Here is a 986469-nt window from a genome sequence, read left to right on the forward strand (position 1 = left end):
AGACCTTGAAAGGCTGTTACAGGGAGTACAGGGGGGTACTCCAAGTACGCCCCACAGTACATGGGATTATACTTCCAACAGTGGAATCGGTGTTGGGGTATGATTCTTTCATGACCGGTTTCAGTGCAACATCTATATAGTTAGACATCTCTTATTGACTGATGTCCACTATATGTTTTAAAATGGCTGACCGCACTTACAAAGCCTGGAGAATCGATTCCGGCATTTGTAGCGGTGTCCTGCTCATGTAGGATCACCCTTACACTTATAACCAAGCACCCTGCCCTCAGGACAGAAGAGCCTGCCGACATAGGTTTTAAGTGCAATGACTTCAGATATAAGCAAACCTATACCTGTCCTGAGAGGTGCAAGCACAAACTCTCACATGCTGCAAGTGGGCTCCCATGGTTGGCAAAGTAGATATTGCAGCCCATAGGAGTACCTTAGTACCATATACTAGGGATCTACAAGGGAACACCATTAGCCAGTCAGACTAGTCAAAAACATGACATCAAGCAAGACGTGGGGATAACCATTAAAACAGATCCTACTTTCCTACAGTCACCAATGGTATTTGAGCAGTATCAGTGACAACATTCTGATACTGGCAAATTATATGCAAATCTTGGAATAATGGGGCACCCATGACAAAAGGCTGGCATTGGCACGCTGGAGATAATTCTTAACATAAAGGGCGTACCCAAGCCAAATTTTGAAATATAAATGAGGTGAACTCATGGCAAGTTTTATTCCCCACCACTTTCAAAGATTACCATCCCTCCCTGCTATCAGGGTCTCCATCAAATTGCAGGACACTGCCTGTACCCCACCTCAGGCCAAATCTTAACTTCCACACTTTTTCCTCAAGTTCTCAGCTAACTCACATTCTCCTTTGTCTCAGTACCAGCTCTAACATTCTAATGATGATATCACAGGTGTGTCATCACTGCTTAAAACATAAATACTGCTGTAATATAGACAAATAGTGAAAAAACATAAGAAAGTGCAGTTCACATTTAGTGAACATCAAGGAAATGTATCAACTTTACTTTCGCTAAAACAGTAATTTCTGGTGCCAGCAGCTGATACATTTTTAAAGAGCGCATATAACTTTTTTTCCTGTGAAAAGGTTATATATATACAGTGGTGGCTGGCAGGGAGGTCGGGGGGGAGTTAGGAAAAAAAGAAGACTTACCTGCTCCTTGCTGATCGCCAGCCTCCTCCTCTTCTCCGTCCTTCCTCCAACAGGAAAAAAGGCACTCACACGGAGCTTGTATGAATACAGCTTTTTCCAATGAAAAGGGTCCCCTCCGACCCTGCAGCTGAAAGAGACACGTTTCGGCTGTTCAACAGCCATATATATATTTGTTATTTTATATTGACATTTATGATTTGATTTTCAGTGGAATTTTAATTTGGATAACAATTGATGAGCATATTATTATTGGTGCTATTGATTTGTATTGTAATTGCATTTATATAGCGCTTACTACCCCTGACGAGGCGAAGCGCTTTTTCGGCAAGTAGCACGCTACTCCGGGACCCATAGAGGATTAGTGTTAAATTAGTATAGTGAAACATGTGAGTACATTTTAAGTGGTGGATAGGTTAGTCAGTTATTTGGATTTGGAATGATAGCAGAAGGATAGAGGAGGACAAAGGTTTGTATTTATATAGCGCTTGTTGACGCACGCTATTCAGGAAGCCTACAAAGGATTAGTGGTGAATTAATATGGTGAAATATGAAGTAATTTCAGTGGTGGATATTAGTCAGTTATTTGGCGTGAGAAGGATAGCGGAGGGATAAAAGGGGAAGAAAGATTTGCATTCATATAGCACTTGTTACCCCTGATGGGTGTTGAAGCAGTTTTCTGGCAAGTAGCACGCCACTCCAGAACCCATAAAGGATTACTGTTGAAAATGAGTATAGTAAAAAATAAAATGAAGTAATTTGAGTAGTCGATATGTTATTCAGTTATTTGGGTAGTATATTAGTATAATTTAATATGGAATTTGAGAAGTGAACATGTTAGTCTGTTAATTCCGATTGAAAAGGATAGTGGAGGGATAAAAGAGTGAAAGATTATTATTATTATTATTTTTAGGTCTTAGCAATGGGAGGAGGCTTTTGGATGAGTAAAAAGGAGTTTTGGAGGGGAGGACTCAGGGGATTGGGTATTGCTAAATGAGAAAAAGGGCAGCATCTCTGGCCCTAGTCCCGACCAGTCTCGAACAGGCTCAAACAGGGAACTGCCCTTGTCCTCTCCGCCCATAACAGGCTCAAACAGGGAACTGCCCTTGTCCTCTCCGCCCATAACAGGCACAAACAGGGAACTGCCCTTGTCCTCTCCGCCCTTCGCCTCGAAGACCGGGCTGAGACGCCCTAACCCTGGCCTTTTATAGCCCTAGTAATCAGGTGACCCCTTCAGCCAATGGGGTCCCTAGCCCTAACACTATCCAATCACAACACTAGCCCTAAAATCTAGAACCAATAGGAGACCAGGACCTCACAGCCAATCTTAGCTCGAGTCCAAGCACCCAATCAGTTCAAAAACCCTGATCTCTACGTCCAATGCAAGTCCATGCAACCAATGTCACCGGTAGCCCTAGTCCCTACTTCCAATAGAAAGCCTAACCCAACTCTAAGTCCCACACCTAGTCCAGCAACCAATCACACCAGAAGCCCTAATCGCTACTTCCAATTAAAGGTCTAAACTTAGCCCTAGTCCCACCCTACTCCCAACAACCAATAACATAAGAAGCCCTAGTCCCTACTTCCAATAGAAATTCTAACTTTAGCCCCAGTCCCAACCCTACAATGATTTAATCACAGACCCAGAAACCAATCAATGAGGATATTAACCCTAATCCAATAGAAACACCAGATACAACCACCAATCAGCGTAGACATGTACCAACCACTAGCAGACCATATAAGGTCCCAGCGACCTCAGACAAGGTTTGCTGGCCAGGGAGTTGGAAGCTGCTTCTCCTGTTCAGAATCTCCTAGGAGACAGACAGGCTCAATCCACACTTTGGACTTCAGCAGGTAAGGGCCTCACTAACTTGAAATATAACAATACTGTTTGAATAAAACTTTACTCCCTCTGCTGGCCAAAAAACTAAGTGCACAGGCCCTAGTAAAACACAGTTTAAACAGCTCACAGAAGCACCCTCTGAAGTAGAAAATCCCTGTTGCAGGGCCGGGAGGCAGGGGGGCTGGTTTCACTGGCTTGTGAACGCAAAATAGTGGCTGGGAGTGCACTGTTTTAACATACAGGTCTTAGCACAGAGCAAAGGAGAAATTTGGAGGAAAACAGAATTGTCACCAAGGAATGAGAGGGACAAAATACAGAGGTTGGACTGCAATTCCCACAATTGAACACTCTAAATGGAGGCAATCATGGGCAGGGAATACCACTAGTTTAAGACACAACACAGGTGATAAAATATGCAATCACAGGCAGGCTAAAACTACAATTTTTAGCTGTAACAACCACAGGCAAAGACAGTAAACACAGAAAGTGAAAACCGTTTTTTAAACAACGTTTTGTCTTGGGAAGAGACAGCACTAGTCTGTCTCCTTACCACTTCCTGGACTCTGCTCACTGCAATCTGGGGCACAGGTAGGCTGCAACTCACAAGATGGAGGAGAATGATTTGGGGTGCACCCAGCAAGGCCTTAAGGGGCATGGAGGTGTGAGAGGCGGGCTCAGACTTGCCTGGTAGCTGAATAGCCAATGGTCTGCTGGCCTGGGGGTGGGGGCTAGGCAGCTGCTTCTCCTGTTCAGAATCTCCTAGGAGACAGACAGGCTCAATTCAAACTTTGGACTTCAGCAGGTAAGGACCTCACTAACTTTTAATCTAACAATACTGTTTGAATAAAACTTTACTCTCCCTGTTGGCCAAAAAACGAAGTGCACAGGCCCTAGTAAATAACAGTTTAAACAGATCACAGTAGCACCCTCTGATGTAGAAAATCCCTGTTGCTGGGGGATGGGGAGGCTGGGGGGCTGGTTCCACTGGCTTGTGAACACAAAATGGTAGCTGGGAGTGCACTGTTTTAACATACAGGTCTTAGAACAGAGAAAAGGAGAAATTTGGAGGGAAAACAGAATTGTCACCAAGGAATGAGGGACACACTACAGAGGTTGGACTGCAAATCCCACAATTCAACACTCTAAATGGAGGCAATCATGGGCAGGGAAAACCACTAGTTTAAAATACAACACAGGTGATAAAATATGCAATTACAGGCAGGCTAAAACTACAATTTCTAACTGTAGCAACCACAGGTAAAGACAGTAAATACAGAGAGTGATAATCATTTTTAAACAACTTTTTGTCTTGGGTTACAAACAGGCTACACTCCGTCGTTCGGCGAATATTGTTCATCCGCTTAGAAAAAAAACAGAGACACAATATTGTTAGGATTCAAAATTTAGCTGTTTACCCAAGGAGGTGGGGTGGAATCCACAGTTTAGCCAGTTTAGCTGAACAAAGTTCCAAATCCTCGGTTTCGTCCCTCAAACCACTCTTCGTACGCGAATTGTATGGGCAATATTGTCTCGAAAATCTATTTTATGATTATGAAAATGAATTTGGGCTACAAAAAAACAAATCTTCCTAAGGTTTTAACCTTTCTATTTTGTATGAACTATTCTTAGGGACATATTAACAAGTTGTCACTCAACACAGTGCAGTAACCAAAGTTGCTGTGCTGCATTGGGTGAGAGCAGGACAAGACCATCTCTACTAACCCCGGAGCACAATCGTGCTGCCTTGTGAGACAGACAGACAGACACATACACACACACACTCCCCCCCAGTGAAAAGGTGCTTGTGTGATGTACAGCACAACTTTTGTATTTAAAGGGTGCCATTCCACTACAAAAAAGCATGCTTAGGCAAACTTTAAAAGTTTTCCATTCTTTGGATTTTTGTTCTACAGGGCAAAGTCAGAAACGAATTGCGAAATAAAAACATTTCTTCTTTTCACCGGCTGTCTCAAAGAGGTGATATTTTTTTGTTGCCAAGACTAGTTTGCCTTTGATTGCATGGAAACGCTAATGTACCATACATGTTGCAAAGTGTTAGCAAATCTGCCCCTTATTAATTCATTTGAATGATACTAACTTACTGAGGGGCAATATCTTCATGTAAAGCTGAGACGATTTCATAAGCCCTCTTGCGATCCTCCTCCATACACCAACTACAACAGAGCAAATGATCAAGCTGTTGCTGCCTGAATTTATTAAAAACAAAAAACACAAAAATGTATATTTTGTTGGACAACTGACACTCGAAAATCGAGAACGCTGAGTCTAGGCAGGAGTCCCCATGTCTCGAACCAGGGAGATGGGTAGGTGTTCCTAAAGACACAAAACGAGTACTGTAAATACTCCTTAATTAAGTATGTGTATGTTGGCTCCTTCTATTTAAGCACTAGCAAGGACATTGAGGCGTGAATGCAAGGAGTAGGTTGTTGGTGTATGTGTCTTTTTTTTCTGCTCACAGACTTTTACAGGAGGTGTAACTTACATGTGCTGGGTGATTGAGATGTGGTAACTGTGTTGTCTGCAGGCTGACTCATAGCATGACAAGCATTGGCATAGCCAATAGATCTCGCCTTTGGGACCTTATAAGTGTTTAGTTATCCAGCACAATATCCTTGGCGCAACAACACCACCTGTTGCATGGCTTATACGGTCCCAAATGCGAGACCTATTGGCTATGCCAATGCTTGTTTTATATACACTTGTCATGAATGTCTCATGAATGTGTCATGTATTTGTAATTCATTGTTTGGAAATAAAATGATTCCAATTAATTTAAAGTGCACCAAAGGTAAGACATGAGGCTGAAAAGAGTGAAGTGTGATAAGGTACCCAATGAGTTTCCTGCCTGATACAGATTTAAGAAAAGCAGTATTGCCAGTCTACCAAGGAAGATAGAACTTGGAGAAAGACTATACGAATCTGCATAGAATCCAGACCATAGCATGCCATTTTATGTCTCACGATGCTCTCAGTAAAATGTATTTTATGTGTATGTTTCTGCTTCTGCCCTCAGGGCGTCTGCTTGTTTATGGAAGAGTTTTGCAAGGATCTGAGCTAGTCACACACCCATAAATATATTTATTTGTGTTAATGCCATGGGATTCTATTTTGAAATAAAGTCGATAAGATCCAGAGAAAGGAAACATTGTACATGTGGTATTATTTTAGAAAGCAACACGCACAAAATAAATACAAAAGAAAAAGAGTGGAGATGCCGGGGATTGAACCCGGGGCCTCATACAAGCAAAGCATGCGCTCTACCACTGAGCTACATCCCCGATTTGTTTCAGTCAGCTGACATTTGTTTTCTAGTATGGCATTTCCTGGGCGGTGTCACAGTGACTTAATTGTAATTAACATGACATTTGAAATGGACGACTTATTGTTCACCAACAGTGTATGATTTGCACAAAAGGAGTGCATTGCCAGACGGAGCCGCCTCCAAAGACTCCTTTGCCACTTAAGCGCATGCACAGATGAAATAGAGGTGGGGGGCATGCCTTTATCAACGAACATACCATAAATGCAAGCTATTATGGGCTTCGGGTAGATAAGAAAACTTCACTTCACCCAGCCACAGCGAGGAGGGCTCGGTGGGATCTTTCAGCAGCACAAAGAGGCGGAGCTGCATATGCAGGACACACCAGCAGCAGTGCTGCTGTGAGAACGACTGCTGCAGCTCCTGATACTTCTGGTGAGCAGGATCAGACAGACATCTCACAAGCAGCCGACTGCCCGCAGCTGCCTAACACTGTTGTAACATGTGCAGCAAACCCGGCCTCAAAAGTGGTGCAAGCGCGAGCGCCCGCCGCGCGAAAGTGAGAGCGCCACAGCAAAAGTAAGAGCACCGCAATTTAAGACCCGTGACGACGGAGGAAAGACAAATGGCGGCGCGTGCATGCGCGCTTAACCGCACGCTGGTGGCCTTTGGCAGCACTTTCAAAAGCCAGCTACTAAATGTCTCGGCCAGTCCAGTTCATGCGCTGGATCAGGCCGAGACCTAAAAAACATTGAATTGGGAATAAAAGGACAACTTCTACTTCCTTGGGCTTCTAGGTTCAGTCATGAATAGCCTACTACGAAGGTGAGCGACAACATCACTGATGTTAGAATGGTCTTCTAACATTTTGCGCTACACAGTAATCTTGTCCAGAGATTGACTTTTCAGTTTACCGAGCTCCTGTGCTATTTCAGCCTCTCCTCCATTGGTTGCCTGCCTATTGTTTCTTGTTGAACAAGGGCTATCCCATGTTTTTTTTTTTTACAACTGACACATAACTAGATGTGACTAGCCAGGCGCACTGCATGTATTTTGAAGTGTGATTGCTGTGTGAGAGCGTGTAGTATGCAAAGAATTTACAATTCAGGAAGCCCTGTGTTGCCTTCCAACATCTCTAAGACAGAAGTATCACTTAAGTGTATTTATGAATGAGTTAGAATAATATACAATTCCCTGTAACATCTTACCAGACCACTAAATGGAGGGTCCTTCAAGTGCTAAGGTTTTTCCTGAATAATGCCTATGTGGGCCGTTCCTCTTGTCTGTTTATATAGGCTACATGTGTGGACTTGGAGAGTCTATCTCTCCCCTTCACCAGAGCTACACCAGTCTTTAGTCCAGTATTATTTCTGCTACCTTTACAAACCACTCATGGTTTCTACTATGCTAAGCCTACACATTAGACATACTAAGTAGTCAACTAACATTGCAGACTATAGATTCAAGTTCTTAAAAATGCCACACCCTATAAAATGTATAAAAAGCTCTTTTGTTAAGCAAAAGCATGTTGACTCAACATCCTGTGATTTTAGACAAATCACTTAATCTAAAAAATAAATGAATGATTTCTTATTAATGGAACTGGTGCTCATGTAAAGCACTCCATTACCTTTGGGTCGATTTTGTGCTATTCAAAACTCCAGGAAAAAAATACCAAGGGTCATAATATTTCTTCCTCGTGTTTTATTTTACCTACAGGATACAAGAATAAAAGTAGTATAGCCAAGCACGAGTTAAAAAAAAAATATATTAGTCCCTCTAGTTCTCTATATCACTGGACACTTCGAGATGGTTTTCCATTATTATTGTACAAAAAACGTATGCGCACGATGGGAAGGCTCCATTTTAAGACCTTTTACGTGCTAACGAGCCAAGTGGTATGCTTCAGTAGTCATAAAGGGTTTCAGTTTGACCTGCTGGAGTCTCCACACATAGGAGGATGCTAAATAAGTAGATGCCATGCCATATAATTTAATTAGCAAACACAAGGAGATGATGGACGGACCGCTGAAAATTTTCAGACACTCACCCCCAGTCACAGATGTGGTTTGAATCCAACATCGTTCTTTAGCTCACTTCGCCCCCCTGTTCAGACACAGCTATATGCAAATCAATCTTGACCCTATGCCTTATGGGAACAGTCCATCCGGAACTGCCAAGCCATTATTATTATTATTATTATAATTACACTTAATTAAGCGCACAGCTACCCGGAGGTTTCCCGGCGCTAAAGCAGACAGAAAGTATACGAGGTGAGGGGAGTACCAGATCAACAGCCTACATATTAAATAACCAGGTCTTGATTCCCTTACGGAAAGTCAGAAAACACATTTCAGAGCGTAAAGATAAGGGTAGGGAGTTCCAAAGAACGGGCGCTAACAGGGAGAATGACCGACCTCCCATTTTAGCTCTCTTGACACGCGGTACTTTAACTTTATTTTGGGTGGAGGACCTAAGTGTGCGAGAGGAGACATAGTGTTGTACTAGAACAGATAAGTAGTGTGGGGCTTTTCCGGTCAGGATTTTGTGCATAAGACACAAAGCTTTGAATTTAACCCTATTCTCAATACGCAGCCAATGCAGTTCGCGCATGTGAGACGAGGTCGATGTTCTAGCAGGAAGGTTACAAATGAGGCGAACAGCCATATTTTGTACCACCTGGTACTTCCTAGTTACCTCCTTACAGGCACCCAAGAGTAAGATGTTCCCGTAGTCCAGGCGTGAGATGACAAGAGCCTGGACTACCGTCCTCAGGGTGTCAGCAGGCAGCATCCATGTGATTTTCCTTAGCCACCTGATGATGGTAGTACAGGTGGCGGAGACTTTCACGACGTGCTGCTTGAAGGACAATTGATTGTCAAGGAGGACCCCAAGATTACGAGCAGTCGTAGTTGGGGTAGGAAGAGGACCCATCTCTGGTGGCCAATGTTGTGGGCCCCATAGCGAGATGTCTTGGCCAAACAAAAGCAGTTCTGTTTTGTCCCCATTTAGTTTTAATTTGTGATCAAGCATCCATGCAGATATTTGTCGAAGTCCATTTTGGAGAGAAGAAGAAGAAGAATTTTTATTGGTGGAGAGTGAGTAGATGACTTGAGTGTCATCGGCGTAAGAGTAAATCGTGAGACCTGCCTGTTCCACCAGAAAGGCCAGGGGTCTCACATATAAATTAAAAAAGAGGGGGCTAAGGATAGACCCTTGTGGAACACCGTGTTTAGAGGGGAAGATTGATGAAACAGATGTAGGGGAGAACACTTGAAACGTGCGGTCAGAAAGAAAGTTAGCAATCCAGGCCAGGGCGGCCCCACCGACACCCACAGATTTCAAGGTGGACAACTTCTTCTTGGACCGGAAGCAAGCATCATGGGGCCGGTTTCTGGGTAACACCCTTCGTCGGCCAGGCTAGCTTGAATCCAGTGGTAAAGTGAGAAAGGGGTTGAATCCATAATCCTTCTTTAGCTCTCTTCGCCACTCCAGTTCAGACACGGCTATATGAATATCAGTCTTGACCCTGTGCCTCATGGAAAAAGTCCAGCCTGAACTGCCAAGCCATATCTTCCCTGGACCGGAAACAATCATCCTTTGACTGGTTTTGGGCTAACAGCCCTCATCAGCCAGTCCAGCTTGAATCCAGTGGGAAAGTGAGCAAGGGACCCTTGTCTGGGTGTACCCTGCCAACTTAGAGCGAACAAAGCAAACACAAGGAGATGATGGACAGAGCACTGAAACTTTTCAGACACTCACCCCCTGTCACAGATCTGGGTTGAATCCATTTAGCTCACTTTGCCACCCCAGTTCTGACACAGCTATATGCAATTGAATTAGAACAGGGTCATGCGCCATGCGCTTTATAAATCTTGATTTCATTTCATTTCATGTAGTTGCTTGTACTGCGTCATGCCACTCACCTGGCTCCTATCTGCAGAGACAATGCTGAACCCCCTACCTCTCCTAGGGTGGTATCTGATCAGGGAATTGTAACCGTGAATCAACTGCTGCCCTAGAAGTGATGGGCTATTGGGACCAAATAATGAACAGACTGGCATGCAGTTGAGCTCAACCACCATCTTCTTGGATGCGTGCATACGTCTCTTCTCAGTCCTGGAGAGCGTTGTTGTGATATATGTGTGTAATGTAGAGCACAGTGAGCTGCACTGCAAATAAAAGGAGAGAGGTTATTCAACTAAATGAGTAGTCGAGAAATATTCCCTTCCGTCTTTGACATGTGTACTAACAGTCACTTACATGATAATGAATCTATTGCAGTATAGACTTCCAATAATAAACTGCTACCCTTGGAGTTGCTGAACTCCCGGCAGTAGCTGTATCGTGTTTTCACATCACACACTAACATTCACCTTGTTTGTACAACACTAGGCCCAAGGTGCACATGAGTGTGCTTTTCGATTCCCAGACTACAGCACAATATAGGATGGCACATAAGAATGTCACTGGGTGCTAATGCCAAGGCCTCGGTATGTGCATTAAATAACTCGGTGACCTAGAGCTCCGGAGGTTAATTACCATGAGAAGAATTTTGGGATGATAATATTCATTTTTGTGTGTCAAATAAAATAATTTTTTTACCACTAGGTCATTATGGAAACCATATGTTTTCAAGTTCCATCTGAGCATATGCACCCTGTGATCCTTGTGCATGTCTGCCGCATTACAAAGTAATGTTCTATGCTTTGGAGCACTTTACATGAGCACCACTTACATTACACAAGGTCAGGTTCATATTTATGGAAGGTAAGAAAGTGATTTGCTAAGAATCACAGGAAGTTGATGGGATGCCAGGACTCGAACCTGGTTCCCAGTTTCAAAGTCTGCAGCTCTGGCTTTAAAATTACATTGGTGCTCGTGGGATACTGTGTGTTCACATGACTCAAACAATTTGTCCCACTGATTAGCCTTTGGTATCTTCCTGAGGTCTCTCCTTTCTTCCAGGAAACAGTAGTGGATCAGGGGGGGAATAAAAACAAGAGGTCACTTTGCTGCCGGCCGGGTAGCCTAACGATCGGTGTCGGCCGGAAACATTTGTAAGTGGTGAGGCGTAAAATGATTGTCATACTGCACCGCAGCGAATGAGCGTTGCGAGCGAGCCCAAACAACCTAAGGGGGTTCTCCCCCCATGAAAACTTTGAAAAAAAGAGTGGACAAATGGTGCATTTTTCAGCAAATTTGAGAAAGCAGGAAGGCTAATTAAGCAATTGTGAAAGTGCAGTTATTACATTAATAAAGAGATGTGATATAACATAGATAGCTGCTTATTCAAGCTTTATTTCACCCCATAGTCCAGCAGGGTCTTGATACAAGACAGATAAGAGAAAAAGCAGTGTGGTCCTCGACCAGGAAGACACTCATATTTCGTTGGTAAGAAGTCAAAAGATTGGTCAAATTGAAAACCTGAAATGCAATATGCAATCCAACAATGTGCAAGTGCCTCTCATCTATGTTCAACAAGCCATGTTTTACCTATGATTGACTTTGCTCCCACACAGAGAGTGTGCCTAGACTCAGGTCAAGCTACCGGCAGCCAGCCTGGGCTTCCAACACACCAGAACACGTACAGTAGAGACAGCTTCAGCGCAAGCTTCACGTAAACACACAGAGCGAAAGTACATGCTTTACTCACAATAATAGAGCAGGAAGATAGGCCTCAGTACTCTGAGTTTCCTAACACACGCACGCATAACACAAAAGTGCAGCACTGAGACCAGCCGGGCACGTGACACGGATATAGCAATGAGAGCATTCGTACAAGCTTCACTCACAATCAAGTATAAGTCGAGAGTGAAATACAGAAATGGATAGTATGGAAATGAAGTATGAGATATGCACATGGAGGGACTTCAGAAGGATGTGTGGAGAGAAAAGACATAATTGACTAATGCAGAGGGAATATAGTGTTGTGAAGGGGACTGAAAGAATTAAAGACTTGTAAAGCACGTTTTTGCTCAGGAATGGATTTCCTGGTGCTAAGAGTGGTAACTCATTTATCTGATATTTTGTAAAAATGAGTGCCATCAAGCATGGGTAAAGTCCATACGTCCGTTTATTGTAGCCCATTTATGTGTGTGTGTGTGTGTGTTTTTAGATGCATTAACAAAACACAGAGGTACCAAAATACTGGTCAGATGGCAAGCTGTGTCAAGCACTGGTTTCTCATTTACAGTTTTTAGGTAAGCTTATAATTACATAAGCCATACCTCTAATATATGATATAATCAGTTATGCTTGTCTGGCCATGTCCCCTCCCTCCTCTAATAAATTGTCACCCCACTGAAAACACTGAATAGCTCAGAAATGCCATACTTAACCCCTTCCACGCTCATGACGAGCTGGGCTCGTCATGAGGTAGCCTCCTCGCACGCTCATGACGAGCCCAGCTCGTCATGAATAATGGGCTTTACAAATTCTCAGCGTGCGGGCGGAATTCCGCCCGCACGCATGCGGTTAAGTCCAAAGAAAACTATCAATGAGTTTAGTGAATTTGCAATAAATCTGTTTTCCTAAAATATCCTAATACTGTGTCGGCAAAAGGTCACAATATTAGGTTTGTTATTAAAATAATCGTGGTAATATTATAGACTTTTTTAAGACACAGTGTTCCATGTTTATATATTTGTAATACATACAAAGCATATCTTAATGGCTCCAGGGGCATCTTGGGATTCAACAATGTTTTGCGGCTGTTCATGGTTATATGTGTCATGCTTGCAGTTTCTTATTGCTTATAAAACTACATATAGATTCTGCACTGCAGCATGTACTGTGATTGTGCAGCAGATATTCATAGGGATTGGATGTCCTGAACATGGATAGTTACAAAAAGTGACCCTGCAGAGAGCCTGAACCTAGTTTCTACATGTTGGTGATGTACTTTAATTTTTTAATTCCTAAGTTAGTTAGCACGGATAAACTAATGTTAAAATATCTGAGAACAGAGAGACGGGCAAGTCAACATGAATGTATAGGTTTGAGCTTTGGACAACAAAGCCATTATTCAGGTAAAACGGACCCTAATAGAAGCTCAAGCTTCAAACAGGAACAATACCCCTCAGGCTACACATATTGAGGCACAGGCAGTGGTGTTTCGCTATGATTTCCCCTTCAGGCTGCAGGAGTCCATCCCTGTACTTGGTAAAAGAGGTTAAAGTGAATGTAGCAAAGACCTGCATTGAATCTGCAGGAAAGGAAGTACACTCCTATACAAGTGAGATAGCTCAGTGGTTTAAGGAGTCTTGCTGCAGAGATCGGTTTGTATCTTGTAGATTAGATTTTGATTGAATAAATCAGTGTATTTTTAGACCACGGCAAATTAGTACCTGGGGAAAAATCAGTTTATTCCCAAGTTAATTTTGTACTCAAATATGCAGGCTTAAGACAAAATAAGTGCCTTTACTAAAAATATAAACTAGTATTTTAGTGATGTAGTTCATGTCAATTTAGGGGTAGCTTATTGATGATGCAAAGGCTTTATTTGTGACTGGGGCATTATTACCAGCTTATGGTAATGTAAAAATATAACATAACATGACGTTTGTAAAGCTCACGTTCACCCAAAGGGGTATCTTGGTGCTGAACAACAGATGTTTATTGGTACCCAACTCAATGGTACTCAAAAATCCCTTGCTAATAAAGAGAAAACTTCTGAATTATGGCTATTTTTACAAGTTTTGATAGCCTGCTTCAAAATGTGCCCTTTGCCAGCTTTCATTAAACGCAATCAAAGAAAATGCTTAGTTACTCTAAAATTGACTTTCAATCTTATTCATTTTTTGTCAATTTTAATGTCTTAATGTCCTTTACAATCCCCTGGTTTTGATACCAGTTCTTACAAAAATGTATTCAGAGAGAAGACCAAACTTTCATGCAAAGCTTCTTTTAAAAATACATCAACATTTGAGAAACAGCAACTTTCTTTACAGTGTACTTTATATAGTATCATTTGACACAACTTTTAATCCGCATTTAAACAATGTTATAGTTTCAGGAAAATGTATGTCTGACCTAAATGCTTTAAAAGACAGAAATTCCCCCCCCCCAAAAAAACTACAGGAGCGGTCAGTAAGGGACAGGAAATACCTGCAATGCTTTCTAAATATGTCTTGAGTGAGATCTTCTTAACATAAGATAATGAGCATCACTGTTATCAAATGCCTTATTGACCTCTCATTTCTCAACAGAATATTTTGAGAAGAAAAATAAGCCCACCAGCAAAACGTCTTTTACATTTTATCCAACTAAAAGCCCACATCATTGCCTGCCAAATCACATTTGGTCATAGCCCAATCAGTTACAAATTCCTACCTATGCCATGGGCACAGGCTGTGATTTATTTACCTTTCGCGATTAATCTCAATTCCCATAAAGGTGTACACATGGGGGAAGGAGCATAGACTAAATCCCACATTCAGGCTAATTCTATCCAAAAGGAAGTGAAATATACTGGGTGCATTCAACATAAGTACACTGCAGCAAAAATGTATAACGAAGTATAATAAAAATGAACCATGAGAAGAATGGTGTGTCGGGTTGAGGGACACATGTCAAAAGGTTTTCCAGCTGTGTTGACTTAATGTTGAATTTCTATCACAGAGTAGCTGCCTGTAGGGGGAACATGAATGAGGAGTGGCTGTGGTTTCAGGTTAGACTGCCGACTTTGGAGCTAGGAAACCAAGGTTCGACCCTCGGGGTCAACTCCAGATCTTGTCATTCTGGCAAATCACTTAATCTCCCCGTGCGTACTAAAACATTTTTTTTTTAAATGAATGTGTCCTTGTGTAACGTAACTGGTGCTCATGTAAAGTGCTCCAAAACCTTCGGGTCGAGTTCGTGCTATATAAATCTGCAATTTTTCTTTTTTTTTTTTAAAGTGGTTACTTTCTAGTAGTACATTTGTCCCTGCTTCGAAATAACTTGGATGTCTTCCCCTCCCAAGCAAAAGAACCTGAGCATGATGCCACTTCCTCTGGCTTCTAACTCAGCATCAGCTGGGGTTTATGCTAGGTCTCCCACTTTCTTTTCTCAGTACCACTGACAAAGAACCTGTATTCCACTCAGTGCAGACTCCTTCCTGTATTCGTGGGCGCTGTAGAACCATGTCCTTGCTAAAACCCCCGACCACTAAACATAGTGATGTCCTGTTGGACAGCATCCGTGTTGCATTCCTCTATGCTTCCTTTACAATTGATATTTCCCCTCTTCCTGTTACCACATGTTTCTTCTGACCCAGGAACATTCCATGAATCCAGCTGTCAACTACAACTGTCGTTGTTTGTTTTGATTGCACCTGACGAGCCTGCTGATGGGAAAACAATTTTGTCTTCTGGTGCTGAGCATAATTATTTACAACACTGGCGCTGACAGCTGTGTGGGGTCGGCTGTACCCCCAACCTGTACTTAGTCAAGCGCCTGCATGTTCTTTATCTTGCCACCATTTTAAAGTAAGCTTTCTCTATAGATTTTCAGTCACGTACATTGTGTTTACACTTTCAGATCATAATCTCTGCACTGCTCCTTATGTGACTATACCCTCAACCTCTTATTATTATTATTAAGGGAATTTTATAAAGCGCCTGGTTACGCTTAAATGGCGTGTCCCCGCGCTGTGGTAGGTGGAGTCAGCAAAAGTGCCACAGGGTCTGCTCGATTTACACTTACACAGTGCTGGGAAACTGTTGTGAGGGTCTGGAGGCACACTGAGACGGGATCAGCTCGAGGGCTTAACACTCCCACGCAACCTTGTAGGAATACGGCTTCAAATCTCAGTGCGACCATCACTGCCACAAAGTAAGAACACAAGTAAAACAAGTTGCTTTTATCTACAACGTCCGCAGAACATCCAAATCTGTCCCCACTTCTGCTGCCATGGCAGCCAACCCTGCAATGGGCCACCACTGGGGACCATAGCGCCAGCGCTATGAAGTAGATGCTGGTGCATTATACAACACCAATAATAAACACATCAGAGTTTATAAAGCCAGGTTTCTTCATGAACGAATCAAATACATATTTTTAAATGTACATTTCCATGATGCCCGGGATAGTGGAGCGCCCACACACCTACGCCAGCTTCTCTCTGCCCCCCTTGCCCCCAGGTGGGCACCATAAGCCCCCCTAGCCCAGCCCCTTTGTTATTTACACACCTTTGGTGATTCCCAGACAACGGACACGTTAGCCCCAGGGCTCTTCACCTCCACCCATCACCGTAAGACATAATCCGGTTGGAGGGATTTCCTGTGCGGCCCCTCTTTTTTATTTATCAGCAGGTGTGTGCCTCCTGCCGGTGTGAAAACCCCTGAGCCACCCCTTCCAGCCCAACCCAGTAAACTGAGAAAATCCGGCCACCACCCTCTTACAGCCCACCCCTGTAAAAAGTGACTCCTTCGCCCCCATACAGTCCACTCAGTAAAAAAAAAAATCTGACTATTCCTTTTAAATCCTAGACGGAGCATTTAGATAGTGCACAACCCACAGAACACAACCCCAGCTGCCCAGTGTCCCCCAGTCATGGCTCGCGGTGGGTAGGGGGTGTCACGGTGGAGGGGGCTGTCACGGTGGGGGGGGGGGGGGAGGAGGTGGAAGCGCGCGGTTTTAAAATAAAAATCCTACCTGACCAGGTCAGCGCCGCCTCAGGTCCGTTCTGCCGCCTACAGGAACAGCCGCATTTCTGCTGGCAAGTGGCAACCCCTCTCAGCCAATCCTGGCGCTGCTCCAGCAGCGCCAGGATTGACTTAGAGCAGGGTTACTCGCCGCCCGCCTGCCCATTAGGAGACCGAGGTTTGAGCCTTTGCTCAACCCTCGGTCTCCTAATGGGCATGCACCAGCATGAGCAGACACTAGTGCGCATGACTGGGCACAGCGGAAAAATTCACCGACCTTCACAAGTCATGCGCACTTGTGCTGCTGCCTGCCCCTGGTCTGACAATGCCTGTTAGTCAACTTGGGGGTGCGCGGTCCGACGTCATGCTGACTGACATGATTATCAGTTCTCCCTCTGCGTCTCTGAACTTAAGTAAACCGAGAGTTTACTTAAGTTCAGAGACGCTGAGGGAACTGCAGTTGGCTTGTGGGGCAACGGCCCAGTGCCTTAATGGACGCACCGCCTGTGCCTACCACCACCTCTTCTCCGTCCTTGTGGATGCAGGAAGCACTCAGGCACCCTAAGCCAATCACAACGCTGCAATGCAGCATTGTGATTGGTCTGATTGCTGTGGTTCGGCACTTAGACAAGGACTGGGAGCCTGGGCATGTTCTCAACCCAAGCTGTACAATATAGCTGCTAGAGAACATGTAAAGTGCGCATAACTGTTTGGCCGTCCCAAGACGGCCAGCCAAACAGTCATGCGCACTTAGAGTGCCACCAGTCCTCTCCCCTGATCTGCCCAGTTTAGCCCCACCCCGCAAAATTGTCTCAGCACGGAAAAAAAAAATAATAATAAAGTCACGTTATTATAATTTTGTTTGCCTTTTTTGCAGTGCTGAAAGGCAGTGGGGGGACACTCCTCCGCCTTAGCAGAGGAGCCACCCCTGGAATTGCTGACTGTAAGCGACTGCTAAGTCCTTGCTTTGGCTCTCTTGGCCAGTATCAGAGCTAGGTCCAACTATAGGTTTCCCACTTTCTTGGGTTTGGGTGTGTAAAAAAAGCCTTATAGGCATTGCGTGGGTTTGTTTAGATCGGAAAGTTCTAATGTTATTTCAAGGGTTGTGGTAACTTCCCTCCATATTGGGATGAAATTACTTTCATGAAATAAAAAAAATAAGGCTTTGAAGCAGTAAATTCTTTTTTCTTGGGAATGTGTTTCATTTACATTTTTGAAGCTCAGGTAATGTCATTCTTTTATTGTGTGTAAATGTTCTTTTAAATGCATGCCTGAATATTGTTTGTAACCTGCACTTTGCTACACACTCGGTTGGCTTCACTTTAAATACCACACTTGGAAACATTAGCCCCTGAAAACACACCTCAGGGCAATCCTTTATCTAACATACAAGAGCCCGTCTCTGTACAAAATTAGTAACTCTACTATCACAGTGTAGGCGTGTAAGAGAAAATAATTCAAGAAGGACTGGGAGGACTATATACAATGTTTAAACTAATGCAGTGGTGTCTCTACTTAACAGTAAATATGCTTCAATACTAAAATTTGATTGGTTCCAACCTGGAAGCAGACAGGGCGTTTTTTAGTTTTAATGAAGTTGTTTGAATAAACTACAACCAATCCTCCATTTTCTGAAACGGAGTCTGACGCAAAACTCGAATTCACATTATAGAGCATTAGCTTTAACTTTCATAATTCAACTATTTTATCAAACACTAGCTGACCCGTCGCGCGTTGCTGCGATCTTCGAAGAAAGGAAATTCAAGGAAACTCGTTATGATAACCTTCATTTTACATTGTGTCATTTTTGTTGAAACTTATTCATTTTAATATAGAAAACATTTCAATGTGTCTTTTTAATTCTATTTATTTATTCGAGTGCTTGTGGATACACGATTATTTGTTTTTCCGTCTGGTGCGTACATCAGTATTTGAAAGATTATGAGGGTCCTGGGGGGCCGATATTTAAAAAAAATGTTATACCAGAAACCTTCGCGGGAGTGTACTCAACAACTTCCCAAAGTGAATGCTGTTTTAATTCTATTTATTTATTCGAGTGCTTGTGGATACACGATTATTTGTTTTTCCGTCTGGTGCGTACATCAGTATTCGAAAGATTATAAGGGCCCTGGGGGGGCGATATTTAAAAAAACGTATGCCAGAAACCTTCGCGGGAGTGTACTCAACAACTTTCCAAAGTTTCATGGCGATCGGATGAATGGTGTTTTAATTCTATTTATTAATTCGAGTGCTTGTGGATACACGATTTGTTGTTTTTCCGTCTGGTGCGTTCATCAGTATTTGAAAGATTATGAGGGCCCTGGGGGGCCGATATTTAAAAAAATGTAAGCCAGAAACCTTCGAGGGAGTGTACTCAACAACTTCCCAAAGTTTCATGGCGATCGTATGAATGGTATAGTAATGCATAAAGGACAAGCAGACAGACAGACAGACATACTTTCGTTTATATATATATATATATATATATATATATATATATTGAACTGTGGCAAATGACATCCAAACGCATTTACTTCTGTTTATTTCTTTTCTTAGATAACTCATGCACTCAAAGTGGGATTCAGAGCACTATACAGTCCGCTTAGAAAATTTTAGTCAACCATATAATGACTGTGGCAGCATTTAAACTAATATTTGTCATTAATATTACAAGGAAAATAATGTCGCAGCAAGGCTGGCCTGTATAAATAAGAGAAGGTGCATGACTTTGCCGAATGGGTGTGTGAGCATTGTACTTCAACAAGAAGTCAATCACATATTGGCTGAGCCAGTATACAATGAGAATTTGTACGATATAAGAGTATTTAATATGAAAAATGGGTCAACATGTACGTACTAGGAAGGGGCATCTGGGAATCAATTAAATCATAACATGTAAAGACTAAATGCCATAAGTAAGTTTCAGCAGTCAAACTTTGAGAGCACGGTGCATTGCTTCTCAAAGTAAAGAGTCAATCAAAGAATGCACAGTGGAAATCCAGAACAAAGCAGGGTTATAAACACATTAGTATTAGAAGAAGTCACAAAAAAGATGCCAGGGGTAATAAGAGTGAAGAAGAAGAGGCTGTAGAAAATACAACCAAATATATTTGTAGATGAATAGACTGATCAAGCCTTCGAGTGAAGTAGATTACATCTCGAAAGCAGAAAGTAAATTGAGGAATTATAAACTGTGCAGCATTCATCAATGAACAGCACCAAACAATTCAAGTTTCCCACACCCATTTAATGAGTTAAAGTAAAGCAATAGGCACGTGTTTAGGTTTATAAAGTTATTGCTATATATCATCTTTACATAATAATTACATATGAATACATGGTTTTTACAGTTGAAATGATCACGTAATTGCTTTGCTTCTGAGAATTTGGCAGAATGATAAACACTGTGTGACAGTGTTTGGGCAAATAACAGGTTATAGCATTATTTTGCTCTGACTTTGGAAGAGATTGGAGGAGGATTCCATGGATGTCTACTCACTTCTAAGAGTATAATGGTCGTAGTACCTCACAGCCTGCTGTTCTGGTACCCAAGTTGCAATCCCCATTCTTTCAATGGAGGGCTTCCTTGTTTTACAAGTTTTTTCAATAAACCACTTGGCTTCAAGCTAGGGATGTCAGGGTTGTTTTCATAAAATTCTTCCAGTTTAGTCAGCACCTTTGGTAACCCAACCATTGAAGCATAGAACATAGGACCACCCATGTGCCTGGGCCACCCATAGCCATTGTTGTAAATCACATCAATGTCTTCGGGCCCTGAAGCTATTCCATCCTCTAACACCTTAAAGCCCTCATTGATGAGAGGGTATAGACACCATTCCAAAATGTCACCTTGGCTCATATTCTTCTGCTTGATTGCATGAGCTCTTCTGTATTCATGTAAAAGATTTTCAACCCATGGATCAGGCACTGCATTCCTGCCACCTACTGTTTCATACTGGTACCAGCCTCGCCCCGTTTTCTGTCCAAACCTTCCTTTCTCACATAGAATATCGGGTAGAGGGCTGTACCTTTTTCCTTCACGTTGGCGGACCTGTGCACCTGCCAACAGCTTTGGTCCAGTCAGACCGCGCTCCATACGAGACCTCCACCCTACATCAAGGCCTGTAAGATCTAACATCCTGAAGGGACCCATAGCTAAGCCAAATTCTTCTAGAACTTGATCAACTTCCTCTGGAGTACAACCCTCTTCCAAGATAAAGATAGCCTGATAGAGGTACGGACCCAACATTCGATTTCCAACAAATGATGGACAATTACCAACAACTACTCCTATTTTTCCTAAGACTTTGGATAGGTTCATGACTGTGGAAATGGTGGAGGGAGACGAATGATAGCCACGGACAACTTCTAACAGCTTCATAATGTGTGCTGGGGAGAAAAAGTGTGTGCCAATTACAAGATGGGGTCTGTCTGTGACTGAAGCAATTTCATCAATATTTAAGCCTGAGGTATTCGTACATAAGAATGCCTCTGGCTTGCAAATTGATGACAACTGTTTGAACATTTCTTTCTTCAATGCCGTGCTCTCATATACTGCTTCAATAACTAAGTCTGCATTTTTCAATGAATTAAAGTCCAAGGTGAATGTGATAGAGCCAAAACTGTCTGACTTCTGGGCAAGTCCACGGTGCTGCATTTTCAAAGTCTCACGCTCCAAGATCTTAGTCACGGTTTTTCTACCCATCTCAAGTTGGTTTTCATCTTGTTCTATTGCTATTACTTGAATTTGAGCCTTTGCTAGGCATACGACAATCCCTCGGCCCATAGTTCCCAGGCCTAGGAAGAAAAAGAGAATGGGTTAAGATTAGTCCATATTATTATACATTGAGTTTGCCATTATGGTACTTATAAGTGAGTTAATTTCAAGCATGGACAGTAAAATATGTCTTATTTGGAAAATACTGAGAAACCTTTACTCACCTCCTAATGCTGTTAGCCTCTACACCCTTTTCACTCAAGTGTAAAGATGGTGCCACGGGCTAATTTTTTTATATTATAATTTATTTCTGTTAGACAGCAAGCATATAAACAATACAATGTCAGCTTGAGCAATGTACCATTTCTAAAAAACAAATTGTAATAGTTTTAAAAGTTCTTGATTTGGTATCACATATCATCAGCATCCACAGACACTCTTTTATGGTTGTATAATAAAGTACTATATCCCAAGACGGAGACGGATGGCGTAGTCACCCGAATGCCATTGCCTCTAGGAGACTAGGAAATCAGGAGTTCAAAGCATGTACAGCGCTCTACGTTGATATGGTCAAAATAATGTGTTACTTATCCTTTAACAAATGGTAGATTTATGGCTCAATCATGTGCGAGGAGGAGAGAGCTTCGAGGAGTAATATAAGACTGTATGTTTCGCTTTAGCACAGATTATGAAAAACACCCCGCTGTAAAGTTATTTCCTTCTAAACTTTCAATCAAAAGAAGTTTAATAAAACAAAATATTCATTCTACTTTCATAATTTATTTCACTTTTTATTGGCTTGGCTGCACAGTCCCCTTCAATCCCAGGATTCTGGGGCCGTATCATGGACGTGTTCGATGGCTCAGAGTATAGTACTGGGTGCCGTTTTAAAGACACTACAACTACTCCTCCCTGTTTCCAAGCTCTGCTGTCTGCTGCTCATGCACTAATATACAATAACATGGAAAACTTCAGAGAGAAATGCGTGCCCGTTAGACAGCCTAATGCCTTGAAAACAGGAGATGTGACCTTCAAGATCATTGAAGGAGTAGTTTCTGTCCTGTAACTCCAGTTCTGTAGTAGGGGTATCTCTGTTATAGTCATAATCTAGTGAATAGTCCCGCCCATGTGCGTGGACCCCGGAGCAATCAAAAATAATCTCTTAAAATGTCGAAAAATGCAGAACTGCACAGACACTTAAGAGAGAATTAAAGACGGATAATGCAGCCTATATCCACAGGCTACACTGTCCAGTACTTCAACTAGAAATTCCACCAAAAATCCACAAACAGCAAAGCCTGCCCAGATTTCCCTTGCTTTAGCAGCAAAACCCCTCTGGAATGATCGAGAGGAAGACATGGACAGACAAGCCCCATAGGCTGCCATTATGTGGCTCAGAACAGGATACTGTGCCTTTAAGAGAACTTTCCAGAACTTCACAGTATCCCAGAATGCACTGCAGGTCCCTTTTACTTTCAGTTCTTTTTGAAGGCATAACACGCCAGACCTGTAGCATTCCTTACATGAACATCTCTCTCTACCGAGGAGGAAGGCGGGCGCTTATGACTATAACATAGATACCCCTACTACAGAACTGGAGAGACAGGACAGAAACTACTCCTTCTGTGGTAGGGGATCTCTGTGTATAGTCATAATCTAGTGAATAGAATGGCAAGCCCATCCCCACACCAAAGCGGCGGTGGAGAAAGAGAAATAACACCACTATTGTGCGAACAGATTTCGCAGTGAAGCCTGCCCAACCTGAGCGTCTGCCCTGGCATCAGTGTCCAGGCAGTAATGCTTAGCAAAGATATGGACCGACTTCCAAGTGGCCGCCTTGCAGATTTCTGCAATTGGAACATTACGGAGCAAAGCAGTCGTGGCAGCTTTGCCCCTGGTGGAATGAGCCTTAGGTTTACCCCCTAAGGTCTTATTAGCCTTTTGGTAACACAATTGTATAAAGGACACAATCCACCTAGAGATGGACTGTTTAGAGGTAGCAAGACCCATCCTGACTGATCCATAATTGATAAACAATTGGTCTGACCTACGAATATCCTTGGTTTTATCCAGATAAAATTTCAACACCCTCCTAACATCCAGGGAATGCAGGGACCTTTCTGCGGGAGAGGAAGGATTCTGAAAAAACGTAGGTAAAGTTATGGTCTGGTTAACATGAAAATCAGATATAACCTTTGGAAGAAACTTAGGGTGAATACGCATAACAACCTTAGCAGCATGAAATACAGTATAAGGTTCTTGGCAACACAACGCCTGAATTTCACTCACCCTGCGGGCCGATGTAAAGGCCACGAGGAACGCCGCCTTCCAGGACAGGTGCTGCAGCGAAGCCTTATGAATAGGTTCAAAAGGCTCCTTCATCAATCTGGACAGCACCACATTCAATTCCCATGAAGGCGAAGGAAGCCGGACAGGAGGGAACACTTTCTTCAAGCCTTCCAAAAAATCTTTGATCACAGGGATCTGAAAGAAGGAAGTCTGTGAAGGGCGTTTCCTGTAGGCAGTCAGCGCAGCAAGATGAACCTTAATAGAATGGACATTAAGGCCAGACTGCGCCAGATGCAGCAGATAAGGAAGGATGACATCTTCCTTACACGTCGTAGGGTCATAGTTCTTGGACTTGCACTAGATGCAAAATCTCTTCCACTTGTAAGCATAAGAAGTCCTAGTGGAAGGTCGCTTCAGGATGTCCATGCAATCTTCAGGCAGATTCAAATGGCCATACTGCACTATCTCAGGAGCCATGCCGTCAAACTCAAAGACGAGAGGTTGGGGTGCAACATCTGCCGCCCGAACTTCGTGAGAATGTCCGGCCTGCACGGCAGCCGCACGTGAGGAAGGAGAGACCGGTGAAGCAGGTCCGTGAATCACCACTGCCTGGGCCATTCCGGGGCAATCAGGATCATCCGCGCCCTGGACTGGGACAGCTTGAAGAGCACCGTCGGAATCAGGGGAATGGGTGGAAAAGCGTACAGAAAGCTGTTCGACCAGTTGATCCATAACGCATTCCCCAGTGTCCCCGGCTGGTAGTACCTGGAGGCGAAGTCTCGGCATTTGCTGTTTTCAGCGGTGGCGAACAGATCTACGTCTGGAGTCCCCCACCTTGCGAAGACTTCTCCTAGTACTTCGTGGTTTATGACCCATTCGTGGTTTTCCTGAATCAGTCTGCTCAGTGCGTCTGCCTAAACATTCTGCACACCTGGTAGATGGGTAGCCGTTATCGTCAGTCCTCTGGCAAGAAGCCAGTGCCAGATCGCCTGCGCCTCCTGCGACAGGGTGCGCGATCTCAAGCCTACCCTGCTTGTTGAGGTAATACATCATGGTCGTATTGTCTGTTTGCACAAGCAGAGAGTTGGTCTGGAAGGACGGAAGAAAGGCCTTCAGCGCCACGTGAACAACTTTGAGTTCCAGGAAATTGATGTGGGACGTGAACTCGGTCTGGGACCACGTCCCTTGAATCTGTAAATCTCCGGAGTGTGCCCCCCAGCCGTGGAGAGACGCATCCGTCACGATAGTATGTGTGGGAATTTCCTTGTGGAAGGGAACCCCTCTCAGGAGATTCTCCGCCGAACACCACCACTTCAGAGACTGAAGAGCATGCAGAGACAGTCGTATCCTGTCGTCCCAAGATCCTTTCCTCTGATCCCACTGATCCTCCAAGCACTCCTGCAATGGTCTCATGTGCAGCCGTGCGTGTGGCGTGAGGAAGATACAAGAGGCCATCGATCCCAGTAGAGAAGACACCGTCCTCACTGTTGTAGATGGAGTGGTCAAAAGAGCCTGAGCCTTCTGAAGGAGTGATAATCGTCGCTCCTCCGAAGGAGACACGCTTGCTGACAGCGTATTGATGGAGGCTCCCAAGTACTGTACGCACTGGACCGGAGTCGGCACCGACTTGGATATGTTGATGTGCAACCCCAGCTTGTTCAAGAGAACACACGTCTTCTGGAAGTGTGCTTGAGCTTCCGAGAAGGAGGAGGCCTTGATCAACCAATCGTCCTGGTACGGGTAGACAAACACTTTGTTCTTCCTTAAGTGTGCGGCTACCACTGCCATGCACTTCGAGAATGTTCTGGGTGCAGACTTCAGTCCGAATGGCAGTACTGTATACTGATAATGATTGGCGCTGACTTGGAATTGTAGGAACTTCCTGTGCTTGTGTGCAATGGGCACATGGAAGTACGCATCCTGTAGGTCTATAGCACATAGCCAGTCTCCCTGTTGCAGCTGAGGATAAATCTGATGCAACGACAGCATGCGAAATTTCTCTCTGCTAATCCACTTGTTTGCTTATCGCAAATCCAGAATGGGCCTGAACTCATTCTTGTCCTTCTTACGAACCAGGAAGAACCGGGAGTACAGACCTCTTCCTCTTTGAGACAGAGGTACGTCTTCTATCTCCCTTTTCCTTAACAGGATATCGGCCTCCGCCTGGAGCTCGCGCAGTTGAAATTGCGAGCAGACCGGAGGAATTGATGGAGGCGGGCTGGTGAACCGAAGACTGTATCCATTGAAAACAATATTCAGCACCCACTTGTCCTGAGTAATTTTTCTCCACTCTGCCAGAAAAAATTGAACGCTTCCCCCCACCGGAGCGGGTAACGGATGTAGGGGAAGTAACCGCTCAGGGTCAAGACCCAGCCGGGCTTTTGTTCACTGTAGAGGACTGCTTTCCTCCTCTACCCTTCTGGCGCATCTGGAAGGGCCTCCGGAACTGCTGCTGTTGTTGCTGCTGCTGTCCTGAAGTCTGTCCTCACCCTCTGCTCTGTGCAACGAACCGTCTCTGGAACGGGCGGTAGGCCTTATTTTCTTTGGGCTTCTCCAAGCCCACGGCTGTCAGGGTCTCGGCCTCCGCCTTCATGCGGGCCATCTCATCATCCGCATGTTTGCCGAACAGGGTCTCCCCAAAGAAGGGCAGATTAGCCACTCGCTGCTGGGCCTCTGGCTTGAGTGATGTGAGCCGGAGCCAGGCATGGCGTCGCTGGTTGATCCCATGACATTACCCATGGGCCGCCAAAAGAGAGCCATCAGCGGCCGCGCTGATGATCTGGTTCAAGACCAGCATCCCTTCCTTCTGGATCTCCAGGAAATCCTCCCTCCTATCTCGTGGCAGGAGTTCCGCGAACTGCTGGAGGGATTCCCACAGGGCACGATCATAACGGCCCAGCAAAGCCGTATCGCTAGAGGCCTTCATGGCCGTAGATGCCATCCCACAGGCATTCCTGCCAGCGGAGTCGATCCATCGGCTCTCCTTATCAGGAGGCACGGTAGAAGACGGTGCGGTACAGTGTTGTTTCCTGGCTGCCGTCACTATAACGGAGTACGGAATCGGGTCTATCCGCAGAAAAGCCGGGTCAGAATCTGGAGCCCTGTACTTCTTCAGAAGCCGGGATGGAGCGGCTTTCGTCACTGCAGGCGTGAGGAACAGCTCCTCAGCAGGCTCTACCAATCCTGGTACGAGCGGTAGTAAAGGACGAGACAAATGCTTCTTATGCAGCATCTCAAAGATCACGGACGTGGTAGGCGTGTAGCCGTGTTGGAGCGGTCACCGTGATTCCCAATTTTGCTGCACCCCTTAGGAGGACGTCCTGGAACGTGCTGATATCACCTTACGCTTGGACCGTCCCGCTGAATACAAGCGGCAAACGATAACTTGTATTTTTTAATCACTTCCCCCTATCCCGCCCTCCTAACTCCTCCCATCACTGGCGTCACCGCCTATATAGGCTCCGCCTTTTTTGCCTCGCGTTTAGACCGAAGCCCTGTGGCAGAGGGCAGAGGTGATTGCGCGCTGAGTGCTAATTCTTACTTTTAAACCTGCAAGATCTCTGCTGCTGAGTGCGAGCAGCCTTACGCTTGGACCGTCCCGCTGAATACAAGCGGCGAGCGGTAACTTGTATTTTTTAATCACTTCCCCCTATCCCGCCCTCCTAACTCCTCCCATCACTGGCGTCACCGCCTATATAGGCTCCGCCTTTTTTGCCTCGCGTGTAGACCGAAGCCCTGTGGCAGAGGGCAGAGGTGATTGCGCGCTGAGTGCTAATTCTTACTTTTAAACCTGCAAGATCTCTGCTGCTGAGTGCGAGCAGCCTTACGCTTGGACCGTCCCGCTGAATACAAGCGGCGAGCGGTAACTTGTATTTTTTAATCACTTCCCCCTATCCCGCCCTCCTAACTCCTCCCATCACTGGCGTCACCGCCTATATAGACGGCCCTTATGCGTCAGCGCAGCGGACGAGCGCAGCGGGCGCGACGTAGGAGCGCCGGAGTTGCGCCAGAGTTAAGCCTGTCTGCGCCCGTCCGCGCCAGCACGGGCCCAGGGCCTAGTCTCCCTGCTCATGATCATGTCACATACTCCCGTGCTGCTTTACTGCAGCTGCGGGGTCCTCCTTGTTCTTCTAATGTTATTTTTAACTGTCACAATGCTCCCACCTTGTGCCCAAATTGCAGTCTCTCATTGGAATCTTCCGTTTCAAGCTTAGACTACATGTCTTCCACCTTTTGGAACATGTCATCTCAAAGCCACAATCCTTCCCTCACTTTGCCTAAACCCTGCTCAATTTGGAAATTTATCAGTATCAATTGTCGATCTCTCGCGAAACACAAGAGAGATATTTTCGACCTTTTGGTGACAGCCAGCCCAGCTGCCATGTTTGTCACTGAAACCTGGTTAACTGATAGCTCTGGCCCTGACATCGCCATGGCTCTCCCCGATGAATACACCTACATTGGGCGAAACCGGGTTCTCAAAGATGGAGGGGGAATCGCTATCATTTTCAAGAGAGAATTCTCTTGTAAATGGGAAGATCTCGATCTCCCAAATTGTGAGGCGGGTCTGTTTAAACTCTTACTCACTCCTCACTTTACCTTAACTGGCACGCTGATTTATCGGCCGCCGGGTTCTGCTAGTAACTTCACCTGCATAATTTTGATCCCACTCACAAAGCCGGTAATCTTTTAGACCCCATTATCTCCAATCTCACTGGCATCTCCTATCATTCCTCAACACCAGTTATTTGGTCGGACCACTTTATTGTTAATTTCTCAATTAAAACAGCAATGGTTAAACCCTCGAAACACTTAGATACTGATAAACTTAACTTCCTCCTTGGTAAGGAAAAACCTATGCTTACCAGTATAACTACTAAAGAGCTACCTACCATCAGACGATGGTTGACAACAGCTTTGGATTTTTGTCTTCCAACTCAAAAAAATAAAACTCAAATCCATCATCCACCAGCACCATGGTTTACTGATGTTCTTCGTCAAGAAAAATCTAATTGTAAAAAATTGGAACGCATTTACGCACTTACGGCAAAAAATAGACCTAAGGCTCTGTTTAAAATCGTTAAAGAGCTTTCAGGTGCATCTGCTGTACCTAAAGATCCCTGTTTGGACACTGCCCAATGTGAGGTTCTGGCCAATTTTTTCGTTGAGAAAATTGATAAAATTTATGATACTTTTAATTCTACTTCTGCTGTGTTACCTAATCCTGATCCAACCTTATGTTCTCCCGTTCTTGATACTACCCTTGGTTCCACATCCGCGTCTCCCCTTCTGCATGCCTGGGACCCTATCTCGCCTACACTTTAAAAAAAGTATCTCCTTGACCCAATGCCTCCACAAGTCCTGAGCTCCCTGGATCCAGCTCTACTTCATATCATCTTGAAGGTTCTGAACGCGTCTTTAAATGAAGCTATCGTTCCCAATGAATGGAAACATGCTATGGTGGTTCCATTACTAAAAAAGGCCAATGCAGATCCCAACATCCCATCAAACTTCCGCCCTATCTCTTTGCTCTCATGTTTTTCCAAAATTTTGGAGAAACATGTCAATTCTCTACTTACCTCTCATGTTGACTCTTCCAATTTTCTTCATGGCTGTCAATCCGGGTTCAGGGCTGGTTTTTCCACTGAAACCACTCTTCTTGGTGTGTCGGAATCCATTAGACTAAAGGTGGACAACGGGGAGTCAGTGGCGCTCATATTACTTGATTTGAGTGCCGCATTTGACACCGTCTCCCATTCCATCTTGTTGTCCACCTTGAAATCTGTGGGTGTCGGTGGGGCCGCCCTGGCCTGGATTGCTAACTTTCTTTCTGACCGCACGTTTCAAGTGTTCTCCCCTACATCTGTTTCATCAATCTTCCCCTCTAAACACGGTGTTCCACAAGGGTCTATCCTTAGCCCCCTCTTTTTTAATTTATATGTGAGACCCCTGGCCTTTCTGGCGGAACAGGCAGGTCTCACGATTTACTCTTACGCCGATGACACTCAAGTCATCTACTCACTCTCCACCAATAAAAATTCTTCTTCTTCTTCTCTCCAAAATGGACTTCGACAAATATCTGCATGGATGCTTGATCACAAATTAAAACTAAATGGGGACAAAACAGAACTGCTTTTGTTTGGCAAAGACATCTCGCTATGGGGCCCACAACATTGGCCACCAGAGATGGGTCCGCTTCCTACCCCAACTACGACTGCTCGTAATCTTGGGGTCCTCCTTGACAATCAATTGTCCTTCAAGCAGCACGTCGTGAAAGTCTCCGCCACCTGTACTACCATCATCAGGTGGCTAAGGAAAATCACATGGATGCTGCCTGCTGACACCCTGAGGACGGTAGTCCAGGCTCTTGTCATCTCACGCCTGGACTACGGGAACATCTTACTCTTGGGTGCCTGTAAGGAGGTAACTAGGAAGTACCAGGTGGTACAAAATATGGCTGTTCGCCTCATTTGTAACCTTCCTGCTAGAACATCGACCTCGTCTCACATGCGCGAACTGCATTGGCTGCGTATTGAGAATAGGGTTAAATTCAAAGCTTTGTGTCTTATGCACAAAATCCTGACCGGAAAAGCCCCACACTACTTATCTGTTCTAGTACAACACTATGTCCCCTCTCGCACACTTAGGTCCTCCACCCAAAATAAAGTTAAAGTACCGCGTGTCAAGAGAGCTAAAATGGGAGGTCGGTCTTTCTCCCTGTTAGCGCCCGTTCTTTGGAACTCCCTACCCTTATCTTTACGCTCTGAAATGTGTTTTCTGACTTTCCGTAAGGGAATCAAGACCTGGTTACTTAATATGTAGGCTGCTGATCTGGTACTCCCCTCACCTCGTATACTTTCTGTCTGCTTTAGCACCGGGAAACCTCCGGGTAGCTGCGCGCTTAATTAAGTGTAATTATAATATTAATAATAATCATCCACAGGAGACACTCTAGTCCCCGGGGAGTCCGACAAAGTCGGGGAGTAGGACCGGGTCCTGGAAGAGTCCCTGCGGGACCGTGATCCGCGCCTCCTGTGGCGCCGTCTTGACCTTGTGGAGGATCTGTGACGACTGCGCGATCTCCCCCTCCGTCCGGAGCGGGATCGCGACCTCTTTGGCTTCGGTCGCCCTGCCGGTTCGACCGGGGCGGGAGACTTTGGCTTGGCTGGGGCCCTCGGCCGAGGGGTCCCCTTAGGAGGAGTCGGAAATCTTGGCAATGAACCTGTCCTCGGAGGAATCGGAGGAGGCTTGTCAGCCGGCAGCTGAGGTTGAGGTGGAGGAGGCAGAAGTGGAGGCGGGGTGGGAGCCTAGCAGGGGTATACACAACAGAGTACACCGAGCCCGGTGACTCGCCCTCCTTACTAGGCTGGGACTTTGGGGAGTCTCCCAAAGGCACTTGACGCCTGTCAGACTGACTCCTGGCGCCAGAACTCCTTTCGCGCTTTCTCAGCGTCGAAGAACGGCGACCTGACGGCGAACGTCGGCCCCTCGACGGCGAGCTCAGTCTCTTCGACGGCGACGGCGACTCCCTTCGCCTCGACGGCGACCTCCTTCACCTCGACGGCGATCTCCTTTACCTCGACGGCGATCTCCTTTACCTCGACGGCGCTCTCCTTCGCCTCGACGGCGATCTCCGTCGCCTCGACGGTGACCTTCTCCTTAACGTCAAGTATCCCCTCGACGACGACCTTCTCTTCGCCGACGGCGAACGGCGGTGTCGCCTCGACGGCGAGCGCCGACGCCGGGCCTCTCGACGTTGATAACTCGACGCAGACTCCGACGGTGACGAAATCGTCACAGGAGATCTCGACGGCGGCCTGTTCAAATCCCTCGACATCGAACGTCGACGCCGCTTCGACCCGGAGCCCTGGGGAGACGGGGAACCGACTGCAGTCATCCCTCTCGACGCCGTAGTCGGTGCAATCGACACAGATGGAGAATGGGGACGCTTGCTGGTCTTCCTGCCCCTGGGGAGCCCCCTAGAGGCCTCAGCATGGGCAGATGAAGCCCCTCCAGACCCACCTTGTGCCTTCCGTCTTCTGTCTTCGAGGCCCTGAAGCCTGATCTTCATCCTATCCCTCAGGGTCCTGCTAGAGAAACCCTGGCAGATGTCACACTCCTCTGGGACATGGGATGAAGGAAGGCAGATGATACACACCTCGTGTGGGTCAGACTTGGCCTTCTTCCTGGAGCACTCAGGGAATTTGTCGAATAATGCAGGCATATTTGACAATTAAAGAGTGCACCCAAAGACAAACAGGAAGAAACAGCAAAGTACTTCAAGAAAAGCACTCAAGTAATTGAAAAAGTGAAAGAATCACCAATAAACCCTTGAAAAGGGAGAGCTCAATGCTCCAGGGTCCTGCTTGCAGGAGCCGGAAAAAAGAACTGAAAGTAAAAGGGACCTGCAGTGCATTCTGGGATACTGTGAAGTTCTGGAAAGTTCTCTTAAAGGCACAGTATCCTGTTCTGAGCCACATAATGGCAGCCTATGGGGCTTGTCTGTCCATGTCTTCCTCTCTATCATTCCAGAGGGTTTTTGCTGCTAAAGCAAGGGACATCTGGACAGGCTTTGCTGTTTGAGGATTTTTGGTGAAATTTCTAGTTGAAATACTGGACAGTGTAGCCTGTGGATATAGGCTGCATTATCTGTCTTTAATTCTCTCTTAAGTGTCTGTGCAGTTCTGCATTTTTTGACATCTTAAGAGATTAATTTTGATTGCTCCGGAGTCCACGCACATGGGCGGGACTATTCACTAGATTATGACTATACACAGAGATCCCCTACTACAGAAGCATGTTTCCAATTTGCAGCTCAATAAATTTACCAAAATAATACTGTTCATATGATATCAATGAAGATACATTTCAGAAGGGGAGATGATGCAGTTTGGCTCAGTGACCACTGCGGGGTTTGACGTAAGGATGCACCAGCTGGTCCACTGGTCACCGATCGAGAGGATGATGGAAACAAATCCCATCACATCTGGTAGATACCTCTTCGATGCACTCTAAACCGTTGTTGTTTCTTTCCCTCTTTGCTTACTATGTACTCCAGAGTTTGACTACAGGTCCTTCCCCCCCCCTCGCCCCCTTATAATATTTTTTGGGAGAAGGGGTAAGCCAATACATGAATGTACATAAATGTCTATGATAATGTCCTGACATGTGTCTTCTGTAGCAGTGCATCTCACAGCCACACGGCCTCCATCGTTTGTTGTTCCTGCCTCTTCGTTTATCCAGTGGATATATGTAGATGTAAATGTATGTGTCTTGTAAAGCGCACTGCTGCCCTGAGGCGTCGTGGCGCTGTAGACCGCTGGGGAACTCGTCCTGGCTATCCCTGTGAGATGGTCCCTACTGGGTATCTCCAAGGTGAAACCAGGCATCCCCGGCGAATGTGGGGGGCCGTTGTAGAGATGAGGCAAGCTAATGCCCAGAGTTGCCGAGTGTGATCCCTGGTTAGAGTAGGCACCGAGGCGAGAATTATCGAGTCCGCTGACCCTGGTCCACGACCCTGCCGGGTTGGGAATTGAACCCTGGTCCCGGGTGTAGGAAGGTAGATCCCTGACTATGGTTGCCCCCAACTTTTTGCCTGGTGTTTTGCTGGTTTTCTGACTTAGTTGACCTGGGACCCTGCTATTCAGGGCCCCAGGCCTACTGCTCTCTCTGTAAAATGGATTCCATGTACCTTAGGTACATATCTAATTGGATACTGAGTCACCTTATCAGTCCCTGTACAGTGTACCTTAGGTACCCAGGGCATAGGTGTACCCAGGGCCTACCAGGGGCTGCAGCATGTATTATGCCACCCCTGGCTGGCCATCCAAATCTGACACAACTGGCTGCACGACAGCTGGGGCAAGGTGGTGTAATCACCCTTTGCTTTAGATATAGTATACCTATATCTAAACCTAAATGGGCACACAGATCTCCTATCAGTCACTCCTATGGCAGGCCTTGACCATCCTGAAGGCAGAGTGCTTGGAATCGTGTGAGATGGTGCTCTGGCATGAGCTGAGCCTGTCTGCGGCTTTCGGGATCTATCCCTTAGCCGTTTCCATGATAACGCATACCATATACTCTTAAGTGCATTATAATCCTCGCGGTTATGTGCCAACTCTGGTATCGCCTTATCAAAACATGTCGAGTAAGGTGTCATACGAATTGGAATACTAACCCCTCGCCAATTCTGGCGACGGGGTTAGCATTCCACCCTTCTAGAGGGACACGACATGTTGGTAACCTGTAACCCCGGTTAAAGTCAGACAGAGCCTTAGCTCCACAAAATGGATGCTGCCACCGAGACACAAGTCTGCCCTCCTGTTGCTGGGAGTCCTCCCAGCACAGGAGGCAAGGACAAAGGGTTTCCTGCGAGGGGCGGTGCCAGCACCGTCCCAGACAGGATTTTGTGTATTCTAGGTAGGCAGGGCTTTAGAGGAAGGTGACTGCAAGTGGCACCCCAGTGCTCACTGTGCATAGGCCGGCTTGAACCAGTTCCAGGGGCACACCAGACCCTGGGCTGGGGAAAAGCCCGCCAAAGGAGAGGGGTGTAACCACCCCCCTCCTAGTCCCACCCATAGGGCAGGACTTAGTCGCGTGCCAGCCCCCTTTTGCAGGATAAAGGTAGGAGCAGGCCCCCTTCCAAATTAGATCAATCTTTGAATCCTGAACCGACTTTCTACGAGAGGAACTCAAGACTCTTCCTAAGATTTTCTCCCTTGTGACTAAGGAGTAGTCACCCTGCAGCAGCAGGCACCAACCAAGCATCGCGGTCTGCTGTAAGTCTCTCCTCCGGATCAAGACTGCCCAGCACGACGAGAACCGGCTTCCCTGGCACCTCTGACCTCAACCTGCATCATCAGCCCAGCTGTGATCCGTGGGTGTGATGAGACCTCGAGGGACCGGCCATCTTTAAAGACTGCCCGACGCTTGTCCAGCACGACCACCGAGTGACCCTCGACTGAGTGCTTTGGGGTAAGAGAAGCCCCGACCCTGAGCAGCTCCAGCACCGAAGTTCAGCCCCCCTGCATCCACGAGATCTGCGTGGGGCCCTTCTGCTCTTTGCTGCTCACCGCGTTGTCCCGGTCACTTGCCCGTTGGCTAGTGGCCCTCTGACGACGAACTTCGACGACAAACACCGCTGGTCTGGTTGCTCCAGACTGGCCCTTGCTCCCCTCCAACAGAGGAGCACCCCGGACCCTCCTGGTCCACTCCAGACGCCATTTTGAGTCCACCGAGTGGGCTTGCATTTGCCAAGACTTGTTGCCCCAATCCTGGGTCCAGCGACGTCGACAGCAGACACCTTCGTGGGACAGCTCGCACCTCCATCCTGGTCGCCGACAACGCCTCCTGGTCCGAGAGACTGCAGAGCCCAGCAGCGCCCACTCACCTGGTCGAGGTGACTTCGTCCGGTGCCATCCTGGTGCCCACCTAAATCACTGGCTAGTGATTCAGAACTTGGTCCCCTCTGCTTACAGGTCGTCTTCTTCCCTGATCCAGGCTTGGATCACCACGAACTTCTTCACTGGCCGCCTGCCAGCAACTTCTTTCTTCAGGCTCCTGGTTCTTCAAAAAGGGTTTCCGACGCAACTTGAACCCTATGCAGCCGCAGCCCCTGGGCTAGGTAAACCGAGTACTCTGGTGCTCCAGCATAGTCCAACACTCTAAGTGTCTTCGGATCCACTCTTGTTTTCGACCCACCTAGTCGGGTTCGCCCGAGAACAGTAACTTTGTGATTGCTAGTATTCCTACACTTGTTCCCGCATTACGCGTGAGAGTTCCCACTCTGCACACGTCGTCCCTAGGCCTCCTGCTTCTAATCCAAGGGTTCAGCATTGTAGGCCTAGCGTTTCTACAGTCTAGAAAAGTATTACTTACCTGCTAGTAATTTCGCATTCCACTTCTTGTGTATATGGTCTTTCGTGCCCCTCGGGCATTTATGTAAATTGTGCGACTTTCAGTAATTCTTTAAGAGTTTTGTTGTGTGCTTAGCTCCCTGTCTCATAAAGAGCCAGGGTAGTCCTGTTATAAATAAATATACTTTATTTTTGATAACAACTTGTGTGGTGTCTTTTCACTTGGTGTTCAAGGGGTAATGTGATGGTAAAACAGCTGGCTTAACACGCCCTCTAGAGTCTTAGCCTTAGACTGCTCGTATCCATGCTACTAGGATAGCTGGTCTATAAGGTTGACTTACAACCAATCATCAATAAGGGTTGTCTGGACTGATACATAGTGATCACTAGAATAGTGAGCACTGCATATCAGGCCAACTTCTCACACCGGGCCGTTCTCTGCTTCCGGGTCTGCCGCCTCTAACCAGTTAGCCACACCACTCCACTAATATATCAAATTACATTGCAAAAAACTTGCTGTTTTTCATAGCACAATTTGGAGCCCGTTTATGAAATGAGTCCGAAAGTCGGACACACAGACAGAAAATGTAGAGTTGAATATGGAATTACAGGCCTTGTAGAGAATCATACGAACAAGGCACCTATATGACAAAAATATAGATGAAATTAGTCTGGAAAGCTGTTATAATTAAGGAGTCACGATTAACCTGCAAACATAACTGCACTACAACTGATCTTGTGCTTTTTGCCCACAGGTACTTCCTAGACAGAGGAAGTATATTTTCCTTATTTAGCAGCTGAACCTTATCTTTAGCACACTACGCATTTAACTGTATAATTTGCAGGGGTGCGTCCCTGGGGGGGTCATTGATCTCTAGTATTGTCCTGAAGAATGCCCAGGACTTATATAGGCCAATAGAGTTGGCACTTCTAGATTAGGGTCATAGGACCACAACATCCTGTTTGTCCCTTTCCACAGTTTTTAACCATTCTCTCTCATCCCAACAATAAAAGGGATACCTTGGGGTGAATGAGGGTTTTTTATTATATGTAAAACCCCTCAAAAAATCAAGCCTTCTCCAAAGAACTCCCTGGAACATGGTCGAGTCTGATGGTGAAGCTTGCCATTACTAGAGTTGGGCCAGGGTTATATATAGAAAATAGATTTTTTCCCTCTTCTCCCCTCTAAGTGAGGTGGAGTACAGATCTCTCTCTCTCTCTCTCCTTAATCATGCTGGTTCATAAGGGAGGATACTTTAAAGGTGAGGTAATTTCATTGGTAGTATGTATCTAGGGCCAGACTGGCAGTAGGGGGCATCAGGCAGTTTCATAAGTCTTTATTTCGATTGTTATATCATAAAAGACAATTTGTACAATAAAATTAGTGGGATACAAAGATGGTTAAAACAACATATTTACCTAAAACATTTCATCATTAAAAGAACAATTAAACAATTTATTAATTAAAGACCCAAATGTATGAAAACCCTGAAAGAAAAGAATTTTGTTTTACCAATCAAGTCCCTGCTAATATCTGCAAGTGTCTGGCACGAATGATCCATGCCCACCCCAGATATTTAGCCACGCCTATTACCACCATCTCTGATGTATTAGTACGTAGCGCCCACAAAGCTTCAATGCTTCCTTTAATTTTCAATTTACAAAAGATAGGCCTAATCAATTTAGTTCTGGGGGTATGATATGCTGGACATGCAAAGACAAAATGACCCCCACTCTCCCTTTGGTCAACACACCAGGGGCAAAACTCGTTAGAGTGTCCCGACCAATTTTTTGTAAAGGATCTTACTGGCAGGGACCCAACTCGAAATTGATGATAAAGTTTTTTATCTAGAGTTTTTGTGATGGCGTCCCAGTAATTCTCCAGAAGAGGGTCTAGTTTATGGGCCAAGAATCTGCCTGTCAAACTAATGACATCAAATTGCACGATAGAAGGGAGTTTAACAGATGCCCAATAAAGTGCTTTAAATGCTTGCTTTGGCGGGAATATGGTGGAGCCTGGAGAAACCTATAGGTCATTAAGACCCATCTCCTCCAAAATTGATTTAACCTCTCGTAGCCAAGGGATGTTACTAGAACCTTTTAATGATCTCACATCCGACAATTCACTTGCAAAGCGACTTAGATCCGGAGACGTCCAGATCCTTCTCCACAGCGCCACTAGCCGATAACGCGCCTTCTCGTTTATTGGTTTGCAGCCCATGTCCAGCAAGAGTGGTTTGGTTGGTGTGGATTGTGGGAGACCTACCAGGTTCCGCAAACATTTATTTTGTACTTTTACCAATGGCGAGAGGTCCTTGTAGCCCCATAGGTCGGCCCCATACAGGATGGCAGAACTAATCTTGGCCTCATAGATCCTAAGTGCTGGTTTAACCCGTTTAGTTAGTGACAGTTTTTGTTCCTGGATTAAACAGCCTGTAAGGCGGGCCAATTTTAAGCGGAGTACATCAATCTGGGGTTTCCAGCGGAGGCGATAATCTATAGTTACTCCAAGGTAAGTCATAGCCTCAACTTGTTCAAGACTAGCACCATTTAGCGTAACAAAACTTTTAATGGGGCGATTTTTTGTTAAGACCATAAATTTGGTCTTGCTCACGTTGATTTGCAGATCATTTAGCTTACAAAACTGCTCAAACCTATTAAATGCCTTTTGCAACCCTCCACGTGTCTTGGAGAGGAGTAAAGTATCATCTGCAAAGATGAGCATTGGAAATTTAGTCCCACCTAAGCATGGTGCATCCGTTGGGGTTTCTGCAAAAAACTTAACTACCTGATTGATAAACAATAAAAAAAGGGTCGGTGCCAAAACGCACCCTTGTCGGACACCTCGAGTTACGGGAAAACTATCCGTTACCTGCCCCTGGCTACCCCACCTTACCCTAGCAAAATTTTCCTCGTGTAGTCTTATCACAAGGTCCAATAGGTCTAACGGAAGTCCTAGGTTTCTCAGGACCTCCCACATCTTGGATCTTGGCACAAGATCAAAGGCCGACCTCAGATCTATAAAGGCGGCATAGATGTGTCCGCCGCCCATCAGCACCACCTTCCAGTAAATCAGAGTGAGTCTGAATAACTGATCGATGGTGCTGATGCCTGATCTGAAACCCGCCTGTAATGGGGAGAGAACATTTTCCATCTCCATCCAACCCTGAACTCTCGCAAGGACCATCCTGGCAAAGATTTTTTGTAGAGAATCGATTAAACTGATGGGGCGGTAGTTTCCCGGGGGCCGAACGGTCCCCTTTTTTAAAAATTGGGAGAATTTCCGCCCCTTTCCAGGATTCAGGAATCCTTGCTCCTTTGGTAATTGCATTAGCAATCAGAGTTATGTAGGGAATCCATAGTTGGAGATTTGTTTTAAAGAGATCCGCCGGAATAGAGTCCATCCCATGCGCTTTCCCCAATTGGACCTGCCTGAGAGCAGACTCGGTGTCAGAGGTTGTAAAAATGAGCGAGTGACTAAGATTAAGGTGGGAAGGTGGGTTTGTTTTGGGATTTGTAGAGGGGGTAGAACCACCCCTCACATGGACCAAGGAACACGTTTTGGGTATTGATGTAAGATTGCTTTGGGAGGCCGAGTGATTGGATTTAAAGCTGGCCTTCTTAGGTTTTAAGATCTGTGGGCATGGTGCCAGTGCTTGGGTGATGACATTATGAGGGTTCCCAACACCAGGATCCATACTAGCAGGGTTATTTGTGGCTGGCCGAGAAGTTACAGACTTACCAAGAGCTAAGGCAGACTGCTTACTGCTAGCAGCTACACCCTGAGTTTTAGATTTAATAGTACTGGTAGTGTTGGGCAAAGCCTTTTGGTCATTAACCAGACTTTTTAACAAACCAGTGTTAATATTAACAAGGTTCTCAAGGATATCCAATTTTGAGTGCATAAGTCTAGTTCTTTCCAATAGGGGAAGCATAAGCGTTTTAAATAATACTTCCATTTTTCCAAGTAGACCCTCATCACCACTACAACTCAAGGGATAGGGGTCAGAAGAACCAAGTTGGACTAATGAGGGCGGTGGGAGATCCCTGTCTGTCAAAGGGGACTGTGAACTGGAGTAGGGTTCTAAATTAATTGGGAGCCGGTAAGAGTCAGTTAGTTTGGGTATTTTCGAGATACCTCCCCTCTGGCAATCCTTCCTACGTTTTCTATGTTTCCTTTTACCAGAAAGATTGATAGGAGAATCCCCGGATGACGAGGGATCTAGTTGTGATTGACTAACCAAGTGTGCACTCCCCCCCTCCACACTCCTGGAGTGCTCACTAGAACTCGTATCACTATCGGTGGGAATCAAAGACGGGCCCTACGCCTCGCAGTGTATATCCACCAAAACTGGAACCAGGGATGGAATAGTACCTGGTGCCATGTTTTTAGGACTTGGTGCCATTGCAAGGGGTCCTAACGAAGAGCGTTTCCCACTAATCAGATCAAGAGAGAGCCTTTTTTCCGCAAAGGCAATCTCCTTCCCCAAGATTCCAGTGGCCTTAGTAATAAATGCATCCAGGGGCCCAGTAACTACCCCCTTTGTGGTCTGTAGTTGGACGGAACGTTCCTTCCCGGAGCATAGGGGCATAATGACAACAGCTAGTGGCAGTAATTAAAAAGGGAACAAATACCTATGTGTTCACGATTACTCACTTGGTAGGGAAAAAAGAGCCAAGGAGGGTGGCCCAACCCAACCTCGCCCGACGCAGACGGCCCCGCCCTTGTCCCGGGCTTCTCCCGGGACGATCCCGCGCAGCGGGAGTAACAGTTTGTTAATATAGGGACTTTGGTTAGTGGGGCGGGGCAAGCAGGGAGAGCACCCAGGTGATGGCGATACGGGCTAGCGGGGACTCCTGGGAGATGTAGTCCCGGTCCCGCTGCTCGCAGCCCTGCCTACAACTCACACACCCACAGGAGACTCCAAGGGGCCAACACTTCCAATGTCCATGGACCCGCTACAGCACACCCCACGAAGCGGGTACCGCGAGGCGCAGCACAAAGAATCAGGAAGCAGAGCACAGGGTCCCGGCAGGTACAAAGATTTCAGCAGAGGGGGCATCAGGCATTTCCCTGGTGGGCTGCTAGGGTGGGGGCCGGTTTTGTTACCGGGGGTGCAGCAATATCGCCCCCCTGTAACAAAATTGGCCAAAACCGGCTGTTGCTGACAGCCTGGCCGCACCCCTCCTTCCCCACAGGGTGGCCGGCCGAGCAGTTTGCCAGGGACGGTTTTGGTTCCCAGTCCAGCCCTGTATGTATCCCTTTTCCTTTTAGTTTTGAAAGGATCTCTCTACCCTCTTTGCATTCTTGTAGAAGGCCTCCGGATCAAACATGTTAAGAGCAGAGTCTGGTGCATTTAAGATTATCTGCACTAAGTAATGACAAAGCTTCCTCAGCACCCAAGTAATGGGAGGGGTGGGTGGAAACGGATAGAGATGGAAGTCCAACTTCAGGCAGAATGTATCTTCCAGAGTTCTCTTCAGGTACAAAAGGTCCACCGCGAGGCTGTCCCAGATGGAAAAAAATTGACTGAGCCCCTACATGTGAAAAAGCGACTCGTATTATCCAAGATTAGACTCGTATTATCCAAGATGAGGGGGCAACTGAGATAGTAAGTCCACAAATTCAGGGAGCCCGCCATGTGTTTCACAACCATGCCTACATTGTGAACCTGAGCCCAAGACCACAGCTTCACTGCCTTCAGGTAAAGAATTGTGAGACCCTGCTACCCTGATTGTTGGCGTACCACATTGCAGCCATGTTGGACACCAGGACATGAACTGATTGACCATGATTGAAAGTAAAACATGCCTTGAAGTCCAGGAGAATCACCCAAAACACAAGCAGGGTAATGTGCAATTTAAGCTCCCCCAGAATAGGAGGGAAGCCACTGTCTTTCCTAGTAAGAGAAATAAACCAAAGTAGCATCCCTGCCCCATTTCATTCTCTGGAACCAAATCATTGTCCCCTTTGCTCAACAGAAGGAGACCCTCCTACTGCAGAATATGAGCATGGTCATCTGAGGTGACAGATACGCTAGAGGCACGGTGATACTAATAAAGAAGAGCACACCATCTGTGGCAGTGGGGTTGATGTAGGATGCACAGGGACGATATGGCATTATGTGGGGAAGGCTGGCAAGATACTCCGATACACTTGTGTGCATCTATGGTCCAATTGTAGATGACCCGTCATTTTACAATGTCCTCTGGGGGAAGGTGATGGAAATAGAATACACATGTGCTGTGGGGGGCAAGGCATAAATACAACTCTAGAACCTCGCAAGGCTAGGTCAAATCCCCAACCACATCATTACACAGTCACACAGAGACAGATGCAACAGATAATTGCAGACCATTATCTTATAGATATATGGAGACACTTACATCCCCAACTGGAGGAAGGCACCCATTACTCAGCACTACACTCTACCTAGTCCAGAATCGACTACTTGATTATATCCATAGGGATGGGAACCTGGGTGACACAAGCTCAGCACCTGGCTCATGCCCTGTCAGACTAGTCCCCAGTCCTAGTCACACTCAACCCCCCCGGTGGACTGCATGCCTCACACCGCCTAGAGATTAAATCCGACAATTTTTATAGACTCCTCTTTTAGTACTGAAATGGGGCAAGAGATACAAGATTTTTTTCAATGAAAGGTTGTGGGAGGCGTTCAAGGTCACTATCCGTGGCATATGTATTGCAAAAGGAGGAGTGTTGCAAGACATACACAATGCCCTCACCCTACTAGAGACAGGCCTAAAAACGTCGGAAAAAAATATCTTAGACTCCCCCACACAAGAATGAATCAGAGGAGTTTGGAAAACATCCCCAAACATATTTGCACACATTTTAACATAACAATTTTGGCTTTAACCCCACTTATATCCCCCTCATGGGGTCAGAGAGTCTCTATTTTGACCCCTTCATAAACATTACAGCCCAAATTTGAGCCTTGAGGACCGTTTCCCGATAAAAGAAGATGGCGATCACAACTATTCTGTGAAGATGAAGCCAGCCAATGAGGTCTGAACTTTGGCACGCAGATCTGTTGAGTCTGCGGGAGGATCTGCGTCCCTAGATATATATATTTTTTGCCCTTTGATATCTCTAAAACTACTGAACAGAATCCCAACAGATAACAAAAAGCATACTTTATTTACTAAGAGCTAGCTTTCTGCCAAATTTGGTGTAATTCCGTCCAGCAATTAGGGTTGTAGTCGTGTTCAAAATCCCTCTGGAAATGAACATGGGGAAAAAGCATTTTGGGATCCTCCCCTTTTCTCTGCCACCGCTTGATGGATCAACCCTAAACTTTTAACACATGAGTTGAAACGACTGACGTATGTGTTTTGTTAATATTTCTAAAGCGCAAACTGTTACCCGAGTGTGTCCTGGCACTGAACATGACATCCTACTGAGGCCTGAAAAACAAGGTTAGGACTGGGAAGTAGTTAGACAGACTACATCCACGTCTTTAGGGTTTTCCTGAAGTCCAGATGGTTTGTCTTGCACCTGAGATGTAGCAGGAGGTTATTCCAAGCCTTGGCTGCACTGACCACAAAACTTCTGCCTCCTCAGTTGGACTTCTTAACAAAGGGAACTGATATCAGTTTTGCTTCTGAGGAGCAAAGTGGTCTTCTAGGTACGTGCCAATGGAACTGCCTTTTTAGGTGGAGGGGTTTGTTTCCTTGAAGGGATTTGTCGACCACAAATAGAGCTTTAAACAGAACACGTTTTTTGACGGTCAACCAGTGGAGCTTTTTAATCTCAGCCGAGATAGAATCATGTTTTGATATGCCGGTGAGTAGTCTGGCAGATGCATTCTGCAGGAGTTGAAGTTTTTTCATAAGACCTTCCTGGATATTGAAATAGAGACTATTACAATAATCCAGTCTGGACAAAGCGAAGGCAGTAATGACTGTTTTTGGCTGTCTTTGGGTAGGAAAGGTATAATTTTCTTGCAGGATCACAGAATGTACAATGTAGCTGAGACCACTGTGTTCACTTGATCCTTAAAACTGAGTTTGTAGTCTATGTAGACTCCTAGATTTTTCACCTTCCTGATAGGAGTCGGAATAGGACCCAGTAAATCTGGCCACCTTGCCGGGGTCCAAAAATTTGGCTCACTGCTGAACAAAAGCACCTCAGTTTTACTGGAATTAAGTTTAAGGCAGTTTTGGGCCATCCAGTTACCCACGGCTGTAATGCAATCATGGAAATGGGATGCAGTTTCCTGTACGCCTTCAGGTAGCAGTGACACTACAATTTGAGTGTCATCTGCATATGAGGTCAAATTAAAACCAAAGGATTGAATTAGGGGAGCCAGCTGCGATACATAAACTTTAAAAAGTGTTGGACTCATGGACGATCCCAGCGGGACTCCCCAGGGCAGCGAAAAAGGTTATGCTGTGAAATCACCGAGGGACACAGTCTGAACTCTAAGGGATAGAAAGGATTTGAGTAACTTCCAGGCAGTGCCCCTGAATCCAACCTCTTGCAGCCGGTCCATCAATAAAACATGGTGGACCTTATCAGAGGCTGCAGAGAGGTCGAGCAAAATCATAGCAGCTTTTCCTTCCTGGTCTAGTATAATCCTGATTTCATCAGTGGATTTAAGAAGCGCCAACTCCGTGCTATTCCCCCACCCCCCTTTCCCCCGAAAACCACACTGGGTGGGATCTAGCACCTGGGCTTCTTCCAGTAACAGACTAAGTTGTGCATTCATAATTTTTTCTGTAATTTTTGCAGGGAGTGGGAGTCTGGAAATGAGTCTAAAATTATTGGAGTCTTTAGGATCCAGACTCGGGTTTTTCAGCAGGGGGTAGTATGGATGCACTCTTCCATGCTTTGGGGAAATACCCATCCTCAAACATAACATTGATGATGGAAGTCAAAATTAGTGTGACTAGCTCGGGTGCTAGTTTTAGAATTGAGAGTGGGCATGGATCAGATGGTGAGCCTGATTTTGCGGTCATAAGAAGCTTAAAGGTATCTGTGACCGTGACCGGGGCAAATTTATCAAGTTGTGTCAAGGAGCTTTGTAGCGGCTTAGGATCTACTGTGTTGGTCAAGAAAGTCTTCGTTGTTGAGCCTGTAAGAGTAGAAAAAATACCTTCAACTTTATCAAAGAAAAATGTTGCTATCTTATCACACAGTTCTTGGCTAGCCGAGATAGGAGAGGGGGGGGGGGTTGAATGTGCCAAGGCGATGACAGTTTAAAAAAGTTCCTTTGTTGAATTTTTTGCAGAATTGATTCTATTTGCGAAAAATTCTTGTTTTGTTTTTTGAAGCAACTTCTTATATTTTGAAAAGTTTGTGAAGGTTAGTCAAGCAGCGCCAAAGTTATTGACAAAACTAAAAACACACTTCCTATAGAAACTAGGTCCTAACTATAGCTACCTACTCACAACCGCATGGGGAAACAACGTCTTTTGGAAGTAACAAACAAGCATTTGCAATGCAATAGGTCTCGCATTAGGAAAGTTTGAGCTATTGGTATTGTAAATGACAAATTTTGTATATATGTGTTGGTTTTGAAAATAGCTAAATTAATAGCTTTGTCATTTACAATGCCAATAGTTTTAACTTTCGCAAATGTAACACCTATAGCATTTGTAATGCAATATGTGTTGTATTTACGTGACTTAGATGTATTGATATTACAAACAACAATGGCTTTTTTAAATAATTAATACGTACATAAAAGTTATTGTAATTTATAATGGCAATAGCTTAAACTTTGGTAAATAACTTTTGTGAAGATTATGTTTAGTCACAGATTGATGCTGTGGTGGCTCTGAGTGATGTTGTGGTGCCCCTGAGTGATGCTGTGGTGGTGCTGAATGATGCTGTGGTGATGCGACAGATAGAAAGAGCGAGTGCGATATATAGATAAAGTGAGGGTGACAGATAGCTAGAGGGAGGGCGATAGATCGATAATGGGATTGCGATAGATAGAGTGAGGGCGATAGATAGATAAATAGAGAGGGTGATAGATAGATAGACAGATAGATATAGTGAGGGCAATCCATAGATAGATAGATAGACAGATAGAGTGAGGGCGATAGATAGACAGATAGATAGAGTAAGGGCGATAGAGTGAGGGCGATAGATAGAAAGATAGATAGCTAGATAGATAGATAGATCGAGTGAGTGCGATAGATAGATAGATAGAGTGATGGCAAAAGATAGATAGAGTGAGGGCGATAGATAGACAGATAGAGTGAGGGCGATAGATAGACAGATAGATAGATAGAGACAGAACTCTGACATCCGAGAAAATCGGAAAATAGTCTGAGAAGAAGACGGCTGAGGGGGGGCGAGAAAGGCAGGGAAGGAACTTAGGAGGCTGCACAAGAACTGGCCACCCTGGAGAACAAGAAAAAAAGTTGCACAATACATATCAATAAAACATTATCACGAATAACAGTTTCCTGCGTACATTGAATCACAACCAGCTGCACGTTGCCGAGGCATGCACAGCAGCCAAAGTTTGTGTGCACACATTGATAATTGCTGTTCAATAATAAATGGACATCAAAGGGCTGGCTGCACTGAAAGCGTCATGAAGAGCAGAAGAAAGAGTGGTACATCCCAATGAAAGATAAATTACCCCATGACCTTTTTTTTTTAAAACGCTCCTCGAGAAACCGACGGAAGTTTCAGCTATTTCAAAACAGGAAACCAATGAAACAGTCAAGTGCCGTGTGCACGCGCAGCATGTTGTATAATTTATTATTGAATGTATTAATGTTTTTAGAGTTCGTTGTGGTCCGTAATGCTCTCTACCTGTTGGATTTTACACCACTTTCCTTTATACAGCTACAATGTTAGAATACTATATTATAATCCAATTATAATATTACGTGTTTCTGAAGAAATGTTAGTGCTTAAAATATCACATTGAAAGAGAGATCTAATTCCACAGCAGCATCAAAGTCTGTCAGTGGTTATAATATTTATTTTATGAGTAATGCACAAGGCAACCAGCATTATGTATACAAGGTCTCCTTTATTTCTTCGTGTTTTAGAATGGCTTACAAGGGCTAATCTCGGTCTTTAGAACACAAAACATTCTTCGCCTTCACAAATGTGACAATACAGTGCAGAGGTGGGCTGCTCAAAGGTGGTGCTGTGCTTGCATGCGTTAAGGTTGGGAGTCACTCCGGTAACACACAGTGCAGATGGTAAGAAACAGATGTAATGCGGGAACAAGCAGCTAAGTAAAACATTATTCATTAAAAAAATATATAATGCAGAACCCTCACCTCAAAGCAAGCGGGACTGCATTAAAAAACACTAGATAAAGCCGGGTTCCTTCTACTGTAAAATCCAGGCAGAGTACTCTTTGTGTGAAGAAGTCCTCAACAGACACCACCACAACAACAACGTTAAACGCAATTTTTGCATTTTGGCAATGGTAAACCATCAGCTATCATAGAGGAAACAAAATGAAAAGTAGCTGTTTGTCATTGCGGAGTCATGGTTCCTTCTTAGGGCAGTTCATCGCTTCTCCCGTCCCTGGCTGCCCCCAGCAACCCATGGGATCGGATGGAAAAGTCTTAACTCGCTCTCCTGATAAACTCACTTGCGTGACCCCACTGACCCCTGATGACATCACCCAGCACAGGCCTGACCCGATATGGCCTGACCAGCATCACCCAGCCCTCCTCTCTGATGACGGACTCATCTGCGGCTCAGTGCTGGCTGGCTGCAGTCTCGGGTGCGCAAGCCAGTCTTCTTCATACCAAAAGAAGCAGTGACGCACGGGAACCCACAACAAGTGATAACAAGATGTGCGCGCGCACTTATGAAAACGAAACTTAGCGCGGGGCGGGACTTCCGTCTTGTGTGCGAATCAGCGCCCACGGAGTTCCTGGCCCGAGTAGCAGTGGTGACGCGGGGCTCCCATGCCCGAGGGAGAGCCCCGCGGAGGCTACAGAACACCGGATTGGCGGTAAGTGGGACTGTATTCGGGGGGGCGCGTGTGTGTGTGTGTATGTGTGCGACGGCGGGGGTGTCTCTGTATGCGTGCGTGTGTGTATGTGCGCTCGTGTGTGTGTCTCTGGTGAGGTAAGGGGGGGAGCGTGTGTGTATGCAGTGTGTGTATGCAGTGTGTGTGTGCGCGCGTGTGTGTATGCGACGGCGGGGGTGGGTTCTCTGTATGTATGGGTGCGTGCATGGGTGCTCGTGTGTGTGTGTCTCTGGGTATGCGCATGTGTGTTGGAGCTTCCGAGGCAGGAGATGGGCACGGCGCCGTGCGCGCCCACGAGGTGCAATCTGCGCTCGTGCCCATCTCTTGTCCACATTCCCAAATACGGCTGACAATAGGTCTAGAAGCAGACAGCAATCAAAGCTTCGCTTTGAATGCAGGTCTGCTCGACCTAAAAAGGGAAATAGTATAGAAATAAGGCTAGGCTAGAAAAAGATAGAAAGTTAAAAGAAATGTTCCCTTTGGATGGGATCTGAATCCAGGAAATCACACTCCAACAAAACTTATATTCCACACAAAACCGCACTCGATGATTAAGGCACTTATAGGTCAGCTGCTTATTTTAGCCAAATTATTAATATATTTTATTCAATAAAAAAAGATTTTCTGTACAAATTTCATCGGAATAAAGAGGTGAAAAATTGTGGGCTACATAGACTATGGGTGATGTGGGGCAGGTCCTGACTTTATGTTGGACTTGGGTGGAATACATTAAGTCTGAAAATTTCTCCTAAGAGAATAGATGATGGCGGGTTGGGAGGCTTTTTGAAACTGAAACATGACTAATGCCTCATTTATGATTCGAGTTAAAGGACAGGGGCTGATATGATTGTACTAATGATAAATGTACATTGATCCCTCACTACATCGGGTAACATGGAGCCTTCTGTCATTATATGCAGCCACGAACGAGGTACCCTATTGTTAGAAATTACGGGAAAACTGTGATACCCACGACTGGAACAAGAAGAGCGACTGAGGACGGTAATGACTTCGGATTAAGGTCTTGTGTGTTTTTACCTGAGGTGAGGAGGGTCAACAAATCTCTTATTGTAATACAATGGTACTTATGTTAACCATAATATACTAAAATGTAGATTTATATTGAGACACAAAGTAGATGCGATTAAAAAATATTTTTCAGGGTCAACTATCGTGGAGGCATACCTAATCTTCCAAGCCAAAACCTCCTTTCATAATGAAGATCTGAAATTTAAAAACACATAGAGGTAACAGATTACTTGAACATACCTATTTTGATTGTGAGTATAAATATGGAGTGGATAGAAAGGAGTAATGAATGTCCTTTAACACTATAGATGTTACGAAAATCGTTATTCAACCTCAACCATTAGTAGAAGTGACTTGAAACCTTAAAACTGAGTGCAGTGGCACCGGTGAGTGTTTCCTCATATATAATCTTTAAATAAAATCACGATCAGTATGGTTTGGAGCGAGTGTGTGCTTATTGTGATGTGATTGGGTTCTATAATTGATTTTTTCTGCATGGATGGTTGACACACTTATAAATTAAGAGGTATAGCCCAAAGCAATTTGGATTTAATAAAATTAGATCGTATTGTAAAGGAACAGTATTGATTATATTGATCATGTTGGTTTAAAATTGTTGTATACCTAAAAAGCTTATTACTGTCCATATATGGACAATATGCTTATTTATTTTTTATTTTTTTGTACTAAAGAGCTGATTAATGTTCATGTAGTGACACATATGCTTATTTTGTTTTTATTTGTACTATAGGTTTGACACAAAGTTGATATCTGATTATTTTTAATATAAGAGGATAAAGAAAAAAAATGAATGTCCTGAAGAAGGTGGTCCTATTAAGAATGTGCCACTGAAACGCATCAACGGTACAAAAGGGGGTGGTGATGGACGGAGCATCTGAATCAATCAAACACTCACACCCAGTCAAAAGATCTGGGTTTAATCCATCACCGTTCTTTAGCCCACTCTGCCACCCCAGTTCAGACATGGCTATATGCAAATCAGTCTGACCCTGTGCCTCATGGGAACAGTCCAGCCCGAACTGCCAAGCCATGCCTTCCCTGGACCGGAAACAAGCTTCCGAGGACCGGTTTCTGGCATTCCAGCCATCTTCAGCCTGGCTTGCTTGAATCCAGTGGCAAAGTGAGCAAGGGACTCACGTCTGACCATACCCTGCCACACTTATGGCGGCCAAAAGCGGTACAAAAGGGGGTGGTGATGGACCGAGCATCTGAATCAATCAAACACTCACACCCAGTCAAAAGATCTGGGTTTAATCCATCACCGTTCTTTAGCCCACTCTGAAACGCATCAAAGCCCACAATAGAAATTGTGTTAAAGTTGGCAAGAGTCAGCATCAAGCCATAGACAGGGAACTTAGATCCATGCTCTATGCGGTCTATGTGTATAGCCAAATTAACACGTAAAATACATAGTGTATTGTCTCTGTGTATTCACCTTTTTAGTTGCACTTTTGGAGGATTGTGTTTTTTATGTATATGAATTTTTGTGCTTCGTAGAATCTTGTGTGTCATATGAATTTGTACAGAAAATCTTTTTTATACTAAAATAAGCAGTTGACCTATAAGTGCCTTAACCATTGAGTACGATTTTGTGTGGAATATAAGTTTGGTTGGAGTGTGATTTACTGAATTCAGATCCCATCCAAAGGGAACATTTCTTTTAACTTGATAGTTACTGGGTGCTCTATCCCTTTGGACTAAAGAGCTCCCTCTCCTTGAGTTCAAGGTAGAAAAAGATAGAAGACAACTTTGACAAACACAAAAAGGGTTTGGGAATCTGAAGAATGGACGGAAATAAAAGATGCCTTTCGGAATGAGGAGCTAACTTCTCTCTGGAAGCTGATTGCAGTTAACTCGAATAGGACTGTGACAGAACCAGATTAAGTCGTGGCTGAAGGATATGTCCAGACCTAGAGAATATATGCACAGTGGAAAAGGGGGAAACTAATGGAAGTGCTGACACTACATGCTTCACTTTAGCGGAAATGGCCCTCGCCTTAAAGCAGATGAAATGGAAAAGGCACCAGGCCTAGATGGAATTCCTGGAGACCTGAATTAATTTCAGCCAGAAATATGGGCCCCATACCTTAATGCTGAGTAATGGTATCTTAAAGGGTGAAGCCTTTCCTCCATCATGGAATGGAGCTGCCACTATCCCTATCTACAACAAGCATTTTCAGTGCAATAGGTCTTGTATTTACGCAAGTTAAAGCTATTGGCATTGTATATGACAATGCGTTTTACTTATGTTTTAAAAACCAAAACATAAATAAAAGGCATTGTCATATTCAATGCCAAAAGCTCAAACGTGCATGAATGCGAGACCTATTGCATTGCAAATGCAAGGCATCACAGACAACGTGAGGGCGGGCGGAAAACAAGGCACAACTGGAGGGAGGAGGGTAATGAAGGCACCAAAGCACGTTGTGCCTGCAGTATGAGAAACTGAAGAAAGAAGAATAGTGCTCACAGTCTAAATAACACGTACCATATAAAAACCGAAGTAAAGAGGCTAGTCGCCATGGGAGGTGACAAATGAGGAGGAGGCAGTACTAAAGAGGGACAAACAAGCCTATTTTCGAATTAGAAGCCAGCATTTAGGACAGATAATGAGACAAGCCAATGGCAAATATGGGTGGAGAGTGGGCGGGGCTTCTATTCGCTAGTCCACCACAAGTCTTGCAGAGCAGCGCATACGCACTGGCTCAGGCTCGACCTAAAAAGGGGAATAGGGATGGCCCATCAAACTACAGGCCCATAAGCCTATTGGACAATTGTCAAAAAATATTTTGTAGGCAGGTACTGTTTAGGCTGCATACGTGGGTAAACGAAAACCATGTTCTTGAAGACACACAGACGAGCTTCAGGAGTAAGGTTAGTACCCAGAACCAGGTCTTTCACATCAAGGTGCTTGGCTGAAAGTACATCACCTTGAAGCGGGATCATCTTTATGTCACTTTTATTGATTTAAGAGGGGCATTTGACCTGGTATTGGGTGATAACCTAACGAATCCCAAGGGATTTACATTGGAGTCTGAGGGTCCTCCATGCTGAAAAATATGCTAAGGAACATGGGAGGGGACCTTACGGACAAAATAAGTATTAAACGGGGAGTAAGCCAGGGATGTGTACTTGCACCTACTCTCTTTAGCCTTTAAATTAATGGGGCGGTGAAATGGCTATGTCTATGTAGACACAATGCTCCTAAATCCGCAGGTGTTCCAGTCCTGTTAATAGTGTTTGCAGATGACACTTTACTCATATATAGAACCCTCTTGAGTTTACATTCAGAATTGAATGCTTTCGCAGTCTAAATCAACGTTTATGTCCATTAATCCTCATTGGTCTTTCATAGGAAAGATAGCAATAGATGGGGTTCCCCTAAAACAGGCTAGAAACTTTGATTAATTAGGAGTCAGATTAGCAGACAACCTGGCATGGGTGGCACGACTGGAAAAAAGTAATACTATCTTACATCAGAAGGCATCTGCAACCAGGAGGAAAGACAAGGCTAACTCAGGGGACTGTGTCACCTTCGATCACTGTAACCAGAGCTATACCATTGGCAGCAACTATCTATGGAGCTAAGATATGGGGCTATGTAGATGCAGCAATTCTCAAAAAGACTGAGAATAAATGCATTAGTGACCTTTTCAACATACCTGTGAGTACAACTCTTTTACCCCTAAGATTTGACCTAGTGTTAAATTCTGCCCACATAGTTACTCTGCTTTAACCCTTGTTATACTGGGTCCAGATATGGTCAACTTTGGAGCTGGCCTTGTATGGAGATTCGTTAATAGAGTTAATTGCCTGTGATAAAGAAGTATGTACCCCTTGGCTGAAGCATATCAAGAAACTTTCAGTTATTGTGGGTATGCGTGAATTATGGAGTGTTCCAGCAGAAATGAACAAGTTACTTACCTTCGGTAACGATATATCTGTAAGAAACAGTAGTTAGTATTAGATTCCTTACCTTAGAATATCCCCAGGCGTCAGTCTGGATCCGGAAACTTTTGCGTAGCAGTACCCCTGCGCGTCGGTAGGCGTCGTCTGCAGGCGTCCCCCGCGGCTCCGCGTCGTCGGCGTCGTGCGCCGTGATGACGTCGCTGGAGTATATAGACGCCGCCTCCGCGCGCTGACGTCAGTTCTTTGCACACAGCTTTTCCGCGCCAGAACACGCAGAGCCATGTGAGAACTAACACTGGTGCCATATGAAACTAGGGCCCTGAAAGGGATGTCCTTAACCCTAGGTATCAGTTCGCAGAACGGGGAGGATGGGTGGGGCGGTAAGGAATCTAATACTAACTACTGTTTCTTACAGATATATCGTTACCGAAGGTAAGTAACTTGTTCATCTGAAAGAAACAGGTTAGTATTAGATTCCTTACCTTAGAATAGATACCCCAGCAATACCAACCCCGGTGGTGGGTCTGCGAACCAATACAATCCTACACCAGAAAATCCTGGAGGACCGAACGGCCAAAGAAGCCGTCCCTCCGGACTTGACTGTCCAGGCAGTAATGCCTCGCAATGGTGTGCAGCGAGGCCCACGTAGCCGCCTGGCAAATATCCTGCAAAGGGACTCCCCGGCCCAGGGCAGTAGTAGCCGCCGTGGCCCGAGTGGAATGGGCCCTCAGCCCAACAGGAGGCTCCTTCCGAGCCAAAGAGTAGCATGCTTTGATGCACAGGACGACCCACCGAGAGATGGTTCGTTTCTGTACCGCCCTTCCCTTCTTCTCACCCACGTAGCTAACAAACAGTTGGTCATCCACCCGGAACTGGCGTGTGCGATCCATATAAAATGAAAGCGCACATTTTGGGTCCAGACGATGGAGCCGCTCTTCATCTTTTGAAGGATGCGGAGGCGGGAAGAAGGAGGGTAAGGTGATGGACTGCCCAATGTGAAAAGCAGAAACCACTTTGGGCAGGAAAGAAGGTCTAGTCCTAAGAACCACCTTGTCAGGATGAACGGACAAGAAAGGAGGTTTAACAGAAAGAGCCTGGAGCTCACTCACTCTCCTGGCAGAGGTGATGGCAACCAGGAAGGCCGTCTTTAAAGTGAGAAGACGGAGAGGACAGGAATGAAGCGGCTCAAAGGGAGCACACATCAAGAATGTCAGAACCAGGTTCAAGTCCCACTGAGGCATCACGAACGGAGCAGGTGGATACATGTGCGTGATGCCTTTCAAGAATCTCAGTACAATAGGGGACTTGAATAAAGATGGCTGATCAGGTAGCCTTAAGAAGGCGGAAAGGGCAGAAAGATAGCCCTTGATAGTGCCCAGAGCAGAGCCCTGCTGGGCAAGGGAAAGAAGGAAGAGGAGAACCTCGGAAAGAGGGGCAGAAAGGGGATCCACAGCCTTTGCTGTGCACCATGCCACAAATCTGTTCCACCGGCAGGCGTATACCGACTTTGTGGAGGGACGCCTGGCTGCCAGAATCACATCACAGACTTCAGGAGGCAAGTCAAATGGCCTCAACTGTCGCCGCTCAATCTCCAAGCATGGAGGTGGAGACTGGACAGGTTCGGGTGGAGGACCGTCCCCTGCTGCTGCGACAGAAGGTCCTCCTGAAGGGGCAGGCGGATCGAGGGACCGACTGACATGCTGAGTAGCTCGGGATACCAGTACCTTCGAGCCCAGTCCGGAGCCACAAGGATAACTTGGGCCCGGTCGCGCCTGATCTTCTTCAGCACTCTGGGCAGAAGTGGTATAGGCGGAAAGGCGTACAACAGACCGCAACTCCACTCGCGCCGAAAGGCGTCGCCGAGCGAGTGCCGTCTTGGAAACTCCAACGCGCAGAACTGATGACATTGCGCGTTCTATTCTGTGGCGAATAGATCTAACCAAGGCTCTCCCCATTGCAGAAAGAGGCCTCTCGCCACGTCCGAGTTCAGACGCCATTCGTGATCCACCGAGCACCGACGGCTGAGTTCGTCCGCCCTGGCGTTCAGAGAACCTGCCAGGTGTTGAACCGTCAGAGTCACGCCCTGACGTTCCAGCCATTGCCAGAGACGCAGGGCCTCCTGGCAAAGGGTCCACGACCCCACACCGCCCTGTTTGTTGCAGTACCACATGGCGGTGGTGTTGTCCGTGAACACCTGCACTACACTCCCGTTGACAAAGGGGAGGAATGCCTTCAGTGCTAGGCGAATCGCCCGCAGCTCCAACATGTTGATATGGAGCCGGGACTCCGCCGGAGACCAGATGCCTCTGATCTCCGCCTCTCCCAAGTGGCCACCCCAGCCCTGGAGGGACGCGTCAGTCACAACCACGTGCTCCGGTTGGGGAAGGGAGAGGGATCTGCCACTGACCCAATCGCGGTCCGTAAGCCACCACTGCAACCGTCTCGCAGTGCCCTCCGAGATCAGGACATGGTCGGAAAGGTTGCCCTGATGCTGGGCCCACTGAAACTTCAGGTCCCACTGCAGAGCCCGCATCCGCCATCTGGCGTGATGCACCAGAAGGATGCAGGAGGCCATCAGCCCCAGAAGCCGCAGCGTCAACCTGACCGAAACCCGGGATAACGGCTGAAAGATGGGAATCAAGGCCTGGATATCCCGGACCCGCCGTTCCGGAGGATAAACCCGAAACTGCGCCGAGTCGAGAACCGCTCCGATGAAGAGGAGCTTTTGAGAGGGACACAGGTGTGATTTCGGCACATTGATGGAAAACCCCAGCTCGTGCAGGAGGTCTGCCGTCATCTGGAGGTGGTGGACGACTGTGTGGGGCGAGCCCGCCTTCAACAACCAGTCGTCGAGGTAGGGGAAGACTGAAACCCCTAACCGGCGCAGATGAGCTGCGACCACCGCCATCACCTTCGTGAACACCCGTGGGGCGCTGGTAAGGCCGAATGGGAGCACGATAAACTGAAAGTGCTCGTGGCCTACCGTGAACCGCAGGTAACGCCGGTGGGCCGGCAGGACGGGGATGTGAAAATACGCATCCTGCAAGTCCAACGCTACCATCCAGTCTTGCGGGTCTAGAGCAGCCAAGACCTGAGCCAAAGTCAACATCTTGAACTTCTCCTTCCGGAGGAAGCCGTTGACGTTCCGTAGGTCCAAGATAGGACGTAGGCCCCCTTTGTCCTTCTTGGGCACCAGAAAGTAGTGGGAGTAGCAACCACACCCTACTTCTGGCCCAGGAACGCGCTCGATGGCCCCCTTGGCCAAGAGGGCCGTAACTTCCTCCTGCAGAAGTGTCAAGTGGTCCCCCGACACACGGTGGTTCTGCGGTGGCATGGCTCGAGGAGTGGTCTCGAAGGGGAGGGAGTAGCCCCTTCGGACGAGCTGCAGCACCCACCTGTCCGATGTGATAGTGCGCCAGCGGGAGTGGTGATGGCGAACCCTGCCACCCACTGGCGTCACATGGGCCCGAAAGCTCGGACTAGGAGGATTTGGAGGCTGCTGCGGGGGGAGGTGTGGACTGACCTCGCCGCTGTCCCCGACCGCCACCACGGCGGAATCCACGGCCGCCACCGCGCTGAGGAGCGTTCTGCGGTGCGTGGCTGGCAGCACGTGTGGGACCGCCCCTTCCGTGGCCACGAAAGGAGCGAAACGAACCCGTTTGCTGGCGCTGGGTCGAGAGACCCAAGGACTTGGCCGTGACCCTGGAGTCCTTGAAGCGCTCAAGCGCGTTGTCCGCTTTGTCGCCGAACAGGCGACTGCCATCGAATGGCATGTCCATCAGGGCATTCTGGACGTCCGGCGAGAAGTTGGCGGATCTCAGCCAAGCATGGCGACGAATCGCCACCGTCGTGGACATTGCTCTGCCCAGCGAGTCGGTCGTGTCAAGACCACACCGTATGGAGTACCTCGCCGCGTCTCGGCCTTCCACCAAGGCCTGGCCGAACTTGTCCCGTACCTCCTGCGGGCATTGCGGCAGGCACTCTGCGACCGTATCCCACAGAGAGTGGGTATAGCGGCCCAAGAGGCACGCGGTGTTGCAAGACCGCAGTCCCGCACTCAGGGACGAGAAGACCTTCTTGCCGTACTGATCATACCGCTTAGATTCCCGATCGGGCGGGGCCGTCGGGAATGCGGACTGGGAAGTGGAGGCCTGGATCACCAGACTCTCAGGGGAGGGATGGGTAGACAGGAAGGCAGGGTCGTCCGCACACGGACGGTGGCGCCTGGCAACGTTCCGATCAACAGGTGAACCGGAAGCGGGCCTGGACCACGTGCCCAAAAGGACATCCGTCAAGGCGTCATTAAATGGCAGCAGAGGCTCCTGTGGACATGACTGCGGTTTGAATACCTCGGTGAGGATGTTAGGCTTCACCTTAGCGACGGGGAGCTCAAGGCGCAAAGCCTTGGCAGCCCTCATCAGTACCACCGATTAGGCAGCCCCAGCCTCCGACGCCACAGTGGGGGGCGAGACAAACCCAGGGTTAGGCGATTCGTCCAGACCACTGGCCTCACCCAAGTCACCTACCCAGTCCACGTCGTACTGGCATGCTCGTGACAGAGGGTCCTCAGACCCCTCCCAACCCTCTCCATAATCTTCCTCATCGCCATAGGTTGAGTCAACGATATAGACCGGCTCCTCGGAGTCAATGGGCCCCAACGGCGCCGGACTCGGCGTCGGACGATGCCGGTCCGACTCCGCGTCCGGAGTCGGAGAGGGAATCGGGGTGGCGCCGTGCGGCGCCGGCGCTCCGACGCCGGCCGGAACCGGCATCGGAGGCACGGCACCGCGCGGAGGCGGCACCACGGGTTGCCCCGATGGAATCGGCGCCGGAGAGGCCGGTTGACCAGCCGGCGACGACCCTGAAGGGCCCAGCGGCGCCGGGGCCGGAACCGCCGGCGGCGTCGGGGCAGGTGCACCCGAACAGGTCGGGCCCCCAGACGGGACCTACGGGCCCGCAGGTGCCGTAGGCCCCGCCGGAGGAGAAAGCGCCCTCATGGCCATGAGGAACTCTTCTACCTCTTCACGCGACGCGCCTTGCCCAGGGACCGGCGGGTATGGAGCAGGCGGCGTCGGCGACCCACGCGGGGCCGCGGGGGTGGGGCCACCCGAACCCCCGGCCGCATGTCGGGGGGAGTCGGGGGTATGATGGTGACGCCCCGACTTCTTGTGTCGCTTACCTGAGGAACCGGAGGAATGGTGACGACTTCCGGAGCGCTCGTGGCGGCTCCGCGACCGCTCCCTCGACCGCTCCCTCGACCTCCGTCCGGACCGGGACCGCTCTCGACGTGGGGCCGACACCCGGAGCACGAGCAGCTTGCGGGACCGCTCCCGTCTAGCCTTGCCCGTCAAGGCCCGGCAGTCGACGCAGGACTCCACGTCGTGGTCCGCGCCCAGACACCGGAGGCAGAGTCGATGGTGGTCGGTGACCGACATCATGCGGTCGCACCCGTCGCAACTTTTAAAACCGGGCATCCTACCGGCACCTGAAAGGGTTATAGTTAACAAAAACGTAGGTCAAAAGACCGGAGTACTGCTCTTCGGATCTGCGCTAACTGGCGCGGAAAAAAGAAGAACTGACGTCAGCGCGCGGAGGCGGCGTCTATATACGTCATCACGGCGCACGACGCCGACGACGCGGAGCCGCAGGGGACGCCTGCAGACGACGCCTACCGACGCGCAGGGGTACTGCTACGCAAAAGTTTCCGGATCCAGACTGACGCCTGGGGATATTCTAAGGTAAGGAATCTAATACTAACCTGTTTCTTTCAGATCGTTAAAGCTGATGCTCAGAAAGTGATACAATTGTATTGGGAAAAATTGAACGCAGCAGATTTAAAAAGGTCATTTAGAAGGCAGCATAACAGGGCAGTTTATTAATCATAAATATCTACCCAGTTTCGAACCATATTTGAATAGAATATTTCCCTTTCAAGCTAAATGTTTATATGTCCAATTTAGATGTGTGCTCTCCCACTAATAACTTATACATCAATGTGGTATAAAACAGGCTCCTCTTTGAACTGCTGCCCACATACTAAAGAGACGGAATATCATTTTTTATTCCTCTGCCCCACTACTTACCTGCCCGCAAGAAATTGATTTTTGCTGTGTGTAAACTTGTGGGTGAGAAACATTTTTGGGAGGCATTTAAGATTTAGAAAAGCAATTCTAAGGAACAAATAGTGGTTGCTGTTTTTTATATTGAGCATGGAACTTACGAGCAAATGTTTTACGCCTTATTGTTACGAATACTGAGTAAGACTTGTTGGGTAATTGTATACCGTGAATTCGGTCTGCCCCTAGTATCTTTTACTAGAGGGTATACATACAGCTATAGGTCATCAAGAAATTCTTCTTAACCCAATTGAGTGGTTTGGTATTCTTGCTCTTAATTAGGAAATGTATACATTGATTTAGTTACTACCTTAGTCTGTCATAGAGGCCGTACTATATGGTTTTTGAGATGTATTAGGTTTGAAATCTGAGATTAATTACTATCTGCTTCAATTTTACTATGCAATATTTTTGAAGTAGTTTATTTGATTACTATATTAAATTGTTTTAATGTGATTTTATGGATGAATGGTAATACTTGTATACAGGGATATTATCTTTGTACTGAGATTTTATTCATACAAAACCAGTGAAATTCAGCAGTTATAGTTAGCTGAGCTAGCTATAACTTATGTTCACCGCAATGCATGTTTATGACATCACATATTAAATCACTTATGGCATGGTTAATGACATCACTGCTATCTCAAATGACATCAGTGATGACATATTCAAGTGAGTATAAGTATTTTGGAGAATTTATGGGTGTTAAACATATACATACATATAGATATATATATATATATATATATACTAACCTACTACAAAAGTTAAATTAGTATACTAGGTGCACTACTTGCACTACTACTGAGTGATGCTACTTCTAACATATATAATATGTGAGTGGCTGTGTGACTGTATGTATCCTTGTGTGTATGGGTGTGTAAGTGGTAGTCTGGGTATATCAGTGGGTGTGTGAGTAGCTCTGTGGTGAGTGACATGCTGTGTGAGTGGCAGTATTGGTAACTGGGTATGTCGGTGGTTGTATGAGCGAGTGTGTGGTTCAATGGGTGGGTGAGTGGTGTGTAGTGACTGTATAGGTGAGTGAGTGGGTGTCTGAATGGTTGGATGAGTGTGTGACTCAGTGTGTAAGTGGCTGTGTGAGTAAGTGGCTGTTTGGTTAAGTATGTTGGTGTGTGAGCGGCTGTATTGGAGAGTGTGTGTGAAAGGCTGTATGGGTGAGTGAGAAGATGTGTGAGTGCTTGATGGATGTTGTGAATGGGTATGTAAGTGTCTGTTTGAGGGTTTGTATGGGTGAGTGAGGGGCTGTGTTGATAGACTGTATGGGTAAGTGAGTGGCTGTGTGAGTAACTGTATAGGTAAATAAGTGGGTGTGTCAGTAGCTGTATGGGTGTCAGTGATGTGATTTGAGCTGTCCGCATGGGATACACTCCACCATGTCTCAGGGTCAGAGTATTCCTACCCAGCCCCCTTTTCTTTATTTTGGACTTCAAGCAGAGTCCCAAGATAGCTGCCAAAACAGCCTGGTTGAAGTGTTGCCAGCCAATCAAATTTCAGAAGGATCCGCGCGTCCACTGCAAGTACTTATGTCGCCAGATAGCTATATTTTTTAAACTTAAATATTTCTGAAACTACTGAACTGATTAACACCAAATCACATAAGCACTCTTTCTGGACCAACATCTAGCTTTCTGCCAAATTTGATGTAATTTTGTTCAGCAGTTCAGGCTGTAGTCGTGTTTTAAAAATGAAAAATCCACACAGACATAACATTGAGAAAATGCATTTTGGGACCCTCCTTTTTCTCGGCCCCAGCTTGACGTATCACCCCAAAACTTCCTACACAGCAGCTGAACCAAAAAGGGGAATATTTTGACATTTTTTTGAATTATTGGAAAAACAAAAACTGCTTTTCCTATGGAAAATTTAGTTCTAACTATAATTAACTACTGGCTATATATTTTTTACCTTTCCCATGTTAATTCCCAATGAAAATTTTACTTCCCATACATAAAAAAAAAAAAAGAAAGATGATCGGATTACAATAAATTTGGAAAAAACGTAGAACTTTACTCAGAAAGCATGCTTTTTGTGATCTGGCGTAATTCAGTTCAGTTATTTTCAAGAAATTCGATTTTGAAAAGATGCTTGAATTAGGCATGAAGGGGTTAGTGCTTAGAAACATATAGGTGTATCTGGATGGTTGCTCCAGTAGGAGTCCTGAGGCACCAAGCAATTTACAAAACAGGGCCCTTTAATTGGCTGAGGGAGATTTTTTTATAGCCACTGTTTTCGGTACAGCATTAACGGTGTTGATATTGCAGTGCCAAATGATCTGAATAGTCGCAACACTAAAGAAAATGTCATGGCTGCCATTACAGGACTTGGGGACTGGGTACCCAAATCCTGCAAAAAAAAAACAATTAAAGTGATATTGCAGTACCATTACTCGGGGGAGGGGAGGATGTAGATCCTAAAAGGAACCTCCCCATAGTCAATTTAAAAACATTATTATTTTGGAGCACCAGTACTGCAGTACCAGAATACAGTACCCGGCAAAGCACCACTGTGGTGCTGCAGTACCATTACCACAGTAAAAGAAAAACATGGGTCTGGTCAAAGATAAGACTCTATGGCTAACTGCCATTTTTCAGTCTCTAAGCCTTGCACGTTGGAAATTAGCTGCCAGCAGAGGGTTGGGAGTAGGGTCTGCACACTGCTGAACTTGTGCGCATGGGAGGGTTGGGTGCCTGTGGGAGGGGTGGGCACCGGCAGTGGATTGGACGCAAGGCCTTCCTGTGGTCATGCCCTGCTGCACACAGAAAAAGGTTGTGTGCAGCTGGAAATGGCCAGTCGCAGCAGGTTGGGCGCAGGGGCTGGCCATAGACCAGGCCATCTTGCCAACTACCACGGCACACAGTGGTGGCTGCTCCATGCCAGTTTTGGTCACGGGTTGTCTAAGGAAGTTGGGCAAATGCTCAACATTGATTATTGAAAAATAATGTCATTTAAAAAAAATCCAGAAAAAAAGATTAAAGTGACATCATAGTTTGGTATGATGATAAGATCTGGGCTATGTAAAAAAAAGATAGAAATTCACTGAAAAAAACAAAGTTTGAATTTTCATCATGGTTAGGTAATAAAATAAGATAACTAAGATGATTAAGGTTTAAAAAAGAAACTTGAAAATTGCCAGTGAAAGTTTAGGGAACTAACCATAAAGTATGCCCATGCCAAAAACAGCTTGGACCTCACATATTACATCACTCATGACATGCTAAATTACATCAATGATGACATCGCAAATGACATCACTGACAGCATCATCTAGTCATTTGACAGCGTCCTAAAGGGTTTGTGGACTTGAAGTAATTCTACATACTACACCTCTGCCCAATCAAGTTACAATGGACATAACCTATGACCACACGCTTGACACAACATATCTGTCCCAGGTACCCACATTTGGTTGAGGTTACCTTCTTTCTATTGGTATTAACCCACTTCAGAAACATAATGATTCCTTAGACTTTATTTGTATCACCCATTTGAACATTATCTAAAATAGAGCCTGTACTCTATTCACCTTAATGAGATCACCTTTTTAAAGACTTAATCTGACCCGCAGGTCGACAGGTATGCATTTACCACTGATAAGAATTTTTTTTCCAGGATTATGGACAACCCTCTGAAGTTTGCTACACACATTCTTGAGATGAGCACAATGCTAAACAACCTGAGACCCATGCTTAAAGCACCTCAAAATGGGTCACCTCTACATACTACAATCTTTAACAATTGCCAATGCCTCAAAATCTTCAGCAAAGGGCTAGACTAAACATCCACACTTGTTCGGAAGCAACTTAAAACTTTTTTGTTTCAGTAACCAGAATCTCTGTTTGTTCGCCTGAGGGCAATCTTGTTTAGTCACAGCGCCTGGACGCCTGAGGGCAACTGTAGCGCTTTATAAATCTTATTTTCATTTCATTCATTTCATTACATAGAATTTGTCCATAGCAGTGTTTTAAACAACTTAACATAGCACATGCCCAGACATCATCTGGAGGATAATCTATTGTTGGCAGAAGCTTTGCCCATTCTCTTTGATTTTCTGCAACAGGATTTGGCTTTAAGCCACAGCCTACTTTCAAACATCCTCTGTAACCCACACATACTGCACTAAACATTTACCGTATTTAACTTGGAGTACTATTTGCACTTAAAAACATTACTGGTTTGTAAACGGCGCACAGCACCTATACCTTTCAAAATGCAGAACCTAACTTGTCTCTAGGGCTCACGCTATTTCCATTCTATGCACCCACACAAGCACACACAGTAGCTCTATGCTGTGTATGACTACTGGCCCTTATTAATAACTTTCTTTTATAAAATGTTGTAAGATCTTATGAAGTAATGTGATAAACAGTAACAAGGATATTGTCATTTGAGGTGTCATCAGTCATGTCATCAATGATGTAATTTAAACGTCAGTTCTTTTGTCTTTTTAAAACCTAATTACAACACCACTTTAACCTTTCTGTTTTCAGTGAATATTAGTCATTTTTAATGTAAAGTAATATCTTATTACCATAAATATCCATTACATCACTTTAACTTCGTTTTCAGTGAATCTGAGGGCGTGTGAGATTATAATCACAGTATTGAGCACTTCACATCTATTTACCTATCACTGCGGCTACCCCAATAGGATGAGGTGAGGCGGATTTCCAGTTGGCTCCTGAAGGTGTCGTCCATTTAGCCACTTTTCTTTCTGCAAAGAAGGCATACTGGCGGGCTGCTGCCTGATCTCTGCCCTGTTCTGAGTTAAAGATACTATACAACAATTCTCTTTCTTTCAAAATTCCTTCAGCAAATGGCAGTTGCACTGCAGCTCGGATTGCGTCCACGCAAACTTGATGAGATATGGCTCCACGGAACTGCTTCTTCAATTTAACTTTTGCATCATTAAAAATAGTTTCCACGTTTGGCGGACACTGGATGGGCTTCATGCAAAGTCTGCGAGATTCCAGTGGCTTGCCTGCAAAGGACAAATAGTATCAGGTGAATAAACAAAGAATGCATATACCTATATAAATATACCTGAAAATATATTTTTTAAAACCTCCTCTAAAGAATTAACTTGCTTGACTGCATGCCAACAGCAAATGTCATACTGCATTTCTACCACCCATAAGCGTATCTATTAGATGGTTTAAGGCTTACTAAATGTACTTACCTCAGAGGAATAGAGAGACGACTTGGAAGTGCCCAAATTACCTAGAAGTGTTAATGAATTCCTATCAAAAGAGTCACAGAGAAATAAAGAGTATTGGGAACTTCATACTAAAACCCTTTATCTCAAACCCAATACATTGGTTGCATGTAGCTAAAGAAGAGACAGAATACCAACAATAGGAAAACCATTTCTCATACACACAAGAATAATACAAAACATTTCTACATCCCATCCATTACCTGTACCTTCAAATGTGGCCCCTGTACCCTTGTGCATATCAACACTATCCCCCACTTCAGCGCTGGTATAGAATAGCTGCACAGGCGTTCCCTTAATTATGTAGTACAACCACCCTAGGACATTCGATAACTCCAAATCCCTAAGTAAAGAAAGGACGTCTGATTGGTAACAAGCATTCAACAGAAGACTTAATGATACAAAATTATGGACAAGAGCGATAAGCTTATGTCTATTTTGGATGATAATTTTTTCATTTTAATTCTAATCAATAGCACTGCAAGACTGAAGAAGCAGAAGTGTAGAGATCTTAGAAGATAGAACTTCACAGGAATGCTCTTCTAAATTTGATGACAACACCTTTAAGGTGTCAGTTTTTGCTGACGATATCCTAATCACATTCAAGGAGGCCCAGAGCTTACATCATGTCTTGTTCCCCCTCCTTAAGGAATTCCAAGCAGTCACCGGCCTAAAGGCAAACATCACCAAATCTGATGGTTCATTTTAGTGTAAGGTAACCCCTTAGCATTCATGTTGTCCAGGACAATGCAGTTTCTATCAAATACTTGAGCACCCTCCTAATGCCATCCGGCTTCACCTGCACCAAAGTCAACTCGTCCTGTGAGAGGCTAACAGCTAGATTCATGAAAGGGCCGTTTTGCGAGTCTTTAACAGCGATTCATAAGGAATCGCTATTAAGGACTTGCAAAACGGGATTCATGTAGGAATTGCTAAATAAATTGCGATTCCTACACATTCCTTATTTGCGATTAGCAAATTGCTAATCGCAAATAAGTAATAACTCCCCATTCATTCCTATGGGCCTAAAGGTTCAAAGGACACCCTGTAGCATCCCTGAAATGTGAATTTACACTGATGTTGTGCACACACATGTCCAAAGGACATGTGTGTGTGTAACATGCAACTTAGAAAAATGCATTTAAATGCATTTTTCTAAGTTTTAGCTATTTACCACGAGGTTTGGCTTCGTGGTAAATAGCGGTCCTAAATTGCGATTTCGCAATATCAAAATGGTTCATGAATTGCATTTAAGGAATCTCAAATAGAGATTCCTTAAATGCAATTCCTCGCAAATGTGCGAATTCTTTATTAGCGAATTTTGCATTTGGGATGATGAATCCAAAATGCAAAAATTGCACTCGCAAAGGGCCAGATTCTCAGAATCTGGCCCTTTGCGAGCGCAATTAAGCTTGATGAATCTAGCTGTAAGTCCTCAATGGTGGCCTGCTAACACATACCTTGTACCTGTCTCTTCCCATCAGCAGGGAGGATATTGCTTGCCTATATGTTGCATGTTTGGGTAGAAAAGCGTTTGAGATTGGCCTTCAAGTCTTGAACAATACATCCCAAGAAGGGAGAGGGGTTGGTAGCCCTGACTACCAGGCATCTCAATTATGCTATATGGTAGAGTGGCTTAGAGGGGAACAGATAAACAATGGTGCTTCATAGATCAGAACCTTGCAGCCAGACCACTGGTTGAGGTACCGTAGCCAAGAACATGAATTTAGAATTCATGAGGATGAGCACTTGTACTCTTTCCAGATCCGGAACTGGATCTTTCATAGTAATTTCAAAGCTCATGCCACAAGTGCACCTAAACCCTTTGAGAAATTCCTCCAGCATCTCGCCTCCTTCAAACACCAACAATTTTGCCAATCATGCCCATGGCAGGAGGATCCTCTATAACATACTGTTTCATTGACACCTTACACAACACCGCCTCCACATCATCAATCCTACCTATCCTGAGTCCTGCTGTTGAAGATGCTGAGGCATAGGCTCTTTCATGAACATCCTACGGTCATGCCCCCGACTGGGAGACTTTTGAGACACTCCCTTTCTTGCAGTCTCTCAGATCCCAGGCCAGGACCTAGACAAGCTCCCAGAGTTCACCCTAGTTGGCAGACCCTCAGTGGGTTTCTGTCTACTCCATTCCACTGTGAGCAAAATGAAAAAGTTACTTACCTTTGGTAACGCTTTATCTGGTAGAGATTTAATTTTGCCTCAGATTCTTTACATTAGAATTCCTCCAGTCATCCAGTCGGAAGATTTTTCGTGAGCAGTTCCCCTGCGCACTGGTGGGTGGCGTTGATCGGCTCTGTGTCCATCGCCATGGTTGTCCACACCGGAAGTGCCACTGTGGTATCTACATAGGCACCAACCAGGCACGCTGACGTCAGTTACTTGTCATGACTTTCCACACTAGAAGCGCAGCGCCATTAAAAACACTGACCACCAGTGTCAAAACTAAGACCCTGTCCCTAGAAATTCGTTCTCAGAGTGGGTAAGATGGGTGGGCCCGGAAGGAATCTGTGGCTAAATAGTCTCTATCAGATCAATATTATCCCAAAAACAAAACATAAGAAATGGGGATGGAGGGACATCAGTACCATAGATGTGTACTCTGTAATTCACAAGCCATCGGGCTTAAACAGGAAATAAAACATCTGAAATTCCAGAAACAATTCAAAACTTGTTGCTCGCATATACATTTTTGCTGGCAACGGTAATAATTTAAACTGTACAGTTCTGGGCGAACATTGTACTTCATAAATACAATACTACTACTAATATTATTAATAATAATATCTATTATTAATGTTAAGAATTATTAGAATATGTTTAAGCATCATAAACAATAGCTATGATTAGCAAACCAATTAAGGAACGTTATATCTACACCTATTAATAACAAATCTCGGGTGATAGCCATTTAAGGTTATGGTCACCAACACATGGACCTTAATGCCCTCATAGCCAAGCTGAAGCAGAAAGACCACAAATTTGGAGGAGTAAGATGGACCTAGTGACTGAAAATACAAATCTGGGTTAAAGACAGATATAGCTCCTACATTTGCCCGGACAGGAAATTGAGATTATGAGCTAAAAACTAACAAAAAACTAAATTCAAAAGATCACCTATATAACTAGATCTTCCCCAATGCACGGTTTATGAAGTCGCACAAGACTTCATAATCAGCTGGGGCAACATTTAGACCAAGATTCTATGCCTGGCAAGAAACTGTTTAAGTGTTATGACATTTAGATAAATTGTTCTTCGTGTCTTCTGGTACCTGTTCATTAGTTCATTAAGCAACAGCACCTCACACAACACAGAATTCAAGGAAACGTACTCTACTCACCACCTTCAGGAAACATCTCAAGGTTCAACTCTTAAGACAATTTCTAAATGAAAACAGGAGCTGGCAAAGACAATTGGACTGGCTTCAATGTGGTAATGTATGAAAACACAGGTATGGAAAGTGTGAACTTATGAATACCTCTGTTTGATTACTTTAAAGGCTGAAAGATCGCCTTTGTCGCTATTTCTTTGGTATACACGAATTAATTCAACCACCAAAAGCTTCAAATTTAGTATGCTGGCTAGCAAACAGGAGAGCTACTTACAGGCCGATGGAGAACTACCTCTAGCTCACGAGCTAGTCATTGGAGAAGCCTGAGATATCCTCTATAGTAAAAGGAACACGGATATGAAAAGCTATGTACCAAAAAGTAACTTGCACTCATGAAAGACACAAATAGGAAACGCAGTATTGAATGTAACTGCGCAACAGTTAGGAGACAGCCACATGTGTTATAATTCCATGTTGTAATGAGAATAACAATGTATAGAATGCATGTACATGATAAAGGACAAAGTACTAATGTTTCTGAAAGACGCAATTAAAGCACCAATAAAATATTTAAAAAAAAGAGAAAATATAAATAGGGGCAAATGCAGTTCTTCTGTAGCAAGCACACACTGCAATCCTACCTACCATGTGCAGTGACCATAACTGAATGTCTTCACACACTGCGAGTTATAAAGACTTTCGGTACCTAAAGGCTAACACACACATGGCCTGTCTGCTGTAAACATTTTCAAATATTCTTCACAGAGATCAGGAAGAAGAAAACAAAGAACAGAGAGGATGAAATAGGTGGACTAGAGGTGAATTTTCATTTTTCGGTCGGGAATGCTTTTCCCAAATTGGCTACCTGATGTCTTGCAATATTAAAGATTTTGTCACTTCGAGCAGAATTCATGGGGTGCAGCCACATCAAGATGTTAAAAAAAAAGCCTTTGCAATGCAATAGGTCTCACATTTGTGAGAGTTAGAGCTATTGGCGCTGTAAATTACAATGTCTTTTAGTATGGAGCGTGATAGGTGCATGTGGTGTGGAGTGGAATTATGAGTTAATGGCACAATGTAAACAAAAAAACAATAGTGCATCAAACGCGGGCTAGCAGGCTTGCAAATACATGAAAACTTACTGTAAATATTTTGACAAAGCTTCTAAACAACCGTAATTACAATAACATTATTAAAAGAAAACTCTTGTTGCTTCTGTGCGTTTTGTTGTGGAAGGGCTGGTAATGTTGGGACTGATGACTGAGTCAGTTATCTATCAAATAGTTTGCTTATAAACAACCAGTTAGGGGGATGCAGACAGCTTTAAACGCCATACGTCACTGAGTCTGCAGTAAGGTTTTTTTTTAAAATATATTTTTATTGCATTTTCAAACAAAAGGAAAAACAAAAACATAATAAGCATGTCACATCCAAATAGCCATCACCTCCTACCCTCCCTCCAGCCTCCTCCCACCTACTCCTGGACCCCACTGAACAAGGCAATACAGTTATATTAAAAATCTCATCATTCAGCTCAAGGAATTGCTGCCCTCGGGTCTCTCGTATGCACAGCGAAACACCTCATGGAACCCACCCTATTCTTTTAAAGTCCCTCATCTAAGCCGTAGAAGCGTCTACATTTCCCCCACACTCTACAAAACTTCTTCGGGCAGCCTCTTGCTTTATAAGTAACTCTTTCCGCCGCCATATATATGTCCATACCCTTCCTCCAGTCTGCAATTCTCGGCGGGTTCGGGGCTCCCCATTCCCTAGCCACATCCCTCTTGGCCACCACTAACGCTAGCGCCCAAAAAATTATATCAGGTCGGGACAGGTCTACCTCGGTCATTATCCCCAATAAGATCAGCTTAGGCTCCAGCGGTATGGCCACTCCTAGTATCTCACCAAGTTCTCTCAATATTCTCACCCAGTAACTCTGGAGGACTCTGCATTCACAGATGGTGTGATAAAAGTCGCCCTCTACATGGCCACACCTCAGGCAACACGGGTCGGCCGCCCGCCCCATCCGGTGTAAATGGTGTCTGTCATAATAGGCTCTGTGTAGAATTTTGAATTGAATGAGTCGTAGACGGGATTTTATGGCCACCTCCCTAGGATGCATCAATGCAGTCTCCCAATCGAGTGTGTCCATCTCTCCTAGGTTCGACTCCCACATAGTTTTCAGTGTCGCCAGGCCATCCGGCATGTTGTTGAGAAGAGTTTTATAGGTCAGGGAAACTACTTTGGCCTGCACCTGCTCCTGTAGCAGGCCGCCTTCTAGAGGGGCGTATTCCGGCAATGACTCCGAGAGCGCCCCCTTCGCCTGGCATGCATGGTGCAGTTGCGCATATTTAACAAATTGAGAACGGTGTAACCCGTATTCTACCCTCAATTCCCGGAAGGACTTTAGGGCTCCCCGTCTCTCCAGGTCCCCCAACACCGAGATTCCTATGTCATCCCACTGTCTGAAGCCTTTCAACTTGTGCAATTCCTTCAACCAAGTGAACTGCCAAATGGGGGTTTGTGCCGAAGGCTTGTGACGCCAGCCGATCCGTCGCGTCGCCCTATCCCATAACTCGACAGTCAACCCAGTCGCTGATAGCAGTACAGTTTTCCCTTTCCCTCCATACAAATGATGTAAGCATGTACGATGGCCCAAATTCTCCCGTTCCAGTCTATACGTGGGGTGATCTGGAGTCTGCAGTAATAGTTAACCATGTGTTAGATGTTAGATGTTAATGGTAGACTATTGGATGATAGGCTTGGTTGGTGAAGCTATTAATACTAGCGGCTGCACAGTAAGAGCCTTATTTGTGTTAATATATATAGCTGCCTAGGTTTCAGATTGCTTATGTGTGCCACTTTTATAGTTGCAAAGTACTTATGAGTGACAATCAACAACTATGAGTGATAACTTTCTTGTCAGCAAAATCAAGTAATGAAGTCCATGGAAACAGCTAAATATCAGATATCACACCCATTTGGGCAACAAGAAACTCCAAGATCTTGATACTGCCGCAAAGGAGCTGAAATGGAAGTGCAGTAACCTAATGCCCTAGTAAGCTCATTCTACTGTAAAACAATTGCGCAAATATGATATTAAACAAACACGTCTTTCGGAGGCAGTACTTTATTAACGTTCTGCGTAGAATTGCAGACACACATCCAATGAAATAAAAAAAATACTGGATGCAACAGATTGGCACTTACATTATAAAATAAGCAATGTACTATTAAAGGCCATATGTACATTCAGTCAAGACTGAGTTCCGCACCTCCCCAACTGGACACAACTATTAACGTAAAACAGAAGTGACAGACATCACGGACTCACTCTTTCAGAGTCAGCTTTAGCACAGGTGGTGCCCGATGCAAAAATCTTTTACGGCTCCCCCACGACCCCCTTTTTCACGGATTCCCTTACTACCACCCTCCATCAGTACCCCTCATATCTTCATAGGACCTTTCTCACATGCATTTAAATGTTTTATAGCACTGCCCTGCAAAACATAATGATGTAGAATGTCGACTACTAATAATACTAGACCCGATATGTATATATCAACTCATAGGTATATCATAGTATTACCTTTTGGATTCAATCCTGCATCAGGAAATGCTGACACATATTTCAATCAGCTGTTTCCGAAATTACTTCAATCCTTTCTCGACCTCGCTCAATGTTTTGCAGGTCAATTTGTTTGACTGATCTGGAGGCATATGTACTACAGCCTCACACCTTTGGGTAAGCGACTAATCCCTTTAGGTTTTAATGTTCTGTTGGTATATCACTACAACTGGGTAATCCTTCCACCCCTTTTATTCATAGGGTTATCTTCCGCCCTTGGTTGCCCTTTATGGTTTGTCCTGATGAAGACTCGCATGGTCCAGGTTTAACTCACCGGATGACCTTAAGTCGAGTCGAAACGGCGACGATACTTTATTCTACCTTGGACCCATCTCTGTTATTTATGAACAAGTGCACGCATTAATATGATTGTTTGCATTTATTTGATTCAGATACTAGTTGTTATGAATTGTCTTATGGGCCAGGTTGTATGGATACGGAAAGTTGGAAGACCGTAATTACAATATAAAATTGAATATATTTTTTGTTTATTCTCTATGAATTTCCTTTTCCTCTTGATTCACTGCACACTTCTTTAATCACTTACTTTTGTGCACGCTCTTTCGGGCAACCTCTTTGTCATTTTAATAGTATTGAAAACTTTGTGAAATATCAACCATGTGATAGAGACAATAAATTAATCCATTGTTCTCTCCTTTGTTTTGATACTTGTGTTGTAGTGATATTGTTTGTTTTTGAGTAACTTAGCTCATTTATGGTTTGGAGCGTATCAGTGAGGAACGCCAATGAATACTTAAATGGTTTAATATGTACTGATTAAGTCAGTGTATTAAGTGTTAGGTTCTGGACCACTGTTTATCCTTATCGTTTTTAAAATCTTGGGCTCATGTACACTAGCTCCGGGAGCGCCAAAATCTAAATGTGATTCTCTAAAAATGAAAGTGAACATCATCAAGAATCTAACAGATAAAAACAAACCGATATAAAGCAAAACTGAAACGGGCTATTCTGATATGCAAGCTCCAGCTGGAATCAGGACACCATGATAATGCATGAACATAAGAAAAATACTTGCTGCAAGTACATCCAGCGTGTGTGCCATTAATAAAAGAGCACCACTTTTTTCGATGAAATGCTGATTAACTTTCTATAATAATCACTCTTTACTAGGAACTCATGGCGCTTCAACAGTAACGCTCGGTTTACAAGACATAATTTGAGGCAGAAAGAATTAGTGGTTTCTTACCAAGTGGACTTTTAATTACAAACTCGCTTCTCTTCCCATACAGTCATATTGCAGGATAACATTATACAAATCAGCCTCACATATAATCCATATGCAAACATTTGCTCACCTTAAACAGCATGCAGTGCTCCTTGTCCGCACTGCTCTGACATACGGGTTTGGCGGATTGGTGGGGGTGCTTGCAATGTAAGCCTGATGACCCAACATAATGTACAGCTGCCCGGCCAGGCTTGCCCCACACAGGAAACACGTCAGAAGGCACCGAAATACGTAGGAAGCTGGGATTAACATGCTTTCAGTTTCTTTATTAAAGACACCTGTAGTCAGTGGATTCACGTGCCTTGTGGGGGGGGGGCATGAGCTCAGCTTACAATTTTGTTTTTTTAGGAACAGGACATCTGCACTGGTGACCGCACCAAGGGTACTTGATTTGTATTCATATGTCAACAAGTTAATTGCTCGAGGCACGGTTGGCCAAGCATTTTGGCTTTTTTCAGGTTTGTGTTAGGTTGGCGTGAGAAAGTGAGAAAGCCAAAATACTCGAGGACTTATCAAAACACGATGGTGGTGGACCCCTCCACAATGAACTACTGCTGTGTGCCACTGACTGGGTACCGAAACAGGGGATGATTCCCGCCTCCCAGCCGAGAGTTAGAAACCTGTGGTGAAAAATTAAAGGAGAAGCAGAGCCAATGAATGGCCACGACTGCAAGCAGATGTTGAAAGGACACCAAAATAGCTGTGCGCTCCGGCCAACTGCGGGGGCGAGAGACTGAAGCACATGGGTTCGCTCCCAATTCAATACGTATATCAGTCACAGAAATTAGAAATGTTAAAATAACCAAAACATCCAATGAAGTGTTTAATTACTCTCTGGCTGGATTATTATCTCTGTGTTCACGGTTGCTGTTTTTAGGCAATTAGAAGTTTAAACCAGATGGGGGAGTGGCTAAGGCACCGTGCAAGATGGCTGCCTAAGGGGTTTGCTCCACCGTGCCGGGACGCTCTTTAGACCCGCTGCCAAGCTTTCCCTCAAGTTTTCTAAAAACCAACTACCGCATCATGCATCGGAACGTCAGGAGTTCCTTTTTGCACTACCGCTCCTCTCCCTTCATGTTGGCTGCCATTTTTAGATGCGGGCGTCCGTTTTTCAGTCAGGATTTCAGCGCTTCTGCCAGAACGCTTTCCACACGCTGGTCTCCGCGTTAAAGGGTATATAAACTATTTAACTAAAGAAGGTTATTTTTGACTATTCATGACGTTATTTTTCCTTTTAATTGCACTGTGCTTATAATTACCTCAAGAATGCCACCATTTTAGATGCAAGTTCGCTCAAATTATGCTGGTCTTACAACTATGCTTTTTTTACAACTCCATGATATCAATATTACTAGTGCTAGATGACCATCTTTATATTTTGTGCATTCTTTGACCATATCTCGTCTGTCGCTTCATTTCTATCTACATTTCTCATTCATGTAATCTATCCTGGATATTCGGCATTGCCTGTAAATGGATTTAGATGGATTCATCAAATGAAATATCACGAAGTTAAGTAAAATACAAAAGGTGATATTTATTCAAGCGAAAAGCGATCCAAATGAAATATCACGAAAGCACATATAGTACAAAAGGTGATATCTATTCAGAAAAGCGAACCGCGAAAGGTTCACAGACATAGACAGGAGAAGTCTGACAAGGACAAAGGAGATAGTTCTGGTCTCAAAGGAGTTGTACATCGTAATCCGCATCGCAATAATTTTAATTACATGTTATTTCAAGATAATACAACTTACCAGAGTGGAGTGTTTCCTTATCTGCTTGGCATTGCCTCAACTCTTCCAGTTCTTCAAAGTTCACTTGCTTCTGGGGTATTTGTTTCATAGATCTTCTCATACAAACTAAACAGCTGTACATCAATCAATTTCAGTTGACTTTTCTGAGACATTGTTACTCTACCAACCTTCACCGTTAAGGTGCTTTGCTCAACATATGACTTGAAGCCTACATACCTATGGGCAAATTGCGCAAGCCAAAGTTTGTTTTTGTTCCCTCAAAAAGTGCTCCTACGGCTGCGTCTTCATTCTCCTCAGCTTCAGAATCATCTATCTCAGGTCAAATGACGGGTTTTGCCTCTAACCGCTCTTCCTCAAAGATATCCACTCCAAACAAAACTTCTCCACCTACCACTTCATCTAAATGCCTAAAGCACGATCCTCCGTCTCCAGACAAAATACCCTTTCCCATTTCTATGGAACTACTTTTGGAGGAAATATGCGCCTTGCGCCTGTTTGTTGAAGAAACCAACAACAAGATGCAATTCTTTGAAGAGAAATGGTCATCTATGGATAGCAGAGTGACTTCTGTGGAACAGCAAATGTCGGAGATACAAGTTAACTCACAACACATCTCTTCTTTGGAAAAGTCGGTTTGTGCCCTTCAACAACACACTGAAGACTTAGAAAATAGGAATAGGAGGAACAATCTACACATCTATGGATTACCGGAATCTTTGGAAGGTCATGAGCCTGTGTCATTTTTCACCTCTTTCCTTCTGAAACTTCTTGACATGCCAGCTACCACTTCTCTCAGCATTCAAAGGGCTCACAGACTTGATCCTTGCTCCTCTACCTCAGCTAAACCACGAGGTGTCATCATTCTATTCTTGAAATTTACGGATCTTCTCTCAGTCCTATCTGCAGCTAGATCTAAACGTCAAATCTCCTGGTTGGGTCAAAAGGTGTTTCTTTCTCAAGATGTCTCCTATGCTACCGCATCTAGAAGACAATAATTTCGGAATCTTCGTACCCTCTTGCATTCTCTTGGTGCTAGATATGGTTTATTTCATCCATCTATTTTCAAAGTCATATATCAAACCAAACAAGGACTTTTGAAGATCCAGCAGAACTTAAAAACTTTATCCACATTCAAACTAACAGCGCCATGGATACTTCCACTTCTTCTAATGGCTGATTTATTATCTTACCTTTCTTTTTCCTTACAGGATTTTGGTATTGTTCCAGGCTCATCTATAGCCATTATATTGCAGTTTTGCCTTCTTGATGATTCTTGAATAGTTTGTCTGGTTTTTCTTGTTGTTTACTTCCTCTTTTTATGTCTATTTTTCTTAGATATCAAAGGTTCTAAAGAATTTTGTATCTCTTCATGTTCTCTGTTTATTTGTTGTACATTTCCTTTGTATTCTCCTGTTATTAACATTCTTTTTTGTTTATCCATATAGATTGGTTGGTGTTTATCCCTTCAATTCGTATGGCTCTCCTACTAAATTCCTCGCCGTCCTGGTGCGGTCCGAGCTTCCCTTTTCGGGAGGTTCGTCTTGTTGAGTGTCACCATTGCCCCACTGTCCTTTTTTGTGTCCCCCTTAGGTATGTTCCTATCAGTCATCCTTTTTGGATATGAACTGTCTTTTCACGTTCTTCTTTTTCTTCTCTTTCCCCTCGTTTCCTTCTCTTTTTCTTTTATCTACTAGGCAAACTTTTAACTGTGCCATCTATACCTATTCCCCCCTTTCCTATATGTACAGTCCTGCATTTTTTCTTCAGCCCCTTCTCTAAACTTCCCCTTTTCTCTTATCATATCTTTTCTTTTCTTCTTGGCATCTTTTTCTTTTATTATTACTGTATTTTTTGTGTGTATCAACATTTTTGCTGTTTTTTATTTGAAAGATATCTCCTGTAAAAGGGTTTATTAATTCTATTAAACGACGGAGAGTCCTTTCCCACCTACCTTCATATAATCCTGATATTGTTCTATTACAATAGACGCATCTTACAGAAGCTAAATCGCTTAAGTTGAAAAGAAGCTGGGTGGGTACGGTTTTATTCTCACCATCCACCAATAAAAAAATGGTGTTGCCATCTTATGTCACAAGAAAAATAAAATGTACAGTTATGTTAAAAGAAAACGATACTAATTGCAGGTGGGTTTAACTAAGCTATTCATTAATTCTGTACCTTTAACTATCCTTAATGTCTACGGTCCTACACAACCTGATTGTTCTTTTTTTGTTTCAAATCTTTTTTATTTTCCACCAAATAACACACACTTCACAAGCCCATTAGATACACAGGGGTAAGCCTACAACCCTAACCAGGGCCGGCCGCGTAGGAAAACAGTGCGTGAGCTTCGCTGGGATTCCATGTAGAAAGATAGCTTGTACACAGCGTTGCGCCTACAACCCACAAGGGGCCAGCCGCGTTCAATACTGTTAAGTGTAGGGTCAACTGGTCTTGTGGAAGGGTAAGCCCCGTAGGGCCCATCTTCAAAGCGAACAGGCAACTAGTCTAAACTCAACACTCAACCTAACAGGGCCCAGAGCCCACAGAGCAGAAGAGACAGAAAAGAAAAGAATAGACAAAGAAAGGAGGTCGAGCGGGGAGAGGGAAGAACAGAGAGGTGAGAGCAAGAGCAACAGGTGCGGGGAAAGGGGAGGCGGGGCCACACGTCCGACCCAGCGTCAGCAACGAAGGGGCTACATTGCAGGGGGCCAATTATGGAAGCAGTCTGCTCGGATCAGGGGGGATAACAGCATCCTCAAACAGGCACAGCATCCTAAGCTTCGTGGGCAAATGGCACGTGTTGGAACCGGAGGTCTCTGGTTGGCACAGGTAGATACTTGTGACAAACAGGGACCCTTTCTTCCAGTCAGGGCAAGGGAACTACTCCTTCGAATAACCCCTGCTCACCCTTTAGGTAGTGTGGCGCGAGCAGACAAGGCTAATCCTCAGGGCGATAGTAAGTTAAGCATTTCTGATCACGCACAGTAAACCCACTGACCCACCACAAATGGACACGAGTCGTAAGGTTGTATCAAAAATACGTATACTTTATATAAAAGGTATATTCAAATGCAGGATTAACACAAGAGCATATAACGTTTAGCGATTTGAGACCACCAGATTTCAATAGGCAATTAGTCTTTAAATGTTCGTTGTTCAGCAAGGTGTGATGACAGGGAAAACAGAACATTGCGGACCCTGGATCCAATATGAACTCGAGACGGAGTTCAAGTGTACCTTGCTTGTGGAAGTCCGAGGCGTTTCAGGTGCGGCTACTGGTGAGGGCGGACCCAGGACGAGGCCGACGGTTCTCCAGAGGATCTCTCCGGCTCGGGTCCCCCTCAAGGTGCGAGGTGGGGGAGCAGGACTGTGGAGGGTTGTCGCGATCCGGGGTCGATGCAGATCACGGGGCGAGGCGCCGTTCAGGCCTGCGGAGCATACTACTTCTTAGCACGCCAAGTCGTACTCGTGGATCTGTGAGGGACGTCGCGTTCTCGGGCAGACGGGTGCAGCACCAGGCTTCCGGTACCACTGTACGGGGAGGCCTTTCTTGAGGTGCGGCACGAGCCTTGGTATGCAGGAGGGCAAAGCGAGACAGTCGGGTTCGTTACGACGTACGGACCGTCCGAGGCTATTAAATGCGATCCGTGCAGATTACGGCTGGAGAAAGTGAGAGGCGCACAACGCGCTCCGTTAGCAGGCTAGGTGACAGGAGAGCGGGTGGCCCGGCACTGAAGCGAAGAGCGGCTCAGGGATGAGCGGGACTCTCTGCGGCCAGACTCCGAGCTGTCATGACCTTGGGAGGGACGAAGGCACCCGAGTCACAACTCAGGCGAGGGAATAAGAACTAAGGCCCAACAGCAGACGGGCACAAGCAGAATAGAACCCAATGGTCCTGGGGTTCCGTTCAGGGGGCAAGCTCGTAATCAAGCCCTTGGAGATCGTTTCAGGCACAAGTCTACAAAGTCCTCTCTGGTCTTTTCCTCTCCGTTCTCAGCAAGGCACCACTGCAGGCCAGTCTTACAGGATACAAACTGGTTTCCGTCCTTCAGCTTCTCTTGGTCCTTCTAGTCAGGCAGAGGTTTGTCGTGGTCAAAACTGGATCTGATTTGTAAGGAGCGGAGCTCCTATATTTATACTGCGTTTCTTTTGTACTTGCAGGCCAGGGGGCCTGAGCCTAGTTCAACCCGGTTTTGGAGCACTCTGTTGACAGGAAGCTGCTGTCTTCTTTCAGGGCGCAGGGCAGGAACATCAGACGCTCTGCAGGAGGTGGAGCCAGCATTGTGGTGGTGGAGCACAACCCTATTCAGAGTCAAGGACTACTCCGCCCACCCATCCTGGAGTAAGCACCCTACTCACCACCTTGTAACCCCGACTGTCCCCGGGAATCTCCCAGCCCTGTCACTCACACAAACCCAGACAGCAGATACACATCCTGGAAGAGGGGGGCTGAAACAGTTAGGCCAGCAAAGGCTAACTTTCTAAAAGTAGCATTTGCAAACACAGGATATTAAAATAAACCTTGCTAAAGGAAGTATTTTATTATTCTGAGTTCAGGCATACTAAACTCGACATGCTACCGTGTTCCTGAAGCCTGCCGGGACTATAGCGTGTAATAATTCCGGCAGCTCACCTTGGCCTAAGAGAACAGGTAGCCCTTCAATAGTGAAGAACGAAAAGGGCGGTAATTCACTACTAGGATATGCCACACTCTAGGCTTGTCCTACCTTACGCTTACAATGCACCCTGCCCGTAGGCCTACCATAGGGGTGACTGATATGAAGGTTAGGGAAGGTTAGGGAAGGTTTGGGGGGGGGGCGTGGCCGACCGAGCAGCGAGATGGCCGCTGAATAAGCGAGCTCCGCCGACTGCAGCATTATTCCTGTAATTATCCTCTTCAGGTCTCAAGGCACCCTTTCAAAACCTGCACGACGTGGTGGCGGTAAACGAGAGGAGCCGTCAGATACCCTTTTCATGCCTGCAGCATGTGGGATTTGGTGATTCCGCGCTCGACCTGCTGCAGCTGGGACGATGTGGTGACGGAGGCCGAGGGAGGTGAGGACCGGTCTGGGCGCCTGAATCCACCTGAGCCCGAGGACGAGAGGGCCGCACTGGAGGCGCCTTACTCGGAAGGAACTGCAGACCTGCTCGGGACAAGCGGCGGGGGTAGCGGAATCTACATGCATGCCACAAGTAAGGAGACATGGTATATATCGCCTGGGAATGTATATTAAAACATCGGAGCTGGACAACTTGAGATAGGCGCCATTTTGGATTGGGAAGACCCGCGAGCCCGTGGCCTGTGTTCCCCCTCGTGCTGCCAGCTGTATTGACACGCTTTTGGCCTGTATAAACATTCCTTATCACTATGCTCCAGTGAAGCTGCGTCCATTTGTTAAATAACGCCATAACGTCCTAGGCTAACCAGGCTGAACTTTGCATAAGCCGCGACGCGGAGGACCCAACCCGGGCGGATAAAGCCAAAATGGCGATCAACGGCTGAAGGCGGGAGGCGGTGATCGAAGGCCGGGCGGAGTGGGAGAAGCCCTGAGCGAGGTGTGGTTCGTACCGCTATGCCACATTGAACACTGCACTTTTAATGCGGAAGCTAGTGCCGAGGACCTGTTGAGAAGTCGGCGTGCTTCAGTGACTTGTAAGCTACACGGCATATGTGCACCGGCTAAATCTCCTGTTTCCCTAAACGCGATATGGCGCATCCTGCATGAACGTGGGCACAATAGATAGAGCGGCTGAGCCTGGGGGTGTAGACAACTGCGTGGTGGCTGAGAACGCGCTGACCTGCTGGGACCCGTGAACTCAATTTTTAGTCACTCCTGCGCTGCCCTGCTGGTGCCGCTGGGACATTTTGTGTGGGCTGCTGTGAACCCTACACCGGCATACCGACTGCATTGTGAAAATGGGCAAAGGGGAACCGAGGCAGCCACGCCTCACATTTGAACAAAAGCGCCAAAATAAGCAATCATCCCAAGACCCCGGAGATATGGAAGCGGGAGAAAAAAGTGATGAACAGGACATTGATGTGAAACAATTAATGTTGGAAGTGTGCTCTAGCTTACGGAGCATAGATGCGAAGTTGGACTCAATGACCGCCCAGCTGGAGTCGGTAAGGGCACAGGTCAGTACGCATGAAACCAGACTGGATTGCCTAGAAAACCGCAATACTGAGTGCAGTGAATTCCAGCATGACTCTAAAGTACGATTCACTAACATGGAGAAACAAATGGAAGAGCTGCGCGCCAAAGCCGATGATTTGGAGGCGCGTTCTAGGAGATGCAACGTCCGAATCACGGGGATTCCGGAAACCACGGCGTTCGGGAAGATGGAGGTCTTCATCACCGATCTACTTCATGAACTATGTGACCCTAATATGTCGCCTGTGTTCACTATGGAAAGGGCACACAGGGCTTTGGGGAAGAAACCGCCAGTTGGGGGAACACCAAGGCCCATTCTCGTGAAGCTGCTGAACTACCAGGACAGGGATAATATACTCCGACTGGCGAGAGAGAAAGGTAAAATAACCCACAAAGGCAACAATCTCTCATTCTACCCTGATTTCACACCCCTGGTACAAGCGGCCAGGAAAGAATTTGTACCGGCGAAACGCCTGCTGCTACAGGCGAGTCTTCCATATTCCCTCCTATACCCAGCAAAACTGCGAGTTGTTCACGAGGGGTCAGCCAACTATTTTACAGACGCACGCTCTGCTCTTAAATTTGCAAAGCACATCTGTCGCTCCAAATCAAGAAATAAGACTATGCCGGATGGGGGACAGAGGCTATACTGAGTGATAATGACTAAGTGCATATAGCCCTTCGTGGATGTGAACCTGATGGATGGGGCTCTGTGGGTCACTTGGCCAAGATCTGCTGTGATGAGTCTAGCACCGCATAAATGTTTCCCACTACTGCTAAAAGTTTAATGAGAGCTGGGTGTGGCCTCACACTGTGCTCCTATTAGGCGAATCTACGGTTCCGCCACGGTGACCTTTATAGAATTCCTATAACTTGTGCCTTGGACCATACCTGAATAGACGCAGTCACCCTGTGAAAGCGGGGCTGTATGCTCGAGATGCCTCGCCCCCAAGGTGTATCTCCCACTGTTTACTGGTTTGGATGCTTTTGTACTTGTTATGTTCTAGTGGTGGTTTCATCACAACCTGATTGGGGGGTTGGTGTGGGAGGTGGGGGGATTTTGGGGAAGGGATGTTTGGCTGAAGGTGGATGCTTCGATACTATGTGCTCTATTGCTCCTATAGATGGTCGAAACTTAGTTGTGCTGGATGATGATCGATGTGCCTCTTTGATGGACAAATGGGAGGTATTAGGGTGTTAACTTGGAAGATCCGAGGACTACAGGATAATAGAAAGGCAAGACTACTCCATGGTTACCTGCAAAGGCATAACATTGACATATGTTACCTACAGGAGACACATCTGAATACCTCGCCGTCACCCAGGCTCAGGCAGGCCAGATGGGGTATTGTGCACTCTGCCATATTTTCCAACTATGCACGAGGTGTGGCGATACTTATTAGGAAAGGCCTTGATTGGAGGGAGCACTCAGTACTTTGTGATGAGGAGGGATGCTATGTGGTGTTGCATGGGACCCTAATGGGGAAGCAGGTGGTGCTTGTGGCGGTGTATGGCCCGAATGAAGATGACCCAGAGTTTTTCAGAAAGGTATGGGCTCAGATCACACTAATGCATTGCCCAACGATTATCTGGGGTGGTGACTTTAACGTAGTACTTAATGATGCACTGGATGGCAAGGGGGCCCCTAGACCGCCACACCCGCATGCAAGCAATGCCCTAAACGACATACTCAGAGAGGGTTCACTGATAGACATTTGGAGGGTGCGACATCCCATGAGCAGGGAAGGTACATGCATATCAAGTTATCACGGGGCCTGGTCTAGACGAGACTTCTGGTTGGTCACCTCAGATGTTGCTGCGTGGACTGTTAGCGTGGAAGGGATGGCCCGTTCGCTATCCGACCACGCCCCATGCCTATTGATATTAAAATCCCAGATGTACCCGCTCGTGCCTTCTCCTGGCGCCTAACACCACATGCTTTATTAAATGCTGCCTTCACGGAAGAGATAAGGGCTGATATAGTTAATTACTTTGACAACAATGTGGGGTCAGTGTCTACGGAGTCGATACTGTGGGGTGCATTCAAGGCGGTGATCAGAGGGCAATGCAAAGCGCGTCAGGCAGGTGTCCTAAAGGCTATTAGGGGTACCCTCAGAGCATTCGAGAAAGATCTCAAGGACCTTGACAAATCATTTTGTGATAACCCCACACCTGAGCTCGCGACTCAGATAAAGGCCAAGCTGCTGGATTTTAATGAGGAAGCGCAGCACAAGCTTAAATTCTTGGGAAAACAAGCTGAAGCGCGTAGGTACGGTGAAGGGGATAGGCCCAGCAAGACATTAGCCAGGCTCATATCTGCGACGGCGGAGCCCACCCACGTACATACTATCATTAATCCCGAGGGGGAGATGATTGTAGGCCAAGAGGAGATTCGGTCGGCATTCACCATGTTTTACTCTACGTTGTATGAATCCACACAGGCGCAAACACGAGACATGCTAGAATCATACTTAGACTTCATTGCACTAGTCTGGTTTAATGATGCCCATCGCCAATATATGGATCTTCCGGTGACTGTCCAGGACATCGCCATGGTCATTAAGGGTCTGCCCTTGAATAAGGCCCCGGGTCCTGACAGGCTCACTACAGCCTTTTACAAGACTTATGTAGAGGAGCTAGCGCCAAGAATGCATGCCGTCTTTACCGAAATACTGGTTGAAGGGAAGTTGCCAGAGTCCATGAAAGAAGCCCTCATAGTTACACTTTTAAAGCCAGACAAAAACAGTAAATCCCTAGACTCATACAGGCCCTTATCTCTCATAAATGTTGATGTAAAGATATATGCGAAAATCATAGCGGACCGTCTTTTGCCGCTGCTGCCGATGGTAGCCCTCCCTGACCAGTCGGGTTTCATCCCAGGACGCGCAACCTCACATAACCTACGGACTGTCTTCTCAGTACTTCATTACCTCCATCCGAATTAACAGGCAGCAGCGGTATTTTTAGACGCCACTAAGGCCTTTGATTATCTTGAATGGCCCTATCTCTTCCGAGTGCTGGAACGCATGGGGTTCAGCCCAATGTTTATAGCGCTAATTCGCCCACTCTACACGGCGCCTATGGCGAGGGTGAGAGTGAACGGCCTCATATCTGCCCCGTTTTCTGTTTCCCGTGGCACGAGACAAGGTTGCCCCTTATCCCCGCTTTTGTTCGCCATTGCAATGGAGCCATTGGCTCCCTGAATTCGGCAACACCATACTGCGCGGGGGATAAGCTTTAGCACCCGCAGCCTACTGATTTCATTATACGCCGATGACGTGACACTGTACGTCACGAAGCCGGCTAAAAACTTGAACCCGCTGCTTCGCGAATTTGTTAAGTTTGCTGGACTGTCAGGCATCTCTATAAATTGGGCCAAATCGGTCATATTTCCACTAACTGACAACACTCCAGAGGTACAGTCTGAATTCCCACTGCGATGGGAGGCAGATGAAGTTAAGTATTTGGGTGTGTGGATAAGCCACAAACTCCAAGACATCTGGACCCTAAACTTTGGCAGAGCAATCGCTTGGCTTGAAGGAAAGGTTGCAATATGGACAAAATTGCCGCTATCCCTTACAGGCAGAATTGCCCTAGTGAAGATGGTGGTTTTGCCGAAGTTCCTCTTTCTTTTTGTTAATATTCCGATCCCCTTGACGAAGCACTTTTTCACTTGTCTGCGATCGCAACTACTATCCTTGGTATGGGCGGGGGCACAGGCTAGGCTATCCTGGGCACTCCTAACACTACCATTACGGCAGGGCGGCTTGGGTGCACCTGACATGCATTTATACGCCTTGTGTGCGCAGGCACAATTTGCGCACTTTTGGGCTTACCCCACTCCCTACCAACCACATGTGGCGGTGGAGATGGACTCAGTAGCTCCGGTCCCACTCAGTGTAGCCCTGTATCACAATGCTCCAAGACCGTCACTTGATGTAGATACTACTGATATGCTCCGTTGGGCTTGGCAGGAATTGTGCAAACGGGCAGGTCTTTCTATCCTATACGCGCCAGCGATCCCACTCGGGCAGAACCAAATGATACCGTGCCTAGCCGAGGGTGGAGGAGATATCACACTGGCGCGTCAGAAATTACACACTTTCGCTGATCTTTACCCTAATGGCAAATTTCGCGATATTCCACCGGTAGAGGACGGTATGACCCCAACCTTTGCGGACAGGTTCAGGTATCACAAATTGAAATCTTCCTGTAGAGCCTTTGGTGACAACTTCCCTGAGGAACCTCCTACACTTCAGGCTCTCCGTGGCATACTAGCCAGGGCCTCCCCGAAGAAGCTGATATCCCGCTTGTATAATGCAATGCAAGAGCAATCCCCCATTATCGTTCCGCACTCTATGCAGCTGTGGAATGCTGAACTTGACCCGCAACTGACTGAAGACCAGTGGACGTTTTGTTGTAAACAATTGTTGGACCTTTCCCCTAACCACAAACTCAGGTTGATACACTTTAAATTTTTACATAGATTCTACCGCACCCCAGTCTCTCTTTATCGTATGGGTCTGAGAGAGGACAGCAGATGTTGGAAATGTGGCGCAGAGGGCGCCTGCTTCCTCCATGTGGCATGGAGCTGCCCATCCCTCCATAACTATTGGACGGCAATCTTCGATGCCATTAATCAGATCCTTATGAGAGCTGACGCGCCAACTCCACTGTAGGGACTACTAGGGGGAGTGACAAACACGGAACCCAACTATTGCGAGCTACATGCTCTTTTGCTACTATACGGCAAGCGCCAGGTGGCGATCCGCTGGGGGCACAAAACCCTTCCCAAATTCGCGGATTGGCTATCTGACGTGACTTATGGACACACCCAACTTGAAACGTACTGGGAGTCCATGCCGACTGCCTCTCGCCCTCGAGACATCTGGGAACCATTCCTCACGTGGATGCGAGGTAGAGCTGTGTCGATGTCTCCTGGGCCTGCTGGCATATCATGAACTTACATGTCTGTTTGAGGGCGGAGCGGGAAGCTGGGCACCTAGATGTGGTTACCACCTATAATGAGCTGCAAACCTTCAGGGGTCTCACGTTGACTATAATGCCCATGCTTATATCGCATTTTTCTGTCTTGCACATTAGTGACACACCCCCTTTGCCTCTGATACTCCTACCCGTTTATGTCATAACTGCTTGTCGTCATGCTGGCCAACTGACCGCTAATAATATGGCCTTCTATACTGTGTTTCTATTATTTCAATATGTTGTACTGAGCTCATTGTTGGGGTACCACCGACAGCCTATGATGTTATACTGTTTAAAGAAAATGCATCCTTGATCTTGTAATTGCGATTGTAAGAACTTAGCTTAATGTGCTACACGTGTTATGTATGTAAGATGCAATCTGCTTTGTATACTTCCATTCTTCAAACAATAAAATAAAATTTAAAAAAAGGTCAGGGAAGGTTTAGGGACTGGCAAATGTGGGCACTTGCGCAGTCAACGTGACAGTACGAGACCGTACGCGGTTCTGCAATGACGGACCCGAGACACATCTCACGAGGCTGCTTCTGTGGGTGGCGCAACCAGCGCTGCAGGCCCACTAGCAGCATTTGTATCTACAAGCCCCGGCACTCCTCCTGCACGTTACTGGGGACTGACAGTAACCCAAATAAGCCAATTGTGGAAATCAATTACATATACACTTTACATTGGGAGCACTTGCACTGCGGCACGGATTGGCCGTGGCACAGTGCCCTGAGCATCGAATACCAGCAAAACATCTGAGGCACATCAGCAAAAAGTGGAAGGGAGACTCACGCCAAGGTGCCAGGTCTAACAGCGCGCATGTTCAGCAGCACAAAGGTATTTAATCAGGGGCTGCCAGACAGCCTTGAAGCCAGTGTCGCTCGCCTGCAACCGTGCCGTGAAAAGCTCCATTGTGAGGACATGCCATAAACGCACAAACCAGGCTGCGATTGGAGGGGTTTCAGCTTTCTTCCAATACAGAGTTATGAGCTGTCTGGCAGCTCCCAACATTTGGAGCGCCAAGATCCAATCACTCCTGGTAAGGGCTTTCAGGCCAGCAGGTTTAACACCCAGCAGGATTGTGCTTGTGACCTCAGGCAAAGGGAATCCCAGGACCCTCCTGATATGGCTAAAGACCTCCTTCCAGAATAAGGTCGCGCCGGGCATGACCACCAAATATGGATAAAATCCCCGGATGGAGATCGGCACCTCCAGCACAAGGGGGAGGTCGCAGGGAACATCTTATGAAGACGCTGGGGCATATAGTACCACTGGGTCATGAGCTTGTAGGCATTCTCTCGTTGCGGGATGCTACGGTACACTTTGGGGATGTCCCGCCACAACCTACTCCACTGCGCAGGGGTAATGTCCGTGTCTGACGCTGCCTGCCATCTGCACTGATAAGGATGCGAGGGTGACATTATTGGATGCTGCAAAATCTGGTAGATCCGGGAAATAAGCCCCTTAGATTCAACAGGATGCCGGGCCAGCCGCTCAAAAGGGGTAAAAGCGCGAATGGCCGCCTGATGCACTTCCTCTTCAGACACCCAATACCTCAGCTGGGCATATTGCAACCTCGCCTCCAATGGTACATGGAAATCCTTCCTACATTTTGCAAAGGATTTAAGCCTGCCCCCTCAAATAAATCAGTGATTACCCTGCAGTCCCCTTGGGTCCACTTAGCGAAGGCACGCGACTGGTGCGTTGGCGGGAAGGACGGATTCCCCTCTATCGGGGTGTGGGGAGAGGGAAACGTTGTGAGACCCCTGCGTACAGCTACTTTATCCCATATGTCTAGCACCGTCCTAGTGGGCACCGCAATATAGGCGCTCCTGGAGCATGTCGCCCTATGGCGCCAGGGAAGGTCCCAGATGGTTCGCCCCGTCACTGCTCGGTCCATGTGCAGCCATCCCTTCTCACTCTCCGTCACCCCCCACTCGACCACAAAATGAAGGTGCGAGGCCCAATAGTAGCCTACTAAGTTGGGACACGCCAGGCCCCCCCTATCTCTTGGCATCATCAGAAGCTTCTGCGAAAAACGAGGACGTTTACCGCCCAGATGAAGTTTGTGAGGTCACGCTGGAGGGCTCTGATGCAGCTGGGCGGGATAGGGGTTGGGAGGCACTGAAATAAATACAAAATTTTAGGGAGGACCGACATCTTGATGGCATTGAGTCTACCCAGCCTCGATAGCACTAGGGGACGCCACTTCCGCAAGTCCTCCAAAACCGACCGCCGGCACTCCCGTCAATTCCCCTGCGTCCATGTTTCCATAGATGGAGTCAACTGGAGGCCAAGATAGCGGATGCCCTGGGAAGCCCATTGATATGGCACGAGTGTCTCCAGGAGGGAAATCTCTTCCTTCGGAATGGTAAGGTTGAGGGCCCAGGACTTACTATGATTTATCTTAAGGCCAGAGGCCCGCTCGAAGAGGTTCAGTGCTGCATGGAGCGCCGGAAGGGACTCCCTGGGGCGTGTTAGGGTGAGTATGAGGTCATCCGTGAACAATGCCACCTTATTCTCAGAGCCACCCTTGGAGATACCATGTATGGCAGGCACCTGACGAATCATCTCCGCCAATGGTTCCACCTCCAGCGCAAATAGTAAGGGGGAGAGGGTGAATGGTGCCGAGAGCCGTCCATTAATCCGAATCCTAGCCTGCGGAGCGATATATGGCGCCATGATTCGAGTAAGCATGTTCTGGCCCAATCCAATTTTAGATAGGACCGCACGCAGGAAAGCCCAGTCCACCCGATCAAACGCCTTCTCCGCATCCAGCGACAGAAGGCAAGCCGGGATTTTCCAGTGGTGCACTTTCCCCACTAGGTGTGCGATAAAGCCAACCTGATCTGGGTCGACGAGACCCGGCATATGGGGGTCCAAACGCTTCGCCAGAAGCTTGGTGTAAATTTTAATATCCGTGTTCAGGAGGGCAATGGGGCGGTAGGATGCACACTGTGCGGGGTCCTTCCCCGGCTTCAAGATCAATGCTATATCCGCCATACCCATGTCGCAGGACGGCTCCTCTGTATCAGTAAATGAGTTGTACAAACGCAAGAGGTGAGGCCGAAGCCATGACTGAAACATACAATAGAAAGCCAGGGATAGACCATCTGGCCCCGGAGTCTTTCCAAGGGGAAGGTCCCTCATGGCTGCCTCTACCTCTTCTTGGGTGATGGGGCCTTCCAAGGTCTTTGCATGATGCGGGTAGAGCAGTGACCCCGTGTAATTGCTCAGGACGTCTGCCACCATCTCCGGGGATGGCGGCTCCTCCTTGTACAGCACAGAGTAGTAAGCCCGAAACGCCTCGCTCTTATCCCTCTCCGAGATGACTCTCATCCCGTCTGGAAGATGGACATTGGCTATGTGATCTCTAGCCGCACGTGCTCGTAACCGCCTCCGCCTCGCTAGCAGCCTGCCCACCTTGTCCCCCCCTCGAAATACTTCTGCTTCAAGGCAAGCAAGGATTTCTCCGCCGCAAGCCGCCGCCTAGATGCCAGCCAGGTGCCACCCTGATCGCGCCGCTCTTCTAGCTTTATATCCTTTGCCAAACCATCCTCCAAGGCCCGACCCGCCCGCGCAATCGAGAGGGTGGTAATATGCCCCCGGATCGTTGCCTTGAAGGCATCCCAAACCACAGCGAAGGGCGTCTCTGGTAGGTCATTGCTATCTAAGTAGGAATCAATGGCCGCCCTGATACTTTCCACATCGGCTGCATCCCGGAGGATACCCGGCGTCAGGCACCACTTCGTCTCCCGAGCAGGGCAAGTGGCTGGGTCCTGCAGGAGCTGCTCGACATGCGCATGATCCGATATTGAAATAGTAGACATAGAGGCGTCCAACACGTCACGCAGGAGATCATGGGAGACGAATAAATAGTGGATACAGGAGTACGAGCGGTGGGCATGGGAGTAGAACGAATAGTCCCTCAATTCCGGGGAGTGGTAGCGCCACGCATCAAACAGCCACAGGTCCGTTTCCGAGTCCCAGACAAAATTGAAATCCCCCCCAAAAATCAGCGAGGGACTTCCTGCGGGACATGATCCTGCAGAAGCATCCGGAGGTACCGATCCTGCATCTGGTTGGGTGCATACACATTACATAAAGTAAAGAGGCGCCGCCCAATCCCCACACTCACTCTAAGAAAGCGTCCATCTCTGCTCCTGAAGGGTTTGGCCTCCCCCACCTGATGCCAGTCCTGCACAATATCGCTACGCCTGCTGTCTTAGTGTATGCTGTAGCCCAAAACTGGAGAGGGTATCTAGGATGCGCCATGCACCCCGTATCTGCCTGCAAGAGGTGGGTTTCCTGCTAAAATATGATGTCAGGCCTTTGCTGCAGGTGGTATCGCCATACTTGTCGCCGCTTATTGGGGAAATTTAGGCCCTTGACGTTAAGCGTCAAGACTTTTAGAGGGCTAGGCAAGCTAGCTGTCATAGGAAAGCCCAAACAGGTGTCATCCGCATCTCACCATCACAGCCCCACCGCATCACATATCCGCAAGGAAAGTCAGTCATCACACCCCACCCCACGCGCCGCTTCCGCAGAGCCCCCAACCTAGCGCACACAGAGAAAGGGAAAGAGAGAAAAAGTGGAAGCAAGAAAGAGTAGAAAGAAAAGAGGTACAAGAGAGGAAGATAATAATCAAACAATGGCCAACTGGGCCAAGTCCATCTGTTTCCGTCACCGGGCATCCTACACCCAAGGGTTCGGACCAGCCCTGGGATGTCACTCCCACAGGAATCAGCGGGGGCATGTGGGCAATCAGCCACAAGTTCGTCACAAGGGGGAGCCCCAGCGTCCCCACCCAATAGGAGTGGAGCCAGGAAGTGGAGTTGGTCGGGACAAGGATCGGCAGTCTAGAAAAGAAAGCAACATGCCAAAGGAGATATGCTTCTCAGGCCAGCGCTCAGTCAGTCATGGGGTCGAGGAATGCGGGCATGGATCTTCCTTATCCCCCTCGAGGGACCTAATGTGGGCGATGATATCCTGCTTGGTTTGGGAGGCAGACTGCTCATCCACTCGTGGTGAGCGACGGGAGCGGGGCACAGTAGACCAAGCTGCTTTGACGGGCACTCGCTCCTGGCGTCGGGGGTGAAGGGGGGTGCCCGGCGGAGATGTCGGAATGCGCAGCAGTTGGGCCGCCTCAGTGTAGGTTCGCACCACTCGCCTCTTGGACTCCCATGGAAAGATGAGGGCAAACGGGTGCCCCCACTGGTACGAGATGCCCAGTTCTCGCAACTTCTCCGTCACAGGTTTGAAGGCTCGCCACCGCTTCAGGGTGTTAGGCGCCAGGTCTTTTTAGATTTGGATCTTATGTCCCTCATAGCATAGATCCGGCTTTGCTCGGCCGCCTTGAAGATAGCCTCCTTTTCAGTGAAAAAATTTACTCTAGTGAGAATGTCAGGAAGGAGACCCGGCCTCCCCGTGGGCCCGGAGACCCTATGGGCTCGATCCAAAGCCGGCGGCGAGGCATCCTCATCCTCCCATACTCATGTAGCAATTTTGCCATGTAGGTCATGATATCACTTCCCTCTGCACCGAGAGGTACCCCCCCAGACCCGGAGGTTGTTTCGGCGACTCCGATTTTCCAAATCTTGCTGCTTTACTTGAAGCTCTATATTTTGCTCCTCCAGCGTTGCAAGGCGTTGCCACAACTGTTTTTGATCTTCTGTGCGAGCATCTACTATTTTCTCCAGCCCGTCCACTTGATCTCCCAAGTCTGTCACCTCCCTCCGAAGCTCCCGCACACATGAGTGCACCTCCGTGCGCAAAGCACCAATTTCCGACTTGAGATCAGCCAAAAAGGATGTCATGAACACCTGGGTCACCGGTGCTGATCCTCCCTCAGTCTGTGCTGCCGCCACACTGGGAACCGAAGCTCGCGCCCTGTCCCACATGGCTAGCAGAGTGTTGTCTCTGGGGGCCGCCGCAGAGTCCGCCTTGCCACCCTTAGAACGCGTCATCGCCAGGGTGGCGATGTCCCGCTGACCACCAGGCCACGTAACCTATGCGCGCCTGCTCCGATGTAGGTGCCTTAATTAAAGCCGGGATGCTCTCTGTCCGCATCGCCCTCTCGCAGCCCCCAACCACGTTGCCTCCAATGTGGGCCCCAGCAGCCCCGCGGCAAAGTGACGGCAGGCCAATCAGCATAGAAGGGATCACAGGTCTCCACAGCTCCTGAGGAGGTGCTCTTTGAATCACAGTCCCTGTGCCTCCGCACCAGCAGTGCCACCAAGCAAGAGGCCCCAAGAAGAGTATAGAGCCCCCGGCCGCAGCAGCACACAATGACCAACGTCCTAAAGTCCCCCGGAGAGGCAGACTCAAAATGGCGGGGAAACGCTCCTGAGGTCGTACCGCCCTCTCGCAGCCCCCAGTCGCGCTGTACCTTATATGGGCTCCCACTAGCCCCGCAGAAAGTTGGTTGCAAATGCCCCCACCAGGTCTCACTTCGGCTGAGCTCTACCAGGCCGCTGCTCAACTGCGAGTCGCTAAACGTGCATTCCTCAGCTCAGTAACCCGTCTCAGTCACCCCTTATGTCGTGATGACCACAGGCTTCTTATCCCCTCTGCCAGAAGGGCCACCAAGCGCAGGAACCCCAGGAAGAGCGTAGGTGTCCCAGCTGCAGCACTATGCCAGATGCTTCAGAGTCACTCAAACTGGGAGGGAGGCGTTCCCACTAGCGTCCCCGCCAGTGCAGTCTTCAGGGCGCCCGACAACCCGACTCCAACCTTTGGTGGTCAATGCTCGCCCCAAGAATCCAGGGCCTCAACGTGCCAGTGAAGGGACCCCCAGTTGCATAAACAGAGAGCCCCCGACCCCAGCGCCATATGTTACAGAAGTCCCAAGTTGGGGGGGCCGCCCACGCTCCGCCGCAACTCACTGTCGTGTCCCTCAGTCTCATAGAAGCGTGGGGCGATCGCAGTCCGATGTGCCTCTCACTTGCAACCCCCCGTACCTGTCAGCAGCCCAAAGAGACCCGCAGCTCAGGCTCCGCTCGTAGGTCCGCCGAGACTCACGCCACTGCAGTCTCCTGGCAAGCTCCACATCGCAGGCCCCACCAGGCCGATCGGGCTCCCCGCAGCCAGCTCAGAGTCAGGGGTCTCCACCACTGCGACTACAGGACCGCCAGCCCGTCCTCCGTGAATGCTCCCAGGAGCACACAAAATGGCGGGCCACACCTCCGTCACCAGCAGGCCTCTGGAATGTCCCGCGCCGCCTTCAGTTACCCCAGGGGGACACCTCAGCGCAGTCCGCAGCTCGTCACCAGCACGATGTCTTCCTTCACCATCCGACGCCAGGGAGGGACGGCGCCGCCGAGCTCTTCCGCCTCCGGGACGCTGCCCGTCCAGTCCTCGATGGCCCCGGGTGATCGCCTGGGGAGCATCCCCGACAGGGCCTCACAAGATGGCGGCCCGCTTGCCCAGACCGCCAAAGTCCACGCTTCTCGGTGCCTCAGGGCGCCGTCAATCCCACTGCAGCCTCTCCGCCAGTAGCCCCGGACTCCGCCGTCGCTGTCCCCGCCAAGGTGAGCGCCGTATCCTCCCGGCTCCGCATATAATGGCTAAAAACAGTGGTAGGACGCCGGAGCTCACCCGGGACACGTCCTACTCCATCTCCCGCTTGGCCACGCCCCCCAGATTGTTCTTTTTGGCCATCAATTATAAAAAAAATTATCTAATATCGAGATGACCTGTTTATTCTGGGAGGTGATTGTAATCAGATTGTGGATCTGTTTCTTGATCGCAAATCAACTGTCCATTTCATACCTCACAAGACACACAGACAATTTCTTTACACTATATCTTAATCACATCTCCTTGAGTCTTGGAGACTCTCTCATCCGGACACTCTTGATTATTCCTTTTTCTCCCCTCCTCATGCATCTCTTTCTCATCTAGACTATATCTTTCTCTCTCAATCTTTACCTCAAAATTACTGTTACGGACCTAGATTTACTCCCCCCACATCCCAAGTCTTCCCGTTGGCGATTTAAGAACTCTCGTCTTTCTGATTCTCTTTTTTTCTCCTCTTTTCGTTCCTTTGCTAACAAATTCTTTTTGCTCAATTGTGATCCCAGCACCTCCCCACATCTTCTTTGGGACTCATTTAAAGCTACTGCAAGAGGGTTCATCTATGAGTTCAAGTTCAAGTTTAAAACCACTTTAATCGATTAATTAAAATCATAAAAGTTCATCAATATCACAATACATTACAAGATACATATGGGTAACAAAATATTATTAAAAGAAACTATCAAGATACAAATATATGTCATATATTATGTTAAAAATACACAAAAATGCTAAGATCATTCATGTAATGGACAATACAGGGAATCTAATTTTCTTCTTCCTAGCAGCAGCTACCAAAACATTTGCAATGTTATAAATAACCCATGGGGTGTCCAGTTGTTGCAAATACATTAAGGCTGGTTTCACCTGTAAAAACCCCTTTCCTCGTAAAAGTGGCAGAATAAACTTTTTCCTACAGTCGGAGTACAAGTCACAGAACAATACAAAATGGGAGGTATCTTGGATTGAGATGTGGTCACACTCACAAAGTGCTGCATCCTCCGGTTTATTCCAGCCTTGGTAGTTCCCCAATATAAAATGAATCAGATTAAAACGAAACCTTATCAATAACCAGCGATGGAACGGCTTGGTTACTGACTTAAGGTAAGGTTCAATAAATGGGGATATGGTTAGAAGGAAATTAGCCCTTACCATGGGTTTTTTAAGTTCCTCGCTCTCACGTTCCTGTGCCATTAATGACAAAAAATGTGTTTTTACCCAGCTAACATCAGCTTTGGTGACTACCTCCGGGTTGACATACATTTCTGGCCGCTCTAATTTATGAAACTTTTCCTTAATGTAAGAGAGCCATGGAATGTTAGTTGCTCTATCTAGAAGCATACAGACGATTCATAATGAGTTCGGTGTTCAGCCATGCTTTGATCCAGTGGATTAGAGGGGCCATGCATATCAGATCTGAGACATAACCCATCCCCAGCTCCTGGTGGACAGCAAATGTAGATGACGATTGGGGTAGGGAAAGCAGGGAGCGAAAAAATGTATTTTCAGCCTGCTGAACCGCCTGTGCTTTCTTGTACCCCCATATTCCTGCGCCATACACCGCTATTGCGATGCATTTAGCTTTATAGATTGCAAGGATCGCCTCACTTGGCTTACCACCCAGACGACGAGCAAAACTTAATATGGCAGATGAAGACCTGCTTACACTGTTACGTTTAGCTAAAACTTGGGGGGCCCATGACCCTCTGTCGTCAAATAGGACTCCTAAATAAGTAAAAACCTTAACTTTGGTGACTTCCAGCCCTTTACAATAAAATGTTCTAACTTCATCCTTTCGGGGTCCCATAGTTAGCACGTGTGATTTTGCTATATTAACAACCAGGTCCAAGGAACTCATGAAATCACCAAAGGAGTTCAAGAGTCTTTGTAGGCCTAGTGGGGTGCGTGCTAATAAAACGGTGTCATCGGCGTAAAGGAGAACCGGGATGGATTAGCCTCCCACACGCGGGATGTCCAAAGTAGCTTCCCCTAAGATTTTATTGATACTATTTATATATAATGTAAAAAGTAAGGGGGCCAATATGCATCCTTGTCGCACCCCTCTACCTGATTTAAAGGGTCGTGTACAATTTTCCATATGGGACGTCCTTACTGCCGCATACAAATCCTGATGCAGGTCAGCTAAGAAGTATACCAAGCTGGGATCTAACCCCATGTCCAGGAGAATGGTCCACAGCCTCGATCGGTTTACTAAATCGAAAGCCGTGGATAAGTCCATAAATCCCATATACATGGAGCCTTTTGGTAGCAATGGTGTACTTACTTATCAATAGGTACAGGTTTAGGCACTGATCCATTGTGCCTCTTCCAGATCTGAACCCATATTGGGAATCCGACAGGATCCCCTTCTGTGTCAACCAATCGGACACCTTATTCAGGATTACTTTGCCTAAGATTTTTACGGCAGAGTCAATTAAGGAAATGGGCCTGTAGCACCTTGGATCACTTCTCTGTCCTTTTTTAAAAACAGGCACTATAATCACTTTTGACCAAGACTTAGGGAACCCCTGCGTGGCACTAACATTAAAAACATTGTTCAGGATATTGGCCCAAACTTCCACATTGCTCTTGTAAAAATCTACTGGAACCCCATCAGGTCCAGGAGCCTTATTGCTAGCAGAATCCATTATTGCCTTCTTAACATCCTGTACATTAAAACTTAGGGCAGGTGGGGGGGGTTACTAATAGGCACCCGGAAAGATTCAAACCCCTCGTTGCTAGCATAAATGCCTTCAAAGTGGGTCAACCACTCGTCACTGGAAATAATTAATGTCAAGTGTCCCATTTTCATCCCCCGTGAGCAGAGGACTATTAACGATAGTCCAAACCTTGGAACTGTCTTTAAGGACCTCTTGCGTGGTTAGGGCATCCCAAGCCATCTTTTTAACCTCATTTTTATGTGTCTGGATGATAAGTTTATATTCTTTTCTCAAGTGAGCTATAAGGATTTTATCCCGGGGGACACTTTTAAGTGACTTGATCAAATGTTGATGGGCCCTAGAGCATTCGGAATCAAACCATCTTTTTACCTGTCCTACTGATCCTTTAAACCCGGGTATCCCTGCCCGGGTTTAAAGGATCTAAACAATCCTTGATTTCTACCTTAACTTTATCATTTAAACTGTCATGGAAGTGTACAGGAACTATTTTTGACCATTTCAATCTCCTCCCTTGGTCTTTAGGAATCACAGAGGTAGGGCCTGACAGTATAGATTTAACAACCTCCAGACAGAACCCCTTTTCCAGCGTTAGGATCACTGGATTGTGATCACTAAAAGGGGAAAGGGATGCATTGTACTTCAGTGTAATCCCTAAGAGTGCAGGGGATATAAAAATGTAATCAATAATAGACTCACAACCTCTGGCTACAAAAGTTGCAACCCGCTCACCTTTATCAAAAAAGCCTAGCTCGTAAAGATCTGCATGTAAAAGGAGTTCTTACAGTGCCTCCCCTCTGGAGGTATGTTCAAAATGGGGTAGATCAGAATGAGGGGGCCCGTGGGGTTTACTTATACGACAGTTAAGGTCACATAAATGGGTGTTAAAATCTCCCATAAAAATAATGTTAAAAAAGTGGTATACTGAACTTTATATAAATCTAAAAACCGTGTCAAATAACACAAATGTTCATTCGGGAGCACACATTCCCCAGAATTATAAAAGTTGATAATTCACGTCTTCGGGTGATTGACCGGGGTAAGCTCAATTATTAAACAGTTTGGTGAGGCTGTATCTATTATTTTTATCGAGGCACTAAGGTTAATTGATATAAGAAACATCAGCCCCCCCCCTTTGCTCTACCCGCTGTAGTTGGACAGGCGGGCTTGGAGTAAGATCTATATCCATCAACCCACAAATTACAATCCGTGTACCAAGTTTCTTGTAAGGCTATAATCTCATGAGTACGGATAAAACTTAACCAGTTGTCATCTTCCCTCTTAGAGCGTAGCCCTGCGATGTTCCAGCTCATTAGCCTTATAGTGGCCCCAACCTCTTCGGGGGCACTGGGTTCCTTGACCGGGGTACAAGTAGCAGTTTGGGCTAGTCAGTCATTTTCATCAAGCCGTGACAAGGGCGAAAACCTATTAGTAAGAGAGATGGTAGTATTACTAATGTTTGACTGGTTAGTATTTAACTGGGTAGAAGTTCTAGCAATACTCCAACTGGACTGGTCAACCCCAATTGAAGCATTATGGCCCAGATGTAGGTAAAATAGATTTACCGATTTTAAATTACCGAATCATACCGATTCGGTAATTAAAAATCGGTAAATCTAAGGGGTTGAGATGTAGGAACATCCAGATGTTCCTGCTACCGAATCGGTAAAAATCTGTATTTACCGATTCGGTAAATACCGACCGGTAATGGCCCATTCATTCCTATGGGCTTTGAAGCCCATAGGAATGAATGGGGCATTACCGGTCGGTATTTACCGAATCGGTAAATACAGATTTTGACAAGGGTGCAGGGGGTGTCACTTTGACACCCTCTAGCACCCCCAAAAAAGATTCGGGGGCCATGTGGCAGGCATACCTGCCCTAAGGGCAGGTCTGCCTGTCATATGGCACAGGTGTGCATGCACACATGTGCATGCACACCGGAATCGGTTTTTTACCATGAAGTTGGATTTCATGGTAAAATACCGATTCTGTAAGGCTTGTGGGACTCAGAAGAGTCCCACCTACATATCAAAAATACCGAATAGGTATAAATACCGATTCGGTATTTTACAGATTCGGTAAATTTACCGATCGGTAAATTTACCGAATCTGTAAAATAATGTGGCCCTACATACCGATTACTGAATACCGGTCGGAAACGGCCGAAAATACCGATTTTCGGCCGTTACCGACCGACCTACATCGGGCCCACAGTATGTTACGAGCTACATTCCCCAGAGGCTGTTCTGGGCAACTGATCCTTGCCGCTATTCTATTTGGGGGATGCAGGGGGTAAAAATAACCTAATGGTAATGCTCCTATTCCACAAGCGTCCTCCTTAAGATCTGAAGCATCCCACAACATGCGGGGCGTTGCATTGGGACTATTAAAGTTCACAACTACACAATCCCCAATTACGCCCTTCTTAATCCCCCCGATCCACCCCACCCGCCTGGCCATTATAATATAAGAGGATATTTCGGAATCACCTGAGCAATTGCGATCGCACCAATTTCTGGTCAATGATAATAATGCTTCAGTCGATTTCACCTCCCCACTTGCCAGAGGGGGGACTCTCACAAGAACTGCCACTAGCGAAGCTGCCGCCGGCGGGAGGTTGATATGGGGTTGATTTACTGTGTTATGCCCATGCAGTGCAGCCCTGGTTTTCTCATTTAGCTTAAGTAGGGGTGCAATTAACTCAGGGTTGGGTTCCCTTGTTGCAAATCTCGCCTGCTCCCCTTCCTGGATAGTTGTTGGGTCAGGACAGATGACTGACTCAGGGTTTTTAGCCATTGCAGGCTTCGCGGGCATAAGGTTTACCCCAGACCTCCCGGTTAACCCTACCCCTGGCAGTAAGGTGCATCGGGTCGGGACAGATGATTGAGTAATACCTGTTATTTGATTTTGCGAAATTAAAAAGGAATTGATACGGTCACACTTCTCTAGCAAGTTTGAAACACAAATGTTCAAAGTATCAACAATGTCCTTGGCAACTGTTGTTAAAACCTTCTCCAGTCTGGTAGTAAAAATCTCCTCGACCATGACCCGCACAGTAGACTGGATTTTTTTAGTAAGAACTGGATCATTATCCAGAGGGTCTCCCTTAATCGTTTTGTCCGTTTATACACCCCTTTTGTAACTCTCTTTGTCTCCTTATTATGGATATTGAGGTTACCCTTTGTTACGGTGTCAGTACTGGGTAGTTCACATAGGGTATTTGTTATACTTGTCCCTGCTGCCCAGCTTAGAATGTGTGATGCAAGAGCCTGCTAGAATGTTCAGTGTGGATGTCTGGCAGTGGACTACCTGGCCTTATTTACAACATTTTTGGCGACAGAAAGAAGAACCAACAGCGTGCAGAAATCTACAATTTAAAACAGAAGAACCTACGAGGAGACAAGAGTGTTGAACTCATAGAAGAAAAGAAAATCTAAGAGAAACAGCGAATGAACATTTAAGAGTATTCAAGAAATGAACTGAGAAAGAACATTTAAAAGGTAAAAACTCTCTTTTCTAATGTGTGTTTAAGCTTACTGGCACCAGGAAACCCCACCAGTGACCAAGAGATCAGTCGCCCAAAGAATCAGTAGTGCCAGATCAAGCTCAATGTCTTTGACTAGATTACCACCTTGAAATAGACCTTCATAGCATTTTGAAAAAGCCTTACTTAGGGAAATAACAGCGTTTTAGTAAAAGAACTGCCAATTGTTTCATCGTGTCCTCGTGTGTGTTTGGAGCGCTGGTAAAAGTAATTGCCATCTGTTTAGTGTCAGGCACTTGACTTACGATCTGCACTCAAGAGAAGTTTTTGACTAAAGCAGCAGATTGAAATGCGATGTGACAGAGACATTTAAAAAACGTCTTGTCTAGAGAAATAAGAAACTTCTTTTAAAATAGACTTTCAAGACATTTATCTGTCATACTCGTGTATTTGAAGCGCAGCTGATTCAAACTGTCATCTATTTAACATTAAGCACTTGAAGGAGAGAGTCACGGGCAGTACACAGTACGATTAAGAAAATTTCTGCATTTGCGGCAGATCGGCACTATGGAGAATCATTAAATTTGATACCCTCATATTGTGACACCTGGGAATGAGTCTTTGTATTTTAACTTTCGTTTCACGGTGTGTGGCGAATTCAAACAGTTATTGTACATTTCGAAATTCAAACTTGATATGCACTCACCGGTTCACGAGCTACAGCGAGGCAGCCTCTGTGACGCATCATTCTTACACGCTGCTCTTACACGCTTTACAGCACTGGCGTGCCGAGAGCCACACGATGCGCCGTGTAATGCGTACCCCCATATTGAGCATCGAGACATCAGGAATAAGGGAAATTGCACTTTGACGTTTTTTTTCAAAACAACATCAGTCATTTTGTTAAGATGTCCTAGCTAATGGCGAATGCAGGCTGGAAGTTCTTTTGTGGAGATGTTCTGACCATCGGAGAATGCAAACTTCCTCTGCCGCAGTTTTAGCGTTTAGTTCTGGCGTTTTGAGTGGCACAACCTTGCTACTCATTGCTGACTAAGGTTGGGAAGGACCTCGGGTGAGACACCGCTCACCGCAGTCAAATGGGGTGACACAGTTGACACTTGGAGAGCGGTTTTTCTTTAAGATGGAAGATAACCTCGAGTGAGAGATCGCTCACCGGAGCTACATAATTTCTTTTTACTTAATTTACTTTCATTATATTTGCCTATGTGTATAATTTACTTCTGTCTAAATGCTTCTGTGAAGGTGGTGGTGGGGATTGAGATAGGAACTAAGTGCTCTATGTTTTTATTAAGTGCTTTGTGTTTTGTTCATAGGATGGTCTCATTCTTTAAGTTTAAGGGAGTGTATGTGTTTGAAATGTCACAGGGCATTATGTGCTCTGTTGCCTTTCGGGTTGTGGAGTAATAAGTTTAAATACTTGTTGTTTAATGGAGCTTTGAGTTCCAATTTTTAAATATTTGCATGGAGTTTCAGGGAGCTTAGAGTTCCACCTTTAAACATGTTTTTGGAGTTTGAGGGAACTTGGAGTTCCACTTTCAAATATTTTTATGGAGTTTGAGGGAACTTGGAGTTCCACTTTCAAATATTTTTATGGAGTTTGAGGGAACTTTGAGTTCCACTTTTAAATGTTTTTATGCAACTTGAGGGAACTTGGAGTTCCATTTTTAAATGTTTTCATGGAATTTGAGGGAACTTAGAGTTCCACTTTCAAATGCTTTTTATGCAGTTTGAGGGAGCTTGAAGTTCCACCTTGTTTTTATAGACTTTTGAGGGAGCTTGGAGTTCCACTGTACTGTTACGCCGTAAGTTGGGACCTTTTTGCCTCTTACTGACCTGGCCAGTCGGTTTGTTTGGTTTTTGGGTTGAGCATGTGATGCGTGGGCGTGATAGTGTGTTGGTTATTTCGTTGTTTCAGTAATGTTTGTTTAAGGAAGAGAGAAGGTGGTGTGAATGTTATTTATTAGTTGCGTGATTGGTTTGTGAAGATGTACATTGCTAATCTTATCTTGTTTTACATTTATGTGGAAATTGCGTGATGTGACTTGCTATCTCATTTACTCTCCACAATTTCTATTCGTCTCTCTCGTTCATCAGATCAAAGAAGGGAGATGTGTTATACTTGTCCCTGCTGCCCAGCTTAGAATGTGTGATGCAAGAGCCTGCTAGAATGTTCAGTGTGGATGTCTGGCAGTTGAATGTGGGCTGAGTGGCAGGAGGCCACTCCTGGTGGGGTTTCTCCTCTATATATCTTATCTAACATCATACCTGAATAAAGGAGGATCAAGAAAGCATATGGACTACCTGGCCTTATTTACAACAGTATTATTAAGAGATGCAGACACCCTCTCTACTGGGGTAACATCCTCAATCTCCGGGACACGGGATGGGTTATTTACAAGAACAGTAGGCTCCAGAGGGACAGGATTTTTTAAAGGGGGAGGATATAAACTGGGTGGATTGACAGTATTTGGCTCGAGTCCAAGTTCTTTTTCTGCTATGGCAATTTCAGATGACAATACGCCCACCGCAGAGGTTAAATATGAAATTATAGATGCAGACCTTCTTGGAACTTTGGCTTCCACGCACCCCTGATCATGTGATCGCTGGAGTTTACGCTTACCCATTTCTATAGATTGAGGTGTCAAGGGGGTGGCCCAGCCCAGCCTCCTCCTGCCCCGGACGGCCACAGACGGCCCGCCCTTTGCCCGGGCTTAGCCCGGCACCGCCCGCGCGCGTCCCGCGACGCTGGTGGGACTGCTCGCTTTTAGGCACCTCCAGGCGCGGAAGTGTGAGGTGGCAGGCGGCGTCCCCGTCATGCAGGGGACGCTGGGAGTGGTAGTCCCCGCTTTCTTTCCCTCACAGCGGCCGCGATGTTAGAGTTGCGGCAGCGGGGGAGGGCAACGCTGTCTGCGGGACCCCTGAGCAGCAGCTTCCATGTCTTTCAGGTAGGATTAAAGAATGTGCCCCCAAGGGAGCTGAGGCCTCATTGATTTCGTCTCTAAGAAAAAGAAGAACTTTCTCCAGAAACTGAATCTTATATTGGCCCATATTAAATCTATGGAACATGAATTTTACACTTCATCAGCTAAGTCCATCCTACCGGATCTCATACGAGCTAAATTTGAGTTTAATAAATATGCTACTGATTACTCATCGTCAATACTCCTTCGCCGTATTCCTTGTTATTATGGTGGTCGCAATAAATCAGGGAAGCTCTTGGCTAATTATCTCAAATCGCGTTAAGAACTTACTTTTATAGATTCTTTCTTTTCTTCGGATAAAACTCTTCTACGCAAAGATCAGGAAATACTTGAGCAGTTTCAACTTTTTTACCAAAATCTTTACACACCAGAATCCCCTCCCACTTCTTCTCTCATTCAATCCTATTTTGAGAAACTTCCTAGTCCCTCCACTTCTCATCTTAGCTTTTCCGATCGGGAAACAGCTCTTTCACTTGATGAATTGTCTAAAGCTTTGAGCACCCTTACTAAAGGAAAATCACTTGGACCTGATGGTTTTTCAGTTGAATTTTACTTACACTTTTCTGATCTTTTACTCCCCAAACTCTTAACGCTTTTCCAATCATTCTATTTATCTGGTAAGGCAGATGGTACTTTTCAAGAGGCTACCATTTGGCTCATCCCTAATGAAGGCCTGCGATCCCCAATTTTGTAAAAACTATCGTCAATTTCTTTAGTCAATGTAGACTACAAATTATTTGCCAAATTGCTTGCTTTACGTCTGGATTCTTTCATGCCCCATCTTATTGGTAAAGAGCAATGTGGTTTTGTTAAAGGTAGACTTACCTCCGACAATTCGTCTTTTTCTCAATGTTTTAAATAAAACTTCATGTCTTTCTATTCCTCTTGCCGCTATTTCTGTTGATGCAGAGAAAGCTTTTGATAGAGTCGATTGGTCCTTTTTGTTTGCTTCATTACGTTGGCATCGTTTTGGTCCTAATTTTATCTCTCTTATATCCCTGCTGTTTTCTGCCCCTAAAGCTTCGGTCCTAGTCAATGGTCATGTTTCCTCTTATCTTCCTCTTCAACGAGGAGTTCGTCAGGGCTGTCCCTTATCCCCTCTTCTTTTTGATTTGGCCCTTGACTCCTTCTTCGGTTTTCCTTATGGTGACGATCAGTTGAAGCTTTCTGCGTATACATATAATATTCTTCTATTAATTTCGGCTCCAGGTACATCTATCCCCCTTTATTATCTGCATTTAACTCCTTTTCACAGGTTTGCCGATATAAAATTACTTCAGATAAGACTGAAAATCTTCCCCTTATTAAATTCTGTCTCCCCCACTCCTTCTCCTCAACTGGATTCGCTTGGAATAGCTCGAAAATGAAATATCTAGGTATTTGGTTCTCTAATTCCATTGCTACCTCAATCAAATTAAATATGTCTGCAGTCCTTTCTCGAATCGAAAAATCGTTCTCTACTTGGAATCCTCTTTTTCTCTCTTGGTGGGGGCAGCTGGACTCAATCAAGATGATGATAGCCCCTATCCTAATATATATCTTCTCCATGCTTCTCGTTCACATCCCTGCTATTCGTTTCAAACGTATAGACTCGTGCCTTTCAAGATTTCTCTGGAAGAACAAAAAATCAAGAATTGCTGTATCATCTCTTCGAAAGGCCAAACCTAATAGTGGAGTTAATTTCCCAGATTTTCGTCTCTATCATAAATCTTTATCACTACGTCAGGCCTCAAGGTGGCTAAAATCGGAACAGTCTCCCTTTACTCCCCTTTGGCTCTCCATCGAACAAATATTATTGTTACCCTTCTCCTTCAATGAAGTTATTCGTTTCTCTGCCAAAACTCCCTATACTTCACTTCCCTTGTTCAGACATACCTCCTCCCTCTTATCGCCTCTGTTTCGCCCTCTACTACTACCCGTGAATCTTTCTTAGATGTCCCTGTCTGGCATAACTCCCTTATTCTTCTACACAATAGGCCAATATTTTGGAATACTTTGAGGTTAAGAGGTATTATGTGGGTTAATCAGCTCTTTGATGGAACGTCTCCCTGCTCCTTCCCCCAATTTCAACTTGTATTTCGTTGCCCTCGATCTTACCTACGCAAATTCACCATTCTTATGGCAATAATTCTTAAGATATATTACTCTCTCCCCCCTCCTCGTCTTCATCTATTGCCCAAAATCCTCCTTTCCCTTCCTAAAGCTTCTCTCATCTATAAATTCTTTTTATCTCCCAATCCACATCGTGTTAAGTCTAAACTAGAACTCTCTGCTGGGAAACGGATTTGGCATGTGTTTGGTCTGTCGCTCTTTGGGATAAAAGTCTCTCGTTCAGCTTCTCTCACCCAATCTTTATTCTTTTTATATCACAGACTTTATCTTTCTCCGATTTCTTTGTCACGCTTCTCTGTTTCTTCTGATTCTAATTGCTGGACTTGCGGCTCTCCTAATGCTGATCTTCTTCATCTCTTCTTTCTCTGTCCTACAGTTTCTAAATTCTGGGATAAGATCTGGCTCTACATCTCTTGTATATTTTCAATTTCTGTTCCTTACTCTATGCCTATTCTCTTTTTGGGAAGTCTCTCTGATTCTTTAGACCTTCCCCCACACTCTCACAGCCTGCTTGCTCTCGCATTCCAACACATCTCCTATAACTGGAAATCTCTTACAAATATCTCCATACAATGTTAGTGGAATACTCTTTGTCATTTTCATAGCCTCGATGTTGCTTTTGCTTCCTCCTGCAGACCACTTCATAACAGAGATCTGTTCTGGGTACCACTTACTATATACTTGGACCGGTTAACCCTGAAGAAATTTCCACATATCAATTCAGAAAATTTTAAACCCCCTTGAAGGATATTGACTCTGTCCTTCCTTTCTATTTTTTACATGCTCTTAATGTTATACTATTTTCTATGCTGTACAATATGTATTGCTTTATTCACAATATTTTCATTATAGGTCATATTTCATGCTTTGTGATATTACAGTGTTAAAACTCCCTTCCCTCCCCTCCCCCCTTTATTCCTTCTTCTGTCTTCCTGCTTGTCTTCCTCCTCCCCTTTCATTTATAAAATCCACAAAATGCTTTTATCTTTCTATCTTTGATATCAGCCTTGTTATTGCTTAGCAAATTATTTTATTTTATTTTTGTATTTGCTGATGTCTTTATGTACTATTAATTTATTCAATAAAGCCTTTCAAACATAAAAAAAGAAGTTCAAACCAGAGATCTCACAATGCTTTGAGAAACAAAAATATCTATTCGGGGAGGGGGCTTCCTCTCGAGAGTTCCAGTGTCTTGTCTGCTTGCCTTTCTAAAGCCAGCCATTTATTGTTCTGACGGCCCCTCAGCATAGCGAAATGAAAATGGGAGAAAGCCACGCCTAAATAACACAAAGAAGAATGAGGAGCTTTTAGGGAAAGAAAATAGTCCATAAAAAACCTAAGGGTGTACGAAAACTGTAATTGGCCGGTGCTCCCGCTTTAAAAGCGGAAGTGATGTATCGATAGCACCGGCCAATAAGGAGCAGCAATGGAGTTGTCAGCCAATGGCAAGCAGCAACTGTAATTTCAGTCATGTTGAGTGTTTACAGCAGGTCTTGCAGACAGCGCTTGCGTGCTGATGCTCGACCTAAAAGTAGGGTTGCCATGGGAGGAAAAGCTTGCACTGATAAGCCAAACCTAAAAAGATGCAACTAAGTTGGCAAGAAAGATGTATTCCTGCTTCTTTTAGCTTGTTGCTTTGTATGGATACTTAAGTATGTTACTTGGTGGTTTGTGCATCACAATAGAACATTGCAAAATTGTGCAAGAGAAATACCTGCACATCATAATATCACTACGAAAATAACTTTAAATGTGTAATAGTGCAGGTAATTTACAATACTTAAAGGTAACACCAACCACCATCATGCATCTTCAGAATGGGCAACTTATGATTCTAATATGTAGCCTTAATATAATTGGAACAAATACTCAATGTTAGATAAGCTACTTCAGTATACACTCTTTTAAATATGCTATTTTTCAGTGAATTACTTAGATATCTGAGTTAATTCATATAAGCCATTTTTTTATCTTATGTTGGTGTATAATGCTTTTAATTATCATTAGTTTTCAGTGCCCTATTTTGAAATCTTAGTTTAATTGCGCTAATATTCAATGTGCTTTTTGATATGAAATGTATTTTATGGTACCTTCTTGTAAGGCACTGGTTGGATGTGCCAGATAACTTTTAAGGTGTAGTTTCAATGCGGCAATCTGTGTGTAATGTATCCAGTGATCACCGTTTATCAATGAGCTGTTTTGAGACGTAAAATCTTCAGGCCCAATTTCTCCATACAAAAAATGCATTAGTGCTTTTAATCCTTGCATGCAAGAAGCTGAAGAATGGCATAATACATGTTGCTAAGTTGCTAAAATAATCTTGATACATAAAATATTATCCATACCATAACGGTAAGTCTGCTGAGGTTGTAATGTTTTTTATTGAATTAAATTAGCAATTAAGCTTTGATGACAAAAAATACTACTTTTAGTAGGATGTAAAAGTGTTGCCCTCTAAGAGCTAATTGTAATTTTGCCAGGAATTATGCACAACTAAGCCAATAACAGAGGTTAGATATGTATACTCCTCCGGTAGTATTACTGTGAAAAAAATAAATTAATGTAGGTCCCCAAAATGTTTCTTAAGAGGCTGCCAGCCAAGTTCCCTTCTGGCATCACCCACTTCAATCACTGAAGCAGATGATGATCTTGTCCTGAAAACATTTTCATTAAAATAGCTTGATGCTGTCCCTGGCCCATACCTCACCTTATTCCTAATGTGATGCATAAAGGTGTTCTCATCTAAAAACAGCCCAGGTTGTTCTGAGAACTGCACTGTCACAAACCGTTTTATTCACAAGGGTTTTACCTGAAGATGATCACAGGTGTTTTTTTCTCAATAGTGCTGTTAGACGTGTCATCCTTAGGATGGTCTTCCCCCAAACCTTTTGCCGGCTTACCTCCTCATTTTGCTGATTCTTTTTGTTGCACTTAGGACTCTGAGCACTTCACCACTGCTGACCAATGCTAAAGGGCATGTGCTTCTCCACTGAACATGGTAACGTTGGTGTATACACAAATGACATATTGAATTTTCTTGTAAGTCCCTTGTAAAGTGGTATACCATATAACCAGGGCCTATAACCTAAATGCTACTAGTGGGCCTGCAGCACTGATTGTGCTACCCACACAAGTAGCCTTCCAAACCTGTCTCAGGTCTGCCATTGTAGGGCATGTGAGTGCAGTTCACTGCCACTTCGAAGTGGCATTTAAAACGAATTGCCAAGCCTTAAACTTCCCTTCTATTACACATACGTCAGCCTCTAGGTATCCCATATGACAGGGTGCTTTGCAAGTAAACGGTAGGACATGTACTTTCAGGTTTTGCATGTCCTGGTAGTGACACACACCCACATTTGTTTTTCACTACTGTGAGGTCTACTGCTCTCAAAGGGTAAAATTTGAAATTTCTTCTTACACTTTTAAGATATAAGTCCTGATTAGAAAGGAGTAGCTGCATCATGTTTTATATCTTTGGAATGGTATTGATAAATCCCCCTTACTGGTAAAGTTGGATTTAAGACTACTATTTTAGAAATGTCACTTTCAGAAAGTGGGCATTTCTCTGCTCTTACTTCTCTGAGTGTCTGTAGCCTGTCTCCAATTCATGTCTGGGAGGTTAGGTGTGTTTGTATACTAATCTGCATTCTGATGGCTCTTCCTGACAGGATGGGAGGGGGGGAGATGGCACTTACACCTGAATAGGCACTGTCATGTTTTCCACACAAAGGGCTGATTACCCCTTACTGATAGTTTGGAGCCAGGGCTGGAAAGAAATGACATGTGAGCACTTCAAAAACCCTTCTTTGAAGTCACCCCCACTTCAAAGGCACAACTGGGTATACGTACTGGGCCTCTGACCCTAGCAAGACAGTATACTACTGGACCTGTGAAGAACCCTGTCAGGAAGAAGGACTGTTGTGCTGCTACAAGGATTACCACTCCGCTGGACTGCTCCTCTGGAAGAATGGCTTTTCTTCTCTGAAGATCTGCCTGTTGGCAACTGCTTGATACTCTCTGCCCTGCTGAGGAAAAGGACAGGACCCATCTCAACTGAACCCAGAGCAACTCTGTATGCTAGTTGGCTTGCCCTCTGTCCTGAAGCCTCAAGGTCAAGAAAGACTTCCTCCAACAGCACCTGGACTCTGCCATCTGCCCGTCCTGATTTGCCAAGTGGTGCCAATCTAGTCATGGGCCCTTGGAAGTGCTTGTTTCTGTGTTGATCCAGCAGAATCCATTAATCCGCGCATCAACGCATTATCGCAGATCGGAACCGAAGCATCGCCCTTTGACACTGATGCAGCTGCTGCCCGACAACATCGCTCCAATATACTGTGCGGCCCGACAACGATGGACTACACGGCTTGACGATGATGGGGCATTTGCATAGCAAAGAGGTTTGCCGCTGAGGCTTCACTGACTACGCTGATCGGAATGGACACATTGCCTACATCCACGAGATCGACAACGATGCATCCCCTCCTCTGCTCCTTGCATTGGATACCGATATCCTCCATCCACAGTACCTTTTCAGTGGGACCTGCATGGGTCCTGTAGCCAGCCTGCTCCTATTGCAGTCGGACTGAACTTTGGATTTACCTCAGTCTAGCATGATCAGATGTGCCAGGATGGTGCTTTATGTTTCTAAGCACTATATTTTGATGTAATCTTTGAAAATGTATAACTCCGGTTCAACTAATTGGAGTTTTGTCGGTTTAGTCTTGTTGTACTCATAAAAATAATCTATTTTTCTAATGTTGAGTGTTTTCGTGGTCTTTTCATTGTGTTACTGTGTGTATTGCACTAATACTTTACACATTGTCTCTTTAAAAAGGCCTGACTGATCTGTGCCAAGCTACCAGAGGGTGAGCACCTTGACTAGAGTGGTGTTTCCACCATGGACAGGGTGCACATCTCTGCCAACCAGAAACCCCATTTCTAATAAGTGCTCACACATTTATACATACAGAAGCCATAGTTGTAACCCTTCTGTAAGGGGGGGGGGGGGCGCTAGGTGGCGCACTGGTGAATGGACGCCTTCATGTGAGGCTCCCACGACCTGGCGCTGTAAATCCTATATTTATCCTTTAATCGGCTACCAAGAGGGCTGAAATCGCTCCCATCAGCTCGAGGGATCCCCTGACGGCTCCGGTTCAAGTTTGGAGCCCATCACTGGTTGCCACCGGACAGGAGGAGCTCTCCTGTTTTCAGCGGCGCTGACTGTCGGAGGTGGCGGCGCAGCTGGACGGCCTGGTCGACGATGCGAGACCGAGGCTTCAGCTCTGGTGACAGGGCCTCAAGTGACGCGAAAATTTTTGTCGGCCGAGTGAAGACGACTAGCGGGTACGGCCTTTGAACTTCAGGCTCCTGAGAGATACCCGCAACGGCGACTGCTACAGGAAATAACCCCAACGAGGCCTGACTCTTCTGTGCTCTGTTCTCCGGACTGCTGCTAGTGACCGCACCAAGCGCTGACGGCGCCCTGAGGGGTGCTTGCTGCATACCGCGGCTGCCACCGGAGCGGGATCACGTCTAATTGCGGTGAGATCTGGGGTCCGGCTGCACGTCTAGGCTGCACCGAGTGGAGGAGCGAAGCTAGGGGCGCTCTACATCGCGCTGTCCCGAACGGCGGCGGGGATTGCAGTGTGCTGTGCGGCTGGCTGGGGGGTTTCCTAGGCGGAGATTGGGCGCAGCGTCTACTGGATGCGTAGAGCAGAGGACACCTGACAGGGACCCGTATTATACGCATTGCTGGGAAACGGTGCTGAACAATTGATATTCCGCTGATTGCATGTATATTCTGCCACATGGCATTTGATGAGGGCTGAATGGTACACTGATTATACTATAAAGCAGCGGGCAGCGCTGTGGTCTGGACCACATGATTGAGTGCCAGGGAAGCACCGAGCAGCGCTGCTCACGGATATCCTTCGCTTCACTGGCCTGGGGTACGTGCAATCTTGTGCCGTTACTGTATGGTGGTGGGGTCTACTGACTGCTGGCTTAGCCCCCTGTACTGGGATGCGTACGGCTACCCGTGTGTGACCTGTTCGGATTGGACAGCTGTACTTCACACGATACTGGTGCTGCAGGCTGGCTTGCGCATGCCGAGGGGCTTCGCTGTCCCCCCCTGGTGCTCTCTTCTTGTGCACTATTGAACGCGAGTGCTCTCGGTGCGTGGCGACCTGGGATACCGTCGGACTTATGGTCATAAAGCTCTCTACAGCCACGAAACGAGACTGAGGATTGCCATAGCCACCCACACGTGGACTGCGCTGATTTCGGGCCCTGGGCCCTGCTGCTTGACAGTGTGGACATTGCGATCTGCCTAACTTGCGTAACCGGGACTGCGGGGGATACGTTGATACCTGAGGCATCGCAGATCGTGACACATTGCCCTGACCGGTGGCGAAGATGGGAAGGCCGGACGCGAGACAGCCGAAAATCACCTTCGATGCCGCCAAAAAAACAACTCGAACAAGCCTGGAGCAACAACACCAGACGGGTGCTGGCGGCTCCACTGATGGTCAGGCGTCCACTTCCCCCGATCTACAGGAAATCCTCCGAGAAATGCGCCAAGGGTTTGCGACCATCGCGGACAAGGTAGACAGGATGTCATCTCGGATGGATGCCGTTGTCCACAAACTAGATGTCCACGAGGGGAGGCTGAAGGAAGCAGAACAGCGGGTCTCGGACGTGGAGGATACTTCGACGCAACACACGACGCAACTCACTAGGATGGATAATTTGCTACGCACTATAGCGGCCAAGAACGAGGATTTGGAGGCGAGAAGTCAGCGTAATAACATACGCATAGTAGGTGTTCCGGAATCCATGAATGTGGGAAGAATGGAGGAATACGTGGAGAAACTCCTACTGGCAGCAGTTGGCCCAGAAGCTTTTTCGCCCCAGTTTATAGTGGAGAGAGCGCATAGATCCTTGGGACCAGTACCCAAACCGGGCACGACACCAAGACCTATAATTGCCAATTTGCTGAACTATAGGGATCGGGACACTGCCTTGCGTGCGGCTCGGAACTCCAAAACACTTTCCTTTGACGGCAACAACTTCACCATCTATCCTGATTTCACGCCCATGGTGCAGGAGGAGCGTCGCAAATTCCTGGATGTAAAAGCCAAACTTCGCAATCTTCAAGTGGACTACGCGTTGCTCTACCAGGCCCGCCTGCGGGTCACATGTCAAGGGTGACAGAGGTTTTTCACGAAACCGCAACAGGTGGAAGAATTCATCAAGCACTATAAACGTGCAGCACAACCAAGGGGGGATAAAGACGACGATCCTAGCCAGCGGCAAGAGGGTATGGGAGATGATGAGCAGTGACCCCACGGACATTGAGACTTTCTTGCCGAAATAAGTCCTGTATGTGAGTACTGATCTATGGACCATACTGCAACTGTAATTCTATGTGTTCAACCCCCCTTCCTCCTTAAGTTAATATGGGATGGGATGTTCCGGCCCCAGGGAGGCTGATCTAGATCCTGTTCGCTAGGTGCCCCCCTCTCTGCTACTGGCTAGGTGGGCTCCATAGAGTAGAGCTGGTGGAGAGAGGGGGCGATTGTGTTGCCACCTGGAATGCTACCTGACGGGTATTACCCACACAGTTCATGTTGGGATAGGGTATGTTTCCACCCTAGTTTGTTGAGGGCGGCGGAATGGGGTGGCTGGAGAAACTGGCAAGTTGGGGATGCTTCAGTGGGAGGGTGGGAGGGACTGGGTGTATGACTGGGAGTTGAATGAGATGGTTGAGTGTGATGTACACAAGCAAGTAGTGAATTCTTTTGCCCTACCTGGGATGACGCTGAGCTATACCCTTCTGCATGGTATCATGTACGGGAGACCTGCATGCGGGTCAAACGATACACAGGATTGACGGACAATGATTGTAAGACTGAGACGTAATGATGGAATTGCTGTTGCATAGAATGATCATAAGACCAGTCAGTGATAATGTCGGTGGGCGCAGGGGATGTTAACAATTGTACCTTTCTGTCGTGGAATGTGCGGGGACTCAAAGATGCACGTAAATGCAGGCAGCTGATGGCATATTGGGATAGACATAAAGTACATGTGGTTATGCTACGGAGACCTCGAGAGAGACCTGGAGTCCCTGCAGGAGTGGCTTGCGGATAGGCTTGATGATCTGGCCCCGGTGTTGCCTCCCCGCTTAACATCTAAGCGGGTCTCGGCCCCTTGGTTTACTGCAGCACTGCGGGCTACGCGGCAGCAGTGCAAGGTTGCCGAAAGGGCCTGGCGGGCACACTATGACATTGTGGACAGGTCTGCCTACAAACGCGTGGTGAATGACTACCATCGGGATATCCGCCTTGCAAAGAAAATTTATCTTGCGGACAGAATCGACGCAGCATCGAACTCTAGTAAGGAAATCTTTACTATTGTGAGAGAATTTACTTCTCCCCGGACCGTCACGTCGGAAGAGGTGCCCCTAGAGTCCTGGGCGGCGGACCTTGCCTGTTTTTTTACGGCCAAGATAAAGCTTATTCAGGATTCTTTCCCATCGGGAGCGCCTGAGGAAACATCGTCTATTTCCGCGGCCGGTCTTCCCTCTCCCGCTTGGCAGGGCGCCGTTTTGGCCGAGTTTCCATCTCTGCCGGCCTCTGCCTCCTTAGCACTTATGGGCAATTTAAAATCGGGATCGCCACTTGACCCATGCCCAGCTAAGCTCTTGGGTAAGTTGGCGGAGGTGGTTAACCCACTGGCGAACCCTCTTCTCAATCTTTCGTTGAGTCAGGGAGTGGTTCCGCCAGGATGGAAGCAGGCGATGGTCATCCCGCTGCTAAAAAAACCGGGGCTCGACCCGAAGGTCCCAGCCAATCATAGACCGATCTCGCTGTTGCCGGCCCTCGTTAAAATCCTGGAGAAGCACGTCCAGTCGGTGCTCTCCAATTTCCTGGAGTCTCATGAGATCTTGCATGACTCCCAGTCTGGCTTCCGCACTAATCGTAGTACCGAAACCGCGCTCCTGGAGGTTTCTGAAACCATCAAGGGAGTGTTGGATACCGGGGGCAAAGTCATGCTGGTGTTGCTGGATTTGTCAGCGGCTTTTGACACCGTCCCCCATGATGGCCTTCTCGCAAGACTCTATGAGATTGGCCTGCGGGGGACGGTGCTCAAATGGTTTTCATCCTTTCTTGCCGACCGCCGGCAAACGATCTGGACACCGCCTGACACCGCTGTGATGCCGCCATTGGGAGTCGGGGTCCCTCAGGGCTCTATTTTGAGCCCGACCCTCTTTAATATCTTTCTGTCCCCCTTGGCGGCGGTCGTGGAGTCTTTCGGTGTCCGGATCGTGTCATATGCCGACGACACCCAGCTCCTCTTCTCTTGCGAGAGAGGGGCTGACTTTGACGGGGAGAGTATCCGGAGTTGCCTTGGGGCTGTGTTTTCATGGTTCCAACTGCACAGCCTCAAGTGCAACTCCGATAAGTCCGAGGTACTCTTTTTCGGGTGCGATGCGGAGCCTAGCTGGCAGGCCTGGTGGCCCATTGACATGTTCCCTCCGTCCGGCTCTTCCCCTGTGGCTAAGAACTTGGGGGTTAAGATGGATGGGGGACTGTCAATGAAAGCCCAGATTTTTGGGGTGACCGGCACCTGCTTCGGCCTATTAAAAATGCTGCGGAGGTTCCTGCCTCTTTTGTCGGAGGAGCATAGGAGGCTGACAGTGCAGGCCCTGATAGGCTCCAGGTTGGATTATGCCAACATTCTCTACCTGGGCCTACCTGAGTACCTGCTGCAGCGGCTTCAGGTCGCGCAGAATGCGGCGGCCAGGGCCATTTTTGGTCTAAACAGACGCGCCAGTGCCTCTGGGTTAATTAGGACTTTGCATTGGCTTCCGATCCGTAAACGGATCGCTTTTAAGGCCATGATATTGGCCTATAAGGCACTCCACGCAGTAGGAGCTAAACATCTCCAGAAGAGAGTGGTCTTTTACCATCCGGGCCGCTCTCTGCGGTCTGAATCGCTGCTTATGGCGGCCGTCCCTCGCATTAAGAGAGCTCGCCGGGGCGGCCGTTCTTTCAGTCTGCTAGCCCCACAGATGTGGAACGCGCTTCCACTCTCACTTCGGGGAGCGACTAGTCTTTTGGACTTTAGGAGAGGTCTTAAAACCTGGTTGTTCACCCAGTAGGCCTCACTAGCGGCTCTTTCTTGTTTCTCTGTGTGTGTGTTGTCTTTTTGTGTTCTTTTTAATTGCGTTATGTTATTCTGAATTTGTTCCCCTTACCCAAAGCGCCGGGACACTCTTTTTGAGTATCCGTTGCGCTATATTAAAAACATAAATAACATAACATAACATAACATAACTACAGGAAACTAATATCCCCCCGCACACCACGTCCGCATTCGGTAACAGATGGGCGGGGGTGCGGGCTTTCTCGAACTATTCCTCATATGCCAGGGGTACAGCTATCCTTCTACATCGTGCCCTCCCCTTTACACTGCAAGGCCAACGGATGGATGGGGAGGGAAGATATGTGGTGTTGTGGGGGAGGTTGGGGGGGAAACGATTACCATTGCCAACTGTTATGCACCTAATGTTGATGATCCGGATTTTTTTGCTGTGCTCTGGGGAGTTGTGATAGATGCAGGATCGACTCATCTTGTATGGGGTGGAGACTTCAATGTTGCCTTAGTCCCGGGGATGGATAGAGCGGATGGGTGCACAACATACCATCCCAGAGCGCGGGAATTCCTCAGGGGGATGGTGGATGAGGATGGGTTAGTCGACGGCTGGAGACATATTCATCCGGACTTACTGGATGGTACCCACTACACCTCATACACAGGCACATGGGCTAGAATTGATTATATCTTTGTGTCACGGAGTCTAGCACCGCATATACTTGATGCACAACACCTGCCCAGAACACATTCTGATCACTGCCCGGTCTTGCTGACTATAGATCTGCCTGGGTATAATAAACCACGACAGCCCTGGCGATTGCAACCCAACATTCTAGTGGATGCAGTCTTCCGGGAGGAACTTAGGGAAGATATAGCTGACTTTTTTCCCCGTAACAAAGACACTGTGGATAGTGTGAAAACAGTTTGGGAAGCCTTTAAGGTCACAGTGAGGGGGTGGTGCATTGCTAAGAGCTCAGGGGTTTTGAGGGATATACAGCGCACTCTCAGCAAGTTGGAAGAGGATTTACGGGTGCTGGAAAGACGCATGGTGCAGGGAGACGTAGGGCCTGTGCAACAGGAGTTAAGGTCTAAATTGACGGAATACGAGGCAGAAGCGCAAAGAGAGGTACATTTCAGAGGAAAATACTGGAAGGCTAGAGCATACAACGAGGGTGGAAGACCGGGTAGGGCCCTGTCAATGACAGTTCCAATGGCGCGTGGCGCTAACACTATATTAGAGTTAACAGCAGCTGATGGTAAGGTGTGCAGGGACTCAGGTGGCATACTGACTACTCTCCAGGCACATTACAGGCGGCTCTATACTTCGCAGGCAACTGGAGGCTTCGACCTGGAGGGCTTTCTGGGGGATCTCGCGTTGTGCTGGATAAGTGACGCCCATAGACAGTTTTTGGGAGCGCCACTTGAATTGGATGAGGTACGAGACGCCATAATGTCCTTGAGCAACGGGAAGGCCCCTGGTCTTGATGGACTTCCCGCGGAATTTTATAAATGTTATGTGGATGTCATGGCACCGGTACTGCGAGAGGTGTTTGAGGATGCCTTGGAAGTGGGTGTGCTGCCGAGGTCCATGAGAGAGGTTGTAATCACTTCTCTACTTAAGCCGGGTAAGGATGCCACGCAGTGTGACTCGTATCGTCCCCTGTCGCTATTAAATTGTGATGCTAAGATCCTTGCCAAGATACTAGCCACTAGACTCTCATTGCTCATGACCACGCTCATATTGCCTGATCAATCAGGATTTGTCCCCACGAGATCCACCTCCCACAACCTCCGTACTGTCTTCTCCCTAATCCAAACCGTGAGCCCTGAGATACCGCTCGCTGCAGTGTTCCTAGATGCGTCGAAAGCTTTCGACTCTGTGGAGTGGGGATATCTGTTTACGCTATTGCAGAAGATGGGTTTCCCCCCAATCTTTGTGGACTGGATACGCTTGCTATACACGGATCCAAAAGCGAGAGTGCTTGCGAATGGACGCTTGACAGATGCCTTTGAGATAACAAGGGGTACTCGCCAGGGGTGCCCTCTCTCCCCGTTGCTCTTCGCTATAGTGATAGAGCCGCTGGCCTGCCACATCCGACAGCTACACAAGGATAGCGCCTTTAATTGCTTTCAGCGACAACTCTCTATTTCGTTATATGCTGACGATGTCACGCTTTATGTCAAGGAGCCCCGGACCACTCTAAATGCGTTACTGCGGGAGTTTGTCTCCTTTGGTGGCCTGTCTGGAGTCTCAATTAACTGGGGCAAGTCCCAGCTGTTCCCGCTAACACCAGCTGTCTTAGAGTTCCCACTAGACTATCCCTTGGAGTGGTGTTCTTCGGATTTGCGCTACCTGGGGATACAAGTCTCGAGAGACAAGGGGGACACACTGCGATTGAACTATGGCACGGCCATAACCAAACTGGTAGACTCGGTGACCCGATGGATTAAATTACCCTTGTCCATGGCGGCCCGAGTTTCCCTCATCAAAATGGTGGTCTTGCCTTGTTTCTTGTATCTGTTTCTCAACGTCCCTTATTACCCGGGTGCCTTCTTCTTCAAAACCTTGCGGTCTGAACTTATACGACTGGTATGGGGAGGCAGGCAGGCGCGCCTTAGATGGGCAGTTATGACACAACCTTACAATATGGGGGCTTTGACATCCCTGATTTTGAAGTTTATTATTGGAGCGCACAGGCGCACTACCTGTATTATTGGATGAAACCTATCGCTTTCATGCCGCAGGTTGCAGCGGAAGACTGGATTGCTCACCCACTACCGCTGGATGGTGTGGTTCATGCCCCTATATCGGTGCTGGACATGCAGGCTAACACGGTGACATGTACCATGGATGCATGGCAAAGGATAGGGAGGCGATTGCAAGCCTCGCTATTGTACACGGCCCGAATGCCACTGACGTATCACCCGCAAATGGCTCTCTTCCGAGAGTTGGGCTTCCATACCATGTGTCGCCGGTTACATATTCAAACGTGGGGCGATCTCTTCCACGATGGTGTATTTCGTTCTCGTGAAAGGTTCTTTGGGGAACATACACCTACTCCCTTGGAGGTGTTCTATTTTATACGGCTGCGGGAAGGCTTAAAGGCCTTGCTGCCTGACTACCCTCGGGAACCCCCCAGTATTGCCCCGCTAACGGTTGTAATGAACAGCACGGATGGTGCACACCTAGTCTCCAACATATATAAATGCCTCCGGAGGGAGCTGCCAGTTGTGGAGAGTACAGCTAAAGCACATTGGTCGCAGGATCTTGGCAGGGAGATAACGGAGGATCAATGGGAGTATTGTTGTGACCTATCGGGCACAGTGATGTCTAGCTGTCGCTTTAAAATCATACATTACAAGTTTCTCCATAGGTTGTATTACACACCAGTTAGAAAGGTCAGGTTCAAACTAGCTGACTCGGATAGGTGTGAGCGATGTGGTCAGGGAGGGGCGGATTTCCTCCATTTGGCATGGGAATGCCCGCAAGTAACGGAGTATTGGACACAGGTTTGCGAGGCCATCTCCCTCATGATAGGGACTACATTAGAACTGGATCCGCTGTTGTTCTTGCTGGGTTACACTGCACAGATAGCGAGGTCTGTTCGGAAGTACACTAATGTATCACTGTTATTAGCAAAGAGGCGACTGGCCTGTAGGTGGGGGAGGGGCCGAGCCCCCAAATTCAAAGACTGGTTACAAGATATGCTATACTGTCAGGAGCAATATGGGATATTCTCAGAACTACTGCCTCTGGTTTCTAGACCGGCTGATATATGGGGTCCACTGCAAGCATACCTTATACACACTGCAACACAGGGGGCAGGAGATACTGGGACTGACGAGGTTGAGGACACACCCCCCATGGCGGGCCCGGATTAGGCGCATGTGCTTTACACCAGGAAAGGGTGGAGGGGATGGGATTCTGGCTGGCCCTAATGACATTGAGCTGATAGATGTGGCGGCTGTTGCCAGGCTTGTGTTCAGCGGAACCTTGGGCTTACGTAGACATGGCTGAACAGCAGGGCTGTACTGGAGAAGTATAATGAGCTGTAGTACTGACCTGCTCTGTTACTCAGCTGGCAGCTACATATGATGCTCGTGTTGCCACAAGTGTGAGGGGGCGCGGATGCGCTCTGTGCTAGATTGCTCCCATGATCCTTCTTCCAATTGCCGGACTTCCCTCGCCTATGCTTATACTATTCCACAACTTTTGTTCCCATAGCGGCCAATTACTCACGTACCGGCCTGATATGCGCCCTGTCACGGATGTACTGTTTGTCTATTATTGTGATGTTGTATGCGTCCATGCAGCTAGGCTATGTTTTCTATTGACAAAGCTACTACCTTATTGCTGAATGTGTATCGCTGCCGGCCTGATATGGTTGTAGGCTCACTGCTGTGTACATGAGCACGAATGACAAAGTTTTTTTTTGAAAATCAAAAAAAAAAAACCCTTCTGTAAGGAAAATGAGGTGGGATTTTTCTGTTTTCAAACTCAAGCATTCATATTATCACAACATTATTGGAAATGACGTCAAAGGAAATAGTATCCCCGATACTGGATCACCATAGCAAAATAATCATTGGTTTGGTGCCTTATTTCATCACGAAAATTAAATGAGTTTATATAAATGATTGTCTTTGAGCACTGTTTACAGCTATAAAATTACTAACACATTTCTGTACCCACAAACACACTAATATATTGCAGCCAGAGTTGCCAGTCATTGACTCCATCTACTGCTGCATACCTGCCTGTGTAAAATGTAGAGTATTTTTATGCTCTGCAGACATTTTTTTTTGTATTTTATTTTTTCCTTCCATCCAGCAGTATATTATATAAGACGTTATAGGTATCAGATATGTTGTTTCATATGACACTTTGTTGTTACAGTACAGACTATATTCATAGCATTTATCCTTTTCTCCATTTCAACTGTATCGGACGGCAATTTAATTCCATGTGGTATCTGATCCCCCACCTGCGTCACTGCTGCATGCCCCTGTGTATGGCACTCTACCAGGTATTGCAGTAACGTCCTTGATGTTATTAGTCAGCGCATGTCTCTGAATCGTCTGCAAGTATTGAACAAATGGTTCCCAGAAATCTCTGGGTCGCGAAGCTTGTAGAATGTCTTCTGCGTAAGTCTCTAACGTTTCTTTGCAATAGGTCATGTCTGTAATCCAGTCTTTAAGCCTGGGTGGTCTTTTGCTTCCCCACCTTATTGCTATGCGTCTTTTTGCAAGTAAGACTGCTACTGCTAAGATTTTTCTGCGCCTAGCATGTTTGAGCTTCTTAACACCTAGAATGCACACCAGGGAGGTGTTAGGATCTGTTCCGATAGCATTTGAGTTAGCGTGGTAGTGACTGCGCCCCAATAGGTTTGCAGTTGTGGACAAGACCAAGACATATGTAAGAAGTCCTCGTTCAGCGCATTGCACCTCTGGCAGGCGTCTGTCTCTCTGATGCCTAGTTTGTGTAATTTGGCTCGTGTGTAAATATATCTGATGAATGAACTTTAAGTGTACGATACGTAAGTTGCAGTTAGATGTGAGGAGCGTGAGTTGTGTGCAGCTGTATTGCCAGTCTTGTTCATCCATTGGCTCGCCCAGTGTTCTTTCCCACCTGCCTAACACTGCTGTAGGTTTCTCAGCCTGCTCAGCTTGGGCCGCGTTCTATAACCGCGTTACTAGGTTTTTCCGGGTAGGGGCAGTCAGCAATATTTGTAGAGTGTTCAATTGCTCGGGCTCGCCTGGAAAGGAGGCTCTGCAGACATTACACCCGAGGGTATGAGAATGCATGAACTTCTCAAATCTCATGTAAACTGAGATGCCTTAAACGTGGATATTTTATGGACTGTAGCCAGTGCAAGTCCATGAGTACTTCTGCAATAGGTTGATGTGTAGGGATTCCCAGAAACTCTCATACCTGCATTCTGTTCACCTGTACTCTCACACACAACACCTGGGTAACTTCAAAGTATGAGGAGTTGCAACAATACAGGTGGGAGGCTATTAATGCTTGGATGACCATTATTTGTGCTGACTGATGTGGGCTTTTAATGCCAAATCTTTAACTTTGACTTTGGCTTGCGCGCCGACGGGAGAGGACGTCTGCTCCGTGAGCTCCATTGTGGACATATAATACAAATGCCGTGAGAGCGGTTCTACATCGTCTTTTTCGGTGTGAGACGGCTGCAACTACAGCGGAATCCCTCTAGACCAAGTGGATGCTGTTTTTCGACCGTTTGCACATAGCGGTGGTGTGTTTACTTCTATACGGTAATTCTCTCACCCTGTAACGCGAGCAGCCGCCATTTTAGAGGCAAGCCTCGCGCATGACTTTTCCGCCGTTTCTCCTTTACTGCTGATGTGAGGTAATGCTAATGTGTCACTATTACACGGAGATGTCCTGCAATGACTCCTGGTTCCATCTCAATAACTAACACACGCTGCATGTTTCTTTTTTGCCGTTTTTTGCCATTTTTCCTCATATTTGGAGTCTACCTCACAGGAATGCTTGCCGCCATCTTAGGAATGCTTCACCTTCTGCTTTTGTAGTTTCCTCATGAGTACTCCTTTTCTCTCCAGTATCTTTCCTAAACCAGGTGCTGTTACTCAATGACTTTACACTGCTGATAACTTATATACTGGCGGTAACGATATTTTCTTGCCTGCTTTATGAACATTTACAATGCCTCAGCCTCTCAATTCTGTTTCTGCTGCGCCAGTGCTTTGAGATCTCTTGCTCTTCTCATGCTCTTCCCTCCGTGGTTCTTGCAGCTTGACTAAGGTGCCAGTGGTGGTGGTCCTTTGCTCTTAGTCATACCACGTCTAACCTGGGCTGTGTCTACCTTGCCTCTCCTGCCTGTACGGTTCTCTTTGCTTTCTTCTAGCGGTGCAGACATGGCGACGGACTCTCATACCTCGAAAATGTCACAATCAGGTACCAAGCCTAAAAGACTCAAAAATGACCCGCCTTCTCCCATAAAATCTTCACCAAATCCGGTGTTAGACTCTATCCTTGAGGAGGTACGTGGTCTCCAACCATTTATGTCTGCTACAAATGATCGCCTTAAGCAAATTGAGGATCGTTGGGTGCTTATGGAGGGCAAGGTCCTAAATTTAGAGCAGAGAGTGAGTGATATCCAGGATGCTTCAGTCAAAATTCCAATATTAGAGCAGGAGATCCATAAACTTAAGCTACACACGGAGGATTTGGAAAATCGCAATCGTAGAAATAACCTTCGTGTATATGGTGTTCCGGAAAATTTGGAAGGGCCTGACATGGTGGCTTTCATTCGTAAATTTTTACAAGAACTTTTGAACCTCCAACCTGCGTCACACCCTCTTAATATCCAGAGGGCTCATCGCCTAGGCCGAATTAACTCGAACTCTAATAAGCCTCGTGGCATTATTATGCTTTTCCTAGAATTCACGGAGTTGATGTCTGTATTAAAAGCCGCTCGACTCAAGAGACACCTCCAATGTTCCGGCCATAACATTTTTATCTCTCAAGATCTTTCATCAGCGACGAATGCCCGACGCAAGGAATTTCTGAACCTCCGTCCTCTCATGAGACAGCTCAACGTTCAATATGGCATCCTACATCCATGCTTTTGTAAGATCACGCATAATGGCCGCACCTCGTCATATGATGATCCTCAGAAGCTCCATGAGTATCTTCAGAGTATTACGTCTTCGACTATGGACAGTGCCATCTAATGTTCCGCTTACTGGCTTTCTCTTGTGTTGCGGTTTTCTCCATACTGCAGCTATTCTCTACTGCCTTTTATCCTCTTCTGCTCTTTCTTATGATCTTTACTCTCGTTCTTGAGGTTTAGCTCTTACATTCTGATATCTTTTTTCTTTTTTCTTGTATGTCCTTTTGTGGTTGCTCATGGGGACACGTCCCCTGTCTGGTGCGTCCATGCCTCAGTCGTATTGGTTCTCATTTCTTGCTCAGTTCAGGCTTCTGTGCCTTGATCTGTTTCTTTTTCTTTCATTTTTATTCTATCTACTTTTTTCCTTTTCACTTTTCTTCCTTTTTTCCCTTTCTTTCCCTTCTTCCTATTTTCTAGTTGGCTCTTTCTTCTTCTTATTCGTTCCATATATCTTTGTTCCTATGCGATCTTTTCTTCACTTGTTTTCTTTTATGTTGATCGTTTTGAATTATGGTCTGTTCTGTTTTTGTACAGAGAGTTTTCTAGGAATTTACGTCTCATGCGTTTTTTGTATCTGGGATTCTCTATCTCGTAGATGCTCCCTTACCATGTGTTTCCTTCACGTGTCACCCAACTCCTACTCCCTCCATGGTGTGTATATTTGTCTCATGGAATGTGCGTGGTCTTGGTCATCCTGTCAAGCGCCAAAAGGTATTGTCTCATTTATCTAAACTCAATTCGCAGGTTGTTTTCCTTCAAGAAACGCATTGTTCTGATGTGGAATCTTTAAAATTGAAAAGGCAATGGGTGGGCCAAGTTGTATTTTCTAATGCTGTTAATAAGAAAGGGGGGGTTGCTATTTTATTTCATAAAGCTTTAAATGTACAGATAATTTCTACTCAAACTGATGATGAAGGACGTTGGGCAATGGCAAAGGTGATTATCCATAATAAGACACTGGTGTTACTCAATATTTATGGTCCGGTACGTCCTGACCCTAAGTTCTGGTCCGATATTAAAACATTGATTTCCTCCATTGATTCCCCAGACTTTATTATAGCCGGTGATTTTAATCAATGGTTGGATCCTTTTTCGGACAGACTTTCTTCCAGCAAATTTAAACCCGACAAATCCCATAAGAGTTTTCAATCTGCCATTGCCTCACGTCCTTTATTTGATTCATGGAAACTGTGTAATCCTGATGTGTTGGAATATACCTTTTTTTCTAATGTTCATCACACCCGATCTAGAATTGACTATATTATGGTTAGCAAATCTTTACTACCCTCCCTCCAAAATTCTGAGATTGGTTCCATATTTATTTCTGACCACGCCCCTGTTTTTACCTCACTTGACCTCTCCCTTATTTCATCAAAATTTAATCGTTGGAAATGTAACTCCTTTTTGTTATCAGACACGGTTTTTATGAAGAAAAGTGTGGAGTTCTTTGAAGAATTTTTCTCCCTTAATATCCCCTCTGACACCTCTATTCCCAACAACTGGGATACCTTTAAAGCTGCTTTTAGGGCGTTTACTATTTCATATGTTGCACACAAAAAGAAACTCCACAGGAAAAAATATGAGGAGCAACTCCAGAAAATCAAATCCCTGGAACACCTATATGTTTCCTCTAAATCCCCTTCTTCACTTCAAGATTTAATTTCAGCCAAAACAGACCTGAACAAGATTATCACGAATGAAGCTTGTAACACTATACTCAAAATCAAGTCCAAATTTGACGGTGGCCAAAATAAAGCAGGGAAAATGCTAGCGAATTATTTGAAAGTAAAATCAGAACGTAAAAATATAGGTCCAATCTTTAATGATTCTCTAAACACACTAGTTTCATCGGATGAAGATATCGCTAATGTTTTCCATAATTATTATAAGGCCTTATACACTGATGAAACGCACCCCTCTATTATTAATTTAACGTCCTTTTCTGCTGGCCTTCCTTCTCCCCCATCCATGCCTGATGAGTTCGCTCTATTGGAAAAAGAGATTACTATCCAAGAGATAACTCGAGCCATTAATTCACTTAAAAAATCTAAAGCACCAGGTCCAGATGGCCTTCCCGTAGAATTTTATTCCACTTTTCGTGCCATTTTTGCTACGAAACTTTTACAATTGTTTAATTCGTTTATTTCGGATGCAAAGGCATCTGGTTCCTTTCTGGAGGCATTAATTATTATCATTCCCAAACCTGACAAGGATCATTCCCAATGTAAAAATTATCGCCCTATATGTCTGATTAATTATGATTGCAAAATTTTCGCAAAAATGTTGGCTTCACGTCTTGATTCCCTTATCCCCTGTCTGATTAAAACCGATCAAGTAGGTTTTGTAAAAGGTAGACTTGCCTCTGATAATGCCCGTATGTTCTCCAATGTCATTTCCCACAGTAAAAACCTTCGCATCCCCTTGGCAGCTCTTTCCTTAGACGCAGAAAAGGCGTTTGACCGCATCAACTGGCAATTCTTGTTCCATACCTTACAGTGGTTTGGCTTTGGTTCTTCTTTTATATCGATGGTCAAACTCCTGTATTCCTCTCCACGTGCTAGCATTTTTGTTAACAATAAATTTAAAAAAAAAAATCCCTTTCTAGAGGTACTAGACAAGGATGCCCCTTGTCCCCCCTATTATTTATTTTGTGTCTTGAACCTTTTTTAGAAAGAATTCGATCTAATCCCAAGATTTCTGGTTTTAAACTATCCAATACCGAAACTAAATTATCAGCCTATGCGGATGATGTGTTGGTATATATGTCCAACCCTGAATCCTCTCTTCCTCCCTTTCTGGAAGAGGTCCGTTTGTATTCCTCTGTATCGGCATATAAGCTGAACCTCTCCAAGACTGAAGTCTTACCACTTAACGCGCTATGTTATCAATACATGTTTAGTAACACTGATTTCGCATGGTGTCCAACCAAAATCAAATACCTTGGTATTTGGTTTACTCCTTCCCTGAAAGAAACCCTTAAGCTCACGTTTGATTCCCTCATACTGAAACTCCAATCCCTCCTTCAAACTTGGTCTCCTTTATTTCTCTCATGGTGGGGGCGTTTGGATACAATTAAAATTATGATTTCTCCACATGTTTTATATACTGTCTCTATGCTCCCCTTTAAAATCCCCCTTTCCTATTTTTCTCGTTTAACCTCTATTTGCTCCAAATTCCTATGGAATAATAAACATCCTCGTATAGCCATGCATAAGTTGATGCGCCCCAAATCAGAAGGAGGCGTTCGCTTTCCCAATTTTAAAACATACCATTTAGCCTTCTTGATTCGGCAAGCTTTTTCTTTGGCATATGTTTTTAATAATACACCCATACCTGCCTGGGTTCTCCTTGAACGCTCTCTGTTGAAGGATTTTTCTTTTCAACATACTGTTTTTATGTCTAATTCTTCTTTTTTGACTAAATTCCCTATTTTAAAATACTCTCAAACTGTGTTATCCGATATGTTTTTTTCCCAACTTTCCCCATTGCAATGTTTTCTAGCTTCTGTTGTGTGGTATAACAAATTCCTTTGTTACAAAGGTAAATCGTTTTACTTCAAACATTGGAAGGAAAAGAATATTGTATTCGTGCATCAGTTTTTTGTTGATGGCTCTCTCCTTCCTTATTCTGATTTACAAACCCTATTTGACTTAACCTCTTCTTCTGTACATGAATACAACATTATTACGTCCGCCATTTTGTCCCACTTAGCCTCCTATTCTCCTCCTGATATTTTTCCTTCCTTTATCCCTGTATCCCCTTTATATCCTTTATTCTCCTGCCATCAACCTAAGGCTGCTCATGTTTATGCAATTTTGTCTTCGACTGTTGGTACTCATCCCAAATCTTCTGTTGAGATTGCATGGGAATGTGACCTGGAAACTGAATTCCCTGTTCTGTTGTGGGATCGTATTTGGTCCAAACTGTTTAAAACATCTGTTGCTGCTCGAATTACTCAATCTTTGTTTTTTATTTATCATAGAGTCGTTATTACACCAGTTACAGTTCATAAGTTTTCCCAGACTTCTTCTGCAATGTGTTGGTCATGTTCTAAAGAGACTGGAACACTTATTCATTTATTATATACATGTCCCCTTGTCCTTGCTTTTTGGAAGGCAGTTTGGGAATCATGTATGCGTATATTTTCATGTTCCGCTCCTTTATCTTTACTACACATTTTTCTGGGTTCTTTATCTGATGATATGGATATTACATCTTCTTCTGTCAAATTGTTAGACCTGTTGATCTCTATTGCATTCAAAGTCATTTTATCGTGTTGGAAAGATAATTCTAAGCTTTCTGTTCATACTTGGTGGAATTTTGTATGCGATGAACATAGGATCTCTATTGCTGCCTCTTCTTCTATTCCCCTAAAAATTAAATCTGATCTTTTATGGCTTCCTTTCACATCTTATCGTTCCTCCATTGCTCCTTCTTGAATGCCTTCGATTTCATCCCACATTCTTTTACCCGTTTCTTTTTCTCTTTCTTTTCTTCTCTTTCCTCTCTCTTTCTGGCTCTTGTCTGTTTCTTTTCCTATGTTCTTTCTTTCTCTATCCTCTCTACCTTCCTCATCATACTGTTTAGTTTTTATACATATGTTATGTATTTATTATATACTCATAGTAGTTTTATCTAATTTCTATGAACTCATAACGTATGTACTGTGACTATTTTAAATATAAATTCAATAAAAATTTATTAAACTGAAAAAAAAAAAAAAACTTTAACTTTAACATGACCAAATATTAGGACCTCTTCTTCTCTCCAATCAGCCTGAGACAGTACATCCTCACCCAAATGTCATACTCTTTCATGTAGTCCTGAAACCTGTTGCCTACCACTAGTGAATCTTTAGGGATGTTAATCACAATCTGTGTTTTGTCCACATAAGGCGATAATACAAAGCTACATGATCATACTTGAGCAGCCTAATTTTGACTCAACCCTTACACATCACAGAAACACAATATATATATATACATCAACTTACCACCATATACTCTGTGTGTCTAACTATATTAATGTAGCAAATTAATGTTAAGCGTATCTTAACCAGAAAGAAATGTAGTTTTTATACATATTTACACGTATGTCTCAAGTCATATTACATTTATGTGAAAGTGCATTACCCAATGTAAGCATGAACTCACTTGCCTAGGTTACTTGCTGCATTTATATTGAAGTTATACCTGCACCTACAATCACATATTTATGTGCATCTTGTAGTGTTTAATAATGCTAATTTAATCAGGCCTGAATATGAAATGCATTTATTTGCCTCGTATGTTCTCTCCTCTGCCATTGTGCACTTGAAGTGCATTCTATTGGTTTCTATAGGATGGTGTGAAGATCGAGCCATGGGAGTGTATCTGTGCATTTTAATTAATGTTTACACTGTTATAGTTTGATGCTGATCCCTTTGGATTTTGAAAGACAGAGACCTCTCTGCTTGCCCTTGATCTTGAGAGTGTAAAGCTATATACTGAAAACGTGTTCCTTTTAGAGATTTTGTACTGTAATCCTCATAATGCTGACACCTTACTGTTTCACCTTCCTATTCCTTGAATCCTTCTGAGGTTTTTCCATTAGAGCCATTCTGAATCCAAACTTATAGCTCTGCTTAGATGAGATTAAACTCCTGCCAGTTGTATTAATGTTGTGGCTGCGTTTGCCGCATATTGATGCTATCAAACTGAATTTACTTTGTGACTAACGCCTTCTTTTGAATTCTGTATCTGAATGTTGCGAAATTTGCATTGATTTAAGTTGATTATTGATTTGTAATACACCCATTTAACTTGCAGCCATTGATTCCTGGCCCTTATTGTGTGGTCAAATGGGCTACACATATTTGAAGTGTTTCTTAAATGCTGACTTCTTTTTCCTAAGTCCATCATAATGGTCAGTCAGATGAGATTTGTGACCGCGTAGCAGAGGAAGGTTGGTTACTGAAGTAAAGAAGTTAGGGCACTCAACCTTTTGACTTCTGGGGATCCCCACTTAATCATTACTGGAATCTAGGGACCAACACTGAATCGTTATTGGAATCTGGGGACCTCCCGCACTGAGTCGTTACTGGAAGTCAGGGATCCCAACCTAAGCATTGTTGATGATTTGAACCGCAAAACAATACACAGAAAATTCAGAAAAAAGGATTTTAATTTTAATAGAAAGTCTGGTGCTTTTCTAAATTCAATAGAGGCCTCTAATCAACCATACTATATTGTGTTTGATGCACCTGCATCAGCCTTCAATTTCAAATTCCTTCACATTTACAGTACATTCACAAATGTTCAATTGTACATTTAGTTTCTTTACTTGTATACACTTTATTAATCTGTTCATATTGTTTGATTTTCTAAGAAGTCGCGGACCCCTTGAGGAGGCTTCACAGGTCCCCAGGAGTCCCCAGACCACAGGTTGGGAGCCACTGAGTTAGGATACCCCATGTTGAATTTACCCAATCCCAGTATGGGTCCCTAAAGCCCATCTTGCATCAGAGGATTTGTGGAGTTAAAGCAGTTTGGGAAATACTTGTGAATGTGGTGCAGTAATGGTTTGAGTTGTCTTATGAGCGTACTGCTTGATGTAAAGAAGTTGAAGTTGTTATCGGGCTTGAGGTGGCCAACGATCCCAGGATGGTATAAAAAAGTGTAGAAGACACTATATTTTAATTGACTGCTAGGTTTTGTGGTACTTGTTGTGAGAGGTCATCAACAGCACAATTGATATAGGGACATTTTTATCTTTGTGTTAGAGTAGGTGTGGATGGTATGGTGAATCCTAGAGTGTAAGGAAAAGCAGTTTTAATCTGGGAGATCCCTGCAGGCTGAGGTTTTACTCGAATATGTATCTGAGTAGGTCGGAAACTGTTGCTCCACACAATTGCTGATGTGATTGAATTCTATTGATTTCTTTAGTGGAGCAGACAAAGTTGTTTGTTAAGTTGCTGCTTTGTGCTTTGAGTTGTGGGCTTAATCCTGAACAGAGTATGATCATGAAAATTTTTAAAGGAGGGTGAAATGCAGCGAGGAGTGAGGCTGTTGTCAAAGTGTGCCACACTGGGATTGATCAGTTGGTGTTGATCCACGCTGGTATTGAATCTGAAGATACACCAGGTCATTATATGACCAAAGATGTGGGCTTTAACATGTATTTGGCTTAACCAATGGCATAAGATTACAGAGAAAGAAGGTCATTGATGTTTCCACACATTTAATTTGAAAATCTGAGAAGGATACTATATGAAATGAAGTCTCCTGTTTGACCTGCACAGTACAAAGCACTTAATGACTGTGAGCGAGCGGATCAGGATGGACAGCAGGAAAGATATCAGGGAAGAGCCAGAAAGGCAGTACATACTTATGCTAATGCTAGGTGGGGTGCAAAAAATAAGCAGTGGAGAACTGATATGACAGAGGGAGCTAAACTGTACCCTCTACTTACAAGCAGGGAAAAAGAAGAGAAGAAGAAAAAGGGAACAAGTGGAGAGTGAGGATGATGCCTGTAATAGCAATTCTAGTGAAGATCTTTTGAGAACATTGTAAGAGTATCTACCTGTGTTCAACGAGCCCCAATTAGAGAGAGGGAGTGGTGTAGGTACCAGTGGAAACACAGGAGTAGCTACCACACCTGGGAACACAAGTCCTAATCAGACTGGAGAGAGCACAGGGATTAATACTCCTATTAACCCTATAGTTTTTAATGCCCCAGGAGCACGTTCTGTCACAGTTACTATTGGACCTGTAGTTCCTCTGCATAAGATTGCACCGGCAGGGTACACAACGCATAATTTGGCAGTTCCTACTGAAATGGGTGCCACAGGTAACACTCCTATGAACTCAAGAACAGGAGGATTTTTTTCAAGTCCCTTTCGGTCCGACGCAAGTAAATACCCCTTGTGGTGCAAGTGCATATCCCACTATGAACCAGGTTGGATTCAACCCTATAGGTTTCTCAAAGGCCACAATATTCTGAAACATCTATTTGGACTTCACCTCAGAGTGTTAACCACAGTATTCCCACACGCTTCTCTGTGGCTTAATTTAAAATAAGGACACAGTATTTATGTTTATGGTGTTCCTTTTTCTTTAATGTGTAGTGTCTTTGCCACTTGTCTGGTCTTTATGTTTTCTTTTCCCTTTTGTATACCAGCGTTTTCTGTCTTGAGCTGATCTGTATGTTTGTGAATTTTTGAATTGTTAAAATAAATAAATGTACAATTTTGATACCACTAGGTCGTTGTGAAGGGCTTCTTTAACCATTATATTTCATCTTGTGTTATTGGATATTTTTCCATTTTTTTTATGTTTTTCTCCCCCTGAGCCTTTTGTTTGATATAATAGGTAGAAGTTATGTCAAAGTACCTTGGAGTAAAAGTGATCTTGTGTTGGTCACAAATGATTTTTCCAAATGGAGAGAGAAACTAGTGGAATAGCTCATATAGGTTGAGTCATTTGTAAAGATTTCCCAGGTTTTGTGAGTGGATTTGAATACCTTTTTTTCACCGTTGTGGTACCAAATGATTTGTTGGCAGAATGCAAAGTGGCTACAGAATGGCCGGTGAAAGAGCCTCCAAAAAATGCAATTAAAGGTACTCCATCGTCATTGGTGATGAAAAAGTCATAACATGTGATGACCTTATGAAAGTGAAAGTACCAGATAAATATTATGATTGGGTCAAGATTGACAGGATGACTCAAGAGCGAAAACGTCACTGCATGCTTTTTATGAGAGATTGGTGCAGGTGTTTAAGGAGTACAGTGGTATGGAAACCCTTGAGCCAAAAGATATGGGAAACTTTGTGTTTCGGTTTGTGACAGGATTGAGAAATGAGGTTTGTTCAATGATTCAACAGTATTTGATTTGTTGGCAGAATAAATCAGTTGATTACATTTTGAGGTATGCAAAATGCTTTAGTGATGGAACAGAGATGAAGCAGAAGAAGTTGAGGGAGGAATTGATTTTTGTGTGAAATGTTGGTTCTATGCAAGGAGTGTATCTGCAGGGAGCTCTTATGATGCAAGGTGGGAATGGATTCCCTCAACAGGGTAGAGGTGGTGGTGTTCCAATTGACCGAGTACAGGAAATGATGGGGCAACTTTGAAAACAAGCACTGGCATAGCCAATAGGTCTTGCCTTTGGGACCTTATAAGTGCTTAGCCATGCAACAGTTGATGTTGTTGCACCAAGGATATTGTGCCGCATAACTAAATACTTATAAGGTCCCAAAGGCGAGACCTATTGGCTATGCCAATGCTTGTTTTATGGTAAGGGTGGACTTGTGTGTTTTAGTTTCACTCTTGTCCTGTGTGGCTGTCCTTCCCTTTATGGTAGTTGTTGAGTGCATGTGCACTGTGGCCTCCCACAATCTGTTTCAAGCACCCTCTAGCTCTCAGTGTGGCAGTGTGACAAGTCCTAGTGCCTTTAAAGGGACCACTCACCCAAATCACTTGTGCTTGTTTCCTTAAACCGAGGAGTATGAAATGGATTGTTGTGCTCCTGACCCTTTGACATCAAAGTTACTCTCACTTTAACAACAAACACACTTTAACCACAGACCATTCTTACCAGCTATATCTGGGCATCAAAAAGGCTCCTGTGGTTAATGTGCCCGCTGCAGAGCTCTATGAACATTCCAGCGCAGACAGCATAGGTGATTAAGGCACTTGCTGCAGCGTTTGGTGTGTCTTCAGCAGCCAGCTGCCGGGTTGTGGATAAGTCTTAAGGTTTGAGGTATTTGCACCAGAGCATTGAACAGCGCCTAGAGGTCACACGCCTGGACCCTAATAAGATATAGCCCTGTACCAACATTTGATACATATATTAATTTGTAGCCTGACAGTCACGTGCCAATGTTCTGGTAGGTATTTTATTGATATATGTCCTAGTTGCTTTTGCCTAGATATAACCAATAAGGTATAAGTTCGAATATTTTCAGGGACACTGACAGTTGTAAAATATGAGACAGTTGTGGTAATTAACATTTATTAATACATGTCACACATATTTCAGTTTATTTTGTGTGCTATTTAAATATACAAATATTGATATACAATAATTGTGCACTCCTTCATTCATGGAAACATCACAATGCATATGTTATGCAATTGATATGCGATAGCTACTCAATGGCAAAGTTAATAATAGAGGAGTCTTATCCCTTAAATTGATTTATGTTTCTGCTGTTAGAAGACTTGTGTTGCCAGATAGAACACACAGGGGGCTTCTAAACAAAAGACTAAAGCGTCTACAAGTAAGCTACAGTTTTCTCAAAAATGAGTTATGTATCTAGGACATCACGTCAAGAAGAGAACAAGGAAGGTGTTACAAAAAGAAATCTTGGCAACTAAGAAAATAAATCCGCCAACTACTCAGAAGGAAGTCAGCGTGTTTTGGGGAATGGTCGGCTACTATTGCCAGTGGATTTCCAACTTTTCCCTACTGGCCAAGCCTTTATAGAGGCTAACACACAAGAACATGTCTGATCTGGTACCTTAGGATAGTGACTGTTTGGTTGCCTTCCAAGAGCTTAGAAATCATCTCTGTCGTGCCACAGTTTTGGAAATGCCGGTTCACAATAAAGTGTTTTCACTCGTTTGCAGTGAGAGGGAGGGCTGCACTCTCTCAGTGCTTATATAGCTACATGGCAATAGTCAAAGACCCATTGTCTACTTTTCTGCTACCCTTGATCCGATAGCTGCAGCACTGCCAGGATGCCTTAAGGCTGTAGCTGCCACTGGTTTCAGCATTGGCAAGTCAATGTGTCATCCTTTGACTGTCTTCGTGCCCACTCTGCAGAAATATTGTTGACCCATACCCACACCCAAAACCTTACGAATAACCGCCTGACCAGATATGAGCAAATCATTCTGGAAGCAGACAACGTGACATTGAAACATTATTCCCCCTTAAATCCTGCAACCTTGCGGTCATTGCCTGAGAATCAAAATAATGATAATAAAGTAGAGCATGACTGTCTCGATGTTAATTAACTATGCACCAAGCTGAGACCAGATATCCAAGATGAGCCACTGCATGAGTCCAATTTTGTGCTGTTTGCTGATGTGTCTTGTCTATGAGACAATGCAGGAAATGTGAGAGCTGCATACGCAGATTGTACAGTATCAGGAGTAATTCAAACTTCCTGGCTTCAAGGAGTAACATCTGCACAACTGGCTGAATTGATCACTCTTACTAGCGAGTGCTGAATTTTTTGAACAGCTGAAAGTGATAATTTCCACTGATAGTCAGTACAGCTTTGGTTTTGTTTAGGATTTCAGACAGGTATGGTCTCAGATGGGTTTCATGACCTCTTCAGGTTCCCTCATAAGAAATGGGGAAGATGTAAAAAGGCTACTTGAAGCTCTACAGCTGCCTGCCCCAATTGCAGTTGTGAAATGTTCTGCACACCGCAGAGTAGAGGACTATGTGGCAGTCGATAACAGATATGCTGACAAAGTTGTCCATTCAACGACAGGTACTACTATAAATCGGCAGATGAGACCAATTACAACCTTTTGCTAACCATAGCTGATACATGGGAGGAGGTTAAGAGGTTACAGGAAGAAGTGACAGACACAAAACAGCAAAGTTGGATTAGAGCAGATTGTGTCAAAAGAGATGATGACATTTATGTTTCTGCAGTTGGAAGACCTGTGTTGCCAGATAGTCTGTTGCTTCCAATGGCTAGACATTACAATGGTTCTGCTCCCATAGGGAGAGATGCCATGATACCCTTGTTTTGGCAGACATGGTTTAACCCCATGTGCATGCTGTAGGAGTATCTCACAGATGTGTTGCTTGTCAACAGATGAATGTAGGGAAGAGAACTGCAGTGACACGGAGTCAAATAGGGAGATCAGGGCATCCATTCAACAGGACGCATTTGGTCGTTATAGAGATGCCTGGGTGCAGGGGGCTGAGATACGTCCTACTGATTGAATGTATCTTTTCATGATGAGTTATAGCTTACCAGACCAGAAGAAATGACAGTCTCACAGTAACAATGTTTATTGAGGGATTTAATACCCAGGTTCGGGTTTCCAACTATTCTGGAGTCAGCTCAAGGAACTCATTTTAATAATGAGGTCCTGAGCATGTTGTGCCCAGCACTGCGAGTGGAACAAAGACAACAATACAGCTACCATCCTTGGGCTTCAGGAATTGAGGAAAAAGTGAATGGCATGCTGAAATCCAGACTAGCCAAAGTGTGCGCTTCAATATCTTTGAAATGGCCTGATGCTTTGCCTCTTGTTTTGACGAGTCTTCATAGTATTCTCGAGCATAGGACAGGATTGCCTCGTCAAGAGATAATCATGAGTTAAGCAATGAGATTGCCAGTGGTAACTGCAAATGCATTTAAGAACATTACAGATTACATGATTCTTGATTACTGCAAAGGACTGACTGACATGGTGCGCTCTGTGTCTGATCTGGTTTTAGTCACCACAGCCCGCCACATCAAGAGCAGTGCCATGACATCAGTCCTGGAGACTGGGTTCCGGTGAAGAAGCACATCAAGTAGAAATTATTTGAGCTTCATTGGCAGGCCTCTCACTAGGTCATTTTAGTGACGACTGCTGTCAAGTGCGGAGGTCTCCGGAACTGGGGGCGTGCCACATTTTCTCGCCGAGTTGAATACCTTCCTGATGGCTTGAAAGAAGTACAAATTGTGACTGAGAAAAATTGGAAGCAGGGTAACAAGCTGTGGGGGACCAACAAGAGCTTGAAAGCACATGTTCAGTCTGACGGGGTATTGATGAGTCAACAGCTGAAACTGAGGTAGGAGATTCTCATCTTGTAGTATTGAATGAGATAGATTCAGACCCTGACGAAGGATCTAGTGCTGTTGGAACATGAGGGAGAACTGGAGAACGTTGGCCAAGAAGGCAAGAGAGACAAAAAGCTAAGATGAATCGGAATGTGTGCCTCCAACTATTTCAGAGGAGACTGAAGACTCCTACCTGAGTGACAAGGAAAGAGAAGGGCTTCTATGCAGAAGATCAAAGAGAGCTAGAGTACCTTGTCGAAGTATTCTTTGCCTGAATGAACATACTTTGCAACAAATGACCATGAGTAAGAGTTTTGGAATTTGGAGGATAAAAGTGCAAATCCAGCTAAACCTCCATGAATATACACTTGTGGCTGAACTGTGTCTTGAATTTACTTTGCTACGGAACAGACTGAGCCGAATTATGATTATCTTAATTCCTACACTAAACTTTTAAATGTGCTTTTAGCTATACCAGAGTCTGCTGAAGTAGTGATTGTCCTTTAGAAGAACATGGAGTAGTGCTAAGGAAGACTCATGAAGAGTTTGTAAACAATTTGCTGCACATCATTTGAACTTTGGTAACCGACAGAGGAGATTGCTGCTGATATTTTCCAATCAATGGTCTTATTTTAGAAAAGTTATGGTACATAATAATAATAATAATAATAATAATAATAATAGGCATAGGTATATATTAGCAGGTGTGTTAATAACCTTGCATCCCTAGTGGAATTCACTAAAGAATGGAGACGAATAGACTCCCTGCGAGAAAACACGGTTACTCAGGATTTAGTTCCCCTCCCTGTAACTGAAGTTCGAGCCGTAGGCTTGCCATCTACAGTTGTTGGTCACTCCTCTCAAACCTATGTACAGGGGCCTGATCCTGGCACTGTAAGGTGTGTGAGTAAACAAAGGACACTAGAAGACAATATAATTGTCAAGCCCGGTTTTCCTCAGACTGGTAGAGATGGATTCACCCTGGGGATTAAAAAAGTACTACACCGACAGCAGTCTGCTCTTATGTTCCAACTTCTAGGTTCCCCTGACAGCCTGCATTTACCACCAGAGTGTACTCCATAGACAATGACTTTAATAGAAGCCTGGATAAGATGTAGGATAGATGCACAGCTTTGATGTTGGAGTATTGTTTTGAAAAAACGGTTTGTTGCCTATTTTTTGGTGCTCCTAAAGGTGACGGCGTAGGTCCAACGGCGTCGGATTAATGAGTTAGAAGTGAAATTAGACAGCATCTAGTTTCATCCCTTTAAGGCACACATGTTGATTGTCTTTTCTTTGGAAAAAAGACTTCCACTCGATTTTTTTTGGGTTGCGTGTGTAACTTTTTAATAGGTTAAATTTTCTCTTCTGTTAGTCAACTTCAATACATTTTCGTTTTTCATGTGAAGTATAACTTTATACATTTCAGGCAATGTCTATTCATGGTATCCAATGCATTTCGGGCATTATATTCATGCCCTTCGTCAGGGAATCGACACTGTGAACATAATGTGGTGACAGTTATATTGTTGTCATTTTAACTGCCGTGTAACATAATATCTACTAGTAACAACATGATAGCTAAACATTGTGAGAACATACAGTGGGTAGTGATGTCGAGTGGGGTTCTGCATGCAATAAAGTGCAAAAAAACGTAACGGAAAATGACGAGTTACTCACAAGCCTTTCCTTATGTGTTTGATTACATCTGCGAACAACATGGAAACGGCGGTTAGTGGCGTGCTTGGTAATAATCAAAAAGAAAGGCTTTCAACTGATGGGCTGCTGTGTACTAACCTGAAATGCTGGTTTTGGCGTGTTCTGATCCACGAGTGGACTTGAAAAACGGCTGCTCGGACGAACTCCGGCTGCGCTTTAGGGTATTTGGGAAATGTTCCGGTCATGTGACCGTCAGTATGGTAGATAGACTATCAGTGATGTCTGCTCGAAACGTGGTGATCTCGGGGATGTTAAAGTGGGAATTTGCTGCGAGTCAAAATGAAATCAAAATAGAGTTCGGGTTTGGCAGTGATAGGTGATGGTATTTAATAGTTACGGGTTGCTGTGGGTGCATAAAAAGGCTAACGAGAGTGCAACGAAAAATCTCACAGGGGTAGCGAACCCTAGGTGAACCGATGTTAGTGATGAGGTGCTCTATGGGTAGAGCTATCTACAGTGCAATAGTGTTTAACGGTGGATTGGTGTGTGTGTGTGGTTAGTGTCTATTTGGGTCTCACACAATATATACAAGGTACAGTCATTGGAGCAATATTTACAAGTAACATGACAGTTCGAATCTATCATTTAACCCCGCCGGCTTTTGCGTGGAAAGTTTTTGAATCCAAAAGTTCTCTCTTCTGAGGAGGTGTTTGGTGTTGTCTCTCCCCTCAATTTTCTGAACAGTCTCTAGTATGGTGAACTTCATTTGGGAGATGTTGTGGTGTTGTTCTACAAAGTGCGCTGACAGGGCTGACTTGGTGTTCTTCAATCGTATGTTGGATTTATGTTCTGTTAAACGCACTTTGATGCGGCGTTCTGTTTTGCCAACATATATCTTTCCACAGGGACATCTTATTCCATAGATCAAATTACTGGTGTCGCATGTAGCATTTACTTTGAGTTTGATTGGGTACCCTTGCATTGGATGGTTGATCGTGTTACCTTTAATTATACTGTTACAATTGCCGCAATTGAGGCAAGATTTGGTACCTAGATATGTTATGGGTTCAAGAGGTCTGTTTTGTAAAATTTCCCCAAGATTCTTGGCTCTCGTAAATGCGAATATTGGTGGTGCGATGAAAGATTGCTTGAAATCGGGTTCCATGTTTAATATTGGCCAGTGTTTCAAGATCACTTTTTTGTATTTCTTGCTTGCAGTAGAAAATTTTGAAACTACTACAGTTCGTGTCTGTTCTGTTTTTTTTCTTGGTGTTAGAAGTTTTGTTCTGTCAATTTCATCAATCCTCTTTTTAGTTTCATCTATAAGAGTTTGGGGATACCCTCGGTTTATGAATTTGTTTGTGGTTTCCTTAAGTCTGGTATTGAGGGTATGTTCTTCAGAGGAGATTCTTTTGACCCCGGCCATCTGTGAGAAAGGTAAATTCCTTATCAAGTTAGGCTCGTGAAAACTTGAGTATAGTAGCATGTTATTTCTGCCCGTCAGTTTTACATATAGATCCGTAGTAAATCCGTGTGGGGTTATGGTGATTTTGACATCCAGGAAGTTCACCGTGGTGTCAGATGTATCCCAAGTGAGTTGGATTCGTTTGTCTATGTCGTTGAATTTGTGCAGTTGAGTGAGAAGTTTCTCCTCCGAGTCTGTCCAGATGATGAAATAGTCATCAATGTACCTGATGATCATTTTTAGATTGTCCGTCCATTCTTTTTTGGTCAACATATGTTGGTTTTCGTACCACTGCATGAAAATATTTGCATACACGGGTGCCGCCGAGTTGCCCATCGCCATTCCTAAAAGCCCTACTCTTTCCAAAGAAAAGACAATCAACATGTGTGCCCTAAAGGGATGAAACTAGATGCTGTCTAATTTCACTTCTAACTCATTAATCCGACGCCGTTGGACCTACGCCGTCACCTTTAGGAGCACCAAAAAATACGCAACAAACCGTTTTTTCAAAACAATACTCCAACATCAAAGCTGTGCATCTATCCTACATCTTATCCATGTTCCATATGTTAGTGTCCCCAGGACTGATAGCACGCATTAACTAGACCAACCTAGTACAACAAAATGAATAACTATGATGAGATATCAAAAAGCACCGAGGCCAAAGCCTCAACTTTCGCATTTGAAGCAAAAGATGTGGAACAAATCTATTCTTTAAACATATGTTGACCAAAAAAGAATGGACGGACAATCTAAAAATGATCATCAGGTACATTGATGACTATTTCATCATCTGGACAGACTCGGAGGAGAAACTTCTCACTCAACTGCACAAATTCAACGACATAGACAAACGAATCCAACTCACTTGGGATACATCTGACACCACGGTGAACTTCCTGGATGTCAAAATCACCATAACCCCACACGGATTTACTACGGATCTATATGTAAAACTGACGGGCAGAAATAACATGCTACTATACTCAAGTTTTCACGAGCCTAACTTGATAAGGAATTTACCTTTCTCACAGATGGCCAGGGTCAAAAGAATCTCTTCTGAAGAACATACCCTCAATACCAGACTTAAGGAAACCACAAACAAATTCATAAACCGAGGGTATCCCCAAACTCTTATAGATGAAACTAAAAAGAGGATTGATGAAATTGACAGAACAAAACTTCTAACACCAAGAAAAAAACCAGAACAGACACGAACGGTAGTAGTTTCAAAATTTTCTACTGCAAGCAAGAAATACAAAAAAGTGATCTTGAAACACTGGCCAATATTAAACATGGAACCCGATTTCAAGCAATCTTTCATCGCACCACCAATATTCGCATTTACGAGAGCCAAGAATCTTGGGGAAATTTTACAAAACAGACCTCTTGAACCCATAACATATCTAGGTACCAAACCTTGCCTCAATTGCGGCAATTGTAACAGTATAATTAAAGGTAACACGATCAACCATCCAATGCAAGGGTACCCAATCAAACTCAAAGTAAATGCTACATGCGACACCAGTAATTTGATCTATGGAATAAGATGTCCCTGTGGAAAGATATATGTTGGCAAAACAGAACGCCGCATCAAAGTGCGTTTAACAGAACATAAATCCAACATACGATTGAAGAACACCAAGTCAGCCCTGTCAGCGCACTTTGTAGAACAACACCACAACATCTCCCAAATGAAGTTCACCATACTAGAGACTGTTCAGAAAATTGAGGGGAGAGACAACACCAAACACCTCCTCAGAAGAGAGAACTTTTGGATTCAAAAACTTTCCACGCAAAAGCCGGCGGGGTTAAATGATAGAATCGAACTGTCATGTTACTTGTAAATATTGCTCCAATGACTGTACCTTGTATATATTGTGTGAGACCCAAATAGACACTAACCACACACACACACCAATCCACCGTTAAACACTATTGCACTGTAGATAGCTCTACCCATAGAGCACCTCATCACTAACATCGGTTCACCTAGGGTTCGCTACCCCTGTGAGATTTTTCGTTGCACTCTCGTTAGCCTTTTTATGCACCCACAGCAACCCGTAACTATTAAATACCATCACCTATCACTGCCAAACCCGAACTCTATTTTGATTTCATTTTGACTCGCAGCAAATTCCCACTTTAACATCCCCGAGATCACCACGTTTCGAGCAGACATCACTGATAGTCTGTCTACCATACTGACGGTCACATGACCGGAACATTTCCCAAATACCCTAAAGCGCAGCCGGAGTTCGTCCGAGCAGCCGTTTTTCAAGTCCACTCGTGGATCAGAACACGCCAAAACCAGCATTTCAGGTTAGTACACAGCAGCCCATCAGTTGAAAGCCTTTCTTTTTGATTATTACCAAGCACGCCACTAACCGCCGTTTCCATGTTGTTCGCAGATGTAATCAAACACATAAGGAAAGGCTTGTGAGTAACTCGTCATTTTCCGTTACTTTTTTTGCACTTTATTGCATGCAGAACCCCACTCGACATCACTACCCACTGTATGTTCTCACAATGTTTAGCTATCATGTTGTTACTAGTAGATATTATGTTACACGGCAGTTAAAATGACAACAATATAACTGTCACCACATTATGTTCACAGTGTCGATTCCCTGACGAAGGGCATGAATATAATGCCTGAAATGCATTGGATACCATGAATAGACATTGCATGAAATGTATAAAGTTATACTTCACATGAAAAACGAAAATGTATTGAAGTTGACTAACAGAAGAGAAAATTTAACCTATTAAAAAGTTACACACGCAACCCAAAAAAAATCGAGTGGAAGTCTTTTAATAGAAGCCTCCCACATAGCAGAAGGCACACAGGAATCCTGCCAAAGTCTTATTACTAAAGCTGCCTAATGTTATGTGAGGAATACAGACTGCAATTTAGCAACTGTCAATAAAATTATCATAGCCCGTAGAATACATTGGATTACCCCCACTGTGAAATCTGTTGAAGGCAACTGCATACTTTTAAGCCTTAAGGAACCAGAGTGTGTTTGTATCTTGCTGTCTTGCCTGAACTCTGCTATATCAGCAAGATAAGAGCTTACCTCTTTGGGTTTGTTATTCACCTCCTCCTGGTTATTCTATTAACATTCAGTCTAACCAAAGTAATGGACCCCCACTAAATTTGCCCCCCCCCCCCAGGGTGTACTTTGCCCACCTCAAACGATTTAAACCCTTATAAAAATTAACAGAAAATGACTGACGCCGAATCAGAGCAGTCAATTGGCGGATTCTACCCAACAGGAGACCGCAATTATAGAACCTCTGCTTGCTCCATTTAAGTGATAAATAAATAAAGTAAAGAAGACTGATGCTGTGAGTGGGCAAGGTTTTTAGTTCCTTTCATGGAACATCGCGGGGTTTCCGAATAAATCAAATAACGAAGACTGGTTGATATACCTTCAAAACTCTGATATTGTGTGCTGTCAGGTAACTTGGGCGGTAAATCCTAATATTATCAATAGATATAAATCATATTGCTCCCAAGCTATCCCATCATCTGAAGGGTGGGATAAAGGAGGTTTGGCTATTTTTGTTTCATGTGCTATTAAAAATCTGTCAGTGAAATTCACTGCATCAAGACCATGCTATCCAATATTGATATTACAAGTGAGACGTTTGTTAAATGTAGTTGTTGTAAATTTTCACTTTAATTCTTTTTACAACACAGCCAGTGGAGATTGTACAAAAATTAGGGAGGTTAATGTCAGACTCAGTGGAAAGACACCGGAACAGTGTCAGTTCAGTTATATGGGCAGGGGATTTATTTTTTTTGATGATCAAGTTTATTGATTTTAAAACAAACCACAAATTTACATTGGCTGCGAAATTAAGCACAGTATCTGGATAATATACAACCGTAGGGAAGTTGACAGAGACTTGTAAATCATTCTTTAGGGTAAAATCTTGCATGAGGTTATCACTAATCATAAGAAACACACACACCCCTTAGGACAATAGGTTGAACCATTTACCCCAAATCTTTTCAAAAAGTTTGGGGCAGCCCCGGGCTTAAAAGAGGAGTTTTGCACCAGTCTACCCCCGTCTCCACTTCTATATAATAGGGGACTTGGCCTGAGACCAGAGTGACGCAATATTTCGCTTCGTCACTGCCACCGCTGTTCCGAGGAAACGCTTGTTGGCTCGAGAGCCATCCAGGCCATCAAACACACCTAGAATCAAATGTAATGGGTCATGGGGAACCGTCCACCTCAGGGTCTGTGTGAGTTCCAGTTCCACTCCCGCCCAGAATGGTCCAAGGACAGAGCATTGCCAAATCATGTGGTAGAAGTCCGCAGGGGCGTGATTGCATCGCATGCAGGTCAGAGTGGGCCGCTGACGGGCGCTGTATAGACGCGCAGGGGTGATGTATGCCATGTGTAGGTAGTAGAGTTGGACTAGATGCAACTTGGAGGAGGTTGTCAAGGTCTTGGGGGACATGAGAGCATCCCTCTTGTACGCATCCTCTAGGGGGCCCAACCAACCCTCCCAGCGGGCACGCAACTTAATCTAGGGTTGCGGGGCCATTGTTCACGAGGGAGCGATAAATCCGTGACATCCTCCCTCTACCCAGGTCCCTATCATCCCTTGGGCCTCGAGGGGACTCAATTCTGGGAGGGAGGTGGGAGACGGAATGTGCACCCTGAGGTCATGCCTAAGCTGTAGTTATTTATAAAAATGGGAGGAACGGAGGGAGTAGCGCTGCTGTAAGTCCACAAAGGTTCTGATGTGGTTCCCAACCCAGATGTACCCAAGAAGCGATATCCCAATGTGGTCCCACCGACAGAAGTCCTGGAGAGAGGAGGCCTCTCGCAGCCAAGTCCCTATGACAGGGGCATCTGCCTGGTAAGTTTCCAGACCCATTTTGTGTGGCGCAGAGCAGTGCACCAAGCCAAGAGAACAGTCTTACTGATGGGGGAGGACCTGCGGTATGGGGCCTCCATACAAATAGGTCTGGAGCTCCGGGAAGTCCATCGATCGGAGTTCCACCTGGTACGCCGGATCGGACCACCGCCCGCGAACCAGTCATGAACCACGATGAGTCTCGTGGCCAGATAGTAAAGGTTGGTTACACCCATACCCCCATCATAAAGAGGTATGTGGCAGTGCGCCAGGGACATTCGCGGTCTCCCGCCTCCTCCCCCCCCCATAAAAACCGGGTGAGGATACTGTCATTTTAAAAAGGGCACTTCTGCCAAGGGGGTTAAGAGGAAGGGATTGCCATCTCCTGAGGTCTACCTTGGCCTTGGTAACCAGGGGCGTAATATTCAGGGCCCATTCGAGTTCTGGAAGCAGGGCGACCCAAACCCCCTGGTACTTGAAAGACTGCCTACGCAGGGGAATGGTCGTGTGGCACTCGAAGCAGGCACGGGACAGGTGGAGGAGAACCAGAGTGGACTGCGCCGGGTTGAGCCGAAGGCCTGAGACCTGTTCAAAGGCGGAGAGGGCGTCCAAGCACCGTGGGCCGGAGTTCTCGGGGTACGCTAGGAAAAGGAGGACATCGTCGGCGTAAAGAGCGACCTTGTTGTCCTGAAAAGGGTCCCAAGCCCAACCTCGGATGCAGGGATTTTGATGTATGAGAGAGGCCAGGGGTTCCATCGCTAGCGCAAATAAGAGCAGCGAGAGTGAACAGACTAGGCGAGTGCCCCTATGAATGGGGAATGTCTCCGAAAGCACACCATTAATTAGGACCCTCGCTTTAGGACTGGAGTATAAAACAGGGATGAGGCGCCGAAAAGGAAGGTCGAAACCCAACACCTTTAGCACGTCCTCCAGATAGCTCCAGTCAACCGTATCAAATGCTTTTTCAGAGTCAATGAAAAGCAGGGCCAAATACTGAGTGGGACAATGGCAGTGTGCAAGGGCGAGGTGGAGTCAGCGAATGCAGCGCCGTGTACCCCGGGCAGGCATGAAACCACATTGGTCTGAGTGGACCAAGACATGCAAGTGGGGGCAGAGACTTTGAGCCAAGGCAGTGGCAAGGATTTTCACCTTGGTGTTGATGAGGGAAATGGGGCGGTAGTCCGCACAGGCAAGGGAAGGCGGTTGTGTCTTTGGGAGGACCGCAATATTGGCCACGTCCGTCTCCGGGGGAAAGGACCCCATGTCCACCACATGTTGAAACAATTCCACTAAATGTGGGACCAACATGTCATGGTAGGTCACGTAGTATTCCTGAGGATAGCCATCCGTCCTTGGCGTCTTACTGGAATGCAGGAGTGAAGTTGCCCTGTGTATCTCCTCTGGGGTGAGGGGGCAATCCAGAGTCTCCAAGACCGTCTGGGGAAGGCGAGGTAGTTGGCTCCTTGTCTCTGACAACAATGCAGCCAGGGAGGCTTCGGGAGGTCGGACCGTGTAAAAATTAGCATAATAGCCCGCAAAGGCTTGGGCGATAGACCGAGAGGTGAAATGGTGAGCGCCGGCCACATCACGGACCTCGGGAATTATGCAGTTGGATTTGGGGTATGAGACTAGGTTAATGAGTAATTTACCATTTGTATCACCCTAGCCGTATACGCGTGCCACTGAGGAGCGCCAGAGCATTTTAGCAGATTCCAGAGAGATCTGACAGATCTCCTCACAGAGCAGTGCAAGCTGCCGGGCGGAGGCAGCACTTTCAGTAGAAGCCAACTGCACAGCGCGGGCCTCTAGCTGTACAAGGCGGGCGGCCTGAGCCGTGCACTTCGCGTGGACCAAGCCCCTAGCCACCCCTCGTATAGTGGCCTTGCCAGCCTCCCACAATGTACCCGGCGAGGGGACCGATCCTGTATTTTTTTTTTGCAAATATTTTTACTGAGTTTTTAACACCCACAAAAGCCCCCGCATTTAAAACACATTTTCGGTGGGGACACATTGCTTGGTACAGTGCATGAGTAGTTGTTTTTCTCTGTCGGGTTAACATGCTCACCCTGCTCAGCACTGCAGTAAACTTCCCAGCCTCCTCCCTTTTGTCAATATCGACATCAGTACATGCAATCAGTAACATCTCACCACATAATGGAATCCAAGCTTAATGCTCCCGCATATGCTTGCCCCTCCCTCCCCCATCCCCCTAATTCCTTTCACTTGTGTGCTCCAAGTAAACTAAACAAGGATTAACAATCACCAACATTGTGCTAGGAAGTGCGGCTCTCCGATTTTGTTTGGGGTGCACACTGATTCATGCATCTCTTGATCTCGCTTCCTTTCCCCCGTAGCTCGGGCACGCCTATCTACGTTCCCTGGGCTCCAACATTTTCCTGTGGAGCCTCCGAGGAGTCGGATTCCGAGTCCGACTCTGGCAACTTCATTAATGCCACAAGCGCTTCCCATGCTTGCGCAGTTTCCATTGCTTTTTCACTGCTCGCTCTCCTGGCCTGTTGGAACATGACCATACTCTCACTAGCCACTCAGTTTGTGAATCCCACCCTCCATCATGCCACGCTAGGGCCCTGCTCGGACGTCCACTGCCTTGTTAGTTCTCGTTTAGCCAATAGCAACCCCAAATCAATGAATTTGCTCATGACCTTAGTTTGCACTGTATGCGGAAACCAGTGCAGTATGCATGCTCCCATATCCGGTTCAATCTGCATATCTGTCACTCCGCGCAAGACTTCAACCACCTCCTCCCAGTATGTTCCGAGCAGCGGACAACTCCACATCATGTGTTGGAAGTCCGCTGCAGTCATGTGGCACCTGGGGCAGCATGCTGTGTCCACATTGAAATATTTATTTATGTGTTCTGAGGTTAAGTACGCCCTATGTACAATGTAAAAATGAATAAGTTGGAATCTAGCATTCCGCGTACCCTTCCATGCCCTTTCCACTATTTTAGCCCATGTCGTCTCAGGGATATCTTTGCCCAGGTCTGCCTCCCACTTTCCTCGTAACTGAGTTAGCGGCTGCAGTCCCTATTTCACCATCCGCCTATATAGGCAAGTCACTGCCTTTACCGTCCCCGCAGCCATTACAACATATTGGCATGTCAAAGATGTTTGTGGTTCCAATACCCCTTCCCCCCAGTGTGTCTGGATCGTGGACACCAGGGCAGTATGAAGCAAAAAGTCACCCCTAGGTAAACCGTACCTCTCCCGCAGAGCCTGATAAGGCAATAGGGTGCCCTCCTCATATGGTCCCGATCATTTGCAGCCCCAGATCCTCCCATTCTGCCAGTGCACACCAGTCTCCTCCATGCGGGAAAGCCGTGCACATGCCCTGGGGAATTTCCGGCACGTACGGACGAGTGACGCCACCCCTCCGCCTGCTCCTATTCCAACACGCTCTCAGCGCTTTCTCCTCACTCGTCAATGAGTCGTGTCACAATTGCTGGCCAAGAACAATAAAGGGCAGAACATGCCGCGGAAACAATCGGCCCTCTGGGCGATCTGGCCCCCTGAACTCCCGAGCTACCGCCTGCGTGAGCCATTGCAGTTGAGCTGCCAAATAATACCCTTCGAAGTCCGGGACCGCCCATCCTTCCTCTGCTCTAGGGCTCATCATCGTGGTCAGCGCCACTCGCCGCCTGCCACTCCCCATAGAAATCCCCCACCATGGAACAAAGCATCCGAAACACTGAGCCTAGGATCCAATTCAGTAGCATCCGGAAATAACATAAGTGCCTAGGCAGTGCCACCATTTTTAGAAGTGCTACTCTCCCTGCCACCGAAAGTGGCAAAGTACTCCAAAACATCATACTCGCTTTGACCCCTCGCACTGCTCTATTCACATTGCCCTCCGATAGATCCGCCTGCCCAGGGTAAATGTTAGTCCCCAAGTATGGCAGACAGCACAGCTCCCATCTTATTCCATCCAACCCAGCAGGCATACCCATCGCCCGGTGCACCGGGAACAGGCAGGTCTTCTCCCAATTCACACACAACCCCGATACTTTCCCAAACATCCTTTACAGCGTTGTTGCTCCCTTTAAGGCCTCGCCAGGGGCAGCCAAAAACATCAGCAGGTCATCTGCGTAAAGCGATATATTATGCATTTCTCCACGCATCTCCAACCCAGCGTAATGTCTCCCCGATCTAGCCTGCACCGCCAGTGGTTCAATCGCCAGCACAAACAGGAGTGGAGATAGCGAACAGCCCTGGTGCGTCCCCCGTCCCACTGAGCAGGGCGATGACACCCTCCCTCCAGTTCTCACCCGGGCAGTCGCCAAATTGTATAGTATTTGAGTCCATCCCACTAATGTCTCCCCCAATCCCATCTTGCGTATGACCTGGAAGAAATACGCCCATTCCAGACTATTGAATGCCTTCTCTATGTCCACTAAGAGAATCAAGGCATTCGGAGTCGGACCCTGACAGTCTTCCAAAATTTGCAGTAGCCGTCTCACATTAATAGATGTGTCACGCTTAGGTATTAAACCAGATTGGTCTCGGTGTACTAGCTGCAACATATATAGGAGAAGGCGGGACGCTAGAATCCTGCTCAGGATTTTGTAATCGGTTGTCAACATTGAGAGTGGACGATACGCCTTCATATATGTAGCTTCCTTTTCAGGTTTCAATAGGGGGATGGTAATAGCTTCCCTAGCAGTCTCAGGAAGCTTCCCTGCTTTATGCGCCTCACTATAAACCACCTGCAGGCGTGGAGCCAGACAATCCACATACCTACAGTAGAATTCTATAGGTAGGCTACCACCCCAGGCGTCTTGTTACGAGCCATGTGCTTGATCACACTCCTGATCTCTCCCACCATAATCTCATTACCCAGCAGGTCTCCCTGCTCCTTACTCAAGCTTGGCATGGCCACCTCATCCAGATAGTTCCTTATGCCATCGGCACCCTGGGTCAGTTGGCTACTGTACAGCCCAGTATATTACTCTGGGAACAAGCTGCTTATCTTTGATTGAGTACTCACCATCTCCCCTGTCTTCAGGCTCAATATCAGAACTCCCCTGAGACAAGAGGGGACCGATCCTGTATTGATCAAAAAATATTGCCTCAGTTCCCGCCCGAGGGATTCAACGAATTCCGCATCTTGCAGAAACCAAGCGTTCATCCACCAAGTTGTACGAACGCTATCAGGGGAATTCCCGAGATGGAGGGAGACAGGGGAGTGGTCTGAGATGCCTTGGGGCAGGATAGTAGCCCCAGACACCAACTGACAGCCGGGGGCCGGCAACAGGAGCAGGTCAATACGAGAGTGGGTATGGTGGACCGCCGAAGTGGGAGTATACTGTTCCTGACGGGGATTCCACACCCTCCAAGTATCGCAGAGACCCAGGGCGGAGGAACAATCAGAAAGGCGCTTAGCAAAGGCAAGACGGGACGCAGAGGGAGCACCAGTCGTGTTGCGAGGAGGTTGCATAACAGGGTTGAAGTCGCCTCCGATGAAAGTCAGACCCTGAGGAAAGGTGGAGACTACGAGCGTGAGGCGCCGAAGGGCAGAGGGCATTGTGGCGGGGGGAATATATACACACAAGCGATTAAGAGGATGCCCCTGGATCTTGCCGGTCATGGCCAGGTAGCAGCCCTGTGTGTCCATCTCAACCTGTGTTGAAGTAAAGCGGAGACCCCTACGAATCAATATGGCCAATCCCCGTGAGCCCCTTGTGAAACCAGAATGCACTACCCTGTCGAACCCGTAGGGGGCAATGAAGGTGCAATGAGTTCCCAGAAGGTGTGTTTCCTGTAGAAAAAGGACATCAGGTGCGTGGCGCTGGGCGCTGCGAAGAACAGCGGTTCGTTTTATGCAGTCTAGTAGGCCATTGATGTTCCACGACAAAGTGAGGAGGGGTCTACTTAAGGTGGACATCATCAGAGCGGGTAGTGTGTGTGGAGGACAGTGCAGGTAGACCCGGGTCCCAGGGGAGGTAACATCCCATAGCCGGGCCACGGGGTGAAATTTGTACGGTCTGATAAGTCTCATGTCGTCATCGGTTCCGTGTGTGCCAAGAAAGCTGCCAAGAGAAACAAGGAACAGTGGCCCGTAGGCGGCCAAAAACAATAAACGATCAGGAGACAACGATCTACCCACCTTCCCTTGCTCCCCAAAACCCCCACCCTACACTTCTGAAAATCAAACATCTGTGACCCTGAAAAGGAAAACAACAAAACAGCAACACAAATGAGTCTGAGTGCTAAGCTAAAACGGTTAGCAGAACATGAGCGTGACAGAGATGGACCCCTCCATGTAGGCGGATGTGATCATTGTTAGCAGCTGTGAGAATAGTTAAATCAATTAAGCAACAGAGGAATACAAGTAAGTCTGTGTGCTAAGGTAAATCAGTTAGCAGAGCGTGGTCGTGGCAGAGATGGACCTCTCAATGTGTACGGATATGATAGTAACCTCAGCTGTAGAAGCAATTTGGGAAATAGGGTATGGATCCCATGCCGTTAGGCCCCTGAGTTCAGACTCCCTCGTCGTCCCCGGTTCCTCGTAGTGCAGGGCACCTCGACAAGTCAGAGTCAGATATGGCAGGGCGCAGTGTCTCGGAGGGGTCTGGGATGAGGCTCAGATGAATCTGGGAACCAGTCGAGCTGGGAGTTGCAGATCTCCAAGGTAATGCATGTGGACGGCGCAGATGGGACACTTAACCCGGCGACAGGGAAGCTTCATCGCGACGGTCACAGTTCTTGCGGGACCCAGTACGGCGTCTCTGGGGCTTGGGCAGGGTTGGGTGAGGTTGCGTAGGCTCCCCTTGGGCAGGGGAGGAGACAAGTTGGGTCTGGAGAGGGCGCTCCTCCGTGAGCCAGGTCCAGGCCGCTTGGGGGCTATCAAAGAAGAGTGCCTTGTCTTGAAAAACAACTCTAAGCCGGGCTGGAAAAAGGAGACCATAGCGAAGACCCAGGTTACAGAGCTTCTGCTTAACATCATCGTAAGTGCGACGTTGGGCCTTGTGTAGTCTGGGAAGACAATGATTTTGCTGTTTTGGAAAGTCAGTAGACCCTACGTCCTTGCCGCCCTAAGGATGGCGTCCCTGTCCCAGAAGTTGAAGACCCTCAGGACAATGGGCTGGGCAGGAGCCCCTGGGGGAGGTCGGGGAGCCAGGGGTACGTTTGATTGCGAACCAGGGGGAGTGGGACTCTTTGGGCTTCCAGGATCACACCCAAGTCTCCACAAACGTGTCCACACGGCCCTGTTCAGCCCCTTTGGGAAGTCCTATGAGGTGCAGGTTGTTCCTCCTCGACCAGTTTTCGGTGTCTTCGGCCCGATGGTGGAGTTCAGTGGTCTGAGTCTGGAGACGGGCCACTTGGATCTTTAGTTGGACTATATCATCCTCAGCCGTAGAGATATGCAATTCCGCTTATGGGCAGGGGACTTTAATATTACTAAATACCCTTATAGTGGAAAATTTATCCGTGGATTTTCTTACAGGGGAGGCTATGTATCATTTTAAGCATTCAAACTATTGTGAAACTCTAAATCAGTTCATCTTGACTCAAAATTTGATTTTCACTTCAGACTACTGCCTTCTGGGAGATTTAAGTCACCAAAAGTTCACAGGGAAAGGCAAGGGGAGCACTATGGATTTTGTCCTCTTAACAGCTGCCCTCGCAGATTGACTTTTGCAGTATGAGGTGTGCCCGCTTACATTCAGCGATCATAACTCCATTTATTTATCATTTTGAGTTCAGTTTTTCAGTAGGGGGACTTGCAATGAATAAGATTCCCGCCAACTATACAGCAAATAAAGGGGTTTGAATTAACTGGAGTAATATTAATCCAGACAAGTTTATTAACAACTTGACTAGTAAGGTTTTCAACAACATTACTAGCTGTCTCTCCCTGGTTATGGCACCAGAGAATATTATGGAGGGTTTTACAAAAATGTGTAAATTTGTGGCATCTGAATTGTATATAACCAAGTCACTGAAACAACGCCCAACTACCTCTTGGTTTAGTCTTAATTGTACAGCACCTCTTAAAATATTCTGTCACTATTCCGCTGCCGGTTATTCACTGACTGCCTTTGTTGCATGCATGGCTGTATTCAGGACGATCCCGCGCTGGAACTACGATTCCCGGCAAGCATTGCGAGTCACGGCTCACGTGACACTAACGCAACGCCAGTTGCAGGGTTAAGAGGCGACAGAAGAATTTCCGCGCCGCCGATAATTTCTAGGATTTTGCCTGTAGCTTGCTTTTCTTGTGAACCACATCCAGTGGGGCGGTAAGAGTACGTAAGCACCTTTGTTCTGATTGCCACTATGGGAGGAAGGTGAACCTTGCTGTTTTCCTCCTCTGCGCTCCTCTGTTGGCAGAGCTTCGCTCCTCTGTTGGCAGAGATCCATTACTTAAGGTCTCATGCAGATGAGCCTCTGTTTGTTTCCCGTAGCCCCTCTACTCCTCTGTTGGGAGAGACCTTTTGCATATGGTCTCATGCAGAGGAGCCTATGTTTGTATTGTTCCAAACTGGATATCACTGGTGAACCTTTTAATTGAAAGCCGGGGTGTCTGTTACGATTCTGTTACGATTCCATATTGGATTGTTATTGAACATTGTATGCTGGTGACAATGTGAATTCTATTCAACAATAGCAGATAGCTTCCTGGCTAAGGGCAAGAGGTTATTGTTCGTAGTCCAGAAGCAAACCATCATCAGCTCTTTCTTTTGCTTTGTTGTTTTCTACCTACTATAGGAGAGAGCCTTCGGAGAGGGTGTGATGTCACTTTTGGCTAGGCATATTGGCCTCACTTCAAGTCGAATTGGTAGATGAAATAGGGGGAACATAGGATGCGCAATCTCCAATATGTTGTGATCTCCAAGTTCATATTCCGATGCATAATTTCTTTGTTTTGTCTTACAAATACTAGTTTCATGAGGTGAACCTACCGCTGACCTCTGCTCTCTTCTATATACTAGGCTCAGCCTTTTTGCTTTTCCCTGTTGTCGGATTTAAGCTCTTACCCAACCAGAGAACCGACATTTACGGATTTACCTGGACAAGCTTCTGGAACTGGGGTTCATTCGTCCTTCGCGGTCTCCGGCAGCCTCTCCCCTGTTTTTTTACTCCGAAGGCTAACAGGGAATTGAGGTGCTGCATCGACTTCAGGGCATTGAATGCCATCACAGTAAAGAACCAATATCCTGTCCCATTGATCCCCGTCCTTTTGGAGCAGGTAAGAGTGGCAGGCATCTATAAGAAGCTGGACTTGAGAAGGGCATACCACCTTGTGCGGATGTGCAAGGGTGACAAATGGAAGACCGCCTTTAACCCCTTCAGCTCGGCGCAAATTTTCGCGCTGTGCTGAAGGTTTTATTGAGCGGGTGGGGCCGTGACGGAGCGGTTCCGTCATGTGCACAGCCCAACCGACGCTCATAACGGAACCGCTCCGTCATGAGCGCCGAAGGAGTTAAGACACTCTGGGATATGTAACACCCCTGCAGCGTTTCAATTCTTCCTCAACAAAGTTCTGAGGGAATATCTGGATATCTTCGTAGTCGTTTATATTGACGACATCCTTATATACTCAGCAACAGAAGAGGAACATGTCATTCATGCGTGCCAAGTATTGCAGGCATTGCAAAAAAAAAAACGGTTGTTTTGTAAACTCACAAAATGTGAGATCCATGTGACCACAGTGGAATTCCTAGGGGTTATGCTCACCCCTTCTAGTCAGGTCATGGCAGAGAGAAAGGTCAAGGCCATAGTGGACTGGCCACATCCACACAACATCAAAGACATCCAAAGCCTTCTGGGATTTGCGAACTTTTACAGGAGGTTCATTGGACATTTCTCAAACATGGTAGCACCTCTGACCAAACTGACTAGGAAAAAGACACAATTTGTTTGGACTATGGAATCTCAAAAGGAGTTTGCTCTCTTGAATGAGGCCTTCACCTCAGCTCCAGTACTCACTCATGCAAACCCTGATTTGTCGTTCATCATAGAGGCCGATGCGTCCGAAGTAGCGTTAGGAGCAGTACTATCACAAAGGCACAAGACCATAGGGTACCTCCATCCCATCACATTCATGTCCCAGAAGTTGAACTCCGAACAGCAGAACTATACAATCGCCGAAAAGGAGCTCCTGGCTAAAAGGGATGCTTTCCTAGAGTGGAGACATTGGCTTATGGGGGCGTCACATCAAGTAACAGTATATACCGACCACCACAACCTTAAATTCATGCGAGCGGCTCGACACCTCACTCCACGACAGCTACATGGGATGCTGTTTTTTGCTGAATTCCAGTTCATTGTAACTTTCCGACCAGGCATCAACAACAAGAAGGCTGACACCCTTACTAGACAGGAAGGCTCACTACAACAAGCCGGTTCCTCAAAAATGGCTATTATTGAGCCCAGTAGAGTGCTCTGTGTAGTACAAACCAACGACTTCTTGCAGAAAACCAGACGGGGAATACACACATTTGAGTGTAGGAAATGGCTCATGTTCCACCCCGAGTGGCGGATACGTCAAGGTCTCCCCATCAAAGGCCGGCAAGTGCTAGTCCCAACTACAACCCTACGAAAGATGGCATTTACCTGGTGTCATGACCTTCCGTGCACAGGTCATATGGGAGGTGCAAAGACTCTGGAGAAGGGGTCATTTCTGGTGGTCTACCGTCCGCCCGGATGTTGTTGCATGGGTACGAGACTTTACTACCTGCGCTCACATGAAAACGGATCACAGACAAGCTCAGGGTTTACTCCAGATCATGCCCACGCCCAAGGTGCCGTGGGAAAGATTCTCCATGGACTGTGTAGTAGGGCTCCCAAGGACCAGGGAAAGACCGCTATCATAGTGGTTATAGACTATTTGTCCAACATGGGCCATTTCATTGCGTGTAAGCAGCACCCATGGCAAGTCAACTAGCTCAACTACTGCTCACTCACATAGTCCGACTCCATGGCCTGCTACAAGTCATAGTGTCAGATAGGGGGGCCCAGTTTACAGCAAGATTTTGGAAGACTTGGTGTTCCATTTTAAACACCACCTCTTCCCTCTCCACAAGTTTCCATCCCCAAACACATGGTCAGACAGAGATGTTGAACCAAACCCTTATGCAATACCTACGGTGCTAAGTCAATACCACTACGGATGCTTGGGTGGACTGGTTATGGGCAGCAGATATAGCCCACAATAATGTCATGCACTCATCAACGAAACACACCCCGTTCATCCCGCGCCGGAACTACGATTCCATGCAGGTATTGTGAGTCACACCTCACGTGACACTAACGCGACGCCAGATGCAGGGTTAAGAGGTGACAGAAGGATTTCCGCGTCGCCGATAATTCCAAGGATTGTGCCCATAGCAGACTTCTCCTGTGAACCACATCAAGTGGGGCGGTAAGAGTGCGTAAGAACCTTTATTCCGATCGCCACTAAATGAGGAAGGCGAACCTTGCTATTTTCCTCCTCTGCGCTCCTCTGTTGGCAGAGATCCGTTACTTACAGTCTCAAGCAGAGGAGCCTCTGTTTGTTTCCTTCGGCCCCTGAACTACTCTGTTGGCAGAGACCCGTTAACTACGGGCTCATGCAGAGGAGCCTCTGTGTGTATTGTTTCAAACCGGATATCACTGGTGAACAATTGAAAGCCGGGGTGTCCGTTACGATTCTATATCGCATTGTTATTGAACATTGTATGCTGGTGACATTGCTAATTCTATTCAAAAATAGCTGATAGCTTCCTGGCTAAGGGCAAGAGGTTATTGTTTGTAGTCCAGAAGCAAACCATCATCAGCTCTTTCTTTTGTTTTGTTGTTTTCTACCTACTATAGGAGAGAGCCTTCAGAGAGGGTGTTTTGCCACTTTTGGCTAGGCATATTGGCCTCACTTCAAGTCGAATTGGTAGGTGAAATAGGGGGAACATAGGATGCGCAATCTCCAATATGTTGTGATCTCCAAGTTCATATTCCGATGCATAATTTCTTTGTTTTGTCTTACAAACACTAGTTTCATGAGGTGAACCTGCCGCTGACCTCTGCTCTCTTCTATATACTAGGCTCAGCCTTTTTGCTTTTCAGGTGGGAGACATTGAACATGGTATTACTTATCGTTTACTTCACTAATACCTTATTCTGTTAGATGTTGTGCTTACACTGTGTTCTTGTATCCTTCTCAGATCTCCCTTCCCGCAGTCCCTACCCTTCCCTTCCCCCGCTCGATTACCGCAATAGTCTGTGTGCACACACGTCTGGCCAGAAAGATATACAAAGTATGAGGAACCCAAGCCACAATCTCCTGAGGGGGTACCCATACTAAAATATTTGCAGAAGTTTATGCCAGCACAAACACATGAAGGAAGGTGCGCATCAGCCTTCAGCCTCGCTCAATTAATAAGAAATGCAGCAAGCCCAAAAGCACGACGTGTACTTTACACGTCGAGCTTTTCAACTTGATGCATGTCTTTTCTTAATAGAGCGTGGCTGAGGGCTGATTGTGGGCACTTGTGAAAGTATTCCTGTTAATTGCTGCACCCTCCTGCACTGCAATTAACAGGAATACTTTCACAATAGCCCACAATCAGCCCTCATCCGTGGCCTAATTAAAAAACAAATGAAGCAAGTGCAGGAGAGACTCTGCTTAAGAACTCCGACCCCGCAATTAGAAAATTACAGTTTTTTTCGCTTTCCGTTTTAAAAGCGGTGTGAATGCTCCCCAGGGATGTGTGCGCGCTAAACTCAGGACACTGCGCGCTCAGGGTCACGGAGCTGGGCGCCCGCGCAGGCGCTCAGGTTACAGGGAACTCTGGTTGTACCCAGTGGTCGAAGTGGGCGGGATCGGCAGGGCACTGCATGGCCCAACTTCTTTAATTCTAAAGATTCTGTTCCCCAACTTTTTTATTTTGAAATGCATCCCAGGACGCAAGAAATCGCCAACACCTATAAATAAAGATCGGCGGTCCCGTTGTTTGTGATGGGCGGGGGGGACAGAGAAATAACAGGACTCTGTCTTTTCCTTCTTGCTCTTGCTCTGCCGCTTCAGCTGCCCCCCCCCCCCCACTCTTTCCTTATTCCCTCTCTTTCTGTCTAGCAGTAGTTGTTCTCTTACTGAAAACCGTGACTTCAAGATGGGGTTCTCACCAGGGCCGGACTGGCCGTTGCGGGCACTGGGCAATCCCCTGGTGCGCCGCAAGGGTGGGGGCCGTTTTTGGGCCCCTGGGGGCCATTTTTGTTACAGGACAGCTTATGCAGCATAGCTGCAAATTCGGCCCTGTAACAAAATCGGCCGAAAACCGGTCCCGGCCAAGAGCTCGGTCGCACCCCCAACCTCCCACCAGGGGGGCCGTCCGAGCACTTTGCCGGGGCCGGTTTTGGTTTCCAGTCCGGCCCTGGTTCTCACTCTCTTTCCTCTCCTTTCTTTTATTTGCTCCCCTGTGAAATGCATCCAAAAAAGAAAGACACTTTTGCTGGAAATGTTGTATTTTTCTGACACTTTAATTCCAAAGTGCAGCATTGGGAATAAAAGGTTAAAAATGTGAAATCTAGATAAATAACTAAATAAAGTAAGACAGAGAGGTAGCAAACTGGGCAGATTGATTTTATTCACACCCAAACACATTAACGCCACTTTTACAGAGTTTGCCAGTGAAGCGCTTTTTTTGTTTTCTTGTCTTTGTTTTCCCTGGGCTTAGAACTGGCGCACTAATCCTGGAGGTATTGTAATGTGTGGATTGGACAACAAAATGTATACTGTGGCTCTGCGTTCAGAGATGTGGTCTTTTTACCACACTGCCCACGTTTTGTAAGGATATAAGCAATGGACATTGAAATGGGTCCATTCATGGCCCTGTAGTCATATCCTTAACTTTTCAGGCAAAAGCACTCACTGATTTCTGAATAGTGAGTGTAAAAGCGTTAAGGTAACCATGTTGTTCCTGCTTACATTTCACATGGGTTGCTAAGTTTAGCATTCCCTATAGGTGTTTGCTTTTTCCAGGATGTTGTTACTTTTTTTTTTGTAGACCGCATAATGATTTTGTCTAGTGCATAATTTAAATTGAGCCGCATCCGGGTGGCTATAAGCATCCAGGTGCTTATAGCCAGCAACAATTGGGTTGTAGTTTAAGGCAGTTTGAGTTTTTCTCAGTGTGGTAGTACGGTGTTCAGTGGGGGAGAGGATGTAGCACCTTGGCCAGAGCTGCTGAATTTGGAACTGGGAACCAGGTTCAGCCTTAATAACCAGTCCACCAGACCACTCTCCTGAGAGAGCACAATCCCATGCTAGACCTTAGAAGGCTTTGCAAGACCTTAGAAGCCCTGGTGTCGTAGCACTAGCAGGTGGACCCTAGCATGACAAGTGTAGGTTAACCTTAAAGGCTTGTCCACCACTATCCATACTGAAGTTCACCTCCAGTCTTGCGGGCAGGCCTAAGAAGCAGCACACCCTAAAACAGTCACTTAGGTCACAGGACCTTTGAGAAGGGCCATCTCTAGGGCGGTGCAACCGGTGTGACCGCACCCGGTGCTGACTTTAGGTGGAGGCATCATGTTTGCAAGTATATTATGATTTTAAAAGCGCTTGCTGCCTCCTTCCTGGCCTCCAGCAATTTTCGGCAACAATAAAAATGTCATGAGGACTCTGGTGATTAATGTTCTTCCTAGAGAGAGATCCGAATTTTGTCTAGTGGAAGTTTTGAGTCATGAAAAGGTAGCTCAGAGTGTTTTTTTTTTTTTTTTTTAAAAACCTTTATTAGCAAAATTATGGAAGTACAGATTCTCGCCTACAACCCTTCGGGCCGGCCAGGAAAACATCACAAGGTATAACATAATACACAGCTCATCAGCCGACAACCAGGGGTCCGGCAGCCATGGTAAGAAGATCGTTAAGTTCCAAACGACAGGATACGAGCGGTTTCATTTTATAACATTCAAACAACAAAAGAAAGCAAGTGATAAACAGAGCACAGCCTCGAAACAAACAAGAAGAAAAAAGGCCCCCCCACCCCCAAGGAACCCAATAGTAACGAACCCCCCACCCTGCACCCCTGCGGTAGACCCAAAAGCCACCCCAACTTGCAGTGTGCCTGTCGCCCCATGAAACTAACCTACAGAAAGAGAGAAAAAAAATCCCCAGAGGAGGAAGATCCCTCAGACCCCCCCACACCCCCGGGCATTCACAGAATACTCAAAACACAGTCCAACAGCCCCTGCGATGTATTCCGGCTTGCCAACGTAGACTCACTGCTCCTGGTCCTCCACGCCCCCCTCGGCTCCTCTCGAGTCTTCCGGGCCCTCGGTACGCTTCGGTAAAGTATCCAACCAGTCACTCACCACCTCAGGGCGGTCGAAGAAAAAGGCACGCTCAGCATGTTCGATTCTCAGGCGAGCCGGGAAAAGCATGGCATATTTCAGTCCCAGGTCCCTGAGGCGCCTCTTAACGCCCGTAAAGCCCATCCTCTGTTTCTGGACAGCTTGCGTGAAGTCTGGATAGAAGCTAATCGAAGCGTTCTCAAATTTAATGGGCCCAGTGGTTCGCGATGCTTGCAGGATAGCGTCTCTATCGCGAAAGTTAAATAGTCTAGCTATAATAGGCCGTGGAGCGGCACCCAGCTTCGGCTTGCCTCCCGGAACACGATGGGCCCTTTCGACCGCAAAAAATTTACTCAGGCCCTTCGCCGCAAGATGCTTCAACACAAGGTCCTCCACCAGGATATCAACAGGCATATCGGCAGAATTCTCCGGGACACCAACGATGCGGACGTTGTTGCGCCGGGCCCGGCCCTCAAAATCCTCCAACCGATTGGCAAATAGGTCACAAGTGGTCCAAAGATTACGGACCGTGGTCTGGAGGTCCGAGACATCCGTGGTCAGACTAGCGGTCTTAAGATCAAGAGACTTGACACGCTCGTTTGTTTTCCCAAGGTCCGCTCTGATGAGGGAAACATCAACCGCCACTGTGTCTATTTTAGCAGCCAGGGTTTCATACTGCTGGCCCATACTGGATTGAATACTCGCAATGGCGCCCATCACGTCTTTCAGAGTAGGCTCCTCGTCATCAGGAGCACCGTCCCCAGTTTCCTCCAGGGCACCACTCGATCCGCCCGGGGAGCCCTTAGGTCGAGTAAAGCGATCAATAGTCTGAGAGTGGGTGGCCCCCCCTCGGGACGAACCTCTTGCGCCGCGTCTCTCGACGACTGTCCTGCCCGTCATGACCGGGGAGAAACTCCAACTGGAAGTGCGAAACTCGGACAAAACAACCTCCGTCGTGGCAGGCACCGAGTTGCGAGTGAATAAGGGCACAGCACAGGCACTAGACTGGCAGTTGCAGAGTAAGAACTCCGATCGGGAAGTGGGCTGGCACAAGGAGCAGAAACGAAACCGAAAGCACACCAAGGGCAGAGGGCGTGGCCTACCAGCTGTTGTTGTTCGATTGCCACCTGGGTACCGCGGGGACTTGAGCCCCCGGTTGGCATACGTGGTAGGCCTCAAAGTTCAGGTCGCAGTAAGTTCAGCGTGCGACGGCCAAAACAAGTCACGAAAAGAGCGCTGGCATCAGCAGGGCGTCAATGAAAAACATCCGTCGGCAGAATCAGGATAGATGACAGGATAGTCGCCAGAGGTGGAAGGGGTCCCGGGAGCTCTCAGCTCACGCGTCCATCTTGGAATCGCGCGAAGCTCCTCCTTAGCTCAGAGTGTTAATGTACCTGCTGCAAGGAACATGTACCATGCAGATCACAAAGTGCACATAATGTAAATAGGTCAGTGGGCTACTGCTTTTGTCAGAGAGATCCTTTTGTTACTTGGAGTTTATAAGTTAAAATCCTAACATGGAACAGTGAGCTATTAACTGTCATCTAAGAGCTGCATACAACGTGCAAGGTATAAATTAGAGTGTTATATTTTTCACCCAGTCTTTGACTATCCTAATGTTCCAAAAAGTGTTCTTTTGGACAGAAATCAATTCAGATTATTAAGGAGAACCCCCAACATGGTAATAAGTTTGAAATTTCGGGTATTGTGTTTCTCCAGAACAATCACTATAAAACTATACGGCCTACTAGTATAGTTATCATGTGACTCCTACACCTTGTAGTTCCTAGTCTTATGTAACATTTTCTATACAGTGGTATGAGTGTCGCTGTGAATCAAATCAAATGCATCTGAGAGAGAGTGGTTATGGAGACTTGAGGGGCACAGTTAAAGGGTGGTAGTGAGGGAATCCATGGCAGAGGTGGTCATTGGGGGCAGTAACAAACATTAATGCACAGGGCACCACCAGTGCGAAGGCTGGCCCTGCCCTTGAGGCCAGTCTGCCTCACCCATAGGTACCTCCATTGGCCTTGTTTCAGCAGTAGTATCTGCAACTCACCAGGCACTGGCAATGCAGGATTTGCACGCACATCAAACTAAGTTTGCAAATTTCACAGTCTTCCCTGCTTCATTCACAAGCACACTTAACATGTTCTGCCTGCTGTGGGGCCACTGGAATTAATTATGCAGCAAAGGAGGACAAAATTATGCCGTAGTGTTGACTAAATTATGCATTAAAAAAAGGCTGCAGCGTAATGCAGTATACTTTCTGATGTTTTATTATTTTGACATGTGTACACATGCAAACAGTCTCTGGAAAGATTTTGCCTTATTAGTACCAGTGTAACATACAAATGCAGCAGTGAGGAAGGTGATCATTCAACCTTTGCAATCAGCCATCCGCTCTGCAGCAACACAAGTCACATTTTTTTATTAACTTTTGATATGTTTAAGCTACAAAATGTATTAGTTTAAATGGTCAGATCATGCAGCAGATCTTGCATTAAGAGGCAAATATGGCAGAGCCATAATTATATAGAAAGCATTTTCAAACTAGGATATTTTACCATTCATGTTTGAACTGCTTGTGGAAAAAGGGAGAAGTGCTGATGACAGAAACTCCATGGCTTGGAGACAAATGGCCTGTGTTTCCACATTTTATCGTATTTGGGACTTTCTGTGACTAGAAGCATATCCCACTTTGTGAATATATTATAATGTCAATAACTCATTATAACCTTAAATACACGTGTATCCATTGGTTGATTAAACTTGGCAGTGAAATGCCAAACAAATACAAAAAATTAGGATGTTTGTGCATTTTGGTCACACCTCTGGCTCCGCCCACTGATTCCGCCCACTTATTCCGCCCTTTGATTCTCCGCCCAAAGTTCCCAAACTTTTTCCCCCACTTCGATCACTGGTTGTACCTAATAAAATTGTATTACTACCCAAAAAAATTTTTTCAGCAATCTTAAATTGTAAAAAGACTGAGGAAAAAATAATATGGTTCTAAACCTATGCTTGCAAATTGCATGTAGTGCTTTGATGTCAGACTATGATTAAGCTGTTAACTGTATCCCTCTTGAGGCGGAAGCCGGGAGGTTATGTTTCTGTTATTATCGTGACTTTTGAACTTTAATTTCTTCACTGTGATAACGCTTGACTTGCTGCCTGGGCCACTCGCAGCCGAGCATTGACGCTGACGAGTCGGTCCCGGGCACTAATTCACGGCAGACATATTGGGTGTGTTTCGGCGCTCTGACGCGCTCTAGTCGCGCATATAAGGGGCATCCCTGAGCCCAGCGCCTGATTAAGCTGTTGACTGTATCCCTCTTGAGGCGGAAGCCATGAGGTTATGTTTCTGTTATTATCGTGACTTTTGTGCTTTAATTTCTTCACTGTGATAACGCTTGACTTAATAAGCTTTTAATTCCTCCCCTCACCTCCCTGGTTACTGGGCCTGCCATTACCGTGACTTTTGTGCTTTTAAATACTTCACTCCGATAACGCTTGATTTAATAAGCTTTTAATTCTTCCCCTCACCTCCCTGCTACCTGGGCCACTCGCAGCCGAGCATTGAAGCAGAGGAGTCGGTCCCGGGCACTAACTCACGGCAGACATATTGGGTGTGTTTCGGCGCTCTGACGCGCTCTAGTCGCGCATATAAGGGGACGGCATGCCTCCGCGCAGCGGACGCGAGCAGCGGACGCACCGGACCTGCGCCGGAGTCGTGCCAGAGTCCTGCCCGTCTGCGCCCGTCCGCGCCTGCACGTCGCCCCTCGCCAAAAGCCATGGTGACATGAGGAAGGGTATGCCAACCTACTCAAGGCAAGAATTACTAGCGCTAAAGTGTTCGGATAGCGAGTGTGCCAAACTTAACCTCTCACTCAGTAGAGGCTTTCCCACATGCTCCTGTGGTTTCTCCCTCCCTCCCGACTCCCTCCCTACCACAGTCCCTCACTATAGCTAAATCACAACAAATTAGAGTGGGCCAGCTTAATGTTAGGTCCATGCAAAAACACTACTCGGAAATTCATGAATTACTTTCCAATTACTCCTTAGATATCTTATTCCTGACAGAAACTTGGCTTCAGGATGACATGGACTCAGTTATCAACCTTGCCACCCCTATGGGGTACACCACATACATTCTGAATAGGCACTCCAGGGGAGGGGGCATAGCAATGATGGTTAAATCTTACTTCACCTGCCAGCTATCAAGATTAGAAATTAAAGAAAGTGAATGTGCACGCTACAACATTAAAATCAACTCTCAATTTAATCTTGTGGGTCTCCTGATCTATAGGCCCCCGGGAGCAAGTATGAGCTTTACAACCTCGCTCCTTGAGAATATATGCTCTCTGATTACCGAAACTGCAAATGTTACTATTATGGGAGATTTGAACATTCACTTTGATCTTTCCACAGATACTAAGATTAATACCCTGTTAGCCGACCTTGCCGCCCTTCAGCTCTGCCAACTTGCGAGGGGACCCACTCACAGTGGCGGCCATCTCTTAGACCCCATCCTCACGAATATGACCAACGTGAGCGTTGAACCCCCTATCCCCATGACCTGGACTGACCACTGTTTAGTGATTATGACTATACCTTTCAGAGAGGGCCCCAATACAAAATCCGCCCAGCAAGTTCTGAAAAGACCATAGAGGAAGCTTCGTCTTGAAGACTTCCACGCACTTCTCAATACCAATCCCCCTCAACTTAGCGAGGACCCTGATCAAGGTTATGACCAGTTTTGCGAGTGGATCAGCAAAGCCCTGGACACCTTGATACCAGCCAAATGGATCAAGGTGCGCTGCCACGAATCTAGCCCTTGGTTCAATGAAGAGCTCTCCTCGGAAAAAAAGAGTGTAAAAAAGCTGAACGTAGATGGAGGAGAGAGTATGATCCGGCACTCAAGACCCTCTATGTCCAGCTACATAAAAGGTACCACCGCAATATCTGTAGGACCCGAGCAGCGTACTATACTACAGAGATAAAGAACAGTCATAATGCCTCCAAAACCATCTTTAAGATTCTAAAAGAGCTTAGTGCCAAGAAAACGATGGACAATCCCTATACATCACCTACATTTTGCGACAATATGGCATTTTTCTTTATGGACAAAATTGAGAAAATGTATAATACTTTTCCGGTGACTCCCCACCTCACTCCATCAGTCGACCTGAACAAACCCAATCTTTTCAATATTCCGGCACTCAACCAAGAAGACTTCATCAAACTTTGCAACAAAATTAAGTCTGGCTCACCGGCAGACCCCCTTAAACCTGAACTATTTAGAGAGGCGGACTGGACTGTACTTGGCCCCCTTAGAGATATTGTAAACTTATCCTTCTCCACTGCCAATATACCCACAAGATGGAAGCAAGCCTGGGTCTCACCCATTATAAAAAAGTCCACACTAGACCCTACCTTACCTGAGAATTTTAGACCCATATCACTCCTCCCTTGGCCAGCCAAAGTAGCGGAAGCCCATGTTAATTCCACCTTGACCAAGTACCTGATGTCTAATTCCATTCTGCGGTACAAAAGGGGGTGGTGATGGACGGAGCATCTGAATCAATCAAACACTCACACCCAGTCAAAAGATCTGGGTTTAATCCATCACCGTTCTTTAGCCCACTCTGCCACCCCAGTTCAGACATGGCTATATGCAAATCAGTCTGACCCTGTGCCTCATGGGAACAGTCCAGCCCGAACTGCCAAGCCATGTCTTCCCTGGACCGGAAACAAGCTTCCGAGGACCCCCCTTTTGTACCACTAATTCCATTCTGGACAGGTCCCAACATGGTTTCCGCGCGGGACATAGTACCGAGACAGCCCTCTTAAGTGTGACAGAACATCTCCGCACCATATTAGACTCTGGTGGAATGGCAGCACTGATTCTTTTAGACCTCTGTGCTGCCTTCGACACGGTGTCACACGAGGTGCTGTTGTTCAGGCTGGAGGAGGTAGGGGTCACAGGGCTGGCTCTCAGCTGGCTTAAAGCTTTTTTATCAGGCAGATCTTTTAGAGTCTCCACACCTCCTTTTCTTTCTAAAGAATGTCCCATTGAGCAGGGTGTGCCCCAGGGGTCGGCCCTCAGCCCTACCCTGTTCAATGTGTACGTCCAACCTCTGGCAGATGTAGCTAGGAGACATGGACTGTCACTTGTGTCTTATGCTGACGATACCCAGCTGGTGGTGGCATTGGAAAATCAAAGTGGTCTTAGCGCACAGAATTTCCAGCAGACTCTCGTCGACATCACCAGCTGGATGACGGAGAACTACCTCCAACTCAATGCCGGCAAAACGGAGGTTTTGCTGGTAGGCAAAGAGACTTCTGCATGGGGGAATAGCTGGTGGGCAGAGTCCCTCGGCCAACCACCTGAGCCTAAAGACTATGTAAAAAACCTGGGAGTCTGGGTGGACTCTGCCCAGAACTTCGCTCACCATACTAAAAAAGTGGCCGCCACTTGTTTCGGTATTTTACGAAATCTCAGGCCGATTTTAAAATTCTTTGACCACCAAACCCGCCAACTGGTGGTTCAGTCAGCCATTCTCTCATGGCTGGACTACGCTAGCTCCCTCTTGTTAGGGGCAAACGTACCAGAGACATCTAGACTCCAGCGAGTCCAGAATGCCGCCGCCAGAGCTTTGACCGGCCTACCCCGCCATAAGTCAGTGACCACTGTCCTTACGAAACTCCACTGGCTCTCTGTGGAAAAAAGGATCCACTTCAAAACCTTATGCTTAGCATTCAAAATCCTGAAAACTGCCTCCCTCCCCATGCTATGTCCACTCCTCTCATCTAAAGTCCCCCGACGCACTCTGCGTTCGGAGAGACAGAATCTAGCTGAAGTCCCTCGAATTAAACTAGCCAGGATGGGCAGCCGCTCTTTCAGATACCTTGCGGCTAAACTCTGGAACGAACTCCCCACCCAAATACGGGGAATGGAGGATCTGTTACTCTTCAGGAAAGCCATAAAAACCTATCTCTTCTGTTAAATTGTATCATCCCCATCTTTTTCCTTCAGTATCTCCTCCCGTTTCACTTTCATACAGTTTCATACAGTCAGCGCCGGGACGCCCCTAGGCTGGAGCAGCCGTGCGCTTTATAAGTCCATATAACATTAACATATTGCTCAAAGTACTACATTAGAACAATTATAACTTATTAACTCCAAGTAACAAAAGGATCTCTGTAACATAAGCAGTAACCCACTGAACAATCTACATAAAATACAAAACTGTGATCTCTGTGTTACACGTTGTGCTTTGAGGCGAAAATATTACCATTATACGCTACTATCATGAGTCAAAACTGAGTAGATAAATCAGAGATCTCCCCAATAGGTGCATTAACCACCAACGTTATCATGCCATTATAATCCCCTGAAAATATCCAGCACACAAATATCTATGAAGGCTACTCTTAACTCGCCTCAGCTTGTCATGCAAAGGGCTCCCCCTCGTGACTGGCGCTCAGTGCGATGGCACTAGTCACACCGCCATAGGCTACAACTAACATGAGGCATTTCTCAGCTTCTGGCTAATAATCTCCTGAACAGTTGTTAACTAGCTCGGCACAATTAAAATGCAGTATTCTGGATGTAGATGAAGTGTTCTGGATTAAAAAAAATAGTACTTTTTTTTATTATAACAGGCAATACAGTGCAACAGATTTGAATGCAATTTTTTGGATTTTTAAAACATTTAACCGTTCCTTTTTTGTATTATTAAAAAATAATAGAGGTAATTTAGATTATGGTATGAGGCTTCTATGAGGCTTTATTCCAATTCACATGACAGCATCCACATTATGGCATGGTGCTCACCAGAGATGTGGAGACCTAGGGCTCTGATCCCTTGGTAAAAGCCACTCATCATAGATTCCCACCTGCCTGGCTTCTCGAGACTATTGTTCTTCATCATTTTGAATCATTTTTCTATCCTTAAAAGTAGACTGACTAGTTTCCTATTACCAGGTTTCTGCAGAAGTACTTTTGTGTTCTCTCTTACATGGTCATTAGCCCCCAAAGTGCTATGAAGCTACCGCAGGGTGTTTAGAGATGCTGTACAAAACCCCATGTAGGAAAGTACGATCTGCTTTCGAATGGTCACCCCCCACTTTTTTTTTTTTTTTTTTTTTTTTTTTTTTGAAAACCTTTATTGTACAGAGAGAGCTCACAAATACGGGCCTACAACCCACCGGGCTGGCCACCACAGAGCCGAATGTCAGGAGCAATGCACAGAGTACCACAGTATACAAAGGCAAAGAAACAGGAGAAATAACGAGCATCTTAGAGCAGTCACAGGAGATAAGAATTAGAAAGGTAGTTTTCTTATTTTTTAAAGGACGGGTTAGGGAGCACAGGAGTATGGCGGGCCGAGAAACAAACCAGAGGGGTGGGGCCGCGGCGGGCAGCATGTGGTAAATAAATAAATAATACCCTATTTTTGACTAGGTATATATCATAACAGATAGCTCAATAAATAAGAGTCAAGATTCGAGGTAGTAGGAGTTGTTGCAGGTTTATTACAGCATAAGGACAGGAACAGGACGACCTGCATAGGAACAGGATGACAGGGCCCGGCAGCTGCCGGGGCTGGGTCTGGGATGAGCGCGCTAACGTTTAATAACAATACATGAACTTATATACATAACGCAAACACATAGCATTACATTGCAGTAGGCGTAGCAGTGGGTGGAGCAGAAGACGTGACGCGTAGCAGTCGCGAAAGATAAGAGTAAAAGTAGGTGTAACTGGGCGTATACATAGACATGTGGTGCAAACGTAACAGAATATGTCATGAATGGGGCGGAAACATTGGAGGGGGCTACCTAAGGAGCCGGGACCTCTAACCTGGTGGTGCGCGTAAACTGGCAATGACGTGTTACTAGGAGAAGCTGGGGGCTATGAACTCTGTGCTAGGAGCAGAGACTAAAGTCTGGAGGGTTGGAGCGACATGTACCTAAACCCTATCTAGTATCTGATGTTTAGGGAACATGTTGATATAAACTAGAAGTCATGAGGGGAAAAGCTAACTTGATTCTAAGACTGGACCATGCATTATTCTACATGTAGTGCGTGATGAGGAATATTAAATGACCATTAAATGCAGTATTTCTCTAACATGGAGACGTGAAGGCTAGACAATGACGGAAACTATTGATGCAGTTCAGTAGCTTAGGAATGCAGAGAAGGAGGACTGAACTGATAACTGGAACTATAACATAGCCTTGGCAGACTCAGAGGCAGAGCCAAGCTGCACCGGGCACTGCGAGGCAGGAAGTAAGTGAAAGGTCGAGGATACAGGTGGGGGCTGTATCGCTCCTCAGCGAGGCTTCAGGAGACAGGAGCTGAATCTGATGTCCGGGCCCTTTTGAGGCCTGGAAACGGGGACTTTATAATGGAATAACGTGCACACTGAGAAACGTGGCAACGTAACTTTACATAGGCCTGATATTCGTAGTATTCACGAGGACTGGAAACTGGCATACTAGAGGTGGACACAACTGTAATTGCGTCATTAATCAGACATGGGGAATAACATATGCATATTGGTCATGCACACATAACATATGATGGATGAGGCGTAGGGACACAGAACATGGCAAAATTTACTTTTCCACATTCCCTCCTTGTCACTACGTTTCCATCAGGAAACATCAATTTTCATGATACCATCTATCATTTCATACAGTACCATTTGCTCGTCTCGAATTATCTTGGAACGAGATTTAGAACAGGGCTTGGGACTAGGAATACAAGAGGTAGCACAAATGCCGCAAATCGCAGGGCCACATTGTATACAGAGGCAGCAGCTAAATATGATCGCTACTGCAATACCTAGAAAGGACAGGACTTTCCATCCCCATGCAGAAATTATATTCCAGAACCAACCGGACCATGTCCAGGTGCCTGGATCTTGGTGTAACAGATGGGCAATTTTATGAAGTCTGGTTATAGCTGAATAAACAGACGGCGCGTTATTTGGAATGAAAATGCAGCAACTAGATCCGATGACTCTACAGGCCCCGCCCCTATCGGCCAGTATGACGTCAAGGACGAGACGATTCTGTAAAACGACAATTCTCATAAAGGATTGCTCTTCAGTTAAGTTACCTAGAGCGGAGGCAGTCTCATCTACTACAGCTTCAAGGGTTCTTGTCAATCTACGAATTAGCTTACTATTTACAACTGTGCCTAAATAAGGGAACACACCTTTATCAATATCAATGAATTGTTCTGCAGCGGTTTCAGTATAATCGACAATCGGGAGGTTTCTCTTGTGTCTAGTATGTACTAGGAAGGAATTCCTATGGTAGTCAGGTGGGGCTAGGAAAACAGGTGGCAGTAGGAAGGCAATGTAACAGGTTCCCTCCCAATCGAGGGGCAGACGAACATATGCGGTTTGACCACAAACAAAATAAGAATGACGTGAAGCTTTGAAAATAGATTTCCCACTGTCACTATACTGGATAATAGTAGTACAATCACTATGTCCTACGTGTACGGAACCCTTATTTCGGACACATAATTTACCTTTAACTGGTAGTACTGAAATAGCGGGTAAGTCTGGAGTAGTATCAGACTGAACATTCAGGACCATGAAATTCGACGAATAATTACCTAAATTATACACTTCATTTTCTAGATCTAAACCTGTTCTGTGGGGAAGACCTTGCTTGTCTGGGAAACATGTACTGTTAAGAAAAGACATATCTGTTGAGGATGACGTTAACGTGGACCATGCTCCACACGAACCATTATGTGAGAATGGATAAGGAAAAAGTGGCAGAACTCCCTTCGGTGTCTGGAAAGGGGGGAGTCGACCACACACCCAACAATTAGTGGCATTGCTGGTCTGGTGTGAATAATGTAACATGCGGATAAATGAATTGTTACGCATAGCGAGGCGGTATGAATATTCGTGAGGAGGCAGATCACTAAACGTGTGCTCTACTGTAGCATTAGCAGACTTATTTACATGAGGAACTGGGAAACACAGGAAAAATGCGTAACTGGTGCAGGAAATCAAAATGCTGATGAATAATATGAAACTCAGAAAAACGATACATTGAATTGAGTTTTGACTGACTCTCTCACTATGGGGGTCTATTTTATACATGTCAGAAACAGTCTAACCGTTTCACCTAGGGGAGGACTTAGACAATCAAACTGACTGACTTATTTTACTCGACCGGAGCTTTAACTTATACTCCTGCTGCGGAGTTTTCTCTACCAAGGGAGGGGTTGTATCAATGTCTTTTGCGGGACAGTCCTTAGGAACAATGTTTTGGCAGTCCTTAAAATCCTGGGAATCCTTGGAAATGCTTTTAAAGACGGGTTTCAATCCTTTAAAAAGTTTAACGTGAGAAAGGTGTATCCATCCTTTTCGGCCTTCCAACTTCACGGCTGTACGGGTGGTGAGGAGGACCTGACGGGGCTCTTTCCATCGAGGCTCCAGCGGACTTGATCTGTCAAAGTTTCGGACCATCACCATGGAACCTCGAACGATTTCGTGCGGTGCCACCTCGGTATTGTCTGGAAATGCGGCAGCAACCTGTGAACGACATGAGTTGAGGGCAGACATCAAGGAAGCTAGGTAATCTGTCAGCATATTACATGAAACATCGGTAATACTTCGGGGTCTAGGAGTACCCCACATGTTAGGGGGGCGGCCGAAAACGACCTCATACGGGGACAGACCTGATCTGGAATGTGCAACCATGCGCATATAAAACAAAGCGACTGGCAGAGCTACTAGCCAGTCCACACCCTTATCTTTACAGACTTTTGCAATACGGATTTTCAGAGTCTGATTATGTCTCTCGACTAGACCGGCTGCTTCAGGATGGCGTACACAATGGAACTTCCACTGGTACCCTAACAACAGGGAAACGTGCTTCATGAGTTCAGATGAGAATGGCTGACCGTTATCAGAATATACGACTCTAGGGAGTCCATATCGAGGGAAGAATTCACGAACCAACTGCTTGGCAGTGGTCGCGGCTGTGTAATCTGGGACTGGATATGCTTCTGTCCATCTGGACAGAGCGCATACAACTACAAGGACATACTTGAAACCTCGACATCGCTCCATCTGAATATAATCCATCTGGAGGACTTCAAAAGGGTGGTCAGGAGGCTGGAAACCACCTTGTTCCACCGGGACACTTTTACCTGGGTTAAACTGACAACATATCATACAGGTACGGACTTTCTGCTTGGCTGCAGCTCGTAAATGCTTGTTGAACCAAATGTTCTGGATACTGTCTAACATAGCTTTTTCTCCTAAATGTGCTGGACTATGTGCGGTGTTAATAATGACTTGAACCATAGAGTCGGGGAGAAACCATGTGGCTCTACCCTTCGTTAACCATCCTTGATCTGTCTGGACCCCTCCTTGTTCGGACCATTTCTTGATTTCATCGGGAGTAGCATGTAACTGGATATCTATGACATCTTGTGTAGGGTCCTTAACTGTCATACATGTAGTCGGATCTGGAGCATGTGTCATGTTAACTGGAATGTCTAGAGTCTGTGCTGTAAGCTTGGCTGTGCGATCTGCTAGATCGTTACCTTGGGAAATAATGTCAGTAACTTTCGTATGTGCTTTGCACTTCATGATAGCAATAGATGTCGGTAAATGTATTGCATCTAACAGAGCTTGAATAAGGAAACCATGCTGAATCTTGGTTCCATGAGAAGTCATGAAACCTCTCTCCTGCCAGAGCACTCCGAAGTCGTGTACAACTCCAAATGCGTAGCGTGAATCTGTGTAAACATTAACTTTCTGGTTCTTGGCGTGTATACAGGCTTGTGTCAGAGCAACTAGCTCTGCTGCTTGAGCGGACAGGGTATCAATACGGTGTGTTTCAATAACTTCGGTGTCAGTAGTCACTGCATACGCGGCGACTAGTTCTCCTGTACTAGTTCTCATACATGAACCATCCACATAAAGTGTCAGGTCAGGATCTGGTAACGGAATGTCTGTCAGGTCTTGGCTTGGCTTTGTCGTAATGTTAACTACTTCCACACAGTCATGTGGGTCAGGATTTGAACTAACTGATGGTAACAGTGTAGCAGGATTCAGGACGTTGCAGCGTCTAATTTCTATGTGTGGCTGGAACAGTGTCAATTCATAACCTGTTAAACGTGCAATTGTCAAGTGCTGAGTTTGTGTTCGGTTTAAAAGAACTTCCACGGAGTGTGGGACTTGTATTGTCAGGGAGTGTCCTAATACTATGGAATCACTTTGTCTGATAGCTAGGGCTGTGGCTGCAACTGACTTGAGGCACGCAGGCAACGCCTGGGCGACTGGATCTAATGTGCTAGAAAAATAAGCACAGGGCTTGTATTGTCCTGCTTGATCTTGTGTGAGAACAGATAATGCTGTACCTTCGCGTTCAGTAACGAAAAGTGTAAAAGGCTTACTGTAGTTCGGTGTAGCTAGAACTGCAGCTTGACATAGGGCTTTCTTTAACTCGTTGAAACTAAGTGTATGTTCAGATGTCCAAGGGAGGACAGTCGATACGGCTGCCTCCTGTGTCGTTAACTGTATCAGTGGCTTGGCTAGAAATGCATACTGGGGAATCCATTGTCTACAATAAGAAGTAAGGCCGATAAAGGCACGTACCTCCTTCTGGGTTCTGGGCTGGGGAAGACTCGCTATTAACTGGATACGGTCTGGTGTCAACTGCCTACCCCTCTTGGACAGCAAGTGTCCTAAGTATACCACTTGCTGGACACAGAATTGAAGCTTCGAAGGGGACACCTTGTGCCCCATCTCGGCTAGAAAATACAAGACTGTAAGGGATGCCCGCTCGCAAGCACGTTCAGAACGGGCTGTGATCAGTAGATCATCGACATACTGGAGCAGGGCAGTGTCAGTTGGCATATGAATGTTGTCTAGTTGTCTCTTGAGTGCTTGACTGTAAATACTAGGACTTTCTGTGAAACCTTGAGGAGCGCGTGTGAACATATAGCTCCTTCCATTTAAACAAAATCCGAAAAGAAACTGGCTGTCTGGATGAATTGGAACACTAAAAAATGCATTCTTGAGGTCTATGACAGTAAAGAACATGGCTTCGGAATCAATGGCTGTCAATAGGGAAGAGATGTCTGGGACAACTGGGTACTGCGGAATAATACATTTATTAAGTTCTCGTAAATCAATCACTAATCGATATACTGGGGGTGCATTTGGATCAGTACGTTTCATGACTGGAATGATCGGAGAATTACATACATTGGAGTCAGTTTCTACAACTACTCCTTGAGCGATGAGCTCGTCAATAATTTTGGATAAGGCTGCTACAGCCTCAGGTGGCAATCTGTACTGTCTGATTCGTGGTAACACTACACCTGGCTTGAGAGTCACACGATAGGGTGTGATTTGCATATAACCTACATCAGTTGGACCTTGCGCCCATAAATGCTGCGGAACTTGAGACAGTCTTGAATCAAAATCTCGTAATACATAGTGACCCTTAAAGTCACGTAGGAACAATCGTATTCCCTCTGGGGAACAGCATATGACTGCACCTAACTCTTTCAGTGTCTTAATGCCTAACAGATTTTCTGGACATGACTTAGTAAGTAACAGATCAGTAGTACGGGACAATGGACCTACTTCTAGAGTAACTGGCTTTGATATCTCGTTAACGATAGGCTTTCCTGAAAATCCAAGGGAAACATTTCTTGAGCCTGAGAGCGGAGCCCCTGGAACTTCGGCATGACTAATTGTGGTCCTACTTGCCCCTGTATCAATCAAAAACTTTCTGTCTTTCCCTAATACTTGACTGTGAACATAGGGACCTTCTTGATCTACAGGTATCTCGATGAGAGGCAAGCCTACCTCCCTCTCTAGGCTGTTTCATGAATATGGCTGATACTCTGGATACTCAGACTGTGCATACTGGTACATCTGCGATGTAACGTGCTGTGTTGCAGCGATAGGCTGCGGTACTGGAACTGTCTGTGGTGCATTCTGTGACTGAGAAGTCTGTGAAACTTGTTCTTGTCTAGGCGGACGTGGTCTTTCTTTAGTCTTACCAGTAGCTATGTTATGTTTCAGAACTGCACACTCATTTATAAAATGACCTGGCTGTTTACAATAATTGCAGTTCCCTTTAACGGGAGCTGCAGGATGACTGGCTTGATTCGGACCCCTCTTCTGACTGTCTTGAGGAACAGATTGTGCAACTAGCACTTTCATTTTCGTGTCTTTCATACGTTTTCTTTCGTGTTCTTGCTCTTCCCTGATTCTATTCTGGTGGTACTGGAGCATCTGGAGCATCTGGGACGGAGTATTAGCTTGCCAGGTGCTTTCGACTTTCAAAACTCGGTTTTTAATTGGTGGACTTGAATTCTCGACTAATTTAGTAACAAAAAGGTGAGGATATGACTCACTACTTGTCTTGAGACCACTGTTGATACTGAAACATTTTTCAAATCTAGAATAAAAATCACTAATATCTTCGTCTTGTTTCTGTTTACAGGCTGAGATTGCATCCCAGTCTTCCTTTCTAGTTGTCAATAATCGGGGTAAAACTTGAATCAATAATTCTGGTAATTCTTTACATTTATCTCCAAGACCGGTACCTGGTACTCGTGCCTTGTCTTCAGCTTCTAGAGCTGTCCAATCGATCTTTTTCTCTCCCACCTCCCATTCTTTTTCCTTTAACTTTTCATACACCCCTGCGGGTAGCAGAACCTTTAACATTTTAATGATATCTGGGTAAGTGTATTCTCCCATACGGAGCATGTCTTTTAATTCTCTATGGAACCCTGCTGGATCTTTGTCATGACAGGGAATTAATTTCTTCATTTCAAGGAGTTCCATTTTTGTGATTGGAGTGTATACAAACACTCGCTGCATTTCGCCACCCGTTCCTTTAACTGGGTGGACTTCTCGTAACGGATTCTGTCTGTCTATGTAGAACGGTTTACTTTCTGGGGGTGAGACATGAACAAAATGCGGGTTCAGAAACGTTCTATATTTGTGACGCTGTTCTAGAATGACACTAATTAAATCGGTACCTAGACCTCTCCATCTATACTGGAGTAACTCGTTCAGGATATCATGTAACGGGCCTGGATCAGAGTGCTGACCCTCATACAGAGTAATGAGGTGCTGGATCATATACATACCCACCAGTCGCTGCTCGGCTGGGGGCATTTTCAGAAACATTTGTGCCACTATTTCGTCTGGAAAAGTGGTAGAATCAGTAATCCATCGGACTGCTGATCGGGCTATTTCTTGTTCATGCATAGTACTTAACTCACTATAACCGATTCGTGATTTAAGAATGTAATCGGTGGCTTGAAATACTTGTTCTAGGGAACCTTGTTCCGGTGCTGGATGATGGAAAATAGACTTGTGTTCTAGACGTAAATGGCGATCTGGAAATCTAGATTTTCCTACATACGCTATTCTGGCGGTATTCTCGTCGTCTTCCTCTTCAGGATCAGAGGTGCTTTCTTTCTCACTTACTTGTGCTGCTTTACGCTGTTCGTGTATCTTTATTATCTCTCTACGGATTTTCTTGTACATACTTTCCATGGCACTAATAGTATTGTGCTTTCCTTCGGCTATATTATCACTCCACTTTGTCAGAGTTTTCATTTCGGCTGGATCTTTAGACGGGTTATCTTGTTCTCTTATTAGACAGTTAATTAAGAACTTTAATATCATACGCTGAATCTCGGCTTTCCTTTGAGACATGGCATCACTAATACTTTCTGGATCATCCCCTGTACGGATGAAACGATATATTCTGTCTAGATCTTCTTTCATATTCGGCAGGGTGACTAGATACTCGGTCACCCTCCTTACGCGTACTGAGTATAAAACCATATTAAACTCGCCGGGAACTGGGTCATAGGCACATTCGCCAAGGGTTTGTCTGATTTCTGTAACAGACTTATTACTTTTAGGAGTACGCTGTGATGCTTGAGCATGTAATTCGAGTGCTGATAAACGTTTGTGTGGCGGCGGGGTTTGAGGAAGACCCCCTCCTGCGGCCCCTAAACTGGAATCATCAACTGATGCTTTCCGACCTGGCAGGGTCGGTAATTGTAACGTGGGCTGGACTTGTATGGCGGGTTGACCCGGGGGGGCTGTTAAGGGCACCCCGGTGTCTGGAGGAGCAGGAATTACCTGGTTTACAGGGACTGGCGGAGCGCGAACAGGATTTGCATACTCGGGAACTGTGTCGTCCAAATAGGACGAAATGAAAATATCAGCTGCGGTCGGTTTGTGACGTAGCTTGGTCGGAACTAATGGTGGCGGGAAATTACTGGATGCCTCTGGGGTCGCTTTTGGCAAGCCTTCGGCAAGGAGAGGATACATACCCTTAATAAGGGCATGCCTCTGTCTGTCTGATTGTTCGGCTTTGACTTGTTCACCTATCTCGATTAATTCTCTTTCTTGGGCTCGTTCTTGGGATTCTCTACTTAACTCTGACTTTCTGATTTCTTTTTCGGTTCTTTTATGAGCTTCTTTGCGCCATAACTCGATGGCGTCTTTCTGTGACTGTCTGGCTTTCTTTTTCCATAATGCTTCTTCTACTCGCATGATGCATTCGGGATCCCATGTACCCGATACGGGCCATCTATACTTTTCTTCTAACTGTTTGGTATAATCTACCCATAAATCTAGATACAATATGGCGCTTATGCCATGTTTCTGATACATAAAATGACCTGGACTGTCCCTAGGCGGAACAGGAACTGCTTCTTCTAACAAACCCTTTCTAGTTTTTAACTGACGTAATCTCGAAAAGAGAGACATTGTAAACTTGAATCGGAACACAATACAATACACGAAAAACAATAACAATTGGGAAAACAATTCAGGCATACCACGACATTGGAAATACATTGAACAACATCATAACATAACAGTTCGGACAGAATATTACCTGGAATACTAAGAACAGAAACAGAACAGAATTTCTCGAGAACGGAACAGACTAGAGTTACTGGATGCACTGCTGAAACAGTACGGAACATACCGGTCCCATAAAGGACGCATCAAGACCCGTATCCACCTAGGTGAACACTTCGTTAGTGGGCCTGGGTACCACCAACCCACGGACCAGGAGTCAATTTAGACTGACCCTGTCTAGATACTACCCCAGTAATGGTACTCACCGGGCAGCACGAACGGGAGGCCTCGGACTGGACTGGACGGACGACGAACTTCGGACTTCAGTTACGGGTGGGCCTCCGGATACCTCGGACCTTGGACTCTTGGCTTGGGCTCTGGTCGGGACTCGCCGCGTTCCTCCACCGTCTCGTTTGGATGCTGGACCGCCTCCTCCGTCTCCTCCGTGGGCCTGAGGGATACTTGAAGCAGAAATATCTGCCAGTGCACGGAAGAGTTCCGTCACGACTGCAGAGGGTCAGGGGGTCGGCGTGGCTTCACCGACGCGTGGGGAAAGGGCAAGTCCCTATTCGGGCGCCATTATGTGGTAAATAAATAAATAATACCCTATTTTTGACTAGGCATATATCATAACAGATAGCTCAATAAATAAGAGTCAAGATTCGAGGTAGTAGGAGTTGTTGCAGGTTTATTACAGCATAAGGACAGGAACAGGACGACCTGCATAGGAACAGGATGACAGGGCCCGGCAGCTGCCGGGGCTGGGTCTGGGATGAGCGCGCTAACGTTTAATAACAATACATGAACTTATATACATAACGCAAACACATAGCATTACATTGCAGTAGGCGTAGCAGTGGGTGGAGCAGAAGACGTGACGCGTAGCAGTCGCGAAAGATAAGAGTAAAAGTAGGTGTAACTGGGCGTATACATAGACATGTGGTGCAAACGTAACAGAATATGTCATGAATGGGGCGGAAACATTGGAGGGGGCTACCTAAGGAGCCGGGACCTCTAACCTGGTGGTGCGCGTAAACTGGCAATGACGTGTTACTAGGAGAAGCTGGGGGCTATGAACTCTGTGCTAGGAGCAGAGACTAAAGTCTGGAGGGTTGGAGCGACATGTACCTAAACCCTATCTAGTATCTGATGTTTAGGGAACATGTTGATATAAACTAGAAGTCATGAGGGGAAAAGCTAACTTGATTCTAAGACTGGACCATGCATTATTCTACATGTAGTGCGTGATGAGGAATATTAAATGACCATTAAATGCAGTATTTCTCTAACATGGAGACGTGAAGGCTAGACAATGACGGAAACTATTGATGCAGTTCAGTAGCTTAGGAATGCAGAGAAGGAGGACTGAACTGATAACTGGAACTATAACATAGCCTTGGCAGACTCAGAGGCAGAGCCAAGCTGCACCGGGCACTGCGAGGCAGGAAGTAAGTGAAAGGTCGAGGATACAGGTGGGGGCTGTATCGCTCCTCAGCGAGGCTTCAGGAGACAGGAGCTGAATCTGATGTCCGGGCCCTTTTGAGGCCTGGAAACGGGGACTTTATAATGGAATAACGTGCACACTGAGAAACGTGGCAACGTAACTTTACATAGGCCTGATATTCGTAGTATTCACGAGGACTGGAAACTGGCATACTAGAGGTGGACACAACTGTAATTGCGTCATTAATCAGACATGGGGAATAACATATGCATATTGGTCATGCACACATAACATATGATGGATGAGGCGTAGGGACACAGAACATGGCAAAATTTACTTTTCCACAAGCAACACAACGATCGTAAAAAACACAGGAGAAACAAATACGAAATAGGCATACCAATAAGCACCGGTCAAAACAACGGACATGAGGAAAGGCCACTGCACACATCGTCCAATGCCCGCCCACCGCAGCTACCACCCGTCCCATCGAACAGCACAGAAAAGGACCCAAATACAAAAACAATACGAAACGCACCCCCAATAAAAGAAGAGAACCCCACATAAGGGGGGGGGGGGGGGGGAAGGGAAAGGGGAAGAAGGAAAAGGAAGGGACTCTTACCCAAACACCCGCCCCCGGGCGACGAAACAGGAAAACAATAACCCGGTACAAAATAGACATTAAAAATAAAGAAAACACACCCAGCAAATCAGAATCATCGTGATACCGGAGAAATACCCCAGAAAGACACCAGGGGGACAGACGACGAGACAGAGCCCCGAAAGAGGGGATACACAAGGGCCATAGAACCAAAAAGGGAGAAAAAAGGAGGAAAAAGACCCTCCAAAAACAGCAACAGACCCCCCCACCCACCCCACAAGCCCACCCTACACCCCTGCAGAAGGCTACGGCCAACCCCCCAGCAGCGTGCCTGTCGCCCTAAATAGAACCCGAAATATAGAAGAAAGAAACAAGGTAGAAACAAAGGCAAAAGAGAAGGGCCAGGGAAAGGAGGGAACATTACACACGGGAGAGGGCGAAAAACAGTATTATCTGCAACCATCCCACCACCTGTGAAAAGGGGAGAGGCAGAGCCCACGGGAAGCTAACGATATCAGGATAAGTTTCAGGAGTCCCACGAAGTTACGCAACATCACAACAGCACATGTCGGTCATAGATCAAAAACAAGACTACCGCATATAATAAGTCATTTCAGCCCTGTCCGCTTTTGTCCAAGGTTATAATCATCCAAACAAACAAAGTCCAAACGACGAGGGACACAGGGTTCAGGAGTAAATCCAGCGGCAGTCCTGAGAAGAAACGTGAAAGAAAATATGGAGGATACAAAAAAGTTACGGTACAACCTTCGCACCGCAGGCACAGTTCTAAGGACAGGTCCAACGAGGCAAGCCCAGCTGGGTCGGCACAGGCGCCCCGGCCGGGGAGCCGACGCGATGAGAAACAGAAAGGATCATCGAGGCCTGGACAGGATGCAAACGGACCGCAGACCAGCGGCCGAGGCAACAAAGCAGGACGACGAAGGGCGTCGGAGAGTCTCCAATCCAAAAATGCGGTCTCCGCCGGAGTCACAGAGACCAGGAGCACACCAGCCGTACCCTGCAACGAGGAAGCCAAATCCGACGATGGGGGCCCGTATAATTCGAAAAACGGGTCCGCCTCCACAGGGGAAACAGGCGCAGCCACGGAAGTCCGCCAGGAGTATAGTGCATCCAGGACAACTTGAAGTGCAGGAAACCCTTCACAAGATCCGACATCCGGGCCGTGCGGCGGGCCCCCAGTGCTCGCCCAGGCCCGGCAGAGACTCCCAGGGTCGGCCGCCATCTTAGGAGCCCAGCAAGCCCTCGGTCGTCGGGGGCCCCGGCCGGAGCAACACCAAAGCAAAAGGAGGTCAGCCGAACTGCGGCGGGGCGCCCCAAGGCAGGAAGGAGACCCACCAGAAGAAGGATGTTCGTCGGCCCCCTCGTGCCGCCGGCCCCGTTCTCCGAGCCCGGGCGGAAAATCCAAAATGGCCGGGCCGGAGAACAAAGGGGGGACCAAGCCGGATAAATGAGGAGGCTCCCCCGCAGGAGGCAGCGTCCGCACCCCAAGGCCCAGGCCAGTCGGGTCCGCCAACGGGCACAGCCGGCCTATTTCGCACATCAGCCTCCGCAACCAGATCCACAGCGCCAGCAAGGGCCGACCATCGCGCTCCGTCACGTCCCGTCGCTGCAAGGAGGTCCAGGCCAGTCCACCCCCCACTTTTTGCTGGTGTCATTATGTTTTACTGACTAGCCTGACTGAGATCCTGCTAATCAGGACCCCAGCCTCCGTGCTTTTTCCCTAAATTGGACATGGTGAGTACTTAGGTACACCCCCAGATTGGCTACTGGTGTACCCTTGTAAGTCCCTAATATATGGTACTATGGTACCCAGCGCATAGGACGACCAGGGGTCCCCTATGGGCTGAAGCATGTATTATGCCACCCATTGAAGACCACTCAAATTGTGACTACATGTCTGCCGTTGCAGCCTGTGTAAGCAGGTGCTAGCACCACTTACGGTTTACCTATATCTGAGGTCACTTCACTTAAAACCTATAAGTCATGCCTTTCAATCCTGAAGGCAAGGTGCTCGGTTAGAAGTGTGAGGGTACCGCTGCATGAGCAGGAAAACACCTACAACCCAAGGAGTCTGTTCTACCGGGTTTTTAAATGCATAAGCCATTACGATACATAAAGTGGCCATGCGTCATTACGCGATGGCTAACTCAAAATGAATATGCTACTTACCAGTATGCATCTGTTCTTGGCATGTAGGGCTGCTGACATTCATATCTATAGCATAGATCGCCGCCTAGTGTTGGGTCCGGATGATTGCACATTGTTGTCCTGGAAGAGTCTTCGAAGTATTACGAGATAGGTGACTCCTCCCCTGGACTACAGTGCACATGGGCATCGACTCCATCTCCAGATTGTTTTTAGCCATTGTGGCGAAGATGGAGTGTAACAGTGTGAGCGATGGCCATGCTAAGAGTAAGTGGAAATTCTGCAGCCGCTACAGGCACCGGGGAGGAGGGCGGGTGATATGAATGTCAGCAGCCCTACATGCCAAGAACAGATGCATACTGGTAAGTAGCATATTCAGTTCGAGGCATGTGGGCTGCTGAATTCATATCTATAGCATAGAATATATAGCAGTCCCTCCATTAGCGGTGGCCGCCTGTGCCAGCTGCAGATGTTTGAAAAAGTGTTTTTAGAACAGCCTGCCCTACAGCTGCTTGCTGCTTGGAGTGCACATCTACACAGTAGTGTTTTGTAAATGTGTGTGGGGTAGACCATGTGGCTGCTCTACAAATGTCTTCCAAAGGGATATTTCCAAGGAAAGCCATGGAGGCCCCCAACTTACGGATGGAGTGGGCTCTAGGGGGGACCGTTAAAGTGCGCTTAGCCTTTTGATGGCAAATTTGAATGCACTTAACGATCCACCTGGCTATACCTGCTTTGGAAATGGGGTTGCCTTTGTGTTGGCCAGAAAAGGCAACAAAGAGTTGTTTCGTCTTCTTAAAATCTTTGGTCCTATCAATGTAGTACATCAAAGCTCGTTTGACGTCAAGAGTGTGGAGCATTCTTTCAGCCACTGTCTCTGGATTTTGGAAGAACACTGGCAGTTCAATAGTTTGATTGACATGGAACTGTGAAACCACCTTAGGAAGAAATTTAGGGTTAGTGCGCAGCACCACCCAGTTGGAGAGAATCTGTATGAAAAGTTCTTGTACAGTGAGCGCCTGGAGCTCACTGACACGTCGCAGTGACGTAATGGCTATTAGGAAAGCCACTTTCCATGTGAAGAATTGAATCACGCATGAGTGCAGAGGCTCAAACGGTGGACCCGTCAGTCGGGTGAGGACCACATTGAGATTCCATTCAGGAGCAGGTGGGGTCCTGGGAGGAATGACTCGTTTGAGCCCTTCTAGAAAAGCTTTAATGGCAGGCACTCGGAAAAGGGAGAGATGCTGCCTGTTTTGGAGATAAGCCGCTATGGCGGATAAATGTATCCGAATGGAAGCATATGCTAGATTGCATTTGTAAAGGTGTAGCAGATAACAAATGATGTTGTGCGTGGACGCGTCAAGCGGGTTAATGTTGTGTTCCACGCAATAAATGACAAACCGCTTCCATTTTGCTGCGTAGCATGCTCTGGTGGTGGGCTTTCTTGCCTCCCGTATGATATCCATGCAGTCAGGAGGTAAGTTGAGGTAGCCAAACTCTAAGACCTCAGGAGCCAGATCGCCAGGTTGAGCTGTTGCGGATCTGGGTGCTGAATGTCGCCATGGCTATGCGTCAAAAGTCTGGGTGTGAGGTGCAGCCTTTGATGGGGTACCACGGAAAGTTCTAGAAACGTGGTGTACATGGTTGGCGGGCCCACGTTGGAGCAACCAGGATGAGAGTCAACGAGTGTTGCCTTAGCTTTCGTGCCACCAGCGGTATTAGAGGTGCTGGGGGAAAAGCGTACGCAAATTTGCCTGACCAGTTCATCCATAACGCATTGCCCTGCGACTGTGGGTGCGGGAACCTGGCGGCAAAGCTTTGGCATTTGGCGTTTTCCCTTGTGGCGAACAGGTCTATCTCTGGATGACCCCACTGCTGGAAGTACGGGTGGAGTACTGATGCATTTGTACTCGTGCATTTGGTGGCTGTACCTGCTGAGCAGATCCGCCATCTGATTGTCCTTGCCTGGGAGGTGTTCCGCCATGAGGAAGATGTTCCTTTGAATGGCCCACTTCCACATGCTCTGAGCCAGATGAGACAACTGTGGAGAGTGGGTACCTCCCTGCTTTTGAATGTAGTACATGGCTGTCATGTTGTCCGTCCGGATCAACACTACTTTGTTGCACAGATGTACCTTGAATGCCTTCATTGCCATGAAGATTGCCATCAGTTCTAGGTGGTTGATGTGCATCTTCCTTTGCTGTGTTGTCCATAGTCCCTGCACTGTGTAGTGGAGTACATGAGCTCCCCAACCCTGGAGAGAAGCGTCCGTCATTAGGATGATCTGTGGAACAGGCTCCTGGAACGGTCGGCCCTTGCAAAGGTTGTGTGGATTCCACCAATGCAGAGAGTTGTACGCCCGACCGCTCACCAACACTAGGTCTTTTAATTGTCCGTGAGCCTGATTCCACTGACGTGCCAAGCACTCCTGAAGCGGACGCATATGTAGTCTCGCGTGCGGGACTTTGAAGATGCAGGAGGCCATCATGCCTATCAACTGCATGAACACTCGTGCTGGAAGCGAGTGTTGCGGTCTGAATTTCTGGATCAGCGACTGAATGCTGTTGATCCTCACAGAATTTGGCTGAGCTGTGGCTGCCAGAGTATCTATTGTCGCGCCCAGATACTGCCGTACATTGGCTGGCTGAAGGTGCGACTTCGGATAATTCAGTGAGAAACCCAGATCGTGAAGAAGGTGAATGGTGTGGGACATGTTGGCAGTGCACTGCTGGGCTGACTTTGCCTGGACAAGCCAGTCGTCCAGATAAGGGTAGACGTGAACGTTTTGTCTCCTGAGGTGTGCAGCCACTGTCGCCAGGCATTTTGTGAACACCCTGGGCGCTGTGGTCACTCCGAAAGGGAGGACTTTGAATTGGTAATGCTGATTCTGAATGGTGAATCTCAGGTATTTTCTGTGTGACGGATGTAGTGGAATGTGAAAATATGCATCTTTTAGATCTAATGTTGCGAGGAAATCCCCTTGATTGAGCAACGGAAGAACCTGCTGCAGCGTGAGCATATGAAAGGGTTCTGAGAGAATGTACTGGTTTAGGGGCTTGAGGTCCAGTATGGGCCGCAGGGACCCGTCTTTCTTTGGGATCAAGAGTGTACAGGGAGTACACTCCCGAGCGTCTTTGCTCCACTGGCACAAGCTCGATTGCCCCTTTTTGTAGCATGAGGAGCACCTCTTGCTGCAATAAGTGCAAATGCTCTGTTGACATAGGACGGTGCCTTGGTGGGATGTTGGGTGGAGTGGACGTTAACTCCAGACAATAACCGTACTGTATACGTTTTCTGACCCACCTGTCTGTGGTGATGGATTTCCAGACTGGCAGGAACTGTTGGAGTCTCCCCCCTGATGTTGTATGGTCGGGGGGCAGTGACAAGGCGTCACTGTTTGTTGGTGGCAGAGGATCGTGAGTTGTTGTTTCCACGACCTCTGTCCTTGGTGCTGTTGCCGCGATAGCCGCCTCTACTCTGTTTGTTGTAAGAGGTTTGTGCACCACCTTTAGTGTACTGTGTTTGCTGGGACATCTGGCCTCTGGAAACACCTCTATTGCTTGAGCGACGAAAAGTACTACCCCTGAACTGCTGGGACTGGAGAGCCCCCATGGACTTTGCAGTCTCGGTGTCTTTCTTTATTTTTTCCAGGGTGGTATCCACCTCAGGTCCAAATAAGTGATCACGGTTTACAGGCTGATTGAGGATGGTGGTTTGTATCTCTGGTTTGAACCCGGAGATTCTGAGCCAGGCCTGACGCCTCAACATTACACTTGTGTTAATGGCCCTGGCCGCGGTGTCCGCTGCGTCCAGTGCACATTTAATAGAAGCATTTGAGATGAGCTCCCTTCCTGAATGAGCATCTCCGCTGCCTCTTTATACTCATCTGGCAAGTGTTGTAACAGGGTCTCAAGTGTATCATAGTGGGCCCTGTCATATCTGGCCAAGAGTGCCTGAGTGTTTGAAATACGCCAGATATTGGCCGCTTGAGCCGCCACCCTCTTCCCTGATGCTTCTAGCACTTTAGATTCCTTGTCAGGGGGAGGAGCATCACCAGTAGTTTGTGAATTCGCCCTCTTCCGGGCATTAGAAACAACTAGAGAGTCCAACGGCAACTGGCCCTTGATGTAGGTAGGGTCGCCAGGTGCCGGCTTATACTTCTTTTCAATTCTGGGGTTTATAACCCTGGCACGTGTGGGTTCTTTAAAAATGTCTGCAGCATGTTTTAAAACACCCTTCAGCATTGGCAGTGTCTTGACAGTCTTTTCAGAGGTGGAAAAGGTATCAAACAGAAAGTCCACTTCAATGGGGTCAGCATGCAGCTGGACGTCGTGATTTTTAGCTGCCCTCTCAATTAGAGCATTAAATGCCGCAGAATCTTCAGTAGGTGAGGTTTTGACAGTATATACTTGAGTGTCCGGGGCAGTTTGCGGATCCCCTGGGTCCCCAGCATCTGCCCATGAGTCATGGTGATCCTCAGGATCAGTGTCGGCAGGGAAGTTGTACTCCTCATCATCCCCTTCCCCAGCCTCCACATCTGAGTAAGTGGGTGAGGGTGGAGCAGTGTCCTGAGGTCGTGGATTAATCGGTTCAACCAGAACTGGGGAATCCGTAGAAGCCTTTTTCCTCTTTAAAGGAATTGTGTAGGACTCCATAGGCTGTGCCAGCGTGATCTTTCGCTTGTAGAAGGAAATTTTACCGGTGTCGGCGTCGATAAATTGTTCCGACTGCTCCTCCAGTAGGGGTTGTCGATGTTTTGTGCTTACAACGGCAGGAGGAGGCTTCGGCCCCGTGGACACCTTCATGGGCGCGTTGTCGACCGTCCTGGGCGCGAACGCCTTCGGCGCCACTTTCGGCGGCAGCGTGAACTGGATCGGCGCAGTCGACTTTGGCGGTTTGGCAGCGGGCTTCGGGGTGGAAGTATCCTTCGGATCGACCGCGGAAGCCTTGTTCCTGATGTGTTGCAACGAGCCCGACACCTGCTTCGTGAAGGATGCGGACTGTTTCGTCGACCCGACAGGTGTTTTCGATCCACCAGCATGTGCTGACTCGAGTGTAACAGTACTTTTGGGCTTTTCCGGACGACGTGCAGGATCAACAGCTTTTGGAGCTCCGAGTCCTTTGTCTGTGTCGACGGCCTTCGGCGCCGACGGTTTCGGGTCGGCGGCCTTGACAATCGGTTTTGGTGCCCCAGTCTTCGGCTCGACGCCCTTGAGCGACTTCATCTCGACGCCCTTGAGCGACTTCACCGGATCGACAACCTTCTTCGGCTTCGGCTGCCCCGACATGTCTGAAGACGTGGAGGCGACCAAAGCGACAGGCGTCTTCTGTTTCGACGGCATCTCTATCACTTTCGGTTTTGTCGAGACCGAAGCTTTCACTTTCGGTTTCGATTTGACCAATGTCGGCTCCGTAGAAGTGTCCGTAGCCGGGCCCGTAGGCGAGACCGTGGATCCCAGTGCAAGATCTTGGGTAAGGCCATGTGGCGATCCCTCGACCTGAGCCTTAGTGATTGATCGAACGGGGCATAGCTCTTCGCCTGAGCTATCTTCCGTGGCCCCATAGGCCTCATTGTCGTCTCCTACCTCGTCGACCACGTCTTCTGTATCGAGCATTTCGATGTCTGCGTCGTAGTTGGAGTCGATCTCCGCCGCTGGAGTTGATATCGGCTCCCGATCTTCCTGCTCGTCTACTTTTTCCCCCTCGAAAATGTTCACCGGGTCAGGGGCCGTCTGCTGGGCCTCCTGGCGCGCCACGCGCCGAAGTCGAATCGTCTTCTTGGAGCGAAAACGGGAACAAGCCATACAGTTGGCTTCGTCGTGATCCGGCGACAGGCACTTGTTGCACACCGAGTGGACATCGATGTGGGGATACTTCGAGTTGCACACGGGGCACCTCTTGAACGGGCTCCGTTCCATGATGTGTCGTCGAATAAGTCTGGTTGCGTTGACTGGGCCTCGAGCACCGAAGAGCCACGCGACTCCTCCGGATGTCCGACTCGGGAACTGAGCCGGAACAGAGCTCGGCACCGAACGCAAGACAATACGGACGCTATAGGAAAGGCCTTCGGGCCTAAAGGAAAGTTTCTATCGATTCCGATCTTGAGTGATCAAATATGCATCCGAACCCAATGGCGGAAAAAAACAATCTGGGGATGGAGTCGATGCCCATGCGCTCTTTAGTCCAGGGGAGGAGCCACCTATCTCGTGATACTTCGAAGACTCTTCCAGGACAACAATGTGCAATCATCCGGACCCAACACTAGGCGGCGATCTATGCTATAGATATGAATTCAGCAGCCCACATGCCTCGAACCTGTACAAATCCGGTTGTGTTTGGTATCAAATAAGTTGGAATCATACCCAAACACCGTAAATTCCATGCACTGTAAAGCTCCTCCAGGAGGCCCTCAGTACTCCCAGTACCAGTCTTCTAGACCCGGACAGCAAACTATGGCTGCTGCCGACCAGAGACACAACTCTGCCCTCCTGCTGCTGAGCCAAGCTCGAGCAGGGAAAGGCAGGACAATAGGTTTCCTGTCACAGGCAGGAATGACCACTTCCCAGACAGGACTTAGTGTATTGGGACATGGTGGGGGCACTTGCCAGCACCACTAGACTGCTTTGAAGGGCCCATTTGGTGCCCTCCTTGCATTCTCCAGTTAGAACCAGTTCAGGGAGCCATGGGCTCCCACTGTGGTATGAAACTGGACAAAGGACATGGGAGTATCCTAACCATTGTCCAGCCCCTCCTGTGGGAAGGACCCCTGAATCATCCCTAACCCTTTACTTAGGGTACTTTTAAGGGATTACCTGTGGGTGGTTCCTTAGATTCATCGTGGGACAAGATTCAGATCCGAAACCACTCCATCTTCAACCATCTGGGCACTTTGGAGTTCGCTGGACTTCACTTTGGGAACCGAGACTGCAACTGGGAAGACTCCTGCTGCTCATATTCTCATCGTCCTGCCAGACTTCTGCGTTGTCTGCACCTGTGCTCCATACAGGTTCTTTTATAGGGCTGTGAACATCCAAGACACCCAAAGGTATCTCCCTTGATGTGAAGGAGTCACTTCCCTGCATCTGCAGGTACCTTAAGAAAGCTGACCGGTCTGCTATTCCTGAGCTCCCCCAGACTCCAAAAGGTTTAGCAACACAGGTGGTGGTTCTGCAACTCCTTTGAGGCCTGCACTGTCTTTACGGCAAGTTTGAAGCCAATATTCCTTGTCAGAACCGCTGGAGTAGTATCCCTGTGCACTGTGTTGACTTGCTGTTGCCCAGGCTTGTTGACTTCATCAGAGATCTTCAGGATCCAAGACTCTCCAGCCTCAAGCAACTCCTGCCATCAAGATCTTCGCCTGCACCACATCCTCTACACTTTGGGCCTTCATCATTTGATGAGCTGCTCGAGGTCCTCTTGTGACTCCAGTGCCTTGGGTTTGTGGGTCCTCTTGAGGGTCTTCTTTGGCTCCGGTGGTCTCCCTTGCTTGCTGAATTACCTGCTCACGGTGAGTCACTTGGACCTTGCTGGTCCCGACAACACACCTTTTTTTGCATATCACATTGGTTGCCATTGCCAATGCTTGTTGGTGCTCCTGACGGACACCGACCCCCTGGCTCTTGACATATGACGAGGAACAGCTCGTAAACGGCCTCTATTCTTCCACAGTGTTTCCTGGTCCGCACAGCTGCAACTTCAAGGGCCCTGTCAACTCTCATGCATCTCCGACATCGGTGGCCATTTGTCTTCCGTGTCTCCTGGTCACTCCTAAGTGGCATAGACTCTGCCCCTCTGCTTGCAGGTACCACTCATCTTGAATCCAAATTTGGTTTCCCCAGACTCTTTCGCCTTTTTCGGCAATGGCATCTTCACTGAAGTCCTCTATTGTAGTCAATTCGCAACTATGCATCCAGCTTCCCTCGTGTAGGTATCCTGGTTCCCGGGGTATCCACTGGTGGGGTAACTCTAGAACCTTCCATCTTCCACAGGATTTCTTAAGGGTCATTTGGGAAGGGTTTTTTTCCCTAATATCTGCAACCGCGACTTACCCATTGACTTGTTTTGAGCATGCTGTCGTGTTACCACTTTGCGCACAGCCTTCGTCGGGTTCCTGGTTACTTAGCTTGGGTGGTTTCTTGGGTCCCCGGCTCTTCAACATCTTCTGGGTCCAGTCTTGACTTAGGTTGGGGTTCGCATTCCACTATTTTAGTATATGGTTTGGTCTCCGCCTGGAGACCACTAGGTATTTGTGCTACTTACGTGCTCTATTATCAAATTATTGTGTGTATTGTGGTTATATCTCCGGGTAGGAGATATTGCAATGTGTTAGTGTGTGTTTATAATAAATACATATTTTTATAACTACACTGTGTGTTTTTTCCCACTTAACCTACACTATAAGATTAAGTTCTGGTAAAACAAGCTGCTTTACACTCCTGGGCGAAGCCTGAAGGCTTCTCTCCATAGCTACCACTTAGAGAGCTTCTTAAAGTTGTATAAGACCACTAAAATCACCATAAGGGATGTCTGGTTTAGTGCAGGGTGCTACACTTACATAAGTGTGCACCATATACTAAGCCAGTCTCCTACACCCCAGATGAAAAAAACAAAATGAATTGTCGAATTCAGTTTTCTGTTTTCTAACAGCAGCAGCTAAATTGGTGAATAAATGAAAAACCATTGTGCATCTGTAGTCATTGTACTCCATGTAATCAAGCAAAACAAGCAGTACAACTTCCTTGAACCATAACACATGGCACCATACATTAATCATCCATTTTTGTTTCCACTTGTAACACATTTAGTGAAAAAAAAGGTCTCCAGGTATCCTGGATTTGTCCTCATCCTGTTACAAAACTGCAAGATGATAATGTGGGACGGGTCAATAGCACAGTTTTGTTGCCAATGATGATCAAACATAGAAAACAACCTCTCCAAACATAAAAAAACCTAGGGGCATAATAGCAAGAACCTCGTTAAAATTATAATGGGCTTGCTAATATGCGTTATAGAATTCCAATAGAAGCCCAGGTTAGATGTGCAGGACATCTAACCTGGGCCTCTATTGGAATTCTGTACGCATATTAGCAAGCCCATTATTTCCGTTTTAGCAGCAGTTTTATGCCGCTAAAACAGTGATAATTTTAACTAGGTTCTTGCTAATATGCCCCCTTCATTTCAGTAACCTTCCAAAATATAAAACAAGATACGGAATCAGAATTTCAAACGCTTATCAACAGCAGGGCAAACACCTTCACATATTTGTGAAATTGAAGAGTAAAACCTATGACCTTCACAACTGCACTAGCTCCATAGTGAAGGGACTGCTAGGCTGACACGAGAAGGCGATGAGATGGCGAATTCATTAAAAGATAGAGTAATTCAGGAATCTGCATGTTGCTCACTAGGTGAACCTACTACTGAATCTGAAATACCTGTAGGTCAATGCACAGGTAAGATGCCATACATCATGAATAACAATTTATTTATTTTATTTATTTTTTCCATTTGTAAGGCGCACAGCTACCCAGAAAGGGTTTCCCGGCGCCGATGACAGATCAGACAAAGCATGAGAAAATTGATGAATGAAAGGATTTTTATTTGTGGAAGAGCCAGGTCTTTAGGTTCTTTCTAAATCTGGCATAGTTATCTTCCTTGCGGATGTGAGGCGGGAGCTTGTTCCAGAGCGTGGGCCCGAGTACCGAGAAAGATCTCCCTCCCATTCTCGCTAGTCTGAATCTCGGGGTTGCAAAAAGTGCCGAGGTCTGGGAGCGCAGTTCTCTAGCTGGAAGGTAGGGGGTTGCAAGGGATAGAAGGTACTTTGGTGCGGTGCCAGATTTAATCTTGAACATGTAGCTCAGGGCTTTGAACCTAATGCGGTTTTCCACCCTGAGCCAATGCAGATCGATTAGGTGTTTCGACACACTAGATCTTTTAGGGATGTTGCAAAGCAGTCTTGCGGCCGCATTTTGGGCAAGTTGCAGTCGTTTGGTGACGGCTTGGTTGGAGCCCAGGTAGAGGATGTTGCCGTAGTCAAGCCGGGATGTTATAAGTGCATTGACTACGGTCTTCTGGGTGGCAGGGGGCAGCATCCATAGGATCTTTCTCAGCCATTTCATGATAGTGAAACAGAGGCCGACCACTTTGTTTGCTTGTTGTTTCATTGAGAGGGTGTTATCAATGATAACACCAAGATTTCTCACGTGAGTGGCCGGAGTGGGAATGGAGCCGAGTTCAGAAGGCCAGTGTGAGGGATTCCACAGGTCTTTATTTTTCCCCAGAAGAAGGACCTCAGTCTTGTCTCCATTTAGCTTCAGCTGGTTTGCTGACATCCAGCTGAAGATATTTTGAAGACCTTGTTTGAGACAAGATGGGGCCAGTGGGCTTGACTCTGATAAGGAGAAGATGATTTGAGAATCATCGGCGTAAGTCATCAGAGTTAGCCCTAATTTGTCAGCTAGGTCGGCCAGGGGTCTGAGGTATAAATTAAAGAATAGAGGGCTCAGAATAGAGCCCTGTGGTACTCCGTGAGGGGCATTCACTGACTCTGAGCAAGCTATAGGGGATGTAATTTGGAAAGTTCTGTGGGACAAGAAGGACTCAATCCATCTTAGTGCCTCACCACGTATACCGATTCTCTCTAGGGTGGCCAGAAGTATGGAATGGGAGATGGTATCGAAGGCCGCACTCAAATCTAACAAAATGAGTGCGACTGTCTGGCCGTGATCTAGGAGTTTTCTGATGTTTTCGGTAACTCCCAGTAAGGCTGTTTCCGTAGAGAAACCAGCTCTGAAACCGGACTGTGATGGGTGAAGGAGAGAGTTCTCTTCAGCGAAGAGTGTAAGGGTGGTATGAACATGACGTTCCAGTAGTTTTGAAAAAATTGGGAGAAGGGAGATGGGCCGGTAATTTGTTAGAAGTTCAGGGTTGGCTGTCGGTTTTTTTAGGAGTGGGCTGACCATGGCGTGTTTCCAGAGTGAGGGAACTGTGGAAAGCCGAAGTGAGGAGTTTAAGGTGTCAGCAATGATGGTTAGGGAAGGAGTATCCAGTTGCTTAAGAACAGCGGCAGGTATTGGATCACGGGGGGAGCCAGATTTAACGGTTCTAAGAATGGAATTGAGTGATTCCAGAGTGATGTCAGGCCAGTGTTCAAGACTGTTAGTAATACTCAAATTGGGGGGGGTATCCTCTTCAGGAATGTGAGTAGGGAGGTTGCTTTTTATACCTAAGATGATAGTTTCAACTTTCTCACAGAAGAAGGAGGCGAGGTCTTGGCATTGTTTTTTATCCAGCGGCTGGGCTGATGCAGTTGTTTTTTCACCTGCTAGGTCTTTAACTGTATTAAAAAGCGTTTTCGCCTTATTATGTGCTGAGTTTATGGTATTTGCCACAAAAAATGCACGGGCTCTTGTGCAGGCTGAGTGATATTCGTTCCTGGCTTTATGGTATGTTACTTTGTTTACGAGGGCGTAGTCTTTCCGCCACCTTCTTTCAAGAGCTTTGCATTTGGACTTTTGCATTTTAAGAGGCTCAGTAAACCAGGGGGCTGGGGGGCGGTGAGTGTTATTTTTAACTCTAGAAAGTGGGAGACAGCTATCGACGGCACTTTCCAGCCATGAGTGTGTAGCTAGAGCAATGCTTTCAATGTCAGAGGATGGGGCTGGAGAATTCTTGGCAAGAGTTCTGTTAAGGTGACCAATATCAAGCTGTTTCCAGTTTCTGAAAGCAGAGACAGGCCAGGCGTTTTTAGGTTTGGATGTGGGTAGTTTAAGGCTAAAATAGATAAGATGGTGGTCTGACCAGCAAATTGGAGAAGTGTTTGTCCACTTCAGTTCAGGAATGTTTGAAAAAATGGGATCTAGCAGATGCCCTGCCTTATGAGTGGGACCAGAGTTCAGTAGAGATAAGTTTAGAGCTGTTAGGTCGTCCAATAAGTTAGTACAGGCCAAATTTGTGGGGTCATCAAAGTGCATATTTAGGTCTCCCAGGAGAGTGAAGTTCTTTGAGGCGAGAAAAAAAGGTGTAATGAAGTTAGCCAGGTTTGCGGCCCATGTGCTGGCGTTCCCCGGAGGTCTATATATCAGGATGCCAGAGGCTGTAAAGTTATGATTAAGGGTTATTTTGAAAAAAACAGCTTCACAGTCAGGAATAAGGGCGGGTTCAAGTGTGCAGGTAAATTTCCTGTTGAAAATAATAGCAATCCCTCCGCCGGTTTGACCAACACGGTCTTTCCTGACTATGGCATAATCGGAGGGCAGAGCAGTTGATATATCAGGGCCAGAGCTGTCATGCAGCCATGTTTCAGTTAAAAAGAGGGCGCTGGGTTTGTGGTCGAGTAGAAAGTTAAATATATCTAATTTATGCTGTGGCAAAGATCTGCAGTTTACGCTGCAAAAAGAAAATTCTTGGTTATCAGACTGTACGTATTTTTTACATTTCGAGTTACTGAGTTGGAGATCAGGATGGGGCTGAAAATTGGTGAGAGAAAAATTGCAATTACCGCATGGGGGGCATCCGGTAAGCGTGGGCAGTAGTACAGCGCAATCTTTGTGGAATTTGGGGCGTAAGGACTTAAGGTGCTCTGCAGTCATACCTCTATAATGTGGATTAGATATAGCAAAAGGTCGTGGCCCGTGTCCCGTACTGTCACGGACGGGCACAGACGGGCAGGTCTTTGGCGGGTCTTCGGCGCGGTTTCGGCGCAATCATATCAAACAACAAAAGAGTAACCAAACAATCAAAAATAGTATTACCACTAGCCAAGCAGGTAAAACAAAGGATTAGTAGGAGTCACTGTGAAAAAAGAACCCTCAGGCACCAACAGTGTCGGTGACCATTTTTCATCATTGGGATCTAGTTAAAGGCAAGTGTATTGGTGCCACAGGTTCACAAACACGATTGACTGTGAGAAAATGATTTTCCTAGATGTAGTTTTTACCAATGAGAATGGTCGTTTGGAAACTAACACACATCAAAAACCCACTGCCAAAAATAACCTATTGAGGTTTGATAGCTTTCATCCCAGACCATTGAGGGAAAATCTACCCTGCGGACAGTACTTAAGACTAAGGTGGAATTGTAGTAAGATCCAAGACTACCGCTCCCAAGCTGCCGCCCTCACACAAAAGTTGTCATCTAAAGGCAACCCTGAAAATATCTTGAATAAATGCCAGAAGAGAGCGCGGAATCAGCAGAGAGAAGCTCTACTTGAAGTAGTTCCACGTACCACAGATGAGACTCCACTTATGTGTGTCACTACTTATAACACTGCATCTAACCAGATGACCAAGTCAGTGAATAAACATTGGTCCATCTTAAATACTGGCAACCTACACTGGGAAAAAACACTTTTTTCCTTTAAAAGGTCCCGCAGCTTAAAAGATGTTCTAGTGAACACACGTCAAAAGCTCACAGCCCAGGGGGCGGTTCAGAGAAAGGCCAGACTCAAGAATAGGTGATGTCTATGCCCCATTACTCTAAACCAGCCTATGAGATAAAAAGCCCAGTGGTGGTTTAAGATTGAAGTTATGGGTGGCGAGGTGGTAAATGAGGAAAAAAGAAAAAAAAAAAAAAAAAAAAGCTCACAGCCCAAGACCCGATACAGACAATCACGATGGCCTGGGGTATGCCCAGTATCGTAGGCCACTTCAAATGTGGGAACTGTAGCGTGTGCCACCTTACGGACAATTCCAAAACCCTGCTTTTGGAACCAGGCAGTATCTGGACACAACGTTCACACACCGACTGTAATAGTGAGAACATAATTTATCTCATCAAGTGCCCCTGTAACCTTTCCTATGTGGGCATGACTTGTAGAAAGATCAACACCAGAATCTGTGAACATCGTAGCACTATACGTTGTAAAAAACAATGACGAAATTCACTGAGCATTTCCTTGAGAAAAATCACACAACCAATGATCTCAAATGGACAATCATTGAACAAATCAAATCTGGACCTAGCATTCAGCACCGGCTATTCGATAAAGAACAGCGCTGGATTTATAGACTTTCAACCAATAAGATTGGGTTAAATTAAACATTCCATGGAACAGTACACTTAATCGCTAATTCTAATCTCACCCTCCAGGGTCTCTCCTCCTGACCATTATAAACAATTGGTCATGAGTATAGGAGAATTACACCTTTGAATAACACTGCTACTAGTTTCCCTGCCTTTTGCATTATTTAAGCTGTGCCCCCGTTTTTCATCCCCGTGTAACACACTTCTTTTGGCATCCTGGCGTAAGCACACTGACAAATTGGACCCCCTACGCCAATCACTGGTGCGCGTCTTCTTTCTCATTTGCGCTCCATTTCTACGCGCTTCTACATTAATTTCTAATGTGTCCTTAGCTACCGGCGTGAATTGCATGTCACCAAGTGACCTCTGCATATCACGCTTTTTTCACGTTAAAAACTCTGTTTCTCTGGGTCGGCTCCAGCGGATAGCTCAAGTGAGCGCGATCGCATTGTCATAGCAACCGCGTCACGTTGGCGCATCACGTGACCCCTTAGGCCACGCCCTCACCCGGAAGCAGGCATTTAACGTTGTGTCAGCCCCGCTGCAGACATCCTCGAGGATCCGAGGGAAGGCGGCGAGGTTTAATGTCTCTTTTGACGCCCAGTCGCGGTAAGTACATGCGCTACGGCCCGATAGGAGGCTACTGTGTCTTCTCCCTTTGGCAACTATTTACTATCAGCATTCTCATGCTTCGGTAACTAAAGAACACGCGCTCTCTTTTTCTCCCACGCCGCCACATAGACAGACTCGGATGTTCAGCCTGTCCCCGTATATCTTATGAGGCACAAACTACTCGCATACGAGTGAGCTTTTTTTCTTGGTTTTATATAGCGATCGCTATTTTATTCTCTGATCAGATAAACTTAGTTCGTATACAGCTCACCAATGACCAGTGAGCAATTTCCACTGCATGAGCATGACCGTGGCATTAATCCAAAGTATTTACACAGGTGCTATTGATAGTGTACGATTGGCACGCGAGTCATATAGCACAATTGAACACTGTCTGTAATACTTATTGATAGCAGTGTGCAACACCATTGTACAATCGTATTAGCACACCAGTGCCCATTTTGCAGTATAGTTGGGTGATCTACTCTTTTCACCTACAACCTTAATTTTCTTTGGGGATTGATAATGAAGCACCAGACACCTTGGAAACTACGTTACAGGCACGTAATGGAATGTTTGTTCTCATGTTGTTTCCCTCCACAGGTTTCTTTCTATTTTTGACTCCAGACTTTGGAAGTCTTTGCCTGGCTGCGATTTTACAGCTAGTGCCAGAGAGCCTAGGGTTGGGTGCACCTTAGCGTGTGCATACCGCCCAGGTTCTTTTGCCTTTTTCACATCTTTTTGGTTCTGACGAAAACCTGGAAATCCCTTGAACAGGTTGAAACATGTAGACCCAAGCACTTTACACATAGATATAGTTGGTCAATTTAACCTACTCCAATATCTTACTTTTGTTTTTAATATTGTGCAGTACCTTCAGATTAAAGTTTTATTGAAGGTATACTGCGCCAATTTTTAACACCACTTTTTTTGTACCACATCCAAAAAAATAACCTGCTCCACTGTAACTCAGGTGTCGCAGCACACCCGGTCGGTATTCGGCCTTCTGGGTGGGACCCCCATGAAGAAGCATGTAACCAACCAGGTTGGTGAGTGAGGGGTCTTTTAAAACAAGGAACATTTTCCTTGTGCCTTCATCATTGTTTTCCCCTTCTCCTTTGTAACCATTATCTGGTTCATCTGTGATACTCCTCCCTTTTGTTTATACAAACATTAAAGGCACACATTGCTGTAGTCCATCATGATCATGAACATTATGACAGTTCTCTTAGGAGTTATTCACGACAACAGCAGCGACATCTGCCTCTAGTCAGCCGCACACAAAGGTACCGTCCTTGACCACCCCTGGCATGGGGTCTGGTGAGAACTCCCTTGGACTCGAAGCCCCATCCGGTCTTTGGCTTCTGCTGATTGCTGCCTTCCTCCTGCTCAGGGCGGTCATCCCCTATGACGTCCTTTAGCGGGTCGATGGATGTTGTTTCTGGTATGGATCTCGGCGGAATCCTCTTGAATTGGGACACATTTTGTGTGTCACACTTCGTGCCTTTCTGAGCTGCTACTTTCCTCCGGGAGGGTGATGTTTCACCAACACGTGGTCACCCACTTTGAGGGGACTCTCTTTAGCTTGCTGCTATTGGGAAGAGTACTTGTTGTTGCGGAGTCTTCAAAAGTCAGATCGGTTCGAAGGATTGAACAAACGCTCCCATGCAGGGTGGTGGGCAATGGTGTCCACCATAGACCTTCCGAAACGCCGCTTGCCGAGGGAAACACCTGTTGTGGAATTGGGGTGAGTCTGTACTCTCGCAGGAACTGGTACAGGGCATATTCAATGCTTTTGCCTTGGTCTACAGTGATCTGGATCACCTTGGTGAGAATTCTCATCAGACACTCCACCTCCCATTGGCTTGGGGCCACCGGGGGGGTTATATGGCAGTGTTTGATGCTTCGGGGTCTCAGATAGTTAGCCAGTTCGGAGCCATTGATGGGTGCCCATCGTCGGTGTGGATCTTTGCGAACAGACCATATGTGACTATGAGTTTCTTGAGCTTTGGGACGACCTCAGAGGCCAATGTTGTCACTACGATTTCAACCTCGGGACAGCATGAGTAGTCGTCTAACACAAATAACATGTGTACTACATTAGGGAGGCTGTCCAAATGTGCACTAACTCTCTGCTATGGGCACTAGGACCTGCCTCTGTGATGACGTGTGCAGGCTGTTCTGTGGGCCCAAGTGTGCGGCTGGCATATGCCACTGGGCCAACTCTCCGCAATCCTGTTGATGAGCTAGCACAGTCCCCAGACCTGTGGGGCTGACATCGGCTACTAGCTGTGACTCTCTCTGCATGTTGAAATACACCAGAGTGGGATAGGCTGATAGGGCGTCCTTTGTCTGCCATAATACTTTCTTCTGTTCTGGCCCCCTCACTCAAGGACTGGTGATTTGGTGAGCTCCATGAGAGGGCTGGAGATGTCTGATAGATTTTTCACGAAGCTCCCACAATACGTCACCATTCCCAAGAAGCTGCGGACTCCTGATTCTGAGGAGGGGTGTGGGAGCATCCTGGATGTCCTTTACTTTCCTAGGGTCGGGCCAATGACTTTGTCTGAGAAACTGTATCTGAAAAAACTGATGCCCTTTCATAAAAAGTAGCATTTCTCTCGGTGTAGTGTCAGCCCATGTTCTGTTAGCCGCGTGAAGACTGCCTGAAGGCGGGTACGGTGCTCCACTAGTGTAGCCAAATGAAAAAGGATGTCATTGCTCATATTCAGCACACCGTGCAAGCCATGCAGGACGTTCTTTACAATGTTCTGGAAAACTTCGGCAGTGCTGGAGTGGCCGAAGTTTAGTCTGGCGTTTCTCCACAGGCCGGCATGTATTGAGAATGTAGTAATGGGCCGAGAGTCCAGGTGTAGCGGGATTTGGTGGTACTCTGACCCGAGGTCGACTTTGGAGAACCATTTAGAGCCCAACAACTTCCTAACGATGTTGTCTATGGTCGGCATAGGGTGTCGTCCACGCTTGATCGCTAGGTGCGGGAACCTAATATTCCCACAAATGTGGACTGCGTCTGTCTATTTGAGTTTCTTCGCCACGACATTTGGTACACCCCTCACCTGCTTGATGATGCCTGCCTTCTCCAAGAGCTTCAGTTCGGCCTCCACCTTGGGCCTAAGGTGGAAACCTATCCTGTGATGTCTGAGAGGAACGGGAGCTATGGACTCGTCAATGTGAATTTGAATGGCCAGCCCTCCCAGGCAGCCATTTCCTTCAAACAGGGGTGTGAAGTCCTACAGGAGGTGGTCCAGAAACTGTTCATGCATGCTGAAGACGAACTGTATGAGATTGAGATCTTGAGCAGTGTGGCAGCTGAGGAGGAATCCTGACCCTTCTTGTGACACGTACACTCTCGCCTTTCATTGGGTGGACTCATGGTACGGGTCCGAATGGAACACGGCACTAAGCCATAGAGGAGAGCGGTTGCTGAAAGCATATACTTGCCTGCTAGTACGAAGGAGAGTTGGTTGGTCCGGCAAGCTGGAGTAGACATCCTCTGCAAAGAGGTTGATTGCTGATCAGTATCTTTGAAGGCTGAGACGGTGTGTACCTGCACTCTGACTCGGCATATGGGGGCTCTGTGATGATTAGCTTTGAGGGTGTCAAGAGTCAGAACTACATGAACAACAGCTGAGTCATCTTCATCCATGTCTTAGTCTGACACATGACAGGTTCCAGTGTGAGGCTAAGAGCCACCACACTACCCTCATGGGTGGGTATGCGATCCTTGTTTGGTGAACCCTCATAAGAGCTTGGCGGGGTCTTATCTATTCACTTACACCTAATTTTGAATGGCATTGAGGGGCTCTTCCTTGATGGAATGGACAAGTTAGAGTCCAGGTGGGCTGACTGAGCATTTGAAAGTTCCTTACAGCGACCCAAAGTCAGTATGTCTCTCACAGTCATGTTGGGCTCCTGGAGGATCCTTTCCCTAAGAGTGCTGGATGCTCAACCCTGGATGAACATGGCGCAGACCTCATAATCTTCGTCTGGGAGAATGTAGATGCTGACAAGTTCTCTCAGCCAACTGTGGAAGACATCCACAGATTCCTCCGGGTGCTACCAAGCCTGGCGTTGGAGGAACTGCTCATAGTCTGGGTTGGCATAAGGTTCAAAGTGTGCCGTGATAGCGTCCCTCAGGGTTTATGTAAATCTGTGGGTGCCTGCTTCCTCGATCATCTTTGATATGTTATGGGTGGCTGACCCATCTAGATGCAGGAGCATGGGACGGCTGCGACCTGCAGGCATCTCAACGGCCTCCAAATTGTTTTCCAACCACTCCACCCATGCTTTCCAGTGGGCAGCCTGGGAGGGTGGTTCTAATGCAGAGACAGAAGCTATGAGGCTACGTGGTTGACCACAGAAGGGGCGCCTGGAGGCTAGAGAAGCTCACTATCAGGAATCTGAGGCACTGCAGGGCCGGTAGCTGGAGAGAGATCTCACATGCTGGGACAGAGAGTAGGGCCTACTATGTACGGAGCAGGTTGTAGGCGGGTGATGCTGTACAGATTCCTTTTATGAGCCACCCTGAGGGGTGTCAGTGATACAGAATATGTGCACTGGCTCATTTTGTTCTGCTGGGAATTGGAGGGGTGGATCACTGACCTCTGGAGGCCCTTCTCTGGACAGGATGTATCAATGTTGGGCCCAGTAGGTCAGCACCAGGCTGCCGTGCAGATACACGCACCGTCAGGCGAGGCGGGGCACTTGAGCTTAAGAAGCAGAAAGAAGGAGGGAGCTCCACCCATCGGGCTCAAAGAGAGAGTGCCACTGTCAGAGGATTAAAACAGGCCACTGCCCTCGGTCAAATGTAGCGCCGACCAGAGAGATCCTTGCAGTCGCGAATGCCAGTTGCTGCGCTAGGTGCAGGCAGCACGACCAGCCCCAGAGAAGTGAAGAGCTGTAAACAGGGTGGGGAGGGGGGAAGCACACATGGATAGTGCAGGCCCCCTCGTCGCCAGTGTAGTGTTGGGGAGTAAGCCCCATGCATGCATGGAACAACCACACAAATGCAGTGGTTTAATTAGTGGTGTTCTAAACTGAGCCACGCCTGGTTCCCAGGGATTTTTATTTAATGCGTCTGGCTGTAAGCCATTCTCATTACATTCACGCATGCTGAGGTCCATAAGCCTACCCCCCTGTGCATAACATATACAGTGGTGTAGCCCAGCTCTATGCAACACTACTATATGCATGGCCCCAAAATCATCTGCCTCTGCTTTTCATTGTTACGCAGTGGCAGAGGGGTAAAGGGGGAGCCATACATAATATGGCCTATGTAAATTACCTGCCATCCTTGACTAACTCCCACCACCTTCCCTGTCATCCTTCCCCCCTCCTGCAGCTGTGCTTTCTGCTTTCGGTCAAAGCCGACAAGCAGCTCTACACTGACGAGCTCTAATAGAGCCCAGTCTGCCTGGCATAGAAGGCCTTTATGACACCAAAACAGTGGGCAACACAAACCCATTCCCTTTCCCTAAAAAGGGTATCTCCCATAACTTTTTGATCCTATCAAAACAGTGGGTAACCACTTTTGTTATCAACTGTTATGTCATAGCAGTAGGTATTGAGATTCATAACAATACAACACACGTTTTGACTTTTATGGCGATTGTATTATTTAGCAAAGGCATGCTATAATGAAAATTTTAAAATCCACAGATTATTTTCATGTTTCTGAAAGAAAGGCCCTCAATCTCTTTAAATCGTTTTTAAGTATGAATGTTTAAGCTCTATACATACCAATGACGTTTTGAGCAAATTGGATTGCTGCTTTGACTGCGTTGTCTTCAGTGACTGAATCTACAAGCCCCAATTGCAGTGCTACCGGTGCAAGCACAACATTTCCTGAGAGACACGAAAATACAAAAAAATGCATGAGCAAGAAACAACAAATTCAAGGTTTTAGCATCCGGACTATATGTAAAACAAGCATTGGCAATAGAAACAGAAAACTAATGGTACCTGAATGTAGCAGTCATATGCTTGCAATACAAATTTTAAATTTCAAAATAAATTAGCTTCTTCAATCTTCCATTGCTAATCCCTCCCACTTGAATGGGGGATTACAATGTATGCCATGGTGGGGAGATGCCGAAAGGCTATCACACAGCCATGTGGTAATCTCAGGACACTAGGACAGGAAATGGGAGAACTGTGATCATATAAAATATAAATGTGAGGAACTGGGCAAAGAGTTCACAAAAGCAGAAGACAGGATGCGCAGTTTAATTTTTTTTTTATAAAAACGCATGATTTAAATGTATACATTTGAATTATTCACATACTACACACCTGATCACGGAAGATTGCATCCTGAACACCTGCTTCAAACAGAATAGGAAGAAAAAGCATTGGAAAAGTAATGCATGAGCGTATCTACCCAGACATTGAAGTGTACTTCTTGGCGAACGTGCAAGTGGACCGAAATAAATGCCCCCTCACAGTGCAAGAGAGCCAATGGCTGGCGTGGGCTGACTCGTTGCACCAAACTGTATGCTGAGGTGGGCAGAAGCAAAGTGTGAATGACTAGACCAATGGTTGAAAAGGGCAGACTAAAATAACTCTAATCATGTATATATGCTTTATTTAGGAATTGTTTTGACCACTTGAGGCTGGCAAGACAGCTAAAGCTGTCCATAAGCCAAACCTAACAAATAACACTGCCTGTGCTGAATAGAAGCACACAAGAGATGGAGAGGCCATGGCTTATCATCTAATCCGCCCAGGTCTCAAAGCGGCTGTACGGAGGGATAGGTGGCAGGAGCGGCCTCGGCTTCAGTACTCAGCCATCTGCATATGGAACGACCTGCTATCCGCTTAGTATATTCAACTGGGGGGTGGGGCAGTCTCTCTGACTCGTTGCCATGTGTGATATTGTTAACTAAGAAAGCAGATGTTGTTGTAATTCTTTTGCTGTCTGTAAGGCAGGTTTGATTACCAAAGGGCAGGCACAGTATTTTTGAAGAGCGCCCTGTGCCTGAAGAAGGACTCTGATAATTTGGAATACACCTGTTTAGGCATTTAATAAGCATAGTTAATATATAGCACGACTGAGAAAGAAGGAGTGGGAATTGGGTACATTAGTTTTGACTTGAGCTAGGGGTTGCAAACAGTGACAGCCTCTCAATGGCCCATGATCTTTGCAACAAGTCTGGAATGCGGGCAGCTGTTGCTCAGATGACGCAGGCTTAATGTAAGAGGAAAACTGGAAGATCTATTCACAACTCTGGCTTGAATCCCTCTCCTTTCAAAATAGAGAAAGTAATGTTCCTAAATAGGAAGATGAATACATTTGGACCTTGCACTCTTGGGGACAGCTGGTGCTCTCCTTGAAGAGCTACAAGACTAAAGATCGCGGGTTGATAAGGCTGACCAATAAGTTACAAAAATCCCAGTTCAGTGGTGTGCTACCAGAAGACCGAGAAGACCTGTTGTGCGGGGTCAACAATAGCTATTTCCAAGGCAACAGAAGTCAATGGAGCAAGTTCAGGAGTAACCAGCACGAAGAACTGCTGCCTCAGAAAGGTGCACTGCACCATACTTCCTGGAGCTTTTTCAAGTCTGCAGAAGGTGATGACCGTCCTTTCCTGCCACACCACCTGGAGCTCTCATCAGAAACAGTCTTTAAATTAGTTTAGACTCCTTACAGTTTGCACTGTAATGAATCTGACAACAAGCGCAAGTGTTCACTGCTCAGCCTGTCTATGCCCCTAATGCCGGGTCTGAGCTTTCTACACCAGAAGTCAAGTGTCACTGTTTGGCTCCCCTTCTTGTATGCAACCTCCTTTGGAGCTGCCTCGGTACAGTCCTCAGGTTTATACTACAAGACATGAACTTGCTCCAGATGTGTGAAAGTAGAAATTCCAACTGAAAACTATAGCTTAATTCCACCCGGATGAATGCACTTGTGGACTTCCCACTTAAACTGTTGAGTAGACCCAAGAGAAATGTAATTTATCCTGCCATAATCGTGTGTGATATCCAGCATTTCACATTACGATTGTTATGCGGAATGCCTGAGATTTACTGCATAATTGTGTCTTTGTCCGAGTAAAAATCCTATCACAGGCAGAACGCAAACAAACTAAATGAGAGTCCCTACTGTTTGTGTTACACCTAATTGTGGGCTATATTTTAGAGGCCACATGCATCATCATGCAAAACATGGATGCAAGGATGCATTTCACGCTATAAATAGTGAATTTCACACAATAATGTATCATTTTGGAGCATTTCTTATAAGTTCCACAAAGGATTGGGGGCACTAGGTGGTGCAACTGCGGAATGGCCCGCGTCTAACGAGCCTTTCGCAGTCCGGTAGCCTATAAAATATTTATCCTGCATATACAGTCGTGTAAATTGTGGTAATCGGCAGAAAACCGTGGCGGAACTGATGCGTCAACTAATGCGGACTGTTTCCAGGAATACGACCGATGCTGAGGGGCCGAATCGCGGAGTGTGCCGCTGCAGCGGAAAAGACTAGGAAGCTGCCTGGAACTGAGCGCTGGAGGCAGCAGCTACGTGGGTACCGAGGTGCCCACGAGGTGACCAGGCCATGGAGGAACTGAGAACCTTTCCAGCGTTCCTGGTCCCGCGGTAGGTGTCGGAACCGTGCGGGGTTAGAGGCTGAAGTGCATTGAGGAGTGGCTTGCGCCCGATATCTAAGTGTGTGGAAAGAAAAATGACTTTTGCAGAGTGGGGGATGACGCGGAGTCCAGAGCGGCGGCCATATTGTGGATCTGCGAGAGAAGCACTGCGACTCGGATTGATGCATGTCCGACCAGTCTAAGATTGGGAAGATAGACGCCAGGAATACAGATTGGGAGCGGAGAGACATCAGGTGATGGGACTAGGCCAAACAGAGCTGCTGTGGAACCAGGACCACATACTACAGGGGCAAAAGCTTCAGACGACTTTTTGAGTGAGTTAAGGGAATAAACTGCGAAAGGCCTGAAAGTACTGTGCAAGCGGCCGATTGAATAAGGAGGTATTAGAGGCGGCGGGGAATGAACGACGATCCACTGCTGCTGCCTACGCCGCGTCCAGTATAACTGTATGCTGTGGGGATTTGGTGTTGGGCTACCTGCACACCACGAAAACAGTAGCTGCACACAGTGGGGTAGACGGAGAAGGAGCCAGGGCCATAAAGCAGCCAATTGGACCCTACAAATAAGAAATAGCACAAAGCAGGTAATAGACGCGAAAAGGTCCCCCAAGTCACCATACTGGGACTAATCCCTGCCGGTCTCTGGTCCTAAATTGCAGCTTGGACGAAACGAAGGTGTCGAAGGCGGGCAGCTACGATAATAATATTGCGAGCTACGACTACCCCTGAGGCTGGCTGGAGCTGCTGGCGCACCAGAGGAGGGCCCTTCTGCCCTTCGGTGGGAGTACAGAGCACGTGGGTAGGAGGCCTACATAACCTACTGCACCGATGACGATCAAGTCCATCATTGGCAACCTCCTCATTATAATTAGATAGAGCCCACCTCAGTCTTACCGTGTTCCATTATAGGCAGTGCAATAGACTACCATCTGGAGCGGCACTATATAGGTTTGTGACCACTTTACTGAGAAGTGCCACTACGAAGACGGAATGGGTCGCCCGGACTCCCGTCAATCGCGACTCACATTTGAGACCAAACGAGCTCCCAAGAAAACACCTCCTGCAGAGGGGACAGACGAGTAGGAACAGTTGCCTGGGGCGACCACAGACGCTGGCAGAGAATTACAAACAATACTTGCAGAAATGCGCCAAGGGTTTGCTAACATAGCGTCGAAGGTGGATACGCTAACAACCCATATCGATGGTATATCCCACAAACTGTAAGGACATGACCATAGACTCAAGGAAGCGGAGCAGCGAATATCCGATACCAAAGATGTCACTGAGCAGCACAAAACGGCTCTGACCCAAATAGACAAACTCATGCAGATAATAGACGCTAAGAACGAGGATATTGAAGCCAGAAGCCAACGCAATAACTTGCGCCTCTTGGGAATACCCGAAAACACCAACACGGGCCGCCTCGAACAGTATGTGGAGAAGATGCTAATGGCAGTCACAGATGAAGGTGCCCTGTCAGCCCAATTCATAGTGGAAAGAGCACACAGGTCGCTGGGACCTCGACCGCCCCCTGGAGCAATGCCTCGCCCCATAATAGCTCGCCTGCTGAATTACCGTGACCGTGATGTGGTTTTGAAGGTAGCGAGGGACAAAAGACAACTTAACCATTTGGGAGTTCAGTTCACCATTTCCTGATTTCACGGCCCGAGTGCAGGAAGAACGCAGAAAATTCAACTGAGTAAAACAGAAGCTTCAACAGGAACAAATAGATTATGCTCTTCTGTACCCGGCGAGGCTATGCATCACCCACCAGGGTAAACAGAGTATCCACAGCACGACGCAATCGGTGGAGAAGTTCCTCAAGGAGCTGAAACGACAAAAGACCACCTCAACTGGAGAAAATGACTCCTCTCAAGGACCCATCTCGGATGTGGAGTGATCTGCCGATACCTCATAGAGCCCAACGGGCAGTAACATTCATGTCGGACCACGCATATGTCTTGGACATGGGAGGGCCTGATCCTCAAAAACTGTAATGTATACAAATGATACTTGGTTTGACATGATAATTATTATACTTCTTAAATGTTTCAAGATGACATGTGGAAAGTATGGAAAGTATAATGCATGTTTATTTAGTACCCGACACCCTTGCTTGCTGAGGGCCTGCTACACATAGCTGGTCCCTAGGCTAGTGGCAAGGTTAAACTGCGCCATCTGGAGTGCGACCCCCATGGGTATACCCCTATTAAAGTGTTGTATGGTTCAATTTGGGGAAGGGAGGGGGGAGGGATGGAATATGCCTGGCATAATTGGGATGCTACAGTGGGAGGGGGAGGGGTAAGGGATGATGATTGCTTAGAGCAGATTGCATTGATGGGAAGGCTGGGCAGGGGAGGGGGATGGTGGCTCGATTGGGGAGCATCAGTGGGGGGAAGGGAATGGGGGAACTATATCGTTCAAACAAGACTGTTGTTAATGCACGGGATGACGTGACGGGCAGTGTGTGGTCAGGAAGGGTGATACTGTCTTTCTGGATATTGTTGGCATGGAATATATTCTCTTCCTGATGGATGAGCGAATGGCATCCAATTACACGATACTCTCCTGGAATATCAGGGGGCTTAAGGATGCTAGAAAATGTAGACAAGTATTAGCGTACTTGGATAGGCATAACGCTGATATGGTACTATTACAGGAGACGCACATACCACCGCAAACTAACCCCTCTTTTGCCAGCAGATGGGCGGGACTCAGGGTGTTTTCCAACTACTCCTCTTATGCTAGAGGCACTGCCATATTGATGTGGAGGTCGATCCCTTTCACGCTATTGGGGCAGTTGGTAGATACTGCTGGACGCTACGTGATGATATGGGGAAGATTAGGTGGCACTACAGTTACCATAGTCAATTGCTATGCCCCGAACATAGACACACCAGAATTCTTCACTCTGCTCTGGGGGAAGATATTAGATATCGGATCCAGACACATTATTTGGGGTGGCGACTTCAATGTAGCAGTGACACCCGCAGTGGACAGGGCGGATGGTCAAGCACATTATTACCCTAGGATGAGAGAGACGCTGAAGAGTATTTTGGAGGAGGGGGAACTGATAGACAGCTGGAGGTATTTGTACCCGCTGCGACAGGAGGGCACACACTTCACTTCATACACAGGCACGTGGGCGCGACTAGATTATTGTTTTGTGTCTAAAGAACTAGCTCTTGGTATAACTGTGGCAAGGCATTTGGCTAGAACCCATTCCGATCACTGTCCTGTATTGGTTACAATGGTTGCGCCCGGCTATAATCGTCCTAGAAGTGCTTGGCGTCCACAGCCTACTGCTCTCCTGGACCCTGTCTTTCGTGAGGAGTTAGAGGCAGACATAACAGACTTTTTTTCCTCATAATAAAGATACGGTTGATGATGTTGCAACGGTGTGGTAGGCCTTCATGGTCACAGTTCAAGGATGGTGTATTGCAAAGAGTTTTGGGGTATTGCGTGATATACAGCGTACAATACACAAGCTAGAGAATGAGATGAAGGAGCTAGAGAGACAAATGATAGGCAAAGATGGGGGTGAGGCACACAAACAATTTAGGGCTAAATTAACAGAATATGAGGAAGAGGCGCTACGTGAAACCAAATTCCGCAGCAAATATTGGGTTGCCTGCAGGTATGGTGAAGGAGAAAGGCCGGGGAGGGCATTGGCTGAAGTAATACATACGGCCCGAGGTGCTAGCATTATTCTGGAAATTGAGACTTGTGATGGAGAGGTCCGTAGGGACAATGACAGAATTACGGCTGCATTCAAAACACATTATGAGCATCTCTATACTACACAATCCACAGGGGAGGTAGACCTAGACGGTTTCCTGGGAAAGGTAGCATTATGCTGGCTTAGTGACATAAATAACACAAGAAAACTGATGGTCTAGATCAGAAAAAAGGAAGGTATATGTACCCATACATACAGAACAGAAGTAAGCAAAACAACCCACATTCAATGACTCAGCAGTCTAGCTGTGAATAGTAATAAAAGGTTGATAGAGCCATTGCGACTACATGTCAGGAGAAACCCTGAGGAGGGCAGAAAAATAAGGATTTCCATCAACTGCCCTTGGTGGCCAGTGTCATCATTTGGAAAACCAAAGGCGCCCTATGTCACCTCAGCTCTTCTGGAAATGAGCCAAACGTTGGTAGACTAGGCGTATAGTGACAGAGCAGGAAAGTGCAGTGCAACCAATTTAAATGTGAGAGGATTAAAAAAGATACAGCAGTGGTCCAAAGAACCTTTATTGACGACCACTGGTGGACTTATTAAAAAAATACAGTGTCGGTTTTGAACTAATCTACCGAAAATGGTCTACTAGTTTCAGCCGCTGTGGGTATAAGAACCCCGGCTTTCTTCAGGACCTAAATAATTTTGCTACTGCATTAAGTATAGTGATGAAAACAGTGATAACAGAAGAAACTAAAAAGTATCACGGTGTTAAATATAAGTGACTAATCACAATACCTCCATGCAGGATGGATGATAGTTCATACCTATCCTGCAGGAGGTAAAAGGCCTCACCTCACCTCCTGAGGCAGGACATACCCGGGGTACCGACGGTGAGGGCGGTGCCTCCTTCTCGACCTGAGTCAGAGCCAGCTGAGGTGAGGCCTTTTACCTCCTGCAGGATAGGTATGAACTATCATACATCCTGTATGGAGGTATTGTGATTAGTCACTTATATTTAACACCGTGATACTTTTTAGTTTCTTCTGTTATCACTGTTTTCATCACTATACTTAATGCAGTAGCAAAATTATTTAGGTCCTGAAGAAAGCCGGGGTTCTTATACCCACAGCGGCTGAAACTAGTAGACCATTTTCGGTAGATTAGTTCAAAACCGACACTGTATTTTTTAATAAGTCCACCAGTGGTCGTCAATAAAGGTTCTTTGGACCACTGCTGTATCTTTTTTAATCCTCTCACATTTAAATTGGTTGCACTGCACTTTCCTGCTCTGTCACTATACGCCTAGTCTACCAACGTTTGGCTCATTGCCAGAAGAGCTGAGGTGACATAGGGCGCCTTTGGTTTTCCAAATGATGACACTGGCCACCAAGGGCAGTTGATGGAAATCCTTATTTTTCTGCCCTCCTCAGGGTTTCTCCTGACATGTAGTCGCAATGGCTCTATCAACCTTTTATTACTATTCACAGCTAGACTGATGAGTCATTGAATGTGGGTTGTTTGGCTTACTTCTGTTCTGCATGTATGGGTACATATACCTTCTTTTTTTCTGATCTAGACCATCAGTTTTCTTGTGTTATTTATCGTTCGGATTGGGGATTAAAACTGTTGGGTCTTTAAATATTCTCCCTAGGACCCACTCTCTCTCCCTCTCCGGGAGTTGAGTAATGTGTGATTAGTTTTGGCTTAGTGACATACACATGAAATTTGTGAGTGCTCCTCTGGAATTAGATGAAATCAGGGAAGCCATAATGTCTTTGAGCAATGGGAAGGCTCCTGGCCTAGACGGAATACCGGCGGAATTCTATAAGTGTTACATAAACATTATGGCACCGGTACTGAAAGAGGTGTTCGAGGATTCCCTAGAGGTTGGGATACTACCCAGATCAATGCACGAAGTGGTACTTACGTCCCTCCTGAAACCGGGTAAACACTCTAGACTATGTGATTCCTATCGGCCGTTATCATTAATAAATTGTGACGCGACAATATTAGCCAAAGTGCTAGCCACACGGCTCTCCCTTTTAATGACGAAGATCATACTCCCGGACCAATCGGGTTTTGTTCCGACTAGAGAGACCTCACACAACCTGCGCACTCTTTTTTCACTTATGCAAACAGTGGCTCCTGAGTTTCCCCTCGCCGCGTTTTTTTTAGATGCCTCCAAGGCGTTTGACTCTGTGGAGTGGTGATATCTTTTCACTGTATTACGGAAAATGGGCTTCCCGACGATATTCTTGGCATGGGTGCAGTTGTTATATACAGAGCCTACGGCAAAAATCCGAATAAATGGGCAACTATCGGACCCACTAGTAATAACGATGGGTACACGGTAGGGATGTCCGCTGTCTCCACTCCTCTTTGCCATCGCGCTAGAACCCTTGGCATGCCGGCTACGACAGCTACATCAAGATAGTGCTTACCGGTGTCTGCAGCTTCAGATATCAGGGTCGCTTTATGCTGATGATGTCACGTTATATGTCGCTGACCCTCAGAACAAATTGAATGCCCTATTGCGAGAATTTCTGGTTTTCGGCACGCTATCAGGAGTTACTATCAACTGGGGAAAGTCGCACTTCTATCCACTAACTCCTGCGGTGACAGACTTTCCTTTAGACTTCCCCCTGGAATGGTGTCACTCTGACTTGCGATATTTGGGCATACAGGCCTCCAGAAATAGAGAGGAGACACTACGGCTAAATTATGTTACGGCTATTATGAAACTAGGTGACACTGTTACGCGATCGTTAGCTCTCCCACTGTCGATGGCTGGCAGAGTCTCACTTATTAAAATGGTTGTTCTGCCCCACTTTTTATATTATTTTCTCAACATTCCATATCATCCAGGGGCCTACTGTTTTAAGACGTTGAGAACGGAATTGATCAGATTGGTAGGGGGTGGGCGTCAGCCGCCATTAAAATGGTCCGTTATGGCACAACCATACAACAAAGGTGGATTCGATATACCAGATTTTGAAGCATATTACCTTAGTGCACAAGCCCACTATGTATACCATTGGGTCAAGCCCACCCCATTTATGCCCCAAATTGCAGTTGAGGACTGGATTGCTGGGCCCCTACCCCTAAACGGGGTTGTGTATGCCCCTGTCCGTACATTGGACACTCCACTGAACACAGTGACCACTACGATAGATGCATGGCAGAGAATCTCACGAGACTTGGGTATCACATTTCTCTATGCGCCACAAATGCCCCTTACTTACCATCCCCGGGTAGAGTTGCTGCAGGAAACTGGGTTTCAGAATATGTTTCGACGTCTGCATATAACCACATGGGAAGATCTATTTATGAATGGTGAATTCCGATCACAAGACCTCTTTTTTGGGAACACTAGTTCTCATTCATTGGAGGTTTTCTACTATATCAGACTGCGGGAGGGTATGAAGGAGCTGCTTCCTGACTATCCCAGGGAACCGGAATGTGTAGGGCCACTACACACTACACTGTGTAACCTTAATGGAGTGCATTTAGCATCGACATTTATAGCAGTCTTCGGACCTATACACCAGAGGTTTCATGGTCGGCCAGGGGGCATTGGAGTGTGGATCTAGAGAGAGAGGTGACTGATGAGCAAAGGGAATACTGCTGCGGTATTACAGGGAACATCACATCCAGCTACCGCTTTAAAATCATCCACTATAAGTTTCTGCATAGGATCTACTACACCCCTGCACGTAAATACAGGTTTAATCTAGCGGATAATGACTGTTGTGAACGCTGCAGGCGACCTGGAGCTGGCTTCCTCCATTTGTCTTGGGAATGCCCTCAAGTGGAGAAGTACTGGGAGCAGATACATAATGCATTGGAATTAATGCTAGATGCTAGCCTTACCAAAGATCCATTAACCCTGGTATTGGGCTATACTGCACAGATACCTAGGACCTACAGAAAGTTTCTAGATGTTTCTTTGTTGCTAGCCAAGCGACGACTTGCCTGTCGATGGGGGAGAGGGAGGGCCCCAAAGTTCAAAGAATGGTTGCAGGACATGCTATATTTGCCAGGAACAGGGTAAAATGTATGCAGAGACTCAACCCATCGCCTCCAGACCCAATGATATCTGGGGTCCCTTACAGATCTACATGCTACAACAAGGGACAACACAAACAGGTGGAGAAACTCCAGATACGCAGGGGTAAGGGAAAGTGTGAGACTGCACTGCCTCTTGGTATGGACACATTGGCCGGGCATAAATGTACTAGTGCTACCTTATGGATGGAGGGTGCTGCCCGCTTATTATACAAAAAACGTGGCTTTACCATACTTGTTTTGATGCTATGTCATGATAGTACTTGCTTTGAACACATTGCCTATTCCGATATGATTCTGTGAAACTGTTTTCTGTCGCTGATATTTGCAGTCTTGTAGCCTGTAACATTGATATCTGGTAAACTGCCCGGAATGCGTCATCTCTGTACTTGACATGTTATGAGAATGTATGATGTTTCTATTTTGAAAATGGCAAAAATAAGGTTTAAAAAAAAAAAAGTTCCACAAAGGATTTATAAACAGGTCAAGCCAGTAAGGGTAAGAGAAGGTAGATTATGTATATCCAAGGATAATACTTGCAAAAAACATATCAGCAAAGCCAGGACTTCCTTTGTTAAACCTAAAATCAACTGGGCAACCCCAAGAAACTATTCAAGCCTATAAAAAACATTTCAGCTCCCTTTTTCACTCAACAACTCTGACTTTGAGAACAATGGCAAAAAACCACTGCCTTCTTCGAGATTGGTCTCCCACTTGCCTCCATCTCCTTAGTCCCTTTCTTTGATAACCAGAACACGCAAACACTCTGGGGCCTCATTGTTGTTCCACTAGATTTTCTCAAGCTATGCTCTCAAACTCCTGCCGATTTTAAACCTTCTCACTTCTCCAAACAATCCCTACCAATTTAGTAAACGTCAATAGTCCTTCTCTTATCCTGTTACTTAGATCTCTGGTCGGTGCCTTCCTAATGAAGCAAGACATTGTTTACGCGGCCCTGAATAATTGCTAAGTCATCCTGTTTCAAAAAGAAATAAGGAGTGGACCCTCTGGCTCTTAAAACTTTCAAATGCTCTTGTATCTCCCATTCCTAGCAAAGCACCTGGAGCTTTGTGTGGTGAAACAACTTACTCTCTTCATTAGTAGAGCTTTCCTTCTGGAAGATATTTAATCAGACTTCGGATCGGGCTGCAGCACGGAGTCGGCCATGCTACACATATTAGACATTGTGTTCCATATACCCGACAATCGTAACTGCTTCTTCTCCATCTTCTTCAACCTGTCTGTGGCATTTGGTACAGACATTGATACCACACTCTTGAAAACCTTGAAACTGTGGAACAGTTCTGAGGGGGCTCAAACCTTATCTATGCAAATGGTTCCAGCAAATAAAAGTGGTTAGCTCACTCCCAGATCTGGCTCCCCTCACTTAAGGAGTCCTGAAGGATCCATACTAACCTGTGCATGGAGCCCTCAGGCTCCCTCTTGAGCTGCTCCAACTGATCCTTTCACCTTTGCAGAAGTCACACAGCTGTACCTCAAGGCTATATTCCAGATGGCATTGCAGACCTTACTCACACCTAAGACTCCTTCAATCCTGGTCGTTTTTTATCATCCCTTTAAGTTAGATTCTCAGGAGACAGCTGTCCTCTTCTTTATCTCCTTAATTACTCTCTCCCAGTCTGGATGGATGCTTCAAACCTACAAGACCATGAACCCACTATAAACTATCCTTCCTTGAAATTTTTGGGGTGATCTGTCAAGCGTGGGCCAAGAAAACAGGGACCTCCCAAAATGCATTTTTATAATGCAATTTCCTACGGGAATTTTAGACCGCAATACAGGAAAAACCAGCTGAACAAAATTACACCAATTTTGGCAGAAAGCTATATATTTAATCAGAAATTCTGCTTTTTAGGTCTCACCTGTGACAGTGCATGTGCTCTCGTTGGCGAGCAATACTGTTTACTAGAGGGGCGTTGAGCCCACACATTGCCTACCAATTGTTGGCTTCACTGTCATTTATTAGTTGCTTCCTAATTAGCCAGCACATGCTGGTTTCAATTCCTCTTCTTTCATCTGGGGCATGGACCATGTACTGATTGCTTCATCTTGATTAGTGTCCTTTGGCTGCTCATGCTGTGATGGAGGAACTATTGTCCTTTCTTCTTCCTCTGTCGTCCTTGTTTATTTTAGTTGTAGCACTCCATAAGAGTACATGTGCTTGCAAGCAGCCTCCCTTCCACCCTTTTACACACTCCGGCTCCAGCTCTGAATAATAATCTTCAAAACAGGGCAGCGTACATGGAGACAGCTTTTGCAGTGACAAACATTTTTTGGTCTCATGCAATGATACTATCATTTATTCTTTGCAGATTATTCGTGGGGTAGACATTTTATTGTATATAGTTAATTAAAACCTTTACAATATTATAACATAAAACACATGATTTAAAAAAGTACAAATTCTCAAGTGGTTAAAAGGAAAGCTTTCTAAGTGTCCATGTAATTGGTATGATTGTGAAAAGTGGTTCAGTGGATCAGTTAGTTACACTTCACGCATCCAGCTTCCGACCTTTAGTTTCCTGTTTCTCGATAGTTTGTATTAGCTGCAGTGTCTTTTGACAGAATCTTGCGGCTCTACAAGCTGTCTGCAATTGTTGACTGTTCAGTGCTAGCATGACGGCCGAGCGGCATGTTCTAATTTGGAAAAAACGGAATGCGTGAAGGAGAAAGGAACGTCTCAGATTTTTCAAAAAGGGACAAATGCACAATATGTGCATCAATGATTCTTCCTTTTGTCCACATAGTCTGCAATCAGGGGTCGACTATGTTTGCTTCCATGCTGATGTGTGATCTTTTAAGGAGGAAGTGCCCAGCCGTAGATTTAAAAGAGTCTTTTGGGCGGCCGTGGATATGTGATTGACTAAATACGGTTGAGGCTCCATTTTCCCAAATGTGGCCAACACCGTCCACTCGTGTTTTTTCTTTGCTGTTGCTGCTTTATCTAATAGCCATGATCTTTGCTTTGCGGCTCCGTTGGTCACTTTTTTGAAAGCCGCGAAGGTTAGGTTTGTATTCCATGCCTTTTCCAGCTTGAGGTCTGACAGGGAATTCACACATACTGTTTTCCAGTCATTTTTTGATTTTCTCTGGTAATTCATCTCCATCCAACACAGACCCATGAGCGTGTCTTTTTGGACTGCTCTTAGTTTCCAACATGTTTTTAAAATGGCCGCTTGTCTGACTTGGTGCTGATTTGTTAGACCAAATTCCAGGCGGATCTGCGATTGGGATACGAACCTCGGGATATGGAAAATATATTTGAACAGCTCTGACTGTTGCGTGTTCAAGAAGTTTGCGTCCTTACCCCTGTACAATTCCGACCCGTAGGTTAGAGATGGTAGAAACTTGGCAGCTATTACCTTCAACAGGTGCGAGTTAGAAGGGCAATTCAATTTTGTTTTCAGTAGGTTTAAGGCAAAACGTAGTTTGTTTGCCTGAGCCTTTCTATACGATTGGTGATCTTTCAGAGTCCATCTGGAGTCGACCACTATGCCCAGATATTTGTACGAGGCAGTCTGCTCTATTGTGTTGCCTGCAATGTGCCATTTAAAGGATTTCTTCCATGACCGCGAGGCAAAACAGACGATCTTCGTTTTCTCGAAATTGATTTGCAAACCCTGTGCCCTGATGTAATCGTGGAGTTTCGTGATGGAGCGTTGTAGGCCCATCGGGGTCTGGCTGCACAGTACAATGTCGTCTGGGTACTGTATGCTCCTAATTTTGTGCTGGGCTAGCTTTGGAGGGTCGCTTTCTATCCCCGCGATGTTCTTATCCAGGTCCGCTGTGAAGATGTTAAACAGCGTTGGTGCCAATACGCAACCCTGCTTAAGGCCAACATGGGTGGGTATTTTTCTAGTTATTCTTTCTCCATTGCCTAGTTTTATTCTTACCCAGGTGGATGAATATAGGTTGATAATTGCCTGCAACAGCTTTGATGGTATTTCCCAGGTGGCCATTTTTTGCCATAGTGCCTCCCTCGGGACTGTATCGAACGCTGCTTTTAAGTCGACGAAACACGTATTCAGCTTGGTTGTTTTGTCCCTTGCTTTGTCGACCAAGAGGTTTACCGCCAGCAGGTTGCATAGGGTGTTGGTTCCAGGCCTAAAACCTGTCTGCGTGATCGGGAGGATTTATTTTGTACGTACCCAGTCTTCTAAGGCCGTCAACAGATTTGAGGCGTAGATTTTGGCCTCGACATCTATGAGCGCTATGAGGCGATAATTAGCTGGATCAGATCTTGAGCCTGCCTTAAAGATTGGATGGAGGATGCTGCCTCTCCATGATTGGGGAATACTTCCGGACTGAAAAGCGATGTTATACAGAGGGGTGAGATATTCCGCCCAGAACTGGCGATCTTGTTTGAACAAGGCGTTCGGTAAGCCGTTGGGTCCAGGGGCACCCTTGGATCTCAGGTTTTTAAGTACCTTTTCTACCTGTGATGGCGTTATCCAGTTTACATCAAACTGTGAATCTACTTCTTGGTTGTTTTTTGGATGTGGGATCTGGCGGGCTGGACTCCATGCAAGCGTGTTGTTACTTTGTATGTGTTCTAAGTACTGTATCCAATCGCCCTCGAGTATGTTGGCGTTGGAGACCTGAGCAGCTCCATTGGCGACTTTGTTTATTTCTGCCCAAAATGTGCCATTATTGTTGGATTTGCTGAATACTAATAGTGATTGCCAGATGCCAATTTGGTGTTTTGATTTTTCTAGCCATACTTCTTTTTTGTAATTTTGCCTTAGTATGTATATTTGATTGGTTGTGTCTTCACCCTTTATCTTGGCTGTCGCTTGAACTTTTCTGATTTCTTGGTTTAGGGTCCTTTTGTTGCATGCTATGCGTCCCAGGGACACTTGAGGGGCTTTACCCAAGATCTGTTGATGACTGTGAGGTTTGTTGCCAAATCTCTCTATTAATGTTGTAATCAGGCTTTGCCAGTTGTCCAGGTGAGGTGATGGTTCGTCTCCTGTTGCTTCAGTATGGGCGTTATGAATGTACATCATTATCTCTTTTGGTATTGCAGATTATTCGTATTTTGCAGAAAATCTGTGCATTCTAACAAAGCATTTATAAAGCAGCAACCTGCTTATTTCCAAAGCTCACAGGAGATTATGCCCCATGGATCCTTGCTCCACATGGCCAAATAACCCACTCCCCTACGCTCTTGTGAAAGTAACCAATGCAAAACAGCATGAGCACCCTTGACTCCCCTCTCTTTCCTGTAAATAAAAGTACCAGCATTCTGTACTGAAGAATACGAGAGCACGAAGGTAACAGGCCGAGAACACGCGCTACTCCAGTAGCCGATACAGTTTATTGCACAAAGCAGCCCTAGAGTCAGCACCTGGAGATTTGAGCGTGCAGCAAATGTGTACACTACAAATTAAGGGCTACAGACATACAATTTTAGATTGGAATATCTGACGCCAATGGTCAGCACTAGGTACACGTGCACATATTTAATATTTATAACAGTACCTACAGAACTACAAGCCCAGTAATGCACAAAGACAGTGCAGGACACCGCGTACCGGTGTCAGATTGTGACAAAGCTGCCCCGACCCTTCCCTCCCCACGCTTAGCTCGACACGGGGCCTTGACAGTCTGGATTTGCACCCTCCTTCCCCCCATGCCACCTTGCCTCGCCCCTCTTCCCATTTGTCACAACATCCTCCCCAGAAGTAAGGAGCTTCTTCACATCACAAGATGAATGTTAACTGGCAGTAATAGATTCGACTATGTGGAGAGGCATTGTGCACCGTAGCTACCCAACATGTGCTTCGTTGTACTCCTGCCTGTTAATTCAGTGCTCTAGTCACATCAATAAATGTTAAATGCTAAGCAGTGTGCTAGTATCCACAAGGCTACCCCATGTGGTATCCACACTCCACGTACAGAGTACTTAACTTAACGCCTCCAGAGCAGTGCAGCGAGCAGTTCCCTGCACTGATGCAAATGCAGAACAAACTAGATCTGCACTATCTTGCTGCTTGTTCTCAGGGGCGGCTCCTCCGTTATGGTCACCCCATCCTCCTTCTGAAATCCAGCAGAGTCAAAGGACAAAAATAAAATGATAATAAAACATTTTATTATTATTTTATTTTTTGTCCTGCAGGCTGGAACTGTGAGCTGAGGGAGGGGCGTTTCAACCTACACGGACACTGCAGTTGCAGCACGAGGGAGGAAGGGGAGTGGTGGGCACAGTCAAATGCTCATGACAATTTGGCTAGCCAAACCATCATGCGCACTTGCTTTTCTCCACCAAGGTGCATAGTATAGCTGGGTGGAGAAAGCACCACAGGCTCCCAGTCGATGTCTGAGCGCCGAACCGAGGTGCCAATAGTATTCCCAGCATGTGAGCAGCGCTGGGATTGGGAGCTGGGAGCCTGCGCAGTGTGCATGGATTGGGGAGAAGGCTGCGGCCATCGGAGCAGGTAAGTGCATTTTTCTTTCATTAGTTCCTCCTGCCCCACCACTTCGCAATACAAGGGGCTGCTCCTGCTTGTTCTAAATGGAATGAAGCATTTACTTGCCCAAGTCGATAACGTATTAACCTTTTTTGCACCAGCCCAAAAAAACAGGAATAGATCTCCTTCATATGCTCTCAAATACCAACTGCATTCAAGCATGCCAAGTAGGGATCTAGTTACCTACAGACACCCACAAAGTGCCCAGTACCTCCACCGCAATAAGCGTGCCTCATAGTGAATCTGTATACCGACTGCACTACAATTTAGAGCAAGCACTGGGAGCATGGTGCATGACTGAAAGTAAAAAAAGCACTATTACGCGGGCATGGCACTTTTGTTTGTTTTGCTTTCAGACACGCTGCTGTACAACATGACTAAAAGAACAGTGACAAAGATAATAGGTCTCTCGTAGGCGAAGCCTATGGGCTTTGCCATTGCTTGTTGTGATTTGGTGTGAATCCGTACAATTGTCTTTGACAAATTAAGGTGAAATATTTAATGACATCTGCGCGTGGCTGAGTGATTCGATTGACGGGCCGTGAAATCAACAGAAACATTATAGCTGCCATTTTGAGTACTCAGGCATTCGGTTTCCTTGTCCTGAGTTTATAAAACATATAAGGTACTAGAGAACAGTGTAGGGGTATGTGGACGCCCGGGCCCTTATAATGGGGACGAGAGATCCCCGGGTCAAAATATATATACATTATTTATGCCACCACTCCAGTGGAGCTCAGCACTCCCTCCTCGCGTAGTCCAGCGGGAGTACCGCAGGATCGGAATAAAATGTGGGGTGGGTGTCCATGGGGTTGGCCGTCTGCAGTGGGTTGAGGCCAACGTGCCCCATCATGCATGGTTGAATATAATTGAATAGGTATGGTAATAATATTTTACTTTTCATTTTGAGAGCCCTTGAAATTCACTGAAAAAAATCACTGAAAAAACAAAGTTAAAGTGAACTTATACAGAGGTAACGTACTAAGATTTTAACTTGTGTTACTGAAAAAGGAAATTCACTGAAAAAACACAAAGGTTAAAGTGGAGTTATACGTAGGTAACGTACTAAGATTTTAACTTGTGTCACTAAAAAATGGAAATTCACTAAAAAAACACCAAGGTTTAAGTGGAGTTATAGATAGGCCTTCTAATAATCTAAAAACAAATGTTTAAAGACAAAAAACCTGAAATTCGCCATTAATAGGTAACTGGTAATTATTATAACATGTACCCTCATGATGCACTGCTTAAGACTTCACATTAAATTAATCATGACATCTAAAATGACATCATTGATGACATCACTGATGACTTCTCAAATCTATGGGGTGCAAGTTATACTTAGGCCAGTTACACACACACATATATGTATATATATTACCTACTGGCAGTTGCCAGTAGGTAGTTATTATTAGGACCATGTTTCCCTAGGAAAAGCGTTTTTTAATTTACCTCTATCTTTGGCACTGTTTGACGAATCTTCAAGAAATTCTCCAAAAATGTGCCCCGGTGAATCTTGTTGTGCATGGGAAGTCTCGGAGCAATACATCAAGGTGGGGCAGGAAAAAGGGTGGGGGTTTAAAAAAAGTGGGTTTTTTGGTCCACAGATTATGCTTTTTGTTATTTGATGCAGTAGTTTGCGAGATATTAGGGCAAATCCAAATTTGTACATCTATGATTGCGAATAATAACAAGCTTGTGGAGAGATCTGCAGAGGTCCGATTGGCTGCCAACATTTCAATCAGGAAGTGTTAGCAGCCATAATGGGTCTCGACTTCAGCCGAGTCCAGAAAACAAAATGCAAAAAAAAAAAAAGGGGGAGGCAGGGTACAAATATCCTAATCCGTTAGCCAATGGACTCCGGCAAGGCAAAAACGTATTTGTTTTTGAAATCAGTAATGTCATTTGAGATGTCATCAGTGATGCCACTGACCATGTCATGAGTGATGTAGTAAGCAGTGCATTGCTGGGGCGTAAGTTATAGTTAGCTAACTAACTGCTGAATTTCTATGGTACTGTACGAGTGAAATCTGAGCCTAACTATAATGTCCCTGCAACCTTTGTTTTTTCAGAGAATATTTTCCGTCCTTGTCATTCTACAGAGACTGTGATTCTCGCAGTTCAAAACACTCTTAGATCTAATGCGGATAAGGATGTTCATCAGGCTCTAGTGCTCCTGGACCCGTCGGCCGCGTTCGACACGGTTGACTATTCCATTCTTGTCAATCGTGTCGAGCAGGCCGGCCTTAGAGGTTCCGCTTTGAGTTGGATAACCCCCTTCATTACTGGGCGCACGCAATCAGTGAGATTGGGGACCTTCATGGCTCCCAGAACCCCGTTCACTTGCAGAGTCCCGCAAGGATCCTCTCTGTCCCCTTTATTGTTTAATTTATACTTGCGTTCATTACTATATTCTTTAAAAAACTACAAAGTCACTATTTTTAATTAAGCGGACGATCTTCAGCTTGTCTTCCCTCTAAACTCCGCAGACTCTGTGACTGAATTTCAGAACATCATGGTTCACATTCAGAGGTGGATGAACCTGAACCATCTCAAATTGAACCCGGGCAAGACAGAATTGATCTTGCCCGGGAAAAGTGAACTCAGCTGGGGCATCCACTTCTGGCCACCTGACATGGGGACTCCGCCCATCAAATCCCTCTCGGTCAAGAGCCTAGGGGTGACGCTTAATGAAGATCTGTCACTCAAAGGTCAGGTGGGGGCAGTTGTATCCTCAAGTTTCTTTCAACTTAGAAAGATAAAAAAAATTGCCCACTTATTGACATATTCTGCACTTATTCAGGTAATCATTGCCCTTGTTCTGTCCCGACTGGATTTCTCAAACAGTCTTTACTTGGGACTCCCAGCGGGTCAGCTTAAAAGATTGCAACTCGTTCAGAACCAGGTGGCCAGACTTATTTGTAAACAACCGAAATGGCAGTCTGTCAGGCCTAGCCTACAAAAACTACACTGGCTGCCTGTGGCTCAAAGGGTTGAGTTTATGGCAGGTTGCATTATCTTTAAGGCTCTGCAGAGTAAGGGTCCCAAACTCATTAGGAAAATGCTACTTAAGTATGCCCCCTCACGTAACCTTCGCTCCGCTCACAAAGATCTGTTAGTTGTTCCTCTGTTTAAGAAGAAACGGCAGGGCGGGAGCTGTTTCCACTTTCTAGCTGCCACCCTCTGGAACTCTCTATCACAGCCTTTAAGACAGTGTGAAGACCTTCTTACTTTTAGATGTTCTCTCAAGACGTGGTTATTCAGACAGGCCTACCCATAGAGTAGTGTAGTGTGTTGGGTGTCCTATAGAGTATTGTATTGTGTTTCCCACCCCGATAGCGCCATGAAGCCCACGGGCGTACGAGCGCTTAAGAAATAAATCTTAACATAACATAACATAAATATATACATACATACATATATATATATATATATATTTTGATGGATGGACATTACTGACAAATGATTCCACATTCCAAATGGAATCTTCACTCATGATGCTTTTTGAAAATTCAGCTGTGTCATCTGTGAAACCACTGAGCAAACCATCTTGTACTACCTGAGGAAGGCGGAAACTTTGTAGTGGAAATATATTTTTGTTCTTTGGTGAATCTATCTGTTTGAGTCACTTCTTTCTTGGATATTTTATTTCTTTGGGACTCATTGTATCCTTTGGGATCAAGATATTTGCCCTGACTGGCTGTTGTTTTCTTGTGATCCTTCATCTTCAAGTATACTGTTTTTGGGATTACAAACATGCATCCTCCCTGGATCCGACACTCAAGCCAGAAGCAACCACCATGTCAAGAACAAATATACATCCTAGATATGCGCTGTTCATCCAGGAGAAAATCAGTAAGTGCCTACATCTATCCTATGGGGTTGGAGGTTAAGTCTAAGCCACCTTTTAAACTAACTCTTTGTGAATGGTCCGCTACATTGAATATTTTACTGCATAACTCATCAATGGGCCTACTATTGTTATCCATTCAAAAAATTAAGATGCTTAGAGCGAAGCTACAAAAAGAACTGAAACTTTTAAAGAACACAATAAGTGACTCTGAAGTGGCACACATACTCCAGAGGATTGCAGTAGTGAAAAAGATGACAGCCAGGAATGCTATTGAAATTAAATCTGTAAAACTAAAAAGAGATATGTTAAGATTTCATATACCTCCTCTCCAACTCACCACTTCATAAATCATTCTGTTTTTGGAGATTTTCTTGTCAGTGAAAGTCCTGTGAGCACACAGCATAAAAAGCATAAAAAGAATAGAGGATTTATAAGACAAAAAAGGCTGCATAGCATCAGCCAGCTACAACCCTTCCAGACATCCGACCCAGTTATTGACTTGACTGGAGGGCACCTATCACCAGGTGAATTGAACCTCTTGAGCAAAGGCTTCTATTTCTGTCCTGTACCAAAGGACCATAATACGGCCAACATGATGAGAGACCTAAAATCCTTCGAGAGAAGATGCAGACTTGCAGAATACTTTTACAATAATTCTAATGTTGGTCTGCCAAGCTACCTTCCAGATCCATTTAAGAAGTTCCACCATTCCAAGTCATGGACTCCTCAACGTTGTAGAAATCCTCTTCTTGATACATACATTTTATCCATCAACAAACTCATCAAGGAATCAACACCTAAAAGGATTTTTGATAACGTTATCCGAGAAGAAAGAAAAGCTCTCCACCTCCTTCAACAGAGAAAGGATGTCATTATAAAACCGGCAGACAAAGGTGGTGCAGTGGTTGCCATGAAAGTAAGCGATTATATTGAGGAAGGAATGAGACAACTAATGGATACCAACACTTACAAACCTTTAGAAACTGATCCCAGAGAAGAATTGAACAAAGAAATTAAGAACATGGTTGTAAGGTACAGGAGCTTAAATCTCATTGATGAAACAACAGCAGATATACTTGTTCATCCCAAACCAAGACCTGGGAGATTTTATATGCTTCCCAAAATTCCCAAAATGAAAAATCCTGGCCATCCCATCATCCCTAGAAATGACACAGCCACTGAGAGAATATGTTTATTTGTCGACCTGCACCTCAAGCCCATTGTACAGGAACGTCCATCATTTGTTAAAGATACCAGTCACTTCCTATTGAAAAATTCAACCAAACCTACACATTTGGTGATGATACTCTTCGAGTTACATTTGATGTTACATCATTATACACCAATATACCAGAAGAGGATGGGCCTATGGCATTATCTGAAGCTCTTAATATAAGAACTGTGAAAAAGCCATAAACAAATGTGCTTACCAACTTTGCAAGAGTTATCCTTAAATCCAACATTTTGCATTCAATAGTAAACACTATCTGCAGATACAATGGACTTGGATGGCTCCATCCTATGCAAATATCTTCATGGGCAAACTAGAGAACTGTATACTTGCTACTTCTAGCATCAAACCACTGCTATGGCTACGATACATTGATGACCTATTTATAATATGGAAGGAAGGAAGTAGAACATTGGAACAATTTATAGCTTATATCAACAATATCCATTCTACCATCAAATTTACCAGCAGCAATACTAAACAGAACTATCATCTCGCTTTTCTGGACGTGCTACTCACCATTCATGAATACAAAATGACAACTGATCTGTACCACACGCCTACAGATGCTCATTTGTATCTAAACTGGACTTCATGTCACCCACACCACACTAAACTGAGCTTCATCTACAGCCAAGCACTCAGAATAAGCAATGAGAAAACCAGTAAAGACCATCTAACGGAGCTTGCTACATTATTTTAAAGGTGTGGCTATCCTCTGCGAATCATACAGCAACAAATTGACAAGTCTTTGCAGTTACCCAGAGAAACACTTATTTGGAATACCAACGGCAGAAACAAAAGTGACTATCATCCATCAGCTCCTAACTACAGAAATATTATGCAAAAAACATTTCCCTTACTGTCTACTTGTGAAAAATTGCAAAACGTTTTTCCAAAAACGCCAGTCATTACTTACCGCAGAGCTCCAAATTCACGATCTCTTATTGTGAGAGCTGAACTCAAGCACGCTGTAACAAATGCAGGGGTTCATTGTTGTGACTCTAAAAGGTGCTCACATGAGGATATCTTTTACAAACATCATCAGTAACTAGTTCTGTTACAAGAAGGACCTATGCAATAAAGCAGCATCTTACATATCGCTCAACATGCAATATTTATGTGATTCAGTGCCAACGGCAAAGCTGTAAAAAACAATATGTAGGCCAAATAGTGAATGACCTACGTGCACGATTCAGGAACCACAAATCGGCAATAATTAATAAGAAAATTGACCAGCCTGTAGACAATCATTTTAACCTTGTGGATCATTCAGATTTGAAGATTTTCCCAGTGGGACATGTTTCAAAGGAAGAACTACTGGACTCCAGGGAAAACTTCTGGATGTACAGTTTAAAATCACTGCATCCAGATGAACTGAACATTACTAACAACACAACCTGATTACTGCATATCTCTAGAGCTCTCAGGACTGCATTGATTCCACATTCCAAATGGAATCTTCACTTATGATGCGTTTTGAAAATTCAGCTGTGTCATCTGTGCAGCCACTGAGCAAACCATCTTCTACTACCAGAGGAAGGCAGAAGCTGAAATGTTGTGGTGGAAATATATTTTTGTTCTTTGGTGAATCTATCTGTTTGAATCACTTCTTTCTTGGATATATAAATATAAACTAAACCAAACTGATGTGGAGTATCCCATATGGGGAGCTCTTAAGGGCAAAGCGCAACTGTAACAGTCAGCGTTTGAAAAGGAACAAAGTACAATGATGAAGAGGTTCAGGGTGAGAGGTTATCCTGAAAAGATCCTCGATATTGCGAAAGTGAAGGCGGCAGCAGTAGATAGATTAGCCTTACTAGTTAAAAGACCAGTCAAAAAGAAAAACAGTGGGGGGCGTGGCCAAGATGGCGACGGAGTGAGACGTGCTGCAGAGTCCCTCCGGCGCCGACACCAGCTTCGCCTTGTTATAGCCCCCGGAGCAGTGAGCTTTCAGCGCCCTTCCTGCCCGCTGTGAGTCCCGAGGCAGGGGGGCACGGTCCGGTGGCGAAGTTTGACTCCCGGACGCACTGTGGCGGCGGTGTCTTGCCGCGTGCACTGCGGCGTAGTGAGGCCCTGAGATCCCCGGCCTAGATTTGGAGGAGTGGCCGGGAACCGAGCGCTGCTGAGCGGAGAGCGGGCGCCGGCAGGGAGCCGTGCGCTGAGGTAACCCCGGCTCAGCCTGGCATTGAGATCGCCTTCTCACGGCGGCTGCTGTGGAGTGCTCCCGGGCGCGTGGGGCGCTGCGGGACGGCCGAAACAGAGCCCGGCAGGAAGGAACAGGGATCGGCGGCCTGCTGGGGACGACCAGAGCCGCTGCCGCGCTGCCCCTCCCCCCTCCTCGGTCAGTGAGCTAGTTTAGCGGCCAGGGCTGCCTTGCTGCGGTGGGCCCCCAATGGATCGGTGACCTGCTGGGGACGACCGGAGGTGCTGCCGCGCTGCCCCTCCCCCATCTTTGGTCAGTGGGCTGCCTTACTGCAGTGGGCCGCCATTGGAATGCCCTAGGCCTGTGAGCGTCCAGCATACCTGAGGGCCGGCTGGAGACCTTCCGGAACACTGCGGGACTGATGTGACCTCCCCAGCACTGAGGGTATTCCCTGGTGGCCTGCGCCTCGTGGTTACCCTGCCCGTCGGGGTGCCGGGAGTAGCGCAGTTCTGAGGAGCAGGGGCCGAAGAAGTATCACCGGCGGCTGCTGGACCGTGGGCCCCGGTTGCAGGTGACTGTAGCAGGGAGTAGGCCCGGATCCCTGGAACGACTGGTTTGAAGGGGAGCTCCCATCGGGTGGTCGCATCCTGGGCGGCACACTCCCCGGAATCTCCAGGAGAGCCGTGATTGGGCCGGTTCCAATATAGCGGCCTGGCACCACATGCGGTGTGGTGGAATTGCACAGGCGCCCGAGCGGTGTGAGTGGTGGCGGACGGCCTATGCCACATGGGGAGCACGATACTAACCGGAGGACTGATGAGCGCTTACGTTTGCACCTGGGCCAGGTACTGAACTAAGAAGGTGAGAAGTTTGGGCTTCGAACGCGACGGTGGTGGTGAACGGTGGTCCTCCACCCCGGTTCCTATCCCTGAACCTGCGCGTCGGGCCCGGACTGTTGCAGCGGCGGTTGAACTCCCGGTTCTGCCGGTAACGCCCTGCATTGACGCTGAGGGATTCTCTCCGACGCAGCGTCGAGCAGGAGGGTCCGGTGAGATCACTGCTGTGGCCGCAGGAAGATCGATCCCTGGGTTGGGGACCGGTGGCATATGCTCCCGACGGAGCTTGGAGTGAAATCCAGACGCTACCCGGGTGGCGACTACTGACGCTGCCCGGTCGAGCCACTTGGAACGGTCTACGCTGCACCGGCCCTATACTCGCTGCGGCGGCGGCGGAATCTACGAAGCGACCTGTGGCGACCCGCTCCAGCGATCTGGGGCCATGTCTAACGCGCCGTTGGGAGGAGGGGAGATCAGTAACGACGCAATGTCCAACAAACCGCGTAAAGAGAAGCCCGGTAAGGATGCCCCTCCGAAGGGGACCCAGCAGGCGGCGTCTCCCGGGCCCAGCGTATCCCCTAAACCGAAAGAGGATGAGGCGCCCGCCACTAAGGCCTTTATGCTGGAACTTTTCGCTTCCATTAAGGAGGACATCTCTGAACTCCGCTCTCAGCTGGCTTCGGACCTTCGCGAGGTGAGGAGAGACGTGGATGGCATCGGAGAACGGGTAGCTACTCTAGAGGATCACGATTTGAGTGTGGCGAACGATGTGCACCAACTGCAGCAAGATGTGATCCGGCTCACGGAAAAGAACTTGGACCTCCAGGCACATGTGGAGGATTTGGAGAACCGCTCACGCCGGAACAACATCCGCATCCGAGCTGTGCCCTGGGACGGGGAAGCTGGTGATCTGAGGGGATATGTAGAAGCGTTCTTCTTGCAGGTCCTGGATGATGAGGACATAAGCGAGATCAGGATGGACAGGGTCCACAGGGTTGGACTGCCAAGGCGCGGAGGGGCCCCTCTCCCCGATATTTTGGTCTGCATCCATGACTTCCAACTGAAGGAGCGCATTCTTCGAAAGACCCGGGAGACCCCATCCTTGGAGTTCCGAGACCACCGCCCCCAGTTATTCCAGGACTTGGCGGCATCGACCCTCCAGAAGAGACGTGAGTTCCGCCCTGTGACCACCTTCTTGCGTGAACAAAATGTGTCCTACTCCTGGGGCCACCCCTTTCGCCTCATTTTCAGGTGGCAGAACAGATTGGTACAGGTCCGATCTCTGCAAGCAGCAAGGGACATCCTGGGCCTTGATGACGCTGCCCCCTCCCCGGGCGGCGGGAGCTCCCCGTCGAGGCGGAGACGGCGTTCCCCGTCCTGGCAGAGAGTGGGTCGGGAAACGGAACTGAGGAGGCCTGATCGTACGACCAGCCTACAGGAGAGGGGGGCAGCGGTTGCCTCTGTGGCCTCAGTGACGGTGGCACCGTCGCAAGATAGCTCCGGGGCAGCCTGAGCCCTGGGAAGACGTTTGATTGGCGCCGGAGGGACACCTCTTTTTCCGGTAACGTGGGTAATTTTGTACTTTTGGGAAGACACCCCGGTCCGGAACCTTGGGGGCACACCCCGTGGTGCCCCGTCCCTCACCCCCTGGGGGAATCTACAGACATCCATTACGGTTCTGCTGGTTTGGTGGCGGAACTCACAGTTTTTTTTGGGGGGGAGGAATCAAGGGGATTTGTTGTGGGTAGTGGGAGGGGGAGATTGGGGGTAGTGGTGGTGACAGGGTTGTTTGGCTTGCTGCAACACTTGACTTATAGAATGTGAGAGGTGTGTCTTCGGAAAGTATGTATTTGGCCCCTGGGGCTCTAGGGGTTTCCTCTTTGACTGTGTGGTTTTGGGGATGCTATTTGGTGGGACCCCTGTTGCACCGGAGAACGGGGAGGTGGGATGGAGTTTGTGGCTGCTTGGGGGGTAGCCCTGGTGCGTTGGGTGGGTGAAGGGAGTTGGGCTGGACTGTTTCTTCCTGCCATTGGGCCTTTGTGAATGTCCTTGTTGTAGTACACCAGCTCCGGTCACCCAGTGGCGGCTTTGGCTGGGAGGGGCGGTATGGTGTGAAGGTAACGGGGGTGGGGTCACTACTTAGTAATGCCTCTTAGTATTGGAACGTGGAATGTGAAAGGCCTGAATTCCCCGCAAAAACGTCAGAAGGTCTGGAAATATGTGAATGATCACCAGCTCGACGTCGTGGGCCTCCAGGAGACCCACTTGGCGCGCACGGATGAGCTTCGCCTCCGGCACAGACATTTCCCCCTCATTTATAGATCATCTGCTTCCACGAAACACAGGGGCGTGGCTCTTCTCTTTCGTGTGTCCCTTCATTTTCAGCCTATGGGTGTGCGCAACGATAAGGAGGGCCGCTGGCTGATGGTCAAAGGTCTGGTGCACGGTAGACTGTGCACCTTTGTGGTGGTGTATGCCCCCAATGCGGGACAGAATAGCTTTCTTCAGGATCTGCTGCGGAAGGTGGAAGACTTTGTTGAGGGACACCTGTTTTTGTTGGGGGACTTTAATTTAGTGTGGAATAGGGAGATGGATAGCTCTCATACTCAGAGGGCTGATGCTGGCTTGTTCTCTGCAGAGACGCAGCGGCTTCTGGGTGAGTTGGGCTTAGTAGATGGGTGGCGTTCTCTACACCCCCAGTCCCGGGACTACACCTTCTTTTCCCATGTCCACCACTCCTATTCCCGCCTAGACCACATTTTCTTGAGTCAAGCCCTCAGAGGAGATGTCCGCGACTCTAGTATATTCCCGCTGTCTGTTTCTGATCATAGCCTACTCGTGCTCGGGCTGCACTGATCAGCGAAAGGTGACGGACAACGCAAGTGGTACTTCCCGGCCGCGCTAGTCCGGGATGAAACCTCGTGTAAGGAGTTACGGAAGGCCATTCGGGAATTTTTTACTCTCAACCCTGTGTCCGACACATCAATATTCACCACCTGGGACGCCTTTAGGCGTCAGTGAGGGGCACTTGCCTGGCTCTCAATGCTAGCCTCAACAAAATGCGGCGAAAGGAACGAGAGGAGCTGGAAGTAGAACTTGCTGCTCTTGAGCAAGCGCACAAATTGAACCCTTCCAGATTGACCCTTCGCCCTTTGACGGCGGTTAGGGGGAAACTGAGGGCCCATTACAACAATAGAGCAGAGTTCACCTTGTTGAGACTACGGCACCTCTCTTACTCCCAGGGGAACAAGGTGGAGAGACACCTGGCTCGTCAGCTTCGGGACAAGAGGGAAAGGGATTACATAGGAGGTATCCAGGAAACGATGGGGGCTCTGCAGCACCGGGACGAGGTTAAGGCCGATCTCTTTGGACGCTTTTAGGCTGCGCTCTATGCAGGGGATACCCTCAACCCTGAGGACCAGCGGGGTTATCTACGTGATCTACCCATACCCCAGGTCTCTAAGGAATGGAACGAACTACTCGCTGCCCCATTCACTAGAGCTGAAGTGCTTGATGCCTTTAAAAACCTGAAGCTTTATAAAGCACCGGGGCCAGATGGCTATACCGCTCTTTTTTACCAGACGTACGCGACCGAAGTGTGCGACTTTCTGGTTTCCCTTTTTAATGACATGGCTGAGACCGGGGTAACATCGGGCTCAATGGCTGAGGCCGTGATTTCAATTATACCTAAATCAGGGAAGGACCCCACTAAATGCTCTTCGTATCGCCCGATAGCCCTCCTCAACATTGACGCCAAATTGTACTCCTCTATCATTGCAAGTAGGCTCCAAGATCTAATGCCGGCGCTCATACATCCGGACCAATCTGGATTCATTAAGGGCCGTCAGACCCATGATAATACGAGAAGGGTTAACCATTTGATAGAGAAGGCTAACAGATTCCGTATACCGGCGGTACTAGTAGGCCTTGATGCGGACAAGGCTTTCGACCGCGTGGACTGGGGCTTCCTGTTCCACACTTTATCTGCCTTCGGCTTCTCGGCTAAGTTCCTCTCGATGGTGAAAGCGAACTACAGCAACCACCGCTCTAGAGTAGTTGTAAATGGCCACCTGTCAGCGTTTTTCTCACATTCCTGCGGCACCAGACAGGGATGTCCCCTTTCCCCCCTGCTCTTCGCCCTGAGCATTGAACCATTGGCGCTAGCAGTGCGGGAACACGAGGAAATACGGGGTCTTCCCTTTACCGGAGAGCAGCACAAAATTTCCCTATTGGCTGATGATGTTCTCCTATATATTATGGACCCGGCTCACTCCCACCCACACGTCCAGAGGGTGTTTTTGCGCTTCGAGGAGGTGGCCGGCTTCAAGGTCAATTTTGATAAATCTTATGTTCTCAATCTTACGCTTTCCCCAGCAGAGGTGGATCGAGTGCGGCCTCTCACACCGCTACCCTGGGCCCCCAACTCCATTTTGTACCTGGGGGTCCGATTGACACCCTCGGTGGGGAAACTGTATTCCGCGAACTTCCCTCCGTTGCTGGCAAAGACCCGGGCGGACTTGGACCGCTGGAAGCCAAAATATATATCGTGGCTGGGTAGAATTCACGCAATTAAAATGGTCCTCCTCCCCAAGTTCCTATACCTCTTTCAGGCACTCCCTATCCCACTGGATGTAGATTTCTTCCGACGCCTTAATACCCAGATGTTCCGTTTCGTCTGGCAGGGGGGACGAGCACGGTTCTCCTTTGCTACTCTGCGACGGCCGCGAGGGGAGGGAGGTGTGGGTCTTCCCGATATGCATTTGTACTACAATGCCGCACAATTACGGGTTTTGGTGGAATGGTCCCAACAATACTCGGAAAAACACTGGCTACATATGGACAGAAGTGTCGCGGGGAGATCAATCTGGGACCTGGCTTGGAAACCCAAGAAAGATAGACCCAAGAACGCTTACATTAGTACCCCCACTGGCACTACCCTGAAGGTCTGGGACACATGGTCTAATGATGACCGTTGTACTACATTCCCTTCCCCTTTCACACCTAAACACTTTAACCCGGCCTTTCCACCGGCGCTGCAGGAGGGCCCTTTCAAGGTGTGGAGGGAGGGGGGTTGTAGGGCTTTAACCCATCTATTTCACGGCTATACTCCGCTTACCTTTGATAACTGTACGAGGGACTATGGAGTCCCACCGTCGGAGCGATTTCATCACGTCCAGCTGCTCCATTGGGCCAAGTCGCCTGGGGTCAACGACGTGGCTACGAGACCTCCCTCTCCTTTTGAGGCCTTCATCCTACGGACCACTACCATGAAGGGTGTTATTTCCTTTCTTTACAACCTACTGCTTACCTCGGCAGTGTCGCCTCGTCCCCGCTATATGTGACAATGGGAGGAACTCCTGGGGCGGGACATTTCGGACGGGGAATGGTCGGCCCTGTGACGAGACATTGCTGCGCATAATCATTCGCTGGACTTAAGGGAGGCCCACCTTAAGACGCTCATGGACTGGTACTTGTACCCGGCCAAGCTCCACCGCATTTTCCCGGCCTCTTCTGATAGATGCTGGAGGGGCTGTGTTCTGCTTGGGGATTTCCGCCACATTTGGTGGGACTGCCCCATCATCCGCCCATACTGGGAAGAGATTCTATCCCACATCAAAGAGATCCTCGGATACCCAGTAGCGGACTCAATGGCCCAAGTACTACTGGGTCTTAGAGATCCCATTCTCGAACATCAGATGCGTGTGGACAAACAAATCTTGTGGCTATGTCTCGGGGCTGCCAAACTCACTCTAGCAGCGGCCTGGAAAAAAACGGAGGCCCTGGCGATCTCCCTGTGGCACGCAAGGTTATGGAAATTGCTGAGCGTGGAACAAGTAGCGGACATCTTCCTGGGCAACTTCAAAAACTTTCAGTTTCGCTGGGGTCCCCTGGTCCGCTTTCTTTCAAAAGGTTTGCCATCTGCAGTTTGCCCATCCTCAGTACGAGCGCTCCACCTATTTCAGGTCTAACAGAGGAGCTAAAATGAATGAGTGATGTATGTTGTTGTACCACCACTAGGGGGGGCGGGAAGGTATTGTACTTTGTTAGTTAAATTTTTGAGGCACCCTCACAGATGAATGAGGCTTTTCAGAACCCCATACAATAAACTGTGTGTATAAATACTGCTATTCCACGCCGTTGGGTTTCTGGAACTGTGATCCCACATCTGAAACAGCACTGCCCCTCTGAGCTGATCGGTGGTAGCTTTCTAGAACTCGACACCCTTGCTATTTGCCTCTACTTATGCCCCCTGCGTGGGAAGATATGCGGGATTGTCGCTGTTTTCTTCTTCTTCTGTTCTCTCTAATGAAAATAAAAATAAAGCTTCTAAAAAAAACAAAAACAGTAATGACATCAGGAAGATAACAACTTTCAATGTGGAGGCAATGACAGTGCGTGAAACTCTTAAAAAACACTGGCACATAGTCAGGAGCGACCCAGTAATAGGATCACAGGTCAGCATGCACCCACAAGTGACATATAGAAAAGCACGTTCCTTAAAGGACACGCTGGTAAAAAGCTATATGGGGGTAACCAAACAACAGACATGGATACAACAACAGCAAGGCTTCTTTAAATGTGGTAAATGCAAGGCCTGTAGCAAAAGCAAAAGCAAAAGCAGGACGTCATATACTCTAAGTAAAGACAGACAACATAAAGAAATTTATGAATTGTAACACTGATTTTTGTGTGTATGCTATACAATGTCCATGCATGAAAATGTACATAGGCAGCATAATCTTCCCTGTGAAGAAACACATTTTAGAGCATGTCAGAGCAATCAAGAATGTTGATTTGAGCTAAGCAACTGCACGACACTGGCTGAAACACCACAACAAGGATACTAATAGTTTTTCATTTTTTGCTATTGCGACCTCAAGAGTCGGTGATCGTGAAAAACAGCTGGGAATCCTGGAGTCGCAGTATATTATACCCCTTTGGGTTGAATGAAGACGACGAACTTTTTGTTCATATTGGATGAGTACCCCTACTGAATTCTGTTCTATCTTGCTTTCGTTGTGATCCATGATTTCTCTGTGCATACTGTGCCTTGGCAGAGGTCTCTCTCCTTGACACAGGATTGACAGGTTGGAAAATTCCCAGGAGGCGTAGCCAGACTTAGACTGACCGGACCCTCTCCCCAAAACCCCCCAACCCCTAGGTATTGATTGTAGTGTGATGCAACACACATTTACAATTCTCTTAACTATAAACACCGTCAATAATGTATTCAGATTGCACTTGCGGTGGATACACAAATACAAATGGTCTCTAATCATCGATAGATCTGCTGTAATGAATTAACAGACTCATCAGGCCACTAGGCCACAAGAATATCAACACATAGGAGCGGACACCCATGGTGAAAGACATGAACAATGTCACATACACGGAGATTAAATTGTATCTGTGTATGGATTTATTTTTGATTATGTGCAACACTTGTTGATAATAATCGAATCATGTTTATGATATAATTTACAATTTAGCTATGCGCCTTTAAGTACATTTAATTTTAATTATAATTTGTGACTGATGTAGAAGTCTATCTTTCACTGTACTAAGCTCTGAAAATGTTTGATAGTATTTCGGATTTGGGGGCGTAAGTTTTGCTGTTCTTTAGACAGTGACGTTGTCTGTCACTCAGAACCACAAAACCATGCCTCCAACTCCGAAAATGGCTGTACTTTTGTAAATGCCATTTTGCGCTGATCGTCTCTGCAAGAAGTCACTGAGTACTCCTTCCGACGGTATGTATGCTTGTATTTTGATGTTAGATTTTTATTGTTTTCTAATCTTATGTTTATTCTCTCTTTTCTAGGTCCAACATGGCCCGTGGCGTCTCCCTGCAGCGATGTGCACCGCTGTGCACGAAGTGGTTCCGATATGCTGCTCTTTTGCAGTTCGAGGTAAGCTATCTTTTCGATTTTACTAATCCTATGTTTTTTCTCTTTTCTAGGTCCAACATGGCGCGTGGCGTCTCCCTGCAGCCGTGTGCACTACTGTGCACGAAGTTGTGCTGACGAGTATGTATGTTGCTGTTGTTTTCGGTTAGAGGTAAGCCATTTTGTTTTTTTTGCTAATCTTATGTTTATTCTCTCTTTTCTAGGTCCAACATGGCCCGTGGCGTCTCCCTGCAGCGATGTGCACCGCTGTGCACGAAGTGGTTCCGATATGCTGCTCTTTTGCAGTTCGAGGTAAGCTATCTTTTCGATTTTGCTAATCCTATGTTTTTTCTCTCTTTTCTAGGTCCAACATGGCCTGTGGCGTCTCCCTGCAGCCGTGTGCACTACTGTGCACGAAGTTGTGCTGACGGGTATGTATGTTGCTGTTGTTTTCGGTTAGAGGTAAGCCATTTTGTTTTTTTTTGCTAATCTTGTGTTTATTCTCTCTTTTCTAGGTCCAACATGGCCCGTGGCGTCTCCCTGCAGCGATGTGCACCGCTGTGCACGAAGTGGTTCCGATATGCGGCTCTTTTGCAGTTTGAGGTAAGCTATCTTTTCGATTTTACTAATCTTATGTTTTTTCTGTCTTTTGTAGGTCCAACATGGCCTGTGGCGTCTCCCTGCAGCCGTGTGCACTACTGTGCACGAAGTTGTTCAGACAGATATGTATGTTGCTGTTTGTTTATGTTACAGGTAAGGCATATTTTTATTTTTGCTAATCTTATGTTTATTCTCTCTTTTCTAGGTCCAACATGGCCCATGGCGTCTCCCTGCAGCGATGTGCACCGCTGTGCACGAAGTGGTTCCGATATGCTGCTCTTTTGCAGTTCGAGGTAAGCTATCTTTTACATTTTGCTAATCCTATGTTTTTTCTCTCTTTTCTAGGTCCAACATGGCCCGTGGCGTCTCCCTGCAGCCGTGTGCACTACTGTGCACGAAGTTGTGCTGACGGGTATGTATGTTGCTGTTGTTTTCGGTTAGAGGTAAGCCATTTTGTTTTTTTTTGCTAATCTTACGTTTATTCTCTCTTTTCTAGGTCCAACATGGCCGGTGGCGTCTCCCTGCAGCGATGTGCACCGCTGTGCACGAAGTGGTTCCGATATGCTGCTCTTTTGCAGTTCGAGGTAAGCTATCTTTTCCATTTTGCTAATCCTATGTTTTTTCTCTCTTTTCTAGGTCCAACATGGCCCATGGCGTCTCCCTGCAGCCGTGTGCACTACTGTGCACGAAGTTGTGCTGAAGGGTATGTATGTTGCTGTTGTTTTCGGTTAGAGGTAAGCCATTTTGGTATTTTTTTGCTAATCTTATGTTTATTCTCTCTTTTCTAGGTCCAACATGGCCCGTGGCGTCTCCCTGCAGCGATGTGCACCGCTGTGCACGAAGTGGTTCCGATATGCTGCTCTTTTGCAGTTCGAGGTAAGCTATCTTTTCGATTTTGCTAATCCTATGTTTTTTCTCTCTTTTCTAGGTCCAACATGGCCCGTGGCGTTTCCCTGCAGCCGTGTGCACCACTGTGCACGAAGTTGTGCTGACGGGTATGTATGTTGCTGTTGTTTTCGGTTAGAGGTAAGCCATTTAGTTTTTTTGTGCTAATCTTATGTTTATTCTCTCTTTTCTAGGTCCAACATGGCCCGTGGCGTCTCCCTGCAGCGCTGTGCACCGCTGTGCACGAAGTGGTTCCGATATGCTGCTCTTTTGCAGTTCGAGGTAAGCTATCTTTTCAATTTTGCTAATCCTATGTTTTTTCTCTCTTTTCTAGGTCCAACATAGCCCGTGGCGTCTCCCTGCAGCCGTGTGCACTACTGTGCACGAAATTGTGCTGACGGGTATGTATGTTGCTTTTTTCGGTTAGAGGTAATCCATTTTGTTTTTTTTGCTAATCTTGTGTTTATTCTCTCTTTTCTAGATCCAACATGGCCCATGGCGTCTCCGTGCAGCGATATGCACCGCTGTGCACGAAGAGGTTCGGATATGCTGCTCTTTTGCATTTCGAGGTAAGCTATCTTTTCGATTTTGCTAATCCTATGTTTTTTCTCTCTTTTCTAGGTCCAACATGGCCCGTGGCATCTCCCTGCAGCCGTGTGCACTACTGTGCACGAAGTTGTGCTGACGGGTATGTATGATGCTGTTGTTTTCGTTTAGAGGTAAGCCATTTTGTTTTTTTTTGCTAATCTTATGTTTATTCTCTCTTTTCTAGGTCCAACATGGCCCGTGGCGTCTCCCTGCAGCGATGTGCACCGCTGTGCACGAAGTGGTTCCGATATGCGGCTCTTTTGCAGTTTGAGGTAAGCTATCTTTTCGATTTTACTAATCTTATGTTTTTTCTGTCTTTTGTAGGTCCAACATGGCCCGTGGCGTCTCCCTGCAGCGATGTGCACCGCTGTGCACGAAGTGGTTCCGATATGCGGCTCTTTTGCAGTTTGAGGTAAGCTATCTTTTCGATTTTACTAATCTTATGTTTTTTCTGTCTTTTGTAGGTCCAACATGGCCCGTGGCGTCTCCCTGCGGCCGTGTGCACTACTGTGCACGAACTTGTTCAGACAGATATGTATGTTGCTGTTTGTTTATGTTAGAGGTAAGGCATATTTTTATTTTTGCTAATCTTATGTTTTTTCTCTATTTTCTAGGTCCAACATGGTCCGTGGTGTCTCCGTGCAGCTGTGTGCACAGCTGTGCACGAAGTTAATCCAACGGTATGTATGCTGTTACCATATACAGGTTAGTGAATTTTTTTGACAAATAGTATACATTTTGAATTTTTTAAGTCTTTTGCATTTGTGTGAAGATATTATATGTATGTCTGTTATTGCTAATTTGTGTGATGCTTTTTATATTAATACATTTTTTATTCTTAAAACCATTTTAAACGTGCTTATTTTTTATTTGCATTGTGTATAGTTTTATATTATAATTATATATATTATAATATATTATATTATATTATATTATAGCTGCTAGTTTATTTATTATCTAGTAATAATGTTTGTATGTATTTGTGTTTGATGTTTTTGACGAAAGTGCTGTAACGCGTTTATTACGGGGAGTACCTTATTTGAATACGTGCGGGCGGGGCACGTTTTTCACGGAAACGTCAGTTGGCGAGATCTTCCGGCAAGTTCTGCAGGTAAGAACACCTTTTCTGTGATGTTAATGTAATATTTTTGTTTCCGATATAATGTTTTTCTTTTTACACTTTTTAGGGATTCCTTATCTGTGTTCTGTTTGGGTACCGTCCGTGACTTTTCTACACTTCACCGTCCCTGCTGCTGTGACGTGCACAGATAAGTGCTACATTTTTATGTGGTGGAAGATTGCGTTTCTGTTTTTTTACATTATATTTTTCGTAAGTAAATAATTGCAATTTCTTTGTTTAAGGTGTACAGGTAAGTGCTACATTTTTTATGTTGGTATATGGCGTTTCTGTTTATGAAATTATATTTTCTCGATAGTAAATAATTGCTATTTGTTTCTTTAAGATATATAGATATTGTTTACCTGTTTTTTAAATTGATTCCTCAGGACAAAAGTGCTTAGGGGATAGTAATGTATTGAATATAATATGACTGTGTGCGCACAATTTACATTTCAACTCCATGTAGCGATATCTTTAGTTGACTCTGGAATTCATCGTCCGTAATGCTGCAAGATACAGGTAAGTGTAAATTGTTTTATAATTGTATACAATTGTTATAGTAAATGGTGTTTGGATTTTTCGAGATGGTATATGTATGTTTTTAAATGGCATATCTATGACTCACTATGTTATTGCACTATGTTTTTAATGCTAATTAGTGGTGTATTATATTATAGTGTATATTAGTTCTTTGTTTGCCTTATAGCTGTAATCGAATTTCTTTATATTGTTTAACGATATTTCTACTTGATGTTTTTGACGAAAGTGCTGTTACTAATGTATTTTGGGGAGTACCTTATTTCAATACGAGAGGGTGGGGCACGTTTTCCACGTAAACGTCAGTTACCGATGTCTTCCGGCAAGTTCAACAGGTAAAAGCAACTTTTGTGTGTTACAATTAATGTAACAATGTTTGGTTTCTGATGTAGTTTTAATTTTTTTTAAATTTGTAAGTATTCAATGTTTGTGTCCTGTTTGTTACATTTTTAGACTTCACTGCCCGTGTTCCTGCAACATACAGGTAAGTGATATGTTTGCATATTTTGTCTGGCTTTGTATTATATTGTGTACATTTTTTTATTTTTCCTTATAGATGCAATTGAATTTATTAGTAATGTTTTCCGACATTTGTACTTGATGTTTTTGACGAAAGTGCTGATAATACTTTATTAAGGGGATTACCTGATTTTCAGAGGACCGGGTGGGGCACGTTTTTCACGTCAACTTCAGGTACCCATAGCTTCCGGGAAGTTCTACAGGTAAGAGAAACTTTTGTTTGTGGATGTTAAAATAATAATTTATTATTTCTGATGTTTTTCTCTTTTTTTGAAAACTTTATATGTATGCACTGTCCATGTTCTGTTTGTGAGATTTCTACACTTCAATGCCCGTGTTGCTGCGACATACAGGTCCGTTTTTTTTTTAAACCATATTTTTATCTATCTTTTTATTATATTGTGTATTACTTATTGTCTTGCCTTATAGCTGCAATCTGATTTGTTAAGAATGTTTTGCGATATTTCTACTTGATTTGTTTGATGAAAGTGCGATTCATAGTTTAATACGGGGAGTACCTGATTTTAATACGGCAGGGTGGGGCACGTTTTTCACGTAAACGTCAGTTACCGATATCTTCGGGAAAGTTCTACAGGTAAGAGCAACTTTTGTCTGTTGATGTAATGGATTTATGTTATTTTTGTGGATGTCTTTAGTTTTTTTTTTTACATTTGCAGCTATTTACTGTCCGGGTCCTGTTTGGCTACCGCTTGTGATATTTCTATACTTCACTGACCGTTTTGATGCGACATACAGGTAAGTCCGATTTTTTTCTTATATATTTTCAGATTGCGTTCTTGGTGTTGTTCCACTACATTCTAGCGAGTTAATTTTGAGTAATGTGGATCTAATAATGTACCTGACTAGTATTTGACTCTTGTGCATTGTGTACAATTTCTTGGGATGTTCGTGTTTGTGTAACGTTTGTGAGATTTCTACACTTCACTGACCGTGGTGCTGCAACCTACAGGTAAGTGCTATATTTGTATATATTTCAAAAGTGCGTTTGTGCTTTTTTACACTACAATGTATCGAGTTTTTTCTGTGTGATGTTGATGTAATAATGCACTTGGCTCGTTTTTGGCTCGTGTTGTTGCTGTGCATCGTTTGCTATTTGCGCGTGCTCTACTAGTATCCCGATTGTTTAGTGTACTTTAGCCTTCGGTTAAGTAAACTATTGGGTTTATGGGCTCCTCTCATTTACTTCTCATTTACTTTTCAGGTTACTTTTTAGGTCGAGGACCTAAAGGCTGCGCTTGCGCAGTCTGGAGTCGGAGATTTAATGTCTCCTAGTGTGCTGTTTAACCCGCCTCCCTGCCCCGTCTCTCCTCCATTGGCTGGCTTCCTAAACGGAGGCCAGCCATTGGAGGAGAGATGCGTTACTCCAATTTAGCCCCGTCTTTTTCAGATTCGGGGGCGTACGTTTTGCTGTTCTTTAGACAGTGACGTTATGCGTCACTCAAAACAGCAAAACCACGCCCCCGATATCGAAAAATTCAGAAGCCTGCGGCCGCCATTTTACTTTTCCCCGCAGTGAAGGTGAACCTCGAGCCTCTGCCTCTGCCCCCGTTTGTGCCGTTTTTAGTGCTCCTGCACCCCTGTTTGTGCCGTTGTTCATGCCTTTCACCCGTTGCCTATCACGGAGCAGGAGCCAGAGCGCACAAGCAGCAGCCCCACTACACCCCGTCCTGCAGCTCGCACAGCCTGCACTCCCCATGGCCACCAGCACCGTGCTGAGCATGTCCTCCCGGCTGGGCCCGCAGCGTCTCTACCCGGGAATGCACCAGGAGGAGCCTCCCGTTTTCGCCCAGCTCAAACCAGTGCAGCCGGGGGCCCGCGGGGGTGGCCCAGGTCTCTATGAAGAGAACTCTCTAAAGACCCCCTCCGGAGGCGACCGATTGCTGCCGGAGGTGCAGGTATGTGGCATGCAGCTTTAGCGTGGAGGCTTGGGGCAGGGCTGATTGATTGCATTTTGGAATTGTGACTCAACAATTAAAGGCGCGTTTGAGCTCATAGGGCGGAAGGAGCAGGCAGCAGATGGGACATAATTGCACAGCCTTCCGTAATTCTTGCCGGCGTGGGCTCATTAGTGATGCCAGAGAGTCCCCGCAGCCCCCAACACGCAGGCTCCACGCTACACATTTCTCCACGGAGGCTGAAGGCACGCGAAGTGTTTGTTTCCGCTTATTTCCCTGTGTCTTTCTTTCTGTTCGTCGCTCCCAGGCCGAGAATGGCATGTGTGTTAAAACATTTGAAATAAAACGTGCATTCACCTTGAACACCCCAGAGAAGTGTGCGCACATGATTCAAAAGCGATTTTCCCAGAGCAAACTTTCCACTTCCAAAACCAGATCTTTTTAGAACCCGTGACCCCAGATCCACACCACGCCCTCGGATCTGAACACTGAAGACTCCTAGCCCCCCCGGCCCTGGTATCAAAGACACAGGCTTGGCTTTGTGTGGTCCAGACCATACTTACGCCACCAAATTCTGGCATTCAAGTTCACTGCATTGACGCCAGGTTGTGTCGTATCAGATTCAACACTGACCGGACCCTCCATCCTGGCATTTCATAACCTACACTACCTCCTCATCCTGGGACATTCCAGACGCTACACTGTCCGCCCCCACCCAATCATTGGCATTCCAGACACTGGGAGGCCTGGCGAGGGGGCTGTCCTTGTCGCGTGGAGTCCCTGAATCCCAACCAGAGCATCCATTTTTCCTCCCATCCACTATTCTAGTGCCACTCTCTCGTTGATTCAACAAGACAGCGCCCCGCCTCCCCGCTACCGCCCCCCCACACACACACACATAAAGAGCAGAGCAGCACAGACCTCGCATCTCCACACACCTCTTTTGCGCTCAGCAGTCTGCGCTGGAACCACACACGCACAAACACACACACCACCCTCCACTCAACAATGAACCGGCTGGGGCTGCCAGAGCTTCGATGCTGCAGCAGGTCAGTAGCCGCTAGAAGAGGGTGTGCGGCGGGTGAGGTGTGCAGGCAGGGCTTGGTGTGGATGCTGTGTGGTGCTTGGAACGGGCGTGAGAGGTCGGCGTGGTACTGCATAGGAGTATAACGGTGTGCGGCGTACTTAGCAGTACCATTAACGCTATAAAACAAAAAAATATATATAGCGCTTCACACGACACGTCTAGGTTTCTAAGCGCTCTAAATAAAACGCGTTGCTTTACTAATTGAATGGAACTCGTACCAGTGAGCAGGTATGCAGGAGGCATGGGGTTGTAGGGTGCGCCGGAGTTAATGAGGTGTAGTGGTGTCAAATTGGTGGGGTCGGTGTAGGACTCACTGACTGGTGTAGAGATACTGTAGGGGAGTGGAGAGCGGCTAAGTGTTAATGGGTGTTGGACGAGTGTGTCGTGTTCATGCGAATGGTATGAGTGGACGTGACGGGGTAGTTTCGTGGGTATACGTGTTGGGTTGTGCTCTAAGTGTGTGGCATGTGTATGTGTTTGTGTAATGTACTTATTGGACATTCGATGTGGGTGTGTGGTGTCGAAGATGACTCAGTGGAGCCTATAGGTGTGATGTGGGTGGATGATATACATCAAGGTAGGTGTAGATGTGGTTATAGATGGTGTGTGTGTGTGTGTATGTAGCTTGAGTGTTTGGAGTTCGTGCAATGGGTGGGGGAATCTTGTAGGGTTTGAGAATGTAAGCGGTAGGTTCTTGGGGTGAAACCTATGAGTCTCACACCAAGGGTGGTCATAATAGTGGGAGGGTGATGTTAGATTTTAGAGAGAGGCTGAAGGGAGACATGTATATATGAAGCTGTGGGACGAGTTTTGAATTCTAATGTATAGTGTAGGATTTTTTTATTTGTGTGATAAGCAGGTTTATTAATTTAATGCAGGAGGATTATAGCAGTGCGGTCCAACGTGTGATTGTTTGGAAGTGGTTTTCTCTCGTGCTGTAGAAGATTTGGGGTGAGTGTAGAGTGGCTAAAGGGGTTTACAGTGCATGGAGGAGTTGGGACAGTAGACAGGATATGTGTTAGCATAGTCTGTGTGTGTGTGGCGCTCTGTCTGTGTGTGTGGGTAGTCTGTGTGGCGCTCTGTCTGTGTGTGTGTGGCGCTCTGTGTGTAGCGCTCTGTGTGTGTGTAGCGCTCTGTGTGTGTGTGTGTGTGTGTAGCGCGTAGTGCTCTGTGTGTGTGTGTGTAGCTCTGTGTGGATAGCTTTTTTTGTAGGTGGCTCTATTTGTGGGTGACTGTCTGTGTGAGAGTTGCTCTATGTGAATGACTGTGTGGGTGGCTCTGTGTGTGTGGCTCTGTGTGGGCGTAAATGCAATAGGTCATGCATTTGCGAGCGATTAAGCTATTGGCATTGTAAATGACAATGCCATTTATTTAACGATTAAGCTATTGGCAATGTAAATGACAATGCCATTTATTTATGATAAAAAAAAAAGTCATGAGCAATGCCAATAGCTCTACCTTTAATAATGCAGAGACCATTGCATTGTAAATGCTTGTTTGTGTTGTTAATTAGTTTGCCACTGTTTGACAAAGCTCCACCTAACTTACCAAAAAAGTGCTACCTTTGTGGTAGTTTGTGCATGGTTTCAAGGTGATCCATCAAGCAGGGGTCGAGATAAAAGGGGGGTCCTAAAAAGCAAGATCCCTATGCATTTCACACACACTTCTTTAGACAAGGCTTCAGCAAAATCTGCTGAATGGAATTACAGCAAATTAGACAAAAAGCTAAATCTTAGTCCACAGATTAAATTTTTTGTGTTTTGGTGTAAATCCATTCAGCAGTTTTTGAGAAATTAAAGTTAAAAAATAATTGTATATCTGGACCGTTGGGTCTGCCAGAGTCTCGAGAGACTTTTACAGGAGCGCCAATTGAAAAATGAAGCTTTCTGATTGACCCTGGTAGCTTTTTCTTTTCCCTTGGGCCATCTTGCTCCCATAAGAGTCACACTCCAGCGGAAACATGCGCTCTATTTGGCTGCCAGCACTTGAAAAACATGTTACTGGTAGTCATTACAGGACTCAGGGACTTAGTACTCTGTCCTCAAATTAAAAAAGAAAACTAGCATAATGGGTCTGGCTAGGGATACCATGACCCCCAAATCCCCATGTGGGGTACTAAGAGGGACCCCCTTCACTCCCCCGGGCCAAAAAAGAAAACAAAATGGCAAAAATTGCTGCGATCCCGCCATCCCTGGCACAGTATTCATAAATGAGAGGGGCTGTATGGCTCCTCTCTCAAGCCTCCAGAGGCCTCGGGGAGCCCACTCCCAGGGCTAAAATGTGTTTATATGGAGAGGGGGACTGCGCTTGCCCCAAGCCTTCATAATTTCTGGGAAGCTCACACACAGGGCCAAAATTAATTTATGTGGGGAGAGAGGCCACCCCAGGGTCGAAATGTAACAAGTTAGGAGGGGGTGCCCGCCCCCTCTCTGAGCCATTAATGGCTCCAGAGACACCTTTCCCTCCTTGGCCGGCTTACTAGCTATGTCCCAGGAAGCCCACACGGGGCACAGCGGTTTCTCTGCCACACTGGTGTGGGTAGGAAAATCTGTGTTGCTCTCGCCGGGCAGAAGCTTTTTAAAATTTCCCGCCACACGGAAGCATACACCAAGTCCGCTCCCAGTGGACGGGAGCATAAAAAATGCTCCCGCCTGCTGGGAGTAGACTTTCTGATCTGTTTCCCTGTCCCCACTGACATGGGCAGAGAAACAGAGCAATATATTGCTTCCGTCCAGAGGAGAGAACAGCATTAGTAGCTGCTCCTTCTGCAATTCCGACTCCAGCTGCATGTGGGGAGCCAGCTAAGGCCACAGGGGACTTAGAGTTCCCCCAATGCAGGGTTCCCAGGCCGATGATGGCTCAGGGAGGGGGCCAGGCAGCCTCTTTTCCCTTAAAAGAAATACACAGGCCTGGGGGGATGGGGACCCTAGTGTTTAAAGAGGCTTGGGAACACTCTCCTTATTTAAATAAGTTGCCTTGGGGGAAAGGACTCCCAGGCTCAAAACAGTCTGAAGAGGGGATCCCTCCCATTTAATTAAAAAACAAACAGCCCTGGGGATGGGGCCTCAAGCACTTACAAGGCTCAGGAATGGGGGGCTGCATGGCCACTCTCCCCTTTTATTATATATGTACTGCCCATCATATGTGTACCGCCCTGGAGGGGTGGGACACAAGGGCCTAAATAGGCTCAGGGAGGGGGCTGCCCCCTCCCACTTTATTTTAGTAATGGCCCTGGTAGATGGGGTCCCCAGGGAATAACAGGGCGCGTGGAGGGGCTGCGTGGCCCCCTCCATATTAATTTTAGCAGTGGCCCTGGGGAATGGGATCCGCAGGGTCAAACAAGGCTGGGGGAGGAGGGCCACATGACCCCATCCCCTTTCATTAAAAAAGGCCCAGGGGATGGAGTCCCCAGGGCCTAATAAGGCTGGGGGAGGAGGGCCACATAGGCCCCCTCCCCTTTCATTAAAAAAGGCCTAGGGAGATATAGTCCCCCGGGCCTAATGAGGCTCATGGAGAGGGGCCCATAGCCCCAGTCCCATTTAATAAATGAAAAACAGGCCTTGAGGAATGGGGTACCAAGGCCCTTATAAGGCTCAGGGAGGTAGGCCACTTGGCCCCCCTCCACTATAAAAATCATAAGACCCAGGGGCTATTGGGCTTAATTAGGCTAGAGGACAGGGGCCTCCTCTTTACAAAAATATTAGGTCCTGTCGGCAAATGTACAGAAAAACCCAAGGTTAAAGTAACGTTATAGCTAGGTGAATTTGTCAGTGACAACAATAACGTTTTGAACACACAAAAAAAACAGAAATTCACCAGTAACTTGCACTCGTGCCATGCACTGCTTAAGACCTCACATACTGTATTACTCATGACATGCTAGATATCATTTAAGACATCACTGATGACATCTCAAATGACATCACAAATGACATCATTAATTGAGTGTGCTACTTGGTTTTACAGTTTAAATTGTGATGGGTAGCTACCATATTAATCTTCTACCAAATTTAGCACAGCCTATGACCAGCTGTATGGTGTAAGTGTTAACAAAACGCATGTGCTCCTAATGCATCATAGGTCTGCAGAGGTATTGAATATGTTATAAATGTTTGCATTGAAGAGGTGGAGACTTGTGTCCAGCATGTTCCACACAAATTGTTAGGGATGCTTGATTCCGTTCTGGGAAGGACATGGCTTTTGTAGTTCGGACTGGACTGTTCCCATGGGGCAACAGGGTCAGAGCTGATTTGCATATCGCCATTGTCTAACCCAGGGTGGTGTGGAGTGCAAAAAAACGATGGATTTGGGCCCAGATCTTTTGACTGGGGGAGTGTGTGACATTGATCCACATTCAGTCCATCACTTGTTGTTTTTGCATCTGCAGATGTATAAATACATACATATAAATAAAGACTACACAGATGATATAGTTAGGGGGACATGTCAGTTAAAACATAGCGTTTTACACTAACAAAACCACTGATATTCACCAGTTATCTAGTTATCTCAAGTAACTATAACCCATGCCCTAAAGTAACTATAACTGGCACCCCCGCCATGCACAGTATTGTCATCAATGATGAAATACCACATTTGGCAGTGAAGTTATCAATGATGTCATAGAACATGTCATGAGTGATGTAATATGTGGGGGAATTACCAGTGTATGGCTAGAAAGCGAGTTCTAGTTACTGTAGGGCACGAGTTATAGTTACTTTGAGTTTTTCCGCGAATTTCAAAAATCTTTGTACTCTAAAGTAGGAATTACTTCAATTCCTAACTAAACTGTGACTTTAACCTTCTTTTTCAGTTAATTTCTATTTTTTTTAACGTAAAGTAAGATGTCCATCACCATGCAGGGCATTATGGGATGCTTCTTGGCCAGAAGCAGAGAATAATAAATGAGTGGCAAAAGCCACTCAGTTATTGTTCTTTTTTTTTGCTTTTCTTTTTGTAGGTATCCGGGTTCCAACCGGTACAACCACCCTTTATACAGACTATGTACACTTTGGGACCATACCCCACGGCCACTGCTGGCCCCTCAGCCAGCACCCATCCTGGTGCCACTGTGAGTCAGTCATTTCCATATTTACTGTTGGTGCTCCAGTACCACCTGGGGCTCCCACAACCTTGTCAAATATTCAGGACAGCTGGGGAAGCCCCATGGCCTACTACGGTTCCGCAGCAAGCACCCATCCTGGGTGCCGGCAGGAGACGGTCACTATCACTTTAAACATGGGGGCCTTGGTGCTATCTGAAGTACCCGCAATATTTTAAATGCTGGGGGCCACAGCGGGCGCACCAAGACGGCCCCTGACGGCTCACTAGCCAGCACCAATCCTGGGTGCCAGTAGGAGCTGTCCCTATCACTTTGCCACTTCGCTCCCACCTGAGCGATAATGAAACAAGTGGTCCGTAACTGCTTTAGAAGAAAATAAAGTGTAATTTATTATGTGGGTGTAGCTCTATAAGTCAAACACTGGTAAAGAATACCAAATAGAACACAACAACATACTCTGCTGTGGTAGATAGCATTGTTCAAAATGTACAGTCAATGTAAAACACTAAAGCGCCAAGAATTGTTTAAGTTCAGTATATTTAATTTCATATACTTTAAATAGATCAAAATTAATATGAGAAAAGGGAAATACAAAGGTTGCTCAAAGAAGGGGAGAAGAATGGGTGTGCTTGTGATGGATAGGGAAAGGTGAAAAGTCACAATTATCCCGAGTTTATACATTTTTTATGTTTTGGCAATGGACTGATAAAAAGACCAGTACAGAAAGGCCTGTCCCAAATAGATAATTTACAAAATTTTTTATAGATTTTTGTAAATGCATAAATGCAGCATCAAGCGAGGGGATGGGATGCGCTAGAGGCCGTTGGTGGGTGGGGTTCGTCGACGTTTCAACTCGGCTAATGCATAGAGGGTGACTTATACCTCCGCTGCGAGTCTTCTTCAGGATGAAGGGGGGGGGCGGGGGCACCCTAATCCTGGTGCCACACAGGTATCTCAGGTGTAATACTGAAGGTTGAGTACTAAATGGCTCAGTCCGGGTTTTCCAATGGAGTGAGCTGAAATCTACTCTTGAGGGCCCACCTTGTGAAGTCCTCACCGGTATTTAACTCTGTGAATCAATTGTCCCATGGTCATAAGACATCTGAATTAATCTGGTATGTCAAGATTTTGAAAGAAATAGCCACACATCGAATAATCCCTTCTGCCAAGTTCAAGTGCAGTGTTATATCTGAGATGCCTGTATGGCACCAGGATTAGGGTGCCCCCCACCCCCTGTCGTCCTGAAGAAGACTTGCAGTGGAGGTATTTTTTTTTAATCTCAGTTCCTAAAAAGGTATGTTTGTGGCCTCAATGGGAGTCCCTCTGGGACCCCTTAACCAGGCCTAGGTGCTAGGGAATAGTTAACCTGCCACCCCAAGATGCTCTTTTTTTGTTTTGTTTTTGCTTACATTTTTTTCATGGCACAGGGAATACCTGAAATCCTAAAATGGCTGCTGCAACATCTTTGTTTGATGTTTTGAGAGACAATCAGATCATTGTCTTTGATCTGTTGGGTGTGAGGATCCTTCACAGCATAAAACAGTTTCTTACCTTCAGTAATGCAACTTGGCAGATAAAAGCTCATAATTAATACAAAAGATGGGTTTATAGAAAAGGGGAAAACCGATGAACAAATGGATTCATGAGTGGGTGAAAGTATGGATGGATGAGTGGGTGAGAGGATGGGGAATGAAAGGATGGCTGGATGGATAAGTGGATGAAAGCATAGAGTGAAAGGAACGATTGGTGAATTAAAGAACGAGAGGACGACAGGATGGATAGGTGGGTGAAGGATTGGTGGGTAGAAGGATGAATGGCTGGATGGGGTGGTGAAAGGTTAGTGAGTGACAGGAAGAAGGATGAGTGGGTAAAAAGATGGGTGGATGAGTGGGTGCAAGGATGAGTAGGTGACATGATGGGTAGATGGGTGGATGAAATGATGGCAGTGTGAATAAGATGGAAATCACAAAGGATGGATGAATGGCAGTATAAAAGGGAAATTGAGAGGATAGATGTGTGGTTCGGTGAAAAGGTGGCAGAGTAAATGGAAATCTAAGAAGATGGATGAGTGGGTGGAAGGATGGTAGAGTAAATAGAAAACTCAGAGGATAGATGACAAAGTAAATGGAAATCAAATCTGAGAGGATGGATATAGGTGAAAGGGTGACAGTAAATGGGAATTTGCGAGGATGGATGGATAGAAGGATGGCAGAGTAAATAGAAATATGAGACAATTAATGGATTGATTGGTGGGTGAGAGGTTAGCAGAGTTAATGGAAATCAGAGAGAATAGATGGATGGATCAGAGAGTAAATGGGACTCAAGAGTATGGATGGATGGATAGATGAAATAACAGCAACGCAATTGGAAATCTGAGAGGTTGGCTGGATGAAAGGATGGTATAGTAAATGGAAATCTGAGCGGATGGAAGGGCGAAAGGATCAATTGATGGAAGAAAGACTTAGTTGATGGATGGTTAAGACAAATGATGAATGTATGGGTGAATGGATGTATGGATGCATGCTTAGAGGATGGATGTATGAATGGATGGAAGAAATGGCCAATGGATGGATGAAATGGTGAAAGATTGAATGATGGATGAAAATGAACAGATGACAGAATAAAAAGATGAAGTGGTGGATATCAACAGGTAGATGGAAGGGTGAAAAGATTAATAGATATACACTTGGATGGAAAAGAAAAGTCATGTGTATCTAGAGAGGTTGAGGCTCACTTGCTTGGTGGCATCTAAGCTTTGGTTCTAAGTGGGGGGTATTTTAAATTATTTTCTGGCTACTCCCTTGGTTGCTGATCTATCAGGGTGCAGGTACTAAGGACCTCAAAAGGTTTACCCGATATGGAGAAATCCGTTCACAGAGCGGGAAGGATCAGTAAGGAAATCCAAAAGTATTCTCAAACGGTGACCCTAAGTTTGCAGGGGGTGCAGCACACTCTAGAGGGTTGTTCTATACCTGCGGTTTATGTGGCCTAAAGTTATTTAAAACAGACACAGACACATTGTTTATACAATGCTTTAAACGATGCTTTATTTGAAAATGTTATTGAGAATGCTTTATTTAACCCCTTCCACGCTCATGACGAGCTCAGCTCGTCATGAGGTACGCCTGTCGTACGCTCATGACGAGCTGAGCTCGCCATGTAACGCGGGATTTGCGAATCTTTAGTGCACAGCGGTAAAACGCTTAGTGCAGATGGGGTTAAAGGTATTGTTACTTCTGACAGTAATAATTATTCAAGGAACGCTGTAATGCGTTTTTAATTATAATGTGCTGATCTGTTTGCAAAGCTTTATCTCTTATAAATATTGCAGATGGATTATGGTTGCTGAAGTTAGTGATGGATTGAGGTATTAGAAAATGTTATTTTGGTCTTTAAATGTGGTAAACCTGACCTGATGTAAAGTGACACCTCGTCTATGGTTATGTGCGGTACTGTACTCAGGGGAGGGTACTGTGATTTTTTTGGGTCATGACCCTTTATGGGTCAAATGTAATGTAAAGTTCTGTTATGCTATCCAATTGTATAGACCGCATGGCAACCCAAACACGGGCTTCTCAACGCTGACAACGGCATTTCCACCAGCCTTATGTATATTTGTAAACTACTGCATAGTATTTAGTAGTGTGTGTATAATACATTTACTTTTCCTTTTCTAAAGAAAAAGCATAGACTGGACATTAATCAGAGTATTAATTGCATGCCAGTGTAAGGTGATTACTAGCTCACTCAACCTCCCCTACTAGGCCTTGGATTGTGCTGCATCAATACCCTGTGAGAGTCAAGCGCTTAATGGGGTGTTTAGTTTCCAGAAAGGGGGGGGGGAATATTGACCCATTTTTTTTAACAGGCTTCACAACTAATGGCCCATTTACTTACATAGCCCTTTTAGAAAATGAGTCACAACCGGTGACTTAAACAGGGATAGTTGGACCGGCCGATGCTCTAGAGTTTAAAATACCATAGTCTGTGTGCCCGATCTGGGCCGCAAGAATGACATTAATCTGGTCATTCCTGATCTTCTTGAGAACTCTGGGCAGTAGTGGCATCACCAGAAAGGCGTGAGCGCCACTTGAGATGATGAGCATCTGAGAGTGAGAGTAGTTTTGGAAACGCCAGCATGCAGAAGTACTGACTTTGTGCGTACTCGGCGATGGCGAATAGTTCTAACCAAAATTCTCACCAATCTTTGACAAGACCTTGCACCACCTCTGGATGGAGCCACCATTTGTGATCTGCTAAGCATTGACAGCTGTTTGTCCGCTCTTGCATACAGAGAGCACGCCACATGTTGAACCACCAGGGAAATGCAATAACATCCCAGTAATGTCCAGAGATGCTGAGCCTTTTGACACAGGGTTCACGACCCCACCCTGCCCTGCTTATTACAATACTACATGGCGGTGGTGTTGTCTGTGAAAACCTGAACTGGCCTTCCCTTGATGGAAGGAAGAAAAGCTTTCATTGCCAGTTGGATCGCTCTCAGCTCTAACAGATCAGTGGAGCTAAGACTCAGCTGGAAACCAGAGTCCTCTGATCTCCAAATCTCTCAACTGCCCCAGCCCAGGAGTGAGGCATCTGTCACTACAGTCAGCTCTGGTTGGGGAAGGGAGTGGGATCTACCGCTGACTCGATTACCATGGCAGGCCTTTTGTATTTCCTTCTGCTATCTGGACCAGGGCAGATATATAACCCCTGAAGCTGCACCCAAGAGGACTGCAGAGCCCACATAAACCAGCAGCTGTGTGTTACCAGCAAGATGAAGAAGGCCATGAGGCTCTGCAGCCTCGGAGTCAGTCTCATCAAAATCCAGAATAGTTGCTGAAACATCGAATCACAGCCTGCATATCCTGGACTTGCGCTCTGGAGATTAGGCCCGAAAGAGCACTGTATCCAAAAAAGCTCAGATGAAAGGAAGTGTCTGAGAAGGAGCCAAGTTTGACTTCAGCACATTTATAGTGAACCCCAGGGAATGCAGGTGGTCTGCCATAGTCTGGAGGTAGTAGATGACTGCCTACGGCGAGCCTGCCTTTAACAGGCAATCGTTGAGGTAGAGGAAGACTGGAACACCCGACATCGCGGTTGTGCGGCAACCACCGCCATTACCTTGGTGAACAACCAAGGGGCTTTGGTGAGGCCAAAAGGGAGCACACCAAACTGATAATGTGCTTGGTCCACCATGAACCACAGGTATCATCCATGGGCTGGCAGGATGGGAGTGTGGAAGTAGGCGTACTTCAAGTCCAACACTACTATCCAGTCTCCAGCGTCTAGGGCCGAGAGAACCTGAGCTAATATTAGCATCTTAAATTTCTCCTTCTTCAAGAAGAAATTGAAAGGGTGCAGGTCTAATATAGGGCAGAGGCCTCCATCCTCCTTAGGCACTAAAAAGGGGGGCGAATTGCAACCACTACATATTTTTGATGCCAGCACCCTTCGGCCAAAAGGGCCAGAACTTCCTGATGGAAACCAACTGAACAATTTGTAGTAGCAACTTGCCCCAAGTTATGGACTGCCAGCAAGACAGGTGATGATGGATCATGCTGATAACTGGGTGCCCTTGATGGTAGGAGGGCAAATTAAAGTGTATTAGAGACTGCAGCTACTGGGGAGTTTGGGGGGTGGACTAAGTGGACCTCTGGTTGTGTACCCTGAGGCTTGAGGGAACTGCATCTGCAGCTATGAAATGACTGCAGAGTCTGTTGGCCTGGCTGGCAGGCTGGGCAGGAATGGATACAGTTGGTAGCCCCTTCCATAGCCACAGATGAAGTGAAAGTCAGAATGGGGTTGGCAAGGGAACATGGAGAGGAACAAGAACCTGGCAGTAGCTCAGCTATCCTTAAAGCACTCCAGCGTTTAATCTACCTTGGCTCTGAAGAGCTGAGTGCCATTGAACAACTGGTCCATCAGGGATGCCTGAATATCCCCTGAAAAGCCAGCAGATCTCAGCCAGGTGTGGTGTCTGAGTATCACTGACAACACAATCGCTCTGTCTAGCAAGTCGTCGTATCCAGTCCGCAGAAAATGCAATAGCCTCTGTCAGTATGGCTTCTACATCCTTCTAGACCATAAGCAGCACTTGTGCAACCAATTCCCAAACCATGTGGGGTATATTGCCCATAATGCATGTAGTGTTCACTGACCACAGTGCAAGGCTGGTGGAAGAGAACCTCCTCTAGCCAAAGGTGTCTAGCTTCTACGAGTCCCTATATGGTGGTTAGGTAAGAAATGCGCCAGGGTTGACCTTGCAGGTGGAGGCCTGTACAGCCAGACTCTCTGAGTGGGATGCTGTGTGAGAAAAGCTGGGTTCCCAGGAATGGGGCGATGGTGGTAGGCAATTGTCCTGTGCATAGGAGCTCCTGTGCAGGGCATGCCCCAGGCACCAAGCAGGATATCAGTGAGGGCTTTGTTAAAAGGGAGGAGAGGTTCTGAGGGGTGACTCCCAGTTGAAATACCTCGATCAAGACATTAGTCTTGACTGCCACCGAAAGAAGTGTAGGGTCCAGGAATTCAGCTGCCCTTCTTACCACCATAGCAAAAGAATCCCCTTCCTCCCTAGGCACACTAGGAGTAGAGGCCAGCCCAGTGTCTGGAATGGTGTGCATACCACTGGCATTTACCTGTTCCACGTACCAGTTATCAAAGAGGTTGGGGTAAGTACCCTCAGATCCCCCCAAATCATACTTCGTTTCCGGCCTGTTAAAAAAAGGAGGCATTGGCTCTGACTCAAAAGGTTGAGTTCCAGCTGGCGCCTGAGTGTACGGCAGGCGACACCGATACAGCTCCATATCAGAGGCAGGCATGATTACAGGGTGGGCATCCCGGGAACAATGTCATGGAATAGGCTCCGGGGAAGGCCCCGATCACGCATTCTGAGTCATTCCGGAATCAGAATCGGATCCAGGTGGCCCTACTTGTGCCAAGGGCAGTCCAACTGGCGAAAATCTAGTGGGGGCACCCACCAAACCCATGGGGCCAGAGGCCTTCTAGAAGGGTCTGCCCACCACAAAAGAGGTGCATGGCACAGAGCGGATACAGAGGCAGGCTCAATGTGGGAACTGGGCCTAGAGGGACATCGTTCCCACGTCTCATCCAAAGATTTGGACTGGTGCAGTAAAGTCGAAGAGTGCGTCAACTTCTTAGATTTTTTTAACTTTTGGTGGGATTACCCGACAACTCTGAGCACAATAAGGATCACCTGGAATGACTCCGCAAACGGGCCAGCGACATTCCTTGCAACCAAGACATAGAGCGCTGTGGAGGCAACTGGTGCCGGGAAACTAGGAGCTTCAAGGAGCGCACTCTCAGCACCTAGGGATTCATGGTGCAGCACACCTTACAAGTCTTAGAGCTGTAGTCCAGCTCCATGCACCAAAGGCAAACCAGATGGAGGTCTGTCACAGACATCTGTTTGTGACAGTAATCAAAAGGCTTGAACCCCACAATTTTTTTGAGGGTCCCGCTACCACACTGGGAAACAAAGTCTCGTAAACAGGTTTAGAAAAATGACAAAAAAGTCAGTCAAAAATTTACTGGTGGTAGCTCTCTCCGGATCTACTCTGACTGGCGTGGAAAGAAGAGAACTGATGTGAGCACACTCGGGTGGCGTCTTTAAGGACTGCACACATCACTCCCCACACGGACAACACCGACAATGCTGACACAGAGCTGAATGACACCACCTACTGGGTAGCAGAGATACTGCTCGAAAAGTTTCCGACACATGAGGATTATTATAATGTAAGGAATCTGCGGCTAGAAGTCTATATCAGATATACCTCATACATACATACACATGCCAACTGGTCCCACCAGCTCACATTGTGTCATCAAGAAAACAGCCAGATTGCACAGCTACCTGGTAATTCTAAAAGCGGAGCTTGCCTTTCTGGCAAATATAGGGTTAGATTACGATGTAATGCACTTATGCACTTTAATGCATAACGTGATTTAAAGATTTAGAGAAGCAGTGGTAAAGGGGCAGACCAGGAAAGGTGGACAAATAGATAGGTGTAGATATGGAAATAGGTATAAAGCTAGATAGATAGATAGATACATATAAAGCTAGACAGACAGACAGACAGACAGACAGAGAGACAGACAGACAGACAGACAGACAGACACATAGATAGATAGGCAGACAGACAGACAGGTGTAGATATTTAAATATATGCAGATGGTTATAGATATATGTATAGATAGATAGGTAAGAGAGTTGAGAGAGGGCTCGTTAGAAATAAGTTTGTATCTACATATAAAAGGGGAGCAAGTGCATAACGGTAAGTGGGTGGCTGTGTGCACCCTGATGAGATGGGACTAGCTGCACATAAAAAGTAAAGTAGACAAAGATGACGGAGGCCAACAACAAATGGGCCACAGAGGCATTGGTGCTCACAGGTAAGAAGTGGTTATATGCACACAAGTAAGAAGGGCTAAATGCCTGCATTTGAAGTACAGAGCTGTACAGAGCTGGGCGGAAATTGTGTTAACCTAGGTGACATTAGGGTTTGGCGCACACAAAGTAGGTGGAGCCACGTGAGGGGGCTGGGTGACTCCAGATAATTCATTATGTCCAGTTTAAGTCTAGATATCTGTGTCAGGCTATATAGAAGCAGGTAATAAATAATAATAACAGTATAATAATAATAATTCCTATTTGTAAAGTGCGGACATATCACCCCCTTGGGGGTTTCAAGGCGCTGGGGGCCGTCACGAAGATTAAGTCAGCTATTGCCCAGTGTCACATGGAGGTGAGATGCCTCCGGGGATCAAACCCCGAGCCCCGCACTATGGAGTCAGTCGCTCTGGCCGCTGCGCCAAACCTCTGCCTCCAGGTGACAGGGGTTAAGCGGACACAGATGATAGCAAGCAAGATACCCAGGTGAGTGCCAAGTGTATATCGGTGAAATCAGCCTCCAGTCCTACAGCAATGTCCCCTAGCCTGCTTGATCATTCTGGTCCTGTTTGAAAGTGATTTAGTGTACTTCTTTCCATGCAAGGGCTAGCTTACTCCCTGCCTAGTCCCATTTAAAATAACTCTTAACATCCCTATAATTGAAGTAAACAGGCTGGAATAGAAGGTTGAGAAACTAAATCAAATTACCTGTTGATATCATTTCAAGAGCAGGAAGTAGCCCAATAAGCCGAGGAAGTCGCTGTGTTCCTCCTGCTCCAGGAAATATACCAAGGAGTACCTCTGTGAGACCAAGCTGGGCCTAAACCAGAGAATTGGGAAATACAACACAAATTAGATTAATGAATGATCATAATCTCCAGTCACACCATTGCCCATCATGTTATTTGAGCTATTAACCTTAAATGGGCAGCACAGAGATGTATAATTTGTTTCAGTGACACAGTACTAAGACCTAGCAACATGTACAACCGTGCCATTCAACGTCAAACAGCAAGCAACAGAATCTTTCAGCAAGATCACAGGTTGTTTATCGTTTGCATTGCAGAAGTTCATAAACTGAATCAGAAACAACAGCAAATAACTTACGAAAAACACAACCAGAAAACATCAAACAATCAATGACAAGTCTTTTCTTGAAGATGTCACCCTAGAAAGAAGATACACACAAAATCCAAATATATAAAAACATAAAAGGAGGACATCGACTTTTTTAGCTTGATTGTGTCTCGGTCAAAACAAAGAATGGCATCACAGTGTTACTTTAAACATACCACTGCTTACATTAGCACAAGTTATTGGAGTGCAGTGTTAGTAATTACACTTCGAGGGCTTTCACCCTTCAGCTTCCAGGGTAAATGTATAACGAACGATAGAAGCGGCGCGCGCGAAAGTCTGAGCCGAGCCATGGAGATGGAAAACCAGCAGTGCGAGATGTGGATCAATGCTGTAAACCCTGTAAACAAGACAGCACTGATGGCCTGGGTCAAAGAAACTGGAACCTCCCTGGTGCAGGTGAACGGTCAGCGGAAGTACGGCGGACCTCCCCCGGAATGGGCAGGCGCCCCCCCTCCTTCCGGTTCTGAGGTGTTCATTGGCAAGCTGCCTCAAGACATCTACGAAGACAAATTGATCCCCCTCTTTCAGACCGTGGGCAAACTATATGAATTCCGCCTCATGATGACCTTCAGCGGCCTGAACCGAGGCTTTGCCTATGCCAGGTACACCAGCCGGCGAAATGCCCAGTCTGCCATTGCTGCACTGAACGGCTACGAAGTGCAGAAAGACCACCGCATTGTCGTGTGTCGGAGCACCGAGAAGTGCGAGTTGTGTGTCGACGGCGTGCCCTGCCGCCTGGAGCAGGGGGAACTGAAAATGGCACTGCAGCAGCTGACTTCCGGAATTGAAGACCTCGCTTTGTACCCAAGCCCCACCAAGAAACGTGAACTTCTGGCTGTGGTCAAATATAACTCTCACCGAGCGGCAGCAATGGCCAAAAAAGTCTTAGTGGAAGGTATCATCCAGGAGCAGCTTCAATGTAACAGCTACAACCACATAGTGGGGACACAGGTCTCCTGATCCGCCCTGGATGAGATAAGAGGGTATCATCCAGGAGCAGCTTCAATGTAACAGCTACAACCACATAGTGGGGACACAGGTCTCCTGATCCGCCCTGGATGAGATAAGAGGGTATCATCCAGGAGCAGCTTCAATGTAACAGCTACAACCACATAGTGGGGACACAGGTCTCCTGATCCGCCCTGGATGAGATAAGAGGGTTCTCATTTTAACTTTTATGTATTTTACTCACGTGCACTTCACTTTGTTTTTGGTCCTGACGAAGTGCCAATGACCTACGGGCGATAGAGGCGCGAAACATGTTGACCTTGACTAGTGACACCCAGGCATAGTGGGCCTTGTGGGGTCAGTCATTTTTAAGCAGTACTTTTAACTGCCAAGGGTTACCTAGACAATCTTGTCGCTGCTTCCATACCCTTGATTTTATCACACTATCATGTTTGCACGTAATTGATTTACCCTCCCTTACCCTTCCCCACACACCTGCATGCAACATCCGGCTAATCCTCTAAAAGATCTCCGATAAAGTGACCCTTCGGGGACCCGTAGGGAATTGCAGCGCCGGCCCTACGAGGAGCAAAATTGCCCGATGATGAAGCATGACATCCTCCGGGGTGTGTGAGGGCAGCAGAGGATGTAGTATGTCTTTCCCTCTCCCATCAGGGTATTTTTTACCTAGGATTACTTTGCCCCATTCTTCCCTGTTTTTAATGTATGGGTGACTATTTGCACTCAGATACGTGGGTGACTTTTGCACCCTGGTATAGGAACTTTGTCCTCTTTTTGTGAACAGATTTGGTTTAGGAGCATGGACACTGGACCTTTATTGGCTCCTTGGTCCCCCCTCTCTTTTGTTGAATTAAATGTATAACGAACGCCAGAGAAACATTTTGAGCATGAATTTCTGTACTCAGAACAGTATGGTTTTTGAAGTCCAGTTGAGAATGGATTATAGACCAAGGATGTTAAGGGGGGAGGGAAACAGAACTGGGGTAGTAATAACAGGAGACCTGCCAGTCCTAAGCAGTTCCTTCATCGCCTTCTATTACAACTGTGAAGATTATACCCAATCATCCTCAGACTCGTGAAGTCGGAAAATGTTTGGACTTTGTCTGCTGGAAACTCAAGACTTGGTGAGTGTTCATCACTTAAAACAATGCTTGCAAACCTGAAACCCTAACCTGGAGGGACTGGAGATCCTTTCTGGCTGCCCTGACTGGGCTGTCAGAAATGGGTGATACACCAAAACCAGTGAGCAGCGTAAAAAGCTTGGAGCTACAATGGACTCTCCTCTCCCTCTCAAATGTCTGCTCGTGTTGACACATCTGTGCAGAATATTCAAGTTCCGTGGACTTTCTCAAATTGATAAGGCTTCTACAACTCTAGCTCTCTCTATACGTACTATTCATACGTGCATAAGGACACCATTGCAGATTTTATAAGCAGAATTCATGTTCACTTCTTCATGTAACAAACTAACTTTGGCATCCGGTGCAATTTTCATCACTGTTGGGCCTTTCTTCCTCGCCCTGGGACAGTCAATGATTACTGGACATTGCATGGCCATTAAGCACTTGGGACACAAGGCCTGGGATACTACTGAACTCTGATTACAATGGCCAAGTACTCCCTGGACCTGACTTTCCAAAGTTTTTTTGAGCAAAGAGTCAATACTTATTCCAAGAGGTAGCATTAGGTTTGAAAGTCAGATATAGTATGAAAAAGTAATCATACAAAAGTGTTATAGTCCTGCGAGGGTTATAGCTTTCTAAAAGGAGTACGCTTATATTTACACAAAGCAAATGATGTGGGGTGAATTAAGTAATGTACAACACTTTCAGTTAGCCAGTAATCTACACACTGGTTATGATCAGCAATGTTACTCAGTCCTAAAGCTGTTTATTCGCTGGTAACTACAAAGGTTACTACCAGATTTATCCCTTACACTGAAGCAATGACTGGTAACAATCTTTGAGGTGTTTGCCTTTAACTACTTTTCTCTGCAGCTTATGATTGAATGAGCAGTGCCTCAGAGATTGCACCCAAAATCCTAATAGCCCATCCCACTCTAAATGTGAACTGGGATTCCTAAAACCACTGGATAGGGCTGCTACTTTCTGCAAAGGAAAACTGCAAAAAGTCTCAAATCTCTGGTATCTTTGGTTAACTAGGTCTCTAAGATCTCAAACTGGTAAATGGGGTTATTTAATACAGTTCAGGATAAGAAATGACTCACCACTGGTGCCAAAGGAGAACACACCCAGAGGATCTAGGGTGAAAGGGTAATCCCTAAAGTTTGTCTTGTCTCAAAATAAGCATCTCTGGATCCCAGAAAGTGGGAGGAATGCTGTAGCCTTCTCACAGCCACATTCCATGAAAGCAATGGGTCATAAGTTGAAATGCTCAATGGCAGATATTTAGGGTGGCAGCAGAAGGCACAGTATTTCTGAATCTCTAGCATGTCCTTGGCTATGTTTTGCTTCATAGTTTCAGTGTATGCAGAGCCAGCTTGGATGATGACCTCCTAGAAGATGGATAGCTTCCATGTAGGTATTTTGTGTGAAAGGCTTTCTTAAAGTGAAAAAATATATTTTGCCTACCGGGCTGACTCCCAGTTAGTGCTGCAGAACTTGAATGTGAAGCCAAGGCAAAACATAGGTTTTAGCCCAACAGAAGCAGTACTCCTGGTTAACCGGAGACACCGGCAGAGAACCAGGGCACAAATAAAAGACTCTATCTTCCAATTCCAAGTCAAACAAAACTAAAGGAAAGCAACCTTGCAGGTTACTGACTGCATATCTCAATAAAAGGGTGAGGGACACACAGACACTGGCATCTGCTCTGGAAAGTCGCAGGCCAGGCCTACAAAGTGGAGTTGACTTACTGTCAGGTAGATAAGGAGACCTAGCTATCCAGGCAACCAAATCTGTTTCCCTTTGGTAGAGATTAAATGTTGATATCAGTCAGAAACCAAAATCGTGTTAAACCAACCAATCAATCAATCAATCAATCATAGACATTTATAGAGCGCACTACTTACCCGGAGGGTCTCAAGGCGCTTGGGGGGGGGGGGCAGGGGGGTGCTGCTACTGCTCGAACAGCCAGGTCTTGAGCTTCTTCCTGAAGGAGAGGTGGTCTTGGGTCAGGCGCAGGTCGGGAGGGAGGGAGTTCCAGGTCTTGGCGGCCCAGTAGGAGAAGGACCTTCCTCCTGTTGTCGTTCTTCGGATGCGGGGGACGGCGGCGAGGGCGTGACTGGTTGATCGGAGATGGCGTTTGGGAGCGTAGAAGTTGATGCGGTTGTTGAGGTAGCTCGGGCCTTGATCGTGTAGGGCTTTGTGTGCGTGGGTGAGGAGACGGAAGGTGATTCTCTTGTTGATGGGGAGCCAATGCAGGTCTCTCAGATGTCCGGAGATGTGGCTGTGTCGTGGGATGTCGAGGATGAGTCTGGCTGAGGTGTTCTGGATCCGCTGGAGTCTCTTCTGGAGCTTGGCGGTGGTTCCGGCGTAGAGGGCGTTGCCGTAGTCCAGTCGGCTGGTGACGAGGGCCTGGGTGACCGTCTTCCTGGTCTCGGTGGGGATCCACCGGAAGATCTTCCGTAGCATGCGCAGGATGTTGAAGCACGACGAGGAGACGGCGTTGATTTGTCTGGTCATGGAGAGGGAGGAGTCCAGGATGAAGCCCAGGTTGCGTGCGTGGTCTGTTGGTTTGGGAGCGGTGCCCAGGGCGGGGGGCCACCATGAGTCGTCCCAGGCGGAGGACGAGGAGCCCAGGATGAGGACTTCCGTCTTGTCCGAGTTCAGTTTCAGGCGGCTGGTCGTCATCCACTCGGCTACGTCTTTCATCCCTTCGTGAAGGTTGGCTCTGGCGGCGGCGGGGTAGTTGGTCAGGGAGAGGATCAGCTGGGTGTCGTCAGCGTAGGAGATGATGTTGAGGTTGTGTTGGTGTGCGATGGCCGCGAGGGGGCTCATGTAGACGTTGAAGAGGGTGGGGCTCAGCGAGGATCCTTGAGGGACGCCGCAGATGACTTCGGTGGCCTCTGACTTGTACGGTGGTAGGCGGACTCTCTGTGTTCTTCCGTCGAGGAAGGAGATGATCCATTCCAGTGCCTTCTCCTGGATTCCGACGTTGCTGAGGCGCTGCACAAGGGTGCGGTGGCAGACAGTGTTGAATGCCGCGGAGAGGTCTAGGAGGATGAGGGCCGCTGTTTCTCCGTTGTCCATCAGGGCTCGGATGTCATCGGTGGCAGCGATGAGGGCGGTCTCGGTGCTGTGGTTGGCTCGGAAGCCAGACTGTGAGGGGTCGAGGGATCCATTCGTCTCGAGGAAGGCGGCCAGCTGTTTGTTGACGGTCTTCTCGATGACTTTGGCTGGAAACGGGAGGAGCGAGATGGGGCGGTAATTCTTGAGTTCGGTGGGGTCCGCTGTTGGTTTCTTTAGTAGAGCGCTGAGTTCGGCGTGCTTCCAGCTCTCCGGGAAGGTGGCGGTGTCGAAGGAGGTGTTGATGATGTCCCGCAGGTGGGGTGCGATGACAGCGTCGGCCTTGTTGAAGACGTGGTGAGGGCAGGGGTCGGTCGGAGATCCGGAGTGGATGGAGTTCATCGTGCCGACGGTGTCTTCGGTGCTGATCGGAGTCCAGGCGCGGAGGGTGGTGGTGGGGGGCGGTGGTTCGGTCGTGGCGTGCGTCGGTTGAGTGCTGAAGCTGTTGAGTATGTCCGCGATCTTGTTGTGGAAGTAGGAGGCGAGGGAGTTGCAGAGGTCTTGCGATGGGGTGATGTCGTTGCTTCCGGCGTTGGGGTTGGAGAGCTCTTTCACGATGTTGAAGAGTTCCTTGCAGTTGTGTGCGTTGTTGTCCAGCCGGTCCTTGAATGCAGTTTTCTTGGTGGCGCGGATCAGTTGGTGGTGTTTCCGGGTGGCGAGCTTGAGGGTGGTCATGTTGTCCGGTGTTGGCTCCCTTCTCCAGGCTTTCTCGAGGGCTCGGCAGTTCTTCTTGGAGCTCGTGAGTTCGTCGGTGAACCATGGGGCCTTCTTGCTGCTGGGTCTGTTGGGCGGGGTCCTCAGTGGGGCGAGTTCGTCCGCGCAGTTGCTGATCCACTTCGTGAGGTTGTCGGCGGCCCGGCTGGGGTTCGCTGAGCTGGTGGGAGGGTGCTGGCTCAGGGAAGCGGCGAGCTGGTCGGCTGTGATCTTGTTCCAGCTTCTTCGAGCAACCTGTTGCTGGTGGTGGTGGGTCGTCGTTCTTCTGAAGGTGAAGTGGACGCAGCTGTGGTCCGTCCAGTGGAGTCCAGTGGCGTGGCTGAAGGCGATGTCTTTGCTGGATGAGAAGACGGCGTCGAGTGTGTGTCCGGCGAGGTGGGTGGGGGTGGACACCAGCTGCTTGAGTCCGAGGTTGGCGAGGTTGTCGAGCAGGGTGGTGGTGTTGCGGTCGTTGTTGTTCTCCAGGTGGAAGTTGATGTCCCCCAGGAGGATGTAGTCAGCGGAGGGGAGGGCATGCGGGCTGACGAAGTCGGCGATGTCCTCGCTGAATTGTGTGCGTGGTCCCGGGGGTCGGTAGATCAGGGTGCCTCTGAGGGTGGTCTTCGGGTCGGTGTGGATCTGGAAGTGTAGGTGTTCGGCGGTAGTCAGGGTGTCGTCGGTGTTGGTCGTGATGTGGATGGTGTCCCTGTGGATGATGGCGATGCCTCCTCCAGTCTGGTTGACGCGATCTCTCCGGGTGATCTTGTATCCCTCTGGGATGGCGATGTCGGGCGCTGAGGAGTCGTTCATCCAGGTTTCCGTGAGGAAGGCGACGTCAGGGGCTGTGGTGTCGAGGAGGTTCCAGAGTTCGATGGCGTGTCTGTGGACGGAGCGGGTGTTGAGCAGGATGCACTTGAGGTGGTTGCTGCTGGTGTTCGGCTTGGCGGGTGCTGGTGCGGGGCAGGTCCGGATGCAGGTGAACTTGCAGGCGTGGCAGCTGAAGGGTCCGTGGGTGCGTCTCGGGGTGGCTCGGTAGCATCCCGGGACTCGGCCGGTGTTGAGTGCGTTGAGGGTGGCGGCGGTGTACGTCCGGCGGGTGGGCTGGGGTCCTCGGGGGCCAGGGGTTCGAGCGCTGGGCGCGGTCCAGGCGCGGACGGGCGCAGACGGGCTTACCTTTGGCGCGCCCGCTGCGCGTTGGCCACTCTGCCATATGAGGAGAGTGGGGGGGCGGAGCGAGGGAGGGGCCGCTGGGAGGGGGAGCGGGGTGGCGAATGGGGATGGCAAGCGAGGGAAGGGGGCGGGGCCGCAGGGGGGGCAGCGGCGAGGAGGTGGCGGGAAACGCGGCCGGGGCTGGTCGAGGAGGGGGGAGCACTGGGGGCTAGGGAGAAAACAGGGGGGGGGGAGAAAAGCAAAATGGCGGCGAGGCAAGCAGGTGGCAGGGGGCACAGGAGCTCCGCGGACCAAGCGGATCTGGCGGTCAGGCCCAGCCAAGGGTACAGCTGGTGGCAGAAGGCACTGGAGATCCGTGGAAGCGGATCTGGCAGAGATGCGCAGGGCACAGGGCACAGCTCAGGGCAGAGGCGGCACCAGGGGACGGGCTCACTCACGGGGAGTGTGCTCGGGGGGTGACCTGCCCGGAGGTCAAACCACTACAGAACACTAGCGATACAGGCCTCTGGGATTTTTTCAAAGACAAGTAAAGCAGAATGGCCTTAATACTGAGTAAAGGGCCACCATATTGTGTGATATGGAATGTATTCTTGAAGGGAACACTATTCACAAAGCACAAATCACAGTGGATACACTACATCGTCCCTGACCTATAACAACTGCTCATTGGTACGTGAAAGACTACAACTATGGGGAGATTGAACACCTTTTACCTTTAGGGTCAGCTGGTGTAGGGTTATAAAGGCATGTGTCTACTGCTAGATAAGATCATAAAAGAGGCCCCAGAATATGAGCATAGATCGATTTTAGCTGCACAGCCAGTCAGTCCTGTGCTATTGTGGTGATCAGTTTAAAAGCAAGTATTTGCCAAATATGCAATATCTACTGGAGGAAGAGATTAGAGTTCGTAAAAAAAAAAGACCAGAAGGGCATAAGTATCAAGCTGACCACAGTGAACAAAAAAAATCGCCCCTTCAATCGAGCACAAAAAATATTCAACTGTTCCATATGGTTGGACTTGAAGAAATTAGAAACAGAGGTGCAGAAAAAACAATGAATGACATGATGTCGAAACAGCACTTCTCATTAGTGAAAGGACAATATTTGGATATAAGACTGGTCCCAGTGTGGTAAATAAATAAATAATACCCTATTTTTGACTAGACTTATAGCATAACAGATAGCTCAATAAATAAGAGTCAAGATTCGAGGTAGTAGGAGTTTCTGCAGGTTTATTACAGCATAAGGACAGGATCAGGACAACCTGCATAGGGTGACCCAGCAGCTGCTGGGGCTAGGTCTGGGATGAGCGCGCTAACATTTAATAACAACATTGACTTATATACATAGCGCAAACACATAGCATTACATTGCAGTAGGCGTAACAGTGGGTGGAGCAGAAGGCGTGACGTGTAACAGTCGCGAGAGATAACAGTAGAAAGAGGTGTAACTGGGAGTTTACTTAGACATGTGATGTAGAACGTAACAGAATATGTCATGAATGGGCGGACACATAGGAGGGGGCTACCTAAGGAGCCGGGACCTCTAACCTAATGGTGCGCGAAAACTGGCAATGACGTATTACTAGGAGAAGCTGGGGGCTACGAACTCTGTGCTAGGAGCAGAGACTAGAGTCTGGAGGGTCGGAGCGACATGTACCTAAACCCTATCTGGTATCTAATGTTTAGGGAACATGTTGATATAAACTAGAAGTCATGAGGGGAAAGGCTAACTGACTCTAAGACTGGACCATGCATTATTCTACATGTAGTGCGTGATGAAGAATATTAAATGACCATTAAATACAGTATTTCTCTAACGTGGAGACGAGAAGGCTAGACAATGACGGAAACTATTGATGCAGTTCAGTAGCTTAGGAATGCAGAGGAGGAGGACTGAACTGATAGCTGGAACTATAACATACTTTTGGCAGACTCAGAGGCAGAGCCGGGCTGCACCGGGCACTGCGAGGCAGGAAGTAAGTGAAAGGTCGAGGATACAGGTGGGGGCTGTATCGCTCCTCAGCGAGGCTTTCAGGAGACAGGAGCTGAATCCAGGGTCCGGGCCCTCTTGAGGCCTAGAAACGGGGACTTTATAATGGAATAACGTGCACACTGAGAAACGTGGCAACATTACTTTACATAGGCCTGATATTCGTAGTATTCACGAGGACTGGAAACTAACATATTAGAGGTGGACACAACTGTAATTGCGTCTTCAATCAGAAATGGGGAATAACATATGCATATTGATCATGCACACATAACACATGATGGATGAGGCGTAGGGACACAGAACATGGCAAAATTTACTTTTCCACATTCCCTCCTTGTCACTACGTTTCCATCAGGAAACATCAATATTCATGATACCGTCTATCATTTCATACAGTACCATTTGCTCGTCTCGAATTGTCTTGGAACGGGATTTAGAACGGGGCTTGGGACTAGGAATACAAGAGGTAGCACACATGCTGCAAATCGCAGGGCCACATTGTATACAGAGGCAGCAGCTAAATATGATCGCTACTGCAATACCTAGGAAGGACAGGACTTTCCATCCCCATGCGGAAATTATATTCCAGAACCAACCGGACCATGTCCAGGTGCCTGGATCTTGATGTAACAGATGGGCAATTTTATGGAGTCTGGTTATAGCTGAATAAACAGACGGCGCGTTATTTGGAATGAAAATGCAACAACTGGATCCGAGAATTCTACAGGCCCCGCCCCTATCGGCCAGTATGACGTCAAGGACGAGACGATTCTGTAAAACGACAATTCTCATAAAGGATTGCTCTTCAGTTAAGTTACCTAGAGCGGAGGCAGTCTCATCTACTACAGCTTCAAGGGTTCTTGTTAACCTACGAATTAGCTTACTATTTACAACTGTACCTAAATAAGGGAAAACACCTTTATCTATATCAATGAATTGCTCTGCGGCGGTTTCAGTATAATCGACAATCGGGAGATTTCTCTTGTGTCTAGTGTGTACTAAGAAAGAATTCCTATGATAGTCAGGTGGGGCTAGAAAAACAGGTGGCAGTAGGAAGGCAATGTAACAGGTTCCCTCCCAATCGAGGGGCAAACGGACATATGCAGTTTGACCACAAACAAAATAAGAATGACGTGAAGCTATAAAAATAGATTTCCTACTGTCACTATACTGGATAACAGTAGTACATTCACTATGACCTATATGTACAGAACCATAACTACGGACACATAATTCGCCTTTGACTGGTAGTACTGAAATAGCGGGTGAGTCTGGAGTAGTATCAGACTGAACATTCAGAACCATGAAATTCGACGAATAATTTCCTAAATTATATACTTCATTTTCTAGATCTAAACCTGTTCTATGGGGGAAACCTTGCTTGTCTGGGAAACATGTACTGTTAAGAAAAGACATATCTGTTGAGGATGACGTTAGCGTGGACCATGCTCCACACGAACCATTGTGTGAAAATGGATAAGGAAAAAGTGGCAGAACTCCCTTCGGTGTCTGGAAAGGGGGGAGTCGACCACACACCCAACAATTAGTGGCATTGCTGGTCTGGTGTGAATAATGTAACATACGGATGAATGTGTTATTACGCATGGCGAGGCGGTATGAATATTCGTGAGGAGGCAGATCACTAAACGTGTGCTCTACTGTAGCATGAGCAGACATATTTACATGAGGAACTGGAAAACACAGATAGAAAGCATAACTGGTGCAGGAAATCATTATGCTAAGAAACAATATGAAACTTAGAAAAACGATGCATTGAAGTGAACTTCGACTGACTCTCTCACTATGGGGGTCTATTTTATACATGTCAGAAACAGTCTAACCGTTTCACCTAGGGGAGGACTTATACAATCAAACTGGCTGACTTATTAGACCTGAGCTTTAACTTATACTCCTGTTGCGGAGTTTTCTCTAACAAGGGAGGGGTTGTAATAAAGTCTGGTGCGGGACAGTCCTTTAAAACAATGTTCTGGCAATCCTTCGAATCCTGGGAAATGTTCTTGGCAATGTCTTTGAAGTCTGGACTCGGTCCTTTGAAAAGTTTTACATGAGAAAGGTGGACCCACCCCTTCCTGCCTTCCAACTTGACGGCAGTTCGGGTGGTCAAGAGGACCTGACGTGGCTCCTTCCAACGTGGTTCCAGCGGACTTGATCTGTCAAAATTTCTGATCATCACCAAGGATCCTGGAACGATCGCGTGCGGTGCCACCTCGGTATTGTCTGGAAATGCGGCGGCAACCTGTGAACGACATGAGTTGAGGGCAGACATCAAGGAAGCTAGGTAATCTGTCAGCATATTACATGAAACATCGGTAATACTTCGGGGTCTAGGAGTACCCCACATGTTAGGGGGGCGGCCGAAAACGACCTCATACGGGGACAGACCTGATCTGGAATGTGCGACCATACGCATGTAAAACAGAGCGACTGGCAAAGCTACTAACCAGTCCACACCCTTGTCTTTACAGACTTTTGCAATGCGGATTTTCAGAGTCTGATTATGTCTCTCTACGAGACCGGCTGCTTCAGGATGGCGTACACAATGGAACTTCCACTGGTACCCTAACAACAGGGAAACGTGTCTCATGAGTTCGGATGAGAATGGCTGACCGTTATCAGAATATACGACTCTAGGGAGTCCGTATCTAGGGAAAAATTCACGAACCAGCTGCTTGGCAGTGGTCGCGGCTGTGTAATCTGGGACTGGATATGCTTCTGTCCACCTGGACAAAGCGCATACAACTACAAGGACATACTTGAAACCTCGACATCGCTCCATCTGAATATAATCCATCTGGAGGACCTCAAAAGGGTGGTCAGGGGGCTGGAAACCACCTTGTTCCACCGGGACACTTTTACCTGGATTAAACTGACAACATATCATACAGGTACGGACTTTCTGCTTGGCTGCAGCTCGTAAATGCTTGTTGAACCAAATGTTCTGGATACTGTCTAACATAGCTTTTTCTCCTAAATGTGCTGGGCTATGTGCGGTGTTGATAATGACTTGAACCATAGAATCGGGGAGAAACCATGTGGCTCTACCCTTCGTTAACCATCCTTGATCTGTCTGGACCCCTCCTTGTACAGACCATTTCTTGATTTCATCGGGAGTAGCATGTGACTGAATATCTATGACATCTTGTGTAGGGTCCTTAACTGTCATGCATGTAGTCAGATCTGGAATATGCGTCATGTTTACTGGAATGTCTGGAGTCTGTGCTGTAAGCTTGGCTGTGCGGTCTGCTAGATCATTACCTTGGGAAATAATGTCAGTGACTTTCGTATGTGCTTTGCATTTCATGATAGCAATAGATGTCGGTAAATGTATGGCATCTAACAGAGCTTGAATAAGGGGACCATGCTGAATCTTGGTTCCATGAGAAGTCATAAAACCTCTCTCCTGCCAGAGCACTCCGAAGTCGTGTACAACTCCGAATGCGTAACGTGAATCTGTGTAAACATTAACCTTCAGGTTCTTGGCGTGTATACAGGCTTGTGTCAGAGCGACTAGCTCTGCTGCTTGAGCGGACAGAGTATCAATACGGTGTGTTTCAATAACTTCAGTGTCAGTAGTCACTGCATACGCGGCGACTAGTTCTCCTGTACTAGTTCTCATACATGAACCGTCCACATAAAGTGTCAGGTCAGGATCTGGTAACGGAATGTCTGTCAGGTCTTGTCTTGGCTTTGTCGTAATGTTAACTACTTCCACACAATCATGTGTGTCTGGATTTGAACTAACTGACGGTAACAGTGTAGCAGGATTCAGAACGTTGCAGCGTCTAATTTCTATGTGTGGCTGGAACAGTGTCAATTCATAACCTGTTAAACGTGCAATTGTCAAGTGCTGAGTTTGTGTTCGGTTTAAAAGAACTTCTACTGAATGTGGAACTTGTACTGTCAGGGAATGTCCTAAAACTATGGAATCACTTTGTCTGATAGCTAGTGCTGTGGCTGCAACTGACTTGAGGCACGCAGGCAACGCCTGGGCGACTGGATCTAATGTGCTCGAAAAATAAGCACAGGGCTTGTATTGACCTGCTTGATCTTGTGTGAGAACAGATAATGCTGTACCTTCGCGTTCTGTAACGAAAAGTGTAAAAGGCTTACTGTAGTTCGGTGTAGCTAGAACTGGAGCTTGGCATAGGGCTTTCTTTAACTCGTTGAAACTAAGTGTATGGTCAGATGTCCAAGGGAGGACAGTCGATACGGCTGCCTCCTGTGTCGTTAACTGTATCAGTGGCTTGGCTAGAAATGCATACTGGGGAATCCATTGTCTACAATAAGAAGTAAGGCCGATAAAAGCACGTACCTCCTTCTGGGTTCTGGGCTGGGGAAGATTCGCTATTAGCTGGATACGGTCGGGTGTCAACTGCCTACCCCTCTTGGACAGCAAGTGTCCTAAGTATACCACTTGCTGGACACAGAATTGAAGCTTTGAAGGTGACACCTTGTGCCCCATCTCGGCTAGAAAATACAGAACTGTAAGTGATGCTCGCTCGCAAGCACGTTCAGAACGGGCTGTGATCAGTAGATCATCGACATACTGGAGCAGGGCAGTGTCAGTTGGCATGTGAATGTTGTCTAGTTGTCTCTTGAGTGCTTGACTGTAAATACTAGGGCTTTCTGTGAAACCTTGAGGAGCGCGTGTAAACATATAGCTCCTTCCATTTAAACAGAATCCGAAAAGAAACTGGCTGTCTGGATGAATTGGAACACTAAAAAATGCATTCTTGAGGTCAATAACAGTGAAAAACATGGCTTCGGAATCAATGGCAGTTAACAGGGAAGAAATGTCTGGAACAACTGGGTACTGAGGAATTATACATTTGTTAAGCTCTCGTAAATCAATCACTAATCGATATACTGGGGGTGCATTTGGATCAGTACGTTTCATGACTGGAATGATCGGAGAATTGCATACATTGGAGTCAGTTTCTACAACTACTCCCTGAGCCATGAGCTCGTCAATAATTTTGGATAAGGCTGCTACAGCCTCAGGTGGCAATCTGTACTGCCTGATTCGGGGTAACACTACACCTGGTTTGAGAGTCACACGATAGGGTGTGATTTGCATGTAACCTACATCAGTTGGACCTTGCGCCCATAAATGCTGCGGAACATTAGACAATCTTGAATCAAAATCTCGTAATACATAGTGACCCTTAAAGTCACGTAGGAACAGACGTATTCCCTCTGGGGAACAGCAAATAACTGCACCTAACTCTTTCAGTGTCTTAATACCTAACAGATTTTCTGGACATGACTTAGTAAGTAACAGATCAGTAGTACGGGACAATGGACCTACTTCTAAGGTAACTGGCTTAGATATTTCATTAACGATGGGTTTTCCTGAAAATCCAAGGGAAACATTTCTTGAGCCTGAGAGCGGAGCCCCTGGAACTTCGGCGTGACTAATTGTGGTCCTACTTGCCCCTGTATCGATCAGAAACTTTCTGTCTTTCCCTAATACTTGGCTATGAACATAGGGACCTTCTTGGTCTACAGGTATCTCGATGAGAGGCAAGCCTACCTCCCTCTCTAGGCTGTTTCATGAATATGACTGGTACTCTGGGTACTCGGACTGTGCATACTGGTACATCTGCGATGTAACGTGCTGTGTTGCAGCAATAGGCTGCGGTACTGTAACTGTCTGTTGTGCATTCTGTGACTGAGGAGTCTGTGAAACTTGTTCTTGTCTAGGCGGACGTGGTCTTTCTTTAGTCTTACCAGTAGCTATGTTGTGTTTCAGAACTGCACACTCGTTTATAAAATGACCTGGCTGTTTACAATAGTTGCAGTTCCCTTTAACGGGAGCCGCAGGATGACTGGCTTGAATCGGACCCCTCTTCTGACTGTCTTGAGGAATAGATTGCGCAACTAGTACTTTCATTTTCGTGTCTTTCATACGTTTTCTTTCGTGTTCTTGCTCTTCTCTGATTCTATTCTGGTGATACTGAAGCATCTGGAGCATCTGGGACGGAGTATTTGCTTGCCAGGTGCTTTCGACTTTCAAAACTCGGTTTTTAATTTGTGGACTTGAATTCTCGACTAATTTGGTAACGAAAAGATGAGGGTATGACTCACTACTTGTCTTGAGACCACTATTAATACTGAAACATTTCTCAAATCTAGAATAAAAATCACTAATATCCTCATCTTGTTTCTGTTTACAGGCTGAGATTGCATCCCAGTCTTCTTTCCTAGTTGTCAATAATCTGGGTAAAACTTGAATCAATAATTCTGGTAACTCTTTACATTTATCTCCAAGACCGGTACCTGGTACTCGTGCCTTGTCTTCAGCTTCTAGAGCTGTCCAATCTATCTTTTTCTCTCCCACCTCCCATTCTTTTTCCTTTAACTTTTCATACACCCCTGCGGGTAGCAGAACCTTTAACATTTTAATGATATCTGGGTACGTGTATTCTCCCATACGGAGCATGTCTTTTAATTCTCTATGGAACCCTGCTGGATCTTTGTCATGACAGGGAATTAGCTTTTTCATTTCGAGGAGTTCCATCTTTGAAATCGGAGTGTATACAAACACTCGTCGCATATCGCCACCCGCCCCTTGGACTGGGTGGACTTCTCGTAACGGATTCTGTCTGTCTATGTAGAATGGTTTACTTTCTGGGGGTGAGACATGAACAAAATGCGGGTTCAGGAACGTTCTATACTTGTGGCGCTGTTCTAGAATAACACTAATTAAATCGGTACCTAGACCTCTCCATTTATACTGGAGTAACTCGTTCAGGATATCATGTAACGGGCCTGGATCAGAATGTTGACCCTCATACAGAGTAATGAGGTGCTGGATCATATACATACCCACCAGTCGTTGCTCGGCTGGGGGCAGTTTCAGAAACATTTGTGCCACTATTTCGTCTGGAAAAGTGGTAGAATCAGTAATCCATCGGACTGCTGATCGGGCTAGTTCTTGTTCATGCATGGTGCTTAACTCGCTATAACCGACTCGTGATTTCAGAATGTGATCGGTAGCTTGAAATACTTGTTCTAGAGAAACTTGTTCTGGTGCTGGATGATGAAAAACAGACTTGGGTTCTAGGCGTAAATGGCGATCTGGAAATCTGGACTTTCCTACATACGCTATTCTGGCGGGATTCTCGTCTTCCTCTTCAGGATCAGAGATACTTTCTTTCTCGCTTACTTGTGCTGCTTTACGCTGTTCGTGTAACCTTATTATTTCTTTACGAATTTTCTTGTACATACTTTCCATGGCACTAATGGTCTTGTGCTTACCCTCGGCTATATTATCACTCCACCTTGTCAGGATTCTCATTTCGGCGGGATCTTTAGACGGGTAATCTTGTTCTCTTATTAGACAATTGATCAGGAACTTTAATATCATGAGCTGAATCTCGGCTTTCCTTTGAGACATAATCTCGCCAATACTTTCTGGATCATCCCCTGTACGGATGAAACGATATATTCTGTCTAGATCTTCTTTCATATTCGGTAAGGTGACTAGATACTCGGTCACCCTTCTTACGCGTACGGAATATAAAACCATATTATACTCGCCTGGGACTGCGTCATAGACACATTCGGCAAGGGCTTGTCTGATTTCTGTAACAGACTTATTACTTTTAGGAGTACGCTGTGATGCTTGAGCATGTAATTCGAGTGCTGATAAACGCTTGTGTGGCGGCGGGGTTTGAGGAGGACCTCCTCCTGCGGCCCCTAGACTAGAATCGTCGACTGACATTCTTCGTGCTTGCAGGGTCGGTAATTGTAACGTGGGCTGAACTTGTATGGCAGGCTGACCCGGGGGTACCGCAACAGGTACTCCGGTGCCTGGAGGAACGGGAAGTGCCTGATTTACAGGGACGGGCGGAGCGCGAACAGGATTTGCATATTCTGGAACTGTGTCGTCCAAATAGGACGAAATAAAAATATCAGCTGCGGTCGGTTTGTGACGTAGCTTGGTCGGAACTAATGGTGGCGGGAAATTACTGGGTGCCTCTGGGGTCGCTTTTGGCAAGCCTTCGGCAAGGAGAGGATACATACCCTTAATAAGGGCATGCCTCTGTCTATCTGACTGTTCGGCTTTGACTTGTTCACCTATCTCGATTAATTCTCTTTCTTGGGCTCGTTCTTGGGATTCTCTACTTAACTCTGACTTTCTGACTTCCTTTTCCGTTCTTCTATGCGCTTCCTTACGCCATAACTCGATGGCATCTTTCTGTGACTGTCTGGCTTTCTTTTTCCATAATGCTTCTTCTACTCGCATGATACATTCGGCATCCCATGTACCCGATACGGGCCATCTATACTTTTCTTCTAACTGTTTGGTATATTCTACCCATAAATCTAGATACAATATGGCGCTTATGCCATGTTTCTGATACATAAAGTGACCTGGACTGTCCCTAGGCGGAACAGGAACTGCTGCTTCCAGCAGACCCTTTCTAGTTTTTAACTGACGTAACTTGGAAAAGAGCGGCATTCTAAACTTGAATCGGAACACAATACAATACACGAAAAACACTAACAATTGGGAAAACAATTCAGGCATACCACGACATTGGAAATACATTAAACAACATTATAAATAACAGTTCGAACAGAATACTACCTGAAAATACTGAAAACAGAAACAGAACAGAATTCTCGAGAACGGAACAGACTAGAATTACTGGATGCACTGCTATAACAGTACGGAACATACCGGTCCCATAAAGGAACACATCAAGACCCGTATCCACCTAGGTGAATACTTCGTTTGTGGGCTTGGGTACCACCAACCCACGGACCAGGAGTCAATTTAGACTGACCCTGTCTAGACACTACCCCAGCAATGGTACTCACCGGGCAGCACGGAACGGAAGGCCTCGGACGGGACTGGACTACGACGACGAACTTCGGGCTTCGGACTTCAGTTACGGGTGGACCTCCGGATACCTCGGACCTTGGACTCTCGGCTTGGGCTCTGGTCGGGACTCGCCGCGTTCCTCCACCGTCTCGTTCGGATGCTGGACCGCCTCCTCCGTCTCCTCCGTGGGCCTGAGGGATACTTGAAGCAGAAATATCTGCACTTGGCCAGTATGGTTCCGTCACGACTGCAGAGGGTCAGGGGGTCGGCGTGGCTTCACCGACGCGTGGGGAAAGGGCAAGTCCCTATTCGGGCGCCATTATGTGGTAAATAAATAAATAATACCCTATTTTTGACTAGACTTATAGCATAACAGATAGCTCAATAAATAAGAGTCAAGATTCGAGGTAGTAGGAGTTTCTGCAGGTTTATTACAGCATAAGGACAGGATCAGGACAACCTGCATAGGGTGACCCAGCAGCTGCTGGGGCTAGGTCTGGGATGAGCGCGCTAACATTTAATAACAACATTGACTTATATACATAGCGCAAACACATAGCATTACATTGCAGTAGGCGTAACAGTGGGTGGAGCAGAAGGCGTGACGTGTAACAGTCGCGAGAGATAACAGTAGAAAGAGGTGTAACTGGGAGTTTACTTAGACATGTGATGTAGAACGTAACAGAATATGTCATGAATGGGCGGACACATAGGAGGGGGCTACCTAAGGAGCCGGGACCTCTAACCTAATGGTGCGCGAAAACTGGCAATGACGTATTACTAGGAGAAGCTGGGGGCTACGAACTCTGTGCTAGGAGCAGAGACTAGAGTCTGGAGGGTCGGAGCGACATGTACCTAAACCCTATCTGGTATCTAATGTTTAGGGAACATGTTGATATAAACTAGAAGTCATGAGGGGAAAGGCTAACTGACTCTAAGACTGGACCATGCATTATTCTACATGTAGTGCGTGATGAAGAATATTAAATGACCATTAAATACAGTATTTCTCTAACGTGGAGACGAGAAGGCTAGACAATGACGGAAACTATTGATGCAGTTCAGTAGCTTAGGAATGCAGAGGAGGAGGACTGAACTGATAGCTGGAACTATAACATACTTTTGGCAGACTCAGAGGCAGAGCCGGGCTGCACCGGGCACTGCGAGGCAGGAAGTAAGTGAAAGGTCGAGGATACAGGTGGGGGCTGTATCGCTCCTCAGCGAGGCTTTCAGGAGACAGGAGCTGAATCCAGGGTCCGGGCCCTCTTGAGGCCTAGAAACGGGGACTTTATAATGGAATAACGTGCACACTGAGAAACGTGGCAACATTACTTTACATAGGCCTGATATTCGTAGTATTCACGAGGACTGGAAACTAACATATTAGAGGTGGACACAACTGTAATTGCGTCTTCAATCAGAAATGGGGAATAACATATGCATATTGATCATGCACACATAACACATGATGGATGAGGCGTAGGGACACAGAACATGGCAAAATTTACTTTTCCACACCAGAACTATGAAATGGAGAATATATTGCTTATAAGAAAATATGAATAGGACTGGTCCAGAGGGTCCCACTTGGATTATTATCTGAAATAAGGAGCGACAATCATACTCAAATGTAATGAGGGAGTACAAACTTGAAACAGTTGAAATTCAGAGCAATAAATAAAACCCATAAGGAGTTCAAAGTCTAACCAAAGAGTAACCATGGTATGGTTTTATGGAATTTGGGACATTGTGTGTTACGAATAATTTAATTTACATTGATCGAATTTAAATATGTTTGGTTTATGTTCTCTAGAACAGGTAATTTCTTTAAAGGAAGACTGGGGACTAACTGTAATCAAGACTCTATTGGAAGTTGAAACGTGTTTCCTCTTTTGTGCCTATAAAACCCCCTTTTTTAATTGCAATGAAAACTGAGTGAGTGCATCTGTGTTTGAATCAAGAAACTGTAGAATTATGTTTTATCTACATCTATATGGAAAATGTTACACACCCTGTAAGCATCTGGTTGTGGCATGCAGTGTTGTAGATTCACATTTTGTGCATACTCCTGCCATCTAGTGTTGGGTCCAGATGTGTGCAGGCTGTTTTTCTTAGAAGAAGTCTTTTGAGTCACGAGGTAGAGCCACTCCTCCTCTTGGTGATAATACTCATGGTGATTGGCTCCATTGTTAGATTGTCTTCCCGCACTGCGGGTGAGGACGGAGTGTAAAACAAAGTGATAAGAAAAGAGATGCCCATGTATAAGAGGAAGGACATATATTAGAAGAAAACTGCAACAGCATTAGGTGTCCAGGGAAGAGGGTGGTTGTATGTGAATCTACAGCATTACATGCCACAAACCGATGCTTACAGGACACATAACATTTTCTATTCAAGGCATGTGCGGCTGTAGATACACATCGTGTGCATAGACTGTAAAGCCGTCCTGCACAACAGAGGTGGCTAACCTGTGGGTGTTGCAGTTGTTTGGAAAAGTGTACATAGCACTGCCAGACGCACATTATCTTATTGGCGAGCTATAACATGTACACTGTAGTGTTTACTGAAAGTGTGTGGTGTAGTCCAAGTAGCTGCTTTACATAAGGCAGTTGCTGGTATATTCCCCAGAAAGCCAATAGATGCTCTTTTATTTCGACTGGACTGTGATCTAAGACGAGCAGGTAAAGATTTTTTAGCTTTAGCATTACATGTTTGAATGCATCTAACTATCCCTCTGGCAATAGCTGTTTTGGATATAGCCTTTCCTTTATCAGTTAGGGAAAAAGCAACAAAAAGTTGTTGAATCTTTCTAAAAGTTGTTCTATCAATGTAGTACATGAGGGCTCTCTTGACTTCTAAAATATGGAGCTCCTGCTCCACGACGGAGTCTGGTTGTGGAAAAAAGATAGGTAGGTTGATTTTTTTTTTTAAACATATTGTTATTGACATTTTGCATCATGTAGCGATTCATCAGAGCACATTTACATATATTTATATCATAATGCATTGTTATTTGCGCAGTTATTAGTCGAGTTTCTTGTCACTATTAAGGTCTTTCTACTGAGAATTGCTGAATATAACTGGGGGGAAAAACTGGGGGGGTCCTCATGGAATACCGGGTACAGGTGTCAAATGAGGTCTTCGGGAAGCATGTGCTCCGGTGAATGGTGGTTCTGCGAGTTACCAGGGGCGAGGAGGGGGAGAGGGGACCTGTGGTCGGTGTAGCTCCGGGGGTCCGACTTACAGTCGAGTCGCATTGCCTGGAACTAATACCTAAAGAAGACAGGTAGGTTGATTGATTGATTGATTGAGGTGGAAATCACCTTTGGAAGGAATTTGAGGTTGTTGCAAAGGACAACCCAGTCTCTATGGAGTTGGAAGAAGGGTTCTTCCAAGGGTAATACCTGAAACTTACTAACACGCCTGACTGAGGCAATAGCAATTAAAAATAAAACACTTTACAAGAAGAAATTGAAGGGGGCAAGTGTGAAGGGGCTCAAATCGAGGGCCCATGAGTCGTGTGAGAACAATATTAAGATTCCATAAGGGTGCAGGTAGGACTCATGGTGGATTCACGCTTCGGACACCTTCTGTAAAGGCCTTAATTACTGGTACATGGAAAAGAGAAATGTGTTGCCTATTTAGAAGATTGGCAGCTACTTCGGCTAGATGTAATCTTATAGAAATGAAGGCTAGGCCAGAGGTCTGTAAATGCAGCAAGTAACAGACAACGTTGTACTGTAACCTTAAAAGGGTCAATTTGTTTGAAGTGACAATAACATACAACCTTCTTTCATTTAGCTGCATGGCATGCCTGAGTGGTAGGTCCACAGGCTTCCCTGAGAATGCTTATGCACTCAGGGGGAAGAATTAGGTATCCAGATTCTATGATCTCAGGAGCCAAAGCGCTAGGTTAAGGGACCTGGGATCTGGGTGCCTGATTAGTCTGAGGTTCTGCGTGAGAAGGTCTTGCCTGCTGGAGAGCTTCTCATGGGGAACAAGAGAAAGGTCTAGGAGAGTTGCGAATCAGGGCTGGTGAGCTTATGTGGGAGCTATCAGGATGATTGTGAGAGACATTTGCCTGAGATTCGGAAGCACAAATGGAAGAAAAGGGAGAGGAGGAAAAGTTTAGACAAATGTCATTAAACAAATCATTCATACTGCATTGCCACTGGACTATGGGTGTGGTATGGTTTGGGCATTTTGCTTTGTCCTTGGTTGCGAAGAGATCTATTTGAAGAAACTCCATTTGCAAAATGGTGGAGTATTTGCGGGTGGAGTTCCCACCTGTGGACTTGCTGCAGCATACAGCTGAGTAGGTTGGCAAACCACTGTCCATCCCCGGATGTTACTCCACTAATAGGTGGATATGGTGACGTCAAATGGTTTGAGACAGATGAGACAGTTGTGGAGAGCGTGTTCCCCCGTTTCTGTAGGTAATAAATGGCTGTCATATTGTCCATCAGGACTAGGACAACCTTGCCTATTAGGTGAGGTAGAAATGCTTTCAATGCTAGGTGAACAGCAAGAAGCTCTAAGTAGTTGATGTGGAGACCGAGGTATTTATTCTCCCACAGGCTCTGCACTGTCAAATCCTGTAAGTGTGCATCCCATCTCATTTTTTTTTTTTGCAGAGTTTTATATAGCGCGAACTAGACCCGAACCGAATCGGGTATCAGAGCGCTTTACATATTTTCCAGTTACGTTACATTTTACGTTTCCAGTTACTTTCATTTTAGGCACGGGGAGATTAAGTGATTTGCCCAGAATCACAGGAGGTTTTGGCGTCGTTACCGAGACTCGAACCCAGATCCCCAGGTCCAAGGTCGAGCGCCCCTAGCCGTTAGGCCAACTCCTCTCCCCAAGCATCCGTTGTAACAATGGTGTGTGGAACAGGGTCCAGGGAAGGCCGGCCCTGCAACAGGTTGTTAGTGTTCCCACTAGATCATTCCATTGATCCTCTGTCTGAGACCACTGTTAAGCTACGTTTTCCAGCAACAGACTCACGTGTAGGCTTACAGGAGGTACTATGGTTAATCAGGAGGCCATCATGCCTAAGAAGCGCATGACTGCCATGACTGTAAGCTGCTTATTTGGTTGAAACAAGGGGATTAGTGTTGAAATGTGTTTGAAAAGGTCCAAATGACTCTGTCCCCAGTGTTTAGAATGTATTAAATAAATAGGAACAAGGGCAAAAAATGCCCGAGTGGGCAACGATGCTTTCTCCCTAGTGATGGAAGGACATTAAAAAAATCAAATAAGGGAAACTGAGTAGGGTTAGGGGAAGAGGAACAGCAAAAAAGATGTAAAAATAGGAAACAAAATGTATAAATTAAGGAAAATAAGTAGTGATGAAAAAGGAGAAAAGGGCCGAATAGGTTTAGCCTCTTCAGACTAATGGGTAACCTTTGAATTGTTCTGGTCAATGGGGATGGTCGTCTGAACATAATGAAATAATCTATTTTTGGCTTACTTTGAACATTCTACAGTTGATGCTATTCTTTTCAAGAAGATCCTCTGACAGCAGCCAATTTTCATCTCTTGTCTAGAAAGCGTTGGGATCAGATAATAGTTTGTTCAAATGCTACTGCAACTATTGTGAGTTTGCTAGCATTATAAGGACAATCAAAATTGTGATCTTTAGGATCTTGTCAGGACAGGTAGCGTAGGTGGCATTACTGCACAGGAGTAAAGACACCCAACAACCATAGTCAACTGAAAGAAATGAAGCTTGAATTGACCAGTTCCCTTCCTGTAATATTTGGGGGAAAGTTTTTATGTAAACTTTAATGATTAGCTCTCCAGCTCTGGATCGTGCATGAATGCTCCCAGAAGGGAGTAAAACTATGAACGGCCTTATGTGTTCTATTTGTTTTGAATTTTCTGGATATTCTGGATTCGGCTGATGTCTGGTGCACTCACATTAGCATATATATTAATTTGAAATATTTAACAAAAAATTCTATAAGAAATTTGGTTGTTGGTTGACTGGGCGTGAGCAGCAACCACAATCCTTGTCCGGTGAGGCACAAACCAACTCTAAATTAACCTGTGCCCAACCCTCTGGTAGCTTGCCGTGGATCAGTCGGGCTTAATTTAGAGAGCAATGTTTAAAGTACCTGTAAAACACTTATAACAGTAATAAAGTGAAAACACCACACAAAAAAGATCCCATAGGAGGGTAGAAAAATAGAACCTTCTTTAATAAATAAATGAGCTGTCCGCGTATTGCACAGAGATACTTCAGTATCCTTAGGTCATTGGAAGTTTTGCTTTTCTTCTATTTTCCTTCCTGTCTGCAGATTGACTGTTTATTGTCAGCAAGGACTTTACAGTACCAGGCTGCCGAAGGCTTTGGCTTGCATTTACGTGATTTCATTGGGGAGTGGAAGTTCACATAGTTTTTCACAAGAGTGTTGAAATTGTTTAGAAGGGTGTTAGTGTCTGGTGTGGAGCTGAAAGGGTAAGAGCCGAAGTTAAGTATTGGGTTGTCTAAGGAGAAGTCACCATAGGATCTGAGGGTTAGGTCTTCTTTTTTGTATTGACATTCATTTGTTGGTAAGATGCTGAGCAGAGAGATAGGGATGGAAAAGTATTTGGTCCAGTCCATAATATGGGTGTTCTCCATTGGATTGTTGGTGATGCTGAGAAAACACGTTTGAGGATGTGGTCCTTGGGGTATGTTGCTTGTGTGACATGCTGTAAGAGGGTATTTCTGTTTCTTTTTAGATTATGAGGCCTGGGAGGTTACAGTCTCCCAATAGTGTGGTATGAACATGGCGGATCAATGGGATGGTGAGAAGATGTGAGAATTCATCAATTAAGTCCTTGTTCTACTCCCTAAGACCTGGTCATCTGGTTCTTCTGCAAAGGTGCCCTTCTTGTCCTTGGTACCTCTGGAGGCCAGGGATAATTTTTCTGACCATTGAGAATCACTTCTAAATCTTGGGTACAAGGGAAAGCAGGATCATAGGCCTCAGTCCTTTACTCTCAAAAAGGGGGTGGTGATGGACAGAGTATCTGAGTTAATCAGAACGCTCCTACCCAGTCAACAGATCAGGGCTTGATCCATCACCGTTTTTTAGCTCACTGCACCATCCCAGTTCAGAACCTGGCTATATGCAAATTAGCCTGTCCCTGGCCCAGTGCATCATGGGAACAGGGCAGATCAAACTACCAAGCCAATTCTTCACTGGAAAGGAAACAAGCTTCCAGGGACCGGTTTCTGGCATTACAGCCGTCTTCGGCCCGGCTTGCTTGAATCCTGATGGTGCAGTGAGCAAGGGACTCATGTCTGAGCATACCCTTCCACACTCATGGTGGCCAAAATAATTTCAAAAAGGGGGTGGTGATAGACAGAGTATCTGAGTTAATCAGAACACTCCTACCCAGTCAACAGATCAGGGCTTGATCCATCACCGTTTTTTAGCTCACTGCACCATCCCAGTTCAGAACCTGGCTATATGCAAATTAGTCTGTCCCTGGCCCAGTGCATCATGGGAACAGGGCAGACCAAACTACCAAGCCAATTCTTCACTGGAAAGGAAACAAGCTTCCGGGGACCGGTTTCTGGCATTACAGCCGTCTTTCGGCCCGGCTTGCTTGAATCCTGATGGTGCAGTGAGCAAGGGACTTATGCCTGAGCATACCCTTCCACACTCACGGTGGCCAAAATAATTTTAAAAAGGGGGTGGTGATGGACAGAGTATCTGAGTTAATCAGAACACTCCTACCCAGTCAACAGATCAGGGCTTGATCCATCACCGTTTTTTAGCTCACTGCACCATCACAGTTCAGAACCTGGCTATATGCAAATTAGTCTGTCCCTGGCCCAGTGCATCATGGGAACAGGGCAGACCAAACTACCAAGCCAATTCTTCACTGGAAAGGAAACAAGCTTCCGGGGACCGGTTTCTGGCATTACAGCCATCTTCGGCCCGGCTTGCTTGAATCCTGATGGTGCAGTGAGCAAGGGACTCATGTCTGAGCATACCCTTCCACACTCATGGTGGCCAAAATAATTTCAAAAATGGGGTGGTGATGGACAGAGTATCTGAGTTAATCAGAACACTCCTACCCAGTCAACAGATCAGGGCTTGATCCATCACCGTTTTTTAGCTCACTGCACCATCCCAGTTCAGAACCTGGCTATATGCAAATTAGTCTGTCCCTGGCCCAGTGCATCATGGGAACAGGGCAGACCAAACTACCAAGCCAATTCTTCACTGGAAAGGAAACAAGCTTCCGGGGACCGGTTTCTGGCATTACAGCCGTCTTCGGCCCGGCTTGCTTGAATCCTGATGGTGCAGTGAGCAAGGGACTCATGTCTGAGCATACCCTTCCACACTCATGGTGGCCAAAATAATTTCAAAAAGGGGGTGGTGATGGACAGAGTATCTGAGTTAATCAGAACACTCCTACCCAGTCAACAGATCAGGGCTTGATCCATCACCGTTTTTTAGCTCACTGCACCATCCCAGTTCAGAACCTGGCTATATGCAAATTAGTCTGTCCCTGGCCCAGTGCATCATGGGAACAGGGCAGACCAAACTACCAAGCCAATTCTTCACTGGAAAGGAAACAAGCTTCCAGGGACCGGTTTCTGGCATTACAGCCGTCTTCGGCCCGGCTTGCTTGAATCCTGATGGTGCAGTGAGCAAGGGACTCATGTCTGAGCATACCCTTCCACACTCATGGTGGCCAAAATAATTTCAAAAAGGGGGTGGTGATGGACAGAGTATCTGAGTTAATCAGAACACTCCTACCCAGTCAACAGATCAGGGCTTGATCCATCACCGTTTTTTAGCTCACTGCACCATCCCAGTTCAGAACCTGGCTATATGCAAATTAGTCTGTCCCTGGCCCAGTGCATCATGGGAACAGGGCAGACCAAACTACCAAGCCAATTCTTCACTGGAAAGGAAACAAGCTTCCGGGGACCGGTTTCTGGCATTACAGCCGTCTTCGGCCCGGCTTGCTTGAATCCTGATGGTGCAGTGAGCAAGGGACTCATGTCTGAGCATACCCTTCCACACTCATGGTGGCCAAAATAATTTCAAAAAGGGGGTGGTGATGGACAGAGTATCTGAGTTAATCAGAACACTCCTACCCAGTCAACAGATCAGGGCTTGATCCATCACCGTTTTTTAGCTCACTGCACCATCCCAGTTCAGAACCTGGCTATATGCAAATTAGTCTGTCCCTGGCCCAGTGCATCATGGGAACAGGGCAGACCAAACTACCAAGCCAATTTTTCACTGGAAAGGAAACAAGCTTCCGGGGACCGGTTTCTGGCATTACAGCCGTCTTCGGCCCGGCTTGCTTGAATCCTGATGGTGCAGTGAGCAAGGGACTCATGTCTGAGCATACCCTTCCACACTCATGGTGGCCAAAATAATTTCAAAAAGGGGGTGGTGATGGACAGAGTATCTGAGTTAATCAGAACACTCCTACCCAGTCAACAGATCAGGGCTTGATCCATCACCGTTTTTTAGCTCACTGCACCATCCCAGTTCAGAACCTGGCTATATGCAAATTAGTCTGTCCCTGGCCCAGTGCATCATGGGAACAGGGCAGACCAAACTACCAAGCCAATTCTTCACTGGAAAGGAAACAAGCTTCCGGGGACCGGTTTCTGGCATTACAGCCGTCTTCGGCCCGGCTTGCTTGAATCCTGACGGTGCAGTGAGCAAGGGACTCATGTCTGAGCATACCCTTCCACACTCATGGTGGCCAAAATAATTTCAAAAAGGGGGTGGTGATGGACAGAGTATCTGAGTTAATCAGAACACTCCTACCCAGTCAACAGATCAGGGCTTGATCCATCACCGTTTTTTAGCTCACTGCACCATCCCAGTTCAGAACCTGGCTATATGCAAATTAGTCTGTCCCTGGCCCAGTGCATCATGGGAACAGGGCAGACCAAACTACCAATCCAATTCTTCACTGGAAAGGAAACAAGCTTCCGGGGACCGTTTTCTGGCATTACAGCCGTCTTCGGCCCGGCTTGCTTGAATCCTGATGGTGCAGTGAGCAAGGGACTCATGGTGGCCAAAATAATTTCAAAAAGGGGGTGGTGATGGACAGAGTATCTGAGTTAATCAGAACACTCCTACCCAGTCAACAGATCAGGGCTTGATCCATCACCGTTTTTTAGCTCACTGCACCATCCCAGTTCAGAACCTGGCTATATGCAAATTAGTCTGTCCCTGGCCCAGTGCATCATGGGAACAGGGCAGACCAAACTACCAAGCCAATTCTTCACTGGAGAGGAAACAAGCTTCCGGGGACCGGTTTCTGGCATCACAGCCGTCTTCGGCCCGGCTTGCTTGAATCCTGATGGTGCAGTGAGCAAGGGACTCATGTCTGAGCATACCCTTCCACACTCATGGTGGCCAAAATATTTTCAAAAAGAGGGTGGTGATGGACAGAGTATCTGAGTTAATCAGAACACTCCTACCAGTCAACAGATCAGGGCTTGATCCATCACCGTTTTTTATCTCACTGCACCATCCCAATTCAGAACCTGGCTATATGCAAATTAGTCTGTCCCTGGCCCAGTGCATCATGGGAACAGGGCAGACCAAACTACCAAGCCAATTCTTCACTGGAAAGGAAACAAGCTTCCGGGGACCGGTTTCTGGCATTACAGCCGTCTTCGGTCCGGCTTGCTTGAATCCTGATGGTGCAGTGAGCAAGGGACTCATGTCTGAGCATACCCTTCCACACTCATGGTGGCCAAAATAATTTAAAAAAAGGGGGTGGTGATGGACAGAGTATCTGAGTTAATCAGAACACTCCTACCCAGTCAACAGATCAGGGCTTGATCCATCACCGTATTTTAGCTCACTGCACCATCCCAGTTCAGAACCTGGCTATATGCAAATTAGTCTGTCCCTGGCCCAGTGCATCATGGGAACAGGGCAGACCAAACTACCAAGCCAATTCTTCACTGGAAAGGAAACAAGCTTCCGGGGACCGGTTTCTGGCATTACAGCCGTCTTCGGCCCGGCTTGCTTGAATCCTGATGGTGCAGTGAGCAAGGGACTCATGTCTGAGCATACCGTTCCACACTCATGGTGGGCAAAATAATTTCAAAAAGGGGGTGGTGATGGACAGAGTATCTGAGTTAATCAGAACACTCCTACCCAGTCAACAGATCAGGGCTTGAGCCATCGCCGTTTTTTAGCTCACTGCACCATCCCAGTTCAGAACCTGGCTATATGCAAATTAGTCTGTCCCTGGCCCAGTGCATCATGGGAACAGGGCAGACCAAACTACCAAGCCAATTCTTCACTGGAAAGGAAACAAGCTTCCGGGGACCGGTTTCTGGCATTACAGCCGTCTTCGGCCCGGCTTGCTTGAATCCTGATGGTGCAGTGAGCAAGGGACTCATGTCTGAGCATACCCTTCCACACTCATGGTGGCCAAAATAATTTCAAAAAGGGGGTGGTGATGGACAGAGTATCTGAGTTAATCAGAACACTCCTACCCAGTCAACAGATCAGGGCTTGATCCATCACCGTTTTTTAGCTCACTGCACCATACCAGTTCAGAACCTGGCTATATGCAAATTAGTCTGTCCCTGATCTTTTGACTGGGTAGGAGTGTTCTGCTTAATTCAGATACTCTGTCCATCACCACCCCCTTTTTGAATCGTTTTGGCCACCACAAGTGTGGAAGGGTATGCTCAGATGTGAGTCCCTTGCTCACTGCACCATCAGGATTCAAGCAAGCCGGGCCGAAGATGGCTGTAATGCCAGAAACCGGTACCCGGAAGCTTGTTTCCTTTCCAGTAAAGAATTGGCTTGGTAGTTTGGTCTGCCCTGTTCCCATGATGCACTGGGCCAGGGTCAGACTAATTTGCATGTAGCCAGGTTCTGAACTGGGATGGTGCAGTGAGCTAAAAAACGGTGATGGATCAAGTCCTGATCTTTTGACTGGGTAGGAGTGTTCTGCTTAATTCAGATACTCTGTCCATCACCACCCCCTTTTTGAATCGGGTCAGTCCTTTACTCAGCCAGACATTAGTAAAATTTTTTGGAACTGGACATGTTTCAAGAAACAGAGAATCGCATCAAGGATAAATGGTGGAATTAAACATTGTTTTCCAAACACCTCTTTTTCCTCCAAACAAACCAAATAAACTAAGCCGTCCAGATTACATGTAATATAATGGACAGCGAATTATATAACATAACTTCCATGGATGTTCCCTCCTCTCCGCGAAGGAGTATAAATCCCCCAACTGAAGCAGAGTAACATCTGACTGAATCACTCTATAAGAATGATAGTATGAGGAAATAATATTTGACTTGACATGTTTCATAACCAGAATGTCTAAATTAAGCAATTTCTGAAATAGCAATTTTAGAGATTATAGAGTTCAAAGGTACGACTTTGACACAGATTCCCTGTGAAGTGGTCAACTAAGCGTTTCCATGCACTAAGAAATGATCCCCATCATAATCATCTTGTAGATCACGTATCAACATTTTCAATTCTATTCTGGCCCACAGTCTTATTTATTTAATCAGTTTTATATAGCGCTGGCTAGACCCGTGGGAATCAGAGTGCTTTACATTACGAATCACATTATTACACAGTTAAACACAGTTAAAGTTTACATCGGTTATACGAAACACATTTAAGGAGTATGGAGGAGGGATAAATAGGGGATAATGGGGAAGGGTGTAGGGGGAAGGAGGGAGATAACGACAGGAGAGATGAAGGAAGGTCTGCCCAATGTACGGCTGGGTAGGTGACGGCCGAGGAGGGAATCCACAGCCCATCTCCCCTACAACTATCGGGGTAGCTCCACCAGGCATCGATCAGGTAGCAAGGTCTCAGAGGGAAAGTTCACAGGGTAAATGTCATGAAGGGTGTGCAGGTTCCAGGTCGGATAGGGGTAAGAGGGAAGGGTGTAGAGGGAAGGAGGGAGATAACGTCAGGAGAGATGAAGGAAGGTCTGTCCAATCCAATGTCCAGCTGGGTAGGTGACGGCTGAGGAGGGAATCCACAGCCCATCTCCCCTATAGCTATCGGGGTAGCTCCACCAGGCATCGGTCAGGTAGCAAGGTCTCAGCAGTCGAGGGAAAGTTCACAGGGTAAATGTCCTGAAGGGTGTGCAGGATCCAGTTTGGATGAGGGCTAAGATCAAGGTACGGTTGATGACCAGTTGTTTGATTGTCCAGGAGTCGAAGTACATCGTGGTGAGATCAACAGTGGCGACCATCTTGTGGTCAGGCAAAGATTTTCTCGCTTAATCTCAGGCTGATTGGGTTTATCCCAGTAGGTCTGAAACAAATGATTGCTTTTTTTAATCTATTTCGCGGCCTTTAGGCGGAGAAAGCAGTCTTCATGACTAATCCTCCAGGGTGGGCACCAAGATCTCCTTACAATAAGTTAGTTGCTATGGATTGTTTGGCAGCCAATAACATGTGGGTGAGTGATGATAAATCATTCTTTGTAAAACCTTTTTAACACCAAAAGACTTTTTCCTAACACCAGAATAGATGGGTTTTGTTACAACCCAGCAGGGCATATGGGAGGTTTAAATGAGTGGGCCAATGCTATTCCACACTCTCCACCAAATATGATCTGCTGGCGGTGACTTCAAGTAACTCAACCTACAGATTCTCGAAGGGGGAAGGAGGGTAGCGAGTAGAAGAGAAACAGAGTAGACATTGCAGTTTCATCTCCTCAAGGTCAGGATTACACCCCTCTCTCTTTCAAAGAGTGCAGAACAACTGTAGTAATGGACATGCCAGAGGAACAGCATGTCTGGATATAAAGATAAGCACACACAGTTTGAGTATGAAAACAAGAGTTAATATATACTGAGCAAATCCGAAAGTAGCATGGCTCACCTGAATGCTCTGACAGGTGAATGGCCCAGGCATGTCAACAATACAACTCCTCCACCCCTACTAAAAGCAATGTCTAATCTGAGTAGCATACTGGGAGTGTGAATCGGACACTGAAAAGAACAACTTCCACAAGACCCAAAAAATTAAATAAGCAGGAAGGCTGTAAAAAAAATCAAGCATTTTAAGATGTCTAACACCACAGCTAAGAAGGACAAAACAGTAAAACATATGCTCATGGACGTTGATTAACTGAATTGCCAGGGATAATAGAAGGGACAATACATACCCTTTAACCTCGATGACATCACAGAAAGTGACATCATAGGACCCTTGAGCCGAATTTGTTTCTAGGAAGGCATGTCACATGACCCTAACATCAAAACAATTGACAAAGCTTAAGTTCCATAATAACTGGATGATTGGTATAAGAACATAACTCAGCAATTTCTATTTTAGATACCACCTATACTAGGGTGCTGACCTGATCTATGAAAAATCTGGGGCATAATAATTGCCTTGAATTGTAGTGAGCGAGCAAAGCAAGCCTGACCTTTTCTACGGGGACTACATCCTAGGGTTAGGCATGTTGAGGCAATAACAGATAACTAGAACCAACAATGCAGGAGCCCAATAACAAAGGGTGTCCGTTTTTTTAAATTAGACCATCCCAAGACGGACCAGCAACTGTACAGATTAACTGGCGACCATAACCACAAGGGATTATATTTTTTTCACTATATACTAGTACTCTAATCCCCTGGGTGTAAGGGGTCTCTCTCTAATTTTTACCTGCTTTTATGTTTTCCCATTTTAAAATGGTCTACTATGTGTTGCTGTTATCTACTACAACATGGTGGCACCCATGACAAAATGCTGGCCCTGACATACTTAGGTATTTTTTAAATAATGGTCTCCTATAATATATGGATGGCATAAATTGCTAATTTCTGGCACTGGCATATTTTACTTTTGATATAAGCGGGCACCCATGGCATAAGGGGGCAGCCATGACGAAATGCTCGCCCTTGCACACTGGAGGTGATTTGTTGAACATAAGGGTACCCATACTACATTTTGAAAAAAATGGGGAATGTCAGGTTTCATATGCTTGGGACACCATGAAATGATTTGAATATGTAAGGAGTGCTCTTTCAGTGCTTAATGCATTTTAGCAAATTTATGTGAAAAGTGTGCTGTAAAATGCACTATTTCACGGCATGCTTGTACATTTTATCTTATCTATATGTGATGTTTTTTTAGTGAGAAATAGAAAGGTGCAGAGCATATGAAATCGATTTTTTAAAAGGGGACAAAGAAACCAACATCTAAGAGGATCGTTTTGGGAATAGTAACAGAACCCAAAAAGGTACGGTACTACCCCAGGGGGTTTTTCCGGAGTATATAAGAAGTAAATTAGAATTAATAATTGGAATATCAGCTCATGTGTATGTATTTTATCACACAGAAAAAAGCGGCAAGGAACTGTAGTACTGTAACGCTGCTCATCAAAATCCTAGAGGGAAAACTACAAATAAAAAGGTAATAGCGGCAAAAAATTAGATGACTAGGTGAAAGAATCTTAGAATAATAGAAGGTATTAACACAGGAAATATCTCTCCATAAATCCTAGGTGAATGACCTAATGCAAAAGAAATGCAAAATAGAAAAGTGAACGAAATAAATAAGATGAATATGATATAAGGTAAAGACATCAACAATACCTATGATTCCTTCTCTTTTTTACATAGTACAAATCACAATGGGAAAAGGGATAAAGGGGCTTCTAGACATAAAGGGTGAATAGTAAGAATATTAAGAGCCCATATGTAAGAAATGTTTTTAACTTGTGATAACGCTTCGATGACATTCAGCAACGATAAGAAATGTAAAATGAATAATGTATAACAAATAGCAACAACAAGATTTGTTTGCATGACGCAGTTAATTAAAAAAAACAAATGATTGTCGAACTGTTTATAACTGGACTCAAAATGGACCATAATGATGACAGCTAAATAGAAGCCCAGGAGGTGGTTCCATGAAGCTGATGAAACAGAATAAATGATAGATGAATTATGTAACTCCAATTGTAATAGGATCTAAATCATGAATGACGATAATAATGTGATTTCACTAGATAGGTTTGAGTAATTCTATATACAATACTCATCTAAGTATGTTTATTCACAGGGATTCCTCAAAATTGGCAACCATCCAGTGCCTGATATAGGAGAGACATATCTATTCGGTCTTGAAAAAGATGGTTAAATGTAATTAGCCCATAGAAACGCGTCGACGCCCAGTTTCACATAATCAAGGGACAGAGCTTACTCGGTAGATACCAAAATCAATTTGTGTCCTGGAGTATTTTCTTACATTCAAGTTCCCTGATATGTATCCATATGACAGATAGGATTGTCCATTGTGTTCTCTCCTTTTTCTTTCCCCTGTATGATTTTCCATGTACCAGGAATTTCTTCCAGAAAAGAACTGTGGGTTTTTAATATAAGAAAAAATGTATGCTATGTGGTGATAATATGTATGTTGTTGCATTTATAATGTACTGTTTTTAACTTTATGAAATGTTTTTAACAAAAAAATAAAGAAGAATTATATAATTCATTATCTAGTATCGAAATTCCATTTCTAATATATGGGCTGAATTTATGTGATATGAGAGTTTGTGTCCCCATGGGATTATATTTTTTTCACAAAACATAAAAGCAGACAAATATTACAAAGAAATTAAGATACCTTCACATGGGCTACTCTGTAATGACAACCAAGAGCAACCTCCAGACCACCTCCGAGAGCGACCCCTTCAATAGCAGCAACTACAGGTTTCTCACTTTTTTCAGCTGCGCTATTTAGATCCTCCAGAAAATTTCCAGGTGGGTCCCTCTTTTGACCAATGTTTTCAAATGTTCGTATGTCAGCACCTAAATAAAAGAAAATGAAAGATGCTTTTACTGATGTGTGCTCACCACCTGTATCTCAGACACTGCACTTTCATGATTTACCAAGTCGAATGTGAATTTTTTTTTATTGTTTCAGTTAATTAAAACCACAACAATGCATTTTAAAAGAATCGACTAATATGTTTAAAATTTCTTAATATATAAGTGCGATCTCTGTTGATATGTTCTAAAGCATTCTCAGTCTAATACCGAGTTTGTTATTTTAAATAGAATAAAGTGTAATTAAAATACAGTCTGTCTAACTTAGTGCAGAAGTTCTTGTTTTTTTTCTCTTTTAAGTTCCAGAGAGCTCTCTCCCCGAGCTACCACAGTTTACCAAGTCGGATGCCTGCTAGATATGAATAGCATTGCTTACGGGCCAACTGCTGCTCGTGAATGTAACCAAAAAACCTTTTGTAGTATTACATAGCACAGAGGGCAGAATAATGTTTGGTTGGGATGTTAGCAGTGCTTAATTTGTAAAAGAATAACTGTTGGTGGCCATAGCTCTGCTCAGAACCCCGCAGCTGGTGCAATTAAATGTCAGCCCACTCAATAACAAGGTTGCTTAGTCTTGAATTTGCTTGAGGCCTCATTCAATCCAGTACTACACACCTCCTGCCACTTTTTTTCACTCTTGCAAGTTCCTGCCTTCTCCCTGTATGATAGTGATGCAGAAACATGAGTGCTAGTCCTCGAAAATCATTGCTGGTGGCCCCTGGCACAAATAAAGCCTTGGATGTTAGCTATATTTGATGGAGGCAGATGATTTCCTATGCTCCACAATTGTGTTAAGTATATAGGCGACAAGGGTTCACATTTAATATAAAGAAAAATATTCCCGATTCAGACTGAACTGAACGTATAGGACTGGACTGAATGTAAAGATCAATATTTATCATACTTGCACATTGACTGACATATGGGTAATGAGACCAGCCCAGGTGAAAGCTGCTTTCCACCTAGACTGGAACAGTCAGGTGAATCTCACTGCACCAGGGTTTCTGGGGCTGTTTTAATTAAGATGCATACTAATGAATATTACTTGCATCCGAATTAACAGCACTGGAACTACTGCAGAATAACTGATAAACTGGCAGAAGAATCACCCTCAATACACTTGAGGGCTTGAGGAGTTTTAAGGACCTGCGTTAGCAAACTCCCCACCAAACTAATGTCACACAAGAAAAGAGCCACAGGTCCGGATTAGGAGGAGGTTAGTTAACTGTTTAGATAAGGTATGTCATGCAAGATGGGGGGGGGTGGATTCCCTTTTCAGGACGGTTCCCCTCACACACCAGAGGTGTCATGCTTCATCATGGGGGGGTCCTAGTCTTCGTGTGGGCTACAACCCCCTCTCTACGAGGGAGGAGCTCAGAGATGTTTTTATTGAATCAGGGAGGGTGTACTAAACCCCTATGTGAGCTTGCTGTGTGTGTCAAAAAGGGTGCAGTGCTGTAATGTGAGAGGCTAACACTGGCTACATGGTTAGCTATATTGTAACTTTGTGCCATCCTGTGCCCTGTGCCCTTTTTTGCCTTCTATACCCCTCGCCGTTCCTCCTGTGGTTTTCCCGCCGCTGCGTCCCCTGCGGCACGCCCCCCAACCCGCTCGCTTCACTCTTGCCTTAACATAACAGTATTGCTTGTTGCCACTGATATTTTGTCTTGTGCCACCCTTTGCCCTCTTTTGCCTTCTGTACCCCTCGCTGGTCCTCACTTCCGTTTCTCGCCGCTGTGTTCCCTGCGGCCTGCCCCCCTGCTCTTCCATTCGTCCACTCCCACCTCCCAGCTGCTCTTCCCTCCCACCTTCCCTTCTTATGGCGGCCGATGCGAGGACGCACCGCTGGCACGCCGATGGCGCGCCTACGGCAAGCCCGTCTGCACCTGTCCGCGCCTGGACCGCGCCCAGCTCCAGGACCCCTGCCCCGCGAATGCCACAACGCCCGTCCCCGTCACAACTCCAGCACCCTGCACGCACTCAACACCGATCACGCACCTGCCTGGCCGCCCCGAAGCGCACCCAAGGACCTTTCTCCTGCCGGCCAGGAAAGAACCCAACTACGATGAAAAACCAAAATAAACCTGGAGGTCTACTGTTACTGGTGGTTTTGTGTGTTGGATTATGAGCATTTCATTGGAGACTGAAAGGTAACTTACCTTGTACCTAATTATTGGGCATAAGTCTTATTACTTCAGAGTACACAGTTTACTCAACAGTAGACCCCCAGGTTTATTTTGGTTTTTCATGTTAGATATTAGGGGATTGGAACCTGGGCAGGTCTTAAAACTTCCCTGAGACCCTCCTACCCTGTGTGTTGTATGTAAGAACCCAACTACCTCAGATGCATCCTTCTCAAAACCCGCTCCGCCCGCAAACACGCTGTCGAACTCTAGGACCTGCTCGGCTGAGCCTCCCCAGATGTCACCTTCCTGACGGAGACCTGGCTGAACCCCTCCTCAGCACCCGACATCGCCATAGCCATCCCAGACGGCTACAAGATCACCCGCAGGGACCACATCAACAGAGTAGGAGGAGGAATCGCCATTGTCCACAGGAACACTCTCAGAGTCTCGACCAACACCGAAGACACCGTCAGCACCGCCGAACACCTGCACTTCCACATCCACACCGACCCCAACACCACCCTCAGAGGAACCCTCATCTACAGCCCCCCCCGGACCGCGACCACAGTTCAGCGACTATCGCCGACTTCGTCAGCAAACACGCCCTCGCCTCCACAGACTACATCCTCCTCGGGGACCAGAACTTCCATCTCTAGAACAACAACGACACCAACTCCACCGCCCTGATTGACAACCTCGGACTCAGACAACTCATCACAACCCTCACCCACTCCGGCGGCCACACGCTTGACTCCCACGTCTCCTTCAACCACATCACCGAACTCCAGTGGACCGAGCTGCAACCACTTCACCTTCCGGAAACCCACCATGCACCACCACACCCAACAGATGCCTCGTCGCTTCTGGAGTAAAGTCACCGAGGACCCGCTAACCACCACCCTCGTCTGGAGACCACCCGCCGACCCCACCGCCCCCGACACCGCCACCCGCAACCTCAGACAGTGGATCGACGACTGCGCCAACACCCTTGCCCCATTCAAGAAACCCTCTAACAGCCACACCAGCAAGAAAGCCAGCTGGTTCACTGAAGACCTCCAGGCCTCCAAGCAAACCTGCCGAAAGCTTGAGAAGAACTGGCACCGTGAACGTACACCGGACAGCTGCGCAGCCTACAAGAACTCCACCCGCAGACACCTTCACCTCATCAGATCCACCAAAAGGGCCTCCTTCAAAGACCGCCTAGACAACAACGCACACAACAGCAAAGAGCTCTTCCACATCGTGAAGGAACTCTCCAACTCCAGCTCCAACACCAACGACATCCCACCTTCGCAAGACATGTGCAATTCGCTTGCCACCTTCCATCGCAAGATCCACGACAGCTTCAACGCCACAACCGCCCCGACAACCACTGAGACCTCCGCTCCCACGACCACCATCCGCCTGCTCACTTGGACCTACATAAACAATGACGACAACATCAAAATCATGAACACCATCCACTCCGGATCTCCGTCAGACCCATGCCCACACCACATGTTCAACAAACCAAGCACCACCATCGCACCCCACCTCGGAAAGCCTTCAACATCTCCTTCGAGACAGCAACCTTCCCGGAGAGCTGGAAGCACACCGAGATCAACGCCTTACTCAAGAAACCCAAAGCAGACCCCAAGGACCTTAAGAACTTCCGGCCGATCTCCCTGCTCCCATTCCCGGCGAAGGTCATCGAGAAGACAGTCAACAAACAACTGACCCGCTACCTCGAGGAGAACAGCATCCTGGACCCGTCTGGGTTCTGCAGCAACCACAGCACTGAAACTGCCCTCATCGCCGCCACCGATGACATCAGGGGCCTGCTAGACAACGGAGAAACCACAGCCCTCATCCTCCTGGACGGTCAGCTGCCTTCGACACGGTCTGCCACCGCACACTACGCACATGCCTCCATGGCGCCGGGATCCAAGAGAAGGCCCTGGACTGGACCACCTCCTTCCTCTCTGGCAGAACACAGAGCGTTCGCCTCCCCCTTCTGCTCCGAAGCAACCATGATCATCTGCGGCGTACCCCAGGGCTCATCCCTCAGCCAACGCTGTTCAACATCTACACGGCACCGCTCGCCCACGTTGGCCTACTGCACAACCTCAACATTATCTCTTACGCCGATGACACCCAGCTAATCCTCTCTCTCACCAAGCACCCCCACACAGCCAAAACCAACCTCCACAAAGGAATGAAAGCCGTCGCGGAGAGGATGAAGAACAGCCGTCTGAAGCTAAACTCAGACAAGACAGAGGTTCTCATCCTCGGATCCAACCCCTCGGCCTGGGACGACTCCTGGTGGCCGAACGCACTGGGAACAGCTCCAACACCCACCGACCATGCACGCAACCGAGGGGTAATCTTCGACTCTGCTTCAACAACCTCCGCAAGATCTACTAGTGGATCCCCAGAACGGTCACCCAGCCTCGGCCAAACTCCTAAAACAAGTTCAACTCAGCTCATCTGATCCTCGACATCCTTCGCCGCAGCCACATCACAACCCACCTGAGAGACCTGCACTGGCTCCCCGTCAACAAGAGGATAACCTTCAAGCTCCTCACCCACGCACACAAGGCACTCCATAACACCGGACCAGCGTACCTTAACAGATGACTAAGCTTCGACACCCCCACCCGCCAGCTTCGCTCCGCCGACCTCGTCCTCGCCACAGTCCCCGCATCCGAAGAGCGACCTCCGGTGGCAGATAGTTCTTCCACCTCCCCGCCAAGACCTGGAACACCCTCCCCATCCACCTACGGCAGACCCAAGACCTGCTGACCTTCAGAAGACTCCTCAAGACCTGGCTTTTTCAACAGTAGCAGCATTCCCCCCCATCCCAGCGCCTTGAGACCCTCACAGGTAAGTAGTGTGCTTTAAAAATGCTATGATTGATTGATTGATTGATTGATTGAAGTTTCCCGGTGTCCCACTTCCCGGGAAGGGGTGGTGCGATGCAGAGGCCCTGTGGACACGTGACTCTCCTGCTCCATGCGCACATTCCCAGTGTGTGTCCGTGACTGCCCTCCATGAGGCTGGGGACGCCGGTGGGATCCATAGACTCGGAGTCAGCCCGCATATCCTGGTCACACCGAGGGTGTTGGACGAGATGGGCAGTCTTGCCCTGGAGTGGCCGCAAGAGAGTGTAGGCCTGGTTGGGTCAAGGAACCCTGTTGGAGCTGCTGTGCTACTCTGGTGTCCAGTCCTCCCTCGGATTGCCTGGACCCCGAGATCTTTTCATGCGCAACTGCCGAAGTGTGGACTAGGGTGAGAACGATAGGGGAGCTGGGGACATTCCCAGAGAGCGGACCTGGGGCAGAGAGACTCCCTGCTACCTATTGACGTCCGTCATCCTCCCTGAGGAGGCCTTCCCTGCTACTCTTCCATTCTGCAGTTGTCAATCAGGTGCCAACCCCCTGGTTCTGCTCCTCTGATCGCCATGGCAAAGACACAGCGCGGCGGCTCCTAAACAGAACACTATGGACCACTACTCCACCGTTCCCGCAGGGAAGGAGGTTGCTGAGGGCCTGCCCTCCGACACGGCGAGGTTGCTCGCGGCGATCAACCAGTCATGGACTCCGCTCGAGGCCCAGGTAGGGGCCGTTGGTTCCGAGGTCTCATTTCTCCGCCAGGATCTTCGGAAGGAGGTCAAGCGAATTACTGAGGAGGAGACCAGGGTCTCCACGGTGGTGGACACTGTGTCCACCCTCCAGAAGAAAGTGGACAAACTCACCATGGTCTCATGCGACTTGGCGTCGCGAGTCGAGGAAGCGGAAGGTAGGGCTCGTAGCAACAATATCCGCTTGGTGGGCTTTCCGGGAGGCGGCGAGGGTGCGTCGATGGACCCTTTCCTCTCTGGTTGGCTTAGGGCTCAGCTGCCACACGAGGCCATGTCTCTGTGTTTTGTGATCGAGAGGGCTCACCGTGCTTTGACCAAGAAGCTGCCATCCAGGGAGCATCTGAGGCAGGTGATCGTCCGGCTTCTCAATTATGCTGACCGTGATGCAATCCTCCGATTTGCCCGCCTCCATAAAGACAAAATTATTTTTGATTCTCATCCCATCATGGTCTTCCCGGACTATACCAGGCTGGTGCAGCAGCAACGTCAGTCATTTGTGGTGGCCAAGCGCCAGCTCCGGGAGTTGAAGTTACCCTATGCACTACTGTTTCCCGCCAGGATGAAGGTTATATATAATGCCAAGACTCTTTTTTGACACTCCGGAGGAGGTCTTTGCGTGGACGGATGTGAAACGCAATCTTATGCCGCACTCGCCATCCCTGCTGGATTCAGACTCGTCGCAAGGCTCACATCGGAGCAGCCGGCAGGACAGTAACACTACTGCGAGACGCGATCGATCCCGCTCTAATTGGCGAGCCCAGGGACCATCGGGCACTGACGACTGAGATTGCCCCGGTCAGAGGACTTATCCTGTTTTCCTTCCACAGCAGGACGCTGTCCAATCTGTAGTTCCCCGAGGGGTCATACTGGATCCTGGTGTGCTGGGGTCTTTTCCTCTGCTCTGAGAGGTGTCGGACTCTGTGCACCCTGGATGTTTTGGGTAATGTTGGGTAAAGTTGGGTGGGTGGGATCCATTGGGGGAACTGCTTGGGTCAGCACGTTTGGGGCCTGGGACAAGATTCCACGGCAACAGATACTCCTTGTTTTTGGAAGTATGGGGTGGGGGAGTGGGGAGGGACATGTTGGGTTTCATGTTGTTTGCTTTATGTTTTGCGCACCACACACACAAATCCATTCTATGCCACTGCCACACCGTCACAAAACAATATTCCCTCATGACCTATATAATTTTACAAATAACTTTTATATTTTCAACAAAAGCCTACGACACAAGGTGACAGCAATTATTTTTTCTTTTTTCACATTTGTGACTTTTATTTCTTTTTTAAGTATTCTTTTTAACAAAATTATATTTCTTACAGTATTTCATTAAATTCATCACAGTCATTTTACAAAAAGGACATATAATTTATCATTGAGCAATAAAAATACAAATACCATACAGATAAAAAACCTAATACACTCTCCCAAATACCTCATACATACTCTCTCATACACCCTACATTCATTCTTTATTCTGTGTCTGAGGGGTCACAAGTTGTTGTGTGATCTATTACGCAAGGTCGACGCGTTTCGGTGGAATGGGACCACCTTCCTCAGGACCTTTAGCAGAACAGACGCTCTTTCCAATAAATTATAGGCTCTGTATGGGTATCTTGGTAACAAGGTGAGACAGATCGTAACTTCAGTTGTAACTTCGTTTGTGAACTTGTACACGGATAACCAATCCCAGATAGACTTTATCCGTTGATAATTATCTCAATTATATAGAAGACGTAGTGGGCTGCAAACCTTCACTATTTAATATGATGCTTGTAAATTTCTTATTGGTAACAGTAGCTGCTCCTAAGCAATCCAGTAATGAACATTAGGTGACTTCAGTATGTTCTCAATTTATCAGCGGTATCTCTCTATTTTTTAGTTTTACAGCTTAGCTATCGAGAGACGTGGACGCCATAGAACCTCGGCTCGCAGTCCCGTAGGCTAGCTGCCACACCGTCAGTCATTGCACACTTTGAAGACTAGGGATGGCTCTCGCCACAAGCAACTCTCAGTTAGGAGAACGTAATATTCTTGCGTGGAATGTTCGGGGACTGCTGAACAAGATCAAGCGGGGGCGGTGCTTCACTTAGCGAAGCGGTACTCGGCGGACATCCTTTTATTGCAGGAGACTCATCTTCTGGGCACTAAAGCCCCCTGCCTTTCCCGGTAGGGTTTTGCTACGGTGTACCACTCCGGTTATGCGAGGGGTGCACGTGGCAAGGCGATACTCATCCACCGCCAAGTGCCGCTTCAAATCAAGCAGCAATGGCTGGACCCGGGCAGGCGCTTCACGTTCATCTCTGACACCATAGCTGATGAACAGATTACGCTTGGGACTGTCTTATGTCCCTCCACAGTTAAGCCAGACATTCATAGATAGAATTACACAGCTTTGGGGGGACCTCCCGGGCGGTCTGACGATATTGGGTGGCAAATGGATTGACGTCATGGCCCTGCTTGACAGCGGGCATGCTAGGCCGCCTGATGTACCTCCTCCCATATCCAAACTGAATATACTGGCACATACACTAAGTTGAACAGACTCGTGGCGGGCATTTCACCCTTCGGAGGCCGGGTTCACCTATACATCGTCATTTCACCCCACCCCCTCACGTCTGGAATACTTGTTCCTCCCACATAACTATATACACAGAGTGGCACTCACATGTATCTTGCCCCGGGGTCTCTCTGATCACTCGCCAGTCCAATTCAAGCTGCACATGCTAACCCCTCGGGCTGTGTGTCGGTGGCGCATGTCCCCATGGCTTCTACGGGATGCTAATGATTAGGAAATTATAACTCGGGCGAACGATGATTATCTCAGTTTCAATGTAGGTACATTCCCGTCCCAAGCTACCCTCAGGGAGGCTCCCAAGCACACGATTAGAGGTGCCGCCATAAGTTACCGCTCAGGCCATGCACCGGGTCCGAATGGGTCCCCCTGTGACTTTCTGTGGCCCCATATGGGAACCTTGGGGTCTCATCTGCTAGGGGCGCTTCCCGAAGCCTTGGAACAGTGAATTTTGCCCCCAGATTGGCGGCACGTCGAAATCGTGGTCTTCCTCAAACCCGGTCACCCTCCAGAATATCCGGGTTCGTATCGCCCCATCTCCTTGTTGAATTTTGAGCCTAGACTCCTGGGGAAGGTTCTGGCTGACCGCCTCTGCACCTGCATTCAGGATTTGGTACATCCGGATCAGGCGGGCTTTATGCCACAGCGGTCCACCAGACACAATATCAGGTGGGTGCACAACGCTGTCGCGGAGGCCCCTCTGCGGTAGTCATGTTGGTTGACATTGACCAGGCGTTTGATTCGCTGGGCTGGACCTACCTTTTTAAACTCCTTGAGGCTGTTAACTTGGGACCAAGGTTCCGGGCATATGTGAAACTCTAATATACAGATATCACAGCCTCGGTTCATGCAGCCGGTTGCCGCTCTGCTCTCTCAGATCCGCAGAGGCACGAGGCAGGGGTGCCCACTATCCCCTCTTCTATTAGCCCTTGCGATCCAGCCTTTGGCTTTGTGGGTGCGCCAGTACCCGGTTCTCTGGGGGCTGGACTGGTCGCCTGGGTACTCGGACAGGATCGCGCTGTACACCAACGATGCTCTGTTTTTTATGTCCGACCCCTGGGCCTCTGGGCCCCATGTCCTCCAAATTCTTCGAATATTCGGGTAGACTTCTGGACAATGCGCCAACCCGGCCAAATCTATCCTGCTCACCATAAACGGTCAAAGAAGTCAAGCATGGGCCTCGCAACTGATCATTGCAGACACGGGCCTTAACCCCTTCCATGCTGATGACGAGCTCAGCTCGTCATCAGCGTAACCTGCCGTACGCGGATAACGAGCTGAGCTCGTCATGTAATGCGGTAACACAGCGGGAAAAGCCGCCGCAGCGATGCGGTTAAGTACTTGGGGGTGTATATAACGCGGTGTTCCACTGCTGCTTGGACACGCAATATAGCTCCGCTGCTCCCCGCTGTCCGGGATGAAACAATGATCTGGTCCCAATTACCGCTATCACTCTACGGCAGGTCCACAATTTTCAAAATTGTGTGTCTGCCGCGCCTGCTCTACAGGCTCCAGAACTATCCGTACCCTATCCCCCCGTCTTGGTTTCTCCAAATAAATGCACTACTGAATAGGTTCCGCTGGCAAAGGGGTGCGATCCGCGTGGCGCTCGCATCATGCATTCAGTCCAAGTATTGCAGTGGCCGATGTCCGCGCGTACTACTAGGCTTCGCTTCTTTGGGTGATCAACGAATGGTGGTATGGTTCCAAGACAGACCCGGCCTACGGCGTGGAGCAGCTCGCCATGGCGGGTACCCCGCTGCTTCACTTTCTATATAGTTGCTCGTCCCTGGAGGCGCTTCCCAGGCCTGCCGGACAGTTATTCAGACCTGGAGGCGGGTGGTTCGGTCCATGGGTTGGTGGGGTACGCTGACTGGCGCCACTTCTTTCTGGCAGGGAACACACCTCGTGGCATACGTGGGGTTTCGCCGATGGGATGATAACGGGATATCTACTCTCTGAGTCATTATGCAGGGGACCACTCTTAAATCCTCTCAAAGGCTGCAGGAGGACTTTGACCTTCACAAATCACAGATTCATCGCTATTGACCCTACTGATGTTGCATCTTGAGTCATTGCCGGAGTTGCACCCGCTGGAAGGTCGTCAAATTTATAAAACTTTCACTACACATTCCACAGCAACTATTCACCGCACACGGGCGGTGTGGGAGGCAGACCTGCCCGCCCTGACAGGCGATGACTGGGCCAAGGCACTGGCTCGCCCCACGGGTGCTGCAGTCTCTACCAGATACAGATTCATCCAATTTAAATATCTCCATAGGATATATTAGATGCGTCTTCACCTCTGGAAGATGAGGGCCATTCAGTCCCCATTTGTCTCCGTTGTGGCACGGACAAAGGGTCGTTCCTTCACTCTGTGTGGAGTTGCGGGGTGTTGCAGCTCTTCTGGTCTAGCTTTGCGGTTCTGGCATGGGACATCCCGACAGACCCCAGACTGGCACTTTTACACAGCACGGAAGACATCGGGGGAAACTGGTATAAAAGACACTTACTGTATCTTGGTCTGACATTAGCTAAGACGGACATAGCACAACACTCGAAAGATACGTCCCCACCCAGTATAACTACCTGGAAAACGCCCATGGATAGTTGCATGTCGGCGGAGGTTGCTGTGTTCCGGGTGAGGGGTTGCCCGCAGAAGCATGGGAAGCTCTGGGTTAGGTGGGCCTAGTACAGGGGTCATTGATGGTGAAGCCAGCCACCTAGGACCCTATAGCTGATAGTGAGCGATTTACCAGTTTTAAGTGTTGATGCTGCAAAGACGTAGACAGGAATCTCCACGATATGTGCATATAATGTTTCTAAAGTATGTGTGGTGTGCACTTGGGGGGTGGTGGGTGGGGCGTTTTCTTTGGTCTGATGGTCCGCAGACCTTAGGGGTGGGTAATGTACAGTACCTAGAGACCTTGCAGTATGTATTTCAAATGCACTTTGCTTGATGGGCTTTGATCATCTGGTACTATGGAGAATCAATAAAATCTGTTGTGAAAAAACAAATCATGCAGTTGTTTTGTTGAACACTTCTCCGTATAAGAGTGATAATGAAGATTTAGGCCCGTAAATATAGGTGTAAGAATGTCTTCATCATACACCTGAGTGCATCCTAAACGTTTCGGTTGAATAACTTGGTTTAGGCAAATTCGTGCTTACGATCAGTTTTTTGGGCAGCCTGCCTTTCAGTGCAAATATGCAATACATGAGCTATGACTTGACTTTGGGAAATAAACATTGTGACACCTCTGCATTCCCCAGGAAGTAGCTTCCCTAGAACTGCTGCGGTCTGAGAGGGAATATTAACTGAACTGAGTATGTTCTGTTATGTGAATTCGTGAAGCGCGGCTTTTCACTTGTGGGGGTATGCAGGCGCTGAGGACGGCAGGCCTTTTGGGTGTGAGGGGGAAGGAGATCATGCCAGTTTCTTCTGGAAGAGCCATGTCTTGAGGTTTCTTTGGAAGTACATGAGGGACGGGGAGGTTTGGAGAAGTTTCGGGGGGTTGTTCCAGGTCTTGGCCGCTGGGTTATGAGAAGGAGCGTCCTCTGCTTCTCGCCGTATGGAAAATGAAGCCCGCCCTCACTATACTCATTTCTTTTTGAGTCTTTGCCAGTCGTCAAAACTTTACGGAATTCCATCTTCTTAGTCAGGCTGTCTTATCTCCTGACTTCTCAGTCACCATCAAGTGGGAAATCCTCACCCTCGACACACATTCTGAGTATCCTATTGGTACATTGTCTTGCCATTGGCAGACAAGGCCCTGTCTCGCCTCTCAGTGTCAGACTAAAGCAAGGAGAGGAGATATTGATCTGGGCCTGGATTCCAGACACCTGGACCTTCCCATGGTCTGAAATGAAAAAGGTCCCGCAGAATATTTTACCAAGAAATTCTACCCTGGGAATATATTTATGAAGGCCTCTTGAGAAGAAACTGACCTGTAGCAGCTTTCAACCTGCAATTCCGCTATGCACTCTCCAACTCTATTGTAACAACCCCCACAGAGCTTATCTGTAAAGTTCAAACATTCAACCAGTGCTTAATTTGTGCAAGAAGGAGGCCGAAATTCTTCACAGCAACCAGCGGCTGCTGCAATTAAAGGTCAGAGTGCCGATTACCAATGCTGATACTCTTTAATTCACTAGCAGACACCCCCTGCCTCTTTTTCCATTTTGTGTGCTTTCCCCCTCTTGCACTTGGTAACCATCTGACGCGGGAAATATGTACCGGTCCCCAAAAATAAGTACTGTGTCCCCCACTGGCTCAAATTAAACACTGCATCTAACCTTCCATGGATGGGATCACACAGTGACTCATCACAGGTTAATCCAGTAACATTCTCTCCCAGACCACAACACACCTGAGAGAAAGGCGGGCCGGCATCGGACACGCCGAAAGTACGGCGGTCGTGCTAGCCCCTGACGACCACAGAGGCGGCCTGTCGCGCACAGTAATGATGCGACATGCGCGCCTCGATCATGACTGGTTTAGGTCCTGAACGTGACCCGGAAGTGATTAAGATCACTTCCGGGTCACGTGTTGGGACAACCCCAGGCTGGTTAGAACCGCCCTGGCGAGAAATGCAGTATAAAAAGCTGGGGAGCAGAGGAGTCGTCCTCTTTGTTCCTCGCTCCCCCAGCCTGCCAGGTCAGCCTCGCTAGGAGGCCGTAATTTTATTTCTGTTTTGTTTTACAGGTGTTGGAGCCCGGTTCCAATATCAATCAGCGTGAGGTCATCGGTGGAATACGGCTTACAAAGGATCGGGCGGCCTCGCATTGGGGCTTTACAACATCCTGTGTGCTTTATTTTGCAGGTTTCATTGGGACGCGGGGATCAAAGAGTTACGGCAGAGCTGCAAGTTACTCGGTTGCTTTTGGGATTTCCCATTGCAGCGGAGAGCCGGGGGCGCGTCCAGTAGCTGTTCGCCAGGAGATATCCCCTTTTTTCACAAGAGCGCGGTAAGCGGGGAACGCGCACCGTGCTCCGATCTTGGGCTGTGCAGAATTGAGGGATCGGCAGCGGCGGAGGCACGAGCAGTGCTCGGTTTGAGGTATTTATCCGAGGAGCCTTTTGTGAATGCGGTACTCTTGAGCCAGCGCTCCATTACTGGCATCAAGTAATCCTGTCCCAGTCACGCAGTGCGCCCGTGTTTAAACACAGTGTGGGCTTGGCTCTCTGCTTGGTAGTTTTTTAAAGCGCAGTAGTTCAAGTAATCCTGCCCCAGTCGCGGAGTGCGCCCGTGTTTAAACACGGTGTGGACTTGGCTCTCGGCTTGGTAGTTTTTAAAGCGCAGTAGCTGAGGACTGTGAAGCGAGCAGCGGTTGGCCCAGAGTTGAGAAGCGCATGTAGCGCGTTGGTGGGGCATCACTCACCGGAAACAGCTAGTCAATTTCCTGCTGCAGTAGCATGAACAGTGTGCTCTGAAACACGTTAGGGAGTGTTTCCATGGCAATTGTGAATTAACCTAGAATAAATTAAGGCCAGTTATGTGTTAGGTGTGACCAGCTGGGCGCGCATATATAATTAACAGGGATTCTGAGTCAGCTGTACATTCACAAGCAGTATGGGGCGGCATGCATACCACATCTTCAGCTTGAAGTGCTCTGGTTACATTAAAAGTGTCCTTGTGTAACTGGTGCTCATGTAAAGTGTTCCATTCCTATTTAAGGCTATTCACTATATTGGTGCGGTGTGCGCTTCATGCTCTGGGCTCCCTTTCGTAAAACACAAATTTCTGGGCATTGCTTGCATTTGGCATAGCGGGAGGCACGCATGTTTGGGTGCTGATCGGGGGGGGCACACTTGATCTGTTTTCTTTCTCCTGACTATAGAGTCGAAGCAGCAAGTTTTTAAGGAATCCGGACAGGAACACGAAGATGCCCAGTCCGTTCGGGTTAACCGTACCGCTCATGGGATTCTCTTAAGGGGACATGGAAGGCCTGCACTCCACCGCAGCTTGGAGGCACACGGGCTTTGAGAATACTCGTCTGACTCACCGGATTAGGTGGTGTGTCGTGGCTCTGGTTGTGTGGGTGCTTACAGCCAGTCGTGTACCTCCAGCATTCTAAGGTAAGGTCCTGGACAGTGGATCAGGCCTGGAAGTACAGTGGAGGGTGTGCATTTAGGCTACTGCACAATTGACTCTGCTTAAGTGGGTGGCATTGTGTATGCTGTTTGTTGGGTAGCCGGCACAATTGGAATATCCCCTGCAGTTTGGTAAAAGCAATGGCCAGTAAGATAAAGCGTGGCGAGAAGCGTTCTTGCATGGAGTACATGATGGAGACAATGATACACAAGATGGTTACTATGGATTGGAGATGGAAGAAGGTTGATAAATTAGGGTAGAGCCTTGCTGATCTCAGGGAAAGCGTGGAAGGTCAAGGTGATGCTGGGATAGGCCTCGGCGAACCACAGTGCCCCCCCCCCCCCCGCCCCCCCAAGCGTAGGGGAGAATTAGCCCTTCTCCCCAAGCGGGCTAGGCCCAAGAAAGGGGTCACAAAGGAAAAGAATTTACCAAAAGCACCCTTGCCAATCCCCCAGCCCATGGGTGAAGGGGAGGTGCCTGATCCATCAGGGGTGGTTCCTCTGGGAGGTGTTCCTTTGGGTGCCCCGGTCCCAGTTGTTCCAGAGGAGGTGGTTCCTCAGGGAGGTATTCCATCCGGTGCCTCGGCCCCAGCTGTCCCTGGGGGGGTGGCGCCGACAGAAGGCTGCACACAGGATCCAGTGACTCCGGCAGGTAGGGACGCAAAGGATGCCCCGGTAGGCAATACCCTGGTTCCACAAGATTTAGTGTCACAGTTAGCCGCAGTCCTTCCATGGTTGGGGAAGGCTGGGATGTTGTCAGCATCAGTCAAGGCGTAGGGCATAGGGGGGACCCACTGGCAGAAACAAGACAGATTGTAGCTCAGTTTGATGCAATGCCTGGGAGTACATCAGGTGAGAGGCTGGGTACACCTTCTCTCCCCAATCCAACCGGTGGGGTATCCCCACTTGAATCCAACAAGGAAGTGCCAGTGAACAGCCTGCCGAAAGAAAAGATGACGGAGCCACCTGGAGCAGCTCCAGTAGGTAAGCAGTTAACATTGCCGCTGTTGGGTGTGGGTGAATCCCGCACAGGGAGGGAGCATTTGGCAAGACACGTCACACAAGAGGTGAAAGAAAAGATATGGTCAGGAAGTTATATTAGTATGTTCTCATTGCTTCTTGATAAAACTGAAAGGGTGGAAGCAAAGAAAAAGAAGGACTGGATGCTCCCTAGAGAATGGGCGAGTGAACTGTTAAATTTCAGGATTGAGGAGAACTTGAATAACTGGATTAGAGGTTTCTCAGTATTCATGGCAGTGATGCCTGAACGTTTTCCTAATATGCAGGCAGAGACGGCATGTTACCAGAGCCGGATTACTGTGGCTCCTGACAAGTATGGGGGCATTGGTTTGAAGGCGTATGATAAGGATTTTAGGAAGGCTAATGCATCTGACCCATCCCTTTCCTGGGGCCGCGTTGACACAATCGCATGGTTAGGTCAGTTTGGAGTGGGAGCGCAGCCCAACAACAGGGGCCAGTCATTCCAATTCATTCAGTCCTTGCGGCCACCCCAGACCACAAGCCCTGCCACTAGTTCGGGTAGCGGGGGAGGACGGAAAGGGACAAGTTGGAACTTTAATAGGCGGACATGTACTAGGCCTCCAAGCACGTGCGAGTTCAAACACGCATGATCTATCTGTGCCAACCCATCATACTTAGAGTACAAATGTCTCAAGAAATCAGGAGATAAGGGAAGGAGGAAACAGGAGTGAGGGTAGGTCACAACATATGGCAGACTCACCCATTAATGTAATGCCTATGACTTCTTGGCTGAACAAGTACCCTTTTCATTCCACTGCTAGGACATTGCCGGAAAGTTTCATGTATGGGTTTAGGATCCCTGCACATGACTACGTTGGGGCACCTGAATGCAAAAATCAACTTTCTGTTAGGACCAATCCAGTCGTGGCAGCAACAAAAATTGCAAAGGAACTATGCCTGGGCAGAATAGTTGGACCATTTGATTGCATCCCGGTACACACTTTCGTCTGCTCCCCTTTGGGGGTGGTCCCCAAAAAAGAGGGTGGAGAGTTCAGGTTAAAACATAATCTATCAGCGCCTAAGGGAAACTCTCTGAATGACGCTATCATTGATGAGATTTGTAGTGTAAAATATGCTTCCTTTGACCAGGCGGTGGAGATGCTCAGGGGCTTGGGCCCAGGTGCATTGCTGGCAAAATCGGATATTGAGTCTGCTTTTTGTTTGTTGCCAGTTCACCCATCGGATTTTCACCTTCTGGGTTTTAAGTTCCAGGGTAAATTCTACATGGATATGTATATGCCCATGGGTTGTTCGGTCTCCTGCGCTTACTTTCAGAAATTCCATTAATTTTTAGAATGGGTTTTTAGACAGGCGACGGGGCATCCGTTTGTCATGCACTATCTGGATGACTTTATTATCCTGGGGTCAGCGGGCTCCCGGGAGTGTGCATGGGCACTGCAAGAATTATGCACGCTCATGCAGGCTTTTGGGGTTCCCCTGGCGCCGGGAAAGACAGTAGGACCAACAACAACGATAGAATTCTTAGGCATGGAGTTAGATTCAGTCCAAGGGTGTTTCTGGTTACCGGCAGACATGATTATAAAATTCAGGACAGCATTGCAGCAATGCCTGGCAAAGGAAAAGGCTACTTTGTATCAGTTACAGCAGACGGTAGGGCAGTTGAACTTTGCTCTGAGAGCCATACCAATGGCACAACCATTTTCCCGCTCCATCTGCCATGCCATGGCAGGTCTCAAAGAAAAACACCACCACACCAGGCTGTCGGCTGCAGTTAGGCAGGACAAACAGATTTGGATGGCATTCCTGCACGACTTCAACAGCAGGGTACTTTGGCCCGGTCCACCCACTACTTCTGCGGAGTTAGGTTTATGGACTGACGCTGCAGGTAATGTGGGATTTGGTGCCATACTCGGTAATGAGTGGGTGGCTCAGCATTGGACAGCATGGTGTTGCAGAATGGGGTTACAGCGAACACGAGATTCTTGGAACTGTTTCCCATCTGGGTGGCATTAACAGTTTGGCCTGAAAGATTGTGTATCCAATCAGCGGTGTTCTGGTCGGATAACATGACTGTAGTCGAATGCATCAACAAGCAGCATGGTGTAAAATGATTCTTAGCCTGCTGAAAGAGATAGTGTTGTTATGTATGAAATTAAACATGCAGTTTAAAGCTAAACATGTGCCAGGGGTGTTGAATTATGCTGCTGATGCAATCTCTTGCTTCAGAATGCAGGTTTTCAGGGCACACCTCCCCTCTGCAGAATCGACTTCAACATCCTTCCCAGAAGTACTTTGACAGATTGGTGCCCCCAACTATCTACCGAACCTCGTGGCAGCTAGCTTAGCTCAAAGGACTAGGAAAGCTTATGAAAGGCATTTTGGGCATATTGTACATTCTTGGGAAGGGATTGGGCAGAGAAGTGGCATGGCACAGGGGCACTCCTGCGTTACTTGGGTGCTTTAAACGAAGAGGGGTGCTCAGCAGCAGCAGCCAGGCGGCATGTGGCAGCGATCTCTTTCTTTGCGCAAACTAGAGACAGGGAAGACCCTCCAACAGCTTCACAGTTAGGAAAGCCTCAAAAGGGTGGCAGCGGATCGAGGGGTCAGCACCGGACACGAGACGTCCAATAGGGGTGGAGTTACTAACATCTTTACTGGCCCTCTTGACATTTTTTGCAGCACCACAAGGGAAGCTCTGCTGTTCAGAGCTGCCTTTTCATTGGCCTTTTATGGTGCTTTTAGGATAGGGTAACTGGTGGACCAGAATAAACAGGATGTGCAAAGGGGCCTGCAGTTAGAACATGCAAAAGTACAAGGGGACGCCTTATTGATATCCATTAGGAAATCCAAAACTGACCAAGAGGCCCGTGGTGAGGGGGTAGTACTGCATCGGGCGCATGGTAACCCTTGCTGCCCCGTAACACAGTTAGAGGAATTCTTACAGCATAGACCTAGTACAAGGGGGGGGGGCGCATTGTTAATCCATGCTGACGGTACCCCGCTCACAAGGTTTCAATTTAAGAGAGTCATGGATATGGCAGTACAGAAGGCAGGTTTGGATCCTAGTTGCTTTGGAACTCATTTTTTCAGAATAGGGGCTGCCACCGAGACAACAGCGAGAGGTTTTCACAGCAGCAATGGTAAAAGGATTGGGAGGTAGTCCTCCAATTGTTATAAGTGCTACGTGCGGCTGCACATGTTGTGAGTAGTACATTTGCCCGATACTGGTGCATGTTCCTTCTCTGCTTACATTTATAGTTTCACAAGCCTGTCACGCAGGAGGGAAACTGGCGGCGGCACATCAGCAGCTAATATCAACACAAGGACGTGCACATCCACAGAAACCAGGACCACATGTTGTTTGGATTATTGGCCATTCATATGTGAGACGTTTGCATGCATTTTTCTATTCAGGGAATTACAAATCGAGAGCTGAGCAGGCTGGTTTTAGGGTGTAATTTCATGGAAAAGGGTTTTGTAATGGACCTGTTGAGCAAGGGTGGGGCTCTCCCCAATATCATTATCTTCCACCTGGGAGGGAATAATCTGGTAAATCTGGGTAGAAGGGGGCTAGTGGAAGCCATAATCACAGAAGTAGGTTGGTTAGCTAAGGCATGCCAAGGGTGCACCATAGTATGGTCACAGATGGAACCCAGATTTCAATGGGGGGGGGTGTCTGTGAGGGCACTGAATCACTCAGTAAGGAGGATCAATGTCGAGATAGAGAGGTTGTGTAGGTCTCCTCATTTACAGACGATCGCCCACGGGTGTATTAGGGGGGAGCTGTGCTTCTTAAAAGACGGTGTCCACTTGTCTAAAGTAGGTAATGAAATCCTTTTAGAGAATCTGCTAGCATGGTTGGGTGGCTTCAGAAGCAGGATGTGACCCTCTAGTTAGCAATTTGGGGGGGGGGGGGCAGATAGTAGGTCAACTATGCTGGCCTGTGGCGGGGGGTCATGATTTGTGAGCAGTTTATTTAGGGTCCTTAGAGGGCGGTGTCATTCTTGAATGGCGTCGTCCAATGGAGAGGGACAAGCGGACTCTCCTAGAACTCCAGGGGCAGTTACAGCCAGTTGGCTGGGTGGGTGCGGGGAGTGGGGAGTTACGCTTTGCCTAGGCTGGTTGGCCACCCCGTAAGTGCACAATGGTGCTAGTAAAGGGCGCAGAACTGCAAGGGCCCCTTATGGACAGCGTATGGGGGTAACAGGGGGGGGTAGGGAGTACCTTTGCGGTGAACTGGCCCTTTGCGCATGTGCACTCCGGTGGGAGGGCGGGCATTATTTGATAAGGATCTGACAACAGTTATTGACCTTGTCGTAGGCTCAAATTGGGATACGCAGAAAAGTAACTGCTATTATGACTATTGATGATCATATGTTTTAGATTCGGATAGGAATAACTTGTATTAGAGTTATGTTAAGGTTAGCCATCTGACATCTGTACTTATCAATAATCAATGTCATTCTATGTTTTTGCGTATTTTGTAAATATAGTAAATATTTATTTTTGTTTCAAATTTTTTATGTTAATAAATACAGCCGGGGCATTATTTACGACCCCCTTATCCAAAACTCTTGTTATGATATTATCTGGGTATTGACAAGGGAGGAGGGGGTATAGGTAGTACTGGGCCATAGAGAAAGTCGGGCCGGCATCAGACACGCCGAAAGTATGGCGGTCGTGCCGGCCCCCGACGACCACAGAGGTGGGCCTGTCACGCACAGTAGTGACGTGACAGGCGTGCCTCTATCGCAACTGGTTAAGGTCCTGAATGTGACCCGGAAGTGATTAAGATCACTTCCGGGTCACGCGTTGGGACAACGCCAGGCTGGTTAGAACCGGCCTGGCGGGAAAAGCAGCATAAAAAGCTGGGGAGCAGAGGAGTCGTCCTCTTTGATCCTCGCTCCCCCAGCCTGCCAGGTCAGCCTCGCTAGGAGGCTGTACTTTTATTTCCCCACCCACCATCTCCTAAAGCAAATGTTTTATTGGTATATGCTTTGTTTTCTTTACAGGTAGGACATGCATAGTTGTGATGTGTTTTCAAAAATGTTCTATCTATATCTAGGAGAGGTGTCTTCCTTTACAGGTCATCTATCGCCGTATTTAGTGCAAATCCTTGGTCAGGCGGTAAGGTCATGATGGGTGAGCAGTAAATTTAAGGTCCTTAGAGGGCGGCACCATTCTTGAATGGCATCGCCCAAGGGGGAGGGACAAGTGGTCTCTCCTAGAACTCCAGGGGCAGTTACAGCCGGTTGGCTGGATGGGTGCGGGGGAGTAGGGAGTTATGCTTTACCTAGGCACGTTGGCCACCCCGCATGTGAACAATGGCGCCAGTAAAGGGCACAGAACTGCAAGGGCCCTTTATGGAGATAATATACAGAGCGTACAGGGGTAACGGGGAGCGGTGAGTACCCTCACGGTAAACGGGCCCTCTGCGCATGCGCACTCCGGTGGGAGGGCGGGCATAATTTGATAAGGATCTGACACCAGTTATTGACCTTGCCGTAAGCTCAAATAGGGATACACAGAAAAGTAACTGCTATTATGATTATTGATGAAGATATGTTTTAGATTCGGATAGGAATAACCTGTATTAGAGTTATGTTAAGGTTAGACATTTGTACTTATCAATGTCATTCTATATTTTCTGCGTATTTTGTAAATAATGTCAATATTAATTTTCGTTTACATTTTTTATGTTAATAAATACGGCCGGGGGTTATTTGCGACCGCCTCATCCAAAACTCTTGCTATGATATTATCTGGGTCTTGACAAGGGAGGAGGGGGTATATGTAGTACCAGGCCATATAGTCATTCAACGATATTCCAGACAAAAGGTAAACAGTGCGCCGCATTATACAGGTGTCTATGCTGAGAAAACACGTGACTAAGAAAACAAAAGTCGCAGTCCAGCTGAAGCACTCCTGCTTCAGGTAAGGGACTCCCTTGCACTAGCAACCACATTTTTTGCATCTCAGGCGCTCCATTACTACCAGGTACTCCGCTCTCTGCACAGTAACCCAGATGCCTGCTTTGCTATTTTTTGAATTGCGGTCCGATGCCGTGGACCGAATCCTCCTTCTTTTGCACAGTGCCTTCCCACCTGGATATCCCTTGTTTATTTACATTCGGTATAAATTTGAGTTCAATTTAGTATGCCCTAGACTCCATGTCGAGTTCTTTGAGCCTCTCAGTTTAGTCCAATTGTCCCGGTACAGCTGAATTTTACAACCAGATTCCTATCTACTGTTTATTACAACGAATGATAACTATAACTTGTTTTATGTAGCATCTCATATTGCAGTTTTGCCACCTTTTAAAAGCTGTAAATAGCAGTTTTTAAATTTACCCGAGTCAAGGCCACTCAATTTACCTCAGGAGGCGCTGGGATTTGTGACCACACTAATGTCAGCAGTAAACATTTAATCGCTGAGGCATTTGACCAGGTCTCTGGTTAGAGACCATTCTCCCCATTTAAGTTTCCTGCTAGTTTATTCTTGGGCGGGTCTGTCTGTGTTTCAGTTATGCTTTAGTGTAGCAACGGCTTCTGTGTTCATCTCTATATGCGGCGACCACTGCTTAACTATTTTCATTTCTTATCTGTATGATCTTGCCACTGCTACGTTCCCACTTGGTTTTAATGTTCCAAGACATGTTGGCTAACGACAATTCTTAAATTCTAGCCAAGTGAACGACAGTCTCCTCCTTATTCTAATTTTATTTTTATGTTGTTGTAAGCAAACTACATGGCTATGAGCAGAGGACGAAGTGCAGTAAAAAAATTCTGTGTTCATCTCTATATGCGGCGACCACTGCTTAACTATTTTCATTTCTTATCTGTATGATCTTGCCACTGCTACGTTCCCACTTGGTTTTAATGTTCCAAGACATGTTGGCTAACGACAATTCTTAAATTCTAGCCAAGTGAACGACAGTATCCTCCTTATTCTAATTTTATTTTTATGTTGTTGTAAGCAAACTACATGGCTATGAGCAGAGGACGAAGTGCAGTAAAAAAAAGTGTGGGTACTCCTGATGCTGCGTGCAATTTGAGGAAGATTGAGTGAGCGTGGGGGCGGGGTCAAAGGCATGGCTAAAAAGCTCACTCCTGAGGGTGACTCTTTGGCCTCGGCTAAAGTGGTGCTCAATTTGGGAGTTATGGTAGATGAAAACCTTCAAATGGACGCGCAGGCCAATAAAACTGCCAGTATCTGCCTGTCCTTGCTCAGAATTCTACGGAAAATCCATCCCCTACTGAGTAGACTGGACTATTGCAACTCCCTGTACTTGGGTGCACCACAATATATTGTACAGGGGTTGCAGAGGGTTCAATCGATGGCAGCAAAGTTGGCCTTAAATAGACAACGTAGATCCTCTACGTCACTGGCCTTAAGAGACCTTCATTGGCTGCCCATCAGGGAGAGAATTTGTTTTAAATCCCTCTGTATTGTTTATAAGGCAGTACATGGCAAGGGTCCTGTTCCTTTTCAAGAAATATTTACCTGGTACAATCCAAGTAGGCAGCTCCGTTCTTCAAACTCTAATCTGATTTCTACCACCAGATTTAAGAGGTCTCGGAAAGGTGGTAGAGTTTTGGAGTGATGGCCTCCTGTACCTGGAACGAACTGCCCCAAATTCTCAGACAGGCTAGTTCGCTGATTGGCTTCAGGAAGAGCCTGAAAACTTGGCTCTTCCCTAGTAATGGGTCCTAAGTCTGTCTTTTTAGATAACAGACTCTGGTTTTCTTTTTTCCAGGGCTTCTCTTTGATCCAAGCGTCAGGATACCCGTAGGGTGGCAGTTTTGCGCTATACAAGTTGCCAATACAATACAATACAAAAAGACAATATTCTGTAACTTTCACCTTCAGGTAACTACAAATAAAATACCACATAGCTTAAATGAAAAATAAATGTAAGTTAAGTTAAACAGTGAGAAATTCACTAAGTACATTATGAAGCCTCTGTTAGTTAATGCACTGCGGAGGTCTGTGTCTGTAACCAGAGCCACAGAATTGAATCCTGGTGGGTGCAGTGGAGAACAGGGACTTGTGTATGTTAGTGCTACAAAGTTTCAGTCTGTAACAGAAAGTACTGTGAATATCAAGCCATTATTTTAAACTTGCATTACACACGGTAGAAGAAATGCACCAAAAGGTTTAAGGGAAAAAAAGGCTTCTAAAATATACATTTTACTAATACCAAGACTGTACAAAGTGCAATTTTTTTTATAACTGTCCTTTAAAAGCACACTCTTCCCAGCACAGCTGGAAACTCCCTGTCAACACCTCCCAAAAAGAAAAAATCTGTGTCACCAGGAAGCTTCAAGTTATTCCCTCACTTAAAGCCAATACCGCCCTTAAGCAGGCTTTACATTTGCAGATTGACCAGTTGTGCTGATTTACATTTCTTTCAGGCAGGCACGCACCCTGGCAAGAAGCCTTGTTTAGCTGTCAAGGAATCCTGTGTCTGAAACTGGCAGCTAGCCCGTCGTTTCGCTGATGGCCCTTCAAGAACTTGTCATTTAGTTTTTACTTTTAATGCAGCGCTGGCAGTTAAAGTGCTAACGCCTGACATGATTTAATTTAGAAGTCTAGCAAAGTGCTGTAACTGGAGGAGAGGATTAGAAGGGGAGGCGGTGCACAATGTGAATCTGGGGGTACTCTCCAAGCATAAAGAGAGCATGTCCCTATGCCCAGCATTACGGACACACCCTAGTGAACAAGGCCGGACTATGCAGAAAGGGCAGTCGAATGGCATTACTGCTCGGCTCGAGCCATCTCATTACATCGTGCCAGAGACTGTTAGGAGTACTGCCTCTCAAAACCATTGCTGTGGAGGGAGAGAGCACCAGGGTACTTATTAATATCCTTAAAAGGAGGGGTGTTTTGTGAGCTCCTTCTTAGTACAGCCTATACAATATACCCTCCTGGGTAATATATGGGATATTGCCCTGTAATGCACCATCTGTCCCCATTTATGCAACGGCTTTGTGGTTCCCTCCAGATAATCCTTCACCATTGAAAGGATTCCGCTAACTCTATAGACACCCCAATGATGACCTTAAATTGCACACACACCTTAGCAGCGTGACTGCTGCTCCCATAACCCATCTGGACTATGTGCTGCATATATAGCTTCTGAGCTCCCCTATAGATGCGTAGACGTACAAGAGGATCTGATGCGGCCCAAAGTACATCAGGGTTTAAATACAATAACCAGGCTTGAATTAAACCAAAACCTGTAAAAAGATGCTACCTTTTCAATGCATGTTTTTAAACAGATGGAACAGTGTCCCAGATTTTTTCTTGTAGAGGTCAATATATCCCCTCTAACGTAATAACCCCCAAATCCATTCATTTGTGTAAAGCACACATACGTCTGCGAGAGACAAACCATGAGTAAATATATGAATACATAAAGTAATAAATGCTGGACCCATGTCTTGCAGATGATGCAAAACAGAAATCATCTTGCAGATGATGCAAAACAGAAATCGTAAATATATAATCAAATTGGGAAAAAATGGTGCTCCATGTTGTTGTTGGATCCTGAAGAAATGTTCTGCCTCTGCGCTATTTAGAACCAAATGTTGCAATCGGTTTCCAACAAAGCCTAGCCTGCAAATGCAAGTCTCTCCCTGTGGCCCTTCGCATATCTAATCAGCTGTCGGCTCCTGACAATCTGAGCATCGTATACTCAACGCAACCGCATGGGTCACCATTCTAGGGGGTAAATGGTCATGGTGAATGGGAGGAGTGGGGGAGAAGGAGGTTTTTGGAATAAAGAGAACCAAAGCTAGAGCTCTCCAGAGTATTCAGCCCTTCAAAAGGTGGGGCATTGGTCTGAACATTCATCTCATCCAGGGGAAGCCCACTATGGAATCCATACTGTGTGTCAAGGAGACATCCTAGACTGAGAGGCAGAAGGGCCGGTGAAGCGTGTGTGAGAGAAGAGAGTGGAAGAATCAAGGGCAAACACGAGTCAGGGTAGGAAGGGAAGTGAAGACAGGGCTGGCATCAGGGAAACGTAAGAGTTCTGGAGGGGTTGCTGGGCAGAGCCGAACCGAGATTAAAAAAATCAGTCTTGACAAATTCCGTCATATCTGCCACCATTCTGCGTAGTCTGAGTGAGTGCAATCAATCAATCAATCAATCAATCAAGGGTTGGTGAAGCACAACCTACTCACCCGAACGGGTCTCAAGGCGTTGAGGGACTGGGAGAAAGGGTGGGGCGCAGTTCCCAGAAGTTCAGGAAGCTCCATCGAAGAGCCAGTTCTTGAGGTCCTTTAAGAACTTGGGGATTGATGGAGTCTATCGGAGGTGGAGAGGGAGGGGGTTCCACGCCTTGGCAGCAAGGAGGGAGAAGAAGCGTCCTCCTGCTCTAATTTTCTTGATGCGAGGTACCAATGTGAGGGAGTGCTGGGCCGAGAGAAGGGAACGTGAGGCGGCGGTTCATGTCGGCGGGTCCGGTGTTGTGGAAGGCCTTGTGAGCGTGGGTGAGGAGTTTGAAGGTGATTCTCTTCTTGACGGGGAGTCACTGTAGTGTCCATAGGTGTTGGCTGATGTGGCAGTGGCGCAGTAGGTTGAGGACTAGTCTGGCGATAGCGTTCTGGAGTTTGCGGGTGAGGTTCTTGTTGATCCCGGCTTAGAGTGTGTTTCCATAGTCCAGTCTGCTGCTGATGAGGGCTTGTTTGACAGTTTTCCTGCGTTCGAGGGGGATCCAGTTGTAGGTGCATTGACTGGGCATGTACACACATCATTTGTACCTTTGGCTTTTGCTTCCCTTGCTGCATTATTCAAATATAATTTCAAAGTGTACCTATTGCACGCACATTATGTTAACAGAGATTAGAACACTAATGCGTTTTCAATTATGTGGCCTCACAGCGCAAGTCCCAGTATGCCTAGTGCTTTTGCGCAAACCACGGGAGGTCAAGCTGCTGCACCTGGGGAAGAGGCTGGGGGAGAAGGGGACAAGCAGGGGGGGGATGACACGCTCACAAATAAGAAAGAAGTTCGTCAAAAGCAGATGAAAAGTAGCACTTGGACCATGGCCCACTGATAAGAAAACAAACGATGAACAACAGGAAATGGCAAGCGACAACCAATACAAATGGAGGAAAAGTAAGTGGCAAGCACACAACCAAATGAAAACTAAGGGCGCAATGTAACCCCTTAATAAATTTATATTAAATACAATAAATTGCAGCAAGCGCTGTGCAGGTGAAACCTAAAAAGTAGGGGGACTACTGTTCTTGTATTAAAAAAGTATAATCATTGTTTGTTTTAGGAAAAAGAAATACCATAGACCTATAGACTATCCGGAACACGACTTTGACTACTCTGTGCACACCTTGCTTTACCACGCCGCCGGACCTCCGGGTTGTCGGCTAAGGCCTGTGTTACTCTGGCAATGATACTGGGTAACTGTACGTTACGCAGCCGGCCCTCGGGGTTGTAGGCTCTATGCTGTGTCAATTCATGATTGTGCAATAAAGGTCTTTGAGAAAAGTAAGTGGCAAGCACACAACCAAATGAAAACTAAGGGCGCAATGTAACCCCTTTATAAATTTATATTAAATACAATAAATTGCAGCAAGCGCTGTGCAGGTGAAACCTAAAAAGTAGGGGGACTACTGTTCTTGTATTAAAAAAGTATAATCATTGTTTGTTTTAGGAAAAAGAAATACCATAGACCTATAGACTATCCGGAACACGACTTTGACTACTCTGTGCACACCTTGCTTTACCACGCCGCCGGACCTCCGGGTTGTCGGCTAAGGGCTGTGTTACTCTGGCAATGATACTGGGTAACTGTACGTTACGCAGCCGGCCCTCGGGGTTGTAGGTCTTTGAGAAAAAAAAAAAGTATAATCATGTCGTGCCCCTCAGATCCCACCCACATCGACCACTATGAAAAATAAACTAAATCCAGATCTGGTTTGTGTAGGAGCTGCATCAAATGCCGTTCTGCACTATATATTTTCTGCACAAATATAATACAACTAGCGGCCCGTCCCGACGTTGTCCGGGTATGAATTGCTGCCGGCCAGTAGTATTTTGTTTTGTAGGATTTCGTTTTGATAGCATTTCTTATCTGTGACAGGCCTGTGAAACGCTCCGATTCACAGTGCACTGCTGATGCACTTAAGAGTGCTCGTTCAGTAGTGTGTGAACTCGAGTTTCCCTACTTTATTTTTCCTTGCAATATTATATAGCACGAACTTGACAACATGGTATGAGCACAATTTACATTACAGAAGAACACATTCATTTGTGGTAGGCACAGGGAGACAAAGCGATTTGCCTGGAATCACAGGATGTTGAGCTGATGCCGAGATTCGAACATAGCTCCCCAGCTCTAAAGTTCGCAATTCTAGAACTTGTGGAGGGAGGTGTGTCTAAAAGTGTATGTCGGTGCTGGCCATCAATGAGAGAGACGTGTATTTTTCAAATGGATGGTGAAAAAATATGAGTATGTTGCTGGAGATGTGGGCCGCCGTGCCACCAATGTACTTACCGGGGGAGGGTAAACACCCATTATTACGCAACTTTCTTTACGAAAGTACCATGACTCCGCAATGCCATTATAACGCATGGCATTACATTTTATATGCTTTTACCACGCATACATTTACAACGAAATTCAGTGTAAATGCATGAATAGTAAAAGCATGTTTTTTTTAATGTTTGGATAAGGTAAGTATGGGTATAGGGGTATATGTTTTGGGGTACTGAGGTATATTCCTTGGGGTGTTTGGTTAATTTAAGGGTTCAGATATAGTTTTGGGTTATGGGGTACAGGGGTAGTTTTAGGGATTAGGGATAGGTATGGGTTTTGGGGTACAGGGGTATTTTTAGGGTTCAGGGCTAGGTTTGGGTTTTGGGGTGTAGGGGTATTTTTAGGGTTCAAGGGTAGGTTTGGGTTTTGGGGTACAGGGGTATTATAAGGGTTCAGGGCTAGGTTTGGGTTTTGGGGTACAGGGGTATTTTTAGGGTTCAGGGCTAGGTTTTGTGTTTTGGGGTACAGGGGTATTTTAGGGTTCAGGGGTAGGTTTGGGTTTTGGGGTACAGGGTTATTTTTAGGGTTCAGGGCTAGGTTTGGGTTTTGGGGTACAGGTGTATTTTTAGGGTTCAGGGGTAGGTTTGGGTTTTGGGGTACAGGGGTATTTTAAGGGTTCAGGGCTAGGTTTGGGTTTTGGGGTACAGGGGTATTTTAGGGTTCAGGGGTAGGTTTGAGTTTTGGGGTACAGTGGTATTTTTAGGGTTCAGGGCTGGGTTTGTGTTTTGGGGTACAGGGGTATTTTTAGGGTTCAGGGGTAGGTTTGGGTTTTGAGGTACAGGGGTATTTATAGGGTTCAGGGCTAGGTTTGGGTTTTGGGGTACAAGGGTATTTTTACGGTTTAGGGTATAGGTTTGGGTTTTGGGGGTACAGTGTATATTTATAGGGTTAAGATGGGTTAGTGTTTAAGGGTGTTGGGGTATTTTAAGGAGTAAGGGTGGGTTATGATTATGGGTGCAGGGGTATTTAAAGGGAGCAGGTTGGGATTAGCACAGGATATGAGACATGGCATGAAGGGTGGAACGTACTGCACGTCCGCAGCGTTTGTCACGCCCTCAGCACACGCCCACAGCACAACGCAGACACACCCACAAGGGACTACTTTGCTGGCACGGTTCTTTTACCTTTTAAATGTATATGGTGGGCGTCTGCATAGCCTATGTCCTTCTGCTGCAACTGCCCTTTCCAACGCTGTATTGGGTGTTGTGATTGGTGCTATGGTTCCTCAGATTACCCGCCTCAAAGGTTTGGGCTCTCTCTTTATTATATTAGTATGGATATGGATATGGATATGGATTGTTTGCTGTAGCTCATGACAGTGCCTTATTTTAGCTTGAAGAGTTGCAAATTAGAGGTATTCATATTGCCAAAGTCTGTTGTACTTGTTTTATTGACTCGAGAAGCGTGACAGGCTAAAGCTCTGCTTGGGTTCAAAACTGTAGGCTGTAGGGCACTTACAGCCTACAGTAATGCTGAACTCACTGAGCTATCTCATGAGTTCATATTCACATAAATGATCTTGGTGCTGTAAGATGATGATATAAAACCTATATAACATAAAAAGTGAAGTATTTTTTATGATGGTTTTATTAGGATCTGAATATATATTTTTGGTACAACATCCTTCAAATCTTCTTGACTATACTTTACCTGATGTTTCCTTACCTAGCTACTTCCAAAAGGCAAGGACAGATGACCAGGGTCAAGGAGCTCCATTACATATAGATCATGTAAATGGGAAGTTTAGTTTAGATTGTTCTCCTATTGAATTTGATGCACCACTCTCTCACCCCAATGAAAAGAAATAGAGAACTGTAAATTGAACCCACCTCCAGTAGAAGACGGCTGTCTTTTTTTTATAGGTGACTAGTATACTCTCCATAAACAACCCTTTTACAAAACTAACAGTAATGCAGGACATCAACCAGGAGATTCCGCGCACCTGATCTCCTGTTCCTGGGTCCGAGGGGGCGGCTCGACCTTGGGGCCTGCTGACGACATCTGCCCTGAGCTGCGCGGCACGTTCGCCCGGTGCTGGGAGTGAGGTGCTGGACCAGGGGACCCGCAGCGGCGCTGCCACGTGCGCGACCAGGGGAGTGACCCTTGGGATTGCAGGATTGTGCTCTGACCTGCCAGCACAGCGTAGACTCCTGGTGGATCTGACTGAGGGAGCTCCCAGCACCTGCTGACCGGGGGCTGGGACCGGCTGCCGCCATGGGGAAGCGCCTGAAACCTCCTCCTGACCCTGTGGAGGAATCAGCGAGCGGTCAGGACTCTACTCTAACCGGTGGGTCGACGGCGGGCCTACCGCAGAGCCAACTGGATCAGATCTTGAAAGCAATCACTGACACCAGAGAGGCCTTGCACCCCGACATAGCTCAGGTATCCACGAATTTGGGGCTCCTGCGGGCAGACCACGGCAAACTGGCAGACCGGGTCAAACAGGCTGAAGTTCGGCTGGACACACTGGAACCCACGGTCAAGACATCTGAGGCTTCTCTGGGTGAGCTGCGACAACGGGTGCACTTGCTGGAGCAGAGGGCGGAGGATGCGGAGGGACGCAACCGCCGCAATAATATACGCGTGGTTGGCCTGCCTGAAAAAAGGTTCCGACATGTTGGGCTATCTTGAAACTTGGCTGCGTGACGTGGTGGTCCCGGAGGGTCTGACACCGTTTTACACCCTGGAGCGCGCCCACCGAGTGCCAGCACGGCCTCCTGCTGCTGGTCGACCTCCTCGACCGGTGGTGGCGCGCCTCTTGCACTACAGGGACCGAGATATCATCCTGCAAAAGGCACGAGCACTGGGGCCCTATCAAGTGGACAATGCCCATGTTTCTATCTACCCGGATTACTCTCGTGAGGTTCAGAGGCTGCGCTCAACCTTCCTGGCAGTTAAGAAGGCTCTTCGTGAGGAGGGTATCCGTTACTCTCTCTTGTTCCCGGCCCGCCTGCGGATCATGTTGGACGGCAAATCCTCCTTCTACAATTCTCCTGACGAGGTGTAGGACTGGCTGGAACTGTACAGGGCCGGTGCGGATGCTCATCGGACAACTGGGGAGCCGCGGCACGCCGCACCGAAACCTAGGCGGAACAGGAGACCCAGGAGACGGCCACCGAATGCCAGGACCCCCTCCATTTCACAGACTGAGATGGAACGCAAAGAGGCCCTCCGGGCGGTCTCTACCATCTCTCAGACGGTGGAGTCGACATCAGCGTTGGAGTCGGGCTCCCATAGGGGCTCTGAGGATGGGGTGTCGGAGGGTTCGGGCGGTGGCGGCCCCGTGCCGCCCCATGTCACTCCTGGGACTGCAGATGACTTGCTGGACGAATGACCCTAATGCCCCCCCCCCCCCGAAGTGGTATTGTATATGTTGATGTGCTCCTGAGCTGTGCTTGGGGAGGTGGCATGTATTCCGGGCAGGCAGGGAGGTGTAGGGCGGCTGCCTCGTATGCTTCATGGCTCCTATCATTGACGAGGTGGGGATGTGGGACACCCAGGCCATACTGGGGGAGGCCGGTCGGGCGGCATGTGTAGCTCACGGTCTGTTGGAAGTGGTGCAGAACCCCCCCCTATCTCACACCTATTGTGAGACTCTGGTAGTTACCAGAGACTGTTCTTCTTGGGACTTTTGCTTTGGATGGGTTTCTACAGTTGGGGGCCTATTCTGGGGATGGGTGGGACACAGGTTTGTTGGGTGGTCTTAGGGTTCAGGCTTTTGGGGTGTGGTCAGTGTGCCTGGAGTTTTTTCTTTACTCAGAACTGTACTTGCTATTGTGAATGGGGACCTTACCTGAGCTGAAGTGTGTAACCTGGAATGTGCGGGGACTGAATTCCATGCTGAAACGTCACAAGGTGCATGCCTATCTTGTTCGCAGGGGGATCCAGGTAGTCTTCCTGCAGGAAACACATATTGACCAGACAGAGGGGCGGGCTCTGCAGCGCAGGTGGCGGGGACAGCTGTTCTACACTGTGTACTCGGCCTTTGCAAGGGGAGTTTTGATCTGGGTGAGAGCAGGGGTTCCCTTCCAACCCTTGATGACAGTGGTAGATCCTGAGGGGAGGTTTGTGGCTGTACAGGGCAGACTGGATGGGAGGGACGTGGCGCTCTGCAGTGTCTACGCCCCGAATGTGGAGCAGCCTGCCTTTTTCACACGATTATCCGGGAAACTGGCAACAGTCCTGACTAATACGGTCCTACTAGGGGGGGGATTTTAACTCTGTGCTGGATGTGGAATTAGACAGGTCTCACCCACCACTGGCTCAAGCAGCGGCTCACATGCTAGCGAAGGGTAGGAGAGAGTGGCAAAGTAGCTGGGGCCTGGTCGATGCATGGCGTACTCAACACCCTACTGAGAGGGATTTTTCCTTTTACTCCCCCCCACATGCTCTGCATGTTCGCCTTGACAGCATTCTCTGCTCGCCAGACGCTCAGTGTTTGGTCCGCCACAGCGAATACCTGGCTAAAACGATTTCTGATCATAACCCTTGCTTGGTAGTGGTCCAATGGACACGACAACGCCAGGCTATCCCGACGTGGCGGTTGAACCCATTGGCGCTGGAGGACACGGCGTTTAAGGCTGATGTAAGAACCGGAGTGGAAGGCTATTTCGCTGCTAATGAGGGCACGGCATCGAGTAGGGCGATGGAGTGGGACGCCTTTAAGGCGGTGGTTCGGGGAGTCTGCATTTCGGCTACCGCGGGAGTCCGTAAGACCCTCCTGCAGGACGTTGCGCTAAGCGAGGATCACTTGCGCACGGAGGAGCAACGTAGTCACACAATTCCTGAGGCTCACGGAGCGGTTTCAGCTGCGCGAGAAGAAGTTGCGTCGAAGATGGAGATGCTCTGCTGCTTTGACTATAAGGAGTTTCTTCTTAGAGCTCATGCTGAACGTGACAAGGTGGGCTCCCTGCTGGCCTGGCTGGCTAACTCTGGGACCGAGGCACTCCGATTGTGGCTTTGGCTACCCCGGAAGGGCCCATGGTTTACACTCAATCGGAGATCAACGCCCAATTCTTGGCATATTATGCGCACCTTTATAGGAGCGGGATGTCAAGTGCGCCTGTGGAGCTCGATGAATTCCTGCTCGTGGCGCGGCTTCCCCGGCTTGACCCAGATCACGTGGATCGCTTGGGCGGGGATATCACCGAAGGGGAGATACGAGTAGCTATTAAGCACATGGCTCACCGCAAGACCCCTGGCGCGGATGGTCTACCGATTGAATTTTACGCAGCCTACGTGGATGTGCTGGTCCCACGGTTGCAGACGGTTTATGGGAGGCCTGGGACACCGGGGCTTTACCCGCGACCACTCGCGAGGCCTTGGTGATACCATTAATGAAGCGTGGCGGCGATGCTGGCTCCCGCTCGGCTTACCGCCCACTATCCATGCTCACGACGGACTACAAGATTCTTAGCAGGGTTCTCGCGACGCGGCTTCTGGCTCACATGCGCACTTTGGTGCACCCCGACCAGGCGGGCTTTATTCCTCAGTGCACCACCGCCACCTGTGTGCGATGGCTGCTTCGGGTCATGGGGAGCAATGTTGACGGCCTCCCTGATGCCGCTGTCCTTTCAATTGACATCGAGAAGGCCTTTGACAGCGTTGAGTGGCCATACCTGCTCCGGGTACTGGAGGCCTTTGGACTGGGTGAGCGGTTTGTGAAGTGGACTGCCTTGCTTTACGCCGCGGCCACTGCTCGAGTCAAAACGGGCGCTACCATCTCCGCCGCGTATAAGGTTGGTCGGGGGACGCGACAGGGGTGCTCCTTGTCCCCTCTACTGTTCGCGCTCGCTATAGAGCCTCTGGCAGCTTACGCCCGTTTGGGCCGAGCGTATGAAGGTCTATCACTGAGAGGTGATACCCATTACATCTCCCTCTATGCGGACGACTGTTTGATATTTTTAGCGGACACCGGCGATTCCCTGCACGGGGCCGAACGCTTGCTCTTAGATTTTGGCGACCTTTCGGGACTACGAGTCAACTGGAGGAAATCTTGCCTCTTACCGCTGGCACTACGGACGGATGACTCCCAACCGGAGGGCGAACTGCGCTGGGAGTACCATTGCCTCCCCTACCTAGGTACACATGTCTATCATTCTTCGCTGGCCCTCCTAGAGGGTAACATCGACAGAGCGATCCGGAGTCTGCGAGGCTCCATGGGATTCTGGCGGACACTGCCTCTGTCGGTCGCGGAAACCATTATAAGAAATGGGGTGACCCAGAAAGTCGAAAGACCCGGGTTTTCAACAATATTCAAATACAATGGTCTTCAACCAATACTTTCACCAGAATCGATTAAATCAAAACATACTAAAAAAATCCTTCAACTTATGGGATATGTCTCACAGATCAACCCTGTACAATCAATGTATTAATTTATATGGAATAAAAGAAGAGCAACAGCAATCATTACAACATCAGGAGCAATTTTTAATTCATTGCCTGCATCACTATCTCTATATACGAGAATATATAGGTTGCCCAAAGCGAGCGTGCATAAGATAAAGAAAGTAGAGTGCTTAGTGACAGAAATAGAAAATAGAGAAACATACAAATATATTTACAAATTTATATGCGAATTACATCAGTTGTAACAATATAGTTTAGTTCTTGTGACCTGGTCTGTGTAATGAATTCTAAACACAATTTTCATTAAATGGAGACATTGCTTTCAAAAATTATATTGCACCAAAAAATTGTGTAACACAATCCAGGTAATCAAAAGAGCGTCGACGTTTCGACTCGTCTTAGAGCCTAGAGGTAAGTTGGACCGTGGCTATGCGAGTCTTCATCAGGACATAAACATTGGGCAACCAAGGGAGTAGTGTGAGCCCTGAAAATGAAGTAAATAAATACATCGGGCTGTTGCAATAGACTTGCGACCAGTAATGATGTCGCAAGCTGCTTGGGCAGAAATAAATAAATATAGCTTACCCAATAGAAATAGAAAACCAAGTCGAATTTCTTCACTCGGAATTCAAAGGTCACTGAGTTATACCTAAAAACATGATAGGGTGGTCAATTGACTCACTCTCTATTAAATCATAAATGATATTGGTTTTTGAATGAAATCTAGACTTTTCATTACCTTTGTCCAGGGGACGAAGATGTAGGACTATATCATCTTCATGTGGCAGGCTTATAGTCTCTGCATAGACAATTTCAATATTTGACAGCTTGTCCTATAATCAAATAAGGGACGCTTTAGTGGTGGCGTTAATCTCCCAATTGTTCAAGGGACATTCATTACATATCACATGGGCTAATGAATGACCCTTACTTATTACCTTTCTCCAGCGGATAAAGATGTGGGACTACGTTATCCTCATGTAGCAGGCTTCCTGTCTCTGCATGGACAATTTTCAATATTTACAGCTTGTCCTATAATCAGATAGAGGACACTTTCAATGATGGCACTAGTATACCAAATGTACAAGGAAATATCATTGCACAACACATGGTTTTATAAATGCCCCCTATTTCCATTAAAACTTGGGAACTAAGTCCCAGCGTCTAAAATTATCTACTTTCTTGGCTGATAACATTTCTACAGGTAGTTTGTCTCTAAATGAAAAAGTGTCCAAACTGGAACGTTTGGAGAAGAAGCTAATTAGCACTAGGCTTCACGGGCACACACTAGCCAAGTACTTGAGGTCCAACGTAATTCCTGTTGGGCTTCAGGTGCGTAACGAACCTGCTATTTTCCTTGAGAACCCAAAATTTAAAGAAAACTTCAGCTTTGTATCGAACACCTGTTCAAGGCATTGGATGGTGTTAGGTATCGAAACTGCAGTGGAAGAAGTTGAGCGTCTGACCAAGGAAATAGCTGACCTCAGAAAAGAGATTATCGAGGACCAAGCCCTATCCAATGCAAAAGAGGCGTTGGAAAGATTGGAAAAAACAATAAGGGAATTTGATCTATATACCCAGGGCACTAAATTGGAGAAAGTAGCCAAGGACATAAAAGTATATGACAAAAAAGCTACATACCCCTACCTCCAAGAAGGATACTTTGTGAGAGATCAACGTGGAGGCATATCTAGTAGGGGCAGAGAAGTGGAGAGACTTCGAGCCTTCGACTACAAGCGATATGTACTGCGCTCCCATGTTGAAGGCGATAAGGCGGGCACGCTCCTGGCATGGCTCTCGGACCCCACAAGACGGTGCGCTCCCATACTCCAACTGAGGGATACAGCGGGCGTGGTGCAACACACACAGCTGGGCATAGTCAACGGCTTTCAGCAATATTACGAGGGTCTATACCGGAGTACCCCGGGAGACAGGACGGGGCTGGTGGACCCCTTCCTGGCTGACCTGCCCCTGCACCGGCTGGAGGCGGACCAGGCGAAAGATTTAGGGTCTGATATAGACGTGGGGGAGATACGGGCGGCGGTGCGGCGCATGGCAAGGAACAAATCGCCGGGAATTGATGGACTCCCTATAGAGTTCTATAGCAAGTACCTGGACGCGCTGGCACCACGGCTCCTGACTGTCTATGGAGAGGCCAAGGCGACGGGCCGGCTGCCGCAGTCGATGCGGGAGGCGTTAGTGGTCCCACTATTGAAACCCGGCAGGGAGGGCGCTGACCCTGCGTCCTACCGACCACTCTCCATGCTCACAGCGGATTATAAAATCCTGAGCTCCATACTAGCGGCGAGGCTCCTGCCTCATATGACGGGGCTTGTACACGGTGACCAGAACGGATTTATACCACAGCGCAATACCTCACTGAATATCAGAAGGCTTGTCCGTATCATGGACGCCCTGCCGAGATTACTGTATTATTTCCGGACGCTCCCAATCTGGCTACCCGGCTCTTTCTTTAGACAACTTAAGTCTCAGACTACGGCGTTCATCTGGGGAACGGGTCGGTGCAGAGTAGCGCTGGCCACGCTTTCTCGTCCGAAGGATGAGGGGGGGCTTGCGGTACCGGACTTTGAGCTATATTACCTAGCAGCCCAACTGCAAGTCTTCACGCAGGAAGTAGCGCGGGTGTTCCGGGGCCCAGAGGATGAAAGCTTACGGGGGACGCCCAGACATGTCCTAGCATATGTAACCCTCCAACAGCGGCTGGACAGTCGGGATTTGTCACTGGAGCAGCGCACGTACCGACAATGCTGGAACCGGCCCCAAAAGAGAGCGGGTATCCAGCGCCCATATGCGCCCGAGATCCCCCTGGGCATGCTTACGGCCCTACCACATGGCGGCGACTGGTCGCACCTACAGGAATGGGAGGAAGCGGGAATACAGGTGGTTGGGGACCTGTTTGAAAATGGCGCACTGCTCCCATTCCAGGAGCTGACAGATCGCTTTGGCATCCCGAGAGGGGGATTTCTGCTGCACGCAGCCGTAACCAGGGCGATGCAGGCCCACTGGGGCACGGGATTGGAGGAACCTGGGACGGCAGCGGCGTGCCAATACACCATGATGGCGGCAGGCACGATCAAGGCGGTGACGTGCCTCTATAATCGGATGCTCAGAGAGAATACCCATCCACTCGCATCCCTCAAAGCCAAATGGGAAGCGGACCTAGGAAGGGAAATACCTGACACAACGTGGGAGCAACTTGTCCGCAGGGCTCGCAACAGCACTAGGAACGCTAGGTTCCAGCTAATCCATTACTATGTGTTGCACAGGGCGTACATGACCCCGGGCAGAATCAGGCGGTATTTTGGAGATGAGACAGCGGCCTGCCCTAGGTGCCCGGAAGAGGGGGCCGAACTGGTGCACATGCTGTGGGCATGCCCGGCCCTGCGGGAATATTGGCAGGACATAGGAGAGGTGTTGAATGAGGTGACTGGCAGATCCATAGAATACGGTCCAGCGGAATGTCTCTTGCACTGGTTCCCCCACACCCCCAAGAATAAACTCACCAGTAAGTTTATAGACATGGGACTGATGGTGGCCAAGAGGGAGATCACGAAGAACTGGAAGGCGAGAGTGGGGCCAACTCCGCGGAGGTGGCGGCAGGAATTTCTGAAATGGGCCGCGGCAGACAGCACACATAGGTACCAGCTTGCGCGTAGGACCCCTAGCCCAACAGCAGCTGACACTGCTACCTCGTGGGAAGTAATGGTGCAGGCACTTAGGGACAGCGAGGCTGATGATGAGGGGGAGGCCCCCGGGGCGGATGGGACGGAGGAGGTGGACTGAGGCCCTAGGCGCAGCAGGTATGCAGGGGGGATGACACTAGCAATCCAGGAATGGTCGCAATGGAACCTCAGGCAGGTGGTGGTGGGTGGGGTGGGTTGGGGGGGGAGTTCGGGGCTTTGCGCAGGGAAGGGGAGTTGGGGATTAGCGCGTAGTTAGGTAGGACTATAAAAGTAGGCATACACAGTAATCCGGACACTGATTCCTCCTTCATATGGAACGTCAGGTGTGGACGAGCAGAGACATCATTGCCGCCCGACCCCAGGGTTGTGGGCAGGTAGGCTGTGTACAGATTGACGAAGCAAGTTGAAAATCTGCTACATTTATGATGATACTTCTATGTGTAATGACCTGTACAGGTATGTCTACAATAAAAATTATTTCCAAAAAAAAAAATTAACATGTGAACCTGCAAACGCATATGAGATGTGATGCTTATTTGACTGTTTCAAATCGCCGAAATACGATCCTTATGTCATTGTTTGAACTAAACGATTCAGGATGGCCCAGGATATAATATAACTGTATTATAATGGTTTTAACTTTTTTGTCTGAAATTGTGTTGTCATTTGACCTTGATAAACTTCGGTTTTGTGAAACATTATGTAAAGAATTTCGGAGCTAGTCTCTTGGTATGGTAGACACCCATACTCACTGACAGTGTTTCCTTTCCTAATCCTGGCGAAATAGCTAATTTTATAATTTCAAATTAATAGTTTTACAAAATGAGGTGATTTATATCGGATTGGTCCATTGGTATGTGCCCAACCTAAGATGGCGGAACCTTTGAGTCTTCAGCTGGACAATTCACTAATACTATGTAATCAAAACTCCAGAATACTCTTTAAATTTAAATGTTGCTATTGTATACGATATTGGGTATAAATTTGTGAATCTGGTTGACCTTCAACAAATTATGGGGTAATTTATATTGTCGATCGAAATTGACAGTAATACCCGTACGTTCTGACACAATGTACTTTTGAAGTCTTAAGAGCTTTCCAATACCAAGAATGCGCCTTAAAAAACCTAATCGAGTTTCCCACATTAACTCTCCAAGTAGAGTCCGCTTTCTATATCTACATACACGGACACCTGCGTGGCGCGCAAGTGTCCGATGCTGCCGAACGCTGACCCCAGGGGGGAAGAGACGAGTAACCTGGTGAGTCTCCGGGGTTTGTGATTAGTTAAGCAATTACAGTCCGGTAGGTACATGGACTGACTCGTTTTTCATTTAATTTTAACAGCGGATCGATCACCGCCTCACAACTTTTCTGAAGAGAGCCCAATACAATGATAACACCATGACTTAATTGGGTAAGGAGTGTATATAGATAATTTTAGACGCTGGGACTTAGTTCCCAAGTTTTAATGGAAATAGGGGGCATTTATAAAACCATGTGTTGTGCAATGATATTTCCTTGTACATTTGGTATACTAGTGCCATCATTGAAAGTGTCCTCTATCTGATTATAGGACAAGCTGTAAATATTGAAAATTGTCCATGCAGAGACAGGAAGCCTGCTACATGAGGATAACGTAGTCCCACATCTTTATCCGCTGGAGAAAGGTAATAAGTAAGGGTCATTCATTAGCCCATGTGATATGTAATGAATGTCCCTTGAACAATTGGGAGATTAACGCCACCACTAAAGCATCCCTTATTTGATTATAGGACAAGCTGTCAAATATTGAAATTGTCTATGCAGAGACTATAAGCCTGCCACATGAAGATGATATAGTCCTACATCTTCGTCCCCTGGACAAAGGTAATGAAAAGTCTAGATTTCATTCAAAAACCAATATCATTTATGATTTAATAGAGAGTGAGTCAATTGACCACCCTATCATGTTTTTCAAAGTCAAAGTCAAAAAGCTTTATTTCGATAAAAGTAATTATCATAAAAGCAGCTCAGTATCTAAAAATTTACAGTTAAAGACAACAACAATAAATTAAAAAAGTTTTGTGTCTGTGTACAAAACATTTAGAAAAGACAATAATTTCAATGAAAAATGCTTGTACAATCTTAAACTAGCCAATTAATTGATTGAGTTTTTACAGATCAAGCAAGTATGGCAGTATTTTCAGTTAAGGCATTTCTCTAAAAGTAGAATTAAACAGATTGTTTAAGCTTTTTGGCTCGAATAGCCCAAGCCCAGGATAGAAATTTGGCTAGGGCACAAGCATAGGGTACGCTACTGTCCGAAATGAGTATCCTGATTGGCACGTCATGGCTCCTAGTCCCCAGCTGACGGCAAAGGTTTTTAAGCCAAACCCTCCTTGGAGTCGCGTACTCGCCGCACACGAACAAAAAATGTGCCAGTGTTTCCGGTTTAGAGAGACATGCTGGGCATAGCTCAGGCATTTCCATACAGGATTTCCATCTTTTGGTAAAAGTGTTAAGTGGGAGGGTTCCCACTCTGAACCTGAAGTACAAGGCCCTATCAAAGGGTTTTCCAATTGCATCCAGGTACAATTCACGTCTAGAGCAGTCTTTAAACCTCAAAAAGTCCTCTGTAAGCCTGCCCAAGGAGGTACTAGAGTTTCTTTGTGAACTAACCCAGTCCCAGTAGAGTTTTTTGAGTGTTTGCTTTGGGGGTGAAGTTCTGTTCAGCCATGATTCAAGTTGACCCAACTCAGTTAATAGACTCTTCATGTCTTTTAGCCATTTGATTTTATGCCAGCTTGGCGATGACATGATTTCCTTAAGGCCTCTGGCATATCCGCTTAGTTCTTCCACCTGCCAGATGCGTGCCCATAGTAATAATGGACGGAATTTTGCAATTTCGCCAATCTGGGTGCAGCCAAGGTCCATAAATAAAGGAAGTGTGGGTGTACCTTGTGGGAGGGACATTATTGCTCTGCAGAATTTGTTTTCAGATCTCTGCAGCGCATCGGTAGTCGAAGAGCCCCAAAGTTCGGCCCCGTAGAGGGCAGAGCTAACACCTTTAGCTGAATAGATCTCAAGGACTGTACCTATGGGTCTTATTGTACTGGAACGTTGCTCTCTCAAAAGGGCACCTGTAATCCTTTTGTGGGTCAACAGCATTTTATCTAGGTGTGGCGTCCAGTCCATTTTATCCGATAGGCGTATCCCAAGGTAATAGAAGACTTTTACCCTTTCCAGAAGCTCAGCATTTAGGGTGGGAGAACGCACATGTTGCTTCGGTGGATTGAGGACAAGGTACTTCGTTTTGTTTGTATTTATTACCAGGCCTCGTTTGGTACAAAAGGATTGGAAATTGTCCAAAAGTCTCTGGAGTCCCATTGGGGTTTTGGAGATTAAAAGCGTATCATCCGCGAAGAGGAGGGTCGGTATGCGTTCGCCAGCCAGGGATGGCTCGTCAGAGGGATGTTTGAGGAGATGCTCAACCACCCCATTGATGTAAAGAGAGAAAAGGGTGGGAGCCAGAACACATCCCTGGCGGACTCCTCTCTCAACCGGAATACTACCCGTTTTCTCCCCTCCAGGGCCCCACCTGACTTGGGCAAAGCTGTCCTGATGCAATCTAACTAATAAATACAGCAAATAATGGGGCAGCCCCATGTCAGCAAGTACTTCCCATAATGAGTCCCTAGGTACAAGGTCAAAGGCAGTCTTTAAGTCGATAAACGCGAGATAAAGACTGCCCTTGCCTATAACCACTACCTTCCAGTATACCATCATGAGCCTGAATGTTTGCTCAATCGTTCCAGTACCCACTCTAAAGCCCGCCTGGAAGTCAGAAAGAATTTTATTTTCTTCTACCCAATTCAGAATTCTAACTAACAGGACTTTGCCGACAACTTTTTGGCTAATGTCTAACAAGCTGATCGGCCTGTAATTAGATGGGTCGTCCCTCGAACCTTTCTTGTGAATAGGGACCACCTCGGCCCCTTTCCACGATGAGGGAATGGGGGCACCTTTACAAATGGCAACAAGGAGGGAGTAAATCAATTTACCCCAGTTAGCACTGTCGGATTTTAGCAGGTCTCCGGGAATCCCATCAGGACCGGCCGCTTTTTGTGGAATGATAGTGCTTATTGCGTATTCCACTTCCTTTATCGTAAAATCAAGGTCAATGGGGCAATTTGCATAATTTATGGTGGGCAAAGGTGTAGCAAGCCCTCCCTCATCATGACAGGTATACAGTTTGGAAAAGTGATCCGCCCACGCCTGGCTTGGGATATTGCAGGTTAACAAATCGCTGTCTGGTCTATTGTGTGCCCTTATAGTGTCCCAAAACCATTTTGAGTCTTTTTTCAAGCTGGCTTCTCTGAGGGTTGACCAGTAGGCGTCTTCCCACTCCCTTTTCGCTAGCCGTAATACTCTTTTGTGTTCCATCCTAGCTATTTGTATTGATAATTGGGACTTCCCTTTGACTGCCTAAATTAGGCGTGTCTTGGCTTTCCTGCATGATGCAGAGTACCAATCGTGTCTACCTTTGGATTTGGTTAGAGGCATAGTTTTCCCTGCAGTCCCTTTTACCCAAAAAAGGTCCCCTATTGTTTTTAAGGCTACTTCATAGATAGGTGTTACCTTATCTGCTGCCATAAGTAGGTCTATGGAGCTGATTTCTTTTTGTGAGCCTTTAATCACCTCTTCAATAGTGGACAGTTTATTGACATTGGATGAGATTTTATTCCACTTAAGGCGTCTCCCACAAGAGGAGACAGTAATCTCCTGAGGACAATTCGATGGTACTATCGGCACTCCGGGGGACCAGGAATTCATTAGGGTTAGAGAAAGTGAATTGTGGTCACTCTCTATGGTAGGAATAACAACCATATCGATGACCGAGCTCCAAAGCCCCCGGTCCAACAGAATATAGTCTATCCTCGTGGAGTGACCAACTCTGTTGAACGTTGGGGCACCCATCTGATCAGAAGGTGTGCGGCCATTGGCTGCTCTTAGTCCGAACTCTAAAGTAAGTGCATTAAGCTGTATTGCACTACGAGTCCAGCGCTTAATGGGGGTAATAGAAAGCATGGGAATACCCCACCTGGTATCCTCTTCTCCTAGGTCAGGTATTCCTTCTAGGGGGAGTGGCTCATATGTGCAGTTAAAATCTCCTGCTATTATAATGTGGCCAGGTTCGCTATGGTCCCCTAGTTGGGCCTCAAGCTCAGATATTGTTGGTGAGATACACCCATTTTTGGAGCCTCTAGCGTAGATATCGTAAAGATCTAGAGGTAGTCCCCCACGTTGGCCCGAAAGAGAGATACCAAGGATATCTGGATTACCTGTCTGCTTTATAGATATTCGGCAGTTAAGCGAGATGCTTACCCAAATGATAAGCCCCCCTGATGGCCGCCCCTTCCCTGTCTTAGATCTTACAGCTGGTGTAAAGAAGGTGACAAACCCAATACGATACAGTGGCTCGGTGCTCCAGGTCTCCTGGAAAGCACAGATCTTGTGGGCGTCAATCAGGACATTCCACTCCGGCAGGGCTAGTTTCCTAAAGATCCCCGCAAGGTTCCAGCTAAGAATTTTTATCTCGCCATGTTTCGGATCGCCATCAAGAATGGTGGTAGTTTTGGGGTTAGATGGATCTACACTATCCCTAGTTGGTACATGGGAGAGTGGTATAGCAAGTGCCAATGTTGGAGTTTTGGGACAAATAAGAAAAGGGGTAGCTAGGGGAACATCCTCCATATCATTATTAGTAATAGTAAGATTTGGATCTGGAGCTTCCATACGGTTGAGTCAATCTACCTCATCTAGCACACAAAATCTATTGGGGTGAGTGAACTGTGAGTACAAAGGGTCAAAGGGAGGGGGCAAGTCTTGCCATGGCTGTTGCCACTGATGGTTAGCGGGTTGTGAGGACTGATGAGGTTGCTGCCACTGCTGAGCAGGCTGGTAAAGAGGTGGTAAGGGTTGGAAAGGTTGTTGCCACTGGAAACTGGTATGGTGTGGGAGTAGAGATGGAAAATGTGATGATTGCTGCCAGGGTTTGGTAGTATGTTGCGGGGGATACACAAACCCTCTGTTATTTGAAAAAGTGGGCCGATGAGGATTTAGTCTTGGCAGCGTGGGAAGAAAGTAAGACAAAGGGAGTGGATTAATTTGGGTAGCAGGTCCACTATTGGGTGTACTGCATATGTAACTTGCTGCCCCTATGTCCCTGAAGTTAACTGTAATTACATCCCCTGCTATTGTTTTCTTATTCCTGCCCACCCAGTCCCCTCTACGCACAGTAAGAATTTCACCACTCATATGGCTGGGCAAGGGTTTGTGTAACTGGAGCCACTGAGCACATTTATTTCTTAGCTCTACAAAGGTTTCTTTTACTCCCTCCTTCAGAGGTGGAACAGCTGTTAGCACGACCACGAAAGGAGAAACTTCCGGTGGCAGGCTGATTGTCTTAAAACGTACATGTTTTGTCTTGGAACCTTCGGGCTTGTTTGTGGAGAGAGGAACTGCTAGGTTTGTGGACTTCCCATTTAGATCTTTTGCTTGTAGGATGGTGGTTTTATTCCCACCAGCAGGTGATTGCAATGCCTGAATAGGATCCACCACCTTCGGGGTAGATAAAGATAAGGGTTGAGCAAAGTTGTTCCCTGTTTGGGACAGATGTAGTGTAGCTGAATCCTTGGTAGCTAATAGTATTTTAGCCTTGTTGGATGTGTCTTTAGGAAACTTAGCGCAAGGTGCAGACTTGGGAAGTGTTTCTTCAATCCCTTGCGGCTGAGTAGGCCCAGACCCACTCATCTTATTAGGCCATTTCGAGTTCAACAGTGACGTAAGTCTGTCGAGTTTGGAAATTAAGGGCTTGATTTGCGCTGCTATTGTGGCCTCAAGGTCCAGTTTGAGATCTATTACCATATTTTCTACCCAGCAGGGTATGCCAGATGCAGAATGCGGGGTAGGCGATATCAGGTTGTGGTTCCTGGCTTTAGCTTTGGGTTTTTCCTTAGGCTTGGACTTGGGCGCAACCTTTATAGGAGTAATGACTCTTCCCCCTGAGTCGATAGATACAGGAGCTGTTCCTTTATCAAGTAGCCCATCTGCACTCAGTTCTGTCCTGTCAGATAGCTGGCAAGCTTCTAGGTCTGGGGTAGCCTCAAGATCGACATAAGACGGATCAGAGTCAGATTGGGTGACTGACAAGTCTACAGCATTCGGTACTGTGCATACGCCAGCGGAGGTTAAGGGTAGGGATAGGGAACAATTGTTCAAAGCTTGCTGGGGAGGGGACTTTACAGTTGCAAGAGAACCCAAGGACGAGCGCTTGGCGTTCATGAGATCCAAGGAGACTCTTTTTTCCAGCAATATAATACTTTTATCGATGGTTTCATTCACCCTTGAAATAAAAAGATCTATAGGTCCAGTCACTTGTGCTACGGCCATGGCTTTTTTAGTACAGCTTCTGGTTCTATTGCGCATGGTTGACATCTATAGAGACAACCTCATAGAACGGTAAGTGTTGAGACTATGAGGCGGCCACAAGGTATTTGAAGAAAGGATGGAAATCACAATGCCGCCTACCTTGCCAATGGATTGTGGGCGAAGAAGCAGGGGTTCAGGGCCAGGGCCGCCCTCTGCCGTCCTTGAACGGCCTTAAACGGTCCGCTCTTTGCCCGGTCTTCGCCCCGGCCGTTGCCCCGCGCGCGTCCCGCGTGCGCGTTACTGGCACAGCTTATCTAAGGAGAGAGCAAGTGAAAGGGGCGGGAAGAGGACCAGCTGCGGCCGATCCGCGCCGCTGGGCACGCTGGTCCTCGCAGTCCCGCCTCTAACCTTGGTGATCAACTGTTGGAATCCAGGAGGCGCGTTGGTGCTCAAATGCACGTGGAGGAAACAAGAGGCAGAATCCACAGCAAAAGTCTTTGCCTGCGAGCGGCTCCCGCGAAGCGGGGGCCGCGAGGCGTGGCGAAGTGGCCGGAGAACAACGGAGAGCAGGAACAGCACTCCAAACAGTAAGGAACCCAAGGCACACTCACTCCGCGCAGGTTTTAATGGGAGGAGGGGGCGGGAAGAGGACCAGCTGCGGCCGATCCGCGCCGCTGGGCACGCTGGTCCTCGCAGTCCCGCCTCTAACCTTGGTGATCAACTGTTGGAATCCAGGAGGCGCGTTGGTGCTCAAATGCACGTGGAGGAAACAAGAGGCAGAATCCACAGCAAAAGTCTTTGCCTGCGAGCGGCTCCCGCGAAGCGGGGGCCGCGAGGCGTGGCGAAGTGGCCGGAGAACAACGGAGAGCAGGAACAGCACTCCAAACAGTAAGGAACCCAAGGCACACTCACTCCGCGCAGGTTTTAATGGGAGGAGGGGGCGGGAAGAGGACAAGCTGCGGCCGATCCGCGCCGCTGGGCACGCTGGTCCTCGCAGTCCCACCTCTAACCTTGGTGATCAACTGTTGGAATCCAGGAGGCGCGTTGGTGCTCAAATGCACGTGGAGGAAACAAGAGGCAGAATCCACAGCAAAAGTCTTTGCCTGCGAGCGGCACCCGCGAAGCGGGGGCCGCGAGGCATGGCAAAGTGGCCGGAGAACAACGGAGAGCAGGAACAGCACTCCAAACAGTAAGGAACCTGTTTTTAGGTATAACTCAGTGACCTTAGAATACCGAGTGAAGAAATTCGACTTGGTTTTCTATTTCTATTGTGTAAGCTATATTTATTTATTTCTGCCCAAGAAGCTTGCGACATCATTACTGGTCGCAAGTCTATTGCAATAGCCTGATGTATTTATTTACTTCATTTTCAGGGCTCACACTACTCCCTTGGTTGCCCAATGTTTATGTCCTGATGAAGACTCGCATAGCCACGGTCCAACTTGCCTCTAGGCTCTAAGACGAGTCGAAACGTCGACGCTCTTTTGATTACCTGGATTGTGTTACACAATTTTTTGGTGCAATATAATTTTTGGAAGCAATGTCTCCATTTAATGAAAATTGTGTTTAGAATTCATTACACAGGCCAGGTCACAAGAAGTAAACTATATTGTTACAACTGATGTAATTCGCATATAAATTTGTAAATATATTTGTATGTTTCTCTATTTTCTATTTCTGTCACTAAGCACTCTACTTTCTTTATCTTATGCACGCTCGCTTTGGGCAACCTATATATTCTCGTATATAGAGATAGTGATGCAGGCAATGAATTAAAAATTGCTCCTGATGTTGTAATGATTGCTGTTGCTTTTCTTTTATTCCATATGAATTCATACATTGATTGTATAGGGTTGATCTGTGAGACATATCCCATAAGTTGAAGGATTTTTGTAGTATGTTTTGATTTAATCGATTCTGGTGAAAGTATTGGTTGAAGACCATTGTATCTGTCGGTCGCGGGGCGAGTGGCGTTACTGAAAATGGTAGCACTTCCCCGTCTGTTATATCTGTTCCGCACTCTACCAATATGGATCCCGGCGTCGGCTTTTAGCAGACTCCGCTCCCTAATCTCCGGGTTCATCTGGGGATCGGGTAGATGGCGCGTGGCGCTGGCCACGTTGATGCGTCCCAGGGCAGATGGAGGGCTTGCGGTCCCGGATTTTGAGTGGTATTACCTGGCGGCGCAGCTGCAGCGGCTTACCCAGGCGGTGGCCTTAGAGTACCGGGGCCCAGAGGAGGTGCAGGGCAAACTGTTTCCCAGGCATGTCATCTCTTTTATAATCCTGGGCCAGAAGCTGGACCTTGCCCAGCTCACTCTGGAAGAACGTACACTTCGTAGCTGTTGGCTTCGTTGCCATAGGCGCTCCGGTACCGCTCGCCCACATGCCCCTGAGATTCCACTGGGGATGTGCACGGCCTTTCCGCATGGAGGTGACTGGTCTGCGTTGGCAACCTGGGAGAAGCTCGGTCTGCAGGTGCTCGGTGATCTTTACAAGGATGGTACGCTGCTCACATTCCAAGAGCTGCGAGACGCTTACGACCTCCCAAGAGGTGACTACCTGCTACATGCTGCGCTGGTGGCTGGTATTCGGAAACACTGGAAGGGGGGGTGGGACACCAAGCGGGGACTGTTTGGGGATTGTTATATATAAATGGCTTCATGTATGACAAGTATTATCCTCCTGGAATGTCATTTTTTTTTTTCGCTGCATTACTTTGCCGACTGTACTAATCTTTGTCAACTTGATTGCCAATAAAAATTGTTTTTACAAAAAAAAATAGATATGAAATGTAATGCAAACGGACTTTGATCTTCACAAGTCGCAGTTCCATCGCTATTTGCAGCTCCGCCATGCCCTGACCCACCTGCCCCGGCAGCTGGAGGCTTTACCCGAGTTCAATCCGTTGGAGGGTTGCTTGTTGATGGGGGTATTGGGGCACACAAAATCCGGCAAATTTACCAGACACTCATCACACATACTAAGACCACTATCCACAAAACCCGGGAGGCATGGGCCGCCGACCTGCCGGCCCATACAGACGATGACTGGGCTGAGACTTTGGCTAGTCCTCGATATGCGGCCGTGTCTACCAGATACAGACTAAACCAGTTCAAATATCTCCATAGGGTGTATTACACTCGCCAGAGACTCTGGAAAATGGGAGCTATCCAATCTCTGATCTGTCTCCGCTGCCACGGGGATGATAGTTTGTTTTTGCACACGGTGCGGGGTTGCGAGGCGGATCAAACTTTCCGGTCTGGCGTGGCGTCCTGCCTGGGTCGTGTCCTGGCGTGGGATATCCCGTTAGACCCAAGACTGCTGCTTTTACACAGTACAGAGGACATTGACGGGAATCGCTACAAGAGACACCTTTTATTTTTGGGTCTCACCTTAGCCAAGCGTGACATAGCACAACATTAGAAGGACTCGTCCCCACCCAGCTTCACCACCTGGAAAAAGGCTCTGGACAGGTGCATGCCTGCATAGGTTGTAGTGTCTCAGACAAGGGGATGCCCACAGAAGCATGGAAAGATCTGTTCCCGGTGAGTCGCCTAGAGAGGCATCCAATTGCCCACAGTGTCGCAGTCTGCTGCTCGTAACCTCATCGAACAATTAGCAGTGAGCAAATTACCTGTTGGTGTCTCACTGCTAATGAAAAGTGGTTGGGAACTTCTTAGGTATTAACTTGTAATGTTTCTTAAGTATGTATGGTGCGCTTCGGAGGGGTGGGGGGTTTCATGTTTCCTTTGTCTGATGTTCTGCAGGCTATAAGGGATTTGTATAAGGTGTCCAGAGAGATTATTTGATGCGCTTCCTCTGTATTTTTCTTGTTGGGCTTTTCCCATCTGGTACGCTGAAAATTCAATATAATCTGTTGTTAAAAAAGATTTGAAATTTCATCTGAGGTTTGTTTTAGAGAGAGCGGACATATTCCATTACACATGAAGCTGTTAAAGATATGATACTCAGAACTTTGAAATTATGTGTTTGGAAACAACTCGACCTTAAAGGAGCCCTGACCAAAACTACAGTCTTCATTAGTTACGTGGTTAGAAAGCACAGTTAAGTCTTCTGCAAAACTTTAATTGAAACTTAAGATATTATAGCCATAGAGGGAAAGGAAGGAGGGAAACTCATGCCATTCAGAAGGAAGGCCACCAAGAAAGAAGGAAGGAAGCATGTAGACCAACATGGAAACCGAGAAAGCTTAAGTGCCAAAGAACGCTCATTCTATTTATTAGATATACGTACACTAGGTTGAGCGTCGATTTTTAAATAGCACAATTAAAACGCCTGAAAGTATTCAAGGTATGCAGGGAGCAATTACACCCACTTGGGTGGGACCAGGTGTCCTCAGCACTTAAAAGTAAGGATATTCCTCTGTCTTTTGGGCCCAATAGCAAAGGCAATGGGCAGACAGTATTTTTTAAAAACCATACCCACTGAACCTCATAAATGGAAATGCTATTTAGATCGTTGTAATAAAGATCATGGGGTTAATGAGAGTGCAGATCCCTTACATTAGCAGCAGAGAAACCTTACAATCCTTCTTCATCACCAATTTTATAACAGATGTGAAAGCATCTGGGGTGCAGGGCACTGATAAAATCCCCACCGCTGTATGTAGACTAACTCTAAAAAAAACAATGCTATTATGAAGGCTATTTGTATTCAGTCAGGCAATGTATCCCCTTGTAAATTATATGATGTTAGGGTATCCTATTGTTTTTTTACAGTTTATAAATGAGTGAGAGGGGTCAATCTGGCTCGTTAACACTTTGTTGCTCTTTGAAAGCTGGTGGAAATTGTTCACCAAGTAGCTGCTTCAAAACCTAAAAGAGCTATTGGAAGAAGTAAGTGTACTATCTAGAGAACAGAGGGTGGTGGCCTCAATGGTCTATGCTAAAGAGACGGAGCAGGCACCACATCTTCTGAAGTGACTTCAGTCACATCATACTACACCACAATGGCGAGTAAGTTCAGGATTATTCTACCCTCCATTAACAATGGTAATAAATAGCATATTATATTCTGTGCATCTGTAGTTGTTTTAATATAAAGTATTTAACAAAACCAACATTTAAAGGGTTACATCTCTGCAGTAAGTTAAAATCATATGGAAGATCCCTCGTGACTACTAGGAGAGTGGTTTCCCTGTGTAAAGTAATTGTTTCATGCAATTTGTGAGTCAGTAAAAAGTGTATTTCTAATGTAAATGTTCCTATACCTAAGTAAATATCTCATGTTCGACCTTTGCACTGCAGTGATAAATGCGTAAATATGCCTGTATTGGTATAGTTTCTACAAATAACCTGAGTAATTGGTCCACATTTATTTTCGCTAGCATGGCATAAATATACATAAATAGCATGTATGCAGATGTGAGAAGTGTAATCTACTATTTATTACCATTGTTCTGTGTGAGGAGGGCCCATGGCCCATGAAAGACAAAGCCTTGAGTGGGCCATGACGCCAACTCTTCATTGAACAGTTGTAATAAATAGCATACAATACTCTGGACATCAACACATAGGATTTAGGCCACTGTCTTTGTCATGTGTATTTGTTTCCACAAAAGTTACTTAACCAAAACCAGCATTGAAGGAGTTAAATTAGCATAGCAATTTAAAATCATACAAAAGAGCCCTTGTGACTGTCAGGGGAGTGGTTTCCCTGTGTAAAGTATTCCTTCCATGCAATCTGTGAGGCTATAAAATGTGTTTTTCTATTGTCAGGTTTTCTATTCTGTGATAATAAACTCGTATTTGAGCTTGCACTATTGCTGTAAATGCATATTTGGAAGTACAGTTGCTCTACATAACTTTTTGTTGGGTCACATTGATTTTTACTGCCATAGCACAAATATATATTTCAAGTCTGTTCGATTGTGTGGAAGGAACACCCTATGGGTATAGTTGTCCATTCTGAGGGCGCCCAAATAATTATTCTTTTCTGTTAGGATCCTCAATCATTTTACCTTGGTACTATAATAAATATTCGGACAGAATTAAAGTGATAATTAGTTTTTAAAAAGGCTTCCATCCAGTTGTTTACAAGATACATCACAACTCTCCCTAATGCTGTGATGATGCCGTCCCTTATCCCCAAAATTGAGGATTAATGACTTGGTGGTTCTTATATAATCGGATAAGATTATCCTCTTACACATGGCTTTGATTGGTCTTCACCGGAAATTTGACATGTTCTATATATATATATATATATATATATATATATATATATATGCAAAAAATCAACACAATGAAAAGTAACATCATGGTTTTTGCTAAAGGTCAGGCAGTAACAAAACATAGGTAGTGGCTGAAGTGTCCCTTTGGAAATAGCAAAAACACACACACACAACCGTGTTTCCATAGGAAAAGCGTTTTTTGACTTGCCTATATCTTTGCCGCCCATTGCTGAATCTTCAAGATTTTCTTTTTAAAGTGTGCCAACGATTCTTGTGCATGGAAAGTTTCGGGGTGGTCAGGCAAGCCGGGGACAAGAAAAAGGGTGGGGGCAAAAAAAAGTACGTTCCCCAAGTTTATTCCCATAGGAGTACACAGCCCGAACCGTTAAACGGAATTACACCGAATTTGGTAGAAAGGTAGATTTGTTTACGCAGATTATGATTTTCATTATTGGATGTAAATCCATTCAGTAGTTTTCTCAATATGAAAGGAAATCCAAATTTGTATAACTAGGATTGCGATGACTTCGTGAATAATGACAAGCTCTGGCAGAGATCTGCGGAGCTCTGATTGGTTGCTAACACTTCAGCCAGGCCAAAAAAGCATTTTTAAAAAACCAATTGCCTCAAAATTGTGAAATTCACAGCAAAAATAATTTACAAAAAAAACATTAGTGGGCTCCCGCTCTTATTTTGAAAAGGGCTCCCAGGCGGGTCAGGTCCTTGGGGTATTTTGTTAAAAAAGGAGAGAGGAACTAGGAGCCAGGGGACCACCAACTCCCCTGGGCGTGATTTTAAATAATGGAGGGGGGCAGTGTCCACCATGGGCTCAAATGACCCCCTGGGGCTTTAAATAATTATTAGGGGAGTGCCTCATGGACTCCCCCCCACCCCCTCCTGGTCTGTTTCAAGCCCCAAGGACCACCACCTCCTTGGGGCTAATAGAATAATGGGCAGGGGCCACATGGACTCCACCAGTCCGAAGAAGCACTGCTGCCCAAGGGCTAAAAAATGTTAATAATGTAGGGGGGCCGCCCAGACACCCGTGCCATGGGGACCACCACCTCCCCGGGAATAATGCAACAATAGTGCGAGGACCGCACTGACCTCCCTGCAACCTGGAGACCACCCACTTCTAGGGCCTAAAAACCCATTTCGAAATGGTAGGGGGGCCAAGTGCCCCCCTCCTGGGCCATATACAGTCCTGGGGACCACCATCTCTCCAGCCCGTGCATAATAAAGGAGGGGGGCGCGCAGACCCCCTCCTGGAGCCACATATGGCCCGGGGCACTGCCACCCGTTTAGTTCAGCTTGTGCAATGTTCCGGGGTGCCCACCCTGGGACATAGCTGTTTGCTTTTGCCAAGCAAAAGGAAACACTCTAGTTGCAGCAGGCGGGAGCTGTCAAAGTGCTCCCACCCGACGGAAGGGGTGATTTCATATCTTTCCCTGCTGCCCACAGACAACTATTGTTCCTGCACGGACGGAGCTGCATTTCCAGCAGCTCTCTACGTGCAGCAGCCATTCCAGCTCCTGCAGGAGGCGGAGAGCCGACTATGACCGCAGGGGCCTTAAGGATCCCCGCGGACCCCAGCATGAACACTAAGTGCCCTGGCAGGGATCAGGTTACCCAGAGATACATGGACAGGGCACGGGGGATGGTATCCCCTGAGCCTAAATCAGCCAGGGGAGGGAGGCCGCACATCCCCCTCCCCACTGAATAATGGCCAGGCCCTGGGAATGAGGTGCCCGGGCCTAAATCGGCCCGGAGAGTAGAGCCGCATGGCTCCCCTCCCCCATTACATTTCATAGACAACACAGTCCATTTTGAGGTGTTTACTAACTGTTTGCCACACCTCCTAGATGGCAGGCAAGGCATTCTTCAATATCATATGCGCTGTGCACCTTCATTGATAATATGGTACAGGTGTAGGGGTGCTCGGCAGATACACAATGTGTGCCCAGTCAATGGGTATCACAAAAGAGTGTGCACAAAAAACTGATGATAACACCTGCTGAGCTCCCGGGACACTTTAGTAATACAGCCATCAGTGTACTCATGCACGCACTCTCGCAACCACTCAGACACTCTCATAGCCACTCACAGGCCCATTCAGACACTCCTGCACCCACTCAAAGACCCACTCAGACACATGCACCGACTCAAAAACTCATGCACCCACTTACAGATTCCCTTATACTCTCTCAAACCCACTCACAGGCCTACTCAGAGACTCACGCACCGACTCACAGACCCGCTCAGAGACTTACACACATTCACAGACCCACTCAGAGACTCACACGCCCACTCACTCACAGATTGACACACACATGAAGGCATTCACCTATGTATATGATTGTTAGCTGTTAGCAATTTATCTTGGCAGGCACATCTTTAGATGGACAGTTAACTTCAATTGCTAGAGGTTTGTTAGACCTACATACTTCGATGGACAATAGCCTTAGAGGAAGGTGCCCACATTGCCTCCACGGTGTTGTGTGAGGCTGAATATCGCACACTGCTGAAATCCTTTGATGGTATGTCTTGAAATTGCTTTTGAAGCATTCGCCTCGCCTAGAATTGTTTATAAATATTATGCTCAAATTGTAAGAACATTTGATCATTTATATGGGGCTCCAGTAGGCTCCCTAATCTGTGCAAATTAACAAGTGAAATAAGGGAAAATTGTAATTGTAGTCGCTTAGCTAAAGGCAATCTGATTATGCTAAATCTCACGAGGCAGAAAAGGTGGGATTGCGCCTCACTAGCATCTTTGAAAACATGACTGAAATTGGAGTTTGCAAAGTGGAGTTTCTAGGCAGATCTGATGACCTTTACTTGGAATAAACATAGTTTCACGATGTGCCTGACTGACTGATGGTCAGAAAAGTACACAATTTTAAGTCTTGCCTACAGACCGCTTTAGCTGGCTGTTGTTGAAGGCCTGTTATCGCCAATATTTATAAACATACGCATATAGTGAGCGCTGGGCAGCCCTTGGGTCTTAATTTGATGACTGTCCTGCCCATTTTATTTCTCTGCCTCTTATGTGGTTGTTTTCTTCACTATTCTACATACATAACCATGTGCTATTTGGATGACTTGTGTGCTTCCACTGCTGGCAGCAGGGAACTATATTTTCTTTAATTTTTTAGCACTCCATGGGAGTGCATTTCTCTCCTTGTCTCTTTGTCATTGCTGGCCTCCCCCCTCAATGCTTCATTTTGCATTTACTTATTTAGATATTTATTTTTTGAAAGAAACTTTTTTTGCGAGGGCCTTGGTAGGTGCTCTCTGCGATGAGGCAGCTCGGTCCTTGATCCCCGACCCTCACCCTGGCTCATCCATTGCTCCCCCTGCCAATCTATTTTCTATTTATGTATTTATTTATGTATTTATTTTACAAACACAGACTTTTCTTTAGGGCCTGGCAGCTGCACATTTCTGCTAGGATACTCGTTTCATGCTCGTTCACCCTGCGCCTCAACTTGTTCATTGCTTTCTTACACCTTCATCTGCACTTCCCAATCCATTTTTTATCCATTAAAACTACTTTGAAAGAAAAAAAAGAAGTATGTGTCAGAAACTGGAACACGACATATCCCTGGCTAGGACATACTAGCCTGCTGCAGACACCGAAACCCACTGCAGAAAATAAAATTACAATATCACAAAAAAAACACATTTTGGTCAAAAGGCTGGCAGCTGCAGCCAGGCCGTTTGCTTCTTTTTGTGCTTGTGTGCATGCTTTCCAGGTCTCGCCCACCCCGAGAGCTTTAGAAGTCTGGTTGAGAAAAGCCTTTGTCTTCCCCTTCTTGCGATTCCCCTCCTTTTGATTGGCTGATTAGCATCCTTCCACTGCTAACATTTAAGGAAATACTTGTTTACAACACAACTTTGTCTATTTCATAAAATTGCTGAAGAAACACCACTCCTTCATGCCTTAAACCGGATTATCTGCGGATAATCAGATTTTGTCTTCACTGCATGACTTCATTGTGTCACTGATTTTTCCGCTATAAATCCACCCTCAGAGTGCTCTCAGGTAACCACAGACTGCATCTGTGCTACACAAAAACAATCATTTCATTTCATAGAGCTTTATTCGGAACATAAAAGACGTGTCCATAAAAGCACAAACAGTTACATGGCAAACATTTCATTATTAAAAGATACAGAACAAAAAAAGCAAAAAAATACATGTAATACAATAATTATCCAGTGCGGGATGGAATAAATATTTTAAAACAGGGTCTTAAAAACACATACTTTTCCTAACACCAATAGCCTTGAGTAGGAAAGTAGCTGTAAAAAAGCAAATGTCCGGATGATGCATATTAAAAAGCAATTTCATAGATTCTGTAATTGTTCTTACTCCAAATCTTTTCAAAATGGGTTTTAAATAAATTTTCCGTAATTCACTGTACAAGGAGCAAGAAAAAAGAAAGTGCATAGTACTCTGTTCAGTTCTGCTGTCACATGGACAGGGTCCCACCGGGCGTGTTTTTACATCAGGGCACGCAACCAGATGATGAGCCGTTCCCATCCTCATTCTAGTGAGAACAAACTGGTGTGAGACTCTAGTCACCTGAGTCAAATAAGGGTGAAATCCACTAAACTCATTCAAGCCATTGTACAATTTACAGGTAGAGAGTTTTGAATCTTCCAAGGCGCGCCTCTCTTTACAGAAATTCAGAAACACAATTTTCATATTTGATTTGGAGTTATCAGATGCACAAAACCGATCATTAATCACATTGTAACCGAAAACATTTTGAACATTTTCGATATTATATTTGATCCAGGGGATTTTTAAGTGCTGGTCCAAGGTGAGGCAATCCTCAATGATAGCTCTGTTTAGTGAGGTGCCTTCATTCAACCAAACAGATCGCCACAATAATAAGGGTCTTAACATGATTAAATCGTTCAAGAAGTGGGACCCCGTTTCCTTGTGGACCAGGGTATTGGAGGTAGATTTGGGTAAGCAAAGGAGCCTTTTCAAGAAGTTATTCTCCTCTATCTGTAGGCCCTCAGCAGATGACACACCCCAAACTCCTGCCCCGTAAAGGGCCGCAGATAGGCATTTAGATTGGTAAATTTTTAGCATATCTGCTATACGTCTGTTTCCCAGTTTCTTTGCGAAAACAAAAACCCCATTGGCACTTCTAATCATCTTAGTTTTAACCGCTCTGTGTTCAATGTCCCAGCTACCATTTTTTGAAAAATTAATTCCCAAATAGCAAAAATTGTCTACTTTTAAAACCTGTTCACCTTCTATAAAATAATGGGAGTTGACTTTCGTTTTAGTCTTAGCTCGTCCTGAACATTCCATCACATAGGTTTTAGACCTATTGATCACCAGTTTCCTATTTTTGATGAACAGGACAAACCTGTCCATCAACCGTTGAAGACCCAGGGGAGTCCTGGACAACAGTACTGCGTCGTCCGCATAGAGTAACACAGGGATGTTAAGGCCGTTAACTCTAGGGGCGTCAGCCGATACTGTTTGCAGGACAGCATCCACCTCATTAATAAAGAGAGTGAACAGTAGGGGTGCTAAAACACACCCCTGCCTGATTCCTCTCCCTATCCTAAACTTACTTGTGCATTCCCCGTTTGGCCCATATCGGACACTGGAACTAAGTTTTTCATACAGGCGAGCTAGAAAATACACTATACTGTCTGGAGCTCCCATGTCAATCAATTTAGCCCAGAGTAGGGCGTGGTCGACCATATCAAAGGCACTGCTTAGGTCGGCGAAACATAAATACAAGGACCCTTTTTTGGCCTGGGTATATTTCCCGACCAAAAGTTGTAAATTTAAGCACTGCTCTATAGTACCACGCCCCTTTCTGAAGCCAAACTGGCTGTTAGTTAAAATCTCGTTCGACTCTGCCCATTCCTCTAATCTGACTAATAGAACACGACTCATGACAAAAACAATCAAAAAAACTAATTAAATTTCTCAAAAATATTTTGAAAGTGCATGTTATATATGTTTACCTGCACTGAACTTGCCATTTTCTCCACAGATAACAATAGCTTTCACAGCAGGGTCGAGCTTGACTTCCTTCAGCACTTTCAAAATAGACGCTGTAACCTGTCGACTAATAAACAAAACAAACAACAAATCAAAACGTGGTGCAGTCAATGATATCTTAATTCTGGCCCTAGCAGGATCACTTGCAACCTTTGCAAAATACTGACATGCTTCTTTTGTTACGGCAGCTAAATTATTGAATTAGCGCGGCTGGAATATTATCAAGGAAATATTCCTTCTACAACAGAAAACTGGAAACAAGCCCATTTTGTATGAGTGCTGTTGTAGGGTGTTCTGCTTATTTTAAAGACTGAACAAATAATTTGGAAAAAATATTTTGAAGAATAGTGATAGTATTTAAAGCCAGCCTCAACAGAAATGGTGAGCATTAACAGTCCACAAACTATTATGAGATATTATGGTTAATTGGTTAATCCAGAACACACACTTTACCTTTTCAGCCACCATTTCATTAACAGATATTTCACATGCACTGTTTCTAAATATATAAGGCCTGATGTAGAAATGAATGGTAACAAACACATCAGAAAAACCCAGGTGATGGAATTTCTTCCATAAACTTGAGTTTCTAAGGCGATATTGTTGGTGCCATGCTGTAAGTCCTCCAGGGCAGAATCGTATGTTGAAAATAAAAATGATGAGGACTACGAATGCATTTTCGAGGTTTTAACCAATAAAGCAGTTATTGAGCAGATTAAATGTGGCATATGAACAACAGCAAATATTTTGTTTCATTGTGTACTATACTGATACTAAGTTTCATTGAATAAGAAATCTGCAAGATGCATACATTGATTGCATTGAATTATTAATAGTGGAAGCAAATTCCACAAATAGTAATTCAATGCATTTAATTAATATGGAAGTTAAGCAAATGTAATATTTATACTGTGTTATGTTTAGGAAAGTGGTTAAGTTAACATCAGTGGGTCTAGTCGCGCTTCAATTGTACTTTCAAATATGTGCGAAGTAAAAAGTTTGAATTCATTTCATGCTTTCTCGTTTCTCTGTCTGTGCACCGATAACCTGCAAAAGTGACCTTCAGTAGTCATTAATTGTAGGAAATTGCGATTCTCATATTAACAGAGAATCTGGATTTCATTAAAGACACGGAGGCTGACATTATTCAAAGTCTTTATTGCAGACCCAAGCAGCCGCATACATCACAATAGATAGAGTAAGCTCTAAAACAGAACAATGGCAACACATAAATCCCATGAGACAGCAATAATCTACCTCTTTTAAATGAACAGTCCAAGAAAGGAAGAACTTCAATAATGTCTTAAATCCAGGTTAAACTTGAAATGTAGAATGAATGAAGAAAAATGAAGAATGACAACGATGAGTAAATGGATGATGAAAGGAAATCCAACGATGATAATGATGAGAAGCAGAAATCAAGGATTTTCTGAAAAGAGAAAATAAAAATAAGTTCCGAAAAAATAAATTACAGAAAGGCCAATCATTTTCTACAATACAACAATATAGCATTATAATCAAATGTAATGAACAATAATGCAGTAGCAAATGAATGCAATACAGTAAATCATTATAAATACCAATATTAATAAAACATTACCACCACCACCAGAGGGTGGGAGGGAGGGATAATGTCAGCCTCCGTGTCTTTAATGAAATCCAGATTCTCTAGACATGTTAATATGAGAATCGCAATTTCATAACAAGACCGGAGGCTACATTATGCATGTTGGTAGCTTTCCAAAACAACATTAGGCATGTGCTCAATGGGTTTACAATAATGACGAGCAAAGGTACTTGCATTAGACCAATCAGCAGCCTTAAGGATGTCATCTAACTTACCTCCAGACCAGAGAGACTTACTGGCCATAGCGCCTCTTAAAGAATGAGCTTGAAATTTGTTTAAGTCAACACCAGCAAGACTCATAGCAGTTTTAATCCACCTAGCGATAGAAGCGGAGGAAATTCCTTAATGGGGTTTAAAAAAAGAGATAAGCAATTGAGTGACACCTTGAGAACGGAGAAGAACCATCATTCGATCATATTCTTTCATGCACTCCCGAACGCAGAGTTTAGAGCAAAGGTCAAAACGAGGATAAAAGATAGTCAGACATAGTCTTAATCCTCCTAAAAATATCAAATTTAAAGACAAAGACATTGTAAGAATGTCTTGAAATTTCTAGAGCTTTGACTTCGGAAGCTCTTCTGCAAGAAATTAGACACAACAAAGTGGCTAATTTAATAGAAAGATTTTTTCTGTTCAGAAGTGAGTTAGGAGGCCAATTGTTGAAGAGATCAAGAACCAAATTGACGCCCCAAAGGGTCTCATACTTGGCTTTAGGGGGGTCTCCTTAAACTGATACTTTTCATAACTCTACAGATAATAACATTTTTACCAATAGTTTTCCGACTGATGAGAATATGACCGGCAGATATAGCAGATCTATAACAATTAAGAGATCTATAACTCAGCCCTCTATCAAACTGTTCAACCAGGAAGTTGTCTATGTCAACAATAGGGGCCTCCAAGGGATCCAGGTCCCTTTCCAGGCACCAATGTACCCATACTCTCCAGATACTATTGTATCTGTAGTGTGTGCCAGGTGCCCAAGATTCTCTGAGGAGGGCTGAAGCTGACTCCGAAAGTCCTGAGATTTCATTAGATCTCCTGACACTTTCCAGGCAAGAAGGGATAAACTCTCGTTCAGAATTAAGGGGTGAATTCGACCGTCTATGTTGGTGAGAAGATCTTCTAGGGAAGGAATTAAGAAGGGGACACTGCATGACAGTTCCAGAATGGTCGGGAACCAAGCTTGAGAGGTCCAGAAAGGAGTTATCAAAACGAGGCAAGATTGTTCTTGTCTCACTTTCTGAAGGACCCTCTGAATCATCGCAAAGGGGGGAAAAGCATATACCCACGACCTCTTGAGAAGGGCCTTTGATTGTAATGGCCGGAAGATTGGTCAAGTCTTCCGGCCCGTCCAAAAAGGTTGTTGTTATTAAAAACCTTGCACATGTTCTGTTGCGCCTTATCAAGAGCGGTAAAGGTGGAAACATATTTTCCAACAGATTTAATTAGGTCCTCTCCAAATAGAAGGCCCTTAGGATTTTTGGAGGGTTCTTTATCGGCCAGATCTCCTAATTTTGGATTTATCCTAGTAAGGACAACCCTACGTCTCTCAGAATTAATGGAAGCGTTAGCATTCCCCAGGAGGATAATTGCTCTCTGGCTCCAACCTCTGATCATTTGGGTATCCAATGGAGTACCGTTGATGTGGGACTCCTCTGCCGAGTCCAGGACTCTGGCTAGAGGCCCCAGAACATCCAGGAGACCGTCCTGGCATCCTTTAAAGGATTTTTCTACTCCTTTCCTTGGGTCATGCCAAAGTTTGAATAAAAACTTTATAAGTTCTGGGTCTAAATTAGGTGTATAACAAAAGTTGTCCTTCAAGGAAGGCCTTGAGCACTCAGCCCTGAGAACGTTTCGAGTCCCTCTGTCAAGGAGGTTTCTGAGCCACTTTTTGATACATTTTGAGACATGATCTTGAGGTACCCAGTCTGAACTCCTGGGATGTTTAAGATTTTGTGGCGAAAGCATCTCTTCCCCCAAGGGGTCGAGGATCTTGCTTTTGGATGAGGAAGGTAGATCATCCATAAATTCATCAAAGTCCTCTTGATTATCGTTAAGATCAAAGACATATTCATCTATGAATTCAGAGGAATTAATCGGCACGTCATCCTCCATATCAAAATTTGTGCCGCCAAGGGCACCCTGGGTGTTAAAGGTGCGAAGGCCTCCACTGTTAGATGAGGTGCCAAGACCTCCATTGTCTGTTGAGGTGCCAGGACCTCCCGAATGGTTGCTTTCAAGGTGATTACTCTTCTTAAGTCTCTTAGCCTTTGGGTTTCCATTAAACTGAGGGTGGGGATGAGTAACGTCTTCCAAAGGGAGTGGACGTTTAGAAGCCATCAGCTCAGACAAGCTTTCCATCATGCAGGACTTAACCTCCATGTGGAGCATTGCCTTAAATGACCCCTTGTACAGACCTGGGGTAGGGGCCGAGGCCCCATCAGAGTCCGATTCAGACATGATAGGGTAACTGTTAGTGAAAATAACAAGGCTTTAAATTAGGTAAGTAAATAAGCCTTTTGATAATATCATAAAAGGCAAAAGGAAATATTCGATAAAATAGATGCAGAGTTAATAACAAATGTCTTCCTTAAAATCAGATCAGTAAATGCCTTCAAGTAAGAGTTAATAATAAGACTTAGTCTCTTTATGAGGGTATATGACAAAAAGTCATGTATGGCAAATGTATTGTATGCCAGAACAAACGAGCCAAATTGAGCTTAATATGGCAGAATTAAACTAAACGGTCAAACCACGAAGGAGAAACAGCTGATCGTAAGAATAAAACGCTCTAGCACGATCAGCTGTTGTCATGGGGACCCTGTGTGAGCAAGGAGATCGAGGAAAGTACCTTGGCAACGATAAAACGCAACGCGTGTGTTGCCCATGGTCTTTCCATTAATCCAACAGTATGGGAGACGTGGAAAAATGAAGGGGAAGCCAGAATCGAGCGGAGACACGTCTGCTACGGAGAGGGGGAGAGGAGCGCTTTCAAACAACACCTAAGGGTAAGGAGAGTGGAGTGCTAGGACAACCTTGGGGGGGGGTTGAGAAGAGCGGAAAGGTTTCCGATATTTAGAAATGAGGCCGCGTGAGTAGAGTTGCCTCAGCCGATTGAGACGGTGGATCAAATAAACACTCGAAGCCAGAAACGAGTGAAAGGAAGGAGCGCTTAAGGCGCGAGCGAGTTCAGAGGCAAAAAAGCGGTACAAACAGTGAAAAGAACCAATAATGAGCTAATTGAAAGCGATGCAAAAAGGGGCATTTATAAAGATGAAATTTAAGCACAGGGGAAAGAAGATACGCACGTATAGGGCGAAGAAGGGAAAGATCTCCATAAATTGGAGATTAGTAGGGAAGGGGTGTGGGAGGGGTGGGGTGTAGGCCACTCTACAAAGAAACACACCCTGAAAACAGAAAAGGTTAGAAAAGGCAATATAACAAACAATCCACCAAAGTCAAGGTAAATAAGTAAGAGCCAACTTATCTGCTTGGAGCTGCATTTAAAAGAGGCAGATTATTGCTGTCTCATGGGCTTTATGTGTTGCCATAGTTCTGTTTTAGAGCTTACTCTATTGTGATGTATGCGGCTGCTTGGGTCTGCAATAAAAGACTTTGCATAATGTAGCCTCCGGTCTTGTTATGAAATCCAGTTATCCTTATTGTCCTGCTTGCACTGTATCCATTTAAGTTCATCTTTATGTGTGCATAATGTTCCAGAAGGAAGGGAAGTACAACTGGGGAGAGGAGTTGGCCTAACGGCAAGGAAAGTCGGCCTCGAATCGGGGAACCAGGTTCGAGTCTCGGCAATGGTGCTGAACATCCTGTGATTCTGGGCAAATCACTCAATCTCCCAGTGCTCAACAAAAATGAATGTGTCCTCATGTATCTATACTTGGGATTTTCCTGTTCTTCTCTCCCTCTGAATTGAGGAATCCATATGGCAGAATGCTTTTTGATTCGTTATTTGTTTAGTGGTAGACCTTAAACAGCTTCTGGCTATTGATTAGATAGGGATCGGCGTCCACTGAATTCATGATTCACATTTATTTGCACTTTGTGTATTTCAAATTGATAGACTAAACATTATCTTTTTGCCTTCTGTAAATATTCTTTAGTTTTAATAAACCTTCATGGATTGTACTTTGAACCTTGTCTCATGTGGATTTTTCAGTATGAATTTTCATATGAGAACTGTCCAGGTTTGCATGAAGTATTAGGGCTCTCACCTTTTCAGAGTCACATATAGCCCCAATCCATCAATCTGCCCTCTTAATGCTGAAAAGCACCACAACGTGTCCCAGTATGAAAGGAGCATTGGTTGGCTGTAACTTTATTACCAGTAATGCTTAAAGTATTTTTTCTTAAATATAAACAATATTCTACCTAAAATCAAAGAAGTACTGAACAAAAGGGAATTCACATTCCTAGCTGGTGGTCTGTTGTGCACACCCACTTCTGACTTCTGGCCTGGGTAAGCCAATGATTTTTATTTCAAAGAAACATCACACAATAGCTCAGAAAGGGATGACATTTTTACAGCGAGGCATCCAGATCACAGCTGTAACTAGCCCCTGTGAGTACAAACTTCATTTGAGCGAAGAGACCACCCAGCCAACAGCCATATGGGGCTAGAGCAGATCAGGACTTGGAAGTGGAGGTTCTTATTTATGACTAGTGGGAGTAATTGAACCAGCTTAAGTTTGTCTTTAGAGACTTTGTGAGCTCAGCACAAGCAAACAAATATTCCACCATTTTGAAGGTTCTGCAATGAAAGGGACTTAAGGATAGACTTCATATGACAGCATATCAACAGGACAGGATCTCATTGGTGCACAACGAGGTGGGGATAACTGGTGTGACCTTTTAAAATGAAATTTTTGACTCATTTCCAGCAAAGAGCTAATTCAAATAGAAGATATAAAATAGAAGACATTCTACATTGACAAATTCCAGAATGTTTGGCACAGTTTCTAGCTCTTCAAACCATTTAACAAAAAGCTCCTCCAGGGATTCTGGTGCTAATTCTTGCTGTCCCCAAGATTATAGGGCTCCAGATGTGGTCAGTGAAGCCAACTTGTCCTAGTGGAAGTTCTCTTTTGTTGTTCGAGATTAGACAAAGTGCGGGAATTAGCAAACTGTAGACACCTGAGATAATCATCTGAACATTTCTCATGCCTGCTCTTGTGAAACTACTGCTGCGAGGCTGAGGAGAGCAAACGTTACAAATGCTGATCGTGTTGCCACACAAAAGGCGAAGGTTATATTAAGCTAATTAATATATATCCCACAATTACTGCTGCAAAGACACTTTGCTGAAAATAACATGCTTTTTTTTGGTAAACTGTTTTTATTTAATTTTTTGGGGTATTTAACAAACAACCAAAACATCAGCAGGAACATATGGTACAGGACAGGTTCAACATCATGTACATTAAGTATTGACACCAATACAACCAAGGGTACATTCATGTGGTAGCTTCTCCCACATCTCTCCTTCTCGCTCCCATCCCGCACCAGGAGTGGTCCAGGCACGTTATACATTCTTAGGGCCTATGTTATGCTGCCTAGCTATTTTGGGTCTAGCGTGGAATGCTGTGTCATATGTGTCCCATCCTCCATCATGTCCAGACCATAATACCGCAGCCAGGGCTGCCAAACCTTCTGGAACTTCTTGGGGCACCCTCTGGCCGTGTATGTTGTTTTTTCAGCCCCCATGTAAAGGTCCATACTGGCCCGCCATTCTGCCATGGCGGGTAAGTCCACCTGTCCCCAGTACTTGCAATATCACACTTTGCCACTATGAGGCTTAAGTTACTCAATAGGAGTTTATATCTGGGGACGACAATGTCAGTGGAGAAGCCCAATAGGATATATTTAGAGTCCATGGGAATCTGGGTTTCTAGTATGCTATTTAGTTCCTGTATTATATGTAACCAGTATCTGTGTATTAGTGGGCTTTCCCATAAAGTATGTATGAAGGAACCGCTGTCTTTTTTACAGCATAGACAGTAAGGCGTTTCTGTTCTGCCCATTGTGTGGAGTCTCACTCTATCATAGTAGACCCTATGCAGGACCTTAAACTGTATCAGTCGCAAGCAGAGCTTAATCGCTACCTCCCTCAGGTGCATCAGTGCAGCTTCCCATTCAATATCTTCTAGAGGGCCTTTAGTTTCTTCCCAGCGACTTCTGTGTTTTAGCAATCTATCAGATATATTATTTATCAACGTTTGGTATGTCCAAGAAACGGCCTTCAAGGGTATCTCTTCCTGCAATAATAACCCTTCCAGTGGTGCATATTCAGGGATATCTGTAATATCGGGCTTTTGTGTTCCCCAAGCGCACCGGAGTTGCAGGTACTTGTATCGCTGTGTGATTGACAGACTATACTCTGCTTGGAGGTCTGTGAAAGTAATGAAGTTCCGTTTCCTGATTATATCTCCTAATGTTGTGATCCCCACTGTGTACCAGTGCTAAAGCCCCATAGTTTTGAAAGCTCCGGCAGTCGGTTACCTTCCCACATCGGTGTAGACCTAGTCAGTCGTTTGTCCCACTGCATTTGTTTTTCCGCCCCTTTCCTGGCTTCAATTGTCCTCTGTGTCGCTGAGAGCAAGCCTCTCACCCCGCTCCGCCATATAGGTAATGTAGATGGGAATGTTTTTGGAATTTAAGCCTTTCCAAGGCATATGTCGGGTAGTCTCTCGGAGCATGACCCCATTAGTTAATAACTATTAAATGTGCTCCCCGATAATAGGCTTGAATATCCGGCAGAGCTATGCCTCCATTATATTGACTGCGCTTTAGCATTTGTAGTGCAACTCTGGGGGGCCCCCCATCTCATAAAAAAGTACGCAATTGGTCGTTTATTGCCCTGAAGATCGTTTCTAGGATCTTACAATATGTGTCTTGGAATATATATAATGCTTTGGGGAGTGTTATCATCTTGTACATGGCTGCGTTCCCTAACAGCGTCAGAGGAGGACGCCTACACCTGACCACATCCTCACGGAATTCAGCCAGGACACTCTTGATGTTATGAGTGAGGCAGTCTGTCACATTTGTAGAGATGAATAGACCTAGATACTTAAAGCTTTCTTCTGTTACCCGGAGGCACTTTGGAATTACATGTGAGTCTACGGGGCTTCCTACCGGATAGAGATTTGATTTTCACCAATTAATGTTATACCCTGCATGTTTACCATAGTCCTTTACTAGTTGGAATGTCAACGGGAGTGTCGTATCTGGGTTGGTGACATAAAGCAAGATGTTGTCAGCATATAAGGAGATTCTCTCATCTCTTAGCTGGTCTTCGTCATCTTGGAACCCCCTTAAGCCTGGATGGGTTCTGATCTGCCATGCCAATGGCTCCAGGACCAATGCAAATAATAGGGCCGACAGAGGTTAGCCCTGTCTAGTCCCCCGTTGAATTGTGAAGGCCGCTGATTTAATCCCATTGACTCTAACTTGTGCTCTGGGATTGGTGTACAAGAGTTCCACCCATGTCCTGAATTCCGGTTCAAATCCCAACTTTACCAGGACCTGTCTCATGAACAGCCAATGGACTGTGTCAAAAGCTTTTTCTGCATCTAGGGATAAAATAATATGTGGGGTAGACCTCTCTTTCACAGTGTCTAGCCAATTGGCTAGTGTAAGTAGGTTGAGACGCGTGGCCCGTCCGGGCATAAAAACAAAAACATGAGAGGGAAGTTCACAGTTTTCTGTTTTGATATATATGATGATGGCTGTATGTGTGTGTGCCTGAAAGTATGAGTGGGTTTTTGTATATAATGTTTTATTGCTTTTTGTGCTGGGCTAATATTGTTATGTACCCTATTGACTTTGGAAAAAATTCTATTTGAAGAAATGACATTTTTTTTTATGAATGCTTTTTTAGCAAGAAATATATGAAAATAAAATAAAATGATTTGATACCCTACGACGTTTCTGTGGGCAATTGTCTAAATGTCTTTGAACGCTTTAGTCCTTTAGAGTTATGGGAACTTCCCTCTCATGTTTTTGTTTTGATTGAACTCCCTGGTGGGTTGTTCCCCTTATCCTTTGATTAGGTTCAGGGTCCCTCTCTGTTTTTCATACCGTCCGGGCATAAAGCCTGACTGGTCCCGGTGACCCAGTGAGGTAATTACTGGTAGAAGCCTCGTCGCTAGGATGGATGCTAAGAGGTTAGTTTCAACATTTAGTAACGAAATAGGGCGGTAGGAGCCGCATTTGTCTAAGGGTTTACCGGGTTTCAGTATAACTACCACCGTGGCCAGGCGGAGATCTAGTGGTAGCATCCCTTCCTCCCATGCTGCCAAGAACATGTTTAAAAGGTGAGGGACTAATAAGGTCAGGTTCTGCCTAAAAAGTCAGCTGGCATCCCATTGGCCCTGGTATTTGCCTGGATTTTTGCTTAGCTATGGCTTCCTGTACTTTGATTAGGGTGAGTTCTGCCTCTAGGCCATCACTGTCATCCTGCCCCAAAGTGGGCATATCTATGACATCAAGGTAGCTTGTTATTTTTGTCTCCTCCACTAGTGGTCTAGACCTGTAGAGGTCTGCGTAAAAGCGTGTGAAGACGTCTGCTATGGGGCGTGTTCATCTTGGATGTGGGTCACCCAGCTCGCCTCCCTGTCTTTTTGACCCAGCCAAGCCAAAAGTCATCCCGCCCTATCCCCGGCTTCATAGAGCCTATGATGTGTGGCTGGTATATGGGTCTGCACCTTCCGCTCCCCCAGGGCATGGAGCTTCCCACGCGTGACCACCAGTTGTCGTAGTATAGTGAAAGGATGAAGAACAATCCAAGTGAATTAAAGTTCTTTATTTTAGTACAAGAAAGGATGTATCCAGTATAGCGACCGGACAGAGCGACAGCAAGTTACAACTGCCTCCAACCATTCCACATGCCACCATTCCAGGATGGAATATGAATCATGGCGGCATGTGCTACACTCAAAGATACACAACATTAATTAAAGGTACATGAGACCCAACACATCTTCCCCCTTAACATTTGAAACAAAATAATAAATAACATATAATTTTACAATTAAAGTACGAAGAAAAATTATAAAAACTATACATAATCTTTGTACTTGATGGGAGGTTTTCGTACACTTGCAGAAACTCTGGTACCAGGTTTATCGTGTGTGATAGCAGATCCATGATGTGCTGAAACTGGCACATTTTTCGGTTCCAAATCTGAGTTAACATGCAAACCTTGATTACCGGATTCATCATGTGAAGATCCCGGCACACTTTAATTTTGCATGCCAGAGTTGCCATGCAAACTTTGTTTAGACAATCTTTCCGTGTTCCACCATTTTCCATCCTTTAACATCTCAGACCTGCCCCTTACAGAAACAATTTGTTTGGGACTCGAAAACTTGGAATGACCCTTGGCGATGTAACCAGGAAGCTTCACTCTAACCCAATCTCCTTCTCTGAAACTAACTTTTTTCCTTCCTTTAATTGGTTCCTTTGTAACGTGCTTACCCTGAGCTATGAGATAATTAGCCTTTACCAAATCAGAATTAATTTTGGGAACACTCAAATCACGCATCCAAGGTCTGACTAACTTGGAAGAGGCTGACCTCTCTTTTAATAAAGTAAAAGGAGAAACTTTAGTGGCTTCATTGGGAGTGGTACGCAAAGCCCAGAGTAAATTGGAAAGTTCTTTCTTCCAGTTCAAACCATTTACTATAGACAACTGAATGTTATCCTTTATAATTCTATTACAGCGTTCTACAAGGCCATTACTGCAAGGGTGATATAAAGAAGTAGTGATGTGTTTAACACCCCAATGAGACAAATATTCTTGAAATTCTTTCGACACAAATTGTACTCCATTATCCGTTACCAGTTCAATAGTAGCACCTTCCCTTAAAAACAAAGATTGAAGAAAAAACACCACTTCATCAGTAGTTGCAGCCCTTACAAATTTTACCTCTGACCACTTTGACCCGTAATCTATTAAGACTAGACCATACCTACATTTTTCATCCAAAACAAACCTATGGACCTATGATATCTAAAGCTAGTTTGACCCACGTTTTGTCAGGAACTGGAATGGCTTCCACCGGACTGGGAAAAGTCACTTGGGTTTTATCACTAGTGGCACATGAAATACAATCTCTTACAAAATGCTCTACAGAACGATTCATGCCTGGCCACCAAAGTATTTCCCTAAGTTTCCTTTTCATTGCTCTCATACCAATGTGACCTTCGTGAGCAATCCCCAAGACTTTACTCTGAAGAGATACCGGAACAACTAATAAATCTAGTCTCCTGAGCTTACCACACTCAAAATTCAATTCAGGCAAAACATGTTTAAAAGCATCTGTCTCCTCTCGTTTGGATGACCAACCTTTATTCAGCATAGCAATGATTTCTTGTAACACCACATCTTGGTGGACAGCAGATTTCCACTCTTCCTCTGAGATACACGTAAAATCTGAATCCACTAAGGAAGCTACAATACAAAATTCCTCCTCTTTGTTTTCGCTAGATTGTTCTGTGGCTAAAGGAAGTCTAGACAGACAATCAGCAAAAATGTTCTTTGCCCCGGGAATATACTCTAACTGAAAATGAACTTCCATTAACCTGTAATGCCACTTAGCAATACGTGGAGTAGCATTCCCAGCACCTTTGGTCGAAAACAAATTAACAAGAGGCTTGTGGTCCATTCGAATCGTAAATTTAGAACCCCATAGATATTGTCTGAAGTGATTAACACCCCACCAACAAGCGAAGGCTTCTCGCTCCACGACTGAATAAGTTGCCTCAGCACCCCTCAAAGTGTGTGAAGCGAATGCTACAACTACTTCTTTTCCATCTCCTTTTTGGAGTAATACAGCACCTAGACCGTATTGGCTGGCGTCTGTAACTACAATGGAATGATCATGTGTGTTAAAATGCTGTAAAGGAATGGCATTACTCAACTCCAACTATATAGACTGAAATTCATTCTCAAGATCATTAGGCCACTCAATTTTTCTTCATGAGTTATCTCAAACCATGTGTTTTACTGCTACAGTTAGGTATAAATCTGGCATAAAACTCTAACATACCAAAAACTGATCAAAGTTGATCTTTGTTCTGGGGAGTGGGAAAACACTTTATAGCAGAGGCCAAATCTTCTTTGGGTTCTACTCCCTTCGCTGATAATTTGTAACCCAAATAGTTTACTTCCTGTACTGCAAATTTGCACTTCTCAGCTTTTATAGTTGCACCACGATCTGCTAAAATGGATAGTACAGTAGCCAGAGTTTTTTCATTAGATTATGTGTCCTTTCCATAAATTAGCATACCGTCTTGAAAACACTTAACATTAGGTACATTGGCAAACATGGACTCCATTACTCTCTGGAATATAGCTGATGCCGATGCTAGCCCTAAGGGCATTCTTTTAAAGCGATAAGCACCAGAAGGCGTAACAAATGAGGTAAGATGACAACTATAGTGAATACCTTTGCACCTTCAAGAGAACCTAGCATTTCCGTGATGTTCGGAAGGGGATGTCTATCTACCCATATTCTGTCGGTAAGATCTCTCAAATCGATGCACATTCTGAGTGCTCCATTGGGTTTTCTAGCTAGAACGACTGGAGAAAGCCATTCTGAGCTTTCAAATGGTTCAATTATCTTTTGTTTACATAGGGAATCTAGTTCCAGGGATAATTCTCTTCTCATGGCTAAAGGAACCCTTCTAGATTTGTGCACCTCTGGTTGGGCATCATGCTTAAGGATGATTTGATGGGAAAAACCTTTTATCTTACCCAGAGTTTCACAAAACACAGTTGGAAAAGCAGATATCCAATCATGAGAATTTATGGTGCAAACAGGTACAAAATGATCTCTGAGGAGGACTTGTTCCTCACTGTTGGGATCTAAAATTATATCCACATTTTTCTGTTCCAACCAACCCATAAGTGAAGATTTATCACAGCAACATACACAGTAGCTGGAGTCGAACGCTCTTTGAAAGTTAAGGTACAATCAAATTCACCTAAAACTTCAACAGATTTACCACCATATGCTACAGGTTTGATGAATGAATTCCTTAAGGAAATACCAGATGATTTTAATTTGTGCCACTCTTCAGGACCAAATAATGGGAAAAAGGAACCTGAATCAGCCATCATAGCAATTTGATTACCATGTATTACCACTTGACAATGAGGAGGCTTAATGTTTCAAAATTGTAGTTTCGAAATCTGCGAAACACCTTCCTCAAAAGTGTGAGTGGATAACATGTTTTGAGACTCAGTAACACACATTTCATGAGCATCAGGCAACATCATAATTTCATTACCATCCTCACTGTCCGAACTGGGATCGGGCTCAGGTTTGGCCTCAATAGCCAGAATTTTCTTAAAGGAAGATTTGACATTTGGATTGGAACTAGCATACGTTGGTTTTGATTTACAAACCTTAGAAAAGTGGCCTTTCTTTTTGCATTTAGCACAGAATTTGTTCATGGCAGGACAAAAAGGAGCATTTCCCAAATGATTTCTGCTACCACACCTATAACATTCAAAAGTTTTACATTGTATGTCATACCTAACATCTTTCTTGACTACAGTCTTGTCTATAGCTGGGGTAGGTGCCTTGGTGTCTAAAGCTACTTGATCCATATACATGGCAGTTGATTCTATATTTTTTGCTATTTCCAAAGCTATATCAAAAGTAAGATCCTGTGTAATTAGCAACTTTTCTTGTATCTTTTTGCTATTTGTTTTTTCAATAATTTGATCTCTTAACATTTCATCATGAAAAGTTTTATAATCGCATTTTGCAGCTAAAACTCTTAAATCACTTACAAACGTTTCAATAGATTCACCAGGTAACTGTTATGTAAATATATATAAAATGTATGTCTCTCCATAATAATTTTACACTTCTTTTTAAATCTAAGATCAAATACCTTTAAGGCTGATGCATATTCATCAATGGCATCGCCCTCACCCATGACGACAGAATGAAGATGTTCCTTCCTTCTGTACCTAAAGAGTGACGTAACAATGCAAATTTTTTCTTTTGAGTGAAAACATTTGCTTCAATGGCTTCTAAATAAGCCTCAAAACCCTCAAGCCACAATTCCATTCTAGAGGAGGGTTTCCAGGAGTGGAGAGAAAAGGAGGAGGTGGCGAAATAGATTGTTGCATTGTAAGAAAGAATTCTAAATAATATAAAATTAATTAAAATGGTATATGTCTTGAGGAGAAAGAAAAACAAAAATGCAGTTCTTGTTGAAAAGGAAATATATAGTTAACACAAATTAAATAGCAAAATATGCATAATAATGTACAATGTGGTTATGAAATGTAACTATGCAATAAATGTAAGCTATACATTCTAAGATTAGTGTGAAACAATGTTAAATATCTTCAAATAAAGAAAACTCCACTCAGAAGTAAGGTGTGTGCATCACCGACGAGCACGTAGGACCTTTCCCAACTAATGTGCTTTATACAGTTAATCCAACAATGAAAATGTTGAGAAGAAGAAACACTCCCAAAATGCTGATTAAAATGAAGTTGTATTAAAACATTTCCACAGCTAGAAGTCGACGATCAGCATGAAAATAGAGGAAATGCTGTGGAAATGAAAGTATTAGGTGAAAACAAGGCTTGAAACACGTAGCAGTCACTGTTGTTAGGGCAACAGTAAAAGCTTTGACGTTCATGTAGTAAAAACGCTTCGGCGTTGAATAGCTAGTTGCTTATATAAACAATGACATGACGTAAGGACGCTTCAATGTAGACATTTGATCCACTCTCTGTTTACGTTTGAACACAAGCGCGATTGCCATCACGCTTGACTGAGGAAGAGAATGCACGCGCTGTTTACTTTCAATGAGCAGCGCGAGTCCCTTCACGCCACTCCCTTCACGCTGAAATCAGGCGTTGAAAAGAAGTAAGAATGCACGCGCTGTTTACTTTCAATGAGCAGCGCGAGTCCCTTCACGCCACTCCCTTCACGCTGAAATCAGGCGTTGAAAAGAAGTAAGCACTCGTTATTCACATATAGAAATATTTGCAAGTTTAAAGTTATGTGCTGAAGGTCGTCCGGGCTCCACTTTAACACAACATTTATCTCCGTGCTTGGCTGCACACAAGTTATTTAAATTAAAACTGACAGCAAACTTTCCTTCGCGCTTGTTTATGCTTGCTCGAGTTTCCTTTAATTAACAAAACATTCCTTTACGCGCTTGGCTGCACATACGTTGTTTATTTTAAAAGTAACAGCTAATTTCCATTGCGCTTGGTTGAATTAATTCGAGCTTCGGCATAATACAGTTTATTTATAATTTGAAGATAATTCTGCCGTCACAGGTTATGAAAAACTGACATTAAGCAACACAACGCGAGTTCATAAGTCAATAATTCTTTTTGCTAGCAGTAAATAAAACATGCTGTAAGCTTGCGCAGGAGAAGGTCCTGAAAAATAATTGAGGTAAATGGAAAATTCCAAATCGTAACGATGAAGTTCTTACCAAGAATCGAGTTAAAGTGAACTCCAGAGAAGTAAATGCTGTCCAAAAGGTGTATACCCTTATAAATTGGTTCTGTGCCAGTCCAGGGTTCGTCCAATCGTTGCCAATGAAAGGATGAAGAATAATCCAAGTGAATTAAAGTTCTTTATTGAAGTACAAGAAAAGATGTATCCAGTATAGCGACCGGCCAGAGTGACAGCAAGTTACAACTGCCTCCAACCATTCCACATGCCACCATTCCAGCATGGAATATGAATCATGGTGACATGTGCTACACAACATTAATTAAAGGTATATTAGACACAACATATAGCCGCGTCAGTGTCTGGGGTTATACTCTTCTCTAACTCTGGGAGTTTGCACTCCAGAGTTTCTATATGTTGAGTGTCTTCCCGGCGTTTGCGAGCAATTACATCTTGTACCCTGCCTCTGAGTACTGACTTATAGGCCTCTCATAAAGTGGCCGCCGAGGATACCGAGTTCTCATTTTCCTGGAAGAATAGTGTGGTCTCCGCTTTTATGGCTCCCACTAGTGATATGTCATGGAGCTCCCAGGCATTCAGTCTCCATCCCGGGCATTGTCTTGGCCTGTACTGAGAGCCATAACGGTGAGTGATCAGAAATGCCCCGTGCCAAGTAGTCTGTCTTGTCAATCGTCTGGATTTCTCCTGTTGGGGCGAAGAAGTAGCCCAGTCTAGAAGAGACCCTGTGTGCCCCTGAGAAGAAGGAGTTAGTGCAATCTAATAAATGGTGGTGGTGCCAGAGGCAGGTCAGCCCTAACGACTTCAGAAAGTCTGCCAGCGGTGTGGGACCTCGGGTACATGGTGCTATCTGTGTGCGGTCCAGACTTGGATCTAGAACGTCATTAAAGTCACCATCAATGAGATGTATAGAGGATCCTGAGTCAAGTAATATCTTGGCTACCGCTTCCATCGTGCCGGGCTGTAATCGTGGCGGGCGTAGACACTGACAAGTGTAAATTCGCATTGTCTCCATGTTCCTTGAATGGCGACATAAGTTCCGTTAGGGTCAGTCCAGACTTTTGTTGTATGAAAGGGGAAGGTTTTCCTAATTAATATGGCCACGCCACGTGCCCCGGGGGAGAATCCCGCGTGTGCCAGTGTGGTGTAAAGTCCTCGGCCAATGAAAGCACAATGCGTACCGCACAGGTGGGTTTCCTGCAAGAAAACAACATCGGGATTAAGCCTTTTAATATACCTGTTGACTAACCCCCGCTTTATTATGCTACCGAGCCCATTGACGTTCCACATCAACGCAGTGTATGTGTCAGTGGTCAATGTATGTGGTTCTTATGATTGTCCTCTCGGGTGTCGGAGGGTACCTCTGCTGGTCCCCTATACTCTGACCCAGTCTGCTGAGTCCAAGATTCCTGCTGTGGAATACCTTATAACTAATATGAACTTCCAAACTGTGGAGTAACATTCCCCCTACGCACCTCCCCCCCACCTCCCTCTCCCCCCCTTCGGCCATTCTCTGACCCGTCAACATAACAACTCAACGTAAGGACGGTTTGAGAAGTCAGTAGTCCCACCCAGCCCGTCTAACTCCTAAACATTAAAACTATAACAATAAAGGATATCAAGTTTTCAAAATAATGTTCCTCCCAGGCAATGGCTGAGCCCAGTAGAGCCTGGGGAAGGGCTCCTGTGGCTATACAGTCATGTGTCCATGCCTCTATCTCAGCTTTCCTGGCCACCATCATCTTGCTGTTGTTGTGTGCCTTCTGCAACTAGTGTCCCCGCTGCTAGGGTCTCCATACAGTTGATTTCTTTAAGGAGCGGGTGATCGCTGTCGGTATCCACTAGGGATTCTTTGTCCTATTGATCCGTGTGTGTGCTGTCCCCCTGGTTTGAGTATCCAGTTCTGTCTTGCGTCTGCGTCGAGTGTCCGCCAGAAGTACCCCGCCGCTGTCCATATGGGGCGCAGCCACCGGGGTCCCGTCCATTTTTTATGTCCTTGCTTAAGTAGTCTTTTCCTTTTTATCCTCTGCGGCCTGGGTTCCGATCTCGGTGTCTCTTCCTTATCTTGCAGCTCACTGCTTTTCACTTTCTGTTGCAACCTTGGGTGCTCTTCGATCCAGGCCCAGGCTTCCTCAGGGTTTTGAAAAAACTGTTGTGCCTTGAACGATAACCTTCAGTTTGGCAAGGAACAGGAGCATGTATTGCACTTGCATGGCTCTCAGCTTGGCCTTTACGGAGTCAAATGTTCGTCTCAGTTTCTGTACCTCCCTGGAGTAGTCGGGAAAGATCATGATCTTCGCATTGGCCAGCTTAAGTTCCCCCATCCTCCGCGACTCCCTGAGTATAGAGTCGAGATCTTGATAGTTGAGGAATTTTTCTATTAGCGGACGCAGAGGGGCCCCCGGCGGGGGCTTTGCGCTCGGCCTCCTATGAGCCCGGTCAATGAAGAAGCAGGGCGAGCATTTCACAGCAGGGAGGAAATAACATGCTTTTATTTATGTCACTTTCACTTCCAAACTCATAGCAAAAATTTAATTGCAAATTATAAATATATAGATATGTTATATTGCGGTGGATGACACAGATATTTTGCTTGCTTGCAATTCATGGGCAATATGTAGGGTATCCCCACTTAATCTAGGGGTAGAACCTCTGGGTTGCTCGGGCTGTAGCTGTGTCATACCCGCCCCTCTACCCCTACCACGCATACCTGGCAGTCAACCCCAGGGCCGGTTGAAAATATTACAGCTTAATGTGAGGTCGCTGGCTAAACATTACTTAGAAATTTACGAACTTGTTACAGAGGAAGCTCCGGACCTGTTTTTCTGTGTGAGACGTGGTTAAGTGAGGACATGGTAGTTGATCCCAATTTAGCACTACCCTCTGGATAATCCATATGTACGATCAACAGGGAGTCCAGAGGGGTGGCATCCCAGTAATTTTTAAATCCGGTTATTCATGTTTGTTTATTAAGGAAGAAATTGAAGGCTGCAAATGTGCTTGTTTTAGGATTTCTGTGAGTCTTCATTTGACTCTATCAGGACTCCTGGTATACCGGCCTCCGGGGCCGGCTGCCAAGTTTAAAGATGCCCTCTTGGAAGTAGTTAGTTCATTTGCTATGGGAACGGCCAACATTAGCATTTTTGGGGACTTTAATCTGCATTTTGATTTAGCCCATGACAGTGCGATTTGCAGTCTACTTGCAGACTTGGCTGTATTTCAGCTGGACCAGTTAGTGTCTGGTTCTACGCATGTAGCTGGGCATCTGTTAGACCCTATATTTCCTAATATTCAGTCTTTTAGGGTGGAGATGCCTAAACCCATGGGCTGGACAGGCCACTCTTTGGTAGAAATGTCAGTTCCGCTCATTGAGCCTCTTAATTCAGACATCTTACAGCCGGTCTTTAAACGCCCCTGGCATAAGTTGAAGCTAGAGGACTTCCACGATTTCCTCGCTGCTAACCCTTTGGGACCGTTATATGACTCTGAGTCTGATTATGGCTCGTTATGTGACTGGATTAATCATGGTTTAGACTCCCTTATCCCTGCTAAATGGTTTAAGGGGCAAACTTCTACAACCAGTCCATGGTATAATGACTCTTTGATTGCTTTAAGGAAAGCATGTAAAAAAGCAGAACGGGAGTGGAGAAGGGATTATGATTCTGAGAAAAAGTTATGCTATCTCGCTAAAGTTAAGCAGTATCATAGAACCCTCTGCAAAGTTCGTGCTGCCTACTATGCTAGCGAAATTAAGATGATCCTAATCCAGCAAATTGCATTTTTAAGATTCTTAAAGATCTTAGGACTAGGAAAGTTACGGTGCCCGTTATATCGTCCGCAAAACAGTGTGATGATTTAGCTACCTTTTTCGTTGAAAAGGTGTGCGCTATTTATCAATCCTTTCCTCAAGTCTCCACTCATTCTATCTCCTCGCCTTTGGGAACTGGGTCTCGGTCGACTTTGGCAGCCATTCCTTGTATGTCACAGGAGGAGTTCACTCGGCTGAGTGGTAAAATTAAAACTGGTTATCCTTCCGACCCTCTGAAGCCAACGAAGTTTAGGGAGTCACTTTCTATTTTTCGGGCTCCCATATGCCAAATAGTTAACTACTCCTTTTCCACTGCTACTGTTCAGGCACCATGGAAACAGGCATGGGTATCCCCCATTCTTAAAAATACTACGTTGAACCCAACAAAGCCTGAAAATTTTAGACCTATATCTCTTCTTCCATGGGTGGCTAAGATTGCAGAGGCACATGTCAACAACGTGCTTACACAGTTCCAGAATTCTAATAACATCTTGGATCCATCTCAGAATTGGTTCCGACCGGGTCACAGTACGGAGACGGCTCTCCTGGCCACTACTGAACATCTGCGGTCCATTCTTGATTCTGGTCAAAGTGCGGCACTGATCCGGTTAGATCTCAGTGCCGCCTTTGACATGGTCTCGCATGGCATCCTGCTTCAGCAGCTAGAGGAAGCTGGGGTGATTGAGTTGGCTCTGGAATGGTTCAGATCTTTTCTGACCGAAAGATCTTTCAGAGTGTCCGCTCCACCGTTTCTTTCTCAGGCCCATTCCATCGACCAGGGGGTAACCCAGGGTTCGGAGCTGTGCCCTTCATTGTTCAATCTTTATGTTTAGCGTTTAGCAGCTATCGCCAGGCAGTGAGATCTTATTATGGTCTCATATGCGGACGACACGCAGCTTGTTGTTACCTTGGCTGAAGGGTCTTCTCCGAATGCCTCTAGGTTCAGAGATGGTATGAAGGATGTAGCTGAGTGGATGGCTACCAATTGGCTGCAACTAAATGCCAACAAAAGGAATATGCTACTTACCAGTATGCATCTGTTCTTGGCATGTAGAGCTGCAGAGTTGTACACTTAGCAATAGATCGCCACCTGGTGTTGGGCTCGGATGATTGCAGGTTGTTGTCTTCTTGGAAGAAGTCTTTGTAGTCACGAGATAGGTGACTCCTCCCTTTGACAATACTGTGCATGGTCATCGACTCCATCCTCAGATTGTTTTTCGCCATGATGGGAAATGATGGAGTTAGTAGAAGTAAAGAGAAAGGATTTCCATGCGTGTGCATCTAAGTAAGATGAGTACTGGAATGGATACAAGTCCCAGGGAGGCGGGAGGGCGTGTACAACTCTGCAGCTCTACATGCCAAGAACAGATGCATACTGGTAAGTAGCATATTCCGTTCGAGGCATATGAGCTGCAGATTGTACACCTAGCAACATTGTGCAGCAGTGTCTCCCCTACCGGTGGTCGCTTGTATCTGTTGCAGCATACTAAAATAGTGTTTTAAGGACAGCTTGGCCTACTGCAGCTTGCTGCTTGGCTTGCCCGTCAACACAATAGTGTTTAGTGAAGGTATGTATGGTAGACCATGTTGCTGCCTTACATATGTCCTCTAGTGGTATGTTTCCTAAGAAAGCCATAGAGGCTCCTAGTTTGCGAGTGGAGTGCGCTCTAGGAGGAACTGTTAGTGTACGTTTAGCTTTTTGATAGCATATTTGAATACACGTTACAATCCATCTGGCAATTCCTCCTTTAGAGATGGGATTGCCTTTGTGTGGGGGAGAGAAAGGTACAAATAGTTGTTTTGTCTTTCTGAAAGATTTAGTCCTGTCTGTGTAGTATAAAAGAGCTCTTCTAACATCTAAGGTGTGTAAAGCCCTTTCCGCAACAGAGTCTGGTTTTTGAAAAAACACTGGTAACGCTACTGATTGGCTAAGGTGAAAAGGAGTATTCACTTCTGGCAGGAATTTTGGATTGGGTCTAAGAACCACTTTGTTAGGATGTATCTGAAAGAATGGTTCTTCTTTTGTGACTGCTTGTATTTCACTAACTCTTCTGAGAGAGGTGATAGCAACAAGGAAGGCAGTCTTCCATGTTAGAAATTGCAGTTCACACTTGTGTAAAGGCTCAAAAGGGGGACCCATAAGTCTTGTAAGGACCACGTTTAGGTTCCATACTGGTGCAGGTGGTAACCTAGGTGGGATTATTCGTTTTAATCCTTCCATAAATGCTTTTATCGCAGATACTCTAAAGATAGATAGATGCTGTCTATTTTGTAAATAGGCTGCAATTGCTGTTAGGTGCAGTCGTATGGAAGAATAAGCTAAGTTGGACCTTTGTAGGTGTAGAAGGTAGCAAATAATATTTTGGATGGAAACATCCAATGGATCAATGTGATTGTTGTTACAGTATATTGCAAATATTTTCCACTTAGCAGCATAACATGCTCTAGTGGTGGGTCTTCTAGCTTCCTTAATTATATTCATACAGTCTGGTGGTAAGTTTAAGTAACCAAACTCTAAGACCTTAGGAGCCAGATCGCCAAATTCAGTTGGCTTGGTTCTGGGTGCCTTATTTCTCCATGGTTCTGTGTTAACAGGGATGGCGTGAGCTGTAATTTCTGATGTGCAACCAGTGAGAGATCTAGTAGCGTGGTGAATCACGGCTGACGTGCCCATGTGGGGGCCACTAGTATTAGTTTGAGAGACTGTTGTCTGAGCTTGCGTACCACTAGTGGAATGAGTGGGAGAGGCGGAAAAGCGTACGCAAATCTGCCTGACCAGTTCATCCATATTGCATTCCACTCCGACCGTGGGTGTGGAAACCTGGCGGCGAAGGTTGGGCATTTTGCGTTTTCGTGGGTGGCAAACAGATCTATTTGTGGCTGCCCCCACATTTGGAAAAATGGTTGGAGAACCTGTGGGTGAAACTCCCATTCCTGAATCTGTTGTGACTGACGACTCAACAAATCTGCTATCTGATTGTGAATTCCTGGAAGGTGTTCTACAGTCAGGTGTATGTTTTGAGGGATGGCCCATCTCCAAATGTTCTGTGCAAGCTGGGACAGTTGCTGAGAGTGTGTCCCCCCCTGTTTTTGTATATAATACATAGCTGTCATATTGTCCGTCCGGATTAGAACAGCTTTGTTTTGTACTTGTACTTGAAAAGTCTTGAGTGCTAGGAAAATCGCTAGCAACTCTAAATGATTGATGTGGAACAGTTTTTGTTGGCTGTTCCATTGGCCTTGAGGTGTATAGTGCAGGAGATGGGCTCCCCATCCTGTGAGGGATGCCTCTGTTGTGAGCACTATTTGAGGAACAGGGTCTAGGAACGGCCGTCCCTTTGTCAAGTTTTTGGTGTTCCACCATTGCAGAGAGCGATATGTACGGCTGTCCACCAACACCAGGTCTATGAGCTGACCTTGAGCCTGATTCCACTCTTGTGCTAGACATTCTTGTAGTGGGCGCACATGCAGTCTTGCGTGAGGAACTATGAAGATGCAAGATGCCATCATGCCTATTAGTTTCATGAACACTCTGGCTTGAAGAGAGTGCTGGCATTGAAAAAGGGAGACTAAGCCCTGAATGCTTTGAATCCTGGCTTGACTGGGATACGCTAGAACTGCTGAAGTGTCTATGGTAGCTCCTAGATATTGGTGAACGTGCGAACGCTCTAGGTGTGACTTGGTGTAGTTTATTGTAAACTCTAAGTCGTGTAATGTTTGTATTGTTTGCTTTGTGTGTTGTACACACTGGTTGAATGATCTTGCTTTTATGAGCCAGTCGTCGAGGTAAGGGAAGACATGTATTTGTTGTCTCCTGAGATGTGCTGCTACTACTGCGAAGCACTTTGTAAACACTTGTGGTGCTGTTGTGACCCCGAATCGAAGGACTTTGAACTGATAGTGTTGTCCTTGTATGACAAATCTTAGATACTTCCTGTGCGCAGGATGTATAGGAACATGAAAATAGGCGTCCTTTAGGTCTAGTGTTGTAAGAAAGTCTCCCTGTTCTAGTAATGGGAGTACTTGTTGTAAAGTGATCATGTGAAAATGATCTGATTGTATGTAGTGATTTAGGGGCCTGAGGTCGAGAATCGGTCTTAATGTCCCGTCCTTTTTGGGTATTAGGAAATACAGGGAGTAGACTCCTGTTCCTTGTTCCTGTAAGGGGACCACTTGAATAGCATCTTTTTGTAGAAGTGCTAGAACTTCCTGTTGAAGCAGGGTTATGTGTTCTGTGGACATTGGACGCTGCCTGGGCGGTATGTTTGGGGGTGTTGCTGTGAGTTCTAGGCAGTAACCATGTTGGATAATTTGTCTTACCCAATTGTCTGTTGTGATGGAATTCCAGACAGGTAGGAACTGTGATAGTCTGCCCCCCACAGGAGTGGAATGCTGTAGGGGAGGCAGAGGGAAGTCACTGTTTGGGAGTGGAAGAGGAGCAGTTGTTGTTATTACCTCTACCTCTTCCCTTATTGTTGTTGCCTCTGTACCCACCTCTAAAGTAGCCTTTATTAGAGGGGGTTAGTGTATGTGTTTTAAAAGATGATGCGTTATCTGCGCCGGTCTGCTTGGAGCCTCCTCTATAAGAGGAGCGACGAAAAGAACTTCTAGTCTGGGTGGATTGTAATGCACCCATAGACTTAGCAGTGTCTGTGTCCTTCTTCATCTTCTCTAGTGTGTTATCTACTTCTGGCCCGAACAACTGGTTCTGATTGAAGGGCTGGTTCAGGATGGTAGTTTGTACTTCTGGTTTGAAACCTGAAATGCGTAACCATGCATGACGTCTGAGGATAACACTAGTGTTAACTGCTCTGGATGCTGTGTCAGCTACATCTAGTGCGCATTTAATTGAGGCATTAGATATTAGTTTGCCTTCTTGTAAAAGCTCTGCTGCCTGATCTTTGTATTGATCTGGTAGGTGTTCCATTAATTTTTCTAGTTGGTCGTAGTGAGCCCTGTTGTAGCGTGAGAGTAAGGCTTGTGTGTTTGCTATGCACCATATGTTTGTTGCTTGCGCAGCAATACGTTTCCCTGAGGCATCAATAATCTTTGATTATTTGTCAGGCGGGGGTGTGTCACCAAACGTTTGAAAATTGGCTCTTTTACGTGCATTTGACACTACCAAAGAGTCTAATGGCAGATGTCCCTTAATGTATACTGGATCAGCTGGTGCTGGTCTATACTTTTTCTCTATTCTGGGATTTAGTACCCTACACCTTACTGGATCTTTAAAAATGTCTGGTGCATTATTTGGTGTGAAATTATATGCATCATCCTCTTTGGGATATTCTGGGTTGACATCTTCATCCTCATCTAAAGGGTATGTATGTGTCTCTGGTACATCATCCCCCCCCCTCCTAAGTCATACTCTTCATCAGTGTGGTGTGATGATGCAGGAGATTGAGCAGGAGAGGTTATAGGCTCAATATAGGGAGTGATAGGAGAGGAAGAAGGTGAAGGAGAGGAAGGGTGCATTGGAGAAGTTGCACAATCCTTTTTGGCAGGAACCACAGTTGGAAGTGGTGTGTCTGCTGCTCTTTTCTTATGAGGAATTGCTTCCACATGTCTAGTTTTTGGATTAATATATACTTTTTTCTGTTTAGGATCTGGTCTTAACAGATCTTCCGCTTCTATAATCTTTATCTGCGTCGATTTCTTCGGTGCCGATAGTGGTTGTTTAGTGTCTTTTGCCTTGGGAGGAGTAATTGAGTCCTGTGGCAATTTCTTCGGTGCCGAAGGTGGTTTAGGCTTGTCTGTATCAGGCCTTGGAGTCTTTGGTACCGTTATGGAAGATTTCGGCGTGGAGACAGGTTTTGTTGGGCCTGCAGTGCCGGAATCTAGCTTCCCTTCTTTATTTTTGGAACCGGATGGTTTCGGAGTCGAAGCTTTCCGGTCAGTTACAGTTTTTGGCTTCGGCACAGACGTCTGTTTAGGTTTGGGTGCCGAAGAGGTTTTGGGCGCCGAAGGGTGTGTTAGCTTCTGTGCCGAAACGTCCTTCGGTGTCGAAGGATGTTTTGGTGCCAATGGAGGAGGTGGAATTGGCACTTGTGGTTTTTTCGGTGCCGAGGCACCGGAAGGCGTAGTCTTTTTCCTCTGAGCCGAGCCCGAAGGGTAAATTTCGGTCTCGACTGGGCCCCATGGGCGGAGTGCTGACCGTTGCCTTTGGTTTGGGCAGTGTCTGTTGTGCAGGTGCAGAGGTACTCACGGGTTGTCGAGATGGAATCGAATCGTCCAGGTCCTCTGCTCCCGATATAATCTGGAGATCAGGCGAGTCTTCCTCGGCGACAAGTGGAGCCTCGTCCTCGGAGATATCTTCGAGTGGGTTCTCGTCCTCGGAGACGTCTTCTTCGACGATCTCCTCTTCAAAGATGGCCTCCGGTGCTGGCGCTGATCTCCTCATCTTGTGTCGACAGGCCCTCTGATCCCGAATGGTCTTCTTTGATGGGAAGGAGGCACAGGCTGTGTAGGTCAACTCATCGTGTTCTGGCAATAGACAGAGGTTGCAAACCTCGTGATGGTCGCTATGAGGGAATTTTGCTCTACATACCGGGCATCTCTTGAATGGAGTTCTGTCCATGAGGCGTAGGCCGAATGGCGCCGATAGGCCCAACGGCCCGCGTCGACGCACCGGGATGTAGCTGGCGATGTCGAAAAGTTTATTCGATGTCGAACGTTGTTTGTCTCAAGTTTCACACTTCGCAAATGCCGAAAAGAGTCTTTTCTAGCCGGAGCGGAAAACTTTCATCCGAACCAAGTGGCGGAAAAAAACAATCTGAGGATGGAGTCGATGATCATGCGCAGTATTGTCCAAGGGAGGAGACACCTATCTCGTGACTACAAAGACTTCTTCCAAGAAGACAACAACCTGCAATCATCTGAGCCCAACACCAGGTGGCGATCTATTGCTAAGTGTATAATCTGCAGCTCATTTGCCTCGAACCTGTGGTTTTTTGGTCGGGAAGAACGCGAGCTTGTGGAGCGAGCATTTGTGGCCGTCTGTGCTGGGCGATATCCCCATCCCAAAGGTAGTGGTAAAAAATCTTGGGGTATGGATGGACTCATCTCTCAGTTTTCAGGCTCACACTAGGAAAGTGGCTGGCACGTGTTTCGGCCTTCTGCGGGGTCTAAAGCCCCTTCTGAAGTGTTTTGATCCATCGACATGTCAGCTGGTTGTTCAGGCGACCATTCTATCTCGCCTGGACTATGCCAGCTCTCTTCTGTTGGGGGCAAATAAGGCTGAAATACTTCGGATTCAACGGGTTCAAAATGCAGCAGCCAGAATCCTGGTGCGACTCCTGCGATTCGCCCCTTTGATGGCATTATCCGGAGGCTCCACTGGCTTCCTGTGGAGAAGCGTATTCAATTCAAGGCTCTGTGTCTATCCTTTAAGATTGTGAAACTTGCTAGACCTAACTTGTTGAGTAACCTGCTTACTCCCTATGTACTCTCCCGCCGACTGCGTTCGGCGGGGCAACACCTGGTTGTTGTCCCGAGGGGTCAAGCTCTGCTGGGCGGGAGGGCGGTCTTTTCGCTGCCGTGCAGCTAGGTTATGGAATTCCATGCCTGAGTAGATTCGCAGCATAGAGTGTCTGCTTGTCTTTAGGAAATCTATTAATACTGTTCTCTTTCCTTTAGGGGTAAGTTGGTCGTCACAGTTTCAAGTTGCTTTGTTTGTTATACCTCTTTGCTGAAAGCGCCGGGACGCCCCTTTGCTGGGGCAGCTGCGCGCTATACAAGACCCGATAACATAACATAACATAACATGGTGTAGCTCCCTTCACCCACACAATCCAGCAGCAACATGGTCAGGATGGATTGAAGGACCAAATCTTGACTTCGGTAGTGCAGAAAAACTGACACATGTATCTGTTTATGCTGGTGCTATTACTGTGGCATTTAACCCATTACATTTTAATATTTAACTTTAAAGAAAATACATATTAATTCTATATTTCCAAACTGTATTGTTGATTTGGTTAGTTGCTCCAAATGTACAAAATGAATTTCTCAGAGGAAGGTCTCGCTATCTGATGCACACTATAAGGGGTGATCTAGGGATTTCTTATAGAAGGCGTGGTCAAGAAATTCTTTATAGGAACCTCTGTACCTTTTTAGTAGTTGGATAGATTGGGGCTTGTAGGAGCTCAATCACAACACACATCAAGACTAATGTTTCTCTCTCAAGAGCTTAACAGTGCAATCTCTTCCAGTTTGATTCTAGTCAGAATATTCAGCTGGAACCAGGCTGTATAAACTTTCTTGCTCACATACTTCAGAGAGGCAGATTAGTCCAAGGGAGATGCTAGGAGAAACACTGTGCAGAGTCACGTCAGAAAGCCTTGTATGAATGCAAGGTTGAATCATTCTGAGTTTGATCCATTTCTTTGTCTGATCAAATTTCTAATTACTGCTGACATCAATGTTTAAAAGGTGTGAAGCAGGGGCTATCATCAAACCCTGGCATTGATCAACCCTTTCTGGGCATATGATGGCCACCGCTGGTGTAAAGGATGCTCTGCACTCTGAAATGTTGACCAACGTAACTTTAAGAACAATTAAGTATTTAATCTACAACAGCACTTCAAAGAAAAGTTGCACAGCATCTGTGCACAGATGAAGAGAGCAAATTGAATAATTAAGTGCTCACTCAATTGGTCCAAGGTCATGATTTTTAGGGTCTTCAATATCTTTACAACACATCTAAATAAAGAAGACTTTGGGTGAGTTTGTGTTCTCCAATAGTCATTCAGTGAGTACCTGGTAGGTTGCAAGGGCTCTAAAGATACATTGTGGGATCATCCTGAAGGCATGCAAACCCAGCAGTTTGGTGACCGTTGTCTGCTTCAGGTTTTTAGTGACTGCTGGTATCTGACAATCTACACATTGCAAGTCGAGTGTGGGAACTACTAATTTCACACTTCAGGGCTTCATCTATCTTGCAATGATAAATACATCTGCTGTGGTGTGGTCTGGTTGTTGCATTTGCAATCAATCACTGTTGGACATTCTGACCACCATTAATATAAGGTGGAAAAGAAAAAGGTGCAAATCAGCAAAGAAGCACTTTCGAGAAACTGTTGATTTGTTTCTGGATGGCCTATTATCTGTTCAATAAATGTGGTGTTCACTCCTTGAGTTTCCTCTACATCCCTTTCAGACAGAATGGATACCTCAGATCTGGCTGCCTGATTCCCTCTTCCTTCTACCATACTTCCTGGATAGTTCACCAAAATCAAGTGTGCCAGTGTCAACAGCTGACACTTGTTTTGAAATGACTCCAGTGTGGCCTACCATGTTAAAAAACAAGAGATAAGCAAAGTAGGCACCTCATGGGAAGGTGACTGGTCAGTCTGAAAAGCTGACCTACTAATACAGTCTCTTTGGTTCAATCAAAAATGTACTTCATGGTATAGTCTAGAGTTAAACGGTCGTTCCCAAACTGGTATGTTGCTAACCTTTCGGCAGTCCACAAATATTCCACGGGCTCACAGACAGAGCCGTTTTATAAGTCTGCTCTTTCACATAGGAGACGGGTGTTGCTCTTTCTTCCGGCCTGGCTCTCTTGAGCAGGATGTCACAGTGCAAGCTCGGTCTTGGTCTTAACTAACTCAGACCTTTCCATGTGATGTGCTCTCTTCAAGAGCACTCTGGTGGGAGATTGATAAGGTCTCTCACTTCTAAATCTGTCTCTATGCTCCTTAATGTATCACTCACCTCCCATCTTCCCTCTAAAAATAATTTCTGAAACTTCTTGTGATCCACAGGCTTAGTACAAGATGGGTCCTTTTAGAGTTATCTATTCTACAGGAATTTACAAATTGTTTGTCCATTCCTCAATGGCTTCCACACCTGTACTGCAATAGTCTTTTTCCAAATCCATCAAGGTTTCTCCCCACAGATTACTTTTGCTCCTTGTTTCCTGATTGTTCTGCCCTCAGGACTCTGGTTCTCTAAAGGGAATTCCTTTGCCTTTCCTATGAATCCTGCTACAGCTAGATCCAGATCTCATCTACTCCAATCCGTAATTTAGGAGTACCAAGTTACACTAGTATTATCTATCTTGTATTTTTACTGAAGGCTCAAGATTCACAAGTGAAAACACGTTACTATATAGATGTTGGCTACTTAAATTCTTCCTGTAAGCACTCCAAATATCCTCTTTTGCTTTTCCAATCAAATCAAAGTGTTCCTTACTTCTGGCAGCGTTGACAAGAGATGAAGATGCAACCATTGCATCCAGCCGTTTACACAAATAGTCAATTAAGATGGTTTTGTAGCAGACATGTTATATAATTACAGCCGTGCCTAGCTTGCAGGAGTATGTTTCTGCATCTATTATGGAATGTGATCTCTCCTATCTGTTCAGGAGCAGTTAGTTTTAGGAGACCTTCCTTCTAGAGACAACTCGGGGCTTATTACCCACCCTTCCCAAACAAATTATAAATGAAGCTCCTTCATCATTGTCTAGGGCATAGGGGCACAAATGAGTTCCTTATTTACCCCAGACTGTCTTCTTAGGATAATCAAAGACATATAGTGTTGCAAGGTATCAAATTACAGTCCATTGCTTGGATAATCTAATCTGTATGCAAAAGAACCCATAATTCTTTTTTTTGTGCTAAAATACACGGTTTTCTTTCACTGTGCCAAGTTCACGTTTTTTCTTCTCTTAATGCAAGTACCAAAGCACAAAACAATCTGTTACTATTGGTTAATACCAGCACCATGTTTCTTCCAGTAAGTGTTAATCATTTATTTCTGGGAGAAACTGAATTCTGAAAACTCTAAATATAGAGCTTGTTCATAAAAGTAAAAGGCAATTGATTAACAATTTTAACCCAACCAGGCAGAAATGACAGAATGTGTATAAAACGGTATTTCTATGTTCCTTTAAGGCAAGAATACACACAATCAAAATAAATACTACATAATATTCTGCAGGTCACCTCCCAGCCAACCAAATAAGGTACCTAATGTCTCAGGATACATTTGAGTTCCTACTTGCCTATTGGAAAGGCATACGTGTTCACCCATTTTTAGGGGGCAAGGGAAATATTACTGAACTTAACAAAACCCAGGAACAAGTACAAGAAATAGTTCCAATAGACAGGACAGAGGAAATAGGGTAACCAAACTGCAATCTTTTGGCTATTTTGAAATGTAAGAACCCCCAACTGCAGCAGAAATAAAAGATTATTGCAGCATGTGCAGAATGAAGGGGATAGTTTGCAGAAGACAATGTACTTCAAAGAGGTAATCAGTCAAGTTAGTTATAATGAGTATATGTGTGTGCAAGAGACCAACACAGGCACAAAACCGCATGCGCCTGCATTACCTTTGTACAAGTATTAATGTATTTTTAGGCATGCGAGTTGCCAAAATATGATGGTCTACCATAAGATTATTGTGTAATAGTTAAACGTTGGAACCGACTGAGTACTTGATTAGGAAAGTAGGACAAATAAATTATTTAGCCATGGACTCGGGAAGCCTGAGAAAAACAGCTGTTACATAATATGATAATGCAGCACACCAGACGTCTCCATGGAATCTGATATTAACATTTGGCAAATAAGAGGGTAGTTCAGGACAGGTAAAGGAATCTCTCAGGACGGACTTCTAAAGGAATGCTGCTGTCCCCTACACTGTTACATGTGTGGTCCCGAGCAAGCTTTCCGGGGCAACAAGTAACTAACAGAAGAAAGGATTGGAGTGACTCCTTTCCACTTAGATCTTGCTTTTGATGCTATAGATGCAAAGAATTACATTTATGCTACCTCTGACTTACTACAGCCAATATTAAGTCATACGTTAGTAAAATGTTGAATGCCATCCTAGGATGCGGTGGATTATTGCAGATCCTTAATGCAGAAGGAAGCTGCTCCAAAAGGCACATGATAATATTTTAGCCAAAGATAGTGAGATAAGAAAGTTGCGGAAGAAGCTAGCTACACTGCATAAGAGTCAGATCTCAGTGGTATGAATTTCTTGGCTATAACAATAAAAGTAGACACTAACAACTGTCTCTATACGACACTGTACACTAACTCCACAGAGAAAAATACGCTTTTGGATTACAATATTCATCATCCCCAAGCTCTAAAAGATGGGTTGGCCTTTGGGCAGTTTCTGCGACTCTGCAGAAACTGCACACGTAAAGAAGACTACTTTTTAGAGGCAAAAAAACTGAAGGACAAATTGAAAGCACGGAGCTTTCCAGCGAAATTATTGAAAAGGTCACATAAACGTGCGTGGTACAATAACCGATAGGCACTACTAGAGGTCAAAGAACGATCCAAACAACCACACTTAGCATGTGTTTCGACCTTTGGAACCCACTCTAATAATATCAAAAAAATAGTGAACAAACATTGGTCTCTCTTTAAAGGTTTACCTGAACTAAAGAATAAACCTATGTTCTCCTTTAAGAGAGAGTCAAACCTGAAAGATCGTTTAGTACACACCTATGAAGGAATTAACACCAACGCGGTTTACAATATGAGACAATTGACACCAATAGTGGGACACTATAAATGCAATATGTGTATAGCATGTAACACCACACAATCAACTAAGCCATGTAATATCAACGCTGTCCCGATTGTTCTGAGAAATCTTTCCAACTGCAATACATCAAATGTAGTATACTGTATTAGATGACCATGTGGGCTATACTACATAGGAAAAACAACACAGGTTGTCAAGAAACGAATTCTGCAACATCAATCACGCATTCGGTGTAGGGTTGAGAATGCCGCTTTAGTAGAACATTATATAAAATCTGGACATTCAGATAAGGACATGCTTTGGTGGGTCAATGAAGTCGTTAAGCGATCTAAGCAACAGACCAATGTAGATCAAGTGCTGACCTTAAAAGAAAGCAGATGGATCTGTTGCACTGATAAGATCAATAAAGGTTTAAATTTGTCAACTGAATGGCACACCTTATCCTGTATTCTGTAAATCTGACTGTATTTTTATACAAAATCTCTGAAACGCTGTTAGAAAAATTGTGTATATGAATTTGGTCTTCTCAAATGTATGCATACATTCTATTACCAGTTTCAATTTCTGTTCAACATATAATGTTCTTAAGAATTCACAGAATAACCTGTATATCTGTTGATTATTGTCAAGTACCAATTGTGATATACTAAGAAAGCCATATTGATATAACTAAGACATTTTTTACTGGATTGGATTGAAGAGATTGTATATATACGTCCTTATTAGGTGAATGGGATGTCTCTTCATCTATACATCCATTCTAACTATACTCCTTGGACTAATTTATACCTTTTCAAACATTCTATGATACTCATGATCATTCAGGTCATAAATCCAGAAAATATATACATAAAACAGAAGAATGTGTATTGAGCAAGAGTACTGCATCTTTTGGCTGCCATAACCAATCGATTCACGTCTTAAACACATTTCAAGATGGCCGCAATTTCTATAGACAATGTCTTAGATACAGCCTAACACGGAGTATGACTAACTCAGTTGCCACAAGTTTTGAGGTTACTTAAACTTTTGTCCTAAATTTATGAAGAACATCGTGAATGATCACAGTTATCGAACTACTAAAACTGGTTGATTAGGGCCATGGACTCATTAAAACGAGTTATTTGAGTACATGATAAGATGGCCGCAAAACACATGGATACATGTATGTGTGTTAGTCCGCTTTTGATCTCCAAACGGGTCAACGTGGCAAAGTGCAAGGGTTTAAATAGATGCTGTAACACACTAAGCATTCTGAGAGGCCGACTTTTGAGCGAGCTTTACCGACTCTGTGATTCACGTCGTGGTAATACAGGTAATTACAATCTAGGCTGCAATATAATATAAGTAAGAGTGGTATATCATACCATTAGTTATCAATAGCTTTGTTAATGAAATAAATCAAGGATGTGTTTTCACTTCGTTTTTTAGATTTATCTATCTTTGACCAGTTTGCGTATGAAAGAATTTATCCTGGTCTTCAATTGAAGTAATATTGAAGTAAGATCTGTACTTTTCCCGTTTTTAATATAAATATGTGAAAATAAGTGTTGGATTAAGATCGTAATCCTTTAACCCACTATCAGACTATTTTTATTGTTGGTTGCAATATAAGAGGATAAATACATAGGGCAAGGTTTAATGTTCCTGTTTGTATTTCATTTATAGTTGAAAGGTGACACTTTGATGAAAGACACACGATCCCTCCTCCGGTCACCCAACAAGGGTTAGTCATGACTAGTACAACTTGCATGATTACAATAAGCATAGCTCGAGATCATACTTGATTTCTCTTCTGAGAATGAAACGGGTCATCTTATTTATAGTCTGGAGGTGACGTCTGGATAATGACACACAATCCCTCATCCGGTCACCCAATAAGGGTTGTTCATGTACAGTAGAATATGTTTGACTATAACAAACATCTCTCTAGATAATAATGGATTTCTCAATGGATAATGAAACGGGTTAATTTAAGCCTGACATATATAAATAGACTATCTTATTTATACACTTATACTTTGGACAGTGGACCTGTAAAGAAACAAGAAGAGGGGCACCAACCCTACGTTTTCACAAACCAAAGTATTTTTGACGCTTTGCGTGCTAATGCCAAAATGCCCTCTGTCCTAAGAGCACCACCCCAAACATAGGGTAAATGTATATTTTGCTTTTGATTTGGGATAGCACCGCTTGGTGAATAGATCCAATCAATGAGAGGGATAAGTAACTCGCTTTATGTCCATTATAGATACGCTGAGTCTTGGTGTATATTTCAATGCTTATTTAATGTTCCTTTTAGAAAAATTCAATGATAGCCAGCCAACGCGCTTCGTTCTGAAACAGAACTTCTTCAGGGTTGTAATGTTAAAAACAGTTCTACAATGACACCCGATATGAAATTATAAAAGTGCTGGTAGAATAAACAAAAGAGAGTACACTAAAATACTGAGGTGGAAGTATTGCACCTTGTGCACTCCATTGGTTTAAGGGTGATCTGTGTTTAAAGGAATGCCATTTATAAATATACAAAGCATCCTTTCCCTGTGAATGTATAGGGCAAAAAGGTCCAATAGGTGATTTGACCTACAATGTACAATATGTGTATATATGTATAATATGTGTTTGGTGTGTATATATTTATGTAATTTTTTGTATATTTGTTTTTGGATGGACAAAAAAAAGATAGCACTTTAAGCATAAAAAATGAAAAAATAAAATTGATATATGCTTTAAAGAAGAATTGCTTGGTTAAGCGTGTTGGACTACACTAAGGTATAGGCTGTCTTTGTCAAATAGATGCATTGATTGTTCTTTATGAGTTATTGAAGGTAGGACTAATTTATGTTTTTCCTGCTACAAATTGAGTGAGTATTGATCCCCTGGTATCACAGTTTTTTTCTACAGTTTTGTATCTTTACCCAGATGCCATTGGGTTAATTTGGGTTTCCCCCCTATAATGTATGCTCTGTCCTAAGAGCACCACTCCAAACATAGGGTAAATGTCAATTTTGCTTTTCATTTGGGATAGCACCGCTTGGTGAATAGATCCAATCAATGAGAGGGATAAGTAACTCGCTTAATGTCCATTATAGATACGCTGAGTCTTGGTGTATATTTCAATGCTTATTTAATGTTCCTTTTAGAAAAATTCAATGATAGCCAGCCAACGCGCTTCGTTCTGAAACAGAACTTCTTCAGGGTTGTAATGTTAAAAACACATAAAAAGACAAAATTGGTAATATACATAATGTAACACAAATATACACATCTAATCATATATACAAAAGTATAACCACATATAAATATACAATAGTCACATGTCATATATACAAAAATTTGTCTTTATGTGTTTTTAACATTACAGCCCTGAAGAAGTTCTGTTTCAGAACAAAACGCGTTGGCTGGCTATCATTGAATTTTTCTAAAAGGAACATTAAATAAGCATTGAAATATACACCAAGACTCAGCGTATCTATAATGGACATTAAAAATCGAGTTACTTATCCCTCTCATTGATTAGATCTATTCACCAAGCGGTGCTATCCCAAATCAAAAGCAAAAATAAATAGACTATCTGTTCAGTTGGCCTTGGATATTCGACACAAGCTCAGTGCTATTCTTGAAGGTATAAACAGTTAATTTTGAGACATTGGATACACTTAGATAGATCTTGTTATCCAAATGCAAAGAACTCCTCCCTTATTTTGAGAAGTGAGTTAAAATTGAAGATGCACCCCATGCAGAGAGCTTGAATTTAGGTGGCTGTATCTACTTTCATTAAACATATATTTATTCTTTCATCCTCTAGCTTTGTTTGCTGGATAAGTTGTAGGCATTTGTGCTACTACATATTGGTTTGGATTCTAATACCAACAATCACTTTCAATACTGTTGAAGTAAGGGAGTAAACAAGTCTTTTAAACATCTTTTGACCTGCTCTTTTTTACATAGTCATGTGAAACTATTTCCTCACGAGAAGGGTGGTGTCTTCCCTATGGCCACTTTTATCTGTCTTTCTAAACACATCTCGTTTCAATTCACACAGGTGAAATTCTAATTAAAATGTTTTAAGATTACACGGTAATCATTGTTTTTTCAGTGTTTATACAGGTGTCATTCATCTGTATTCATAAAAGTCCTGAAGATGGCCTAGTGGATGCAAACAGTTGTAGACCAAAACATTGACATTTACACCGATTTCCTAAATCATTGTATCAAAGGCAAAGTTTTTTGCAGAATTTAGTTACACTGCCTTGGAACTATCAGAAAAAGGTGTTCACAATTGTAACAAAGGATATACAGAATTGTAACTTCTAGTGGCTTTGTGCTTTGTATGATTGTGTACCCTTTTAAATTAATGAAATTTGATTAATATAAAATTCAACTTTCAATATATACACCTGTGTGATACATTTTTCTTTGATAATTTGTTTATATGTAAAGAATTGGAATTTGGTTCTGGAAATTTGAATTGCAAACTACTTTGATAGAATTTGTTAACATTGAATGCAATAATTATACAACTTTTCATTTAATAAATCCCTTGTAGGCCTATTTACCCGTCAATATTTGTTTGCCCATGCCGTCAAGGGTTACTTGGTTTTCCTATTTACTTTCAAGAATCTTTTTGCACTGCATGAGAGGCAACTTATGATGAATGGGATGGTAGAAAGTGCAGCAGCAAGAGAGCAATGTGTGGAATCAAATTCATGGCCTTAGCATCAAGGATAGCTAAAAACAAGAGTAAGTACATGTCAAAAATGTCATCAGCTGTGCATGTGATGGCACAAGTACTCAACGTGGAATGCCATATTGGTACATGGGCAAATTGGTCTCCGACAGTGACCAGGAGTGGGGCTGGGATGAGGAAGTTGAGGTACGGATGGCAGATGTAGGTGATTAAGAAAGTGAGAAAAAGGGAGTAGCAGAAGTTTGTTCCTTGGTATAAAACTAAAGCAAGGAAAATTTAGCAAATCCACCACAGAATTCATAGATGATGCATGACTATACCCAATCTGAGTTATTAGACTTTATGTGTATGTTTAGACAAAACCTGATAGAAGGACTTTTTTACATAGCTGGCGAGCTTGTGGAATACTAGGGCAGATGATGCATTATTGACATCCCGAGTTATTGACAATGGGTTCAGTTACCAATCATGCTATGTTGGGGCAAAGGCTATGGGGGCAATAGGGTACAATCAGCAGTCCCTATTACAATGGATTTCAGATGTACTTACTGTACTCCATCCAACCAATCATACGCACAACAGCTGAAGCAAATGTTCAGCTGCAAGAGTTGGGAATGAGAGCAACCTTGTATAGTCCGAATTTTCAGGGCCCCAATATGGAACCTCTGACTATTTGTTAATGTGCCACCACAAATGAAGGGGCATGCTGGCTCTGCTCAGACAAGTGTCAAGGAATCGGAGACATGGTGCTGTTGTTAGTCTAATTAGAAGGACTGGATGCATCTAAAGTGGCATGTTCTGTGAAGTCCAACAAAAGGGAGGGTAAAGAATAAACCATACAGGTCACCCTATAGCAAATGTGATTTGACTAATTACAGCTGTGGGTAGAATAGGGAAATGGAAGGCATTGCAGCAGCAGCAGCAGAATAGTAAAAGCAAGAAAAGTTAAGAGCATCTGTACTTACCACGATGGTGTCTATTGAGATCGACAAAGATTAAAGATAGTTGGGAGGTCAGAAATCCATATTAAAGGTTAGGACCAATTGGGGTGAGCACATTGTAAGAGGTATGCCATAGAGATGGGAGGTCAGGTACACATCTCATAGTTTGACAAAAGATTAGTAAATGGTAGGTAATGGAATTGATGTATATGTGAGGAGAGGTAACAGTTCAGGGAAAGGGTTATTGTTAATGGCTCTGGAGAGGAGGGTGAAAACTGAATCTAAAACCGCTAACAATCGAAATGTCTATTGGTAAAGGATCACCTTGTACAGCTACTGTGTAATAGCTCAGGTGCCGGAACAATTAATTGTGCATGAACATACTGATGGAGAAAATGACATTCATTTAAGAGGGAAAATGTGTGTTTGCTATAAGGAGTATACAGCTTAAGAAACACGAGAAAACTTTGGTCGAACATCTGAAGTGTATGTACAGCCCCTTCTGAGCCAGTCTACATTAAACACTATGAAATACCAGAGAAATACATGGATATTTTCATCACAAACTAGAAGTTATCAGAAGTGGTGGTACTTAGGGCAGCAAGTTCCCCTTTTAAGTCTACCATATAGTCACTGTGAAAGCCAGATGAATCTTGCAATATGATAATGTTGTCCTAACAGATTTGTTTATACTGAAAGAGCTACCTGAGCAGTTGTTTGCAGTAAATCCCAGTTACAGCATCAGATGCAGATTAATGACAATGAAGCATACCAGGATGTTATATTCATGTGCAACATTTATAATTTGCCTGTGCACTTGCTACTCATCACATTGTAGCATCACCCCCAGAACATGGAGAATAGAAAGCTTGGGTACTTGACCTTGCTCAAGGTAATTCAGTTTCAACGGCGGCACAAAGGAAATAATGTCACAGATCCCGCCCCTAAAGTGGGGAAGAAAATATAAAGTGATGCTGAGGACAGAATATCCACAATTTAAGGAACAGATTTAAAGTCATCATATTAGAGCCTGACTTGGTGGTGGAAGTAATGGGGAATCTGCCAAAGGCAGGCAGATATAACACACGCCCTACTGGATACTGCCTTGCCCATTTAGAGGGTGTGGACGGGGCCGGTCTGATGGCAGAGTCCGCCCCATCGTTGAGAACATCACAGTTTCTAGCAGGGCTCGAGTCAGGGGTACACGCAGGTACACAGCGTCCCCCCACTCTTTTCACAGGGTGGACGACGTCCACCCTGCCAAGAAGATGGGCCCCACAGAAATATGCTGAACTTGTCTGGTGTAATTTTTAGACACCGGGACACGTTCAACACGTGACGTCATGAGGTCATTTGCATATTGCTAACCGTGTGAACAATTAGTAAATTGAAAACATCCCTTCGGGCACACTAATGTTTGGGGTAATCATCCTCCGTATGTTAAGAAAAACAAGTTCATACAAGTTCATGAAATGAAGAATTTATTAACTTCACTTGGGTTTTGTCGATATTTGTTAAGTCACATGTATCGATAAAGTTTTTTTCCCCATTTTTAAACAATTTTACATCCTTCTGCTCCAATGCATTTCGGGTAAATACCCTTCGTCCGGGAGCATCTACAAGAAACGAACATATATGGCCAGTGTAAATACAATTACAATGTAAATATCTGAAAAATACTGAAATCGGTGAGTGAAGGTAAATATCAAAGTGGAATTAAAAGAATGGTGAACCGGGAGGGTTGTGTGAATCAAACAGTTAAACACTGTGAACATTATCGTTAAAGGAATGGTGAAAAACGAAGGGCTACAAATTCCAGCAGTTTAGTAATCAAGCTATGAATCATGGAAGTGGCATGGGTATGTTGGTGGACTTCTGGGTAAATGGAGTAAGGGACTTTAAAAAAACGACAGTTAGTTGAAGTTCATGCGGTGATGTGGGGCAAAACACTAGGGTTTGTAAACCCGTTACTCACGTGAGAGGTCTCTAAGCTGTGCGCGTTGTGAAGCTGCTTCGTCGTATGCGGATGGGTTGGTGTAAGTCGGCGTTTCGTAGATCGGTTAAAACAACAACCTAATGCCGATCACGTGACCTGAATTGGGGGCCATAGAAATAGGACTGTGGTAAGTACCTATCGTGTGTTGGGACAGAATACTAATGTCGGGTATTGAAAGTATATGAAATAAACTGCTATACAGAGATAAACAATAAATGGCTGTGCAAAATAGTATACCATAAACAAAACAGTTAATACTGCAAATAACTCATGATGTAAAAAGATACACTGTGTATTTGACAGCAAGGAGACAGTCCAGAACCGAGTCGCCCATAAAATCTGGGTCCAAATAATAGTCTATCTGTAATCATTACAGGTAACATGAGTATTCGATACGTTCATTGAGTCCATAAGGTTTCATGGATTGAAGTCTATATATCCAATGGTTTTCCCTTTGGAGCAAGTACTTGTTGTTATCTCGCCCTTCAATTTTCTTGATGGTTTCTAAAATCATAAACTTCAATTGTGATATATTGTGATTCATTTCATGAAAATGGTTGGCCACGGTAGATTTCACATTTTTAGTTCTGATATTAGATTTGTGTTCGTTCAGACGAATTTTGATTTTGCGCTCTGTTTTGCCAACATAAGTTTTGCCACATGGGCATTTTAACATATATATGACATTGTTGGTGTCGCAGGTGGCAGTTACATTAATCGATATTTTGTATCCTTTCATGGGATGTGTCACTTTGATTCCTTGGATGATATTGTTGCAATTGTTGCAATTATTGCAGGGTTTAGTTCCACGTGATTCGGTTTGAATATTTTGAGGTTGTTTAAGGATCTCACCTAGGTTTTTTCCCCTGGTATAGGCGAACAGTGGTTGTGACTTAAACATATCTTTAAAGTCAGACTCCAGTTGCAACATTGGCCAATGTTTTAACACAATCTTGCGAAATTTTGTACTTACGTTGGAATATTTTGAAACGATGACCATTCTGTCACTTTTAGATTTTGTTTGTGTTTTTTTTAACAAATCTTCCCGGTTTAGTTCTTTAACCTCTTTTTTGGCTGTCTCCAAAATTTGCTCTGGATATCCACGTTCTCGAAATCTGTTCATCATTTCTTCCATGCGGATTTCTGATTGATTGGGGTCAGATGTGATGCGTTTAACTCTTATCATCTGGGATTTGGGTAGATGTTTTTTGAGTGACGCCTGATGAAAGCTCGTGTAATGTAAAACATTATTACGGTCCGTTGTTTTGCGATGTATGTCTGTAATGATGTTGTTGTTTTCTAGTTTTATGTTGACGTCCAAAAATGTTATAGATTTAGCATCTATTATCCATGTGAACTTGATTCTTTCGTTGACAGTATTAAGCACATTCAGAGCTTGTTCCAAATTTTCTTTGGTGTCTTTCCACAGAAAGAATAAGTCATCAATAAAACAAACGTACATCTTGATATGTTGGTTCCAGTTTGCGTTGCCCCATATATGGTTTTTTTCGAATTCGCCCATGTAGATATTCGCATAGATTGGTGCTCCTGAATTTCCCATGCTGGTGCCTACTAATTGTAAATACCAGTCATCCTGGTGTTTGAAATAGCTTTGATAAAGGGTAAACACAACTAATTCCATTAGAAATGTTTTCATGGATTTATCTAGCTCGAGATTTAAAATAGCCTGTTCCATGGCTTCTATGCTTTCGGCGTGTGGAATTGATGTATATAATGCGCTGACGTCAGCCGTGCACATCAATAATTGTTCATTTGGATAAATGGTCAGGTTTTGTAGTTTATTTAGAAAATCCGTGGTGTCTCGAATGTAGCTTGTCAATGATTGAACCGTGGGTTGTAATTGCCTGTCTAAAAATTGACCTACCGGTTCATGTATGCTTCCCCTGGTTGAAACGATGGGGCGTATTGGTGGATCAGTGGGATTTTTATGAATCTTCGGCATTGCGTAAATTGATGGACTTCTTGGATTTGTTTTAAGAAGGAAGTCTCTGGTTTTTTGATTGATCGTGCCTTGTTCAAGGGCTATATCCACGATGTTTTTCAAAACAGTAGAAAACTGAACTGTGGGATTTGTTAATCAACCTCAAAATATTCAAACCGAATCACGTGGAACTAAACCCTGCAATAATTGCAACAATTGCAACAATATCATCCAAGGAAACAAAGTGACACATCCCATGAAAGGATACAAAATATCGATTAATGTAACCGCCACCTGCGACACCAACAATGTCATATATATGTTAAAATGCCCATGTGGCAAAACTTATGTTGGCAAAACAGAGCGCAAAATCAAAATTAGTCTGAACGAACACAAATCTAATATCAGAACTAAAAATGTGAAATCTACCGTGGCCAACCATTTTCATGAAATGAATCACAATATATCACAATTGAAGTTTATGATTTTAGAAACCATCAAGAAAATTGAAGGGCGAGATAACAACAAGTACTTGCTCCAAAGGGAAAACCATTGGATATATAGACTTCAATCCATGAAACCTTATGGACTCCATGAACGTATCGAATACTCATGTTACCTGTAATGATTACAGATAGACTATTATTTGGACCCAGATTTTATGGGCGACTCGGTTCTGGACTGTCTCCTTGCTGTCAAATACACAGTGTATCTTTTTACATCATGAGTTATTTGCAGTATTAACTGTTTTGTTTATGTTATACTATTTTGCACAGCCATTTATTGTTTATCTCTGTATAGCAGTTTATTTCATATACTTTCAATACCCGACATTAGTATTCTGTCCCAACACACGATAGGTACTTACCACAGTCCTATTTCTATGGCCCCCAATTCAGGTCACGTGATCGGCATTAGGTTGTTGTTTTAACCGATCTACGAAACGCCGACTTACACCAACCGAGCCGCATACGACGAAGCAGCTTCACAACGCGCACAGCTTAGAGACCTCTCACGTGAGTAACGGGTTTACAAACCCTGCGGTTTTGCCCCACATCACCGCATGAACTTTAACTAACTGTCGTTTTTTTAAAGTCCCTTACTCCATTTACCCAGAAGTCCACCAACATACCCATGCCACTTCCATGATTCATAGCTTGATTACTAAACTGCTGGAATTTGTAGCCCTTCGTTTTTCACCATTCCTTTAACGATAATGTTCACAGTGTTTAACTGTTTGATTCACACAACCCTCCCGGTTCACCATTCTTTTAATTCCACTTTGATATTTACCTTCACTCACCGATTTCAGTATTTTTCAGATATTTACATTGTAATTGTATTTACACTGGCCATATATGTTCGTTTCTTGTAGATGCTCCCGGACGAAGGGTATTTACCCGAAATGCATTGGAGCAGAAGGATGTAAAATTGTTTAAAAATGGGAAAAAAAACTTTATCGATACATGTGACTTAACAAATATCGACAAAACCCAAGTGAAGTTAATAAATTCTTCATTTCATGAACTTGGATGAACTTGTTTTTCTTAATATACGGAGAATAATTACCCCAAACATTAGTGTGCCCGAAGGGATGTTTTCAATTTACTAATTGTTCACACAGTTAGCATTATACTGTACTCGTCTTGGGTAGACGACGACACCTGAGGAGCACCTACCTACATCATAAATCTCTCTCAAACTTCAAAACTAAATAGCAGTGCACAGGTCGAACAAATCCAAAGTCTAGTCATTTGCATATTGGCAGTCCCCCACTTCTTTTTATAGGACTTGTGCCCTGGTTTCTAGCAAATTACTGCTAAAACTGATAGTACATCAATCAGTCCTGATGTTAGGGTTGCCAGTCTGGCACCACTTTCAGCTTTATCTCCTAATAGATTGTCCTGTAAACCATGGTTTACAGGACAAGTAAGGGAACCACACAAAAGGGTCCCTAAAATACCGGGAGAAATTTTCCTCAGTGTCAGAGACTGCAGAATGTGTACCCATGCTTGGAAATACCAGTCCACGGGTTACATGTTGTGGGAGCAGTTTCACTACGCTACCTGGACATTAGAGCATATAGATTGCCTCTCCATCCCCGACAAAGCGTTTACCATGGAAACGGGAGCCACCTCCCTTGGAGGCAGACCATCCTCCACCACTGTAGAGCAAGGGTTTCCTCCAGCGCACTGGTGGAACGGGGGGCTGACAACATACCACTAAACTAAACTTGGGATTTGGCCATTCATGCATACAGTGAGGTGCTGATACAGCACACATTGAAAGGAGCCTTTTCCTCTGCGGGGATACAGCAGATAATCTTCCTGAAGGTACATCACGTATGCGGCAACCCAGTGGTCACTATGTGACAACTGACAGGAAGTGCACTCCGCCGAAGTCCAACACACAAAACGCATTGCCTCAGAATAGCTTCCCGGTGCCCGCTTTTCAGGAAAGGTCCTTAAGGACCTTTCTTGCATATACCCTGCCTTTCCCATAATGGCACACCGTTTTTGAACATTTCTGCCAAATCTTTGAATGATCTCTCCCCTGCCCTGGCATGATGATCAGTTCATGAGAGTTCCTCCAAAGTTCTGCTTACCCCACTAGAGTGCAGTTCAGAGCATTCCATAAAGCATCTGCCATGAGGGGAGGACTTATGGAACCAAATAATATCCTCTACGAGTAAATTAAGCAGGTAACCAGAGGAAGGTTTTCTATAAATAAGGAAATCCAGTTCTTGAATTTGAAAGTATTATAGAGTCATACAGGTGAACGGCTCCAAAATACTAAAACATATTATTTACCCTAATAACATATATAGCTTTACACACTCTATCACTAAACTCTACTAAGCAAACATTTATAGAAATTGCATCTACAATCTAGCGGACTCCTTCAAGTATCTGGACAAGTCACCAATCAAACTACTCCCAGTCACAGGAGACAGATTTTTTTTGTAAATATCTTCAAAGATATGCCATTTAGTATGAGTGACGTTTTTTGCCCTTCCCAGTGACTTTCAATACTGTGAATCATAACAACCTTATAGAGAATGTGAAATTGATGGCAAGACAGTCTGCAGTAACCCTGGCTTTGTTTCTCGGCCTTTTTTCATGATGCAAATCATTTTATGAGAATAATGTCCTTTTCTAATCCAGTACCTTGCTTGCAGAATGGAATAGTATCCTTATTGTGCACCCTTTTTTTAGGTCTTGCGTGGGCATGGCAGCGAATCTGCCCCGCCCCTGCAAGAGATTTTGTTACAAAAAGGGTGCTGTAAGCCCCGCCCCTCGTTTCCAATTGGTAGCGTCAGCGTTTATTGTAAACGCTGGCTTCCCAAGTGAAAGGAGTGTTTTTGGGTGCCACCCTGTTTTTCGGACAGCCCCTGCGGACAGCGTGGCCTGCTTTCTGGCATGTCATGAAGACTTTTCTTATTAGCTTGTTTATTTAGCAAGCTGATAAGAAAAGTTTTCCGAGCCGGGCGGCGCACAGGCATTCCGAGGGTGCCTTTTCAGAGCACTTCCCCCTCCTCGCATGTCAAGGGAAGGCACACTCTGTTTCCCTCCCTCCTCCTTCCCCATCCCGCTCTCGAGCCGTGAAGTCAGAGGATTGCTGCCAAGATAGTTCCCCTGATTTCTCTTTTATAAAGTAAAAGCAAAGGCGGAACAAAGCCTCTGAATATGGAGCTGAAAAAACAGCCGAGTAACAGAATGCTGTCTTCAAAGTTAATTTCTGTGTGTATCAAGTCAAGATTGTGTTTTCATCCTGTTAATGTTGCGACACTGTTTCTGAAAAAAGTTCAAAAGAGACTGGTATTGGCATGCCATACTCCTCCATCCTTGCAGATAACAATTCAAGAACCCACCCAGCAGATGTAATTAATTGTCTGGCCAGTCAGCATCCCACTGAGAGAAGAAATGCTTTTGCTCCTCCTCAAGCAGATGTGTTTATTTTTTAATCAATTCAGTGGCGCATTTGTGTAATGTCACAGGGCACGGCAGCTGACGTGATGTAACCCCAACGCACAACGTATTCTGTAAAAAAAAAAAGATTTGCACACAGAAGAAATGTTGGTGTAAGGGCGGCTGCCGACTTTAGAACTGGATTTGAGTTTCAACGTCGGCTTGATGAATTTACTTGTTATAACCTGTATAAATTCTTTAAAAGTGTTTTGAAACTGTTTTAATATCTGAATAAAATATTTGTTTTACCACTTTTTAATTATGTATCTGTTGACCTCAGTTGAGTGTAAATCTAATTTAATATAAATTCTACGTCGGCTCTCAACATCCTGTAATTCTGGGCAAATCACTTCATGTCCTAGTGCCTAAAAAGAAAAAAAAAAGTATGCCCTTTTGTAACATAACTGGTGCTAATGTAAAGCGCTCCGAACACCTTCGGTTCGAGTTCGCGCTATAAACTGCAACAACAACTAAAACATAATACCTAATGATCTATTACTTACCGGTAATCTTCGTTACTCAATTCAATAACAATGTGGAGATATCCATCCCCGACAGAAAAAAAGACAAGAGGAATGCTGGGACCCTAATACTCCCCCTCCCACTGGGAGTAAATAAGCAGTACTTACCCAACATCCCGCCTCTACAACCAAGCCCAAACAGGAAGGCCGGCCGCCCGGGCGGGAGGCAGGGGCGTATGAATGGGACGAGGACAATGGGACCCAGGGTAATGAAGATTACCGGTAAGTAATAGAGCATTACCCCAGGTCACTTATGTCCTCGTCCCATTCAATAAAAATGTGGAGCATACCAAAGAGAAGCCGGCCTTCCAAACCCACAAACGCACTCAGGAAACCACAACAAACGCAGCAACCCAAAGGAGCACGAGAAGGAGGGACGGGGGGACCGTAGGAAGAAACCAGACCGCAACCCAGAACAGGACAGCAGGGACAAGACACGGACCGGAGACAACCAAGAAAAAAAAACTGAAGGCTAGGGCCACAACAAGGAGGCCCAAAAACCAGACAAACCAAAGGCAGGGCAACTAGGGCAAAGACCCAAACGACACGGCCAAGGGACCCACCCAACAAGGCAGCCCAGCCCAGAACCAGCAGGAAGGCAGACAGGACCAGGCAGCCGCAGAGACACCGAGCAGACACCACCACCCCAAAGAAGGCTAAAGAAAGACCACCAAGACCGGCCAACAGGGTACAGGCACAAACACCCAGACCAACAAGGAAGGAGGGAAGCACAGGCCAGAAACTGGCCCAAACCAGCAAACCAAACGACCCGGCCCCCAGAGACGACAGTGGAGGAAGCCAACCCAACCCTGCAGTGGAGGCCCAGGAACCAGGAAAGAAACGCCAGCACCACTAGGGCCACCAAACGTCAACCACCACGCACCCAACCCAGAGAGAGGAGCCGCCACAAGAGGCCAGGCCAAAAAGAGTGGGAAGGAGACCAGAAACCCCAGGAGGCCAAAAACCCCACAGGGAAGGGGGCCGCAAGCCGAACCAGGACAGCCCCCAAACCCAGATCAGCAGGGGCAGAGGACACCAATCCAAAAGACCACAGGGCAGAGAAGCCCCCAGAAAGAACCAGCAGTGGAACAAACAACAGAGAGGCCAACATAAAACTGGAAATGAACAAGCCGGAACCGGAGAGGCCCAGCAAGGGAGGGGACAGGGCCACCGGCCACAACCCCTAAAACCCACAACCCCAGAGGGAGAGAAAACAAGACAGGGTGCAAAACCCAGGGCAACTGGAACCTCCGGAAGCCCCCAAACCAGGAAACAACCAGGCAAGAAACCGCCGAACCACAGAGGGCAGACAAAACACGCGCCAGCATAGCGGAGGACCGCACAGGCACCCAACACCCCGGTTAAGCCCGCAACAAGGGCAGGAGCAGCGGAAAAGGCCCCAAGGCACACAGCCCACAGGCCAGAAACCAACCAGCCAACGCCGGATAGGAGCCAAGAAAATAGGCCAAGAAACAGCCCAACAAACGCAAAGGAACCAGGAAGCCAGGACTAGAGCCAAGCAACCCGCCCACGCAGGCCCCACCAGACCACGGAAGGAGCACAGGCAGCCCAAAGGCAGAAGCAAGGGCAGGAGGGCAAACAGAGACCCCCAGCCCACCACCGCCAGACCACACAGAAGGCCGGAACAAACCAACAAAGAAACCGACGAGCGGCAACCGGAGGAAGCAGAGAAGCCAGAGGGCCAACCAGCAGCAAACCCCAGACAACCCGCATCCACGCGGGAGGACGCCCCAGAGGCCAAGACGAACACCACAGAACCGCAGCTCAACAAGAGAAGGGGGGAGCAAACACCCACACTCGGAGCAGAGCACGCAAAAGCAAATGGAGACAGGAGCGAGCCAGGACACCGGCACCAGGAACAACCGGGAACCCCCGGCAAACACACCCCACAGCCGGCAGGGAAGGGACCTCACAGCCAGTCAACCAATGGCCATGCACACCAGCAGGAAGACATCAGGCCAGGAGCAACAGGAGGCAACCCCGGAAACACCAACTCAGAAGCACCGAACACCAGGACCCCACACAGGCCCGGACAAGGCAACACACAGAGGGGCAACGAAGAAGGAGCACCGGGGCAACCCCAAAAGCCCAGAATGGAGACACCAGGACCAGGTAGAGAAACGGACACCCAACCCAGGGGAAGCAAGCCCGGGAAGAGAACCGACAGCAGGAGCAGGCCCAGAAGGACAAACCAGGAAAGGGGCCGACACCAGCGAAGGCACCCGCCAGGCCAGTCAGAGAGAGCACAGACAAGGACGCCGGGCCGAAGAAAGCGACCAACAGGCGCCAGAAACACACAGGAGCCAGAAAGCCCCAGAAGACCCCAGCCAGGCACCCAGGATGGGGACCAGACAAGACCAGAAACCCCCCTCAGGGAGCAACCGCCCCCGGAGCCCAGACAGAACCCAACCGCAGCACAGAAGAGGGGAAACAAGGGCCAGAGGCCAGGGCAGGGCAACAGCGAAAGACAGCCAGGCCCAAACAGCAGAAACACGAACCCCCAGGGACCAAACAGCCACCCCAGGGGAAACACCCGGGGGAGGGGTGTGCAAAGAAAAGGAAGAGCAGGAGCCCAAACCAGACCGAGCAGCACCGACGGCCGAACCAGGAGAGGCAGCCAGGACCCCCACGAAGCAAGCCAAAGACACAGGCAACAGAGCAGGGGTGCAGCAAAAGCAGGGAACACGAGGACAAAACCAAGGAAACCCCAGAATACAGCAGCAGAGCAAAGGGAGCGCCGGAGCCAAGAGCAACCAGGAGAGCAGCACCCGGCAAGGAAAAGGCAGGCAGACGGAGACAGCACCCGCCAGCCAGCCCACACGAATCCTATCCCAGCACAAAGAAGGCCCGGGACAAACCCCGGCCTCTGGAAAAGGAGGCAGCAACAGGCACAAACCCCGGAAACCAGGAGGAAGAGGACACGTACCACACCTCGGAACCAGCACCCCAAGAAGCACCAGGCAGGCACGAAAGAGAGAGCAGACCCCGGCAGGACCAAAGTCCAGGATAGGGCAAGCACCAGCGAGGGATCAGTTGAAGAACAACTGCCCACACCAGATCAAGGGCGAGCAGCATGGCGGCCATGCAGGCCCAGGAGGACCAAGGCCCCAACCGCAACACCCAGGGAAGCCAGCCACCGGCAAGAGCAGGGAACCCCAGGAAGACACCAGAGTGCCAAAAGGGAGGCAGAAACACAGCACCATCCAAGACGACAACCGAACACCCCGGAACACCCTCCCGGGCCGGCAAAACAAGACAGAACAGCCAGAGAGGCAGGAGTGGCAGGGCAGGCACCAGGACGCACCACCCAGCAAAAGGGGAGACACGTAGCCAGGAAACAAGGGCTGGAAAAAACACACCACCAGGGACCCAGCACCGACAAAGAGAACCAGGCAGGGAAATAAGCGAGACGGGGGGACCACGAGGAACCCAGCCGACGCCCCATCACAGCAACTTGGAAAGGAAAACAGAGCCACAGCAGCGATGCCCGCAACACCAAGGCAAGACCCCAGCAACAGAAAAGGGGACAGGCACCAGAAGAGCCCAAAAAGACAGCAGTCCTGACAGAGACCGCCAAGGCCAAAACGAAGAGTGAGGGCCACCTGAGAGGCAGCCGCCCCCAGGAGGAGAGACAAGGCATGGACAGCACAGAAGAGCAACACGTCCAGAAGCCCACAAGGTCGGGGACGGAACCCGCAGCGAACAAGACAGTAGGCAGGATACGCCAGTCAGTGGCAGGCCACTAAGCTCGGTACCCCCAGGGCCGCCCGAACAAAACGATAGAGTGAGGCCGATAGATAGAGTGAACGGCGATAGATAGAGTGAGGGCGATAGATAGAGTGAGGGCGATAGATAGAATGAGGGCGATAGATAGAGTGAGGGCGATAGATAGACAGATAGAGTGAGGGCGATAGAGTGAGGGCGATAGATAGATAGAGTGAGGGGATAGATAGATAGAGTGAGGGGATAGATAGAGTGAGGGCGATAGATAGAGTGAGGGCGATAGATAGAGTGAGGGCGATAGATAGACAGATAGAGTGAGGGCGATAGAGTGAGGGCGATAGATAGATAGAGTGAGGGCGATAGATAGATAGAGTGAGGGGATAGATAGATAGAGTGAGGGGATAGATAGAGTGAGGGCGTGTGTCAGGGTTGTATACAATGTGATACACATACTTCATAAAAGCAGCCTTTTTCAAATTGCATAAGTTGTCTTTCTTGGTTTGCACAAAGCTTTTTGTAGCTCCTGCATTTTCAAAAGCTATGTAGGAGCGAGAAGAGTTTCATGAAATAACCCTATATGTGCAAACACAACCACGGTGCTACACTGCACACGCAGAATCAAATACATTAGCCAATGGGGGTTGTAAGACTCATTGCTTCTACTTAAAACCTTGCAACCATTTCCAAAATACAATATGACATGAACACCTTCCCAAAGTTTGGAGGGAGATTTGTAGCAGCACTTATTAGATTTCTGAAGTTGCGTTTTGAATTGCAAAAAAGAAAAAACGATCCTTTTAACACAGCTCAACAAGAAAGTAAAAATATTGCTTTTTTTAATATTAAATCGCTCTCCAAAACGCACCCAGTTGTATGTCAAGCTTTGTTTCCATGTAGAATTGTCAAAACGTCCTCAGAGACCATGGGCAGCGTGCTTGCAAGAACTCTTTACCAGTGCTGCAGTCCCACCAACCCCAGAGTGATGAAATAAGGAGCATCTAGTGGTGTCGGCCACTCTACCGCAGCGATGCACCTGAACACTCTGCATTCCTCCGTGATGCCCAGCTCCTCAAACTAAATGCTGCTAATCTACTCAGACTCACGTGTGCACACACACACACTAGAGCGAGAACTTCGATACAGTAAAATTCCTTGACTTTCAATGGTGCTAATGCCAAAAACACAAAACATTGTAGGCAAGACTTACATTTCACCAACGAAAACGTTTTTAGTCATTCTGAAATGTGAAATATTATTTAAGTTAACAAAAAGTGTTCTATAGAGTCCTACAGTATCAATTTTGCAACAAAAATATGGGTTTAATTAAAATGTCTAGATAATTAATTTCTTTTGGAGAGACAGGATAAACGTTTTAGGTTTACCCACAAATTGTTAGCTGTCTGTTAACAAACTAACAACAGAAAGCAACCGTGTGATAGAACAGTCCCTATGTGACCAAAAAAAGTGTGTTTTTCTTTATATGTACATTAAAAAAATATATATATTTTAGAAGCCAGGCGAGCTTGCCAGAAGTATACTGTTTTCGTTTGCCTTAAACACCATTGCCCGATTTCTGTTGGTCTTGGAACTTAACAATTTTCCATTAAAACGGTCAAAACGCTGCTGACAAACTCAGCAAAGCCACGGGAGAAAGGCAGACTCTGAGGGGGTATTTAAGGACAAATTACCGAAAATGATTAGGCAGGAAAAAACTAGGACAATATCTTTTAAGGGCAAGACAAGCCTTATGGAGGTGAAAGAAGCGGCGCCCTCCCCTCTCTTGCCACAGGCCGAGGAGTCGCATTCGAGTAGCTAAGTTAAAACGCGAGAAAAAAAAAACCTGCAAGTGGCGACGCGTGTGGTGTGCACGCACATCACCGCAAATGCTACTTTGCCGGCGATCAGCGCGTGTGCTCTTGTGCGCGTTCTAGCAAGCTGATCGCCGGCAAAGTAGCATTTCTGCGAGCCCCAAAATGTCTCGGCCGAGACCAGCGCATGCGCTGGTTCAGGCCAAGACCTAAAAAAGAACAGACGGGATGCTGGGTAAGTATTGCTTATGTACTCCCGGTGGGAGGGGCAGTATTAGGGTCCCAGCATTCCTCTTGTGTTTTTTTCTGTCAGGAGATGAATATCTCCACATTGTTATTGAATGGGGCGAGGACAGAAGGAACCCGGGGGTAATGGAAATGTGTAAATTATGCAATCCGCTTCTTCACAGAAACTGGTTCCTCCAGTTTAAGGTGGCAGACTGCCTATCTAATTGTTTGATCATTTTTTTGAGATATTGCACGCGAAGACATCATTAGCCTCGCGCCTGTTGCGTCACACAGGGTACCTTCATATTTTCAACACATATTTTTTATGTCCGTGCTGCAGGTGCAAGGATGGGCTTCTGCAATAACTACCACGATGTGATCTCTATCAATTACAGTGGCGGGAAGTCGTTTCAACAAATAAGCGCTCTCCCCCCAGCTCTGCACAGATTACCTGCTTTCATCTCCGGGGAATACAACAGGAAAACATAGTCTGTGGCAAAGGGGCGGGTCCGCGCCATGGCCTCACAAGTAACCGGTATACCCGACAGCATGAAGCGGGCTTTAATACCTCACAGGGGACTCTTCAAAGGGCGGCGTGATATACTGCGGGGCTCGGCTCTCTGCGGTCACACACTCCTCAACCATCAGAGTCAGGTAAACTTTGGACACAAGTTCGGCCCCCAGAGCTCACCTTTCCCTCCTCGACAGTTTGAAAAGTCATTCTGTCATAGGACACATGTTTTTCTTAAAAAGGCACATCTAATCTGAAGGGGTCTACGTGTCCCCTCTTTGTCACACAGGCATGCATACCCGATGCCAGAAAACGTCCTACCCTAGACACAATGCCAGCTAAAATATTAATTTGGGGTAAAGGGTTGCCATTTGAAGTAAGTTTTCTTGCTAGACTTCCAGCGATTTATCTTTCAACCCAGTAAGTGTTTTGGGTATTAAGATACTCTGCTGGGAACAAGCCTATTGATTTATGGCAGGCGTAGTCCACATTCCTTTGAGTGTTAGGGCCGGATTACAAAACTTTTTTGACTGGAGCCATTTCATGTCCTTGGTGGTAAGTTAAGGTGGCGCTTGCTCCAAACATTTTACCACTGTACTATTAAAACACTATTCTGGGGGTGATCATGTGTGCATATTTGTGATGTTTTCTGTTGTATTTTATGTTGCTGTGTTTTTATGCTGCATTGTTGCAATGTGATGTTATTGTACTGTGGTAAGTGTGTTCTGTTTTGTTGTAGTGTGCCCTGTTATGTTCTAAATGCATTGTTGCGTTGCTTTGTGTAAGTCATGTTTAATTTCGATGTGTCAGAAATGCTGCTAGATTTCCAGCACGGAGCAACACAGGCACAAGTCAGCCTAAAATTGTGGCAGTGAGTGTGTGCATCATTTAGAGCTTGGTGAATGAGGGACTTGCGCCAAACAGCGCCCTATTTCGAGTTCATAGACATCAATACAATGTAAATTGGGTGGACAGGTCAGTGCTTAATTTGAGCCGGTGGTTGCCTGTGAGGCCCATAAGCACTTATTTTTGGGGACCCCCACTTATTTTTCCACATCAGATATTTACAGAGAGAAAGAAAAACACACATATCGGAAAGACGGAGGAAGGAAGAGAAAGATGAAAACCATCACAAAGGGAGAAATCAGGATTCTGCAAAAGTAAGAAAAAGAGGTAGAAAGTGTCTGGAAGTGGATAACAGAGCCATTAGGTGGATTTAAGACTAAACAACCTTGGTATTCGGCATACTAAAGTTTAATTGCACTGGCTGCAAACTTGTGAGTAGAGTTTCGGGAACTGACAGTCTTTCTTTTACAAATTAAGCTCTACGGACATCCCGCACTTTCTTGGCAAATGTCTGGTGTCCACCAAATTTCAAATGATGCCATCAGTCTAAGCTTAGCGCCCCAGTGCCTAATTTGAGCTTGTGGTTCCCACACCGGCACTTAATCACCACCCCCAGCGCTTTTCATGAACACCAGTTAAGGATACATTGATTTATGGTAGGCACCGGGAGATCAAGTGATTTGCCCAGAATCACAGGATGTTGAGCCGACTTTGCACCTTGAACCTGATTCCCCAGCTCCGAAGATGGCAGCTCTGGCCATTACGCCACATCGTCTCCCCACTTTCATGGTTAGTAGTTGATTCTGTTCTTGGCGACGCTAGCAGGAGAAATGGGCTGGTGCAAGCTGTCACCTGACGAATTTTTCTACAAATTAACCACTGCAGTGCTCGCTTTATGTGATAGTTCCCTCAGACTCCGCGCCTCTGCTCAAAGAAAGGGGTTTGCAATCAGCTCTGGCTGCCCATCTAAGCTGGAAAGAATGCTGGAATCTGATCCCGAGGCACTCACTGTGGGGAGCACTCGGAATGTTCACAGCAGTGGTGACAGGAAGGAAAAGTGAAATACCACAGTAAATCAAGTTATATGTGTGTCTTTTATGCTTTTTTAGTACTTGCGTGGGCGTGGCAGCACACATAAATAAAAGCATTGTCATTTAGAATGGCAATAGCTCAATATCTTGCCAGTGCAAGACGTATTGCATTGCAAATGCTTGTTTGAGACATTACCTATGACTGGAGACAGACAGCTGTAAAGAGCAACACAACAGAAACACGAGCGTGAGCACAAGCAAAGGCAGCGTGTATACTAACCTTAATGCATTCACAGGTGGGTTTCGTATGGTTATAACAGCGACTGGACCCACAATCTCCTTTAAAGCGGACATTTTCCTTATTCAGACAAAAAAAAAAGAGAGAAGGTAGTCAAAAAGACAGAACACAAATGAGAGATAAATCAGCGCGGCTGGTAGACTTTGTACTCTGGGTAAGGAGTGCAGGTGGACCTCAGACCGGCCCCTCCCACGCAAACATTCAAGCTGCTGGCCGTGGCACGAGCCAGGAGCTGGCAAGAGCAGCGCGTGCACGCACGTGAACCATAGTCTCCTTTACCTATCTGTGCTCGCGCGCTCACACCTCTTACTTCACCATATTATTTCCTGTAGTGAAGCTTTCCTTGACCTCTCCCTTGAATCTCTCCTCCTTTTGAACTCTTTACATACTCACAACCCAAAATCAATCAACTACTCACTAAGCCCCTTCTTACGCCTGTCTATCAAACTCCTAAGAAAGTTCTGACTAATAGATAGAATTACCAGCCTGATAATTTCTTTTTCAATACACCTAAGTCTCCGATTGCCCGACTTCCCAGAGGTATTTTTTTTATCCATAACGGTTTTAAAAATGAAGCTTACAGTTCATCTGCTCCTCGTGATATTTCCTGTGAGAAAGGCTTCATGGGTGCGCTGCCTGGATCAACACATTTTCAGAGTGTTTTTATAACCTCACTGGTGCTGGAAAAACCGCCAGCCCCGGCACTAGCAATATATTGAATTATTTAGCAGTAATCCCATTACTCAGACTCCATCTTCCTTATCCCAGTTCTGACCTAATACCACGCAAGGACGGGGTCAAGGAAGATGGAACCACAGTACTTAGAACCAGTAAACAATCTAGGTATTACTTCCTCGTTCATTGCCCTGCCCCTACTAACACAAGAAGACACACCCGAGCCGAATATGCTTCATCCCCAAAAAAGTTACCACATGATATGGCCACTCAACACACATATTTCTTCAAAAGGTGAAACAAATGTACCCCCTAATCAGACAGCATGGACCAGAGCACACAAGTACTACGTTTACCCCTATACCGGCAGCCACGTCCAGCTGTCAGCGAGAGAGAGTTTTTAGCAGTCCACACATCCTGCAGTGAAGAACCCACTGCCCTAAGCTTAAAAGCCATCATCCTATCCTCCAGGTGGGCCACCCAGTCAACCAAACCACTGGTCATGGAAACAAAAGATTGTAGCCATCTACTCAAGGCAGTATTGAGTGGTATGATCCCTTGCCATGTAGTCCCCACAAATGATAATCAAGCAGAAAAAAATTGTCAGCAGTGTGAAGCAAGTGGGTGATCACAGCCAGCTGAACATCCAGGGCATGGAGACAACCCTTCTCTAAGGAATACTGGTCCACAAAGAAAAACCCTAGGACTGATGCCTGTTGACAATGAAACGAGGAAGCAAACACTATGCCACAGCAAGCAATCCAGGAAGATGCAATTCAATTCATAAAGCTTTATTCGGAACATTAAAAAACATGTCCATAAAAGCACATACAGTTACAGTTACAAACATTTCATTGAAAGAAAAACACATAATACATATATTATCCAGAAGGGGATGGAATAAATATTTAAAATGCTTAAAAACACATACTTTTCCTGGCGCTGATTGATTTGAGCAAAAATGTAGCAGTAAAAAAGCAAATGTCCGGATGATGCAAATTAAAAAGCAGTTTCATAGAGTCCGTGATTGTTCTCACTCCAAATCTTTTCAACATAGGCTTTAGAAAGAGTTTCCGTAATTCACTATACAATTTGCATGATAAAAGAAAGTGCTTAGTGCTCTGTTCCGTTTTATTATCACATGCACAGGGTCCATTAGGGCGCATTTTAATATTAGGGCACGCAACAAGATAATGTACTATTCCCATCCTCATTCTGGTTAGTACAAACTGGTGCGAGACTCTGGTTACCTGTATCAAGTACGGATGAAATCCAGTAAAATCATTCATGCTATTGTACAGTATACATGTGGATAGTTTAGAATCCTCCAGGGAATGCCTTTCGTTGCAATAATTCAAAAAAGTTATTTTCATATTTAATTTAGAGATATCAGAGGCACTGTATGGATCATTGATCACATTAAGCCCAAAAATCTTTAGGAAGCATTCAATAATGTATTTAATCCAAGGGATCTTAAGATGCTGGTCCAAAGAAAGGCAATCCTCAATAATAGTTCTGTTCAATGAGGTGCCATCACTCAGCCAAATAGAGCGCCACAATAATAAGGGTCTTAACATGATCATATCATTTAGGGTTTGAATCCCTGTTTCCTTGTGAACCAAGGTGTTGGAGGTAGATTTGGGTAAACACAGGAGCCTTTTCAGGAAATTATTCTCCTCTACCTGAAGGCTCCCCGCTGGTGACACACCCCATACACCTGCCCCGTAAAGGGCTGCAGAGAGACATCTAGATTGATACATTTTTAACATGTCTTTAATGCGTCTACTCCCTAGCTTCTTGGCAAATACAAAGACCCCATTAGCACTCCTAGTCATCTTTGTTTTAACAGCTTTGTGTTCAATATCCCATCTACCATTATTTGAAAAAGTAATTCCCAAGTAGCAGAAATTTTCAACTTTTTGGACCGGTTCACCATCAATAAAATAATGGGATTTACTTTTCATTTTAGCTCGTCCAGGCCCACACTCCATCACATATGTTTTAGATTTATTAATCACCAGTTTCCTGTTTTTGATGAACTGCACAAAGCAGTCCATCAAACGTTGAAGACCCAGGGGAGTCCTGGACAGTAACACGGCGTCATCCGCATAGAGTAACACGGGTATGTTAAGATTGTTAACTCTAGGGGCATCCGCCGTGACTGTCTGCAGGACAGAATCCACCTCATTTATGAAGAGGGTGAAAAGCAGGGGTGCTAAAACACACCCCTGTCTAATTCCCCTCCCGATCCTGAACTTAGTCGTACACTCCCCATTAGGTCCGTATCGAACACTGGTGCTAAGCTTTTCGTACAGGCGGGCCAGGAAATAGATTATACCTTCAGGAGCCCCCATTTCTATCAGTTTGGCCCATAGTATAGCGTGGTCTACCATATCGAAAGCGCTGCTTAGGTCAGCAAAACATAAATAAAGCGACCCTTTTTTGGCCTGGGTATATTTCCCTACCAAAAGCTCTAGATTCAGACACTGCTCAATGGTGCCACGTCCTTTTCTGAACCCAAACTGACAATTAGTTAAAATCTCATTGGTTTCTGCCCATTCCTCTAATCTTACTAAAAGGACCCGACTCATAATTTTGACAGATGAGTCCAGTAAGGATATTGGTCGATAATTCTTGGCATTGCCCCGGTCACCTTTTTTATAAATAGGAACGATTATTGATTCCTCCCAAGTAGACGGTATTTTACAGCAAATAGCTGCATTGAAGATTTTAGCCAACAATGGGCCCCAAATCTCCGGTGCGGTCTTATACACGTCTATGGGTACTCCATCGGGTCCCTGGGCCTTCCCTCCCTTACTGGCTCTTATGCTAACCATAACCTCATCTATGGTGATATTTAAGGCTACGATAGGCCAGCCTTCTCCATTGGGGACAGGTCTATTACTCGAGTCAAAAATAATGGAGAAATGTTGGATCCAAGATTCCATACTCACATTTGATGTGAGTTGTGGTACCTTTTCATCTTTTAGGAATGGACTATTCATCGTGGACCAAAACAAGGTACAATTCTTCAATTCTGCTGCTTGGCTGAGGTTGTCCCACGCTTCCTGCTGTAATTCGGCTTTTCTACGTTTAAGGATCAAATTATAATCCTGCCTAAGTTGAATCACCAGACTCTTGTCTCTTGGTTTAACTGCCAAGGCCTCTTTAAGGTCCCTTCGAGCAGTAGAGCAAGCATGATCAAACCACCCCCTTTTGTATCTATTCTTGTGCCCAACCTCTTTGGTAAACTTCTTATTGATGGTTGAATTAATTCTATCAAAGTGGTCAATACTGTCAGCCGAGGTTTCATCCTGTTCTAAAATTGCCGTGATTTCCATTAGACAACTAGTGATGATGGACTCAGATGTTATATCCGCTTTTTCTCCCTTCCACCTCAACCTATAACCATTCTGCCTATGGGGTTCAATATTAACAATACTACCTTGTTCACGTATATAGACATGGTTCCATATTATTACCTCAGTAGTTAAACAGTTCTGATCACTTAGCATAACATCAACCACCTTGGGCACAGAACATAGCGGAATAAGGGTTGAAGACATGCATATAAAATCAATAATAGTATTAGCGCCCCTTCCTTTAAAAGTCGGTATATTTTCACCCTCATCATTTTTGACATTTTCCATAATTTCCATATCATAGTCTATCAGAAAGTTATTCAGGGTCTCTCCATAGGAGTGATGGGGAAAATGAACATCAGCATCCCCCAAACGATTATACACACCGCATAACTTCTGAGATGATAATGGACATACTGAGACGTTAAAATCCCCCACAAAAATGAATTCAAAAACGCCATTAAAATTTTTAACACAATTAGTCAATGCCCTATCTAATTCATTAATTGCAACATGTCTAGTGCCATCAAATATATTATTGTAGAAATTAATCAAAAGTATATTTCTACCCGCTTCTTGCGCTAGCCATAGAATTTGTGAATGAGCCCCCACTTTTACATAGTTTTTCACCAAGATAGGCAACTTGACTGAAATCAACACCAACAACCCTCCTTTAGCTCTGCCATGGGTTGAGGCCAAGGCAGGAAGTTCATAGGATACAAAGCCATCAATGCCCCTAAAGTTTTTACACCAGGTTTCCTGAAGGCAAAAGATGTCAAATAAATTCACAAAATCTTTCCATCCTAACATATCCTCCTTGGCCACTAGGCCTGCAATATTCCAGCTGGCGATATGACAAGTTACCCTATCACTCTCATGGCTGATAATAGGCGGTCCATCACTAAATATGGACATGTTATCCTCTAGGTTAAAAAGCTCTATGTTATACATTGAATTTGAGGCATCTCCCCCTACCGACATACAATCTACAATCACTTTATCGTCCAATTCATTTACGGACATAGTTACTTTTCCACATTTATTACTAGTTGCATCACCCCGGGAAAGTTCAATCTCATGTCAATCATTCTGATCCAGAAAGCTCAACGACTGGTACCTATTCTGAATTGGGACTTGATAGACCATCCCACTAACAGGCAAAGGGGTGCTACCATAGGTTGTAAATGGGTTGGGGGTATATGTTACGAATTTATTCCAGCCTGTCGCAGAGTTCACCGTATGCATCGGCGGGGTAAATGTACCATCCTGGGAACCAGGACGGAAATTAGGCAACACAGGTCTATTTACAAAAGATGGATAGGTAAAGTTGCTCGTTACCCCCTCCCCGCAATTAACAGAGGGCGGCCTGCTAAGATGGTTATAAAAATAGCCCAGTGGTCTAGCAACTACATCTGTCTCTGACTGCGTGAGTGAGGCTGCTCTAAGTAGAACAGTCGCAACATGTTGCGGGTGTTTAAAATTAATGATCACGCAGTCACCCCCACATGTCTTTCTGGTATTACCGATCCAATTGACTCTTCTGATAGAGATAATTTGATCAGAGTAGCCAACTGGATAACCACAGTGGCGGTTTAACCAGGAAATTGTTTTATTCATCAAAGATTCCGCTGACTCCTGGGTAGTAGGGACCTGGGTTAAGATCGGGACATTAGTTAATACCACAACGTAGGGAACACATTCAGGTGGAAGGTCTACTGGGCGCCTACATATCCGCATGGGTACCCCATTAGTTCCCCCTGTGGCAGCAGGCAAAGCTAAGACAGCTGGTACCGGAGCTGTCTTAGCACTATTTGGAGCTGATATAGGTCTAACATCATTCTGTAAAGTACCCGACACTGTGTTTGTCAACCCAGCAGTTAGTTGCTGTGAAGGTCGGCCTGCCTCCTGAGCCATTGTATGTTTTGGTACAGATAGCTCTTTAGGCAGTTGTTTCCTAGTATTAGTGGAAGGGGCACTATTAGTGGGTTGTAATTGTGACAGCACCCTATCCTTTGTAGAGACAGTGGTTGAGCACGCTGGCATTTTGATATCTGATATAGATTTTTCCAATTTACCGGCATGCTGGTCCACCACGGCCCTTAGTCTTACTACTTCTGCCTGCAGATCATCAATTTTGATTAACAAGGGCTCTACAACCATATTTAATTTGTTATAGATAGTACTCAGTAACAGGTCAATTTGATCAGGCTTAATGGAGACAAAATTGTCATTTGATAATGACCCTATTTCCTCGGCGCTCTCCTTGTGTATGGCGTCTTTTTTGTTCTTTCTGATAGAGTGATTTCCCCGCTTAGGTACCATTTTCTTACAGGCTCGCATAAATTTAGTAGCCCTAACGGACTGCTGAGGTGTACCTTCGGAGTTCTCACATGGGTCATCTTCCACCCTAATTGAATTGTCTGCAGCCGTAGTTAAATCAACATTGACACCAATATTATCATACTCCAATACTGTGGCTGCCTCTTTGCCAATATTAATATCTGCATTATTTAGATCCGCAGATGGAATCAGTTGGAGGTCTGGTACAGTACTTTTCCCCAGTGATTTCCTTCTGTCACTATTGATTCTGGACACTACTTTAAGCAAATAGTTATCCGGTAAAGTAGTTTGGACTGACATTTTGTGGTTGATCAGGTGTCTCAAGTAATTGTTATTAAAATGAACAAAGTTACATCTGCAAAAAATCACCTACAGGTACTCACAGCTCGAAGCAAGGCGGGTGGCCCGGCCCGTCCTCAATCGTCCCTGGACGGCCACAGACGGCCCCGCCCTTGTCCCGGGCTTCTCCCGCGCGCGACTCGCGTGGCGAGAGGGGAGTCAGCCCTTTTCTAGCGCCTCCTGGCGCTCCCGGCGCGTCACGGGCGCGCTGCCCCAGAGGCTGCTGGGAAATGTGGTCCGGTGTTCTGGTCTGCCTCCCGGCGTCTCCGCTTGCAAAGCCGTTCCCCTCACGGCACCGCCCGATGGCGCCGCGGTCAATTAAGCACTCTGCTGGTGTCCCCCCTGGGCTCCCGGGGGTCAGCCCTTTTCTAGCGCCTCCTGGCGCTCCCGGCGCGTCACGGGCGCGCTGCCCCAGAGGCTGCTGGGAAATGTGGTCCGGTGTTCTGGTCTGCCTCCCGGCGTCTCCGCTTGCAAAGCCGTTCCCCTCACGGCACCGCCCGATGGCGTCGCGGTCAATTAAGCACTCTGCTGGTGTCCCCCCTGGGCTCCCGGGGGTCAGCCCTTTTCTAGCGCCTCCTGGCGCTCCCGGCGCGTCACGGGCGCGCTGCCCCAGAGGCTGCTGGGAAATGTGGTCCGGTGTTCTGGTCTGCCTCCCGGCGTCTCCGCTTGCAAAGCCGTTCCCCTCACGGCACCGTCCGATGGCGTCGCGGTCAATTAAGCACTCTGCTGGTGTCCCCCCTGGGCTCCCGGGGGTCAGCCCTTTTCTAGCGCCTCCTGGCGCTCCCGGCGCGTCACGGGGGCGCTGCCCCAGAGGCTGCTGGGAAATGTGGTCCGGTGTTCTGGTCTGCCTCCCGGCGTCTCCGCTTGCAAAGCCGTTCCCCTCACGGCACCGCCCGATGGCGTCGCGGTCAATTAAGCACTCTGCTGGTGTCCCCCCTGGGCTCCCGGGGGTCAGCCCTTTTCTAGCGCCTCCTGGCGCTCCCGGCGCGTCACGGGCGCGCTGCCCCAGAGGCTGCTGGGAAATGTGGTCCGGTGTTCTGGTCTGCCTCCCGGCGTCTCCGCTTGCAAAGCCGTTCCCCTCACGGCACCGCCCGATGGCGTCGAGGTCAATTAAGCACTCTGCTGGTGTCCACCCGAGCCGTTTTATGCTTCATCTCCAAAAAAGTTACCAGATGAAATGGCCACTCAACACACATATTTCTTCAAAAGGTGAAACAAATGTACCCCCTAATCAGACAGCATGGACCAGAGCACACAAGTACTACGTTTACCCCTATACCGGCAGCCACGTCCAGCTGTCAGCGAGAGAGAGTTTTTAGCAGTCCACACATCCTGCAGTGAAGAACCCACTGCCCTAAGCTTAAAAGCCATCATCCTATCCTCCAGGTGGGCCACCCAGTCAACCAAACCACTGGTCATGGAAACAAAAGATTGTAGCCATCTACTCAAGGCAGTATTGAGTGGTATGATCCCTTGCCATGTAGTCCCCACAAATGATAATCAAGCAGAAAAAAATTGTCAGCAGTGTGAAGCAAGTGGGTGATCACAGCCAGCTGAACATCCAGGGCATGGAGACAACCCTTCTCTAAGGAATACTGGTCCACAAAGAAAAACCCTAGGACTGATGCCTGTTGACAATGAAACGAGGTAGCAAACACTATGCCACAACAAGCAATCCAGGAAGATGCAAAGATAAGGAGCACTAGATGCCAGAGATCTCATCTTACGCAAATGAGCTGCCAAAGTGACTGCCACTAGAAATAAGACTTAAAATGACAAAAGCTGCAATGAAAGTGCAGACAAGGGCTCAAATGGTGAGCCTCAGAGGGACGCCAGACCCAAAGGAAGGAACCCCACTAGGATTGACAACTTCAGTATGGCACTGGACCATCAAAATCTCTTAAAAAGCCACAACTGAAGGACTATATCCCTAGCCTAGCCTAATGCCCACCAACTGGATCTAAAGGGGTATGGGTAGACGATCGCAGATCCAACTTAAAAAACTCCTAGAGCAATCCAAAGATCAGGCTCACGTCACAATTCCAGGTACAGAGTTCCTTCTTAGCACACCATGCTCTGAAAGAAGACAGCTGAACATCAAAAGCCTTAAGGGCTTGTCTTGGTTAGTGAAAGAATTACATTCAAAACTTTCCACATCTGAGGAAATCAAGAGTGATGGAAGGTATCACCCAAATGGTAACTAGGGAAACAAGCCCTTTGTCTAGCATGACTCTGCAGCAGGAATCAATCAGAATGCCTAGAAGGTGAGCCTAAGTGACAGTGTTAAGTATTCAAATTTAAAAAGGTGTTGAGCACTTGTGAGAATATATGATTCTAATGAAATTTCTTAGTTGGCACAGCACATGGTTGTTTGGAACTCGCAGCAAAGACCATGAAAACAAGCATTAGAAATGCAATCGGGCTCGGATTTATTTGAGTTTGAGCTAATGGCATCGTAAATGCCAATGTATTGTTGCTATGTGTTATGGAGTGTGTTCATGTGGTGTGTACTGCCAGTGATCTCCTTGTGAGTGTGAGAATATTGCACCGTTACTGCCTGTGTTGTCCTTCTTGTGAGTGTGAGAAGCTTGCACCTCTGCTGCCGGTGGTCTCCTTGTGAGTGTAAGAAGCTTGCACCTCTGCTGCCTGTGGTCTCCTTGTGAGTGTAAGAAGCTTGCACCTCTGCTGCCTGTGGTCTCCTTGTGAGTGTAAGAAGCTTGCACCTCTGCTGCATGTGATGTCCTTCTTGTGAGTGTAAGAAGCTTGCACTGCTGCAGCCTGTGATGTCGTTCTTGTGAGTGTGAGAAGCTTGCACAGCTGCTGCCTGTGAGTATGAGAAGATTGCATTGTGCATCTCTGTGCTGTGCCTGTTCTTTATAAGGGACTCTTGCTCTGTTGCTGCTGCTGCCTTGGCACAGTACCTGCTGTGAGTGTGTGAGGGAAGCTTGCACCGCTGCTGCTTGTGATGTCCTTCTTGTGAGTGGGAGAAGCTTGCACCTCAGCTGCCTGTGGTCTCCTTGTGAGTGTAAGAAGCTTGCACTGCTGCTGCCTGTGATGTCGTTCTTGTGAGTGTGAGAAGCTTGCACCGCTGCTGCTTGTGATGTCCTTCTTGTGAGTGTGAGAAGCTTGCACCGCTGCTGCTTGTGATGTCCTTCTTGTGAGTGGGAGAAGCTTGCACCTCAGCTGCCTGTGGTCTCCTTGTAAATGTGAGAAGCTTGCACAGCTGCTGCCTGTGATGTCCTTCGTGTGAGTGTGAGAAGCTTGCACCGCTGCTGCCTGTGAGTATGAGAAGATTGCATTGTGCATCTCTGTGCTGTGCCTGTTCTTTGTAAGGGACTCTTGCTCTGTTGCTGCTGCTGCCTTGGCACAGTACCTGCTGTGAGTGTGTGAGGGAAGCTTGCACCGCTGCTGCTTGTGATGTCCTTCTTGTGAGTGGGAGAAGCTTGCACCTCAGCTGCCTGTGGTCTCCTTGTGAGTGTGAGAAGCTTGCACCGCTGCTGTTTGTGATGTCCTTCTTGTGAGTGTGAGAAGCTTGCACCGCTGCTGTTTGTGATGTCCTTCTTGTGAGTGGGAGAAGCTTGCAACTCAGCTGCCTGTGGTCTCCTTGTGAGTGTAAGAAGCTTGCACAGCTGCTGCCTGTGATGTCCTACTCACTACTCTACTCACTACTCACTACTCTGCACTCACTACTCACTACTCTACTCACTACTCACTACTCTGCACTCACTACTCACCTCACTACTCTGCACTCACTACTCACTACTCACTACTCTACTCACTACTCTGCACTCACTACTCACTACTCACTACTCTACTCACTACTCACTACTCTACTCACTACTCTACTCACTACTCTACTCACTACTCTGCACTCACTACTCACTACTCTACTCACTACTCTACTCACTACTCTGCACTCACTACTCACTACTCTACTCACTACTCTGCACTCACTACTCACTACTCTACTCACTACACACTACTCACTACTCACTACTCTACTCACTACTCACTACTCTACTCACTACTCACTACTCACTACTCTACTCACTACTCACTACTCTACTCACTACTCTACTCACTACTCTACTCACTACTCACTACTCTACTCACTACTCTACTCACTACTCTACTCACTACACACTACTCTACTCACTACTCACTACTCTACTCACTACTCTACTCACTACACACTACTCTACTCACTACTCACTACTCTACTCACTACTCACTACTCACTACTCTACTCACTACTCTACTCACTACTCACTACTCTACTCACTACTCACTACTCTACTCACTACTCACTACTCTACTCACTACTCACTACTCTACTCACTACTCACTACTCACTTCTCACTACTCTACTCACTACTCTGCACTCACTACTCACTACTCTACTCACTACTCACTACTCTACTCACTACTCACTACTCACTACTCTACTCACTACTCACTACACACTACTCTACTCACTACTCACTACTCACTACTCTACTCACTACTCACTACACACTACTCTACTCACTACTCACTACTCACTACTCTACTCACTACTCACTACTCTACTCACTACTCACTACTCTACTCACTACTCACTACTCACTACTCACTACTCTACTCACTACACACTACTCACTACTCACTACTCTACTCACTACTCACTACTCACTACTCTACTCACTACTCTACTCACTACTCACTACTCACTACTCACTACTCACTACTCACTACTCACTACTCACTACTCACTACTCTACTCACTACTCTGCCCTCCCTACTCTGCACTCCCTACTCTGCACTCCCTACTCTGCACTCCCTACTCTGCACTCCCTACTCTGCACTCCCTACTCTGCACTCCCTACTCTGCACTCCCTACTCTGCACTCTGCACTCCCTACTCTGCACTCTGCACTCCCTACTCTGCACTCTGCACTCCCTACTCTGCACTCCCTACTCTGCACTCTGCACTCCCTACTCTGCACTCTGCACTCCCTACTCTGCCCTCACTACTCTGCACTCCCTACTCTGCCCTCACTACTCTGCCCTCACTACTCTGCCCTCACTACTCTGCCCTCACTACTCTGCCCTCACTACTCTGCCCTCACTACTCACTACTCTACTCACTACTCACTACTCTGCACTCACTACTCACTATTCTACTCACTACTCTGCACTCACTACTCTACTCACTACTCTGCACTCACTACTCACTACTCACTACTCTACTCACTACTCTGCACTCACTACTCACTACTCACTACTCACTACTCTACTCACTACTCTACTCACTACTCTACTCACTACTCTACTCACTACTCTACTCACTACTCACTACTCTACTCACTACTCTGCACTCACTACTCACTACTCTACTCACTACTCACTACTCACTACTCACTACTCTACTCACTACTCTGCACTCACTACTCACTACTCACTACTCACTACTCACTACTCACTACTCACTACTCTGCCCTCACTACTCTGCCCTCACTACTCACTACTCACTACTCTACTCACTACTCACTACTCACTACTCTACTCACTACTCACTACTCACTACTCTACTCACTACTCACTACTCTACTCACTACTCTGCACTCACTACTCTCTACTCACTACTCTACTCACTACTCTACTCACTACTCACTACTCACTACTCACTACTCTACTCACTACTCTACTCACTACTCTGCACTCACTACTCACTACTCTACTCACTACTCTACTCACTACTCACTACTCTACTCACTACTCTACTCACTACTCACTACTCTACTCACTACTCTACTCACTACTCTACTCACTACTCTACTCACTACTCACTACTCTACTCACTACTCTACTCACTACTCACTACTCTGCACTCCCTACTCTGCACTCCCTACTCTGCACTCCCTACTCTGCACTCCCTACTCTGCACTCCCTACTCTGCACTCCCTACTCTGCACTCCCTACTCTGCACTCCCTACTCTGCACTCTGCACTCCCTACTCTGCACTCTGCACTCCCTACTCTGCACTCTGCACTCCCTACTCTGCACTCTGCACTCCCTACTCTGCACTCTGCACTCCCTACTCTGCACTCCCTACTCTGCACTCCCTACTCTGCACTCCCTACTCTGCACTCTGCACTCCCTACTCTGCACTCCCTACTCTGCACTCTGCACTCACTACTCTGCACTCACTACTCTGCCCTCACTACTCTGCCCTCACTACTCTGCCCTCACTACTCTGCCCTCACTACTCTGCCCTCACTACTCTGCCCTCACTACTCTGCCCTCACTACTCTGCCCTCACTACTCTGATCTTCTATTTTGACATTAAAAGTTTGACTTCGGGTGAGTGGGCACGAGTGCTTATCAAAGCACTTTGTTTGTTTTTTTACTTTCAGCTGTGCTGCATAGCAGCCAGGCTGCTGTACAACATGGCTGAACATATCCCTGACAAAACCAACAGATTTTGTATAGGAGAGTCCTATTTGCTTTGCCAATGCTTGTTTAGCCTACCTCAGTCAAAGAGCAGGCGCGGGTTTGCCGGAGCGCACACAGAGCTCAAGGGAAAAAAAACACAGCAGTGCACACGCTCCCAGCACCATCTGCCTTCAATTACCGGCACCTCGGACAGCTGGTGATTGAGGATTTATGTATTCTTCTGCGCGTGTCCGAACACTTTATGCAGGAAGTGGACATTGCAAAAATTCCAAAGCCCTATGGCGTGCTGCCTTACTTAAACACAGCCTTGCCTGGACCAATTACCATTCACATGGCAGAATACCACACGCAAAAACCGCGCGCTTTCTGGAATGCGGCAGCCAACAGCCCTTTCTGAACTTTTTTTTTTTATAACATTAGAGCTCGGAAGCCCCGCCCCACTACGTGTGACGTAGGCCCGAGCCCTAAAAAGCACTGGCACTGGCACAGAATCAGTAGCAATGCAGACACAGAGTACTTTAAAGCATGAGTAGGTCGAGGATAGAGATAGGGTTGCACACAGACCAAATATTTCTGTGGTAGTTGACAGAAATCCAAACCAGATAGTTTGGCAGAGAGACAACGCGGAAACATGTAAAAGGATACAGGGATCAAAAGGAAGATAACAAAACAAGAAAACAAAATAGGTTGGAAGAAACAAAATGCCATTTATAATTCCAATAACTCCAACTTTGTAAGCATGCAGTGCTGGTGCCTTGCTCACTAGGGACCTCTAGAAGCAGCTTGCGGTACTCCACCTAGAAATGCAGTGCTGGTGCCTTGCTCACTAGGGACCTCTAGGAGCACCTTGCGGTACTGCACCTAGACATGCAGTGCTGGTGCCTTGCTCACTAAGGACCTCTAGGAGCAGCTTGTGTAACTGCACTGAGACATACAATGCTTGTTCCTGGCTCACTACGCAACCATTTGCAATGCACTAGGTCTCGCATTACAGAAAGTATGAGCCATTGGCGTTGCATTATTATTTGCAATGCCAATACCTCAAACTATCAGTAATGCGAGGCCTATTGCATTGCAAATGATTGTTTAAAAATGTTAGAAGTGCGAACTCGACATTGGGGCGCTTACATGAGCACCAGATTACATTACATAAGGTCAGAGTCATTATGTTTTTTAGGCACGGGATATTAAGCGATTTGCCTAGAATCACAGAATGTTCAGCAGACGCCAGGACTCGAACCAGTGGTTCTCAAATTCCAAGGTCGCCAACTCCACAACCCACCCACCACCCTCCCCTCAGCTATGAAGCATTATTAAACAGTTGCACAATGTAGCACGGAGCTGTGAATACTCGTTCCATCTCCCGACGCAAGGCCTCCCCTTTCACCCTCTTTATCAAAGACACACTATGGCGCAGAGAGCATTGTTTGTGAGCCCACGCCCCAGACTTCTACCTTTCCTCCCATTCTGCACATTCTAATGATAATCAGAATACAATTAAGGCAGGGGAAGTTTTGTATTTGTGTGAAAGACTTATTAAAAGCGGATTCCTCTGAATACAAAAAACGCAACGTCCATGCCATATTTTCATTTGAGCAGAAGGTGCCACTGCTTAACCTAAACTGTAGCATGCTGCAAGATACACAGTGTCGCTGGCGCACGCGCTGCTCCAGGTTAGTCCAGGGTTACAGTGGAGTGGAGACAGCACCTTTGCTCCTTGGTTTCCCCTCCAAGGGGCCAGGCAGAGTGTCTGCGCCTGGGAAATTACTCGGAAATCCACAGAGCTATAGAGCATCTAGGTGCTGTGCGAGGGCAGGCTCTGGCTGCAGTTAGTGCTAAAGGGGAAACTAATAGGCGACGGAAGCTTGCTGCAATCAGTGGGCCCATGTCAGCTGAGAGCTCTCTATTTTGGTGTTCTGTCTGCCAATGCAGTGCTGTGTGAAAGAGTTGTGTATGTTATGTACACTGTATATATCGCAGACTTCTGTTCACAAAACTGTTCAGATCCTGATGAGAGCCACAACTTATCTTTAGCTCTGATTTCATCATTGCTGTGTGTGTTGGTACGGTTTAGTCTGGCAACAAAAGAGTGTTTTTGCTGCCAACCTTGGGCCATGCATTTGCCTGTCTCTGGATGTTACTGCTGGCCATTGGGCAGTGTATGTGAATTATTCTTGAGCACAAACTGCCCTACCCTGCAGGAGGTATGACTGGCCAGGAAAGCCTGCTTCGGAGCACTCGGACATCAAGGCGATGAGCACAGCTCAAACTCGGATGAATGATTCTTTCGGACGCTCTTCCGCAATGATAAACATGCTGTTTAGAGGCAAAAGAGAAATCACAGCCCTGATTTGTGAGCAAGTCTTTGAACATGGAAGCTGTGGCATAGAGCATGAACCTTTTCTGACAAATGTTACAGTAGGGCTGGGCACAAAAAAAGGAATGCTTAATTTTGCATTACATACGGATTGAGAAAAAGAAGCCTTTAGGGGAAAATGATGGCAACATGTATGTTTGTATAAGATGCATAGAGCACTTGAATTGCCACCATTGAGCACTCTGGAGCAAAGGCTGAAGGCAGTGTGAATATCTCACAGTGCCGGTCAGTGGGTCAAAAAGGTGTTCAGAATCCTTGCTTGTTCATCCAATACTTGGTCTCTCAGCCGAACAAACAGAGCAATGGTAATTTATTCTAGTTGCAATTGTGAGTCTGTGCAACTGTGTGTGACTGAGGTACACAGTTGGCAAAATATTGAGGAGGCAAATGTAATTGAAAATACAGTGGTTACAGGTGAGTTGGTGTGTAGCGTGTTTGGGGGTTGTGAAGTGAAGGAGTTGCGAGGAAGTGCAAGGAGGCTGCTGATGAACATAAGATATACATATGGACAAGAGGAAGAGAGAGAATAGGAAGCACATGTCTAACGTAGAATGAGCATAACAGGCATGCATGAGACACTCAGAAGACCACTACCGCTTCCACAAGCCTCAGTAATGTTTTATTCACAGTCTCACAATGAGATACTCAGCATTGTTATCTCAAAGTCTGTTATGACATTCAGTGGTAATAATGAATAAGCAGCTCCCCTACGCCTTTATCATATGACATCTCTTTAATGATGTCATGACTACACCTTCACAATTGCTTTATTAACCTTCTTTCTTTCTCAAATACCCTTGAAAATGCACCATTTGTCCACTCTTTTTTCAACATTTTCTCAGGGGGAGGCCAAACCCACCTTGTGACGTACGGGCTCGCTCACTGAGCTTGCTCACCATTGGCCAATGATCTAGAACTTTTACGCCTTACCACTTTCAAATGTCACCAGCCGCCACTGGTCCTGATGCAAGTAGAGAAGGGACGGGGGAGGATTGAGGAATTTGCTTTGCGCATGCTTAGAGATGGGTAGACAATTACTTTACAACAGAAAAAAAGCACTAGGTTGTTGGTGGGTTGTTCAGCACCTTTTGAATTATGTGTGGGGAAAGGAATTCGAGCTCAGGATGGATCATAAACCATTAGTCGATTTGTTCACCACTTGGGGACAGGTAGGGCCACACCGAATCGCTAAATGGTTGAACAGATTGCAGGAATTTGTATTAAATGTTTGCTATGTTCCGGACGAGAAGAATGTAAATGCTGACTATTTGCCCCAGTTGTCACTTCCTTACTGAAGGGGCTGATGAGGAAACTGTAGGAAACCTATTTAGTGCACCACAATGGGCTACACTGTGCAGTGAGGTCGGATAAACCCTTATCGGTTTACAGAGGCAAAAGAAGATAATACTAATGCTCTATATTGTGGTAGTATGGGCGAGCGTTTAGGCTTTAGAGAGGGTAGTGCTACACATTTGTTCAACTCCCAGAGGCAATAAATGATGCATACAATAAATGAATGAAGTCAAGACTAAATTAGAAAAATAGCACTTCTTTTATATACATTTAGACCAAGAACTTCGGGTACAAGGTAAATACTTTGGAATAGGAAAAATAACAGTAAAATGTAATAATCACAGTTGTGCGCAATTATGAACAATACATTTCCTATGGAAGGGAAAGGCAAGAGGAAAACCAATACAATGCTATTACTTTGTGTTGGTTCACCTTTGAAAATCGGAAGGTTTGGGGGCCAGGGGCCAAGGTCCAAAGTTCCTAGGCCAAGTTATCAGGAGTGTTCTGGGTTTCTCGGGAGCATGGAGAAAGGGGGACTTTGTAGCTGGCGTGCTACAAAGACAAGGGGCAGGTGAGCAAAGAGCAAAGCAAAGGGGGTCTTGCAGGCATGTCAGAGGACTCTCAAGGGAGTAGGGGTCGCAAGGGTTCTGGGGCAGCGGGAGCACAGCTGGATTGAAGATTCCCCAACTGAGCAGGCTGGGTACACAGGAAATGTTCAGCTGGGCAACAGCACTCAAAGAAGCACCTCATGGTTACAAGCAGGCACCTAGGAGCTGCTGGGCCACTGCTGAGATTGGTCGCCGAAGTTCTGAAGTCCCTCGTCGAATGCTGGCTCACCGTAAAGTTGGAGTCCGCCTGAACTTGGTTTGGTAGGTTTTTATAGCAAGGGGTCTGGTACCCCGGTTGTTGGTTCCTTTCAGCTCCGGTGGTTCCTGGGGCATCAAGACTTGGTGGAGAGGCCAACAGATCCTCCAGAGCAAGTGTACCATCAGATGGCACTCGGAAATGTCACAGGATGGAGAGCTGGACGACACTGGACTGGACTCTGCTGTTTTGGAGACCTGAGGCTGCAGGGAGATAGTACCTCTATCTTGAGGGAATTCCATGGCGATTTACAAAGTGGTGGTGACCCTCTGGGGTATGTGGAGGCCACAGAGCATCGAGACAAGCTTGAGGATGGAGATTCTCGAGTTCTATGGTGGCAGGTAGGAGTTTGCGCCCAAAGTCCACTGCAAATTCCGCAGTTCTCAGTCCAACAGCATTTCTCCATTCAATTTCTTCTTGTGTCCATGGAATCTAAGGGGACATCTGGTGATGTCGCATAAATACTAAATTTAGGGGTGTTTAACAGGGAGTGACAGGAAGTAGCCAATAGGCTCCTTATCTGGGATGTCTACACCTTATATTATGCCCACCTCCTGTGGGAGTGTGGACAAAGCCCTACCCTGATTGGGGTAGTCCCACCATCTTCAAGATGGTGGGCACTGAAAAATGTGCTTCATCTCCCCTCCAGCACTTGAGGGGTGGAGTTGGCAGAGTGTGGCACACCTCCTCTTCTTTCTAAGTTATCTGTCTTCCCGCCAAAGGGGGTGAGGACAGAATGGGGCACCTGCTCCTTCTAAGAGGAGAGGCTGGGGCTGCATTTCAAAGGGGGCAAGGTCTTTGAAACTTCCTGCCACAGATGGCTCTTCCTGATCAGGGAAAGGTGTGAACACCCCGGACCAGGACAGGCTTTGTTACTGATCCCTGAGCATGTGGCACTCACCGCAAGAGGTCAGAACTCTATCTAATGATGGCAGCCTGGCTTAGACCAATCGAAGACCACACTAAGGGTTGGTAGGATTTAGGATATTCCTCTAAGGGGTCCCCTGTGTGCAAATATTAATAAATCTGGCACTGGAATCAGGGCAGGTTTATTTAGACAAGATGTTTGGTACCAAACATCCCATTGTACAGTGAAGCCATCACTGAGCTGGGGAACTCGTAATGATCAGTGTCCAGCCCATGTACACTTCGTGGCTTCCCTGGTCACTTTCAATATCCAAGAATCGACATGGATATTGTAGGGGCATATCCGCTCATGCTGTTATGTCCTCACAGGAGATATAAAGTACCCTGTCTTAGGACTATATTGCCTGAAAGAGGGGTGTCTTACTTATATCCCATGCAGTGTTTGTGGGCATGGCACGCAAGGAGGTGTGCCATATTGACTCTTTAGTGTTGTGTGCACAAATGCACGCAGTCTGCAATGGCAGGGTGCATAGCCTTGGTGAGGGGACCCTGGGGCAAAATTAATGCTGGTAAACTTGGGGGTCCCTCTTCATTGACAATGCCCTAGGTACCAGCGGTGCCATTTACTAGGGACTTACCAGGGTCACTGAAGTCATGCCAATTGTGGAACAAAGGGTGTAGTTTATAGAAAGAGCTTCTGGCACAGGTTGGCAGGGACCATGTGCACTTCCAGTCAAAATTACATCCTTTTCCAAGCACATATTTGGGGCTAACCATGTCCAAAAGAGTGAGCATACATACCACATCAATGAAGATGTTCGCCCAAGCAGCAATTGCAGATGGCGATCAAGGATATGTATGCAACTTATCCTGGAGGAACCACCAACTCTACTTGCATTGCAAGCTCTGTTGACAGTACCAACACATCAGAAATTGATTACCCGCCCATACACTACATCACAATCAGAGCAAAGAGAGCTCAGTAACAAATCACTAATCAGGTGGGAAACACTGCTGGGAGAAACTATCGACAGGATTGGGATTATAGTTGCACGCAACTACGGTTACTGACATCGAATTGTAATTTGCGTGTCATACACTTCAAATTTATGCATCAATTTTATTATTCCCCGACACAATTACGTAGATAAGGTCTTAGAACACATGAAAAATGTCAGATGTGACGCTATGCACGCAGATTTCCTGCACCTAGCATGGACATGCCTGCAGGCTCACAAATACTCGCAAGATATTATGGATGCAATGGCGGGAATGCAGGCCGAGCAGGTGCCGAACACTCCTCTGGTGTGTTTGCTGGGGATATATAAATTAAAGCCCGCAAAGAGGAGGAAATTCCTAGTGGTGTCCCTACTGTTGCTAAAAAGAAGGGTGGCCATTAGATGAGGCAGCAAACGCACCCCCCAGGTTTAAGGACTGACTTGTTGACATTTCATATTGTAGGGAAACAATGGAGGTTTATGCGGAAGAACTATCGCAGGCATCGAGGCCCAGAGACTTCTGGGATCCGCTAAAACCATATCTCCTGAATATGCAGAGCGATGATTAAAGATATATCAGAAGTTGTAAATGAGACTGCATGAGGTCAGTGGCAATGTATGCTCTATTGTGGGGAGGACAGTGTGGACGTGTGATTGTTCATTATCTATCTAGCTGCATAAGTGCTGAGGAGAATAATGTAAGGTGATACTCAAGCAATATGATAGGCTTCCATTGTATACTAGTGATTGTTAATATATTCATGATTGACTTTGGGCATCTGCTGATAATTACCTGCTGTAGCTTGTACATATTTATGTCTGAGTACTGTACTTTGTGAACTAGATGATGACAATGTAAATGTGAACCACTTGCCTGACCAGACAAAATAAACAAATTTTAACAGAACCATGTCCAAAAGAGACTCTTTCCTACAAAAGGTGATTGGGTGAAGGCTGATGTGAAAAGTTCTAGTCAGAAAGCCATCACTGAGGAGGAATGGAAACATACAGTGGAGACAGATGATGAGATGCAGAAGATAAGGGTACTTTTACTGCAGTATACGACCTGGAAGCAGGATTCAGATCCTGCTTTGTCTAAGTGTAAGCTAGTTTGGTCTGAGTTATAGTTACTAGATGGTATTGTTAGGCAGGTTGACAAGTTGTTAGTGTTGAAAGCTTTGCGATAGATTGATGATGACATTCCATGAGGGGCATGGTTAAATGTCTGCAATGAAAAGAAAAGTAAGACACCATTTTTGCTGGCTGCATTTACATCGAGATGTTGAGAGATTTGCGAGGGGTTGTTTAGTGCATGCTTGCAGTGACAAAAGTCATATGTGCAGAAACCCCAGTAATTCCTATAGAACTTCCGGAGGTGGCGATGGACGTATTTTGTCCCTTCTAATTTCCACATTGTCCTCTTAGATATCCGTGGTTAAATTCTCAGGCCTCCGAAGCTTTCACCAACCTAAAACACTCGTTTTATTCCCCATCACTCTGTAGGGTAAATGGTCCACTTTTTTGCAAGTTTGTCATGTATATGGAGAGGTCTGTCTTATGAGGAGCATTCAGTTACTGCAGTCCTATTTTTTGCTGCTCACAGATAGCTGCTTGGCGGGACATCTCGTGGACACCCGACTTTGGCTGGGAGGGAGCAGCTGTATGCACAGGATGGGTCCTGCATAATGCAGCTACATATACAAAGTCCCTTTTACATATGCTATTTGGGTATGTGGAGACCTGCAGTTTAACAACCCTGAATGTGTGAATGAAAACCATGTTGGGGGAATATGCTGTTGGTGTTTATGTGCACACATATTGTCACATCCAAGGACAGAGGCACAGGAAGGTTGTGATTTGTCCAAAAGCAAATAATCTGGTAAAATTAGAGACATGACATTGTAATCAATCAATCAATCAATCAAATCATTTGTAGAGCGCGCTACTCACCCGTTAGGGTCTCAAGGTGTTGGGAGGGAGGGGGGTCGCTACTGCTCAAACAGCCAGGTCTTGAGTTGTTTCCTGAAAGAGAGATGGTCCTGGGTCAGCTGTAGGGGGGTGGGGAGGGAGTTCCATGTCTTGGCCGCCAGGTAGGAGAAGGATCTTCCTCCGGCGGTGGCCTTGCGAATTCGTGGGACGGCGGCGAGAGCGAGGCTGGCGGATCGGAGCTGGCGGGTGGGTGTGTAGAATGTGAGGCGGCTATTGAGGTATTCTGGGCCCATGTCGTGGAGAGCCTTGTGTGCGTGGGTGAGGAGTCTGAACGTAATCCTCTTGCTGACGGGGAGCCAGTGCAGGTCTTTCAGATGGGCAGAGATGTGGCTGTGACGGGGGATGTCCAGAATGAGTCGTGCAGAGGCGTTCTGTATGCGCTGGAGTCTTTTTTGGAGTTTGGCTTTGGATCCAGCGTAGAGGGTGTTCCCGTAGTCCAGTCGGCTGGTGACGAGGGCCTGGGTGACCGTTTTCCTGGTGTCGGTGGGGATCCACCGGAAGATCTTCCGGAGCATGCGAAGGGTGTTGAAACAGGATGACGAGACGGCGTTGACTTGCTTGGTCATCGTGAGGGAGGAGTCCAGGATGAAGCCCAGGTTGCGGGCATGGTCCGTGGGCTTGGGGGCGGTGCCCAGTGCCGAGGGCCCCCAGGAGTCGTCCCAGGCAGAGGGGGATGGTCCCATGATGGGACTTCCGTCTTGTCTGAGTTCAGTTTCAGACGGCTGAGTACGGATTGTTCCAAAGGCTATTACTTCACCAAAATATGACATTTTGGTGACTAGACCACAAGAGTGGGTAGCTACCAATCTTCTCCTAAATCAATAGCACTCTAAGGTTTTTTTCTTCCAACAAACTTAACAGCTTTTAGATAGATCCTAAATACTCCCTATCTTAAAAAACAAACGTTGCCACAAATGTGCCAAATGGGTAGGCCGGATTTAAAATTTAAATTACCTGGTTAAACAGTTTCCAACTAGCACACTAGACCATAACTGGTGCGGCAGTAATTCCTATGGAAAGGCCAAGGGACTGCCTTCGCAGGGAAATTTCAGTGTTGTGGCCCTGCCCAGATTTGTAATTCAGTGTTTATTTCCACCATATTTAAGTAAAGTGGTGAAGCTAGAATTAGATGTGAAGTCTATTTGTGATTTCTGTTCATCAGAGTTAACTACCCACTTTCACTGGAATCTTGTTAAGGTGTTTTATAGCACTCACTACTTCGTTGTGCCTCTGCTTTAGCCCCCCTAACAGTTTGATATAATGGGGGAAAGGGTAGAAGTAGATTGAGACACCTTTTCTTTAGACCCTAGGGCAGTAGGTGAATAATGGGCAGTATCAATGGGCGATCGCTTGTTTACCATTGGAGTTTCAGGTCTTAAAACTATTTCATTTGATTTGGATGATGCAGTTATTCATTTTGTAAACTTGTCTCTGCAAAGTTGTCAAGAGTGAGCATTCAAGTCTTATTTCAGGAGATGGTAAAGGGGCTGGAACCAAATACAGGCTGACACTGTAATAAGTCTCAATGAGCTCAATATCCAGCCTAGTAATAGCTTTTGAAATGGCCTTATGAAGAGGAGAGGGTTGTGGAATTAAACACCGAAAATGCATTATTTAATGGCGGGGGTTAGGGATTCAAACCTCAAAATCGCTCTGTGACTCAATCTTTCTGCCCCTCAACAAAATTCTTCTGATATGTCCGCACAAGCATTCAAAATGTCCACACGAGTGCAAAGTGCCTATGATAAGTTGGCTAGTCTACTGCAAGGACGTCCTTTTTTGCAACAATTATAGGTTAGAGCTAGAAAAGACATACAAGCCTAGCTGTTAAGTGGCTGCCTCACGGAGGCAGAATGAAAATCCTGATTACATAATGACATGGCACAAAGATATACCAATGGAGTCAAGGAAATTACCTTTAATCATCTTCTTAAATGTGGCTCTACGAGCATCACTTTTATCATTTATAAACCAAATTGTTTAGCAGATATAAAAATAATAATAAAGGGCAATGCAGATTTTCATACATTTTAGCAAATTCATGTTTTGTTCTTATTAAAGACAAAGAGGCTAATATTGTGCTTTCTTTTCCTACTTTATAAAGTACACTAGCAAAGGTAAATTATTACATTTGACAAGAAACAATCGAAATGCACCTGAAAAATACCAATCAAAACACACTCTGCTCTATAACATTATTGATAGAGAGCATAAAGTCCTCTTTTTATGGCAATAGAAGGCTATTTGACTAGAATGAAACTGAGGAGTAAGAAAAACAATACAGGCAGCTACAAACAAAGTAAGGATAAAAACAAAGTAAGGAGCTCTTGATATAAAATCAACAAAGCATTTGCAATGTAATCGGTCTCACTTTTGGGACCTTATATGTATTTACCTATGCAACACATTATTGTGGGTGCAGCAACATTTACTGCTCTATTGCGCATGAAGCAGGGAAAGGGTGCAGAACCACAGGCTGTCACTAGGTGTCCCTTGATAAAGTGGTAGGTTTCGGAGTGAAGGAATCTATAAGTGAAACACATTTGGCCAAAGTGAGACATTTAAGAGGCTGCATTTCTAAGATCAATACCCTGTCAAAGCCATGAAAGTGTTTTTGCGCAGACACAGACTGCCCTAGGACATTTCAAAGGGCATAGTGGGAAGGGACTGATTGACTGCAAAGGAATATAGGGGGAAGAAGGGAACGCCGTATTATTGCATAGTTCTTTCTTGTGCATAGCCTACACTAAGGCTGTTTCACAGCACTAAGTGCAAAAAGGGCAAAATAAGGAAGATAGAACTTAAAGCAGGATGGTGGTTATAGAGGAGGGCCAGGGGTGCATAGATGCCAAGTTTACAAGTTCTATGCATGATGTGCCACTTTTTCTATGAATTTTGGGACATTGTATCTTTTTTTAGAATCGAATACAAAGGACTACATGACACCTGGACAAAAGACAGGCTGCACTCCAATGGTCTTTAACTGATCCTGGGAAATGGTGCCCCATGTTACGTGCAGAGCGTCCACCTTGCAATGGCAGGGAATATGAACGGGGCTGCCTGCTCTTCCTGCATAACTTCTTAAAACAGCAAGATTAAGGGATTCACGAGACAGTGCATCCAAAGGTGTTGCAGGCAGGCAACTCTATGTCACACCTTTGCCAAGTAGGACCTGTGAGCCTGACTGCTTATGGCACAAAATGACATACCAAGGTTTCCATGGCTCTAGGAAAAATGTCCCTCATCCCCGAGCCTCATCCCCGAGTTTAAAAGAAAAACAAACCGTAATGTATATACAGTGGCTCCTTAACCAGCAGGCCCTCGGTGGCATTGCACCCGCTGCACTATTCATAGCTGCGCCCCGGATGTCAGAGCAGTAGCCATTTATATCTGTATATTTAGACAGAAACTTAAGAAACCTGAACATAATGGTGCAGGTGCTGAAAATAACTGATTTAGCTATGCAGAACATGGTAGTCTTGCTCCACATTTCATCTCTGACTTCGGTTAGGGAGTCATAGCCCAAGACGATAATTGATAAAGCAATGAATGTAAACATTTTATTTGCTTCATAAGAATATAAACAAAGTTAACAGACATTTATATTGCATCACTGCCAAAGCACAGGTTTATTTATTCATTATATTCATTTTATCAAACAATCCGATTATACATGCACAATTACTGAAAAACGTAATAGTTGACAACAGCACTGGCTTAATCTTTATGACATGATAACAAAAGAAAATTTCTATTCTAAATTATAAACTATCATTAAGGAATACGCTGATCTCACACAGAGGGTTACAGAGGCCCCAACATCACTATATAAACACAGTTAACGTGTGGATTGCAATTACGAAAAGGGTCGTCCCTGTTCAGATATGATTCATCAGTATTATAAAAAATGACATATAAAAAAATAAACGTAGAAAATATGAAGCTTTGAATGAACGAATATGACGAGCTATTGTAAGTTTAACAACTCGCATTAATTCTTCGAAGAGAACGTTAACTGGAGTTAAGAGAGCCCAGCTTTAGCAAAATACAATTGATACTTGGCAAAGAAACAGCTGGTGTCACGTCGTGTGATAATATGGCTGTTGGACCTGCGATAGGCAAGCCCAGCACAAAGGGGGGTAGCTTGGCTTGAGTGACAAGGCGGTAGAAGGCTGTTGTGTTAAGCCGGCTATGACCAAATAATAACTCCCTGCACACCACACAAAAAGAAGGACACCACACCACTGTTATAGAAAAATATGTTTCGTTTATGTAAAAGTTCTGGGTTTGAAGGAAGTTCACTTAGGTAATCACATTCACATTTCTTACATGGGTTTGATTAGCTGTGTACTGGTTTCTCAGGAATAAATAGTTGGACTCTAATAAATAAATATACTGGATAAATATCAGGATTCAATACATTAGAATAAATATCAGCAATGACTGGAATAAATATCAGCAATGACTGGAATAAATATCAGCAATGACTGGAATAAATATCAGCAATGACTGGAATAAATATCAGCAATGACTGGACAGTTTCCTAGCAGGTTAGATACTGATCGTTTCACATAAATATCACAGGGTCATTCTGGTATCGCTGCCACCAATTAATCACTTTCAGGGTAAACACATTACGTTTGTCATTCAATGCGGAATGCGTGCTCTTACAGTTTTTGAAGTGTTCACGGGTTCGGGCTCTCTGGCACAAGATACGCGTGATAATCCCTTAGTTGCACTCACAACTCATTGCGCGTATATCTGGAAGATAAAGGCATAAAATGACTACGGCAATTACACTCCGTGGTCAGCCGGTTCAATGCTACTGCTGCTGGAGGAGTCTGTGCGCTTCTGTCAGCGCAGGCGGGGTTTCCGAAGGCGGCTCCAGTTCACGAGTCTTGGGACCGTCGAACGGGCTGCCGGAGGGGCCAAAACACCTGCGCGCACAGTTCAAAATGAGACCGCATCACAGTTCCACAACAACGCGGCAACTTCAGGGGTAGAGACGGCCCACCTCACTTCGGCGGCGCCGGTAAGCGCTCCAGTCAGTATGGCACTTCTCCCAAGGGCGAAGGGGGGTTCCAGGGGCTCCGCGATCCTCCCTCCGAGCTCACTCACGGGGGGGTTTCCGCCCACACACCAGCTCCCAAGTCACTCGGGCAGGGCAGAGACAGTAATCTCGCCCAAATGAAGGCCAGCCTTTCCCCGCCCCAGCGCAGCACCTCACCTTCTATCCACAAACAGCGCGTCGACGGCGGTGGGTTCGGAGACGTCCGAACGCCCGCCAGGAGGCACTTAAGTTGAAGGTGGCACTTTTAAGAGTTGCAGTTGCGATCTCACCACTGGGGGGCGGGGAGGCTCTAACTATGGCCAAAGTCTCTGAGGGGCAATTGGGCACTCGCTGACCAGGCGCTGAAGGCTAGAGGTCACTGCTCACGCTTCTGACTGGAACGCCAGTCAGGGTCCACGCCAGCAACCTCTGCTGCTCTTCTGCCTGCGCTATCAGCTGCCTCAGGGGGTTAACAGGGCAGGTGTCAATCTGGGGTCAAGTCCTCTTCTTCTGGTGTTCTTTGATCATTCTCTATATGGCCGCCAGGGACTGGGCCTTTTATAGCCCGTGCCCTAGGATGCCAGCACGAGCCAGAAGGTTCTAGAACCTTCCCTGGCTATATCAATGACATGGCCCTTTAAAGGTATCTTTTTGGTCATTAGGAGCCACCATACTGGGCTTCCTAAGGCAGCCATTTGGTGTACTGGTAACTCCTGAGGGGATTCCTGTCAGGTTTGCAGGTTACACAAAGTGCGCCAAAACCTTCAAAGGGTCAGAGGTCAGAGGGGCTCCAATGGGAGTCACTCTCATAGGGGACAATGGTGTCCACCATTTTAGGGTTGACAACCCCAGTTGGTTATGCCACTGGTTCCGTCAGGCGCCTTGTACATAGGTGCCAGGAACTTGGTGAGCAACTGGGCATCAAAGAGCATCTAGCCCCATGGGACAACACACAAAAAGGTCCTAGTAGACAAAGAAAAAGCGACAAATTTTAGGAGGCACAGGGGAACAAAATAAATCATAGTGTGAGGGGACTCTCAGAAGCAGACAGGTCTAACACGCGTCCCCCCCAGCTGAAAGTGGGGAGAGCTACCCAACCCCTTGGGAGTTCTCAACACTAAGGCGGAAATACCTGGAGAGACCGTCTGCATTGGCGTGGTCAGCTCCGGGCCGATGTTCCACCCGAAAGTTCATTCCCTGTAGGGAGATAGACCACCTCAACAGTTTTGGGTTTCCCCCCTTCATCTGCATGAGCCAACGAAGGGGTCGGTGGTCTGTCTGAACCAGGAAGTGCGAACCAAACAGGTATGGTCGCAGCTTCTTTAGTGCCCAGACCACCGCAAAGGTTTCCCGCTCAATGGTACTCCATCTCTGTTCCCGGGGAAGTAGTCTCCGTGACAGGAAGACCACGGGTTGATCCAGACCCTCTTCATTGAGTTGCGATAGCACCGCCCCAATGCCAATGTCGGATGCGTCTGTCTGGACAATGAATTCCTTTGAGAAATCTGGAGCCTTCAAAATTGGAGCGTTGCACAATGCTTGTTTCAGGGTGTCGAAGGCTCGTTGGCAAGCCTCGGTTTAGATGACTCTCCGGGGTTGCTTCTTGGCCGTGAGTTCAGTAAGGGGAGCCACGATAGTGCCATACCCCTTCACGAACCGTCTGTAGTAACCTGTGAGGCCCAGGAAGGCTCGGACCTCAGTCTGGGTCTTGGGGGGTTCCCAGGCCACGATTGCCTCAATCTTTGCCTGAAGGGGTTGCACCGTTCCCCGGCCCACCAAGTGACCTAAGTACACCACCGACCCCTGCCCAATCTGACACTTGCTGGCCTTGATCGTCAGACCAGCTTGTTCCAGGGCCTGGAGAACGTCTTGCAGGTGATGCAAGTGATCCTCCCACCTGCTACTGAAGACGGCAATGTCGTCCAGGTAAGCAGCAGAGAAGGATTCCTTCCCAGTGAGGATCGTGTTCACCAGTCGCTGGAATGTTGCAGGAGCGTTCTTGAGCCCAAAGGGCATCACACAGAACTGGTAGTGTCCATCAGGTGTGGAGAAGGCTGACCTTTCCTTTGCTCCATCAGTCATGGGAATCTGCCAGTACCCTGCTGTGAGGTCAATGGTACTCAGATATTGGGCAGCTCCCAACCGGTCAATTAGTTCATCTGCCCGAGGGATCGGATGAGCATCGGTCTTCGTGACCGAATTGAGTCCTCGATAGTCCACGCAGAATCGCAATTCTGGCGTGGTGCCAGGTGGTGCAGCTTTGGAAACTAAAACCACCGGGCTAGACCAAGGGCTATTCGAAGGTTCAATGACTCCGAGCTCCAGCATCTTAGCTACTTCGCTTCGGATGCTGGCCTTCACCTTGTCCGACGGCCGGTAAGACTTAGACTTCACAGGTGGGCTGTCACCGGTGTCCATGTCATGAACACACAGATGGGTCTTACCCGGGACAAGGGAGAACAGAGGAGAGAATGACCCCAAGACCTGGCGACATTCCTCCTGCTGCTCCAGAGTTAGGGATGGTGAGAGTTTCACTCCCCCCACTGACCCATCCTTCTCTTGAGACGCAAACAGGTCGGGGAGAGGCTCAGTGTCCTCTTCCTCCGATCCATCAGTCACCATGATTAACATGACTTCGGGCCTTTCATAGTGGGGCTTGAGGCGATTGGCATGCAGCACCCTATGGGGATGCCGTGGGGTCTTGACGTCCACCAGGTAGGTAGACTTGCCCATCTTTTCCAATACCTCATAGGGGCCTGTCCAACGGTCCTGAAGAGCGCTCAGCTCTCCCGGCTCCATCACCCACACCTTCTGTCCAGGCTCCAGCTCCACTGCGTGAGCGTTGTGGTCGTACCACGCTTTCATTACTGCCTGGCTGGCTTCCAAGTTGTCAGAAGCTTGCTTCCACAACTTAGCCATTTGGCTCCGGAAGGCCAGCATGTAGCTCACCACATCCTGGGGAACTTTCCGGGGAGACTTTTCCCAGGAGTCCCTCACCAGGCTTAGAGGTCCACGTACAGGGTGCCCGTACAAAAGCTCGAGGGGGCTGAAGCCCACTCCCTTCTGCGGCACTTCCCTGTAAGAAAAAAGTAAACAGGGTAGGAGGACGTCCCATTTCCTCCGCAGGCTTTCGGGTAGACTTCTGATCATACCCTTCAACGTCTTGTTGAATCTTTCCACAAGGCCATTGGCCTGTGGGTGATAAGGAGTGGTGAACCGGTAGGTCACTCCACACTCCTTCCACATTGCCCGCATGTATGCTGACATGAAGTTGGTCCCCCTATCAGACACAACTTCCTTGGGGAAACCCACTCGGGTAAAGATCCCCATCAGGGCGTTTGCCACCACCGGTGCAGTGATGGTTCTCAGAGGAATTGCCTCTGGATATCTTGTGGCATGATCCACCAGTACCAGGATAAACCTGTGACCGGAGGTTGTCGGTGGATCTAGGGGCCCAGCAATGTCGATGCCCACCCTTTCAAAGGGGGTGCCAACGACGGGAAGTGGTTCCAGGGGAGCTTTCAGCTTCATCCCTATTTTCCCACTGGCTTGGCATGACACACACGACCGACAGTATGCGTCGGACGCCACCCTCATTCGAGGCCAATAAAAGTGGGGGACAAGCCTGGCAAAGGTCTTGTCCTGACCCAAGTGTCCTGCCAAGGGAATCTCATGAGCCAACTCTAACAGGAAGGCTCGGTAACACTGTGGGACTACCAGGGCCCGTGACAATCCGTGCACTGGCGCCCTGGGTTCACTGTAGAGAAGGCCATCCTCCCAGTAAACATGATAGTTCCCAGACTCGTTACCCGCTGCTTGGGCTTCAGCCTGTTGCCTCAGACCCTCGAGGGAGGGACATTCCCTTTGTCCCTTGCTCAGTTCCTCCCTGGACGGACCTCCCTCCACTCGCCAATCAGCGGGGATAGGTAAGTTCTCCAACGGAACCATGTCCTCCTCCGTGGACTCCAGGTCCACCTCCGCAGGTGGCCTATCCGCCTCACGGGGCACGGACGTCGAGGCAGGCTCCTCCTGTCCTCGACATGCTCCCTCATCAGCAGCTACGGGGCGGGCCATTGTTCCAGACTCCGACCCCTGCGACTTCTCCTCTCGAGCAGTCGCCGACGGGGTACTCACACAGGCCCAATCAGGTGTACCCAGCATCTCAGAATGAGTCCGGTATTCCACCTCCTTCCAAGCATTGTGCTCCATATCATTGCCCAGCAAACAATCGACTGGCACGGCGGGGCTTACGGCGACTCGAAGTGGACCTGCAACCCCTCCCCACTCAAAGGGAACCTCGGCCACAGGATAGTGACCCATTCTGCCGTCAGCCATTGCGGCTGGATGAAGTACGCCTGGCATCACCTGCTCCGAGGACACCAGATGACTCCTTACCATAGTCATACTGGCTCCTGTATCTCTCAGAGCTTCCCCTCTATGGCCATTGATGGTGATCCACTGCCCATACTTGGTAGTATTCGCGGGCACCTGGATCTTTGGAACCATCTCCCGATCACCCAGGGACACTAAGGTGACTCCCGCCCACTCCCTTCCCTTACTTAAGGACATCTCCTCCCTAAGCGCTACACTAGCGACTCCCGGGGCCTTTCCTCCAGTGGGAGGGGGTGGTCTCTTTGGGCATTTCGGGTCTCCTTTGTAATGTCCAATACCACCGCACTCAAAGCAATGGACAACCCTTGGCTGCTGACTCTGGCCAGGGTTAGGGTTCTTCTGCGGGTTAGCCTTACAGTTGGAAAAGGTGTTTTTCCCCTTAAAGTTATTTTGGGGACCTTTGGAGAACTCTTTCTTATTATCTCCCCCCTCTTTCCTCTGGGGAGCGCCCTGTCCGGACTTCTGAGAATCTCCTCCAGTCCCCTTCGTGGACACTCGAGTACTCGCCCAAATGTCCGCCTCCTCAGCAAGCTTACGGGGGCAAGTAAGTTTGCTGTCTACCAGGTGTTGCCTCAGCTCGGGAAGACATTTCTCGAGTAGATGCTCCTTGAGGATTAAGTCATACAACCCTTGATAGTCCTCCACCTCACTACCTTGGACCCACCCTTCCAGGGCTTTCTTGGCAAAATCCAGGAAGTCAACCCAATTTTGTGAGCTCAGCTTGTGGCTGCCCCTAAACCTTTGCCGGTATTTCTCGGGGGTCAACCCAAACTTCCTGATGAGCGCCACCTTCATGGCGGGGTAATTAACCTGTTCCTCCCGGTCTAGGGCCAATAGGGCATCCCTACCTGTCGGAGGCATGTACCGGTATAATCCACCACCCCAATGCTTCTCATGGATCCCATGGGCACTTAAGGAGACCTCATAGGCTGCCAGCCACTTGGCTATGTCGTCTCCAGCGGTATAACTGGCGACTACGTCCTTGGGTAAATGGGGCCTGGGCTCCCTGGCAAATTCCTTTGACTCGACACCCTTCGGAGTGATGTTAGAGGCCTGGAACTCGAGTTCTCGTAGCTTGAACTCGTGTTCCATCCTTTTCCTTTCCATCTCCAGCTTGGACTCATGTTCCAACCTCCTCCCCTCCCTCCGTTCTTCCAACTCCATTTTTGCTATTTCCCACCTTAACAGTCTTTCCTCTCTCCTGTCAGCTAACTCGGTTTCTGACAACCCTCTTGATGACACACCGCTGCCCTCCCGCGAGGTTGCCTTGGGGCTGATTGACATCTCACCCACCCCTGGGGGACATTCCGCAGTCCTATCAATGACAGTACCTCTGTCCGATTCCTCCTCTTCCACCGTTCCCTCCGTGTGTGCTTCCACCCATGCTCGCAGACTAGTACGGAGCACCTCTCTTTTGGCCCCTCGCCTGACAAACACTCCCCTCTCCTGACAGAAATCCTTGAGCTGGGCCACAGTATAGGTCTCCAGCTCTGACATTTCGAATTCCATCTTGTCAGTGAAAAGTGTGGACCACCACCCCGAAGTAGGTGACCAGGATAAGAACTTTGAGGGTCACTTCCACCCACCTCCAGGAAAGAATTTGGAAAAAGCAAAACGTTGAATTTGAGGGCCGCTAGGAGAAAACTCCGGGTGTGTACCTGTGGTGCACACTGAATTATTATGTGGTTCAAAACAAGCACGGCTCGCAATCCCACCCGCTGAGCACCAATTTTATGTTGGACCTGCGATAGGCAAGCCCAGCACAAAGGGGGGTAGCTTGGCTTGAGTGACAAGGCGGTAGAAGGCTGTTGTGTTAAGCCGGCTATGACCAAATAATAACTCCCTGCACACCACACAAAAAGAAGGACACCACACCACTGTTATAGAAAAATACGTTTCGTTTATGTAAAAGTTCTCTGGGTTTGAAGGAAGTTCACTTAGGTAATCACATTCACATTTCTTACATGGGTTTGATTAGCTGTGTACTGGTTTCTCAGGAATAAATAGTTGGACTCTAATAAATAAATATACTGGATAAATATCAGGATTCAATAAATTAGAATAAATATCAGCAATGACTTGAATAAATATCAGCAATGACTGGAATAAATATCAGCAATGACTGGAATAAATATCAGCAATGACTGGAATAAATATCAGCAATGACTGGACAGTTTCCTAGCAGGTTAGATACTGATCGTTTCACATAAATATCACAGGGTCATTCTGGTATCGCTGCCACCAATTAATCACTTTCAGGGTAAACACATTACGTTTGTCATTCAATGCGGAATGCGTGCTCTTACAGTTTTTGAAGTGTTCACGGGTTCGGGCTCTCTGGCACAAGATACGCGTGATAATCCCTTAGTTGCACTCACAACTCATTGCGCGTATATCTGGAAGATAAAGGCATAAAATGACTACGGCAATTACACTCCGCGGCCAGCCGGTTCAATGCTACTGCTGCCGGAGGAGTCTGTGCGCTTCTGTCAGCGCAGGCGGGGTTTCCGAAGGCGGCTCCAGTTCACGAGTCTTGGGACCGTCGAACGGGCTGCCGGAGGGGCCAAAACACCTGCGCGCACAGTTCAAAATGAGACCGCATCACAGTTCCACAACAACGCGGCAACTTCAGGGGTAGAGACGGCCCACCTCACTTCGGCGGCGCCGGTAAGTGCTCCAGTCAGTATGGCACTTCTCCCAAGGGCGAAGGGGGGTTCCAGGGGCTCCGCGATCCTCCCTCCGAGCTCACTCACGGGGGGGTTTCCGCCCACACACCAGCTCCCAAGTCACTCGGGCAGGGCAGAGACAGTAATCTCGCCCAAATGAAGGCCAGCCTTTCCCCGCCCCAGCGCAGCACCTCACCTTCTATCCACAAACAGCGCGTCGACGGCGGTGGGTTCGGCGACGTCCGAACGCCCGCCAGGAGGCACTTAAGTTGAAGGTGGCACTTTTAAGAGTTGCAGTTGCGATCTCACCACTGGGGGGCGGGGAGGCTCTAACTATGGCCAAAGTCTCTGAGGGGCAATTGGGCACTCGCTGACCAGGCGCTGAAGGCTAGAGGTCACTGCTCACGCTTCTGACTGGAACGCCAGTCAGGGTCCACGCCAGCAACCTCTGCTGCTCTTCTGCCTGCGCTATCAGCTGCCTCAGGGGGTTAACAGGGCCGGTGTCAATCTGGGGTCAAGTCCTCTTCTTCTGGTGTTCTTTGATTATTCTCTATATGGCCGCCAGGGACTGGGCCTTTTATAGCCCGTGCCCTAGGATGCCAGCACGAGCCAGAAGGTTCTAGAACCTTCCCTGGCTATATCAATGACATGGCCCTTTCAAGGTATCTTTTTGGTCATTAGGAGCCACCGTACTGGGCTTCCTAAGGCAGCCATTTGGTGTACTGGTAACTCCTGAGAGGATTCCTGTCAGGTTTGCAGGTTACACAAAGTGCGGCAAAACCTTCAAAAGGTCAGAGGTCAGAGGGGCTCCAATGGGAGTCACTCTCATAGGGGACAATGGTGTCCACCATTTTAGGGTTGACAACCCCAGTTGGTTATGCCACTGGTTCCGTCAGGCGCCTTGTACATAGGTGCCAGGAACTTGGTGAGCAACTGGGCATCAAAGAGCATCTAGCCCCATGGGACAACAAACAAAAAGGTCCTGGTAGACAAAGAAAAAGCGACAAATTTTAGGAGGCACGGGGGAACAAAATAAATCATAGTGTGAGGGGACTCTCAGAAGCAGACAGGTCTAACAATGGCTCAGAAGAGTCTGGCAGGGGCAAGGTCGGAGAGGCAACATGCTGGGGTGGTGGAGGGTAGTGGAGATACAAATCCGAAAGGAACGGAGACAGGTCTCTAGAACAGAGAAGAAGTACGGGATGAAGCAGTGAAAGAACAAAAAGTGTGAGGTGAGATCGGTATAAGAAGAGAGATTGCAGATGGATGGCAGGACGAGGGAGAAAGACCGAGCACAAAAAGACTGTCAAACACAGTTGGAAGGAGGCAGAACAAGCATTTGCAATGCAATAGGTCTCGCATTAGGAAAGTTTGAGCTATTGGTATTGTAAATGATAAATGTTTTATTTAAGTGTTGGTTTTGAAAATAGCGAAATTAATAGCTTTGCCATTTACAATGCCAATAGTTTTCACTTTCGCAAATGTGACACCTATAGCATGTGTAATGCAATATGTGTTGTATTTACGGGACTTAGATGTATTGATATTACAAATAACAATTTTATTTTTTTTAAATAATTAATACTTAAATAAAAGTTATTGTAATTTATAATGGCAATAGCGTAAACTTTTGTAAACAACTTTTGTGAAGATTATGTTCAGTGTATTATTGTGACGAAAATCCAAGAACAGAAGTGAAATATTAACATCTTTTTGTGCCATTTGTAATAAAGTTTGAAACATTGAGAGAATATATACGAACCAGTTGTTGAATGGTTGCACAGATTGATGCTGTGGTGGCGCTGAGTGATGTTGTGGTGGCGACGAGTAATGCTGTGGCGTTCAGTGATGCTGTGGTAGCACATAGTGATGTTGTGGGGCCCCTGAGTGATGCTGTGGTGATGCGATAGATAGAGTGAGTGCGATAGATAGATAGAGTGAGGGCAATAGATGGATAGAGGGAGGGCGATAGATAGAGGGAGGGCGATAGTTAGATAGAGGGAGGGCGATAGTTAGATAGAGGGAGGGCAATAGTTAGGTAGAGGGAGGGCGATAGTTAGGTAGAGGGAGGGCGATAGTTAGATAGAGGGAGGGCGATAGGTAGATAGTGTGAGGGCGATAGATAGAGTGAGGGCGATAGATAGATGGAGTGAGGGCGATAGATAGAGTGAGGGCGCGAAGGGCCCCTGAGAGCCCCTCAGGATGCTCTCAGGTCCTCTACTGCCCTCAGACCTCATGGACTGACCCTGTGACGCCTCCTGACAGCGCCCAGGCCCACACTGACGGCAGGGCTCACCCACGGATTTCTAACTGATAGGGTTGTGACAGAATGCGGTTTGGCTGAGGAAGTGGACGTGTATGCATGAGCTGTAGAAGCACATTCACCATGAGAAATGGGGGCTTCGTGAGAGGATTAGTGGGAGAAATGTAGTGGGAAATGAAGCATTTTAGTGTCGTTGTCCTGATACCTTTGCTTTGAGCTTAATAGCGTTGTGAGAAGTTGGCCTGATGTGCAGTGCTCACTATTCTAGTGATCACTATATATCAGTCCAAACAACCCTTATTGATGATTGGTTGTAAGTCAACCTTATAGACCAGCTATCCTAGTAGCATGGATACGAGCAGTCTAAGGCTAAGACTCTAGAGGGCGTGTTAAGCCAGCTGTTTTACCATCACATTACCCCTTGAACACCCAGTGAAAGGACACCACACAAGTGTTATGAAAATAAACAATGTATTTATTAGAATCACAACAACCCTGTACTCTTTATGAGGACAGGGTGCTGGGCACACAACAAAACTCTTACGAAAATACTTTTAAGTTAGCACGTTACACAAATGCCCGAGGGGCACGAAAAACCATATACACTAAAAGTGGAATGCGAATTACTAGCAGGTAAGTAACAGTTCTAATAGGCTTTGGAATCGCTAGGACTGGACTAGGGAATCGTTAGATTACTACTAGGAGGCCCAGGGGACTCGGGTGCAGAGTGTGCACTCTCACGCGGGATGCGGGACAAAGTCTATGGAGGCTAGTAAAGGCAAAGTTAGTGTTCACGGGCGAACCCGACCTGGTAGGAAGAAAACGACAGTGGATCCTGACCCTTGGATAGTGAGGCTATGCTGGGACACCGGAGTGCCGAAGTTACCTAGCCCAGGGGCTGCAGCTGCATAGGCCTGAAAAGACGTCGGGGATCTCGTTGCCGGACCGGGAGCCTGGAAGGAAGAAGTTGCTGGCAGGCGACCAGTGAAGGAAAGTTCGATGGATCCAAGCCTGGATCAAGGAAGAAGAAACCTGAAAGCAGAGGGGACCAAGTTCTTGAATCACTAGCCAGTGATTAAGTGGGCACCAGGATGGCACCGGGCGAAGTCACCGCAGTCAGGTGAGTGGGCGCTGCTGGGCTCTGCAGTCTCTCGGACCAGGAGGCGTTGTCGGCGACCAGGATGGAGGTGCGAGCTGTCCCACGAAGGATGAAGTCGTTGGCGTCGAAGTTACCCAGGATTGGGCAACAAGCCTTGGCTAATTCAAGCCCACGCGGTGGACTCAAAATGGCGTCTTGAGTGGACCAGGAGGGTCCAGGGTGCTCCTCTTCTGGGAGGGAGCAAGGGCCAGTCTGGAGCAACCAGACTAGCAGCAGAAATGTCGTCGGGCGTCGTCAGGGAGGCCACAAGCCAACGGGCTAGTAGCCAAACAACGCGGTGAGCAGCGGAAAGCAGAAGGGCCCCACGCAGATCGTGGAGATGCTGGGGGGCTGCACTTCGGAGCTGGAGCTGCTCAGAGTCGGGGCTTCTCGGACCCCAAAGCACTCACCAGTGGAATACTCGGCGGGCTTGCTGTGCAGAAGTCGTGCAGTCTTGGCGATGGCCGGTCCCTCGAGGTCTCGTCGCACCCACGGTTCTCAGCTGTGCTGTAGAGGTGGGTAGAGGTCAGAGGTGCCAGGGAAGCCGGGTCTCGTCGAGCTGGGCAGTCGGATTCCGGAGGAAGGACGCGCAGCAGACCGCAGTGTTCTGTAGATGGTGCCTGCGGGTGCAGGGTGACTACTCCTTAGTCACAAGGGAGAAATCTTAGGAAGAAGTCTTGAGTTCCTTTCGCAGAAAGTAGTTTCAGGATTCAAAGATGATCTGATTTGGAAGGGGGCCAGTCTCTACCTTTATCCTGTAAAAAGGGGCTGGCACGCGACTAAGTCCTGCCCTATGGGTGGGACTAGGAGGGGGGTGGTTACACCCACTTCCTTGGCGGGCTTTTCCCCAGCACAGGGTCTGGAGTGACCCTGGAACTGGTTCAAGCCGGCCTATGCACAGTGAGCACCGGGGTGCTACTTGCAGTCACCTTCCTCTAAAGCCCTGCCTACCTACAATACACAAAACCCTGTCTGGGACGGTGCTGGCACCGCCCCTGGCAGGAAACCCTTTGTCCTTATCTCCTGCTCTGGGAGGACTCCCAGCAGCAGGAGGGCAGACTTGTGTCTCGGTGGCAGCATCCATTTTGTGGATGCTAAGGCTCTGTCTGACTTTTAACCGGGTTATAGGTTACAGGCATGTCGTGTCCCTCTAGAAGGGTGGAATGCTAACCCCGTCGCCAGAATTGGCGAGGGGTTAGTATTCCAATTCGTATGACACCTTACTCGACATGTTTTGATAAAGCGATACCAGAGTTGGCACATAACCGCGAGGATTATAATGCACTTAAGAGTATATGGTATGCGATATCATGGAAACGGCTAAGGGATAGATCCCGAAAGCCGCAGACAGGCTCAGCTCATGCCAGAGCACCATCTCACACGATTCCAAGCACTCTGCCTTCAGGATTGTTAAGGCCTGCCATAGGAGTGACTGATAGGAGATCTGTGTGTCCATTTTAGGGTTAGATATAGGTATACTATATCTAAAGCAAAGGGTGTTTACACCACCTTGCCCCAGCTGTCGTGCAGCCAGTTGTGTCAGATTTAGGTAGTCAATCCAGGGGTGGCACAATACGTGCTTCAGCCCCTGGGAGACTTCTGGGTGCACCTCAGCCCTGGGTACAGGGACTTGGAGAGGGCCCAGTGCCAATTCAGTACCTGGGTACAATTTGGATAGAGAGAACAGCTAGGCTGTGGGTCTGATTAGCAGGCCCACAGCCAGGGAAAGTCGTAAACCAGTGCAGCAAAAAGCAAAAATCTGGGTGATCATAGGATTGCAGACCCTACTCTCCTACATGACCCCCCCCCAAACTTTGGGACAATAAACTAACCTTGACCAGGTGAGTCTTCTTGCTCTAAGTGGAAATACCTGGAGAGCCCATCAGCATTGCTGTGATCAGTCCCAGGTCTATGCTCCACTGTAAAATCCATCCCCTGTAGGGAAATGGACCACCTAAGCAGTTTGGGGTTTTCACCCTTCATCTGATTTAGCCACAAGAGGGGCTTATGGTCTGTCTGAATGGTGAAGTGAGTGCCAAACAAGTAGGCCCTCAGCTTCTTCAGGGCCCAGACCACAGCAAAGGCCTCCCTCTCAATAGCTGACCAATTTTTCTCTCTGGGTGTCAACCTCCTACTAATGAAAGCAATAGGCTGATCATTACCATCAAAATTCAGTTGAGACAGAACAGCTCCCACACCCAACTCAGAAGCATCTGTTTGGACAATGAATGGCTTGGAGTAATCTGGACTCTTGAGGATAGGTGCTGTGCACATGGCCTGCTTTAGGTCATTGAATGCTTTCTGACAGCTTGCTGTCCACTGAACTTTCTTTGGCATCTTTTTGCTTGTCAGGTCATTAAGGGGGGTCACTATGGACCCATAATTTCTGACAAACTTCCTATAGTACCCAGTCAGGCCCAAGAAAGCTCGAACCTGAGTCTGGGTGATTGGAGGAGTCCAGTCCTTGATGGCCTGTATCTTACTCTCCAGTGGCTGAACCTGGCCTCCACCTACAAGGTGGCCCAGGTATACAACCTGTGACTGCCCTATCTGGCACTTTGTGGCCTTGATAGTGAGGCCTGCCTTTTGCAGGGCCTCTAACACTTTCCTCAGGTGGACCAGGTGATCCTCCCAGGTGGAGCTAAAGACAGCAATATCGTCAAGATAAGCTGCACAGAAGTCATCCAGCCCAGTGAGGACTTGATTCACCAACCTTTGGAAGGTGGCAGGTGCATTTTTCAGTCCAAAGGGCATTACCACAAATTGATAATGCCCTCCAGGGGTAGAAAATGCTGTCTTAGGTTTGGCTTCCTCAGCTAACCTGATTTGCCAATACCCAGCTGTCAAATCAAATGTGCTTAAGAAGTTGGCAGAAGCCAATCTATCTATAAGCTCATCTGCTCTTGGTATTGGGTGGGCATCAGTCTTAGTGACTGCATTGAGGCCTCTGTAGTCTACGCAAAACCTCATCTCTCTCTTACCACCCTGGGTGTGAGGCTTTGGCACTAGAACTACTGGGCTAGCCCAAGGGCTATCTGAGGGCTCAATGACTCCCAGTTCCAACATTTTCTGCACTTCAGTTTTGATGCAGTCTCTAACATGATCAGGCTGCCTGTAGATTTTACTCTTGACAGGCAGACTGTCTCCAGTGTCAACATCATGGGTGCACCAATCAGTTTGGCTGGGTGTCAGAGAGAACATATGTCGAAAGGATTGCAGAACTTGCCTGCAATCCTGTTGCTGATGTTCAGTGAGGCTGCCACAAAAGACAACACCATCAACTGACCCATCATCAGGATTCTGAGTGAGCAGGTCTGGGAGAGGGTCACTCTCTTCCTCCTGTCCCTCATCTGTGGCCATGAGCAAGCTCATGTCCTTCCTGTCAACATATGCTTTGAGCCTGTTAACATGGAGCACTCTGAGAGGGCTCCTGGGAGTTCCAAGGTCCACCAAGTAGGTAACCTCTCCCTTTTGCTCAATGATGGTGTGGGGCCCAGACCATTTGTCTTTCAGAGCTGCTGGGGCCACTGGCTCCAGCACCCACACCTTCTGTCCTGGCTGGTACACAGTCAGTACAGCCTTTTGGTCATGCCAAGCTTTTTGAAGTTCCTGGCTGGCCTCAAGGTTTTTAGATGCCTTCTCCATATACTCAGCCATCCTGGAGCGGAGACCAAGTACATAGTCCACTATGTTGGTTGCAGGCTTTTTGAGAGGTCTCTCCCATCCTTCCTTCACCAAACACAGGGGTCCTCTTACAGGATGCCCATACAGAAGCTCAAAAGGGCTGTAACCAACCCCCTTCTGTGGGACCTCTCTGTAAGCAAACAGGAGGCAGGGGATCAGGACATCCCATCTTCTCCTAAGAGGTTCAGGTAGTCCATGAATCATCCCTTTCAGGGTCCTGTTGAATCTCTCAACAAGCCCATTGCATTGTGGATGATAGGGTGTGGTGAACTTGTAGTTCACACCACACTCCTTCCACATGGCAGTCAGATATCCTGACATGAAGTTTGTACCTCTGTCAGAAACGACCTCCTTAGGGAAACCCACTCTGGAGAACACTCCAACTAGGGCTCTTGCCACTACAGGGGCTGTAGTGGTCCTAAGGGGAATAGCCTCAGGATACCTGGTGGCATGGTCCACCACCACCAGTATAAACTTGTGTCCTGATGCTGTCTGGGGTTCCATTGGACCAACAATGTCAATCCCCACTCTTTCAAAGGGAACCCCCACCACAGGTAGTGGTATGAGGGGGGCCTTTGTTGTGCCACCTGACTTGCCACTGGCTTGGCAAGTGACACATGAGCGACAAAACTCCTTGGTATTCTCATTCATATGGGGCCAGTGAAAGTGTGAGACAAGCCTGTCCCAAGTCTTTGTCTGACCTAAATGACCTGCAAGGGGAATCTCATGGGCCAAGGTGAGAAGGAAACCTCTCAGAGACAAGGGGATGACCAGCCTCCTGGTTGCACCAGGCTTGGGGTCTCTTGACTCAGAGTACAGGAGTCCATCTTCCCAGTATACCCTGTGGGCACCTGTGGCATTCCCTGCAGCCTCAGCAGCAGCCTGCTGTCTGAGGGGTTCAAGGGAAGGGCAGCTCAACTGTTCCTTCCCCAGGTCTGCTCTGGAGGGTCCCCCTGAGCCCAGAAACTCAACTTGATCAAGTTCAAGCTCTTTAGGCTCAGTTTCCCTCAGCTCTGCTAGATCAGCCTCCTCAGAGACTTGATCCTCAACCTGGGGCAAGGGGGAAGGCAAAGCCTTACCCTTACTGCTCTTCTTCTTGGGAGGTGTCTGGTCCATAATTTCAGGATCCAGCACCTGTTCAGTGGGGCATCTTCTGGCCTGTGACCTAGTCACAGCAAGCACATGTGCTGGCAAGCCTAACATCTCCATGTGAGTCCTCTGCTCCACTTCTGACCATTGTGATGACTCCAAATCATTGCCCAACAAACAATCAACTGGGAGGTCTGAACTGACTACAACTTTCTTTTGTCCCTTCACTCCACCCCAGGAGAAAGCTACAATTGCCACACTATGACTAGTAGTGACATTGCTGGCATTGGTCACCAGGAAATCAGTACCTGGCATGATCTGTCCAGGGTCCACAAAGTTAGGTGTCACCATGGTGACACTGGCACAAGTGTCCCTATAGGCCTGAGCCATTTTGCCATTAATCAAAGGTGTCTGCCTGTATTTGCCCAAAGTATTGGGACTTATTTCAGGGGACATATCCATATCCCCTGTACAGACAAGGACAGCCTGAGTGAGTGTGCCAACTAAGTTGTCAGACCCCTCAGTACCCAAGGTTAACCCAACTAATGCCTTGGGAGTGACACTACCACTACTGACTGTACTAGGGGGTGCAGTTGCTTTAGGAGCTGTAGTGGCAGGAGTTTGTCCTCCTCCTCTTTTGGTGCACTCACTAAACCAGTGAGATTTACTTTTGCAGTACTGGCACCACCTTTTTGACTGGCCTTCTTGAGTCTTCTTCTTCTGGGAAGCCTGACCCCCACCCTCTTTGGTTTGTTGGGGACCTGGTGAAGACTTCTGGTCATTTTGCTCATTCTTAACATTACCCTTCTGGTCTGCTTTCTTCTGACCACCCTGGTTCTGGTTCTGGTTCTGCTTGATCCTTGTCCTGACCCATTTGTCTGCCTTCTTTCCCAATTCTTGGGGAGAGGTCAGATCTGAATCAACAAGGTGCTGGTGCAGCAACTGGTTCTGACAATTGTTTAAAATTTGTTCTCTCATCATTAGATTATACAATCCTGTGTAATCTGTAACCTTGCTACCCAGCAACCAGCCCTCCAAAGCCTTAGTGGCACAATCCACAAAATCAGACCAGTCCTGAGACTGAGTTTTCTGGGTGTCTCTGAACAGCAACCTGTACTGCTCAGTGGTTAAACCAAACCCATCAACCAGTGTATTCTTCAGGACCTGGTAATTGTTAGCATCCTCCACTCTTGTAGTGAGGAGCTTATCTCTACCTTTACCATCAAAGGAGAGCCACAGTATAGCTGCCCACTGACTCTGGGGAATGTTCTGCACAGTGCAGGCCCTCTCCAGAGCAGCCATCCATTTCTGGATGTCATCCCCTTGCTTAAAGGGGGGCACTATTTTAGTCAGGTGTTTAGTATCTAAACCCTTCTCTCTATCTCTTGGGAGATTGCTGCCACCAGTGGGAGCTAGCCCACTCATCTGCTGCTCTCTTGCCAGGGCAAGCTTCTCTTTGGCCAGGGCAATTTCTTCCCTTTCAATCCTCAGTTCAGCTTGTCTCATCCTAGCTTCATGCTCCTTTCTCTGAGGGGAAGTAAATCTCCTCTGTGGAGGATTCCTTCTCCCCTGAGAAGAGGCATTAGAGTGCAGAGATCTATTGGAGTCCCTAGAAAGAGATCTATCTCTCCTAACTCCAAGGTTAGGCCCACTTCGGGTTAGTACTGGGGGGCCCCCAGATCCTAGCCCAAGTAAGTCTAAGTTGGTCCTAGTTAGCCTTCTGACTACCTCAAGACCCTTGTCTACCTCATCCCCAGAGAGTACCTCCTCATCCTCCTCCTCAACTGCTGAATCAGTGTTGGGGAGGTCTGGATCCCCAGAGGTTCCCTCTAAGGCTGGCATGCTCTCATGTAACTGAGAGAGCTTTCTGGCATCATATGTCTCTAAGAGACCTATCAGAAAGGGTAGGGTGGGGTTAGACCCCTGTTTCAGTTTCCTGGAGACACAGAGTTGCCTCATCTCCTGAAAATTGAGAGCTGCATATCTTGAAGTGACCTGTGGAGGGTCAACACTGACCAGGGGAGTCTCAGCAGAGTCCCCCTGAGTCGACATGCTTTTCTAGTGAGGTGTAAGTGGTGCACTTACCTACACTATATGTTTGCCTACTGATCCCTTGCTAGAGTTGTAGTTTAGGGTGTGCTAGGCCCTAGGAGCTACAACAGCTGGTTCAGTAGAACTCAGAGTATTCTAAGCTAAGTTATATGTACCTTTAGTACTTATGTGATCTTTCACAAGATATTCTTAGGGCATGTGTGGTAAAACAACAGCAAGCTCAAATCCCAACCGCTGCTCACCAATGTGAGAAGTTGGCCTGATGTGCAGTGCTCACTATTCTAGTGATCACTATATATCAGTCCAAACAACCCTTATTGATGATTGGTTGTAAGTCAACCTTATAGACCAGCTATCCTAGTAGCATGGATACGAGCAGTCTAAGGCTAAGACTCTAGAGGGCGTGTTAAGCCAGCTGTTTTACCATCACATTACCCCTTGAACACCCAGTGAAAGGACACCACACAAGTGTTATGAAAATAAACAATGTATTTATTAGAATCACAACAACCCTGTACTCTTTATGAGGACAGGGTGCTGGGCACACAACAAAACTCTTACGAAAATACTTTTAAGTTAGCACGTTACACAAATGCCCGAGGGGCACGAAAAACCATATACACTAAAAGTGGAATGCGAATTACTAGCAGGTAAGTAACAGTTCTAATAGGCTTTGGAATCGCTAGGACTGGACTAGGGAATCGTTAGATTACTACTAGGAGGCCCAGGGGACTCGGGTGCAGAGTGTGCACTCTCACGCGGGATGCGGGACAAAGTCTATGGAGGCTAGTAAAGGCAAAGTTAGTGTTCACGGGCGAACCCGACCTGGTAGGAAGAAAACGACAGTGGATCCTGACCCTTGGATAGTGAGGCTATGCTGGGACACCGGAGTGCCGAAGTTACCTAGCCCAGGGGCTGCAGCTGCATAGGCCTGAAAAGACGTCGGGGATCTCGTTGCCGGACCGGGAGCCTGGAAGGAAGAAGTTGCTGGCAGGCGACCAGTGAAGGAAAGTTCGATGGATCCAAGCCTGGATCAAGGAAGAAGAAACCTGAAAGCAGAGGGGACCAAGTTCTTGAGTCACTAGCCAGTGATTAAGTGGGCACCAGGATGGCACCGGGCGAAGTCACCGCAGTCAGGTGAGTGGGCGCTGCTGGGCTCTGCAGTCTCTCGGACCAGGAGGCGTTGTCGGCGACCAGGATGGAGGTGCGAGCTGTCCCACGAAGGATGAAGTCGTTGGCGTCGAAGTTACCCAGGATTGGGCAACAAGCCTTGGCTAATTCAAGCCCACGCGGTGGACTCAAAATGGCGTCTTGAGTGGACCAGGAGGGTCCAGGGTGCTCCTCTTCTGGGAGGGAGCAAGGGCCAGTCTGGAGCAACCAGACTAGCAGCAGAAATGTCGTCGGGCGTCGTCAGGGAGGCCACAAGCCAACGGGCTAGTAGCCAAACAACGCGGTGAGCAGCGGAAAGCAGAAGGGCCCCACGCAGATCGTGGAGATGCTGGGGGGCTGCACTTCGGAGCTGGAGCTGCTCAGAGTCGGGGCTTCTCGGACCCCAAAGCACTCACCAGTGGAATACTCGGCGGGCTTGCTGTGCAGAAGTCGTGCAGTCTTGGCGATGGCCGGTCCCTCGAGGTCTCGTCGCACCCACGGTTCTCAGCTGTGCTGTAGAGGTGGGTAGAGGTCAGAGGTGCCAGGGAAGCCGGGTCTCGTCGAGCTGGGCAGTCGGATTCCGGAGGAAGGACGCGCAGCAGACCGCAGTGTTCTGTAGATGGTGCCTGCGGGTGCAGGGTGACTACTCCTTAGTCACAAGGGAGAAATCTTAGGAAGAAGTCTTGAGTTCCTTTCGCAGAAAGTAGTTTCAGGATTCAAAGATGATCTGATTTGGAAGGGGGCCAGTCTCTACCTTTATCCTGTAAAAAGGGGCTGGCACGCGACTAAGTCCTGCCCTATGGGTGGGACTAGGAGGGGGGTGGTTACACCCACTTCCTTGGCGGGCTTTTCCCCAGCACAGGGTCTGGAGTGACCCTGGAACTGGTTCAAGCCGGCCTATGCACAGTGAGCACCGGGGTGCTACTTGCAGTCACCTTCCTCTAAAGCCCTGCCTACCTACAATACACAAAACCCTGTCTGGGACGGTGCTGGCACCGCCCCTGGCAGGAAACCCTTTGTCCTTATCTCCTGCTCTGGGAGGACTCCCAGCAGCAGGAGGGCAGACTTGTGTCTCGGTGGCAGCATCCATTTTGTGGATGCTAAGGCTCTGTCTGACTTTTAACCGGGTTATAGGTTACAGGCATGTCGTGTCCCTCTAGAAGGGTGGAATGCTAACCCCGTCGCCAGAATTGGCGAGGGGTTAGTATTCCAATTCGTATGACACCTTACTCGACATGTTTTGATAAAGCGATACCAGAGTTGGCACATAACCGCGAGGATTATAATGCACTTAAGAGTATATGGTATGCGATATCATGGAAACGGCTAAGGGATAGATCCCGAAAGCCGCAGACAGGCTCAGCTCATGCCAGAGCACCATCTCACACGATTCCAAGCACTCTGCCTTCAGGATTGTTAAGGCCTGCCATAGGAGTGACTGATAGGAGATCTGTGTGTCCATTTTAGGGTTAGATATAGGTATACTATATCTAAAGCAAAGGGTGTTTACACCACCTTGCCCCAGCTGTCGTGCAGCCAGTTGTGTCAGATTTAGGTAGTCAATCCAGGGGTGGCACAATACGTGCTTCAGCCCCTGGGAGACTTCTGGGTGCACCTCAGCCCTGGGTACAGGGACTTGGAGAGGGCCCAGTGCCAATTCAGTACCTGGGTACAATTTGGATAGAGAGAACAGCTAGGCTGTGGGTCTGATTAGCAGGCCCACAGCCAGGGAAAGTCGTAAACCAGTGCAGCAAAAAGCAAAAATCTGGGTGATCATAGGATTGCAGACCCTACTCTCCTACAAGCGTTGTGCAACTATTTTAGTGTAGGTGATGGCAGGTCTCCCACAAGTGTCAGGAAAAATAAATAAATCGGAAAAATAAATAAATCCTGCCAGCGGCTCTTTCTTCACAGCTTTGTGTGTATTCTGCCTGACTGCATAACGACTCAGGTCCCAAGAGAGGCTTAGCTAAAAAAATAAAATAAAAAAATAAAAAAGGACACAGCACGTGTCCTCTTTAATGGAAAGTCTACACAATGGAAATGGGTGCATGTAAAGCACAGAATGCAATGACAGACCACAGTAAAAACTGACTAAATTCCGTAATTGTTGACATTTCTCCATTAGTACCTCCCAAAACACAAGAATGTATGCGAAAATAGAAGCATATTTGTAATATAGACATTATAAAATGACCTGTTATGAGATATTTCATTGGAAAAGGCTAACTTGGGATGGTAAAATAAATCAACACAAATCAGAAGGCATTTTTTTTCCTACTCCACTCTCAATCTGCTTTTCCACCTAACAGATGTGTACGATGCACACCGCATGTCATAGCTTCCGCTTCTCCCTGCAGGAGTATACAACTGCCCCGTCGCCATGGCAATCGGAGAGGCGGATAACAGTTTGCAGATAGAGCGTTCTATGCCACTTAGCAAAACCTTGTCAATACCGCCCACCCCATGCCACCCCCTTTAAATACCTCCCACTCAGTGAATTAGAACTGTTACCATGCAGCTTGTGAAGGGTGCCTCGTGTAATGTGTAGGGCGGAAGTAAACACTTGTTTGTTGGGGGTCCATTTATGGCACGCGAGGTTGGAACAAGGCGGCTGTGGAGACAGGCACCAGACAGAGATGTTACCTGGGTAGACGTGCATTGGAGGAGTGCATGTCAGGCCATGGAAAACAGGTTCTCCAGAGGCCTGACTGGTCACCAGCAGGTCAGAGTGTCGCCCCCAGAATGCCCAGCCTCGTGCATGGTGGTGCATGGAAAGGACCCAAGAATGAACGCATTGGCCTGGCTCCAAAGCCATGCATAACACACTCTTATAAGCTTTGTGGAGCACCAACCATCTAGGGCTGGACCCTGGAGCTGCTCTCCATTGAACCCCGAAAGGTACATGTGGCTTAACAGCCAGTGCGGCTGCCTTTGACGCTGAGGAATCAGGTTCGAGTCTGGCGGGCGTCTCAAGCATCCTGTGATTCTAGGCAAATCTCTGAATCTTAAATGTAAAAAAATAAGTCTGTCTTATTAATGTCTTATTATCCATGTCTAATATGGAACTGGTGTTTATGTAAAGCACTCTAATACCTTCAGGTCGAGTTCGCGCTATATAAAACTGCATCATAAAAAGACATCCACAAATATTCGCCAGTGACTTTACACTTTCTCATTGTCAGCAACCCGGATTTGAACTCTCCCACTTTGGGGGTGTGGGCTCAATTCTTTTAACCCTTAGAGAGCATAAATGCCAACATTTTGAACAAGAGGGAGGGAATAAAAAAAAATACAAATAAATGGAAGGACTCATTTTCCTACTGACACACGATCGGCAAACCTTGGCTTCTAAACTATAATGTAAGGGACGTTTCTTCTAACGAAAATTGATTCGTCTGTTTTCCACCCTTGGGAGATTATCGAAAAATATATTTTTTATATTTATTCTGAGAGTGAAGGGGAGTGGGGGGGGATTATTTTGGAACAAAGAGCGAGGATAATTGTACCAGCACTTGTTTTGGACTTCGACCAAACGTATACTGATTTTAATTGATTTATTTTTCTGGTTTTTTTTTTGCACTTACGACAATGCAGTCTGCCTATTATTCCAGAAAAATTACCGGGAAATTACTTCTGTGCCTCCCATCATTTTTCATGGGAATGTGTTTTTAATTTGTTATTTAAATGTGCAGGCCAAATTTTTTTCAGAAGCGAACTTCGTATTTCTGAAACTGTAAGTGATCGAGGGAAAGCTCTGGTCCGTTATGGCGTCAAATTCGGTTCGGACTTCCCCCGCGTCCTTTGATTAAATAAAAAAAGCGAGCCCTGAAAAGTATTACCGATTTAAGCAGCCGTTGGAGACAAACTGACATTGAGTTTTCCTAAATCTAATAGCGACGAGGCCGACTCTGCACTTCCAGTTGCAGCAGACGCCCAGGAGGCCGGGAGGAGCGGTGGGGGAGGTCTGACACAAGGTGCGTCGGCGGGGGTGCTGGGAATGCTGTGCTCGGGGACAGGGTTTCTGGGGGTGCAGGACATTTTGAAACCTGCAAATGAATAAACGAAGTAATTATTATTATTAGAAAATAATGTTCTGGCTATTAACACAAGTAATTGAGATTTAAATGAAATAAAAACAAGCCGCCGGTCCGATTTGGCACGAATTCCGGAAGCGTCATGCCTGTTGTGGGGCGGGACTTCCGGGGTAAGCCGGGGCCACGCAGTGGCTGGCTGATTGAAAAGTGGTGACGCGGGGCTCCCATGCCTGAGGGAGAGCCCCGCGGTGGCAGCAGGAAGTGGCAGCGAGGGCGACCGTTGATGCAAGTGTGGTGAGTCGGGCTTAGTTCTACCGTGGGGGCTGGTGTGTGAAGTACGCGTGCAGTGGCTGGGGCGTGTGTGTGCGGCTGGGGCGTGGGCGTGCGCTTTCAGATTGGAGTGTCTTCACAAGCGCGCGATCTAGTACTTATTGCAGTGGCTGGGGCGGCTGGTGCATGTGCGCCGTTTATACGTAAGAGCGTCCACAGACCCTAATCGGCTCGTGCACCGGTCTGTACCACTTGGGAGGCAAAACAACAACAATAGGTCTCGCTGGCGACAGCGCTTTCGCGCTGCAACGCCAGGCGAGACCTAAAAAGGGTATCCGATTGAGTCCGCCAAGAGAGATGCCGACCCTGCCCTCGAGGTATGCTCCGCAGCAGCACCCTCTGTGAGGGGGCGTGGAAGGCAACCTCCGTTGGTGAAGGGACAAGGGAGAGATAGCAGCACAGCCTTAGCACTGGGATGGAACCCGGGCCAGGGAAGGGGCAGCCGGACGCATGGGGACCAGTGGCAAACTTCGCCCGGAGGCGGGAAGCTCTCCACACATCGGAGAAGCCCGCGAAAAAGGGGATTACCAGGATTGGTCACCCCAGAGTAGCTGACGGCATCCCCCCCCAATCAGGGGGCGTGGTGGCAAACAGCTGGCCCGGAGTCAGCTCTCAACCTTCCGCTGCAGGAGGAAGACGGAATCAATCCCACTCAAACCAAAGGAAGAGAGCGCTGCAGCCGCAAGTAGAGGTGAGGCCGAAGAAACCCAGGAAAGATACACAAAAGAGAGAAAATGTACCAGAGGTAGATGGAAGGCACACACAGTGTCCTTGTGATGCCTCATGGCAGGGGCACTGAGGGAGCTAATGAGGGCACACAACCACAGGCAGGCTAGATGTGATACTCCCACAGGGCCCTTGGGTTGCCTCAAGGCATGTGTACAGTGGGAGCTAAATGACAACACAAAGCCACAGGCAGAATAGAAGAAATGCTCACACAGGGTCCCTGGGGTGCCGCACGACAGGGGCCCTTGAGGAGCAGGCGAGTGGCCAACAAAGGGTTCCGGGCAAACAGAACTGCACTTGCAGCCGGGGCAGGTCCTGACGGACGCCCACAAGATTTGTTAGCAAGGTGAAGCTGGGAACCGCAGACACAAAGGCCTGGCAAAAGGGGCACCTCACAAAGTTGACTGTCTGGGAACAAGCAACAAGAATTAATGTACAAGGACAATGAAGATATACAATAACATGAATGTTTCTGAATGACCAAGTGAAATTGTGTAATGTACAACCATGGTATGTTTAAATAAACTGCGACCTTTCAAGGCACCAAATCATGTTGTCAGTGGAATAATTAAAAGGTAAAAGGGACGCAGTTATGCGGGCGGGGTGGGGATGGACTCACCCTTGGGAGGGGTTAGCAGCAGTGATGGCATCGGAGCAGCCCCAGTGCCTGGCCTCCACCACGTCCCCAAAACAATAACGTCAACTCTGCCATGCAGATTCCCGTGCATCCCGTGAGTAGTGTGCGGGCTGAAAAAAAAAAGTAGGGACCTCGGAGGGGTGGTGGGGCTGGCAAACGCAGCACCGGGAGACGCAATATAAATGAAACAACAGCGTCCCACGAGTGGTGTGCGCGCGAGTGAAAATACAAAAAAGCTGCGTTCTTGGAATGGTGGTGGGGCGAGCAAACACAGCACAGGGAGACACAATATAAGTGAAAGAACAGCGTCCCATGAGTGGGATGCACACAAATAAAAAATTTTTAAAGCAGCGATCTCGGAACTGTGGTGGCGCTGGCAAACACGGCAGAAAGCGCACATGGCATGCTGAATGTAACAAAGCATGTCATGCAGGTAGCGCACTGCTGCTTAAGCGCTTCGCGCTTTTATTGCTGAACTGCTCTTTTTAAAAATCCTATTTTGTATTTGCTTTATTTTTGGGTTATTATTCCCTGATTTTAAACTGCCCCTTCACTTGCATTCTAATCGGTCTTGCACCGCTGCTTGAGCGGGTCCGGTTCCCGGGGTGGGGTTATTTTTTAGCCGCCATCTTGGAGTGGAGTGGTTGTGTGATCAGGCGCCATCATCTGCGAGCGCTCTAGTGCGCAGGAGCCAGTGAGGGACACCTATTTAAGGCGAGCCGTCTCTGAGTTCGCCCTGACAAGGTAGCGCACTGCTGCTTAAGCGCTTCGCGCTTTTATTGCTGAACTGCTCTTTTTAAAAATCCTATTTTGTATTTGCTTTATTTTTGGGTTATTATTCCCCGATTTTAAACTGCCCCTTCACTTGCATTCTAATCGGTCTTGCACCGCTGCTTGAGCGGGTCCGGTTCCCGGGGTGGGGTTATTTTTTAGCCGCCATCTTGGAGTGGAGTGGTTGTGTGATCAGGCGCCATCATCTGCGAGCGCTCTAGTGCGCAGGAGCCAGTGACGGACACCTATTTAACGCTCCCCGCCAAGCGCAGCGGGATCGCGCAGCGGGAGCGCCTTCGCTTAGCCGGAGTCGTGCCAGAGTCCTGCCCGTCTGCGCCCGTCCGTGTTTGGACGAGTAGGACAGGGCAGGACTCCTGCCTTTGGTTTTGTGGTGGATGCGATGTTCTGTTACTCCAGGGACGCTCTTGTGGCCATTAGACAGCGTCTCCCGAGATGTGATGTGTCTCGGGTGAGCCCGATGTGTGGCCCGCACCTGTGTGCCTGTGGTAGGTGGTCGCTTGGGGCCCCCGCCTCCTCTTGTTGTATCGGTGAGGATTCTGTTTCTGGAAGAAAACGCTCCCGGCACGATTTTAGTATCTGGAACTTGAACGTTAGGTCGATGGTGAAACATTATCAAGAAATTTATGACCTGATTGAAAAGGAGTCACCTGATATTTTCTGTTTGACTGAGACCTGGCTACAGGAGTTTGACTCAGCTATTCTTAACCTGGCTTTCCCCTCTGAGTATTCGGTCTATACACTTAATCGTTCCTCTAGAGGTGGGGGAATAGCGCTTGCTGTCAAATCCTGCTACCCCTGTGATTGGAGAGGTCAAAAAATCGTAGGCTGCGAAAGTGCCTCGTTTAAGATCTCCATCACTCCCCATTTTTCCTTTTCGGGCTTGCTGATCTATCGTCCTCCAGGCAGCGATGTGGCATTTAGGGAGGCCCTCCCAGATGCTATTAGCACGTTGGCCGTAGGGTGCGCTAACTTCTCTATTCTCGGGGATCTGAATCTCCATTTTGACAACCTGACCGCGCCTGCCGTGAGTAGCTCTCTGGCCGATCTTGAGGCCTTGCAACTGTCTCAATTGATTACGTATCCCACCCATGTAGGTGGACATACCCTGGACCCCTTCTTCATGAATCTCCCAGAGGTAAGGGTTTCTACCCCTTCCCCCGTGGCTTGGACGGATCACTTCTTGGTGAGGATCCAAGTCAAGTCAAAAACCACTTTATTCGATTTAGTTAAAAATCATAAAAGCATACTACAATCAATATAAAAGGGCAATTCAGATTCATAGTACAATGCATAAAGTATTAGCAAAAATATATACAATTTAGAGATAGTTATAGCAATGATGTACACAATTAAAAAACAATTAAAAAACAATTAAAAAAACAGTTAAAAAACATATTCCATCCTATAAAGCGAACCACCTACTATATTTACAGTCGCCTCCTCCTAATCCTAGCAGCAGCAACAAGGTGAGGTGAGGATCCAGTGTCCACTATATGAGCCCCCTCTTAAACCCACGGTCCGAGTTGTCCCCCGACGACATTGGAATAAACTCAAACTCGAGGATTTCCACCGTCTTCTGTCTGAGGACCCGCTGGGCCCGTTAGACACCGTGGAAACGGGCTATGACCGCTTTTGTGAATGGGTTACCAGGGCCCTTGATTCCCTTATCGCGGTGGCCTTGAGCAAACGTGGACCAAGGGACCCCAGTCCTTGGTATGATGGCTCTCTGTGTGCGCTTAAAAGCACGTGTAGACGCACTGAGAGAGAATGGCGGAAAACTTATGACATCAGTAAAAAAGCCATGTATCTGGCCACCGTCAAATGCTACCATCGCGCTGTCTGCAGAGCTCGTGCGGCATTCTATGCTCTCGAATTCCGCAACAGCACCAATCAATCAAAAACCATTTTCAAGGCTCTTAAAGATCTGGTGGCAAAAAAGGCCTCTGCGAACGAATCTTGTTCCACTTCGCATTGTGAAACCTTGGCGGCCTTTTTTTTAAAAAAAGTTCAAGCCATCTACCGAGCATTTCCTATGGCTATGCCTTCTGGCGACGGGCTTCTCAGCCCCCCAGTGCAGGATGTATTACACTCTTTTCCCAGCCTAACACCTGAAAGTTTTAAGAAACTGGCTCAGCAAGTTAAGTCTGGGTCTCCGGCTGACCCTTTAAGGCCAGCTCTGTTTAGAGACTTGGCATCTTTCAACCTTTTGCCGGTCTGTTCCTTGATTAACATCTCGCTTGCATCTGGTTCGGTTCCCGCCAAGTGGAAACAGGCAGTGGTTATGCCCATTCTGAAGAAGCCGTCCTTGGACGCCAGCAAACCTGAGAACTATCGCCCGATTTCACTCCTCCCCTGGCCGGCAAAAGTAGCGGAGGTGCATGTAAATACTGCCCTCTCAGACCATCTCTCGCGGGCCAACATCTTAGACGTTACGCAGAACGGATTCCGAGCTGGTCACAGCACGGAGACTGCCCTCCTCTTTATGGTGGAACACCTGCGCTCTGTGCTCGATGCGGGTCAAACGGCGGCGCTTGTTTTATTAGATCTTAGCGCCGCCTTCGATACCGTCTCGCACGGGATTCTTCTGCAGCGCCTGGAGGATGCTGGCATCGTCGGCCCTGCTCTCCAGTGGTTCCGCTCCTTTCTTGCTGACCGATCTTTTTGCGTGGCCGTCCCGCCCCATCAGTCTAAATTCTATCCTTTGGATCTTGGGGTTCCTCAGGGATCCGCGCTGAGCCCCACGCTTTTTAATCTTTACGTGAGACCGCTGGCTGAGGTCGTCAAGCGGTGGGGTATGACTATGGTGTCATACGCTGACGACACTCAGCTGGCGGTCACGCTCAGTGGGGATTCAGGTTTGGTTCCAGAATGGACTACGGGCGGTCGCCAGCTGGATGACTTCCAACTGTCTCCAGTTGAACGCAAAAAAGACGGAGATTATGATCTTCGGCAAGCAAGCGGAACTCTGGGGCGATATGTGGTGGCCTTCAGAGCTAGGTCCCACCCGACTCCGGTTTCGGAGATAAAAAACCTCGGGGTGTGGTTAGATCCTACCCTCAGCTTTGTCTGCCACACAAAGCGTACTGCTGCCTGCTGCTTTGGCGTCCTGCGTGGCTTAAGACCTGTGTTAAAAATGTTTGACGCTTCGACCAGGCAGCTTATTGTGCAGGCGACGGTGATCTCTCGGCTCGACTATGCCAGCTCCCTTTTGGTAGGGATAAATCAGGCCGAAATCACTCGTCTTCAACGCGTGCAAAATGCGCCGCCAGAGCAGTTGTGGGGTTACCCAGGTTTTGTTCCGCTGCCAACACCTTGTGCTCTCTTCATTGGCTGCCGATTAAGCAGAGGATTCAATTTAAAGTGCTCTGTTTGTCTCACAAGATCCTCAAGGGCTCTCCTGCTCAGATTCTTTTGAATCTTTTGTCTCTCTATGTTCCGGTCCGCTCTCTACGTTCATCGGACCTTGAATTTGCAGTAGTCCCCCGGTTTAAGCGCAGCCGTGCTGGCGGCCGCTCATTTTGAGTACGTGCTGCGGCTTTGTGGAATTCCCTTCCTTTAGAGATATGTGCCCTTGGTGATCTGTTCTCATTTCGTAGGGCCGTTAAGACCTTTTTATTTCCCTAATTTGTTTTCTTTTAGTCTGCCCTTTTTAAGCTGTGTTATGTTGGTACCTTGTTGGTAAATGCTCATAACATAACATGCCTGCAAGTAAGAGAAACTCAATAAAGAAAATAGTGCTTACAGACTAAATAATGCAAAAAGATCCGTTGATGGATAGAATGCAGAACAATGTCATACATTCACCCCAGTACAAAGATATGGGCCTAAATCTTTTGCGGCAACTTAAGTCGGGATCCCCGGTGGATCCTGCCTCGCCGGCTATGCTTAACTTGGTCTCAGAGATTGTCTCTCCTGTTATTCAGGACGTAACAAATTCCTCCTTTTCAAGGGGGCAGGTCCCTCCTCTTTGGAAACAAGCGAGAGTTAAAGCTCTTTTGAAAAAGCCCAATTTAGATCCTGAAGATTGGGCCAACTATCGCCCATCTCTTTGCTGCCAGGTATTAGTAAATTATCAGAAAAATATGTTAACACCTTACTTGCAGCTTTTTTAGAGGAAAATAACTCACTCCATCTCACCCAGACCGGCTTCAGGTGCCATCAGGGCACGGAGATCGCCCTTCTTGCCGTGGTTGAAGAGTCTAGGAAAATCTTGGACAACGGAGGCTGCGCTGCCATTATTTTGTTAGATCTCAGCGCAGCCTTTGATACGGTAAACCATCAAATTTTGATCCAAAGACTCAGGGAGGTGGGGGTAGCTGGCACTGCCCTGGAATGGTTGCAGTCCTTCCTGGCAGATAGATCATTTGTGGTCTTTGAAGAAGATGTTTTCTCGAAGCAGATTCCTTTACAGTATGGAGTTCCCTAGGGATCCTCTTTAAGTCCCACCATGTTTAACATCTACATGAGGTCCCTTGCAGATGTGGTACTCCACTGGGGGATCCATACTGTTACTGATGCTGACGACACCCAGTTGGTGGTGTCCCTTAGTCAGCAAGACAAGGCTGATTCGAGTTTAACCTCTTGTATTGTGAAGGTTTCCGAGTGGGTGGATCTGTCCTTTCTTAAATTGAATGGCTCCAAGACAGAAATTAAGATACTGGGCAATGCGGCACCCATGAATTTAGATCCCATGTGGCCTAGTTGTCTTAGTCCCCCTCCTATACCGAAAAGACAGATTAAGAGTCTGGGCATTTGGTTTGACTGTAACCTGAACTTTACAAGTCAAGGACATAAAGTTGCTGCTAGCTGCTATGGTCTTCTCAGGCTGATAAGAAGGATTCTTCCTCTTCTTCCCTTTGAAGCCAGGCGTATGTTGGTCCAAGCGTTCATTTTATCCCGGTTGGACTACGCAAATGCAGTTTACTTGGGTGCACCACAAGGAACTATAAAGATCCTGCAGATTGTTCAGAATTGTGCAGCCCGTCTCTTAATGAAGGTGCCTAAACGTAATTCTGCTAAATTGGCACTTAGTCGGCTGCACTGGCTTCCTGTCCAGGAAAGAATCAGGTTCAAGGCAATGTGCATCGTTCACAAGTCCATTGCTGGCAATGGCCCTCCTCTGATTCAGTCCATGGTGCAATTATACCGCACCAATAGGAATCTTAGATCTAATAATAAGCGACTACTTGTAGTCCCTAGGATTAAACAATCACGGACTGGAGACCAACGGTTTCCTTACAACGCGGCCAAGTTCTGGAACCAGCTTCCAGACGTCATCCGTCTCAAATCTGATTATCTTAGGTTCAGGAAGCAGTTGAAGACTTTTCTTTTTCCATGATCGGGGTGAATGATAAGGTGTCACAGGAAGCGCTGGGATGCCCTTGGGTAGCCATGCGCTATACAAGTGCATATTCATTCATTGTTTTTTTGCTCCCCATTTCATTCCAGTTAGTTTGAACCCAGCCATATGCATGTCAGTATCGACCCTGCGCCCATTGGGAACAGTACAGCCCGAACTGCCAGGCCAGCTCCTCCCTGCACTGGAAAAAGTATTCTAGGACCGGTTTCGGGGCTTCACCCCTCATCAGCCAGGATAATTTGAGTCCAGTGGAATGGAGAGCACGGGACCCACGTCTGGGCATACCCATCCCACTCGGGGTGACAAATGCAAAAAGAACAGTTGATGGACAGAATGCAGAATAATGTTATACATTCACCCCAGTACAAAGATATAGGCCTAAATCCATCTTTATTTGCTCCCCATGCCATTGCAGTTTGAACCTAGCCATATGCAAGTCAGTATTTTTTTTTATTAAACAGTTTTTATTGATTAAAAAAGAGGAGAAACATAAAACAATAATAAAGCAATAGTTGGGTCCACAGTACACATTTAAACACTTCAGTACAGATGGCATTTGAAAAACACGGCACACGCTCTCCCGTTTAATCATAGTGATAATGTCCGGTATGTCCACCAAGTAACCAACACATTAGAGATCGGATTTGCAAAGTAAATGCGTACGCCAGGTGGTACTTATTAAACGAGGGATCACCTTATTCAGTTCCGGGTAAGAGCACAGTATCGATATCAGAAATGTCCAATAGTGTATGTCATTCACGTAGTAATTCAACTGTAGGAGATAAGCAGATATTGCTTCTGTACCTATTCCACTTCCCCCATTTGTGGTCCCATTTCTTGGGGCAAACCCTGTGTTTGAACACATCCTTCTCGGCGATCATTGCCCTGTCCATGTCAACCGCCCAGTCGCGTAGGGTCGGAGCCGCCCCCACCCCCCATTTTTGCACAATATTACGCTTTGTGATGGCCCACCCCAGTGAAGCCCACGTTTTCTCTGTTTGCGTTAAATCAGTGGCTTCCCATATATTTAGGAGACATAGCTGGGGGGAGGCCTTCAGAGTCTTACCACCCGCTCTCTCCATCTTCTTTGTAACCCTACTCCGGTATTGTTGCACTTTTGAGCAGTTCCATAGGATATGAAAAAAGGTTCTCAGTTGGTGGCATTGCTGGAGGCACAGGGAGGCAGTTCTCCTACCCATTTTGACCAAGATCCCGCGTCACAGTATAGACAATGGAGGATCTTCAATTGGACCAGGCGCAATCTCACTGGGATAGCCACTTCTCTGGGAGAAGCCAAAGCATCGCGCCAATCCTCCTCATCTAAATCCCCTATATCTCCCTCCCAGTGTTGCCGCAGGCGCACCACGGGGTCTGGGCGATTATTTAACAGCTTTTTATTTGTAAGGGATATGGTTTTTTAGGCATAGGGTCTAGTATCAATCTCTCTTCCAGTGGAGAGGCCTCGGGTAGAGGGGCATCCTTATGTAAGGTGGCTGTGACTGCGTGGCTAATTTATAAATATCTGAACGTCTCAGTTTGCGCTACTTGGTATTTAGTTTGCAGGTCTGCAAAGGTGGCCAATTTTCCCCACCCACATGTCTCCCACTGTCGAGATGTCTATCATGTCCCACCTGTCAAACTCAGGGCATTTGCTGATCTGACCCAGCAGGTCTGGTTCCCAGAGTGGTGTGGCTTTTGTGTGTTTGTTATGCCAGCCCCATCTCCTATTCACTCCATGCCAGACCCCCACTGTGCGTGCAGCGGGTCACGTGAGGGTAAGCTTGCGGGGTTTGTGTAGAGTGCCCTATTACATCCCGCCCGTCCCAGGAGCCATCGGTCTGTACGGAAATTTGGGTCATCGTATTCCCCGTGTACCCATTTGTTGATTGCAACCAGTTGGGACGCTTGATAATAAAGCTGCATGTTGGGTAGTGCAATACCCCCATCACACCATCCCATCGTCAGTTTTTTGATGACTATACGCGGGGCCCGACCATCCCACAACAGCCCTCGTACCACGCTTTCAATACTGGAAAAACAAGTGTCAGGAATCGCAGTAGGGGTGTTTTGCAATGCATAAAGGAAGCGTGGAAGTGCTAACATCTTGAAAAGTGCAGCCCATTCCAGGAGAGTAAGGGGAGGGACCGGCAATGTTTAGGGTCGGATCGAAGTCGGGTGAGGGGTACTAGCTAGTTTGACTCATAGAATAAGGTCAGATCTGGAGTAATATATATGCCTAGGTACTTGCAGCCCTGTGATGCCACTGGTATGTCATCATAGCCCCTAGGGTTGTGTGGCGATGTACCCCACAGCACGTAGAATTAGGACTTAGACCAATTAATAGCATACCCCGAGTGGGTGCCGAAGATAAGAAATATATGGAGGACCCAGGCGGAGAGACTGGGTAGGTGAGGCCAAATATAGGAGTATGTCATACGCATATAAGGAGATACGGTCTTCGTGGTCCTCCGTCCACTTCAGACCCCTGATCTCCGGGTCTCCCCTGACCCAAACAGCCAATGGCTCTAGTACTAGGGCAAAGAGCAGAGGCGACAGAGGGCACCCCTGTATAGTGCCCCTTCCCAATGGGAATTGCCTAGAGACGTGATTGTTAACTGTCACATGAGCGGTAAGTTGGGCATAGAGCAGTTGGATCCACTTTATAAAGTTAGGTCCAAATCCCGTCCTTGTCAGCACTGCGAAAAGAAAGTCCCACTCAATGGTATCGAACGCCATAGATGCGTCCAACGAAAGTAAAGCTGCGTCCTCCCTGATCGTATCATGTCTGCCCAGGACCCCATGCAATCGGTTTACGTTCAAGGCTGTGTTCCTACCTGGCATAATCCCTAATTGAGCCGGGTGTACTAGCTAGGAATTAGAGGGGCTGAGTCTGTTGGCCAACAATTTTGCTAGTATTTTCACCTCAACCGTAAGGAGCAATATGGGACGATAGGCTCTACAATCATCTGATGGTTTGCCCTGTTTTTGGATGACCACAATAGAGGCCGTTCTAACATCAGTTGGTAGGACTCCTACGTCAAAGCTTTCAGTACACATTTGCAGTAACTGGGGAGAGAGTTTAGAAAGATCGGAAAGCACGGAAGCGCTTCACCGATATTTACCTTCGCCGACGCCCAGCCCATTACTAACGGGGCGGTGTAGGTAGTAGGTTACCAGCCAGAGTCCTCGTCGGCAAACTGTAAGTAATATCCTTCTTTACCCTGCCCTTTTCCCTAGGGCAGTTCCTACGCATCTAGCGCCACAGCGCGCACACAGGACACGGCTCTGATCTCCTTAAGCCGGTCTCCCTCGCAGTAACGCCCCATTTTGTAAACCCCTTTCTTTCAGAATACGTTTGTACACGAGGGTAACCTCCCCTGCCCTATGAAGTCCTCGAACACTCCATCGAGAGTGAGCCTTGGTGTTTCTTTTGTCTGTCTCGTACTGTTGACGTGTTTGTACCGTTCTGTGTTTTACAAATTAGCATGGCAGTGCATGTATTATCAAATCGATATAGCCTTGCACCAACTAGTCAGTATGCGAGTTAGCATCACGCGGCGATAATTACTGAATTGCGTGAAAGTTGTGAAGATACATAAACAATCACGGCACCTTAGTTATTCAGTGTGCAAGTTGCGGTTAATTTGCACCGCCCCACATTGTGCACTTTCACATCCTTCCTCCCATTGATGTATGTTGGAGCAAAGCTCTATACCGGTAACGCAAAAAGTTTGATGCTACCATTGAATTCACCACCTTAAGGGGATAGATAGCATGCAGGCACAACGTTGAAGCACTGCACTACGTAACAGGCTTGTAAAAACGCTCCATATGTGACAATTGTCCGCATTTTCTTTTACAGGCTTTTTGATTTTTAGAGCTCACCCACTGTGGTGCGAGCTGATACCACGGGCACACTTTTGCCATTCAGTGGTCCCATTTGGTAGGATTGGGTGCGTCTTTTAGGGGACGCAGACCGTCCACCAACTTGGTTTTAAGGTCCTGAAGAAAACCTGGTTGATCATAACCTCGAAGGTTGAAACATGTAGACCTAACACATAGAGAGATACACGGGCTCATCACTGCCCTCACTTTATCTCGCCACGATTTTAACATTGTCCAGTTGCTTGCTAATAAAAATCTTATTTTCCTCAAGTTCAAACCAGGACAATTTTTAACACACTTACCTTTTCTTTTTCTCACGCACCATCACTCACAACCTGCTCCACTGTAATCAGGTGTTGTAGCACACCCTGATGACGCTAGGTCATTAGGGTGGACCCCGATGATGAAGCATGTCATCACTAGGTGATGAGTGAGGGGTTTCTAACAAAAGGAGACTCTCTCCACTTTGTCTAAATCTTCCACCCCTATAGCAACCTGTGAATTCTTGCTGGTGGTACTCCTTCATTTGTTTTTCTGTAGTCAAATCCAGGGGTACAGGAGTACCTTGGTGAACATAACCCTTGCTCTCCTTTTTGTTCCTCTATGAGAGAGTTTAGAAGCCATCGGCTTGAAGAATTCAATTGGGAGCCCATTGGGTCCCATGGCTTTACCTGAATGAATATCTTGAATTGTCGCCCTCTAGGGAGTCCCTGTCTTGCGGGGACAGACAGGAGACTTTAATAGTTGAAAGAAGGTCCGCATCCATGGATGACTGGGACGTCTCAGATTATGTATATACCAATGAGAAGTGGGAAGCGAACGTTTTGGCGAACTGCTGGGGATCAGTGATTATGTCTCCATCACCCCCACGCACTGAGCGAACCCACCTGGACAGTTGTTATTTTTTCTCCAACCAGGCCAGAAGTTTACCTGTCCGTTCACCATGCTCATAAATCTGATGACGAGTGGTGTTATACCTTGCTTTGGCCGCTTCTGTCAGAAGCTGTTGATAGTCAAGACGCACTATCACTTGCGAGTGCTGCGCCTCTGGATCAGGGGTACGTGCCAGGGCTTTTTCCCTGGTCAGGATATCCTCCTCAAGTTCCATTACTCGTTTTGTGAGTTCCCTTTTATGTCCAACCCTCAGCGATAAGGCTCTGCCTTTCATAACGGCACTAAACGCCCCCCACAATACATGAGCTGAGGTGACCAACCCCACATTTACCTTAAAATACCAGTCAGTTTCTTTGAGTAGGGCTTCCTCTACAAGAACTAAACAAGAAGCAGCCATAGCATCAAAGGTGACGGAACCTAAGACCGGAATAGAAGTAGCTAATGGCAAGTTGATTCCACAGATCTATCTAGAACACTTCCAGCAACTTTATACTACCGAATATTCGTTGGGGGAGTAGTCTTTACAGGAGTATTTCGCAAATGTAAATATCCCTAGACTTTTCGACAGCCGGATTAACCAGTTAGAATCTGATGTGGAATCTGCGGGGATCTTGGCATCCATTAAAGCAACGGCCGGGGCCAAAGCGTGTGGGAAAGATGCCTTCCCCATAGAATTTTATAAAACTTTTTCAAAAGAATTAATTCCACCTATGAAAAAATTATTCAATTACATTAAAAAGGGTGGTCAGCTCCCCTCATTTTTTAAAGAGACAATTTTGTGCTTAGTAAAAAAAGATAAAAACCCAATGGATGTTAACTCTTATAGGCCTATTAGCTTTCTTAATTCAGACTACAAGATTTTAATCAAGGTATGGTTGGGCATTTTTTATTTGCCGCACAGGAGATAATCCACAAAGATCAGGTTGGCTTTATAGCAGGAAGATCCATGGCAACCAACGCTGAGTTTTTAATACAGGCCCTGGATTACTTTAACATCAATTCCATCCCGGCCTGTATTATAATGGTCAATGCGGAGAAAGCATTTGACTTGGTAAATTAGAAAACTCTGTTCTTCGCCCTCAGTCAATTTGGTTCCCCCCCTCCAGGTCATTACCATGCTACGTAACATTTATCAGGGTGGCTCGGTTCAGATGGTAATAAATGTGAAACGGCAGGTATGGTCAAAATAAACCAGTGGACAAGACAAGACTGCCCGCTCTCTCTATTGCTTTTTACCTTTTTACTTTTTTTATAGAACCTTTGGTTATTAGAATGCGTAATAATGCTGCTATTCAACCCCCAAACCAATTGAGTGAATTTAGGAACTATGAATTAATATGGGGCTACAAAATAAACTCAAACAAAACTGAAGCCTTAGCCCGTAAAACAGATTTAAACTCTCTTCCACCTTGTCTGAGGGCACAAGCCGCAAAGTCAGACCCAATCAGATATCTAGGGATATGTGTCTAACCAATATCAACAATTATACAAATTAAATTATGTAAAAATGCAAGAAAAAAAATCAAGAGACTCTTAGAACAGTGGCTTTTACTCCCCCTAACCTTAGTAGGAAGAGTTTCATTAATTAAAATCTCCATACTTCCGTTACTTATTTTTCTCTTCATTAATATCCCTATTAAAATAAATGTGTCTCTTTAGTCTGGGGGAAGAAAGTTTCAAGGGTTAAATTGACAGTATTACAATTATCGACTGCACAAGGGGGTCTGGCTCTACCTCACTTAACAACTTACTATGAGGCCACGTTTCTTGATCTATTAGCGGGCTTAATGGAATATAAGAGCGCCAGAGACAGCTTCTTTATTGACAAAATGATACAGGAAACCGGATCCCAAATTCCAATGTTTCTAAAGGCTTCCACACTCCAAAAAAAAACTGATACAAGACATTGAAGGACTACTCTTCCAGACTTTAGTCCTTCTTTAAAATGACGGGTTCCTCTGAGCTACAGTACTTGAAACTAGGGGAATGTAAAAGTTTCGGCCTCCAGATTCGATCAAGCCATTTGAATAATTGGGAAGGATTCAGGTTAGGGGAGTTAAGATATTTTTTTATTCAAAATACGGCGATCTCCTGGCAGGAGGCGTTGCTAAGGGTCGGGAGTCAAAGGAAACCTGCCTTTTTTGAATATCTACAAATTGTCCATTTTGTAAAAAATGTAAAGGGTATTCTTGATACACCAAATAAACTTATGGTAGCTCTTTATGGGGCTAAAGTAAACAGTGTAGGGAATTGGTATTGTTTACTTTAGCTACATGATCAGAGTCAACTACCCTTGATAGAGAACCATCTGGAAAGAATAGTACGTGAAACACACTACTTTTTCCATCAACGAATGGGAAGCCCTATGCCACCTAGCAAGCAAATCGCTGCGAGCAGCCAATTTCAAAAGGATGGCCTTCCTATCTCGGTGGCTAGCCTACCTTACTCCGGAAGCACTGGAGAAAAGATATCCGGATGCCAAAAATAGGTGCTTCCGTTGCCAGGCGGATGGAGAGGAGGGCTGGCTACATATTTTCTTTACATGTCCTAGGTTGAGGCTCTTTTGGGAGGCAATCTTTGCGGACCTAAATCGGGCATTCGGAAGGAGAGTTGTGCCAGAGGCCCAGGCTTCCCTGTTTGGACTTTGTAGTGACAGAACGATTTTATCAGAGGCCGAGGCAACTTTTCTCTCTGTTTCTTGTATTGTAGCTCGTTCTTTAATACTTCAAAATTGGAAATCCAGGGATGTTCCCACCCACGATAAATGGCTTAATAAAATGAAAAGGACGCAAGCTTTTGAAGGAGCTTATGCAAGATGGGTGGGAGCTTCCAGGAAATTCAGTAAGAATTGGAAGTTTTTAAGAAATTTAGAAAATGTAATGGAGGGATAATACTACCCGCTATTTAGAATTAAATAAGTGTCTTATCATTCTCCGATATGGTTTTGGATGAAATAGAATTACTGATTGTTAAGTAGTCGAGCACTTGAATATTGCAATTTAGCAATCTAGTATATGTAGCACTAGCACTTTCATTCTCTTATTGCACTTTGTCACGTCGCAACTATTAGTGACTTTATATTAGTTATTTGCTATAGTCCTGTTTTAAAAAAGAATTGTCTCGGAAAGAAGAAGCTATAGTTTCCGTGTCAAATGGTTTTAATGTTTGCTCAGATCTAAATGTTTGTATTATGTTCTTAATGCTCTGCTCAATAAAAAATAATTCAAAAAAAAAAGAGTAGCGTTTCCTTGATGGGGGATACCTTGAGCGCCCAGGGATTTATAGTGAGGGCGGTGCGGCGTGTGGGTAGTCCGAGTGTGAGCGTCGTGAGGATGGGGGAATGATCAGATACTCCACGCGCAAGTCACCTGGACTCAGTAAAAACATGTATATCCTGAGCGTAAGTGAACACGTGGTCAATGCGTAATTGACTATTGTGAGCCCTAGAGTGAAATGTAAATTGCATGGCGGTAGGGTTAAGCCATCTCCAGATATCCACCAGGCCCATAGCACACAGGAACTCTGCCAATTGAGATCCCATCGGGGGTCCCTACGAGACGGAAGGCGCTTCTTGGCGCCATCTACCGCTAGATAAAAGTCCCCCCCAGCACCAATAACCCCAAGGGCAAGTCAAGCAGGAGCACTCCGAGGTCACGCAGTGTGGGACACTGCAGTCCAGGGGGCCTATACGCAAATACAACATTGAGAGTCTGTCCCTCTCAGGTGCCAGAGAGCGCTACGTACCTACCCTGTTCATCCGACCAAGCCCTTGTATCATATACGGACATCATCTGCGTAGAGACACGCCGGCCCCACGAGAACCCGAAGTAAACCCTGAGTGAGCTACCAAATGATATCACTGTCTATTCAATGCCCGCACGAGTTACCAATTAGATGTGTCTCCTGGAGAAGGACAATCTCTGGCGCCTGCCGCTTCAGGTAGTGGAGAACTATGTCCCGCTTGATTTTCTCTCCCAAGCCATGAACATTCCATGTAAGGAGTTTAAGAGCTAAATGAGGTCCCATGTGTGTATAGGTAGGTGAGCAATGTAGAGCCGTGAAACAGAGAGCATGCCTATGGCTGGATAGTGGGGGTAGTGGATGTAGGCGGGCATGTGATGCATCAGTAAATCAGAACGTGTATTCATAGAATCCACAAGTGGACTAATGGACACATTCCTACCTACTTCTGTGCTCCCTATGGTGATGTGATAAAAAAATAGAGAAGGAGAAGTGCTGCACAAAACGACTTGACCCATCAATGAGAGAGAAAGCAAACATAAAAAAGCAGTAGGAACATGACTGTGGTCATATGTTACAGTAGAGAAGGAAAATTGCTGCAGAAAATAACAGGACCCAACAATAAAAAGAGAAACAAACAGAATCATCATATAGAAACAAAATTCAAAGCAGCTGAAACAAACCCCTCTAGTCCCCCAACACCCACCCCCACCCTGCCTCCCTGCACAACGGGTACAAAACCACACCCAACCTCAAACTTTCAGAGTGCCTGTCACCCACCCTTAACAGTATTGGGAGCGTGATCCAACCGTACTCCCTGAAGCATCAACTCATGAGAGTACTTGCATCCCCAGCATTCGACCCCACAGTGTGCAAATCGGACATGGTGACCTTTAGTCAAAAAGCATTACAAAAGACAACAATTGTCAGCACCACTGGAACAAACAGCAACGTAAAGCTGGACATTTAGAATCTGCATTGAGTTAGAGGTCAAGTGAAGGGCGGTCAACGCCAGAACAATCTGCGCCTATCAGACCTTTGCTCAAGAAGTCAATTTGACCAAGGAACAGTTTATTACACTTTCAAACCACTGATCTCGTAAGTGGGACCAATAAAAGGTTGTTCACCAGAAAACAAGAGTAACGGCATCGCCCCCATTGGAGGCCGGAATAAATGCAAAATTGAACTATATAAAACCTTGTAGAGCACTGGAGATATAGTATGTAGTGGATTGCCAACAAGGCACAGTGTGTCCGTCGAGACTCAACTTTGCGAGTCCCGTTGACCAAAGATCAGCCACACCAATGCCAAACCGCCAAACCTTACCAAGTTAGGGTGTGCATTGCTGAGTTGCCACCCAGTAGGGAACCAGTCCGCGGGCTCGACCTATCGCCACTGCATCTGTCACCAGCTGGCTTACGATGTTGTTTGTCAACTGTTCTCCAACCCTCAAGCCAGTCCCAAGCTTCCTCAGGCCTAGCCAAGAACCTAACCTTCCTCTCCGATTCCACCAGCAGCTTAGCTGAGAAGAGCATGGTGTATTTAATGCTTTGGTCTCGCAGCGCACACTTCACGTCCAGGAAACTGGGACATTGTTTCTGGACCCATAGAGTAAAAGTCTGGAAACATGGTGACCCTGCTATTGTCTTTGGACAGGGGGGGGGGGCTGTTCTTGCTGTTTGCAGGATAACATCTCTGTCGCGAAAGTTGAAGACTCTCGCCAAAAGCAGTTGAGGCGGCACGCCAGGCCTTGCTCTTCCCCCCGGCGCGTTCAATAAAGAAATGTAGGGATAGGCCATTTGGCTGCAGATATTTGAGGATTAGGTCCTCGACAAAGAGATCCGATGCAGGCCCTTCAACTCATTCTGGCACTCCCAAAATACAGATGTTATTGCGCCGCATGTGGCCTTCATATTCATCGAGTTGCAGTGCCAGGGCTTCCTGGGTAGTCTGGGGGTCAGCCACCTCGAGCGTCAGTGTCTGTGGACAGGTCCTTGGTCGTACTTTCTACTTCACTTACTCATTCCGCCATTTTCATCATGTCCGCTTTAATCCAAGAGACCTCCGAGGCTACGGGCTCTATACGGCTTTCCAGGGAGGCACGCACCGACGTTATTGCTGCAAGGATGTCCTGCAATGTGGGGTCTGGTTTGCTTTCTGGTAGATTCGGGCCCAGGTTGTTTCTCTTCCTTGCCCTTCTGCCACACATATTTTTTGATGTTTGGCCTGGAGCGCTCCATGTCCGCTACGCCGCTAGCCATAGTGGTGCAGTAGGAAGTGGTGTGTCGAAGGTGGGGGCCGCCCTATACCGGCTACTTGCCACTGCCTCCTTGTGAGACCAGCCCACAACGGCCTGTCAGTTTCCACCAGTCAGTCCCAGACCCAAGGGTGCCGCAGTTCCAAGGGATACCCACACCGGCAAGGGAGGGAGGGGAAGAGAGTACGACTACCTCATGAGGGGCTTCCCCAGTCTGTCAATCACTGGACGTTGCATCCACACTGAAGCAAGTCAGTATTGACCCTCGCCCAATGGGAACAGTCCAGCCTGAACTGCCAGGCCAGGTCCTCCCGTGAATGGAAACAAGCCTGGACCTGGCATGGCAGTTTGGGCTGGACTGTTCCCATGAGGCCCAGGGTCAATACTGATTTGCATATGGCCAGGTTCAAACTGGGGTGGTGTGGGGTGCAAAAGAAGAATGGATTAATCACAGATCTTTGTGACTGGAGAAGAATGTCTGCATTGTTCAGCATTGCATCCATCATTTGTTCCTTTTGCTACAGACTAAATAAAACATCCCGTCTAACAACTGAAGTAACAGGGTCAGTCACCATGGGAGGTTATAAATTAAGACAAGGCAGTACTAAGGAGGTACTAAGAAGCCTATTTACAAATCAGAAGCCAGCATTTACGAAGGACAATGAGACAAGTCAATGACAAATATGGGCAAAGAGTGGGCGGGGCTTCTATTCCATACTCTAGTACAACAATTCTCGCAGAGCAGAGCATGCGCACTGACTCTAGGCTCAACCTAAAAACAGCAATAAAGAATGAGACAACTTTCCCAGTTGACTGGAGATCAGAGAAGTTTCTTGTCAAGAAGAGCCCTTTCCTGTAGGAAGGGGAAGAAAACCTCTAGCATTTGTGGTGAACTTTAAACCTTCAGTTTGCAGCAGGAGAAGGGCTAGATAGAGTTCAAATAAAAGGATGGGTTGGGAGGGCATTTAAACGTAATAGATTGAATAATACTCACCTCAGTGTCTTTAGTAAAATTAAGACTTTTCTTTCCTGTAACCTAGGGGAATACCCATTTAATGTCAAGATCAGAGGTTGCTATTATGCTTTTTTAAAATATATTAAAAACAGTACTAGCAAAATGAAGAACATGTTAACAATATAAGATAGGAAAAAGTTGAATTATTGAACCAATCAGCATATCTAAAAATGTACTCAAGATTCACCCTGAACCAAAAGGCTTTGGAAGTCTTGGCTGCCTTAGCGGGATGCGCCCTAAAGGTTCCTGTGTCAATGCAGGCAAGGCTCAAAAACCAACAAGCATAGGTTGTGGGATGAAACCGGCTGGTGAGATTTTCTAATACTAAAAGCTGGGAAGAGAATATATTCTAAGACTATTGCTTCTCTGGTCATAGATTTTAAGGCAGTTGCCTACACACAAGTTAGTTTGAGGAGGAGAGTATGTATAAATCAAAGTTGTTAAATTGGCCTTAGTTTGACAACAAAAATTAAAACAAACACCTTTTGCAAGAAGAAATATCTAAACTGACTGTACTTTCGACACAAAGGATTAGATTAGGAAAACGCACTTCTTTAGAAAGCTACACATCAGGGGATGTTCTCCAATAGTCAGGCAGTGTTCTCCAATCATTTTTCCATCCACACAGACGCATGTTCAGTAAAGACAACAGAAAAATAAGTGTTAACTGTTCTGTAAGAGTTTCTTTGACTCGCTAAGTAGGCTTGAAATTTCACAATAAACATTATATCTGCTAAAAAGGGATAGAAATGTTTGAACCAATTCAGCCAGCCCAAACTTTCCAAGTGGATCAGTAGGCTTTAGTGGTTACCCGAAGCCCAATTCTGTTTGATAGATTGAGCAACTTCTGACAAAATGCCGGACATTTCCATGCCGACACAAAATCTTCAAAGATAGAAAAATGAGGGGCTGATTCAGTAGTAGTTTGTGGCGTTTTCCTTCAGGATTCAAGAAAACACTGGGAACCGAAGAAACCTGAATTTGACATTATATTGCCAATTCCCAAAGGAATGGATATCAATCCTGGGATTGTCAAAATGGATTTTTAAAAACAAAGAGAAGCGTCTGGCCTCTACACCCGAGCAAGAACTCTGGCGATCATTTAAAGAGAGGAACGGTATAATTCAGACTTTGGGAACAATCTTGTAAGAATGCATCTCTTGCAAGAGCCTGGGGATTCATTATCCAACTAAAAGAAAGAGGGGAGACTTTAATTTAGAAGGGAGGCAAAAAGATTGGGAGATAAAGGACCCCACTTGAAAAAGGCTTTTTGAAGATGGGCGAATTCAAATGCCTCTCGCTCTAAGCCTGAAGTACTCCTGAGCGCTAATGCATTATGGAATTTAAATTTCCTGGAAGATATTAAGCCCAAACAAAGAATTTGCTTTGTGAACAAAATACTCAACTCTTCTTGGCTAACTCTGCTACATGTTTGAACATTGTTCCTCTTAGGTGGTTGATGTACATGACTGCTGTGAGATTGTCCATTTAAAAGAGAGTTGAGCAACTTACTCTGTGTCTGGTGAAGCTCTGTATTGCAATAAAGCCTGCAACCTTTTGTAAACAATGTATATGTAAAGACAACTCTTGACTATATAAACATGATTAAAGGAGAGGAAAAGGAGCTTAATTATTTAGAGAACAATTATGAGGAATTGCAAGGCTTGAGTAATAAACCTAAACAGAATAGTCTTTGTACCATGCACTGAAAAGTGATTTTAAATAGTGGTAGGAATGATGTAAACATATAGGGCCCGATTCTCAGAACTAACTTAAGACAAAATCCTAAACTTACTACCATTTTCGTATTTACAGAAGGCACTTACTCATTTTGGTATTCACAGAAGACACTTACTCATTTCAATATTCACAGAAGTTAGAAGTCCTAACTTTAGGACTCCTAAATGCCTTCTGTGAATACCGAAAGCCTTAAAATTAGGATTTTTCTCAGTTTAGGAGTCCTAAAGTTAGGTACCCTCTCACAGGACCGACTGCGCACTCTGTCTATGTTTGGCATGTAGCTAACCAGGAGCTCAACTGTGGACCTCAGAGAGGCTGGGATGTCTGTGACAGTCCAAGGGCTTCGATAAATGAGACCTTATTGGAATCTCACAGATCAAAGATATCTGGGGTAAGGAGTCTATTCTTCCCTTTGCCTCCCTCCAACAGTAGTACCGCCTGGCGAATTCTGAACATTATCGGTATCTTCAAATATGGCATGCCCTGCTCACCAGGTCAATAAACACAACAAAAAGAAAGAGGAGAGAAGGGATGTAGTGGATTCGGTCTCCCCAGATACAATTACTAAAACAAAGAGAATCCATGCATCGACGACGCACTCATGAGGTGTTGTACATTAACATACAAATACACCTCGACACCCCCAATTTTTAATAGTGCCAGCACGGAGGCCCATTGCCATTTATTAGACCTAACGTGCCAGGCCCTTTTTAATTTTTCACTACCCACACTTTTTCAAACCCACCATTCACTTAATGACATAACCCCTCCTCACACCACACTGTCAAAATCTTAGTGCTCCCACGTATTTCGTCGGTTAGTAGCACGCCGCATCCTGTAGAGGGGTGCCAAGACCCTACTGATGAAGCATGACACCAAGGGTCTTTTTGGTGTGTGAGGGGTATTAAAAGAACACTGAGTGCTTCCCACCACTGCACTGCTCACCAGGTCACCAGCAAATCCACACTTCCAGAGGCCTCCCCCTTGGAGTACAGACTTCACAAGGGCCACCTCCCCGAGAAAACCATCTCCCTGATCTACGAAAACCTGATTAATAATATGGAAGATCCACTACAAATCGCTGAAGGAGAAATGGGTTAGAGGCGGCTTGGAACTGAATGAGGAAGACTGGCGGGAGGCGGTCTCCTCTCAGAGAGAAAGAAGCAGTCCAGGCAAGGCTACGATTGGTACAACTCAAAATTCTGCACAGGATTTACATCAAAGGGCCGGGCTTAGTACGAATGGGCAGAGCAGAAAAAGGGTGTGGGGAGATCAGCACAATTATACACCTCTTATAGGCCTGTGTTCACATACAGTCTTATTGGCAAGCCAAACATCGCACTCTAAGGGAGGTACTCAATATCGACCTGCAGCCCGAGGCCGGCAGGTGCTTCCTAAACATTTGGGAACCCACGGATCTCACCTCTTATACTACACAATGGGCAACTCTGGCACTAAAGATTGCGAAAAGGAATAGTGCACAGCACTGGGGTGCCCGTCAGCCACATACCCTGGGAAAGTGGGAGGAGGACTTAGATTGGTGTATGTTTAGGGAGAGGGTACCCTGGGAAATGGAATAGAGTGTGGGGGCCATGGAACCAATGCAGAGGTGATATCTGTACTCCACCGTCTCCCTTGCATGAATCTGAGACTCTTGGGACCCCTTGATTTGTTTTGTATTATACAATTCGACTTGATTTACTGTGTTCCAGATTGGAAATTCAGAATTTGTAATGTCTCTTGCTCGTGAATTTCAATGGTGAATTTTGTCGATGATGTTTAATAAAAAGGTTTATTAAAAAAAAGAAAAGGGGGTGTGTGGCCAAGATGGCGACGGAGTGAGACGTACCTTTGTGTCCTTCCGGCGCCAGGAATTGCCCAGCGTCGAGAAGCTGCCTCCTGGGGCCGACATCAGGATCGAACCTGTGCCTGCTGGTGCCGGTTGCCTAAAGGGAGCGGGTGGTGTACCTTTTCTGCCTTCCGGAGCGAGATAACTGGCGATCCGCGGAAGAGCGGATCGAGGCCTGGCTCTGCGGTCTCTGTTGCTTCCGCCCGATCGGGCTGCTTCTGACTCCCACGCCCGACCTGGCCGGGACGACTTGGAGCGAGCTGCCGGAGACTGCACACAGACAGCTTGGGGCCCCTTGCTGGGAGGCGGCCTCGCACTTCAGCTGGAGCCGGGACTCGCGGACCCCCTGGTGTTGTGCCGCAGCCGGAGATCGGGCCACTTCCAGGGACCGGCGCCCACTACTCGAGGCCGGGGCTTTTGGGCCTATCCGGGCCGGGCGCCCTGCCGTGCTTCACGGTCCTCCCGCGCTTCCAGGCCCGGCGCCGGAGGCAGCAGAGTCGGCTTTGCTGGGGCCCTGTCCCTAGAGGAGCGTGGTGAGCTGCGTGGGGTCCCCAATTGGATCGGGGGACCTCGGGCGCCGGTGTGGCCTCAACTCCACGTGGCGCCGGGACCGGCCTGTGGTGGTGCAGCGGTGCTCTGCGGGCTTGCAGAGGGCCCTCAAGGTCTACACTAGCCGGAGGAGGATCGGTCATTGGGGGATCAGCCGCTGACGGGAGAGCAGAGCGACCTGCGCCTGGCATAGTGCTGCCCTGACTCTGGTGCCTGGACTGTTTCAGGGAGGCCCTGGCCCTACCACTGACTGCCCGAAGGAAAGAGCGGAAGCTGCGGCCGACGGTATCGACCTGTGGTCTCACTGTGGGCCCTTTACCTGGGGTTGCCACCCATATCTGACAGTGTGGTTAGGCGTGGCAGACGGTGGTGACCGGGTTCTGCAGCCCGACGGACCTGCGCCTTTTGGGCCCTTCCTGTGGCGGCAGACAACGTTGCCTTGGATTCCAGGCTCCAGCTTCGAGAGCGCCTGAGTGAGTACCCGCCACGAGAACCAAGCTGCATGGCTACGGGGGTACAGACGGTGCTGCAGCGACTTGATTGCGGATGCCTGATATACACTCCGGGCGTGCGCTGTGTAGGGAGTATTCAGGCTAGTTCTCCTGTATCCGGGTGGGCCTCTAGACTGGAAGCATGACGACCAGACCCCGTAAGGACAAACCGGGCAAGGATAGAGTGCCGAAGGGTCGGCCGCCTGCATCGTCCCCTGGGACCAGCAAATCGCCCCCGCGAGGAGACGATGACGCGCCCGCCACCAAGGCCTTTATGGTTGAGCTCTTTACAGCCATCAAAGAGGACATCTCGGAGCTCCGCTCCCAGCTGGCATCGGACCTGCGTGAGGTGAGGAGGGATGTGGACGGCATAGGAGAGCGGGTGGCGACCTAGGAGGAACATGACCTGGGACTGGCGGGAGATGTGCACCAGCTCCAGCAAGCGGTGCTTAGACTAACGGAGCAGATTCTGGACCTCCAGTCCCATGCTGAGGACTTAGAAAACAGGTCGCGCCGAAACAATATCAGGATCCGAGCGGTGCCCTGGGAAGGAGGGGGGGGACTTGCGAGGCTATGTGGAAGCCCTCTTCCTACAGATTTTGGCGTAGGACGATCTCAAGGAAATTCGTATGGACAGGGTCCACCGGGTAGGCTTGCCGCGGGGCCAGAGAGCACCACGCCCTGACATATTGGTCTGTGTCCATGACTTCCAGCTGAAGGAGCGCATACTTAGGAAGGCACGAGGAATTAATCCCCTGCAATTTCGAGACCACCGTCCTCAGCTATTTCAAGACCTGGCTGCTTCGACACTGCAGAAACGGAGAGACTTCCGCCCAGTGACCGCATTCCTACGAGATCAGAATGTGGCCTACTCCTGGGGCCACCCTTTTCGCCTCATCTTTCGTTGGGAAAACAGACTAGTCCATCCTAGATCTTTATCGGCAGCCAGGGAGCTCCTTGGCCTAGATGACACCACCACGACCCCCAGGGAGGGGGGCTCCCCAGCAAGACGTCGATCGCGCTCCCCGGCCTGGCAGAGGGTAGGACGGTCTGCAACAACGGGGGGGCCGGACCTATTGGCTCGCCTGCACGAAAGAGGAACGGCGGTTGCCTCGGTTGCACTGGTGACAGAGGCGGCACAATCTGACAGCTCATCGGCGGCATGATGCCCCAGGACGGAGCTTCGTGGAAGCCGGAGGGACACATTTCTATCAGGTACCACGAGTGCCCTATGAACTCTCTGGTGCGTCACCCCAGCCCTTTGTTTTGGGTGGACGCTGCCTGGTCTAAACACCCCCGACCCTTGCGGTCATTGTTGGAAGGCCCCCTCGCGGTGCCTTCCATGGTTTTATTTTGCATGGCCTTTTCAGACTTGGTTTTTCTAAAGGTTTGGGGGGGGAGAGGGGAATGGAGGGGGGGAGGGGTGGGAGGGTGGTGGTGGTAGCGGAGGGACTTGTGTGCGGGATTCGTGGTGGATGGAAGGTGTTAGATGTGCTGAGATGGGTGGCCTGGAGGGAGGGAGGAGGATAGGGGTTGGTCATTGCATGACGTGGAACAGTCTTGGGCCTGAGCTATCGTGCACTGCTTACACTCACGGAGGAGGGGATGTTGAGGGGCACTGGTCCTGGCTGGGGAGGGGGGGTCTGCCAGAATGATACTGATTGTTGAGCGGGGTGGGGTTCCAATTCCGAGATGCCTCTCACCGTAGGTACGTGGAATGTGAAAGGTTTTAACTCCCCCCAGAAACGCCAGAAGGTTTGGAAATATATCCTTGATCATCAATTAGATGTGGTGGGCCTTCAAGAAACCCACCTGGAACGGAAGGATGAAACCCGCCTTAAGCATAAGCAATTTCCCATTATTTATAGGTCCTCAGCCCCCACGAAACATAAGGGAGTGGCCCTTCTATTCCGATCGGCCCTACACTTCCAACCCATGGGAGTGCGTAGCGACAAAGAGGGCTGCTGGCTCATGGTTAAGGGTATGCTCCTCGGCAAGCTGAGCACGTTTTTGGTCCTATATGCTCCCAATGTGACTCAAAATGGGTTTGTTCAGGGCCTGCTGCGGATTGTTGAGGACTTCGTCGAGGGGGCATTGATTGTGATGGGGGATTTTAACCTGGTATGGCATAGGGAACTGGACAGCTCTCATCACCAGAGATCCGACGCCGGCCTTTTCTCTGCCGAGACACAGCGGAGGATGGGGGACATGGGTCTTATAAACAGTTGGCGCTTTCTCCACCCCCAGTCTAGGGACTTTACTTTCTTCTCCCATGTTCATCACTCTTATTCTCGCTTAGACCACATTTTTCTAAGTCAATCCCTTCGGGGGAACCAGCGCGAAGCCAAATATTTCCTCTGTCTGTCTCTGATCACAGTTTGCTTACGATTTGCTTACACTGGGCGGCGGGATGGACCGTCCAACGCAAGTGGTACTTTCCGGCCTCCCTGGTCCGGGATGACCCATCCTGTAAGGCAGTACGGAAGGTTATTCGCGAATTTTTTTACTTTAACCACGAGAACGACACCTCTGTTTTTATTATGTGGGACGCCTTCAAGGCATCGATACGGGGCAGCTGTTTGGCACTTAATGCCGCCCTTAACAGGCTGAGGCGGACGGAACGAGAGGAGCTGGAGAGGGAGCTCTCCGCTCTTGAGCTGGCGCATAAACAAAACCCCTCCAGACAGACGCTGAGACCGCTGACGGCTGTCAGGGGCAAACTCAGGGCTCATTACAACAACAGAGCGGAATTTACCTTGCTGAAATTGCGGCGCATCTCCTATTCGCAAGGGAACAAAGTAGGGAAACACCTGGCCCGCCAACTCCGAGACAAGAGGGCGAGGGAATACATAGGGGGATACGAGACGCGGCAGGGACCTTGTTGCATAGTGATGAGGCCAAGGCTGGGCTCTTCGGTGATTTCTACGCAGCACTGTACTCAGGGGATGCCCTTGACCCCGGGAAGCAAAGAGATTATCTAGACGCGCTCCCGCTCCCTCGGGTATCCGCGGAGTGGAACAAGCTACTCACTGCTCCCTTCACCAGGGAAGAGGTCTTGAATGCCATGGCCTTGTGGAACACTTGAATGGTGTGGTTAACAATGACGCCCCTAAGTTGGCCACGGGTAGAGTGCCCGCTCTGATGTTCGCAGACGACACGTTGTTGTTGTCTAGAACATCATCGGGCATTCAAAAAACACTGGATGGGTTTGTGAAGTTCTGCGAGTTTCGGGGACTGGAAATCAACTTGGGAAAAACTAAGTTTATGATTTTTAATCCCCCTAAGCGGGTACGCCCAAATCCGGTCTTACATGGCATTCCCCTTGAAAGGGTTAAAACATTTGTTTATCTGGGTGTTACCCTAACTGAGAACTTTGATTGGGACGTGCAGACTGCGAAGTCTACACTTAAGCTATCCCAGCTTGCGGGAGGTATAAGCAAAGTTTTTAGGTTGTCAACCTTTAGGCCTGTGTCCCCAGTTCTGGAAATATATTGCCGCCAGGCTAGAATGGCAGCAATCTATGGGGCTGAACTTTGGAGGCATAAGCAGATAATGAACCTTAAAAAGGTAGAGCACTCTTTTGTGAGAAACTTAGTTGGGTTACCGCCTAGTACGCCTTTGATCCCTCTTAGACTGGATCTTGGCATGGTCCCAATAGAAGAGATCATCAGTGCAAGGCCAATTATGTACTGGAAGAGGTTGTGGTCAGTCCCTGAACTGGCCGCTTATAGAGCGGAGTTCTCTGAGATTTTGTCTCTTCTTGTATATAAAAAAATTCCTTGGCTTCAGCACATTCGTGCGGTTAGTACCCGATTAGGTCGTTTGGGACTGTGGGAAAACCCTGAGACTTTTTGCCTAGGGACATCTAAGAGGGAACTTCTTTCTCACATACGCACACTGAACGCTCAGATACTATCGAGCACTACATCATTGGGTAGGTTGACTTCTGAATTCCTCTTAGTTAAATCTGAATCTAAGATTGAGGAATTTTTGGACAAAATTGAACCGCCGTTTGCTCGAAAGCTATATCTCCAGCTAAGGCATGGCACTCTACCTATTGGGTCTTTTACATCTAGATGGTTAAAACCTAAAAACGAAGTTTGCCCTGCATGTAATTATAAAAATGAGAATGTAACTCATGTACTGTGTTTTTGCCCCGCCTATTCTGCAATCAGAAAATGTTGGCTGATCCCGATCTGTAAGAATTTGGGATTTTTGCATTTCACTCAGGCCTGCAGGATATTGACCTATGATACCCATCCTCCCATTGTGTTTGCGGTTTCCTGTTATCTTTTTAGCATGTGGCGCAGAAGACAAACTTTTTTATCTTAATTGTTGTATTTATCGTTTTTATTTTCTCTATCTTGATAACTTGTAGTTTAATTCTGTTTTAACATTTTACGACTATTTATTGTTTTATTCGACTGTGCTGATGTATTTTATGTACACTTTTATGGTCATCTGACCGAAATAAAGTTATCAATGATAATGAATGCCATTAAAGCTCTGAAGCCCCATAAAGCTCCGGGAGCAGATGGGTTTACAGCTCTCTTCTATCAAACCTTTCCCTCTGAAGTGGCTGACTTTTTGGTACAATTTTTTAATACCATGGCGGAGACAGGCGTGACTTCGGGCTCCATGGCGGAAGCTATCATATCGGTCATCCTCAAACCAGGGAAGAACCCGTCTAAGTGCTCTTCGTATAGACCAATAGCCCAACTGAACGTGGATGCCAAGTTGTATTCTTCCATCATCGCTAACAGGCTCCAGGACTTGATGCCGGCACTCATTCACCCGGACCAATAGGGGTTCATTAAAGGGCGCCAAACTCATGATAACACCAGGAGAGTGATCCATCTGATCGAGAAGGCCAACAGGTTCAAGATTCCAGCGGTCCTAGTAGGCCATGACGCCGAGAAGGCCTTTGACCGGGTGGACTGGGGCTTCGTGTTCCAAACTTTGACGGCGTTTGGCTTCTCGGCCAAATTCTTAGCGATGCTCAAAGCGAACTACAGCAGCCCCCGGTCTAGGGTAACGGTTAACGGACATCTGTCGGCGTTCTTTCAACATTCGCGAGGTACTAGGCAGGGCTGCCCTCTTTCCCCCCTGCTTTTTGCATCGAACCTCTGGCGCTCTCTGTGAGGGAGAACCCGGATATTCGGGGACTGCCCTTCACTGGGGAACAACACAAGATCGCCCTGTTCGCCGATGACGTCCTGCTTTCCCTTTCGGACCCCGCTCACTCCCTTCCCCACGTTCAGGACGCCCTATCGCGCTTTGAAGAAGTGGCGGGCTTTAAGATCAACCACGATAAATCCTATATTCTCAACCTCACGCTCTCTTCGGCAGAGGTGGACCGCCTCCGGCCACTCACGCCTCTGCCATGGACCCTCTCCTCCATACTGTACCACGATTGGAAAGCTGTACTCTGCCAACTTCCCTCCCCTCTTGGAGAAGGTGCAGGGTGACCTGGTCCGTTGGAGGCCACTGTACAAATCTTGGCTGGGACGGATCCATGCGCTCAAAATGACCCTTCTTCCTAAGCTCTTATACCTCTTCCAGGCGCTTCCTATTGTTCTTGAAGGGGACTTCTTCCGCCGTATTAAAACACTGATGCTCCGCTTTATCTGGCAGGGGGTCGCGCTCATTTTTCATTTACCATTCTCCGATGCCCGAGAAAGGAGGGAGGGGTAGGCCTTCCCGACATGCAATTATACTACAAGGCGGCACAACTGCGGGTATTGATGGAGTGGTCCCAGCCTACTTCGGAGAAACATTGGTTGCACATCGATAGGAGTGTAGAGGGGAGAACGATATGGGACTTGGTTGGGAAGCCCAAAGGTGATAGGCCCCTGAACGCATACATTAGTACCCCCACCGGCACTACTTTGAAAGTATGGGACTCGGTCTCGGGTGATGAACGTTGGACGTCCTTCCCGTCCCCCTTTACGCCTATACACTTTAATCCTGCCTTTCCACCTGCAGCACGTGAAGGTCCCTTTGATGCCTGGAGGGAGGGGGGCTGCCTAGCTCTCACGCATTTGTTCCATGGCTATGCCCCGCTCACTTTTGACAACTGTATGCGGGATTACGAGGTCCAACGATCGGAGCGGTTCCGCCATACCCAATTACTCCATTGGGCGTTGTCCCCCTCGGTCAGAGATGCAGCCACCAGACCACTTACCCCCTTCGAAACTTTCCTTTCTAAGACATCCACCATGCGGAGTGTCATTTCCTTCCTCTATGGCTTCCTGCTTTCTAAGGCTATTTCCCCTAGACCGCTAAACATGGCCCTTTGGGAGGATCTCCTCGGACGTAGTATCTCGGATGGGGAGTGGTCCCACCTGTGGCATGATATAGCCAATCACAATCATTCGGTGGAGCTTAGGGAGGCCCATCTTAAAATCATGATGGACTGGTCCTTATATCCGGCTAAGTTGAGCCGGATTTTTCTGGGCTCCTCGGATAGATGTTGGAGGGGCTGTGGCCTGCTGGGAGACTTCAGGCACATCTGGTGGGACTTCCCTGTCATCCGTCCCTATTGGGAGGAGATCCGATCCCATATTAAGGAGATTCTGGGCTACCCGATCGCGGATTCTATGGCCCATATTTTGCTGGGCCTTCGGGATCCGGATCTTCAACACCAAACCAGGGCAGACGAAAAGATACTTTGGCTATGTATTTAAGCTGCCAAACTGACCCTAGCAGCGGCCTGGAAGAAGACGGAAGACCCAGCGATTTCCCTGTGGCATGCAAGGTTATGGAGGTTGTTGAGCATGGAACGCATGGCTGATATCTTCCTAAGCGACTTTAGAAACTTCAAGTTTCGCTGGGGCCCCCTAGTTCGCTTTCTCTCTAAAGGCTTGCCATCTGCGGTTTGCCCGCCTACGGTGTGAGCCCTTCATTTATTTCAAGTGTAAGTGTTATCCATCCAGTTGACTGTGTATGTGTGAATATGGCTACCACCACTGGGAAGGGGGGAGGGAGTGGGGGTGGGTGTGGGGTTTTTTCGTTCATGATCTGGCGACGCCCCGACACATAACTGAGGCGGAGAAATATACAACGGAGAGAAGAGTGTAGGCCCATTTCATTGTTTTGTCTATGCAGTAGCACCTACTCCAGCCGATAGCCCTAACTCTGTACTACCCTATATCTCAACTGGGCTATGCTTCATGTATTTTCCTTTGACTCGTGGCCTACTAAGGCCTAGGTGCACGTGCTTCCTTTGGTCCATGCCATCTCTACCGCCTGACTTTACATATGCCTCCTGCGTGGGAAGTTGTGCGGGACTGTCACATGTTTTTCTTTTTCTTTCTGTTCTACAAAATATTAATAAAAACACCTTTGACATAAAAAAAAGAAAAGGAGGACTTATTTTTAAGCAAGACTCACTTACAACAGATCATGTTTTGATTAGTGCACTGCGCTTGCATTTCCATTGGTCATGTCTCCAAATGTTTTATGAAAACTGTAGTAGCTGTCTTCCTTGGCTCCTAAACTTTATAAAGTAAGAATAGAAAATATAATAGGAGCCTCCAGTCTATAAAATGTGGTACACTATGTGGAATTTCCAGCTTTGGTACTTGGTGAGCCAGAGATAGTTGACTCTTTGTCAGGCACACAGGCTGTAATTTGTTTTTCAAAAGACTTTTGCTCTAAAATATTAAAATTAGTTATAGCGAACCCGCAGCCCCATACTTCTATAATCCATCATGACCTTGAGGCATCAGAGCCTGTCTGTTGAGAGCTCTCAGGCAGCGGCTGGTGCCATTCTGGATGCAGGGTTGGGTATAACTAATGTCGATATTTTAGAGAGCTAGCAAGGAGCTGAACTAAAGTGACAAATCTTATGAAAATAAATTACAGCTTGTGCGCCTCAGCCTCTTACTCCAAGTCAGGCTTGCCTGGTTTTGCGACGGGCTGGGTAGCGCTCCAAGTTGGCGCGTCAGCTGATTGTAAAGACGGTAATTATGATCTTTTATTGGCAGCTGTGATCGTCCTGTTTGGTGCAGTTGGGTCCCACAAGCCCTGCCATTTCCGGTGCTTTGCAGCAGTTTTGAGATCTTAGCATTTCTCGTTTATCAAACTGGTGTCATTTATGATATTTAGGATTCCCTTGTCTCCACTGCTCGATTTTGCTTGCAAGAAAGTATCACTCAGTCATTGAATGTCACTCATAATTACACTTAAATTATGAAAATGTCACACATAGCAATCTGAAACAGCTATGGTGATGCAGACCACCACACTGAAATGCGTTGGTCCAACATCTGATGTGGGGTACTTGGCAAGTATTACCCAAATAATGAGCACAGAAGATTAACGGTGCCTTGTGTGGCCAGATGGCTCAGTGTCATCACCAGGACACCACATTCCCAGTTCAATGTTTTTCTTTTACAATTTATCATGAAATCTATTCAAATTTAAAAAAAATCAATATTGCAACTTTCACAATACAAGTGTTTTGGTAAAGTAAAAAACCTGCACTGGGAACTAGTCAGCCCACATGGAATCCGCTGCCCCCTTCACCCCTCGCGACGCAGGCAGATATTGTCTCGGACTGGTTTCCAAACATATTTTATCACTGAAAGGAAAGTATGACAAAGTCCTACCATAGTTGAAAGAGACTCCCCCAGAATGTAGGAGTCCTGGGCCATTTGATATGAGCCTGCAACAGTAAATAACTGAAAGACCATTACAATAGCCAACTAACGTGGTGTTAATGCGCTGCAAAAAATGTTTCATTAACCCACAACGGCAGGAACTAAAGCTGAAACTCACGAGGCAGAAACGGGATCTAGGGGAACTTACTTCTACGGTGCAGAGAAGACCCAAGATGCTCCAGTCTACCGATATCTTGCACGAATTTCTGTAACACGCTGCAGTTTTTCGATTACCAATTACAATATTACAAATAGCGCCCTACTCTCCGTAAAGCGCTTCAACGTCTCGTCAAGGGTAGTAAGTGATTGAACAATCCAAATCCAATTACACTTACTCCTTTTACTTCCTAGTAGCTACGCAACGCATTTGCTGCCCAAATGTTAAGAACGTAAAAGCACCCCCGCGCCAGCCTTTCTCCCGCTCCCTCCTACTTCCGAACTGATTTTACCTTACATAATCTCTGTAGCTTTCGATTTCCTTCTGGTCATGTGATTGTTTTTTTCAGCTCGCAGGGGTTATCTGCAAAATACAGCAACTCTCTAAAAACGTAGATTTTGAGTTTATGTGCCAAGAACAGGTCACATAACTAAATGTCAACTTTGATATTTAGGAGAGGCTCCCGGAGACCCGTCTGTGATTTCTTTTTCATACAAAAATGGTAAACATGTTTACCCTTTATTTAATTTGCCTACCGTCTCTCATAACTCATTACACTACGAACAAACGGGCTAATACAATTGCATTAATATAAACAAAAACAAATAGTGCTAGAACTGAAAGAATTCCCTTACAGAGCCACTGTCAATCATCTGTTCGATTGATTGTATACTCAATGTGCAGTCTATTGCTGTCACAACAGCTATTGTTCTTTTCTTTCAATTGTTTTAGGGCCTCATTGCAGTAGTTCTCTCTCATCCGCAGGACTATGTTCCCACCCTTATCGGATCGTTTCACTGTGATTGTTTTGTCGTCTTTCAAGGTTTGTAATGCTTTCCTCTGGTTGTATGACAGATTCAATTGACGAGGTGATGATCTCTCCTTTGACCTCAGTCCCATTACATTTGTTCACATTGTCAGAAAATATGTCAATACCATCAACCTGTGTCTGTGGATAGAATTTCCATCCATTGGAGAAGTTGTCCGCTGTCATGCTACCCGTGTTACCACCCAGTCTCAGTTCTTCCATGGTCGCCAGGGTTTCAAGGTCACCTACAGTTAGGATATTGGTTTCATCTGACGTGCTGGTATTGATTGCTCTTCTCTACCCTAGATTCTTCATTTTGAAGAACTTGTACACCCTCATTTTTTACGCATATACTTAAATAAACCAATTCGGTCTGAGTATATTCGAATTCTTCAGTTGGGTAAAATGTCAAACCTGACCTCAAAACTTACTCCTCTGTTGTTGTTAAAGTTCTTCTAGTAAAGTTGACAGCCGTCAGGTTATCCCTCATTGTTTGATGTTCCTGCCACTCCTGTTTGATGTAATCGTGGAGTTTGTGCCGGTGTTTCCAGCCGCCTCTTCTGGTGACTCTATGGGTTTTGACTCGGGTGGTCGTCCTTTGCCTCCCCTTAGTCACATCTGCCATATTAAGCTGAATTCCTCGTGAAAAAAGATCTGGCGTGAGGTACCCTGGTTTGGATTACCACCTTCCTCTACAGCATAGGTCTTCAAACTGTGGGGCGCGCCCGCCTGGGGGCGCAGCATCCCTCCAGGGGGGGCGCACACTCAGGGCCGGACTGGGAACCAAAACCGGCCCTGGCACAGTGCTCGGCCACCCCCCACCCCGGGGGTTGTGGGTGCCACCGAGCGCTCTGCTAGGGCCGGTTTTCGGCCGATTTTGTTACAGGGCCGATTTTGCAGCTATGCTGCTAAAACGGTCCTGTAACAAAAACGGCCCCCAGGGGCCCAAAACCGGCCCGCCACACGTGCGGCGCACCGGGGGATTGCCCGGTGCCCGCTACAGCCAGTCCGGCCCTGCGCGCACTTCACCTTCTATTGTTCCTTTCAGGCGCCAGTCCGTCGCCAGTCGTGCATCTCAGCCCAGGCTGCTGCAGCTCCAGCTGCTGGGGGCTCGGCTGAGTGTCTGGAGTCACAGGTCTTTAAAGGCCAGAGGCGGAAAGATTTCAGAGGGGTTGGGGAGTGGGAGGGGGGCTAATTCTTCCGGTGATAGGAAGAGTGGGGATTCAGGGGCTCTTAGGAAGGGATGAAAAACAACAAAGCCTCATTAAAGCGAAAATGGTCTTTTAAAGAACTGCGAAGTACTCGGTGCGGCTGGCAGCTCCAAAACTGTCTGTCACTTAATTACCCTTTATTTCTGCGTTGGAATGTTCTGGAATTTCTGGGAAGCATCAAAAGATTCACCACCCAGTGTCAAACAGTTCTACTCATAAAAACAGTACCTCGCATGTGTGGGGAGTGTGCCATAATGGGCAATAACAGGCCAAAAGTGGGACTGTGGGGAGTTACTATGCAATCTAGATGGGAGTCACATGCCTACGTTTTGGAATATCCCGGTTCTGTGCTATAGGCCCATCCACACACACTGAGTACCCTTTTCATCAGGAGAAGTATGAGATGGTGCTACTTTTGCCTTTTACTGAACGTGTGGGTGTTTTCTGTCACAGGAATTGTAAGAAATTATGATTTTTCATTTATATTTTGACATTTGGAAGACATTTTGGGATGTATACAAGTCATATCGCCCTGGATTCCTGTGTCTCTACTTTTTAGCAATGTCTGGCGTTGGTAATTTTCACTGGATGAAGGTCGACCATGAACATAAATACTGTAGAACTGGTAACTCCCCCTTAAAAACATTGCCTTGTTTCTAATGTGTGGCTCCATGCTCAAGCCCAAATAATATCCATGCATGCCTGGTACCCCACACTCAGAAAACTAATTTCAATACAGCTGTGATTCAAGCCTTGGCAGGGATATCTTCCTGGAGGAGAAAATCTACAGGGAATTACCATGTTTTGGGAGAAAAAGTCCTGAAATCTGACAAATGTCATTTTCGAGAAGTTGTCCTGGCCACCCAATCAGCGAAAGGGAGGTCTGGCAACAAGCAACAAAATTTGTAGATGCGGAAAATATATGGTTGTTGTATCTGTACCATGTAGTCCTTGAGCAGGAAGTTCATGCTCATTGGGCTGGTGTGGGCTAAATGCCGAAAAACGATCAGGTGGTTGGCCACTAGGCCCCCAGGATATAGGGACTGGCTCAGAGATATCTCAGAATGGGTGGTGGCTGAGGAGCTACAAACGAAACAAACCAGGGGACAAGATAAGGTAGAAGGCTATTTGAGAGCATGGGCAGCTATGTTGACAGCATTAAGAGACCCCCCCACCACACCCCAAGACCCTACCGCCCTAGGCATGTGGGGAGTGAGGGGCTAGCTGACGACGTGTGGAGGTGAATAGTATGCACTGCTTTTTTAAAAATGTATTTTGTATTTATTTTATGCGTTTTTATATAGCGCAGACTTTACCCGAAGGTGTCAGAGCGCTTCACAATAGGAACAGCAATGATACATGAGGAGAAAATTACAAGTGAACAAATTACAAAAGCAAACGTTAAGTTACATGAGGCAAAAGTGACAAATGTGAGCAAACAAAATACAAGAAAAAGTGATGTGTGCAGGTTACAAACTGTGGGGCGCAGCATCCCTCCAGGGGGGTGGGGGGGCGCACTTCACCTTCTATTGTTGCTTTCAGGTGCCAGTCATGCATCTTAGCCCGGGCTGCTGCAGCTCTAGCTGCTGGGGGCTCGGCTGAGAGTGTCTGGAGTCAGAGGTCTTTAAAGGCCAGAGGCGCAACAATTTTGGAGGGAGTGGGAGGGGGCTAATTCTTACAGTGATATGAAGAGTGGAGATTCAGAGTGGAGATTCAGGGGCTCTAAGAAGGGGTGGAAAACAGCAAAGCCACATAATCATGCATTTTTAATTGTGTCAGAAAGCATGTTTTGTGGAACTTCTTTTTCTGATATCTTGTGTAGGGGCAAGGATGTGGCACAACAACCAGAGCTGATGACTGTAGAGCTGGGAAACCAGGCTCAATTCTTGATGTCTGCTCAACATCCTGTGATTCTGGGCAAATCACAAAATCTCCATGTGCTTACAAAAAATGAATGTGTGCTTGTGTAATGTAAAAGATGCTCCTGCAAAGTGCTCCAATACCTTTGGGTCATGTTCGCATTACATAAAACTGAAAAAAATATATTACAACATTTTGTGAGCACTTCCGTTTCCAGGCATTGCTCAAGACTGGAAGTGGAGCACAACCTAAGGATGGCAGAAGCAAGAATCCATCCACACATTGTCTCTGTTGAGAAAAACATGCACTCCCACACCTGTGTTTTGGGAGTGTTTTTGCTAATCTATCCTACATTTTGTGTTTTATGTGAAAAATAAAGCACCAATGAAATTTCTTGTGCTAATTGTTTTCTTTTCATTTGAAGTTTAGAATAAGCACACGCACTACAAAAACTTCAGTTTACTAAACACTCTTACTTTATTTAATATTATTTGCCCTATAAAACCTGGGCTGTGCAGGTGGGAATGGCCATCAATGATGCAGAGTACCAGCTTCCAGAACTTTTTTATCAGGTGGTGGTGGTGGGGGGCTCGACGTGTAAAAAGGTTTAGATGGGGGGGCTCGGCCGACAAAAGTTTGAAGACCTCTGCTCTACAGACTGCTCTGCGCTGGTCACCTCTGATTCTGAGGTGTCTTGATCCTCCACCACAGGTCCTTTCTTCATCTTGGGGCGTCGTACCTTATAGCAAAGGTCAGTATCCTTCGTAGTTCGTAATCCCTGGTCTCCCTCTCGAATTTCTGTTGCTATCTTTCCTAGATCTTGTTCTCATAGGTAGTTAGCCGTTTCTTGATGAGCTCTTTCTCTTCTGTATGTTTGATATTGTTCACAGTCTCCAAGATGCTTTGCTCAAGGGTTTCTATTTCCACCAGTGTCTTTTCACAGTCACTCCACACAAATGTATCTTCAGCATCCCCTGCGAGGAACCTGCGGTATACTCTACCCATTCATTGGGCAGCTCCGGGTCCAAGTTCTCGTACGCAGGTACCGTATATATATCCTGAGTCCTCTGGGTACTCTATTCACCTCAATGTAGTTCTGTAGGGAGGTAGCCTCCTACGATTTCCTTATCTCCCTCTCATGCAGTCTTTCCAATCATAGGTACTTGTTTCTCAAACTTAGTTGGCCTGTGCTAGATGTTGCTCCTTCGCCTCGTGCTCCTGCTCCTTGGCGATTTTTAAAAATGTCCGTTGCCACCACACTAAACATCCAGTGATGCTATCAGTTTGCCTGCTAACTCGCTCTACTGCACACAAAGCGCTTGAGCCGACGTCTTCTTACCCACCTGACTCCTCGAGATGTCCGCGCCTCGGGGGTTCACGTTCTCCGGCCTGTGCAGTGGTGCAGGTACTTGTCTCGGGCTTCCCAGAGCTCCGTGATGTCTGGCAAAAGTGCCCGCACTCCCGAACGGGTGCTCCGGTCCTGCGGCAGCAGTGTCGCTTGTAATATCCAGGTCCCCACACAAAGTAGAATGGACCAGCACTCTCGTTAGTTCAATCTGATTATAGATTTATAGGCGAAATTTTTTAAAACAAACGTGTTTCCGTAATCCTGCTTTTGTCAATGTCGGCGGGCACTGTTGTCATGGTGCCTTTTAAACACATGATTCGCCCTTCACATCGAAGAAGGAAACACAAAATAAATGCATTACTGCAGACGCCATATTGGAACATGTCTGGGACTCCTTAAATTCATTACTAGTTCTATAAACAATTAATGTGTATTACAGCATAGGCACTTCATGTATCAAGCAAGAAAATTCATCAATTAATTGAATTATAGTCATTCTCTATATACACACACAGCATATTTATTATATGCAATCTCTACGCTGGGCGCGTTAATCTATTGCTTTGATCTGAGTGGGGTGCACCTCTTAGGTGCCTCTTCAAACATTCAAAAGCTTATATTGCCCTGAATGGGCTATAAACCTAGTGCTGCCTCATTGGTAATCCCTCATCTGGGCTTTGTACCCTTTGAGTGATACTCCCCATTGCGATGAGTGAGTGCGCTACAGTGGTTGAACTTGTCTTAGGCTGTGTCGTGCCTTACATATATATATATATGTATCCAAACCAACTCTTACTCCACACCAGAAGAAGGCACGCACAGAAGGGCTCCAAATTAAATGCTTCTTTATTTCATCGGGCCTCCCTCGACTCCGCAACTGAAGAGACGCGTTTCGGCTGACACAGCAGTCTTTTTCAATCTACCAAGCGCCATTAAAATCAAAGCATTTATATTTATACCCCATCACAGTCATAAGCATAGAAGAAATTTAATAAAAATGAAAGAGGTAGATCAGTGGTGCAGTGCTCCACCTAAAACACATTATATGCTGTATTAGAATACTGAAAAATATCATAATATCCAAAACACTATTAGTGGCTGGTTTAAATATATTTGACAACAAAATATAAGCCCGCTTAGTGCAGAAAAGATATGCCTACACATTGAATGCATAATGCACCCACGACCACATTGTCTTATATGATATATTTTAGCCTCTAAATGCACACTGAATATATCGCCTGCCTATATATAAAACCTGTGATGCTCAAAGACTTAATTAAAATAAACTCCATTGTATGGCGCAAACCTCCACCGGATATGCAAAATAACTAAAATGACATGAAATCTAATCGAACGTGCAGCTTACAAAAAAATATATATATTGTATGCGAGAGATAACAATCACATAATTAGATAAGTTTGGGGTTGGAATAATAAAGGGGTTGTGTCCATAAACCGTGCTCTTTTTTCGTTCACTGCCCGACTTTATTCACACATTAATTTGTCATGAATGTATTAGGTCACAACAACAAAAGGTTGAAAAGTAAACCTTGGAGACTAAAAACATTATGGGGCCCATTATGATAACAGGCGGATTGCCACCGCCCGTGTGGTGGTGGCGATCCGCCCGCCAAAAACCACCACCCGCCTCTAATTTCCCCCGCCACATTACCATGGCGGGGGGACCCCCGCGAATGGGAAGACCGTCCGCTGTTTTTCCGCCGGTAGGCAATCCACCCAATTGACTACCGGGCGGAAAAGCAGTGTATATGGTGGCGGTGTCTGGTAGACACCGCCATCTATATTTGTATGCAGGCTGGGATGTGCCGTTGCCGCGAGGAAAGGCAGGCGGTTCATAACTTTGGGCGCCCGTAGCGGGCCCCCAGGGATTCTGAGGGGTGGAGGGTGCACATTGGGGGTACCTATGGTACCCCCTATGGTACCCCCCAGCAGTTCCATGCACAACATGGCAGGCACCGCACGGTGCCTGCCATGTTGTGATTGAAAGTGCACAACATGCCTACCTCGCATTGTGGCGGGCGGTGCTGACTGCACCGCCCGCCACAATGTGAGGAATGCTGGATGCGCCCTCAACTGTGGCGGGTGCATCCTAATGTCTCCCACGGGACTCCCGCCCTTATGGCGGGCTGTCCCTTTTTGCGCATCCTAATGTGCCCCATAGTGTGCACTATCGAGTCTGAAAAGTCAGCCTTAGAGTAATAGAATGTGTCTCGTAGGGACTACCAGTCCCATAATGCCCCTTGTCATGATGTGAAAAGCAAAGGCAAACATTTCAAGTTCGTGGGCTGCGTGATTGCCTGAGACATATATTACAACTCAAAGGCTCATTTGAAAGTCACTATTGACATGCAAACAAGTCCCCGTTTTCAGCAGGATTGAACACCCAATCCCATATTTTGCCTGGAGTGGTAAATGGCTTTTGTCATTTTACAGCTCAGCGTGGATAGCACTGTGCTAATCCTATGCTTAAAGACTTTGCGGTACAAATGGCAAAAGACTTTGTCCATTTCTATCTCGGGTGGATAGCACTGTGCTAATCCTATGCTTAAAAACTTTGTTAGAAAAGCAGACATTTGAGGTGAGCAAATTTAGAGTGTCGCTGGTGTTGAGGGTGCTCTATACAGGAGCTGCCTTCCACCTAAACCTGGGAACTACCCAGAGTTCTCTCCTTTTTTTGCATCATTTATGAGTCACTCTATGCCTGCAAGGGTATTGTTTTGACTTATACTGGGTGCTCCCTTGTGTCTGGACAAAGCTAAACCTCTCTGAAGAGCTGTAATGACAGTGAAACACGTGTCAGGGGTTGCTTTTATTCATTTCAGGTTGGCTTGGATGGTATTTTACCAATCCAAAGCTGTAATATTGTGCTTGGAGTGGTAAATGGCTTTTGTCATTTTACAGCTCGGCGTGGATAGCACTGTGCTAATCCTATGCTTAAAGACTATGCAGTACAAATGGCAAAATACTTTGTCCATTTCTATCTCAGCGTGGATAGCACAGTGCTAATCCAATGCTTAAAAACTTTGATAGAAAAGCAGATATTTGAGGTGAGCAAATTTAGAGTGTCGCTGGTGTTGTGGGTGCTCCATACAGGAGCTGCCTTCCACCTAAACTTGGGAACTACCCAGAGTTCTCTCCTTCTTTTTTGCATAATTTATGCATCACTCTATGCCTGCAAGGGTATTTTTTTGACTTATACTGAGTGCTCCCTTGTGTCTGGACAAAGCTAAACCTCTCTGAAGAGCTGTAATGACAGCGAAACACGTTTCAGGGTTGCTTTATTCATTTCAGGTTGGCTTGGAAGGTATTTTACCAATCCAAAGCTGTTATATTGTGCCTGGAGTGGTAAATGGCTTTTGTCATTTTACAGCTTGGCGTGGATAGCACTGTGCTAATCCTATGCTTAAAGACTTTGCTGTACAAATGGCAAAAGACTTTGTCCATTTCTATCTAAGCGTGGATGGCACTGTGCTAATCCAATGCTTAAAAACTTTGATAGAAAAGCAAACATTTGAGGTGAGCAAATTTAGAGAGTCGCTGGTGTTGAGGGTGCTCTATACAGGAGCTGCCTTCCACCTAAACTATATATATATATATATATATCCACCAACCACCTTCCCAAGACAAGGAAAGTAAATAGCCGCACACTATATATATTCAGCTCAAAATCCTTACTGTACTGGCGTACCAAAGGAAAACCGCACTCCGGGCAGCTTCAAATGCAAGTTACTTTATTTACAGCAACTGACGCGTTTCGGCGGAAGTGCCTTTCTCGATGTTACCGGCACTCATTTGAAACGCCATGTTTTATTTACATTTCGACTGTCAAAATTAAGGAAGGACTCGCGTTCCACTGCTAATGTGGGTGCCATTTTGTAACATTATATATTACATGTACATGTTCAATTCATCCATTATTCAATAATTCATCGTTTTAGTGATGTCTCATGATTCATCATTTAAATAAATAAAATTTCAGAATCAGAATGAGCAAATAGTTAAATCCATGATAAAATTACATAGTTTGCGATGCATCACCATGGATGTAAGTTTACTGATAGATATATTCACTCAAAAAACCATAGGTTTCAGACATGTTATAGTTAGGAATTAGCATTTAAAAAAACCTTTGAAATTCACTGAAAAAAACATAGGTTTCAGACATGTTATAGTTAGGAATTAGTATTTTAGAAAACATTAGAAATTTACTGAAAAAAAATAGGTTTTAGGGGTGTTATAGTTAGTTGGACATTTCACTTGTACAAAACCATTGAAATTCCCAAGTTATAGTTAGTTGTACTAACTATAACTCGCGTGCCCCCAATTCTCTGCTGATGATGTCACATATTACATCATTCATGACATGGTCAGTGACATCACTGATGACATCTCAAATGACATCACTGATAACATCACTGATGACATCATCCACGTGACAATCTTATCATACACTAGTATAACCTTTCAACACTCATTATAAAATATGGAGTACCATATATAACATGTCTGAAACCTATGTTTTTTTCAGCGAATTTCAAAGGTTTTGTAAATGACAATTTTTAAATGTATTAATTCTTATATTTATTTGTTGATACTGATTTACTACATTTTTTTAAACTATTTATTTTTTGATATGTTATTGTTCAAATTACATTATAATTACATTATACATTACATTACAAAATATACTTTCTCAGAATGAATTACTTTAGTTTAAATACTTTGCAAATAGGCAAAAGACTTTTAAGTACAGTAGTTACAGTTATTGTAATGCGCGACACAATGCAACATTGAGCTCAATGTGAATTTTTAGTTAAATGCAATTAGTTACTTTTTGGATTACTTTTCTAACGAAAGGACTAGATCTTAGATTCAGTCCTGGGACATCTCCTGTAAACAGTTGAGTAAAAACGTTTTGGTTACAATAGTGATTTTTAAGGAATATTATTGTATTTTAAAAGTTGACAGAAACTTTTTGACATAGAATCACCAATGTTATCCCATGGGAGGAAATTCACTTTTCAGGTAAGTAGTGTTAACGTTACTTTTTTTCTTACTCAGTGGTGGATCCTGGATCCAGCACGGGTGCATCTCCTGTAAACAGTCGAAATAATGCGTTTAAATCATAGAGGCAATATTTTTAGTTTGTGAAAATAGAAACTTTTCTGGTGAAAACCACACAATGGATTCCTATGGAAGGAAATACAAATTACTGGTAAGTACGCTTAGAATTCCTGTTCAGGGTCAGTGCTGGGCACAAAGATGCAGCACTGGGTTCTCTCCTGATAACAGGTGAATAAATCAGAATTCGTAGTTCGGCTGATTTGAGAGGAATATTTGTACGTTTCAAAAATCGACACTTAGAAACTTTTCTGCTGAAAGCCACACAATAGATTCCTATGGAAGAAAATACAAGTTACTGGTAAGTGCGCTTAGACTTACTTTTCAGGGTCCGTACTGGGCTCAAAGATGCAGCACTTACGTCTCTTGTGATAACAGGTGAGTAAATCGGAACTCGTAGTTCCGCTGATTTTAGAGGAATATTGTGCTCAATAGTGAAGGAAGGGGGCGGGGCCTGAGGTGACATGTGTGCAAACATGCCCTTTGGCGCGTTTTAGGTTGGGGAATTAATTCCTCTTCAATCCTGAGGTCCCCTGTGAGCCAACTAGCCCACCAGGTACCTCCAGTATGCGCCAGGGAGCTGCGTTGCAGAGAGGTGTTCAGAGGGCACGGCCCCTTTTTACAACACTCTGCAACACAGCTCCGTGGCGCTTACTGGAGGTACCTGTTAGACTAGTTGGCCCCTAGGGGACCTCTGGATTGAAGAGGAATTAATTCCCCAACTTAAAACGTGCCACAGGGCATGTTTCCACACATATAGATTTTCTCAACAACTGCTGGAGGGATTTACACCATTTAAACAAAAGGGTGATCTGCGAATCAGACTCTACCCTTTTGCCAAATTTCTTGTAATTCCGTTCAGCCGTTCGGGCTGTAGCCGTGTCTAATCGTCATATGGAAAATAACATGGGAAAACACGCTTTGGGACCCCCCTTTTTCTCAGCCCCCACTTCACGAATCCCCCCAAAACTGTCAGGGAAGGAGCAGAGTGGAGCGGGCCATCTTCTTTGAGAAATTCACAAAGATTCATCTACCGGCGCCAAAGTTATTCCCAATAGAATGTTGCGGATTTCCTATGGATACTAGGTCCTAACTATAACTACTTACTAGCGACCGCTAGTAGGTAATATATATATATATATATATATATATATATATATATCACGCTCTCGTTGTGCACCTAAATGCCAGAGCACTTGCAAGCGGGTGCTCTCACGTGGTGGTGCCCCATGTTGTATCAGCGCTTCCAATACTCCGCAATTCCTTTGAACAAAGTACAGCCCTCACAGGCGTGTCGTATCGGTTACTCTTTAATCAGCAAACAAACAGACGCGTTTCGGAAAATCCTTCGTCAGTGTTGAATATAGCAAAGGAACCAATGATTAGACAACCCAGAACATGCGACTTAGGTTATACTCAGGAATGGTGGGAAGCAATAACACTCTTTTATTTGTTATTCTCATACCAGTCCACAACAGGAGTAAAAAGAGACACGGGAAAGGTTAAAATATTTATTTTAACGACGGGCTTTAAGATGCAGTATCTTTGGTAACATAGGCAGACATATGATTAGAAATAATATGATCAGCTTTGTTACAATTCCATAAAACACAAAAGGAGAAATCATATTACAATGATGGTGAAAACAGGTCTTATTGTGCCTAGTATATCACCCTCCCTAGCTAGGAACTATGTTATATAAAATATAGAAGGTCTCTTAGGATTCTGGGGGGGACCCCATACCCCTAAGAAGGATTTTCCGAAACGCGTCTGTTTGTTTGCTGATTAAAGATTAACCGATACAACACCCCCGTGAGTGCTGTACTCTGTTCAAAGGAATTGCGGAGTCTTGGAAGCGCAGATATATATATATATATATATATATATATATATATATATATATATATATATATATATATATATATATATACACATTCAGATACATAGAATCCATAATCACAATACCTGTTAAAAAAATAGAAAAAATATCACCAAGGAGTCCTTTAAATGTATGGAACTTTTGCATTTGTCCCAACTTTCTAGAAATATTTTCACTGTAGGAAATAAGGAAAATATCGAACAATAAGGTCAACCTTATTTAATACTTTATTTTAAAGTTTTTCATTCATAAATCTAATTCCTCAAGCACATACCCACCATGAAATTTCACTTTGCCTAACATCACAGAGAGAGGGGGGGAAAGATAATTAATTCCTCTCTCTCTACTTGATCCCCCCTGTTAAATGGCAACATAAAAGAAACAAAACATTATTAATAAACAAAGTTTTGCTTCTGTGAATCCCTTTAATTTGTTCATCATCATTCTCATCATAGAATGCGGGTCAATTACGATTTCAATGTGACTATAATCCAAATCACCCAGCCTTCATTGAGCTTTAGTATTTAGTCTTTCCAATTCTTCACATACCATAAACAAAACTTAAATAGAAATCGGCTGAATAACACCCTGCCTTGAGTCGTGTCTGAGTGGAAAGCCAATTCAGCAAACAAGCAAAGTAACAATCAAATAGTCAATGCTATGAAATACAGAATTATGTATATACCTTCTCTTTTGTCGAGATCAAATGTTACTTGAGCAGACAAAGACCGAGAATCCCCTTTCTCTATTTTGAGACTCCTCTGAAACTTGAACAGCTCACTGTAGCTTACTGCGTACTCAGGAAAACAATTGCAAATAAGAGATCAGCTGATCTTGTCTCTTTATTCACACAAGAGCGTGTTTACCAGAAGACAATCCAAACGGTGCCATAACACCCTTACCGCACTGGTGGCAGTTTTCCAACGACTACAGCAAACCACTTGCTGACCCAAAATGAATAATCTGCAATGGGCTGCAGTTGGAAGCTCGCAATATAACTAAGTCCATCCCCCTTAAGCAATATAAAGCCTTGGTGACACCATTGTGCTCAGCAACTGGCAACAGCTCAATACCTCATTACATAGTTGGTTGGTTGGAATCTATCTTCTTACCTAAAGTCGGTATTCCTTGTCTCAGCTTGATCAGCTAACCATAATTTCTATCTGGGAGAGTTCATACCCTGGACAATCTTTTCAAGCAACTGCCCTGTTTGTATAGTGCAAATCACTTTTTTAGGACTTATGATACCATTTCCCTTGGGTTCTAAGGGAACTTGAACTGATCCCTGTCTCGTAAGAGCATCAGCTTTTCTATTTTCACTCTCGATCTGTATGTAGGGATAAACTGAAATTCCTCCAAAATTAACCTCTAACGTAACTGCATAGGGGACAAAAGACAAGCGGATTTCCTAAACTGTAAGTGGTCCGTACCGTGATTGTGTGTTTCACCTCCAAGACATAATGCCGGCATTCACAAAATGCATCACTAATTGCCAAAAGTTCTTGTTCGCAAATGAATGTGTGTGAAAGTCGCACGCCTTTAGACTAAACTAGTTCGATAATTCGATATGTGTGCAATGTCAGATTGGTGTCTGCTAGCACCCTAGAAAAACATGAAAGTGGCCTAGCTCCTAAAAGCAGCTAGGACTCTGACATGCATCAACTATGAGAGGTATTCCGTTGTAACATTTGAATCAGTTGTATACAATCCACATTTCAACAAATTTAATTCATCTGTTACATACAGTTCATAACCATTATTGCATCAGCAATATAAATTATACAAACAAATTTTGCACAATGCGTTTCAATACATGACCCAATGCATTTCGGAACAAGATGTTCCTTCGTCAGGGGTTCTGTTGAGACACAAAGATAAGGGAAGACATATTACTTCTGATGCCTATTATGTAAATTCAAGGAATCAACATGATTATATACATAGGCTGGTGTAGTGAATACTGGGGAGCTTATTTAATAATTTACCAGGGATGAAAGATGTGATAGTTCCTCACCGAATTGAAAGGTATTAGGAGTACTGTATTACGCGAAATGCCGCTGCTCATTACTGGAATCTATATGCGAAGTACAAAAAACATGGTTTCTGTTCTAAAAATAAAAGTGCGAATTTTGTTAATTAAGCCATATACCCAGGCTTTTTTTTAGGCTTACCTGTATCCACAGGTGTATGAATAATGGCAATGGCAACCTGAGGATATGAACAAGATCTATTTAAATATTTGAAAATGAAACCGAGACAGAAAAATTGCATTTTTTTAAGAGAGAGACTGACCTGCGTGAAACGAAAGTCGGTCTACAGATACGAAGGCCGAGGAGCCTATCTAGGCAAATTCTGTGAAAATATGAATAAATACGAATTTGCTTAAAAACTACTTAATCATTTCGGTCAAGCGTTCGTGAAATGTAATAAATGCGGGACTTGCCCGCAAATGCGGGACTTTTAATTGACCCGCGAGGTATAGTTTCTTCAAGGTATTGACAATATCCTCAAGGTGTAGTTGAAGAGGTTTAATAACACTGTGGACCAGAAAGGGATATCCGATTTAAATAACCTCTGTGGCAGGCCATTCGGGCCTGGTGCTCCATCTTGTCTCCCTTTTGTCACTGCTTTGACAACTCGTTCTTCGGTTAGTACATATACTGAGGTAAACCCCTGTGTTGTGTCGGAAGGAGTATTTGATGACACGCCAGTAACAGTGCCATATGCCCTGACTGATCTGGTGCATTTATGGTGATCTTGTGCCTAAAAGTGATCCGTTAGATATAATGCCCATTCTGCTTCCTGAATGTTCGCTGAACCGAAATTTGTTAGGTTCAGGTTAGTGCGGTTGACAAGAGACCAGAATTTACTTGAGTTTTTTTGCTTGCTTTCCCACACCAGTTTCACCCAATATTGGGTTTCCTGAGCCTGTTTCTCTTGGGTGACTGCCCTCCTGAATGCTTTTTGGGCGTGGTGATATGTAACAAGAAAAGTACTGTTCCCCAGGAATTTTGCAAGCAACCTCAATGCGTTGTTTCTCGTTCTCTTTAGTGATTTTATGACGGTGGAAGCTGCAGCCCCTACTGATGGAACACGGTTTAAACCCTGCGCGGTCGCTGGGTAAGAGCTGATCAGGTGAAGGCACAGCTGCAACCATTTCGCTGTCGGGGATACGTCTTGATCAAGACTACCTGTTATAAAATCCTTGCTTGCTTTTAGAACACTCTGGCTGTTGAACTCACTCCATTTAAGGCGCTTTAAGTTTTCAGAGTGTATTCCCCTATAGGTTATAGGGGCCGTTTTATGGAGTTCTGGGTTTGTGATGAGAGAGATGACCTGCGGCCTGTGATCGCTTTCAGGTCGTGGATGGATGCAAAAACTGTCCAGATTAAACAATAATTCTGAATTACAAATAGTAAAATCTAAGTAAGACTTTTTGCTTCCATTCGACCAGGTCCAGTTTGGAGGTGAATCGCTGGTTGACCTTCCATTCACTACCAGGTAGCCTGCGTTGTAGAATCTCATCACGGAGAGCTCACCTAGTGTGTTTGGGGCTTGCATCGGAGGTTTAGATTGAGTCATAGCCTCAGTGATGTTAGTCGAGTCGGGCCCTTCCATGTCTGCTGCATTCCCCTGAAATAAGTTTGTATTGAAATCCCCCGTGACGATACGGTCCGAGTTGGGGTATTCAGTGGCAATGTCGTTCATGATTTCACAAAGTCGGGCCAGATGGTATTTTTTTGTGCGGGAGCTGGGGTTAATATACACATTTATGAGGAGGAGCAAACGCTGCCTCCTCCACGGGTTAATTTTGACCCCTAGTAACCAGTCTTCTTTAAAATGGAGTTGATTAAGTGCACCTTTTAAGTTGTTAGAGATGTATATGGACAAGCTGCCTTTAGGGTGGCCGAAGCGGCTGTCCCTGAGTGCTGATTTCCAAAATTCAATATATCCTTCTATGGGGCGGTCCTCTGACGCCCAGGTTTCCTGTAGGGCGATTGCTGCATGTTTGCACAAGGCCATAGTGTCATCGTTTGAAGTTTTTTGATGGGAGTCCGCTGATGTTCCAGGAACACAATAAGAAGGGCGACCGCCCTTGCTTATTATCTGTTTTATACTGTGGATCAGCCACTGAGAGGAGTTTTTTAGAGGAATTGTATTTTTCTACGAGTATTTCAGCCACAGACGGTCAATTTACGTGTTTTGAGGACAGGATTGCTGGCAACCACCCCCAACCATGGTTTAATTCTACGTTGTCTCCAACTTTTTCGGGGCGTTTGGATTCTACGTCCGATGGATTCAATGTTATTCGTGGCCCCCACTACATTTAACCTTAAATCCAGGAACAAATGTTTTTTGTTAGATCTGTTCTTTCTACCCAGTGAAGGCAGTTCTATATAGCCCATGGTATTTCCTTCTAAAATCCCCGGGTTTTCTAGTTTTCCTACTCTTTAATTGCCACAGTGTCCGCCTTCATGGGAACACCATCTTTGTTCCTAGGTTTAGAGAAACAATTTCCAACAAAATGTCCTTTCTTGCCAGACTATAGACAGAGACCCTGCTTCCTCCTTTGTTCTCTCTCTTAGGGTCCCAGGGTGCTTGTTTCAGGTCCAGGTCCAGTGAGGACCTGGCTTGGCACTTCGGGCTGGATTGTTCCCATGAGGAGCAGGGTAAAGACTTAGGGCGATATGTATCATTGAAATTCGCATTCGCAAAGGCTGAAATTTGCAAAATTTCGGAATTTGCGAATGCGAATTCTCAATATGGAATGTGTGAAACAAATGTGGTTCAAAATAAGGAATCGCACAATTTGCTATTCCTTATTTTGCGATTGCATTTAAGGAATCGCAAAATTTGCGATTCCTTAAATGCAATGTATGATGCAAAAAAAATATTGCTAATTGTCCCTAAGGAATCGCAAATTACCACCAACTTCAAGTTGGTGGTAAGTTGCGAATTCCTTTACAAAAGCATTTTCTTTTAAAAACAAAAGGTGCCATGTGACGCTCATACATGCCCTTAGGGCATGTATGTGCGCCATATGCGCACACATGTAATTTTCAGGGGTGCAGCAGGGTGTCCTTTGGACACCCCTGCACCCTTGAAAATTATCTCAATTTGCGATTAGCTAATTGCTAATCGCACATTTCCCCGTCATTCCTATGGGCCTCCTGGCCCATAGAAATGAATGGGAAATTATTCCTTAATTGCGATTAGCAATTTGCTAATCGCAATTAAGGAATTTTAAGAAATCGCTAAAAAGAAGCTGATTTCTACCTAGATACCATTTTGCGATTTCTAAATAGCGATTCCTTAAAAATCGCTATTTAGGAATCGCAAAACGGAATGTTGATACATATCGCCCTTATTTCCATATGGCTGGGTCCAATCTAGGGTGACATGGTGAGCAAAAGAACAATGGATTTAACCTGGAACTCTTGACTGGGGTGAATGCTTGATTCATTCAGCATTCTGTCCATCATTTGTTGCTGCAGCACCAGGAAAAATAAAGTATTTTTCACGGGGTTGAACCCGTTACAAATAACTGCTAGAACAGGAATATGTTTGATGCCCCTTCTTTCCAGCACTGAAAACAACAAAACAGAAAACGACCAACAAAGCTACTCTGTGGCCATTGTGCAGGTGCATACTTGCTAACATTCTGTGTCAAAAAGAAGTAGGATGTCTCAGTTTTTTAAGCCACTATTAAGCATAATAAACACATCACTAGAACATCACCTTATATGAGCATTGGCCCAGTGATGGCATCATAGGAAATTGCATTTCATGACATCCAGTCTAGAGAAAAAAACTGTGCGACTTTTAACCCAGATTACATCACGATAATTAGATGATGTGGCCTGAATGAGTGACCTTTGAGTCTGTTAGCATCACTTAACTCCTACATCTTGTGATCAACAAACCAGTGCACCGGAACCAGAGTTTTAATACCAACCTTCACAGAGTTTGAATACCAACCTTCACACGTGGCCACAGTGTGTGATCGTGGACAAATCAATGTACTGACGTGTGGGGAGGCCGACTAAAAGCAGCCTTGCGAAAATGTTCAAACCAGGCCCACTTTTTTGTATATCTCTCTCTCTCTCTCTCTCTCTCTCTCACTCTCTCTTTCTCTCTCTCTCTCTCTCTCTCTCTCTCTCTCTCTCTCTCTCTCTCGCTCTCTCTTTCTTTCTCATTATACCCGTGCTGCCTCAAACCTCAGGAAGCTGAAGACAATGACAGAGGCAGCCTTGGGTCTTCAAAAACCTGCCTGCAATGGCTACAGCCTCCAGTGGAAATGCACAATAAGATAAATGGCCAATCCTGTCCTGTTTGTGCTTCAATTTTAACATCTGCTAAGTGTGGGAGTGCTTAGAAACTATTTAATTGGTGGTATCAGGGAACAAGGGTAATTAGATTCATTCTCAACTAGTGGCCTATAGAGCAAATCTCCAATAAGTGTAAATAAGCGTGAATCTTAAAACATGACCTACTGCTGTATTTTGTACTTGCACAACATTTTAGTATTTTTAGCAAAACAAATAATATTATGAAGAGACTGAGGGTACAAGAAGCAATGAAATCTTACATGTGATAGGTGATGAAATGCTGTCCAAGCGAGACAATACACACAACTGAATCACCTTCTACAGCATATCAGCGGATATCATGACAGGAAGTCCATTGGCACCATATACTCATATATTTCTTTTCACAGCCCCTCCACTTATGGATCATAGATTCAGCCTCTGCGCAGTATTGCATACCAGTCAGCCATCCACCAATCAATGGCGGAATTGTCTGCTTCCAATGTTTGGCTCTGTTGCTTGTAGCCATCAGAAAGCCAACTCCATCCATCCTCATTGTGCTCTGGTAGATTCCCACCCATGTGTTATTCTCGATAGAGCGCAGCCACTCTTGGGTTGGGTCCTTGGCATCTGAAATGTCGCGCAAAGAGATTGTGGACCCACCCACCAGTATGGGGGTGCAATCCCATATCATCTGATAAAAGGAGGCCTCCAGGGTCCCCCAACACTGCTATTTTCGCCTGAGGCTTGAGCCGGGCGCTCATACTTTTCTCTTGCTGATATTTTAACTAATTGTTTGCACTTTCCCTTTGTGTCCTTGCCCCCCCTGCACTAGCGCGCGGCCCTAGCGCGACGCTTGGTGTCTTCATCGATTTTGGGTGAAGGCACTTTTTAACTTGACTTGCCACCTAATTACTCGAGTGTACTCACCCTGCATAGCGCTGCCTCCCCCAGAGGTTACAGCCGATTTTAGGGCTGTTTTCGACCTGGGGCACGGGCTGAACTTTTGCGGTGGCCATCTTGGGCAGGGCTAGCCTCCCTTGGGGGCGAGAGTCACGGGTATAAAAACAAACAGTCATGTCTCCGCGCAGCGGACGCGCTCAGCGGACGCGCTGGACTCGCGCCGGAGTCAAGCCAGAGTCCGGCCCGTCTGCGCCCGTCCGCGCACTGGCCGGGCACAGGGCTGGGAACGCTGCCGGTTCTGATAAAGGGAGCTATAGCAGACAGGAATTACTAGCCCTAAAGTCGGATTGCGGATGCGACCTACATAAACTCAATCCCTCAGATTGGACAGGCCCGGTGAGTTGTCAGAATTGTTACTACAATTTCACGTGGTCCCAGGTCTCTTCCTTATTAACACACAACCATACCCTAAAGGCAGGCCTAATTAATGCTAGATCTCTGCCAAAGCATGCCCAGCATATCCAGGACCTTTTAACCGATGACAACTTAGATTGTCTGTTTATTACAGAGACCTGGCTCAAACCTTGGTGCACTCCCGATCTGGTACATGCCCTTCCTATCGGATATGGTATCCAAAGGGTTGACAGAGGAAATGAACAACGAGGGGGGAGTGGCTATTATACATAGAGACACACTTGACTGTTCAGTGACAGAACTCCATGAACTAAAAGATGCAGAAGGAATGGGCTTCTGTATTAAAATTCACGACAATTTCTCCTTCGCAGGGGCATTGATCTACCGTCCTCCGGGATCATGCACAGGTTTTCTGGGGAGTATTGGAGATGTATTAAGTCCACTGATACTTAAATACTCCAATTTTACTATGTTGGGAGATGTAAACATTCATCTAGAGTCCAAAACGGATGCATCCACTATTTCCTTTAGGGAAACCCTGGATGTATTGGGCCTCACTATTCGTGACACCCAAGCCACCCATGAGGCTGGGCATACGATAGATTGTATTGCCTCCAATTTAGATATCTTAAAAACTGACCACCTGAAACCCCAGACGTGGACGGATCACGTATTAATACCTTTTAGGTTCTCATTAGAGACTAATAGAAAAAACAAACAGGCAGAAGAACGTAACTTGGTCAGGCAGGATGACTAGAAAGCTATTATGAACCACCCAGAACTAAACACTATGGCTAGAGAATGTAGACCCATGACAGCAGATCCTCCAAATTTAAATACCTTTAGAGCCTGGATGAATGAACTGAAAGGTATGGCTGGACAAGGAAAAAATAAAGCCAGACCCGGGAATAAGAAGAAATCCGCCCCTTGGTTCGATCGAGAACTCAAAAACAAACAGGGGGAGGTACGCAGAGCTGAACGTAGCTGGCGAAAAAACTATCACAGTATAGAACGCGGTAAATATAAAAAGGTCAAAAGTGCGTACCACGCACTAATTAAACACGCCAAAATGAAGTACTTTTCGTCAACGATTAAACAGCTAATAACAAGCATAAAGTGATCTTTAAGATTGTGAACGATTTTAATAAACCTAAATGTCTAATTCAGGACATTCCGCCCTCACAAATAATCTGTGACTCTATCGCAGACTTCTTTGAAGAAAAGGTCCAGGGTCTGACCAAAGACTTTGAGGTCCCTATTCAGGATTCAATGAAGGAGGATGACAACATAAGGCAGGAAAGAACCCAGCTCACAGTCTTTACTACAATTAGTCTGGAGGAGACTAAGCGAGCCATCCTAGCAACAAAATCGGGATCACCTTTTGACCCGTGCCCCATTAGACTTTTACATCTCATTGCTGAAACTGTCAATCCAGATATAAATGTTATCGTCAATAATTCACTGGCTACTGCCAATGTCCCTTCAGAGTGGAAATTGGCAGCAGTGAAACCTTTGCAAAAAAAACAGCTCCCTGACCCTACTACACTGTCAAACTTACGTCCCATCTCACTCCTCCTGGCACTGTGTAAAATTACAGAGTCGATAGTTAATAAACAGCTTACCAGCTTCCTGGAAAACAGTGAAGCATGGCACCCCAACCAAGCAGGTTTTAGGACTCAACATTCCACGGAATCAGCTCTCCTGTTCACTACTGAGTCTATCCGATCTGCCCTAGACCAAGGAAAGAAGGCCGTCCTGATACTATTAGACCTGTCGGCGGCCTTCGACTCGGTCTCACATGTCATCTTAATAGACCGGCTAATAACATCTGGCATCTCAGGCATAGCCCTGGAGTGGATAAGAAACTTTCTTAGTGACAGGAGACAAGTGGTGACCTTGGGGGACTACCGTTCCAGTGAGAAATCGCTGTCGACAGGAGTACCTCAAGGTTCCAGTTTGAGCCCGACATTATTCAATGTTTACACCGCGCCTCTGATAAAGTTGGTATCGTCCTTTGGCATAGACGTAATAGCATATGCCGACGATACCCAACTTATCCTGGTAATGGATAAAGATAACCAGGTCTGGGAGGAAAAACCTTTGATTGGATGCGGAGAAACCATCTAAAATGTAACACAGGCAAAACTGAGATCATGCCTATAGGTCCAAAGAATGAATTTATTCCCAGATTATGGTGGCCTGAAAAGGCAGAAATACCGCCTCATACCACCTCCTCGGCCCGTAATCTTGGGGTACACTTTGACTCCGACTTATCTTTTAAAAAGCAGGCGTCAAAAGTGGCAGGCACCTGTTTTGGGGTGATAAAGAGTCTCAGGAAATTCTTTGACTTGCTGCCCTTTGAAGCGAGGAAAACCGTTACCGTTGCATTAGTTACATCTCGCATAGATTACTGCAACAGCCTGTATGCTGGAACCAATAAGGCGGTTACTCACAAACTCCAGATGGTCCAGCATGCGGCAGCAAGGCTGGTCCTAAAATGGCCGAGAAAATCCTCAGCATCCAAAGCACTCAATGCTCTACACTGGCTGCCCATAACAAAGAGGGTCCTGTACAAAGTATTGATAATCACTTTTCGAGCTGTACATGACCTTGGCCCTTTATACCTAAGGAAAACCTTTGTTAGATACTGTCCGACCCGAGCACTGCGCTCCTCAAACGCCAACCTATTGATCGTCCCAGGGTTTAGACTTAAAACCCGTGGGGGCAAATCCCTGGCGGTACTAGGCGCAAAAGCCTGGAACACCCTTCCCCCACTTCTCAGAGCACTGGCTAAGGAATCAGAATTCCGTAAACAACTAAAAACCTGGATTTACAACCTCCCAGACATAGCTGCCAGAGCACTAGTGTGAGTCCGGCTCAGATCAATTCAAGCAGTAATGGCAACTTTGACATCAGGTTGACCTCATATTGGCGCCGAGATGCTCCCTGGAGCGATTGTTGCGCGGTATAAATGGGCTATCATATCATCATATCATATCATATCATAACTCCAGCAGTCGGAGGCCCATGCACTTCCCGTTTTCAGTCCAGTGTGGGACTATAACAAGTGCCTTATAGGGGATTACATTGTATTGCCTCACGTCAAATATCATCATCCAATTCCCCAAGATTGTCCTCCGCTCCCTTGCTGCATTCATCCCTCCCCTCCCCACTGGATCAGGTGATCAGCTTAGAAATCACCATAGGTAAATAATAACAACTATAGAAAGACCCAACACGCCATCAAATTTTAAAATAATGACTGGTAAAAGGGAGGACTAGAGGTAATGTTTCTGTTGGTATTACACGTGCAATACTCTGTCTCTCAGAATATAGCATACATGCTTGAGCACAAAGGAGAACAAGCATTTGGAATGCAATAGGTCTGGCATTTATGAAAGTTTGAGCTATTGGCAATGCAATAGCTGAAGCAATCGCAAATGCCAAACCTATTGCATTGCAAATTACTTGCCCCCATGACACGCTTTCACATTCATGTAGGCCACGCCCCTTTTTTAAACAAGCCCCATCTAAAGAAAGGGGCGTGGCCAACATTAAAGTAAAACAGTGGCATGGAGGCTTTGACAAAAAAGCATCTGTTTTTCAACTTGACAAACAGATTTTTTTTTTGTTAAAGCACCCATACCACGGTTTCACTTTAATGTTGGTTGCACACCTTTCTTTAGACGCGGCTTGTCTAAAGAAAGGAGCGCGGCCTCCTTGAATGTGAAAGCACCACATGGGCACTAGTAAACACAAAATAAATAAATAAGTTAGGGTGGCCGCTATACTTTAAGTAGACCGCACTGCTGAAAAAAAAGAAAGAAAGAAACACGGCCGCTATAGTTAAGCGGACCACCATTAGTAAATAAAATAAAAGCGGGTGCCGTGCTGCGACGTAGTGGGTGATATAGGGGCAAATCATTAACAAAATAGAGCACAGAGCCAAGATGAAGAAGACCATGTAACAGGACATGTAAAAGGTCGAGTCATTATGGGAGGTAACAAATGCAGACAAGGCAGTACCAAGCAGGGATAAACAAGCCTAGCAATGAATCGCAAAGACAGCGTTTAGGAAAGGACAATGACACAAGCCAATTAAAAAAACGGGCGGAGAGTGGGAGGGGCTTCAAATCCATACTCCGATACTGCATGTCTAGGCAGCAGCACATGTGCTTCCCGGGCTTGACCTAAAAAGGGTCGTTGGTGAGGGTAGGTGACATGGTTTTGTGGCTAAATTTACCAAGTTCAAAACCAAGAAAAACAAGCATAACTTCTGGATTTCCTACTTTGGGATCCTGGGGATGGGGACATGGATTTGTTGGGCTGTGCCCTCAGTCACGTTATCTTGCACAAATTGTGAGCTTTTAGAGGAAGTCAGTTCACACTTTGGCACTATACAAGAGACTGTTGTGGAGGAGAAGTGGAGGAGATGGGAGAGATGCTGGGGCGAGTTAGGAGCTAGATGACATGCCATATAACAATTAAGTCTTCAATGCATGTGCCTGTTTCTGTAAACCCTGCCGAGGCTTTGATTAAATGAACTGCAGCACAAATGTAGCCCAACCAGGCCCCAGAAAAGCCAGGGACAGCTTGGTCCTCTTCACTTGACCTACCCGGCCCCCATCCTAGGGCCGAGCCCTCCTCCCAGTCTTTACTTCCCCCTTGGAGCAGTTGTAGGAATTCAAGTGTTTGTGGCTCTTCTTGAACGACCTTCCAATGCTGACAAATAGGGTCCACTACATTAAGAACTGACACTGAACTTGACAAGTGTCTGAAAATAAACTAGGCACCTTTCACAGAAAAGATCTCCGATATAATACCTTTTTCCTAACTGTTCCGTCATTTTAATCTCCCCATCGAGATGATCTCCCCCTTCCCATAAGCCCCATAGGGGGAGAACAAACCGATGGGGGAGAGCATCTAGTTGGCCGATAGCTGTATTTGTAGGCTCCCCTCTGAGTAGGGGGAGAAGGGGATATCATCTAGTTAGAATGCAGGCCAGTTCAGTGATGATCAGCTGTGGCCTCTCCTTGACCCCCTGCCCTGCCAAGCAATCATGCTGATGGTGTGCTGGAGAGGGGTGACTGTGTGCCAGATTCAGCCTCCCAGGGGGCCAGGTGTTGCTCAGGCCTATAAGCCATTTTCACCTCGGCCCCCTGGGGCCCACAGCCCAGTAACAGTGTTTGCTTTAACACCTCGCCCACAGCCCTTCATTCAGGGCATAGTGGGGAGGAAGAATGGGTCTTGCTTGGGGGCCAGGTGGTGTGGGAAACTGCACCGTCTTCACCTTAGCCCCCTCCAGCCCCATGGATGGCCCAGAAACTATGTTTTTGCTTTAGCCCCTCTCCTGCCAGGCCATTGCCCTGAGGCAGTGAAGGGCTGGGGAGGGTTGAGTAATTTACAAATAGCTGGGGCCTTGCTGTTTTCAGGTGCTCCAGCCCTGTAGGGCTGGGGAATAATTTTTAAGAGAAAGGGGCCTCGCTGTTTTCAGGTGCTCCTGCGCTGGAAGGCTGGGGAATAATTTTTTAAGAGAAAGGGGCTTTGCTGTTTTCAGGTGCTCCTGCGCTGGAGGGCTGGGGAATAATGTTTTAAGAGAAAGGGGCCTTGCTGTTTTCAGGTGCTCCTGCGCTGGAGGGCTGGGGAATAATTTTTTAAGAGAAAGGGGCCTTGCTGTTTTCAGGTGCTCCTGCGCTGGAGGGCTGGGGAATAATGTTTTAAGAGAAAGGGGCTTTGCTGTTTTCAGGTGCTCCTGCGCTGGAGGGCTGGGGAATAATGTTTTAAGAGAAAGGGGCCTTGCTGTTTTCAGATGCTCCTGCGCTGGAGGGCTGGGGAATAATTTTTTAAGAGAAAGGGGACTTGCTGTTTTCAGGTGCTCCTGCGCTGGAGGGCTGGGGAATAATTTTTTAAGAGAAAGGGGCCTTGCTGTTTTCAGGTGCTCCTGCGCTGGAGGGCTGGGGAATAATGTTTTAAGAGAAAGGGGCCTTGCTGTTTTCAGGAGCTCCTGCGCTGGAGGGCTGGGGAATAATATTTTAATAGAAAGGGGCCTTGCTGTTTTCAGGAGCTCCTGTGCTGGAGGGCTGGGGAATCATTTTTTAAGAGAAAGGGGCCTCACTGTTTTCAGATGCTCCTGAGCTGGAGGGCTGGGAATAATTTGGTAATAGAAAGGGGCCTGTCTGTTTTTCAGGTGCTCAGCTTGTAGGACATTGTCACCTTGACCCTGTGTCCTTCCCAAGAACAATATCCACCCACTTACATTCCTTGTGTGTGTCATGAAAGGGCATGGCCGCGAATGTGGGCCACGCCCGTAAATGTGGGCCACTTTTTTCATCAGTGCCCGGGCCAAATTGTGATCCCAATCCGACCCTGCCCTTGGGGTATCGTGTGTCTTGTGAGGCCAAGGCTTCTCTTTATGCAGTTTAGGGTGGCAGTAACAACGCCGGGGCCAGGGGGTTCTCTGGGGGGATGAGTGCTGGGGAATAATTGTATTCAATACTCCATCTTGGAGTTGGTTGGTCTTTAGTTCAGTTTCACTAAAAAAAACATGGAGTGGCCCCCCGAGCACTGTTACACTTCATAATGAGAAAGTTAATACCTTGCAACATACAGAGCCACCGATATGACATACAAGGCTTGCCTATATCAACCTGGCCAAAGCAAGCAATTCTAGAAAAAGTCCGGTAGAAAAATGTTAGCAAACCCAATAAATGGTATGTGGGGACTAGAGAGGGCACAAGGCGTGCTGTTCATGTAAGTGATCAAGGCTGAATCAACTTACCAATACAGGCCAATGACCTTTTATAAAAAACATGGAACGGGGAGGAGAATTATGTGGTGAACAAGGTAAATAGAAAAACTCTTGCAATGTGCAATACCATACATATGGAGAGGGTGGGTGGAGCTCCAATTACTAAAACAGTGTATGTAACTCTCAAAATACTGCAGGGTACTAAGTCCGCTCGACACTCTGCACAGAAAATGGGATATAGGTGGGTGAGCCATCATGTATATAGGGTTTAATAGAGCCTGTGCAAAACCGAGCCATGGCTTGTAAATCCTGCAAAAAACATCATATACAAATATGATAACTGCTCTTCAAAATTTCAAAGGGTTTCACTTTAGTACTTTAAGTTATTTCACTGCATTGAACGGTATTTATTAAAAGGACAGTTTTTAATCATGAACTTGGAAACATTCATGCACACCCTTCAACGATGAATGCCATAAGTGAACTCAGAGGCAAGTCATTTGTATGTAAACTTGTATGTAGCCTAGATTCTTATTTTTGAGGGAGCAACATTATACTCTGTTAAATTAAACAGAGGTACAGTGCACTTCTTTACCTCACATATTTGAAAGTGCTTTCATAACTGTTGATGAATATAAGGAGGCTTGGTGAGATAAAATATTTGCTTAGGATCACACAATAGTCAAGCGGGAGAGCCGGGATTGATCCCAGTTTCAGGTTTCACTTGTGTGATTCAGTCACTTATTGCGTATCTCTTACACTTGCCTGTTTTGCATCAATGGTCACTGCTTCGTCGTTCATTCTTGGTGCATGAGTTTGGAAAGTGGCAGCAGGCAGAAGCAACATTAAAGCTCCACTTGAGAAGACCGAGCTGAGTCAGAGCAAGGCAACGGGTTCGAGCCTGCCACGACCTTTCAGTGGCTTGCCCAACTCTAAGATGGGACAAACAAAAAAATTATAGTGTATATCGTTAAGAGCCCACAAAGTAAGAGAATAGGGCCATCAAGTGGTTGATCAAACTTAAAACTCTCTCTCAGTAGCACCGTACTGCTCGTAAAACGTACAAAAATATCAAGCTTGTCGTAACTGTTTATATTGTGGTAAGATTTCAGTAACTATTATGTGGCTGAGGCTCCATTTCATGCATTTGTGTGTCTTCTTTCCTTTTTAAGTCGCAGCCTACCAGATATGCTAAAGACATCTTGAAGACATTCAGAAAGATGACCTAGAAATGCATTCTGCCCAATGCTTACCATTGTCTTTGTGGTTTGTAACACTGGCGTAACGAAAAGTGAGGGGCCTCCCTGCACGGTACTTAGGGGGGCCCCCTCCGGGCTCAATCAGGAGCTCTCCCGGCCAGAGTTCAATGCCGAGGGGACCCCTTGGAACTAGGGGCCCCCCACACCGCGTGGGCTGCGGGGGCCTGTGTTACGCCCCTGGTTTGTAACTCATATTTTCTTGTATTCCATCTACTGGCTTTATTTGTTTTAGGCTGTCCAACTTGAGTAGGTACCAGGCCCGGACTGGCCGTTGCGGGCACCGGGCAATCCCCCGGTGCGCCGCAATGGTGGGGGCCGGTTTTGGGCCCTGGGGGGCCGTTTTTGCAGCATGTCTGCAAAATCGGCCCTGTAACAAAATCGGCCTAAAACCGACCCCGGCAAAGAACTCGGTCGCACCCCCAGGGGCCTGGCCGAGCACTTTGCAAGGGCCGGTTTTGGTTCTCAGTCCGGCCCTGGTAGGTACCTCCCCTCACCCAAACCGTATGGTGTCCTTCTGACTGCTCTCTTTCTGTAAACAGGTCTATAAATCTTGTTCTTATCTCGTCACATTTGCTGCACATTTAAAGACCGAAGTCAAACTCAAATGTCAGGTGCTATCATCCGAGGGCGCTTGTTTACTTTTCTTTCTCAGACTTCAGAGTGCAAGAATTTATGTGACAATCTTGCTGGATAAAAGGGGTAGGAAAGAGTTTTTTTACTAGGACACAACAGTTAAAAGACTGTGTAAGTATTTCAGAATATATCAGAATTAGGAACATAAATGAATCACATTTTTTGTTATTTCTGAAGTGTGTTGGCAACAAATACTTTAATGTATTCAAAACAAATCATTACACTAGGCGATGCAATTTCCACACATTTTGGTCTGTGCGCCACTCCACTTTACACCATTTCACACCACTGTACTCTGCACTACTCCACACTATGCCACTGCGCTCTACGCTACTGCACTCTACGCTACTACACTCTACGCCTCCCTACTCTACCCTGTTCCACTGTAATCTATGCCAATGCATTTTTCTCCACTCTACTCTACTCCACTGCACTCTTTGCCACTGCAGTCTACATTACTCCAGTCTAGGCCACACCAATCAACTCTGCTAAACTCCATTCTATGCCACTCTGCAACACTGCACTCTACGCCAATGCACTTTACTCTGTAACACACAACTCTATGCCCCTGCACTCTACTTCACTCTACTTCAATCCACTGTACATCACTCTAATCTACTTTGCACCACTGCACTCTATGCCACTGCATTCTACACTACTTTACTCTATGCCACTATACCCAACTGCACTCTACCCTGCACCACTCCACTGTACACGACTTCGCTCAACTCTGAAACAATCTACTCTACGCCACATAACTTTATGCCATTCTATGCCACTCCACTCTATGCAACTGCTCTCTAAGCCACTCTACTCTTAACCACTGCACTCCACACCAATGCACTCTACTCTGCATCACTGTACTCTATACCACTGCTCTCTATGCCACTTTACACCACTGTATTCTAATACTCTACTCTGCACTCTCCGCCACTGAACTCTCTGCCACTCTACTCTGCAGTATTCCACTCTACGCTACTCCACTCTACACCACTGCACTCTATGGCACTATACTCTACTCTGCACCACTCTTTGCCACTGCAGTCTATATCTCTCAACTCGACCCTGCACTCTGCACCACTGCACTCTATGCCACTCGACTCTATTCTATGCCACTGCTCTCTCAGCCATTCTAGTCTTAACCACTGCACTCCACACCAATTCACTCTACTCTGCATCACTGTACTCTATACCACTGCTCTCTACGCCACTCTACACCACTGCCATCACTCAGCACTTTGGCACTCTATATTACTCTACGCCACAGCACTCTATGCCACTGCACTCTACTCTACGACCCTCCACTTTGTCCCATTCCACTCTGCGCCACTGCACTCTGTGCCACTGCACTCTACTATGCACCACTCTAATCTACGCCACTGCGTTCTACGATGCTGCATCCGAGGATGAATAATAAAATGCTGCTGCACTTGACACCACTGCACTCTGCAACACGGATCGCCAATGCACTCTACACCAGTCCATTCTACTCTATGCCACTCCAGTGAATGCCACTCTACGCGACTTCACACTATGCGACTGAAATACACAACACTGTCTGCCACTCCACTTTACAACACTCTACTCCACTCTTTGCCATTCCACTCTACAACACTCCACGTCACTCTCCTTGACACCACTAACCAATCAAAGTTCCTGCCAGTCACCCTGACCCTGACCACTGCGTGTGGTTTCTCATAACTGCTTAGTACCCAGGCATGAAATCGGTCCCTCAGCTCAAAATGGTTCAGAACTTCTACCAGATATGGCCAATGCACCCTGTCAAATGCTTTTTCTGTGTCAAATTAGAAAAGCATGAGCTCTCCCTGCGCATGTGATGCTTTATCAATAAGATAGAGCAACCGCTTAGTGTCATCAGGGTATTTTCTGTTGGGTACAAAACCGGACTGGTCCGGTCCAATCAACCCAGTCATCAGGGGGTTCAGCCTTGCCGCTAGGATCCCCGTGAACAGTTTTGCGTGTGCATTTAGAAGCGAAATCCGCCTGTAAGTCCCGCATAGTTTCTTATCCTTGCCCGGCTTTGCGATTACCATGATAGAGGCCTCTAACATTGATGGAGCAATGAAGATGGACCCGTGATTGCGGTGAACACCTTGGTGAGGGGAGGGGCCAGCAGGCTTTAATAGGTTTTATAAAAAATGGCAGAGAAGCCATCCGGGCTGGGAGACTTATTGGATTTTAACCTCGCTATCGCGGACATGACCTCCTCGATTCTAATTGGAGCATTCAATTCCTCCGCCTAGTCCGCTGTAACCCGGGAGACCAGGGCTCCCTCCAGATAGTCAGATATGGGCTTGGAGGGAAGGTCTTGATCCATATACAGATCTTGGTAGAATTCCCCGAACCGGGCCTCTATTGCCTCATCCCCCACTATCTCCTCTGCGGTTTCCACAGTAAAAGCTTTCTGCCATATTGGCCTGTCATTGCCCCTTCAATTTACTCGCTAGCATCCTCTCACACCTGATTCCCCCTGTGTAAAAGCGTGTTTGAGGTGCAAGAGTGAATATTCAGCTTGGTCAAGGTCTAGGCAAGCTAGCTGTTTCCGGGGTGCCTCCAGTTGTCTCCACACCCTGGGGGCCCCTGTACATTGGTGGATGTGCTCTAGCTCTCATACTTGAGTTTGGAGCTTTGCCCTAATGTCTCGTCTTGCCCTGTTCTCTGCTGCTAAAATTGCAACCAGTTCTCCTCTGATCACCGCCTTAAGAACGTCCAAAGTCATCGCTGGAGGAGATTCAGGGGTGTCATTTACCACCGGGTACTCCTTTAAAGCTGCCTCCACTTGTTGAATTGTTTCTGGGTGGCACATCAAGGCCTCCCTAAGTCTCCAGGTTTTAGGTGTTCAGCTCTGGGGTGGAGATCAAGGTCTAGTGTAACCGCCTGGTGGTCGGATAAGCTATGGGGCTCTATCTCAATTGAGGTTAACGCCTCTGTACCCCCCTGGCCCACAGGAAGTAACCTAGTCTGGCTTATGATCTATGGGCATGTGAGTAAAAAGTGTAATCCCTCGAGGCCGGGTGTTAGTCTCTCCACAGGTCCCTCAAACCCAAGTCCCGCACCCAGTTGAGGGTTCCCGTGCTAAGCGCTACAGTGGGTCCCTGCGAGAGACAGAGTGGTCTAGGTCATTATGGAATACCATATTTAAGTCGTCCCCCAGAATCAAGCACCCATCCTGCATTGCCATGATGTCCCCGATGGCCTCATTAATGAACGGCCCCCGTTTCTCATTTGGCGCGTATATGGAGCCCACGAGTATGGAGTGTGAATTTAAGTGAAAATGATACCCCAGTAGGCGCCTGTGATGCGGCGTCCTCCCTTACCTTGCCGGAGCCGCATCTCCTTGGATGTTCTCCCTTCCCGGAAACCGACGCCGAAGCGTCAATGGAAACGACCCTGACAACCAGAAGCCCAACCCTCTGTCCTTTCTTCCAGGAATCAATCAGGAACGCCCTCCTCGCCTGTTATTCCGGCCCGCTGCCACCCCACGACAACATTTGGTGTCAGAAGTGGGATCAGCCGGAAGCATGGAGGCCGCAGTCCAGAAAATGGCCCAGGAATTGTTGGGGAAGATGATGGAACGTTTCCTAAAAACCGCGGAGGACGACAGGGGTCAACTACAGGACGTCCTCAAGGGTCAGGGAGCTTCACACGACCAGGCGATGGGGAAGCTCACCGAAGCCATCGGACAACAAAGACCAGTGACCTCACTTCCTTCGGTTGTCCTCCAGAAGTACGTACAGGGGGATGGCCTGGACTATTTTTTCACGAACTTTGAGAGACTGGCCCAGGCCGCCACATGGCCGACCGACCGGTGGGGCCAATACCTGGGACCACTGCTGACCGGTGATCTACAGGCCGCCTACCAGCAAGCCAACATTCAAGGCAACACACTGTATGAGGACATAAAGAAGTGTGTTCTAGAACGCCTCGGCATCGACGATGAGACCTATAGGGTCAATCTGCGCCAAGCCAAGGAAGGACCCCAGGAAACTCCTAGAGCCCTGTCATTCCATATCAAGGACTTGACCAATCGCTGGCTTAGACCCGATATGTCCACAAAAGAAGACATCCTTGCAAAGATCTATCTAGAACAGTTCTTGGCTTCTCTACATCCAGCCACCCAGAGGTGGGTAAGGCAACACGCCCGCCTCACTTTGGACACAGCAGTAGAAATCGCAAGCGCCTACAGTCGAGCCTACGAGTACCAGAGAGGCAAAGACGAACACCCCAATCGACAGCACAGTACAAACACCGTCCGACCCTATCGGACACCCCCTCCCCGGAAACCAGAACCTCTGCCGTTATTACCTGCTCCTGTCATATATAGACCACCCAACCCAGGACCCCAGTGCTATAACTGCGGGGGTTTTGACCACATCGCCCGCATGTGTCCAAAGAAGGAAGAGCCTATGGAGATGGGGCTTGTCCAAAATTATGTTTGTGCCACGCCAGGGGCTGCACTGCCACCATTCCGTTGTCCCGTGAACGTTGATTGACAACCGGTTTTGGCCTTGGCCGATACAGGGTGCAGACAAAGCGTTCTCCGTCCACAAGAAATGCAAATCCCTGTTGGTCCTCCCACTGGTATGGTTGCCATCCAATGCATTCATGGCGACACTAAGAGATATCCGACCACTCAAGTACGCATCCAACATCCCACAGATCCAGGAACCAACCTCACGGTAGGACTCATACCCAGCCTTCCGGAACAGGTCATATTAGGAAGTGATTACTCAGGCCTTCCAAAGCTCCTTCAAGACACAACTGATTCGCTGACCCAGTGGTGGACTGAAGCTCCTTTTTCTTGGGACCAGCCCCCACCGACATGGATACCCAGACAACAGAAAACCCGAACCCAGAAAAGAAATGAGAAGAAAAAGCATGCCGCTGCCTACCCGGTCTTACCCGAAGAGCACCCCTGGTAGACGGACAGGGAATTCCGGGCCTCTCAAAGAGAAGACCCCATTCTACAGGAAGCGTGGGGAAAAGCCCTGGATAACGAAGACCCCTTGCAAGTAGGTCCCTATTTTTTTTTTTTAAATGGACTGTTATACAGAAAAGGAGGTCCTCGACAAGCCCCCCAGTTATTGATACCCGGACCTTTCCGAGACAAGGTCTTATTCCTTGCTCACAGTCACCTGTTGGGGGGTCACTTTAGTGATGAGAAGACAGGACATTCCATCCTAGAAAATTTCTATTGGCTGGGAGTTCATCAACAGGTCAAGACCTACTGCCGGGAATGCCCAGTCTGTCAAAAAACAGCATGTATCGACCACCAAAAGCCCCCCTACACTCCCTACCTCTCATTGATGTACCCTTCAACAGAATCGGGATGGATATCATAGGGCCCCTGATACCTTCCCGAACTGGCTGTCGTTATGCCCTAGTCCTCGTGGACTATGCCACCCGCTTCCCTGAAGCCGTACCCCTACGCCAGCCCACTACCCAGAGCATAGCCAAAGCACTGAGCGCAATATTTGCCAGAGTAGAGTTCCCCAGGGAGATCCTTACGGATCAGGGCACCCCTTTTGTCTCAGCTCTTATGAAACAGGTATGCTCTCAACTGGGAATAAAGCAGATCCGAACATCCGCTTACCACCCGCAAACGGACGGGCTGGTTGAGCGGTACAACGCCATTTTAAAGCTAACCTTAAAGAAACTATTGGCGCTGGAAGCTAAGCGGTGGGAAGAGATGCTGCCATTAGCCCTGTTTGCGATACTGTGCAAGACCCAAAGCAGCACCGGCTATTCCCCCTACGAGCTCCTTTATGGTCTCCCTCGCCGTACCCTTTTGGACATGGCTCAAGAGGCCTGGGAGGCAGAACCCGACCGTACTCGTCCTCTCCCAAATAGACAACACTGGAATTGAGAGGCCCATCCTGTTTTTGAGTAGGAAACTGTTTCCCCGAGAAATGAACTATGCAGTCGTGGAGAAGGAGGCTCTCGCCATCAAGTGGGCCATTGAGAGCCTACGCTATTATCTGGAAGGACGTGACTTTCTCCTATACGCTGACCATGCCCCCTTAGAGTGGATGGCCCGGAACAAGGGACACAACGACCGGGTCCTCCACTGGTTTCTGGCCCTGCAACCGTATAGGTTCAAGACTGTACACTGAAAGGGGACAGAACAAGGAAACGCTGATTCCCTGTCCCGATACCCCATTACCACAACCCCTACAAGAAGGACAGCTAGGGGAAGGGGATGTGATGCGGCGTCCTCCCTTACCTTGCCGGAGCCGCATCTCCTCGGACGTTCTCCCTTCCCGGAAACCGACGCCGAAGCGTCAACGGAAACAACCCTGACAACCAGAAGCCCAACCCTCTGTCCTTTCTTCCAGGAACCAATCAGGAACGCCCTCACACCGGAAGCACTCTGCCTTGACCCCGGAAGTCCCTCCCTAACCTCGGTCACAAGGGCCGGAAAAGACGACTGATGAGACAGGAGCCGGGTCGGAGAAGCGAGCTCATGGCAGGAGACTCAGACCGAAGCGGAAGCAGAGCAGGGGAAGGAAGAAGAAGACGTGTGGAGTGAGGACTGGTGGAGTCCGCAGGAGGTGGCTGGGGAGCGGCCGCAACTCACTGGAGAGTTGCGACGGAGAGTGTGAGTACCCGTAATCAGCCTATGTAGCACACTAGGTGCATTGTATATATCTCTCCCTTTAGCGTCACCTTGCCTCTGGCTACCATTGTAATTATCCTGTATAGCACTTACTCTTGTGTACAGCACTGTAGATACATCCTCTCCCTCACAAACCCTCACAGAACACCTTCCTTCTTGGAGCTCTCTCCCTTCCTTAACCGAACCCGACTCCACCTTCCCCTCACTGTCGTTTTCAACCCTCCCCACACTAAGCCCGGTGCTGGTTATGGTTTACGCTCAGTATAGTCCGGATCGGACTAACAGCTCCCTTGTTCTCTTTCTTTTCCCTATAACCTCCGAGGACCACGCCAGGACGAGACCTTCCCCGAAGACCTAGCACCCCGATGTGACCTCGGAGCCTGCCAAGACGCCGCCCATCGGGAGCCTGGACTTCTGTTTCCCCGTCTTCCCTTAAACTCCTGAGTACACCCTCTGAAAATAAAGACCGTCATTGCTCACCATATCCGGCCTCCTCGCCTGTTATTCCGGCCCGCTGCCACCCCACAACAACAGCGCCCTTTGATCTCAACTACTTTCATCCCCACCTTCCCTTGGAAAGAGCGTGAAAAGAGTATTGCAACACCCCCTACCTTTTGTGTCATGGAGGAGAAGAACTTCTGGGGAAAGGCTTGAGACTTGAGTCTGTTCCAATCCCTACGTAGTAAGGGTATTTCCTGCAAAAGACATATGACCGCCCAAGAGTGTTTGAGGTAAGACAATACTGCTTTCCGTTTGACCAGATTGTTCAGGCTCTTGACATTGACAGTTAGTATCCTCAGCTGTTTAGCCAGTGCGGACATGACCTGATCCGGAGAGATACCTCGGTGTGCCGGGCAGACCGCTTGCCCCCGCCCCAGGGCCCCGGTGTAAGAAAACGTGGGTTGAGAGTGATGTAGTGTACTTGTGTGATAGCAAGCACCCATTAACACTCGCCCAAAGTCAAACAACAAGAACAACAAAGTCCCTGATGTGGAGATGCAGAACTGTTTGTCATCTCGTTACCAGTGGTAAAGTTCCTACGAGGGTTTTGTGGCAGATCCCAGCCAAGCTGCAGCATCTCGTGGTCTTGTGCCGTCCTCCTCCCCCTGCCGCCGGCTCTCCTGTCGTCGGGAGTGTCCTCATGCCTTGGCACCTGCAGTGGTGCCCTCAGAAACCTTATCCAATACAGCATTCCTCTTGGCTGCCATGTCCTCTTGATCTGAGCTCGAGCCCTTGCGGCCTCTGTAGAATCTCCTCCATCTTCCTCCCTCCTCTAGCTTTTGACTGTTACCTTGTGCGTGCCATCTTGTTTCGTCTTGCTGTTCTATTTGAAGCAGTTCGTATGCCTCAGTCAGAGATTGTATATGCCAGAGTTGTCCCTGCCATCGGAACACCAGGCGGAATGGATGACCCCATGAGTAGGCCACCTTCTTGTCTCGCAGGAAAGTTGTAACATGTCTGAATTCTCGCCGCTTCTGGAACAAGTTCCTGGAAGAGGCAAACCGCCTGGCCATGGAAATCTACTGATTGTGCTTCGCCAGCCTTTTTAAGGATTTGTTCTTTCAGGAGTTAGCTATGGACACAGGTTAATATATCCAATGAATGGGTCCTCCCTGACCTCCGCCTGCCCACTCTGTGGGTCCTGTCTAGGCGTATGTCATTTGGCGCGGTGCCTCCCAGGATACTTTTGAACAGGCTACTGACGTATGCATTGATGTTTTCTCTCTCTGCATCTCGCGCTACACCCCGGATTTGGATATTATTCATCCTGGAGAGGTTCTCTAAGTCCTCAGCATGCCCCTGTAGGTCCAATTGCTGCTCAGTGAGGCGGATAATCTCCTGTTGCATTTGCTCTATTTCTTCGTCAAGCGAGGTGTCCCTGTCTTCTAGGGCATTTACCCTGTCCCCAATGTCGGTCACTTCTTTTCGCATGACTTGCAGCTCCCCTGTGAGGTCTCGCTTGACTGCAAGAAGATCTTTCCTCAGGCTCAAGAACAAGGCCTCTAGGTAGGGGCATGTTACTGGTGCCGCTGAGTCCTCCAAAGTTGGAGATGTTGCACTGCTCGGTCCACTCTTGTTCTCCCCCCTCCTGTGGGCCCCCAGTTTTCACAAGCATGTCCTTGATGGTGCCCCCTTTCTTTGTTGTGGCGGAGGCCATAAGCTCTTCGGTGGCAAGGCCCTATTTAACCAGCTGTACCGATCCTCCTTCAAAGGATCCCAGGTTGTCGCTCCCTATGGGCTGGCCCTTTATGCTACTCGTCTCCCTGTCCTCAAACATCAGTGCTGCTATGGCCTCCTGCCACCTAGTGGCGTGATCCATGGTCCACTCTCTACCTACACTTGTCGCAGACTGTCGATTAGAACCTTTTCTCTCTGTGGCCTACCTCCAGTTCAATGTCCGAGACAACCTCTGAGGCACTAGCCCAGTTCCAATGTTCGGGCTCCACCCGGCAGGTGACTCCGGTCAGTAACAATCCACCTCCTCCTCGTTCCGTGATATACGGGGCCTCCCTTTCCCTGGGCCTCAGCTGCAAGTTCTGTCTAGGCCAACCACAAATGGGGAGGGGGGAGGGGTACTGCCTCGCCCCGAGCCTTCTACCGCCCTTTGTCACTGGGTGCTGGGCCACAGGTCCAGACGGTCCCCCTGCCCCGACCTCCCAAGCTCCCCTCCCCAAGTGCAGGGCCCCACACAATTGCAGGTGTATTATGGCCCAAATGTTCACTCTAGTGGATCAGTACCCTTCAAGCATTTTCCAAGTCACAACTTTGCAATTAGCAGCCTGTACAGAGCCTTTGCTGCACAAGCCTCGGCCTCATCCACAACTCCTGTGTCTGGGTTCTTGGCTGGTTATCCTGAAGCGAGGCCTACTGCGGGGGGGCTGGCAGTCCTCTCAGCTCCACCTCCAGTCATGAGCTCCTCTCGCTGGGAGACGTGTCGGGAGCACGCCGATCCCCTGCTCTGCTGAATCACTGCAGCCCCTTGCAGTACTGTGTTGGCGGCTCCATTCTTCGCTGCCCAACGGCAATAGGTGGCTCCCAGCCTCTCTACCGGGCTTACCCCAGCTCAGCTCCCACAGCGGCCTCCAGACGCGCTGCCTGCGCTCTGGGCACCGATTGCGTGCTGCGGGCTCTGACAGGCCAGCCTCATCTCTCTGGGCACTTAAGGTCAGTGGCCCTTGGTTTCCGAGTCACGTTTAACTCCAAGGGGTCTTGCATGACTCAGAGAATGTTGACATTCTGTAATTCTATTAGATTCCTATTTAGTCTGGCCTCTAAAATTGGGATAAAGTCTATTGCGCCACTTACAGAAATGTGTAAAAGAAAGTGCCTAATGATTTTAACTTATGGTTCTGGGGTTACAGAGCTGCTTAATGCCTACAGGATGAGGAAAATAGAGTATGCATGCACATCCTAAGTGTTCCACCTAGGTCTCCAATGTATGTAGTACATGAAGAACTTGTATTACCATATGTCGAGGACTGTATCAATCATGACCCTCTATGGTTGTGGTGGTCCATCTGTTGTAATTCTGAGGCCACTTTGAATAGGAAGATCATTACAGATTGTCTCCTATGTAATAGGGGATGGAATATTCCCTATCTAAGGTACATCAAGGATGTTTGTAATCAGTTAGGAAGACCCGCTATCTATTCAACCCCTGATGACTAATCTGCTGTGGACAAATGTTGGGTCAAATCAAGTTTTAGGGAGCTCAGAGAAGATCAAAGAGAGCAGATTGAATTATGGAAGCCTGCCAACAAAGTGTATTTAGTGATCCAAACCGATCCTTGGATGGAGCTCGTATCTGTATATTGTGCCTAATACTTGGGACAATGTACTATTGACAAGATTTCGGTTTGGTTTAGTCAGATGTCAGATTTTGTTTCCCTTGGGCCAATTTGACCCAAAAGCTATCCTTATTTGTCCCTGTGATTTCATCATATTTACACTGAAAGGTTTTTAATCCCGTTACTCAAAAGTGTCGTAGTGACCAGATATACTACAGCACTATTATATTTGCAGATACCTCAGGTATGCGTTTGTGTTGCAAATATTCTTAAATTTGTCTACGGGAAAGACAGTCTTTATTGTTTTAGATCGCTAGATTTTTGTGTTTTTTTAATGCTTTATTCATGACTTTTCATAACACTAGTTGGTACATAGTAGAAAAAACAAAACAAAACAAAAAAAGAAATTCCATGCAAAGTCTGATACCTCATTGAGTACAGCATTCCATGAATCAGTCATCAGGGGCCAGCTATATAACCATTCTTAGCAGTCGCAACTGGAAAATTGGTCCGTTTGCGACTGCTGAAAAGGGTTGCAGTATGAACAAACCCAATTTTGCAAGTCGGTAACCTATTAACGACTTGCAAAATAGGGCTTGCGTCTCGCTATTAGGAAGGGACATGACAAGGGCATCCCTTCCTAATATTGAGTTGCACTGGTTTGTACGATTGTTTTGCAACTGCAAAAGCAGTCACAAAACAATTGCAGTTACCACATACTTCAAAGAGGTGGTAAGCAAGTTGCAAATTAGAACTGGACCCCTTTTTTAAGAGCAGGCAGTGGTCCCATGGACTACTGTCTGCCCTTAAAAAATTAAAAGAAAACCTATAAAAAATTTTTTGGGAACGCATCACGACATGGTTGTCTCCTGTCCCCAGCAGGCCACCATTCCTGTGATTATAGCACATTCCAATGGGTCGCAAATTGCGATCTGCCTCATGAATATTGATAAAGCAGATCATTTTTAAATCCCAGTGGGAATTGATAAATGTGTCTGAGACACATTAGTACATTCCGTTTTGTGAGTCGCAAGATGGAGTGGTCGTATATCTGGCCCCAGACCAAATAAGGAAATCGAAAAAAAACAGTAGACAGTCCTTATCAGCAGAATAGATTCAGGATGTGTGAGGTCTTTTGCATCTGATCCTTAGACGTATCATCTGAATCACTGTCCGATGAGGAAAGTCCCCCTAGTCGGGATCTATGCAACTTGTTAGGCATAACCGTGGCTGGAACAACCTATTCTCTCTCCCTCTTGACATCACTTGTGAAAAGCAACCAGCTTCTGTCAAATTTGTTCATTTTGCCCTTTATAAGTGTAGTCAATCTCTCCATGCCGTAAAAGTACCAAACTTTGGACCGCCACAACGTTAGGATTGAAGGATGAGGACTCCTCAAGGTGTGGGGCTGTGGGCAATGGAGAGTTGACCCGCTAACAACAAGGGGGTGAGGAGCCTGCCTCAGGTGGTAGTGTAGGAATACCAGAGTCCTGACTGGACACTCCCTAAAGCAAAACTGATGGATCTAGTGACAGTTCCTCTATAGTAATCAAGCGGATCTGTTGCAAAACCTTCACATAAGAAGTGTTTAACCTGATGACACTGCCACCACATATGGAAGTAAGTTTCTCTGGCTTTACAACCCCTCCAGCAGTGCTCAGGTGTGCCAAGCATTGAGTGAAGCCCCACTGGAGTAAAGTTTGACCACAGGATTATTAGACCGGGGGCGCACGATGGCGACCGCGTAGTGGTCGGATACAGTACTAGAGGGAAGGACACTGTCTGTTTGGTCCCTGTATCAGTAGCAAACGGCAACAAACGGCAACAAAGTTATAATTTCCGATGGATGACAAATGAGATCTAAATGCTGCTGTTGGTCACCTACCGCACGTTTTGGTCAAGGACAGCACGATTCGCGGAGCCTGGGCTCGGGCTGCTGCGAGTGACTGGCGGTGTTCTGTCTCTGTGGTTTCGGCCTCGGCGTGGTAGGCGTGGCGAAGTGAGCAGGCGGAGCGGGCGGAGTGCAGACGGAATGGCTCCGAAAGTGGTGACTGGAGCATCGGCAAAAGCAGCAGCGGCGGCGGCCCGGAGGAAAGTTGATACATTGGAGCAAAGTGGGCTGGAACCAAGAAAGGGCGAGACGCCATGCAAGTTGCTTTCGCCCCCAGTGGAGCCGCCAAGAAAAGGGAAGTACGCCACAGTGAAGAATCGGCAGGCGACTGCTTCGATTCCGGAGATGTTTTCACGGAGTGTCAAGGAGCAGAGCTCTAAGGTCGGCGTGTGGAAGATGCAGCCGCTCCCACTCCCTCTCCCGCTGCTGTAACGAGTTCACAGAGGATTGGAGCAGCGCGAGTACAAGAGAAAGGTATGGATGAGGCGAGCGCCCCCCTGCCGAAAGATACAATTAATCAAGTTGACCCTCAAAGCCACACTAGTGAAGTCCCTATAATAGAGTGCACAGAGGTCTCTATGGCTGGAGTAAAGAGGGATAGTAGGCTCAACCACCTTGACAATGAGGCAGAGGACAGAGAACCTAGTAGCGTCGAGGCAACAGCGACTGAGGGGGAGGCCTTGGGCAAATCTCCATCCCACAGAGAGAAAATGAGGCTGATGCTGACCGGGCAGTGCTGGCCCAAACAGGTGATGGTAGCACTCTGGGAGAGTGCAGAGTCTGGAGGGCTATGCCCCTCCGTGGCCCTGATGGATGGCAAAGAAAAAGAAAAGGATAAAATAGACAATGAGAAAGACAAAGATCCTAGCGAATGTTTTTTCTCTGTCTCAGAGGAGGCGGAGTGATCTAAAAATGATCGGAGTTCATCCCAGGGGGATAGTAACTTTTAATCTGAAAGCGATCCCGAACATGACCCTCCTAGTACAGCTAAAAGACCCAACATCCAACTAAACCTACAGGAGCAGCCTATAAGTGATTTAAGCTGGGACCACTCATCTTCCATGCCACTCCAGGGCAGCCCTAATGCAGAAATGTCGACAACTCATCCTCCGCTTCTTGATGTGATTCATCAGGCAATCCTTGCTCATCGTGAGGAAACACGCCAGGATAGCCGCAAATCTCAAGCAGCAATGAGGAAGATGCAAGGTGTGGTAAGGAAGTTGTCTAAGACCTGTGTCAATGTAGGAGATAGGGTCTCAAACCTTGAAGAAAGGATTGTTGCGACAGAATCGGAGGCCGCCGCAGCCACCACTAAAGTAGAATCCCAAAGTGCCCAGGTCACTGATATCCAGTGGAAGCCGGAAGACATGGAAAATAGGCTCAGGAGGAACAATTTGCGGGTGCTTGGGATACCAGAGGGGGTTGAGGGGTCAGATGTTAGGGCCTATAAGATAAATCTATTCAAATCACCCTTCCCTGAGCTAACGAACTGGAACTGGTCGGCGGAAATTCAGAGGGCGCACCGCACTCCGTTCAAAATCCACTCTGGCCCAGGAAGAGATGATAAGCCAAGGGCAATCCTAATATTTTTGGGAAACTTCATTTTACGGCAGGCCATAGCCGAGAAAGCTAGACCAGAGGCAAGAAGGTCCAGTGGGGGAGTCTCGTTTTTCGTCCGGCCAGATTACTGCCACACAACGGTTGAGAGGCGCTGGAGGCTGAGACAACTGATCAAACCGTTTCAGGGTAAGAAAATTCAAGTATACCTCATTAATCCAGCACAACTCAAAATAACAAATGAAGGTCGGACTCAGTACTTTGCATCAGAAGTGAAAGCGCAAAAGTATCTAGACTCCCTAAGCACTTAGGGAACTAATTGGAAAGATGAGGGCATTTTATGGATCTGGCTAGGGGGGAATGTGACGCTTTGATGTTTTGATTTTTTTTGGAATCACGTTTGTTTAGAAATTTTGCTGGGTGTAGTAAAGGGGCACTATCGAGCTGAGTCGTAACTGGTTGTAGGTGCCCTGACTGCTACTACTGCAAGCATCACAAGCACAGACCAAGGTCTGAGCGTTTCACAAGGGAGGGAGGAGATGGGGGAAGGGAAGGTAGGGGGGAGGCGGGGTGGTCCAAGGGAGGAAGGGAGGGTAGCAGGGGGGAGCAAGGGGGGGAAAAGACAAAAAAATGAGAATTTCTGGTACAATGTGGTTTCATTTTGGGGAGTGGGGTTCGGTTCTTTTGTTGTATGCTGTGTTTTTATTCAGCTGTTGGCACAAAAAGTGAAGGAAAATCGCAAATGTAAGAATGGTGAATCTTAGTGCATGCTCGATTAATATCGGAGGACTAAATGATTGGAAAAAAAGGTGTAGATTAGCCGAATTTGTTAAATCAGAGCATATAGATATCATATGTTTACAAGAAACGCATCTACCTTGGGCGAAAAAACAGCTGTTGAACGTGAGAGGCTTTGATATTCTGTCTTGTTCTTCTCAGACTTCAACAGTAAGAGGGGTAGCTATTTTGGGGAAAACGGGACTTGGGGGGGTTAAGCACTTCAAGGCTGATGCATTAGGGAGATGGGCAGTGACTGAAATGTGTATTGGTATTATAATATGTGGGATATATGGCTCTAACCAAGATGACCCCGAGATTTTTGAAATATTAGAGAAGGAATTGACTAATTGGACCACCCCTATTGTGGCATGTGGAGATTTAAATATATCGGCCAACCTTATTAATAAACTCCCGTATGTAGGCCGGAAGCCTAGGGTATTACCGGCTCTGTGCTCCATGATGCAATCTCATGGTCTAATCGACGTTTGGGGGAACAAGGAGCCCGGAAACCCCGGGTTTACTTATTTTTCTTGTCCATACCAAAAATATATACGAAATTGGACTATTTTTTAATCCCATCTACAGAATTGAGTAAAGTTAATATTAGGAAGCTACCAAAGATCTTATCAGACCATAGTCCGCTATATCTGAGCTGTGACTTTCTAATATCAGCAAGAAAACAAAGGGTTTGGACCTTCGATAGAAAACTGCTGGCAGATAGCATATATGTTGAGCATCTGAAAAAATTGACCCGCAAATTTTTTGATGCTAACCGCTTTAGTGCACCCAGAAATAGTGTTTGGGATACGTTTAAAGCAGCATTGAGGGGGAAACAATCAGTTATGCTGCCCAGATCAGGAAAAAGATGTTGGTAGATAAGGATATGTTATTAGCCGAATTGATAGCAGCGGAGGAGCAACACGGCAAACATATTATACAAGGGAAAGAAGGGAATGAAAGTCAGCTGAGAATCACCTCTGTTAAAGCGGAGTTACATAAACAAATGGCCAAAAAAGCTGCTTCTGAATATCAAGCATATAAAGGCAAAATGTACCAAACAGGTGAGCAGGCAGGTAAGGCACTGGTACTCAGGATCAGACAGGGTACTACGAAGAATATAATATCTAGTATTCAGGAGAACGGTCGGGATTATGTAGAACCACAGGAGATTCTGGAGGTGTTAAAAAACTTTTACCAAAAACTATACCAGGAAGAGTTGGAGGGGGAGCTGCCACAGGGGGAGTATCCGGATGAAGGTGTTAAATTGGATGAGTTAGAGATGGAAGTATTGGAAAAGGATTTGATGGCCAGTGAAGTTTCAGAGGCATTGCAAGAGTTAGCAGCTGGCAAGGCAGCAGGCCCGGATAGTATCCCATTGGAGATGTATAAGTGTATTTCTAGGGAGGTAGCCCCAATGCTATTAGACTTATTTAATGGGATAATGTGCACTGGTAAGATACCTGAGACATGGAAGGACACAAATATAGTGGTATTCCACAAGAAAGGGAAGCCAAAAGAAAATCCTGGGTCCTAAAGGCCTATATCGCTTATAAAGGCAGATAATAAAATCTATGCTAAAATCTTGGCTAAGCGTTTGGGGAGGGTCATTGGTGGTCTGGTCTCCTGCTGGCAGCATGGGTTCATTCCAGGGCGGGGAACAACTGACCATATAAGACAAGCCATATCCTTATTTGATATCCATGCTGTCGGGACGCTGAAAAAGTCTTTGACCGCGTTAGGTGGAATTATCTGTGGGGGTACTGGGAGGAAGAGGGTTTGGTCCAAGAATTCTGACTGCCATCAAAGCCATGTATTCCGACCTAGTCGCCAAGGTGCAGTTGATGGGTGAAAGCTCTGGGAGAATCAATATAACAAGGGGGACCCGCCAGGGGTGTCCCTGCTCGCCCATCCTGTTTGCGATGTACATAGATCCACTAATCAGGCAGATTCTGTGTAATGTGGAGATAAAGCCTGTTATAACAAATAGATTTGAGACTAAAATATTGGTGTATGCTGATGACTTGGCAGTAATCTCTGTGGAACCAGTCTCAGCCATGCGTGCATTAGTTGAAATCACCAAGGAATTTGGGAGGCATTCAGGATATCGCTTGAATGAGGGGAAAACCCAGGTAATTTGTACTAAGAATATTGTTAAATCAGAACTTGGATACGTGGCAATATATCTGGGAGTAACAATTAAAGCACTTACTTTGCACTTGGAGCATCGCCGACTCGGCGATGCTGCGAGCGCAAAGTAAGTGCTTGTATTTATTTATTTCTTTACTCTCCAATTTTCCGTCGTATGTCACACTCCACTACCCCCCACCCAGCCCTGATGCCGCCACACAGCGTTACCAGTGTGAGCCGCCACTGGTAAGGAACACTCTCATATATTGCAACAATGTATCTGCCCACGTGAGGCATAATGCAGACAGGAAGTGCTGGGTGTTACTCGTAGAGTCAGCCACACTCAATCTCTTAGATTTCGCTGAATTAATGTGAAAGCCTTAGGTTGATTTGAATTGCCTCCATTCAATCAAGAGGTATGGCAGAGACGTGTCTGAGCATGTCAAACAACACAGCACATCGTCTGTGAATAAAGTAGTTTTATACTGCTTGCCACCTACCTCAATCCCCCAAATGTTAGGATTAGCTTCACAATGATGGTTCAAATGCCTCTTCGTTAGGGCAAATATCAGAGGGGAGAGTGGACACCCCTGTCTAGTTCCCCTGCTCAGGGGAATTGAGGAGGATATTACACAGTTTATTTCAATTTGCACCACTGGAGCAGCGTAGTTGGCCAGTAAGTAGGTAATCATATTGGGCCCTGTTGTAGATATGTTTATCTCAAATAGGGGTCAGTCTGTTCTTTGTGTTTCCTACTTAGAACCATAGCTATGTATAAGGTTCTTATATTCTATGCTGGGTTCTAGGATGGACAGTTGGAGCTTGGTCTGATGGTGGTTTGACCACTCGTATTCTGTGCTGCAATTAAACACTACTTTCTATCTGGAAACTCACCCGTCTCAAGTAGCTTTCATTTACTACATTTTGGCGACAAGGAACCTGAGGAGTATCGACCAAGCTGATCGAGATTGCAGCGGTGAAAACATTTATGAAGAAAAGCAGAAAACGAAGTGAAAAACCATCAAGAAAGAAACCACTGCGTGCTACATCGTGCCTTTCTTGTTATTAACCAAGCCGGTTACAAAGACGTACAGAAGAAAAGGTCACAATTGTGAAGACTCAAGGTGAGCGATAAACGTAAAATATGTGGTCAACTGAAATTTACCTCACGCGCACAATCAGGCTTCGTTCTCATGTAACCGCGCGTCACACTCACTGCTAGACTGTTGCCAGAGAGCTTGACGTGTGCGACGTACGTTGCCACATCAACATCGACGAAGGCGCTCTTCACCCTCTGACCTAAACGTCGTGACGTAACACGTTGGCGGCCATCTTAAGTGTTTTCAATTTCTCCGAAGAGAAAACAGAACGGGAAAAACTGAGAAACGCACGATAGTAAGCGCATTAATAATACAAAGTGACTGAAGCAAGAGAAACAACCAGCCATCTCGCTAACTTGATGAGAACTAAGAAAGAATATAACAAAGTAAGCAGTATTGTTAATTATGATTCATTGAATACATTTCTAGTTTTCTTATTACCAACGTGTGAGATAAACTTTCTTCTTTAAAAAATTTAGTAGACAATGTCTCAACAAGTAAACGTAGCATTACCTCCTCCTTTTCTATCAGAGCCTGGCAGTCCAAGCATTGCATGGGAAGATTGGATTGTCATGTTTAATAACTATTTAGAGGCCTTAGATGGAGAAGAATTTTCCCCCAAGAGGAAGAAAGCATTATTAATGACCACATTGGGGAAGGAGGGACAAAGACTATTTAAGTACTTGCCACAAGCTTTACCTTCAGGTTCTCAATCTCCTTTGGATGAGTTTAAAGAAGCAATAACCAGACTTGAGACAAGGTTCGCCAAAGAAGAAAATTTAGTTTTAAACAGATACAAGTTCTACAAGAATAAACAACGAGAAGCAGAAACTGTTGATTAATTTGTAGCTCGCCTACGGGAATTATCAGTAAAGTGTAACTTCGGATAGATGGCTGATGAACATATACGTGACCAACTTATAGTTCAGAGTAACAACCGCAAAATACAGGAGAGACTATGGGCTGCGAAAAACCCAACCTTAAAGGTTGCCATCGAACTTGCTAAAATCGTTGAAGAATCAGAAAAATGTATGGTAGAACTACAGAAAAGTGGTTTAGACCAGAGAGTAACAGAAGTATCTCACAAGTCTATATATAATAGTGATAATAGTGATAGTGAGAGTGGAGCTGTTGCGTTGGTAAGGAAAAAAGGGTATGTTTTACAGAATTTTTTTTTGAGTCAAAACAATAACAAATGGCAAAACAAAGTGTGTTCGAGGTGTGGTAGCACCACCCATAGCAATGATGCAAAGTTTTGCTTTGCAAATAACAAAGAATGCTTGAAATGTGGCAAGCTTGGTCACTTTGCTAAAATGTGCAAAAGCAAGACGAATTCAAGAGTGACAGTTGTTAGTGAGCAGTACGAGTTAAAACGCGATGCTAACAAAATTCTAGTTGTGGATGATGCAGTAATCAATCTAGAAAATAGAGAGAGACGACCTAAAGCTGAATTTATCATAGATGGCAAAGAAATTAGTCTAATGGTCGATTGTGGTTCTAAGTGGACTATTATTCCCATGTCATTGTTGAGACGTGTGTGGGGTAATAGAACATTAGTAGCTCCTGACATTCACCCAAAAGGCTATCAGGGCGGAAAGATTGATTTAGTTGGGTGCTTTGAAGGAAAAATTCAATTCAAAAACAGATTGATTCATGGTAGAGTCTATGTATCTACTGATGGTCCTGCCATTTTAGGTTGGATGCATCAATTTGATCTCTACATAATAATCGATCCAAGGGCAAGTGATCCTGTATTAGTCGTTGATGATTTTAGTACAGATGATATTCTTCACAGTTATCGCAATGTGTTCAGAGATGAATTGGGTGAATTGCAAGGGTATCACCATAAAATTTTAATAAAGGAAGGTTCCATCCCCGTTCAGCATAAGGCCAGAAGAGTTCCATTTGCCGTTAGAAATGAAGTTAAAGAAGTATTGGAAGGGATGCTTCAAGGTGGGATCATTGAACCTGTCGAGGCATCGTCATGGATTTCGCCGGTAGTGATTTCTCAGAAATCTGACAAAAAAATCAGATTTTGTGTAGATCTGAGATCTCTCAACAAGTGTGCTGTTGCGGACGTGTTCCCGTTGCCAAACATAGGAGAGTTAATTTCTACTCTAAAAGGTGCAACATTTTTTGGTAAACTAGATTTAAAGCATGCTTACCACCAGATTCGTCTACATGACGAGTCTAAGCACCTTACAGCTTTTATTACTGCTGAGGGGACATTCCAATTCAATAGATTACCTTTCGGACTTATATCCGCAGCTAGTGTTTTTCAGCGGATGGTGTCTGAAGTTTTTAAGGGCATTGATAAAGTCATTTATTTTCAAGATGACATATTGATTTTTGGGGATTCTTTGGAAGAACATAACAATGTTCTCCAGTCAGTTTTGCGTAGGATTGATGAGGCTGGCCTTACACTGCGGAAGGAGAAATGTTCATTTTTGACACGGGAGGTTGAGTACTTAGGGTTTACACTCTCAGCTGATGGTGTAAAGCCCAAGAGAAACTTGCTAGAAGCAATTGAGATAGCTCCGTCACCTGTCGATAAAGACCAGTTGTGGTCATTTATGGGGCTTATTGAGTTTTATTCGAAATTTGTGAAAGATTTTTCCAGTAAAACGGCTCCTTTGAGGGGTTTACTCAAAAAAGGGGTCAAATTTTCTTGGAGCTCAGATCAAGAAAATTGCTTTATGATGATTAAAAAAGAATTCGCTTCTGCTGAGGTTCTTACCCCTTTTGACATAAAATGCCCTTCTATCTTAATGGTGGATGCAAGCAGCATTGGTCTAGGTGCTGTCTTATTACAGAAGCAGGGCTCAGAAGAGAAAACAATAGCCTTTGCCTCTAGGCCTCTAACATCTTCTGAGCAGAACTATTCTGTGATTGAGCGAGAAGCTCTAGCGGCTGTTTGGGGCACGTACTATTTTAGGACCTTTCTGTGGGGCAATAAGTTTGTGATACGGTCGGACCATAAACCCTTAGTTAATATTCTTGCTCCAGGTGGTACAGGAAAGGGATCTCCGAGATTAGCTAGACTAGCTTCACGTCTTCAGGATTTTCAATTTGAGTTAGAGTTTGTGCATGGCTGAAAAAATGTGCAAGCCGATTGCCTGTCTCGCCTACCTGTTCAGTCCATTGAAAGGGTTGAGCCTCAAGACGATTGTGCCATAGCTTTTATGGAGGACGTTCTTTTCCTGAGTTCTGGTTCATTCACGTGGGATGAGTGGTCGATGAGCATGGATAAGGATGTTATTCTTAAGGAAGTAGTGGACCTTATTAATAAAGGCACAAGGAGAGAAAGTTCTGTTGAACCTTCTGTTCGCCCTTTTATCAAGATAGTGAATGAATTGTCTCTCTCCAATGGTATAGTTTTGATGAGAGGAGACCGGTTCATTCCTCCTTGTTCATTAAGACCTAGGATTCTTTCTTTAGCCCATGAAGGACATCTGGGCCAAACTCTTACCCAACGCAGAGTAAAAGAGAATTTTTGGTGGCCCTCTATTGATTCTGATGCTGCCAAATATGTTGTACAGTGCGAGTTCTGTATGGAGGGAGAAAAAAGGTTAAAGATTGTGGGCTCCAAGGAGAGCTGGGAAATTTCTTATCTCAATCAGCCTTGGCACACAATCAGTTTAGATTTCATAGGTCCCATGGACGAATTACCTTATAACCAACGTTTTGCAATTGTGGTTATAGATTGTTACTCTAAATGGCTGACGGTTCGGTTTGTAAAAGACATTACCACTGATGCCACAATTGATTTTCTCAGAGGCGTATTTATTGATGAGGGTTTTCCTTTATTTATAATTACTGACAATGGGACACAGTTGACTTCACACAAAATGAGTATGTTTTTGCAGAGTTGTGGTGTGACTCATCGAAGAACTAGCCTTTACAATCCTAGAGGAAAAGGTATGTATGAGAGAGTTAATAGACTAGTGAAGGGAGTTATTCAGATGTCTTGTGAGTTTGGTTGTTTTTCGGATGAAAGAGTTCAAGAACTTGTATGGGCCTATCGGTCTACCCCTCATAAACAGGGCGAAAAGTCCCCTTTTGAGTTGATGCGTGGACGCCCACCAGTCTCGAAATTGATTCCTTCCTGGTTGACTAATCTTGGTGTGAAACCGTCTTCTCAAGCTCGAAGTAAAGAGGTTTCTTTGCCTGTCAGTGTGGGAGATCTCGTCAAAGTTAAGCCCGGCAGGTTTACTAAAGGTCTCAAGAAATGTAGGGGTCCCTTTTGCGTCAAACAAGTGTTTCCTCACTTTCTTGTTCTTGAGAATGGGGAAAAATGGAACTTCCGCAGGGTTGCTTTATATAGAAGACTTTCTGATGTTACTAGCAACTCAATTTCTAAACACACTTTGGGCAGTAATGGGTACATGCTCTCTACTCAAACTTCCCCTGATGAATGTTTGCAGTCTGGTGGAAGGAGGGAAGTGTGTAGTGGTGATGCTTCGTGTAATGGTTGTGAGAATTTCCAAGTTACTTCTTGCCCTACCCATCAAAATGTTTCTAGTAATGACTATGCTGTTACCTCTCAAGTAGAGTCATGTGTGAGGAGTTCTCGCTCCCGTCATCCACCTGCCTATTTGGGTGATTATGTTTGTTAAACAATTTATCTTTTCTTTTATTTATCTTTGGTATTCAAGGGAGGGAGATGTGTTGTAGATATGTTTATCTCAAATAGGGGTCAGTCTGTTCTTTGTGTTTCCTACTTAGAACCAGAGCTATGTTAAAGGTTCTTATATTCTATGCTGGGTTCTAGGACGGACAGTTGGAGCTTGGTCTGATGGTGGTTTGACCACTCGTATTCTGTGCTGCAATTAAACGCTACTTTCTATCTGGAAACTCACCCGTCTCAAGTAGCTTTCATTTACTACAGGCCCCAAACTGTTTTTTAAAGGAGGGTCTGAAAATAGTTGTTGAAAAGAAAATCAGTGCAAATAGTTTTGAAGTATTTATTCTCATAAAGGCAGCACAGCAACAGGGACAGTGCAACTGACTAGATTGCCTGGCAGGAGCCACAAAGTTATAGATGGAATTGGAACACACATTGTAAAATGCAGAATACATTGATGAGGGAGTAGGGAAAGAGAAACATAACAAGCACAGAAAATGCAAATACAACATACCTCCCTTTTTTTAAAAGGAAACTGACATAAGGCAAAATGTAGAGCTATCTATTGGAATCCGCTAATATTTTGGGAACTCGTCTTAAGTGATCTGACACTTTGACTCTAGAAACAACTGTGTCTTCAGGATGGTTGTGATCTTTAGGGGACGAGTCTCTTACTCTATTAGATACAAAGGGACACTTGGCAACACGCCAAACATTCCATAACCTGCCATCTTGTGTGATGACACTGTTATCAAATGCTTTAACAATCTTCATGGACGTGCCAAATTAATCAGAACATTTGCTGGTGAAACCAGGCTTCCTAACTCTGACCCAATCACCAATTTTGAAATAAGGGGAGTTTAGTATTACATTTGTAGCCATACCACCTTTTGGTTTTGAATTGTTTTTCTACTACCCTTTGCGCAACACCACTTACCATTTCATCTGGAAAAAACTTGTTTTTGCACTTCTCTTTGAACAACCAAGGACAGGTTTTTGAAGCGGGCTCTCGTCCTTTCAAAAGGTGGAAAGGACTAACTTCTGTAGTGGTCTGAGGCATAATGCGGTATAACTAAGGATCCCGGTTTTCCGTTTTTACGGATTTTTACAGATAAATACAGACAGAAAACGATGTGTTTTCTGTCTGCATTTATCTTTAAAAGTGGATAAATACATACAAGTGTGCTTCTTTTAAGTGACTCTCTGTGCTTTCTTTCATGAATTATAAGCCAGCAGCTGAGCAGATGGACAGCATGGGAAATTAAATATCAGGATGAAATGTCTTTAAATAACGAAATATATTAACATATATATAATATTATAGTGCTAATATCTACCAGTGTATGTATTGTGTAATATTTGGCAGATTAAATAGCTAAAACATGACAGATATCAAAGTATGACTGCACGTCTGTCAGTTAAATAGATATGGAAATGTACAGTTTTACAACTTCAATTATACGCAAACACAAAATAAATATGGATAAATACAGATAAAATGGCCAAACAATAAATATGGATAAATACAGATGGTAATGGCCAAAAAATATATACCATAAAACCGGGAGCCCTAGGTATAACCAAAGTTTCTCTCTCAATGAGTTCCTCCAACCTTCTCCCAGCTTGACCACATCAGACACATAACCCTTCAAAACCCTTATAAAGCGTTCGACAGGGCCATTCTCATGCGGTTTGTATACCGATACATTGTGGTGTCTGATATTTTGGCACACTTAGGAAAGTTTCCATTTCTGAGGAAGTGAGTTGCACCCCATTATCAGTCACGAGGACTGAAGGACAACCCTCTCTGGAGAAAACGTCTTTGAAAAATTCTATGACCATGTTAGTGGAGGAACTGGATGCAATATTCACATCTGGCCACTTGGAGTGGTAGTCTACAAGCACAAATGAGTAACGTGAATCATGTGGTAGACACATAAAAGGACCAGAAATGTCAAAAGCCACATTCTTCCAAGATTCATCAGGCCACTCAGAACACTTTCAAGGGGGTACGTTAAGTCTCAAAATTTTCTCGCTACTCGTGCAATCTTCACATTCTCTGACGGAGCGATCAACCATGCGATCTAAACCTGGACACTATAAATAATTTCTGACCCACCGTTTCATTGACGACATGCCAGGATGACATTTGTGTGCCAACTCTAAAATACATTTTTGAATACCAAAGGGTGTCACACATGTCACATTTTATACATCAGTTCTTCTTTTAATTCTAATTCATCTGACACCTTGAACATAGGCATGAATTCTTCTGCCAAATTCCTTTTGTCTGGGCATCTCTTCAGGAATGTACTCCTTGACAGTGTCACTAATAATAATGGTGATAACCTGCACTCCTTAAAACTATACACTTTTTATCAAATATTTAAAGTACCACATGTTAAACGTAATGGTGCGGTCCTCAGAGCCTGACTAGCCCCTGTCAGGTATCTAATACAACAAATAACAACCAGAAAACTGCTTGCATATGAGGACCCACTTTTCATATGCCCTTACGGTGTGCAAAATTTGTACAAAATTCAACTGAAAAAAGATAATCTCAACATAATCTCCTGTGATCTCTGTAGTACCATCCCGATAATATTCCTTGTACAGATGCATGGTTACAATTTTGCACATCCACACACAGGACAATCAGACTGTAACACAAGCATGGTAATATATGCTATAAAATGCCCATGCGGGCAAGTGTACATTGGACGTACCACAGGAAAAGTTAAGGTATGAATAACCGAACATAAAAGTATGATTAGAACGGCTAATACCATGTCATGTCTAGCAGTACACAAGGGGGAAAGGAGACATACTATATCACAGTTACTTTTACCATACTAGAAAATGTGTTACTGTCCCCACCTGTTGATGCCAACAGACATTGCACAAAGAGAAACATATTGGATACGTTTTCTTAAAACGCTTATTCCTTGTGGACCGAATGATAACATTTAATTTACTTGTTTTCTATGAGGACAATAGTGACATGTAATTGTATTTTTGTAACACATCTTTGTTCTGATTCATTGCACATGTGAAACTTAACACGCAGAATGACACAGCACATTTTGATATGCAACACATTTATATCAGTTTTTTTCATGTAGGATTTGATGAACAATAATCATGTGGTTGTCGCCACATTACGAGACATTTTTGAGTCTCAATCGTGATTACTAAACGAACAACTTTATTGGTGTCACTTTATTTTATGTTTACCCTTATTTAATTTTCCGTCCTAGTCAGTTTATTTTGTGTGTTTTCGCGTAACAGTTGGTTAGTTTCTTCGGTATCTACAAATTCGCATTAGTGGAAGCACAGAGTCCATTTTCAGTGTTGAGGGTTGGCCGTTACGTCACACGTAAACGTGGGATATTTACAGCTGAGACGCTGGTGTCTCAACCAACATTAAATATGCGGGAGAGAAAGGCTGCTAGAATTACGGAGACAAGTGCGTACGAGGTATGTTTATTTAAACGCGTGTTTCATTATTTTTGATCATTTTCTGCAAACCACGGGGATCATTGCTAATAACGCTGGTGGAAGCACGGATAGACAGTTCTAGTGAACTGTAAGTATAGATACCGAGCGGATTTTCATTTCAAAATAGACGTACGCAGGCAACCAAGTACATGACTCATAACCTATGTTCCATCTATTTTTCCAGACTCCTGTTAAACATCTAAGCATTTTAGCCTTGTTATAGGTGAGCATTTTTGTTAGCACGGTCGCCTGTTCACAATTCGTCACATTGACACACTTTTTTAAATTATTTTTCGTGGAGCAGGCACAGATGCACTTACACCTTACACTTGGTGATATCTAGTACACTTTTATTTCATTTTACAGAGTGATGCAACAATGTCCACTGTGCTTGATTTTGATCACTGAGGGCAATGAATAGAATAAACATGTGCACTTATTCTCATGTGTAATTTCACTTCCTCTTTTACTTACTACTTTTATTTATTGCTTAATTATTGATGGGACCGCTGTTGGTGTCCTGAAAGCCTTGTGTTATATCTTATTAATGTATTCAAAGACAGAAGAGAGTTATGTTGCTTAAAGATTGCATTGTTTCAATTGCAGTATTCCCCAGAAGAAGGTGTTGCACTAAAATACATTGGGAATTGTACAAAATGTTGCCTCAAACAATGAAGATAACAACCAAACGACTTAAACAAGAGAAATAACGATTGTTATTTGAATTTTCAAAAAAATTGCTGTTTTTGTTTACATTTTAAAGTGTTTCTTTACATTGAAAACATGGTGTGAAATTGTAACCATGCATCTGTACAAGGAATATTATCGGGATTTAACTACAGAGATCACAGGAGATTATGTTGAGATTATTTTTTTTTAACTCTGGGTTAAAGCAGTACTCCTGCAATCTGGAGGTAAGTCTCGCAATACGGGCCATGGAATTCCATCCACCACCTGTGGAGAGAATGTTGACTAGAAGTTTGTGGTCCGTTCTTAATAGGAATTTGCTTCCCCATTGCGGTAATGATCAATCATCCACACACAGGCCAAAAGTTCTTTCTCAATCACAGCATATCTGCGTTCTGTCTCATTGAGAATGCGGGAGGTAAAGCAGCACACGTTCTATTCATCCTTCCCACACCTCTTGCGACAATACCCCATCTATTCCGTACAAACTAGCATCAACTGTGATGCTACACTCCTTGTTCAAACAGAATGGTTTGAGAGTGGGAGTCTTAAGGATATCTGTTTTGATGGACTCAAAGGCTTGTTGTTGCTCTTCTTTCCATTCGAAAGCCATTATGTGTCTCAACAACTTCTTAGGAGGTTCCATTTTTGATGCAAAGTTGTCTACAAATGTACTATATTATTCGCACATGCCTGCGAAAGATAGCAATTGTTCTTTATTTGTGGGGAAAAGAGCATTGATTATACCATCAACATTCAATTTTGGGCACTACACAGTCACCAGATTAGGTGTAGCCAAATACTCCACAGTGGTTTTAAACATTTTACACTTATTGGCTTTGAGGGTTAAACCACTCTTTCTCAATCTTTCACAAACTTCCATTAAGTGCTTAAAATGCTCCTCCTCGTTGCTTGAAAATATTTGGATATCATCTTGGAAGCTCCTAACGAATTTGTCAGCATCCCTGAAAATATTAAATATAACTCTTAGAAACACAGAGGCCGCAGATGCCAAGCCAAACAGCATTCTGGTATATTGGTATAGGCCCCTCAGTGTGATAAAGGCTGTAAGCTTCTTAGAGTAAACAGTAAGGGGAATCTGGTGGGATCTAGAGCCACACCAGCAACTTCAACCATGCACATGGCGGGTTCTCTTGATGTGCCTGGGGTCAGGATCATTTATACTGGAAATTCCTTCAGAAAAAAAACCCTTGTTTTCTTCTGTAGAGCCACAACATTCACATTTGTGTACGTCATTACTCTCTGATGTGCAGGACACCTTACCATGTATGGGTGCAACATTCCTTCTTAAATCTTTACAGACGGAAGCAAAATGCCCCATTCTACCACACTTCCTTCACTCTTTGTTGATAGCAGGACACCCTCCGTAGGAGGCCATGTGTGTTCTGCTGCCACACCTGTAGCATGTACCATTTCTCTCACTTCTGTCAAACCTTTTAAAATGCCTATAGTTACTGAAACAAGGAGAATTCAACCCTGAGGAAACATTTTCACTCTGTTGTATTTCTGGACGTTTAATAGCACATATCTCCTTGTTTGATTCTGTCTTATTACTGTTAGTGTTCCTCACAGTAAGCATCCATTTTTCAGATTGTTCTAACGCCTTGGCTGTAGAAATAGCTTCAGATAACTTTGGATCTCCTAATTCCCATAAGCGTTCTTGAGTTTTTAATTTTTTTTAAGTGGACTGTTATCTGATCCCTGATCATTTTGTCACACATGTTGCCAAAATTGCAATGTAAGCTCAAAGATCTCAAAGAAGTCAAAAACGTATCAAAAGACTCACTTTTGTCTTGTACCCTCTTATAAAATTTATATCTGTTGAGAGCTATGTTGGCGACAGGTTTAAACCTCTGTTCCATTCTCTGTAAGGCCTCTTTGTACACGTTGGTACCTTCACCTTCACCGTCAATGGGAGGAACTTGAGGTAATGCTCTAAAAACAACTTGGTCCTCGGATCCTAAACAGTGTAGAAATATACTCTTTTTCCTTTCTGCCCCATGCACTACCCATCAATAGTCCTCATGTAATTTAAGAATTCTTCTTTTCATCGTGTCCAAGGGATTGGAGGATCTCCCTTATTTTGTAGGAACTTGTCAGGCGAGTCAAATTGCATGGTTCTTGTATGAGGAAGATAAAAGCACAGTGTGACAAACTTGAGAAAAGAATCGTAGGTAAATGGAACCGACTATATCAAACTGCTTACTTTACTTTAGTACGTGTGTGACAGTAAATATAAATTTATAGTGCAATAAACCTCGACTACTTTGTAGACTTGAGTTGAGAGTCAAATGGAAGTTTCCCCAGGGGCAACACGTGCAAAAGGAAATAGAACAACCTGGGTCAGGGTAAAATCCCTTACAAATAGCCGTACGGAGCATATTTCCCATACGAATCGTACCCTTAAATTTCCCCGTACGTACGATGAAGTACGATTCGGACCCAAAGCAGATCTCCGTACAAATCGTACGAAAGACCATACGACTTAGAAATTCGTACGAATCGCATTCGGAACACGCAGTACACGACGTCCGAACGGATCGAAGCAGCATTTTCCGACTCAGCAAGTACGATTCGCCTCATCAACACTCCTTACGACTCAATTTCTACGGGAGCTCAAAACGTCTGGAAAAGCAGATTTCGACTCGAACCGCATACGAAACGAACCCCCCCGGGTACAGTGCGTACACCCCATGATTGCAGGGAACGGTGCGTAGGGGTATGGTGCGTAGGGGTACGGTGCATACACCCCATGATTGCAGGGGTACCGTGCGTACACCCCATGATAGGAGGGGTACAGTGCATAGGGGTACGGTGCCTAGGGGTACGGTGCATACACCCCATGATTGCAGGGGTACGGTGCGTACATCCCATGATTGCAGGGGTACTGTCACGGTCCAACGGCTCCTCAGGATCAGGGTGATGATATAATGGGGTCCACCTCCAGCTTTCCCCACACTCTGACTGTAACTGTCAACAGAGTACGGTAGTAAGCAGGTGAGGAAAAATACGCCGGGGCGGGAACCGCAGTGGAAGGGATATCTGTAGGAAACAAAAGACCATACATTAGTTACGTTCCTCCCTACTTCCCCTTTCTCTCTCTCAATAAGACTATCCCCTACCTGATTAGTCTCAGACATTATCTCCCTTCCTTTCGGAATAATAGGATGAGATGACTTCTCTCATGCATTGAATGGTATTCCTGAAAGAACAAAAAGCCCTTCGTTAACCTGAATCTTCCTACACCGTAGTATCGATATAACTCCTGACTTCCACACATACATACCATACGTTCTCGCCCCAGAGATATAGAAGAATCTAGTGCTCGGGAATAAGGCTCCTGATTCTAAGCCACAAAGTGTTACAAAAAAAAGGAATGTAAACAAGAAAAACAGTTCAAGTGCAAAACACCCAGTTCAAGCTTCCCACAGAGTCTGCCATAGGCCAGATAGTTTCGGCAACAATTCGTATATTTACATGGAATCTCCAATGTCTTCTTTACAGAGATGACAGCACGGCATCAATCAAAATCGGTAGGAACGAGACTTTCTTACCGGGTGATTGTTCTCTGCTCCGGCTGCGAGAGGGGGCAATCCTGCGTCTCCCACACCGGATCCAAATGCTTGTCGAACACCTCCGGAGATCTATGCGAAGCTCTGGTCGCGAGAGGGGGCAAATCCAGCGTCTCTCGAACCAGCCCTGCGCACTCTGACACGAGAGGGGGAAATCCGGCGTCTCTCGTATCGACTCAAAAGCACCGCGGCGCGAGGGGGGGCAATCCTGCATCCCTCGCGACGGTACCACCAAACACCAACTCAAAACGGAGGTTTGGAAAGGGAGGAAACCCGCGTCTCCCTTCCAGCTAATGCACCCAAGTTCCGCCTACCAGTGCTCACTCTGCAGATGGGCCGGGACACCGTGTAAGTCGCAGCCGCGAATTACTTCCAGTAACAAGTGTTCTCCCCAGGAAGGCACGGAGAACCAAGACGTCCGTAGTCACAGGAATCCATCAAAGACAAGAATCATGTGCACCACACTCGGCGTCTCTCCGTGCTATATAGCCTCTCCCACACCTTCAGCCCGCCGGAACTCTGGGAGATGTAGTTCCCGGTTTCAACATTGGGTAGGCACACGTCGGACCCTGACAGTATGCCCCCCTCCCAGGTGCCTCCTAGCGCCAGGCTTCCCCGGATTACGCAAGAACCTCCTGACTTCCATAGGAGCTTGTACCGCCGTACTGGGCTCCCACGAATCATCCTCCGCTTGATACCCCTTCCAGGAGATCAGGAACCACAACCTCCCCTGGCGGTATCTAGAATCCAGGATCCTGCGGATCTCGTATTCCAACTGGCCATCTCTCAGTACGGGAGGGGCCGCCATGACACGGGCCCTTCCCGCAGGTTTCAACAGGCTACAGTGAAACACTGGATGAATCCGCAGCGTAGCTGGCAACTTAAGTTTGTACGCCCCCGGATTGACCCTACGTACAATGGCATAGGGGCCAATGAAACGAGGGTGAAAGATACTGTGGTAGCGGAAACGGATGTTCCGAGTGGAAAGCCATACTTTATCACCTACCCTATATTCCGTTCCCTCTTGGCGATGCTTGTCAGCCCATTTCTTATAGAAAATCTTAGACTGATTCAGTGACTTCTGTATGGCTCCATGAATCCTATGGAGAGCCTTCATATGAGCAGCAACAGTTGGGTGATTCTGGACCTCACTCGGAATCACCACCGGCAGAGTATTGGCATGAAATCCGGTATTGTCTCTAAAGGGCGTTTCTTTGATCGAGCTATGCCACAAATTGCTATAGGACAATTCCGCCAACCACAACATGGAAACCCAAGACTGTTCTGCCTCCTTTGTGTAGCATCGCAGATATTTCTTAAGAGTCTGGTTCATCCTCTCCGTTTGTCCATCCATTTACGGATGGAAACTTGTGGACAAAGGATCCTCGGTATGCATGGCTTTGCACCACATATGCCAGAAACGAGCTACAAACTGAGGTCCTCGGGGGGGGCGTGGTTTGGGCGCCGACTGTGATGGCGGTGTGAGCCAAGAGCTCCAGCCTGGACCCCGTAATTATCCTGTCCAACCCTGCTGCAGGGCCGTCGGAACGACCGGAGCTTTCGCCCCCCGCACTGAACTGTCGGGGGCGAGCATTGTGGGACCGGAGATTGTCCCGTAGCGGTGAGGAGAGCCGGAGCGGAGCTCCGGCAGGATTGCACCCAGGGACTCAAGATGGCGGCAGAGGCGACCCGGGCCGAAGAGAAGGAGGACGGAGGCACCCCCTGGACGCAGTGAGTGGGGAGCGGCCGCTGCGAGTGTAAGGCGGGACAGCGGCCTGTCAGCTCAGTGGGGACCGGCGATGCCCGCGCTGCGGTGAGCGCTCGGTTGCTCCGCGGCTGGTGGGCCGGTGGCCCCTCCCCCACCGCTGATCTTGGCGGATCGGAGAGGCCGGCTGCCCTGCGACGCCGGGGCAGCCTTTGGTACGGACTGAGGAGTGGAGGCGGCGTCTGCCCCAGGGGATACGGGGCACCACCGTTGAGCAGCGGGCCAGGGAGCAGAAGCGGATCGGCTGTGGTTCGGGGGCTCATGTGCCACACTGACAATTGCGGAGTCTGAGGGGACAGCGGATGGAGGAGTGCAGGCCAGTGGGGTGCCGGGTGTGGGACTTCCCCCGCTAGAGAGGCGCCGGCCTGGAATGAGGGCATCACCCACGTCTGAGGAGCATTGCCCGGGAGGTCATCGGCGGCCATAATATTGCGCAGCTGGAGGTCCCTGCAGGGCCTGAAGCAAGGTACTGGATTAAGGGGCCTGTGAAGGAGGTGGATCCACGAGCTCCTTTTTCCCCATTTGGGCTTCCGACATCGGCTGGACGCGGAGCGCAGGGCCGCAGGGAATCGTTGAAGTGCACGAGGACGAGGTGGGGTCCGGAACAGTGCTCTCGTGGAATTAGGGTCTGTTGCCCCGGGGGAGGCACGTGGACTTTGCGCACTTTCATTACTGGTGTGCTCTCCTTCACGCCAGACGACCCACAGTTGGGTGGGGGGAGCCCACACCTGGCACATGCGCAGTGCTGGCATCGGGGGATAGCCTTGCCTGAGGACTTGGGACGTGGGCTGGACAGATCGCCCACGGAGACGGTGGAGAACATCCGTGTGCTATTCCGGATGGCTGACGTTGATGGCGACGTGGCGGCGGGGCTGGCTCGGGATCGGACGGCTGGGCCGGATATGGCTGGCACTCTCCAGGAATGCCCGGAAGCATCAGCGCAGGAACGCAGACTGAATGCACGCCTTGATAATATATTGGAGGCGATTACGGCGACCAAGGAGTCATTGCACCAGGACATAGGGCAAGTGGCTACGGGGTTGGGCCTCCTGAGGGCAGATCACGCCAAACTCTCCGATAGGGTGAAAGAAAACGAACTGCTGCTCCAGGAGCTCAAACCTGCGGTGGTCACTGCGGAACATAAACTGTCCGATATCCTGACACGACTGGCCACGCTGGAAAGACGAGCGGAGGATTCCGAAAGTCGCAACCGCCGGACCAACGTAAGGGGGGTGGGCCTGCCGGAAAAAATCGAAGGGGACGATGCAGTGACGTATATGGAGACCTGGTTCAGATCCGCCGTTGCTCCTGAAGGCTTGTCTCCGTTCTTTTCAATAGAGAGGGCGCATAGGGTCCCGTCTCGTCCGCCCAGGCAGGGTCGTCCCCCCAGACCAATGGTGGTCAGGCTTCTGCACTTCAAAGACCGTGACTTGCTGATACAGAGGGCTAGAGCGGCCGGACCCTTCCAGGTGGACAATAGCCAAGTCACAATTTTCCCGGACTACACCCAGGAAGTTCAGAGGAACAGAGCAACGTTCCTTGCGGTCCAGAAGGAGCTCAGGGAGGAGGGCATTCAATACTCGCTACTCTTCCCAGCCCGGCTGAGAGTAATCCTGGACGGCACGACCCACTTTTTCCAGACCCCTGATGAGGCCTGGTCGTGGCTGGAATCGTACAGGGCGGGGACTGACCGTCAGCACAAAGATGGGAAGGAGAAGAAGAGGCCGGTCCAGATCCGAAAATCTCAAGGGATCCGCAAGCGCGACAGGCTCAAGCAGGCGATGAGAGAGGACCTGCTGGCGGCGGAGCGGAGGGGAGCGCTAGCTGCCACGGCGACTATCACAGGCTCGCAGCAAAGGGAGTTGGAGGAGGGCTCGGATTCGGACGCTGGTGGACGCAAATCGGGTGGAGAACTTTCGGAAGCTGACAGCTCTGCAGGACCGACGGTCACGCCGCAAACAGCGGATGGCCTGTTTAATGAATAATGTGGGGGTGTGAAGATGGCTCCCTACTACTGTACATTTCTCCTGTTGGTCGGCAATTAGCAGGTACTCTGTTGTAATTTACTTGTGGGATCGTGGGTCTGGGGTACTGGTTGGCCCGTCGCGGGTTGGTACCGAATCACCCCCCTATTGCCCTTAAGGCCCCCTGCGGTGACTGCCACAGGTTAGTAAAATGTGTATGTTGTTCTGGGTTTGGATGGGGGCTAACGCAATGCTGGTAGGTCCTGTCCTGGGGAGTGGGGTTGGGGAAGTTTGTTGGGGTGTTTGGGGGGGAGGGTATAGCTGTAATGGTGTGATGGGTTGGTTAAAACTGGTGGGATGGAGGAAAGACAGTAGCGATGGGGTCATTACCTGATGTGAAGTGCCTCACATGGAATGTTCGGGGTCTTAGAACAATGTCAAAGAGGTACAAGGTGCATGCATATCTGGTGAGAAGAGGGGTTCAAATTGCCATGTTGCAGGAAACTCACTTGACCAAACTAGAATGCGATGCTTTGCAGAAAAGGTGGCGCGGCCAAGTGTTTGGAACCTCTTATTCGGCGTTTGCAAGGGGAGTGCTGATATGGATCAGGGCGGGGGTTCCGTTCCAGGTCACGGGTCAGTTGGTGGACCCTGGAGGTAGATTTGTGGCGGTGGAGGGGAGGCTGTTTGGATCTGAGGTGGTCTTATGTAGTGTTTACGCCCCCAATGTGGATCAGGCCCGATATTTTGATGTTCTCTCGGGCTCATTGGCCCACTTTCTGGCGGGCCCCATTATACTGGGGGGAGATTTTAACTCCATCTCTGATATAGTGTGGGATAGGTCTCACCCGCCGTTGGCTGACTCGCCGGTGCGTAAGCTGTCGGAACGTAGGAGGGACTGGCAAGACAGATGGGGGCTGCTGGATGTGTGGAGGATGCAACATCCTACTGTCAGGGATTACTCCTTCCACTCGACACTGCACGATCTTCATGTCAGAATAGATTCCATACTGTGTGGCGCCCCCGTAGCTGCCATGGTCACACACACTGAATACCTTGCTAGGACCATTTCAGACCATAATCCTTTGCTGATGGCGGTCAGGTGGCAGACAGCGAGATCTGCGATCCCGACCTGGCGGCTGAGGCCGGACACCCTAGAGGACTTGGTGTTTGGGAACAAGGTTAGCCAGGGTATAACGCTTTATTTCGATGAGAATGAGGGCTCGACCGCCACAAGATCAATGGAGTGGGATGCAATGAAGGTGGTGGTGCGAGGTGTGTGCATGGGTAGCTTCTCGAATGTCCGGAAGACCGTCCTAGCGGACTTGGAAACTGCGGAAGGTGTGCTGCGAGAGATAGAGCGGAATAGGCCTGACTGCCCGGATTTGCAGGGACGCCTGATGGAAGCAAAGGAAGTGGTGGCGAGAGAGACGGAGAGACTGAGATGTTATGATTATAAATTATACCTCACCAAGGTCCATGCGGAGAGGGATAAGGTGGGTACTTTGCTGGCGAGGCTTGCTGACCCGACACCGAAGAGTGGCCCGATCATGAGCATTAGAACAGGCGCAGGGGAGGTGGTTCACTCTCAAACGGCCATTTTGAAGCGTTTTCAGTCGTATTATACAGACCTTTATGATACTCAGCTGGAGGCGGGGCCCTTGGACATAAGTGATTATTTACGCGCGGTACGGCTCCCGCTATTGGACGAGGAGCCGGCTAAGGCTTTGGGCAGCCCGATCTCTTTAATGGAGATCCGAGGGGCTATTAAGCGCATGGCCAGGAACAAGACGCCGGGGGTAGATGGCCTGCCAATCGAGTTTTATGCGAAATACGTGGATGTACTGGCGCCCAGATGGCTGGCAGTGTACTCGGAGGCGATGACGTTGGGGAGCCTTCCCGTTTCCATGAGGGAGGCGCTGGTGGTCCCGCTTCTAAAACCGGGTAGGGATGCGCTGGAGGTGACATCGTACAGACCCCTCTCTATGCTGACGGTGGACTACAAAATCTTGAGCCGAATTTTGGCCACTAGACTGCTCCCACATATGACCACGTTGGCACACGATGACCAAGCGGGGTTCATCCCCACTAGGAACACGGCCATTAACACACGCAGGCTGATCTGTATACTGCAGGGAGCCTTGGGATCGGATGGTGAGTCGGCTGTTTTGTCAGTGGATATTGAGAAAGCCTTTGACAGCCTTGAGTGGTGCTACCTAGATGGGGTGCTGGAGAGGTTCGGACTCGGGGAGGGGTTTGCACGCTGGACGAAAGTCCTATATTCATCGGCCACGGCTAGAGTGCGAGTGGGGTCACTCATATCATCCGCTTATCCGGTACGCAGGGGGACCCGACAGGGTTGCTCGCTCTCTCCCCTTCTGTTCGCTCTCGCGATGGAACCACTAGCGGCACTGGCAAGGGCGGGGGAATCCTTTATGGGAGTCCGCTGCGGAGAGAGTACTCATTTCATCTCGTTGTATGCTGACGACTTGTTGCTGTATTTGGAGGATACGAAGTTGGCCTTAAGTGGGGCCATGGAGCTGCTCTCCTCCTTTGGCGATTTGTCGGGACTTAGGGTGAACTGGGATAAGACCTGTGTCTTCCCTCTGCGAGCGGGTGCCCAGCGCCCTCCTCTCGCGATGGACGTACTTTGGGCGGACAGATGCTTTACGTACCTGGGAGTCCGGATATATCATGATGCGGCGAGCCTCGTGGAGGGGAATATTGGGAGGTGTATCAGGGGATTGCGTGGCTGCATGTCCTTTTGGGCATCTCTCCCTTTGTCGGTGCTGGGACGAGTGGCGCTGTTAAAAATGGTGGCACTCCCTCGACTGCTGTACTATTTCAGAACCCTGCCTATTTGGATCCCACCACGGATCTTTCAGGACCTGCGGTCGATGGTTATTGAGTTCATCTGGGGACATGGCAGGCGTAGGGTGGCGTTACACACCATGATTTGACCTAAACTTGAGGGGGGGATGGCAGTGCCGGATTTTGAACTATACTACCTGGCAGCCCAGCTTCAGATTCTGACACAGAACGTGGCCAGGGAGTTTAGGGGTCCTGATCGGTTCCGAGGAATGGGTATCCAGAGACATGTCCTATCCTATATTGTTATGCAAAAGAGGTTGGCCTTAAGGGAGCTCACCTTAGAAGAAAAAACCCTCCGGCTCTGCTGGAATAGGAGCCTGAGGCGGGCACGGGCAGTGCGACCGTATGCCCCGGAGATCCCTATAGGGATGCTGACGGCGCTGCCGCATGGGGGAGACTGGTCTCCACTGGCGGATTGGGAAGAGTTGGGACAACCTGTTGTGGGTGATCTATTTGTGGAGGGAGTGTTGGCCCCGTTTGCGGTGCTTAAGGAGCAATTTGGCCTCCCGGAGGGGGATTATCTCCTACATGCGGCGATATCCGCTGCAATGCAGAAACACTGGAAGGTGGGACTGGCGGAGCCGGAGCCGGATACGACACTGGCCTGTCAGTACGTGATGATGGCCGCGGGTACGATCAAGGCGGTGACCTGTCTCCAATCGCGGATGTTGAACGACGGGCTTGAACCGCTCACGGCATTGAAAGCCAGATGGGAGGACAGTATAGGCAAGCCTATTCCGGATGCAGAGTGGGGCCACATTCTGACGCGGACATGGAAGGGTAGCAGGAACGCTAGGTTCCAACAAATACATTTCTTTCTTCTACACAGAGCGTATCTGACGCCAGGGAAGCTCCGCCGGCATTTTCACGTGCAAGACGCGGCTTGCCCGAGATGCCTGGTACCGGAGGTTGAACTGGACCACATGATGTGGGATTGCCCGAAGCTGGATACGTATTGGCCCGAGGTGGGCGCCCTTCTGAACGCGGTCACGGATCGGGCAGTGGAATTTGACATGGCGGCGTGCCTCTTACTATGGTTTCCCCACACAGCGAAAACAAAAGTCACGAGCAAGTTCATTGATCTGGGGCTTATGTTGGCACAGAGGGAGATCACGTGGCGATGGAAAACCAAGGAAGGCCCTGTGGTGGGGAGATGGTCGAATAAGTTGTTGAAGTGGGCGAGATGCGAGGGTGTGGTGAGGATGCGGCAGGCCACCAGATTGGGGAATGAAAGAGGCATAGAGGCAGCTAAGGCTTGGGAGACGATTGTGCAGGCCTTGTGTGACTATTTGACGGACAATACAGAGGAGACATCTCCGGAACCTGAGTTCCAGGTGACTAGAAGCACGAACATTTAATCATTATTGACGACGCACCACTCTGTCCAACACACATCATGACCACCCACATCAGCAGCAGTTAGGGGGAGGGGGGGATTGCGGAGTTCGTAGACTGCCCCGTTAGAGCTGGGACGCAGGTAGTACAGAGTATGGATAGGGTGAGGTGTCACGCGGATGGGTCGGCGGGACAATGCTCTGTAGACTCAGTGTGCTAAGGTGAGACTCTTATGGGAAGCACGATCTCTCCAGGGGTTCTTTAAACGGGGGGGAAGTTGTTGTTTAGGGGATATAAAATGCGGAAACAGGATTATATTTTTGACCAGACACCCCTGTGTAACACACTAGGAGATCTTCTTGAACATTGAGCTTACGCCGCCCGGCCTCCGGGATGTGGGCTGATGGGCTGTGTACAATCCGAGAAACGTGTGGTACATTGTATGGAGGGGGTGCTGATGGTTGATTTTTTCGATGTTTTGTACGTAATTCTGCAATAAAAATATACTTTAAAAAATAAATACAAACTGAGGTCCTCGGTCCGAGATGATAACTCTGGGAATCCCATGCAACCGCACCACATGGGTTAGCAACAACTGAGCGGTCTGGCTGGCTGTGGGAAGGTTTCGTCAGGGAATGAAATGCCCCATCTTCGTGAGACTATCTACCACCACCAGTATAGCATTACAACCCTGATCGTTCGGTAACCCCACAATGAAGTCTATGCTGATGGTATGCCATGGATGAGCAGGAGTCGGCAGGGTCATAAGCTTCCCCCTCATCTTACTCTGTTCACTTTTAGCCCGTGCACAAGTATCAAATTTTTGTACCCACCCTTCCACATCCTTAGACATCCCCTCCCACCAGAACTGGCGCTGTACCAGGAGTAGCGTTTTTTTATCACCAGGATGACCCGCCACCACTGCGTTGTGACACCAGTTGAATGCCTGCAATCTAAGGAAATGCGAAGGTAGATAGAGTTTCCCTTTGTACAACGGTACCCCATGCTTCAATGTCCGATGGGAGTCCTGATCGGCCCATGTTTGCCACTGGATCTGACTACGTAGTCCGACTACCTGCTACCTACTATCCGCTGCGACCGCACAAAGCACTTTCTCGGGGGTAATTATGGCTTGTGGTTTCACCTGTGGGGATGCAACACCTTCCTCCTGTCTAGATCGAGAATCAGCCTTCCGGTTATCGGACCCTGGACGGAATGTAATAATGAAGTCATACCCGGCAAAAAATAGCATCCATCTCATTTGACGTTGAGAAAGATGGCAGGCAGTCTTCATGAAAACCAAATTCCGGTGGTCTGAATACACCGTGACAGTATGCCGCGCTCCCCACAAATAGTGTCTCCACTCCATGAATGCTTTATTTATAGCGAACAGCTCCTTCTCTGCCACCGTATTGTTCAGTTCGGCAGAGGACAACTTCTTTGACAAGAACGCCACCGGATGCAATTGTCCGGTTCCTCTATCTCTCTGGGATAATATTGCCCCTACCGCTGTATCCGAGGCATCCGCCTCCACCACAAACGGTACGTCCATCAGTGGATGTCGCAGTATAGGAGCAGTACTAAACAATGTCTTTAACAGTTCAAAAGCCTCCGTTGCTTCCAGGGTCCACTCGAACGGTACACCTTTTCTCAACAAACGAGTGATAGGAGATGCTACCAAGGAGAATTGGGCTATGAACCTCCTATAATAGTTCGCAAAGCCTAGAAAGCCCTGTACCTCTTTCACGCTTTTGGGAATTGGCCACTGCTGTACCGCCTCTACCTTCCTGTCTGCCATCCGAAACCCCCGGGGACTCAATATAACCCCCAGGAACTCCACCTCCGACACCCCAAACTCACACTTACTGAGTTTACAGTAAAGGCAGTTTTCCAACAATCTTTTTAGGACCAAGATGACGTGGCTGGCATGCTGTGGTATAGACACTGAATAGACCAGAATGTCATCGATGTACACAATGACAAACTGGTCTATATAGTCCTTCAAAACATCATTTAGGAAATACTGGAACGCCGCCGGGGCATTACACAGCCCAAACGGCATAACCAAGTATTCGTAAAGTTCGTACCTTGTTTTGAAAGCCGTTTTCCACTCATCTCCGCTACGGATTCTCACCGGATGGTATGCTCCTCGGAGATCTAACCGGGTGTAAATGTTAGCCTCTGGTACTTGGTCCAGTAAAACGGGGATCAGTGGAAGAGGGTAGCGGTTTCTTACAGTCTGTCTATTCAGCAGGCGGTAGTCTATACAGGTTCGTAGATCACCATAGGCTTTTGGGTAAAAAACAGAGGCGAAGCTGCAGGGGACCTAGACGGACTAATTAACCCCATGGCACAGAATTGTTTCAAATACTCCTGCAGGTGCTCAGTCTCCGGCTCCGATAGTGCGTACACTCTGCAAGAGGGTATCACCGCACTGTCAATGAGATCAATGCGACAATCGTATTCTCGGTGGGGTTGCAAAGTTGCCGCCTTGACCTCACTGAACACCTCACTATACTCCTCATAAGCCGCTGGCAATACCACTTCTTTTTCGGCGGCCGTGGCCACCTGAAATATCTGAGCCAAGGCCACTAGATGTCTATCCGCCTCCCTCAGACAAGACGTCTGACACTCCTCCGAAAGGAACTTAATGGTCTTAAGTCTCCAATCCATAGTAGGATTATGGAGCCCTAGCCAGGGCATCCCCAAGATGACCTCATACTGAGGGGCCTCAATGATATTCAGGACGATGTTCTCCACATGGTCCAAAGGCTCCCCAGGGAGCTGCAACTCTACTGTTTCCGTCTGTTCTGTAATCGGACCGGACTTCAGCGGGGTGCCGTCCACTGCCAACACTTTTTCTGATTTCAGAATGGAAACCCTCTCCAGACCCAGACGGCGTACCAACCCTACATCAATGAAATTACCGGTGGCCCCGGAATCAAGCATACTATGAACCGGGTGTTGTTCTCCTCTCACCTGCAGAATCATAGAGAGGACTATGTGTGACTCAGTGTGAGCCGAACACGCCCCTGCTAAGGACGGCAACTGCCATCCTGCTCCTTCTAAATTCGTAGGGGTCTTTGAGGAAACCTCATCTGTGCTGTTCTGTACCGCGGGAAGGGAAAAATTCTTTCCAGCGACAAAAGGACGTGTTCTCTTAGGTTTCACAGTGCAGTCCTTCACATAATGCCCCTTCTTGCCACAATACATACAGAGGCCTTGGGAGCGGCGACTTTCTCGTTCAGCCCTAGACAAAGGCGCCCTTACTGCCCCTACTTCCATAGGTTCCGACGAACCACTCTTATCAACCGGGATAGCAGACTCGACCCTACCCAACCCCCCAGGGTTGCGATTTCCTCTTCTCCTATCTCCTGTACGCTCTGAAAGACGATGATCTAGTCTCAACATTAAGTTAATCAGAGCCGTACAGGTGGTGGGCTGTGGGTCAATTTGCGCTAACACGTCTTTTAACTCATCAGAAAGGCCCTGATAATACAGCGCCATTCTCTTCTCTTCCGGCCAAGCAGTCTCTGTAACCAGCCTGTTGAAAGAGGTCATATACGACACCAGGTCTTTCCTTCCCTGTTTCAATTCAAGAAGGTCTCGATCCGCACTAAGGGTGGTGGCTCTTCTATCGAATACTCGCTCAAACTCCCTCTCAAACGCAGTCCAATCCGACAAAAGAGGATCGTCATTCCTAACAAGAGGCCCTGCCCAATTCGCTGCATCGCCCGTTAAATACGAAATGGCAAATGCCACCCTCGACAAATTCGTTGGGAAAGATGCGGGACGGCAGGAAAAATGCAGAGACCTGAGTAAAAAATGCCTGTATGGTATTTGGGTCTCCTGAATACCTCTCAGGGCTTGCTAAGGGAATGGGTGGTGGAACTCTAACCTGAATCTGTTGAGCACCTGCCGAGGCATTGAAAGGGTTCCTGCCCTGCCTATCAACCTGTTCTTTTAAGGCTGCAGCTTCTGCCCATGATGTAACCAGCTCTTGCTGTACTATCACCAGGGCCGCCAATACATCATCCAAGGTGGCCATACCTAACCCCGATCAGGAGGAGATTAATTTGTGGGCACGTGATTCTGTCACGGTCCAACGGCTCCTCATGATCAGGGTGATGCTATAATGGGGTCCACCTCCAGCTTTCCCCGCACTCTGACTGTAACTGTCAACAGAGTACGGTAGTAAGCAGGTGAGGGAAAATACACCAGGGTGGGAACCGCAGTGGAAGGGATATCTGTAGGAAACAAAAGACCATACATTAGTTACGTTCCTCCCTACTTCCCCTGTCTCTCTCTCAATAAGACTATCCCCTACCTGATCAGACGTTATCTCCCTTCCTTTCGGAATAATAGGATGAGATGACTTCTCTCATGCATTGAATGGTATTCCTGAAAGAACAAAAAGCCCTTCGTTAACCTGAATCTTCCTACACCGTAGTATCGATATAACTCCTGACTTCCACACATACATACCATACGTTCTCGCCCCAGAGATATAGAAGAATCTAGTGCTCGGGAATAAGGCTCCTAATACTAAGCCACAAAGTGTTACAAAAAAAAGGAATGTAAACAAGAAAAACAGTTCAAGTGCAAAACACCCAGTTCAAGCTTCCCACAGAGTCTGCCATAGGCCAGATAGTTTCGGTAACAATTCGTATATTTACATGGAATCTCCAATGTCTTCTTTACAGAGATGACAGCACTGCATCAATCAAAATCGGTAGGAACGAGACTTTCTTACCGGATGATTGTTCTCTGCTCCGGCTGCGAGAGGGGGCAATCCTGCGTCTCCCACACCGGATCCAAATGCTTGTCGAACACCTCCGGAGATCTATGCGAAGCTCTGGTCGCGAGAGGGGGCAAATCCAGCGTCTCTCGAACCAGCCCTGCGCACTCCGACACGAGAGGGGGAAATCCGGCGTCTCTCGTATCGACTCAAAAGCACCGCTGCGCGAGGGGGGGCAATCCTGCGTCCCTCGCGATGGTACCAACAAACACCAACTCAAAACGGAGGTTTGGAAAGGGAGGAAACCCGCGTCTCCCTTCCAACTAATGCACCCAAGTCCCGCCTACCAGTGCTCACTCTGCAGATGGGCCGGGACTCCCAACACCGTGTAAGTCGCAGCCGCGAATTACTTCCAGTAAAAAGTGTTCTCCCCAGGAAGGCACGGAGAACCAAGACGTCCGTAGTCACAGGAATCCATCAAAGACAGGAATCCCGTGCACCGCACTCGGCGTCTCTCCGTGCTATATGGCCTCTCCCACACCTTCAGCCCGCCGGAACTCTGGGAGATGTAGTTCCCGGTTTCAACATTGGGTAGGCACACGTCGGACCCTGACAGATACGGCGTGTATGTGATTGTGTGGCTCTCTGAACGAATCGCTCATACGTGACGTTTTCCGTATGAATCGTGTTCTCATTCCCCGGTCCGGAACGTACTTGTCGGGTCGTACAGCATGTTTACAATTCGTACGGTTCACTGTGAGGGTCCGTGTCGTACGGATTTTCCCTTGCTTTTCGTACGGTTCGCAACGATTTGGTCGTATATTTTTCAAACGAATCGTACTACGCGATTCAGACGAAATTGTACGAGTTGTACGGAAAGGGCTAAGGATTCGATTTGGTCGTACGATTGGTTTACCGAATCGGAATCGGCCCCCTACTCTCACTTTACATACAGTGGTAGAGTTAGCAACAGGTATAGAGCACACTGCAACTTTTATGACACAAATGTCTCTTGGGCTGATTCATCGAAAAATATGGCAGCTGTTGTTTGTGTTTGTACTAAAAAGAAAGAGAATAGAAAGAAAACCAAAATATTATTATCCTACAGGTTTGTTAATGCAAATCATTTAGAAAATTCAATGTTGTACCCTGCTCGTGACAAAGTATGTTCTTGCTTTAGGGAAAAAGGAAATTTTGTACAAGTGTGCCGATCTAACATGAAACCTAAAGTATCCACATCTAAGCTTGGAGTAATGTGTGCAAACAATAATTAGTTGTATGTCAGAACTAGCTATGAAGAACTGAGACACGCTAGATTTGTGTCTAAAAAATATAGATCGAACTAATTAAGTACAAAATTGATACGGAGCTAGAAATGCATGTGTGCCTTTAACAACGAAATTAATTAATGACAGGCTGACGTGCATAATATTTCCCCTAACCGGTTTACCCTTTCTCTACAGACAAAGGGTACAAGTACGATATTGCCCGTTTTTTGATTGTTTTTTAACATAAATAATCAAAAATAGAGACACTATAGAAAGAGCGAATGGAAGCATGACAACTTACAGAATAACCTTAGTAATCAATTTAGTAAATAGACATATGGCAGATATGTCCAAATGACATGGGATATAATTAAAACAATCCTTTGTAGGTCGAATTGATAAAGACTCCTCGAACATAAACCCAGCGGTGAGAGCAAATTGAGATAATCCAGTCACGCTGCAGTAAGGGCCATTGAACTCTTCATTGATGGTGAGTACCTTGACCGAACCCAGACTGAATAATTGTCACTTTTGAACTTAAAAGACACTCTGTCTCTAAGTGTACTTATTCTATTATAGGTTCATACCTCCTTTTTTTTTTAAACGGTGGCTCCCCTCCAGCTATACCCTCATGTCCAAGTTCCTGAAATAAACAGGTAACTGCTATTAACAAATGATGTGGGTAAGACTAAAGCATTAGACCAAGAATATGTTTAACAAACTAAAATGCCCGCTCTATATGTCCCCTTGCAGAAAGGAATTTTGCATCAGATGGACTCTATCAGAGTCTCTATCACTTGAGACAAGTCAACTAGACTACCTCCAAATTAAAACGAGGGAGATAATTAAAATTCGCAGGTATGCACAAATTAGTTGTTTACCAACAAGCTATCGCTAAGTGACATTAGTCACTTATAACTATCTTTTCATCTGTCACGCCCAATTCCACTCTAATGCATAAATGTTATTTAGCATAAAACTGCCAACTATTGTACAATGTTTAACATATATGGATGGTGAAAACAGATAAAGTGCCGTTTTGTGTTTAGTTTTTTATAAAAAAAAGATAAAGAAAGGAGTGTTCTTTCCAGTAAATGTTACGAATGTGTCTAATTGTATGCTTTCTTTGCATAGAACTGTTTTGTCCTGATGAAGGTGACATCTTAGTACACCGAAACGCCGCGTCGACAACTTTTGACAACTGTGATCTTTTAAAGTTTATAATAATTGTACATAATTGTATACCATATATAATGAGTATTGCACTATATGTTTAGGAGGTTTATTCCTTTTTTACAAACCCAGATGTAATTTTAACTGATGGCACTGTATTGACATAAATGAAATGCATTTTTTTAATGTATAATAAACTGTTTATTTTTTAATATACCATTTATGTTTTATTATTCATATGTTTGTGTTCTCACCTTTTTTAATATTGTATAATTCATGTGTATGTTTTTACATGGTTGGCATTGTGAGGAAATTGGGCAGCACAGTGAAGGGTCTCAAGAGTTGTTCTTAAGGGACTTGATTTGTTTTTCACTTCTGTTCTCCTTGGTCCCTGATTGTACCAATAAGGAGTCCTCCCTTTCTTTTTTGACTATTGACACACGGTTTGTGAACCGGGGAGGTATAGTTATTACCTTGCTAGATTAGCAGCCACAATGGAAGGCATCAAGATCCTAAGTTATAGTGAGGATCAGTTTAATAAAATAATCAATGGAACAACTAAAAATATCCCTACTGCCCAAATTAATAATACGGATGAGGAAGAATGGCGCAACTTATGGAATACTAAGAAAAAAATAATACGTACCGAGTTACATTCTGACTTCTTGATTGATTACTGTAAAAATGGGATAATCCCCAAGGGGTTACAGGTAACTAACGAACCTGGGATTTTCATTGCAAATCAAAAATTTATAGAGAAATGGACCTTAGTTGCGAACAGGTGCAGCCGTGACTGGATGCTTTTAATTATAGAAACCGCCTCAGATATACTAATAGTGGAAAGACAGGAATTAAAAGACCTTGAAAAGAAACTAACAGAGAGCACAGCGTTAGATGATGCGGTTAAAAAATTAGAAGACATCCAAAAAGATGTAGATGGATACAGGGATTTTTTATTTAATAAAAAGAGCAACAAACTAAGAAAAGATATTGCTAAGTTCAATCCAGAATTCATCTATCCTTATTTACAAAAAGACTATTATGAGCGCCCTAGAGAGACATCTCAATACCGCAAACCTTGGCAACACCATCAAGGCAATAATTACCAAAAAAAGAAGGTCCGGTTCTTCGACACCTCATACACCAGTTCGGATAGTGAATCTGAACCACAGAATGACAACAGAAATACTAACAAAGAGAATGATTCTGGAAAAGGGCCAAATAGGGACTCCCTCTCTTTTTTAGAACAACGACAGAATTTTGTCCAACAGAGAGGGAGAGGCAGGGGGAGGGGCAAGTATGTGCCTCAACCTCAGTACCAACAGAGACCCCAAACCAGGAGCCAGAAGAACTGGGACACATAAATAAAGCCTCTGTAATCAATCTCTCAGATGTAGAACTGTCAATAGTAGAAATTAAATTATTAGAAAAGGGGCTAGGATATGCGATTACATCTCCAGTTGATCGCTTCAGTTTAGAAAGGGACCTTCAAAATTTCTTTAGAAAAGTTAGATTAATGTCATTTTTTGATGATAAAGAAAGGCCCCCCTCACGTAATAAATCTGGCCTAAAACCCAAATCAACATGGACCCCGCAGATTAGTCAGGTAGATAAACATATTGAGGCTTTTGAAGTAGCAGTCACGAAAAGTGTCTCAGATGTCCTGGATCAAAAAAACTGGACAAATTTTAATCTTAGTAAAGATTAAAAAGAGGCCCTTAAGAAGTTGGAGAATAACCAGGGGCTCACAATTAAACCAGTTGACAAAGGCGGCAGTATTGTGGTTATGACAACTACACAATACAATAATAAAATGACATCATTGCTTAATAATGAAGAACACTATCAAAAGTCAAGCAGAAATGAGTGGTCTGCTTTGGAAAACAAGATAAAGAGAATGCTAGATTATGCAAAAGACGATGACATAATCTGTCAGGAGGAGTACAAATTCTTACTAAATCCCAACTCTACAATACCTGCACTATATGGACTTCCAAAAGTCCACAAGAACCCTACTGACCCCCCAATGCGACCCATAGTGTCCAGTATAGGATCCCTCACGGAGCCATTGAGCAAATATACAGACACTTTTCTACAACCATATGTAATTAAACAAAAAGCTTACATCAAAGACACAGCTGCAATCATCCAAAAAGTAGAGAACCTACCATTTGATTCTGAAACGCAATATCTAGTAACATTAGATATAGAAGCGCTATATACAAATATACCTCAAGATAACACCATTGATATGATTACAAACTTACTTTGTCCAAATGATAATGAGCCCAATGCTCATGAATCATTTATTATCGATTGCGTGACGACGGTTTTAAAAAACAATATTTTTTTATTTAATAAAGAATTTTATAAACAAACTAAGGGCACCAGCATGGGAGCCACCTGTGCTCCTAGCTTGGCATGTCTCTACGTGGCACAATTCGAAGACAAACACATATTCAATACAGTTGCCCCTTTTTTTGAAAACATTTCAGCATGGTCCCGATACATAGATGACATTTTTTTTATTTGGACGGGATCTGCAGAAACATTAGATGATTTCATTTCATGGTTAAATTTAGGCGACAGAAATCTAAAATTCACAAGCCACTATGATCAACAGAGGTGTGAATTTTTAGATATAATAATAAAACATGAGTCAGGCAAACTTCAGGTAGAACTATTCACGAAAACGACAGATAGAAATACCATGCTGCATTATAAAAGCCACCATCCGCCATGTCAGAAGGACAACATTCCCTTTGGACAGTTCTTAAGATTAAAACGAAACTGTTCACAGAATAGTGATTTTTTAAAACATGCTGATGTACTCTCAACAAAATTAAAAAATAGAGGATACCCCAATCGGATGGTTAAACAAGCTTTCAAAAGAGCACAGTATTTCAATAGAGATAATCTGTTCCAGGAGAAAACTAAACCCACACAAAGTGAGAAAAGGTTAGTTTTTGTAAGTAACTACAGCGGAGTCAGCAATAAAATAAAAAATATAATTAATCGTAACTGGAATCTAGTGACAAGAAAGAACAAAGAGAAAGTACCGAAACCAATGTGTGCGTTTAGACGCAATCGGACTATTAAGAACAGCTTAGTTCATACCTATAGGGAAGAGAACAAAAACAAGCAATTGACTACCAATGGCAAGCCACTCCCCCTAGGCACGTTCCCATGCAGTAATTGTTCAAACTGTGCGAATATCATTAAAGGGGACTGTGTGGAACACAAAAAAATAAAGCACAGAATTAAATCATTTATAAATTGTAGGTCCAAGAACATGGTGTATTTAATTAAATGCCCATGCGATCACATTTACATAGGAGAAACTTCACGTGAGATAAGATTGAGGATTAATGAGCACAAATCTGCCATTCGCTGCAACAAAGCAGGCGCCCCCCTTACTGACCACTGGAATAAAGCAGGACATAGTATTAATGACCTACGCTGGTGTGGCCTAGAATTAACAACTCAAACCAGCAGAGGTGGCGATATCGAGACAAAAAGGAAAAAACGTGAACTATTCTTTATGTCCAGATTTAATTCAGTGAGAGATGGATTAAACACAAAAGAGGACTGGGAAAGGATTTTATAGTGATACTCAAGTAAGACCCAGAGTTGATGGAAAAAGGAATAGTGACACGTGTTACTCTCTATTGATATTTGTAAAATGAATCTCTTTAATTGTAATTAACCATGTGTGAAGATATCAGGTGATAATAAAGTAGTGATGTTATAATAACCTATGTGGCGCAATAATGGCTAAACAAAGAAACTACTACTGTAGTCCTAAAGTCGCGCTCCACACACCAACGAGAGGGCGCAATAGAGAATCATAAATAAACTACTGCTGTAGTTCTTAAGCCGTGTAACGCACTTTAATGATGAACAACGCGAGGATGCATAGTCCAAAGAAAAACTACTTGGGTAGTCCTCTTACTGTGCGCCACACGCCATTGACGTAATGAAGCAGCGCCACTCTCGCGGTATGTGATTTTTGTAAATGACCGCGAAAATGCACATAAATAACAAGGGATTTGGCGTTAGCTTCTAAACAAGAAACCGAATAGCTGTGAGGGGCGCAGGGAGGCCGATACTAAACAAAGAGGTAAGACCCGCCTAGACCGCGCTACAGATGATATCGTTTTTATGTCTCCCTGATACGCTGTATGGCGCAATGCAAATTCGACCGAGAGAAACTTTTTTACTAAAGGGGAGTAAACCTCGGCAGTGTTGTATGTCAGAACTAGCTATGAAGAACTGAGACACGCTAGATTTGTGTCTAAAAAATATAGATCGAACTAATTAAGTACAAAATTGATACGGAGCTAGAAATGCATGTGTGCCTTTAACAACGAAATTAATTAAAGACAGGCTGACGTGCATAATATTTCCCCTAACCGGTTTACCCTTTCTCTACAGACAAAGGGTACAAGTACGATATTGCCCGTTTTTTGATTGTTTTTTAACATAAATATTCAAAAATAGAGACACTATAGAAAGAGCGAATGGAAGCATGACAACTTACAGAATAACCTTAGTAATCAATTTAGTAAATAGACATATGGCAGATATGTCCAAATGACATGGGATATAATTAAAACAATCCTTTTTAGGTCGAATTGATAAAGACTCCTCGAACATAAACCCAGCGGTGAGAGCAAATTGAGATAATCCAGTCACGCTGCAGTAAGGGCCATTGAACTCTTCATTGATGGTGAGTACCTTGACCGAACCCAGACTGAATAATTGTCACTTTTGAACTTAAAAGACACTCTGTCTCTAAGTGTACTTATTCTATTATAGGTTCATACTTCCTTTTTTTTTAAAAACGGTGGCTCCCCTCCAGCTATACCCTCATGTCCAAGTTCCTGAAATAAACAGGTAACTGCTATTAACAAATGATGTGGGTAAGACTAAAGCATTAGACCAAGAATATGTTTAACAAACTAAGATGCCCGCTCTATATGTCCCCTTGCAGAAAGGAATTTTGCATCAGATGGACTCTATCAGAGTCTCTATCACTTGAGACAAGTCAACTAGACTACCTCCAAATTAAAACGAGGGAGATAATTAAAATTCGCAGGTATGCACAAATTAGTTGTTTACCAACAAGCTATCGCTAAGTGACATTAGTCACTTATAACTATCTTTTCATCTGTCACGCCCAATTCCACTCTAATGCATAAATGTTATTTAGCATAAAACTGCCAACTATTGTACAATGTTTAACATATATGGATGGTGAAAACAGATAAAGTGCCGTTTTGTGTTTAGTTTTTTATAAAAAAAAGATAAAGAAAGGAGTGTTCTTTCCAGTAAATGTTACGAATGTGTCTAATTGTATGCTTTCTTTGCATAGAACTGTTTTGTCCTGATGAAGGTGACATCTTAGTACACCGAAACGCCGCGTCGACAACTTTTGACAACTGTGATCTTTTAAAGTTTATAATAATTGTACATAATTGTATACCATATATAATGAGTATTGCACTATATGTTTAGGAGGTTTATTCCTTTTTTACAAACCCAGATGTAATTTTAACTGATGGCACTGTATTGACATAAATGAAATGCATTTTTTTAATGTATAATAAACTGTTTATTTTTTAATATACCATTTATGTTTTATTATTCATATGTTTGTGTTCTCACCTTTTTTAATATTGTATAATTCATGTGTATGTTTTTACATGGTTGGCATTGTGAGGAAATTGGGCAGCACAGTGAAGGGTCTCAAGAGTTGTTCTTAAGGGACTTGATTTGTTTTTCACTTCTGTTCTCCTTGGTCCCTGATTGTACCAATAAGGAGTCCTTCCTTTCTTTTTTGACTACAAACAATAATTAGAACACTCATCCGATAACAGAGATGAAAGTGTAGTGTTGTGTGTGGATATAATTCCCAGTGAACCACAGGACAAAAGTGAAATCATGCAGGTGGATAGCAACCCCATTAAAAGGCCCTGTTATCAAATTATGGTCAACGATATTGCAGTCACCATGATTTGTTAGTGGTACCTTGTAAAATTCTAGAACTTGCTCATGAGGGCCATATTGGCATGAGCGCAATGAAAAAAGGGTGGGAGAATTGTTTTGGTGGCTTGGTGAAGACAGTCAAGTGGAACAATATGTTTCGCTAGTGAAAAGACGCAAGTCATAGTTCTCAGTCCCATTGTGGCTGTTCCAGTTCCGGATGTTGCACTGTCAAAACTGGCTATGGACATAATTGGCCCGGTGGGTCTAAGCCATCCCCACATGAAGTATGGCAGTGATTGTTGATTATCATACTAGGTGGTCGGAGGTAGCCTTTGTCAATAGTATTACTTCCTCTGTAGTGGAGGGGGTGCTGAAAAAGCTCTTTTTTCGTGAAGGGGTTCCAGAAGAAATTGTCACTGACAATGGGCCGCAATTCATATCCCTTGAGTTTGAATCTTTTCTAGTTAGCTTTTGTGTCAAACATGATACTAATTTTTGGAAAACAAGTAGGAGAGTAAGGAGTTGTGTCCGTGAATGTCGGACGGGAAATACTCCTGATTCCCTGGTCAAGGATCAAAAGAACAAAATGGAGGAGTACTACCCGATGAGGGTATGTGAAGGCTCTTGTCTGAACTCAGGAAGAATAGTTCCTTTGTTAGGAAACCCCTCACTCACCACCTAGTGGTGACTTGCTTCATCATCGGGGCCCACCCAAGTGGCCTAGCGTCACTTGGGTGTGCTTCAACACCTGCAACTGCAGTGGAGCTGGTAGTGAAGTGTGGGGTGCAAACAAAAAAGAATGTGAGTGTTAAAAATTGTCCTGGTATTCTTTTGTATAGAGTTTTAATAAAAAAGATACTGGACAAAATTAAAAGATAAGGTTGAGATAGTAGTGGGGAAGTTACGGCCCACTTATCTCTGTTTTATGTGTTGGTCGACATGTTTCTACCATAAGGGGAAAATCCCCGGTATTCCTCAGGACCAAAACAAGGAAGTGGGTGGTATGTGCCCCCTAAAAGACACACCCAGACCTAAATCCTTGGACAGCCAGAAGAAAAATCAGCTTCTGGGACGCACACCTAAAATAGAGGGTGCTTTAAAACAATGCTGCGAGCACGGGGAAGTAGGTGAACCGCCTGATCTCGCCCTGACAACTACTATGTTGTTACCGGCATAGCGCCCCCCTCCTGCCTGATGCAGCTCGAGTTGAGCTACAGCATTGTTTTAAAGCACCCTCTATTTTAGGTGTGCGTCCCAGAAGCTGATTTTTCTTCTGGCTGTCCAAGGATTTAGGTCTGGGTGTGTCTTTTAGGGGGCACATACCACCCACTTCCTTGTTTTGGTCCTGAGGAATACCGGGGATTTTCCCCTTATGGTAGAAACATGTCGACCAACACATAAAACAGAGATAAGTGGGCCGTAACTTCCCCACTACTATCTCAACCTTATCTTTTAATTTTGTCCAGTATCTTTTTTATTAAAACTCTATACAAAAGAATACCAGGACAATTTTTAACACTCACATTCTTTTTTGTTTGCACCCCACACTTCACTACCAGCTCCACTGCAGTTGCAGGTGTTGAAGCACACCCAAGTGACGCTAGGCCACTTGGGTGGGCCCCGATGATGAAGCAAGTCACCACTAGGTGGTGAGTGAGGGGTTTCCTAACAAAGGAACAATTCTTCCTGAGTTCAGACAAGAGCCTTCACATACCCTCATCGGGTAGTACTCCTCCATTTTGTTCTTTTGAAACATGATACTAACTCATTATATCAACCAAAGAGCAACGGTTTGGTTGAGAGGTGCAACAGGATAATAAAGGAGAACATACAATTATCTGTTGCAAGTGGGTTAGACTGGATGCAAAACGTGAGGAATGTGGGCTCTTCGCACTACACTCAATGCAGAAACCAAGTTTTCTCCTTTTGTATTACTTACAGGGAGATTGCCAAGATCACTATTGAATAGGTTGAGGTTATAAAAGAAAATTGTTCCTGCAGAAGTTTTGCGTGGGGTAAAAGAGAGGAGTGTGGAAGCTCAAAAAAAGTACCTGTGTGTCCAAATCTTTGGATGTGGGTGAAGGAGATTACGTCAGGGTGAAAGTTCCATTTAGAGGTGCAAGGAGGACATCTCACTTCTCAAAAGAGTGGTTCCTGTTAGAAAGTATTCAGTAATACTTTAGGATTGGAAGTGTTGGAACAAAGGCAAGTTATCTGTTGTGCACAAAAGTAATCCAGGGGTTGTGGAGCAAAAGTGTGTTATTAACCCTGGTGTTGTTCTCAGAAGTTCTGGTAGGAACTTTTACTTGCCTTCCACGTTTCAGGATTATGTTTTAAATTAATGATGTTGTCACGCTTCTGTCTGGGTATATCTTACTTGATCAGTCATGTGCTGTCATATCCATTTATCCTTTTTGGTGTTGAGAGGTACATGTCATGCTATATTTTTTTTTCCAATGTTATCTCTTTTTAGTTCCTATGTACTGATTTTGTGTGTTGTTTTTCTATTGTTGTGTAAGGGGAAGATGTGTTGGGATCTTGTTGCATAATCTAGAATGTAGAAATTGTGGATGTGGAATGTGTATTCTTGAACAGGGAGCGGCAGTTGATGTGAGCCTACTTCCCTGTCGGTCTATACTTAAAGATGCTCTTCAATAAAAACAGATTTGTAGAAATACTGACCTGACTCTGCATCTTTATACCAACCAAATATCCTGCTGTGTTTTTTGGTTGTCCCTGCCTATGAGGGCAGGGGGATCTGCTGCTGCAGGCTCAGGGGTGTCTGAGGAGTCTTCATATTTCAGGGGCTCCCTTCCTGTGGCTGCTGCAGATGTAAAAGGGCCAGATGTAGTTGGTCCACAGTAAGGGGTAGGTGGTAGGGCAAACGTCATGCAGAGTGTATTGTTGATGTCCCTCAGCACCCCAATGAGCTGGCCCATATTGTCATTGTGAGTGTCCAGCCTCCGGTCTATGGAACTCTGCAGCTGCTTTACCTCCCGGAGTTTCTCAAGTACCTGGCCCATCACTCCTTGGTTTTCCTCATAGGTGCCCTGGACTGAGGCGATGTTGGCCTGTGTGTCAATGACACCAGTGACTTGAGTGCTAGAAATGTTGCTGCCAGTGCTAGATCCACCTGTTGTTGGAGCAGAGGTAAGCAGAGATGTTGCCACTGGGGTGGGAAGTGTGGTTGTGGGCACAGTGAGACTCATTGTTTCTGTCTGCCCAGGCTTTCCAGCTGGACCAGGTTCGTCCTCCACATCCGTGTGTCCAGGAGATTCACTGGAGGCTTGATCCTGGGGCTGGGTGGGCGGAGGCGGAGTTGGAGTCTGGTCGAAGTCCTGGGTCTTGCCAGATATAATGTGGGATTGACCTGTTGAGACATAAAGTAGATTATTATTGTTGTAAGTGTGGTATGTACATTCCACATCATTTGGTACACAGCGAGTTCAGGCCTGGGAGGGACAAAAGTGCTGGAGGTTGACATAGTGAACTATCTCCGTTGTTTTTAACTCTATTGTAAGACTTTGGGAGACATCCATTACAAGAAGGTTTATTTGCCTGATCATTTGGCTGCACTGATATGCTTTATGTTGACATGAGGGATGGACATAGCATCTCCCAATACCTTGAAGTCAAGACAGTGCAGAAGTTATATGCGTATTAGTAAATTCCAAGACCCAGCTGTGTACAATACAGGCATACACACTATTTGTTAGTAGGTTTTGCACTAGTAATCATGTGTGCTGTGCAGTATCAATGGCTCACCTGCCATTACATATCAGCTGTGTTACCTTCACACATTACTAATATTTCAGTTACACTCTTGATATGGTGTAACTCATGTTCTCTTTCTTTTCATTTATGGAGACCAGGTGAAGTTCAGGCTGAGTAGGCAGACGTGCCCGAGTAGAGCATTGTGTGTAAGGTTCTCACTCCATATGACATGGGGATCAGTGTTGACATTGCTGACAAGTGGTATGGAGAAACATCACTAGTACATCTTGTTAAGTGTTGCAGCAACAGGGCCTCATGGTAGTTGTAGTCATTTCATTCTCTCCTATCCAACGCTTGACTAATGGCTACCTAACTGTGATATGAATCTCAGTAGCCACATGACTGGCAAGAGTATGGACAAACACACTGGTGCCTCTTGTTAAGTGTTCAGGCAACAAGGCATCATGGTAGATATAGTTGTTTCAATTTTGACTTTGCAACACTATCAGAACTGCTTTGTGTTGAATACCGGTTAGCAAAATGCTGTTGTTGTGGGACATTCAGTTATACATTTGCACATATAATGGGTCCTGGGATGATGATTTGATGGAAGTGCACTTACAGACAGCAGCCCCACATGTGGGATGTAATGGATGTTGATACATCTGGGCTTATGTGCAGGGCTACTAATTGTAACTGCCAATCACACATCTCTCATACTTTAGCTACTGCATATGTGGCTCTACTCTAATGATTTCATCCACCATCACTGACAAATCGGTGTCAGAAAACCATGGATTTTTAGCTGGTGACATTTTGAAAGAAATCAGTGAGTGGCAGTGAAGATAATGCAAAATGGATAAAAACCAAGGAATGACACCGTAAATAGTGCAATACATGTTTGTGGAGTGTGTGTGATGGTATAGTGTAGTAAGGACTGACTTCTCTCACAAACAATATAGTGTGTATCGCTGTGCTGCAGTGTAATGGCAAAGGATCATGGTCTGAGATGGGGTGTGTTTTATACTTTGAATAGTAGGTGTTTCCACTTTGTTTATAGCCATTAGCTGTGTAATTTTTTACAGCATCCAATGGACACTGTTGTGGTGTTTTGCAGTAGCGCAACGGTCTTTCGCTGTGGTGTAACTGCCGACAAGGGACCGCCAGTACTTCTGATCGTAATCTGCTTGGTGGACGTACCACAGCTCGGACGGCGATGTGCTCAACTGCTAAATCAAAAAGGAGAGGGAGTAGGGAGCATCTTGAACAGATATGATGGGATACCATTAACTCTGATTCTTGCCTTCGAACTTCTATAATTAGCTAGGATCCAGCCAATCATCTCTGAGTCAAACCCCATTGTGTGTAGTAATAACTCATGATACTTCCAGCTCACCCTATCAAATGCCTTCTTAGAATCCAAACTTAACAAGACTCAAGTATGTTTTTGCATTTGGCTTTCGGAACTGAATGGACAACCCAACAAACAGTGTTGCTCCTCTGTCTGTTTTGCACGAACCTCACCTAGTCAACGTACACCACAACCAGCATGTACTCCATTATTCTATCTGGCAGGACTTTTTGGAAACTGTTTAAGACTGTGTTGAGAAGGGCCATTGATAGGGTGGCATCTGCATCTTGTTAGACAGAATTAAAAAGTCTTATTAGTAGCTCAACTAGATAAATGTCATTGTGAAGCTGTGTCTTCAAAGATCGTGACTTGTTAGGAACTCTCTTTTACTACATTTCTAAGTTTGAATGTCTCAATGGGCAGATCCTGGTCTTCCCTCCACTTGAGGTCAGAGAGGCCGAGTGATGGAGCAGTACTACAAATCATTTTTCTTTTGCTTCCTCATCTTAACGTTCTTGTAAATTCAGGTATTGGGAGCCTTACCTTATTGTTTCCCTTTTGTTGGGCTCCATGTGTATCAGCCTCACTTTCTGCCTATGTATCCTTCCTATAAATTCTTCAGTCTTCTGTACACATATTTGTTTGGCTAATAGAGTACCCACTTTATTGCACCGGTCATAAAACTTGTGACATAACCTCAGTAATTGCTGCTCCATTCTGTTAGTCCAAAGAACACAACTGAGCACATAGCATTGCTGTCTGTCTTTAGTTCCTAATATAAGGTGGTTTATTATCCAGTTGTTCTATGGTAGTCAGTTCCATTGTTAACTTATCTTCTGTTATCCTGGATTCTCGCCTTTTGGCCACCAACATTTCCATGGTCCCATCTCCCACAATGGTTTTAAAGGCATCCCATCTATTGACTAAAGTGGCCTTACTTTCTTGATTCAATTCAAATATTCTGATATCTTCTGAGACAATGTCTTCCTTACCACCAGATTCTCCAGTAATGCCTGGTTGGGCTTGACCCTGGTCTCATATCACCTGAACGTGTGCGTTATCCGAGATCGACATCTGCTGAAGTCAATCTGCGAAAACATAGTGTGCAAAATACAAATTCAATGTGCGTGAGTTTTGTGAACATGCAAATAAAATGCTTGACATCTCGGTCAAGTGTACGCCATGAATTGTTCAGTCTCCATTCAAGTAGTAGTTTCTTAAGGTTGTTAGAGGCCACCTCTGCCATGTAGCTCCCCACAGGACTTCTGTCCCAGAAGGGATCTCAGGCTAGAATGAAGTTGCTTCCAACTTCATCCTTTGCTAGCCCTTCCATTAGTTTATCCATGGTGTTTCTGAAAAATGTGTTTTGGATAGAGTTTGAGGAATAAACATTAATATCTGAGGTGTGGATGTGGTCCCTCTGGGTGTGTAACTTCAGGAAATGCACTCTAGATCCCGCATCAACTTCACTTTTCCCCCTATTAAGTTTCTCTTTCCCAGGATCCTGACCTGGCCATTTTAAATGAGTTCCATGTCCAGAAATGCAGTGGTGGTCTGTGTGGCTCATTCTGTAGAGGTTTTGTCACATTAGACGAGTCTCTTGGAGCACAAAAAGGTCTGGCATGCAGCTTTACTGCCACAAATGATGTTTCCTAGAAGGAGCATTCAGTCCTTTAAGTCTAAGTGAGATTTGTTTGATCGTGCCAGTTTAGGTGTCATGCATTAGTTATGGCAGCTAAGCACACTCAAATATAAACATATCATTTAGGGAGGAAGCCCTAAACAACCCCAAACAAGAGTAACGTACTAATTAACATCAAATACCCGAATAACCCATTTTGGCTCTCTCAGTGTGATCCATCAGCCGCATGTCAACGTCCCTCCTCTCATGTCCCTCTTCTGCCTTCCAGATGCCCGGCTTTGAATTAGGGCCTCAGGTCTCTCTCCATTTCACTTGGATTGTTCAAATTGTGTGTGTGTACTGCTGCTGCTCAGGGGAACGCTCTGAGTCACGTTCCTGAGCTGGGTGATTACGTTCTCTCTTTCCCTAGAAATTTCCTGTCTGGAGGGTCTCGCCCCCCTGGATTCATTTGACACAGTTATCCATCTGTTCAAATAAGGATTCAACCTAGACCAGGTTTCTGGTTGAGATACATGATATTGGCCGGATGTTACTTCCTCTGGCAGTTGAATGATTGGCTGTCTTCTTGGAGAGAGCTGGTATTATACTTTTCATTCTCCCAGAAGGAAATCAGCCTAAAGAAGTTCCCCCATCAATAAGGTATCTTTTGTGTGTGGAGGAATTCTGTGAGTCATTTATAGGATCTCCTCTTTTGTAGTGTAGTTGTTGAAAGATCTTGGAGGAGTTGTTTCACTTTGTGTCCTCCAAACATACTGTCTCCTTTCCCCAACCAAATATTTTCATGATTATCTTCTTCAGTTGCAATGGCGCACTCTTGTGACAATGTCCCATGAACTGTTGAAGCCAACATGCGTGCAGTTTCCTGCAGGAGGAAGGTGACACCTTCTTCCAGAGCAGGCCCCTAGTGTATCCTTTCCTGGGAGTCTTTAGTAGGTCTCCCAGGAGGGCGGAAAGCTGTTTCAGCGACAGGAACCTGTGTGCTACTGGTTTGGGCACAGGGGACTAAAGGGAAAAAGTGGCAATTTTGCTAAAGTTGCACACTGCAACTGGTTTCACCAATTTCGACCTGAGAATCAAGTCGGACTTAATATAACAAATTGTTTGATAACTTGGATGACCCACTTTGTTCGCACCATTCCATAGCCAGCACAGCGGAAGGGTCAGCGTGTCACTCTGTACTCGCCAATTGGGCTACTACGCATTACCACAGTAAAAACAACAGTTTCGCGTTTTTACTATCAGAACATGTAAAATACATGTTCTGCCTGTGAGACATTGCACCCTGCCTTAGGACTCGATAGGCCTGCCATAGGGGTGATGTACACATATTCCAGGCGGAAGTTTGGCTTTGCCATTACTTTAAATGACAAAGTCGGGCTAGCAGTTTAAACTGCTCTTCCAGCCTGCAAATGGTGGGCTGTTGAGTCTCATTTTCCTTGTGTCACACCTAGGGTGGTACAACCCCTGCTGACTCTCTAACTTGCATGCCCTGGGTACCTTGGATACCATTTACAAGGGACTTACAGGCAAGTTAGCTTAGCTAATTGGGTATGAGGTACTCATTGCCAATTCCATACCAGAGGAGCATATACCACCCTAGCACATGCGGGATTTACTTCTGGATCTCAGGGGGTAGCGATATTGATAAGGAAAGCACCCCCCTCCAAGTGCTGAAAACATGGTTGCTCCCCTAGATTTATACGGCCCCTGGGAAAGATCATCACATCTTTTAATAGCAAGCAAAACGGGGGTGGTGTATGCTCTGTTAAGTCTATGATTATAACAAATGCTGCACCACCAAGCTTGATAAGAAAGTTCTAAGGAGCGTTTCCAATGTTTTGTAATGAGAAGCAACTTCAATTAATAAATTACGTATACCAATTTTACATAAACTATTTTCTCAAATATCTGAATGACATCTGAGAAAAACATTTAAACGAGAGAATGGAATCAGCAAAAACTATAATTACATTTTTCACACAAATATTCCATTTAAAAAACATTGGAAACGCTCCTCAGACCTTTCTTATCAAGCTTGGTGGTGCAGCATTTGTTATAATCATAGACTTAACAGAGCATACCTCACCCCCAGTTTGCTTGCTATTAAAAGAGGCATTATTTGCTCTCCAGTTACAATCTTTTTGGATGGTTTATCTCAAAATGTATTTCCCACCAGCCTCCACTGCAAGAAGAACCTAAATCTCCATGAATATACTGTTGTTCTTTCTTAATTGTAGTATAATTATAGTTTCAGCGATTATTTGTTGCTATTGACAATCTATCTCTACACTTATCCTCCCATTCTCCTTCCTGTTACTCAAATCAATTATTGTTTTTCAACTATTATATGATTGCAATTTATTTTATGTCAATAATTTATTCTATTTTTCATACCACCCTTGTTATATCTCTATGTTCACAACTGTTACTACTGTAACACTTGTTGCAACTTTATTTTAAAAACATATTCTTTAAACTTAAAAAAGTGATTTGCTAGGTGCAGCACCAGCCAGCAGGGTAATAAGGGCTCTTATGATTTCTTTCAAGTGCTACCCATGCTTCTAATGATTCACTTAATGGACAATCAGACAGTTCTTTTTTCAGGTGAATTACTGGCTTGGAGAAGTTGGGGGTCAAGTTGAGCACATTGGGAACCTCACATATTGTTCGTGAAGTAAACCAAAAATAAATTGAACTGTCAGCGAACAAGTTATAGAGAGATAAACTCAGTTTTTGATATGTTTTTTTTTTTAAAAGACTTTATTCACGTTTGCCTTTAGTGCATTACAATATTTAGGGAAACAAAGGACTGTCGCTTCATGACCAGCAGCATATCTACAGTGTTACACAGCTATTTAGCCGACAACCTTCCGGTCCAGCAGCAAAGTTGGCATATCACATAAGGCATTCAAGGATTACTTGTAGAGTATGGATCGTCTTACTTTTATATAATTGCAAACAAAAACTGTAGACTCATGCAGTTTAAGTAGTCTCTATTAGTCACAATACCGTACCCTCAGTGTCACTAGCCGGTGTAGAGTTCCCAAGCTGTCATCCCACCCCCTCTGAGTCCCAGGCCACGCACTATCTCTATCACAGTGGTCCTTAACTTGCTCCTACCTCCTGCCCACCCCCCAAGATCTCACTCATCCATGTCATCCTCATCACCTGAACTGTCTTCCTCCTCCTCGGGAAGAGGTTCGCATAGGTCCCCTCTATATCTATTCCATGCCTCCCATACCTTGTTCCACTTGCGAGGGTTGGCCCTCATTCTATACACTGCACGCTCAGTCAACATAAGTCTGTCCATCGTCCTACACCACAGTGCTAGCGTAGGCGTTTCTGCCACTCCCCACCTCTGTGCGATGTCTCGCTTGGCCACCATGGTCCCGATAGTGACCCATTGCTTCTTCCTTAGTGTCAAGTCAGTTCCATCCCACACATTCAGCAGGCACACACGCGGGTCCGGCGTCTTTGAGGTCTCAAGTGCTTGAGAGATGGTACGCATGACTTGCTGCCAGTAGGCCAAAATGGCCGGACATTCCCAAAGAGTGTGCATCAGTGTCCCCTCTCCTCCACACCCTCTAAGACAACACGAGCTTTCTACCCTATGCATTTTATGTAGGGTGGTCCTAGTGTAATATACCCTATGTAGTATCTTTTTTTTTTTATATTTTTTTTTTTTATAAAACCTTTATTGAGAGACACGTATCAGTACAAGCGCAGGCCTACAACCACAGGGGCCGGCCGCAAAATCAGGAGAGTCAAAGAGGAGCAACATCAATGTGTACGATAAAATGAATACAGGATAGACGTGGAATAAAATCGCTACACAGTAAGCGCCAGGATAAGAAAGGTTTCATTTTATGATTTATAGAGGAGGCAGCAGCCATATCTACCAGGGCGTCATGCAACATATACAGAAAAAGAGGGGGGGGACGGGAGGGATACAGCCCCCCACGCAGTCAGATAACCACAGTAGGGCGAGGCCCAAAGACATCCTATGCCCCTCAAGGGGTTCAAATATAAAAGACAAATCATAGCAAGCGATTGAATAGGACGCCACATAGATAGCCCTCCCGCCCCGAAACAGGAGAAAGTGCAGACACTTACGAAACGAAGGAGAAAAAACAAAGGGACATAGCTCACCCCCTAGAAAGAAAGCAAAAAGAGACCATAGAATAAAACAAACTAAAATAACAAATACCCCCCCCACCCTACATCACTGTAATGGCTATGGCCTACCCCACTAAACAGCGTGCCTGTCGCCCAGAGTCACCCGAAATATAGAAGAAAGAGAAAGGGAATAACAACGGAGAAAGAAAAAGGAGAAAGGGAGAGAAAGAGAGGAAAAAAAGGGGAAAGAAAGAAGAGAGGAGCCGGCGATCGAAATACAGAACACCTCCCCACCCGCAACTACAGATCACTAATCGAGGTCAGAGAGGAGAGTGAGAAAAGCCCACACAGAGGATGGAAACAGGAACCGCCCAAACAATGAGGCCCGGAGACGCCATTTAACAAAACGAAAGCCCCGCAGACCCCCAGGCACGATCACCCCTGTCCACTTTTATGAAGAGCAGAGCTGCCAGACCCCGGCACGGCCAAGGAACAGCATGATACAGTGGGTCCATACCAGTCAGTGAAGGCAAGTGGGATCTGCACGGAACACCGTCCCAGCCAACAAGTAGCAACCAGGAAAATTCGGCAGCAGTCAGAATGCAAAAGTACACCAAAGATCCACGTGGCCAAGCACAAAATCTGGGCTGTCCAGCACAAAGCAGAGAAATCAGGATGTAGGAAACACTGCAGCATCGGCACCGGGTCCACTCGATCCCATAGAATCAGACACTCAGCCGGAGATCCCAGCACAGCAGCTGGAGGAGTCTCAACAGGACCAACTCGGGGAGACGACACCGCGACACAAAATGGCGGAGCAACCATTGCGGCGATCCGCAACTCCAAGACTAGGCACCTATGTAGTATCTTGAGTTGTATCAGTCTGAACCGAGCCGAGATGCCCGCCTCTCGTGGTGACGCCAGAGCGGCGTTCCACTCTGTCTCATCCATGGTCCCCAACTCATCTTCCCACTTCTCTTTTAGCTTGAGCAAAGGGTCCGGGAGATTGTTCAGTATTTTGCGGTAGCTGAGTAAGGTGGAGCCTATTTGCATAAAGTCTGTGAGCAGTCGGTCCTCCAGAGGTGATGAGTCTGGGACAGTCGAACCTGGCTCAAGTACTGTCATTAGGGCATTTCTTATCTGAATGTACCTGTAGGTTTCTGTGGGGCTTAATGCGTATTGTTGCTGCAGGTGTGAGAAAGGGATCATTCCAGCAGTGGTCCACAGATCACCTACTGTCGAGATTCCAATGTTGTCCCATTGGGTAAACCCCTTGCTGGATCTAAGGCAACCTAGTCGTTTGGTGTCCCATAAGGGAGTGAGTTTGGTTATGACCCCTTTCCATTTAAGTCACGTTAACGCCCTGTGCCATAGTGACACGGTGTGTTTGGTCGGGCCGACCAGTTTCGCCGTGAGTCCTGGGCTGTATAGCGGGGCCAGCAAGCTCTGCGTTCCTAATTGTGCTCTATCCGCCAAATATGCCGGGTCATTGTGCGGGGCGTGGATCCACTGGTTGATTACTTTGAGCTGTGATGCCCAGTAGTAAAGCTGTATATTTGGTAAGGCTATCCCCCCATCGTACCATCCACGATTGAGTTTACCATGCGCTATTCTGGGTGGGCGTTCTCCCCATAACAGATCGGTCATCACCGCTGTCACTTTCCGGAAATAGGAAGGCGGTATTAAGACTGGGGTATTTTCCAGTACATATAGGAGGCGTGGCAGCGCCATCATTTTAAATAACGCCGCACGTCCCAACAGGGTGAGTGGTAGGGCTTTCCAGTGTCGCACATCCTCCCTTAGGCGAGTGAGCGGGGGCAGCAAGTTCTGATCATAAAACACATCCGCATCATAAGCGACGTGTATACCCAAATATTTAAATGAGGTATCGGTTATCACCAATGGGCAGTTAGCAGGAAGAGTTGGAGCAGGGCCTTTCAGTACATAAAGGACTGACTTTGTCCAGTTGATTGTGTATCCGGAATTTAGGCCATGTGCATCACATATTGCCAACAACTTCGGAATGCCCGCCTCAGGGTCGGACAGGTAGACCAGCATATCGTCGGCATAAAGGGAGATCCTATCCTCCCAGCCATCACCCCATTGCAGTCCTTTCAATAGTGGAGTGGTCCTAACGATAGTAGCCAGCGGTTCCAGGACCAGCGCGAACAGTAGGGGGGACAATGGGCACCCCTGGCGTGTCCCCCTGGCCAGAGGGATCGCTCGGGAGATGTGGCCATTGGCCGCAATATGTGCTATAGGGTTCGTGTACAACAGTTTAATCCAGGAAATAAACTTGGGGCCAAAGCCCATACGGGCCAAAACTGCGAACATGTACTGCCATTCCACCATGTCAAACGCCATTCTGGCATCCAATGATAGTACGCCCGCCGGGTTTGACAGCAGGGGGGCCCGTGCCAGTGCTCCGTGCACACGCCGGAGGTTCAGTGCTGTGCTCCTATGGGGCATGAAGCCCGACTGATCCGGGTGAATTAAGTGCGATAAGTGCGGGGTCAGTCTGTTTGCTATTAGTTTCGCCAGAATCTTTGCCTCAGCGTTAAGCAGCGAGATCGGGCGGTATGATGCACAGTCTGCGGGCGGTTTTTACCCGGTTTTGGGATGGCTACTATGGTCGCCACCCGTTGGTCCAGGGGCAGTGTCCCTACCTCCTGACATTCCGTGAACATGGCCAACAGAGGTGAGCTCAGAGTGTCTGCCATAGTTTGGAACCACTCAACCGGGATTCCGTTGGGGCCCAACGCTTTCCCCGTGCGTAGCGCATTAATCGCTGTCTGAATCTCATCCTCTGTAAGATCTGCCTCCAGTTCAGTCACCGCCTCCGGTGATAGAGTCTCGACCTGCGCATCCTGAAGCGCCGATATCGCCGCTTCCTCTGTGACTGCCTCTCTTGGGGTATAGACATCCTGGAAGTGGTCAGCTAAGATGTCTACAATCTCAGAGGGGCGCAAATGAGGTAGCCCCTCCGAGTCCATCAGTTGCAATATGTGTCTGCTGCCCTCTCTTTTTTTGTCTAGCCATGCTAACAATTTACTGGCTTTGTCCCCTATATCATAAACCCTTTGCGTGGTTGCCTCAATGTTTTCTACTGTCCGTCGCCTGAGGAGGTCGCCATGCAGCTGCTGGCAAAGGTGGAGTGTGTGAAGTGCATCTTCTGACGGGTGTGTCATATGGGCCGCGTTTGCTTGTTCTAGCTTTAGTTCCAGATCTAGCAGTTCCTGTCTTTGCGTACGTTTGTGTCCCGCTATTGTCGCTATCGCCTGCCCCCTTAACACTGTTTTGTATGCTTCCCACAAGGTCGTCGGGGATGATACTGAGTCAGAATTCTCCAGAAAATAGTACCTAGTTGCTTTTTTTAGGTCTTTACGGATACGAGGCACCTTGAGGTACCCCGGGTGAAGAGGGTAGATTCGTTTACGGGCAATTGCCGAGCACGATAGGCTCATCGTCAAAGGGGAGTGATCCGATATACCTCGGGGTCTTATCTTTACATCATTTACCGTGAGTCGGCCGTCCCCCAGTGTAAGGAAGTAGTCAATACGGGAAAGGCAGTTGTGAGTAGCTGAGTAGTAGGAGTACTGCTGATCCTCGGGGTGCAGGCGCCGCCATATGTCTACGAGTCCCTGTGCCTCCAGGAACTCACCAAACCGGGACGGGCCAGGTGTCTGCGCCTTAACCGGGAACCTATCCTGCGTAGTGTGGGCTACCGCATTAAAGTCCCCTCCCACTACTAAATCGCCTTCTGGGAGCTCTAATAGGAACCTTCCGAGGTCCGGAAGTGCAGTCACATGCAATGCCGGCGGGATGTACACAGACACTACGTTAATGGACGTGCCCTCCCACTGCCCACATGCTGCTGCAAAGCGGCCATGACTATCGGTCTTAGTGGTCTGCAGAATGAAGCGGGACGCTTTCCTCATTAGAATGCCTGTTCCTCGGGACCCCGATGTGAAGTCTGAGTGTGTTATCATGCGGTAACCCCGTCTATCCAGAGCTTTACTGGTCGTACCCACTAGGTGCGTTTCCTGGAGGAGGATCAGGTCATGGTTCATTCTCCTAATACTCTGGAGCACCAACCCTCTCTTCACCTTGTCTCCTAGACCCCTAACGTTCCATGACATTAGTTGTAGAGGTGGCACCGGCCCCGTGTCAGGACCATTTACTACGTTACCCGACTGCACCCTTTGTGCCATTGTGTGCCTGTAAGTGTGGACATGGGTCCTGCAGGGTGTGCATGCAGTGATGGGCCTGCTACCCCCTGGCTATCATCAGCTCGCCCGGTGCGCATGTTCCGGCTTAGTGTGACTGTTGCGGTCCTTCGTGTAATCTGTAGAGTCAAACATGTCAAACAAGTAAACATTTCTAACCCCCCTGTCTCTGGTCTGTGCCCATCCCCCTGGACGCTTCCATGCGCCTGCAACGGTGGGCTTACTGTCGCCGGGCGTGCATTGGCACGCGTGAGGCGCATTCTCCAGCTTACTGTGACTATTGTGGTTCTTCGTGAAATCCGTAGAGTCAAACATTTCAAACAGTTAAACATTTCTACCCCCCCTATCTCCCCAACTCCCCCCCTCCCTGCTCCCCTGCTACTCGGACTTTGAACTGCCCGCCACCCCAATTTAGCAGAGTGCCTGACCCCACCCAAATACAAACACATCGTTACTTGCTCGTTGGGGGTGAAGAGTGCTTCGGAGTCAGCGACCCCTCATTCCCTCCACGGAGGTCCGTAGCCCAGTGTCCATGGCGGCCCACGCCGCAGTCCCACTACCAATAAATGTCTCGTAGCTGCCGGAGTGCTATTCTTCCACCTCCAGACCTCCATTATCATTGTCTCTTAGTGGCGAGCTTCTTCCTTCTGTCGGTCCTTCTGCCCGGTTGTCCGCATGATCTCCTGTTCGTTGGCCTCTCCTATTCCGTCCTGCTCGGTGGGGTTGAGAGGTTGGTCGCCAGCCATCCAGCCAGTCTCGGGCTATGTCCGGATTATCAAAGAACCACGTCCTATTTTCTGCCACTACCCGCAGCTTGGCCGGGAATAACATGGAGTATGGGATCTCTCTCCTTCTTAGTTCCTTTTTGATTTCTAGAAATGTCTTTCGTTTACGGGCCACCTCCGCCGTGTAGTCCGGGAAAAAGGCCAACGTAGAGTTTTGGATCTTGACAGGGGGGGATACTCGCGCCGCTTGTAGGATGGCATCTCTATCCCGGAAATTGAACAGTCTCGCCAGGATAGGTCTTGGAGTCGCCCCCGGTTTTGGCTGACCACCCGGCACTCTGTGTGCCCTTTCGACCGAGAAGAATGTCAACAGGCCCTTAGGTTGGAGTTGTGTCTTGATGACTTCTTCCACAAAGAGATCAGTCGCCCTTGTACCTTCCGATTCAGGGACCCCAAGAATTCGGATGTTATTCCGTCTAGAGCGCCCTTCCTGGTCATCCAGCTTTTCCTTTAGTAGTTTATTCTCTGTTACTACTTTCTCCATCGCCGTCTGAAGCTCTGATACATCCTCCACCAGTGATTTCGTCACGAGCTCCAGCAAGCCCACCTTTTCAGCCATTTTGTGGAGATCTGCTCTAATGAGAGTGATTTCAGTGGAGATCGAGCCCACCGTGGTCTGGACCTGCGAGAGCGCTCGCATTACGTCATCCAGTGTCGCTTTTTTTGTTCCCGCGCCGTTTACTGTTTTCGTGGAGTTTTGCCTTCCGTCCGTTGGAGGGGATGCAGACGTATCGCAGGTGTACCTCTCGATACGCGTCTGTGTCGCGCCGCCTTTGGGGCCTTTTCCCGCCATCTTGTCTGCCAACGTTCCGCTGGGCGTCAGGAGAGATGTCCTGCAGTAGGGGCTGGGTAAGGGAGTGGTCGCGGCCTCGGCCCAAGCGTTATCGCAGTGCAATCCCTATAGCGTTATGAATAGTCCTCCAGCTCAAGTTATTCTGGACCACTATGGAGCCTTGGACGCGGTGCTTACGTGAAGCGCGATGATCTATTCCCCCCAGTCACACACTAATCTCCCTCTTTGCAGCGTAGGGTTTTTTAGTTTCCTCAGCGATGACAGCGTCCTATAGTTTGTGGAGTTGGACTGCGTCCCCGATATGGCCCGGCGGGGTATTAACACTTTGTGGTCCAGTGTGAATCAAGGTTCCAGAGCTCAGGGCCAGACAATGACTGAACCGTTCAGGTCTCCCAGCACCTGTGTCCCGCACCACTGCTTTCTCTGTCCGCGCTGGTTCTGCGGCCTCCAGGCGCTACCCAGGTCCGATTTATGCCAGCTCCGGCGTGGGGGGGGGGATGAGAGCCCGTCTGGCCGCCCGCTGCCCCGCGACTCACTCCCTCGCTCCGCCGTGTCCCGCAACAGTGCCTCACCTCTCCTCCGATTGCGGCTCTCATGCAGCGCTACGGCAGTGTCCTCCGCTGTCGCACCGGCAGCACTACGGTCTTCGGATCGTGTCCACGCCTCGTTCGGGGTCAGCGCTGCAGTCTGGCGGGTTACTGTTGGTTCCGCTCCTCAGTTCCCGGCCACTTCCGGTCTGCCCCTGCCGGCCCAGCAGCACTTCCGGTCGGCACCTCTGAGTGCTGGAGTCCCCGGATCCTGGCCCTTGTCTAGGCTGCGCCGACACTCGGCCGTAGCTCTGCCATCCGGCGTCCAATTCGCGTCGGGGATCCTGCCGCCTTTGCCGCCCGGTCCTGGGTCTCCGGTCCCTCCTTCCGAGGTCGGTTTCAGCCACGGATTATGTCACGGATTGTAGGAGAGGTCGCTTCTCTACCGGAGCTGTCCTTCTAGGCTGCCGCCATGCTCGGCTGCTAGCCACGCCCCCCTTTTGATATGTTTTTGATGTTCTAAAGCTCCGCTCCCATATAAGTATGTAGGTCTATGTGTGATCTGTAGTACTGTCAGCAGTGCTGGTCTATCTGTTATAATAATTATAAAAACACTTGTTTAGTAAGCAATACAACCTAATTTGTTGATGCACATGTGACTGGTTTTATTAACCCTAGAAGATAAGAGAAAGTTATACACAATGCTCTGCAGCAGACACCTCTGAGCCCGTTTTACCCGTTACAACAGATTGCACACAGGTTTTCCAGAAAATGCATAAACAACCCAAGGTATATATCTTTCTATGACAAGCCTTCTAAAGACCAAAATAGACAGACTGCCTCCAGAATGCACATGCACTGTTCCTGTGTTAGAAGTCTGGGGGTGATGAGGCTTATCCCCCCCCCCCACCCCCTGCTCCCCTTACAGGTCCACTAACACACTGTACTAAGCTCCTGGCTACTACAAGTGGCCCTACATGAAGGATAAGGAGAGACTTGCTCCTGTGGGTGGTTGATCGCAAGGTCTGGGATGAAGTTGTAGCACAGCTTCTTGAGGGACCACTGTCGTACAGCTAATTAAATATAAGAATATACACTTGTCTTCTCAAATCATTTCTAAATCTGACTTACAGAGTGCAAGCTGACTGTGACTAACCCCAGGCACACAAGTGATGCTTTGTAAGAAATAAACAAAGGACAGAGTAAACTTCGCACCAGGATGAAGTCTACAAGGAAAACAATACTCAACAGCATAAGGTAAAAACAAAACCCAACAAAGGACTAAGTATCAGTGGAACGGAGGAGGAACAATCACACTGCAGGATTTTTTAAAGGAATGGAGGAGGGAGAGAAACAATGAAGGTGAGGGGTTGGTAGGACAAGTATGAACTGAAGTTGAAACAAGAAAGTCAGAACCACTCGTCAGACTCCTGTTTAAACATGTAGTAGATCGTTAGATCTATGCTGCCTCTGTTAACCTAGAAATAATACTCACTATGGATGGATCTAGAATAGCTAATGAGGCATAACTTGCTTAGCTAGTCTTAGAAGTATTTGCACTGTTTGTGTGTAGGTATCTTCCATCCACCTGATGTTCACCATTAACATTCCTGAAGTTGTCTGGGTGTTTCTGGTCTTGTCTGGGGGTGATTCCCCTGTGCCGACAAATTATATGTGTACAATACCTTATGACTGCAAAAACAACATGATACGCCTTTCTATTCATTGGGTCTTCAGAGTTTTAGTGCATTCAATGCTGTTGTAATTTGGTCAATCCACCTGCTGGTGGTTATTTTTCTCTTTTTCCTTCAACTTATCCTAAAATAATAGTATAAGGAGAGGAGAACACATACACCAACGGCAGACCTCTCAACCGCACCTAACACATAGTTCCAGTTAGTATAATTTGGGGCACTTCAATTCCAATATCAGCCGTTGTGTGATATTGCTACAGAGCAGAGTAATACTTAGAAAGAAAGAGTGAATGGTGCATTGACAGAACAAATCAACAAGTTTTCAAGTCCATGTTTTAGAAAACTCTTTCCTTTATTTAAATCCAAATTTAAAATTGGGAAATTAAAAAAATAAAGCATCCAGTCAACACGCTTCATTCAAGTTCATTTGAACTTCATCAGGGCTGTGAACAACATACAAAAAATATATAAATATACACACACATATATAAAAGGTATATACAATATACAGTAAATGACATATATATTCATGTTAAGACAATTGACCGACCCATTTTTAAATGGTCAACAATACATGACAAACTAGTACTACACTAACAACATAACTGACAAACATAAAGCCTCCTCTAAAGACACACCCCACCATCAGGTAGGTCTGCAGAGGAAAACAATAACGAACAGAGAAAAAGACAACATTGAATGTATTACTATGAATTTTCTTTTAAGTCTACAGATTCAAATTGCAGATTCATAAACTATTGGTGCTTAAAAATCTAATACTAGTGTATAGATCATTACTATGTGACTAATGGTTATAGTTACCATATGCAAGAAGTCTCCAATTTCTTTTTTTTATATATACATTGCAAGCATACCTTTTCCTTATACATTGTTTCCAAGAAGGCCACTGAACACCAATTATTGCTATATGTTGCTACTAAAATAAGTAGTCACAAGCACAGCTATCTTGCAGGCCCTTTGGTAATGATTTGCACGGTGCAGTGACACGGGGCCAAATGCCCCAGGAAACCCACTTAACAACGATCATTGCTGTATGTTGCTACTAAACAAGCCGTCAAAAGTGCAGTTACCTTGCAGACACCAGGGCCATGATTTGAGTGGTGCAGCAGGTGCAGTGGCACAGGGCCCAAAAGCTTCATATGCTTGTCTGCTGCATGTGGTTTTTTTTCTTTGTCCTCCACCCTTTACCTAATCTCATCGGATTTTATTACCACCAGTTATTGCACAATATATTGGCTTTCTCAATATACAAGTCACAACATTGTTATAGAATTTCAGTAACTTATATTACACAAGTACTCACCAAGCTACAACTTACAACAGCAAATGGCTTATTATTGATCAAATGGTTGAAAACTATTGTATTTACCAATGCTGGTTGTTGCAATTAGACCCCTTTGGTATGTTCCGTTCACCCCTACCTTTCTGCCCCTGTTGGTTTCCCCCACCCTGAAGCTTACTGTGGAATGTTGGTGCGCTCTCCAGTGAGGAGAGTGGATGGTCAATAAACTACAACTCAACCTACTTCCAGAGTCCTGTCTTTATTCTGGAATTCCAACACTGGCGACGGAACTGCGACGGGGGCAGTATTGACCATTTCCCCTTTGAGTACTCTCTCCACACGAGAAGGAAGAAACACCAGGAGCATCCAAATTGAATTCCCTATTTTGTGGCAGTATTTGGGAAATGGTCATTGCGAGATACTGTTTTGAAAGTAAGAGTATCGTGCAAGCGGGTTATTTCTAGCATCAAGTGAGAAACTTGTGGTCACCCCTGCCTCCACCCTTTCCTTGGCGAATTTGGGTAAGACTATACAACCTGCACAATAATCGTTAGAAGATTTATCGTAAAGGATTTCTGTCGTTGTGGCTGGGTTCCTGGCTGCACTGCTGGTTGTGAGTCCGCCGTGGGAGAAGTCACCTTTGCTTTCCTATTCATCACGCAGCGTGTGCAATGACAGACTCACGTTAGGTTAAGGGCAAATTTATTGCTAGGTTATTTCCTTGCTGAGTGGACCGGCACAAGAGAAATCTGATCGTGCTCACCTGCCGAGCCTTTTGTATTCAAGAAAGTACCTGCTTTCATCGTCGGTGTGTGGTCCCGCATGGAAGAGGCGCGGAGCGGCTGGCCGGCATGAGTGAGGCACGGCGGCACAGATTGGTAGGCAACATCCTCGTCAGCGTCAGGATCTGTTGAGCGAGCGTTCGGCTTCTGGTGCGGGAAATCCTGTCAGCTTCCGTCAGTGGGTCCCTGCGCCGAGGCGTATGCAAAGTTGTTTTCTTCCGTCAGCTGCATCCGGCGCTCGTCATTTTCGGCCGGCGCTTCAGGTACTGAGGGCCGTTATTTTTTGTCATCTGGCATCAAGTATATTGTGCTCCGGTTCCACGGCGATTCATGGACCTTTGTGGTGACTTTAGAGAAAACGTAACTGTGAATTCCTGGTAGTTGACCTTCTGTCAAGGCGGTGAGTGAACCGATCTGCACCTGGGTTCCCAATTTCAAGTTTCAACGCATTCCAGTACCATTTTCCTCATCTTTTCAGAACCGTTGGCTGAAGAGGCGATATCAGCGGCAACATAACTTTGGGTTGTTTATTTGAGTCAACTGTGGTAAATTGCCAAGTTTAAGCTGGGTTTTGTCAAATCCGCTATTTATGTACTATACTTTGTCTCTGGTTCCACGCTCTGACAACCATCCCTAGTATACTCTTTCCACTCCTCTCTAGTGCCTTAATACTCCTCCTGGTAAATAATGGCTGCAGCAAGCATGAATCAACCCCCACCCTTTTTAAATGATATCGGAGAACCAGAGATTAGTTGTAAGGAGTGGGTGAAACTGTTTGAATCTTACCTCATAGCTATTGGGGGTCAAAGGTTCAACTCTGTAAGGAAACAGCACATATTAATCCATAATTTGGGTGTGCAGGGGCATAAGGTATACGAATCATTACCAGTGCCAGAACAGGAGGAGAATGTAGTAGGAGAAGTAGATGTGTTTGCGCAAACATGGAGAAATTAGAAAAACATTTTGGAGATAGGGTCAATGTAGTTTTAGAACGCCACAAGTTTTTTTAAGAGGAGCCAGGGCAAACAGGAGTCAGTGCAGAATTATATTGCAGCCTTGTGGGGCCTTACTCAACTATGGGAGTTTGGTAATCTCACAGATTCACTAATAAGAGACCAACTGGTGAGGTGCAGTAATAATCCTTGCATCCAAGAAAAATTATTGGCAAAAAATCCAGGGTTAAGCCAAGCTATTGAAATAGCAAAGTCAGTTGAGCACACTGCAAGGTGCATTAAGGAAATGAAACCTAACTGTGAGGTTGTGGTAACTATTAATGATGTAGAAGACAAGAATGAAGTGTATGAAGTGAAATTTAAAGAGAATGCTAGCATCAGAGTGGATAACAGAGAAAAGGGTCCTAAATGCTACCGGTGTGGCAGTAACAACCATTTTGCAACTTTTTTCCAATGCCCTGCCAGGTATGTCACTTGTAAAAAATGCAATAGGAGAGGGCATTTTGCGAGAGTGTGTCATGATGGTGAACTGCACACAAGAGAACAGGAAAGGAACACGGAGAAGGTCTCAAGCAAGGAAGTGAAATGTATAGAGCAAAAAAATTGAAAAATTTGTTTTGCAATTAAAAGACGTCAGTAATGCTGTAAATTCCATCTATCTTAAATGTGCAGTATTCATTGATGACAAATGTGTAGAAATGTATGCTGATTCTTGTTCACCGTTCACACTACTAAACATTGATTCTTGTTCACCGTTCACACTACTAAACAAAGATGATTTTGTTTCCCTGGGTAACAATAATGTTAGTGAGTTAAAAATGCCAGATATTTCTCCCACAGGTTACAACAAAGGACCCATTCCTCTTTTAGGTATGAAAAACGTGCAGCTACAATTTAAGGACAGGAAAACTTATGGAACGGTGTATGCAGTAAAATCAGGTTCTAATCTACTAGGGTGGGTACACCAGAAAGAGCTGGGAATCATCTTAGACCCCAATAGTGCTGAACAAGTCCTGCTCACAGAAAAGTTCCATATGGGTGATAACATTTGTGAAGAGTTCAAGCAGCTATTTAAGGAGGAGCTAGGATGTTTGCACAATTTCCAACATAGGATCAAGCTAAAATACAATGCAAAACCTATTGTACACAGTCTTCGTCCAGTGCCTCATAAATTGAAAGATCCCCTTGAGAATGAGTTGCGTAAGCTATGTGATTTAGACATAATCCAACCTATAGACTGTTCGGAGTGGTTGGCTCCGATAGTAATCGCGGCCAAGTCCAATGGGGAGGGGATTCGTCTCTGTGTAGACTTGAGCAGTCTCAATGACAGTATTTGGGTAGAAAGACATCCTTTGCCCATAATCAACGAAGTGCTTAGCACCATGGGTCCTGCAAAGTATTTTAGTGTCATAGATTTATCTATGGGGTACCATCAGTTTGAGCTCCATCTAGATTCAAGACCACTCACGGCGTTCATCACACCATTCGGGGCATTTATGTTTAAAAGAATGCCTTTTGGCCTTGCATCTGCTGCGGCTATTTTTCAAAAATCAATGCAGAAGATTTTGGAGGGTGTAGAACGCACCATGTGTTTTCAAGATGATATTTTGGTCTACGGCCACAACACGGAAGAACATGATGGGGTGCTAAGGCAAGTTTTTACGAGACTCATGGATGCTGGCCTAACGGTAAAAAAAGAAAAGTGCAAGATAAGAGTACAAGTCGAGTACCTGGGACATTCGATCTCAGAAGATGGATTCAGACCTAAGAGCAGCTTGATCCGAGCAGTAAAAGAAGCTCCCCATCCTAGGAACAAAGAGGAACTTAAGTCCTTCCTTGGGCTCATGGAGTATATGTCCAAGTATGTTGACAACTTTGCTGCAAAATCCGAACCTATGAGAGAACTCTTGAAGAAAAACAAGGAGTTCATGTGGAATGAAGAACATCAATTTGTGGCGAATGCCTTAAAGGACGACCTGATCAACTCTCCGGCTTCAGGAACTTTTGACCCGTCCAAGAGAACAATACTTGCAACTGATGCCTCAAACAGTGGGCTGGGTGCCACTCTCATGCAAAAAGATGGGAAGGATGAGAAGATCGTTGCTTTTGCATCCAGGAGTCTCTCAAAACCAGAGAACTACTCCGTATTTGAGCGGGAAGCTTTAGCTTGCTTTTGGGCTGTGAGACATTTCAAGTTTTTTCTATGGGGTTTGAGGTTCACGATTCGGACTGACCACAAACCCCTCACATTTATATTTTCAGTAAAGGGTCTTGAAAATTGCACCCCATGCATCAGCAGATGGATCCTAGGACTGGAAAATTACAATTTCAATATAGAGCATGTGCCGGGCAAGGAAAATAAAATTGCAGATTTCCTATCAAGGTCACCCTTACCAGAAGCGGGAGACACATGACATAGAAAACTCTCTTAGGGAATGTCTGTGGGCATATCATACGTCACCCAATAAAGTAACTGGGGTTTCTCCTTTTGTGTCATTACGTGGTAGGGAACCTTGTACTAAGTTCAATCCAAGTTGGTTAAGCGGTGGCAGTGTCAGGGGAGTGGATAAGGAGGAGGCAGGAGAAAAGATCAAGCAACACCAAGATAAATACAAACGGTGGTATGACCAAAAACATGGCGTGAAAGCCCACAAGTGGGAGGTGGGTGACATGGTACAAGCTAGGAAGAACAGCAAGATGGGGACCGCTCTCAGCAAATATCATTCTCCAAGTAAAATTGCTAAAGTGCTTAAGAATGTGGTCCAGCTTGAAAATGGTCAATGGTGGAGTTTTGACAACATTGTAAATGCACATACGTAATGTTCTCTTGCTGTGTAAACCCCTGCTACTGCCTTGCCGGCTGGTTCCTTCCAGCCCCTTTGTCATCCTGGGTTTTCTTTTCCTTCTCCAATTGTCCACTTTATAAGGAAGGGAGATGTGTTGCAATTAGACCCCTTTGGTATGTTCTGTCCACCCCTACCTTTCTGCCCCTGTTGGTTTCCCCCACCCTGAAGCTTACTGTGGAATATTGGTGCGCTCTCCAGTGAGGAGAGTGGATGGTCAATAAACTACAACTCAACCTACTTCCAGAGTCCTGTCTTTATTCTGGAATTCCAACACTGGTTTAGTTTATTTTTGTTGTTTTCAAGAACAAAAGGTGAAACACAAATACACTGGTCGCGATACCTGGAAGTGATATATGGATAAACACTTCTGTGGTGAGAGCCATAATCACAATGCATATATAACAAGTATCATTCTATCCACAGTGCTATAAGGCATTACAGGGCTCGAAAAATCCAAACAATGTTACTAGACCTGCAGGTCTAGTGACTTAAATAATCTAGTCGACTTAATTATAATGCTCATGACTCATAAACTGGTTTTAAATTATGTGATCCTGGGCAAGTATTTTAATTCACATAAATGCCATGTTAATCTTTATCACAAATGAGAGCACCTTCAAATACGCAAGTTTAGCACATCTGTGGTACAGAATACTCTTTTGTTTGATTTAATAGACTAAACATTAGCTCCATATGGAATGGAAATCTAGTCACATATTACACGCACTTGACTGCAGACTTTCCGGTTAGTTCATTAAATGCATTGTCATCAGGGCTTGGTAAGGAATGTCTCTCACATCATGTTTACAAACTATCACATTTAATACAAACATAACTAAAGCATAAAGTAGCAGCCCACTGTTATTTGCAATCAGCAGATTTTACATTGCAATGGCCACAGAATTTGTCACTGACGTGGTTTTAAAACTATATAGTGTACAATGTTTTGAAATAAAGTTTCTGCAAATATTTGTCATTTGCACATCACCAAGTAAAGTGTTCTGGTTTGTTTTCCTCCAATTTAAATCTTTGTTTGCATCACACTTCTGAATTACAAAATAAAATACTTTAATTCTATTTATTTATTTAGTGTTTTATAGAGCGCGACGTGACCCGTTAGGGTATCAGAGCACTTTACAGGGATAACACGTTGTATACAAGTACAAAATAGTCAAAGAAAAAAAAAACATGAGTATGAGTAGAAGGAGGTGAAACATTTGGGGAATAAAAGGGTGTATACAATGTTCAGATCATAATGCAGAGAAATCCAGCAAATACATCTGTGGGAGTATAAGGTCAGTACAAGATGGATAGCAGCCAGTCAGTCCAAACTCTAGCGGCAACAAATATAAGCAAAGCTACTGAGCAGTGTGTGCAATGCATGATTTATGGGAGAAACTTGCCCATTAAGAAGGTTTTGGCTTCCTCTTTAAATGTTGATAGAGAGGGAATTTTTCTGATGAAAGATAGTAGCAAGTTCCAGATTCTTGGTGCGGCCCCAGAGAAAGCATGATTGTACGTGTTTTCCTTTCAGAAGCGGGGTGGCTGGAGCACAAAGTCTTTGGCGGACCTGGAGTTTCTGGCTCCTCCAGAAACCATGATTTTCTGAGTTAGATATGCTGGGAATTTCGTGTGCAGTGCTTTGTTGGTGATACATGCCAGTTTGAGTTGACCTGGCTTCAAGAGGAAGCCAGTTCAGCGCCTTCAGATGCGGCGAGATGTGGTTGAATTTTTTTGAGCCTTTTAAGAGTCTGGTGGCGGCGTTGAGGCACGCTATTAGGGGGGCCGTGGAGATCTTGGGCAGGCCTGAAAAGGTTGAGCATCCGTATTCGATTCTGGAGATAAAAATGGCAGTCCAGGCATTGGTTAAACCCGAGGCATCAAGGAAAGGTTATAGTTTCCTCAGGTAGCTCAGATGAAACCTGGCAGTTTTAGCCATTGAGTTGATGTGGTCTTGCATATTCAGCTTGCTGTCCAGGGTTATGTCGAGAGATTTGGCAGATGTGCAGTTTAGTGCTGTGATCGACTTGGTCCATTCCCGGATATCAGTGTTACTTTTAGGGGGGGAATTAGAAGGAACTCTGTTTTTTGTGCATTTATTTGAGCTGGTTGCAGGCGAGCCAATGAACAGTCAGCTTTAGGGCGTTATTCAAAGAGTAGATCTCCTCTAGAGATGAGATTTTGATGTAAATCTGGGTATCATTGGCATACATGTGAAAGGAGGTATTGGCGGTACGTAGTAATTCACTTAACGGTTCAAGGTAGAGATTGAAGACGGTTGGGGAAAGAGTTGATCCTTGGGGCCTCCGATCGTTATCGGGGAAGGAACAGATAGATTACTGTTGACTGAGAATCTATGGGTGCGGTTCCGGAGGAAGGATCTAAACCATTAGCTAACGGTTCGCCTTACTCCCATCCTGAATTTGAGGTGTTCAAGTTGTTTTTGTGGTTGATTGTATCGAATGCCAAGGATAAATCCAGTAGAATTAGGAGACATGTTTTGCCTTGGTCAAGGGCTTGGAGAGCATCATCCACAAAATGGAGAATAGTAGTTTCCATACTGTGCCCAGGCCTGAACCCGGATTGGAATTCATCTAGCAGATTAAAGTTGGTGATATGTTGGCTCAATTGAAGTTGCACATTTTCTAGAGAGCTTTCGCTAGAAATGGAATATTGGTCTGAAATTGTCTGGAGTAGCAGGATTCAAGGTGGGTTTTTTGTAAGATGGGGACGACTTGACAGGCTTTTAGAGACCCTTGTAGGGTTGTACGGCATTACAACGCAGGCTTTTACCCCACATGCCACTAGAACGCAGTTTTTACAACGCAAGTTGTTACAACGACTTGCATTGGGGGGCGCTGGATAGTGGAATAGTTTAATTTTCTATTCCAACTCCAGCCCACGTTGACAGTAGGGAAGGTGTTGGATAGAAAATTAAACTATTCCCTATCCTACAGCGCCCTCCAGCGCAAGTCGTTGTAACGACTTGCGTTGTAATAGCAGCGTTGTAATAGCAGTGCGGGGCAATGCCCGCGTTGTTCTGGATGTTTTCCCCCTTGTAGTAGCGAAGCGTTGATTATTGTAGCCCAAATGAGAATGATAAATTGGGAGGTCGCGGCCACGCAGCTGGAGGGGAGTGGGTCATTAAAGTGGTTATTCAGATTTAAGGAGAATAGAATTTTCAAGATGTAATGGTCGTCATATAACTTGAACTTGGACCAGTGCACTTGGTTCTTGGGTGTTGTCTGTGGGGGAAGAGAGGAGAGATGGGACCCGGCAGGAAGAGGTAGGATGTTGGTGATGGGATTAAGTTCCTTTCCGAGGAAGGTAATTTTGGCTGTAAAGAAGTAGGAGAACTCCACACAGGTTATTAGGGATTTTGGAGGTGTCTTTGGAAGTTTTAGCCAATTTGTTAGATTGGTGTTTGACCATTTCAAAGAGCTTACGAGGTCTGTTCTTAGCATTTACCAGTTCCGATCTAAAGAACTCTTTTTTTGATTTGAGGATGTTCCTTTTGTGAGCATTTCTGGTCTGTCGGAGAGGTTTTAGTTGGGAGGCTGAGGAATGGTGTCTCCAGGTTCTTTTTGTTAGCCGGAGGGTTCTCCTTTCATTGTTGAGGGATCCGTTGAACGAGGGGTTATTATCTTTAACTCTGGGTCATTTTAGCTTTAGTGGAGCAAGATCATCAATTATGTCAGACATAGTTGAGTTGTAGTGTTCTGTAAGGTCGTTGACTTTTGAGAGATGTGGGGGGGAGGAAGTAATTCTCGTAACATGCAGCCACCTTCTCGAGATATAGGCTCTTTGTGTCCCTGAGCCAGAGTTTCCGTTTCACAGGTTGTGCTGGCCTTGTCTTGTGGGTGCCAGGCAATTGGAAGGTAATAGCGTGGGTCAGACCAGTCCCATGGATCTATTGAGTTATGCCTGACCGCAGTTGCCTTAGCAATGATCCAATCCAGTGTGGTACCTTTTGTGTGAGTTGTAATGTGCAGGCTTGAGTAAGTGATTGGTCAGCAAGGAAGTCTTTGAGGGCATTAATCTGAGGGCCATTGAGGTAATTCCAGTGCAGATTAAAGTCTCCGAGGAAAATGTCATTGGAGTGGGGGGGACACCTTAGCTGTAATGATTTCCGTGAGGTAGTCGATGAAAGTGTTGTTCTTGCCCGGGGAGGTGGTAGAAGATGTGCAGTTTGCAAACTGGGTAGTGTTGTAACATATGGACAGTGCAAGATATTCGCAGGAGTCGGTGGGGTCAGCATGAAGTTCAGTGACGAGGAGGTCTGAGCAGTAAATGCAAGCAATGCCTCCCCCTTTTTTTAATTGCCTGTCAAGTCTTACGATGCTATAATTTGAAGGGATCAATAAATCTAGGTACGGTGACGATGATTCATTGAGCCATGATTCAGTAAGGATTGCAACGTCAAATGTTTGGCTCAGGATGAGAGCGGCAATTTTGGAGGCAAACTTTGCTGTTGATCAGCAGTTAATTAGGAGGCCGGAGAGAGGAGGGTCCGAGCAGGTCTTGTGAGTTAGGGAGCATAAGGGTACGTGCGCTAAATTGTTGCTGTTTACTCCTCTGTTACGGAGAGTTGATGGTCTATTAGAGTTGATTGCAACCGTGTGAATTAAGCATTCATCTTTCTTGTCTGGAGGACTGGGGGCATCAGGAGAGGACTTATAGGATAAGAGGAGGGCTTGATTTTTGTCCTCCGAGAGGTAGTTGGGATGCTTGCGAGGGCGAAGGTGTCTAAAAGCTAGCGGCAAGGGTTGAAGAAAGGGCTTGGTGAGTGAGAACTTGATATTCAAGATAGATTGTTCCGTGAGGTTAAGGATGTTTTTCAGTTCAAGAACGGAGTTGTGGATGCTCTGAGCTATGTTGGTGGCTCTGAGGTTCAGCGTTTCAAGGTCCATAAGTGAAGGTTGAAATTGCGGGAAGGCGACCTGTGGGTCAGGATTAGTTCTGCTGGCATGATTGGGTAGCCTGGTAGTGGAGCTTGACCACCCTGCGTCTAGGTTTCTGAGAGGAGGGGTGTGTGAAGGTTTAGGCACGCTCAGCAGGGTGGACATAGGGCTATTCGGGCAGGTGTCCTCTGCCCTGTAAGTGACTAGTGTGTTACTCACTATGAGTGATGGAGCGGAGCGTGGGTTGGAAGAGGGCAGCGGTGGCTGCGTTGTCTTATTGAGAGATGGTAAGAGTTAGAGGGGGGAGTGGAGGAAGGTTCACTAGTAGATAATGGGGAGATGCTGCCCAGTGTCGTCTTGCATGGGGAATACCAAGTGGTATTGGGTTGGGTCAGTCTGAACCTTAGGAGAGAGGGTGCAAGTGGAGTGGCTGTAGCTTTGGTTGACATTAATGCGTAGCCCTTAGCCTTGTCCTTAGAGCTGCACTGACCGGAGCTATGAGAAGAGTGAGATGGCGACAGCAGGCGCTGGGGGAGCATAGAGGGATAGGAGTCATGCACATGTTTTTTAAAGAAGGTAAAAAAAGTCAGCAAATTTGTTGAGATCTGTTTGGCGCTTGGATCACAACTGTGTCGTTTTTGTATGGGGTAATGGTAAGGTCAGTTCTTAGATTATGGGAGGGCACGATCTGGAGTTTGGCACTGTGTGGAATGTTCCCGGATTTATGTACGTTAAGTAGGTTATATAGGGCTGCGCACCATAGTGCGGTTTTTCTAGAGTAGAAAATAAGGTCATTGATAGTTGTGCCCTTATTGGCGTTAAAGTACATGTCAGAGATCAGAGTCTCAGGGTGTCTTCTCAGGAGGGTATGTTTGAAGGTTTTAGCAGCTTTTATCATTTCTGTTTCACCCTTATTGTCAAATAACTCACTTGACAAAATGCATTAACTGTAAAAAGAGAAAGAAAAATAAACACAATTTTCCAAGGAATTCATGAGCAACAATTAGTAAAAAGACAAACTGACATTTGACCTCTGTCCTTGAGAAGTTGGCAAATGTGTCAAGATAAAATAAGATTTGAAGGTGTTTTATTTGCTCATTCACTTTCTGAACGAACAGAACACCTGTTTCTTCCAGCTTAAGTTTAGCGCCAGCAGGGTTGAGTAAGTGCTAAAAATAGCTCGACCTGCTATTTCACTTACTATTGCGAGTGGGAGAGTGATTTTTCGAGGCCTGCACTGCATCTATAGTGATTATCATCTAGACTTGTAAAACAACACAACGCGGCTCGATGCATATATGATGACTGTTCAACACCATTCAGGGTGGTTTATCATTGGATTTAGAGTTCATCTGCAACAGGATTGTTTTCCCTTCCTTCAATTCCGCAGGCTGCTGTTGTCACAGTAGGGGAATTTCAGGCTCTAGCACTTATTTGGGATATATATCATGAATTTGGATCCCAAAGGATACAATGAGCCACAAAGAAATAAAACATTCAAGAAAGAAGCGACTCAAACAGATGGACTCACCAAAGAACAAAACTATATTTCCACTACAACGTTTCAGCTTCAGCCTTCCTCAGGTACTACAAGATGGTTTTCTCAGTGCGTGCACAGATGACACTACTGAATTTTCAAAAAGCATCATAAGTGAAGATTTCATTTGAAATGTGTAATCAATGCAGTCCTGGGATCGCTTGAGATATGCAGTTATCAGGTGGTATTGTCAGTGATGTTCAGTCCACCTGGATGCAGTGATTTTAAATGGTACATCCAGAAGTTCTCTGGACTCCAACCGTTTTTCTTTTAAGAAATTTTCCAAAGGGAAAATCTTCAAATCTGATAGTAAAGGATCCACAAGGTTAAACTGACTAGCTACAGGGTGGTCACGTTTCTTAATAATTATTAAACTATTTGTGGTTCCTGAATCATGTACGGAGGCCCTTCAATATTTGGCCTGTTTTTTTGCAGCTTTGGCACTGAATCACATTAAAAAATGCATGTTGAGCGACATGTAAGATGCTGTCTTAATCCATAGGTCCTTCTTGTAACAGAACTAGTTACTGATGATGTTTGTACAAGTGATGCATCTTTTAGAGTCTCAGCAATGAACCCCTGCATTTGTTACAGCTTGCTTGAGTTCACCTCTGATCCAGCGGTAAAACCAGCCTCAGATACTCTAATACCTCATACTCACCTTTGGCCCATAAACACACACTCGCACACACAGGCCAATTAAATCCACTGGGGTCAATTTTTATATTTCATCTCTCTAAGATTAATTATCTTACATTTCTAACCAATCTTTCACAGATCAAAAGTTATTTCCTCTGGTCAATGGACCATCAGTTGAACTAGTTGAGGGTGAAATGACATGAATTAATTCTACTTTCTCTGCAATGAAATAACCACAGACTCGTGAAAATGTTTAAATGTTTATCTAAATGAATTATATGTGAGCCAAATTCAAAGTACAGAACGGTCTCCGTCACCCATGGAAGGAAAAATTATTCTAATTAATAAGACCTTCAATGACAATACTTGGCAAGGAGAGGATAGAGAGAGAATTGCAATTTAAATTCTATAGAACATTATAGTTATCTCGAATGGTGTGAGAACCAACCCCTTAGCCAAGGAATTGGGAAAGGTCCCCTGGACACCTCAGAAAACAGAGGATTCAGGACAGGATAAGGCGACCTCTTCTAGATCTGATGCCTGCGTCGCACCCCTCTCTGACACTATCTTCCTCCTCGATTCTTCTGTGTTCTTCTTCTAATTATTTGGCTTAAAATTCTAAGTCTGCAATATGATTCTTCTTCAGCATTCCTTTGTTACTCTGACAGCATCCCAAGCTCTGCAGCATTCCGTCTCTCTGTTCTAATTAACGAACTAAACTACCTCAATTATATCTTTCTAATGCCATCTACCACCCCATAATGTTTCAGTTTCATAGAACCTCTAATTCTGGTTGGACAGGCAAAAGGGATGATCATCACACCATGCTAAGTTTTCGTCATTTTCTTTAGTTCATTGTCTAATAATCCCGCCCCTTAATTTTTATTCAAAAATCTTTATTCCCACCCGTATTCACGTTTTTATCATCACAAAGTATACATTTGGTGTAAAATGTCTCCCTTTCACAGGACATCATGCGGTCTCCCAGGGTATGTTGCTGTTTCTTTTCTTGGATGGCATTCAAGGATGACAGTGTGGCTTCTGGCTCACTTACACTGCGCATGTGTAACGATCACATGGGTTACAGATTTTGGACTTTGACAAACGCCCGAATACAAACTAACAAGAAAATCCGAAAGAAGTATATTAATTTCAAAATAAAATGATTTCACTGTATACCACCTATCTCTACTCTAGTCCCATTTACTTTTAAATGCTCTCCCCGCATTAGCAATTAGTAAAATAGTGTAATTTAGTTTCAGCAAAGCAGATACTTAGCATGTGAGCTTTCTTGCAGCCATTTTAGAGGTGTCTGCGCAAGGACAGAATATTCCCTCCAAGTAAAAGCTTGTCATACTACGTAGGTGCAGTTGACGCATGAGCAATACAATTTCCAGCGTTAGCAGGCATTTTAGATTTCACTCAAGTTATTTGTTAATAGACACGTACGCAAGCTTATCTATTCTTGATATTTTAAATGTGGTGCATATTAATTATACAATACACAATTAGTATGACGTTACGAGTTATATGAGAGGATTGTCTTCAAGCAATTTTTTGTTTTGCCAATATAACTTTGGCGCCGCTTGATGAATTTTCATGAAATCCTCTTTTTAGTTCAGCTGCTGTGTTGAAAGTTTCAGGGGGATACGTCAAGTGGGGGCCGAGAAAAAAGGGAGGGTCACAAAATGCATTTTCTCCATGTTCTGTCTATGGGGATTTTTCGTTTTTTGAACTGGACAACAGTCCGAACCACCAAACAGAATTACACTAAATTTGGCAGAAAGCTAGAAGTTGGTCCAGAAAACGTGCTTTTTGTGATTTGGTGTAAATCTTTTCAGCAGTTTCAGAGATACAGAAGTTTACAAAATAATGATATCTTTGAGCCCAAAATCCTACTGATATCCGATTGGCTGCCAACACTTCAAGAAAGTGTTGGCAGCCATATTGAAAAATGCTGGGAAAAAAGGAAAAGGGTGCAGAGTAGAAATACCCTAAACCCCTAGACCTCTTCAGGGGGTTCCACTAGGACCCCCGCAGGGACAAATAAAGCATTTTTTTAAAAACATTTCAGCAGGAACCACGGATCAGGCTGAAAATTTAAAAAAACGAAGACCGGTCTCTGGCACTTAGTTCAATATTGGTCCCGGATGGGCCAGGTATTATGCATTAGTAATTTCACTGACCATATCATAAGTGATGTAATATGTGAGGTCATAAGCAGTGCATTGCGGGCGCGAGTTATAGTTAGCTCAGCTAACTATAACTGCTGAATTTCACTGGTTTTGTTTGAGTGAAACGTGAGCGTAAATATAACGTCCCTGTGTGTATATAAATATATATATCCCCAATGGAATAACACTCCCAGCAACCTCCAGCTGTCACAAACCGGCAAAGAAGGAGACGGACCACGTAGATCAGGCAAGATGTTCTTTTATTTGGCCAAGTTACAGCAGTGACGCGTTTCGAGCCCTGGAGCCCTTGTTCACACACCGGTCAAAGTGAACATAGTTTTTTTTTTTTTTTGTTCAAAAGATTTTTATTAGGAGCTGCAAAGAGATTCATCAGTACAGGAATAGTCGGTTCAGTACGAATAGTTACAGAGCATTGAAACAATAAAAAGTCACATGAATAGGAATACAGAAAGTTGGTACCAATAATGCAAATGAGTCCATAAAACAATGAGTCCATCACGTTACATAAGATTCCCCTTAAAATGTCCACATACATTCCGATGATACCTGATGTCATGTATAGCCTGACCTGGAAGGAGATAGGCACCACCCCACTAGCGCGGAAGCTTCATAAGATGTATATTTTCGTAGACCAAATCTGTAGTACATGAGGGAGCTGAGTCATCTCTCTGTGGTAAAGATTGTACAAAAACATAGACTGGCTAACAAACAGAATGAAACATTGTGTGGTGACACGCTCTAGAACCTTGAAGACAAGATTCAAGGAGGTTTGTATGCATCAAAATGAGTGTCTAGCGAGGACCAGATTTTCCTCGATGGGGGTCTCCACGGGGTGGAGGTCAAGGAAATATTGTCAGCACCTCTCAAGTACGATACCCAGTTCAACCAGTGAGGAAAGGAGGCTTTGTTCGTGCTTTTCCAGTTGTTAAGTATGATTTTAACCCCAGCCGTCAGCAGCAGGTCCAGTAGGGCTTTATCGTTTTCATTGAGAGTGACGGCTTTGGCAAAACCTAGTACAAGCGACGAGAATTCTCTTGGTAGAGTAATATGTAGGACTTCCTTCACGAAACCAAAGATCTTGTCCCAATACGAGATAACACAGGGGCATTTAAAGACTAGGTGCTCCAGATCTCCTCCCACCCCTGAACAGTTCCAACACGTGTCATCGTCCTTGATTTTGTGAAGAAACAACCTCCTGGGAGTCCAGAATGCTTTATGTAGAAGCCAGAACTTGGTTTGAGACAGTGTAGGGCATATTTTGTGGCGGGTGGTGGATTCCCACGTTCTGGCCCAAATTGTGTCCGAGTTCGGTACGGAGGAGAATGAGTCCCAGTATCGTTGGATGGGTGCATTTAGGGAGGACGCTTGCGGACGCATTAATTTGTACAAGCTAGAGACTTGGTGTCCTTGCTTGTTAAGGGAGGGGAATAAATCTAGGAGGGATGGAGTGGCATCTTTCAGGTTAGCCTTTGCTAGAGCTACTTTAATGTGTAGGAAGTTATAAAATTCAATATTATTGAGGTGGAACTTATCCTGAATTTCTTTAAAGGTTAGGGGTAGCGCGTTTCCGACGAGTTGGTGGGGGAATATGACGCCCTTGTCTATCCAGGAGGGGTAATTGAGAGGTTTCCCTTTGTATGTGATGGCTGTGTTTTGCCATATTGACTCCCACTGTGAGTGTCGGAATTGATGTGGTAAATATTTACTGACTTTTAAGAGAGCCATTTTAGTGTTTTTGAAGATTAGACCTGGACCTAGGTTGGGGCTGGGTTTGACAGTGAGTAGGGCGCTGGGGCTGAGCCCCTTCAGTATCGATTTTTCTACAGACAGCCATACTGGGCTATAGTCCGGTTGGGAGGATATCCAGTAAGACCCCTGTTTTGCTAAGAAGGCTATTTGGTATGTTTTAAAATCCGCCAGATTAACTCCTCCTAATTTCTTATCCAATCGAAGTTTTTTTAAGCTGATTCTCGCTTTTTTGCCCTGCCATAGAAAAGCCGAGATGTGTTTATCTACTTTAGCATGGAATTCTTTGGAGAGGACGAGTGGGAGCATCGTGACGAGGTAGTTAACCATGGGGGATATCATCATTTTTATAGTTTCAATACGGCCCCACCAGGTGATGAAACGGGGTGACCAACCGTCCAGCAGATTTTTGATTTTGTTCAGGATTTTGTTTTCGTTATGTTTAAGGGTACTCAATAACTCATCCGTGAATTCGATTCCCAAATATTTAATCACTCCTGTTTGCCAGAGAAGGCCTGAGTCGCCCAGCACCTCTCTCGAAGTGTGGACATTTAGAGGTTTTACTTCGGATTTATCCCTATTTAATTTGTATCCGGAGAGGGAGGAGTATTTGTCTATCGAGGTCATTAGGGCAGCAATGGAGGTAGTAGGGTTTTCGGTCGCTATCAAAATATCGTCTGCATATGCAGCTAAACATAGTTTGTTTTTAAATGCTTTGAAGTGCACTCCCACCAACAACACGAATTTGGTCATGTGACCATAGAAAGTGAGGCAATACTATGGACTCTGGTATATGTGCCTTATACATTATAGTACATTATATTGTGTTGAATCACTATTATTTATAAATGCATAATTCTGCAAAAAAACATTGTTTTGTTTAAAATAGGAAATATAGAGCATTGTACAAAGAAAATCAATATGTTTATATATCGGTATAAATACATTTCACAATTTATTGCACAAATGTCAACCCTTGGACTTCATCCTTTTGGGGTCAATCTAGGTTATATTCCTGTATAAATACACAAAGATTTTATCACATGTGAAGCCTTCCCTTCATTAGATTATAATGACTGCATAAATCATCCAGAGTCCTTAAACTACTTAATAGTTATACTAGTGCAAATAACAAAACAGCAGCTAGTTCACTGTGCAAAACTGTGCAATATTGTGCAAATAAGCTTAAAAAGTGCAAACCATAGGATGGATAATATGTATAAATAGTGTTAACAATAATAAACCAATGTTTGGATACAATTGTTAAAAGCATATAAATAACATTTAAAAATTCATCATATCGGTAAAAATAGCGCAAAAAGAGGTAATAAATATATTATTTACATCAGGCATTCTTAAAGAGTTAAATAAGTTATTTTAGACAGGAAATAACTTTCTTGTGTGCTTAATATTAGAGAACCTATATATTAAGACAGTTTCACGAATACATTTGAACCCAATATCCTATACAGCATCAGAGAAGGGGGGTGCCACAATTGCATTACTCATATCAGGGAATAGATTGATTGAGATTAAAAAATGGGGAACCTAGGACTTAAAGGAAATTGTGCATCCCTTCAGTATTGTTCAACCCATTCGGCCATTTGCTGTCGAACTCCAAGATCATCTTAGTTTCCAGTTGTCTCAGCTGGCTCTCAAGATTTCCAGCCCTATGCAATTTAGGAACTGCCGCCACTACAAAATATTTTAAATAGGCAACATCATTATTGTGACTTCTCTTAAAGTGACATGCCACTGGGTAAGTGGGGTCACTGTGCAGAATAGCACGCAGATGCTGCAAAATCCTGACATGCACTTGCAGCCTTGTCCTACCAATGTAGTTTAAGCCACAGATGCACATCAAGACATATACAGCAAATTCTGTTTTTCAATTGTAGCTACCAAAAATAGCCACATCCTGCGTACTGAACGGGGTTTGATAAGGAGTGGTGTTAGCCCCAAATTTGCAGGCTCTACAACTGGTGCATTTACGGAATCCCTGTGCAGGTTGAAGCCACTTCACCAGCAGCTATAAAGCAGGCATCCCCCCGTCCCTTGTGCACTTGAACTCCACTTGGATTATGAACTGGTTTTAATCTAACAAAGAGATGCATCCACTTGGAAATTACCTGGCACTACAGATCCCTGACAGCCGCAGTGGAAGGACACGCCCAGTGGGGCGGGATCTGTTTGAATATGTGCATTAAAGAAGGCGTCCCTTTGGTATCTCAACCTATGCCATTGAAGAAGAGAGCCGTGGCTCTCAAAACGCGTCTGGCTTTTCATTGCATCAAGGACACCTGTGACGCAGAGCCTGCTGGCAAGCTGCTGGAAAGAATAAATTACGTTTTTGGGATCCATTTCGTTTGGTTTCTTCCAAATGGGTTTCCTGCTTTGTTGGATGTTTTAACGGCCGTTCCCGGTCGTGGAATGAAACCCACTGCAAGAAGCAGGTCCAGGCTGACACCGACTCGTGTTAACCACGGAACAAAAAGATCTGGGACCCTGCAGGGGTCCCCAGGGACACTTCACCAGCAGCTATAAAGCAGGGCAGGCCCCCGTCCCTTGCGCACTTGAACTCCACTTGGATTATGAACTGGTTTTAATCTAACAAAGAGATGCATCCACTTGGAAATTACCTGGAACTACAGATCCCAGACAGCCGCAGTGGAAGGACACGCCCAGTGGGGCGGGATCTGTTTGAATATGTGCATTAAAGAAGGCGTTCCTTTGGTATCTCAACCTATGCCATTGAAGAAGAGAGCCGTGGCTCTCGAAACGCGTCTGGCTTTTCATTGTATCAAGGACACCTGTGACACAGAGCCTGCTGGCAAGCTGCTGGAAAGAATGAATGAAGTTTTTTGGATCCATTTCGTGTGGTTTCTTCCAAATGGGTTTCCTGCTTTGTTGGATATATGGATATATATATATATATCCCCAACAAAAGTTTGCCTGGAAGAAAGGGCCCACACACGACGTAAGATACTGCCTTCTCATTTTAATGCTGAAAGTGGTGGGGGTAAAAAGTAAACTGCTGCGCAGGCAAATCAGTCCAGCCCGACGCGTTTCGTGCGGAATGCACTTCATCATGGGCTAAGGGCTTCATAAAGAATGTAGTCACTGGTAGTTTCCTCACGCACTAAATATTCTAGCTCCCCGCCCAGGTGGGAGTGGCCACCCCCGTGGCCTCCTGGATGCTGTAGTGCTGTGGATCTCCCTCTAATGAGGCACCGTACTTCATTCACAATAAAATTAATAAACTCCAAGTGGGTAGCGTCTGACAGTTCATTTGCACACCCACGCTCGTGCAGATTCAGCATTGGCACGTCCTGGCCTCACGCTCCAACGTCGAGTGGCGCTGCAGCAGGACAGCACGCAGGTGCTGCTGAGCTCCTTTCGCGGCTCAGGCGGTGCCGCTTACAATTCCCAACAAAAGTTTGCCTGGAAGAAAGGGCCCACACACGACGTAAGATACTGCCTTCTCATTTTAATGCTGAAAGTGGTGGGGGTACAAAATAAACTGCTGCGCAGGCAAATCAGTCCAGCCCGACGCGTTTCGTGCGGAATGCACTTCATCATGGGCTAAGGGCTTCGTAAAGAATGTAGTCACTGGTAGTTTCCTCACGCACTAAATATTCTAGCTCCCCGCCCAGGTGGGCGTGGCCACCCCCGAGGCCTCCTGGATGCTGTAGTGCTGTGGATCTTCCTCTAATGAGGCACCGTACTTCATTCACAATAAAATTTATAAACTCCAAGTGGGTAGCGTCTGACAGTTCATTTGCACACCCACGCTCATGCAGATTCAGTATTGGCACGTCCTGGCCTCACGCTCCAACGTCGAGTGGCGCTGCAGCAGGACAGCACGCAGGTGCTGCTGAGCTCCTTTCGCGGCTCAGGCGGTGCCGCTTACAATTCCCAACAAAAGTTTGCCTGGAAGAAAGGGCCCACACACGACGTAAGATACTGCCTTCTCATTTTAATGCTGAAAGTGGTGGGGGTACAAAGTAAACTGCTGCGCAGGCAAATCAGTCCAGCCCGACGCGTTTCGTGCGGAATGCACTTCATCATGGGCTAAGGGCTTCGTAAAGAATGTTGTCACTGGTAGTTTCCTCACGCACTAAATATTCTAGCTCCCCGCCCAGGTGGGCGTGGCCACCCCCGTGGCCTCCTGGATGCTGTAGTGCTGTGGATCTAATGAGCCACAGCACTACAGCATCCAGGAGGCCCCGGGGTGGCCACGCCCACCTGGGCGGGGAGCTAGAATATTTAGTGCGTGAGGAAACTACCAGTGACAACATTCTTTACGAAGCCCTTAGCCCATGATGAAGTGCATTCCGCACGAAACGCGTCGGGCTGGACTGATTTGCCTGCGCAGCAGTTTACTTTGTACCCCCACCACTTTCAGCATTAAAATGAGAAGGCAGTATCTTACGTCGTGTGTGGGCCCTTTCTTCCAGGCAAACTTTTGTTGGAAATATATATATATATATATATATATATATATATATATATATAATAGCTCCCCTGACAGAAAGTCAGAAAACCAGCACTCGCAGTAAGTTAAACCACTTTGGTTTATTGCACACAAAAGGAAAAACGCGTATCGGCTCTTGCCTTCGTCAGTTTCAAACTGGCGGCGGTGAGGCGGATGTAAATAGTGGCAAATGGAAAACATAAAGGTGGGACTAAAAGGTCCAAAATCATAAGCGCCATCTTAAAGCGGTAAATAAAACATAATAGTAACACAAATCAAATAATAACGTTGTGTGACACTGTCTTGATCAGTTGATCAATATTCTCTAATCGAGTTATGTTGCCCTGGATGGGCATTTATAACATTTCAATTTATAAAGGTTAAGTAACCAGTGAATCGTGACAGTTATATACAAATTTCATCATAATAATCAAGTAGTGGAAGAGCATAATCTACTCATGGTTTACGAATTCATGATACCTCAAATTAGGGGATTGATATTACTCAAACATTTTTTCAAATCATTGTTCATTAAATCATTCCAATTCGTATGCTAAATAATTAAATCAGTATTCTTCCAACATACAACTGTGCAGATACATTAGGACGTGTCCCTAGTGGACTCAGGTTTGTCAGCAACCTGATTACTTAAATTACTCTTAATTACTACAGATGTGATAGCAGTTCTTCTCCTGAATTCATACCTCCTGGGGACTTCGTTTGGAGCTCGATAATATATCTCGACTCCAAACGTCTCAATTGGCATTTGTAGTTCCCTCCTCTCAGATCTTGTGTAATGCAGTCTAAACTGAAAAAACTAAGGAGATTTCTATCGCTACCATGATGTGTCGCGAAGTGACGGGCCATCGGATAGCTGTCATCCTTATTCACGATGGCACGTTGGTGTTCTAATATCCTCAGTTTGACTGCCTTAGTGGTGCTCCCTACATAGCGGTGTCCGCAAGGACACTGCAGACAGTAGACAACAATATATATCCATCAGAAATCGGCGAAGAAGCTGGGATGGCCGCTACCAGCGGCGGGCCGGGACCGGATCGCCACTCCCCCGTATTCTACAAACAGTCGTTCTCCTCACTCTCACAAGAACGATGTCCAGGCCACAGCTTGGTTCAGATATTGCGTTTTATTCACAACGCCACGCCCACTGTGGCAGGTGTCGGTAATATCTATTTAAGTGCGCGAAAATAAGCTGCCTCATACTCTCCTTACCTATGCCTCTGAAGAAAGAATGAGACGAACCTGAAACGCGCCAGGCAAATGATTACTTTGAAAGACTGCCATTGTATTTGTATCTGCTGGCAAGCGGTGAAATGGATACAAATTCCTAATGTGCCGATTAAACTTCGTGTGGCCTTACTTCAACCTTGTGGGCTGACCTGTGTTGTTGGAGATATTGTCGGCTGGGGCCCAGCCGTGAAGTATTGCCCACTGCTTGGAGGCGGGTCCTGTGCAGGCTGAGAGAATTTGCCTGCAATTACGGAACGAAGACAAACAGCGCCATAACAGGATGGTGCTGGTTTGTGGCACGGTTTCGCTGCTGGAAAGCGAGGCAGACAGCACCAATGGTGAGCTTTCCTTTCACTTGGAACTTTAACAATTGGTACAAAATTGTGAGACTTGTGAAGCTACCCCACTCGGGAAGGACTTTCAGCGCACTGCATTGTCCAGAAGGCTTTGCGCAACGCCACGCCCACTGTGGCAGGTGTGGTTAATATCTATTTAAGTGCGCGAAAATAAGCTGCCTCATACTCTCCTTAACTATGCCTCTGAAGAAAGGATGAGACGATCCTGAAACGCGTCAGGCAAATGATTACTTGAAAGACTGCCATTGTATTTGTATCTGCTGGCAAGCGGTGAAATGGATGCAAATTCCTAATGTGCCGATTGAACTTCGTGTGGCCTTACTTCAACCTTGTGGGCTGACCTGTGTTGTTGGAGATTTGTCGGCTGGGGCCCAGCCGTGAAGTATTGCCCACTGCTTGGAGGCGGGTCCTGTGCAGGCTGAGAGAATTTGCCTGCAATTACGGAACAAAGACAAACAGCGCCATAACAGGATGGTGCTGGTTTGTGGCACGTTTTCGCTGCTGGAAAGCAAGGCAGACAGCACCAATGGTGAGCTTTCCTTCCACTTGGAACTTTAACAATTGGTACAAAATTGTGAGACTTGTGAAGCTACCCCACTCTGTGAAGCTACCCCACTCGGGGAGGACTTTCAGCGCACTGCATTGTCCAGAAGGCTTTGCGCAACGCCACGCCCACTGTGGCAGGTGTGGGTAATATCTATTTAAGTGCGCGAAAATAAGCTGCCTCATACTCTCCTTACCTATGCCTCTGAAGAAAGGATGAGACGATCCTCAACGTCAGGCAAATGATTACTTTGAAAGACTGCCATTGAATTTGTATCTGCTGGCAAGCGGTGAAATGGATGCAAATTCCTAATGTGCCGATTAAACTTCGTGTGGCCTTACTTCAACCTTGTGGGCTGACCTGTGTTGTTGGATATATATATATATATATATATATATATATATATACACATACACACACACATACATACACACACACATATTTTGTGCATGTGAAGCCTTCCAGTGAACTGCAATTGAATGTTTAGTTGGGAGGCCTCAGGGTAGCCATGCGCTATGTAAATTCAAATTCATTCAGTTATAATCAATGCAATATCTGCAGATTTACAAGTCACTTTGGCATGTTTCGCCTATGGCGTTAAACTCAAAAAGCAGATCTGGGGATCCAGTAAGTGAGTTTTGTTCCTCCAGGAAGAAAGCTAGTCTGTTAATGTGGCCCAGTAGCTACTGGTGGCCATACAGGATCATTCCTTGTTTATAAACGTAGCCTGCGGCCTGCACATCTTGGACGTATGTCAGGAATTACAGGAAACAGCTTATGCTGTCTAGCATGTGACAAATATGTGCGCTGCAAGTAATCAAATTGCAAAAATTTTAGGTGTGCATTCATGAAAACCTCTCTCGCATGCAGTCAACCACTCCCAACTATATTTTCCTTATATGGTAAAAGTTTGTTACGGATTATACAGATTTTTTATCACCAACTAAATGTATTATATATTTTGTTCGGTGGAACGAAAATAAAATTACATTTTTTTAATTACTGTTTAATTATGAGTGATCATATACCCACACGCTCAATGGATCCACATTCAACCCTCTTTGACGCACGTGTCCTGTGTCCCTAAGCTTTACTTACCAACAGACCCGATTCAGGCGGCCGAATCCCGATTTTTTTTTTTACTTTCTCCTTTTTTCTTCCAAAATGTTGGCATATATCTCAATAGGAAATCTAGTTGATACCAATTATGCAAGCCAGAATATATTTACTACCACATTTTTGTATCGAATTTCATTGGGGGAGAAGGGTTGGGTTTTTACAAGGAAAATCCATGGACTTGGCATCTCATACGCCAGCCCCCACGACTCCGGCCCATTTCAGCCGCCAACTTACCCTTGGAATTTGCGGGCGGCCAAAGTAAAAGGATTTCCATTTCCAGCACCTCCAAATAGATCGCATTCCAGAGACATGAGCCGTGTCGAGGTGAGTTACCAGTGGCATTGACTTTGACGTGCGAACGCCAACTTCCTTAAAGCTGGTGCCTTTGGTGGCCATATTGGTGTGGCAATTCATCCTTACAATGAATTCGAAAAGTAAATAGCAGAACAAACGCTGTTTGTACTTAAAATGTATAAAAATGCGGCTTTCTGAGGTAACTTCCCTCTAGAGTTATATAACAGAAAAAAATATAATTGTGTAGTGACATAGGCTCGTTGTTAAATAAAATTACCCTATGATCCTTCTGAAATTGTAGGAAGATGCAGTCTTTCTTGACTGTTACTAGAAACGCGGTTGATTGCACCCAACGCGGCATCTCTGAGATCGCAGTCCACACCAAGAAAGCCTACAAGTTGGCGGTGTGTTTCCTTACACCCCCTTCCCCCTGCAGTCCTCTCTCTACCTCTTCAAAAGACGCATGTAGTTCTATTATTACCCGCGGCTCGCTTTGTAAATGTAGACTGTGTACGATGTGTGCATTCTCTGTCAGTGAGCTTCACAGTCCCTAACCCGTTACTCCGGCTTGCGGGTTAAGTCGTTGAAAGTAGGGTCTGTCACCTGGGGACAAGCCACGGCAGTATGCGCTCCTTGTCCGGCTTCTTGGTGATCTTCGGCACCGCAACTTTCTATTTGTACTTGCTGTCTACGAGCCTTCGGCCGGGGAGGAGAGGCGTTCCCGCGGACACCGAGAGCAGGTGCGTGCTGGAGGCGTCCGAGGGCAGGGGGCGAGGGCTCAGTGCCACGTACTTTGAGAGTATGGACCGGGGTGGCAGGTCTGGGGAGCACTCTGGCGTAACACATCGGAACCCTACTTGCGCCGCAGAGGCGCAGTATCACACACAGACGCTGGCAGATGTTCACAACAGGAAGGGTATTTATCACACTCCGGCAATAACAAATAGCAACTTTCCTCCTGTCCACGTTTAGAGTGAGAAGAAAGGCGAGTCATTATTTTAGCAGGCGGAAACAGGGCAGAGACCTCGCGTTTAGTGCAGTAGCTGTCCTGTACTTTCTCATGTGTAAGTCGTTCTTTGCTGCCACATATTTCTTTACTTTGGGATCTACTTTTTGACTCTGAACTTAAGTTTTCAGAGTGCTTAGCTGCCACTGATTCACAGCACAAATTCAGAAAGCCAAGAGCCATTCCTTTCAACCCCTCATGAAATGGAGATAGCTGCGTAGGTTGTGTGACTTTGGTTGGTTAAGACAAAGCTGCTAGTACCCTACGCGCACGCGCCTCCTCCAAGTGGTGCTGGATCTCACAGCAGAGTATTTTTTGAAGGCAAATGGTCTATATTGAGAACTTCTAACAAAACAGAAACCAATACGCCTGCAGTATGCTTACATTTTAGTATATTATCCCCTTTCTATCCCCTAACTCCAAATACTGGCGAGCAGTCCCATTTATTTCTACCTCCCACACTTACACGCACCTTTACTTTGCTGCGCTTACTATAAAATCATTCACAACATTCCAGTGGCATGTTCCAGCTGTTTTCCACGTGCTTAATTTGTAAAACATTAAGTTCCAGAGCCCTTGTCCGGAGCCACTGCAGCTGGCATCGCCCATTCATTGCCCATGCCAGCATGGCCAGTGACAACTACTAACCATCACACTCCTACAAGTGTGACAATTAAGACTATTCCAGTCACCCAAAGCCATACGATTGGCAGGTATTACTATTTTTTTAAAAATATATATTCAATTAATAAACAAATGTTCTTGTTCTAATCTGTCACTTAGACAAGCAGCGCCATCATGTGGCAGACTGCCATAAGTAATGATGCTGACAATTAGGCGCTAGTGCGCAGTACCGAAAATCACCTGGTCAAATTAGGCATGGATTGTTGCCCTTGCTGACGCTATCCTCACACATGCATTTTATTAGCAGTCTGTAAGTTATTGCCATACATTTAATGCAAGGTAAAAGTAAAAGCATTATTTGGGGAGTGGTGCGTGATAACAATATCACGACCATACCAGACGCACAGCTTAGTATATAGTATTTCCCCCTATTCAGAATTTTTGAATGCTTTTCAGTTAATACACTGATTTCAAATTTTACTTAGTTATCATATTTATTCTGAATCCTTTTTTTTACATCCTCAAGATTACTTTTCAATGTGTTTTGATTACATAATCACTCTCAAATGTATTTCATCATACATGTATTGAGTTCAACATTTTGCAAACAATAAATTCATTGTTGTTTTCGACGATCGTTGAATTAGTTGGCCCGATGCATTTCTACCATTTTCTACTCCAGAGCAGCCCGTTTTCAATATGTGACGCCTTCATCATCATATATTCTGGAAGAGTATGGATTTAACACAAGCTTAAATGGTTAGTATCTTTAGGGTTCAGCATCAATTAAATTATCTTCCTCACATCTCTACACTTTTTATTTGAGTGTAATTCAGCATGGCAATTTAGCCTTATATTATCACTCGGCATTGCAATATGGCCGACGCGATTTTTCGAGCAAAGCGCAATCCGTTTTCAGTGTTTGATGTTTCAGTCCAAACACTCGCGTCGCGTTTATTTATTCAACAACCGCGAGACTTGTTTGTATACACCAGAACCTTGGTGACACTTCAAACCGTCAGGAGGAAATAGAGAATGTTCGTCCGTGTTTGCATTTTCTGGTAAGCGCCCGCTTTGCTATCGCCTTTCATGTTTTAACTGACCGCTTCTAATTATCCACAGACCCGTTTTACTAATGGGTCTTTCCGTTTGTTCACAGATACGTTGTCTATGCACTACGAAGACCAGGTAATGAAATGCATTTTTGTTTATCGTTCAACCAGTTACAGTTCCAACACGCATATGCACCCTAGCAGGCTTTTTCATCACATTTTCATCACTTTTTTTATAGAGTTGACACACGAAAAAGTTTGGTAAACATAGCGACGTTTACTTCAACACTTCAACAAACAATGTGAGTAGCTCAGCAACAACAATTCATTGATCATCGCAACGTTAGTAAAAAGAGGATTAACATGCAGCAATAGGCATTAAGGGTTAGGAATAATAACGGTAATTTGAGCAATATATTCCAATGTTTCTTTCAATGTTCATTTTGCTGTTTATTGCAACAGAACGTTAGTAAATATAATCACAGGAGTGGTGAACTCATAAATGAGTAGTGGCAATTGTAAAAATTAAATTGTAATTTAGATAGTTGGAAATGTAGAAATTAATGTAAACATATGATTTTTTGCAGAGGCCCCTGAGGAAGGGACGTGGGTCCCGAAAGGCATCGGGCCAACTAATTCAACGATCGTCGAAAACAACAATGAATTTATTGTTTGCAAAATGTTGAACTCAATACATGTATGATGTAATACATTTGAGAGTGATTATGTAATCAAAACACATTGAAAAGTAATCTTGAGGATGTAAAAAAAAGGATTCAGAATAAATATGATAACTAAGTAAAATTTGAAATCAGTGTATTAACTGAAAAGCATTCAAAAATTCTGAATAGGGGGAAATACTATATACTAGGCTGTGCGTCTGGTATGGTCGTGATATTGTTATCACGCACCACTCCCCAAATAATCTTTACTTCTTAGGGACAGGCAGCCCTCAGTTACCAAGCAGCACTCAAAAGCAGGACTTTAACCTAGTAAAGTTCTACAAAACCTAACAAACAACGAACAATTGGAGTGCCATAGGCCTAACCACACACTTTCTAAAAGTAAAAGCATGCCTTCTATGCAACATTGGCCAATCTGCTGCTTGTCTGCTGAAATAGCATGAAGACGTATCCGCTTCTATTTGTATGGTGCTGGCTTTTTTTCTAAAGGACTGCCACATCTTTAGGGGGATTGGAGGTGGTGCTTGGCTGCTCTGGTTAACTTCTTATGGGGTAGTCCTTTTCAAAAGAACTTTTATACTCTATCGCATGGGTTTCTAACCTTTTGTGTAATAAGAGCTACATATGTTAAATGAAAATCATTACAAGCTATTATTAGTGTTGTAATAGTGACTGTGTCCGATGAGATTACATTTGTGACCACCATGTCCAAGATTACTAACTGTGATCACCTGATTGCATCAGGGGGTAGCCAGCAGTAATGTAAAAAGGCTTTGTCAATTTGAAATGCCTATAGGTAGGTAAAAGATGTCAGCCACAGCTGCAGTCCCCTGGCACAAAAGTATTCGCAAATGAGGAATATATATATTTTTTTTTACGGGATTAATAGTGCGCACAGCTACCCAATCGAGTGTCCCAGTGCGAGCGTGAGCATCAAAGGGAACCAAGGCAGAGAAAGCAGAGAACAAGCTAATTGAACAAGAAAGTTTGTAGCTTTTTTTTAAACTGAGAGGGATTCTTAAGGTTACGTAGATCCAGGGGGAGTGAATTCCAGTAAGTTGCAGTGAGATAGGATAGAGAACTGCCACCCTTACCTTTCAGACGAAACCTGGGGACAGATGCTAGAAGCATATTTGATGAGCGCAGACACCTGCCAGGGTTGTAAAACTGAAAGCGTTTCCTGAGATCGGCAGGGCCATACTCGTAAAGTGCAGCGTGAGCAATGGCTACAGCCTTAAAAAATATCCTAGCTTTAACTGGCAGCCAGTGTAAATTACGCAAGTGATGCCTGACCCTAGAGTGCTTAGGAAGATCCAGTAGAAGACAGGCGGCGGCATTCTGAACCACCTGTCGTTTTTCCAGAAGGTAACAAGGCAAACCGGCATAGAGTACATTCGCACAATCTAAGCGAGAGGTGACCAGAGCGCGGACAACCATCTCTTTTGCAGAGAGCTCCAATAGTGGTAGAAATCTACGGAGAAGTTTTACAACAACAAAGAAAATGCTATTAAGTTTACCAATCTGGTTACCAAAACTAAGCTTCTCGTCAAACCAAATGCCAATATTTTTCACAGGATGGCCAGAAGGGGAAGGGCAGGGGGACTCAGTCGGCCAGAAGTGATGCCTAAACAGAGGGGGAAACTCCCCAAAGAAATGAATCTCAGTTATGTCTGCGTTACATTTTAACTGAGCTGATACAAGCCAGCTGAATACCGCAGTCAGGCAAGCCTTGACATGAGATGTATCAGTCTCGTGTTTCTTCCAGGTAAACAAAAGTTGTGTATCATCTGCATAGGCAACCACTTTGGCACCCAGATCCTCAGCCACCTGAATAAGAGGGGTCATATAAAGATTGAATAACAGGGGACTAAGAATAGACCACTGAGGAACTTCCCCTGTCAGCAAATCTTGAGATGTTGACACAAAAGGCAGAATCCAAACTTGCTGAGTTCTATTTTTCAGGAAGAATTTTAACCACTCCCAAGCAGTGCCGATGATGCCAAACTTATGCAGACTGGCAAGGAGAAGTGAATGGGAACAGTATCAAAAGCGTCCAATAGGTCCAGCAGGACCAAAACTGCCCTGACCCCAGCATTCAAAGTCTCACGGATAGCCTCTGCCACTTCCACAAGGGCCGACTCAGTACTGTAAGTGGCCCTGAAGCCTCATTGGGCAGGGTGGAGAAGGCCATGCTGTTCAACGAAGGAAGTAAGCTGCTAATTAGCCATTTATTCACAGACTTTAGCAATTGCAGGGACTAAGGAAATGGGGCGTTAGCTGGAAGGGAGATGGGGATCAAGAGTGATTTTTTTTTTTAATGAGAGGAACAAGTAGCGTCTGTTTCCAGACAATAGGCACACAAGCAAGAGAAAGTGAGCTGTTAATAAACTAGTTGACAAAGGGATTAATAACAACCGAAGCAGTAGCCATAAGTTTCAAGGGACAAGGATCATGCGGGGAGCCTGATTTAAGGCAGCTAGGGAATCTGGCAGAGATATAGGTTCAAATGCGGAAAAGGTAGCGCAGGTAGTAGAGCCAGATAGATAGTCAGTGGACAGCTGAGAGACCTGGCTACTAGAGTTTTGAAAATGCGATTGCAGTGCCCTGACCTTATTAATGGAATAAAGTGGAAAGTTCTTCACACCATTTGAGAGAGGGGGTGTGGGCCATGTTCATTGCATTAGGAGAGGTGAAGCTTTTTACGATGCTAAACAGCTCTTTAACATTATTGCTAGACTGGGCAATACAGTCAGTGTAATAGGTCTTCTTGGCCAATCTAATGGCCGCATAATAAACCTTTTGGGCCCGCTTCAATGTGGTCTTGGCCCGAGTCATAATCTTGTCTCCATTTTCTTTCTAGCCTTTAGCAATGTTACTTCAATATTTTAAGCTGGGGCGAGAACCAAGGTTTAGGCAGTGGGGCATTAATGTGTCTAAGTTTGACTTGTGGAGAGAGATTGCTCACCACCTTCTGAATCCAACTGTTAAAATGGGCAAGAGCAAGACCAAGATCATCAGGAAGCGACAGCGGACATTGTATTAAAGCTAGACAGAAAGCAGCAGGCTCTATTTTAGGAGGTACCATGCCCTGGCTATTGAAGCGAGGCCTGCGCCTGGCCTCTAGAAATCTGCCAGGAAAAAGGAATCAGATAATGGTCAGTCCAGGTGGCAGGCAGAGGGTGACAGAACCAGAGGCAAATTACATCAAGCGTGTGACCCCCGCAATGAGTTGGGGCAGTCACATATTGTTGGGGTGAAGACGATTATATCACAGTTAAAACAATTGTGTGTTTCACTCCCGTTGCTGTTATCGATGTGGATGTTACAGTCACCTTGAAGAAGAAAATGCAAAAAGTCGAGTGCCTCAATGTCAGGGAAATCAGTTAGTTCGCTGCATTAACAGTCCCACTCTTCCCTCGCAATCAGTGCAACACCCCCACCCCGCCCAACTTTGCGGTCGGCTCTAAATATCTTAAACCCAATTGGGGATAGCTATTTCCACCGCTGGATTTGAGGAGGGGATAAACAATGTTTCAGTGACAAAGAGCAGGTCCAGAGACTCATCGATCAGCAGACCAAAAATATCCAGATACTGCTTAGGAATGGAACGGGCATTGATAAGAACAGCCTTAATATCATGTAGCCCCATCCTAGCCTTCCTCTCACCCATAGGAGCAGAGGGAATTTGAGTCTACACTTGTCACAGGTGTACTTATTGTCTACCGCAACATCCCATCTCCTGCATTCCCCATAGCTATTAGAGTTAAAGGATAATAGCTCAGAACCATCATACCTTAGCATTCCTGCGCTAGTTTCAGCCAGAACACAGGCATAGTGACTGGCGCCTGGCGCTTCCAGAACGCAGATGGGCACAGATGGGCTTGCCGTAGGTGCGCCTGCTCCGTGTGTCCGCAGTGCGTATTTTTAAGCCCCAACCCTTTGGAAGCACTAGAGCACGGACTGAGCGAAATGGCGTCTCTAGTTTGGCACAATCAGGAAGTGGGAGCCCCAGGGAGGAAAGGAAGACAAGCGGCGCGTGGAGCTGCCCAGAGTGCCAAGTTCAAAAGGTAAAATTCCCTGTTCCAATTCAAAATGTTAAATTCCACGTTTTCCGATTTTAAAAGGCACAGTAAAAACCATCAGTATTCAATTATTAGGACAAGTTAAAACACAGTAAATCAATCAATCAATCAGTCAGAGTACTTGTAAAGCGCTCTACTTACCCGTGAGGGTCCCAAGGTTCTGTGGGTGGGGGGTGGGGAGGGGGTGCTGCTACAGCTCGAAGAGCTAGGTCTTTAGGAGTCTTCTGAAGGTGAGTAGGTCTTGGGTCTGCCCTATGTGTGTAGGGAGGGTATTCCAGGTCTTGGCAGCGAGGTAGGAGAAGGATCTGCCGCTGTAGGTCGTTCGTTGGATGCGGGGAACAGCTGCGAGGGCGAGGCTGGCGGAGCTGGCGTGTGGGGGTGTGGAAGCTGAGTCTGCTGTTCAGGTAGGCTGGTCCTGCGTTGTGGAGTGCTTTGTGTGCGTGGGTGAGGAGCTTGAAGGTGATCCTCTTGTCGACGGGGAGCCAGTGTAGGTCTCTCAGGTGGGGGTGATGTGGCTGAGGTGGGGGACGTTGACGATAAGTCGGGCGGAGGCATTTTGGATGTGTTGTAGTCGTAGGTGTTTGGCTGGGATTTCTGCGTAGAGTGCTTTGCCGTAGTCCAGTCTGTTATGTTATGTTATGTTCTGTTATAAGTTTATTTATATAGCGCACGGCTACTCAGGAAGAGTGTCCCGGCGCTTTATGTTGGCAGCTCAGCAATTAAAAAACATAACAGTGATAAAAACAAAAAACAGAAGGAGAAAACAAGACAGCCTACAGATTAAAAAGCCAAGTCTTAAGGTTTTTTCTGAACAGAAGCAGACTGGGAGTGCTGCGTAGGGCAAGGGGCAAGGAATTCCACAACTGGGGTGCCCTGAGGCTAAAAGAGCGACCTCCGGTGCGAGCCTTCCTCACTCGTGGGACCACGGCCATGAACAGAGTTTCCGAGTGCGATGAGCGTGCCGGGCGATAGAAAGCCAGCCTGCGCTGCAGATACTTTGCTCCCAGGCCACAAAGTGCTTTATGCACCAGAGTCAGCGCTTTAAACATAATCCGCTTTCGGATGGGCAGCCAATGAAGTGACTGCAACAACCCGGATGTTCTAGCCCGCCTATGAAGGCCGAAAATGGCGCGGGCCTCGGAGTTCTGCACCACTTGCAACCGCTGGATCAGGTAGTCCGGAAGCCCTAGGTAGAGGGCATTAGCATAGTCCAATCTAGATCCTATTAGAGCTTGGACAGTGATTTTTCTATGCTCCTCCGTAAGTAGTGGTAAGAACTTCCGGAGCATCTTTAGGATGCCGAAGCAGGTGCCTGTCAGGCTGAGAATGTGCGATTTGAACGAAAGGTTATCAAACCGGACTCCCAAATTTTTGGCAACCATAGATGACTGAGCGGGAGGACACATGTCCGCTGGCCACCACTCACGCCATTCCGGATCCGAGGCGCAACCGAAGAGCAGAACCTCCGATTTACTGGAGTTGGCCTTAAGGCCGTTCCGCTGGAACCAGTCAAAGACCCTCTCCAGGCACCCCCGGATACTCTCCCCATCGAATGGCTGATCTTTCCTGCAGGTGAACAGAAGTTGCGTGTCATCTGCATAGGACGAGGGCCTGTGTCACCGTTCTTCTTGTTTCAGTCGGGATCCACTTGTAGATCCTGCGGAGCATGCGGAGGGTGTTGTAGCAGCAGGAGGAGGAGACGGTGTTGACCTGCTTAGACATGGAGAGGGAGGAGTCAAGGGTGAATCCTAGATTGCGTGCATGGTCGGTGGGGGTTGGTGCTGTTCCCAGTGTGGTCGGCCACCAGGAGTCGTCCCAGGCTGAGGGGGTGGATCCGAGAATGAGGACCTCCATCTTGTCCGAGTTCAGCTTCAGACGGCTGCTCCTCATCTAGTTGGCGACGGCCTTCATTCCCTCGTGGAGGTTGGTTTTGGTGGTGTGTGGGTCCTTGGTGAGGGAGAGGATGAGCTGGGTGTCGTCGGCGTAGGAGATGATGTTGAGGTCGTGATGGCAGGCCACTAGTGCGAGGGGGGCCATGTAGACATTGAACAGCGTCGGGCTGAGGGATGATCCCTGGGGGACGCCGCAGATGATGTCGGTGGCTTCGGAATGGAAGGGTGGGAGGCGGACGCTCTGGGTTCTGCCGGTGAGGAAGGACGTGGTACAGTCAAGGGCCTTCTCTTGGATTCCGGCTTCTAGGAGGTGTGTCTTTAGAGTGTGATGGCAGACCGCGTCGAAGGCGGCTGACCGGTCCAGGAGGATGAGGGCTGATGTTTCGCCGTTGTCTAGTTGGCGCCTGATGTCGTCTGTGGCGGCGTTGAGGGCTGTCTCGGTGCAGTGGTTTCGTCTGAATCCGGACCGGGACAGGTCCAAGATGTTGTTGTCTTCCAGGTGGCGGGCCAGTTGCATGTTGACGATTTTCTCGATGACCTTTGCCGGGAACGGGAGCAGGGAGATGGGCCGGAAGTTCTTGAGTTCCTTGGGGTCTGCTTTGGGCTTCTTGAGGAGGCCGTTGATTTCGGCGGGCTTCCAGCTTTCTGGGAATGTAGCTGTTTCAAAGGAGATGTTGATGACCTTCCGTAGTTGGGGTGCGATGGCTACGTCTGCTTTGTTGAATACGTGGTGTGGGCACGGGTCAGACGGAGATCCTGAGTGGATGGAGTTTATGACCTTGCGTGTCTCGTCGTCGTTGACGCTGGACCAGGAGGTCAGGTGGTTGGTGCCGGTGGTGTTTACAGGGGAGATGGAGCCTGGCGTAGTTGGGGCGGTCGTGGTGTTGAAGCTGTCGTGGATGTCAGCGATCTTTCGGTGGAAGAAGATGGCTAGTGAGTCGCACAGTTCTTGTGAGGGCGGAATGTCGTTGGCGCTGGGGTTGGAGAGATCCTTTAAGATGCTGAAGAGCTCTTTGCTGTTGTGCGCGTTGTTGCCCAAGCGGTCTTTGAAGGAGGATCTCTTGGCATGTCTTATGAGGTGGTGGTGTCTGCGGGTGGCGTCCTTGTGGGCTGTGTTGTTGTCCGGTGTGCGTTCGTGGAGCCATGTCTTTTCCAGTTTTCGGCATGCACGTTTGGAGGCCTGGAGCTCGTTGGTGAACACAAATAGAATAAGAATAGCAACAATGGTACGATCGGTTAGAGTGCAAGGTAAAATGAGCAGGGCCACTGGAATTATCTGACAGGGTAGGGTCAAATTATGCATCAGATTTGAGTAAATTATGCAGTATAAATAGGAAAATTATGCAGCATAATGCGGCACATTTTGTTATAGTGTTACTTTAATATTTTGCAATTTTTAAACTTGGTAACACTACTTGGGCATTAGTTTAGCACCCACATATAGCAATAAGCAACAACAAGGTGACTGGTCAACCTTTACAAAGGGCCTTCCACTGCGCTACAACACATGTTGCTGCGTTTTTAGTAACTTTTGAAATAATTGTTCTAGAAACACATTTTTTTTGTTGTTAAAATCATCAGAATGTGCACCAGATGATGGATTATGTGGCAAATGTGACAAATCTATAATTGTGTAAATTTCCACAGTCACACAATTGCATAATTCCAACATCCCTGGTAATCAGTGGCGGCTCCTCTGCTAAGGCGGAGGATCGTCGCCCTACTGCTTTTGAGCGGTGTAACTAAAAGAAAAAGAAAATAATAACACAGTTAACATTTAATTTGTTCCTGCTGCTTTGCGGATGCTGTGGGCGGGGCTGCTCTGCTCTCAGAGCAGGAAAGGGGAGGATGGTTTAGCCACTCCAAATGCTTATGAATGTTCGGCTGCCCATTTGGGCTGGCCAAACAGTCATGCACACTTTGCATTTTCTCGACACAGGCTGCATTACAGCCTGGGTGGAGAACATGCCCAGGTTCCCTGTCCCCATCTGAGCGCCGAACCACAGTGTTCAGACCAATCACAACGCTGCATTGCAGCTTTGTGATCAGTCAGGGGAGCCTCGTTGTTTCCTGTCCGGCCCGAGTCGCGAAGATTATCTTTTACATAAACACCTCCCCACCCGCCACCCTTGATCCATGCTGGCCACCACTGCAGGTAATAAGTCTCTGTACATGATTCATCACTCAAAAATCACCTTCAAATATATTTTGGAATTTCAACAATTTTTCTCCAATCAGCATATGAGTTCCTGAAATACACACATTTTCATCTTGGAATAAACAATCGTACATATATGTTAATTTAACCACACAGACTGTACCATTTTAGAAGACTGGGATGCACACAGGAATGCTACTGACAGGTAGCTGTAGACCTACCAGTGGCTCATGAGCTACTTGTTGGAGAAGACTGCTCTATCGGCACAAGATTGGTGTGGGTCAATATGTATTTTGGATAATGATTTAATGCACTGTTTTTTCTGTTCTCAACCTCTATGCTTATAGACGAATTGCTTGGCTCTCCACCAATATTCTTCCTTCCACGATTAGGTGTGTCTTGCTTCGTGAAAGGAGTAAGCCACAGTTGCTCACAGAATTCGAATAGGTTCTTGAAATGCTCTCCAGCTTATTTTCTGCTGAGAGCCATTTTTTCACTGATCTGCTAATGGCGTGGTTCAGAAATAATCTTAGCTGACAGGTCTCATGGTAGTTACTCGAGAAGTTACTTGCCTCCAGTGTGACGGGAAGCATTCAGGCATGTACACTTCCCAAAATTCTTAGTACGTGTTCGCCATTTATTTAATTAATTTTTAGCAGTGATTACAGTGTATTTTTTTTAATCAATGTTGTCTGAGTGTGTATCATTGCATTTTGCTGAATGTACCAGCGAAAGTATACTTGGGAGTCTAAAAATAAAATGAACAGCATGTGATGTTTTTTCCTCTGGGTTTGCAATCCTTAAAAAATGTCGAATTGAATTTTTGGGTGCTAAGTTTAGCACAGGCAAGTGTGTATGAAACCAGATAGTCAGTTACCAATGACTGAGGACTCCAAAGCCGCAAAATAAGGTTCCTTTGAACCAACATGTATGTATTAGTTGTTGACAGTCTTTTACATCCATTGCTTATTATGATTTATAGGATTAGGAAGATGGTGTCATTATGTCTGCTAATTAAATGTGAGTAGCCGACAACTGTAGCGAATTGTATCTCTCGTTGTTTGCATAGCGAGATACTCCTTGTACTGGCATGTGATTGATAGAATGTAAGTGTTTCAATTTTAGGAACGTGTGTTTTTATGGGCATGTATACATTTTACAGTGGTTAACAAGTTGTGTGTATTGACTGCATTTAGTTAAGAGTACTGGGAGCTTCCAAAGCAATATTTTGTTTTCTATTTTAGCTCATGTGCACCACTGTTTCTATGACACATGTTTTTATTGCTCCAAGATGTTTTGGTGCTTTGTGAAGATCAGTCAAGTGGGGAAAAAGTATAGGTGCGGTCCAAGTATACGTTTACTATTGATACTACTGGCACTTTTTATTTTTTAATTCCCCAATACTGCTCACATACATCTCACTCAATTCGGAAGTTGAATTGCACTTGCCTCGAGGCAGTACGTTTTGCACATTTGATAAAATTGATTCTTCTGATTGGTGTTAAAAATATTAAAATAAATTACGTTATACATCTTATAAAAAAGAATATTTAGTTGACTGTTATTGTAACCGAAAACCATAAGATGGCACCAGTGGTCTAAAAAGGAAAGAAAGATATTTCGGAGCTTCGGAGTCAGCACCCCAATTATCTAAACTTGGCCAAAATAACCACACGTCTTTACCCACAGATTTAAAGGTCAGTCCACCAGTATCACCCCCCACATCTCAGCTAACCTGTTTACTTACCGGAAGGGCCAAGGATCACATCAACAAACTGTCAAAAATTGTATTTATGAAAGACAAGAGTGCCATTCTGTATCCATCTCCGGAGGAAGTCAGAGAGGTGCTCCCAGCACTACAACCTTCTATGATTCCTCAGTCTGACAATCTGAACAAAGATGCCTGCTCCGGCCTACTAACACAAGCTGACACTTCAACTGACTAGCTCTCCTTGCAAAATTGCTTTCAAAACTCCATTACTTACAAAACTCCACTCCCTATAATTCTAATCAGTTTCATGAATATCAACATAGCCTAGAATCCCATCGGATCCTTCAATTCAAACAACAAACACTCAACCAGCTTCTTCAGCAGAGCATTTCAATCTGCAGTCTCCTTCTGCCTGAATCTCGCCTCAAGACTTGGATGAAACCATGCACAGCACACAATAGGATGTCTCCGACATCTTCCTGTTATCCCAATTACAACTTTTGCAGCCTGAAGGGGGCTCTCCGTTTTCACTGTGGGATCTTTCTAAAAGCCCTTAGATGCCTGCAAACATCAAACACGAGCAGGGAACCGAGCTCCCGCTTTCCTTTACAACAGCCTTTGTTATTCCCTGCCCCTTGACTGAAGCAACCTTCATTGAAGACCTCTACATCGGGCCGCCATCCGAAAACTGCAGTTTGAACCCACCTATCGATTAAAAGGACCTGGCAATAATTCATTTACACTCTCAACATGACCGCCAAGGCGCTGCAACACCAATATAATAAGTTTGATATTCTAATTTTCCTGCTAGAGGCACTAGCTCCGTACACTTCATCTATTGACTCTTGCTACGAACGCCTCAATGCCACTGTCGGCAGCCTGGTATCAACTGCTCATAATACTACTGACAGAAACCATCACCTCTTATTACGCCTAGTCCACAAGATTGTGTCTGTGCAACCTTGCTAGAAAAACTTTTCGCTTTACTGTTGATAGTCGTCAGCTTACTGCAGGAAGTCAAATTAATCAGAAAAGTTCAGCCCTCCACACACAACAGTCCAACTGTGCCATCTTTAACCGTTCGGTTAAGTCAAGACACACAGACTCTCAAGCTGGCAGTAGAGGCAACACTGGTGCCCTCTTCACCAACATTGGACCCATGCATGGTAAATAGTACATAGTGTGGAAGTTGATCCGTTTCCACTGTTCCTAGAATCATCAAAGGATGACCATATACAAATCTCTAATGTGGACACAGAAACATTCGCACCACACAATATCGCACATAATCCACTAACAATTGAGGATAATACAATTTTTAGTGCCCCCAGTACATCTCTCCTCCAATTACCAAAGCGCCTCAGGAATCTAAACAAGTTACAGGAAAAATTCTGAGAGCAGCCGACCAGGCATGTAAGAATAAAAAGATTTTCCATCCCATAGTGAACAAGGTCCACATGGAACCCACTCAACCAGCAAATTCGTTCAGCAGCAACAACAAAACAGTCTATCAATTTTTTGGCACCTTTTTATGGCCTCAGGAGGGCACCGGACCATTCGGGACCTCATTCCCCACAGAATACAGAAGTTGACACACCAGCTACTGCTGTTAGACAGATGTCCCTGGTCTAAGAACTTTGTCCCAGTCATGCTCCTCCATTAAATGACAAAAAACATACAACAGGAGTAAACCCGTTAACCCAGTTGAGACCGGGTAATAGTAATAACAATAATACAATGTCTCAACAGGAATATTGTTTAAACAGACAAATCAAAAGTGAATAAATCACATAGCACCAGGAAAAGGGACACGGGAGACCAAAGGATAATACAAGGTTGTTATTTGCATATAGAAAGCACAAGATCAAATACATTGTCGTAACCAAAAACAACCAAGAGTGTACTGGCAAGGTGAAAGTGAATAAACGGCGCAGTGACACAAGTGATTATATAACAACGTGAGGCGGCGCAAGGTAGACGAATAGTATGTGAGGGTCAAAATACAGTATTTACAATTATGTACAAATTCTATTTATTATTTGCAAATTGACCAAAAAGAAGCCGCAAATGGCGTTGCAGGGTCGGCGACGTTTCAACCTCTATGATTTGAGGTCATCATCAAGACAGTGGTTACAAAGATGGGGTCCTGCGCTCTATAGAATAGAAAGAAAGGAATAGGTAGAATTTAGAACCCATCAACCAGGGATTAGGATTACGTGGTGGGACAAGAAAAGGGTACTACCTTTCAGGTAAGTAGGCAGATTCCAGGTCTAGAATCCTGGGACACGTCTTCAAGGATATTCAAGGCCAAGAACTAATCTAAGGGATAAAGCAAGGGAGTAAAGGAAAACGATCTGATTACTCGTGGCGTTCATGGGGAGGGGGGCGGGGAAGAGGCGGGGAGGTGGGTGGGTGGCGGCGGGGGGACAAGGGGAGGAAAGGGGGTGTAGGGTGGAGTGTGTGGAAAAGGAAAGGGTTGTGCGTGAGTACAAATAAGGGAAGCAGCATAGCTTACCGGAAAGAAGGCTTGCGTCTAAAAACATCATGGAAGTTAGAGAATAAATCTCTAAGAAGCTCTAAAAAAAGGGGGGGGGGAAAGGAGGAAACTCGTAAAATTGCCAATTGTATCCAAGGCAACCATTAGGTGTAATGGCCAACTCGATTAAAGCGTATGAACCATGTGCTTACCGATGTGTGACTGGGGTAGGTCTGTGACCGGGGGACTACTTCCAAAATACCAGCGGAGCGTGAGAGTTCCAAAAAGTTTCAGGCGTCAACTCCATGGAAACTTATATATTAATTGAATTCCTTCGATGCCTCTGGGCAAAATGACACGAGCCGGTAACAACCACAATAACGGGTGCGACGAGTCAAGCGTCTACGGCGTCCCTGTGGGTGTGAGCTTCCGGGTTTAAGGACGGCTCACGTGATGGAAGAAAGACTAGAGCGGGGAACGCCGAGATACAGTGCCCCCGGGGGAAGTAAACAAGACACAGGGTTTTGTAAATATATTACGAGTAATAACCGGGTATGAGGGGGGATGAAGGGGAGGGTTGGCATACGGCCGGGAGCGAGAAGGAATGGGTGTGAAGGAATAGGGGAAGGGAGTGAAAGGATGGGGAAACAGCAGGAAAAAGGAGGACACCAAGTAATGTGTCATAAATACCTACATATCCCATAGTGTGACAAGAAGCATTATTGAAAATAGCATATCTAGAATTTTACATACACAACTACATAATTACTAGGCAATGTTACACAATTCAATAAATAAACACAACGTCTCAAATATAGTAGCATGAAAACATTATTACACAATCTTAAAGATGTACTCTGGGAAGTTCTATCAGAATTGTCATTGGATAAATATTAGAGCAAGACATGGAATAAAGTATACATCAGCTGATGTTACAAATTCAGACTCCAGACAAAAAATATATATGTGTAAGTATATGGAAAGAAATAGGTAGTGAGATGAAAATTCCTCACATGATTAGAAAGCGGCAAAACGTACTGTTACAGTCTAAGGAGGAATTTTTAAGTTGCCGCAATTATCGTATTCCATTCATCAAGTGAGTTTAGCCCGAAGCCACGGAGTCTGTTCGTGTGATCCATCTACATTCAGACTTGTTCATCAAGGTTTGGAGATTGCCGCCTCTTATGGGTAGAGTTGGGCGGTCTATTACTTGCCATGTCATGTCTATTTCTGAGTGGTTCAACTCCTTGTAATGAGAAACCAATGGTGCAATGGTAATATTGCATCTAATACGGCTTTTATGTTGGGAGATACGATCTTTTACCATTTGTGTGGTTTGGCCTATGTAGAGTAAATCACAAGGGCAACGGATTGCATAGATGACATTTTTGGAACGGCAATTTGTGAATTGTTTAAGTTGATAGGTGTGTTCTGCAGTTACAAGTACCTTACTGTAGTTGGTCAACTCACAGACACTACAATTCTGACATTTAAAATGGCCCAGAATAGGTGGAAGACCCCAAGTCGTGGTTAATGATTAGTCGCACTTCTGTTTCTGTGGCCATGTGATAGCATGAACTAATTTATCTGAGAGGTTGTTTCCTCTCTTATGGGAAAGTAAAGGTGGTTCAGAGAAATGTTTGAAAGTACGTTAAACTGACCAGTTTTTTTAATTATCTTGCGGGAACTTAAATATTCCTCCTTAGACTGTAACAGTACGTTTTGCCGCTTTCTAATCGTGTGAGGAATTTTCATCTCACTACCTATTTCTTTCCATATACTTACACATATATATTTTTTGTCTAGAGTCTGAATTTGTAACAGCAGCTGATGTATACTTTATTCCTTGTCTTGCTCTAATATTTACCCATTGACAATTCTGATAGAACTTCCCAGAGCACATCTTTAAGAATTTGTAATAATGTTTTCATGCTACTATATTTGAGACGTTGTGTTTATTCATTGAATTGTGTAACATTGCCTTGTAATTATGTAGTTGTGTATGTAAAATTCCAGATATGCTATTTTCAATAATGCTTCTTGTCACACTATGGTATATGTAGTTATTTATGACACATTACTTGGTGTCCTCCTTTTTCCCGCAGTTTCCCCGTCCTTTCTCACTCCCTTCCCCTATTCCTTCACACCCTTTCCTTCTCGCTCCCGTCCGTATGCCGACCCTCCCCTTCATCCCCCCTCATACCCGGTAATTACTCGTAATATATTTACGAAACCCTGCGTCTTGTTTACCTCCCCCGGGGGCACTGTATCTCGGCGTTCCCCGCTCTAGTCTTTCTTCCATCATGTGAGCCGTCCTTAAACCCGGAAGCTCACACCCACGGGGACGCCGTAGACACTTGACTCGTCGGACCCGTCATTGTGGCCGTTACCGGCTCGTGTCATTTTGCCCGGAGGCATCGAAGGAATTCAATTAATATATAAGTTTCCTTGGAGTTGAAGCCTGAAACTTTTTGGCACTCTCACGCTCTGCTGGTATTATGGAAGTAGTTCCCCGGTCACGGACCTACCCCAGTCACACAGCGGTAAGCACATGGTTCATACGCTTTAATCGAGTTGGCCATTACACCTAATGGTTGCCTTGGATACAATTGGCAATTTTACGAGTTTCCTCCCCCCGCCCCCTTTTTTTTAGAGCTTCTTAGAGATTTATTCTCGAACTACCATGATGTTTGTAGACGCAAGCCTTCTTTCCAGTAAGCTATGCTGATTTCCTTATTTGTACTCACGCACAACCCTTTCCTTTTCCACACACTCCACCCTACACCCCCTTTCCTCCCCTCGTCCCCCTGCCGCCACCACCCACCTCCCCGCCTCTTCCTCCTCCCCACCAACTTCACGAGTAATCGGAGTGTTTTCCTTAACTCCCTTGCTTTATCCCTTAGATTAGTTCTTGGCCTCGAATATCCTTGAAGACGTGTCCCAGGATTCCAGACCTGGAATCTGCCTACTTACCTGAAAGGTAGTACCCTTTTCTTGTCCCACCACGTAATCCTAATCCCAGTGTGATGGGTTCTAAATTCTACCTATTCCTTTCTTTCTATTCTATAGAGCACAGGACCCCATCTTTGTAACCTTTGTCCTGATGATGACCTCAAATCAGAGAGGTTGAAATGCCGTTGACCCTGCAACGCCATTTGCGGCTTCTTTTTGGTCAATTTGCAAATAATAAATAGAATTTGTACATAATTGTAAATACTGTATTTTGACCCTCACATACTATTCGTCTACCTTGCGCCGCCTCATGTTGTTATATAATCACTTTTGTCACTGCGCCGTTTATTCACTTTCACGTTGCCAGTACACTCTTGGTGGTTTTTGGTTACAACAATTTATTTGTTCTTGTGCTTTTTATATGCAAATAACAACCTTGTATTATCCTTTGGTCTCCTGTGTCCCTTTTCCTGGTGCTATGTGATTTATTCACTTTTGATTTGTCTGTTTAAAAAATATTCCTGTTGAGACCTCCATTAAATGAGGCAGTCACAGAGTCCTCCTTTTCTATCGTCCCTTTATAACCTTTAAAGGAGAATGACCATTCTTTCACCGCCAATCGTCACTCGAGAGGCCATGCCCCCAAAGAATGCCGATTTTCTGTACCAGCGCCTTATAGCAACCCGGACCCTGCCGTAACCCAAAACCGCTTGTCCCACGAATCCAGAGCACTAACCGCAATCTTGCACCTGGAGTACATTTTCGTGGGCTAATATTGCATACTGAACCAGGACAATATCATCAAACTTTTGGCCTCTCATCCAAATTTCCATCACTTAAACTTCAGCTACATCAGAAGTATGCCATTTATCCTTTCAATCATATTTTCTCAGAAAAAAGCAACCTCTGTGACCTGGACAATTCACTCAGTTGTTAGCACAATATGCGACAATCGCAATCTCTTTGAAGATTGGGGAATTATGATAACATTACCACCAAAGCCCTGTTATTCCCCCAAACTCATTCAGCAAGACCCTGAAGACGCCCCCGCAAGCCACCTCTGGCCCATGACCAAATTAAAAGCCCCAGCAGGCAACATATACCATCAAGAACCTTATCCATGCTCAAAATCACAATAGGCCCCCTGTATGTTAATACCGTCAGCAATAGGCAAGTACTAACTATCTCTGACCATGATCAAACAGGAAAACTGTGCAAGCCTACCATACCTTCATCGGAAACTAAGCATGAGGATTTGGGTTTGTTGGCCGCAACTCTGGCTAGTCCCTCATCGTCAAACTGACTCTCTACTAAAAATAACACTACCCCATTCAAAAGCTTGGAGGATGAGCCTAGTCATATGAGTCATGAGTCTACTTCCTTGAACATGGTTGGCCTTGAGAACATGCTAATAGACCCGGATGTAAGGTCCTTATTAACATCACACAATCAATCAATCAATCAATCACTGCATTTATATAGCGCACTACTCACCCGGAGGGTCTCAAGGCGCTAGGGGAGGGGGGGGTCCGCTACTGCTCGAACAGCCAGGTCTTGAGCTGCTTCCTGAAGGCGAGGTGGTCCTGGGTCAGGCGGAGGTGGGTCGGGAGGGAGTTCCAAGTCTTGGCGGCCAGGTAGGAGAAGGACCTTCCCCCTCTGGTGGCTCTTCGGAAGCGGGGGACGGCGGCGAGGGCGTGGCCGGTCGATCGAAGCTGGCGTGTGGGAGCGTAGAAGTTGAGGCGGCTGTTGAGGTATCCTGGGCCTTGGTTGTGTAGGGCTTTGTGTGCGTGGGTGAGGACAATAGCATATGCATCCAGGATTCATGGCCAGAATTTGAAACGCCATTATAATCTACCTCAAATTTTACAATCCTACCTTGAGACAATCTGCCAAGGGCCACGCAACAGCCGGCCTATCAATTCTTTCTATCCTCACGTGGGGACTTTAAGGCCTCAGCCCATGGCACTGGTCGGCATACATTTTTACCAGTTGACCTCAAGAACTGAAATCAGAATGCCACTATGGGTAGATTAACCCTGCTAAATTTGTACATACACCCGGCAGTCCCTGGGAAAAAGCAACAAGTCAAGGAACTAGAGCTCCTGATCACGGATATCAGGGCCACTCGTCCCAAAGAACATCTCCTCTTGACTGGAGACTTTAATCTAAGTTTGTTTCAAAACCCATTTCGAATTTTTTTGGGGGAAAAGGCAGACTACAGCTTTCTTATCTCAGCAGAGATCATAATCTGGGGTCTGACTGCCGCTTTAGAGTGAATGTCACTTTGTGCTCTGAATGAATGCTAAACCGATGATCGACAATCCTGTTACACACACTTTTCCATGAAAATATTTGCGGTGTTAGACTATATGTTCTGTTCAATTCCACTGATCAAGGCGGTGAAGACCTTCTGCATTATCCCTCACATCGAAAGCAACCATATGCCCCAGAGCATGACCATAGTCCATTGGAATAAGGCACACAACATGGTAATGGCCTCCAGCTCTAGCATTATGCATCAAACCTGGAGATGACTCAGATGGTCCTTGAGTGTCGCAGCGAAATACTTTTTAAAATTATTTGTTTGTTTTTATACACATGAATAACACATTACAAGCCATGTTTAGATTTCAGCTTTATGTGTTACAGGACATACCAAAGCATGTCATGTCATTATAGACGAGAGTTTAAAGGATGTTATAGTTTATATAACAAATCCACTGCAAATGAATTGTCATGTAATATAAAGACAGTATCTTGGTGTGTACATTCATAAAAGCATCAAAATAATACATCAAGGCAGTATTCAAATATCTAACAGGTTACCGTGGCAGCATGTGCTTGTGTAAGATTGCGTATAGACGTGCTGCAGGCGAATGACATTTTTCCTACTTACAAGAGGCTTTGGTATCTAGAGAAAGGGGTTTTAGCGCTTGGCTAAGAAGTGCAGATTGTTATGAATCTAACGCACCTTGGGGGGTGTCTGACAGTGTCCTATTCTTCCTCCTGGCGCATGCCATGAATGGCTCCCAAATATAATTTGGTCGAGACGCTAGTGGCATTAGGTCCCAGAAGGCAGCTAGCTGTTCTTGAGAGTATGTGATATTGTGTATCCAGGTGTCTATGTGAGGGACTGTTTTAGCACCCCAGTGTATTGCTATTCCGCTTTGGGCAAACTGTAACATCATGGCTGTGAGGCGACCCATCCCAGGGGGGACCTCCCTGACGTACCCCAACAAAGCAACCAGCAGTGTGCACTGCAGTTTGAATCAGGTACCTTCATGTATGATCTCATATACTTTCTCCCAGTATCGGGATATGGGGGGACAGGACCATGCTAGGTGCAGAAATGTTGTTTGTTCCGGTTTACATTTTCAACAGTCTTCATTCGGACATAATCCCAATTTGTGCAACTGTAAGGGTGTACGGTACAACCTGTGAAAAAATACAAAATTAAGTGGTCTCAGTTTGTAGTTCAGTGATAGGTGTCTGAGCTGGGAGCAGCAATAGTATCACTGGTCGTCCGTGAGGGGCACGCCTAGGTCCGCCCGCCACTGTTCAAGTGCACGAGCTAAGGTGAGCGTTGCAGTTGTTTGTGTTGAATTATAAAACATTAAGACTAGTTTACGAGGTGAGGAGGTGCTTAATACATTTTCTAATGGTGTCAGTGTGGCTGGGGACACTGGTAACGAGCTATGTAGCTTCTTGCATATAGCTCTGAGTTGGTAATATAGGAGAATTTCTAGAATGGGCGTTGGAGCCTCTCTAAAAGTGAGCCGTTTGCGTATAAATCGCCTAGGGTATTTAGGCCCATTTTGGGGGCACATTTTATAGCACCTCTATCTTGTAGAGAGGGGATAAGTGAGTTGGACGCTAGTTGGATGGAGGGCTCATAGACCAACGGGGTCCTAGTAGGTTTCCTTACACCCTCCCAAGCCCATCACAATGTCTCTACAGTAGGCACCTCCCTGTTTGTTATGTGATATGGTTGGTATAGAGCTACCTGCAGTTGGGTGGGCTCCACTACATCCTTCTCAACTGCCACATGAGGCTGAAATAGGATCAGGTGCACCCAATAGTGGAGATACTGAGCTTGTGCGTATAGTTTGACACAGTTGCTCTCGCGGGCAGCTAGGCTGCCCGCGAGAGCAGCTGTGTCAGTAGTTCCCACTTAGCTCGTGACTGTTTCCCAGCCCATACCAGGGCGGTCATCATGGAACGGAGGGTTTTGAAGATTGTTTGTGTGAGGGGAATTGGTATGTTGGCGAATAAATATAAGAGCTTGGACAGGACTAAGATTTTGGTTATGGCTATTCTGCCCGCCAGAGACAGTGGTAGTGCGGACCTGAATGCTGTCTTATGCACCAGCCACTCCAGCAGGTGGCCACAGTTCATATGCCCAGATATTTCACTGATCCATCTGTCCAGGTCAATGAAAATTCCAGCTCCATCCTAAGTGGGGCAGCGGTCAAAGGCAAAAGCGTTGATTTGGGCCAATTTACATTTACTGCAGACATGCCACCAAACTGAAGAACCTCCCTCAACACTGGGTTTTGATTTTCATCCGGCTTACTGATGTATAACGTGATGTCGTCGACGTATACTGATCTTACTAAGCCTGTGTCCGTGAACCACAATCCCCTTGTCGTGTGGTGTTGGCATATTCTGGCTGCCAGTGGCTCCATGGTCACCGCAAACAGCAGCGGCGAGAGAGGGCATCCCTGCCTGGTACCTTGTGTTATTGGGAAGGGGTCTGACCCATTTAGCTCCCCGTATAAACAAACATTGAGAAACATGGGATTTCTCCCAGTGGGGCCTGGGTCGCCGGCATATGCCTCTACCTTGTGGCAGGGTTTGCCAGGTCGTCTTAAGAGTTCACTGAATCTTTAAACATATGATCTATAGGTGGTTTTAGTTTTATAAGTGACTTTGCTCTCAAGTGAATAGCATGCACACATTTATGAGGACTATTGGCGAGATATATCTACTGGTAGCGCTTATCAGCTTGGAGAGGCACCAGTGTGTGGATTTCACAGTGTCTTTAGTCATTGTCACTCAGAGCCTGCTAGGATCCGGCTTACTAAGAAGAGCGGGAGGACTGTTTTTGGACACTTACGTGTTTGGTGAATTTTAACGCCGCCTATCGTTCGTGAAGAAATGAGGTTGCCCGTCATGCATTATTTTTAACTTTTCTGGGTATAGCATGGCGTACTGGATCTAGGCCCGCTATAGGATACGCTTGGTTGGCATGAACTCTTTGCGGGCAGCCTGCACCAGCAGCGTACAGTCTGGGGAAAAAGGAGAGGGTATTACCCTGGTGGTTAATGGGGCCTTGGTCCCTGGCCGCCCTCAGCACTGCATCCCTGTCCTGCTAATTCGATAGTCGTGCTATTATAGGCCGTGGTGCAGCTGTCACAGGTGGTCTAGGCCCCAATGAGCGGTGCGCTCGCTCTACGATCAGCACCGAACCAAACAAGTCCCTTAGCAATGTTGCAACATAGGGTTCCCTTTTTGGTATAGCAGTGGTCTCGGGCAAGCCGGTAATTCTTAGATTATTGCGCCGGAAGCACGCCACTAAATCATCTTCTTTTTTGGCCTTTATTACTGCGAGAACTTTTTCAAATTGTAGGATGTGCTCTTTCGACTCAACTTGAAAGTCATGTGCATATGAGAATCTGTTTTCTGGTGTATCCAGGCGAGCCTCGTGAGAGTTGACCTGCTTTTTTACCCTGTCTAGCCTGGAGGTAAGTACGTCAATTTCATTGTCTTTAGTTTTAATGCTGGAGCTAACATCCAGCAGTATGGTGCTCAAGTCCTCATCTTGTTTCTCCCCGCTGTCTATGACCGTTAATTCTGTGTCCAGCTCGGAGCAGTTGTCTGCTGTGCGAGTCAGGCGCCTATTCTCAAATGGTAGCTTTGATTGCCTGGGATAATTTTTCCCCATACTGCTGGGTGGTCTTTAATTATGTTGCAGTGCAGTAGGAACTACTAAGCAGTGCTTGGGAGTTGATGATATCCTTCAATCCCTAGGGGCAGTAGAAGCGCTTGTCTGGAGCATTAGGGGGAGAAGAGGCGACTGTCTCACGGGCAGGTCGACCTGTGCCCAGACATACAACGCGTACTTGGCGTTAATGTTGATGAAGCACTCGCCCCACTTTACTCCCTCACTCTAAGGGGTTGCAGTGGGCAGCTGGTGTCCTCCGCATGGCTCACAGTCAGATTGCTCGGCCACCCCGGATGCGCCCTCAATACTAGCGCCACAGGCGGCCCAACCAACCACACCGCAGCCCTGCCGGATTTAGCCAGGCCTCTGCACAACTGCGCACTCACTTGTGCCCCCCCGCCTCCAAGCCCCAGACCTCGCCAGCTAGCCCCCCGGCGGCCGCGCAGCACTTCCCCACACTACACAAACCGTGGGAAAACTTTGGGCTACCCCAGGCACACGAGTACCTGCGTGATCCACGTATGTGGAGGCACTGCTCCTCGTAGGGGGCCAGTCAGCTCGGGTTCCTCTCCATCTTCCACAGGCTGCGTTTGTAGCACCACACTCTGCTTTCTGCTGATGGTGAGCTGCTCTGGATAGTCTCCGTGCGTCTGAGGAGGCCCAAGCATCTATTTGGTGCTCATGTCGGTGCAGGTCCGAGCATCTGCTGCGTACTCCCTAGCGGCTTCCTAAACAACGCACAGCATACACCCCTATGCAGCCGCCTGCATCTCGGGGGGACACAGTGGTGGATCCCGGTGTCTGCCGGACAGGCCGCCGTGGCCAATCACTTGCCGGGCGTGAGGCCTACCCACGCTTCGTTTGTGTGCCTGCCTCCACGATTTCTCTGGCTGATATTGAACCTTGGTTTCTAGTGCAGGAGCGTTGTCTTGTATGGCCCGATTCCCTCTGGAGGTTGTAGATTTAGAAGGATAAATGGGCCCGGCCGGCAGAGCCCCTTCTGCAAGCAGCCATCTTGCAGCACGACAAACCCACGCCCCGTCGCAGTGAAATACTTGACATGGAAATCTACTGTCCCAAACCAGAGTCTCCCTCTTTGGCAACCACTGTTTGACAGGGAACCCTTTGTTTAACAGCTCCTCTCTGCCCGTGTCCACATTCAACCAGGCTGTCCATGTTCTAGACTTTTAGGTCCTACTTTGCCTCACCCTTGGTTCACAAAAGATCTCAAAATCTCGAAAAGCTCTTTGAAGAAAAAGTTCAGAGCGCTGAAATCTGGATCCAACGCTGTACTTCTGGACTAAATCCAGACTCTTCATAGGTACTACTACAAAAAACTAATTGGGCACGCCCGAAAGCGGCATGAGGAAGTACTTCTTCTAGAGATCTTTATGGTCTGCCAACAAAAAATTCCCAGGAGTATTGGATTATCATCAATCATCTAAATATAAAAACTGAACTGGACAAACTAAATGGAAACAGTGTCATGGCTGAAAGTTGGACCACGTACATCAGCACCCTTTATAAAACTAAGGTGGACAACCTCAACTTGCTAGCTAGTCATCTCAAATTTACCAAGGCACCGAGTAGAACGGAGATCGCCGAAGCACAAAGCTACCAATATTGGCTATCTTTCACGGCAAAAAGAATTGCTACTCCAGGGTTGCATAATTTAATAAAATGATCTACTTGTAATGGGACATATTGCTTCATTAATCTAGTTGTCCTATAAAGAAATCCACTTGTCCCTTTGGTGCCACACAGTGCAGCCACAAATTATGGTAGCAATTATACAAAAGCTCTGATATTGATGCGTGGAATTTAGTTTATTAGTTAATAAAAATCAGCATATAATAGTTCAGAATGTCATGACCATATATAAAATGAAAAAGCAGAATATGTGCACAGACTTAAAACAATATCAAAACAAATTAACCATAGCAGCACAACATTTTGGCGTAGCTAAATTCAGGACATCATATGATAACATATACACATCACTTATGTGTTCACAGGTATCCTATTGCTACCTCCCACCATGCTAGCAGCACATTTTGAAACCTAGAGCGTAGCCATATAGATATCCTACTATAAAGTACATAGTGCAAAAAGCAACAAAACATAATACTAATGCGGATGTAAACAAAATGAAATCAGTATGGCCATAGCAGCAAATGGACAGCACAATTAACCAAGCTGTAGATGTGGACCTCAACTTTTATGCCTCGCCAGATTTAAAACCTCTATGATGAGATTATATATATATATATATATATATATATATATATATATATATATATATATATATATATACAAACAACTTTTCCTCCCAGTTTGAAGAAATTGCACAGACTACTCACGATGCTTCAGTGATTTATTTACACGAAGTCAGCAGCTCCCTACCGACGCGTTTCGCCACTAAGGCTTGGTCACGGTGAATGTGGTCAGTTACAAAGTGCTATTTACATCTTAAATCATAAACATAAACAGAGGACTTTCGTTAGACTTCACAGACTACCTTGTAGTCGCCATCTTAGAATGTACAATAATATCGTTTTTTGCCACAATACTTTCCAAAAATTAAATTATTCCAGCATTCTGCTAGTTCATAAGTATTTGCATGGAGTTAGCTCAATAACGCCCAAGTGGGCAATTCAGTTTTCATGATACACTATCAAATTTGTCAACAAATTATACCACAGAGCATATACTCTTATTACGCCCCAGTGGGCTCCTGTAAAACATATATTTGTAAATAACCTTAATAATCAACAATCCCGATGTGGGCAATTGCATTCCAACAATTCTTAAAGTCAACAAATTATATCGCCTAATTTGGCTCAATTCATGCCCCAGTGGGCTAGTGTACCAAATAACAGTTCCTGAGCTGATTTACTCCACAGTTATCAAAAGTCTTGCCCCAGTGGGCTACTTGTGAGTGGCTCTCCTTGTATCCACAAAAATGTTACGTTTGTCCTCCAGATCTTGTTACATGTTCCTGCATGAAAAAGATGTAATTTTTAAAATTCATATATTCGACATATTTACATGTTAAAACTAGAGAGAGATGTCTGAACCTGATTACATTTACACACATTATCATAGGTGGACTGCCATTTCTTCACTGCAATTCATCCCATTCGGATGTAAGGTCTCGAAGTCAATGATATATTTCGACTCGAGGATTCTCAGCTGTCGCAACCTATCACCACCCCTTACATTCTCTTTGACTGCATCAAGTACCACGAATTTCAACAGATTGTCATTCTGGTTGTGGTGTGTCTTGAAGTGTCGGGCAACAGGATAAAGTTCATTGTTATTTCTAATGGCCCGTTTATGTTCCAATATCCTGATTTTTGCCCTGTGTTTGGTGCTTCCAATGTAGACTTTCCCACAGGGACAAATTAAACAGTACACACAATATTCGGTATTGCAGTCAAAGTTACCCATGATGGAGAATGGCCTAGAACTGTTGGGCATCTGTATTTTCTTACAATTAGTACTTCCTTTGCAGGCCTTGCACTTCATACAACACTCAAATCCTGCTCTATTCCTGGCTGTCGTTTTCTTTCTAGACGAAACCATATTTTTACTTAGATCGTCTTTCAAAGATCTTCCTTTGCGAAAGGTAATCTGGGGATTCTCTGTTATGTGTTTGCTAAGGAACTTATCTGTAGTTAGAATTGGCCAGTTTTTTGTCAATATCTTCCTTACCTTATATGCTTGCCCAGAATAGGTAGTGATGAATCTTACTGTCCCCTCCTCTTCACTCACATTTCTTTGTTTGGGTACTAGTAAGTCTGTTCTTGTTATTTTATCAACTCTGACAACTGCTTGATTGATGGTTTTTGCAGAGTATCCTCTCTCCTTAAGAGGTTTTATATATATATTACCTACTGGCGGTCGCCAGTAGGTATATATAGTTAGGATTTTTTCTCTATGGGATTTTTGAAAATTCTATGTCTAATAACTTTGGCGTTTGTGGACGGAATTGGCTGAAATTTTCAGGAAAATGGCACATTTTGTTTCTGAGCAGCCCTTGAAAATTTGGGGGGGGTTCGTCAAGGGGGGGCCGAGAAAAAAGGGGGGTCCCAAAACGTGTTTTTAACATTGAGTTTTCCATAGGGCGGTTGGCCTCACTTTTAGCCCGAACGGCTGAATGGATTTGCACGAAACTTGGCAAAATTGTAGGGACTGGTAGCCCGATGTGCCTTTTGTAGGTCTCAATATATGTGCTCCAGCGGATTTTGAGAAATTAACGTTTAAAAAAAGATATATATCTGTAACAGCGGACCGGGCAGCGTCCCAGGACGCGTACTTTGCGCGCAACGGAGCTTTGTGAAGCGAAGCTGATTGGTTCTCTGGCGTCTGTCAACATTCCAAAAAGTCCGTAGCGGCCGCCATCTTGTCTCTCGGTAGGATCGAGAGACAAGAGGAGGCCAAAACGAAGGGGGAAATGACCATAAGGGGGCATAGTAGATCCTCGCTGACCCCCTAGGTTTGATGTGGAGGTTTTAAAAGGGCCCCGCGGGGCAAAAAAAATAATAATAATAATAATCGAACGGCTGAATGGATTTGCACGAAACTTGGCAAAATATTAGGGACTGGTAGCCCGATGTGCCTTTGCTAGGTCTCAATATATGTGCTCAAGTGGATTTTGAGAAATTAACGTTCAAAAAAAGATATATATCTGTAACAGCGCTCCGCTTCGCGTAACGGAGGTTTGCGAAGCTGATTGGTCATTCTGTCACTGGGCTATAGTTGGGCTACATCTGGCTGATATTTGGGCTACATTTGTTTTTTTGTGTGTCTGGCGGCCATCTTTGGGCTACATTGGGCTACATTGGGCTTCATTGGGCTACATTTGGGCTCCAACATATATATAGGCCAATGTAGCCCAATATATATTTTTCAAAGTTAATTTTCGTAAAAACCACTGGAGCATATATCTTGAGACATAGCAAAGGCACATCGGGCTACCAGTCCCTACAATTTTGCCAAGTTTCGTGGAAATCCATTCAGCCGTTCGAGCTAAAAGTGAGTCCAACCGCCCTATGGAAATGAAGGAAATGAATGGGTAATTTGTAATTAGCAAATAGCTAATCGCAAACTAGGAATGGTAAAGAATCGCTATTTATTCCTTAAAGTTCGCTATTTAGGAAATGCAAAAAACTTTGATGATACATATGGCGGTTCATCTCTAACAAGATAAGAAGCATAGGGATACATTTATGATGACTGGCGCATCACCAGGGATGTGTTAGTCATTCTGTGCCGCTGTTCCGTCATCTATGGTGTGCTGCATTTACAATGCGGCGCATCATGGGGCAAAAACAGCACAGATGCGTGATGTATCTGTGCCGTACAGGTGGCGCATTGCTGGAGTTGTATCGCAAGTGTGATGAAGCTCCAGCAAGGGTCGGGGGTGCCCCTGTCGCAGGGTTTCTGTTCTCACACAGAACTGTGGACAGAGGATTGGAACCTCGGTGAATTAGGGTGTCCCAAAACTCACGTTAGTAATCAAAAACCCCTTAGCAAGCTAGGTACAGTGTCACATTGGATATAACAAACTCTCAATGTTTAGACAATCCAGAATATGAACTTATAGTATCTCAGGATACGTGGAACTCATGAACAGTCGGTCGTTATATATTTCTTAGAAACCAGAACATGGAGTTAAGAAGAACACATGTGTATTTGAAATGTTTATTTACTAATGCCGTCTTCTCAGGCGTAGTATCTTAGATAATACAAGTACACATATTATCAGTAGCAAAATTACCAGCATAGTTACTAGTACATAAAAAGCGAATGGTGATAGTATGTTAACATGCTGTAAATGAATAAGAGTTAGCAACACTTATAAGCAGCCGCGGGCCGTGGAGGGAGTTACGGTGAGGCAGGGAGGCGGGGAGGGGGAGAAGCAGGGTGGAGAATACAAGTACACATATTATCAGTAGCAAAATTACCAGCATAGTTACTAGTACATAAAAAGCGAATGGTGACAGTATGTTAACATGCTGTAAATGAATAAGAGTTAGCAACACTTATAAGTAGCCGCGGGCCGTGGAGGGAGTTACGGTGGGGCGGGGAGGGGGAGGGGCAGGGTAGAGAGGGCTCCACCCTGCTTCTCCCCCTCCCCGCCTCCCTGCCTCACCGTAACTCCCTCCACGGCCCGCGGCTGCTTATATCTCACCCTCCCTAATACACATATTATATTATTTGCTAAGAAGGTCTCTTTGTGTTGGTTTAGGGCGTGCCCATACTTTAGTGTCTTAGATTTGAAGGAATCACATCAGCATACACCAGCTCTCTCTTCATGTGAACCGCATCAACTGTTGTGTATGTGTGTTCGGCAAAGCAATATAAAACCCGCCTCATGCCCAGAATTGGCAGAAGTTGCACTTATGTTATGAGTATGAAGTCGTGGAGATCAGACCTCATAACAATTCTGTATCGTGTTGTTCTTGAAACTTTAGCACTCGCTGTACAGATATAGTTTAACAAGCAAAGCAGATAGTAGAGCAATAACATATTATTCTCATGTAAACCACGATGAACTACTAGGTGGAAAGCTAAAGCAACAACTAAGTGTCGTGTGCAGAAGTTGCAAAAAAGGAAAAATGGCGTTTAAACCGGTAATGAGCCCATGCTAACTTAACACGGTGTAAAGATATCCAGGACCTAGATGACACCTCCCCATGATCCGGAAACGAACTGAATAAGATAATAGAAGTGCCATCTCATGAGAGCAGATTGCAAGTTTATATGTGGACGGTCCGCAAGGTAAAGCATTAAAAACTAGGAAAATTTAATGCTAAAGAAAAATAAAACAGCCAAGTACTTTATCGAGTCTTAAGCCAATAGGCAAGGTAAATAATAAAAACTTGACAAATAAGTCAATGAATTGTCAATGAAATGCTAGTACTCAGCATATCAAACATGAAAAAGGTCTATGACATAACTGTGTATGCAAAATAAGCTGCAACAGCCTCCAATAGGAAGTCACCGTCTTCATCCGAAAACAGTTCAGCCATCCAATTTAAAAGCGGAAAAGAACATACGTGCTCTCCCAGCATCAGAGGACAGCTCGGTGGGTTTTCAAGAAAGCTCTGTTCCAAGAAAGACTGTGCTGCCGCCAGTAAATTCCAGGGACCAAGTAGTCCATGCATCAATGCCACAGCCATAATCCTTTCGCCAGGACAAACCAACTCGTGAGTAATGATAGGAGTCATCAGCTGATTAAAGTCGACGTCAGGAGAAACCGGTCCGCAGAGACACAAATCAATGGCCCAATCGAAATCACAGGTCAGGCAGTGAAATACAGGCTGGACACAGGTGAAGTAGGAGAATCGAAAAGATAATCCATATGCCGTGCTTAATATCGCCAACGGCATTGTGCCATAATATTCTAGCATGCGATTGCGGAACAGTGTCAGCAGCTGCAGGGTGGGAGGTTGCATAGGAGGGACATCCATATTTAAAAATGTAAAAAAGCACAAGAGCGTCCGCTGGTAATGCAAGTAAAAATGCCAATCCACGAAGCAGAGTGGAGAAAATAGAATGAAAGAAAGCAGGGATGACTCCAAAGATTTTCTCAAATGAAGTCACGAGACCACTGGTAACAACTTTAAAAAAGTGCGCCAGGGCCTTGGTGGAGGATGCGTTAAAGATAGTCCGAACCATCTTGCTGAAATTGAAAGGCAAATCTGAATTGAGAAGGGTCTGCACCTCTGTACGGGTGTTCGCTATGTGAAGCACGAAAGTTTCACGGGCCGAACTCAAGGCCACCTCTCTCTGAGACAAAAGAGCTCTTATTCTTGCCATGCTGTTGAAATCTCTCCCCAGGTTGGTATTTGTGGCCAGATTGAAAACTCCCTATGTTCATGTGTGGGAGGAAATAGAACATTTCTGCAGCAAATAACCCGTTCACTTACTGTTACCATAAAAGGAATACTTTTAATTAACTCAGAACAATCTTCATTATTGAGCATCAAATAACTACCATTTTCCAACAACTTGAACGTGGGGATGATAGCAGGAACTGGCGTGCCTTGCAACACGCAAGCCATATTTGGTTGGTGTTTGTTGCATGAACCGTGTAACTGTATGTGCCTACACATTAGTGAATGATCTGGCGTCTCAGTGCATTCCTCTCCATTCAGATAAACTTCTTGATCATCTTTGAAACATCTGTATGTGTATGGAAGCGACCAGACCTCATGAAGAAAAGCACTACCTAAAGGTTCATAACGACCTATTGGTATATATTTCATACAATTTGAAAACTTATATAAAGCAAAAGGCAGCGTTATTAAACTGTGGATAAGGCACGTTGTCAAAAAACCCGCAATCCTCTGCTGATGATGTCACTGAGCATGTCATGAATGATGTAATATGTGACATCATCAGCAGTGGATTACGGGTAATAGTATCTCTAGTTTACTCCCCTATAGCTGTCTTTCTTTTAACATAAGTCTCTGTTTCCTTCCCTTATACTTACTGTTTTTGGTTCGCTTCCGGTTCGCGTACCGGCGAGCGAACTGGGAAGCGAACTAAGAGAAATAGAGGTTGGCACAGTTCCAAATATTGTACCAATTTTTTAATAACGGGGAGGTAGTTCTGAAAAGAACTTTTTTTTTTTTATTGTTTTTGTTGTTTTATATTTTTTTTATTTTTCAGAACATTTTTTTACTTTTTTTGAATTTTTCTGAACAGTTTTATATTTTTTGGGGTTTTTCTTGGAGGGGGCAATGAAAACGATTCATTGTAAAGGGCTCAACAGGAGCAACAAAACAAAAAAAAAGTATTTATTATTTTGGGCGTTTCGTACAAACTTGCATATGATAGTCAATAGCTCTGTTGATCAGAGTGATGCTTCTTTCTCCGTAGCAAATGAATCCATCGCAAAATACGCAGATGTGTTTTACTTCACCAAATCTCATTTGTATATTTGGCACCATCTCCCTGCCCTCTGGTCCCGTTACTTCCGGTACAACAGATCTTCTGGCCATAATAGGGAGATTATCTAGGTCGTTCCGAAACTGTGCAGCACTGTAGTTGTTAGGATGCCACCTAGTCATATGGCGATGCATTGTGTAGTTTCCGAAACTGTATTTTTTCTCGGTTCCTCTGGACAGTCTATCTTGACATATAAGGCAAGTTACGTATCTTGCATTTACTTTTTTCTGACCTTTGGGAATTTTAAAAAATTGCCAAATGAAGTTTTCTTTCCGGTGAGACGTCTTGGGTTCCTCAGGCAAAAACTGCCTCTCTTCGTGCTCTTCCTCCTGTTCCTCTTCTTCCTCTTCTTGCTGAATTATAACTTGAGCAGGTGGTCCACTCTTCCTTGGATGTGGTGGAGGTGGTGGGGAAGCACCAGCTGAAGCTACTAAAGAAGCCATTGCTCAGTGATCACAAAGGGTCTTTCTCTCACAATGATGAAAGTCAGAGTGAGGAAAGAAGGAGGGATTTTCATCATTTGGGAAAAACAAGAGTTCTCAACCAATCAAAAGTGTTCATTTTTAGATTATATGACCTAGTCTTACATCATTAGGAAACCAAAAGTGAAATGAACCAATGAAAAGTGTTATTACCAAGTCACATGACTTGCTGTGTTTACGTTAAGCGCTTTGCAGGGCCTCCCGGTTTGCTTCCAGAAACCTGCGCTTTGCGACTCGCTTCGCGTACCAGTTCGCTAACGTAGCACGTCATATGACGTATCACGCGACAACGTGAAACGTCATGCGGACGGGAGGCGTCACGATGTTGTTTTCTAACGCGGCACTTGCAGTAAAGAAACGTTTACCGGCTCGCGGTCTATTTCGCGGCATCAAGGTCAGCTAACGGGAAGCTTCCCGATTCGCGAAGCGGGAACGTAGAAAAAAAAATATTTTAAAAAAAAATTATTCATAAACATATAAAATATATTTTTAGATTTAAAGAAGAATACATTTTACAGCTACAGATATTAGCTGTTAAAAAACCAATGAAATTCACTGAAAAAACCATAGGTTATAGACCATATATAGTTAGGAATTAGCATTTACAAAACCTTGAAAATTCACTGAAAAAACCATAGGTTATAGACCATATATAGTTAGGAATTAGCATTTACAAAACCTTATTTTACTCACACAAAACCATTGAAATTCCATATATAGTTAGTTGCACTAACTATATATCGCGCACCCGCAATCCACTGCTGATGATGTCACATATTACATCATTCATGACATGGTCAGTGACATCACTGATGACATCACTGATGACATCTCAAATGACATCACTGATGACATCTCAAATGACATCACTGATGACATCATGACACACCAATACCAGTTACTACATACGCACTCACTGATTCCTACGTCTACACACTCATTCACTCATTCACCCATACAATGACTCATACATACAGTCACTTATTATTACAACACTATCATATGCACTCATACACCTATGCAGACAGTCACACACTGCCACTCATCCATGGAGTTACTCACACACCAAGTCAGTCCTGTAAAGAATCAATCACACTTCCATTTCTTCATCTATACAGTTAAACACAGAACACCATACTTCAGTGACATCACTGATGACATCACTAATGACATCTGAAATGACATCACTGATGACATCTCAAATGACATCACTGATGACATCATGACACACCAATACCAGTTACTACATACGCACTCACTGATTCGTACGTCTACACACACATTCACTCATTCACCCATACAATTACTCATACATACAGTCAGTTATTATTAGAACACTATCATATGCACTCATACACCTAGTCAGTCCTGTGAAGAATCAATCACACTTCGATTTCCTCATCTATAGTTAAACACAGAACACCATACTTTTCACACATATACTAACACATACTTACTCTCTTATACAATCACTGATACAAGTACACATTGATATGCACAGAGTCACACACCTCCCAGCCAGCCACACACACACTCAGTCTTCCATACATCCAGTCATTCTTCAATATGTAAAACGTATTTAAACTTTACAAAAACACACAGACACTAGATGATGTCATCAGTGATGTCATTTGAGATGTCATCAGTGATGTCATCAGTGATGTCACTGACCATGTCATGAATGATGTAATATGTGACATCATCAGCAGTGGATTGCGGGTGCGCGATATATAGTTAGTGCAACTAACTATATATGGAATTTCAATGGTTTTGTGTGAGTAAAATAAGGTTTTGTAAATGCTAATTCCTAACTATATATGGTCTATAACCTATGGTTTTTTCAGTGAATTTTCAAGGTTTTGTAAATGCTAATTCCTAACTATATATGGTCTATAACCTATGGTTTTTTCAGTGAATATATATATATATATATACACTGAAAAAACCATAGGTTTCACACCAGTTATAGTTAGGAATTAGCATTTAAAAAGCCTATTAAATTCACTGAAAAAACCATAGGTTTTACACCAGTTATAGTTAGCTGGAAATTTTACTTGCATAAAACCATTGAAATTCCCACGTTATAGTTAGTTGGACTCACTATAACTTGCGCATGCAATGCACTGCTGATGACGTCACATATTACATCACTCATGACATGGTCATGACATGATCTGCACCTCATTGGTGCAGATCAGTTTTGGTTTCCAAATGATGAAAGCTTGGATCATGTGACTTGAAAATAACACTTTTCATTGGTCCAGAACACTTTTTTTTTCAAATGATGAAAGCCCCCACCTTTTTCCTCACTCTGACTTTCTACTTTGAGAGAGGAAGACCTGTATCTGATTCTGGCAATGGCATCATTAGTAGCTGCAGCTGGTGGACCCCCTCCACCACCACAACCACCTAGAAAGGAAGGACCACCATCCCAGTTCCTTGTCCCTGAACAAGAAGAGGATGAGGAGGAAGAACAGGAGGAGGAGGATCAAACCAGGCAATTTTTGCCTGAAGAGCCAAGACAGAGTCACATAAAAGTGCATTTTATTTGGGACTTCTTCTCCCACCCTCCTGGGCAGAAGAAAATGAACTCCCCTAAGGTTAAGTGCCTTATTTGCGGAGAAATTCTTTCCAGGGGCAATCCCAAGAAGAAATATTCATTCGGCAATTATACTATGTTGCGCCACATGCAAAGGTTGCATCCTAATAATCTTGCTCAAGCAGAGGTTCGTGCCATGGCGCAAAATCAGAAGAATCCACAGCCCAGCACCTCCTCTGCCAAAGTATCACATGCAGCACCTGAAGGACGGCAAATGGTGCCCAATGTTCAAAAATTTTTTGGCAGTCTCAAATGTGTATGTGTCTTCTGTGGCAAGACACTGTGCTATGGGGAACTAAGCGTGATCTTAATAAGCAATGCGGTGGAAAACCATCAATGTAACCAAAAGAAGAAGCAATAAATCTTTTTTTTTTTTTTTTTGCTCCTGTTGAGCCATTTGTAATTCCTTTTTTTGTTGTTCCCCAAAAAAACACCCAAAAAATTATGTGTTCAAAAAATCAAAACAAAAAAAAATGTTCAGGAAAAAAAAAATATATATAAAAAACATAAAAAAAAGTTCTTTTTCAGAACTACCTCCCATTTTAAAAAAATGACTAAAATTTTTAGCACTCTTGACTTCATTTTTCTCATGGGTTCGCTTCCCGGTGCGCGCACCGGTGAGCGCCCCGTTAGCGCAATCAAAAAAAAAAAAAGAAAAAAAAAACAAGAGAAGGAGAGCGTAAGAGAAAGAGAGAGTAATGTTAAGAGACAGACAGCAAGAGGGAGCAACACAGAGGTACTGTGTAATACATAGTAAAACAGTAGATATAAGAAAGTGTAAGAGAGAAAATGAAAAAAATATAAGGCTGTGAAATAAAGAAAGAGAGAAGAAGAATACTAAAACAGAGGCACATGAAGAATGTGAGTAGCTGTAAAGAGTAAAAGGAAAGAGAAAAAATGATGTACAAATAAAAGGTAATAACGGAACCAGATTTAAATAACACTGGTGAGGGAGAGAGAGAAAAAAGTAGTGTGCATAACTAAAGAGGGAGAAATATTGAATTAGGATAACACATGGGGAGTGACAAAGAGGGAGGACAAAGAGAGTAAAGGAAACAGTACCTGAATGGGCTTGAGTAAAACAGCAAAAAATGATAAGTAATGCAGTGTGTGTGACTTACAGGGAGTCAGTGGATGTAGGTCGGAGTGTGGGTGTGTAAGGTGTGTCTGTGGGTGTGGTTGTGTGGAGTGTTTTGGTGTGGGTAGAGATGATGGTGTGTGAAATATGTGTGAGAAGTGTACGAGTGTGGGGTGTATATGTGTTCGATGTATGTGTGTGTATGGAATGTGTGTGTGTGTGTTTGAGGAGTGTGTGTGGGAGGATTTTTTGTGTGTATGAGGTGTGTGTGTGGTGTGTGTGTGGGGTGTATGTTACAGGTGTGTGTATGTTGGGAGGGGGATGAGGTATATGTGTAGGAGTAAGGTAAATAATTAAGAAAAAGAGTGAGTGAAGAAGCAAAGGAAGGGAACAGAGGGTAAGTGAAGTAAAGAATAGGGATCAAAAGAAGTTGAATAGGAGAGGGTAAATAGGGAAAGGGGAGTAAACATGGAGAATAAGAATAAGTGAGAGAAGCAGAGTAAAAACACAGGAGTGAGGTAGATTGAGAAAATGTTAGTGACCTTAAAGCAAAGGCTGATAACAAACTACATTTTTTTAGTCATACTTACCATATAATAAATGTAACTTAATTTTTTTTACTACAGTTGGTATCTGTGAAAGAGAGAAGAAAAAATAAGTTATAATTAGTAAAATATGTATTTTAAATTTAAAAGATACAAATGAAGAGGTTAAAAATCATAACACTCTATTTAGAAATAAAGTTAGAGTGAAGAACACAGGGAAATAAACTAAGGTCGAAGGACCAAAAGAGGGAAAAAGAAATAGAAGGAGAGCAAATTACAAAGAGTAAGGCATATAGATTCACTGAGAAAAAGAGAGAGAAGAACAGAGAAATGAACTGAAGGTAAGAAAGATACTAAAACAATGTGAGTTAGCAAAACTAAATCAGGAAACAGAAGTAAGTAAAAAGATAATGACTGAGACAGAAAACAGTCTAAGGATGCATTTAGAAGAATGAGGAATAGAAGATAACTGAGAGTAAGTGAAGAACAGTCATAGAGTGAAAGGATGAAGGGAGACAGGATAATATACAACGATTGAAGGAAATGGACTGAGGAAGTTATAAGGTAGACACACTAAGAGAAAAACTGAGTGAGGTGGAGTACAATGAGTGAGAAAAGGAAATGAGTAAGTGAGTAAGTGAGGAAAAAGAAGGAAAGAGAGGAGAAGACGACTAAAAAGTGGTACTGAGAAAAAATAATTTGGTGATGAAAGTAAAGAGAAGGACATTGAAAGAAAGGAAATGAAGGATAGTAATGGAACCAGAGTAAAAGAAATGGGATGAAGAACGATGAGAAAGGAGCAGTGAAGTTGTTGTAAAAGAAGTGATAGAAGGTAGATAAACACAAGTGAACATAACACAAGTAGAGTGAGGCACTGAGGACATAGAAGTAGTGAACGAAAAACAGAGAGAAGAGGTCAAAAGTAAGGAGCAAACAAAGATAAGCTAAGGAGAGTGGGTGATTTATAGTGATAGAGTGCAATAATACTGCTGAGTGAGTAAACAGGAATTACTAAAAGAGCAAAGGAGGAAAATACGGAAAAGAAAAGCAGAAAGACTGAAAGCTGAAAAGTTATGCAAGGGAGAGACGGGATACACACAGTTGAAATGAAAATGAAGGAATATTATTAAAGAAGTGGAGTAAGGGAACGGGGGTTACAGAGAGTGAGAGAAAGACATTATAAGTGAGTAAAAAGAGGTGAAAGAGGATGGAAAAAGGAAAGTAAATATCAGAGAATGGAATACAATTTAATTTACACAATCCAAAGTATAGAATAACTTGTACAACATGTTACAAAGTTTATTTTTGCTGTTCTCAGAATATATTGAATTTCACTTAAAAGAGTGAGTTCAAATTACTCATCATATGACAGCGGGAAAAAAACCACAATCTAAAAGATTGTGTTTTAAAAAAAACCTTAGATACTGACAAATCACAAATCTACGCTAATCTTAGATTAACTTACTTTTCCTTGAGGCCAAATATTGTATCATGGTGGTCCTTTTCGCATTGGAAAGTACTTTGCTGTTCACTTAAAAATCCATTTCATCGACTTTCTAGAAGAAAAGCTTCAAGAACATCTGAAATATTTTCATATACTACTTTTTTCAGTCATGACTCTTTACTCATTCCTGCACCTTTCCATTTGGCCAAATAGTGTCAGATGTATGAGTATTTGTTCAAATTAATTCTAAGGCACTCTGAAATGATCTTTTTCCCGACGTTCTGAAAGAAAGGCTTTACAACATTTTCACAACATTTAAATATTTGTAAAAGCATCTCTGACTCACTCATGTTCATCATTTTGTATAATACTAACCTCACTTATTATGAGATCCAATTTACAGTACCTATGACAAGTCAATTTTTTATATTGCCTGGAACACTTTTACTCAGAATATATTTTTAAACAGCAAAATAACCTTTATAAACTATTCCCGTCTTCATATGCCAATTACTTTAACCTAAATTTTGGCTGTAAAAACACTAGGTATGAATTTATAAAGCCAAAAGGCAAACGTTGTTTGAAAGTCAAATGAGTGTCGTTACATTGGGTCCAACCTTTAGAAGTTTTTAAATAGCATGTGTAATGCCCTGATGTTGTAGAAGGTCCATCATGAAAAATAATAGCTACAGTTGCAAAGGTTCTTCCTGATATCGATAACTGAGAAGCCACTACATTTTTAATAGAAGTTGTCAATTTAGTTCCATCAGGTCTACATCGTTGGAACATTAAAATGACATAGTGACCATAATTTTGTAGAAATAATGTGGACAGCATTGTAGACTTACATTGGGTACACACCATATTGTGATCAGCTGCTTTAACTAGATTATTAAAAGGCACTGATTTGCAGTCTGGTAAAGTCAAATCTATAAATCTTTCACTGTCTATTCTAGCAGTACTTGATGAAGCACAGTTATCACAGTCATGTTGCCATTGATAAGAAAGATTAAAAAGATTTTTTATATCTACTCCTTCATCTTCCAATACATCAAACATATACATTAACAATTCCTGACAATCCTGCTGAATTATCTGTGAAAATGGATTTTGACCTGAACATATGTCTACAAGATTCCTAATTTCTGAAACACTTTCTATTTTTCCTCTATCACTACTACATTTCTCTAACACAGAATTCAATAAACAGCACAATGTTTGTTCCCGATTTTCGACAATCTGTTTTTGTAAATTTTGAAGAAAAAAAACAACTAACTACTACATTAGCATAGCAGTTGACACCAGAACTGTTTTTAAACTGAAATCCAAGAACATCTTCAACAGAATCATTTTTTTTTCTGCTTACGCTTACAGTTTCATCTATTTTTTGTCTTTTTGCTACTACCTTACTGCAATTACTCTAATTTCTTCTTTTTCGGCCTACCACACGTTTTTCAATCAGAGGATATTGAGGCAAATGTGGAGCATACTCTCTTCTTAACCTATTGTATTCTTTAACACAATCTAGATCAGCACAAAACTTTGTTTCATCACACTCAATCAAGTACAATCCTGATAAAGTTCTCACTCGTGATAATGCCACATATGCCATACCCTCTTTAAACACAGAACTTCCAATTTTCACCAAAGCACTATCTACACTTAAACCTTGAGATTTATGAATTGTCACTGCATATGCCAAACAAACAGGAAACTGTTTTCGGCGAACATATAAGTCTTTCACAAGCAAAAATCTAGCTGAACAACGACAAATTTGTTCTATTTCATCAATGCCATCAAATTTAATTTTTTTAAATTTCAATTCCATCTCTATTTTTGTAATTCACAAAACCAACAACATGACCCATTGCTCCATTTACCAGACCTCTTTCAACATTTAAATTCCTTCTCAAAATAATACGACAATTTAAACACACATTCAGAGTCTTTTCAAAACCAGCAGTTTTAGATATAGTCTTCTCCAATGAATCCAATTTTGATTTCAAATTTTCTGACAAAATAATTGTTGCTCCCATATGCTCTATTTTATCTATAGCTTCCAGTTTCACTATCTCTTCATTTTCTAACTTCAGCATTTTGTTGTTGAACATGGAACATTATTTCAGAGTAGGCATCCAACATATGGCAGATTTCTTCTCGTTAATTTTCTTAAAAATATTCTCTGGAAGAATGTTTTCATTTGGGTACAAATTAGAAATTAACCGTCCATGTAAAGCTTCTTTCCCTTGTTGACTTATTTTTCCTACTCTTACATCTTGTAAAATATTTTTATAATCTTCATCCTTTGCCTGCCGCATATTTTGAAGCAGTTCTGCATATTTGAAGTTTAACCATATATTAACGTTTCCAATGCTTCCTAGGCACTTCCTGGTATCTTCATGTGTGAGCATTTTGAACACAGGTTGTCCTTTCACTGGAGTCAACTGCAGAAGATCTCCAAAAACAATAATGTTTTCCTCCAAATAAAACATCATAGTCTGTTCTAAGAATTTCTTGCATTCTCAAATGCACAAAAGCAAGCATTATATTTGACACCATGCTTACTTCATCAATGATAAGAAGTTTCATTTTCTTCAGGACTCTCGAAACTTTGGAACACGCATCTCCAGATAGCTTGTGATATTGCAATTTGTTATCATGCTCCACTGGCAGCATCAGTAAACGATGTAAAGTAATCCCTTTAATATTATGTGCTGCCAGCCCAGTTGGAGCGGTAACAACACAAGACAGCGGTGATTCAGTCCTTTTCTGCAGATAAGATGCAATTGCTTTAATCAGAAAACTTTTTCCAGTTCCCGCTTCTCCACTCACGTACAGTTGGACAGGCTTAAATGATGTACATGAGCACTCTTTCTTCTCATGACTCAATCCATGTTCAACCTGTTCTGTGACTTCGTCATATATCAGTTTCTGCTCAAGGTTTAATTGTTTCACCAAATCTTCTAAATGAATTACATCCTCTTGAGCTTGCTCCATAGCTCTTTCCACTTCATCCATGGCAGTGGCAGCTTCATTTTGGATAATTGGTCCTCCTAGTGGATCCTGACTCAATGAAGCAGAACTCTGACTGCCTTGAGAACTATCTCTCGCAATCTCTGCAGCAATTGTTGATTCTTGCTCTATTTCTTCATTCAACATTTGCAGATAATTTGGAAAAACAGGACATTCTATTGTATCCTTCGTAGCGTTAAAAGAGTCTTCATAACAGAGAAAATCTCCAAGTAGTTCCTCTTCTTCTCGCCATGGTTTAAAGAGTTGCAAAAGAGCCAAATAGTAAAATTCTCTTTTGTCTGGATTTTCACAACTCAATTTTCGATGATTAATCAAATGACCTTTTTTCTGTTTCACTAGACATCCTTCACATCCAATGATTCTATATATTCCATTATTGATATCTTCTCTGATGTTTCTTTTATAAATATATCTTTGCAGAACTTCATAGAGACAAACGTTCTCAAGGTGAGGACTTCTATTTGGATAGTATGTATCCAACATGTTTGTCTTCAAAATATCTGTACTTTCTGGTTCTTTCTCCGCCAAATACTCTATCTCTTGTACAGATTTCAAAACTCGGTTTCGTGTTGCAGCAAGACCTAGACTCACCCAAATGATGGTTCTAGATTTGGCATAGAGACTTGCTGACGACAATCGATCAGAACATTCATATGCTCCAATTTCTCGATGCGACAACATCTTAAGACTGTAACTGTACAATTTCTTGCTTAGGCTCTTTTCATGTGAAATGTCCTCCCACATTTCCTTCAGTTCTGTCTTTTCTTTTTTTGTGATGTAAGACGTCACATATCGAGCTACAGCAATAGAGTTGTCAGCAACGAATTGAATATCCATGTTAGCATTCCACATGGACAAAATCACTGGGTTGTAGTCATTGATGTACTTGGACTCTTCGTTTCTTTTTAAATTGTATGTATTTTTTGGTGATTTTCTCGTCACAGTATGTCGAAGAGAAGACATTAAATTATTTACTCTTCCTTTAGAAATCACTGGTCGTGGAAAAGCGAAACGACATTTTGTGTAGAACTTGTCCTTGTTTCTGAATTTTCGACGACAGTACTTTCCACAACGATGGGATTGAAAGCGTAAAACTTGTTGCCTTAAATTGTTTTCTTCGGTAGTTTTCGGAACAGCACATGTTGAATACTTTTCAATGAAGCTCATCACTGTCTCATCTGAATCTGTTCCAAATTTTGGTGCATCTTTAATCCATAGCAGCATATGTATGTGAGGAGCACCTCTTGCTTGATACTCCTTTCTCCAAAAGAAATCCAAAACCTCTCCAAGGGGAGGATTTTATTTGTTGGTAATAAAAGACATCATAGCTTCAAATCTATGATTGAAATATCTGCATACATTCACTGGATCCAAAGAACACAGTTCTCCAGGTGTTTTGAATTCTATATTTTGTATATTAGCATTGGCCTCTCGTAGAAATTGAAGTAAGTCCTCCCATGCATACTCGGCACAGCTAAGAGTGAGGAACCATGTAGGAGTTCCTAAGTTTCTTAGCATACATTTCAATTCCCCATGGCGACGGTACCAATACTCATTTGTACCACGCTGACATGCCATGAGATTGATTAGATGAGATTCTAAAATATTATCTTGCAGATTCACTTTCTCCATAAAGTCCCTCGCCGAAACATTTTGCAGATGTGCTCCACTTTTCAGAATATGGTTTACTGCATAAGAAAGCCCAGACAAGTCACTTTCATACAGTAGATGAAACAAATAGGGAATGCATTGACGAAACCTTGCATCTTCAGCATATAATCTTAAAGTTCGATATTCAGATGCAGGAATTTGAAGTGGTCGATCGTCATATCGTCCACCTCGACCTGTTGGAAATAGCTGTGTAAAACAACGAGCTTCCTAACTTTCTTCCCATACACTAATGGGACTTCCTTTTGCTGTTTTCATTTGAAACAATTCAATTGCACTCCCCATTACTTCTTTGGAATGCAAAGGATGAACAGTATAATGTTCATATATTTCTTCACTTCTAGACACATCAACTTTTTCAATTTGGCCGCCTGAACAATCACTGTCTTCATCTGCAGCTTTTTCCTCCGCTGCAACACGTACATCTTTGTAGTACTCATTGTTTTTGACTAAATACAACGTTGCCTTTTTGACTTTCCTAACATCCCCTAAATCTTGCCAATTTTTTTTACTCTTTGTTGGAACCCCATTAACTAGAATAACTAAAGGTTCCTCTTCTACTTTTTCTATACCAATTGTATCAATATTTTTTTTCAAATCTAGGGGCAAATAAACAACTCTTCCCTTTATTCCTCTCTACAAATCTGTAGGAGGCAATTTCCCTATCTTAGGCTCCATGCGAACAATTGCCTGAAAAGGATGGACACATTGAATCAGAATAGACTCATATGTATTTAAATCCATCAATTCACGGGGAATGTGTACCAACTCCAGATTATTATGAACAGCTCTAGCAGGCATTCTGTTTTGATTTAATTTATCATAACAATATTTACAAATACGCTGATCAGAACTCAAATCAAAACAATTCTCCACCCACAAATACGTTGCTAAATCTTTCCACTCATAATTATCCATCTTTTCACTTTTTGCATATAAATCAACTAACCTAGTCTGAATCTTATAATGAGTCCGTCGACAACACACACAAGTAAAAATCGGCCTTTCACTTGATTTCACCTTAAAACTGGTAATTTCCTTCTCAAACTTTTCTGTATTTAAAATCTGTACATTGTCTTCCACATTACCTTGAATTGCTGTCTCAATTGCTACACTGTCCTCTTTTTCACGAAAATAACAAATCTCAATTTCTTCTCAAATCTTCTTCACATCTAATTCAGTTCCATGCAAAAGAGCACTGTTTAATTGTTTAAGCTTAAGTGCGGGACTTTTTGCATAATACAACATTCTCACTAATTTCCTCATTTTGGTATGATGCACTGCTAACATCCTAAAATGATGAAAAACACTCTGACAGACTTTTCTAGAAAGACAAGCCAGTGAATGGCCTTGCAAACCTGTGATTCCTCTCACTCTGCAAGGATCTAAGTCTTGCAACAACTTCACTTTCTGCTTTATACTTTTCTTACTATATGTACGTAAGAAATTACAAAACAAATCAATTGATTCCTGTCGCACACTACAAATACTACTACACTTCCAAGTGTACACTGGACCCTTAGTACGTCTCCCTAAAACTCCATCAGATAACACCTCTTCTGGTTCTCTAGGCACAAGTTTCTCTTTTTCAATCGGACAACCATCTTTCACTTCATACGCTCGACCACTGGTGTCAACTGCATGCACTAAATCATTCTCCTGGAAGTAACTCTCCTCATTAAAAAATGGCTCACAACTTGAACTGTGCATCCATTCTCCAGAAAAAACTTTACAAAAATTAGTCCGATTAATTACTCTTTTCCATATACTGTTTGATTTGAAAACATCAATTGTCTTAAGTGTCCTAATTCTATTGATTATTAAAATAAAAAAAAAATTCTTAACTTCAAAAGCCTGATCAACAATCTTCTCTACACTTTTCTTTTTCTTATAAAAAGCAGCTCTCTGTTTACCTTTCCTAATGTTTTTTAACAAATTTAAAACCACTCTATTGCGAAACATTCGTCTACGAATGTCTCTAAACTGATTCTGCCTTCTATTCCTATACATATTATTCTCTCCTGCTCCAGTTTTAGGATTCTTTGAAGTTCTCTCCTTCCTTTTCAATTTTACTCTGTCATTTTCTTTTTCTACATGCTGTCCATCATTTTTTTGGGATGTACATATGTTACGTAAAAAAGACTTAGTTGTCTTACCAGGAGCTTGGTTCCTGTTTTTTGAAGTATTTGTTGTGGAAGAGTGCTGTAATTCCGTTGCTGTTTTTGATTTATCCCGGTTACGTTGTTTCCTTGTCCTTTCCCTTGTGGGCATCTTTGCTTATTCTTCAAATAACGATTTCAATCTGTGTTAAAGAAAAAAGTAGCACATTATAGACCACTATTACCAAACAACAAAGCAATGACAAAAAGCAAACGATCTATACAGGGTTACAGATCAGGTGAGGATTCTCCAGGGGTGCACAAAAGGTGAGGCCTGTATTGAAGAGTATAGTGGAAGACCGCTCTGTCCACAAGTACAAAGAAGATGAGACCTATGTCGAAGTCCACTGCACTCTTATACACAGGCTTCACCACCTATGCTTCCCGAGAAAGTATTGAGTTATATAGTTATATAGAATTGTATTTTATAAAATTGTGAAGCTCCATGTGCAAGCGTTTGCCTCAGTCTTATTCCTGTTGTGAGGCAGGTGCAAGATTTTGCCTCAGTCTTATCTCTGCTGTGAGGCAGATGATTATAAATAGGATCTGTGCTGTGTTTCCTAAATGTGATGTCAAAAACGATTTTGGGGAAAATAAATGGTTTTTACAGTTTTGAGTATAATGTGGCGCAAAGGTTTAAAAAATGACGCATCTACCTACATGCGTCACTTTTTAAATATGGGGGGAAAAGGTACATGTTTGGGCTTTCCTGGGGAGCCTAGGTGGTGAGGCTTGTATCTAAGAGTGCAGTGGACTAGGCTTCCTGAAGCATATCCCTGTCTGCATTCTTAGAGACAGGTGTCAATTTGACTGTTTACAATGATGTTACCTGTGTTTTAAATCAGTGTAGGAAGCATATTGAGTTTATTTGCATAGAGGAATTGTATTTTGTAAAATTGTGAAGCTCCATGTGAAAGCGTTTGCCTCGGTCTTATTCCTGTTGTGAGACAGGTGCAAGATTTTGCCTCAAAACACCTGTGTCTAAGAATGCAGCACAGATAGGCTGGAAACATAGGGCCGGGTGAACCTGGATAAAATTAATCTTTTTTAATAAAGGTTTTAAAAAGAACCTCCGTGGGGCATCATAATAGTGGCAAAAAAACATAAAGTGCGTCAAATCCTGTGGAGATGAGGCATCGCAGCCACAGGGAGACAACACCTGACCTCTGTGGCTTCCCCTTGGAACAGCAAGTAGGAGGTGATAGTAATTAAACCTGAACCTAATTAACAAAAACCGCTCGTGGGGAGAGAGGGGCCTTGTAAGATATGGTTCCAGCCATAAGGTAGTTTTAAGTAACATAAAATTACGTACGCTGGGTTTTACCAATTCTGCCCCGTCTCTGTTGAATTTTTGCAATAGAGATAATGTCTTTTTAACATAGGCCACATCCCCAACGGTGATCGTGTCAGGCCTTGAAAAAAGGTCCGGGCGCCCCAGATCGCTAAAGCAGGTTTTTAAATATTTTAGCCAGGGGATGTTAAGCATATTATCCAAAGTCAGGGCCTCTTTAAGCAGCTGGTGATTAAGGGTGAGATCTTTGTTTAGCCAGCCCTTAGCCAGCCCTTAAGCCAAAAAAGCAAAGGGCGCATGGCTAAAATGTTACCAATAAAAGGGAGCCCAGTTTCTTCATGAGTGATTAAGTTTGATGTTCCTTTGGGTACTCCCAATAACTGTTTTAGAAAGTTGTTCTCCGCCACCTGGATGCCCTTCACTGCTACATATCCCCATAGCTCACTGCCATAACTGCCAATTGCAACGCTTTTTGCCTGGTATAACTTCAGCATTGCAGCAGTTGGGCGTTTGCCCATTTTGCTTGCAAAACTGAAGATAGCGGCATTCGCCCGTGTAATCTCCCCTCTTTTCCTCTCCACTAAAGCGCCCCAATTTAGGTGGTCGTCAAACAAGATTCTCAGATAGGAGAAAGTTGTAGTTATGGGCACTTCTCCATCGTTTATCATAAAGAAATAATTTCGCTTCGAACGGGTCCCAACCTGTAATATATAGGATTTAGAGTTGTTAATGGCTAGGTCTCGGTCAGCCATGAAGCTACGAAATGCATTCAATTGAGATTCCAGGCCTCTTGCGGTTCTAGCCAGAAGGACCGCGTCGTCCGCGTAAAGCAGGACGGGAAGACCCCTTCGCCCTAGATATGGGAAATCCATCAGGGACTTATCTAACTCATTAATATATAGATTAAAAAGAAAGGGCGCTAAAATGCACCCTTGCCTTACTCCCCGGTGTGAGAAGTTGGCCTGGTATATGATGTTCACTATTCTAGTGAGCACCTTGCACCAGTCCAAACAACCCTTATGGTGATGGTTGTAAAGCCAACCTTATAGACCAGCTATCCTAGTGGTAGCATGGACAAAAGCAGTCTTAGGCTAAACTCAAGAGGGCATGTGAAGCCAGCTGTTTTACCATATGCAAACCTGTTAATACCAAATGAAAGGACACCACACCGGTTATATATTCAAAATATATATGTATTTATTTCTAAACAACCCCCTGTACTCTTTATGAGCACAGAAGCACAAGCGTATAACCAGGAACTTAATATAACATACAATAAGTTGCACAATATGGATAGGCCCTGGTGGCCCGTAAAACCATATACTAAAATAGTGGTATAAGTACCACGTCACGAACAATCGTAAGGCCTAGGGCCTTGGGAATCGCTGGGTCTACACTGGACTAACAATAGTTAGGGAGCAGGAGACCCACAGGATGCGGGTGCAGTGTCTGAATGCACACGCATGCACCTATAGAAGTCAATGGGTGCGTAAAGTTAGAAAGTTAAAGAGTTAGGAGTCTTCCGACTGGACTAGAACTAAACCACTTGAAACTAGGGTACTAGGAGAGTAAACCTACAGAGGAGCACCGCAGTACTCGCGTTACCTCACCCACAGGAAGCGGGTTCATAGGTGTCAAAGTGTGTCGGGTTTCGTCGTGGAGTTCTGTGGAGCCTTGGAGAAAAGATGCTGCAGGCGACCAGAAGAGAAGAGTCCGGTTGGATCCAAGGGTGGATCGAGGATGAAGAGTACCTGAAAGCAGAAGGAACGGAGTCTGGGTCACTAGCCAGTGACCAGGATGGAACCAGGACGGAACCAGGCGATGTCTGGATGCGATCAGGTGCTGTTGTGAAGTTTGTCTCCGCTGCCATGTGGACCAGGAGGTGCCGACGACGACCAGGTGCTGGACACGGACTGTCCCACGAAGGCTCTCGCTGTCGGCGGTGTCGGTTCTCGATTCGGAGTCAACCGGCTTTGGCAAATGCAACCCACGCATGAATCGAAGATGGCTTCTGGATCGGACCAGCAAGGTCTGATGGGCTGCTCCTTTTCAGGGGAGCAAGGGCCAGTCTGGGGCAACCAGACCAGCGTTGGAAAATCAAAGGTTCGTCGTCACAGAGGCCACTAGCCAACGGGCAAGTGACCGGACAGACGCGTCGAGCAGGAAAATGCAAAAGGGCCCCACGCAGCACTCGGTGAGTGTGGAGAGGTGATCTTCGGTGCAAAGGATGCTCTGGGCTGGGGCTTCTCAATCCCCAATGCACAACTTCGAGGGTGCCTAGGGAGCTGCACGGAAAGCACTTCGCTGGCTTTCCAAGATGGCCGGTCCCAAGTCTCTCGTCGCCTCCACGGGTCTCAGCTTTGCTGTGGCTGTGGATCGGGCTGTTGGATGTCTGGAAGTCCGGTTCTTGTCAGGCTCTGTCGTTCGAGCTCCGGCGGGAGCAACGATAAAGCAAACGGTTGAGCGCTTGATGGTGCCTGCTTGCACAGGGTGGTCACTCCTTGACCACGAGGGAGATTCTTCAGTCTTCTACGTCGAGTAGGATGTCGAAGGGTCCAGAGTTTCGTATCAGAGTTTCAGTCAGGATTATCTAAAGTCGAAGGACACAGCTTCTACCTTTATTGCAAATCAAGAGGCTGGATTACCTGCTAGGTCCCTCCTATGGGTGGGACCCAGGAAGGGGGTGGTTACACCCCTTTCCCTTTGTCCAGTTTCGCGCCAGAGCTGGGGCTGGAGTGCCCCAGCACCGGTTTGAACTGGCCTATGCATGGGACACCTTGTGTGCCCCAGGCAGTGTCTCATTTCATTCAGCCCTCCCTGCCCCAATCCACTATCTCTTGTCTGGGGTGGTGCTAGCACCTCCCTGTGACAGGAAACCTATTGTCCAAGCCTCCCTCGCTGGAAGGGCTCCCAGCAGCAGGAGGTCAGACTTGTGTCTGTGGCAGCAGCATCCATTTTGTGATGCTGAGGCTCTGGTTAACTTTAACCGGGATTAATGGAAGTAACATGTCTTTTCCCTCTAGAAGGGTGGAATGCTACCCCCGTCGCCAGAACTGGCGAGGGGGTAGTATTCCAAAGCGTATGACACCTTACATGACATGTTTTGATAAAGCCAAACCAAAGTTAGCAATAACCGCAAGGATTATAATGCACTTAAGAGTATATAGTATGGCAATATCCTAGAACAGCTATAAGGACATGGTTCCGAAAGCTGCAGACAGGCTCAGCTCATGCTAGAGCACCATCTCACATAAAACCACGCACTCTGCCTCCAGGATTGTTAAGGCCTGCGAAAGGAGTGACTTATAGGTGCGTATGTGTCCAGATATAAGGTTAGACATAGGAATACTATATCTAAGCAAGGGGTGATTACACGACCTTGCCCCAGCTGAGTGATCGGCTAGTTGTGTCAGTTTGGATGGCCAGCCAGGGGGGCAAACGATATGCTGCAGCCCCTGGTAGGCCTTGGGTGCACCTATGCCCTGGGTACCTATAGTACACTGTACAGGGGCTCATAAGGTGACCCAATATCCAATTAGGTATGTACCTAGGGTACATGGAGTCCATTTTACAGAGAGAGCAGATAGCCTGGGGCCCTGATTAGCAGGGTCGCAGGCCAACTAAGTCAAAAACCAGCTAAACACGAGGCAAAAAATCTGGGGTAACCATAGTCCGGTATCCACCTTCCTACACCCGGGTAACTGTGAAATCCCTTACTCCAAGATCCTGGGAGAATCTGATGTTCGCCCTGGTGTCCCTATGTAGATCCCTCAGGAAGTTAACTAAAGTGGCATCCACCCCCATGGCGTCCATGGACTGCCACAGTCTCCCCCGATTGACACAGTCAAATGCGGAGGAGAGGTCCATGAACGCCATGTAGATGGTACCCTTACGGGCGACAGTATACTTCCCGAGGATCATATACAGGTTGAGGCATTGTGCCAAAGTAGAATGCCCCTGGCGAAACCCATACTGGATGTCAGAAATAACTCTATTATCATCAGCCCGAGAGGACAGTCTGTTCAGGACTGCTTCCCCCACCACCTTAACAACAGAATCAATAAAAACTAGTGTTTACCTAGCTCACGTATTGTTAGACATACTACTGCAGAGTTTCAGAGAACCGCTCTGGAGCAATTCATTTTCCTGTGCAGAATATTGAGTGTGCAAAAATGGTTGTCTCTCTCTTCTACAAGTTTCTGAAATAAAAGTTCCTGAAACATTCCTTTTCATGTGTTCCAACTATATATTTATACTGTTCTCAATCTGTCAAAATTGTGTAGTCCATGAAAATGTTAAGTCTGTTTTAAACTACTTGCCCCATTGTTCTATCTGATTTATAATGCTACTTTTAAATTTTCTTTTTTACTTAAATTCTGGGCGCATGGATCTTAGCCCCTATTTTGAGATTTAAAAAGGTCATTGCACCTCTATAGCAGCTTATTGTGCTGGGGTGTGAGGGTTCACCAATCACGGTATCCTGCAAGAAGAGGAAAACTGCCTCCTGAAGAAGGTATTACCCATTCCCCCCACCACCCCCTCTTACATCACACATGAGGAACTTGGTTTTATGTATTTGGAAGATAGGATTAAATGAGTCCCTTTAACTTTGCTCTTGGTATGGGATGGTCAAGTCACACATTTTCCCTTTGGAAACAAGATTCACTACACCAGTTCTACCAGCCGTCCATTCATGTATTCAAAGGTAAAGTCTCATACACCATGCATTCATAATCCCAATCCTGAGTTAGTTAAGTCCCACGAAAAATTCCAAATATTTTTCTCAAAGGTTTATTAACCAATCTTTTCACGATACGTTACAAATAATTTATCAAAAAACCTTCAGAAAAAGTACATCACATAAAGGAGTCTTTTTTTTTTGTTATGATGTAAAATACAGCAAATAACATTCATAAGCATACAAATGAATGACAATGGAAGAAGAGCGAGAACGCACCAGACAATTACATCTGTCTTAAAATTTGCAAGGGGTCCCCTTTGTTTCCCCACCACCAGCCTTTTCATGGTGGACTCACACTCCTAGATAGGCTGGTGGTTGGGAAACTCCTAATATGCTGGGCAGGATTGCTCCAGTCCTGCTCAGCATTTTCATTAACACCCCCCCTCCCGGCACCAGTGTGGCGCTGATGACTGGCCACCTCCCGAACAGCTCAAAAAGTCATCATTTGGCGGATGGTGGACCGCCACTGGTGCGTCACCACGAGTGCATCAGCGGTAAAACTGCTACAACCGTAATCAGGCCACCCGTGTCTTCCTATTCACCATTCTGTCTCTGTTACTAATGAGAAACAGTTCAGCAGCTTTCCTCCCCACTTTCAGCTTCACAGAGTGCTACTGTGAGTTGTTACATCATAGAGCAATCCAGTATTTCTTTTTTTTTTTTTGTGCATTGACACTGTCTCATGGTGATCTTAATTTAATCCAGGATGATCAGGGTTCTTTGTTCCTCTAGCTGTACTTTTACCTTCTGCTGAAAGGAATACAAGGACGATTCAGAAAAGGGGGTGGTGATGAAGAGTGTCTGAATTAAGCAGACCACTCTTACCCAGTCCAAAGATCAGGGCTTGATCCATCACCGTTATTTAGCTCACTGCCCCATCCCAGCTCAGAACCTGGCTATATGCAAATTAGTCTGTCCCTGGCCCAGTGCATCATGGGAACAGGGCAGACCAAACTACCAAGCCAAGGAATACAAGACCATCTGTTTCCTACATGTTACGTAATCATGCAGGCACTGTATCTTTCTTGTCCTCATCGTCACTGAATATTTTTGTTGGTAGTCTAAAGGTCCTGTGCACAGTTACCCTGTTAGAACCCTCAGATGAATAGCTTCATCGGTGAAGAACCTTTATATTGTTATTGTAGGGGGCCTGTGATCTGGACACCTCTAAACGTCCAACAGACAGATGTTGGTAGCATGTGCTGTATTCTCAAGATATTTCAGCTGGCAAGTTTATTATGGAGATAGTTTTCCTCTTGAACTCCAATAACTCCTTACCACTTACCATCCGTATGCAAATCTTCTACCAAAGATTCCAATTCAGAAACCCTGGCAGTCATATTTTGAAGTACTCATTGTAGGAGAGTAGGGTCTGCTTCCTATGATCACCCCCACGTTTTGCTTTGCTTTAATGGTTTTCGACTTAGATGTGGCTGTGGGCCTGTTAATTAGACCCACAGCCCAGATGCACTCTCTCTAAATTTAAACAATGTACTCTAGGCACATCCACAATGGGGAATTGGTTCACCTTATCAGCCCCTGTACAAGTGCACCATAGGTGCCCAGGGCATAGGTGTAACCAAGGCCTACCAGGGGCTGCAGCATGTATTATGCCACCCCTGGCTGGCCACTCAAACTGACACAACTGGCTGATCACTCAGCTGGGGCAAGGTTGTGTAATCACCCCTTGCTTAGGTATAGTATTGCTATATCTACCCTTATATATAGACACACAGTAACCTATAAGTCACTCCTATGGCAGGCCTTAACAATCCTGGAGGCAGAGTGCTTGGTTATGTGTAAGATGGTGCTCTAGCATGAGCTGAGCCTGTCTGCAGCTTTCGGAACCCTGTCCTTATAGCTGTTCTATGATATTGCCATACCATATACTCTTATGTGCATTATAATCCTCGCGGTTGAATGGTAACTTTGGTTTGGCTTTATCTAAAACATGTTGTGTAAGGTGTCATACGCTTTGGAATACTACCCCCTCGCCAATTCTGGCGACGGGGGTAGCATTCCACCCTTCTAGAGGGAGAAGACATGTTAGTATTGACTATCCCGGTTAAAATTAACCAGAGCCCCAGCGTCACAAAATGGACGTTGCTGCCACAGACACAAGTCTGACCTCCTGCTGCTGGGAGTCCTTCCAGTCACGGAGGTTTGGACAATAGGTTTCCTGCCTGGAGAGGTGCGAGCACCACCCCTGACAGGACTTTGTGTATTGGGACAGGGAGGGCTGAATAGATTGAGACACTGCCTGAGGCACACCAGGTGCTTCATGCATACCCCAGTTCAAACCGGTTGCTGGGGCACTCCAGCCCCAGCTCTGGCGCGAAACTGGACAAAGGAAAGGGGGTGTAACCACCCCCTTCCTGGTCCCACCCACAGGAGGGACCTAGAAAGTAATGCAGCCCCTTTTAGTTGTATAAAGGTAGGAGCTGAGTCTTGAAACTTGAGATTTGATCCTGAACTGAAACTTGAAACGAAACTCTGGACCTTCGACGTTCTGCTGAAGCTGAAGACTGAAGAATCTCCCTTGTGGTCAAGGAGTGAACACCCTGGGCAACCAGGCACCATCCAGCAAATCAACGGCTTGCTTTGTCGACGTTCCTGCTGGAACTCTAGCACAGAGCCTGACAAGACCCAGACTTCCAGACCTCTCTGACCCTCTCTTCACGACTGCAGCATAGCTGAGATCTGTGGAGGCGACGAGACACGTGGGACCGGACATCTTGAAAAGCCTGCAACTTGCTAAATGTACAGCTCCTGAGGTATCCTCGAAGCTGTGCACTGGGGATTGAGAAGCCCCGAATCCGCGCTCCACCTGCACCGAAGATCAGCCCTCCACACTCCACCAGTTCTGCGCGGGGCCCTTCTGCTTGTGTTCTGCTTGACGCGTTGTCCGGTTGCTGGCCCGTTGGCTAGTAGCCTCTGTGACGACAATCCTTTTGAACCAACTCGCTGGTCTGGTTGCTCCAGACTGGCCCATGCCTCCCTGCAAAGGTGAGGCACCTCAGACCTTGCTGGTCTGCACCAGAAGCCTTCTTTGAATCCTGCGTGGGTTGCCTTTGCCAAGGCTTGTTGACTCCAATCCGGCAGTCGACCCCTCCATCTGCGAGAACCTTCGTGGGACAGCTCGCCTCCAGCACCTGGTTGTCCTCGACGCCTCCTGGTCCGCGTGGCTGAAGAGACAAGCTTCACGACAGCACCTGATTGCTCCACGACGTCGTCTGGTTCCTTCCTGGTTCCACCCGGTCACTGGCTAGTGACCCAGACTCTGTCCCCTCTGCTTTCAGGTCTTCTTCATCCTCGATCCACCCTTGGATCCACCCGGACACCTTCCTCCTGGTCGCCTGCAGCATCTTTCTCCAGGTCTCCATAGGCTTCAACGACGAAACCCGACACATCTTCACACCTATGCACCCGCCCCGCCGTCCGTGGGTGAGGTAACACGAGTACTTCGGTGCTCCCAAGGGTATTGACTATCCAAGTGTCTAGGTTTTTAGTTGTTTCCGCCTAGCTAAACCGGAAGTGTCCTGAATCCTTCTTTTTCTAACTTCTAAGTTCCCATTGACTTTGCATTGACTCACACGTGTGTGTAAAGACACTGCACGCGCCGCCTGTGGGCCTCCTACTCCTAACCTAAGGTTCAGATAGTGTAGCCCCAGTGATTCTCTAGGCCCTAGGCCTTTCCTTTTCTTGTGACATGGTACTTATACCACTTTCTTAATATATGGTTTGCTTCGCTTCTAGGGCCTAACTGTAAATTGTGCAACTTAACATATTCTGACTAAGTAACTTGTGATGGGCAGGGTATGCTCAGACGTGAGTCCCTTGCTCACTTTGCCACTGGATTTAAGCAAGCCGGGCTGAAGACAGCTGGAATGCCAGAAACCGGTCCTCGGAAGCTTGTTTCCGGTCCAGGGAAGGCATGGCTTGGCAGTTCGGGCTGGACTGTTCCCATGAGGCACAGGGTCAGACTGATTTGCATATAGCCATGTCTGAACTGGGGTGGCAGAGTTGGCTAAAGAACGGTGATGGATTAAACCCAGATCTTTTGACTGGGTGTGAGTGTTTGATTGATTCAGATGCTCCGTCCATCACCACCCCCTTTTGTACCGCTTTTGGCCGCCATAAGTGTGGCAGGGTATGCTCAGACGTGAGTCCCTTGCTCACTTTGCCACTGGATTCAAGCAAGCCGGGCTGAAGACGGCTGGAATGCCAGAAACCGGTTCTCGGAAGCTTGTTTCCGGTCCAGGGAAGACACGGCTTGGCAGTTCGGGCTGGACTGTTCCCATGAGGCACAGGGTCAGACTGATTTGCATATAGCCATGTCTGAACTGGGGTGGCAGAGTGGGCTAAAGAACGGTGATGGATTAAACCCAGATCTTTTGACTGGGTGTGAGTGTTAGATTGATTCAGATGCTCCGTCCATCACCACCCCCTTTTGTACGGCTATCGTAAGCAGACAGTCGTCAGGGAGGAGTGGCGGAGGGCCATGAAGTACGTAGATTATGGATTTTGACCAGTTAATGGTGTATCCCGAAGCCTCACCATAGGTCCCACATACATGGAAATTTCGTTTTTAACGGGCTGTCAATGCAACTACTAATGTAAAAGTGATTGGTCACCAGCCCAATGCACGCGATCTGGCCCTAATGTTTTATTCACCCCACATGTTATTGTCCTTGCAGCTCTGTAATGCACACCACTGCCACAAATTATTTAGCCACTGCCCTCATAAGACATTTTAATTTGTTTTGTGCGGCCTTGTAAAAGATGCAGGATAAACTCCGGGCTATAAATGTGCGCTGTGTACTGAACAATTTTCCATCAACAAAAAGACACCGGACATAGATCTGGAGGCTGAAATCCAAAGAGCCTATAGGGACCCCTTTAGGCTACACAGAGAAAGGAAAGCACCCAGGAAGATCTTGGTGAACTTTCTTACTTATACAGTAAAGGAGCTAATTCTGGGCAGAGCGCTCTCTGATACAACTCTTGAGGTAGATTCCACCAAATATTTAATTCGATCCGACGTAGGGAAGGCCACCGCGCAAAGACAGTGGGAGCTAGGGAACAGAATGCCCGACCTGAGAAGTCTGGGAGCTCAGGTCCAAATGAAATTTCCGGCATTTCTGAAAGTAGTCTGGAGGAACAAAACCCATAATTTCCTATCACCCCATAAAGTTGACACATTCATTACTCTAATGAAAGAGAACCCTCAGTAGAATCTCTCAACGTAATCAGATGAAAGATAATGAATGAGGAAAAGGAGTCGGGAGAGCTGGGAGACAATGAGACAATGAGAGCAAGTCTGTCATTAGCATCAGGGTAGGAGAAGGGGGAGAAGTGGGAAAAAAAATATTAATATAAATAAGATAGAATAAAAAATAAATAAATAAACCACACACACTTTTATTGAATTGAAAATCAAACTTTATTTTTATCACTTGATAGGTCATGGGAGATAGCTTCTTGGAAAAGAAGGGAGATTTTGGCTTTACACATAGCTCTACACGTAGGTGCCTGATTTTCTTTTAAACGGCGGGAGGGGTCCCAACCGGATCAGGGGAGCACCCAATAGGCGACAAGATCGCCAATGTAGGTATGGGAGGGGTTCCTCATGGGTGGGGGGTGGTCGGAAAAAAAAAAAGGGAAACAATAATATTCCTCATGTACATGTTAACGAGCATAACGGGTATGGAAGGGAGCAAGGCAACTTACCTTAGAACCTGTTGGCATGGTTAACCTGACTAATAAAATTAAGTTTATTAGCTGGAATGTCAATGGCCTGAGAGACAGGAGGAAACTGTCCAGGGTTAACGAATATTTATATACGTCTGGGGCGCACTTGTGTCTGCTAGAGGAGACTCATTTAGAGAGACGGGAGTGTGAGTCTGGTCTGGGAAAGCGTGGGTGGGTCCAAGATACTCCATGTTCAGACCAGAGTGGTAGTACGAGAGGTGTGGCAATACTGATCGGAGCCAATGCAGGGATCAGAGTTGTTAAGTTTGAAGCAGATCAGTCAGGGAGGTGGTTGGTGGCGTCCCTACAATACCAGAGCACTCCATTTGTATGTGCTGTATACTATGGCCCTAACCAAGATGCGCCAGGAGCACTCTTGAAGCTTAAAACCAGTCTTCTAGATCACCCCGGGCCTGTAATCCTGGGGGACAATTTCAACTTGATCTTCGATGAAAAGTTGGATCGCACATCCAGAGTTAAATTTACACCCCCACTGAGATCTCGAATGGAGCTTAAGAACCTAATTAAAGATTATTGCCTCATGGATGTTTGGAGAGCCAAAAACAGCACAAAAAGGGATTTTTCCTTTTACAGTCGGAGGCATGGTCATCACTCCAGGATTGACTTCTTCCTCCTAGATCAGTCGTTATTTGCCTCTGTTGACACTAGCTCCTATATCCATGCTATCCTGTCGGATCATTCGACAGTGGCGCTAGTAATCAGTTTTAAACAAAAAGAACTGCAGAAGAGGTGGACTCTAGATAGAGCCTTACTATTAGAAGAAGGGATGAGGCTAGAACTGATAACTCTGACCGAGGACTTCTTTGAAAATAATAATGGCTCAACTACCCAGCAGGGGATCTGGGAAACTTTCAAAGCTTTCCTGAGAGGCTTGCTGACAGCTGGGTCAATCAGAAGGAATAAGTTGAATAAAAAGAAGGAAGAGGATCTTCTTAAACTTAAATCAAAAGAACAGGAACTTCAGGCAGCCTCAGTTAAGCAGACAAGCTAGACAAACGCCAAAGCTCAGTTGCAAAAAGAGCTAGACGTCTTGCGGGCTGGTTATCAAGCAGGTCTTGATAAGGTTCTTAAAAGCAGATGGGATGCCAGCAAGCTCCAAAATTTCTCATATGGGGAGAAATGCGGCCGCCTCCTCGCATGGAAATCACGTATGGATAGAGCTAGAAACCAGATTAATAGTCTACTCATGCGAAGCACAGGTATAATTTCACATGAGAATGAGCAAATTAGGGAGGAGGCCGAATCCTTTTTCCAAACGCTATATACTGCTAAAGCAAATCTCTCACCTCAGGCTGTAGAAAGCTGGCTTAGTAAAATACAGCTTCCTTGTCTGTCCGAAGACGATAACATCTATCTCTCCTCAGACATCAGTGAAGGCGAGATAAGAACCAAGCTTATGAAAATGGCTAAAGGGAAGGCAGCTGGGCCTGACGGACTTCCTGTGGAAGTCTATAGGATAGTCCTGGATCAAATAATACCTGTTCTCACAACTCTGTTCAATAAAATCTTTAAAGAGGGGGAGAGGGCCCCAGACTCATGGGCAGAGGCCACTGTGACCTTGATCCTGAAGCCAAATAAAGAGCCTTCGAAAATCGAATCCTATAGACCGATTTCATTGTTAAATATAGACTATAATGTTTTCGCTGGAGTACTAGCAGCTAGACTGTCCAAAATAGTCAAAACAATTATCCATCAAGATCAGAGGGGTTTCATCCCGGATAGACAACTCAACAAATTGACATTTCAAACCATCGCAGCCATAGATGTTGCAGTCAATAAGAAGCTCCCCTTAACCTTGGCGGCGGTTGACGCCGCCAAAGCGTTCGATCAAGTAGATTGGCTGTATTTATGGAAGGCTCTGGCTGGTTTTGGTTTTCCAAACAATTTCATAATGGCTATAAGATCCCTATACAGCTCACCGCGTGCAAAGATCTTAATCAATGGTTCCCTAACCAACTGGGTTCCTATTGCCCGCGGGACTAGACCGGGCTTTCCATTGTCACCTTTGTTGTTTAATTTGTATATAGAGCCTTTTGTTTGTTTAGATCTGATTTGGAGTTTAAACCCTTTACAATTTTTGATTTAGAGTTAAAATTTGCGTTATATGCAGATGACCTGCTTATGTTTTCTTCAAACCCTGGGGACGCTCTGCCCAGATTAGTAGACCTAGCCGAAGAGTTTGGAGAGGTCTCTGGCTACTCCATTAATAAGGATAAAACGGAAATCAAAGAGTGGAACCAAGATCCTGGGACTGCGGGAGCAAAGTCTAAGATGAGGTACCTGGGGGTTCTTCTGGCCCATAAAATTGAAGATATAACTAAAATCAACCTAGACAGGGTCTCACGGGATGTTTGTGCCCTTTTGCAAAGATGGTCATCTCTCCCTTTAAACATCTTTGGGAGAGTAAACTTGATTAAGATGATCATCCTCCCTAAGCTCACATTTCTATTTAATTCTATCCCCTTATCATTCCACACACCATCTATTAAAAAGTTACAAGGGAAGCTTGGCTCCTTTATCTGGAATTCAAAATCGCCGAGAATCTCTTGGAAAAAGCTTAGGAGATCCCTAAAAACAGGAGGACTGGCTCTCCCAGACCTACTGGTCTACTGCCACGCTTTCCATTTTAAAAACTTCAGGTTACTGGCGGATAAAACTGACACATCGTCCCTAGGTTTATTATTTAAAGCACTGCTGCAGGATGTACCACAGGGTCAGGCACACTTTTTGTTTAAGTATGGAGACCCGAAGTTTTAAAAAAAAATAAGACTTAAGATTCTGGGGACAGCTCTAAGATATTGGTGTTTTTGTTAGGCAGAGGCTGGATATTCCCTATTACGCAGCGCAGGCCCCGATCTGGGAATCTCCTGGTACGCCGGTTTGCCTTGAAGACCAACTATCTCGGCCTCTCAGGACAGCGGGGATCGAATATTGGGGAGGATCTCCAGGAAGACTCACAGCTGTTAAACTGGGAAGTTTTATCAAGTCTGACTGGGGGAACCCGAGAACATTGCAGAACCGGAGTTACATAAACTGTGGGATAACGTATTAAATCTTGGGAGAGAAAACTCTGTGGGCCTGTGGACCGATTCCTTAACCACCTTGCAGGCTGTGGTAAAGCCTGCAACACTGAAGCGGAATCATCTCTTCACTATGTATAGGGCATATATAACTCTCCAAAAATTAATGACATTTTTCAACCTAGAATATCATTGCCCCAGGTGTAGACATTTGGCTGCAGATGATGTACACATGCTCGCTGACTGCCCTGAGATAAGAAACTATTGGGGTATGGTCCAGAGTTTTCTGGAAGATGTTCTCCAACTACCGTTGGAAATTACCATCAGCACCATTCTTTCTGGGTTGAGCTCTGCCTACAATGTCAACGATCCCCACACAAGGTTTATTTTTTACGTCATGCTTCTTGCTAGGCGCGAAATCTGCAGAGCATGGAAAGACCCAATACCCCCCACCTTTTCAAACTGTCTCAAACATGTTATTTTTACCAGCAAATCCGACATGGCATGTGACCCCTCAAGTCTGGAAAAAATCTGGGTGCCCTTAGTGGCCTGGCAGGATAGGTGAAAGGTGAAAGGTATTTTGGTCTTCCTATGATTTATCTTGGGCCCTGCTGGTTCCCTTATCTTCTTAGTAACGCAGGGTGTCAGATACGGTGCGAACAGGAGTGGATTAGGAAAGCAGTGGCAGCTTGAGGGATCAGGCATTGCTTCTCCGGAGTATGGTCTTTAACATCAGGGCCAGACAAGGTTGACCAACTCATTTGAGCTGCCCAAGTTTCCCTTCAAGAATTTCACATTGGTATATGAGGAAAACCACAAAAAAAAAGACACGTTTGACACGCATTTTACCCAACCACCTACTGTAAAATGTCATTTGCACTCACCCTCCACTACAAGATTGCTATATGCATAACCTAAAATAGACCATTTCAATAGTGGGTGTGCTAATTTGGGGTTTCAAAGTTGTGGTGCAAAATTCTTAATTAGTTTGCAATGTGCTCAATCTGATCCAAGGCACTACTGGTTTAAAGAGGTATTTCCCTGTCCCTTACATTCAAATAAGAGTGAGAAGTATACGTTTTTGGGGTGTTTGGACCTCCCGAGGAAAAACCTCCTGTCTCATTCACAATTGATGCTCATATGGAACTGGATCTGAATATATATTACAGCATTTATCGAGGTATCCTATTCCAGAAATATGTTCATCCACAAACGTGAGATAGTATAATTTTAATGGAGCCTGGAAAACAAAAGGAACAAGCATTTACAATGCAATGGTCTCGGCATTATTAAAGGTAGAGCTATTGGCATTGCTCATTACATTTTTTTTTTTAAATCATAAATAAATGGCATTGTCATTTACATTGCCAATAGCTTAATCGTTTGCATATGCAAGACCTGTTGCATTAGCACCCACACACAGGGGGTAGGGGCAGGAGAGCAAGCACAACGAACGAGGGGCAGGGGCAGGAGAGCAAGCACAAGCAACGAGGGGGCAGGGGCAGGAGAGCAAGCACAACGAACGAGGGGGCAGGAGAGCAAGCACAACGAACGAGGGGAGCAAGCACAACCATGGGGCAGGGGAGCAAGCACAACCATGGGGCAGGGGAGCAAGCACAGCGAGGGGGCAGGGGAGCAAGCACAGCGAGGGGGCAGGGGAGCAAGCAAGCACAACCAGGGGGCAGGGGAGCAAGCACAACCAGGGGGCAGGAGAGCAAGCACAACCAGGGGGCAGGAGAGCACGCACAGCCAGGCGAGCACGCACAGCCAGGGGGCAGGGGAGCAAGCACAGCCAGGGGAGCAAGCACAGCCAGGGGAGCAAGCACAGCCAAGGGAGCAAGCACAGCCAGGGGGCAGGGGAGCAAGCACATGGAAGGTTAGTTTAGCAGAGCTTTACTTTGCAAATCGGATCACAGCCAAATACCTCTTTCCAACTCAAGATGATGAGAAAGGAAGAATCCTTCACTCTGGCAGAGGAACCACTTTATTAAACTCACTGTGACTTTAACCTTTCCAGACTGGATTACTACAGTATCTAAGTCAGGGCACCTCTGGGATAACCGGCTCAAGATGTTGCAGATTCAAGCAGCTTAACTGTATGATTTAAAGAAACCAGCCACACCACCAGCACTTAAAATGTGATCCACTCACTTTGGATAAGAAAATTCAAAAAGCTGTAGTCTGTGCAGAGATTCACCATTAGCGATAGAGCACCCTACTTATCGCGGGTTGGTAGTTGTCTTTTTTTTCACCTCCATGCTCCAAATATTATAGCAGCGAAAAATCCCAATTAGCACAATCAATCGCATCAGCCCTGTCAAATTCCCGTAGAGACAAATAACATCACAGTAAGTGTAGCCTCACAAAATACAATAACGTACATTAAATGGAAAAGGAGTGTCCAAATGAAGGGTAAACTATCAAACATTAACAACGGTTACATTGCAATAAATCACACTGGGTCGATAATCAAGTAAAAATAAATATCCTAACGATCACCTCAATGCAATGGGCAAGAATTCTACATTAGTTAATATAAAATGACTGCTGGAGCTAATGGTTAATATGTATATAGCTGTATATGTGTGTGTATGTAATTTTTATATAGCACAAACTTAGCCAAAAGACAGTGAACACTGTAGAGAGGCCAAGGTAAAGATGCAGTCAACATGTGATTTTAGTGTAGCTGGTTTCTGAACTGTTAGTGCAGCATTATGTAGTGATCTTTAAAAGAAATGTATTGACCACTTTTTCCTAAATTACGTCAGGATTTGGGCATCTCGGATGGCTACAGAGATGTAGTTCAAGATTATTTATGAATAGATACAGAAGGCCGGTAACATTTTTTGCTTTTCTTCATAAACAGTCTGATGGTGTCCTGGCTTCGGTATGCGGAGAGTCACCAGAGATTGTTAACTTATCAGTCGGTTGGGAAGTGGTATGTTTGTGACTGCTTTGTATCTATATGATGCAGCTGGTTTTAGAGCTGGTTCAGGGTGGTACGGGCATACGAGGTGGCGTGATGTGGTCATATTTCTTCAAGTCCTTGATGGGGTGTGCTGCCGCATGTGTGGAGTCTACAAGGATGCGGAGTCGTGCACTACCTCCCTCCAAATACATACATATCAAACATACCTGTAGCTTAATAAAAAGCGCTTAAAATGCTGCTCTACAACGGTAATACCTTAAACAGCAAAGTATTAATGTTCTATTACCGTTATCGCTACACTAAAATGTTTATTTTGCCATTACCACAAGGATGAGGCAAGTGCATCTGCCTGTATAATGGCAGCTCTTGATACGATATCTGCCTTCACTGGGATCAGGCGTGTTGCGTTTCCCATAACATCAGGAAGCCCTGCTTAATAAGAACTATAGAAACATTACGACGCCACTCAATAGAGGTGTTGTTCAATGTGTGTTTTCAGAAATATAAAGGCTAAGTAGGTTTACCGGGAAACATCGGGGGTGCTGTCAAAAACATCAGATGGTTGGGGCTGCCTGATAGGGGCTCACAGAACCATTTCAGGCTGCAGTATTATGGTGTTTCTGCTCAGTGAGTAGAGTTATCAAGCCAATGTTGCTCGATGAGTGCTACCACGGACTGTGGATGCTATAAGTACAACTACACCAAGATGGGGAATTTGATCTATCACTTTACCAAGTGCAGCTGCCGTCAGGGTAATGTCCCAAACATTAGCTGTTAGCAATGAGTGATGCGCTTCTGTGGTGTTGCGACTAAAACAGACAGCCTCCTAACGTCAGCGCATTGCTCTATGGCTGCTAGTAATATGTTCTAGGAGCATTTTTTTCACCCAGTAAGAAGCACTACAAATCAGCAGCCTGGTGTAACAATATTGCTGGCAGCTGATGATACGTGACGAAAAAGGATTTAATAAATACCCCGACTGCACCAAGATGTTAAAGGGAGTTCAGGGCTGAAAAACTCATCTTAACCCCAGTCACTGCTTCAAAGAATTTACAGCAACCAGTCTGTGCTGCCCAAGAACTAGCAAAACACTATCTAACCCGCTCTTGCCGCGGTGTTGTTCCTCGTGAAAACGACTGCCACCACATTCCCCTGAGCGTGCCCCAGCACTCTAGCTCGCCACCCTGCCCCGGGCACCCTCACCGGCTCCGATGTCCTCGGATTCCCGGATCACCCATGGATGGCGTCACCGGCAGCAGAGATAGGAAGGAACGCGGGCCGGGTGAGTAATGGTGACGTAACCAAAGAGCGCCACCGGCTTAAACTTCTTTCGCCACACTCTTCCTGAAACGAAGCTTGGTTTGGCACGCTAGACAGGAAACCACGTCAGTACAGTGGAAACCGCTTTTTGACCTGCTATGCCGGAAATGATCTTGAAGCTGGCTTTTTCAAATGCGATACGTGGAAGTAGTCTGACGCCTCGCAGTTTTAGGGGGCAGGACAGCAAGCACTCACCTGAGGACGACTTCTTCCGGCGGCGGTCGGGCTGAAATGGCTTCAGCAAAGCGCCAACATTTTCCGATTCGGGGGCGTGGTTTTCGCTCTCTCCTCTTCCCATTGGCTGGAAGATAAAATTCCAGCCAATGGGAAGAGGAGAGAACGAAAACAAGAAAGAAGAGAAAAAACACGCCCCCGAATCTGGAAAAGACGGGGCTTGAACCGAGTGATGCCCCTCTCCTCCAATGGCTGGCCTCCGTTTAGGAAGCCAGCCAATGGAGAAGAGGGGCGGGTTCAAGCCCCCCTACTAAAAAACATTAAATCTCGGCTGCTCAGTGCAACGCTAGTCCAAGACCTAAAAAATATATATATGTGTGTGTGTATATGTATGTATATAGACATACATTTTCATTTAGTGGGTTTCCCAGAAGGCAATTTTTTTTTGTTGGTGTTGGTAACTAAATGCAGTCAGTAGGGATCAGTTACACAGCAAGATAGCCCAGCGGGCTTTGTCTTTACCAACACAACATCATCTTCTTTAAATGACGTCAAGCCCAACTCACCCTTTCATCCATGTGAGGTTCACGGAATGAACCTTTTTTTGCTGCTTACATATAATCATAACTTTTTTTTTTTGTTAACTTAATTTACGATTAGTGCTGTCTAATTGCTCAGTTATTATGTTTTATTCTATTCTCACAGAGCTACATAACGAAGTGGAAATGGGTTCTTTAGCTGAAAAGAGTTCCACCCCAAGGATTTCAAAGAACTATCCAGAGTTAAAACAACAAATATAGCTCACGTTCACCAATCTGGCATCACCCACACTAAAAGCTATAGAATTTTCCTTTGATTGGTGGACTGCTGTTAAGGATACGTGACCTCATTTCCTAGATCACTCTGATAAGTCTAGGAACTATATCATCGCTGACAACTGATGGGGCAATTTTCCAAAAGTGGACTAGTTCCGATTGCTGTTAAATGGTAGCACTAATTTCAAGATATCCCAGCCTTTAAATTAAGAATAGCTAGTTTTATATCAGGCTCGTATTGGGGGGGGTTGGGTGGGAGCACATTGATCAGTGATATAAAGTTAAAAACAAAGTTTCTCAAGGGGTTGGCGTAATGATTTAAAAGATGGCGGAGAGGAGGAAGCAACACAGAGCGTGGGAGTGGGGATTTAAAGGTGGACACCAGGGAGAAACGAAGAGCATGTATGCACTCCCATGTAGTGCTTAAGTCAAATGAAAAAAGTAGTTCCCTTAATGTAAACAGTCGAAAGATCCAAGTCATTCAATTAAAGGATGGTTAAGAAGATGTGCTTCAGGGGTGTGCCAACACAAGAAGAGCAAGGTGGGCCTTCAAATAAGAAGCAAGCAAACGAGATTGACAAGGTAGCCAACTAATGGCAAACAGTAACCCAAAGCCTTGCGAAAGCATTGGTATGAAGCCATATTTTTAGACTACTATTTGCATTTTTATATAGCATTTTTCACTATACTAGCTTTTTTGTGAATGTTTGTCGTTTGTAATGCCTACTCGGTTTATTTTCCCTAATGTTTTATTTATCATTTCCAATGGGCTAATTTGTACATTGCCGAGTTTAGTGGGATTGGATACCACATGATTGTTCTTTAGATTAATGATCTATATATTTCTCTTCACCCTATAGATCATTGACTTTCCCTTCAGACCTTGATGAGCTGCGGGAACTTGCAGAAGATTTACAGTTTTATAAGCGAGAGCACCAGACCTATGTCTTGCTGCTTTTCTGTAGTGCATACCTTTACAAGCAATGCTTTGCTATACCTGGCTCCAGCTTTCTGGTAAGCAACTTTTTAAAAAAAAGTGCATTTCACTTTTATTTGTCCGATGAACCGCATCTCCTTTTATCTGTGCATTCCAAACACTCCTTTGAAATATTCATAAAATTGTGCCTAGATAACATGCTATGGATATACAATCTCAACCAAATCTGTGTTTGTTGCCTATGATGTTTTCCTCCGACCCATGGGTACTGGAATTATCTTCACTGTGTCATTTTGATGGTTTCTATAGTGTCTCTCTCGATTTTTTTTTAGACCTGCAAATAATTATTTAATGCTTGCCATTTTAAGTATTAATTCTGCAGCTCTCTACTATTATAGCGCACAGGCCCTCACTTTGAAATTCTTAATTATTTATTAGTGACATATGGGACCATATTGAATTTGGCCTGACTCTTTATATATTTAATTGTGATCAGTTGTGCCTTAGTACTGAGAAAGACATACTTGCTCTGACTTTGTTTTTCCATAATGGTTTACCTTAAAGAAAGCCTACTTGAGAACGTGCCATCTTGAAACTGTTTTACAAAAAGTGTCCCATGGCCTCAATGGGAGTTTGCGCCCAGTTCGGGCGCACCTAGACACTTTGATATTATTGAAGTGGTCGCCGATGCGCGTGCAGTCCCTTCTGTAATACATATCGCTTTTGCGCACAGTCCCTTTTGTAATACAGATCGCTGTTGCGCACATTTTTTATTAGTTCGAATGTGAGGGGGCAGTCCCTCGTTTGGATGCAAATCATGCAAATGAGCTAATATTGTGCCATTGCACCCCTTCCTTATTACAAATGCGGGCATAGATCCAAAGACGCTGTTGGGAAGTGGCAGATAGTGTAGTTGGTGAACAATCTGTGCACCAGGAGGTCGCACCTTTGGATTGTGGAGGATTAAGGCCAGAGACTCCACCCAGGTATCGCCCTCGAGGCGGGTGCAGCTTGTGACACGCATGCGGGGAATTTTAGCTCCCCTACCTCTCCCTTTAAACTGAGGCTGGGCCTCCAGGTGCAAGTGAAAGGCAGACCGGCTGCTTCAAACAGCCAAACCGATTTCCATCATTGCCCTGTTCAGAGAACACGCACAAATTCATCCCCACATTCTGAACAGCGCATTCACTGTAATAGGGTGAGTCGAGAATGCGCACAGCTGTTGTGTGCTGGTTAATGGGCACCCTGGGCCACTGAATGGCCTAACGCTGTAGCGCGGGGCAGGTAGCGCTCAGCGCAGTAACTCAGTCCGACACTTGGGTGTTAGTCGGAAGTGACGTGTGCGAGCGCACGTCCTCCTTTTATTCGTCCCCGCAGGCCACGCCTGGCCTGCGGATGTGGGGATGCGTGCGGCAACTAGACCGTTGCTACCATTACATCCCTATCCAACTATATATTTTTTTTCAACAATGAATGAAGACAGTCCTGTATTGCAAAACAGTTCAAACAAAATGCATCGGTACTTGCGTGTCCCTTGATGACAGCTTCAGGGTCTCAGCAGCCAGGCATAGTCTTTTAGCTTCTGACTTGGCGGTGGGTTGGGTCTCAGGTTGTACCGCCGGGCGTTGGCTCTGCCACCGTCAGTACCTTGATAAGTGTCTCTGATCGTGGCCGGCGGTGTCTGAGACACCGGTGCGGACGCAGGCTCCTCCACATGGCCCTCCAGAGGTGCAGTGTCCTCTTCTTCAGGAGTCGTCTCTCCGTGTAGCTCGTTGTCTCTCTCCGCTGCCTCCGGGCACTGTCTGGATCCTGGTGGTATGGCCTTGAACCACGAGGCATTCCTTGATACTTCCTCTTCCCCCTTTTGGGCGGTGACCATGGTGCCCTTTGTGGCAGTTACGGTCCAGGTGCCCGGCTCATATCGAGTTTGGAACTTCCCCCCAGGGCGTCTGTTTCTTATGATTACTCTGGTCCCCGGACTTAGGCTCCTGGGGGTGGCCCTCCTACATCGGCTGGCCCGTTGGTTCCCTAGTCGCCTCCGTTCCTGAGTTTCTTCGGCGGCAGCTGGAGGTGGTGTCCAGCCAGGGGCATTGGGGAGAAGGTCTCTCAGTGGTCTTTGGAACATGAGGGTCCATGGGCTGCTTTGGGTGGTGCAGTGTGGGGGGCCTCTGTATTCCCTCAGGAATTCATGCAGTCTCTGCTCTGGGTCAGCCTGCTCCACCATTGCTATTCGGAACACTTTGTTGAGAGTCCGCATAAACCTCTCCACGTCCCCATTTGCCTGGGGCCATTGAGGTGTGATGCGGCGATGCTGGATCCCCCTTTGCCTAAGGAATGTGGCAAACTCAGCCCCTTGGAAGGGTGGTCCGTTGTCACTCCTTATCTCTGACGGATATCCAAACATGGAGAACATTTTTTCCAATGCTGGCCCCACGTGTGTGAATGCCGTGGAAACTACCCTCTCCACTAATGGGTATTTCGAGTAGGCGTCGATGGCCACTAGTGTGTGTCCTTCCCCGGGGAAGCTCCCAAAATCCACGCTGACCTTGGTCCAGGGAGACGTGCAGGCTTCCTCGGTGATCACCGGTGCGGGTCTCTCAGGGTCACTTATTAATTGGCAGGCCATGCAGCTCCTCACATATTCCTCCACCATGTTCTCCAGCTCCGGGAACCACACCTTTTCCCTCATGCGCGCTGTGAGAAGTTGGCCTGATGTGCAGTGTTCACTATTCTAGTGATCACTATATATCAGTCCAAACAACCCTTATTGATGATTGGTTGTAAGTCAACCTTATAGACCAGCTATCCTAGTAGCATGGATACGAGCAGTCTAAGGCTAAGACTCTAGAGGGCGTGTTAAGCCAGCTGTTTTACCATCACATTACCCCTTGAACACCCAGTGAAAGGACACCACACAAGTGTTATGAAAATAAACAGTGTATTTATTAGAATCACAACAACCCTGTACTCTTTATGAGGACAGGGTGCTAGGCACACAACAAAACTCTTACGAAAATACTTAAGTTAGCACGTTATACACAAATGCCCGAGGGGCACGAAAAACCATATACTTTAAAAGTGGAATGCGAATTACTAGCAGGTAAGTAACAGTTCTAATAGGCTTTGGAATCGCTAGGACTGGACTAGGGAATCGTTAGATTACTACTAGGAGACCCAGGGGACTCGGGTGCAGAGTGTGCACTCTCACGCGGGATGCGGGACAAAGTCTATGGAGGCTAGTAAAGGCAAAGTTAGTGTTCACGGGCGAACCCGACCTGGTGGGAAGAAAACGACAGTGGATCCTGACCCTAGGATAGTGAGGCTATGCTGGGACACCGAAGTGCCGAAGTTACCTAGCCCAGGGGCTGCAGCTGCATAGGTCTGAAAAGACGTCGGGGATCTCGTTGCCGGACCAGGAGCCTGGAAGGAAGAAGTTGCTGGCAGGCGACCAGTGAAGAAAAGTTCGATGGATCCAAGCCTGGATCAAGGAAGAAGAAAACCTGAAAGCAGAGGGGACCAAGTTCTTGAATCACTAGCCAGTGATTAAGTGGGCACCAGGATGGCACCGGGCGAAGTCACCGCAGTCAGGTGAGTGGGCGCTGCTGGGCTCTGCAGTCTCTCGGACCAGGAGGCGTTGTCGGCGACCAGGATGGAGGTGCGAGCTGTCCCACGAAGGTTCTTGCTGTCGACGTCGCTGGACCCAGGATTGGGCAACAAGTCTTGGCAAATGCAAGGCCCACGCGGTGGACCTAAAATGGCGTCTTGGGTGGACCAGGAGGGTCCAGGGTACTTCTCCGATGGAGGGAAGCAAGGGCCAGTCTGGAGCAACCAGACCAGCAGCAAAAATGTCGTCGGGCGTCGTCAGGAAGGCCACAAGCCAGCGGGCTAGTAGCCAAACAACGCGGTGAGTAGTAAAAAGCAGAAGGGCCCCACGCAGATCGTGGAGATGCTGGGGGGCTGCTCTTCGGTGCTGGAGCTGCTCAGGGTGGGGGCTTCTCGGACCCCAAAGCACTCACCAGGAATTCACTCGGCGGGCTTGCTGGAAAGAAGTCGTGCAGTCTTGCAGATGGCCGGTCCCTTGAGGTCTCGTCGCACCCACGGTTCTCAGCTGGGCTGTAGAGGTGGGTAGAGGTCAGAGGTGCCAGGGAAGCCGGTTCTCGTCGAGCTGGGCAGTCGGATTCCGGAGGAAGGACTTGCAGCAGACCGCAGTGTTCTTAGATGGTGCCTGCGGATGCAGGGTGACTACTCCTTAGTCACAAGGGAGAAATCTTAGGAAGAAGTCTTGAGTTCCTTTCGCAGAAAGTAGTTTCAGGATTCAAAGATGATCTGATTTGGAAGGGGGCCAGTCTCTACCTTTATCCTGTAAAAAGGGGCTGGCACGCGACTAAGTCCTGCCCTATGGGTGGGACTAGGAGGGGGGTGGTTACACCCACTTCCTTGGCGGGCTTTTCCCCAGCACAGGGTCTGGAGTGACCCTGGAACTGGTTCCAGCCAGCCTATGCACAGTGAGCACCGGGGTGCCACGTGCAGTCACCTTCCTCTAAAGCCCTGCCTACCTACAATACACAAAACCCTGTCTGGGACGGTGCTGGCACCGCCCCTGGCAGGAAACCCTTTGTCCTTATCTCCTGCTCTGGGAGGACTCCCAGCAGCAGGAGGGCAGACTTGTGTCTCGGTGGCAGCATCCATTTTGTGGATGCTAAGGCTCTGTCTGACTTTTAACCGGGTTATAGGTTACATGCATGTCGTGTCCCTCTAGAAGGGTGGAATGCTAACCCCGTCGCCAGAATTGGCGAGGGGTTAGTATTCCAATTCGTATGACACCTTACTCGACATGTTTTGATAAAGCGATACCAGAGTTGGCACATAACCGCGAGGATTATAATGCACTTAAGAGTATATGGTATGCGATATCATGGAAACGGCTAAGGGATGGATCCCGAAAGCCGCAGACAGGCTCAGCTCATGCCAGAGCACCATCTCACACGATTCCAAGCACTCTGCCTTCAGGATTGTTAAGGCCTGCCATAGGAGTGACTGATAGGAGATCTGTGTGTCCATTTTAGGGTTAGATATAGGTATACTATATCTAAAGCAAAGGGTGAGTACACCACCTTGCCCCAGCTGTCGTGCAGCCAGTTGTGTCAGTTTTAGTTAGTCAATCCAGGGGTGGCACAATACATGCTTCAGCCCCTGGGAGACTTCTGGGTGCACCTCAGCCCTGGGTACAGGGACTTGGAGAGGGCCCAGGGCCAATTCAGTACCTGAGTACAATTTGGATAGAGAGAACAGCTAGGCTGTGGGTCTGATTAGCAGGCCCACAGCCAGGGAAAGTCGTAAACCAGTGCAGCAAAAAGCAAAAATCTGGGTGATCATAGGATTGCAGACCCTACTCTCCTACATGACCCCCCCCCAAACTTTGGGACAATAAACTAACCTTGACCAGGTGAGTCTTCTTGCTCTAAGTGGAAATACCTGGAGAGCCCATCAGCATTGCTGTGATCAGTCCCAGGTCTATGCTCCACTGTAAAATCCATCCCCTGTAGGGAAATGGACCACCTAAGCAGTTTGGGGTTTTCACCCTTCATCTGATTTAGCCACAAGAGGGGCTTATGGTCTGTCTGAATGGTGAAGTGAGTGCCAAACAAGTAGGCCCTCAGCTTCTTCAGGGCCCAGACCACAGCAAAGGCCTCCCTCTCAATAGCTGACCAATTTTTCTCTCTGGGTGTCAACCTTCTACTAATGAAAGCAATAGGCTGATCATTACCATCAAAATTCAGTTGAGACAGAACAGCTCCCACACCCAACTCAGAAGCATCTGTTTGGACAATGAATGGCTTGGAGTAATCTGGACTCTTGAGGATAGGTGCTGTGCACATGGCCTGCTTTAGGTCATTGAATGCTTTCTGACAGCTTGCTGTCCACTGAACTTTCTTTGGCATCTTTTTGCTTGTCAGGTCATTAAGGGGGGTCACTATGGACCCATAATTTCTGACAAACTTCCTATAGTACCCAGTCAGGCCCAAGAAAGCTCGAACCTGAGTCTGGGTGATGGGAGGAGTCCAGTCCTTGATGGCCTGTATCTTACTCTCCAGTGGCTGAACCTGGCCTCCACCTACAAGGTGGCCCAGGTATACAACCTGTGACTGCCCTATCTGGCACTTTGTGGCCTTGATAGTGAGGCCTGCCTTTTGCAGGGCCTCTAACACTTTCCTCAGGTGGACCAGGTGATCCTCCCAGGTGGAGCTAAAGACAGCAATATCGTCAAGATAAGCTGCACAGAAGTCATCCAGCCCAGTGAGGACTTGATTCACCAACCTTTGGAAGGTGGCAGGTGCATTTTTCAGTCCAAAGGGCATTACCACAAATTGATAATGCCCTCCAGGGGTAGAAAATGCTGTTTTAGGTTTGGCTTCCTCAGCTAACCTGATTTGCCAATACCCAGCTGTCAAATCAAATGTGCTTAAGAAGTTGGCAGAAGCCAATCTATCTATAAGCTCATCTGCTCTTGGTATTGGGTGGGCATCAGTCTTAGTGACTGCATTGAGGCCTCTGTAGTCTACGCAAAACCTCATCTCTCTCTTACCACCCTGGGTGTGAGGCTTTGGCACTAGAACTACTGGGCTAGCCCAAGGGCTATCTGAGGGCTCAATGACTCCCAGTTCCAACATTTTCTGCACTTCAGTTTTGATGCAGTCTCTAACATGATCAGGCTGTCTGTAGATTTTACTCTTGACAGGCAGACTGTCTCCAGTGTCAACATCATGGGTACACCAATCAGTTTGGCTGGGTGTCAGAGAGAACATATGTCGAAAGGATTGCAGAACTTGCCTGCAATCCTGTTGCTGATGTTCAGTGAGGCTGCCACAAAAGACAACACCATCAACTGACCCATCATCAGGATTCTGAGTGAGCAGGTCTGGGAGAGGGTCACTCTCTTCCTCCTGTCCCTCATCTGTGGCCATGAGCAAGCTCATGTCCTTCCTGTCAACATATGCCTTGAGCCTGTTAACATGGAGCACTCTGAGAGGGCTCCTGGGAGTTCCAAGGTCCACCAAGTAGGTAACCTCTCCCTTTTGCTCAATGATGGTGTGGGGCCCAGACCATTTGTCTTTCAGAGCTGCTGGGGCCACTGGCTCCAGCACCCACACCTTCTGTCCTGGCTGGTACACAGTCAGTACAGCCTTTTGGTCATGCCAAGCTTTTTGAAGTTCCTGGCTGGCCTCAAGGTTTTTAGATGCCTTCTCCATATACTCAGCCATCCTGGAGCGGAGACCAAGTACATAGTCCACTATGTTGGTTGCAGGCTTTTTGAGAGGTCTCTCCCATCCTTCCTTCACCAAACACAGGGGTCCTCTTACAGGATACCCATACAGAAGCTCAAAAGGGCTGTAGCCAACCCCCTTCTGTGGGACCTCTCTGTAAGCAAACAAGAGGCAGGGGATCAGGACATCCCATCTTCTCCTAAGAGTTTCAGGTAGTCCATGAATCATCCCTTTCAGGGTCCTGTTGAATCTCTCAACAAGCCCATTGCATTGTGGATGATAGGGTGTGGTGAACTTGTAGTTCACACCACACTCTTTCCACATGGCAGTCAGATATCCTGACATGAAGTTTGTACCTCTGTCAGAAACGACCTCCTTAGGGAAACCCACTCTGGAGAACACTCCAACTAGGGCTCTTGCCACTACAGGGGCTGTAGTGGTCCTAAGGGGAATAGCCTCAGGATACCTGGTGGCATGGTCCACCACCACCAGTATAAACTTGTGTCCTGATGCTGTCTGGGGTTCCATTGGACCAACAATGTCAATCCCCACTCTTTCAAAGGGAACCCCCACCACAGGTAGTGGTATGAGGGGGGCCTTTGTTGTGCCACCTGACTTACCACTGGCTTGGCAAGTGACACATGAGCGACAAAACTCCTTGGTATTCTCATTCATATGGGGCCAGTGAAAGTGTGAGACAAGCCTGTCCCAAGTCTTTGTCTGACCTAAATGACCTGCAAGGGGAATCTCATGGGCCAAGGTGAGAAGGAAACCTCTCAGAGACAAGGGGATGACCAGCCTCCTGGTTGCACCAGGCTTGGGGTCTCTTGACTCAGAGTACAGGAGTCCATCTTCCCAGTATACCCTGTGGGCACCTGTGGCATTCCCTGCAGCCTCAGCAGCAGCCTGCTGTCTGAGGGGTTCAAGGGAAGGGCAGCTCAACTGTTCCTTCCCCAGGTCTGCTCTGGAGGGTCCCCCTGAGCCCAGAAACTCAACTTGATCAAGTTCAAGCTCTTTAGGCTCAGTTTCCCTCAGTTCTCTCAGATCAGCCTCCTCAGAGACTTGATCCTCAACCTGGGGCAAGGGGGAAGGCGAAGCCTTACCCTTACTGCTCTTCTTCTTGGAAGGTGTCTGGTCCATCATTTCAGGATCCAGCACCTGTTCAGTGGGGCATTTTCTGGCCTGTGACCTGGTCACAGCAAGCACATGTGCTGGCAAGCCTAACATTTCCATGTGAGTCCTCTGCTCCACTTCTGACCATTGTGATGACTCCAAATCATTGCCCAACAAACTATCAACTGGGAGGTCTGAACTGACTACAACTTTCTTTTGTCCCTTCACTCCACCCCAGGAGAAAGCCACAATTGCCACACTATGACTAGTAGTGACATTGCTGGCATTGGTCACCAGGAAATCAGTACCTGGCATGATCTGTCCAGGGTCCACAAAGTTAGGTGTCACCATGGTGACACTGGCACAAGTGTCCCTATAGGCCTGAGCCATCTTGCCATTAATCAAAGGTGTCTGCCTGTATTTGCCCAAAGTATTGGGACTTATTTCAGGGGACATATCCATATCCCCTGTACAGACAAGGACAGCCTGAGTGAGTGTGCCAACTAAGTTGTCAGACCCCTCAGTACCCAAGGTTAACCCAACTAATGCCTTGGGAGTGACACTACCACTACTGACTGTACTAGGGGGTGCAGTTGCTTTAGGAGCTGTAGTGGCAGGAGTTTGTCCTCCTCTTTTGGTGCACTCACTAAACCAGTGAGATTTACTTTTGCAGTACTGGCACCACCTTTTTGACTGGCCTTCTTGAGTCTTCTTCTTCTGGGAAGCCTGACCCCCACCCTCTTTGGTTTGTTGGGGACCTGGTGAAGACTTCTGGTCATTTTGCTCATTCTTAACATTACCCTTCTGGTCTGCTTTCTTCTGACCACCCTGGTTCTGGTTCTGGTTCTGCTTGATCCTTGTCCTGACCCATTTGTCTGCCTTCTTTCCCAATTCTTGGGGAGAGGTCAGATCTGAATCAACAAGGTGCTGGTGCAGCAACTGGTTCTGACAATTGTTCAAAATTTGTTCTCTCATCATTAGATTATACAATCCTGTGTAATCTGTAACCTTGCTACCCAGCAACCAGCCCTCCAAAGCCTTAGTGGCACAATCCACAAAATCAGACCAGTCCTGAGACTGAGTTTTCTGGGTGTCTCTGAACAGCAACCTGTACTGCTCAGTGGTTAAACCAAACCCATCAACCAGTGTATTCTTCAGGACCTGGTAATTGTTAGCATCCTCCACTCTTGTAGTGAGGAGCTTATCTCTACCTTTACCATCAAAGGAGAGCCACAGTATAGCTGCCCACTGACTCTGGGGAATGCCCTGCACAGTGCAGGCCCTCTCCAGAGCCGCCATCCATTTCTGGATATCATCCCCTTGCTTAAAGGGGGGCACTATTTTAGTCAGGTGTTTAGTATCTAAACCCTTCTCTTTATCTCTTGGGAGATTGCTGCCACCAGTGGGAGCTAGCCCACTCATCTGCTGCTCTCTTGCCAGGGCAAGCTTCTCTTTGGCCAGGGCAATTTCTTCCCTTTCAATCCTCAGTTCAGCTTGTCTCATCCTAGCTTCATGCTCCTTTCTCTGAGGGGAAGTAAATCTCCTCTGTGGAGGATTCCTTCTCCCCTGAGAAGAGGCATTAGAGTGCAGAGATCTATTGGAGTCCCTAGAAAGAGATCTATCTCTCCTAACTCCAAGGTTAGGCCCACTTCGGGTTAGTACTGGGGGGCCCCCAGATCCTAGCCCAAGTAAGTCTAAGTTGGTCCTAGTTAGCCTTCTGACTACCTCAAGACCTTTGTCTACCTCATCCCCAGAGAGTACCTCCTGATCCTCCTCCTCAACTGCTGAATCAGTGTTGGGGAGATCTGGATCCCCAGAGGTTCCCTCTAAGGCTGGCATGTTCTCATGTAACTGAGAAAGCTTTCTGGCATCATATGTCTCTAAGAGACCTATCAGAAAGGAAGTGGTGGGGTTAGACCCCTGCTTCAGTTTTCTGGAGACACAGATCTGTCTCATCTCATGGAAACTGAGAGCTGCATATCTTGAAGTGACCTGTGGAGGGTCAACACTGACCAGGGGAGTCTCAGTAGAGTCCCCCTGAGTCGACATGCTTTTCTAGTGAGGTGTAAGTGGCGCACTTACCTACACTATATGTTTGCCTACTGAGCCCTGGCTAGAGTTGTAGTTTAGGGTGTGCTAGGCCCTAGGAGCTACAACAGCTGGTTCAGTAGAACTCAGAGTATTCTAAGCTAAGTTATATGTACCTTTAGTACTTATGTGATCTTTCACAAGATATTCTTAGGGCATGTGTGGTAAAACAACAGCAAGCTCAAATCCCAACCGCTGCTCACCAATGTGAGAAGTTGGCCTGATGTGCAGTGTTCACTATTCTAGTGATCACTATATATCAGTCCAAACAACCCTTATTGATGATTGGTTGTAAGTCAACCTTATAGACCAGCTATCCTAGTAGCATGGATACGAGCAGTCTAAGGCTAAGACTCTAGAGGGCGTGTTAAGCCAGCTGTTTTACCATCACATTACCCCTTGAACACCCAGTGAAAGGACACCACACAAGTGTTATGAAAATAAACAGTGTATTTATTAGAATCACAACAACCCTGTACTCTTTATGAGGACAGGGTGCTAGGCACACAACAAAACTCTTACGAAAATACTTAAGTTAGCACGTTATACACAAATGCCCGAGGGGCACGAAAAACCATATACTTTAAAAGTGGAATGCGAATTACTAGCAGGTAAGTAACAGTTCTAATAGGCTTTGGAATCGCTAGGACTGGACTAGGGAATCGTTAGATTACTACTAGGAGACCCAGGGGACTCGGGTGCAGAGTGTGCACTCTCACGCGGGATGCGGGACAAAGTCTATGGAGGCTAGTAAAGGCAAAGTTAGTGTTCACGGGCGAACCCGACCTGGTGGGAAGAAAACGACAGTGGATCCTGACCCTAGGATAGTGAGGCTATGCTGGGACACCGAAGTGCCGAAGTTACCTAGCCCAGGGGCTGCAGCTGCATAGGTCTGAAAAGACGTCGGGGATCTCGTTGCCGGACCAGGAGCCTGGAAGGAAGAAGTTGCTGGCAGGCGACCAGTGAAGAAAAGTTCGATGGATCCAAGCCTGGATCAAGGAAGAAGAAAACCTGAAAGCAGAGGGGACCAAGTTCTTGAATCACTAGCCAGTGATTAAGTGGGCACCAGGATGGCACCGGGCGAAGTCACCGCAGTCAGGTGAGTGGGCGCTGCTGGGCTCTGCAGTCTCTCGGACCAGGAGGCGTTGTCGGCGACCAGGATGGAGGTGCGAGCTGTCCCACGAAGGTTCTTGCTGTCGACGTCGCTGGACCCAGGATTGGGCAACAAGTCTTGGCAAATGCAAGGCCCACGCGGTGGACCTAAAATGGCGTCTTGGGTGGACCAGGAGGGTCCAGGGTACTTCTCCGATGGAGGGAAGCAAGGGCCAGTCTGGAGCAACCAGACCAGCAGCAAAAATGTCGTCGGGCGTCGTCAGGAAGGCCACAAGCCAGCGGGCTAGTAGCCAAACAACGCGGTGAGCAGTAAAAAGCAGAAGGGCCCCACGCAGATCGTGGAGATGCTGGGGGGCTGCTCTTCGGTGCTGGAGCTGCTCAGGGTGGGGGCTTCTCGGACCCCAAAGCACTCACCAGGAATTCACTCGGCGGGCTTGCTGGAAAGAAGTCGTGCAGTCTTGCAGATGGCCGGTCCCTTGAGGTCTCGTCGCACCCACGGTTCTCAGCTGGGCTGTAGAGGTGGGTAGAGGTCAGAGGTGCCAGGGAAGCCGGTTCTCGTCGAGCTGGGCAGTCGGATTCCGGAGGAAGGACTTGCAGCAGACCGCAGTGTTCTTAGATGGTGCCTGCGGATGCAGGGTGACTACTCCTTAGTCACAAGGGAGAAATCTTAGGAAGAAGTCTTGAGTTCCTTTCGCAGAAAGTAGTTTCAGGATTCAAAGATGATCTGATTTGGAAGGGGGCCAGTCTCTACCTTTATCCTGTAAAAAGGGGCTGGCACGCGACTAAGTCCTGCCCTATGGGTGGGACTAGGAGGGGGGTGGTTACACCCACTTCCTTGGCGGGCTTTTCCCCAGCACAGGGTCTGGAGTGACCCTGGAACTGGTTCCAGCCAGCCTATGCACAGTGAGCACCGGGGTGCCACGTGCAGTCACCTTCCTCTAAAGCCCTGCCTACCTACAATACACAAAACCCTGTCTGGGACGGTGCTGGCACCGCCCCTGGCAGGAAACCCTTTGTCCTTATCTCCTGCTCTGGGAGGACTCCCAGCAGCAGGAGGGCAGACTTGTGTCTCGGTGGCAGCATCCATTTTGTGGATGCTAAGGCTCTGTCTGACTTTTAACCGGGTTATAGGTTACATGCATGTCGTGTCCCTCTAGAAGGGTGGAATGCTAACCCCGTCGCCAGAATTGGCGAGGGGTTAGTATTCCAATTCGTATGACACCTTACTCGACATGTTTTGATAAAGCGATACCAGAGTTGGCACATAACCGCGAGGATTATAATGCACTTAAGAGTATATGGTATGCGATATCATGGAAACGGCTAAGGGATGGATCCCGAAAGCCGCAGACAGGCTCAGCTCATGCCAGAGCACCATCTCACACGATTCCAAGCACTCTGCCTTCAGGATTGTTAAGGCCTGCCATAGGAGTGACTGATAGGAGATCTGTGTGTCCATTTTAGGGTTAGATATAGGTATACTATATCTAAAGCAAAGGGTGAGTACACCACCTTGCCCCAGCTGTCGTGCAGCCAGTTGTGTCAGTTTTAGTTAGTCAATCCAGGGGTGGCACAATACATGCTTCAGCCCCTGGGAGACTTCTGGGTGCACCTCAGCCCTGGGTACAGGGACTTGGAGAGGGCCCAGGGCCAATTCAGTACCTGAGTACAATTTGGATAGAGAGAACAGCTAGGCTGTGGGTCTGATTAGCAGGCCCACAGCCAGGGAAAGTCGTAAACCAGTGCAGCAAAAAGCAAAAATCTGGGTGATCATAGGATTGCAGACCCTACTCTCCTACACGCGCCTTCATCTTGGTGATGCCTTGGTGGCCCCCGTGGGCGAGTTGTACTGCCCGGTGCCTCAGGCTCTGGGGAATGACCAGACGTGACCCTCTCAATAACACTCCTTCTTCAGTCGCAATTAGCTCATGCCTGACTCGCCACATCTTTGTGAGGGATTCCTTATCTTCCGCGGACCAGGAATTGGGTGGGCGTAGATAGTCAGTCCACAAGCCTTCTCGAACGGCCTGCAGCGACCTCAGGTAGATGTTATCAGCAGCGGCTGCTTCTTTTATGTCTTCTATTGTCATGCTTAGAGGGCACCCACTGGGCATATTCATCGCAGTCGTCGTCCACTGACTCTGGTTCTGGTCAGGAGGGGTGGCGTGAAAGGTAGTCGGCAGGGTTTTTGGCCCCTGGGCGGTATATCACTTCCATCTCGTATGGTTGTAATTGAATTACCCATCGTTCAATGCGAGGTGGCGGGTGTGGAGCAGTTCCCTTGAAGAGGGACACCAAGGGTTGATGGTCGGTGACCATGACAAAGGAGTGTCCTCATAGATACAGATGGAAATGGCCACAGGCCCATTTAATAGCGAGGGCCTCCCTCTCGATCTGGGCATACCTGGTTTCAGTTGGGGTCAGGGATTTGCTTGCAAAAGCTAACGCCGTCCACTGGCCGGGTTCATGTTCCTGGGTCAAAACTGCGCCGAGACCCACCGGGCTAGCATCGACGATCACCTCTGTGCGTTTCGTGGGGTCAAAGTATGAGAGAGTGGCCTTTTCCAGGAGGGCATCTTTGATTCCCTTGAAAGCTTCATCCTCCTTCGGGCCCCACTGCCATGTGGCATCCGTCTTGGTCAGTGCTCGTAGCGGTTCGCTCCGAGTGGCTAGGCCCGGTATGAATCGGCCACAGTAGGTGGCCATGCTGAGGAAGCTTCTTATTTCCGTCTGAGATTTTGGCGCTAGGGCATCCTTGATGCCTTGGACTTCCTCGGGTCTACCTGAATACCCTACTGGTTGAAGATGTATCCAAAGAACTCGATGGATGGCTGAAAGAGCTGACACTTATCTTTGTGGAGTGTCGCTCCGAAGTTACTCAGTCTCTTTAGGGCATCCCGGAGATACTTGTGGTGTTCTGACGCGGTGGCGGAGTATATCAAAATGTCGTCGCTGACATTTATTACCCCCGGCAGTCCGGACAGGAGTTCCCTAATAGTGTTCTGGAACACCTCCGCCGCTGAGGAGATGCCGAAGTTTAATCGCTTGTAGCGTCGGAGACCAAGATGGGTGCTAAAAGTGGTGATGAACCGACTTTCCTCCGCTAGTGGTAGTTGGTGGTATCCGGCGTTTAGATCTATTTTCGAAAACCACTTCGACCCGTTCAAGTCAGCAACGATGTCGTCCATCGTGGGGGTCAGGTGTCTCTCCCTCCGGATCGCGGCATTCGGTAGCCGCATGTCGATGCACAGGCGGCTCTCGCCTGGTTGCTTAGGTTTCTCCACTATGACCATTGGCGATACCCACGGGGTGGGCCCCGTGACCTTTTCTATGACGCCCAGGTTTTCTAGTTTCTCCAGTTCTTTCTCCACCAGTGGGCGTAGGTGAAATGGTATCCGACGGTGGCACAGTGCATTGGGAGCAACCGATCTGTCGATGTGAAGCTTGATGGGTTCACATTTTATGCAGCCCAGGCCTCGGAATAGTTCAGGGAATCGTCCCAATAGTTCATCTACTTGGTGTGCTCTGATGCGATTGGCAAATGCTATTAGTTTTAGGTCTTCAGCCGTATGGCTGCTTAGCAGAGTGTCAGCCTCCCGGTTGATTAAGTGGATTGTCGCCATCACCTCTGACTCGTCGACCTGGCTAGGTATCGTGATCTTTCCTTTAAGGGGTAATGGTGTGTCTGCTCCGTAGGCGAATATCCTCGTTTTGGATGGTAGTATCTGGGGGCGCGGGCGTAGCTTCTTGAATTGCTGTAGGCCCATTACGTTCACCGTAGCGCCAGTGTCAATTATGGCCTTAACCTCGTTTCCCGCCATCTGCACGATGCATGTCGGCTGCGGCCGCCGTCGTTGCTTGAGTTCTCGTGCGAACGAGACAATGCAGGCCTCTTCATCCTCCGATTCCGAGTCGTCATTCACCGTGGGTAAATATCTCTCTCCCTTCGATGGCGGTGGTTCAGCCAGCGATAGTTGTCGAATCGCTTTGGTGGGTGTCCGTGACTTCTTGAAGGTCTTTGACGTGTTCCTTCTGCGGCACACTGTTGCGAAATGGTTTGGAATTCCGCAATTTGCGCAGGTTTTGCCCTGGGCTGGGCAGTCTTTTGCCGCATGGGGCTCATGTCCACAATATCCACACCGTGCTCGGGGCGGGTCTCTCCGATATTCTTTCTGCGGTGGTCCACGTGGTTGGGACCGTACCGCATCTGCCCGCTCAGTCTTGACGGTTTCTGCCTTGATTTGAGGTTTGTGTAGTGCTTGTTCCATGGCGGTGGCCCTGACGTTTGAGAGGTCGTGAGATCTGGCCAGGATTAGTATGTCTTCCAATGAGATCCCTGGTTTACGTAGAATTGATCCTCTCAATGCCTTGTCACGGCATCCTTGAATAAATTGTCTCCTTATGGCTTTTGGTTGGTCCTCGTCAGTACAGGAACTGGCTAGCTCCCTGACGCGGGCATAGAATTGGTCCATCGTCTCACCTTCCCTCTGGCGGGCCTGACCCAATTTGAAAACTTCAAAGTCTAGATTCAGCTGTGGGTCAAAGTGGCCGTTGAGTGCAGCAACGGCCGCGTCGTAATCACCTGCCACCCCCGTGTTGGGCAGGTGTTTGAATAATCTGAATATTTCATCCCCTGCGTAATGTAGTAAGAGACCTCTTCACTGCTATGTCTGTCTCCCTTGTGACCACAAAGTAGTTTTCTAGTCGTTCGAGCCAAATCTTCCACCTTGGTGAGGCTGTGGACGGGTCTTCTGTTTCACTGAAGGGTGGCAACACCCCAGTGGCAGCATGTTGAAACGGAATGTTAATAGTGGCGGCTGGCGCGTCTTCGTCCGCCATGGTGGCGGTTCGTCGGGACGACTTTCTTTCTCTGCTCCCTTGCTCACAGATTTATTGGGGGTTGCGCGCTCTTGCTGATAGTCCTTCCCAGTTGTGCCGGTCTTTGCGACACCACGTGTCGGCATCCGTCAGCGTGGGGCTCTGGTAGGGGTCCCTCTCAGAGCTGTCCAGCTGCATACATCCCTTCCAGGGCGCAGAGAAAAACACCCCCGGCAGTCTTCCACGTCTCACGCGAAATGCGTGATCATCGGCAGGGCTTTTTCCCGCGTCACACGCGCAATGCGTGGGCATAGGCAGGGCGTTCCGCAGATCCGCGACTCACGCGAGATGCGTGGGAAATGGCAAGCAGTCGCATCTTCGGCCCAGTGCAGCGCACCGCAGCGCCGCGTCTTCCCGGCGGCCACAGGATCCTCCAGGGCCCACACGTGGAGGAGGCAGGCGGAGCAGGCAGACTCAGGATGGGCCAGTGTCTCGGCAGACACGTAGCGCGGTAGGCACCGCGTAGGGAGCAGGCAGCTCCGATCCAGCCACCAGTGCACGGGCGAGGGTTGGGCCCCCTCCGCTCATCGCCAATGTTGTGTGCTGGTTAATGGGCACCCTGGGCCACTGGATGGCCTAACGCTGTAGCGCAGGGGCAGGTAGCGCTCAGCGCAGTAACTCAGTCCGACACTTGGGTGTTAGTCGGAAGTGACGTGTGCGAGCGCACGTCCTCCTTTTATTCGTCCCCGCAGGCCACGCCTGGCCTGCGGATGTGGGGATGCGTGCGTGCGTGTGGCAACTAGACCGTTGCTACCATTACAACAGCCATGGTGGAATGCAAATATATTGATTTGGAATTACGGTTATGCAAATGCCAAACTGGTCTTGGTAGCCTTATAAGAATCCTGCACTTTCACACTGTAAACAAGAAACCTATGATAGAGAATGCCGAACTAGCATCTACAACAGTGTTCTTCAAACTGGGGGGGCGCAACACCATCTCAGGGGGAGCGCGCACTCGACCTAAAATCATACCTTTGATGTCTTCCACTGTCCCCCGCGTCATAAGTCTTCAGCCATTTGAAATAAGAATTTCTGTTCATTGAAGAACTCCGGGAACAGAAGGTTGGAGGGGGGAGGGAGGGGAAATCATTAGGCACGATGTGCCCATGCTTTTGTCTGCTAAGTAACAGTTCACCGTCCGAGGAGGGGGTTAATTGGAAGAGCTGAACTGCTTTAGCTGCAGTGGGAGGCAGGACGCCTCCTCTGCTAAAACCGAAAGTAAAGGAAGAGACAGTCCTGTACCTTCGCGTTCTATTTCAAAGCAGAGGAGACTCCTTGCCTCCCACTGCAGATAAAATGACTGTCTGTTCCTTTCTTTCAGTTTTACCAGAGGAGACAACCTGCCTCCCACTGCAGCTGAACCATTTCAGCTCTTCCAATTTAACCCCGTCCGGGGAGGGTTAGCTCTTAGCACAAAGGAGACACAGTTTCTTTAAAAAGTACGCAGGCAGGTGCACACCGCCCACAGGGCTAAAAGGGCTTCAAGTTGCCAAAAGAACAAGCATTGGCATAGCCAATAGGTCTCGCTTTTGGGACCGTGTAAGTATTTAGTTATGCAGCACAATGTTCTTGGTGCAACAACTGTTGCATCGCTAAACACTGAAAAGGTCCCAAAGGCAAGACCTATTGGCTATGCCATTGCTTGTTTTTAGTAGATAGGAAGGAAGTGGGTGCTCGAATTAATAGAGCCAATATGTACGATTTTTTTTCTACATGGCCAAAGTACCCACGAGCTACTTAAGAGGTTCATATGTGGCATGTAAAGGCTTGATTTTTAATAAAATCAGAGTAAACCTTTTGCATACCAAGTAGCAGCATGTAATGCGAGGTGCCTTCTTACGTTTTAACCCACACTACTTGGATTTTCGAGCTTATACTTACAACGTTACATAAGAAACTACAAGTCCCAGAATGCAGCTTGCTGTTGGCTAAAATTGGGATTAACATCTAAACGCTTGGCAGCTATGCAAATAAATCCCCCCAAGTCACTCCAGCGCCACTTTAAGAGTTGTGTGGTGTTCTTTTAGATATCATTGTTTCAAGGTGTGTTTGACGGTGTGTTGGACCACGGCTGCCAAAGGCACAACCTAAAATGACCTCCACACCTGCGAAATATGGTGAACAAAGTTCTCAAATTTCACAGGTTCGGGTACGAGTAGGTCATTCGGGTCAGGTTTTTTCTTTGCATTCTGGGAATTTTAGTTCTGACTTTATGAATGTGATCAAAAGGGCCACAAATCCCAGGATGCAAAGAAAAAAACTGAACTTGATGAGCTACACACATATGAAATTGAGAATCTTGAGATCTCTGCCATAGGGGCGTTAGTGCCTTATTTTACGTCCCAGGAATGTTCTACACCTGGAGAATGAACCCTGAACTGGAGAGTTGTCCTGTTGTCTTGTAGTTATCTGGCTACTTTCTAAACTGCATGATACACATCTTTTTTTATACATTTTGGTGAATGTGTGGCTCACTGGTTAGAGGAGGCAGACCCGGACGCCGAGATCAGACACGGGACCAGGGTTCAATTCCCGACGCGGCAGGGTCTTGAGCCCAAAATGTCCACGGACTCGATAATTCTCGCTTCGGTGCCTACTCGAATCACAGGTTCACACTCTGCAACTCTGGGCAATAGCTTGCTTAATCTCCACTACGGCCCCCCGCGGCGGGACGCCTGGCTTTCACCTTGGGGACACCCAGTAGGGGCTATCTCACAGGGAAAAACCAGGACGGGTTCCCAATGCAAAGCGCTTTGAGACCTGGCGGTGATATTGCACTATATAAAAACCTATCCATCCATCCATCAATGTAAAAGGTAACTACATCACACCATCTCACTAGGGATACAGCAATCCAGTCCTGAGTTTTGGTTGACATGATATCTTTACCAAGACCTTGTTTTTGCCCGTAGCACTCAGCAAAAAATGACTATTCGTCTGGCTACAGGCAACAAAAGTAGTATCTTGCCCATTTTCAGAGATTTTCAATATTGCAGTCTAACGTGAAGTATAGGCTTGCAGGTGGTGGGTACCTCACTAATTTTGGGGAGCTTGCACTTCTTTTTCACCATCAGATTTTGACCCAGCGCAAGAGACAGAAAGACACCACCAGAGGTTATCTAAAAAGACTCATAAAGTGAGCATAAATACGCCTTTCAGGGGGCCCGTGATGGAGGCAGCTCTGTTTTTGCCCTGATGGCCTGGAATACTTCCTAAACAGATTCATGTAAATACCGTTCCAGAAATTTCTGTCAGGTGGTGGGGGGGCCCAACATCTAAACAAATTCAGCTGGGGGGGCTCAACCTACAAAAGTTTGAAGACCTCTGATCTACAAGAACTCACAATTTGGCAACGGAATCGAATTGTGAAGCATTATGATGGGATACCGTACTATTCCAGGTTAAGTTGGAAAAACGTTCAGAACAATCAATTTCAGTTCACATGGGATTTTTTTTCTACCTGAAATGGAATGTAAATTCTCAGCATACAATAGAACAGTAACAATTAAGGTCTAGACGTGGCATCAAATCAAAGGCATTGTTCGGTATGCTTCCTTCATACAAAACACGTCTCATTACATATGCTACTTTGATAGACACCATACGACTAAGCATATGAATATTTAATCGCAAAATTGAGGCCACAGTATAAAACCAAAGATGGACCTAAAATAGATCTTGACAGCACAGTGCCTGAATTGTAGGCCTACATCAAAACATTGCGGTGTATATTTGAAATAATGTTTGGGCTGTTTAAAAAAAAAAAAACACCCTGGACTGGACATTTTGCAGATGGAGCAGAGCACCTCTACATCGGTCTCTTTTGGAGGAACATCTCATTCACTGGAGTATGAAATGCAGGAGGGAGCGCAGGCTGTGGCTGGCTCCATGTAACAGTTGAGTCTAAAAATGATATTAGGTCAAATCTCTTCTGTTTAGAAAATAATTTGAGGCCAACGACTTTCAATTGATTTTCTCTTTGGCCTAATTTCTTCATATAGAGTGGTGAGGGAGGAAGTTTACACGTTGGCCTTTTTCTCTTAACTCAAAGACCTGATGGCCAACACCCAGTGTGCATGTGCACTTAATGGACCTTTACTGGGTGTCTTTGTACAGGACACCTGATTAGATTGTTTACCTGGGTTGTGTGCTGCCATGAGTTAAAGCATAAGTGAGTTCCTTAGGGCTTATTTGTTCCTGCTTCGGTTTATGTTGTTTTGTTGTCTTTTTTGTGGTTTTTGTCCTACTTGCCTGCTAAGCTTGCTGGTTTTTGATGTTTTGATTGTTGGTCTAAATGTTGTAAATCTTTTCTTTGTTATAAGAAGGGAAATTACTGTAATATTCGCTATATAGTAAAACCATTCTTCTGTTTACTTGTCCTTACCTGTATCCTAATGGTACCACGTTTGAATGTGACGTTAGGTTTCTGGTGTGTTCCTGATATTCTGGTTTCATCAGTTGCTGAGTTGCTCCTTGGCTGGCAGGTCATGTTTTTGTCGGTGGCTTTTACCTTCATCATCATCAATAGACTCCTTCAATCAAATCTAGAAAACTTGCGACGTGGCATTCCCCACCCTTGAACTTGTCCGACCCGATTCCTGGGCCACTTAAAAATGTGGGCATTTGAGTAATGCTTTCCTTGTCGAGCCTAATGAACACATCTCTGAGACAGCCAGAGTTACCTGGCACCATAAAATCAATTCAAGAGACGTTCTCCAAAAATGAAAAAAACGAAAACATAGCAGACCTGCAAGATCTGAATAAGGTTTTCTCAGTAACTAATCTCACGTTCCTATCTTAAGTCACAGAGAGCTGTTTAGCTTCCCAACTGAAACCATTCTTTAAAAAAAAACTGTATTCTTTTTATTGTTAAAGAAAACAACATCACAGCTTGCAAATGGTACAACTCAAGTGGCCTGACAGTAAGTGACACATTGCATGCAGCTCCATCTTATCATGGGAAGAAAACCTTGCAGTGAACGTTAGTACATCAGCGTGCCAAATCATCCGGGGATGGCTGCATCGACAATGTGGGTGGTTCACATATATTACCCCTGTATTTGTTCCATTCCCCCCATATTTGCGTCCATTTTCTAGGGCAGCCTCGTTATATATGAGTGACTAAGGGGAGGAGCCCCGAAACGCGTCGAGTGACTAATGTTTCTGCTGCCGAGAAACGCTGAATAAATGAATTTTTGATCAAAGCGCCGATTGTGTCCGTAATTCATACCGTCCTTGGAGTTTTAGGACCTTGGTGTGGATATCCTGAATATATATATATGTGTGTATGTATATGTATGTATGTATGTATATATGTATGTATATATGTGTGTATGTATGTATGTATATATGTATTTGTATGTATGTATATATGTATGCATATATGTGTATGTATGTATGTATGTATTTATGTATGCATATATATATGTATGTGTATATATATGTATGTATATAATATTAGCTACTGCCTACGGTGCGGTAGCCAGTATGTAGTTATAGTGAGGACCTGTTTTCCATAAGAAAAGCGTTTTTTCTTTTGCCAATATCTTTGGTGCTGTTTGACGAATCTTCGCTCAGGTCTGCTGCTGTCAAGCAGGGGCTGTGAAAAAAGGGGCGGTCCCAAAACGCGTTTTCTCCTTGTTAATTTCAATAGGAAACTTTAGACAAGACTACAGCATGTACTGCTGAATTGCACCAAATTTGGCGAAGAGGTTGCTCTTGGTTCATAGCGCGTTCTTTTTGTTAAATGGTGTAGATCAGTTAGGGAGTTCCTGAGAAATGTAAATATTTACAGATATACAACTGGGGATGCAGAGGATCTGCAAACTCTCCCGATCTTGAACCTGAGATCTGATTGGTTGCCAACACTTCAAACCAGGAAGTATTGGCAGGCATCTTGTGACTCGGTTGAACCGAGTCACAAGCCAAACGATAAAAAAAACAAGAAAAGGGGGGCAGAGTAGAAACACCCTGACCCCCTACGCCAGCTCGGGGTCCCACAGAAACCCTGAGGGCCCAAAAAAGCATAAAAAAATAATAATACAACTTTGGTAGCATTCGCGTATCCCGATGTATTTTTAAAAAAAAAACAAAGCGTGGGCTCCTGCGCTTTGTTTTAAGCCCCCGGGTGGGCCAGGTCCTGGGGGTAAAGAGATATTATGTAGCAGGTGCCCCCGCTGAACGCCACCTCCCCAGGGCTAAACTGGTTAAATGCGGGACCACACGGCCCTGCAGCAACAGGGACCGCCACCTCCCTGAGGCGATAATTATTAAATGCAGGGGACACGTGGCCCCCCTGGGAGCCCCAAGAACCGCCATCTCCCCTGAGCTTATTTGATCACATTGGGGGGGGCACGTGCCCCCCCAGCCCCGGGGACAGCTACCTCCCCTATACTCAATAAAAGTGGGGGGCTATAATAAATGTAGCCCCAGGGACCGCCACCTCCCTGGGGCTACATTTTTAAATATGGTGTGCGGGGGCAGGAGGCAGGGAGCCAGCAGGGACTGCGGGGCATTAGGGCTCCCCTGCGGTCCCCAACGTTGTGGCCATCCCCTGGGGGATGGGGTCCCTGGGGCTGAAATGGCCTAGGAGGGGGGGCCACTTTGCCCCTCTTCCATTATTTATTTATTTAGTTTAAACTCAAGGCCTGGCCGCAGGGGAAAGGGAGTCCCCCTGGCCCTAAATTAGCCCAGGGAAGGGGGTCACATGTCACCCTTCCTTAAAAAAAAAATGCAAGAAAATGGCCAGGCCCCGGGGACAAAATCGGCCTGCAAATGGGGCCGTGCACCCCTTCCCTTTTTATTTTAATTAAAATGGGTCAGATCCCAGGGTCTGGGGGCCCGGGGCCAAAATGTCAAAAGGAACGGGAGCCACACAGCCCCGCTTCTTCAAGTAAAAATAAACAAACAGTCACCTCGCTGGAAGCCCCCCTCCTTTCACCACTACTCTGCAAAAGCATCTCCTGGTGGGCTTCTGGTTGGGGGATGAAGACGCCGTCACTACTGTGGTCCCCTAGGGGCCAACTAGCCCACCAGGTATCTCCAGTAAGCCCTCTACAGTGGGATTGCTGAGAGGTGGTAGGAGCCCACGCCTCTTTTTACACAACTCTACAAACGAGTCTCTTGGCTCACTTCTGGTGGGCAGTGAGGTACCCTTGTGTCCTGAGGACCTCAGGACTAAAGTGGACATCATACCCCAAGCAGCAGTGGTGCAAAAAGGGGGCATGGTCTCTGACTACCTTGTAGCAATCCAGCTGTGTGGGGCATACTGGAGGTAACAGGAGGGCTAGTTGGCCCCTAGGGACCCTCAAGAGGCAAGGAGACTTCATCCTTCAACCAAGAGTGCGCCAGGAGGTGCGTTTGCAGAGTGGTGGAGAAAGGTGTTGTGGCCTGCAACCAACTCTCAGCAAGCCCACTGTGTGGGACTTACTGGAGGTAACAGGTAGGCTAGTTGGCCCCTGAGCACCCCCAGCAGCGAAAGAGACTTCATCCCCAACCAAGGGCGCGCCAGGAGGCGCGTTTGCAGAGTGGTGGGCATAGGGGGTGTGGCCTGGTGTCACAACTCCACAATTTAATGTGTGGGACTTACTGGAGGTAATAGGACGGGTAGTTGGCCCCTTAGGACGTCCTTGGGGGGCCAACTTCTCCTCCTGTTTCCTCCAGTAAGTCCCACACAGTTGGATTGCTCAGAGGTTTAAGGAGGCCACACTCCCCCTTTCTCCACTACTCCGCAAATGCACCTTGTGGCACACTACTGGTTGGGAGATGAAGTCCACTTTAATCCTGAGGGACCTTAAGTCCAAGAAGCCCTCCTGGTACTGCCTGTAAGTCCTACGCAGCAGAATTCCTGATCGCAGGTTTCAGTGACTGTGAGTGTTTTTATTAAACGTTTTATGAATGTTGAATATATATACCAAAGTGTATTGGTGAATGCGTGGTTTTATGAGTGAGTGTATGGATGATTAAGTGTGTGCATGACTGACTGTATATGTGAGTAATTAGTTGTCTCAGTGAATGTGTGGGTGAGGGATTGGTTGTATGAATGCGTGTATCTGTCAGTTAATGACTAAGTGAGTGTATGAGTGTGTTGGTGGGTACGTGAATGGCTATATGGCTGATTGATTGGTTGACTACGTCTATGGTTGTCTGGGTGTCTGTGTGGTTGAGGAGGTGTGTGACTGCCAGTATGGATCAGTGAGTGGATGAGTCAGTGGCTATAAGGGGTACTGTTGTATGTGAAAAGTTGTATGAGTGAGTGACTGTTTTATGGCTGTGTCGGTGATTGAGTGCATGTGTCAGTATGGGTGAGTAACTGAGTATCTGAAAGGCAGTATACTTGAGTGACTGGGTATATGAGTGACTGTATGCGTGAGTGAGTGAATGTGAGAGTGGCTATGTAGATAAGTGCATGCTTCAGTCAGTGACTGTATAGCTGAGTAAGTAAGTGTTCCTATTTCTATGGGTAAGTGGGTGGGTGTGTAACTGTTTCGGTAAATGTCTGTATGATTGACTGTATGGGTGAGTGTCTAGGTATGTGAGTAGTTTTATGGGTGACTCAGTGTGTCTGTATGAGTAGATATGTCAATGGCTGTATTAGTGAGTGAGTGGGTCTATAGGTGGCAGTATGGGTGTGCAAGCGAATGTGTGTATAGGTCAATGAATCAGTGAGTGGGTAAGTACTGGTATGGCTTTGTGAATGGGTTTGTTAATGGTTGTGTTGGAGCGCAGTGGGTGTATAAAAGATTCTACAGTGGTGTGAGTGGCTGCGTCTTCCAAACATGGTGAGACTTACAACAGTGACATGGGAAGGGTTGCTGTTTTATATTTCGCTAGGCCCAACATTCTGAGCAGTTGGTGAATAGTGAAGCTGCGAAAAGTGAGGTGTAAGACATGTTGGCAGAGGGATTAGGCTACTTTGTACGAGTCTCTGGAACTACCCATGCAGTTATGCAGTGACCCAGGCACTACCTTTGCACTTGTCCATTCACTGAAGCACTACCCATTCACTCATTCAATCACTCAGGCACTACCTTTGCACTTCACTATTCACCGACTGCTCAGAATGTTTGGCCTAGCCAAATATAAAATAGCAACCCTTCTGATGCCACTGTTGTAAGTCCCACCATGTTTCTGCACCTCACTTGCCTCTTTCTGCACCTCACTTGCCTCTTTCTGCACCTCTCTTGCCTCTTTCTGCGCTTCTCTTGCCTCTTTCTGCACCTCTCTTGCCTCTTTCTGCACCTCTCTTGCCTCTTTCTACATCGCTCTTGCCTCTTTCTACATCGCTCTTGCCTCTTTCTACATCGCTCTTGCCTCTTTCTACACCGCTCTTGCCTCTTTCTACACCGCTCTTGCCTCTTTCTACACCGCTCTTGCCTCTTTCTACACCGCTCTTGCCTCTTTCTACACACCTCTTGCCTCTTTCAGCACACCTCTTGCCTATTTCAGCACACCTCTTGCCTCTTTCTACGCTTTTTTTGCCTCTGCGCTTTTTTTTGCCTCTTTCTGCACCTCTCTCTTCTTTCATCACCTCTCTCTCCTTTCATCGCCCCTCTCCCCTTTCATCAACTCATGTTATGTTTTTTGGGACTCATAAAGCGAACCGCTATTCAATAGAGTGTCTGTGCTAAACCTTCTGGGTGGGGCTAACAGTGAGCTCTAGGCTAGCTGATTTACACTATAGCTGGAATAGTCAGGTTTTCAATAGCTTCCTAAAAGGGAGAAGATCCTGCATCTATCTGAGTCCCAGAAGAAGCTTATTCCAAAGTTGCACTGCTTTTACCTGGAAGGGCATGGGAAAATTTGGGGATGCAAGCGAACTGAAGTTCAGCAAACCTCAAAGCACGACGCGGGTAATAGAATTGCACTCTCTACCTAAGGTGCGGGTCCTCATCCTATGGAGAGATTTAAAGGTCCGGACCAAGGCATTAAATATTATCATCTTGTGGATCGGCAGCCAGTACATGGCTTTCAGATGGTAGACATTCGTGTTCTGGGCCCGAGCATAAGTATTGCCCTGGCCGCAGCATTCTGGACCACCTGTAGGCGTGTCAACAAGTATTCAGGGATTCCCAAGTAAGGGCTATTGACATAGTCCAGCCTGGATAAAACCAGCGCCTGGACCACAGTTTTTCTGTGTACTACCGACAGAAGGGGCAAGAACTGCTTAAGCATTTTAAGCACTCCAAAACAAAAACCCACTAGTACTTGAGAGTTCATGGATAAGTTATCCTCCATCCTGCCTCCCAAATTTTTGACAGATTTGACATAGGCGTTGGGGGAGACATGTCCTGTGGCCACCAATTCCGCCACACATTGTCTAAAGGAAGACCATAGAGGATCATTTCCCGATTTATCGGGATTACACTTAAGTTGGTGTGATTTGAACCATGAAAACACCTCTGCGAGGCAGGCATTTATTGCTTCTCCTCTTAAGTCTGAAATCTTATCACAAGTGAATAGCAATTGTGTATCGTGCGCATACGATACAATTTTGGCTCCGTGGGCTTCGGCCAGATGCACCGAGTGGGTCATATGAAGGTTGAAAAGTGTGGGACTACGCATTGAGCCTTGCGGAACCCCCACCTTTAAGGAGGGATTGGGCGCTGCGAAAGGGGGAGACCAGACCTTTTGTTGGCGGTTATCCAGAAACGAGGCGAACCTTCGAGTACCACGCCCCCACAACTAAATTCTTGAAGTCTCAAAAGAAGCTGGTCATGGGGCACGGTATCAAAGGCTGCTGATAAAGCCAAAAGAATCAGCAAGCCTTCCCACCTTGGCATAAGGTCTCCTTGATGGCCTCCAAGACTTCTAGAAGTGCAGCCTCCCTACTAAAATGTGACCTGAAGCCAGACTGACTATGGTGGAATACTTGATTAGTTTCACCATATGTGATGACACCATTAACATATTTTTCCAAAACCTTCGAGAAAAAAGGGAGCAGGGATATAGGCCTATAATTGGCGGCTACCTCCGGGTCTGCCCTTGGGTTTTTCAGAAAGGGGAGTATTTTGGCATTCTTCCGCCTGTCCGGAACACGTCCGGACTCCAAAGAGGTATTAAGAATCCGATTAACCGCAGGGTTAATTATCTCTGCTAGTGATGCCAGCATCTTGGCTGGACATGGGTCAAACCTATAGCCCGATTTAAGGGCCTTCATAATATCCAGAGAGTCGTCCAAGGATTTTGGGGGTAACTGCATGAGTAGCGGCCCCTTGGCTGCATAGGCGTTGTGAAAAACGCTTGATTTTTCACCCTCGATCTTAGGCAGCATAGAAAAGGTGTCTTGCATGGATTTAATTTTCTCATGGAAGTAGGAGGCTCGTCCATGCTTCAGTCAGAGTAAATGGCCTTGCGACCGCGCTTAGTAATAAAAACTCTTTGACTGTTTTAAAAATTGCTTTACTATGGTTAGCAGACTGTGCTATTTTAGAGGAGAGGAAACGTTTTTTCTCTTCTAAAACTTTTTTATAATGCACCTGCAGTGCCTGTTTATAGGTTATTTTATCAATAGGGTCAAAGTTTTTTCGCCATGCCCTTTCGAGGTGTTTACAATCACATTTGCTTTTCTTAAGGGCGACCGTAAACCATGGTGCCGAGGCACGCGAGGCCTTGACAGGTCGCACGGAGGGGGGAGCGAGCTTATCAGCCCGCGATAGAGGACCATTAACCAGACCTTCTGCATCCTCCTCCACATTCTTGTGGAAGGGGATCGGGTGATTGCTGAGGGCAGTAGTGAGAACCTTAGCTGTAATTAGGCTAAAAGGTCTGAAGCTTCAAGAGGGTGGCCTTCCCTGGAGTTTGCAGGGGTTAAGCACCTCCTCAATTGTGAAATCAATCATCGAGTGATCGTACCATACTATCAGGACCGGGACTGAGGTCACTATTGAATCAGTGGAGAAAATCTGGTCCAAAATATGTCCTTTATCGTGAGTCACATGAAGGACATAAGGTGACATTTTGAAAAGAGCTAGTGAGTCACATAATTTAATGGTCTCCTGTTCAGTGGAATTATCCGTATGAATGTTAAAATCCCCTAAAATCAGACCGTGTTTAAAATTAATAGCGAGGGAAGCAACCGCATTGCTGATAGATTCGAGAAACTGGCCCGCAGGATCGAGGGGTCTATAGATCAAAATGCCTGCCACAGATTGTTCCGCTGACACCTCTCTCTCTTCTTCTGCATGTTTCTCCCTCTTTCCGCACTTCTCTTGCCTCTTTACAGAGACATTATAGTTGGGAATTAGCATTTAAAAAAAACCTTAGAAATTCACTGGAAAAAAACACAGGTTTCATGGATGTTATAGTTAGGAAGTAGCATTTAAAAAACCTTAGGAATTCACTGAAAAAACAAGTTTTAGGGACATTATAGTTATGAATTAGCATTTAGAAAAACTTAGATATTCGCTGAAAAAAACCAAAGATTACAGGGACGTTATTGTTAGGCTGGCATTTCACTCGCTCAAAACTAGAGAAATTTAGCTTTTATAGTTAGCTGAGCTAACTATGACTTGCCCCCCTGCAATGCACTGCTGATAACATCACATATTACATCACTCATGACATGGTCAGTGACATCACTGATGGAATCTCAAATGACATCAGTGATGACATCATTCACATAATCTCTGATGCACCTGCTCACACTCCAATATACTGTATCATACACCCACTCCAAATTTCAGACTACCATTCCTTAAACCATTGACACGCCAATACCAATATCTACATACCCACTCACTGATTCACAGGTCTACAAACACATCCACTCACTCACCCATACAGGCGCTCATTCAGCCAGTCACTCACAAATACAGCCAGAGATATCCACTCATACACCGATACAGCCACTCCTATACCTTCAGTCATCCATTGAGCTACTCACACACCTACTCACTCACCCAATCATTCAATCACACAGCCACTTACTCACAACTGATACAGATACTAACAAATACTTACTCTCCTTACAGTGCTGACACAAGCACACACTCACCCATACATCCACTCACAATCATTCACTCACACATACAGTCACTTATATACTCCAACACTCACATATTCTGCCATTCACATATGAAGTTACTCACCCATATACCACTGAGACATCCATTCATTCACCGACACAGCCATACGCACATTTACTCGCTCATACAGTCCCTCACAGACGCACTCATGAACCCATACACCCAGGGATTTACCTACTCATACATCCATGCAGGGAGTTACACACCCCTCACCCACCCACACACTCAGACACCCATACAGGTACTCGGACAACTAATCAAAAAACCATATAGACACTTGTGTACCTACTCACCAACCCATGCAGCCACTTAAACACCAACTGAAAGACTGATGCACACACTCACACAGATTGGTCACTCACCCATTCATTCACTAAGACACGTTTAATCACTCACTTATACAGTCAGTCCCGCATGCACTAAATTATCCATACAGACACTAATACACCTTGACGTGTGTATATATTTGTATGTATGTGTGTGTAGGTTATATATATATATATATATATATATATATATATATTCTTAAACTTGTAAGACACACTCACTTACTGGATGAGGTCATCAGTGATGTCACTACACAAGTGATGTAATATGTGATGTCATCAGCAGTGTATTGCGGGGAGTGAATTAACTATAACAGCTGAATTCATCTGGTTTTGTGCGAGTGAAATGTCAACCTAACTAGAATGGCCCTGAGACCTTCTGTTTTTTTTCAGTGAAAAAATAAAGAAGTGTGTGTGTGTGTGTGTGTGTGTGTGTGTGTGTGTGTGTGTGTGTGTGTGTGTGTGTGCGTGTGTGTGTGTGTGTGTATATATATATATATATATATATATATATATATATATATATATATATATATATATATATATATATATATATATATATATATATATTCGGCTCTACCTCCTCCCACATTAACATCTCACCAGTTTCTTGATGACTTTCCAACACGCTAAACTGAATTATCTAAAGACAAAGCTTCTCCTAATCTCACCTCCATTAGCCCCTACTCACTGCTCTACCTGGGTCTTGGGTTGACAGAGTTAAAATCTTGGGTAGAAGCTTGGATTTATTAAGTGTTCCAAATTCAAGGCTTCACTCTGGACAAAAGACTTAAGGGGCTAATCACAAAGGTAACTTTACACATTAGTAAATCTACATGTGTAAAATTACTATTATTCTTTATTGATCCAGATGATATTCTGCCAACTTTAAATAGAGTCTTTGAGATGCTAAGAAATGATTCCTGGATGATCTTACTCTAAAGATCCTTATTTCCCTGCTAATAGTATTTAGTAGGACACTGGCGTTCGGTCCATAAGAAAGGCATGGTTGACCCATTCCTGATGCACACAAACGAGCCTTCCCGCAACAGCAAGATGAAGGTCTAAAATAAGCCTGGCGACATGCCAAAACCTAGTCCTTGGGTATGGATAATGTGTCTCATACATTCCTTCTGATGCAGAATTTCAGCTTACTATGTGTAGACCGGAGTTTGAGTTTCCAACCTTCAAAATAGGTGTGCGAACAAAAATATTGAGCCAATAGGGTGGCCAATAGAATTATACTTTTTAGATCTGGAGACCTCAGAAAGCAAGTTTACTGTTGTGAAAGGCATAGCAAAGAACGTTTTCAGACTCTGAATTGAGGTGTAGGTGAAGAGCTGTCTCCATATGGAAAACACAATTTACCTGAGGAGCACAAAAAAATTTGCTCATGTTTATTTTCCCACCCGATCGATAATCTATATGTGCACATTTTATGGATTTGAGTGGGACATTTCTCTACCTTATTTTAGCAACTATTCTTGGTTGCATTTATTTTTTTGGTGCTTTAATATATATTTATTTTTAATAATGTCTCTAAAGCATTGTCCCCACTTCGCCAGCAAAAACAAATTGAAATCGTGTTCTTGATGAGTATTCACTTTTTGGTATTTTCATTTCAGAACATGCTTGCAGGTGCCTTATTTGGCCCATCGTTGGGACTTTTCCTGTGCTGTACGTTGACGTCTCTGGGTGCAACATGTTGTTACCTGCTTTCTGATGCCTTTGGAAAACAGTTTGTAGTCTACTATTTTCCCGAGAAAGTAGCAGTGCTTCAGACTAAGGTAAATATAATACGAAAGCCTGAACCCCTTCAGTGATAAGATCCCCATTATCTTATATTCACTCCACTAGCTGCAAGCTACAGCAGTGCAAACCTTTTGCAAACTGTTTCCCAACTTGGCAGTTCGAAATTCACATTTAAGTGATTACAGCCAAAACACAACGGCATACTGGTCTATTTAATCTAAACGTGTTTTAATTAATACACATGTAAAGTTGAACTTTATAAAAGGTAATGTGTTGTGATCCAAACTTGTATAGTGTATTTAACCTTTGCTGAAAACAGTGGTTTACACAACTAAGGGGTGCTCAGCTCAACGTGTTAACTGTGTATTTACCCAGACGGAAAATGCCCATGTTCTGTCCATTTTGATGTTTTTAAAAAAAAAATGTTTTAGCATTTGTTATTGCTTTAGGTGGTGGGCAGGAGCTTCCCCAACCTCCCAAAGTATGTTTAGGGTTTTCATTGCAATGAGGATCGCGTGCATGGCTCGCTGTCGTCATTCCAATGAAAACAAAACAAACTTTGTTTCAGTTTCACAGTTTCGGTGCTTGTGGGGCTATCTCACCCCCCCCCCCCCCCCCCGAGCACCAAAAAAGATGGGAGAGGTATCATTAGAAGGGGGAACATCTCCTCTTTCCAGTGGTACCCTTCCCTGATGGATCCCTGCTTGGGGATTGCCCCAGGGGGTCAATCCTCAAGCAGGGATCCACCCACAAGCCACCAGGGAGGGCGGAGCGGCTCCTTGGCCAAGGGTCTTTGCTCCCCCATACAATTCTGCCAGACAGCCTTTCTGCCCCCCAAGGGAGCAGAAAGCACCCTAGACACCAGGGATAAAAAAAATTTATAGGCCAGGACTGGGGCTGCCAATGCCCCCACCCTACCCACCCAAAGAAGGCATAAGACTTTCTGCCCCCTCGGAGGCAGATGTGGCCAATAGCCCCTGATCAGCCCCCATGGGGGGGGGAGGGGGCGGAAAGCTCACTAGGCCCCAGGGACTTTTTTTTATATATACACGTAGGAGTGGGGGCTGCCCCCCTGGGAGGCAGATGTGGCAACAGAAAACCCACTAGGCAGCAGGGATTCTGCCAATGCCCCCAGCCGCCCCAACAAATGCCAGAGGTTTTCTGCCCCCCAGGAGGCAGATGGGGGCAGTAGCCCCTGATCTGCCCTCCAGTGGGGGCAGAAAGCCCACAAGGCGCCAGGGATTATGCTAATGCCCACACCCCCCCAAAAATGCTAGTCTTTCTGCCCATTTCTGCCCTCCTGGAGGCAGATGGGGCAGTAGCCCCTTATCTGTTCCTCCACCAGGTGGGCAGAAAGCCCCCTAGGCACCAAGAATTTAATTCCCTTAAAGTTCAGAGTGGGGGCATGCCAATGACCCCACCACCCCCAAAAAAGCCACAGACTCTCTGCCCCCTCCCCGAGGCAGATGGGGCAGTAGCAGCCCATTAGGCACCAGGGATTACTTGGTTTATTTTACAAATAGGGGTGGGGGCTGCCCAGAATGGGCATGCCAATGCCCCCCACCCGCAAAAAATGACCACAGTTTTTCTGCCCCCCTGGGAGCCAGATGGGGACAATAGCCCCTTATATGCCCCCTCGGGGCAGAAGACCACTAGGGACCAGGGGTATATTTTTTACAAAATTCCGGGGTGAGGGCTGCCCAGAATGGGTATGCCAATGCCCCCACCACCCCCCAAAAATATGCGACCGTCTTTCTGCCCTCCACAGAAGGCAGATGGGGGCAGTTGCCCCTGATCTACCCCCGGGGGGGGACGACAGAGAGCCCACTAGGCACCCACGATTATGCTGGCTTTTTTATATGTAGGGGTGGGGGCTGCTCAGAACGGGCATCCCAATGTTCCCACCCACCTAAAAACAATAGCCACAGTCGTTCTGCCCCCCTTGGGGGCGCATCAGGGCAATAGCCTCGGATTTCCCCCCTTCCCAGGGCGGCAGAAATCCCACTAGGCATTGACTTTTTTTGGAATGTTCCTACCTGTGAATTTAGGGACCTAGTGCAGCTGCCAGCAAAGGAAACCTAGCAAACCTGTACATTTTTTAAAACTAGACTCCAAGGGGAATCCAGGATGGGGGTACTTGTCTGGCTCTCGCCATGTTCTGTTACCTGGAATCCCTTGCAAACCTCAAACTTTATAAAGAAAAAACTAATTTTCCTCACATTTTTGTGGTGGAAAGTTCTGGAATCTGCATGGATCCATAAAAATTCCACCCACCCGCATTCCCCAAAGTCTTCAGAGAAAAATGGTGCCTCACTTGTGTGGGTAGCCTTGTGCACGCGACAGGAAACTGCCCAAAACGCAACATGGACATACCACATTTTCGCAGTGAAAACTGACCCTTTTTTTGCAAAGTGCCTAGCTATAGATTTTGAACCCTAGCTCTGCCAGCACTTAGGGAAACTGTGTAAAAAAAAATGGTTTTCTGACAAAGACATTCCCTGAAAGCTGGGAAAATTGTGATTACAGCCCTACAAACCCTTTGTTGATACCATTTGCAGGGGGGGAAAACAGACACTTTCATTTGCAGCACTTAAACCCCCCCCCTCCCCTCCCCTCCCTCCCCAAGAAAGAAATGTAGCTGTGTTTTGGCTAATTTCTGGGTCCCCTCCAGGGCAATACACAAACCCTGGGTACCTTTAGAATCCCCATCATGTTAGAAGAAAAGGACACAAATTTGGCATGGACACAAATTTAGCGTGGAAATCTTATGTGGCAAAAAGTTACAGGGGGCTAAGCGCGAACTACCCCAAATAGCCAAAACAAAAGGCTTAGCACAGGGGGGGGGGGGAGGGGGGAGGAGGCCTAGCATTGAAGGGGTTAATACAATATGCATAAAACAATGACTACAATACTAATGGTCCCAAACATGTTCCTTTGATACTTGGTTATCTTGTGTCTTTAACTGCTACTTGGAGATTAGTGTTTCACCTGTGCAGGGCATAATCATTTATTTAATAATAATTCACCATAGTGCAATGGTAGATGAAATTTTTCCAGTTTTGTTTTTGGCGAATTGCTTTAATTTTCTTCAGTGTTTACAAGGTCAGTAGATTGACTTCACATATATTATAAACTTAAAACGTGTGAACCTTATTGATTCGTGAGTTTTATATAGCGCTGGCTGGACCCAAAGGTATCAGAGTGCTTTATATATTATGTGAGTAAATTTACTTGAAGTACATGTGGGGTACATATGGGAACCGGACATTCTTAATACAATGTAGTAAGGAAAGTATGGAAAATATAGAATTGAGATAGTGTAAAATAGTCACAAAGTATAGGCCGGACAAGGTATCAGACTGCTTAACATATAATGTGAGTACGTTTACTCTAAGTACGTGTGGGGATTCCTAAGGAACATAATTAATAGTCTTCATCCAATACAGTAAAGAAAGAACAGAATTGAGGAAGTGTTAAATAATCAAAAAGAGTATATGACAAAAACATTATTTTTGTCCTGGAGTTGGAAACAGAATAGAGACTGAACAAGTCAGATGACTGCCTCTGCTCGTCTCGTCAATGAGGTAGGGTTTTAGGGAACAGGGATCCACCTGTGCTTGCATTGAGGAAATAGTAGTTGAGTAGTAGAGCTTTAAGGTCCTGTTTGAAGCAGGAAAAGGAAGTGTTCAGTTGCTGAATGTCTCTGACATTCAGCAACATTGAATGTCTTATTAATGTCTACCTGAGTGGTGAGCAACTCACGATGGTTATTACGTATGGCCAGACTAGGTGTGGGGGAAGGCTGGAGTCTAATCAATCTGAACAGCAGTGTGCCTGGCCTGTCGGAATCCGCGTGTGTGCATAGCGTGTATGCACATAAGTCTATCACTCTCAAGTGTTCTACTAGCTCAGCATATCTAATTCTGGCCACCTGTAGGTCCGGTTCTTTCCTGTTATCAGTATGAGCAGCTACTTCTAGCACTTGTAACAAATCTTCTTGATCTGTGAAATCCCGTACAGCTTCTCGCCGAATCCCTACCAGAGTCCTCATAGAAACCCCTCGGATTATTACCTTAAATGCTTCCCATTCCATAACCCTAGACGTTGCCGTACCCTCGTTGTCAGTGGAGTATGTGTTAATGGTAGTGGCTAATCTATCCTGATAAATCAGGTCTTCTAATTGTAGTGGATGTAGGCCCCATGTGGGAATAGGCCTGGTGGCCCGACCCCAATTAAGAACCAACTCCAAGGGATTGTGGTCGGAAATAGTTTTACCTAAATACGTGGTACGCGCTATCATAGGGAATAGGTCTGAAGAACAGAGGAAATGGTCTAGATCTGTGTGCAGGGAGTGCAGAACAGTGACAGCCACATTAAGTAAGGGAGGGTGTGATCGATCAAGGTGAGTATCAAACACAGCATTGAACCCCCCCCCAATTATCTATGGATATTGCGTCCAGTCTGATTGGGCCTGTGAAAGGCGAGAAAGGAAGGCATCCTGATCCATATTGGGTGCATAGATTGAGCCCAAGACCACTCGTACACCATTTAATATTCCCAGTAATAACACATATCTCCCTTGATTGTCGATTCTACTCTCGGTCAGTGAGAAAGGGACTCCTGCTCGCAGCCAAATCGCCACTCCCCGGGAGAAGGAAGAGTAGACTGTTCCATATAATTGGCCCCTCCCACGTCTCTGTACCTTATTAAGTTCAGTAGAGATCAAATGCGTTTCTTGGAGATATACTATCTGTGCCCGGCGGCGGTGTAATTGGACAAATATCCTATGCCGCTTTTGTATCGAACCCATCCCCAGTATATTCCAGGAGATAGTATATGACTTTGCTACAGACATAACATCCAACCATGTATCCCATCCCTCCCCCACCCCAGCCCCCCACCACCCCTCAGGCCCCCATCCCCAACGCCCCCAGGAACATCCAGAAACAGACCAGTAGCTTAAACAAGGGAACCAAAACCCAACACCGGGTCAAACGACTAAACTTCAGTCGACCAAACTGTGTGCAAGCAAAACTCATAACTCGCTGAATAACAGAAAAGGCTTTTCGCCAGTGGGGTAGGCTGCTTACTTTAGATACTAAAGTATCAACTAGAAAAGGTGGCGTAATCCAGGACAGGCCGGGCCACGGGATCATAATATTTAAGTTTACCCTGCAGCCTCCTGCGGAGTAGTCTATGTTTAGAACATGATAAAGCAAATAGGACTGGATTTCCGAGTTACAGCTTGCTGAAGGACTCATACGCTGCAAAGCTTCTCTGCAGCTAGGGCTTCTCGCTATTTTAAAAACGCCCGTTTTTGTATTTATGTTTGACTTTTTTCAATCCCTGAATTTACTAGGGTCATCTCGCCCCTCACCTGCACCTTAATAGTTTTCCACCGCTGCTTAGCGGGTCCGGGTCTGTTGGGCTTCTACAGTTTCTACAAGCTGCCGCCATCTTGGGTGTGGTTTGTGCCGTTCTGGAGCCACCTGTTAAGCGCTCTAGTGGTGCGGCTGTCTCTCGCCCGCCCTACTTAAGGACAGTTCCTCTGGGGGTCAGTAAGGACTGGATTTCCGAGTTACAGCTTGCTGAAGGACTCATACACTGCAAAGCTTCTCTGCAGCTAGCGCTTCTCGCTATTTTAAAAACGCCCGTTTTTGTATTTATGTTTATTTACTTTTTTCAATCCCTGATTTTACTAGGGTCATCTCGCCCCTCACCTGCACCTTAATAGTTTTCCACCGCTGCTTAGCGGGTCCGGGTCTGTTGGGCTTCTACAGTTTCTACAAGCGCCGCCATCTTGGGTGTGGTTTGTGCCGTTCTGGAGCTACCTGCTAAGCGCTCTAGTGGTGTGGCTGTCTCTCGCCGGCCCTACTTAAACGTGTCCCCCAGCGCGCAGCGGTGACGCGCAGCGGCCGCGCCCTCACTGCGCCTGAGTCGTGCTGGAGTCTTGCTCCTCTGCGCTCGTCCGCGCTAAGGAGGCGCTAGGCTAGGGCTCTTTAGCCTATCCCTGTGATCCCTCCTTTTTATCTTTTTGATAGAATGTATTCCAGAGCCGATTTACTCCATTTTCGGCATAGTACCGTGTCCTGCTCTCATGTTTCTCTACATCCTCTCTGTGGTCCTTTCCAATGCTCTGATTGTGCTTTCCATCTCTTACCTCCGGCCCCTATTCTTGCCCACCGGATGGTTTCCTTAGATTCTCCTACTATTATGCCATCATCCCAGGTGTTATCGCAGGGCCTCTCTGACCTTAAGGTATGTCACCTCAATGTTAGATCTTTGGTCAAGCACCATCTAGACATTTTCAATCTGCTTGTGGAGGATGCTCCTGACATCCTTTTTATGTCAGAAACATGGCTCCATGAGGAGGCTCTGGCCGCAGTGAATTTAGCGCTCCCCTCTGAGTATTCGATTTACTCCCTCAATCGTAACTCGAGAGGTGGTGGCATTGCGGCTGCGATTAAAACTTGCTACCCATGTACGTGGAAGGCGATGGACATAGCCGGCTGCGAATCTGCCCATTTTTCTGTCACTGTTAATCACCATTTTACTTTTTCCGGCTTACTCATTTACCGGCCACCCGGTCCGAATGCTGTCTTCAGGGCCGCCCTTCCTGATGCAGTTGGCGCATTGGCTTTAAAAACTGCCAATTGTAGCGTGGTGGGTGATTTAAATCTTCATTTTGACTCTCTCTCCTCTCTTGCGGTTAGCACTACTCTTGCTGACTTGGAGGCTCTTCAGTTATTCCAACTAGTTAAACATCACACCCATGTGGGTGGCCATATTTTGGACCCTTTTTTTACTAACCTATCTTCAGTTACTGTATTGCCTCCTTAGCCTATGGCCTGGACTGACCACCACCTAATTGAAATACACTTCGCGCTCAACTCTTCTCCCCTTGGAGCCCCCACTCCTGCCATTTTTTAGACGTCCCTGGAAAAAGTTGAAATTGGCTGATTTTCATCGGCTTCTTGAACTTCACCCTTTGGGCTCCTTTACAGATGTGGAATCTGGTTATGCCCTCCTCTGCAACTGGCTTACTAAAGCTTTGGATATGCTAATTCCTATCTCCAAGAGCAAACATCGGCGTACTAAATCTAGCCCTTGGTATGATGACTCACTTCGGCTTTTAAAAATATCTTGCAAACAAGCTGAAAGAGCTTGGCGCAAGTCTTACCAGCCTGAAAAGAAAACTCTATATGTTACTAGGATCAAGACTTATCACAAAGCGATATGTAAGGCCCGTGCTGCTTACTTTTCCCTTGAATTCAGCACCAGTTCCAACCCTACTAAACTTATATTTAAGGTGCTCAATGATCTCACAGCTAGTAGAGCCCCAGTCACTGAGATCTGCTCTCCTTCCCATTGTGAGGATTTGGCTGTCTTTTTTGTAAAAAAAGGTGAAGGACATCTATTGCTCTTTTACCGGCACAACTTTATCATCTGATAATCAGGAACTTGTTTCTAAAACCACTATGTCCCTGTCTTATCTTCAAGAACTTTCGATGGAGGAATTTAACAAAATTGTAGTTAAAGTTAAAACACGCTCTCCTTTGGATCCCCTTCGACCCTCTTTATTTAAAGAATCTGCTTCCCTCTGTCTCCCTCCGCTGCGAGATCTTGTTAACCTTTCATTATCTTCAGGTATGGTCCCGGTTATCTGGAAACAGGCGCAGGTTATTTCCATCTTAAAAAAAACTGCCCTTGATCCTTTGAAATTGGAGAACTACCGCCCTATTTCCCTCCTTCCTTGGGCTGCCAAACTGACCAAGGCACACGTTAATACCATCTTATCCAATCATCTTGACTCTGCGAATCTATCAGACCCGTCGCAGAACGGGTTTTGGCCCGGTCATAGTACCGAGACTGCGCTGCTTTCTATGGTCGAACACCTTCGGACTCTGATAGACTCTGGTCACACCGCGGCACTGGTGCTTCTTGACCTCAGTGCCGCGTTCGACACGGTCTCCCACGCTGTTTTATTACAGCGGTTGGTTGAGGCAGGTGTTGACAATGTGGCACTGGAATGGTTCCGATCTTTTCTATCTGGTCGCACCTTCAAGGTCACCACTCCACCTTATGAATCTCGACCGTACCCTATTGACCAGGGAGTTCCGCAGGGCTCGGCCCTCAGCCCCACCTTATTCAACCTCTATGTGCAGCCGTTGGCTGGTGTCGCTAAGCGTTGGAACCTCACCTTGGTATCCTACGCGGACGATACGCAGCTGGTGGTTGCAATAAGTGGGGCTTCTGATCTTGAGGCTGCCAAATTTCGTGAGGGTCTTCTCTCAGTGGCCCGATGGATGACAGACAATTACCTCCAACTAGACGCCCAAAAAACCGAGGTGCTCATTGTTGGTAAGCAGAGTCATCTCTGGGATGATAAATGGTGGCCATCTGAACTCGGTCCGACCCCTACTCCTGCCATTGAGGTTAAAAATCTAGGGGTCTGGCTCGATTCCCAACTGAATTTTGTTACCCACACTAAAAAAGTGGCTGCCACTTGTTTTGGCACTCTTCGTAAACTTAGACCTACTTTTAGGTTTTTTTACGCTCCCACCAGACAGCTCATTGTACAAGCCACGATTATGTCCAGGTTGGACTACGCCAGTTCCCTTTTACTTGGAGCTAATCAGGCTGAAATATTAAGACTCAAACGTGTTCAAAACGCTGCTGCCAGGGCTTTGGTAGGCCTACCCAGATTTTGCTCTGCCAAAAAAACCATTCAAAAGCTCCACTGGCTCCCTGTGGCTCAGCGTATTAAGTTTAAGTGCCTTTGTCTTTTGTTTAAAATTCTTAAACTCTCCTCTCCCCAGATTTTGGAGAATCTCATCTTGCCGTATATCCCCACTCGCTCTTTGAGATCCTCTAACCTGCATCTGGCTATTGTTCCACGTTTCAAGAGGTCCAGATCTGGCGGCCGCTCCTTTCGTGTGCTTGCTGCCAGGTTGTGGAACTCCCTCCCTGTTTATATTTGTGCGATTGACAACCTTTTGGGTTTTAGGAGAGCTGTAAAAACTTTCCTCTTTTCTCTGGATCTCTAAAATTTGTTGTGTTTGTTCTTTCTGATTCTGCTTTATCCGGTTTTCTGTTCTGTTAGCGCCAGGACGCCCCTTTGCTGAGGCATCTGTGCGCTCAATAAATTTGGATAACATAACATAAAGTAGCAACTGTAAAGTGGGGACTAGCGCAGGACACGTCTGGTCATAAAACCACAATGAATAAACACCCTGCAACTCAGTCGAGCAGTCCATATTTGACTCATAAATCAACCAACATTGCATAACAGACAAGAAAGAAATGGGATCCCGCCTAACTGTAACATTAATCCAGATCATGACACATTTACAACATCATTCAGCTAGCGGGTCGTTGCTCACTTGCCTGGATACAGAAGGAAATAATGCCATACTTCCCCCCCAGAGTCTGAGTCTGTGGAAACTTCCAGCGATGCACTAGAGCTAATAGGCGCACGACTGATCTGCAACGCCGAAGCTGAACGGAGAGTGGCACGTCTGCTTTCCAGCACCGACTGTTGTGATGTAGGACTCGCCACCGTGCTCTGCATCTTGAGACCTCTTCGCCTCCGATGCGGAAGGCGCCAGGGCTTTGGCTGTGACAGTGTGGGGCGTACAAAACTTGCAGCGTCAGGAAAATTCCTATCCAGCATTCCCAAGCACTGTCAGGTGGGTCAAAGAAACAAGCACGCTGATTATAGATGATCTTAAGTTTAGCAGGGAATAATAAGGCAGAGGTCAGGCCTGCTGCGCGGGCCCGGGCTTTGACCTCCATAAATTAAGCACATAGGTGTTGGACTGTTAATGTGTAATCTGAAAAGATGGAGATTTTGGTATTGTCAAAAAGGATAGGGACAGTATCCCGGGCTGCCTGCAAGATCTGATCCCGGTCCCTGTAATTCAGAATTCTGGCCAGCAGTGGTCTAGGTTTAGCACCATGGAGAGGTTTCTGCGTAGGCACTTGGTGGGCCCGTTCCACTGTGAATTGCACAGAGAGGCCTGTGGGGGCCACTTTAGTTTTCCGCCAGTCCTCTATGAAGGTAGAGGGGTGCTGGCCCTCCGCCCCCTCCAGAAGCCCCATAATGCGAAGGTTGTTACGACGGACCCTACCTTCTGCATCGTCAGCTCGGGCCTGCAAGTTCTTAACCTGTTGCTGCAGCAGCTGTATGTGCACATCATGCTCCTTCACTAGTGGTTGGAGCGTTGAAATAGAGTGGTCAAATCTTTTACTTTATCCACCAGTTTTTTATTGTCCTCCTTAAGTAGGTTCAGGTCTGTAGATATAGTGCCTATTTGTTGCGCTACAGCTGAGTGTGAATCACTGATTTCCTAGAGGATCATATCCAGCTTGTCAATGGGAGGAAGAGGTGTAGTGCAATCATCTGTCCGATGTGATTGCAAAGAGGAGGTCTCAAAAGGCAGCGAGCCGGCCTGAGTCCACCGTCGCCTACGTTTTATTTCTACCCATTGTTGTCTGCAGTTCGGCCGTGTCACAGAGTAGGCCACAACCAGGGTCACTCCACGAGAATAGGCAATTGACAACACAGTTGAGTGATGAATACCGTTGCAACCAGTATCTCCGATCGTCCGTCCCTATTGGGGGAAGTAAATGCATGCCCGATGAATGCAGGCACTATTGGTGGCAAAGAAGTTCCGGGTGTACAACCGTGCAATTGAGATGTGTGTGGGGGGGGGGGGATTCCCGGACCACTATTGAATCACAAGGGTGGCAGTACCCGCCAGCACCAGATTAGTGTCTTGATAAGCCCCTATTCCTTTCCAACACTAGGGGCAAACACGTGTGCAGGGACGATCAGCGCATTCTCCCTGCTCCATTGAAGAGACCCTTCTGGATCACCGCAGGCAGTGAAGGAACAGGTAGAAAAAGGGAAGGGGAGAACCACCACCCTCACAGTACTCGCTGCAAAGAGCGCCCCAGTATACACATCAGGCTGTAGGTAGAGGCTGCGCGCGAGGAGGTGCTCCAAAACCCCAAATCCGCAATGGGGATTAAGCCACAGGAATGACCAGTAGCATAAGGTCCATCCCTATGCAGCAGCAGTCCATCCTCAATGCCAGCAGGTAGAAAGGAGGCCCCTAGAGTCAAGCCACGCACTCGCAGCGTCAGGAGGAGCCAATGCGAAGGGCCAGGCCGCCGGTGCTCCCTCTATGGCAGCCACCACAGGAAATGAGCGCGGGCACTGCAGACAGCACCAGCATAGCCACATATACTGCAGAAGCTGGAGGCGACCGCCCCCGCATCGCTGGGCTCGGACAGGGGATCGCGCAGCTCCTGAAGCACCAGACGCACTCACCGCGTCTTGGACACAGAGACCAATGTGCCAGGGCAGGAGGCCGATCAAGGAGCAATTAAGAGGTAGGGAAGGGGGGAGACCCCAGTTCACCAGCGCTAGAGTTCCGGCAGTCCCGGACCAGCGTATGTCCCACGATGACCGGAACCCCTCAGGTAGGCCGGCAGCCTTGGCCTCTTGCTGTGGGCCACCCCGTTGCGCTCGGTATGCAGCGCGGCCCAGAGCATTAAGATAGTCCAATGCTCACAGGCCTAGGTCACCTCCGCACCAGGCAGCCACATCTGGTTCACTCCGGGACGCCGGGTAGCCCGCAATCGCACTCCACAGGGTCTGAAGAGGGTGCACTACAGTCGTCCGAATCTCTGGCAGCCATGTACCACCTCACAGGAGTGTAGGGCCGCAAGGGGCAGGCAGGAAATGCCAGATGAAAATACCGGGCCCGTTACTCATCGCTTATGCGAACTCCATCTTGGGTTGCTAGCCACGCCCCCCTGAGTGGTGTGTCTGGATTGTGGTGTATTGAGCGTGTGGTCTAGAGGATATATTCGCTCGAGGGATTCTATTTGTGCCCATGATAACGGGGATAGTGGGGGCGAGGCTCGGGTCCACTTGCTGGGTTTTTGTGATGTATGATTCCATAGACAAAATTAAGTAAATCAAAAGCTCCTTTGAAAACTAGTTAATCATAATCTATTCAAAATGTAAGTCAGATTGTTTTCTAACAGACCACAAAATTCAGTAGTCCTTACTAAATTCTAAAATATTTGAATCCATTTAAACTATAAAAGAATTTTAGTCCGTGGAAATATTTTCAGTGTTTAAATAGGAATTATAGATGTAGTGAACTTAGCCCAAATAAGGAGGAACTATTGCGGTTGATACTAATTTCTAAAAAGTTACATATGAATGGAAATATTATACTGTGCAGTACATATCTACATCGTGCCTTAATTGTGAGTCCTATGATTTTTGAGGCCAGTAATACCGAAAATGGGAACTAATATTACTGCAAGCTGTAGTATTTTCCCCAGCGAAGAATTCAGAATGTTGATGGTCGGAATGGAGAATGTGTACTTGCAGTTTTTCAAATTGTTAATTTTCCCTGCTCAATTTCCAGGCAATACCTGGAAAGAGAAACCCTTATTCAGTGCCCGGCTTGCTCCAGATCCTTAAACAAGATCCTTAAACAAAAATCTGGCAGAAACACACTTTCTGTAGTAGGGGATCTCTGTGTATAGTCATAATCTAGTGAATAGTCCCTTCTATGTGCGTGGACCCCGGAGAAATCAAAAATAATCTCTTAAACGGTCTTCTTTGCAGTCCTGCATAGACACTTAAGAGAAAATCAAGACAAATAATGCAGCCTAACACTTACAAGGCTACAAAGGCCACCACTTCATATTAAACAGTGAAAAGGATAGCCAACAATGTCAGATTTTATACATTTTTACCAAGTTGCCCTCATAGAGAACTCCCCTTCACCAAAATCCTTGAAATGATAGAGAGGAAGGGTTGGACAGGCAAGCCCCCCATAGGCTGCCATTATGTGTCTGGAAAAGGGATACCGTGCCTTTAAGGAACCCTCCAGAGACCCCCGGTATCCCAGGATGCACAGCCAAAGTTCTTTTACTTTCAGTTCTTTTTTCCGGCTCCTGCTAGCAGGACCCTGGAGCATTGAGCTCTCCCTTTTTGAGTATTTCTTCAGTTTTGGACACTTCAAGTGTTTTGAGTGTTTCACTCGATGTCTGGGGTCTTCCTCTTCCTTTTGCTGTGTTTTTTAGCCAGTTCTACCCACTCTTTCTGTTGAATATGCCAGTTTTATTCGATAAGTGCCCTGAGTGTGCCAGGAAGAAGGCTAAATCTGACCCCCACAGAGTATGCATACTCTGTCTCCCTTCCTCCCATGTCCCTGAAGCCTGTGAGATTTGTCAATCTTTCTCCAGGAGGACCCTGCGTGACAGGGAGAAGATTAGTCGCCAAGGCAAGGAGCAGAGGAGACATCAGGAACCAGGTGGGTCTGGGCATGGAGGGACTCAGTCATCATCCTCTGCCCGTGCTTCGGCCTCTGGGGGGCTCCCCAGTCAAGAAAAGGCCCAGAAAAGGCACCGGTCCCAGTCGACGTCGATGGCGTCGAGGGGCATGACCACTATTTGTTCCTCGTCGATCCAGGGCTCTGGTCGAAGCGTCGTCGATGTTTGACGTCGAGGAGAAGGACGTCGAGGCCTCGGACGAGGTCGACGTCGACGACTTCACCGGCATCGATACATCATCGACGTTGTGATAAGTCCAGGAGGCACCGGCGCTCGCCGTCGAGGCGACTCCGCCGTTCGCTGTCGGGGTCGACTCGACGTTCGACGTCAAGGAGAGACAAGTCGACGTCGAGGAGTACATCGACGTGTAGACGATCCACGTCGAGAAGCAGAAAGGCGAAGAGGTCGACGTTGAGAAAGGAAAAGTCGACGTCGAGGAGGCGTTCAAGGGCCAGGACGGTGTCCTCTGCCTCAGTAGTCAGCCTATCTTCTGCATCTAGGAGCCCCCGGTCGCGGCGGCGCCGGCGCTCGGCTGAAAAGAGGTCTGCCTCCAGAGCATCCTCGTCAAGACCTGCGCAGAAGAGGAGAGTGGTCAGGTCTTCGGAATCCGAATATTCTAGGACCTATTCGCCTTCGAGGCCCAGGACTACTCCGCCTCCACCATTGCCTCCAACATTTGCCTCTGAGGAAGCCTTCTCCGCTACCTCCCTTGACTCCTCCTCCAACTTTTCCGCCTCCTCCGCCTCCACAGCTGTCTCCTCCATCTCTGCCGCACCTTCCGTCACCGCCTACGAGGCCTCCACAGCCTAGGACTCCGGTTCTGCGTCCGCAGCTCCCGCCTCCTGTGAGGCCAGTGGATCACCCGAGGCCTAGGAGGTCTAGATCACGGTCTAGAGGGAGACCTAGATCACGGAGTGACCGTCGGTCTTTGACACGGTCCCGTCATCGTCACCGGAGGGATGGGTCACGGTCCCGTCATACGAACTCTTCAAGTGGCTGGAGATATTCTCCCACCTTGTCGGATTCCCCCATACGAGGGTGTCACTGGTGGATGACATCGTAACATTTCAGGAGGTGCTATTGAGCGGGGCAGCGAAGTTGGGGATCACTTTGACGGAACCCACACCTTCTACATCTGTGATATTTGAAACCTTGCACAAGCGGCATTTGTCTCGCCCCTTGGTGCCAGGACTGGAGGAACCGGCTATGGAGCTTTTTCTGACTCCGGCTTCAGTGACATCCGCTCCGTCCCGGCTTTCAGAAAAAGTACCGGCCCCCTAATTCCGAAGAAGCAGCATGCTACTGCCCCGTCTTCTACGGTGCCTCCGGATAAGGACAGCCGTCAGATGGACTCAGCTGGACGGAAAGTCTGCGGGACGGCGACCACCTCCATGAAAGCGGCGAGTGCGTCGGCGCTCTTAGGTCGCTACGACCGCTCCTTGTGGGAGTCCCTGCAGCAATTCCTGGAGCTCCTCCCGAGGGATAGTAGAGAAGACTTCCAGGAGATTTTGAATGAGGGTATGATGGTCTCCAATCAGGTCATCAGCTCTGCTGCGGACGGGAAACATCCTTTACAACGCAACTTTTACCACGCAGTGCCTTTACGACGCAACTTTTACAACGCAAACCATTACAACGCATTCCGCTGGGGGGCGCTCTAGGATAGGGAATAGGTTTAATTTACTATCCAACACCTTCCCTACTATCCACGGGGACTGGAGTTGGAATAGTAAATTAAACTATTCACTATCCAGCGCCCCAAAGCACTATGCGTTGTAAAGGCATGCGTTGTAAAAACCGCGTTGTAAAGGCATGCGTGGTAAAAGCATGCGTTGTAATGTCATACATCCGCTGCGGACGCCTCTCTCCTGGTGACTCATGGTTACTGCCATGGCATTAATTTACGACGACATTCCTGGTTGCGCCTTACATCTCTTAAACCAGAGGCGCAACAGAGAGTCGCTAATTTACCATTCTCTGGCTTGACTCTCTTTGGGTCACATGCGGACGAGGAGATGGCCCGCATGAAGGCAGAGGTAGAGACACTTAAAGCCTTTGGTTTGGAAAAAGCAAAAGAGCAGAAGAAGTCCTTCCGTCTGTTCCAGAGGCAGTATGGTTCTCAAAGACGAGGGCAGGGCCGTCAAGCTGGTCAACAGCAACAACAGCAGCAGTACCAGAGGCAGCCATTCCAGAAGCGCCAGAGGGGCAGAGGCGGACAGCGGTCCTCCTCGGCGAACAAGGGCCCGGACAGGTCTAAGCCCTGAGGTGTTACTTCCCCCTCTTCCGTTACCCACTCCAGTAGGGGGAAGCATACAGAATTACTTGGCAGAGTAGAGAAAATGTACTCCGGACAAGTGGGTGCTGAATATTGTTTACAATGGATACAGTCTTCGTTTCGTCAGCCCTCCTCCAGCGATTCCAACGGTTTGCTCGCAGTTCCAGCTGCGCGAGCCCCAAGCGGAGGCCGATACCCTGTTAAGAAAAAGGGCGATAGAAGACGTCCCTTTGTCTCAAAGGGGAAAGGGTCTTTACTCTTGGTTCTTCCTGGTGCGCAAGAAGGACAAGAACGAGTTTAGGCCCATTCTGGATTTGCGACAAGCAAACAAATGGATTCGCAGGGAGAAGTTTCGCATGCTGTCTCTACACCAGATTTATCCTCAGCTGCAAAGAGGAGACTGGCTTTGCGCAATAGATCTGCAAGATGCGTACTTCCATGTGCCCATTGCACGGAAAAATCGCAAGTTCTTGCGATTTCTGGTCGGCCCCAATCAGTACACCGTACTACCGTTTGGACTGAAGGCTGCGCCCAGGACCTTTTCAAAGTGCATGGCAGTGGTGGCGGCTCACTTGAGAAAGAACAAGGTGTTTGTCTACCCGTACCTGGACGACTGGTTGATCAAAGCCTCCAACTTCCAGGAAGCGCAATTGCACTTCAACAGGACGGCCGTTCTGTTGAGCCAGCTGGGGTTGCACATAAACATGTCCAAGTCTGTTCCAATTCCTGTCCAGTGCCTACAGTACTTGGGAGCCTCCATCGATACTCTTTCAGTAAGAGTGTCTCCTTTGGAGGAGCGACGCTTATGAATCCTTTGGAAGGCTCAGGCTCTCATAGCTGTTCCATCTACGACCGTGAGGACGGTGTCTTCTCTACTGGGATCAATGGTCTCTTTCATCTTCCCCACGCCACACACACGCCTCCACATGAGGCCGCTGCAGGAATGTCTGGAGGATCAGTGGGACCAGAAGCGGGGGAGCTGGGACGACAGGATCCGGCTGTCCCTTCACGCTCAACAATCCCTGAGATGGTGGTGCTCAGCAGAGAACCTCCTCAAAGGGGTCCGTTCCACAAGTACATTCCCGTTCAGACTATCGTCACGGATGCTTCTCTCCACGGCTGGGGAGCGCATTCAGGCCATCTACAGATCCAGGGAACGTGGTCCCTGTCGGAATCCACGTATCACATCAATTTCCTTGAACTCAGAGCTGTTCACTTGGCACTTAAGGCCTTTCAAAAGTCCTTCCAGACCAACTCCTTGCTTGCACAGACGGAAAATACGACCACAATGTATTACCTCAACAAGCAGGGGGGCTCGAGAACAGGAAGCGCAGGCGCACTGGCTGCTAGCCAGAGGACTGACGATAACTGCTACCCATCTGCCAGGTGTGCAGAATGCTCAGGCGGACGCACTCAGCAGGCTGGTGCAAGAAAACCATGAGTGGGTTCTAAACGACGAAGTGCTAGGAGGCATCTTCGACAAATGGGGCACTCCAGACGTAGATCTGTTCGCCACCTCCGAAAACAGAAAATGCAGAGACTTCGCCTCCAGGTATTACCAACCTGGGACTCTGGGGAACGCGCTATGGATCAGCTGGTCGAACAGCTTTCTGTACTCTTTTCCACCCATTCCCCTGATTCCGGCGGTACTCATCAAGCTGTCTCAGTCCAGAGTACGGATGATCCTCATTGCTCCGGAGTGGCCAAGACAGTGGTGGTTCACGGACCTGCTTCATCAGTCTTTTCTACCCCACATGCGGCTGCCGTGTCGGCCGGACCTTCTAATGAAGTTTGGGCGGCAGATGGTGCACCCCAACTTTTCATCGTTGAGTTTGGCAGCATGGCTCCTGCGATAGTGCAAAATGGACACCTGAATCTTCCTGACGATTGCATGACTATACTTAAGGAGGCTAAGAGACCTTCCACTAGGACTTCCTATGCCTACAAGTGGAAGAGGCTCAGCATCTGGTGCACTTCCAAGAACTATGATCTGTCATTCTTCCATACCTTTTGCATTTGGCTCAGTCTGGCCTTAATTTTCATTCTATTAAGGTTCACCTCGCAGCATTGACTGCGTATAGGAAATGCCCTTCACAGACATCCTTCCTCCAGATCCCTGTGATTAAAGATTTTTTGGAAGGATTGAAGAAAGTATTTCCTCCTGTTCGGCGTCCTTCGCCATCATGGGAGCTGAATGTGGTGCTGTCCAGGTTGATGAAGGAGACTTTTGAACCTATCCATAAGGCTTCTCTGCAGCACTTGTCATGGAAGGCGGCCTTCCTTGTGGCCATTACATCGGCCCGCAGGGTGAGTGAAATTCAGGCATTGTGTTGCCAAGAACCTTATACTGTATTTCATGCTGCTAAGGTTGTGATGCGTACTCACCCTAAGTTCCTTCCAAATGTGATTTCTGATATCCATGTCAATCAGACTATAACTTTACCTACATTTTTCCAAAATCCTTCCACTCCAGCGGAAAGGTCTCTTCATTCCCTGAATGTCAGAAGGGTGTTGAAATTCTACTTGGATAAGACCAAGGACATTCGTAGGTCAGACCAATTGTTTGTCAATTATGGGTCGGTCAGGCCTGGTCTTGCCACCTTGAAACAGTCCATTTCTAGATGGATTGTGTCCTGTATCCAATTATGTTCTCAGAAAGCTAATAAGACCTTAGGGGGTAAGCCTAAGGCTCATTCTACCAGAGGCAAAGCAGCTACAAAAGCTTTGCTTCGTAATGTTCCCATTGCAGAGATCTGCTGGGCTGCCACTTGGAAGTCGGTCCATACCTTTGCTAAGCATTACTGTCTGGACTCTGATGCCAAAGCAGATGCTCAGGTTGGGCACGCTTCATTGAGAAATTTGTTTGCACAATAAGACGTGTTGTCTGTTTTTTCTCCACCGCTGGGTTGGTTTTTGGGATGGGCTTGCCATTCTATTCACTAGATTATGACTATACACAGAGATCCCCTACTACAGAAGGAGTAGTTTCTTACCTGTAACTCCAGTTCTGTAGTAGGGGTATCTCTGTTATAGTCATAAGCGCCCGCCCTCCTCCCCGGTGGAGAAAATGGTACTGTAGTGTATGCTACAGGCCTTGCTTTATACACCTTCAAAAAGAACTGAAAGTAAAAGGACTTTGGCTGTGCATCCTGGGATACCGAGGGTCTCTGGAGAGTTCCTTAAAGGCACGGTATCCCTTTTCCAGACACATAATGGCAGCCTATGGGGGCTTGTCTGTCCAACCCTTCCTCTCTATCATTTCAAGGATTTTGGTGAAGGGGAGTTTTCTTTATGAGGGAAACTTGGTAAAAATGTGTAAAATCTGACACTGTTTAAGATGAAGTTATGTTCTGTTCTGTTCTGTTCTGTTCTGTTATATGCACTTGTAAAGCGCTGCTGATACCAAAAGAGGTGTCCTGGCGCTAAGTGGTGGCCTTTGTAGCCTTGGAAGTGTTAGGCTGCATTATTTGTCTTGATTTTCTCTTAAGTGTCTATGCAGGACTACAAAGAAGACAGTTTAAGAGATTATTTTTTATTTCTCCGGGGTCCATGCACATGGGCAGGACTATTCACTAGATTATGACTATAACAGAGATACCCCTACTACAGAACTGGAGTTACAGGTAAGAAACTACTCCTTGTGCAACACATTTGTTTCTCATCTTTTGGTTAAAGAATATTTTTAAGTGCAGTCGGATCAGCAATGTTAGCATAAACTCATTTCAACTAAAAAGGTAAAGTGTTGTAGAATCAGCCCTTAATTCACTATTAACTGAGGAAAATATGTGAAATCTTTACAAAGGGGGAAGCGGAAAGGAGGATTTTGGATTTACCAGGTCCTTGTCACCTACCAGTGGAACTGGGAACGGTTTGCCAAAGTGGCTATAATTCACAGCTTTACAAGGCCCGTACTATAGATATTTGATGGCCTGTGTGTGGGCTTGTCCTTTATTCTGTGTGGGTGTTAGCTCTGACCAATTTCAATTTTACGATTTGTGTGTGGATTCTATCCTAGTATTCGTGACACTCAGTCCTGCTGTACTGTGGTACCTTGCGGATTCTACCGTATGTTTTCCAATAGATTCCTTTCTGTTTGCACTGTCTTCTTTGGTTAGGGTAGCTCTATTGAAACACAATGGCTTTGAGCCATATACTCAGTGCCACAGTGAACTAAACCATGTCACTTCAGACATACTGTTTCACTGTTTGAGTCTAACCTCTAGTCTGTGCCTGGTGTTCACAGTCAGCCATTCTACTGTGGTAACTAGTTTGCCTCCCTTTTTGTTTGTACTTAAACTGGTACATTGCAAGATCTAGCACTCCTGCACTCTGGTGTTCTAGAGGTCTTTGGCCCACTCTGGTCCGGTGATACCTAGGGAAACATCCCAAACAGAAGAGCCAACATCCTTCTGTGGGTAGATTCCTGTTTGGCCTATCTAGCCGACAAGGCTCATTTTCCTCTCTAGGGTATAAGTTCTACTCCTCACTGGAGACAGATGTTGCAAATGAGTAAGCTCCCAGGTCTGTGAGCGAGAGTCTACACAACAAAAATCTACTGTCCCATAATTCATTGCTATATGGGAAGAAGCACAGTTGCCGTGATGGAAAAGTACCCACTGAAACTACCACTCTAGACCCTAGGCTTGATTGGCCTTGCTGGGAACTTTCTTCAAACTCTTGGAAGTGGAATGATCAATATGTGACCCCGCAATCGTTTCTCCTTCCTAAATTCTAAAGGAGAATATCTGGACAATAAGTATATGCTACCTCCCTGATGCCATCAGAGTTCTTTAATGGTAGAGAGGATTCCTTTTCTTCTGAATGTCCCTCCTATAGAAGGGCTACCCCAGTGAATGGCATCCAGAGAATGATACTCACCTAAAGATGCAAGCTAAGGCGGATTCAGGTAGCAGTTTAGATGTTCCTGCTTAATGTGATGCATCCTGGTATTAGATTGTCTTTTTGGATCTCTGGAGCATTGTTGAAACCTAGAGATGCAGTGTTGTAAGATCAGGCCTTCCTGCACCACTTATATTCATGCACCATCAATCCTGGTTGATACCCTCCCCATATGATATTCTACCTTGCTGCCAATAACAGCTATGATTCCAATCAGCATGATTATCACTCTTGTGCTGCCAAATGAAGTCCTGTAGTGGCCTTTTCACTGCTCTTTTGAAGCTGTCGCTTATTAGAGCGCTCTAGGTCACAATCGCACCAAGCAATGAACTTATGTACCAACCACGATTGTTATGATCATACTTTAATTTCTGACCCTACCTCAGAAAATAAAACCGACCTTCCGTGTGTCTGTTGGTGTTGCGCTTGTGCCAATATTTCACCAATTGAATATGAGACATCTTTATCCTCCGAAGGGTCCACAACAAAATGCTTTAATAAGGTGCGCCTTTTAATCTGGAAAAGGTGGCTCCGCAAGATTACGTTTAACTCCATGCATTTAGAAAGGTATGACTTTTCCAGCTGATTTATATTTTGGGAGAAATTAGCACATCGCCATTACTTGGACAACGTAGGCAGAGAAAATAGAGATTGCACTCCAGAGCTCAGCGGTCTAGCAGGGAGCGTGGTGAAGTGACTGTCCGAAAGGGCTGGAGGAGAGTGGTCGGGATGAAGAAGAGATCTACCTGTGGGAGAAGCCTCTGTGAAGATGCTCCCTGCTGAGATGGGTGTAGGTTCCAGAAGTCTACAGAACTCACCAGGAGGGCATACTACTTAAGTCCTGAGCATCTCCTAATGTTGGCACCAGTTGCCTTCTTGCTGCGGGCAGTAGCTGAGAGATTTGCCTAGTTTTATATATCCTTCCTACATCACCAACCATTTGCTCTTTCAACGGCCAGCCAAACACCTGGGTCGACCACACAAAACTGCCTGATTTTCCACCCACCAATGTACACTTCGGAGGCAGATCATTCCACATAGAAGGCTCCTAGCTCTGGGACTTGCTTCCTCCCATGCTGCACAATGAAGAACATTTCCTCAAATTGGCTTCAAGTTTAGAAAATTATTGAAGACTCACCTTTTCTGACATTCAGTGTGTATTCCTCGATACCATAACATTTTAATTACTTGTACATACTCTTAAGTGACCCTCTGATTTCTCCTGTGCTATAAAGACACAAAATAATAATGAAAAATTAAAAAAAAGTGAAAAATAGTGATATGAAGCAAGGGTACCTCTTTTCCTCTCCAATTGTTGCCCTCGTCATAAATCCTCTAACACACACTGGATTAGATACAATTCCACCAATAAAGCCTTCAAATTTAGATTTAAGGCACACACACTTATTGTTTGCTGATGATCTCTGGGTGTTGGAGAGATGATGAATTTGATTTCACAAATGATCCAAAATGTAAATGTGTAAAAATGTATTAATATGTGAAATCGGTGTGGGGAAAAATTAACTGCAGTGGTCAAATATACAGAAACTAAAAGTAGGAGGAGTAAAAACAATATTTTAATTTAGATGGGTGAAAAACCATTTGATATTGAGAGATTTCCATAGAGACTGGCTGGTTTCATGTCTAAAAGCAGAGCACTTTGTGCAATCTTCTCTAAAGCTATTAATGGCAACGTTTTAAACTATCTTCCACCGTCTCCCTAATCATAACTCAGCCAGCCAAAATGATGTGGTAATACTCGAACTACCCTGTGCTCCATTGAAATTATGGTCCTTTTACCTACCTGGCCCCTTTGACTCCACTATCTATAATCAGTCAGTCCTGCAGTGAAGAATTCAGATTAACCATAAATAACGATTTTACCTTTATTTTACCTCACACTCACTGTGAATATGTAAGTTTGTTATGTTGTATTCTTCCCTATTGTTTTGCTCCAGTTATAAATGAGAATGGGAGTCACTGTATTATTGTTAGATCTGTCTGTCATCATGCATATTTTATTTGCATAATAGAACACTTCCATGGGGTGCGTGGCTTGCGAGCACAAGATGGCGGGTGGATTCCACCATTGCTCTTTACCACACCTAAATTATCTCTAATTTACACTCCGAGTGGCGCCATCGGATCTCCTGTAGCACGTCTACCGGAGCCCAAGTGCACCCAGATTGTGCCAGTGACCCAGCCCTGGCTGAAAGAGTTGTGCTGAGGCTCTGCACTAGGCATACAGTGAAACGGAGCACCGATGCAGCCCGCTCCATGCACTGACCTGAGCCGGAGACGGAAGAGGCCTGAGAGGCGCTGCGGCGCAGTGGAATACCACACCTCCGACTGCCTGAATTGCGGAAGGAGGGGCTGCCATGCTAGTCCCAGAGCATGAAAGCTGGTATGGCCAGAGACTACCGGAACCTCCCCTCCTGAGGTTCCTTGAATCCTGAACCCCCCCGAGAAAAGTCATGGTTTCGTTACGAATTTGGTATTAGCGGACCGTAACCAGTTAGTACGGCAAGCATGAGTGTTTTCGTCACATTACACCGATGGATTCACTACGTATTTAGGGATTCGTTTTGAACCCTTGGGTTCCATTTTGTGTATGGCAGCCACTTTGTGGTTGCCCTCACATAGGCCGATGACTACGGCCGAACGAGTCTTTTAGCACACGTACACCTTAGCTGACTTCTGAATGACCTGAGCGAGGGACCTTCTTGCCTGAAGCCAAACTTGTTAGGCCAGTTCCTTTCCCAGTAGCTGATCGAGATTGAGGATCAAGGCACGGGAGATCCTAAACCTTTTATTGCACACAACTATGTCTTATCTTACTCACACCTGCCTCTGCTCCTTTCTTTATGGGCTGATTACGATGGGGATGTGCCCGGTTTTTTGGTGGGTTTCGATCGACCTGGCTGATGAAGAATGTTGGGTTTGACCAATGATCGATCGTGGGCTGAGCAACTGAAAAGTGGGTTTTACCGTCATGCGATACCTCTGATTTGGATACATGTGATTGGGCAGTTTGTAAATGTAAAGTATTAGTCTGGAATGTGATTTTTGGCTTGCTTTGTAAAAATTGAGCAGTCTCCTACGAATATACAGCCATTGTACTTCGTGGACCTCTGTTTCTGGTTGCAGCAAATAAATTCGATCTTTGACGTCACCAAGAAGGTTCCGTGTCTCTGTATGCCAAGACAGGTGAACTCGGAGACTTTGGGCGTGTCCCCTGACGCCGCTGGGTCTTAAATAACCCGGTTCTTCATTTGGCGCCCAACGTGGGGCGACTTCAGCAGTACTGGTCCAAGCCTGAAGATCGTGAGGAGCTTCGTGTGAAAATTCTGGAGGAAGGCCAACCACTTCATCGACCCCTGTATGTCGTCGTGGTCTTTGCTGCGAGGTTCCCCGCTTTCCGACGGCTACGAAGGACTGCTGCCCTGACTGTCGCCCTGCCTTGGAGCCTTTGATGATTTGTAGAGCGAGACGATAGACAGATCTTCTGGCGACGTCATCGATACTTCAGTTAAGTATGAGTGGAGCGTCTCCCAGTCCTTAGTTTTTGGTTTTTGGGTATCCCTTGGGATCTTTGATTTGGAACTCGTTGATCTTTGATTTGGAACTTGCAAGCTCCAAAGCCGAGAGACTTATGTATTCACGAGATTATCGTATCCGATACTCCCTTGAAGTATGAAGCTAGACTCGAGAGCGAAGATGCCTGGTCTTAGCAGACTTGGAAGAATATTTTGTTGTGGCCGTAATAGGGATTCCCGATTGGAGGACTCGTGTCCGGTTCCTCCGATTGGAACTCCAACCTATGAGCTCTATGTGAAACATGGCGTGGGCCCCATCACGTATAATGAAGTATGGATTAGGTCCTCAAATGGCCCCAATATGGTAGCTTTGACACAGAAGTTTTAGATAATCTAGAAGTTAGACTTTTTAAGAAGAAAGCCCGGCCGGCGATGTTTGACTCTTTCCGCCTATGGCGAAAGGAAGCCAAACAGAAAGAAATTAAATTAGCGAAGAAAAATAAAAGGGAAAAGGGTATATCGATAATGCAAGCTGCTATACAGTTTAAAGATAACGAAGAAGAACAAGCGAGTGAGCAGTTGCATAGGCAACGTAAAATGGCGATAGATAAATGCTATCCAGTTTTGCCACCTCTTCAGCAAGATGTGATGAAGGATCTTGTGAAAGACCCTTTGATGTCGCATTTGTTGAATTCGCCACCCCCTTATGCTCAGAATGCTACAGCACCTCCGCAACCTTTAGTTGCGCAACCACCGGCTGTTTTGCCTCATGCTGTTGTACAACCGCCAGCTCCTCTTCAGTTGGCCCCTACTCTTCTGGTGCAGCCTTCTCAAGGGCTGGCGACTTTGCTACCTGCTCCGCCTTTAATTCCTGCGACTTTTTCGCCTGTTCTCGCTACCTCCTCTGCTACTGCTCCTACGTTGACCTTTTCTCAGTCCGCTTTATCTCCTGTCCTGTCAACTTCTCCTTCTGTTCAACAGAGGATGACTGATTCTGTCACTACTCTCTTGTCTCCTTTCTTTGGGTCATTTAAGGCGACCCCCATTTCAGAGCGTAAACAGTTGCGTAGTCAACTGCCTGATTCCCGAGAGAGGGAAGTATTGGATCATTTAGCGCATAAATGGGTCACTCGTCCTTTAAGATATGATGTAGAGTCTGTTATGGATGTCTTCCGTCAATGGGAAGCGCCGAAGCAGAGATACGTCTTTGATAAGATGTGCACGTTCCTTCGTGAGGAATGGGAAGATGGTGATCTGGAACTAACTCCGCATGACTTGTCCAATGTGCAATCCGAGTTTGCAAAAGGCATGATTGTGGGTCCCGACTTTGAAAGAGCGGTAGCGACGCTGCTTTCGTTCAGGAATGAGTCTCCTTCTCGGTAGTTGTTTGAGCCTGACCCTTCAGCTATGAGGAAAGTGAGACAGTATCCCATGAGAGAAGTTCAACCTGTATGGAAGGAAGCTGTTGCGGCTGATGTCAGTAATCAAATTGATGCCGTACCGGCTCATTTTCAACGTGTTTGGGTGCATGTTCCGTGGAAACGAGCTGAAGTTTTGGCCCTTAAGCAGACTTTACCCGACCCCCGTAAAAATCCTGCAGGGTATTATAAGGAATTATCACAGACTGCAGACTCATGCATCATGAATTTAGCGGATATAGACATGTTGTTTGGTAATGTGGTCCCGCAGCCTTTATGGGGTTTGATTCGTCATACTGATCATGCGCCGGAGTTGGGTGATACATGGGCTTATATTGGTGCTGCGGATGCGCGACAAGTTGGCGGTGCTAAACCTGAGCCTTTAGTCGCAGAACTCCCTGGTAAGATCATTACTTACATGAAAACGTTAATGCCTGCTATGAGAGTAAATTGGGACAAATTGTCTGCGTGTAAGCAGAAGAAGGATGAAACCGTATCCGATTTCTTCACTAGGTTTGAAGAAACGTTTATTGACCATTGTGGTCAAGACATGAGTGCCGAGGGTGGTCAACGGTTGTTTGTTGATAAGTTTGTGCATAATTTACTCCCCGAATTATGTACCAAGTTAAAGGATTCAGAGAGTTCTTGGGCTGTTTCCTCGTCAGCACAGATATTGGCTACTGCACAATATTACGAAAATAGGGATAAGGATGAGAAGGATAGAGCAGACAAGAAGACTAAAGAGTTGAAGACGAAGGTTCTCTTGCAGCAAGCGTATCCGCCTCGCAATAACCAACGTGATTATCAGCAACCCCAGCAGTTTCAGCGAAACTCGCAAAGGTTTGAGCCTTCTCAACCGCGTTTCCCTGTAGGCCCTAATCAATGTGCATATTGCAAAGAAGAGGGTCACTTTAAACATAGTTGCCCTGTTTTGTTACAACGTATGAATGGTATTTCTGGCACGAGGTCGGGGTGTTCCGCAAGCTTCTAGAGGTAGGAGACGTGGATGTTTCCCCCAGAACGCGCGTTCCTTCCCTCAGCAGAATTCCATGAATTGTTTCGATCAGCAGAATAACAAGTCTGGTAGGACGACTCAGTACTATGCTGATGACTACTACGTCGAAGGTGAGAATGTGGATGGTAATGATTGCTAGGACAGCCATGGACAAAGAGCGGGAGTTGTTTCAGTTCCAGTAGATCAGAGTGGACCTTATGTTGAAGTATTACATCGGGCGTGTCGGAGCCTTTTCTGTTGGATACTGGTGCTACGAAATGTTCTATTATGCACTCTAGACTCCCTGGCGCACCTTTGTCTGGCTTAACGAACGTTTCAGTAGGTTTTTCTGGCGCCCCAGTTAGAAACCCGATTTCTAATCCTTTGTCTCTTTCTGTTGGACCCCTTGAACTCGAAGCACCCCTTATTCTGACGATGGGTTGTGGTGAGAACATGCTGGGATTGGATTTGTTGAAAAGATTGTATGCGACATTGTATTCTCCTTCTGGAGTACAACTTACATTGGGTAAGAAAGTGGTCTCTCCGATGTATTTGTCGAGGGATCAACTTCCGACCGAATTGTCTTCTCTTCCTGATACTATTTAGGCCACTGGTCCTAATGATGTGGGTCTTTTGGAGATACCGCCATATGTTGTGACGCTGAAAGCGAACGTTAAAATGTCACGCATTCCTCAATATAGGATCTCTAGTGATGGCGAAAGAGCATTGCTAGCGATTATCCATGATCTAATTGAGAAAGATGTAATTGAAGAAACGAGAGGTAATGTTTGCAATAGCCCTGTTTTGCCTGTCTTGAAACGTACTGACTCTTCTCAGCCACCCATTTATAGGTTTGTGATCGATCTTAGAGAGGTTAACAAAATAGTTGTGCCACAATTTCCTGTTGTTCCAGATATCACTGCCTTATTGACCATGATTCCGGCTTCGGCCACGTGGTTTTCGGTGATTGATTTGAAGAATGCTTTCTTCAGCATCCCGATTTGCCGAGGAGAGTAGGGACATCTTTGGCTTCTCTTTAGGAGGTCGAAGTTTCCGGTTTAAGAGAGCTCCTCAAGGCTACTGCGAGAGTACTTCTATTTATAGTCAGGCTTTAAAAACACAGCTTGATACGATTTGCTTTTCCTGATGGTGTTGCCCTTCTTCAGTACGTTGACGATTTGTTAATCGCTGCATATACTAAAGAGATTTGTAAGGAAGCTACCTTGTCATTGTTACGTCATTTGTCTGACTTCCATCACAAGGTGTCTCTTTCGAAGTTACAGTATTGTCGACAAGAAGTGACCTATTTAGGTCATCTCTTATCGAAGGAGGGAAGAAGGCTGACCCCAGAACTAATTCAGGCGATTGCGAAAATGAATGTGCCAATTACACAGAGAGAAATGCGTGCTTTCTTGGGTATCACGTCATATTGCAGACAATGGATACCGAATTTTTCTTTGCTGGCCAAACCTCTGGTGGCATTGACTTGTAAAGATACACCGAATCCCCTCCCGTGGTCTGACGATTGTCAGAAAAGTTTTTCTGAACTGCGCGATGCATTGTGTTCGGCTCCGGTGTTGGGTACTCCCGACTACAGTAAGCCTTTTACGCTTTATGTCCACGAGAGAGAGGGATGTGCGTTGTCTGTGTTGACACAATCTTTTGGGGACAAGCAACGTCCATGTGCATATTTCTCGTCGACCTTGGATCCAGTAGCTAGGGCATTGCTGAGTTGTTTGAGAGCTACAGCGGCAGCAGCTGTTTCCATTCGACAATCGGCTGGTTTGGTGATTAACAATACGTTGATTGTGATGGTTCCACATGCAGTGGACACTTTGTTAAACAGGACTAAGACACAGCACTTAACTAGTGCTCGATTGTCAGGTTATGAGTTGACACTTTTAGGGGTGATGTCGCCGGAAACAACGACATCACCCCATCTCAAGACCTCTGCAACTCCCTCGCCTCCTACTTCCACAACAAGATCGCAGTCATACACAACAGCTTCATCACTCAGCCAACGCACCCCACGACCGCACCGCCACCCCCCACCGCCACCCTCCGTGCCTGGACCCCGATCAACACCGAAGAAACCCGACGCACGATGAACTCCATCCACTCCGGATCTCCAACCGACCCCTGCCCTCACCACGTCTTCAACAAGGCCGACGCCGTCATCGCACCCCACCTACGAGGCATCATCAATGCCTCCTTCGACACCGCTACCTTCCCGGAGAGCTGGAAGCACACCGAACTCAGCGCTCTACTGAAGAAACCTTCAGCAGACCCCACCGAACTCAAAAACTACCGCCCCATCTCGCTCCTCCCGTTCCCGGCCAAAGTCATCGAGAAGACCGTCAACAAGCAGCTGGCCGCCTTCCTCGAGACTAACGGATCCCTCGACCTCTCACAGTCCGGCTTCCGGCCCAACCACAGCACCGAGATCGCCCTCATCGCAGCCACCGATGACATCCGAGCCCTGCTCGACAACGGGGAAACTGCGGCCCTCATCCTCCTGGACCTCTCTGCGGCATTCGACACTGTCTGCCACCGCACCCTAGTGCAGCGCCTCAGCAACGTCGGAATCCAAGAGAAGGCACTGGAATGGATCATCTCCTTCCTCGCCGGAAGAACACAGAGAGTCCGCCTCCCCCCGTTCAAATCAGAAGCCACCGAAGTCATCTGCGGCGTTCCTCAAGGCTCCTCGCTCAGCCCCACCCTCTTCAATGTCTACATGAGCCCCCTTGCGGCCATCGCACGCCAACACAACCTCAACATCATCTCCTATGCCGACGACACCCAGCTGATCCTCTCCCTCACCAACGACCCCGCCACCGCCAGAGCCAACCTGCACAAAGGGATGACAGCCGTAGCCGAGTGGATGATGAACAGCCGCCTGAAACTGAACTCAGACAAGACGGAAGTCCTCATCCTGGGCTCCTCGCCCTCCGCCTGGGACGACACCTGGTGGCCCCCCGCCCTGGGCAGCGCACCCAAACCAACTGACCACGCACGCAACCTGGGCTTCATCCAGGACTCCTCCCTCTCCATGACCAGACAAGTCAACGCAGTCTCCTCGTCGTGCTTCAACATCCTGCGCATGCTACGTAAGATCTTCCGGTGGATCCCCACCGAGACCAGGAAGACGGTCACCCAGGCCCTCGTCACCAGCCGACTGGACTACGGCAACACCCTCTATGCCGGAACCACCGCGAAACTCCAGAAGAGACTCCAACGGATCCAGAATGCCTCAGCAAGACTCATCCTCGACATCCTCCGACACAGCCACATCTCCGGACACCTGAGAGACCTGCACTGGCTCCCGGTCAACAAAAGAATCACCTTCCGGCTCCTCACCCACGCACACAAAGCCCTGCACAACCAAGGCCCAAGATACCTCAACAGCCGCCTCAACTTCTACATTCCCACACGCGAGCTTCGATCGACCAGCCACGCCCTCGCCGCCGTCCCCCGCATCCGAAGAGCCACCACAGGAGGAAGGTCCTTCTCCTACCTGACTTGGAACTCCCTCCCGACCCATCTCCGCCTGACCCAAGACCACCTCGCATTCAGGAAGCATCTCAAGACCTGGCTGTTCGAGCAGTAGCGGACCCCCCCTCCCCAAGCGCCTTGAGACCCTCCGGGTGAGTAGTGCGCTATATAAATGCAATGATTGATTGAGCGAGCCATGTGCACATAAAGAGATGCAATACGTTGAATCCAGCTACGTTATTACCGATTTCAGTAGAGACAGATGTTTCTGAACAGCATGATTGTTTTCTCAGGACAGAAGAGGAAACGAAAGGGAGAGTAGATCTTAGGGACACTCCTCTTATGAAGTGTGATGGTACCTTATGGGGGGATGGTTCATGCTTCAAGCTTCCGAATGGTGATACGACAGCGGCATATGCTGTCACGACTCTACATACGATTGTTGAAGCTGCACGTATCCCACATAATTCAGCCCAAGCAGCCGAGTTGATTGCACTTACAAGAGCATGTGTGTTATCGAAAGGAAAGAGAGTGACCATATACACCGACAGCCAGTATACGTTTGGTGTGGCTCATAGTTTTGGACGCTTGTGGAAGGTGGGTTCCTCACGTCTCATGGAACTAAGATTCAGAATGGTCAGTTGGTGAATGAGCTTCTTGAGTCACTTACCTTGCCGTTACAAGTTGCGATTGTGAAATGCAGTGCACACAAAAAGGTTACCAATGACGTTGGTCGCGGTAATGTGTTTGCCGATGAAGTTGCAAAAGAAGTGGCGAGGGATGTGATGAGTCGAATGTATGTTGCTGGCCCTGCAAGATGGATTGGTGATGTTGGAATGTGTGAGGATACGATAGAAAGTGTGAGGTCTATCCAAGCTGAAGCTACAGAGAGAGAGTTGAGCGTATGGAGAGAGAGTACGGGTAAGTTGGATGTGAATGGTTGTTGGTTTGAGTTGTCAGAGCATCAGCGATGGTTGTTACCCGATGCGTACGTGCTTGCAGTGGTTACGATGGCGCATGGAATGGCTCATATCAGTGTGAAAGGGATTTGTAAGTTGTTGGCTCCAGTATGGCAAAACGCTGGAATTCCTACGTGTGCAGAGAATGTGGTCAAGAATTGTATGGTCTGTCTGAAGTACAATCCTGGTAAGGGAACTCCAACCCCAGCTGGTCACTTTGCGCCTCCGACGTATCCGAGGTTTTGCAGCTTGATTTTATCCATATGGAGAGATGCAACAACCTGAAATACGTACTCATAGTTGTTTGTGCCTTTTCGAGATGGGTGGAAGCATATCCCCTAAAAGATAACACTGCCTTCTCCACAGCTAAAGCCCTTATTAAGGAGTTTTTCCCTAGGTATGGTTTGCCGAGAATGGTTTGGAGTGACAATGGAAGTGAATTTGTGGGTCAAGTGATGAAGAGAGTGTGTGAGGGGCTAGGAATCCGACAGAAGTTCCACGCTGCAAATCACCCACAATCAGCTGGACTAGTAGAGTGCTATAGTGGCACTCTTAAGTTAAAACTTGCTAAGATACAGGCGAGCTCTGGTCTTAAATGGCCTGATGCGTTGCCATTAGCACTCCTGTCAACTAGGATGACTGTACATTCTCGAGTGGGACTTAGTCCCTATGAAATAATTTTCGGTCGCCCGGCAAACATATGGGGAGTGCCGAGGCCGACGAAATTCAGCGAGATTGAACACCCTGTATTGCTTGATTATCTGTATGATTTGACGGCTAAATTGTGTGTCTTACACCAACAGGTTCATGATACATTGCCTCAGGCTTCTGAAGATCCAGGACATGCCATCGATCCCGGCTTCTGGGTGCTGATCAAGAATTTTCAGCGGACAAAGAACGATCAGCCTCGCTGGACTGGACCCTACTTGGCACTCCTATCTACACGATCTGCAGTGCGAGTGCAAGGAAAGAAGAACTGGATCCACGGCGTACATTGCAAGAGGGTTCCTTTACCTCTGCCGTATGACTGGTGGGTCCAGGAGGGCATTCCCGATTCGGAAACTGACACTGTGCCACGTTTTCTGCCTTTTAGTGATGCACGTTTAATTGGGACAAGTTCTGAGCAAGAAAGCGACGATCTTCTGCAAGAAGCTGTGCCACCGTCAGTTCGATTGGACACTACTGAGCCTGAACTGCTATTCCGCAACCAGACATTGCCTGATAAAGGCCGTTATAATTTGCGACCAAGAGTCATGGGACAAATAAATTGACAGAGATTTTTCCTTTTGCTACTTTTTTGAAATTCAGCTTCCCCATCTGAAAAAACTTTTTTGACCGATTTTTGTTTTTCGAACCGCCATCCGGGTTCAGCTGTAGGGTCGCGGTGTGAAGTCTTTGGAGTGCAAGCCGAAGACACAAGGTCGACGGTTCTGGTTGGTCCTAGGGCGTACCCTGGACTGACAGGCGCATTCATTAGCACGGAACACCCAACCGCCGCGAGCAGCACGATTAGAGGATGGAGTTTTTCAAGATGGAGGGACCTGTTGAAGAAGCGAGTTTTAAAAGCAAAATGTGTAAAATGATGAGCAGAAAATGTTTTTTAATATTATGTCTTTTTATGTTACTTAGCTTGATGATGTTTTTAATGGGATACATTGTATTCTCTTTTCAAGTGACGTTTGCACCCACTACACAACCCATACCTTCTTCTACTGTTTCTTCACATTCTTTTCATCCTCTGCCTGAACATGAATCCATTAGAAGATTGGAATTTGTTAATAACTCCTTTGTTCAGCTTCTGCACCAACACCAACTAGTAATGAATACGACTAACTGTTGGGTGTGTGGCCTTATGCCTCATACTACTGATAAAGGCATTCCTTACCTGGTCCTGCCATTCAGCTACAATGGTTCTGTGTGGGCATACAGAACGATGTTCATCTATGCTTGTGAAGTCTACCCCCTACGTTCTGTGAAGGACAATCCAAAGAATAGTGCTCTAGTTAAGGGTATAGTCGACATGATTAGAGGAGTTGGCTCCTATGAGACAATCCCGAGAGATGAGACACTAGCATATATTGGATGGAATGTGACTGGATATGGAGTTAGTCGGAGTGAGAACCAGCGAGCGAAAAGATCCTCTCCGATTTGGATCGTACCCCACCAGGGTCATCTTTGTCTGCAGGGTAATGGCAAGAATCCGAGAGCTCAGTTAGGGAACAGTATCTGCACGGAGACGTATGCTTTTGCGTCCCAGACTTCCCCATCATTTCTAGAAGCTAAGAGTACCTATTTTGTCTGTTACGATAGAGCATACACATGGTTGCCCCCTGACTTCTCGGGCACATGTTTTGTCTCGTTCCTGTTGCCTCCTACCTATACAGCTGCGGCAGATTACCACAAGACGAGAATTGTTAGCGGTGTCTTCAGTAAGGAAGATACTGCAGGACAAGAATTTGGAGATTCCTTGAAGGGTTTTCTGCCGTTTTGGGGACCGATGGTTAACAGCAGGAACATACGGCAGCTGACGAGAGTGGTTGAGTCCACCGTAATTGAAACTGCCGGTGCCCTTAGTAACTTGACTGCTGAGCTCCAGTCGGATCGTCTTATGACACTCCAGAACAGAGTTGCGTTAGATGTCATACTTGCAGATCGAGGTGGGGTATGTAAAGTGATCCAATCGAGCTGCTGTGTTTTGATTCCGGACAATGCCCCGACAGTATACCAGGCCATTTCAATGTTACATAAGATCACCGACTCTATACACGTGGATAAGGGAGATTGGTCATTGATGGGATGGTTCTGGGAACTGTTATCCACCTGGGATGGAAGATTCTGATGGTCATTGGGATGGCTTTAGCGATTCTGTTTCTGTTCTGTCTTTGTGTGCAGTGCGCTCCTGCTATATGTGGCCTCTGTGCTACTACGTGTGCAAGGAGCCCTGCCTCAAGAGAGGTACTAAGCAATAGGATTATGCTTCATCGTGATGATCTGATGAATATAGACCTGGACTCAGATTGACGTGAGTTAGGTTAATTGCCTATGTAAGGGCAAAAGGAGGGTCTGAGGTTCCGTGAATCCTGAACCCGTTCGAGAAAAGTCATGGTTTTGTTACGAATTTGGTATTAGCGGACTGTAACCAGTTAGTACGGCAAGCATGAGTGTTTTCGTCACATTACACCGATGGATTCACTAGGTATTTAGGGATTCGTTCTGAACCCTTGGGTTCCATTTTGTGTATGGCAGCCATTTTGTGGTTGCCCTCACATAGGCCGATGACTACGGCCGAACGAGTCTTTTAGCACACGTACACCTTAGCTGACTTCTGAATGACCTGAGCGAGCGACCTTCTTGCCTGAAGCCAAACTTGTTAGGCCAGTTCCTTTCCCAGTAGCTGATCGAGATTGAGGATCAAGGCACGGGAGATCATAAACCTTTTATTGCACACAACTATGTCTTATCTTACTCACACCTGCCTCTGCTCCTTTCTTTATGGGCTGTTTACGATGGGGATGTGCCTGGTTTTATGGTGGGTTTCGATCGACCTGGCTGATGAAGAATGTTGGGTTTGACCAATGATTGATCGTGGGCTGGGCAACTGAAAAGTGGGTTTTACCGTCATGCGATACCTCTGATTTGGATACATGTGATTGGGCAGTTTGTAAATGTAAAGTATTTGTCTGGAATGTAATTTTTGGCATAAAAAGGATGGCTTGCTTTGTAAAAATTGAGCAGTCTTCTACGAATATACAGCCATTGTACTTCGTGGACCTCTGTTTCTGGTTGCAGCCAATAAATTCGATCTTTGACGTCACCAAGAAGGTTCCGTGTCTCTGTATGCCAAGGCAGGTGAACTCGGAGACTTTGGGCGTGTCCCCTGATGCCGCTGGGTCTTAAATAACCCGGTTCTTCACCCCCCCTTGCGTTAACCAACATATTAAAATTGACATGAGAGGGTTTTCTTTGGAGGCGGGGGTCGTACAACCCCCGGCTGTATTTATTAAAACATCAAATAAAACGAAAATTGAAATAAACAATATTCACACAATTACGCAGAAAATGTTCCATGACATTTGATTACAATTGATATATACAGATATCAGATGGCTTACCTTAACATAATTCTAGTACAAGGTATTTCTTATCCGAATTTAACATATGAACCATAATCCTACAGTAATTACTTTTCTGCGTAGCCTATTTGGGCCTACGGCAAGGTCACCAACTGGTGTCAGATCCTTATCAATTAACCACACCCTCCGTTCGGAGTGCGCATGCACAGAGGGCCCGTTTACCATGAGGGTACTTCCCTCCCCCCCGGTTACCCCTGTACGCTCTATTAACTCTACATAAGGGGTCCCTTGCATCTCTGCACCGTTTACTGACGTCATTGTGCACGTGCAGTGTGGCCAACCAGCCTAGAGAAAGCGTTACTTCCCCCTCACATGATAGGCTGCATTGATGTCACCCACATCCCACTCTGCCCACTTGCAGCCACAGAACACATATACAGGAACCGGAAGTCGACGCACTCCATCAATGTGCAGGTCATATGCAACGCTGGCAACATGTCAGAGACCCCTGAACTGACTAAGACAGAGACCCCCTTTTCAATGGAAAGATACCCTAAAACCGTCCTGCTCAGCTCTTTGTAATTTCCTGAAAGAAAAACTAAATTCAGACGTCTTTCATACGAATGACCAATGACCCAAACAACATGTGCTCCTGTGTCCTGTGGATGTGCCCGTCGTTGTGTTGTATCTTGTTGCTGGTGCGCCGATGCCAGTTTACCCCCTGTGTTACAGGTTTGAGAAACTGAAACGTAAGCAGAAGATGAGACGGGCATCAGTACAAGTAAGAAATGCCACACTCACAGCATGTGTAGCCGCACATAGCGCTTATAAGATTTGGAGGACCACCTCCCAATTTTCTTCACACTGTTGCTGTGCAAACCTCTAGCTGTTGCTTCTGTGGCAGCCCCAATTCTGAACGAATGTGTTCAAAAGCACTTTGGATCCAAACCTGTCCTGTCTATTGCCATGTCCAAGCCCCTTTTGAACTGGAATCTGGTATGTGGGGTACCGTTTGCATCAATCAGCAGTGCTCCCCTCATTTGCCCTATTCCTCTGTCGGAGGAATGCTTCAAGCTGAGTCACGGGGCAGCAAGGATTATCCTGTGTGCGGTGAAGTACTATCCCTTCTCCACTGGCCTGTTTTGGATTTTCTAATGGATATTAGTAAAGTGTCGCTGTAAAGTGCAGCTGCAGCCCTCCTTGCACATTATGCTTATTGCGCGACACCAGCTCCCCTATCCTAAAGGCTCCATAAAAAGCCAGTAAAAAAGAGGCTCTGAATAGCAACACTTCCCCTGTTGAGCTGCAAATGCCACCCAGAGCTGCTAGCAGTGATGTCAGTAGTTCTATGCAAATTGGGCGTATTGTATCTGGAGCAGCCGATGTACGGTTACTTTATCTTTTGCCAAGGATTTTTGCAGTGCTGCTCTAAATTTCACAATTTTTTCTTAAGGTAACCTGAAACACCCCTGTACTGAGTCCAATTCAATGCCTAAAAATTCTATTGTGGTTGCTGGACCCACCGTCTTCCCTGGCGCCAGAGGAACCCCGAAGGCACGCATGAGCACGCAAAATTCCTGCAATGCCCAAGCGCACTCCCGGGAGCACGCCGACCCCAGAAAGAGAAAGTCATCCAGATAACGCATGACATATTGGTGCCCTGTCACCTGTCTTAAAACCCATTCTAGAAATGAACTGAATTTTTCAAAGTAAGTGCAGGAAACAGAGCAACCCATGGGCATGCACATAGCCATGTAGAATTTGTCCTGAAATTTAAAGCCCAGAAGATGGTGATCCAGAGGATGTACAGGCAGCAGCTGAAAGGCTGACTCAATATCTGATTTGGCTAGCAAGGATCTGGGACCCAGAACCTTTAGCATATCCACTGCCTGGTCAAAGGAGGCATATTTTACGCTACAAGTTTCCTCGTTGATGGCGTCATTTAATGAACTGCCTCTAGAGGCTGACAGATTGTGAATCAACCTGAACTCCCCCTCCTCCGGGACCACTCCAAGGGACGAGAAAACAAAATTGTGCACAGGGATGTGATCGAAAGGACCAGCTTTTCTGCCCAAGCGTAATTCTTTTGCAATTTTTGTTGCTGCCACTCCCAGGTTGGTCCTTACAGAAAGCTGATTTTTAAACTTGGGTGTCCCTATGTAATCACATGCAGGATTCCTGAAGCCATACAAAAAACCTTCTTGTAAAATCCTAGCCGTTGCATGATCTGGGTATCTGTTTAACCAAGGGGTCATAGCCATAACGTCAGTGGGTGAGTGTGTTACAAGTTGTGTCCCTTCCTTACTCCTGTTTCTTCTTTCCCCTATACCCTGATTTGTTTAGGCATTTTGATTCTGGGTGAGAAGGGTTGTTGCAGATAGAACATGCGTGCCTGAACGTACAAGTGTCTTGTGCCCTGGTGCATGTCCGTCTATTAAAATCCCAACATGTCCCCTTCTGTCCCCCCCCCCGCTCCCTGGACTAGGGCGATTGCCCGTGTTTTGGGATGGCCGAAAGGGCTGAGACGCTTGAAATGTGTGACCCTTGTGCAAGTGCTGCGCTGTGTAATCCTTCCACCCTACGCCCCCATATTAGTCATGGGACATAGTAATCCTGCTCTGGTAACAAGCCATCTCTGCTTGTAAGTTCGGTGAACGCTCAGCTATTATTGCCATAAATACAGAAAAGGCCCTAATCCAGTTGCTCAAATTCTCCTCCACCCTGAATTTCAACAGTTCAGCGCGCCATTCACTAGGAAGCATCCAATCTTTCTGTTTCCTTGAATACTCCATTTCCCTGTCATCCACCAGTAGAGAGAACATATTAATGTAAGCACCCGACCATACCAATTCTTTCACTTTGCGTGTTATATGCCTGGCCAAATGTTCCCTTCTTGTGGGTAGCACGCCCGCACCCAGTAATGGCAATGTCACTTCCTTACCTATTGCCACAACTCCAGCTGGCTCTGTCACCTTGTCTTTTCCATTGCTGCTTGCTGGCACCTCTTTGTTGTCGCCTGCTAAAGGAACCCCCCCCTGTTGGTTGCGGGAGAGATGGAGCACCTGGCCCTTCGCCTGTTGCAATAATCTTCGCCACCATATTTTTTGCCTCGGCCAAAGGGTCCTCCCCTACTTCCTATGCCCCCACTGAAGTTGGCAACATCCCTCCTCTCCCTTACCAAGGGAGAACTGTCGCTCTCTGTGCCACTAATTCCTGTGGGACCTGATTGATGTCTGCTGGCGTTGTGACAGGCGTAGAGACCACTGGGGTAGGAACCAGAATCACTGAACTAGGAGTGGGCACCACTGGGAATGATTTAGGGACCACAGGTATGGGTGTCACTGGCCTTGGTGCGGGAACCACTGGGCTAGGTGCGGGAACCACTGGGCTAGGTGCGGGAACCACTGGGCTAGGTGCGGGAACCACTGGGCTAGGTGCAGGGACCACTGGGGTTCTTGTGGGGACCACTGGGGTAACTGTAGGGACCGATGTCCATGGATCCCCTGAGGGAGCCCCCCGCTGGAACCTCTCCCAAAGGATGGCCTGGTCCGGGGACTAGCTCCTAATTCTTCCCCTTCCTGGGCCTAGTCAGCCTAGTGAGCAGATCCAGTTCGCCCCTGGGTTTTGGGGGCTCTATGGTTCGCTTAGGCCTCCCCACCACCTCACTCTGCCCTTTAACTCTTTCTCTGAGCTCAGCAAGGCTCTGCCCCAGTTTCTTAACCTTTCCCCGTCTCCTGTCCATTGTCACCATTCTACGCATCATTGACGCAATCATGTGTTCCATGCGGGAATGCTTAGTACCACGTTTACAGGCCACAACTCCTGAGCCAAAATTGAAAAGTCACTTATAAACTGATTAGCAATAACACCGCGAACACAATGTTATCTGTATCTAAGTGATTTCTCTCACTGAGAGCCTCCCCACAATATTTGCCTGGCCTGGAAACCTGTCCAAGTCCTTACCTGAGCACCATTAGAGGTACACAAGCCGGCCGCAAGCACCACGCAACTGGAGCCGCGCCACACCAGCTAACCTGGGTGTTTGGTGAGTAATCTCGAGCCCGGCGGCCCACAGAAGCAGTGAAATGCAGGCCTGTCTGTGACCTCTGTGAGTGATGTCCTCTTGCACGTCTGATGTGCCACCACGGAGAGCCCTTGACCACAGAAGCAGAATAAGGAGTCTGTGAGAATGACCCTGATATCAGCTTAAACTGCAGCTGAATCCCTTTGACCGTACTCTGCAATGCAAAACTGCTGGCCAGGGGCAGTATTTACCTTTGCTCCTACGGTGATTTTCCAACAGCACCTCGCAGTAGTTACACACTTTATGTTGTGGTTCACTGGTTACAATAATGTCCCCTCTGATCGCTGTCAGGACAAATGCACAGCTCCTCTGACTTTAACTATTCACTTGGCTAGTTAATTACCAGAACGCATGCCTGTCCGAACAATGTGTTTAAAGGTATCAGAGCGCTTTGCATGAGCACCAGTTATACAGACAGATGCATGCATTTGTTGTAGGCTCGGGGAGACTAAGCGATTTTCCCAGAGTCACAGGATGTTGAGCAAGGACTATTTAAAGAAGCGAAAGATACAGTGATCAAACCTGCAACCTTGGCGTTGTTAGCAACACGCACTAATCAACTGACTTAATCGCCTACCTGTGCTCTAGCACTTAGGTCACAGCCTTGCGGCCCGCAGCATCCGTTGCACTGCTATTTACCAGACTGGCGCTTTAACCAACTAAGCAACAGCGCCTATTCTATTGTCAAGCTGTGTGCGCAATTCCTCTGCCAGCACTCCTCAACAACAGAGCCTTCCACGAAGCGGGAGGGAAGGGCCGGGCCGGGCGTCCTCTGATCCGGGCGATGAAAACCGCTGCAGACCGGCGTGACGACCTTGAAAGGGGCACCTCAATTCGCGGGAGACGCTCCCAGCACTCGGCGGTCCCCTTTGCTGCTCGCGGCGGCCGATGTCGGATACCCTGCAGAGGAGAGAAAACAAAAGTGCTTCTCCCGCAGAAGTTTCAAGGCGGTTTCCAGTCTGCTCCTCCTGCCGGCGTCCAGACGCGTAGATTCCTGTCCAGACGCGTCGATTCCTCCTCTCACAAAAAGGCACACCTGCAAGAGGAGAAAAACAGAAAAAGAATTACAGCCTCCTGGAGCCGGGGGGACAGGCCGTGGAGCGGGGAGCAAAGAGGCAGACTCCCGTGCTCCCCGGCCATTTAACCCCTCACTAGCCAGGCCGGTTCTAACCGGCCTGGCCTTTGCTCCCCAGTGACCCGGAAGTGATTCGATCACTTCAGGGTCACTAAGGAACGTGGGGTCCAATCCGCGATAAGGCGCGCCCGCCGCGTCATTGTGACGCGACAGGGCGTGCCCCACCACAGAGAGCGGGTGGGGGCCGGTGCACCCACACTACTTGCGGCGGGCCAATGATGGTCCGCCTTTCTCAGAGGCGCCATAATGAAAGGGCCGAGATGTGTGGGAGGAGTCATTGGCTGCAGCAGCTGGCTCCATCTGGGAGTGGGAGCCCGCAGCTAGGGGCTGTTTTGGAGCCTGCTGGGGTGCCATTTCAGGTACTGTGCAGTGGCAGCGTGGTGAAGCTGAGAGCCGAGAGGAGGCCCACTGACGGCGCTGCTGGCCCCTGGACCAGGATACTCCGTCCCGCTGTGAAGGAGCACTGGGACTGGACCTGGGCCTGGAGTTTTAACGGTCTGCTCCGGGCCTACTGATACTTGAGACTCCATGAACGCTGGAGGCAAGGGGTGAATGAAAAATTATGCCACCATCTGAAAACCCCAACAGTACAATAGCTGGCAGGCGCTTGGGCCGCACCCATCTGCGAGACTGTGCTCCCCCATTCCACCGAGAATGTAGCATGGAATGCCTCCCTGCTCACTCTGCCCCACTAGGAACGGTTATATTTCTGAGCATCTGGACAAAAGGCACAACTGGTAACTCTAACATGCACTCTACTAATTTGTTCTTTGAATGGCTGACCTCCCTTGCAGCAATCCACAGGGCTGAGTTTCGGAGTGAACTCATTGGGGAAATTGTGGTGTGTCACAGTGCAATGCATGTGGACCTGATGTGTAACTAGACTAGCCTGCCCATAATGTATTGAAGCGACACTGCCACAAATCTGGGAAAGTACAGGGGCAGTAAGTACCATGTAACGCTGGCACTGATTAGACATCAAGTTGCAATGCTGTGAGAACCCCCTCCCCTCTCCCCCTTTCTCATGTGTGCATCAGGCTCCTGAGTGGTATGAGTGTGAACTTGCAGGTGGAGGTTGTGTGAATACGTGCCACCTACTCCCTATCAGCGAAAGGGGGTCTTTAAGCTGCAAGTCATCATTGCATCAAGAAGACAAATGAACAGTATTACGCACGGCTGCTATCTACCGAAAGTAGATTTACTGCCCCATAAGAAACTGTTCCAGAACCTCTTCACAGTCTTGCTCTGTGATGGAGATAGACCAGCAGGACTCTCACCAGAACCCAGTCTGGCTCTAGAAATGGCCTGGTCATTCATTTCCCTAGTATTTGCATCTGATTGTGCTGAAGATTCACGCCCCCTGACACACACACCTTGTAAGGGGTTACTCTGTTCACATATAATACAACTATAGGTTTGGGCAGTTCCTCACGACTGTAAGGTCCACTCTTTTGGTATTACATGTTGGCATTTTGTTTTAAGAAAAGTTTGCTCTGGTGCTACTGCACTCGATTGAAACTGATCTCAGACATATCTTCCAATATGATTGCATTCAAGTAGATGCTTTTTCCCAATTCATATACACAAAGCACTCATGGCATGACATCTCAACGCATAATATGGAATGTACGAGGGCTACGCACCCCCTCTCATAGATACTCAGTCTATGCATATCTGAAATGACACAAAGTGCAGATAGCTTTTCTGCAGGAGGCCCACCTAACGCACATGGAGACTAATAAACTGTGACGCAGGTGGAGGGGACACATTTATGCTACCAGTTACTCAGCATTTGCTCTGGGGTTGTTGGTCCGAGTCCACCCTGGTAACACCCTTCTAATAGAGGAGGTGGAGACAGATGTGGAGGGAGATATGTCTTTCAAAAAGGTAGGCAGGATGGGATATGTTTACTAACTGGTAACCTATATGCACCACACACAGAACCTCCGATCCGGGCGATGAAAACCGCTGCAGACCGGCGTGACGACCTTGAAAGGGGCACCTCAATTCGCGGGAGACGCTCCCAGCACTCGGCGGTCCCCTTTGCTGCTCGCGGCAGCGTAGCGGCTCCTGATGTCGGATACCCTGCAGAGGAGAAAAAACAAAAGTGCTTCTCCCGCAGAAGTTTCAAGGCGGTTTCCAGTCTGCTCCTCATGCCGGCGTTCAGGCGCGTAGATTCCTGTCCAGACGCGTAGATTCCTCCTCTCACAAAAAGGCACACCTGCAAGAGGAGAAAAACAGAAAAAGAATTACAGCCTCCTGGAGCCGGGGGGGGGGCAGGCCGTGGAGCGCGGAGCAAAGAGGCAGACTCCCGTGCTCCCCGGCCATTTAACCCCTCACTAGCCAGGCCGGTTCTAACCGGCCTGGCCTTTGCTCCCCAGTGACCCGGAAGTGATTTGATCACTTCAGGGTCACTAAGGAACGTGGGGTCCAATCCGCGATAAGGCGTGCCACAGAGAGCGGGTGGGAGCCGGTGCACCCACCATACTTGCGGCGGGCCAATGCTGGTCCGCCTTTCTCAGAGGCGCCGTAATGAAAGGGCCGAGATGTGTGGGAGGAGTCATTGGAAAGATATGTCTTTCAAAAAGGTAGGCAGGATGGGATATGTTTACTAACTGGTAACCTATATGCACCACACACAGAACAAGGGCCCTTCTAGAGTAAACTATCCACAGTTCTTTCCAAATAGTGTGATCTGCCATGTGTTATGGGGTGACTTTAACAACGTATTAGACATTACCTTGGCTCGCTCATTCCCACTGTTGAGAGGTACACTGGCGCCTACTGGGGCCTTGGTACGGAAGAGCTGGGCCTGCGGATGGGGACTGGTAGAGATATTTGGAGACACTGCAGCCCTACCACACAAGTATACACCTTTTATTCTGCACCACATATATCGGTGAAGAGAAGCACTAGGCAGGGATGCCCTTCTCCCCCCTCTGACCTTCGAGCCCCTGGCCATATGACCAAAGGCAACCTGGTGAGATGTTCATATGGGTGATGCGGTACATGCAATTTCTTTATACGCGGATGACTTATTATATATAAAAGATGTAAGAGAACTCCCGTATATTATACCCAATATACTCGCTTTATTCGCCTGTCTCTCAGGGCTGCAGTCAATTGAAGAAAATATGGTCGTTCCCATTCGATCCCAACACGTCTGACCCGTTGCTTACCATAGGCGGAATCCTAGTCAACTGGCAGCCGACCAAGTTCCGCTATTTGGGCATTAGGGTGTACCACACTGATCATGACCTTCTTGATGGAAACCTTACGCACGCCCTTACAATACTATCATCTCAGATGACTTTCTAGAAAACGCTTGCCCCTTCGGAAGCATCCAGGGTGTCCCTTATTAAGATGGTGTTGCTTCCCTGTGTTCTTTATTACTTCTCTAACCTGTCACTCTAACTTTCGCTATCTTTCTTCCGACTCATTGAGCGAATGCTTCGTGATCTAATATGGAACAAATTGCGATGCAGAGTTGCGCTCACAAAGTTATATTTACCCTTAGACTGGGAGGGGTTAGCGGTACCATACTTTTTGAACTATTATCTAGCATTACCGCTACAATGGGTGGCCCGCTGACTGGTGGACCGACACCTGTCAAATACAGTGGGTATAGATGCCCCACAAACGCTGGTTCTATTCTCTTTGTTTCACCATTGTGGCAGGAAGGCTGGCCCTCTTCCCCCTGTTGCTCCAAGTGGCCTACCGTTGCTTTCAAACACTTAACTCGCTGGTTTGTGGATGCATTCCATCTGTACACAATACATGACCTGTCCCTGCTACGTACAAAATAGGAATCGGACCTATGTCACCCACCAAATGGAACGCAATCTTGGTGAGTCCCACATATGTCCCATGTAATGTCTGGTTCAGATTCATTCAGCACTACATAGTACATATCTCACCCTGGAGAAACTCAACCTCTATTTTCATAGATCAGACTTGAAATGCCCTCGATGTTGTTACCTAGACGCTGATTGATTGCATATGCTGTGGTCATGCCCTAAATTACAACAGTAATGGAAGGGAGTGACACAATATCGAACTGCACAGATAGACAAATATCAAACACATTGGAGGTATGTATATTAGGGCTGTTCACAAGAGACAAAAAACACAGAGACATGAGTCGCTTTCTAGATCTGGGGCTAATGGTGGCCAAACGGTTAATAACGAGACACTAGAAATCTGCTGATCCACCACCCTTGCAGGGTTGGTCTTGCTTTATCCTCAACTGGGCCAAAGCAGAGGGTGTGTCCCTTCGTAGGGAGGATACCTTGGGAAAAAAAAATTCCAATCTCGGATAGCTGGAACGTGATCCTCGTGGCGATGCACCCTGACCCAGCAGTAGACGACCCATAGAATAGGATACTAGCGCTCAACTGAAGGGTGAGGCTGTGCTCTCTCCATTAAGAAGCAAATATAGTGATATCATCCAGGACGAATTCTTGAATTGGAATATGTAATATTTGGAACTATTGGTCGTATAGCTGATCAGATACATTCTTCCAACTGTCCTGGGACGGGCGTTCGGAGTAGTGGGTGCCTGATGAGTTGGTTTAACGGTTTAGAAATGTATTGATCTCATGAAACTTAAATGCTATCCGCACTAGGTATATTCTGATATAGTATGATCACCCATTGTACAATGAAGGCTGGGATTCATCTGTAATTTATCCGATGTGACTGCATGCTGTAGTGCAGTGTTTCCCAAACTGGGGTCCGCGGACCCCCTGGGGTCCGTGATACATTCGCAGGGGGTCAGTAGGCAGCAGTTTTAAAAGCACAGCAAAGTTTCTTGTATAATTAGCAGCTTTTGAGCAACAATAAAAGCGTCAAGATAATGCCAGTGATTAATGTACCTGCTGGAGAGAGATGAGTTTTGTTCAGTGGCAGCTTTGACTTAACTAATGTAGCACAGAGGGTTAATATGCCTACTGCAAAGAACGCGTAACATGCATTTTAAAAAGCAGTATTTTATGTGCATAGGTCCTTGGTTACTGCTTTTGTCACAGATGTTCTTTTGTTACTGTGCACTTCATAAGTGCCAATCGTAATATAGCAGGACCTATAAACTGTCATCAAAGAGCTGCTTGCAAACTGCATGGTACTAGTTAGTAACCTATGTTTTTCCCATTCATTCATTATCCTGATGTTGCTAAAAAGGTTAATGTGGGTGGAAATATATTTTTAATGTTAAAGTCAGTGCTAGCCACTGTGTTATGTTCTGAATCCTGAGTTAGTGCGTTCCCAGACCAAGCCCTCTTTAAAAATGCCTACCAGTATGAATTACATGTGAATCCTACACCTTGTAGTCCTTTACCTTATGTAACATTTTCTATACACTGATTTACATTTGATTCATTGTCTCTATATGTGTGTGATGTGAAGTGCTCTGACATCCTACAATGGAATGAGAGATGCTATAAAATATGTAGAGATGAGAGGCACTGTTGGAGGGGGATAATAGGGGAATCATTGAAGAACCCCAACAAAGATTGTCACATCCTGGTGCATAGTAAGGCCTTCATTTACTATTCTTTAAAAGTTAATACAATTCAATATATAATGAAAAATGTGTTGTAGAATCACCATTGTTTCCTAAATATTTTGAGGGGGGAGCCTCCGAAAGCCCCCTTTGTAGTGGTCAGGCTCACTCCCCGCACTTGGGTGCACCGTGTGGGGACTGGTCTGAAAATATTTGCCAGAGCTGCTTTGGGTTTCCAGTCTGGCCCTGGCAGGAGCAGGAGCCTGGTACTGCGAAAAAAAAACAACAATTTAAAAGTTAGTCACGGAGATGCAGCACCAACCTTCCCATTAAATGTTTTCCTTGTTTGCAAATTCCTTCAATATAAAATACTACGGGCTAGATGTATGACCCGTTTTTTTTATGCGCAAACGGGTTTGCAAACCCGTATGCACATGCAAAAACCCATTGGGCCAAGTACATAGCCTATTTCACAAGTCACAATTTTTTTGCGACTCACTAATTAGGTTTTGCTACTTGCTATTTGGAAGGGGCATTCCCTTCCAAATAGTGAGTCTCAAAACCATGTAAAAATGTTTTGCGACCGCAATTGCGGTTGCAAAACACTCGCAATTACCATCTACTTCAAGTAGACAGTAATGCTTTTGCAAATGGAAAGGGGTCCCCAGGGGACCCCTTCCCCTTTGCAAATGCTTGCAAAATTATTTTTAAAGAGCAGGCAGTGTTTTCTTTTTTTTTTTTTTTAAATGCATGGAAAACGGGCTGCATTTAAAAAAAAAAAAAAAGTAAACTGCTTTATTTAAAAGCAGTCCCAGACATAGTGGTCTGCTGAGCCCAACAGGCCACCATCCCTGGGATGGCTGGCATTCCCAATGGGTTCGCAAATTGCGAGAGGCTCATCAATATTAATGAGTCTCGCAATTTGTAAGCCCATTGGGAATCCCAAACAGTGTCAAACACACTGCTGTATTTCATTTTGCGACTCGCAATTTGCCACTTACAATGTGTCGCCAATTGCGAGGCGCTAAATGAAATGTTCGTACATCTGGCCCCAAAATCCTTAGTAATTTGAGTATTTCTTTAATGTGCACACGTGTTTTTTTCTCGAATTACTGTTTTAATATTTAAAATTTAAATCATACAAATTGCTTGGGGGTCCCCGCTTCCAGTGGTGACTCAATGGGGGTCCTCAGGAGTCAAAAGTTTTGGAACCACTGCTGTTGTGTTTATATAAATCATCTCAGTGTAACCTGTTTCTTATGCATATGCTGTACATATGTGTTTTGTAATGCAAAAATCAATAAACAGATCAAACATAAAAAATAATTAAAAACTTTAATCAGATGCTCTAAAACCCATGCTTCTGTTAACACTCCACCCACTTGAGAGATTAGGTGCCGCTTTTCATTTTTGTAAAACACTTCTGTTCAAACTTTTGTGCCTTTAAATAAATGTGCCCAAAGGTAAGCAACACTCAATAAAAAGACAAAAAAATCACAAGACAAGTGGTTAGCTGATATTGTGTTCTAATATCAGTGTATGAAACAACTAAAAGATGAAAAAGGAGTGTACTAGGAGACAAACAGGGAAAGGGAACACATCTATCTTTCACAATAGAAGATGCCAATCACTAGTGAGAGAATTCCAATGGAAAGTTAAACAAAAGTTTATAGTGAGTCTTAAACAAATTGGCACACTGGCTGCAGGCGTTTCAACAGTTTTGCTAGACCAAATAAGGACCCATTGACACACGTTTTAGGTATGTCAAAAGCGGTTCGTTCAGAATAAAATAACTAAAATCTTAGAAAAACACCTGCCATTCCCATTTGGTTTTCAATCATCCACCAATTTGACTAGGTTTGAAAAATATATATTTCAACAATAATAGTAAGATAGTTTAATACGTTTATTGCAATGAAAGGGAAGTTGCTGGCCGAATCAAAGACAATCATGTTGAGACGTAAATCATGGGACTATAACAGGAACTATATATGGGAACCTTGTCTATTTACAACTTGGCTGAACACGTGATATTACAGCACTAGAGTTCCTAGAACACAACCCAAGGCTTTTATCCAAATCTATAATAACAAAAAAAGTTAAAGCACATGTACATGCAAAGATGACCAATCTGCATAAGACACTAAAAAAAATTTGGAAGAAACAGCCAGTGAATTTACAAATGGTCAAAAGTACTGTAGACAAAAAAATCTATTAAAAGTATGCCCACAGAGGCTTGGAATAATCTGCCTCTAGAAAGGTTGATCACATTGATTAATAGGAATTTAGCACCTTAGGGATATATGTTGATGTAGGAGGCAAATACATAGTGGAGGGGCACTTAGACACTCTCCTACACAAATGTTATAAAGTATCCACCTGTACCAATGTTATGAATGCTGTTAGAATCAGACACTTTGGCCCTTTTTGCAAGTTTGGTGGTGAGACTGCCTGATCGCCGCGGCCTCCACAAGACCACAGGCCAGTGGTCGTCTGACTTCCATATTAAGAAGTGCCCACCTGAGGGCTGCGCATATTTTGCAGCGGTGGTGATTACTTTTCCATATGTATCGACGCCTGTGTGAGCATTTCGACTACATATGTGTCAGATGCATACACATGCATGATACATGTGAAAGAATACCACCTACCCATTGCCGGAGTCGGATCCATATGTGGGCAGTCCAGGCAACGGGTATATGGTACAAAAAGGGCACACCTATACATCACCACAAACAGGGTCATAATCCTCTCTGTGAAGAGACTGATGTGAAGGGGGGACCTGAAGAAAGGGATCCACGTCAAACTCTGACTGAAATCACAGGAACAGGGTGAGTACGCACCCCAAATCCTTTGTTTGCGCTGACTTGAAGCCGGCAGTCTATCCGCCGCGTTCAGTTGCTGGAAAACCCAACTTGTAAAATGGACAGCAGTAAAAATACCCTGCACTGTCCTATGGTAGCTGCTTTTCCCCGACCACGATCCAGGTGGTGTGCTGTGTGCCGACGGTGTCGGCAGTTCATCCACAGTCTTTCCAAATGCCATCCGCACATCTTGTAATATGCCTGTCGGACCCCCACGTTAGCGCCGTTCGGACTGCGGCCTGGGTACAGAGGGTCATGGATCATAAAATTAGTAATAAGACTCTTATATCTTTCATCCCTGGGAGGGCAGCAGTTAAAAAGTGAAGGGAGGAAAATAATTGCAGCGGATTTTGTAGACACTGTTTTTCCAAGAAAGCCATGGCATATTTGCACACAGTTCAGATGGTTGCTTAAAACCTAAGATACAGAGGTCTTTACTGGTCTCGGGCTGCAAATAAAGAGCTTTGCACAACATTATATGATAATTTTAAATTGTTCAATGTCTCCTTTCAGTTACTTATTAATTTTGAAAGCTTGCTTTGGATATTAAGATGTGGGGTGTTAGAGTCTGATCTGTGATATGAAAAGATATCCGGGGGATTGGGGGGATGGATGGAGAGTGAATATTCTGGTCCTTTCTTCCTGAAGGCTTTACAAATAATGCAAAAGAACCATACATTTGTTTTAGAGTCCAGTAGTTAGCAGTAAACTTAGTTTAGTGCTGGTTTGATGTGATCGTCTTTACAACCGTTTAGGTGCTTTTTGGGTTTGTATCCGGTCAATTACATGGTTGGTGACTGAGTCTCTTTGAAATACAGCTGAGTATACTGCAAGTAAATACAACAGGCAGCACAAACATGTTTCTGTTTGGGATGGCTAAATGATTTTGCTATTATTTGTGCAAATATATTTTAATTTTCATTCATTTTCATCCAGCGTCAGTGGGCTTTAATAACGTGCCTAACATTTTTGACTTGGGAGCTAGTGGCAAAAGGTTTGTCCAAATTCATGCCTGAAGGGTACAGTTTAGTTATATTAGTGTGTTGGGTATGCCCATTGGTTTGTCTTTGCTCGGCAGGATCTTTTGAAATACTTAATCTGTGGGTACTTCTGTAGTTTGCTAAAGTATCCCAGATTAATTACTTTTTTCAGCAGTCCTTGATTGATTTTTTTGTTAATTCTATTTAATGCATCAACTCATAATTCTGCTGTAGTGAGACATCTACAATTTGCATAATAAAGGGGTTATGTCTTTTTATTAGCTATGCATTTAGAAGCAGATACAAGTCTAAATTTCTTCCGAGACGAATCGCAGATATTTCGTTTTTGACCTTCCCATTCCCTTCCTGTCTCTCATCCTCGCAACCCCCCATTCTGGATTGTGTATTTATTGCTTTTATTCATTTCATCAAGTAAACTGGAAAGTTAGTTATTTTTTTAAATTTGATTTCTACTCTGGATGAATAACAATATTTTCCTGTCCATTTTTCCAGTTCTGAAGATGTACATTTACAGAGCTAGAGTTTTTTTAATTTTAGTAACATGGTGTGTGAGCCAGAGTACTTTCACAAGTAGGGATGTCCTGTTTGGGCATGGAAAGATATCATGCTTGTTCTAACATGAAGAGACCTATGCGTAGGACAGACTACAGTTCTAAGTTCTCTAGCTGATGATAACCACTTTTATTACTAAACTCAGTTATACAATTTTTCTTGGGTGTTAATATCCACTGGGATGCAAATCCATTGGCTCTGAGGTTACCCATAGATCTCTGCTGTGGAAGCAGTCATAATAATGTATTATTGTTGTGCAGCATGTGCACTGAACTGATTCCAAATGCTGAATAACAGGCCCTTACACATTATTGCTCTGTTCAGAGGACACATTTGGACCACTAAACTTCCCAAAGGCTGAAACTAATATATGCATTAAAAAAAGAATCTATTCAAGAACAAATTGTAAATTGAATGGTCAAGCTTCTCACCTTATCATTTTCCCTTGATACTGATCTTGAGTGTTATTCAGCATCCTAAGTTTACTTCTATATGGTGATCTGACACAAAAAGGGTGGTATTTTGAAGGATGGAGGGTTCAAAAGTAAGAGTTACACATCATGGTAACCTATGTTCTCTTACACCAAGGAACTCCTTCAGATCAGCTACTGCTAAGGTTTGAAAACAGGTCGTTCATTTTTTATTTTTATGCAACAATTTATGAACTTTAAAGGCTATTCAGGTGTAGACAAGGGTAATTGTCCTACTATTTAGATTTTTCAATCACAGTGTTCATTTTTAGTCAGTAACTTGTTCTGTCTCTGATAAATTCAATCACATTTATTTCATATGTGTACATCAAGAGATATGTAACATCTGTGTAAGACATTTTGGTGAAACCATCCATTTCTTTCTTGTTATGGTAACAGGTGGAAGAGAACCGAAGTGGTTTATTTTTCTTTCTGCTGTTTTTGAGATTCTTCCCCATGACTCCAAATTGGTTCTTAAACATCACGTCTCCAATCTTGAATATTCCTTTGATCCAGTTCTTCTTTTCTGTGCTGATAGGTAAGGAAAAGATATACAGATATGGAGGTATATTCTGGTTTTTTTTATTTTTTAAATCCGAGCATTTTTTTAAATTGTTTGCTTGTAACTGTTACATTATCAACTTAAAAGCTCCATAACATTTTGTTGAGCTTATTTGAAACAGTGGATCATTGTCTCAACTGTGTCTCTCTCTAGTAACCGTTTTCCCAAAAATATGTATTTTTCTTTCTTGAGTTTACTTTACATTTTTTGTGTGCAGTCTGTGTGGAGGGGGAATAATGTGGTCAGAATTTATAACAAATGAATTATTAATGTGAGTTATGAGTTGATTTACTGTTTAAAAGCCAAGACATTGTTCTTTGATACATTTTAGTAAATAGGGTCTGATTTAACTAATCATGTTCACCTCATTAAGCCAGGATTTTTACCTGCAGGCGTGAACTCCAAATATTGATGTTTCTGTTTTTCATTGGATGACTTTTGTCCTGTAATATAAGCTGGTATTGATTTAATGTATATGTAATAGAAAACCAAGCTTCAGTTAACCTCTTTTGGGATACACATTTCTGTCACACAAATATGTTCACTTACATTTGATGTCCTAGATCAGTTTTGTCTTTCCCTCCTTGTGTGTATGTTAATCATGTTAATGCATATTTCTATATTACAGGTCTTGTACCCTACAACTTCATTTGTGTACAGACTGGCTCCATTCTTTCTAAAATCAAATCTCTTGATGACATTTTCTCCTGGGGTACATTGTTGAAACTGTTGGCTATAGCTGTAATGGCACTAATACCGGGAACCATCATCAAACATTTAAACTATGATCATCTAAGAACGGATATAAAGGACAAAGGTGTTCTACTTACTAATGGCAAAAAGTCAGACTAGTGGGAACCCAAAGCTTTGCAACAAATAACGTTTTAAAGCTATAAGTTATTAAACAACACCCTGTTGTTTGAAATTTTGTATGAACTATTACTGCTGTTTGCAATTAATTTTTATGAACAATTTTTTAAGTTAGAAATATAAATATGAAATTTAAAGTCTTACAATTTTTTCATGTTATTGTTTGAAAGTATATGCATAGAACATAATTCGATTTTGCATAATTTTATATTTAGACTTTTAATTATAAGGGATGTATTCGAAAACTGCTGCACGCATACTGCTGTCTCATAAAAATTAATGACCATAACAGAAGAGCAATCCCAGTACGAAAATCATTATTGTGGAAATTTTCGTTCAACTGTTGTCAGTTTGGATAGCATTTTTTACATTGGAGTTCCAATGCATATATTTTTTTTTAATTATTAGATCATTGGGGTTGATGATCTGCTCTGATTTTATTTGATGCACTTTTGTTATTTGATACTGTATCATCCTTTTAAGTTATGACCAGAAGTCTTCTTTTAGTAGAAGTTATTATTTGTGGAAAAACTTTAGTTGTGTAGAATTGGCACAATACATGTATATGAGCACAAGAAACCCACAGATAATATTAATGATGCTTTTCCGTTTGCATAGAATAATTTTGTTATTGATGTTTTTCCGTTTGCATAGAATAATTTAGTTTTTTACATATACTAGTAGAATATAAGGGCAATGTTTTTAGCGTGAAAACTATCATGTTCAGTATATTACTGAAAAATGGAGAACATATTCCATGATCTCTCTCAAGGCCTGCCAGGGCATTCCCATCATGAAGAAAAATTGTAAAACATGATAAGAAGTGCAACTGTGCTCTTGTTTTTCTGAATTTTGGCTTCATTTATCAAACCAAGTGCACTGCCATTTTGTGGCTTTTAACATAGTATCCTAGATTATACCAATAATCTGGAAACCTTCACTTCCCAGTTTTGCTTTTGTTCCCATCAGGCATTATTTGCACCAGTATAGGTCCTTGCAGTATTATTAAACCATGATGTTACCTATCTGTAGCGTTAATTAGAAAGGGTAAGTGTTTCACATTCTGTGTCTTTTTCATAAGTCACAAGATAAAAACAGGCTGGAAATGTTGACAGGGGAATCAAGATAGAAATGTAATTTAGTTTACAATGAGATATGTGGCTGCCAGTATGACATTTTTAGTGCCGGATTTCAAAACTTGGTTCAGCACTGTAATGTGTTATATTTCTTTTTTTATTTGGAAACATGCATTAGCTTTCTTTGTAATTGGTTTTTCTTTTACAGTTTTACGGGAAAAGCTTAATCAACAACTCAAACTAGTTTAAGTTTCTACTGACCTGTAAGCTACACACCTAAGTCATCTGTCAGTTTGTGTTAGATCTGGGGGTCTCTATTTGGCAGAGGTAGGTACCAATGTCCAAATAGGGACCCTTGCTTCTAGTCAGGGTAAGGGGGATACACGCTTTAGATAACCCTTGCTCACCCCCTCGGTAGCTTTGCATGAGCAGACATGCTTATCAAAGGCAATGTGTAAATTATTTGTTCCAACACTCACAGTAACACAGTGAAAACACCACAAATGGACTCCACACCAGTTTAGAAAAATAGAAGTATTTAATCTAAACTAAACAAGACCAAAACGACAAAAATCCAACATAAACAGTTCAAGGATATGATTTAAAAAGAGTTCTTAAGGTTGCGTTAAAACAATCCACAGTTGCGTCACGTTTTAGCCAAAAGTACCTTTAGATGCGACAAACGTTCCAAAGGAAAGCTGAAACGTTGAGAAAAAAAAGGGATTGGTCACTCCTGAGACCCTGGGGAGGCGTTGCGACAACCCCGCTGGACGCAGCTGGTGTGTTCCGGTGACTCCGGTCTGTATGGGGAGGGATGCGATACCTTGTATGGATTCTGGTGCACAGGTTTCGTAGGAAGTGTCTCGCAAAGGAACGACGCGACGATCTTCGGGACGGCAACTATCTCATGTGCGGTGGCGATGCGCAGGGTCGATCTTCTCCTCTGGCAGGGAAGGGTTAGGCCTGGCCAGTGTGGACACTGGTCATGTCAGAATGGCAGTTAGCGACTGCACACAGGCACTGCAGTGGCAGGCCAGAGACACCATTTTAAGGCTACTCATGTGGGTGGCACAATCATTGCTGCAGGCCCACTAGTAGCAATTGAATCACCAGCCTTGGCACACTCGGTGCACTTTACTAGGACCTACTGGTAAAACAAATATGCCAATCATGGATAACCAATCGCAATAACAATTTATACAGAGAGCATATGCACTTTAGCACTGAACAGCTGTGGTAAAGTGCCATTAGTCCTATTGCGAACAACCACAGGTCAGGAAAAACAAGGGAGGATGAAGCAAAAATTATGGGGATAACCCTGCAAAAGGGGACATTTCCAACAGTTTGCTTTTTGCAAACAGACTTTTGCTCCTTTTAATTTGGGAAGTGACAAACCGTGTAGGCATATAAGGAAGTCGTATATTAAATTAAGACCATGTATGGCTTCTTTTTACAAAGCTATTTTAAGCTGGTGCCATTGTTGAATTACCCACAATTCTGGTTTATTCCATCTTATAAACATTTGTCAATTTATTGTAAATTAAAGGACTTCAATTTCTGTAACAAAAAATCCATAGGATGTAATATTTAATTAGGGTTGCCTCATTGTGGGTGCACAGAAAATTAGAGCAAAGTGATTTTATTTCAGTTTTTTATTTATTAACATTTTCTAGCATTAACAGATGTCCCAAATATTGATAAAATGATCTAAAATATATGGTTACTAATGGACACCAAACACTTCTACACATTTTCTTGTTCATACATTTTGGTCATATGTGCTTATACTTTGAGTATTCTAGCAGATTCAAACTTGAGAGGTATTCCTATCTAACATACCGGTGTTAATTGAAGGGCAGTTCTGGTAATTGCGCTAAAAGTAAACTGTGTTTTTTTTTAATTTATTTGAGCTTAGGTTCAAATACGTATTAATTACTAATCTCTAAGTCTTCTGTGCTATTTCAAGGTTTATCTAACCAGACTTAAGAATCACAAACTCCTACAATATTAAAATGTTAAACTCTTGAATTAGTGTTAATGGTCATAAAATATGATTTTTTTAACACCAATTTATTCGTTTTTTGAGGCACAGAGCAATATCAAAATGTATCGCCCAATGGAGGGGCTCCAGTAGTTGCAGCTGTAATGCCCATCCCCCAATAGATCTTACCCTCTGAGATGTGTGTAGTCCAATTGCATAATATTTAGTACCCCCATTTCCCCAAGATTTTCTGATGCTTCTTGGGGCATCTACGGCAACGTAAAGAATATGCATTTATTGTTTTTTTTCACTGCAGTAGTTTGACTGCAGTGTATATCAAACGTTAACCAATGTTTTTACAAAATCTACTAAAAAATATTTTGAAAAACTAAAATAATATTTTCTTTCTTAATAGTCCTATGGGAAAATAATTTTTCATATGGATCCCACAGGCTTCAGTCTCGGCACTTAAGTCTTGGGGAATTTGTTGAAAAGTACGTTTTTTGTTATCCAGCTTTACGTTATCTGATAGTCCAAGCAGAACCAGAAAGAAATTTCATACCTGCTTTTTCAGCTAAAAAAATAAAAAAAAAGATAAACATTCTACCACTTAAACTGCCTAAATGTTGACAGAGCCAGATGAAGGGGACATCTGGCAGGTTTTGTTCATGATCAATGGAATTGTGACCTATATAAGTATTAAATATTTTTATACTGAATGGGTGGAGAAAAAACACCTATACAAGCTTGGTGAACATGATACTCTGGTGACCTGATTCACACAGAGGAGGTCTAAATAATTATTGTAAGCCACACATGTGAACCACTGAAGTTCAACCTCAGTCCGACTTGTAGTACTGCAGAGAAATGCTAGTCTCTAGAAAAGTTAACATTATTTTGAAGCAGAAATCAGATTTAAAATCATTAAGAATCATAAGTTATTTTGAATGACATTGACCTGTAAAGCAAATCTGACAGTATCCTATAATTAAACACCGCTACTCTTGTAAGAAACTAGAATTGTTTTTCCTTTTATTGTAGTCGGTGTGACTGCTCTAGTCTTTGGTATCATGGCTGCAGTAGGAAAACACCTTTGACCCCACAAGTATTACACCTAACCATCTCTAAATGAATGGCCGATCCGTGCCTCTCAAGTTCCTGTCCAGCTCCACCAGATCTTTGACACATTCATTTCTCTGGAATGCTGTGAAAGGACACAAATTGTGTTTATGGTGCAGAAATAAGACTCCGGCTCTTGTGAGAGTTGAAGGAATCAAATGGAGTTCATCATTCCCTCTCCCGGAGGGAGAATAACTTCAGCAAAACACTATGCATCACTTCCTGATCCTTTGCTTGATGCTAAATTACCCTAAACGTGATGTGTTCGAGTACTCTGGGTTCAGCAATACAACTAAATGTGATGTGAATTAAAGGGCCGTTTTTAATTGCAATTTTATTCAAATGGGGAATACCCGTCTAATTATGTTCCTTTTTCCAAATCTTTTCTGTTGCGCTCTCGAGTGTAACTGGCCAGATGAAGTTCTGTTAAGGCCCACATTTCAGGTGTTGATCGCCACAGAATTTAGCTTTGTGCCATTTCTTTGCATCAATATCTTGGAACGTTCATGTTCTTGACATGAAGCTATTTTTCCTATGTAGGTAGTGCGCATCTAGTAGCATGTTATTGAAAGAGGAGAGATGACATATTGTCACTTTGCCCAGACCTTTGCACAAGGGAAGGAAGTATATTCTGTACTTTTGGTTGTAAGAATTGTAATTTTCCAAGATTTTCTCAAGGATCGTACTTAGAATTTATTGGTTTCATTGTACTACTGCTCAGATTGTGCGCATCTACAAATAGAACCAGCACAGGCCTGGTTCTTATTTGCCCTCTCATACACGTGTTGATGTACGGATTAACACAAGGTGACAAATCCTGAAGTGGCAGGGAGCTTGCGTTTACCTCTAGTTTTGTGTTACTCATTTCTCTGCTACTTTTAGTAATATGTGTGGGGGTAATCTGGGAGAAGATGTCGGCGAACCTTTTTTGCTGGTAAAGAGCGAAAGAGTAAATCTTCACTGGTTCCAGCTACTGAATGTTCTGTGATAATGCACCAAGTTCCTGCAGCGCCTAGTGAAACGCAAGAGGGGTTGTCAAAGAATGGATCCAGCCAAACTGAACTTTGGACAGGAGTGTGCTCAGAGGCTGTGAGTGCCCAATCCTTGGGCAATAATGACACTTTCACCACTATTTTGGCCCATGAGCCTGTGTGTGACCTGTTAAGGGAGTCATTCAGCCACTGCTGCCGAGTTTCCTCACCACTCCTATGTCAGTATGCATCTTCCGTTGGCTCCTACACTGATTGCAAGATTCAGCGATCCTAGCCCTGCGTCTTGAACACTACTACTATAGGTAGGGCCTGGTATGGTTCCTAGTGAGAAACCTAAATATGCATAGGAACTAACCATGGGTCTCCACAGCTTTATAAAGGACATTATGGCATTGATGTGAGTGAAACAAATTAAAGTTGATTTAACCAACAATTTGAGTTACATTTGCAGCAATTGTTTTCGAACCTAAAGTGGATACTTTTGGTTTCCATGAAACTGCAGAGGAAAGCTTGGCTGCAGAGACGTAGGCGTTTTGACGTCCTAAGCCAGGCTCCATTTTAACAGTGTATAGAAAGAGATGTTTTATCTTTGCCTTCTAAACTAAGATACCTTTACCAACCAAGGAGTTCTCCTCAGACTCAGAAGTGTTTTTTCTATGTGCATGCCACTTGCTTCAGAATGGGCAACGGAGATGTGGTCAGAAAATTTTAAGTAAATAGTTGGAATAATACAATACACAAGGGATGGTAGTTGGCCAGTAGAAAGACTAGCAGATAGAGTCGTGTATTGAAAGGTATTTTTGAGGAGCACAAGGAGCCTTGGTTCTTTCACCATACTATCAGGAAAAAAATGTACTTCCAAAAGGAATTCTAACAATTTGGTGCCGTTCTGAAATGGAGAAATTATGTAGGTGTGATGCTAGATTGCTACACTCGGTTATTCCTCTTTTTTTGTTAAATATCTCGATCAGTAGAGTAATACTTGGGGGCACGTTTACTAAAAAAATGTTTTTTTAAAATTACACAGCAATGCACTGCAAGAACCAAAGATGCTGGGGGAGGGGGGGGGGGGAGAATCGGGGGGGATGCGAGCATTACAGTTGTATTATCCAGGGGACGCAGATCTACCAACAGTGGGACACCTCCTTGATGCATGGTCGGGAAAACTCCATTACAGAAACTGGTTTTTCACTGGAAAGAAAACATAGAACAACGTATTGCTAAATCTGCTCCTTTGTCTTCTGAATATGGAGAGATCAGCATCCATAGCTTAGCATGGCTAGTGAACATGATACAGGCAGACAAGCAGCCCTTTGTCGAAGTCTGTCCTACCACTACTAGTATTTGTCTCCATTGTTCTTGTAGCTACACTCTAGCACTTTCTTAATGAAATAGTCAGTATTTCCGCTGGACTAGTTTTGAACCGATAACTATCTTCCCTTTCCTTGCACTGTGCATGCTCTGTTGGTAATTGGCAGATTTTTTGGAATAGCTTTACCGCTCTGGTTTGAAGTTGGTATACTGTAAGGCATCACCAGAGAGTAACTTTTCTGTTGTTGTAGAAGGAGTTAGGATTGATGCTGCAGACTTTGGAATACTTTAGCTGCCTCACAAGAAACCAGTTTAAATTAGGATCATAATGCAGTTTTGTTGTGAATGTGTTCATATAGAATAAAGAAATAACAATGTATTTAAAATAATGAGAAGATTCCAATAATCATTTAGGGTGTGATCAGAGATGTGGTCCATTCGTTCTTCTAGCTACTACAACTTGGAGTGAGTGCAATATCCTCGATAAAGGAACAGGACAATAAATATTGTTGCCAAAGTCAAAAATTATTGTTTGCCTATGGACCAAAGTCTCCTATTAACAACAAAATAGCTGAATTTACAGCTCAGCTGTAAAATTATGCCATTCGCTGGTGATGGCATGTAAGGCAACTGTCTACCTTGCCATATGCATGCAACGACTGCTTCCACCTAATAATAAAATCTGTAATTCTTAAGATAGTTTTTGATATACCTCCACTTTTATTATCCCACACGGATAGTACTTGAGAATTTATTTATGAACGCCTGGCTTGGTATAAACAGTAGCATGCAGGAATTGGAGTGATCTTTAACATTAAATCATAGAAGTCTGTTTATGCAGAGCCTCACCAAACCCCAATCTCCCTTCCATGTGTGACATTATTTGCCAACAGTTCTAATTATTCGGTTTTTATAGCATCTAAAAATTGAAGGCTACCGGAGAAGGACCTAGCTTACACCTAGTGTAGGGCCGGGCACAAGTCCTAAAAAAAGAAGTGGGGGGACGCTGTCACCGGAAGTGACGTTACGATGGGAAGTGACGTCACGAAAGGTGGCTTGCACCATCGGGCTCATTGCCTCCCCTCGCTTACCCCTTAGATGCGATTGCATCTGAGAAGTGAGCGTGTAAGCAGCGTGCTGTGAGCTCCGATCTCGTCTTGCGCGTGAACAGCCTGCTGTGAGCTCCCATCTTGTCTTAGAGAGGCCAAAGAGTTAAGTCCAGCTGTTTGGCAGGGGGGATGGCATCCACCTGGTAAAATAAGTGGGGGGGCGCGTCCACCCGCGTGGTACCCCAACTCGAGCCCTGGTGTAGGGCCTGGACTTGGCTTTAGCATGTTTAATAACAAATAAAAGGCCGCCTATGTGTAATCCACGAGTTAGCATAACCGTTTTAGACGGTGATATCTCTTACAAGCCAAAGAGATGTAGCCAAATAAAGGTAAAATCTGCATTATCTTCACATGCACACAACCCCTCCCATCCATTTATTTCTTTGTCCAACACATCTCTGTTGTCTTTGTGTTGCATTCTCCAGATGTTACCTCAAAGTGCATTGTACATTACTGTTTACACTGCGGGATTGTTTACATTTATTAACTGCTTGCTTCACGCACTCAAGCTGATTGCCAAAAGATTTGTCCATGATGTGAAGGCTTCGTATCCCCTTTAGGCATACATCTCTGATAAGAGTTTTGTTTCCCTTTGTGGCCTGGCACACTGTCGTGTAGGTACACTTTAATAGAAGTAGAATTTTAATAACTGATAGTCTTACAAGCCTTGTACAATAAGGCAATGCAATCTGTGTTCTGATCAACAGACATTACACACTCGAAGAACATTAAGTTTGTGGAATCTCTCCTTGGCATATTATAATGATAATGAATTGTATATCAAGACCTTTTGATTTATTTAAATATTTGCTTTTTCATTGAGACAATCTATTTAGTAGGAGATCCTAGAGGCTGGTACTTATAAACGTTTAAATACTGTGATATTTATTAGTAATTCAACAACATGTTTAATTGCTATTCTGTGTTTTTAAATGGTGTTTGAATTGAGAAAATGTTTACAGAATTATTTGTAAAACTGCAGTCGACTAGCACTTGATAGTTTTAAACCAAAAAGTGCCTTACTGGTTATTGTATACATGTAAATGATAATTTGTCCTAATAAATATTGGCGAATACATGTCTCTTTTTTAATTTGACTTGCTTCATTTAAGAACACAACAGCAAAGTAGTGACTATTTATGGTCACATTTCGAAAATTAAATATCAAAGAAATACATATTCAAATGGTATCAAGACCGTGCATAAATTCAAGCCATATACAAAACAAAACTACATTTGTGATCGTACATTACAGAATCAAAATTCACAATACGAAGAGCTGTTGACATGTACACCTGCAGATGACGTTTATTCAAATGGAAGAATGTGGATTTCCACAGTTCTACGTTTAAGGGTGGGGAAGGAAAATGTGGCAACAGGGTGTTGGTGAATTGAAAATAGCACATTAGTGTGAATGCATGGAACACTCAAAAGGTGAAATACTTTGTGCGTTCTAAAAACCATGTTCTCAATCACACTTTGAAAACGCTGCTAAATATACCCAAAAAGGGATGACTTTTTTTCCAGGGCAGGGATCACCCTCATGTTTGACAGGTGCATAGGTGGGTGGGTTTCTCGAAAGGGGAAATAGTTTGCTTGTTAATAAGTACATTTAAAACAAGCATTGGCATAGCCAATAGGTCTAGCTTTTGGGACCTTATAAGTACAGCTATGCAGCACAATATCCTTAATGCAACAACATCAACTGTCGCATGGTTAAACACCTATAAGGTCCCAAAGGCGAGACCTATTGGCTATGCCAACGCTTGTTCCATATATTGCTGGCATATGGAGGACCCAGAACCCCCGTGCCTACCTGATGCCATTCACGCCGTCACTCATCATCTACGTCGACCTACTCATGCCATGCCTACGGTGCATGCTAGTTTATTCACCTGAGTCACCTGCTAAGTGCGGCTCTTACTTATGGGGTCCAGGGCTACGCCTCCTTGTTCTCAAGGCATGTTTCTATCATGCCAAACTGAATGATAATATATAATTCACTCCTGATATAAATCATTAAGGCATCCGCACTAGCCATCATGGAGATTGCTCAGAGGTGATGAAATCCCAGCCCTGGTCCCAGGGCGCTGGCACACCTCGGTACTGCTCCCATCTGTAACGTGCGAAGGCGTCACTGCTAAAGGTAGCCATGGGGGTTGCAGGCTTAAGCCCTGCTGTGCCCGCAGATACACACCCATCAGCCTGTCCACCCACTGATTCCCCGATCGTTATTGAGTTGGAATAGTGTGGGGTGAGGCTGACAGAGAAAGAGACTAAAACATTCAACTAGAATCAGAAAGAAGCAACAACCCAAACGGAACCTGCAGAGTCAGAAAGGTAAGTATGACAGCTTTTACATGTTGTGCGCTTATGGGTGAGAGTGTGTGTCTGTGAGAGAGTGCATGTGTATGTCTGTGCGAGTGAAAGGGAGAGAGATTTAGTAAAAGAGTGAAAGGGCGAGATTTTGATCGATACCTTATATCTATTGATCCAAACCTCGATCTGGTCGACTGAACCTTTATTGCCTGTCTGTAAGGAAAGAAAGTGCACCTATTTCCAAGTTAGTTCACCCAAGAAAGGACTCTACTCTCAAAGATCACGGACAACTTCTAGTTTTCAAAAGTTTATTGTAAAGATATAATGAGCTGCAAATACAGGCATCTCAGAATGAGATTCACGAGATACACAGGTCCAATTACATACATGTGCTCTCGAAAAGCCCTCAGACGAGCGACAGAAATCACTAACACAAGTTCTAAAAATAGCAAAGCTATCAGCATAGACGCATATCTCTCCTTCATTTAGGTTGGAGGAAAAAAAAACACACAGGTTAGGCGTCCCTACCCTGTTCTAGATGGTATCCCTACTTAACCAAATCCCAACCTAACAAAGGTGTCAGCAGTGAATGACCCCCAAGGGAAGTCACTCACTCTAAGTCTCTTGGTGAAAACCTAAAGTTCTCCAGTCATGACCCCTCTCTGCCTACCCATCCACTCTCTTAGGGGTCCTCAGGTCTCTGCTCTAACTCCACCCAGGGGTGCTGTCCCTAATACAAAACAGTCAACAACCTTTGAGACGCCCCTTGTGGAACGCCCCTCACGTGGTGCAACTTCAGGCTTTTTCCATGATGCTTTGTATTGGGCCTCAGACGTTAGAGTTGACCTTGCTTCTCAGATTCTTCTCCGGCCCGCTGATACCCCTTAAACATTCCAAAACCCTCCTCCATGTCTGGGCCGTCTACTGAACAGACCTCTATTCATTCATTTATAATTGGATCCCCCCTTTCCTGTTGCAGACAGATATCTGCCGCCAAGAACCCAACTCTCATAAACTTCTAAAAAGGCTTGCAACATTTCTCAGCCCAGACATGTACGTGTAAATCAATGCTAAAACATTTCAGGCCTACAATATTTCTCATTATGATTATAGCATTCAACTTCTTCATTTAATTAAAACATGTTAATACTCTTATTCTATTATTAAGTAAACAATTCTATAAATCATGGCCTATTTAATGCAATGACCAAAAACCTTAAAACAATCTGTGTCGTGAAAAGAACCACCTTCCCTTTCCCTCCAGCTCTGGCCCTGAGGCCTACCACGTTCTGCGTTTTACCGCATACCATCTTATGTTGTAACAGCTTCACGACATGGATTCAAAATAATCACGTCCAATAAAGTCATATAATGTCACACATTTCTGTATTAGTTCCACACCTACTTAAATCTCTACATTAGCTATACATTTAGGATATAATTGCAGATACTATTAGCACTCATGGCATTTCTCTTCATGAATTATGCTTACTACAGATAAGTGTGATGTACTCATACATTTATCAGTTTGCGCTCTCTCAGTTCCCCCCTTTGATGACCTCTCGGGGTCATCACTAACATTTAAACTGCAGTTATTGCTGGCATTCTCTGCGCTTCCAGAGCTCTCAGGCTCCTGTACTGATTATCTTGTATGGCAGCCAATCTCTGCAGCTGCTCTCTTTGGGCCCTTTCTGACTTTCTTGCTCTGTACCATTTGAATACCCTCACCAATCCCCACAATATTATCCCACAGATCAATATTATGATGATAGGCTTTAGAATATACCATATAAAGCTTTTTCCTAAGGTGGAAAACCACCCTCCAACTGCACTCATTCCGTGGCCCACCTTTTCCCAGACATTTTCTCTACTCAAGTCTTCGATCTCTTTGTGAATATTAGTTATGTTCTTAATAACTTTCTCAAGGGGTTTTGAAAGGTCTGGAATGTAAGTGCAACATTCCTGAACCTTCAAAGCCTTACAGACTCCGCCCTCTTTTGCTAATAGGACATCTAATGCAAGACGATTTTGAAGAACCATAGCCCTTATCGATTGCATCTCTCCTTCTACCAGCATTAAGGACTGAGCAGTGCTGGCAGACAACCTGTCGACAACTGTTGCCAGTCGTCTAATTTTAACATCATTAAGGATTATTCCCAAAAGAGGAAACATAGCTCCAAAAACATCTCCAACCATTTCTGCATCGCCTAAATCTCTCCTTCCCCTCGCTGATGTCTGGCCCTCAATGATCAATAAGTCTTGTGCATGATATATTTTGGGGAAGACAATTGCCAAATAACATGATCCATACCAGTTGTCAGGTAGTCTCACGTAAGCATTTCTTCCACATACAAAATACACATTTGGAATCACTTGCATTCCCTTCAGGAAATCCTTAGTGTAGTACTCTAAATTAAAAGCATGTTCACAGTCAACTTCACCCACGTATATATTTTCATAATACGTTTTGGCTCGGTGAAGACATAACTTTCCTCTCTGCGCTTTATCTAAAGCTATTGGACCACTACTACCCTTTCTCTTATGTGACTTCTCTTCCTCGGTCCAATCTATTTTCCCTTGTCCTGATTTCTTCAAAATCTTTTGTCTCCTGTAACGATCATCCACCTGCCCTATGAACTTCTTCTCGACTTCTGACACCTTGCATGTCAGGTTATTTCTACGGGCATGTGAAGTATCTAAGGTAATCCAAGGAATGAAGAACTTGGCCAATCTGTCTTCACTCTTCCAGTAATCCCATTTATTCATCTGCTTATAATTTGGGACTTCTGGCAACACTGAATCATAATTAGAGAAATAGTATTCAAAACTATCTCTCTCATAAAATATACTAAGCAATAAGCTACATGTAATGCCATATGTCAGAGGGAGGTGATGGTATCGAATTCCTTCATCTACAGACGCAGGCAACTGCATGCAGACGTAGCAATCCTTAACCTCCATGGCATCCACGTATTCATACAAAAGTTTAGCATAAGCATTTGACCTAAAGTCTCCTTGGGACTCGTCTACATGTAACCTGCGGGCTTCTGCAGCCAATAACGCTTTCTCTTGAGTGTTTTCCCTTTTCTCACCTGCAACAGTAGGTGTAAGCGTTCCTGCAGAACTCACATCAATTACCTTTACTTCTTCTTCATGTCCCTTTACATAAGAAATGGTTACCACTAAAGCTATTAATAATATCACTCCTACTATTAGTGTACCTATTATACATTTAGCTCTGCGGTTCGGGGTGCCGGCCTCCATTTCGTCAGACTATATAGTTCTCTCTTTATCTCCGCAAAAAGTTCTTTTCCTCTCGTTCCTTTACAGTCTCTTTTCAATCCTTTTTGTCTTTAGAATCCACACAGTTGGAGGCTGACAACCTTCTTCGCAAAAGTCCTTTAACAGTTCAAAAAGACAACCCTAGCCCTTCTCCATCAACTCAAGGGAAGTTCCCTACAATTCACTGCTTCCTGGGCGCTAGGTAATCTTCTTTTTCTGCTTGCTTTATTTACAAAGTCCTTTAACAATCGACTATCAGATTTGTGGTTGCAGCTTCAATAGCATAGTTCAATATTTCCAAGCGAAGAGTGTGCTCTTCATGTGCTGTTATCGTTGTACCAAAGTCGGGGAATTGCAATTCTGTAAGAAACATGTGCTTTAACTTGCTGAGGCGGGGAGGTCTGGGGAGCACGAATGTTAGTGACCCTTCTTGTTCGACACCGGGTACCAACAATCGTATTTCCACGGTGATAATGGGCTCAGAACTGGACACCACCACCGCTCGGATCCTCCCTGTCTCCGGTTTCACAGACATTTGTCGCCAGATATGTCCACTCAGGTGTGGAGTATCTTCTGTTAGGCACACGCACTCTTCTTGACCTTCTTCGGTCCGGTGCTTCAGCGCCCTGAGCACCTTCTTCTGGGTCTGAGTCTTCTGATATCGGAGGAAGGGTTAACTCTGGAGTTGACCTCAGGCTAGAGCTCCTTCTTTGCGGCCAATTAGCTTCTCCACGTGCCCTTCTACTCCTTCTCCTTCTGGTCTGTTCTCGCTCTCTTTCAGACCTGTCAGAGTCAGACTCGTACTCCCAGCTATTTTCTCCTTCTGTAGCGTCTTCTGTTTCGCTGTTGTACTGACCGTCCTCAGCTTGGTCAGACTCGTTCCCTGCTTCCGCTGGCACCTCTACAGCTTGGCTAGCCCCCTCTATGGCTTCTTGGTCCTCAGCTGGACGTCTATCCGAGAGAGGAGCTGTTTCCAGAGGTGCTGGAACCCTTTTCGTATGTGACGCGTGGATCCAATTGGGCAGGCCTCCCACCTTTACAGCTGTGTTGGTGATCAGGATGACCTGGTAGGGCCCACGCCAACGAATATCCAAGCAGCTTCTTCTCACATGTTTCTTCACCAGGACCCAGTCCCCAGGATACAGGTCATGGCACGGGCCCTGGCACGCTGGAACCTCTGCAGCCTGCACCTGAAGGGACACAGAACGCATGGCGTCAGACAGCCCCTTACAATAGTCCAGGATCATATCATCTGTGATATTTAACAATGCAGTAGCTGGAATAGATGGCAGCCTCATTGCTCTCCCCATTAACACTTCATGTGGTGACAACCCTGTTCTTCTGTCTGGGGTACTACGAAGGCTCATGAGGACTAATGGCAGGGCATCAGGCCAACTCAGGGTCGTTGAGGAACAGACTTTAGCTATTCTGGACTTGATCGTTCCATTGATCTGTTCCACAATTCCTGAGGCTTCTGGTCGGTAACTGCAATGCAGCTTTTGGTCAATATTCAGTGCTACACAGATCATCTTCACAAGCTCGCTGTTAAAATGTGTTCCCCTATCTGATTCCAAAAAGGCCGGCACCCCGAAACGAGGGATAAGTTCTCTAAGCAGTAACTTAGCCACTGTGAGGGTGTCGCACCTACGTGTAGGATATGCCTCAACCCATCTGGAGAACACACAAACAACCACCAGGACATAGCGAAGGCGGTTGCATCTTGGCATTTCAATGAAATCTATCTGCATTCTGTTGAATGGACCTCCAGACCTTCCTATGTGACTTAGTGCAACTGGTGTTCTTTTTCCTACGTTCAGCTGCTGGCAGGTCACACAACGCTGGCACACTGCTTCTGCTGCTATTCTAAACTTAGGATTGTACCAAGTCTGTCTAAACACTCTCAGCATAGCATCTCTCCCTAAGTGTACTGGACCATGTATGAGTCTAGCCATTGGACTCACCATCTCATTGGGCAACACTGCTCTGCCGTCTGCTGAGACCCAAAAATGGGTCTCACCCATTACACATCCTGCCTTTTCCCATGTTTCCTTTTCTGAATCAGGAGCATTTTCTTGCATGGTTGACAATTCATCCCAAGTATCAACAGTTTCCAGTATCATGGCTAATTCAGTTCTTACATTTATTCCACCCACATCCACCTCTGTGAAAGAGTAACCTTGTTCTGCGCAATACCGCGCAACTTCATCAGCATATCTATTGCCTTTCGAAACAAAGTCCTCATTTTTGGTATGTGCGATGCACTTTACAACTGCGATACTTGCTGGACATTGCAATGCTTCTAACAACAAGCGCACAAACTCTCCATTGCGAATGGGAGAGCCTGAAGAAGTCATGAACCCTCTTTGAGACCATAACTGCCCGTAATCATGAACTACCCCAAACCCGTATTGGCTGTCGGTGTAGATGGTGACTCGAATTTGATTGCCTGCTAAGCAAGCACGTGTCAGGGCAATAATCTCGGCTACCTGAGCGGAGTTTACTCCTTCCAGGCACCCTGCTTCCACAACTCCTTCAATTGTACAAACAGCATACGCTGCTCTCAACTGCCCAACTTCGTCTCTTACACATGAGCCATCGACAAAGAAAACTTCGTCTGGGTCGGTCAGTGGCTCATCTACGATGTCGGGTCTGGGTTTGGTGCATAGTTCAGTCACATCGAGACAGTCATGGTCTGTATATTCATCATCATCATCTGTCAGTACCTCCACTCCCTGAGGTGTACAGTATATAGTACAATTTAATTTACACAACAGGTCTCTTCCTAGCAGACACACAGGACTTGAATCGCAAACTACAAACTGGTGCTCATCGCTGTACTTCCCTATTTTCACCTGCACCGGTTCTGTCAATTGACTGGTTATTCTCCTGTTTGCGACCCCTACCACCTGTATGGTCTCTCCAGACATGGGCAGGTCTGGAACTGCAGCTGATCTGATCGTGGATCTAGTGGCTCCTGTGTCCACCAGAAATGTCGTAGGGCACCCTGCTACTTCTGCTTCCACATAGGGTCCCCTCTGATCTACCTCTAAGGCTGCCCCGAGGGTGCAGTCTTCTCTTTCCACTCTCTGTCCGGTTAATGGGTCCACATAATAGCATTCTTCCCCTTCCACAAACAGGGGCATTTGTCTATAGGTCTTTCCCATACTCCCTACTCGAGGAGGTTGCGGGAACTGGGCTCGGGGAGGAGCCCCCCCCCCTTTGAGCACCTTTCCTTGGTATGGCGTCGCCCCTCTCATAGGTGCGCTCTGGACCTCTTCCTCCTCTATCTCTTGCTCTCCTATCTCTACATTGTAAGGGCACTCGCGTTTCCAATGCCCCAACTCGTTGCACTGGTGGCACCTAGTCGTTTTCTTCAAGGTAGCTATGTCTATTCTGGGTCTAAAGGTGGAACTCTCCTCATTACCCTTGTTCTGACTGTACTGCTTCTTTCCTCCGGTACCTGTCCCTTGCTGCTGTTGCTGTTGGCCCCCCTTTCCTGCTGCCTGCATCTGTACCACCATCAGCTTTTCTTTTAGTTTCTTAGCCTTGGAGTCTATCTCATCGCAGCAGTACCTGGCATATCTCAGTATTTCATCTAGGGGTTTAGTTTGCCAACAAATCGAGTGTTGCTGAATCATTAAACTAATATCCGGTCTCAGTCCCAGGACGAACTTGGACACAAATTGCCCTATGTCTTTTGGATCCATTACATCCAAGCCGCTATACTGTTTAAACGCCTTCAGCAATCTCTCGTAATATTCATGAACTGTCTCTTTGGGTTCCTGTCTTGTTCGGTCTATTCTGACCCAATCTATGTCTTGCATTGGCACCTTCTCTTTCAGCCAAGTCATCACTCTCTCGTATTTTGCCATCACAATCTCGGACGGCCCATTAGTCTTGGCATCTCTCTCTGGCTCTGTTATGGGCCACTCAGCGCTAACCTTGCATGCTGTCCACAGGTCGCCTGGTACTACAATGTCAAACAGCGTGTTCAGATCTATCCAAAGGACCTTTGAGATTTTTACAAATCTCTCCACTTGCTTGTACCACTCCACTGGGCTTTCACGTAATTTGGGGAAAGAGGTGGTAAAAGCAGCTAAATCTCCCCTACTCCAAGGGACATGTACATAGTTCCCATTTGCCACTTCACGCAAAGGGTAAGCTTCTATTCCCTGCTGTCCTGGTGTCATACCAATCATGCTTCTCCTGCCGGTCCCTTTCTTGGACCACCTCTCTTCCCATTTATCTAGTGCTCTCCATGTCCTTATTCCAGTAATCAGTTCCCTTATGTGTGTTTTCAGCCCAATCGTTCTCCTCTCATCTAGGTCTCGATCTGAGTAATGTAGCCTGTGGTTACCCTGTAATGCCTTGGTTCTTGACAGATCCACCATATATTTGCCTGCTAGTTCGACTAACTTCTCATGGACTGCTCTCGCTTTTCGAGTAATGTCCTTTGCCATATACAGTATTTCATCCTGTTCATACATTTCCATTCTTTCTAAAGGCAGGGTACCATCTACCATGTCATCCAGATCTGACCTTAAACTGGAGACATCGAGTCTTTTGGCTTTTATCTCAGCTCGCAATATGTCTTTCGAAGGGGGTTCACTGGTCTCCCTACCATCCCAACTTCGAGCTCTGCGTTTGGGCTCGGGAGAGTTAATGGGTGGTCTCCCTCGCTCCCATCTCTCCAGGTCCCATGCTCGGCCATCCGATCTAGGAAGGTGATGGAACACGGGCCTGTTACCCCCACTCTCTCTCTGCCCACTCTCTTCTTCTTCCCTCCTCTCACCGCACATCTCTCTGTTATTTTCCCTCTGGTCGCTACACTCCCTTTGCCTCGTATCGCTCAGTATCCGATACGATCCTTCCTGGTTCCCCATATTCCCTGGGCTGCGCTCATTGCCGTCATCACAGGGACTATGGTGCGACCTCTCACAACTCCCATTCAGTTCTCTGGTGCCGGGCACACAGTGTGGACATTTAAAGCTGTTTCTGTACTCTTGTGCTCTCCTCTCCCCTTCACTGAGTATTGGGCGCGCCACCCCTTCACTCCCGGGGCCCCCGTTTTCCAGGTCTGTTCTACCTCCACTCCGGGCCCAATGGGTGACTCCCCTACTCCCTCTACAGTCCCACTCCGGGCTACTCTCCCCAGCCCCGCAGTGAGTCCGTGTTCTGCTGTCCTGACTTTCCCTTTCTGCTTCTGCAGCATTGATGCACTTTTGAGCCTTCACTGCCTCATCCCACTGCTTCATGTACTCATTTAGCTCTTGAAAGGATTTTCGTCCAGATCCCCTCAGATCCATTGGCCATCTAGGGCCCCCAGGATCTCCTCCCGGGTCCCCTGCTGTGTGCATCGGTGTACTCCACTCTCTGGGTATCGGCATCTGACTTGGGGAATTAGTGGTATCGTTCCTCCTAGCCTTCTCTGCTCTTTCTCTGTCTTTCCGTACCCGTTCTTCCCCTCTTTCTCTTTCTTGGTCATATATCGATATTATAGGACCTATGGTAACAGGTACTTGTAGTGCATCTGGTAATGGGTAGGATGTGGCACTTTCCGTTTCCGGCGCTCTTTGTACCACAAACCTACCGACCACCTGCTGCACCTGACTAGGCTGGAACAGCTCTTTCTTTGGCTCAGGATCCCACTGTGAACTGGGAAGCGGTCTATGCTCTCCTGCAATGCCCCCCTTTTCTCCTTCAGTATTCTCGACCTCTCCCCCTTCTTTATTATATGGGGGTGGCCTGTCTGTCAATAATCTGTTTATCAGGCTATCCTCTGTTTCGCTCTCATCATCTTCTTCTAGGGGGCTTTTATTTACTGGCGCCTCCAACACTGGGTACAGTTTATTTATTTCCAAATTATGCACTCTCCATCTTTTAGCATCTGCATCCCACCTGGCATCCTGTACTGCCCTTACCGATCGTTTCACCCTTTCTTGTCGTCTGTTCATATTCTTTTCATGCGCTGCCCTAATCCATGCTTCAAGAGCTTCAAACTGGGTTGGTCTAGGCAAGGGTCTAATTGAGGTCATGACTGATTTTAATCGATGTAACACCTCTAATCTGAACGTCCCGTACTTCGGGAACGTCAGTTCCTCATTTCCTTCAGTAATCTTACTCCACTCTGATATCCAAAGGATCGTATGCAACCCAACATTTACTGCCATGTAACGAGCTGGCGTACCCTCCGGCGGGGCTTCTTCCCCTTCATACGATCCTCGCTTCTCTTTCTTAAACAGCGCTTTCAACCATTTAAAACACTTCATAATTATGCGCACAAAATCCAGCCTCGCTACTCTGTTTACTTCCTGATGACAATCCACCAATCCTGTCGCGGCTTTGCTAGCTTGGCCTATCACAGCGCGGTCTTTCTCCTGTCGGCCAATCACGTCGCGACCCTGTGTGACGTGTTCGCTAGCTGGCCTATCACAGCGCGGTCTTTCTCCGGTCAGCCAATCTCTGCGCGACACCACCTGACGTCTCTTTTCTCCGCTTCGCAGCAGCACCCCTCCTTTCTCAACTCGTCTCCCGGTTATGCATGCGTCCCATTCATACACCGAAAAATGACTACTTCCGACCAAGCGGTCACTTCTCTCGACTGTACGTCCACAGTCTATCTGTAATTGTCAACACAACTGACGAGATGTCTATCGTCCCTCTGATAGGTTGCTTACACACACAGTAACTTCCGACCAGCGTCCGTTACTCACGCACTCACTCTTACGTTCCCCCTATCTCGGTCTCTCGGGTGGTCAATGGTACCTCATGACCCCCTTCACACTAGTTGACAATTACTCTGGGTGTCCGATACACCCGAACCACTTAAGCTCTCCTTGAACTTAAGATTTCCACCGGTTGCGCGCGCTCACAACCTGTTCCACAGTCACTCTACAGACATTCAACTCCGCCAGACATTACAACATAGATACAATACAAAACACCGCAATCTAACACGCATAACCCTTTATACTCACTCTCAACCGATACTGCTGCTTTTTCTGTCTCACGTCATCCGGATCTTCTCCAGCGGGCTGTTCTTCCGATCATCGATTTCTAGGGGCCTTGGGGTAAGCTAACCTGGCCTAGGTCACCGTCCTCAAGAAGGCAACCATCCTCTATAGCTACCAACTGAAAGGGCGAGATTTTGATCGATACCTTATATCTATTGATCCAAACCTCGATCTGGTCGACTGAACCTTTATTGCCTGTCTGTAAGGAAAGAAAGTGCACCTATTTCCAAGTTAGTTCACCCAAGAAAGGACTCTACTCTCAAAGATCACGGACAACTTCTAGTTTTCAAAAGTTTATTGTAAAGATATAATGAGCTGCAAATACAGGCATCTCAGAATGAGATTCACGAGATACACAGGTCCAATTACATACATGTGCTCTCGAAAAGCCCTCAGACGAGCGACAGAAATCACTAACACAAGTTCTAAAAATAGCAAAGCTATCAGCATAGACGCATATCTCTCCTTCATTTAGGTTGGAGGAAAAAAAAACACACAGGTTAGGCGTCCCTACCCTGTTCTAGATGGTATCCCTACTTAACCAAATCCCAACCTAACAAAGGTGTCAGCAGTGAATGACCCCCAAGGGAAGTCACTCACTCTAAGTCTCTTGGTGAAAACCTAAAGTTCTCCAGTCATGACCCCTCTCTGCCTACCCATCCACTCTCTTAGGGGTCCTCAGGTCTCTGCTCTAACTCCACCCAGGGGTGCTGTCCCTAATACAAAACAGTCAACAACCTTTGAGACGCCCCTTGTGGAACGCCCCTCACGTGGTGCAACTTCAGGCTTTTTCCATGATGCTTTGTATTGGGCCTCAGACGTTAGAGTTGACCTTGCTTCTCAGATTCTTCTCCGGCCCGCTGATACCCCTTAAACATTCCAAAACCCTCCTCCATGTCTGGGCCGTCTACTGAACAGACCTCTATTCATTCATTTATAATTGGATCCCCCCTTTCCTGTTGCAGACAGATATCTGCCGCCAAGAACCCAACTCTCATAAACTTCTAAAAAGGCTTGCAACATTTCTCAGCCCAGACATGTACGTGTAAATCAATGCTAAAACATTTCAGGCCTACAATATTTCTCATTATGATTATAGCATTCAACTTCTTCATTTAATTAAAACATGTTAATACTCTTATTCTATTATTAAGTAAACAATTCTATAAATCATGGCCTATTTAATGCAATGACCAAAAACCTTAAAACAATCTGTGTCGTGAAAAGAACCACCTTCCCTTTCCCTCCAGCTCTGGCCCTGAGGCCTACCACGTTCTGCGTTTTACCGCATACCATCTTATGTTGTAACAGCTTCACGACATGGATTCAAAATAATCACGTCCAATAAAGTCATATAATGTCACACATTTCTGTATTAGTTCCACACCTACTTAAATCTCTACATTAGCTATACATTTAGGATATAATTGCAGATACTATTAGCACTCATGGCATTTCTCTTCATGAATTATGCTTACTACAGATAAGTGTGATGTACTCATACATTTATCAGTTTGCGCTCTCTCAAGAGTGAGTGAAAATGAGTTCAAATAAGTGACAGTGAGAGTAAGTACGATTCGGGATAAACATGACTAAGGGGGTATGACAGCGAGGGTTACTGTGTGTGAGATTTAGCGAGTCAGGGTGAGACTGAGTGAGTCAAGTGAGTGAGAAATCAAGTCAGAGTGAAAATCAGAGAGAGTTATTGAGTCAGAGTGAGTGAGAATTAGTGAGACGGGGCGAATGAGTAAGACTAGGTGAGACAGATTGAGACTGAGTGAGTGGGACTGAGTAAGAATGAGTGACATTCAGTGACACTGAGTGACAATGACTGAGGCTGACTGACCATGAGTGAGTCTGAGTGAAAATGAATGAGTCTGAGTGAAAATGATTGAGTCTGGGTGACACAGAGTCTGTCAGTGGGTCAGAATGAGTGAGAATGAATGGGACTGAGTGAGAAGGCGTGAGACTAATTGAGTATGAGCAAGACAGAGTGAGACTAAGTGAACTGGAAAGAGAGAGTAGGGCTGATTGGATCAGTGAGATCGTGTGAGTCTGAGTGATTTGCAGTGAGACTGAGTGATTCAGAATCAGTGGCACTAGGTGAGACTAAGTGAGAATTAGTGATACTGAGGAGATCCGAGTGAGAATGAGTGAAACTGTGTGAGTCAGTGAGACAAGGTATGTGCAAGTGTAAGTGAATGAGACTTAGTGAGAATGATTGATAGTATAAGACTGATTGCAAGAGAGTGTGAACAAACCCCTCGAAAACTTAGAAAACAAGCTAGGCTTGCTCACTGGAATTCGAGCCAGTGATTGTGCACCACCACATTTTACGGTCACCATCTGCCACTGCTGCTGAAGCAAAATGGAAGCTCATCCACATTCACCAGGACTCAGATCTTGAGGTAATTCATAGCCACACTCAAATGAGTCTACCGCCCCAGTCCCTGCATGTTCACTCACCCTTACTTGAGCCCACTTGCATGTGCAATCTTGTGCCTATGTCCATCTCGATTTGCTTACTCACGTTCACATACATCATATACTTAAGTGCACAAGAGAACAGCACTCTTGGCCTAACTAACAGATGCACGTGCTCCTGGGCCCATCTCACAAGGGCCCCCACATGGACACGCACACTCAACTGAGTCTATCTGCTTAGACCCCTCGGAGTCACAAAATGGCCTTGATGAATCTGCTTAGCCCCCCCACACAGCCACACTAACCTCTATGCCCACCTGCACAAGTTCCATACCTACTCAGTCGCCACTGGACTTCCCTCAGCCACACTAACCTCTATGCCCACCTGCACAAGTTCCATACCTACTCAGTCGCCACTGGACTTCCCTCACCCATTCTCACGCACTCTCATGATGGTACTGCATACTCACGGAGCTCTGCACATACAGGACATGGACCCTTACAATAGTCATCTGGTTCTCCATATCCCTGTCAGGTACACTAAAACTCATCGCTATGCAACTGCCCTGCACACTTGCTCACGCTCATGTAAGGTCCCAAGTGCTGATCAGCTCTCACCTGGGTCCACCTTCTACCATGCTGAACACTACTCAAACTGACATAGCTGCTCAGGTGCCGCACAATCATTCTCAACTGATTCACTGATCCTTTAATTACTGATTAATTCAATACTTCATTCTAATAGAAGTTTTACTCATGAAAGCGCAAAGCCAAACCGGTAAATATATGCAATAAAAATGGAAGCTGTTAAAAACAGGTACATAAAAAGCATCCAATACTTAAAAATTACACTCCCCCTTCAAAAGTATATACAACATAAAATCCAGAATTTAAAAACTAGTTGCAGATCTATAATATAAAGTGATCATGGTGCGACAGGCTCAAACAGATGCTTTTAAAAAGGCACCCAAATGAATTGTTTCCTCCTCATCCACCTCATTAAAAAGCATATTCAATGCATCCCTCAAATTCTTCATATATAATTTCCTTACAAAAAAGGGAATCAGAAAATGCCTTGAATACATAACATAATGATACTGGGCCTGCGAATAGGGGCGGGTAGGTTTCCTTTTCACTGAAAGTGCAAGAAAGAAAACAAATACAGATGATTTATAAAGGGAAGCGAGGAGGAAGTTCGCGTTTCAGAAGTTTTTTTTGTTTACCACAGCCACCTACCTCGCTCCGCCGAGTCTCCCATGTTTGCACCTCAGGGCTCCAGCCCTCACCTGCACCTAGAAGCTGAACTAGGGCGCAGGCCAGCCGCGCCGAGTGGCTCTGGGTACAAGGGCCCTCTCCGGACCCTGCATGGCGCTCGGTGCCGCTGGCATTGCCGCTAAGCCTGGAAGGAGGGCCGGCGAGAGCTTCACTGGAGCTGACCGACTTCCTGCCCACCCTTGCACGGCCGTGCTAGGAAGCTGAGACATTCGCAGCGGTGCATAGCTGCCAGCCAGGGCGGCCGTCGCGTGCTGATCTGGGCGGGAGGTCCTCTCGGAGGTGCCCATCTAGGTAATGTTACACGACGGGACACCCTTCCTCACACTCAAAAGCGTTCCAAGCTACCAGCGCCGTGACAGGGGCATCCTCACGGCGAGATCCTCACACACTGTCGACCTCAGAAGGACCTAAAAAACAAGCAACAAACTAGCGCCTCGCGAGGAGGGGTGGCGGGAGCGATAATTGCTGCCAAAACATCGTGAAAGTTGCCATGCAGCGTGCAAATACAATGAAGTATCACTCTTCAACTGACGGCGCGTATCACCGTATAACCATACTTTTTAAGCCCTTGTTCACTCTTCAGGTCAGGCCCTCGCCAACCCAATACTATTGAGATCGGTAGGAACCAATAAAGATCGTGGACTCTGGTAAGCAGCTAAAACAAGTGTCCACTCCCAGAGCCGCTTACAGGCAAAGACGCACAATCAACGGCGAGACGTTTTTGTCGCGTGCACAGCAGGCAGCGGTGCTGCTGCTTCCTGTCTTGAGCTTGTAAATGGGGTTCGGCACCCCTTGCTGCCCCTGAGAGCCGTCGACGGACCCATGATCAGACCTGTTATTGAATCGACAATATCACACTCCCCTAGTTACGGAAAAGGTCTAGCTCTTGCCGCTAGGAGCAACGCATCAATTTCCACTTAGTTACAAGTTAAAAATGTAAATAAAATATCACCATTAGAAATGCGACTGCCTGAACGTGGTTTATATGTGGCTAGGGGCAGGGACAACAAGACAGACCGCTCGTTGAGTGTCGGTCTGACTCAGTACGTGGTTCTGTCTTCATGGAGCAGCGTTGGTCTGTCGACCTCAGAAGGACCTAAAAAAACAAGCAACAAACGAGCGCGGGGGGGTAAAGAGGAGGGGGGCAGGCGCGATTCACTCAGGGAGCGATAATTGCTGCCAGATGATGGCGCGCTCTCCCGCAAGTGAATCTCCTGACGTGCAGGCGTTGCCATTGAAGGCAATGGAACGCGTGCACGTGCTTGGCTGAAAAGCCAAAGCAACGGCAAAAGGTCATTTGCCTTCGCAGCTTGCAGCGCATGCGCACTGCGAAGGCGAGACCTAAAAAACGTATCTGCACATGTACAATTCCGCCATATTTATTGTGGATTGTCTACCCTGCTGACAAGCCACAGAAGTAGTTAGAAAGGAGAAATACTTGCACATATATATATGACTTGCATAGTTTTCCATGAGCAATTCTGGACATCTTCATGAACGTACACTAAGGGGCATATGTACAAGCCCCTATCTCCACGGGAGCATCACTTTTTACGACATTCCTGTGGCGATAGGGGCTTTGCCCTATTTACAAGGCAGCATTAAGCCACTTATTGTGTCCTAATGCTGCCTTGTAAATAAGACCCCTTTCACGCTATGCTTAGCGTGAAAGGGGAGGGCAATGAGTGTTGCCGTGGGCATTCTACTGCAACACCCATTGATTTTGACGCTGCCCCCTTTTTACAAGGGAGGCGTAAATAGGAGGCAGCACCAGAATTAACACCTGGGAAAACGTGGTCTTACCCTGGTGCAACGAGGAGAAATGTTTCATTTTTCCTCGTTTTTGCTGTTTTCATGTGTGCTGCGTTGTGCAGCACACATGGAAAACGCAAAAGGCCAATTATTGTTTATGTGCAGGAAGATCCTCCTTCCTGCACATAAACAATCATTGTTTAAAATGCGGTTTTGCAACTTCTATGTGTGCTGCATTAGGCAGCACAAATAGATTTTACAAAACGGCAATTAAAGATTGTGCAGAAAGGGGGATCTTCCTGCACATAAACAATGCTCCATTCAACACAGGCACACTTGCACTATGGTGCTAGGATGCCTGCTAAGTTTAGCGCCTGTGGAGTGGGAAACGCAGGGCTGTGACATATTTTTGTAAATATGCTGCAGCCCTGCATTTCTGAAGTGGTGGAGTTAGGCGTTAAGTCTGGAAGGCTAACGCCTCACTGCGCCACTTCCCTTGTAAATATGCAACTAAGTTGTGAGACTGACCCAGAATGTTTACGATGATCTGCAATGAACTGAACAACTCTTATGAAAGTATTTCGTTTTCATAATATTGACTTAAACCAGAACCATGAGCCTGAATGTACTGTCAATGTATGAGACTTGAGTAAACTTAGTCCTACAGGTGTAAATGAGTGGATTTATTTTCCTTGAGGTTGTTTTCTATTATTACAACGAAAAAGGATGTGTTCTTTCAATCTAGAAAAAATACTGTAGTTGGTTTGGATATCGGACTAAATAGGTTGGCTCGTATGTAGACTAAATCCAGTCTTATTTTTTTGTCACACAAGCCTTACAAATGAACCAGTATCATAGAAAAGTTAGTAAATCGTTAAAACAGGGTAGCAGTACTAAAACTGACAGACCCATTATACGGAAAGCCTAGTACATCGGCTATTTTTCCCTAAAACATGTTCCGGGTACTTTAGCCCAAAGAACTAGTGATGCAAGAAATATGTGCGGCGTCTTATGCGGCATTAGAGGATAACAGGCAAATCCTATTTCCAAAAAGAATGGGTCTGTAAGTTACGTGCTTGCACAAATTAACTTTCATGCAGCCCTTATGACATACCACTCGGATAAATTGACATTTTGTATGGTGTGGCTGTCCATGCTACCCGTCCGACTTTTTTTTTTAAGGACAAAAAAGTAAATTGCTTTCAAAACCCTAAACGAGTGTTCTGTTTATGTTGTTCTTTCTAGTGTAAATTGAAAGTAGCGAGCTGCATCTGCCACTTGGTCAACTCCAATCTCTATGTGGAGTTATGAGTTAGTAGTGCAAACTGTTGTCTTTCTGGATTGAAAAATTTGAATATTCACGGACACATACCCTTTTGTTTTGCATTTCTACATGCGTCGAAGATTGACCCATATCCCTTACACATCACTCTGGTAAGTCCTAATTTGAGTCTTCTAGCCAGGAATGGCTCACTTTGATGCAGTTTCGGACCTACCTTCAGATTTTCCCATCTCTGCGTTTAAGATCAGCAGCATCCGCCTTACATTACCTATGGAAATTGTATTGTTATCCCAAATCAACTAGCTGCGTTGATGCTAAGATATTCAGTTCGGATTTACATTTTACTAAGTAAATGAACCATACTCCTTGGTAACAATCACCTATCGCTATCTCTAATTAGAGTGCATGAAACAAACAGGTGTATGCTGCTTCATGATGTTTCCACACAACTAAATCACTCCGTGGTAGCCCAGTAGACCACAAACGTTTGAAGAATCACACATGTCTAGATCTAGAGTGTTTGTGGAGAGTCCATGCAGTAAAGAACAACCGGGTTGCGTCAAAACAGCAACTCTGTTTTATGCCCATTTATGGAGGGGGATGTTTAATTTGGTTACTTCAACCCCAAACTGGACTTCTATGAAGGTGTATTACAGTCTTTAAGAGATCCTTATATTGTATACACTAACCAGCTATTTTAAGACTGGGGCGTTTCCCATGGCCAAGAGCTGTAACAAAATCTTTGATAGTTGTAGTGGCATTAAATTTCAATAGACCATATATTTTTTAACCAGTCATGTAAAGCGAGGCAACTGTCAAAGTAAGACTTATCTTTCCTTGGAGAATGGTTTTCACTCTAGGGCTTCTCGCTCCTCATAGCCTTGTGAGATACTTCTGGGGGCATTTCCAGTTGCATACTTAGCATGGGCAGAAATCACAATCTTATCACAATGTCACCGAAGATTGTCATCTTATTTGGTTAAGAATGTGGGTAGAGACTGCATCCAGTACTGGAGTTTAGCACAATTTGCGCTCCATGTTGCAATCATTCAGAGGTGTTATTGAAGTCAATCAATCAATACACCTGTAGAGCGCGCTACTCACCCGTGAGGGTCTCAAGGCGCTGGGTGGGGGTGTGGTATATAAATAAATAATACCGGATCTATTTTTGAATGAATGAATGAATAACAGATAGCTCAATAAATAAGAGTCAAAATTCGAGGTAGTAGGAGTTTTGCAGGTTTAATACAGCATAAGGACAGGAACAGGACAACCTGCACAGGAATAGGATGACAGGGCCCAGCAGCTGCTGGGGCTGGATCTGGGATGAGCGCGCTGACTTCTAATAACAATACATGAGCATATATACATAACGCAAACACATAGCATTACATTGCAGTAGGCGTAGCAGTGGGTGGAGCAGAAGGCGTGACGCGTAGCAGTCGCGAAAGATAAGGGTAAAAGTAGGTGTAACTGGGCGTATACATAGACATGTGATGCAAACGTAACAGGATATGTCATGAATGGGCGGAAACCATGGAGGGGGCTACCTGAGGAGCCGGGACCTCTAACCTAGTGGTGCGCGAAAACTGGCAATGACGTATCACTAGGAGAAGCTGGGGGCTTCGAACTCTGTGCTAGGAGCAGAGACTGAAGTCTGGAGGGTCGGAGCGACATGTACCTAAACCCTATCTGGTATCTAATGTTTAGGGAACATGTTGATATAAACTAGAAGTCATGAGGGGAAAAGCTAACAGACTCTAAGGCTAGAGCATGCATTTATTCTACATGTAGTGCGTGATGAAGAACATTAAATGACCATTAAATACAGTATTTCTCTTAACATGGGGCCGAATAGGCTAGACAATGACGGAAACTATTGATGCAGTTCAGTAGCTTGGGAATGCAGAGAAGGAGGACTAAACTGATAGCTGGAATCATAACATAGTCTTGGCAGACTCAGAGGCAGAGCCAAGCTGCACCGGGCACTGCGAGGCAGGAAGTAAGTGAAAAGTCGAGGATACAGGTGGGGGCTGTATCGCTCCTCAGCGAGGCTTCAGGAGACAGGAGCTGAATCTGATGTCCGGGCCCTGTTGAGGCCTAGAAACGGGGACTTTATAATGGAATAACGTGCACACTGAGAAACGTGGCAACATAACTTTACATAGGCCTGATACTCATATTACTCATGAGGACTGGGAAATGACATACCAGAGGTGGACACAACTATAATTGCGTCTTGAATCGGACATGGGGAATACATATGCATATTTAATCATGCACACATAACATATGATGGATGACACGTAGGGACACAGAACATGGCAAAATTTACTTTTCCACATTCCCTCCTTGTCACTACGTTTCCATCAGGAAACATCAATATTCATGATACCGTCTATCATTTCATACAGTATCATTTGCTCGTCTCGAATTGTCTTGGAACGAGATTTAGAACGGGGCTTGGGACTAGGAATACAAGAGGTAGCACACATGCCGCAAATCGCAGGGCCACATTGTATACAGAGGCAGCAGCTGAATATGATCGCTACTGCGATACCTAGAAAGGACAAGACTTTCCATCCCCAGGCGGAAATTATATTCCAGAACCAACCGGACCATGTCCAGGTGCCTGGATCTTGGTGTAACAGATGGGCAATTTTATGGAGTCTGGTTATAGCTGAATAAACAGACGGTGCGTTATTTGGAATGAAAATGCAGCAACTAGATCCGATGACTCTACAGGCCCCGCCCCTATCGGCCAGTATGACGTCAAGGACGAGACGATTCTGTAAAACGACAAATCTCATAGCAGATTGCTCTTCGGTTAAGTTACCTAGAGCGGAGGCAGTCTCATCTACTACAGCTTCAAGGCTTCTTGTTAACCTACGGATTAGTTTACTATTTACAACTGTACCTAAATAAGGGAAAACACCTTTATCAATATCAATGAATTGCTCTGCAGCAGTTTCAGTATAGTCGACAATCGGGAGATTTCTCTTGTGTCTAGTATGTACTAGGTAGGAATTCCTATGGTAGTCAGGTGGGGCTAGAAAAACAGGTGGCAGTAGGAAGGCAATGTAACAGGTTCCCTCCCAATCGAGGGGCAGACGAACATATGCAGTTTGACCACAAATAAAATATGAATGACGTGAAGCTTTGAAAATAGATTTCCCACTGTCACTATACTTGACAACAGTAGTACAATCACTATGTCCTACATGTACAGAACCATAATTACGAACACATAATTCGCCTTTGACTGGTAATACTGAAATAGCAGGTGAGTCAGGAGTAGTATCAGACTGAACATTCAGGACCATAAAATTCGACGAATAGTTACCTAAATTGTACACTTCATTTTCTAGATCTAAACCTGTTCTGTGGGGGGGACCATGCTTGTCTGGGAAACATGTGCTGTTAAGAAAAGACATATCTGTTGAGGATGACGTTAACGTGGACCATGCTCCACACGAACCATTATGTGAAAAAGGATAAGGAAAGAGTGGCAGAACTCCCTTTGACGTCTGGAAAGGGGGGAGTCGACCACACACCCAACAATTAGTGGCATTGCTGGTCTGGTGTGAATAATGCAACATGCGGATAAAAGTATTGTTACGCATAGCGAGGCGGTATGAATATTCATGAGGAGGCAGATCACTAAACGTGTGCTCTACTGTAACATTAGAATGCTTATTTACATGCGGAACTGGAAAACACAGATAAAATGCGTAACTAGTGCAGGAAGTCAAAAGGCTGAGAAATAATATGAAACTTAGAAAAACGATACATCGGATTGAGTTTTGACTGACTCTCTCACTATGGGGGTCTATTTTATACATGTCAGAAACAGTCTAACCGTTTCACCTAGGGGAGGACTTAGACAATCAAACTGGCTGACTTATTTTACTAGACCGTAGCTTTTGCTTATACTCCTGCTGCGGAGTTTTCTCTAACAGGGGAGGGGTTGTGTCAATGTCATTTGCGGGACAGTCCTTAGGAACAATGTTTTGACAAGTTTTTAAATCCTGGGAAATGTTCTTAGAGACCGGCTTTAATCCGTAGAATTTCTTGACGTGCGAAAGGTGTACCCAGCCGCGGCGTCCTTCCAATTTCACGGCTGTACGGGTGGTGAGGAGGACCTGACGGGGCTCCTTCCAACGTGGCTCCAGCGGACTTGATCTGTCGAAGTTACGTACGAGGACCATTGAACCTGGAACGATTTCATGCGGGGCCACCTCGGTATTGTCTGGAAATGCGGCGGCAACCTGTGAACGACATGAGTTGAGGGCAGACATCAAGGAAGCTAGGTAATCTGTCAGCATATTACATGAAACATCGGTAATACTTCGGGGTCTAGGAGTACCCCACATGTTAGGGGGGCGGCCGAAAACTACCTCATACGGGGACAGACCTGATCTGGAATGTGCGACCATGCGCATATAAAACAAAGCAACTGGCAGAGCTACTAGCCAGTCCACACCTTTCTCTTTACATATTTTGGCAATTCGGATTTTCAGAGTCTGATTATGTCTCTCGACCAGACCAGCTGCTTCAGGATGGCGTACACAATGGAACTTCCACTGGTACCCTAACAAAAGGGAAACGTGCTTCATTAACTCTGAGGAGAATGGCTGGCCGTTATCAGAATATACGACTCTAGGGAGTCCATAACGGGGGAAGAACTCACGAACCAACTGCTTGGCAGTGGTCGCGGCTGTGTAATCTGGGACCGGATATGCTTCTGTCCACCTGGACAAAGCGCATACAACTACAAGGACATACTTGAAACCTCGACATCGCTCCATCTGAATATAATCCATCTGGAGGACTTCAAAAGGGTGGTCAGGGGGCTGGAAACCACCTTGTTCCACCGGGACACTTTTACCTGGATTAAACTGACAACATATCATACAGGTACGGACTTTCTGCTTGGCTGCAGCTCGTAAATGCTTGTTGAACCAAATGTTCTGGATACTGTCTAACATAGCTTTTTCTCCTAAATGTGCTGGACTATGTGCGGTATTAATGATAACTTGAACCATAGAGTCGGGGAGAAACCATGTGGTTCTTCCCTTCGTCACCCATCCTTGATCTGTCTGGACCCCTCCTTGTTCAGACCATTTCTTGATTTCATCGGGAGTAGCATGTAACTGGATATCTATGACATCCTGCGTGGGGTCCTTAACTGTCATACATGTAGTCAGATCTGGAGTTTGTGTCTGTGTCGGATTAACTTGAATGTCTGGAGTCTGTGCTGTAAGCTTGGCTGTGCGATCTGCTAGATCATTACCTTGGGAAATAATGTCAGTAACTTTCGTATGTGCTTTGCATTTCATAATAGCAATGGATGTCGGTAAATGTATTGCATCTAACAGAGCTTGGATAAGGAAACCATGCTGAATTTTGGTTCCATGAGAAGTCATGAAACCTCTCTCCTGCCAGAGCACTCCAAAGTCGTGAACGACTCCAAATGCGTAGCGTGAATCTGTGTAAATATTAACTTTCAGGTTCTTGGCGTGTATACAGGCTTGTGTCAGAGCAACTAGCTCTGCTGCTTGAGCGGACAGAGTGTCAATGCGGTGTGTCTCAATAACTTCGGTGTCAGTAGTCACTGCATACGCGGCTACTAGTTCTCCTGTACTTGTTCTCATACATGAACCATCCACATAAAGTGTCAGGTCGGGGTCTGGTAACGGAATATCTGTCAGATCTTGTCTTGGCTTTGTCGTAATGTTGACTACTTCCACACAATTGTGTGCGGCAGAATTTGAACTAGCTGATGGCAACAGTGTAGCAGGGTTCAGGACGTTGCAGCGTCTGATTTCTATGTGTGGCTGAAACAGTGTCAATTCATAACCCGTTAAACGTGCAATTGTCAAGTGCTGTGTTTGTGTTCTATTTAAAAGAACTTCCACGGAGTGTGGAACTTGTACTGTCAGAGAGTGTCCTAAGACTATGGAATCACTTTGTCTGATAGCTAGTGCTGTGGCTGCAACTGACTTGAGGCACGCAGGCAGAGCCTGGGCGACTGGATCTAATGTGCTAGAAAAATAAGCACAAGGCTTGTATTGTCCTGCTTGATCTTGTGTGAGAACAGATAATGTTGTACCTTCACGTTCAGTAACGAAAAGTGTAAAAGGCTTACTGTAGTTCGGTGTAGCTAGAACTGGAGCTTGGCATAAAGCTTTCTTTAACTCATTGAAACTAAGTGTATGTTCAGATGTCCAAGGGAGGACAGTCGATACGGCTGCCTCCTGTGTCGTTAACTGTATCAGTGGTTTGGCTAGAAATGCATACTGAGGAATCCATTGTCTACAATAAGAAGTAAGGCCGATAAAGGCACGTACCTCCTTCTGGGTCCTGGGCTGAGGAAGACTCGCTATCAACTGGATGCGATCGGGTGTCAACTGCCTACCCCTCTTGGACAGTAAGTGTCCTAAGTAAACCACTTGCTGGACACAGAATTGAAGCTTCGAAGGGGACACCTTGTGCCCCATCTCGGCTAGGAAATACAAGACTGTAAGGGATGCCCGCTCGCAAGCACGTTCAGAACGGGCTGTGATCAATAGATCATCGACATACTGGAGCAGGGCAGTGTCAGTTGGCATGTGAATATTGTCTAGTTGTCTCTTAAGTGCTTGACTGTAAATACTAGGACTTTCTGTGAAACCTTGAGGAGCTCGTGTAAACATATAGCTCCTTCCATTTAAACAAAATCCGAAAAGAAACTGGCTGTCTGGATGAATAGGAACACTGAAAAATGCATTCTTAAGATCGATTACTGTGAAGAACATGGCTTCGGAATCAATGGCTGTCAATAGGGAAGAGATATCTGGGACAACTGGGTACTGAGGAATAATACATTTGTTAAGTTCTCGTAAATCAATCACTAATCGATATACTGGGGGTGCATTTGGATCAGTACGTTTCATGACTGGAATGATCGGAGAGTTACATATATTGGAGTCAGTTTCTACAACTACTCCTTGAGCGATGAGCTCGTCAATAATTTTGGATAAGGCTGCTACAGCCTCAGGTGGCAATCTATACTGCCTGATTCGTGGTAACACTACACCTGGTTTGAGAGTCACACGATGGGGTGTGATTTGCATGTAACCTACATCAGTTGGACCTTGCGCCCATAAATGCTGCGGTACATTAGACAGTCTTGAATCAAAATCTCGTAATACATAGTGACCCTTAAAGTCACGTAGGAACAATCGTATTCCCTCGGGGGAACAACATATAACTGCACCTAACTCTTTCAGTGTCTTAATGCCTAACAGATTTTCTGGACATGACTTAGTAAGTAACAGATCAGTAGTGCGGGACAATGGACCTACTTCTAGAGTAACTGGCTTTGAAATCTCATTTACGATAGGTTTTCCTGAAAATCCAAGGGAAACATTTCTTGAGCCTGAGAGCGGAGCCCCTGGAACTTCGGCATGACTAATTGTGGTCCTACTTGCCCCTGTATCAATCAAAAACTTTCTGTCTTTCCCTAATACTTGACTGTGAACATAGGGACCTTCTTGATCTACAGGTATCTCGATGAGAGGCAAGCCTACCTCCCTCTCTAGGCTGTTTCATGAATACTGCTGATACTCTGGATACTCAGACTGTGCATACTGGTACATCTGCGATGTAACATGCTGTGTTGCAGCAATAGGCTGCGGTGCTGTAACTGTCTGTGGTGCATTCTGTGACTGAGGAGTCTGTGAAACTTGTTCTTGTCTAGGCGGACGTGGTCTTTCTTTAGTCTTACCAGTAGCTATGTTATGTTTCAGAACTGCACACTCGTTTATAAAATGACCTGGCTGTTTACAATAATTGCAATTCCCTTTAACGGGAGCTGCAGGATGACTGGCTTGATTCGGACCCCTCTTCTGACTGTCTTGAGGAACAGATTGTGCAACTAGTACTTTCATTTTCGTGTCTTTCATACGTTTTCTCTCGTGTTCTTGTTCTTCTCTGATTCTATTCTGGTGATACTGGAGCATCTGGAGCATCTGGGACGGAGTATTAGCTTGCCAGGTACTTTCGACTTTCAGAACTCGGTTTTTAATTGGTGGACTTGAATTCTCGACTAATTTAGTAACGAAAAGGTGAGGGTACGACTCACTACTTGTCTTGAGACCACTGTTGATACTAAAGCACTTTTCAAACCTAGAATAAAAATCACTAATATCTTCATCTTGTTTCTGTTTACAGGCTGAGATTGCATCCCAGTCTTCTTTTCTAGTTGTCAATAATCTGGGTAGAACTTGTATTAATAATTCTGGTAATTCTTTACATTTCTCTCCTAGACCGGTACCTGGTACTCGTGCCTTGTCTTCAGCTTCTAGAACTGCCCAATCGATCTTTTTCTCTCCCACCTCCCATTCTTTTTCCTTTAGCTTTTCATACACCCCTGCGGGCAACAGGACCTTTAACATTTTAATTATATCTGGGTATGTGTATTCTCCCATACGGAGCATATCTTTTAATTCTCTATGGTACCCTGCTGGATCTTTGTCATGACAGGGAATTAATTTCTTCATCTCTAGAAGTTCCATCTTTGTGATTGGAGTGTATACAAACACTCGCTGCATTTCGCCACCCGCTCCTCTGACTGGGTGGACTTCTCGTAACGGATTCTGTCTGTCTATGTAGAATGATTTACTTTCTGGGGGTGAGACATGAACGAAATGCGGGTTCAAGAACATTCTATATTTATGGCGTTGTTCTAGAATGACACTAATTAAATCGGTACCTAGACCTCTCCATCTGTACTGGAGTAACTCGTTCAGGATATCATGTAACGGGCCTGGATCAGAATGTTGACCCTCATACAGAGTAATGAGGTGCTGAATCATATACATACCCACCAGTCGCTGCTCGGCTGGGGGCAATTTCAGAAACATTTGTGCCACTATTTCGTCTGGAAAAGTGGTAGAATCAGTAATCCATCGGACTGCTGATCGGGCTAGTCCTTGCTCATGCATGGTACTTAATTCACTGTAACCGATTCGTGATTTCAGAATGTGATCGGTAGCTTGGAACACTTGTTCTAGGGAACCTTGTTCTGGTGCTGAATGATGGGAAATTGACTTGTGTTCTAGGCGTAAATGGCGATCTGGAAATCTAGATTTTCCTACATACGCTATTCTGGCGGTATTCTCGTCGTCTTCCTCTTCAGGATCAGAGTTACTTTCTTTCTCGCTTACTTGTGCTGCTTTACGCTGTTCGTGTATCTTTATTATCTCTCTACGGATTTTCTTGTACATACTTTCCATGGCACCAATGGTATTGTGCTTACCCTCGGCTATATTATCACTCCACTTTGTCAGGGTTTTCATTTCGGCCGGATCTTTAGACGGGTAATCTTGTTCTCTTATTAGACAGTTAATTAAGAACTTTAATATCATGCGCTGAATCTCGGCTTTCCTTTGAGACATGGTATCACTAATACTTTGTGGGTCATCCCCTGTACGGATGAAACGATATATCCTGTCTAGATCTTCTTTCATATTCGGTAGGGTGACTAGATACTCGGTCACCCTCCTTACGCGTACTGAATATAAAACCATATTATTCTCGCCTGGGACTGGGTCATAGACACATTCGCCAAGGGTTTGCCTGATCTCTGCAACAGACTTATTATTTTTAGGAGTACGCTGTGATGCTTGAGCATGTAATTCGAGTGCTGATAAACGCTTGTATGGCGGCGGGGTTTGAGGAAGACCTCCTCCTGCAGCCCCTAGACTAGAATCGTCGACTGATATTCTTCGTGGCGGAGCGGGAAGTTGAAATGCTGGCTGGACCGGGGGTACCGTAGCAGGTACTGCATGGGGTGCCCCGGTGTCTGGAGGAGCAGGATGTGCCTGATTTACAGGGACTGGCGGAGCGCGAACAGGATTTGCATATTCGGGGACTGTGTCGTCCAGATAGGACGAAATGAAAATATCAGCTGCGGTCTGTTTGTGACGTAGCTTGGTCGGAACTAACGGTGGCGGGAAATTGCTGGATGCCTCCGGGGTCGCTTTTGGCAAACCCTCGGCAAGAAGAGGATACATACCCTTAATGAGGGCGTTCCTCTGTCTGTCTGATTGCTCAGTTCTAACTCGTTCACCTATCTCGATTAATTCCCTTTCTTGGGCTCGTTCTTGGGATTCTCTACTTAGTTCTGACTTTCTGATTTCTTTTTCAGTTCTTTTATGAGCTTCTTTACGCCATAACTCGATGGCATCTTTCTGTGACTGTCTGGCTTTCTTTTTCCATAATGCCTCTTCTACTCGCATGATGCACTCGGCATCCCATGTACCCGATACGGGCCATCTATACTTTTCTTCTAACTGTTTGGTATACTCTACCCATAAATCTAGATACAATATGGCGCTTATGCCATGTTTCTGATACATAAAGTGACCTGGACTGTCCCTGGGCGGGACGGGAACTGCTGCTTCCAGCAGACCCTTTCTAGTTTTTAACTGACGTAACTTGGAAAATATGGGCATGACTGGACTGTAATCTAGACACAATACAATACACAATAAACACGATACTTAATCCCCATTCATACCACGCCATTGAAATACATGAAAAACATTTAAAATAACAGTTCGAACAGAATACTACCTGGAAATACTGAGAACAGAACACTTGAAATTTCTCGAGAACAGAACTGACTAGAACAGAAACTAGATGCACTGCTGAAACAGTACGAAACTTACCGGTCTCTTAAAGAGACACGTCAGGACCCGCATCCACCGAAGTGGACACTTCGTTTGTGGGACTGTGTACCACCAACCCACAGACCAGAGTCAATTTAAATTGACCCTGTCTAGATACCACCCCAGTAACGGTACTCACCGGGCAGCAAGAACGGAAGGCCTCGGACTGGACTGCACTGCTACGATGATGACGACGAACTTCGGACTTCAGTTACGGATGGACCTCCGGATACCTCGGACCTTGTACTCTTGGCTTGGGCTCTGGTCGGGACTCGCCGCGTTCCTCCACCGTCTCGTCTGGATGCTGGACCGCCTCCTCCGTCTCCTCCGTGGGCCTGAGGGATACTTGAGCAGAAATATCTGCCACTGCGCAGAAGAGTTCCGTCACGACTGCAGAGGGTCAGGGGGTCGGCGTGGCTTCACCGACGCGTGGGGAAAGGGCAAGTCCCTATTCGGGCGCCATTATGTGGTATATAAATAAATAATACCGGATCTATTTTTGAATGAATGAATGAATAACAGATAGCTCAATAAATAAGAGTCAAAATTCGAGGTAGTAGGAGTTTTGCAGGTTTAATACAGCATAAGGACAGGAACAGGACAACCTGCACAGGAATAGGATGACAGGGCCCAGCAGCTGCTGGGGCTGGATCTGGGATGAGCGCGCTGACTTCTAATAACAATACATGAGCATATATACATAACGCAAACACATAGCATTACATTGCAGTAGGCGTAGCAGTGGGTGGAGCAGAAGGCGTGACGCGTAGCAGTCGCGAAAGATAAGGGTAAAAGTAGGTGTAACTGGGCGTATACATAGACATGTGATGCAAACGTAACAGGATATGTCATGAATGGGCGGAAACCATGGAGGGGGCTACCTGAAGAGCCGGGACCTCTAACCTAGTGGTGCGCGAAAACTGGCAATGACGTATCACTAGGAGAAGCTGGGGGCTTCGAACTCTGTGCTAGGAGCAGAGACTGAAGTCTGGAGGGTCGGAGCGACATGTACCTAAACCCTATCTGGTATCTAATGTTTAGGGAACATGTTGATATAAACTAGAAGTCATGAGGGGAAAAGCTAACAGACTCTAAGGCTAGAGCATGCATTTATTCTACATGTAGTGCGTGATGAAGAACATTAAATGACCATTAAATACAGTATTTCTCTTAACATGGGGCCGAATAGGCTAGACAATGACGGAAACTATTGATGCAGTTCAGTAGCTTGGGAATGCAGAGAAGGAGGACTAAACTGATAGCTGGAATCATAACATAGTCTTGGCAGACTCAGAGGCAGAGCCAAGCTGCACCGGGCACTGCGAGGCAGGAAGTAAGTGAAAAGTCGAGGATACAGGTGGGGGCTGTATCGCTCCTCAGCGAGGCTTCAGGAGACAGGAGCTGAATCTGATGTCCGGGCCCTGTTTAGGCCTAGAAACGGGGACTTTATAATGGAATAACGTGCACACTGAGAAACGTGGCAACATAACTTTACATAGGCCTGATACTCATATTACTCATGAGGACTGGGAAATGACATACCAGAGGTGGACACAACTATAATTGCGTCTTGAATCGGACATGGGGAATACATATGCATATTTAATCATGCACACATAACATATGATGGATGACACGTAGGGACACAGAACATGGCAAAATTTACTTTTCCACAGGGGGGGGGGGAGTGCTGCTACTGCTCGAACAGCCAGGTCTTGAGGTGTTTACCGAATGTGAGGTGGTCCTGGGTCAGACGTAGGTGGGCGGGGAGGGAGTTCCATGTCTTGGCTGCCAGGTAGGAGAATGACCTTGCTCCGGCGGTGGTTCTGCGGATCCGTGGGATGAGGGCGAGGCTGGCGGAGCGGAGTTTGCATGTTGGAGTGTAGAACGTGAGGCGGTTGTTGAGGTATTCGGGACCTATGTCGTGGAGCGCTTTGTGTGTGTGGGTGAGGAGCCTGAACGTGATCCTTTTGCTGATGGGGAGCCAGTGCAGGTCGCTCAGGTGGGCTGATATGTGACTGTGGCGGGGGATGTCGAGAATGAGTCGTGCGGATGCGTTCTGTATGCGCTGGAGTCTTTTCTGAAGTTTGATTGTGGTTCCTGCATATAGGGCGTTCCCGTAGTTGAGTCGGCTGGTGACGAGGGCCTGGGTGACCGTCTTTCTAGTTCCGGTAGGGATCCAGCGGAAGATCTTACGGAGCATGCGCAGGGTGTTGAAGCATGAAGATGAGATGGCGTTGACTTGCTTGGTCATCGTGGAAGAGGAGACCAGGATGACTCCCAGGTTGCATGCGTGGTCAGTGGGTGTCGTTGCGGTGCCTAGTTCTGCGGGCCACCAGGAGTCGTCCCAGGCGGATGGGGATGGTCCGAGGATGAGGACCTCCGTCTTGGCTGGGTATTTGGTGAGAGAGAGTATCAGCTGGGTGTCGTCGCCGTATGAGATGATGTTGAGGTTGTGGTTACGTGCGATGGTGGCGAGGGGGCTCATGTAGATATTGAAGAGGGTTGGGCTGAGTGATGAGCCTTGGGGTACGCCACAGATGATCTCAGTGGCCGCGGAGGAAAGAGGTGATCCAGTCCAGGGCTTTGTCTTGGATCCCAGGGTTGTGGAGGCGGGTTATTAGGGTGCGATGGCAAACTGTATCAATTGCGGCTGTGAGGTCTAGGAGAATGAGGGTGGTGGTTTCCCCGTTGTCGAGTAAGGCCCTGATGTCGTCGGTGGCTGCGATGAGGGCAGTCTCGGTGCTGTGGTTGGCTCGAAATCTGGACTGGGATGGATCGAGGGACCAATTGGCTTCGAGGAATGCGGTCAGCTGTTTATTGACTATCTTCTCGATCACTTTCGCCGGGAAGGGAAGAAGAGAGATGGGGCGCATGTTTTTGAGGTCTTTGGGGTCCGCTGTGGGTTTCTTCAGTAGGGCGTTGATCTCAGCATGCTTACAGCTCTCTGGGAAGGTGGCGGACGCGAGGGAGTTGTTTATGACGTTCCGTAGGTGGGGAGCGATGATGGTGTCGGCTTTGTTGAAGATGTGGTGAGGGCATGGGTCGGAAGGAGAGCCGGAGTGGATGGTGTTCATGGCGTGGGCGGTGTCTTCGGTGCTGATGGGAGTCCAAGCACTGAGGATGATTGTAGGGGGCATTGGTTCGGTGGCTGGAGGGGGGAGGGGTGCGGGGGGGGGGGGGGGGAAGAGTCTGGGCGCCAAAGCTGCTGTGTATATCGGCGATCTTGCGGTGGAAGAACGTGGCGAGGGAGTTGCAGAGGTCTTGTGACGGTGTGATGTTGTTGCTGCTGGCGTTGGGATTGGAGAGCTCTTTTACGATGAAGAGTTCCTTGCTGTTGTGTGTGTTGTTGTCCAGCCGTTCTTTGAAATAGGTTTTTTTGGTGGTGCGGATCAACTCATGGTGTTTGCGGGTGGCGTTCTTGAGGGCTGTCATGTTTTCTGTCGTCTGTTCGCGGCGCCAGGTTTTTTCCTGTGACCGGGCTTGCCTGGGGGGTTCTTCAGTGGTGCAAGGGCGTCAGCGCAGTTGACTATCCACTGTGTGAGGTTGCGGGCTGCGTCGTCGGTGTTCGTGGTGGTGATGGGTGGTTTCTGGCTCAGTGATGTGGTTAGCTGGTCTGCGGTGATTTTGCTCCAGCATCTACGGGGGATCTGTTGCGGGTGGTGGTGGGATGTGGTCTTCTCAAAGGTGAAGTGGATGCAGCTGTGGTCGGTCCAGTGTAGTCCGGTGGAGTGGCTGGAGGCAACGTGGCTGCTGGTAGGGAATACGGGGTCGAGCTTGTGGCCGGCGTAGTGGGTGAGGGTGTTCACCAATTGCTTGAGTCAGAGGTTGGAGAGGTTTTCGAGCAGGGTGGTGGTGTTGTTGTCATTGTTGTTCTCCAGGTGGAAGTTCAGGTCCCCTAGGAGGATGTAGTCTGATGAGGCGAGGGTGTGTGGGCTGATTAAGTCGGCGATGGCTTCACTGAATTGTGTGCGTGGGCCCGGGGGTCTGTAGACGAGGGTTCCTCTAAGGGTGGTCTTGGGGTCGGTGTGGATCTGGAAGTGTAGGTGTTCAGCGGTGATGAAGGCATCTTCGGAGTTGGTCGTGACGTCGATGGTGTTCCTGTGGACGATGGCGATTCCTCCTCCGGTTTGGTTGACGCGGTCCTTTCGGGTGATCTTGTAGCCGTCCGGAATGGCTATGGCGATGTCGGGGGCTGAGGAGGCGTTCATCCAGGTTTCTGTGAAGAAGGCGATGTCTGGTGCTGTTGTGTCGAGGAGGTCCCAGAGTTTGACGGTGTGCTTGTGGATGGAGCGGGTGTTGAGCAGGATGCACTTGAGGTGTTTGTTGTTGTTGCCTGCTCGGGGTGGTGGGACGTGGGTTCGGACGCAGGTGAATTTGCAGGTTTGGCAGGAGAAGGATCCGTGGGTGCGCTTCGGGGTGGTTTAGTAGCAGGCGCCTGGTCGGCCGGTGTTGAGTGCGTGTAGGGTCGCGGTGTCGTATCTCAGTCGGGTTACTTGGTTTCGGCGGGGGCCAGGGTTTCCGGCGCTGGGCGCAGTCCTGGGGCAGACGAGCTTGCCTTTGGCGCGGCCGCTGCGCTGCCTCCATAAGAAGGTATGTGTATAAAGGGGTCCCCGCAAGGAGAAGGTGTTGAGTGCACACACAACCAACCGTAGTTGGTTAACACTTTCCACAAATTCAAAAATTCAAATAGATATACGTATTGTCATTTATTTTACAATACCACTTTGGAAATATATCCACACAATTTCAAGAAAGCCCCAAGGAAGGGAAGTGAAGGACAGGGTGTGCTCAAAGACGTGTGCAGTCAAGGAAAATTAGACATAATCATAATAAATGAAAACAATCATATACAATAATGGCATATAACTCAGGCCAAATCTAACAAAAAGAAGCCTCTGTCTTCGAAAAGTCCATTGCAATGATTTTACAAAACCCTTTCAACGGTCACATTTAGCAAACATCCAACTTGACTAAGGGACATGTGCCGGAAGTATACAACAGGAAAGCCGTCGACGTTTCGACCCCTTGGCGTAGGCTAAATTAAATCCTTTTGTGGGGTCTTCATCAGGACAGGTGCAAAGTGAAGGGAGGGGCGAGGTGATCTGCGGATTTAAAAATATAGGGCGAAATCACTATCTATTATTATTAAACATCACTAAATGAACATGATTTAGTTGTATAAATAAAAGAATTTATTAGTTAACCATGGGCTTAGGGCCGAGAGGCCTCCTAGCGGAGGAAATTGCGTGAGACCACATACAAATTATTGGTCAAACTCTACGATATCAACTTCGTTATTTATACAGAGGAAAAAGCGGGTCCTTAGACTCTGAAGCGGCTCAAAATAAAGCTGGAAAAGGGAAACACTCACATATAGTTTCAACCCACGGGTTGATCAGTGAAACCTTAGTGGCGCGCTTACGAAAACACACTCAGAATCAGAGGGTGCTGGAAGAATTGCATCAACTATAATTAAACCATTAAAACAGAGGATTAGGATAAAGAATGTTTATCAGGGACATTAGTCAAGAAAGGTCATGCCTGTCCTTTACTTACGAAAAATGGCGTATGCAGACGGATGTTACTTTAAGTATAAATCAAGACTTCATCCAGCTTCTGCGGTGAAAGATAGCTGGTGGTACACAAAGGGTGTCTAAGTTTAGTTATGGAATCACAGATTTAAAAGATGGAAAAACGGGGCAACCTAGCCACGTGCATACCTCCGTGAAGGAGTCAGTCTGGAAGCCGACCTTCTTCCGATAGCGTAACAGTATCCGTCACCCGTATGTGACGACCATTCATCAATAATTAGAGCCCTATTTAAAGAAAATTATACATTGTGTAGATTTCTCAATTCTACAATGGACTCGTGCATTTAAGAATGATAATTGAAACTTGCTTACTCGTAAATAGCGAGGAGACTTTAAAACAAATGCCACCATCCACATGTTTACTCAGGCGGGTGGTCGGGCGGGGAACGTACACAGGTAACCTCCGTGCAGTGTAGCAGACGATACTGACAAAGAAATGAATAAATAAACAGCGGAAAAGCCAGTCACTCGCCCGTCCTGTTACGCGCACACAAGTTAGACTACATGAACCTGTTGAGAAATACTCACAATCAATGCGGGGCAACAACACCGTGAAGACCTGCGCGCTGGAAACTTCGCAATACCGCTATGCGGAGTTGGGGGCGGGGTCAGCCTTAGTTGGCCTTGATAGACATAGAGAAAACATTTAGACTTTCTCAAAGAGCTATAATTTCTATTTGTGACCACTTAAATTAGGGGTAGAAAATATCCAATATATCGATGTAATGATACATGTTATGCGGGCTGGAACCCTCTTTAGTCTGAGGGTATGTAGAGACTATGAAAATCCACTACGCTGCTCCGCGGAGTTGGGGGAGGAGTCAACCTATGCTTGCCAAAATCAACACGGTAAACAAGAGGGCGATTTACCTGGGACGCCCGTTCCACATCGAAAAATAAGTATTTAACAGTATTTATACAAAGTACTACATCCACCAATCCCCACCTTCTTGAGCTCGTGCACCTCTCAAGCATGAGGGTGTAGACGAGTATCATCATGCAGCATTTAATAACATATTTATTAAAACACCAATTGAAAAAATTGAATGATGTTAGTTCTAAATTTTTTGTCACAAATATTTGTAGCTCGTGCACCTCTCAGGCATGAGGGTGTAAGCGGGCAACAATGTTCCACATTTGATGAACCAGATGAAAAATCGAATAATTATATTCATATATATACACACACAACCATCCATGCACTTATCAGACATGAGAGTGTAGATGAATGTCATGCGAGCACTGGTACAACTTGCCATCTGTAGATATCAATTGCCTTAACATTTGTAAAACATTATCAGGACAATGTTAGGAAACCCACCCAAGGGGGTATGTGATGACGTTATTGAGAAACTATTATTAGTACCACTTAAATATTCAACCTAGAGCTGCCAACTGTGCCAGGCTACTGTCTTGCTCGTTCAGGCCGTTTTTAATTGAGTCTAGGAGGGACATCCATTTGGATTCTCGTGTGTTCAGGACTATCCGCAAGTTCCCGCCTCTTGTCCCGAGAGAGACTTTTTCGACAACCCACCATCTTAGGTCAGCCACAGCGTGGCCTGCCTTCTGCCAGTGGTCAACTAATGGTGCGCCCAAAACCTTACACCGTAGTCTGCTGCAATGGGAGGAGATACGAGATTTAATCTTCTGTTGGGTCTGACCAACATAGAGCAGATTGCATGGGCATTGTACGATGTATATCACGCTACTGGAGTTACAGTTTGTGTGAAACTTAAGGGTGTATGTACGACCACCATAGGTAAATGATTTGGTTGGAATAGTGGTTTCGCAGGCCGTGCAGTTCCCGCACCTAAAATGACCCACTAGTGGTGGTAAATTCCATAATGATGTGATGGTTGGTTGGCTGTCCGGCTCTAGGTAGGAGTGCACCACCATGTCCCGTATGTTTTTTGCCCTTCTGAACGAATGAAGTGGGAGTTCAGGTTGGTTGATCTCACTTGCCACCAGATGCCAGTTTTTATTAATAATCTGCTTGACCTCGTTACTCCGGGTAGAGAAGGTTGTGACACAGATAGAACGTTCAAGTTCCTTAGCATTAGAGGGTACAGGGTTCAACAGGCTTTCGCGTGGATTATACCACGCCCTTTTTCTGGCACGTCTCACCATTCGTATAGGATAACCTCGGGAGATCAAACGGTCGTTTAATGTCTCAGATTCCTTGATGTAATTGGCTCGCGTGGAGCAATTTCTCCTGATCCTCAGGAATTGCCCCACGGGCAAGTTATCCTTCAGTCCTCTAGGATGGTGACTTCCATATTGTAAAAGGGAGTTACGCTCAGTAGCTTTTCTAAATAATGTCGTCTGTAGATGGTCCGTATCCACATAAATAGAGATGTCAAGTAACGATATAGATTCAGTACTGGATTCCATGGTAAATTGGATGTTAGGGTTTCTCAGATTGAGCCAATCATGGAATAAGGCTAGTTGTTGTTTATCACCCTCCCAGATACACAGAACATCGTCGATGTAACGGACCCAAAGGGACAGCTTAGTCTGAAAAGGGTTGGTGGCAGAAAAAATATATTGATTTTCAAAATTGTCCATATAAATAATCGCCAGATTTGGAGCAAATGTAGCCCCCATCACTACACCTTTAGTCTGAACAAAAAACTCTTCTTGAAAAATAAAAAAGTTTTTTTGCATTGCAATGCTCAGCAGCTCGACTATGAAATCCGTGGGGACTTGAACCGGGGCAGGTCTTGTGTTAAGGGCCCTCTGAATGACATCCAAAGCCTCCTGTTGGGGGATACTGGTATAAAGCGAAATAATATCGCAGGTGACTAGAAGCTCCTTTTGCGGGTCAAATGGTCTTTCGTCTATCAAATTGATAGTTTGAGTGGTATCACGGAGGTATGCCCTGGTGTTCAAAGCAATTGGTTTTAGAAAAAAATCAATATATTTACATAGTGGCTCTAACATCGAACCACATCCCGACACGATAGGGCGTCCAGGGGGATTGTCAAGGTTCTTGTGAACTTTAGGCAAAGTATAAATTGTGGCCAGTCTCGGGAATTTTTGATTTAAAAATTTAAATTCCTGCTCACTGAGGAAACCATCATCCAGACCTCTCTGTGTAGTTGCCAGGATGGAGAGAGCCAAATCCTTCGACGGGTCATTTTGTAACTTCCGGTAACTGATACCATCTGACAGTTGTCTCTGGATCTCTTCCTGATATTTAGTCCGATCTTGTACAACAATTGCCCCGCCTTTATCGGCGGGCTTGATGATCACGGATTTATTGGCACCCAGGTCTTTCAAGGCCTTGTTCTCTTTCTTGCTCAAATTATATTTCACAAACTTTTTTTGAACAAGTAATTGATCTACTGCTGATGTCACAATTTCTTCAAAGGCCAAAATCTTATGGCTCATCACATAAGTAGGCGGGAAAAAGGTGGAGGGTTCTCTGAGACCAGTAGTGGAGCTCTGTTGTCTCGTGGTTTGATTTCGGAAGTAGTAACGCAGCCTGATCTTCCTAAAGAATCTGTACAATTCTGTTTTAAGCAAAAACTTGTTAGTTGGTTCTGTCGGAACATAAGAGAGACCTTTGCTCAAGGCTTTCATCTCATCATCCTGCAGTTGGTAATTGGAAATGTTAATCACAGGATTGGTGTTAGACATGCCGGAACTAAGAGTGTTTAATCCAAGGGTGGGTACCTCGTTCACCACCTGTAGGTGTTGCGTCTGGTCGAGATCTCTCCGTGCGTCTCGGGGCGGAACGTCACCCGTTTCTGGGACTTGCCCCTGTTGCCGTCCCATCCAGAGTTCTGCTGTTGCCCTCTGGCCTGTCCCCTCGCCCAATTGTTGCCACGGCCTCGGGGGGGCCGCCATTGTCCTTGACCCTGATCTAAAAAATGAGGTTGGAATTGAGGGGGGTACTGTTGGTAATTAGGGTCTGGTGGTGGGTAATTGTAAGAGGTACTTGGACCAGTATCCCCGTCACTCCAAGAACTATAAGAGGAGTCGGAGAAAGTTGTGAAGTTGCGCCTTCCCCTGTACCCACCCCGTCCACGGTTTGGAAAACGCCCTTGAGTGTCCTGTTTATAATACTCAGGATTCAGGTATGGGTAAACAACCTTTTTGTCAAATTGTTTCAGATCTCTGGCTAATTTCTCCAACTTCTTGGTCTGTGCTGTAGTGTCAAACTCTTTGATGGAAACCTCCAAGTTCTCCAAGGCTTCTTTAGCTTTCGTGAGGGTGCTGTCACCTAAAATCTCAGCTTTAAGGTCAGCTATCTCCTTACTCAGTGAGACCACTTGCTCGGCAGCTGTTTCAACCCCCAGCACCATCCAGTGCCGGGAGCAATTATTCGCCACGTAGCTAAAGCCTTCTTTAAATCTTGGTACATCCATGAAAATGGCTGGTTCGATTTTAATCTGTAACCCCACTGGAATTATGTTCTCTTGTAAATACCTAGTGAATAGATGTCCATGCAATCGTGTTCTGATAAGTTTTTTCTCAAGTCTCTCCAACCGAGAAATTTTATCATTAAGGGTGACATCAACTGTAGGAACGGTAGTAGATAAAAAAGTTGAAGACAAATCTTTTGTCAACTGATTGATATATTCCTCTGTATAAGATAGAAGTTCAGATTCCACCATGGTTTACTTAAATAAATTAAGACTCAAAAACCTCGCAGGTCAGCACCTGCACAGAGGACATTACATAAAGGGGGGTTGAACCCATGCAGTCGCGGGGACCTGGGCGTACTATGGTATGTGTATAAAGGGGTCCCCGCAAGGAGAAGGTGTTGAGTGCACACACAACCAACCGTAGTTGGTTAACACTTTCCACAAATTCAAAAATTCAAATAGATATACGTATTGTCATTTATTTTACAATACCACTTTGGAAATATATCCACACAATTTCAAGAAAGCCCCAAGGAAGGGAAGTGAAGGACAGGGTGTGCTCAAAGACGTGTGCAGTCAAGGAAAATTAGACAATCATAATAAATGAAAACAATCATATACAATAATGGCATATAACTCAGGCCAAATCTAACAAAAAGAAGCCTCTGTCTTCGAAAAGTCCATTGCAATGATTTTACAAAACCCTTTCAACGGTCACATTTAGCAAACATCCAACTTGACTAAGGGACATGTGCCGGAAGTATACAACAGGAAAGCCGTCGACGTTTCGACCCCTTGGCATAGGCTAAATTAAATCCTTTTGTGGGGTCTTCATCAGGACAGGTGCAAAGTGAAGGGAGGGGCGAGGTGATCTGCGGATTTAAAAATATAGGGCGAAATCACTATCTATTATTATTAAACATCACTAAATGAACATGATTTAGTTGTATAAATAAAAGAATTTATTAGTTAACCATGGGCTTAGGGCCGAGAGGCCTCCTAGCGGAGGAAATTGCGTGAGACCACATACAAATTATTGGTCAAACTCTACGATATCAACTTCGTTATTTATACAGAGGAAAAAGCGGGTCCTTAGACTCTGAAGCGGCTCAAAATAAAGCTGGAAAAGGGAAACACTCACATATAGTTTCAACCCACGGGTTGATCAGTGAAACCTTAGTGGCGCGCTTACGAAAACACACTCAGAATCAGAGGGTGCTGGAAGAATTGCATCAACTATAATTAAACCATTAAAACAGAGGATTAGGATAAAGAATGTTTATCAGGGACATTAGTCAAGAAAGGTCATGCCTGTCCTTTACTTACGAAAAATGGCGTATGCAGACGGATGTTACTTTAAGTATAAATCAAGACTTCATCCAGCTTCTGCAGTGAAAGATAGCTGGTGGTACACAAAGGGTGTCTAAGTTTAGTTATGGAATCACAGATTTAAAAGATGGAAAAACGGGGCAACCTAGCCACGTGCATACCTCCGTGAAGGAGTCAGTCTGGAAGCCGACCTTCTTCCGATAGCGTAACAGAACCAGTGTAACCAAAAAATCTTCTTTCTTTAGTTCAGGAACATAACACTGATAAACCTATTGCTCTGGGACAAGCACAGGACGTGCTAGAAATGAGATTAGTATTGAGTATGTCCCCATTTTGGTGTTGGGCCAGAAGTGTTGTGCACATTTTTAGGTCTCCCTAGAGCCAGCGCATGCGCTGCTCTGAGAGACATTTAAAAAGTGCTACCACAAGCTGCTTTGACTGGCCTAGTGCTTGCGTTCATGCGCGCAACCGCTAGCTTTCAGCGACTGATCAGGCGCAATCTGTCTTTCCTCTCACTCGATTGCTTTCACTCTCCTCCGCCCCTCACCCGCCGGGTAGCACTGCTTTCACTTTCACCTGCGGCCAATGCGTGTCTCCTTAACGTGGAACCCAGGACTTGATTTTATCTGATTATGTCAGAGAAAGGTACCGAGGCACCACTCCCTCAACTGCATTCCCCAGCCGACATCGGAACGAGTGCTGCTCAGTTATTGTACAAGGGGCGTTTAACATCATGTTTACATGAGGTTCTCTAAAATCTCATAAAATGACTTATCTTGCGATTTGCAGCCTGTGAGTCCGAGCCCATTGACCAAAGACGCGGCTGTCAAACCACTTGCACTGACCTTTCTGCCTCTGGTGACCTCTAATCAGCTGTAGCGATTGAGGTATGGTATTAGCCCAACCAGTGGTAATCTCTTGCAGGAGAGACTTTGGCAAAGCGCAGGTTCAAGAACAAGTGAGACTACCGAGGCTTCGATAGAAATAGTGCGATACTGAGCCTGCTATATGTTAGTCGATGCCTTGTGTATTAATTCACAAAGCATTCCTCTAAACTTCCTTCTGACTTATCGTGACATTTTGTGCCTTGGCTTTCTAAGTTGTGTTCTTTATTTACACCAAGTTCAGCACATACAAGCATACCAGCACCATTTCATTTGTAACCCTTAGCTGAGGCTGCTTGTATAGCGAGCATGTGACCTTTCCGCTCAGAGGGCTGCCTGACTTGGAAAGAATGCACGCACTCTTTTCGCAGATTATTTTTATGGTTTTCTCTTCATGTGTAAAGTGTACACTATCCACCTAGCTTGTGTTCTGTGAGTGACCCACATTCCTGGCCACTTGTGAAAGGCGCTGTATCTAAAGCGCTTCAAGCACTGCGGGTTCGCGGATTACCTTTACTGCTCTCCTTCCGTGTGTAAAGTGTATACTGTCCCTCGAGGGCATAATGTGCAGCATTTTATATCTATGCATGATGATGCTTTCCTTGCCATCTGTTTGTAACGAGCACTGTATTTATAGCGCCTCGTACACCGTGTGCTCTGAGATTGCCTTTACTGTTCTGTCTCTGGGTGTAAAGTGTGTATGTACGCTCCATCCCTAGCCCCTAATGTATGGTATGGGTGTGGACAGTGTACGCCACTCCTTAATGCACAACATGCACGGCTAATTTAGGCACTGTGCTCCTAGCTCCTGATGTAGTGTACATGTAGGAAGGTTTAACACGTACACACATATTCATGCACCTGGCCGGCTTCTACTGTACAGTGTGTGTGGTGTCTTGTGCCCCTGTCTTCTGGCATGTTGTGTGTACTGATACTGAGCACACTGCTTCTGCTGTGTGCAGTCGTGTGCACTACCACTTCTGTTGTTTTGGCATTGAATTAATATTGCTCACTAGCGGTACTAAGAAAAAATTAACATCTTCGATCTCAAATTTTTTTAAGAGACATATTCGGGTCATCTTGATGGTTCTCACAAGTTGACATAACTTACATGGTCCCGAGCAAATCCAGAATTGTATTGAATACGTTCTAAATATAGGTTTTCAGTATGTAGCACTGCATTTCTGTGTGCTTCTTGTCTCTTTATGCCACGAATAACTTATGGCTGCTTGCAGATTTTCGTTTCTCGGGGGTAATCTAAGCGAAAAAAAGCAGCGGAAAGGAAAAAGCAAAAGAACTGAGATATTTGTATCTTTTTGTGACACAATAAGACTTTCGATCCACAGAATGGCTGTTTGTAACAGTGTGAACATCTTACTTCTAGGTGACTGACCCAGTGCGACACTGCACATCATACACTTTTAGCTGCAAAGTTATGTGAACCTTCAACTCTGACTGCACAACCACGTCTGGCACTCTGATTTTTTTCCCCTCCTGGTGGGCCAATTATAATAGCATAATGTTCAAATGACATGTTAAAATAATAGGTTTAGTTAAGCAATCTTTTGGAGTCACTCTACTTGAAATTAATAACTAACACAAACCTTACTACACATTAGATTAGAAACTAAGGCATCCCCTCGCTCTTTACTCATATCATCTACCATGTCAATCAATGAGGCCCCATTTAGAGAGATCTAGTCCTGTTGCACTCAAAGCTGCTTATTGAAGGGGTTCTCATATCTGTCTCCTATACATTTTAACAGTATTATATCCCTTACCATAACTTATATCTGTTTTTATAAATATCACTTTTGCATAGCTTCTAATGCATTACAGCCTCACCCCTTATTCTCGCTTGCTCCAGACAGGTTGCTCAAATTTGCAACAACAACAACATTGTTAATAATCACACAGGCGAAACTTTTTGCATTTACCAAAGCTTGCTAAAACTGCATGTGGTCAATGCCGGCAGGACCATGCCCACTTAAAGCCCTGCTTGTTGGATATATGTGCTCCCCCCCCCCCACCACAATATGCCCTATATCCTTACCCATAGAATTTATATGCTGTGAAGAAGCAACATGCTAGTTCAACAGGCACTACCCATTGGGGCGTAACTTGTTTTTAGGTCGAGGCTGGGCAGTGCATGCGTTGCTCTGCGAGGAATGCTGTATTAGAGTATGGACTTGAAGCTCCGCCCACTCTACGCCCATATTTTTCATTGTCCTTTGTAAATGCTGGCTTCTGATTCGTTAATTGGCTTGTTAGTCCCTCCTTAGTACTGCCTTGTCTTCATTTGTAAACTCCATGAGGACTGGCCCTTTTACTTCCGTTGTTACACTGTACATCTTATTTAGTCTGTAAGCACAATTTTCTTTGATGAGTTTCTCCTACTACAGGTACGACATCCTTCCTTACAACATTCAGCACCCCATGCAAGCTTTCACTTTGCAAGCAGCCCAGGACAATGGGTTTTATGTGTTAATTATCAAAATAGATACATAAAAAGGCATTGCCATTTACAATGCCAATAGCTTTAACTCTTGCAAATGCAAGAAATATTGCATTGCAAATGCTTGTTTTTCTAGCAACTGATCTGGCTAATGCAAAAGCCTGCCCAGAAGTCACATGGCTCAGCAGGTAATCCAGAGATCCAAATGCAGCTCACCTCGTATTGAATTAGCAGGTTTTTCTCTTCACATTAGCTGCCAGCACCCTATATGACTGGCTGCTGAAGGAAAGTGTTTGGGTGCAGGTTGTGATCAAGCTTCTGGACTATGTGGCACCACTCAGTGATTAACAGGTACTCTTTGAAGGAATACGTGGGAAGCAACAAAACCAACAAAGAGAATGTTAACAAAACTTAGTAACGGAACTGTGCTTTTGGCATTTTACCAAAAAGAAATCACAAGCAAGAATCATAAAGTACACTGGCTCTTTATTCCATGCATTTGTTTGCTTTGATGATCATTCATTTTGCCCATCACTGTGTACTAACAAAGTAAGAGTTTTGGAACTAGCAAGATTTATTCAAGAAATAGTCAAAAGACAGACAGAGAGAGGTTATGGTCCCAGTGGACATGACTAGAAGAAGGTACACTGCAGCTAGAAGATACTAAAAGAAAGTAGGTAAAGATGATGACACTTTGTGATGATTGAATGCAGATGAAAAGAAATACAAGTACATGACAAATATGCAGCAGATAAAAATAAATGAGGAGCTCAACCAGAAAAAAACAGGTTGCAGTGGTTAGACATAACGCTGGGAAAAGAGACATCCTAAGATGTTACCAAAAACAGGAACAAACTAATGCAGCACTGGGGGGATTTGAAGGAAGTAAAGGAGATGGGACTTTGTAACCTATATGAAATGTTCAGTTTTAAAACAAAACAAATAACATCACGCATAAACAATAGCTGGCCCTTTGAGACTGTCAGTGGAAACACCTTCCCTAATGACATAGTAGCAGCAGGAGATAACACAGGGATTCGCTACAATTGATTCCAATGTAAATGTTTATTGTATAGCAAAATCATTTTATTACTCATAGACAAGCAGCAAATATCCTTCCCACCGTGATAATACTTAACAAGTGCAACCATGTGAGAAGTATTGTAACAATTATGCCATAGGTGACAGACTTTCAAAAAGAATAAAAAATATAATTTGCTAATATGTCTTTTCACAACGTTTACCCGAGTACACAACTTATTGTGGCATGGCGACTCCAGCTTGATAAAGGAATTGCCCATATTAGAAATTGGAAGCAATTTTACACCAAACAGTATTAAGAAGCTGCCTTCTTTGCCGTGAAAGTGGGCTTCAATAGCGCTCTAGAGGATTAGCTCTAAAGAAGGTATTTTCATGTATGATCTCAAATACCCGAATAAACCTCAAGATGCCCTCTATAGAAAGTACTTGGGCCATTGCATCTAATGGCTGCACCAATGGAATCTTTCCTTTAAGTCACTGCATAGATTTTCTAGTTGAGGCTCTTCCACAAACAAATCATGTTCCTTGATGCATCCTATGTGTAATAGCTGCGATAATGTCAAGAAACGAATGTCTACTCTGACCTATGAATTAGAAGCATGGTTAGTAAGTGCTTTAATCAGTCATTAGGTTAAAAGTATATATGTCACTTCCCTTAAAGTTATCAAAATAATTTACAGACATAATGTGTCCTTTTCTCTAGTTGATTTCTTTGGTTTTATACTCCAGTATCCCCAGGAAGCAAGAGCCCCGTCTGTGTCCGATGAAGTGTAATTCCAAAGAAGCTCATGCCATTAGAAATTAGCTTTTTCCACTGTAACGGTTCAACGTAAATATTCTGGATGATCAAATTGCCCATTGGTGTAGAATTGCAAGCACTTTTTTTTTAGAATGGTGTTAATATTGACAAGCCTAATATGCATGAATATGTAATCTAACCATATCCCGCAAATATATTAAGGATGATATGTAGCACGTAAGGTTATAAGGAATGCCTTGCTTAAAATTAACTTAAAGATACAGGCATGACAGAGAACGATGGCACTACTGGCACCCTTTTCTGGCTATGAAAATGTTTGAGAGCCCTAACCAAAGACTTATGGTGAGTCAGTCTTCCATAATCAAAATAAATAGTTGCCACATTTAGCGACACTGCCAAGAAAAGTACCCCTAGATTAAGTGGCTTTAACGTAGCTAAGTGTGGGTAAAACACACAACATAAGGGACTCAGATTCTTTGTGTTCGTAAAAATGAGATTAGTTTGAATTTCTTCAAAAGAGGTGCATACTCCTAGTTCAGAGTCTATAGTTATAAATGTGTTAATGTTACATTGCTATAGTAATGGACTTTTACTGTGTGTGCTTGCCAGCGAGGTGGCTTTGTGGCACTGGATATTCTAACAGAGAATAAGCAAAACCAAACTTGCCTGCAATCCCCATGGAAACCATGTGCTGTCAGTCCAAGACCTTACTGTGAAGAGAGCCAGGTTTTCCTAAATCATCAATTACTTAATCTTTACGAAAAGAGTTGAGTAGTCTGGAAACCTCTATGAAAGAAGACTATTAGTCTAGTTATAAACAGAAAAGGAAAGAGATCCTGTGCTGTGTAGAGCAAGCCAAGGTGGTGTGTATACTGTTCATATGTGCCTATTATTCAGACATGCCCCTGAAGTAATTCTGAAGTAAATAAGAAGTTTCAGGTGGAGACATGGCACACAACTCTGAATTCCTGTGAGCAGTTTTACCAGATGAGTAGGCAACTGAGGTCGAATCTGATATGGTGGATACTTGAAACTAGATGCTTTGGAAGGCAAAATAAGATTTGGTGACAGCGTTAACTAGTTAAGGAGAGCTGAATCAAAGATGAACCATGGTTTACAACAAGGCCCGGGAGTGGGCCAGGATTCCATAATAGCATTTCACAGATGTCTAGTTCACATTTGTAGAGGAGTTCTGATCACCATTACATGGGTTACAGAAAGGTTTAGTTCTGACACATACAACAGTCTTATCAATTCAGTTTTTTGTGGGGTGTGGCTTCTCTTGGACAAAGCATAAGTATAAAACATTAACACAAATACTGAGCTTGGACAAAGGATGACACTACAAATTAAAAAGGAAATGAATCCCAGGGGATGAAAATGAATTGGACTAGAGGAAATAGGTCAGGAATAATTCAGTCCAACAAAGATTGTTTGTGAAGAATTTATAAATTATCTAATGATATACCCATCAATAAAAACTACAGCAGAATGCCCTCTGGTTAAACTCTAGCATATGGTGACAAGCAGACTGTATCAGTAACCTTCTGTTTCTAAATGTAAACAGTCTCTAAAAATGTTTTTATGAATGAGGTAAGTAACAGGATTACAAACTCAGCCTCTGCACCAGCGTATCCGTGCTGTAGAACATGCTTTTAAAATAGAGTATCTAGTTCATGGGTACTCCTACTGTAAAGTGTGCTAATGGGCCACTGATACTCTGTGGCTCTGTGCTTGTATCTCAGCACCTTGTATGGCACATGGCAGGTCAGCTGGGTGAATCCACCTCATATATGCCTCTTGGAGTGAAAGCTGATAGATTGTGCAGAATGTACATAGATGGAACTTGCTACACGAAAATCTATTAGAAAAGCTCTAATGTAATGTCAGTAATGTCACATAAGTGCTGGGTCTTTTGTTGGGGCCGTCATATCATTCATTATCAGCGGGCCAACATACATCCAGGTCTTGGTTTCCTTTAAGAAATCATTCTTATCTGGTGTCTTAGTTTAAGTGAACAAAGACTGAGTGCCAACAAAGCGATATAAAAATAGAAATCAATATTTATGACAACCTCAGGCCTGAGAAAGCTCTAAGCACAAATACCCAAGAAGAGTGAAACGTTATGTAGTGTGGTGGATGGAGAAAGTAGAGTTTACTTCAGGAATAGACTAGTGAGGAGAACGGACAATCCTCGGAAAGCATATCCTAAACAAATAACGCTCAAACTTTCAAAAGAACCAGGTATTTATAAATATTAACCAGTGTGCTTTAGGGGACAACTCACTAAAATGTATCTCATTCCAACATTATAGGTAACAGTGACTCACGGCTAGGGGGCTAGGGGGTAACTGCAGGAAGAGGAGCCCTTAATACAAACATGTATACGTTTGAATACCTGAACGTGCTCGGATAAAAGGCAATGTTGCTTGAACAGAGGGGAGCGCCCGAGAGCGCAACACACTCCTTGTGTAACATTTGAATGTAAAATTAGTGGATGGATTAGAGATGGGGTTTTCTGGGAAAGGCGAGCAACTAAATGAAGGAGTTCACACTGGCACTCACAATTTGTCTGTAGATTGCTTCCCCCATAAAGCATAGCCATATGCATTTGCAAACATAGGTGCATCAGTCTCAAAGCACAATACATAGAGTTCATAGCAGAGGCAGGACACACTGCTTCCGAACATCACTTTGGAAGGTTTACTGTAACTTATGGAGCTCTTCTATCATTTGATAACTACCTCCCTCCAGCACGCTTTCACTGTACAGCATGCTGGGATGTCTTTGGATAAACATCAGTCCCATTTGCATTTTAAATAACTGGCAAAGTCCACCTTATATTTTTTTCATGGAAATCAGAAAACCGCCTACACATAATAAAGAGCAGGTCGTAAAAGTACAGCAAACACACACCTTACACTGTAGGTTGCTGTGGTATCCTTCACATTTATCTCTTGTTACGAGTTTATTTTAAAACACATACTATCTAGTGAACCAGATTGTCTAAAATGGCTTGTTTCCATTTTATAAGCGGGTGAAACATACATGCTTGAGTATTAGTACGCTTCTGTACAACGGAACGTAATTCACAGTATAGTACCTGTCAGCAGCTATTTGAGGTAAACATATGAGATGGAGAAGTCTTAAGCAATTCCTCAGGTCAACAGTAATAATAGACATACAAAAAAAGACTGCCACCATGCACCAACCAAAACGCTGCAAACAAATGTAAAACATATCAACCCTCACTATTACTTGAGCAGGACAAGAGAGAGGTAAAATCGCCCAGATGGAAAAACTGTTAGCATACCTAGCAGTTTTTTCTCCGGGGCGATCTACCTCCTAGCTGTGCATATTGGAATATGGGATAATGTGCCTTTTCAATTTTTCTTTTGCTGGAAGGTTTGTTGTACGGCTGCAAAACTCAGAATGGGACTTGAATACACCTGGTGGAATTTTAACAGGGAAAAAATATCTCTGGTCCGAATGAAATAACCTCCTGTCACGTATCTGGAATTGGGCGTAAACCACCGTTTGCGTTCAACTTCAGAGTCACTACTCAAGTCGAATGATCATCCTACTGTAGGATACTGCAGAGGCACAACACTGAAGTATCCCGTAGTTAGTCTTCTTGTAGGAAGGGAGAGGCCATGTTAGGGTGAATAGAATGTGGGCCTGATGCACTGAAGTAGCAAAATGACAGAAGGAGGGTTTACTGTGGTGTCTGCTACAGTCTTTCAGTAAAGACTTAAGGTGCACTTTAACAATGATCAATTGCTGCTTTTAACACAGTGAACTGTTACTTCCTTTCAGGGTATGAAGGCTGAAATATTCTCTTAATTACAGATTTCTAGGTACCACTGACAGTCTCCAAGGGCACCAACAGTTTCAGTTGATCATGAAATCACACATGCTAAAGGTAAACCATTGCATTCCGATCTACAGAAAATAAAGAATAATTAAAGTAATAACAATAATAATTACGGTGCATAAATTAAGATCAATGTAGTCCAGCTACACAACAAAAAATGGAATAATTTAAAACTTGTTCAATACTGCTTGCCATAAAAAATTAACAATTGGCGTCAAACTAGTGGAATGGTTGAAGGATGGAATGGAAAGACTTACATCAAAAGTGCAGCAGAACCGTGTGCAGTAAATAAACATTAGCAAATAACTGTTTTAAATTCAGTCTTGCAATACATTTGGATTGTAATTGTTGCCAGTCACACACCTGGTGAGGCATGTTCATACCTAGCCAAGGAACAAATGCAGTATTTGAGACCAGAGCCTGTTGCCCTTTACCACTAGATAAAACCGACTTTGTGGTCTCAGAGAAACTGATTAATGCCACAAGAAACTGTGCAAATCATATACTGTTTATCATGTTATAATCACACGCCAATCACTAGCATTGTATAGACTAGGTTGTAAACACAAACAAAATCAGGCAGGAGACTGGTCTAAGACAAATAAATAATTTTGCAAACCTTGATATAAAAAAACAATTTGCCGGTTGCCAAGAACACTATAGTATAGGTCAACATATGCATCGATTTCTGGCAATTACAATGCCTGACAAAAGTCAGACAGCATTCCTTCAACGCTCTGTGCAAATCAAAACAAACTATGAAAATAGGTTGGCGGGAATGGCAAAATCCAATTAACTGGCTTAGCAGAAGTCAGCAACAGCTAAGCAATCAGATGAACTGATAATAGTCAATGAAAATGTTCATCACTTCTGCTGCGGAAATTCATTGGGTTTTGCGAGAGCTCAAACATACCTGTAGGCTTGTCAAAAACAGCTCACCTCAACAACCCTACACACACCACCCATTTGTAAATGCCCTGTCCTTCTGTGGTGCGCTCCATTGTCAATGTCACGGATTTCCACGAGTTACATTTCATGTCACTCCCATGTGGATGGGTCCCTGATTTTCTTGAATGTGCTTTCAAAGTTCTGTATTGTGTCTCAAGAGACGTGCCATTTTCAACACTGATTTGGTGGATGGATTCCTTATCCTACAATAATTGCAGTAACTGTATGTGAAAGAAAATATCAGAGAAGGCAATGTAAGATATGGAATTAGATGGTGGAGAAAATTATATTTGTGCACCCCACAAATGTTTCTGAATTAATCACAAGCCAACATTGATCTTTTTTCTGCGACACTGAAGACAACTGTGTTGACATCATGATGGTTTATCGGCACTTGTTACCCAAAGGCTATCCAGAAAGAAAGATTGCAAAGCCTGCAGATCATTTGCAAACTTAATTCCCAGGCTTTGATGTATCTATTAGTCTTTGTATTCCTCTCTGAGAGGAAACTGACGAGGAGGCGGGGACATTATGTGGAGCTGAAGGTTATCCGTATGTTCACAGATGCTTTGTGAAGTAAACTTTACGTGACTTGTATCACATGCCCCGGTAGGAGCACATTTTCCTCCTGAAAAATGCCAAAATTCCAGCTTGCTCAAAATGCAGTTTGTTCCAAGCATTCAATGTTGCCTTGCTGATCCAATGACAAACTGACAGCATGCTAGACCCTTTCTTCCACCTACGAAAGGGTTCATGAGGCTCGTTCCCATAAAGAGCTGTGAGAATTGACTCTAGATGTGGAAATACCATGTAAGGTCTTCAGCTTGCGGTGCTCAAGTTATTTTCCTGAATAATTTTAATTCTTGCTGTACGTTTTTTAATATAGATATATTTATTCCACTCTTTATAGTAGAAAGAGTTAAAATATCAAACAAAAATAAATATTAGTTACAGTACCGCGATTATTTTAAGAAAAATATCCCTGCCATTCTTGATTGAAATGTTTCCACAAGACCTAAACTTCATCTTTGAGATGTCCCCAAGTGAAGTTAGACTCTCTTATTATTGCAGATTGTTTTCGGAAGGGGTTGGCCAAAACGAGCGAAGTAGTAGGCCATGTACTGGCAATGGAGGAGAAAGCTGCAGAGAAATGGTGGGCGAAAAAAAGTGGCAATACCCAGAAACTCAAGGTCTGGACATCCCTACTTCTTTACCAAGTAGATGAAATGCCGGCCTTGTTGGTTCTGACGGTGACATCTGAGCATTCCCCTTCTGAAGAATCACAGTCCGATTCTCCAAAGTGACCTGAGTTCTGAAAAACAAAGAAAGGATTTGTAAAAGTCTGCCAAAACACACAGCCAGAAACACTTTGTGATTTCTTTTACTTCTGAGTTTAAAAAAACTTTTTAATAAAATATATTTTTTTGGCATTTATAATCATAAAACAATACATTCGCCCGGAGAAATTCAAAATGTATCACCTGCGAAACATAGTATATACAATATCTATCCGGGCATCTGGACTGTAGCAGGATATATTCCGATCTGAGTTTTTTGTTTACATTCTCTGCCTGAGAAATGAAAGGATGTTCACAGTAGAAATTGTCTATCTCGATGTCAACTGATGTACAGCAAAGTCTAACCCAAGAAAGCAAAGGGTCTTTGCAGTAGTCGTCTAAATCGGAGCCTAGACCAGGGTTTTCCTCACCTAAAAAAAACACATCTGGGATAAATGTTCGGGCAAATTAGACCCCAATTTATAAGTGGTTGCCTCCCTAGTTGCCGTGTCATTTTTCCATTTGATGAAGAAATTGCTGGTGTGGTTTGTGTCCTATTGGCTTGACGTAACCCTGTTGCAATACTTGTTTTTAAGAGCGGAAAAGCAAGCAAACTTCTGTTTTTGTGGCATAATTTATTACCTTATTAAGGTTTGCCAACAGGTATTTAATAGTATCTTTTATTAAAGTGCTTACCAACTTACCTTTGGACTTGAATGCACTGTAAATAAAAGCGCTTACTTTTAACAAACCAACTCGAACTTTCGCCCTTGAAAGGCTGAGCTAGCTATGTTGGGGTTACATGAGAAGACAGTCCAATTGGATATCAGCAGCAAGCACATGATTCATTAAGCCATCATGCTAACACATAAATATCTAATCTGACCTTACAATGCATCCTCATGGGATTTACCTTTTAGGATAGAATGGTCTCTCTCACTCTGTAAGTCTCATTTGCATAGTACCTGTATTTCACCACAGCACAGAGAGGGGTGTAAGAGAATGAGCCAAACCATTTACAGCACATCTATTTCCCTGAAGGGTACACATCTGAGAATCCACGGCTTTCAGTTGGGTCATTCTGTCTGTTTCTATAAATGATGGGGAAGGTCTCAGAGGCCCTCGCACGAACTGTGATTTTGTTAGGACTGCTCCAAGATATGCCAAAATATACACTGGAACTTATGGGGGGTCATTTAAAATTTGGTGGAAGGCCTGCTAAGTAGCTTGGGCATCAGAGGCCTTGTCCCTTCTACCCCAGCAGCAGCATGCATACCAGGTTCTCTTGAGCTCATGGGGGCACATTTTCACCGCACGTGCTCCTGCTGACCCAGCAAGGGATCTTTCGATGAAACTGCCCCACTTGAAGCCAGGAATTGTTTCTGACCATTTGTTAATATCATTGACAGACTGGAAATTTTCTGCCAGCCAGTGGACAACATTTTTTTAAACATTTCTTGCCAGGTATGCTGGCATGGGATTTCTGATGGTGGAAACTTATCAGTTCCCACAATTTTAAAATAGTTGAGGAACCGTCAGTGTGAGAGAACAAGCAATTTGCAGTTTACAGAGGAGATCTTGTTTTGTCACACTATAAATGAGACCTGTACCACATACAGCAGGGTGGCAAGCTTGTTTCTACATTGGCATATCTACAGTCCTGTCATTTTACCTTATACAAAAGCTTATTAAATTGATCTCCTTTGGAAGTGCTAAACGAAAATATGTTAAGAAAACCTTAACAAACATGGCGACCTGTACAGCATGTCTGGCAACAAAATTTTGTGTACGCACAGACTTAGAGGGGATGCTCTAATTTATTAGTTCTTTACATTTTCGCATTCAATTTCATTCAGTTTTCCTTATGATCACACAAGTAGGTAAACAAAACATCAATTAATATACAAACAACTGTAAGTTAATGTAGCAATTCATTGTAGTTAACATAATCACAATCACATGTTACAAGCTCCCCAGGCTCCTTACCAAAATTCAACTTTAAACATTGGCTTAAATATTTAAAAATCCTATACCCATTTGTTATATTTTGTTGAGCCATTATAAATTGGAGGCCAGGATGTGCCTTTTATGTTTTTTTTTTTTACCTTATCCCAAAGGAACAAATTCCTCAGACAACAACAATGATTCTGCGCCAAGAGGGAGCAAACAAATAAATGTTTCAGAACCTGGAGTTTGGAGTTGCAAAGCGCTCAAAAAGTCCCACCACAAATGATCCTGCACACTTTCCCAAATTAACTCTTAGGAAAGGGTTCTAAGTCAGTATTGTATCTCTGGGGTCATTACATCGCATGACCATTTACATCCCACTACTTTACTTCACAGTATTTGACATTGGGAGTGCCTTTACTTTGCAGGAAAGAAGGAAAGTATATATGTGTGTGTGTGTGTGTGTGTGTATGTATATACACATATACATATATATAGGAAAGTGTATATATTACCTACTAGCGGTCATAGTTAAGAACTAGTTTCCATAGCAAAAAGGTTATTTGTTTTGCTAATAAATTTGGCGCCGTTTGACAAATCTTCTCAAAACTAGTACACACCTGAGTTCAGCTGCTGTGTAGAAAGAGGGGTCTCAAAATGTGTTTTCCCCATGCAATTTCCCAAAGGGATTTTGAACATGACATCAGCCCAAACCGCTGGCTGGAGCTACACCAAATTTGGCAGAATGCTAGCTCTTGGTTCACAAAGAGCCCTTTTCGCGATTTGGTGTAAATCTGAGTTAGCCAAGTCCCATCCAAAAGTTTTTTTTTAAGGGAACAAAGCAGGGTAGGAACCCTGGCCCCCAGGCCTGGTGGTGGGATGCCACAGAGATCATGTCAGGAGCCCAAAACCTTTTTAGGTCTCGGCTATGCGCGCGGAAGCGCATTCTTGCCAGAGACCTTTTGTCGGCGTGTCTGCTTTCCAGGAGACAATCCTGGCCGTGCACATCTCCTTGGAGGCGATTTGAAACTGGCACGCGCACAAGTACGAGCGCTCAATTGACTTTGTTGCAAGTTTCTTGCAATGCGCGTTTAGAGTGCGGCAATGCGCGTTTAGAGTGCGGTTAAACGTGTAACTTTCAGTTTCTTTTAAGCAGCGTGTTTCATGGCATGATCGAAAATGCTCCATATCGTAAGGTGTTCCGAATTCAGTTTCTTTTAAGCAGCGTGTTTCATGGCATGATCGAAAATGCTCCATATCGTAAGGTGTTCCGAAAGCAGCGTGTTTCAGGACATCAGCGACGTTGTTTAAGGAAATGCTGCGTGTTTGCCTAAAGGGTCTGTTCTTTAATAAAAAGCAGCGTGTTTAATGGCATGATCGAAAATGCTCTATATCGTAAGGTGTTCCGAAAGCAGCTAAATGGCATGATCGAAAATGCTCCATATCGTAAGGTGTTCCGAAAGCAGCGTGTTTCAGGACATGAGCGACGTTGTTTAAGGAAATGCTGCGTGTTTGCCTAAAGGGTCTGTTCTTTAATAAAAAGCAGCGTGTTTCATGGCATGATCGAAAATGCTCTATATCGTAAGGTGTTCCGAAAGCAGCTAAATGGCGACGTCGTTTATAAAGACGTAGTTATATAGTGTGACGTTATTTGAGAAAATGCTGCGTGTTTGCTTTAAAAACACGTGCTTTAATGTGTGCAGAGGCAGAGAAGAGAGATGTGCTTTAAGATGACACATTGTTTAATAAAATGCAGAAGCAGAGAACATAGAGACATGCATTGAATAGCGGCACAAGTCATGCATTGAATAGCGGCACAAGTCATGCATTGAATAGCGGTACAAGTAGAAAACAGTGGCATAAGCATACTATTGAAGCATAAGCAGGGAACAAAGGTACATACAAAGAACAGATGGTAGGCAAGGACTAGTGGACAGTAGAGGGACAGCAGAGGCACAAGCAAGCATAGAATGGAGATACAAGCATGGAATAGAGGCACAAGCAGAAGCATGGAATAGAGGCACAAGCAGAGAACATAGAGACATGCATTGAAGAGCGGCATAAGTCATGCATTGAATAGCGGCACAAGTAGAAAACAGTGGCACAAGCATAGTATTGAAGCATAAGCAGGGAACAAAGGCACATACAAAGAACAGATGGTAGGCAAGGATTAGTGGACAGCAGAGGCACAAGCAGTGGTCAGTGTGGCAACTGATTGCGAACAGTGGCACAAGCATACAATAGAAGCATAGAATGAAGATAAGTAGAGAATATAGAGACATGCATTGAATAGCTGCAGAAGTAGAAAACAGTGGCACAAGTATACAATAAAGGCATAAGCAGGAGACAAAGGTACATACAAGGAACAGATGGTAAGCAAGGACTAGTGGACAGCAGAGGCACACGCAAGTATAGAATGGAGATACAAGCATGGAATAGAGGCACAAGCAGAGAACATAGAGACATGCATTGAATAGCGTCACAAGTTATGCATTGAATAGCGTCAGAAGTAGAAAGCAGTGGCATAAGCATACTATTGGAGCATAAGCAGGGAACAAACGTACATACAAAGAACAGATGGTAGGCAAGGACTAGTAGACAGCAGAGGGACAGAAGGTACATACAAAGAACAGATGGTAGGCAAGGACTAGTGGACAGCAAAGGCACAAGCAGTAGTCAGTGTGGCAACTGATTGCAAACAGTGGCAAACACCACACACGCATGCGCATACACACAGACACACACACGAGCGCCCATGCACGCACGCACATACAGACACACCCCCCGCACACATACACACACTCGCGCACACACACATGAGTGCACCGCCCCCCCCGCACACATACACAAGTGCACCAAGACCCACCCCAGCCCTTTTTAACTTACCGGGCCAATCTCGGGGGACTCCGCCCTCAGCACGTGGCAGGGGCAGGCACCGGGCATGTGCCTCGTGCCCCCTCCGCAGAGTTCACGCTGCGGCTCTTGCAAGCTCGTTTCCCGGGGCTCCCTCTTGGTCAAGGGAGCCCCGCAACACTTGAGCAACCTCCTGCTGGCGGCCCCGGGGCTCTCCACCGCTCACAGGAGCCCCGGGCCGCGATACGCATTTACTCTGCCTGCCTCCTCTTCCGGTCCGGACGCAGCCCCGCCCCAGTCACAGGCAGCATTGCCTGACTTCCGGTGCGTGCGCGGCGGGATTCCGGCGGCATTTTCTGCCACACTCTTGTAGTTCACTATCCCTATGATTGTGACCAGTCGCTGTTACCAACCTTAAGTATTGATTTTGTGAGCTTTCTTTCGGAAAATAAGTTTCTGTTCGCCGATAACACATAGTAGTACATCTAGCGTATTGTTCGCAAAAGAGAAGTCGAAAAACACAAACACAACTTTATTGCATGAAGAGGAGTGTCTCGGGTCAAAGGTGAGTCGGGGTTGCAGGCATGGTTCATGACACCCACAGTCCTTGAACAGCAGTCTTGCCAACACAGACCTCATAAGCGGCTGTGGCTTGAGAACACACATCCTGTGCGAGGATAAGGACCACTCGGCTTCGTGTAATAATTATGTAATCAAGTGTCTGGCTAAATCAAACTATTACCATCTGTGTCAGCTGTTTCTTGTCCAACCTATACCAGAAGGTCAAGGAAGCGCGGGGCCTAACTTACATTCTTATACAAAGTACCCAGCTTCCTAGTTATAAGACAATACTCTCACCTTTGACACCGTGGTCCCTACAACATATCTGATCTGGAGAAGTTGCAGACTGAGCCAAAGAGCTGTAGTGAGTGTCAGGATGAGAAAACAAGCATTTGCAATACAATAGGTTTCACATTTGCGAGAGTTTAAACTATTGGCATTGTAATTGACAATGCCTTTTATTTACGTTTTAAAAACCAACACATAAATAAAAGGCATTGCCATTTACAATGCCAATGGCTCTAACTCTTAACAACTGCGAGACCTATTGCATTGCAAATGCTTGTTTTAAAATGTTGCTGTGAAATCGTGGTGACTTAGCAAACTCGCAGCAAAATTGCAAAAACAAAGCAGTTTCCTGTGCTTGCTGAAAGTTGAGTCCTCACCGGGGCCAGACCAATGAAATGTAATGAAGGAGGGGAGGACGCATGGCCCCCTCCCCAGGCCATTTACGGGAGGGGACCACCACCTCCCAAGCGGAAGGCCAAAAATAAAATACCTGGGGAGGAGGGCCACGCATACCTCCCTCCTGGGCTGTTTTCAGGTCTGGGAACCCCCACCTTCCCAAAACAGATCCTGCAATAACAAAGGACCCATTTTCTTTTCTTTTAATAAAATAAAAAGGGAGGGGGCTGCGTGGCTCCCCACCTGGCCTGAATTTGGCCCCAGGGACCCCATCTGCCTGGGCCTGTCTGGACGACACATTGACTCTCATGGAGCACCTCCACATCCAGCTCCAGCTCCAGACCAACCCCAAAACAACTCTCCGCTGAATCCTCTTCTACAGGCCCCCTGGCCCCAGCGCTCCCTTTACCGACACCATCACTGAACCCATTGCACCCCACGCCCTCGCATCCACAGACTACATCCTACTCTGAGACCTAAACGTCCACCTGGAGAACCACAATGGCTTAAACGCCACCACCCTCCTAGAGAACCTCACCAACATAGGACTGAAACAACTAACCACCGCCCCCACGCACACAGCGGGACACACACTTGACCCCCTTTTTCACTGGAAGAAGCAGAGTATCCTACAGCCACACCACAAGAATCCAAACACTTCTGCAGGTGACTCGAAAAGACATGGAGGAACAACAAAACCCCGGAAACACGCGCCACCTACAAAGCAGCCAACACAGCACACCACCAACTCATCAAATACACAAGGAATGAATCCCTACAGGACAGAATCCTCACCATCACACACAACACTAAAGAGGTCTTCTCCATCATCAAGGAATTTGCCAAACCCTGCAGCGAAACAACAAACATCCCACCCTCCCAAGATCTCTGCAACAGACTCGGCACCTTCTTCCACCACAAAATTAAGATGATCTATGACAACCAAGACCACGTCACCACTCTGGCTCCCTCCTCATGCGACACTACCCAACAGACCCTGTTCAAATGGATCCTGCTCATGACAGAAAACACCTTGAAGACCATGAAAAGCATCCACCCTCAGTCCCTTGCTGACACCACATGTTCCATAGAGCCGCCTCGGCCATCTCACCCGAACTACGTCAGGCGATCAACTGATCCTTTGACACCACCACCTTCGATGGACTGGAAACCTGCCGAAGTCAAACCCTCCTGAAGAAACCCTCCGGGGCCCAACGGACCTCAAAAACTTAAGGCCCATCTCCCTGCTTCCCTTCGCAGCCAAGGTCATCCAAAAGGCAGTCAACACCCAGCTAACAAACGTCATCGAGCTAACAACGTCGTGGACATCTCCCAATCCGCATTCCGAAGCAACCACAGTACCGAGACTGCCCTACTCACCTCCACAGATGACATCCGCTCCCTCCTCGACCAGGGCAAAACGGCAGCCCTCATTCTCCTGGACCTCTCGGTTGCGTTAGACACCACCTCCCAATGTAACCTAACCACCAGACTCCACGATGCCGGCATCGCAGGCAAGGCCCCCGACTGGATCCACTTCCTCCGCACCAGCAGAACTCAGCAGGTCAGACTTCCTCCCAACCTCTTGGAACCGCCAGAGACCAACTGTGGAGTACCCCAGGGCTCCTCCCTCAGCCCCTACTTCTTCAAGGTCTACATGGCCCCCCTCGCAACCATCATCAGGAACTGCGGGATCAACATCATCTCCTATGCAGACGAAACCTAGCTGATCCTCTCCCTCACCAACGAACCCAACATCACCAGACACAACTTCCAAGAAGAGATGAAAGCTGTCGCCACCTGGATGAAGAACAGCTGCCTGAAACTCAACTCAGAAAAGACAGAAGTTCTCATCCTTGGCACCACCCCGTCCACATGGAACGACTCCTGGTGGCCCTCCACCCTCGGAAATCTCCTAACACCGAACGGACCATGCACGAAACCTCAGCATCATACTAGACTCATCACTCACAAAGAACCGCCAGATCAACGTCATCTCCTCGACTTGCTGCAGCACCCTCCGGATGCTTCAAAAGACTTTCAGATAGATCCCAAATCAAACCAGAAAAACTGTCAAGCACACACTTATCAGCAGCAGACTGAACTATGGTAATGCTGTCCACGCCGGAATCAACAAGAAACTCCTCCGCAAACTCCAGATTGTACAAAATGCTGCAGCCAGATTGATCCTCGACATCCCCCCCTCGCAGCCACATCATCCAACACCTTTGTGATCTCCACTGGCTCCCAGTCGACAGAAGAATAACCTTCAAACTCCTGACCCATGCTTGCAAGGCTATTCACAACACCGGACCGGTATACCTGAACAGCTGCCTCTCCTACCATGCACACAAAAGACACCTCCGATCAGCCCAGCTCTCTCTGGCCACTGGCCCCCTTATCAGCAAGAATTGAACGGGAGGAAAGTCCTTCTCCTACCTAGCAACCAAAGCCTGGAACACCCTCCCCCTTCACATCTAGCAATCTCCCACACTGCCCCAGTTTAGGAAGGACCTCAAGACCTGGCTTTTTGGATGACCCGAGCACTCAACAGGGTGAGTAGTTGCGCTTTCCAAACTCATGGTTGATTGACTGAATGAAATTTACGACTAGAAAGTATATATAACAATTAAAGGTCACATTATTCCCCATTGTGTAAGTCATGGGTAAAAAGGACAAGCTTTTTATATATCTTGTGAATTTACTCTGTTTTTTTGGATTCATTAAATAAGAGGGAGGTGAGATTGTTAAAGCCCACTGGGGCAAAATGCAGTATATTTCAAGGGTGTAGTTTGCAAAAATAAAACCATGGACATTTATCAGTTGTTCATGTTTGGGTGTAACTTCTAACGTGAAATTATTTATAATTATCGAAAATCACACTATTCCTCAATCTGTAGATTGTGGTTAAAAGACATAGGGCCGGATTATGAGTTTGGTGCTCTGATGGATCGCCAGAACCACGGTAGCATTGTGGCAAATGCAACACCGGCAATCTGACCACCCTATTACGAGTTTGGCTGTTGGACCGCCACTGGACTGCCACAACTGCTGGAGATCTGTGATCCTTTGGCGGTGACCCGGTGGTCAGAGGCTTGCAAAATGCTGCTGGTGCCCCTGTGGCACCGCCAAGCATTTTACGAGATTCCTCACTGCCACAGTTATCATGACGGTGAACCCACCATGAAAAGTGTGGCGGTGAAGAAACAATTGGGGCCCTACAAGGCCACCTGATGCCTCAATGCCACTGCCTGCATGTGGGGCGTAACATAGTGTTCCCCCGTGTGTTAATGTACCACCTGTTCCTGCACACATGGAATTCTCAGGCCATGCAGTGCAGGAACAGGCTTTGATACCCCCACGGCGCTGCTTTGCTAGGGCCACATATGAGCCTTAGCACGACACCGCTATGGGATCATTGAGTTTGGCAGTGTGCGAGTGGGATGGTGGCATGCTGGGCTGCTCCCACACCACCAAACTAGTAATCAGGCCCATAATCCCTTTATATTTTGTGAATGTATTGTACCACTCTATGATGGCTGCCATGGAATAATATTCATAATACTTGTTTTAGTCCTTTTTCACTGTTTAGGAAACTATCATGCATATGTAGTTGCGTCATAATGACTGCCCCATAACCTGTGAGCCAGGTTTTGGTAGCCGAAACACGTTAAGGAGAGCAGCCAAATCAATAAAGTGTTTTTTTTTTTAAACTGGACTACACAACTTATTTCCTATGGGCAGTATGTGGAAGAAATTTATATAATTGGTCCCCCGCCTGTAGTCATACTGCTGCGAAGGTTGATTCGGACTCTTGGGATATATATATACATATATATATATATATATATATGCCTAGACACACACGGACACACACACACACACGGACACACACACACACGGGGACACACACACACACACAGACACACACACAGACACACACACAGACACACACACAGACACACACACATAGACACACACACATATTTTTTCACCAAAAAAAAACAAAGGTTACAGGGACGTTATAGTTATGGTCAGATTTCACTGGTACTAAACCAGAGAAATTCTGCTTTTACTGTCAGTGAACTAACTATAACTCGCGGCCCCACAATGCATTGCTTATGACCTGATATATTACATCACTCAAGACATGGTCAGTGACATCGTTGATGACATCTCAAATGACATCACTAATGATATCATCTACAAACTCTTTGACACACTCACTCACATCTCCATATAACCTTTCATACACCCACTCCAAGTACCACACTACCATTCCCAAACCCATTCACACACATACCAGTACTTACACAGCCACTCAATGATTCATAGATCAACACACACATCCACTCACTCAACTAGCCCTTTTGTTACCCCCAGTAAGACCCACACAGGTAGATTGCTGAGAGGTCGTCAGAGGCCATGCTCCTTTCTTCACCACTCTGCAAATGCGCCTCTTGGTGCAATACTCATTAGGGAAGTAGTCTACTTTAGTCCTGAGGCCCTCAAGAGCCAAGGGGACCTCATCCCCCTCACCAGCAGTGCGCTGAGAGGCGCATTTGCAGAGTGGTGGAGAAAGGGGGCATGGCCTTCAACCACCTCTCAGCAATCCGACTGTATGGGGCTTACTGGAGGTCTTGTTGGCCCCTATGGTCTCTCAGCAGCCAAGAGGACTTTATACTCCCCATCAGGAGTGTGCCAGGAGGCGTGTTTGCAGAGTAGTGGACAAAGGGGGCAGGGCCTCCAGCGAGTTGCCTGCTTTTTTTCCTTAATATATTTTAGGAAGGAGGTAGCGTAGCCCCCCTTCCCTAGACGATTTTGGGCCAGGGATTCCATCCCCCAGGGCCTGTCCCTTTTTGTAAAAAAAAATTCTTAATTAAGAAAACGAGAGGGCCCGGCCTTTATTTTTTATATTACAAAGGCATTTGATTTTATTTTTGAATTTGTAAAGCGCAGCAGTTAACCGAGGGCATCAAGGCGCTATAGACTACTATCCAGAAAGAGATTCTCTGAGAGAAAATGATACAGGAGATGGCTACATGCAAAATAGCCAGGTCTTTAGAGCCTTTATAAAGGGCAGGTGCTGGGAGATGGCCTTCATGATTTTTAGAGGGGTATTCCAGAGCTTACTGGAGGCAGTCGAGAATGCTCTATCGCCCCACCTTCACCTAGTTGTTCTGGGTACGTGGAGATGTAGGGTGGAAGATGAGCGAAGGGATCTGCCAGGGGAGTTCCAGCTAAACATGGATTTTAGTCTCGTTGGGTAGTGGAGATGGAGAGCCTTATGGACTATACAAAGAGATTTGAAGCTGATGCGCTTGTTAATTGTAAGCCAGTGTGGGGTTTCTAGACCCTTGGCAGCTGAGTGTCTTTTGGGGATGTTCAGAACCAGTCTCGCAAGGGCATTCTGCACCAGTTGGAGTTTGTACTGCACATCCATGTTCGAGTCTAGGTAGAGTGAATTGCAGTAATTCAATCCAAAGGGAGGGGAGGGAAAGTGGCCTCTCTCTCCCGGGCCATTTTTGGCCTGGAGGCCCATTCCTCGGGGCCCAGCCTGTAATGTGGGCGCTCTGGTCCCAAACCAGGACACACACATTTTCGATGCTTGAGACCATGGGGGAAGCCTGCAGTCCATGTCTCCAGCAGAAGCCGGCATTGCTTTCGAATCCAGGGAGCTACTGAGATGCAGCTTCCTGAATCCCAAAGCAAAGTGTCTGTTTCCCTGCTCGCTTCACAGGGAGCAGGGAAATAGACTCCTGCCCTGCTTTCAGCCAGTGAGAGCATTTTTGCTCGCATTTGCTGAATTTGCTATGGTGCCAAACCAAAGCAAACTACAATGTCCCAGGGGTGGGCATCCGAGACATTGCAGGAGCTGGCCATGGGGAGTGGCAGTCCCCAAGAGTTGCGGGGGGCCCAAGCAGGCCCCTTATTATTTTCATATTGCCCCCAGGACCTGGCCTAACCAGCGGGCTAAATTAAAGAAAAAGCTGGAGCCCATGCTTGGTGGGATTTTTTTCATTTTCAGCGGGAGCCATGTTTCTAACGCGATTCCTGCTGATTTGTTTAAAAAAAAAATGCTTTTTTGGCCCTGAGGGGCCCGGATAGTACCCAGTCAAGAGGCGTAGGGGGTCAGGGTGTTTCTACCCTGCCCCCCTTTTTTTCAAAAAAATCTTTTTTCTTGCGACTAGTTCAACTGTGTCACAAGGTGGCTGCCAACACTTGCAGATTTAAAGTGCTGGCAGCCAATCAGATCTAAGGCACGAGATCGGGAGGGTTTGCGGATCCACTGCATCCCTAGATATACAACTGGGAATTTCTTAAATTTCTCCACAACTACTGAACGGATTTACACCATTTAACAAAAAGGGTGCTTTCTGGACCAAGAGCTTTCCTTCTGCCAAATTTGGTGTAATACCGTTTTGTGAACAACCCTTTTTCTTGCCCCCTGCCTGTCAGATCACCCTGAAATTTTGAAGACAGCAGCTGAAGTGAGCATTAAACTAGTTTTAAAAACTTTGTGAAGATTCGTCAAACAATGCCAAAGTTATTTGCAAATGAAAAAATGCATATTACTATCGAAACTAGGTCCTAACAATAGCTACCTACTAGTGACCGCCAGTAGTAGCCAGACACAGACAGACAGACACACAAACATCCCCCTTCCCCTTTCCCCCCTACCCCCCAAAAAAGTGCTACTAGTTTGCATATGGAACGTTTCGGGGCTATCCATCAGGTGTGGGCTGAGAAAAGGGAGGGGGCCCTAAACACGTTTTCCACATTAATTTTTCCATAACAACTTTAGACACAACCACAGCCAATACCACTGAACAGAATTACATCACATTTGGCAAAATGCTAGATCTTGGTCCAGACAAAGTACTTTCTGTGTAAATCCATTCAATAGGATTTTAGCAATTAGTGCTCAGAAAATTAATATATTTTGCACTGCAAAGGATCCGCAGAGCCAACAGATCCACTGCTGAGATCTGTGTGGCCACCCCATCAACCAGGAAGTGGTGGCAACATTATTAGGACTTGGGACTCAATCCTGCGTCCTAATAAAAATGCAACATAAAAAAGACTTAGGGCCAGGGTAGGGACCCCATCCCTAGGTCCAAAATGTAAATTAAAGGGGGAAGGGGTTCCACAGACCCCTACCCTGAGACTTTAAATGGCATGGGGATCCACCACAGTAGTTTCCCTATCTGCACCAGCGTGGGCAAGGAAACATGTGTGCTCCCGTCTGGCAGGAGCATTTTTAAAACTCACACCAAACAAGAGCAAACATATAAGTCTGCTTCTAGCCAGTGGGAGCTTTAAACATGCTCCCGCTGGGTGGGAGAAGACTTCCGTTCTGTTTCCCCCAACCGCACTCCTGCGGGCAGGGAAACAGAACACATATTGCTCCTGCCCAGAGGGAGGACCCGGAAAACAACTGTCCTTCCGGACAGAAGCAGTTGCGACTCAAGCACCATACAGGGAGATGGAGGGGGACCTGGATCTCCACCGATGGCCACAATGCGGTGGTCGGTGGATGCTCCACGTGGGCACCTTTAATAATGAAATTCTCCCAGGGAATGGGATTCCTGGGGCTTAATAAGGCTTGGAAGAGGGGCGCGGCATGGCCCTTCCCCTTTATTATTCTTTTTGGCCCAGGGGGATGGGGTCCCGGGCCTACTAAGCCTTCGGGAGGGGGGCGCATGCCCTCCTCCCCTTAGAATCTGGCCCTGGGGCAATGGAGTCTCAGAAGGCTTGAGGTGGTGGGGGGAGACAGCTCCTCCCGTTTAATTATTTTTGGCCCCGGAGGGATAGGGGCCCAGAGCCTAATGAGGTTCAGGAACCAGGGCTGTATTGCTCCCTTTCTCTTTTTATTGGCTCTGGCCCGGGGGTACAGGAGATGGAGGCTGCAGGGCCTATGAAGGATTAGGGAGGGGCGTGCATGTCCCCCTCCCCATTTCTATTGGATTTGGCCCTGGAGGAATTGGTCCCCTTTCATTTGTCCCGGGTATGCCTGGAGGGAAACACTACCATTTTATGTACACACATGGGTTTCTCCTAAATTGCCTTCTCTCACACACAATGACTTTTGATACACATTTGCAACCATGACAGTGCATATTAGTTTCCATGAAACTATACTTGCTTACAAAATCAACATCGCAAGAACACTATAATGATACCTTGAACTTCACGTACAAGGTCTATGTATACATTGTGCAAATGTGATTGTTTTTCATCTTACGGTGACAAAGCTGTCTATAGTACATAGACAATGGCAGCCAGACTATGATCTCGGCCCAAGGCAAGGATGCTTTCTGTTATAGACAAGCATTGCTGGGTTTAGGGAGAGGAGTGCTTGTGTCATCTGCGAGGTCGCTACACGCTGAAGCCATAGCCTAGCTTTTAGCTGATCCCTCTGTGAGGGATGTCTAACTTGTGAGCACAACGGGGACCTACATTCTTTACCTTCAGGTAATGGGACTGGATCATCCAATGGGGGATTCTGGCAGTACACATTCATACACCCTAGGCACTTAGGTTAGGGAACGAGTAGTAGGAGTAGTCTCTCTATAGTGTTTTATATGCCTGCATATATACATCGTCTTAGCAAGATGGTGGAACTTTTCATTCTGTTCACTGTCATTATATTGTTAATTAGTTTCATCGGCTTCGGTCTATTAATCAGTGCAGCACATATATTCTATAAAAGGATCATGTTGGTTTAATGAATATTGAAAACTCCTGATTGGGATTTCCTTGCATACTTCACTGAAGGAACGATCGTACGAGTGACTGAGCAAAAAGGTTCTAGATCTGTCTGCACGATCACTGGGAGAGCTCAGGGTAGTCATGTTCTGTGGTAGCCAAAACCGTCTGCTACCGGTCTTAGCTTAGGGACGCATGTGGTCGCACTGTGGGCTAACCGGTCTCTTGCAGTGGTGCACAGAATCAGTCTGTTACTATACCTTTGTTTATGTTGTCCAACAAACGCGCTGTTCCTATTGAGAAGTGAGGAACTACGTTGGTAGAATTAGTTCCTAGTCAGTGGATCACATGAGTAGTTCTATTGTGCTTTCTCAGAGACCCTTACTTACCTCATTACCAGATATGTCCGTGGTGGTAGGGACGATCCTCCTCAGCTGAGTAGGTAACCCCAATGTATTGGCTGTAGGTTGTTCAAGTTTGAACTTATCAAAGGATCTATTTCCCATTGTGTTACCCTCTCTGTAATATATATTAATACATTTTTAGACGAGAGGAGATTCCTTTCTGGATTGCACAAAAACCAAGCCAGGTTGAGGTGGAATTTCCCCATACTGGACCACAGGAAAAACACAGACTACTGATTATTTGCTTGCCAATGCATATGGCTCCCTCTATGGAAGACTGCACAACTTGAGGTACAGTCTGTGCTGTTGAATATACCAGAACACATGGAACGGAAAAGCGTCTCCCTGCCTGTGCTCCATTGGACAGAGAACAGAGGATTGCTCCCACATGGTGGGAGCACAGAAAGTGGCTGCTCACCACAGGCAGGAAAAAAGAACACAATCAGGTAGCAACCGGCACCACAGGATGGTTGCTTGTGGGGGAGCCGGCAGGCCCCATTTATTAGTCACCAATCTCGGCCAGGAGATCCCCATAATGCCCTTCAAGAGCCCATTTACATATTTTTCCCTGTTTGGTTAAGCCCCAGTCCGGCCACTTACAAAAGTGTCTTTGAAGGCTGCAAGGAGCACAGCACATCCCAAGATGCATGACCTAAGGAGAGATTACCAATATTTTTAAAGCACTTCAAGCTGGAGCTATGTGCTCTTCAGCTGAAGTGAAGGGACCCCTTGTGTTTAGTTCTATGGCTGCATTTTGTGGCTTGAAGAATGATTAGGACATTCTCAAAACACGTTAATGGTGATTTTGAAAAACATATTTTATAATGGGAGAGTGATTTTTAATCATTGCCATGTATATTCATGGAAGTACACTGCATTATAGTTATTGATAAAATAAATAACTGTTCATTTGTTGACAAAGCCAATAAGTCAGCATTATATATGATGATGTGCTGGTCTTTTGATAAAGACAATAGATCTGCTTTTTATATTTTGGTTTTCTGACCCTTGGACAAAGCCAGTAGGTCTGCCTACTTTAGATGACACCCGTTTTATTGTTAAACTGACAATCAGCCGTCCCGAGCAGCAGGGGATTGGGGGCAGATCCTGCACTTCACCCCACAGGGCAATGAACATCTTACTTTATGTTAAACAAAATAGAAATTCACTGAAAAAACAAAATTAAAGTGACGTTATAGTTAGGAATTTTAATAACATCTTACTTAACTTGAAAATTCACTGAATAAACAAAGGTAAAGGGAAGTTATAGTTAGGTGAAAATGGTAGTTAAAACAAAATGTTTTAAACTAACAAAACCACTGGAATTCACCAACTATAGTTATTTCAAGTAACTATAGGTTGTGACCAAAAGTAACTATAACTTATGCCTCCAGCATGCAATGCTTGTACCCTCACATAATACATCACTTACGACATCGCCACTGACTGGATAGATAACATCCCTAATGACATCTAAAATGACATAATTCATAACAACACTGTGCATGGCAGGGGGGCGAGTTCTAGATACTTGAAATACCTACAAATGGTGAATATCCGTGGTTTAAAATGTTATGTTTTAACTGACACTTTCCCTAACTACAACGTCCCTTTAACCTTTGTTTTTTTCAGTGAATTTTTAAGGCTTTTATTTAATGTAAAATAAAATATTATTACAATTCCTAACTATAACGTCACTTTAACCTTTGGTTTATATTATGTGATATATAGTTTTGGGGATTATCCGTAGCTCCCTCCTTTTTAGGTCTCACCTAGGCAGCGCATGCGCTGTCTCTTAGAGACATGCTGTATCAACTCTGTGGGCTTCAAGCACACCCATTGTTTCTCATTCGTTCTTTTGTTTTTAATTGATGAACTGGCTGTATTTGTCCCTCCTTTTGGTGTTTGGTTCCCTCCCATGGCTACTGGCCCTATTACATGTACTGCTCCCCTCCTGTTTATTTGGGTTAGTTTTGGCGCACAATTGTTTTCTTCTGTCTGTTTCCTTGGCATGGACAGACTGTCCTCAGCACAGCTGCTCCCCCTGCCTTTCCATTTTGCTTGGAGCGCAAGTGAAAATAGGCCTGTTAATGTTGTCATGGCATCCACTTTCAAGTTTCACCATCAGGCGCCTTTTATTTGATCAGCCAGGCGCACAACAGCTGCTCCTGATTGCAGTAGGGCATGGAGACCCGGGTGATTTGATTGTTTTTGCATTCCTTTCCTCTAATCCAGCGTGCACTTTACAGTGCCCCTGGGGCATAAGCAGGGACCAACTAGAGTGTTACTATATCTATCACTCCATGATTCCCCCGGGGAGCAAGCAGGCATCCACTCCAGTGTGCCTGCTGATATCTGTGTAACTTGAGTCACCAGTTCAAATCCCAGGACTCCAGTAAAACTTCTGAAAGGTAGGGAGGCGGTGGCAGTGTCTCCTGACCCGCTGTTGATACGGAGGTAAAGTCTCTAGACTGCTTGTTTGTCCTGACTGCGAGGGCTGCGAGGAGCTAGGAAGGATAACGAAACTTTAGGCATTTTTACTGTTTACCATTGAATTTCAATACTTGTTAGGATTGATTTTAATAATCCACAAACCAGAACTATAATTGCCTTAAATTCCTAAAATACTCTCCCCCGCATTGTCTAGCTCGATATTGAAGCCTGCCCGCCCCGGTCCGACTCGGCAATTATTGCCGTAGAGCGGAGGGCGGACAGGTAAGAGCCAGGCACACCAACTCTCACTTCCGCTAGAGCGGAGGTCAGCGCTCTAGCCGTCACCGTCTGCAGGGCTATTTAGATTGGTCAGACTACTGAGTGGCTGCGGTAGGGAGGCGGTGGCAGTGCCTCCTGACCCGCTGTTGATACGGAGGTAAAGTCTCTAGACTGCTTGTTTGTCCTGACTGCGAGGGCTGCGAGGAGCTAGGAAGGATAACGAAACTTTAGGCATTTTTACTGTTTACCATTGAATTTTAATACTTGTTAGAATTGATTTTAATAATCCACAAACCAGAACTATAATTGCCTTAAATTCCTAAAATACTCTCCCCCGCATTGTCTAGCTCGATATTGAAGCCTGCCCGCCCCGGTCCGACTCGGCAATTATTGCCGTAGAGCGGAGGGCGGACAGGTAAGAGCCAGGCACACCAACTCTCACTTCCGCTAGAGCGGAGGTCAGCGCTCTAGCCGTCACCGTCTGCAGGGCTATTTAGCTACGCCCCCCCAACAAGCGCGCAGCGGTTGGGTGCAGGGGGCGCCCTCGAGCGCACCTAAGAAGCGCCGAAGAAAAGCCCGTCTGTGCCCGTCCGTGACAGGACGGGACAAGGGACATGGCGTTGGTCTCTGGAACATCGAAGACACAGGTTAGCTCCAATATATGCTACTCCAGAGAAAAGCTTCTCTGTTTGAATTCGACCTCAAGCGCGACATGCATACGAGATTCTTGGCCCAATTTTGAAGGCCCTTTCTCCTGTGCTAACTGCCGCTTTCAGGCTACGAACACATGCCTAACTAAGGACCTTCCCACTGCCGTGGACACTATAGCCGAGACGATACTTCCTGATCGGACTCCTTCCTTAACAGGAACTGTTAGCGCGCACAATATTAACCATGCTGCCAGGAAAGGACCCCCAGGATTTAAGTGTTTTTTATTGAATATACGCTCGCTACCCAAACACTACCAACAATTGTGGGATCTCATTAATTCAGACATGCCAGACATCTGTTTTCTCACAGAAACATGGCTAAAACCCCACACCATCCCTGCAATTATGCTAGGGATCCCTGCTGGATACAAGATCCTACACCTAGATCGTTTGGTTAAAATTGGAGGTGGTGTGGCTGTTGTCTATAAAGAGAATTTAAAGGTTTCAGTACTTGACCAGTGTAGCAATGCCCAGATGGAAATAATGATTTTCAGATTTTCCTTTTCCCCTAAATCACAGTGGAAAGGGGCATTACTATATCGTCCCCCTGGTTCATGCTCGGACTTCTCATTAACTCTTATGGAACTACTAGCCCCGTATTTTAGAGCCAATGAAGACTTCATTCTCCTTGGAGATTTTAACATTCATATAGATGTATCAAACAATCCTGATACTATATCTTTACTTGGTGATCTATCCAGTTTAGGGCTTAAAATCCAGAATAATGGCCCAACACATATGGGTGGCCATACATTGGATTTAATTTTCACCAACTGTCCCAAAATAATATGCTGCCCTCCTACTCTCATTAATTGGTCAGACCATTACATACTATCCTTTCAATTACTTGGCCCTCATTCACGCTCCCAAAAACCTCTTCCAACGAAAATGGCATAGAATAACCCCAGAAACACTACAGCAAATATGGAAAGAACCTATTTTCTCCGAAGAGGATAACATCGAAGTAGGTTTAGCCAAGTTTAATAAAGCACTCTCAGAGGCCATTGATTTACTTGCGCCATTAGAACTGCATAAACAATGTGCTAAATCAAAAACAGAAACATGGTACACAGAAGAATTAAGAGTTGAAAAACAAAAATGGAGGAGTTTGGAGAAAAAATGGAGGAAAATTCATACTCCAATTAGCAAAACTCTTTATCTAGAAGCTCAGTCCAATTATTTCAAAAACATAAAAAAAGCTCGGAGACATAAACTTGACTTACAAATCTCAGAGGCTGGAAATTCCACTAGGGAACTTTTTAAAGTCCTACAATCTTTTGTTAAGCCCACAGCCTGTGAAAGCCCAGACGATTTTAATCAAAACCTATGTGATGAGGTCTCTATGTTCTTCGAGAAAAAAATAGATTTAATCTACGAAAAAATTACTAAGACACTAAATAATAGAGATATCATCAATAGTCCTAGCTTCGAGTCTACCATTGGTGGAACAAACAGACCTACTCTGACTGCGATCCCAGAGATTAGTCTCACTGAAGTATATATGTTACTTCACCTAATTAAATCAGGTTCACCAACTGATCTATTACCTGCCAAGATGATTGCTCCCCTGGGTGGCATTCTGGCACCAAGCTTTAAAGCATTGATTAATCTTTCCCTCAAAGAAGGAAAGATTTCCAAAGATTGGAAAAAGGCAGTAGTGAACCCAATTCGCAAAAACACCGCGCTACCATGGTCGGACCTTAATAATCTACGTCCTATATCCCTCCTACCCCACCTCAGTAAGATGACGGAGAGACATGTCAATTCTCATCTCTCTAAATTTATCGAGGCAGCGGATGGTCTGGACCCTTCTCAATCTGAGTTCAGGCCAAATCATAGCACAGAATCAGCTCTCCTCTCCGTGACCAACACCATCCGAATGGCACAGGATAGAGGAGGCTCTATGATTCTGGTGCTATTAGATTTATCCGCTGCCTTCGACACGGTATCTCATGACACCTTGATCAGTCGTCTAGAGGGAATAGGAGTGGAGGGAACTGCTCTATCATGGTTGAAAAGCTTCATCTCCAACCGATGCCAAAATGTTCGCTTGGGCTCCCACTATTCCACCTCTAGGGAGCTCACTAAGGGGGTTCCACAGGGCTCGTGTTTAAGCCCCACATTATTTAATGTATATGTGGCCCCCTTGGCGAATGTTGCAAGGAAGTATGGGTTCACACCAATATCCTATGCAGACGACACCCAGCTGCTGTTCCCATTCCAAAATATGACTTTTGCGGTAAGGAATTCCTTTGCTGCTGGAATGAGAGCAATAGCTGGATGGATGACCTCCAATTGCCTACAATGCAATGTGGGTAAGACGGAGGTCATGCTCTTTGGAAACGCCCCACTCCTTTGGTCACCTGAATGGTGGCCTTCAGAACTAGGCACGGTTCCATGCCCAAAGGAAAGTGTGAAAAATCTGGGTGTCAAGTTGGACCAACCACTGGTGCTAAAAGACCATGCCACTCAGGTCACGGGAACCTGTATGAGAGTGATTGGCCTACTTAGAAGGGTTTTTCCCTATTTAGCAGATCATCACCGGAGAACACTAGTGCAGACTCTAGTAATTAGCAGGCTTGACTACTGCAATGGATTGCTTATATCTGCCAATGCGGAACAGTTGAGGAGGCTACAGGTTGTTCATAACACAGCCGCCAGGCTGATCCTCAATGCCCCTGCTAGATCCCCCTCCCATCTCCTACTCAACAAGCTACACTGGCTTCCCATACGCCAGAGAGTACAATTTAAGATATGTTGCACCATTCACAAATGCTTGTATGGAATTGGTCCTAGGTATCTGACTGAAATCTTTCAACCCTGCCAACCTGGAAGAACTCTAAGATCTGAAAACCAAGCTCTACTACAGATCCCTAGGATCAAAAGAGAAAGACAAGGAGGTCGAGCCCTTTCATTCAGAGGCCCTACTCTCTGGAACTCACTACCCCCATCTCTTAGATTAAACCCCAATCTCTTCACCTTTAGAAAATGTCTGAAGACGTATTTGTTTCCTACCCAGCAATCTTAGTTATGTCACACAGATTCTCTGTCTTTGCCTACCTTCGGAACAACGAAGCGCGGAGATATCTCCCCGGAGATTGAATTCCTTGCGCCATACAAGAAACCTAAATAAATAAATAAATAAATATTATCTGCTGCAATGCCTCATTGGGTTTTCCAAGTCAGTCTTTGTAGTGTTTCTAGAGCCTTGTTGGCGTCCAACCTGAACAGAGTGCATTGCAACTATAGTTCAAGATGTGTCTGAGCCACATTTTAACTGTCTCCAATCAGTGTTTGCAGCATCAGGTGAAGCCTTAGCACAGGTATGTGAAATGCTCTTCCATTGGTTCACAGCAGCACAAGTTTGGTGTCTCTTCCGCTGGGAGATTCACCACCTCCTCCTATGGTTGTCTATTATACCTACAAAGCAATTCAGTGGAACTCTAGAATAATGGATTAGAAACCACAAATACACCATGTTTCAAAAATATAGATTACGTCCGATTAACTAAAAATCCTCCGTTTTCGAATTTATTTTCAATATGGGTTCAATCCCTTCATTTCCATGTTGAATCTACGCTGGTTGAAGTGGTGTGTGTAATGGAACAACAGCTGGGCTCGGCCAGCATTTCCATTTTATTCAGCAGTAGCCAGCATTCCAACAAGAGTTTATTATTGCAAAAAGGAGGGGGCATGCTCCTGCTCGGACTACAGTTAACTTCGCCCGTTTAATGCAATAGTTACACTGATGATGTGCAGTGGCTTTCAGCTGATTGTGCTATTTCTCTGCTCTGCTCTCCGAGCGGACCTGGGTGTTACTCTAAAAAGATGAAGTTGGCCTCAGTCAGCCTAGTCATTATGGGTGGAAAAACATACAGTACGCATTTTAGCGACTTAACACATTTCTTGAATGTTATCAGAAACAATTCAGTGCAGATTTTTGTTAGGGCTCTCCGCGTTCTCTTTATCTGTCTTAGTGTGCTCTTTTTGTGGCAAAGCAGCTGTATTTTTAGAACACGATGTTCTGTCCTTGTGAGTTTGTTGCTCTAAAAGTTAATTTTAATTGCAGTACTTTCTCTATTAGTTTTATAAATAAATATTTGAAAGTTAAGTTTACAGTAGTTTCATAGCGAGGAACTGACGCATAGTCACAGGCTGCTTCCAGAAAAATAATTCCATCCCCAATCACAACAACAGAGCCACACAGACACCTTCTGCACAGCTACTGGTCTGGCTTTAAACCACGCTGAAGCAGCAGAGTGGCTCCAAGGTTCCCTCATAGAGTTTCTAGCTCAGAGTTGCGGGTCCTGCCATGTCGCTATACACCTTTGCAAAGCCAAAAATTAGGAATGGAACAGTAGAGTGGGTAATATCCTCTTACATTTTTAGAGTTCAGTGACTGTTGTTCTAGGGAATAAGACTTTACAGTCTCTCTTTTCAAGAATATGAACGTAAAACAAGAACAGGTTATTTAACCAGAGTTCAAGGTTAACCATCTATGTTGGCAAAGTTACTGCTACGTCTGGACATAATCTTCACAGAGTAATTGTATTTACATTTGTAAATGCTTCAGGCCGTTGTCACATGACAGCTTTCGTGTAACATTAGCGTCTATTAACATGTGTTCCAGTTTCCCAAAATTAATGTGTCTTCTCATGACCCATTTATAGCCACTTCTTGAGAACTTGATCTTTCTAGGAACATTTTGCATAGGGTATAGTTACCCTCTTTAGTGGAATGCAGCATTATCTTTATCAAGCCAGAGGGTGCTCCAAAAACACAAAACACATTTGTCTCTACCTCCTTGGAAAAAATAAGACCAGGCTCATCTATAGAGTGTTGCAGCATGAGGGATTCGAGGGCAGCCTTATGGGTAATGTGCCTGTTGCAGAAATGTGTGCACTTAAGGTCAGCTCAAATGCAAGCAGACTGATGCAGCTTGTCATCTTGCAGAGGCTGATAAAAACCAGTGCTGTTGAATTGGGCAATGGATTGGGAGTGTGCACTGTTGTTTACAGCATTAATTTAACTCCTGATCTAGGCTGCGTGAAACAAGGTCATTTTTCTATCATGCCTATACTGCAGTTAACGACTTTACTGCATGAGAGACCACTTATCGAGGTTGGGAGAGTGTGAGAGAGAGTGTGCGAGAGAGTGCGCGAGTGTGTGTGTTAGAGCACATCTTTCCATAAGCTACACTGCCTTTATTCATGGCTAGCTCTTCTGTTGCTTTTGAATAGTGAATTCCCTGTGTCCTTACTGAGTTCTCAGTTCCCACTGCATCCATCACATCTCTTATCTCAGGTTGGGGGATAGTGAATGGGGTAGCCTGTTGATGCTATCCACCCACACACCCCATTGTCTCCCACAACATCCTTCTGTCACCCACTGCTTCTCTACACTGCCTCCTCCCTCTGTGTTCCTTTCATCCCAATTCCCTCCCTTTTTTTAAACACCCAAAAACACAGATCTGTAGCTTAGCTCATGCCTACTTTTTTTCTGGGTCACCAAAAAGGCAAAGCGATCCACACAATTCCACGCCACACAATTTAACTCTGCACATTTCCAATGCACATCACATAATTTGACACTAAACCACATAATTCAACTCAACAGAATTACACAGAATTACACAACACAATACATTCAATCCACACCAAAGAATTTCACATCATGCCATACAATTCAGTAGCACACCACATAATTAAACTCCACAACACAAAATACTGTTACACATAATTACACTCCATAACACAAAATCCCACTCCACATAATTTCAGTACACTCAATACCAGATAATTGCTATCCACATAATTCCCCTGCATGCCATGCCATTCAATTCCACTACACAAATTAACTCCACAACACACAATTCCACTCCACACAATTCCACAACTAACAATTCTAATCCAACCCACATAATTCTCTACACACCACATACATACACTTCACAAAACATGGGTAAACACAATGTCATTTACAACACCAACAGCACTAAATTAAGCAAAAGGGAGACCAATTGTATTTCCAATGCTTGTTTTATGTTGGCTGTAAAATACTGCTCCTTGAAGAACTCAGAATTATTCCAAAGTTTAAGCATCATTTTAACTTACTTACACGAATTTCTGTCAGTGACAGAACCTGTCCTCAGTCCTGAAATGGAAATGTTATTATTATGTTTCTGTACGCAGGAGTATCTTGCTTTCTTTGGGAATATAGCAAACTTCTTCAGGAATTGTCATATCTTTCAGGTATGGGAAAGAAGGGATAGCGACGGCTTCAGTATCAATGAATGAGCATGTGCTGATGAATACAGCTGTGTTATGTAGTCAATCTGTGCCACTTTAGGAGTTTAAACTGTTCATCAAGCAGTCTTCATGCCTTATGTAGAGTTTGCAACACAAGATACTCGGCCAGAGCGAGAACCGTATTTAGAGTTCCATTGACTATAATGTTCTTGTACACCCTTTATGTCAAACTTCTTTCTTCTTCAATTTACTTTGACTGCTTTTTATTCTCCTGAACATGCCAAAGGGTTCATCATCACTCTTGAACAATTAATGAATGGCATGAAGGTAAATGTGGCGTGCTTTTGCAGTGCTCGTTCCATTTCTTTTTTTACAATTAACATGACACATTTTTGAAGCTGCCGGTTGGCTATTGTTTTTACATGACAAAACAATTTGGGACTTTTCAAAAATCTAACTCCAGGCTCCTGTCTGTCAACATGAATGTTAATCCAACAATACACCAAAGTGTGTATAAGGATTAGGGTTATTTTTGATTAAAGTACATTCTTGTTAGCAAAATATTTTAACTGTGCTGCAAATGTTCATGATGTCTACCATTGGCTACAATGCAGTACACATTGAATAAAGCAGTGTGTTTGTTTAGTCCCTGTTACTTTGGGACATGACCTGGGGACACTCTTGTAGAAGCCCCATTTTTGGCTCTACTTATCTCAACAAGGAACACACACTTTTTTACACAGGTTACTACATCACTGCACAGATCAAAGAAAATCTCCGTGATTTTCTACCTCACATGCCAATAGGGGACAGCATGGTGCAGCTCTGATAAAACAGGCAGTACATTTACCCATTTCCTTGGCTGGGCAGGAGCACTCGCTGAATGCTAACAACTGGGTACATAACAAGGTACATGGATGTAATATTGTATTATATACTGGCAATACCGTTACTCCTAGTCCAACTTTTTTTTGTATCAGTCCTCATGCCCCATCCATTCTGGCAATCTTGGCTGCCTGTGGTTCGATAATGCATGGGTATGCTCAAGAGGTTTCTAGGATAGGTAAACTCCTTTGTAGCAGCCATTATTGATCGGAAAATGTGATCGCTGATTTTGGATCTACTAGTATGAATTATATACAATCCCCCTTATTACAGGGGTAGAAGGCAGAGCTAAAGGAGAAGAACCCCAATTGAGAGGAACCATATAACATTTTGAAAACAGCTGAGAGCATAGCTGCTAGCTGGCCAGATCTTTTTTCATTCTAGGGGCCTCTTTTACAGGGGTCTTCAACTGGTAGGTCTCTGAAGTACAGCCCAGCACAGTACATTATAGGGTCTATTCTAGCCATATTGAAAAATGTAGTTTTACAAGAAAAAGTCAAGTTTTTCTTTGAGTGTGTTTTCACAAAATGGAAGTCGCATATTTAATAGAAACACATCTGTTTTGAGAAAATGATATGCTGATGTTGGTAAGCAAAATGATAGAAAATGCAAAGCATATTTAAACTGCTCTTTGAATGACAGTTCATACCGAGTTGTGTAGATTTTTAGCTTTTGATATTCTTTAGTGCCAGTGGGCACTTACTGTTGTGACTGTTATGTCATTTGTCATGTGGAGGCATATTATGATAAAGATTTTCTGACACTGTAGTCAGTAACCCCATATTATGGGTGGCTGTTGTTCAACTACAATATTGAATTTTAAATATTTTCTAGCCAAAATAATGTATCCAGAAAATAGACTACCAAAATATCACGATAGTAAGTATATAAAGGTAAGTACAGTTGTATTTACATTCTTAAATTTAGCTTAATGATATGTATAGCTACAAGTTACAAAGGTGCTTAGTTTAGAAAAGTAAATCTGTACGTACCTGTATGTGGCTTCATAATATTTTAGTGGTCAATATTCTGGGTCGGATATTTTGGCATTGGTCAGTATTGTGACATGCATCTGGGTAGCCACTACTAGTAATTCTGAAACGCGTGGCCACTATTGTGACTGTCTCTGATGTGGTTACTACTGCAACAATTGCAAGTCATTAGAAGATCAGAACTATTTTCATCGATCAGAAGTAGCTCTTAAGATATAAATGGTTGGAGACTACTGCTCATTTCCTGATATTTCTATAGCGCTGTGAAACCTTTAGCATAAGCATGCCAAAAAAGTGATTGCACACTTATTCAAAGGATCGTCATCTCATATATTTCTATAGGTTTCCACTTACTTCATAAATGTGCTCCTCTGTACAGAGTTTTCCCAAGGACATCTGTGTTTTCACCCGGCGAACAGCACATTCCTTGTCTGAAAGACCATCTGACTGCATTGAGATCTCAATAGGGATCTCCGGGGTGTGCGAGAGCATATCTTCTAGCTTATCAGCAGATCGTTCCTTATTCCCATGAGGCAAGTCATCCGGGCTGTTTGAATGGTCGCTTGTGTTCCCTTCCTCCCCATCAGATGCTGATAAATTCTCCGAGCTGAAAGTGGAGTAGGACTTGCATGTTCTCATACAGAGAGGAGGCCTGATAAAGGAAAAACATATAACGCAAACACAATAGTTAATCAAACAGCACACTAGATTGCATTGATTACTATTATGTAAGTAATATGATTACATATTATGTGTCAGCCTACTTGTGTAATAACAAACAATATACTTTGTTGAATGTCAACCTAAAGATATTTGGGGACCATATCGGCAATACTTATTGGAAAAAACTGCCGAAGATGCTGCCCAAGCAGAACAAAATAGAACCGGAGTGGGTTGAGAAATGTGTTGTTTAGGGGTCAAATGGGAGTATGGGCTGTGAGTGCCAAGGCAGGTTGATCTGCATCTAGAAATATGGAAGTTGTCTCTGGGAAATGTAGTAATTCTTTTTGACATTGAGCTGGCGGGTTGTTGAGCATGTGTTGAAAATGATATGTACATTGCATCCTATTGTTATACCGATCATTGTATATGCTGTGGCACCTGCTATGTGTACATTCCAAAAATACTGCTGTAACGTTTCTTATATATTTTTTTATTTTCTTTCTGAAAAATCATAAAGTTTAAAAAAACAAAAAAACTATTTACTTCATTGGCTCAATGAATTAAGGATGCAGTTAGGACTTAATCCTATAACGAACCACATCAACTAGCTAGGTAACCAATAAAGTGAATATATGTGTATTAAAATTAAAAGTGAATCCATGCATATTAAAATTAAAACAAACAAATAATCATTTGTGGTATAACTGAGTTTTTCTTCTCATTTTTGACAAAGATAAAGAAGGCCATGAATCAAGCACAGAAGCCATATGACACCATTAATTTGAAGCAATCCAGAGTAGACTAAAATATCTCTTCTGGTTAGCTAAATTAAGAGGTGTTTTAAGGTATGGGCATAGTGGGCAATTGACCATGTCCAGCACTTTCTATGGGTTTCCTTGGTAGAGTGATATTTCTCAGTTTCACTCACTCTTGTAGCGTCTTGCGAGTTTTACGAAAGTTCCCTTTTGGCTCCTAATAACACCGCCAAGCTTTGATGTAGGTGTCAGAGCGGAATTAAATGAAATCTTGTTTTAGAATGTTGGGTTCACAGTTAAACTCAGACAAATAAAGATGTGTAATATTAAGTTCCTTATGTGGTGTAGTGATTGGCGGGTACCCAGGCTGCAAAGGACGCTACAACTGCCGACAAGATAGGGGATAAATAACGCAGAGAATGGTTGTGCTCTACCAGAGAGTTTGCTTTGGTCCAAGCAAACTGCTAGTGCGAGCAACGTGTCGTTGGCGAAGTATGGCATCAACACTTCATGCATGTGGAATTAAAGCACAACTCCAGCCGCTGTAAAGAGGGTGAAGACAACAGAAGCATTGCAAAGAATCTACACATCAATGGCTGAGAACCTGTTGGTCAGGCCATACATAAAGGTACTGCACTGCCACGGAAGATACAATTGTACATTATTGGAGGGATAATGCAAAATACAATTATGTATTATTACAGGAAAAAGTGCTAAAAACTGCAGTAGTGAAATACTAACAAATTACATACAAGAGCTGGCTGACAGAATAAGTAAGAAATGAGTATACTATCATGTCAAGGTGGCCCAAGAAGAAGTACAAGGTTTACAGAGTTGTGCAATACCTGAAGTGGCACACCACCAAAGCAGCCAGGTGACAGCTCAGAACAACTCCAGAGGTTTCTAACAAGCGAAAGGGCTCCAATAGAGACCAAGAAGGAGGTCACAGTTTCCCCGACTGTCCCTGATGACTCTGAGGCAGGTTGATCACAAGGCCTCAGAAACAGAGCAAATACTGCAGGCTCAAATGGACAACCAACTAGAGCAGAAATAACTCCACCCTCAATGGCAGTCACTCCCATAACTAGTACCATGCTGCTGCCTTCCTGAAATCACTAACACCTTTCAATTTAGCCAAAAAGCAAAAAATTGGCGATTGATGCACTGCATGGATGGAGATACTTGATGATCTCATTTATGCACTTGAAAGAGACTGATACTGAAAACATTATCGAGTATCTCAAAACTCTTGCTGGTGATGGTGTGAAAGAAGTCATAAAGAAAATGTAATTGATGAAGAAATCACATATCGTCAGATTGAAGAAACGCTGAATCTTAAGTTCAATCCAATACCAAACATTGATTATGAAAGATACGTTTTCAGTCAAGAACGCCAAAAGGTTGGTGAAACCATTTATGAATTTGTGGAGAGATTCGATATACTCATCAACCACTGTAAGTTCAGTTAATTTAATGACAAAGAAGCTATGCATCGTAGAGATGTTGATGGATGCTTGTCAGATTCCTTCAGATGACGAATGCTGAGAGGAACTCTTAGTCTGGAGTGAGACTTGATGGCTGTCAGAGCCGAGGAGCATGCTGTAAGACCAGCTGCTGACATGTTGGCCGGAGGTGTCCACAGTGAATCAGTCATGAGTTTATAAAGTAAGTCAAAGCAAAAATATTGAAGGACACAAAGTGATGTCCACACGTAAAACGAAGTTATGTTAATGTTCAGAATGATTTGTAAAGCGCACATACATGGGTGGTTTCATGGCACTCTGATAGGCTCTGTCCATTACCTATGGAGACGTAGATTGTAGGCTTGTGCAAATAGCCATGTTTTTTGAGGGGCCTTCTGAACTTCATAAGGTCAGTGCAAGACCGGATCTCGAAGGGGAAGGAGTTCCACAGTCAAGGGGAAAGGGTTGCAAATCTGCAGCCTCCCTGACGTTTCTGTTTGAACGCGGGGGTGGAAAGAAGCGAAAGGTGAGCAGAGCGCATGTTGCAAGAGGGGGTGTGCCTGAATATCAGGTTGTTTATAAATTTGGGGTTTTGACCGTGCAAGGATTTGAAAATCAGGCAGCCTGTTTTTAACGTGCAGCATCGAAGGATGGGGAGCCAGTGCAATTTCCTTAATAGAGGAGTCGCTGATTGCCATCTGGGTTGTCTAAGGATCAATCTGGTTGTGGGATTCTGGACTATCTGCAACCGTTTGAGCAGATAGAGTGGCTTGCCCAGGTACACAGAGTTGGCATAGTCCAGGTGTGACAGGACGGTAGCTATCACAACCTGGGTCAAGGCTTCCTGCGTGAGTAAGCAGTGAATCTTCCTGATCTTCCGTAGTTGGAAGAAGCATTTAGAGATTACCAAGCCAACCTGTGTTTTCAGTGAAAGATCACTGTTTAAGGTGACCCCTAGTGTTTTAGCCGAGGGGGAGGGAGTGGGCTGGGATCTTAGCTCTGACAGCCAGTAGTGTGGGCCCCAGAACTTATGGCTGTCCCCTGTGAGGACTAGCTCCATCTTGCCAGGTTTTAACTTGAGGTGGATGTGGTCCATCCATTGTTGAATGTGCAGCATGTTGGCCTGAAATTCGGAGACTGATCTGAGTGAGTTGTCACCCGTGAAGACCAATTGCAGGTCATCGCGTAATTGGGCAGTCACCTTCCTATCTTTGAGGGACTGGATCAGGGGGAGAATGTAAAGATTGAAAAGGTGAGGGGAGAGAGCGGAGCCTTGTGGAACACCATACATAGTTCTGCGCTGGGGGCCTGTGAAATGGCCTTGGCAAACGGCCTGGGACCTGTCCTCCAGGAAGGAAGTGAGCCAACTAGCGGCTGCACCTTGGATGCCTGACACGGTCTACCAAAATAGTGTGATCGACCATGTCAAAGGCGGCGTAGAGAACCAGTAATACCAGTGCCTGGGGGGAGCTTCTATCGGCATTGTCATGAAGAGTGTCCAGGACAGCTAATATTACTGTTTCAGTGGAGTGTGCAGGTCGGAAGTTCACCTGGTGAGGGTCGAGGTATTTAGATTCTTCCAAGAAGTTGTACAGGCATCTAGCTACATGGGACTCTAGTACTTTTGCCAGAAAAGGGAGCAGGGAGATGGGATGGAAGAGAGGGACTCGTTCAGGAGGGCGAGGGTTGGGCCCGGAAAAGCTGAGAAGCAGTCTTTAAGTATGTGAGGTGGACAGCAGTCCGAGGGGGCTCCTGATTTGACTTTAGTTAGGAGCGCCTGAAAGATATCGGTACTGTTGGTTGGGAACCAGATAAGCATGCAGTTGTTACTGCACATGGCGGAGGTCATGTTGGGGGAGTGTTTAGGAATGCTGGCTTTGATGGTAGTGATTTTTTCAATAAAATAAGTTATTTAGTGAGTCGCACAGTGGTTGGGAGGGCGCAGCCTTTGGAAGGATTCTGTCTGGGTTGGACAGCTCGTTCATGATTGCACAGATTTCTTTGAAGCTTTTGTTGGAGTTAAGGATATGTGAGGAGAAGTACGAGGACCACAAGGCCATAGGAATGGCCCCGCCCACTGTGGCAGGTTCCGGATTAATTGAGGTGCAGTGATTACTGTAGTGACGCCACTGAAGAAGGGAAGCTTATTCTCGAAACGCGTCTGGTGTGGCTAGAACACGGAGACAAACTCTTTTGTGCCATTTGCCTGCAGTAAGCTGTCTTGAATGAATAAATATTGAAGATTGTACACGTAGCTGTTGGCTTCTCTCTTTGGGGCAAACTCGTTGTTGGATATGTGCCCAGCCGCGAGAGAAGCTCATCGTGTCAGTGCGGGACCGTGATGGATCCATATGGCTTCATAGTGTAAATGGGAGGCGATGTTCGACAAGACAGAGGCCACAGACTGTAGACAAGTCAGCCTTGCTTTCATCAACCCATTGGGGTAACAAGTATTTTTAACAATGGCACACTGAACAGAATCACTTGAGATGTAATGAATTCCTTCACTACGAGGACCACAAGGGCATAGGACTGGCACCACCCACTGTGGCAGGTTCCAGGTTAATTGAGGTGGAAGACGCTGTTTAGTGATTGCGGTAGTGATGCCACTGAAGAAGGGAAGCTTATTCTCGAAAGGCGTCTGGTGTGGCTACAACACTGAGATGAACTCTTTGGTGCCGTTTGCCTGCAGTAAGATGTCTTGTATGAATAAATATCGAAGATTGCACACGTACCTGTTGGCTTCTCTCTTTGGGGCAAACTCGTTGAGATATATATATATATATATGTGTGTATGCAATGCTGTTCTAAAAAACAAAGAAAATAAAGCAAAATAATGGAAAAGTACCCGGGAGTGCGAGTCCTTTCTTCTTTGAAGAGCAGAAGAATGAATATATATATATATATATATATATATATATCCCTAACACAAAGTCGCCTGCATCGAAGATGTCTCACAACTGGTAAGTTGTTCTGCCTTCAATCTTTAATGAGGAGTTTCAACTGGAGCAGCCACCGAACATCACAGTACATATCACTCTCCAGCCTGACGCGTTTCATGTTTGGCAACACTTCTTCAGAGGCCATGAGTAAAAGAAGCTTCAGTTAGGCATTTTGGAAGGCACCACATTTATTCACTAATCACGCCCATCTGGGCGTAGCCGCTCCTGCGGCATCATGGTAGTCGTAGTGTCTCGTTTCTCTCAAGTGAGTTGCTTTACCTCGCTTCCCAATGTCGAAATTTGAATTGATCCCAAATGGGTCGTGGTGTCAGGATTAAGCCTCAGTGAAAACTTTGTGACCCCCAGTAATCAGCACCTGTTCCTTAAGCGGAGGCGCCGATTGACGTTGTCGCAGGGGTGCCGCTGCCAGCACCGGGATATCTAGCTTTCTGCCAAATTTGGTGTAATTCTGTTCAGCAGTTAGGGCTTTAGTCATATTCAAAAAATTAACAATCCTCGTAGACATAACATGGGAAAACGCGTTTCTTGACCCCATATTTTCTTGGCCTCGCTTAAAGGCCCCCCCCCCCCCCACTTTCAACACAGCAGCTGAACCAAAAAGGGGATGTTTTGTGAAAATGTCATGGAGTTTCTATAGTTCTATAGTCAAAACTTAATTTACAAACTAATAAAATACTTAATGATTCATTTTGCATATTTCTTGAGACTGTGTATATATATTTTTTTGTATATATATATCTATATATATATAGATATATATATACATATAATATATATATATATAAGGAATTATATGACGACTCAGGGAGAACAAGACCAATAATAGATACAGATATTGGCAAAAAACTTCAATAGTTAGAAAAGCTGACAAAAGAGAGATCTCACGATGGTGGGAAGTAGCATCCCTTAAACAGTATATGCAAGTGGGTAGCGTCCCTAGAGGTTTGAGGATTATGATCACCCCCACATATAAAACCCAAATCCGGGACTCCTACGAGAGTGGGCAGACACTTGTCCAGAGAGCTCAAAGAACATGATTCGATTATTGATTAAATATGTAGAAATGGAAAGGCGCAAATTTATTGGAAAGTTTAAAGAATTAAATGAAATCCTTGACAAGGAAGCAGATCAAGTCAGAGCAATAAAATTCAGGAGAGACTTAAAAAATAGACTTGAAAATTTTGAAAAACAGATTCAGGACAGAAAGGCAACACAATTCTTATGAGACCGACTAGATTACGAGAATGGGTGGATATCGGAGGTGTGCAAGGAGGAACAATAGAGAGATCCAGGCACTCCAATGCGAGACCAAGGGTGAAACAAAAGAACCAAGCAATACAATCATCAATTTGAGTTCCATCGAGCTAAAGGATGAAGATAAAGAAGTGTGCGAACTAGGTCTCTCTTATTGTCAGAACAATGAATTTAACTAATCAAATAGCAGAATGGACATATATAGGTTCATCAGGAAACTTGAATTGATGAAGTTACATAAAATCAAAAGCACCTCTGAACCGATACAGGCAATGGAAACAATTTCTCCCCCTATGGATCCAGTAAACCTAACTGCATCAGATATACCAATTCTAGAAGATATGTGGTCTCTACAGAATGAAAATGCAAATGAAAACCAGCAAGTGGATGAATACTTAGTAGAAGGTACAGCGGAGGACCTCATGAATTTGACTCTGGCAAGAGAAGACCTAACCCCCTTTCGTCCGAGGTCTCGATATATACCCCAAATGATGAGGGACAATTCGGATATCTAATCCGAAAATGTGACAGGGGACATGCGTAAATTATATCAAAATATGGGAACCAACATAAGCAAGGCTGACCCCAAGGAATTCAAAATCCATTGAGTCCTCAATCAGATAAAAAAGCAGGGCTCGAAAAATCCAAAAAATGGTAATAGTCCTGCAGGACTAGTACCTTATAAAATGTCCTCGACCTAACTGCAACCTACTTGACCTCCGTCTCTGAAAGAGAGCAAACGTGACAAGATAACAAGATTTAAAGGCATCTTTATTGCTCATTAACTTTGTGAGAAATAAAAATGCCTTTAAATCTTTTATCTTGTCACATTTGTTCCGTTTTCACAGACAGAGGACAAAAGTTGGTTTGTTTTCCTACTCGCCAGAAAGGGCGAGTAGGACCTAAAAACAGCTCGACCTTGTTAAATTTAGCTCGACTATGCGAGTGGTCGAGTGGAATTTTCGAGCCCTGAAAAGGAACAAGGAATATTAGTAAAGCCCTCAGATAAGGGAGGGAATGTTGTCCTCTGGGGAAGAGAACTCTATAGAAAAAAGCATTAAAACAACTGAACGATAAAAACTGTTATAAGAGAACTGCATCATCGGAATATGAGAGAGTGAAATATCTAATTTTCTAAAGATTGAGCAAATGGAGGGAACAGGACTTACTGACTTGGGATGAGTACCAATACATGAAACAATAACATCCAATCATTCCCGTCTTTTATATAAATACAGAAGTATACAAAGATACTTTTAACTGACCAGGGAGGCCCATAATTTTATCTCGAAATAGTCTCTTTGAAAATGTTTCAAAAAATATTGATTTCTTTTTAATTCTGATTGTCAAAACCCTCCCATCATACATTAGAGCCTCAGCAGACTTTCTTATACACATCTATGATGTCAAATGGGACCAAAGCATGGTACTGGTAACCATAGACATTTCTACTTTGTATATGAGTATCAAACACAGGGATGGCTTGAGGGTGACCGAACATTTTTTAAGAATGTAACCGATGAGATTCTTGAGACATAACAGAATGCTGCTGGAAATGATGGAGTGGTGTCTTACAAGAAACATTTTTATGTTCGGCAGTGAAATGTTCCAACAAGAACAGGGGACCGCTATGGGCACCGCGATGGGCACCTGCTTCGCCCCCAGTTATGTTAATTTACTTCTGGGCTGGTAGGAAGAGCAGGTGCTCGGGCGCCATCGTTGGAGCACTAGACAGAAAATGTTTTAATCTGGCTAAGATTCATTGATGATTTTTTCGTGTTGTAGCAGGGCCCGAAAACAGATATAGATCAGTTTATCAAGGATTTAAATGAGAATATTTTGAATTTGAATTTTGTGGGACACCACAGCAAGGCATCTATAGACTTCTTAGATATAAGGGTTGTAGTGAGAAGGGACAAATTGGAAAGTACGGTTTTTAGGAAACCCTCAGCAGGCAACACAATCTTGCATGCCGGTAGTTCCCACCCAACACCACTTATCAGAAGTATCGCCTCTGGAGAATTCTATAGGGCAAGAAGAGCATGCAGTACCCTGAATGACTATGATAAGGTTGAGAAAGAGATGATAAGTCAATTTATACAAAGGTGCTATTCATCAAGAATTTTGAAAGCTGCTTCAGAGTAAACTAGAGCCTTGAGTAGGGAAAGGATATTATTTGAACCTTCCGAAACAACCGAAAAGCAAAAAAAGAAGGGAATGATACACATAGGTTCATAACAACATACAATTCCAAACATAAGGAAGTAAGACTCATTTTAAAGAAGCACTGGCACCTTATTAGAGGGCACCCTACAATAGGACCACAAGCAAATAAATATCCTGAGAGAACATACAGAAAAGCTAAGTATGTGAAGGGTGAATACCAAAGGAGTACAGAACCTCAAACCTGGGGACAGCAGTATGAAGGGTTTAGAAAATGTTTAAAATGCAAGGCTTGCAATCATGGGGAGAACCTCTCAACTTTTAAGTCGGTTTTGTAATAAAACTGTAAGAATTAGAGGTTTTTTAACTTGTAAAACCAGCTTTGTTGTACACATTTTGAAATGTCCCTGTGATAAGGTCTCTGTGGGAAGTACCACATTGCCGGCTCACAAAAGAATCTTGCATCATCGAAGAGCGATTATTAACAAGATCAAAGTTACCCTGTTGCTAGGCACTTTGAGAAGGAACATCAACGTGATTCGTGATTAATGTGGTACAGTTGTATAGAACAGGTACCTAAAAGAAAGAGGGGTGGAAACAGAGAAAAGGAATTGCGAAAGTTAGAAACGTAATATATCCTTGAACTGGACAGCAAAGAGCAAAAAGTATTTAATGTGGACGAGGCTTTGTTCACATGCCTGTACTGAAAACTGATGTAGAGCCAGCACACAGTTTGAAAAGAAAAAATCTTTGTTTTTCAAACTAGAGGAGCACTAGCACTTTAATGTAAGAGAGCACTTTCTAATAGTATGATTGCGCACTAGCACCTTAAGAAATCAGACATCTGGTAAAAAATATTTTTAAAGAAATATAAAACCTTTTCTCTTAAAAATGTGTAAAAATGGAAAATATAAAAAACTTTTTATTGTTAGAAACGTTGTATGAGCACTAGACCTTTAGTAGAAGAAACAAGTACTGTATTATATACTTAGAAATTCCAGGCGAAAATTGGCAGCTAAGGAACAGTATGCACAGATGCACTTTATAAAATACAAATTATCCTCAAGAAAGAATTTTACTCATTTGAATTTATACATTGCTATGAAATTGTCCAGGTGTAATGAATGTATTTGAATGAGGATAAAATATATTAATAATAGAAATAAGTAGTAATCTGTGAAGTACGGAAATGTTACAAAATAGCGGCATTATTATCTTAAAGTAGGAATTGTACAAAATGGGGCTCAATATCGTGACCAAAGCTGCGAGCAGCAGTCGAAATGTGTAGATGTCATATTATATATATATATATGACTTTGACTAGGTTGATAAGTAACTGCCCATCCAAGGGCTATAAGTTATGGCAAACAAGGTGCACAGTATTTGTACTGCTTGAATGAATGCAACATATACATTATAATATGGCGTCCGTGGACACGGCAGATTTGTCCCTCCTTGATTTTGTTGTATTGCTATCGACATAAAAAACGGCCGTTTCGGCGGCGCCATGTTACCATCGAGAAAGGCGTTAGCCGAAACGTGTCTGGACACCGTGAGTCTCTAAATAAAATCTATTGAGACTCGCCACCACGAGTGCTTTTCTTTGTGAGAGAGTGGAACGAAGAATGAAGCAATCATTTATGCGGGGGGCACCACCCGCCTAAAAGCACCTGCACGGGAGTGCACGGAATTGGTGCAATACTGGGAGCTGTATATAGGAATTCCCTGTCCTCCCAGTGATGTATTTAATTCCTAAAATTCATAAAGGTATTTCTCCTATACCAGGAAGGACTATTATATCAGCCATTAAAAGTGTTGCAGAGCAGGTTGGTCAATATGTTGATTATTTTTTGCAGGATTTGGTTAAAGATCTGCCTAGTTATATTAAAGATACAGGTGATTTTCTTGCAAAAACCAAAGATTTGACATGGACTAAAGAGCTTCGAGTGATTATCTGCATCGGAGGAGACAATTCTGGGGAAATAGGGACATGATGAATTTAATTTCTTTATTCGATTAATTCATGCATATATAATGAATTGAATATTGTCAAGTTGAGAATATAAGACATGATGAATTGTGTAAATGTCTTTCTCCGATAGATATTAGCAGCAATTTGCATATTCTAAGGTGGTGCACTGTTGACATTCATGATTTTGTCCTTCATTCGTTTTATTGAAAAGTAACGGCTATAATGTTTGTTTGTTTTACGGTGCCTTTCGGCACTGACGAAGGCTTATGCTGAAACGCGTCTGTTTATTGAATTTTGTGCACGCTATTAAATCCTAACTTGGATTAGATACGAACCCCAGTGCTGGTCTGTACTGTATTGTCACAGTGGAGCAGGAGATATATATATTACCTACTGGCGATAGCCAGTAGGTATATATAGTTAGGACCTAGCTACCATAGGAAATCCGCAACATTCTATTGGGAATAACTTTGGCGCCGGTTGAGGAATTTGCGTGTAATTTTCCAAAGTTTTGGCCAGCTCCTCTGCGCTCCTTCCCTGAAAGTTTCGGGGAGATTCGTGAAGTGGGGGCTGAGAAAAAAGGGGGGTCCCAAAACGTGTTTCCCCCATGTTAATTTCCATAGGACGTTCTGACAAGGCTACAGCCCGAACTGCTGAACGGAATTTCACCAAACTTGGCAAAATTGTAGAGACTGGTACGCAGAAGTGCCTCTGCTATATTTGGTGAAAATTGCTCCAGTGGTTTTTATGAAAATTAACTTCAAAAACACATATATATCTGGGCGGAGCCTAACCACACATCTCATCGTGAGATCTGATTGGCTGTCAGCACTTCATCCAAGAAGTGTTGGCAGCCATCTTGGGACCAATATACATGATAGCACCTCATTAAAAAGCATTGTAGTTAATAGAGGGTTTTAGGACTTTAGTTACATTATAAATCATTTGTTGATGGTACCCTACTCATTTTAGGAATTGTGTTCTAAGGTGATTTTACCATGTGAAAAAGCCTTCTGCTGGGATATCATGAATCATGTTTGAAAGAAAACTATTATCTCATGCTTTTCCCACAGTGGTTTGGAAGGGGATCTATAAGCTAAACTGAAAGCATATTTTCTGTAAATTCACATTATCTTTCTCAGTCATGTGAGAATGAAGTCTGACATTCTCAGTAAAACATGTACATCCAACAAGGACAGAGACTGTCAGTTGATTCCTTTGTGTTCTACTGCAGCCTCCTACAGTGTTCTAAAGAACAACTAGAGCGCTAACAGTCCTACTTATTACAAAGGTATGGCAATCCTGAAGCCATCTTGATTGGAATAAAGTGGTAACTCTTAAACATTTAATTTAAAAAGGAACAACATGAGGGGGTATATTTTGCCATAGAAAGTATGATTAGTGCTGCAGAAAGAAAAATTAGGGCACATTTTGAGTGACTTCCCAAATCCTCTTCTATTTCATAAAAAAATTCTGACATGCAGTCTCCCAAGATGGCCACCAGAGACAAAAGAGTCCAAATGTAACCCAAATATCACCCAGATGTAGCCCAAGTATAGCCCAATGACAGAATGTCCCAGAGTGTTCTAAAGAACAACAAGAGCGCTAACAGTCTTACTTATGACAAAAGTATGGCACACCAGAAGCCATCTTGATTGGAATGAAGTGGTAAGTCTGAAAACATTTAATTTAAAAAGGAACAAAATGAGGGGGTTCATTTTGCCATAGAAAGTATGATTAGCAGCAGACTTCCGTGGTGAGCAGTAGCTTTACTACAGTGATCTAATGAGCAACTAGAGTGCTAACATTCAGAATTCATGGCAAATGTGTGACACATCTGAATGCCTTCTTGATGGAACCAAAGTAAACAAGCATTGAAAATGCAATAGATCTCGCCCTCGTTTAAGTTAAAGCCATTCTGTTTGTAATGAGGTGGCTTTTTAGCTTTGCTTTTATTAGTGTTTTTAAAACTTTCATGTAAATAACATGCATATGTATGCATATATGTATGCATGCATTTATATTTGTATTTATATAGATATGCAGATTATATATGTTTATATATGTATGTATATATATATATATATACACATACATAAATGCATATGCATATATATGCATATATATATATGTGTATATGTGTGCGTGTAGAGAGAGGTAGAGGTGTAGAGGTAGAGAGGTAGAGGTGTAGAGGTGTAGAGGTAGAGACTAGTAGAGAAAGAAGTAGAGAGACGTAGAGAGAAGAGAGTGAGTAATAGAGTAGAGAGTGAGTAGTAGAGAGTAGTAGAGAGCAGTAGAGAGAGTAGCAGAGAGTGAGTAGTAGAGTGAATAGTAGAGTGAATAGTAGAGTGAATAGTAGAGAGTAGTAGAGAGTGAGTAGTAGAGAGTGAGTAGTAGAGCGTAGTAGAGTAAGTAGTAGAGTGAGTAGTGGAGAGTAGTAGAGAGTGAGTAGTAGAGAGTAGTAGAGATTGAGTAGTAGAGAGTAGTAGAGAGTGAGTAGCAGAGAGATAGAATAGTAGAGAGTAGTAGAGAGTGAGTAGTAGAGAGTAGTAGAGAGAGAGTAGTAGAGAGTGAGTAGTAGAGAGTGAGTAGGAGAGAGTAGTAGAGAGAGACTAGTAGAGAGTGAGTAGTAGAGAGTGAGTAGTAGAGAGTAGTCGATAGTGAGTAGTAAAGAGTGAGTAGTAGAGAGAGAGTAGTAGAGAGTGAGTAGTAGAGAGTAGTAGAGAGTGAGTAGTAGAGAGTAGTAGATAGTGAGTAGTAGGGAGTGAGTAGTAGAGAGAGAGTAGTAGAGAGTAGTAGAGAATGAATAGTAGAGAGTGAGTATTAGAGAGTAGTGGAGTAGTAGAGAGTAAGTAGTAGAGAGTAGTGGAGAATATTCCAAAGTTTGGCACAGCACCACTTGCACAATAAGTCCAATCAAATCATATCACTTAGAGTCCTTATTGAAGCGCTGAATCTTGGTGTATATTCAAAAGCTTTTATTTTCCTTAAGTTTATGTACCACAGCCAGCTGACGCGTTTCGTTCTGTACAACAGACCTTCTTCAGGGCGTTCTTATTTCCTTCAAGTTATGTCGGTATCCTGTTGTCATATAACTAGATATTTCTTCCAAATGTTAGACGAGACGTAAGTACATTCTTATTCAAAGTGAATAGGTATCAATTTTACCCACACAATTCGGGCAGACTTGAGTAATTTATAGCATCCTCAAAGTCAGTCTTTCAAAAATTCCAAAGTATAGGACATGATAATCCAAATCCAAATGTTTCTCAAGAAAAGTCCTTTTCAATCGTTCGGAATTTCGGCGTTTGGGCAGATATGACCATGGGACCCCCAGTATGCAAGGGGAATTAGTCCCCCCTCTGCAAACGCGCCAGTGGCCTGCGTTGCAGAGAGGTGTAAAAAGAGGCATAGCCTCATTACACCTCTGTGCAATGCAGCCCCATGGAGCATACTGGAGGTTCCAGGTGGGCTAGTTGGCCCCCAGGGACCCCCAGTATGCAAGGGGAATTAGTTCCCCCTCTTCAAACATGCACGGGGGCTGCGTTGCAGAGAGGTGTAAAAAAGGGTGTGGCCTCATTACACCTCTCTGCAATGCAGCCCCCTGGCACATACTGGAGGCTCCTGGTGGGCTAGTTGGCCCCCAGTATGCAAGGGGAATTAGTTCCCCATCTGCAAACGTGCCAGGGGGCTGTGTTGCAGAGAGGTGTAACAAGGGGCGTGGCTTCATTACACCTCTCTGCAATGCAGTCCCCTGGCGCATACTGGAGATTCCTGGTGGGCTTTCAGGTCTTGTATAGTTAGGAATTAGCATTAAAAAAAACTTTGAAATTCACTGAAAAAAACATAGGTTTCAGGCCTTATATAGTTAGGAATTAGCATTTAAAAAACCTTTAAAATTCACTCAAAAAACTATAAGTTTTAGGGGTGTTATAGTTAGCTGGACATTTCACTCATACAAAACCACTTGAAATTGCTCCTATATAGTTAGTTGTACTAACTATATTTCGCGTACCCGCAATCCACTGCTGATGATGTCACATATTACATCATTCATGACATGGTCAGTGACATCACTGATGACATCTCAAATGACATCACTGATGACATCACTGATGACATCATCCACGTGACAATCACATAAACCTTTTCATACACTAGTAAAATCTTTCATCACTCTTTGTAAAATACAGAGTATCATATTTGAATCCATTGTTACAGCAATACAAGTATCTAAAAACCCACTCAGTGATTCATAGATGTATACACACATCTAATCACTTACCTGTAGATTCACTCATACATGCTGTCAATGAACAATAGAACACTATCAAAAATACTTATACACCTAAATCGACATTACACACCAGCACACATCCTATTCACATATGAAGTCATCCTACTCACTTATGCAAACAATGGATCATACTTACATATTTACTTAGCTACACACTTATACAAACACAACTTCATCTATTCATTTAGATAGTAAGTCATACTTAGTGAATTATAAAATCATTATTACAAGTATAAAGTTATCCATACAGGCCCTCACACAATCATTGAGTCTTATGTATACTTATTAATATACAACAACTGACACATACACTGCCTTTTATTTTTCTAGTTTGTTGGACATGTACCATTGAGAAATATATTTGCTCATCACCACACCCATAAAGATATTCACTCACCCAAACAGCTGTTAGAACATGTAGTTTTAACTTCATATATCTAGTGAATCAACTATTCACACATCTTTGGGCAGTCACACCCCTCCCCACCGAACCACACACACATTCACTCTCCCATACAAATACTCAGTTAACTAATCAATAACTAATACAGACTTTCACATAGCTAGTAACCAACTGGAGAACCAGTTTACACAACAACTGACAAAGTGATACAGATATTCAAACAGTTTAGTCACTATCCACTATATTTAGTGAGACACTATAAATTGGTCAAGTAAACAGTCAATTACACTGCTACTAAATCCTCCATCCAAATATTTATTTTTATATATCCACTCATTCTTCAATGCAAATTGCTAAATATATAATGCATATTTAAATAACGAAGCAAACCACATTCACTGGATGATGTCATCAGTGATGTCATCAGTGATGTCATTTGAGATGTCATCAGTGATGTCACTGACCAAGTCATGAATGATGTAATATGTGACATCATCAGCAGTGGATTGCGGGTGCGCGAAATATAATTAGTACAACTAACTATATAGGAGCTATTTCAATGGTTTTGTATGAGTGAAATGTCCAGCTAACTATAACACCCCTAAAACTTATAGTTTTCTGAGTGAATTTTAAAGGTTTTTTAAATGCTAATTCCTAACTATATAAGGCCTGAAACCTATGGTTTTTTCAGTGAATATATATATATATATATATATATATATACATCTTTAAATATATATGTATGTGTGTGTGTATATGGGTTCCGGAGTAGCGTGCTACTCACCAAAAAAAGCACTTTAACACCCCATCAGGGGTAACAGGTGCTATATAAATGCAAACTTTTTCCCTCTTCTATCCCTCCGCTATCCTTCTGAATCTAAATACCTGACTAACCTATCCAACACTCAAATTACTTTCATATTTCACTGTACTAACTCAACACTAATCCTTTATGGGTTCCAGAGTAGCGTGCTACTCTCCGAAAAAGCGATTCAACACCTTGTCAGGGGTAGTAAGCGCTATATAAATGCAATTACAATACAATACAATATACACATATACATATAAATGTAAAGATGTTGATATATATATATATATATAATCTCAGAAAATATGCAAAAAGAATCATTTAGTATTTTATCAGTTTACAAATTAATAGAGAACTCATATAAATGGTAAATACATTTTTTAACTCTTATTAAAACTTAATATGTAATTTATACTAAAGAAAGACTTTAAATACATTTATTAAATATTGATGAAAATAAAACTGCCATGTAGGGTGTTTTTATTTTATCTAAAAATGTAGATTTCTAAAATAAATTAATGTAGTTAATTATTTTCTATATGTTTATTATGAAGAGGTTTTGTGCTCTAACATTTTATTTTATTAGTTCTAGGGTACACAATTATCATTGTAATTTATTTTAATTTTATATTTTAAAAATAAAATAAATAAAATATTTGACAAAAAATACACTTTAATCATTTTCCCTTTTGTTTCCCATAGGCAAATTTCCACCACGGTGGTAGAGACCTTCACTACAGTGGTGAAGATCTTCCTCACAATGGTGGAGATCTCCATCAAGGTTGGGGAAATCTCCATTTATGTGTGAAAAGCTACCAGTAGTAACTTAACAACTGTAAATGTGGCTTCACCCCCATAGTTTCGGGGAATAGAGACCTAAGTCTACACTTTGCACTAAATGTACACTAAGAAATGGTGATTAGGCAAAAGCATTAAATTTACTCCCAAGTGTAAGTCACATTATCCCCCAATAGAATTCTATGTAGTGTTTAGATAGTCAGGAATTGGCTAGTTCAAAATGTTTCTTTGTTTTATAGTTTAAATTTCACAAATTTAAAGAAAATAAACAAGAAAAATGTATATGACATAAGCGCCAAGGATGCTTTCCCTTAAAATATCGATATTTCCCATTTTTCAAATAAAAACCGCCATTGTGTAGATAACAGCTTAAACACACATTCTTGTTTTATTTATTTTTGTTACCTATTCTGGACACAAAACATACTCTAAACTATAGTTCCTATTGAGATAGTTAGTTCACACTCCCCTGTCCCAAGTCATGGGAATTCTATAAAGTATATGACTAATTACCACAATCAGTAAAATACAACAGGCAGTATTCTCTCCAGCAGGAAACCGCTGTTGACCAGAACCTCCATCACTTCATATACAGCCAGCAGAATAAACATATTTCCTCGGCAGCTAAACTAATACCACAGGGTAAGGGATCTGTGGGCAAAAATTTAATGGTGATCAAATTAAAAAAAATGCACTGGGGACAGCATAATTTAATTTATGTGGGCAAGGATACAGTTCTTGCTTCACAAACCACTCATCCATCACAACACAAGGGTTTGTAGACCACATGTAACCCATTTTTTTGGCGGTTAATTATCCTAAATGTTGGGTGATTTTGATCTGTGATGTCAACAGTAATCCGTTAACGTCTAGTGCTAATTGTATTATCAACAGTAAACTAGCTCAGTAAATTTTACAGCACGACAGTAACTTTATCTTCTATTGTTGACACCATTTTACGGCCAGAAGTAATTACTTGCAGTACTTCTTCTGCCACTCTTTGCAATGGTGGCTGATGATAAGAAAAACAAAATATGCATCTATGCAATCGTTTACTAAATATCTCTTATTTGCTTTATTTTAAATGTAATGTAATCTTGGGAGTTGTGCTTCCAGTAAGATATGGGTGAGTACACTGGCTATTATTGCTTTCATGTTTGGTTGACTACCCGCAAGGGAATAATTATTAGTTAAGCACAAGTTATTCATTACTTTTACTTTAATAATTATATACAATTAATTAAATTATTTTTTAAGTTAATGCAAGCAGTCACAATTAAATGAAAAGCAACTAAAGGTGGTAGCCTTTTATAGCACAATTATGCTACAATGTTGCTCTAATTATTAAAATTCAATTATCATTTATCCAAGTTTACACCATGTTGTACACGCAACAGTTTTATAAGTCAGAGGGAGAGTGCATAATATCACTAAAGAATTATGTTTGTAATGGTTCGCATTTGCAACGTGCATCATTTCTTGTTATCCTTTACCTGTGTCGCCTAGGAAATTCCACTTCACTGTCCACTTCTCCCTCCTCTTCTTCGGATGACTCGTCTCCAAGCTATGAAGAGTAAGGAAGAAATCAAGATACGTATACATTACATATGGTTTGTATGTTGTGTACATTTATGTATATGTCAATGAACAACTTCAACAGAAGAGGTACAATGTGATGGTTAATGTTATTCTCTTAAGCACCACTTTGTTCTGCAACCTTTGGAGGTCAGTTTTCTCATGCGAAAGATTTCAGTGTCTCAGATTTAATAAAGGTTGGGTCAACCCTTAATATGAAATCTTTGATTACTCATTGAGGTACTCGACAACTGCAATAGTTTCCCTTAAAGTTTTTATTATTAATAAAAAAACAATTCTAACTTTGTGTGAAACAGACTTGTCTACAAGCCCAGATCAGATGGCAAACTAGATTGAGAGGCTGTGTGGATTGAACCTCTTTAAAAACGGATACTCTTTCGTATTCTGGAAAATGGGCTTTGAGCAGGTGGCCGTGTTAGGGTTAGCAGTTAAGGCGGCCGCTGGAGTGAGGTTTTTAAAAAGAACTTTCTCTACGGCTAGCCACACCGGGGTGTAGTCAATAGGGGGTGAGAGCCAGTAGGAACCTTGCTTGGCAAGGAAGGCTGTCTGGTACAATTTAAAGTCCGCTAAGTTGATTCCCCCTAAGGATCTATCAAGGCGGAGTTTCTTCAAACAAATCCTTTCCCTTTTCCCTTTCCACAGGAATTTGGTAAGTAGAACGTCTAGTTTGTGGTGAAAGTCCTGGGTCAGGGTGAGAGGGAGCATTGTAATGAGATAATTCACTAGGGGGGAGATCATCATTTTGATGGTCTCGATCCTTCCCCACCAAGTTATAAAGCGGGGGGACCAGCCATCTAGCTGTGATTTAATCTTTTTTAACGTGATTGATTCATTGCGTTGGAGTGCTAAAAATTGACAGGCTCCTAGGAAATAGGATAAGACATTCTAACTGGGAATCGATATGGTATAATCGCACACTACTCTACAAAGGAAGGCCGCTACACAATGAAATATGGATTAAAAAGGGCATCTTCTTCCCACACTAACTGCTTGGAGAACCTTATCCCCTTACCTTCAAGGAACTACAAGTCAAATATGACCTAGAGTTGATGGAGTTTTACAACTTTTTAAGTATTAAAGCTGCGATATCTAAAGCAAAACTATCCACAAAACCCCCCTCACTTCAGAAATACCTAGCTAATCTGAATAAATTGGGCCATCAGGTCTCCAGGCTATACAAGCTACTGCGCCCACAACACTCTACCCTCAATAAACACCTCACACAGTTCTGGGATTCTCCCTCCTCTGTACCTATTTCAGACTTGGATTGGTCCAAAACCTGGGAATCGACCACAAGACACAAAATAAGCCCTACACTCTCCCAGACGAAGTTTTGGCTTCTCCATAAAGCTTTCTGGACCCCGGCGCGTCTCTTCTCACACAAGATTAGAGATTATCGGAGATCTAGACCACCTCTTACTACAATGCGAATGCGTAGTACCCTTCTGGGATCAAATATTTGCCTTCCTCTCCCAACTTTTCCCCTTCTCTCCCACCAGGGAGCTCTCCACCTTGGTATTTGGGTTCCTAAGAGCCGATTCTCTCACAGATAATGACATGGCCCTTCTAGACCTACTCCTCACTGCCGCTGTGAAGACCGTTCTTAGCAACTGGAAAGACACTCGAAAAGCCTCTTTTAAATGTTGGGTGAATTGGATTACTAACTTAAGAGGAGCTGATAACATTTCCCTTCAAAACACTCCTTGGCAACCCCCCCCCCCCACAGACAAATATGGGTCAGTCTCGACAACTACTTCAGTGTACACAAACCTCCCTGAATTCTCCACCCACTACAATGCCCTAGCTGACATGACTCCTTATGCTCCCTACTCATCTTAGCTCATCACGCCCCAATATTCTCTCCATGTGCTAGTCCACCGAGTCCATCAGCTCCTATGTACGTGTCTATCATCAGGCCACTGCACTTATATGACGTTACCTACACAAGGTATGCAACTGCATCATGCTTTTACCTACAGACCATTGTACTTGGGGGATGTTGCCTATACATCGTATGCAACTGCTCTGCTTGTCCCATATTCTCATACTGTTCCCCTAATGTCTACCTCCACCCATGCACTTATTGTCTTTTATCTTTTTTCTTTTTTCTACGACCAAATCGTCATTATTACCGTACCCATCATTGGTTTCTTGTTTTGTACTCTGTACTTGCTTGTTTTACTTTTCCTATACTATGTTTGGAAACAACCAATAAAAACTTTTGAAATCGAAAAACGGATACTCTTAAACATTAGGATTGTACCGCTAGCTCTACTGGAGGACAAATGTTTTTATTTGTGGAGGGAAGAAAGAATGGAATTCCTGTCCCTGGTTCCGAGGTACGTGAGGGTATTTCCTGATACAGGTATACAGAGAAGTGTACAGGCCTAAGAGAACACAGTGTTCAAGGAAATCGCAGTGATTCCGTTTTGCAGACACTCACATTTTTTTTTGCATAAAACAGACAAGTGCCAGACTCAGAAATATATTTGCACATCTAAGTTTATCTCACTCGTGCAAATGGGTAGATCTAGGATTTCCATTATTTCTTCTTGGATGAATGCAGTCGCTTGTGTGTGACCACACACTTATTCACAATCCATTTTCATCCTGGAAACAGTGGGCCATTCAGTAATGTCAAGTGCAGAAGCATATCTTCTTCCAGGGTGGGAATTGAACACTGGTGGGGTTAATTGTGAAGGGGCTTCTTCAAAGGGAAAACCTTTTCCTTCCTGGCGACGGTAAGGTGCAATAACAAATCATTTCACATTAGCAAATACACAGTTTTGTTTTTGTGCACGGGCAACATTCTGCTAATGTGCAGAAAAAGGAACTCTCGTGGAAACATGCAATAGTTTTGGGTTTACATTAGTACTCTTGCAAAGGTTTATGAATTTCAAATATCTGTAAATCTGCGCCTGTTCGAGGGTGTAAACCTTTGAGTTCAAATTTATGAATATGAATCGGACCCTTAATGCTCTGTGAATCCTAGGGATACCATTATCACTTCATATAATACATTTAAAGCAAGCCTCTGGAGTGCTGTGTAATGGGCTCAAATACGGTGTACATCCCACCAGATCTGCCCCCGCTGCTACGGCCTTCTTTGTTCCCTGATGTCATGCATAGCCTTCCTGCTTTAGGCAGCTGGTACCCCTTCTTAAACCAGAAATGAGGAAATAATAATTCAATATCCTATACATTCAACCAGAAGAACCAGCTCGGTGGGATCTCATCTGTAGGATGGGCACGTATTTGGTTTGTGTGGTTTAGGTGAGTTAAGAGAGAGCACAGGAGTAAATGTCTGAAGGGAAACAAGTGTAGATGGTCTCAAGGGAGAACTGAATAACTCCGCCATTTTGGTTGTAGACAATTGGAACTGCAAACACTATGTTTGACAGCCCTGGGTTTCTGGGTATGGAGATTCATTCCTTCCTCAATGCAATGGCATATCAAGGCTGCCATGAATCAAGGAAATTGGACCCCTCACTCCTGGTAATAATTCTGGATGCAGCTGAGTAATTAGACACCTGGTTGCTGGGCCCTGCACCAGTGATACCCATGCCCCTGCATCAAATGAAACACAGGAGAAGTTAATTCTGGGCTCTGGGATAAGAATAATGGTAGTAAATGCCAGCTACCCGACTCTATTAGCAACTAATATAAAGTCAAGAGGTAAATGTTTTTGTAGAAAACCCAAAAATAGTCAGTGTGAAAATTTGACAATGTTCCTGAAAAGAGCAGTTATTTGACTTACCGTGGGGTTGACTATCATATAGGCAACAATCGCTCACATACAGTTTTGGGTTTGACCCAGAGCCAGGAAAATTACTATCTAAAAGGCATTGCACCCAGAGTTTGAAGACTTATTTTGACATTTTATAAAGTGCTGCTTATGCATTTTCTGTAACTTCAGAGCACAGAAAGTCCTTTCAGAAAAGCGTTCTCGATCGAGCAAGTATTGGAGGACAATACAACCTGAATGGGTGAAGTTCAATCAAAAGTTTTTTTTTTAAGCTCACAGGCATTGCCCCATGCGGGAAAAAGCTAGATTGCAAAACAACCCAAAACTTAGCGACCATACATCCAATCACTGACCTTCTCCTCCAAAAAGAGCGAATAGGATCATTTCCAAAGGAATGAGTTGCAAGAAAGTAAAGTCTTATTCATCCCAGACTATACTACTAACTCAGCCTGACATACAACTTCCCTGACAGGCGTGTCTGGCAGTCCTTCACCTGTGTAAAACGTGATCCAAATATACGCAAAGACTTTTGTTTCACTATCCACCGTATACTCATTGCCCACACACACAATTTGTAGGCTCAGAGGATGGTCATTTCACAGTAGAGGCCTTCAAACTCTGGAATGTTGTTGTCCTCACATAATAGCACTGCCCACACTAATATCTTTCTGTTATTCCGTAAAAACAATCATCCTCACATAGTTCCCTTTCGCAGGGTTCCCAAAAGATCTTTCCATTTTTAGAGCTCACGTTATAAATAACAACACCCTTTTGTTATGCTAAAAATATTTATATTGAGTCTTTAAAATGTGGTTCACTGTGGTAGAAAATATTACAGTAATGAAAGACAGATAATAAAAGAAGCCCAATTCATCTGGCATTGCTTCTGACACTCATTTAGATATAGTGACAATATTTTCTCCACTGCAAAAATGTGGTGCATGCTAACTAAACAGGCTTTACCTTTCTAAGAGGTCTTGTGTTTCCAGATAGTGTTGGTGGAGTAAAGTGTTGCGGAGTCCCTGTGGATATACTTGGCTTATGACTATTGAACTCTTCCATCTTCTCTGCACATCTTATACTGTTATGCAAGTCACCATGCCTCTGTGATTCAGGAAGACTGGCAATGGACTCCTGGTTGCTATTAGCCTCCCTGCATACATTACACAGGTTCTCTGGGTCCCTTAAACAAGATTCACAGTGTTCAATTTCTTTATCCTCTTTTTCCAAATGCCTCCTACAGTCCGCTTCCATCGTGGTAGAGAGTAGATCAGGACTGGATCCCGACATACGCCTCTGTGCATGATTGCTGAGGGGGCTCCTCAGAGCCGCAGCAGGGCCAAAGTATCTCAGGTTATTAGCACAATTTGCTATGTCTTGTCCATGGACACTGAGACTGTGGTGAGTACTCGAAGTATGGAAGTTATGGGGATTTTGATCTCGCTCTGGCTGCTCAGTGTTATATTGTTGGCTACAACGTGAAGGGTAGCAATGTTCCTGTTGAGGAGATGGTTGCAAAAGGTCCTCTTGTGGTGAATGAATTTTTAATGTTCCCAGAAAATCACTGTGGCTGCCTTTGCTGTTAACACGTCGATGTCGTGTTTTGCTACGGTAACGGCCCTTTCCAGGGGGTGTTGATATTTTTGGGCTGCCAGAGAGTGGTGAACAACTAGGTGCTACTTCTGTGCTTGGTATACCATCAGATTTCAGCAAATCCGGACTAAAATTCAAACAGAAATAGCAGTATTAATAGAATTACATATTACACAATCAATATTTTATTAGTGAAACCAATTTTAAATGCCGATATATCCTTATTACATACCATTTTGGTAAGGCCAAGGTGAATTTTGCAAATAGATACAGGCTAACTCATGACACATTGTTGATTAGCTACATAATGTTTGTTTCTTGAGGGAACGCAAAACAGGAATGTGGAGGTACTTCCCAAATAAAAAATCATGTCAAAAAGCTAATTATTTGGAGGTATAAAGATTGTTACAATCATGACTTAAATTGGGAAATCTGGGTGGAATTGGAAATCCATGTACTGAAATTCTGCCATTTTCTAAGAGAACATGTAGAGTGAGAAATGGATGAGTCCTTGGCTGCAAACTATGTGTTTTACACTGGTCCTTAACTGAGCAAGTCCTGGGGTTGGCAAAATTGTGATGGTGGTGGTGGGTGATGATATGGTTATGTTGGAAGAGAGGGTTAGCTAAAGTATAGCGTAGTGGGCTACCTATCTCTTCAGTATAGTGGTGGCATTCACTTATGTCAGACAGGGCTGATGACAGATTGTAAGCAAGGGGTAGGTGGGTGTAGATAAGACCCGCTAGGTAGTGTGCTATATGAGTGAGTTTCCGTGATTTCATGGGTGGCTGTCTGTGATTGGGGTTGTGGGAGTGGATTCTAGGGCATTATGCTGGGGTGATTTTTGGGGGGAAGATTCAAGTGATTTCTTTGTTGGGGGTGTTTAAAAATCAGCTCGTCGCTACTGCTGCTCTAAATGCTAACACTCTTTTTTGTAAACAATGGGTATTCTCCTTAAATTCGGAAATGTTAAACAAGCTGACCTCAATAAGAGATAGGCCTGACTCTTATAGAAGAAAATTATGTGATGTGTTATTGTAACATGTTTTAATGTGAATCAGTTATCTTTATCTTGTCATGTGTGTGAACAAAACAAACACATTCTTGCATTGGCCGATTCATCTTATAAAATTGCAAATGTTATATTGGATAGTAATTCACAGCTTGCTTATAATGGGTGATTTCATATAACAATTTTGATCATGGATTTTGGGCAATAAGAGTAGGTAATTAAAGGATAATTGATGATTTCCTTAAATTTCGGGACCAATTTGAGGTGGTTCTTATTCAAGTGATCTTCTGAGGATACTCGTCATGTACAACCTTTGTGTACAGTGATGCTTCTCACAGCAGATAGCACTAGAGCTTTTTCCAAATTGGATCACACACTAAATAGGAATAATAAAGAATGACGTTTTTGCCCTGGCTCTCAACAGCCTCTATGAAGCAGTGATCAGGACAAGACAAAAAGACAAGCCTGACCCAGAAACAGCCGCACCTTGGACAATAGAAACTGCAGTTCCACCTCTTACTCCTATTGTCATTCAAATGACAGTGCTCAAGAAAAAATCATCAGCTGGCCCTTGCTAAGGAGCAGTCGTCATGGAATTAATAAAAGTATCCCTGTCTTCATCCTCCCTTCAGTGTTTGGATCACCACCCTCTAGCCAAAGTGATGCAGGAAATACACTTAAACACCCTGGGGTAGCTATTCCCACCCTCCATCCTGTGCCATTCTATTCGAGGGGTATCCAGAATGGATCCCACAGACCCCAGGACTCTGACTCACACAACACAGACTCCTAATACTATATATGTGCTGCACATGCACACACATTCAACATACATACCAGATGTCAGCGCAAGGTTACGGGTGTCACATAACAGTAGAACTTTACAAGAGAGTGGTCAGTATGCCACACTTTCAGTGGCACATATGTCTAGTCAACTATAAGCTCACAAAATAAGTATGTTCTCTTCCAGGGGATACTCATTAATAGTCATAAGCACTGAATTATCTCCGCCCATGAGCGGGAACCCGGAACACATAACAATATACATATATATGTGTAAATATATCAAAAAGTACATTGTACTAAAATAATTATACACATATACATGTATAACAACCATAATATGCAGCCTAACATATACACATAGGCTAATAAAGCCAACCTTACACACGTTCTGAAGCATGAAAATATGCTAAATATAAATGCAATAAACAGGCATGAGCCCAAAATGCATTTCATAACCATGAAAAACTTTTATTTTCATCAAAGAACCTGTTGTAAACAGTTATTAGCCTAAAAGGCTGCATATGAAAAATTGTCTGTGTACAGAAAATCAGACTGGCACCCTGCCTTTAAGGCCCCAGAGAATCTGCACACTTTGCCTTTAAGGCCTCTAGGAGAACTCTGTTCCCATCATGCACCACAGGTGACAGTTAGGTCAGTTCTTTTTTCCGGCTTGTTCTGTGAGGAACCTGGAACTTGAGCTCTGCTCATTTGTAGTATTTTCTGTCAGAAGTTGGATTTTTCTTGACATTTTTTGACAAATAGTACTTTGGTGGTGTTTATTACCTTTTTTCTGACTAAACTGTTGTGAATTTTTTAGTCAGTATGCCACCTTTATTTTATAAATGTCCTTCCTGTGGGAAGAAAATGGCAAAAACTGATCCACACTCTGTTTGTGTGGTGTGTCTTCCTGATACTCATAATGTGGAAGATTGTTATCATTGCCTCAACCTTTCTAGTAGGACTTTAAAAGAAAGAGAGAAAATGAGGCTTCTGGGTCTTCTGGAGAGAGAGAATCGTGGTGAGAAGAGTTCTAAGGTTTTCTTATCGACTTCTAAGCCACCTTCTCAGCCTAAACGTCGAAGATCAGCGTCTCCAGAAGGTAAAACGAAGAGAAATCGACTCCAGGAAGCTTTTCCTGCGAAAAAGAGGCGTTCGACGTCGAGATCCAGATCGCCGTCAGCATTGTCGGCGTCGAAGAGGACTCCGTCGACGTCGAAGAGGCCGCCGTCGACGTCGAAGACTTCGCCGGTGAGGCAGAATACAGCGTCTCGACCTTCGCCGTCGAGATCTTTATCGACGTCGAGACATCTGGTGTCGATTGCAGTAAGGACGACGTCGGGGGTTCAACGCTCGACGTCGAAAGAGAAGATGCGTTCGACGTCGAAGGATCATGGGTCGACGTCGAAGAGTAAAGTGTCGACGTCGAAGGATCATATGTCGACGTCGAAGAGTAAAGTGTCGACGTCGAAGGAGATTCATACATCGTCGTCGAGGAAGAGATCGACGTCGAGAGGAAGATCGAAGGATTCGACGTCGAGGTCTAAGAAGAGGAGGTCAAAGTCTCCATCGCGACGTAGATCGGCGTCGAAGCATGCTTCGGGCTCGAAGCATGGAATGTCTAGGTCTCCCCCACCTGTGCACAGGTCGGCGTTGAGACTGTCACGATCAGCCTCTCGGACCTCAGTTAGGTCTTTGTCGAGGTCAGACATAAGTCCTGAGCCTAGAGTGGTTTCTTCACTGCAGGATCAACAGAAAGATGCGGTGGGACAAGAGACAGTGCATCAGGATTCTTCTATGGTGGCTCAGTCGGGCTCTACCTCAGGCCAGGCAGATGATAGACAATTGGTGCCCAGTCAGCGGACTCCATCTAACTCAGTGGTATCTGAGCACAGTGTAGTCTCCGGAGCTTCCAAGTCTTCACCAGACCTGAATATTGTGCAGGTGTCACCTGAAGTTTCACCTGAGCGTGTAGGTCGGCCTATCAACTTGTCACCGAGATGGCTGGAAAGTCTTCGGCATTGGAAGATGCGTCCATTATTGGGTGACAGAGCTCCGGTTCCTCGGACGGAGCTGCAAAGAAGATCACGTTCGAGATCATTGGAAAGAGAGAAATCTCGATCAAGGAAGCGAAGGAGGCAGCGATCTGCAACTCCTCAAGAGAAGCGTAGGACTCCTGCTCCATCTCCTAAGTCTGTAGAAGGACGGAAATCTTGTTCAAGGGAGCGAAGGAGGCAGCGATCTGCAACTCCTCAAGAGAGGCGTAGAACTCCTTCTCCGTCTTCTAAGTCGTCTTCGTCTTCTACAAGATCTTCATATAGAGACTATTCTTCCACAATATCATCTACTCCTCCGTCCAGAGTGTCTCCAGTGGATGATTTGGGCACATTTAATGATGTGTTATGTCGTGGGGCGAATAAGTTCAAGATCAAGATGGCAGTTCCTCAAATAGCAACGTCAGTCATCTTTGAAACCCTACATCACAAGACGACTGGTATCCTCTTCTGCCGTTAGTGCCCGGGTTGATAGAACCAGCGATGAAAACTTTCTTAACTCCGGCCACAGTGGGTTCAGGACCTTCTAGGATTGCAAAGAAGTACAAGGCTCCAGAGGAAGATCCTTTATTTTTGCGTTCTGACCCACCTCCAGATTCTCTTATTGTGGCGGCAGTCAGAAAAGCACATTCGGCAACATCTACCTCTTCTGCTCCTCCAGAGAAGGATAGTAAGAGTATGGATTCCTTGGGGAGACGAATGTGCAACACCTCAGGTTCGGTCATGAGAGTGGCCAGTGCGTCAGCCTTATTGGGCCGCTATGATCGTCTGCTGTGGGACTCAGTTTCTCGTTTTGCAGAAAAACTCCCTAAGGAGGATCAGAAAGACTTCCTGGAAATAGTGGAAGAAGGAGGATTGGTAGCTAATCAAAGCATTAGTGCAGCTGCTGATGCGGCGGATCTGTCAGCTCATGGTTATGCACATGGTGTTTGTGCTAGACGTACGGCTTGGCTTCGCCTTACGGGTCTAAAACCTGAGGCTCAGAGAAAGATGGTAAATCTACCTTTTAATGGTTCGACTTTGTTTGGATCTCACGCCGATGACGAGATGTCTAAAATGAAAGTGGAGTTAGACACTCTTAAGGCCGTTGGTCTTGAAAAGAAAAAAGAGTTTAAGCGTCGAGGTAATTTTCGTCCCTATGACAAAAGATCTTTTCAGCAGAGGGGCCAACAGACGAATTGGTCCTCGCCAAATCAAGGCCAGAATCAACAGAGATCGCAATTCCAGCAGAGGCGACCTGGACGAGGCAGAGGCAGCGGAAATAGGCAGCAATCATCAGCTACCAAGCAGCCTCAAAAACATTGAATGGAAGCTTCCTCCACAACCGTGTGCCACTCCGGTTGGAGGAAGTATTGTGTGTTATCTGGAAGAGTGGAAACAGATCACAAAGGACAAATGGGTACTCAATGTCATTCAGAGCGGGTACCTTTTGAAATTCAAGAAGCCACCTCCTGTCATGCGTCCTCTGAAAATGGTACAGTGGAACTTAATGCGCTTACAACAGGAAGCGGATGTCCCTCTGAAGAAGAATGCCATAGAACCAGTGCCTTTTCAACAGAGAGGTCAGGGCCTGTACTCTCGGTTTTTTCTTGTAAAGAAAAAAGGTCCAGTTACGGAGTTCAGACCCATTCTGGACTTGAGGCGTTTGAACAAATTCATTCGGAAGGAAAGGTTTCGAATGCTGGCTCTTCATCAGATTTTCCCTCAATTACACCAGGGGGATTGGATGTGTTCCATAGATCTGAAAGATGCTTATTTTCATGTCCCAGTATCCAGAAAACATCGCAAGGGGCTCATCATTATCAGTACGCAGTGCTCCCCTTTGGCCTGAAATCAGCTCCCAGAACTTTTTCAAAATGTATGTTGGTAGTGGCTGCTTGTCTTCGAAAACAACGGATTTTCATTTATCCGTACTTGGACGACTGGCTTCTGAAGAGTTCATCCCCATCTCTACTGGAAGAACATCTTTCGATATGCCTCCAACTCATGTACAAGTTGGGTCTTCAAGTCAATTACAAAAAGTCCATAATGAACCCCACCCAGAAGATCCACTATCTGGGTGCACAACTGGACACGGCAAAAGAAAACGTGTGTCCTTCGGAGGAGAGGTGGTCATCCATCAAGACAAAGTGTGTGTTTCTCCTTCAGTCTGCACGTCCGACAGTTCGGCAAGTGTCCTCTCTTCTGGGATCCATGGCATCGTGCATCTTCATAGTGCCAAACGCACGTTTGCAGATGCGTCCTCTACAGCAGTGTCTAGAAGATCAATGGAAGCAGAGGACGGGATGCTGGGAGGATCAGATTCTTCTCCAACAGTCTGCAAAAGATTCCATTCGATGGTGGATGAAGAAGACACACTTGATGAAGGGAGTTCCTTTTCATCAGGACCCACCAACGCAGACTCTGATCACAGATGCCTCTCTCCAAGGTTGGGGAGCACATATGGGCCCGCTGCAAGTACAAGGGCTATGGTCAGATTTCGAGAAAGGGTATCATATCAATCTACTCGAACTCAGAGCGGTCCATCTTGCTCTCAAGTCCCTGGCTCCATCTCTTCAGACTCGGTCCCTCTTGGTGCAAACAGACAATACAACTACAATGTATTACTTAAACAAGCAGGGGGGTACCAGGTCCAGGACTCTGTCCATAGAAGCTCAGACCATCTGGCACTGGCTACTTGCACGAGACCTGTCCATAACGGCAGTTCACTTGCCAGGGAGCCTCAACACGCAGGCGGACGACCTCAGCAGAGACTTCGTCGAAGCGCACGACTGGGTTCTCAACGAAGAAGTCGCGCACAGCATTTTCCAGGCTTGGGGAACACCAGACATCAATCTGTTCGCAGACGCGGCAAACGCAAAATGCCCCGTCTTCGCGTCCAGGTTCTCCCAGAAAGGATCTCAAGGAAATGCCCTTTTGATAGACTGGTGTCAAAATTTGCTGTACGCCTTCCCGCCGACACCGTTGATTCCAGCAGTGATCAACAGGATGTACAAGACCAAATCCAGAATGATATTGATTTGCCCAGAGTGGCCACGCCAATGGTGGTTCCCAGATCTCCTCCAGTTGTCAATCAGGCCACACAGGAGATTACCTTGTCGCCCGGATCTTCTGTCCAAACAGGAGGGGCGTGTGTTTCATCCCAATCTGCCCTCCCTGCGCCTGGCAGCATGGCTCCTGAAGTCATCCAGTACGGGCATTTACAGTTAAATCCGGAGTGTATGAACATTCTTAAAGAGGCAAAGCGGCCTTCTACAAGACAATCCTACGGATTTAAGTGGAAACGCTTTTTTCTTTGGTGTCAGAGCAAGGGTCTTGACCCTATTCGAGGCCAAGAACAGGTGATCTTGCCTTATCTTCTTTATCTTGCTGAGTCTGGTTTGCAGTTTAATTCTATCAGAGTCCATCTTGCTGCAATAACTGCTTATAGAAAATCGCCAACACAGATATCGTTTTTTCGGATGCCTGTGGTGAAGGATTTTCTAGAGGGATTAAGAAAGGTGTTTCCTCCAGTCAGATCTCCTTCTCCACCTTGGGAGCTTATTGTGGTGTTGACTAAGTTGATGGGCCCACCCTTTGAGCCCATACATAAAGCGTCATTGCAACACTTATCTTGGAAAGTAGCATTCCTGGTGGCTATCACGTCTGCTCGTAGAGTGAGCGAAATTCAGGCTCTGTGTTGCAAGGAACCGTACACAGTTTTTCATGCAAACAGAGTGGTGCTCAGGACTCATCCTTCTTTTCTACCTAAGGTGGTGTCGGATTTTCATATTAACCAATCCATAACATTGCCTACTTTCTTTCCAAACCCTTCAAGTCCGGCTGAGCGGGCTTTGCACTCTTTAGATCTAAAAAGGGTTTTGAAGTTTTACTTAGATAAAACCAAGACTATGAGACACACAGACCGTTTGTTTGTGAACTATGGTCCTACGAATACTGGTTTGGCAGCATCCAAGAGATCCATTTCTAGATGGATAGTGTCATGTATCTTACTGGCCTATCAGCTAGCCCACAAGTCTTTATCAGGTAGACCTAGGGCTCATTCTACGAGGGGAAAAGCTTCTACAACAGCTCTCCTCAGGAATGTGGCTATGTCAGAGATATGTAAAGCGGCTACTTGGCGTTCAGTGCATACGTTTACACGCCATTATTGCTTGGATTATGATGCGCAAACAGATGCTCAAGTGGGACAGGCATCACTGAGAAATTTGTTTGCTACTTCTAGTTAAACACTGTGTTGTTTGAAATATAGATATGCGTTTATCTGTTCGCCCGCTTCTAGTGGGTATGAGCTTGCTACTCTATTTAGTGCTTATGACTATTAACCCCTTCGACGCTCATGACGAGCTGGGCTCGTCATGAGATAGCCTCCTCGCACGCTCATGACGAGCCCAGCTCGTCATGAATAATGGGATTTACAAATTCTCAGCGTGCCAGCTGAATTCCCCAAGCACGCATGCGGTTAATGAGTATCCCCTGGAAGAGAAGGATTAGTTACTTACCTGTAATCCTAGTTCTCTTCCAGGGGTATACTCATTAAAGTCATAAGCACCCTCCCGCCTCCCCGGGCGAGCAGTAGCATTGAAGTTTTTTCAATATGTATTATGAAGTTTTTAAGTGCAGATTCCTGCTAAAAGTTTACTGTACCGTACAAAAGAACGGACCTAACTGTCACCTGTGGTGCATGATGGGAACAGAGTTCTCCTAGAGGCCTTAAAGGCAAAGTGTGCAGATTCTCTGGGGCCTTAAAGGCAGGGTGCCAGTCTGATTTTCTGTACACAGACAATTTTTCATATGCAGCCTTTTAGGCTAATAACTGTTTACAACAGGTTCTTTGATGAAAATAAAAGTTTTTCATGGTTATGAAATGCATTTTGGGCTCATGCCTGTTTATTGCATTTATATTTAGCATATTTTCATGCTTCAGAACGTATGTAAGGTTGGCTTTATTAGCCTATGTGTATATGTTAGGCTGCATATTATGGTTGTTATACATGTATATGTGTATAATTATTTTAGTACAATGTACTTTTTGATATATTTACACATATATATGTATATTGTTATGTGTTCCGGGTTCCCGCTCATGGGCGGAGATAATTCAGTGCTTATGACTTTAATGAGTATACCCCTGGAAGAGAACTAGGATTACAGGTAAGTAACTAATCCTTGCCACCACCTTATGTACTAACCCCAGGACATGGACAGTAGTTATTTGACCACTATGAGGGCATGCTTGGTGCACCACTACAGGCTTCAGTACAGGTCCTGGACATCACATTGTCAAAGATAGGTATACGTTTTTATGGACACACTATATGAGTGACATGAGAGTGCAAAAATAAGCCAGGTTACCAGAAGCACATGCAATTGAACACCCAGGGCAGGGACACATGCCTGTGTACCATGCAGTGGCCATGTATATCCCAAATGAAATGAATCCTAGTACCGAACAGACCATTTCCCTGATTCTAGTGCCTACCAATAACTATCTAACGGGCAAATACATTTGTTTTCTTCCTTCATTTGTTTCTACAGTTTACATCCTATTCCACAAAGCCTCCTCAGACTACATTCTAAAAGCCTAAATGAAAACCTGAGTGTATCTAAAACTTTTCAATTGGCCCTTCTTTTCTCTTTCTTTGGAAGACCCCCTTCCTAACTCCATCTTCTGCATGCCACCTTTTGAGGTGTAAGGGGACCGGTTTCCCTTGTCATGAGCAGAGCCCCACAGGTCCTGGGGTGTTCTGTAGTCAGAGTCCTTAGTCCAGATGGGCATTAGGGAGTTCCTCCTTCTAGATGTCAATGGCTGTCACCTCTAGTCACAGCGCATAGCAAAAACAAAACAAAGAAAGAGCTCTGTCCCTTGCCCTGGGCTTTTTAAGTGGAGGCGGAAAGTTCTACAAGATAGGCATCCTTGAACAATCCTAGGATGCCATATCACCTCTCTGCCCATTTCAGCCGTCCTGCACAGCATGCTGGGACAATTGAAGATGGCATCACCAAAGAGTCACTTGTCCTCTGGGGGTCTCAGCTCTGCCACTTGCTGACATCACTGCTAGGGCCTTTCCCACCAAAACATTAAAGCGGAGCCCCCTTCTGTGTTGGCTTCAGCGGCTCCATTGACTGATGCAGATCCTTCATCCCTACCCCTTTCCTTCCCAGGAGCTGGTTGAAGCACTGTTAATTGCTCCCTGACTGGGGAAGCCTTTGTTCCAGCTGTGCTGGAAAGAAATGTAATTAACTTGGTACAGCAGGGTGACAAAAGGCATGGGCTCTGATACTGAGCCGAGCCATAGAGATATAATAATCATGGATGACCCATAAGCTGTACAGATACCTTCTTGGGAATCTCAGATTAGGTTTTGGCATACACTTTCTACCTTATTTTGACATATCACTGTCAGTAAAACTGCTCTCCCACCCTCGCAGCTCCCCCAAAAGTGAGGCCTCTCCTGAGCCCCTGCACTCACGTAGTGTAGGTGTTCGAGGCCCTCCTCCACCCGCAGGTTATACCTGCTCCTCATCCCTGTTGGTCCAGTGGACCTATGACTCCTTTTTCTCGCTCCGCTTCTGCCCCTTTCTGCTCCATTTTCACCCTTTAGCTTTTTCACCCTTTCACTCTTTATAGCACTCTTCTTCTGCTTTCTGTTCTGTTTCACCCTTTATTCTTCTCACCCTTTCACTCTTTATATCTTTTTCTTTTTTCTCCCTTTTACTCTTAACATTTTTCCTCTTCCTTATTGCTTGCTTCATCCCGTTTTTTCCCGCCACTGCTGCCTTCGTGGCCCCTCCACCCCCAGCGTGACCAGCCCCAGCCAGTTCCCCTCCCCACTCCCGCCTCCCTGCTGTCTAGCCCTCCCGACCCCTACTTAATGGCGGCCCCTGCGGGGACAGGTGATCAAGACCACTGACTCATTGTCAGTGAAACTGCTCTCCCACCCTTGCAGCTCCACCATTAAGTGAGGCCTCTTCTGAGCCCCTGCACTCTCGGAGTGTTGGTGTTCGAGGCCTTCCTCCACCCGCAGGTTATACCTGCGCCTCATCCCTGGTGGTATAGTGTACGTCTGACTCCTTTCTCTTGCTCCGCCCCTGCCCCTTTCTGCTCCATTTTCAACCTTTTACTTTTTCACCCTTTCACTCTTTATAGCACTCTTCTTCTGCTTTCAGCTCCATTTCACCCTTTACTCTTCTCACACTTTTTCTCTTTACATCTTTTTCCTTTCTTTTTTCACCCTTTTACTCTTTCCATTTTTCCTCTTCCATATTGCTGGCTTTTCCCCGTATTTCCTGCCGCTGCTGCCCCCGCATCCCCTCCCCTCCAGCGTGAACAGCCCATGCCAGTTCCCCTCCCCGCTCCCGCCTCCCAGCTGTCCAGCCCTCCCCGACCCCTACTTAATGGCGGCCGCGGTGTGGTCGCGCCACTGTCGCGCCACTGGCAAGCCCGTCTGCACAAGGCCGCGACCAGCGCCAGGAACCCTGGACCTCTGCACCGCCAATGCTTTAACCAAGCGGCACTCCCGCACTCAACCCAGGGCGCAACAACTGCAAGCTAGCATCACCGGCCGACACCCATGGACCCTTCAGCTGTCACCGCTGCTGACACACCTGCAGCACGACCAGGAACACGGACCTAGCACACCCCGCCCGCAAGATTACAACCAAACCGAAGAACCTACAATGCATCCTACTCAATGTCCGGTCACTCCACAAACATGCCACCGAAATCTGGGACCTCCTCGACAGCACCACCCCGGACGTAGCATTCTTCACTGAAACCTGGACCAACACCACCTCGGGACCAGATACCGCCATGGCCTTTCTCCACGGATACAAGATCTTCCGGAAGAACCGCCCCCTCCACCCAAGCCCGGGAGGAGTAATCGCCATTGTCCACAAATACACCCTCTGCCATAACACACTCCCCGTTGAGCCCACAGACCTGATAAAACACCTACACTTCAAGATACAGGCCAGCCCTACTCCCACATTCTGAGGAACTCTCATCTACCGAACCCCCGGACCCCGCGGACCTTTCACCAACTCCATCACGGACATCATCTCCCCACAAGCCATCGCACCCACCAACTACATCCTGCTGGGAGACCTCAACTTCTACCTCGACAACCAACTAGACTCCAACACCTCATCCCTCCTGGACAACCGCCACAACATTGGACTCCGCCAGATTGTGACCAAACCCACGCGCTCAGCAGGACACACACTCGACCCCCTCTTCACAACAGGAAATTCCATCACTTTCAGCCACACCACCGAACTACCTTGGACAGACTATCAATGCATCCACTTCACCTTCAGAACACCCACCATCCACAGACACCCGCACCTGAAACTGGACCAAAATCACTGATGACCAGGTCACCTCCTCACTCAGCAACTCTACCCCAACCACCACGGAAGACGATGACCCCAACACCGCAGCCAGAACTCTGCACAGATGGATCTCCAACAGCGCCAACACCATAGCCCTCCTCAAGAAAAAGAACAACAACACACACGCCAAGAAAGCCAGATGGTTTACCAACGAACTTCAAGAGTCCAGACGCACATGCCGCCGTCTTGAAAAGGCCTGGAGGAACTCCAGAAGCCCACAACAACTTCAGAGCCGCCTCCAACGCCCACCACCAACTCATCAGAAATACAAGGAAAGCTGCGATCCAAGACATAATCTCTACACACGCACACAACAGCAAAGAACTCTTCAGCATCAAGGAGTTCGCCTAACCCACCAGCGAGTCTACTGACATTCTTCCCTCACAAGACCTCTGCAACAAACTCAGTACCATCTTCCACCACAAAATCAAGAACATTTACGTTGAAGACAACCAACACACTCAACCCTCACCAGCCACCCGACACCCTGAAGCCAACAATTGACAACTGGACAACCCTCACCACCGAAGACACACTGAAGACCATGAAGTCAATCCACTCCGGGGCCCCCACAGACCCCTGCCCCCACCACATCTTCAACAGAGCCGCCGACACCATCGCACCCATGCTTTGCCACACCATCAACTGCTCCCTGGCGAACGCCTCCTTCCCTGATGACTGGAAACATGCAGAGATCAACCCCCTCCTGAAGAAGCCATCGGCGGACCCCACCAACCTCAAAAACTACAGACCCATCTCCCTGCTATCATTCCCAGCTAAAGTGGTTGAGAAAGCCATCAACAGCCAACTTGCCACCTTCAACGAAGAACACAAAATCCTCAACTCCTCCCAATCTGGCATCAGAAAAAACCACAGCACAGAAACCACACTCCTCACCGCAACAGATGACATCCGCTCCCTACTAGACAAAGGAGAAACAGTAGCCCTCATCCTCCTCGACCTCTTAGCGGCCTTCAACACAGTCTCCCACCGCACCCTAACACGCAGACTCCATGACGCACGGATCCGGGACAAGGCCCTTGACTGAATCCAGTCTTTCCTCTCTGGCAGAACGCAGCGGGTCAGACTCCCTCCTTTCCTCTCGGACCCTACATCAACCACTTACAGAGTCCTCCAGGGGTCCTCCCTCAGCCTCACACTCTTTAACATCTACATGGCTTTGCTCACCCCCATCGTCAGAACCCACAAACTCAACATTGTTCTATATACAGATGACACCCAACTCATCCTCTCCCTATCCAACTAACCCAACGCAGCCAAACACAACTTTCAAGAAGGCATGGAAGCTGTTGTCAAATGGATGAAAAGCAGTTGCCTACAATTTAACACCGACAAAACAGAAGTACTCATCAAGGGCCCAAACCCCGATGCCTGGAACGACACCTGGTGGCCCCCAGCACTCAGAAGCCCACCCACCCCCACGCACCTCGCACGCAATCTTGGAATCATCCCGGACTCCGAGCTCAAAATGGACCGCCAGATCAACTCTGTTGCATCCTCCTGCTTCCACACCCTACGCCTCCTTCGTAAAACCTTCAAATGGATCTCCCTTCGAGCACAGAAAGACCATCACTCATGCCCTCGTCACCAGCAGACTCGACTACGGCAACGCACTCTACGCCAGAATAAACAAAAACCTCGCCCGCAAGCTACAAAACATCCAGAACGCCACCTCAAGACTGGTACTCAACCTGCTAAGACACTGCCACATCTCCCAGCACCTGCGCACAATTCACTGGCTCCCCATCGACACTAGAATCACCTTCAAGATTCTCACCCACGCACACAAAGCCCTCCACAACACCAGCATACCTGAACAGTCATCTCAAATTCTACGCACCCCAAAGGACCCTACGATTAGCTCAGCTCTCCTACGCCGTGGTATCACACACCAGAAAGGAGGCCGCTCCTTCTTCTTCCTCGCGGCCAGAGCATGGAACGCCCTACCGCACCACATCATACAGACATCACTCCCCATCTTCACGAGAAACCTCAAAACTTAGCTCTTCGCCAGACCCCTGTTGGACTTGGCCCTTTTCCCCCTGAATGTTTTCGCTTTTGTGGGAATCATCATGTCATGTGGATGTATTTCAAATGCAAATGTTAAATGCTGTGCAATGGTGTACGCACCTATATCTCCCCCATGGTAGAGGAATGTATAGGCCATGTGTGGTGCGAGATGCAGTGATACATGCTGCGCAATGGCATGCGCAGAGTCATTTTCACCATCGTAGAAATGCACCTTTGTAAAAAGTCACCTTTAAAATGGACGCCATCTGACGGTGGTGGGTTGGTGACAAGGTGCTCTACACTTCCCCCAGTGACAGTGAGGCTGAAACTGCAAGGGGCCTTCTAGAAGCTTCCAGCTCCTTCTGGTAGGTGGGAGGAGGGGTGTATATGTAGAGCAGTAGAGATGCCATGTGCTCAGACTGAGGGTGGACTGGGGACACTCTGCCAGGAGGTACCGCCACATGGGCCTGTGTGCTGGCCCCTGAGCCCATCTGTACCCCTCTGCTGTCCACAGGGCCAGTGAGAGCCTTTGCTGGAGTGAAGACTGCTGTGTCTGGAGGAGTGCCACTTTATGGGGGATGACTGCTTCCAGGAGCTGCTGTCCTGTACTGATGAGTGCCCACTGTCTGCTGATACTGCCCAGCCTGGCCTGCCTGCTCTGCTGTCCTTGCGCCTCGTGAGTGCTATACTTTGACTGCCTGCACTCCAAGGAGGTGAGGAGCGTGGGCGCTACTCCCACGGGTGGGACCCCGGGAGCTGTGAGTCACCTAGCGCCAGGTGAGCGCCATATTTGAAGTGACTGTGCTGCTCTGCCTGCATTCTAGCGCCTGATGGGCACTGTTTTCCTGATTACCAGAAGAGGTACACTATCTTCTGTCCCTGAAGCTTCTAGTGGGACCTAGTGCCTCGCAAGCGCTATATTCAAGGGGCCAGGGGAAGAGGAGCTGACGCCTGCAGGGCTGTGCTGTCAAAGCGCTATATTTCAATTCCCCTGCGTGTGTGCTGCATCGGGGTGCTGCCAGAGTGCCATATTTGCATTGACTGTGCTCTGCTTGCTGCCAAGGCGCTACAACTGTGCCCAGGAGAAGAGGAGCGGATGTCTGCAGTGCCGGGATTCTAAAGCACTACGAGGGGATCCCGGCGGGTGGGATTCCCCCCTGCCTGCTTCGTTGACAGTGGGCAGCTGCAACGTATTGGGGGGCATTGTACTCCTCAGGAGAAGAGAGAGAGGAGTGAGAGACACTCCTGCCCTGCCCCGGTGCTTTGCGTACTTTGCTTTTGCAGCCAGCCCTGACTTTGCGGGACTTAGGGCATTTGAGCCCCGGAGAGAGGCCAGTTGGCCTGGTGCCAGTTTCAGAGTGTTGTGCCCCCGATTGGGCTGAACTGGATTTATGCGGGCGAGGCCTATTGTCCCATATGATTTCTTGCATAATATTGTTGCATAATGCATTCGTACCTAGGATGATACCTAATGCTTTTCCCTCCGGTTTGCAGTGCTGATTTTGGGCCTAGTGTTTTCCAACTACCGAGAGACCATATGCTAATGCTGCTTCCTCAATGTTAATTTTGGTTATGCTAATGAAGATGTCATATGTTTAGGCCCCAGGCTAGAGTGAGTTATGCAAATGGGTTTATACCCCAGTGATGATGCCAGAAGGTATACATAATGTATGGATGCCTAGTTCCACTTTTATGCCTCACGCTAACGTGACTTGGCCTATGCCTAACCTGACGTTTTAGTTTATGCCTAATGTTGCCTTTATGCTTATGTGTAACCTAATGGGACTTAGGCCCACTGCAGAGGTTCCTGCCTAATGCGTCATGCTGATGTGATTTATGACACAGGTTTATGCCTACTTTGTTGTCTGCCTAACGTTTATTGCAGGGTGGCCAAGCGTCTGGTGTTGCCAGAAGTTACTGGTCGGTACACATTCACTGTTATACATAATGTGCTGATGCTAAGTTTACTTCCATTCCCAGTAGGTACGGACTGTGATTCCTCTATTGCTTACGGACTCTCATTTATCCTTTGTCCTTTTGCGATGATTCTGGCAGCGGCCCGATTGGCCCTGCCATGTATATAGTCCCCCTGTAAATGGTTACCTGGTGCCTAGCTGGCACAGTTCATCTTCACCTGTGATCCCCCTGTAAATATTGACTTGGCGCCAGGTGGCGCAGTGTAGAGATTACTGTGATTATTATCTTGTGTTTTACACAGTACAAAAGTTATTCTTACACAACCTTGTGTAGCGTCTCTTTTTGGAGTGTGTCTTGTGTGTCGCCTGTGTGTACTGCGTGGATGCTTTACACATTTCCTCCGGAGTTTGGCCCGCCCGCTCTGCACCACGCTACCCGTTTCTAACACCCCCTCCTTGATGGACTGGAACCTGCACCTCCCCTCCTCCCCAGCGCCTTGAGACCCTTATGGGTGACTAGTCGCGCTTAACAAACGTGATTGATTGATTGATCACTGGACTGTGTAGACCAAAGTGAAGCAAAAACTGCACTTTAAGGCATTCTTCCCTCATGTGTATAATGGAGTGTCACTGCAGGAAAGACAGTAAATCACACTGACTTTCCCTATGAGGGTCCACTAACATTATGAGGCCTATCCCAGGTCAATATCTAATCCTGCAGAGTAACCTCTACGCCAGGCTACCTGTGCGCAGTTGCTGGCCTGCAGATGACAAGAGTTTCACACATGCAGCCTTCGCATGTTAGCACACGTGTGTGAGTACATGTTCAAGTGTAACCAGCCAAGTGCCTTTTACACTTGCTGTGTCGCAGCAGCCTAATCTTAAAAGATGGACACCCTTTGTAACCATGCGTGGTCCATTTACTTTTCATTTACCAAGGGTGAGTCACTAGGTGTGGGGCTCACCCACAACGAAAAGTGCAAAAACCAGGTGACCAAAAAGAGTAAGGAGGAACTAGATGAGCAGAATCCATTATGTCACAAAGGGCAACTCTGAGTAAGGTTTTTTCATGAAAGTTCTTAACAAGACTAAATACTTCAAATTCTGTGCAGAATACAGTTTTTGTTCCTAAAGAAAGCGTTGTACAATAATTTAAGGGGCAGAGGAACTGGTGCTGTGGATTATATTTTAAACCTTACAACCATTATTAATTAATAATGTAATAGTGTGACATTGTGTGAACCAGGAAGAAAGAGAAAGATGATTGCCAACTTGTGCATCTAAATGGGTGTGAGTGCAGACTTGAATGTGTGGTGGTGTTATACATTAATTTAGAATATGTGTTGGTTAGCGCAGTCTGCACAGATAACTATGAGTACCATATAGTGCTGTGTCTGAAGTCAAAGTTTTGGAGGACATTGTTGACATTTTTAACCTGTGTACAACAAATTAAACATTTATTACATTGATATTACTTTTTGATTTGCCCATAAATAATCAATACATGTGTTTTCCTTTCTAAATTGGTAGGTATCCAATGAGTGATTTAATATCCAAAGGTTGGGTCTAATGGATTTGCTGGCAATGAATCTGTTGTAGTCAGAATTTATCAAGTGCATCTTCACCAAAGCAACAATCACCCTTTCTAATATCTTATATTTCCCATTAGTCAATTAATGTGACCTATGAAACCCACACATTTCTCAGATCATTGGTTGACTTGGATAGTACAATTATCTTAGCTTTTCTCAGGGTCTTGGGCAGTAACAGTTTCCCAAATGCTTCCTGATATGCTCTGATCTTTATATGCTCCCAAAAAACGTGAATGGGGTTTTGGAGAGCTCCACAGGCACCGAATCCATTCCAGTACCTCATTAAGAGTGAAAAGACATTCCAACAGAGTCCACAAACACCATCTGACCTACTGCTCCTGAACCATATCTAGAGGTTAAAAGATTTGGAAGAATTGTGCTATCTTCTGACTGGTACATGATTTGAATACAGGATGCGATACATGCCTGCCCTAACTAACCATGCCTTAGCAAGCCTATTAGTTTCAGACTTACTGAAGGCTAGTGAAATGGACAGGCGAGTGAGCTGGCAGCAAGCACTGAAATACTATGCATTCTCTGCAGGAGTGTTTTGTTTTTAAAAGTCAAAAGTAATCAATATGTGACAAGTAAATTGCTTAGAATAACTTTTGTAAACATCTCAGAGCATTGACTAAGTCAAGGAAGTCAGTAATTTCAGTGTTCAATTAAGCCATCATGGACTATTGCCTGACAGACTAGGATTCCTGGTCTAAGAGAATCCAAACACCTCCAGGTGCTCTTGCATAATCCTTTCTTGGTAAGTCATTTTAATCGAAGTCTTTCAATCTCTTAGCAATTATGCGGAGTGAACACTACAAGCATGGTCTTCGAAGTATTCCCACGAGTGGTTTCTAATTGATGTGATTTCCCTGGAATTCCTATTTATGGGGAACTCATATTCCAAGTGACCATGTCTCTTATCTTTATCCTTTTAAAATGTATATTATTTGTCCAAAACTGTAAATGCGCAAGTCAATATGTGGTTCAATGTTGATATGATGTCACCAATCGAATGCTTTTGCCAGAAAAAACTAAGATTTAGTTTGACAAAATAAAGGGTCACATGCATGAGGTATTTAGCTGGGGATTTTCACTATCTGAAGAGGAAGCATGAGACAGCTACTTCTTTTGACTTTCCATAATATAATATTCATTATGTTTTTCCAGCACTTAGCCTTCACTTGTACTGAGTGCTTGCCCATTTATGGACAAAGCTATACTCCTCTAGTGAGCAGACCTCCTAGGCAGAAGTTTATTTCATTAAGGGTGGCCATTGTAGGGATTCATAAATGGAGTAGTAAAAAGATAATTAAATTGGCTCAGCATATATAGTATATAAATTGTCCAGTTCTAAAAGACTTTACCAGAAATTAGAGGAGGCAGCATAGACTGTTGCTGGTAGACTCTGGCATTTCCCTGTGAATGCTTCCCATCTAAAGCAGATTTTTTATTTTTGTGGAATTTTGATTAGCGTGCACATTATGTTTTTATATTTTTTTATTTTTTATTGAGCAGAGCATTAGGTTCATACAATACATAGTATATTTAAAAATCATTATAAAAACCAGTTTATAAAAAAACTGAAGCAACAGCCTCTCAATACACAATAAAGAGCAGGTAATCCTATACTCATTCACGAATTAATGTGCAAATGTATCTTAAAAAGCAGCAGTACTGACAAAAGATGCTTGTGCATCTAAAGTGCAATACCAATAAAGTGCTAGTGCCTTCTTATCGCCTAAAAGCCGTCATAACTACAACATCTTATTAATAAGAACATTTTTTGACTGTAGCAACTGACAGCATTGTTGACTAATAAAACATAATACGGAATGCAGCATTCTATGAAGTGCAATGTCTAGAAAAATGCTAGTGCTTCTAAAGTGCCATGAAGAAAGTGCTAATGCCTTATAATGAGAGCTGCTACATCAATTTCCCAACCTGAGTGTTAAAATTCCTCTTTTTATAATTCCCAAAAAAACTTCCAATTTTTTTCAAATTTCCTAGTTGCCCCCACCCGTCTAGCATAAGCTTCTTCGAATTTAAGGGTTCTTTTCATTTTATTGAACCAACCATTTCAAGTGAGAGGGAGCTTCACTAGATTTCCAATTTTGCAGAATTAGAGATCGAGCTACCGTACAAGAAATAAATACAAAGGCTTTTTCGGCCACGGATAGCAATGTTCCGTCTCTGCAAACTCCAAACAAAGCTGCTTCGGCCGCGAACAAGACACTCCTTCCGATTGCTTGCCTAATGTCAAAAACAGACTGCCTCCCAAAAGAGCCTCAGCCCTGGACATGAATAAAAAGTATGGTGCCATCCATCTTCCCCATCTGTCTGACAGCGAAAGCACTTGTTCTCTACTCCGGGGAATCTTTTTTTAAGGCAGCCGGAGTTAAATAAGAAAGCCATCACAATAAGAAGGCCATCCTTTTAAAGTTTGCAGCACATAAAGATTTACTTCATAGATAGCAGATGGCCTCCCACTCCTTCGAAGCCAGCCTACATCCTGTCTCCCGAGTTATTTTGTACAAATGACTCTCTATCACAGGAGCTTGGCCCTGATTATATAGCAGTCTAAACCAGTTTCCCACCCCTTTAACATTAGCCCCATAAAGGGCTATCACAAGTTGGTTAGGGGCGCCCAATATACCGCTGATGTTTTTTAGCAGATGAACAACTCGTAAATATTTAAAAAAGGCCGGTTTCCGGTGGCTCTCCGCCCTTGCCATTACTTCTTGCCAGGAAATCAGCCTATTTTGAATTATAAAATGTCGTAACTCGGATAATCCACAGCCTTCTCAGAGGTTTATATGCCTTAATTGCAGCTGGAGACCGAGGCTAGTACATTCACTCAATTTTAGGTACTGGAGGCCCGAAGAGCCTGTCTTTCTAAAAAAGGACTGAAGTCTAAAAAAGTAGTCTTTTAGCATCCTGTATCGTTTTTTTTGGGGCGTTTGGGAGTTTTTAAAAACACTTGAGTTAGTGATCCAATTTCTTGCGTCATTTTATCTATAAAAAAGTTGTCGCTGGTGCATTTAGATCCCATCAAGCCGGACACCAAATCTAAAAAAGTGGCCTCATAGTATGTTCTCAAATGCGGCAGCGCTAGGCCCCCTCGTACTATAGGCAATTGCACCACAGCAATTCGACCCTAGGAGCTTTCTTGCCCCAAACGAATTCCCTAAGTAGGGTGTCGATTTCCCTAAAACAGGACTGATTTATCTTGATAGGGACATTGGTGAACAAAAAAATAAGCAATGGTAGTATGGACATTTTAATCAATGAAACTCTACCCACTATCGATAAAGGGAGTAATATCCATTGTTCCAAGAGCTTCTTAATCTTGTCCTACATTGGTAAATAAATCAACTCGACTAGATGTTGGTACTGGTTGGATACAAATATCCCAAGATATCTTATGGGGCGAGACTTAGTTGCTTGTGTCTTCAAGCAGGATGGAAAAGAATTCAGATCTGCTTTGAGGGCCAGAACCTCGGTTTTATTGGCATTTATTTTATACCCACCTATTTGTTCGAAGTTCAAAAATTCCCTTAAAGCTATTTCGAAATTCTCCTTATCAGGAGTCGGGTATAATATCATCAGCAAAGAGTTTTAGTTTGGCTATGCCAGGGATCGGTGATTGACTAGCAGCATTGTTTCGTATTTTGATTACCAAAGGCTCTATAAAAAAAGTAAAGAGCAATGGCGAAAGCTAAACCGACCAAGGGTAACAGGCAGTGTTCTCCAATTCGCGAGGTCGAAAGCTTTCTCCGCATCAACCATGACAATACTTGCCGGAATAAAATTTGTGTTAAAATAATGTAAGGCATGTATTAAAAACTGAGTATTGGCCGCCATTGATCTACCTGCTATGAAGCCAGTCTGATCTCTATGGATTATCTCTTGAGCGGAAAATAAAAAACGTTCTGCCTATACTTTCATCAGAATTCAAAAGACTAATAGGTCTATTTGAATTTACATCTACCGGGTTTTTGTCTTTTTTAACAAAGGAGACAATTATTGCTTCTTTAAAATCTGCTGGAAAGGCACCACCATTTTTATCAAACTTAAATAGATTTTTTAAGGGGGTAATTAATTCCTTTGAAAAAACTTTATAAAACTCGATAGGCAAACCATCCTGCCCACAAGCTTTTCCCCCAGCTGTTGTTTTGATGGCTGTCGAGATCTCGGCGGCTTCCACTTCCGAACCCAGTTATCTGACAATTTAGGAGAATTCATATTTATGAAATACTCCTGGATTATCTCCTCCTCCACTAAGTATTCAGTAGAGTACAGCTGGCTAAAGTGGTCGACAAAAATCTGTGGGATATCGCTGCCTTAGACTACTTCTCGACCAGTCCGGGGGTCTAAAAACTTAGATATTATTGCTGATTCTTATTTTTTCCTCGTTGAATTTGCCAAGAATTTGCCAATTAACTGGCTTCCTTCATAGACCCTTTGTTGGAATATTTGTGAATTGCAGACCTCTTCTGAAATGAAATAATCCCTCAACTCTGTTCTTGCCTGCTCGTATCGATTTGGAAGAAGTTGAAGTTGAAGAGCATATTCCTGATCCACCATAGCTTGCAATTTAGCTATCTTAGCCCTCAGGGTGTTGGACTGGGCAGCCGTAAAGGCTATTATCTGCCCGCGGGCTGCTACCCTAAACCTCCACCTCCCCACACTGAGAAGGGGGCTGCCGTATTCTCATTGATCTGGAAATATTCCATAATCCACTCTCTAAACCTTTTCACCCAATCCTCGTCTTGCAGAAGGAGACGATCCAGCTGCCACCTGGGCCGTTCCCTACTTCCTCCCCCGAGCATCATTTGTACCTCAACATAAGCATGATCTGAAAAAAGGTTACAACCTATGCCAGCATCTTGAACCTGGAGGGATCTGGAGGTAAGAAAAAAATCTATTTGAGACGCCGTCCGAAAATGGTGCGAATAGCAGGTATAGAACTCTTTGGTGTCGATTCCGATTCGGGAAAAAAAACGTCCGTACGATTTGTATCTGGAGCCCTCTCCGCACAAATCGTACCCGTCCGTCCGAGTCGCGAAGTACGATCCGTATTCCGTGAATCCGTCCGAATCGTCGCGATCCGTACGTATTGCAAGGCTGAAACCGTGAACCGTACGACTCGTACACATACCGTACGACTCGTACACATGCCGTACGACCCGACGAGTACGATCCGGACCGGGTATGAGAACGCGATTCGTACGTCCACGTCAGGTAAGGACGAGTCGTACGGAAAAGCACACAAACACATACACACCGTACGGTCCGTACCCCCATAATCGCAGGGGTACGCACCATACCCCTGCGATCATAGGGTGTACGAGCCGTACCCCCATTGTACGATCAGTGTACGAGCCGTACCCCCATTGTACGATCGGTGTACGAGCCGTACCCCCATTGTACGATCGGTGTACGAGCCGTACCTCCATTGTACGATCGGTGTACGAGCCGTACCCCCATGTACGATCGGTGTACGAGCCGTACCCCATGTACGATCGGTGTACGAGCCGTACCCCATGTACGATCGGTGTACGAGCCGTACACCCATCTACAATGGGGGTACGGCTCGTACACCGATCGTACAATGGGGGTACGGTTTGTACACCGATCGTACATGGGGTACGGCTCGTACACCGATCGTACATGGGGTACGGCTCGTACACCGATCGTACAATGGGGGTACGGCTCGTACACCGATCGTACAATGGGGGTACGGCTCGTACACCGATCGTACAATGGGGGTACGGCTCATACACCGATCGTACAATGGGGGTACTGCTCGTACACCCCATGATCGCAGGGGTACGGTGCGAACCCCTGCGATCATGGGGGGTACGCACCGTACCCGGGGGGGCCGTTCCGTACCTGTTTCGGCGCGAACTCTGCTTTTACGGCTGTTTTCAGCTCCCGTAGAAAAAGGGTCGTACGTGCGTACCCGACACGTATCGTACTTGCTGGGTCATAAAAACCAGCCGCGAACCGTACAGATGTCCGTACAGCGGGTTCCGAGGGAGAATCGTACGGAGATTAGAGTCGTACGGTGTCTTGTACGACTCCTGGTACGAATCATACTTTGTCGTACGTACGGGACGTTTACAGGTACGATTCGTACGGGGAAAAAACGCTCCGTACGACGATTCGGAGCGCTTTTTACCGGATCGGAATCGACCCCCTTATCTGGGTTAATTTCCCGCAATGGATCTACCAGTTGGTATTCTTGTCTGATTGTTCCCACTAATTTCTTTGTATTTGGTTTTAGTTGTTTTTGTTTTTATTCCAAGTATCTTTCCTTACATCCTGTATAAAGTTAAAGTTTCCTCCGAGAATCACCTGCCTGGGAGCTCCTATCAATAGATCATTGATTTGGACCAGGGATCCCACATCATCAGAGACAGGGCCATAATAATTTATAAAATTCAATGTTTTCCCGTATAGCCTAGTTACCACACAAATCCATCTCCCATGTGTATCCCTATGCACCTGTAAATATTCCCATGGAAGTTTTCTTGAGAAATAGATCGCTACTCCTCTCACCACAAGTCCTGAAGAAGCAAAAAAAACTTTTGAAAAAACCTTGGGTAAAAATAGTTTAGGGGAGTTTGATTTCAAATGTGTCTCCTGAAAGAACAGAACTTGGGGATTTAGTGATGTAAGCCATTTATTAAAGCGCCATACTTTTTTTATTTAGCATTCCGTTACCATTGACTGGTAGGATCTTACATTTACTGGTTTCTATGATTGACTCTAACTTGTATGTTTGCTGTACCTTCTGCTCGTGCTCTTTTATCTGCTATGAACCCTACCTCACACCCTCCCTTCCCACCCCAAAAAAGAAACACCCACTCCTCGAAATGTGGAAAAACCCCTACCAACCATGCTGCCCACATTTCGCCCCTCCCATCTTACCTCATTGGTGTCATGAGATTACACCCTGGGTGACCCCGCTGACCCCGAGACCCCAAGCAATACCTTAGAGCCAATCCATAGACTGGCTAGCCAGACTTATATTTGGAGAGAGGAAGCCCTTTATGTTGCAATATGGTAATTCTAGCTCTAAATATATACAAATGTCTAGGCCCTAGATATTGAAAAGGAGACAAATAAAATCTAGATATACAGCAATGTTCAGCAGTACCTTTAAAACAATCCTAATTGGATAGTAGATAAACGCATCTTATCTCAAAGGAATTGGAACCTTTCCCCCCCATTGCCATATGATGCTTTATCTATCTAAGTATCACTGCTTACGCACTGGATCCTGCCGAAATCTCCTTCAACAACCCCATGGCTTCTTCTAAGTCAGAGAACGTAAAAAATATCCCCTTTACTAAAACTCTCAATTTGGATTGCTGAGCGATCGAAGTTTGAGCACCATGGGCTTTAAACAGATGGAGAATCTTGATAAATCTTGATAAATTCCTTTCTTCATCGAGCGGCAATGGCAGTCATATCTGAAAAAATGCGACACTTAATAGTGACGGGATTTTTTTTTGTTGCTGGTCGGCGGCTATGACCGAGAACCACGCCTCCGCCTAGCCACAGGTGACCCGCTGCTCCTTCCCCCAGCGATCAGCGATGGCGATTCCTACCTGACTGGCATGCTTTGGGTGCTTAGCGGTTTTTGGCGGTTTGAGGCTCCATTGACCCCCTTTAGCCCCCGAGGCGGGCTGTGAGGAGTGCGACCTCCAAGGCAGCTGTTGAAGGAGTGAAGAGTGTCGGGGCGCTGAGAGGCACAACGGCAAGACGTGGCAAGACGCGAGACTTCTTGTCCTCTGAGAGTTGTATGGGGAGCTGAGAGCGTCGAGAACGCAGAGAGGCTGGTGGCTGTTGGTGGCGCTATTAGGAGAGAGCGAGCGTCTCCTAAACGACTTTTTCTTTTAGATTTTGAGCGGCACAAAGCTCTTACACGTTCAGCTGCTGTGGTACTGGGGATAACCCCAGCTGGAAGCAGACAGTGAGACGAGGCTCCGGTGAAAGGGGTGCTGTACCAGCGCTCGGAAAGCCAGAAGCTCATAGCTAATTACAAGGAACACCTCCCTGCCCTGCAGAGATGTGAGCATTATTCGGGCTGCAGTTTCCTCCTCTTTCAGAAGGTTTACCAGAGAGTGAGATATGGATTGGCTCTGAGGCTTTAAGGGGCGGCGGCGGCTCCTCTATGCCTTCTCTGTGCCTCTGTGGGTTTTTGAGGATGTAAAGGCCTACACTGGTGTCCCTTGAAGCTGTGCAGGTCCGCTGCTTTGGAGACAGCTGACGTGATATTCAGGTAAGGAGGACCGGGGGAAATACCCTGAAGGAGAGGCAATCAGGGGGAAAAATTAATAAAAGAGTGACATTGTTATACTGAAATTAAAGAGGGGGCAAGGATTGGAAAACCTCCAAAGAATGTTAATGCAGCCACCAAACCAGATTAACGCTTGCACTAAGGCAAAAACACGCCTAGCAATGGCAATAGGCCCTGCACGTAGGGCCAAACAGGAAAAAAACCTTAACCCCAATTCTAATTTCCCTGGGCTGTTAGCACTTTTGAAAGTTCGGAGGAGGAGCTGCCTCCCACCACTTCTCCGCAACATGACTGACTTGTTGGTAATCAAGGGGCCGCCACATAAAAGTGGGTTGAAGCAGCTGCTGTTCCTTCCCAGTCACCACAAGGCAACTCCACATTAGATGACCAAAAAGAAAAACTAAAGGAGATGAAGGAATTTCCGCTAATTCAAAAAAAGAAAGCCACTCCACAACCTCCCTCCCTAAGCTTTAGCTCAGCATCAACAACATCTAAGGGTCCATTATCTAAAGTGGGGGAAGGACCGGTCTTCTTAGACCCGGCTAGTAAAGAGCGGGAAGCACCTCAAGCTAATCTCGAATCTGAGAGTTCAGAAGGCTTAATGACACATCAAGGTTGAATCCCAGGTCATGCACAAGCCTTAGTGGCGTCCCCAATATCTCCAACCCCCTTGAGCCTAGTGGAGATGCCTACATCTACACAAATTTTAGCCTAGACACAAGGAGCAGTAGGTGAAGAAAGGAGGACAGCGATTGATACTTCATTGATAAACCCCCAAATGAAGCTCCAGGCTCAATCTCAACTTTAAACAAGACCCCAAGGGATAGAATTACCAGAAGCTCTAGCTGGTCAGGTAGATCCCAAGGTTGGAAGTATGAGTTTTTGCGATGCAGATCTACAAAGCAATCTTAGTCAGAATGCAGAGACTTTGGGTGTCTATCAGCTAGATATAAGGGAGCTGCTGAATTTAATATTGGAAGAGGTCAGTGAAATGAAAAAAACGCAACAAGAAATCGCCTCTTTACATCAACGGTTGGGGAAAATTGAAGAAGTGATGACATGTTTCGCCATTAAACTCTAGGAGGCGGAAGCCAAAATTTCAGTGTTGGAGGACCAAATTACTTTCGTAATTGGAGAAGTAAAGGAGGCAGCTAAAAATAAAAGGCATCTGGAAAAAAAACTAGAGGAACTTGAAAATCACTATCGGAGATCCAACCTCCAGATTGTTGGGGTTCCCGAAGGGATTGAAGGCTCCCAATCCCTCCTCTGGGTTAACGCATTTATTAAGCAGAAAGTGCTTCCCGAGTTTGAGGGCAATCTCACGATTACAAGAGCTCACTGCGTCCCAGCCCATCCTTTTCCCAATTACGCGATACCAAGAACAATTCTATATAATTTCGCATTAAGGAAAAAATCTTGACAAAAGCGATCCAGGAGAGGCAGTTTTTAGTAAATATAATGCACATTATGTTGATATCAGATTGTGCAACAACTAGTGATCACTTTTCAAAGCATATTATACTGAGAGGTGCCTACAGGCATGAGTTATAAGACACACCTTTAGACTTTGCGTTTTTCAAGCCCGCTAAAGTTTTCAGACAAGTAGATTGAACAATCCTTGATTTCACCTAACTTCTCATTTCTATGGCATTGCACAAATGCATTATTTGCAGGTAACATATGAAATTATAGCTGGGTAATGGTCAATAGAGGGAGTATCTTTCTTCCATGATTCAATCTGGAACATCGAAGTGGAAAACACCACATTTTGTATGGCAACCCATGTACAATTTTATGATATATATGCCCTAAAAACCAATTCAGCTTAGGCTGAGCAGATTTAGAGAAGTCAAAGGGAAACCAGGAATAACAAAGCTGTAAGACACCTTGTGCCACCCCCGTCTTGGTGCCGTGGTGTCCTACTATTTTGGCAGTCTTCTTCCCTCACCTAAATACTGATAGAAAACAAGGTGCCGAATCCACAGAAAAGTAATACAATCACAATTTTACAGGCATACCCCTAACAATGGCATTAATAATATTTCACATTGCTATTCCAATGTGGGAATTGCATGTACAGTGTAGTTCAACACTGAGGAAAAGCAGCTCTGCTGTGCAACTGTACAGCTTTTTTCTCTGTGGGGAAAACAAAGATTGACTGCTGTTCTAATTCCCGTCCAACCCTAGAAGTAGATATATTCAAGTCTTTTGATTGAGCAAATCTATAAGCATTTCCTGGGCAGAATAAGTTGAGAAAATAGTTTGTGACTGTCCAGATAGCCAAGAACTTGTCAAGATTCACAAACTTAAATGGCCCACGCCCCATACTTCGGGTTTACTACCACATATTTGTACACAGTCGTTGCATATACCTACACTGTGGTAAATGCATTTATACCAGTGATATATACTTTTGTGGATATCCGACCGCTGTAAATATAGACATTTCTGGCCATAAAAATATACTTAGGGATGAAAAATGGCTTGGTGGAATTTTCTCTTTGTGTGCTATTCTTCTCCCTCACTGTCAAATTTTAGAATGATATTACCTCGAACCCTCCTCTGCCACCCTTAGATAGTGGCTTTAGATTCTGGTGTTTTGCCTAGTCTTATGTCAGAGCAGTGCACAGAATAAATTCAGGTTTTACGTTGGCCTGATGTCAAAGCAGTGAATATCCAGGCTTCAATAATCATGTTTACAATAATGGCTTTTAACGGAAGTCATAAATAACGAAAGGACAAAAGCAATTGTTAGTAATCTAGAGCTGCTATGCAGCAAACTTTTATGGCAATAATTCATATACACATATACTACAGGTACACTGTCTTACCGCTTGCACTGAACCCCTGGCTTATGAAGTGTGCCTTTTCTTTTCATTAGCTTCTCAACAGCATTTGGGTGGACAATGGGTCTCAGTGGGTACCGTTTGTACGTTCCTGGGTATTTCTTTTCCACTGCTTGTTCACGCCTATAACAAAATAAACATTATCATAATGTATTTTCAATCCATTTCTTGATAAATATTAAAACATGTTTATAAACATTACACTCCTTTATCATTCTTATCTCAGTTCCACTGGAATTTGGAAGTGAAAGTTGGGAAAATCTGTAGGGTTTGAGATTTCGCATTTTTTATCAATTTACTCCTGGATTTAATTATCTCTACATTTTCTCATCAGAGTTATGAAAGTGGACAGGTTTGATGCAACAAGTTGTTGCAAAGTGGTTCTATGTTGGCTGCAGTGCAAAACACTCCTAATGATCTTCATTCAAAATACAAATGGATGCTACCAGCAGCTTAGTGTGTGTGCCACACACGTGCCCATGCTACCAGAGTTTTTATAATTTGAAAGTGAGAGAAAAGGTATACAACCCTGGTGTACGCATAAATATTTCTAGTTGTTAATGCCTCTTTGTCAAAGAAAACAGGACCTTGGCCCTGAACTTACCTCTGCCACAAAGCGACAGTTCCCAGCAGATTAACTACCTCCCCTGCTGTTGCTATCTATACCGTATGCAAATCAACAAGTGGCAAAAGACAGCATTAAAGTTTAACTATGGGTACACAGTTAGTCATTTTTATACATGAAAATGTCACCAATTTCATGAAATTGGGGAATTTTTTTATATTGTACTTTAATAGGGAATGAGTGGGGGAAGCATCAACATCTTTGCTATTAATACCAACTTTTAGAAGGTTGTTAAAGGTAATCACAATTTTCAAAAAATTAATTTCCTGTTAAAAGATTATTGAACTTGAACTAATCAATTTCTTTTAGGACATGCTGTTTATTGAAATGAAAATAAGTTATAACTATCTAGCAACCAAAACACATTTTTCTTGAACAACATCAACTAGTGTAGCTTTAAAAATACTTTGGACTGGTCGTTTAAAATTATTGTGGGCCTTTTCAAAAATATGTTCAGGTATCATAAATATTTTTTTGTAATCACAATGTCTCCTGAAATTATTTTAATTCTATGCGCAATTTTAATTCTATGCGTACTTATTAGTACTTATTAGTACTTTCAAGGTTTTTTACCTGCGTTTGTAAACTTAACTTATCATTAGAGAGTACTAGTATATATTGCAATACAAACATTACAGCTTATTTATGTTATATTTAGGTCTCAAATAGACCATATTATATTTATAAAAAAATTGAGAAACCTGCACTGCCATGGACAGATTGGCCATTCTAGCTACAGAGCAATTCTCCAGTGATAGAGGATTTTGAGGCACGTGACATGCAGTTGATCACACAGCTCCTGACTCATGGAGCGGGGCACTTGTTAGACCAAATATTGTCAAATTTTAGCAATATCCAGTCCAACTTGCTGCTTCCTTTGCTTTGTACATAGACCACGTGGCAGTCCTGTTTTCTACCCAGATTCTGTTGGGGGCTCAAACTCGAGATGATCAGATGAATTCCATGTGTAGAAATTAGTCCAAGCTGGCTATTTCAGAGCTTAATTCTTTGCTTGAAGCACACCGCCCCACACTAAGAAATGTAGGAGAAGCTGAGGCTGATACCAGCAAATTATGGATTAGATCTGCAGTAGACGTCTCGGCCCCCACTTTGTGGGGGAAACAACACAAAGTTCTACCTCAGGCACCTTGGTATAATGATGCCCTCCATCACATGAAAAAAACTTTTTTAAAGGCTTGGAAAGAACATGCCGCAAAACATACAATCATGAGGACAAACATACCTACAGGATGGCCTTAATTGACTGTTTAAAAAATTGCCACATCAGCAGAGCTAATTACTACCCAAAACCTCTTTGTAGAGTTGTTAAGAATCTGTCTGATCAGAGTTCTACAGCCCCCATTACTCCTCTTACACAAGCTCAATGTGACAAGATCTCAAACTTTTTCATAAATAAAATAGAGCCTATGCAAGCCACTTTCTCTGATACTTCAAGTGCCGGCACAAGTGTCCTTCCTCCACGGATGTTAGGTGACCTGAACGTTTTGCCCCAAAAGAGGGGTCCGCTTTCATCTCCTTGCTGTTTGCCATTAAGGCTAGCTCCCTGCTTGACAAATTCCCCCTTTTATATTGAGTAAGTTGGCCATGTTTACTATGGTGCCTTTAGCATGGAAGATGGCTTTAGTTGCGCCCTTACTAAAAAAAAGTCCAAATTCGACCCCTTTTTTTGGTCTAATTATAGGCCAATTTCTCTACTGCCTACTTTAGCTAAGGTACTGGAAAAGCATGGAAACTGGCAACTTACATCTTAGGTACAGCTGGTGGAAATCTTGCATTCGTCGCACTTAGGATTTAGGGCGGGTTACAGCACTCAATCCGCTCTCCTTGGTGTCATGGAATACCTGCAGGGCCAATTAGATTCTAGCAGTTCAGTGGCACTGATTCTACTAGATGTCAGTGCCGTATTTGACACTGTGATTTATTTCACCTTGCTCGGTCGTCTGGAAGGAATGGGAGTGCAGGGTACAGCCCTGGCTTTGATTAGACCTTTCCTGCATAATCGCACCTTCCAGGTGTATTCACATCAATATAGGTTGAAATCCCATATGTTACTCTCCGGGGTGCATCAGGGCTCGATCCTAAGTCCCCTCCTGTTCAATGTATACGTAAGGCCTCTTGCTGACACGTGGTGTCCCATGGAAGGAATCTTTTCTCATAGGCCGACGACACAGAAATTGTGATTTCCTTATCTACAAAGGACAATCAGAATGCGGAAACTCTCAGTACCTGTTTGGCCCAAGTTTCAGCTTGGATGAACAAACATATATTTGCCGAAACTAAATGGGAACAAAACAGAGGTCCTGTTAGGAGGTATCCATCCTCATCTCTGCGGTCCCCATCTCTAACCTTCTACTTCGGGCTTCACCCCCTCTCCAAAGCAGGCGGTAAAAAGTCTGGAATGATGATAATCTATGAGTCTCCAGATAAAGAAAGTAGTGGCCACATTTTTTGCGATTCTCAAGTGACTAAAGAAAATGTTGTCTTGTCTGCCGGCTACGGCCCAATATACAGGAGCGCAGGCCTTGGGGATATCCAGAATGGATTACGGCAATGTTCTTTACATAGGTATTTATGTCTAAATTCCTGCTCAAACCACTCCAAATTGTTCAAAATGCAGCAGCCTGTATACTTGTGTGTCCACCTAGGAATACTTCTACAGCCAGTTTCTTTGTTCCTTGCACTGGCTGCCCATTGAGCAGTGGGTCCAATTTAAGACAGTTTTGCTACATGCACAAGTACTTAAGATTTTGGTGTCAAAATACAATACAAGCCGTGCCTTGCGTTCAAGCCAGCTAGATCTGGCCATGATTCCCAGGATCAGGAAGTCACAGCAGGGCGGGCAGTCTATCGCATAAATTGTGGAAGGGTCTACCATTCTCACTGAGAGGTTGTGATTCGCTCGCAGTGTTCCAGAAGAAACTGGTGTTTCAATCGTTATAACTTGATGGCTGGCATAATTTGAAGTTAACAGATGTTTCCTTTGTACAGCTCTTGGAACGGTCCAAGCATTTGTTTTGGTGAGGAGGCCAGCGCTGGGAAACCTAACAAGGTAGCCGTGCACTTTACAAGTCACTATAACATACCATAACATTTCAAACCTCTTTCAATCCAAATAAGGGATGTATACTTAGCAAAGTCTCACCTGTCTTAATCAGACTGTAAGTGGAATGCCTCACTGTGCATTGTTCTCAGGATGCTTCGTCCCAACACCTGGCCCCTGATGTCAAGGAAACACCGCCGTATCAACCAGAGGGGCTTGGTGTCTCTACAGCTTGCCCACTGACAGGCTGCAGCCCTACAACTCCCAATAACAGTCATAGGTCTGTTATCACAGAGCTCCATTGCACCCCCTTCCAATGCACTACGCACCACTTCCCTGCCTCTCACCCAGTGAGACAATGATTCTGGGGCCACTGTTACCCGCACAGATTGCAGGTGTGCCTCAACATGTTGCACAGTGTTAGACTGGCAGGCTTACAAGAATGCACTGTGGTGCTTACCACCAATCTTGCACCACCTACAGTGCCAGCATGCCTCTTCTCCACTACTGGATAATGGCACTGGAGCATATACGGAGGAGTCAAAAGTCTAACGCGGCTGGGCAAACCGCTTTTGCCCATTCCAAGAGATGCTTAAGACGGCATCTCAAAAGAAATTGTAGCAACATGTTCTTGTAAAGCACAAAATTTACTTATACCGACTGTGTTGATGCTGTGGAGATATAATGCTAATCACTCCTGTGGGACACTGTGAAATATTAGAATGGTTCAATAGCCCGAATTCAGAACTGCTTGCAACATATTACTTTTTTTGCCAATAGGTTTGAAAAATTGTACTGCAAAATAGGTCTCTTGGCTTTACTTCTCCTTGAGCTCCAAGTATGTAAGGGAGACGGGCTTGTTTGCTCTATGCCAACATGGGCAGAATTGATAATTTTTGACAGTGTTTTTTTCAGCTCTCCGTATAGCCCTGAGCACTTCTGGTATCCAGAATATACCATCTTTCATTCTAAAAAAGTAGTACTTACCAAGCGAGATTCCACTTTTCCGACATGTAAAAAGTTCAGAAAGTTAAGTATTTGTGTGTTAAATTTTGACTGTTCCAGTAGTTTAGCAAAAGGGCATGAACGTTTTCACAGGAGATCTTTTCCTTAGAAATAAGAAACCAATCCTAAATAAGTAGCTTATGATTTTTAACTGATTTTGCATCTCATCTCATTTTTATTAAGAAGATGCCTGTAAATACAATAATGGTGTCAGAACTATCTACTAAAATAAGCAGAAATGATTACATAAATCACTTGAATTTTCACTTATATTTGCTCACCAAAATTATGGCAAATTATATTTATGCATGAGAACTTCATACTCTAAACATTTACACATATTAACACCTGAAGATTTTCCACCAGTAAAAGTCTGCCATATTAACTTTTTGCTTCAAGATGTACTGTTTTTAAAAAGAAAATATGAAAATCTCGCAACTGCTTAAGGGACAACAAATGTAATTTTGACCAGTTACAGCACAAAAAATTAAACTTTGAATTGGTCTAGTTTTTAAAAAAAAATATGGTGGAGAAAAAAATTAATTGAAACCTTATGATGAACCTCAGCATCTTAATCACTACCACCCAGGAAACATTGCAAACGGTATCTAGTGTTCAGTCAAAAGGAAATGTAATACGGCAGGCAGCAAGGGCTTTCTTACTTTAATCCAATGCGCACACACACACACACACACACTCATGCAGACCTACTTAATGAGTTCCTTCTCTCGGACCTCCAGCTGTAGCATGATAGCACTTAGTTCCATGTACAAGTTGTTGGCTCGCTCAAGTTTTCTTTCATAGTGCTCTCGTATGTCCAGTGCATGCCTGATTCAGGGATAAAGCCAGATTTTCAGTGCTTTCACAGTATTGCTCAAAGTATACCAGAATTAAGAGAGACAGCTTGAAAGAGCACTGATATCATTTATTTTTAGGGCACTTCATATTTCAGAAAAATGTATTCAAACACTATGTATCAAAATGCCTATGCAATTACAAAAACGTTCATTAGTAGATACATACATTTTCTTTTAATTTTATCATCTTGAATTAAAATTAAAACCTAATTATTCGAGCTCCAATTTCTGTGCATTCCAAAAGGTATGATATTGATGAGCACGACCCAACCCTATCCTATCCTACTGTAAAAAATGCAACAGAAGATTAACTTTGATATTAGGCTAATCAGTTTTCTTGTTAGGTGCAGGTGTATTTACAGATAACTGAGCAAATCTACAAATAACTTATTTGCATTATTCAGATTTTAACCAGTTAGGAGAATCACCGACTTCGCTTTGTTCATGGAGCATAGTAAAACCACATGAACAGCTATAATTACAACCAGCATTCGTTAAATTAACCAGTATATGAGAAATATAAACTACAAAGCAACCAGAGGAAAACAGAAAACCCCAGTAAACTGCATCCTTGGCAGATACTTAAATGTGTTCAACAAATCACAATAAACAGAGGATGCTATTATCACAATGTATATTTATTTGGATTTTTGTAAGGGAGCACAAACAAAAGTCTGTTTATAAAATACAAAACTGAATTGCCTTCCCTGCCCGTTGCGGTGAAGATATGTTGAACCCGGCAGCTTTCGAAAATGCATTATTTTAATCACAAGACAAGGTATAGGTCCAGCTACAGATGAGTCTGGAAATTGCAGGCATACGTTTTGTACAAAATATCGAAATGCACTTACCTTACTGGTTACTAATATTATATAGTGATGTTAATAATAATAATTTTTGATTGGCAGAGTGAGTCCCACACATCTTTTTCATGGTTCTTTTAAATTATCCGTAGTTTTTCCTTTTTGTGTATGGAAATATTTTGTTATGCCATCATCAGTGTAAATTTTAATTTTCTTTGTGTGTGAAATTCAAAACATATATTATAAAACCATCTTGCAAAAAACAGTTTTGGAAAAAATCTGAAATCATAGAGAATGGAATTGTTCTGCATCTTTGTGTGTCATTAATACAAATACAACTTTGCATAATAGGTAACACACGGAGATTTGAATAATGTGCAAGTTCAAAGCCTAATTTTTAGCAGCCCAACCTGGTAAATATTAGGAGCTAGAAGCGACTGGAGGTAAAAAGCTGCAATGTTTCTGGGACTTTTCAAACCCTCTCCCACCCTCATTCTGTCAGCTACTGTCAAATCCTCCAAACTGCTAAGGGAGAGGAGAGAAGAATAGTTTTGGAACTAGCCCATACCCAAATGCACAACCATTGAACACTACAGGGTCATAGTGCATGGACTGCCATGTAACGAAGAAATGGATACACGCTGCAGCGAGAGGGAAGCGAGTGTTCACAAAGACATTTTGGGCGTAGTTGTTGATGTAGGTAAGAGAGCTTCTGGCAGCAGAATAACAAAGATGTGCGAGCTGGTGTTGAAGTGCAGTTGACTCCTTTCGCTTCACCGATGTGAGGACAGGCTATTTCCTGCAAATCGGGATGGAGCTCAGATACATCCTGACCGTCCCATGCTCTCCATTATGGACAAAAGGGACGGGAGAAAAATGCAGGTGGGAAATGGAGACTCTGGAATTATGGGCACCAGGCAAATGCTAGATGCAATATGGTCGCAACAAATCAGAAAAGTATCCTCCATGGACAATACTATGATGGCAGATTATAGAATCGTATAATTCCCTTTACCCTAATGAAACTAATTGCTGTAAAAAAAAACAGCTTAACAAATACATGGGACTAAGGGGCATGTGCATACCAATTTTCGAAATAGCAAGCACTTGCTCATCCAGTCTGTGCAAACCTCATTATGTCAAAGGAAGTAACTTTCAAAATGATCACACGACTGAAAAGGACATAAACTAAGACAAAGAAATACTAGCTAAAAGACATGCGCGCAAAACTAACCAATGGTTTGGATGGTAAGAGTGGGGTATAGCAGAATGCATCATACTGCACAAAGCACAATACATTAAACAGGAAAAACACCCCATACTATAAAGCACAGCACAGTTTCCTACAAGAAGGAAGATGTGACTGTGTAGTGGTGGGTGGTGGAATGAGGAGCAGATATGAGCTTACATTTGAATCAACAAGCAGCTGAGCTGCCATGGTTACAGCATCTCTGACTATCACAGAATGCCTAAATTAGCTAATACATCAGAGTGGGGATGTACAGCTCCTCCCATTTAAGCAAACAGTTGCACTTTGGATTATATTTAAATGAAACAATGCAAACTATAAAGGTATTCCTAATTTGAACTAATTTGAGTAACTTCTGATGATCTACTTTTAGGTTTTGAACTTTTATAGTTTGTGTGTTTACGTTTTTCTTATTTAACAGTTATGTGATGCATCAAAACCACTGATACTATCCAATGAGCCATATCCTATTTGCATTAATAAGTAAGTAATCAATTAGTAATCAATTAAAAAAGAGATGATTTTAAATGTTTTTAAATGTCAGAGTATCAGACTCTAGTCTCAGATAAATGGCCTTCATTTACGTATTACATTTAAACTTCAGATGGAGCCTGTGGTCGTTTTGAGGTATAATCATTTTAAGGCCTACCATGACAGCCTTAGCCACTGGGATTTCAAAAAGGGATGAGGATTCGCTATTTTACATGGCATGTATGCTGAGACTGAAATCAAATGTAGGCGGACAAAAGTGTAAACTAATCTAGCCTTCTGAAGGTGAAGCAGTGTGCAAATTATATCTTGCATTGAGACCTTGAGGGATCTATTCATTTGATGATGTAGAAACTGCTTGGCTGGCGAGACCAGCCCCAAGAACCTAACTGTGGCACGGCTGCATTTAAAGCATTGCAGCGCTAAATAAGCCTTTTTGTCACTGAAAAGCCTGGAGCCATCAAAGGACATTTTAATAGAGAATACTTGCATGCTCTCTCATCCCGGCATACTGCCTGAGGAAGATACTGGCGCCAACAATTATACTGATGCATTCGGTTTTGTCCATGCCATCTCAGCGCATATCATTTATAGCATCATGCTATTGTGTATCAATTGGGCCAAAGAGGGCCTGACGTCCTTGTGGACACTCAAAAAGATCTTCCTGGCCATATCCCACACCTCATGGGTGTACCTTCCTAGAAGACAAACTGCATTAATAGATCTGAGGGCTAAACTAGCTGAATCAAACATTTCCTTTCCTAAGTCATCATTTATTTTTCATTGTCTGTTTTTCCAGTGTAGGATCTTTGGTTAGAAAGTCCAGGTTACTGGGAGCTGACCCCTGTTGCCTAGACTAGCCATAGGTTAACTCACCAGGAGAGCATTAGCATGATTTGGACTAAGTTGCCATATAGGTTTGAGTACAGTGCCACAGTTTTTTGCTTTTACCACAGACATTGTGGTGCTAGTTGGAGGTGGTGAAACCCCCTTGGGCAGGGTGGGAAGGGAAGCAGAGGCATAGGGTTGCACCCCCTGTGAAAAACCCCAAAAAGGCCCATTACCGCATGGTACACACCAGCATCGAGAGAGCATTGGTGTGTGCCCTGCGGTGAAATCTCTGCAAATTGAGCATAAATAAGGGCTTCATTTGAAGGCATAAATGACTAAGAATAAGCAGGCCCTGCTTGAAGAATTCCAGTCAACACATTTGCCTTTCCTAATAGTGAGCAAGTGCAAGCCTAGACCTTCTGCTGCTCTCAGAACCACCACTGCAAACAAGTCACTTTTTTCCATTGGTGGCCCTGATGGTTCGCTAGCTCTGTTTCAGGAGAAGTGTCTAGCATACTGGCATTCTGGAAATATATATGTAAGGCATTCTCTGTCTAAAGAGGAAGAAGTAAGTTGTCCCCCTACCCATCATCATCAGTGTTCTAGTATTCTAAGAGACATTAGTGCATCCTGCACAGAACATAATAGGAACTAAAGGGAGTCTCAAATATCTGATAGTACTGATTTCATGGCAGAGACTTTGGATCAGAGTCAGGGTAAATAATAATTGGGCTGGAGCTGGGAATGGGCTAACATCAGTTTGGGCTCAGAGACATGCTTTGGGGTAGGATCTAAAGCCATCACAGACAGTGTTGGCGCCAGTACAGGAGCAACCGACATGGACCCTGGTGCTGGTGAGAGACAAAAACAAGAGTGAGTCTGATCGGGGTTAATAATGGGTTATGAGGGGCATTAGGGGCAAACCTGTTAGCCGAAGTCCAACTGCAGACACCTGTGGATCCATAGGACCTGAAGGCACACCAGAGGAAGCAGGAATCATACTGATGATTTGCTGCATGGCCTCTTTGAAGGCTACTATGTGCTGTTGTGTCAAAGACAGCCCGGGAAATTTGGAGTGGGACTAATTGTGGGGCCAGGTTTGGGTGACACCGTAAGTGTGCCATGTCTATCTTGATGTCCCTTGCATCTTCTTGCTAGACTTCAAGTGGTGGGATGGAGTGGAGCCCTACTTAGCCTTCCTGCTCTTCTGTCTAGATTTTAACTCACTGGAAAACCCTGAAAAGGAAATGCAGCCTCATCAAGACTGGGTTGGCAGTCTCGCCAATGACTTGGAGCAAGTGTGGGATCTGTGCTATAACTGTGACCTCCTATGTTTAATGAGGTAGAGCTTCGCCTCCCACTACCAAATCGCCTCTGGGTGAATAGAGGCACACTTGCTGCACAACTTAGAGTTGTGGCCGGGTCCTTGAACCACAAATACTTTTTGCTCAGATATTTGAAAGAGGTCTAATTCCTACAGTCTTGGCAATCCTTGAATCCTGTTGTTTTCAATGGGACATACATCGTTCCCTAGAACACTGAGGTAGAAATTTGGAAGTTGCTGGTGGACTGGCAAATTTGGAATTGGAGCTTCATAGCCACATTGATGGGCGCAGAGGAAAAGGAACAGGCACTGGCACACAGGTACTAATTTGCAGCTCCGCTCTGTCATGTCTGGGGAGATACAAAGTGACTGAAGACAACGTCAATAACTGGAGCGCAGAAGCACTGCTACAAATATCTCTGGATCGAGGCTGGACAAATTCATCAAAATATCAGTAGTTAGTTTTTGATTTCACCAACAAGCAGTAGAATAAGCAAAAAGTTCCACTATTATTAACAAAGCATCCATGTAAATGGTTGTGAGAGATGACCATGTTGTACAGAGTACACTATTAGTTCAGATATCAGAGTTATTTTGCAAATCTTGTTGTAGCACCTGAAGGTATGAGGGCAAGATTCTTTGATTGACAAGTCCTATGTCTTGTTGAAAATGCTAATTCATGCCCCTAAGAGTCTAAAGTAGAGAATGGGAGAGCAGGTAGTAATCACAACGTTGGAGGGTGGAATGGATTCATGCAGTAATTTCCATCTGGAGTGTAATCGAGTTTGTGTTAAGACAAAGGGCTGCCAAATGCAAGTGAATCCAGGTATTGCTCACCATCTTTTGCACTCGATTAGGTAAAAATAATGATAAGTCCCATATTAAATGCAAACATTAAAAAGATATTTATTGTTGAAAGTCCATCTCACAAGTGCTACTGGTCATGTTAAAATTGTAAAGGTGTATAATGGTAACCATTCACACATAAACCTTTCTCCCACCTCCATGGACTTTGGCAAAGTCCTATCTATTTAAAATCCACTGGTGAAGTGCAAATTCATACAACTAACAAAATGCACTTTGGGAGATAAAGTCCTTACATAGGACATTGATCAGTTCAATAATACATATACATTCAATATAGCCATAACACAATTGCACAGGTGTAAATGAACCAAGGGGGTTTATAAAACACATAATTGTCTCACATAGCATTTTTTTTTAACAAACTGAATGCTTCAATTCAATACATCACATTGTGAGAAAAGTAAGTTAGGAGGCAAGACATTCAAAACTATTAGAGAAGATAAGTTAATCTCTTGTGGGGAAAAAGCAAGTTATGAAGAAGGATGATGTCCGTAAACTTAATTCGGAGTGAACGTGCTTTTTATTTTTTAATATTCTAACCAGTCTCATGGAAAGTGTACTGGATGTCAGAGTAGGTAAATGTTACTCTACTATTCTTCTTGTACAAAGTTGCTATTTCAGTACTACACGCCATGCCAACACGATATGGACAGAGAGGGAAGGAATTACAATACGGTGAACCAAGGGCCAAAAATAGAGAGAAGAGGAAAGAAGCAGATGTTTTTATCTAAGTACTTTTAGTTTAGTGCTGTACACTCCTCTACTCCATAGAATGGGTGATGGGGGTCAGATCATCACCGGCAGGATTTGAGGTTGGATTAAGGTGAAAACCCTGCACTAAAGATAAAATGTGGAAAAAAAACTAAACTGTAAACAGAAGAGCATGTTACTTACCTGAAACGTCAGTTCTCTGTCCAGGGTATTTTTATTAAATTCATAAACATTTAATTGTCTCACCCATGTGTGGAAACTCAAACCACTTTTAAAAGTGGAAAGAAGAGAACTCCAACAAAGCAACATAATGACATGCATATGAACATTTGTGAACTTAAAAAAATAAACTGTCATTAAAAACTCAATATAAACTTAAAAACTGCTGAAAAATATTTCATCCTTTACCCTTTTCAAAACTGAGGAAAATGAAAAGGATCCGTTCTTATAGGCATACAGTCTAACACAGAGAAATATTGCCCAGTCACTGCAAGGCTGCAATTGACTACCCAAAATCCCAGCATGCCACTCTGTGACAGTAAGTTCACCAGTTTTTTTTTCTGGCTCTATGAAACGGATCCCAGAATAAGGGCTCTGCGCATGAACCTCTACCTAATAAAGTGCTTTTCAATGGCATATTTTATGCATCAATCAATATTTTGGGGTTTTTAAATGTTTTTTCTGTCAGGTAAATTGGGTGCAATCTCAATGTTTGGCTTTTGCTTCTCTCATGTTGACTATGCCTAGGGATTTAATTATTGTGCTTTGTTAAAAAAAAGCTTTAAAAGTGTTCCTGGATCCATTATATAGGAGGGACAATTTGGTGCCTCTGAATATTAAGGAAGATTCATTTACATCAATAAGAGAGACAGGTTTTGCAGTCCTAAAAGTCAAAGGAGCACTAACGTGTTTAGAAGTTGAATACCTATGAAAGCTAACTTGAACCCACTAATGACTGACATCAAAAAAGATCTTACCAAATGGAGGCTGCCAGAGTAGATATAGAGAACGTGGCCTACCCAATGAGTGGGCTAGCAATGCTAACAGAGGCTAGTGAGCAGCCGAGATAAGAAAGTATTACTTGGGATATTGTGTTTTTTCTTTGCTTTTGTTGTATAGAGTAAAATGGGTGCAGTAATTGGACACTGTGTTATTCTCAAGTGCTGGCGCAAGTGGGATTACCTGTATTGGATGGTATTCTATTCAATTCTATAAAGCAATTATAAAGCGCAGAGCTACCCATAGGCATCCCATCACTGAAAGTGCGACACAAACTCATTAAGGAGATTTAAAAGGACTCATTCTGGAAGAGCCAGGTCTTTAATAGTATCCGGAAAGGAAGCTTCATTTTGGCTGATCGTAGAGAGTGTTCCACAATTTAGCCACATTGTATGCAAAGGACCGCCCTCCATATTTAGCTCTTCTTGCCATAGGTACTTTGGCCAAATTTGCTTTGGAAAATTGCAAAGTTCTCCCGAGAGATGAGATAGAGGTCTGAAGCTGGGACAATCAGCTCTGGAAGCCACCTTGGCAGTCAGGGAAGGGAAAAAAGAGCTGGAATGTGCCCTCTAAGGAAACCGACAGGAGGAAAAAGCTGCAAGGGAGAAAGTACCTCCGGAATTCACCAGTACAACAACTGCAGACTGGTAACGAAGAAGGAAAAAAAATAAGGAAACCAGAAATCCGGGAGTGTTGCGCCTCTCCAGACAATCTGAACAGCTTTTGAATAGGAACAAAAGCTCTGGTAGAAATCAAATATCAAGATGAAGTAAAACCCTTCATCTTAGATTGGGAACGTTCCATAGGGAGACACCTAACGGCAGCCATGATGAATTGGGAAAGATATAAAGAAGCCCCACCTCATCATTGCAGTGTTAGTATACAATGACTGACAAAAAGGGGACTCAGTTGTTCCTTGGTGAAGAGTTATATGGTCAAGGAGGGAAGAAGGTTAATAGGAGGGTAGTGCTCAGTGGAGGGCTACCCTGGGCATCCCATTAGTTGGAATGAATGGCCTCACACACTCTTGCAAGTGTCATGCTTCATCATCGGCCGTTGCTCCTCGTTGGACAGGCGGTGCAATGTCCAACGGGCTCACCTCTAGGAGGGGCTCTTTGTCGGAGATCTTTTTTCCAACAGCCTGTGGGTGAAGTGCAAGTGAGGGGCCAGGTGAGGGGTGGATAGTGTAGGTGGGTGCGTTAAAATATAGCACGGGATACCGGAGATCAGTTTATTCTGGTGGTTCCCATACTATAAGTTAAAACCAGTGGGTAGCCTATGATCGCCAGAAGTTAGGTTCCGTATCACGATCTAGGACTACAAAGCGTTCTGTGAGGTCGACATGTTTCTCGCTTTTGCAATTATGCTGCGATTCTTCAGGACCTAATATAATTATACATCTATCACAAGGGAAGACCTAATAAAGTGTCAACCTATAAACATTATATTTTCTGTTGTACTACCTGGTTAAGACTGCTCTTGCCTACAGGTCAAGGAGTACAGGTGTCAACAGTACCCGGTAGGTGTGACTTCAAGGGGGAGAGCCAATAGGGGTTTAATGGTTCTCGAAGCCTTGGTCAGAGCTAGTACGCCTACCCATCGCTACCGGTGTCCGTATACACCAATCAGGGAGCATGGTAAACTTCCCTTGGAATGTCGATCCCAGTATCCCTCCAAGGCAAGACAGCATCCTACAGGACCCCCAGTGGAAACCGAATTCTCAGGTAAGTGTAGGCGCAGCCACACACCACGCCCAAACCCTAATGCCAGCAAAACTAAGATAAAAACTTTTTGATGATAAAAGATGAACAACCTAAACTCATGAAAAATGGAAGGAAATGACACGTTTTCTTATAAATACAGTATTGTATAACTTTTTATAATGTTATGAAGGAACAGATCAATAAACTCCTTTCCCTAACTCAAAAAGTCTCCTTTACATAATGGCTGAAAACAATCGCTGCTGTTTTTACAATAAAAACAGTAAGGTGAGATAAGGAATGATTGAACTAATTTCAGCCACTGGCAATTACTAAGGGTCACATTCCAGACCATCGTTTTTCACCCACTGCTCCATTCTTATGCGAATCAGTCTTGGCCCTGCTCCAAGTGACACATGGTCCTGTGCTCACTGTACCACTTGAACCAAGCTGCACCTACGGAAGAGGACTATCTATGGTGAATCCAGACAGGAAAATAAATACATTACACTGTCCACCCTCAACAGGGTGGACTGTTTTATGTACTTCCTTTGAAAGCTGCAACTTTATTGAGCTGTCGGATGAAGATTTCAATCGACTGAGCTTAAGGGCGCTCAGGCACCAGAAATCTGACAGTCAGCCCAGCTCTAAATGAGAGCTCTGATAGTTCAGCAGGATGGGTACTCTACGCATTTCTGAAAGACTCCTCCAAACTCTAAATCAGGCCAGAGTACAGTCTGATAATAGATTACGATGTGGAGAACATCACCTTGCTCATTTCTAAATTCCTTTGATCAGACGTATAATCTGAGTTATATTGAGAAAAACAGGTACACAATAAGTGTTCTGCAAGTCTTATATCACCATGCCCAAATAAGTTTAGCTCATGGATGCACGAAGCTGTAGAGATGTAAATGCAGAGGTATGACACAGAAGATGGTATGTTATCATTATGGAGATGAAATAGACTTCCAATTCCTTCCAAACAACAGTGGATGTGTCTCAGGATCCGTAAGTGAACTCACACTGCTTATAGTGATTTCTCAATAGCCTCTTCAGCTCATTTTTACTCATTTACTCTCTTTTACTAGTTTATGGCATCTGAAAATATGCTATTGTTATCAGAAATGCTGATCACTAGTGCCTTGAGAGGATTGTGGAGAATGCATGAGCATAATCCAGTGGTTACTTCATTATAACATTGTTCAGAAACAGCACATTTCGCTAAACATTACCTAATGTGGAAAGCATCCAGGACAGGGTTCTCCAACCTTTTCTGTAGTAAGAGCTAATTCTTATGAAGGAAAGTCTTGCTGAGCTATTAGCATATTTTATCACTGTAAAATGCCGACGATATGTATTAACATTACACTATGACCACCCTAAGCACAGTTATCAGTATTAACCCCCCAAATATTTCAGGTGAAGTTATCAGCAGAATGCTAGGAAAACGTTTATCAATATTAAATGCTTGTAATGAAGTACACTTCAAATCATCACATGCTGTGTGCCACAAAGGGTAGTACCCCAGCAGTAAGTCTCTCCAACTCAAATTATATTATCATTCAGCTAACAACTTTAAATGTGTTTTAGAATTGCAATATTATGTCTTCATTCGCATATTGGTTTTTGAAAATACACATAGTTTTCTATCAAAATCCCTTTCAGCTTTGAGCAATCAAACTCAATTTTCAAGAAGAAAAACCTTTAAAAAAAAAGCAAAATTTAATCTTTTAAAAATCAAATCGGTTTTCATTGTTAGAGAATACACAGTCCCTAAACATCAGCTTTTACTTTTCATTGAGTACCGCCATGTAAAAATGCCTCTCGTGGACAAATTATGGTTCAAATACGCAGGTATTGGAATCATAGGCCATGGTTCCTCACCATAACACTAAGAATGCCTCTGTTATGCTAATAATGCCCACAATTAAACCAGGGCTACCACTATGCCACAGCTGGATGCCCAACAAATATCAGTTTTGGCCATTATTATGGGAGAAGATGCTGCCACTCTGTCAGGAATGGCTAAAAGCAGATCAGTCATGCTCTTAATATGTCAGTGATGGCAGCAAGTATGTAATTACTCTACTTATGTGCCCAAAATAGTTAAGGACGAAAATATTATAGCATTATACATGAATGGGCACAATTGCATCAGAGATAATACTCTTATGATGGATACCAGCATACATATTTGGTAGTCCTTGACACTAGGAGTAGTTTTAAGGAATCCACACTGTTTATTTAGGAAGGACACAATGTCACACACCCACACAAAAATGAATGTGATGTTTTCAATTTTCTCTGCTCTGGATGCATACTCTGTTCTCTTCGGCTCTTTGGTTGATCATGCTTCCAACTAACATATTTTCACTTTAGTTCTTGAAGTCACACCCTTTGGTGGGTCATCCCTGGTTACTGTTGCTACTATTCTTTGATGTCACATACCGTGCGACTGATGGAGCCGGGAGTATATTATGGCCAATCTCTTTCTTAGGTAGATTTAAAGTGGATAAAGATGGTTCATGTGGCAGACCCATAGGCCAATACTGCATCTTCTACATGCTTCAACACCCTCCGCTTACTCAGCAAGACCTTCAAATGGACCCACCCCCCGAATCCAGGAAGACCGTCACCTATGTACCCATCATCAGCAGGCTGGACTATGGGAACACCCTTTATGCCGGAATCAACAAATCTCTACTCTACAAACTTTAGACTGTCCAGAAGGCCGCAGCTAGACTCATGCTCAGCATCCCATGACAAGACCACATTACCCAGCATATACGAGACCTCCATTGCCTCCCCGTCAAAAAAAGAGTGATTTTCAAGCTGCTCACACACATCTATAAAGCTCTCCACAACACCGGACTCCAATACCGTAACAAATTAATGTCCTTCTACACCCCCAAAAGTAACCTCCGCTCCACTGACCAGGTCTTGGCCGAGATCCCCTGCATCCACAGAACCAGTACAGGAGGCATACCCTTCTCCTACATCATGGCCAAGACCTGGAACAAACTACCCCTCAGCATCAGATGAAGGACAACACTGAAAGCATTCAGGAAGAGCCTCAAGATCTGGCTTTTCAAATGACCTGAGGTACCCAAATCCCCCGACACACACTCCCCAGCGCCTTGAGAGCCTCACAGGTGAGTAGTGCGTTCTATAAATCCCTGATTGATTGATAGGCCACCAAAGTGTGTGTTTGAGTGTTATCAAATGGCCCTGCTATTTGTTTAGCTGTCTTTAACTCTTAAGGGTAGTGGAATGAGCAGTGTTGCCTTTTACAATATAAAGAGAATCTCCCACATTGGCTTGGTTTGCTTCACCTCTGAGAGATACTTTGAGGGTGTTGGTGAGCTACCAGTAGCTCCCGAGCTACTGGTTGGAGACCCCTGATCCAGGAAAGGCTCTATAGCTGTCTATTACTTGGTAAAAAATATTTTGGGAAAATGTAAGGTATGTTTATCGGAACATAAAGAATAAAATGAGGGGCTTCCAATTAATTTTACTACCTCAGATTTATCTTTAACTGGTTCTAAAGCTTAGAGACATTCATACATTGAATTTTTTAAACCAATAATTAACTTTGCTTGTCAGCCAAAGCAAAAAATATTTCCTTTCTAAACTAAATGCTGAGATTCTGCAGTGGTCACCTGTGATCAAATGTGGCTGCCAGTATCTAAAAAACACTAGAACGCATGAACATCACATCTCACCCTTCATGTTCATGGACGTACTACCTCAAATTCAGAATTTATGTTAGGGTCTTTTATATTGTATTTAAGGTTGAGAAGAATGCTGGCCAGTCTTCCTCAAATGATCTTGTCTGTTGTATTCCAAGCAGAGCATGTCACAATACAACATTTTTAAGACTCGACCAACCTTCAACAGATTAGACAAAACTATCTTGTAGTGATCATATTTTTTCAAATGCTGCTAGTTGAACATGGATTACTACTCACATAAATAGAGCTTTTCTTAACAAAAAGGCAATAAACATTTAATAGCACACATAAATGAGAGCACTCATTCACCTCTTTTGTATTTGTATGCTGTGCACTCACTCTATTTTGCTTTAGAACTTTTATAAATTTTTTCTTTCATGGTGTTCATGTGTAAATTAATCAACGTATACCCTCAGAGTGATGGAATGGTCTAGCCTTTGGCAATCTATTCCTAATTAAAACACACAGAACTGATGTTGAATAGGAGAGAATGGTGTGGTACAATGGTTACAGTACCTCAGTTCTTCTCTTCGACGCTTGATCAGTTCTTCATCTAAACGATGTATGCAGGTGCCTTCACTCTTAATTTTTTCAAAGTGCTTTTTAACTTCTTCTCGCCATTCAGCCTTTAGAGAAAGTAGTTAACATTTAAGGTGTAAAAATTATTCATAGACCAGTATTTACATGTACATTTTGTAGCATAACTCCTCCTGCCCCCTTATTGTCATGAATTTTGGTGTAGAGCACAATATATCAGGAAACAGTACATTGGATTAGCCAGAGAATTTATAGCAACATTAAAAATCACTTAATGATAATTTATGGCAACAATATCATCACTATAATCAACGTTATTTATGTTATATTTTGGCAGTAAGGCCAATTCAGAGAAGGATCCATACTACCCCTTGTCAATATCTCCACACCAATTCCACTTGTTTCATTCCCCTTTACTTTAGAAAATTCTTTGAATCAACACAAACTTTGATAGTGAACCTGAGATTTGTAAAATAACTATTGATTACTTCCATGTTCACATTCTGAAATCATCAGAATCTGTACCCTCTGGTGAATGTAAGTAATTTGAGCATGGAAAATTGATATTGGGTGTAAATGGCACAGTAAGTATGATGAGTTAGTTTTGTAAGTCAAATTGATGTTAAAATGATAGATTGAAAGTGCTGTTTTAATTAAATTAGTTCTTAATTCCTTAGTTACACTTCTCTGATCAGAGTTTTTAAATAACCCTTGTTTACCTGAGTTTTGAAGTATGTCTCCTGTGGTGTACCGAGCACATCAGCAGAAGCAATGTCAAGGTGCATGAGGATCTGTCTGAAGGAGGGACGATTCCGTGGTTTGCTCTGCCTGCAAGAAACATATGAACAGAAGCGGTTTTCCAGATTATTTAATGACTTTCAAAGCACAATTATCAAGAGCTGGAAACAATAAATAAGTAGTATTGTGACTAATTAGAGAACATGCAATAATATGCATAAATAAGTAGCTTCTTTTTATTGATGTTTTTACTAGTTTTACTATTAGAATGCATACAATCCCATGTACTGAACAACATAGTGAATCTAGACATGTGCAAAGTGCAGCAATTTACCTAGCTTATTTGTGTTTGTTTTGTACCATATTTGATTTTAAAAAAACTAAACATGGTGTTTACTAACACAATAAATTAACAATAGCAACTATTAAACATATAGCTACATTCACTTGGGCCAATGAACAACATTCACTATCTTATTATTACATTTTTGTGAGCAATTTCCACTTGGACGCTTTACTATGTCACGATATCCGTTGAGGAGAGGATATGCAGAGTACTTTTATATTACAGCAGAAAACGTGAAGTGTAAAAAGGTTACATTTTTGTTTACTTTTCAACAGCGCAATAATGACATGTAATATTTTGTTTTGCTGTAATTGATCTACAAACTTCAGTCTGTCTTCATTTTATTGTAATGTCCTGTCTGACAGATTGAAATCAGTTGACAAAATGAAGGACAGACTCTAGAGGCAAAATAATAACATAAGAATTGACTGGAGGGTTCCAAAGTACAGGCCTACTCCTGTAATCATGCACAGCCCTTGCAACACCTTCTAAAAGTAATGAAGGAAGCAACAGGATCAGAATGTAAACACAGCTTTACATCCCTGTTTCCTAGCCTTTACTAACCTACTGAGTGGTTAAATTTGGAATGAGAGGTCAACTTTTTGATGTGATCAGAAGTCAGAGGATGTCTGATGTTACTGCCACCACCTCTGCAATTTTGGTGAAAGGAATTCCATGCCTACACTGGAGCTTAACAACGTTTTATAATGTTTTCTTCATCAGTGTTCCTCATTGTGAGAAGTTGGCCTGATGTGCAGTGCTCACTATTCTAGTGATCACTATATATCAGTCCAAACAACCCTTATTGATGATTGGTTGTAAGTCAACCTTATAGACCAGCTATCCTAGTAGCGTGGATACGAGCAGTCTAAGGCTAAGACTCTAGAGGGCGTGTTAAGCCAGCTGTTTTACCATCACATTACCCCTTGAACACCCAGTGAAAGGACACCACACAAGTGTTATGAAAATAAACAGTGTATTTATTAGAATCACAACAACCCTGTACTCTTTATGAGGACAGGGTGCTAGGCACACAACAAAACTCTTACGAAAATACTTAAGTTAGCACAGTATATACAAATGCCCGAGGGGCACGAAAAACCATATACTTTAAAAGTGGAATGCGAAATTACTAGCAGGTAAGTACAGTACTAATAGGCTTTGGAATCGCTAGGACTTGACTAGGGAATCGTTAGATTACTTCTAGGAGACCTAGGGGACTCGGGTGCAGAGTGTGCACTCTCACGCGGGATGCGGGACAAAGTCTATGGAAGCTAGTAAAGTTAAAGTTAGTGTTCACGGGCGAACCCGACCTGGTAGGGAGAAAACGACAGTGGATCCTGACCCTTGGATAGTGAGGCTATGCTGGGGCACCGAAATGCTGAAGTTACCTAGCCCAGGGGCTGCAGCTGCATAGGTCTCAAAAGACGTCGGGAATCCTCGTTGCCGGACCAGGAGCCTGGAAGAAAGATGCTGGCAGGCGACCAGTGAAGATAGTTCGAGTTGATCCAAGCCTGGATCTGGGAGATGGATGACACCTGAAAGCAGAGGGGACCAAGTTCGTGACTACTAGCCAGTAGTCAGTGGGCACCAGGAGGGCACCGAATGGTAGTCACCTCGACTAGGTGAGTGGGCGACGCTGGCTCTGCAGATCTCACGGACCAGGAGGCGTTGTCGGCGACCAGGATGGAGAGGCGAGCTGTCCCACGATGGATGAAGCTGTCGGCGTCGAAGTTACCCAGGATTGGGCAACAAGCCTTGGCTAATTCAAGGCCACGCGGTGGACTCAAAATGGCGTCTTGAGTGGACCAGGAGGGTCCGGGGTGCTCCTCTTCTGGAAGGGAGCAAGGGCCAGTCTGGAGCAACCAGACCAGCAGCAGTGATGTCGTCGGGCGTCGTTCAGAAGGCCACAAGCCAGCGGGCTAGTAGCCAAACAACGCGGTGAGCAGCAAAAAGCAGAAGGGCCCCACGCAGATCGTGGAGATGCTGGGAGGCTGCACTTCGGTGCTGGAGCTGCTCAGGGTCGGGGCTTCTCGGACCCCAAAGCACTCACCAGGAAATTACTCGGCGGGCTTGCTGTGCAGAAGTCGTGCAGTCTTGCAGATGGCCGGTCCCTCGAGGTCTCGTCGCACCCACGATTCTCAGCTGGGCTGTAGAGGTGGGTAGAGGTCAGAGGTGCCAGGGAAGCCGGTTCTCGTCGAGCTGGGCAGTCGGATTCCGGAGGAAGGACTTGCAGCAGACCGCAGTGTTCTTAAGATGGTGCCTGCGGATGCAGGGTGACTACTCCTTATTCACAAGGGAGAAATCTTAGGAAGAAGTCTTGAGTTCCTTTCGTGGAAAGTAGTTTCAGGATTCAAAGATGATCTAATTTGGAAGGGGGCCTGCTCCTACCTTTATCTGGGAAAAGGGGGCTGGCACGCGACTAAGTCCTGCCCTAGGGGTGGGACCAGGAGGGGGGTGGTTACACCCACTTCCTTGGCGGGCTTTTCCCCAGCACAGGGTCTGGAGTGTCCCTGGAACTGGTTCAAGCCAGCCTATGCACAGTGAGCACCGGGGTGCCACGTGCAGTCACCTTCCTCTGAAGCCCTGCCTACCTACAATACACAAAATCCTGTCTGGGACGGTGCTGGCACCGCCCCTGGCAGGAAACCCTTTGTCCTTATCTCCTGCTCTGGGAGGACTCCCAGCAGCAGGAGGGCAGACTTGTGTCTCGGTGGCAGCATCCATTTTGTGGATGCTAAGGCTCTGTCTGACTTTAACCGGGGTTACAGGTTACATACATGTCGTGTCCCTCTAGAGGGGTGGAATGCTAACCCCGTCGCCAGAATTGGCGAGGGGTTAGTATTCCAATTCGTATGACACCTTACTCGACATGTTTTGATAAAGCGATACCAGAGTTGGCATATAACCGCGAGGATTATAATGCACTTAAGAGTATATGGTATGCGATATCATGGAAACGGCTAAGGGATGGATCCCGAAAGCCGCAGACAGGCTCAGCTCATGCCAGAGCACCATCTCACACGATTCCAAGCACTCTGCCTTCAGGATTGTTAAGGCCTGCCATAGGAGTGACTGATAGGAGATCTGTGTGTCCATTTTAGGGTTAGATATAGGTATACTATATCTAAAGCAAAGGGTGAGTACACCACCTTGCCCCAGCTGTCGTGCAGCCAGTTGTGTCAGTTTAGTTAGTCAGCCCAGGGGTGGCATAATACATGCTTCAGCCCCTGGGAGACTTCTGGGTACACCTCAGCCCTGGGTACAGGGACTTGGAGAGGGCCCAGTGCCAATTCAGTACCTGAGTACAATTTGGATAGAGAGAACAGCTAGGCTGTGGGTCTGATTAGCAGGCCCACAGCCAGGGAAAGTCGTAAACCAGTGCAGCAAAAAGCAAAAATCTGGGTGATCATAGGATTGCAGACCCTACTCTCCTACATGACCCCCCCCCCCAAACTTTGGGACAATAAACTAACCTTGACCAGGTGAGTCTTCTTGCTCTAAGTGGAAATACCTGGAGAGCCCATCAGCATTGCTGTGATCAGTACCAGGTCTATGCTCCACTGTAAAATTCATCCCCTGTAGGGAAATGGACCACCTAAGCAGTTTGGGGTTTTCACCCTTCATCTGATTTAGCCACAAGAGGGGCTTATGGTCGGTCTGAATGGTGAAGTGAGTGCCAAACAAGTAGGCCCTCAGCTTCTTCAGGGCCCAAACCACAGCAAAGGCCTCCCTCTCAATAGCTGACCAATTTTTCTCTCTGGGTGTCAACCTTCTACTAATGAAAGCAATAGGCTAATCATTACCATCAAAATTCAGTTGAGACAGAACAGCCCCCACACCCAACTCAGAAGCATCTGTTTGGACAATGAATGGCTTGGAGTAATCTGGACTCTTTAGGATAGGTGCTGTGCACATGGCCTGCTTTAGGTCATTGAATGCTTTCTGACAGCTTGCTGTCCACTGAACTTTCTTTGGCATCTTTTTGCTTGTCAGGTCATTAAGAGGGGTCACTATGGACCCATAATTTCTGACAAACTTCCTATAGTACCCAGTAAGGCCCAAGAAAGCTCGAACCTGAGTCTGGGTGATTGGAGGAGTCCAGTCCTTGATGGCCTGTATCTTACTCTCCAGTGGCTGAACCTGGCCTCCACCTACAAGGTGGCCCAGGTATACAACCTGTGTCTGCCCTATCTGGCACTTTGTGGCCTTGATAGTGAGGCCTGCCTTTTGCAGAGCCTCTAACACTTTCCTCAGGTGGACCAGGTGATCCTCCCAGGTGGAGCTAAAGACAGCAATATCATCTAGATATGCTGCACAGAAGTCATCCAGCCCAGTGAGGACTTGATTCACCAACCTTTGGAAGGTGGCAGGTGCATTTTTCAGTCCAAAGGGCATTACCACAAACTGATAATGCCCTCCAGGGGTAGAAAATGCTGTCTTGGGTTTGGCCTCCTCAGCTAACCTGATTTGCCAATACCCAGCTGTCAAATCAAATGTACTTAAGAAGTTGGCAGAAGCCAATTTATCTATAAGTTCATCTGCTCTTGGTATTGGGTGGGCATCAGTCTTAGTGACTGCATTGAGGCCTCTGTAGTCTACGCAAAACCTCATCTCTTTCTTACCACCCTGGGTGTGAGGCTTTGGCACTAGAACTACTGGGCTAGCCCAAGGGCTATCTGAGGGCTCAATGACTCCCAGCTCCAACATTTTCTGCACTTCAGTTTTGATGCAGTCTCTAACATGATCAGGCTGTCTGTAGATTTTACTCTTGACAGGCAGACTGTCTCCAGTGTCAACATCATGGGTACACCAATCAGTTTGGCTGGGTGTCAGAGAGAACATATGTCTGAAGGATTGCAGAACTTGCCTGCAATCCTGTTGCTGATGTTCAGTGAGGCTGCCACAAAAGACAACACCATCAACTGATCCATCATCAGGATTCTGAGTGAGCAGGTCTGGGAGAGGGTCACTCTCTTCCTCCTGTCCCTCATCTGTGGCCATGAGCAAGCTCATGTCCTTCCTGTCAACATATGCCTTGAGCCTGTTAACATGGAGCACTCTGAGAGGGCTCCTGGGAGTTCCAAGGTCCACCAAGTAGGTAACCTCTCCCTTTTGCTCAATGATGGTGTGGGGCCCAGACCATTTGTCTTTCAGAGCTGCTGGGGCCACTGGCTCCAGCACCCACACCTTCTGTCCTGGCTGGTACACAGTCAGAACAGCCTTTTGGTCATGCCAAGCTTTTTGAAGTTCTTGGCTGGCCTCAAGGTTTTTGGATGCCTTTTCCATGTACTCAGCCATCCTGGAGCGGAGACCAAGTACATAGTCCACTATGTTGGTTGCAGGCTTTTTGAGAGGTCTCTCCCATCCTTCCTTCACCAAACACAGGGGTCCTCTTACAGGATGCCCATACAGAAGCTCAAAAGGGCTGTAGCCAACCCCCTTCTGTGGGACCTCTCTGTAAGCAAACAAGAGGCAGGGGATCAGGACATCCCATCTTCTCCTAAGAGTTTCAGGTAGCCCATGAATCATCCCTTTGAGGGTCCTGTTGAATCTCTCAACAAGCCCATTGCATTGTGGATGATAGGGTGTGGTGAACTTGTAGTTCACACCACACTCTTTCCACATTGCAGTCAGATATCCTGACATGAAGTTTGTACCTCTGTCAGAAACGACCTCCTTAGGGAAGCCCACTCTGGAGAACACTCCAACTAGGGCTCTTGCCACTACAGGTGCTGTAGTGGTCCTAAGTGGAATAGCTTCAGGATACCTGGTGGCATGATCCACTACCACCAGTATAAACTTGTGCCCTGATGCTGTCTGGGGTTCCATTGGACCAACAATGTCAATCCCCACTCTTTCAAAGGGAACCCCCACCACAGGTAGTGGTATAAGGGGGGCCTTTGTTGTGCCACCTGACTTACCACTGGCTTGGCAAGTGACACAGGAGCGACAAAGCTCCTTGGTATTCTCATTCATATGGGGCCAGTGAAAGTGTGAGACAAGCCTGTCCCAAGTCTTTGTCTGACCTAAATGACCTGCAAGGGGAATCTCATGGGCCAAGGTAAGAAGGAAACCTCTCAGAGACAAGGGGATGACCAGCCTCCTGGTTGCACCAGGCTTGGGGTCTCTTGACTCAGAGTACAGGAGTCCATCTTCCCAGTATACCCTGTGGGCACCTGTGGCATTCCCTGCAGCCTCAGCAGCAGCCTGCTGTCTGAGGGGTTCAAGGGAAGGGCAGTCTAACTGTGCCTTCCCCAGGTCTGCTCTGGAGGGTCCCCCTGAGCCCAGAAACTCAACTTGATCAAGTTCAAGCTCTTTAGGCTCAGTTTCCCTCAGTTCTCTCAGATCAGCCTCCTCAGAGACTTGATCCTCAACCTGGGGCAAGGGGGAAGGCAAAGCCTTAACCCTACTGCTCTTCTTCTTGGAAGGTGTCTGGTCCATAATTTCAGGATCCAGCACCTGTTCAGTGGGGCATCTTCTGGCCTGTGACCTAGTCACAGCAAGCACATGTGCTGGCAAGCCTAACATTTCCATGTGAGTCCTCTGCTCCACTTCTGACCATTGTGATGACTCCAAATCATTGCCCAACAAACAATCAACTGGGAGGTCTGAACTGACTACAACTTTCTTTTGTCCCTTCACTCCACCCCAGGAGAAAGCCACAATTGCCACACTATGACTAGTAGTGACATTGCTGGCATTGGTCACCAGGAAATCAGTACCTGGCATGATCTGTCCAGGGTCCACAAAGTTAGGTGTCACCATGGTGACACTGGCACAAGTGTCCCTATAGGCCTGAGCCATTTTGCCATTAATTAAAGGTGTCTGCCTGTATTTGCCCAAAGTATTGGGACTTATCTCAGGGGACATATCTATATCCCCTTTACAGACAAGGACAGCCTGAGTGAGTGTGCCAACTAGGTTGTCAGACCCCTCAGTACCCAAGGTTAACCCAACTAATGCCTTGGGAGGTACACTACCACTACTGACTGTACTAGGGGGTGCAGTTGCCTTAGGGGCTGTAGTGGCAGAAGTTTGTCCTCCTCTCTTGGTGCACTCACTAAACCAGTGAGACTTACTTTTGCAGTACTGGCACCACCTTTTTGACTGGCCTTCTTGAGTCTTCTTCTTCTGGGAAGCCTGACCCCCACCCTCTTTGGTTTGTTGGGGACCTGGTGAAGACTTCTGGTCATTTTGTTCACTCTTTGCATTACCCTTCTGGTCTGCTTTCTTCTGACCACCCTGGTTCTGGTTCTGGTTCTGCTTGATCCTTGTCCTGACCCATTTGTCTGCCTTCTTTCCCAATTCTTGGGGAGAGGTCAGATCTGAATCAACAAGGTGCTGGTGCAACAACTGGTTCTGACAATTGTTTAAAATTTGTTCTCTCATCATAAGATTATACAATCCTGTGTAATCTGTAACCTTGCTACCCAGCAACCAGCCCTCCAAAGCCTTAGTGGCACTATCCACAAAGTCAGACCAGTCCTGAGACTGAGTTTTCTGGGTGTCTCTGAACAGCAACCTGTACTGCTCAGTGGTTAAACCAAACCCATCAATCAGTGCATTTTTCAGGACCTGGTAATCATTAGCATCCTCCACTCTTGTAGTGAGGAGCTTATCTCTACCTTTACCATCAAAGGAGAGCCACAGTATAGCTGCCCACTGACTTCGGAGAATGCACTGCACAGTGCAGGCCCTCTCCAAAGCAGCCATCCATTTCTGGATATCATCCCCTTGCTTAAAGTCTTAGTCAGGTGTTTAGTATCTAAACCCTTCTCTCTATCTCTTGGGAGATTGCTGCCACCAGTGGGAGCTAGCCCACTCATCTGCTGCTCTCTAGCAAAAGCAAGCTTTTCTTTGGCCAGGGCAAGTTCTTCCCTTTCAATCCTCAGAGCAGCCTGTCTCATTCTAGCTTCATGCTCTATTCTCTGAGGGGAAGTCACTCTCCTCTGTGGAGAGTTTCTCCTCCTCTGGGAAGAGGCATTAGAGTGCAGAGATCTATTGGAGTCCCTAGAAAGAGATCTATCTCTCCTAACTCCAAGGTTAGGCCCACTTCGGGTTAGTACTGGGGGGCCCCCAGATCCTAGCCCAAGTAAGTCTAAGTTGGCCCTGGTTAGCCTTCTGACTACCTCAAGACCTTTGTCTACCTCATCCCCAGAGAGTTCCTCTTGATCCTCCTCCTCAACTGCAGTAGCAGTGTTGGGGAGGTCTGGATCCCCAGAGGTTCCCTCTAAGGCTGGCATATTCTCATGTAACTGAGAAATCTTTCTGGCATCATATGTCTCTAAGAGACCTATCAGAAAGGGAATGGTGGGGTTAGACCCCTGCTTCAGTTTCCTGGAGGTACAGACTTGTCTCATCTCCTGAAAACTGAGAGCTGCATATCTTGAAGTGACCTGTGGAGGGTCAACACTGACCAGGGGAGTCTCAGTAGATTCTCCCTGGGTAGACATGCTTTTCTAGTGAGGTGTAAGTGGCGCACTTACCTACACTATGTGTTTGCCTACTGATCCCTTGCTAGAGTTGTAGTTTAGGGTGTGCTAGGCCCTAGGAGCTACAACAGCTGGTTCAGTAGAACTCAGAGTATTCTAAGCTAAGTTATATGTACCTTTAGTACTTATGTGATCTTTCACAAGATATTCTTAGGATATGTGTGGTAAAACAACAGCAAGCTCAAATCCCAACCGCTGCTCACCAATGTGAGAAGTTGGCCTGATGTGCAGTGCTCACTATTCTAGTGATCACTATATATCAGTCCAAACAACCCTTATTGATGATTGGTTGTAAGTCAACCTTATAGACCAGCTATCCTAGTAGCGTGGATACGAGCAGTCTAAGGCTAAGACTCTAGAGGGCGTGTTAAGCCAGCTGTTTTACCATCACATTACCCCTTGAACACCCTGTGAAAGGACACCACACAAGTGTTATGAAAATAAACAGTGTATTTATTAGAATCACAACAACCCTGTACTCTTTATGAGGACAGGGTGCTAGGCACACAACAAAACTCTTACGAAAATACTTAAGTTAGCACAGTATATACAAATGCCCGAGGGGCACGAAAAACCATATACTTTAAAAGTGGAATGCGAAATTACTAGCAGGTAAGTACAGTACTAATAGGCTTTGGAATCGCTAGGACTTGACTAGGGAATCGTTAGATTACTTCTAGGAGACCTAGGGGACTCGGGTGCAGAGTGTGCACTCTCACGCGGGATGCGGGACAAAGTCTATGGAAGCTAGTAAAGTTAAAGTTAGTGTTCACGGGCGAACCCGACCTGGTAGGGAGAAAACGACAGTGGATCCTGACCCTTGGATAGTGAGGCTATGCTGGGGCACCGAAATGCCGAAGTTACCTAGCCGAGGGGCTGCAGCTGCATAGGTCTCAAAAGACGTCGGGAATCCATGTTGCCGGACCAGGAGCCTGGAAGAAAGATGCTGGCAGGCGACCAGTGAAGATAGTTCGAGTTGATCCAAGCCTGGATCTGGGAGATGGATGACACCTGAAAGCAGAGGGGACCAAGTTCGTGACTACTAGCCAGTAGTCAGTGGGCACCAGGAGGGCACCGGATGGTAGTCACCTCGACTAGGTGAGTGGGCGACGCTGGCTCTGCAGATCTCACGGACCAGGAGGCGTTGTCGGCGACCAGGATGGAGAGGCGAGCTGTCCCACGATGGATGAAGCTGTCGGCGTCGAAGTTACCCAGGATTGGGCAACAAGCCTTGGCTAATTCAAGCCCACGCGGTGGACTCAAAATGGCGTCTTGAGTGGACCAGGAGGGTCCGGGGTGCTCCTCTTCTGGAAGGGAGCAAGGGCCAGTCTGGAGCAACCAGACCAGCAGCAGTGATGTTGTCGGGCGTCGTTCAGAAGGCCACAAGCCAGCGGGCTAGTAGCCAAACAACGCGGTGAGCAGCAAAAAGCAGAAGGGCCCCACGCAGATCGTGGAGATGCTGGGAGGCTGCACTTCGGTGCTGGAGCTGCTCAGGGTCGGGGCTTCTCGGACCCCAAAGCACTCACCAGGAAATTACTCGGCGGGCTTGCTGTGCAGAAGTCGTGCAGTCTTGCAGATGGCCGGTCCCTCGAGGTCTCGTCGCACCCACGATTCTCAGCTGGGCTGTAGAGGTGGGTAGAGGTCAGAGGTGCCAGGAAAGCCGGTTCTCGTCGAGCTGGGCAGTCGGATTCCGGAGGAAGTACTTGCAGCAGACCGCAGTGTTCTTAAGATGGTGCCTGCGGATGCAGGGTGACTACTCCTTAGTCACAAGGGAGAAATCTTAGGAAGAAGTCTTGAGTTCCTTTCGTGGAAAGTAGTTTCAGGATTCAAAGATGATCTAATTTGGAAGGGGGCCTGCTCCTACCTTTATCTGGGAAAAGGGGGCTGGCACGCGACTAAGTCCTGCCCTAGGGGTGGGACCAGGAGGGGGGTGGTTACACCCACTTCCTTGGCGGGCTTTTCCCCAGCACAGGGTCTGGAGTGTCCCTGGAACTGGTTCAAGCCAGCCTATGCACAGTGAGCACCGGGGTGCCACGTGCAGTCACCTTCCTCTGAAGCCCTGCCTACCTACAATACACAAAATCCTGTCTGGGACGGTGCTGGCACCGCCCCTGGCAGGAAACCCTTTGTCCTTATCTCCTGCTCTGGGAGGACTCCCAGCAGCAGGAGGGCAGACTTGTGTCTCGGTGGCAGCATCCATTTTGTGGATGCTAAGGCTCTGTCTGACTTTAACCGGGGTTACAGGTTACATACATGTCGTGTCCCTCTAGAGGGGTGGAATGCTAACCCCGTCGCCAGAATTGGCGAGGGGTTAGTATTCCAATTCGTATGACACCTTACTCGACATGTTTTGATAAAGCGATACCAGAGTTGGCATATAACCGCGAGGATTATAATGCACTTAAGAGTATATGGTATGCGATATCATGGAAACGGCTAAGGGATGGATCCCGAAAGCCGCAGACAGGCTCAGCTCATGCCAGAGCACCATCTCACACGATTCCAAGCACTCTGCCTTCAGGATTGTTAAGGCCTGCCATAGGAGTGACTGATAGGAGATCTGTGTGTCCATTTTAGGGTTAGATATAGGTATACTATATCTAAAGCAAAGGGTGAGTACACCACCTTGCCCCAGCTGTCGTGCAGCCAGTTGTGTCAGTTTAGTTAGTCAGCCCAGGGGTGGCATAATACATGCTTCAGCCCCTGGGAGACTTCTGGGTACACCTCAGCCCTGGGTACAAGGACTTGGAGAGGGCCCAGTGCCAATTCAGTACCTGAGTACAATTTGGATAGAGAGAACAGCTAGGCTGTGGGTCTGATTAGCAGGCCCACAGCCAGGGAAAGTCGTAAACCAGTGCAGCAAAAAGCAAAAATCTGGGTGATCATAGGATTGCAGACCCTACTCTCCTACACTCATAATGTAAGGAGACAGAGCATAATAGTGGTTTAGTCTGAGTGAACTACAGTCATTGGTGTGCCCCAGTTTCCTGCTCCAACTGCAATACAGCAGACTTATGTAGTACAGAAGAGGGCAGTAGCTCAGTAAGTCCTGTGATAGACTGTGGATTCCAATTGTTCTGTGCTGGGGCAAAGCAAAACATTGTCTAGTCAGACTTATTACTGCAATGTGCATGGCAAATAAATTGTTCCTATTTACCGGAGTGGGTGAAGAGTCAAGCGTGAGGTAGTAGAAGTTGGCAAAGTCTGAAGTATTTCCAATAGTTTCTTCTTTAGAGATGAAGCCACACTGGATGTGGAAGAAAGTGACAGAACACCAGGTATATTGTTTCTGTTAGGGGGCTTATGTGAGGTAGGTGGATAGCAGCAGACACAAAATTACTTTATCTATTTTGTGATGTAAGAGTAACGTTGAGTAATAATGTAAGAATGGTGAGTACTATGTATCACTAGAAGGGGAGAAGCAAAACCCGAAGAAGGTAAGAATGTGACAGGGTTTCAGGTATTTCTGTTATGTGACTGGAAAAGTGCCATGGTAGAGTAGCAGATAAAGATAGGGTACAAAATTGTATTATTTCCATTGTGGGACAAAAAAAAGAATTGGTTGAAGGAGACCGCACACTATTATTATTTCAACTGGTGGAGGAGAACCATACACGAGGCAGGGAGTCAAAGGTGAAACGAAGTACATGTTGTTTATGTGCCCTCCCCTCCTCAAACTAACTTCAGGGAACAGTTCAGGGGTCTTAGTCATGGAGGGCATACACTATATATAAATGAATTCACCATCCACAAATAGGCGATTTTCAAGTGAGTCAGTTACACATTTAACTTAGCTTTCATAGTCTATGACACACAAAGCACTTAGTGTAAATCTGCCTCCTTGTGGATGAAGAGGTATCCGCAATTCTTTTCATCGTTAGACAGGACTTTTGTGAGGCTTTTTGAACAATTTTCACAATTCAGGCATTTTGGAGGAATTTGAAGCTCCAGAAAAGTAAGGGTGTCAAAAGTATTTATCATGTCTTAATATGTTAACATTTCTGTGATTTTAAGTGTATGGAAGTCTTACCATGTTTGCTTCATGAGTATTTTGAAGCCATCAGGGCAGGTAGATGGGACGGGTAGGTGCAGGCTATTACTACCTACTCCCCAGATAATGGCTGATGAGTCAACATCCTTGTAGGGAACTTCTCCTGTCAATAGTTCCCATAAAAGAACCCCAAAGGACCTGAAACAGAGGTAGAAGTAGAGAGAAAACACAATTAATATTCTAAAATGGACATAGTAGATATATATACGCAAATATATGTTTATACACAGACTCAATACCCAAGGTTAAGTGATGTTAAATGATGACTCAAAAATACAATATCAAAAGACAACTGGTTCTTGGGTATTAGTTACAGATAACATAGTAGAATGAGGTTAAAGATCAGACCCCCATCATTAGTGAGTCTCAAACAATATATGGTTAAATATTCTTAAACAGAGACAAAATTAAACAACGAAATACAACTTTTTATTACATTCACTTGTAGACATTCGGAACAAACTCCAGACACTATGGTACACAGTACAAAAAGTGATGCAGCAAAGAAGGTGAGTGAGATAACTGCAGCCCCGACTCGTAAATATCACAAGTCTTTCAAAGACAGTCAAAGTTGGGAAAATTAGCGACGTTTCAGCAGCAGTAGAACTATCCACAAGTCTTATAGGTACAAAAATGGTGTGTCAGTAGCCTTTTTCAAATAAACAAGCAAAAAAAATGGTTATGAGTGACAGAACAGAGGTGTATGTATGTTGTCAGTGGCTAAAGTAAAGGTAGTACTGACAGTAACTGGAGGAGGAATAAGCAAGTGAGAAATATTGCAGGCAAGCACATTAAAGATCTCTTGTTAATAATGTCATGCAGTCCTACAAAGCCAGTGAAATGTTAGGAGTAATAAGTTTGACTGTTCAAACTCTACTCTAATTTGTGTCAATTTCCATGAACTGATGCTCTGCTAGAAGAATGAAACTTGATGAGGAAACTGAGCCGTCTCCTTTTCCAGCACATATTGTTAGTCAACCACTTTCTGGTTCCACACTCATAAGAGTAAGGGTAACCCTACTGGGTCTTGCCTGTGCTTTGGGAGGCACACTTCCCACGCAGTGAGTTAATCCCAAAAAAGATACCATGCATCTTTTAACTATTACAGTTAAATATTGAGCTTGTTTGAGATTGCAGGGAGTAAGGCAGGATTTGTAGAGCAGTGGTGACATATGTTGAAATTATCTGGCAATTTTCAGACCTGCTGATGTGTGGCTGGTAACATGTCAACAATAGGAACCTGTAACAGTAACCTTAAAATACATAATAACCATGTGTAAAGTAATTAATTAAATGTTATGGGTCTGAATTCACCTGATAAATGTACAGCAATGTAGAAGGTACTCCTGGGACATCACTCTGACATTGCCTGTCTCCAAGAGACACATAACCACAGCATCGGGGGAGGAGCTTCACGCGCATCCGAGATGGCCGCGTGAGAACAGGGTTCCCGAGGACCCTCGCTACCTCCCGCATTTATCCTGGATAATATCCTGATTTGATGGAAGGTCATTGAAGACACAACCCGGATGATGTACTAGCAGGTTTTTGGGTCGGAATCGGACACAGGGTCCCCGAGTTCTGCCGTCCTGAAAATTGCGGCCTTCTCCTTGGAACAGCCTGGACCTTGAGTTGTGGCAGTACCCAGGTCGTAATTCAACAACAACGGCTCGAGGGGATCAGACCACAGCCTCACTTCACTTTCGGTTTCGTTTCTCCGGCGCACTGTCTCCTATCTGCGGTGAGTCTGTTGTTCGGATGAAATTATTTACAACAAGGGGTGGTGATGGACAGAGTCTCTGAATTAAGCAGAGTACTCTCACCCAGTCAAGAGATCAGGGCTAGATCCAACACCGTTTTTTAGCTCATTGCACCATCCCAGTTTCAGAACCTGGCTGTATGCAAATTAGTCTGTCCCTGGCCCAGTGCATCATGGGAACAGGGCAGACCAGACTACAAAAGCCAATTCTTACACTGGGAAGGAAACAAGCTTCCGGGGACCGGTTTCTGCCATTTCAGGCGTCTCCGGCCCGGCTTGCTTGAATCCTGATGGTGCAATGAGCAAGGGACTCACATCTGAGTATACCCTTCCACGCTTAGGGTGGACAAAATTATTTACAACAAGGGGTGGTGATGGACAGAGTCTCTGAATTAAGCAGAGTACTCTCACCCAGTCAAGAGATCAGGGCTAGATCCAACACCGTTTTTTAGCTCATTGCACCATCCCAGTTTCAGAACCTGGCTGTATGCAAATTAGTCTGTCCCTGGCCCAGTGCATCATGGGAACAGGGCAGACCAGACTACAAAAGCCAATTCTTACACTGGGAAGGAAACAAGCTTCCGGGGACCGGTTTCTGCCATTTCAGGCGTCTTCGGCCCGGCTTGCTTGAATCCTGATGGTGCAATGAGCAAGGGACTCACATCTGAGTATACCCTTCCACGCTTAGGGTGGACAAAATTATTTACAACAAGGGGTGGTGATGGACAGAGTCTCTGAATTAAGCAGAGTACTCTCACCCAGTCAAGAGATCAGGGCTAGATCCAACACCGTTTTTTAGCTCATTGCACCATCCCAGTTTCAGAACCTGGCTGTATGCAAATTAGTCTGTCCCTGGCCCAGTGCATCATGGGAACAGGGCAGACCAGACTACAAAAGCCAATTCTTACACTGGGAAGGAAACAAGCTGCCGGGGACCGGTTTCTGCCATTTCAGGCGTCTTCGGCCCGGCTTGCTTGAATCCTGATGGTGCAATGAGCAAGGGACTCACATCTGAGTATACCCTTCCACGCTTAGGGTGGACAAAATTATTTACAACAAGGGGTGGTGATGGACAGAGTCTCTGAATTAAGCAGAGTACTCTCACCCAGTCAAGAGATCAGGGCTAGATCCAACACCGTTTTTTAGCTCATTGCACCATCCCAGTTTCAGAACCTGGCTGTATGCAAATTAGTCTGTCCCTGGCCCAGTGCATCATGGGAACAGGGCAGACCAGACTACAAAAGCCTATTCTTACACTGGGAAGGAAACAAGCTTCCGGGGACCGGTTTCTGCCATTTCAGGCGTCTTCGGCCCGGCTTGCTTGAATCCTGATGGTGCAATGAGCAAGGGACTCACATCTGAGTATACCCTTCCACGCTTAGGGTGGACAAAATTATTTACAACAAGGGGTGGTGATGGACAGAGTCTCTGAATTAAGCAGAGTACTCTCACCCAGTCAAGAGATCAGGGCTAGATCCAACACCGTTTTTTAGCTCATTGCACCATCCCAGTTTCAGAACCTGGCTGTATGTAAATTAGTCTGTCCCTGGCCCATTGCATCATGGGAACAGGGCAGACCAGACTACAAAAGCCAATTCTTACACTGGGAAGGAAACAAGCTTCCGGGGACCGGTTTCTGCCATTTCAGGCGTCTTCGGCCCGGCTTGCTTGAATCCTGATGGTGCAATGAGCAAGGGACTCACATCTGAGTATACCCTTCCACGCTTAGGGTGGACAAAATTATTTACAACAAGGGGTGGTGATGGACAGAGTCTCTGAATTAAGCAGAGTACTCTCACCCAGTCAAGAGATCAGGGCTAGATCCAACACCGTTTTTTAGCTCATTGCACCATCCCAGTTTCAGAACCTGGCTGTATGCAAATTAGTCTGTCCCTGGCCCAGTGCATCATGGGAACAGGGCAGACCAGACTACAAAAGCCAATTCTTACACTGGGAAGGAAACAAGCTTCCGGGGACCGGTTTCTGCCATTTCAGGCGTCTTCGGCCCGGCTTGCTTGAATCCTGATGGTGCAATGAGCAAGGGACTCACATCTGAGTATACCCTTCCACGCTTAGGGTGGACAAAATTATTTACAACAAGGGGTGGTGATGGACAGAGTCTCTGAATTAAGCAGAGTACTCTCACCCAGTCAAGAGATCAGGGCTAGATCCAACACCGTTTTTTAGCTCATTGCACCATCCCAGTTTCAGAACCTGGCTGTATGCAAATTAGTCTGTCCCTGGCCCAGTGCATCATGGGAACAGGGCAGACCAGACTACAAAAGCCAATTCTTACACTGGGAAGGAAACAAGCTTCCGGGGACCGGTTTCTGCCATTTCAGGCGTCTTCGGCCCGGCTTGCTTGAATCCTGATGGTGCAATGAGCAAGGGACTCACATCTGAGTATACCCTTCCACGCTTAGGGTGGACAAAATTATTTACAACAAGGGGTGGTGATGGACAGAGTCTCTGAATTAAGCAGAGTACTCTCACCCAGTCAAGAGATCAGGGCTAGATCCAACACCGTTTTTTAGCTCATTGCACCATCCCAGTTTCAGAACCTGGCTGTATGCAAATTAGTCTGTCCCTGGCCCAGTGCATCATGGGAACAGGGCAGACCAGACTACAAAAGCCAATTCTTACACTGGGAAGGAAACAAGCTTCCGGGGACCGGTTTCTGCCATTTCAGGCGTCTTCGGCCCGGCTTGCTTGAATCCTGATGGTGCAATGAGCAAGGGACTCACATCTGAGTATACCCTTCCACGCTTAGGGTGGACAAAATTATTTACAACAAGGGGTGGTGATGGACAGAGTCTCTGAATTAAGCAGAGTACTCTCACCCAGTCAAGAGATCAGGGCTAGATCCAACACCGTTTTTTAGCTCATTGCACCATCCCAGTTTCAGAACCTGGCTGTATGCAAATTAGTCTGTCCCTGGCCCAGTGCATCATGGGAACAGGGCAGACCAGACTACAAAAGCCAATTCTTACACTGGGAAGGAAACAAGCTTCCGGGGACCGGTTTCTGCCATTTCAGGCGTCTTCGGCCCGGCTTGCTTGAATCCTGATGGTGCAATGAGCAAGGGACTCACATCTGAGTATACCCTTCCACGCTTAGGGTGGACAAAATTATTTACAACAAGGGGTGGTGATGGACAGAGTCTCTGAATTAAGCAGAGTACTCTCACCCAGTCAAGAGATCAGGGCTAGATCCAACACCGTTTTTTAGCTCATTGCACCATCCCAGTTTCAGAACCAGGCTGTATGCAAATTAGTCTGTCCCTGGCCCAGTGCATCATGGGAACAGGGCAGACCAGACTACAAAAGCCAATTCTTACACTGGGAAGGAAACAAGCTTCCGGGGACCGGTTTCTGCCATTTCAGGCGTCTTCGGCCCGGCTTGCTTGAATCCTGATGGTGCAATGAGCAAGGGACTCACATCTGAGTATACCCTTCCACGCTTAGGGTGGACAAAATTATTTACAACAAGGGGTGGTGATGGACAGAGTCTCCGAATTAAGCAGAGTACTCTCACCCAGTCAAGAGATCAGGGCTAGATCCAACACCGTTTTTTAGCTCATTGCACCATCCCAGTTTCAGAACCTGGCTGTATGCAAATTAGTCTGTCCCTGGCCCAGTGCATCATGGGAACAGGGCAGACCAGACTACAAAAGCCAATTCTTACACTGGGAAGGAAACAAGCTTCCGGGGACCGGTTTCTGCCATTTCAGGCGTCTTCGGCCCGGCTTGCTTGAATCCTGATGGTGCAATGAGCAAGGGACTCACATCTGAGTATACCCTTCCACGCTTAGGGTGGACAAAATTATTTACAACAAGGGGTGGTGATGGACAGAGTCTCTGAATTAAGCAGAGTACTCTCACCCAGTCAAGAGATCAGGGCTAGATCCAACACCGTTTTTTAGCTCATTGCACCATCCCAGTTTCAGAACCTGGCTGTATGCAAATTAGTCTGTCCCTGGCCCAGTGCATCATGGGAACAGGGCAGACCAGACTACAAAAGCCAATTCTTACACTGGGAAGGAAACAAGCTTCCGGGGACCGGTTTCTGCCATTTCAGGCGTCTTCGGCCCGGCTTGCTTGAATCCTGATGGTGCAATGAGCAAGGGACTCACATCTGAGTATACCCTTCCACGCTTAGGGTGGACAAAATTATTCACAACAAGGGGTGGTGATGGACAGAGTCTCTGAATTAAGCAGAGTACTCTCACCCAGTCAAGAGATCAGGGCTAGATCCAACACCGTTTTTTAGCTCATTGCACCATCCCAGTTTCAGAACCTGGCTGTATGCAAATTAGTCTGTCCCTGGCCCAGTGCATCATGGGAACAGGGCAGACCAGACTACAAAAGCCAATTCTTACACTGGGAAGGAAACAAGCTTCCGGGGACCGGTTTCTGCCATTTCAGGCGTCTTCGGCCCGGCTTGCTTGAATCCTGATGGTGCAATGAGCAAGGGACTCACATCTGAGTATACCCTTCCACGCTTAGGGTGGACAAAATTATTTACAACAAGGGGTGGTGATGGACAGAGTCTCTGAATTAAGCAGAGTACTCTCACCCAGTCAAGAGATCAGGGCTAGATCCAACACCGTTTTTTAGCTCATTGCACCATCCCAGTTTCAGAACCTGGCTGTATGCAAATTAGTCTGTCCCTGGCCCAGTGCATCATGGGAACAGGGCAGACCAGACTACAAAAGCCAATTCTTACACTGGGAAGGAAACAAGCTTCCGGGGACCGGTTTCTGCCATTTCAGGCATCTTCGGCCCGGCTTGCTTGAATCCTGATGGTGCAATGAGCAAGGGACTCACATCTGAGTATACCCTTCCACGCTTAGGGTGGACAAAATTATTTACAACAAGGGGTGGTGATGGACAGAGTCTCTGAATTAAGCAGAGTACTCTCACCCAGTCAAGAGATCAGGGCTAGATCCAACACCGTTTTTTAGCTCATTGCACCATCCCAGTTTCAGAACCTGGCTGTATGCAAATTAGTCTGTCCCTGGCCCAGTGCATCATGGGAACAGGGCAGACCAGACTACAAAAGCCAATTCTTACACTGGGAAGGAAACAAGCTTCCGGGGACCGGTTTCTGCCATTTCAGGCGTCTTCGGCCAGGCTTGCTTGAATCCTGATGGTGCAATGAGCAAGGGACTCACATCTGAGTATACCCTTCCACGCTTAGGGTGGACAAAATTATTTACAACAAGGGGTGGTGATGGACAGAGTCTCTGAATTAAGCAGAGTACTCTCACCCAGTCAAGAGATCAGGGCTAGATCCAACACCGTTTTTTAGCTCATTGCACCATCCCAGTTTCAGAACCTGGCTGTATGCAAATTAGTCTGTCCCTGGCCCAGTGCATCATGGGAACAGGGCAGACCAGACTACAAAAGCCAATTCTTACACAGGGAAGGAAACAAGCTTCCGGGGACCGGTTTCTGCCATTTCAGGCGTCTTCGGCCCGGCTTGCTTGAATCCTGATGGTGCAATGAGCAAGGGACTCACATCTGAGTATACCCTTCCACGCTTAGGGTGGACAAAATTATTTACAACAAGGGGTGGTGATGGACAGAGTCTCTGAATTAAGCAGAGTACTCTCACCCAGTCAAGAGATCAGGGCTAGATCCAACACCGTTTTTTAGCTCATTGCACCATCCCAGTTTCAGAACCTGGCTGTATGCAAATTAGTCTGTCCCTGGCCCAGTGCATCATGGGAACAGGGCAGACCAGACTACAAAAGCCAATTCTTACACTGGGAAGGAAACAAGCTTCCGGGGACCGGTTTCTGCCATTTCAGGCGTCTTCGGCCCGGCTTGCTTGAATCCTGATGGTGCAATGAGCAAATGACTCACATCTGAGTATACCCTTCCACGCTTAGGGTGGACAAAATTATTTACAACAAGGGGTGGTGATGGACAGAGTCTCTGAATTAAGCAGAGTACTCTCACCCAGTCAAGAGATCAGGGCTAGATCCAACACCGTTTTTTAGCTCATTGCACCATCCCAGTTTCAGAACCTGGCTGTATGCAAATTAGTCTGTCCCTGGCCCAGTGCATCATGGGAACAGGGCAGACCAGACTACAAAAGCCAATTCTTACACTGGGAAGGAAACAAGCTTCCGGGGACCGGTTTCTGCCATTTCAGGCGTCTTCGGCCCGGCTTGCTTGAATCCTGATGGTGCAATGAGCAAGGGACTCACATCTGAGTATACCCTTCCACGCTTAGGGTGGACAAAATTATTTACAACAAGGGGTGGTGATGGACAGAGTCTCTGAATTAAGCAGAGTACTCTCACCCAGTCAAGAGATCAGGCTAGATCCAACACCGTTTTTTAGCTCATTGCACCATCCCAGTTTCAGAACCTGGCTGTATGCAAATTAGTCTGTCCCTGGCCCAGTGCATCATGGGAACAGGGCAGACCAGACTACAAACGCCAATTCTTACACTGGGAAGGAAACAAGCTTCCGGGGACCGGTTTCTGCCATTTCAGGCGTCTTCGGCCCGGCTTGCTTGAATCCTGATGGTGCAATGAGCAAGGGACTCACATCTGAGTATACCCTTCCACGCTTAGGGTGGACAAAATTATTTACAACAAGGGGTGGTGATGGACAGAGTCTCTGAATTAAGCAGAGTACTCTCACCCAGTCAAGAGATCAGGGCTAGATCCAACACCGTTTTTTAGCTCATTGCACCATCCCAGTTTCAGAACCTGGCTGTATGCAAATTAGTCTGTCCCTGGCCCAGTGCATCATGGGAACAGGGCAGACCAGACTACAAAAGCCAATTCTTACACTGGGAAGGAAACAAGCTTCCGGGGACCATCACCACCCCTTGTTGTTAATTATTTTGTCCACCCTAAGCGTGGAAGGGCATGCTCAGACATGAGTCCCTTGCTCACTGCACCATCAGGATTCAAGCAAGCCGGGCCGAAGAGGCTGAAATGCCAGAAACCGGTCCCCGGTAGCTTGTTTCCTTTCCAGTGTAAGAATTGGCTTTGTAGTTTGGTTTGCCCTGTTCCCATCATGCACTGGGACAGGAACAGACTAATTTGCATACAGCCAGGTTCTGAAACTGGGATGATGCAGTGAGCTAAAAAACGGTGTTGGATCTAGCCCTGATCTCTTGACTGGGTGAGAGTTTTCTGCTTAATTCAGAGACTCTGTCCATCACCACCCCTTTTTGTTAATTATTTTGTTGTTCGGATGAGCTCCGATGCCATCTCATCGAGCTTCGAGCTAGTGACTGTTTGGCTGTGGACTCAAATTGGCTCAACTTTGCCTCCTGTATTCTTGTGTGTGAACTTTAAGGAGCCATTTGGACCAGATCCCGAACCTCCCTCCGGGGCACCCGACTCGCCATGACGGGCAAGCCTGAGGGTGAGAAACGGAAAGTCAAGACCACTATCCGTGGAGGTTCAACCCAGACGAATGTCATGGATCGCTACACACTTTCTAAAGGATCCCCTGGCGGCGCACCTAAGACCTGGGAGGAGGCTGTCGACGATCCTGCTGTATTGGCAGACTTAACGCTACAGGACATGATGGGCGCCATTGCTGGTATTCAGTCTTCTATCGGCCAACAGTATGAAGCCTTGGCTTTGAAGTTGGACACGGTGGCTATTGATGTTAACCTCATTCGCACTGATCTGGCCAAGACGAATGAGAAGGTGAAGTCATTGGACCTAAAGACATCCAGCCTTACCACGGATGTGTCCGACTTGCAAACAGAAGTGCGCAACCTTAGATCAGCTAATGACTTTTTTGCTCGTCGCTTGGAGGATTTTGAAGGCCGTGCACGGCGCAATAACGTGCGTATTATCGGGGTCCCGGAAGATTCTAGTTCACTCGCCACTGATCTTCGAGTGGAGGACCTCATTCTTAATCATCTGGCACCCAAGGGCCTGAGCAAATTCTTTGCCATCGAACGTGCGCACAGAGTGCCAGGGGGACAGGTGAAACCCGGTTTTCCCCCCCGTCCGATTATTGCACGGATCTTCAACTTTAGAGATCGCGACGCCATTTTGCAGGCGGCACGGACAAGCGGCCCTACGCAGTTCGAAAACGCTGCTGTGAACTTTTATCCGGACTTTTCTCAATCGGTCCAGAAACAACGTATGGGATTTCAAGGGGTGAAACGGCGGCTTAGGGACATGGATCTAAAATATGCTATGTTATTCCCGGCCCGAATGCGTGCTGAATATGACAATCGAACATTCTTCTTTATCAGGCCAGAGGACGCGAGTGATTGGTTGGACACTTTGCCGGCTCGCCGTGCTGGCCAGGAACATGCTGGTGGTGCTGAAGGGGGACTGATGGACCAAGAATGATTATGACGCCTGTGTCCGGAACACTACTCAACGTGACCAGCTGCGGCTCACTGACTTCTTTGATTATTCCATTCGTATCTTGGGAGGTGGCGGGGATGGCGGGACCCTTTCCTCCTCTGGGGTTTTCTTTGTGTAGATTAGTTCTTTGTTTGTAATTGTTAGGGCGACAGGCACACTGCAAATTGGGGTGGCTTTTGAGTCGGTGCAGGGGTGCAGGGTGGGGGGGAGTTGTGTTGGGAACCTCGGGGGGGGGGAGGGACATGATTTGGGATTGTTTGTTTTTTCTTTTTCAAGGCAAGGTACTTTCACTATCTTTGACATTGGTGTGACGCTCGTTTTGCGATGGGAATTCATTGTGGATCTGAATGGGGTAGAGGGTATTGTGCTGGAATGTGAATGGGTTGGGTGATTGCATAAAGAGAGGGGTGGTCATGCAGCTGTTGCGGCGCCTTTCGCCTGATGTCGTTTTGCTACAAGAGACACACTTGATAGGAAACACTTGTCACGCTCTTAATAGACGGGGTTATCGTCTTGCTGCCCATTCTGGATTTACATCTAGTTCTAGAGGAGTGGGTATTCTGCTTAGGGTTTCCCTCCCCCTCGAGGTTGATGATGTGATCCTTGATGCCAGGGGTCGATATGTCGCACTTGTTGGGCGGTGGGAGGGAAAACCAATTTTGTTGGTGTCGGTGTATGTCCCCCCGGGCTTACAATCCACAACATTTACGGACCTGGGGCGGATGGTTCTGGGTCTCCCGGAGGGTGTTTTGATACTGGGTGGTGATTTTAACTCCGTCATTTCTGGCAGGATAGACCGCTATCCCCCCGAGATCTTCCTGCTGCGCACTCCTGGTTGGGTGACTTCCTGGAAACATTGGGACTCAGACTGTTGGAGACTAATGCATCCAGAGCAAACACAGTTTACTTTCCATTCGGGAGCTCATGGTAGTCTTTCTAGATTGGATTATATCCTGATACCGGCGGCACTGTCCCCCTCGATTGGAGAGATTAGACACTTAGCCCGGGGTATTTCGGACCATTCCCCTATTTGGTTTCATTTTAATCTTGGCATCGGAGCCGAAGGGAGGGTGGCTCCGATTAACCCCTGGCATCTTCTTAACCCTAAGACTCGCACTGAATTGATTAAATCATTTGATCTGTATTTTACTGAGAATGCTGGTTCTGTATCCTCGCCTGTTTCGTTATGGGAAGCTTTTAAGACTGTGATCAGGGGACAGGCATTGTCTTTGGTGGGGTGTGCCAAGAAATGTAAGAATGAGGCAATTGTTCAGCTCGAGACTGAAATCACAGACCTGGAGACTGCATTGGAACGAGAGGTGTCTCGAGAAGCATTACATGTCCTCCGCCTTAAACAATTAGAATATAAAAATTTGGTTACGGATGCGGCAAAGATGATGAGTAGGGAACAGCAGGGACGGCTATATGATGTGGGTGATAAAGCAGGAAAATTGATTGCCTGGCTGGACAGAAGGGAGAGAGCGAGTCGAGTGGTTCCGGTGACATGCGGTGGTGTGCGTGTAACGGACCCTGTTGAAATTGTTGAATGCTTTGCTGATTATTTTCGAGAGGTCTATACCTCGGTGTCCGACAGGCCCGAGGAGGATTCGCAATTGTTACTTCGGGATGTAGCACTTCCATGTTTGTCGGAATTGGATCGGGACGGTTTGGATGCCACGCCCTCGGTGGATGAGGTGGCTCTCGCGCTGCGCTCCATTCGTTCCGGCAAGGCTCTGGGTCCCAATGGCCTTCCTGTTGAACTGTATAAGTTACGTCCTGATACTCTAGCTCCCTATCTCCGTGATAAGTTTTTGGCTGCGCGAAACAGTGGCTCCCTCCCTAGAGATCAGCGTCTTGCGACCATTGTTGTGATCCATAAGGAGGGTAAACCACGAGATCGCTGCTCATCTTATAGACCCATTTCGCTCTTAAATGCGGAGCCCAAGATCCTCGCCAAACTGCTTGCTAATCGTCTGATTACGGTTATTAGCGACCTGATTCATCCGGATCAATCGGGTTTTATCCCGCACCGTAACACGGCATTAAATTTGCGACGTTTGCATGGTGTTCTCGCGAGGGCCCCGACGCTGCGTGAACCGGCCATCTTGGCGTCCTTGGACGCCACGATGGCCTTTGATACAATTGAATGGTCTTACCTCTGGGCGGTACTCGCCAAATTTGGATTCGGCGCAGGTTTTATTGGTTGGGTCAAACTCCTGTATGAAACGCCACTGGCACAGGTGGTGGTTAATGGCCGGGTCTCCGCACCTTTTACCCTCGGGAGGGGCACAAGGCAGGGTTGTCCGTTGTCCCCGCTCCTCTTTGCTTTGGCGTTAGAGCCACTCGCCGCTTGGCTACGGTGGGAACCTTCGATGAAGGGTATACGCTGGACGCCGGAATTTGAAGATCGTATTTCCTTATACGCGGATGATATTTTATTGTACCTTACATCTCCCCAAAAATCGCTCAACGTATTGTTTGACGTGCTTAACTCCTTCGGGAAGAACTCGGGCCTTATCATTAATTGGTCGAAATCCTACATTTATGTACTTGCGGGTGATGTCCCTCGTTTGCCATGGGGCTGTCCCATCCAGTTGTCGCAGTCTGGCTTTAAGTACTTGGGTGTGTTTATCTCGATGGATCCGGCGGTTCGCTATGAACGTAATTTACTCCCCCCACTCCAAAGGTTGCGCTCCGATGTAGCGCGTTGGCGTAAATTGCCGTTATCTCCCCTAGGGCGCGCGGCCCTTTTTAAAATGATGTCCTTACCGCGGTTCCTATACGCACTTCAGAATAGTTTTGATGTCATCCCGTCGAAATATTTTCGGGAAGTAGAATCGTTGCAGAGGCAACTACTATGGGACGGGCGTTCATGCATCGCTCTTCCGAAATTGACACTCCCCAGGTATGATGGCGGTATAGCGCTCCCGGATATTCGTAGGTATTATTGGGCTTCCCACCTTGCTGCCATCAACCACGGGATGTGTGGCCCGGCGTTGAATCCAGCATTTGAAATGGATAAGTGGCTGCTCCCGGGTGGTGATTTCTATAGGCCGCTTTATTCGGGACCCTCCCGTTCACAACTCTCGGGAACTACCGCTATAGCCGTGCGGGTGTGGCATAGCGCAACGGCGGCTATGGGCTGGAGTGATAAATTAACTGGTGAGACTCCGCTCTATGCCTCTGCGAAGTTGGGTGGCCTATGGAAGACGAAGGGATTGATAAATGGGACACGATCGGTATTCGTAAAGTGCGTGATCTCTGGGTTAAAGGAGGGGTGAAGACCTTCTCGGATCTGCAAAAAGAGTATAAGCTGAGTGACAGGGAAAAATTTCGTAATGTCCAGGTACGCCATGCTCTGAACTCTGTGTTACCAGTGGGTAGCGATATTCCGGATTCTCCCCCCCTCGAAGATCGTATACTAGACGGTTATGTACCAGACAGTACTATCTCATTGTTCTATAAGAAAATGATTAATGACCGATCGAGTCTGCTCGATCGCCTCCGTGAAGCCTGGATTGCTGATGGTATTGAACTGGACAACGAGGACTGGCAGTCTGCGATCTCGTCTGGTCCAACTCAAGATCCTCCACAGAATCTATGTCACCGGTCCCCGTCTGATCCATATGGGCTACTCCACGTATGGCATGTGTAGGCGTGGGTGTGGTCTCCTTGGCACCTATCTCCATATCATATGGGCACTGAGGTGGTGCGATTTTGGAAACGTATACATGAGGTGATGGATGAAGTAACGGGTGTTGTGATGATGCCGGAAGCCCGACAATGTTTATTGAATGTATGGGGCCCGAATTACTATGACGTGTCGCAGCTTCGATGGGTGACTCTGGCCAATATGGTTGCGAAGAGGGATATTGCACAGTTGTGGGGGTCCCCAAGGCCGCCTACAGTGACTGCTTGGATAGAGAGTCTGGACTGGTGCATGTTCAGAGAGAAGACAGTGTATATGGCAAGAGGCAGACCCAAAAAACGGGGGAAGATTTGGAACCCTTGGAAATCATACCTGGAGATATCTGTGCGCCCCCACTCACTGCTATTCCTAGTCCTTCCCAGTCACCCTGACCTACATTCCTTCTAGCCGTGGTATATTTTGCTGTTCATATGCAATCCTGCTTTCGCCCCCCTCCCCTCATCTGTATTCAAAGAATCTTTTCTCCTGCTGTCATGTATCTCACGTCCTCCTTGAGCGCAGACCTAATGGCTGTATTATTACTGTATTGCCTTGATTGTATGTTTGATGTGTTATTTTGTCTTGTTTCAAATAATAAAAAGTAAAAAAAAAAAAAGAGACACATAACCTTATCTGATCAATGAAGAATGAAACATACGAAACAAGTTACTTACCTGTAACTTTAGTTCTCCAGTATTGGTAACTTTCATAGATTCCCATTGCTTGTATCATTCCCCGTCGTCGGAATGGGAGCCTCGGTAATCATATATATATATATATATATATATATATATATATATATATATATATATATATATATATATATATATATATATATATATATATATATATATATACATATATACATATATATATACCTAGGTAAATACACCCTAGTAGGTACAAAAAAGTAAAAAATAGGCCTAGGCCTCATTATATTTTGTAGCCTATAGGTGTCCTGTAAAAAGACCCAAACTCACCTTATCACCCAATCAGATAAGCCTCACCCTGTGGAACCTTCCTGAGAAAGCTCAGAACATCAGATTTTCGTAGCCGTTGCCTTGCCACAGAGTCACCTAGACTAGAAGTGAGCTTTCCCAGGGGAGGTGGGTGGGCGCATGGGAATCTATGAAAGTTACCAATACTGGAGAACTACAGTTACAGGTAAGTAACTTGTTTCTTACTCCAGTATTGGAACTTTCATAGATTCCCATTGCTTGTATTAGAGTAGTTAGCAGTTAGCATGCCTCAAACATTTCGTTCATAGTTACAAATCTATTATCAACCCATGAAATAACACAGCATAATAATCATCAATCAGTAACCATAGCATAATCAACGAAATGTGAGAAAAAACAAGAAGGAGGGAAGAGAGGAAAGCTCACCTCCTTACTGGAAGAGATTTCTCAGGACTGCTTGACCAACAGCCGAATCCCCCTTAGCAGCCGCCTCAAGGCAGTAGTGTCTCGTGAATGAGTGAGTACTGCTCCAGGTGGCCGCTCTGCAAATATCCTTTATCGATACTCCCGCAAACAGTGCTGTAGACGATGAGATCGATCTTGTGGAGTGCGCCTTCACCTGTCCTTCCAACGGCTTGCCTGCCGCCTGGTGGCAGAAACGGATCGCACTCGATATCCATCTGGAAATTCCCTGCTTTGACAAAGGAAACCCTTTCCTTGGGGCTCCAAAAGCGACAAACAGCTGGGGCGTCTTCCGAAATCCAGCTGTGCGTTGAAGATAGAATTTCAAACATCTCTGAACGTCCAGAGGATGAAGTGTCCTCTCAGCCTGGGTTGAAGGTCGAGGAAAAAAAGAATTCAGAACCACCGGTTCATTAAGATGAAAGTCTGTCGGTACCTTCGGAATGAACTTGGGGTTCATTCGGAGGATCAAGGTATCATTTTTGAACTGCAAGTAAGGTTCCTTGATAGTTAAAGCCTGAAGTTCTCCTACTCTCCTTGCCGAGGTGAGTGCCAGAAGAAGCGCCACTTTCCATGACAGGAACTTCAAGTCAGCCTTATGTATCGGCTCAAATGGCGATCTCATCAGTTGAGCCAGGACCACATTCAGATGCCAAACCGGAGGTGGAGGCCGAACTGGCGGAAACACTCTAAAGAGTCCTTTCAGGAACTGCTTTATCACTCTTGCTGATAACAGAGAAGGACCAGATCTTGTTCTTCTATACCTGGAAATAGCCGCCAAGTGGACCTTGATGGAAGCATGAGCCAGACCTGCCTTTGCCAAAGAAAGAATGTATGGCAAGAGTTGATGCGGAGCTGATGAGAATGGATTCACTCCTTCTCTCTGGCACCATAAAGAAAACCTTTTCCATTTCGCTCTATATGTTTTATTAGTGCTAGGAGCACGTGCTTGTCCCAAGATGTTCCTGCATTCCTCCGGAATGTCTAGATCCTTAAACTCTCTGTGTTCAGGAGCCATGCTGTCAATTGAAGCGAGCTCGGGTTCGGGTGGAGAACCTGGCCGTTGGACATTGATAGAAGCGTCTGGTTGGAGTGAAGATGAATGGGCTGTTCCTCTGACAGAAGAAGCAACTCCGTGAACCAGAACTGGCGAGCCCAGGCGGGCGCTATCAGTATCATCCTGCACTTGTCCATCTTGAGCTTCTTGAGGACTCGAGGAATCAGGGGAAATGGCGGAAAGGCGTAAACAAATGCGCCGGACCAAGACATCAAAAGGGCATTCCCCAGCGATCCTCGATGGTGTTCCCTGCTTGCGTAACACCGGCATTTCTTGTTCATTGGAGTGGCAAACAGGTCGATCGCTGGGGTCCCGCAGCGGGAGAAGATGTCCTTGACCACTGCATTGTCCAATTCCCACTCGTGTGAGACTGCCCTCAGGCGGCTTACCGTATCCGCTTTCGTGTTGCAGACTCCTGGAAGGTGTTCCGCCACAAGCATGATGTTCTGTGAGATTGCCCATTCCCATAACAGCTGGGCTTCCTGAGAAAGCAGTGGCGATCTTGTGCCTCCCTGCTTGTTGACGTAATGCATTGCGGTGGTGTTGTCCGTACGCACTAGGATGGCAGAATTTGAAATCCTTGGAAGGAAAGCCAACATTGCCAACCGAATAGCTCGTAGCTCCAGAACATTGATATGCAAGCGACGTTCTTCTGGCGTCCAGTGTCCACTGACTTGGAGATCTTGCATGACCGCTCCCCAACCCTGAAGGGAGGCGTCTGTTGTAATGACTCGAGGAGCCGGCGCCGCTCTGAAACTGAGACCCACCGAGAGGTGAGACTTTTTCATCCACCATGAAACCGTCTGTTTCATCTTCTGAGTGACAGTTACCCTGTCGTTGAAAGACCCTTCCACCTGCTTCCACTGAAGGTCTAGTTCCTCTTGCAAGGGGCACATTCGCAGCCTGCAGTGCGGAATGAATTGAATACAGGATGAAATCGACCCTAGAAGCGATTTGTACATCCTGACTGTCATCCAACTTCTCCTTTGCAATCGAGCGGCTGAAGACATGAGTTTCATTTGTCTCTCTTCCGAAGGGAAGGCCTTGCACACCTGAGTATCGAGTATTGCTCCCAGGAACTTCACCGTACCCGCCGGTTGAAGAACCAATTTTTCTCTGTTGAGTTGTAAACCCAGCCGAATGAAGAGACTTAAACATGTTTCCACCGCCTCTGTTGCCGCTTGGAAACTGGGTGCCTTCAGCAGCCAGTCGTCTAAGTACGGGAATACTTCCAGCGACTGTCTTCTCAGAAACGCTGCTACCGGGGCCAGCACCTTTGTGAATATCCGGGGAGCGGACTTTAATCCAAATGGGAGCACCATAAACTGGAAGTGACTCTTGCCTACTGTGAAGCGAAGGAAACGTCTGTGAGCTGGGTGGATTGGGATATGAAAATAGGCATCTTCCAGGTCTAACGTAGCCATGAAGTCGCCTGGATTTAAGAGGCGCAATATGTCCTGGAGTGAAATCATCTGAAACGACAGTTTTAGAAGATAGGTGTTGAGCTCCCTCAAATCCAGGATCGGACGCCACTTTTCCTTTGTTTTGCGGATCAGAAAAAATCTTGAATAGAAACCTTCTCCTCTTTGCGATAGGGGAACACGTTGGATCGCCCCCTTTCCGAAGCATTTGTTGAACTTCCAATTGCAGAAGGTTTAGATGTATTGAAGTAGTGGCGTGGGGAGCTCTTGTAGGTGGAAATTCCTGGAACTCTAACGTATGCCCATGTCGGATGATGTTCAATACCCACTGATCCGATGTTATTTCCTCCCAGCTGCTCAGATGTTGAGTTATCCTGCCGCCCACTGGGGAACCATGGAGCGGAGGAACAGTTGGCAGAGTCAGGAGGCCGCTATTGACGCTTGCCAGCGTCCTTGCTTTGACGCCCTTGACGTCCACGAGAGTTCTGACGAGAGAACGACTGAGATTGTGACTGCCGCTGATAATACTGATTGCCGTACTGAGGCCTATACGACTGCGACTGCTGCGAGTACCGTTGCTGTTGATAACCACCTCTTGTCGAAGTGAAGCCTCTTCCTCTTGCCCCACGGAACGGTGTTTTCCTATATTGTAAGGTACCAAGAGCCCTAGCCGTCTCTGTGTCCTTTTTTATTCCTTGCAGTGTGTCATCGATATGTTTTCCAAATAACATGTCCCCATCAAAGGGTAAGTCCAGAATCTTATTCTGAACTTCTGGTCGGAAGTAAGTAGCTCGTAGCCAACCCTGCCGTCTAAGAACAGCCGCGCTACCCAGAGCACGGAAAGAAGTGGTTCGCGATGTCCATCGCACAGTCAATCATTTCTGAAGAAGAACGTTGCCCCTCTTCCAGAAGTTTTTGTGCTTCAGCCTTAGGGTCATCCGCCAGTAGGTTTACATAGGCTGCAATATCACTCCACATCTGACGGTCGTACCTTGCTAGAATCGCCAGGGCATTGGCCGCCCGGACCAGCAAGCTAGCCATTGATGAAAAACGCTTCCCAGCGTTGTCTAGCCTTCTACCCTCCTTGTCTGGTGGAGTTGTGAGGCTGGCCGAAGGATTTCGCGATTTTTTTCTGTGCTGCCTGTGATATGACTGAGTCTGGTCGAGGCTGTCCAATCAAGCAGGCGGGACTGTCATCAGGAGCTTTATACTTCTTCTCTAGGCGTGGTAAGGTTGGAATGACCGTCGCCGGGGCCTGCATCACCTTCTTTCCCTCTTCCCATATATGTTCTACAATGGGAATCGAACGCACTACCTTACGGTAAGCCTCTTTAAAATCATATAAAAAACAATCCGTAGACGTTGAAGGCATGGCTAGTTTAAAGCGTGCAGTGGCTCTCTCCATTAAGCTGAAGAAACTACCCACCTCCGCCGGAGGTGAATCTATCGGGTCAGGCACCGGAGAAGCCGGATCCGGAATAATATACTGGTTCCATTCACTATCCGGGTTCTGATCCTGGTTGTCGCCTGCTCCATCCTCATCCGAGGTGTCATCCCGGTGTGGTGTATGCCTAGGATATTCCCTCGCTTCATCCACCTGTGACGGAGGCACCGACTGAGTCGCCACAACCTGTGGCTGAACTTGCACTTGACTGTCCACTGGCCGCGACCCTTGTCTCCTTCTATATTCTTCCAGCATAGCTCTTAAGTCTGTCAGCAGACTCATAGGCATAGTAACCGTGCCCTGCTGTCCCTGGGCTTCCTGGTATGCGACTTGATCTTGCTGTCGCTGATCTTGCCGATAATAATAACCATCATCTTGGTCAGAATCATGGTATTTAAGATTCAACTGTGATGGACTATATGCATCTCCATACATCTCATTCTCCTCCTCTGAGTAGTCCTCTTTGTCCAATAATAGGGCTGGGGGTAATGAATCCACCTTTCTAGGTGAAATAATATCCGGAGTTATCCTCCTTCTCCTGGTGCTTTCCCTTGCACCTGCCGTCGACGGCGTCATAAATGAGTCCACCAAATCCCTAGGCTGTACTGCCATCGTCGACGGGGCTGTCGACGAGATTATAGTCACCGTCGACGCGACCGTCACCGTCGACGGGCTCGTCATCGTTGACGGGACTGTCGTCGTCGACGAGATTGCCATCGTCAACGGGATTGTCATCGTCGACGGAATCGTCTTCGTCGACGAGGTGGTAACCGTCAACGTAGTTAACGTCGTCGACGCTGTCGTCGACCCAGTCTTCGTCGACGGCATCGTCGTTGAAGTCCTCGTCGAAGCCTTCGTCGTCGACGTCTTCGTCGTCGCTGGATGACTCGTCGACGGATGAGGAGACAAAGTCACTGAAGAGGTCTTAGAGCCCTCTTTAACCACTGTGGAGACTTCTACAGTTGGCTTCTTGAAGGACTTAGAAACTTTCTCCTGATGTGCAGACCCGGCCGAGCCCTCATCAAGTTTTGCCTTCTGCACCTGAGGTGCTTGCCTTTCCCTCTCCTTTACACTTCCGTGAGAAGATTCGCCAGGCTCGGGCTTGCCAGACCTATCAGAGGTCCCACGCACAGCCTTTGAGGGGGGTTGAGATGATACCTCCACAGATGATCTACCCCTCTTTAGAGACGTTTTAGAAGACGTTGACCTGGCATCCTCCTCATCACTTGATACCACTACATCTTGCTTTCCCAACTTCCTGAGCCAAATAAGTAATCTTCCTTCACGATCACGAAGGGTCTTAACAGACATCATCCTGCATATCTTACAATCTTCTGCTTTATGATCAGGGTATAAACAATATATACAGTCCTTGTGTTTATCCTCAATATAAAGTTGTTTTTTGCCACAAGTGGCACAAGGCTTGAATAGGCTCTTCTTTTCCTTATCAGCCATTGTTAAATTTGAACAAATCCTGTCAGAAAATAGTCTAAATAATACCTCAAAGTAGAAGTTAGAGCAGAGCTCTAAGGAGACTCCCTGTCACCAACGATGCGGTAGAAAATCTGACGTTCTGAGCTTTCTCAGGAAGGTTCCACAGGGTGAGGCTTATCTGATTGGTTGATAAGGTGAGTTTGGGTCTTTTTACATAAGGACACCTATAGGCTACAAAATATAATGAGGCCTAGGCCTATTTTTTACTTTTTTGTACCTGCTAGGGTGTATTTACCTAGGTATATATATATATATATATATATATATATATGATTACCGAGGCTCCCATTCCGACGACGGGGAATGATACAAGCAATGGGAATCTATGAAAGTTCCAATACTGGAGTAAACAATATTCAGATGCAACATACTTCTGAGCAACCACTAAAGACAAAGAGGTAGACTTTATACACAACAAGATCTCCGTCATCTACAATTAGTCTAAAAAAAGATAAAAACCAAAAGTTTCTAAAAGTAAAGGATGAACTGGAGGGCTCCATGTTAACTCTGGCAATAGTCTACACACCCAATGTGGGATAGGAAATGTTTCTTTTGGATTTCCTGCTAAACTTCCACAAGTTTACTGAGACCAATATATATCTTCTGGATTTCAACCTGGAGTGCAACGAAGAGCTGGAGAGATCAAACAATGGGAAGGGAGCCTATAATGCTTTCTTTAATAAAACACAAGTTCTTCTCAACACTTTGGGCTAGAGACATAAATGGAAAAAGCTAAATGACCTTGAGATAGACACTGCACGCTTAAAGAGCTTATTCTAGAATGGATTATATTTGTATAAGCAACATCCTTTAACAGAACTAAGCACTGAACTTAGACTGAAGACATTCGCTAAATGGTGCCTACATGCCTCGCTTCTTATAGACTTGGTAGAAGAAAACAAAAAAGAGGCACATATTAAACAGTACGTCAAGCGCAATAACAGTACAGATGTATTGTCCCAGGGTGTGTGGGATTAATGAAAGGAGATGCTTAGGGCAAGTTTCATTGATATAACGGTTAGACTTCTCAGACTCTTTGCCTTAGAAATAAAGAAACTGGAACTTGAACTAAAAATGAACAAGAATCCAGGCAAAACAACTTCACTTAAATTGTTATCCGAGAACTACTGTGGTCAAAAGTCAGAACTAAAACATCATCTAAAGAGACTCTCATAAGAAGTGAGTAATGTGGCGGGTATAAACTTAGAAAAATAGCAAGCTCACCACCTACAATTTACACCCTGGGTATGTGATAATTTGCATTAAAAAGGACTTCCCTCCTTTCCCTCTTTCTGTTCCCCAATTCACTTCCGCCCCAACTTTTTATCAGCTTTTCCCTATAGCCTAATTCATAAATCGAAACAGGGACTGTGTAGATTTACCTCAAGTTTGCTTATGAAGGGCAATATTAAGTCTGTCACACAATGTAAATTAAAGTTTTGTTTAGAGAAAAATTAACATCTGTCCTACACCCAACTATGCATCTGAGTAATTAACCCTGGCTTTATTAGTGCTTTCGAAACTTGCTTAGGGTGTGAGTAAGGATGCTTGGTGCCCTTGGATTGTATAGGGCTGGATGGCTAATGAGAATCAACACATTTGGATGGAGCCTTTGTCACCTTTCATGCCATCCAGAGCCTAAAGGTGGCCGAGGCGATGGAGGTGGCAGTGTTTTGTGTCCGTGCTCAGGGATTGATGCTGGATTTCAATAGGAGCAGGGCTCTACCTATAGTGTGGGACTACTTATGTGACCCTGGCTTGGGCGTTTTAGTGTATGAGCAGAGTTGCATGCCTACAACCCTGGGCGCAGACTTTGTTCAAAGGCTGCTGATCTGTACCGTCTCAACTTCCACGAGCTCTGGCACCATCAAGGAGTCTGTCTCTGGACTATGTTTTACCTGGGCTGCTGGAATTCTGGATGGCCGGGCGCTTTGAACACTTCAGTGATAAACGGGTCATGAAGATGTCAAGCGTCTTTAGAAATTCTGTAGATACATGTAACAGTGTACCCATCACCTTTCGTATTGCTTCTTGCTTTAGTACTCTAAGTCTTCTTTGAAAGGAAGGAGCGGCAGAACGCTCAGGAAGAGTTGTCGTGGTCAGGAACAAGACACAAGTTGCAGATGTGATGAAGGTCCTACAACAGGCATTTAAAGTTGCACTGTGGCCCATGTTGGAAGAGTGTCCGTTGCATCACCCGATTCTCTGGTGTCAAGGTTTGATGGAGGCCACAAGTTCCACAAGGGGCACAGTAAGGCTCCCGCAATCCAGTATTGGTCAGAGTTGTTAAGGTACAGATTGTTTTTCCAGTGTGTCAGTGTTAATAGCATGTTAAGCTGACAAAAACATGTGAGAAACACAACAAACTCTGTACCCTCTCGGTGTACATCCAAACTCTCTGCCTGAAAAAATTCCCCCAAAAAACAATCTAACATGGTGCACATGGAGTGACTAACGGAGTGACAACAAATTTTCTGATTTGAAAGGCATCTTTCAAGAAACACATCATTTAAAAGCCCATGCCTAACATGAGATGGCAGGAGTACTAACATTTGAAGCAGGAGTATGAAGAGCATTTGTATTTATAGTCACACATGCTCCACGCATATTGTTCACAAAAAAACCTCAAGCAGACCCAATTAGAGAGCTGCAGTAAATCTTACAGAAATGTAATTGAGAAATGTGCAAATGGCCAACTCACCACATTCCTTGAGAAGAGTAATTGTTAAACTGGCAATCAGCAACAATAAAAATGAGTTCTCTGCAATCTGGGCAAAGAGGGACAGCTGACTCCTTAACCTTCTTGTTCTCTTAGGTGCTTGCAATACAACTGACCATTAGAGGCTCCTACACATGCTTGAAACACACATGTTTCACAAGCATTGGTCCTGAGCTGGTTGTATTCATTCCTAACCTACCACATACTTGTTAGGTTATGAACCCCTCCTCTAGCGGTGAACCATTCGCCTAAAGAGTCCCACAGGAATCCATGCAGGCATCAACATTGTTCATTCGGTCTATGGAAACACCGAGATTCTCAATGGAGGTATTGGGTGTCTTAATTTACTACTATGTAGACTGTGCCCACATTTACTGAAATCATATGTACCATGAAAATCTGTTCAATTAATTTTATAACTTGATGTTCACCAACTTTCTCAGTTAAACCAAACTGACATCATTCTTCTATGCCAGCAAAATGAATTCAAATTCAACTTAAACTGGCTAGCTCTACTTCACATGGTCAGATTCAATGCAAATATTACCTCTGCAGTGAAAATCATTGGCTCTATCCATGACCGGACTAGTAATTTCAAGTATGGACTACAGCAGTGCAATTCTCATGGATCTTTCAAATCCACCTTGGTACCTCTCAAAGCCTTGCTCTATTCCACTGCACTCTACTGATTGGCTAGTTTGGATCAGATTGGCTTCCTCCTTAGAGCCAGAATCCAATCTAAGTCAGCCTGCACCACATTTAAAGGTTTTCATCTTCGGCAGGCTGGCTGTGTTCAATCCTCCTTGAAAATTTCAGGGATATCAGAATCTCTCAAGCATAGAAGTTTTAAGACTTGCGATGGAGAACTTTAAAGCATGAACCTTCTGCAACTTGCTCCATGAGGATTTCAGGTATTTTGAAAATCTACAATTCAGGAAAAAAAACTGTACATGATCAGTCATTATCTATCCCTGTGAGTTCTATTTTCCACTAGTCTCTATTTTTCTACCTCACTTCTATATAGATCTTCAATAACTCTCTCATCCATTTTCTCCCTCCTATGACATTTTAATTTATGTGTTTCTTTATTGGTCAAAATACAAAGGGAATTGCAATTTTATAATATGTGTTCTTTGTGAAGCACAAAGACACCTATTATTTGATACAGATGCACTAAAAAAAAGAAATACGGTCAGTGATTCAGCAGTGTTATGATAGTGCAGTTAGGATCCAACATTGTACAGCATTGGGTTTAGTGCTCCCCATAAGATAAGTCCCATTATGAACTTTAGCCTGCATTAATAGGTTGCCTTAATCCTGTTGCACAACAGAGGTACACAAAAAACATGTACATGCCTTCTATACTCTGTGGCACAGACAAACCTTGGACACAATGATACAGTTTGTGCAGCACAATTATACATAAATAGAGCATGGATATGGACTGAAATACATTACAAGTGGATCACAGGTGAATATAAGGAACGTTATTTGGTGTAGCTAGAAAAGTCTCTCTTTTGACGTGGTTATCTCCCAATTTTTGCCTGTCTGATGTAATTTCGAACTGTAAATGCACTGGACCCCAGCTAACCAGGTCCCCAGTGGCATATCTCTTTCCCCAAAACTGTACCCCGATTGGCACAACCTCAGCGGCCCCTGCAAGCCCCTAATAGATGGTACCCTGGTGCCCATGCTACGGATAATGAAGAGGGTCCTCTGGAGCTGAAGTACAGATTGTGCCACCCCAGAGACCCCTTACCAAGGCTAGGCACTCTGCCATTGCAGGCTGAGTGTCTTATTGCAAGAAATGTTGAAGAGATGGCATGGCACACAGCCCTGTGTGCCATGTTTCCCATGCACTGCATAAGATATAGGTAAGTCACCCATACTGCAGGCCTTTATCCCTAAGGCAGGGTGCATTATATCCTATGTGTGGCCATACCTGCATGAGCAGATATGTCCCTACAATGTCCAGTCTATTCTGGGATATTGTAAGTGAACAGGCAAGCCATAAAGAGTACATGGGCTGGATACTTGTCATTGTCAACTCGAGTTTCCTAACTCCTGCACATAGCTGCAGTCCAAGAACAATGAGTAATTTATTGGCATGAACAGAGCGTGCCTTCTATTCAGTTGAACTTCCTGCCATGTTAGCTGCATTTATGTGTCACCTGTGCTGCAAACTGTTCACTCTTTCACACAGTGATGCAAAAATACTGCACAGACCCAACTCTATGCCATGAAATTGTGTATCAAAAAATGCCGCAAAAAGCACAGTTGAGTTTATTAATTCCTTGAGGAGGCCCTAAACACCTTGAAGCTGCCTAGAAGATATCTTAGGTCTATCAGGATACAAAGTGTAGAATTCGGTTGCTTGAGGGTGCTGTTATTATCAACTACAAAACTAAAAGCATATCTGCTATCTTTTAGCAAACCAAACAAACATTGGGGTTGAATGCAGTGCCCTTTAGATATTATTTTTTTTACCCAAAAGTTTTACTGAGTTTTATTGAAATACAAAAAGACTACATCTCTCCAGACAAATTACGACTGGACAGTTTTTTTTCCCACACCTGTGGGATGGGCCCTGCCATGGTAAAATAAGGCAGGTGTGCCATTGTCGATACTACTAATAACAAATGGTACATGCCCTAGTTTCGGAAGGATGTTGTAATGGTAGTCATGTTCCGATGGGCTTAAGTAGAATGGGAACAGTGCTTGTTCGATCTCATGCAATGTGGTCTCTGTCCTAAGGTTAAGGGAAACACTAGAAAATATGGCTAGAGGTACATCGTGTTTACCAGTGCTTTTCTCGTGTGGAATACCGCGGTCAGTGTGCAGGTATGCCTGGTGTCCAGTCTCCCACTATAATAGCAGCCCCTGCTTCCAATTCTACCTTTTCCAGCCATGGTTGAATGCAGCGGTTTCGGGTGCAGAGCCACGTGAGTAGCCTGGAGCACCCAGCACAACAGGAATGAAGTGGTAAAATAGATGATCAGATTTTACCTCAGCTCCTCCCACTTTGGCCCCAAGGGTGAATTTGGTATGGAAAAAACCTGGACCTGTGGTGGGAGGCAATTGGAAGCAGTGTGAGTGGGTGGCTCCTGGCATGGCCTCCTTTACTGGTATGAGATACTAGCTGGTGGGTTTGATGTGCTGGTCCTTTGCTGTAGCATGCATGCAAGCAGTCGGGCAGTGGCACAGAAGGACTAGTGGTACAAATGGTGCTATGATCATCCATGCATGCCTCATACTGAACCTGCATGGCACAGAATGTTTTTAAAGTACAATTTTTATCTTTCTGTGATCCACAGAAACCAGCTAGCCACTACAGCAAATAGGATAACATATACCTCACAAAAATAACAGTTAACACAATGCCTTTTTTTTCATTTCTTGCCCCTTGGCAGTGATCCTAACTGGCATATTGATGAATCATGTCTGAGCAGCTTACTGGCATATATGCACTGAAAAATTATCAAGATTTGGCCCAGAACGTATAAGCACTTTTACATGATCACACATTTCATTTTCCAACTCTCAAGTTGATTCTTTTGACTTGTTAGCAGAATCATCCTGCGATATGGAAGAAGGACATGCCGGATGAAGACCTCGAAAATATTGGGCAAGTATCTATGTCTTCTTTATGGTCTTATGTAAATGCTGCACCTTTTTACAGTACACAAGGCCTACTGGACACCCGAGAAAATATCGAAAATGGGGAACCGGGAGATTAAGAAGTGCCCTAAATGTGGAGAAAATAGAGCAAACGAGGTCCATATGTTCCGGAGCTGCCGGTAATACACTTATTAGAAAAAAGTTGGTAAGACCATTTCAGATATTATGGGGCTGGATATAAAATTAACAACTGTCTATAATTTTTGGGGTATTACCAAGGGAGTTAGATGGCCGTTCATTAACAAGAAGACACAATGCTCTCTTTTTCACTTTGATACTATTAGCTCGTAGGGAGCTTTGCATTAAATGGATTCTGCCTTGTCCCCCTACGGAAGAAAAATGGATTTATTCCATCCAGAGGGTATCTTCTTTAGATCAACCTGGTAAATACAATACAAAAAACAAAATACTGGGAAAATTGGGATACGTGGGTGGAGGCAGGTCCTCCCTAACACAATGTTTTTGGTCACAGGCTTTGATAGGTTTTTTTTTCTCTCTTCGCTCTATCTTTGATAAGCTGATGGTATCTTTTACTGTTTCCCACTCTTGTGGCATTATGATTTCTTGGTCCAATGACTAAAAATATGCTCTAGATAGAGCCCCTTTGATGGGGCCATTACTATCTTAGAAAAGAAGGAACACATTGGTCTATTAGACAACTCAAGATCAGGGTTGGAAGCCACACAAGAAACCGAAGGTGCGGCTCTGGAGATACGTGGTATCCTTCTCTCCCTTGGGGGTGTGACCAGGCCGGTAAAAACTACCCTTGGATAGTTGAATTGGGCAGAGTACCACTTCTTGAATTTGGAGCATAGTGTGGTTAAATGAGGACATAAAAAAAAGAATCATCCTGATATAAAATGGGAACGCATGCACAAGATTCCTGATAAGTTTAGAAAGCTAGGGGTGAGAAACATGAGTGCAGGGAAATGGGTGAGTAAAATTCTTTAGCAAAATGCATTACAAGTACTTGCAACTGACACCGTCTTTTACCACTCTCACCCACTAACCCTCATGTGCAGATGTATTTACAGGGCCCTCTATTGATAACTGATGCAGACAAGTCAAGCACACAAAATGTGACAGGAGGAATGCTTGCCATTTATCTAACCCCTAAAACAAAAAGAACAAATAATGAACGGAATGCTGAACAAATCAAACATTACCCCCAGTCACAGATCTGGGTTTAATCCATTGTTTTTTTGCTCACAACACTACCCTTGTTTGGACTCATCCATATGCAAATCAGTCTTGACTCTGCTTCCAATGGAAACAGTCCAGCCCGAACGGCCAGGCCAAGTCCTCCATGGAATGGAAACAGGCATCCTGGGACCGGTTTCGGGGTATCACCCCTCATCAGCCAGGTTAGCTTGAATCCAGCACAGGAGCCATGTCTGGACATACCCTTCCCACTTAGGGCAACAAAAGCAAAAAGAACAAATGATGGGCGGAATGTTGAATAAATCAAACATTCACCCTCAATCACAGATCTAGCTTTTTTTGCAAAGAATGATGTGTATTTATTTATTAAAAAAGGTTTGTATAGCACGAACATGACCCTAGAGGGTATCAGAGCGCTTTACAGAGAATTGCGACACACGTAGGAGAGAGACAAGTGTGGTAAAACAGCAAAATAGACAAAACATATACAGGGTTGTAAGTCCATAATAGTGGAGGGGATCAGTATAGCAACAATGCAAGATATCATAAGTATGCAGAAAAACATGACAAGGTAGGCAGAAGAACATGGATGTCGCATACAGCAAAAAGAGTTGTTGTGACAATAGATGAGGTGGAGCTGTCCATTGGGCTAGGAGGCCCAACCAAAGTTAGGTTGACACGACAATAGGCCGTGGCTAAACCTCCAATTCAGAAAAGTACTCATCAGTAAAGCTTTCACTTCCTTTTTTAAGGACACTGTTGAAGGATTCAGTCTAGTTTCCGTAAGCAGGGAATTCCAGATTCTCGAGGCAATACCCGACAAGGACCGATTATAAGTTTTCATGTTTTAAAAGCAACAGGGTACTGGAGCTCCTGGAGGATCGAGCACCGCCCGAAAGATCTAGCTTTTTGGCGAGGTACAGGGGAGTGTGGAAATGCAGGGCTTTATGCGTCATGCAGGCAAGTTTTGGTTGTATCCTTGCCGCAAAAGGTATCCAATTTAGCAATTCAAATTCAGAGAGATGTAGTTGCTTTTCGTGGAGCCTGTGATGAGCCTGGCAGCAGCATTCAAAGTAGCCCTAAGAGGGGCCAGTCTGTACCTATATAGACTGCAGAGGGTTGCACTGCCATATTCCAACCTTGAGAAGACTAATGCTTGCACAGCGGGATTGAAGTCATCTGGGAGGGAAGGGTTTTAATTTCTTTGGGATGCTCAATTGGAAGGTCGCTCCTTTGGTAGATGCGCTGATGTGATCCTGCATGTTCAGGTTCTTATCCAGAACTATTCCCAGAGATCTCGTAGAGTCTATGATATGTGGTGTGCAGTTGTGAGCGGATAGATTTTTCATGTATTGTGTTGCACAAAGTTGTTGCAATAGTATATATGAGGCTAGGCTCTATGTCTGATGCTAGCTTCCAAGTCTGGGGCCTAGCTCCAACTTTGGCAGGCCAAACTAGTGTTTCATAGCACCCTAACATGATTTCTACTGAGTTATGGAAGCTCGTGTATGTGTGTAGTTTGAAGAACACTTTAGTAAAATCAAAAGATGTAAGCTGACATAGAGATGACACAGATATAAGTGGACACAGGCATAAGATCATTCAGGATGTGCCTTAAAGATAGTTCAATATGATAGCTCATGTCATGTATTTTCCATCATCCTTGAAAATCATCTTGCTTTCCTCCAGGGAGTCATTTTACCTCGTTTCATTAAGTCCACCTCCCAGTGGTAGTTCTCAGTCATTTAGTCCTTCTCTGAGTATCTCAGATGGTCACCTTTGCCCATTCCGCCCAATAGGGTTGAAAGAACAAATCAGTATTGGCAGACGCTGAGTTAGAGTCTCATCATGTGGTGAGTCTCCCTTTAGGTTTCCAATGGTTCGGTTGTTCCTTTTCCTCTAATGTTTTCCCATCTCTTCACCTCCTTGGTTCTATGTAGTTCTGTGTACCCTCTTTCTTGAAGTCTTCCATATGAAAGACACTGATCAGACTCAGAATCACAGTCTCCTCTGGTTGGTCACTGCCCCTTCTCCCCTCAGGTATAGAGACTGCCCAAGCTGACTGGGAAGCTCTGATGCCCTGCCAGCGTAAGCTCTTTGATTATCAGTGAAGCCTGCAGATGCCATAGAGGAGCATGACACCCATGGCACTTCAAGTGAAGTTTCTGGCCTGTGTTAAAACTCCATTGGGAACATTTGTTTGGAAGTCTGTGGTTGGGCATCGCATAAGAACAGGAAACGGGGGACTTACACCAGCATGGATACGGTGTGATACAGGAGTGCAGTGCTTTTGCATGGAATGGGAGCTACTGCAGTGCTTGGTGTTGAGAATAGATGTCCAGGGGGTCCAAAAAGATATGGCTGATTTCACGGTTTTCCTGCACCCTACTTTTAATTCTACAGACAAGACCAATAAAGTGATATAATCTGTTTTCAAAGAAGTGATGGTACTTTGACAAACGTTTACTTTAATACAAATTTGTGACGATCACAAGTAGTTTATTGGCGGCAGATCTTTGTATTGCTGTCTATGTTGCTCACAGAAGCAAGTGAAACTATTCACTGACAAACAACAGAAAGACAAATTGTGCAACCAATTCCAAAGGTCACTTCAATATGTTGCACCTCAAGCTGGCTTTGAGCACATACTTGGTGTGTATAATGTCAAACTCACGGTAGACTCTCCGGCAATGGGGAAGTACAAAGTACATAAACTACATCCATTTAGTTAAACCCATTAATTGGGTTTACCCAACTGGACAGCAACTTTAACTTCACGTAATTCATATCAGGGCCAGCAATTATTAACAGGTTCCTATATTGCCTACTTTTTCTTTGTTCAGTCATCTATCATTTAATGTCTGATTAAAGTATACAAGGTTTTAACCAAGCGTCACTCAATCATTAAAGAGTATTTCAAATGAGAAAATATGTTGTGTTTAACTTGTCATGTGGCGATTTCTTTGGAATCTGTGATGAATCCATTCAAAAAGCGTACAATTCAAGCCTTTGGAAGACCAAGCTGAGAAATGTACATATCCACAAATTTTACACTTTTTACTGAAATGGTCAATATTCATCAAGTTTATGAGAATCAAAAATCATGTGTACAAAATTGCGTCTTTCCATTATATATCTGTGATACGCTTAGCTAGGGCTTAATACAATTTGTGGGTGGTGAAAAGCTGGTTATTTTGCAACTTTTACTTATGCAATAGAAGCGGCATGATGACCCACACTTATGAATTGGTGGCTGTGGTGAAGACATTGAAAAAGAGTCTAAGGATGTTGTCTTCATTTTGATTAGTACTTTTTCTTTATAAAATATCTCCTTGCACAAATACGTGCAATGATTTGAGATGTTTCTGCATAAAGACCGTTGCCATTAGCATTGCAGCTATACACCATGGGTAATTGTATCACACTTAGTGCAATCTAGGTACTTTCTACCAGTTCTTTGGCACATGTCGAAAGTTGAAGAGTGTCACACCCAAGATAGCCCTGGTGTGTTCACTTTCTTTGGTGCACAAATAGGCAGTGAGAGATTAGCTGCTTCCTACGAAGACTAATGAAGTGGAGTACAAAAACCAAGGCCCGAAATGGGAAGACTGCGACTGCCATTTGCTTTCTACCAAATACATAGTTCACCTTTTTAAAAGTAGGCAGAGTATGGGTAACAGCAGACCACTTAATGAAGAAAATCCCAGAGTAATACGTGAGGAAGCACCTCTTCCAGAGGTCATTACCCCAGTAGCGGCCGGTGTTTGCTACAAGTGGCCGGGTAGAATGGGGACGGAGGGCGGCAATGGGGTCACGAAGGGAGGGGGAAAATAAAAAATAATAATAATTTAGTAATAATTTTAAAATCCTTCAGCTGGCCGCATAGTGCTCCTCTGCTCCTCTTTTTCAGGCACAGGCTCCCAACCTGCCCTCAGCCAATAGTGAAGCTGCTCTCACGGGAGAACAGCTTCAGAATTGGCCTGAGCGCTCTCCATTAGTGCTCCAGGACAGACTGGGAGTCTGTGCCAGCTCTCTCCAACCCCAGCAATGCAGCTGGGATTGGAGAGCACTCCCCTGCGCATGATGGTTTGGTCGGCCTGAGATGGCCAGCCAAACCATCATGCCCAGAGAAGGGAGTGTACTACCACTCCCCTCAGTGCGGGACTCCTCAGGTCTTGCCCCCAAGACTCGGCAGGAAAGGAGAAATCAAACATGTGTCGCTTTATTTTTCCTTTCCTGACGTTTTTGGGGGGAGAGGGGGAACGCTCCTCTGCCATGGACGAGGAGCCACCGCGGCATTTCCCATTTTTGGGTTACAAACTCAGAACGGCAAAGTAATACAACAACCCAGAAGTACCTATTCCAGCAATACTTGAAATCTGGCCCTTAATAATGCTAATTTTCCATTCATAAAAACCCAAATAATAAAGTCTGTTTTCAAGTTCTCCTTTACCCTGCTCACTGAGCTTGACATCATCCAACTATACTTCATGTTTTATACCATGAGATCTTGGTTAGTAAACACTACTTGTTATCATTCGCATTTTCACTTACCAAATATCCACTTTTTCAGAAACAGGCTCATTGCGGATAACCTCTGGTGCCATCCATGCCACAGTGCCAGCGAAGGACATTTTAGTACTTTTATCATTAAGCTCCTTCGAAGTGCCAAAGTCAGAAATCTTGACGGTGTCAGTATGCGTGACTAATACACTTTGAAGAGAGAATGAAAACAAATATTTTAGTTGTCTAAAATAAACACTGAAGCATGTCAGTTCTGTCCTCACATAATGGTGAATGATAAATGATTGACTTTAAAACTGCAAAAAAAGAAATAATGTAATTGAAAAGTCTACTGATATATGTAGATTGTAATTTATCTATGTAGCCTTGTTCTTTTATGTTTATTGATCCTGAAATAGTTGCACTGTACTAACGTTTCGGTAAAAAGTTTTAGCAGAGGTGCTGATGTTGAACCAATGTATTTTTTTTTAAATTACTTGTCTACCATTGCAGTCCTGGATCCCCCTTAGCAGAGCCAGAGGCACTCCTATTTAGTCCGAACAGCCATCTAGGCTGTGATATTTCTCCTAAGTGCAAAATGGGCTCTTTTTGCAGAATTCCTCCACCCAGCGAGGTCAATTGTACAGATGTAGGTCTTTCACCAGTCTATCTAGCCGCTGGCTCTCTTGGTTTGACTCGACCAGCTGTGATGATGTTACCTTCGGCTCACTGGGGGCCAGATGTACGTACAACTGGTCGCAAAATACTGGTCACAATTTGCAACCAGTATTTTTGCGACCAGTCTGGTAATTTTGCGATCGACCTACTTACTACTAGGGCAGTCTGCCAGTTACTGATTCATAGTGGGCTGCAATTCGACCAACCTCATGAAAATGAATGAGGTATGTCGCAAATTGCGACTTACTCACTATGAATTGCAGCGATCACATGGATGATGGCCTGCTGGCGTCAGCAGACCACCATGTCTGTGATTGCTTTTTAATAAAGCAATCTGTTTTTTTGTAAAGGAAACAGGGTTGCATTTAAAAAGAAAAGTTTTTTTTTGTTTGATTAAGTGGTCCCGTGGACCACGGACTACTCAAACAATTTTTTTTAAATTCACAAATGGGAAGGGGTCCCAAGGAGACCCCTTCCCAAGCATTAATGTTTTGCAATTGAAATTTGGGTGCAGAACATTAATACATAACAATCAAATTTAGTATTTGGAAGGGATGCTCTAAACATGCCGCTTCCAAATACGTAATCAGTATTTGGTTGTAAAGCCGAAATACGATTTAGTAACATGTTACCGAATTGCAGCTTGTGTTTCATGCATACAAAAATGCCTTTTTGCGGTCGCAAAAAAGGCTGATTCTGTTAATTGGCCGGCTTGCGAATGAAAAAAAGCTTGGTGCATCTGGCCCTAGGTGAGGATTACCCCTTTATAACCTATTCAATCATAGAAGAATGCAGCTTAACCTACAAAACACATGCATGCACACAATCACTCAACTGCCATACGCTGGAAAAATGTAATTGAGGATAAATAGTTCTTCACTATTAATCCTTCTAATTCACCTGTAAGCTGAGTTTTAAAAGAAAATCAGTATTAGGGACATCAAACACATGTACCACTTTTGTTTCTTGTGCCTGCTTACAAAATATATGTATTTTTTTATCACATTCTGGGCTATATATTGCAGCCTGAAGATATAATGAAAGCTGTGGAGATATTTTCATCATTTCTGACAAATTTGCTGAATATTTTGTTGCATTTCTCTAAAGGACAAATATAAATCCTGGAACACTAAGTAAGGAAATGCTGCCCTGAATGTCTGGAGTCTGGCAATATCAAATATGTATGGGGTTTCCTAGAGAATCTAATCTGCTCAATAAATTATCTTTTAGCAAAGACCACAAAATTGTGACATAATCAGTGTTTATGGTACACTGTTCATGTTATTACATATCAAAGTCAGCACTGTATGGAAAGAATGAAAACTATATATTTTCAACTTCTGTACGATGTAAGGAATCTATTGGTGCAAACCAGACCTCTCTTGCCCTGAGTTGTTGGCTAGTAAAACTCTCTGAACATTACATTTGTCTGAGTTGTATCGTTTTTTTCTCGAAAACATGGTAATATCCTCAAGTCTCCCTCATGCTAGAGCACATCTCTGCCAAGACCTGACCCCCAAACTTGCTTCTCTGGGTTTCCTGTGTGTGGGGGTAGAAGACATGTATGTATTTTCTGTGGGTTCAAGGTACCCACAGGCGATAAACTAAGTGCAATGAATTTGGACATTTTGAAAATCAGTCGCAAAATAAATGCATGTTTAGGGTTACCTATCTTTTTTACCACAAATATCGTCCCTGGGATGCATGTAAATGTTGGACTTGGCCCTTTTGGCAGGTTCACCCCTAAACCTTTTGCTTTTTAATGTGACTTGGTGTGAGTTGTTTTTGGCTTCTGCGCACTTTAACACTGTGTCCCAGTGCAAAGTGCGTGCGCAGTCTGAGTGCGTGTGGTGAGATTGGCCTGCCTTCCCATTGGAATGCATGGGGAATGGGTGTGTCTATGGTAGTTCCTGATGTGTGGAGAGTGCAGGGGAGAGTTTGGTATGTGCAAACTCGTGAGATTAAATGCTGCGCGATGGAGTGCGCAGATTTAATGTGTCTAGTGTGGAAGTGCCACTTCTAGAAGTTGGCATGTCTGTGTAGTAAATGTGAACTGACTGTCTGGCGTGCCTGGCTCCAGGAGTCAGGATGGGTCTGCCCCGGTGGTGAATGGAGAGATCTGCATGTTGATGGCAGGGAGGAGTGCACCTGGGACCTGAATAGGGCTGGGCCTTCCCTACACAATGCTGTCTCCGCCCCCTGTGGTGCGACTGATGTCCCTAGCCTGTCCTCTGAATGTGGAGAGAAGGCTGAGCACAACCAAGTGCTCCAAAACCAGTTGCATCTGGTTTTTCCTTAACCCTGTGCTACCAGACAAAGGAAATGTGTATAAAAAGGGGCTGTGACCCCATGAAAGTTGTTCTCTCTGGATCCTAACTTGAGGGGGGCATGCTGCTGCTGCTGGGCACCAGGAGGACCACCAATGGGGACTGCCTCCCTGCTGGAGGGCTCTGTGAGCTGGCCCCTGGGCCCAGCCTTTGCCCCCTACATTGTACCAGACTTTACAGGACTTTGCATTTAAGCGCCTGGGAAGCGCTTTATTTCCCTTCCTAAGGACGCGCTAGCGCCTGGGAGCGCTTCTATGCAGACTTTGCTGTACCTTTAGCGCCTGGGGCGCTTTCCAGGCATTGTCCGCCTTTTCTTTCACTTAGCAGTCCTTGCAGGTGCCCACCCTGCCTTATGGCCGCTTGCCTTTTTATTTAAGGGAGCAGGAGCCAACCCTGCATTGTGTGCGGCGCGGCTGCCCACCCCGCATATTTGCCTTTTGACTTTGCACCGAGTTTTGATCCCTAGCGAGAGCCCACCCCGCCAGCGACGTTGTGCCGAATTTTGATCCCTAGCGGGTGCCCACCCCGCCAGGGACGTTGTGCCGATTTTTGATCCCTAGCGGGTGCCCACTAAACCAGAAACTTTATGCTTAACCACGGGAGCCTACCCCGTATTGCGCCCACACGAAGAAATCACCCCTGCAGCTGGTGGGGATAAAGAGCCTCACCGCCGCAACCCGGTGTGGAGCCCGAGACCCGAAGTCAGGCAGCCCTCGTTGAGACGGAGGCAGGGCCTGACCAGGAAGCAGGAAGTGTGCGCGGCCAGAGCTTCCCCGGGAGAGGAGAAGCTCCAGAGTACCGCCACAAGATGGGAGGCGTGCTGCAGTGGCTGGCGGGGCTCCTGTGCAGAGAGGAGAGCCCCGCGTGCAGCCAGAGTCCGCCCAGGAAGCCGCCGAGGAGACAGAGCCTGCGAATGCCCGAGGAGCCCCGATGAGGAGGGCTCCCCCGAGCCGCACAAGCACCAGGAGCAGCGCCGGCAGAGGAGCCCACGTGAGTGGGGCCCCTGTGTTCAGTATTGTGGACGGGGCGTCGGGGCACATTGCCGGTGCCCGCCCCTCCCCTCCTGCCAGTGCTGACTTGGTTTGGGGGCCATTTCCTTGACCGCCCCCATGAAGAGCCAGGGCGGTCCAACGTGTGGGGGATTATTTTCATTGAAAGATCTCCAGAGTGGGGCCCCGCCTACCTGTGCTCATTTTGGACTTGAGGCTCACAGCGGCGCCGCACCGCTGCAACAAGGGGCACATTTGTTATTTATTCAAAGAGCCTGGCGTGGCTCTATTGGGGGCCATTGTTTCGCGAGTCCCCAGAGCGGGGCTCCAACGTGGGGAGCATTTGTTATATTCGGAGCCCACGAGTCTCCCAGGGGCATTGTGGTGTTCAGAGCCCACGAGGCTTCAACGGATGGCGCACTTTGTGAATTAGAGACTGCGAGGCTCCCACGTTGTTTTGGGGGCACTGTTGTTTCTTTAGGAGCCCCAGAGGAGAGCCAGGAGGTACGCTGGTGCCAGGCTCAGTTTCCACAGCTGCCCAGCACTTAGTGGGCAGCTGCAACGTTTAGGTGGTGCCCCTGCGCCCTGCGTATGCTGCATTTGCAGCTTGTAGCCCTGACATTGTTGGACAACGGGCGTTTGAGCCTCTGAGAGGCCAAGTTGGCCTGGGGACAGTTTTAGGTGTTGTGCCCTTGCTTGGGGTACCCTGTTGATGCCTAATGTGATTTATGCGTAATGTGCAATGTGATACCTCTAGCTGTATTGTTATACTTAGGAGGTTGTTTTGCCTAGTCTAGTTTATACTAGTGAGTTTATGTTTTCCTGCGTGATCTATGCCTATGGTGATTAGTATTGTGTAGTGTGTTCCTACCCTTTACCAGTGGTTACTGGTTGTGTCCTAGAATTGTTATTTTGTGCCACAATAATTCTATGTTCTAGAAGTACTGTTTCTACTAAGTGCTGATTCTGACAGTGGCCCACGTGGCCCTGTCATGTGTATATAATCCCCTGTAAATACTTCCCAGTGCCTGTTGGCGCAGTGTATCTGTGTGATTATGATCTAATGTGTTTATGGTAATACAAAGGCTATTTTTATATATAACCTTGTGTGGAGTTCCTTTTTGTGGTGTACCTAGTGTGTTGCTGCTGTGTGTGTGTTGCACAAACGCTTTACACATTGCCTCCGAGATAAGTCTGACTGCTCGTGCCAAGCTACCAAGGGGGTGAGCAGGGGTTATCTTGGCGTGTGACTCCCTTGCCCTGACTAGAGTGGTGGTTTCTGCCTAGCTTTGGAGCAAGCCTTAGCCAACCAGAAATCCCATGTTCTAACAGTAAACATACCACAATCACATATTGTCCCCATCTATATGAAGACATCTTCAACATCTACACACTATAAGATCAGTAGGTGCCCGACAGCACTCACTTTGATTGACTTGCCAGGAAAACACTCTGAACAAGACAATTATAGGATACTCTAAAACACAGTAGTTTCCTTCAGTCTTTCCAAAATAAGAACAAATCTCTCCAAAGGCTTGATCCAAATCGGTGTTTCTCTAGGTCTTCTGATTGAGGGGTTATCATATATGTGTGGGTTTTATTTTGATTTGAGCAGAGGGCCACAAATTAGGCACCAAGGAATGTTTTTGATGGGGAGTTTCTATATGGTATGTCTGCTGTATTTGGACCCGACATTGCCTGGCAGGCATGGGGACGTACCAAATCCAAGACCACATTGACATTATATTAAATTCAAACAGGCACATACTTGGCCTGTTCCTGTTAGTTATGATAGGCCCACCCAAATACATTTGATACTGTTGCTATTGGCATAAGTATGGGAATGCCAGTTGGTGTGAGTTTTGCTGTTCTACACATTCACTGAAGTGTGTAACAGAAATATGAGGAAATTCTTTTTTTTTTTATATTTGACCTGTACAGGGAATTCTAGTTAAGAATAAGTGGGGGTATCCTCGCAAGCTAAAACCCCATGGACTCCTCAACATGTCTACCATTCAGAAATGTCTGGGGTTCCTAATTTTCCCTAGTTACCAGATGACCCAAATCTAGATAAGTGTTTCTGTGTCCAATGGAGGAGCTGGACGCTGTTTGGAAAAGGGAAAATGCTAACATTGCAGGACTGTTCTTTGGGAGCAAACATGTTTTTCTGTGCTTCAGCTCACTTGTGAGATGCAAATGCATGTTTTGCACCCATGCAAGGAAGTAGGCACTATTTGAATTTTAGCTTAGGCTAAGAAATAAAATGCATACAGCATCCGGTCACTTTCCTAGGGTGCAGAGGTGGGTGGGTGGGTGTGTGTGTCTCACTAATGAGCTGGGCACCGTTTACATTTTCCTTAGTGAAAGAAAAAGGCAAAAGCATCTTGGCTCCTTACTGGGTCACAGAAGTGTGTGTGCCACCCAGGAAGAAGCCCGGTGCAGGAGGCTAAGAAAAAAGGAGTTCTTCGCTGGGCTGCAGAACTGTTTGTATAGGCCCCCACAAACAGCTGGACTATGTGGATTTTTTTCTGAGGCAATTTTTTTTTTATTTGTGTCCGGGATCCTCATTTGGGCACAGAGGTGTGTGCCTGTGTCTTGTGCTGTTTGAAATTTGCCTTAGCCTCAGAAAAAATCCAAACTGCGTAATGCTCCTTGCTTGGGAACAAAGCTGTGTGTCTTGGCCCCAGAACAGTGTCTGACTCCTTGCTGGGGAACAGACACAGCTCCTTCCTCACTGAATGCTTCTCTTGCACATAGAAGCATTCGGAGAGGAAAAAGCTGTGTGAAACCAAATCAGGAAGTGGGGGTTGGACAGGGCGGGACTAGAAACAAACCCAGTCCATCCCCTTCCCATCTCCACCTGTTGCTTCATTTCTTCGGAGGATGGGTTTGGAAGTGGTGAGAAGCGGGTGATGGGAGTGTGGGATTAGCAGAACTGTTCCTCCAGCCAATTGATAGTACCACATTACAAGACAAAACTACACAGGTATCATTTTTTTCAGGGTGTACCCACTACTGTGGCTAGTGCTTCTTGTGTGATAATACAAGGTCTACCACTGGTCAGCTGCACTGAACTCTTAAGAGCAACAGCAGGAGATTTGGTGCACTGCAAGGGCAATGAATGGCACTCTTTGAAGGGTTTCAATACCTATCTATTAACAGTTGCAAAACAACTCTGCTGGCTCCCATCGTGTGGCCGATATCTTCAACTCATGTTCCAAGTTGGTATATCTAGTTATTAGCATGCATCCATCCATACACTCCCTCTGCCATGACTGATGTAGAACCATGTGTTGCTTTTGAAACTCTGATACTGATGGACACCCTATCTTTAATGTACCTCCTAATATCAAATCTCTTCTAGACTAAAGATGCTTTTGGGGTACCTGTTAGTACCCAACCCATACACTGTCCTTCGCTTTCTTTAAACACTATATTAGCTAAATAATGTTTGGTCTACCCACTAAGTCTTTGACCTCCTGGTGGCGGTTCTAATGAAACCCTTTCACTCTGTGACTTGGTGCAACCATCTCTTCCTCTGGCCCTATTTAGAGCCTGTGGATGCTTCAAAACCATCTCTCCATATTTGTTTCACCATAATGCATTTTCACACTTTGAAACACTTTCTTGATTTCTAGATTTCTATATTGTTTTGGTTCTTCACTCAAAGCTCCATCTAGCCAAACCTGTAATATGTGGCAAGGGAGCATTTCTTATGCATACCATACCGCTGTCCTCCTTTTTCTAAATTAAAAGCCCTGAGACTTCACATCGTCTCTAATATGTTCATCTCTGACCGCAGCAATTTTTTTAGGGTCTAGCTATGAAGCGCAACACACTTGGCATACATAGTGTAGACCAATCATACTCCATATTGCCATGCATCAGTAAAGTGCAAATCACACAATTCGCAGACCTGGCATTATAAATTGGTGTTAGTACAAATGCCACGCAAAGTGTTGTCAAAAAATAATCTAAAACCACCAACCAGCGTGAAAAAACTTGCATGCCCACCTGAACTAACTTATCATTAATTTGATCCCTAAACATGTTTTCTAACATTTGTGGATGGCCCGTAATCCGCATGGGCGATAGAGTAAATTATCCTGGTGGAGCTGCCGCCTGCCAAATTATGAAATGGTCACTGGCCCTGTGGACATTTCCAGCACTGACAGGAACTGCGGTGAAAGGAGTTCCTGCCAATCCATTGTAACTATGACAGATGGCTTCATTAAACATGACAGAGCCAAACATTAAAGTTAAATTCTTTTTTTTAAAACCCAAAGCAGATTTTTTTGTAAAATACATTTAAAAAAACACAATGCCCCCACCCCGAGGAGGACATTGAGCACTTTTCAGTGCCCCTTACCACTAGTTTTTTTTCTGGTGGTGATGGGGCTGACAAATGGCTATATATCCTCCCATTTAAATGAAGCGGGCCGACAGCCCAATGGAGTTTGACCACGGAGCAGAAGGAGTAGCCTCTGCCATCGTGAAACTATGGTCTGCCCAAATTTAAATTGAGTGGGGAGACCATAGTCTTGGCAGGGAGGGAACTCTGTCACCATTGCAACAGAGTTCCCTCTCCGCCAACATATAAACCAGACCTATAATCTTCAGAATCATTTTCTTTTGTGAAAGAATGTCCTTTTCTAAATACATTTTTTAAGCCAAGTCGTGTAAAACTGGGGAATAACAAAATTAAATTTACATACTTCAATCATATAAAATATAAAAATTTGATGTCAGATATTAAAATTGCAAGATTACGGAAGCTTACTTTGGTGATTTGAGGTCCCGGTGAATGATCTTGTGCAAGTGCAGGTAGCTCATCCCACTGGCAATCCCCGAAGACCAATCCACCAGCAGGTGAGGGGTAACTTTGCGGCCTGCTCGAAGCACTTCATAAAGCTGCCCATGTGCACAATACTCCATAATGATGCAGTAACATGGTGCCTGGGTGCAAACAGCCCTGCCAAGAGAAAAGTGTACCTCTGTTATTACAGATGAAAATGCAGACAGCTATATCTTTATTACCATCTATGTTTAGAGTGCCACATGAAAGCACGCCGCTATACAGCTCGACCTTGCCTTTGTTTGCCGAGTACACTATGTAATACTTGCAGGATTCACAAACCACTGTAAAGTTCATCATCCATCAGAATTAGCTTCGACAGTAGACCAATGTCGGGTAGGCTTGTCACTGGTGTAATTTCACCTAATATTAATTTGCACGGGGATACAGTTTGCCCACCTCGTGGTACAGAGTTGGGGAGAAGCACATGCATTTTGCCACTTGCAACATCAAACTTCCACTACTTTTTCCTATAAAGAACCATCACGTAAAAGGTTAAGGCAGATCTTCATGAGCATCCGGGTGAAAAGTAAGTGTGTGTGATGGGGGCGTCTGCTCTGCCTTGAAGCCAGGAAGGGGCAGGGAGCTAAACAAGGAGCCTTCTCGCCTGGGCACCTACTACCTGAAAGAAATGTAAATAAGTGCAATTGGTGATCACAAAATGTAAAGCCTTTTTGATGGCCAGAACAGACATTAAAATGTTGGGAGTCCGTTGAATCCTCAAGGTGATAAAGATTTGTTCTTTTGAGAGGTAATGTAAAGGATATTACTAACTGAGGTCTGAATTACAGTTCTTTTAATGGACACTAATAAAAAAAATGCTAGAACTAAGTGCAGTCTGATTGTGAAATACGAAAAAAGATATTTTGAACCACTTCTATCTCAAACACAAAGAGGTCCATTAGGATGGCGGGTGGACTTCAGTCCGCCCGAAACATTGGCGGTGCTGGGACCGGCTGCCAGTGGTGCATTACAATTACATTGTGGCGAGCGGTGCTGTAAGCAGCACCTGTCACAATGCAATATATGCATGTTGTGCATTGGCATGCAAAACGTGATAGGCCCTGCGCGGTGCCTGACAACTTGTGCATGCCAATGTTGGAGGGTATCATGGGTACCCCCCATGTGCAGCGGGGGGGTACCCTCCAGCCCCCACCCTCCTGGGGGCCCACAACGAGCCCCCAAAGAGAACTCCACATGCCTTTCCATGGCAGAGTCTCTGCCATGGAAAGGCATTGAAAATACCACATACTAATATGGATGGCAATACCTGCAAGGCACCGCCACCATTTTATGGGCCATTTCGGCCCAGTAGGCAGCAGTCAATCTTATACAATGTATAATACATTTTTAAATGGATGACAACATATTGGCCTCATTGAACTATAAATACACAAGCCAACCAGGATTTATTTCTGTGACTCGGGTTACACACAGGCATCTGCAGTAATCGCATTAACCAATTTAGGGTTCATAACGTAAATCGTTTATCTTGCATTTATCAATTTAAGGAGTTTGTTTTGTTTTATATGCTGTTGCATGGAAGTGGAACGGAGATACCAACAAAATAGTTGCAGTATAATGTGTAGTTTTTGCCACCTCTTTGAACCTGCCCCCACAATTACTGACTCAGCCCCCACTGCACTCTGGCTCACAGTTCCCACACGTAAAAATGACAATTCTTAAAACCAATAAAAAAACCTTCTTGATCATGGACGTGAGGCCTTCAGTTCCTGGCAGTTTTTGCAGTATGGGGTTGGTACATAAAAGTGCCAGCGTATCTTCTACAATGTGTGCAGAGATTTATGAAGAAAATCACCTGAAAGTTTAGTCACATGAACAAAGGGCTTGGTGTCAACCTCTGGTGCCCAATAAATGACATGATATTCCCTAACAGCATTCATACAGTGAGGAAATTAGGCTCTGAAACACTTCTGCCTCATGACAGGACTGCTCAGCTGAGGCGAAAGAGGCAGGACTACTGCACTGGAGGGAAATGGTGGCATCCAAAGCTAATCAAGGCTTTCGTTACAGGCATACACAACAGCTACTTGGGGTCAAGGAGTGTATAATGACTTAAATGGAGGTTCTTCAGACAGAAAACCTGGATTATCTGGATACCTCAACCAAATCCGCTGGCAAGGTCAAGACAATGCGGACAGTAATATTGTCCGCACCTGCAAAAAGATTATGGAACACATGAGAGCAAATAGGCATGTTGACCACAATTACCCAGTGGCCAAACATTTTGAGGAATATCATTATAAAAATGTAAACTCACTTGTTTATTTGGCCTTAACCGGGTGCCCTTTGAAATCAGAGGAGGTGATTGACTAAATAAATTAAGGATGGAATCAAAATATATAATTGAATTGGTAACCAAGAAACCCTTGGGCTCCGATAAGGACAAAAAGCTGCATGTACACATATGGAGAATAAGGTGGTTTGCAGGAGATTTATACACACATCACACAGAAAAGGCTATAGCACGGAAAAACGCCATGCCCAATATCTCAGATGATATCCACAGATCCTTAGATGAAGGTGAAGTATGTCTTCTAATCCTTATTGACCTATCAGTGGCGTTCAACACAATAAATCATGCAGCATTACTTGAGACTCTGAAGAGACGCTCTGGCATTAATGGCATAGTACTAAAATGGTCCGCTTCCTACCTTCAACACCGATCACAACAAATACAATTCAACTCCTGTCTCTCTAAGCCTACACAAGTCACGCTTGGTGTCCCCCAAAGCTCAATCCTCTCCCCGTCCCTCTTCAATCTCTTCATGGAACCACTTATAATCATTCTGAAGCAAGCTGGAGTTAAGTATCACTTATATGCAGATGACACACAACTCTACTATAAAATCAAATCACCCAGTGACATCAGACACCTCAATGACACACTAACCAAGATACAAACTTGGTTTCCCTCGAACCACCTAAAGCTGAATCCGGACACAAGTAAATTCATACTGTTCTTCTTCGAAAAGTAACCACCTACCTATCCAAGCTTGGCTCATGAATCTGGATGCCTTAAACTGCTCCGTCGTCCTCTCCAACTTGGTAAAATCACTAGGCATTACCTTGGACAAAAACTTGTCAATAAAGGACAACATCAAACATTCTGCAAAAGGTGCACTGTACTCTCTAAAACACCTCAAGAAAATTAAACCTCTCATCCCCCAGTATTAGTTCAATCCCTAGTCCTCTCTAAACTGGACTATGGGAACGCAATCCTAGCAGGAAAGCCATAAGCTCACCTAGCCCTACTAAGGTCAGTATATGGCCTTGTTGTCTATAAGTGCATTGAATTGTAAATTCAATCCATTGGCATTGATGTTGTTAATAAACTCTTTAGCCCTATCATAAGATCCCTTCCACACAACAAAGATGTCAGCAATAAAACACATCCAATATAAAATGTATGCTTCCCAGTCCTGCCTGTGGACCTCCCTGAGAACCTGCTCCTCCCACCAACTCGCATGTAAACATGCGTAACTGGGGGAGAAGCAGGCTCCCATGGTTACTCCTCTGTGCTTTTGGTAAACATCCTTGTTCAATAAAAAGAAGTAATTATGAAGCTAACATTCTATCATTTCTAGAATAATTGCATTGTGGCTGTATTTTTCAATTGGTCTTTTCTGAAGATAAAGTTCAACTGCCCTTAGACCGTCTAAATGATTAATGCTAGTGTAGGATGCACTAACATCAAGAGTGATTAAAATATTCTCCTCCAACAAAGGTACAAGTCTTATTTTGTCTAAGAAATCATTTGTCCCTTGTGTAGGAAGGTGGAGCAGAGACTAGATCTTGCAGTAAAAAATCCACATACTGAGACATATTTTCCAACAGTCCCCCTTTGGCTGATATTATTGGTCGTCCTGGAATAGGAAAAATGTTCTTGTGTATTTTAGGTATGAAATACAGTACAGGAATGATAGGGGACTCATTGTTGAGAAAAAGAAATGCATCATTAGAAATCAATCCTTCTCTCTTCCATTTGAGAAGATGCAGTTTACAATTTTCTTTAATCAATTTCAACCGGTTGTTGTTGGACTTTTTGAAACACTATGGGGTCGATTCCGATTCGGGAAAAACTGCTCCGAATAGCCGTTCAGAGCATTTTTCCCGTACGAATCGTACCCTGCAACGTCCCCCGTACGTACGACGAAGTACGATTCGTACCAGGAGCCACCGTACAAGACACAGTACGACTCTAATCTCCGTACGATTCTCCCTCGGAACCCGCTGTACGCGACATCTGTACGGTTCATGGCTGGTTTTTACGACCCAGCAAGTACGATACGTGTCGGGTACGCACCGTACGAGCCTTTTTCTACGGGAGCTGAAAAATGCCGTAAAAGCAGAGTTCGCGCCGAAACAGGTACGGAACGGCCCCCCGGGTACGGTGTGTACTCCCCATGATCGCAGGGGTACGCACCGTACCCCTGCGATCATGGGGTGTACGAGCCGTACCCCCATTGTACGATGGGGGTACGGCTCGTACACCGATTGTACAATGGGGGTACGGCTCGTACACCGATCGTACAATGGGGGTACGGCTCGTACACCGATCGTACAATGGGGTACGGCTCGTACACCGATCGTACAATGGGGGTACGGTTCGTACACCGATTGTACAATGGGGGTACGGCTCGTACACCGATCATACAATGGGGTACGGCTCGTACACCGATCGTACAATAGGGGTACGGCTCGTACACCGATCGTACAATGGGGGTACGGCTCGTACACCCCATGATCGCAGGGGTACGGTGCGTATCCCTGCGATCGTGGGGGGTACGGACCGTACGGTGTGTATGTGTTTGTGTGCTTTTCCGTACGACTCACCCTTACCGGACGTGGACCGTACGAATCGCGTCCTCATACCCCGGTCCAGATCGTACTCGTCGGGTCGTACGGCATGTGTACGAGTCGTACGGTTCACGGTTTCAGCCTTGCAATACGTACGGATCGCGACGATTCGGACGGATTCACGGAATACGGATCGTACTTCGCGACTCGGACGGACGGGTACGATTCGTACGGAGAGGTCTCCGGATACAAATCGTACAGACGTTTTTTTCCCCGAATCGGAATCGACCCCAATGTGTCGTCCAGATGTTTATGCGCTTCTGCAAGGTATTCTTCCTTTGGCCACAAGACAATGTTCCCTCCTTTGTCGGATTTATTGATAATCAATCCACTCTGTTTCTGTAACTTCTTTATCAACTCATGATATTTTCTGCCTCTATACTTCATTTTCGTTTTCCTACGCTGAGTTCTTAACTGTAGTGTTTTTAGCTCTTCCACCATCACTTATAAAAAGATGTCTATGGCATCTCGAGGCATAACGAATACATTTTGATGTAGCTTTAAAAGGACTAGATTTGGCGGATGCCAAGTTGATTCCAGCGTTGTGCAGACTGTCCTGAGTGACTTGGATTTTCATTATTGCTCTCAGACGCCAAGGCTTCTAAGGTATGCAACGCTGGTATAGAAAAAGATTGGAAAAAGTAGATGTATTGTTCGTTACAATAAATTCCTCATTCTTTTTAGATTTTTTGATCGCAAAGTACTTGGTTAGCTTCAGTTTTCTTATAAATTTGAATATGTCAACACGCATTTGAACATAGTTCACATTACTCTCAGGGCAGAAAGAAAGACCCATTGACAAAAGCTGTGTCTCTGCTTGCTCTAATTGTACATTGGACAGGTTGATGACTGTGTTGGTATTCCTGTTCACTTTTTCTTCTACCTGTTGTTATGTTGTCTCCTGCCTCTTGCGTTTGTTGCATTTCCTTCTTGCCCTCCGCCTTTGGTTGCGCCTTTGTCTGGTGCTTGTTGGGGTTCCGCGGTCTTTAGGGTTGCACAACGATCCAGTCGTAAAAAATCTAGCTCCTCCAGAGGGTTAGTGTGCCCATATCTTTCCCCGCATTGCCCCTCTCCAGACTTGTATCTTCCAAATCAGTATCACTTTGGATTGAACTGGCATCAGATGCCGATGCTGTTTGAAGCTCTTCACTCAGATTATCTGACTTGGCATTATCTTTGTCTTGATAAATTTGTGAGAAGTGCGTTTAATAAAATCATATTTACGTGAAAATGTAAATATTTGGCCAGATTCACAATCCAATTTATCATGGGCAAACTTGAATGCCTTCCTGGTTTTTATGATGTCCTCTTGTTTTTTATACGTACTTTCATGTAATTTTTACTTTTAGTGATCAATTCCTTGAATTCTGACTATTCCAGCTCTCCATTAATCCTTTCTATTTCCTTCAAAATGCTCTCTTGATCACTGTGTGCATATTTTATTAAAATATGCACAAGACGCATTGAAGCTTTGAGAATGCTCTCGGCCCATTCCTTCAACATGGCGGGTTGGGTAGTCTCAAAACTGGGGGCTATAATAATGAGCAAGCGCTGCGGGATCCGTCCTGCTTCCACATATTTTTCCAGGGACTTCTGCTCCCACCACTTTGTCATTTCATTTCTCATGTGTTTTTCCAAGGTTTTCAAAAGTGCTTTGATTGACATCGCCGTCCGGCGATGATTTCAATGCTCCTTTATTGTGCCTGATTTCGAAGGCTGAGGGGAGATTCTCAAATAGTTCTTGTGCTGCTGCTTCCCTCTCTCGCAGCGCCTCATCTGCCATGTTGATTCTGTAAACTAATGACAATGTCCAAAGAGCTGGAGCGGATAATCAAACACCTAATGTGATTAATTTCTCTTAGTACCCAATGTACATCTGTTGCCGCTCTGCTCCCACTAAAAGCACTCCTCCCCATCTGTATATATCCCAACTCGACACGGCTTACCGACAATTTCACAGAAAATCCGCGCGTCCGCCGACTCGCGTTCCTCTGCTACTTTTGTCCGGCAAGCTCGATAAAGTTGTTCCGGGTACAGGGGGCTACCGCAGCACATGTTCCTTGCGGAAATTGAAGACTTAAAGAGCCGGCTAAAAACTGCCTGCTCCAGCATGCGAACAGACTCCAACACACTCGGTCTCGCATATAAGAGTTTTATTCATGACTACAAGCAACCAGGTAATTCGTTACAACCACAAAAGTGGTCTTTGTCAAACCTAAGGTTGCTCCATTTTTTTGTTCTTTTTATACTGTTGATAAAGTTTCAACAACATTAAAGTGACAGTGCTCAATTTCCAAATTAAAGTGATACATGCAATCTCAATCCTGATATAAAATGACCTGTGCCTCGCACATAAAGTATTATTTCTATATTAGTGCTATTTTTACACTCAAGGCGTGACATAGAAAAATGGCAAAAGTAATTTCAAATACAATTAAAAGTCAAATGTATCTAAAATGTATCTAAAAATTGTCATTGATTACACTATACATTATATATATATTCATTGAAAAAAACAAAGGTTACAGGGACGATATAGTTGGGCTCAAGTTTCACTCATACAAAACCAGTGAAAGTCAGGCGCCACAGTGACCTGAGCTAACTATTACTTATGCCCCCGCAATCCACTGCTTATGACCTCACATATTACATCACTCATGACATGGTCAGTGACATTACTGATGACATCACTGATGGCATCACTGATCACATTGTCCAGTGAGTACGTTTTGAAAACTTGTCTGAGAATTAAAGCTATATAGTAAGCTACTGCATAAGTTAAATTACTATTCTTTCTGTAATACTATTTCTAACATATGTGATCTGAATGATTGTGTGATTGTATCCATGTATGAGTGGCTGTATGGGTATGTGAGTGGGTGTATAAGTGAGTATATGGATTAATATGTCGGTGCATGAGTAGCTGCATGGGAAGATAAGTGGGTGTATGACTAGCTGTATGGGTGAGTAAGTGGCTGTGTGAGTGGCTGTATTGGTGAGTAGCTGTGCGAGTGGCTGTATGGATGGGTGAGTTGATGTTGGAGTGGCTGTATGGGTGACTGAGTGGCTGTATGAGTGGATGTGTGGGTGAGTGACTGGGTGAATAAGTTGCTTTATGGGTGAGTGGTTGGCTGTTTGATTGGGTGTTTGGTTAACTGAGTGGGTGTGTGAGTGGCTGTATTGGAGAGTGAGTGTCTGTGAGAGTGTTTGTATGATGTGTGAATGGGTATAAAAGTGGGTGTGTGAGTAGGTGCATGAGTCGTTGTATGGGGAAGTGAGTGGCTGTGTGAGTAGGTATATGGGTAAGAAAGTGGTTGTATTGGTGAGTAGCTATGTGAGTGGCTGGATGGATGGGTGAGTTGGTGTGTGAGTGACAGCCTGGGTGAGTGACTGGGTGTATAAGTTGCTGTATGGGTGGGTGTTTGGTTAACTGAGTGGGTGTGTGAGTGGCTGTATTGTAGAGTGAGTGTCTGTAAGAGTGTCTATATGGGTATGTGAATGAGTATAAAAGTGGGTGTGTGAGTGGATGCATGCGTAATTGTGTGGGTGTGTGCAAGAGTGGTTGATTGTGTGAGTGAGTGGCTGTGAGTAGGTGTATGGGTAAGAAAGTGGCTGTGAGTGGCTGTATTATCAACATGAAAAAAGGGGGGAAGACCTTTGCATACCACTAATGAAACCGGGAGGGGGGGAAGGGGGGGGAGGAGGAATTGGGAGGCGCTTGCAGATGATTTCTGGCATTTGCATACTCAGGATAATCAAAAGGGAGACCCAAGGTCGCAATTCTTATTTTTTTCCAAGGGCCGATTTCAGCTCCAGGGTTCTAAAACCCGGGGCTTAACCAAAAATCAAAGAGGGAGTGCGATCGTGCGGCCCCCCTCTTGTGGCCAATTTCGGCCCTGGTAATGCAACCCGGGACCCAGACTCTTGCTCCTGGGTGATCTGGACACCACCCAGGGCACATAGTGTGCTAGGTTGAGGACCGTGGGGGGAGCCTTAATGCCCTGCAGTCCCTGCCAGCTCCCTGCCTCCAGCGGAAGTCAGCATTGCTCCCACACATAGGGGGCAGCAAAAAGTGCTGCTCCCTGGATGTGGGGGCAATTTTTTCATCTGTTTTCCTGCCCGTTTGACTGCGGGCAACCAAAAAGATGAAAAGTCTGCTGCCAGCGAGCGGGAGCGAGCTTACTGTTTGTTCTCACTTGGCAGGAGCTGTCAAAGCTCAGGCCAAGCCAGAGCAAACAGGAATGTCCCAAGGGTGGGCTTCCGGGAAATAAGGAGCCAGCCTGGTGGGTGGTGGCTATCCCCAGGCCCATTAGTGGCTCCAAGAGGGGACCTTGCTGCCCCTCTCCTAATATTTTTAAGGGCCTGACCCGAGGAGGTGGTGGTCCCCCGGGGCAGAGCCCTTAGCCCCCTTCCTTTGAAAAATGTAAAAAGCCCAGGGGTGGTGGTGGTTTCCCGGGATCATAAATGGCCCGGGAGGGAGGCCCATATGGCCCCCTCCTGTTTTTGACTAACTGGCCCCAGGGAGGTGGTGGTCCCCAGGGCCCTTGAAGGGCAATGGAGGGGGGGGGGGCGTCCACATGGCCCCCCAACACTTTGTTAATAAATTCCTGAGTAGGTGGTGGTCCCCTGGGCTTAGAAGAGCCTCAGGAAGAGAGGTGCATGGCCCTCCTCTGCTTTCTTTTTTTTTACTCAACCTGTTCTGGGGAGGTGGCGATCCCCGGGGCCAAAATTGGCCATGGGGAGGGGGGCCTCGTACACCTCCCTCTGTTGTTCGACTTTGTGGCCCTAGGGAGGTGGTGATCCCCGATGCCCTTGAAGGGCAATGGAGGGGGGTCCGCATGGCCCCCCTTCAATTTGTTAATAGGTCCACGGGGCTTATAAGTGCCTCAGGAGGAGGTCCATGCGGCTTCTCTGTTTTTTGTTTTTATCGACTTGCCCAGGGGAGGTGGTGGTCCCCGGTGCCAAGATTGGCCATGGGGAGGAGGGCCTCTTGCACCCCCTCCCCTTATTTATACAATATATAAGCTCTCAGGACCTGGCTCACCTGGGGCCCATATTTAAACAGGCACAGGAGAAAGTGCTTGTTTTTGTTTTTTTACTGCAAATTCACAAATCTGTCACGATTTTTGCAGCAAATTTGTTTAAAAATATGCTTTTTGGCCCTGACGGGGTCCCTGCAGGACCCCACCACCAGGCCTCTGGGGTTTAAGGTATTCCTACCCTGCCCCCTTCTCTTTTTTTTACCGTTTCTGTTTGGGACTCGGCTGCATCAGAGTCTCAAGATGGCTGCCAACACATCCTGGTTGAAGTGTTGGCAGCCACTCAGATCTCTGCATGAGATAGGGAGGATTCACGAAGGGTTCGTGTCCCTAGATATACAAATCAGTTTTTCTTTTAATAGCTTCAAAACTACTAAACTGATTTACACCAAATAACAACAAGCATTTGCAATGCAACGGGTCTCGCACTTACGCGAGTTTCAGCTATTGGCATTGTAAATGATAATTACTTTTATTTATGTTTTGGTTTTTGAAACATAAATACAATGCCAATAGCTTAAAGTTGAGTAAATGCGAGACCTATTGCATTGCAAATGCTTGTTCATTCCTGTACATAGCTCTATGACAACCGTGAGAACAGTCTTCCGAGCCTGTCAGCGAGAGTAAGAATAACATTCTGACACCCTAACTAGAAAATTTGAATAAATCAGTTTTTATCGCAACTGCTGGCATGCCTGCAGAAGGGTACATAAATGTGTAAGGTGCAAATATACGAGTAGGAGCAATAAAACTGTATTGAATGAGTAAAGGTGACACAGCAGATTTGGCTAACATGCGTAACTCAGCATTGCCATATCATATCAGTACAATTAACATTCTTATAAAAGTTGGCATGAGAGTTCCAGGGCCTGATGCTGAAAGGCTGTGACTTTAGACATCATTTTATTTTGAAAGCACTGAAACTTCTCCAATTGCTAGAGGAAAAAATAAAAACAGAGTACACTGCACCAATTTCTTTTCTTCCATCATAGGGATGGTATTGGGGAGGAATACCAGCCAGTGGACTGTACACCATACTGCCTTCAGTCCTAGGATGCTTGTTTCCGGTCCAGGCCTGGCTTGCAGTTCGGGCTGGACTGTTTCCATGAGGCACAGGGTCAAGACCAATTTGAATATGGCCAGGTCTAAACTGGGGTGGCATGTTGAGCAAAAGAATGATGGATTTAACCCAGATCTCTTGACTGGGGGAGAATGTTTTGATTTGTTCTGCATGCCATCCATCAATTGTGTGTCTTTTGCATTCTCGCCCTAAGTGTGTAGGGTATGCCCAGACGTGGGTCCCGGGCTCACTGTGCCACTGGATTCAAGCTATCCTGGCTGATGAGGGGTGAATCCGAAATCGGTCCTAGGATGCTTGTGTCAGGTCCAGGGAGGACCTGCTTGGTATTTCGGGTGTTCCATCCATCAATTGTGTGTCTTTTGCATATGTACGATGACAGCACTGGAAAATCCAATAGATCAGGCTTTTAGAGCTGAGACATCTTTGTTTTGCCAGTTCTTAGTAAAGTCTATTTGAATTACAATACAAAATAGCACTATGGCAAAGAGGGTTTAAAAATTTTAACAAATGTACATGCTCTATGTACAAAAATATGCAATGAATGTCCAGTAAGATATTGCTGAAACCAGTGGTAAAGCCAATAGGTCAGAAAGACAAGACCTATCAGCTTTGCCAATGCTTCTTTAATAAGAAACAGAACATTCTTGCAAAGTTTTCATAATACATATACCGATAAGAGAAAGCAAAAATAAATAAACAATACAAACTAATGTAAAATGGGTATCTTACAATAACCATCAGAGTCCCTTTTTAACTCACTGGCTTGCAACAAGAAAAAATGAAAAACAAAACATAGTTTTGGGCTTTTTAGTCAAGATGCCCCCCTGTTCTCAGAATAAATGCTTTACCCGTGTGTAATGATTATGTGCAATGTACAGATTTTATTTACTGTTATACTGAAGAGCGCATATCAATATTAATATTTCTCTGTTTTTTCTCCAGCTCCACTACAATACCTTCTGGAAACGTTTTAAAATGTTAATATTAATTGAGAGAAAATATTACGTTTTTGAAAGGACCTGGCCAAACTAATTTTAAGTAAATGGCGGCTCAGAATGGAAGAGTTTGAGGACCACTCTTGTAGACCCGTATGACCTACGTCCCAAGGTTTGCTTACAGCCAATGCTGATGTCGCATTGCCATCGATAAGATATGAAACGGCAAAGCCAATTGCTGTAGGTGCCATGCGTGAGCTGCACAGTGACAAGGCCTACGTGCCCAACTAGACTGTGCCAACAATCTGATCGCTGTGGAGAAAACGCCAATACTTCACATGCTGTGGGTCCAAGTCCAGACTGCGTGGTGTTCCACACGTGGGAAGAGAGGTTATTAAATGGCCATTAATACCTTTTGTTGGACAGCCCGCCGTGCAGCGGAGGGCTTAAACAACTTTCTGCAAGATTATAAGCACGCACCGGC

General features: G+C 45.6%; 5 protein-coding genes, 2 long non-coding RNA genes and 1 other non-coding gene across 12 annotated transcripts in view; 4 read left to right on the forward strand and 4 right to left on the reverse strand.

Moving 5' to 3' along the window:
• Nucleotides 1-6265: 6265 nt before the first annotated feature.
• Nucleotides 6266-6337, reverse strand: TRNAA-UGC (transfer RNA alanine (anticodon UGC)). Its single transcript has one exon. It is a non-coding gene; the product is annotated as a tRNA-Ala (tRNA).
• A 13835-nt stretch (nucleotides 6338-20172) lies between these two features.
• On the reverse strand, nucleotides 20173-485247 carry LOC144822683 (peroxisomal bifunctional enzyme-like). 2 transcript variants are annotated; one of them, XM_078680458.1, is made up of 8 exons: nucleotides 485229-485247; nucleotides 402776-402853; nucleotides 347811-347914; nucleotides 289967-290151; nucleotides 254988-255099; nucleotides 200494-200598; nucleotides 63515-63868; nucleotides 20173-21743 (listed from the first exon to the last, which is right to left on the reverse strand). In XM_078680458.1, the coding sequence occupies exons 2-8, from the start codon at nucleotides 402847-402849 to the stop codon at nucleotides 20473-20475; spliced, it is 2205 nt and encodes a 734-aa protein (XP_078536584.1). In that variant the 5' UTR covers nucleotides 402850-402853; nucleotides 485229-485247; the 3' UTR covers nucleotides 20173-20472. The 2 variants fall into 2 exon arrangements, with proteins under 2 accessions (XP_078536584.1, XP_078536583.1); XM_078680457.1 differs by lacking the exon at nucleotides 485229-485247 and adding an exon at nucleotides 484928-485220.
• LOC144825291 (dead end protein homolog 1-like) lies at nucleotides 255705-256376 on the forward strand. Its single transcript, XM_078684121.1, has one exon. It carries the CDS (start codon nucleotides 255705-255707, stop codon nucleotides 256374-256376), a length of 672 nt encoding a protein of 223 aa, XP_078540247.1.
• A 73178-nt stretch (nucleotides 485248-558425) lies between the features above and the next one.
• Nucleotides 558426-559064, forward strand: LOC144824660 (uncharacterized). Its single transcript, XR_013609044.1, has 2 exons — nucleotides 558426-558533; nucleotides 558810-559064. It is a non-coding gene; the product is annotated as an uncharacterized LOC144824660 (long non-coding RNA).
• Nucleotides 559065-563665: 4601 nt separating this feature from the next.
• Nucleotides 563666-564477, forward strand: LOC144824661 (uncharacterized). The gene is made up of 3 exons (XR_013609045.1): nucleotides 563666-563744; nucleotides 563842-563946; nucleotides 564223-564477. It is a non-coding gene; the product is annotated as an uncharacterized LOC144824661 (long non-coding RNA).
• Nucleotides 564478-567518: 3041 nt separating this feature from the next.
• Nucleotides 567519-608687, reverse strand: LOC144822684 (uncharacterized). Its single transcript, XM_078680459.1, has 2 exons — nucleotides 608562-608687; nucleotides 567519-568206 (listed from the first exon to the last, which is right to left on the reverse strand). Exons 1-2 carry the CDS (start codon nucleotides 608599-608601, stop codon nucleotides 567533-567535), a joined length of 714 nt encoding a protein of 237 aa, XP_078536585.1. The 5' UTR covers nucleotides 608602-608687; the 3' UTR covers nucleotides 567519-567532.
• A 395-nt stretch (nucleotides 608688-609082) lies between these two features.
• TMEM41A (transmembrane protein 41A) lies at nucleotides 609083-760582 on the forward strand. The gene is made up of 5 exons (XM_078680460.1): nucleotides 609083-609361; nucleotides 676093-676246; nucleotides 707606-707767; nucleotides 758746-758884; nucleotides 759537-760582. Exons 1-5 carry the CDS (start codon nucleotides 609246-609248, stop codon nucleotides 759758-759760), a joined length of 795 nt encoding a protein of 264 aa, XP_078536586.1. The 5' UTR covers nucleotides 609083-609245; the 3' UTR covers nucleotides 759761-760582.
• Nucleotides 760583-818799: 58217 nt separating this feature from the next.
• The window catches only part of MAP3K13 (mitogen-activated protein kinase kinase kinase 13), a 536979-nt gene continuing 369309 nt past the window's right edge, over nucleotides 818800-986469 (reverse strand). For all 4 annotated transcript variants that reach the window (XM_078680462.1, XM_078680465.1, XM_078680461.1 and 1 more), the window contains 11 exons: nucleotides 973975-974166; nucleotides 965252-965410; nucleotides 932476-932634; nucleotides 919586-919694; nucleotides 918846-918955; nucleotides 905477-905593; nucleotides 900060-900197; nucleotides 870509-871265; nucleotides 865698-865768; nucleotides 847020-847317; nucleotides 818800-819995 (listed from right to left, as the gene is read on the reverse strand). In XM_078680462.1, the coding sequence (XP_078536588.1) occupies nucleotides 819894-819995; nucleotides 847020-847317; nucleotides 865698-865768; nucleotides 870509-871265; nucleotides 900060-900197; nucleotides 905477-905593; nucleotides 918846-918955; nucleotides 919586-919694; nucleotides 932476-932634; nucleotides 965252-965410; nucleotides 973975-974166 (2212 nt within the window). In that variant the 3' untranslated portion in view covers nucleotides 818800-819893. The remainder of the gene's footprint in view (nucleotides 819996-847019; nucleotides 847318-865697; nucleotides 865769-870508; nucleotides 871266-900059; nucleotides 900198-905476; nucleotides 905594-918845; nucleotides 918956-919585; nucleotides 919695-932475; nucleotides 932635-965251; nucleotides 965411-973974; nucleotides 974167-986469) is intronic.

Source organism: Lissotriton helveticus, chromosome 3_1 (genome assembly GCF_964261635.1).
Source record: "Lissotriton helveticus chromosome 3_1, aLisHel1.1, whole genome shotgun sequence".
Classification (NCBI taxonomy): Eukaryota; Metazoa; Chordata; class Amphibia; order Caudata; family Salamandridae; genus Lissotriton; species Lissotriton helveticus.

Coding starts and splice junctions, on each gene's coding strand:
- LOC144825291 (XM_078684121.1), top strand. CDS start 255,705: ATGGAGATGGAAAACCAGCAGTGCGAGATGTGGATCAATGCTGTAAAC.
- LOC144822683 (XM_078680458.1), bottom strand. CDS start 402,849: ATGTCCGCTTTAAAGGAGATTGTGGGTCCAGTCGCTGTTATAACCATA. Junction 290,152..347,810: donor AAATGGCAAGTTCAGTGCAG/GTAAACATATAT, acceptor TCTTTTATTTAG/GTGCTGACATACGAACATTT. Junction 63,869..200,493: donor ATTTGCTCAAAACGTCATTG/GTATGTATAGAG, acceptor TGTCCTTTGCAG/GCAAGCCACTGGAATCTCGC.
- LOC144822684 (XM_078680459.1), bottom strand. CDS start 608,601: ATGGAAATCCTTTTACTTTGGCCGCCCGCAAATTCCAAGG. Junction 568,207..608,561: donor GCCGCCCGCAAATTCCAAGG/GTAAGTTGGCGG, acceptor ATGTCTCAACAG/GTCAATCCCACATTATATCT.
- TMEM41A (XM_078680460.1), top strand. CDS start 609,246: ATGCGCTCCTTGTCCGGCTTCTTGGTGATCTTCGGCACCGCAACTTTC. Junction 707,768..758,745: donor TAGCAGTGCTTCAGACTAAG/GTAAATATAATA, acceptor TTATGGTAACAG/GTGGAAGAGAACCGAAGTGG. Junction 758,885..759,536: donor CTTCTTTTCTGTGCTGATAG/GTAAGGAAAAGA, acceptor TCTATATTACAG/GTCTTGTACCCTACAACTTC.